At 41.0% G+C, this 1,005,000-nt stretch overlaps 41 protein-coding genes, 3 long non-coding RNA genes and 4 other non-coding genes across 122 annotated transcripts in view; 26 read left to right on the forward strand and 22 right to left on the reverse strand.

Moving 5' to 3' along the window:
- LOC133483344 (vitamin D3 receptor B-like) overlaps positions 1-10,990 on the forward strand; it is a 47,445-nt gene extending 36,455 nt beyond the window's left edge. For all 3 annotated transcript variants that reach the window (XM_061784438.1, XM_061784440.1, XM_061784439.1), the window contains exons 9-10: positions 1-10; positions 3,675-10,990. The exon at positions 1-10 is cut by the window's left edge and continues 107 nt beyond it. In XM_061784438.1, coding sequence (XP_061640422.1) covers positions 1-10; positions 3,675-3,928 — 264 coding nt within the window. In that variant the 3' untranslated portion in view covers positions 3,929-10,990. The remainder of the gene's footprint in view (positions 11-3,674) is intronic.
- A 27,608-nt stretch (positions 10,991-38,598) lies between these two features.
- Positions 38,599-81,523, forward strand: LOC133483360 (histone deacetylase 7-like). 2 transcript variants are annotated; one of them, XM_061784488.1, is made up of 25 exons: positions 38,599-38,903; positions 55,297-55,478; positions 55,647-55,734; positions 56,421-56,520; positions 56,596-56,672; positions 57,471-57,584; positions 57,747-57,838; positions 59,117-59,215; positions 59,616-59,769; positions 60,408-60,652; positions 60,807-61,001; positions 61,525-61,720; positions 62,508-62,641; positions 62,854-62,974; positions 63,073-63,122; positions 64,000-64,107; positions 65,060-65,115; positions 65,888-65,975; positions 66,282-66,401; positions 68,725-68,822; positions 75,186-75,304; positions 75,387-75,520; positions 75,612-75,696; positions 79,244-79,391; positions 80,287-81,523. In XM_061784488.1, the coding sequence occupies exons 2-25, from the start codon at positions 55,347-55,349 to the stop codon at positions 80,327-80,329; spliced, it is 2,796 nt and encodes a 931-aa protein (XP_061640472.1). In that variant the 5' UTR covers positions 38,599-38,903; positions 55,297-55,346; the 3' UTR covers positions 80,330-81,523. The 2 variants fall into 2 exon arrangements, with proteins under 2 accessions (XP_061640472.1, XP_061640473.1); XM_061784489.1 differs by lacking the exon at positions 38,599-38,903 and adding an exon at positions 45,129-45,266.
- Positions 81,524-82,637: 1,114 nt separating this feature from the next.
- LOC133483361 (twist-related protein 2-like) lies at positions 82,638-88,819 on the reverse strand. Of its 2 annotated transcripts, none has more exons than XM_061784490.1 (2): positions 87,818-88,819; positions 82,638-83,406 (listed from the first exon to the last, which is right to left on the reverse strand). In XM_061784490.1, the coding sequence occupies exon 1, from the start codon at positions 88,612-88,614 to the stop codon at positions 88,042-88,044; it is 573 nt and encodes a 190-aa protein (XP_061640474.1). In that variant the 5' UTR covers positions 88,615-88,819; the 3' UTR covers positions 82,638-83,406; positions 87,818-88,041. The 2 variants fall into 2 exon arrangements, with proteins under 2 accessions (XP_061640474.1, XP_061640475.1); XM_061784491.1 differs by having other exon boundaries at positions 83,316-86,134.
- Positions 88,820-110,111: 21,292 nt separating this feature from the next.
- Positions 110,112-141,475, reverse strand: LOC133483184 (heme transporter hrg1-A-like). 14 transcript variants are annotated; one of them, XR_009790049.1, is made up of 7 exons: positions 141,177-141,474; positions 137,247-137,851; positions 130,701-130,754; positions 127,370-127,490; positions 126,693-126,780; positions 122,443-122,486; positions 122,232-122,370 (listed from the first exon to the last, which is right to left on the reverse strand). XR_009790049.1 is itself a non-coding variant. In XM_061783986.1 (6 exons), exons 1-6 carry the CDS (start codon positions 141,424-141,426, stop codon positions 121,470-121,472), a joined length of 1,938 nt encoding a protein of 645 aa, XP_061639970.1. In that variant the 5' UTR covers positions 141,427-141,475; the 3' UTR covers positions 121,253-121,469. The 14 variants fall into 14 exon arrangements, 13 of the variants coding, with proteins under 13 accessions (XP_061639982.1, XP_061639981.1, XP_061639970.1 ...); XM_061783986.1 differs by lacking the exon at positions 127,370-127,490 and having other exon boundaries at positions 121,253-122,366; positions 141,177-141,475; XM_061783985.1 differs by lacking the exon at positions 126,693-126,780 and having other exon boundaries at positions 121,253-122,366; positions 141,177-141,475.
- A 1,599-nt stretch (positions 141,476-143,074) lies between these two features.
- On the reverse strand, positions 143,075-147,798 carry LOC133483185 (uncharacterized). The gene is made up of 3 exons (XM_061783999.1): positions 147,519-147,798; positions 146,182-146,690; positions 143,075-144,401 (listed from the first exon to the last, which is right to left on the reverse strand). The coding sequence occupies exons 1-3, from the start codon at positions 147,697-147,699 to the stop codon at positions 143,868-143,870; spliced, it is 1,224 nt and encodes a 407-aa protein (XP_061639983.1). The 5' UTR covers positions 147,700-147,798; the 3' UTR covers positions 143,075-143,867.
- A 4,389-nt stretch (positions 147,799-152,187) lies between these two features.
- Positions 152,188-165,957, forward strand: phf13 (PHD finger protein 13). Its single transcript, XM_061785680.1, has 5 exons — positions 152,188-152,550; positions 154,333-154,437; positions 156,417-156,596; positions 159,849-160,263; positions 163,852-165,957. The coding sequence occupies exons 1-5, from the start codon at positions 152,506-152,508 to the stop codon at positions 164,094-164,096; spliced, it is 990 nt and encodes a 329-aa protein (XP_061641664.1). The 5' UTR covers positions 152,188-152,505; the 3' UTR covers positions 164,097-165,957.
- Positions 165,958-168,161: 2,204 nt separating this feature from the next.
- On the reverse strand, positions 168,162-184,067 carry dnajc11b (DnaJ (Hsp40) homolog, subfamily C, member 11b). Of its 5 annotated transcripts, XR_009790253.1 has the most exons (17): positions 183,963-184,057; positions 183,006-183,135; positions 182,789-182,862; positions 182,600-182,701; positions 181,672-181,800; positions 181,444-181,566; positions 179,833-179,906; positions 179,560-179,749; positions 176,691-176,776; positions 175,364-175,480; positions 175,128-175,283; positions 172,884-172,953; positions 172,713-172,770; positions 172,163-172,305; positions 171,936-172,065; positions 169,722-170,208; positions 168,162-168,345 (listed from the first exon to the last, which is right to left on the reverse strand). XR_009790253.1 is itself a non-coding variant. In XM_061785864.1 (16 exons), exons 1-16 carry the CDS (start codon positions 184,035-184,037, stop codon positions 168,242-168,244), a joined length of 1,761 nt encoding a protein of 586 aa, XP_061641848.1. In that variant the 5' UTR covers positions 184,038-184,067; the 3' UTR covers positions 168,162-168,241. The 5 variants fall into 5 exon arrangements, 4 of the variants coding, with proteins under 4 accessions (XP_061641848.1, XP_061641851.1, XP_061641849.1 ...); XM_061785864.1 differs by lacking the exon at positions 169,722-170,208 and having other exon boundaries at positions 183,963-184,067; XM_061785867.1 differs by having other exon boundaries at positions 168,162-170,208; positions 183,963-184,067.
- Positions 184,068-187,988: 3,921 nt separating this feature from the next.
- On the forward strand, positions 187,989-259,713 carry LOC133483837 (calmodulin-binding transcription activator 1-like). Of its 5 annotated transcripts, XM_061785637.1 has the most exons (23): positions 187,989-188,048; positions 189,853-189,948; positions 201,608-201,711; positions 224,706-224,773; positions 231,014-231,149; positions 232,623-232,694; positions 236,289-236,442; positions 237,399-239,254; positions 239,998-240,124; positions 241,192-241,326; positions 244,517-244,662; positions 247,651-247,835; positions 247,913-247,991; positions 248,076-248,343; positions 249,985-250,493; positions 251,285-251,433; positions 251,515-251,576; positions 251,646-251,761; positions 251,899-251,967; positions 254,803-254,948; positions 255,028-255,099; positions 255,240-255,270; positions 255,765-259,713. In XM_061785637.1, the coding sequence occupies exons 1-23, from the start codon at positions 188,024-188,026 to the stop codon at positions 255,795-255,797; spliced, it is 4,638 nt and encodes a 1,545-aa protein (XP_061641621.1). In that variant the 5' UTR covers positions 187,989-188,023; the 3' UTR covers positions 255,798-259,713. The 5 variants fall into 5 exon arrangements, with proteins under 5 accessions (XP_061641621.1, XP_061641620.1, XP_061641619.1 ...); XM_061785636.1 differs by lacking the exon at positions 255,240-255,270; XM_061785635.1 differs by lacking the exon at positions 255,240-255,270 and having other exon boundaries at positions 251,515-251,761.
- Positions 259,714-261,818: 2,105 nt separating this feature from the next.
- On the forward strand, positions 261,819-290,312 carry LOC133483458 (homeodomain-interacting protein kinase 1-like). 4 transcript variants are annotated; one of them, XM_061784743.1, is made up of 18 exons: positions 261,819-262,162; positions 267,573-268,300; positions 272,465-272,656; positions 272,734-272,915; positions 272,990-273,113; positions 273,247-273,366; positions 273,626-273,712; positions 274,357-274,541; positions 275,881-276,031; positions 276,100-276,286; positions 277,980-278,098; positions 281,467-281,601; positions 282,517-282,677; positions 283,210-283,281; positions 283,526-283,696; positions 283,779-283,993; positions 284,090-284,202; positions 288,636-290,312. In XM_061784743.1, exons 2-18 carry the CDS (start codon positions 267,575-267,577, stop codon positions 289,161-289,163), a joined length of 3,468 nt encoding a protein of 1,155 aa, XP_061640727.1. In that variant the 5' UTR covers positions 261,819-262,162; positions 267,573-267,574; the 3' UTR covers positions 289,164-290,312. The 4 variants fall into 4 exon arrangements, with proteins under 4 accessions (XP_061640727.1, XP_061640728.1, XP_061640729.1 ...); XM_061784744.1 differs by having other exon boundaries at positions 282,520-282,677; XM_061784745.1 differs by lacking the exon at positions 281,467-281,601.
- A 690-nt stretch (positions 290,313-291,002) lies between these two features.
- Positions 291,003-294,003, reverse strand: LOC133483464 (RING finger protein 208-like). Of its 2 annotated transcripts, none has more exons than XM_061784771.1 (3): positions 293,417-294,003; positions 292,450-292,767; positions 291,003-292,362 (listed from the first exon to the last, which is right to left on the reverse strand). In XM_061784771.1, exons 2-3 carry the CDS (start codon positions 292,764-292,766, stop codon positions 292,257-292,259), a joined length of 423 nt encoding a protein of 140 aa, XP_061640755.1. In that variant the 5' UTR covers position 292,767; positions 293,417-294,003; the 3' UTR covers positions 291,003-292,256. The 2 variants fall into 2 exon arrangements, with proteins under 2 accessions (XP_061640755.1, XP_061640753.1); XM_061784769.1 differs by having other exon boundaries at positions 292,450-292,785.
- A 1,732-nt stretch (positions 294,004-295,735) lies between these two features.
- LOC133483463 (RING finger protein 224-like) lies at positions 295,736-297,452 on the reverse strand. Its single transcript, XM_061784768.1, has 3 exons — positions 297,321-297,452; positions 296,896-297,225; positions 295,736-296,132 (listed from the first exon to the last, which is right to left on the reverse strand). The coding sequence occupies exons 1-3, from the start codon at positions 297,332-297,334 to the stop codon at positions 296,042-296,044; spliced, it is 435 nt and encodes a 144-aa protein (XP_061640752.1). The 5' UTR covers positions 297,335-297,452; the 3' UTR covers positions 295,736-296,041.
- Positions 297,453-300,551: 3,099 nt separating this feature from the next.
- Positions 300,552-307,545, reverse strand: ube2j2 (ubiquitin-conjugating enzyme E2, J2 (UBC6 homolog, yeast)). 2 transcript variants are annotated; one of them, XM_061784767.1, is made up of 7 exons: positions 307,525-307,545; positions 306,175-306,305; positions 304,739-304,779; positions 302,151-302,253; positions 301,923-302,061; positions 301,760-301,840; positions 300,552-301,681 (listed from the first exon to the last, which is right to left on the reverse strand). In XM_061784767.1, the coding sequence occupies exons 2-7, from the start codon at positions 306,303-306,305 to the stop codon at positions 301,391-301,393; spliced, it is 786 nt and encodes a 261-aa protein (XP_061640751.1). In that variant the 5' UTR covers positions 307,525-307,545; the 3' UTR covers positions 300,552-301,390. The 2 variants fall into 2 exon arrangements, with proteins under 2 accessions (XP_061640751.1, XP_061640750.1); XM_061784766.1 differs by lacking the exon at positions 307,525-307,545 and adding an exon at positions 307,364-307,518.
- Positions 307,546-308,375: 830 nt separating this feature from the next.
- LOC133483459 (arf-GAP with coiled-coil, ANK repeat and PH domain-containing protein 3-like) lies at positions 308,376-381,263 on the reverse strand. Of its 10 annotated transcripts, none has more exons than XM_061784754.1 (28): positions 380,750-381,263; positions 379,419-379,850; positions 363,390-363,503; positions 347,464-347,521; positions 339,592-339,711; positions 339,156-339,209; positions 334,313-334,371; positions 333,498-333,681; positions 333,255-333,299; positions 333,050-333,145; positions 332,784-332,858; positions 330,883-330,894; positions 323,723-323,835; positions 323,120-323,171; positions 322,881-322,981; positions 322,383-322,494; positions 322,040-322,272; positions 321,382-321,451; positions 320,594-320,688; positions 320,283-320,503; positions 320,099-320,191; positions 318,984-319,076; positions 317,465-317,685; positions 317,263-317,372; positions 317,031-317,141; positions 315,011-315,072; positions 310,844-310,890; positions 308,376-309,640 (listed from the first exon to the last, which is right to left on the reverse strand). In XM_061784754.1, the coding sequence occupies exons 2-28, from the start codon at positions 379,463-379,465 to the stop codon at positions 309,572-309,574; spliced, it is 2,667 nt and encodes an 888-aa protein (XP_061640738.1). In that variant the 5' UTR covers positions 379,466-379,850; positions 380,750-381,263; the 3' UTR covers positions 308,376-309,571. The 10 variants fall into 10 exon arrangements, with proteins under 10 accessions (XP_061640738.1, XP_061640733.1, XP_061640737.1 ...); XM_061784749.1 differs by having other exon boundaries at positions 318,984-319,084; positions 320,098-320,191; XM_061784753.1 differs by having other exon boundaries at positions 317,465-317,688; positions 320,099-320,188; positions 380,750-381,262.
- On the forward strand, positions 329,368-360,103 carry LOC133483465 (uncharacterized). Of its 2 annotated transcripts, XR_009790119.1 has the most exons (4): positions 329,368-329,775; positions 357,483-357,707; positions 358,132-358,551; positions 359,144-360,103. It is a non-coding gene; the product is annotated as an uncharacterized LOC133483465 (long non-coding RNA). The 2 variants fall into 2 exon arrangements; XR_009790118.1 differs by lacking the exon at positions 329,368-329,775 and having other exon boundaries at positions 357,411-357,707.
- Positions 381,264-381,481: 218 nt separating the features above from the next.
- Positions 381,482-405,514, forward strand: pusl1 (pseudouridine synthase like 1). Of its 6 annotated transcripts, none has more exons than XM_061784763.1 (8): positions 381,482-381,725; positions 381,790-381,850; positions 384,098-384,285; positions 393,328-393,477; positions 398,510-398,680; positions 402,221-402,275; positions 403,496-403,654; positions 405,418-405,514. In XM_061784763.1, exons 1-7 carry the CDS (start codon positions 381,670-381,672, stop codon positions 403,631-403,633), a joined length of 819 nt encoding a protein of 272 aa, XP_061640747.1. In that variant the 5' UTR covers positions 381,482-381,669; the 3' UTR covers positions 403,634-403,654; positions 405,418-405,514. The 6 variants fall into 6 exon arrangements, with proteins under 6 accessions (XP_061640747.1, XP_061640744.1, XP_061640748.1 ...); XM_061784760.1 differs by lacking the exon at positions 403,496-403,654 and adding an exon at positions 404,490-404,652; XM_061784764.1 differs by lacking the exon at positions 405,418-405,514 and adding an exon at positions 404,490-404,618.
- LOC133483466 (uncharacterized) lies at positions 384,463-404,081 on the reverse strand. The gene is made up of 3 exons (XR_009790120.1): positions 403,853-404,081; positions 393,097-393,239; positions 384,463-384,973 (listed from the first exon to the last, which is right to left on the reverse strand). It is a non-coding gene; the product is annotated as an uncharacterized LOC133483466 (long non-coding RNA).
- On the reverse strand, positions 405,487-419,987 carry ddx19b (DEAD-box helicase 19b). Its single transcript, XM_061784758.1, has 12 exons — positions 419,777-419,987; positions 419,281-419,320; positions 419,109-419,201; positions 417,379-417,514; positions 416,115-416,207; positions 415,061-415,163; positions 414,841-414,955; positions 414,554-414,731; positions 410,629-410,866; positions 410,239-410,401; positions 409,107-409,298; positions 405,487-408,838 (listed from the first exon to the last, which is right to left on the reverse strand). The coding sequence occupies exons 1-12, from the start codon at positions 419,831-419,833 to the stop codon at positions 408,777-408,779; spliced, it is 1,470 nt and encodes a 489-aa protein (XP_061640742.1). The 5' UTR covers positions 419,834-419,987; the 3' UTR covers positions 405,487-408,776.
- Positions 419,988-436,219: 16,232 nt separating this feature from the next.
- On the reverse strand, positions 436,220-437,850 carry camk2n1 (calcium/calmodulin dependent protein kinase II inhibitor 1). Its single transcript, XM_061784860.1, has 2 exons — positions 437,249-437,850; positions 436,220-436,674 (listed from the first exon to the last, which is right to left on the reverse strand). Exons 1-2 carry the CDS (start codon positions 437,415-437,417, stop codon positions 436,601-436,603), a joined length of 243 nt encoding a protein of 80 aa, XP_061640844.1. The 5' UTR covers positions 437,418-437,850; the 3' UTR covers positions 436,220-436,600.
- A 4,050-nt stretch (positions 437,851-441,900) lies between these two features.
- Positions 441,901-447,021, forward strand: cdab (cytidine deaminase b). Its single transcript, XM_061784188.1, has 4 exons — positions 441,901-442,140; positions 444,307-444,418; positions 444,653-444,710; positions 446,637-447,021. The coding sequence occupies exons 1-4, from the start codon at positions 441,954-441,956 to the stop codon at positions 446,775-446,777; spliced, it is 498 nt and encodes a 165-aa protein (XP_061640172.1). The 5' UTR covers positions 441,901-441,953; the 3' UTR covers positions 446,778-447,021.
- Positions 447,022-447,074: 53 nt separating this feature from the next.
- Positions 447,075-456,174, reverse strand: LOC133483246 (dnaJ homolog subfamily C member 16-like). Its single transcript, XM_061784181.1, has 15 exons — positions 455,987-456,174; positions 455,795-455,861; positions 455,191-455,336; positions 454,586-454,761; positions 454,059-454,243; positions 453,420-453,524; positions 453,116-453,274; positions 452,503-452,633; positions 452,197-452,374; positions 451,741-451,923; positions 451,590-451,666; positions 450,647-450,727; positions 450,465-450,542; positions 449,880-450,050; positions 447,075-449,051 (listed from the first exon to the last, which is right to left on the reverse strand). The coding sequence occupies exons 1-15, from the start codon at positions 456,172-456,174 to the stop codon at positions 448,562-448,564; spliced, it is 2,415 nt and encodes an 804-aa protein (XP_061640165.1). The 3' UTR covers positions 447,075-448,561.
- b3galt6 (UDP-Gal:betaGal beta 1,3-galactosyltransferase polypeptide 6) lies at positions 456,126-463,887 on the forward strand. 4 transcript variants are annotated; one of them, XM_061784183.1, is made up of 3 exons: positions 456,126-456,246; positions 456,572-456,685; positions 460,838-463,887. In XM_061784183.1, exon 3 carries the CDS (start codon positions 460,848-460,850, stop codon positions 461,859-461,861), a length of 1,014 nt encoding a protein of 337 aa, XP_061640167.1. In that variant the 5' UTR covers positions 456,126-456,246; positions 456,572-456,685; positions 460,838-460,847; the 3' UTR covers positions 461,862-463,887. The 4 variants fall into 4 exon arrangements, with proteins under 4 accessions (XP_061640167.1, XP_061640168.1, XP_061640169.1 ...); XM_061784184.1 differs by having other exon boundaries at positions 456,128-456,246; positions 456,544-456,685; XM_061784185.1 differs by lacking the exon at positions 456,126-456,246 and adding an exon at positions 456,269-456,291.
- Positions 463,888-463,999: 112 nt separating this feature from the next.
- On the reverse strand, positions 464,000-470,149 carry LOC133483249 (axonemal dynein light intermediate polypeptide 1-like). Its single transcript, XM_061784186.1, has 6 exons — positions 469,872-470,149; positions 468,923-469,062; positions 468,687-468,856; positions 468,441-468,619; positions 466,404-466,568; positions 464,000-466,325 (listed from the first exon to the last, which is right to left on the reverse strand). Exons 1-6 carry the CDS (start codon positions 469,950-469,952, stop codon positions 466,290-466,292), a joined length of 771 nt encoding a protein of 256 aa, XP_061640170.1. The 5' UTR covers positions 469,953-470,149; the 3' UTR covers positions 464,000-466,289.
- A 239-nt stretch (positions 470,150-470,388) lies between these two features.
- On the forward strand, positions 470,389-474,618 carry tmem167b (transmembrane protein 167B). Of its 2 annotated transcripts, XM_061784189.1 has the most exons (4): positions 470,389-470,555; positions 471,502-471,633; positions 471,939-472,043; positions 473,163-474,618. In XM_061784189.1, exons 1-4 carry the CDS (start codon positions 470,546-470,548, stop codon positions 473,243-473,245), a joined length of 330 nt encoding a protein of 109 aa, XP_061640173.1. In that variant the 5' UTR covers positions 470,389-470,545; the 3' UTR covers positions 473,246-474,618. The 2 variants fall into 2 exon arrangements, with proteins under 2 accessions (XP_061640173.1, XP_061640174.1); XM_061784190.1 differs by lacking the exon at positions 471,939-472,043 and having other exon boundaries at positions 470,396-470,555.
- Positions 474,619-475,975: 1,357 nt separating this feature from the next.
- mapk14b (mitogen-activated protein kinase 14b) lies at positions 475,976-499,015 on the forward strand. Its single transcript, XM_061783698.1, has 12 exons — positions 475,976-476,477; positions 485,082-485,211; positions 490,110-490,168; positions 490,820-490,931; positions 491,958-491,987; positions 492,170-492,217; positions 492,571-492,685; positions 493,296-493,367; positions 495,080-495,159; positions 495,913-495,991; positions 497,361-497,534; positions 497,629-499,015. The coding sequence occupies exons 1-12, from the start codon at positions 476,362-476,364 to the stop codon at positions 497,694-497,696; spliced, it is 1,083 nt and encodes a 360-aa protein (XP_061639682.1). The 5' UTR covers positions 475,976-476,361; the 3' UTR covers positions 497,697-499,015.
- Positions 498,737-501,135, reverse strand: LOC133483088 (uncharacterized). Its single transcript, XR_009790011.1, has 3 exons — positions 500,768-501,135; positions 499,476-499,671; positions 498,737-499,410 (listed from the first exon to the last, which is right to left on the reverse strand). It is a non-coding gene; the product is annotated as an uncharacterized LOC133483088 (long non-coding RNA).
- Positions 501,136-501,725: 590 nt separating this feature from the next.
- On the forward strand, positions 501,726-522,798 carry srpk1b (SRSF protein kinase 1b). Of its 2 annotated transcripts, XM_061783695.1 has the most exons (16): positions 501,726-501,896; positions 502,471-502,525; positions 510,817-510,944; positions 511,077-511,185; positions 511,422-511,509; positions 511,603-511,690; positions 513,041-513,147; positions 513,231-513,396; positions 513,789-513,814; positions 513,925-514,129; positions 514,361-514,798; positions 515,303-515,397; positions 515,490-515,597; positions 516,037-516,106; positions 516,243-516,335; positions 521,650-522,798. In XM_061783695.1, exons 1-16 carry the CDS (start codon positions 501,884-501,886, stop codon positions 521,829-521,831), a joined length of 1,971 nt encoding a protein of 656 aa, XP_061639679.1. In that variant the 5' UTR covers positions 501,726-501,883; the 3' UTR covers positions 521,832-522,798. The 2 variants fall into 2 exon arrangements, with proteins under 2 accessions (XP_061639679.1, XP_061639680.1); XM_061783696.1 differs by lacking the exons at positions 501,726-501,896; positions 502,471-502,525 and adding an exon at positions 506,512-506,786.
- Positions 522,799-524,546: 1,748 nt separating this feature from the next.
- Positions 524,547-530,167, reverse strand: lhfpl5a (LHFPL tetraspan subfamily member 5a). Its single transcript, XM_061785031.1, has 3 exons — positions 529,432-530,167; positions 524,734-524,970; positions 524,547-524,609 (listed from the first exon to the last, which is right to left on the reverse strand). The coding sequence occupies exons 1-3, from the start codon at positions 529,832-529,834 to the stop codon at positions 524,599-524,601; spliced, it is 651 nt and encodes a 216-aa protein (XP_061641015.1). The 5' UTR covers positions 529,835-530,167; the 3' UTR covers positions 524,547-524,598.
- Positions 530,168-541,457: 11,290 nt separating this feature from the next.
- On the forward strand, positions 541,458-638,205 carry kif21b (kinesin family member 21B). 6 transcript variants are annotated; one of them, XM_061784707.1, is made up of 35 exons: positions 541,458-542,548; positions 571,914-572,136; positions 574,043-574,225; positions 578,342-578,491; positions 579,972-580,109; positions 580,639-580,821; positions 580,965-581,080; positions 581,821-582,016; positions 585,881-586,070; positions 586,417-586,480; positions 594,454-594,684; positions 596,329-596,443; positions 596,517-596,643; positions 597,653-597,841; positions 597,924-598,123; positions 598,196-598,303; positions 598,878-599,194; positions 599,279-599,462; positions 600,648-600,851; positions 600,964-601,065; positions 602,127-602,292; positions 602,404-602,464; positions 602,556-602,604; positions 603,121-603,371; positions 606,657-606,725; positions 606,805-606,915; positions 613,094-613,132; positions 617,052-617,188; positions 617,291-617,471; positions 618,057-618,221; positions 619,067-619,184; positions 619,290-619,460; positions 629,867-630,066; positions 631,135-631,258; positions 632,328-638,205. In XM_061784707.1, the coding sequence occupies exons 1-34, from the start codon at positions 542,508-542,510 to the stop codon at positions 631,232-631,234; spliced, it is 5,079 nt and encodes a 1,692-aa protein (XP_061640691.1). In that variant the 5' UTR covers positions 541,458-542,507; the 3' UTR covers positions 631,235-631,258; positions 632,328-638,205. The 6 variants fall into 6 exon arrangements, with proteins under 6 accessions (XP_061640691.1, XP_061640693.1, XP_061640695.1 ...); XM_061784709.1 differs by having other exon boundaries at positions 599,282-599,462; XM_061784711.1 differs by lacking the exon at positions 631,135-631,258.
- A 13,363-nt stretch (positions 638,206-651,568) lies between these two features.
- LOC133483882 (uncharacterized) lies at positions 651,569-656,784 on the reverse strand. 2 transcript variants are annotated; one of them, XM_061785719.1, is made up of 3 exons: positions 656,242-656,764; positions 653,924-654,048; positions 651,574-653,843 (listed from the first exon to the last, which is right to left on the reverse strand). In XM_061785719.1, the coding sequence occupies exons 1-3, from the start codon at positions 656,529-656,531 to the stop codon at positions 653,710-653,712; spliced, it is 549 nt and encodes a 182-aa protein (XP_061641703.1). In that variant the 5' UTR covers positions 656,532-656,764; the 3' UTR covers positions 651,574-653,709. The 2 variants fall into 2 exon arrangements, with proteins under 2 accessions (XP_061641702.1, XP_061641703.1); XM_061785718.1 differs by lacking the exon at positions 653,924-654,048 and having other exon boundaries at positions 651,569-653,871; positions 656,242-656,784.
- Positions 653,823-688,003, forward strand: LOC133483883 (copine-5-like). The gene is made up of 6 exons (XM_061785721.1): positions 653,823-653,957; positions 676,341-676,381; positions 676,729-676,775; positions 683,441-683,544; positions 684,982-685,021; positions 687,923-688,003. Exons 1-6 carry the CDS (start codon positions 653,839-653,841, stop codon positions 688,001-688,003), a joined length of 432 nt encoding a protein of 143 aa, XP_061641705.1. The 5' UTR covers positions 653,823-653,838.
- Positions 688,004-753,164: 65,161 nt separating this feature from the next.
- On the forward strand, positions 753,165-765,205 carry LOC133483881 (copine-8-like). The gene is made up of 6 exons (XM_061785717.1): positions 753,165-754,399; positions 754,496-754,623; positions 755,681-755,783; positions 758,973-759,030; positions 760,483-760,556; positions 764,177-765,205. The coding sequence occupies exons 1-6, from the start codon at positions 754,250-754,252 to the stop codon at positions 764,366-764,368; spliced, it is 705 nt and encodes a 234-aa protein (XP_061641701.1). The 5' UTR covers positions 753,165-754,249; the 3' UTR covers positions 764,369-765,205.
- A 25,212-nt stretch (positions 765,206-790,417) lies between these two features.
- LOC133483680 (adenosine receptor A1-like) lies at positions 790,418-801,719 on the reverse strand. The gene is made up of 3 exons (XM_061785200.1): positions 801,045-801,719; positions 796,189-796,483; positions 790,418-792,675 (listed from the first exon to the last, which is right to left on the reverse strand). The coding sequence occupies exons 1-3, from the start codon at positions 801,365-801,367 to the stop codon at positions 792,286-792,288; spliced, it is 1,008 nt and encodes a 335-aa protein (XP_061641184.1). The 5' UTR covers positions 801,368-801,719; the 3' UTR covers positions 790,418-792,285.
- Positions 801,720-825,334: 23,615 nt separating this feature from the next.
- Positions 825,335-833,091, reverse strand: LOC133483916 (zinc finger and SCAN domain-containing protein 22-like). 3 transcript variants are annotated; one of them, XM_061785773.1, is made up of 3 exons: positions 832,704-832,844; positions 831,778-831,922; positions 825,335-831,229 (listed from the first exon to the last, which is right to left on the reverse strand). In XM_061785773.1, the coding sequence occupies exons 2-3, from the start codon at positions 831,782-831,784 to the stop codon at positions 830,316-830,318; spliced, it is 921 nt and encodes a 306-aa protein (XP_061641757.1). In that variant the 5' UTR covers positions 831,785-831,922; positions 832,704-832,844; the 3' UTR covers positions 825,335-830,315. The 3 variants fall into 3 exon arrangements, with proteins under 3 accessions (XP_061641757.1, XP_061641758.1, XP_061641756.1); XM_061785774.1 differs by having other exon boundaries at positions 831,778-831,917; positions 832,704-832,818; XM_061785772.1 differs by lacking the exon at positions 831,778-831,922 and having other exon boundaries at positions 832,704-833,091.
- An 857-nt stretch (positions 833,092-833,948) lies between these two features.
- On the forward strand, positions 833,949-841,819 carry gnl3 (G protein nucleolar 3). Its single transcript, XM_061784737.1, has 15 exons — positions 833,949-834,089; positions 834,216-834,274; positions 834,420-834,560; positions 835,127-835,246; positions 835,334-835,414; positions 835,487-835,619; positions 835,704-835,807; positions 838,200-838,353; positions 840,231-840,318; positions 840,406-840,586; positions 840,661-840,803; positions 841,005-841,141; positions 841,217-841,359; positions 841,567-841,624; positions 841,705-841,819. The coding sequence occupies exons 1-15, from the start codon at positions 834,077-834,079 to the stop codon at positions 841,800-841,802; spliced, it is 1,653 nt and encodes a 550-aa protein (XP_061640721.1). The 5' UTR covers positions 833,949-834,076; the 3' UTR covers positions 841,803-841,819.
- Positions 837,987-838,120, forward strand: LOC133484253 (small nucleolar RNA SNORA47). Its single transcript, XR_009790338.1, has one exon. It is a non-coding gene; the product is annotated as a small nucleolar RNA SNORA47 (small nucleolar RNA).
- LOC133484251 (small nucleolar RNA SNORD19) lies at positions 840,858-840,933 on the forward strand. Its single transcript, XR_009790335.1, has one exon. It is a non-coding gene; the product is annotated as a small nucleolar RNA SNORD19 (small nucleolar RNA).
- A 164-nt stretch (positions 841,820-841,983) lies between the features above and the next one.
- Positions 841,984-849,856, reverse strand: glt8d1 (glycosyltransferase 8 domain containing 1). The gene is made up of 9 exons (XM_061784738.1): positions 849,491-849,856; positions 849,286-849,384; positions 848,163-848,373; positions 847,246-847,363; positions 847,061-847,145; positions 846,863-846,975; positions 845,694-845,860; positions 845,502-845,614; positions 841,984-845,385 (listed from the first exon to the last, which is right to left on the reverse strand). Exons 1-9 carry the CDS (start codon positions 849,498-849,500, stop codon positions 845,201-845,203), a joined length of 1,101 nt encoding a protein of 366 aa, XP_061640722.1. The 5' UTR covers positions 849,501-849,856; the 3' UTR covers positions 841,984-845,200.
- Positions 849,857-850,677: 821 nt separating this feature from the next.
- On the forward strand, positions 850,678-850,749 carry trnag-ucc (transfer RNA glycine (anticodon UCC)). Its single transcript has one exon. It is a non-coding gene; the product is annotated as a tRNA-Gly (tRNA).
- A 646-nt stretch (positions 850,750-851,395) lies between these two features.
- spcs1 (signal peptidase complex subunit 1) lies at positions 851,396-852,435 on the forward strand. Its single transcript, XM_061785648.1, has 4 exons — positions 851,396-851,550; positions 851,869-851,928; positions 851,996-852,082; positions 852,168-852,435. Exons 1-4 carry the CDS (start codon positions 851,515-851,517, stop codon positions 852,291-852,293), a joined length of 309 nt encoding a protein of 102 aa, XP_061641632.1. The 5' UTR covers positions 851,396-851,514; the 3' UTR covers positions 852,294-852,435.
- A 1,252-nt stretch (positions 852,436-853,687) lies between these two features.
- On the reverse strand, positions 853,688-867,346 carry nek4 (NIMA-related kinase 4). 7 transcript variants are annotated; one of them, XM_061785643.1, is made up of 18 exons: positions 867,065-867,346; positions 866,212-866,478; positions 865,935-866,132; positions 865,758-865,865; positions 865,463-865,617; positions 865,156-865,300; positions 863,548-864,129; positions 863,421-863,471; positions 863,201-863,341; positions 862,983-863,126; positions 857,746-857,839; positions 857,510-857,610; positions 857,344-857,417; positions 857,009-857,226; positions 856,803-856,936; positions 856,583-856,636; positions 854,311-854,529; positions 853,688-854,228 (listed from the first exon to the last, which is right to left on the reverse strand). In XM_061785643.1, exons 1-18 carry the CDS (start codon positions 867,149-867,151, stop codon positions 854,046-854,048), a joined length of 2,955 nt encoding a protein of 984 aa, XP_061641627.1. In that variant the 5' UTR covers positions 867,152-867,346; the 3' UTR covers positions 853,688-854,045. The 7 variants fall into 7 exon arrangements, 6 of the variants coding, with proteins under 6 accessions (XP_061641627.1, XP_061641628.1, XP_061641626.1 ...); XM_061785644.1 differs by having other exon boundaries at positions 857,746-857,812; positions 865,734-865,865; XM_061785642.1 differs by having other exon boundaries at positions 865,734-865,865.
- A 3,985-nt stretch (positions 867,347-871,331) lies between these two features.
- On the forward strand, positions 871,332-905,562 carry camk1b (calcium/calmodulin-dependent protein kinase Ib). Of its 6 annotated transcripts, XM_061784512.1 has the most exons (13): positions 871,400-871,477; positions 874,908-874,920; positions 878,984-879,097; positions 893,241-893,372; positions 897,030-897,104; positions 897,906-898,044; positions 898,603-898,729; positions 900,213-900,288; positions 900,381-900,493; positions 900,797-900,875; positions 901,786-901,873; positions 902,056-902,197; positions 903,091-905,562. In XM_061784512.1, the coding sequence occupies exons 2-13, from the start codon at positions 874,910-874,912 to the stop codon at positions 903,189-903,191; spliced, it is 1,197 nt and encodes a 398-aa protein (XP_061640496.1). In that variant the 5' UTR covers positions 871,400-871,477; positions 874,908-874,909; the 3' UTR covers positions 903,192-905,562. The 6 variants fall into 6 exon arrangements, with proteins under 6 accessions (XP_061640497.1, XP_061640500.1, XP_061640499.1 ...); XM_061784513.1 differs by lacking the exon at positions 874,908-874,920 and having other exon boundaries at positions 871,332-871,477; XM_061784515.1 differs by lacking the exon at positions 893,241-893,372 and having other exon boundaries at positions 871,398-871,477.
- An 8,553-nt stretch (positions 905,563-914,115) lies between these two features.
- Positions 914,116-927,885, reverse strand: ccdc3b (coiled-coil domain containing 3b). The gene is made up of 3 exons (XM_061785760.1): positions 927,284-927,885; positions 922,783-922,957; positions 914,116-915,303 (listed from the first exon to the last, which is right to left on the reverse strand). Exons 1-3 carry the CDS (start codon positions 927,697-927,699, stop codon positions 915,010-915,012), a joined length of 885 nt encoding a protein of 294 aa, XP_061641744.1. The 5' UTR covers positions 927,700-927,885; the 3' UTR covers positions 914,116-915,009.
- Positions 927,886-928,519: 634 nt separating this feature from the next.
- trnar-acg (transfer RNA arginine (anticodon ACG)) lies at positions 928,520-928,592 on the forward strand. Its single transcript has one exon. It is a non-coding gene; the product is annotated as a tRNA-Arg (tRNA).
- Positions 928,593-932,214: 3,622 nt separating this feature from the next.
- On the forward strand, positions 932,215-944,171 carry vamp3 (vesicle-associated membrane protein 3 (cellubrevin)). The gene is made up of 5 exons (XM_061785602.1): positions 932,215-932,534; positions 934,669-934,747; positions 939,228-939,386; positions 939,618-939,669; positions 942,696-944,171. Coding segments are annotated over exons 1-5 (309 nt in total). The 5' UTR covers positions 932,215-932,532; the 3' UTR covers positions 942,713-944,171.
- Positions 944,172-944,841: 670 nt separating this feature from the next.
- On the forward strand, positions 944,842-973,828 carry per3 (period circadian clock 3). Of its 4 annotated transcripts, XM_061786204.1 has the most exons (22): positions 944,845-945,004; positions 949,070-949,477; positions 949,695-949,855; positions 949,949-950,067; positions 952,002-952,200; positions 954,509-954,560; positions 954,688-954,836; positions 955,015-955,093; positions 955,185-955,291; positions 956,892-957,048; positions 957,152-957,260; positions 957,354-957,482; positions 957,569-957,677; positions 957,776-957,887; positions 957,977-958,116; positions 958,198-958,362; positions 959,965-960,216; positions 960,302-961,167; positions 961,321-961,507; positions 967,541-967,727; positions 972,330-972,480; positions 972,566-973,828. In XM_061786204.1, the coding sequence occupies exons 2-22, from the start codon at positions 949,188-949,190 to the stop codon at positions 972,671-972,673; spliced, it is 3,828 nt and encodes a 1,275-aa protein (XP_061642188.1). In that variant the 5' UTR covers positions 944,845-945,004; positions 949,070-949,187; the 3' UTR covers positions 972,674-973,828. The 4 variants fall into 4 exon arrangements, with proteins under 4 accessions (XP_061642189.1, XP_061642188.1, XP_061642192.1 ...); XM_061786205.1 differs by lacking the exons at positions 967,541-967,727; positions 972,330-972,480; positions 972,566-973,828 and adding an exon at positions 966,183-967,524 and having other exon boundaries at positions 944,842-945,004; XM_061786208.1 differs by lacking the exons at positions 944,845-945,004; positions 949,070-949,477; positions 949,695-949,855 and having other exon boundaries at positions 950,288-952,322.
- A 43-nt stretch (positions 973,829-973,871) lies between these two features.
- On the reverse strand, positions 973,872-989,381 carry LOC133484097 (matrix remodeling-associated protein 8-like). Its single transcript, XM_061786209.1, has 13 exons — positions 989,298-989,381; positions 989,110-989,222; positions 988,282-988,308; positions 987,543-987,845; positions 985,411-985,512; positions 985,195-985,328; positions 983,865-984,044; positions 981,989-982,130; positions 976,212-976,370; positions 975,730-975,754; positions 974,636-974,724; positions 974,483-974,551; positions 973,872-974,416 (listed from the first exon to the last, which is right to left on the reverse strand). The coding sequence occupies exons 2-13, from the start codon at positions 989,159-989,161 to the stop codon at positions 974,394-974,396; spliced, it is 1,305 nt and encodes a 434-aa protein (XP_061642193.1). The 5' UTR covers positions 989,162-989,222; positions 989,298-989,381; the 3' UTR covers positions 973,872-974,393.
- Positions 989,382-990,744: 1,363 nt separating this feature from the next.
- psma5 (proteasome 20S subunit alpha 5) lies at positions 990,745-995,953 on the forward strand. 2 transcript variants are annotated; one of them, XM_061786211.1, is made up of 10 exons: positions 990,745-990,833; positions 991,100-991,150; positions 991,529-991,595; positions 991,698-991,824; positions 993,035-993,102; positions 993,170-993,277; positions 993,357-993,415; positions 993,496-993,598; positions 993,707-993,793; positions 995,622-995,953. In XM_061786211.1, the coding sequence occupies exons 2-10, from the start codon at positions 991,122-991,124 to the stop codon at positions 995,697-995,699; spliced, it is 726 nt and encodes a 241-aa protein (XP_061642195.1). In that variant the 5' UTR covers positions 990,745-990,833; positions 991,100-991,121; the 3' UTR covers positions 995,700-995,953. The 2 variants fall into 2 exon arrangements, with proteins under 2 accessions (XP_061642195.1, XP_061642194.1); XM_061786210.1 differs by having other exon boundaries at positions 990,777-990,884.
- A 1,439-nt stretch (positions 995,954-997,392) lies between these two features.
- LOC133483871 (sortilin-like) overlaps positions 997,393-1,005,000 on the forward strand; it is a 20,782-nt gene continuing 13,174 nt past the window's right edge. The window contains exon 1 of one of the 2 annotated variants that reach the window (XR_009790222.1): positions 997,393-997,742. Coding sequence is in view for 1 of the 2 variants with exons in the window: in XM_061785695.1 (XP_061641679.1) it covers positions 997,452-997,742 (291 nt within the window). In the remaining variant the exon portion in view is untranslated. The remainder of the gene's footprint in view (positions 997,743-1,005,000) is intronic. The other variant, XM_061785695.1, reaches the window with a different exon arrangement.

Raw genomic sequence — 1,005,000 nt, forward strand, 5'->3', positions numbered from 1 at the left:
CTTTCTCCAGGTACTGCCTGCTGCTCACTGTTTTGCGGGCGGTGGTGGGTGGGTGGGATGGACTGGGGGGGGGGGACACTGAAGCCTGGTCTTGGTTGCCCTGCTTCACTTTGTGACCTTCTGAGGCAAAAGAGCAGCAATAACATTTAAATACAGTGGGGGAAATATTAATTTGATTCCCTGCTGAATTTGTAAGTTTGTTCTCTTCACAGTAATGGACAGAATATCAGTCAAAATACATAAAAACACACAATTGTTGTGCATTGTTTTGAGTCATATAATTATTTGATCCCCTACAACTCAGCCAAAATCGCCTTTTTTTTATTCAACGGAGCCAGCTTCACCCTATAAAACATTTGTAGATGCAAATAACAGTCAAATGAATACGTTGCTATAGACTAGGCTTTACACGATCAGGATTTTTGGGACCGATCAGCGAGTTTAAAAAACGATAACCAATCACCGATCTGATCACAAGATGGAGCAATGTGTCTATTTAAATGAACTGTTAATTTACTGTATATACTTGTGTACTTAATTGCTCAAAAAAATATTTTTACAATAAATAATGTATCTTTGTTCATCTATTTATGCCAGTGAGGCATAGTGACAGACAGAACAAATGAATGGTCTTCTATTAGATGGCAGGAAGTACATAAAGTAATTAATATATCCACTTTTTGTGACATTTTTGTTTGTTGGTGTTCTGTGAAATTTTTCAGTTGTAAAATATGTTCCTTGGCTCCATAAAGGTTAGAAATTACTGTCTAATTGTGTCAGTCAGGTCAAACCAGCATAACAGTAATAATGGGTGCTAACTTACTGTAATTTAATTAATTTATTGTAATTAAATTACTTCACCCACGCCGAAACTTTAGAGCATGATTCAACAGAACGGTGGCATGTTTACGTACAACCGTTAGTTCTAGCACTAGCTTGCTAGGCTACATAACGTTTTTGCTGCCTGCTTGCGAGCCGTATCGTATTAAAAGTATGTGAACATACCTCAAGCAAGCCTTAATGAACGTCCTCTCCTGTCCTGAGCACCGGTGACAACCAACACACGTTTTCCCCCATTTTGTCCTTATAATCCAGTCGGCGCGATCCACTCTTCTTGTCGTCGCCACGGTAACGAGTGTATCCGGTCGCATTTGAGTTGACAAGATAAAGCCCAATGATCATAAAAAACGGGATGCGGTGGTATCGGAATACAAGATTGTATTGCAGTAGTCTGACATAGTGCAATCGTGAAAGAGCAAATTTGTCTTGTAGTATGATCAACGCATTACGTGTTGACTGTCTCAGACGTGCTGTCTGTCCCACTGTTTGTTTTTTTTAAATAACTTTATTGGCCGTCAGATATTTACAGTACTATGTCAAATGACACGCAACAAGGCTAAAAATAAACTAGCTTTTGGATTCAAATATACTGTGCATGATGGCGACGCGGATTAAATGTCTTTTGCGGAGGGATCGGCGAATTATGACTTTAAAGTCGATCATCATAAAATGCTAATTATCGGCCGATACCGATCAGGCCGATAAAATCGGTGTAAAGTCTACTATAGACTTACTTTATTATGTCGCTCCTCGCGCCCACGCTCTGCAAAGTTTGAGGTCTGTGCGGGGAAGAGAAAGAGACGAGAAGCACAAAAGTCCACGTCTACGCGAATACTGGGGTTCCACAGATACTCGTCGTTTATTTACACTTCAAATGAACAAGCCCGGTGGTACATGGGCATGAGCCAAAGTAAAAACCACACTTTACATTGCGTCACGGATGAGTTGAATGCAAAAGATAAAGGAGCAAAGGCAAAAAGTGTCTGTCGTCTGTCACGTGTGTGCATACCAATTAGCGGACGGGAACATGGGGCGGCGACCTGTATAGAGGCGCTGTCCGATGATGTCACTTGTAGGCGACGCACATGAAAAGAAATACTGTACATTTCCCATACATTTGTTACAGTACACTCGCAATACAGCAAGCATGAGGGACACTGCCGGAAGCAGCTACTGAAATCAAAGGCGAAGTCACAATACATTACACAGCGGCCCTTTTGTCAGGAAAGCTTGTGTTCAGGGAGAGAAAGCTGTAGCCTCAAGCTTTCGCTTACACTGTCGACAGTCACAGCAAGCGGGAAATATACTACAAATTAAGTCTGCAAAGCCACACAGACCACAGAAGGGAACAGTTTGGCAGAACATTGGGCTGGCTGAGCAGTATCGTGCGAGAGTTCAAAGAGCACAGATTAGCAAATGGTGTGCATTTAAACAACTGGCCTTCAAATACTTTACGTGTAAAAAAAAAAAAAAAAAGTGTATCAAGTGTGAATTATTATTATTATAAACAAACTTGTGCCAAACTGGTTGCATTTGATGAGATGAGGAGTTACACTCACTCACAAACTACGCAGCTGCATTGACTCATCATTTTACATTTAATTAAGATACACACTGCTAATTTACAATGTACTGTACTGTAAATGTAATTTATTATGCAAAAAATCAAATGCGCATGGCCTAGGGATCAGTTTGGACTCTGAATGGGACAATACTCAAAATAAAGTGACTGGATTTGGACTTGTATCTCAAGGCACCACTTTTCTGTACTTTAAAATTTTGGATGAAAACCCACGCAGGCACGGGGAGAACATGCAAACTCCACACAGGCGGGCCCGGGGATTGAACCCCAGTCCTCAGAACTGTGAGGCATGCGCTCCAACCAGTCGTACAACGTGCGTCGGCCAAAGTCCTGTAAACAGTTCATTCGGAATAGTGGTGCTGCGTTCTGACTGCGCATGCTCTGTCTTGATGTAAATGTGCACTGACGTCGTAATTGAAAATATGGCGGCTTGCTACCAGAGCTGGTCTGCGAAGGAGATCATTTTTAACTACTTGTAACTTGTTTTTATCAAGCTGTTATTTCAATAAAAGTGTCAAAACAATTGCAGCAACTGTGCTAAGTAGACTGACCTCCATCTTGATAAATCACGTGATGTTTACATAGGTCTGCGCATGTCACACGTCTGTAAAACGCCTCTTCTGACTGATTGTAGTGGCCCATGTAAACACCAGATTCCAATACAGCTCGTCACATGTAAACAGTTGACCAGAGATCTTCAATCGGAATGACAAAAAAAGTGTGCATGTAAACCGGGCTAATGACCCAAAACATACTGCCAGGGCAACAAAGGAGCGGCTCAAGAAGAAGCATATTAAGGTCATGGAGTGACTTAGTATCTAGACTTCCAAACCTGTGGAAGGCGCTAAATGTTTGAGTTTACCAGTGGCAACCAGAAAACTCGAAGGATTTAGTGAGCAAATAAATTCAGCATGGTTATCAAATTGTGATTATTTAAAACTTAAATGCAAAGGGTCTCATGTCTTCTCACAGTATTCCGAGCAGTATTATGGATACATTATATATGTCTAGTTATGCAAGCGAGTATATACAGTATAACTAACTGGAAGAACCTCATTAAAATTGCAAACGTGCTGCCTCCTGCTGATCTAAAATTAGTCAACCAACATACATTCAACATGCAACTTAATGCCAGTTGACAGTTGTTTCCATAATAAAACCAAACTGTAACAAAACATGATTTGTAACAGTCTATACACAAATAGGCATCCACAAATATTTCAAAACACCAACCCCACCCTTCCCCCCACAGACCGCCCAGGTGTGCAGGACCACGCACGGATCGAAGGCCTTCAAGACCGCCTGTCAGAAACCCTGCAGGCCTACATCCAACTCAACCACCACGGAGGAAGCCTGCTGTATGCCAAGATGATCCAGAAGCTAGCCGACCTGCGCAGCCTCAACGAGGAGCACTCCAAACAGTACCGCTCGCTCTCCTTCCAGCCCAAGCACAGCATGCAGCTCACCCCGCTGGTGCTGGAGGTGTTTGGCAGCGAGGTCTCCTAAGGGCAGACGACGCCCACGTGGGTATAAAGGAGGAAGGGAGTTGTTGAGGATCAGGTCCTGGACGTCAAGTGTGTGTGTGTCTCTTTAAAGAGTCTACATGGAGAGCAAGCAGGCGTTTAAGTGACAGTAAACAAGGGAACTACATTCAGTATAACTTAAGCTAAGCATACTTCTGCCTCTTTACAATGTTTTTGTTTATTTAAATCAACGCTGCTTCATATGCCTGGACATAATGTGTACGCAAACTGTACACACCAACAAACACACTCAGTTATTCATTTAGCCATTCCGTTGAGCTACCTCTTTTTTTACTGGGGTTGTTTTATATTTCTATCACCTCTGTGGATGCTTTAGATACAGTACGGTCAACGTTTTATTTGATAAAATCAGTGCCTCTGCATTACTTCATAAGTTATTTTAATGGTCATCTGCTTCTCTCCAAGGCAGTATATGGTTATTTATACCAACATTTCATCTCTCACCAAAGGTGTTGGTCCTCTGCCGTCTCAGAAAACCGTCTTGCTGCTCTTTGGCATGCAGTCGCGTGACATGCTAAAGTTTTTGTTTTTTTTTCTGACTAGCCTCACAGCCCATGAAGGAAAACGGTCAGTATTTAGGCTTAGATTGCAGGGTGTAGTTTGTAATTTAGCAGATTGGATTTTGGTTTGCCTGGTTTTTGGAGGTGAGAATCAGCCACTAAATGTGTTAGCTACTATTTCTTCTTACTGCAAACTGTCAATCAAACCGAGCCAAGATTATGGCTTGTTGCTTTTTAGTTTGTTTTCCTCAAGCTTCTAATGATTTAGTTTATTCCATGTAAATAGCTAATTGCTACCATGTGTATCCTAAGCACTGTTGTATCACCATTTACTCAAGTCTATATACTATATATTACAGATTTTAAAGGGCTAAATGCCAAATCTAACTGGAATAGTGAATTAAGGCTCAAGTAAGAGACCTGACTTGTTAATATATAGCTGCATACCATACTTGGAATTGGCATAGGAATGGATATAATTGTTCCAGATGTTTTTTTTATTTTTGATGTAACTTTATCTTTCTAAAACAATTCCAGTTGTTCCTCAAGATCAGTGGGCCTGGAGCTTTGCAACCCACTTCACACCTCCGCACATATCTCACCCTTTCGTTTCAGACTGGGAAGGGATTTTTCTAGAATGTTTGGGAGCTCCCTCTGGGGGGGGGGGGTTGTCGGTTGTCTTTGATGGGCACTTCCTCCCTCAGGCCCTCCAGATGGCTCCTGCATGCTGTGCAGCCCCCTAGTGGCTGTATTGTCTAAAGACTAGATCTATATGACAGTAATATGTCAACTTTTAAAGGTGACCAGAGATGCTATTTCCAGAGTTTAGCCTGTACTTATTGGACATAAGTGGAAGTAGATGTCCCGCTATTAATTATTCATAACATAATTTTGATCAAAGTTTTGAAGTTGGACCTATAAAAAATTTATTCATATTAATAACATTAAGAAAGCTGGTTAAATATAGCAAGGCCCCAGTGACACAAGGAAACATGACTAATTTTAAGGGTTAAACGAGAATAGAGTTGTAATATTGAGATGTTAATGTAATGCTAGTAGGAAAAAATAAGAATTTGTTTTATATTACAAATGAATTAAAAGAAAAACTTCATTGTAATATTGAAGTTGCACGTTTGAGAGAGAAAAAGGAAAGGTGGAATATTACAAGAATTAAGCCCTAATGTTTTAAGGAAATGCCTCATTAACCAGAATTAAATCATAATATTAGGATTCCCACTGCCCCCAGATTAAAGTTATAATTTTACGAGAAAAAAAATCTTTATTTAACTTGTTTTTTGTTCCATGTAAAAAAAAAATTACTTTGTACCAGTGTAAGGCAAATGTGGTGAAGAGTAAAGCTATAAATATAAATGCAGGAGAATTCTAAAGGATATTTAAACTGATGTTTAAAAAAATATGCAATATAGAATATTGCCTCTGTGATTTGTTTTGATCAACTGATTAACTGTCACTTGTCATTAGTTTTGGAATGACCGAGTTTGATTAGTTTGATTAAACTAGGATCATTTGGCATTCAACACTGCCAAGGAGTTATTCATAGTAGTATTTGGTCAGTTGATGTACAGCCCCCTTCAAAAGTATTGGAACGGCAAGGTCAATTTCTTTGTTTTTGTTGTATACTGAAGACATTACGGTTTCCGATCAAAAGATGTATATGAGACAAAACTTCAGAATTCCAGCTTGTACAACCCTAATTCCAATGGACTTCATCAGGGGGTAAAAGTGGAAGGTCTTAGACTGACCAAGTCAGTCACGCACCTTAACCCAATAGAGCATGCATTTTACCTCCTGATGAGGAGACTGAAGGGAGAAACCCCCAGAAACCAACAAGAACTGAAAGAGGCTGCAGTAATGGCCTGGAAAAGCATTTCAAATGAAGAATGCGACAGTCTAGTGAAATCAATGGTTCGCAGGCTTTATGTGGTTATTGCAAGCAAGGGTTATGCCACCAAATATTAAATGTTATTCATAATGTCTGTTCCAATACTTTTGCTCACTTGAAAAGTGGGTGGCTTCAAACAAAAGGTGCTCTGTCATGTGTTCTAGATGTAAGTACCATGAAATAAAAGCAGGAATTCTGAACTTTTGTCTCATATCCATCTTTTGATCTGACACCCAAATGTCTTCAGTATACAACAAAAACAAAGGACTTGACCTTGCCGTTCCAATACTTTTGGATAGGGCTGTATCTGACCAATTTCCAGTTGTTAAACCGTAAGCCTGCTGTCGTCAACGGAATGTTCTCTTGAGAAGTCCAGCACGAAAGCTGTGATCATGTCATGAACCCCTTAAAGATTGAGTACTTAAGAGGCCGGTCTTTTATTTGATTGCTCTGAATGATATCTTCTGATTTGTTGGTCAATATGCTTTTGTCTACCCGTTTGGTAACAGTTGCTGATGTTTCTTTCCTAATGTGAACGTGCACTTCCTGTCAAGAACCTATAAAAATTAGTTATGTATAATTGTAAGAAGGTGTACATTAGATGATTGGATGTATTTAAAGATTTAAGCATGTCGCATGTATGTCTCAAATATTGGTCGACTGACGTTCTTTGGTCGATCGGTCTGTCAAATGAGCGCATTAAGTCCCTTTCCTGTCAAGTGTTGATTATTTTCATGGGAGCCCACTCGGCCGCAGCGTCGCGTTCAAGCTATCTTACCAGAGCCGATTTGTTCTCAAACAGTTTTGACATCTGCAAAAGTAGTTTCTGTGATTGGCTATGCAGGCTTTCTGTGCCAGATCTTATTATGCTTCCAGTGACATCATCTCAAGGCGACTCTTGGCTCCATCGTGCTGCTCCTTGTTCTTCTTGTGAGAGCATCGTCGCTTTAAGCTGTGCAGCCTAAATTTACTCACCAGCAGGACCATTCTCTGTCACTGTGGCTTTAGTCTAGCATCTACTATTGGTAACTTGTGCCAATCCAGCCAGATGGGGAACATAATACAAAATCTTTCCCTGTTGATGTAATGATGGTTTGGTTTTTCCTTCTAGAATTTCATTGAGAATTATCCAGTACAGTATGCAAACATACAAGGTATGTTCTTGTCCACAAACGTGAGGACTGAGCGTCTTTAGGCAGTACCACTCGTGTGTATCGTGTGTCAGGACAGGTAACGGGTGTATTGCTGTGCTTTTTTTACTGAGCACCTTTTGAAGGTTTTCTACATATGTACTTCTCTATGTAGCTCTTGTTCTGGTGTTGTTCTGTTTTAATTTGAGATAGAAATGCAGTGTTGATTTTTACCAAGGGATATTAGGGTGAGACTGAAAAGAAAAGAAAATAAAGTACTATGAGAATAAAGTCACATTTTTATGAGAGGAAAGGTTTTGTTTTGAGGGGAAAAAAAATATTTTATGAGAACAAAGTCTTACATGAAGAACTTATTACAAGCAAAATGTGATTGCGAAAATAGTTTTAATTTTAGTTCTTGTGTGTTTTCAACAATTGTTCATGCTATTACCGATTGCAGGTGTCCAGAGAAAGGCAATGGCTCCTGGTTTCAGACTGTGGCTTGTAGGTTTTTGTGGGAGTTTTAATATTCACTTTATTCTCACAAGATTACGATTCCTCTTGAAAAATACTATTTTTTTTCTCATTATATTACAAGCTATTTTTCTTTTCATGTTATGACTTTAATCACGTTAGTTTGGGACTTTTTTCTTGCAATGTTACTGTTGATTTTCTTTTCAGTGTGGCCGTAATATTTCTTTGTAGATTTGTGTATGTTTAATCCAAGTAGGGAATTTTGGGGAATGCGTAAGTGCCACAGGGAGACTTCCTGCCGCACAAGAACAGGGTCAGAGTTCTTCGGTAAGGATTTCTGAACTGAACGGGAAAATTCTAGAGGATGAAAGTTATGTAGAAGTTGGCGTTCATTACTACGACACATTGTACATATCATAGATCTGCTCATATCAACACAAGGTTTTCCTGTTTGTTTGTTTTTACCATAGAAAGCTGCTCCAAACCTTTTTAACATTGTGGTTGTTGTTGGAATACTGGACCTTGTAAATCCTACTGCAATGGAGATCCACCACAGATGACATGCGTCCGTTTTAGTTGAGATTAGCGCTCTACTCAACAGTGGCGACGTCACACAATACCTGAAATATACACGTCATGGTACACTATCACCAGCAAGCTTTACAGTTCAATTTTTGCTCTTTTGAAAGTTTGTTTGTATGACTCTGTTGCCATTACAAATCCTGTCCATAAAGCCGTATTATTGCCGTCTCCCCGCCCAAATGTTCTCTTTTGAGTTTTCCTCCCCACCTTTACGACAGGGATTGTAATGGATTCAACTTAATGTAGTTCTTAAGACGAAGTGTCCACAATGGATGTACACCATAGTCAACCTAATTAAAAAAAAAAAAAAAAAAAAAAAACTACCTCTTTTAGCTCAATTTTTTTGCTTTAGCATTTGCTTTGGTTTTTACTTTTGTAATGTTTGTATTCATGTTGGTATTTATTTTTCTCTAATGAGTCATACTTCAATGATTACCTCAGTGATATCTCAGATTTTGGGAGAGTCCAGCTAATGAAGTTGTAGTTTTGTTTGTTTCTCATTGTACAGTTGTCTTCTCATACTAAGCATTGCCTTTGTTTTTCTCAACGCACAAAATACCAGGAGTGTTTTTATTAAATCTTGTGCCTGCACCAGTGGGGCTCACACTAGCTAGAAAGAGGCTCCTCTCTTCTCTGCAACATTGTCCTTGGCATGTATAGTATATGTAGAGTGGATAAAAAAAAAAGTCTACACACTCCTTTTAAAATAGCAGCTTTTATGAAATAAATAAAAAAAAGATGTTTTTTTAAAAAGAAATGTTGCCACATTTAACCTGAACACTTAAGTTGAAATTTCGGCCTGTATTTTTGTTTTGTTTTGTTTTTTCTTGTTGCCCTGCGATTGAATTGCTACCAGTCCCGTGTGTACCTCGTCTCTTGCCCAAAGTCAGTTGGGATAGGCTCCAGCTCATGATCCTAATAAGGACGAGTGCTATAGAGAATGAACGGATTCATTGTTCTCATCAAAGGAAAACCGTGTGAAGAATATGGGAATTGTTGTCTCATCTAGGACATAGCCATGATTTGCCAGAAATCCCTGCAACACTTTCAATGTTTTCTTCTCCCTCTGGTCTTTTCATCAATTTAGTACAGATGTCCAGTTCTCCTAAAAATCACTGTTGTGCCATATTTTCTCGACTTGACAAATGACTGTCTTCACTGTGTTCCAATGAATATCTATTGCCATGGAAATTCTTGTCAGAACAGCTTTTAAAATGCTGGCAGCGGCGGGTGTGCACTGAGTCCTATTCAACACAAGTTTGAATGAGAATTGTCAGTTGTGTCACAAGACTGAAAACGAATGCAACTGTGTGATGTTGAAAGGATTTGCAAGCATTTCTGGCAAGTACTGGTTGTGTCCTTCATGTAACAATCAATGTACTGATTGTTTTTTTCCCAATTACATGGTACAGGGTTCATGTTGAAAGCTGGGGGGGGGATAAAAATCACATCACAAAAAAATGGTATTTTGGCAGGGTGTGTAGACTTTTTAAAGCCAATGTAGTTTGTAAGGGGAAACTCAGGAGTGGCCCTTTTGTGGAGGTGATGTAGCTTGTCAGAGAAGTATCCGGAGGGATTCTAATGGCTGATGGAGCAGTCAGAAGGTGTCTTAGCTCCTCTTGGTACTATATGCATTGTTTAAGCTCGATAGTTTCCCTCCCTCCTCTTTCTTATCAAATTTTCTGTTAAGTCGACTCTTTCACCTGCTTCATTCCCGGCCCCTGTTAGGTCCGACAAGGGGAATTAGGAGAAGCGACATCTTCAGTACACAGTACATGTAATGCTGTTTTTTTATTTTTTTTATTTTTTTTAAAACCTTTAAGCATTACCAAGTTAGCAACACTACATAATACGGGCCTGGTCCAAAGTGTCGTCCCCCTCATCCCCCACTGTCCCCCCCAAATAGAAACTAAGTGGTACTCATTGGAGAGAGATCACTTTTTGTACTCATGTCAAACTGCTTCAAGTTAACACTGAATGAAATGATAAGAGTTTCTATAAACAGAGGAACATTGTTGCCATGGCGACTACCCTGACCTGTGTGGCATATGACCTTTTTACTGCAGGGACCCCATGTTCCCCAGCTTCATGTGTGACTGGGAGAGATTCTGACTTATGACATTGTACTTAAGAATTTGTCACAGAATTCTAATCTTGCATTGTGAAGCCAAATTATGCCACATTCAATTAAAATGCCTAAACCAACAAAAGCACTTAATGTAATCTTATATAATGCACGTGTACTGATTGAATCTATTTGCCACAAGCGGCCTAAGGTATAGGTCACGTTTAAATCACCTGCATTTTGTTGTAATTGCAATTTTATCATGTCTCTTTTTTTCCTCAAAGATCTCTTTTCTATTATAAATTGGTGTTTATGTAATATTATTTTGTCTGATGTTTTGCAAATCAAAAATAAACACTTGTACAGTGCAGTCTGCTTCTGTGTGAAATCTTTGAAGGACTCTCCACTACACTAGTGTTTCCCAACCTTTATTGAGCCAAAGCACATATTTTACATGAGAAAAATCTCACAGCACACCACCAAAAAAGTATATACAGTATGCAGTATTGAAATCCATCCATCCATTTTCTGAGCCGCTTCTCCTCACTTGGGTCGCGGGCCTGCTGGAGCCCATCCCAGCTGTCATCGGGCAGGAGGCGGGGTACACCCTGAACTGGTTGCCAGCCAATCGCAGGGCACATACAAACAAACAACCATTCGCACTCGCAGTCACACCTACGGGCAATTTAGAGTCTTCAATTAACCTACCATGCATGTTTTTGGGATGTGGGAGGAAACCGGAGTGCCCGGAGAAAACCCACACAGGCACGGGGAGAACATGCAAACTCCACACAGGCGGGGCCGGGGATTGAACCCGAGTCCTCAGAACTGAGAGGCATACGCTCTAACCAGTCGTTCACCGTGCCGCCCAGTATTGAAATAATAATCATAATTCTTTCACAAAGTATTTTGTCTAAAACCAAACCAAAGTGTGTGTTTGTTGGGAATCACTGCACTACACAGTTTACCAAAAACGAAAATCAAATGGACTTCTTGGATGCAGGCAGTGTATCGTCCATCTCCACTAGTTTGTGGTCTAAAGAATGTTAGAATTCTGCCATGGGAACTTGAGCGACAGCCATGCAGACCTCTGCTTAGAAATTCAATGAACCCAGCATGTTTTTGGTGTGTGGGAGGAAGCCAGAATACTCCGACAACTCCCACCCAGGAATGCCAGAGCTGAGATTCAATTTAAATATTGAAATGCCTTTTATTTGAGTCACTGATGTTATGATGGTTCTTTGGCCAGACTTCCATCCAGGTCCAAACCCGTTCAGTGACAGTGTGAGCAGACCAGGCTCCCGTGACCCAGGGTTGGACAATGATTGCAATGGGAATTGATGAGAATTTTGCAATTCCGATTGCCTCATCAATCCAATTCCTTATTGGTTCTCCTCATGTGTCTCATTGGATGAGGGAACGAAATAATGCAAATGATATATGATAGCACTGATTTCATATGAAATGAGTATACGAAAGCTCTTTCCGCAATATTTGAAGTATTCCCCCAGAGACAAAATTAAAGGTATGGAAGTGTGGCAAGTAACCCTGGTGGCATCTTTTTGTGTGAAATATATGCAAACTTTAGAGATGCCATGTTGGAAAAGGGCGGCACGGTGGCCGACTGGTTAGAGCGTCAGCCTCACAGTTCTGAGGTGCGGGGTTCAATCCCCGTCCCCGACTGTGTGGAGTTTGCATGTTCTCCCCGTGCCTGCGTGGGTTTTCTCCGGGCACTCCGGTTTCCTCCCACATCCCAAAAACATGCATTAATTGGAGACTCTAAATTGCCCGTAGGCATGACTGTGAGTGCGAATGGTTGTTTGTTTCGATGTGCCCTGCGATTGGCTGGCAACCAGTTCAGGGTGTACCCCGCCTCCTGCCCGATGACAGCTGGGATAGGCTCCAGCACGCCCGCGACCCTAGTGAGGAGAAGCGGCTCAGAAAATGGATGGATGTTGGAAAAGTTCGGAACCAATATACACTTCTTGCGTGTGACATCTTCACTCATTTGCGACGTAAGATTAATCAGTGAATGAAACGGTCAGGCAAGCAAACAAATTATTTTTTAGGAATTGATTTACTGGGAAACTGGTTCTCAAAAAGAACTGGATTTCGATTCCCCTCCACAGTTTATTTCTAAAATGGACAGATACAGTACATAGAGTAGAATAGAATAGACACAATTTGTCACTCGGTCATTCGTAGATAAAAATGTCAAATATGTATGTAAAATGTTTTTAAATCATAAATTCCTAATTCATTCTCATTTTTGTACTATTCATAGCTATGCAATTTAGTTACAATTTCAAAATATATATTTTTTGGGTTGTACAAATATGCTTTATTTTATTTACAATGAATTCAGTCACACGTTTAATGAGATCAATGAATAAAAAAATAAATAAAAATAAACATATTTTGATGAACCAGTTTCAGAGAAACATCGGCTAAATTAATAATATTAATAATAATACAGGACTCTTGATAATGTAAATGCTCGGTGGGGCGTGTGTAGCTTTGCCCACTCCCAGGATAAGCAGTAAAGAAAATGGATTGATGGACGGATGGGTTTAAATTTGTCTGACTGGCTTGAAATATGTGCATTTTACCAGTTAGCCACTGGAGGGCAGTGTCTCTCTTCCAATGAGTCAAACAACCCATCACTGACCTGATGACCTCTGACAGGCCGGACAGGAGCAGTTAGCATCAGTTAGGCGGTCGCGGACAGCGTGACCACAAAGTTGTGGTGACACATACAAACACACACAATGATGGCTAGTATCAAGACACATCTGACATGTGTACAATATGCCGGATGAGATTTGAGCTCATCTCGATTGCACATCTCTCTGGCAGCCCGTGTAAAGAGTGAGATTGCACGTGGAGTCGTGTACAGGGGGAACAAATAAAAGGTTATCAGAGAAATCCAGTCCTAGCTCGACAGTTAATTGTCACGCCTGGTGCGGAGCTGAGGCACTTGTTTTGCCTGCTGATAAGCTTGCGCTCCTGCGGTCTGCTCAAACCGTTGCATCTGCGCATGAGGTTAGGTGAAGGAAAACAGAGGCTCTGGTTGCAGCGACATCCCCTAGGTGAGCACGTTTTGGCAGCCGTGTGTCTCAGCAAAGCGAGAAACAGTACACCCAACGCTTTGACGCGGGATGGATTCCTACGAGCACGCTCGCGTCCATATGTAATAAGAATCATCCACTAACGGCTATCTCAGGTATTGTCCAGGTATGCTAAGGTCAGCCAGTGTCCAAGGATGGTGGACATCAGATTTTCACGTAAACCAAGTCTGACATCTTGTGGAACCTCTCAAGTCGAATGTCTGCGTTTCGCCGAAAAATTGGCCTCTAAACTCGCACGAAGCTTAAATGTGTACAAAAAGTCCACAACAATAATAAAAGAAAAAGAACAATGACACTTCACTTCACCACGAGTCTTCAGTTCAGTGAACATCTAAAAGATTAAGTGTGATTTCGCTTTGACCTTTCTCTGAGGTCACCATTGTACGAGTGATAGCAAAGAGGAAAAATGTGACAACCAACGTGAGTGACCCTTGTGTTTTGTTGTTGATCGAATTGACCCATTTGAAAATTAGAAACAGAAATTATAATAAGGATTAAACTCATTTTCCCTTTTCTTAAAGCAAATATACTTTGCATTATGTTCGTATATTTGTATTTGTATATCTACAATTGGCTGGCAAGCAGTCCAGGTTGTACCCTGCACTTCCCCAAAGTCAGCTGGAATAGACTCCAGCTCACCCGCGACCCTAGTGAGTATAAGCAGTCTAGAAGATGGACTGATGAATTTTCTGATGGTCAAATGTAGAGCGAGTCAAATAGACCCATGAATGTTGTTGGTAAGAAACAAACACAACAGAAGTGTTCAAGCAGACCTATTCCCCCTCCCCCCACCACAATTTAAACAGTACTCATGTGTCACTGACATGCTTTTGTCAAAATACCCAAGGCTGTAGAATTATTTAGCCTCTTTTGAAGGGGCGATCCAGTCTCATAAAAATGAGCCACTGCAACTGCAACAGTATACAGTTTGACACGCTTCCGTGGCAACATAAGCTGAATTTCTACAACACTATCCTATGCTAACATACTAGTAGTTATAATTACAGTCATTATTTGTATGAAAAAAAAAACCATTTAGGCCATAAATATAAAACAATCCAATGGAAAACATGCGGTGGTAAATAAGTGTGCCTTTTTGTGCGCATGAGGATGTATTTCTACGCAACTAGTGCATTGAGTGCCATTCATAGCCTCTAAATTTTGCATGTCACCCAGACTCACCCCTCATTATTCTTGGGGACTTTAACAAAGCTAAACTCAACCACGAACTCCCTAAACACAAGCAGCACATCGAGTGTCCTCCCAGGGAAAATAACATTTTAGACCACAGCTATACTACGCCAAATAACGCATACCGTGCCATACCTCGCGCAGCGCTGGGCTCCTCTGATCACTGCATAATTCACTTAATACCAACACGCAGGCAAAAACTTTAATGCATGAAGCCTTCGGTAAAAACAGTGAAGAAGTGGACTAACAAAGCAAAGATAGAACTTCAAAGCTGTCTGGACTGCACGGACTGGAGTGTCTTTAAAAATTCAGCGTGCAGCCTGGATGAATATACGGACACTGTGACATCCTTGTCTGTTTTTGACATACTTGGCAAATAAAGATGACTCTGATTCTGATTATGATAAAACAGCGCCCAGTGACGCACTTGGGCGAGTGGCATGAGTCGCCTCTCCTCCACTATATAAGAACTTGAGCACCTTCGAGAAGAGTCCTGGAAGCCTGTTAGCGCAAGAGCTAACTGGTGGCTAGCGCCTTCCATTAAAGCGTGGACGGCTCTAAGCGGATTTATTTTTGCGGCTCAAGTATGTAAGGACGTATAGGCATAAGAAAGCTGCTGAATGAAGGAGCATCCATTTCTCAGCGGGACGTTGTTTCATGCATTTGGCGCACATGCCCACAGCATTTCAGAAGAGGAGTGTACGGCTTGATTTTTCACCATTTCACCAAGCTTGATTGTTTATTTTTTGGTTTGTTTGTTTTTAAATCATTCAAATTTGGCAGGATTGTTAACAGCATTCTTCTGTGTGGTGTGTCAAATTTAGAAGACATTTATTTTAAATTTAAGGCTTACGATATAGCAATTAATATGTGAAAAAACTTTACTGAAGTTTTATAGTGTATAGTTTATATTATTGGTGGGCAAACCTTTGTGCTAAAGGGCCACATTTGATTTTTAAAAGAGTTTGGTGGGCAGGGTCATTTGTTGATGTGGTAAAAAAGCAAAGATAAATAAAAAGCGTAAAATTAAGTAAAGCAATATTGTCTTTTTGAATGAATTTGTAGTTACTGTAATTATAATGAATAAACTAATTGTTTTAATTAAAAAGTAAAATGTCCTGTGTGTAAAAATGTTTATTTTAATCAGTTTATATTCAATGCTACATCCTGTAAGAGGGGGATACAATGTGTAGTAAATAGGACAGGACGGGACAGGACAGCGGGCCGCATTAGAAAATGGAACAGGCTGGATGGGGCCATACTTTACCCACCCGTGGTTTATGTGGTTTACAATACAATGCTGAGAAGACGCATGCTACTGACAAATTTTAACCGCACAAGATGTGGAATGAACTGAGGATGCACTTCAGTGGGACCGAAGTGTTCTCTCAGCCTCTGGGGTCACTCAAGGACACTTTCTTGGATGACTTGGTTGGATTTTTGGGCAAGGCTGACTTTTCTTGGGTACACGCACGCACGCACACACGTGCGCACACACACACACAAACACACACACACAGACACACTGTTAGTCTTGGTGAAAATAAGAATAAGGTTTCTCTTATTTCTGTTAGCGGAGGTTTCAATAGCATTGTGTGTCTCAGCCCAACACACTAGTCTCTGTGAGAACTATAAATGTGAGTGTGTTTCATTTTATAAGCCCAGTTTGAGATATGACTGTTGGATATGGCACATACCCACTTGCAGTTGTTGCTTTCCAGTAATAACAAGCTTATGTGTGTGAGAGGGAGATAGTCAAGAGTCTCATTTCAAACTAAACAGCCAAACATGAAAAGATAATGTGCAACAACAAAAAAAAAAAGGGAAACAAAACAGTTTGTGTCACATTAGAAATGTGGAGCACACATTGACCTTTTTCCTTGCGGCATGTCCATTGATTGTGCGTCCGTTCAAATTGGAAGTTGGATGCCCATTTTATGCAAGTCATCCAAATGTCATTAGGACTAAAGCATCCATGTGATTTTGGTACAGAATGTGAGGAACGTATGATCGTCCTCTCCGGCCCTCTACGAGGACACCACTTTCTCACGAGGCTCATAATGCATCCATAGAATGCCGGGACGGGGAAAATAATGCATGCATCATCATAATCGCAATGGCAATCTTCTGTGGAGTTTTTCATGTTCTCCCCATGCTTATGTGGGGTTTCTATAGGTATCTGGGCATCCTCCTGCATTTCAAAACCAGTACAGTGTTCCCTCACTGTATTGCGGTTCACCTATCGTGTATTCAATGAATTGTGTGTTTTTTTTTTTTCCATATTCATATTATGAATAATTCGCCACATCGCGGAATTTTGAGTGTTAGTGTTTGGGTATTTTTTTGGTGTACAATTAACATTTCCTAGCCGAAAACATTAAAACTGTGTTAAAAAAACACATTTTAAAGAATAAAATGTACACAGTGTACAGTACTACTTTGCATTACTGTATGTTTAAGAGTGTCAAAGTTGTTTTAGAGTATAGAAAGATTTTATAAGAGTATGGTAGAGTTTAATAGGAGTGTAGGGAAGCTCGAGGAACTGAAGAACTGAAGAGTGATTCGTTCGTTAAACTTATCGTTCATGATCCGTTAAAAATGCGTAATTCGTTCGTTGGACTTCTTTGTTTGTGATCCGCTAAGGACTACTAGGACTAGTACAATGAGTGATTCGTTTGCGCAAGGAATGACGTACTACGCAGAAAATGCTGCATTTGCCATAGTGCAAGATAAGGAAAGGAAGCCAAGCTTTTTGTCTCTGTTTGTATGTTCATTAATAAATATTCGCAATGTACAGTCTGTTTTTGTTTTGCAAACACATTTACAGATACCAAATACTTCACACTGCTGTATTTAAAAACTGACGAAGCGCTGTCCATGAAATCATGTATTTTTTATTTATTTATTCAGCTAAGGTATTTGCAATGCCAACCTAGCTGCAGACAGCAGAGTAAAACAAAGCCAAATAGAAGCAAATACATATACAAACTGTGCAATGTGATATAGTAACAAGTTCAATATTACATCATAGCACATGGTGAATAAAAGGTCCATAAAGGGCATGTGAGCATGTTTTTGGGATGTGGGAGGGAACCGGAGTACCCGGAGAAAACCCACGCAGGCACGGGGAGAACATGCAAACTCCACACAGGCGGGGCCGGGGATTGAACCCCGGTCCTCAGAACTGTGAGGCTGACGCTCTAACCAGTCGCCCACCATGCCGCCTGTTTGAACTTTATATTAAGATATAAGATAAGACACTAACTTGAAAGCTTGAAATACCAGCATTTTTTAAGATCCAGTAGGTGTCATGATTGAGCAACATCAGCCTTATTTGCTTAAGCTACCCTCAAGTAATAAGTGGATGGAAACACAAACCACATGGGCCACATGAACCTTTTGCTACCAGGAACTCAGGAAGATCCTGGGATGGTTTGTGGAAAAGCCCCTTATATGTACCCTGCAATTGAGTCGCTACCATTCCTCTCGCGAGAAGTCAGCTGGGATAGGCTCCCGCTTACACATGACCCAAATGAGGACAATCGCTAAAGAACATGGACGCATCACTGCAATGCATCGGTAATATTTAATTGATACTCAACTTTCTGGCTTTATTACTTCAAACTTAAAAGTTATTGCGACAACAATTTGCGTCCTCACATTTTAGTGAAAGAAAATGCTAATTTTTAAACATATGATGTGTAACATTCATTTATGGATGTTGGAACACAGTGCTGTTGTTGTATGTGTCAGTTAAGATAACTTTGATAACGCAGTGTATAGTACTGTGTGTACTGTGCTCTACTGAATTCAAATTCACAATCCTAATATACGAGGCTGAACTAAATAGAGTAAAATTTTGAATCAGAGCAGGTGGGCAAGCATCTGTAACATCTTACCTCGACTATTGTAACGTGCTGCTTTCTGGTCTTCCCATGTCTAGTATTAAAGCCTGCAGTTGGTACAAAACACTGCAGCAAGACTGAGGAGGAGAAAGTTCGATCATATTACCCCCATTCTGGCAAACTTGCATTGGCTCCCGGTCCACTTGAGATGCGATTTGAAGGTCCTGTTGCTTACTCATAAATATTACACGGGTTAGCGCCCTCCTATCTCGCTGACTTACAGTAGTTGTACCGTATGTTCCGTCATGAAACCTACGCTCGCAAAACGTTGCTCTTTTGGTGACACAGAGCGCCAGAAAGAAGTCTGCAGGCTCTCGGGTGTTTTCTATTTGGGCTCCAGTACTCTGGAATGTCCTACCTGCAGCTATTAGAGCTGCTACCTCAGTAGAAATGTTTAAATACCGAAGTAAGACTTACAGTATTTCTACTCATTGGCATTTAGTTAAAGTACATGTCGTCCTGTTTTATTGCCGCTTGTCCTATCTCCTCCCCCCTTGTTTCCTGCTCGGAGAGAGGGCTAAGTGATGTTGACCGAATCTGAGGCTGTTGCTGTTTGGGTTCTGCACAGACCAACTGGGACAATATCTAAGGTGAACCACTTCCCCCGGAGTCATTGCCATAGAGCAGACATGCCCAAAGTCCGGCCCCCGGGCCAAATCCGGCCCGTGTTCATATTTCCACTGGCCCGAAGCCTCTGTCATAAAACCAATAATATGTGGCCCGGCAGTACAAAATACACGCACAATTTTATATTTCACCACAGGATGGCAGTAAACTTGTGGATGAACTCTCGCGGGGCCGTTTTGCGCATGATCTGTTTTTTGCCCATTTCTAAAATGGCAACTGGAAGTAAGAAAAGGAAAGTTGATAGCGAGGGCCGACGTTTCCAGGACAAATGGAAGTCTGAATATTTTTTCACTGAGTTTAGAAACAACTGCGTCTGTCTAATTTGCCAAGAGACTGTGGCTGTGTTCAAGGAGTTCAATATAGAGGCAGTACCAGACGGAACATGCTAATTACGACAATATCAGTGCGCAAATGAGGAGGTATGCCGCAAACATCTCATCTCTGACTGAGAAGTTTCAACAGCGTTTCAGGGATTTTGCAACTATTGAAAAGGAGATCACGCTTTTTTTCTTCTCCCGTTTCCGTGGATCTCAGTGACATTCCAGCCCACCTGCAGTTGGAGCTCATTGAGCTGCAGTGTGACACAGAGTGTCGCAGCCGGTACCAACAACTCCCTCTTGTCAACTTTTACCAGCAGCTGGATAAAGACAGGTTCCAAGAGATTCGTACATTTGCTAAGAAAATGTTGAGGTTGTTTGGTTCGACATACTTGTGTGAGAAGACATTCTCAGTCATGAACATGAATAAGAACTGCGTGAGGACAAGACTAAGTGACTCTCACCTGAGTGACATCTTGCGCATTAAAACCACCGCTTTTGAGCCAGACCTGCCCCATTTACTGCAGTCGAGATCTCAGTATCACCCTTCACATTAATGCAAACATGTTGTTTGTTGATTCTGATGAATAAAGTTTGAGTTTGAGTCAAATTTCATAAAAATACTTTATTTTGCATTTCATTAATTTTTATTTTAACCTTCATTTATCCAGGTCAGGCAGTTATAAGATCTACCTAGCAGCAGACAGCAGACAGCATAGTAAAACAAAGCATTCCCCTCGTCGGTAGCATGTAAAATTAATGCTGGCCCGCATGACAATTTTTTTACGGCAATGTGGGCCCAAAAGGTTTGGGCACCCCTGCCATATAGGATTCTGCTCCAACGGACTGGGGCACGTCCTGAGGCACAACCACTTGCTGTTTGTTGGTAGCCGAATTATTGAGTGTCTTTGAAATGGACGAAAGGACGGCATTGTAAGTAGGAGATAGGTGATGTTGTAAGCCCCCTCCTCTGTTAAGTGATGGTTTTCCACCGTTGTGTATATGGCCTCTCTGACCCCTTTCAAACCATCTGTCTTCCCTGTCCAGAATATACACATTTTTGTCCAAAAAACAGTGCTGTTTGTCTTGGAGGTGCAGGTAGACAGCTGAGTCTTGACCTGAGGAGTTTGCCCGTCTGTGTTGCGCCATGCGTGTGCTCCGTGGTTGCTTGGTTTTCCCAAAGTATGTATCTGTACATTCCTCACTGCACTTGACCGAATACATCAGATTGCTTTTCTGTCCGTGTGATGTCCGGTCTTTGGGGTGTACCAGCCTTTGTCTCAGGGTCTTACCAGGTTTGAAGTGTACCAGAACCTTGTGTTGGTTGAAAATCCTTCTGAGCTTCTCAGACAGACTTGATACATACGGAATGACAACATTGTTGCGTCTGTCACTCTTTTCTTTCTCATCCACCTTCCTCCTGTCCCTTCAGGAATTGGATGCACTTTTCACAAATGACCAGCTGGGGTAATCACAGGTTTGGAGGGCATCCCTCTTGTGTCTGCGCTCTTTCTCTTTGGCATGTGACTGGTTGGAACGTTATCAGCTCTGTGTTGTAGGATACGGATAACGCGCAGTTTGTTTTTCAGAGGATAGTATAAGTCAAAAGGTTAAGTATTGGTCAGTGTGTGTGGGTTTTCTGTAAACCCCAAAGCCCCTGTCGTCTCCAATGTGGACTTCAGTCCAAAAAAGGCAACTCATTGTCTTTGACATCCTCAAGTGTGAACTTGATGTTATTGTCCACTGAGTTAATGTGCTTGGTGAAGGCTTGCACTTCTTGGCTTTTGATTTTAGCCCATGTGTCATCCACATATCTGTACCAATGACTTGGAGTTGTTCCCTTAAAGGAGTTCAAAGCTCACATGTCCACGTCCTCCATGTACAGGTTTGCTACGATGAGGGATACTGGGGAGCCTATAGCACGGCCATGTTTTTGTCTGTAAAATGTTCCCATGAATTGAAAATTTGTGGCATGAAGACAGAGTTCCAGCAAGTGGCATATCTGTTTGGGGTTAGGTGTGGACCTGTCTTGGAGGCTTTGATCAAGCAGTAGCCGTTGCCTCACAGTTTCCAATACATCATGGGTCGGAATGCACGTGAACAAAGAGGTGACATCGAATGAAACCATACTTTCATTTTCATCCAGCTTTAAGTCTTTGATCTTATCAACAAAGTCCATTGAGTTTTGGACGTGGTGTGTAGTATTGCCAACCAAGTGTGTACATTCTGGACAGGGAAGACAGAAGGTTTGATAGAGGGGTGAGAGAGGCCAGAGGTGGGGAAAAAACATCACTTAACAGAGGAGGGGGCTTACGACATCACCTATCTCCTGTGCAGGTGTGAGTGGCCAATTATACTTTTTTCCCAGTGGTCCACTTTTGTCCTGTTTGGCCTCGTACCTCTGTGTGGCGGGCCTAGGACTTTTTATGGATCCGTGGGCACCTTGTATGAAGTACACCGTCAGCAACACTGGGGACAGTGAGTTGCCTTTTTACGCTTGCCAAAGCACAAGTACTCTTGGTGGAAAAATGCAAATGGAATAATAATAACCTGGAATGAAATAATTATAACAATACAACTTTTCTCACATGTGGCTTTTTTATGTCCTCTTCTTTCCTAAATTGGACATTGTTCTCGTACTGTCCCTTCTCATTTTCTGGGTAAAACGAAAATGGCAAGCGCTGGAAGATGTAGCTTTCTTTGTGTGCGTGTGTGCTTGCATACATGCATGCGTGCGAGTGTTTGAGGAAGTGTTCTCCTCTGTAAATAATGGCTGCATTAACAGCTAAGAAACATTTCCCTTGCCCTAAATTTATACCACACACGTACACCCACACAAAACATCACAGTGTATTTACTCACTTTCGAGACGCTTCAGTCATGTGGGTTCTATAATTGCTGACATTAGATGACATTATAGTTACTATAGGGTTTGGGGTAGAACTTTTCCAAGGTGTTCCCATGCGACACAGTTTGAACTCAGAATGTTGTTTTCATTCTATTCATGGAATATATTGAAGTATTTTAGCAGCTGTCTGGCTTCAATGTGGATGAAAGCGCATAATAAACTCAAGTTTTACTGCACATTGTTCCAGTTTGAAGTGTGTGCGTGTGTGTGTGTGAGGAAAATAGTAACACACTGGAACAAAAATGTTGAGTTTTTCTTTAAATGGCCAATGAATGGATCCACCCTGATCAGAAACGCTTGGAATGTCTTGCTAAATCTGCCACATAACGACTAAGACAATCCAAAGGATCTTGCTGAGAGGTCTCATTGGGTTTCTCTCACATTATGAGTAGAGTAAATAGATGAATGGAAACAACAACCTCATACCTGACCATCTTCTCAGTATTGTCTGTTTTTACAGTGAATTCATGTATGATGAGAGCCAGCACTCCACATATGAGTTTTACTTCAGTGAGAGAAGTGAACCGTGCAGTAAAATTGTCTCATGACAATTGTTTCTGTAGAGTGTGAATCATCCTATGCTGCTCTTTTATCTAAAAATCACAATTCTCAATAACAGCGACATCCACCTTTGAATAACATAAGCATCACGTCACAATTATCGTAACCATCAATACTATGCAAAAACACAATATAACAGCAGCAACTTTGCCATGTACATTATATGGAGATGTTCGGAACCAATATGTATATAATAACATAACAAACAAAATAAAACATTTAACGATGATACATCATACTCAGTTTTATTCTGACCAAACAATCAGAGGACGAAACAATGCTGACAACATTAAGGACCAGCTCACTGACCTTGAGTGGGAGCAAGCAAGCAAATTCATTTATACAGCGCATTTCATACACAAGGTAACTCAATGTGCTTTACATGATTAAAGGAATTTAAAAACAAAGAAAAAACAGCTTGTAAACATGTAAGACAAAGAGAAACATAAAAATACAATTAAAACAGCGTACAGTGCAAGACATATCATTTAAAATGCTCTAAAAAGCATGAGAAAAAAGAAGAGTTTTGAACCTGGACTTAAAAACATGCACACTTGGGGCTGACGTCACTTCTGTTGGCAACTTATTCCATTTGTGTGCAGCATAATAGCTAAATGCTGCTTCACCATGTTTGCTTTGGACTCTGTGCTCCACTATCTGACAATGAGTCTGAAGATCTCAGTTTGCATTTATTTTATGTTTTCAGGACCTAAACCATTTAGTGCTTATAAGACCAGTAGGAGAACTTTAAAATCTATTCTAAAGATGACTGGGAGCCAGTGTAGAGACTTTAGTATCGGAGTAATATGTTCTGACCTCTTGGTTTTGGTCAGAAGCCGAGCTGCAGCATTCTGAATGAGCTGCAGCTGTTTAATGCTTTTATGCAGGAGTCCAGTCAGAAGACCATTACATTAGTCAAGTCTACTTGAGATAAAAGCATAGATGCTCGACACATGCAAGCATTCACTCTGGATATGTTCTTCAGATGGTAGAAGGCAGTTTTAATAATTGATTTGATATTTACTGTTGAACGTCAGGTCGGAATCTATCTTTATACCAAGGTTTCGGACTTAGTCTTTGGTTTTTGAAATGACCATGACAAATTACATTGGTGAAATTAACGTGTATGTAATTAATCATTTATTAATTCTGTTGCTCATGTTGTACCGAGGAGCCAGGCATGTCACAGTAAATAACATTTCTGGTTCTGTTGTTATCGTTCCACTCTTCCTCTTCAATCACTGTTTCTCGCAAAAAAGCTAAAGATTTGAACCTTTTGGCATTTTTCGTCCCTAGGAAGTTGGTTTCGAATACAGGAATAATGTATGATTTGATGTCCCCACATAGCCCAGTGACTTTTGCAATTTACTGGGTATGGAACTAAAAAGTTGGAAGCCCCGGTGGTACTGATGCCTTTGAGGAAGGTCCTGTTCTGCCGCAGTTATTGTCTTGTCACTGCTACCAAGTTTGAAACCACAAAAGGCGAGCGCTGTTGTTTTCATATCCATATGATTGATAGGTTTGTGAGAATTTAATTTCACTTTTTGTGTTTAGTTTTAATGACAAACATACACAAATAAAACTTCTCTTTTCTGCGTTTGAATGATGGAACAGTTCCTTCACCCACAAGTTAACCCCTTACTTCACCCTCTCTGTAACACCATTTCTGATTTGTGTTATTATGGAGTTAGGTTTGTTGTTTGTCTACTGGTTTTAATTGAATCATTGCTATCTATTGGCTTGTTATTGTACGTGCGCCAAGTGCTGCACAAAATGCTGCTCACCATGATGTGATTGCCTAAAAACACAACTATGGCACTCCACCTGTTTAGTACTTTTGTTAACAGTTCAACATTTGCAGGTGTATATAGAGTACATACAGTGAATATACTATAAGTTTCAAATGTGCGTGTGTGTGTGTATGTGTTTGTCAGACCACCCGTACCATCTGTCTTGTAACCATAATAGCTGAGCATGTTCTTGTACACTTAACACCAAAGCCTGCCCATTGGTTTCCATTTTTCAGTTCACAGTCAGTTTTAAATATCATGTGAAAGTAGTTTAGCATGTCAACGTCCTAGACTGAGTGTCATTAACTCACAGTTATTGAGATCCAAAAGTAAAGACAAACGCTTTGTGTGTGCTGGAATGAAACATGGAGTTTACTGGTGCCGCCACTTTACAATCCTGATCCTTAATAGCTGAAAGATTAAGTGTTGAGTTGAGTGATGCTGGAGTGTCTTCTTTTCCACGTCAATATAAAACAATGGTGCAGCTAATATTATGAATAAAATAAATGGAACCTCCGAGATCAAACACAATCCATTCCGCGAGGGTTTTGAACCTTCGCTTTGTTCGTATTTACAATTATTCCCCATTCCCTGATGTTAAATACATCTAAAAACACCCCCCCCCAAAAAAGAGGAACAAGAGGATTGACATACAAAGTACTCATGGACAAAGCAATGTACTGAAATTATGGCACAATGTGACATCTTGTGTCTTATCTGCATTCTGTCTTCGGTGCATAAAGGCCACAAGGGGGACCGCATACCTCAAAAGGAGGTCGACAGGTGTCCCAATGCCTCCAGGTGCAGACATGAACACCAAAACACAACTACCTTGACAATATGTGACACCATGTAGACACACATACAGGGAGCCATACATACACATACTGTATATATAGAGAACACTATCTGCCAGACAGTGAATGTGACACACAGCCTGGGAGCATATACTCCATGCACCACAACACACATCCACCCACCAACATTACATTTTTACCTAAAATGATCTACTTTGCACTACTCACTCAAGAAAAAAAATAATCACACGGCAATCCTCCATATGGAATTTGTACTTTGGTTTGGCCACAATTGGGCTAATTTGTCATTTTGCTAATTTATAGCAATTTTGCCCGAGTTTGATTACAGCACATGTGCATGTGTGTGTGTCTGTGTGATCTCAGTCCAACACAACATGTTCAACGTGCAGGAAACCACAGAGCTCCACACACACACACACAAACACACGCACACCTACACGCACACAGGCACACCCACACACACACACACACACACACCTACACAACCACACACGCACACACACTCGTCAAATGTTGCGAGACAGAATGTGTGATATTCAACCACAAAGAGAGTGGGTTTTCAGCTGTAAAGTAGGAGGGGATTTCACAAGAAGTGGGCCTCAGTGCATTGTATAAAATTCAGGTGTGTGTTGATCATGGATTGCCAGCATTTCTCGATTTAACTCAATTATTGATGACAATTAAATAATTTTCATCCCATTTAACTTGATCAATGTAACGCTTGTACCCACAGTGGTTTGCAAAAGGGGGGGAGGGGGTTTGAGGGTGCAGTGGCCCCAGACATCAACCTGTTTGTGTGTGTGTGTGTGTGGAGGGTGGGGGGGTAGTTTCATCCGACCAGGTTTTGGCGGGCATCAACAGCTCCCTCTACATTTTCCCAGGCAAGGGCTGTGGACCATCCACCCTCCACACACACGTACAGTGGAACCTCGATAAAACAGATCCCGGTAAAAGGGATATCTGATCAAACAGACCGTCGGGACTAAACAATGTGTCCAAAATAGTTTCCATTTGTCACTTAAACTTCCGCTGACAAAGTCTCTTATTTCCAGAATTGGTCATTGTTGTTTACTGGCACTGTGGCACAATGTAGGCAGAGAATGGAACCGATTTATTTCCGGGTCACAGATGTACAATATGACTAGATCCAACCATAAGACTTGCCTCCCGTGCCTTAATGGTGGCCATGTTGAATGTGGCACATTTCCAGTGCATGCATTTGACGTGGCGGCCATGGTGATGACGATTCCATCTATTGTCTATTGTGCATAGAAGTCTCTGGAGTGGTTTAGATCCTATCTGGCAAACAGAACTATTTGTTTTAGCCTTGGTAGTTTTGAGTCCCGCTCGGCTCCGCTGTCCTACAGAGTTCCACAGGGTCCAATTTTGGGGCCACTCCTCTTTTCCTTATATTTGCGGCTTTTAGTTTCTATCCTGAGAAAGCATGGGTTTTCAATTCACTGTTACGCTGACGACAGTCAGATTTATGTCCCTCTGAAAAAGAAAGATGCTTTCTCAGTAAAACCCCTCCTATTATGTCTCAAAGACATTAAATCCTGGATGGCCTTGAACTTTTTAAAAATTTTAACGAAAAGAAAACTGGAGTGACAGTGTTTGATCCAAGTGGCTGTTGTAAATCTTCACTTGGGCCCTTTTACACAATATGCAAAGGCAACAGTCTCCAAACTGGGTTTGGATTGGCAAATAGACGCAATAGTCAAATCCAGCTTCTTATACATTAGGCAGCTGGCAACGGTAAAACCTTTCCTTGCGCAAGAGCTCTTAGAAACATTAATCCATGCCTTTATTACATCTCAGATGGATTACTGTAATGCACTTTATTTTGGTGTTAGCCAGTCCTCCCTTAAACGTCTTCAGTTGGCTCAAAATGCTGCTCCTTGCCTCCTAACTGCAGTATGTAACAGGGAGCATCCATCCATCCATCCATTTTCTGAGCCGCTTCTCCTCACTAGGGTCGCGGGGGTGCTGGAGCCTATCCCAGCTGTCATCGGGCAGGAGGCGGGGTACACCCTGAACTGGTTGCCAGCCAATCGCAGGGCACATAGAAACAAACAACCATTCGCACTCACTTTCATGCCTACGGGCAATTTAGAGTATCCAATTAATGCATGTTTTTGGGATGTGGGAGGAAACCGGAGTGCCCGGAGAAAACCCACGCAGGCACGGGGAGAACATGCAAACTCCACACAGGCGGGGCCAGGGATTGAACCCGGGTCCTCAGAACTGTGAGGCTGATTTTTCAAATCCTGTATTTTACTTACCGTATTTTCACGAACATAAGGCACACTTAAAAGTCTTAAATTTTCTCCAAAATGGACGGGGCGCCTTATAATGTGGCGCGCCTTATGTGTGCACCGAGTTCCAACATCTATAAATGTTGTTGTGTGATGAGCGCTCCGCTTGACTTTTTTTTTTTACTTTTTTTCGACCACTTGACTGACTGGGAGCATTTTCTGCCGACACGCTGCTTATACAAAGGAAAAGCGGACATGGCTGAGAACAGTATGCGGACGTAAAGGGGGAAGGGTACGTGAAGGAGGATGCTAAAGCCACGTCCCCAGTAGGTATATAGCGCCAGGGTGTGCATTGTGCAAAACAACATCGGTTTGGCTAAGGACCCCCGAAAATGGCACCTACGCAGAGACACGCTTACGAAGCACAGTTTAAACTGCAAGCTATCAGTTACGCGGAGGAACATAGGAATCGAGGAGCCCCGAGAGAATTCAAGATCAACAAATCCATGGTTCGCAAGTGGAGGAAGCAGGAAAACGAGCTTCGCCAAGTCAAGAAGACGAAGCTGAGTTTCCGTGGAAAAAAAAGAAAAGCAAAATGCGGAAACAAGGCGAGGTGGCCCGAGTTGGAAGACCAACTCGAGCAATGGATTAATGAGCAAAGAACAGCCGGGAGAAGCGTCTCAAGTCACCATTCGACTGAATGCAATAACTCTGCCATGTGCAGCAAGTGAGGAAGCTTGCCATCATTCCGGAAGGCTTGACTAAGGAACTCCAACCGCTGGACATCTGTGTAAACAGGGCGTTCAAAGTGAAGTTGCGAGTGGCGTGGGAGCCATGGATGACAGATGGCGAACACAGTTTTACTAACTAGACTAGGAGGCAGCGCTGGGCGAGTTACGCCACACTTTGTGAATGGATTGTGGATGCTTGGGCTAACGTGTCTGCTTGCACTGTTGTTCGAGCTTTGGTAAAAGAGAACTTGCCCAGTTGTTCATTTCGGATACAGAACATGAGGACTTTGATGGATTTGTGGATGAGGATTGATCAAAACATAACGTGAGTGCATTGTTAAATACGTCAATAAAGTACAACCGAACTCAGTTTTGCTCCCGCTGCCTTTTTTAAAAACATTGTTTCAGCGTGCAAGCATGCTACCTTAGGTTTTAAGCTAGCATATGTTTTACCATGCCTGCGCCCAATAATACGGCGCGGCTTATGTATGTGTTAAATACAGAAATAGACCCCGTAACTGAGACTGCGCCTTTTAATACGGTGCGCCCTATGGTTGTAAAAATACGTATCAACTGGTCATTGATATCATTACCTTCCCTCACTTATTGGCTGTGAGAATTACAACACATGGCGCTACTGCCATGTTGTTTTATAATGAGGCATGTAGTGCCTACTTGAGTTCCTCAAATAATGGCGGAAAAGGCTATTATTTGAAAGAGGCATATATGCGTACAAATGTTTGTGACGCGCTGATCTATGATGATTTGGTCCACAGAGAAATTTTACTTTCTAACTACTTCACATTAGCAATTTCTACTACTATGTCATTTGAATTTTAGTTTCCTCATGTTCACATTTGGATTGACATACTGTACATCATAGCTGCCCAAACGGCTGAAGCAGACAAGAGTGGTTGCACTTTGTTCTACTGTATAACCTTGGTGATGTGTAAATTGATCATTTTATCAAGTTCTTTGTTTTTATCTAAAGAATAAACACATTCCCAAAACATGTATTTTGTGTTCATTGAAGTCTAAATTGCCTTTAGGTGTGAATGTAAGTGTGAATGTTTGTTTGTGTATACGTTCCGTACCATTAGTTGGCAACCTGTCCGGGGTGTACTCCACCTTCTGCCCAGGGTCAGCTGGGATAGGCTCCACCACACCCCTGTCCCTAATGAGGATCAGTTACTCGCTGTCCTCCTGATATGTCATCACACTATTTACGGAAATTATGCAGCTGAAATACTGAATTGCCATCAGCTACACATCCATGGTGCGAACACTAACCAAATCAGGGTGTCTCATACGTCACCACCTGAACCAAATCAAACTGAAAAGGGGAAGTGTCTATTTTGTCTATTTTTTTAGGCGGACGACACAGCCAGCACACTGTGGGTGTGTCTGGTGAAAACACGCCCAGGTCAACTGTCAATCAAACACAACTACTATGACCTGAAAAATGTTTGCTACATCGTCTAGCAGCTTTCTTATGCCTGCACATCCCCACCCACCAGAGCCAGAATCCAATTCTGAGTCAGAAGACACTGACCTACCTGAGAATCAACCTCATTCCTCTTAGTCTGCAGCAGAATGGACTTTTTTTTTTTTTTACCACCTTAAATTATAGTTAGCATTATGTATTAGTCTAGCATAATCTAAAAATTTAAAGCAGGACTATCAACAAACATGGCAAACATATTTTATCAACTTATCAGATAATTTTCTCAAGTCCTTATATAGTGGGGGAGGTCGCTCAACTACATCAATGGGCAGCTGTGTGCAGGGCATATACAAACACAATTTAACAGTGTATGTATATCTCCAGAATTCAGTACTGCAAAGTTCTCATTTTTTTTCATGTTTCCAGCAATTATCTTTTAAACATGTATTATGTATTTAGAAACAACTATGAATTTACAGCGTTCAGAAAACCAATATGGTTCTCTATCAACTATAATACTATATACTTACACAGCCCATTAAATACTAAGTAGCAAAGCATGCAACAAATAAAAATATCTATTTTATTTTGTCTTCGCCAAAACCAAAGAATCAGGAATCTCGTCACCTAGGCGACCTTATCGTATTTCCATTGCATCACTAGTTTAAGCCTCTGTCTGAGTTCCCAAGACTGTTTGACCATAGAGAGCCTACTTAATAAGAGACTCAACCACCACAAGCAGATCGGTTCTCCAACAACAGCTGAGCCAAACATCTGTCGGGCCTCCACCGACCTAGCCAGAACGTTCTGGGCTTGATTTAATACATGTAAAACATTTCTAGAAAAGTTCTCTGAACTAGCCCCCCCCCCATCTCTCTTCAGCTGTACTTCTTCTGTGAATGAACTGACCCCCGCCCCTCCACTTGCTGTTTTCCCACTATACAGCTGTTCTCTTGCCTCATATTGCCCATCGTTTGCTTCTTCAGGGTTGTCAGGGGCCCATTACTCTCCTTCCTGCTTAGTGTATATGTGTGTGAGAGAAAGAAAGGGCCGATGTAATAATGTAAGAAGCCAGAGCCTGAAGGACAGCGTACAGCTGCATGGCAGGTCGCCATCTCCCCAAAAAACACATTCTCCCCCAGCTGTCTCTCGCCAATTACCCGTTCATTCAGGCCCTCCCATCACCACCTTCCTACTTTTGCTATTTTTAGCTTGAGAGAGGAAAAGGAGAGACGGAGGCCCGCCGCCCCCGCATCACATCATGCCTTTATATTTTCTCCCTTCCTCCCTCTGTGTCGCACTCGTTAGACTTCCCTACTTGATCCGCCCCACCTTTTTGGCCACTGGTGCAGGTAATATACTTGGGAATGCTAAACAAAGGAAAAGTGCGACACAAAAACAGGCATGGCCTGACAAACAACAAAGCAATTAGGCAGTGTTTGGTCTGGCTGGAATAAGCATGACCTTTCAGGAAACTCTCCCTTCCTGTAGAGAGAGGTAGGCTAGCCATTCAGCCTGATTGGAGTCTCACATTCTTAAAAGTGTGTGACCGCGTCTCTTCGAGAGGTCACCAAGACATACATGCAAAAGAACAATGCTTTGTTTTAAGGACGGGGTATTTAAAAGGGGGCACAAATAAATATTTTCATTTGACACCACAAGGCTGGGCTCACATTCAGTTGGCGAAAGTGTGTCACCTTCACCTTGACTCTGACACTTGTCATACAGCCATTTTCTATACTGCTTAGCCTGATCAGGCCTGCAGGGAAGCTGGAGCTTCTCACACTTGACTTCGGGAGAAAGGTGGGCGACACGATTGGACTGGTTGAAGTAGATTCTGAATGGGGCATTGATTCGGAATCGTGACAGCTGCATGAAAGTTAACTTTGTAAACCAAACAAAAACACTTGCTTGTGGTACAATTTGCTTATGAACACATCCATTTTTACCCTAAACAGCTACAGTGGTGTGAAAAAAGTATTTGCCCCCTTCTCAAATTCTTATTTAGTTTCCCCACTTTGACGTTTAAGATAATCAAACAAATGTAAATATCAGACCAAGATAATCCAAGTAAACATAAAATGCAGTTTTTAAATGGTGATTTTATTTGTTAAGGAAATAAAACTATTCGAAGTTACCTTGTCCTGTGAAAAAAGGTAATGGTGCCCTAAACCTAAGAACTGGTTGGGCCATCCTCTGTAGCAACAACTGAAATCAAGCGTTTTCTATAACTTGGCAATTAATCTTTCACATCTCTATGGAGATATTTTGGCCCACTCTTCCTTGCAGAATTGTTTTAATTCAGCAACACTGGAGGGTTTTTGAGCATGAACAGCCTTTTTAAGGTCATGGCACAGCATTTCTATTAGATTAAAGTCCAGACTTTGACTAGGCCACTACAAATCCATTTAGAAGTTGACTTGCAGGTGTGTTTTGGATCGTTGTCCTGCTGCAGAGCCCAAGTGCGCTTCAGCTTGAGGTCACGAACTGATGGCTGAACAATCTCCTTCAGGATTTTCTGGTAAAGAGCAGAATCCATGGTTCCTTCTATCACAGCGAGTCATCCAAGTCCTGAAGGAACGAAGCAGCCCCAGGCAATGATAATACCCACACCATGTTTGACTGTTGGTATGATGTTCTTTTTCTGAAATGCTGTTACATTTCTGCCAGATATAACAAGACACGCACTTTCCAAAAAGTTAAACTTTCGTCTCGTCAGTCCATAGAATATTCTTCCAAAAGTCTTGGGAATCATCCAGATGTTTTTTTGTTGTTGTTGTTCTTTTTGCTAAAGTAAGGCGAGCTCTTATGTTGTCTTAGGTCAGCTGTGGTTTTCACCTTGGAACCTGGAATTTTTTGCCCAGTCTCTTCCTTATTGTTGAGTCATTAACACTGACCTTAACTGAGGCAAGGGAGGCCTGCAGTTCTTCAAATGTTGTCCTGGGTTTTTTGTGACCTCTTGGATGAGTCCTCACTGTGCTCTTGGGCTTGTACTTGTAGGCTGGCCACTCCTGGGAAAGTTTACCACTGTTTAGTGTTTTCTCCATTTGTGGAAAATGGCTCCCACCGTGGTTCGCTGGAATCCTAAAGCTTTAGAAATGGGTTTGTGACCCTGTCCAGACTGAGAGATATCAATTACTTTATTTCTCATTTGTTCTTAAATTTCTTTGAATCGTGGCATTTTGCTGCATCTTTTTGAGATCTTTTGGCCGACTTAATTTTGTCAGACAGGTTCTATTTCAGTTATTTCTTGATTGAACAGGACTGGAGGTTATCAGGCTTGGGTGTGGTCAGTGAAAATGAACTCAGCTTTTAAATGTGTTTTTATCAGCCACAGTTGATAATTTAACAAGGGGCTCAATGACTTTTTCACACAGGGCCATGTAGCTTTGGTTCCACCCCCCTTAATCACCATTTTAAAACAACAGTTTATGTTTACTTGGGTTATTATTGTCTGATATTTTACTTTTTTTGATGACCTTAAAAATTAAACCTACAGCAAAGTTCTTACACAGAGGTCCTCTGCTGCCTCCAAGACTCATTACTGAAAACAAAAACAATATCTGACAGGACATTTTGGTATCTCCTTCTTTAAAGCCATTTAGCAGTTAACAGCCTGTACTTTGTCTCCTCTTGAACTTTAAGGTCTTGATTCAGCTCCATGTTTCCACATTGCATGTTTCCAGATGATGCGGACCGCATTGTATTCTTCAAGGACTTCTAAGCTGCTTGTTGTCAACGTTGATGTCTTTCTCTGTTTTGTTTTCTTGTCCGTCCTGTGCTCCAAATGTTATTTGTGTCAAAGCAACCCTCCTTTAGATTTTGACGAATTGACAGGATTGTTTCTTGACACACAAGCTCACATTGTGGCAAAGTGGAGATTCTGAGAAATCCCTATACTTTAACATCCCAAAATAAGTGTCACAATGTCGTAGTCGATTTATCCGCTAAATATACTTTGCTGAATAAACAGATGAATCTTGTATTTTTTGTGCCCAACACAGTCCTCTTCAAAAAGAGTGTTTGAGGAGAAAGTGAGACCAAGAAAATCCCTCTCAGTCTTCATGAATGCAAAGGTCCTTGACCCCCAAACATGAGTTTCCTTTGGTTAGTGTGTGTTCCCAAAGGATGAAGTTACATTTGAACCACAAGGCTGATCCATGGCAGCTAGTGTAGTGGCAGACCACACAGCAGCTGAGGTCAGGGGGGTTGCTGACCTTCTCAGCCACATTTCTCTTCAACAGACAGGAGACGCACACCCTCCCTTAAAAAAAAAGATCAACAGATTAATTCAACAAATATGGCTGATGTGCCAGTGACTTGTGTGGGTGCTGAAAATCTTGTGGTAGGTCATATGGAAACTTGTGCTTCATTGGGAAACATACCAATTATGCTTTGTGCGTCAAACATCAAAAGAAAATTGAGAGTCTAATTCAAAGAATCAATTTTCCTCTTTATTTCCATGCAGAACAATTTAAAGCTCAAACTAGGGGTGGAAGATTAATCAGTTCTTTCAAGTTTGTTTGTCAGGAATTGTTTTTTTTTTCTTTTTTATCAATTTCTTGGGCGAATTCCGTAGTTCAAAGTGCCTCTCCGCAGACGTATACTGCTTACACTAACAACATGGATGTGAACAGAGATGAGCTAGTTTATGAAAGCACGGCCAGTTGCCAACTTGGTGATTTGGTCGCTATATTTAGTGACTCTTCCAACCCCTCAAGCAACTATTTCACATACAGCGAATAACGAGTTTAGTTCTCGCTAAGACATCCTTAGCAGAATCGTTTACACAAGGTGCTCATTCATAGTTTACCATTATACGTTATTTATTGAAATGTTCGCAGTTTTTAAACCGAGGTCTGTGCTTCCAAGCCACAAATCATTTTGCTGAGGTCGCCTTGCCACACCTGTACAGCTTTACGTGAGAGAGACATCACTTTTTGACAACAGATATAAAGACCAATCGAGCCATTAAACTGTTGACAGTTGAACATTAAAAATGTCTTTCTTTTTTCTTTTTTTTTTCCCTGGAGGAAACTTATTTTTCACATTATCTGTAAAGAAAATGTTAAATGTTTATTTAAAAAAATATTTATTTCTTGTATGTCCTGGAAGTAGGGTTGGGCATCGTTTGAATTTGAGGGATTCCGGTCCAGATTCCAGTTCCTCATTTTGATTACGGTTCCAAACGATTCTTGATTCCGATTCTTTTAGTGGGCTGGGTCAAAAAAGTTTGCATGGTTTAAATAATGTATGTCCAAATTATGAACATCCATTTTCTTAGCAGCCCACAGCATGAAGTCAAATGAACATTTGACTTGGGCTTCTTTATAACCAGTATGAATATCAAACTTGTGAACTAGATTTGAAGACTAAAATAAATGTTAAAAACCATCAGTACAACCCACCATTTAACTTGTTAGTTGCCTAAATGTTGGCACAGAGTATTTTATTGTTTCAGTTGACTTCAGTGAAGTTCTGCGCGGTGTACGGTTCGGCTCGGAGCAGGAAGGAGCACGGCAGACTTCGAAACATCTTGAAAGCCTCCTTTGCACAATATAATCTCGCACTGAGGCGACTGGTCATTTATTTTAGCATAGTTATGACACACTTTTGTTCGCTCCTGCCATTGGGCACAAAGACGTCTTTGTGTGCGTTCTCGTTGGTTTTCGCCACTTTCGGCGGACTGTAGGCATCAAAACTGGGAACGGAAATGTTTTAATTTGAACGATTCTGGGAGAACCGGAACGTTAGTCCCTGTTCCAATCGGTTCTCGATTCTCGACGACCAACCCTACTTGGAAGTTGGGTTAATGATCATGAAAAAGCTACTTTCAAACCTTATTTGCTATCAGGAAAAATAGCGCAAATCCCTCATTTTGAATAATGTCTTCTTTTTTTTTTTTTTTCATAAAAGCAAACACAACCTTTTCTATTAGCAAAGGGGAAAAAAGATGTTAAAATCAGAATCAGACTTTTATGGGGGAAGAAAATACAAATCTGAGATTTAATTTGAAGGTCATATCATCCAGCCCTGAGTCAAACTGATTCTGAACACCTTCAAGAAAAAAAGTCTAATAATCAACTTCAGTCATCTTACCGAAGCATGAAGCAGTCAGTGCCACTGATGATAGTTCTGTTTTTCATTTTATTTGGTAATTTAAGTTTCACTTACAACATTAATGTTGGCTAACTGATTTGTTAACAGTGTGACTTTGAAAGCATGAAAGGCATCTCTAAAACATAATATGCAAATGTGCGTCTTTGTGTGTGTGTGTGTGTGTGTGCGTGTGTTTCCATGCGTTTGTGTGTTCGTGTGTGTGTGCATGCGAAGGGTATGTGTGTGTGCACCATGAAAACACAACTTTGCAAATAATCTAATGAATAATAAACCTTCTTTCTTAACACATACAGTATGTCAGACTGTGAGAAAACATTTCCAACTGTAGCCTAATCATTATTTCACATTTTGGGGTTCAATTCGTTTCAAAGATATATGCAACCAATTAAATATTTCAAATAATTGTTCGAGCCAAATGGAAACAGATCCATTGGAGGTTTTCATACATGAAAATACAATCAAATTATGATTAATAATAATAATATGCGGGGGCTGGCTGAATTCCCAGCCATTATGTTTTCTCCCTTGTTCATTTCCCTGAGGCTGAAATGCAGTTGGCAGGAATAAATATGTGGCTTTGTGCAAGTAATCATGTTGACTACACAGTACGAAGTAACAGCTGACTTATAACGTTGGCCTTGTAAAGTCTCTATTCAGTAAATGTATCTGTTTCTAGTATCCACCATGAATAATATTGCATAATATAATTTAGCATGTGGAAAAAAATACTAAAGCAATGCCAGCCAGGTGTACTGTATAGGCAGTGTGTGACCTTTTTAAACACTATGGACATTACAACCAACCACCACTGCTTTCAATAGCCTGGACACAGCTGTTTACGATGTTCCAAGACTGGTGTCACAAGGTATATTTCAAACCTAAACTACAAACTTCAATGTGGGCAAGCCTATCAACCAGCATGTCTGCAAAGAGATCCCGCTTTGTTGGCTTTGTTCAGTGCGTGAGAGGCTGTGAGAGCTGTAGCAGGACAACCCGTGGCTGCTTCACCATGTCAAGGCTCCTTGCTCACAATACCTTGAGTATCCGACAGTTCCGAGCCATGAAGAATATCTCCGCGCTGGAGCAACCTCCCGACTCACCAGACTTGGCTCCGTGTGATTTTGTTTCCTCTTTGCCAAGCTCAAGGGGGTCATCAAGGGCAAGAAGACGTGAACAACATCACGATGGCTGTGAAGATGGAGCTGCGGAGGACCCTGGAAGCATCCTTCCAGGAAAGTGCCTCAATCCCGTTAACATAATCGGCTGTTTTTCTCCCGATTCTGCCCTTATCCGAGCAAACACATCAAACGCCAGATTATCCTATGTCTGAATGGATGAATGTTAAAATTGCTACTTTCATTCAAGTGCATACATGGGCACCACTGTAGGGGGCAGATAAGTGATGATGATTATAAGGGCCCATGACTGACAGGGGCCATAGAAATTAGTATTTTCATTTTTCAGCATTGATATGCTAAAGTAATACTCTAAAGTGATACTTTTTTCATGGGTCCTCAAATCCATGACAACATCCTGAGTGCATATACAGTACAGTAAGTTTGGTAGTGTCGATCCATGTGCAGTATAGTCATCATAAACAATGCTGCTGCCTATTCTGGCTGGTTTTGTTCACATTCACCTATGCATATACTGGATATCCATAGTGTAGTATTTTTTATTATTCAATTATATATAGTCAATCCACCGCTGATAGTATTGTTGGTGTTTATTTCATTCTCAACTGCTTACGTACAGAGCATTCATCAATGCATGGAATTTTTTTTGCTACATTGAAAGCAGCTGACTATTCGCTGAGTTTCTTGGTCATACATAGTTTCTACTGTATTTATTCATGTAGAGTTTGACATACAATTCAGTCTCATTGTCTGCTGTTGTAAATAAGTACAGTGATAATGGATTTTTGGTTCTTTGTAGTCTTTTTATTTATTATATTATTTGTTGTTTACAATATATTCCTATACTGAAGAAGATTTCATTTGGCTAATTTGGATATATATAACTGTAAACACTGAACTCAGGTAATGCTCAGCCCTGTTATAGTTCCATCCTCTGTGCTTTGTGAGTACTAAATGAACACTTCCTGCTATTGTCTGTCAGACACAAGCACAATCTGTTACTCTCTGGAACACACACACACACACACACACACGCAACAGAAACACACGACCTCTGTAGCTTCTGGCACAGGGGCGGCACTAACAAGTTACGGGAGGTTGATACGTCAGAACAACTGTGTCTGTGAAAAAGTGAGCTGAAGGGAGTGATTAGGCGAGAGAGCGTGAAAGAAGAGAGACGAGCTCGTTGCGCTCACATGAAGGGAAGCGCGAGACATTTCAGAGCCAGTTGTGGCAAGCGGTTGAGTCAGTGCGCTTCAGCACCACTCCCGTCAAAGCGGGATCTGCCTTCTCACACAACCTCTCAGACGGCTGCCACTCTGATTGACTTGACTTGGGGAACAACAAAGCTGGTAGGAAATATCACACAATTGATAAATGTTTGTCTTTTTTTTTAACAAGCAAATATGATTGTAATTGAGAGTAGGAATCAGTGGCCAGTGTATCGCTAGTGTCAATCATTTATGCTCTGTGATCTGATGAGTGCAGGTTCTGGTTGTTTTGTTGATGTGAAAAAGTTTGTGAATGAGTTTTTATCAGAGAAAAATGCTCAATAATCATGTTTGTATGTATTAAAAGCAGGACTAACATTGCAGTCCGAAAAGAAAATATTTGTTATATTGGTTGTATTTGTTTGGTTTTGGAAGTGTTGTCCCTTAGGACGGGGAAGGGGAGAAAATTGGAAACAGACCCACCCACCCCGGAGAGTGTCCACTCAGATCTTTGCTAAAAATGAGAACCAGAACGTTAATGTGAAGCAGTGCTGCAGGAGACAGACATATAGAGATCAAAACATGGAGGCTGTATAGTTAAAGGCCGGAAAGAGGCTGGGAGTACGGAAGTAGTTGTCTCAACACCAGATACCGCTTCTTTCAAGCATGGAGTATTAAAAACAGGATTGAGTTGTCCTGCGTATTGTTTTTCCAGATGAATATACATCTTTTATGGAAGCCCTCCCCCTGCCTTATAAATCACATCTCCCCCATGTAACATACTAAGAATAACTGATCATAGTTCTGCGGTGAGGCATCACCACCATGGAGCAGTGGAACTCGACCAAACGACTAAAACAGTATTATAATAATAACAGCTATAAAAACATGAACAGTTTTAGCTACATCATGTTTAACGCTTTCTGTGCAGTGTATGCAAATCCAGGTGCATTTAAATGCCTCAGCATGAGTTGTAGACATTTCTCTAAATGAGATTCGGGATAGGTATTGGATTACATATCCTTAATCCACTAATTCCACTGTGACTTAATTGATGATTTTTTTTGTAAAAATAATATGAGTCATTGGATGGGATAGCCCAGCAGTGAGAGTGTGCTGAACTCCTGTTTCCGTGCCGGTGTTGTATTTTCAGAGGAGGCCTGCATGGATGTAGCCCATCTTCCCATCGCTGATATCATGTTGTTCTTCTTTAGACTGTAACCGGGGTGTGACTGAATCAACAGCACCACTGCTGGTTACAGTCAAGTAATGCATATTTTTGCCTCAATTCTTCACAAGGGACATAATTCCAGACAGAAGAAAGAGTGAAAAAGGTCTCCAATATTGCTCTCCTGTCATATTGTTTATATATGTTCATTTTTGTACTGCACTAGATTTGTAAAGAAATGATGGGAGAAAAAAGTGTCTGAATGGTCTGTATTTGTGTAATTCAAATAAACCATCAAACTTTTATCTTGTTCGCAAAGGTCAAGGGGCAGCATGTTGAGCGACCAGACAACTGGAAGTGGCCCTTGGGGCATCACCTCTGACTCATACCAGTATTTTGTGAAGGGCACATTAACGCCAGAGGAAGGGCAAAGAGGGACACAGAAGTGTGTTTTAGTTCTAAAGTTGTACACTTTTTGACCTATGTTGACCAAATGGTAATACATTATTTTTTACTGGGTTGTGTTTGGTTGCAAAGACTAGAATTCAATTGGTACAATCTACTCTAAAGATGGTGGACCAAGTGCTTTACCTCTAAGTATGTATTGGTCTGGAGAGCATCCCTCATAATAGCACTCTCAGTCCTGCCGTCACATGACCCCTGTAAAAAAATGTTCAAAAAAAAAAAGCAAAGATTGAAGGATTTTGGGTGAGTGTTCTGTCTGACACCAACAATCCCCAATACTGTGTCTGTAGCAAAAAAAAAAAGATGATGCGACTTATTCGAGTGCCACCCCCTGGTGGAAAAAAAGTTTCTTTGCAGGAATCTGATCTCATTTGAATGTGGCTGCCAACGGAGGTCTAATTGCACAGGGAAAGACTGTCAGTCGGATTTTGTCATGTGGAAGCCGTCGAACGAAATATTTGTGGATCTTTTTTTCTATCTGGTGAAGGAAACTTGGACATATCATAAATATAATGTCAAAAATATAATTGTACCTTTTCCACACTCATCTCTGTTTACACAATCATCCAAGCCTCAATGTGGATAATAAGATGGTACAGTTCTGTATATATTTCCGGTATATGATTTCCCCCATCATATTTGCACTGTGGCGCTTTGACTGCAAATGCTGTTTCAGATTTAATCAAGATTCATGAGATTTTACAAAAGAATCAGCTAGCTTGCCATCAAATGTTTGTTCAGTTCGACATTTGAGTAATTTAGAGGCTCCAGTGCAGACTGTTTCAAAGAGGGACATACAATTGTGAACTAAGACTTTCAAACTGAATGCATTATAAGGGACTCTTTCCATCCATCGTCAAAGTCAGTTTCCAGAGAAACAAGACGAGCACCGAGTGCTATCTCCCCCCTCTGTGGCTTGACTTTGTTTTGCCGTTGGGAGTGGAAAGGCTTTCGAGGCTACCCACCACTGTGAGCAGCCTTTGCCTTCATTACCATCCAGTCGTTCACTGTGCTTAGTTTCCTAAACCCGTGGTTGTCCTTTATTATTGTGAAGTTTTTTCACCTCCACTGTACGAGTGAAAACCTTTATTAATAAATATTTACATGTGTGACTGACTATATCACCCATTTTCCACACAAACATATATGTTACACAACACAAAGCATCCATCTACTGTTTATTTTAAGCGTGTGACTGTGATTTATGGAGGCATGCTTAATTGTTCCATGTCTTAGTAGCCACTTTTTAGCCACTCACTCTTCTTCTATCACGCTTCCTGGCAATCTGCCCGTCAAGCGCTGCTCTCTCCATCAACGTATTGCCTGACTGCATTCCTCCCATTCCTACTGGCTTCCTGTGACTCGAAGAGGAGTAAGCCCTACTGGCCACAAAACTCCACCTTGAACTCCTACCCATCTACTCCATACCGTACGCCTATTTTCTCCTCGTCACTTTTAAACTCATCTTGGAGATTTATTGGAAGCTCAGCCTATTTGAATGCTTTCAAATGATTGTGAAACAAATATTGGGGCACGCCTATGTATTTTGGAAGGTTTGGAGACAGTCCATTAATGCAATTGTGACAAGAACATTATCTAAATTCTCACCGTATTTGTCTTAACCTTAAATCTTTTACGATGTCAAAATGACTGCTGTAAAACAAGCAATTAAAACACAGTAAAGTTAATGGTGGCTCAAGACTTTAGCAAAGTATAGTACTCAAGGCATGTAATGATTTTAATTTCAGGCTAAGACACAGAATCTCTTAACACTGATACATACTTTCTGCAGCAAATCCATTTTCTAGTTCATACGTCTATAGTAGCCTGACATGCATGTGCCTTATTACGGTAGCAACATTGTTCATTTAAAGTGCCATAACAAGGGTAAAAAACAACAACAACTATATGTTGAGAGGAGCATATTGTAATCAAAACACTCTACTCTTTTAAAGCTTCTTCAAAAACTGGCCCAAAGTATCACCAAAATAATTGCCTAGAGGTCATAATATGATTCACTTTTACCTTTCGCATGAAGCAACTGTTTCATACCCGCTGGATGGCAAAAGATAATGCTTAGTGTCAAACGGTTATCGTTCAGTTCGGAAGAACTACCATGAAATTCAATTTATTTGAACATATCCCCAATTATTCGGGCCACAGGCGACCTCATGACTGGAAGGATGAGCTGTTAGCGGTGATGTTTTCTAACTCAAGCCATCATTTTCCCCTTAAACAATTGAACTGCACAATGGTAAACCTTATGATGTTAAGGGTCAGTCTGGGTCAAATGAAATAAAACACTGGCCCAGTTCACTGTCGTCCACTGTCTGCTGGTTACAGTGATGTGAATGGAAGGTGGAGATGGATATGCTGCATTCAACAATATGGGAGATGCCAACTGAGTTGGAATTCAGAACAAATGTGTGCACCTTACAGGTACACAACATACTGCAGCAATGCATATGAGTAGTCATCATTACTTCAATATTTAGTCTGTCTCAATAAGCGTCTGATCTGCTACTGTCCAATTGCTGTGTACATTACATTTTAATTAACAGTATTGTAGCTGTACATTAAGGTATCTGGAGTTGAATACACTTGAGGTTAAGTACTATAATATTATATATTTCGTCAAAGGAACAACTCCGCTTTAAAAGATGACTTACCTCTATTAATCAGTTGGTGCAACGTTCACTTAAAGTGTGAATCACATCAACTGATTTTTAATATCTTCACCCATTTTTCAAATGTGAGAAGCCCCACACACCAAAGATAAAATGTGTGTCCTTACTGCTCTTTTTGTGGGTGGTGTAATTGAAATGGCATACATACCACACCGCACACGAAACCATTACTTTGGGAATCTAGTTGGTTACAATTACAATTTACCCTGTTGAAAATGTAATAGTAGTATAACTGTTTCAATTACTTTTTCAAAGTAATATAACTAATTACATTTGGTGACATTTTGATTACTTTTTGGGAAATTTTGGATGAGGCAGCACGGTGGACGACTGATTAGCACATCGGCCTCATGGTTCCGAGAACCCGGGTTCAAATCCGGCCTCGCCAGTGTGGAGTTTGCATGTTCTCCCCGCTCCCGTGTGGGTTTTCTCCGGGCACTCCGGTTTCCTCCCACATCTCAAAAACATCCACGGAAGGTTAAGTGAAGACTCTAAATTGTCCATTGGTGAATGTGAGTGCCAATGGTTGTTTGTTTCTATGTGCCCTGCGATTGGCTGGCAACCAGTTCAGTGTGTACCCAGCCTCTCGCCCAGAGTCAGCTGGGAGAGGCCTCAGCGCGCCCGTGACCCTAGTGGGGAGAAGCGGTTTGGAAGATTAATTACTTAATTTTGAATTAATGTATCATCAGGGCCCTCAGATGTTTCCTCTAAAAAAAGTGGATTAAAATCGTAAATCATTATTTTGGAATTAACAACAATTTGTTCTTTAGACAAATAATAAACTGATAACAAAATGATGAAATTAAAATACATAATCATAAAAAAATTTTTTGTTGCATTATATGTGTACCGCATTTGGAAAACCACCATACCATACCATGTTGACCTATTGACAAATGTGCACAATTTAGACAATATTGCTTCATATGACAACCCAGAAGGGAACATTCCATAAAAATGTCCAAAACTATAAAGATGAAACGTCAACGTTTTTTTTTTTGGTTCAAAAGTGTAACTATGAGTCTAACCTTCTCAAAAATCTCAGACAAACTAACAGATTGCACCACAAGGTGGCGCTTTGAGGTAATATTTGGAAAAGTATGTCATGTTTGAGACTGACAGAATGGCACATGACCAAAGCGAGCCAATCACAAGCGTCAGCTTTAGAAGGAGGAAGTGATTTGAAAAAAAGTCTGAGCGTTTGCAATTATTTTTCAAATGTAACTACGGCTGTAATCGTAGAAATTTCCAAAAGCAGCTGTAATTGAAACGCAATTACACATTCTCTCCCAGTAATGTCATGGATCACAAATGCATACGTTTTGTAATTAAATTATGTAATCTAGTTACATGTAATTAGTTAATCACTGACATAGGACATAACAATATCTGCACTGACAATTGTGAGTCTCTTCCACCAATCCAGATTTCTGTAATAGTACCAAGAAGAACTCAGTGTGTACCACACAAATATACATTTGCAATCGTAATGATCAAACTGCAGTTTTGCAGTTGAGTAACTAAATGTCACTAATTGAGAAATCCTTTTATTATGTACTGGCTGAAAATGTCATGAGGTACACCCAATGTAATGACATCCTTATTGGAGCACAAACATTTGCCAAGTAGGTGTGCATTGTGCAGTTAATTATACTCAAAGGCGTTTCTAATACATTGGCAACCTCATTTGGCTACTTGGCAGGGATAATATATTCTTAAAAAAATAAAAAATAAAAAACCTACAACTTGGTTCAGTTCATTCAACGTGTTCAGACTTTGCGTGATACTTAACCAGGAGGAAAAACATACACCCATGCAATTCGAGCATCCCTTAGACTGACACTGCAACAGATGGAACCCTCCCACCACTAGTATCACACTCAAGATGAGACTGGTTGCGAGTGTTTATGAACACTTTTCAGTGACGGAGGACTTTTTTTTTTTTTTTTTTAATTAACAATTAAAGACATTTAGTTAGGTTGCCGAAACAACACCAGCAAACCTGCAACAAACCTGTTTAGTCAGTCAGTGAGCAACGACCAGCTTATTCAGCGACAAGGATGGATAACAAAGTTATTTCCTTTTTTTTCTTTTGTGTGACATGATATGCTTACATTAAATATGCCTGTCCGCCGAGTGCAAAAGTGGCTATGCGTCGATTCTTTTGAACTTAGCTTCACAAAGGTAGGTGATGTTTTTTTTTTTCTTCTCTTTTTTATAACATCGAAGCTTTCTGGGAAAAGATTGTAGGGGTTTTGAATGTCACATGAACTCTGTCCTCCCTCAATGAACTCACTAATATAACAATGTTGTATACAACAACGTAACTAGAGTATGAACTCTGTATGTAATTTGTCCTGCTTAATGAGAATTTTGATATTACATAAATCCTTGATGTAATTCCATTCTTCTTTTATAGATAGATAGATAGATAGATAGATAGATAGATAGATAGATAGATAGATAGATAGATAGATAGATAGATAGATAGATAGATAGATAGATAGATAGATAGATATTATACAATATTCCTTACTATAATGTGAATGCGAGGTGACAAAAATCACAAATACTGTGAATGTGACTTTTTTTCCCCCCTTGCTGGTCATATTTCTACCCATAATAAAATTGGAATGTTTTCTGCTAGGCAACAGATGTTTGGTTGTGTGATGTCAGAAGTTAAAGGCAGCTGTGTCGAATGTGTTTACATTATTATGACAAATGCTTTCACGTGTCACAACCTATAAGCCTCTTAAAATGAAAATAGGCAGATATGTATAGCATTCATACACGTTAACGTGCATGAAGAAATACACACCCACTTAGCAACAGTTTATGGAATATTGCTATGTTGTGTCCCTCTTTGGATTGATGAGCTCATAGTTTGGGTGCTATTACAGGGCTTCGGGTTACATTAGTTTTGTGTTGTCCTCTTCCGAGGATTTGACACCATTGTCTGCTTTCTGTTGCCTCTCAAGTTTCTCAGCTCATGTGTTCCTCTGTTTCAGTCTCATTAAAAGAAGATATAATTAGTCCTTTGAATGGCTTGATACAGTATCTGCCTGTGTGTGTGTGAAAGGCTGGAAAGGAATAATAATGAGTCTTTTCTTATTCAGCACGAAGGGTGCCACCTTATCCGAGGTGTTGTCCATTTAACTTTACAAGTTGTGATAGCCTCAAGGGTCGGTTCGTGGAAAAGGCCTCATGTGGCTCATGCAGAATGTATGTGTTTTTACGCCGTAACAGTTTTTCTGTGCAACAGGGGAATTTGATATACTTCCTCTGTGGTAGTTTGTATTGCGATGAATATTTATTTAAAGTGCAGTCGGACAGAACGAGATTTGAGATGGGCCTGACAGAGAGAAAAGTGAGAACGGAGCAAAAACAAAAACAGAGAACAATAGCAGAATAAAACCATAGATGACAATTTAACATTACATGGGATTCTATCTATATTATGTGGACTGAGAAGCAAGGAAGGACCGCACAGGACGATCAATGTACTCTGTTTTGCTTCCACTGCACAGTACCAAGAGGATTGACTCAATTGTACTCGCTATCTGCCCGGTAACACACGGCTAGTACCTGGTTAGTATGCGTTCTAAGCTTGCTGAGCCGATACGCCGGTATATGAGCAGGCTGCTCATTGGTCAAGCAGATTTGTCATTGTCTTTGACGGCATTATAACATTTTTGAAAACACAGGATTAACAATGACAAAAAGAAACACGTGCTGAAGTTAGTTTACAATGTTTCTGCGCTAAATATCTTTGGATGCTGCAATATTTTACTTCTTTTCTTTCTCCTCCACAGTTGTTGGTTGTTAGTGTGTCTTGTTCATTGTTGGTTGTCTTGATGTGTTCAAAGCAACGTGGTTTTTGCAGTTTCTGTTTTGAAGTGGCAAACTAACCAACTGCCTCCAAAGTTGGAAGCACAGTTGTCCCACGTCTTAATAAGGAATAATGATTCCAGGGAAATAAGGCGGCAGCACGGTGGATGAGTGATCAGCACACCTACCTCCAAATTCCGAGGTTGCGAGCTTGAATCTGGGGCTTCCTGTGTGGAGTTTGTATGTTCTCCACGTGTACAAGTGGGTTTTCGCTGGCTACTCTGGCTTCCTCCCACATTCCAAAAAACAAGCTTTCTAAGTTGATCGGAGACTCTAAATTATTCTTAGCTGTAAATGTGAATGTGAATGGCTGTTTGTCTGTATGTACCCTGTGATTGGTCGGCAACCAGTCCAGGATGTACCCCACCTCTCGACCAAAGTCAGCCTAGGGATGATAAAAGGTAGAGAAAATGGATGAGTGGAGGGGAAACATCATTATCTTCCTATACTGTCTTTCAGTTAAAGTTGATTTCAAAAGAAATCATTTGTTCTTTACAATTTAGATTATTCAGGTACAGTATATGTATTTTCATTCCTGCCCGAGCTTTTTCACACTTGCATTTCGTTATATTTATGTATATACTGTATTCTGTAAAATTCTGCAATTGGCTGGCGACCAGTTCAGGGTTCAGTTCGCCCGAAGATAGCCGGGGCAGGCTTCGGGTCGCCCGCGACCCCGGTGAGGATTAGCGGTACGAAAATGAATGGATGGATGGATGGATGGATGGATTGGTACTGTAAAATTCGATAATTCCTGTCATCCTACAAGCCACTCAAGCGGCACTAATAAGTGGCAGATGCTGCAACTCCTCAGCAATGCCCTCACGGCTCTATTGCTGTAACAAATTGTTTCCCCCGCCCCCCCCCCCACTTTACATGCTGCCTTCAAAAATTGTTTTATTTTCACCACCACAGGATGTGATAAATCTCTTAATTTAGTCATTACAAGAAGGGATTGGACTGTTGAGGTTACTTATTAGTTCTTATCGGGAATTATTTGAAAATTCAAATTAAAAAAATGTACTCGATTTCCTGACTGATTTTGAATGCTATTTGACATAAGATGCGTAAGGAACTTGTGATCAAAGGGTAGCGACAGGCGTGTTTCTTGTCACTGTTCTACCAGGGACAACTTTCAGACAATCTTATTCAGTTGAATAAGATTTCTGCAGATCTCTACCGAAACGAAATGCACAACTTCTCTGACTTCTCACCTAACAGAGTGCTGATTGGCCTTGCCATCATTAGAATATTACATTACATTGTCAACTGTTCTAAATGTATTTGTCCACTGATTTGGTATATGCTTGGTTAAGTCAATTGTAAGTGAATAGTCATTGCGAGGTATCAATTCGGGTTGTACCTTTTATGTCGACGTTTTCCTGGGAAAGAACCTTTACAAGTCTCCAGTGTTTGCCAACGTAAGCCGCAACAGCGTGCTGACAATAAGCGCAGTGTTCTGAACAGGCCACAGCCCTAGATCACATTTCCTGTTCCTGATTTAAGATCAACTCATATGACTGCGATACACTCATCAAAACACAGAAATAGGACTACTTGTATATTGTGTGTGGGAAACAAGATGGGAAGAATGCGCAGTAACACAATTCAAACAAGGTAGGCAGCTTTTTTAAAACTGCGAAAATGCTAGAATAGTGCCAGCAGCCAGGTAACCTTGTGTGAAAACCTATACACTTGAAACACATTTTCGTCTCGGCGTCAAACTTCTGAAAGTCAATGGGTTCATTGACACTACAATGTAGTAACTTTTCAAATTTTCATTTGCACTTTTGAAAAATGTCACCTCCAGTTGACAGCATAGTCAAACTCAAAACACTTTGTGACTCCGACAGATGCAGTAGGGCTGTAAATGTACACTTTGCTGGAGAACGGTCATCAACGCAAACACTACTACAGCGTTATTATCCGCCATGATTGTTTTGGTTTTGACATACATGAGCTTGCACAGTCTAACCTCTCAATTTATAAAACGTCTGTGTAAGACTGGTCGTCCAGTGTTTGCGTTTTCAGGTTCTAAAAATGCTCTTGTCATGTAAACCAATGGCCCACATGACCGTTTTCATCCATTTTCGGTTAAAAACAGTCTTGTTTAAACAGGCCCTTAGTTTTCCCATCCGCCGAGGATGACCTTTGTAGAAATAAGGATACACTTTTAACAATCGGCAGTCTGTCTGTGTCGTGAAAAATCTATTTGAACCATACTGAAGAGCATGCTGGCTTGTGTCCATGCTACTTCCTAGTGAGCTGACACAACCTTACCAACCTCATGGACACCATATCAAGAGACTTGTGACTCAAGTTAGTTGAAGAAGGATAGAAATCTGTTCCAACAAGGGTCACCGTCCTAAAACTTTTATTAGATAACTAAAATGGCAATTGGTTTAAAGCAGCATTTCATTAACCTATAAACATGCACTGAAGAAAAATATAAATGTAACACTTTTGTTTTTGCTCCCATTTTTCATGAGCTGAACTCAAAGATCCAAGACTTATTCTAAGTACTGTACACAAAAGGCCTATTTATCTCAAATATTGCTCACAAATCGGTCTAATCGGTTTCTGTTAGTGAGCACTTTTCCCTTGCTGAGCTAATCCAAACACCTCACAAGTCTGGCATATCAAGTTACTAATTAGACCGCATGAGTATTGCACAGGTGTTCCTTGGGCTGTCCACAATGAAAGGCCACTCGAAAATGTGCAGTTTTACTGTATTGGGAGGTAAGGGGGTCAGGAAACCAGTCCGCGTTTGCCTCATGCAGTGCCACACATCTCCTTTGCATAGAGTTGATCCGGTTATTGATTGTGGCCTGTGGAATGTTGATCCACAGCTCTTCAATATGGGGAGAAATTTGTCTCTAAATTATTTACACAGTTATACCCACGATTTACACGTGTTTTTCAAATCCACATATATCCGTGATTTACACGTTTTTTAATGTTGTGTGTGCATTTATCATGACTTATCGTTTGTAAATATTCAATTCTGCTTGCGAATTGTTGAAGGTGTGTTTGTGGCTCAGCGGGCACGCGCATTTATTTTTGAGACAAACGTAACGCAGTTTTAAAGATATTCACACACACACATAAGTTGAGAATATTCAAACGTGTGGGATGGCCCGTCCCTCCATCCTCTAAGCGGCAGTGTTGCTATCGCTCACTGCTGCTGTTGCTTGCTGTACACACACAACATAAAAAAAAAAATAGCGGATATATTTGTGGATCTGAAAAGCGTGTAAATCGCGGATATATATCTCCCCGTACTTCAACGGTGCTAGATGGATGACACAACAATGGGCAGGATCTCGTCACGGCGTCTCTGTGCATTCAAAATGTCATCAGTAAAATGCACCTGTGTTCTTTGTACATAACATATGCCTGCCCATAATGTAACCCCACCGCCACAATGGACCACTTGATCCACAATGGTGACATCAGCACACCGCTCAGCTACACTACGTCATACATGCTGTCTAATATCGACCCTGTACAGTGAAAGAGTGCCAGACGCCATTGAATGTGAGCTTCAGCCAACTCAAGTCAGTCACGATGACGAACTGTAGTCAGGTTGTGACGACGAGCATGCAGATGAGCTTGATTGAGACAGTTTCTGACAGTATGCAAACCATTTGTTGCAGCAGCCGTCCAGGTGAAAAGTCTCAGACGATCCTGACGGTGACGATGCTTTATCTGGAGGTTCTGGGCTGGTGTGGTGATCTGTGGCCGTAAGGGTGATTGGATGCGCTGCCAAATTCTCTGAAATGCGTTTGGAGACGGTTTATGGAGAAATGAACATTCAATTCATGGGCAACAGCTCCAGTGGGCATTGCTGCAGTCAGCACGCCAATTGTACACTCACTCAAAACATCTGTGGTATCATGCTGTGTAATTAAACTGCACATTTTAAAGTGACCTTTTATTATGCCACACCTGGAGTAAATGTCTCGGCAAACGAGAAGTGCTCACTAAAACCGATTTAGACAGATTTGTAGACAATATTTGAGGGAAATAGGCTGTTCGTGCACAAACGGTAGAAAGTCTTAGACAATTCATTGTTCGTTTATCTATCCTCCGTGTCAACACTAATAATCTCAAAACGTTTTTATTCATAACTCTGGGTAAAACGCACACAAATACAAACATTTGTGTGGGCAGTTGCTTTTAATGCACTTGATGCCAAATGCTCATAACAACAAATGCACTGTGCGCTGCTATTAATACGTCACCACACACACTTGCATGATTGCACTCTGTAACATGTGCACAACAACAGGTGATGCTAAATATAAAATGCATGTCCTGAAACTTGCGCTGAGCAATATAGGGCTCCCTGCAATGGAAACAAACGGCTTCTATTAGGGGCACTATTAATACACAGACACACACCATTGCTGATGCCCATGGACAAGCACCTTCAACTGTTGCACGCTCCAATCCTACATATGCAAACACAAAGACCTGCTGTGTACACGCAAAAGAAGCAACTGCAAGCTATTAATATCTTGGCCGGCATACGGTGGACACACACACACACACACACAAGAACACACACATATGGATGCACGCATTTGGAGATTGATATTCCAGCTGCTCGGAAGCAGAGGGACAGAATGTCCCTAACAGCTGTGCATTCCTCTCAACGTAAGAATAGGGGGGAGGACGGGAAACTGAGGGATAGGTGGCAAGTAGGAGGAACTGCTCAAAGTGGGCATTATAGTGACATACGTTCACTTGCACAAGCCAATAAGATCCAATTTAAGAGCTGTATTCATTCGGAAATATGATTATTATTATTGTGGCTGTAGCTTTGTAGAAGTGTTCTGCAGAATACAAACAGCTGTTTCAAATATGATTACCTCATTTTGATACATAGACTTCATAGTTTGATGACTTTGATTAAGATCTTTTAGTGGAGCTCGTGAGAATATGCATGACGTCACTGACGGTGCAGTGGTACATTGCCCTGACTTCCGTGCACGCCTCGGGGGTTGACTTTCCACTCGGTGTTGACGTGAATGCTTGTCAGTCTCTATATGTGCCCTGTGATTGGCTGACAACCAATTTAGGGTGTCGTCTGCCTTCCACCCGATGTCAGCTGGGATAGGCTCCAGTTGCCTGCGACCCTGAACAGTATAAGTGGTTTGGAAAATGGATGGCTGGATAGAATGTGCAGGTGTACCCAATGATGTGGATGTAAGTGGGTGTGAGTGTGTTGGGTGATTGGATGCATTGATCTGTCACCATACTAGTATATCCCTCCTTTATTTTCACTGCAATGTTGCTCATCAAACCAGGTCGAAACCTCAAGTCTGATGCAGTGCAGACTGTACGCACACAAATAGTAACTCTCACTTAGCCGAAAGCGTGACTTACCTACTGAACTCCATCCAATAACAAAGCGGCATTCGCTTCAACCCAACAATAAACAAAGCCAAATTTACAGGCCACAGTGTGGATATAACTACAACTGAGAGACATCTGCGCTCTCAAGCTGCCGCAATGTGCCGATAAATCTATTCAACCAAAATAGCAGCTTCTGTTCGCTTAAATGAACCAAGAGGATGTTATGGTGCAGACTAACTTTAGATACAGGAAGTGCACAACTGTCTGTGTGTGTGCATGTGCATGGCGTGCAGAAAGCCCAAAGAAAGAGGATGGATGGTTGTGAAACAAATATGCCATTACAGAAACCAGAAGTTTGTCTCCTGTTTATTTTTAGCACAACAATGCTCAAAATGAGAAGGGAGAGAAAAACGTCTACAGTTCTGGCTATTTATAAAACACTTAAAGGTTTTATCATGGCAAAAAAACCTATTCTGTTTCATGCTTATTATTTGAACTCGAGTTTGCAGCGGTTTAAAACGGCAGCACACTAAACTGATAGATCTTTGAGTAAATGGGAGTGTTTCAAGAATACTGAGAACCTCTCCAATGCAAAGTCCAGCAACAGTGCATACACATACTGCCTTGTTCAATTAATCCCTTGTTGACTCTCAGTCAAAAGCAGATTGTGCAGGTGCACCTGTGCACTCCAGCAGTGTGAGACCAGGCTGATGACCGGCAGGAGGAGATGGCATCTGGCTATAGTGGTTGTGTGTGCTTTTTCCACAAGCTACTCAAGCAACTGACTGCGTGTTGAGGCCTTTTCACACTGACACCCTCTACTTTCCCATTAAAATACTTCATTGTAACGCTGCCAATATTTTCTGTTTCTTCCTTCTCACTGGTAAGACCTCAATCATCGAATACACCACAGAACATCAAACAAGAGTCAATAAAAAGAAGCTTGGCATAGGCAGTGAAGATTTTGACACATACTTGGCTGTGCCGATCACCCCACGAATCCATGTTCCTTAGGAAAGCAGCGTCATTAAAATAGAAAAATAGGGCTTTCCAGTGGTAATCAATGTATTGCCAAAAAGCGGTGTTACAACAAAAAAGCTATCATTAAATGCTCATTTGAAAGGGAAACTATTTACCTATACATGACCCCCTGTAGCATGATTTTCAATTGAAGATTAAAGAGAAATCCACGGGACGTAACATTTCTTAACAGCATACATGCGTGCATGTTCTTGTTTTTTTTTTACACATACCGGCAATCTGCTACCCCACCCTCGCTAATGACGTTTTTGTTCTATTAATACATTAGGCAGCACATGCAGGTTGACGGATGAGTATTGGCTTCTTTTTGTTGTTAAGATTACAGTGCATGATTTTAGTTTAGTTGTTCTTTTTATCCATCAATTTTCTACCACTTATCCTTCTCAGCGAGCGAGAGGTGTGATACAACTTAAACTGGTTGCCATTCCGTTGTAAAGACAAACAACCATTTGCATTCACACCTATGGGCAATTACACCATGGCAATTACACCAATGGCAATTGCAACCATCAGGGAGGCAGTGATTCTTTAACCTAACGCACATATTTTTGGAATGGGGGAGGAAGCCGAAGTACCAGGAGAACATCCACAGATGCACGGGAAAAACATGCAAACTCCACACAGAAAGGCCAGAGGAGAGATACAAACCGGAGTTGTTTTCAATTTGAGGTGAGATGTGCTAACCACGTTCTTTTTATTATTGATTGTACTCCTCACAGATTCAAATAAGACAATTGAATCCCCCACAACTTTGCTCACTTCACACTAATGTTGCTAATGCGAATGCTGTACATGCAGGGCTTTTAATCACAAAAGCAGACGTGAAACCATTATGCTTAAATGCATCACTCTAGCTTGTACTGTAAATCCTAATAGTCTTATGAACTCCTTATATTATTCTGCTGTGTGTTAGTCTCAACTTGACCTGCTGGGGTGTAACGGCGTGGGAGGGACATTTGCAAGGCCAAAACACCCTCACCGAGATGATTATTTGACTGTGAGTCAGTGTGACTGTTGGGAACTGGGCCCAAATCGAGTTGCATGTGACCATGAAACTAATCATGCTTATGAGGAGGGACTGTTACTGGAACTTTTGCAGGTTTGCTTTGTACTGTTGTGCGTTGGTAGTCTAGTGGTTCACAGAGCTGACTTGCATGTCACAGTAGTGGCATTAATTCCCATTCATCGGTGCCCTGCGATTGGCTGGAGGTCTGTCCAGGGCGTAGTCAACCTTGGGATATAGATTCTTTGTTTTTCTTTTTTTGTGTTGTTTGGCATTGATGATTTACTTTGGGGGAACATCTTTTTGTGAATCTTTGCAGTTGAGCAATCTTGTCGGTTGCCGTCATATGCAGGCGTAAAGGCTCAGTAAATGTCCTGAAGTTTCTTCCATGTAACTCAACTTCCTATAGCTGATGTCATGTTGTTACTTCTCCCTTTAAACACAAATGGTTGCAGCCAAGCGGTACACTTGATTTTGCCACAATTGCTTTAAACCTCATTGAATCAATTCTGCACGATCAACTTATTTTCTTAATGATTACGTTATCAATTATTATGCTCATTTTTGATGGAATCAGTGAAAAAGATGTGTACATTCCATTTCTCAATCATGTTCACCTTTGCATCTATCTGTCCTTTTAGACACTGAAGTTTGGTTCATTTGTCACATGCGCTAAATTTTGACTTTTTTTTTTTTTTTTTTTTTTTTAAGTTCACCGTGGGAGAAAGAAAACAGAATAATGAAATGGATTTGAGTTTTGTTTTCACCATGTGTCATCTTATGTCAAGTGCAATCAACAAATTATCCTAAAAATAAACCAAATTGTATTCAACCTTCTTAATCTTTTGATGCTATAATTCTACATGTCCTGTTTGGCCATTAGTCAAAATGAATGTCTTCCTCTTTCTGTTCTACTTGTAGTGGATGCCATCACCAAAGGTCTTTCACTACCCAAAAGTGGGGAGCAGTCCATGGACCTAAGTGTCTCCCAGAGGCTGGTTCATCCAGGCAGAGATTCGGCTATGCTGGCTCCCCACCGTCCCTTATTCCTGGGACCCTTTACCTCTCAGCACTGCTCCCAGTTTTCATACCAACAGTTGCAGGTATGTATGAAAAACGTGCCATTGAGTATTTGCAAATGCATTTGCTTATTTGCAAATTCAATTGATTTGACACCACTGCCACTTTAGTTTTTGATGTACTGTTCGTTGGTGCTGTATTCTTTGTGCATTTGCATATTTGGTTTCATCATCATTTTCTTTTTTTTCCAGTATAACACTGAACAAAGGCAAAGAGAGATGGAGGCTGAGAAACAAGAAGAGCTACAACAGTTAATACGAAAGAGTAAAAATGAACAAAGTGAGTGTGTCATGTACAATATTTATTCAGTGTTGTATACTATTCTTGTAAGATTGCTGACATTTTCTTTATATGAGTCATAGATCACTATGTTTCAATAAAAAGGGGATTTCCAGCTGTCCTGTAACCATTTTGCTCTCAGATTCCAAGGAAATTGCGTTTATACAGAAACCTACATCAAACCGGCCAGATTGTTTCAGGAAACACCTCAAGCTGCACCCCATACAGGAAATGGGGAGTAGCCTTGAGGACAGCTTTGGATGTTGCCATTCATAAATGATACTGCTTGCGTCATTTTTCAGAAGAAAATTTTCCTTGTTTTCTCAATTTCAGTTGATTAGTGGAGTGGTGGGGTGTAATTGTATTACACATGATAGCTGGGATAGGCTCCAGCACGCCCGCGACCCGAGTGAGCAGAAGCGGTTCAGAAAATGGATGGATGGATTTTCTCCCAGTAATGAAATGGATTCCAATTACCTGTACATACATTTTGTAATTAAATTTTATAATCTGGTGACATACTGTACACTTGATTACTACCCAACACTGTCCGCAGTTCAAGCGCCACACATACATACAGACCCCAGGCGCTGGCAACCCAGGCTTTGATACTACTAGTGAAATGTACAGTAGATGCTGCTCATCCTGATGCTGCTTGCTGATGTGGTGGTGATGTTGACCTGCAGGTGCTGTAGCCAGTCCACTGGTGAGGCAGAAACTCAGAGAGCACATCATTATGAAGAGCCAGCCCACCCCAAAACACAGCAGTCCTACACCAGGATACGGGTAAGTCAAAACAAACTCAAAACAGAGTCCCATTACTGTATATTTGTTGAAACTGCATTTGTCTTGGTTACCAAGGCACCCACTTCCAGACATGTCCCCAAAGTCTCAGCCGTCACCCAGTGACATCCAGTGTAAAGAACTGCGGCGAACAGGTGAGCTATTGTTCCTGTCTTGTTTCCACCATTAGGTGAAAAAAATGCTAATTTTCCATTTTAACTGTCTTTGTATTTCATCAACCACAACAAGAGAATGAAAACGTGAACAGGAGTGTACTGTACGTTAGGATAAAGACGAGGCATGATATATCAGGCCTGCAGGGACAGAAAGAGAAAGAAGGCGAGCAAAAACTTCCAAGTCATAAAAACAACAGTGACAGTGAGACACAAAAACCAAAACAGTTACATAACATTGACTTAGGTATGTGTAAAATGAACTGTGTGAGAGTACAGAGCAGGTTTCTCTCACAGTCAGAGGAGTGGTTTGATCGTCTTCACACCTCTGAAAGCGCACTAAGCACTACTACTTTAATGGGATTATTGATTTGCTTGATTCCGAAATCTTGATTCCGTGCTGGTTTTGGTTCATGGCCTAGGGACATAGGATACAAGTTCTGCCTTGTATCTTTTCTGAAGCAGATCCTGGGTGATTGGTTTTTTTGGTGGGTGGTGGGGTTTGGATTCCGAGCAAAATAAACATTTTACTCTATTAACACTGGTTTAGATATTTGCTTCGCCCCTCTCTGATAGATTTTCAAAATATAACATTGTAGTTAAAGCATTTACTTTATAGTGTGTACAGTCTTGCTGAGGTACTTTGTACGTCTTTCATTGCTGTTTCTGTAGTCTGCAATTCATGGGCTAAATATATTCACGTGTGTGTCGTGCTGTGCGCGTGCTTCCTTGCCTGTTTATTTCAGTTTTTATTTTTTTATTTTTTTTGTTTGCATGCAGTGTCTGAGCCAACATTGAAGTGGAAGTTAAAGAAGCTCATCAGCACAAGACCAAACCCGTTGCAGAGGAAGAGGAGTGCCCCTCCTGCCGTCAAGCACAGGACAGAAACGCTTGGTAGAGTCTCCGCATTGAGCTGCACTATTTTTTTTCCAAATATACAGCACAATAGATTTGTATTCATCCGTCCATTTTCTATACCGCTTATCCTGTTCAGTGTCACGTGAAGCAGGAGCCTATCCCAGTTGTTTGAGTTCATGCATGCATTCTGTCTCGCAGACTCTTCTCCCAGCAGCACCCCAGCATCAGATTGCAGCTCTCCTAACGACAGCCTCCATTCAGACAATGGAGCCCTCCCACTTTCTCATGAGGTATCTAGATTGTTGTAAATTATCTAACTCTGGGACCTGTATGAGTTATAATGTTTGGATTGTGCGGTGTGTTTATGTGTTAAAAAATAACATCAGCTTCCGTCCGGGGTGACTTTCTTTTCTTCAATGCATGCTTACCATTATTTTATGAAAAAAAATGCTTGCCATTGTTTTATGAATAAACAGCGACAGAAAATGCCTTTACAAGAATGTGTGTACATGATACAAAGCAGTCCCTGCTGGTATTTCCTGTTGCTTGACAGCCAGTGTTACAGAGTGTCTATTGCAGGGCTGTCAAACTCATTTCAGTTCGCGGGCCACATGCACCCCATCTCAAGTGAGCGGGACCAGAATGTTTTGGGTTTAATAAGTTATATATAACAACTTTCCCAAAATGCTCCCATTGTTTCGCTCCAAATACTTTCAGAAAATATTCACATTTATCAATTATTATCTTGCTGCAAATGTTGTTGCAAATCATATGAGCAATCTGAAACTCTTAACCAAGCGATGGCAATTTCAACAGTATTAAGGCTCAGTTTTTTCATTTACGCATGTGCAACTTATAGATCAAAATGGATTCATATATAATATGCAACATCTATAAAACAACAAACAATTCAAAAGGGTTCCACCAAACCAATTTCTTTTGAACTGATCCTGTTGACAGATATTTTGCAATATTCACTGTCATAAAATATTCCTACAAGAGGTATTCATTTTAGCAGAACCGTAATGCAAAGGTGGCACAGCCTTTTATATGCAGTAGGCTTACTTTGCTTCTGAAAGTTGGCATCTTTTAGCCTTTCCAAGTGCATCAATCAATATCAGGTGTCAAATCCTGAGTAGCAGCCAATTCCAGAATGTCATGTCAAGGGGTTAGTGGTCATTTAAGTGGCAAAATTAGCAGCAATTAGTTACTTGTATTCAAAAATTCCTGTGAATGTGTTCTCTATCCCCACGGGCCAGATTGGACCACCTGACAGACGTTTGACGGACGTCTGACACACATGGTCTATTGGATGCCACATTATTTACAGTTAGTTTCAGGGTCACACCGTCCCAGTTTAATGATCACTCATCGTCTAATTTAGATGCCATACATCTACTTTCCATTTGTTCTTTGCTCGTTGCAGGAATTATGTATGTGTACGTATACTTGGAGCGACACTAAAATTACTTGTGGCATGAATGTACTTTGTGACTGTTGAAAACGAATACGATTCTTTTGTGATCTTTGGTAAGGTACTTTGTAATCAATACGTCCATCTGCTTCAGGCACAAAGGCTTCTGCTGAAGGATGGTCGATTGGCCAATTTCACGCTGCCCACCAGCCCAACTGCCAGGCCCAACATCACTGCAGGACTTCCTGCACAGGTGAGTCACTCGTTCAGTGTGACCATAGATTGTATTAAAGGAGTGGAAAATGCTCAAATATGGTCATATCTCAATGGGCCAAACCCAAATCCTTGGAGTAGGTGATACAGTATATTAGGGTTAGTACTCCTCTTGATGTTCCTTTTACAGACCATGCATTCAAGGCACTCACGGCTCGGGTGCCCTGTTCCCGCAATTGATCCAGTGTGTGCTTTCTGTGTTAAATACTGTGACGAATTCCATCCATTGAGAGGCATACTATATGTTAAATATGTGTTCATAAAAATAACACTGAGCATCTAAATGTGATGAGTCTACTCATGCTCATTTGGTCTCGTATTAATGATGACCTAGACATACTGTATATATCCTCCCACTTCTGATCCTCTTGTCTATCCAGGTTGACATGCGAGTAGCCAGGACTCTGGTAGTATCCGCTCTGCCTCAAGTCTACTTACCTCCCGACGGAGGTTTTCCAGCCCAGGCTCACGGCCTGCAGCCTGTACTTATACTGGAACCACACACTGGGCTTGTACACTCGCAACTCATCTCCTGTGAGTAATAAATGACTTCAATAGTTTTTCCTAAATAGCTGTCAATGTTTGTCGATCTGCAGCTATCGCATACATTATGTCTGGCTTGCACACATAAGGGACTGAGAACACACGCAAATCCTCGGAACAATCTTGATTTGTTATTTGAAAAAAAATGAGAATGTAAAACAATGTTCCTTGTTAGCTATTCTTCGTGAACACGATGAGCAATGTTTATAGATTTGAAAAATACATATATTTCATGTCAGCTATTTGTCTGCTACTTATATCTGCAACGAGAATATTAAATACTGTCATTTGTTTTTTGTCGCCTGCGTTTTTAAAACGATGTTATAAAAAAAACACACACAAAGGCTCCTCCTACTGGCCATTTTGTGTTAATGCAGCTTAAATACAGAAGAGACACTGTAATACTTCCTCAGTACAGTTAAGTGTTTTTTTTTTTTTTTTTTAAATGTTTTTATTTCAAGCCAATTCTATGCACGTAAACTATTCATGGTTTCATTTTAATTGAAACTGATTTCTGTCTTACATTCTGTGCATTTTCCCTGTTTGCTGATTTTTCACCTATCTTATTTTCTTTCTTTCTTTCTTTTTTTTCTGCCCCTCCTCCTATTGTATTCTCTTTTTGTTCGCAGATCAAGGTTTGAGCCCTCCACTTCTGCAACAGCGACCTCACCTGGCCTCCCCAACAAGAAGAGAAGGCCTCACCACCTTTTCGTCCCACAAACCCTTGGAGCGAACACGCTCTGAACCTCCGCCCTACAGCCACTCGGCCCTTCCTCTGCATGCCAGCCTGCACTGTCACACTCAGCACCAGCTGCCTCAGCAGTGCCACAAGAGTGGGACGGATAGGTTTAAGTTGAATTCCCTCCTGAGCAAGGTGAGCGGTGTTGGTTGCAGACGCGTGCATGTTTCACACAAAGTAGTTCTATATTAGTTATGTACAGTAGAGTTGCAATATTATGATCTGTCACAATGTAAACTTGCTAAGTGTATAGCTCGCCATATCCAGTCAAAATCCTCATCTGACACAGATCCCGTCAGAGGACATGGACCTGGAGGATATTGGATCCGAGTCTGGATCCATGTGCGGCTCTGAACCGGGCTCGGTTTGTGAGGACAGCTATCGCAGGAGACAAAGTTCTGCCAGCACAGACTCCGTTTATGACACTGAGTCCACTACCTCCTCACGGGAAAGCCTGATTGAGACCTCGCATTCCGTCAGTCAGGTAAAATTGACACTTGGTCGTAAGATGCAGAGCATTGTTGTGCGCATACTGTACCTCATTGGGATGTGAACTTCCGGGATAAGGTTGCCATAGGTAAGAAGAGAATGATTAGATTAGTATATGGAACGGATGCTTGAAATGCTTTAATTAGAGCAACAAGCAATATGTTCAATGCCCCAAAAAGAGTCAGAAGCTTTGAAGTCCAAAGTTGTATTTTATAATTAAAAACATTACTATACTATTTATCATTTAAAAAAATACTATCAATCAATCAAAATCAATTGATGACTGAAATGCGACGATAATGATCGACATCTTTCATGATTGTTAAACCAAATGAACCTCCTTGAACATGTTCTTTTAACATAAGGGGGCGCTATATCTTTAAAAACGGCTGCCAACCCGCCGACAATTGTCGAGCGTAGTTATGGGATACATGAGAGGGAATTTTGATTTGGTAGTTTCTTTCACATGTCCTCCAGTTCTGTTCTCAAATTCTTAATGCTTTACGTGGGAAACACAGAGGCACTTGGTCCATCGAGCAGGATTCCACATGGACTCGCCTAATGCGCCTATCCTTATGTGGCCTCACCAACCTTTGGTCCGAACGCAGTCCTCCCCTGCCTCGACCTCCCTGCCTCCCCTTCAGAATGCATCCTCAACTATCCCCGTTCCTCTGTCCAGTCCTACTACAGATGTCAAGCTCCGCTTCACCACTGGTGAGTCGCACAGAAGGAAAGCAGAAAAAAAGTATATATTTTATTTCTTCCTAGGCATGTCATAATTTCCTCTCGATTCAAAAATATTGTTGCTTACATTGATCACAAAATACAATCTCTTCAAAAATGTACTTGAACCCAGAACAGTTCTTCGGCGCCATCATTTAATGTTTTAAAATTGACCATTGACAGATTCAACACCCTCTAAAACAGTTATTTGTTCCCAACTCAAAACGATTCAACTCTTGAATGGTGGTTTTGTTTCAAGGTTGTTATGTTAAGGCTAACATTTTGCTGCCAAAGCTCTGACAATCAAGCCACCCCACACCAAGTTCATCTCGTCTGTGCCATGTTTATTGTCCTCTGACTTGCACATGTACATTGAAGTGGCTTTGGCTCAGAACTGGTGTGGGTTTGTGGTAAATCGGAAGGTAGAACCACTCACCATGCTGACATTCTGGAAATCCAACCCTGGGAGTCTAGGAGCTAAAACTGGCATTTATTTGGGTTTTATGACACCACTGTAACTGCGCCAAATAAAACACGATCAGACAGGAGAGACTTGGGATGAAATCAGGACAAAATTAAATTGTCTGCTCCCTTTTACTCACAAGTGACAGCTTGTGTATTTTGACATAAAGTGTAATTCGATTGAGAGTCAAAAGTGGTGCTGACACAGGATTTGGGCACCAACTGCTTCTCAAAATGGGTTCAATGCAGAGAATAATTTACGCTGTACATTGTAAATGTAACAAAGGAAGTATTCAACCAATCCATTTTTGTGTAGGTGTCGTTTACGATACGCAGATGCAAAAGCACCGGTGCACCTGTGGCGACAACAGCTGCCACCCCGAGCATCCTGGGAGAATCCAGAGCATTTGGTCCCGACTTCAAGAAAGAGGCCTGTGGAGCCATTGTGAGGTGTGAAACTAAATGGACGCACACCAACGCTTGATTGGCGTTGCAGAATTCTAACATGTTATTCTCGTGTTCTTTTGAGATCTGATGAATGCGAATGCCATAGCATGATTCACATCACTTTCATTGTCTTCAAAGCCGTGTCCAGCGTCATGTTTCATTGCCATTTTCATTTGCCATCTGCATGTACTATATATGTGTGTGTGTGTTTTTAGCATATCCGAAGTAGGAAGGCCACTTTAGAAGAGCTGCAGTCAGTCCATTCAGAAAAACACGTGCTTCGGTACGGCACCAACCCTCTGCACCGCCTCAAGCTAGACAACCCCAAGTTGGCTCGTAAGTGTTACTGACATTAACTGACATCATTAACATAAACAATAATTCAAATAAGAATAATAACATCATTAATGAATCCGAGTCATTTCTTCCTGCAGGAATCTTGACTCAACGTATATTTGTTATGTTACCATGTGGAGGAGTAGGGGTGAGTGCAACTGCCTGCGTATATGTCTCACATCTTTCAAACCCCATTTAGGAATCTTATCACATCTTTAACTGCATCACAGCAAACTAGATATTACATGCATCATTACACAGTTAAGCCAATGGACCTTCAAATAGTGCAGTTTAAGAAAATGCACAAGGTGAAAAAATAAGGTGGTGTAGTGGGTGGGAGGGGAAAATAATGTGTATGGAAGCAACAGAGATGGAAAAAATGATCTTGTGTCAACTATATTTCTTTAAAGTAAAGATGCTCCTGAATAAAATGTCTGTGGAACAGTCAATGTAAGTGAAAGTGAGGAGAGGAGAGGAGAGGAGAGGAGAGGAGAGGAGAGGAGAGGAGAGGAGAGGAGAGGAGAGGAGAGGAGAGGAGAGGAGAGGAGAGGAGAGGAGAGGAGAGGAGAGGAGAGGAGAGGAGAGGAGAGGAGAGGAGAGGGGGCTGGGTGTCAGTTGATAAGATGACTGATCTGCCTGGATTTCCGGTCCATGACTTTGCTTGCGGAGTTATTGGAACAAGATGGCAAAGTCTGTGGTAAAAGAAATTCCTCTGATTTCATTGTTCCACTGTGGGACGCTGCCAGACGTGACTTAGAAATAAGTCATATAGAAATAGAAACACAAGTGTGGCTGAATACTGACTTGAATCCATTTTGGTTCTAGATTTTTTAACAACTATTTAAATTTGATTTGGTCAATGGCAGAAGAGAAGAAACACATTCAAGACATTCTTTTTGACAACTTTGAAAAAAAACCCCTCATCTTTCAAAATAAAACAATACATTTCAATACGTACTGTATATTTAGTTCTGTATGTGTAATGTTCTTTTCACCGTTGTCTTAATTTGTTATTTTGCTGACAGGTTGATAATGACACAGTCTGGAACGAGCTTCACACGGCAGCGGCTTCTCGTATTGCGGCCGGCTGTGTCATCGACCTGGCACTGAAGGTGGCACAAGGAGAGCTAAAGGTGTGTTTTTGTTGCAGAAGGAATTGTCAACGTTGACATTTGTGTAGGGATTACAAAGCAGGGTGTCATCTTAAAATAATACATCTTTAAACAAGGACACTCAGAAGAGAGCAGACAAGTCCGCCAAGTCTGAACACCTACAGTAAGTTGTAAAGGTGGCAATAATGTAATTGCAGTGTCAACAATAAATAAAACATTGAAAAAGAAATCTTAGATCTGACATCTAAATCCACACCCTACTTGACCAATTTTCCCTCTTGGCTCATTATCAAGTAATTGGTCATAATATTCCCTTGGATCTCATCCTTTGGCTACAGTTTAGTCAATTCTCCTTCAGCCACATGTAGAACAGCTTACTGAAAAGTATTTGTAAACATATGTCATTATTTGACAAGTTCAGTAATGTTGGTTCACTTGGTTGTTTTCATTTCATTTCAGTTACAAATTATTGCATTTATAAACCTTTCTGTCAACTACACAGGCAATGTTTTAAGTGTTAATTAAGACTTTAACGTTCCTACTATTCATACAAGTCCAAGAATTGGACCACTGTACCTGCATAATTAAATTAAAGAATAAAAAAACAACTTAACCTAATGGCTCTTTATAGGTATTGCTGGAATTAATAAGTGCGAAACTACACACACGAAACACATTTGATGTTACTTAACTTTTTACTATGAAGCTGAGCGAGTAGTCTCATGAGATTTGCCAACATTTCTACTTCGTAATCCAAATTTGTTTTCCCACTAAGTACAGTATGACGTTGGATGCATTTGTTCCAAGGTAAACACATATTGTTTGTTTTCATGGATTCATTGGTCAGTCTTTGTCTTAAATGATCTCCACGAGCACCACCAGTTGTAAATAGACAGATGTGAACCTTTTCAGAGTGATGTTTGACACATAACAGTCAGCAAGGTGTTGAGTTTTTTTTCTTCTCCTCTTTCAGAATGGATTTGCAGTGGTGAGGCCGCCCGGGCACCATGCCACACACTCCTCCCCTCTGTAAGTGCATTAAGACGAGTTTCTGCTCTGCAACAATTTTCAATGCATTTATTACATATTAGCCGCACTCCTGACTCGACGTTTAAGACCGGCCTGTGTGCGGTTGGGTGTGCGCTCTATGGGTGGGCGTGGATCTGTGACAGTCTTTGATTGGAAGCATTTAGCCATGCGACCACATTCAGCTGGGACTGTTTGCGTGTGTCCTGAGCAGTGCATGTCACCAGTTATTTATGGGAGGATATACTTTTCTTTATGAGGAGACTGTATATACGATATATCCTTCCTATACACAAACACACTCATACAGTTTACGACCACTGCTGACTCTAACATTCCTCCATTGTTTTCCACATATGACCATTTTCTTCCCACTATAGTGAGGAGGGAAGTGCTGCGCCACATTCTGTGCTCATTCCTCATCACATCCTGTCAAAAATACTCTGTAAATCTTTTGGCTTGAGCGGTGAATTTTATGATAAGCTTGTGTTTCACTTTGTCACATAGTCTGTGACCTCTGCATTTTTTACTGTTTCAAGATTTTTGACTCGGCGTATAAAAACACATTTCCCTCATCACACAAAACGCATTCATTCTGAAAATATTTACATGTTAGCGTGTCAAGGGCGGTCCGTGCTGTGACTGTCCCAACCTGTGCTCAATAAGCACCACATGACTTGTTTTAGAGGTCCCCACACTCCATATGGTGGTTGTTTGATATTAATATGCTGTTGGTATCCTGACAAACACATATGGCCTTCCTGTTTGTCCACAGGGGTTTTTGTTTCTTCAATTCAGTGGCCATCACTGCCAAGCAACTACAACAGAAACTCAATGTTGGCAAAATCCTAATTGTGGACTGGGTGAGGAGCCACAGCATGACCAGGGTCACTCACTGATTCCCTCATGGGCAGGGAGAAACACATGTACACATTTGTTGTCATTGATACAAGAGCACTGCAGTCTTTTACAGTTGTGAATACACTCAAGCAAATACTAGATGTCCTGTGTGTGTTGCTGTAGTACACACATTTTTTTCATTCGATTGCAATATAGGACATCCATTCAAATTTGATATAAAAGTCCATTTAAAATACATCTGAAACCTGAAATACACGCTAGTCTTCAGTTTGTTGATTTTAACTTCTTCTGTCACCATCAATGTCCAGGATGTTCACCATGGCAATGGCACCCAGGAAGCCTTCTACAATGACCCAAGTGTCCTGTATATCTCGCTACATCGCTACGATAACGGCAACTTCTTCCCTGGTGGTGGGCATCCCAACGAGGTAGATAGAGACACAGTAGTCCTTCACAAATAGCTGGCTTTTTCTCTGCTTTTTGCTCATTTGTTGCTGTTCGCTTAGTACACTGGCATTGCTGCCCATATAATTATGTTTTCTGGTAGCCACATCAGCTAAAAAGCTGTGTGAAAGTGCACAAGTTCTGTCTGAAACACACAGGTAAATTAATGCTGGTTGTATTGTTTACTCCTCTGATGTGCCAATTTTTAGGAAACCCAGTGTGAAAGGGGCTACTGTTCTATCCATCCATCCATTTTCTGAGCCGCTTCTCCTCACTGGGGTCACGGGCGTGCTGGAGCCTATCTCAGCTGTCATCGGGCAGGAGGCGGGCTACACCCTGAACTGGTTGCCAGCCAATCGCAGGCTACTGTTTCAATTAGAAGCAAAAACTGGCACTTAAAGATAGAAATATATTGTTTCCCATTGCCTCACACTTCTGAGGTTCAGGTTCTAAACCTCGTGTCCTTGACTGGCCTTCCGGCATGGAGTTTGCATGTTGTCCCTGTTCATTTCGTGGTTTTTTTTTCTGGATATTCCTGGCGACCAGTCCAAGGTGTACCCCGCCACTCACCCAAAGTCAGCTCAGATATGTTGTCTCCAGATCACCCACAATACTACTAATGAGGATAAGTGCTACAGAAAATGGATGGATGGATAGATGGACAGGTGGATGTGTCCCATTATGATACTGAGGCTCAATTGGTATTCATTGAACACATATTAGATATGTTACGTGCTTAACATAGGTCACTGTCATTTTGTTCTCCAATCCTTCAGTTCTCAACACGGGCCAAAAAGGTTCCCATTTGTTGATAAGGGCTGATGAAACTAAAAGATGTCCAGTGGAATTAAATTGTGGTCATCTACAACCTTGCATTCCTCGTTGAGTCCTTGGTTAAAATAAGCATGTGTTCAAGGTGAGGGCTATGATTAGGTAAGCAGTAGTTGTCATTATGGGCCACAGCAAGTCCTTCATAAATCACTGTAATCTTGTGTAATGCGCCGCCTGAGTGACACAAGTAAAAGCATTCATAGCAACCACCCGTGAGAAGCCCCTGTACTTAAAACTCAGATTCACTGAGAAATAATTGTTGATGGTACACGAATGCAGCTGCTTACAGAGCTCATGATTTCGCCTGATGTGAGATTAGAAAGAAGGAGCTATCCAGATATATTCCACTATTCAGGTTAAAGTAATTGGAAGTGTACTTCTGCTTGCTGTGACCCGTATTGCCATTGTCTGTGTCATTACTCTTGGTGTGTATGACACAGACTTTTTTTCTTCTCCGGTGTTCATGTTTGAGCAGATTAGAGTAGAACGTCCTAAAAAGATGTGTATACAGGCCTATTTTCATACAAGAGATGAAGCTGCCTATGAAATCTGCCTGGGTGCCATTCTACACTGTCTCAATGTACCCATGATAGAATTCCCAACAACCATTCAATCCCACACATTCCTTCCTCTTTTTCTCCCATCTTCTCTCCCCCAATAATGAGGGTAAATGGTCAATGTTTTCCCATAAATTCCCCTGATGAGGATGGTACATAAAACACTCGGTCGACTTGGATGTGGTTTCGCCTTAAGTGGCCCTTCAACCTCTGTTTAGCTGTGCGGTAAACCACTGGAGTCTCACTGTCCCCCCGTGTAGGTATATAACTCTCCATGGGGTAAGGTTGTGATGTCATAGTCATAACGCAGACTGCTGTGTACCACACAGTAACCAGCGAAGTCCTAATCTATTCCAGCAACGCTTTCAACATGAAAGGAAGACACAACATAAGAGAGCACAAGATACTTGGAGCAATAGTAGGAATTGTGTGACTGTGTGGGTGCGCGCACACGCGCATGCGAGTACATTACCAGTTGGCACAGGGTGGAAGGCCTCATGTGTTTTGTGTTTGCCCTGTGAACATCCCGTCCTCTGAGAGAAGAATGGAGTCAGGCGCTCTGCAATGCTCATCAGCATTCTTTTCTTGCTCTCACAGCCATACACATGCACACACATTACCACACCTTGTTGCCAAGACCGTGTCAATCAGCCTCCACACGCTCCCTTCATACTGACACATTGACTGATGGCAAAGGGCTGTGAGGAGGGCTAAATGGCTGTTAGCAGGACTACAAAGAGAACGAGGAATCCTTAGACCTTCTTTCCAAGACTGGGCCTCAGTTTCCCTAAATATGTGAGGTCAAGGGACCTCCCTTAGCTCTACCTGACTGTAATGTTGGAGAATATAGCAAAATAAAAACTATCGTGCACATTTAAAATGAGCATTTTGAACATTTACTCTCACTGTGCTCTTCCAGGTTGGTGCAGGGGCGGGCGAGGGTTTCAACGTGAACATTGGATGGACAGGCGGTTTGAAACCTCCCATGGGTGATGCCGAGTATCTGGCTGCATTCAGGTAAAAATAACTATTGTCGCCGTCAATTCTTTACCCAAGTCTCAGGAATACATCTTATCAGAGTTTTCTTTTTCTTTTTCACCCACACACACATAATAGTTCTATCATCTTAAAAGTTAAATCGCCTTTTAAACAACATGCATGCTTTTGAAAAATATAATCTAGTGTCTGTGTGTGAAAATGGATAGATGGATGGATGAATTGAATTTGAAGTTGCACACCCACAGATTAGAATAGAATTTCAGTCATACACTAACAGTGCCCAGCCCACTTGATCTTATGTAACATATTTGTTGCATATATATATGTTATACAAATAAAATTATGAAATTCCAAAAAAAAAATTAATGGCCATGAAAACACACTTTTCAAGTCTTGATCTAATCATTTAACCAAAAGAAGTTAGTACAAACATATTTTGTTTTATAAAAAGCACATATCTTAGATGATTTTATTTTCAGTTTCCCCTAGATTGGAGAAACATAATTGTTCTGTAAGAAAAACTCTTCCTGTTTCATAACATATAATGCAACTCTGAATCATGGCTATTTTTTATTATACTCTACTCAACTTTATATAAAAAAAAGAAATCTCGACCGCAAGCCTTTTTGCTGAAGGTACGGTTTAGTCTGCGTGCCCTGACTCTATTTCTGAAAAATATAACAAGAGTTATTGATACCAATAAAGATTGTACACAAAATTTTAAATATCATACACTTTCTAAATAACTATACTTTACAATAGTTGCACTTTATTCCTGAAGTGACAACTCACGGGAGAGCTCTCCACCTGGTGATAGTGTTGATCAGGGCCAAGGTCAGCTGCCTTGTAGAGGAATCATTTAAGATTTTATGTAATTTCATTATTTTAGTCACTAACCAAAGCTTGTTGCAAATGAGTGGACCTCCGCATAATCAATATTTCTGCAAATTGAGACCCATACTTTCAACTCATGCAACAGAACTAAAATATGCCCTATGCCACAGCAAAACTTTTTAATAATATGACTCTACCAAATGATGTGGAGAGCAAACCTAATTTACAATGGTTACAATTTACCTTTTAACAAGTTGCTATACTACAGTATAATTGGATGAAGCTTTAGGCATTGACGGTCATATTACCTCTCCTTCCTTGATTAAACCAATTTACAAAAAAGGTTTTTACTTTGGGATGTCACTCATCTTACATTTTCTTTGATTTATTGCATTTTTCCTGTAATAAATTTGTTTGTTCAGCTCAATACTGTGATATGTTTCCACTAGTGGCTCACACCCAGATGATGAAACCCTATTTCAGATCAACGTCCCGCACACTCAGTGGGTGGGCCCCTCGTCAAAGGAAAAATGCTAATGAGGTTACCCGTAATGGTGAAAAAATAAAATAAAAGCCATAGGCCCGGTATGCCGGCTTTGAAACACTAAGTCCAGTGTTTACTAGAGTTTAGAATGGTAATTAAGGAACAACTGGTTCTTTCCGGAGCAGCCGTTTGGTTTTGGTTTTTTACCCAGTATCGGGAAAAGAGAAGCGTTTTCATGTGTAAAACTTCCTTTGCTAACCACAATCTTTACAGTATTCGCAGTGTCGTGTGATTCTGTGGGGGCTGTTCTGTCGGTGGCTGTACCTGAACCTCAGGGGAAGTTTACACGACAGCATTAGCAGCTGTCTGGGCCATTCTTTACATGAAAATGTTTTGGAGACTAAAACGCTGAAAATCAAGAATGTGTATACAATAAATCACCGTTCATCACAGGAATACATTCCAGACCCAACCGGAACAAAAAGAGAAACCATATAAACCTTTCTTTTTTCTTAATAGTTGTACCCCTCCTACATGCTTTAAACACATTTAAATGCATATCAATACCCAAAAATTGCAAGTAGAAAATGTACAGAAAATACTGTACGTATTAAGTGTTAAGTGTGTGCCTTTAAGAGGCGGAGCCTGGTAGGGTGGCGTATGACATGACGAGCTGGAGGGAGGTTGGCCGGTTGGTCTCAAGCTGTTTCTGCATGTGAGTGTCTGGCCGACAGCAGCTCCTGCGTGAGTTATGGCTCGGGACCGGCACTGAGAGCACCAGTGGCTGGACATCGGGGTCTGTCTGTCTGTCTGTCTGTCTGTCTGTCTGTCTGTCTGTCTGCCTGTCTGTCTATCTATTGTACATCAAATTGTGCTTGAACAGCATCATAATTACAGCCACTATATAACATTTCTAAGGCTACGTTCACTCTGCAGGGCATGATGCCCAATTCGGATGTTTTGTTCAATTCGATCTTTTTATGTAGCCGTTCACATTACAACCAAAAAAATGCAACTTGTACTGTTGACGGAATGCGTCTGTGACGTCACATGCATGTGAACAACTGGGAGGCGGCATCTTTACGTAAATGTGGCTCCTTGTGGAGGTCTCGTCATTGACGCATTTGTGGCAATTTCAATTTTGTGCCACCGGAGCCAACATTATTTTATATTTATCAGTTGTAAAGCATCTTCTTTTCGCCCGTACCTGTTTTCTGCTCCTTTGTCTGTCGTTTGCTTTTGTCGCGTGTCTGTTTTGTCGAACAATTGTGACGTTGGTTGCCTTTGATAGGTCGGATGAGTGCGCCGTGCGCAAACATATCCGATTTATATCCACATATGAAAGAGGCCTGGGTTGGATATGAAAACAAAAAAAACGCAATTTTACTCTTCACATTGATATGTAAAAATCAGATACAAAAAAAAAAAAGGCAATTGACCTGCAGTGTGAACATAGCCTAATTAAGACAAGAAGTGAGCAAGATTAAACATCCTTCGCTAACTTCAAAGAGCAACGCACACTGAATTGCATTACAGTATAATGTCTCACTGCATTTGTTCTCATTAGGTGATTGGTACACTGAAAGGCATAACACGCTAAATGGATACAATTTAATGCATCATAAGTTCCTGTTTATTCTGTCGGTGCGCTGCCAGTTTGCATAGTTTAATTTGAATCCATTGTTTGGATGACAGGGTGTTCCGGACTCTCCTTGGGATGGAGGGAAAAGCCAGCCAGACTCGGTCGCGGGTGATGTGTGTCTGTTTTTGGCTGCCTGTAAGTGACAGGCTTGTGGTTTCCAGTGGTTTTGAGACTCAAGTACAATCAAATTAAAGCTGAGGTGCGTTGAGTTGAGGTGTCATGATGTTTTGTGTATGTTTGGAGGATCACGACGGTGGTCCATATTTAAGGTCATTCTACTGGCCAGTAGCGCTGTGTGTTCATCTCTCGCTGGCTACTGACACATCCCAAAGTGTGGAGGAGAGGAGAATACAGAGGAGGAGAGAGGGAGTGGGGGGTGCAATTGTTAGAGAATCCAAAGGCGGCGTAATTAGGCCCAATGGATCCCAGATGGGTGGCTGTCAGTGACGTGAGAAGAGGGACGAGCTCCTAATAGGAACCAGACGCACACAAACGCCTTTGAACTACCGCCGAAAGAGAGAGAATCAGACACAGCATGGGCCGTGTGAGCGCTTTGGCAGCCAAGTGAGGGAAGGAAGTAGGAACCAAGGAAAGTGTTCTCCCTGGAGAGCACAGGGTGTCTCATTTCTACCTGTTTGTGTCACAGGCCTTCCCTCGCACGTTGTTTTCCCTTGCACTATTTTTGCACATGTTCACACCTGGAAACTGCTGCTCTTACCACCAGTCCTTTCACACAAACATTACACACGTCAAATTTCTATCATTTATCTCTTTTTCAATTGACACATTTTGCAGTGAAGTGTCAGTTTCTTTACTTCGTCATGTACAGTGAAATCTCAAAGGTCAGACACTATTAGATCTGGGGCGCTGGTCAACAGCAGAATTTCTTTCCGGTATTGAATACATATACTCCCTTGGGAAATGATGGAAATAGAAATAATATGTTCCAGTGCTAAACATTTAAAACTTTTTATACAAATGTAAAAGGTAACCACAAGTAGTTTTAGTTAAAACACTCTTTAAGTTTGACGTAGCAGAGCAAAATAAATATCCCGCAGCATGTCTTATTTTCGAACAAGTGGTTAGCATGTGTGCCTTGCGGTGTTGAGGTTATGGATTTGAATCTCGGCTCCGGTATTCCTGTGTGGAGTTTGCATGTTATCCCTGCGCTTGCGTAGGTTTTCTCTGGGTTCTCCTGCTTCCTCCCACATTCCAAAAACATGCATGATAGGTTCACTGAATACTCTAAAGCAGTCATTCTCGAAGTGCGGTACTCGTGGTGTGCGGGCACCCCTCTCGTGGCAAGTGAAGAATCACAGAATTAAATGTTCAAACTGTGCATTATGTTAGAATGCCTTGAACCTTTTTAAAAATCCAATACAGTTCATTTGTTAAGTACAGTTCAGTTGTATTTACCTTCATTTAAATCATTAAGTACAGTTTTTTTTAATATTGTTTTCCCATATTTAAGTGCAGTGTTAATGTTCAAACTGCATAATGCTATGGAGACTTACAATAATAAACTCATATATTCATAATATATTCTAACTATTTAAGAATAAAATCACTGTCTCGTATTTGATGAAGACCTAGGCCTACTCCACTATGGTATTTTAATTTTGATCATGATGGTGGTACTTGGAGAGCCAAATAATTGTAGGTGGTACTCGGTGTAAGACGATAGACAACCACTGCTCTGAAGTGTCCATAATTGTAAATGCTTGTTTGTCTACATCACTGGTATCAAACTCAAGGCCCGGGGGCCAGATCTGGCCCGCCACATCATTTTATGTGGCCCGCAAAAGAAAATCATGTGCGTCGACTTCCATGATTCTTGCTAAAATCTCTACCAAAATTTTAAATTGTCATATTTAATAAATAATCATGTTGAGATATTGCAAACGTTTTTTTTGGTTTACCAAACACCTTTTATGGTAACTTTAACAGCAGTTGAACAAATATTATCCTTGACCTCTGATTTCAAAACTAGTTATCCATCATTTTGTTGTGTGTAATAATATGATGAGGTGATCAAACATGTTTTTGGTTTCACATTCATAACGGCCCTCTGAGGGAAACCGTAACGACAATGTGGCCCACGACAAAAATGAGTTTGACACTCCTGGTCTACATGCTCTGCGATGGACAGGCGACCAGTCCAGGGTGTACTCTCCCCCAAAGCCAGCTGGGATCACCCGCGACCCTAATCAGGACAAGCGTTGTAGAAAATGGATGGATGGAACTGTTACACAAATGTAAAAAGAAGTTAACCACTACTGGTAAAATCAAAATTTTAATGAGACATAGCTATAGCTAGCTAACTATTGGGTTACCCCCAAGGGTGGGCAAAGCATGGCCCCGTTCTTTAATACGGCACACCAAGCATTTACATTATCAATAGTCCTGCAGTATTTGTTGCTTCAATTTAGCAAAATATTTTTCCAGAAAACTGGTTAATTAAATTATATTTATTATTCATTCATCTATTACATCAAAATCATTTTAAAAAATTGTCAATGTTTTTAATTGTAAACAATAAAGATATTTGTTAAAATAAGAAGTTTTACATATACAATTTTTATTTATCTTATTCAAAATCAAATATGGCCCTTGAGCACAAAAGTATGCCCACCCCTAGGCTATCCAGTTGACTCCACTGCTTCCGTAGCAAACTGTCTGGCTAGCTATTTAGCACCTAGTGTTAAGCTACATTGACACCATTTTACTACCGCTGACTAGGTTTCTCTCTCCTGTGGTCAATGTTTCGACATTTTTAAGATCTCGCCGGGCATCCACTGAAATCATAGCCTGTCACGTTTGTCCATCCCACTCCGGGTTGTCTCATTACCTGTTTTGTCCACGGAAAGTGTAAACGTAGCTTTAGAATACAATGCTTGCTCTTGCTTTCAAGCTTTCTTTTTATCTCGTGGTTGCAAATATCCATGTTTTATCCTTAGAAAGCCTTGACAGAATGTGAAAAACGTGTTGGACCTTGATGAAAAGAACCCCGTCAGAATGTGCCGGATCGGTAGGGAACTTACTGGCGTCCGTGGTAGAGCACGGGACCCACCGTAGTGTGTCTTGGAGCCTCTGGGGCTATCATGGATATTGTGAGAAGACTTCTCAAAACCTAACAAAACTACTGTATAATATAGAGTCAAAAATGTCCAAAATTCCACGGCGCACTACGTCTCGGTTCAACAGGGCTGCCATACTGTAGCTGCCAGAAACATAGTGTAAATGTAGCTTTAGCACCTAATGTTAGCCTCCATGTCTTCACGATGTGAGTTCATAGTCCAAATTCTATGACCTTAAAGGAGCTCAGAATTTGGGGTTCCATTGTAACTCCAAACGGACCCCTGAGCTTCGTGAAGGTACATATGAAGTCATCACGTTTACATTTGCCTGTGGTGCTCCTCAGAGCCGTGGTGATGCCCATCGCCCACCAGTTCTCCCCAGACATGGTGCTGGTTTCGGCGGGATTTGATGCAGTCGAAGGCCATTCGCCGCCAATGGGTGGCTACAAGGTCACAGCCAAGTGTAAGACTCAGTTGGCCGTGCATTCACAGAGAGAAGCACAGACTTGATCTGGATGAAACTTTGTGTATGCGTGTCCTACCAGGTTTTGGGTTCCTTACTCGACAGCTGATGTCACTAGCCGGGGGTCGTGTGGTTCTGGCTCTGGAGGGGGGACAAGACCTCAAGGCCATCTGTGATGCCTCTGAAGCCTGCGTCAGCGCCTTGCTGGGAATGGAGGTGAGCCGTGTGTGTGTGTGTACGTGTATGTGTGTATGTGTTTCTCTTTGTGCATGCATCATGTTACCAATGCCTCTTTGTTGGACCCCAGGTGGAGCCTTTGTCACAGTCCGTGTTGGACCAAAAGCCTTGCGATAATGCCATGCAGTCACTACTGAGTGTCATCCAGGTTCAAGGTGAGCAAAAATGACATAAACACAGCACAGGTGGTAGCATCAATAGGGGAACATACGCACTCCCCTTCCCTTTTTGGGATATAAATGGACCTAGACTATTTGCCTTATGTGCTTCAAAAAAACTTCCCAAAGTCACATCAAACATGTTAATGCACTTTCAAAATCAGCAAGTCTACTCTGACAAATCATATTAATAAATTATAATATAATTATAATAATAATAATAATAACAATAATAATAATAACAATATTAATACTAATAATAATAATAGATGAGACTCATCCAATACAACACTTCATGATACTCAAAGTTGCTTTACAGAAAATAAATCAATAAATAAATGCATGACTAGGAATAGATAAGAACAGATGAGGGGTGGGGGAGGTAAACGGTGAAAGTGGTATTGAAGTATAATAGTGTTATAAATCATTTAATACAATAAATTTTATTATAACTACATGCATATGTGCATATAAATATATATAATGCTGGGCCAGTGGTGAGTATGGAGTTCATTACCATGACGACTGGGGTTGAAGCTAAGGGAGTGTGGAAAAAAGTAAGTGCCTGTAAAAAAAATAATAATAATAAATAAAATCCTGGGCGGCACAGTGGGGGACTGGTTAGCGCATCTGCCTCACAGTTCTGAGGACTGGGGTTCAAGTCCCGGCCCCGCCTGTGTGGAGTTTGCCTGTTCTCCCCGTCCCTTTCTCCCACATCCCAAAAACATGCTTGGTAGGTTGGTTGAAGACTCTAAATTGCCCATAGGTGTGAATGTGAGTGCAAATGGTTGTTTGTTTCTATGTGCCCTGCGATTGGCTGGCGGCAGTTCAGGGTGTACCCTGCCTTTCGCCCCAAGATAGCTGGGATAGGCTCCAGCACGCCCGTAACCCGAGTGAGGATAAGCGGTACAGAAATTAGATGGATGAAATAAAACCCCTTTCACTCGTGGAGGCAGCACTTCATACATTACACTATGCGAATGGACGGCACATGGACATATAACCAAACCCAAAGACCCCCTGCCACCATGTCCACAACTTCACTGAGCCTCACTTTTCCAGACTGGTCCTTGGTTGTTCAATAATTAACGTTGAGATTTTCACAATAGGGAAGCACAGTGTGGTGATGGTTAGTCCTTAGTACTGCCACAGACTCCAGTTGAATTTTCACTTAACGTAAACCTCAGATGAAATATGATGGCATTTCTGGAAAAAAAAAAAAAAAACTACATTGGAACCTCAAAAGTCGCAAGTCTTCAGGAAGAAATCATCTTTAAAGATTTGAATCTTTCCTCACTTCACTAATACTTCCCCCCTCGAGTCTTCGACCAAAGCCGCACCCCTCACTAACAGACTTCTCTCTGTTAGTTTGGTTGTTTTTTCTCAGGCGCGGGGATTTCTGAAAGATCAAATCAGAGGTATAAAATGGGGCCAGAGAGGGCTGGTTTTTTTTTATTTTTATTTTTTTTCACAGATGATTTTACTGATGTACTTCTGTCAGGTCATACTGACAGATTTCACAATTGTGGCAAAAAGAGATTTGGGGGGGGAAATGGCAAACTACCCTTTAATGTCGCACAACACTCCAATTTGACTTCACAGGAGATGATCCTGCGAGATGTCAGCAGACTTTGCGGAAGTTCAATTCAGCGAGCATTAAAGAATGATCCTTGTGGGTTTCTTTCTTTTGCTTTGGCTTTTTGTGGATTTTTGCATCACCATATGTGTTTCTTGTTCTCAAAGTTAAGGTAAAGATGCTCTATTTTCATAGATGCGCATCTTGATTTTCGTGTAAGCGCAAGACCTGCTGCATGTGTTTTCCAATTTGGCAGGCCTGCTTGGCGATGTCGGCACAGCGAGGACGTGCCCTTGGAGATGCGCTTGGAGGAGTGAGACCGTGTTTTACTTTTGCCGCAGGTGGTCTAACGTGATTTTGGTGAATTTGATTGGGGCACATGCAGGCAGACAGACACACAAGCTCCTCGGATGTGTGGTGGATGACAGTGGGCATCCAACACTCTTAATCATTGTAGAAAGCAATTCATGGAACGCATTATTATTATTATTATATTTTTTATATTTTCTAACATAGTAGCCGACACACAGCTATCAATGGGGGAGAGTACATTACCGATCATAAGAGGGGATATAGCTACATGTCCGCGGACATATTTAGGTTGCCAGCTATTTTCACCATCTGTATTATGTATTTAATAAGGGTACCCGCTACGGGGGCTATTCACGCACTGATTGCTGCGTCCTTTTCCACATATAATGTAGCGACGTCTCCATGGGAGACTATTACACCGCTTTTAAAGGCAATGAGAGGAACCGCTTCGATTGGACAGGATTGAAGTCGGCTGTGAACACAGCCAGACCAGCGCAGACGTCCCACTTTTAAATGGGCTGCTGATGTAAGTCAGTCCACCAAATTACCAATTGGGTTAAACGCGCCTCCTCACAGAGTTGACCCACACGCAGCACTGGATTTACAACAGTCACAACAATAGAGCGCACAGTGTTTTGCCGTTTTTATGTTTTAAAAAGGTTAACTTCTTATTTCCAATATGTGACTACTAAGAAAGTTCTTAGTCTTCTCCTACTGAGATTTGTTGCATAACAGTACACCATCATTACACCATCAGACTATTGATTTGACATATTTGCAACTATTAACACATCCATCCATCCATTTTCTGTGCCACTTATCCTGTTCAGGGTTGTGGGTAGCTGGAGCCCGTGCCGGCTGACTCCCGGTGAAAGGCAGACTGCACCCTGGACGAGTCGCCAGTCGATCACAGGGCACAATGAAACAGACAGCATTATTACACTTTACTGTGGTTCATTCTTTTTACACTTGTTTGACAGTGGAAAACATGAAAATGGGTACTTAAAACATTGCCTGTATAGTTAATAAACCATTTGAACACGGTAACAGTCTAAGCCTGGAATGGTTTCATTTCTATTATTTCCTTTGGGAAAGGTTTCCAGCGTCCCGGAGTAGTTCTATTTCTATTGTGTGTGATTGAATCTTCTGAGGTGCTTCCCTTCTTTTTCCTCCACCTCATCACTGCTGATCCCTGGTCACCTCTCCTCGTTTACACCCCCGGCGCTCATCCCTCCCTCCAGCCATCCCACACACACGCACACACACAAAGCCGCCCTGGCTCCAATTATCTTCAAACACTTCTCTGGCACACGACCTTCGCAACAGCCCCTCCTGATTGCACACAAATGTTATCCCAACCAAATTAGATTAATTAAAAATATTTGCAAAGCCACAAGAATGTTAAGCCTATGATTTAGGCCTGGGGTGAAATATATGGGAGTTGTATTCTCGCAACACATTGGCCTGATTGAAACTTCCTCTCAATGTGTGTCACACGCCCTTTCAGTTTACATTTCTGATGTTATCAACAAGGATATTTAGGCCGCGAGCTGTTTGGATGGCGTGATATTAAACAGCTCTGAGCAGATGACAGCCTTCACCACGAACACGCTATTCATCTTGCTACCCCTCCCTCTCTTTTTTCGCACGTGTCAGGTGACTACTGGCAGAGCGTGAAGGACTCGGCCGCCACCGTGGAGTTGTCCTACCTGCAGGCCCAGAGGCGGTGGTTGAGGCGAGACTCAGACAGCGAGGCCGTTGACGCCATTGCCTCTCTGTCTATGGGAGCCGGCGCCTCTGACAGGTTGGCCAAATCTTGATGTGAACTTTGAAAATGTGCGAGTGAACCCTCGCCTATTCGCAGTTAACTATTCCCAAACCACCCGTTTGCATTTTTTTTCTGTGGAACCTATCTATCCTCAGCTATTTGCTAAAACAATTATGCACAGTAGAGTGCTCTTTCTACAATGCTACAAGATGCCAAATTACAAGGAGCGACAGTGCCCAATGCACTTTCAGCCATTTATTGAACAGAACAGTCAGTTAGTCACACAAATACAAAATGAAATCACTTTCAAGGAGCATGGAGAAGTCACTAACACTGAACTAACCACGACAGGGCTTGTTCCCATCCTTTTGCACCCCCCCCCCCCCCCCCCCCCCACACAAAAAATGTTTATAATTTTCTACACTGATAGTTTAAACCCTAAATATGCCACAAACTATGATCCCAAAACACCTTTCAACTGGTAAAAATAGTAATTACTATTTTCCTATTCGTGTCGCAGATACTATAGTGGTTCACAAGCCTGACTCTAGTGCAGGCAATGTGAGTTCAGTTCCCACTCGTGATGGTGTGAATGTGAGTGTGAATGGTGGTCTATCACAACATGTGCCTTGCGATTGACTGGCGATCAGCCCAGGCTGCAGTCTGCCTTTTCTCCAAAGTCAGCTGGGCTGCGGCTCCCTGCAACCCTGAACAGGATCTGGGGTATAGAAAATGGATGGACTTTCCTATTTGCCATTTTATTGTTTTCAAAGATGTGTGTGTGTGTGTGTGTGTATACGTTAGTTTTTCTTTGAATAGTTGTTCATAAGTTTCCACCGCAAAATAGGTGGGGGTTCACTGTACTGGTTCGTTGTGTGACGTACATCACATCACATTACATGACTCATAACTGTCCTTCTTGTTGAATCAGGAAAAATGTAGAAAAAAGGCCAGAGAAAAATCATTCCACATGAAGAGGGAATCTCCGGAAGCAGACGACCTTCTCACGTTCCTTAATGGAAGCATACCCACATAACCACACACACACAGACACACACACACACACGCAAATGTGCCTGTGAAGGAGAGCAGACATCCCCTTCTGATGACTAACCAAAAGAAATGATCATTTTGCACTATATACTGAACTATGTTGAATTTTGGGCCTGTTTGTGCTCAGATATTCAGGCGTATGTGAAATTTTTTTGGGGGGGTAAAGTCCGGCCACAGTGATTTTTTTTATTTTTATTTTATTTAATTTTTTTCTTCTCGCTTGGCCTGGATGTAGTGCTTTTGACCAAGCCCACCGTCATCGCATCATAACCCACACGAGACAAGCCTCATTGCAGCGTGACCAATAGAAGATGATTGATGTCATGTTGTCAGGAGTCCAGAGTGCACGCACCCTCAGAGACGGGGGGGACGCTTCAACTTGATGGTGTCAAGTAGAACTGTGTTATTTTTTTTGGGGGGGGCATTTTTTTGTACCTGTGGATGAGCATTCCTGCTGTATTTTTAAATAAGTACTTAATACCTGTTGTATGTCTTCACTAACAATGGCACTGCCACAGAAGGCCTTTGTGTATCAGCTGACTCATGATTGAGCACATTTATTACAACAATGTGCCGTCGATGGACTGGCATGGCTACAAGAAGTTTGTGAATGTTGTTTTCTGAGCATCACCAAAGCGTCAAAAGCAATTCCCATCTCAAAGAAAATACTTTTTATTTTTTTATTTATGTTTTCGCATTCTTTGAGACGCACTTGTGTGTGACAGGGCGGTGAATTTTTGTTGGATTTTTAAATACATTGTGTGTGCTCTTTTTCATGTTGTTCATGCGTCCAGAAAGCTGTCAAGCCGTCAGTCATGTGCTGACAATGTGAAAACCAACAACAACGAGCTGGTCGAACAATCCATTCTGTTGGAGTTGTAGCCAAGTTTTCATTGAACATATCTCATTACTCACTTGTCTTAATGAAAGCTTATTTTTTTTATTATGATGAAGAGAAACTGCCCCATGTGCTTACTTAAAGAGACCAAATGGTGAAATGAAGTTTCTGACCAAGTTACGTGAAGGTCAATTTGTTATCATGCTTTTTCGATTGTCTGTTTTTAACATTTATACTGTATAAAAAAAAAGAATCAATTATATTCATCTGAAAAATCTGTCTCCTCATGTCCTTGATCTCTGCTAAATTATTTTCATGTAATTAAATAAATGTTTTTTTATTGTATTTTATTTTAAAAATACAAATATGTATCAATATAAACATTCACAACGTAAAGATTAAGATACATTAATATTTAGTTCAGCACTACATCCCCCTCATTTACCTGAACGATTACACAGTATACTCAAATAATTATGCAACAATCACAAAAATGCAAATATATATATTTAAAATCAGTTATTTAAATAATAAATTAACATTAATTTTATGTATTTCAGCACCTTACCTTCATATATATGTATATATACACTCAAATACATATTTTATGCAGTAATCACGAAAACGTTTCCATTTTAAATTCAATTTAAAAACTATGAAATTTAATTAATTTAATTTAATAACTATATCTCAAATATACTTGCAGCACTCACTACAAAACGTAATAAACATGTTTCTTCATTTGTAAATGTTTTAATCTTTAAAAATAAAAAATACCCATGTATTTCAAGGCAAAAAGTAAATAATAATAAATGAAATACAACAATTGTTTTATTTTTTTAGTTTAGTTTTTTTTTTTTGGCCCTAGTTTTCCCTGAAGAACTGTATGATTTAAAAATAATCTATTATCCATTAATTTTCTATAGCGCTTGTCCGAGGGTCGTGGGTGAGCTGGTGAGCTCTATCCCAGCTGACAGGCGACAGGCGTTGTACACACTGGACTGGTCATCAGCCAATCACAGGGCACATATCGACAACCAACCATTGAAATCTACATACAAATACATCGACAATTTAGTCTTCAACGTGCAAGTTTTGTATGTGAGCCCCTAGAGAAAACGCACCCAAGCACAGGGAGGAAATGCAAACACACCTGAGCCGAGATTCAAACCCTCAACCTCTCTGTGAGGCTGACGTGTGAACCACTACCCACTGCTGTCCATTTGAAAATAATATTACATGAACATTTATTCAATTTCAGGAATAATACATTTTTGCACCACATCCCCCTTGATTCCCTGAAGACTCATCTGATTACATTTGCAAAATAATAACGCATGCATTACAACTCATTTTATTTTGAAATCAATAATGAGTTTCAAGAACAAATGTAAAAACGATTACATTTTATTTTACATTATTTTTTTCCAGGAAGACTTTATACACCAATAGATGCAGAAATCACTACAAAGGAAAGGTTTTATTAGCCACAGGAGCTGACACAACAAATATGATCACAAGCAAATGCAAAACTATACAAAGTGAAGTGAACAACTTCTGCACCTCTTAATGTGGCAGTGATTCCTGATCAACACTCATTTTACAACATATTTGCCTCAAGAAATGCCAGAAATACATCAATCATATGTTCTCACATTACAATATAACACAGCACCAAATCTACAGAAGAAGAAGAAGTGCTTCTGCATGCGTGAAAGTTGGAAGTAGATCATTTTATTTACAAAGGAGAATCAGATGCGCGGAAAGTGGTCCAATTACTGCACAACCACATCAGATTTGACTCCTCGTGCTCTTCCACTTCCCACGAGCAGAGGCTTTGAGAGCCAGAGTGATTAGCTTATTAGCATTTTAGCTGTAAACATTCATCAGCTGCGCCCACGGGCATCCATCTTGTCTCATTGTCACTGCAGGCCAGCTGTTTGTCGATGAAAACATCGTTTGTAAGCGTCCAGTGCTCCTCAGTTTGCTGTTAGAGAGTCAAGTTGGGGGAGTACGTCTCAGTGTCACAAGTCAAGCACGTGTCCAAAGGAGGGGGAAAAGTTACTCAAAAAATATATATATAAAAATTTTAAAAAAGGATGACGTTGAAGTGGGAACATTTCATTGTTGTCAATTGGGAATTTTCCACTTGTTGGCTTTCTGCAGAGAAATAGAGACGAGTGAACATTCCCGGTGGTGATACATGTTAAGCACATACTGAATTTGCACTTTGTGTACTGCATTTTAACACACTTCTCCTTTGTTTTTTTTCTACTTTTATATAAAAACATTTATGGCAGCCTTTTGTAACGTAAACATTTTTTGTTGTTATTTTTATTTTATATTGTTCATCAGAAAAGGTCTATAGTAATATACTGTACCAGTATTTTGAATAAAAACAAACTTGAGGAAATGTTAAAAAATAAATAAAATACTAAAGTTAAAGGTTTATTAACGCCATTCAGTAATTCTTAAATTTGGATACTACTGTGCGTTTTGCACATATTTATAATTTTTTAAATATTTTACAAATATGCAATTTTGACACTTATATGGCATTATAACTATTTTAAATAATATACATTTTAAACAGAAAAATATTGTATGCAGTCCACTTGAACATTTGTTATTTTTTGCATTTTTGTTAAATATAGGGTGTACATACAGATTATATATATACAATATGTTTTCATATCATTAAGTAATTACAAATAATTACAGTAAATAATCATATTATTCTTTTTTTTTGCAATTTTAGCTGGGTAAATCCTCCTGTTCTACTGTCTTATAGACTCAGACTTAAGGTACCAGTCAAGGTTCCTTGCCCATAAAGTGCTACATTAAAAAGAGCCAAGCACGGAAAAATTTTGTGTGACAGAAAGTGATACATCTTCAGTGATGCAACGTTTGCATGCCTACGTGTCAAACAAGTGGCCATACGTCGCCATCCCGGCAGCTACATGCACACAACACAAGCACACAAACGCATTGTTGGAAAACAGCGTGTGTGTACAACAGTCAACACACAAATTTCCCATGTTTAAAAACTAAAGACCAGTGTCAGAAACCACTCGTTGTGCATGAAGCTTTTAAAAATGAGCCATAGATGATCTCAGATCAGTCCAGAGTAGCAGCCAGAGATTTATGATGAATTGAAGAGCATCCAACAACTGCTCAGGTCAAACTGCACATTACACACACGCACACACACACACACACACACACACACACACACACTATCGGAAGCCAGAAGAGAAACAAGTGATGGGCATTTTGATTATAGTCTATAGAGAAAGAGGACAATTGTTTTTCCTGCACAAAACAAACATCTCATTTTCAAAGTGCCACACTGAGTATGAGCATGTGTGTGTGCGTGTGCGTGTGTGTGTGTGCGTGTGGCATGAAGCAATGAGTTAATTACAGCGAAGCACACTCAAAATGAAAATGCAGGGTATCATTTTGCTCGTCGTGATGAATCCTTATTGTTTTTTCTTTTGACGAGTAACTAAGATGTCCAGAAATGTGGCGCATACAGTTCCACAAATCAGTAAAACAAAATAGTCAAGCAAATATGGATTTTGACGATAACGGTAACATTAAATGCACTTTTATATGCAAAAGTCCATTTAAAATAACTAATTAGTTAATTATATATTTTTAAAACAAATACTAAACCTGTAAAATAAGTATTCATCAAAAAAAACAATGAAATTCATAGCCTTACTTTCTCCCTCTCATGGAGAATCTTTTTTTTTTTTTCAGTTTTGTTGTATTCAAACATTCTAAAAACATGCCATTTGATAAATAAATGTGTATGCATTGACAGCAAATGATAATAATAATAATAAAATTTATAATAATAATAATAAACACATTTTATTGCCAGTGTTAAATAAACTGTGTAGTCTGGATGAGGATAGAAACTTTAATCTCAGAAAATCACTGTAATGAATTACAATACACGTTTTTAAAAAATCATCAGCATTATAGTCATAGTAATGATGCATTAGTGCAGGGGTCACTCATCACGCCCAAGGACCACATAAGCAGCCAGCTTGACTGTTCTAAAAATAGCTCTCCAGTGATGGAACATTGTGATTTCCTAGGAATGTTGTAGAAAGGATCATTTGAAAATGTAACCACTTCCAGACATTTATTTAAAAAAAATAGTGTTACATATAGATATGTTTGCTTCCTACCTTGTTAAATCATTGTTGATCATTATTTTGAGAAATAAGACGATCTGTCTTCACATACATGAATATCATTAATTATTAATAATAAACTAGAATTTGAGGTCATTTGAGTAAATTTATTATTTCAAAAATGTGTATCAAACTGGAAGCCCGTCGCTTAATCAGTACCGAAGAAGTAGCTCTCAATTTCAAAAAGGTCAGTGACCCCTGCATTAGCAGCAAAGCTAGAGTTAGCTTCCACTTGAGAAAATCATGAATCTTTGTTGAAAGGTTTTGTAAGTAACTGATACATATAGATAACTTCTGAAGACTTCATAAAGCTATCATTGACCTATTTTTAAGCAGTTTATAAACCCTTTATAAAGGTGGCAGATCTATATATTGCTATATAAGCAACTAATTGAAGAAAATGTAGTAAATAGGCATTAATATGGCTGCAAAAATCCTCTAGACTCACTTTGTAGTACAGTAGTTGTGATTTTGATTCTTGAAATATATAACAAATGTAGAGTTCCAAAATCCATCATATTTTCTCTTCAACTTATCAAATACTGTATGATCAACAAGAGGTGTGGACCACATCTGCTCCTAGCACATGTGTTCACATCACGTTGGCTCCGAGGTCAAGACAAGATGCTTTGGCCCGTTGCGGCCCCAATGTTGCGCCGTTGTCTCTGAAGGCCCCTGCCGAGCTGATGATTACAAGGAAAGTGGATCATAATGACTACCGCGTTGCGTTCAAGGACCCTCGGCCTCGGCTCTCTACTCGTGCCGCTGGGGCCATTGGAGATTTTGTAATAACTGAAGGAACACCTGTAGTGAGCACATGGTTGCTAGTGTGTGTCTGGAGACTGTCATGTGCTCGAGCCATCCTTTAGTATGTGCTGGGGCACTTGTCTCATATTAATATATTAATACTTCAAAGCATGTTGTTGTTTTTTTTGTTTTTGTTTTTTGCTTCAGTCACCGATACCTGTGTGTGTGTGTGTGTGTGTGTGTGTGTGTGTTTTCATGAACATTGCTGATCAAGTTAAAATATGAGCGGTAAATATCAGTGATCTGTTTACAGATACACACACATACACACACACACACACACACACACACACACACATTGGTGCACGCTTTTGCACTGCTAATGAAAGCTGACAACAAATGCCCACATGCACACATGCACGCATGACCCTAACCCGAGTCCACACACCTTCCAAATAGCTCACAAGTGTTTCCAATCTAAAGGTTCCTGCTTGTCTGGGCCCCGAGCGCCGCTGCCTGATTGCACGACACTGGATACAACATACAACACACAACATGCAACATACTAAATCCCCCGCGAGTGCAGCAAGGGGGAAATCTGTTGGGGCGGCACAAAGACGTGCATGCACGCTTTTTACATTCACGTTCTTTACCTGCACAACGATCAAGTGTCTGTAAAACTGATTGGAAGGTGATCTTATGCGACAATGCAGCTAATGGAATAATAATAATAAAGTGATTTCTGACATGGAGTATCAACTTTTAATCATCTTTAATTGAGGCGACGGACTATTAAACTAATTTTATTTGGATTGTTCTGGTTAAAAATCTATATTTTGTATGAATTCTTGTTGCCTGCTAATTTGACAGATTTTTATAGATTTGATTTCATTTTGTTCAATTGTTTTTACGCTCTGTGCGTACTTACTTCTATTTCTTAAGAATGAATGCACAAGTTACTCTTTTGAATTTGACTCCATTAATCAGTTATATGCCCTGAAAATACATTTAGACAGGTAGAAAAAAATGGAGTTCACACATCCAGTCCCAGAGGTTTTGTTGCTTACTAGCTTACTTATAAATATTATGAAATATTTATATAATCTCTAACAAATAAAAAAGTGTCCAAAATAATTATTTCAATATGTTTTAGATACATATTTTAATTACATTCAATTACATTTTGGTAAAATGTAACTGTAATTTTCATGATTAAATTGGATAATTAATAAATAATAAGGAAACCGAAACTGTTATGTTGGTCAATTTCTGATTGTATTCATAAACATGTGACCTAATCGTAAAGCAAGTGTTCTATTTGAATGCAAAATCTGTCTTTTGAAGGCTTTAGCTAATCACAAAAGCATATGTAAATACATGTGTGCTATTTGTTTATGCCTGATTTTTCGCCCGGACAGAATACACGTAAATAACACTGTTTCCTTCCTGCCTCGTTATTTATTTGTAGAGCTCAAAGGCAAATGTTCAAATGTTGGCGTACCAAAGCGGTTGTGTGCTGTTTACAATGTGGATGTAAACATGCGGGGCTGCACTGATGTCATAGTTGGATTCGGGTTTGTGTGTGTGTTGCGCGCGTGTGCGTGTAGGTGTGTTCATACCTGAGGGTTAGCAGTGCAGCGTCTTCCTGCACCGGGCGAAACTGTGGCACAGATGTGAGGAAAGCAGTGGAAGCAACGGTGACTGAAAAGGTGAAAGGGGTGCAGATTGATGGAGGGTGAAAGGTCAGACAGGAAGATTTAAATAAGAAATTTACAAAAGGAAGAGAGAGAGCTAGAGAGAGCGAGAGAGGGAGGCAACAGGTAAAGACGGGCGCGAGGGGGTCCTAGTGGCTGGCAGACATGGCCCAGGCCCCCTCCATCCTCCAGACGGAGAAGGCATAGCTCAGCCTCTCGTGGGCCAGGTAATTGCAGCTGGCCAGCTTAGCGTCCATCTCGTCACTCTGCAGCACCTGGTACAGGAAGTCGATGTAGCGTGACGCCAGTTTGAGGATCTGGATCTTGCTCAGCTTGTCCGAAGGGAGCGTCGGTATGATCTTGCGCAGCGAGGCGAAGGCGTCATTGAGGGACTGGGTGCGCTGGCGCTCCCGCACGTTGGCGATCACCCGCTGGGAGTGGAGGTCCTCGAAGGGCTGGTCGGGCCGCGGGCCCAGCGAGGCGGGGGCCAGGCTCACCACGGCTGAGGGACTCTTCTTCACCCTCTTGGGCCCGGACGGAAGGAGGCCGGTGGGACTGCCGGCGGCGCTATCCTCTGTCTGAGCCAGACTGTCTTTCTTGGGATGAGGGGATCGTTTTCGGTGACCTGTCTGGTGATTCTTCTTGGAGCCCCTTTCCAGTTCCTCTTCACTGGCCCCCAGCCCTCCTTCAGGGGAGTTAGTGCAGGACACCTCTTCTCTCATCTTCCACCTTCCAAAACACTCCAACAGCCTGTTTCTTCTCTCTTTAGCCTTTCAGACGGCCGTAAAAGTATTCAACTTCTTCTTGTCCTACGACTGATTCTCCATTGGTGGTCGTTCTCAAATTCCCACTTGTTCAACTCTCGCATTCCGTTCACAACCTGGCAGACGGAACAACAACAAACCATCTGACAGGCCGCCCCACCGTTGCCCTTTTTATAACCAAACCCTGACTCGAGCGCTGTGGGCACATCTCATTGGGCCAGCACACATCCAGGGGGACGTGGTTAGGGCAGGGAAGCAGGAAGTGTGTGTCGGCCGGGCGGGGGATGAGAGGATGGGGGTAAGTGGTCCTCTCAGCCAATCAGAAGTCCCGACTTAATGTTGTAGAGATGACGGAGGCTTTATGGTTTCCAGATTGGGTCCACACGCATGCTCTTGTCTCATTCACAATCGCACAAAATGTCAACTGGAGGGAAGACTTTAAAGCCAACATTTGGTATCACTCGGAAGTCACATTCTTGAAAACTCCACTCAAGTCTCATGTTGTCTTGAAACAAACTTTCGATAGCCATAGTCCAAAACCTCCTACCTACAAGATTTTCCGATCACCTTGTCTCTCACTTGATGATGAGGGAACAAGGAAGATTTCCCGTATTTAGTACTGTTTACACTGTTACAGTTGTTTTTCAGAATTGTGAATTTTGCAATTGGGAGTTTTTGCATTTTGGCCATTGATTTGTCTGGAGCATGTTGAGTCGACAAAAACAAATCAGTTGTAAAAACATTTCTGACTCTGACAATGAAGGAAGGATTTATGAAACAACGCACATTATGTTCTATTTTTTTTGTGGTATTTCACAATGACAGACCATGAAGTCCTACAAAGAAACCATTTTTCCGTAAGTCTATTTTGGCTTCAGGATTACCTCTCTGGAGACGTTGAACCATAAAACCTCCAACACCTGACCAGTGGTTGATGACCCAATGCCTCAGCTGTGCTGCTTTGTGACAGAATAACCTTTGACCCCGGTGTGGCCCAGTGACCTGAGACTGCAGAGGTGAGAGAGCACCTAATTGTGCTATCCATGTCCTCAGGCTCGAGTCAACACATGTTTGTCTTCCTCAATTTTGGGACCAAAAAAATTTGGATATGCAGACACATTTTTAACAAGCTGGCAGTGGTGACGCAGTGGGCCCCTCCATTCCACGACAACATGTTGCGTAATGATGGCACGGTGGAACATTTGGCTACCACATCTGCGTCACAGTCAGATAGATCTGGGTTTGAATCTCAGCTTGAGTTTGAATTTTCTGTCCGGTATTGCATGCTACACTTCCTTCCTTCCTTCCTTCCTCCCATATTCAAACAACATGCACGATATGTTAATAAAATAATATGTGCCCCGTGATTGGCAACCAGAACCCGGGTGTAGACTGCCTCTCACCCAAAATCAGCTCGGATAGGCGCCAGCTTGGATGGATAGATGGATGGATTGAAGGACAGATGGAGTGTAACCTTTGAATCCTGAACCGTTTCCCATCATGTTCATAGGGTTGGAAAGGGGAGGGTGAAAATGCTTGTCTGAGAACATTCCGGGAAGTATAAAGAGAAGGTAAACCACTGCATAATTTAATTTAAAATGTTATTACACTACTATTTGAGGATGCATGACATACACGTAATGGAGAGGAAACCGGAATTGTTCAGGAATGAATACACTGTGTGTGTGCACCTCAAGCTTTGTAATTGCTTTTGGCAGGACTTGTTAAGAAATTGATGTTGTTGACTGTGAAAAAGGAAAGAAGAACTTTTTAGTGCAAAATGATGGTCAGCTTTTCTTGTCCTTAATGAGTTTCACTAGAGTAGCCGACATATTCTGTTCAAATTCATTTGTGTATGCAATTAATTGTATTGCCCATACTGGCATCACCCAAAATAGAAAAAAGCCAAAGAAAAAGCACAAAATACTAACTGCTCATTGAGATTTGCCACCTTTACATACAGTATGATGATGTTTTCAATGTCAAGTTTTTGTTTGATTGTTGAATTTTTTTCCCAAAAATGTTGGTTAAACACCAAATTGTACGTCCACTTGGATGTTAGACTTTGGGGGTTCCACTGAAATTACAATCATTCCCAAAGTTCCCGTCAACACATTATTGAAAATTCCCTGAAATGTTGCAACCCAACATGACAATTAAACCTTCCTGTGTCATGACCGGAGTGACTAACTTGGAATGACTGCACAGACTATCTGAATGATGCGCTGATTTCAACACCTTCACCATCCACGATTGGTCCCAACTGGGATGTTTCCTGAACTGGACTGAAGCAAGCCGATGTGACCTCAGTGACGTCGGAGCAGAAAGGCTTCAAAGTGGATTAGACAGTGTGGATGTGATTGTGTGTGAGGATCTTTGATGAGCCCCATGATTGCACCAGTTTACATTTCATTCAACGGAAAGCAGCTCGCTCCCATTTGGGTTCAATCAACTTGAAACTAATGTGGCCTTCAAACGTACAGAGACAGTGAACTATATGATGCTGCATGTTACAAAACAGGCCCGGTCCACTCTTGGATTAACTGGTTATAGATTTGGCTTTGTTGGGAGACCTGCTGGAGACAGCGGAGGGACCAGAAAGCCATTGTTGCCTCCGCTTACCTTTTTTGCGAAAGCGTGGCGTCGTGCCACCGTGATGGAAAACATGAGTGAACAAAGCGAGTAGGCCAAGCAGGAATGTCACAGATTCGCGGGAGAACAGAGGGGAGCGAAGCGGGAGGAGAAGGAGAAAAGGGGGAAAGAAAGGCGAGGGAAGGGGGGTTGAGGCTGTCCAAACAGAACCAGATGCAGGAGTGTGGAGGCCCGTTTGATCTCGGTCTTCATCGGCTGATTGATGTTGCACATTTCATTTTCTTGTCAGAGCCTTGACATAATGTTTCACTAAACACTTGGGCCCTGCTTTTGTCTTTGTTTTATTTCCACAGTGGTCATAATTAACCCTTTCTGTGGCTGAGAATAGATCACAGGTATCTTGATATATATCAGTGTATATATATAGGCTTCCACACGCACACAAGGGGGCTTAGGTATCAAAGAAGGCCAAGATATGTATTGTCTGTTGGGCTCTCTCCACCATATGGTTTGCTCTGAAATGAAATACACCATGGTGAAGCGTTTGAAGAGCTCCGGGGAAATAAAAGGGAAAACCAGTTTTCTTTAAGTTCATAATGCAGTCAATTCAATTACCATCATATGCCGAAAGGTAGGAGCGCTGCAGCGAGAAGGTGCAACACTGTGACCAATCCGAAGTGATGTGTTTGGGAATCCATACAGCCTCAACCAAAAGGAACAGAGCCTAAAATTCCCCCCCTCGACATCACGCTGGGAGTCTTCACCTTCTCGGCTGATGTTATTGATGTTTGCGCACACGCGCCCTCCTCCCCCGCACCCGCTCACAACCACACACCCATCCTTCCATGGCTCCATCCCTCCTGAGGAGCCTATAGTGGCACAAAGGCACACATCTGGGACCCATTTCCCCCCTGGAGAAGCCCTTCCTGTGGGGTATCCACTTAGAGTGGCTGGGGAAAAGGATGGCGGGTGGGGGAGGCTGAGGGTGCATTGGAGGTGGGGGATGGCGGGGGGGAGGTTTACAAACTAATAATGAGGACGGGAGGTGTGGATGATAAGGAGGTCGAGTCAGCATCGAATGTGGCTGAAGACAAAGAGGTCCAATAGTCATCGAATCGAAGGCTTCTTGTTAAATCTAATTAACGGAAACAAAAAGGGGACCGATGAAAACAAGTTGCAATCGAAGCTGCTTAGTGTACTGTGTGGTCATGGTTATCCAATGAGATCCAGTACAAGAGCAACAAGTCTGAATGCCAACTACAATGCTAGTTAACTAGTTAACTAGAATGTCTAGGTGAACAAATGTGACAGAAACTGTGGAGGTTTGTGTCTGTGCTTGTTTGTTTGTCCATATATTAGCTCGCCCACTTCCCTGTTTCACATAGGGGGATGTACGAAGATAGAACCTTACCATTTTTTTCTATGGCAGGGTATTTATGTCATTAAATATCGAAAAATAAACAATAGTGGAGTGTTGTATTTGTATAACAAGCCATCTCTTGTTTTAGGAAAACTGATTTAAGTCCGTATTATTTTTTGATTCTGTGACTTGGTAAAACAATTCTATTTGTAGGCGATGGGCAATAAGACAAATTAACATTCACCTCATAAAAGTTTGGGGGGGGGGGACACTTTTGCAAGCTACTTCCTGGTTTACGAGGGATAATGTTCAGTAACAATTCAATAATGACTATACAAGACAAATTTATTAAATTTGAGCAAATTGTACCTTGCTGTATTTGTGTTTGTTTTCTTCTCTGTCCTTAGATTAGCAACCCACTTCCTGTTTTACAGAGGATGATGCAAGACTTGACTGGAGGGTACCGTTTGTAATTATGGGATGCGTGGGAGGGATTTCATCCTGAGTCAAATGGCAAAAAAGAAAATAACTGGTTGCCAGTCATCACAGGGGTGAATGGCATGGTGAGTGTGAATTGATCCCATGGAAATTGTCAGCTATGTGAATCACTATACACTATCAATGGGGGGGGGGGGGGAGACGATGCCAAGTTATTGTGTTCTCACTGGTAGAGTGGACGGAAGCAAAAACGACAGACACAATTTCCATGAAACTTCGTGAAGGGTGGCACATGTGCCAAGCAACAATCTATGTTTACTCTTTATTAGGGGTTGAGCAGCTAAAGATTTTTTGTAGTCGACTACAATGTAATGAAAGTCGAGTCAAAGTCGATTAATCAATTACATCGTTGATATTTTTTCAGCACAGTAGAGGGATCTGCAGACCAGTTTCACAAATTATTAAAAATACAACTCACCTTTATGCTGAATGTAATTGTTGTAATTAGCAGCAGCCCAGCGCATGTTTTTCTCTTCAACGAGCCTGCCGCTCTCAACTTGTGTTCCATAGCATAGTGTGTTATAAGACAGGACATCATAGCATCATGTCGATTTCACTTGTGCTTTTATTGTCTTAGAGGATAAACTTGCATATTTTAATGTTGCTACCGATCTATTCTCTTCACGCCGCCGCCCTCTTTCCTCGCCACCAGTCCCGTCGTGGTCGCCCTGGCATTGGTATGAATATTGTATAATAGTATAACAATATTATAACAATAGTAATATTTTATAATATTTTTATAACCAAAGCTATGAAGGCTAACCGCTATCCACCAACAGTTTATTTTCTTGGACCGGCGCAGACTTATGAAGACGTATGAAATATCGTAGACGCTACTCCACTGAGCATTATAGTCCAGCGAGTCGAAAGCCCTCTGTAAATTGTCCAATTGGAAGAGAGGAAGCCAAAAACACCTTAGTGATTAGATGCCGATGCAGAGTTATAAAGTTGAATCATCTACTCAACCCCTACACTCTTTAAAGGTTACAGTCCACTTGCACTGGGAACAAATGCACTCTACTAAGTGCTAATCCACTTGACAACTTCAATAAATATTAAAAGTTTTAAAAAAGTAAATTTGAAAAGTGATGTCAGAAAATAACATACAAAAACGCAATATAACTGTACATAGCATTACAGAAAGAAAGAGCTGTTAAGCGTATCTAAGGATGTGTGCCATTATTACTAAACCAAGAAACATATAGTTAAAACGTTATCTTCCAATACATCACTTTTAAAAAAAAAAGCACAAAATTCCACATTACAATATAGCAGCTCTAATAACAGGACAAAAGAATAAAACTTTAAATAGAATACACCAGAGATTGCATATTATTGATAGATAAACTCCATAATGCTTTGCTCCTCAGAGCTATAGTTGCGTTGGGTAGTCAGAGCTAGTGAGCAGTCACAAAGAGCAAGCTGTTGCTGCTTTGAAGTGGAAGTGAAGCAAATAAACCCCTTTCCAGGTGGAAATAAGCCAGCCGCCCTGCCCTGTCCATTTTTTCTTGAAAAGTCTGCTTTGAAAGTGAATTTTTATTCATGTCCGATATCCGTCTGTCTTTAAGGCACCTTCGTGAATTCGTTGAGTTTGAGGTAGGACTCGCCGTAAGACGAGTTAGTTCTGGTCAACCAATGAGTGAAAGTGGAGAGTGATATGAAAATGGTGACTCTAACATCTGATTGGTTAAAAAAGACAGTCATTGTTTATAGTGTATATGTGTCCAATGCCAGGGTTTGGGATTGTGAAAGCCCTGGGGCAGATTACACTGACATGGAAATACATTCAAGCTAAAATCTGATTGGACAAAAATCAACTACAACTGGAAGCTGAGCAGTCAAGACATGATGAAATGAAGACAAAAGACTATCCATCCATCCATTTCCTGCACCACTTATCCTCACTAGGGTCGCGGGCGTGCTGGAGCCTATCCCCAGCTATCGTCGGGCGAGAGGCGGGGTACACCCTGAACTGGTCGCCAGCCAATCGCAGGGCACATACAGTGGGTACGGAAAGTATTCAGACCCCCTTAAAATTTTCGCTCTTTTTTATATTGTAGCCATTTGCTAAACTATTTTCTTTACCACTTCTCCTCACTAGGGTCGCGGGCTGCTGGCGCCTATCCCAGCTATCTTTGGGTGGGAGGCGGGGTACACCCTGAATCGGTCGCCAAACAATCGCAGGGCACATAGAAACAAACAATAATTCGCACTCACATTCACACCTACGGGCAATATAGAAAATTAAAGTTATTTTTTTTCATTAATGTACACACAGCACCCCATATAGACAGAAAGAAAACGGAATTGTTGACATTTTTGCAGATTTATTAAAAAAGAAAAACTGAAATATCACAGCCATAAGTATACAGACCATTTGCTCAGTATTTAGTAGAAGCATCCTTTTGAGCTAATACAGCCATGAGTCTTTTTGGCAATGATGCAACATGTTTTTCACACCTGGATTTGGGGATCCTCTGCCATTCCTCCTTGCAAATCCTCTCCAGTTCTGTCAGGTTGGATGGGGAACGCTGGTGGGCAGCCATTTTCAGATCTTTGCAGAGATTTAAGTCAGGGCTCTGGCTCTGCCATTCAAAAACAGTCACAGAGTTGTTCTGAAGCCACTCCTTCGGTATTTTATCTGTGTGCTTAGGGTCATTGAGGTTCTGAGCACTCTGTAGAAGGTTTTCGTCCAGGATATCCCTGTACTTGGCCGCATTCATCTGTCCTTCGATTGCAACCAGTCGTCCTGTCCCTGCAGCTGAAAAACACACCCACAGCATGATGCTGCCACCACCATGCTTCACTGTTGGGACTGTATTGGACAGGTGATGAGCAGTGCCTGGTTTTCTACACACATACCACTTAGAATTAAGGCCAACAATTTATATCTTGGTCTCACCAGACCAGATAATCTTATTTATCACCATCTTGGAGTCCTTCAGGTGTTTTTTAGCTAACTCCATGCGGGCTTTCATGTGTCTTGCACTGAGGAGAGGCTTCCGCCGAACCACTCTGCCATAAAGCCCCGACTGGTGGAGGGCTGCAGTGATTGTTGACTTTCTAGAACTTTCTCCCATCTCCCGACTGCATCTCTGGAGCTCAGCCACAGTGATCTTTGGGTTCTTCTTTACCTCTCTCACCAAGGCTCTTCTCCCCCAATCTCAGTTTGGCCAGATGGCCAGCTCTAGGCAGGGTTCTGATTGTCCCAAACGTCTTCCATTTCAGGATTAAGGAGGCCACTGTGCTCTTGGGAACCTTAAGTGCAGCAGAATGTATTTGTAACCTTGGGCCAGATCTGTGCCTTGCCACAATTCTGTCTCTGAGCTCTTCAGGCCGTTCCTTTGACCTCATGATTCTCATTTGCTCTGACATGCACTGTGAGCTGTAAGGTCTTATATAGACAGGTGTGTGGCTTTCTTAATCAAGTCAATCAGTACAATCAAACACAGCTGGATTCCAATGAAGGTGTAGAACCTTGTTAAAGATGATCAGAAGAAATGGACAGCACCCGAGTTAAATATATGAGTGTCACAGCGAAGGGTCTGAAAACTTATGGCTGTGTGATATTTCAGTTTTTATTTTTGAATAAATCAGCAAATTTCAAAAATTAAGTTTTTTTTCTGTCATGGGGTGCTGTGTGTACATTAATGAGGGAAAAAAATTAATGAGGAACATGCAAACTACACACAGGCGGGATCAGGATTTGAACCAAAGTCCGCAGAACTGTGAGGTAGATGTGCTAATCAGTCAACCACCGTGCCACCGACAAAAGACTACTGGAAATAAATTAATATATGTTATTATGTATATTATGTACCTGATGGTGAAGCAGCAGAGAAGGCTTTGAAGGCCTTCAGTGGACACCACTGATACCAGGTATTAGTACCTGGTCAGACAGTACTCAAAGTGTGCCGAGCCGAGAGTGCTGTGCCTGAGCTCTGGATGCTTATCCTCCATATTCTCCACTTTGCTGCAGCGGTTGTTTCCGTTACACCCTCAGTTTCCTCTCAAATAACATTTGAATCCTAATGTATTGGAAAATCCGGATTATTCATGTTCATTTTGATGGATGAAAACACACTCTCCCTTTGGTTCTGTATTTCAGGTCATTTCAAATGTATATTCAAACAGTGTCAGTTTAGTGGAAAAATCAGCAAACCTCCATCTGTTGAGAATCATGTGATAAGATCACAAGCTCCAAAGCAGCCACCAAGTGGACCCGGAGGTGAGATTGTTTTCGCAAATGTTTGTAGACGTTATTCTCATGTATGGAGTCGCATTATCTCTTCTAAAACAGCATGCGCCCTTGCCTATATTATTCTTGTGTAGCTGTGCCTTATCTTTTTGCATTAGGCTATAATTTATCATAATATTTAGTGCACAGGCTTCCTTCAAACATCGCAGCTTTCATGTGTAATTTAGCTAATATCCTGCCCCAGCTCTGATTACAGTGTTTAAGTTCAGGGGTCCGTCCCGGTGGAGCTCACAGCTGAGACGGGACTGCAGCATTGCTGTGTTGGGCCAGGCTGGGGCCTAATGATAATCCATGACTCACTTTTGGACATTTTTAGAGTGCAGTATTGTGACAAGTGGAACTCCATTGTGGCCAAATTTTAGCGACATGTTCCTCTTGAAAGTAAGGATATAAAAGTCACCACTGATGGCTGTGTATAGTTAAACATCTATTCAGGCACTGAAGGTAAATGCTGAGAGGTGCTGTCACCAGGATAAAATGCCAAGAAGGCAATTCATCAAATAAACTGATTCATCAAAACCCCAGATAACATGCCATCAAGAGGTGAGAAGCATAGGGATAACATACATATAACTGTTTTTGGCTTTGTGTTGCGGGCCATATTTTGAGATACCCAGCGGCAGTAAACGCCACAACATCTGCCCAGCATCCCGACTCTCACTTGGAACCAGCGTTTATAGCGGAGGATACGTTCCAGACCCATCTGTGACAGGTAAATATTTCTGATGATAGAAAGACCACGTATATTTTTTTATATAGTTTTACCACTCCCACACACATTTAACACACGTAAACTTATTAAAACACTCTTCAACTTGATAAAACATCCTTTCTTGTTTCCACTCTCTCACTGTCAAAAAATGCAAGACTATCGATATGTAACATCGTTTTGAGGAAACAAAAAGAGGAAGACTCTTGTTCGCACAGTTCTCCAAATAAGAGGCACAGTGTTCTTGCTTCAAGATGTATATTTGGTTATTGTAAAACTGCCCCATAAAACAAAAAAGAATCAAACACTGTATATTTAAACACCAAAATGCTCAACCAAACCATATAATTTCATCAAAGTCCGCTAGCTTAATGCTAATAGACAGTATAATGTGAGATGCCATCGAGGGGGCTAACGCAAATTAGCATAGATGTTAATGATAATTATAAGGCTTCAAACAACTGCTTCTTTAACACACACGCAGCAGCAAAACATACAAACAGAGCATATAACAATACTCACCGGCATATATTCTCTCTGCTCTATGAGAACAACTATTACAGCAGTTTAGTGGGAGACATTCTGCCTCTTCTTGTTGGCTCATTATACTGCATCTATATCCAGTAAAGCTCACGCCTGGCATGTTGCGGCACAATGTGTACACTGAAGGCGTGCAACTCTAAATTCAACCTTGCCTGTATACTGTACTGTAAAAACTTACAAATCTGTGAACAAACTGCAATATACTTACAGAAGAACACATCATTCAAAAACAAAAACAAATTATTTGACCTTTTAAAAATGCATCGGGAAATAAACATCCATCCATCCATTTTCTGAGCCACTTCTCCTCACTAGGGTCGCAGGCGTGCTGGAGCCTATCCCAGCTATCATCGGGCAGGAGGCGGGGTACACCCTGAACTGGTTGCCAGCCAATCGCAGGGCACATACAAACAAACAACCATTCGCACTCACATTCATAGGCCCATAGGTGTGAATGTGAGTGCGAATAGGCTCCAGCACGCCCGCGGCCCTAGTGAGGAAAAGCGGCTCAGAAAATGGATCGATGGATGGATACTTTTACTCCATTACAATGATCGACATGACGCTTGCTACTTTTATTTATCCATTATTGCATGCGCAATCTATTTTTAGACTTCATCTCCGACTTCCGCATAGGGCGCCGTTGGACCAATACGTGATCATTAGTGTCATTTGACTCCAATTTACCAATAAGATGGCACAAGGGAGTCACATGACCGCACACAAAGCCTTCGCGGGCCAATCAAAATGACCCATTTTCAAAAAAAAAAAAAAAACAGCCACGAGTGTTTACTTTACAGACTCTGAAAAACAAAAGTTGAATGAAGCAGTGTTGTCTTGCATCTGCCCAATTTCAGCCTACTTCTAACTTGAGAAAACACCTTGCGGTAAGTTGCAGATGTTTCTGTTGTTGTTTTGGCAGTGCATCTGGCAACATTAGCCCTATTTGATGGCTATAAATCACTGTAAAACATGCTTCATTGGAGATAACGTGCCATGTTGTAATCGTACTCTCTCTCTCGCACTCTCTCTCTCGCTCTCTCTCACACGAACATGCACACACACACACACACACACACACACACACACACAATCAATCAATAAATCTGTTCAGCAAACAACTTCTTCATTCAGTCATTTAAGTGAATAGAGCAAATAATGTTTCTGTAACGGCCCAATAAATGTGTTGTTGGTTTCTGGGCACTTAAAAATTTAAATGATGGCAGGTGTGTGTCGACTCCCATATATTATTAATTTTTGACTGGTCGCCAGTCAATTGCCAGGCAAATATAGATAAAACTCACATTTACACCTAAGGACAATTTAGAGTCTTCAGTTAACCTAACATGCATGTTTTTGGAATGTGGAAGGAAACGTGAGTACCTGCAAACATAGGGAGAACAGGCAAACTCCACACAGGAAGGTTGGAGTCCATATTTGAACCCCCGACTTCAGAACTGTGAGGGCAGACGTGCTAACCATTCCTCTACTGTGCCACAACAAAAAAATACTAAGTATTTTTTTTACATTAATTTTAATCTAAAACCCCTGAACTTCCTGTTCCAGTCTGCCACTATGGCCATAATGTCTATTGGTCAATAATATAGATTCATCTTAACGAGAATAGAATATGATTCTGTTTGCGTGGCAGCTGAAGAGAGCGTGACCAGGAGGAAGGTTGCGTGGACATGTTGCATCATGTCCATATGTGTAAACACAAGGTCATATGGTCTGTGTGTGCATGTGCTAATGCAGAACACATATGAGGTCCAAGTGTTGATAGGAACCTCTAAGTGACCCGAATTCTTGAAAATAGGACATTGTGGGTTGAAACGTAAAGAGATAAATGAACGTTGAAATTTGTACTGACATATCTTAGTTGCTCATGTTGACATACAAAGTGACAAGGATGCAAAACAAAAATCTTTTTGGATATTCATCTGGGGTGAAACAACACTATTCATAGCAAGTCAGCACGTGAAAGTCATTTTCACCGCTGAGTCAGCGGCTTAAATTCATTGAAGTTGCTTCAATTTCTGTGCAAAAACTTGCTATGAGTCAGCAGACACAGTGACCATGTGGCCTTTGCGTGCTTTATCAGGTCTCTCTATTACTGCTTAAGGAAAATCTTTGAAACAAAATGTTATGTTACATAACATGTAATGTAAGGTCATGACGCCTGATGAAAAACAGTGACTGTCCATGCCTATGTTTTTACTTTAATTCCTAAAAAAAATCACTCAGTTGAAATTCTGAATAAAAATTCATCATGACTATTTCTTGTCAAAATCATTAAGCATTATGCTAGCTACTGGCTTTGCTGACAATGTCAATGTGACAGTTGAAACATCCATCCATCCATTTTCTGAGCCGCTTCTCCTCACTAGGGTCGCGGGCGTGCTGGAGCCTATCCCAGCTGTCATCGGGCAGGAGGCGGGGTACACCCTGAACTGGTTGCCAGCCAATCGCAGGGCACATAGAAACTAACAACCATTCGCACTCACAGTCACGCCTACGGGCAATTTAGAGTCTCCAATTCATGCATGTTTTTGGGATGTGGGAGGAAACCGGAGTGCCCGGAGAAAACCCACGCAGGCACGGGGAGAACATGCAAACTCCACACAGGCGGGGACGAGGATTGAACACCGCACCTCAGAACTGTGAGGCTGACGCTCTAACCAGTCGGCCACCGTGCCGCCAGTTGAAACATATGAGATGATAATAATTAACTGGCTTCAAGTTCATCTTCAACACAAAAACTTTGTTTTAGACGCTTTACAGCCACCCTCACTTGCCATTAAATCAGCATGTGTAGCAGCAGATTAGAAAATTGCAGATGAGAAATTTACAGATTAATGGAAACATCTTGTACATCAGTGATTCCCAATCAGGTTGTTGTGACACACCAGTGTGTTATGAAAGATCTTCAGGGGTGCTGTGGGAAATGATAAAATTTCACTGAATTTGTCTGAAAATTGTTTTTCATTCATTACAAATATCTTTGTTCATCTATGCCAGCGTCGTATAATGACAGGCAGAACAATTAAATGCTCTCCCAATAGATGACAGAAGGTACAATAAACCGGTGTATCCACGTAAATTGAGACGAGATCATCATCATTTCATATCGACATTTTTGTTTGGTTGTGTGGTGTGAGATTTTTAAAATGTAAAATGGGTCCCTTTGCTCAATTGAGGTTGAGAAACACTGGTGTACATGATATAGGCTGAAATAAACTCTATTCTGTGGACCAATAGGACCACCACATCACGTTAGTTTGTCTAAAACCAAATACAGTCCGGAGGAAGAATTTTTCCCCATAGCAAATAATTGAGAATAAATTATTCCATTCCATAATCTGATTGTCACCATCATAAAACCGTTAATAATAGTCTTAACTGTCATACAAGGAGGAAGAATTTTTCCCCATAGCAAATAATTGAGAATAAATTATTCCATTCCATAATCTGATTGTCACCATCATAAAACCGTTAATAATAGTCTTAACTGTCATACAAGCGTAAAAGCAAGTTAGCCACTTCATATGAAAACTAAGGAACTACGGAGGAAGTCAACATCATGCATTTCAATATCTTAACGGTCATACAAGTGAAAAGTAACTATGCATTGCAACATCTATTAGCTTTGCTTAGGAAAGACAGACTTTTATGATGAACGTGCAGAGGGAAATTTGTGATTGTGCCTTAGCGGTGAGTCTCTTCACTTTAAGACTAAACTTTACTGTGTGCATTCTGTTCTTCTTCTTTTGTTTTTACTGTCAACTTGTACTGAGCAGCCAGCACAGAGACACACACGTGTACCACTTTCCGTATGATGCTCAATTTTCCTCTTCTTCTTCTCTTATGAGGTGGTACGTATCACCAAAAAAAGAAAAAGAAACAACTAAACTGGAGGAACTTTAGACTTTCTACTTTAGAGGTGTATATTTGTCGAAAACCTTGGTCATTTCTCAAAACATACAATGTCAAGGGTGTTCAAAAGTAATTAAAAAAAAAACAAAAAAAGGAGTTGCTCAATGTGCTGCGTTCTTGCACGGTAGGCTGCCGGATAACTGAAGACGAGCTCAGTTTCTTTCCACTTTGGAGTGATTTATTTACCGAAATTTTTTTATCATTTTTCTAAATGTACGACCTCAGAGGTGTTCCAATTTTGAGATTCCGCTTTACTAAGGTCCAGACCTTGGTGACCTCATCACTGACTACAGCCACAAAAACATGCTTCAAATGTTCCCATGTTTTGATTGATGCCATGATTCACATAAACCCGATTCTGTAGCCTCAAAGCAAATAGCAAAGATCTTACAGATGATTCACTTTTTTACCTTCTTTTTATTTTTTTTTAATATGTGATCATCTATCAGGTTATCTTACTGTCAGGGGCAATCAAAGGCCTTTGTTGAGAACACCAGACCCCAACTACACGTGAGCAATATCTGTAATCTCACACTTCAAATACGAGTTAAGGGAAATAGTGTCCGCTGGGGATTTGCAGGATCTGACGCTGTCACGCATCCACGTATGCTCAGACATACAGTCAAACGGCGTCTTGTGTGCAAGCTGCAGAGGAATGCTGCGTTTCTACAACAGAGCCATTGCATAAGAAACGTCAACAGAGCTCGGTGGCCCCGCTTCAAAGGAGTTCGCCTTCACATTGAATCAATCCCTACTTCCATTAGATTAGGTGATTTTACCAAAGTTACATAGCGCTAACATTTCTTCATGGCTTTTCGAATCCCTCGCTCTGGTTCTGGTTCTCCCTAGGAAGCCACATCAAACGCACCCTGCCATGGCAGATCCCTTTGTGCTTGCTGCAAACGGCAAAAATGTGTCTCCCTAAAATGTTTCAGATGCAAGCTCGCCGTGGTCCCAAAGGCAGAGCATGTAGACACAGCAGAGACAACGACAGAGAGGGCTGAGGCCCATCTATGAAGGCTGCACTGAGACGCCGTGATTTAGCGACAGTAAGGCAAACTGCGACGGCCGTCCTATAGGATTAAATCAGAGAGGTAAATAAACAGAGGTAACAAAAATACAAACACTCTGTAAATGCAGATACTATAGAAAAGACCGGTAAGAGAAGAAATACTGATTCGACTCTTTTAGTTGACCTTTTACTCTAACTCTTGTACTTAAGTAGAAGTACAATTTAATTTTAATGCCAATTATATACAATATCCTTTTTGATAACTTGGCACAATGAAAAAAAAAAAAAAACTTCACACACAAAATAATTTTCATCTTTTCAAACTTTCATAGCGCTCATACTAAGAAACTATAACAAGCAAGCACTAGTGCAGGCTTTCAAATCAGGCCTCGCCTGTATGGCGTTTGCATGTCCTCCCCGTGCCGTGGGATTTCTCTGGGTACTCGGGTTTCCTCCCACATTTCAAAAGCATGCGTGATAGATTAATTGAAGACTCGAAAATTGATGGGCTCCAGCACGCCCGTGACCCTAGTGAGGATAAGCAGTACAGAAAATGAATGGATGGATACACCTTACCTGAATCTCTTCTTTTTTTTCTGATTAGATAATGGCGTGAGTGGAATGGAAATGAATGAATTCGTAGAGAGCTAAATAAATGAACAAAACTGCTCTTTGTAGCACAAATGTGAGCCTGAAACAGCATCCAGTAGAGGATGTTGTCGCTGGGTCTCCTCTTGATCGGCCAAGTTTCCTCTCGAGGGTACTTTGCTATCGTTGTTAGCGGCTAGCAAGCTAAGCTAAACCAACCAGCTTGAAAGGCTTCAAAGTGCACGCCGATTTGCCGTAAGTCACACACACGCATCCTTAATAACGCTAGCTTCCTTCTCATCTGCCATCCACCAACAGACGGACTTCTTACACTTCAATAAGCGCTTAAAAACACACACACACATACGGTGGTGTATCGTCCACTAGGGGTACTACGGAAAGGAGTGACTAGACGTGCGGCGTAGAAAAGGAAATGAAGAAGAGATGAAGAAGAAAGTAGCCTTGACAATGCTAACTGCTGTGTGCTGATTGAAAACAAAAAAGTCCAGCGAAAAGGAATTACTAGTGTTTTCCTTGGAAATACAACGCTGCCGTGCTTACATACAGTGCATCCTTTCCTTGTATCGATTGATTACATTTTCAAATTATTTAAATGTATATATTTACATCCGGAAGGCTAACTTGCTAAGCACGGAATATGAATATAAGAATATAAATCGGTACATCGACATAATGAATGAATCGTTACACCACTAATTACCACCGGTTCGCCACTAGTATTAAGTGATGCAAAGGGCTGCAAACGTAGCTTTCAATTTGTAAGTAAAACAGTTCAATTGCTATGGATAGTGCTTAAATATCTGTAGGCTCTCTTGCCTCAATCTGCGGAAGTTCCTCGGAAATCATTCTGGGACCACTGTCTTAAAATGCCAAAGCAACTTCTTAATGTCAGAGACCATCTGGTTCTCTAACAGTTCAAGATGTGAGCTTTTCATTTCTCTCTGTCTCGCTTCCTTTTTTATTTTTTTACCATTATTATTATTTTACTTCTCTTTTGTTTCAATGTCCACATTTTGTTAGTGAAACCGTTCACACTTTTCATCAACTTGTTTTTAATTTTTTTTAATTAATTTTGGGGAAGGAGTTCTGGACTTTGGAGCAATTGGGAGGCAGTTGTTTTACTAATATGCTTCGTTCATCTTGTGCAGCGCTATGTAAAACGTTTTCCTCCCTTTTCAAGTCCTCCGAGGGCCATACTAGGGATGATGATTATACTGTATACGTATTACGAGGATTTGAAGGTTAAATGTTTTGGTGCGCCCGCGACCCTAGTAAGGAGAAGCGGCTCAGAAAATGGAGGGATGGATGTTTTGGTGCTTTTTTTAACAGTTCTTTTGTTTATATTTTTGCGTGGCAGGCTGGTTCAAATGCTCGTGCCGTATATGACCCACGGGCCGTAGGATGCCCCACCCCTCACTGAACACACAATACTGTACATCAGAGCAAAGCACAATACCATAGCGAGTCATTTGTCAAAGAACATGTTCCTTTATAAAACAAGCAAGTAGCCTTCATTTTGTCTCACTCCTCCAGGTTTCAATAATTCCAGAAAATATCACAAAGTAATCCCAAAGCTGTGTCTGTTTCCTAATTACAGTATGTACAATATAATGACAAAGATACACAAATCAATGTGTACTTATTCCAGTTCAACATTATAAATGCCATTTTGACATAGTTCTGCTTAATAGCACACATGAAGATATCCACATCACTGTTCTGACAGATGTTTCTGATATTTTGTCCTCTTGTGTAATCTATGTATATGTAGTGTGTGGTATAAGGTAAGCAAAATATTAGCAACACCTCTCACCAAGATTCAGTGCAGTTCTCCAGACTACAACCACAATAATAAACATATTGTTACGATAACATTTTTCTGACTATCATTTTTGTTATTCGCCCCATTAGATAATACAGATGTACTGTACTTTTTTACATGTGGCACAAGTAACTTCATGTTCAGTACATGTGGCTGCACTTATGTTTACTAGTATTTAAATAACAATCAAAAGAAGAACTGTGGGCCTGTTTAGTTTTCATGTTGGCGAAAAACATATAAACTACTACTTGGGTGACATTCCGATACTGTACAGAAAGGATAGGCAAACTACAGCCAGTGGGGTATACCTGTATATCCAATTCTAAAAACAAATAAAACCTTACAGCGACTTTTGTAGATACAACCCAAATTCCAATGAAGTTGGGACGTTGTGTTAAACATAAATAAAAACAGAATACAATGATTTGCAAATTATGTTCGACCTATATTTAATTGAATACACTACAAAGACAAGATATTTAATGTTCAAACTGATAAACTTTATTGTGTTCAGCAAATAATCATTAACTTTGAATTTTATGGCTGCAACACATTCCAAAAAAGCTGGGACAGGGTCATGTTTACCATTGTGTTACATCACCTCTTCTTTTAACAACATTCAATAAACATTTGGCAACTGAGCACACTAATTGTTGAAGCTTTGTAGGTAGAATTCTTTCCCATTCTTGCTTGATGTATAGCTTCAGCTGTTCAACAGTCCGGGGTCTCCGTTGTCGTATTTTACGCTTCATAAAACGCCACACATTTTCAATGGGAGACAGGTTTGGACTGAGGCAGGCCAGTCTAGTATCCGCACTCTTTTACTACGAAGCCACGCTGTTTTAATACGTGCAGAATGTGGTTTGGCATTGTCTTGCTGAAATAAGCAGGGGCGTCCATGAAAAAAGATATTGCTTGGATGGCAGCATATATTTCTCCAAAACCTGTATGTACCTTTCAGCATTAATGGTGCCTTCACAGATGTGTAAGTTACCCATGCCATTGGCACTAACACAGCCCCATACCATCACAGATGCTGGCTTTTGAACTTTGCATCCATAACAGTCCAGATGGTTATTTTCCTCTTTGGCCCGGAGGACACGACGTCCACAATTTCCAAAAACAATTTGAAATGTGGACTCGTTGGAACACAGAACACTTTTCCACTTTGCAACAGTCCATTTTAGATGAGCTCGGGCCCAGAGAAGCCGGCGGTGTTTCTGGGTGTTGTTGATAAATGACTTTTGCTTTGTGTAGTAGAGTTTCAAATTGCGCTTACGGATGTAGTATTATGGACCATAGATGATGAAATCCCTAAATTCCTTGCAATTGTACATTGAGGATCATTGTCCTTAAACTGTTCGACTATTTTCTCACGCACTTCTCGCCTCATCTTTGCTTGTGAATGACTGAGCAATTCAGGGAAGCTCCTTTTATACCCAATCATGGCACCCACCTGTTCCCAATTATCCTGTTCACCTGTGGGATGTTCCAAACAGGTGTTTGATGAGCATTCAACTTTCTCCGTCTTTTTTGCCACCTGTCCCAGCTTGTTCGGAACGTGTTGCAGCCATAAAATTCTAAGTTAATGATTATTTGCTAAAAACAATGAAGTTGATCAGTTTGAACATTATATCTTGTCTTTGAAGTGTATTCAATTAAATATAAGTTGAACATTATTTGCAAATCATATTATTTATGTTTAACATAATATTTAATATTTAATGTTTAATATATATATATATATATATATATATATACACACACACACACAGTATATATAGGTATCTGTGCCTTTTTACAAAAGTTATACTGTATTGGCACCTTATATATATTTGCATCATATCAATATTCTATTGTTGTCAGAAGACACCTGCTGTGTAGTACAGTATATTGACCATTCTCCTCCTGTCTCTGCATACTTGAACATGGAAACGGGTGGACAGTACTGTAAAGTAAGTACATAGGTGTCATCTTGGTCTAAGCAGTCACGTGTGTGTGACCAAAACAATATTTTCATTAGCTGTTAAATACTGGAGCTGTGGCTTTTTAGTGTTTTATTGTACCTGATATTTAAGATATTTGAAAGTCTAAACTATAAACACCCTGTCTCACGGCACTCTGCCAGACTTCATTTAATACTTGAGACTACTTTATTCCCTGATTTGTGTAGAAAGGGGGACCCATAATTGAATAAAATGAGACCCCACCCCTCTTTACATACCACATATACACACACGCACATGCGCACACACACACACACACACACACACACACATTTTACAGGCTAGTATATAAAGTTTATAGGGCAGATTTGGTTCCAAAACCCCATTTCGCTTAATGGAACCTGAGAAGGGTAGTTTTTTAGTTTCCTAATGTCAAAGTTTATAACACTCAGCTAAAAATGTTACTATGGTGATCTGACCACAACATTGCAATTACCAAGATGCAAGGAGACTGCAGGAGCTAACAAACAAGCTGACTGAATGCTATTAGGACAAAAGCACCAGCAAAAAAATGTGCTTAATACATAGTGAAATGAAGAATGAATACAGTTAAGTGTATTTCTTGTTATTAACCAACAGTGAACATACATATTGTCTTGTACATAGATAAATAGGACCACACAGTGAAGGCATCTTTTTCACATCAACTTCAAGAAAAGCTGCAACCAAATCAAACTGCAGCAAGCGCCCGGCACCTCCCCTTTGAGGGACAACATCAAAATATGGATGGTATAATTGACTGACTTCAAAGGTTATTGGCCTGCATTTATTGTCGCTGCAGCGATGCTGTGGGGTGTTTTTCTTGAGAAATATTTCTCAGGCGGCTGGGCGAGCCGTTTCATTGGTGCAAATCCTGCTGCTAATGCCTGACAGTGACCTCTACTTATAGCTGAGACCTCCAACCTTTCCTGAGAAGTTTTATTCCTTTGCAAAAGTACAGAGCAATGAAATATTATGCAGGAACAGAAACCCACTGACTAAAATGGGAAGTGTTTTACTGCTGGTTTGTGTTTTTTTCCAGATTTCACAGGGGTCTTGATAAAAAGTTAATTTAATAATGCGACACTTCTTCATATTCACACTGATACACAGTGCCTTCTCACATGGTCGAAAGACAGCAAAAATAATCTCAGTGAGCAACAAAAATATAAAACTGTTGTAATAGATTTATATTATCAGGAGCGTATATAATCAATCATTTTTAAAAAGCATGTGCAGTTCTTGCGTGAAACAACAATCATCATTCATCTTCAATATATTTCATATTCCAAGGTTAAGCCACATAATGAAAAAGTCTGAAAGAAAAGTCAAAAGGAAAAGAAAATGCTCTGTCATATCTCACTTAACATTAAAACAATACAAAAAGTGCTTGTACTAGTACAAAATATCACAAAGATGGGATATTGTTGGAGTGGTAAGGCCCCCTACTGACAATCACACAAAACTGCAATTACCACTGAGGCAAATTGAGGAGTTTAAACAGAGATAAAGGACACACGATTTATCTACTGTATGCGCATACATCAGTTGTGAGCCATCAGGGCCAGCAAGGCCTTCTCTGCTGACCTAAACACTATAAGAAGCACTGACCTACATTTACAAACTAAATAATATTTGTTCCACGAAATTGTATTAATTTATTCCCAACATTCTCTTCATTTCGTAGCTCTTGGCTGCACTGCTTCATGTACGTGTATGTTGGATTTTTTTTTTTATCATCCAATCATTTCAGCCTCTCTGTGCTACCATGTCATTCTAATCTGCCCAGGGCCTTCAGATTCAATAATGATGGCCATTGTAATTTAATCTATATTAGCAATGGGACTGTCTCTTTAACCAATCAGATGTTAAATTCACTTCACAGGCTGTTATATTGTGTTTTTGTATGGTATTGATGGTTTCTATAATTGCAATGTGACAGTGGTGGTATCAAGAGGTGGATTAAGTCAGGTAAATCCTCACTAAAGATCAAGGTAATGAACCGCCCGTCACTGGTCTGTGTGTGTGTGTGTCTTTGTGCATGCGCGCGGAAGTTCATTCATTCATTCATTCATTCATACGCTGAGTGTTTCCTTAAGTCATCCATTGTATCTACCCCACTGGCACAAGGAGATGAAAGCAGTTCTGTTTATTTACAGTGTGACGATAGTAACGGCCTTCAGAAGTCATTGAGGATGCTGATGTCGGTGAACTCTTTGTGGTAGCGGTAGCAGGACAGAGCAAGCAGGAAAGACCACTTGAGGCTCATGAAGCTCCAAACACAGGACAGGTAGAGACTACGAGGGTCAGTCAGGGCTGCAGGTGAGAAAAATATTACATTGTCAGTGATATTATAATGCATTGATGAAACAGAATCATCCACCGTGCCGCCGTGTTAATAACACAAAGCTAAATAAATTTTGAAAAACCTACTCTTTGGAGCACAAACGTGAGCCTGAAACAGCGTCCAGTAGTTGTAATTGTCACTGTCCCACTTTTAAGATACTTATAATTTATTCATATGTTGTAATATGTTTCTCAATTTCTTCCATGATTAAAGGAGGGCAGCACGGTGTTCGACTGGTTAGAGCGTCTGCCTCACAGTTCTGAGGACCACGGTTCAATCCCCGGCCCAGCCTGTGTGGAGTTTGCATGTTCTCCCCGTGCCAGCGTGGGTTTTCTCCGGGCACTCCGGTTTCCTCCCACATCCCAAAAACATGCGTGGTAGGTTGATTGAAGACTTGAATTACCCGTAGGTTTGAATGTGAGTGCAAATGGTTGTTTGTTTAAATGTGCCCTGCGATTGGCTGACAACCAGTTCCGGGTGTACCTCGCCTCCTGCCCGTTGATAGCTGGGATAGGCTCCGGCACTCCCGCAACCCTAGTGAGGATAAGCGGTTCAGAAAATGGATAGATTAAAGGAACAAGTCTATTCTACCATTCTTAGTTTTTTTTTTGCATCGTTTCCCCACTTTAATGCTTTAGTATGGTTAAAATTGTGATTTTATTTATTTAGAGAAAATAAAATATTCAAAGCTACCTTCCCCAGTGTGAAAAATAATTGCCCCCTAAACCTAATTGGTTGGGCCACCCGCAGCAACAACTGAAATCAAGCGTTTTCTATAACTGGCAATGAGTCTTTCACATCTCTCTGGTGATACTTTTCTTTGCAGAATTGTTTAATTTCAGCAACACTGGAGGGTTTTCAAGCATGAACTGCCTTTTGAAGGTTTAAAAACAGCATTTCAATCGGATTCAAGTCGGGCTTTGACTAGAACGCTCCAAAACCATCCATCCATCCATCCATTTTCTGTACCGCTTATTCTCACTAGGGTCGCGGGCGTGCTGGATCCTATCCTAGCTATCTTCAGGCGAGAGGCGGGCCCTGAACTGGTCGCCAGCCAATTGCAGGGCACATATAAGAAAACAGGCGGCACGGTGGCCGACTGGTTAGAGCGTCAGCCTCACAGTTCTGAGGTGCGGGGTTCAATCCCCGTCCCCGCCTGTGTGGAGTTTGCATGTTCTCCCCGTGCCTGCGTGGGTTTTCTCCGGGCACTCCGGTTTCCTCCCACATCCCAAAAACATGCATTAATTGGAGACTCTAAATTGCCCGTAGGCATGACTGTGAGTGCGAATGGTTGTTTGTTTCGATGTGCCCTGCGATTGGCTGGCAACCAGTTCAGGGTGTACCCCGCCTCCTGCCCGATGACAGCTGGGATAGGCTCCAGCACGCCCGCGACCCTAGTGAGGAGAAGCGCGACAGAAAATGGATGGATATAAGAAAACAACCATTCGCTCCTATGGGCAATTTGTGGGAAACCGGAGTGCCCGGGGCAAACCCACGCAGGTACAGGGAGAACATGCAAACTCCACACAGGCAGGCCCGGGATTTGAACCCCAGTCCGCAGATGTGCTAACCAGTCATCCACCGTGCCGCCCACTCCAAAACCTTTTTTTTATTTTTTATTTTTGCGCTTCAACAAGCTCACAAACTTTCTCCTTCAGGATTTTCTGGTCAAGAGCAGAACTGATGGTTTCAATCACAGCAAGTGAAGCAGCCCCAGAACATCACACTACCACAACCATTTTTGACTGTTGATGTTCTTTTTCTGATATGCTGTGTTACATTTATGCCAGAAGTAATGAGACACACACCTTCCAAAAAAAGTTCAACTTTTGTCTTGTGAGTCCATAGAATATTCTCCCGTGCGTCTTGGGAATCATTCTGATTTCTTTGGCAAAAATAAGACAAGCCATTACGTTCTTTTTGGTCAGCAGCGGCTTTTGTTTTGGAACTCTGCCATGGATGCCATTTTTGCCCGGTCTCTTCCTTATTGTTGAGTCACGAACCTTAACTGAAGCAAAGAAGGCCTGCAGTTCTTGAGATATTGTCCTGGCTTCCTTTGTGACCTCCTGGATGACTTGTCGCTGCGCTCTTGGGGTAAATTCCGTAAGCCAGCCACTCGTGAGAAGGTTCACCACTGTTCCACATGTTCTCCATTCCTGGATAATGGCTCTCACTTTAGTCCGCTGGAGTCTTAAAGCTTATGAAATCGCTTTGTAACACTTTCCAGATTGGTAGCCATCAATTAATTTATTTATCTTCTGTTCTTGAATTTCTTTGCATCGTTTTGTTGCAGCTTTTTGATATGTTTTGGCCAACTTTATTTTGTCAGGTTTTAATTAAGTGATTTCTTGATTGAACATTTCTGGAGGTAATCAGCCTTGGGTGTGGTCAGTGAAAATTAACTCAGCTTTCCCAAAAATGTGATTAGTCACAGTTAATTCATGATTTAACAGAGGGCCCCTTTTTAAACTCATGAATTAGGGTTGAGGTCAGGCTTGTGCAGACCAGTCAAGTTCATCCACATGAAACCGTCTCATCCATCCATGTCTTTGTGAACCTTGATTTGTGCACTGAGACGCAGTCATGTTGGAACAGGAAGGGGCCATCTCCAAACTGTTCCCACAAATTTGGAAATTGGGTATTTCTGAGCTTGACGGCCCGCACAGAGCCCTGCCCTCAACCCGATGGAACACCTTTGGGTTGATTTCGAGTACACAATGAGCCAGGCCTTCTCGTCCAACATCAATGTGTGACCTCTCAAATATGCTCCTGGAAGAATGGGGGGAAAAATCCCATAAACTCACTCCTAAACCTATTGATAGTCTTGAAGCTGTTATAGCTGCGTAGGGTAGACCAGCATCATATTAAACCATACGGATTTCGAATGGGATGTCACTTAAAATCATATGTGAGTCAAGGCAGGTGAGCAAATACTGTTGGCAATATAGTGTATATAGCAATATTTAAATTTAGAGATTCCATACAAGAAGCCTGAGTATTTGTCAGCGGTTGAGGTTTGTCACTCAAAAACTAAGAGATGAATACATCTCACACATACTCCAACATCCTTTCTATACTATGAGAACAATGATTGGGGACTCACACTCCTTGTCGTGGATGGCAATTGACAGGAAGGTGATGAAAGCAACGACCGTGAGTAAAGAGAAGAATACACCAACAAAGAAGAAATATTTTAGCCCCTTCAGCCAGGTCCGCCAGTGGTCTTGCATGTACATAATGTGGGTGATTAGGGTCCATAGTGCCAGCACACCTGTAGGGCAGAACAAACATACTTCAATCCCCTTAATGGACACTCATTGAAACACAATACAGTGGTACATTGACTTATGAGTTCCCCAACTTGGGAGTTTTTTTTAGTTACGAGCGGTCGCTTGGTCGATTTTTTGCCTTGTGTTGCGAGCCAAAAAGTGAAATACGAGCGAAGTTCAGATACGCCGCCACTCAAGCAAAATGACACAAAGAAAAAAGGAGAGTGAGAGTCACTGATGCACTTTCGTTTACTGAAGGGTATGAACAGTCAAACACAAGTACAAAATGAAAACAATTGCAAGGAGCATGGAGCAGACGCTAATGCTGAACTAACCCCATGGTAAATGGCTAATGTAATGTAATTGGTGTTCCTTGAATGCACCTCGTGCACTGTCAAAAGTGAAACAAAGTATGTTTCTGGTTCCCTCCCGATGCAGCTACTTATAGCCCGTGTAGTCCACTTTGCTATTATAATTTGCATGTATTCCCTTAAAATTTATTATTATGTGAAATTACCAAAAAGTGAGTTTAATGGCTTAAAGGTCCCCATGGAGTGACTCTCCAACATGGACGTAGTATAAAAGTGTACATTTCATTTTTTCTAAAACAGAGGTGTGGAATCATTGCAGATTGCAGCGAAGTAGTACACTCAATTTTGCCTCAATTGCTTCACCTCATGATTAGTCAGCAATCAGTAACCTGCAATGTAGCAAATTCTTCACTAGCCATTAATCCATTCCTATACCGATCAGGTCTCTAACTGAAAAGCACATTTTCAAGTTTTGTGATTATCCAAATATTCATGAAGCCATAGCGTCTTCCTAATTTCAATAACAATTCACTTGCAGAAAAGAAAGATAGACAATAATGTTTCTATGATAAGATAGTCAGTCAACAGTGCTGCACAATACTAGAAAAAAGATGTACACACAGCTGTTTAACTCCTCAAGTATGACAACTGTCAGATTTGGACACTTGTGATCACATAATGACTCAGCATGTTAATGCACACTGAGTCACTTAAGAACACTTCTTTTTTCCCCTTCAGTCACTGTAAGGCAGAGGCTTTTCCACATTTAGAGCTCCCTGCTTATACTGGAGGCAAAATGTTACAAGATATAGAAATGATACACAAGTGAAGTGGATTACAGCACAGTAAAGAGGTAAAGACAGCAGAATTTTCAGCAAGGCATTTACAAACCTCATCTAAAAGCTCAAAGGTCACATCCATGGATACACTTGCATAATCGAAATCACTTCAAAATGGTTGTTTGCTATGACCTGCTATAGTTTTTAACCTGAATTAATTGATTTAAATAAACGGAGTTTTGACAACACAAACATGACATTGCACTCCTGAAAATGAAAATAAAATGAACTTTTTTTTAAATACAAAAAGCAACAAATAGAGTTGGGTGTACAGTTAAGACCCAAAGAGTCACACACAAAATGCAAACTACTCTAATAAGTTGTGTTACAGATATTGATTACAATAAGATTCCATCAAGACTTTGCCACGGTTCAGGTCTACCTTTCCCTTTTTTTTTTTTTTTTTTTACATTTTGAAAATGATTTATATTCCTGACAATACCTGTAAAGTGTATGCTACGCTGTCTATATATATATGTTGGCTTTATAAACTTTTATGCTGTGTCTATATATATATAAATATATACATATATATATATATATATATACATATATATATATATATATATATATATATATATACACACACACACACAGAGAGAGAGAGAGAGAGGCTTCATTTTTGGGATCTCTCACATTCACAACGATCGGTGTGTGTAATCTGCTCTAATAGTTGTGTGGTGTACTTTACATGGGTCTATATAGTTAAAGTTTAGGGAGCCAAAGCCAAACGGATTCCTGTTTAACTCTCATGGCTCATGTTTTAGGCGTTATCTTTGTATTCAACCAAAGGAGACATTTTGTTGACTAAGCATGAGCACGCTTCATGGCTCCACTTTACCTGACAGTCCTCCCATGGCTGCTGTCCACGGCTGTCTGTAAACGACGTTCCACACAAGAAAAGCGGACGTCCCCACGAGAAAACCGAACGAGGCATAGCCGATACTCACGTACGTTTTCTTTAAAACCATTATGGAAAAACGAGATTTTGGAGTTGGGGGGGGGGGGAAGTGGCGAACGAGTTGAAGAGCGCGTGCTCGGTGTGCTCACAGGCGCAGAAAGACAAAAGTGGCACTGTTGCTGTCATACACGTAAAGCCACCTCCATGACAAGACGTTTAAAATTGGGTGTTTATCTTGTAGCCAGTCTCAAATAGAACGCGTCTGCTTTACGTCATCTGATTCTGGGCAAATCAACTCTGCGTCTATTTGATGTTGTGCGAGCGCAGCGACCTCTTGGGGAGCAGAAGGAAACACGCCATTATGATTGTGAGAACTATTTCTACTCATATCTATTGCTGCATTCCAGAAAAGTGGGAAGTCGGAATTTTTCCACTCGGATTGTACAACCCCAATTGGGACATTATGTTATATAAAAACGTTGTGTTAAATAAAAACAGAAAACAATGATTTGCAAATCATCCATCCATCCATTTTCTGAGCCGCTTCTCCTCACTAGGGTCACGGGCGTGCTGGAGCCTATCCCAGCTGACTTCGGGCAAAAGGCGGACTACACCCTGAACTGGTCGCCAGCCAATCACAGGGAACATATAGACACGGACAACCATTCGCACTCACATTCACACCATCACTGAGTGGGAACTGAACCCACGCTGCCCGCACCAAAGTCAGGCGAGTGTACCACCACACCATCAGTGAAGATTTGCAAATCATTTTCAAACTGATAAACTTTATTGTTTTTAGCAAATAATCATTAACTTAGAATTTTATGGCTGCAACACGTTCCAAAAAAGCTGGCACAGGGTCATGTTTACCTCTGTGTTACATCACCTTTTCTTTTAACAACATTCAATAAACATTTGGGAAGTGAGGACACTAATTGTTGAAGCTTTGTAGGTGGAATTCTTTCCCATTCTTGCTTGTACAGCTTCAGCTGTTCAGCAGTCCGGGGTCTCCGTTGTCATATTTTACGCTTCATAATGTCATCAAGCACCACACATTTTCAATGGGAGACAGGTCTGGACTGCAGGCAGGCCAGTCTAGTTCCCGCACTCTTTTACTAGGAAGTCACGCTGTTGTAACACGTGTAGAATGTGGTTTGGAATTGTCTCGCTGAAATAAGCAGGGGCGTCCGTGAAAAAGATTAAATGTGTATTTACAACCCCAATTCCAATTAAGTTGGGACGTTGTGTTAAACATAAATAAAAACAGAATACAATGATTTGCAAATCATGTTCAACCTATATTTAATTGAATACACTACAAAGACATTTAATGTTCAAATTGATAAACTTTAATGTTTTTAGCAAATAAACATTAATTTAGAATTTTATGGCTGTAACATGTTCCAAAAAAGCTGGGACAGGGTCATGTTTACCACTGTGTTACGTCAGCTTTTCTTTTAACAATATTTGATAAACGTTTGGGAACTGAGGACACTAATTGTTGAAGCTTTGTAGGTGGAATTCTTTCCCATTCTTGCTTGATGTACAGCTTCAGCTGTTCAACAGTCTGGGGTCTCCGTTGTCGTATTTTATGCTTCATAATGCGCCACACATTTTCAATGGGAGACAGCTCTGGACTGCAGGCAGGCCAGTGTAGGACCCGCAATCTTTCACTACGAAGCCACGCTGTTGCAACAGAATGTGGTTTGGCATTGTCTTGCTGAAATAAGCAGGGGCGTCCATGAAAAAGACGTTGCTTGGATGGCAGCATATGTTTCTCCAAAACCTGTATGTACCTTTCTGCATTAATGGTGCCTTCACAGATGTAAGTTACCCATGCCATTGGCACTAACAAAACCCCATACCATCACAGATGCTGGATTTTGAACTTTGTGTCCATAACAGTCCGGACGGTTCTTCTCCTCTTTGGCCCAGAGAACACGACGTTCACAATTTCGGCCCAATCATTGAAGAATCACCTCGACCAGAATAAAAGCAGGCTAAATGAAGTGTGTCATAGTTATAGCAAGTGTAGGACTGCATTTTTGGAATAACTTTTTTTTAACCTCAATAATGTATGTAATAACTATGTATGAATTTCTAGCACACGTATTTTGTATCCACTTACCTGGTGAAAGGTCAATTACGGTTTCTCCCTTTGAAGCAATTTACCTAGTGTAAAGTTTTTTCACTGACACTTCAGACTTTGGGAGTAGAGAAGAACCTAAATCACAATTGTAACTCATAATTAAAGCTATTTACTCTGTTTTCTCAATCGCTCTGCCTTGGCCAAATGACATGTAACGGGTTGTTTAGTCGTGATGCCATCAGGGAACGCTCTAGCTTTTATTTTTTTTTTGTAGTTTATTGAAATTGTTTACAATACAAATTAAACTCAGTCAATCCAATTATTCCAGACAAGCCAGTAACATGCAGTATTAACAGTACCAAAATGCAAAGGAAAGAGAAGAAGAAAAAGAGATGGAAAAAAGGAAGAACAAAGAAGTAAAAGAAAAACAGTGGGCAGACTTCATCAATTTCCATGACAGTTACAACCTCTGAATTGAATATTCATCAAAACTTCTATTTTTTTTTTGTTTTTGACCAATTTATTGGTTGGTTATTATTACATTGACGGCAAGGTGGACGACTGGTTAGGGCGTCAGCCTCACAGTTCTGAGGACAGGGGTTCAATCCCGGCCCCGCCTGTGTGGAGTTTGCATGTTCTCCCCGTGCCTGTGTGGGTTTTCTCCGGGCACTCCGTTTTCCTCCCACATCCCAAAAACATGCATTAATTGGAGACTCTAAATTGCCCGTAGGTGTGACTGTGTGTGGGACTGGTTGTTTGTTTATGTGCCCTGCGATTGGCTGGCAATCAGTTCAGGGTGTACCCCGCCTCCTGCCCGATGACAGCTGGGATAGGTTCCAGCACGCCCGCGACCCTAGTGAGGAGAAGTGGCTAAGAAAATGGATGGATGGATGGATATTATGACATTTTTTTACCATCTACTTTGATACCTGTGATTATTTTTTAAATTTAAACTTATGGATGTGAAATCTTAGAAATGATTGGTGGCAAAGTGACCGACTGGTTAGCACATCTGCCTCATAGTTCTGAGGACCCGGGTTCAAATCCGGCCTAGTGTGTGTGGAGTTTGCATGTTCTTCCTGAACCTGCATGTTTTTTTTTCCCGGGTACTCCAGCTTCCTCCCACATTCCAAAAACATGCACGGTAGGTTAATTGAAGAGTCTAAATTGCCCATAGGTGTGAATGTGAGAGCAAATGGTTGTTTATATGTGCCCTGTGATTGGCTGGCAACCAGTTCAGGGTGTACCCCGCCTCCTGCCCGATGATAGCTGGGATAGGCTGCAGCACGCCCGCGACCCTAGTGAGGAGAAGCGGCTCAGAAAATGGATGGATGGATAGAATTTAGTATAGTTATTGCTTTATATGGCACTCAATTTAGAGTGACATATAAAGCCTCTCACCCAAAGTCAGCTGGGATGAGAGAACGTGTTAGATACAGAAAACTGGAAACAACTTCAGCCTTAGTTAACTAAAATTGATGAATCTCTTTGAAGCCACAGATTCAAAATAGTATTGCTTTTTTCCAATTTGGAGGAGAAGTGAGGTTGTTTTCACTCTGTGACATTCTACAGACATGAACACTGGGGTAACACATTTTTTAACGGGAATATTATTTAAGGTTTTAACGTTTGTTTGAAATAAACATTTAGATTAAAATTTTGATCTATTTATTATGTTTTGTTTAATGATAATGCTTGACAGTTTAACTTGAATCGCAATCAAATAAAATTAAATGTGTTTCACCTGGCCCTTCATGTTTTCTTTAAAGAATTGTACCCATCTTACAAATTCTGCCTGGGTAATCAAACATGAGCACAACTGTGTGTAGTTTCATTTACTAGACAAAATAGGGCTGTGAATTTCAAAATAAGAGCAAGTAAATAGAAAGTATTGCATGTTCAAATAAAATGCTTACCTTCAGAATAAAAAAAAACTAACAAAATACAGATAGTACTTCATGTTTTGATCATATGGGTAGAAGCAAAATCATGCATTGTAAAAACGCATTATACGCGGGTGCGCATTATACACAAGAAATTACAGTACTTAATAATTTCACCCAGTAAGGAAAACACCTAACAGGGTGATTTTTATTAATTAAAATTAGACATTGCTTTGTGAATGCGCAAATTTTATCTCGCTATCTGTAGACAAAAAAACATAAGCTTGTGAATTTTTGTTTTTTTTTAATGCTGCTGATTTTCATCATAATTTAGCCTATTGGTGGAAATGTAACAGTAGGACATAGAGGTTAAGATCCCAAAACTTACAAGCAAAAGAAAAGGCAGATAAAGTTTACACTTACCTTATTTGCTCCTTTAATTTCCCTCCACAAGAGTGATTTCGAATCCAAAATGTGGATTCATGGGAACTACCTTTTTTTTATTTTTCTATTTTATCCAAGATGGCGCCTAACCGTGCCTAACCGTGTGGTTATTGTCTATGGCTTTGTGTTTTTAGTTCGTCTTTGGAGACATTACGTGACTCACTTTCACAAGGGAAGACTTGTTAAACATTAGGGAGTCTACCCTGGACTTTCTTTCACCAACTTTTGCAAATCTGCTCAGTTTTTTCCCTGAGTTACTCACCGGTGGGGCGGCCGCGGCGTACGCAGCATGGAGGCGAAGGCGATGAAGGGGGAAGCGCGCCGGCATCCAAGTGAAGTTCCGTAAGAGAGGATTTCGAATGCCGCTACCGTCGATCCTCCTCACGAATCTACGCTCCCTACCCAACAAAATGGACAAGCTTCATCTTCTGACAAAGACCAGTAAAGACTTCGGACGTTCCGCCGCCCTGTGCTTTACGGAGACATGTCCCTGATGGGGCCGTAATGCTTCCGGGCTTCCAACTTCACCGGGCAGACTGCGTCATGGAGTTGTCAAGGAAAACAAAAGGCTGCGGGATATGCTTCTATATCAAAGAAAAATGGTGTACTGACATCACGGAGCTCACCACGTACTGCAGCCCGGACTTGGAGTCGCTGTTTTTGAACTGTAAGTCATTCTACTCGGCGCATGAGTTCACATCTTTCGTCCTCGCAACACCAGTGTTGACATTCCTCCTCAAGCTAATACATACGTCGCACTGCTAACGCTCGCTGAACAAGTAAATGGAATTGAAAAAAAAAGCACCCAGACTCACCCCTCATTATGCTTGTGGACTTTAACAAAGCCAAACTCAACCACAAACTCCCTAAATAGAAGCAGCACATCGACTGCCCTACCAGGGAAAATAAAATTTTAGACCACTGCTATACTACAGTAAATAAAGCATCCCCTGCTATACCTCATGCAGCTCTGGGCTTGTCTGATCACTTCTTAATTCACTTCATAGCAACACACAGGCAAAAACATAAATGCATGAAGCCTACGGTGAAAACAGTGAAGAAGTGGACCAATGAAGCAAAGATAGAACTTCAAAGCTGTTTAGACTGCACAGACTGGAGTGTCTCTGAAAATTCAATTAGTTAAATGTAAATGTTAGAAAGCAGACTAGTTAATTGTAAATGTGAGAAATGTTTTTATAATTAACATTTTATTAATTTCAAGTAAAACATTAAGTGTTTTCATGGGGGAGGAAAAGGCACCAATAGCCAGGAATGATCCAACTACATCAACATTTTTAGTGCGAGGCAGAAAAAACTGTATTGAATGAAACATTACAAAAACTCACTTCCAGTAGCACCAACAAGTTACCGTGCATGTGTATGCCAGCATTTTGAAATAGTGGAAATCACTTTGAAATACTTGGCAGATACTGATAAAAATAATACTCATCCAACTTTCCCTTCATTCTCTCAATGGTGCATCTGTCTCTGTATATTCTCTGAACCAGTATGTCTTCCTTGGCAAACACCAGCAGGTCACACCACGATGTGCCCGTCACCATCATCTCTCCCTGGATGTGTATATAGTGCTCGTCTGTGTTTTTTAGGAACACTAATTCATTCTTGAATCTCAAGAAGGGGCAGTCTATAAAACTCTGGAGGCTGGAAGAGCTGACATACACCAGTCCAAAACTGGGATCTTCTTTTGGGTCGTACACCAAGCCATGAGGCTGGGCCCCCAGCCATGGTGAATTTGGGTCAAGGACCAAATTACAGGGCGTCCAATTGACACAAACATTGCGACAGTACAGACGAAGTGCTTGACTCTTCATTTCCTCCTCTTCCTGAGCTGATCTGCATGAGATTTTGTTCACCATCTTGAGTATCAGGTTCTGCGGGTAACTTGGTACTGGTTTAAATGTGCAGGTCTCGTCAGGGTGGTTGCTCAGGTGGTTGCTCTTCTGCATCCGCTCTCTGGACTCCTTGTTCTTGCGTATGATCTGCCTCAGATTGTCAGATATCTCCCAGTTAACACTCTCTGGGCTGTGATGAGTCAGGGGAAGCTGTGGCCATTTAGGAGCATTATTGTGATATGTAAAATCCTCTTTTGATGGAACAAGGTGCTGGGAGGATATGGGGTAACCTTGAGGAACATGACTAAAAGGGATGTCCACGGATTCCATATCATCTGCTATTATGGCAATCAGGGGTTTTTGTTCAGGACAGTCCTTGTAGCATTGGGAAAGTTTGGCCAAAAAATAATCAGGTGGTGAAATAGGAACATTGCAAGACTTGTAGGGGCTCTTCCTGAAATAAATAATGCAACATGAAACTTGTGACAAAAACCTGGTAATACATCTACTTTTTCACCATTCTTACCTTGGAAAGTCGAGGATGGTCTTCTGTAGAAGGTATTCCGGTATCTTGTTTTTGGGGTAAAGAGAGAAGAGAGATAATTGATGCCTACACTGCAAAATGCTTCAATAAATACCATTTAAATATGGCTCTTTTATTTGCAATGGTTTATATGTATATAAAGAGTGGACCCTTGAAAGTTCAACACAATCTGTTCTGGGAGTCTGGGCAATCTTTGATTTGGGATTTCAAATTCACTTTTCACCATAAGAAATAACAGAAATACACAAAGGATGAACTTTAGCCATCACATAATTTTAAATTACTGTACAGGCAATACTTTTAAGTTAGAATTTATTAAGTTAGAATTTAGTATAGGCGGCACGGTGGTCGACTGGTTAGAGCGTATGCCTCACAGTTATGAGGACCGGGGTTCAATACCCGGCCCCGCCTGTGTGGAGTTTGCATGTTCTCCCCGTGCCTGCGTGGGTTTTCTCCGGGCACTCCGGTTTCCTCCCACATCCCAAAAACATGCGTGGTAGGTTAATTGACAACTCTAAATTGCCCGTAGGTGTGAATGTGAGTGCGAATGGTTGTTTGTTTGTATGTGCCCTGCGATTGGCTGGCAACCAGTTCAAGGTGTACCCCGCCTCCTGCCCGATGATAGCTGGGATCGGCTCCAGCACGCCCGCGACCCTAGTGAGGAGAAGCGGCTCAGAAAATGGATGGATGGATAGAATTTAGTATAGTTATTGCTTTATATCGCACTCAATTTAGATGTTTCAAATTTCAAATTTTAACCAGAAAATGTGTTGTACATTACAAGCATTGTATAAAAAAAATACACCTATATAATTTAATATTAGTATAATTTATAAATGATTATCATCTTTCTACATTTTCTTGATTGGCTAGGAGAAATCACATGGTTCTAGTGCCTTTATAGTGAGACATATATTGGACTTGAGTGAGGATTAACAGTTAACAGTCAAATGTAAAAACAGGAAAACGTACTCAACCTTTTCTTTGAGGAGCGATGATGTGGTACAGGGAGGTGCATAAAAAGACCCAATATCCCAACAGTCCCTTGATTTCTGCAGTAGGAATGTTGCAATTCCAGCCTCCATACTGCTCCTCACAAAGTTCCTCTGGAACTTCTCTGCTGCTCCCTCTGAAGACCCTGCAGTTTGTCGGTGATCAGAACCACAGTGTGTCGTCCATCAACCCTTCGACCTTGTCCACTTCTAGGTCCATGGACTGCCCGAGTGATAGAATATCCTCCACCACAGCACTTGGGGCGGTGTGGCGCATCGGTTAGGTGTACACTCTGCAACCGGATGGTTGCTTAACTTAACCCACATTGCCTACAAATGAATGTGGTTGGATGTCTGGTGGTGGTCGCAAGCGCAGAATGGCAGCCACACTGCTCGAGGGCAGCTATGGCTAAACAAGTAGTTGACTAACACGTGGGTGTGACTGAGTGAATAAATGAATAATTGGTGTAATTGTAAAGCATCTTTGAGTTCCTTTAGAAGCGCTATACACAGTGGGTACGGAAAGTTTTCAGACCCCCTTACATATTTCACTCTTTGTTATATTGCAGCCATTTGTTAAAATCATTTAAGTTAATTTTTTCATCATTAATCCACACACAGCACCCCATAATGACAGGGGGAAAAAACAGAATTGTTGAAATTTTTGCTGATTTATTAAAAAAGAAAACTTAAATATCACACAGCCATAAGTATTCAGACCCTTTGCTCAGTATTTAGTAGAAGCACCCTTTTGCGCTAATACAGCCACGAGTCTTTTTGGGAATGATGCAACAAGTTTTTCACACCTGGATTTGGGGATCATCTGCCATTCCTCCTTGCAGATCCTCTCCAGTTCCGTCAGGTTGGATGGTGAACATTGGTGGGCAGCCATTTTCAGGTCTTTCCACAGATGCTCAATTGAGTTTAAGTCAGGGCTCTGTCTTGGCCATTCAAAAACAGTCACGCAGTTGTTCTGAAGCCACTCTTTGGTATTTTATCTGTGTGCTTAGGGTCATTGTCATTTTTAAGGTGAACATCTGGCCCAGTCTGAGGTTCTGAGCACTCTGAAGAAGGTTTTCGTCCAGGATATCCCTGTACTTGGCCACATTCGTCTTTTCTTCAATTGCAACCAGTCACCCTGTCCCTGCAGCTGAAAAAAAAACCCACAGCATGATGCTGCCACCACCATGCTTCACTGTTGGGACTGTATTTGACAGGTGATGAGCAGTGCCTGGTTTTCTACACACATGCCACTTCGAATTAAGGCCAACAATTTTACCCCGCCTCCTGCCCGATGATAGCTGGGATCGGATCCAGCACGCCCACGACCCTAGTGAGGAGAAGTGGCTCAGAAAATGGATGGATCGATGGATGGAATTTCTATCTTGGTCTCATCAGACCAGAGAATCTTATTTCTCACCATCTTGCAGTCCTTCAGGTGTTTTTTTTTTAGCAAACTCCATGCAGGCTTTCATGTGTCTTGCACGGAGAGGCTTCCGTCGGGCCACTCTGCAATAAAGCCCCGACTGGTGCAGGGCTGCAGTGATGATTGACTTTTTAGAATTTTCTCCCATCTCCCGACTGCATCTCTGGAGCTCAGCCACAGTGATCTTTTGGTTCTTCTTCACCTCTCTCACCAAGGCTCTTCTCCCCCAATTGCTCAGTTTGGCTGGACGGCCAGCTCTAGGACGGGTTCTGATCATCCCAAATGTCTTCCATTTCAGGATTGTGGAGGCCACTGTGCTCTTAGGAACCTTAAGTGCAGCAGATTTTGTATTTTTTTGTAACCTTGGTCAGATCTCTGCTATGCCACAATTCTGTCCCTGAGCTCTTCAGGCAGTTCCTTTGACCTCATGATTCTCATTTTCGCTGACATGCACTGTGAACTGTAAGGTCTTACATAGATAGGGGTGCTTCTTTCCTAATAAAGTCCAATCAGTATAATCAAACAGAGCTGGACTCCAATGAAGGTGTAGAACCATCTTTAGGATGATCAGAAGAAATTGACAGCACCCAAGTTAAATATATGAGTGTCACAGCAAAGGGTCTGAATACTTATGGCTGTGTTATATTTCAGTTTTTCTTTTTTAATAAATCAGCAAACATTTCAACAATTCTTTTTTTTCTGTCAATATGTGGTGCTGTGTGTACATTAATGAGGGGGGAAAGTGAACTTAAATGATTTTAACAAATGGCTGCAATATAACAAAGAGTGAAAAGTTTAAGTTGGGTCTGAAAACTTTCCGTACCCACTGTAAATCGAATGGATTATTATTATTGCTCATTGCCTTTAAAAGCTCTGAGTGCCATTAAGGCTGACCAGATTTTTTTCCAGGCAGATGACATTGTCCTCTTCATAACTTGCCCAGGCATTCTCTACAACGCTCGACCAGTAGAGGATATTAAAGTGCTCATTCACAGGGTACCAAAAGGGTTAGGTTTGTCCTATTAGGTCACCTCCAAGTGTGTTCTTGAGAAGAAGAATGAGTTGGAACTTGATTCTCTGTCAGGCATTCCTTAACACTGGGAGCAAACTCATTCTTAAACCATTCCTTCAAGAGCTGCCTGGCCACCCTCAATTTGAGATATACAGTAAATCAAGTTTATATTATTTCACAAATTGTTTAAATCAGGTTTCAGAATGGTACACAAGCAGTAAATTGATTTTGCAGTCCCTACTGGCATTATCCCAGAGCAGCAGTTTGCCTAACTTTTAAAGGCCTGTGTCCAAGGAAGGTGTTCTCTGCCCTGTGATGCCCGTCCTCTTTGGCATTCAGGTCTTGTCGCAAACGCGTTAGGAGAGAAAACCCTGACTGTTAGCAAAGTTCTGAAATTCATCGTCAAATTTCTTGGTGTCTTCTTTTCCAGCCCTGGCAGCCTCCCTAGGTCTTAGGACACCGTGGATTCCACTTCTCTCCTTAAAATTAACAAACCACCCCTTACTAGCCTTGAATTCCTCAGAACTGCCCCCAGGGTTGTCTCGGGTAAGGGCATTATGCAGCTCCCTTGCCTTGTCACAAATTAGGGTCTCTGACACAGTGTCGCCCCTCAACTGTTTATGGGTAATCCACTCAAGCAGAACCTTTTCCACTTCTTCCACTTTATCAGTTCTTCTGCTACTAAGTGTTTTTACCCCTTTCGCCACATCAGCAGCTTTGATGGCTTCTTTTCTCTTCAATATGGTTGATACTGTCGACTTAGCCATATTGTACTGAATAGCCAGATCAGACACACGTGTACCTCTCTCCCACTTGGCGATAAGTTCCTTTTTCAGTGCTATGGTTGTCATCACAGTTTTCCTCTTTGGCTTGCCATCCCGGGTACCCTTCTGTGATGATGTGGGATAGGTATCACACACAAAAAAGGTCATGAAAATGAAAAAAAAAAAAAAACACTTTAGTATTTATCCTTGAGCTGCTCAATGAAATGAGGTCATACCTCAGTATGTTTAGGCATGCATGTCAGCAGTTTAGAGTCTGCATTTTTGCCTAACTTTCAAACTGTATGTTTAGCTTATTCGTCCCGCAAACTGGACTTTCAAGGGTCCACTGTGTTTTTTGGATCCCTCCTGAGAATTTACTTAATGCTTATATAGTCATCACTTTTGGGGTTTCTTCTCTCCACTGTGGTAGCCCTCTTTTCAAATTTACATATGACATATTTTGGGTTAAAAACAATTCTGAAATAAAATTTTACTTTAAAAATACATCTTGTCATTATATAACAATTGAAGTGTGTTTTTTGTTGTAAGATTATCATTGATGTTATAAATCCACTATACTCAAGACTTGGGGGGGGGGGTCGGTGGGGAATGAAGTGAGACAATGTTAACTTAAGATTTATTGTATCATTATTCAACTTGAAATTCAACAATCAACCACTTTATGTTATGAGATGCAGAAAAACACATTCCTCACAAAATTTGGCAGTATGTGCACCACAGATGTACTTTTGGCAGTTTCTGCACGTGGTTTGTGTCTTTGTGTCCTTTAGTGGTCCACACATCTCGCAGCGCTTCCTCTTTCCACCAGATGCAACCTAGAATAAAAAAATAAAAGATCAGGATAGTTCAGGATTTTCTTTTTTTTTTTTATTTCTGAATTCTCCCACACTCACACGTACATCAAACATCTGCAACCAGACACTTACTTCAGAAATTTCAGGCTGTGGTTGTGTGAGGCCTGCAGGTGTGACAGCTGGGGTCGCTCTCATTCTCCTCACTGTGGCTACAGACGCTGAATTACTTGGACATGTTTTCTCCTGTGGAGTTGTAGTTTTCCTACCTCCTCAAAAAACAAGTCTTCTTTGGTTCCATTCTGGGTTGATTCCCATCCAGATTGTAAATGCTTTACAGCCCGAAACATCCAGTAAGACAAAAAATATCACAAGTGACCACTGAAACCTTCTTTGACAGTAGTAGCAGGCCAGCAGTTTGTCTAAACTGTCGACACCTCCTGTAGCAGTGATGTAGTCAAGTATGACCTCTGGTTTACAGTCCTCCCAGCTACTTCTTGTTCTAACCCTGTGTAGCATCCTTTTTTTGTTTTGTAATAAACCAGGACAGCATTCACTGTAAACAAAGTTGGAAAAATGTACTGGCCTTTTCTTCAGTTATAACTTCAGAAGGGGGCGACGTCTTACGTTTTTTCCAGATTGTCCAACCATTTCCAAAGTTCTTTTGAGAAGCTTCTGTCCCAGGTTATACAAATTGCTATTACCAGAGGTAATTAATGCTGGGGGATATGGCCGAAATTTGATATCACAATATTCATCTAGCTTCCTAGAATTTGAGGCCTTTTTAAAGTCCTTGCACAATTGTCTCGCCAGTATGATCTTTGGGTGCGTAGCTTGTATGAAAAAAGGTACTTTTCAGCTCCCAGTCTTCAACGTAGAGAAGTATGTTACACTGTGCTTTCTACCTGACATAATTGTAAAGTTCGAGCAATGCTTCCTCTGAGAATGATTTCCCACTGGGCAACTCGTATCTGGGATCCAATGTTTTCATCAGCTTTTTGAATCCTTGTTTTTCCACTGGTTAAATAGGAATCATGTCCTTGGTTACAGTATAGAATGAGATTGTTGATGTTACCTCCCTCCATTTGGTGCTCGACCTCTCATAACAAGTGGAGCTGAATATGGATCCTGTTAAATTTGCTTTGTTGAGATTAAGGAGCAGGACAGGAAGTCGCAGCTCCCATTAGCGTGATACATGCAGCGCACTTGACAACGTGCTTCATCTTTAGGTGATTTTACACGGATATGCCTGTCTTCGTCGCAACACCTTTCATACACATTTTGCAGAGAATGGTTGTTTCCAAATGATAGATGTTACGTGCCCTTTTTTGGGACCATTTCTGACTCGCTAACTGCTAGCGTCTTCTCCTCCATGTTGTATCATGTTGTCTCCACACAACAAGAGCTGCTGTGGAAGTCTTGCAGAGCAACGAAATCTCACGGAGTAGAAAAAGGTATAGAAAATAAAATCAATGATCCCCTTTTCCCATATCAAGCATTAATAAAATACAGAACGAATCGAGCTTCACAATATATCGCCCAGCAATACAGGTAATGTGACCACTGAATCCTTGACAAATCTATCACTACTCATGTTCCCTGTTTTTCAAAACACCTCGTTCTTCTAGCTTTCCTGTATAATTGGCATATTCCATGCCTAAAATGAAAAGGCATCACAGGCAACCCAAATTTTCATGCCATACTTTCCGTTTTGAGGGCATATATATATACACACTGGACCCACACAGTGCATATTATTGCCAACTTGTCCACTTGCCTTAGAACTAGTCTTGATTCCTGGTCATCAAGTCAAATGATCCATGACAAGAAATGGAAGCTCTTCAGAGAGATTGTGGCTCTAAAAATCACCCTCCCTTCTTCAGCATCCCACAGACTTGCAGTTAATCCCCCCTCTTGACCTTTAGAGAACAACAAGGATGACGATGCCAATGTAGGCATGCAAGATCCATGATGTTTTTCTCTTTTTCCAGTGCTGAACTGAAAACTCAAATGGGTGATATCCACAATCATTTTCTGAGTGACTATGGAATCATCAAAGGATGACTTGATCTGAAAATCACTGCAAATTGTGTGGGTTCTAGGACATTTGTATTATGTTACCAAGTGAGTGGAGTGGAGATGAGCTCATTCCAGTGACTGGTTCTTTGCTTGCGCCAGCGATCATCTATGGTGCTCCTCCTTGCGTTGTGTATTCCAAGTGAAAGACAAGGGAATCTTCAAATGAACTTTCACAATCAGAATACTGTACTAAGAATTGATTTCTAAATTACCCTCATATTCCAAAACACCTTCCTCTTCCACATGTTGTCTCTTCGGTTATAACCTGTCACAACCTGACAGATCATATTGAGGGTAGAAGATTATATAATCTGTACGACTGTGTAGATCGTCCTACCACTTTAATTTGCAGGTGCGAGGAACATCACCCAAATGTTATGCATTGAGTGGGCCATACAGTGTAGGGCTGCACGATATTGGAAAAAAAATGACTGCGATTTTTTATGACCCTGCGATATTTTGCAATGTTAAAAAAATACAGGATAACATACACCTAAAATGTGAAAACTCCTTGTCCATCCATCCATTTTCTGAGCCGCTTCTCCTCACTAGGGTCGCGGGCGTGCCGGAGCCTATCCCAGCTATCATCGGCCAGGAGGCGGGGTACACCCTGAACTGGTTGCCAGCCAATCGCAGGGCACATACAAACAAACAACCACTCGCACTCACATTCACACATACGGGCAATTTAGAGTTGTCAATTAACCTACCATGCATGTTTTTGGGATGTGGGAGGAAACCGGAGTGCCCTGAGAAAACCCACGCAGGCACGGGGAGAACATGCAAACTCCACACAGGCGGGGCCGAGGATTGAACCCCGGTCCTCACAACTGTGAGGCAGATGCTCTAACCAGTCGGTCATCGTGGCGCCCTTCTCTTTTTTCCTCTCTAGAAAAACTATGCTCAGTTGATCGCAAAAGTATATGGAGTCATTTGTATGTCTACCTGTATTTAAATGCACTGTAGTCCAACCAGACATGAAGTTAAAATAACTTATTTTGCCCAGTTATCCTGGAGATTCATTAGCACATTCCGAACAGTATTTGCTTTTAATCAAGCTGTTATTTTACACCCATGTTTTAACAGATGCATTAGTTATTCTGTATTTGAGCATTAGTTTAAGCAAAACAGGTTGTGTACACCTGAAGTTTGTACCTTCAATAATGCCACAGCTCCCTGAAGAGAGTGGAAGCCAATTTCCATCAGCGCCTTTAGAAATGAATCAATGAAAACAGACACCACATGATGGATGTTGTTTTCCACATTTGATTGTGCCAAATATTATTTCAATGCAAACACATTGATGTCAATAAAAAATGTTGCAGCTACCATTTATTATTTTCTGAGTTTTTCAAAAACATCTGTCCTTTCTGCCTCATCCTGTATCACCCTGGGCTGCTCCATGTATGTTGTTTGATGGGTTATAATTTGCTGTAACATCGGTGCTAATCTTATAAGCATGTCCAACCAGGTCCTTCTGCTGGTCACTTATTAATTTTACAGTTGATTGACGGTACATCAATACACCAACATTGTGGAGGACCCTGTGATGTGACTATTGCGCACATGTGCATTGCGATGACGATGCTTAAACATAATGGACAGCCTTTATACAGTAGATATAAAAAGTTTACACATCCCGGTTCAAATGCCAGGTTTTGGTGATATAAAATAATGAGACCAAAAAAACTGTACAACTCAATTCTCCTCTCTTTTATTCGGGGGGGGGGGGGGGGGGGGGGGGATAAACCACTATGCTTCATTGTAGGTATGATGTTCTTTTGGTGATGAAAATTGTTGTTTTTGAGCTAGGCATGGGGCGATAGCCGTGTTGAAGGTATACCGCGGTTTTGAAAGGTCTAGGTTTCAAGTACCGCTACACTGCCTATTGCTATCGCTGTATTTCATCTTCTGCCAATAGGGACAAAAGTGCCCGCACCTCCTCAGTCGACCACAGAACAAAAGATCTGTTAAGCCTGTGGCACACTGCGCGATGTGGTCGAACCCGACTGGGCCATCATGTAGAGTTGCCGGCGCACCCCCGCAAATGAGCGATTCAGAAGTGGATGCCCGGCAAGCCTGTAAAGGCTTTTGATGCTGTGTATTCAGTATCTTGTACTTTATCACATTGCTTAAACCATAAAAAGATAGATAAACAGTTAAGGTAGAAGCATGTTGCTAAAGAGAGGTGTTGGTGAGAATAAAAGCAAGAGTGTGGGTATTTGAAAGGAGGCTCGCTGGCTCCATTGATTTGAACGTACCCACCGTGTACGTACATTCGCATACATTCTGGTCACAAGCTTTGCTTTTTAATCTACAGGTACTGTACATTATATGTTATGAACATAATATAGTTAAGTACCGATGTAAAACACAATATTTGATGCTTTATATACTGTTTTTATATGGGTTGATGGAGCATGGCGGCACCGCTCGCTAAACCCGGAAATGTGTTTAATGTTTTTGTTTAAGATGGCGGTTAAAATTTTGAATTGAGGCAAAATCAGTGGCCAACTGAAGACTTTCTTTGCAAAATACTTCTTGCTGTCTGGGGAACCCACTTTAATAGCAAAAAAATTAATGAAAAAAAGACATTGGGTAAGACATGCTTATTTTTATTTATAGTAGTTTCCTTTTCTTGAGTCAGAGTGCTTCTTGATTGGCTATAATCCGTTCCACGTCACAATTCAGGCCGTCATGACTCGGGAGAAGTCGGCTCTCCCCCACACATTAAGACTTTTCATCGTAAGTATTGAACATTTTCATTATTTAAGATTGTCAGCCAAGATCTGTTTCAGACCCTAAAATTGGGACAAATCCACTCTTAACACACATCAGACCTATGGACCATCTTATCAGACTTTGACGTGCTTTGTTGGGAAGAGGTCAAATGGGCACAAAAAAAAAGGCAGATTGTCTTTGTGTGTGCAGGGGCCTTATGTGAGACAAACGCGCTGATAAGGAAACAGTGACACCAGCAGAAAATGGAGACAATTAAATTTTATTGACAACACAATGGAAAAATTATTTTTAACAAAGGTGCCAGTGTCTCTAATGGAACTGTTTCCAACAGTCACTTCTGAGAGAATCTTCTCCAAAACAGGGAAGATCATTACAAGACAGACAAAAGAAACCGGATCCGCTCCTCAAAGCTTGAGGCACTTGATGTTTCTCAATGCCAATCTTAACTGTAGACAAGTTATCTGGATGGAGATTTTTTTCTTATACATAATTGAACTTTTATTCACTTTAAATTTGTTTTGTAGAAAAATGTTAAAGCCTAAAATAGTTAAAAGCTCAGTTGTAAATACTCAAGTTTGTTTTTGTATTTTAGTTTTTGTAGCACTAAGTACGGAGGCACCAGGTAGCCCCCAGGTAGCTGGTCTGTTCTAAAAATAGCTTACCACTGATGGAACATTGTGATTTACTAAGTGTTAACCCTTTATAGGGGACTTTGAAATTCAAAAATTCATACTAAGAGTGATGTAGCGGGATATAACTTTTATTTCTGATGAAATTTTTTTTTTACTTTTTCACTACAAGTCATAAAATCAACCTTAACAAAGTCACCATATTTGGTTCCCTGCGCTTTAGTTGTTAAAATTATTTATTTTTTTAATCTATACAAAATACAAGAATAACACCTATTAGGTGAAAGAACATTACAACCGAAGTGCTTGTGCAGTACAACATATGCAGTATCACTTTTAACACCATTAGGGCTTTTTTTTCTTCATGGTATCTAATGAAGCAGTTATGCTCACTGTTCATGCAAAGGTGGACCTTGCAAACGCTGCAGGGAACATTTGATCTTAGAATGTGTTCTTTGCTGCAGATCTGGCGCTTAGCATTTACAGGAGGATTGAATCAGAATCAGAATCATCTTTATTTGCCAAGTATGTCCAAAACACACAAGGAATTTTTTTCCACCTGATGACCAGTATGCCATCATCACTTGTAACATAGTCAGAAGTACCACGAGGGACAGTCTTTTTCTCCATCTCCTTGATGGACTTGAGTGGAGGATTTTTGATTCTGCTGTCCCTGGCTGTCCCCGTGTACCCGTAGTTCTGGCCTCTTAGGTAACGCACTAGCTTAAGGCTGATGAAAAAGCAGCAAAGATGACTGAGGGGCTGGACATGGTAATGGCCAGGACAGTGACAATCTGGCTGGCGGCACCCAATTATTTTTGTTCAGGCCTCTGGGGGACATCATGGGCCTCCAGGGTTGTCTTGCCCTGGTATAGCACCATGTCATGAATGAACCCATCCTCAGGCGCTAATGCGGCTCGGCTCTCCACGCATTTTTGTTTTGTCCAAAAATGCGTGGAGAGCCGAGCCGCATTAGCGCCTGTCTTTTTATAAAAAAAAAAAAAAAAAAAAAAAGAGGAAGTTGAATTTGCACCAGGTCTCTTCTGATTGGTCAAATGCCACAAAGACTGGATCTGTGACATCGTGTGATGTCTTCTGATTGGCAGAGTGAAGACCACATGCTTCTCAACCTTACTTTGGTACAGCAGGGTGGCCATTTATAGTGTGTGCGGAAATTACCAAAATGTGTCACTTGCCCAATATTTTTTTAAACTTAACATGGAACATGTTTATTAACAGACGTGGGTAGAGTAGCCAAATATTTTACTCAAGTAAGAGTATTGTTACTTGAGAATATTACTCAAGTAAAAAGCAGTCTTCCAAATATTTGCTTGAGTAAGAATAAGAAAGTAAAGAGTTACTAGTGAGTAACTTCTGATTTTAAAAATATATATCAGCGCATGAACGTAAAATAAAATTAAATATATAGGAATCCACACACACCTGCCAATATTTCAATTTTAAACTGCCCAAAAACACATGCATTGGGCCATACAGAAACATTGTTTGCTTTATTCAGTACAATGACTTCATGGAGAGAGAGAGAGAGAGAGAGAGAGAGAGAGAGAGAGAGAGAGAGAGAGAGAGAGAAGAAAGAAACATCTGCAACTTACCACAAGGTGTTTTCTCAAGTTAGAAGTGGGCTGAAATATCCAAGTTTAGGCAATCGCAATTTAAGAGCCTGTGTGGAGTTTGCATGTTCTCCCCGTGCCTGTGTGGGTTTTCTCCGGGTATTCCGGTTTCCCCCCACATCCCAAAAACATGCATGGTAGGTTAACTGAAGACTCTAAATTGCCAGTAGGTGTGAATGTGAGTGTGAATGCTTGTTTGTTTATATGTGCCCTGCGATTGGCTGGCAACCAGTTCAGGGTGTACCCTGCCTCTCACCTGAAGATAGCTGAGATAGGCTCCAGCACGCCCGTGACCCAAGTGAGGATAAGCGGTACAGAAAATGGATGGATGGATGGACAATTTAAGAGCTGCATGACAAAGCTGTTCTTTTTCAGTCTGTAAAGTAAACACTCACGTGGCTGTTTTTTACTCTAAAATGAGTCAGTTTGATTGGCCCACGAAGGGTTTGTGTGCGGTCATGTGACTGCCCTGTCCCGTCTGATTGGTGAATTGGAGTCAAATGACACTAGTGATCACGGATTGGCTGCAACGGCGCCCTATGCGGAAGTCGATGATTAAGTCTAAAAATAGGTCCGCACGCACTAATGTATAAATAAACGCAGCGAGCAGCAAGTTGATCAATGTAAAAGTAAAAAGTACGGTTGATTCAAACTACTCTCACAAGTACAAATTATCCAAAATGTTACTTGAGTAAATGTAGCGCGTTACTACCCACCACTGTTTATTAATAAACAAAATATTCTATATTGTGTTTATAAATAAAATAGATTGTGTTCAATGGAAAAAAAAAATTTATTCACCCAAATTTTTCAAAATAATAGATTTTAGAGCTGTAATTTAAATACCATGATACTGCGGTATTTTTGCTTAAGGTTATTTTACTCTCAGAATCTGATACCGTCCCATGCCTAGTTAGCGCCAAAAATACATTTTGGAAATATGGCCAAAAAGTTCAACTTTGGTTTCATTTCATTGGACTGTAGCAAATTTTCCCACACGTTTGAGAGAAGAACACCATACCAACAGTGAAGCATGGTGGTAGTAACATCATGCTTTGAGGCTCTTTTTCTTCAGTTGGAACTGGGGCCTTAGTAAAGGTGGAAGGAATTATGAACAGTTCGAAAAGCTGTCAGTCAGCGTTAGTACAAAACCCTCAGGCTTCTGACAGAAGGCAAAAAAAAAAAGTTAGGAAAAGCCAACTAGAACAGTTGATGTTTTTTTGTGGTTCATTGGAGGCACTTTAAATGGTTGTAGGCGTGTGTTGACTCTCATTTAATGAGTTTGTATGTGATTGGTTAATTCTGAATGTAGCCCACCCCAGTTACAAGAGGGTGTGCACACTTGTGCACTCAATTATTTCAGTTTTTATTTTCAATTGAGTTGTACAGGTTATAGGTCACCGGAAATGTGGACAAAGTTTTGAAATTATTTATCTTGGTCTCCTTTTTAATATCACAAAAACCTGGCATTTGAACAGAAGTGTGTAGACTTTTTATAGCCACTATATATCCATAGGGTAAATAATAGGGGTATCCCGATCCAATCTTTGAGATCGGAAATCGGTCCGATGTCAGCAAAAAAGTGAGTATCGGATCGAACTGGATCTAAAATCTCCGATTTTACCACTCTTATACAAGTAGTCCGTTCTATGCTCAACGCCAGCTCTTTTATCCAGCAGCGCCCGGACGGCATGCAGATCACAACAACAGGTTGCTGAGGTGCTACCATAGTGGCAAAGAGTAAGGGTGAATATTGTTTACTTAAAGTCATTAATTGACAAACCAGTTGAAGTTCACTGTAAAACTAAACACACACAAAAGAATTACAGCTATTAAATGTTCAAATACATCACAGACTTCATTTCTTTGTTTTTGTTCACTAAAATCGCTACCTAAAAGCTAACACACAATGAATGAAAAACACCATTGATGCACTAACGAAGATTAGCAACTGAACGTGTGCATGGACGCCATAGGAGGAAGTGTGAAAGTGAGAAAGGAGGAAGTGCATGAAAGTCCTTATTTGGAGGAGTATGTAAAACTTTTGTCAATGTTGATTCTACAGGCATGACTACTGCCAAAGAAAAGATAAATCTGCACTACACACTCAGAAAACCCTCGCCAAGTCTCTTAGGAAACGTACCATATGACAAAGCAAGTAAACGGTAAGACACAAAGAACGCCATCAATTACTGTACATTTCTTTCTGCAGTGTTCGAGCCAAATATGTATGCCTGTGTGTGCTGTAGTGACAAACAAAAATCTATGTGGTTTAAAATATTTTATTAGGTTTATATGTAAACGTCATCTTAATTGTTTTTGTTGTTACAAAAGCTTAACTAAAATACGACTGCGCAAACATGATTTGGCATATTCTACTGTATACAGCTTGGACATAACTTAAAGTTATTAATTGTTAAATATTGCCATACAATATTCTTGTACAATGCTTTGCAGTAGATGTAGGAAGTACTTTAAAAAATAAAAAAGAGCTGTTGTTCTGAAACGCTCCCTCTATCAATAAATGTCCTGGGAAGTAAGGAGAGATTTACACTGGTTTTTTTTTCTTAGAATGTTGTAAAATTATCGTTATCATAAAATAACAAAACAATATTGTTGTTTTTTTTCCTGCCCATATCGCCCACCCCTAGTTACATTACCATTCTAAATAATCTTAAAAACAAACAATGAAAGTTTACCTTTTTTGGGGATACTTTTGGACGCTCCTGAAGAAGCAGTTCTTGGTTTGCGATTTCCCCACTAGTGCTCGGCTGACCGAATTCCATGGCTGCAAAGACATCACCAAAAGCCATTGCCTGACGTGCGGTTGTGTCTTGTTCTTTGGGATAACTTTTAGGACAATCCATTGTGACGCCACTGTCTGCTCCGCTTTCTTGTTCTAGTGCCAAGCTCCTAATATATTCTATTTTCTGCTCATTGGATTCATTGGCCAATGGCTCTGACACTTCTCTTTGATGCTGTCTAGGTGTATCAGGAAATGGAAAAGATCCTTCAATTCCAGATGGCTCTGACAGTCCTGTTTGCTCCAACATAGATGCACCAACCAATGGCTCCGATACTTCCACTGCAGAGGACACTGGTACTTCTGTTTGTTCTTCTTTAGTTGTACTCGCAAATGGCTGCAAAACATCCGTTTCCTTCTCTTCAGTCACATTCGTCAGTGGGTTAGTATGCTCCATTTTAGGCCTTTTGGCACATGGCTCTGCTCCCGTCACCAAGGGAATCGTCAGCTCAGGTGGTTGCTCTCTAACAGCTGTAGCCGGTCCAGCCAATCTCTTGTGATCTTTTGGAGAAAAAGAAAACACACACGCCACATTACATTGTGTATAAGATAATGTCTGTCACAAATATTCAAATTTAAAGGAGACTTACTATGGAAAATTGACTTTTTGAATTGCTTGTATACAATTGTTGGGTCTCTGGAGTGCCTGCCCAGCCATCAAGTGTAATAATAAATAAAATACAACTTTTGTGAGCTGCCCAGTTTCCAAAAATGAGTCTGTGAGCAAGTTGTTCTGAATTGTGATTTTATTTATTTCCACCTGGTTTATTTATTTAACAGTTTGGTGATGAAGTGCTGACTCCTCAGGTGAAATTACATCCATCCATTTTCCATACCGCTTATCTTCACTAGGGTCGCTGGCGTGCTGACGCCTGCATCTCAGCTGACTCTGGGTGAGAGGCGGGGTACACCGTTAACTGTTCGCCAGCCAATCGCAAGGCACACAGAGACAAACAACCATTCACACTCACATTCATACCAACGGACAATTTAGAGTCTTCAATTAACCTACCATGCATGTTTGTAATAATGCAGGTAATAATAATAATAATACACTTATACACTTACACTTATATTGCTGTTTTTCAAAGAGCTCAAACAGCTTTACAATTGCACATTCCATAGTCACACTCTAGTGTTGGTAAGCCACTTCTGTAGCCAAAGCTGCCCTGGGTGCGTTATTAGGATTCCCACAAAGTTTCTAGGCAGGACATGCCCCACTGCAACACTGATTGGCTCTTGCGTCGCGGGAAGGGCAGGCTACACTGATGTAACGAGACGACCATCCCAAACATGTATCCCATTTGTACGAAATTAAAATAAGTTTGTTATGGTTAGGTTTAGGACTCGGGTTGGGTCTTAAGGCAGTCTAGGATGGGTTAAGGTTAGGGTGGGTTAGAGTTAGTGAGAAACATTAACGGCGCCACACCTAAGTCACATATTTCTTTTCCCGTCTGGAAGCAGCAGGGTGTGTTCTACAGGGATACAACAGCCAATCATAGTGCAGCGGCGCGTGTCCTGGAGCCAGTGTCCTGCCTAGAAACTTTGGGGGAATCCTAATAACGCTCCCTGCGTCAGTCTGACGGAACCTTGGCTGCCATTCTGCGCCTATGGCCACTCCAACCACCACCAAACATCCAACCACATTCATTCATGGGAGTAGGTATGGGAGGTATCAGATTCTGACGGTATGATAACCTTAAGCAAAAATACCGCTGTATCATGGTATTTAAATTACAGGTCTAAAATCTATTATTTTGAAAAATGTGGGTAAATAGTTTAGGTTTTTTTCCTCCATTGAGCACAATCTATTTTATTTTTAAACCAAATATAAAATATTTGGTACATTAATAAACATGTTACATGTTACATTTAAATAAATACATAGTAACACAGCGGCACGGTGACCGACTGGTTAGAGCGTCTGCCTCAAAGTTCTGAGGAGCGGGATTCAATCCCCGGTCCCACCTGTGTGGAGTTTGCATGTTCTCCCCGTGCCTGCGTGGGTTTTCTCCGGGCACTCCGGTTTCCTCCCACATCCCAAAAACATGCATTAATTGGAGACTATAAATTGCCCGTAGGTGTGAATGTGAGTGTGAATGGGTGTTTGTTTGTATGTGCCCTGCGATTGGCTGGCAACCAGTTCAGGGTGTACCCTGATAGTTGGTTATGATAGCTGGGATAGGCTCCAGCATGCCCGCGACCCTAGTGAGGAGAAGAGGTAAAAGAATGGATGGATGGAAGTTAGCGCCCATTATTTCTGTCATGTTGTAATGTTGATTTGAACTAAACTTATGTCAGTGGCCAATCCTTGAATGCCCCCTAGAGGTCATTGATGTTTTAACTTTTATCTAAAATGCTAGAGAATAATTTTGAGCTGGGATGGGCTCCAGCACACCTGCGACTCTAGTGAGGATAAGCGGTACAGAAAATGGATGGATGGAAACAGTACTCAGTATACAGTACACAAGTGTATACAATAAATTAACAAGTCATGTAAATGGACACATTGCTCCATCTTGTGATCGTTTTTTTAAACTTGCTGTTCGGCCCCAAAAATCCTGATCGTGTAAAGCCTAGTGGTGAGTCATTTTTAGAACCTGTGGCTTACTCATGTGTTCCATGAGGGCTACCTGGTGCCTCTGGACACTATGTTGGTGATCTCTGCTCTTATATAGTGCTGCAAAAACTCGGTAAAATACAATTTTAAAAAAAAAAGTGTTTACAATTAAAACTTAGAACTGATCGGGTTTCTTTTGTCTGGAAATGATTTGCCCTGTTTTGGAGAGTCTCTTAGAAAGGACTGTAATGCTATTACTGTGCGATGCAGCAATTTCAACCAGAGTCAAAAGAGGAAATGCATGTCTCCTTTTAATAACAGATTAAACATTTATGTTTGCCTCTTTATTTTAAATCTATATGTATGCATGACTATGGTTTTCATTTAAGCCATAACACAAAAAATTTGAAGTAAAACAAAATGTGATTTAAGTGTATGCCTTCATCTTTATTCTGAAATGTGGATTTGGGATTACTTAAACTATTATTAAATCTGAATAATGGAATTAATTTATTGGATGGATTGCATTGTCGTATTTAGTTGGACACTGGCTATCCATCCATCCATCCATTTTCTGAGCCGCTTCTCCTCACTAGGGTCGCGGGCGTGCTGGAGCCTATCCCAGCTGTCATCGGGCAGGAGGCGGGGTATACCCTGAACTGGTTGCCAGCCAATCGCAGGGCACATAGAAACAAACAACCATTCGCACTCACAGTCATGCCTACGGGCAATTTAGAGTCTCCAATTAATGCATGTTTTTGGGATGTGGGAGGAAACAGGAGTGCCCGGAGAAAACCCACGCAGGCACGGGGAGAACATGCAAACACTACACAGGCGGGGCCGGGGATTGAACCCGGGTCCTCAGAACTGTGAGGCTGACGCGACACTGGCTATGAAAGTAAATTTTTACAATACAGTAATTGTATACATAATTACATATTTGAAAAATCAGTCAGTCTATGCAGAATCAAAAGTATCCCACTGATGTTCTATTTGCTTAAGACAGTGAGTCGTTTGAAACTCATGACCAAATATATAAACTGATTTAGTGATCAATTCCCCCAAGGCGCCTTGAGAAACGGCAACTGAATAAAACGTGAAAACCCCAGCGCAAACCACTTTTAACGTTCGGATGGGGGGGGGGGGCAAAGCAGCCTGATGGTATTGACTTGAAGCGACTTTTCTATACAAACCATAAGCATACGGTTAATATTCGTTCCCATTGTTCCAATGCTGAGTGTGAATGTTAAAAGTGAAGTTACAAACCCATTATGGCTATATTCCCCTGGGTAGTTATCACATTGTTCAGTAAGGACCGCAGACAGTCGTTCTCCTCTTGGTATGCTTTCAACATATGCGCCACTTCTTGAAATATCTCCATGGCGAAGCAGGTGAGACGTTCGGTTAAACGGGACTGAAACGCTTGCATCTGGTTTACGGTCGACATGTCGGAACAAGGAAGTGCAATGCGAAAAAGGTTGATTATCGTTTTGCACTCACGGAGCTCGAAATACATCGACGAGGACGCTAAAGAAAGAGAACCCGGAAGAGAAACGGCAAACGAAACGACCTGGTTTCCGGTCAACTTTTGGTTCACCGGAAAACACAACGCGGTCTCCTGGCTATAATATAGATCACATATAAATACACCGCAAGTATTTTACTGCGGTTAGGCCAGCCTCCACTCGAAAAGAGTTATGAGTGAAAATAGATAAATCAAGCCAGTCTCCACAAAAATTGTCAGTTCTCCTGACATAACTGAAGTGTAGCTGTCATACAGACTGTTCAGCGAATTATACACCACATCAACTCAGCTGTATGTACTTCTACACCAATAGAATCCAAACATCCAATAACAACGTATAAATTAATACATCTCTGTCAATCAAAACTAATGATTATTTTTGTAAAGGCATACTTTTTGATAGCACTCTCATACTGGACCTGATTATCGTGCATGTGGCTTATGTTGTGGCTGGTCAGTGCATCAGATAAGCTCGTGACATTATTTATTTTTCTCATACACAATTCACAACGCCCATTCCCAAGGAGCAGTGGGTAACAACTGTTTATGCTTAGGGAGCAAATTCAGATCTTGTGTCAGCCCCATCCTCATCGGCCACTCCAGCTTTGAATGCACTACACAACTGGGATAGGGCCATGGTGGCGCTTCTTTTGGCCGGGCCCCTCTGGTTGGATGGCTGCTTGGGGTGGGGCCTCCCCTCTCACGTCCCGTGGCTGCTCTCCGGGGTGACCCACTTATCATTCCCCTGGCTACATTGGTGAGCCCTGCGAGTTGGTGGGGGGCCCCTGGCCCTCCTGGGGGTGGGGGCATTTGGAATGTTGCACTTCCAGGCTCTATACTCATCAACACAAAGCTTCTCTGACATTTCACTTAGCTGCTCCCTGCGAAGACCCTGCAGTTTGTTGGTGGTCAAAACCAAATTGTGTTCATCCATCCACTTCTCAACGTTGTCTTTGTCCACCTCCAGGTCTATGGGCTGCCCCAGGCCGGCTGAGGCTGTCCACAATTATATTGAGGCAGACTATATAGTCCTCTTCATCACTTGTTTTCAGACTTTCCCGACACTCCTCAAGCAGTGTTACAGCAATATTTTGCCAAGTACAAGTAAAAGTAGAAACCCCAATCCCAATTAGGTTGGGATATTGTGTAAAACATAAATAAAAACAGAATACAATGATTTAGAAATCCTTTTCAACCTGTACAACGGCCCAATTTAATTGGAATTGGGGTTTGAACTTACATTTCAGTACCAAGTACCGAAACTTGATAATGCCGTTACATCCAGCAATTGTGATTAGAATGTGTTATTTTAATCAAATATTGTTCTAAAACACAAACTTTCCTTGAACATGGTACAAGTTTCAATCTAATAACACTTTTTAGAGTAACACATTTTCATTACTGACATTTTAATTTTTTCTAAGAGTCTTGCAACACATTTGACTTAAATATAGCCTGTAACACAATGCATTGTAGTTCTAAAATAAAACTTGGAAGGACAACTGAAGTCACACTTTCACACCATCACTTACTTCTCTTTCCTCTGGATTCTGGTTTTAAAAAATGAGGGGCAGGTTATTTTTTTATGACGAATATTAACTATCAAATTACCACAATTATCCAAGTAATGGTGGAGCAATCAAAGGAACCATTGTTTTAATGAGTCACTTGTAGTTTCACTGTACAGATTTGGGTGGATTTAGACATACACGGCTTAATGTTTGTGATTATATAGACATTCTACTGGCAGGAGCAACCAGGTAGCCTCCAGGGCATAGTGGAGCAGACAACGGCGCTCAAGAATCTTGCTTGCCGGCCACTACCCGAGCACAGTTCAGCATCCATTTTGCAGAACATAATTTGCAGATGGCTAAAAGTGTTATCATCCCTGTCTACATAGAGGTACTGTATCTCCACACGGCTGACGTGGCTCCTATCTGGAAGGTATTCTATATGTCAGGCTGGTAAAGTGGTATTGGCATCGCATAATTGGAGTATTCTTACACAAGTCACCAATACCAATACTAGTATAAGTATCAGTGCATCCCGAGCAACATTATATTTGGTCTGAAAGGGCGAGGCTTCTCCCTCACCTCAAAGTGTCTCCTTGAGGTTCCCACTCAAGATTATTTTGAGTGTAAGATGTTTCTCTGTCAGGTGTTCCTTAACAATTTTTTAACCATTCCTTAAAGAGCTGCCGAGCCACCCAGGCTTTTGGATATGGCCTCAAATGACACCAAGCATAATTTTTCACTGTTTTTTTTAATTTAGGTTTTTGGAACGTGACACAAGCATTAGTTTCAGTTTGCAGTTGCTACTCGCATTAGCCTAGAGCAGCAGTTAGCCTAACTTTCAAAGACTTGTGTCCTGGGCAGGTGTTCTCTGATGTAGGTCTTCTTTGAAATTATCTTCCTGTCCATCATCAAGACTTGTTAGTGGAGAAAACCCTGGCTGCCGACGAAGGTTTGAAATTTGTCCTCATATCTCTCTGTGTCTTCTTTTCCAGCCCTGGCGGCCTCCCTTGGTCTAAGCACACCGTGGATTCCACTTCTCTTTTTAAATTTGCAAAACCACCCCTTACTAGCCTTGAATTCTTCAGCACTGCCCCCAGGGTTGTCTCGGGTAAGGGCATTATGCAGCTCCCTTGCCTTGTCACAAATTAGGGTCTCTGACACGGTGTCGCCCCGCAACTGTTTATGAGTAATCCACTCAAGCAGAACTTTTTCCACTTCTTCCACTTTATCAGTTCTTCTGTTACTCAGAGTTTTTACCCCTTTTGCAACATCAGCAGCTTTGATGGCTTCTTTTCTCTTCAATATAGTTGATATTGTCGACTTAGCCATATTGTACTGAACAGCCAAGTCAGAGACACGTGTACCACTCTCCCACTTGGCGATAAGTTCCTTTTTCAGCGCTATAGTTGTCATCACGTTTTTCCTCTTTGGCTTGTCTTCCCTGATAATCTTCTGTGATTGACATTTCGGATAGGTATAAACACAAGAAGACAAAGTAAACATTAAAAACAGTAAGAATTTCTCCTTAATATCATAACAGAGTATACTGTACATAGACATGCATGACAGTAATTTGTGTTCTGGATTTTTGTCTGACTTTAGCAACATACATTTCTCAAAAGTATGTCATACAGTATGTTGTTGATCAACTGGTGAGCCCATCACCATTTTCCTTTGCACTCATACATAATGTTTATGTTGTATTATGTTCATTTTTATGGACTATTCATAAATTATCGATCCAATTTCTATACCGCTTATCTTCAATAGGGTCACGGGTGAGCTGGAGCCTATCCCAGCTAACTTTGGGAGAGAGGCGGGGTCCACCCTGGACTGGTTGTCAGCTAGTCGCAGGGTACTAATAGTCAGACAAACAACTTACATTCACACCAACGGACAATTTAGAGTCTTGAGTTCATCTAAGAAGTATGTTTTGGCATGTGGGAGGAAGCTGGAGTACCCAGAGAAAACCCACTCAAGCACGAAGAGAACATGGAAACTCCCCAAATGTAGGGTGTAGCCCGGATTTAAACCCCCAACCTCAGAACTACAGTGAGGCAGATGTAACCACTCATACATTGTGCCGCCTGTTCCTGAAGTAATGTAGCTAAAAATACAGTAAGCATTGATTATTCTCTTTTTTTTTCTTCTTGGACAACTAACAAGTGAGTAAAAATATATCATACAAAGCAACAGAGTTTTTTGTCTTGGCCATCTCAAAGTTGCTCTGACTTGGTTTGATCCAGAAAATGCGAATCTGAAGACTTTATTTGCCCTTTTAACACGTAATGGCACTAACTGCTTGGCTACCTGTAACATATGCATCTTCAACTTTTTTCAATCTTTTAATTTTCTATATTGTAAGCTTCCTTGTTTATGCAAAGGTAGACATTAAATAGTATTTATTGTTATCAACAATAAATAACATTTCAGATGAGAATGAAATATTGTTGTATTATTTAAATAAACTATTTCATACACATTTTAACCATCTTCGAATGACCTGTCCCATCAGTATTTTATTTTTATGTCGAAGGTAGCCCTTAAGCTGAAATGTTTGCCCACTCGTGGTCTAAAGTATGTGCTAGTGTTAGGTGCAGTGTCTGCTTTCATGAGTGACTTAGAAGTCAGGCAAGGTCACATGTCCTGTTTTGAGACATAGAGGTAAGTAGTGATTCTGTCTACTTTCAACACAGTTGAAAATTTATGAAAAAAATGTTTTGTCCGCAATTGTTCTTTGTCATACATCTGTGTTCTTGGTGTTTCCCAACCTTCATTGAGACAAGGCACATATTTTACACTGAAAAAAATCTCACAGCACACTGCCCAACAAAAATGTCAAAAAAATTCGATGAACCAGGTCATTATATGTTTCTGATATAGATAGATGGACAAATATACATTATTTGTAGTAAATAAATAATTTGCGGACCAATTAAGTTAAACTGGATATTTTCTTACAGCATACATGATGATCTCTCACATGCCACACCACACTGGTTGGGAATCACTTTTCTAACTGATGTGTTCGATACGGCTTTGCATTAGTGACATCAAAGCACTTTCCCTCGCCAACTGAGGAGCTACTATTTTGTCGTGGAAAAACGACCACCCTGAAGTGAAGAGTGTAGAGCTAAGCCCAGTCAGAACTGTCCAGTGGAAAAGGGGCAATACAGAGAATTTATTAAATTAAAACTGGTTCTAACAGAAAAAGACGGAAAAACAAATTTACCTTTTTGTATGATTGTTTCGGAGATTCAGGATATCCCAGGTCTTTGTTTAGGATTTCTTCACTCCTGCTCACCTGAGTGAATTCCATGGATGTGTTGAAGTCTCCAAATGCAACAGCCTGAAGTGAGGTCGCAATGTCAGGCCTTCCAGTGCCTTCCTGTTTGGAATCACTTTTACGACAAGCCATTGTCATGCTATTGTCTGTTCCTCTTTCTGGTTCTGATGCCAACCTTCTAGAAAAATCTATTTCTTGTTCATTGGCCAGCTGCTCTGACAGTTCCATTACATAAGACACTGATATTTCAGTTTGCTCCTCTTTAGGTATATTAGCCAGCAGCTCTGACATATCTTTTTTCTCCTCTTCAGGTATATTGGCCACTGGCTCCAACAGCTCAGTATGCTCAATTTTCGGTACTTTAGTACATTGCTGTACTTCTGTCTCCACAGGACTGTTCAGCCTTGGTGCTTGCTCTCTGACAGCCGTACTTGGTCTTGTGAAACGACCGTGATCTATTGAGGGAAAGAAAACATTGTATTTTTATTGAGTGGTGCACATCAGGGCCAGTAAGGCCTTCTCTGCTGGCCTACACGCTATCAGAAGCAGTGAACTACATTTACAACCTAAATTCTAATATTTGTTCGATTAAATTGTGTCAATTTATTCCTAACTCTCTGCTGTCTTCATTTGGTAGCGTTTCTCTTTGATTCCCCCCAATCAGATTTCAGCCTCCATGTGTTGCTATTTCAATATAACATGCCCAAGGCTTTCAGAATTAGTAAAGTTGGCCATTCTAACTTAAAATATATTAACAATGGGACTATTTCTTTGAACAATCAGTTTTAAAATTTGTCCTCCCAAGGACAAATTAGATGGAAATGATTAGATGCATTTTGATTCGGAAATGCTCCAGATGATGTACATGGCTCACTTGTGTACTGATATGTAATCTAATCGCGATGATAGTTCCGGTAGTAAGAGAAACATTAAATCGGGTAAATCCTTACTGAAGGCCCAGGTACCAAATACTCACCAACACAAACCACACACTGTCTTTACAAACATACTGTTTGACTACATATTGGGAACAACAGATAAAATATTGAAAATATAGCTCTCATTTATTGAACGTGTATAAGGTCACCATACTTACTGTCCACTGTTTAAAAAAAGCCCTGCACTACTTTCTTCATTATTTTTCCTTACAGCTTACACAAATAACACACGCTCATACAATATTAATATTTTTGTGAAAATTCGCACTACTGTTATAAACAAAGTTAAAGTTTAAACGGCATTGTACGTAGGTAAGGTATTACTATTATTACTGTATTACAAACCAATCTTGGGTGAATTCATCTGTGCGTTTATCACATTGTTCAGTAAGGATCGCAGACGGTCGTTTTCCTCTTGGTATCCTTTTACAATATGCGCCACTTCTTGAAATATCTCCATGGCGACGCTGGTAAAGCGTTCGGTTATTCGGCTCTGAAACACGTGCAGCAGACCGGCGGTCGACATGTCGGAACAAAACAATGAAATGGTGACATTTGTCTATTTTTTTTTTTTTTTACATTGACAGCAAGCAACGTCGACGAAAACACGAAAAAGAAAAAAGAAAAAGATAAACAGGAAATGACGTTTTTACGTTTCCGGTTGGTTGGTCCGCTTGAAACTACAGAGAAATAAAGTTGTCTTATTCTTCCAGTATGTTGTGTTTCTTTTTTTTTTTTTTTATGGATTATACGTTTAATAAACGAAGTCACTGTTGTATACGCCAGTGTGTTGTTTTCATACAGCTTCTGCTTAAAATTGTAAACGTAAGCCCATAGACGTACAAACAAACACCGCTTGGTCGCAGGTCGTACGTTGACGTTGCCGCCATATTGAATGGAGCTATCGATGAAGACACCTCGTGAATCATGAGAGTTCTATGCCTCATGAATTTACATCCAGACGCAGCCAGCTTCTGGCCTCTCTCTTCTGTATTTCACTTTACTATACTGTACTGTACTGTACTGTACTGTTCACTCGTGTTTTTAGTCCACACGATCATGAAGAGATCCCTCTGACACGAACAACAAGAGAAAGGATCTCATGATATTTTACATCTTAACGGTGATGAGATTGTAGCTGTAAATATCACACATATACTAAATTGATTTGAGTAACGGCCGTAATCTGTATTTTACGGGTCCATTATGTTCAACAAATAATGGTTAGTTATCTGTCATGAGCTAGATCTAACCCTTATTTATTTCTTTACTTTTTTTTCTTTCCAAAGGTGAGGTGGGAAAATCCCTAAAAATTTGAATAATGGGTGTTAGTATGTCTAATAAATACAACGACTCACCAAACTTTCAAAGTGGGGGAGAAATTGGTGTACTAGGACCTCCAGCATGGGGGACTCCTTGGGTTTTTTACAGTGTTTGAAGATTTTTTTTTTACCTTTTATTTAAATATGGTAGTTATTTAAAAAAAAACGATGTCATAAATTCTACCATCCATCCATCCATCCATTCTCTTTCTCTAAGCCAAGTTGTACTCCCCATTTGACTCCACTAAATTCTTCTAGCTAGCATCCTACTATCAAGACCATGATGTTTTTTTTTGGTTATTTTCAGAAGTAATATTTTTTTTTTATTTTCACCAGTAGTCGGGTTTACACGCAGACTTTTTTTTATTCTGATTGAAATCATTCCGATTGAAGATCTCAGGTCAAGAGTTTACATATGATGTGATCTATTTCTTTCTAGTGTTTACATCTGCCACTACATTTAATAAGAACAGCCATTTTAGAGAGATATGACATCAGATCAGTGGAGATTTTTTTTGGGGGGGGTGGCGTGGGGGTAGTGCCCCTGTAACATTGTGCCTGGAACCCCCTGTAGCTCCACCCCATACAGTTATAAAGCAGTACTGTAGTAAGATTATGTCAATGTAATGGCTGGATCATGTGCCTACTTGAAATAAGCCTTAGTTACTGGTTAGGCTTTATAATACAATAAAAGATGAATTCTGTAAAAAAAAAGATAATAATTTATTAATACAATTAATAAATACCACCTGCGATTGGCAGACGACCAGTTCAGTGTGCACCCCGCCTCTCGCCCGAAGATAGCTGGGATAGGCTCCAGCACGCCCGCGACCCTAGTGAGGATAAGCGCAACGGAAGATGAATGAATGAATAAATACATGAATAAATACAGTGAAGCAATTTAGATAACAGTGTATGTGCGTGCATGCATGTGTTTAAAAATGTGGCCCTCTGACAAGACCCCTGGCCCCAGCCCAACCCAGCAGTGGAAATTGATCTAGAGCCGCCACTAACACAGATATGTGTAAACCACTCGATTTATCAAGGCGGAGGTTATTTGTTGTTGTTGTTTTTACACCTTTATTAAAGCAACAGCTTCATACTTATGTGCTCCTACTGGAAGAACTGAAGACGAAAAATTGTGTGCTATGTTTGGATGGGTGCCACGGTGCACGACTGGTTAGAGCGTCAGCCTCACAGTTCTGAGGACCCGGGTTCAATCCCCGGCTCCGCCTGTGTGGAGTTTGCATGTTCTCCCCGTGCCTGCGTGGGTTTTCTCCGGGCACTCCGGTTTCCTCCCACATCCCAAAAACATGTGTTAATTGGAGGCTCTAAAATTGCCCGTAGGTGTGACTGTGAGTGCGAATGGTTGTTTGTTTGTATGTGCCCTGCGATTGGCTGGCAACCAGTTCAGGGTGTATCCCGCCTCCTGCCCGATGACAGCTGGGATAGGCTCCAGCACACCCGCGACCCTAGTGAGGAGAAGCGGCTCAGAAAATGGATGGATGGATGTTTGGATGCTGCCACATTTTCAAGTGCATAGACGATGACATCACAGTGTTAGGCCAAGACTGTGAGCATGCGCAGACAGTACACAGAACTGACAGTGACAACATTCCGATTTGACGATTACATGACAAAAAATTACATGTAATCGGTTTGAGGGAAGGAATAATATCTATAATAGTTTCCGATTTAAACGTCCCAACAATGCCTTGTCCCTCTCTCATTTTTTCTAGACCATGTAAGCGAGGGTTAGGGTAAGCTGAAATTATTTTGTTGTTGTTCTGAAAATGATATATCCAACCGTTCCAAGATTCTTTTGTTTGATTGGGTCAGTATACACCCAATAGATACTTTCGAGAATGATCCTCTTGAATGTAAACTGAAAAAAAATTATACTCCTAACACGCAGGAATGTAAGCACGAAAGAAAAAAAAAACAAGATACACCCTAAAGATAACTTAGAGAACATCCTTTGGAATGTAAACTGTAAACAATAATGCTCCTAACAAGCAGAAACATAAGCTTCTGATTTTATTGAAATATAGAAACAACCACTTACGGCCAAAAAAAAAAAAAAAAAAAAAAAAAAAAAGGAACAACCAGTTACTGCCAGGTACGGCGAGAGCGCACGTACGTATTTGAACAATTAAAAAAAATTAGAGGCCCCAATATTCATGGAGAAACAGGCATTCGCAAGAAGGTGGAGGAAATAAAGAAAAATAACTCATTTTATTGTATAATTCTTTTCTAAATGCTCATTGATATGGAACATGAATTAACACAGCATGTATTTAATGTGTGACCCTGACCCTCAGATACGTACTGCATTTATGGACACCTGACGTCCAGAGGTGGGTAGTAACGCGCTACATTGACTCCGTTACATTTATTCAAGTAACATTTTCGATAAACTGTTCTTGTCAGAGTACTTTAAATGCACTGTACCTTTTACTTTTACTTGAGTATTTATGTGAAGAAGGATCGATACTTTTACTCCATTACAATAATTGACATGCCGTTCGCTACTTTTATTGATCCATTCTTGCGTGTGTTTTTAGATTCTTATCTTCGACTTCTGCATAGGGCGCCCGTTGCGCCAATCAAACGGGATCACTTAGGTCATTTGACTCTAATTCCCCAATCAGACGACACAAGGGAGTCACATGACCGCGCACGTAGCCTTCGCGAGCCAATCAAAATGACTCATTTTTGGGGGAAAAAAACAACACAGCCATGTGAGTGTGTTTACAGACCAAAAAACAACAGCTTTGTCATGCAGCTCTTAAATCGTGACTGCCCAAACTTGGATATTTCAGCCCACTTCTAACTTGAGAAAACACCTTGTGGTAAGTTGCAGATGTTTTTGCTGTTGTTTTGGCAGTGGATGTGGCAAAATTAGGACACACACAAACACACGCACACACAATCACTAAGTCAGCTTCTTCATGAAGTCATTTAAGTGAATAAAGCAAATAATGTTTCTGTCGGGCCCAATGCATGTGTTGTTGTTTTTTTGCCAGTTAAAAATTTAAATGGTGGCAGGTATGTGACGACTCCCATGTTTTTTTATGTTCATGCTCTGATTTAAAAAAATAAAATAAATCAGAAGTTTCTCACAAATTACTCTTTAATTGAGAAGTTTCTTCATTGAGTACTTTCTTACTCTTACTCAAGTAAATATTTGGATGACTGCTTTTTACTTTTACTTGAGTCATATTATTCTAAAGTAACGGTACTCTCACTGGAGTACAATATTTGGCTACTCTACCCACCTCTGCTGACATCACAGGGATAGGATAGTAGTCGATCCATCATCAGGTGCGGGGGCGTGACCATGATATGACCACCATGATGTCATAGGTCAACCTATTGATCAAATGTTTGACATAGAGGTCATGAGCTGTTCGTGTACTCCTTAAGGTCAGAGGTCAAGCCATTCATCAAATTTCGACATAAGCGGGATGCTATTTACAACGTTCTCCTGATTTGGATGTAAATACCCTCAAATTAAAGCTGAACGTCTGCAGTTAAATTTCAAATCCAATGGTATGGTGTTTAGAGCCAAAAGGAGAAAAATGGTGTCGACGTCCCAATACAGTATTTATGGACATGACTGTAAATGCTCTAACTGTAAGCGTGCCTTAAACTAAATAGGGCGCCCGCGAGTCACGCCGTTTAGCAGCCACCGCGGATTCTGAAGTAGAAGAAGAGTGTGCAGCGAGCAGACTACTACTGGTGACAGCCGCCAGGCGAACTCAACGGCTCTCCCCTTCCTCTACATCGTAGTGATAAGGAGAAGACATTACGGGACACGTCCTTGCAGCCTTGTGTTTACTGTGGGCACGGTTTCAAACGTTAACTGGCCCCAGTGGGAGTCGAGCATTCACTTACGCTTCCAGTTTTTCCAGGTAACGTTACGTTAGCTTTGGTGTTCATACGGTGGCACCGAGCCCGTACGACATATACGTCTCCTGTCAAGATCGTTTTAACAACGCTCCGAGAGGATGGGCGACATAAAGCCTTCAACGTCTCCTGCTTTTCAGTCGGAAGTAAGTGACAAGTTTATCGCAATAAGTCAGCATTGGGCGGCTGAATTGTTTTGCTTCATTGCTAACGACGCGAGCGAATGTCAACTTGCTGGCCGCTTGTCACTGCACTGTTAGCCTGTTATGCTCAGACTTAATGTTGAAACACGAATGAGATAAAACTTCCTCACGGTGATTTCGCATTCGCACTCAGCGTCCGTCCACTTGAACACTTTTAAGTGTGTCTTTGTGTACGTGCGGCAGACAACCCCTCGGAAAACTCCAGAAAACACTCTGGAGAGATTGTTAACGTTCAATCGATTGGAAAACATTCCATCACCACCATCATCGCTAACATGCTAACGTGTGCTAGCTCACGTTAAAAAAAGGCAGTAGGAAAACAAATGATCGCTACTGGTTTCGAGAGCCTATATGATACTTATGTTAAAAAAAATCCCCTGACGTTGCTTTGTTTTGGTTGACTTTTCACCGTTACTTGCTAGCTGTGGCTACTCTCGCAGCCGTCTTTACTGCTTATTGTGTCCTTCGCTAGCCCGCATTTGTCGTCTCTGACAGTTAGGTTTGTTAGTGTGGGGTTGGTAGGACTGCTCTCAAGAGACTTCAATCAAATAAGTACACCAAATTGGCCTGAACAGTACATTTATTTACAGCCAAAGCGTCATGTTGAATGACTGTTGCTCATTCTTGCAACTGTCACACACAAACGCACACCAAGACCAAGAAGCAGTTTGAGACGATGTCAGTCCATCGTGGTATAGTTTAACCGCAGTAGTCGTGGTTCGGAGCTAACCAGTGGTGGCAAAAATACTCGCAATGTTACTTACAAGTATATTTACTAGCGAAGACTGGTAGAAGTACCGGTTCAACTCTTGTAGTGAAGTACAAGTAAAAAAAAAAAGGTACAAAACACAATTTTTGCTCTTAACCATTGTGCCATACCCGTTTGGATCACTTGGCACAGTAGGGGGGAAAAAGATGATCTGCACACAAAATTATTTCCCTAATTTAACGTGTATGTAGTGCTCATACAAGCTGGTGTTTGATCAACTTTTATGCTAGCAAAACATGTTCCCATAGCTTTGCTAATGTAGTTAAAAAAATAAAAGCTAAATTATCCCATGATAACTGAAAAACTACACCTTAGTTGTATGTTTGTATGATTTCTCTGATTACACTGAGAAATTTTTAAGCTTGTTTTTTAGGCTGGCAAAAGTCACTGCACATTAGTCACAAATCATTGTAGTCGACAGCATCAAACAGTTCTCTTAAATCAGGCCTTTGCTGGTAAATCTATTGCCTCTCTGTATCTGTTGCCGTCATTGTTACTGTTCCCTGGTTCACATTCCTCCATGTGGCTACTGTCTCTGTTTTTACTGCCATATCAAGATCTCAACCTGTTTCTATTTCTTTTATTTTATCGTATTGTCGTCCACTGAGGTTAAAAAGTAACACACCTATTATGCGAAAGCCAGGATTTTAAAAATACAGATGGATGTTTTCAAATGGGAGGTAAAAATCAAAAGTCATCAGACAAATAAATACTCATGTAAAGTTACAGATACCTGAAAAATATACATGAGTGCAGTCACAAAGTGATTTGTACTTCATTAATTCCCACCACGCCTAACCTGCATGTTTTTTAAATGTTGGAGGAGGCCGGAGTACCCACAGAAAACCAACACAAGCACAGGGGAGCATGCAAACTTGCTAACAACTAGACCACCGCACTGCCTCTAACTGAATTACTTCCCACCATTGGAACTAACTCCTGTTTCTGTGTTCCAGGGCTTCAGTCCGCCCTACAGGAAGAGAAAAAGGACAGTGGAAGATTTTAACCAGTTTTGTACGTTTGTTTTGGCTTATGCTGGTTATATCCCATACCCCCAAGAGGTAAGTAAGGCTTAAACTATTGTCTTTACACATTAATACATTAAAACAGTACACAGTTTAGGGCTGGGCAATTAACTTTATAGATTAATTTGAGTTTATTTGTCAGGGATGATTTTTTTTAAATGGATTTTTAATTTTATTTTTGTTTTTGTGGCTTTGGTAGTTCAAAGCATGTCCCCGCTGAAGTGCACAACAACTTTGTTACAAAGAGAGAGGAGGTAGTTTTTTTAAGAGCACGTTATGTGTTGCCAAGTTAGTAATTTGGTTGCTGTTCTGACTGCCTGAGCGACTATATATATAAAAAAAAAAAATGACTGGAATGTTTAATTCCCGCTAAGAAATAGATATGGGGAGAATAATTTTCACATTGTTTTCCATATAACAAGAAGGGTGCCCAGTGGAAGGCAATCACATAGTCAGTCATATGAAAACATTGATTTGTATGAGGTATGTGCTTCAACCCGGAAATATTTTTAGAGGTCGCTTTGTCTGAATTTCCGAATTTAATGCTGGGAAAAAACTTGTTTCAATGCTTGTTTGATGTTAGGAGAAATATAGGAAATCCCTGAATGGGGGGAAATAACAAAAATCAAAACTTGTTTTGACTGTTATTTGTGTTTTTCATTAGTTAAGGGGAGAAAATCAATGAGAGGAGGAGGGACTGCTTCGCAATTATGTATTATGTGTATAATATGTATTTCAGCAAACCTGCAGTTGTGTTACATTGCAAGAGTTTTATAAGATCTGACTGTCTGTCTGATAGTCTGTGATTTGTGATTGGATGAGTGAGTCAGGGGGTGGAGCTAGTGAAAGGAGAAAAAAGATTGCTAGCATGTGTCTGCTGGAGGAAGGCTGACTGTTGAGAGAAACACGAGTTGGATGTTTTCTTTGGTGACATCAACTGTTCATGTTTACAAGAAAAAAAGTTATTGGTTGACCACCGCTTATCTTCATGTAATTTTCTAAGAAGACGCTGCAGTATATCGTCTTTTCACTGTTACAGGAGGGCTTATGGTGTATTCGCTGAAGACTGACGTGAAGAGTTAAGGTTGCTCGTCACCTAGGGTTAGCGGGTGTCTTTTTAGATGGGCGTGCATAGGACTTGTGCTTTTCTCATATTTGAAGATTGACTCATATTTTGCAAGTGACTGTGTTACGGGTCTCTTTAAATATTTCCACACGCTTGAGGCACCACTGCTAGTTTGCTGCACATACCCACCACCTGTTGATTTCAGCGAGGTGTCGGTGTTATTGCCAAAACACGTGACTGGCGATTGAATCGACCACAAGCTATAACCGTTATTGCGCTGTGGTAAAGTCAACGTGTTGACGAGTCGACGGTTCAACCCCTAGTAGGCACTAGGCCTCAACTTGGCCACAGCACAAACACACAAATGCACATTGTGGACAGTAATTACAGTTTATAAACCAGTTTATTTCTTTACACTCTATATTATGTTTTATGTTTTTAAGACTGTTGTAGACAGAGGAGCTCCTTTATCTATTTGACTTGATGTAGTCCTCCTCGCTATCAGCATTTTTTTTTTCTGCCACCTGGTCAGGGTCCAAAACGTGCCGTGCTAATACCACAAGGGGGACATAAACCACAACTAATTTCTCATAAGGTGATTCCTCATTGTAACTTTTGAAGAGACATGGCTAGGTAAAACAAAAATAAACACATCCTATTGTTGGCTTACCCTGTGACTGACTGGCAGCTGCAGTACTGTACTCCACAGTCTCCACTTTGCAGAAGGGGTCCAGTATGTTCTTGCCCTTAGTATCTTCTCGAATAAAATGTCTTATTATTATTACCAACAATCGCATGATGAGAAATTAAGTTCACGACCCTCATGTTGTTTACTGGCAAGTTTCCGTCTGAGTGGAAAACCGACAGCCCAAAACCCAGTTGAGTAGAATTGAGTGCCACAGATTGCTGTTAGACTGACAGAGTCATCTGAATGTTTTATCCTTTCCAGAACTCTTCACTGCGCAGTACTTCCAGCCCTCCCAACAGCACTGGAAGCACAGTTGACAGTGATGGCTGGACCCCGGGGCCGTCACCGTCTTGTCCTCAATACCCTTTCATCGTCCCCCTGGAAAGGAGCAGTAAACATCCACAGCTGGGGGCCACACTGCCGAGCCACATTAAAAAAGATGTGAGTTGAGTTCATAGTCTAAGCTAGGGGTGTGGAACTGGAACCTTTTTGCTGTCAGGGTCTGTTTCAGCCATCCATCCATTTCTATAGTGCTTGTCCTCATTAGGGTCATCCTCACCAGCCAGTCACACGGCACATATTTGGTGCATCTGGAAACTATTCACAGCGCTCCACCTTTTTCTACATTTAGTTTCGTTCCAGCCTTGGTCCAAAATGGATTCAAGTGTTCCCGCGCATATTCGTGATTCGCTACCCGCAGATTCACCTATTGGCTGAAAAACCCTTATTTGCGTTGTGCTTAAGCCAAAGCCTTGTCTAATATAAACGTACTGCGCTGCCGCCATATTGTGGCATCAAGGAACTATGTTGAAGGGAGTCGAAGAGCTTCATGTAGTGCTTTTTCGCCATCTTGTTGTATCTATAGGCAATTCTAAAGGTCGCGTCAATTACTTGTTCATATTCACTGTTCGCAGCAGGGCTTAGTCCTTATGCCCCAATAGTGGTGAAACACTACTTTTCTCCCCCCCCCCCCCAACAGTCTTGAAACAACACCCCATCATGACAACTTGAAAACGTTTTTGGGAGATTTTTGCAACTTTCCTGAAAATAAAAACGTATGTAAGTGAGAGAGCTCAGACTTGTATCCGAAAATGGCTGTGGACGGACACTAGCCATCCAACCTGATTGGAAGTTTGAGAGGTGCTGCAAAGAGGAGTTTGCAAAACTGCCCAAAGATAGGTCTGCCAAACTTGTGGCATCATATTAAAAAACGCTTGACGCGGTAATTACTGCCAAAGGTGGATTGACAAAGTATTGAGCAAAGGCTGTGAATTCTTACACTATATTGCCAAAAGAATTCGCTCACTAGCCTTGAGTCACATGATCTAAAGTGACATCCCTTAATCAATAGGGTTTGATATGACGTCGGTCCACCTTTTACAGATATAACAGCTTTAACTCTTCTGAAAAGGCTTTCCACAAGGTGTGTAGGGAATTTTTAAGGTCACACAGTTCTAATTCATCCCAAAGGTGTTCTGTCAGGTTGGTGTCAGGACTCTGTGCAGGCCAGTCAAGTTCATCCGCACCAAATTCTCTCATCCATTTCTTTATGGGCCTTGCTTTGTGCATTGGTGCACAGTCACCTTTGGGATGAATTAGAGCGGAGACGGGGAGCCAGTTGTTCTCGTCCAATATGAGTGTGTGACCTTACAAATGCGCTTCTGGAAAAATGGTAAAAAGTTCCCACAAACGCACTACTAAATCTTGTGGATAGCCTTCCCAGAAGAGTTGAAGCTGTTATAGCTGCAAAGGGTGGACAGATGTCATATTGAACCCTATGAATTAGGAATGGGATGTCATTTAAGTTCATATGTGAGTCAAGCGCTGTATGGTGGCAGTGAACTCAACTCGACATACTTTATAATAAGCAGCAGTTTGGCAAACACTGAACAGTTTATATAAAAAAAAAAGAAGCTTGAAGCTGATTAATGCCACTCCCAGTTGAAATTTGCTGCCAAACTAATCATAAAACAAAGATAATTACACCTTATCTATTTTAAAACGTGAAAGAACTGCCTAAAAAGAGCTTAAGAGCACCACTATCTTAATGCAAATGTTATTTAGCATCTATGTTGCAATGCTTTAACCCTTTAAGCGACAGATTGAATACAAATGAATAAGCAACACGTAGGCAGACAATATAACAGTACTCACAGTCATATACTCTTCATCCTCTGTGTAGAATGACTAATATTAGTGCAATACTGGTGAGCTCAGAGACGAGTTATTATGAATCACACTGGAGCTCAAGGCAGGACACGTCCAGCTGCAATATGATTGGCTGATGAAAAGTCACAGGGGCTGCCTAGAACTTAGTGGGATTCATAATAACGCAGCATTGTAAATTGGTCCACATAACAATTTTGGTCTGGTTCTCAAAGGAGTACGAGAAGTTGTTGCTTGCTTGCTTGCTTGGCGCAATTTTTTTCCCCCCAACCCACTGACCTCACTGAATGAACTTAAAGACTTAAAGCATCGCACCACACGATCAGCTAATTTGGTGTGGTTCTCTAGAGCAGCGGTTCCCAGTCTTTTTTTTGCACCAGAGTCCGGTTTCACGTAAAGACATATTTTGACAGACAGTCATAGCCATTGCGCAGCGAGACCGAGATGCATCCGAAGCCCAGCGACTGGCGCCGTTTGTGCAGGAGTTTTATTGTGCTGCTCGTGGCTGATTTCAACTGAACTGAGAAAGAAACAAAGCAATTCATTATTTCATTCAGTACGTTCTCTCAAAAGATTTATTTGAACACGTCATTCGCGACTGACACCACACTATTCTGTCTACCTCCCCTCCCTCCAAAAAGAAAATGCTAACTGCTCAGTACGCTGCGGACAACATAAGTTATTACAATTATTACAAAAATAGTATTGCTTAGCACTGAAACTAATGACAATAAACAATAAAAATATTGAACACCTGAGCCTGGTTCTCACCCAATGGCGGTCATCCCCCAGAGGTAATCTTCACAGTCAACAATATGACTGTTGAACAAACATCTTAGTGACTTACACTTACACAGCTGTAGCAAACAATGAGGACTGGAGAGGTATAAAGTAACTAACCCAAGGAAACATCTATAAGTGCTCCTCAGTCTCTGCGTAAAGGTTGCGGAGATAGCAGACAAACTTCTGTTCTTTTACATTTTCAAAATAAAGGCAGATGTTTTGTACATTTTCAAAATAAAGGCAGATATAAATGCGCAGTGACACACTTGAATCTGGTGCACTTTTAAGTGTGCATGCGTACCTGCACATCACTTATGTGCACCCCTGCCTATCTAAGTATGAGTTCTTTATTTTTAATACATCTGCACAAATAATAATAAAAAAAAATCATGTTGTCACTATGGGGTATTGTCTGTGGAGGTTTTAGGTGAACATTTTATTTATTCTACTTTGTAATAAGGCTGCAAAATAAAATGTGGAAAAAGGGGGATGTGCTGTTCACCCATCCTCACTGGCTTGGTTTCAATTAAAAAAAAAATAAAATCTCTGAAGGCCGTACTAAATATATGCAACAATATGATGTACTGTTCAAATCTGTTTCTCATTATATACTATGAGTATTTATATTTTTGGGCATTTTTTCTTCTTTTAAGAATTTAATAGTAGACCATAAATGCTCACAGGCTGTTGGTTCCCCTACCCCTCGTCTAAACCAAATTATACATGTCCTCTGGATTTGCACAGCACACATTCACCAGCCTGCATCCAGAGGATTGCAGGAAGGCTGAGAAGCTGAAAAAGAAAAAGAAGAGAAAGGAGAGGGAGCTTCAGGCCGGTGAGAAAGATGGGCAATCTTGCTCATCCAACCCAGCGCTGCAGCCTTCATTCTCCTTTGACGACTTGCCTATAAAAGAAGAACTGGAAGACGACATCAGCATTCCGCTCCATCCTCAGCGTGTCACCAGCCCGTCCCAGTGCAAAGAGGAGCTCCAGGAAGAGCGATGGCAGTGGGATGGACGAGACCTGCAAGAAGGAGTGGTCAAGGTACAGAAAGTGGAGGGCCTTTCTGGAAGCAGAACGGTGTTCCGGCAGGGCAAGCAGGTAGTGTTCCGAGACGAAGATGGATCGGGAGAGGATGAGGATATCATGGTGGACTCAGGTAAGCATGTACAGTGCAACCTCCAAAGTTGAATACATGTTTGTAAATAAATTTGTTCAGCAGACTTTTCAGCGGTGAAACTGAAATTAATCCACACCAGGTGTTTTGAATTAAATGCTTAAAATTTTTGTCTCTCAACTCCTTCGCTCGTGGACATGTTTTACATTTGAGCTGCACCTTGAAGCCAGATACAGTGAAAACTATGAGTGGGTGATTTCGGACCTGGGCCTTCAAGAATTATATAATTAAACCTTTATCTTCCAACATCACCTCCGCAAAAATGACAAACCTCGAAACTACAATATATCAGTTCTAAGTTCTAATAACATTCGCATAAAGCATAAAAACTCAAAATAAAATACATCATACTCACCAGAGATGCATATTATTTATGGGAGCGTTTGCAACAATGTCATTGTGATGTACTTCTGGCACATGCGCATTAACATTGGTTGGTAGAAGTCCCATTAACCTCCATATTATAATGGCTAAGAAAACCTCGTTTTTGGGCCAGCTGATGCCAAGCAAAGCTTTGCAGCAAGCATAGCTATGCATCAAAGTTTCTGTACAATAGTGGTAACCAGAATTTTCCTTAAATATGAAGTTACGGACACGTGTCCCAAATGTGTCCGCTGGCACAGAGGGGATGTTTTTGATCGACAACTTTTAATTAATTAATTTGTTTTTGATCGACAACTTTTAATTTCGGCCTACACAAAAGATTTAATGGAAGTCTACAAAGTCTCTTGATGCATAGAAGTGTTAATCATTCAATTGTTAATAGGAAAATGTTCAAATGGCGAAAGATCAACATACATGACGTGTATTTGCATATTATAAGGCTCATATCCATTTGTAATTTGTATACGATAGTAGGCCTAAAATATCACCAAAATTAACGGAGGTGTCATATTTAAGAGTGAGATGTTATTAGCTGATGTGAGATTTATCTTTTGTTTGTGCCAAATATAATTAAATCTGAACAATGTGATATCTAATATTGTAATATTATATTGCAAATTATTATAAAGTTAAGAATTTTACTATATAAAGTGCCAAAAGCAAACATGGTCGGTCAGTATGGTTCCACTTGTCTCGTATTGGCTTCACATAAGCTTTCAATAAGCTTCATGTGTCTTTGGGATGCTGTAAAATCTCTAAGAATCCTTCGTTGACAATCTGTATGTACAGCCTATATTGCAACACGACCGTACCATTTATTAACAGAAAAAAAGCGTGAATAGCCCGTTAGTTAACGGGCTATTGACATCCATAGGCTTTCTGCCAACTGAGACACCACCAGAGGTAGGTAGAGTAGCCAAAAATTTTACTCAAGTAAGAGTACTGTCACTTTAGAATAATATGACTCAAGTAAAAAGTAGTCATCCAAATATTCAAACATGTATTGGGCCCTACAGAAACAGAAACTGCTTTATTCACTTAAATGACTTAATGAAGAAGCTGTTTGATGACCAGACTTAGTGATTGTGTGTGCGACACCATCGGATAGGGCTAACGTTGCCATATCCACTGCAAAAACAATAGAAACATCTGCAACTAAGCGCAAGATGTTTTCTCAAGTTAGAAGTGGGCTGAAATATCCAAGATTGGGCAGTCACAATTTAAGTGCTGCATGACAAAGCTGTTGTTTTTTGTAGTCTGGAAAGTAAACACACTCCTGCGGCTGTTCCCCCCCAAATGAGTCATTTAGATTGGCTCGCAAAGGCTACGTGCGTGGTCATGTGGATGCCTTGTGTGGTTTGATTGGTGGACTGCAGAAGAGGATTGAGAGAATGTCATATGGTCAGATGAAACCAAAATAGAACTTTTTGGTAAAAACTCAACTTGTCGTGTTTGGAGGAGAAAGAATGCTGAGTTGCATCCAAAGAACACCATACCTACTGTGAAGCATGGGGGTGGAAACTTCATGCTGTGGGGCTGTTTTTCTGTAAAGGGACCAGGACGACTGATCCGTGTAAAGGAAAGAATTAATGGGGCCATGTATTGTGAGATTTTGAGTGAAAACCTCCTTCCATCAGCAAGGGCATTGAAGATGAAACGTGGCTGGGTCTTTCAGCATGACAATGATCCCAAACACACCGCCCGGGCAACGAAGGAGTGGCTTCGTAAGAAGCATTTCAAGGTCCAGGAGTGGCTTAGCCAGTCTCCAGATCTCAACCCCATAGAAAATCTTTGGAGGGAGTTGAAAGTCTGTGTTGCCCAGCGACAGCCCCAAAACATCATTGCTCTAGAGATCATCTGCATGGAGGAATGGGCCACAATACCAGCAACAGCGTGTGAAAACCTTGTGAAGACTTACAGAAAACGTTTGACCTCTGTCATTGCCAACAAAGAGTATATAACAAAGTACTGAGATGAACTTTTGTTATTGACCAAATATTTATTTTCCACCATAATTTGCTAATAAGTTCTTTAAAAATCAGATGTGATTTTCTAGATTTTTTTTTCTTCTCATTTTGTTTATCATAGGTATACCTATGATGAAAATTACAGGTGTCTCTCATCTTTTTAAGTGGGAGAAATTGCACAATTGGTGGCTGACTAAATACTTTTTTGCCCCACTGTATATATGTTCACGGGGTTCCCCAGGTGTCATTAAATTGCTCCAGTTTGGTTTAATTGTCTCAGCTGGGCTGCAGTGATGGTTGACTTTCTAGAACTTTCTCCCATCTCCCAACAGCATCTCTGGAGCTCAACCACAGTGATCTTTGGGTTGCTCAGTTTGGCCAGACAGCCAGCTCTAGGAAGGGTTCTGGTCATCCCAAACGTCTTCCATTTAAGGATTATGGAGGCCACTGTGCTCTTAGGAACCTTAAGTGCAGAATTTTTTTTTGTAACCTTGGCCAGATCTGTGCCTTGCCACAATTCTGTCTCTGAGCTCTTCAGGCAGTTCCTTTGACCTCATGATTCTCATTTGCTCTGACATGCACTGTGAGCTGTAAGGTCTTATATAGACAGGTGTGTGGCTTTCATAATCAAGTCCAATCAGCATAATCAAACACAGCTGGACTCCAATGAAGGTGTAGAACCATCTCAAGGATGGTGAGAAGAAATGGACAGCACCAGAGTTAAATATGAGTGTCACAGCAAAGGGTCTGAATACTTATGGCTGTGTGATATTTCAGTTTTTCTTCGTACAAGAGCGGCTCCAATTACCGGAGACAAATTCCTTGTGTTTTTTTGGACATACTTGGCAAACAAAGATGATTCTGATTCTGCCATACAGCATCAATGCAAAGTAAATAGCACAACCTAAAAACCTTGGTCCATAAATGAAAAGTTTACCAAGTATCGTCGTATCCTTAGTTGATGAAAGAAGAAAGTCCTACTGGACTTTTGAGTCCTCACTGTCAAAAGTTAGAGAAAGTGAAATGTATGACTAAAATGTACTTTTACGTGACAAGACTGAAGCATGAATAAACTTTGCTGGTTCTAAATGAGATAACAAGGAACTAAGTTTAGAAATATTTTTCAGTTTTAAATAGCAGGAAATGTAATCTGAATGTGAATCCAAAAGTATAGCCTACCATGCTATGTAACCACATGTTCTCTCCCCTGTCCTCTCAGACGACGACTCATGGGACTTGGTGACGTGTTTCTGCATGAAGCCGTTCGCCGGCCGCGCCATGATCGAGTGCAACAAGTGCCACACCTGGGTCCACCTGTCGTGCGCTAAGATCCGCAAGAGCCACGTGCCCGAAACATATGTGTGCCAGAGCTGCCGAGAAAACTCCGTACCCGTCGCCACTGGCGCGGACGCCCGCCGCTCCCACCGCCCTCGCATAGGTCCACGTAAACACCTACTAGAATGACCTCCAAATGCCACTTCTGAACCCTCTTGAAGATTTTTTTCCAACAACCCTTGTGGACCTATAGCAAGCCCCTATAGAGCTCTTGGGAATATCTTAGTTCTACAGATGTTTACTTGTGCTTCCCTACAGACTCTCTGCGTAAGGCAATCACTGAATGATACACTACTGACAAAAAGTTTGAGATATTTGGCTTTTGAGTGAAATTTCATGATGCACCTAAAATGCACCATCGCCTTTACAGGTGAACTTAATTTGACCTTCTCTTTACTTTGGAATGCAGTGCATCATCTGAATTTTGCCGTTCAGCTCCTGGTTAGAGAACGGCAAGTGATGCAAAAAGTATTGCCACTTGTAAACAGTTGGATAAGTGCATTCAAAAGTTTAGAGGTCAAATTAAGTTCACCTGTATAGTTATAGTGCATTTTGTGTTCATTTTGTAATTTCACCCAAAAGCTGAATATCACTACCTTTTCGAGTAGTGTCTGTAGATGACTATAGCATAGCAGCCAACGGCTACTGTTGGGACTGTAGTGTCTTGTGAACACTGGAAGCTGCCATGTCAAGTCCCTCCACAAACTGCCACCCTCTCTGGTGCGTGCCGGGATGTGTCAGAAAGACTCGTTTGCACTTTTTCTCACTTTAAAACAAACCTTTTGATCCTTTTGGCAAGCAGGTATGTTCAGATAAAACTGGACCCCCCAAGTGGTCTCTTGTTGGTAGAAATATAAGTGACAGTTTTGAAGGAGAAAACTTGTAAAGCCTTGCGATAACTGCTTCAGATGGTGCTATAGTATTAAGCTGGTAATCCAATAGAACAAAAATATAGACTGCATCTGCTTCATCTGTCTTTTTTGTTATTTAAGTTCATTGTGGACAAATAGAAGCCCAGAGAAGGCGTTCTTCTCTCTCGTTCTCAAGCTGTCTTCCAATCTCTGATGCTTGTATGTATCGACGGCCAGGGAGATAGTTCACTTCTTTCCCTCCCACACTTTACTTCATATATCATTTCCGGTGGTTGTATTTTACCTTAACTGGCAGTTCAGCCATCTTTTGAGACATGTGTGTTTATGGAAAGGACTGAATACTGTTCTGTTCAAAGCTTCAGAAGGAAATCTGATGGTTAGTTAACTGAAATAGTGTTAAGATTTTCTCCAGGATTTATACACGTCATATGTGAATGTGTTTGAGTGAGGAGGGAGGGGGATGTATTTTTTTGGGCTGCGGGTGAGGGGGTGTCATGTGCTGCTATGAAAAAAACTGGTTTCTGGTCTTTTTGTAAGATGGTCAACAGCAAATGAAATCAGCTTTTGTGTATCATCACTTCATAAAACAACAGTATTCACTTCAACCTTCAGCAGGTTTACCGGGAAATGCTTTTTTTCAGGCACTTTTCCCCTTTAAACTTGCTGCCATTCAAATGATCTCTGTTAGAATATGTGCCATGGACCTGTTTGTGTCAGTTAAATAAAAGCCATACTCCAGTGTAGAGTGATGAACTAATTTAAAGACTCCGAGACTCAGTTGTGATTCTGGGATGGGTTTTTAAACACAGTCATTAACAGACTTTGACCAGAGAACAGATGTGGGGTTGGTGAACTGGTGTCTTCTGGTGATGCGCTGCCAATAATCAGTCCAGTTCGGATGTTTAATAAATGACATGCACTGTTATGTCTTTGAGAGCCCTCATTTTAAAGATCAGTTAGATTTTAGTACTATTAACTATGGTCTGTGTGACAGCAACTGTTTTATTCTGATGGGTTGGGTTGTCCTTTCCTCTTAAGGAGAATGTCATGTGTACTGTGGTGCAAACTGTTTCTATGAAACTAATGTAAAGTATTGTAAATAAAGAGTTACCATTTTATCCACTGTAGTTTTTGTTGCTCATAACCCCGTAATTAACATATACAAGACCACTGAATCTCCCTCGATCTGGGGCTCCACGCAAGATCTCACACCGTGGGGTCAAAATGATCACAAGAACGGTGAGCAAAAATCCCCCTGCTTGAGCCAGTACATGTCCAGGCCTGTCTGAAGTTTGCTAAACAGCATTTGGATGATCCAGAAGAGGATTGGGAGAATGTCATATGGTCAGATGAAACCAAAATAGAACTTTTTGGTAAAAACTCAACTTGTGTTTGGAAAAGAAAGAATGCTGAGTTGCATCCAAAGAACATCATACCTACTGTGAAGCATGGGGGTGGAAACATACTTTGGGGCTGCTTTTTTCTGCAAAGGGACCAGGATGACTGATCCGTGTAAAGGAAAGAATGAATGGGGCCATGTATTGTGACATTTTGAGTGAAAACCTCCTTCCATCAGCAAGGGCATTGAAGATGAAACGTGGTTGGGTCTTTCAGCATGACAATGATCCCAAACACACCGCCCGGGCAACGAAGGAGTGGCTTCGTAAGAAGCATTTCAAGGTCCAGGAGTGGCTTAGCCAGTCTCCAGATCTCAACCCCATAGAAAATCTTTGGAGGGAGTTGAAAGTCTGTGTTGTCCTGCGACAGCCCTAAAACATCACTGCTCTAGAGGAGATCTGCATGGAGGAATGGGCCAAAATACCAGCAACATTGTGTGAAAACCTTGTGAAGTCTTACAGAAAACGTTTGACCTCTGTCATTGCCAACAAAGGGTATATAATAAAGTATTAAGATGAACTTTTGTTATTGATCAAATACTTATTTTCCACCATGTTTTGCTAATTATTTCTTTAAAAATCAGATGTGATTTTCTGGATATTTTTTTTTCCTTCTCATTTTGTCTATCATAGATGAGGTATACATATGATGAAAATTACAGGCGTCTCTCATCTTTTTAAGTGTGAGAACTTGCACAATCAGTTGCTGACTAAATACTTTTTTGCCCCACTGTATATGGTTTCACAGTCATAACGGCCCTTTGATGGTAACCGGAACTACAATGTGGCCCGTGAAAAAAATGAGTTTGACACCCTTGAGGTATTGGTTTGCTGAACTTTGACTTCAACAAAGCTAATTACCTGTATTTGTAGGTTTTATGGTGATGGATGAAATGTCATCGTTGCTCTCTTTGAGTTGCAAAGCTTGCATGTTGCCATTTCTTTTTTCCCAGATTTTTTTCAAAAAGCAAGAGTCCTTGAATGCAAATGGAATATTTTGGGATACTTGCTCCCTGAGGGGCGCATGGTGACTGACTGGTTAGTACATCTGCCTCACAGTTCTGTGGACCGGGTTTCAAATCCAGCCTCGCCTGTGTGGAGTTAGCATGTTCTCACCATGCATGCGTGGCTTTTCTCCAGGTACTCCAGTTTCCTCCCACATCCCAAAAATATGCGAGGTAGGTTGATTGTTATGTGTGCCCTGCGATTGGCTGGCAACCAGTTCAGGGTGTACCCCGCCTCCTGCCCGATGATAGCTGGGATAGGCTCCAGCACTCCCGCAACCCTTGTAAGGATAAGCGGCTCAGAAAATGGATGGATGGATGGAGGTTCATTGAAGATTCTAAATTGCCCGTAGGTATGAATGTGAGTGCGAATGGTTGTTTGTTTATATGTGGCCTGCAATTGGCTGGTGACCAGTTCAGGGTGTACCCCACCTGTCGCCTGCAGTTAGTTGGGATAGGCTCCAGTATACCTAGTGAGGATAAGCAGTGTAGAAAATGGATGGACGGATGCTTCTGGAGGTGACCTGATCTGCACGCCGCAGAATACTGTTGGGTTGACATATTTGTATGCACCACACACAAACAAACTTATTTTAAAAAATAAATAATAATAAATACACATTTTCCAATTTTAACAGGCAAGTTTTCTCTAGTTATGTAGTTCAAGTCAAAGTTGACTCCTTATAAGTTTTAGCCAAGCAAGTCCCAAGTCCTAAAATTAGTGACTTAAGTCTGACCCAAGTCAAGTTAGGCTACCTGAGTGCCCTACATTTAACATACACTATACATACAGAAATAATACTAGTTTTGTAGAGAAAATGTGTGCCTGCCTGACCATCACCAAAATAAGATGACTGGATTTTACTACATATATCCATCCAGTTTGGGGATTGAAGCCTCTTCAGTAATAAGATCAAACTCTTCACTTTTGTATTATTTATTGTAGTATTTTCAGATAAGAGAGCAATGCTCCTCCATTCAGCACACGCTACACATACTGTTTATGTAATCACAAACAATTTGGATGTAGGTTGGAATGTAACATTTAGGGTGCTGCTTTTCTGCTGGCCTGAGAGCGACGCTGCAGCAGATGTGAGCAGAACACCTGTCAAAATAACCCACACGGGCACATTAGGTACACTTACACGTCCAATTCAAAAACAGCAACCAAAAGAACTTTTAATTGACATTGTCTGTGATTTCATATTGTATTAAAATGTTCATTTCTAGCGGCACGGTGAACGACTCGTTAGCACGTCTGCCTCACAGTTCTTAGGACCCGGGTTCAAATCTGGCCTCGCCTGTGTGGAGTTTGCATATTCTCCCGTGACTGTGTGGGTTTTCTGCAGCTACACCGGTTTCCTCCCACATCCTAAAAACATGCATGGCAGGGTCACTGAATACTCTAAATTGCCTGTAGGTGCGAATGGTTGTTTGTCTATGTGTGCCCTGCAAATGGCTGGCGACCAGTTCAGGGTGTACCCCACCTCTTGCCCAGAGTCACCTGGGTTAGGCTCCAGCACGCCCGCAACCGAGGTGAGGTTAAGTGCTACGAAAAATGGATGGATGGATGTTCATTACTGCGTTGTAGCACCGCTCAGAGGTATTTATTTCCCTTGGTTAAATAAGGTCCTCTAAATATTAGAAACATGATGCAGTGAATTCTACAGCTCTCTGTCAATGTCACTCAGTCAAAACAACATTGTTATATATGTAAAAGCAGAATATTTGATGCAGCTATTCTATTGGATCTCATTAAATTGTGCATGTGGACTTTATAAAGTGCAACACATTTTAAAACGAGCGAAATGGGAAAAATACTGTACTACGTACACAATTTGAGAGTAACAAGATGGCAACTCAGTATTACAGTACTTCCATCTAAAACCAGAATTAGTCACTGTATTCAAACATTTCAGTGCAAAATATGTAGTTTTCCTTCATTACAGTCCTTATAATAATTGCTATTTCAATCCCTATTATCATGACCAATTCGAGTTTTAAAAAAAATAAATAAGTGCAACTGAAACTAGGAACTCAACTGAAAGACATGGAGACAAATTAACATGTACAAGATATGACACAGACATTATGGGCTGACTTAGCCAACATTTCAAATCAGAATAAAACAAATACGAAGTAAAATCCATTTCAGAGGGACAAACTGGAAGTTGCAGTTCATGAGAAAAAAATGTTAAATCAAAGTAAACGTCACACAATTGCATCCAAGTTTATATACTGTAGGTTAGTAGCAGCCAAAATGTAATTATTGCTACAGCAAAACCAATAACCTTTTATGACATTAAATAGAATCTAAATGAAATCATATGACCATTTCCTGAAATGCACAGATCAGTACCATCCTGCACACCACGTCACTTCCCTTTCCCTAATAATAATAATATTTTCACACATTTCCACACAGTGCCACCCACTGCGCAGCCGTCATGAACTAAAGATGTGACCTTAACAAAAACTAACCTGCACTTCAGGCCATCCTATGACTTGATCCTGTTTGCATGAGGAGTATATTATACTCTGTAATATATCATGAAGATTCTGAAGGACAAAATGTGATGAATAAAGTCCACAATGAGGTAAAACGCACTTTTCCTTACGTGGCTGGGTATTTGACACTGTGATGAAGGTTGACATCTGCCTGCGAAACTTAGGCCAATCACTGATGGCACCACGACGGGCCCCTCTGTCCTTCTTCAGTGGACAGACGATATTTGAGCTGTTCTGTCAAGTGTCAGGCAAACTCCCAGTGGGTGTGTTAACCTCGCAGCTAGGAGTCACTTCGTAGGAAAAGGAGGAGTGGCGGGACTTCATAAAAGATTCACTAATACCATCACAGAGGAGGACCAAAGGCTGGATTTTTGTAAAAAAAAAAAAAAAAAATGTATTTTGTTCCTTCATTGCCCTCTAGTGTTCCATGGCTCCTAAGATTCACTTTCAATCCTGTGAGCTGATGAGACAAAAAAGAAGGGTTTCAGTGGGAGTCCATGCATCCAAATGACAGCAAAGCCACCACGTGGTACATTTCATCTCACTCTGGTATGACTTGGACGCTAAAGCCTGATGCAACGTTATAGGAGTGTGACGCACAAGTGTTCTTATCAATTCATTCGACTAGACCTGTGTTTACCAACCTTTATTGAGCCAAGTCACGTATTTGACATTTGAAAAATCTCACGGCACACCACCAAACAAAAAATGGCACGTATGTATCTTGAAGTAATGATGATCTCATCTCTATTTATTCACAAAAAGTACTTTTTGTTAAATGTGGGCCTGTTAAGTTGAACACAAAACTGTTATTCTGTTGTATGAATAGCAACAGGTGAATACACAGTTTAATTGTGCCTTCTGGCATCTAGTGGAAGATAATTTAATTATTCTGCCTGTCACTGTACTGTGCTGGTATAGATAGATGAACACAGCTACATCCTTCGTTGTAAATATTAATAAGTAATCATTTTCTGACCAATTAAGTGAAATTGGATGATTTCATGTGGCGCACCCGACTTCCAGGACAAAACCGTCTGAACGCAATATATACGAGCCTTCATATGTCAGTGGATAAATGCTTGATTTGGCAACCGATGCAGTGCGGCCACAGGCACGTCGCCGCTGCGTGAAATGCGAGCTGCATTCAGGGACACGGCGTAAATGGGAGAGAATGTGTTCTTTGGTCTTTTGTAATACAGTACATAATGGTAAAAATTGATGACTAGGAAAATTATTTGTATCAGAATGCTTTAGTTAAAACTCTGGTTGCCAGCCAATCGCAGGGCACATACAAACAAACAACCATTCGCACTCACAGTCGCACCTACAGGCAATTTAGAGTCTCCAATTAATGCATGTTTTTGGGATGTGGGAGGAAACCGGAGTACCTGGAGAAAACCCACGCAGGCACGGGGAGAACATGCAAACTCCACACAGGGGATTGAACCCGGGTCCTCAGAACTGTCGGCCACCGTGCCGCCCAGTACAAATGTATTGTAAATTAAAAAAATTTTTTTTAAATGAATTGAAAATGTTTGAAAGTTTCACATTTTATCCAAACTTACCACGCCACTGTGCTTGGTCATGATGACATTGTTGATGTACAGTACTCATCTTAGGCAAACCGGTTGCATGAGCCGCAAGGAATTTGTGTCTTTCCTAGTTCCAAATCTGTTGCCAAATGCAAACGGTTTGACATAAAAAAACTGTTGCTGTACCAAAAATAGCACGTTCCAGACACCAAAGACCTATGTTTTGTACTCCTCAGCGTTAACGCCGCAGTCATGCCGCTCTCTCTGCTCTATGCACAATAGACAAAAGATATAGCCATCGTCCCATGGCCGCCTTGTCAATGCCCCAAATTAAGCATGGCCGCGACGTAGGCACGTCTTTTGGAGTTGGATCTCGTCATATTGTATAACTGTGACCGGAAAATACGTCAGCCCCATTCTTCGCCTGCATGGGCCACAGCGCCAGTAAACAACAGCGGCCAATTCTGGAACTAACAGACATTTTAGGTGACTCCAAACTTGTCCACAGGTGTGACTGTGAACTGTTGTTTGTCTGTATTTGCCCTGCTATTGACTGGCGACCAGTTCAGGGTGTACATCTAGGCTCCAGCTCATGAAAACAAGCAGTATAAAAAAGGGTGGATGAACTGCTTGGAAGGTGCATCCTACTCACATTGTTTGGGTATCCGGAGTGGCTCGGTGTCTGCGCAGATGACTTGGTGCATTACTCCTCTGAACTGGTAGAGCAATTTCAGGCCCTTCTGTTCTCCCACACAGGGGTCGTAGAAGCCCGGCAAGCCCGCCTGCGGTAAGAGAAGCGATTCATTTGCATTGCATGCATTATCGAAAAGGCTGATGTGCAAATACAACACACACGCACGGCCACACATACACACGCACCTTGGAACTCTCAGTGAGGATGAGCTTGGAGTCCTTGACTAGGCACTGCAGCGGCACGGTGACGTCAATGACTTTGGCTTTCTCCCGCTTCTGGCTGGTGTCGGACACAAACTTTCCATACCAGGCATTCAGGATGATCAGCCCTACAGTCACAAACAGTTTAAAGTGTCATTTTCTTTTGGGTCTCTAGCTTTGTTTCATCTGTAAGTGTATTTGAAGGCTAAACACATTCAGCGAGTGTCTCCTCAAATAACCATGTTCAACCTCTACATAAATGTGACAGGAAATTAATTAGCGCACTGAGGTTGCACTTTTGATTGATGGCAAAGCGCTCGAACGTAGATTTACACATTTAACCTCTGTAGACGCTGCAGCATGCAGATTGGCTTCACAGCACGGGATGATGGAAGTTTGAGTCCTGGAGCTACAGTATATGTCCTGTGGCTGACAGCGATCATGACAAATGAGTGTGATTTACACCTTGGGAGTCCGATTAAGATTTGAACTGTCTACACATTGAAAATTGTCATTTTCACACGCTGTGTTTTACCCATCTTGGATTCTTCGGCTTCTATGATTCTCCTCACAGACTCCTGCATCAGTAAAACCTGAAGAATAGGAGGGGCAAAAGTTTTGGGGCAAGATGGGAATAACCGGTCCCAGTAGCGATGATCAATGAATCTGTGTGAAAGTGGAACAAGTGTGTGTTTACAAGACTCACGGCCGATTCAGCCTCCTGCTTCTTCTTGGCAATGTCCGTGGCTGAGCTCTTCCTCTGCAGCTCCAGCTCTCTGGGAAGCACAGGTACATGCATTACTTACTAGGACTGACCGTGAAGGTTCGCTATGGTGCCCCCCATTTCACATAACCCCGCCACAGTATGTCAGCAAAGGAGGCAATAACAATGCCAAATTGAGGATGCGAAAAATGGAGCGTGCGGTCACAGCTCCGTCGCAGAAATCTGAAATACTCTCTGAATCCCCAAGTTCGGGTGGCATCACACCAGTTAGGAAGCTGAGTAAACAAGTAAATTGGCATGACGGTGGCGTCACACTCCTGCAATGATGTGCAATCTCAGTGTAATGCTGTCCATCTTGTAAGAACTATCAGACTCCAGCTTTTGCGTCACTATTTAATATTGAAGGAGAATTGGAAATAAAATGTGTTCATTCACTATCTTGGAGCTGCTTCTCGGATGCTAAAAAACTCAATAACCACAGAGGTTCAGCTCACAATGGTGAACTCTAATTTGCCCTGCTTTTCCATGTGGGGAGTGTTGAAGCGATGCTTGCGTTATCTGTCAGCTATGTGACTAGTGGGACACAATGCAAGCAGCCAATGAATTCCCAACACAACATGGTGAACAGATGACAACAATGGAGTGGAGGACACCTGGCTTTTTGTCTTAATTTCTTGTTGTTTTTGTATTCTTATTTTTGTTGTGTTCAGTTGTAGAATACGCTAGTGTGAATGTTCAAATATAAATCAGTTCAAAAAGAGATGTAAAGATATGATTTTCACAAGGTACAACAAGGAAGATTTTTGTTTGACTGTCACCATGTGTCAATGTTTTTGGTTTATTTAGTTACTTTTGTATATGAAAATTATGTCAGCCATCAAAAATGGTTTGAATTCAATATGGATGCAAGAAACTATTTCACAATAAAATAAATGACTGATTTGTACATATTGTAAGACATCCCTCTATCTATCTTCTATAGAACCTGTCCTCAATAAGTTCGCTGATGATCTGGAGCCTATCCCAGTTGACTGAGTGATAGTAAGGCCACACCCTGGACTGGTTGCCAGCCAATTACAGGGCACATATGGAAAAACAACCATTCGCACTCACATTCACATCTATGGGCAATTTGGAGTCTTCACTAAATCTAACATGCATGTTTTTAGGGACGAGGAAGAGGACTACCCGGGGAAAACCCACACAGGCATGGGGAGAACATGCAAACTACACGCAGGGAGATCAGAGCCAAGAGTCGAACCCAGAACCTCTCGACGGTAAGGTGTATGTGCTAACCACTATGTATTGTCAGACACTTTTTGAATCATACTAATTATGTTATAAAGTCAGTGCCAGTTCTTGGCAAAGGGGTGGGATTCAACTTAATTTTGGATGTGTAACATGAATCGTTTTATATTGTATAGACATATGAAAAAAATAAAGATCAAATAAAAAATACATCCACAAGTGAGTCAAAAAGGTTCCAGGACTGGTGTCACAAAAGCTATTATTTCAAACCCACACTACAAACAATGTTTTCCCCTTCAGTGTGAGCCAGACAATCAACCAGCACATGAAACAAAGGTGTTTGCTTCGCTCAGTACATGATAAGAAGCGAGAGTTGTGTGAGGACAACTCATGACGCCTTCGCCATGACAACACGCCTGCTTACAATGTCCTGAGCATCTGACAGTTCCTGGCCGAGAACATAGCCGTACTGGAGAACCCTCCCTACTCACCAGAACCGGCTGTATTTGATTTTTTTCCACCAAACTCAAGGGGGTCATCAAGGGAACTGGTTTTAAAGATGTGGACACCATCGGAGGACCTCGGATGAATCCTTCAACGAGTGCATCAAGGTGTGGCAGAGAAGGCTGGGAAAGTGTGTTAAGACTCGATGGAGATTACGTTGTAGTTTGGATTTGAAATATATCTTAGGTGACATCAGTCATGGAACTTTTCGGACACACCTCATATACTGTACATACGGATTTTCAGGATTTCCTGCAGATGGCACAATATGCATGAACTTGGCATGCAACTTTTGATAATGGGAAAGCAAACTAAGTGCTTACTGTGCTAAACTGAAGCAAACTGCCCTGTTTGGTGTAAATGGGACCACTGCGATCACTTGAAGTAACACAAACAATCCTTTGTTATATCAGCATGGTGCTCGTCAGATTCACATGGAAAGGTTAACTGAAACTGAGTGAAATATGGACTGACTCTTCTTTCTGTGCTCGCGTGTAGGGGATGATGACCAGTTTGTGGACGGCCACGTAGACCAGCAACGGCCCCACTGTGGCATAGAAGAGAGCACTGGGCAACAGCTGGTCTGTCAGGTGGACTGGAAACAGGTACGTCTGACTGGCACGTGCCAACCTGTGAGAAAACACACGCATTAGGTCACCCCGCAACGCCCACAGAAGAAGGATCTGTCAAATGTTTGGGCCGGTCAGTACTTGATCTTCAGTGTGACTCCCTGAGGGACGCCGACGCTGACAGTGGCTGACAGGACACTGTGGCGGCTGATCTTCCTCTCTGCTCCGTATTCCAGCACCGTTCCGAACCAGCCTGTCCTGGAGAAGGAAGGGCACAGACGTCAATAGAGACCAGGAGCCCGCCATTGACGACAGCAACATGGGCAGAACGTGCAATGACTCAAAGATGCAGGCTGGTTCCTTTCCCCAAAAACTATACAGTGGTACCTTGACTTAAGGGTTTCCTTATACTGTAATTCATTCCATGACCAAGCTTGGAACTCAATTAACTTGCATGGCAAATCCATTTTCCCCATTTAAATAAAAGGTGTTTTTAAGATAGAAAAATATCACTGTATTGTATATTAAGATAATAAAACACAATCAAATAATGTAAAGAAATAACCAGATTTTTAAAGTGTCATTATTAGTAATCAGCCGATATTAGCCCTTTTCTAATCGGCACAAATCATTGGTGATTCTGGCAATTTGTGCCAATTTCTTTCCCTTTATATATTCTAATCTATTTCAATATCAGATTAAAGTAATTAGATTCAAATAAAATACAGTACTGGTATTTTAACATATCTACATTTTTAATGGTACTTTTACGCAAAGACAAAATAACAATCGACCAAGCATTGGCTCAGAATTTGAAAAACTCAAAAGTCAAGATACCACTGTTATTTCCACCCCTATTCAAATATGATCAAACATAATTATACACAATTAACATTTACCGGAGAGCTAATATTTGATCATCAATTATTTGCGCTGACTGTGAGGGAAAAGCAGTGAAAATGCCAGAATTCTTTGTTTGAATAAAATGATGTTTGATCATTAAATAAGTGTAATAATTTAATCCATTTTTGATACCAACATTGAGTGTCAGCGATAAGTTAATAAAATATTCAACAATCCTGAGGTTTGATCACAGAGTCGAGTTGAGCTGTTAAATTAAAGAGCTCGACAGTCATGATTAAGACATGAAATGACGTGAAAATAATTAGATCACTTTTGTTGTTTTGTTAACACACACAAAACTGCATGAAAGATGTAAAGTCAATCTATGAATGTTCTGAACTCCAGTTTCCATGAAACTGTCAGACTGAGCAGAATCATGATTGCCTGGAGGAGTTGTCCCATAGCGGAGGCCTGCATGGATGTTGTGCTCCCTTAGATTCAATTAATTTAACAATACATTTCAACAGAGATCTTTCTCGTCAACTCATAGACCGCTATTCTCATTCCTAATAGTACATTTGAGCAAAGACTTGGACACTGGTTGTGTAATGACAAACAAACTTACTTGAGGGAACCTTTGACTTTGGTCTGGTCCTCATCTTGGAACTTGTACTGGTAGCTCATCATTAGGTAGGAGTGAGGAACACCCAGCTAGAAAGGCCATTTCAATTTTGCATCATAATTATAGTACAAACAACATGCCTAGGCCACATCATTAGGTGCACCACAGCTGTTTGTTTTTTGTTGTTGTTTTTTTTAAGGAGCTAATAATCTTTAGCCTAGTTTCAAATTTGTTTAAAGAGCGTTTTCATTTTTTGTTATGTTATAATAGAAATACTTCTCAGTAGGAATTGTGTTTCACTAACTTGACATTGCTTCAATAGTGTTGTGATAAGCAGCAGTTTACTACTTGTATGAGCAAACTGCAGAAGCTCTGAAGAAGGGTGAACACTATATAATAGAATATGTAAAAAAAAAAATGTATAGTTAATGACACAAAATTTCAGTTATCGTCAAAACACAGATGTAGTATTGGTCGGTAAAACTATGACTGCGTCATTTTTTTCTCTGATTCAACGAAACCCCAGTCCTCTAGCTCTCTCTCTAACAAGTTGAGGCAGATGGCCACCTCACAATGGGCTTCATTGACTAATAAATGTGTAGAAATGTTCTTACTTTGTGCACAAGTTCAGTGTGTATGCAAAATGACTGTTGGGATTTGTGACACATGCAAAAATGACACTTTTCTGAAGCGTTTCCACTGGACTGTCAATGGCTAAAAAAAAAGATACCTGGGACTCTATCACAACAGCTGTCAATGCAGTGTCAGTTCAGGTCCGCACCGTGGCTCAGGTCAGGTGAAGAAAAAGTGGTTCAATATTAAGGTGGATGCAAACAAAAAGGATATCAGACCATAGGAAAAAAAAGACTGAAACCGGACAAGGACAAGGGCCATCTGATCTCACTCCACAGGAGGAGCGACTGGCTCCTATAATAGGAAACTCAGCCATCATTGGCATATGTGAACAGAACGAGGGTGAAAGTGATAACATTCATCCCGTCACTTACAGGTAATTATTTATTTGTTCCTATTTGGATTTCTAAATATCGCAATTAAACGAGTGAAGATGAGCGTTTAATTTCACGTACATACTTAAGTGTAAGTGTTAAATTGAAGATTTAAGATTATATATTAAGTAAGTAAGTATATGAACGGCGGAGAAGTGTCCATTTTACGGTTATTTAGGACATTTAGTCCACTCATGAGCAAATTCCGGGTCCATCCATCCATCCATTTTCTATCGCTTTAGCAGGGATGCCCAGACTTCCCTCTCCCCAGCCACTTCACCATAGGTGAGGATAGGAACATAGATCGACCGGTAAATCGAGAGCTTCGCCTTTGGGCTTAGCTCCTTCTTTACCACAACGGACCGATACAAAGTCCGCATCCCTACAGATGCTGCACCGATCCGCCTGTCAATCTCCCGTTCCATTCTTCCCTCACTCGTGAACAAGACCCCAAGATACTTGAAATCCTCCACTTGGGGCAGGATCTCATCGCCAACCTGGAGACCTCCACCCTTTTCCGACAGAGGACCATGGTCTCAGATTTGGAGGTGCTGATTCTCATCACAGCTGCTACACACTCGGCTGCAAACCGCTCCAGTGAGAGTTGGAGATCACGGCTTGATGAAGCCAACAGAACCACATCATCTGCAAAAAGCAGAGATGCAATACTGAGGCCACCAAACCGGACCCCCTCTACGCCTCGGCTGCGCCTTGAAATTCTGTCCATAAAAGTTCTGAACAGAATCGGTGACAAAGGGCAGCCTTGGCGGAGTCCAACCCTCACCGGAAACGAGTCCGACTTACTGCCGGATATGCGAACCAAACTCTGACTCAGGTCGTACAGGGACCGAACAGCCCGTATCAGGGGGTTCGGTAGCCTATACTCCCGAAGCACCCCCCACAGGACTCCCCAAGGGACACGGTCGAACGCCTCACCGTTGGTATCCACCAACAGGTTCGGGGATTGCCTCCACGACAGGCAAATTCCGTGTTTCAATTAATATTGTTATAGTTTCTATAAATTAATGTAGTTTCAATATATTCCGCATCTTGGGTGAAAGATACGTTTAACGTTTTTTTGGAAAGCTCATCATTATTTATGGTCTGAGGAGGTTCTATTTTTTTTCACAGAGTAAGAACATATTCAAGTAAGAACATATTGTTGAATCAGATTTCTATGTCAAATGTTTGTATGCACGGTTTAAGCATAAATGTGTGTATGTGTGTATGCACTGTTTGTACTAAATGAGGCTCACTGAGTCTCGGTTCTGTCAAACGTTTGTTCCTTTTAGAGGCATATTTATACTCTCTGTCACCAGCAGTCTTGCACGTCACTCGATAATGCATATTGAAATTATTCATGAATTGTATATGAAATGTATTGTGGTCAAAAGCTCATCTATAAGGACTTGGGGCTTTGGAACCAGAGGGTCATAGTTGAAGTCCTACTGTAGACAAAAAGTCAGTTCGTCTGCTAGTCTGCTTCTTGACTTTTGTGGCTGTGCCCTTGAGCAAACACTGACCCCTCCTCCAAATCTAGCCCATTTCACCCTAACATCCTTGCATGCCTGCATGTGCTGGTTCTCTGTGTGGTGTGCAACACAAATATACAGCAATGTCAGTTGAATTTTCCCTTGAGGGATTTTAAGATAGTATGATCAATACAACTATATAAAGTATCACAGCCAACCACAACCAAAATAATAAACGTACAGTTAACTTATTTGACAATGTCAAATAAATGTAGTATTGTCTTTCTATATGCTGGAATTGTAATTCAACTCTCAGGTGTACCTAATGTTTTGGCCAGTGAGTGTATTTACCAAATGTGTTACGTTATAGTGACACACTAATGTTCTGATTACCTGTACAGCAAGAGTGAAATGACTGCTCTTCGTGTCCCGCACCACGCTTGTGGTCATCGCACTGGTGGGACCCCAGCGCCACTGCAGATACCCCATCGTGTTCTGGTCCAGGTGGCGTGCTGTCATCAAAGAACAGCTGGGGCGTAAGCCACGGGGGGAAAACTGCAAGCCGCACTGCGCTGTCAAGAAACTGAGCAGAGGAACGGCATAGGGCAGATATATCAGAAAGTCGATGTGCTACATATCATACTTGGTTAAACATTTTGGCCATACCATCGCTGTGTTACATTACGAAACACCTTCAAGCCAATAAGAGGTCCCAGTATGTCTCCTGCACCAAACTCCAACTGCATGGATAAATGCACAAACGTGTGATTACAGAGGTAAACAAATATAATTAGGACTGCAAGCAGCGATGAACGGATCCTTGCACCCTTTTTCATGGCGAAACCTCAAAAAGATCATCAAACATTGACACCATGCTACGCCCACATAAGATGGTGTAGGCAAAAGAGCTTTCCAAATTGGCATCACCCATCTGTTTAGGACAGTGAAACCCAACCACTGACAGTGCTGCGGGGAATTATCCAATTTGCCTTTTTTTTTTCCATTTCATTGTCACCAAAAATATTATTCATTGACTACAAATAATGTGTATTTGTTTATCTATTTATTGACGCAATGTATAGTGACAGGCAGATTTAATAAATGCTCTATCACTAGATGGCAGAAAGTACAATTAACCTGTGTAACCATCTTTCACAATCCATCCATCCATTTTAAATCACCAAACAAAAATGTCACAAAAGGTTTTAATGCTAAAATAATGATGACCTTGTCTCAACTCACAAACTGAATTTCTCAGTGTGAAATCTGGGCCTGTTTAGTTAACACAAAGTTATTATTCAGTTGTATGAACTGCAAAAGGAGGATACATGTTAATTGTGCTTTCTGCCATCTAGTGGAAAAGCATTTACCGTAATTTCTCGTGTATAATGCGCATTTCCCCCCCAAAACTTGTCAAAAGTCAACAGTGCACATTATACATAGGTATAGGAGCCAATGGAAAAAACTTTCACATTTTATAAATGTATGCCGTGATCAAGTGGTTATGAAAAAGCTGTACACTTTCATTCCAATATGCCACTGCCACCTAGTGGTTATAAAAAAGGAGTAGCCTACACTTTCATTGCAATATGACAGGGTCAATATGACAGCATATGACTTATGCTCATAAGTTTACATACCCTGGCAGAATTTGTGAATTTTCTGAAATGCTTGACCGTTTAATTTGAATCCAAATAAAATAAAATGTGTTTCCCCTGGTCCTTCATGTTTTCTTTAAAGAATTGTACCCACCTTACAAATTCAATCAAACATATGAGCACAATTGTGTGTTTTCTCATTTACTAAATAAAAGTAGGGCTGTGTATTGAAAAATAAGAGCAAGTAAATAAGAAAAAATATTACGTGTTGAAATAAAGTGCTTAAATTCAGAATAATTATTTGAAAAAAAACTAACAAAATACAGATAATACTCCCTGTTTTGATCATATGGGTAGAAGCAAAATCATGCATTGTAAAAACGCATTATACATAGGTAGAAGGGTTTTCCAGAATTTTGTGGTCAACTTTGGGGGTGCGTATTATACATGGATGCGCATTATACACGAGAAATTACGGTAATTGCTCTCTCTTCCCATTTGTCGCTAGCATAGTAGCTAGATGAACAAAAATACATTATTTGAAGTAAATAAATAATCATTTTCTGACCAAGTAAGTGACAATGGATCAACACCCGCGGCACACCTGATGATCTCTCATGGCAAACTTCCTCGTCATCGTGGTTGGGAGTCATCGGCCTATGGCACGTTTGAGCCTCACCTCTCCCCAGCCTTTCGCAGATGTAACCCGCCGAACAGTCATGTTAATGCTGCCCCCTCCATTGCCATTGTGTGTTGAGAGTGAGCCAGAAAGCACTGCTGTGTCAGAGTTCGTCAAAGGAGCCTAAAGAATAACAACAAAGCTGATAAAACAGAAGTGTCTACCTCACAAAGTTCAAAGTGTGACAAGCTGCTGAGTGACCATCACATACTTTTGTGAATTTTTTACCTCGATGGACTGGGAGATGTGCATCTTGTTGATCTCAAGGTGAGGAAAACCTCCCCCTGGCATCTCCTCAAAGTCCTCATCGTAACGGTCAAAGAGGTCAGTCGCATCCACACCCACACTTATGGTGCCCTATTGATGGAATGAATAAAACGGAATGCAGGACAGAATATAAGTGAAGGTGCACATCAGAAATACAACTACAGTGGAACTTCCAAAGTCAAACAAAATCTATTCTGCGAAACTGGTTGAAAATAACGTAAAGTGAATTAATTTGCTCCAAGTTCAAACTGCTCCAGTCATACAAATACAACCCTATGCGGTGCGCTTCCAATCATTAACAATGATGGGACAGTCAGGCAATCTCCTTTTCATGAGCCAGGAAAGATAAGCATCCTTGCTCCTTTATTAACTTCCACACGTTGACAACAATGAATTGGAGAGAAACTATAACGGGAAAGTAGCTAAAAGAGAAGAAAAGAAAGATGCCATTACGATGCATCACATGTGATTACAATCTTTCCATTCTGTTGCCTACTTGATGTTTCTGCTTTACATGCTTGCCTCTTCAAAGTGGCAACGGAATAAAGCAAAAAAAATTTAAATAAATCCAGAGGTACAAAGATATTGCCAAATGAAACCTCAGTGTCTTAGTTTTATGTTATACAATGGACCATTTCACAGTTCGTGTGGTGGCGCAAACAAATATTGAGGTAATTTTAGTCAAATAAAAAAATGAGGACAATTGAGTTAAATTGGAAGCGCTTTTTTTTGTCTTAATGCATTGTTGAGATATCGGATTGGGACTCGGTATCAGCAGATATTTAAAATCAAGTGACTCGACTCGTGTGCAAAAAAAAAATGTGATCGTGACATCTCTACTTTTGAGGCTTTTGACTTTAAAGGCGCCAATGCATGCGACTAACAAAACCTTGGGGTTCGTTCTTTGCTGCAACTTCCTCTCTTCTCTTTCTCGTTGTAGACGTTCATACTCCTCTCGAATTTCTGCCGGTGTTCTTTTTCGTTCCACCACCTAGACAAGCATATCACAATATAAAAGACGATGACATCAATCCCCCCCCCTCCTCCCCCCCAAAAAACACTTAAATAGACAGCTTACCTCCCAACCTTCTACTTCTAAACCTTTCTTCCCAAAGAGGTCGTAGATGGATCGAGCGTGAGGATCACTTAACACTGAGGGAACAGAGGGAAACATATTGATATGATGTACATAAAATTGGTTTTAAAAGGTCTATTTTATATTTGTTCTTGTATGAACTATTTTTATACAGTAGATAAATTTAACGATAGCCAGATACTTCATCGTGTGTCCTTACCCTCAAAGGCTTGGTGCACCTGGTTGAAAAGCTGCTCAGCCTGTATTTTCAGCTCAGGGTCGCGATGTTTGTCAGGATGGTAGAGCATGCAAAGTCTGCGATACGATGCTTTCAGCTCCTCCAGAGTTGCCTGTGATCACACACAAACAAGCCCAACATCTAACTGCTGTACATTAAATCAAAAAACAAATTCTAGGATATAAAACTAACACAAAATCTACTTTTGAATCATTCCAACTTTTGGGATTTAGGAATCCAGGATAATAAAATTGAGAAACAGAACATCTAATTGCCAATATGGTGTATAGTATAAGGTAGAGTACAACATTCTGTTGTCCACTATATTTTGCATTACTACAAATATGGTGATTAAGGGGCAACATAAATACATACAACTCCTTTTTGGGCACACATGGTAGTGAATGATGTACCCTTTTTCTTCATTGATTGCATTGTTTAAGGATTTTTTTTTGTACAGTTTTTTTTTTTTTTTTTTAGTTGCAGCAGAACCTACGACAAGGCAAACTATACAAAAGCGTCCATGCAATTTTGTGCACAATTTTGCCTCACTAGTAACATGCCGTTATCCTACTAGTATGCAAGAGTTGTCCAACTAGTGTACAGCAATGGGTTACTAAAGACAGAGTCCTTCTACTAGTGCGTTAAATTGTCTTACTCGTGAGGACAATGAACGTACCAGAGCATGGAGCTTACGCTGGACATTAAGGATATCGAATAAATGCTCAAACGGCTTGCCATACACACATTTACTTCGATGTGCAAGCGCAAATATTGTTCATTGGAGTCTCTGCAGCATCATCCGGTCTCAACCTCCTTCCTTCTCGCCAGCTGGACGACGCACCGAGCGCTAACTCGTGAAGCGACCTAAGCGCAACCGTCACAGTGAAGGACCTTCTAAAGCTCACCGTCGGCGTATGACACGTGAAACATCCGTACCTCCTTCCTCACGTTGAGCAGCGAGTAGTAATCCTGATTATTGAAGTCAACATCATCGTCTAAGGACGCGGCCATGTTCGAGCTCGCTGTAAGTCCCGCCCACACCTCGAGTGTAGCGGAAGCTCATTGGCCAACAATATCAGGAGCGGAAACTGTTTATGGCTCCCTCTGCAGGTAGTGTGAGGAAACAATCATGTCTACGACCTCATTACAACCATCCATCCATCCATTTTCTGAGCCGCTTCTCCTCACTAGGGTCGCGGGCGTGCTGGAGCCTATCCCAGCTGTCATCGGGCAGGAGGCGGGGTACACCCTGAACTGGTTGCCAGCCAATCGCAGGGCACATAGGAACAAACAACCATTTGCACTCACAGTCATGCCTACGGGCAATTTAGAGTCTCCAATTCAGGCATGTTTTTGGGATGTGGGAGGAAACCGGAGTGCCCGGAGAAAACCCACGCAGGCACGGGGAGAACATGCAAACTCCACACAGGCGGGGCCAGGGATTGAACCCGGGTCCTCAGAACTGTGAGGCTGACGCTCTAACCAGTCGGCCACCGTGCCGCCTCATTACAACCACATTACCGTTAATGAGTGTACCACACAGTTACTTCCCATTTCAAAGTTGAGGAATAAACAAGCATATGAACATTATAGCAGAGGTGCCAAAAGTACTTACAGTCGGTACTGAAGTAGCAGTACAGATAGGTGTGTAGAAACATTTGTGGTAAAAGTAGAGCCCTGAGTCAAGCCACCACTATTCTTTACCATAACTTGTGTGGCTCATCAACTTTATTCCTCTATAGTTCCCACAGCTCTCCACATCACCCTTGTTCTTAAAATGGGCACCAGCACACTTTTCCTCCATTCCTTAGACATCTTCATACCCGCTAGAATTCTGTTGAACAAGCTGGTCAAAAACTCCACAGCCACATCTCCTAGATGCTTCCATACCTCCACAGGTACCAACACTTTCCATTTTTCATCCTCTTTAATGCCTTTCTAACTTCCCCCTTACTAATCATTGCCACTTCCTGGTCCACCACACTTGCCTCTTCGACTCTTCTTTCTCTCTCCTTTTCCTCATTCATCAACTCCTCAAAGTATTCTTTCCATCCATCCAGTACATTACTGGCACCAGTCAACATATTTCCATCTCTATCCTTAATCACCCTAAGCTGCTGCACATACCTTCCCATCTCTAGCCCTCTGTCTGGCCAACCTGTATTGATCTTTTTCTCATTCTTTAGTGTCCAACCTGGCATTCATGTCATCATATGCTTCTTGTTTGGCCTTTGCCACCGCTACCTTTGCCCTGCGTCGCATCTCCATGTAGTCCTTTCTCCTCTCCTCGGTCCTCTCAGTGTCCCACTTCTTCTTAGCTAATCTCTTTCCTTGTATGATTTCCTGTACTTTGAGGGTCCGCCACCAAGTCTCCTTCTCCATTTTCCTACCAGAAAATACATCAAGTACACTTCTCCCTGTCTCTCTGATCGCCTTGGCTGCAGTGGTCCAATCTTCTGGAACCTCCTCCTGTCTCACCTCTTTTCGAAAAGCCGTGCAACACTCGTCCTGTCTCAGCTTCCACCACATGGTTCTCTTCTCTGTCTTTGTCTTCCTAATCTTCCTCCCCACCACCAGAGTGATCTTATACACCACCATCCTATGCTGTCTAGCCATACTCTCCCCTACCACTACCTTACAGTCGGTAACCTCCTTCAGATGACATCGTCTGCACAAGATGTAATCCACCTGTGTGCTTCTACCTCCGTTCTTGTAGGTCACCCTATGTTCCTGCCTCTTCTAGAAAAAAGTGTTCACTACAGCCATTTGCATCCTTTTTGCAAGGTCTACCACCATCTGTCCCTACAAGTTCCTTTCCTGGATGCCGTACTTACCCATCACTTCTTCATCACCCCTATTTCCTTCACCAACATGTCCATTACAATCTGCACCAATCCTGACTCTCTCTCTGTCTGGGATGCTCAGAACTACTTCGTCTAGCTCCTTCCAGAATTTCTCTTTCACCTCTAGGTCACAACCTACCTGTGGGGAATAGCCACTAATCACATTAAAAGTAACACCCTCAATTGAAAGTTTCAGCCTCATCACTCAATCTGATACTCTTATCATTTCCAAAACATTCTTAGCTAACTCTTCCTTTGAAATAACCCCTGTTCCATTTCTCTTCCCATCTACACCATGGTAAAATAATTTGAACCCTGCCCCCTAAATATATCAACCTTTCTCCTAATCATCATGTCAACCAGCTCCCAAGATTTTTCCTGTCATAGTCCAAACATTCAAACATTCAGTTCTAAGCTCTGTGCTTTCCTCTTCTCTCTCTGCCTAAGAACCTGATTTCCACCTCCTTCGTCTTCGGCGGACGTTGTTTACACAGGCCACGACCGATCCGATATTGAATTGTTTGGATGAACGCTCATATTTATTCTGCAAAGTTTTAAGCCAGATGCCATTCCTGACGCAGCCCTCTGCAATTATCCGGGCTTGGGACCGGCCTACAGTTTGCACTGACTTGTGCCCCCCATATGGCTGCATTTTTTTATGTGCCTGGCCACACACACACACACACACACATATATCTTTGCGTAGTCCATTTTTAAGAGGGACCTTCATGCTTAACTTGTCATATTGCCTAAAGTATTGATAGGATGTATTTATTCATTTAAGGCTTTAGGGTCTTCATCACTTTTATTAGAGCACTGAATCCCTAAAACTGCACAACTTCAGCTGTACAAGATTAAAGTGAAGGTAATGTCATTGGAACCCTTTTGAATCCCGGGCATGACTAGCTCATTAAATGTGACACACAATTATTTTACTTCCATAAAGCCAAAGGAAAATGTAATATGAGGTTTGATTTAGCCATTCATTAATGTTTCACCAGCACAAATGTGTTTTTTGACATTAATATGTTATAGTAGTATTAATGTAAGTGTCATATTCCTGCTTGAAATACAACTGTATTATTATTGAACCTCGTGTCCCTTTGCTTCCCGAGGTAAAGGTGCATGAAAACCTCTGAGTATGTCATGGCGAGACGATTATCTTTGCCAAACTCAAGACAAAAGCACAGACTGGTTGCAGGTGTATACTTTAAAAAAAAATAATTGTACTTATGTACAGGTGTTGAATCAGTACTTCTACTCTTATCAGTCTTTTTTTGTACAAGTATCTGTACTCAACTCTGCGTAGATTCTCAGTCATCTGGGTGATAGCAATCCACAAAGATTGAATTGAGGCAACTAGACTTTTCCTCTTTGTAGAAAAAAAAAGAGAACCAACAAAGGTCCACTTGCCTTGATCCAACCTTTGCGGATTACTGCTAATTAAGTAGAGTTTGAGTATTTTTGCCACCTCTGTGTGAGACTATTAAATAAATAGCCAATTAAAGTCGTGTGGTCTTTCGAAACTTTGGATCAATCTCATGCTGCTTTGCATCACGTTTCCAGCTGACAGAGGCCGCTAATGCGCATGCGTGCGGAGCTGTCCTTTCAGCACCAATGACAGCGGCCTCCTGCCCACGCGCTGCATCTGCAAAGCATTTTCTATCTCGTGCTCCCCCCCCCCCCCCCCCCCCACACACACACACCCCCGCCCGCCCCCCGCGGTTCAATTGACTTTGAAGATGGCGAGAACGCGACCGCAGCTTGTGTGCGAGAGACAAAACGATGAAGCGCTCGAGGAGGATGAGGAGGCTGTCAAGGTTGTCCTAGAATACAGAGGTGGTTAAGTGACGTGGTAGGGGCGGTAGGGAAGAAGAGGCGTGCGCGCGTTCACGTCAGTGGGCGGGGCCTGCGGGAAGCGCCTCTATCGCGGATCCCTGCTGTCAATCACCGGCGCCTGAGCCAATCGTCCGGCGAGTCAACTTGTCGGGCCCGCCCCCTCCTTGAGCTGTCCTCTCCTAGTGTGAGCCCCCCCGCCCCTCCCCACCCCGCTCCTACCACCACCACTAGGTCGAGTCGAGGAGGAGGAGGAGGAGGAGGAGGAGGAAGAGGAGGAGGAGGAGGAGGAGGGATGAGGCGCGCGGCGGAGGGGAAATGGCTGCCGAAAACAAGCCGGAAGGTAAGACAGAAATATCGCTTTTAATTTTGAGGTGGCACCGTGTCGCTATATTTGGCCTTCAGACGAGGTGACGACGGCTGGACGCAGGCAGACCGACGAGAGGAGAGATAAGAGCCGGGCTTTCCCCTTTCTTGCTGTCCGTCCCAAAAACACGGTGGCAGGCTGGCTCGGTGCTGAAGCAGCGACAGCATAAATAACCAAGGGAGAGTTGACTGCGTGCTGTCGGTGGTGCTGGGATGGAGTCGAGCTGAGTGCCTTCGAAGCGTTTAACGCGGAAAAGGGATGGAGAGAGGATGAGAGTGGTTCACGCTGAAGGAATTTAGATGGTGCGCGTGCGTGTGCGCCTGCGTGTGTTTATGTGTCTCTCCTTAAAGTAGAATAGACCGCTGGATTTCCAATTCCTGACACACACAACACTCAAGAGCTCTCAGTGATCCGCGTGTGTGTGTGTTCATGTCCATGTGTGCTTCTGGTTGCTTCCCATGACAATCTGATTGGATTTAGGAGGAGGCGAGAGAGTGGGTGCACGCGTGGTGTAGTATGTGTCACAGTTTTAAGCAGTACTATTTGTTTCAAATTGTACTCCCTCCATTGAACTCTTGAGGTCATTATCACTCACGGTCACCATTTAATCCAGACTGTTATGCATTTGTTCATGCATTATTTAAAAGGTGGCAACGTTATCTCTATCTCGTCTCGTGGATGCATTAATTTATGTTTTATTCAGTGTGTTTCATTTGATTTGTTTATATAGTCCCCCAACCGCCATCGCCGCCACCCTTGTCAATGTGTTCCATGATTGCTTTCGTTCAAAACAAACAAACATTTTACGCATGAGAAACTGTTTCATTGCTGATTACATGGTGAAATGACATTCATAGTAAGCGTTGACTGGATTATTACTCCACTATTAATAGGATAGGGTTGATAAATGACTGAGGCTCTTCACTAGGGAGCGATACTGACAGGCATTTCTCCAAGGGGGGCAATTTTTAGCAACACCTGTGCTGTGTTATATATTTGTAAAGCCCATTTTGTGTCACAGAGCACTTAAAGCCTCTCCCACGTACACAAATGCACACGTGCAAGCGAGCCTGCAGCGTATAGCCAGAGGCAGGGGGAAGGTCGTGAGTTGAACGTCCCATTGCGTGAAAATACCTGAACTGAAAGATGAGGCAGAAGGCCCATGGGCAGTTCAGCAGGCAGTGTACCACATAAATATAAAACCATCCCCCTGCCCATATTATAGCGACACACACACACGGCACAAGGAAGCCTTTTGTCCACTGCCTCTCAGTGTTACATATAGGGAGGATGTTACAATTTACGAGCCCCAGCCAAGCTGAATGAGAGCCAAATGAATCACGGCAGCCCGGGCAGGAGACAGCCGTCCACTCTACCCATCCCGTAGCAGATGTGTGTGGCGCCGATCTGCAGAGCTCACCAGTGGGCATGTGAACAGCATCCACCATATAGCTCGGAAGACCCTCTCCCTGTGCACTGGTTGGACTAGTTTGTATCATAGCAACAGTGGTCAGGGAAACAGAAATGATGAGGGTAAGGAGAAACTAAAGCAGGGTACAAGTTAGTCACACACACACACACACACACACACACACACACAGATAGTGTTTCTACTGTGGCCAATCGATCAGAGGATACAATTGATGCTCAGAAAATGGATCAGCCCACATTCATATCAGTTGGAGTTGGATTTGTGGGCTCAAGAGGAAGAATGGGTAGAGGAGGAACAAATGCCAAGAGCTTCTCCTAAATATGTCTTTGTCTTTTTCTCTCTTCACAGGATTGAAGAAGATAAGAAATCCAGAGCGAATGGTCAGGATTGCTGTTGGTTACACGGGACACACTCCTCCCAAGAGTGATGAAACTGACGCCAACAGTAAGACGCACACAAACAAACGCAAAATGTGTGTGTGTGTGTGTGTGTGTGCGCGCGCGTGCGTTTAAGTGCTGCGTTCACGTTTGTCTATAGCACAGGGTAACTCTGAGAACGAGTATAAAAGCTGTCTGGCAAAATGATGTGATCCAGGAACTGAGGTCTTGCTCTGTACCACACACATGCACACACTGATAAACGCATGCACGCACGCATGCACGCACACACACACCAAGCATACACAATCGCTATGTCTCACTGAGACGTCATGATAATTCAGCACTGTAACGCATCATTTTTATTCATGCATACCAGTACAGTATTAGCAGGCACACACACACACACACACACACACACACACACACTAAACTGCACATTACGATAGAAAGTGACAGTAAAGCCAAGGCTCATTTCAGCTATTAGTAGTTTATTGTCAAACCTAATCTGTACACATGGCATTATGTATCGGTAATCCTCAACGGGCCTGTTTACAGTCAGCACTGAGGCACACCGTGTAGTCTCAGGTCGCTGCATGCTTGGGTATGTGTGTGACAGTGGGGTGTATGGAGGGACTGCCTGTACACGCTACGATCGCTTTGAAAGGTTATTGGTTAATAATGACATCGGACAGATGCATGTGTGTGTATGTGTATTATCAGTGGCGGACAGACTGGAGCAAAGTGAACATATGTAAGGACAAGCAGTCAGACATGGCGAGCTTATTGATGGCTATCAAACACACACACACACACACACCTACACATGCTGACACATGCACATAGGAATAGACTAGAACAGGGGTGGTGAACACTAAGTGAATGAAAAAAAATCAAACAACAGTTAACATTACATATTATGAGCAAGAATGGGTTAGGGTTCTATTTCCTGTGAGGTATATAGCCCACTAGCCGTAGGTTCCCTACCACTAAAATAAAGTAAGAGTTGGCTATTAAATATGAAGGCAGCATGGTGCTTTAGTGATTAGCACATCTGCCTCACAGTTCTGAGGTTGGGGGTTAGAATCCCGGCTCTGACCTTCCAGTGTGGTGTTTGCATCTACTCCCGTTTCCTCCCACATTCCCAAAACATGCACGTTAGGTTAACTGAAGAGTCTAAATTGCCCTTCATTTTGAATGTGAGTGTGAATGGTGTCTATTATGTGCTCTGCGATTGGCTGGCGACCGGTCCAGGGTGTACCCTGCCTCTCGCTGAAAATCAGCTGGGATAGGCTCCAGGTCACCTGCTGTATAGAAAATGGATGGATGGTTGGACGTTCAATAGGAGTTGAGGCTTGCAATCCCTGTCTCCTATCTGTGCTGTAGTCCCAGTTGGAGGATTACCGGAGGAAAAGTTTATCAGCAGAATGATAAAATTAGCATGCATGCCCATCTCTTCAACCCTCCCCCCTCATCCCCTTATATCCCTCTTTCTCTCCTCCCCGCATCCATCCTTCCCCCTACACCCTAACTCCTCCCGTGCAGCGTCCTCCCCGCCTTTCTTCTCTCTGCCCTCCTGCCCTCCCTCCCATCCCTCTAGCTGCTGCGCAATGAGTCTTTCTTTCTCTATGTCACATGAATTTTATCCCAAAGAGAGAGGAAGAGAGAGCGAGAGAGAGAGAGAGAGAGAGAGAAAGAGAGAGAGAGAGAGAGAGAGAGAGAGTGTGTGTGTGTGTGTTGGGTGGTGGGTGAGGAGGTGGGGGCTATGAACATTTCCCCTGACGCATCCTAATATCAGTGGGGGTAAGCGTTAAGAGTTGTATTTGGAGCATCTCTCTTTACTGAGAAGAGTTTTATAATTAACTGACAGCTTTCTCACAAGGGCATTGGCTTGTTTCTGTGTTAAATATGGAGATGGCAGTTTTATGAGGTAAAATATTCATCAGTCGCAGGCCCCAGTTCTGTGTGATTTTGGTTTAAATCACAGCATTTGATCAGCTGCTATAGCAATGTTTCACTTTGGTCAACAGTTTCTGGCAAGCATTTGACTTAATGCGCCATTAGGTCCTCTTTTAGCATTCTTGTGTTGTTCCTTTTTTGATTTTTTTTTCATTTGCGTGTTAGACTAAAATAAAGGACCAATTTTATGTTATTAATGAACTTTATAATATACAGTTTATTAATTTGAACATAATAAGTTATGTGATGCTTGTCGACTTCCAGGCTGTTCTTCAAAACTAATTTCCCGTAGGAAATAATGTTAAGTGAATTAATATATTCCAGGCTTAAACTCTCACCATCATAAAATCTTTATAACCATACCGGTCATTTTTTTGGTAACATTTTAACATTCATACGTGTCTTGCAAGTTTAGAGAGCACTGTATGATAAAACAAAATGAAACTAAAATCAACTAAAACTACTCCCCCTTTGAAGATGCCTTAAAGATACATCGGAAATAACAAGTCTACACACCCTTGTTGAAATGGAAGGTTTTTCTAATGCATCTAATGTAAAAAAAAATAGACCAAGATAAATCGTTTAAAGATATAAAAACACCATTAATGTGACCGATAACCTGTGCAACAGAAATTGAGTTTTTAAAATCTTTTCGAGAGGGGAAATACAAATAAATAACTGAGTTTATGTAGTTTCAGAAGTGTGTACACCCTCTTATAACTAGTGTGGCTGTGTTTAGAATTAACCAGTCACAGTCAAACCTGTGTTAAATGGGAGTCAGCACACACCTGCCACCTTTTAAAGTGTCTCTGATTAACCCCAAACAAAGTTTGACTGTTCTAATAGGACATCCAGAATAATTTTTTTTGTTGCTTTTGAGCACAAGCCTGAAGATTTTGTGCTAACACGTACTGCTGTTTTGAGGCGATTCGAATTTTGTCCACCTCGCTGAAGAAAAACATCCCAAAAGCATGATGCTGCCACCACCTTGCTTCAGTGTAGTTATGGTGTGCCTTTCGTGATAAGCAATGTTGTGTTTGTCCATCCATCCATCCATTCTCTACCGCTTATCCGGGTCGGGTCGCGGGGGCAGTAAATTCAGCAGGGACACCCGAACTTCCCACTCCCCAGCCACTTCATCCAGCTCTTCCGGGGGGATCCCGAGGCGTTCCCAGGCCAGCCGAAGGATGTAGTCTCTCCAGCGTGTCCTGGGTCGTCCCCGGGGTCTCCTCCCGGTGGGACATGCCCGGAACACTTCACCAGGGAGGCGTCCGGCAGGCATCCGAATTAGATGCCCCAGCCACCTCATCTGGCTCCTCTCAATGCGGAGGAGCAGCGGCTCTACTCTGAGATCCTCCCGGATGACCGAGCTTCTCACCCTATCTCTAAGGGAGAGCCCGGACACCCTGCGGAGGAGACTCATTTCGGCCGCTTGTACCCGGGATCTTGTTCTTTCGGTCACGACCCACAGCTCATGACCATAGGTGAGGGTAGGAACGAAGATCGACCGGTAAATTGAGAGCTTCGCCTTTCGGCTTAGCTCTTTCTTTACCACAACGGACCGATACAAAGTCCGCATCACTGCAGACGCTGCACCGATCCGCCTGTCGATCTCGTGAACAAGACCCCAAAATACTTGAATTCCTCCACTTGGGGCAGAATCTCATCCCCGACCTGGAGAAGGCATCCCACCCTTTTCCGACTGAGGACCATGGTCTCAGATTTGGAGGTGCTGATTCTCATCCCAGCCGCTTCACACTCGGCTGCGAACTGCTCCAATGAGAGTTGGAGGTCACGGCTTGATGAAGCCAACAGAACCACATCATCTGCAAAAAGCAAAGATGCAATACTGAGGCCACCAAACCGGACCCCTTCTACGCCTCGGCTGCGCCTAGAAATTCTGTCCATAAAAGTTATGAACAGAATCGGCGACAAAGGGCAGCCTTGGCGGAGTCCAACCCTCACCGGGAACGAGTCCGACTGACTGCCGGATATGCGGACCAAACTCTGACTCCGGTCGTACAGGGACCGAACAGCCCATATCAGGGGGTTCGGTACCCCATACTCCCGAAGCACTCTCCACAGGACTCCCCGAGGGACACGGTCGAACGCCTTCTCCAAGTCCACAAAACACATGTAGACTGGTTGGGCGAACTCCCATGCATCCTCGAGGACCCTGCCGAGGGTGTAGAGCTGGTCCACTGTTCCACGGCCAGGAGGAAAACCAGACTGCTCCTCCTGAATCTGAGATTCGACTTCCCGACGGACCCTCCTCTCCAGCACCCCTGAATAGACCTTACCAGGGAGGCTGAGCAGTGTGATCCCCCTGTAGTTGGAACACACCCTCCGGTCCCCCTTCTTAAAAAGGGGGACCACCACCCCAGTCTGCCAATCCAGAGGCACTGTCCCCGATGTCCACGCGATGTTGCAGAGGCGTGTCAACCAGGACAGCCCCACAACATCCAGAGCCTTTAGGAACTCCGGGCGAATCTCATCCACCCCCGGGGCCCTGCCACCGAGGACCTTTTTAACTACCTCGGTGACCTCAAACCCAGAGATAGGAGAGCCCGCCTCAGAGAACCCACACTCTGCTTCCCCATGGGAAGGCGTGTCGGTGGAATTGAGGAGGTCTTCGAAGTATTCTCCCCACCGACTCACAACGTCCCGAGTCGAGGTCAGCAGCGCCCCATCCCCACTATACACAATGTTGGTGGTGCACTGCTTTCCTCTCCTGAGACGTCGGATGGTGGACCAGAATTTCCTCGAAGCCGTCCGGAAGTCTTTCTCCATGGCCTCACCGAACTCCTGTTGTGTTTGTGTAAAACATAACTTTGCCAATTTTGGCCAAAATATTCTACCTTGGTTTCATCATCAGACCGTAACAAAATACATATCTGGGAAGATGTGTTATGGTCCGATGAAACCAAGGTTGACCAAGGTTGAATATTTTGGCCACTATTTCAAAAGGTATGTTTGGCGCAAACACAACACTGCTTGTCACCAAACACTGCTTGTACCTACAGTGAATGTCATGGTGGTGGCAGCATCATGCTTTGGGGCTGTTTTTCTGCAGCTGGTACTGTGCCATAGACAAAATGGAGGGAATTATGAACAGATCAAAATCGCAGTTAGTGTTAGCAAAAAACCTTAAGGCTTCTGCTAGAAAAAAATGCCACAAAATGCCTACCAGAACAGTGGTACTTAGTTTAGGGTTAATCAGAGGCACTTTAAATGGTGGCAGGTGTACGCTGACTCCCATTTAACATGAGTTTGAATCTGACTGATTAATTCTGAACACAGCCACATCCCAGTTGTAAGCGGGTGTGCACACTTGTGCAACATAATTTCAGTTTTTTATTTTTACTCCCCTCTTGAAAATATATTTTTTACTATGAATTTGTACATGTTGTAAGAGAAATTAATCGTGTAAATTTTTTATCTTGGTCTAATTTGTTTCTATCACAAAAACCTGCCATTTGAACAGGGGTGTGTGGACTTTTTATATCCACTCTATGAATGGGGAGGGACTAGGAAGATGTATGCAGAGCAATACTGTCACCTAGTGGCACTTTATGAGTAGAATTAACAATTGATAGTAAATCTATGTATCCATCCATTTTCAACACCGCTTATCCTGGTTAGGCTCGCGGGGCGCTGGAGCCTAGCCCAGCTGACTTCGGGCGAAAGGCGGACTACACCCTGAACTGGTCGCCAGTCAGTCGCAGGGCACATATAGACGCAGACAACCATTCGCGCTCACATTCACACCGTCACTGAATGGGAACTGAACCCACGCTGCCCCCACCAAAGTCAGGCGAGTGTACCACTACACCATCAGTGACCCATTAAATCTATTGTATTGCTAATAATTTACTGAGCAGCCAGAACCTTTCCTATGTTGAAGTGCAGTTTCTGGTTATATTGCCCATCACTGGTACCGTTCTGTGGTGCCATCACAAAAAAAATGCAAAAAGCGAAAGCAAAACTCACACGTTTTGCTGACGTCTTGTGTGATGTAACATGATGATGGTTTGAACTTCAAGATATTTTTTCCATAATATTTTGATTGCGCTCTAAACAACATGATATTTCTATATTTAGAAGCCTGTTCATAGCGTCCCGGGACAGTTAATTTCCCTGGGTAGCCAAAAACTTCAGAGAACTAAAGTTTTTTTGCCACATGTCCCACCGTAGTACAGCTCCACAGAGGATCATTTAGAACAGATGGAAGGCGATTACCCACAGTACCCAGGCTGAATATTTTGAAACAGGGATGCATTGTGAGAAACAACCCAACTCTTCAGGGTGTAAAAGCTCATCTGTAACGTTGGCCCTGTGTTGAGCAGGGAGACGCATCGGCAGGATTGGTTAATATGGCAATCGTGTCCATGAAGGTGTGCCTTGAAAGGAATTTCAGCACCAAGGTCACCGGTGTGGGGTGGGGGGGGGGGGGAGGTCGGGGGGGGGGAATGGCTCTGGGACAAATGCTGTGATTTGTGTGCCTTGATTGGCAACCACCGTGTGTGTTTGCATGTGTGCGTGCGTGGGTGTGTTTGTGTGCCGAATGGCTTTGTTTGATGTGGTGGTTCTGGAACATTTCAAAGGCGAGGCTCTGATGAAAATTCTTCAGAACAGCAGGGAGAGAGGAGGGGTGGTGGTGGTTATAGCCAGAAGAGGTGGGGTTTAAACGCTGATTGGCATTCATCGCAGAGAGGCTGGAGCGCCGCTAAAAAAGAAATTAGGTTTTAACTAAGCTGCACCATTCAGCTGTTTAACTAAGCTGTGGCACCGTTCAGCTGTTTGAAATTCTGTCTTCTCAGGCCTTCTATTAATAAATGCATAATTGATTAGGGGCAGCATACGTGCTTGAGCACTTCCTCCCAACACCAACACACATACAAGACAAGACCTCCCTCCTGTCCTGGAGCTGCACTTATCTTCCTGTGTGTCTTTGTGTTGCTCCACCTCTTGTCCTTGCAAAACTGTAGCTGTGTAAACATTTCTCTCCCCTGCTAAGTTTCTTTTCTGCCTATCATTGGCTCCCACTCTTCTGTGTCTCCAGCTCTGACCCTCCCACTCTCCTTCTCTTGTTCTGTCATCTGCCCTCAGGTAGAGTGTATAATTCCTATCTTCCCAGGGGAGTCATGAATGGACGCCCTCCACTCAAATGCTTATCAATAACCTTTGAGTGCACGCTCTCTTTGATTCTGAGCAGCATATCTGTTGGGTACACGCTCACAAATGGACACAGATACACTTGCACATACACCGGGGCTCTATCTTTGAAAGGACATTTTGAACTGGCCAAGTGATATTTTTCTGATGCACAGAGGGTGTTTTTTTACCACCATCTTCTCAGTATTTCATTGCACCTCTATTTTGACAACCTGACCTTTGCAGTGGAGGTTTTGGTGTCAACATCGCCTATGATTAGTGGTTGTGCGCTTATGGATCTCCGAAAAAGGGCAGCAAATAACTTGATATTTTTGTCTGTTACCTCACAGCAAGAAGGTTCTGGGTTTGATGTTGCTCCGGCTTCCTCTCACAGTCCTTCACGATGCTTGCCCCAGAAAACAATAGCCTACAAAATAGATGGTTATAAACTTTTCCACGATTTTCACACTTTAAAATAAATATTCACAATTAGCAATATTGGCGGTACAATGGATGACTGGTTAGCACATCTGCCTCATAGTTCTGAGGACACAGGTTCAAATCCGGCCGCGCCTGTGTGGCGTTTGCATGTTCTCCCCGTGCCTGCGTGGGTTTTCTCTGGGTACTCCAGTTTCCTCCCACATCCCATAAACATGCCTGGTAGGTTAATTGAGGACTCTAAATTGCCTGTAGGTGTAAATGTGAGTGCGACTGGTTGTTTGTTGATATGTGCCCTGCGATTGGCTAGCAACCAGTTCAGGGTGTATCCCGCCTCTCACCCGAAGATAGCTGGGATAGCCTCCAGCACGCCCATGACCCTAGTGAGGATAAGCGGTACAGTATGGAAGATGACTGAATGAATAAGCTATCAATATTTTATACATTAGTAACAGTCACCAGATGTCATAAACAACACCAATAACTGGTAGCTGTCCGTGGACAAGACGTTTTGGTTCAAATAACTTACAAGGTGTGTAACCATTACTCGTGCCCAGTTCTCTAAATTTGTGTCCTGTCAAGTTTACAGCAGCAGGGTGTTTTACAGTGGATATAAAACTTGGTTCAATCTTGTAAAGAACGTTTTTGCAATGTAAAATAAAAATAGACTAAGAAAAAACACCATTGGGTTTTATTATAGCATTCAGTCTTCTGTTTCATTCTATCCGCATGAAACAGCTTGTCTAGGCAATACTTGCCGAAATGTTCTTAGATTGCGAGGGTCTTCCCTGTACACCCCGTGCCCCCCCTGCCATCTCTTGAGTTACGAGTCCAAAAGGTTTAGACTTTGGCCAGATGCTTGAATTATTATTGCATACTGTTGGTATAGACATATTTTACTGAGCGGCCGGGACCATGGCTCAACTTCCAAGATTTTTTACAACTTTTTAGGCATGTTTTTACCTAAGTGGCGGCAAGGTGGACGACACAGTGTGCTGCAATATGGCGATTAGGCCAATGCAAGAGTCAGTCACCAACCAAGCTTTGAGTGTTTAGTCAATACTTGACAGAAGTGTTACTATTGAATCTTTGGGGGGGTTCATTTATAGGGTTTGCACATCATCGTCATCATTGTCATCGTCGTCGTCATATGCTGCAGATATTTCTTTGAGTACTCGAGTACGCTAACTCTCACCAAAAAAATTATAATTTTTTTTTCAACGACTAACTTGCATTTTATTCTCATTTCTGAGGGCTGGACTTCTATACTTAAACTGCCTATGTTGGTACTGAGTGTATGGTACAAACGCTGAACAGAATTTGGTTAGCATTCGTGATTAGCAATAGCGCGCTGGTGATTACCATTTTAGGTAAAAAAAAAAAAAAAAAAAAAAAACGCTAACTACCATTCAGCTCACTCATACATCATGTTTGATGCACTGTATACATCTACTACTAGTGTCTTAAAAATCACTTACAGACGCTCCTCTGTTGTTTTTGGCTGGGTGGTTTATCGGTGGCCCAATACTGTTTTTGTCTGCAATAAATGTCCGCGGAACATTTTTGTTTTTTGGGGGAATGGGGTGTCTCGACGGCGCTTCGAAGCAGATATTCTGCGTTGACCTATTTTTGAAGTAGAATTAGCCAAGTTGTTAGATTTTTTTCCCCCCCCAGCCCTACTTAGAAGACCATCACAAAGTCCCCCCTCATATGACGAAAATACACTGTAGAGTAGCACTGCTATTAAAGAGAATCAGAGACACACATGTAATTGTGCACAACTGTTTCCAACCAGGCGGCACGCTGGATGACTGGTTAGAGCGTCTGCCTCACAGCTCTGAGGACCGGGGTTCAATCCCCGGCCCCGCCTGTGTGGAGTTTGCATGTTCTCCCCGTGCCTGCGTGGGTTTTCTCCGGGCACTCCGGTTTCCTCCCACATCACCAAAACATGCATGGTAGGTTAATTGAAGACTCTAAATTGCCTGTAGGTGTGAATGTGAGTGTGACTGGTTGTTTGTTTACATGTGCCCTGCGATTGGCTGACAACCAGTTCAGAGTGTACCCCGCCTCCTGCCCGATGATGGCTGGGATAGGCTGGAGCACTCCCGCGACCCTTGTGGGTATAAGCGGCTCAGAAAATGGATGGATGGATGGTTGGATGGATAATACTGTAGGAGAACACACACATACTACAGTGCACAATAGAATGTACATGATTTGGTTTTTCATTTAGGGGGTGATCTAGTCTATTGAACCCCGATCCCCAGAACTGTGAGGCAGATGTGCTAACCAGTCGTCCACCATGCCGGCTCCTACAGTATTAATAAGGTTTAATATGATTATGAAGGCGGCATATGATTAAGAAGGCGGCATGGTGGGTGACGGGTTAGCACATCTGCCTCAGAGTTCTGAGGCCCCGAGTTCAAATCCGGCCTTACCTGTGTGGAGTTTGCATGTTCTCCCCTTACCTGCGTGGGTTTTCTCCAGGTACTCCGGTTTCCTCCCACATTCCAAAAACATGCACGGTAGGCTGATTGAATACTCTACAGTAAATTGCCCGTAGGTGTGAATGTGAGTGTGACTGGTTATTTGTGTATACAGTATGTGCCCTGCGATTGGCTGGCAACCAGTTCAAGCTGTACCCTGCCTCTTGCCCGCAGTTAGCTGGGATAGGCTCCAGCATGCCCGCAACCCTGTTGAGGATAGCAGTACAGAAAATGGATGGATGGAAGATTATGAACTACAGACTATCCCTCTAAAACATATTTGTTTTCTCATTGATTAACTCAACTTTTGCAACCTGTTTTTCTTTATTTAAAAAAACATATCTCTCTAAATTATAATGGATTAACTCCTTTTAGCAAAATGAGCTTCTTATGTCCTTTAGATGGATGAACAAATGATGGTGCTAAATCACATGCTTAAAATAGCTTAACACTATTAATATGAGTATCCAGTCAGTTGTCAGCTGTTGTTTTCTACAACCTAATATTTTTTAGCAGTGATTTGTAATGTCTTTCTCGAATAAATCCAAAGATAATTTTTTTCTAAATTACTTGCCAGGATGCCTGCATATCAGAATCAGAATCAGAATCATCTTTATTTGCCAAGTATGTCCAAAACACACAAGGAATTTGTCTCCGGTAGTTGGAGCCGCTCTAGTACAACAGAATTTACAGAAGACTTTGGAGACAGAGACATTGACAAAAAACAATTGTGCAAAAAGATGCAGAGTCCTCTAGCACTTAGAGCAGTTCGAATGACTAATATTGCAATAATATTGCTTTTTAAATAAAAGTCCTGACAGTTCATATGCGTCATTGCATTTATACATTTCACGATTTCACTCTTTTTATATATACAGTAGAAACCCTGCATATTCACGGTGCGGCACCCGCGGCTTCTCCTATTTGCTGATTTTTTTTATTTTTATTTTTTTTATCTTATTTTATTGAGAGGGGGAACCACCACCGTTTTTTATGGATAACACTGAATAGCGGCATATCCCCACTTCTTCAGTTTTTTTCGTTTTTTTTCCCGATGCAGTTATAATGGGGGTCAATTATCCGCAGATTTTCACTATTTGCGGTCAGGCCTTGTCCCTTGCTGACATTGGGTAGCATGGTGAACTCGTGATTAGCACATTCTGCCTCCCAGTTCTGAGGTTTATGTTTCGAAGCCCTGGCCTTCCCGTGTGTAGTTCGCATGTTCTGTCTGTGCTTGCGTGGGTTTTCTCCACGGTTCCATTCACACTCCAAAAAAATACATGTTAGCTTCATTAAAAACTCATAATTGTCCTCAGGTGTGAATGTGAGTTTGAATGATGGTTTGTCTACATGTGCCGTACGATTGGTTGGCGACCAGTGCACGGTGTAGCCCCGCCTCTCGCTCAAAGTCAGCTGGGATAGGTTTCTGCTCACCTGCTACCCTAATGGGGGCAGGCGGAAGAGAAAATTAATGGATGAATGTTGACGTTTTGCAGTGAGCAGCTGTCAGAGAAAAATGCCGGCATCGATAAACCGAAAGGATATGCTTTGGCGCACACGCAACCAGTGGCTCGAACACTTTGAAAACCCTTCTAGATTCTCCCCCCTTTAGAAAGCTGAATAAATGTGTATTTGTCTTCTCTTAATCATCCATTGCTTGACCTTCACCTTGCTCTCCCCTCACTACAGGTGAGCCAGGCCAGTTGAAAATCTACCTTCCTAAGAAGCTACTAGAGTGTCTGCCCAAATGTTCCTCTCTGCCCAAGGAGCGCCATCGTTGGAACACTAACGAGGTGAGAATGTGACACGCTCGTGAGGGAAATATGCGCGACAGTGAGATGAACTCAGTGTTTTGGCTGGTGACTCATTTCTAGCTGAAGTCATCATGAAACCTGGATGAAGAGGAGGTAAACAAAGATGATGGTAGTTTTTTTCTATTATATAAACCTGAAACTGTGACACAAGGGAAGAAAATAAACATGCAAACCCAAACTCAGCACTAAAATGGCACTGATTTTGGCCTACGGTGTAGCTTTGTAACCCCAACAGGCAGAAGCGGCGGAACAAGGGGGGCATTGGGGACACCAGCCCCCTCACTTTTTGGCCTGCCTTTGACACCCCTTTGTTCCTTTTACCATATATGTTTTGACACCCCTTTTTTATTGCACTGGGTGGTGCCTATCTGAGCATATGTTGCTTATCAGTAGCATAAGTACATGCAGCAAAGTGATGTGGATTTAATTTTTAAGCATGGTTTTCCTAGTGAAAATGGAAAAGCCCCTTGAGCAATGTGCCCCACATTCCACAAGTTGTTCTGGCACCTCTACTAACAAGGTTAAGAAATAATGTACAAAGAACACAGAGGCTTTTCTGTAATTCCACTGCACAGTACCTGCTTGGCTTGCCGTGGCTCATCTCACTGTTTATGCTTTCCCATTGACAAAACCCCGAACTATTTTTAGCAATAGTAATTGGTAATCTGCTTGAATTATTTTTGTCTCCTCAGCCAGATGCAATAAAGTCAACACAGAATACCCTCGTTCTCCTTCCATTATGGAAGTTCGTTTTGTTCTGACTCCGACCGCCCGAAACGGAGACGAGTAGAGCTGAGCCAAGCTGTGCAGTGCCACTTTTCATCCATGGCTTTTTTATCCTGTAGATGGAATGAACCACGGGTCAGTAAAAGAAAGAAAATAGTTATCTTGACATCGTTCCTAGGCAACCATAGACGCTGTTAAGGCCTGCTATTTTGGGCTCTTTTTTTGCCTTGTGTGTAAACGGCGGCGTAGATACTGTGTGTAATTTTGCCGACAAAACAAAAGGAAGAATGAACAATGAAAATCTCTGTGTGATGAGTAAACAACAAAAGCAATGACCATGCACCTTGACGATTTGATCATCATGAGTTATTTTTTTCACACTTCATTAGTCAGCTACAAATGTGTGAGTCCTTAGTAGAGTAGATAGGACATAGCTCCTGATCCTATATCATTGAAGGATGCAAATACTGATGCAAGTCAATTAACTGTTGGATTCAATTTTCAGCCCCATTACCAAACTAGATTTGAGTGTTTTCCCAATAAGACAGAAAATCCATATCCAGATTATGTACCAAAACCTTTCTTAATAATACATTTATTACAACCAAAATGTTGGACTGCTAAACTGCATTATTTATATAGACTATGCATTGATTGGTCATAAAAATAAATTTCCCCAAAAAGTGACCCTAAATCACCTAATGTTCTATCAGGTACATCAATGTCCATCCACAAACTAGAAATAGGTATTTGACTGCATTTGTTTCATTAACTATGGAATTAATTAATGATCCATGAATGCATTATTTGTTCATGCATTTTACAAGAATTCTTAATTAGTGAATCATTAAATGTTATGTGACAAATAGCACAGCTGATGACATGATGTTCCCCCTATTTGAGACTGAATCAACAATGTCTCTGCTGGTAGCAGCCAAGTCGATCACTCCCTTTTCCCCAATTGCATGATTAATCAACATTCTTAACGATCGATAAATCGCCTATCAATTACTATGACCATCCCTAGTCCAAACACTGAAAGGAAGAAGTATGGTAAAAGTCTTGCTAAAAGGAAAACTTGTATGCAGGCTTAATGGGATGTCCAATTATAAAACATGGAGGATTTTATACCAAGAAGCCAAACTTTTTTTGCTTCCTGTGCCATATCCTCTCTGCATCTTTCACGAGAATGACTGGGGCGCCTTCTCTGATGCTAATTCCAGTTCTCATTATGCATCCATGGATTCTATCAGCAATTGAAATTTACACCAGGGGGCAATAATATACTCGACTTAATATACACAAATATCAAGAACGCCTACAGAGCCATTTCCCTACCCCGCATGGGCAACCCTGACCACCTATACAGTTCTCCTAATAATAAAGTTTTGTTCAAAGTTTTGCTCTTTTAATAAGTGCCGTGTGCTTTTCCCAGTCTCATGTAACCTTACACGTGACAGCACCAATAACTAGAATCTTCACAGACTGTTTTTGTGAGAGAATTAAGATGTTAGCCCAGGAAAGTGTCTCATGGGTGAAAAGGGACATCATGTATCTTTTGTATGCATTGCATTGCTCGACACTGGTGGTTCGCGACATCCATGGCAATGCGGTTGGCCTCTGTCGGGACATTTTCTTCATGTGCAGGCGGCGCAGTCCATTATGAATGAGTGTTTGTGTGTTTGTGTTATTGATTACCAGGTCCAGCATTATTATGCAATGCAAAGCTGATTTAGCTTGTGGTTTTTCTCTGAGGAAAGTCATTACATTTCTCATGCAATCCATCTCAATGAAGGTCATACTGTGAGTTAAGCAACAACGGCAAATGAACAGTGGGCTCACGTGAATAGACTGTGCGTGCGGGTTTGTGTGTGTGTGTGTGTGTGCGTGCGTGCGTGCATGCGTGTGTGTGTGTGTGTGTGTGCCTGTGCGCATGTATTTGAACATGTCCTTGTGTGTTTAAAAACCACACAAGCGATACTGGTTAGGTTAAAACGGTGCCAACCGGAGCACCCCCTCCCATATATACCCAACTCACCATTGAATCCTCTCTATTAGAGCCTGACATTTTTGGGAGTACTCGTGGGACAGAAGTCAATTACAAATTTCATCATGTGACTGGGCCACGTCAGGAAAAATGTCAGTGGGAGGAGGCGGGTTTGGAATCATAACAATGAGGGCAGTTTTTATTTAAATACAATTATATTAATAGAGGCTATTTGTAATGTCGAGCAATATGTTTTTATTGGCATTCAGTTTTTTACTGTTCTGGTAACTGGTTGCAAGAAGCCACCAGGGCAGTGTATGACGTATTTGGATTGATGACACATGGTGCTGTGCCAACATGACGGCCATATGGTGGGAATAAAAAGCTTTGCAGCACAACACAAAGTAATCGAAGACAAGACCGGTGATAACATCACATCAAAACAATTGCATTGCCTGACGGGCGTGGAATTATTCTATCATGGGGTTGGAATAAGACGGGTGTATTTTTGAGGAAGCCGCTTTTATGCAGCATTGAATTTACACTCCTGCGTCACCCTCTTCTCTATCAATATCTCTCATTGCCTCTCCCCTCTCTCTCTCTCTCTCTCTCTCTCTCTCTCTCTCTCTCTGCTGAGGAAGCACAGGCTCAGTTCAGGGGGAGGTTCGGTGTCCCTCGGTGAATTCCTTCAAAGCTCCTCTTCCACCCAGGCAAAGTTTGCTACATATTTAAAGACATCATTGTGTCTTCTGCTTCTCATGCTTGGTGCTTTCATTGGCCCAGCTGTGTGAGCTATAGGATTGCTCCTAATGTGTGTACTGTAGTGCGTATTTCAGCGTGTGCTTGCCTCACCTGTGCACAGCTCTGGATGATTGAGCTGGATTATCTTTTTTGCTACTGCAACAAAAACAGATTTTCTTTTCTGTGTCTGTTGGCAAGACATTAATCGTTTTGCACAACATATGGAAATCAGGAACTAAAAAACATCTGGTTATTCCATGTTGGCCGCAATATTAGGCACTCCTGTACAGTTTAATCATTAGATTGCACAGGAGTGCCACTTAGACCAATCAAATCCAATAAAAGAACTTAATCTGAATATTGTACCTCTACAAAGATAATAGTGTTCAGTTTTGATTGGCACAGTCAGTCAGAGGGGTATTAATTAATTAATCATTGTTTTTAGTCTTGCAGTGAGTGTCAATCAAGACGTATTGTTATTCTTTTTGTAAAAGCATACATTTTGTGTCAGATTTTACAGTACATAACTGATGTATTGGTACATTCCTCTGACTTGGGGGTTCAGTTACCCCCCCAGTGACGATGTTCATGTGAATGTGAATGGTTGTCTGTCTCTGTATGCGCTGACTGGCTACCACACCAAGGTGTAGTCCGTCTTTTGTGCTGGAGTCAGCTGTGATATGCTCCAGCTCCCTGTGACCCTGTACAGGATAACCGATATAGGTACTAGATGAATGGTGAACCACATGGTGGTCTAGTGATTTGCAGGTCTGCCTCACAGTTGTCAGGTCCCGAGCTCAAACCTCAGATCAGGCTGTGTGGAGTTTGCATGCTCTACCCGGGGTTGCATGGGTTTTCTCCAGGTACTCAGGCTTCCTTCCATGTACATTTTAGGTTCAGACTAAATCACCACTACTCAAATACAAATCTTAAAGGGCCACAAATATTTTTTTTTTTCAACGACTCAAAGGTCCATTTATTGACGTCGGTCAGGCCACTTGATAATACGGTAGTAATATACTATGACAGTGCCTTTTCATTCAAAACAGCAAAACAATACAAACTAAAATAAAATGTTTCTATTTTGACATCAATTACAATAATGAATTGAATTTGGATAAAACAAAAAATGACCCCTCTCATGAATTCAAAACAAATACATCAGGAGGGGGTCAAGAACGCTTTTCTTTTAGAATATAAACACCAAAGAACTACAAGAGATAAGGGAAACAGCATATATTTTTTATAATTCAGGGGCATCACACTTTGAGTGTGTGCCAGAGCCTATTTTCAACTGTACACTTTTCTTTTAGCAGCGAACTTGGAACATGCCATTTTTGTGCAATCTAGGCTCCCGCAGCTGGCAAAGTGTCAATATGTGAACTTCTCCTAAAACGAAAGTGAAATTTAAAAATTGCACATCGGCAGTGTGCTTTGATTAACCCAGTAACAGGTTGTGTCGTGGAGGTATTCTCCGCTTTTGCTAGTTCAGGTAAGTGGGGCTGTCATCACATCAGTGTGGTGGCCAAGTCTTGAGGGCAAACTTAGAGGAATGATGAGAATATATTCACTGAGACCGACATGTAGGTTTTCTGCTTTATTCCGGTTCTTAGAACAAAATTACTCTCTCTTGGTGCGCGCATGTGTGTGTGCGTGTATTTGTGTGTGGGTGTGTGTGTGGTGTGTTTGCGTGTGTGTGTGGTTTTCTAAGAGAGACCATATACAGATTGCTAAGTGAAACCAAAAATAGGATAAATATTGAAGTATATCTGTGCTATTGGATTAGAAAGTGAATTATTAACACGGAATGTTTTTTTTTTTACCATTAAAATATACTTAAATATGTACTTTTCAGCTTCAAAAATGGAACATTTTCAGCTCTAAATTCAACATTCAAGTCAACATTCAGCTGCAAATTCAACATTCAGTCTCAAATATTCAATGTATTCAGTTGCAAAATCAACATTAAGTGTATATTTCAACATTCGACATATGTTGTCTGGTTCAACTTACGTTTCCCAATTCAACATTCTGTTGCAAATTCAGTTGCAAATTCAACATTCAGCGTATTTTTTCTAGAAACGTCACTTACGACATACATGTTTGAATTCAGATTCAAAATCTGATGGCACGGATATACTTCCATAGATGAATAATAATAATAATCAAACGGGTGCATTTACAAATGACGTCTATCAAGAACGATGTTAAGTGAGCAACATTTGCACTTCTTGTATTATGTTCTTATTCTGAAAGACAAAGCGCACAACATCCTGTGGCGGGTTGCTGCTGACTTATTGATCAATACACGGTAACGTTCGCTAATTAAGATAAAGTAAAAGACTCGAATAATGCATTCTGTTGCAATGAGTAATGGCTAATGCTAAGAAGGCACCTACAAGATACTTGTGTGTGACTACTCACTTTGTCACTGACGCACACAGCCAAACAAAACGTATAATTCGGTACTCACGCTACTGGGCGAGTCGCGCCCTCTGCTTCCAGCCACCGTGGCGTCACTGCCCAGGCACAAGCAATCTGAACTCAACCGCTCGGATAACAAATATACAAATGAACACAAAATGAATAAACGCTGCACCTCAATCCTAGAGATGAACATATTTTCTCTAAAAATATGATGAGTCAGTATGACACGCACAATGGACGTCGATGTGATCGTCAAAACTGTGATAGGGAGGGCTTTACCTGTACAGAATCGCTGCAGGTATTTCTATCCAGGCTGTCTGTGTATCGTTGGCATGGAGGTAGGTCACGCAACTAAAACACGTAGTGAAGGAATAATAGCTCGGGTGCCGCAAATAGGTGGCCTAGGCTCTAATGATCGTGAGTTTGAATTATATGTTTGCCCCTGTGATTGACTGGCAACCAGTGCAGAGTTTACCCTTCTCTCCCAAAGTCAGCAGGAGAGGCTTCAGCTCACCTGCAGCGTGACCCTAAGGAGGGCAAGCCTTATTAAATATTAAAGGATTGATTTTGCAGGTGTATCCAATGAAGTGGTCATAGTGTGTTCAACAAATCATTCCCAACAAATGCTGCTCATGAGGTTTACTGATAGGTTGTGTAAAAATTGTGCCCATAATGCAGTGTATGTATGCCTATGCAGCATAGAACCCAATTTGTACAGGATGTCATCACCCACTGTTTTGGTGGAGATTGACATGCGCTTTATTAATGACTGCGCAGTGAAGTGGAATATGATTTCGCTGGTTCCTGTGTGTGTAGAAAAAGAGATTACAATTCGGATGTCATGCCTCTGATAGAGTTGCGCCCGAGTCATGCAATCACCATGTATGTCCTTATTTTCACCCTTCCCTTGGCATGCGTACAGTATAGGCTTGACAAAGTGTGTGAGGTTATCCGTGTGTGTGCGTGCGCATTTGTTTCTTTGCGCGCGTACGTGATGCCATATGATCCTCTGATCTCTGTTTTGTCACGCATGGCTCCCCCTAACACCTTGGCCTCCCTCAAGCACTGAGCTGAAACCCCCGTTCGTTTTTACTCCGTCCACTCTTCCTTCTGCTCTCTGTCCTTTCGCTCTCCTCCTTCTCTTGCCTCCCTCCCTCCCTCACTCTCTTTTGTGTATCTACTGATGTGTGAAATTATTCTGGGATGGAGGGATGGATTCCTCCCCAAAGGGCTGAGTGGAGGCGTGAGTCTTTTGTTCAATAGTAGATTGGGGGTGTATGTGTATCTGTCTGTGGTAATAGACTATAGACTAGTTTCAGATAACAAACCATACTAAGGTGGACAGATGAAGTAAAACCTTTTTTCATCCATAACTTGAATAACTTGTTCAATTGCAGTAAATTGGTTGTTCAGTTGAGTTGAAAAAAAAGAAGCCTGCCCAACTTTTTTAATACTGATACACACACACACACACACACACACACACACACACAATACTTTCTTGGGATACTAGTCACTTCATGAATCATATATTCAAATGAATATGCCGTATAGCATCTTTATCATTGCCGCAAATCCTTTTATATTCATGTTCTGTTAATGCGAACATTTGTTATTGTTCAGAGTTACTGCGTGTGCAGTGCTTACAGTTACTTTGCTGCACAGCAAAAAGTTTACATTTAATTACTCTATTTTGATGTAATACCAACATGATTTGTTAGTGTTGGGCATATATCTTTTTGGTTCGTAAATGGATGTGCCCTGCTACTGATTTATCATGGTAGCTCAAATTCCAGTCCAATATGTTGTTGACTCCAGAGTCAAAATGTTGCCATTTTAAAACTTATAACTTTAACTTTATAGGCAATATTTTAACTAAAATGTTTACCTTATTAACAAGTCTAAAAAGAAATTAACTGCTGCAAAAAAGATACTGTAAAATAAAACTAAACTACTCGCCCTTTGATTTTGTATGTGAATGACGTGTAGCGTTGAAGAAAGTTGACTATCATACCAGTGACAAAAAAAAGACAAAAACAATAAATTGTGTCGTCATCATTATCTCTGACATCACGAGATAGCAGATTAGGTTTATGCTTGGGAAGTGAGTCTCTTTAAATTAAGACTAAACACATCCAATCCATCGTTCTTCTATTATTATTGATGTCACGGTATGATCGCATTACTCATATTGTAGAACAGCGAGTGGAGACGCGGCGTGTGTACCAGTTTCTTTCGTCACAAAAAGCTAAATTTCTGGCTCTGTGGTGATCATCAACAACACCCTTCTTGGGTGGTACCACAAAGTGTTGAGTGATTTACCAAAGGTGTATGAAATGATGTTTTGTCTGTCTTTAGAGACAAAGTTTTGTATAGTGTTGAATTGCATGGCTTTACTGATGTTTGACAAAACACTGTGACATACTGATACTCTAAGAATCAAGAGGTAGAGTACTACTTAACTTTAGTATTTACCTTGATCCTTTTAAAACCTTAAATACAAATCTTCACCCAAAAGTATCCATTCTGTAACTCCGTAAATATACGTAATTGTTAGAGGCATCGAATAAAAGGGTACCACACACATAGAGAATGATCAGAAACAACCGACTGTCAAAATGACACTGAGTACAATGCACAGTTTACATTCATCTCTGCCACAATGTTTCTACTCCACACGTCACTACACAGCTGAAATTGGAGAAACAAGGCCTTACTGGAGTGTAAATGATTTGAAATGAAAGATTCAGCGTTTTGCTGGGGAACATTTGTGATGTTATCAGGATGCACGGGTCGCTGTGTGATGAAGTGGAGAAAGCTAGTCCCGTGTCTCGCCACCAACATGACTGTGTGAATGAGAAGATCAAAAAGCATGTATATTTAAGACTACTGCCCCATTTACCGTGTGTGTTGCCATGGTAACCACATGTGTGTGTGTGTGTGTGTATTTGGGCTAATGGCGTGATCGATGGTGCAAGTGTGACATAAATGGAGTCCATGATTGTGCAGTACATCGGAAGTGATAAGAGAGACATCTGGTAGAGAAGTGATTGTAATGCTGAACGTGTACAACACATAAAAAAGAAAAACAGCTGATGAAGGACAAAAGTCGGGTTTGTAAGCCACATGCTTCTTTGTGCACTCTCTGAGGCTCTGAGTTTACAGTACAAACCGTCTCCAGCCTAAAGCTGTGTGTATACTGTATGTGTGGCTATGAGGGTAAAAGTTTCATATTTCATTCTTGTCATCACTGTTGTTTGTAAGCCATTAAACCGATAGATGGAATTAAACATGCATTCATTGTAGTCCCCCGTGTCTTTGCAGAGATATGTTCTATTCTCCCCACATAGGTAATACATGGCAGGAGATATGTCTCGGAAATAATTTACACCAGAGGGATGATATTAAATGTCACCGAGCAGACTGTGGAAAACTGCTACAGATCCATTATGGAAACTCAGAATGATACCGGGAGCAGACAGCCCGTTTCGGGGCCTCGGCTGTTTTGAAGGGTGTCCTTGATTTATGACTTTGATGCGAGACTTGCTAATGTCCAACTCACTCTGGCACGAGGCCGCGAGAAGCTGACACACTCCATTTTGTCAGCCGTGTCAGAGCGAAGATAAAAGAAGTGTGCTTTTTGGAAACTTACAGAAATGTTCATTTTTAGAATAAAATGGATGTGCCGTTCATGCACTGGTAGGATTTATAGTATTAACGTCAGTGCACGCTTGTATGTGTGTGTGTATGTGTGTGTGTGTTTGTTTCCCGGAGCGTGCCCATGGCTCCAACCTCTCCAGTTGACATTGAGAACTCTGCTGTTACCGTTTACCAGTGTAAAGCGCAATTTAATGAGAGGGCATAGAAGCCAAAACACTGACATGCAAGCACACACATGCTCAAGTGAATTCACACACACATACACAATCTATGTACAAATCCATGGTGTGTTTCTCAGCTCCTTATGTTGATTCTTTTATTTTTAATCATTCCTCTGTTTTTTTACGTTGAGAAATATTTTATGTTTGGAGAGCGCCAAGTTATAATCATTAATTAGTCCTCCAGGCTCTCTGTCTCCCTCTTCTTAGTCTGTATCTCTCTCTCTCTCTCTCTCTCTCTCTCTCTCTCTCTCTCTCTCTCTGAGTCACACATAGCCCAATTAACACCCAGCGTCAGCTTGTGCCTGTTTTTACTTTCTGTCTCTCCTCGAACTTCAAACATTGTCCTCGCCCTGCTTACCCAACTGGCAACAAAAACCAAATGCACTGCAATGCAAAAAAAAAAAAAAAAAAAAAAAAAAAAAGATAATTAGATTAGTTAAATTCATAGGTGCAATTTCCTTGTTGGCATGTGCAATTAACCCACAAGCCTTAAATGTGACTGTACACTGAATGCGTTAATGGGGTTTCACAGTTTGTTTGGCTCAGTGTTTCAGTGGTTCTCACTACAGTCGACAAGAGGCTGGGATTCACCATTTTACACGTCCCCCCCCCCCTCCCCTCTCTCACATTTGGATCCTGGTCTATTTTCTCCATGTGGCGCAGACCCTTTATTTATCTTGCCTGCTTTAATTTGACACAAAATATTGTTAACTGGAGACACAGAGATATATTAAACTGTGGGAATGTGTGATAGCGAGTGTGTGGGTGTTGTGCGTGAGCCTTGGCTTGTGTGCGCTTCTGTGTGTGTGCGACTTTGTGATTCAGATCCCTCTAAGACTCTCACACACACACACACACATAAACACACAAAAAAATGTCCAGAAAATGTCCAGCACTGGGCTGTAATGAGAAGTCAGACTGTTCAGTGGATACAATACATTTTGTATCTGTAATGTCCCCACATACAACCTCTGTATTATGTAAGTCCTGTGTAAATTAGATTTAATTCATCGGAGACAGATAAAGCATTCAAATGTGTGCGTGAGATCATTGTGCTCCCATTCCGAGTACCTGCTCAGTGTGAGTATGTGTGGGTGGAACTTTGTCCGGAACACTTTACAACTTTCTGCTCATCAGACTCTGCAAGTCCAATGTTTATCTCACCATTACGAATGAATGCGTACACCCTTGAAGTACCAATGTACTATGTAGGTATCCGTTTAAATCAATCACTTCAGCAGCTGGAGCCCCAAAAGAATAAGAAGTATACTGTCGATTCACTGATAGTATGTGGGGTCTTTTGAACTGGAACATCGTGGTTTGAGTGATAGATAAAAGAAATTGTAAGTAGTTGTCAGAGAGACGCTAGCCTGCATCCGGACCACAATTTTGTGTACTATTTGAGTAACTACTAAGATTTAAGTATTAAAACTAGACCACCAAACAATATTGAGGACTGCCCCACAAGAAGGATCCTGTGTTTTCATGTTCTCCCTGTGCTTGTTTTTTTTCCCCTCATAGTCTCAAAACATATATGGTAGATCAGCTCTTCCCAATCACTGAGCCATGGCACATTAATGTACCATAAGAGATCATCAGGTATATGTTTGTTCATGAAATTGTGAAGCATCTTTGAGTGCCTAGAAAAGCTAGAAAAGCGCTATATAAGTGTAGCGCATTCTTCTCGTTCTTCTTCTTCTTATTATTATTATTATCTATGCCAGCGACGTATAGTGACCGGTAGCACAAGTAAATGCTCTTGCACTAGATGGCAGAAGGTATAATTAATCTGTGTCCACCTGTTGCCATGCATACAACAGAATAATAGCTTTGTGTTAAGCTAAATAGGCCCAAATTTCTCACCGAGTAAGTATATTTGTGAATAAGTTGAGACAAAAATCATCATTATTTCTGGATAATGTACTTTTTGTGACATTTTTGTGTGGTGGAGTGTCATGAGATTTTATTTTTTAAATTTATTGTAAAATATGTGCCCTGGCTCAATAAAGGTTGAAAAACGCTGTTTTGGATCAGTTAAATATAGGTGTGTTTGTGCATGTCACTGGTTGTCCGACTTCATTTATAGTAGTAAGATAGTTTTTAATGGAAATTGAATTAAAACATGGCAGCACGGTGGACGACTGGTTAGCACATCCGCCTAACAGTTCTGAGGACCCGGGTTCAAATCCGGCCCGTCTGTGTGGAGTTTGCATGTTCTCCCCGTGCCTGCGTGGGTTTTCTCCGAGTACTCCAGTTTCCTCCCACATTCCAAAAACATGCATGGTAGGTTAATTGGCAACTCTAAATTGCCCGGAGGTGTGAATGTGAGTGTGAATGGTTGTTTGTTGATATGTGCCCTGCGATTGGCTGGCAACCAGTTCAGGGTGTACCCCGCCTCCTGCCTGATGATAGCTGGGATGGGCTCCAGCACGCCCGCGACCCGAGTGAGGAGAAGCGGTTCAGAAAATGGATGGATGGATGGATGAATAAATTAAAACAGTCGTTTGTTGCAGAGCAAAACTGAAAATGCAGAACTGTAGTCTGTAAAAATGTCATGCAAAGCCAGTTGAATGTGTGTAGCCTGGGCACAACCAAAAACTGTAATGTAGGGCGTTTGCATTATAACTCCTCTCCAGCAAAATGTACATTTGTGATGCCAGAAATAGGAATGGTATTAAAATGCGACTTTTACAACATTTTCAGTCATTTTTGCAAGTGGGAATGTGGATTGCATGTACAATTGCATGTGGAGCTAAGATAAAAACATTCCTGTTATTGGGTTACTAGGACTGGTGCTCAGTCCAGTGTGTACCCTTCCTCTCACCCTAAGCCAGCTGGGATAGGCTCCAGCTTCCCCGTGACCTTGAACATTGTAAGTGGTTTAGAAAATGGATGGCTGGGACTATTATTCATAGTTTAACAGCACGTAATATCATTGCCATCTCTTTCAGAATTGAACTAAATGAAAGAACACATGGTGCAGCTCATTGGGGATGCGTGAGGTACTATTTTTCTTGGTCCAAAATACTCAATAAAGGATAGATCATAGCCAGAAAAGCAATGAAAGCTTACGGCTTTACTCAGCACCCAATCAATGTTCTGATGTCATCATTATACTGCTCACATTTTTGCTTGTTAACAGCTTATCTACTGTTTTTTACAATGTAGTCATTTTAAAATGTTCTCTTTTTATTTCACATCCATTCAATATGAGATGCATTAAAGGATTTCTCAGCATTTATACGTAATTTTCAGTTTACTGTAATGAATAGCAATGTGATTGACTGGCAAGTTCCACTGCAAACTCTCGCCCAAAGTCAACTGCGATGGATGTCAATTGGTCAGCATGTATTTTTCCACATCAGTTATCCTTTCTTTCTTTCCTTTTTTATTATTATTATTATTATTTTTTTACAGTAAACTGGCACTGTTTTACTGTAGTGTGAGGCACACAAATGGACCTGTCACCTTCAATAACGTGCTGAGTTATGTATTTGCTGAGGACAGTGAAGGACAGATGAATATGAAAGTGAAAACCTTTCTGTGTTGAAAAACACACATTAAAGATGAGAGTATCTTATGCTGCTTTGACTTACTTGTACTCCCAACACTATTCCAGGAATGGACCCCATATTTAAATGGATGGTAAATATATTGTTTCCCATGTTTACTTGCTTGGTGAAATATTGTCTTTGTGTAGTGCGTCCGTTTTCAATTTTGGAGGCGATACCTGAACAGTTCCACTCAGGAGACACGCAGTATTTGTCCACAGTGTTCTCTCATCAAACGGCCATTCTACCTCGTACCACATATTTCTCAGTCTGCCCATCTCTGTCCTCCTTCTTCCTCCCTCCTCCTCCTCCTCCTCCCTCCTGCTGATGTATGAAATGTCTACTCCCATACGGAGGGTGTTTATAACAGTCAGTCTAATCAAATTTCACTGATTCCTTGGGGATTAAACAATGTGTGTGTGTGTGCATGTGTTTGTGTGTGCTTGTCTGATATTAGCTGTGTACCAGGTCTGAATTGTATTCCTGCAGTGTCGTTAGTCTAAGACTAGCTCAGCTGTAATAAAATATCCATCATCTTATTCTCTAAGGAAGAAGAACTTCACGAGTGACACCGATGCTGCATTTGCATACCAGCAGTGCATATATTTAAATTTCGACTGGATCGTATAAAGCAGTAGGTGGGTGGGAGATTGATAAACACATGCATTTCCAAATGAGAGCATCTAATTTGTATCTTGGCCAAATGACAGAAACATTATTCATTCCTGTCTTTGGGTATTTGACAGGTAAATGTTTTGTCCACCAAATCTTCGTTTTGCTCAAAGGAAGGAAGCAGTACAATTATAAAGTGGCACTGCTGCATATCACTGCGGCTAGTTGGCAGCATATGCACTGTATGTTCTGGCAGTGTCGTTTTTGTAGCTTGTTCTCTTCAAAGTCTTTGTCCAATACACAACAGCAGCGTCAATATTAGTGTTAAATGGCTGCTCTTAACGTGCAAGCGGAATTCAAAAGACACACTCCATTGCAGTTCCTACGAGGTGGAAAGTTAGCCTGGCAGGATATAACGGATGTCAGACTCCTTTTTAGTCTCTAAAAGTGCATTAAATTGGAGCAATTATTATCCAACTGTGCAGCAACTATGAATTTAATTTAATGGATGAAAAGCGTCAGATTTAAGCAAACAAAGGTCATGATGGCTTCCATACTGGCAACTATAATAGAGTAAAAAGCAGCACCACTCCTGTCTGACAGTAAAAATGTTGGTGTCTTTACGCAACTCCCCAATTCTTTATTTGTATACATGTATCTTACATCATTTTTAAAGATAGCGAGCACACTTTGACACCCACTGCATGAATCATAGTACTTAAAGAGAGGGTGATGACACCAGGCTCTACTTTGTGCAGTACATCATCACTGTGCACATACTGCACTTGAAGTGCAGAGGAGTCCTTTCAGATGTATACCTTACATTTATAAAGTATTTATGGCATTGTATATGTTCATAGGATATCATCATTTCAGACTGCGAATGCATTTGTCTGCAGTGGATCATTACAACTTGTCAATCTGTGGGCTGCTTTCATCCAAACAAACATCAAACAATGCCCAGACTCTGCTGACTCCTGATTTGTGGGTAAAGTCAACAAGTCGAGCAAATTAGTATTCTGGGATTTAAAAAATGATGTATTTAGACAGTGATAAACATTACTATCATAAAGTGTTATAGCTGATATAAATGTGACAGCGATTCCGCAAGCTGGAAATCATCAGAATTGGAAGTGTGAAAGGTTTATTGCAGTTTTCAGTGCAGTGAAAGAATGAGCGCGGGGGCCCATAGTAACGCTCTATTCAGCTCCAGCATAAGGATTCGTCCTTGGCAAAGACACATCACACAGAGTACAAGTCAGTCAACAGGGCTAGCTCCATAACCTGCAATGTTAGCTTTTCCTTATGATTGGTTTTACTCCACCCGCCTTTCTCCCTGCGTGGAGCCGCCTGTTTTGTTGGCAGAAGAGGAGATAAACTCGAGGTTCTCGTACTGTATATCTGTATAATGGTGCTTGGCTCTCCTAGTTTGTTTTTAAGGCCCAAGGATAATTAAATATGCATGGCTTCAGCATGGGGGCGAGGCGAGTTTTTTTCCTACAACAACACACAAACTCATGACATGAAATCTTTATTTGTCAGAGACAAACAGACTTGATTTTTGATCGAGAGACACAACGCTACGTGAGCTCTGGCAGTCAGCAGCAACATTTGTATGTTTTGCAAGTGTGATTTAGCCCAGGTACACACACATCTATAGCCACCCATATGAAGCTAGGTGAGCAGACAAACCTAAGGATCACAGCAGAGACCCATCTTTCAAATGTATTCATGAAACTCCCAAATGCTCCCCTAAATGAATGTAATTAGAATATGGTAATGAGAGAGGGTTGAACCGGGGAGTGTTGTATTAAGCTCAGCAGCACACAGCGAGGATGGGAGAGACAAACAGAAAGGGAAGCGCAGTAAAAGGGTTAGAGGAGAGAGAGGAACCGAGAGATTGACTGACAGGGTGCCAATTTGTGTCTTGTTGTAAACAAATATTTATGCCAATGAGAGGTGGCGCACTGTTTTTTCATTCATTCTCCCTAACCATTGCACAGCGAACCTGCTCAATAACAATGGCATCCACAAGAGCAATGCACGGGCCTTCGAGGGCCGCATGACTCACCCTGAGATGAGGAATCAGGGGTTAACATAACCACTGGAGACCTTTTCATCCAAACCCTTTTGCCTCCATCTCCCACTGCCAAACACCCATCCATCATTTTTGACTTTCAAACCTACATGTCAATGTGTGCACACTCTCCTGCTTGACTTAGTGAGAAATTCTGAGGACTGACAGTTTTTATTCAAGACGCCCCCAGGCACGGCAGGGGTCCTGGCATTGTGTTTGACACAACACACCTGTTGCCGTCTTTGATGTGTTCGTCCCCCCCCCTCCACCCCCACCCCCGACCCCCCACGGAGATAGATGGGGGGGTTGTTCTCCTCAAATGCAAATACAAGATAGAAGGAAAAGGAGATGGAAGGTGCGTAAGAGAATCTTGATTGATGTTCCCTTGGTAGATTAGGGCGGCCTGTCCTGTGCGCTCCACAAAAAAAGTTTGAGCTACTTTCTGTACAGTGAATGAGTTCAGCAAACTTCACCGTGGGTTGATGACGGGCAAACAAGACAGCAGGACGGGCGGAAGGTAAAGACGTCTGACCAGAAGGAGAGGGAGTGACGGGAGAGTGACTATGTCACCATAAAACTGTCACTTATGTGGACAGAAGCCACTGCATGAATTCTTTAGAGACCCCTTGTGTGAAGACCTGTGTATCCCAACATGCATTAGTTATGACATGTTCATGGTGTTGTGTACATATTCATGTCTCTTGCGGGATGATGAATGTGATGTGCGTGACTCCCGTCCAACTTGGGGACAGGGTTGCGGCTCAGCTGAAGGTCACATTTCATCCTACAATGACTGACCACCACTAAATCCTTTATGTGTCCACATGCAGATGTGTTCATGCAAAGTAATGATGAGCTGTATTTCTACAGTGGCCTGGAAGTGCAAAACAATATAACAAATTATGAAACATTTTTACATTTCAGAAAAAAAAATTAACATAAGCAGAAACACTTTTACAAAAGACGAAACAAATTACCAAAGACGAAACACCCGGAAAGGGAACGTTCCATTTCACAGACATTCCTGGAAATCCGAAGCCCTTTCTCGGCAAGACGCGCCCCGCTTCAACATGATTGGCTCCTGCAAAAATGTAGCTTCCATCCATCCATTTTCTGAGCCGTTTATCCTCACAAGGGTCGCGGGGGTGCTGGAGCCTATCCCAGCTATCATTGGGCAGGAGCAATCGCAGGGCACACATAAACAAACAACCATTCGCACTCACATTCACACCTACGGGCAATTTAGAGTCTTCAATTAACCTACCATGCATGTTTTTGGGATGTGGGAGGAAACCGGAGTGCCCGGAGAAAACCCACGCAGGCACAGGGAGAACATGCAAACTCCACACAGGCGGGGCCGGGGATTGAACCCCGGTCCTCAGAACTGTGAGGCCACCAAAAATATATCTTTTAAATACAATTGTACCTTTTTTGGCAGTGTTGTGGCCACAGCTAAAATCTTTTTGTGTTTATTTACTGGACTGAATCATTCAATTTAGGTAAATGTTCAACACTTGCAAATGTTAGGTTTTTTGTTGTTAGGTTGGTTTTCTACCAGATTATATCAGTGATCATTTTTTGAGAAGGGACCAATTTTATGTAGTATTCCTAGTTTACAAAAGAGGCTTTTAATGGCTTACTGCACAACAATGGAGCAAATTAATGATGCAATTTTGATTTTAAGATGTGGAAGCTCTTTCTGCTGGTTGTAGAAAGACTGTACTATTAGCAATAGAAGAAAAAAAGATGGTACATAGAATGTATAAAATGTTTTATATTTTTCAGGTTGTTTGACAACCTGCCTTGTGCGAACAAACTGAAATTTAAAGGGTTAAGAAATAAGGACAAGAGCTGATAGTTAAAACTGTACGCAGTAAAAGAAGCCAAAAATATTTTGAAATAATCTTTAAAATGACAGACTATGTCAGCATGTGGTCAAAAAAGGCCAGGAACAAGCTGAAAGTGTAGTAAAATCGAAAGAGACCTGTGGGTAAAATACAGACAATTTGTATGCACGTGTATACAATGTGTGCATGACTATGCACATGTGTACACGTGTGTATGTGTGTGTTGCCCAGTATGTAATTAGGTGTTTATATGTTAAACACAAGGCAAGCTTGAGAGGAATTCTGATCAGGGCCTTTGCAACAGTTGTTATGGAAACAGCGTTAAGCAGCTGTATTAGCCAGTAGAGGTAATATAGAGGCTGTTGAAACTAACAAACAGTGGCGAGGAGGGCAGTTTGGGGATATAATACAAACTACATATTATTGCTCGGGAGTACAATAGGCTTGATGAAATTTTAATTGTGCGTCTAGAACAGAACAAAATTGTCCATGTCGTAATTCAATGTCTGACTATCTTTCTGTTTAAGAGCTTCACATATTAATTAACCAGGCCAGAGGAATAGAGAGCAAACAAGACATTATTGGTCTGGTTTACAGCCGACATCGAATCATTAATGTCAGCGGAAAGTGAGACATAACTTAGACTATTTAGCTCTAGCCTGAGTTCTGAGATTTTGGGAAAAAAAATTGCCCTCGGTTCCGATGACATTGTTGATTTTCAAAGTTACATAGGAATTATTACAGAAGTACAGTGGATATAAAAAGTCTACACACCTCTGTTCAAATTGCATGTTTTTGTGATGTAACAAAAATGAGACAAGGATAAATCATTAACAAACTTTTTTCACCATTAATGTGACCTATAACCTGTACAACTGCAATGGAAAAAAATGAAATCTTTACAAGAGGGGAAGTTAAAAAAGAAACAACTGAGACAATGTGGTTGCCAAGTGTAACTCCTGATCTTATAATTGGGGATGTGGTTGTGTTTAGAATTTACCAATCAAATTCAAACTCATAAAAAAATGGGTTAAATGGGAGTCAGCAGAAACCTGGCTCCATTTGAAGTGCCTCTGATTAACCCCTGATGAAGTTTCGCTGTTCAGCATCAGAGGAATCTTATTTTTCAAAGTTATCAGTCAAGGTAAGGGTACAAAGAATTTCCAAGGCATTGAATATACCATGCAACACAGTGAAGACACTCATCCTAAAGTAGAGAAAATAAGGCACAACGGTGATTACCAAGAACTAGACATCCCTTTGAAAAATTCTTTTTAAAAAACGAAGCTGCCAAGAGGCCAACAGCAGCATTGAAGGAGCTGGAGGAATTTCTGGCTAGTACTGTCTGTTCAGTACACGTGACACCAATCTCCCATATTCTTCAATTGTCTGGGCTATGGGGAAAGTGGCAAGATAGGGGCCTTAACTCACAAAGAAAAACATCCAAACCTGGGTAGATTTTGCAAAAACAGACTTGAAATGTGGGAAAAAATTTTTACGGTCTGATTAAACTAAGGTCAAACCATTTGGCCATAATTTCAGAAGGTATGTTTAGCGCAACACAACACTGCTCATCACCAAAAGCACACCATACCTACAGTGAAGCATGGTTGTGGCAGCATCATGCTTTGTTTTTTTTATTTTATTCTATTTTTTTTTAGCTTGCACTGGGGCCCTGAGGGAATTATGAAAGGTTCCAAATATCAGTCGCTGTTGGCACAAAAACCTTCATGCTTCTGATAGAAAGCAAAAAAAAAAAAAAAAAAACTAGGAAGTCTACGATAACATCTGAACTTTATTAGGAGTTAATTAGAGGCACTCGAAATTTGTTGTGTGTTGACTCCCATTTAACATGAGTTTGAATGTGATTGGTTCATTCTGAACACAGACATCCCCATTAATAAGAGGGTGTGCACACTTGTACAACAACATTATCTCACTTGTTTGTTTTTATGTTCCCTCTTGAAAAGATTTCTTTTTTTCCAATTGCATTGTACAGATTAGAGGCGGGGAAAGTTTGAAAACAATTTATCTTGGTCACTTTTTTTAAAATCAAAAACCTGGCATTTGAACAGAAGTGTGTTTAGATCCACTGTAAAGTGACAGGCATGGAAAATGACACACCCACTTAGCACTTTCAATGGATTATTGATCATATAAAGTCGATCTCTCTGTCAATGTGGGTTTTGCATATCAAAGAAGAGTGTGAAATCTGTGGTGAGCAGATTGCTGAAGTAGAATCCTGCAGAAGTCTGAATCGGAGGTTATTACGGATACTATGCCAATCCCTGTCAGATATTTTCAAGGTTCATCCGGAAGTGCACAGTGTTGGTGTTGTGAACAAATACCAACATCAACAAACCTCCCCGGGTAATGCTAATGCCGTTCTTTGCTCCATATATGTAAACAAAAGAAAGGCAAAAATTGATTCTGAGTATACTTAAAAGGAAACCTCAGTGTGCTGTCTCCCATCTCCATAAAATAAACAGTTCAATGCCAAATAATGTGTGTGGCGAGAAGCAGCGTCAGCCTTCGTTTGAGTTACTGCTATGGAATGGATGTGACAGTTCCAGTTTACAGACAACTCTGTTTTCCCCTGATATCTGCCAGGGTGATGCTCGTCATTAGACTTCAAAACACACACACGCGCGCGCACGCAGACACAGACAGACACACACACGCTCACACAAGACATTCTCGCCTGTGGCCAGACCCTTAAACGGACTCCCCCCAGGGAACGCTTCTGCATAAGTCTGTTGCAGTGTAGGCGACCAACAAAGGCGCCCCCACTTTCCTGCTGGGGAAATATACCCCAGGCTAGGGAGTGTGTGTGTGTGTGTGTGTGTGTGTGTGTGTGCATGTGTGCAAATACGAGTCCTTTTCTCATACAAGCACTTTTTCTGTACATGCCATCCATTTCTTGGAGGGAGATGGCCTCTTCGAGACCTGAGTGGGTGGCTGATTTCCCCACTTGCATCGCTCGCAGTCTAACTTCCCACTCATGATCCCAACTTTGTTAGATACAGTCTTGCTTAAGTAAGTGGCTGTCCCAGTCTCTCCCAGTCAGTCTGCTGTTGACAGATCAGAGTGTGGTGTGGAACCATGTGCTTGTACTCGGTCAGGCCTGCTGGAATGCACTATTTTGTAGGTTCACGGAGACATGCAAAATAACTAGGTTTATGGAGTAGATCCCGGGAGAAAGATCCTCTCTGTCGCTGAGTCTGGCACTGTGAACACACAGAGAAACACACACACACTTACAGTATTCCTGAAGGGTCAGTGTGTCGCTAGGCTTGCAGACAACGTTCCATCACTGGCCGTCCGTCGGGATAATAACACCGACTTCGACGGATCGACCTTCAAGTCTCACTTCTGTCACTCTTCACATGGGTGTGGAGCTTGTGTGTGTGTGTGTGTGTGTGTGTGTGTGTGTGTGAGGGAGGGCGCAGCAGCATTTGTGTATGTGTGTGGGTGTGTTTTAGAGTGTGTGTCAGGCTGCCGTTTCAGCTGACTCCTCTGTTTCGGGCTTTTTAATGGCTCTTATGGGGCAGGCCTTTAATTGCAAGTCTCTCTCCCTCCTTCTTAATCCTCCCATCATTCTGTCTCTCCCAGCCCCTTGTCTCCACTCTTCCCACCTCTCTCCTTCCACCTCCCACTGGCTGACAATCACTAGGGGAGCCCCCAGTGCCTGGCCGGAGCTGTGGAGGCCATATAGCATATTGACTTGCTGCAGAGTGGTTTGGGAGGAGGAGAGGTGGCTGCTTGTCACCACTAATGAATAGATGCATAAATGAATAAGGTCCTCTTTGTATGCAAGTGTGTGTGTATATGCTTTGCGAAGCATGAAAATGTCAATGTGAGTGTTCGTATGTGTGTTTTCAACCCAGACTATGCGATTTTCTGTAACTCAGACAGATAGACATTAACAGTTGGCAGATTGATGGTGATAATAATTAATGGTGTGATGGCAGCATGTTCCTCACACACACGTGCACACACATGCATGCACTTGCACAATTCACATATGAGTGCAGGATGAGGCAGTGGGGGTTGGGACATGGCAATAGAATGGAGGATACTAAAAACAATCCTGTTAAGTGCCAGCACCCTCCACCTGCTCTCTCTCTCTCCCTCTCACTCTCTCTCTCTCTCTCTCTCTCTCTCTCTCTCGCTCAGTCCCCCCTCCCTCTCATCTGGTCAGCATTGAACTGGAGTGCTCTCGTGCCAAACTGGGACAAATAACTGACAAACACACACATGCATAACACAAGTATGAGGGAGAGTGGAAGAGGAGGTCCACAGTAGAGATGGGTGATCTGAGGGGGCAGATGAAGGAGGGCTGTATTGTTGATGTCTTCTTCACTATTGCTTTGCGCCACATTTCAAACGATGATTGCCTTAAGAGGACAATTTACATTTCACAGGCCTACACAACAAGTGGGTGAGAAGGGAGCCATGGATCGAGAAACAGACAATTGCGTTTCAAGGAGGAGAGTTATACCCAGTGAAGGAAAAAGGCAGTGTTGTGTCTTTGTGTGAGGCTGTTTTTCCTTTCTCTCTGTCAAACACACACCTGTATGACTGATTTGTTTTTCCTTCCTGGGCTTTACCTGTGCAAAAAGAAAGTGTAAATAGGGCGGCCTGAGGAGATGAAAGGAGAGCCAGAGGAATTAGGTGGCGAATGAGCGGACCTTATCTGGCGTGAGGCTGTGAAACTACAAAAGACAAGAAAACTTTTTTCCTATTAACGCACTTACTCAGCTAGTGTGTGTATAGTACGTGTGTGTATGTGTGTGCTAGTGTTGTTGGCCTTTCCTCAACAGTGGAGGCAAGCATCAGTGCGTCGGTTGCTGTGATTGGTTGCTAGCCCTGAGGTTCTGTGCTCAATGTCTGTCTCCTGACTGGCTGCTCTGTGACTGATCAAGCACCGAGATTTCACCGTGGCAATCCGATATATTGCCACACACACACACACACACACACACACACACACACACACTGTGGGCATCAGCAGGTCATCTGGAAATACCTGTTGTTTTATCTCCCTGTGACACACAACACACACACAAGCACACTCACACAAATATATACAGTAACCTTTCCGTCTTGCATTTGTTTCACCAGGAGATTGCTGCGTATCTCATCACTTTTGAGAAACATGATGAGTGGCTGACGACATCGCCAAAGACCAGGTGAGGCAAGAGCAGACAATATCGCTTTCACACACACACATGGGCACACACACACACACGCACGCACACACACGCACGCACATACAGGGTGACTCTGTCATCAGGTGACTCATGTTGTTTTAATCCCTATGACCGAGTGACTGTTTGATTAAAACACTGGGGGTGTGTGTCTCCAAAGCGTCCTTCTGACGAGCTGCTTTACATGTACAGAATGCTCTAGAACACGGTCGGACTGCAAACCACCTAGTCAGCTGGAATTGGAGTATTAATGAATGCAAATGTATTAGGCTAACTGATGTATAATTCAGACATAAAGGGGGGTGAGGGCTCCAAGGGAGGTGTGTGCGTGTGTTTTTGCATGTGTGTGTGTGCGCGTGCATGTGTGCGTGTGAATAGGGATTCACATGCTAAAACTGAATATTCATCGTTTCCACTGAACCCTGCGTAGCTCCTTTCCTAGGGTATGGCGAAACGGAAAAGACCATCCAGCTCTTCACCTTCAGCAGGGTCCTCAAGGGTGCATGGGAATTTGCCCACCCAGTCTACATGTGTTTTGTGGACATGGAGAAGTTGTTTGGCCATGTCCCTCGGGGAGTCCTGTGGGGGTGCTCCGGGAGTAAGGAGTAACGAACTCCCTGAAAGCGGCTGTTCGGTCCCTCTACAACTGGTGTCAGAGTTTGGGCCGCATTGCCGGCAGTAGGTCGGATTTGTTTCCAGTGAGAATAAAGCTCTCAATTTACCAGTCAATCTACATTCCTACACTCACCTATGGTCACGAGCTGTAAGTCGTGACAAAGAACAAGCTAGCGGCCGAAATGAGGGTGTACGGGCTCTCTCTTAGAGATAGGGTGAGAAGCTCGGTCATCCGGGAGGGGCTCAGAGTCGAGCCGCTGCTCCTCTGAGTACGAGAGGAGTCGGATGAGGTGGCTCGGGCATCAGATTAGGATGCCTCCTGAACGCCTCCCCGGTGAGGTGTTCCGGGAACGTCCCACCGGGAGAAGGCCCTGGGGACGATCCAGGACACACTGAAGAGACTACGTCTCTCGGCTGGCCTGGGAACACCTTGCAATCCCCCCGGAAAAGCTGGATGAAGTGGCCGGGGAGAGGGAAGTCAGGGCTTCCCTGCTTAAACTGCTGCCGCTGCGACCCGACCTCGGATAAGCGGAGGAAAATGGATGGATGGAGATTCCTTAAAATAGCAGCATTGTGGGTGAGTGTGTAACACGTTGGCCACACAGTTTTGAGCTTCTAGGCTTTGCCTTCCTTTGCTTGCGTGGGTTTTCTCTGGGTTTACACATTCCAAAACCATGCATGTTAGGTTCATTAAACTGTAAAGATTGTGAATCCTTGTTTGTCTATATGTGCCCTGCGAGTGGCTGATGACCAGTACAGGGTGTATCCCAAAGCCAGCTGGTATAGGCTCCAGGTCACCTGCAAACCTAATGAAGATAATTAGTGCAGAAAATTAATGGATTATTCGATTCACTATACTGTAAATGCTTTTTATTTATACTTTATAAGTTATACAATAGTGATATAGTTTTGTTATATGGTGCCTATATAGCTACAAAATTTACATGAATAAAATTCTCAAACTTTAATGTGTGCACATTGGCAGATGTTGCACACAGACAGAGGCTTGCATTTTTCCCATTTGTACTCTGCAAGAATTCAACATTGACTCAAGACATTTACCATATAGATGGATAGATTGATTTTATATCGGACTTTTCTTTTCAAGTGTTGACCCATTTTCTTTAAAAAACAATGTCTTGGAAAGTCTGAGGTGACAACGCACCAATCACATTTTATGCTCAGTTTAATGGGAATATACATTATGAATGTCTGAATGGTTCTTTGTCTATATGTGTACTCTGATTGTCAACTGGAATAGGCTGAACTCACCCCCGATCCTAATGAGAGTCAACAAATATTGAAAACGGATGGATGGAATCCTTAATCCTAATTCTCAATTCACAAGTTTAACAAAATATCTTGGACAGTTCTATGCTTCCAACTTTGTGATAACAGTTAATGAAATGTACCGGCTAGATTAATTTAATGTGGAAGAACCTATGAGTCCTGACCTCAAACCCACCCAAAACCTTTGGGTGGAATTCAAACATAAGTGTGTTTTTCACAAGATCCTGCAAAAATAGACTCTTCAAAGATGTAACCAAAATGTGAATAAGTGGAGGTGGGATACACAGTATGTGTGCTTTTATATAGCGCCGCAGTATCCCACAATCCAATTACATGCATGAGAAAGTTGGTTTGTAGTTCCACTGTATAGTGTGACATGAAATACCTGTCGGACAACAACATTGCTTTCGACGTTCGTAGCTGCTTCACAGTTGTGAATTTTTGCTGGGGGACAATGAAGTTGATCCTCATTCTAATCATGAGAAGTGAGTTCTGAGTATAAAACTTCACACACACACACACACACACGCAGCTATTCCACTACTAATGTTTTTATAATTAATGCTTGTTGTAATAAATTTTGTTCTGTTATTTTTCATTAGTTTGCATCTAGTTTTGACAATCCAGGATCACTGTATATTTGGTCAGTCGCCTGACTTCTGCGAAGTTCTGTCTCAGTGACAGTGTGAATGAAAATGTTTGTCCCGTTCAGGGTTTGTCTGCATTCTGCCCGAAGTCATCTTGGATTGGCTCCAGCACCCCGCAGGTCAGGGTTAGGGTGAGAGGTTGAGCAGGAGCCTATCCCAGCAGACCTTGGGCAACAGGCGCAGTACATCCTGCATTCAAATATTGCGAGCAATTTGAAAACTGCATATTATCCCATTAAGTTAAAGTACAGATACTTGTGTAAACAAATATTCCGGTAAAAGTACTGATTCCACTACTTAAGTAAAAGTAAAAAGGTACATACTCTAAAATGTACTGAGTTACAAAAGTAGAATTTCTGTTTTTTTTGTATTTTTTATTTTTACTGTCAATTACAGTATATAAAATATTCATTTTGATAACTGGGCACGGATAAACCAAAAAGCAAAAAAAATTCTGTGCACACAAAATAGTTTCCCTCTTTTATTAATTTGGATAGTATTTGGACTAAAGAGGAAAAAATATCTCTGCACCCAGCAAGGTCAATTCTGACAGGATAATCAGATTGAACCCACAACAGGTCTCCATGAGCAAAACAACATAACAAAAAATGTCAAATTAGAAAAAGATAACACTTGAGAACACAGAGAATTCTAGAAGTTTGTGGTTTCCTGGCCAGCACAAGAGATCGCATTTGCTATGAAACATAAATAATTGTCAAAATAATTGTCTTAGATAAGCCAATGGATGGGAAATATCTTGCTTCTCTGAATCTGTTGCATTGTCGTTAATTCTCCCTGATTCATATTTCTCCATATGTGTTTTTTTTTCTCAATCAATCAAGATCTCAAATGTGCATGATTTTCCCTCACTCCATTTACGTGTTTTTTACGTCGTCTGTGAAGGTTGAAATAAGTAATGGTCCTATTTTGATAAAGTAACAAGTAGAAAGTACAGATGAGTTTTCAAGTGTAGGAAAAAAGTAAACAGTGGTCAGAAAAATAAACATTCAAGCAAAGTACAGATACCTACAAAATCCATAATCAAATGCTTCCAACCACTAGTTATACTGTATATTTATTATATTAAAACATAAAGAGGTTTATAACAGTAGGGAAGAAGAAGTAGAGAAAAAGTAAAGTAAGTGCAGCCGTCACCTCATGGCCCCTTTTGTGATTATTGATGCCGCTGAGAGCCTGAGGTGATACCTCTGTGCTCCCATTCTGCAAGCTAAAGGACTCTTTTCAGGAGCAGCCCGAGGCCAACAGCAGTTTATGTTGTGGATGGATTTCTCATTGATTGGTTGTGCTGCCGTATCGCCTCAGCTTCCCAGCAGCCACAGCAGCAGCAGCCGTATTGGTGTTATTGAGCAGCAGTTAGATATAATCCCATTTATACATGACATGAGGCGCGATTAGAACAGATTACACGTAATCCCATCAGATGGGAAGGAGCTCAGCTAACGGAGACGGTGACATTTATGTGCCGCCGCCGCTCTGTGTGTGTTTGTATCCACATGCAGTTGCACCATTGTCGGGCTAATATTAAGACAACAAGCAATGACCTTCATTTCTCCTCTCACTGGAATCCAAGTTCAGAGTAATGATTGTTGCCTCCTCTTGCTCGTCTCACGTCTTCCCTTTACCAGACAGACCCAGTAGCCCACTCTGTCTCTTTATCTTTGCCTTTTCTTTTTCCACTCTCCTCTCCTTGCCTTCTCTGTTTTCACTCTGCTACACCGTGGAACAGCGGAAAAGCTTTTTATATCCCACACATCACAGACCAGTTACAATCAATAGCATTTACTGTATGTCTGCTTGAATCGAAGGTTTTGCAAGGAGCACGGGCACCATCCTCACGCACACCAAGAGCATGTACAGCCCCCCCCCCCCCCCCCCCCCCCGACACACACACACACATCTGATCTCATCTATCGTCTCCATAACATAATTAGAATCAGCAGCCCTGAGATGACTCATACGGCGAGAGACAGAGACTAAACTGATCTTTGATCGCAAGGTGGGGGTCTCCACTCTGCTTCCAAGCTGGCAAGCTCACCCCCAAAACAGAACAGATTTGCGGTGTCAAAGAAAATCAGTTCAAAGCAAATTCAATTTTACTACACACTGTGCGCGGCGTAAATTGCAATCATCGCAGTCCATATGTGCCCTCGTCAAACTCGAGGTGAGCGCAGCCTAGTGAAGGGAATGGATGAGACAAGAAGATGAGAATGAAAGGAACGAGATGAGAATGGAGGGTCACAGTAAAGACAAAATGAAGAGATGGTCTGATAAGAGGGATAAAGACTATGTGTGTATGTCCGCACGCACGTGTGAGTATCTGTTAGTTTATTGATTGTTTCTGCTGTCATGAGATAAGGCAAAGATGCATTTTCTGCATCAACACACACACACACACACACACACACACATGGTGAACATTGTACATACACTTGTCCTGAATGTTAAAGAAGAATGATTGATTGCTTAGCAGCAGGTTTGACATTGAGCGCAGAAAACACATGGTGGTAGATCCTGCCATCTGTGACATTGCTGTAGTGTCTCTGTCTTCTCATACGTATGCTCACCTGGCATCCGTCTCTGTTTGTGTGTATGTTAAAGAACATTCTTCCCACTATCAACACTGTATGGACAAAAGTACTGTACTCGGAAACAAGGCCAGGAAATTTTAAGTAAATCGAATTGCAAATTGCGGCACGTTGGACGACTGGTTAGCACATGTACGTCACAGTTCTGAGGACCCGGGTTCAAATATGGCCTCGCCTGTGTGGAATTTGCATGTTCTCCCCGAGCCTGCGTGGGTTTTCTCCGGACACTCCGGTTTCCTCCGACATCCCAAAAACATGCATGGTAGGTTGATTGGAAACTCTAAATTGCCCTTAGGTGTGAATGTGTGTGTGAATGCTTGTTTGTTTCTATGTGCCCTGCGATTGGCTGGCGACCAGTTCAGGGTGTACCCCACCTCCCGCCCGAAGATAGCTGGGATAGGCTCCAGCACGCCCGACCCTTGTGAGGATAAAGCGGGACAGAAAATGGATGGATGATGACTACGTTTTGGAGTGTGTTGGATTTGAAAGACGTTATTATAACATTTTAGGATAGGTGAAAACACCAAACGCTGAATCACATGCTTTACCCTATACCGAGAAGAAAATACAGTTTGTTACAGTTGTTCTCCTGCGTTGTTGTTTTTTAATTAGTGTCTGGTTCAGGTTGATGTCATTTCGGCTTGTTTTTCATGTTTTCTTGTGGTTTTGAAGTGGCAAAATGAGGCTAAATGAAATGAGTTTAGCTGGTAGTGTGTAGTGAAAAAGTGGCATTCGGTGTCTAGTCCAATCCGTCATTAATTTATTGACTAAAAGATGTGTCTTAATACTTTTTGAGGTAATATTGTACGTATAGCGCATGTGCTTACAAGCTTAAATATTAACACATCAGGCAGTCCCCAGTTTGTGCGTGTGTGTGTGTTGAATTTGGGAGTGTAACCTTGACATTCTTTGCCCATAACACTGTATAGTTTCCACATCATTGAGCATTGAAATGCTGACAATATCAAAGACATCACCACTTTGCACAATATTTATTCTGTTCTGTCAAACTAATCCTCCCATTGTGTGCTTCGGTGGAACACTTTGTTCTTTCCTCCGAACAGGCCTCAAAATGGCTCCATGATCCTCTACAACCGCAAGAAGGTGAAGTACAGGAAAGATGGATACTGCTGGAAGAAAAGGAAAGACGGGAAGACCACCCGAGAGGATCACATGAAGCTCAAAGTCCAGGGTGTGGAGGTGAGAGGCTGCCATAAAGAAGAAACAAGTCTGTGATCTCTTTTTGTGCTGAGTTTGGCTTCGCTGCCAATCCAATCCATAATGTTAGTCACTCCTTCAACTCCTTGTAGACACACGCGTGCAACTCAAGGGTACACACAAACAAACACACACATGCTGGAGCTACTGGGCTAAAAGCAATATACCTGTGTGCAGTGTGTTGTGTGTGTGCGTGCGTGCGTGCGTGTGTGTGTGTGTGTGAGAGCTGTCCCTCCTCCCCTCTCTCCCTGCTCCTGTCCCTGTCTCCCTTCCCCTCACTCTCTTTCTGAAGGATAAGAGTGTGTTTGGCCTGCAGCCAGGAATGATGTCAATGCCTTCTTCAGCAGAACAGAGAGGGGTATCGATCCAGTCTCAAGGCAGGGTCTGTGCGTGCCAGTGTGTGTGTTTGTGCGTGTGTGCTTGAGTCACATCAGCCAGCTCAAAAATTGATTATTCAGCAGGACTATACCAGGAGGTGAGAGCAGTGAGCATGCATGTGTCAGAAAGAGAAAGACGGAGGGGGATTGGAAAGCAAAGGAGAGACAGCGAGGCAGCACGTGGATGTGTGTGGAAGGCTCACTAGTTGTGCATAAATGAACAGAAGACATGGGCAAAGGGAATAATTGAGATCAACTATTCCCATCTGTACCTCTATTATTTACAACCCCACATTCACACTGACAATCATCTGACATGCATTTTTCTGCTGCCGTGCACAAACACACGCAGACACACACATCGAAGGGCGAGTGTTTCTCTCGCTGGTCGTTGCTCAGTAATTGTTTGTGTCACCTCTTCCCGGGACCCCTCAAGCAAGAAAGCATTGTGTCGCGCAGGGGGCAGGGATGGCAGAGCAGTGGGAGAGGAGGAGGATAGTGAGAGGCAGGAAGCAGGGGAGGAAAAACACAACCCTGGTTTGAGAGCCTCCTCATATCAGATGGAAATATATGGAAATGCACTCTGCCTTTGGCCAAACACACTTTAGATAGCTGGCGGGCTTCTTCTCACAAGAGGCAAAATGGCAAGAAAATGAGAGTGCGAATGAGACAGCAAACAGAACAGACTTTTGATGTTGCTATTACATATCCAGCATGTCGAGTCTTCACCACTGTATGTACACTAACTATGCGATGACCTTGATAGAAGACCATTTCATCCTTCCACAGGGAAATCCCACAGGAGCCAGGACAGGCTCCACATATTGATCCTCTTGTGATATTTATACACTGTTGCCAAATATTGATATTTTTATAAGTGGACAACATCTGACGGAGGACCTTTTCAAAAATACAACGGCATGTTTAGCTCCTACATGAATACGACCTAAATGGCTATAACCTGAGTTCTCCTTTGCTGTTCTCTCCTTTGCTGTCGTCACCTCATCCTCTCCTTGTGTCCCGCTCCTTCCATTTTCTTTTCTCCTTTCCCCCCTGAAATCTCCTCTCCTCTCTCTAGTGTCTGTATGGCTGCTACGTCCACTCCTCCATCATCCCCACCTTCCACCGTAGATGCTATTGGCTGCTGCAGGTAAGCTACCCACCCCCTATCCCAGCTTCTCTACATTAAAACAAGAAGACTGTTTAACACGGCGAGATAAATTATATACAGTGATGATTGTTTTTTGTTAGCTGTTTATTGGATTTCTTCATCAAGCACGTTATATTAAGATTTAATTCACAACGCTACACCAAACTAAACTACCAGAAACTGTATAGTATATTGTTAATTTTACGCACCACATGTTTAATCTCTTAAATTGTCCACTCCATTTTCAAAACAGCACAGTAACCTCCAACATAAACCATTGATAAACATTCTCCTCTTCAAAATTTTAATGAGGCAGACTATACTAAAAGGTTGGGTCATAATAAAACTGGACGCCATTGCCGGGTTTATCGTCCCATTCAGGATATATCCCGTATTATGTGAACATGGTTTGCTGAGAAAACTTTTCGTAGATAAAACTTTTCCAACTATTCCTTGCACAACGTATCAAGGTCTTAAGACACTATACTCTCCATGTTGTCCTCTCTAAGAAAACCCCCTGGAGCGGCGTACAATGTACACACACATTCCACACATTTCCACAGTTTAGACTTAGGCCCCCAACAAGCAGAAGAAGCACACACACAAACACACACACACACATAAACACGCACAAACATCTCTCCCTTGATCAAAAGTGGGAGTAACCAAATATTGTACTCAAGTAAGAGTACTGTTACTTTAGAATACTATGACTCAAGTAAAATTAAAAAGTAGTCCTCCAAATAATTACTTGAGTGGGAGTAAGAAAGTACTCAGTCAAAAAAACTACTCAAGTACTGAGTAACTTGTGAGTGACCTATGATTTTTTTTTTTTTAAATCAAAGTATGAATATCAAATAAAATAGGAATGTGCAAATTCAGATATTGCTGAACAATATCACTTCATCTAAAACATAACAAATAAAATCTTTATAAAAATCTAATCTTTGTAAAATAACAAATTAAGGCAAATTCAGCTCCAAGAAATGGTCTTATACTATATTGTTTCTACTTGTTAAACAGCACAATACTGTAGGAACAAGGCTGGAGTGGATATAAAAAGTAAACACACCTCTGTTCAAATGCCAAGTTTTTGTGTTGTAAAAGAACTGTTACCAAGATACATCATTTTAAATGTGACCTAGAATTTGTACAACTCAACTGATTTGTTTTTGTAACTTTTTGAAAGGAGAGGGGAAAATAAACAACTGAAATAAACTTGAATGTGATTGAACTTGCTTCTTTCTTGGCCAGGTCACCATTGGAAAAGAGATGTTCTGTTTTCACTGGGGCGGCACGGTGGCCGACTGGTTAGAGCGTCAGCCTCACAGTTCTGAGGTGCGGGGTTCAATCCCCGTCCCCGCCTGTGTGGAGTTTGCATGTTCTCCCCGTGCCTGCGTGGGTTTTCTCCGGGCACTCCGGTTTCCTCCCACATCCCAAAAACATGCATGAATTGGAGACTCTAAATTGCCCGTAGGCATGACTGTGAGTGCGAATGGTTGTTTGTTCCTATGTGCCCTGCGATTGGCTGGCAACCAGTTCAGGGTGTACCCCGCCTCCTGCCCGATGACAGCTGGGATAGGCTCCAGCACCCCCGCGACCCTAGTGAGGAGAAGCGGCTCAGAAAATGGATGGATGGATGGATGTTTTCACTGGTGTTTTACCTGCTTAAAGAAAATGTAAATGAAATAAATAAGAATACATCTGGTTGCACAAGGATGCACTCCCTCTTATAACTGACATGTGGCTGTGCTCAGAAGTAACAGATCACATTCAAACACATACACCTGCCACCATTTAAAATTTTAAATGGAAAAAAACAACAACGCATGCATAGGGCCTTATAGAAACATTATTTGTTTTATCTGCTAAAATGACTAAATGAAGAAGCTTTTTGCTGATTAGACTTATTGATAAAGTGTGTGTGTGTGTGTGTGTGTGTGTGTGCGTGTGTGTGTGTGTATGAGAGAGTGAGAGAGAGAGAGAGCAAGAGAGAGAGAGAAAAAAAAGAGAGAGAGAGAGCACAAAAATAATGTACCCCAGAAGATGCATGTTTTAGTTACTTGTGACCATAAAATAGTGCAAATGTTGCCGTATGCACAACCAAAACAACAGCAAAAACATCTGTAACTTTGGAGATGGGCTAAAATATCCAAGTTTGGGCAGTGAGAAAACTACGCTGCAAGTTAAAGCTGTTGTTTTTCGTTGTTTGTAATGCAAACACACGTTTGATCGGTGAACTTTGTCAAACGTCACTGTGATAATCACGGTAGATTGGTGCAGCGGCGCCCGAAAAGGAAAGTCTAAAAATAGATTAAAACTACTCTAACAAGTACAATTGATCCTAAATGTAACGCGAGTAAATGTAACAGAATACAGTGGGTACGGAAAGTATTCAGACCCCCTTTAATTTTTCACTTTTTGTTATATTGCAGCCATTTGATATTTCAGTTTTTCTTTTTTAATAAATCTGCACAAATTTCAACAATTCCGTTTTTTTCTGTCAATATGGGGTGCTGTGTGTACATTAATGAGGAAAAAGATGAACAAATGATTTTCGCAAATGGCTGCAATATAACAAAGAGTGAAAAATGTAAGGGGGTCTGAATACTTTCCGTACCCACTGTAAATGTAGCGCATTCCGACCCACCTCTGCCCTTGATTGGCCATGCAAGAGTGGGTCACCAGAACCTCATCATCTACAGACCTACATGTTGAATCTTAAACATTCCCTTCATTTCCAAGAAAATATTGAATGCCCAACGATGTTCATTTAAAATATGTAAATCCAATACATATGCATGCATTCCTTGCCAATCGGTCCTGCATAATTTGTCACATGAATTTTACAAGGACATTCTCGCCACATGCTGTAAATTGAATTTGCCCCCTATCAAATATATTTTATTTTTCAGCGCACTTTACTCTCTTGTGACTCTCTGAGTCTAAAATTGGCAGGGGAACTTCTGATTCGTCTATCTGTAATGTGCCATTTTCTGCTCTTTGCACATATATCACATCACATCAGTGAACACGATCATAAATGAGCCTGTCTGTTCTGTTGCATTGCACAGTGTGGTGCTGTAGCGGCCCACTGTGCCATTTTCTTGTTCCACCTCAGCAGGCCTTCCCCCTCACCTGAGTCTGTCTACTAAATCTTTTATCAAGAGGAGCCTCTCTCACACACACCAGCCATATACACACTTGTTGAATCATTCATGGCATATAAATTCCATAAGTCTGCTGGTGGGCTACAGTATGGTGAGCTTTATGCTGACCTGCCCATTCCCTGTTTCGCTCATTCACTCTCTAAATCGCATGCACACCAACACACGTGTGGACGTTTCCGCTGGCCCTGCAATGTTAGGGTGAGTGAGTTTGAGCTGTTAAATGTTTTATAGGCAGGTGAGAGAATCGTGTCTGACACGCTATATCCGACCTCCCTCCTGACCTCCACATACTCCTCTGCTTTCCTTGTCCTTTTCCCCTCCTTCTGCAAATGCACTGTATCAATGTACTCTCTTGCTGATAGAGACAGATGAGCAAAAATAAAGGCGGTCTTTTACCAACGAGACGTGTGCTGCTCTGTTATAGAACCCAGACATCGTGCTGGTGCACTATCTGAATGTTCCAGCAGTGGACGATAGCGGGAAGCCGTGTGGTCCTGTTCTCTGTTCTATCAACACAGACAGGAAGGAGTGGGCCAAGTGGAGCAAGGAGGAGCTCATCGGACAACTCAAACCTATGTGTGAGTTATCTTTTCCACCCCTTCACCACTCACTGCCCTCCTACTTCCTCATTCTCGTGTTTCAGCCTCCACACTTGTCCTAAACCTGAGAATAGGAGTCGTATTGGCTCAACAACCAAAGCTGTCGTTCTGATTATAATTACAAAGATGAAAACCAAATCATAGCCGAACTTCAGATGTAAGACGTCAAAAACACTGCTGGCTTGCCTTTGCAAAATTCGGTTGAGATAAGAGGCGACTGCAGAACTTATGATGTAGAGAGTGTGACTACTATAAAGAACCCGCTGTGCAATTTTTGTAGTTTTGGGTGGGGGGGGGGGGGGGGTTGGGATAGTTCCATAAGCCAGTGCCATGCTGCCATCTGCAGGCAAGCACACATTGCGCCAAAGAGCCAAAGAAAAAAGGGGTGGCTAGATAGAGGGGCCCAAGCTGGAGGTGCCCGAAATATCCAGCATGTATTATTCATAAATCAGCAACTGTGAGAGAAGATAACTTCAGTACATACACACACATACACCCACAAAAACACCTAATTTCTCAACTTTTGATCCGGTTTTGAAGGGCAAATAAGGACAGCTTCCCAGAACTAAGTGGTTTTTTGACTTAAATAGTTGTCATCTCTCTCTTCAGTGAATCACATATCTCTCTGCATTTGCCCTACGAACACACCGAATTTAGGATTACAAATTCGTTTTGTATCGTGTTTGAATTGAAATGTCTTACGAATGAGCTTGTGCATTTTGAATGAGTGAAAAGGAGAGATTTGGATCACTGACAGTGAACTGTAGCACATATGAATACCGTCAGTTTACATTTCAGTCACTGGAGGGCGCCAACGCACACGTGAAATTGAAATAATGCTACAGTCACAACATCATGTTGAAATTAAACAGAAGCTTTCTTTATTTTTTTTTAAGTTTATATTTAATGTCAATCTTTTACTCCTTGTGTGTCAGGTGCTGGAAGCAGCCTACATCAGAAATGTTCAGGTGTCAAGCAGCGCATCATTTCATCCAAGCAGGAGTCAGGGGCAGCGGCAGGGGGTGGCGCTACAGCGGGTGGCGGCGCTACAGCAGGCCAGAGATCTGAGGAAGCAGATGGCACAGAGGTCCAGAACAGTGATGTGTCAGAGGGCCAGACAGAGCCCAGTCCTGGGGGGCGACGGAGCAGGGCAGGCGGAGGAGACAGGCGGAATGGCCGAATGACAAAGCCCTCCCTCCTCCCGCAGAGCAGCATGGAAGTGTCCTCGTCTACCTCCACCAACCAGGTGGAAGTCCCTGATACCACCCAGAGTTCCCCACTCTCAATCACCAGTGATATGGCTGACAGCCCTGCGCTCGCCATTAGTGCTGGCCTGTCACAGAGCACTGCTGTGTTCATGTCTGAAGTCACCACGCTGACTGGAGATTCGGTTTACTCAGCTGGCCACACCCACCTGCTGCCGTCCACTCATGAGAGCGCCGCCACTGGGATCCTGTTGGCTGTTGCCCCCGAGAACCAGAGGTTTGCATCATTTCCTGGTGGGGTCGGCTTAGGAGAGGGAGGAGAGTTGGTTCTTTCCAGCTCGCTAGACTCCGGCGGTGGGGTCAACCTTCCAGAGACTGCCATGACGTTTGACCCTGACTGCTTCCTTAATAACCCCAAGCAGGGTCAGACCTACGGAGGAGGTGGAGGGAAGACTGAGGGGCGTAACGGTAATGATGGGGGGATCCACTGTTCATCTAACGGCTTTGTCTACAGCCCATCCCTTGTCAATAACATCAAGAAGGAAGCTACACCTATGGAGCAGCCACTGGCCCCTCAGAGCAGTTATGTAGGAGAGGGGGCAGGCCTCAGCCCCAGTACCACTCTGGAGCAGATGGACTTCAGTGCTGTCATGTCATCACCGTGCGTCCCGAGTCTAACTCAGTCCGCGCACCACCCTTCGCCAAACCTCTTCCTCCAGACCTCCACACACACAAACCAGCCCTCCCAGCAGCAGACCAACGGCACCACTGAGGCACCACAGGAATCAGATGAAGCTAGGGCTTACATTAGCCTGCCGGCAGACACCCCGCTCACCAACGGAGACCACCATACACACCTGCACCCAACCAGCCAAGACCAGACCCTGTGTGGCAGGAATGGAAAAGGAGCATCAGTGGTCTCTTTCCCCCTGACGAGCCAGGACGCTAATGTTGGCCAGCCCGGCAGTGGGGTTCGTCAGGAGGTCAGTGGCAAAGTTGTTGAGAATGGAGGCGAGTTAATGCTCAAGTCTGGAGCTGCTCACGAGGCTTACGCCAGTGTGGACACTGAACACTACCTTCAACCTACAGATGGCCACGGAGTGGGGGATGAAGGGGGAGCGGGCTGTGGAACCGCAGGAGGAGGGGAAAACGAAATTCTTTGTAATGGCGTAAGCTTGCCAGGGGCCGGCGGCTCAGTGGTGGCCAGTCCTCAGTCAATAGGCGCTGGTGCAAGCATTGAAAGGGCACTCTACAATTCCTCTCTACCTCCACAAGGTGGAAGTGTATCCGCCACAGCGGCTGGAGCAGGAGCAGCCATCAGCCTGGAAGGCTTTGAGGCTTCATTTGGAAGTCAGTTCTCTGATCTCATCAATGATTTCATCTCAGTTGAAGGGTCTGCAGGTGGGGTAGGGGCTGCTGTCAACGGGGTCCTGATGCCTCAGGAGGGGGCAGTGGGAGAGGAGCAGGGCACGGGGGAAGGCCACCTGCAGGGTTCTGAAGTGGAGCAGGGAGCTCTGGGAATGCTCCAAGAGACCGGGAGGCTGTTTGGTGTGACAGACTACTCCCCAGAGTGGTCTTATCCTGAGGTTAGTAACAACATTTGTATCATTATTTATTCATCGTTGTTGCCCGGAGTAAAATCAGACTGACACATGATGGAAGACGGCTTTTACTGCTTTTAAAAAATGGAATCATGCTCTCAACTGATTGCTGAGTTAATGAAATGTCAATATTACATGGATTCCTCTGGGTAGCTTCATTAATTCATACATGTATTGCATAGAATTACACAGTCAGTGAATCACGTTGGCTATGTGTTTGGTCATTTTGAGGACAATATTTTCTGTACTCTAGTAATGCGTTGAAAGGTAGAAACTATCAAATGTTCACACCAAACAGTAACTTTTGTATGTTACCACAAAACACGCATCTCCATTGTGCACTCTATATAACAATTAAAGCATTCTATTGTTGTTGGTTTTTTTTCAAATCCATTCTATTGTTGTTGCTTTAAACAGTTTAATAAACCAAAACATTCTAGGCATTTGTTTGTTTTTATTTGCACTGCTGTATGCCGTTACCTGTTGGGACTGTGCTGCCCACTGGTAGAATGCTTAATAATATCACATTTATACCTAAAGAATTCCACACACATGAAACATTCAGTCATCTTTTGCTGCATAATTCAGAAATGTTATCATATTATCTTCCGTTCCACCTTATTCTATCAATTGTTCACTTTGTTTTCAGACTTGCTGTTTACTCAACTATAGCTCCCTGTGAGTCCCCATGTTGTGTCACATTCCTCTAACTAGTGTTTGTGCTGCAGGGTGGTGTGAAGGTGCTTATCACAGGCCCGTGGTTGGAGTCAAGCGCTGAGTACAGCTGCCTGTTTGACCACATCAGCGTCCCTGCTGCCCTCATACAGCCTGGTGTGCTACGCTGCTACTGTCCAGGTATCGCGTGTCTACGCACTTTCTCATCATACATATTTACTATCAATTGACATGCACATAAACTCCAGCCAGTTTTAGACATTATTAATGACATCTACTGTCTACCGATGGATGTCCTCCTTTTGGGATAAAGCACAAAATAATAACATGTGAACACACCGGCCACTTTACTAGGTACACCTGCTTCAACCATTTGGCCTTTTCAGTGTTTATTGACACTGTCAGAGTAGTAGTCTACAGTAGTGTAGATCTGCATTGAGATATTTGTACGTTATTCTTATATGAGGTGTGTCAGACCAATTCAAGGACTGATGTCACAAAATATGTATTTCAAACCCACACTACAAACTACGAGTGTTCCCTTTCAACGTGGGCCAGACAATCAACCAGCACATCTACGAAGAGATCCTGTGGCATTTGCTTAGATGAGTGCGCCAGAAGCGGTGACCGTTGTGGCAGGACAACTCGTGGTGGCTTCACCAGGACAGCGTGGCTGCTAACAAAGCCCTGAGCATCCAACAGTTGCAAAAGAAGAACATCGCCATGCTGGAGGAACCTCCCCACTCACCCGACCTGGCTCTGGCTGCTGTGGAGGATCCCACAAGAATAGTTTCAGGACTGCTTGAAGGCAGGATTACTTCGAAGGAGAGAAAAAACTTGACGTTTGTAGTTTTTGTGATATAAGTTGGAACTTTTCTGACAAAACTCGTATGTAAAGCATTGGAATTCTACGCGGGTACCTTACACTATAGTAAACTTTTATTTTTTTTAAATACTTCCCTGACAGTGCCATTCAAAACACTGTATTACTGTTTTTGTAAGACAGATATCATTCGTGGCCAGCGAATACATATATGGTCAGGCATGCAGTGTAAGATGCTTCTTGAAATGGTGCATTCAACTGCACGAGTCAGATCCTGTGTCACTAAATAGGATCACTGAAGGCTACGCACAATTTTCTGCAGATACACAAAAAGCTGTAATTCCTAAACACTCTTATAAACATACGGTCTTATATTGAGGTTAGTCACCACTGTATTAATTCTTTACATCATGGTTCTTTCCAGCCCACGACACGGGACTCGTCATGCTGCAGGTAGCTATGGGTGGCGAGGTCATCTCTTCTTCAGTGGTCTTTGAATACAAGGCGCGCGACCTTCCTGCCCTCCCATCCTCTCAGCATGACTGGCTGTCTTTGGACGGTAAGAGCCTTCAGCTGTGTATTGCAACATTGAGGCGTACAATTACACTTTTAAGGTTCCCACAAGGCACTTGGAATTCTTGAAAATGCTTGAGTTTTGATAAGTTCCAATGTTTTGCATTTTGGATTGTGAAGTAAGTGTATAACTTTACTATTTGAATGAAAGAAACTTAAGAGGAGCAATAAAACACAGGCAAAATGTTTTCTTTTATTCTCTCTTTGCTATTACAAGACAAAACTTTTTGTTTGTAGCACAATACCGGACAGCACAGTGGAAGGGTGGTTAGCATGTCTGCTGTGGTTCCAATATCATCCTCTGTAAAGTTCTCTCTCTGCTTTGGGTTTTCTGTGGTGAATTCTAAAACTGCATGTCTTTATATAGATCAAGGAACCATATTTGCAAACTTACTTGTCGAAATAGACATTACACACTAATGCAATAGAAACGTGAGCCAATCTGCAAAGGTAATTATAACATTGAGGGGTGGGGAAACCTACGGCCGGTGGGCCATATATTCTAAAAACAGATTAAAACCTTAGAGAAACCTTTAACCAAGAAATAGTCATAATCCATTCATCCATCAATTTTCTACACTGCTGAGTTCGGGGTGAGCTGGAGTCTATCCTAGCTGACTCTGGGCGAGAGGCAGGGTACACCCTGGACTGGTCACCAGCCAATCACAGAGCACATCAAGACAAACAACCATTTACACTCATATTCACAATTTGTAGTCTTCAATTAACCTTACATGCATGTTTTTGGAATGTGTGAGGAACCCGGAGTACCCAGCGAAAACCATTGCCAGCAGGAGTAGAACTCCACACAGGAAGGCCGGAGCCCGTATTCAAACCCCCCCATCCTCAGAATTGTGACGTGCGTGTGCTAACCACTTACTACTGTGCCACCAGGCTGCCAATTGTCATAATATATGATACTAAAGAATAGTTGGAGGTACATCATATTTGATCAGATTTTGTATGACCTTCTGAGGAGTGAAATGGTCATTGTGTGAGTGTCCATTGATGCGGCCCACTTCAAATGTGCTCTTCTGTTTTGAAATCCAGCTCATGCAAATCAGGGGCTGTATCCCAACATGCAGACATTCATTTAGAGTTTCCCCATTTCAGTTTAATAACATCGAATTCAATTTAAAAGTACTGCATTGGTGTTAAAGGAGGTGTTCCTGGCTTTAATGCAAAGTCTGTCTTGGTAACACACGAGTCTCTTCAGCAACGCATGCTCTGCTTTTACATTGTGTGTGTGTGCGTGCGTGCGTTTGTGTGCCCCCAGTCTGCGCGTTGCGCACTGCGGCAATGCGGCTGCACGGTCACAGCTCATACTGCATGCACGACTGAAGGGCAAAGACAATGTGGCTCAGTCGCCGTCCCCTTGACACCCCGAAACAGCCCGCCAAAGGTTGTATCCACAAACACGTTTCTGGACTAGCGAGACACACTCAGGCATGCACGCATTTTCACGGTAATGTACCGCAAAATGTGTAGATCAAACATAAAATGGATTAAAAGTACGTCTGCACTCGGCGTCTGCTCCAGTTTAGTTTGGAGTACAGTCTTCTTATGCGACGATGACGGCCTAAACCTCCTGCTGCTCCAAAGTCTGGCGGGCTGATTTGAAGAGAAGAGCGCCGCTGCTCACTTCACACACAATCTACTCTCTCTCTCTCTCTCTCTCTCTCTCTCTCTGTCTCTCTCTCTCTCTCTCTCTCTCTCTCATCCCCTCTCTCTCACCACCTCTCTCACTCTCTGTTGTTGGGAGTATCGACGTGTGTGTCGCACACTTCTAACTCAGGCGGTTGAGCAGAAACTGGAATAAAGAAACACTCGCTGTTTGGGTTCGTAGATTATCTGATATCATTTCATTTCAAAATTGATGTCTGGAAATTGCTGTTTTGCATCCATGGGGTGCATGATTTAAGTGTTGTTTATTCAGATGTTATTGTCCAACTGCTTTGTCTTGTGTCATTGTATTAAAGACATTTATTGTTAGACTACAATGAAGATTAATTTCATCCAATGGTAGTCATTTTGCATGCTTGCTAAATGTTTGAGCTATATAAAAAAAAAAAAAAAAACAGAAAGAAAGAAATCTCAGAGGTTGCTTCTCTTCGAAGCAGACTTGAAGAACAATAACACGACAACAAGTGCAGGGAGGCCATTTGCCTCCTCCTTCTGTACACACAATAGCAACCAATATTAAACATGCTGTTCATGATTTATCTGTATGCCATGCACATTTTCTCCAATTGACCTGTGTAACAGTGTGTGTGCATTGACATTATGTTATTGTTATTATCTATGGCATGTTTATAGATGCCAATTGCTTACTTGAAAATGGATGCAACAGAGTCAAGGGGCTATAACAATCTCATTAAAAGTGTAATGATGAGCAGTTGTATTATCTGAACTGATGTTGCTCATGAAGAGTTTTCATTGGGATGAATACTATTGCAAAAGCAACAGCAAACTTCTGAAATAAAAAAAAAATACAATAAAATTACTTTTAACATGCAATGATTTTGAAAAATAGTAGACTCTCGGAGCTGCTCAAGAATTATGGTCTTCATTGCAATGCATTTGGCGGTTGCCAATATCAATAAAAGAAGAACAATTATAAATAATTGTTTCAATTTTTGAAGCAAATTATTGTGTTTCTTGCTATGTGGTTCAAGCTTTTTGTTTACATCAAGTTGAATAGGCTGGTACTTGTCATATGATTGGCTTTTTTTTCGGACTGTTTGACAATCTCCCCCTCTGATTGGCGGACTGCAATGTTTGGAGCCTGATCTTTGTGTCACTCACAAAGCTCCGCCCTCTTTTTTTCCTCAGTCTATGTGCTACTGACAGCAGAGAGGAGAGGAGGGAAAATAAAGAGCCTGAGTGACATGATGAGCACTGCAGCAAACTGCAGCTGCACAGAAATAAATTGTCACACTTACAACCGTGTAAAAATATTAATAACATAGTTTGTTGCTGGATCCGTGCACTTATATTACATTCACATTCAAGTGCTGTTTCAGATCCTGGATGGTTCTTGGGTGTCTATTCATCCTTCTATATCAAGCCCCTCATAAGCAACCTTCTCCTTCTGTGGCCTTTTATTTTGGACATCCTAAAATATACAGTAAATATTGTTTTGAATAAAACATCTATTCATGTTATGTTTTCTGTAGATACCCAGTTCAGGATGTCCATCTTGGAGCGCCTGGAGCAGATGGAACAGAGGATGGCCGATATAACCAATCAAAACCCCTGCTCAGAAACTATGGCAACCAAGAGTGAAGGTGCAGAGGGAGGGGGAACCGAACAGCAGTCTCAAGTAAGGCAGAAAGATGCAATTTGTTTGAGTGAAGAATTTATTTTATGTAAATTAAATGTAAAATAAATCTGAACTCATTTAAAATTAGAATGCTAATCAGTAGAGCCTAGACATCCACCAAGGATGAACAATCCTAATTTGGATTGCTTTTACATGCCTGGATTTGATCATTAAGATTAGCTAAAATCTGAATTTTTTTTAGGGGCAAATTGTTGTTTTTGTTTTTACAATATACAGTATTAGATAAAAACAGACCACAGTTACAAGAGACTGTTAGCAACCAAAACAGATCTATGTTGTCACAGCCATTGTTGGATGTATACAATTAATGTTTTGACATTTTGACTCACAAATTCCACATCTGTAGTATTTCCATAAGATGTGTAAATGTAATATTGCCACTCTATTACAACTGACGTTTGAGTCGTTTATGTTCCTCTCCGTATGCATGTATTACATTGAAATCAGAAGAATTTGTAATTAACTTATATGCATCCAATTTTGACCTGCACACATCTGAACTAAAATACACCTTAATTGTCAAGCATTGGCTGAAAACATTGTGTTGTTTTGACAAACCCTTCAGGCAGCGAATGGAGATACATAAAACACATTTCCATTGGTTGTTTGGCTGGACAGAGCATGCATTATAACATCCATCCATCTTCTTCCACTTATTTGAGGTCAGGTCGTGGGTTCAGCAGCTTAGGCAGGGAAGCCCAGACTTCCCTCTCAGCAGACACTTCGACCACTTCTTCTGGGGGGATCCCGAGGCATTCTCAGGCTAACCGGGAGACATCTTGGGCTATCCCGGGTCATTCCCGGGCCCTCCTCCCAGTGAGACGTGCCTGGAATACCTCATCAGGGGGGCATCCACCTCATCTAGCTCCTCTCGATGTGGAGGAGCAGCAGTTTGACTCTGAGCCCCTCCAGGATGAATGGGCTTATCACCCTATCTCTAAGACGGGGAGCCCGAACATCCTGCGGCGGAAACTAATTTCGGCTGCTTGTATCTGCTTGTTCTTTTGGTCACGACCCACAGGTTGTGACCATAGGTGAGGGTGGGAACTTAGATTGACTGGTAAATCTAGAGCTTTGCCTTTCGGCTGAGTTCCTTCTTTACCAAGATAGACCGATGCAGAGTCCGCATCACTGCAGACGTTGCACCGATCCGCCTGTTGATCTCCCACTCCATTTTTCCCTCACTCATGAAGAAGACCCCAAGATATTTGAACTGCCTCACTTGGGGCAGCATCTCATTTGCGCCCTGGAGAGGGCACTCCACTCTTTTCCGACTGAGTACAATGGTGTCAGATTTGAAGGTGCTGATTCTCATCCCAACTGCTTCACACTCTGCTGCTAACCGCTCCAGCGAGAGTTGAAAATCACACCTTGATGAAGCCAACAGAACCACATCATTTGCAAAAAGCAGAGACGTAACACTGAGGTCACCAAATTGTAATTCTGAGGTCACCAAATCAGTCCCCTAGAGATCCCCTAGAAATTCTGTCCATAAAGATTATGTACAGAATTGGTGACTAAGGTCAGCCTTGGTGGAGTCCAACCCGCACTGGCAATGAATCCAACTAACTGCTAGCAATGCAGGCCAAACTCTGAGACCGGTTGTACAGGGACCATTATTAGGGGGTCCGGTACCCCATACTCCTGGAGCACCCTCCACAAGACTCCCTGAGAGACACGTTCCAACGCCTCCACAAAACACATGTAGACTGGTTGGCCAAACTCCCATGTACCCTTGAGGACCCTGCTCAGGGTGTAGAGCTTGTCCCCTGTTCCACGGTCCAGACGAAAACCACACTGCTCCTTCTGAATCTGAGGTTCGGCGTCCCGATGGACCCTCCTCAATAGACCTTACCTTACCATGTGTGTTATCCACCTATAGTTGGAACACACTCACCAGTCCCCCTTCTTAAAGTATGCATTATAACATGGAGATTCAAATTATGTTAAAATGTCAAAATCTTATTTCCATTGCATATTTTTGGTTGATTGCTGGTTCCACATTTTTAGGTCAGTTCAGTTCGTTATACTATATTGTCCCCGTAAGGGAAACTTGTCTTGCAAACAGGGTGAAAGACAGAACATTTTAGAAACACTAAATACATTTTAAAACAGTCAAGTCAGCTTAATAAAAAATACACCATACATGTCTTTTTTATTTATTTATTTATTTTTGCTCTGGGGACAAAGGAGTCTCTGGTCCTTTTGGTCCTGTATAAGGGGACTCTAAATGCTCTAAAACAGCTGGCAATATTGTGAACTCTGCTTTGAAAACGGCTGGTAGTGAATGGGTTAAGAAATGCATATTTGAAAAATGGGACAGCAACACATATAGACAGACAATATAAAACTACTCACAAGAATATATTCTTTAACCTCTGTGAAAAAATGCCGAATATTACTCCAGTTTACAGAGCACTTGTGACCGTCCACTTAGTTTATATTCGTATGCCTGTGTTATACAACCCCCTGGTGGCCAAGGGATGCGCACCAGGAGGAGCACCACAGTGAATTACTGTAAAGCATGATGCACATTTTAATTCTTTATATTTTACTTGATTATGTTATTACTGTATTTTTTTTTGGTAAAGTAAGCCACAATACTATAAAGTGCTATTTTGCTCATTAATAAACATAAACACTATGGACATTTTATGGGGTGGCAGATTAATGGCATTTTCATTCAATTCAGTGGGGAAAGATGATTTGCGTTATGAGTGTTTTGAGTGAAGAATGTGGTCACAGAACAAAGTAAAAGCTCCACTGTATTTTTTTCCCTGGGTTTTTACCAAATATTAACCAGTTCTTCCTTGGGGCAAAGGTTTGTAGAAATATTTTTTGCCGTCTTGTGTAACATTGAAACATGACCTCCTTGGTGGAGGTAGGCAAGCCACCAAACTAATAACACTGAATGATCTCTTTGAAGCTCAGATGACATTTAAATCACTGTGCCAATTTCTTCCCCAGACCTCTCCCGACCACAGTTCATTTGAGGGTCGGGTTGTGGTTGTGTGTGAGAAGATGATGTCACAGCCGTGTTGGGCTTCCTCCAATCAGCTCGTCCACAGCAAGAACTCAAGAGGAATGACCTTATTGCATCTGGCTGCAGCTCAGGGCTACGCTGGGCTCATTCAGACTCTCATCCGCTGGCGGTGATTAACAAACACTCATAGCAGACCATCAATAGGGATGTGACGTATAAATCTCACATGACCATTTTGCTCTGCAGCACCAAGCATGCAGACAGTATTGACCTCGAGCTGGAGGTGGATCCTCTAAATGTCGACCACTTCTCCTGCACACCACTGGTGAGTGATCAATGTTTCCTTAAGGGTTATGCGGTCTTCTCTCCATGTCCGCATGTGTGACAACATCCCCATTGGTCTCTCCAGATGTGGGCATGTGCTCTGGGTCATACTGATGCAGCACTGGTGCTTTACCAGTGGGACCCAAGAGCTTTGGCCATTCCCGATTCTCTGGGACGCTTGCCACTCAACATCGCCAGATCCCGGGGCCACACACGACTGGCCGAACTCTTGGAGCAGCTACAACAAAGTCCTCAAGCTCCAAGTCAGCCTGCTGACATATGGATGGACCGGTGGAGAGGAGGCTCTGAGCTCAGCAGAATAAACAACAGTCACTCCTCAAACCCAAATTCAGGTGGGAGAAAATATCAATAAACAGTTCAGTGTGAATGGAATATGTTAGTCGGCCTGGAGTGAGTTACTTTTTTCAGCCCCAACAGTTTTTGGTAGTGTTGTGCTCAAGACCATGCTATCCAAAACTAAGACTTACCTGAGAGCAGAACTCACCGAGACCAAGACAAGACAAGACTTTTGGGAGTAACACCAAGACCGAGACAAGCTGAGACCCTGACAAGACCAAGACCATAAAAATCAATTTTAAAAAAACATGACAAGGTTGAACAGTTAAAGAGCATTCTCGTTTTAATTTTCTTTTAAATACATTTGACAGCCAAAAACACAGTGTCTGCAACTCTTTCAAAGCACATGTAAAAATCTCAACATTTTCAACTACATTCTTCTGAAAAAGTCCGCTGCAACTCCAGCAAGCAACAGGAGAATATAGATTAAAGTTATTTTATTTGCTGTATACTAGTGGTGTCACGATACCAAAATTCTGACTTTGATACTATGCCTGCATAAAACATCGATACCAGTACTGAAAAAAATACAACAGGATTTTTTTTTTGAAACTAAAAGCAGTGGAATGAAAACTGACAAAACAACTTCTAATACTTTTATATATATTTTTTTTTAATTCAAAACATGCTAACATTGCTATAAACTTGAAAAATAATGTAATAATGGAATTAGCCCATTCTAGCATTAGTCATTTAAAAAAATAATAATTACAGCAATGCTGGCGGCACGGTGGACGACTGGTTAGCACATCTGCCTCACAGTTCTGAGGACCGGGGTTCAAAGCCCGGCCCCGTCTGTGTGGAGTTTGCATGTTCTCCCCGTGCCTGCTTGGGTTTTCTCCGAGTACTCCGGTTTCCTCCCACATCCCAGAAACATGCCTTGGAGGTTGATTGAAGACTCTAAATTGCCCGTAGGTGTGAATGTGAGTGCGAATGGTTGTTTGTTTGTATGTGCCCTGCGATTGGCTGGGGACCAGTTCAGGGTGTACCCCGCCTCTTCCCTGAAGATAGCTGGGATAGGCTCCAGCACGCCTGCAACCCTAGTGAGGATAAGCGTTGAAGAAAATGGATGGATGGATGGATGGATGGAAGGCCCCAGGCACACTTACACACACTCACGTACACATCTATAAAAAAATAAAATAAAACAAAACATTTTTGCAAAGAGGCACCTTGGGCATCAAGGGCAAAAGGGGAGAGGCACCTAAAGTCCCCTCCTCTGCACGCCCCTCCAGTTCTGTTATTCATTGCCTACGGAGCCATGATACTCAAAAAGTGGACCTTTTTGCGCCGCTTGAAAAATCAGTGGTTTTCCTTTTGCCTTCTGGTGGTTTTTCATTCTTCTCGAACTCCACGATTTCCAGAGTGGTCTCCGACGACGAGTGTAGCATGTATCTGGGTTGGAGCGCTCCAAGCTGGGATGGATGTAAATGTGAATGTCATTGGAAATATACATTTTATATAGGGATTTTTTTTCATGATGTTGGCCCATTTTCTTTGAAAAATGGTCTTGGACAGACTGAAGTAAAATCCATGTTTTAGATGAACTGACCAATCATATTTTATGCTCAGTGTCGTGGGAATATACATTACGCAGTGCTAATAAAGTCTTAATCTACATCTCCTTGTTTTTCTAGAACTGAGGAGAGCCAGGACTGAGAGCCAGCCCAACAACCAGACCTGGAACCAAACAGGACACAGAACTTCACAGACAACCCAGGGAGAGCAAGGGGGTCCACCCCCAGCTAAGAGACTCAAACCCACTCAGCAACAGCTCGCTAACTCAATCTCCAGCAACCTCAACTCCCTCCCGAACCACCACAGACCTACCACTCACGCTTCCCCTATATCAAGTCCTCAACAAACCCAACATCCCAACCTCAGCAATCGGAGTGCACCCCCTGCCAGCTACAGTCCGGACTGTCCTCAGCTCTCCAGCTCCTCCTTCCCCCACCTGCAGGCCAGGATAGGGGCATCTGGAGGGGGCACCAGGTGGAGCCTGAGACAGACTCTGGGGCAGCGTAGCCTCGCAAGGAGGATTCTAGGGAAGGAGCGACTGGCTGTTCACCTGCGCCACAGAGTCCTGTCTGACAGGGGGGAGGAGACAGAACTGCTGACCTATCAGGATAACACAGAGGACTTGCAGGTAGGGAGAGTCCTCTGTCTCTAGGCATTAAAAAGTACAGTGGTACCTTGACTTACAAGTACCCAAACTTAAGAGTTGTGTTACGAGCCAAAATTTGATTCACAAGCGAGCTTCAGGTATGCAGCTGCTCGAGTGAAGTGGGAAAAAAGGAGACATTCACCCGTGCTCTTGCAGCCATTTATTCAACGGGACAAACAGGGAAACCCGCTTGTCCCAACGTACAGTAATTTCACGTTTATTTTTTTACTTTGGCATTTCAATGGGGAAATATCGATTTGATAGACAAGTGGATGCCCGGGGCCACCTCCTCCCCACGATTAGGTGAAAAGTGGTGATATAGGAAGACCATATAGATGTAAATGTTCAAAGTATTAAAACACACAAATGCATTAAAATACACCTTTTAACAATCCATCCATCCATTTTCTGTATCGCTTATCCTCTGGAGCCTATCCCAGTTTTTGGCGAGAGGCGTGGTACACCCTGAACTGGTCGCCAGCCAATCGGAGGGCACATATAGACAAACAATCATTCACACTCACATTCACACCTACGGGCAATTTAGAGTCTTCAGTTAACCGACCACGCATGTTTTTGGGATGTGGGAGGAAACCAAAGTACCCGGAGAAAACCCAAGCAGGCACGGGGAGAACATGCAAACTCCACGGTTGAATGGTGAATGGTTATTTGTCTATATGTGCCCTGTGATTGTGTTGACCCACAGAGTAGAGTTTGATTTTGTGTGTGCATGCATGCGTGCGTGTGTGTGTGTATGGTTGTTTGTGTTGCAGATGGACATTTCAATGCTTGCTGATCACATCATGGAGACATCCACTGCTCGACTTAAACAGGAGGACATGGAGACTGAAATAGACTCCGGAAGGGTGGGCCTCAGCGCTGATGTCAAACTATTGTCTGGTTATCTTGCTGAGGTTGAAAGGTAAGTCAAACCATTCTAAAATGTTTTTATGAAATCTCATTCGATGTTTTCTATACTTGCTTTGCTTGCCGTGCTCTGCAGGTTCCTTAATGCCAAGCCCCAGACTCCCGGCCCAAAACCGAACTCTCACTCAGGGCCTGAGGGTGAGCAAAGTTCTCAAACTAAGCAAGCCCTGTCCACCCCCTCTGACTGGAACTCCTTCCTCTCTGCAGCTATGAAAGTGGAACGGTTGAAAATGGACTCCTCCTTTCTTGCCATGACAGAAGCAGAGCAGAGAGAGCTGTGTGAGACCATCAGGAATGCTCTGCACTCCCTTAGAAAACACAAGGTATCCATTATCTTGTATGACTTCCACTTCAATTTTGCAGTATATACTCTTCCTGTCATGTATCTGTCTTGCTTGATACATGTTTGCTTGCTTGCATGAGCATCTTATATACAAACTCTTACCATCACCCCCTTCAGGGTCCTATTCAGGAACAACGCAAAGAGATTGCAGCAGTGATTCAACGCTGCTATAAGAGATACAAGCAGGTACGATTCAATGTTCAGACAGCATTAAACTGACCTACATTGCTAATTAAGGTACTCCGTTTAATCATTCATTTTTTCACCTCTACTTATGATAAGGCGTATCATAGACAAAACAGATGGACAGCAATGTTTTTATGAGCATTTGCATTAAATGCTTTGACAAAGTCGTTTGTATGCTAAGGCTATGCTCTGTAGATGAAAAAATATGAATAAGTTTTTTTAACTGTACTTTAATTAATTGTTTCTCAAACTGGCGTCCAGGGAGTCATAGCTTGGGGGTTTGCAAAATAAGTTGCAATAAATTATTTGACTTTAATATCATAATATTACAACTTTATCTTGGAAAAGTATTACTTTATTCTTAAAAGATTAGGAAATTTTATCCCGACAGAATAGGTTTTTGTCCTTTTTTTTTCTTGAAAAAATACGACTTTTCTCATAACATTAGTTTTCAAAAACAAAAATATTTGTTCGTTATTGTAACATTACGACTTTTCTCTGAAGTTTGAGAACATCTGCTTTAGTCAGTTGAAGAGGTTTATAGTTTGAAGTAAGCTTTAACACCACATAATAATTGGGCAGAACTGTTGCCGTGCTAAAACCTTTATTAACTGAACACGCAAAGCTTGGAGTAACATTTAATTTTAGTTATCGTGCAAGTTTAAAAAGTAAACGTTCATTTGAATAATAGCTGGCACAGTACCTGCAGAGGGAATAGGAACCAAGTGACTGTGCATACAGCCAGCTCTTTTTGCAGTCTACATTCCATTCTTGTTTTATTATTACTGTCGTCTTATTACTTTGCTATAGTGTACTTATCAGCCTTGACAGAGATGCATGTACCAAAAGACCCACCGCATGGCTAATTTGCATAAAACACCAAGCTGCTGTCGATTGCGCACTGGTCCGTGGCCATTACCTTCAACTTTAAAATCAGCAATTGAAAACACACTTTCTGTTGTATGTTCTGATATTTTTTATTATTATTATCGTCAACTGAGCAGCCAGGACACAGACTGTTTTTTTGTGTTTTCTTTAAACACTTTGCACGTCCATAGGCGGCACGGTGGGGGACTGGTTAGCAGATCCGCCTCACAGTTCTAAGGACTGGGGTTCAAATCCCAGCCCCGCCTGTGTGGAGTTTGCATGTTCTCCCCGGGCCTGCGTGGGTTTTCTCTGGGTACTCCGGTTTCTTCCCACATCCCAAAAACATGCACGGTAGGTTGATTGATGATTCTAAATTGCCCTTAGGTGTGAATGTGAGTGCGAATGGTCGTTTGTTTATATGTGCTCTGCGATTGGCTGGCGTCCAGTTCGGGTATACCCCGCCTCTCGCCCGACGATAGCTGGGATAGGCTCCAGCACACCCGCGACCCTTGTCAGGATAACCAGAACAGAAGATGAATGAATGAATGAATGCACGTCCATATTTTTCCTCTTTGTCATTGCTGGTACCTGTCTGTTGTGTCATCACAAAGAAAGAAATGCCCACTTTGTATTTACATTAGCAAGAGTACTGTCATATTTGTTGCATTAAATTGGCCATTTGTTAAAATTGATTTATTCAGTTGATTTATTGTAAATATTAAAATGAAAAAATATGACTAAAATACATTTCACTGATACATTTGACAATTTGTGTTTCATTTATACAATTGGTTAAATAAGTATAATTAAAGGGATTATAATCAACATTTTTAAAATTACAATTAATTTTAGTTTATTATTAATGTTACGTATTTCACATATATTATATACACATTTTAACTTTACTTTTACATCTATGGACTACTTGGCCCATTTGTCAATTTTAAAAATCAAACGTGGCCCTTCAGCACAAACGTTTGACCGAAGCTTGTTTAAATTCTCACTGACCTGAAGTCTCACGTGATATGTTGATGTTTTTGTGCGTCTTTTGATAACAAAATGTTTTTGCGGTTTTCAAATTTTCTGATATTTGGGGATGATCAAACTTGGGGGTTCCACTGGATATAATGAGATGGCATTTTAGGTGATAAGAGTGGACTACAGTAGAGCCTGTGGTAACTTTTACCCCCTGTTTTAATTCTGAATGTAACCATTTTGTATCTTACATATTATGGAAAACTGAGCATTTATTCAGTATATTTGATATCAAACCTAAGGTATTGTACATGTACTAGTATGCTCCTGGTCCTTACTAGTAAAACAAGGGACCTTATGCACAGGTAAGCATTTCCGGTGAAAAGCTCAGATGCCATCTTCTGCTGTCAGTATGATCCAAGCAACTGGGATCCCATCTGACTGAAAAATAATCTCTGTTGTTGAATATGTGATAACCTGGGGTTGTGTAATTGGTATATTCAGTAGTTTTATGCCTGTACTTTTTGAGGTCGAAATGGCAACAAGTTTTTCCTTTTTGAAGTTGAGGGGATAGCTCCAATGAAGTGTGCCACTATGTTATCACATTTCCAATGTTGTCACTGTGCTTTTACATGCTGACCGGAATAACCCACTATCCACCAATCGCGGAAATACTGCATGCATAGAGTCCATTGACTAGTAGAGCAACTCGATCGCATTAGTAGAATGGCTGTATCTCATTAGTACGTTTTTTTTCCACTACTGTATGACATTCTTGCACACTTAAATGTCACTGTATTATTACTAGTGAGGACGAACATGAACCTGAAGCTTGATATCAAGGCTATCGAATAAATGCTCAAATAGCTTTCCGTAACAATGCACCTTTAAGGGCCCGCCATCTTTTTGAAGCTTTTTAAAGACCCTGTGTTCAGGAGTAAAAAGGTTCACATTTAGTGTTGAATTCAGACTTTACAACATTACTGTTTTCAGTATGCACTTTATAAGAGGATGACCCTGGCAGCCATCCTGATCCAGAGTCGTTTCCGGAGTTTTCATGAGAAGAGGAAGTTCCAACAGAGTCGCAGAGCAGCGGTCCTCATACAGCAATACTATCGCTCCTATAGACACTCCCTCAGGTTCTTCAAACACACAAATACACTTCATTCATTGTCCAAAAAAAAACAAAAAAACTCACACCTCTCTCTTTGCCTGCAGCAACCTTCTAACTAAAAAACAGAACCAGGCTGCACGCAAGATCCTGAGGTTCCTGCTTCGATGCCGCCACAGGTGAGCCGTAAAAATCAACTCACACGTGCACGCACACCCAAGACCACACACCATGCACATTGCCCACACACGCATTCACAGCCCACTGCCACACGGGCATTGGTGCTAACAGCTGCTGTTGTTTTACTGTTCCTGCGAAGCCCTTTGATGGACCATAGGCCCCTGAAGCGGGTGAGTCTCCCCTCTCTCTCTCTCTCTCTCTCTCTCTCTCGCTCTCTCACTGTCTTTCTCTCTATCTCTCTCTCCTGGTGGCAGATGCCTGTTTGCATGTGGGGGGAGGAGAGGGTATCCAGGCTTATTATCCTTCTCTCTCTCTCTCGCTCTCTCTCTCTCTTTCTCTCTCTCTCTACTCTCTCTCTCCCTCCCTCATTCTTCTGTCTGTCCCGTCGAGGACTGCGGAATGATGCTGCTACTTCTGCATGACTGACAGATAGATAGAGGAGCACTCTTGCACATGGTCTTCCTGGGGGCATGACATCAGTTTGGGACTCAAATGTCTTGCTTGTCTCCTTTTTGTGCCTTGAGGGGGTTGGGTAGGATTTCCGGGGTGGAGATTTTCCCAGGAAGTAAACTGTGGACTATTAGATGGAAACAGATATACAGACATGTACACACACAAAAGAAAAATCACTCTAATGTGTTTCCAATATGTGTCTTTACACCAGGGTCAGAGAGCAGAAAAAGGACAGGGGTCCTGAGAGCCCTCCACCAGGCCCCACCCACAGCCCACTAAGCCTGTGATAATCCCCTCTCTCCTTCTTTTTCATTTTTTTCTCCAAACTATATTCCTCCCTGCCCCCTCTCCTGCCCCTTTCATTTCCTTCTCCCCCTTTTTTGCTCGCCCTCTATCCTGTCTTCTCTGGAGAGGAAGAATCCTCTCAGACAGACAGAGGACAGGATAGGTGTCCATCATGGCAGCTCAGACAGACAGACAGACAGACAGACAGACAGACAGACTACTAGGGCAAGCCCAGGGATCTGGCTCCGTCCACAGAACTGATCCTCCTCCACAGTTCCACTGGGAGACCATCACATTAACCTCATGGCATTGTTTGCACTCTTCATGGGTATGTTTCCAAACGGGAGGAAGCGGATGGCGGCTGGCAGATGGCGGCTGGTGACGGCGTGGCGCCGACTGGATGTGGTGGAAGGCTTCAGCTCGCTCACTCGCCAAAGGCAACTTTGACTTGCCGAACTCATGTAAAACCCACCGCGTTTTGTGCCCAAACACTGATCCATGAAAGGATAAGAAAACATAAACCAAAAAACTCACTTCTATGTTGCATTTGCATGCAGGTTATTTCTTCGTTCCTTTCGCTCATTCCTCCTCGCCATGCTGAAGAGCTCTAGAGGCAAACCATCCTGTTAATGCGGTATAATCACAATATCACTAAACACTGACTCACATTACTTACAAACCTATCAATCAGTCACCTGATCAAAAGGGGAGGAACCACTTGAATGTAAGAGGAGCATTGTTTCCATGAGGGTCGGGGTCTGAATTAACGATGTCTTAATTTGTTACATGGACTTTGTATGGAGTTCGTTCTCAGAGGCGGCACTTTGCTCGCCCGCGTGTTGTCAGTGTTTGTTCAATTCAATGCATGTGTTTGAGCCGCGAGCTCCTGCATGCTTGCCAAACTGCTTTCGTGTTGTTTATTTTGTATTTCTATGTGTAGTTGTGTCTCACTGGTCTCATCGACTTATCCTTGCCCTGCGTAATGTGAATTGTGTAAGGACAAATGACATATTTTGGGTGCTTTTTCTTAAAAAAAAAACAAAAAAACAACAACAACAAAGTTTATTTATTTAGGGGTCTAATTATTTATTTAAGAGTGGTTAAGCTTGAGACTGGTTTCCCCCCTTGTGTGCTAAAATATGACATGTTGCGGTGGTTAAATGTCTCTGTTAGTTTGTTCTTTTCATGAACCTCTAAATCCTAGCTGTGATTTGAGGAAAGAGTCACATACAGTAACATTGCCTTGACTTCTTCCTGACTCTGAGAGGTCTCTATGCTTGCTCTGTACATGACACGGGTCCAGTACCTACCCAGATACAGGGCATTGATCCCCATATTAGCCCATACGGGCAATCAAATCCATATTTTGGACTACTGCATATTCCTGTATATAAACTGACGAGGTAAGGGGATATGAGGACCCTGAAACTTTTTCATAAGAGGACTGTATTTAAGATTATAAATTATTTTACTCCCATAATAAGAACTTAACATAGAGACCTGGCTACACAGGACGGCTGTATTGCTTGTAAATAATGTAGATATTAAAAACTGAGTAATGTGCATGATATTTAAGACGCAGAAACAACAAAAAGAACATGTTACTGGCTATGGACTGTGAGAGGATTTTAACGGCTTCACTTTAAGAGTATCCAGTATAAGTGTTACTGAAAAGAACATTTTGTTCAAGCATGCAAATGAAAAATCTGATGTTAGAATTAAATAAGTGGGAAAACAAAGTTAGCTGAAACAATGATCTTTCAGACAAAACATTTACACATTGTGCTTTTGTTCCTTGGCTCGCAAAAATCAAACACTTTTTGCCAGTAGTGCCAATTATAATGATTGCTCTTTTGCCTCATTTTATGTTGGGGGGGAAAAAAAACAACACCCAAAAGATATAAGTGAGATGCACAGAGGCAACACACACAGACTATAAACAGTAGACAAGATAGTAATAGCTCAACAGTAGTTCAACTAGAGGATGACATTGAAGATGCAATTGTTAAAATAATGGTGATGAAGATGCTGAGAAAGATCGTTTAAATGTGAATGCATTGACCCCCAAAAAAAAAAAAAAAGCAAGAGGGTGCTACATTCTTTACAATGTGGTTGTGCTTCAGCAACATGCTACCTTTAGTTTCAACAATTCTTGCCATTCAGTCAAACAGAATGTCTCTTTCCCACTCTTCATTCCTTTTTCCTCTTCATTGTCACTGCTGGTATATAACATGTGCTTAAGCACTCTGGAAAGCTCTGTTTAGGAAGTGCCTGATCAATAACAGAAAAGTGCAAGTTCATATCAGGAAATAGCTATTGTATGTTCTCCGAATGGCTGCCAGTTACCTTTTTCTTTCTCCTCAATGGTGTGTTAAACAAATGTCAGTGTTGGACTTGTTTCAAGTTACATGCAAGTTACAAGTTACGTGCACTAATTTGTCAGACCTTGGACTGAATGCTCATTGTCATTTTTCGGCCGCTTGTGTGTGTGCATTATGCAGTGTTGGAACCACACATTCTCTGAATGCTCTGTATAAAAGATACTGTCACAAGTCAATCAAACGTCTTGGTGTCAGAGCCTGTGTTTTCCTGCAAAGGTTCACATAAAAATGTTCTCGTAGCATTAAGCATAAAATAAGAACACAGCGGTTTTCCAGACAACAACATGACTGTCTTGTACACCCTTTCCCATTCTCGCTCTCTTTCTCTTCCCCTCTCTCACCCCATGTCTCGCACTCACACACGCACAAGTGCACACAGTCAGAAACACAAGAAAGCCACAGTCTTTCTCTCTGCGCTTATGTCTTGGGGAACAGTTCAATCTCTCCCTTAGATTTTACTCAGGGTTGAAAAACAGGGAGATGATATGTGGAGTGTCACTAACTCATTGCTAACACACAGCTTTGTGTATGTGTATTCCATACGTTAGGGATAATGTTTATCTATGAATTAGAATCGTCTCATTTTCTAATGTGGTTCTTGACTGGCCCTCTCCCATGCATATAGTCTCATTTTGTGAGGCAGCGATTGTGATCTGTTTGCGTTATCTAAACTGCAGCGTGTGTCTTTTTATCTACAAGAAAAATAAGTACTGAGTGATTTCTAATGGTCATAAACGCACAAGAATAATACTAAGATTTAAAAATACTGTAAGTTGCAACCATGTGTTACCTTAATTAAAACACTAGTAAGTCTAGTCTTATTTGCACTCTATTTGGAAGATCTCAAAAATGTGTTCTCAGTATCCCTCTCAAACAAACGCTCCTCCCACATCGTCACAACTCCTTTTTAGATACTCAAAACACAGACATACTGCAGTATCCTTGCGCACAGAATGGCTAACATAGAGATCACTACGTTTGTGCTTATGGAGAGGATGTTGACTGTAAGAAAAACAAAAAAGATAATGTCATAAAACGTTAAAATACGAGTGAGACAGTTGCCGGCAAACGTGCGGAGATGGCCTCTGTTTGCCAGCGGTGCGCCTGGAAAATGGTACCTGTAAACCTTTTATCCCTTGTCTCTGAGGCGGCGTGCCCAAACACCACATTGCATGCTAGAATGATAGACCCTCTCCACTCCTCTGTCTTCCCTCTGTCTCATCTCCTGCTCTATTCCAACCTTGCCTGCTGTTGTGTTCTCCATGCCTATCATTCCTCTTCTTTTGTAGCCTACTTTGACTTCTTATGTTCTACTTTTTTTGTTTGCATGCACAAGCATCACAAAACTGTTGATGTTTTTAAGAGAATATTTTGTTGCTGAGGCCATGCAGTGTTTTGAATATTGCCCTTATATGTGGAAAATGTCCTCTGAATGCTTTACATAATTTCTGCTGTAAAATGAAATCAGAATAAAAAATAAAATTTGCACTTTAACGTTTCTTTGCCTGGTATTTATTTACATTTATGTTGCATTAGCGGTATGGAACCTTTTTCTTATCAGGGGCCATTTGAGTTTTTATTAAGTCCTCTGAGGGCCATGCTAAATGTATGAAAAACTAAGATGCAAGAGTTGAACAAATGTTATACTGGGTATATTATAAGCATTAAATCACTGATGTATGGGTTCACTCGACTAACTTACGAACAGGCAAAGGTGGTTCAGTTGCCACTCAGTGACGGTGTAAATGTGAGTGTTAATGGTTGTTTACGTATATATGTGATTGACTGGCAACCAGTCCAGGACGTAGTCTGCCTTTTGCCCAAAGTCAGGTGCAACCCTGAACACGATAAGTGGAACAGAAAATGGATGTATTATATGCAGTTTTTGCATTTCTTTTTAGAATTGCATTGATTTTGATTTTTCAAGATTTTGCGGTGGGCAGCGGCCCTGTATCCCACCAGATTAGATTCACCCCTGCACGAAACAGCAGCTGAATCCCATCGCCACATTCAGAACCACCACAAGCGCAATCTGTAGTAAGATGACCATTTTAAAGGATCTCAAGGATCACTAATGTGATATGTTCACAAATCGGACTTTCACATAGAGCAGAGAGTAAAGGAAAACCCTTTTTGCATCGGAAACAGAATTATCTTTTTAATTGTACTTGTTTGTTCTAGTGTCGGCGGCGCGGTTGGCGACTGGTTAGAGCGTCTGCCTCACAGACCCTGAAATGGTCGCCAGCCAATCGCAGGGCACATATAGACAAATAACCATTCGCGCTCACATTCACACCTATGGGCAATTTAGAGTCTTCAACCTACCACGCATGTTTTTGGGATGTGGGAGGAAACCGGAGTGCCCGGAGAAAACCCACCCAGGCACGTGGAGAACATGCAAACTCCACACAGGTGGGGCCGGGATTTGAACCCTGGTCCCCAGAACTGTGATGCAGATGTGCTAACCAGTCGTCCGGCGTGTGTACATTAATGAGGGGGAAAATTATCTTAAATGATTTTAGCAAATGGCTGTAAATTATCCATCCATCCATTTTCTGAGCCGCTTCTCCTCAGTAGGGTCGCAGGCGTGCTGAAGCCTATCCCAGCTCTCATCGGCCAGGAGGCGGGGTACACCCTGAACTGGTTGCCAGCCAATCGAAGGGAACATAGAAACAAAAAAACATTCGCACTCACAGTCACAGTCATGCCTACAGGCAATTTAGAGTCTCCAATTAATGCATGTTTTTGGGATGTGGGAGGAAACCGGAGTGCCCAGAGAAAACCCACGCAGGCACGGGGAGAACATGCAAACTCCACACAGGCGGGGCCGGGGATTGAACCCGGGTCCTCAGAACTGTGAGGCTGACGCACTAACCAGTCGGCCACCGTGCCGCTGGCTGTAAATTAAAGAGTGAAAAATTTTAGGTGTCTGAATACTTTCCGTACCCACTATTTTCTCTTGTTATAGTTTATGTTTCTCAAACACCTAAATATAATTAAAATGCAGATGCCAATGCACTTAAAGCACCTCATTAGTATTATATTTCATGTAAATATATTTTTTGCACACACAGTACAGTCTCGGAAATTAGAGGCAAATAAAAACTGCCAAATCAACGGACACACAACATTTATGTATTTTGCAAATTAGCTTACCAACACGAATATTGTGAACCATTTCATCAACATATTAGTGATGAATAATTGCTTAATTTTTCCTTTTAAATGTATGATTTGTTTTCCTATTGCATGGGGGTTTTGAGCAGTTGTCACCCTGTTGTGGAAGGTCTCCACTCCACAGGAAAATTACTGGGAAGCTTATGACGTCAATTTCCATTACCGTAAAGTAAAATGTACGCGTTTGTCCTTGCCACTCAAAAGGACCACCTCAATGAGATTCGGCAATTTCTGGAGCAATATGACAATTTGCGACAGTTATTATTGTAATTGCATGCGCCAAGGTCCACTGTCAGACTTTTGTTTCTTCACAATAGCACGTTTAGTCGGTACCTATCTGCCTTGTTAAAGATAACTATCAACATTACGGTAATAACCGGAAATGACATAGGAATCGAAGTTGATATAACGACCTGTTTTTTTTTTCCCCCGGTATAAACGGGATATTTCTGTCTCCGGATGGAACGCGTCAAGTATATTGTAGTCAATATTTTAAGCGAGGGATGTGTTTATTTTAGTACCGCAGATTTTTATTGAAGTGTATAAAGTGATGTTCGGCTGTTGCTCGTTTAAACTCGGAGCTGTAGCGTCCTCTGTGGCTGTCAAGCGCTCCCTCGACTGAGAAAACAATGCAGGCCTAGCGAGCTAATGTTAGCATGTGTGGCTAGCTGGCGGAAGCTATTCGGATATCTACTCCAGTGGAGCGCAGTGGGAACTTAAGCCTTGGGCGAAGCTGTTTTCTGACTGCGCGAGAACATACGACTCGGTAAGTAGCACACACATTCATAACAACATTCTACATTGGTGCAGCAATCTGTTTTAGTGCAGTTTATTATTTTATTTTTACGAGGCGCATTTGAAAGCTTTTATCTATGGTCTCCTCTCCCTGAAGTTACGTGAAGCTAGTTGGTTAGCTTAGACGAATTCAATAACCTAGCGCTGCTGATTTGCTCTCAAACATCCCCAAACGTCTCTCTTGCTACGCAATTGGCGTCAACAAACTGACTGTCGACCGCATTTTTTAATCAGTCGGTTAACTGATTGTAGTTGGAACATTTCTGATCGCGGCAGGACTTTAACTCGGGCCCAACATGACTGCAAAGTCAGTTCATCCGCAGGATGGAGCAACTGAAATGTGTCAATCCAATACCAATGTTAACATGTTTTGTCGTTACATTTCGTCAGTTTACTTCTGTATTTGTACGGACTGTATCCAGCACAGTTCGTCTGTCTGTATATCCTGCATATCTGACATCGATGCTACCAATGTGTCTTTACGTGGAAAAAATGCACAAAATGTTGATTCTCAGAATGTGCCACTATCTCCTATGCCACCCTTACATAGACTATTTCTGTAGAGGCAGTTTAAGGCGGCATTCCTTGCTCAATCCGCCAACTGTCGTTATTCCTTTGTCTTTGTTTGTCAAGAAAGCTTTAGTCTGACTCCATACATAAAACAGCACCTTTTTCTTATGGTTGTAGTCTCGAGTTTGCGCATCTTACAGAGCACACAAGACGTTAGGGGTCACGCCCTTGTCTCATATTTCCCTTCAGAACGTCAAGCATGTCATCTTGTCTTGACTAGTATTAGGACTTGTCTTGCTAATCTTTTTTGTAATTATTATTTATTATAAACCGTGTGAGGATAGCTCCTCTTTTGGTTGCTGAAATGTTAAAATCTTTTAAAAAAGTAACATCAAAAGTCATAATATGGTGTGGGATTTTTTTTTATATAAGACTTAATGCAATTTGATTCTTTATATCCTGTGCAGTGGAGACAATTCATTGTACAGTAGCGCAGCATGGTGTAATAGTGGTTAGCCCGTTTGCTTCACAGTTCTGTGTTTCATACTTTGAATCTGGACTCTGGCCAGCCTGTGTGGAGTTTGCATGTCCTACCTTTGCGCGACTCCCACATTTTCAAAAGATACTTGTTAGCTTCTTTAAAGTGCCCATATTTTACCAAATCAACTTTTTCTAGTATTACTATTTCTAGTAATATTGACTCTATGGTGCCTCAGTATACATGTGAAATACAAATTAAAATTGTCCACACATCCTGAATTCCCAATGTTAATCTGCAGAGAGGCCTGAAATCGGGTCATTTAAATTTCTAGATTTTCTCTACATCACTAGCGAAGATCTCCGCCTACCCAAAGTGGACAGTGGTTTGAGAGTGGACAGTAAGCCAGGCCTTCTCGTCCAACATTACTTTGTGACCTCATTAATATGGTCCTGGAAGAATGGGCAAAAATTCCCATAAACGCACTCCTAAGCCTTGTTGAAAGCCTTCCCATGAGAGTTGAAGCTGTTATAGCTGCAAAGGGTAGACCAACATTGTATTAAGCCATATGGATTTAAAATGCTATCTCACTGAAAATCATATGTGAGTCAAGGCATGTGAGCAAATACTTTTGGCAATATAATGTATCTCCTGGGCCCTTGGGTTTTGTCTGCTATTTGAGGAACCCCTTCACAGATGGACTTTTAGGTTTCAGTTAAAACAAGGTAAAGAATTTTTTAAAAATCCACCAATAACAGGGTCCGAAATACTAAAAAAAAATTTGTATACCAATATTTGCTCTACAAAATCATTTTTGTATAACAATTGCTGAGATTTGTGTCTCAATTTTTCTACACGCTGTTTTTGGGCAGTAATTTGAAAAAACTTTAACTGAACGATACTCATCCCCAGGATGGGTCTCATTAATATTTTAACAATACTACTACACTTAACGATACTACTTATTGGTCCAGTACATTAATTGTATTCTTATCAGTACTTTCTTCTTTTTTTTTTTTTTTTTACACCAAAACAAATATCACAATTAACAGTGCTTTATTTTTGTTTTTTAAATAAAATAACTTGTCTTGCAACAAGAATGTAAAATAAATGAATACAAATGATGTACAGAAAAAGAAATGTCTTGAACAAATCAGTATTATATATGTTAAACATTATATCAACAATGATTTAATGCAAAAGAAACCAGTAGTGTAGAACTGCTGGAACTGCTCATCTTCCAGTCGAAAATGCTGCATTTCTCTACTTGAATGTGCTGCACTTTTGCTAAATATTGCCTAAGATTACTTGTGTACAAACATTATAACGTACATTTTAATGATTGATTGCACTTGTGGCAAGGTGCATTGTCACCATGTTTGTGATTTTTCACCATCAACCTTTGTGAAATTAAACCACGCTTTTGACCGTTTCATTCCCTACGCCGTGATTGTCAATCACTTGGAGCAGACTGTGCAGTCAATGGTGGTCTGCTAAGAGCAAGAGTCGCGTCTGATGTACTTGTTTCTATCATGCACTGAAAACTCTTGAGGTCGTGTTAACGTATGACACGTGTCAAATTCAAGGCCAGGGGGCCAAATCCGGCCCACCACATCTTTTTATGTGGCCCGCGAAATCAAATCATTTGCGTCAACTTCCATGATTCTGGCTAAAATCTCTACCGTTATAGGGCGATGGAATCCAATGCCCTATCTCGCAACATCTTTTGTATTTCACGAGAACCAATTGGACGTCAAACATTTAACGAGTAAACATTAATGCACCCTAAATCGGAAGTTGGGTAATAAAATGAAACGAGATAAACAAAGCAACTTTATACATCACTAAATGTATACTACTCATTCTAGTCATGTGAAAATAGATATAATGTTTTCATAATATTTTCATTATTACACATCCTTTTCAAAGTGACTTAGCAGCAGTGGGGCTGCATCTTGTATTGCCAACCTGCCACTGAATGCTATGATGAGGCGAAACGAAACATTTACCGTTTCACAGTCATAACGGCCTTCTGAGGGAAACCGTACCAACAATGTGGCCCACGGAAAAATGAGTTTGACACCCCAGACTTATGGCAAAAAGTGGCACCCTGGCTGGGAAAAACATCATGACATCTCCCCGCTGCCCATCGCCAGGCATGACCAATCAAACCAAGTTTGTTTGGATTTTGTAAATTGATTATTCATGCTTGGAGAGTAAGACGCATTGAATGCAGGGATGCTATATTAGCGTAGCAAGTTAAACAGAGCCAACCCAATACCTGCACATGAAAATAACAACAGAAACACCATGGTGTTATACAGTCCCCTACAAAAGTATTGGAACAGCAAGGTCAATTCCTTTATTTTTGTTGTATACTAAATACATTTGGGTTTCAGATCAAAAAATTAATATGAGGCAAAAGTTCAGAATTCCAGCTTTTCATGGTATTTCATGGTATTTACATCTAGGTGTGTTAAACAACTCAGGACAGAACGTTTCAAACCTTTTGTTTGAACCCACCCACTTTTCAAGTGAGGAAAAGTATTGGAACATGTGACTGATGGGTGTTTCTAGTTGCTCAGGTGTTGCCTTTTAGATTGATTGTTTAAACCAGGGGTGTCAAACTCATTTTTGTCCCAGGCCACATCGTAGTTATGACTGCCCTCGGAGGGCCGCTACAACTGTGAACCAATATAGATGAAAGATTACCTGTAATTACATACAGTATACACAACACATTGATGAATAGCCAGTTTTTAAATCAGAAGCCTATAAAACATGTTTTCCACTATTACATTTCTTTTCAAAGGTCGATTGGTAACAAAAAAATGCTTGCAAATATCTCAATGGTATTACAGCTGAACACAATGAGCGATTTTGATTTGCTTTGGCGGGCCACATAAAATGATGTGGCGGGCCGGATCTGGCCCCCGGGACACAAGTTTGACACCTGTGGCTTAAACATTAGATAGTGCTTGTTTTTGGCTTTGGGTTTCACCTGTGAAAACTGCATTTGCTGTTAAGCAAACATGAAGACCAGAGAGCTGTCTATGGGAGAAAAGCAAACCATTTTGAAGCTGAAAGAAGACGGAAACTCGATAAGAGCTGTTGCACAAACATTGGGCATAGCCCATACAACAATTTGGAATGTCCTGAAAAAGAAATATGGTGTACTGAGCAACAGACATTGATCGAACAGGTTGGCCAAGGGTATAAACAGCAGTTGATGACAGAAACATTGTGAGAGCTGTGAAGAAACACCCAAAGACAACAGTCTGTGACATCACTGCCAACCTCCACAGGGAAGGGGTGAAGGTATCACAATCCACTGTTCGAAGAAGACTTCGAGAGAAGAAATATACAGACTGTACCACAAGATCCAAACCACTTATCAGCAAAAATAATCTGAAGGCCAGATTGGATTTTGCAAAGAAGTACAGAGATGAGCCACAAAAGTTTTGGAACAAAGTTTTATGGATTGATGAGACCAAGATTAACCTCCACCAAAATTATGGAAAGGCCAAAGTATGGAGAAAGAAAGGATCTGCTTATGATCCAAAACACACAAGCTCATCTGTGAAGCATGGTTGAGGTAAATTCTGGAACGGGTTTACTGGTATTTGTTGATGATGTAACTCATGATGGTAGCAGTAGAATGAATTCTGAATTCTAAAAAAACATTTTCTCCAGAAAAATGCATCAAAACAAGGAACATATTTTACAATTGAAATATCTCACAGAACACCAACAAACAAAAATTTCACAACAAGTGGATACATTAATTACTGTATGTACTTCCTGCCATCTAATAGAAGACCATTTATCCTTTGTTCTATCCTCAATGGCATAAATAGATGAACAAAGATACATTATTTATTGTAAATATAATTTTTTGCGCAATTAAGCACACAACTATATACAGTAAATTAACAGGTCATTTAAATAGACACATTGCTCCATCTTGTGATCGAATCGGTTATCGTATTTTTTCAACTCACTGATCGGCCCCAAAAATCCTGATCGTGTAAAGCCTACTTATTAGTGGAGCACACTGGAGCAGGGGGCAGCTGAAGCGCCCGGGGAGCAGTTCCATGGTATCAGTGTCTTCCTCAAGGACACCACAGCCGTGAGTCCGGGGGATGTTGGCGGATGGTCCGGTCGGGGTCTTGAATGTAGGTCCCCCACGGTGGCAGTCGATGATCTTAACCATTGGGCCACGGCTGCCCCAAAAAGTTGGAATTCTGAACTTTTGTCTCATATTCATCTTTTGAACTGAAACCCAAATGTCTTTCGTGTACATCAAAAACAAAGGCTGTATGGTATGATAGATGTTGTAATATAATACCATGAATCACATTTCAATATTTTAAATGTTATCTTTCTTTTTCAGTTATGACGTCTCAGCTGCAAGTCTTCTCTCCTCCCTCCATTTCCTCCAGTGCCTTTTGCCGTGTCAAGAAGCTGAAGGTGGAGAACAATGTTTGGGATGTGTCCACTACTGAAGCGTACAGCTCCATAGCGGGCCAGTCAGCGTATACCTTTACCCCAGCCATGGCTGTCCCGCCCTTTGCGTCGTCCCTAGTCTTCCCCCCAACAGCGCCCGGATCTCGGGGTCAAGTGGTGGTTCGGGCAGCTGATAGCACCGGTAGTCTTCCTCGGGGTTCCAATCGGCGTGTCACCGAGCACGCAACATCCTCCTCATATGCTCACGTCGAGACGGCCTCAGAAACGAGAGGACACCGGCATGGGCAGAAGAGAAAGATGGAGGAGACCAATGAGGGCAGCGGCTGTGGCAGTGTGCAAATTCTAGAGGAGCTCTCCGCACCGGCAGCGACATTCTCCACTCGCACGGGCGGTGGCGGAGGAGGCGGCACAGACCAGTCCATACCTCACTCGGCTCCAACCACCAAAAGCAGTAGCTCCAATGGTGAAGGCGACTATCAGCTCGTGCAGCACGAGATCCTCTGTTCTGTGTCCTGCAGCTACGAAGTTTTGGAGTTCTTAGGGAGAGGCACCTTTGGACAAGTAGCCAAGTGCTGGAAGAGGGGTACCAATGAGATTGTGGCCATTAAGATTCTAAAGAACCATCCTTCATATGCTCGCCAGGGACAAATTGAGGTAATGTTTTCATCTTGTCATAAAACATTTGTAATTTCCACTTAAATCTGATCTGCATACATTAGTTTTCATATCTCCACCTACTTATGCCATATACAGAGCTGTGAAAAGTAAAGCAACGTCCATATTAGACTTTACACCTATTTTGTCGGGCTGATCGGTATCGACCGATATTTAGCATTTTATGCTGATCGGCTTTAATGTCGTCATTCGCCGATCCGATCAATGACATCATTGAAATACATTTACTCCGCGTCGCCATCGTGCACAGTATATTTGAATCCAAAAACTAGTTTATTTTTAGCCTTGTTGCGCGTCATTTGACGTAGTATTGGAAATATCTGACGGCCAATAGTACAAGACAAATTTGCTCTTTCACGATGGCGCTATGTCAGACTACTGCAATAAAATCTTGTATTCCGATTCTACCACATCCCGTTTTTTTAACGATCGTTGGGCTTTATCGTCAACTCAAATGTGACCGGATACACTCAACAAGAGTTGAGGGCGCCGACTTAAAAATAATGAAATTAATTTAATTACAGGTGGCACGGTGTGGACTGGTTAGAGTGTCTGCCTCACAGTTCTGAGGACCGGGGTTCAATCCCCGGCCCCGCCTGTGTGGAGTTTGCATGTTCTCCCTGTGCCTGCGTGGGCTTTCTCCGGGCACTCCGGTTTCCTCCCACATCCCAAAAACATGCGTGGTAGGTTAATTGACAACTCTAAATTGCCCGTAGGTGTGAATGTGAGTGCGAATGGTTCGTTGTTTGTATGTGCCCTGCGATTGGCTGGCAACCAGTTCAGGGTGTACCCCACCTCCTGCCCGATGATAGCTGGGATAGGCTCCGGCACGCCCGCGACCCTAGTGAGAAGAGGCGGGTCGGAAAATGGATGGATGAATTTAATTACAGTAAGTTAGCACCCATTATTTCTGTCACGTTGTAAATGTTGGTTTGACCTGACTGATTAGAATACATGATCTGACTAGAGCAGTGATTTCCAACCTTTATGGTGCCAAGGAACATATTTTACAATTGAAAAATCTCACGAAACACCAACAAACAAAAATGTCACAAAAAGTGGATACATTAATTACTGTATGTACTTCCTGCTACCTAATAGAAGACCATTTATCTGTCTGTCACTTTGCCTCACTGGCATAAATAGATGAACAAAGACTAATGATTTTTTGAGCAATTAAGTACACAAGTATATACAGTAAATGAACAGGTCATTTAAGTAGACAAATTGCTCCATCTTGTGATCGGGATCGATGATCGGTTTTCGTTTTTTTCAACTCGCTCATCGTCTGACATTTCCGGCCAGTATCGGGCTGTGTCCGGCCACCATGACTCTTCAGACACTTGTCAGTACAAATTTCATGAATGAATTCGATGAAATAAACACGACAGTGGGTACGGAAAGTATTCAGACCCCCTTAAATTTTTCACTCTTTGTTATATTGCAGCCATTTGCTAAAATAGTTATTTTTCTTACTCATTAATGTACACACAGCACCAAATATTGACCAGAAAAAAACGTAATTGTTGAAATTTTTGCAGGTGTTTTTAGCAAACTCCATGCGGGCTTTTATGTGTCTTGCACTGAGGAGAGGCTTCCGTCGGGCCATAAAGCCCTGACTGGTGGAGGGCTGCAGTGATGCTTGACTTTCTAGAACTTGCTCCATTCTCCCAACTGCATCTTTGGGTTCTTCTTTACCTCTCTCACCAAGGCGCTTCTCCCCCGATTGCTCAGTTTGGCCGGACGGCCAGCTCTAGGAAGGGTTCTGGTCGTCCCAAACGTCTTCCATTTAAGGATTATGGATGGCACTGTGCTCTTGGGAACCTTAAGTGCACCATATCTGTGCCTTGCCACAATTCTGTCTCTGAGCTCTTCAGGCAGTTCCTTTGACCTCATGATTCTCATTTGCTCTGATATGCACTGCGAGCAGTAAGGTCTTATATTGACACGTGTGTGGCTTTCTTAATCAAGTCCAATCAGTATAATCAAGCACAGCTGGACTCCAATGAAGGTGTAGAACCATCTCAAGGATGATCAAAAGAAATGGAGAGCGCCCAAGTTAAATATGTCACAGCAAAGGGTCTGAATACTTATGGCTGTGTGATATTTCAGTTGTTTTTTTTTTTTAATACATTTGTAAAAATTTCAACAATTGCGTTTTTTTCCCCCTGTCAATATGGGGTGCTGTGTGTACATTAATTAGGAAAAAATGAACTTAAATGATTTTAGCAAATGGCTGCAGTATAACAAAGAGTAAAAAGTTTAAGGGGGTCTGAATACTTTCCGTACCCACTGGAGTGTTTATTTCATCGAATTAGTTAATGAAATTTGTACTGGCCAGCGTCTGAAGAGTCATGGTGACAGGATATATTGAAAGCAAGAGAGATGGAGAGAAAGACGGCGCATCCATATTGAACAGGTGTTTGGTGCACTGTATTTTATTAAGCCAAGCCGCGGAGGCGGAAGTTCTCTTTGCCTCCAGTGACAATGCATTGTAAATCACTAATCATTGCCTCCACGGTAGCGAATAAGCTACACTTCTTACCATGGTTCTTACCAGTGTCGCTATCACCAAGGGAAGGTGAGGAGTGGGTTGGCAAAGACTTAAAAGCATGATGTAGATAATGTAATGACTTACTTTTCTCATCCTGTTTACAATTAGTGCTTTGTCTTTTGTCTTCGTTTCTCTCTCCCCTCTAGAAACTTTGTTCTGTTCGACTCTGATTCTCAGTAAACTTCAGTTATAATACTAAGAAACCACAGCAGAAGCTTAAAAACTCCACTCTGACACAGTAAAACTGTTCCGTCATAAAAGGTATACGGATCTAACGTTATGCTTGATCCAACAGCCGAACAGGACAAAAAAAAAATGATGCTAACCCCTAAGCTATCATGACGTGAAGTCGCAAAAACACCGAAATAAGTGATTGGATGATAAAGTACACTTGCCACATACAGTGGGGCAAAAAAGTATTTAGTCACTCACCAATTGTGCAGGTTCTCCCACTTAAAAAGATGAGAGAGGCCTGAAATTTTCATCATGGGTATACCTCACCTATGAGAAACAAAATGAGAAGGAAAAAAAATCCAGAAAATCACATTGTCTGATTTTTAAAGAATTTATGCGCAAATTATGGTGGAAAATAAGTATTTGGTCAATTACTAAAGTTCATCTCAATATTTTATAAAACGTATTGTCACGACCATAAGGCGCACCGCATTAAAAGGCGCAGTCTCAGTAACGGGGTCTATTTCTGTATTTAACACATACATAAGGCACACCGTATTATTGGGCGCAGGCATGGTAAAACATACGCTAGCTTAAGACATACGGTAGCATGCATGCTAGCGTATGTTTTTAAAAAGGCAGCGGGAGCAAAACTGAGTTCGGTTGTACTTTATTGAAGTATTTAACAATGTACTCACATTATTTTTTTATCAATCCTCATCCACAAACCCATCAAAGTCCTCATGTTCTGTATCCGAAATGAACAGCTGGGCAAGTTCTCCATCAAACATGCCGGGTTCCCTCTCGTCATTGTCGGAGTCAGTCTCTTTGCCGGGGGGCTGTTTAGCAATGATGCCGGCGTTTTCCTGCTTCCTCCACTTGCGAACCATGGATTCGTTGATCTTGAATTCTCTCCCAGCTGCTCGATTCCCATGTTCCTCCGCGTAACTGATAGCTTGCAGTTTAAACTTTGCTTCATAAGCGTGCCTCTTTGTAGGTGCCATTTTCGGGTGTCCTTAGCCAAACTGATATTGTTTTGCACAATGCACATACCGGCGCTATATACCTACTGGGGGCGTGCCTTTAGCGTCCTCCTTCAGGCGCACCCTTCCCCCTTTACGTCCGCATGCTGTCCTCACCCACGTCCGCTTTTCCTCTGTATAAGCAGTGTGTCGGCAGGAAATCCTCCCAGTCAGTCAAGCGGAGCGCTCATCACACAATAACATTTATAGATTTTGGAACTCGGTGCACACATAAGGCACGCCGCATTATAAGGAATTACACACAATTACACAGAAATTTTACGACTTTTAAGTGCGCCTTATGGTCGTGAAAATATGGTACTTTTTTGCCCCACTGTACAAATGTATGCTCTGTTTAATTGAACTTATTTATTTTTCTTGTATATTTTCCAGGTGGGCATCCTGAACAGGCTGAGTGCGGAGAATGCGGATGAGTACAACTTTGTGCGCTCCTATGAGTGCTTTCAGCACAAGGGTCATACGTGCTTGGTGTTTGAGATGCTCGAGCAGAACCTGTATGACTTCCTAAAGCATAGCAAGTTCAGCCCGCTGCATCTGCGGCACATTAGACCAATCCTGCAACAGGTATGTACACCTTCTCAGAGTCAAAACCTCTTCAAAAAAACAAAACATAGATTTCAAAGCAGACTGTTTGTGTTTAGGTGGCCACGGCACTGATGAAACTCAAGAGCTTGGGACTGATTCATGCTGACCTCAAGCCTGAAAATATTATGCTGGTGGACCCTCTCAGGCAGCCCTACAGAGTAAAGGTCATTGACTTTGGATCTGCAAGCCACGTTTCCAAGGCTGTGTGCTCAACATACTTGCAGTCTCGCTACTACAGGTATCACATGTTCACAAACCCTCGGCTTATAACTCTACTTTGCTCGTCCCTCTAGCCTATGCTTTGCTGTGCAGGGCTCCTGAGATCATTTTAGGTCTGCCCTTCTGTGAGGCTATTGATATGTGGTCTCTGGGCTGTGTGATTGCTGAGCTCTTTCTGGGGTGGCCGCTTTACCCTGGCGCATCCGAGTATGATCAGGTCAGTACCACAGTTCAAGCTAACCTAGAAACGAGAGACTCACCGGCAATCTGTACATTTTCAGTGTTTTTCCTCACGCAAATGTATACATTTTAGTACGATTTTTTTCTTTTTTTTTCTTTTCTTTTCACAGATCCGCTACATTTCTCAGACTCAAGGCCTGCCAGCTGAGTACCTACTGAGTGCAGGCACAAAAACCAGCCGCTTTTTCAACCGAGGACCTGACTCTAGCTACCCGCTTTGGAGGCTTAAGGTCAATAAACTCACTAATAATTCAGACGATTTTGCGCTGCATCCAAATCCTTGCTACTTTTGCAGACATTCACAACTGCAAATAAGTATTTTTTTATTTTTTATTTTTTTTTATCTCGCCTTTGTGTCTCTTATTTTCTTATTTATATTTCACATGTCTTGACACTAATTGGGCTAATCTGGGACCTTGGGTATCAAATTCCGTGCCATATCGTGTGTTGGTATAACAAAAACCTTAAATGATCATATCTATTTTTCAGACACCATCAGAACATGAAATGGAGATGGGAATCAAATCCAAGGAAGCTAGAAAATACATCTTCAACTGTTTGGATGACATGATGCAGGTACTTTTTCAGAATCAGAATCATCTTTATTTGCCAAGTATGTCCAAAAAACACACAACGAATTTGTCTCCGGTAATTGGAGCCGCTCTAGTACGACAACAGACAGTCAATTGACAGAGAACACTTTTGAGACATAAAGACATTGAGAAAAACAGTCACTGAGCAATAAAGGGTTGCTAGTTATCTGGTAATGCCGGTACATTTATTTATTTATTTATTGACAATTGTGCAAAAAGATGCAGAGTCCTCTAGCACTTAGAGCAGTTCGAATGACTAATATTACAATAGTCCGGTGCAATGACCATTGTGCAAAGGGCGCAGAGACTTCAAGCGAGTCGTAGGATAGTCTGGGACAATGTTGATTGTGCAAATGTTGCAGATACTCCTCAGTCAGTGTGCAAATGGAGCAGATTCTACTCTGGCATGAGTGGCCAGTATTGGTCAACAACAGATATGCAAATAGTGCAGCGTGGTGAGACTACTACAGTGAGTGCACGAGTAATATATAATTGGCCCGACAGAAATGTGACAACAAACTCAAGACAAAAGGACAAAAAATTGCTAGCATGTTGCAATGGAATATATGTGCCTACATTTACATCGAGAACTAAATTTAAAAAAATCTATAAACATCATTTTCCCAGGTCAACCTCTCATCTCATTTGGAGGGGACAGACATGCTGGCTGAGAAAGCTGATAGACGAGAGTTTATAGATCTCCTGAAGAGGATGCTCCGCCTGGATGCTGACAAGAGGATTACGCCTACAAAGACTCTGGGTCACCCTTTTGTCACAATGAGCCACCTCATGGATTATCCACACAGCTCTCAGTAAGTGTGCCGACTAGTACAGTAAACCCCCATATTTGTGGGGAACAGACTAAAACTCTGCATGAATACTGAAAACCGCAATTGAGGCCCCCCCAAAATTTGGGGGGGAATTGCCTATATGAATAGTTTCAACTTTAAATATACCACAAACTATGATCCCAAAACGCTTAATAATTGAAATATCATTTCAATCTTATCTTTCAACATACTATTAAAAATATCCAGTTTTATAGGATTGTAAAATTATGCGATTTTTGACAGTTGGAGATGAACAGTTCCCTTGTGGTCATTACAGCCATGTATGACCACCTGGGTGTTAATAAAGGCAAAGTTTTAGGCTGGTTGGCAAAGTACAGAACCAAGCAAAGCTTTTGGAAAGTGGGGGCAATCTGGCAGTCATGCCTGTACATATTTGCAGCCACACGGTGTAAGGGACTTTGTGGATTATCAGGCACCTTTGAGTGCAACTGGTCACTGATTAGGAACATGAACTTTAGCAACAGGCTCACAAATATGAGAGCGGAAAAATGGGTTGGCATTTAGGCTAACACAGACATGCGTCAACAGGGCTGGACAGTGACACTGAAGAGGAAGAGTCTGAGTTGGATGTTGAGGAAGGGGAAATGGAGGATGTTGATTGAGCCCAGGAAGAGCCCATTGCCTGACAGAGTTCAAGAAAAAATGCAGAGGCGAGGCTTAAGCCAGAGGGAAGATTGTGTTGATGTTGAATTGGACTTTTGTAGAGGGAGAGGGGCTCTTTTCATTTAACATTGGGACAATGGGACTTTGTTGGTGTTTTTGGATAGGTCGGGTGCATTTTTGTAAATTTTTCAATGGGTAGGGTCAGGTGATAAGTAATATTTAACGTGACATTCATGTTTGTTCTTCAATGGAAAAAGTGGTTGTTCAAAATAATAATTTTATAATTTTCTGCTGACAAAAGTAATCTGTTAAAATGTCATGCTTTTGAATTTTCATGGACATCTGCTTATGACAAAACAAAATATTTGTTTAAATATGATTTTTTTTATTATATTAAAGCATAAATATTTTTGCTTGAATAGTTTAATTAAATTACCCCCAATTCCTAGTTTATTCATTCATTCATTCATCTTCCGTACCGCTTATACAGTTAATGCCAATAATTTCCATGGAAAGTTTCCATTTTGGAATATTTCTAAAATACCCCAGCTTTAACTGCCCATGCATGGAAATTTGCTGGAATCGATCTGAAGATTTTGGAACCTTTGGAACGCTAGTGCCTACTTGTACACATCTGCTTGCTTACAGTGAGGCTTTTCTTGAAGGGCTCTCAAAGTGAAATGTTGTTACTCCCCAGTGTGAAGTCGTGCTTCCAGAACATGGAGATCTGCAAGCGCCGTAGCACCTACGACAACAATAAATCTATCTACTCCACCAATGCAGTCCCTAGTGCTGCAGCAGGAAACCTGACTGTTACCTTCAGTAGCCAACTCAACCAGCATAACCAGGCAAGCTCAACACCTTCTCTACAAGGTGAAGTCATCTTTCAATGTTTTAACCAGTGGATGTCCAACAGGTGCCTTCTGCGGGGGGAGCGGTGCCTTTGCTAAATTATCAACCAGCGTTGTACCAGCAGGCCACGATCAACATTCCCGGTCTGACGCAACAGAGTGTACCTATTCCAGCGCGTCCTGCTGGGCTGTGTAGCCAGGCAGAACCCTTCCAGCAGACTCTGATTGTTTGCCCACCTTCCACCATTCAAGGTGAGAGACACCGAGTCGTGGATAAGGAACAGTGGTACCTTGACTTTCAAATTTGATTTGTTCTGTGTTGTATACCTCTAAACTCATATCTCAAAATCATCTTTCCCCATTCAAATGGTCAAGCCCCACCAAAAAAGACCAACAAAAACAGTTTGTGTTTAACAAGCCTGTGAATATTCTCATTCATTAAGGTCGTTTCATTCTCAGGTCATTGAATCGATCGCAACTGGACTGTTATCGTCGTCATCGATGACATTTCGATCTTAGCCGGCTTCATCAGTTTATACAACAAGGCTTAGTTAGGACAGACTAGCCTAAATTGGTGTGGAATAACTCAACTAATTGTACTTCAAGTTGGAAGTACACCCCAAACCACGTATGGTATCATTCTTTTGAAATGCAAAACGACAGTCATTGGGTTGCCTAACAGTTGATTCTGTTTTTAACGAGAAAAATAGCACACTACAGTATTGTACTCAATAAAAACATACAGTAATAACATCTTTAAGTAGAATGTAAATAATTAAAAAGTTTTTTTTGCATCATGCTTGACGGTAATTCACTATGCTGCTCCTTCTGGTGTGCACGCCTTGACTACACTGGGGAACACAATTTTTGTTGTTAGGTCTGACAGCTGTTTTTAAAAAATTTCCAGGTGCGGAATCCAAAACTGATCAGTTTTTCTCCATCACGTCAAGTTTTTGAACTATAGGATCCCCGTTTTCTTAAAAATATGAAAAATGTATGTATCTATGTATTTTTATTTAGTTTATTTATTAATTTATTTATTGTCCTGTTTGGCTGTTAGGTCAAACAGAATGGAGAATCTGTATCCCTTTTATGTCGGAACAGTTTTACTGTATCACAGTGGAGTTTTTAAGCTGCTGCTGTGGTTTCTTAGTATTATAATTGTTGTTTATTGAGAATCAGAGTCGATCAGTCGAACAGAACAAAGTTTCTAGAGGGGAGAAAGAATCCCTAACAAAAGACAAAGCACTAATTGTAAACCGGATGAGTAAAGTAAATCATTACATATCTACAACAATGAAACAGGTGCTTGTTTGTTGGAAAGGAGGGAGGATAGAGGCACCCGATAAGGGGGGGGGAGCCCCAACGTAATTGTTGAAACTTTTGATTTATTAAAAAGAAAAACTAAAAATACACAGCCATAAGTATTCAGACCGTTTGCTGTGACACTCATATATTTAACTCAGGTGCTGGATTTCTTCTGATCATCCTTAAAATGGTTCTACACCTTCATTGGAGTCCAGCTGTGTTTGATTATACTGATTGGACTTGATTAGGAAAGCCACACCCCTGGCCTATATAAGACCTTACGGCTCTCAGTGCAAAAAAAAATTCTGCTGCACTTAAGGTTCCTAAGAGCACAGTGGCCTCCATAATCCTTAAATGGAACACGTTTGGGAACCGTGCCGTCATCCTGCACTTGTAACTCAAATTTGTGGTCACAACTCCAGACAAAAAAAATGTTCGGAGCGACAACTCGTAGCTCGAAAAACTTGTGGTCACAACTCCAGACAAAAAAATGTTCGGAGCGACAACTCGTAGCTCGAAAGACTTGTAGATCGAGGTATCACTGTATTGCAATTGTAGCGTCCATATTATGTTATACATCAAACATGCAAGATGTTCATCAGTATGATTATGTGAAAATGATCCATGGTCCATCCAGGGCTGCAGTCATCAAGCAAGAACTCAAGTTTCCCTGTGAGGATGGATAACTCTGTTCCTATAGTACCTCAGAATCAGCCTGCGCAGTCCTTGCAGATCCAGCCCAGCATGCTCACACAGGTAAGACTTCGGAGGGCGTTTGCATGTCTTGACGTCTGCCAACTGTCCTATTAAATAAGTCCCACAATATTTGACGGTATCAGCTTTCTTCATTTGTCTTCAGTTGTGTTGGGCCGTTTTCTGGCATTTAAATGCTGATGTGGCAGGTTTTGTGGTTTGATGTATGAAAATTCACTTTGCTTTTTTGCATCCAGATTTGGTAATTTGCTGCATCATGTGTCACCCACATCTCCACTAAAGGTTACATGTCATATATGAACCTCAAATAGAGCATTTTGGCTTCCTTGAATGTAACTATTATGGTCTGAAGTAGGGCTACACGATATTGGAAAAAGATGACATTGGAATTTTTTTTTTTTTGGAACCCTGCTATATATATATATATATATATATATATATATATATATATGTTGCGATGTGGGGGAAAATACAGGATAACATACTTGTAATATAAAAATCAGCACACATTTTTCTTTTTCCCTTTTGGACAATTTATAATAGCTTAAGTGGAAAAACTATGCTCCACAGAGCTCAGATGTTTACGGAGATATTTGTGTAAAGTCTGTCTACCTCTATTTAAACACACCGTCGTATTGACCAGCTAAGTGTCCAGCCAGACCTGAAGTTAAAATAATTTCTTTTCATGCCCAGTTATACTGTTAACACAAGCCTAACAGTATTCATTTGTTTTAATCAATTCAATCAGCACGCATTTAGGCCTAGGTTTTATGACGATATATTGTCACAAAAACTATCACGATAAATGTCTTTTTAATGCCTCTGAAATCATGAAAAATAAGCCCTGCCATTATTGATTTATTTTGCTTTTAAAATCAGTATTATTCTTGTTATGTTCCCCCTTGGTCTGAAATAAAGTATAGAGCTTCAAGACCAGCCTGTTTTACATGGAGCCTTCTATTCCAATTATTATCGCTTTAGAGGCCCAAACCGAATGAAAATGCTAAATATAAACGCCTCAATTGGAATAAGCAGGTCAAGTCCGAATTTAATTTCATTCAGCTTCAGAGGAGTGGAATATTCCTTTTGCCAAACGGATCAGAAGTACATTTTCGCCATGTATCCCGTCATTTTGAATAGTGCCGGGAAGCGCTCTGTCTGCGCATGGTTCGTCTCGGCGTAAATGCGCTTTGACGTCATCGTTTTACGCACAGCGTAAATATGGTGGCGCCCGACAGAGCTCGTATGTGAGCGGACATCTTGTTTTTAGCTACTTATGTTGTTTTTATCAAGCTGTTTTTAAAAAAAATAAACATAAAAACAACTGCTCTGCTGAATAGATGACGGACCTCCATCTTGATAAATTACGTGACATTCACGACGAAGTGCACATCTTACAGCTGTTCTGATTAAATGTAGTGCACATCATGTATACACCCCATCCGAATAGATCGCCTCACATGTAAACAGTTGACCCGAGATTTTCAATCGGAATGACAAAAAAAGTTTCCACGTAAACCCGGCTACTGTGTGGTTGGTCCGCTGAAGACGAGCCCTTCACCTGTCAATCAAATACACGTTGACGTTCGCTGTCGTCAACTACTGGCTGAATAACATGTGCTACTGAGGCTATGCTTAATACACAGTTAACGTCCCCGTGTATGTTATTGGGGACTAACACACACACAACAACTCTGAGCAAAGCTCTGTTTTAAACAACATTGGAGTGAGCCGTTTAGCTCCTTAACTCATAGGCAGAGCTAACAACAACCCGCACGACAAACGGTTAACTTTCCCTGAATTGTCTCTGTTGTGTGAATCTATGCGCTGCACATGGAGCAAGGCTGTGCAATATTGGACGGAGCCAACACCGGCAAGTCCGCCGGGGTTCCATGAGCCCACCAGCAGCTAATAACACATCTGTCCAATGCACTCACTGTGTGATCTGTGCGCCGGCTCACCACAACGACAGTTTATTGAGTCCGGAAAAAATATCGTGTCCATTTTATTTATTGAACGATGAGTAATTATTGTGACAGGCCTACACGCATTAGTGTTTCGATATTTGAGTGCATTAGTTTAAACAAGGCACGGTGGACGACTGGTTAGAGCGTCAGCCTCACAGTTCTGAGGACCGGGGTTCAATCCCCGGCCCCGCCTGTGTGGAGTTTGCATGTTCTCCCCGTGCCTGCGTGGGTTTTTTCCGGGCACTCCGGTTTCCTCCTACATCCCAAAAACATGCATAAATTGGAGACTCTAAATTGCCCGTAGGTGTGAATGTGAGTGCGAATGGTTGTTTGTTTGTATGTGCCCTGCGATTGGCTGGGAACCAGTTCAGGGTGTACCCCGCCTCCTGCCCGATGATAGCTGGGATAGGCTCCAGCACGCCCGCGACCCTAGTGAGGAGAAGCGGCTCAGAAAATGGATGGATGAATAGTTTAAACAACACACACTGCTGTGTGCACCTTGTGTCTGGATCAGATTTTAATCCCTTTATTGGCCCTGATTTGCTATCGTGGCATATTTCCCAGATCAGCCCCGACATATTTGACGAAACTTTAGAGCAGACAACTGACAGAAAGCCAGCATGTTTACATATAAAACTAGCGAGTTATGTTACCTGCTTCAGCCATATTAAAAGTATGTGAAGATTACCTCAAACTCTCCTTGAAGAATGGACGATCCAAAACGTCCTCGAAGCACCCGGGGTCGACATCACACCTCCGGGCTGCTCCGTGTGTTGTTTGAAGGGTTATAATTTATTGTAACATCAGTGCTAATCGTATCAGCATGTCTCGCTTTTATCACCGTATGCTAGCACTTAGGTTAGCAGGCATTCGTTGTTTAATTATTTGTTTTACCTGACAGTTTTACAGAAAACTGCAGCTGGGAATGACAAACAACTTGAAGCAAGAACATTTTGACTCTTATTTGGAGACTTGTTTTGCGAGCTTGAACTATGAACAGTATGATTGTGATTGGCGGAATGATGCATGCAGTGAATGTTTGAGATCTTTTGCCCCTTACATCGCTAGGACCTTTGTTGTGAGACTATTGTGCATGCACACATCGCGATGATGATAATCAAACAGTATATCGTGCAGCCCTAGTTTGAAGCAACAAACCATAAAATCATAGCACTGGAGCTATGATTTATTTTGTTTTGTTTCAACAAATTACGTTTTGTATTTCCATAACTCATGTGACTGCTACTCAGGACCTTATGCATGTCCTGTCCTGAGCGTCATTTGGCCACAAATCTGGTTTTCAGCTAATAACAGACCTAATCTCTGCACATTGCAGTTTGCGTGTCCAGATGGCATATGCAGCTGGATTTTTATGCTCTCAAAGTCACACGGCAGCCCTGAAGGACATCTGCGTTTCTCACACTGCCTTCCCACATCCTCTAGGGTTCCTGTACACCCCTGATGGTGGCCACCCTTCACCCACCCTCATCAGGCATAGCCTCGCAGTATTCCCTACCAGTCGGGCTAGGTACCGGGGTGGGTCGGCCCACCCTCTTGGAGCACACAGCCACAGTGCTGGTAAAGAACCACAAAGAACGACGTGCACTTTTCCTGCTACCAATAACGCGTCATATCTCTCCTGTCCCACTTTCTTATTTGTTTGCTTATCTCTATCAGCATTACACATTGAATCTGTCTTCTCATATATGGTCTTCTCAAAGGCCCATGATATTTATATTGCAGTTTAACCTATTTGTAAGTAAATTGCTGATGGAGTCAAGTGCTCTGATCTTTTACTTCCAGTACCTTTGCTGACATTTTATTTGTAATTATAGATGCACATTGACTAAACACATCATTTCAAATGATTCCTTTTCCTCTTCCTGCTCCTTTTTTCTCCTCACATCATTTACACATTCTGACATTCTCTTTCCCCATAGGTGTGGTTAGGGCATGGAGCGCATGTGTTGCTGAGTTGGTCTGCGCTTTGCTTGCAGCTTCTCATATCCTGTCCTCCTTTTTGGTTTCAGTACAGGATGGTGCACATTCAAAGCACACCAAAATCCCCACAATTTTACTCTGACACACTTTCTATTTCAGCCCTACAACATATGGCATGCTGCAGACAGTGTTATCAGTTAACAAAAGCAACTAACTCCTGTTTCTTCTTTAACAGGCACCATGATTTGTTTTGTATTTTGTTTTACACATCCTGGTCTGTTTCCAGTGCTTCAGTGTTTGTGCTTTGCATGATTTCATTTTGTTGATTTGTTGCAGGGCAGTGCTAAAAATAAGGGAATGGCTTGGGAAAGGTTGCTCGCTGATCTTGTGCTTTGCCTGCAGCAGCGATTCACTCTAGGATTGCCTTAAGAAGTCTTTGGGTTTATTTCTCAGCATGGCCTGGTTTGCCTGATTGTTCAAGGCATGGAGTTCCTTCACTGAACACCGGTATTACCTGGGTTGAAATGTGACTCTCTGGGCCGTTTCTCCCAGCAGGCCTGGCCCACTGGAACTCAACAAATCCTCATTCCGTCGTCATGGCAACAGGTCCCGAGCGTAGCCATCCACAGCTCTGCTCACCAGGCAAATATTGCAGAGTCACCACAGGACTCCCATCACACCGATACCACCATTCAGCAGGGACACAACTGGAGGTATGTTAACCAAGTGGTCTTCCATGTACACGAGGGATGACAACGATAATTTTAATCATTGTGTTGATTACATTTTTATCAGGAATGTTGTGTAAATAACTTCTATGACTTGTGTGTGTGTGTGTGTGTGTGTGGGGAGGGGGGGGGGCATTTTAAAAGTTGTTAGGTATCAGGAGAGATAAAGCAACACCAGAAGGGGAAACATTGAGAAAACCTTTTCGAATGGTATTATCAGTTGCTTTTTCTATAAGCAAAGGGAAAAAAATATTTAAATTGGAAATTGTAGTTTTGTAAAACAAATTTGAAATTTTATTTTAAGGCCATAGCCCCAGGCTAGTTTTACAAGAAATTTCTGCAATTGGAAAATATACAGTGTAAAAATAATTACTAATCAATGCAATTTTTATTTTATTAATTTTCTCTATGGTTCTTCAAGGAATATTTTCTTTAAAATGGTCATCTTTTACATGGAATTGAAATAATTTGATTAGTGATTCCGTTAACCTGTTTCATGTTTTTTTTACCTTGACAGGAGCACAGCGCAAACCAAAACTCAGCAGGAGCGGAAGAAGGTCAAAGCCAGGCGAGGAGAGAACAGAAACAGGTTAGTGACCAGGAGAGAATTACGGCTGACACCAAATGACTCATCACTCCATAAGGATTAATAATAACTTGCTGTCCTCAATAACTTAAGTCACTCTACTCATTGTTTTGATAGAAAGCCCAATGGCCATGTTGTTTGTTTTCCTACAATCCTGTGGTCAGTTCCCAACTATAGGAAATATTTGCTGTTTGGTAGATTCCAGTATTAAAGGAGCTCAGTCTTTTTTTTCAATGCTTTGGCTCAGGGGTATCTCGACTGCGTCGTTGCTCAGCACCAATGGTGTGACGTCATCCAGTCTCATGGCCACTTTGTCGCAGCCCATCGTTATCTCAGACACTCCCAGCCCGGCGGTCAGCATCATAACAATACACAGCGACACTGACACGGAGGATGAGCGCAAGTTTCATCCTGCCAGGTGAGCCTCTGATGACCCGTTACAAAATGGTTACCCAGCAAAGCGTGGATTTTGAACTAAAGCTGTTTCTCTTTTGAGGCAGTGTTACACTAAGCCAGCGCACCAATGTTATCAGCTGTGTGACTGTGCACGACTCCGACTCCTCTACCGCCAGCCCCCTGACGCCGCGTCCCCGCGCACTTAACGCAGCCAGCACCGTTTCCTCTCGCCAGGCCAAGTCTCTGGCCGTGGTGGCGCCCTCAGTCAAAGTTCAGGCGCCCGAAAGAGTTGCGGCTACACGTAGCCGCCCAGAAACTGGTGAGAAGTGTGCTCGTTCCTGTGCCATGCATCATTACTGTTATTTTGGTGTTGAAAGGGACAGACGTTAACATGTATTACTCTTTTTAACCCTAGTGAACTACATAAAAACCAAGAGAATGTCTCATCAGCAGCCAAGTAGTTCGGGGGAGAGCCTGGAACAACACGGACTGATGCTGAGCCAGTCACGCCCCTTAAACCTCAGCCAGGTGAGGCCGCTTTTATGTTGAGCCAGCAAATACAATCACACACGAAGCTCTTTTAACACTGAAATAAACACCCGCATATTCGTGGTTCATCACTCACAAATTCACCTACAGTAATCTACAGATTGGGACCGACCCGTGCCGTGAAGAGCGAAAAGCTGTGAGAAATTGATGCTACAGTAGGGCATAAAAAAGTATTTAGTCAGCCACCAATTGTGCAGTTTCTCCCACTTAAAAATATGAGAGAGGCCTGCAATTGTCATCATAGGTATACCTCACCTATGAGAGGCAAAATGAGAAGAAGAAAAAAATCCAGAAAATCACATTGTTTGATGTTTAAAGAATTTATGAGCAAATTATGGTGGAAAATAAGTATTTGGTCAACAAAGGTTCATTGCAATACTTTGGGATATACCCTTGGTTGGCAATGACAGAGGAAGTCTTCACAAGGTTTTCACACACTGTTGCTGGTATTTTGGCCCATTCCTCCATGCAGATGGTGGGCGGTGGCCGTTGCTGTCGGCATAGACTGTTTCATACTACTTCAGCACTGGCTGTTTCGTACTCTTTGAACGCTGGCAGCTAGATCCATTCCACACACAGATGTAATTGTGAATATTACTCCGCGGCGGACTAATATGCTGGCGCATCAGCCTTAAGTTCCACCTGTGTGCTTGGGGACTGGCTTTGGATAAATCACAGGAGTTGACGAGACCAGAAAACACTCTTCTGTTAAGAAGTAACGGTACTTTTACTCCATTACAATGATCTAAATGTCAGTCGCTACTTTTATTTATCAATGATTGCTTATTTATCAACTATTTTGTGAGCGAAACTACGACTTGGACTTCCGCATTGGTGCTGTTTTAAGTCTAGTTCACCAATCAAGCGACACAAAACATGTCTAATCTTCTATTGGGCTTCTATTGGGCTTCCCGGGCTTAGGTATTAATACTAGATAAGCCAGCCCGGCTGATCGTCGTGCCTATGTGGCGGGCATGTTGAGAAGGTCGTCGTTACCATGAAGGCAACGGCGCGCGACTCTTGTTTACATTTAGAAGAACAAAAACGACAGCTTTCATGTATTGTAGTAGTTGTCTGGCGCTGTCTGCCCAAACGTGGATATTTCAGCTCACTTGTAACTCTGGTTGGGCATCGTTTGAATTTGAGCGATTCCGGTTACCATTCCAGTTCCTTAGTTCGATTCAGATTCTTTGAGGGGGCTGGGTCAAAAAAAGTTTGCATGGTTTAAGTAAAGGGTGTCCAAATTATGAACATTATTAGTACAAATTATCCAAGTATGTTAACATGTTGTTAAAATAGTTATTTTAACTGTTTTAACTGTTTTATTTTTTTATTTTTTATTCACTGAAGCTCTGCGCAGTGTAGGCTGAGGCTTGGAGCACGTCAGACACTGCACATCGTGAAAGTTATAGTTTTGACTGTGCATACACACACAGCAACATCAGAATTTGCATTTTATTTTGTACTTTTTTTTTTTTTGATTGATGTTCATGCTGTGGTTAAAAAATCTGAAGTTACCCACTATTACTCAGTACTTAAGTAATTATTTCATTGTGTACTTATTACTCTTAAGTAATTTTTGGGAGGACTACGTTTTACTTTTACTTGAGTCACATTATTGTCAAGTAACAGTACTCTTGAGTACAATGTTTGGCCACTCTACCTACCTCTGGAGCGGCTATCCTCTATTGCTACGTTTTTGCTCATCAGATCAGCCATTGTCGTATTTGTTGCACTGGTCTTTTGTATTTTCATGTTGAGGTGCTGCGGGTCGTAGCCCAGCGGAACCGCAAAACACACATAACATCGGCGACAAGAGTTGTTCTTCTAGTACATCTTGTATTAATTAGGAAACGCGCCTACATTTATCTAATTAGTTTACGGATATTAAATGTATCAAGCGACGGAGCGATGTTGGGGATTATGTCACAGCACAGAATTAACTAACGTCAAGTTTAGAAATGGGCAATAAAAACTGAAAAATATTGTCCATCCATCCATCCATTCTCTACCGCTTATCCGGGTCGGGTCGCGGGGGCAGTAGCTTCAGCAGGGACGCCCAGACTTCCCTCTCCCCAGCCACTTCATCCAGCTCTTCCGGGGGGATCCCGAGGCGTTCCCAGGCCAGCCGAAGGATGTAGTCTCTCCAGCGTGTCCTGGGTCGTCCCCGGGGTCTCCTCCCGGTGGGACTTGCCCGGAACACCTCACCAGGGAGGCGTCCGGGAGGCATCCAAATCAGATGCCCCAGCCACCTCATCTGGCTCCTCTCAATGCGGAGGAGCAGCGGCTCTACTCTGAGATCCTCCCGGATGACCGAGCTTCTCACCCTATCTCTAAGGGAGAGCCCGGACACCCTGCGGAGGAAACTCATTTCGGCCGCTTGTATCCGAAAAATATTGTACTTAATATTTTCCCGAAGGATGTATTTGGGATTAGCCTTTGAAGTAGGTAATAGTGAAAAATGAAGTGAAACAGACAATGATTTTAGTCAATTCTTTTCCAGAATAAGAGTGCTTAAAGAGGAGGATGCTGTTCATGTGGCACAGCTTGAAGCAGGCATCAGGTGCAGGTGGAGATGGGCCTGGCTCTTAAATCTGTACATCAATATGTACTTGAGCGGTGTAAATAAATGTTTTTCCGCGTGAAGAAAATTTGTTTGTCTTCCAGATTGCTTAATTTATGTTAAAATAAAAAACATTCTCTGCAGGATCCCCCCCCCCCCCCCCCCCCCCCCCCCCCAGAACCCAAACAATGTTTTCCTTTTAAAAAATTTTTTTTAAATTATTTATTTTTTTGGTCACCTTTTTCATGCCTTTGGTGTTTGCATGTCTTTCTTAAAGAAGAAGTTACAGGTCTGGGAGAGCCAGAAATCTTCCTTGTTTGTAGGTGACCAAATACTTATTTTTTTTCATTTTGTCTCTCATAGGTGAGACCTATGATGAAAATTAGAGGCCTCTCTCATCTTTTTAAGTGGAAGAACTTGCACAATTGGTGGCTGACTAAACACTTTTTTGCTCCAGTTTATATTAATAGTTTAAAGACGAAATATACCACAAATGATGATCCCGGAACAGTTAAATCATATCAAACTCGTCTTCCAATATTACCTTTAAAGATAAATGGCTTACAGATCATTTAATTCCAAAGAAATGCACCAGAAGATCACATGTACATGCGGCGAGGACTCTTCTGCTAACAACCCAGACTAAACCTGGCTCCTTTTTGGGTTACAAAGACTGTCTCTCAGTCAGGATGCATCACCGACTTGTTACTATGAGACCGGGCTTTGGCACCATTTTATGGTATCTTAGGGTGTTTCAGAAAGAGCCCAAAACTGCAAATAAGTGCATTATTCAGGAAATAGCTGAGGATAGGTTCCACAAAAAAAATCAAACAGTTGAATTTGTGCATAGTGAACCGTGAGTATGTACAGTGACCCCCCACCATACTTGCAGTTCGGCATTCACCAATTGCCTAATTGTTGATTATAGTTTTTGGAACCTATCTGCTGTTATTCACACTTTTCGTTCTCAGGTCAAAGCCTTGTCTGATATGAAACTCTTGCTTCCGCTGGCCTCTTGGTGCCAAGCAACTATGTTGAATTGAAGGAAGGAGCTTCATTTAGTTGGGCCGTAATCTTGTCTAATGGAGAAAAGTCCTTTGCTGCCATCTTGTGGCATTGACAGGCAAATTCAAACCTTTTGGGGTGGGTGTTTTAGCGCAAGGCAGCCCGGTCCCTCTCCTATTCACCGGAGTTTGCTGAATACATTTGGAACACTGGATATACTGTACCTGTATAGAGAAATGGTAGGAACAATTGTGGAAATTAAACATTTTGTTAAATGTAAAAATTAAAAAACAATTATTTTTCAAGGCTTAGCTTCTTTTTGTCACTTTCCTGTGTCATTTCTAGGTAAAACATACTAGACATTAGATAATTTAGCCAGTGTTTTAATAGTTTTGGGAACCATTCTCTATTTCACTTGTACTTTTGTTGTATTTTAGGATAGACTTGCATATTTTGCAAATGACAGGTCTCAATTTTGGTCACATATTTCCACAGGCTTGTTGCATAGTACAGCTAGCTGTATGCTGTACTATGCAACCAGGGTTGTAAAACAAGTGTAGTGCGTGTTGTGATATGAACAAAGTTTTGGTTATGAAACAGTTGCCGCCTACACATTATTGAATGTAACATTTTGGCGACGAAGATAGAGCTCGACATCGCACTGCTGCCATCATTCATTGGAAGATGAGATGCCAAAAACACCTGTTTAACGATTATAGACGTCAACCTTTAAACGTCGATGCGGAGGAGTAAATTTGAATTGTCGACCAATCAGTTGCGTTGCTATATTAGACTAAAGCAGCATGTCAGTTGACATAACTATCTGTGTGTGTGTGTTGTGAAGGTCCAGCCTGTTGTGTCTTCATCTCAGGAGCGCGCAGGGCCGCCCCACGCTGACTCATCCTTGCGTCGCCAGCAGACCTTCCCTCCGGCCGCCTCAGCTCCGCACTACAACTTCCCCGAAGTGTCGGCCCTCGCCTCGGTGTCAGCCGCCGGGCCCGGCCTGTACACCTACCCGGCCTCCACCGCCCTCTCATCCGCCTCTCAGGTCATGGAGCAGCTGCTGGGCCGTAGCCACGCCGGTCACCCCGGCCACGGCGGCCACGCCAGCCACGCCGGCCATACCGGCCACGGACACTCCGGACACTCCCCCTCTGCTTATGCAGCCACATACACCGCCTCCTCGTCCTCCTCCAGGAGAGACTCGGCCAGCCGCAAGGAGTCGGTCAGCAGTCTGCTGCACGGTCTGCCGGCGGTCTACCAGCAGCAGTTCACTGCAGCCTCTCCTTACGTGAGCGTGACGCCGCGGGCCGAGGCGTACGGTGCCTACCAGCTGAGCCCCAGACGCCTCACGCAGTACCCCTACCTATAAGATTCTTCACATAGCACCTCCAAGGGATGACTGTCACTTATCCGATTGCTGCTTTTCATCACAAGGCTTGTCCTCTCCATTTATTTTCCTTTAGAAAATGTTATCTGACGCCCATATTTTAGCCACTTCATATTAGGCGTTGTGGTCATTGTTTCTTTGTGTGAAGAGAGACTCTGCTCCTGTCACAAGCTGCGACAAACCTTTAAGCCCCGTTTCCTGTGCTAGTGAAGGACTAGCAGACATTAATCAAGTGAGTCCCTGTGTTTTAGCTAACCTAATAATAACTGTACTTGACCCTCGTCTGTTTACGAACCAATCTTGTCTTTTTGCTATGTTTAATTTATGTTTTGACTGTGTACGGTGGGAAGATGAGGGTGTGGAGTTTAAGCCGTGAAAGGTGGCCCAAATGTGATGGCTCAATGTTAATTTAAGTGCACATGTGATCGTGTGTTTATGTAGTGACAGTGTTTTAGGCCAGATGAACCATGCAATAGTTTTTTTGATTTTGTTCTTTTCTTTTTAACTGAATGTATTTATGAAATCCAGATGAGTGAGTTTGTCATGCTGATAAATGACATGAAAAGCTTTTTGGGTTTGTTTCAAAAAGGGGGGGAAAAGGAAATTATTCTGTTTCTCAAAATATATATCTTGTTTGTCATAGCCACACCTATTAAATGCAAAATCCGCTAGCCACTGTTATTTAGGACCTCTTAATAATTGGTGTAAGTAAGGCCAGTTTTTATGTAACAAAGATAACGTTTGGATACTTGCTTGCTGCAGTACCCAGTGACTGCTGAATATTAACATATAATCTTTTGGTTGATTACTTCGTCGTGTAAGATGCTCCTATCTGTCTTACAAGAATTAGTTTGAAAAAATTAATGCCAGCCAAAATGTTGCAGAAGAGAGAGATTTTCCTTCAGGTGACTGCAGTGAAAGTTCTATGGCGACTGTGGGTTCTAAAAGCTTTTTAGTCGATCCTTCCCCGTTGTGTTTGCATCGTTTTGTGTTGTAATGTCTTGAGTATTTTACTGTAATTTGACCTTATTCTAGTAGTTAAAGATGCTACTCGGTAGAACTAATTCAGGGAAATTATTCTGCTCAATAATCCACCATCACTGTTTGCAATAAAATAACCACAAACACAAACGGGTCTCCTCTTATTCTCTTTAAAGTAATTGATTCTACTGTAAGATGAATGAATGTGTGGGCTGATAATACAACTGCTGCTTGAGTCTTTGTAGTGGACGACAGGTGGGAGACGAAGCTCACTTGAGACTCAACCAATGCAGCGTTTCGTGTGGCTGTAAAAAAAAAAAAAAGAAAGTGGGCGGGCGGACATAATGTTTCTTTTATTGCTTCTCTGGAAGTCACCTTTTAGTACTGTTATCACAATGCATTGAATCTTAATCAGTTACATGTGACTAGTAAGACAACTTTCCGGGTTTATTATGGCAATGTCTTTCACTTTGTATGTTAGTGGTGTAATTAAACTGCTTCCTCTTGTGTGAGAAATGTAAATCACCATGTTAAAGATAACTAATGGATGAGTTAATGTTCCAATAAACATGACTGTTGGATCTATCTCACCCAACACCTATAAAAAATAGACACAAAGGAATGAAGACGCTGGTTTCTTTTGCTCATGAGGAGGACGTGTGGGACATTGTTCAATTTCATTCTCCTATCACGCTCTAAACAATCTCCCCCGTTGCTCCTGTATTTATTTGAAATAGGGAAGCATCGAAGCCACAAGACATAACACACTAAGGGGAGGGTTTCAAGGTGAAGACATGAGACCAACACCCGGCCACGTGTCCTTGGTCAAGGCGCCCCTCTCGATTCCCGCTGAGTCATCTTCCCGAAGGCGAGACATCTTCCTCTCCCCCACGGTCAGTAAGCAACCATCAATATTCATTCATCTTCAATCCCGCTTATCCTCCCTAGAGTCACGGGCGTGCTGGAGCCGATAACAGACAGCTACCTTTGGGCGAGAGGTGGGGTACACCCCGAATTGGTCGCCACCCAATCGCAGGGCACATTTAAACAAACAGCCATTCGCACTCACATTCACACCTACGGGCAATTTAGAGTCTTCAATTAACCGACCACGCATGTTTCCGGAATGTGGGAGGAAACCGGAGTGCCCGGAGAAAACCCACGCAGGCACGGGGAGAAAATGCAAAGTCCACACAGGCGGGGCCGGGATTTGAACCCGGGTCCTCAGAACCGTGAGGCAGATGTGCAAAACAGCTAAAGCACCAACGTGCCGCCATTTTAAATATTCAATATCCTAAAATATAAAAGACTGGATGAACTTTAGAAAGGAATTTCATAGGTTTGCGTTAGCAAACTGTAGACATATTTGCAGTACTTGAACTGTGTTTGTGATAAATTATGAGTTTACTAAGACTGAAAGTTAAAATGTAAATTCCACGTATATCAGCAGTTTATATACACATGGCCCAGCTCGTATGGTTCAGTACACACAGTTTCAAAGTGCATTTCATTCTGGACTTAGATGAGTAGCGGCACGGTGGCCGACTGGTTAGAGCGTCAGCCTCACAGTTCTGAGGTGTGGGGTTCAATCCCCGTCCCCGCCTGTGTGGAGTTTGCATGTTCTCCCCGTGCCTGCGTGGGGTTTCTCCGGGCACTCCGGTTTCCTCCCACATCCCAAAAACATGCATTAATTGGAGACTCTAAATTGCCCGTAGGCATGACTGTGAGTGCGAATGGTTGTTTGTTTCTATGTGCCCTGCGATTGGCTGGCAACCAGTTCAGGGTGTACCCCGCCTCCTGCCCGATGACAGCTGGGATAGGCTCCAGCACGCCCGCGACCCTAGTGAGGACAAGCGGCTCAGAAAATGGATGGATGGATGGACTTAGATGAGTGCAGTGTAATTTGATGTATAAATACAACCCCCCCCCCCCCTCCCCCCCGCAAAAAAAAAATCACAGTTGAAATCAGGTGAATGTACAATTCAGCGAGTTCATGTTAAAAAAACAAACAAACTTTGATGCAAAGAATAAGATGCCACAAACATGTCTTTCCAAAGTGTGCAACATGGAGTGTTGCATTGGTCCAGATGAATGTCAAATGACAACGATAGAATCAGACCAAAATTGTCCCTCCTCCAGCAGAAAACAGTTGAACACTTTATGCAGTCTGGACTTGAAAGCAGTGTGATTTGAATTCGACCTGAGCGGAAACAGAGAAAATTGGGTTTTGACTTATTTTGACACTCCAACATGAAAAGTGACAATTAAAAAGAGCTGTTCTACTTACAACATGGGCCTGAAGAGCTTCTTGTTCAAATCCTCCACGGATTCCTCCGTCCTCTTCTTCTGCTCTTTCTTTGGTATGTGATCCCAAATCTCAGTGTTTACCCACAATGCCTCAGGCAGGGCGAGTCTGGCTTGAAAGGTGGTGATCCTGCGACACAGGGGGCAGCAGATGGTTTGGATGTCGGTGTCCACGTTGGCCAGTTTCTCCAGACAAGGGACGCAGAATGTGTGACTGCAGTGCAGCAGTCGCGGGACCCGCTGACTGTGTGAGTACTCGTGGCAGCACACCACACACTCCAGCTCTTCATTTGTCGACATGCTGAGGACAATTGGCAAGCTGTGTACATATGACAATTATGTTACACTTCTTACATTCCATATGATAGAGCAACAACAGTAGGTGGACAAGGGAAAAAGTGTTTAGGATTTTTCCATTTTATGTGGAGTACCCCAATTTTCAGGGGCTGAAATGCTCACACGAGCTACCAAAGTCAAGAATATTCTGGAGAAGGTTAGATTAGCATTGTCAAAATCTACACTCAAGAGATGTTTTGGAAAGATGCGCCCAAGGCTCGCCATCCAAAGCATGTGTCAAACATGATGTGGTATGTGGTTATGGTACACGCATGTCCATCCATTCATTTTCTGAGCCGCTTCTCCTCGCAAGGGTCGCGGGCGTGCTGGAGCGGGGCCGGAGATTGAACCGCGGTCCACAGAACTTTGAGGTAGACGCTCTAAGATGTCGCCCACCGTACAGGCATGTGTGACTGCTAACTTACAATTGTGTCACCCCCTTGCCTGTAAATGATGAATGATCGTAGGCCTATTTTTGTGAAACCGCTTAAATTAAAAGTGAAAGTCAAAACATCATCATGTTTTGATTTTGTGCCCATTCCGAATCCATCGTGGTGGTGTATAATTTCAAAACCATAGAAACGTCCAAAATACCTGCAGTAAGACATACTTACTCATAAGATGAAAGTTGCGTTGCTGTGTGAAGTTAGTGCAGAGTTGTCTGAGTTTTGCTCTGAGTGCTTCTGCTTTTTTAAGCTGCTCTTAAAGACACAACTGTTTACTTTGCACCACGTGACACACACGAGCACTCTTCCAAGGAAGTCTCGATGGTAAACAGAATTGTATTTACACGTCACTGTGGGGAATAAAAGACCTCCCACAACCAGGCTAATACCTTATCTCAACAACACATGACAGCCTTTGTGGGTGATTTATGAAGTGACTTTTATTTGCAAACTTTGCTCCTTCACACAATATACAGTCACATGCATGTGTATCCAACTCATGCAGTACACTTAAGGAGCCTTTTACACAATTTTTTTCATTTTTCTTTGGTAGTGCACACAGTTCCTTAGCATACGACAAAATGTCTATGACGCAGTTGAAACAAATAAGGAGTTATTACAACAACAATAATCAGGCACGTGCACAGACATGTTTGGGGGCAGGTGCTTAATGCCACAAAAGGGGGCCCATCGCTACAATTGTTCATACAATTTAGACAAAAACATAAGGGGAAGGATTATGTGTTGTGTATTTATTTCTTTTAACACTATCAACACAGTCAATAATACACGTTTTAACAAAGGAGCTGAAGGGAATTTACAGTGGATAATAAAACGTCTACACACCCCTGTGCAAATGGCAGGTTTTTGTTATATACAAAATGAGATCAAGATAAATCATTTTAAACCTTCCCCCCACTATAAGTTAAGCTATAACCTGTACAACTCAATTAAATATATATATATATATATATATATATATATTAGAGAGGGAGAGTAAAAATAAACAACAACAAATAAAACGCAATCAGATATCCAAACACTTTGGGTGGAATTGATGGCACAGAGGCTAAGTTTTTATTTTCTTAAATATTGATGAATGAAGAATAAAATGGGCTGCAGCAGAAAGGGCACTTTTTTCATCCAGGGCAAAAGGGCAGGTGCTTGACCAACACTTGGGGTCTATGTGTGCACATGCCGAACAATAATCAATAGCGATGCTGCCTAATAACATGACATCCAAAAGACAGCAAACCATTCATGTGATGGTAGTTCGTCAGGAGCAAATACATACAAACTTCCACAGACCTTGGGAAATCATGACTAAACAAAATGGAAGTTCATCTGGAAGACTCACAGAAAGGTATTGAAGTGGACGTCCAAAGAAATGTTCATGAGCCAAGCATTTGTTGTGAATTTTGCAGAACACAAAGTTGTGCAAAAAAAAAAAGTACTGGAACAGTGAACAAACAGTTGGACGTGCATTCGGCAGTTTAAAGATGCTCAAATTAAGTTCACGTGTCGTGCATTTTATCTTCATCCGGAAATGACTATTTCTAACTTTTGGGGACTTGTGTACTATAATTATTCTAACCATGTTGATAAATCTTGACTGGACAAGGCAAAAAGGAATCCCGCAAATGCTATGAATCGAAACAAAAAGTTCGCAGCAGATGACATTTAATGACAGTTAACATGAGATGAGTGTGATGAAATAAGAAGCTATAAATTCTTTCAACGCTTAGACTTTTACAGTACAATCGACGTTCGTCATTTTATTTCCTGGGACTCCCCCTCACGTCTTTTAAGAGGATCTGGTCTCACAGGAGTGGACCTAGTGGCCGCAAGGCCCGGTGCACTTTCATTTGGTAGCGTGAACTTGCAGCATTTCTGTCTTGCAGTAGTTTTGGGGTTTAAGGCGTTCGCAGCGTTTTACTTTTGCATTTCTTTTGTGGTTTGTAAGTTTTTGCTTCTGCTTTGTTTCTGTGACTGCTGTATATTTCGCTTGCAGAGTTTATGTGTTGCATTTGTTTGATGTTTTTGTGTTTGCAGCGCTTTTGCTCGGCCCTGTCAGCCTCGTACGATGCAATATTTTTTCTTTTACAGTTGTCTTCTGTGATTGTTGCCATTTTGTTGGGTGATTACAGCATTTTTGTGTTGACGTTGTTGTAAGTGCTTCTGTGGTGGTTTGGATTTTTATGTCATTCCTGTGTATTTGCAGCATGTGGCCGTTTGCAGCGTTTCTTATGCCCCTGTCGGCCACCGTACAATGGCACATTCGGTTCAAAACAAACACTCTGGGCGTCACACCCAATGGCAAACGTCTTTAAGCGGCTCAGAAAATGGATGCATGGAAGAATTTAGGGAAAATACCCCATTGTCATCAGTTCCAATTCCTAGAGCAAGATATGAATATACACACAATATACATTCATAATTTTCATCATTTGTAAATAAAGAAATAAGGTGGAGATAGAGATGTTCCCACACGGTAATATTTTTATTCACGTAGCATGAAAAAAAATACAGTCTCCTAAACTAGTTGCAAAATATTAGCTTGAGCCAAGGTCAACATTCACTGTGTTTTGTCCTCTTGATGGACTAAAGTTGTTGGTAGACAAAGGCATGAAGATAACATATTAAACATGTATAAATAATGAGTAAACAAATTTCATTTCAAATTCTCTTTTTCACAGTTATTCAGTTTCTTCAAAATCTATATACAAGTTGAATATTAATGTTAAAAATAAAAAATAAATAAAACACGATGAATGTCAGAGGACAACGGAAGCGTCAGAAGGCCTGCATGCGTTTGTCATGCACAGTGAGGCAGTTGAACATTTTCTGGAGTGAAGACTTGAGAACTGCATGACCGGAATCCCAGCTGAGGAGGAACACAGAAAGAGGTTTGCATGCGTTTCACAGCTCCAACACCAAGAGTGACAATATGCAAAGCTCTTTGAGCATTTATTCCATACCCTTGATAGCCATGTACGAGTATGCTCTTTGACCTTCACTACTAAGACCATTCAGCGCACGAGTGGAACGAATAGGGCACACTAGTACAATGGCCAATGTCTCAGTAACATTTTTTTTACATTACCGCCTTCCACAACTATATGACAAATTTGCATACTAGTAGGACAACACTGGCATACTAGTAAGGCTAAACTGTGAACTGTGCACTACTCGACAACTGCGTGTTAATAGTACCAATAGCGACATTGTAAAATTCTTTCAGTTAACATCTGGCGCAGTGGTTTTCTAGTGGTACACAAGAGAATCACTGCGTACATTTTCTGTTCTATTTACCTTTTTAGTAGATAGATAGATAGAGAGATGGATCTTTTTTTATGTAACTTTTATGGGCAAAACATTTGAATTGAATCATCATTTAAGTACCGTTTTTAATTTTTGATCTTGTTTTTGTTTTATGAACACTCATGGCTACTACGCTACTGTATTTTAATGTCGGTCATTGGTTCTTGGAGAGATAAGTAATTTTTTTTAGGAGCTACTTGATTAAAAAGAAAAAGTTAGAGAACCACTTGATCTCGCTTTTCACTAGTAGTAATGGACCTTAAGCTCGATATCAAGTGAATAAATGCTTCGTAGTGACAAAGTTTTCAAAGAGAGGTTCCACTTACAACATTGGTCTGATAAGGCGCTTGTTCAAATCCTCCTCCGAGTCTTCCTTCCTTCTCGTTTTCTGCGCTTTCTCTGCTATCTGATCCCAGATCTCGGTGTTGACCCACAAGGCCCCGGGCAAGGTCAGGCTGGCCTGAGTGCAGGTGATCCAGCGACACAGGGGGCAGCAGACGGTCCGGATCACGCCGTCCACGTTGACCAGTTTCTCCAGACAAGGTGTGCAGAAGGTGTGACCGCAGTGCAGCAGGCGCGGGACCCGCTGACGGCGTGAGTACTCGTGGCAGCACACCACACACTCCAGATCTTCACTTGGCAACATGTTGGGGTGCCTTAATTGGCAAACATGACAATTAAACTTCAATACACTTATCACTTAAAAAAAAAACAAGAAAAAAAACTCAGATTTACACTCTTTGGAACTTACTTGTTGTTGTCCATGTGAAGTTAGTGCTGTTCTGTCTGAGTTGTGTTCTGAGTGCTGCGGAGTAACAAGCGACTCTTAAAGCTGTGACTCCTCCTTTCACGTGACACGTGAGCACTCTTCCGGGGAATTCTGCTTAGGTAAACAGCCCCCAGGAAGAAGTGTATTTACACAGGACGAAGACGGAAAATACCCTCCTACTTTATCTAATCAACAAATATTGCTTTCATGTACTTTTTTGCACACTTTTTGAGAACTTAGATACTGTTCATTTTCCGTGGCAAGAATAACCTCAGAATAATTCTTTGTTTGTATCTAAAATCTTTTCAAAAGATCTTAATGCCTGGCTCACTTTAATAAACAGATGATCAGTCCTGCAAATCAATGTTTCAGAAAAAAAGGAAGGTGCATGTTTTATGACACTAATTTTTGGATTAAAAAAAAAAAAAAAAACTATCATCAAACATTCTCATGTACGATTTTACTAAAGATGTGAAAAAATAACAGCCATGCATGACTTTTATACATATATGATGGTATATCAATTCAATTCGATTAAACCACAACAAAACTGAGATAATTGTTTTTGGCAATAAAGAGGATTGCTGTTAGTAAATACCTGGAGTCCCTCTCTTTAAAAACCAAAGAGCAAGTCCGAAACCTTGGTGTTTCCCCCAAAATTGTGATATGTCCGAGTGAAATTCTGAAGGGACATGTTGTAAAAGTTACACTTTTGCAAAGACAATTGTCTTAGAAATGCTCATTATGGTTGAAATAAAAACGTCAAGAAAATCTTAAAATGTGCACATGCAAATAAACAGCAACACAAAATTTAGATAAAAAATGTCAATGTATATTATGTTTTATCGATTATATACGGTGTATTTTTCATATGCTTTATTTTAACACTATTTAATAATTAACCCTAAAGGGTACAGGGTGCCACTGTGCACTTATATTTTTTATTAACAGATACAGTATGTTTCGATATAGAAAATAAAAGGGACACATTGAATTGTATTGAAACATTTGTTAATAAAAATGTGGACAGTGACTTTGCAAACACCCTAAATAATAAATATTGTATATTTATATCTTCTTTCTTTTGTTACTACTGTGTTTATGATCTTTTCTATTATCACAGAATGTATTTAATACAGAATTTCCCCTTTAGAGACAGTAAGGTATAATACTATATATTCCATTTTATTTATTCTTTCATAAATTTATAATTAAATACAGTTTAGCAGCTGTAATTTAACATCATCTATTTAATAGAGAATTTCAAATCAAGGGTTAACAAGATCTACAATGGGAGGAAAAAGTATGTGAACTCTTTGGAATAACTTAAATGTCTGCATAAATTGGTCATAAAATGTGGTCTGATAATCTAAATCCCAAGAATAAAGTCTGCTCAAACAAATACCACACAATTATGTTTTGATATTTGTATTGAAAATAAACACTCACAGGAGAAGGGGGGGGAAAAAGTGAACCTGTGGGCTACGAATTCTCCAAGAGCTAATCAGAGTCAGGTGTGAGCCAACCTGGAGTCCAATCAATTAGACAAGCTTGGAGGAGTGGCTTAAAGCTGTTCTGGCCATTAAAAACACACTAGGTTAGAATTGTCTCTTTTAGAGAACCATTGTCCGATGTACACCATGCCTCGCTGGAGACCTCCAACTAAGAATTGTTGGCTTGTATAAAGATGAAAAAGGTGACAAAAGTATCTCTAAAAGTCCACGCTTAGACAAATTGTCTATAGATGGAGAAAGTTCAGCACTATTGCTACTCTTCCAAGGAGTGGCTCCCCTGTAAAGATGACTGCAACAGCACAACACAGAATGCTCAATGAGGTTTAAAAAAAAAAAAAAAAAGAACCCTAGAATGTCAGCTGAAGACTTACAGGAATTACTGGCACATGCCAACATTCCTGTTAACAAATCTACCATACGTAAAACAAACAAGAATGGGGTATATCGGAGAACACTGAGGAAGCTATTGCTATCTAAAAAAAAACATTGCTGCACATTTGAAGTTTGCTGTTGTTTCCACAGCAGCACTGGCAAAATATTCTGTGAAGTGTGATTGTTTGGGAGGAATAGGAAAAATGGTAAAGCACACCAGCATCAAAACCTTATCCCAAATGTGAAGCGTGGTGGAGGGAGCATCATGGTCTGGGTGTTAGTACCTCAGGGCCTGGACAGCTTTCTATCATCAATGGAAAAAAGTAATTCACAAGTTCATCACGATATTTTGTAGAATAACTTGAGGCCATCTGTCCAACAGAGAACACAGAAGCAAATGAACAACAGAGTGGCTTCAGAAGGAGAAAATAGGTGTTCATCTAGACTCGTCCTGACCTCAACACGATTGAGATGCTGTGGCACGACCTGAAAAAGAGCCATTTACATCAGACATCCCATGAATCTTGCTGAATCGCAACTGTTTTATAAAGGGGAGTGGTTCAAAATTCATCCTGACGGTTGTGCACGTCTGATCTGCACCTACAGGAAACATTTGATTGAGGTTATTGCTGCCAGAGGCAGAGGGGCAACCAGTTATTAAATACACAAGTTCACTTTCTTTTCCCTCCCCGTTCTGTGAATGGGTACGTTAGACTCTATAAAAATATGAAAACATAATTGTCGTAATAGTTTAAGCAGACTTTTTACTCACTCTTGAGATTTAGATGATCAAACTACATCTTATGAACAATTTATGCAGAAATTCCAAAGGGTTCACATACATTTTCCTCTCACTGTATATATATATATACGAATATGTTTTAGTGTCCACATTAACACAAGTGCTTCACAGTTCATTTTATTCTATTGGTTATCTACAACTTCCTGAAGGCCAGACTTATATTGCATTTTTTAATATTGCCTACCATAAAACAGTACAGTGATAACACACCTCTAGCTGAAAATGCCCACCAGCACAAATCAGATCTTCCCTTCAGCAGAAATGAAAATGTAAAGAAGCGTTATTGAAGGTTGCCTCATTGTGTCATCTACAGTAGGTGTGCTTGATAAGAGTTTCACGTGAGCAAGCTGCTTTGAAAGCACACGTGTTCACAACAATAAAAGATCATTCCATTCCAGTCGTCAACAGTCAGTTTTTGAAAAAGCCACCCTGGTCGGCAGGCTCCTTTATTTGCCTCGACTTTACAGAGACAATTAGTGAAGCATGACAACTTGGCCATTTTGCTTTACAATTAGACAAGAGCAGTCCATTTATGATTTGTTTATTTCTGAAGTGTTGGTGCTGAGAAAAATAAGTCCACTAGCGTCACGAATAAACGCAATACACAACAGTACAATGAACAGCAGTCATGTGGACACCTTGTGTCGTCAGACTACACACTCCAAGCCTTTGTCTATAAATTAAAATGACAAAATTGATCAGAAAGAAAATAAACAGAACAAAACGTTGATTCTCTTCACATGCCTCCTAATTGGGTGTGTATAGAGCGATGCGCGAGTTGTTAGCTAGACCAATTCCAAACTGCGCTGGTCCCGACTCACATCTGATTGGGCTCATGGGTTGACGGGAGGGAGTTGAAGTGTCTGCTACTGTCGCTTCATTACATTGCTGTTTTGGGGCATAGATCCGGTTCATACATTTGCCTACAAAGACTTTCCTTTTGTGCTTAAGAAAACACAAACTTTAAACAGAAATGTATTGTCAGTCAGATTAGAAAAAGAAGAAAATTTTTCTGAAAAAAAAAAAAAAACACCCACATTTATGTGCCTCAGTAGGTCACAGCGATCTCCAATGGTGGCGTCTCACTCTCTCTTTGTGTTATGCTGACAAAAACAAACAAAAATGATATGCAGAAGGAAGTGTGTTTGCAAATAGAGCAGGAGAAAAAGAAGTCTCTCCACAAGAGCAACTGACCAGCGGTGTAAAAGACACGACTCCTCCACAACCCATGAGCCACGTTGGTTTCCACTACTGATTCCCCCTCCCTTCCCTCACAGTCCTTTCTGGGTGGGGTGCTTTCTGTCCTCCAGAGTCCGTGGCGGTCCGGGGAACGAACGCCCCTGTCCGCTTGACGTGTCCGGCTCTCAATCCTGCGCTATGCTCCTCAGCACGTACTTGACCGTGTAGGCAAACGCAGCAAAGCCGACAATCACAAACAGGTTGGCTAGCGCTCCGCCTAGGAGTCCGTGGTTGCGATTGGGTTGCTGCAGGCCCTGGGCGGGGTTGGCGCCCCCGAGCGGGACAGGACCTCCGTTGAGGGCGGGGAGGCCGTAATGAGCCTGTTGGGGATCGCCGTCGGGCACCACGTCGGGTAAGGGGAGGGGCTGAGTGCGAGCGTTCAACTCTTCCTGTACTTTCTGTTTTTGCTTCATCTCCTGGTGACGGCACACAAACAATAATTGAGAGCGACGGCAAAGCTAAGCTAAGAAAGCTGCGAGCTTACGATGGCTCACCTCCACAACATCGGGGAACAATTCACAGAAGACTTTGTCCTTGAGGTTGAAGGTGAGACTTTGGGCTGAGAGCTGTCGTTTCTGGAAAAACAAGCACTGCGTTTAGCACAGCGTTTACAGTGGAATCTTACCACCGGACTTCATCAGGCTCCTTTGAGATCACCGTGTGCTCTGAAGTCTCAATGCTGCCCAGGGTGGGTCCCTTCTCCACCATGAAGCTGAGCAGACCTGTGAGGATGGTTGAGACAGACCATGCCGGGTTCCACGTGTCTGGGTGGAAGTCTGTGATAGACAAACACAGCCTGTGGAACGACACGCAGCGTTACATCACGGCAACGTGACCCCACTGGGAGCGAATGATTCCAGAAAAAAAGCAAAAGGCTCTTCTTACCTCGTATTACATTTAAATCTGCCGTTGGGTGTTATCATGTAGATACTTGGTGGTTTAAAAGGGAATTCCCGAGGAAATATGAGCTTTCCGTGATAGTAACCTCCTACAATAAACATGTAGGAAATTTTTGATTAGAATAAAAGATTTGATAATAGTACACAGTGTGAAATTTGTATAGAATACACCTTTAAAGTCAGTTGTGCATCATCTTATCATGTGACCCCTTACAAGATGTAAAACATTAAGGATCGACTCTGTGCATGCGTTTGTTTTTTCTTTGGCTTTTCAAGAGAAGACTATGAGAAGAGAAAACAGACTGCAAGTTACATGACGCATGGCGGGGCGGGGCCACGACATTCAAAGGATTATGTCTACAGCGACAACATACACGTCATTGTGTTTGGTTGTTTTCAAGTTTTACAATGGTTAACCTTTTTTATACAGCAGTTAACTTCTTTTTATACAACCCCAATTCAAATGAAGTTGGGACATTGTGTTAAACAAATAAAAACAGAATACAATGATTTGCAAATCATGTTCAACCTATATTGAATTGAATACACTACAAAGACAAGATATTTAATGTTCAAACGGATCAACTTTATTGTTTTTAGCAAATAATCATTAACTTAGAATTTTATGGCTGCAACACATTCCCAAAAAGCTGGGACAGGTGGCAAAAAAGACTGAGAAAGTTGAGGAATGCTCATCAAACACCTGTTTGGAACAGGCTAATTGAGAACAGGTGAGTTAACACAACGTCATTCGAATTGGGGTTGTACTTGTACCATTAAAAAAGAGGCGTATTAGTAAAAGCAACTTTGCATTGTGCTTTCATCATTTATCTTATGAGTGTTTTGTTGTTTGCAAGTCTTAATATTTTCAGCGCAACACTTATATTTATCGGCAAAATCAATAAGAAAAAAGCAACTGTGATTTCATGTATGGCTGGGCAATGATATGGGCGAGAATAAAAAAAATATCACAATTATTTTGATTGAAATTGAAATCACAATAAATAAACACCATTATTAACTGATTTCAAAATGTAGTATTGATTCAACTCCCAAAAATTGACTTTATATAAACAAAAAAATGTGTTCCTGCTGTGCAAGCCTTAGCCTCTTAGGGGCAGTGTGGCGCATGCATGGAGACACACATGTGATAAACAGAGTAGAAGAAGAACTTTATTAACTACAGTTTTGTTATAGTACCTGTTTGTAAGTGTTACGAAAGCGTTTGTGTGTGATTATTTGTTACTTGAAGGTAAATCCCCCGTCATGTCTAATGCTAATTTTGCTAAGCGGTCAATAGGGATTTTCATTGGTGTTTCCATCAAACTAGCGATGTTTTGTAAAACAAAGTTTCTTCGACTTAAATATACAAATATGTGATGAGTGTTGTTGTGCGTTTAGTTTTACAGTATACTCCAACGTAGGTGTCAATAAACAGCTTAAAGCACACTCAGGGAGGACAGAAGCACATATGTCACATGCTACTGCAAGCAACACAGGTGCATTCGGGGTGCTTCCACAACGCAGGAATTTCCATATACACACAACACCATTCAGCACATTAATCATTTTTCTTTGATTATGTTTTTATGATCGTGAGATTCAATTTCGATTATCACCAATCCCTAATTTTAAGCGCCTTGAAGTTAAAGCATTAAAAAAATACTTCCTTAACATATGCATTTCCAGGAATTTTAATCATTTGTACAAATGCAGTAGGACAGTAGTTCCCAAACTTTTTCCACCAAATACCACCTTGAAAAAATACTCTCTCCAAGAACCAGCATAATGACCAACATTAAAATACATTAACATTGTGGGCTAAGTGTTAATAAAAATGAGAAAGAGGTTTTATAATTCTGAAATTCTTTTCACATACTACAAGTCGGAGCCCGGAAATCCCAAGCAGGGTTCTACACTAACCTTTACACTGGTAGCACTGTTGCCACCAACCTTTTCAGTTTTTCGCATGCTGTAAAAAATTGGGTTTTGGCTCAAAGTTTATATATAAAAAAAAAAAATAAATAAAAAAAATAAAAAAATAAATAAAAAAAAAGCAACTATTCCCACACATATTTTCAGGGTGTACCCCGCCTCTCGCCCAGAATTAGCTGGGATGGGCTTCAGCAGGTCAGCGACCCACGTGAGGATAAGCGGTATGGAAAATAGATGGATGAACATGGTGTGTACTATGACCCTCAAACAGTGTAGATCGGGTGAAAAGGTTATGATGCAGTGAAGAAGCAGCTCAGTTCAACTGCTAATGTGAGGAAAACCCTTTTGTGACATATGGAAACCCATTAGGAAATCGCACATACGAACCGTGTCAGCTTGTGATTTGTGCGTATGGTAGACAAGACACTGAATCATCAGTTGACATCTTTTTTTTTTTTTTTTAAAAACAAAGCGCAACATCCTGTAGGTTAAGGTCATGTGGCACCAGCAAACCAAAACCATTGTGATAAGAATGACACATGGGCGCCATTTTTCCCCCTGCCAAACACCGACAATATGACATCAATCATGAGACCGGGAATTAACTTGTGTTCCGAAGGTTCAGGAGCATGTTTTTACCTTCATAAGGAGTTTTCTCAGGACCTCTCACCACATAGTGCCTGTAGGAGACAAGACAAATATTTCATAAGTTACCACTTTTGAAGAAAGACAAGACGACCTTCTGGTGTGTTTCTCGTGAGTCTCTTCGTAACATCTGTGTGACCTCACTAAAACGTCATCAACTTGTTGCAAGTCTTGACACGCAGCAAATGGCGGTTGCTTGGCCACTTCACCCTGTCCCTCCCGACCTCAATAAAAGTTCAAAAACAATCGATGACAATACAGGCTGGGTGTTCAACCACACATGCTTTCATATTTCTCACCTTTGCCCTGAGCTGTGCACATGTACAAAAGAGCAAACAGATGACTGTGACACAGAACAGATTCAAGTCTATTTAAAGACAATAAAACGGTCACGTTTTGACCCTCAACAAAGAAATGTAAATAGAATCCGGCACACATTTGATAAGTGTATGAAAAGGCGTTCAGGTGCTTCGATCGAACCCTGTATACACAAATACCTGGTGTATATTATTATTGTACTTTCATTAAGGTGCAGGATCTCATTTCTTTGACTCAAAATGTTTTACATACCACACACTATTTACTTTTTGCCCCTTCTTTAAAACCCCAATCCCTTTCAGTGACAAAAGGAAAAATTAATTTTCCCACTACAATACTATATTATGAAGAATTGCTGTACAATATAAAATCGTCTACTGTACGATATAAGCCTCACTCGTTGATATCTTTATTTTGATGTGTGACGTATTGTGTTAGCTCTGTTGCTACAATAACGTAGCATCTGACGTGTAGGGCATCTAAAGTCACTCTGTCAGACAAAAACTCAGACTCATACGCTCTTGGAGCACACACAACTACTCCAACAGAATGAAGTTACAACAAAAAAACTAACGATACATTAACACCACAAAGTAATAAAAATTAAAAAGCAGTACATGGCACAGTACTTCAAAATGGCATACATTGGGACATTACATTTAAGAGATCATCTTTCTAGCCTCAACGAATCAATAACCTTTGGCTTCCTATCTCACAAGCTGGGAAACAAAACGTTATTTTAAAAGGTTTCATTTCATGTGAACAAGCTGACAAAACTTGTGTTCCTCAAACTCAACCTCTGAAACAATTTATTAGCACATTTACCCGTTAACTGGTAGTCATACTTGAATGTTACTTAAAACTCTCAATTGTATTTATTTTAATTCTTTCCACGTTATTGCAGTCCTTGAAAACTGGTTGTACTACCGGATATTTTGAATGATATTTGTCCACAAGATATTTGTTTTATTTTATTTCTATGCGTTTTCTCAACAAAATGTGTCATAAATAAATGGAGAAAAGAAAAAAATGCCATTTATTTAATGTTATCACAAGGGAATATACTACATTAGCATACATCGTTTTCGGGATATCAAATTTGGTGAGCGTACCATTCTAGGATGTTGGAGGGAAGAGGCTCAGCACAGATGTAAGGCACGGGGTCTTTCTTTATCCTGAGGTAATCCTGCTTAAGTCGCTGAGTCGCTGTGGTTGGAGCTCTCTTGTTCCCGTTGTTGTTCATCTGTTAATATAAAAGTACACAGAAACTGAGACTGAAGTAAATAATCAGAAGTTCAGTAAATGCAATTTTAACATGTTTAAGGGTACCAGACTGCAAGGCATAGGAAAACAATGTGAAAATGATTCTGCTCATGTTGTCCATTAAACTTGCTAGTCGCTCTTTTGAAAAATAGTTGCAAGAGCGATCAGAATAGTAAGCAAATCACGAACTTGGTAGCTCTGACTGCTTTTGTAAACTAGCTCATCTCTGTTCACAGCCATGTTGTTAGTGTCTGCAGTGCATGATAGCGGGCAGGCACTTTGAACTAAAGATACTGCAAAAAAAGAAAAGGGCTAAATGGTTGTTTGAAACGTAACTCAAACCATTATGACAAATCAAAAATTGTTTTACAAAAGTGCATTACCAAAAGCAGATGGACACAATGACAAAACGTACTTACAAAACCAACAACAACTTATGCTTTATATTATCTGCAAATTGAGTGATGAAGCGCATGAACTATGATTAAATACACAACATGCTTTTATGAGTTATTATTAGAAGACAACAATACCGGTACTGTCACTATATCATTACAAACCTCCATGTGATGACCAGCTAACAACGTAACGGAGATGATCTGGGCGAAAACAACATTCAAAAGTTGATACACTAAACAGCAAGAATCATTATTTTATAACGGTCACTAATTGTGTCTATAGATCTTGCTTTCATGCGAGGCTCGTTGCCCGACGTCTGATGTCTTTTATGAAAGTGGCTCCATACTGAGCACAAACTGCTAGCAAACAGCGAGTCTGCTTATATCAGCTAAACCAGTATCGTAAAGTTCGGGTCAGTCGAGGGGACCCAGCTAGTATGACAACGAAGCGATTTATACGCCTCTAGCGGGTGCGGCTACTGCCAAATGCGGTGTTTAAACACTTATTAGCCACCAAAGGCTAACGTAGGCCAGTGCTACGTTCAGGTGGCTAATGCTAGCCGCCGTGGCGCTACAAACAAGAGTCGGTCACCTACGTATGTGAAATTTCCCAACTTATTGTGTGTTGTATTGAACATACCTCTCCAGAAACCCGGGCAAAATTGTGAATTCGGGTCTGGATATGAATTAGGGCTGTTGTTTCAGCGGTCAGACCCCAAACCGATAGACGAAGACACCGACGTAACGTTAGCACAAGGGAGCAGCAGGAAGAGAGAGAGAGAGAGAGAGAGAAGAACTCACTTCCGGGTTCACTCCTCACGTTTCGTCTTGGCGGTTTTACAAATGCCCAGGAAGCTCTTTAGCACCGCCCTGTGACCTGGCAGTGTTACAGTATCACGTGTGTGCACAACAGTGCTTATGAGCACGTTTGGCTTAAAGAACTCACAATAGTTTGGGTGTTAAAGCTGATCTCTTAGCATTGCATGATTGCGAACACATGTGACTCTCTCTGGCCTGATGATAAAAATAATATATTATTGATATGGGGGGCAGCAAAGTGGAAATTGTGGTTAGAGCATCTGCTTCACAGTTCAGAGATTGAGGGTTTGAATCTTTGGCCTTCTTGTGTGTTGTGAGCACATTCTCCTTGTGATTCTTAACAGCCATGTTCTATTCGTTGAAGATTCTAAATTGCCCATTAGTGGGAACGGCTGTTTGTCTCTATGTGCAATGTGACTAACTGGCAACCAAATACACAGACTCAGTGAAACTAAAGGATTATGAATGGAAGGGATCCACTGTCATGGCCATCAATTCGTGCATGACACACTAAATTAATTGAGACAGAGTGTTGGATAAGACGGTGCACATATAAAAGTGTATTAAATGAGGCGCACCCTCCCCTCCCCTTCAACATCTACTTCTGTTTTTGCAATAATTTCCTCTGATTTATTTTACTTCTATAATAACTTTAAGTCGTAAAGAGACTTTATAAACCCCCAGTATATTGCACTCACCCTTGCATTCATAATACTAGAGAGATATTTTGTGACATTTTCAAGATGTTCAGAAGTGCTTGTTTGATGTCACCATCAATGTTAATAGAAATAAGAACACAGTGACAGGCAGAGATGTTAATAATGAGCCATGCGTTTTTATAATAAATGAATATTATTTAATATTAAATGTGCAATTTACAAAATTATACAAAACATAAAATGGCATTATCAACCAAATACATTTGCGTTAACTGGGGTTGGGTGGCTGTGTCCAAGTGTGGCAAATCCAGAGAAATGGGGCAATGTAAAAACGAGTCAAGAGGTGAAAATGCCAGGATGACTTCCAATGTTTGACAGCAACAACAAGCCATGCTCTGTACAGTTGGCAATGATGTTGGTAATATTTGTCAACAGTCACATGGCAGCAGTTCAAACAGAGTGCAGGAGTCACGTGCCACTTTGTGTATTAATAATGGCAGTGGAAGCCAGTCATAGGGCAAACATTATCAGAAAACCTGGATTTAGGTCTGAGGGTGTGGTGTATAATAAATAACCATTCAATAAGACAGATGGCAACAAATATTTGACTTCCTCGAAAAGGTTTGACTGACATTTGGATATAAAAGCTGGAGTACTCCTGTCATTTCCTCAAACAATGGCCCTTAATAATACAAACACCCATCTATCCATTTTCTATAGCACTTGTCCTCAAGTCACAGGTGTGCTGGAGTGTATCCCAGCTGACTTTGGGTGAGAGGCGGGGTACACCTCAGACTGGTCGCCTGATAATCGCAGGGCACATATAGACAAACCAGTATTCACACTCACATTCAGACCTATGGAGGAGGTAAGATTTGAAATCCAAATCGCAGAACTGTAAGGCTGACATGCTATCCACTGTAATTGACCATACCGCTAATAATAACTTTATTATTACAAGGAATTTGTTTCACACTTAAATCAGGGAAAAGGAGATGTGATTTTATTTATTTTTTAAAGTTGATTAACTGAGGTATGACTTTCATTAGAGTCTAGGGTATTATTTGAGAAAATGCAGTATGTTTAAACAATTAAAAACAGAGTCAAAAATTTTGCAACCTCCGAAAACACATTAGCATTCTTTGATAATCATTCTGATATACATGCATTTGAAGTGAATAATATCAGACATTCGGCTACTTAAAATCAATGTACAAATGATGTTTTTTTTTTTCAAGCCAAGTTTTGATCACCTACATTAAGCTGAAATATATTCTAATCATTGGCTTCGAAACTTTAAGATGATGATGAGGCGGTGAAAAGGTTCCCCTAAGGTATCTCACAGCGGCTGAACTGGAGACTCCTCCTCCTCAGCTTCTCGGGCTGGAGAGATGCGAGGAGAGAAAACTCGCGAAAGACTTCAACACGGGAGATGTCACCTGAAAGTCAAGGCGTTTTGATCATTATGGCTGTAATGTGGCTGTCAAAACTGGATGAAAATGTTAAGAATTTTCCATGAGACATCAAAAGCCCAGCAGCATGTGTTTTAAAGATAAAATACAAGGCAGCTCTACCACATGTAGCTATATAGTTGCATTGAGTTCGAGGAAAAGAAAATTCATAGGAAGAGAGTGGGGAGCATCCTGTTCGTTATCTACGACAATGTTTCCCAACTTTTATTGGGCCAAGGCGCATATTTTACATAAGAAAAATATCATGGCACGCCACCAAACAAAATGTCACAACAATTATATGCAGTATACTGAAATAATAATGATCTCGTCTCAATTTTTTCACAAATGTACTTAGGGAAAAATCCAGGCCTCTTTAGTTGAACATAGTTCTACACTACTACATACTACAATAATAAACATCTTGGTATGTCTCTATTGTAGGTGTGTGGAACCTTTGTCCTATTATATGATGCAATGTTCATTACTATACAGTATATTACGACGACCTCTGTGAAATTAATACTTAAATGCTCTCACAGGGTGTACATGGCACCACGGGCCATAGGTTCCTCACTCCTGATCTGCTGTGCATGAATGATTTGGTAACTTCAGACAGCAGCTAAACCATGTAATTTTAACTACAAGTGTAAATACAATAGTAGGGTACAGTAGTAGTAGTCCTTCCATTAATTTTGTTTACTGCTTATCCTCATTAGGGTCATGGGTGAGCTTGAACCTAGCCCAGCAGACATTTACACCACGGATTGATTGGTCAGCAGCCAATCACAAGATAGTAAAATCTGTATTTACTGTATGTAATATGTCAAAATATTGTATTGTATTATACTACATACTGTATCTCATAATCACTTGCCTGGCCACTTCCAATTAAAAAAAAAAAGAAAATAGATTTTTTTATTTATTATTGTCATAACCTTTTCTTTTATCCAGAATTTTTTTCTCAAGGTACTTTTTAACTCTTGTATTGAATCTCATTAGATTGTATAAAGTGTACCTTGTGTTGTGTGGCTATTAATACGTGATGCAGATATCTTGCAACGAGACAAGCCAGCTCCACGTTTTCACTCAGGCCAAGCAAAAGACCCCTCAAACAAACACCGTGATCAGAGCAAGAAATCACCAAAGTGTCCACGTATTAAATAAGGCGGCCCAGGATGCTTCACTCACTCTATCCCGTGGTAAGGATTTTAACCTTCTGCTGCCTTTGGCAACCCCTGCAGTGAGAGAGGCAATAACATGTCAGTTAGTTGTTATCATCCCACGCTGTCTTTCCTTGAATATAAAATGACCGTTTAAAACATTCCTTACAAGTAAAAATTTCATAGTTGGTGGGGAAAAAAACTGCTTGGGAGGTCACATGAATGTTTTACAAGTGGAGACACTGAATTATTCAAGGCACACGGTACTGCTGCAGGCTTAAAACTCCTGCACCACTTGATACTGAGTACTGACGTGTATTTTAATTTTAAAAAGCAGCATTTAAAAAAGGTACGGCACAGCTTTATCAGCCTGTTTGACTGCTTTGAAGGCACCCAGTGTTTCGAGGAAAATTTGGACATAATAGAGCAGATTTTAAAAATGTTAGTCTCCCAACACAGAGCAATCACTGGAGTCAAATATTGATAGTCATCAATTTAGAGCAATTGTAAATATTGCTACAATGCTGAGAGAATGCAAGAGGACAAAAGCAATAAAAGCAAGTAGAGGCTGGGTTAGTTCATGAAGAGTTTCTCGGTTTTATTGGATTTGTTTTCTTTTTTTCTCAGTGTGTCTAAAAACATGGAATAACACTTTCCAAGATGTCCAACTGTTGGATTGTTGGGTGGTTTTTGAAAGAGAATGAAAAGACAAACATGAAACAGATCAGAGCATCACTATCTGCAATGGAATGCTGAGAGAGGCATGGAGTTCAAATACACGTGTACTATTTACAGCACCTTTTTACCAGTCCTATGTCAACACACACAATGGACACGACATGGAATACTTCCTCTAAGGTGACGGTCACACTCCCCCCTAGACTGATACTACTTGCAGTCTGTAACTATTGCCATGTGAGAATCTCAGTTCTGTTTTTGATCATGTGAGCACACCAACAGTGTTTCTACCACTCTGTCACTTCACAAAGCATAGTAAGACGAGGCTGCATCTACTCAGAAACAGTTTCACTTTGAAGAAAACAAAAAACAAAAAAATACCACACAAGGTCAGACACTTTCCCTTCAAAAGTCTTTGGCAGAGGGAACTAAAACCACAGAAATATGAAATTACTGCTTGTGGAAAGGATTTGGACTGTGACATCAGAGAGGTCATGTTGGTACATGCTTACTCCACAGGACTGCACTGCACAATGTGAACAAAACCGTAGAAAAATATCAGAGCATGCTAGGAGCGGCAGTCATGTTGACTCGCCCACAAAGCATGCAGAGAACACTGTCAGCTGTTAGGCATTGGAGTCTACAAAGTGTGTAAACATGTAGGAAAAATGTGCTCCATAATCTCATTGATATAGATATTGTAACTTGGAGGAGTATTTACAAGTAAATGCAGGTGTGGTTATCTAGCCATGAAATAATTGTTCAGTAAAGGGCAGTGAGCAGCACAGTTGTTTTCAAGGGAAGTGTAATCATTTTATGGTACACTTCCTTATTGCCACATCCAACCACTAATCTTATATTTGACCAGTTTATCACCTCCTCCTCACCACTGAATGCAACAATGAATGAAACTAAACTAAATATATTTCCATAAACTCAGAAAATCTCTTTTAGTACTGAATGCTGGTTATTGTATTCAAACGTAATGTAAGGCCTTTCCACATTCCAAAAACGTGACGAAAAGGGATTATATAACTGCTATTGTGGAGATACTGTCATAACACTTCCATTTCCAAGCAATGTTTTAAGACTAAAATGACAATCATTAACAGAATATTATAAACTGCATCAGCAAATGCATTGCACGGATCCTCTGGGAAGAAAAACAAAAGAGACAGACAGACAGAAACAGACAAGAGTACCTGAAAACAAACTAAAATATAATAAAATTATAATACTGAAGGTGGGAAAAGTGCACAGTATTAGCACTCGAAAAAAATGAAGCATTAACTTTTCTTTAGAATGTCAACCGGCGCTCGTTAACATCTCTTCCTGGAGTTCATCGCTTTTGCGGCTACATACGTTAATGTAACAAACAAATTGGGGTTAAAGTGAGATTGTTAATCCTATAGTTTTATTTTTTATGATTATAGTAATTCTAAATAAAGATCTTCACAGTGAACACCCACATAGTTGCCATTTGGATATTTTTTGGGAACCTATCCTCTGATTTTTGCTGAAAACCCCACCTATTCACTGTTTTTGTGCTCAGGCACAAGCCATGTCGAACAAAAAATATTGCTTTGGTGCCATGTTGCTGCATCTTGCCGTCAAGGAACTATGTTGAAGTAAAGGAGGAGCTTTTCTTAGGTAATAGTCTTGTCAAATGATGTGATGATATGTTTTGACTTACAAATTCAGTTACATTGCCGCTGTAGGAATGTAACATTTTCTGTTGTTCCTACAGACTTTACCATCCTCTGATTGGTTGGTCAGCGGAAGCCACGCTTGACTAGCAGAACATGTCTGTAGCAATCTGTATACTTTAAATCAAACTTTCAAATAATTTTTCCATAATCTTTGATGTCCCCTTATTGGGTTTGCAAGATAATTTGGGTTGGAAATCCCCAGAATGTCCTTTTTCAAGCTATTCAGGTAGGTGTTTTTGCTCTGGCAGTTGTGACGTTTGTATTTCTCATTAATATGCAACATGTAAATAGCTTTTCTCCGATTGGATTGCTCATCTTTCCCAATCTAAATGTGGAAAAAAGCTTGGCTCTGATTGGTCCATTGTCTACTAGCGTCTGGAAGCTTGTGGCGGGCAAGCATTCATAGGGACGTCACATCCTTCGATGTAGTACTATCATTTTGAAGCACAGTCACCAAAGATTGTTATTTGGCCCACTATGAGGGAACGTGAACTGAAAGGGGACGTGGATGAAAATTCAAAGAGAGGAGGATAGTTTGAGGTTATGCTTGTCATCCGCTTTCATTTTGATCATTGCTGGTGACAATGAATGCAAGCTTCGTTACTACATCCAACACAAAAACATAAAAAAAGATAACTACAGTTAAGTATTGTTGTAAAACACAACATGGACTGTATTTGTATGGCTGACTCTCTTACTTAAAACCTGGAAATGCCGTGTTGCTGTTCAGCTGAGTTGAGTGGGCCTGTAGCAACCACGAAGTGGGCTCAGACTCAAATATTAATTGACTAAACTACGTCACAATGACGGTGATGTACGTGGCACAGTTGCGTGCTGTTAAATTAAGTTTTTGTATAGTGTTGATGGTTTCTATAATTGCAACGTGATAATGTTGGTATTAAGAGGTGCATTAATTTGGGTAAGTCCCCACTGGAGGCCTAGGTACCAAATGCATGGCCCACCATTGGGAAATAAAGGGATTAAAGTTAACGACAGGAAGAGATGGAGCATCACCCTCTAAAGAGTCTTTGTATTTTGTCAGCCAATCACCAAAGAATTAAGTTTGACCAACATTATATTCTGGGATTTAAATCAAATAAAATTGCTAGGAACTGGTTGACATGAAAATATCAAGTCCATACTTCATTTTTGCCAGTGTTTGTTTTTGTTTTACAGAAATGTATTATACTAGCAAACTGTTCAACTCTCACTCTACAAAGCAGACAAGGCTTTCTCCCCCTGAAAGCTCCTCAAGTCTTTTTTTGTCACAGTTGTATATGCCTCCCTGACACCGCTTTATACGCACGGTAATTTTGTTCTTTAATGAATGTAACAACTGCTCTTTGTTTGCCTCATGCCACATCATAATGGTGAACCATATCTAAATGAGACTATTTACACCTCAGGCTGAGGAGAGATGGCATGGTCCGGGTTAATGGAGTGACAGGCAACAGAGCACCCGCAGCCTCCCATGACAGGTTAAACCACAGTGTGAGAGGATGTTAGCAGAAAACCAACAAGCAGATGTCGTTTAACTTGATGTGATGTGGCTAGTGTGGCATGGTGAGCAGAATCCTAGCAGAAAATCAGAGGTGCATGGGGGCAGTTTAGTCAGCAAGAGTTAGAAAAGGTCCATCAGGGGGATTGCGTTGCCCATAAGCCGTGATCTAGCTGACATCAGTGTCTAGAGGCAGCTACAGGAGGACTATACGGCTAGAGACGCTAGAACTCCTCTATGGTGAGGCAGATGAACTCTTGGATGCACTTCCTATACTGCTGCTCAGTGGGGCTCGTGCTGGGGTATTGACCTGGTTGTCCCAGGGGGGCTTCTGCCTCTCTCATCTCCTCATTCATCCGTGCCAAACGCAGGCTGAAAGGACAGAGAGGACAAAGACATTAGGAAGTGGCTTTTGCTTCATTTTGTTGTCATATCCATCTACCCATTTTTTTTTTTAGTTAGGGTTGCTGGTGAGCTGGAGCCTATTCTAGCTGATTTTGGGTGAGATGCGGGGTACACTCTGGACGGGTCGCCAGCCAAATTGACATTAAGTGGCACTTAGATTCATTGCATTTTTATTTTGGTGGCAACTAATTCCTTCATTCATTTTGCAATCCAAATAACAATTTCCAACACATACACAAACAATGACATCAAATTTTACAGTTAGTGCTGTGTTTATAATACTTATGAATAATATACTAGCTGTGTATCACTGTTGCTAATGGTGATCTAGATCACTGCATCATACCAAGAGGTGATCCTAATATTTTGCAAACCTTGTTTAGTTTGTCAACCAGAATAATAGACATACTGAATTAATACCTCTCTGACTGCATCAATAAAAAAGAGCATTATGATCTTTTTAAAGTCAGAATTTTTGATACAGCTTTTGTCATATTTTTCATTATCTTATGCAGATGTACCTAATGAATTACCGTAATTTCTCATGTATAATGCGCCCCCCCAAAGTTGTACAATTCTATAAAGAAAACATGAAGGACCAGGCAAAACACATTTAATATTATTTTAACGGGATTCAAATTAAACTGTCAAGCATTTCAGAAAAGCATTATCATTAAACAAAACAAAGAAATTAATGATGGTTGTTGTTCAGTCATCAGTCTTATTTAAAAAAACAAAACAATATTTCACAAATTCTGCCTGGGTATATAAACTTATGAGCACAATTGTACATATATGCAGTCATATGTACCCCTGTCATATTGGAATGAAAGTATAGGCTACACCTTTTTCATAACCTCTAGGTGGCATACTAGAATGAAAGTGTAAAACATTTTCATAACCTCTAGGGGGCGGTGGCATATTGGAATGAAATTGTACAGCTTTTTCATAACCTCTAGATGACGGCATACATTTATAAAATGTGAAAGTCTTTTTAATTTTCTCCTATACTTATGTATAATGCACACTATTGACCTCTGACAATTTGGTGGGGGGGGGGGGGGTGAATTATACACGAGAAATTAAGGTCGTAGTACAGTACATATTTTCATTATCCTAACCTAAAATAAAATGTAAAATTGTCTATTTTACTCAGTTTTGTATGCAAATAGTTTTTAATAATAAAATAAGTTATGCTTATTTGTAATTAATTTTTTAAATTTAATTATAAGTATTTAACCAATGATTTAATTAAATGCATTTAAAAAGTATTTTACTAATATTTCTCCCATTTATTTATGTTAACATCTCAACATCACAGTGGAGAACCAGTTTTTATGTTTGTAGAATAAATGTTAAGATACTACATTAAAGTACTTAAAATATCAGCTGTGCAGTTAATAAATGGCCCAACATGTTGAGGCTTGTTTCCATGGCCTGTACACACTTTACAAAATATGTAAAGATGTTCGGGTGCACAAGATGTGATACTTTTTGTCCTCAATCGGGTCAATGAGCTGAAACCTATTTTAGCCAACTTTTGCAGTCTGGTACAAAAACGGGCCAAATTAAGAAATATACTGATTTTACTATTTTCAAGCTTCATAGATATACTCCATGGTTAGATTGTAAGTGCATGCTCGTGCAGTTTTCAAACCTGGTCACAATTCTCAACCAATCCCCATCCAGATTTCAGAAATGAATCAATTAAAAACAAATGTAATGACAAAAAAGAATACAGAAGAAATACAAATAAACCCATTTTAATTAACCAATTTTAGGGGAAAAAAAGCTAAATTAATGCAACAAATATTACAGGAGTTGATCATGTAAATGATTAAAGATGATTAAAGAACGGATGAGGTCGTACGTAAACCCTAAGCTATACTTTGCCCACCCCTGCGCAAAAGTGTAGGCCCACTTACAGGGTGACGATGTCCGCGTTGGCAGCCTGCACAGCGATGCTGAGCGGGTCGTACCCCTGCTCGTCCACCTCTGTCTGTGACGCCCCCCTCTTCAGGAACAGACACACCTGGCTGTAGAAAAAAACCATGCATTTAGTCCCATATGATGTTCTTCAAGGACATGTAAAAGTACATCCGCAGTAGCAAGGAAGGAAATAATTCAGTCGCATATCTTGTAAGCATAACTTCATACCCAGTGTGTCCCAGGTAGGTAGCGTGATGCAGCGGGCCTCTCCCTCTCATGTCCCTCTGGTTGACATCAGCTCCATTCTGAAGGAGGAACTCACAAGCTATCAGGGAGCCCTGATGGATAACAAGATCAGAAAAGTTTAAATACTGTATTAAACTGTATTAAATCCTAGATTGCTCCCATATTCAAATAAAGCTCCTCTCACCCCCATAACAGCCTGTATGAGTGGCGTTTTTCCATCCTCTTCCTCACTTGGAGCGTGAACGTCCGCGCCGTGAGCCAGCGCCTCCGCCATGAGGGGCAAGTTGTGCAGACGGGAGGCGCGGTGAAGCAGCGCACCGGGGTGGAGCTCCCTGGGATCCTCGGGGTCTGAAGGTACTTCCTGTTCAATTTCTACCTCACCACTGGAGGACTCCTCTGATTCCTCTTCTGGTGGACAAGGGCAGTGACAGAAGCTACTTCAATAACTTTGAAGCAACGCAGATGCCAGCCAGATAGCTCGCTAGTTGGCTAGAATGGAGGCAGCTGTTCCCAGCCAGTGAGATCGGTGAAAAAACAACCTTTGGCTACGGTATGGTGAGGGATCCTGGTTAAAATAAACCATTTAAACTTTGTATTTATTTATTTTTATTTTTTAAACTTCAGGAGGCAAAATCAGCAGGCAAAATCTGCCAGTGCGCTCTCTTTCTTTATTACTCTTCTCAATATATCGTTTTCAAATAATTAAATTGGATTTTTCATTTGTTTGGCTATGGTGTCTTTTTTTTTATGGAATAGTACAAGGAGTAGCGATTCAATTCTGATTCGGAAGTCAAACGTTACCGTCAACACGAACAACAAATCGGGATATAGAGGCTGAGACCGAGCCCTAGTAAACCTGTTCTCTAGGACAGTGATTACCAACCAGGGTGCTGTGAGAGATCATCACGGGTACCGCAGGATATTATCCAATTGCACTTAATTTGTCCGAAAATTATTATTCATAAAGTTATCTTTGTTCAACCATCTATGCCAGGGACGTATGGTGACAATTAAATACTCTTCTCTTAGATGGCAGAAGGTACAAAAAAATCTGTGTATCAACTTGTTATGATTCATACAACAGAATACGTTATGGCTTCCTGTGAGTAAACTGTATCAGCTTTGTATTCAACAAACACATTCAGTGCCACTGACTGCTTTAGAAGTCAAATATCCATGTTAACTGGGAGGGCTGGCACTGAATGAGTTAAAGAGGCCCAGATTTCACACTACAAAGCACAGTAAGTCAATTTGTGAGGAAATTTAGAGGAGCATTTTATTCTGTATTAATAATTTTTGTGACATTTTTTTGTGGTGGTGTGCCGTGAGATTTTTCTAATGTAAAATGGGTGCTTTGGCTCAATAAAGGTTGGGAAATGCTGCCCTTAGGTGTGTGAGCGGTGTGAGGGATGACATCAGATCAATCTGATTGGCCAAGTGAAAGTCTTTCCGCAATACCATCATTGTTGTGTTACTTCAATAAAAGTAAAGCAACCAGTTCTAAATGAGCGGCATGTTTTGCTCTTTGATTAAATTTGACTTTCATGTTGATAGATGCCCCTAATTGGGTTCCCAAAATTCCCCAAAAGAATACAACTCGAATGAGAGTGCCAGAAAATAACCTATTCCTATTGACGTGGGCTTTTCCCTTTTAATATCACTCCTGTGTTTGTGTGTGAAAAGAACACACACCCTCAACGTACCTTCTTCAGTGACACTGTCCACCACGGAGCCAAACACCAGGATGTCAGTGCTGCCGTCAGTGCTTCCTCCCAACCCGCTGTCGCTGCTCAGACCTGCAGGGCCAAATCACGCCAAGCCACGGACATGTTAATTATTACATAGGGTGTGTCTCGTGCACATAGCGCCATCTCTTGGCTTTTCTCTCCAATACTTTTATTTAGGGGTGGGGACAGTATGGCCTGCGGGCCACATACATCCTACCGTTTCTTAAATCTGGCCCACCAAGCATTTACATAACAGGTGTCAAACTTAAGGCTCAGATCCAGCCCGCCACAATTTTTTCTTTGTAGCTCACTGAAGAGTTTATTTTCTACATTTAGGATTTGTTCTTTTGATTTTGGCAGAAAATCTTTAACAAAATTGTATTTCCCCCACACTTTTTACAGCTATTACAATCATTCCCCCCCCACCAAGTCCATTCTTAACAGAAACTGAAAAATACATGCAGTTGTATTGTATACTTAAACACCATTTGGTTTTCACAATTTTACATGACGCTTGATTATAAAATCAAATTGTTGTTAAAAATATATAGAATAAAATTAATCCTTAATGTAATGCAGGTACAATTGTTTATCAGTAACAATATAATGAGATGATTATACATTTATGGTATATGATTTTCACAGTCATAAGGGCCCACTGAGGGAATCCATACCTATGGTGTGAGCCACAATGAAAATTAGTTTGACACCCCTGATTTACATTTGTTGCATTAATTTAGTACTTTTCCGAGAAGCTGTTTATTAAAATGTACTTATTGAATTCATTAATTTCATTAATTAATTGGTTGATTTCTTCATTGTAAATTAAAAAATATATACTGTATGTTTAACCTTTTAAAATTAATGATGGTTCATTAATTATGATGGAATTAATTATGAACAAAATTAAACAAATCTTTTCATTCAACTATTTTACATACTACATTCTACATTTTGCAAACATAATTTTTGTAACTTTATGCATGATCTGGCCCATCTGTGCATTTAAAAAAATAAATTTGGCCCTTGATCACAAAAGTTTGCCCACCCCTTCTTTTATTTCAAGGTCGAGTGATGCAAAGTAGACTTACTGCGAGGGCCAGAGCCCGTGTCAAAGTAGGAAAAGAGGGAGTCCAGCTCATCTGGACAGAATAGTGAATCCCTGCGAAACCTGGCTGCAGCTGCTGCCAAAGGTTCACAAGAATAAAAGAATAAGGTTGGTTCGAAAGTCAGTAATCATCACACAACAACCACAACGCTTGTTGTCTCACTGACCTGCTGAGAGATTCGCAGGTGAGGCACTACCAGGCTCATAGCGATGGTATTTCCTGCGGGCTTTGTTTGGCACCCGAACTGAGTTGTTGTGTCGCTGGCACCTCTTGACGGTCCACGGTCGTGACTTCCTTTCACCTTCCACCAACGTCTCGCTCCCACTTATCTTCTTTAGGAAACGTTTCTCCACATATTTGGACTTAATCCAGGCTTCCTTCTCCTGTCTGGAGTAACAAAGCCACAACAGTGGACATTTTTTAAACTTTCTAATGACATAAGTGAGAGCGTGGCGCCTGCAGCTCTCAAACACCCACCTTGTACTGGATGGTCCGGGTTTTTTCACCCTGAGCTCCTCACAGGCTCCCTCATAAATTTGATTGATCACAGTGTTCCCTAACTCACACATCAGCTGAATACGAGAGACGGAGAGATGGGTGTTAAAGAATGTCACTGAAAGGTGGAAAAACCTAGTGGGATGAGTTTGCAATGGGACGGAAAATGCTCATTAAAAATTTACAGAAAGTGTGCGGTAAATTTCAATGGGAAGTTAAGATTGGGAATTTTAGAAATATTCCAAATTGGAAACTTTCTAAGGGAAAATGGAAAGTAACTGGGAATTGAGGATAATTTAATGAAAAGGTATTATTCAAGCATTAAAAAAAAGTTTTATTTTGTCATAGGCAGACATCCATACAACATGCATAACTCTCCTTGCACACATGTGAGGGCATTACAGTAAAAAAATGTCACTTCACTTGAATGGCAGCTTATCTGACGTTCAGTCCTAAATCAAATATTGGTACACAACACAGAGAGAGGAAAAAAAAGAAAAACGACCAAAGGACAGCTCATAACTTGAAAAATGTGTCATTCAAAGTATTACTGTACATGCATGAAATTTAGTTGTTTTAATCAGGATTATGCTAAATATAAACTACTGTACATTTCAATTTACTATTAAGAGCCAATCTACAATTTTCTCAATTCCTGGTTTGTTCCTGTTTATTCCCTCAAATTCTCATGGAACGTTTGCAACTTTGAAAATTGGAAGAATCCTGTAACCCTATGTGGGATAAATATCACAAACAGAAGCACGGCATACCTTGAGTAGTTCTGGCTCCCATGAGTCAAGAGTCAGTGAACGCACTTTAGAGCAATGGACTCCGAGACTCCTGAAAGAGAATAATTTCACATTTAATGAGACACTTTTTTTTGGTCATGGTATTTGTAGAAACTGCCATGATACATGCAGAACATCGAGCAATTACGCATTCAGGTTTTGAAAATGGAAGAAAATAAAGAGTTGGTTCACACCTTTGGAGCTAAGCTATAATAGCTTCTATTCTTCTGGAACATATTCTATAATATTTTGAAGTGTCTGGAGAATGTCTTCCACCCCAAACCTATCAACATGTCTTTATGTCTTCATTATTTTATCATTATCATTTATGTATTACAAATATTCATCCAACCATACCTACAAACGGTTGTACATTTACACATATTTAGTGTCTCCAATTATCCTAACACGCATGTTTTTGGAATCTGGGAGGAAGTTTGAAAAAGCTATAAATATCTAATCGTATGAAATTAAATACAACATATTTAATGTAATAACTTATTATTATTGTCATTTTGATTTAAATGATGATGATTATTACAGTTTATTACACCTTTCTATAATATCTCACAATTTGGAAGCGCATATATCATAGTCTTCCAGGTTTTATGCAAATGGAATGAAGAGTAAGGAAGGGAACCTGTGGATCCCTGAGCACTCGATGCACAGCAGCACTCCGAGGTTGATGGAGGCCCAGCAGGGAGCGCTCTGGCCGCAGTCACAACACAATTCATTGCCTGGGAGATTCTGCACCCTCTGAAGGAGGCCTTCACCCCCTGCCCGAACTCCTTTATCCACCTTCTCCCCCCTGTCTCTGGGCTCGTTGGCTGAGTCGATACTACTGGTGGAGGGCGAGGCTGTGCGATCCAGGCGCTGTAGAAACAGGGAATACAAACACATACAGCGATTACAGTTCAAACATGACACATCAATATAATGAGCATCATTCGCTGCTAATTCCACAGCGTTGCCTCTATTCATACCTCGATGTAGTAGTTGTCAGCGATGTCTTTATAAGCTGAGGCAATGCTTGCTTGGACCGCTTGGATCCACGCTTGCCTCAACTTCTCTGACTCAGCCTGAAGCATGCAGCTCCTACAAAGTGATGGAAAACAACTTTTCACATGCCACAACTGAACTTGAATAGTGTTGTTTCTTTGTCACACTGACTGTAAGTTTCGGTCATTAGGGGCATCTCTCAAAGTAACGACTTAGTAGTTAGCTGAATCACATGCTACGCAAGTTAGAGACATCGACATGACATTAAGTTCGTAAGGCAACATGAGATGAGTCAGCAACTGTAGATAATGCTATGTGATTAGTTCAGCAGCTAAATGATGCATGGCACACAAAAAATCTTTGAAAAAAATCAGTTATTGATGAAGAGGATAAGTAAATAAGCAAACTACAGTATAAGTTATGACTCATTTTAGATTAAACTCTTTTGTTTGTTGGGCTACACTGTACATATTTATACTTACTTGGTGGGTGAAACCACTTCAAAACAGAACCTCCTCTCGTTATCTTCACACGGTTTGACGGAGCACAGCCTCAGGTCCTCCACCACCACTGTCAAAGAGTCCTGTCATTGGGGGAAAGGAGCTTCATAATCACCATTTGGGTGACAAATTAGACCTAAACTCATCTTCATGTTAGTACACTTCCATCATCACAAAACTCGCATTCATAAATGAGATAGAGATACAAAATTCAATTATACCTTAAGTTTCTTTTGGTAGACCAGCTGGCTGTTCTGTATGGAAAACCATCGCCTTGGAGTGAGAGAGGGCATGAAGTTAAGCAAACTTTATCACTAATAGTGAAAAAAAAAAACACAGATTATCTCAATAATGATTATAATGCCCATAATTATAAAATTGGAAACACAGTACAAATCCTTTTTCCAGATAAGGATTATTATATTATATAAAATGTATGGCCTATACTGGATGCTTGACAGTTCAAAGCCTTACACTTTAAACACAGTAAGTGTACTAATGTAAGGATTAAAGTTACTGGACAGCCAATATCAAGATTTTTAAGTGAGAATGTTTGATGCAGATGGAAATGCCTGCTTTGGAACTTTTTTAATTTTTGTAAAAACAGATAAATACAGTTTAGTTAACCCTATGTAGTGCACTGAGAAAAACATTGAGCCTTACTGTATGGCCTATATGGGAAATACATGACACAAATCTCACTTTGGTGCTCATATAAATTTTCTACATGCATTTAACCTTACCATGTTTTCTCGAGTTGGTGCTTTCACCATTTATGAATACCAATTCAGTTTCATTTGTCCAATAAGGTTCTTCCACTTTACCTGTTCCAGGTCTTAAAAGCATTGCTGGCCCTCTTGAAGAGGTAGCCCTCCATGACCACACCATTGGGGGCATCCACATTGAACTCCAACTTGGGGTCATCGTAGGAAAAGTCCTGTGGAGACATGTTCATTAAATTATTGCTCAAGTTTGGAATCATGTCCTGACTCATTTGTAATGAGTGGCTCAGATAATGAGGAAGAAAAACATTTACACGCACTTAGCACAGTTTAGTGATGATTTAGAGAACAGATAAGATCACACTTGGAGTCTATGTTAAGACAACAATTACATGCTAATCATATATTGAGACATGTTGTTGCAACTGTTGTGCATATTTTCCACAGTGGCTTCATTGTGAGAGCTGCCTGACTCAAATGAGGAGTCATTAACTGTCAGTTCAGGTGGAGTTTACATTGTGCAGAGGTCAATGCGAGGCCATCTGTTCTTCAGGTTACCTTTCCACATTGCCACACCAGCTCTGTCCCTTTGCATATATCAAGTTAGCCTCTCAGTTTCTGTCAACACAAAGCTGCAATTCCACGGAAAGGAAATAAATCCGGTGGCCGCTTGCTCAAACAGGTGCATGACAAAAAGAGAGAATGTGAGACTGATAAAAAAAGATAAGGCAGTTCCAAGGTCAGGTTTCCCTTTTGTTGAGGGGGCCTTGAGTTAATACCAAGTTAATGCTGTAATGATGACCACATGAACAGTGGTGAAGCAACTAATGTGATGGACACATCTGCCCTGGCTACTCAGTACAATATGGCTATATTAAAAATAAATCAATCTAAAAAAAAAAAAAAATTACATAATAAAAAAAGCCAAAAAATAAGACGTATGCTGCAGAATCGGCAGCATTTAGTCTTAATGTGAAAAGACACACCTCCCTCACACGCAGGAATTTCCCTCTGCATGTTTGACACCACGTTACATGGCCTTCATGCATCAGTTTTGATGAGAAGAAATTACCGCTTTAAGTGTTACTATCTAGTGATTAACCTATTTTTAGACTTGTATGACAGCTAAGAATGTTGAAAAGTGCACAGCATGAAGTCGACTACCTTCACTAAGGTTCTCTTTGCACTACTTTAAACGTGACGCCTCCATTTGTTTACACTTGATGAAGGACCGTATGAAATTAGAAGTTCTTTAAAGTATATTTGATGGCAACAGTGTGATTCAATTCAGGTTCAATGGTTTCTTAAGAGAACTATAAACAAATCAAACCGTAACAGATTATTTGTTTACTATGCATCCGTTTTATATACTGCTTTTTCCTCATTAGGGTCACGAGTGATCTGAAGATTATCCCAGCTGACTTTGGGTGAGAGACAGCGTACACCCTGAACTGGTCGCCAGCCAATCACAGACTTTTACTAAGAAAAGAAAATGTTTTGTTCAAACAAATAAAAAAGTCACAAGATTTGGATAATACAATAACCATCCTTTAGTTGGACAGCTATGATAGAGACAGAACAAAACAAGTCAGCACGGGTGTACGGGTTTCACATATTGTGTGTCAACCAAAAGCATTTCGTAATGTTCCTACTACTACAGCTAAAGGAAATAACTTTCCTCACCAGTGTATAGTTCAGCCGTCCAAGTATCTTCATCTTTACCACATGGACATCCAAAAGCATTTTAAAAAGAAGTTAAATTAAAACATAAATAAAATTAAATGAACAAATAAATAAATAAATGTTTAATAATGTGAATAAATGTGGATGAGGTAAGAGCCTGTATCCCTCAGGTAGTTAACTAGCGCGTCCCTCATCCATTGAGGCTAACAGCAGCCCACTCGTGCCGTTCCTCCACTTCCACGCACTGGTCTGCACACTTGCCTCGGCGCGTGGAAGTGGCGTGGGTGCTCATTTCCATACAGCTGTGAGGTACTCGTGCCCCCATGACCCTACCACGGCTGCCGGATCAAGGGATCAAGCATTTCATTGCTCGGCCACCCCTCCCTTCGTCAAGCCCAGGGCTACATCCCCACTTTTATGGAGGAGTCGGCTTTCCATCTGTCTGTGGATGTGACAACTGTTCCTGCCTAATCAAGCTGACATTCTGGCTCCCCCAGCTTCGGCATGGAGCACCCGCTTCCCACCTTAAATCAGCCACGACCTGAAGAATGCAGCACACAAGTGGCACAAGGTTACCATACCACAAGGCTCGTATGGACGAATGTGGCAGACTGTGATATAAAACAATTGTTTAATAAACAGAGGAAGTGGGAAAATGCATCTTTTGTTCACTTAAGATTATCATTATTAAAGCTCTTAAATAGTCTATTAAATTTAGTTGTTGTGTGTCAGCCAGTGTTTGTACATTCAACAAGACAGAATATTACAAAAAAACTTATTCAATTACCTTGCTTTCCCAAAAAAAACAGTGATGGGTTAATAAAAAGCCAACCACAAAAGATGCAACCAAATTAACAAGTTGTTACAGTTAAACATGTTCTTCTGCATTACGTAAAAAGCAGTTACATTGCACACTTGCTTTCACTTCATCAGGGAAATGTGCACAATTAGACAAAATTAAATATAAATATTTGCCTTTGCAAAAAAAAAAAAAAAATTGAATAATTATTGTGATTATTATCCAACATACTCTATTTCATTAGCCTAATAACAAAATTGCCCAAGTCATTTTTAACTTGATGTCCTATTAATAAAAATACCAATGTGCTTGCTAAAAATGTTTCTTCTTTATCCTTGTGTAGATTCTCAGCCATCCAAGAAGTTATGGTAATCCACAAAGGTTGAATTGAGGCAAATACATTCTTCTTGTTCGTTGAATTTGTTGTGTTTTTTTTCTTGTTTTAGGAAAACATTGAAAAATTACTTCAGCAATTATGTTATTAGGCTAACAATTTATTATTATTGTTGCTGTTTACAGTGGTGAAGAACTGCTGTGTGGTTATTTTATTTAGCTACAGGTAATCTCTCATATTTTTGTTTTGGATCATTAGGAGTACCTAATGTTTTTACCTCTGAGTGTATCCCCCCCCCCCAATCTAATCCAAACATTTTTTTCGAAACGCATTTGCCCGCCTCGCACACACACAACAAAGTTGTAAATGCTGGAAAAATGGAGACGGAGCAAAGAGAGGTAACAATCCCCTGGGAGCCACAATGAAGTAGCATCTACACAAAAGAAGGCAGTGAAAGGACAGCAGGGAGGAGTTTATAACAAACGGGAGGAACAATCACCAATTTAACAACAAAAGAAACCTGCCAATATGTATGGGGAATAACCCCTCACCTGCACCCCTGTTTTGAACTAACTTATAATGTCTAATGTAGTGACTTCAGCTCATTTCTGACATGTAACACCTCATCCACTTCAACTTGAGCCTGACACACATTTGTAATCCTCTCATCTACTGCACTGATTTAATGGCCCATCAAATAATAATAGTTTCATCTATTATTCACAAAGTCGGCAGTCTCGTGGCTTCCTGCAGGTTTAAAATAAGAACTTCCTCTTTATTGGGAAATCGTCTCAAATGACTCGTGGCAAACATTCTCTGCTCCTTTTCTTCAAGTTATTTTGTAAATTCTTCTTTAATTAAATCTTTGTCAAGGGCCACATTGTAGTTATGGTATACCTCAGAGGCGCGGTATCTATGTGAAAACAAATGCATAATGGTTTCATCGTATTATCGTATTATATGCACCCAACAATATGACTAGTTTTGAAATCAGAAATCAAGGAAAGTGTTTGTTCAACTACTGTTCGATTCATTTTAAAAAGAGGTTTGGTGACAAAAATGCTTGCAATAATATCTCAACATTATTAAAAGCTAAGGAAACTTAAAATTTGGGTACAACCTTTAGAAAGAAACAGGAAGTAGACACACATGATCTAATTTCGGAGGCCACATAAAATGATGTGGTGGGCTGGATCTGGCCCCTGCACCTTCAGTTTGACGCCTGTGTGACGTTAGACTGACGTCACTACTGAGAAAAAAAAAAACAAAAAAAAAAACATAAGACCGTTAGAGAGAGCACTTTAGTGTTCCTGATATGTGGCCTACTTAAGTGGTTGGTGCGGCTCTATATTTCCTCGCATAAAAACCGTTTACTATAATTCACTTGTGGCGGCACGGTGGACGACTGGTAAGAACTTCTGCCTCACAGTTCTGAGGACCGGGGTTAAATCCCGGCCCCGCCTGTGTGGAGTTTGCATGTTCTCCCCGTGCCTGCGTGGGCTTTCTCCGGGCACTCCGGTTTCCTCCCACATCCCAAAAACATGCATGCTAGGTCAATTGAAAACTCTAAATTGCCCGTAGGTGTGAATGTGAGTGCAAATGGTTGTTTGTTTATATGTGCCCTGCGATTGGCTGGCAACCACTTCAGGGTGTACCCCGCCTCGTGCCCGATGATAGCTGGGAAAGGCTCCAGCACGCCCGCGACCCGAGTGAGGAGAAGCGGCTCAGAAAATTGATGGATGGATAATTCACTTGCCCTCATCCTCACCCTCACACTCATGTGTGCTAATACCATCTGTTGCGTTTGGCTACGATGAAGAGGAAGTGGGTTAAAACCAGCCTGGTGCACAGTCACATCTCTTCAATCTCGTGACCTCGTGTCCTCTAGTCAGTGGCCTTGTATTGACTAGGCCTAAAACTACAGGCCCATATCAGAGAGTCAGGCCAACTGCAGTACTACTCATAATAACAGTCCCATTCTGGCATAATCCAAATCTGTGAGGTTTAGCAGGATTAGGTTTTACATTATCGTGCACTATGACAGCTCAGTGCGAAGCGGGTCTTTCAGCAGACAATCCGATTTATCAATTGCAAAAAAAAGAAATTATAAAGGAAATAAACAACAATGGGCGCCACGGTGTTTGACTGGTTAGCACATCTGCCTCACAGTTCTGAGGACCTGGGTTCAAATCCGGCCTCGCCTTTGTGGAGTTTGGATGTTCTCCCCGTGCCTGTGTGGGTTTTCTCTGGGTACTCCGGTTTCCTCCCTCATCCCAAAAACATGCATGGTAGGTTAATTGAAGACTATAAATTGCCCATAGGTGTGAATGTGAGTGCAAATGGCTGTTTGTTTATATGCGCCCTGTGATTGGCTGGCGACCAGTTCAGGGTGTTCCCTGCCTCTCGCCCAGGGTGATCTGGGATAGGCTCCAGCTAACGCGCGACCCTAGTGAGGATAAGCGGTATGGAAAATGAATAAATGAATAAACAACAATGCATAACAACTAAGCCTGTGAGGTCATAACCAACAATAAAGTGATTTAAATACTTTCAAATGAGCAGCAAAAAATAGCGGACCACAACATGAATATTTTTTAGAATGATAGTCTTAAAAGGAAATGCTCCCCTGACACAGTACAACATCTATGTGAATATCAAAGCTTTGATGATTACAATACAGTATATCGTAACTTGTGATTCACAACCAGGATGCCGTGGCGCACTAGTGAGCCGTGAGAGATCAGGGGTGCTGTGGGAAATCATGCAATTTCACTTAATTTGTCTGAAAATTCTTATTTACCCAATTGAAAGATATTTTTGTTCAGCTATCTATGTCAGGAACATATGGTGACAGGCAGAACAATTAAGTGCTCTTCCATTAGATGGCAGAATGTACAAGAAACCCGTGTAGCCACCTGGTGGCATTTATACAACAGAATAAGTCATGACTTCCTGAGTTAGGCCTGGTACACACATTTTTCCACTCAAATGTATTTATTTTTTTAATCTCCTACAGACCCCACACAAAGATAAAAAAATCAGCCATTCAACAGTTTTGGTCATAGCGTGTGGCGTGCTCCGAGAATCTCAAAACAGCAGACCACACACAAAGATTGTGTTGCACTGCCAATCTCTAAGTCTTGCGTGATGACACATGATCTCACAAAACTGATGAAAAAGAAAGATTTCTGGTTTGGCGCCGATGTTTTCTGAACGTTGCTGAAGGTTGCTGGAGTAGAGAGCCATTGTAAAATGGGAATGTTCTCAAAAAACGACTTGCTTTGGAAAAGACCTCTTGCCGTCGAGGGAACCCACTTTTATACAAAAAAACGACATCGGGTAAGACATGTTTATTTTTATTTACAGGTGTTTCAGTTTCTTGAGTCAGGGTACCTTCTGATTGGCTATATTTAGTTCAACGTCACAATTCTTGGCGTCTTGACTAGGGAGAAGTCTGCGTTTCCCACACACATGAGTTTCTGTCGTAAATATTGAACATGTTCATTATTTAAGCCCCGACCTGACTCGGACCCTAAAATTGGGATGAATCCACTCTTAACACACACCAGACCTAAGGACAATATTATAGGACAAACTTATAAGACTTAAGATTGTCTGGCGTTTGAGGTGCTTGGTCGGGAAGGGGCAAAATCGACACAAAAACAGGCCGATTGTCTTTATGCGTGTACTGGGCCTTACTATTTTAGTATTCATAATTTTTATGACATTTTTATTTTGTGGTGTGCTGAAAGATTTTTATCATGTGAAATGGGTGCCTTGGCTCCATAAAGGTTGGGAAACACTGCCTTATTATAATAACATGGTACCTATTAGTCACTCGGCTGTCATTGTTAGAGTTTTAGGAGTTTAGGAGTTTTAGGAAATGCAGTGTGTAAAAAATTTTCATCACAAAGACAAATGTGTATGCATGTGTGTGAGGGAGATTGTATTGAACAATGCAGAACAGATTGAGTGACTGATCTATTCAGAGCAAGTTTATGAAAGGGAACCACCATGTGATGACCATAAACCTGAATGAATGAGATTGTTGCAGATGGTGTGTTTATATCTATGTGCGTATCTGTGTATATGTGTGTGTGTGTGTGTATGAGAGAGAGAGAGAGAGCGAGAGAGAGAGAGAGAGAGAACCACCAAAGCAGGCAGACATGTCAAGCGAACAGATGCACACGTTCAGTGAAATCATGCGGCTAAACAAAAACCCTAAAGACCGTTTCACTGAGACTGATACAAAAGTACACATTTATCACATTGGCATACTAAATTCCTACAGAGACAAATTAAACGGCAACACAAATGTCCTATCTGTCTGTCTGAAATGTCTAAAGAGATTCATGTCCCCACATACAAACACGAGGGTCCCTCATTCTTCAACTCATATGGGTTTAATATGTATGTGTGAGTATAAAGGACAAAAAATGAACTCACCTGCATCAGAGTCTGAAGAAGAATGCGACCATATGAAGGCAGAGAGAGAGAGAAACACAAACATTAGATTACATTTGGATTTATCAAACACCTGAATCATAAATTTAAGGCACTTTTACAACTGCCTATAGTCGAACACTATCAGAATAGAAAAAAGAATAAAGTGGCAGGAGAGAATCTCTCTATGAATGTTCTGATTTTATGGTGTTGTGTTTTGGTGAGCAGAATAATGTTGCTTGTAGGAGATGTGGTAGTATCGATGTAGCTCAACTTGACAGTTCATCTATGTTGTTCTTTAGAGTGTAAACTAGCACACAACAACTTTCTTTACGATAACTTCATTTATAAAGCCCACCCCTAGTTCTGAAACATGTTTTTCATTAATCCTGCGTGCTTATTTGTTTTTTTCTTATCTTCTCAGAATAACACATTTTGAAAGGAAAAAAGTACAAATCCAAGAGGAACTACTGCTTTAAGGATCTTTATAATATGAGTATGAATATTAGATCAGACAAATCCCAAATGGCTAGGAGAAATGAACAACGTACCCTTTGTTTGAGCTTATGTACATGGCTGTTCACCAAGTCTGGCAAGAAGGCCTCGCTTGGCAGCCAATTTTATCAGAGGGACAGGCTAAGTCAGGCAGAAAAACAGAAAAGTTGTTGTCTGCTGGTCCAACAGATGGATTATCTCTGTGAGGCATCGCCAAGCAAAGAATGGCTTTTATTCTGCGGTGTAACCCATAAAATAAATCAAACTGTTTCGGTGTGAGTCGATTTTCTATTTCAAGTTGACCAGTTAGTTGAAAAAGAAGAAAAGGGATGGCAGCTCAGCAAGCAGGGCGATGAGAAATTTGAGCTTCCGTGGAAAAAGATCCAGATATGATCATAACCACGAGCACCACAATGCTGCCTGTATGTGATCTAATGAATGATGTTCTAGGTATTTACTTTTGCCAATTGTGAATGCACATGGGCAAAAGATATGGTTTTGATTGTCATTTGTAGTTAGCAAGATTTTACAAAAAACATTCATGCCCTTGGCAGATGTACAGTTTGTCCTCTATATATGTTGTCTCCACTGCACAATTCACAATACAGTGATTCCCAGTCAATCGTGGGAGTTATGTTCCACACCCACCCTCAACAGACAAAATCTGTGATATAGAAACCAACAAAAAAATATTTTTATCTTAAGCCTTAAAATACCCCTCTCACATGCTGTAATCACATTGAAACTTATTTAAAATTACTTTTAAACACATTTTCATGAGCGTACAATGAGGGTGGCTACAGTGAAACCCCAATTTACAAACGCCTCAATGTCTGAACTATTACATTTATGAATCACACCGAACAAAAGTAACGTTTCAGTCATCTTTTTTGTGCCGAGCGAGGAGGTGGATCTCTCTTGGCCGCTTTTCCTCGTGCGTCATTGTGAAACTTTTTAGTGTTTTTCGCATTTTGCTATCTCAATGTGGGTCCAAACAAAAGCAACGGACAAGCGTGGTAAGAGGGAGGTACTCATTGTGGACTTAAAAAAGACATTTGTGAGGAGCACATCAATGGTGCATGCATTGCAGTGGTTGTTTAGAAGAAATAAGTCCACAATTGCCACTATTGTGGAAAAAAGGACGATTTTGCTGATGCTGTCGTGATGGCCAAGGGAGTGACAGTGAAGTATCTTCGAAAGGACCAAGAAAAGTTCTGGACCAAGTCAAACTAAATTCATGAATCACGGTTCCACTGTATTGGTATTCCAGGGGTAACTGTAGCATTCTCCAGCACCCACTGATGCCCTGATGAATTGTGTTGATGTGGTGGTAAGTAATGTCAGCATGTAGAGGATATAAGAGGACAGAGGTAAAACACCAGGAGGTTAAGAATGTGTTGTTCTCTCACTCTTTGCTGGATGAGGGCATGTTTGTGTTCCAACTCCCTCTTCTCCACTGCAGAGTCGATGACAAGCTGATCCAGCTGCAAAAAGCAGAGCAGAGCAAATGAAACAGGCACATACAAAAGGAAGCCAAATTAAGGTGAAACTTGAAATAACCAGCAGATGCGCCAACGTCTGGAGGTAGCAGATTAAAACAACACCAGTGAAAGGAGATTTGTTTATTTGACATGTGGCTGGTGTGTGTGTGTGTGCTACTTTTGGTTTTCCTCACCTGGGCAGCCAGCATTTTCATATAGGGGTCAATCTCATCCAGAATGTTGAAGCCTTGTTGAAAAAGAGTGTATTGGGCACGCATGAAGGACAGCATCTGCACAGATTGAAATGCATTCAATTGTTGTTACAGAATCATTTACAATTAATGTATAGAAAATAATATGTTAATGTGAAATTAATGCAACTAAATGTGGGTTTCTCACCGCATCAAGAATTTCAAACTTCTTCCTGGCCTGAAGCACATTAATCTGCCAAGGAAAGAACACAGTAAACTATCATTTATGCAGCAGATTTAAGTTAACAGTTTTACATATTTAACTATTAAAAAGTTCCTCCTGTCTTGTATTTTGTGTGTCAAGTCGATTCATAGCTTTTGGTTGTGTAGCAGTGGAGCATTAGCGCTACATAGTGGACACTTTTGGCATGCGCGTGTGCATGTGGCCCACCTGCAGCACGTAGTCCAGGGCTAGGTGCCTGAATGCTTTCCGGCTGAGGACGAGAGCCTGTGTGGCCTCCTCTGCCTCGTGGACCTTGTTCCTGGGAGCCTGGGCATTTTTCACCTGAGCCAGCTCCATGTCCTCTCGTACACGATCAAACTGCTTCTTGGTATCCTTGAACTTGCGCACGTCACTAGTGGATAAACATGACATATTTCAGTCTTCGGAAAATTGACGCATTCAATCTATTCATGCCAACTTTATGAAAGTTTGAGTGTAAAGTTCCAAAGAGCCATCTTAGGCCTCATAATTGCATCAGAAACAGCAATATCCTGTAGTTCCAGTATGTTTTGTAGCAGTTACATACATCCATGTTAAAAAAAAAACACCGTTTATCCTCATTAGGGTTGAGAGTGAGCTGGGGCCTATCCTAGCTGACTATGGGTGAGACGTGGGGTACACCATGGACTGGTTGCCAGTCAATCACGGGGCACCTATAGACGAACAACCAATCACACTCACACATATAGACTATTTAGAGTCTTCAGTGAACTTAACTTGCATTTGGAATGCCAGAGGAAGCCAGAGTACCCAGAGAAAACCCACACCTTAGAACTGTGAGACAAACGTGCTTATCACTCTTCCACCGTGCTGCCCATTTTGAACGAGTTGCATGAGGTGATTTTTCAACAGACTAGAATATACAGTTGTATATCCATTGCCATAATAACCTTACAAAATACGGAAATGTATGATACAGTATGTAGAATTTAGGCCAGAGGGGAAGCGCCTAAATAGAAAAATCCAATCTATAGAATACTTACTCTTTAATGAAAGCATGAAGCTGCTGCTTGATTGACCTCTGAGCCTGGTCAAACAAAATCTGTGGAAAGAGAAGGCAGAAATGGAAATAATCATCGACATGAGCCAAGGGGGTTATCATATACAGTATACCAGTGATTCCCAACCACTAGTGAAAGATCATCAAGAGTGTCTCTGAAAATGTCCTAATTTTACTGAACCGGCCTGAAAACTTGTATTTATGTACTACAAATAATGCATCTTTATTCATCTGTGCATGACGGTGACTTATAGTGACAGGCTTAACATTATATGCTTTTCCACTCGATGGCTAAGGTACAATTAACCTGTGCATCTACCTGTTGCTATTAACACAAAATAATTATAAATTTGTGTTCAACTAAACAAGCCCAAATTTCACACTGAGCAAGTCCATTTGTTAGCACATTGAGACAAGATCTTCATTATTTCAGTGTTCATACATTTTGTCACATTTTTGTTTGGTGGTGTGCAATGAGATTGTTCCATTGTAAAATATGTCCCATGGCTTAATAAAGGTTGGCAAACACTGCAGTATACTGTACTGTCGTGTATCTGCAGCCCTCAACAATGTCATGATTGGACACTAAAAGCTGTGGTTTCTCCTTTTTACCACAAGATGGCAATATAAACTTGTAGCCTTTTGGAAGTAACGGTGTGTATGTTTATAGGGTGGAGCATGAGGAAGATGACACATTGATACACACACGAAAGATTTTAAACTTGTCTAATGAGTGTGTATGCAAGTAGTTCAGACAAGTAACATGGATGATTGTATCACACTAAGGTGTTTCTTTTTTGTTTAAGCGAATTAGAAGGAATAAAATACCAGAAGCACCTTTCAGTATGATGCAGTGCAATTCTTCACCCATACAATAAAAAGCATATTATTGAAGTAATTCTTCTAATGACACTGTCAATCACACCGTTGCATTGTCATCTTGAAAAAGGCTGCACTTGCGTTGGATCGCATTAGTTCTCCAAATGTACCTAATATTGTGGCTGGTGAATGTGTCTTTAAAACAGTACCCCCGCCTCTTAGATTTAACGGAATTACACATCCAATTCAAATTCAAATACCACAGGCTAGTATACTATGAAAAAGATCAGCATTAGAAATGCAATGAAACTAAACTACAATTAATACAGCTAAGTCCTGGTGAAAAATATAAACAGTAACAATGATAACTGCAGAAACACAGCATTACAGGATAACTGTTGCAATGAGTAAACCAGTCAACAAGCTTAGTTTTATGTGATGGGGAAGTTCTAAGTGCTTGACAATACAACCTTTGTTTACACCAAATAACACACAATTTTGCATGTTGTCTTGGACTACTCGCACTAACTTGAAATGTGTCTTTTCCCATGAAGGTCAGCAAATAGGTTATTGTTCTATTGTCTGGCAATTTAACAAGCTAAATTCGAGTTGTAGGACAATTAGTGCTGTGCTGGGAACGCTTGGTACTTTCCACAGTGGTGAGGTTGCCAGCCCACACAGAGAAATATAAAGCAGCTCCATCACTCGTTCAGAAGGAACACTAGTCATCCTAAAGTTCCACCCAAACCTGCTTTGGATTATGGTGCCCTGTTGGGCGTGACCCCCACATATCATCATGTCTACTCGGGTTGCCTCAAAGTCCCTCCTTGCTTGTTACTGCGGACGTCAGGCAGCAGTCCAAGCATACACAACAGCTGCTGACAAGCAAATACCTTATGTTCAAATACACTACAATATGATTCGAAGTCATAAAGTTTGGGGAAATAACTTCACTAAGTTCAGTCTGTTTCTGAACGACTACAAAAAAGGGCAAAAAGGATCAGCCACAAAGTCAGCCATCTGGATCACACTAAATCACTCTTCTTGGAGTCAAAATTATTCCATTTTGCATAAACAGTAGAGTTAAATTCCAAACAGCACAAATCATGTATAGGGTTAAGAATATGGTACCAAAAATATTTTAAAATTGCTTAACGATAGAGAGCGGGGGTTATAACCTAAGTGGGAACTGTAACTTCAAAATGATCAGAATCTGTACAAACAGAGGAAGGTTTTTTATTTCATCCTGGTAGGATGAGACTGTGGAACAGTTCAGATGATTTAAAAGTAAATATAAAAATCATACTTTCTCAGGATACGTGGATGAAATGGGGTGTGACTGTCATTTGTGTTCACAGGGGAGTGTTACTGATTACATCCATCCGTTTTCTAAACCGCTAATCCACACTAGGGTCGCAGGGGTGCCGGAGCCTATCTCAGTTAACTGCGGGCGAGAGGTGGGGTACACCATGAACTAGTTGCCAGCCAATCGCATGGCACATAGAAACAAACAACCATTCGCACTCACATTCACACCTACGGCCAACGTTAGAGTTTTCAATTAACCTACCATGGATGTTTTCAGATTGTGGGAGGAAACCGGAGTACCCAGAGAAAACCCACACAGGCACGGGGACAACATGCAAACTCCACACAGGCAAAGCCGGATTTCAACCTGGGTCCTTGGAATTGTGAGGCAGATGTGCTAACAAGTCATGCACCATGCCGCCTGTTACTGATTATTGTTTATTTATTATTATTTGGTACTTGTCTGACTCTGTTGTGTTTTTTGTTCATTTGTCACTTTATAATTATGATGTAGATATAATCAATCCGGCGGACGACTGGTTAGAGCGTCAGCCTCACAGTTCTGAGGACCCGGGTTCAATCCCCGGTCCCGCCTGTGTGGAGCTTGGATGTTCTCCCCGTGCCTGCGTGAGTTTTCTCCGGACACTCCGATTTCCTCCCTCATCCCAAAAACATGCATGGTAGGTTGATTGACAACTCTAAATTGCCCATAGGTGTGAATGTGAGTGCGAATGGTTGTTTGTTTGTATGTGCCCTGCGATTGGCTGGCAACCAGTTCGGGGTGTACCCCGCCTCCTGCCCGATGACAGCTGGGATAGGCTCCAGCACGCCCGCGACCCTAGTGAGGAGAAGCGGCTCAGAAAATGGATGGATGGATATAATCGATCCAGTTTCTATAGCACTTGTCCTCATTAGGGTCATGCCTGAGATGGACCCTATCCCAAACTGATTTTGGGTGAAAAGTGGACTGGACTGGTTGCCAGCCAATCCCAGCGCACATTAAGACATTTGGAATGTGGGAGGATGCTGGAGTACCTGTAGAAAACCCACACAAACACAGGGAAAACATGCAAACTCTACACATGAATGAATGCTAAACACTCCGCCACTATCCTGCCATGATGTATATATCTCTTCGTCTGTCTTCGTCTTCTTCTTCTTATTATTATTATTATTATTGGTGGCACAGTTGCCGACTGGTTATCTTCCCCTGTGTGGAGTTCGCATGTTCTCCCTGTGCCTGTATTTTAAGTGTTCTTTTAGGCAAAATTAATCTGAATTACAGATTACAGCAACATATACGCATCTAGTGTAGCTGTTAAATGTTACGAAGGCTTGCCATAGTTCTGTCTCTTTCTATTCATGCTTCTAGTGTGATTCCAGGGTTCAGAAAAGAAGGTGGGAGGCCTGAAGATGGTACACATAGAACACACTAAGACGCAGAGGACGGACAGAGTATTTATGACACCACCAACCCCATTAAATACAATGTTACACCAAACAGACAGAGCGATTAAATCAAACTGAGCTGATGGATCCCCTTGTATTCAGCACACACCGAGTTGATTTAAAAAGCTTAGATGGGTCAAACAGGATTACCCCATTGGGAGTGAAAGAGATTGAGTCAAAGGGAAGGGAGATCCAGTGGGACAATGACAGTAGGACATACAATTTTTTTATTGTTGCTCCCAATTTCTGAAGTCTGGGTTTTTGAGTTTAGGTAGCAATGCCCTTCCATAGTATACTAAAAACAGGAGCTCCCGAGGATGGAACAATGTCACGATAGAAGAGGTAACAATGAATACATGAGGTGGGGAAGTGTATTAATAAATGGGGACAAAAAGAAGATAAAAGCCTGCTGCAGGATTAAAACACAATTTTTAAAAAAGTGAAAAGGTGAAGCCAGTGAACACAGGCAGTAGTATGCGGGGCCACATACAAAGCAATGTCATTGTTTGCAACAATTAAGACTAATAATCAGCATATCTGGTTCCTACCCTAATATTAATTATGTTGCTTTGGAATTTCAGTACCCCTGTTGTTTTATCCAAACAACATTTTTTAATTCCATATTTAAATGACATTACCAGCAGAGAATGATGACAATCTGTCATCCAAGTCATTCTTATGACTGTGCACTTGATACATGCAATTGATATACTGTATAACACCACTATAATTATTTAAAGACAATATCAAATCTGTTGCAGGGTTTCATCAGATTCCCACAGACATATTTCTTGATAATGCTTAGTCTGGCAGATAATTCCCTCTTGAGTCATACCAATAATTCCAAAGTATGATCGTGTGTGTGTTTTAAAGCATGTGTGCTCAATATGTACATTTTAGTTATGTTAGACATCGAGGGCAGCATGTGGTTTGAATCAGACACGTATGTCCACACATATCTACTGTCACTAAATAATGTCACATGTACAACTGTGTGTGTGTGTGTGCGGGTGTGCGTGCGTATAGAGTGTTTGATGCAATGGTGAGCCCAGACGGAAGTGAATGTATTTGGCATGTTTACATGGCAAGAGGACATACATGTGTCCCTTTAAATTCGCTGCCATTTTGGGGACAGGAAACAAAATGCTCCTTCATGTTTGTCATTCGAGTTTGGGTGCAACGTTGTATTCATGTTGAGGTAAAGCTTACTATATGGTTGAAAACTGTTGCAAATGAAATACATTCCTCACCATATGGTAGTTGACGATCTCCTGTAGGCGTTCTCCACACTTTTCAAGGCAGTCCTGCACACACAAGCACGTGCACGTTTTACATGAAGCAAATATTTGCTAATAGTTACAGCGGAAATAATGCAGAAGACACTGAGGCAATGCCCTGACACGCCAAATGTTTTCCTAAAACAGAGGCGCCATTTTCTGACGTCTCCCCCTTGTAAGCACAAATGTCTTCTGTCCATACGCGGTCGCGTGTCAGGCTTACAACAGCTGGACATGTCTAGACAATACTGTTTATAAAGCTCAACTTGTGTGATTTATGTGGGCAACCGCCGGAATGTCCCGCTGGAGTCAGTCTGATGATTCCAGGAGAAGGTGACTCTGACCTACATTTGAAGTTTGTATGTTTGTGTGTCCAACATGGCAAGAGAAGTGAAGTGTGCTCACGCACCGATATCATTTCCTCTTTCTTGCACTGCTGGGACAGGTCCTTGATGCCGTTAACAAAGAGCTTGTTGGCGCTGACGTAAGCCCTGCCGGCCTCGATCATACCGCTGCACAGCTTCACCAGCTAAGGGGAACAAATACAAAAGTGGACACTTTAAAAAAAATAAAATAATAATAATAATAAATAAAATAAACAATGAGGACACGTTCTATTTAAAAAGACAGAGGGATAATAATAGTTGCAGTGATTACATAAATCAAACAAAGCTTAGGTAGATTGGCAGTTACCCAGAAAAAACACATCTGTATTGAGACCACTGCAGACAAAGACACTGGTGCAACTCAAATGACATGTCACCACTGTAGAGCAGAAAACTCCAATGTTTATATTTGGTCCATTTCATATTTTTTTATAAACAGATACTACTGGTTAGTCCGCACGTGGGTCTGCCAATCGCAGTAGTATTTTCATATGAATGCTTTATATTTATGGTCTAGAAGTGGACATACATACAAATATTTTATGATGACTTTACTATGAATCACAATGTACAAATTTGGGTATCATTGCTGTTGCATGAACAGAACTCCGTTGCAAACCCAGGATCCGGAGTAATTTTAATAGAAGGGTTTGGTACATTGTACGGACTTTAATGTTGATTAAATTTGTGTCAAAACAACTGAGGTAAAATCAAGTGCACCACTCGGATGCAATCATCAGAGGCAGTGTTAATTGAGTCTCAGGTAGTTTACAGTCTAAGGAAGTACAGTGGTACAATACATTGACTTATGAATGACTCAACATACGAGATTTTTTTAATTACGTTAGGTCGATTTTTTGTTTTCTTTTACGAGCGAAAATTGGAGTAATGAGTCAGCTTCAGATATGAATGTTTATTGAATGTTATAAACGGTCAAATACAAAACGAAAAACTCTTAAGCAGCTACCGTAAGCCAAAACCTACATCTCGACGCTCACACTGAGACTAGCCAGCCATGTTCGTGACATCACTCACTAGGCCATGGCCTTTAAAAAGGCACACAGCTCAGGCGCACAGTTGCTGTGGCAACATACAGTAATTATCCTAAAACCAGTTTATTTCTTTACATTAGCTTTTATTTATTTTTTTATGGTTCTATACAATACAGTACTATTTTCATATTTAAAAACATGGCAAAAAACTTAGTTTTGGGGGACTGGAACGGATTAATAGAATTTCAATTCATTTTAATGGGGAATATTGATTTGAAATACGACTTATGACCTTGGTCACGGAAAGAATTAAACTCATAAGGTACCACTACAACATTATAAATCTAAAAGAACTATGGCACAATTCCTTCAAGCAACATTATAATACAACACAGACATCAAAATAGGTTTTCATAACATTCAAAGAGATTGTCATCTAATAAAAATAAATAAAATTCTTCATTTTTCCTATAGTTGATATACAGTCACCCTAATTCATACCATCAGATAAACATCAGCCCATGTACCTGAAATTAATCTTCTCTTTTACAAGTGCTACATTTCCATTTCACACAAATAAAATACTTTTCAGCCCATTGCACAACACTGAAGGATTGTGTAAGTGTAAATAGTACATGCTCAACATCCTGTACATTCTGTCTGACATTCTTTAAAGCCACTCACTTGTGCTTGTCATTTGAAAGATGAAACGTGTGAAGAGAAACACTTGTAAACATTTATAAGCATACTGGGTCACTGAGGTTTTTTTGCAGTTCACATTTTTTCACTCTCAAGTGCTTTTTCCAGATTGTGGAATTCATTTCCAGGAACTTTATATTGGTTGTTTGGTTTCAAACCAATCATTTTCTACTAATTATGCCAATGCTATGGCTGAACAAGCAGTTTTAGACAGTTGTGAGTTGTTTAACAAGTGAACCTCAACCAATAATAATTTTATAATATATATATTTTTTATAATTTTTTTTATAATTTTACAATTTATGACATAACTCTGGAATATATTGCACTGTATACTGTATGTCAAATTATCTTGATTTATTTCTTTTAGCAATTACATAATGTTATCATATTATTAATAGTTTTGACAAATACCAGTAGTCAAATTTTGCACGTTTTTTTTGGAGAGGGAGATGCAAAAAAACAAAACAAAAAAGGGACAGAAGCCTCCCAAACAGTAGATTAGGTAATTGCACACTGGGAATTCAGGCAGTTAAATAACTGCAGAAATTTAACATCAAATGCTAAATCACAAACAAGGGAGCAGTCTTTGAGGGTGGAAACATGTAAACTACAGTATGGGGTATTATGAGGATTGGCACAGTCTTTAGCACATGGAAAGAGTGTGCTTGGGAGTACTTGAGAGCTATGCAGTAGGTGTAGTAGGAAGTGAATAAAACCTTTAATCATCTCATTTAGTGCAAATGGTCGTCAGCATAAGGCAATGTGGATAATGCTTGGTGGCTGCTTACGGACAATATTTTTACTCTGCATTGGCCAGACATGGAAAAACTGGGAAGACACCATGTAAGTCAGAATGCCTAATTAGCTCCTACATGTGTATGTAAAAGTAAAATGAGCATCAGACATAAAACATTCATATTAAATGTACATTGGTCAGTGTTCATGTGTCTATGTCTGAATCCACACAACAGTGATTCCTGGCCTGCTCTCCCACAACATATCTGTCAGTGAGGTGGCTGATGGGGGAGAATGTGATCTCATCGTGTGCTGCACTAAGCCCCCAGGGTCTGAGAATGCCCATTACAGGCACACTATATGTGTCAGCTTGTCAACAAATGGGCTGAAAAAACCACAGGGGTCAACTTGGGAGTCAGATTGCTACGTCTGCTGAAAGAAGACTGTATAGCTTGTGTTAATTGACCAACACTCCAACAATTTAATAGATAACCTTCACTCCCAATGGTAATCCACAATAGCGATTTAAAAAATATGTCTAACTATCAAACAGAAACAGCCTTTGTTATTAATGATTAGAGCGTCAGCCTCACAGTTCTGAGGACCCGGGTTCAATGCCCGGCCCAGGAGTTTGCATGTTTTCCCCGTGCTTGCGTGGGTTTTCTCCGGGCACTCCGGTTTCCTCCCACATCCCAAAAACGTGGTAGGTTGATTGAAGACTCTAAATTACCTAATCTCAAAATTGACATTATCTCGCGTTAATCCCATATTAATCTCATTTAGATTTTGCTGCTGTCACAATTCCCCCCAAGGCAGTGTAAGGGCATCCCATCAAAGCAGTGTGAAGACCCCCTGCTGCACAGAATAAATGACCCCAATGGAACCCCCCCTGATAACTCAGGTCATCATTCAAGGTTCAATGGATGGTCCCAACATGCTTGGAGCATAATTTTGTAGTAGGGTGGGTGTGAACGTGTCGCCCACCACCCTTCTAATTTCACTGCAGAGCCACTGACAAACCCGAGGTTAAACTGCACACTTTATCTCTTCTACTCACCTATCAAGGTGAGTAAAAGAGATAGTGTTTTGAATAACAGGCTGCAGAAGTTAATTTGAGCTGTGAGAGAGACAAATCTAAAGATTTTAAATGTTAGGAAAGACAAAATTCAAAGTAGGAAATCACAAAAACAACAAGGCTCGATATTACATTCCAACTTGAGCATTAATTGTGCTTCTAACTAAAGGTTGACCGACTAAAAATGCTTTGTTGTCAACTATAATGTGATGACAGTAGAGTCAAACTCAAATAATCGATGACGATGAAGTTTTAGCACAGTACAGCGGTCCCCAGCCTTTTCTGTGCCATTGACAGGCTTCCCGTAAAGACATATTTGACGACAGTCGAGACAAATTAAAACATCCATCCATCCATTTTCTAAGCCGCTTATCCTCCTCACTAGGCGGGGTACAACCTGAACTGGTTACAAGCCAATCGCAGGGCACATATAAACAAACAACCATTCGCACTCACTTTCACACCTATGGGCAATTTAGAGTCTTCAATTAACCTACCATGCATGTTTTTGGGATGTTGGAGGAAACCGGAGTGCCCGGAGAAAACCCACGCAGGAGAACATGCAAACTCCACACAGGCGGGGCCGGGGATTGAACCCCGGTCCTCAGAACTGTGAGGCAGACGCTCTAACCAGTCATCCAAATTAAAAGAAGTGATTAAAAATACAATTTCAAGACCTCAAGCATTAAACACCACTCATTGACTAGTCGGTTAATCCCCTACTTTTACAACATTCAAATGTGTAAAATGCAATTATTAAATTTAATTTATACAAAAAAATTGCTTTCAAAAGTACCTTTATCAACAAATTGTAGTGCGTAATGACTCATGATATAATGTAGTAAATGCAATCTTCTTCTTTTCCTTTCGGCTTGTCCCTTTAGGGGTGGCCACAGCGCGTCATCCTTTTCCATCTCCTGCATCCTCCTCTCGAACACCAACTGCCCTCATGTCTTCCCTCACGACATCCATCAACCTTCTCTTTGGTCTTCCTCTAGCTCTCTTGCCTGGCAGCTCCATCCTCATCATCCTTCTACCAATATACTCACTATTGCTCCTCTGGACGTCTCCAAACCTTCAAAGTCTGCTCTCTCTACCTTTGTCTCCAAAACATCGAACCTTGGCTCTCCCCCTGATGAGCTTATTTCTAATTTTATCCAACCTGGTCACTCCGAGAGCGAACCTCAACATCTTCATTTCCACCACCTCCAGCTCTGCTTCCTGTTGTCTCTTCAGTGCCACTGTCTCTAATCCGTACATCATGGCTGGCCTCACTACTGTTTTATAAAGTTTGCCCTTCATCCTAGATGAGACTCTTTTGTCACATAACACACCTGACACCTTCCTCCACCCGTTCCAACCTTGGACCCGTTTCTTCACTTCCTGACCTCACTCACCATTGCTCTGGACGGTTGACCCCAAGTATTTAAAGTCCTCCACCCTTGCTATCTCTTCTCCCTGTAGCCTCACTCTTCCCCTACCACCTCTCTCATTCATGCACATATATTCTGTTTTACTTCGGCTATCGTCATTCCTCTGCTTTCCAGTGCATGCCTCCATCTTTCTAACTGTTCCTCCACCTGCTCCCTGCTTACACTGCAGATCACAATGTCATCTGCAAACATCATGGTCTACGGGGATTTCAGTCTAACCTCATCTGTCAGCCTATCCATCACCACTGCAAACAGGCAGGGGCTCAGGGCTGATCCCTTATGCAGTCCCACCTCCACCTTAAATTAGTCTGTCACACCTACAGCACACCTCACCACTGTTCTGCTGCCCTCGTACATGTCCTGTATTATTCTAACATACTTCTCTGCCACTCCATACTTCCACATGCAGTACCACAGTTCCTCTCTGGGTACTCTGTCATAGGCTTTCTCTAAAACTACAAAGACACAATGTAGCTCTTTCTGACCTTCTCTGTATTTTTCCATCAACATCCTCAAGGCAAATAATGCATCTGTGGTACCTTTTCTAGGCATGAAACCATACTGTTGCTCGCAAATACTCACTTCTGTCTTCCACTATTCTTTCCCATACCTTCATTGTGTGGCTCATCAACTTTATTCCTCTATAGTTGCCACAGCTCTGCCCATCACCCTTGTTCTTAAAAATGGGCACTAGAACACCTTTCCTCCATTCGTCAGTCATTTTCTCACGTGCTAGAATTCTGCTGAACAAGCTGGTCAAAAACTCCACAGCCACCTCTCCTAGATGCTTCCATACCGCTACAGGAATGTCATCAGGACCAACTGCCTTTCCATTTTTCATCCTCTTTAATGCCTTTCTAACTTCCCCCTTACTAATCATTACCACTTCCTGGTCCACCACGCCTCTTCTACTCTTCCTTCTCTCTCATTTTCCTCATTCAACAACTCCTCGAAGTATTCTTTCCATCTAGCTCGCACACTACTGGCACCAGTCAACATATTCCCATCTCTATCCTTAATCACCCTAACCTGCTGCACAGCCTTCCCATCTCTATCCCTCTGTCTGGCCAACCTGTATAGATCCTTTTCCCCTTCTTTAGTGTCCAACCTGGCATTCATGTCATCATATGCCTCGTTTGGACTTTGCCACCTCTATCTTTGCCCTATGTCGCATCTCAATTTATTCCTTTTGCCTCTCCTCGGTCCTCTCAGTGTCCCACTAATTCTTAGCTAACCTGGCTGCAGCGGCCCAGTCTTCTGGAACCTCCTCCTGTCCACCGAGAGCCTGTCTCACCTCTTCCCGAAAAGCTGCACAACACTCATCCTGTCTCAGGTTCCACCACATGGTTCTCTGCTCTCCCTTTGTCTTCCTAATCTTCCTCCCCACCACCAGAGTCATCTTACACACCACCATCCTATGCTGTCTAGCCACACTCTCCCCTACCACTACCTTACAGTCGGTAACCTCCTTCAGATTACATTGTCTGGACAAGATGTGCGCACCTGCTTGCTTCTACCTCCGCTCTTGTAGGTCACCCTATGTTCCTGACTCTTCTGGAAAAAAGTGTTCACTACACCCATTTGCATCCTTTTTGCAAAGTCTACCACCATCTATCCCTCCAAGTTTCTTTCCTGGTTGCCGTACTTACCCATCACTTCTTCATAACCCCTATTTCCTTCACCAACATGTCCATTACAATCTGCACCAATCTGTCTGGGATGCTCAGAACTACTTCGTCTAGCACCTTCCAGAATTTATCTTTCACCTCTACGTCACATCCTACCTGTGGGGCATAGCCACTAATCACATTATACATAAACACCCTCAATTTCAAGTTTCAGCCTCATCACTCGATCTGATACTCTTTTCACCTCCAAGACATTCTTAGCCAACTCTTCTTTTAAAATAACCCCGACTCCATTTCTCTTCCCATCTACAGCATGGTAAAATAATTTAAACCCTGCCCCTTAACTTCTAGCCTTACTGCCTTTCCACCTGGTCTCCTGGACACACAATATATCAACCTTTCTCCTAATCATCATGTCAACCAACTCCCGAGATTTAGTAGAGCGATTTAGAGATTTAGATTCATAGTCCCAACATTCAAAGTCCCCACATTCAGTTCTAGGCTCTGTGGTTTCCTCTTCTCTTTCTGGCGAAGAACCAGCTTTCCACCTCTTCGACTTCGACCCACAGTAGCTGAATTTCCACTGACACCCTGGAGGTTGACGGCGGCAGTGGCGGACGTTGTTAACCTGGGCCACGACCGATCCGGTATGCAATTCTTTGGATGAAGGCTCATATTTGTTTGGCAAAGTTTTAAGCCGGTGCCCTTCCTGACGCAACCCTCTGCATTTATCCGGGCCTGGGACCGGCCTACAGTTTGCACTGGCTTGTGTCCCCCATAGGGCTGCATTTAGTAAACTTGACATGGAGAAAATGCAATAGTAAATGCAATCTGACTAAAAAAAAAATCTATTAGTTTATCTGAAGAGGAATTACCTCAGCTCTGAGACTCCCAGGGGATAATTAGCCATGTAAAAGTTGTAGTTTAACTTAACATAGAGCCCTATATTACATTAATAGAGCATGACAATAATGCACTGGGAAATTTATTCTGCAGGGTCAAGTTTGCTTTTAACAAATCCAACAATTATTTATGACAATAGTTACACATCTATACATTGTGAAAAATTTTACTATTATGACACAGACAATGGCTGTGGAGCAACAACAGGCAACAGTAATGCTTCTATACTGCACTCTCAAGTCTGCTCTGTGTTGTTTACAGAAGCCAATTGGACATAGCAGTGCACATCTGGTTTTAATCAACAGATGCAAATAAAACCAATTAGGGTTCACACATCATCTTAGCTCTGATAGCATTTTTCAGTGAAACACTATGATTCAGGCAAACAAAAATATATTTGTTTTACAGCAAAAAGAAAATTCCGTACCTTGTCCAGCTTTGCCTCGATCTCCACCACGTCTGTCTCCACATCATCAATGCCGGCCCTAAGACAAGAATAAACAAAGTTAAGCAAATAATGATAGACTTGCGCACATGCACACACATGAAAACATGTATGAGTGTCAGATGTCTTAGAAATTTGTTACATGAACAAATGTATTGGGACAACAGGCCTAAAAGGCCGTGAAAGTGGCTGGAAATGTGGAATTGGTCTCATTTTTCAGCTATTACAGCTTCCACTACTCTGGGATGACGTCCTACAAGATTTTGGAGTGTCTCTGGTGGGTTTTTTGGTCAAATGATCCAGTAGAATATTTGGGAGGTCAGACTTCAAAATATGTCCCAATTCATTCCAAATGTATTTAACTGATCAATTACGTGATTAAGAGCTATGTCTCTGTATTTTATTTTATATAGCATCGATTCCAGGATGAAAATATCCTATTTCAGCATCCTTTTAAGTATTATCTGTGACAAATTAAGCTGCAGAACAAACACTATGAAGCTGCCTGGTGACTGCGCTGTTTGCTGTTTTAGCCAACATCCAAATGTTGACAGTATTTTGCCCCTGCTGCATATTAAGCACCAACCAGACACCACACATCACGATCATGGTTGCAGAGACTTGCGCATAAATCCCAATGATTAAGATTAGTGGTCATGGCACAGCTGTAAAATCAATGAATGATATCATGCAGAGGTCCTTTCAGTACTCATAAAGCAAATACAAAGCAGCAGGAACACATAGGTTTTCATTTGGACTCAGCATCTAGTATTTCATGGATAACAATACCCACAATGCAATAAGTCATAAGGGCACATCAATCACATTTTTGTCTAATAACGTGGACAAACATCACAGAGGTCTTAAAGACACAACAGAACAAAACATCCTAAAAGTAAAATTATCAACATTATTCAATATGTGAAATAGATTATGGCTTATTTGAATTCCATAGTGACAACATCAGCTGGAGCATATTGGATTGGATCCAGCCAAAGTTTAGCGTCACACCCTGCATGAGCTGCTGGAACAAACCCCTCATAACACCGACCCCTTGAGGATGGTGATGATCTCACCATTAAATCACAATCCCACCCTCATCTGTAACTCTTTTACACCGGGCAACACCCTCATTGCAGAGGCGATATGTATTGCTGGAAAAAGAATACGTTAAGCCACACTAGCCACGCCAGTTTAAAGTAAGTTTAAATGTCTTGCTCTCCTTCGGAGAGATGGAACTCAAGAACAAGAAAGCGTGAATGTTCACACACCTGCTCCAAAGAAGAACATTCACAGAATTCCACTCTGTTCTTGGACTTTTTATTGCAATGCATGGGGATGCACAGGCACACTCACAGAGAAAACAAAAGTGTTTATTCAATTTACCTAAGAACAACATGCTCCTGACACAGCAGGGTGATAATGTGTGTGGTCTGCACAGGTGGCATGTTGTGTGTGCATGCGGATGTCTGTGTACGTTGTTACACTTGACTACTGTTGCTGACATGCACAGTCTACCATTAAAGCAACCCTCATTTGCTGCTCTTCACTCAAAGCGAGGTATCAAACATCCATATGGTGTTCCCCTATAGCAGGCAGCAGGGACATCCAATGTCAAACTGCTATTCAGTGTGGTGGATAAGCTCATTAAATCAAGTATCACGCACGCTGCGCTGTCAATGAGACGTGCGCTCGAGGTTGCGGCCAATATCTTGACGATGAGGCCAACGCACGCATCCATCTCCAATGAATGCATGTTTTTGGGATGTGGGCGGAAACCGGAGTGCCCGGAGAAAACCCACGCAGGCACGGGGAGAACATGCAAACTCCGGGGCCGGGGATTGAACCCGGGTCCTCAGAACTGTGAGGCTGACGCTCTAACCAGTCGTTCACCGTGACGCCCTATATATTATATTAAGTAATATTTTTTTTTTTTATCTTACACTAAATGAGTAGCTCCATGCATGCATTGCATCACACTGCCCCTAAGAGGCCAAGGTGGACAGAGCAGGAACAGCAGATACGGTCATTGACTGTATAAAAAGACACATTTGACTGTGACGTGAAATCAGACTAAACTTTTCCTGTTTTATGTCAATTGGGATTACCAAAATTATTTGTATTTGCTAGATGCCAGAATAAAGAGAATTTTTTTTTTTAGAAAACCATAACAGACAAAGACAATACAGTCATGGCTAAAAGCATTGGCACGTTTTTAGCCATGAATGTATTTATTATGCTTTGTTTTTTTTGGGTTAAATTTCTTTTAATATATTATTTTACTTGTTACTAATATATTTTCTGGTTGTACTTCTAAGTTATATTTAAAGTTGAGTTTTGGTAGTTGAATAAATAATTGAAATGAATAATTGTGTTTATTATCCAGCATTTCAATATCAATCAAAATATTTGTGATTATTATTTTTTCCATAATCACCCAACCAGAGTGTGACATCCCTTCCCCCCTAACACTGCGCAGGTGCGCAAGAGCTGTGAACCCCAAACAAACATGTCAGATCACATCGCCAAAAGCACACACCATAAAGAAATTGAAAGATTTACAACTAATCCACATGATGGTATCGGTAGTGATCGTCAGATCTGACACAAGGATTATCAGTACCGGAATCATTTTAAAATTGTGCGGACATATGAGGAATAACCTAAAGCTTCCAACAATGATGATGATGATGATGATGATGCAGCCGACCAGCCCAGTCGGAAGGAGGGAGGGGGAGCGCACATGCTTGTTGCCAGTGGTAACATACAGTAGAGGGTCTAACATCATCAGCAATGGGGGAGGGGACCTTCATGTGCCCTTGCGCCACGCGCACACTCATCAGGTCCAACAACCATTCACAGTCTATTCTGGTCCTGCCACTCCGTGTGTATTTCTGCACGACGCTTGTGTGGATATCTCCTTGCATCTCTTCACATTAGTGTACACAAACATGCACACACACACACACACACACACACACACACACACACACACACACACAGCATGTCACGCAGTCTGCGCACATCCCCGAGTCCGCTGTGTCTTGTAGACTCGATGTGTCACATGACATCCCATCCACATCAACATCCGTTCAAGGACTAGAGGGACAGGGGCAGCAAGAACAACAGGGCCTCTGATACCAGTCAAGTTTGGGCTCGGCGGCAAAAATACTCACATGCAACACGACATCAGCAACAAACCCATGAGATGAAATGGTTTGTGTCTGTTACACAATGACTGACTGGATGCATGTGACTGTGTTGAATAGGGCGGGCCAGTGTAAAAGAAGCACAACACAAAAAAATGCAGCATTTCTATCTGGCCTAAAATACAAGTACAGTCCTGTATATGCACATATTTGTTTTATTGATAGATATGTCACAATCACATCTCAATGTATTTCCAACAGTTGGATATACTGTACAATCCCTGCATTTTTTTTATCTGTCATTATTTGTGTTCTGACTCAGCAGATCAAGCTATGATGGGCAATGGCTTATTTTTTATTTATTTATTTATTTTTTACAGACAGGTGGATGGAGAGCAATTGCCCTCTCTCTCTTACACACAGACAGACACAAATATGGATCATGAGCACAATATAACAGGTGAGGCACACAAATATAATTTATTTCAGCCCAAACAAGGTTTAGGACAAATCTGGCAAAATTTATTTAAAAGAAAAACACTTTTTGTAGCAGGACTGTGGTCTAGTGGTTAGCGTAACCGCTTCAGAGTTCTGAGGTCTGGGGTTTGAATATCGACTCCGGCCTTCCTTTGTGTTATCTGCAAGTACTTCTGCTTCCTCCCAAAAACATGCATGTTAGTTAATTGGTGGCTCTAAATTGTCATAGGTGTGAATGTTTTGTTTGTCCATATATTACGATTGCCCCATATCTAGTAACTCCTTTCCATAGTGCCCCTAGTGGTCGGATGATACACCAGTGTATGTGTTGTTTTTTAAGCACTTTTTTAAAACGTTTAAGACACCATGTGTCTGGTGGATGGGAAATGAGAAGGAGGCTAGCGAGAAATTATTAATAAGGATGCGTATGTGTGACTTGCAGCAAATCGCCGTGCACTTTGAAGCCTTTCAAGCTGCTTAGCTTCTCTTGCTAGCCGATAACAACGATAGCAGAGTACCCATGAGGGGAAATTCAGACGAACAAGAGAACCGGCGACAATGTCAACTGCTGGACGCTGTTTCAGGCTCACATTTGTGCTCCAAAGAGCAGGTTTGTTCATTTATTTACCTATGTATTATTCACTTTATTCCTGAAATAGTTTCCTCATGAAAATCTCTGTGCTTAGTTTGCCTTTAGTATTTAACTGTTTAGAACAGGGATTCGCAAACTTTGGGTCCAGCGAGGGACACCTGACAGTGGAGACATTTTTCCAAGGACGCCCTCACAATTCACCAATTAAACATCGGTTTTCTAAGGGGAAAAAATGGCTCAACAATAAAATCGTGGCTGAAAAAAAATATAAACAATAAGTTGTTAACTTAACTCTTAACTGTTTAAGCTGTTTTCCCCTTTGTTTTATTCCAAAACAATACAATCAATCAACTTTTATTTAGCAGACTCATATTCCATTAGAAAACACATACAATACAATGCACAATAAGACACAAAAGGAAAATGGATCAGGAAAATCTTCATATTTAATAACCACAATTAGTTTTTATCCTATTCCCTTACAAGCAACAACAATAATCTAAGAAATTTCACTTGCACTGTCCAGTATGGAGGTAATTATTTCAGTCACATTGGATGAATTTTTGGCTAAAAATTTATTGAATCAATTTCCAGTCACTGAATCGTTTCAGATTGTATCGTTCTAAATGATCCAATATTGTTCATGAATCGAATCGTGAACCACGAATCGCTATACGAATCGAATCATTGCAAAAACGAATCATTACACCACTAATAGATATATAGATTGATAGACAGACAGACAGAAAAATAGATCGATAGATTGCTGAGACACAGTATTTATGGCTTAAGTGTTTTTATGCCCTATGAGGATGAATGTGCTGTGAGACATGGAAATATCACCACCAAGCTGGTTTAACTTGGATTAAAAAAAAAATCTAAACTTGTGTTGCTCATCTGCAAGCTGTTAGGGTCTGATATATTATTTCCATGAATAGGGTCATTTTTTAGGATTAAATCATAAATTGTGAATCAAGCCTGTGTTGGACCACAGTCAAAAACACACACACGCTCGCACCTCACGTACATCCTCATTTATAATTACACACTTTCATCATCCTCCACCCACAAATTCAGACTGCACAAAACGTCAAAATATCGCCTTCTTAGAATTCCAAGTAGGGAGGCAACCATGGCAACCGTTCATTGACCCAAATCACCATGGCAACAGGCATCAGCGTTACTCTTTTTTAAACTGACCAATTTCCTCTTTGTCTGACGTGATTATACTTGAGCATCTCCCTGCCACTGTTTTAATACAGTAATAGGAGACTTATTATGGACGGGTTAGTGTTACACTGCTTCCTTTTTTTCTTTTTTAAACCTGAATCAATATAATGCAGCAGCAGATCTGCATATATTTAAATAAATGCGTAAAATACTTGTCATATTAATCTTTGAAAGGCTGCAGTAATATCCTAAATTCTTTGGATACACCACTTGCTTTAAAATCACTCACCCACAGCCTAATTGCTTTGTTTGCTGATATATAGCAGTGTCTGAGCAGGTGGTTTTTAGGGTGGGGAAAGTAACAGGAGCCCAACCCTCGTTTCTTTGTTCTGACATGATGAAGCGCATTGTGAAGCTTCTTAAACACACTCAAAAAAATAAGTCACATAAAAGGCAACTTTAATATTAAACACCTTATTTTTAAAACATAATTCTTTGAATGTGCATCCTATAGTTTGAAACTGTTTTGGCTGCTAGCGCACAGTGTTTTAGTGCACGTGTTTGAGTCTACAAGATGACAATCAAGCAGAACAAGTAACTCATTTGTGCATTAATTGGACAGTTTAGGAGGTCAATGCACAATCGCCACACCATAAAAGAACACACAAACGAGCTCAGTGTCCATCAAAAGAGCCTTCAATAAAGGATTCTCACATTTGAAACAGATCCGCTCTAACACACCAAACCACTGGCTAGTTAAGGCAAACACTGGTATCTTATCCCAGGCTTACAAAGATGCCTTCACTGCTCCCTCTGACCCCCAACCCCTCCTCCATACACACAATAAGCATCAGACTCTGTCCATGAAAAAACAAACTGTTCCAAAAATAGAAGAAGATACTAGCATGTCATGTGATAAGCCATGGGCTAAAATTCATGACCATATTTTACCAATGTGATGCAGGAAATAAATCCAATTTCACTTAATTGGTCAGAATTTTATTTTTTATTTTTTAAATGACAATGTATCTTTTGTTCATCTATGCCAGCAACATATTGTGATAGGCAGGACAATTTAATGTGCTTCCATAAGATGGCACAAGGTACATAATTGACCTGTATATACAATTTTTGTGACATTTTTATATGGTGGTGTGGTGTAAGTTTTCAAATGTAAAATATGTGCCTCTGCTCAATAAAGGGTGGAATACAAGTCTCTCAAATGGTCAAACATCAAAACAGTGAATAGTTTTACTTTTCGTTATATTGTACAGTGGTTAACTCATTTTTACACTTTACACAAAAGCATGTCTGAACAGTTAATAATGATTTTAACACGGCTACATTTCTAGCCTGGAATGAATTCATTCTATTTCATTACATGATTTGGAATTTTTTTTTTTTAAATTAGAACAAGGGAATATGTTTGTTTTTGAAGGAGCCACTTTGTAGGTTGATAGCCACAAGAATGAGTTTAAGTAGCATTTGGGGGAAATCAACTAGTGGCTAAAAGTAGGTTTGATGAAAGTGTTGGAAGAAAAGGCATTCAAGTTTCACAAGCTGAACAAAATCCGATGACATCACTCCAAAACAATCAAAACAGTTATTGTATGTTTCCAATTTCTTTAGCCATATATTTTTCACACTTTCAGTACAGTTTTCTGCCGGGTGCAAACATACTGTAAAGCAATAAAATCCTAACAGACACTTCCACAAACAACCTCTTTGTCTGCTATATTTTATTACGACACACTATGTGTTCAGTCATTAAATGCCAGTGTCTAAACTAAATTTGTATTTAAATAACCTGATCTGTCAGATAAAAAAGATCTAAATTATAGCTCCAGTATTGTTTATGACATTTGAAACTAACTAACTAACTAACTAACGAATGTAAACTGTCAATGGGTAATTTATGAACGCTATTGATGATGCTTTGAAATGACTGAACAAAGAATTACCGCAAACACAGTGTAAGTAAGAAGATGGTTCCTTTGCTGTTCCTTGCTGCACTTTCTATGAACTCAATGCATGTACAAATATTTCTGGCAGAGAATATCGGGATGTGGAAACGCCATTATATCATTCCAGAGAACAGGCCAGGAGGAAGCGTGTTGGAAGGCTTCAGAGCGTGAAGCAGGCAGAAATTATCCCTCTTAAACATATTCTGACTGCATCATGAGCCAGGTGGCACTTCTGTTTTTTGGAAAATGCAACATTTGCTCTCTCTTTTATGCCAAGACAGAAGGGCAGAGATTCGGCCGGGGAAAAGTCTGAAGTGACTTCCATTATCTGAGCTGTCATGAAACATATTGTGAGGTTCAGCTGGGAAGGTCTGGGAGAGTTCCCTTTCAGAAGGAGTCTCAACTCCCACCTCCAGCAGAACATCACCCACGTCCCAGGGGTGGCGGGGGACATTGTTTCCGAGGGTACCATGTTCCACACCTCCATTGTTGAGGCTGCCTACAGGAGCTGTGGCTGTAAGGTGGTTGGTGCCTGTCGTGGCGGCAATCACTGAACCTGTTGGGGGACACCAGCAGTAAAGGATGCCGTCAAGCTGAAGAAGGAGTCCTATCAGGCCTTTTTGGCCTATGGGACTCCGGAGGCATCTGATTGGTACTGGCTGGCCAAGGGGAACGCAGCTTTAGTGGTCGCTGATTTAAAAACCCAGGCGTGGCGAGTTCGGTGAGGCCATGAAAAGTGACTTCCCGACGGCTTTGAGGAAATTCTGATCCACCATCCGGCGTCTAAGGAGGTGGAAGCAGTGCACCATCAACACTGTGTATTGTGGGGATGGGGCACTGCTGACCTCAACTCGGGACATTGTGAATCGGTGGGCCAAATACTTTGAAGACCTCCTCAATTCTACCGACACGCTTTCCCAGGAGGAAGCAGAGTCTGGGGACTCTGAGGTTGGTTCCCTTATCTCTTGGGTTGAAGTCACAGTGGTGGTTAAAAAGCTCCTCTGTGGCAAGGCCCCAGGGGTGGATGAGATCTGCCCGGAGTTCCTGAAGGCTCTGGATGTTATAGGGTTGTCCTGGTTGAGACGCCTCTGCGACATTGCGTGGACATCTGGGACAGTGCCTCTGGGTTGGCAGACTGGGGTGGTGGGCTCCCTTTTTAAGAAGGGGTCATGAAAGTCATGAAATTATCTGTACGGGGTGGGGTGGGGGGACCTCTCTAAAGTGCATTCAAGCACGTACCCTTCACCCCCAGATGCTTCCCAAATGTGTGGTAAAGGAACAATATAGTCTGTTTATGTTTAAATAACATCAATACCATTTGGTCACACACTGGGAAATGAACATGTCATTGCAATGGTAATCCAAGATTCCCTGCTATAGTGAGTTAGAATGTTAGTGGACCAGCCAGGACACCTCTCAGTATTAGTTAGTGCCAGTTCTCTGTGCTAACCACACTTGACACACACCAAAAACAATCATGTGTATAGTATGTCTAATATCTATTTTGTTAGTCTGACGATTAGCACAGGAAAATAGGTCATAAGTAGCGATTGGCACACAAATCAATGAATCAATTGTTTCTTTTTAATTTTATCAATTGTGTGGAATTTTGTTGATTTCTCATTATTATGAGTTAAGCCTTTCTTGATACGATGGAGGCAAAATGAAGTGCATTCCTTGGCAGCCACCAGCAGTCCAGTTCTCTGGCAAAAGAAGCAGTTATGGTGACAGTGGCATCAAAACAGAAGTTACAGGCTTTTATATCATTTTACTGTATGTGACTCTTTTTTATGGCTTACACCGTCAATGTAGTTGACTTGCCAATAACAAAGCTGCATTCCCTGCAGTCTTTCAGTTTGTTGCTCTATTGTACTGCTCCCCTTTTTATTTCGCACAGCATAGTAGCTCATGTTTAATGCAAATCCATCCATTTTCCATACCGCTTGTTTATACTGACTTTGGGCGAGAGGCACGGTACACCCTGTACTGGCAAATGCAGGGCACGTACTGTATAGAAAAACAACCATTCACACTCACATTTCCATGACATGGACAAATTAGTCTTCAATCAAACTAACAATGTTTTTTTGAATGTGGGAGGACGACAGAGTAGCTGGAGAAAACCCACACAAACACAGGAGGAGCATGCAAACTCCAAAAAACTGAATTTCCTGACTTAGGCAGACGCGCAAACCATTACCCACTGTGCTGCTGTTAAATGCATTTCCCGTGTACAGCAAAAAATGTCAAAAGTCAGTGGTGCGCATTATACATTGGTATAGGGAATTTTTTTTTTTTTTTAAACTTCCTATTTTACAAATGTATGCCGCCAAACGGGAAACTTTTTTTCATTTTCCCCTATACCTATATATAATGCGCACTACTGACTTCTGACCATTTTTTGGGGGGAAAATGTGCATTATACACGAGAAATTATGGTAATACCAAGACTGTAATTGACTGGTGACTAGTCCAAGGTGTAAGGATGTCCCGATCCAACTTTTTCATTTCCAAGACCAATATTGCAGCTTTGAGTTTGGTGGATACCAATGTTGGCAATAATACATACAGTTAGGGTTAGGCATCGAGAGCCGATTGGAACCAAGACTAACGTTCCGGTTCTCCCGGAAACGGTCACATTAAAAAAAGTTTGGTTCCCAGTTTCGATGCCTAGTCCTCCAGCAGCGAAGAAGAAGTGGCGAAAAGCAACGAAGAAGCGGCGTAAACCAACGAAGAAGAATGGGATGATGACGTGCTTGTGCCCAACGGCAGCGGCAGCGAACAAAGGGTGTCTTAACTTTGTTAAAATGAATGATCAGTCGCCTCAGCCTACACCGCGTGGAGCTTCAGTGAAATCAACTTTCAGTCAATTGGGTGAGTGAAACAATAAAATACGTCTATGCCAACATTGAGACACCTAACAAGGTAAACGGTTGCTTGCACTTTTCCGCTGATGGTTTTTAGCGATTATTTTAGTCTTCAAACCAACCGATGACAAAAAAAAAAAAAAAAAAAAAAAAAAAAAAGCTTAACATTGGGCTAAAACGCCACCGTAGCAACTTTACATCACAATGAATTGGGACAAAATTCACAAATAAAACAAAAAATAAAAATCATCGGTGCCATGTGAAGTTACTTTTCGTGCCAAAATGCTGAGTTCCAGTGCGTACCCTTCAAAATAAAAGGCTACAAGCTTAAAACAAGAAGTTAAAACTTGCACATATAAACCATTAGACGTGATGAAATAGAATAAAGTGGCAGCTATATAGCATTGTTAAAATAGTTATTTTATTTTCAGTGAAGTCGTGACCTTCGATCCCTTGGCGGCACTGCATCAAAAACCGACATCAATCTGGAAAGGATATCACCACATGGGCTCAGGAACACTTCAGAAAACCAATGTCAGTAAATACAGTTCGGCGCTACATCCGTAAGTGCAACTTGAAACTCTACTATGCATAGCAAAAGCCATTTATCAACAACACCCAGAAACTCTGCCGGCTTCTCTGGGCCCGACCTCATCTAAGAGGGATTGATGCAACGTGGAAAAGTTTTCTGTGGTACGACGAGTCCACATTTCAAATTCTTTTTGGAAATTGTGGACGTCGTGTCCTCCGGGCCAAAGAGGAAAAGAACCATCCGGACTGTTATGGACGCAAAGTTCCAAAGCCAGCACGGGTATCTTGCACATCTGTGAAGGCACCATTAATGCTGAAAGGTACATACAGGGTTTGGAGAAACATATGCTGCCATCCAAGCAACGTCTTTTTCATGGACGCCGCTGCTAATTTCAGCAAGACAATGCCAACCCACATTCTGCATGTGTTACAACAGCGTGTCTTTGTAGTAAAAGAGTGCGGGTACTAGGCTGGCCTGCCTGCAGTCCAGACCTGTCTCCCACTGAAAATGTGTGGCGCATTATGAAGCGCAAAATATGACAACGTAGACCCCAGACTGTTGAACAGCTGAAGCTGTACATCAAGCAAGAATGGGAAAGAATTTCACCGACAAAGCTTCATCAATTAGTGTCCTCAGTTCCCAAACGTTTATTGAATGTTGTTAAAAGAAAAGGTGATTTAACACAGTGGTAAACATGACACTGTACCAGCTTTTTGGGAACGTGTTGCAGCCATAAAATTTTAAGTTAATGATTATTTGCTAAAAACAAAGTTTATCAGTTTGAACATTAAATATCTTCAGTGTATCTCAGTGTATCTTAGTGTATCTTAGTGTATTCAATATCTTAGTGTATTCAATTACATGTAGGTCAAACGTGATTTGCAAATCATTGTATTCTGTTTTTATTTAAGTTTAACTCGACGTTCCAACTTCATTGGACTTGGGGTTGCAGTTGGAACACAGCCTCAGGAACCCCTTCTTAAAAAGGGAGCCCACCACCCCAGTCTGCCAACCCAGAGGCACTGTCCCAGATGTCCACGCAATGTCGCAGAGGCGTCTCAACCAGGACAACCCTATAACATCCAGAGCCTTCAGGAACTCCGGGCAGATCTCATCCACCCCTGGGGCCTTGCCACAGAGGAGCTTTTTAACCACCACTGTGACTTCAACCCAAGAGATAAGGGAACCAACCTCAGAGTCCCCAGACTCTGCTTCCTCCTGGGAAAGCGTGTCGGTAGAATTGAGGAGGTCTTCAAAGTATTTGGCCCACCGATTCACAATGTCCCGAGTTGAGGTCAGCAGTGCCCCATCCCCACAATACACAGTGTTGATGGTGCACTGCTTCCACCTCCTTAGACGCCGGATGGTGGATCAGAATTTCCTCAAAGCCGTCGGGAAGTCACTTTTCATGGCCTCACCGAACTCGCCACCCCTGGGTTTTTAAATCAGCGACCACTAAAGCTGCGTTCCCCTTGGCCAGCCAGTACCAATCAGCTGCCTCCGGAGTCCCATAGGCCAAAAAGGCCTGATAGGACTCCTTCTTCAGCTTGACGGCATCCTTTACTGCTGGTGTCCCCCAACAGGTTCAGTGATTGCCGCCACGACAGGCACCAACCACCTTCCAGCCACAGCTCCTGTAGGCAGCCTCAACAATGGAGGTGTGGAACATGGTACCCTCGGAAACAATGTCCCCCGCCTCCCCTGGGACGTGGGTGATGTTCTGCTGGAGGTGGGAGTTGAGACTCCTTCTGACAGGGAACTCTCCCAGACCTTCCCAGCTGAACCTCACAATATGTTTGGGTCTGCCAGGTCGGACTGGCATCTTCCCCCACCATTGGCGCCAACTTACCACGAGGTGGTGATCGGTTTCGGTTGACAGTGTCACCCCCCCCCCCCCCCCCCCCCCCTCTTCACTCGAGTGTCCAAGACACATGCGGCCGCAAGTCCGATGACACGACCACAAAGTCGATCATCGAAATGCAGCCTAGGGTGTCCTGGTGCCAAGTGCACATATAGACACCCTTATTTCTGAACATGGTGTTTGTTATGGACAGTCCGTGACGTGCACAGAAGTCCAGTAACAGAACAGCGCTCAGGTTCTTCTCAATAACGCCCCTCCAGGTGTCATTGTCATTGCTCAGTGAGCATTGAAGTCCCCCAGTAGAACAAGGGAGTCCCCAGTGAGAGCACTCTCCAGCACCCACTCCAAGGACTCCAAGAAGGGTGGGTACTCTGAGCTGGGAGCTCAGTCAGAGCGGGATGAGATGTTTACAGGCAGAACTGACACATTCAATGTCGGACGCACTGACGTATCCCTGCCAATGGCCAACACGCTCGTTTGTAAATGCATAGAAAAATGAGCGCGCTCTCCCTCTCAGAACACTGCACTCTCAGAGCGCAGTGAGAATATCAGATTGCATTTCCGAACGTACCTATGTTAGCAGCTTCGCAACCTGTTATTGTGATCATGTTGGCTCTGCATGCCGTCCAGGCACTGCTGAATAGAAGTACACCACAGTCGTTGGCCTCATCAAAGACGGTGACAAGTCTACATATTGACTGGAAGTGGAGCGGCTGGAGCGTTGTTGCGGCCAACACAACCTGGAGCTGAACACACTCAAGACCGTAGAGATGATCGTGGACTTCAGGAAACATCCTTCGCCACAGCTGCCCCTCATGCTGTCCAACTGCCCTGTGTCAACCCTCGAGACCTGCAAGTTCCTAGGAATCACAGTCTCTCAGGACCTAAAGTGGGAGACCAACATCAACTCCATCCTCACCAAGGCCCAGCAGAGGGTGTACTTCCTGCGGCTTCCGAGGAAGCATGGCCTGCCACAGGAATGGTTGAGGCAGTTCTACACAGCGGTCATTGAATAGGTTCTGTGTTCATCCATCACAGTCTGGTTTGGTGTAGCCACAAACAAGGACAAAATCAGACTGCAACGGACAGTCAAGGCTGCCGAAAAAATTATTGGTACCCACTCTTGAAGACCTGCATGCTGCCAGGACTTAAATAAGGGCACGCAAAATCCTCTTGGACCCTCCACATCCTGTTCCCCACCTACTCCAGCTCCTTGCCTCAGGTAGCCGCTATCGAACAGTGCAAACTAAAACCACCAAACATTCCAACAGCTTCTTCCCTCTTGCCAATAACTTCTTAAACAGTTTACTTACAATTCATTGTAACAACTGTCATTTTGCACATCTCATCACTTCTACATTTGTACACTCACTGTTTTACTACGCTGCACTATTTGCATACTGTTGTTGATTACTACTGCCCACGTATGTCTTTTAGAACTCTCTGCACCATTTGCACAATAGTCACTGTACCAGATCATTGCATTATTAGTCACTTTAAATTGCTGTAAATTACTCACACTACTTTCATTGCTCAATAACTCTCCATATATGTGTATTTTTTTTTTTGTCCTAAATTTTGTCATAGTGGCTGTTTGTGGTCATACTAGAGTGGCTCCAACACTAGGAGACAAATTCCTTGTGTGTCTTGTAACACACTTGGCCAATAAAGCTGATTCTGATATACTAATGACATTTTGTCAAAGGCCCATTGCTATTTTTTTTAATGACAGCTATGGCTCGGGTGGAGCGGAGACTTTTGATGTTGAACCACATAGAGCTCAAGGGCTTCATCATGTTGGATCACGCTGCACTCACACACCCAGAGGAATGTGGACTTACATCTTCGCTCACCACATACTGTAAACGACTTCCCACGTCTTTGTTAGGGGAAAGGGATAATAGCTGAAAAACAAATGATGCTATGACTACGACTCTGTTAGACCAGCGTCAAAACACAGAGATCATTAAAATGACAGCAAGATCCTGAGAGCATTCAGGAAAGTTCTCTGCCTCAGTGGTTAAGCTGTGTGACAACCTGCAAAGTTTTAGTTTTGATTTGAGGAAAGAGATGCAGTGTCCCTGGAGGCACATGGGACTCAATCCAGCAGGATGCCAAAAAAAATAAAATAATAATAATTTAAAAAAAATTTAAAAAAAGAGTGAAAGATGCCTTTGTATACTTAGATGACTGTATCTGTAATATCTATATAATTAAAAATCTTAATGTGACAAAAACTTAGTAGAAGTACTTACTGTACATGGACAAGTACATCAGCTACAGGAAGTTGAGTGACAAACAGAACTTTGACATTCAGAGACCCCTAATGCTGAATAACAAACATAAAATAATAATCAATCAATTAATTAAAGTAATTTTTCCCCATTTGTCAAGGAAATGTTATCACAATAATTAATTAATCAATTACGTGATCGGAAGGAATTTTGTAAGCCATCTAAGGCTAAAATAAGCATCCACCGGTGGTTGTGTCTGAGATCAAAAACATGTCTATGAGAAAATGCAATACCAATTGTACAATATCTCCCTCTGAAATGTCTAAATACAACAAATCTGCAAAATGGCTGTCTCACAGAGTACAGTACTTGAGAAAATGTACTTGTGCAGCAGCTGAATGTCAAAGCCCAACCTCTTTAACCTTCACTGAGCTCCCTGCGGCCACTGAGCATCAGTCCAAATGCACACTGACGAAGGCGGCATGAGAATCGAAGAGGAAGAAGAAGACCCCCTGTGGCGTATACTGTGAGCTCCCGTTCCCAGCAATAATTCACTTCTGTGCTCTTAGCTTCATTCCCACCCACAGCCAGCTGACGGCATCTTATCGCAAGAGCTGTGGGCTGCGTTTGGCTGGGATGGAACCTCACAGGAAGACAAACAAGTCCAGACACAGAAAGTAAAATCAAACTAGTGGCCTCTAACGACACAAATTGTATTAAGATCTCGGAACCAATAATTGCTTCTTGCAATAAACAGGAAATAAGACTAAAGTGGGGATGTATACTAACTGGCCACAGCATTAGGTACACCTTCACAGCCTAATGAGCTAATACATGAGCTGAATCAAAAAAATCTGACTTTGCTATGATAATAATGCTCAGTTGTAATTAATGTGAGAGAGGTATAAATTTAATAATTGAATTTAAATGTTAATTATTGTGGTTGTAGTTTACAGTTGTGTAAAACTGCAAGTATTGTATGTTTTTCCCCAATGAAGACAGACAGTTCTGTGTAGTTTTTCTTTTAAATTTATTTCTCTGTGGCACACAAAATGTTCACACCTCACAGTATGGATGGAAAATTGATGACGAAGCCATCTCTGTACTACACCCCCACATGCCTTCAGCAGAAAGCCAGCAAGAGAAAATAGAATCCCAACAGCAGCACAGAGTTGCCTGTACACAAAAAGAACATGAAAACATCACAGTTGTCAATTCAATAACCGAGTGGTGAAGATCAAGTACAGGAGTTTGGATTCAAGCCACAACTGCAAAGCATGTATTCAAACTCATATTGCTAACATACAGGAAGTGGTTCATTCCCATTTATGTCTATTGGGGACAATACAAGGAATCACCAAATCCCAATCCCATTTCATTGCCAAAACGTCAGAACATGATGTATATTATACATTAATAGACGAGGGAAGCTTATGGCTTTCATGGATGTTGATCACAAGGAAACACTGTCAGTATGACAAACAATGTCTACTTACAAAAAGACAGTTTTTTTTTATATATATATTAGTGACATCCTTTGGGGATGGTCATAGTAATCAAATTATTGGTCGTAAAGAATTTAGTCATATTCTTTTGGGTCAAAATGATTTTGATAGCTACATCCAAGCAGACCTCCGCAATGACTCAACTCCGGGTAGCAATAGTTTGCTCAATACGACACAGTCCAAAAAACTGTGAAAAAACTATCGATTATTTGATTTAAATTAATAGTACATTTTTGTTAAATACCCACCCCTAGTATCCATATTAAAATGCGCTGTTATACAGTTTGGCTTGTGAATTAACTCATACTGAATACATTTTATTCACAGCATTTTTTTTTTTGTAACTGTCAATCTCATAGGGTACACCTACACATTCTAATTGGCTCCTTTACTGTAGCTCTATTACTGGTACTTGCTGGTGCCATGTGTATAATATGAATGCAAATGGGAGCAGCAGCTTCGGTGGATGGTTTATTCATGACAAAACTGATGTTAAAGCGGAAATGACGCTTATCCTCTTTCCATTAAAACAGTTTTATTTGATGAATGAGTATATATTTCAGGAATCACCTGCTCAAATGTTTCACTAATAGTTCAATAAAACATACGCTCACGCACTCTCACACCCACGTACACAACTCCTTATCTTGTGAGTGTGTCGTGAGGAAGGAAATGGAATCTGCTGAAGGGGCCACACAGAATGGCTGCACATATAGTAGATCTTACAAAGCACACAAATCTCATCTGACATAAACATTTACACTAAAACAGCAGTTCGTATTGCTTCTTTGAATGGAGGAGGTTCCATTTGGGTTGGCCTGATTTGCCAATTCATCCTGAGCAAAGTACCTCCCGTGACACTGAGGATAAGGTTACAAGTTGTTTATAAGATAATTTTACAGCTCAAGACAAAGAACAGGTTTCCACTTCAAAGACAGAACTTTAGGCACATTTGTGCTTCAGAAAGCAATCACTATTCATTAACACTACAGTCAGTGCTGTGAAAAGGTAACTATTCAGTTACATGGCCCGGTGTGAAAGATTAACTGGTCGCTAAACCTCATAACAGGTTGGGCCATCCTCAGCAGCAACAACTGAAATCAAGTGTTTTCTATAACTGTCTTTCACATCTCTGTGGAGATATTTTGGCCCTCTCTTCCTTGCAGAATTGTTTGAATACAGCAAAAATTGAGAATTTTCGAGCATGATTCAATTGGATTCAAGTCTGGACTTTGACTAGGCCACTCCAAAACTCCAAATTTTGTTTTCTTAAGCCATTCAGAAGTTGGCTTGCTGGTGTGTTTTGGTTATCCTGCTGCAGAACACAAGAGCGCTTCAGCTTGAGGTCACAAACTGATAGCTGAACAGTCTCCTTCAGGATTTTGTGTTAAAGAGTAGAATTCATGGTTCCAATCACAGCAAGTTGTCCAGGTCCTGAAGGAGATAAGCACCCAAAGACCATCACACTACCACCGCCATGTTTGACTGTTGGTTTGATTTTCTTTTTCTTAAACGCTGTGCTACATTTATACCACATGTAACGAGACACACACCTTCCAAAAAGCTCAACTTTCATCTCGTCAGTTCATATAATATTCATCCATCCATCCATTTTCTACCGCTTATCAGAGGTTGGGTCGCGGGGGCAGTATCTTTAGCAGGGACGCGCAGAATTCCCGCTCCCCAGCCTCTTCATCCATCCATAAACGTGAACGATTCCGGAAAAACCGGAATGTTAGTCGCTGTTCCAATCGGTTCTCGATTCCCAACCCTACAGACAACAAGTTAAAAATAAAACTCTGACAGGACAACTGAAGTGATATTTTATCACACCATCGCTTCTCTTCATTTCATGTGCCATGCCACAGCACAATGCCTGGCGTGGCTTCATGGGGGGAGCGGGGCTTCACAGATCGGCATCTGATAGCAACTGATCGGAAAGGAGAAAGCAATGGGGCTCAAAGTTTTGTGCGTTCTAGATGCCCTGTCAGGCTATTTGCAGAGCATAATTTGCAATTGGTTAAAGTGTTTACCTTGTATATTCTCTGCTAACATGGCTTCTACGCCACCTGCTCGGTGTGAAAGGCTTATAAAGTGGTATCGGTGTCCTAGTATCGAAGCATGTTTTTCAAGTATGAGTGCAAGCAGGCACGTACAGTGTCACCATCCCAATTAAAATGTATCAGATCTATACTTTTGTCCTTAGAGTGAACGGAGTGTGTGCATGTAAGTAAAACTATGCATGGTGCAGCGTTGAAAGACAAATTGATGGGAAGGTTAGGAGGGTGACAGACTGAAGCAACAGGTTTACAAGACAATCGGGGTGGTCTGACAAAGAAAGCATGCAGGACTGTGAGCTATAGCCTGGAACGTTGGTATGGAATGTATAGTTGCAGTCAAAGGGCACACATACAGTAGATTCATGCTATACAGTCCAGCTTTTAGGACTGTGCATTTTATTCATCAACAGTGGGGAATCTGGAAAGTTAGATTTTATGGCTTCGTGTCAAGTTCAATCCTCTACTTTTTGAAACTGGAATAACAATTGTCAGAGTTGTTTCTTTACTCAACTGCAGCGTGTAACAGGCTTCTATTAGAGGTAAGACATTTATTAGATGAGGCCTTTTTTTGGACATAGGCTTGTTTTTTTAATAATATCAAATAATACTATCCAGCCATTCTGTTAACTGCTTATCATCACTAGGGTCGCGGGTGTGCTGGCCCCCTATCTCAGCTGACCCCAAGCAAGAGGCGGGGTATACACTGAACTGGTCACCAACCAATCACAGCGCATGAAATAATACTAAACAGTATAATTCTCCCACAGTAAATGATACATGATTAAATAGGAGAAATTACAAAAACATATTATAATAAATATATTATGTATATTTAATTAGATATATTAATCAATTAGTCCAAGTGGAAGCTACTCAGTTGTTCCTTCGATATATATATATTTTTTAAATCATCATTAAACACTGTTATACATATTTCTGATGGAATAAGGGAAGTCGTGCAGTTCCACCACCTCATAATGTGCAGGGTCCAACACTTAGTAAACAGACCAAAACCAATCAAAGTAACCAAACATGGCTCTATGAAAGGTTTAAACAGTTACAGATTACCGAACATGCCATTTCTTATAGTTGGAATCGATCTCAACAACATTTTCAAATCATGTTTGCCCTCAAAGCCTTGAAAATCCTCTGTCTTGGCACACTCTTTGCTATCTGTTCTTGTTTAGATGGAGGGGATCAGCTGTTCTTTCAGATGACACGCTGTCACCATAAATGGACCGACAACATTCCAACTATTCCTTTTAATTGCAGCAAATAACATGGGATGGAATCTTGAAATTCCATTGTTGACTAGAGCAAGCTGCAATACCAAAATGAATAGAGGGTAGGTAGCATTCATTCAGAGGGACAAAAGATTCTACAACTACAAATTTTGCGATGAAAATCTATAACTGCAAAATAAACTAGAGAGCTTGGAATGTGACTCTATTCTTCTTGTGCAAGTTGATATAATTAATTTCCCAACTGTGAGATATAATGATTGTAGTTACACAACACTCACTATTTTATAGTCTCAATTCTTGCTCTTTGCTCCAAAGTCAACTTCCAGTGGCCGTTACTGTGAAACTTGTGCTTGTTTCACACAGACATGAATCTTAATCTCCTTCCTCTGTGGCCCAGAATCTGTCTTACACAACCTTCTCGTTCATCCAGCAACATTTGGCTAGTCCAATGGGATATACACATTCACTCATTGGTTTTCCCACTATGACTCTGCACTGCATTCACATACCAATGCAACAGTATAATACTTCCTTCCTGCACTCAAGACATACTGTCCATTACTGACTAGTGACTGGGCCTCAGCTGTTCCGATTTTTCCACTTGATTGGCAATCCATCCAACAAATGGAAAGAAGAGCCCTCCCAGCCCTTATGAAGAACTACATGTGTGACATTGCAGGGGGGGAAAGAGAGAAGGTTATGGATCCAAGAAAGTGTGGGACTGCTGACACAGCATATGGGAATGTTTTCATTTGGTTACAAGGAATTCCACAGAGATCTGTAGCAAAGATGCAAGCTGGAGAATGTAGCAAAATGGAACATGACAACGGAATCCATCAGTTTCTGGGGGCAAAATCAGCAATCGTATTGTTTAAAAGATTGTATTGTCAATCACACGTGTTTACGGCACCACAGTGTTTTTGGATCGGTGAGGGTCAGGGCTGCTGGGAAGCGTGATCAATGATGACACACCAAGGAGTGACCGGAAATCAAAACCACTTAAACAACCAGAGGAGGAATACGTTTACTAAAGATGTTAGTCAGTTTCTGAGAAACTGCTTTGCCCCCACCGCACAGTCAACATTGGTGGAGGGAGGGAATCCAAACAGATTACAAAAATGAGCAATAAATATGAAAATAGAGATGTGACGAAAGCCGTAGAGTTCCGAACTAAACAGCAGAGTTGAAATAAATCTAGTGGAAAAAATTTACTTTGAGGAGATACACTGGATTCCAGATGTGAGACGCCTGCAAGCGAGTAAATCTCACAGCCTCAACCTGACCCTCAATAAGACGGCTGTCTTCTTCATCTACACCAGCTGCATCCTCTTCCTGTCATTGGTGAATGTGTAGCAACCAGTAGTAACCAGCAATAAACAGTCTCAACATTAAACACACGTGTACAGTTAAATAAAATCCAAAACGAGAGCTGTAGCCAAAAATCTGGCCACTCAGTTTTGATTGACCAGGGTGTCCCAGGTGTACCCCATCTCTCGCATTAGTACTGTATGTCAACTAGGAGAGCCTCCAACACTTGTCGGCCAGCACTAGACAATTGGTATAAACATTTGAATGGATGGATGTATAGATGGATGGATGGCGGGATGATGGATGGATGGATGGAATCTTAGGCAGAATGATGGCCCAACTGGTTATCATGACTTCCTCAAAGCAAGATAGTTCTGGGTTTGAATCTCGGCTCTGACTTTTCAGTGTTTGCATGTTCTTCCTTTGGGTACTCCGGTTTTCTCTCACATTCCAAAAACAATTTTTTCTTTTTTGGAAAATCTAAATTTCCCAGGTGTGAATGTGAAATGTTGTCTTTGTGTGCCATGTGATTCTCAAATGTCCCCACCCAAATATATGTTCCTATTTAATCCATATCAAACCTTTCCACAAAGTCGTGTGGAAATGTCATATTTGTTGGACTGTCCTGGGAACAAACGAGAGTCACACTCAGTAGAATACTGATCTCAGACAAAGCCTGATTTTCTAATTTGGATCAGTACCACAACTGATCATGATCAAAATGCAATCAATTCATCCTTTGCCATTTCAAAGCTACACTTTCTGTAATAGGTGTGGTCTCGTTAATTGCCTCTCCTTTTCTTCTCCATTTGCATACCGGCATTTGCTTATAAAAAAAAAAAAAAAAGGACTGAAGGACTCCAAGATGGTGAGAAATAAGATTATTTGGTTTGATGAGACCAAGATAGAACTTTTTGGCCTTAATTCTATGCGGTATGTGTGGAGAAAACCAGGCACTGCTCATCACCTGTCCAATACAGCCCCAACAGTGAAGCATGGTGGTGGCAGCATCATCCTGTGGGGGTGTTTTTCAGCTGCAGGAACAGGACGACTGGTTACGATCGAAGGAAAGATTATTGCGGCCAAGTACAGGGATATCCTGGACGAAAACCTTCTCCAGACTGCTCAGGACCTCAGACTGGGCCGAAGGTTCACAAGACAATGACCCTAAGCACACAGCTAAAATAGAGAGGGTTTATTCATGGATGGCTTAACGTGTGACAGTCAGCGCTGAGGCCTGGCCAACACAGATACATTCCTCATATTGTACGCCGACTGGTGCCTGCCATTTAATGACTAAACTAGGCAAGTGAGATCGCTACTGTGAATTTGGAAGTTCACAGGTCAGATAGTGCCTGCAGCTTGAGCAGAAAAACAAGAAGAAAAATCAGGTCATTCATGAGTGATATTTTTACAAAAGATAAAACTGCTGCAATTTAACACAAACAGGAAATGTTTGTAAAGTTACTCTGTTGCTTAGAAACACAAGCAGTGTTGTTTAACTGACAAACATGTTTCTCACTTGAACCAGAATAAGCAAGCCACCTACAATGAAGGCAATTTCATTAATTACCTTCACAAAGCCCAAATTGTGAAGTGAATCTACATTTTTCTGAAACTTTACAGAGTGGTGACAGATGTTCCAAGGAGTAATCTGTTCAGTTTTAGTGAATACAATATTGGGATACTATCGAGGAAGTATTTATGAATTTTGCCGGCCAGGGGTTTGACAGGGTTACTGCATGGCATATAGAACATGGGTCGCGATGCATCTTTTCTTATTCAGTATGTGTGAAAGATAGAGATGGGGATGGGATGAGTAAGTCAATGTATATGCAAAATAAAAATAACTGATGTCCCGATGAAACTCCACTGGTGGGCGTGAGGGTGACAGTGTGTGTGAGCTCGCACGTTGTATGTCGACCATCCAGTTGATTTAATCAGAGTGTGTGCGGTTGCCGATAATCCTTTTCATATATGGCTTCCACACTAAGTCCTTGCAGCACCACGTGCTTCCGTGTGGCAGGAAAGCTGCTTCATCGTGGATTCAGTGGAAGTGTCCATGTTCTGGAATGATGTCAAGCTACTGTGTGTCTCACAGGCATGCAAAGACTATGTAGAAAAAAAATTTCAGTCCATGCATGGCACATTGATTCATGCAATTGCGCATTCAGACAGGGCAATGTTTTTCTTTGTGTTCAAATCATAGATGGTTCACATTTCTGATATTATCTGATGATTTATTTTTCCATTTTCAGTACTGGTTGTCTTGCTCAGAGTCACATCAGGGGTTGGAGTGGGTACGGAAAGTATTCACACCCCCTTAAATTTTTCACTTTTTTTATATTGCAGCCATTTGCCATTTAAGTTAATTTTTTTCCCACATTGTGGAAACACAGCGCCCCATATTGACAGGAAAAAAGAACGGAATTGTTGAAATTTTTGCAGATTTATTAAAAAGGAAAAACTGAAATATCACACAGCCATAAGTATTCAGACGCTTTGCTCAGTATTTAGTAGAAGCACCCTTTTGAGCTAATACAGCCATGAGTCTTTTTGGGAAGGAGGCAACAAGTTTTTCACACCTGGATTTGAGGATTATCTGCCATTCCTCCTTGCAGATCCTCTCCAGTTCTGTCAGGTTAGATGGTGAACATTGGTGGGCAGCCATTTTCAGGTCTCTCCAGAGATGCTCAATTGGGTTTAAGTCAGGGCTCTGGCTGGGCCATTCAAAAACAGTCACAGAGTTGTTCTGAAGCCACTCCTTCGGTATTTAAACTGTGTGCTTAGGGTCATTGTCTGTTTTGAAGGTGAAACTTCGGCCCAGTCTGAGGTTCTGAGCACTCTGGAGAAGGTTTTCATCCAGGATATCCTTGTACTTGGCCGCATTCATCTTTTCTTCGATTGCAACTAATCTCCCTGTCCCTGCAGCTTAAAAACACACCCACAGCATGATGCTGCCACCACCATGCTTCACAGTTGGGACTGTATTGGACTGGTGATGAGCAGTGCCTGGTTTTCTCCACACATACCGCTTAGAATTAAGGCCAAAAAGTTCTATCTTGGTCTCATCAGACCAGAGAATCTTATTTCTCACCATCTTAGAGTCCTTCAGACGTTTATTAGCAAACAATGCGGGCTTTCATGGTTCTTGCACTGAGGAGAGGCTTCTGTCAGGCCACTCTGCCATAAAGCCCCAATGGTGGAGGGCTGACGTTGTGGTTGACTTTCTAGAACTTTCTCCCATCTCCCGACTGCATCTCTGCTCAGACTGGTTTTAGGTTTCTTCTTTACCTCTCTCACCAAGGCTCTTCTCCCCCAATTGCTCAGTTTGGCCAGACAGCCAGCTTTAGGCAGGGCTCTGATTGTCCCAAACGTCTTCCATTTCAGGATTATGGAGGCCACTGTGCTCTTAGGAACCTTAAGTGCAGCAGATGTTTTTTGTAACCTTGGACCAGATCTGTGCCTTGCCACAATTCTCTCTCTGAGCTCTTCAGGTAGTTCCTTTGACCTCATGATTCTCATTTGCTCTGACATGCACTATGAGCTGTAAGATCTAATATAGACAGGTGTGTGGCTTTCCTAATCAAGTCCAATCAGTATAATCAAACACAGCTGGACTCCAATGAAAGAGGTAGAACCATTTTAAGGATGATCAGAAGAAATGGACAGCACCAGAGTTAAATATACGAGTGTCACAGCAAAGGGTCTGAATACTTATGGCTGTGTGATATTTCAGTTTTTCTTTTAAAAAAAAAAAAATGAAAACATTTCAACCATTACAGGCGGCACGGTGGCCGACTGGTTAGAGCGTCAGCCTCACAGTTCTGAGGACCCGGGTTCTATCCCCGGCCCCTCCTGTGTGGAGTTTGCATGTTCTCCCCGTGCCTGCGTGGGTTTTCTCCGGGTACTCCGGTTTCCTCCCACATCCCAAAAACATGCATGAATTGGAGACTCTAAATTGCCCGTAGGCATGACTGTGAGTGCGAATGGTTGTTTGTTCCTATGTGCCCTGCGATTGGCTGGCAACCAGTTCAGGGTGTACCCCGCCTCCTGCCCGATGACAGCTGGGATAGGCTCCAGCACGCCCGCGACCCTAGTGAGGAGAAGCGGCTCAGAAAATGGATGGATGGATGGATCAACCATTACATTTTTTTTTTCTGTCAATATGGGGTGCTGTATGTACATTAACGGGGGGAAAAAAATAACAAATGATTTTAAATGGCTGCAATATAACAAGAGTGAAAAATTTAAGGGGATCTGAATGCATTTCCGTACCCACTGTGTATCAGCTGATTTGCGGCAAAAGGCGGACGACAACCCTGGACTATCTGTTAGTCAGTAATTGGGTGATTGTGAATCATATCATAGAGTCCAGTATTTATACAGGCTAATCAGCAATAGTTTACAAAGAAAAAGCCCATCAAACTAATGAAGTTCATCGGTTTATTATTTTTGTTTATTTTGGTGTCCTACAAAAATATTCAAAGAGCACAGATCGCCACCAAGATATAAACCTATAAAGTCAATGAGTGAAGTGCTTCAATCAAGAGCTAAAGGGAGGACAAGTTACAACAAAATTGAGTATTTCATCTGGATTCAAGTGACAAGATGTAGTAAGATACTTTTAAAGCACAATAAATTAAATGTGCCTGAACATTAGTGAATTTTCAATATAACTTTTTTTGCTGCTTAATGCTCAATTTGCATCAAATATAGATTAAAACTAGTTTCTTATAGCTCTTTCACATATTGTACATGTACAAAAAAATTTGTTGAAATCAATTTATACAGTACAACTATATACATTTATTGTGCAGATCATAAAAGAAGGGATTTTTTTGACATTTTGAAATATTAACCTTTTTGACACCTTCAATGTGCTATGTCACCAAAACTAAAAGGCAATGTCTTTGGGAAACTGCTTCTGAAGGTGCACAAATTAACTTGGAGCTCAAACCGCTATCATGCATGATTTCACTCGTGCATATTCCAAATCTCAGCAATGTTTAAAACTTCATGCCACCACAGAAGGGCACCAGTGGTGGTAAAGTAGATAAATATGATGACAGTCATACCTCGTTGGCAGAAATACCCTCTCAAGAAAAATAGCATTAAAGTGAATTTATATCCAGTCTGCACATAAAAGACTCAGAGGCTTCTAATGAGAATTAGCCTTCTAGCTGCAAATTAATCAATCATCAGTGACACACCTCCTTTACAAGAAGGGCAGCGCTGCAACACTCTATGTATACTTAACAAGTCAGCATAAATGTAATTTTAATTATTCTTGCTAATGATAAAACCACAATAAATCAGCAACCCATGTTTCTGATAAATACCTACCACTGAAATGCAAGCAGGAAATGCAGGTTTTGTAGACTGCCATCATCAGTCCACATAATACAGCAAAGAGACTAAATATGACATTCTGTTCTCATCATTTACATATTTGAAAATGACAATATCCGCATCTTAACTTTCAGTTTAGTTACATTGCACACCAGGTGTTGCAGCAGTGAGTTTGTTGAGAAGGATAATAATCTCACAAATGTGTAAATCAGACTTATATAACTATGAGTGTGCATATGCTTGAGAGCCTGTCAGAACAAACACTGAGACTCATGCTGCCCTCCACCGTGACACAACATCTCCACAAGTCTTTGAACTAGCAGGAATGTTTCATGCTCCTGACATGACAGACAGTGCTCCTGCAGTTGTGTGAATGCTGGGCACTTTTACCTTTACATACACAGCCAGAGACACAGTATTGATGTGCTCTGATGAGAGGGGTTCTTGATATTTTACAACCACTTATGCCACTAAAAGGTTATGAGAGTTCAAGGGCTTTGATTGCTAGTTCAAAACTCATTTTCCTTTAAGAGGATGAACTTTCTTAGTAGACAAAGCAAAGCTCTTTGGGACTTAGAGTTGGTTTTTATTTGGAGATCTGGAACGATAACGTGATTCCAGAGGGGAATAAGACAATGTGCACTACACTCTATGGTCAAAAGGGACAAGAGGCATCTAATCTTACTCTTTTGATTCGTGGGGAGCAATTCATAGAAAATGCAGAATTGTTAAGCAGAGCTGTGCATTGTCAAATCATCTTTAACATAAGCATATATATCATCAGTGTTGAGGTCTTCCTGTAAAAGCACGTGCTTGCGTAAGAACACATCCACTGGTTGGGAACGAGTAAATTTAATGTGAGTGGTCTGGAATCCTTCTTAATGTTTGCTGATTTTGAGCAGGTTCTAAGGGTCAATGGGGGATTTGAAAGTGTGTTTTTTTTTCTGAAAGACTTTCAAGCAGACGAGGACATTGTGTGAAAATACCACTTCATTCTTCTATCACTTCATCAAGTTACACTTTCCAGACTACAGCACATTGGTGGGAGACAACTTTGCAGCCTCTCACTTGGGATTTTCATATTTCAGGCAGCTGACCCACCATACAGCATTATCTCAGACAGGTGAAGAGATGATATGCAGGATTAAAAACCATGACGCAGGAAGTAATCCAGACACTTGTGCAAAAGCATGACGCCAGACAGATATCCAGAGCATCATCGGGAGGACACTTTAATCTGCCAATAAATAGACAAGCTTTTGAAGTCATGTCGGGAAGTTAAATCTGAGGTGGCAGCACAGCACTTCATAAATCTTTTAAGTAAATCATGAATCCCATTTCTTGGTTTAGTCACATTAGATTTTCTCAAGATGTTCTATAAAACTGAGAAAAAGACCTCCACGTTCTCCATAACTTCTGAAATACTGAGTAGCTGGCAGAGTAGACTGACTCAAATGTGTAAGATGTGCTCCAGTCGTAGTTTAAAAAAATAAATAAATAAATAAAAATACAAATTAAAAAAAAAAGATCAAAAAGTATCAAGAATATAAGCCACTACAGTCGTGCAAAAACCCACAGTTTGACCTTCAGCCATGCATGATGTTGCAACTAAGAGTACATTTGGCAAAATCACATGAACTTCAATTTAGATCATAAGAAACAAAATGTTACATTTCAGTAACCTACAGGTAAAAAAAAAAAGTTTTCCTTCTTTTGTTATCAAACCTTTCTGCCAGCCAGTGCTGGCTTTTTAAATATACCCAGACAGATTGTGACCGCTCATCCTTTTTTTCCCCTGCATGTAACCATAGCAACCACTCTAGACGAGGCAAAAGAAACCCTTGGGGGAACAACACGACATCATCTTCCACGCCTGCTCTGCTTTGAGAAACACAAGAAGACTCTTCTCCACAAGAATATCCTTCTGTCCATTTATTTTTTTAAATGAGCCTGGTGAAATAAAATTCAACTTTGCTTGAATGTGTGGCTTAAATACCTGTAACCCAAAGAGATGATGTGATTATCAGCCATCAAGCAGGTTGGACAACATTCAACTGCAGATATGAGGGAGAAGAGTGAAATGCTTTGTGTTCCTCTTCAATAAAAAGTCTGCACAGCTATTGTTTCGGAACTTAGCTTGATTGGAATTATTTTCTAATAGTGCAAGAATTTTTCCTGAATCTGATTTATGCTTTGAATGAGGACACCATCTTATGTGGCGTCACATTGTTCCCCAATAAGACATTTGTTCATGTGTCATATTCTGAATGAGGGTGAGCCGCTCAACTTGTTTGGAGGCCGTGCTGCACTGTGAATGAAGAGGAAGCAAACTGGTGTCTTTGGTTTTGTTACCACACTGCTGTGTACACGGTGACCTGGGATACATATTTCCGGAGGTCATTTTTCATATTTTGAACACAGTTCATATAATAAGACAAAGACTTGAAGCATGGTTACATGGGTTTTGTTATGGCAGATTTGTCATCAACAACTAGTTACTAGTCCTACATAAAGCTACAGTTCTGTGAAAAACATATGCAAATTAATATGAAAACATAGCCAGACATATAGTATGCATGTTTCATAACAGAAGCACATTGCTTGTTTTATGGCATCTCACAGCGCAACTGATGTTACTTTATTTGTTGGCAGAATCCAACAGATTCTATCGTTGGAGCAAATGTCCATCTTCCATTTTTCATCAGCTTTTCATACTCCAATTCAAGTTCAAAAATGAAATTTTGATGTGAAGTATTCAGTTGAATGAATACCAAAAAGCAACACTTGGAAAGTTCTTCACTTCAACAGGTTACACAGCTATTTGTCTGTTAGCGAAATTACGCTAAATATACTGAAAAAATTGAGGCGTGGTGATAGACTAGAGATATGTAGATGTATTTTTTTCTCCCAAAAAACATTTGGGCACGCTTTGGTTCAGATACAGCAGGTGGTTATCACATCTGTTAATAATGACAGATTTCATGGCGATGATTTCAATAAAATTGACTGAAGGACACCGTTCATCAATCATTGTCCTTAAAAGGAAACTATTACCAACAGAAATGCTCAATAAAGAATAAACCAAATGCTGCCCAAGGGTATAAAAACAGAAACAATGAGCCTGCCTCAAAGGAATCAGGGCAACCTCCTTGTACAACCACAATGAGCATGTGCGCCAGCTTTATCTCTACACTGTTGTGGTGAACAAACACAGCAGGTGAGTACTGCACAGACGAGGAAGGACAATGGCGCAAAGAGAATGGTAAAACTGAGGAAGAGAATTAACAAAGAGATGTGTGTTACAGATGCTCAGCATACTTTAAATACTCATTCATGCACACTCAGTCGTGCAAAAACACAGAAGTTGCACAAGTTAAGACCTGCTGGGAGTGGGTGTGAAGGAGCTGCTTTTGCAACAGGCGTGGGAGCCCGTCACAGCAATGACTATCAAGCTGATTTTCTAAAATGACACAACAACCAGAGCCAAGAAGCGGGTCCCACCGATAAAAAGCAAAACGCTGCACGATTTGAAACATTCCAACTTCCCTCAGTCACCTGTAATGATGAAGACCATCCTTTTGAGTTGTATGAGCCCGACCTGGTGCATGAAAGCATCATTTTATTGTTCGAACATGTTGAAAGATGATTTGAGAAATCGAATCCACATATTGGTTAGGTAATGGGAGAATGAATTTAATTCAAGCCATCTGATCTGTAAATTCAGCAGAGGTCATACAAAGTAGGCCCAAAAAACATCTATCTCCTGTGATAACGTGTACTACTAACTAACCAATAGGAACAGTACGGTGAATGCCGCTTTTCCACTGTACTATAGTAACGGTTCTCGTCGCCTCACCTTGAAGTGATCAGTTTGCCACTTCAAGATGGAACCATGAGAAACTGCAAAAACCATGCCGCAATGAACGCATCAGTCGGAATGAAACACACATGATGGTCTCCTGTATTTACTTCTCATCATGTGGCTGTTGGCCATGGTTAGGAGACAAATTTAATACCAGAGTGGTCTGTAGGGAGCAAGAAACCAGGCCAGTATAGCAAAGTGGAGACAGTGGAGTGTTATAATGCAGCATCCAAAGCTAAGCCACAGCAACAAAATCAGCTAACGTTACAGTCTACCAGTGAGCGACCAGCAGTGGTTTACATAAACCATATGGCATTGGTGTGGTGCTCTTGGAACCCAAGATGTACCAAAGTAGTACCTGGTCGTACCTGATTTTGCTAATGGAAAAAGCATTGATAGTGAGTGGAGACTTGTCCAGCCAAGTAGGTACCTTGCAGTGGAAAAGCTACCAAGATAAATTTGCAAAGACACCCGCAAAATATGGTTGAACAGTTGGGACAATCTTAAAATCTGGAAAGTTTTTTTGGGTGAAAGCTTATGTGCATTGTTTGATTAACTGTTACATCTGCAACGACATTCAACAGAGATTAAAAATTTGAATCGCAGCAAAACCACAGGGCAACGGTCTGCAAATCAAGAAAACTAGTTGCTGAACCCCTCACACTGCGTGAGTGTTTGGCAGGGCATAGGTACCAGCTCCCCACAACCCTGAACAGGATAAGTAGCATAGAAAGATGGATGGATGGATGGATGGATGGATGGATGTTTAAGGCAGCCAGGCATTAAAAGTAATAGCACAGAGTTGCAACTACACATTGTTGTCTGCCACAGTTATTTACAAGTACCCATTACATGTTGGGTGTTAATGACAGAGCAGCCATCATTTTGACCCAGGTTACATTATGACCTCATTGTTAACCAGACACATTGTCTCCTCTGTGTGTGGCAAAATTTTCCAAATAGCAGTCTGCATTGGGAGCAGAGGAGAGTGTTGGAAGGTGTTGCTCAAATGCTCTGCCTCTTCCTGTGAAGCTGTGACCTTTTGTCCTCACCATCCATCAAAGAGTCTGCTACTAGCTCCCTCACTCCATCCTCTGATTGGGGTCATCTGTTAACAGGAACACTCACATGTAAGCAAACTAGAGGGAAGCAACTCATCAACGACAGACGCTGACACAATGAAACTACTTGTGTCGATTTGCATGAGGCAGGCTGGGGGCACGTGGATGGAGTGCAGCCACCACCAACCTCCCGCTCCCCTAGTGGGCAGAAAAGGTGGCCAAACATCTGGATGTATGCCCGGGAAACATGCTCTGTCTCCCCGCAGAGAGCATTCTCACCTTCCTGTTGATTGCTTGGCCAGCCAGGACACAAATGCAGCTGCGAGAACATCCATGTCCATGTTCATACTGAGGCACGAAAGGCCCTTCTCTTTCACACGAAGGTCACATAAATCAATGATCTGAACCAGCCCTATCAATTAATTAAGTCACTCCAAGCACCCTCACGAGCAAATAGATCCTGACTGGGCTGAACATGGCACATACATTTCCCTTTTTTCATTCTGTGCCATTGTTGCAATACACATACGGATACGTTTTCATTCTCAAGTACAGAAATCCCCTTTGAATGACATTTACGAATGTATGATTTATCCACCCTGTTGAAGCAAGCGGAGTCCGTCGGTTCGCGTCTGGAGGGGAAAAAAAGATAATAATCATGCGTAATAGAAGGCGTGCCGTTTAGCGCAGCAGTCTTACCTGAACCGGGGCGAATCCTTGATACATTCTTCAAAGTCCACCGTCATTTTTGCGTCTTCGTCGTGTATTCCTTCCTCAAGGTGCCAGTGTCATCGCCCGCGGCGGCTTGTCGCTAATAACGTGGTCGTGTCCCTGACGCGCGGCAGTTCCGTCGGAGCCTCCTCTTCCCAGTGGCACCGTGACAGCAAAAAGACGGAGCGGAGTGCGCGGTGACTGAATTACTACAACCAAGGGGGAGCGAGGAAGGCAAAGCTGGCGGGAGGGAGGAGTGAGCGTCGGAGAACCAAGCTGGAAGAGGACAGCGGCGACTAGCGACCAACTGCAGGAACTGCTCTCGATAAAGATCACTCCAGCCAATGGGACGTTGTCATCAACCTCAATAGTACCAAACCGGTCATTCTCAACCTGTGCTAAAATGTACGCGGGCTTTCACTGAATTCAAAACACAAATAAAATTCACAAATGGCAAAACATGATATACAGTACATTCAATAATATTAGAATGAAGAAGTGTGTTAGCTTTTTTCTAATCCAGTACAGTGCTTTTTTTTTTTTTTTTTACTTTTCAAGCTCTTCACACTTTTTAAGTACAGTTCAGTTGTATTTAACTTTTAAGTACAGTAAAATACATTTGTGCATTAAAAGCTGTTTTAAAACATTTATATAAGTGCAATTTTTAATTAGCTTTTATGTGCAATACATTGAACCATTATTTAAATACAGTTTTTGCTTTTCCTATATTTAACACCAGTGTTAATGTTCAAACTGGATAATGTTACAGTGCCTTACAAACACAAATTATAAATAAAAACTTTTAGGAATAAAACATTTGCCTTGTTTTTTTATTTACTCATACGGCTACTTCATTCCTGTAGTTTACTTGGAACTGGTACTTCGAGAGCTAAGCGTTTTCGAGGTGTTACTGGTGTAGCCTATAAAGTTCGAGAACCACTGTATTCAAAGTAGCTAACATACTTAAATGCCATAGTTAAGTAGAAGTATACATACTGTGTTGTGTAAAAATAAAGATTTTATTAAAAGTTTGAAGTACTAATTCATTTCTTTTACCTAAAGTGCATTTAAGTAAACAAGTACAGATTATGAAATGCAGTTTAGTTTAGTTTATTTTTGACAACAATATTAGTTAGTTTGTCATGGAAAAGTGTGGGAAGTATAGAACTGTTGTTCAATTTATGTATCAAGGGATTTCGTCAAAATAAATGTTTGTACTGTATATGTCTGTTAAAAATTAAGATAATTTGCAATATGTTGTTTTCCATAAATAAAAGAACAAATCAAGTTACCAACAAATACGAGGGAAACATACTTACATACATACTTTACCCCCGGGCCTCGAATTCGACACCTGCTGTATTGTAATTGGGTTGCAATAGTATTCTGCCCCTGAACAATTTCGTGTTTCAATGCCTTGCAACAAAAGGCAGCTATGTTGTTGTTGTTCAATTCTGTCTCATGTTCAAAATGGAATTTTTTTTATGAGCCGTTGCACTTTCCTAAAACAAAATGCAGTCTCCTGGAAATGTTACATTTAACACACTGCTGCATTAACGAGAATGTTTGATTCAATCATCATTTAAACGATGACCCAAACATAATCCACTTAATGTGTACTGTTACTTTAATACAACAAATTGAATAATCTCCTACTCGTAGAAACATTTAAAAAGGAAAGTTATTCCGTGACGGTCATTTAAAAAAATGTTCACACAACTTTACACGACCGTTTACCATGCTCCTCATGTCTGTTGCTCGTAAATGTAATTTTTACTCAACCATGTAAACTTTTCATCGGGACAGAACGCACGATTTGGTGACGCACGGTGACGCCATCAAAGAGCGACAGAACAGATAATGCCCTCCAGAAGCTCTTTACAGCAAATAATGGGAATAAACGTTAAAACGGCAAAATTATGCTCCGGTGTTAAACCAGTATTTTGCCTTGTAGCACAATAAATAACTGTAACAAATAATCACAAATGTTAACTGAGCAGGGGTTGCACGCGGGGTAATTAAAGATGTACTTCCGGACTACAAATCAACGATGTGCCTACATCCGGATGCAACTCGCAGCATGTTGCACATACAGTATCTTCTTCTCACACCAGCACGACGTTTATCGGCAAACCGGTGTTGAATACGTTATTGAACTCTTTTCCGGCAAAGGTGTCCCTCATATCATTGAAACATGCGACACTTGTAATATGCACAACAAAAACAATCGAACTAAGTAATGTGCAACCAGACACGTTACCTCATCTTTTTCCAATACATTGGAACTAAATACAGGTAGGCCATTCTTCACATTAACTGTATGTATTCAGCATAACGACCGGTACTGTATTTTGTACAGTGGTGCAGTCAAAGTACCTCCACATCAACTGGAGAGACAGGGGGTCCAAGATCACTTGGAGGTAACGAACTCAAATCTATTTATCAAATTATTATCAAACACACGCTAAGCCTACTCAGTAATATTAAAACATACTTTTGGAGAAAGTTAAGTATTTACACACACCAGTTACACTTCTGTTGAAGCAGACTCAGATTTGGTTTACTGGAGACTAAACTGGCCATAGGTGTGAATCGGAGTGTGAATGATTTTTGTCTAGATGTTGTATGTACAGTGCTGTGACAAAGGTATTTGCCCCCTTTTAAAATTTGTATTTTCTGCATAATTTCCCCGCTATTGATTTCCCCACGTTTAAGATCATCAAACAAATTTAAATATCAGACAAAGAAAAAGTAATTGCAACCCTTGTTAAATCATGAATAAACTGTGACAAATCACATTTTTTAGGGGAAAGCTGAGTTCATTTTCACTGACCACAACCAAGCCTGATTACCTCCAGACCTGTTCAATCAAGAAATCACTTAAATAGAACCTGTCGGACAAAATGAAGTTGGACAACAGCTCTCTAAAGGCTGCAGCAAGATGCGACGATCCAAAGAAATACAAGAACAAATGAGAACTAAAGTGATTGAGCTCAATCTTGTCTAAAGCTTTAAGACTTCAGTGAACCACGGTGAGAGATATTATCCAAAAATGGAGAAAACATGGAATAGTGGTGAATCTTCCCAGGTGTGGCTGGCCTACAAAAATTACCCCATGAGCACAGTGACACCTCATCCAGGAGGTCACAAAGGAACCCAGGACAACATCTAAAGAACTGCAGGCCTCCCTTGCCTCAGTTAAGGTCAGTGTTCATGACTAAACAAGAAGGGAGAGACTGGGCGAAAATGGCATCTATGGCAGAGTTCCAATGCGAGAACCACTGCTGACCAAAAAGAACATAAAGGCTCGTCTTGCTTTTGCAAAAGAAACAAAAAAACCATCTGAATGATTCCCAAAGACTTGTGGGAGAATATTCAAAGGCCTGATGAGACGAAAGTTGAACTTTTTAGGTGTGTGTCTCGTTACATTTGGCATAAATGTAACAGAATTTCAGAAAAAGATTATAGCAACAGTTGAACATGGTGGTGGTAGTGTGATGGTCTGGGGCTGCTTTTCTTCTTCAGGACCTGGACAACTTGCTGCGATTGATGTAACCATGAATCGTGAAGAAGAATGCTCAGCCATTAGTTTGTGACCTCAAGCTGAACCGCACTTGGGTTCTGCAGCAGGACAATGATCCAAAACAGACCTGCAAGTCAATAAAAACAAATACAATAATATTAAAAATAAAAAAGGTTTTACCTTCCCGCTTATCCTCACTAGGGTTGTGGGTGTGCTGGTGCCTACCCCAGCTGACTCTGGGCGAGAGGCGGGGTACACCCTGAACTGGTCGTCAGCCAATTACAGGGCACATATAGACAAACACCCATTCAGATTCACACCTACGGGCAATTTAGAGTTGTCAATCAACCTACCATGCATGTCTTTGGGATGTGGGATGTGTGCCTGGAGAAAACCCACGCAGGCACGGAGAGAACATGCAAACTCCACACAGGCGAGGCCGGATTTGAACCCGGGTCCTCAGAACTGTGAGGCAGATGTGCTAACCAGATGTTCACCGTGCCTCCCCCCTACAGTGTTGTTGAATTAAAACAATTCTAAAAGGAAGAGTGGACCAAAATATCTCCACAGAGATTTGAAAGACTCTTTGCCAGTTATAAAAAAACACGAGATGTTAGTTGCTGCTGCTGAGGGTGGCCTAACCAGTTATTAGGTTTAGGGAGTACTTTTTACACAAAGAGCCAGGTAGTTTTGGATTTTTTTTTCTTTTTCCCCTTATTAAATAAAATCACCATTTAAAAACTGCATTTTATGTTTACTTGAGTCATCTTCCGATATTTACATTTGTTTGATGATCTTAAACATGGAAGTGGCAAACTATGCCGAAACAATAAGATTTTGAGAAAGGGAGCAAATACCTTTTCCACAGCACTGTACAGTATAGAACATAGAGTTAAGGTAGAAAGGCACTATATAAGTGAAAGGTCATTTATCATTTACCCTGTGACAAGCTGTCGACAAGTCTAGGGTGTCCACCACCTCTCACCCAAACTGAGCTAGGATAGGCTGCAGCCCATACCCATACAATACCCCATACCCTGTATACAGGTAGACAAAGGGTGGTTGAATCTTAAAGCATGCTGAAGTTAACTTTCAACTAAAATCTTATTTTACTCCAAATTTCTTGTCTCCCCCATGGCTATAGGATGCAATAAGAAGACTGAGGCCACTCAACACAGTGTCTCTGTCCATTTCCAGCAGGACAGATAGGGGCGTCCATGCTCTCTCTAACTCGGCCCACTTTGATTTCCAGCGGAAGAATGACAAGCCGCCGTTTACCGAGGATATCCTGGTTCAGGCGCTCAATTTCCACCTCAAGGCTGAGCAAATTAGGTAAGTTAAATTCAACTTTTGGAGTAACTGATAGTGGTGGTTTACTCGCCTGACTTCCATGCGGGCAGCGTGGGTTCAATTCCCACTCAGTGACAGTGTGAATATGAGCGTGAATGGTTGTCCATTCATATAGTCAAGTGTCAAAATGGAAGAAATTCTCATAATTGACAAACCTTTGGGAAACAAACTGTTAGGAAGTAATAATATGTAGCAGTGTTTTCCAACTTTTATTGAAGCAAGGCAGCCATTTTACATGAGAAAAAATTCACGCCACACCACCCCACCAAAAGAAATCACTAAAAGTATGAATACTCAAATAAGCATCATCTTCTTTCACTTTACTCAGAAATATATCTACTCAGTGTGAAATCTGGGCCTTGTATGTGATAGATGAACAAAGATATATTTGTGATGATAGAAAATACACAAATGAAGTGAAATTGGATAATTTCCCGCTGCACCCCTGATGAGCTCTCATGGCACGCTAGTGTGCACACCCGGTTGTGAATCACTAATACGGAGTGTCAGACTGTGGGAGTGGGATGAAGTCAAGCTTCAAATGGATTGCGAAGCAGACAGACAGGTGAGAGTGTGAAGCAGAACGAGCCAATTTCCCAATGGAGGAGAGAAGCAGGAAGTAAGGAGGGAAGCGCCCAGCATCCCACTTGCATCTCACTAATCCTCCAACCTGCAGAGAGAAGGTTAGAAAGGATTATCTCTGCTATGCTTTTTGCTCTCTAGTATCCAATAACACACACATATGCACCCGCAATGCAGAATGGAAATAATCTTCTAGACCGGTGCAATAAGGGTAAACAACTCTTTTGTGTTGTCTGCCTAGACCAGGGTTTCCCAAACTTGGGCTTATGACCCAAAACAGGTCCTGAGTGAGTTTTTATTGGGTCCCCTACTGACACGGTCTGTAAAAATGCTGCAATGTTATGGTAATTCATGATGCACTTTAGTAATTTCGGGTCCCGAGGACGACCCGAATTTCTAATGGGTCTTGAGCTGAAAGAAAAAGTGAAACCCTAGTTTAGATATAACATTTACTAAAATATACCGTACCACAAATACACTCCCAGAATCGTAAATGGGCTCTCTCCTTTTCAATGTGGGCAGTAAATATAGAAAACAATCTTCATATTTTAAATAAAGTAAGGGCATGTGTGTGTTGTGGTGTTTGTTTGTGTGTGTGTGTGTGTGTGTGTGTGTCAGGCAAACGCTGTCACTTCACATTTCAGCAGGTGCCATTCGAAGATGTAAAGCTTTCCTGTGCCACGTGTGGCACCCAGTCCCCTCCCTCGTAACCTAGTTTCTCTGATCATGCACAGGACACATGCGCGCGCGCACACACACACACGCACACACACACACACACTGGCACGGAGTGCTACAGTATAATATAACTCTGTGAACAGAAATAGGCCTGCACATGCATGCATGATGCATAGAGTTGAGCAGCATGGTTCGCTACCATGTCACCCACTTACTTGAATTTACCAACCAACACCAGCCTGTCTGAGTGTTGTGGCATCACATTTTGTTGAATGCAAAAGTGTTAAACAGGTCTCTGAGCTGTAATGACAACAAAATAAATGACTTTAATTATATCTTAATTAGAGGTGCAACAACTAAGACCTTGTTTAACTTTCAATTGTCCAAATCCTCTGAATTTCAGCCTCTCAACAGTAAATATTCTCAGGTTTTTGTGGTCCTCCATGAAAACAGACGGATTATCTTTGTGTTAAATCAAAATAAGACATTTGCAAACATCTGCTTTTACGTTGAAAAACAAAAAACAATATTTTTTTGCTTATTTTCTGACATAATACAGACCAAACCAGAAACTGAATCTAAATCTATTTATATTTGTGCACTGTCAATTTAAAATAATGTCCTGTTTTTTAATAAAGTGATAGAAATTAAAGTTTTTGGGGGGGAAAAAATAATCGAAAGATTAATCGATTAGTAAAACAATCTTTCGTTGCAGCCCTAAACTTAATAGTAGGGCTGGCGAATATCAGTACAAGGTATCAGTATTGGGCCAATACCAGCCTTATTTCAAGGCATTAGGTACTCGTGGAGGCTGCTGATACCAGCCACTGATACTTAAGGCAAAAAACAGCTGACATCAAATCAGTATTCCTTGCCATCAGCTGGCGCTACACTGCGGTATTTTGACACATCAGCAAATCATGATGTGGGACAGAAAGAAGGAAAATTACCAGGATCTGTCATTGTGTTCATTAAAATTGTATGTATCAAAACTACTAGTGGTATCGGTACTCCGTATCGGTGAGTACTTGAGTGAATACTCGTATTGGTATCGAACATCTGTACTTAATACAAAGCATATCATATGACAGCAATATCTCGCTAATCTGAACCCTTCGTGCTTAGGGTCAATGTCATTATTGCTGCATCGTTGCGTTTCTGTTCCTCTTGCCTGGAAAAAAAAGTCTATTTTAGAACCAACATTCTTGTCTCGTAGCAGTCATAAAATTAAGCGCAACATTTATTAATAATAAATGAGAATACAAACTAAGATTCAGTATTTCTTCATATAGTAGTGGCTGGGGACTGTAGAGAGTAGTAAGTGTCCATTAGTGATGAGAAATTTATGAGAGCAAAGCCTTTATTTGCAGAAGTGCATTTAAAAAAAATTATATAATTTGCTTTGCAATGAACAGAAGATATAATATACAGGCTTTACACGATCAGCATTTTTGGGGCCGATCAGGGAGTTTAAAAAAACGATAACCGATCAGATCACAAGATGGAGCAATGTGTCTATTTAAATGACTTATTCATTTACTTAATTTCTCCAAAATTTATATTTACAATAAATATATCTTTGTTCAACGATTTATGCCAGTGAGGCATAGTGACAGACAGAACAAATAAATGCTCTTCTATTAGATGGCAGGAAGTAAATACAGTAATTAATGTATCCACTTTTTTTTTACATTTCTGTCTGTTGGTGTGCCGTGAGATTTATCAATTGTAAAATATGTGCCTTGGCTCCATAAAGGTTGGAAATCACTGCTCTAGTGTATTCGTGTATTCTAATCAGTCAGGTCAAACCAACATTACAACATGACAGAAATAATGGGTGCTAACGTACTGTAATTCAATTACTTTATTGTAATTACATTACTTCACACACACCGAAACTTTAGAACGTGATTTGACAGAACGCCGGTACAACCGTTAGTGCTAGCACTAGCTTGCTAGGCTACATAACGTTTTGTTGCCTGCTTGCGAGCGGCATGGTATTTAATGTACGTGAACATACCTCAAGCAATCCTTGAATTAAAGTCGTATCCCGAGCACCAGTGACCACCAACACAAGATTTTATTGCAGTAGTCTGACAGAGTGCAATCGTGAAAGACCAAATTTGTCTTGTAGTCTGATCCACGCATTACATGTTGTCTGTCTCAGAAGTGTTGTCTATCCCACACCGCCGACATTTAAAAAAATAAATAAATAAATAAATAAATTTAAAAAAAACTTTATTGGCAGTCGGATATTTACAGTACTACGTCAAAAGACACGCGACAAGGCTAAAAATAAACTATCTTTTGAATTCAAATATACCGTACACGATGGCGGCGCGGAGTAAATGTCTTTTGCAGAGCCGATCAATGACGTCATTGATTGGATCGGCGAATTATGACAGTAAACCCGATCTGCATAAAATGCTAATTATCGGCCGATACCGATCAGGCCGATAAGATCGGTGTAAAGTCTAATAATATACTGTATTCTGTATGTATTGTTTTAATTTATAGCCTTTGTTACTTAGTGAATGTTGAAATTGCTATTTTTTTCTGCATACAGCAGTACTTTTCTATGTTTTTTATAATAAATATCAGCTTTACAGATGCCATGTGTGCTGTGCAGGCATTGTGGTGTCAGTCATAGTAATTGCGCCTACCTAGGTGTTATTATTCTTCTTTTTGCTGAGGGAGGGAAAAGCAGAGCTCCATTCAAGATGTGGTGCTTATTTATTAATGTGAATTAATTTGAGTATGGCTTCTATAAGAGCAGAGGCCACTATTTCTGGAAAAATTGTATAGTATTTTACCATTGTTTGCACATCAAATGTCAAATCTTAAGTTTGTCCTTTTTGAGTTTAGGCTTTACTGAGTGAATACACGTCCTGCAAGATCAGCACTGAATGTTAGTTCTTTTGTTGTTGTTGTTTTATGATGACTTTGAATTTAACATGAATTACTAACTAATGTGGAACTAAAGAGACTATTGTTACAATGAATGATGCCTGGAATTACAGGGGGTAGGACTAGAAAAGTTTTTTTGTACTTTTTCTTTGCACTTTTGAACATGATTTATATTGAGTTAATTGTTTTGTTGTCCTTGAGGATTTATTTTTCTTTTATTGATTATGGAATCAATGATCGTTTGTTTTTCTTTCTTTTTTTCCACATGTTCAATAACCCACCCCCCAAATAATATGTGAACCTACATTACATTTCCATTTTTTGACAGTTTATAAAATAAAGATTTCAGAAGAAAAATAAATGCACATCCCTCATCCAACCAGCATTTCTTAATGTGGTTTCTAAATCTGGTGCTTCACCATTTTTCATAGTTTGAATGTGAAGCAGATGTCATGATTGGAAATGGCACTGACCTTAATTACATTCAAATACATCACACAGGCAGATTCCTTGTTACCCACGACTTGATCTGATCTCAACAGAGAGAGTGGTGTAAATGTCGCACACATGATGTATACAGCGTCCCTCTGCTGGATGCACATCAAAGCACATCTCATCCTGAACTGATGCTAAATATTTGAGCGTAAGCGCTTAGCTCCTCTGAGCTTTGTGCTCTCCAACAATGGCTCTGCCTTTGTATAAAAGCTGCATCATTGGCATTTTAGACAAAGACCCATGCACAGTTTTTGTGGCTTGCATTAGAAAACCATCTGTTCCAATGTGGGGGGGAAATGAAGGATGCTTTTGATCAGTTTCCGCATTAGCTTTGGTAGCAGTGGGACTTCAAGGAAGAAAAAGTCTCTCACCCCCACAGTGGTGGACTCTGGCCCAGACTGGAATATTTGAAGTACTGGATGGATGACCATGTAATTGAGGAAAATTGCCACCAGAAGATGCATCCTAATCATGTTGGCAATGACTTGTCACTACTATTACATGGCATTGGAAAAAGGATAGGACTAGTCTGACTAAAACATGTAACACCTTAGTCCGAGTAATGATGTTATAGTAGCATCTATGCAATGTAAACTTTTAATTAAAAAAAGTAATGAATAATGGATCAGATTAAGATAATCTGTGCATGCCAACTTTTGATTTGTAAACAGACAATAGAAAGCCAGTAGATCAGTTGCACTAAATGTACAATACAGTATGGTAATGCTGTACAAACCCTGCAGCCAGCTATAATTGAGGGGGGTGGGGGGTGATGCCCTAAAATACTATGTCATCTTTGACATAATAGGTCAGTTGGAAAAATGACAATACTAAAGTTCTGCAGACAATTTTGGTTGCTCATTTACATGAAAAGACTTGAGCATCATAATGCAAATATTTGATATGAGTCTCCAAATGGAAGTGTTTAAAACTGTTACTGTCTCCGTAGAAACAATTAAAATTGTCATCTTGGAAAATGGAGAACAAGTGTGAGCCCAGAACCCCCAAGTCCCTGTAAAGTGAAAATAAATGTCTTGTAAATTAGACACACCACAGAAGATTGTTAACAATCCTTCCAAATTTGAATGGTTAAAAAAAATCAAGTATATAAAATGAGGCTGAACTGGTTCCCAGCCAATCGCAGGGTACATATAAACAAACAACCATTCGCACTCACATTCAGACCTACGGGCAATTTAAAGACTTCAATTAACCTTCCATCCATCCATCCATTTTCTGAGCCGCTTCTCCTCACTAGGGTCGCGGGCATGCTGGAGCCTATCCCAGCTGTCATCGGGCAGGAGGTGGGGTACACCCTGAACTGGTTGCCAGCCAATCGCAGGGTACATATAAACAAACAACCATTCGCACTCACATTCACACCTACGGGCAATTTAAAGACTTCAATTAACCTTCCATCCATCCATTTTCTGAGCCGCTTCTCCTCACTAGGGTCGCGGGCATGCTGGAGCCTATCCCAGCTGTCATCGGGCAGGAGGCGGGGTACACCCTGAACTGGTTGCCAGCCAATCGCAGGGCACATACAAACCAACAACCATTCGCACCCACAGTCACACCTACGGGCAATTTAGAGTCTCCAGAAAACCCACGCAGGCACGGGGAAAAGATGCAAACTCCACACAGGCGGGGCCGGGGAATGAACCCCGGTCCTCAGAACTGTGAGGCAGACGCTATAACCAGTCGCCCACCGTGCCGCCCGTTTTAACCAATTAACCAAAATTCAGGAAATCTTAAATGGTGACAAACGGTTTAACGCTACATCTCCACAATTCAATACTACAGTGGTGCCTTGAGATACGAGTAACTCGACTTCAGAGTTTTTCAAGATTCCGGCCGATTATTTAGCTTTGTCTCGCGAGCGCAGACTTGAGATATGAGCGCTGTATGGTGGCAATGAACTCAACACACTTTAATAATAAGCAGCAGTTTTGCAATCGTGAACAAGTAATGAAAAGGCGAAACAAAAGCTGAACAGTTCATCTCTACTCTGATAGTCATCATTTGATGTCAAACTGAAATCTTTTCAGTCTATAGCAAAAGCAACGGCCTTGGCCTCACTGGCCGTTGCAATACATTTGGAGTGTAGTGTATATAGATGCACATATAAGAGGTAATCAAAATTAGTGATGCCCTAAGATTTTGTCGCAGAGTATTTTTTTTCTTTTGTATGTCATTTGCTTGGCACTGTTACCTTTGCTGTTTTAACCAGATTGCATGTACAGTATGCAAGTATAGGCCTGACAATTAAATGACAATTAAACATCCTAGTGACACTACAGCCAGACTAAATAGTGCATGTTAACTTTCTCAGGGCATTTAATCAATTGCAACTGGACTGTTCTGTTTGTCTGAGAAGACGTTTCGCCTCTCATCCGAGCAGGCTTCATCAGTTCATGCAAAAGGCTTAGTTAGGACGCACTAGCCAATGTTTGTGTGTAAGACTCAATTATTTATGCTCCACCTTGGAGGCATACCCCATAGCACTTTTGGAATGCAAAAAAGGGGGAGAGCCGTCAAGCTACGTGGCCGAGAAGCTATTGGCCGTCCACCAGAGTCGTTGGGCGGATACGCCCTCATTGATATTCCATTCAGTTCTCAAGTGGTCGTAGAGTTACCTAATGGTCAAGGAGGCCATGCTGTTTGTTGGAGGCCGAATTATTGAGTGTCTTTGAAATGGACGAAAGGACGGCATTGTAAGTACGAGATAGGTGATGTTGTAAGCCCCCTCCTCTGTTAAGTGATGGTTTTCCACCGTTGTGTATATGGCCTCTCTGACCCCTTTCAAACCATCTGTCTTCCCTGTCCAGAATATACACATTTTTGTCCAAAAAACAGTGCTGTTTCTCTTGGAGGTGCAGGTAGACAGCTGAGTCTTGACCTGAGGAGTTTGCCCGTCTGTGTTGCGCCATGCGTGTGCTCCGTGGTTGCTTGGTTTTCCCAAAGTATGTATCTGTACATTCCTCACTGCACTTGACCGAATACATCAGATTGCTTTTCTGTCCGTGTGATATCCGGTCTTTGGGGTGTACCAGCCTTTGTCTCAGGGTCTTACCAGGTTTGAAGTGTACCAGAACGTTGTGTTGGTTGAAAATCCTTCTGAGCTTCTCAGACAGACTTGATACATACGGAATGACAACATTGTTGCGTCTGTCACTCTTTTCTTTCTCATCCACCTTGCTCCTGTCCCTTCAGGAATTGGATGCACTTTTCACAAATGACCAGCTGGGGTAATCACAGGTTTGGAGGGCATCCCTCTTGTGTCTGCGCTCTTTCTCTTTGGCATGTGACTGGTTGGAACGTTATCAGCTCTGTGTTGTAGGATACGGATAACGCGCAGTTTGTTTTTCAGAGGATAGTATAAGTCAAAAGGTTAAGTATTGGTCAGTGTGTGTGGGTTTTCTGTAAACCCCAAAGCCCCTGTCGTCTCCAATGTGGACTTCAGTCCAAAAAAGGCAACTCATTGTCTTTGACATCCTCACGTGTGAACCTGATGTTATTTTCAACACTGAGTTAATGTGCTCGGTGAAGGTTTGCTTTTGATTTTAACCCAAGTGTCATCTACAACAATACCAATGACTCGGAGTTGTTTCCATAATGGAGTTCAGAGCGCTCCTTTCCACATCCCCCATGTACAGGATAGCTACGATGGGGGGACCGGGGACCCCATAGCACAACCATGTTTCCAATACATCCTGGGTTGGAATGCATGTGAACAAAGAGGTGACATCGAATGAAACCATAGTTTCATTTCCATCCAGCTTTAGGTCTCTGACCTTATCAACGAAGTCCATTGAGTTTTTGACATGGTGTGTAATACTAATACTCTTAATGCTTAGCAATGTTATAAGTAACAGGCATTGCCATTGCTGCTGACAATGGTTCTGAGAAGTGCTCCTTCATTGTGTATTTTTGGTCTCCTGTGGATATAGCCGGTAATAAAGTGCAGGGTTGATGGTTTTCTGACTTCTTTAACGTTTGTAGGTGCTCAGTGATTTATTTCTTTCACCCGCTGGTTGGGTCTCTTTTGAGTCTTCCATATGTGTTGGTATCATTGAGAAGTGTGAGTACCTTGTAATGGTAGTTTTGTGTTAGAATTACTGTACACCTCACCTTATCTGCTGGCAAGATTGTGATGTTTTCATCCTTGCTCAGCGAAGTCAACACTTTTCTTTCCTCGAGAAAGCCTGCTCGGATGAGTGGCGAAACGTCTTCTAAGTCAAACAGATCAGTCTAGTTGTGATCGATTCAATGCCCTGAGAATGAAATTACCTGGATGAATGAGTATATTCAGAGGCACAGTGCATGTTAACATGATTTGAAAATGTTTCTCCTCTTTTCCAGCATTACCCGTGCCTATCGCGTCCCTGATGATTTCCACGCCCGTTTTCGAGCGCTCTCTCGGACGTATGTCTACCGCATTGGCCTGGGTGTCTCCCATCCTTCTGAGCTTCCCCTCATAGAGCGCGACATGTGCTGGAATCTCCGCCACATGTGAGTCAACAGCGTGTGTGTGTGTGTGTGTGTGTGTGTGCATATACTTGTGTGATTTCCTTTCATATAGAAACTGTGGTGAAAGTCTGAACTCAACCTAACACACACACACACAAACCCCCCAATATGCTCCCAACAAGTCTTCCAGAAACAATGACATGTTAGACACATGAATAATCCACGTGCCGAGTCGGAACTGCAAATTAGGGCCAGTCTACTCAAGTCGAACGTTTTATCTGACGTCCCAAAAGCAAACAAAGATGTGGGAAACAATAGATGTCGAGGCAAGAAAGGAAGAGAAAACAATGCTTTTGGGAGAGATTTGCTGCTTACATGATGTTCTCTTGACTGGAATTGGAAGGAGGAGCGTGAAGAAACAAATTTCAGGGAGCACATACTGTAGGAGCATTTGTCTCATTTTTTTTTAGGGAGGGGGGGAAGTAGGCCAATATAAGCTGCGGGCTCATACGCATGCTGAGCAACACCCACACGCACCTCTCTCCCTCTCTCTCCCACTTAGTCTTCTCCTGCTTTCCTCCCTCCGTCCTTTTGCTAGCGTCTTTGCTTCGTTATCCCGTCTCACATTTTGAGCATCCGCCTCGTCCTTCCGCCCCTGAGCATCCCTGACTCCCTCTGTTTGATCTGCTTCTTCATCATCACTTCCCACCACCCGCTGCTAGGAATATCGTCTCCTCTCCTTTGCGTTTCCCAAAGCAAATGTAACATGATGACCTACGCCAAATGAGAAGTCACAAAGTCGAGAGGTATTGTTTAGTTCAGTGATTCACAACCACGGTGCCGTGAGGTGTCCCGTAGAAAATTATCCAATTTCATTCTGTCCGAAAATTATTTGACAAATATTTACTAAATATATATAATATAAATAATAATATATAAAATATTTATTATTTACAAATAATGTCTTTGTTCATCTATCTATGCTATCAACGTATTGTGAATGCAGAACAATCAAATGCTTTTTCTCAAGATGGTGGAAGTGACATTTAACCTGTGTATCCACGTTGCTACTCATACAATAGAATAGCTTTGTGTTCAACTGCAGGCCCATATTTCACAATTTGTGAGTAAATGAGATCATCATTTGTTAAGTAGGCTACAGAGACCTTTTGTGAGATTTTTGTTTAGTGGCATACCATGAGATTTAAAATATGTGCCTTCGCTCGATAAAGGATGCGAAACACTGGTTTAGTTGGTTAGGTAGTTATTGCACAAAAACTACATAACCGTTCTCCATGAAATTTTGTCCACAAGAAGAGCTTGTTCAAATTTGGTGCAAGTCTCGATAAGAGAAATTATTTTCTCAATTTCGTTGAGTAACGATGGATACGTTCCCCATCCCCCAGAATGCAAATGGTAGACGTTTTTTCCCCCCCACCCGTAAACCTGAAAGTAGCTTGTAGCTAACATATGGGCATATTGGGTTTTTTTCATTTTTGTTAGAGAAATATCTATTTGCCATTTGAGTTGCCAATCATCATCAAAAAACGGTATGGTCCCTTTGTCATCGTGGACCAGGGAGTAGCCTGCTAACATATGGACAGACAAAATTGACAAATACAGTTCTCCACATTTTTTATTTTTTTTTTTGCAGATGTTTGGGTGCTGATATAACTTTTTCTTCAAACCCTATAATAAAAAAATCTACTATGCCTTTTTCTTATCTCTTTCTTCCCTAAAGAGGGACGTAGCCTGCTAACAGACAGCAAATACAAATATAGCGCGCCTCAATTTCTGTTTTCACTTCAGTTAAGTTTCATCTTGGCAGAGGTCTGCACTGTCCTATATGGTATTATAATTGGTATTTGTTTACAAACCAGACAATAATTACCATTGCCACCAACAATGACTTATTTTTCATGTTCATTTAAGTTTTTTTTTTACTTTTGAGTTTGTATTTGACAAACATTTTTTGCTGTGCAGTTCATTAAAATGCATTTACTGATTAGATGTTCATCAAAGGTGGTGTCTAAATTGTGTATGAACATTCTTAACAAAGAAAAAATTGCTTAAACATATAAACTGCTACACTTATGGATGTTCATCACACTCAAAATATTTACCTACTTATGGGCAACTTTTAGTACGGTGATGAGAAACACAATTGAAGTTGGCTAATACTGGTTTGCATTGTAACAAAATACAGATCTATTTATTTTCATTTAAATGTGAATACAAAAATGCAGTTTTGATGTTGAAATACACCTGTTCAATAGACCTACATTGATTTGCTCAGTCATCATGTCATCGTTAAAAAAATGTGACAGTTCCTTTTATCCATATACAGTGGGGGGGGGGGGGGGGGGGGGGGAGAGTATTTAGTCAGCCACCAATTGTGCAAGTTCTCCCACTTAAAAAGATAAGAAAGGCCTGTAATTTCCATCATAGGTATACCTCACCTATGAGACAAAATGAGGGAAAAAAATCACATTGAATCAAGAAAATCACATTGTCTGATTTTTAAATAATTTACTAGCAAATTATGGTGGAAAATAAGTATTTGGTCACCTCAAAACAAGCAAGATTTCTGTTTCTCACAGACCTGTAACTTCTTCTCCTCTGTCCTCCACTCGTTACCTGTATTAATGGCACCTGCTTGAACTCGTTATCAGTATAAAAGACTCCTGTCCAAAACCTCAAACAGTCACACTCCAAACTCCACTATGGCCAAAGAGCTGTCAAAGGACTGGAAAGACTGAATCTGCAATAGGTAAGCAGCTTGGTGTGAAGAACTCAACTGTGGGAGCAATTATTAGAAAATGGAAGACCCCTGATAATCTCCCTCGATCTGGGGCTCCACGCAAGATCTCACCGCATAGGGTCAAAATTATCACAAGAATGGTGAGCAAAAATCCCAAAACCACACGGGGGGACCTAGTGAATGACCTGCAGAGAGCTGGGACCAAAGTAACAAAGGCTACCATCAGTAACACACTACGCCGCCAGGGACTCAAATCCTGCAGTGGCCGACGTGTGCCCCTGCTTATTCCAGTACATGTCCAGGCCCGTCTGAAGTTTGCTAGAGTGCATTTGGATGATCCAGACGAGGATTGGGAGAATGTCATATGGTCAGATGAAAGCAAAATAGAACTTTTTGGCAAAAACTCAACTTGTCGTGTTTGGAGGAGAATGAATGCTGAGTTGCATACAAATAACACCATACTTACTGCGATGCATGGGGGTGGAAACATCATGCTTTGGGGCTGTTTTTCTGCAAAGGGACCAGGACGACTGATCCGTGTAAAGGAAAGAATGAATGGGGCCATGTATCGTGAGATTTTGAGTGAAAACCTCCTTCCATCAGCAAGGGCATTGAAGATGAAAGGTGGCTTGTCTTTCAGCATGACAATGATCCCAAACACACCACCCGGGCAACGAAGGAGTGGCTTCGTAAGAAGCATTTCAAGGTCCTGGAGTGGCGTAGCCAGTCTCCAGATCTCAACCCCATAGAAAATCTTTGGAGGGACTTGAAAGTCTGTGTTGTTCTGCGACAGCCCTAAAACATCACTGCTCTCTGCATGGAGGAATGGGCCAAAATACCAGCAACAGTGTATGAAAACCTTGTGAAGACTTAGAGAAAATGTTTGACCTCTGTCATTGCCAACAAAGGGTATATAACAAAGTATTGAGATGGACTTTTGTTATTGACCAAATACTTATTTTCCACCATAATTTACTAATAAATTCTTTAAAAACCAATGTGATTTTCTGGATTATTTTTTTTTTTCCTCATTTTGTCTCTCATAGGTGAGGTATACCTATGATGAAGATTACAGGCCTCTCTCATCTTTTTAAGTGGGAGAACTTGCACAATTGGTGGCTCACTAAATATTTTTTTGCCCCACTGTATTTAAAATATAGACTTTAAAGTGATGTAGAGAGAGTTCATTTCCATGTTGGTTTAAACAAGGCTTTTTTAATGTTTACACTTTTTGTTGGAATGAGCCTGAGAACATGTGAATCCATAATGATGCCACTTGAAGCACTTTCACGCTTAACCAGAGTGTAAATGAAAATAATTCTTTCCAGCTTCTTCATTTAGGAGCAACTCTCCTGTGCCAGATTTTAAATGAAGGCGTTACGCTTTTAATTAGTGAGACAATCTCTAAATTGTTCCCTGCTTGTGTTCCTCTCTCGCTTTCATGCCGATCATATTTGAGAGCTGATATTAACTTGTTCGGGAAACCAGACGCCAGCTTTCCCTCTCCTCCTCCAATCAAGGCGTGCTTTGGCATGCTTTATGCTCTCACGTTGCCTTGTGACTCACAAATATGTGCAAATTAACCAATAAATTATTCCACTGCTACGAATGGAACATGGGAGTCTACAATGTGTCGTTTAAAGTGTCCTTTCGCACATCTACAGGGGAACCTAAAGTCAAATGCCGCAAGTAATGTAATTAATGTAACAAAAGAGGAAAGTATTTGAATTAAAGGTGCAATGATTAATCAACAACTAATCACTTATGAAATTAAAATATTTTGATAATCGACCTTATAGACCTTGTTTAACTTAAAATTTCACAAATGCTCAGAATTTCAGCCTCTCAACAGTAAATGTTCTCAGATTCCTGTCATCCTCCAGATTGATTATCTTTGTTACATCAAAATAAGACATTTTCAAACATCTGCTTTTGCTTTGGAAAATAATTATCAACATTTTTGCCTATTTTCTGACATGGACCAAACCAGTTACTGAATCATAAGTAATTTGTTGATGCATTTTCTGCACTCTGTTTTTGAATAAAGGGAATCCAATTCATCGATTAATCGATCATGAAAACAATTGTTAGTTGCAGCCCAAATTTGAATACAATTTTGCAGAACAATGTGCCTCTAACCTCAGACCTCAGTTCAGTTAGCATCAAAGTATTAGCTCTGGGTGTGTTTTGCTTTTCTTTTTTTTGTTTGCTTATTTCAAAAGAATTGAAGTGTACAACTTGGTTGACAACATGGTGTCCTTGCAAACATGCCGCTCACTGTGCTGGTTGGTCACACCGTGTTTTTGTTGTCAGGGAGCTCGATGTGGAAGCAATGAGCGAGGCGGCTGCCATGTTGCTCGGGACTCACGACTTCAGCAGTTTCAGGGCAGTCAACTCTGACATGCCTTTTAAAAACCCCGTGAAGACCCTGGATGTCGCCAGGATACAGCCTGGCAGAGCATTTGTATGTGAGCACTTCCACAGGTAAACAAGATTTAAGGATTCTTTATTGACGGTACCTATTAAAGGGGGCAACTGAAATTATACAACCAAATAAATATGTTCTATAAGTTGCCTATTTCTGAAAATGTGTCTGAAAGTGAGCAGTTCCGAATTAAGATGAATAATATAACAACATATCAGCTATGAGAAACTGAGCTACATCTCCATTATGGCAACTCCTCCAGGCAGAATCATACAGTGTGTACAGAAAGTATTCCGCCCCCCTTAAATTTTTCACTTTGTTATATTGCAGCCATTTGCTAAAATCATTTTTAATTTTTTCCTTATTAATGTACACACTGCACGCCACATTGACAGAACAAAATGGAATTCTTGAAATTTTGGCCGATTTATTAAGAGAGAAAAACTGAAATATCACACAGCCAAAAGTATTCAGACCCTTTGCTCAGTATTTAGTAGAAGCACCCTTTTGAGCTAATACAGCCGTGAGTCTTTTTGGAATGAAGTTTTTCACACCCGGAATTGGAGATCCCCTGTTGTTCCTCCTTGCAGATCCTCTCAAGTTCTGTCAGGTTGGATGGTGAATGTTGGTGGACAGCCATTTTCAGGTCTCTCCAGAGATGCTCAATTGGGTTTAAGTCAGGGCTCTGGCTGGGCCATTCAAGAACTCCTTTGTTATTTTAGCTGTGTGCTTAGGGTCATTGTCTTTTTTGAAGGTGAAACTTCGGCCCAGTCTGAGGTTCTGAGCACTCTGGAGAAGGTTTTCATCCAGGATATCCCTGTACTTGGCCGCATTCATCTTTTCTTCGATTGCAACCAGTCTCCCTGTCCTTGCAGCTGAAAAACACCCCCACAGCATGATGCTGCCACCACCATGCTTCACAGTTGGGACTGTATTGGACAGGTGATGAGCAGTGCCTGGTTTTATCCACATACACCGCTTAGAATTAAGGCCAAAAAGTTCTATCTTGGTCTCATCAGACCAGAGAATCTTATTTCTCACCATCTTGGAGTCCTTCAGGCGTTTATCAGCAAACAATGCGGGTTTTCATGTGTCTTGCACTGAGGAGAGGCTTCCGTCGGGCCACTCTGCCATAAAGCCCCGACTGGTGGAGGGCTGACGTTGTGGTTGACTTCCTAGGACTTTCTCCCATCTCCCGACTGCATCTCTGGAGCTCAGCCACAGTGATTTTAGGTTTCTTCTTTACCTCTCTCACCAAGGCTCTCCTCCCCCAATTGCTCAGTTTGGCCAGACGGCCAGCTCTAGGAAGGGTTCTGGTCATCCCAAACGTCTTCCATTTAAGGATTATGGAGGCCACTGTGCGCTTAGGAACCTTAAGTGCAGCAGAATTATTTTTTGTAACCTTCGACCACATCTGTGCCTTGCCACAATTCTGTTGCTGAGCTCTTCAGGCAGTTCCTTTGACCTCATGATTCTCATTTGCTCTGACATGCACTGTGAGCTGTAAGGTCTTATATAGACAGGTGTGTGACTTTCCTAATCAAGTCCAGTCAGTATAATCAAACACAGCTGGACTCCAATGAAGGTGTAGAACCATCTCAAGGATGATCAGAAGAAATGGACAGGACCTGAGTTACATATGAGTTTCACAGAAAAGGGTCTGAATACTTATGGCTGTGTGATATTTCAGTTTTTCTTTAATAAATCTGCAGAAATTTCAACAATTCCGTTTTATTCTGTCAATATAGGGTGCTGTGTGTACATTAATGAGGGGGAAAAGTGAACTTAATGATTTTAGCAAATGGCTACAATATAACGAAGAGTGAAAAATTTAAGGGGGTCTGAATACTTTCCGTACCCACTGTAGGTCCTCGGTTTAACACAGAGTTCCGTTACTGCCGACACGTAACACAATTTTATAAGTTGCAACAGGTGTACTCTCTACTAAAGCCATACTTACAGTAAATATTTGTATGAAAAACATACACGCATAACACAGGCCAAAATCTAAAATAATCAAATGGGAAAAAAAATTCCTTAACGTTAAACACGTGGTTGGCTTGCACACTGGAACTGAAACTAGTTCATTGCATGCCATAACGACAAGCTATCATATATCGGGACTATCATAAACCGAGAATCCACTGTATTCTGTAGGTCTTTGTGCTGGAACAGTTTTTCTGTGCAACAACAATCCCTTGTATTCTATAAAACAACACTGGCATGGAAACAGGACTTCAACATTCCAAGATATCCTGTCTTAGCGTTAAAATCTTATAAAGTCTGTCTTGAGCGATTTTTTTTTTTAAACAAATTATTTTTCTTTGTCTCTCCTCATGGTTGACCAAGTAAATTTAATCAAAATGGCAGTTCCTAATGAAGTGGCCACCATGCATGAGTTTATGGTGTCGTTTATATGTAAAAGCAACAAGAGATGTTTTGGAATAATACATTTTAAAAAGTCTTGCTTTGACACGTTTGTGTTAATGAATGTGTCGTTGTGTCATACAGGTCAGCACTTTAAATGAGCGTTCCAAATACTCCAGTTTGGCAACGGAGTAGGCGGGAGAGGGACTACACATCTGTGGGTGCCAAATAGCACTTTCTTCGATATTAATTATTTGGCCGGATGACATAGCTGACAATGTGAACAAATGGTAGCTGTTAGCAGGCTCAGCATTTAGTACTAATACTTTAACTAAACTGAAAGCCACATCCTCTTTTATTGAAATAAATGGTTGAACCTCTTGTATCTTTAAAAGGTTGCCTTGCAGTTAAGCTGCCATTGTTTTTTCATGAGGGTCACCATTAGTAACAGTGGTAAAAGAAGAAACGGAGGAGTGAATTATTGAAAAGCCAAAGCTTGATTTAAATTTTTGATCCTGAAACAGGGAGTTGTGGTATGTGAGGCTTGGAACTTAATGTTTGACTGGGTCTGCTGATTTGATCCAAATTCACACTCCTGCTGACTTTAAAAAAAATAAATAAATACATTTAAAAAGCCATTAGGATTATTTCGACAGTTTTCTTAGTAATCGTTATTAGTTTTTGTTTGAGTTCTGCTTTATATTATTTTATTTGACCTTAATATCCTCTCAAAATGGTACGAACTGATACTGATTTAGAATAGGAACTTTTGTTATTTTATCATGGTCCATCAGGTACATATGCACAGTCTAATAAGAAGAAATGCAAAAACTGTATCATTAATACTTACTTCATGAAGACAATGTTCAGGTTTATTGTTGATTTGGTTTATCATAGTTGTAGATTTCAGTAGTGTAGAACTGCAATTGCAACATACTAAGAGGTGTGCGTAATATTTTGACCTATAACCACACTAATACCGCTAAGACCGTGTCAAAAAACAATATCTATCCTTGTAATGACTTTGAATAAAACTGTTGCGGGGGAAAAAAGTGACTGAGGCGAGAAGTTGCAAGTTTTAATGAACAAAGTCGGAAAAGTAAGTGAAAGTAAACTATTTCGGAGGGTGAGCACTTTCTAGAAGAGCCAGGAACCGTCAATCAATGTTTGACTTTTTAAAAATGGTTAATTGTACTTTTTTATATACACGTTGTTTGCATGGTGTCTTGCAGAGAGATTCCATTCTGGGAGTTGACTTTTCAAAGCAGATCTTTTCTCTATAAGCAGGTATGTTCCAATATGTTTTGGTGCTGGTTAGAGTTCTAAAGTGGTGGAAAGTATACGGTCAATTTCCCATCGTAACCTGGGATGGCTCACATGCTATTACAAGCGTTGTAAACTTGCAATTGTGTGGATGCAGCTTATCCTTCCATATTTGATGCCATGTTGTTGTTCTTTAGACAGTAAAGTTGAGACGAACAGTGCCTCGGTTGGTTGCAGCCAAGTAGTGCACTTAATTTAGCCTTAATTGCTTCAAGACATGATTAATCGACAATTCCATTCATTAAGAATCGATTGTTATGCCTGTCCCTAATTGGAAGTTAAGTGGAATTTTGGAAATATTCAGCTAAACAAGTTGGATACTTTCAATGGAAATATGAGAAATTGTGGGCTATAAGGCACCGTATTTTCCGCACTATAAGGCGCACCTAAAAGCCTTTAATTTTCTCAAGAAATCGACGGGGCGCCTTTTAACCCGGTGTGCCTTATGTGTGCACTGAGTTCCAAAATCTGTAAAAATGTTGTTCAATTTTGGTAAGCGCTCTGCTTCATTGACTGTCGGACCATTTCCCGCCGACATAGGGACGTAATACGTACACTACATACGCTGGCAGTGATAAACCAATTAGAGAACATTACGTAAAGCTACGTACAGTACATACGCTTACCTCCGCCACGCCTCCGGTAGGTATACTGTACTACCGGTATGCTGCTAAACAACATTTGTTTGGCTAAGGACCCCTGAAAATGGCGTCAGCGAAGAGACATGGTTATGAGGCACAATTCAAACTACAGGCTATCAGTTACGCGGTTGTAAATGGGAATAGAGCAGCCGCGAGAGAATTCGAAATCAAGCACAAGAACAGCCGGGAGAAGCGTCTCTACAGTCACCATTCGACTGAAGGCAATAACGATAGCACAAGACATGAAGATCGAACACTTTCAAAGAGGTCCGTCTTGGTGCTTTCGTTTTATGAAAAGGCGGCATCTCGCCATCCGCGCAAGGAGTACCGTGGCGCAGCGAACTCCAACCGCTGGACATTGGTGTAAACAGAGCATTCATAGTAAAGTTGCGAGCGGCGTGGAGCGATGGATGAGAGACGGCGAACACACCTTTACTAAGACTGGGAGGCAGCGCCGGGCGAGTTACGCCATCATATGTGAATGGATTGTGGATGCCTGGGCTAAGGTATCTGATTTGACTGTTGTCCGATCTTTCGCGAAAGCCGGCATCATTGCTGAACAGCCACCCGGCAATGAGACTGACTCAGACAATGACGAGAGGGAACCCGGCATGTTTGATGGCGAAATTGCCCAGCTGTTCAATTCAGATACAGAAGATGAGGACTTCGATGGATTTGTGACAAAAGATTGAAAAAAAAAATGTGAGTGTCCTTTTAAATACGTAGTAGAATAAAGTTAAACCAAACTCACTCTTTTGCTTCCGTTACCTTGTTTTAACATGCGCCGAATAATACGGCCCGCCTTATGTATGGCTTAAGTACAGAAATTGACCCCGTAATTGAGGCTGCGCCTTACAATCCGGTACGACTTACGGTGCGGAAAATATGGTAGTTACTTACCAACTGCTGTGATTGGCTGCCAGCCAGTCCAGGGTGTGCACTCTCTCGCTAATAGTCAACCAGGATTGGCTCCCGCTCCCCCACAACCATACACCATAAAGAAAAACCATACAGAAAACGGATGGATGTATATGCACAAACTGTTTCACATACAAAGCTAATCAACATTTAGTTTTGACATATGAAATTAATATCTGTAGAATTCTATGTGACCTCATCAATATCGTCCATCTCTGTGTCCTGTTTTATTTTCAACTTCACTATTTTAATTGGCTATTTTTTTTATTACTACAATTAGATGTACTTTGATATCAAATGTATTCACCCCAGTAATATAGTTAAGACACAAAGCATTGGGTGTGTCCTTGATAACCTTGCTTTTGCTTTATGTGCTACGTGTAGAAAATCATTTGTTTTTTTGTATTACATTTTATAACAGAAAATAGCCTTCCTTTAAGTTTCTTGTTATAGAACCCAATCAAACTGAACCTGCAATATTGTTCATTTCCAGTGTATTCCCATATGGTTACATTAATTCCGATTGAAACAACTCCTGGACTGGGACTGCAACTCTAGTTCCGGTTATTGGTGCATGTTTCTTTTCTCTATTTAAGCCACGTTGTTGTTGCTGCTTTAGGTGCGCAGAATGACGGGGGCCCTCGTAGCCGTGGGCCAGGGAAGTATCTCACTTACTCAGCTGAAAGAGATCATGGAGGCTCGGGACTCTCTGGCTTATCCACAGAACCTAGTTGCTCCTGCCCGTGGCCTCTTCCTCACCAGAGTGGACTACAGAGAGTCAGGTGTGGATGGAAGGGGAAAAAACAACAACAAAACTGCTCAATCGAACAGTGTGTCATACATTGTGGTTGACTTCTCATTTTTTCCATTAGAATCAATTATCATTGAATTAATACATTACGGGGTCACACTATCAGAATTGTAAAACATTTAAGATCGTACTGGCAATGTTTTAAGTAACACAATCAAACTATTGACTGATATACAAATAAGTTAACCACTGTATAATAAAACTAAATTACTACATGCGTTACATGTCAGAAGAGTAAACAGTTCACTACACAGTAAAACTCAGCAAATACTCACTGACATGCCAGGAGAATTACATGTTATTCCTACCCCCCAAACATGGCTGATTCTGATTCTGTGGCATATAGTCCCTTGTTCTTTGAGACGCCATATTGTACTGGGCAGCCAGGACCAAGAGGTGTGAAGCAATTTCCTGTGTCACTATAAGTTCCAGTTGTAATGCTATGGTTGCTTTCACTGATAAGTTTTTTGTGGCGGCTTCATGGAGAGAAAAAAAAAAAAAAAAGTTAAACCCACATGCGGTGTCAATCCTTTAGGCCCATGGACCACATCAAGCCCTGCGGATATTTACATTAGAAACAATTATACACAACTGTAAGCTATCTTCAAGTTGTCTTTATCATGGCTGAACTACTGTGGTAGTTATTGTATTAGATTGCGAAGATACACTTTATCTGTTTGAGCGATCTTTTGTCATGTTATGCTGTGTTGACATTTCTTAATTACTCTTCCATCAGACCTGCTGCTGTCACCCCGAACCTCAACTGGGGACTCCGATGAGTGATACAAAAACTCAAATGTGAATGTTCATATAATAAAGTTTTTAATATTTAAGACTTTTTGGTTAATACTGGGTTTTTATGACACAAAGGACCCTGCAGATGACCACCTACACATTATTTTAATTCATATGAAGAATAAACAACTGACTGTGAACCCAGCGCGGCTAGTTGACCACACACAAACCCACATTGAGCCTAACTTGTTTTATTACTCTTAAGCCTACATACTGTGTATACATGAACACAGGGCAGTTTCTAATAAAAAGTTTACATGTGGAGCGTAACTGGTGTGTGTGCATCCTAACAGTGGTATACCATATCGAACATGCCCACACATGCCCACTATGTACAGTGGTGCAAAAAGTATTCAGTCAGCCACCAATTGTGTAAGTTGTCCCACTTAAAAGGATGAGAGAGGCCTGTAATTTTCATCATAGGTATACCTCACCTATGACAGACAAAATGAGAAAAAAAAATATACACAATCCCTGATTTTTAAAGAATTTATTTGCAAATTATGGTGGAAAATAAGTATTTGGTCGATAAAAGTTCATCTCAATACTTTGGTATTGGTCTATTATATATTGGTATCAATACTTTACATATACCCTTTGTTGCCAATGACAGAGGTCAAATGTTTTCTGTAAGTCTTCACAAGGTTTTCACAGACTGTTGCTGGTATTTTGGCCCATTCCTCCATGCAGATCTCCTCGAGAGCAGTGATGATTTGGGGCTGTGGCTGGGCAACAGACTTTCAACTCCCTCCAAAGATTTTCTATGGGGTTGAGATCTGGAGACTGGCTAGGCCACTCCAGGACCTTGGAATCCTCCTTACGAAGCCACTCCTTCGTTGCCCGGGCGGTGTGTTTGGGATCATTGTCGTGCTGAAAGAGACAGCTACGTTTCATCGTCAATGCCCTTGACAATCTCACAATACATGGCCCCATTCATTCTTTTCTTTACACTGATAAGTCGTCCTGGTCCCTTTGCAGAAAAACAGCCCCAAAGCATGTTTCCACCCCCATGCTTCACAGTAGGTATGGTGTTCTTTTTGATGCAACTCAGCATTCTTTCTCCTCCAAACACAAGTTGAGTTTTTACCAAAAAGTTCTATTTTGGTTTCATCTCACTATATCACATTCTCTCAATCCTCTTCGGGACCATCCAAATGCTCTCTAGCAAACTTCAGACGGGCCTGGAAATGTACTGGCTTAAGCAGGGGGACACGTCGGGCACTGCAGGATTTGAATCCCTGGCGGCGTAGTGTTTTTCTGATGCTAGCCTTTGTTACTTTGGTCCCAGCTCTCTACAGGTCATTCAATAGGACCCCGGCTTCTGGGATTTTTGCTCACCATTCTTGTGATCATTCTGACCTCACGGAGTGAGATCTTGCGTGGAGCCCCAGATTGAGGGAGATTATCAGTGGTCTCGTATGTCTTCCATTTTCTAATAATTGCTCCCACAGTTGATTTCTTCACACCAAGCTGCTTACCTATTGCAGATTGTCTTCCCAGCCTGGTGCAGGTCTACAATTTTGTTTCTATCGTCCTTTGAAAGCTGTTTTGTCTTAGTCATAGTGGAGTTTGGAGAGTGACCGTTTGAGGTTGTGGACAGGTGTCTTTTATACTGATGAGTTCAAACAGGTGCGATTAAGACAGGTAACGAGTGGAGGACAGGGGAGGCTCTTTAAGAAGCTACAGGTCTGTGAGAGCCAGAAATCTTGGTTGATTGTAGGTGACTAAATACTTATTTTCTACCATAATTTGCTAATAAATTATTTAAAAATCAATGTGATTTTTGCTCTCATTTTGTCTCTCATAGGTGAGGTATACCTATGATGAAAATTACAGCCCTCTCATCTTTTTAAGTGGGAGAACTTGCACAATTGGTGGCTGACTAATACTCCCTCCCCCCCCCCCCCCCCCTGTATATTGTACATCCAAATGAAACTGCATACACCATTTAATTTTCACTGATGATCCATGTGGATATTTAGCACACACTGTCGCTCGCCTCCGATTTGGCTGCATCCATTTCCTGCAAACCATGAATAAAAGCAGACCACCGCCACCATCTTGTCAGCGCCAGTGGGTGCCAAATGAGGTTTGGTGAAGGTTCAAATAGACCAATCATTGTCATGCAACGTCCCAGAGGATTGCTGTCACAAGTTAAACAGTCACCGACAGATGCACAGCCAATCTTTTTTTTTTTTTTTTTTCAAAGCTGCGACAGTCAAAGTTGAACCTCATGAGGAATGTGTTTTTGCACTTCTCAGAAGTGACACTATCAATACATCAGTCACACAATTTCTTTGTTCCTATGAGTTTTAAATGTGTACACAAGTACACGTCTATCACGCGTGTTGTAACAGTAAATCTGATTGGCATAGGTCCTCAAATCAATTCAGCATTTGGTTTAAGAGTTCAACAGATAAAAATTTCAAGTGTCCTTCAGCATTTTAAGTCCAATATTTTGGATTATCAATAACAAAACCATATGTATACATAATGCACTTGAGGGAGGCTTTGTGTATTTATCTAACTCACAATCTTTTTTGGGTGAAGAAGAATGTCATGGATCTTAAGTCCAACCGTGACTGAGGCAATTGCGAGACAAAATCATTTGGATAGAAACTAAACATGACAAATGTTTCAAAACAATGGCTACATTACAGCTGAGCAGTTTTAATACTATATAAATAAAATGTGAGAGACACACGACTGGGCTAAACCCAGAATGATCTTGAGTCTTCGTATGTTGAGTCAGTAGTGTCTCATTTCCATAGGCAGCCTTTTTGGCATTTGGCTACGCACCCTGAAGCTATTGTTGAGGTTAATTTAGGATTCAATCTGTCATGTGAGTATAGGTATACACCATAAGTTTGCATAGACCCTTAAATCCAACCATCAAAGTCATCATCCAAAACGGCGCACGAGCACTCAAAGCAGCAGCATACCCAACTTCACACTTTCTACGGACTGGCAATGCTGTGATGCCTGCAGAGGATGATACATTCATTTAACCTGTTTATATATGAACAGCCGAATCAAATAGAGTTTTCGACAGTATGATGTGAACAAGGCGAGCTGCTTTTTCAGCATAACTTTATTTCAAGAAGTAAAAAGAGTGAAATGGGGTATGTTCCACAGACTGAAGTCCATTCCGTGTGTGTAAACGTGCAGTATTTGTGGTTCTGCCCCGCCCCCCCACGTTTAAAATAAAATACAAACTTAAAAGACAGCGTAAAGAAGCATACAGTCCTTGCAGAGCACAGACAAGTCGAGTTGGCATCCACTTCATCGGCACACTTGTCTTTAGCTGGCGATTTTCTCTATTTCATCCAGATCGTGTGTGTCTAGTTTTTCAATTTTCTTATCTGGAAAAAAGAAAAACAGTTAGGGGATGGTTTCTGCCAGTGGACAAATAAAAAAACATGGACAAATGTATATGATGTGTGGATTGTTACTATTTTTTTGTGAGTTTAAAAGTAGTTCAAACTGTAATTAGTACTGTGCACTATGCTGAACAAAGAATGTCACTGATACAACTCTCCATACATAGCAACTGCCCTCTACCATTAAGATTGTGTCTTTAGAACTTGACCAATTTGCTATGCACAACAGAAACAGTTATAAAATACTTACTAAAATGATCCTGGATCCTGTTGAGGATGTTCATACTCATCCTGCTGTCCACCATGTTGATGGCCAGCCCCCTTTTGCCGAATCGACCCGTGCGGCCAATCCTGTGCAGGTACGTCTCGTTGTCTGGGTTACCATCCTGGTCTACTGGCAGGTCGAAATTGATCACCACCGATACCTGCTCCACATCAATTCCTGGCATGCGACACGCACAGACAGAAAAATATTAAGAAAAAAGATCATGGGAGCAATGAATGTTAATAAATTCAATTTACCAAAAAATAGTCCCCTCCAAAAGTATTGGAACAGCAACTCAAAAAGTGCGTGGGTTCAAACAAAAGGTAAATGGCCTGCACTTATGTAGCACTTTATCTACACTATCACAGTTCGCTGTCCTGATTTGTTTAACACATCTATATGTAAATGCCATGAAATAAAAGATGGAATTCTGAAGCTTTGTCTCATTCATCTTTTGCTCTGAAACCTAAATGTCTTCAAAATCAAAGGACTTGACCTTGCCGTTCCAATACTTTTGGAGTAGACTGTACATCAACCACAACAGTATAGAGTGTTAACAAAGCCGCATTACAAGTTAAAACAATATTTTAAAAAGCTATTGATGTGATGTGTTTATCAGATTATTTATGTACTCAGTGGTTATCAATGTTTTTAATCACATTGCATTTGTGCACTGTACAAACTGCACGGTACACTGTTGATGAAATGGGTTTGTTAAATAAACCCCTAAAAAATGACAACTCCTTAAGAAAAACGGTTTATTGAAAAAAAAAATCAGAGCGAGACAACAGGATTAAGGATGCAAAACATCCACCATCATAGACATTAGTCGTGCATAGCACAAGAAATCTATGGATGGATGCAGGGAGTGGATGACCTAATAATAATTAAAAAAAAAAAAAAAATCTCATTTTGTAATAATTTTGTAATTCATCTGCTTTTGTGATAAATTTGACTCGTTGGACACCCTATAGTTCCATATGCTGGTCATCACATTCCTCCTTAATTCTGTGACATTATATGCTCATTTAAATGTGGAAATAATGTATTTTTACTGTACATACAAAGTGATAGGAGGGTTTCAATATGTTCTACTTGGTCTGCATGTGTTCCTCACCTCTGGCACAGACATTTGTGGTTACAAGGACCTTCTCCTTTCCATCTCTGAAGCGTTCAATGACTGCGGCTCTCTGCTCCACTTGCATCTCTCCGCTGAGCAGCGCCACCTGGTGGTTCTCTCTGGAAAGCTCCCCCGCCAGCCAGCCTGCGGTCTTCCTTGTCTGGATCCCAGAGAGGAAAGCAGAGTCATCAGCTTATATACCAGCGAGAGACTCAAGTAGCAAAACGCACTGTGCTTTATGTGGAAAAAAGACATTTTCCTTAAAACAACCCCACTTATAGTAATGTTCTTTAAAATCTACCCAAACTCTGTACTGTTTCCAAGGAACATGTAATAGCACTGATAAGCGATCAAATGAAAACTTCTGGGTGACAGGGGGCTTCTCACATGACAGAAAATCATGGCCTGGGCGATGGTGATGGCTCCATAGATGTTGCACAGGGCTTCAAACTTCTCCTCTTTGCTGTTACACAACACGTAGTATTGTTTGATCGTATCCAGAGTTTCCTCCTCTCGTTTTAATTTGATGATATTTGGGTCAGGCACGATGCGCTTGGCGAAGTCCCAAACAGTCTCCTCAAAGGTGGCTGAGAACAGCAACATCTGGCAGTTTTTGGGCAGCATCCTACATGGAAGGGAACAAATTAAGCTTTGAGCATCCTTTGAAAAGTACCAGGGAACCTCAAAATCTGAATAGACAATATAGTCAACCCCCGCATATTCAGGGTTTCTGTGCAAATTCACCTATTCACAGATTTCTTGGATGGAACCTATCACCCATTATTAGCTGAAAAACTCACCTATTCACTGTTCTTGTGCTCAGGCCAAAGTCATGTCCAATATGAAAATATCGTGGTGCTGACCAAGTAAGAAGAGCTTAAATTTAGTCAGGCAATAGCCTTATCTTATAGAAGTGCTTTAACACAGTGGTTCCAAACCCCCAGTCTGTGAGGCATTTGTTACCGGGCCGCATTGAATGAATGACCAATTTATATAATTTCCGTTGTATTATTGCGTTTCACGTGTCAAATGGGTTTTATTTTGAAAATTGACAGGATCTTCTCTGCCGCAACAGCTGCGCATCTCATTGACACGTCAAGACTTACACAGAACGCTTTGGTTTCCGCACCCAGACGACTTGATCAAGGCTGTGGCTAAGCTCAAAGAACGAATCAGTTCCTAAACTACTTCAGTTGAGTACATCCATCCATCCATTTTCTGAGCCGCTTCTCCTCACTAGGGTCGCGGGCGTGCTGGAGCCTATCCCAGCTGTCATCGGGCAGGAGGCGGGGTACACCCTGAACTGGTTGCCAGCCAATCGCAGGGCACATAGGAACAAACAACCATTCGCACTCACAGTCATGCCTACGGGCAATTTAGAGTCTCCAATTCATGCATGTTTTTGGGATGTGGGAGGAAACCGGAGTACCCGGAGAAAACCCACGCAGACACGGGGAGAACATGCAAACTCCACACAGGCGGGGCCGGGGATTGAACTCGGGTCCTCAGAACTGTGAGGCTGACGCTCTAACCAGTCGGCCACCGTGCCGCCTCAGTTGAGTACATTCACTGAAAATATTTGTTCTTTGAACGAAACACTAGACCGCGTAAAACGTTACTAAAAATAAATGCGCAGACTAGCAAAAAATTTGTAAAAAAAACTTCTTTGGAAAACTTCTTTTCAAAAAGAAAAAGGCCACCCGAGGAGCCAGAAGAAGCGCCTACGACCTCTAAGAGGTGTACAACTTAAAATACGGGTTTATCGCAACAGGTAACTCTCACGCACCAAGTCTGCTCTGCATAATACTGTATGTGGCGACAAACTAGCCAACGGAGACCAAGCACCCTGGACTAAATGATAAGCCATTGGAGATTTTGAAAGAAAATGAGATCAACTGAATAACTGCGGCTACCATTTCCAACATCCTATCTTTGTGAAGTGGGCTTTTCTGCAGTGATAGTAACTAAGATAAAACTACAGAGCAGACTGGACATAAGGAACAAGCCCAGGGCTCGCACTGATACAACAACAAATAATGTGAGTTGTTGTATTTAACATTCATTGTTAAGCTGGTTGTGTTAATTTATTTTTGCTGTATATACAGTATATATATGCCACACCTTGACAGCCGGTCCGTGATGAAAAAATGCCGACTAAATACACACACACACACACACACACACACACACACACAGTGGGTATGGAAAGTATTCAGGGCCCCTTAAATATTTCACTCTGTCATATTGCAGGCATTTGCTAAAATAATTTAGTTCTTTTTTTCCTCAATGTACACAGCACCCCATATTGACAGAAAAAAAACGGAATTGTTGAAATGTTTGCAAATTAACTAAAAAAAAGAAAAACTGAAATATCACACAGCCATAAGTATTCAGACCCTTTACTGGGACACTCATATTTAACTCGCGTGCTGTCCATTTCTTCTCATCATCCTTAAAATGGTTCTACACCTTCATTGGAGTCCAGCTGTGTTTGATTATACTGATTGGACTTGATTAGGAAAGCCACACACCTGTCTATATAGGACCTTACAGCTCACAGTGCATGTCAGAGCAAATGAGAATCATGAGGTCAAAGGAACTGCCCAAAGAGCTCAGAGACAGAATTGTGGCAAGGCACAGATCTGGCCAAGGTTACAAAAAAAATTCTGCTGCACTTAAGGTTCCTAAGAGCACAGTGGCCTCCATAATCCTTAAATGGAAGATGTTTGGGACGACCAGAACCCTTCCTAGAGCTGGGCGTCTAGCCAAACTGAGCAATTGGGGGAGAAGATGGGTAAAAAAGAACCCAAAGATCACTGTGGCTGAGCTCCAGAGATGCAGTCAGGAGATGGGGAAAAAGTCTAAAAAGTCAACCATCACTGCAGCCCTCCACCAGTCAGGGCTTTATGGCAGAGTGGCCCAACGGAATGGAGTTTGCCAAAAAAAAAAATAATAATATATATTTTTTTAAAAAACACCTGAAGGACTCCAAGATGGTGAGAAATAAGATTCTCTGGTCTGATGAGACTAAGATAGAACTTTTTGGCCTTAATTCCAGGGCAGTATGTGTGGAGAAAACCAGGCACTGCTCATCACCTGTCCAATACAGTCCCAACAGTGCAGCATGGTGGTGGCAGCATCATGCTGTGGGGGTGGTTTTCAGCTGCAGGGACAGGACGACTGTTTGCAATCATAGGAAAGATGAATGCGGCCAAGTACTGGGATAACCTGGACGAAAACCTTCTCCAGAGTGCTCTGGACCTCAGACTAGACTGAAGGTTCACCTTCCAACAACACAATGACCCTAAGCACACAGCTAAAATAACAAAGGAGTGGCTTCAGAACAACTACGTGACTATTCTTGAATGTTCCAGCCAGAGCCCTGACTTAAACCCAACTGAGCATTTCCGGAGCGACCTGAAAATGGCTGTCCACCAATATTCACCATCCAACCTGACAGAACTTGAGAGGATTTGCAAGGAGGAATGACAGAGGATCTCCAATTCCGGGTGTGAAAAACTTCATTCCAAAAAGACTCATGGCTGTATTAGCTCAAAAGGGTGCTTCCACTAAATACTGAGCAATGGGTCTGAATACTTATGGCTGTGTGATATTTCAGTTTGGTCTTTTTTAATAAATCTGCAAAAATGTCAACAATTAAATTTTTTTCTTTCAATATGGGGTGCGGTGTGTATTTTAATGAGGAAAAAAATAAATAATTTTAGCAAATGACTGCAATATAACAGTAAAAAATTTAAGGGGGTCTGAATACTTTCTGTACCCATAGTGTGTACACACACACACGCCACACCTTGACAGACAGTCCGTGATGAAAAAATGCCTACTCTAAACCGGTGCAAGAGTTTGAGGAACACTGCTTTAACAGATTCCGAACCTTTTTGGGTGGACATCAAAAAATTGTGTAAATGTAAATTTATTTTGTTTTTTATGTTTGTATAATGGTTAATACAAAAGCATATGGAAGCTCTAACTGAAATGAAATGTCCATGCTAAAATATACAGTGAATTATCCATGACAAAAAACAATAGTAAAGCACATTCATAATTGTTAAGACACAAATTATAGTTAAATATAGTAATTCCTTGGGCAAAAAAGACTAAACTTTGGGTATAAAAAGGTGAATTCCATTTTTCCCAGTTCAAATTGCAAAATGTCACTGAAACTGAAAGAGTTCACATTCAACCACTTAATGATACTGAATGGTCTCTGTGCCAAATGGGTGGAAGTGGTCTAATAAATTTGCTAAGCACCCTATTCCAGAACAATGTTCTTTTAAACATTCATTTTCACCTCTGGATGCGGATACTCTGGTCTTTGTGACCCTGCGTTGCAATCATGACATCAGCCTCATCCAGCACGAACACCCGAATCTTCTCAGGATCGACGAACTTCAACTTGCTGCACCAGTCTAGCATGGTGCCGGGTGTGCCAATGACTATCTGTTCCTGAAGCTTCGCGCCTCGCTGCACTGGAACATTTCGAGAGAAAACATGCAGAAAAGCAGATGAATAACATGCAGAAAAGCAGATGAATAAATATGACACTGCATATGAAAAGTAGAGTGTGCAAAGACGTACGCCTTTTTCCTCGGATGGCGTAAACTAACTTGACTTCAGGATAGTTTTTACCCATCTGCTCAATCACTTTGCCAGTCTGAAGTGCCAGTTCATAGGTGGGTGACAAACACAGACACTGATGGGAGAGGAAACAGGAGAAACAAGGGATTCACAAATTACACTTACACAATTGTTGAAATTAAACCTATTAGAAATTGCCGAAAATGTTAAAAAAAAAAACCTGAGGATACTTGTTGTCAGGATTGACATGGCTGAGCATGGCGAGGACAAAGGCAGCTGTTTTTCCTGTTCCTGATTGAGACTGGGCGATCAGATTCTGTGGGCTAAAAGAAAAAAAATAATCCAAAACAGATTGTGCAATACGAATGCAAGATGCTTTACAGTGGTTTAAGTTTGTGCTATCAGTGTGTACTTAGTAGTGGTGTCACGATACAAAAATTCTGCATAAAGTACCTCGATACCGGTAAAAATCTAAAACATCAGTAAAAGCAGTGTTATGAAAACTGGAAAAACAACTTCAAATACTGTATTTTCACGACCATAAGGCGCACTTAAAAGTCTTAAATTTTCTCCAAAATGGACGGGGCGCCTTATAATGTGGCGCGCCTTATGTGTGCACCAAGTTCCAACATCTATAAATGTTGTGTGATGAGCGCACCGCTCGCGCGACTTTTTTTTATTTATTTTTTTAGCATTTCCTGCCAACACGCTGCTTACACAGAGGAAAAGCGGACGTGGCTGAAGACAAGGGAAGGGTGCGTGAAGTAGGCCGCTAAAGCCACGCCCCCAGTAGGTATATAGCGCCGGGGTGTATTTTTTTTTTTTAGTTTTTTTTTTTTTAACATCTTGACTGACTGGGAGCCTTTCCGGAGTGTGCATTGTGCAAAACAACATCGGTTTTGCTAAGGACCCCCGAAAATGTCACCTACGAAGAGACACGCTTACGAAGCACAGTTTAAACTGCAAGCTATCAGTTACGCGGAGGAACATGGGAATCGAGCAGCCACGAGATAATTCAAGATCAACGAATCCATGGTTCGCAAGTGGAGGAAGCAGGAAAACGAGCTTCGCCAAATCAAGAAGACGAAGCTGAGTTTCCGCGGGAAAAAAAGAAAAACAAAACGCGGAAACAAGGCGAGGCGGCCCGATGAGGAAGACCAACTCGAGCAAAATACCTCGGCACGCTACTGGTTTCGGTACTTGGTGCAACACTAATACTGCAGAAAAGGTAGCAAAGCACAGTATAACACTTAGCCCATGTGCAGCATACTCACGGTTCAGCAAGCATCATAGGTAAGGCGGTTTCCTGGATTTTGGACGGCCGGTTAAAACCCATGCCATAAACACCCTGAAGGAGCTGTGGTTTGCTGCACATAAAAGAAACAACATGTTTTGGTGCAGGAATACAACAACAAATTGTATATTCAATAAAAAAAATCGAGTTGTTCAGCACTTCAAATTTACAATTAGAGCATGGTAGAAAAGTATATTTATTTCAGTACTCATCAATTATATGTATTCGTTAAACAAGTGGGAAAATACTTTTAAGAGGGAAAATTCCTGCGTAATTTTTACATTAAAAATAATTTTTATTGTTTGATTATTACAATATTCTATTTCTAGAAGATGGTGTATTTGGGGGTTCCGTTTGCTGTAAAGTATAATCATCAAAATTATACATATATATTTTTTAAATATCATGAAGTATTTCACTCTGTGTGTAGTGTCTCTCTTTAATATGAGTTTCACTATGAATTCAACTACCAAACTAGATTTTGATACAATTTGTTGAGATCTACCTGCATACTTATGTACTGTAGTGAATAGCGACTCTGCAATTGTCTTACATTACAATTGGTGTTAGAGTTTTACAAGTTCTGACTGTCTGTGAGGCCATAAAGGTATCTGAATATGGAGGAGGTGTCTGAAAGTGATTGGATGAACTTGTCGGGTGAGTGATGCCTGTGCATCCAAGGGGTGACTGAGCGAGTTTGTGTTTGGAGATGCACACAACAAGTTGACGACTGAAAAAACATCAACGACATCATCAATCAGTCAATGTCAACTTGACTATCATCACTTTAGCGTTGAGTAGAAAACAAATTGTGGGTTTTTCCCTCCCCACACTCTGGGCCCTCCTACCGCAAGTAAAGAACACACTAGTCACCAAGCTTAAGCCCTGACTGTCATGGTACCAAAAGGTCTAACCCAGCAGCCCACCATTATATACAGTAGAGCTGGGTATAGTCTCTCACTTACATAAGACAGGGCCAACGCCAAATAACGGGTTCATTTCAGCGAGACAAAAATAGCATGTGTAAAGTATTCCGGATTCATGGTGGTATTTTGTATTTCACAGATCATGTTATTGAGACACCTGGGAACCGTTTTAAACTGAGGGGAATGCATAATGTGTCTTTTAATGGATAACCTGCATACACATTTGCTAATTATTACTTAATTACAGTTGCTCTAAATCATTGTCAGGACATATGAGGGATTATGAATAAATTAAACGACGATATATATTCCACTTACAGTCGCAACTCCTCAAAGGATTTAACGGAGTACAGTGGAGAGTTGGGATCCTTTTGAAGTACTTCAACTTGATTCGTGGTGTTGACAAGATTACTTCTGATGAGCTTATTCAACAAAGACTGGGCCGCTTTGTCGTCTGTGTAGAAAAAGACAATCAAATTAAAAATGGTGCTTTAAAGCTGGGAGAAATTGATACTGTGCTGGAGGACCAACTAAATAAATGAGGCATAGCATATGACGATAATATAAACATGACAAACTTGCACTCTTGCAAATAGCCTTCTACATGTGTAAACATTGTTATAAGACCATTTTAAAATTGTCCATGGTGTGATGAGTATAGAATTTCCGAAGCTCTAGCCTTCAACAAGTATGTGAAATAAGGGCCGCCGCGCGACATGGCCAAACCCAACTGGAATGGACCATAACAAAAACAAACAAAAAAAGTTGGCGACTCACACCCACACATTGAGCCCTGCACATCTACCGACACGCTGTGACGGAAAACAGCAGCTCTTTATCGGGGTTTGAACCTCCACATACAGTATATTGTATTACATCACTTCTATTAAACTATAGAAAAATAGCGTTTGTCAAGAAAGAAGCAGGTTAAAATGGACAAGAATAAGAGTGTGTGGGGATAATTTGAGAGGCTGCCTCAGCCCCAATCACTGACTATACCCAGAGCGCTACATACTTCGCTCGCATGACTGCACGCTTCACTATTTCATCCAAAGGTACATATGAAATTATAAAAATAGTCAATTATTATTGCAAAACACATGCGGTTGCTGATTTACTTTGAACCTTGCTTGTAGTGTATGGGAGTGACTATGTACGCTGTGCTCGCAACATCTTTGATCCACTGGTGAGGTGCCATGACATAACGCTCATCTATAACCGCTTTAATGTCTTATTAGGGCCAAGCAGCGACCGCTGTGAGGTCTCTATTAATAGTTTATGTAGAAATTATTATATTATTATTATTTTAGTCATCATAAACAAGGCAATTTTTGAGGCCCTTAAACATGCATGAAAACACTCACATCGGGTTTGGTTGAAAATTTGATAATTTCACGTTTGTGGTCACGATTACCAAAAAATGGCTCGACAGCGCTCCCTAGAACCATAACCTAAACTACATCAAAGAACAACTCAGTGATATGTTAAAGACCTACGGCTCTGAAAATTGGTACGCATATAAAGCAGACCCAGACGCACAAAAAGTCAGTGCGAGCATTATCGTAAACCCAACAGGAAGTGACCTATGATCTTTTGACGTTCGTTTAAGGCTTGCTTGAGGTATGTTCACATACTTTTAATATGTTACGGCTCACAAGCAGGCAATAAAATGTTATGTAGCCTAGCAAGCTAGCGGTAGCACGAACGGTTGGACGTAAACATGCCGCCTTTGTGTCGAATTATGCTCTAAAGTTTCGTGTGGGTGAAGGATTTTAATTAAAAATAAAGTCATTTACTCCGGTTTCCTCCCACATCCCAAATACATGTATGGTAGGTTAACTGAAGACTCTAAATTAATTGCCCGTAGGTGTGAATGTGAATGGTTGTTTGTCTACATGTGCCCTGCGATTCGCTGGCCACCAGTTCAGGGTGTACCCCGTCTCTCGCCCAGAGTCAGATGAGATAGGCACCAGTATGCCCGCGACTGTTGTGCGGATAAGCAGTGCAGAAAATGTATGGATATATAAATAAATACAAAATCAGTTCACCTCTTTCATCATCATTTGTCGTCTTATCCCCAGTAGTCTTAACTCCCACGTCTGGCTTTGCAGCATTACTGTCTGCTGGCAGTAGAGATGTTCCTAAATTAACAAAATTAAATCAGATCATATTCTAAAAAGTGCTTAAAGTTAGTCTAGAAACTTTGCAAACAAAACATACCGTTTTCTCCAAGCGTCTCTTTTATTTGAAGGTTTCCAATCTGTAGGAAAACAATTTAAAAATCACTTAGACTGAGAAAAACATGTTACTGTCATTGTTTGTACATTGTTACATATTTAATCGTGTCCTTGATTCATAAAACTTGGGAAGCTCAAGCCAAGGAGAAGCCAGAGCTTATTCAGCTTAGCTATTTCGGAGCCTCTTGCATCATTCGCTTGCCAGCCAGCTAAAGCTGCCTCAATGAATTATCGTTAACGGTAGCATCTGCTAAAGCTAGCCACACGCAGGGCACCCAGCACCTCTTTACGAGCTCATTTGGCGTATGTTGCGTTTAGGCTAAGTAAATGTTTGGAGGCTCGGCATTACAACCAGCTTTGTGTTGAAACAATGTCAGGCATTAAAAAAAATAAAATAAATTGTAAGCATTCATATTTACCGGCGATAGGCCCGAGACAAACATGTTAACGGCTGATACAACATGAACAAGCATATTTACTGATTCCGCCGCGGCCTCTTGCTCGTCCACTGCCTGGGCCCAGGAGTCTGAAGACATCGTTTTCCCTGTCGTTATTTAAAAACCCAAACTTTGAAAACGTCTCACGCTATGGGCGAAAGAAAAGTAAACTACAGTACTTCTCATTCACAATAGCGTGCAGCAACTGAGAGCCTTGTACAACGGCTCAGTCAACCCAGTAGAACTGAAGTGCATGGAAATAGTTCCTACCGTTTAACGTTCCTAGTTTGATTTCGCTGTAACCCCTTAAAAATAAACATTGTAAACATTGTTATTATGGTGGTGAAAAGCATTGTGATAGTTAGTAGATTACAAACTTTTGACTATTCTTTAAAAATGCTGATAGTATAAAACGTTCAGAAACCATTCCATTGCTTTATGTTTAGTTTTGCTGGAAGACGACTCTTCCAGGTTTTACCCTGTATTTAGCTACATCCATCTTCCCATCAACTCTGACCTGCTTCCCTGTCCATGCTGAAGAAAAATATCCCCACAAGTCTAATGTTACCATGTTTCACAGTGGGGATGGTGTGTTCGGGGTGATGAGCAGTGTTAACATTCCGCCCTATGTCGTGTTTTGCATTTTGACAAGAAAAATTCAACTTGTTTTCATCTGACCGAAGCACCTTCTTCCAAATGTTTGCGGTGTCCCCTTTGGCTTGTGGCAAATTGCAAAAGGGACTTCTTAAGCCTTTCTTTCAGCAATGGTGTTCTTGCCATTCTTTTATGAAAACCAGATTTGTGGAGTGCACGACCTATGGTTGTCCTATGGACAGATTCTCCCACCTGAGCTGTGGATTTCTGCATCTCCAGTGACCATGCACAATGGGCCTCTTGGATGCTTCTCTGATCTCCACGCTCGCTCTGTCAGTTTGGGTGGACGGCCATGCAATTGTGCCATACTTTTTCCATTTTTTGATGATATATTGCACGGTGCTCCTTGAGATCTTCAAAGCTTGGGATAGGTTTTATAACCTAACCCTGCTTTAAAGTTCTCCACAACTTTATCCCTGACCTGTCTGATGTTCCTTGACCTTCATGGTGCCGTTGTTCACTGGTGTTGGCTAACAAAACACTGAGACCCTCACAGAACAGTTCCAGGTCTTGACATTGACACCCGCCAACCCACCAAATGAGGGTGTATTTCAGCAGTGACAGGTTACACCGCCACTCCCACTAGCCTCTTTGGGGGGGTTGGCTTTTATATAGATATTTAATTGTAGTGTTCTCAAACTGCATCTTTTATAATAAACTGATTGCAATGTGAGACTACGACACTACAACTCCTATTAGTAGGTGCGTCACGACATCATGTGAGAGCGAGGATGTTTGCAGTCGCTTAAGTCATCAGTTTTGGAGACAAATTTGTTGAAGGCTTGAAAGAGAGTTTATATGGTGGCATCCAATCAGATGCCTTGCCAGAGGCATCCATGGCAACTGAAACAGTAAAAGTAAGATATGAGCTCTCTAGAGAATTTGGAAAAGACAGAAAAGGACTTCCACTTACCAAATAAGCACTCATTTTACGAAGGAGCCGTTGAACTTAGGTCATTTTTGCCCACATATACCTCTCTTGTTGGTTCTTAGTTTCATATTTTTACTTGTCATTCTCTACATTCTTAAACATATGAGTGATAACTGATTTTTTACACAACCATGTACTTTAATTAAATAAACATTACAAAATAAAATATTTTTAATAAAAACAATACAATTACTTTATCAGAAGTTTGAACTGCAGACATTCTTAAACTAGCTTATTATGTGCACTAAGGAGGTTGGTAAAAAAAAAAAATCATGATTGCTCAATGAAAAATGTATTTGAGGATCTGTTAAAAATTTATCTTGTGTATGTGCATTTTATAATACAGTATTTTACTATTATTATAATATAATACTACTATGTATTTAAAATTTCCGAATTTCAATCTGTTAAATAGTCATGATCCTACATGTAATTTCAAAGCGTCGTAAATGCATGGTGTTATTTACTGTATTGTTAACGAACGTCATACCAAATACTGTAGCTCTTTAGTGCTCTCTTGTGGTAGACGTCTATGAGCGATAAAGAGCATTAAAAGACAAGATGCATGTGGAAACTGGGAAAACTGAGCAAAACATTCAAAAAGCAATGCATCCTTAGCAAGTGCAACGAGATATGAAAGTTTATATGAGCAGTGATTATCTTATATGTTAAGTTCATGGTGTGTTCGATAGTGTGATTTAACACTATATAGTTAGTTCTGTACATGGAAATGTAATTTTGTGTGCTTGTTTTGTTCAAATTTATAAAGAAAACAGTTCTTTTTTTTACACCACTCTGTCTCTGTATTCATTAGCAATATATAAACACATTAATAAAAACGGTAAAGTCAGATTATTTGTGTATTGTGTTAGGTTACTGTGTGTATTATTTATCCATCCATCCATTTTCTGAGCCGCTTCTCTTCACTAGGGTCGCGGGCGTGCTCGTACCTATCCCAGCTATCATCGGGCAGGAGGCAGGATACACCCTGAACTGGTTGCCAGCTAATCGCAGGGCACATACAAACAAACAACCATTCGTACTCACATTCACACCTACGGGCAATTTAGAGTTGTCAATTAACCTACCACGCATGTTTTTGGGATGTGGGAGGAAACCGGAGTGCCCGGGGAAAACCCACCCAGGCACAGGGAGAACATGGAAACTCCACACAGGCGGGGCCGGGGATTGAACTCAGAACTGGGAGGCAGACGCTCTAACCAGTCGTCCACCGTTCCGCTGTGTATTATTTATTTCATATATATATATATATATATACATATATATATATATTTTTTTTCTTTATAGCACTTGTCTCCATTGGGGTAGCAGGGAACTGGAGTCCAACCTGCACTGCTCATCAGCCAATCACAGGGCACATATATACAAACAACCATTCGCACTCACATTCTCATATATGGATGTTTTTGAGTCTTCAGTTAATCTAAGAATCATGTTTTTACCATCTGGAAAGAAATCGGAGTACAGAGAAAAAAATACAGTCATCATCAGTTCTGCAGCAGGAAAATATTGAATTTCACCTAATTGGCCCGAAATTATTATTTATTTACTTAAAATAATATATCTTTGTTCATCTATCTATGCCAGCACCGTATATTGACAGGCATACAACATACAACAGAATAATAGTTTTGTGTTCAACTCATCAGGCACAGATTTAGCAGTGAGTGAGTAAACATGAGTAAATTGAGATGAGATCAACATTATTTCAGTATATACAGTACTTGACAGGTTTTTTTTTTTGGGTGGTGTGCACTGAGCTTTTTCAAATGTAAAAAAAATGTGCCTTGATTCAATAAAGGTAGTGTAGTATATTTCAGTAGTACCACAATCAGAGTTCCTTTGCAAGGGCCAAATGTTTGGAGATCTGTATTCAAGCCAACCATCTTTTCTTTGAAGTTCTACATCAAAGGACTTCCTTCAACCATTTGTATGTTTATTAGGGTTTTCATTCTCCGCCCAGATAGTAACATGTCTTGGGTTCACAACAGGCATCCCGGTCTGCAAAGAGGATTGTTTTGCATCTTACAAGATGAGGGAACCGGGTGTGAGCATAGCTAGAAGGTGAGGCGCCAGCAGGCGGGTGTAATTCCAAATATGGTCATGAGGAACGGCCATCTGCCGGGTACACCCAGGGAGGGGCTAATTCCACGCCCAGAGAATTAAACCTTGATAAACTGAGATCCAGGGGTTTTTCGGGGGCTTTTTCGTTGTTCTGGCAATGTAAGCAGCTGTTATGACACTAAGGCTTGTTCAATAAATCGAATTAGCCCAAACGCCAAGTGTCTCAAAGTCTTCATTCATCCCATGCCCGACGGACATCGGAGTTCTCCCGGGTGACCTTCGACTCGGAACCACAGGCGAAAAAATCCACCACAGTAGGTAAAAGTGATGACGGTTCTCTACTCCATGAATCACAGGAGCCCTATAAAATAGTATTTCAAATTTGCAGCAAAGTGGTGGGGCCAAAAGTGTTTTTTCTTGTTTTTTTGTTTTTGTTTTTTTAAACACAGCCCCAAATGCCTGGTGGCACGTCTACCTTGAGTCCACCTTGTTTATAGGGAACTTGTGTTGTTGGGGAACTTTTGAGTGTTTGTGTTCTCAATATAGGGAAATTGTTATCCCTTTCATACTAACAAAACGGGCACGATTTAGGGCGTGGCATGACGCATCAATGGCTCTGGCCACAGGTGCATGCATACAGCGATAGTAGATAAGAGTAGAGTGAATAGTAGTGAGAATGCATAAGACAGTGCAAGGATGGGCATGACTGCTGGTTGGTATTCCTGAGGCTTATAGCCACAGAGGCTGATGGTGCAGCGTGGACATCACATTGGAATTTCAATTGGGAAGAGGCGGGTTTGCTGTTGTTGGAGTCTGAGCTCTAGCTTTTGTGTACACGTTTTTCCAGTTCTACCATCTCTCAATCAAAATACCGATGAAATGGAGGTTATTAAATATATCAGGGATAGTAATCCCCAGATACCATGCAAATATGGCCACCTTGAGGAGCTGAGTAGCAAAGGGATGACATCAGAACAAGTTCACTGGAACCCTAGGGAGGGCTATGTTCTTGGGTCCATGTTTAAAAAACATGCTCTATGTCAGCCAGCATGTTTGTTTCAGCCCACACAGAACGCCCCGTCTAAAAATATGTCTCATATTTTGACTTTATTCTGGTGACTGGCATACAAACTGCAACAGAACCTTGCTGACTGATGCTGTTGGGGAGACAAAAATGAAGTATGGTGCTAGGGTTTTTCCAATTTAAGCTTTCCACTGAGGCTCTCCATATATGCTTTTTATCTTTGTTTTATCTAAATTGTCTGAAGTTGAGTCAGTTTATTACACTGTTTGATTCTTTGTTTCCGAGGAAGACATGGTAAGTGGAAATAATTGCAAAGAGAAGCTAGGGAATCCGTATAGACCAGTGTTTCACAACCTTCACAACAACAGCCAAATTTTACATCAGAAAAATCTCATGGCACACCACCAAACAAAAATGTCACAAAAAGTTGTGTATCTTGTGTATATTCTGAAATTCTACGCGTTGTCTCAACACAACTCTATTATTCTGTCATACAAATGGCAACAGGTGGATACACAGGTTTATTGTACCCTTTGCCATCCAATGGAATAAATATCCATCCATCCATTTTCTGTACCGCTTTATCCTCACAAGGGTCGCAGGCGTGCTGAGCCTATCCCAGCTATCTTCGGGCGAGAGGCGAGAGTACACCCTGAACTGGTTGCCAGACCATCACAGGGCACATATAAACAAACAACCATTCGCGCACACATTCACACCTACGGGCAATTTAGAGTCTTCAATCAACCTACCATGGATATTTGTGGAATGTGGGGGGAAACCGGAGTGCCGGGAGAAAACCCACACAGGCACGGGGAGAACATGCAAACTCCACACAGGCGGAGCCGGGATTTGAACCCTGGTCCTCAGAACTGTGAGGTGGGTGTGGAATAAATAAATAAATAACATTTTTTGGACCAACTAAGTGAAATTGGGTAATTTTTTGTGGCACGCCTGATGCTCTCTCACGATACACTGATTTGGAAATCCCTGTCGTAGACTAAGGGTGTATTTGCATGATTCGAAGCTGTGTGTTATGTTGATTTTCCAATGCACAGTATCTACTCACTGCAGATTGTATTCCACTATAAAAACTACAATAACCACAACCCATTGGATGCAAATATATATATACTTTCATTTTTTCAGTATGTACAAAAGCTGGTGGCCATGTTAAAGAGACAAATGTTACTCAAGAGAGAAGAAAAACAGACCTCTGCAACCAAGTGGAGCCTGTGGAGTAAAATACAGTAGAGTCCAGAGCTAAGGCATAGCCACAGGGTAGGCTAAAGTGAGCATGTATATTTATTATTGTCATTTCTAGCCATGTATCAACAAATCACATGTCACAGCAATAACATATCCGCTCATGAGTGACCAGCAGTGGTTTATAACTAATTCAAAGTACCTGGTCAACTGGTTTGACTTAATTCATAGCTGATAGTACGAGCTTTTGCCAAGTAGAACTATTTACTATGCAGTGGAAAAGTGGCGTTAGTCCCAATGTGGTCCAGAAGAGGAGGGTCTGGATCTGGTGTTTCCGCTTTCTCCAAAGGAGACCTCACTCTCACCGACCAACTCACTGAAGAAACAGCTGGATTGTTACATAATGTACAGTCGGAACAAAACATAAAATCAAATCCCTGAGCCCTTTTGAAGAATGTGAAATGAGATTAGGTAGACTCTCCATTCTCTCAGTGGAGTTTGGAGCTCACTTGCTGATCATCAATCGGCTGTGCTCATTCATCTTATCAGGGCCAAAGAGCTCCAATGCTGTCGAGTGCCGGCTGAACAATTTTCAATTCCTTAATAATTTATTGATGCTGGGCAGTAAATTGCGTATCAATAATGTAGAGGGGCTCGGTACAATGTTGATACAAAACACCCTCAGCTCATTCATGCTCAAAGACCTGCAGAGATATGTACTATGTTTGGTCCCACAGGATCCAGTGGTGGCATTAGGCAGGAATCCAATGTGCATTATGTAACTGTGCATTGTCTCTGATACTTGTTGTATTTTATTTCTGTGCCAATGTTTGCATTATAAAGCTCAACAGGTGATTTTGGCTTGGTAGGTCATGCAGTACTCTCTTGGATGAGAACATTTAAAAACACCAATATATGAGAAAATACAAACTAATAAGACAAACAATAAAGTACAGAGATGCTATAGATTAAAGTTTTCGAATTGCCTGCTTGACTGAAAATGTCGTAAGTTGTTTTTGAAAATGTTTGCCGACTTGGCAAGCCTTAGAGAGAGTTATGGTCGCAAGTGACTGGTAAAAGAACAACAGTCGCAGGTGAGGTTGAGGGACAAAAAATAAATACCAAGTAGTGTGTATTGTAACACTGTTGTGTGAATTGCAGGAAAGAAGGATGATAGAATACTTACTATGCAATACTATTGAAATAGGAAAGCCAGTCAAACAGTAACCATAAAAGTGTGATCCTTCAACCACACTGTAGGAAACAGATATAGCACAGACCTTAGCCACAGCCTAAACGTTTGTCACATTTAAAATCAATGAATGCATGAAGCAGAAGAGCTCAAAAGGGGTAACATTACACTTGAACCAAATATTCCTCTGCATCCAACTGTAAAATGTGATGGGATCCTTCACAAGGACAAGCACAACAAATTAAATCCTGATCTGATTTGATTTGGCAGATTCTATATAAGCATCTGAACATGTTAAATTGGATTTCCACTGTTTGAAAAAAACAATATATATATATATATATATATATATATATATATATATATATCTAGATCTAGATCAGATCAGGATGAAACTTGGTTTGACATTACAGAAGTGGTTCTTAACCTTGTTGCCGGTACTGGACTACTAACTACTAACTAACTAATGAATTTCATCTGCACATTCACAGAACCCTTCTTAAAATTAATTGGAAAAATAAAATATGATTTAGTTCCTATTCAAAACAGCCTTGTTGCAAGAACTAATGAAACCTGCCAAGATGAGAGGCGAGAGGTCTTCTAAGACAACGACAACAGTCCAGTTAGAATCGATTCAATGCCCTGAGAAGACCAACTACACAGTTATCCTGGTCCTCTTTCTCAGCTTCATTCGATAGAGCATAACCTTATATGATGGTTAAGTTGCAATGTCTGGAGTGCAAGCGAGTTCTGATCACTCTGTCACTTACAGGTTCCCTTTCCACCAAGGTTTTTCTTCATGCCTAGTGTGTAGAATAACTGATCCTTCTCGTTTATTGTCCAGAACCAGTCCATTGAAATGCACTAATTCCTAAACTATTCAGCCTGTACATGCTCATTTCACTGCTGAGCTTGGCAAGTTTATTTATTTCATACGTGGTGCAGACATTCCTTGCTCGCTGGTGGATCTTTGTTTTGGGACCAACGAGGCTCTCTATCGCACTCCTGACTTCCTGCAGGTTTACGTCTGGAGTGATCATACTGCCTGTGAATTGGCTAGAGTCTGGGACCCATGGTTGTAACAGTTAAAGCATTTATTTGTACCAAGATTTGTTCTTGGGGTGGGGTTGTTAGCCCCAAGCACCACACCCAATGCCAAACCTAGAGGGCCAGGTGTTGCTTTTTCATCTGACCTCTACTCTGGGAATCTGGCCAGCTTGGTTGAACATTGTCCCACCCAACATTGTCTCACCAAAATCTAATGGGAACAAAGCAGTTCAGAACAACCTTGGAAAAATCATCACAAAATATTAAGGTTAACATAATAACCGTCAAAAGGAAGTAAAGAAGTGCCCACAAACCAACAAAAACAAACTTTTTGCAAAGAGAAAAACAAAAGACAGAAACTGATTTTAGGTTTATATATCACTCATATTTCCTGTTTTGTTACAGATGTAATTTTTGGAGAGAGTTTTGCATTACACAATACGATACCATAGTGATGACCACTCCACTCTCAGGGTTCTTGAACAGTCACAATCAGATTTTTGGGTCCTGGCCAATCACACATGTAGGACAAATTAAATGACCAATGGCCAATTTCCATCTGGGTCAGCATCTTTTATTCACAAGGCACGCGTGTACAGTTACATGCCATCCTGCCCCCGCGGGCCCTGTGGAGACCCACTCCGCCACAGCGAGATGGTCCACCATTTTGTTCTGTTTTGAAAATGATCTCCAAGCATGAGATTAGCCAGGGGGCCCACAAGCTCTTCCCTTTGTTGTCTATCCCACTTTGGATATTCCCGACTAGTATGTGGAGTGTGTGTGTGTGTCTGTTCAGTTGATGCCAGCTCACTGTTGCCAGATTAATAATGCTTTTTCAATGTGCATAGATAAGCTAAATGAAGACACGTGATACATAAAGCACATACTATATGTCTGCAACAATGCACATGCTGTATTGTACATTACTTTTTTTTTCTATTTACGTAAGTGATGCAGAGTCCAAGGGGAGGGAAAAAAAACATTTTATTAAACGGCTGCAAGTCTCTTTAATTGATGAACTTCCTATGACCCCATTTCTGATGCACACTGCACTGTGATGCATCATGCCCAATATGATTTGGGAAATCAATTAAACCACCACAAAGAAACAGTTTGTTCCAAAAGATGGAAATGAGCTGTCAGAACAGAACCCTACAATACACAGTCACAAGTAACAGCATTAGGTACACATGCACAGACCTGCATTCAAAGTTCTGTCTTTGCAAAGAAAATAATGTTGAGTTTTGGTGTGATAGTATGAAAGACATATGTTTATTCTTCTTGGTGTACTTTACAAAGGGGGGAGAACGGCATGGCATCACATGGAGGGATGTTTCTAATACTGTGGTCATCTTATTCAGCTATGGAGAATACAGTATTAAACAATTCAGTATGATGCAGGGCTTGGGTGACTTGTAAACTGTAAAATATAAGCACAATAATAAAGGTAAATGCACACTAGACGAGTGGAAGTGCAATTATATCAATTTTTTTCGACACTGCACCAAAATGAAGCTCTACCTCAGCCTTTGGTTTGCTGGCATGGACGTTAAGCAGCACCAGAGCAACTCGGCAGAGAGAGAAACGGGGAGAGTGAGAGACTGGGGATGTGGTTGCTATAGAAACCATCTGGTGGGTCTGAACTGTTTCTCACTGGCATTCATTTAATCATTGAGACTGAATCTCTCTCTCTCTCTCGCTCTCTCTCTCTCTTCCTTCCTCACTTTGTTTATCCCTCCATTTTTTCTGCTTCCCTCCATGCCTCTTATCTGCTCATCTCCCTGCAAATCTGCCTCGCTATACTTCCTGCTCTCTTCATTTCTCTTCTTCAGGAAAAACAAAGAGCATGTAACGTTAATGCGTCACGTTCCCTTCTTTTTTCCTTTTGGCTGTTATTCCATAGTTTCATCGCTGAGTCCTGGCAGTCCCATCTGCTGGACTTGGACTCTTATACCCTCTTGTTTAAACAACGCCCAAGGACAATGTCCACAGGCCAATAATTTACTAAAAATGCTTTAGAAATAAATAAAACTGGATTGATGTCTGAGGGCCAAACTGATTGAAAGCTTGACTTCATCTGCCATCATTAATTTAGCTGCAATCATAGAAGGTTTTAATAGACTTAACATAAATTAATCTCAATATTCCCCTGAATAAATAAAAACAGGCTGCTGTGATACTTTCAGGGACATTTATTCTAGTTTCCCCCTTTGCTTTCTGTGAGTGGTTGTCCTGGCGAATTCCCAGAAGAAGCCCCATCAGCGGGAGAATACCTGAACCCAACGACAATTCAGTGCACAGAAACAAGACAAAACCCATTAAACTGTAAATGTAACCACATTTGCATGTGCACCCGTCTGCACACAAGATAGAAACATCCTCTCGTTCATGTGCATGCCAAGCACATTCTGTCTATTAAAGCCTCCTCCTAATTCACAGGAAGAAGGCTGCCTCAGGCCGTGAGGTCAGGTCAGTGCGGGAGGTTGCCTCAGCTTCAAGCTTATGAAACAAAGGTCAGATCAAGTGGTGGATAAGTTAGCTTGTGGTCTCATTATTTAAAACCATATGAGGTCAGAGTGGGTGGGTAGGTAACTAAGTATGTTATATACTGTATGTCTCAATAATGTCTTCATAATGCTCCTATACCTTGACTATCTATGTTCTAATGTCCTCTTCACACAGCTTGTTCAAGCCAGGACATATCTGCCTTTTCTTATGAGTTGCTGTTCTTTATAAAGGGCACTGACATGAATATGGTGGACCAAGTTGTCCTGCCAATAGTCTGCTTTGAAGGGGTGACAGAGCTGGAGTGACACCTGATGTTGATATTTCAAACTTGACACCCACCTCTCCTGCAATGTCCGACAACTATTTCACAAATCGTGGCAGTCGCTGGCGCTGCTGTGGTCGCACATCTATTTGATTGTGGAATGCTGTGTTACTGGGTTAAAGCTCGTACAGTTGCACTGGGTTCTGTCTCAAACACTTATAGCCCGATCTTCTGTTACAGCTCTAATGCAGCTTTTTTTGCGGGATCTCTGTGTAAAAGAGGCTTGTCATTACTGTAAAGGAGACAATATTATCCAGCATGTCAGACTTATAGATAATAAAACTTCGCTTCGAACCCCAGTGGAAGTAATTAATTCAGTGCAGAGTGTAACTGAAAAGTTCCTCCAGCTGAGCTGGCTTCCCAGACTAATTTCATGTTGAAGTCTGGCCAGTTGGAAGTGAGAAGGATATTTAGTGTGTGTGGGCTTTTTAGTCAGAGAACCGACATTAGAGCCATAAATGAAGCTCCATCAATAAGATGAATTCGCTTTTTTACAAAGAACCCGGTGAAGATGCCACATTGTGCGTGTGATTATACACAGTGAGCAGATATCCCAGAATCAGATGACTCAGATGCATAGCAGGTGTGACTTATAAAATCTGCATTGAGAAAAAAATAGAAAAGAATCAGAAGCTGCTTTAATACTGTCTTCATGGTAAATTATTCAACAGTCCCTTTCAGACAGAACTTACAGCAGCAATGCATAGCCATGTCCAAAATGTGACTTTTGATGTGGCTCTGCGCAATGAGCTAATTTAGATGTGAGGTGACGACAGTGCGACACCTGCAATTGCGTTTAACACAAAGGGGCGTGCGCAGTGAGTCTCGGATTGCTGAACTACACTAATGATGGGCCGTGCATTTGGTACTTGAGCCTTCAGTGGCCATTTACCTAATTTAATCCACCTCTTAGTCCCACTATTATCACATTGCGATTACAGAAACCATCATTACTCTACAAAAACGCAATATAACGTCACACAACTGCACCACATACGGTCATGTGAAGCAATTCAGAATCAATATTTATCTAACATCCATCCATCCATTATCTGAGCCGCTTCTCCTCACTAGGGTCGCGGGCGTGCTGGAGCCTATCCCAGCTATCATCGGGCAGGAGGCGGGGTATTTATCTAACAACATGACAAAAACATAACAAATTTAAATAAAATACATTTTAATCACCAGGGATGCTGATTATCAAATGTCTTAATTAGGGCTGTCAATCGATTCATTTTTTTAGTTAGATTAATCACACTTTTGAATTTTGATCAATTGTGATGAATCGCATGCTCCCAATATTCATCCATCCATCCATTTTCTGAGCCGCTTCTCCTCACTAGGGTCGCGGGCGTGTTGGAGCCTATCCCAGCTGTCATCGGGCAGGAGGCGGGGTACACCCTGAACTGGTTGCCAGCCAATCACAGGGCACATAGAAACAAACAACCATTCGCACTCACAGTCACACCTACGGGCAATTTAGAGTCTCCAATTAATGCATGTTTTTGGGATGTGGGAGGAAACCGGAGTGCCCGGAGAAAACCCACGCAGGCACGGGGAGAACATGCAAACTCCACACAGGCAGGGACGGGGATTGAACCCTGCACCTCAGAACTGTGAGGCTGACACTCTAACCAGTCGGCCACCGTGCCACTGCTCCCAATATATCACACATAATACCACATATTGCTTTGAGTTGACGCCGAGCAAACTGGTCGGAGTTTCCTCAGCTATCTTTGCAGTGGCGTAAACAGTGACCTGATTACTGACATTATAGCAACCTGTGCCGCATTTCAGATATCCATCTGTGGTTAAGGTAAAGGAGTGTGTGTGGTCAAATTAAATTGTGTGATTAATGCGATACTTTTATTGTGATTAATCATGAGCTAACGCTTTCACTTTGACAGCCCTAGTCTTAATGTACACAGATAGCTAGAGAGGGAACTTTTGCTAGTTGAACTTGGCTTCTCTGACCTAACAAGGATGGAAAAATGCTGACATGATTGTGGGCCAGCTAGTTGGCCCTCTGAGTAAAATCTGAGTAAAATCTAAAATCTAATAAGTTTTAAAAAAAACAGTCACATTGCTAGAATAGTTCAAGTTGCATCGGCCAGCATGATTGACTGGGGGCAGATTAGAATGACATGGCAGTACATACAGTGGGTACGGAAAGCATTCAGACCCCCTTAAAATTTTCACTCTTTGTTATATTCATTGGAGTTCAGCTGTGTGTTCAGCTGTGTGTTACCCACTGTAGAGGCTGACATCTGATTGGACAAAAAAAAATCACATCCTAGAAGCAGTGCAGCCAAGTGAAACACTTTACGAAATGAAGAGAATATACTGTTGGGAATAAATTCATAAAAATTCATGGACATATAATTTATAATTTATATTGTAAATGTAGGTCAGCACTGATAGTGTACCCTGTTGGCTCATCACTGATTTACGCACTTCCCTACACACTGGCGGTGTTCTGCCTCTGTTGTGCCTCCGCTGTGCCTCTGAAGATTCGTGGGTCAACTTCAATCTCACAAGCTGGGAAAAAGGGTGAAAAGGACATCTTGCTGTAGATGCCCAGTGTGTGTCAGGGGCCATTTATATGCGGAAATGTACCTTTATTGTTAATCATTTGCTCCAAATGTCAGCTATCATCCTGAATAGTTTAAATGTTGTCGCTCGTCTCCAATACAGAGTGAATGAATGCAGGAGATGTGGTCAAAATCCTTGTTTGAAGAACACAGGCAACAAATGGAATGCCTCCTTGTAAAACATTAGCAGAATCAATATACTATATATGGGTGAATGGTTAGAGCGTCAGCCTCACAGTTCTGAGGACCCAGGTTCAATCCCTGGCCCCGACTGTGTGCAGTTTGCATGTTCTCCCCGTGCCTGCGTGGGTTTTCTCCGGGCACTCCGGTTTCCTCCCACATCCCAAAAACATGCATAAATTGGAGACTCTAAATTGCCCGTAGGTGTGACTGTGAGTATGAATGGTTGTTTGTTTGTATGTGCCCTGCGATTGGCTGGCAACCAGGTCAGGGTGTACCCCGCCTCCTCTCCGATGACAGCTGGGATAGGCTCCAGCACGCCCGCGACCCTAGTGAGGAGAAGCGGCTCAGAAAATGGATGGATGTATATATATATTTATATATATATATATATATATATATATATATATATATATATATATATATATATATATATATATTACAATTGGCTGGCAACCAGTTCAGGGTGTACCCCGCCTCCTACCCGTTAATAACTGGGATAGGCTCCAGCACTCCCGCGACCCTTGTGAGGATAAGCGGCTCAGAAAGTGGACGGATGGATAAATATATATATATATATATATATATATATATTGCTTGTTTGGCTACATTTGTAACGGTCTATGCAGGAGAACACTTGCATTTACTGAGATCTAATACAGACAGCACAGTGGATTAGTTGTAAACATGTCTGCCTCAGTTTTGAAATACTGGATTTGAATCTTAACACTCTCAGGCATTCCTGTGTGGAGTTTACACGTTCTCGTTGTGCTTGCTTGAGTTTTCTCCGGGTACTTCCTCTCATATTCCAAATACATACAAGATTCTAATACAGTCAGGTCCATAAATATTGAGACATTGACACAATTCTCATTATTTTTGGCTCTACTCACCACCACAATGGATTTGAAATGAAATGTTTAAATGTCGAAGATGTTCTTTAACTGTAGACTTTCGGCTTTAACTTGAGGGTATTTGAGGGATAAACATCATATTGAAATGTAACTGCAACCCTCCAGGTGAGGGAATACACCCCAACAAAGCCTTATCCCTGTAGTGTGCAGCCTCTCATCCCATGTGAGGGGACAGGCTGCTGCTGCTGCTGCAGTGAGCGGCGTGCATCGTCATGGTTGACTGCTGCCTTGGAAGAAGGGACCACTTTGGCAGGATAATATGATCACGCCACACAGTGAATAGGAGGTTTGAAGAGATAAAAGAACGGGGAACATTCCATTACAGATGGCGATGTTATCAAGCTGAGGCTCGGGGAAAACTGTTCCACAAGCGAACCCATCCAGCCCAAGGTACATCTGTTACCATGGTAGCTAAAGGCCCAGGTAGCCCCTTTCATGTCTGTCAAGAGGAGGAGAAGGAGAGACGAGCAATATGTTAGTCTGGCCTGCAATTGGAGCTGAAAGACATGCGTGCTTCAACGTGTTTGCATCCCCCGCATGTATGCTCAAGATGCTGCACGCTGACACTGGCTCGTCGCACAACATGAATCATTTAGAGTTGGAAATGTCACGTCTCATCAGTGTTGCTCATGCCTCAGTGGCCCCCTTGCACCATTTGCCTCTCTGTGACCATGAACCTAAAGCAGTACTTGATTAAAAGACCAGCTGAGATTGGTGGATGCAAACACACTTTTTATTGTGATTTATCATAGCCGTTTGCTACACAATAACGACGTTTGAGATGGAAGTCAAAACAACAGCACAGAGCATGGTTTTATTCTTTCTTTTTATTGTTTGTTCATTTTTATCCCATTCTCGACACCTTCCAATCGTTCAGATGACTGGGATGCTACTTTCTCACAGTGGAAAACGCTGACTTAACCTTCCTTGACAGCCAGATATACAATCTATTATCAACTATACAAGCAACACATCTGAAAAGTCTGCCAAGTTACACTCTTGTGTTTAACCTCATCATATAAAACTAGACTTTTGTGTTTTTGCTACACTTGTAAACATTAAAAAACATAAATCCACCTCATCATTTATTAAACAGTTAATAGTTCATTGTCACCTTTGTTACAAGATATTAGGCCACTGTACAAATAAGAGTGAATGATACAGTACAGTATTAAGACTGCTGCTTGAGGTTTGTCATTCAAAGCTGTTTCACGAGGTGCTTCAAGAATACACACAAGTTTCAGAAGTTCTGCTGCTGGGCATGCATGATTTTAAGTTTGCCATGCATGAGTTGGTATTTTAAGTTGTAGCCCTAAAAAAACAACAACAAACAACTTTTAAGAGTCAATGTAAAAGCACAAAAAAGAACAATTTGTCCGGTGCAGCACAGTATATACCTCATGACGTTTGGCACACACACGATGATGCACAATGCAATATAAATAGTTTATCAATAGGTTGTGTTCAGTCATGTCAACCAATCCAGGTGAAGGCCCGGAAGCTTACACGCATCGGTGGGAGGTACATCATCAATAAAGAAATAACGTCAGCTGCAAAATATAACAAAAAAACAGGCAATATCGAGATTTTAATTGGGAAAAAGTCCTCTCAACATACAAAAACAACAAACATCAGGGGTAAATTCACTGCAAAATACGTCATTTTCCCTAAAATGAAGAGAAATAGATACCAAACTTGTGCAAGAAAATGTATTCCCTATTTACAGACTTATACACACACACACATATATATATATATATATATATATATATATATATATATATATATATATATATATATATATATATATATATATATATATATATATATATATATATATATATAATTTAGACAGTTACAGCAGAAATGTGTGCTTTAGTTTCGATTTAATATTAATTTCTGGATCCTCTCCCTGATTTGACTCCTTCACCCATCTGAACCCCCACCCCTCCATCCTTCTCCAGCTATTCGATTTATGGCAAAACCCCTTCCTGTAGGGTGTGTGTGCTGGTGGGGGGTCCACCTGGGAGTCTCTTTCGCTGCCGGTGTGTGTGCGTCACCCAGATGGCCATGACTGCCTTGGAGAGGAGGGTGTGTGGAAGTGCTGCTTGCTGCCACATGAAACAAAGTGCTTATATACAATGTCTTTGGATTGAAACTGGTAAATATCATCATTTAAAAAAAATAAAATAAATCAAGAGTGTCTGTTTTTCTAAGCGTCCGCCGGGGTCTTCTCTGTTTCGTTTTTCAGTGCAACGTCATTTCCAGCCTCATCCTCAATCACAACTGTGGATGACAGGGGGAGAGTATTAATGAAGTGTCTGACTGAAATTAAAGCTCAATACTATTATCATTTTATGTGCCAGTGGCTTGTGAATGCAAAAAAATATATACATATCAATAATCATGTGAATGCATGCATGAGGCACCTGTGCCTGCATTAGAATGGCTGAACATGCAAACAAATTCCTACATGATGCACCATCTCCCACTAGAGGCTGTTGTTACATTCATGTGCATGTTTTGGTTGTGCACTACATCGAGCGCGCATGTGTGTACGTGGCTGCACAACGCACAAACTCACGCATTGGGATTCACCATCGAGAATGCAGCACATACACAAAGCCTCGTGTTTTTCATCATGCAAATGGGAATTAAGATTTATCATGTGTTCGTCCATGGAATGGGGCAGTGTCCATTTCAAAAGCATTGACTTTTGTTGCATTGCATAAAATCACAAGTGGAATGATCTTCGAGGGGAATATGGTGTCATGCAAATAGAAGCTACAGTGGTGCAGTCAACAAAACACTCATGCCAAGCCATTTCATTAAATATGAAAAAAAAATAATAATAAATTACCCCGTTTGCTCCGGCCTATTTGTCCCAGTTTGGGCGGACGTTTATTCTGCGAGCCATTGAAGAAGTTGTTGGTGTCTTGAAGGCGACAGGTGAAGGAAAGGTGTCCCTCGTCGCCCTCATTTCCATAACGACTCATTTTCTCTTCGTTGAAAGGCAACACTTCCGACATTTCCAGATGCGTCTTTGAGCAAAAACCAAGGCGCACGAAACGTGAAGCTCCTCGCCGGAAGCGTGGGGGGGAAACGTCGTCTTCAGTAAACAAAAGGAGGGAACAAGAAGAAGGGAAAAAAATAAAAAATAAAACAACACACACGACGCTTTCTTATTTACCCACAACACACACGTGTGTGAGGATTAAAACATTGATGCGGAAATGTCCTCAAATCATCCAATCGTGCAGTTTGGGCAACATTGTTGACAATTCCTTCTTCTTTCCGCCCCCTCCCCGTCGGTTGTAGTCTCCGAAAAAGAAGATGTTGGTTTGGTGATGGAGAGTCGTGGAGGTTGCGCCCACTGCACGGAGTCGCTGGCACGGGAAATGTGAGGCAAAGATGCAAAACGCGGATGCCGGGGAGACCTGGCGAGGGAGCTATTTGATTGGGGGGTGGGGGGGGGGGGGGGGGGTGTCTGGTGCAAAACAAAAACAAACAGCAACGCAGAAGGCACACAAGCGTCCAGCTGCACTGACGAGGATGTACACTTGACACGATGGCGCATGGATTTGCTGTGTGGGAAATCAGTTGACACGCCACAACTGGACGAGGCAGCGATGTCAAAGCATTCGAGGAGGGGTGTCCAAACTTTTTGCAAAGGGGGCCCCATTTGGTCAGATGGAAATGTAGGGGGGCGACCATATGGCCTGACATTCCTCGAACCATTACCATTGTAAATTAACATGTAAATATGTAACTATATCACTCTGCTGTCTGCAGCTAGGTCGAGATTGCAAATGAGAATCTGTTGTCAATTGCATTACCAGGCTAGTTAAAGGTGCATTCACTACAAATGAGCTATTTTATGAAAGTTGACTGACATTTTTCAGAAACATGCATTTATTGATTTTGCTTTAACAAATCACATCCCAGTGCATTTTGACAAATAATAGTATAGTGACTATACTATTCTGTCATCTGATTTGACTATGTTATATTCAAATCAGATGATAGAAATTTGACAGAACTGTGGTTTGATCATCACAAAAAAAAAATCAATTCACTGAGACTCGTAGCTCGCCTTTGTAGAATTTTCATTTGAGTCACGGGCTCTTGTGAAAAACGCTGCTGTGCTATCAAAACAGCTTCCAGTTGCTTCAGTTTTTCGGCCTGTTCGTTTGCCGTTAGCTTGCTGTAGTTAGCATGTTTCTTCTGGTAGTGCCTCTTAATATTGAATTATTTGAACAACCGCAGTCTCTTGGCAATTTAGGCAGACACGGTTGTTTCGTATGTCAGTGAAAAAATACTCCGATTTCCACTTGCCCTGCAAACAGCGGCCCTCGTTTTCAACTTTCCTCTTTTTAGTTTCAGTTGCCATTTTAGAAATGGGCTAAACATATACCACAGGGGTAAAAGTTCACACAGGGGTCACGCGACGAGAGTGCGGCCACAGGTCTACTACTACCCTCTGGTGAAATATAAAATTGTTCTGTTTTTCTTGTATGTGTGTATTGTTTACTGTGTGAAACTGTGCCGGCGGGCTACATATTATACATATTATTGATTTTATGACAGGATGCTTCGGGCTGGAGGAAATTTGGACACGGGCCGGATTTGGCCTGGGGGCCGGACTTTGGGCATGGCTGCATAGGGGCACCATTGTGCAGCTTATTTGGACAGAAGGAGGCTAAGGCTCGGGCCAGTAGGTGGCAGCCTCGTTATTATTTGACATTTGGCCTCTTAGTGCACTTGTTTTTCACCATTGTGGACACCATTAACATGTGAGTGGATGCTCTAGTTACCTTTATTCAGCCAGGGCACATATTTTACATTACAAAAATCGCACAGCCCACCACCTAATAAAAATGGCACAAATAACATATATGCTGAAATAATGATGAGCGGTCAGGCCCAGCAAGGCTGTCTCTGTGGCCCTAAACACAATCAGAAGCACTGACCTACATTTACAGCCTAAATTCTAATATTTGTTCCATGAAATTGTATTAATATATTACAAGTCTATTCTCTTCATTTCATAGAGTTTCTCATGTTAGACTTTTTTTTTTTTTTTTTTTTTTTTTTTTTAGTCCAATCATTTCAGCCTCTGTGTGCTGGCAATATTATCAGCCCAGACACTTCAGAATCAGTAGTGCTGGCCAATATAACTTAAAATGTATTAGGTATGGGGCTGTTACTTTAACCAAATCAGATTTCAGATTCATCACAGCGCCAGTCTGTCTTGATGACTTGGGCATTTTTCTGTCATCTGATTGGTTGGTCAAAGAAAAATTCAACACTGCCAAGTTCGACTAACAAAACACGTCTGCAGCAGTCAACACACAGATAAATGCAATAATCGGCATCTCTGTTGAGTATGATTTATTTTATCTACTTTGTTTTGCCTTTTTGTCATGTTATTCGATAATCATTGATTATTCACAATTGTGTGCTGTTATATCATGTTTTTGTATAATATATTTGTACTTTCCATCAGTCTGGATGCCCTGTGGCCCATGGAGCCTGTCACAGATCATTCTTGGTACTACCACAGATACTTGGCTTCCGGGAGGAGACAAATAGTTAAAAAGAAGCTCACCGTTGCAGACTCTGTTTGGAAGCCGCAATATATTTTTTTAATTCAATAGCTGCATAAGAGCTTTGTTTCTTTAATTGTATTTTTTTTTTGTTTAACTGCTGTGGCTCGTTAATAAGCAAAATGTAAGCATCGTTGCCCTTCTGTGTGAAGACACAGAAGCCTTCAAGGCTTTCATGTAAACGCAATGTCCAGAGGGTTGATGCATTTCAATTTATCAACAACTGTGGCATTACACACAACTACAGCATTACACACATAGGCCAACTTAAGTTGTGGTCTTGGGTATATATTAGACGAGAGAAGTGAGATGGATTGTAATTATGAATAGGATTCTTTGTTAACCATCATGCGGAGAGGTGTTCATGAACATTGTGTTTTAGCCACGCTGAGACTGTGTAAATCATGCATGCATGCATACACGCATACACATACACAAACACACACACTCAAGGTTTACCTGACGAGACTGCATCTAATTTCATTTGCATAATGATCAAGCAGCATCATGTTGGTGTTATCCTAGACAGGATGTTTGCTTTGAGACATCTGTGGGAACCATCTGTGTTTCATCATATAAATTCATGCTACCAAGTCATTTTCCACACAGCGTCGCCTCCGGAAGTGAGATACAAACTATGGACAAAAGTATTGACACACAAATCTTAATCAATGCATTTTATATTGACAGCACATGGAGCAGTGATTAAGAATACAGTTTAACGAATAATAGTCTTGGGTGTTTCTGTCAGAATAGTTTGCCATTCAAACAGGTTAATTGAAGGGACTGGCAAACTCAACTGATTAATTGGCCCATGGGGCAATTCTGAATGAACTTTGCCAAGCAACAAGTGGCTATGCTCTTGTGATGTGACATGGAAATACAATCTGTGCAATTCTGTTGATCTATGTTGCTGCAGATAGTTAACATTTATTTCGGTGGCAAAGTTTTTTGATAGTATGATTGTATGACAAAATGCACAGCCCACACAAGGAAAAAGGGAGCAGGTATAAATTAACCTACTTCTTTACTGGCACAATGGCTCCTTGTCTGTGTGTAAAATTAATTACATTTCTTTGTTTTCTCCAAGGGTACAGCTTTACGGCTCTATATAACACCATTGCAACTGTATTTTTACTAATTTACTAAGCTTAATGTGCTACATGTATCGAATGAGAAACACATCTAAGATTTTACATCATCTGAGCTTTCATGCAGGAAGATGTGCCTGTACTAAGAGTGTAAAGCGCTTGTTTAATTAAAGAAAAGAGATACAAAAAGTGGCAGAGAATAGGGTGTAAGTCAGCTGGGATAGACTTCAGCTCATCCAAGACCCAAATGAGGACAAGCACAATAGAGCACAAAGTCTTACTGTCACACATGATGGTATCAAAGTTACAGCCACCTAGTAGCACCACCTGTTGGTTTGTTTGTTTGTTTGTTTTTTTCTGAGGGGAAATAGGAGGTATCTATTTGAGTTTCTGCATTTTATTCATGCAAGTGGATGATACACCAGCACTTTAAGTATGTTATAATTGCTTGATTAAAATGACATATTATTGCCATTTACTAATCTTTGCAGTGGAATGTTGATTTCCTCAGAATGTTGTAGAAGTTGGTGGAACGGTGGACGACTGGATAGCACATCTATCCAGTCGTCACAGTTCTGAGGACCGGGGTTTCAAAAGGTTAGTGACCACTGCTTTACATCCTCCACACATTTGTTTGACCCTGACTGGAAATTAGCCTGTTTTAAGGGGGCAGTACAGTTTCAAGCCAGTAAAAAACAAATACTGTTCCTAACACATGCTGCCCATGCATTGCAGGCATCCCAGTAGGTGATTGGCTGTGACTGACCCACTCCCTATTCCCACGTGTCAGTTTTTCAGTCACAAATAAAGCCTGACAACCAAACACACATCAGACAAACTCATTCACACTGACACAAGGAGATTGAGAATGGACCAAGTCAAATACACGGGAGAGCTAATGCACATTGAGGACATGGGCTCGAGACGTTTGACCAAGGAGACGGTGAAAAAGCTGATCTACCACTCACAGGAGGCAAAGAAGCAAGCGTACTGCCCTTACAGCAAATTCAGAGTGGGAGCAGCTCTCCTGACTGTTGACAACTGCTTGTTTACAGGTAGTGTACAGGATTAAAGCCAATTTTGTGCAATGATTGAAATTGCTGTTGTTTAGAGGTATTTTCTTTGTTATTTAAAAGGTATCATTTGAGGAAATTCTCATTATTAAATAACCATACAGGTTGCAAAGCCATGTGATTTCTCCCAGACAATCAGCAATGTGAAGGGATAAATAGCTCCATCCATCCATCCATTTTCTTTACCGCTTATCGTCATTAGGGTCGCGAGCTGCTGGAGCCTATTCGCGTGTTGGAAAAATTACTCATGTGTGAACAAAAAGGCAGTAAAAGTTGAACATATACCACGGTAATAAATAACCAGCATTTCATGGGTGGGTATTGCAGAGACAGGGTGGGGGTGGGGGGGGGGGGGGGGGGGGGGGGGGGGTTAAGGTGGGGTGAGGTCATAGAACAGAGCAGAACAGAACATTGAGCAATGTGGGTTTTTTTCTGTTTTGCAATATGTTATTTGTGATAATGTGACTGTTATAGCAATGAGATACTTTAAAGTCCAGATTTACAATTATAAACAATAATAAGACTAATTACCATTATTGTGTAAATTAACGTTAGTATTTTTAGTATTGTGTTTTTTTTTTATTTAACTGTCTATTATTAATATTATTATGATCATCATTATGACACAAGAGCAATTAAGCTAAATTAACTTCAACAAAATGCATTTATCTCATTAAACCCCTCCATAGAAATACACATATTTTTATATACGTGGCTAAACATTGCAATGAATCGCCATGACCTTTTAGGTTATCCTACGCCAACAGCAAAGGCCACCCTGCCAGGGATTTTCAATCATTACCAACAGTACTGTTTGTGTTGCTGGACTGTGCAAAGCTTTTAGCTATTCATGTGTCACGTGCTTTGGATGTCAAAGAGCTGAGAGGGCAAAGGCTGTTTGATTCCCAAACACAGCTACCTTGTGGTACCCGTTTCTATTTGAGGGAAGATGTTTGTTTGTTTAAATGAATGATGCACCGGATGATTAAGACGTGCCGTTGATAAGACCGGAGGTGACTATACTACCAGCATATTACAGACTTTCTCATGTATTGGTACACTGCAAATAAAAACAAGAACAAAACCAATGAAATTAGGAATATATTGCTTAATTTAAGAAACAAAACCCCACAGGTGTCTTAAATCTAGTGTATTTATACTACATAAACCTATAGAATTAAAATCTATTAACTGTCTTGGACACAAACTGTCGGAGAAGTGTTGTATAACCATCTCTTCTTGACTCTGCGGGAAACTTGCGGCATTATGTCACCTCAAGACAGCAGCATGCAAAGGGGAATGAACAGGGCGGGCATCCAGATGGGTTATGGTGGGCATTGAGGCACCCCCACCCTACCCCTCTGTTGAAAATCATTTTGGGTGGTTGAAAAAGTTAGATCCGCATTCCCTCCCGCATACACACACCATCGACGATTGGATTTCAAGAGACAAAATATGACCCGGGCAGCACCGGAGCTTTGCACGCCACTGCTTCAAGATTGAAAGTCTATGTTTTTGGGACAAAAAAATAGTGAAAATAGATTGGTTAGATACATTTGAGTAGGCCTGTTTTTGTTAAAAAGTGATAGCTGTAATGCGTCGTTACAACAGGAAGCCAGTAGGCCACGAAGGTAAATTTGCATGCAGATTAATTTCCACCTATCAAACTGTCTAGTCAGCTCATTGTTTCTTTTTATTGCATCATTCATGGCTCTTAAACCTTTGAAATTGAGTTTGAAAAGATTATGTTACCAGCGTTATTAGCTTTTGTTAACTATTAAAGCCTTTTGTCAGGCTTTGATGGCCACTGATGGCGGCGGCGACGGCATGTCCGTAATCAAGGACAGCGTAATAAATCAGTGATTTTTAAGCTAATTAAATGAACAATTCAACATTAGGGAGGTGTTGAGTCAATGTTGGTGTGCAACAGTGTATAATTGCAATATAAAGTACACTGTAATGCCAACTATAACGATGTGTTCAGTAAATCTAGAAATAATTACGTTTTTTTATTTCCTTAAAACCTCCTGAATAGATGCGAGGATTCCGGCAGACAGTGACAATATTTGATCTTGGTTACAATTTAGTTATTGCAGTGTAAGACTGGAAGACTAAAATCACTGCTCAATATCCACGTTTCCCATGCAGGATGCAACGTGGAGAATGCATGTTACAACCTGGGCGAATGTGCTGAGAGGAACGCCATTTCAAAAGCAGTGTCTGAAGGCTACACGACATTCAAGGCCATTGCAATCGCCAGGTTTGATTAACACAAACTTTAACCTGGAAAATAAATCTTTCCATGACCACACAAGCTTGCATCACCGCTGCTTTGTTAAAAAACATGACTCAGTTCATGTTCCCCTCAAGCTAAACACAGGCAGTTGACAAACAAGTGAGGCTATAAAAGACTCACTAAAGCCAGGGGAGATATGTTCAACAGTAACCGGATGGTTGTGAGTACAACTGTTGCTTGTTTTATCTGTTTCTGTAGTGATTTGAGAGACCAATTCATCTCTCCATGCGGTGGCTGCAGGCAGTTCATGAGAGAGGTAAAATCTGTTTAAGATGCTGCATACTGATCACTCACTGGACATTCCATTAGGTACATCTGCACCAATTTATGACATCCAATAGAAAAAGAAAAAAAAACATATGGCCTTTACAAAGATAATAATGCTGTTTTGATTGACAATCAGATATACATTTGACTGAATGTTTGAAGGGAGTATTGAAATTACTTAATTATTGTTGGGTGTGTTGATTTGGTTGTTGATTAATCATATCTTGAAGCAGTTAGGGCAAAATGCAGAAGAGATGCTGCTGATTCCCTCTCAACTAGTTTGTGGTCTAAAGCACTGATACTGATCGACTGTATCCAATCTTACCTAATTGGTCGGAAAATTATTTATTTACTTCAATTATCTTTGTTCATCCATCTATGCCAGCGATGTAGAATGATAGGCAAAATAATTAACTGCTCTTCCACTAGATGGCAGAAGGTTCACTGAACCGGTGTATCCACCTATTGCCTTTCATACGACAGAATAATAGCTTTGCTTTCAACTAAACAGGCACAGATTTCACACTGAGTCAATTTGTGAGTAAATTGCGACGAGGGGGTCTGTATACTTTCCATACCCACTGTACATGATTGACCTATGAAAGCATATCCACTTAAGGGTTCCGGCTTTTGGAATATATCCCACCTGGTTGTCGCTGGGCTTTGAGACTCGCTTGTAATGATTTGCTATTTAGCGGCCATAGTCCACAGGTTGCCTGTCAAGTCTGACTTAAAAATGAAAAGTCCACACCCCCAGCCTAAAGCACCGGTCCACACACTGGCTGTAACATCAGCCTTTTTTATCCGAAGGAAAATGCGTTTTCATGGTGTAGGCAAAGGTAGCTAACTGCATGTCGCAACTGCACTAGATGCGAATAAAGGCGCTCAAGTTCTACTAAACTAAAATAATGAAAAACTGTTTAATACTATCTTCACAATAGAGTACGACATAGTTGTGTCTTTGCATGTTTTCAGCAAGCAATACAACTACATAACAGAACAGATCCCAGTTAATAGCAGCTCATTCCAGATTAAATGTTGTGCTCTATTTGAGAGAAATTGAGAGAGACTAAATTGTAAACCTGATTAATACATCACATCGTATCATCACAAGCAGTAATTCCCAGGTACGATTATACACAGGAGGGGGCACCCTAGGAATGTCATCTAATTGGATGGTGGTTTAATTTTATTGTAGATTAAGAGTGTTAATGCTTAGATAATCTCGACCAATCTAATCTCTAATAAAATGCTACCAAAACCTCACTGATTGTGTTTATCAAAATGGAGCACTTTGTGAAGCCATATTTGATAACGGTCTTGTAGTGGATGTTTTTAGTTTGTGCATGTGTGCCTACGGTTGAGGAGAGTGCATTATTGCATAAATATCACATATTACACCACCGAGGAGTATTACCGTAATTTCTCGTTTATAATACACACCTGCAAAATTGACCTCAAAATTCTGGAAAACCTTCTACGCATGTATTTTGCTTCTACCCATATGATCAAAACGAAGTATTATCTGTATTTTGTTAGTTTTTTTAAAGAATTATTCTGAAGTTAAGCACTTTATTTGAACACATAATAGTTGATTTACTTGCTCTTATTTTTTGAAATTCACAGCCCTACTTTTATTTAGTAAATTAGCCCGTCATATTGGAATGAAAGTGTAGGCTACACCTTTTTCATAATCTCTAGGTGGCGGTGGCATTTTGGAATGAGAGTGACAGCTTTTTTGTAACCTCTAGATGGCGGCATACATTTATAAAATGTGAACTTTTTTTTCCATTTTCCCCTATACCTATGTATAATGTGCACTATTGACTTTTGACAATTTTTTGGGAGGAAAAAAAAATGCGCATTATACAAAAATGGCAAGCTTACATAAAACTCACAAGTATTATTCTCTCAGTTTGGGCCCAGCTGGGATGTTTACCTGTCAAAGCCTGATGGGTCCTACACAAAGATGAGCATCAAACAGCTGCTGCCAGCCTCATTCGGTCCTGAAGATCTGGACATGAAAAAAGTACTGGACATCTCCAACGAGTACTGAAACTACAATCTACTGTAACACACTGACCTTAGCATAACTGTTGGTATGTTGAAATTCTGTACTTCAGGCTTGTCACTACGATTGTAAAAAGGTCCTTGTATTGTATTGTATTTTATGTAATTATGGAAAAGGTATGCATGTGTTAATTGCTTATGATAATTTTTTTCACAGCTATTGATGCTGGATAATTCAATGTACATTAATTAGTGTTGTATTTACCAGAATAAATACACTGAATAATTTATATGACAAAAAACATTTATTAGTTGAACGGAAGAAAACTACATCAAAATAATATGCGCATATTGTACTTTAATAAACTTTTAAAACACAATCTCTTAAAGTTGAATATCATCAAATTCCATAAAAGACTACTATTTCTTCAGCACTAAATGGTTTCATTTCATTATATAATTAAAAAAGATGAAGGTAAAACTACAAGTTGCCAGTGCAAGCTCACTAAATGCTTATTTGTGGTAGTCGACCTCCATATTTCATGCATTTGGAATACAAAAAAAAAAATATCGACTGGATTTAAGGTTCAGGCTTCAAAATGTCAACTAGTTTAATTCCTTCTATCAGCTGTGCCTGCCTCTCTTTCACTCATGAAGAGGTGTCATGCAGATCAGATTTTGAATTTACCTTCAAGCATGTTTAACCACATCTAGTTCATTAACATACACGATTAACAATGTGATAGCTGTCATAATCAATAAATCCAATGCACTTGTGTCAAAGGCCGTTCAGATGTGGCATTAGTACCTGTATATGACTTGAAAGAAGTAAAACACATCACATCTGGTGGTACATAGAAAGCCGCTTGAGCATTTATTCTATATTGTACTAGTGCACTGAATAGTCCATGTACTAATACTCTTTGTCCTCACTGGTAAGAGAATTGCACACAATGACTAGAATGCACTAGTAGAATGACTAGGTCTTAGTAGTGACTTTTTTTTCTAAAACTGTCTTCTACTAGGACGACTGGTTAGAGCGTCTCCCTCACAGTTCTGAGGACCGGGGTTCAATCCCCGGCCCCGCCAGGGTGGAGTTTGCATGTTCTCCCCGTGCCTGCGTGGGTTTTCTCCGGGCACTCCGGTTTCCTCCCACATCCCAAAAACATGCGTGGTAGGTTGATTGAAGACTCTAAATTGCCCGTAGGAGTGAATGTGAGTGTGAATGGTTGCTTGTCTATGTGTGTCCTGTGATTAGCAGGCGACCAGTTAAGGGTGTACCACGCCTCTTGCAGAGTCAGCTGGGATAGGTTCCAGCATGCCCGCGACCCTAATGAGGATAATGGTGTGGAAAATGGATGGATGGATGGATGGATAGTAGTACTGGTAGCATGCAGTTGTCAACAAGTGCCCAGTTTTGTCTCACTAGTGGCATGAGTTGTTCTATTAGTGTGCTCCATTGTCTTACTAATGAGGACAGAGAGTGCTGTAATCGGATATGGAATAAATGCTCATACCACTTGCCATAGTAGCAGGAGGTTTTTCACTTCTTCCACTAATTGGGCAATTGACTTCCTGTGCCTGGTGCGCCACAAAAAAAACAACAACAAAGAAAGAAACAAAAAAAAACAAAAAACATACAGGTCAGTATTGCGCTATTAATATGAAAGCATCCCAAATGTTGGGAACCAACAAATGACCACCACGCCAGCTCTGGAGAGGAGCAAATAAATCTTAAATAGTAATTTCACAAATGGTAGACTGTTCTGCAGTAAACTTGAAACGAAAGCAAGAGCACAAAGGGTGAGCACTACCTTGGTTACGCCGAGCTCAGCTCTCTGTGGGGATATTCTCAGCAGCATGGAGGGAAGGCCACGAAGGGACCTGCCATCTAGGCAGCGTACCCTCCATTAGCCTTTCCATCCACAGTCCCAGGCGGTCAAGCTTGTGGTGTACCTCTATGCTTGTGGCCCTACTGGGGCCTCTCTTGGACCTAGCCCCATCCTCTCTGGAATGGGATCGGGATGGAGAGTTTGAGCTAGACCGAGACCTGGATCGGGACTTTCTCCCACTCTCAGAAGAGAACATCGAGACGGACGATGCATCGCTCAGATCGTCCCCGGTGAAGACGGGTCTAAAGTGGCAAAAGTATTTCTTGTAGCCATTCAGGGCCAAGACATGGCCATGGTAGTCTGAAGAATCCTCATCATCGTCGGAATGACTCACGCTGCGTGATGTGCCTGAGCACGAGCGGAGGAGTGAGGGCATCCAGTGGCGATGCTTATCAGCATTGAGGAAGGAGAAGTGGATAGTCTGAGTCCTGTGGTGGAAGAAAGTTTCAAATGACTTAACTTATCCTAATATCCCTAGGATGAACATAGGCAGTGCTCAACATGAATCAGTACAGCCCAACTGAGTTTCCTTTCAGAATCAGTATTTCGGAAGACATACTATATTTATTATAGTATTTTGTCCATGCGCACACACAAACTTGTGTTTCTCTGACAAATCCATTTAATGTATGAAAATTTAAATGTATCAAAAACATAACATTTCAGAAAAGAGACAAAAAATGTGGATAATTTTTTCCAAAGTAAAAGCAGTTGTTTGCAAATGTCATTTTGATTAATCAGTCGGCTTTCACGGAGGAATACAGAAATCTGAGAATGTTAAATGTTGACAGGGAGGAAAAGACTGTCCAAGGATTTGGTTGATTAACTAATTTGGTTAGTTAAACAATGGATGTAAACGATTAATCAATTAATCGTTATACCTCTAATTTTCACCACATCTGTTCTTAACATAATTGTAATACTTACAAACTGTATTTGCTTGCCACTATTTTCCACGACTTCTGATTTCAAATTTAATTTGTTCTTAAACATATAGTAAATAATAACAATCCAACTCACTGTGTATATGTAATACTTAAATATGATGAGGTGATCATAGCATTTATATGGTTTTCACAGTCATAACTTGCCTCTGAGGGCCACGACAGAAATGAGGTTGATACCCCTGGCGTGATCCATTTGAAAATAGTAGAAGTTAATAGCAAATGTAATGAATTGATGCCCACACATAACAAATGTGTTTACAACAATGCTTATAATTCCTGAGATGCATAGAAAAAAGGACTGAAACTTACCCAGAAAAAGAAAAGACCTCCTTGGCAAATTTGCGCAGCAAGGCGTTATTAGAGGCGTTGGTGAGCACCAGAACAACGTTGATGTGCCCTGGGCGCAGTTTGACCAAGTTACTGGTGTACGTGACGTCTGTCAGCTCCGTCACCTCCACAAAATCCTTCTTGGGCGGGCGGCTGCATGGACCAGGGAGAAGGCGATATTACATGTGTGTGTTACAGTACAGTACAGAGGCATTACTTGGATAGTGAGGCATACTTTACAGTGAAGCCCCCTTAAGGTACACACACTTATTATACAATGCTTAACTTTTTTGCTGAACTTTTTCCCATCATCTACTCTATGACATGAATATTGAAAAGTGTGATTATGCATGTAGTTGTCGAATTCAGCAACCCTCCCTCTCCACTTATGAACCACTAACAGAATTTTAGACTATGTGCCATGATAAGTAGTTGTTTTGTTTTAGTTTTACAATGCAATATACAGCAATTAACTTCTTTTAATACTTAAGCATTAAGAGCGTTATGTAACTTAAAAATTGCCTGTACAGGTAAAGATTTAACGTTTAATGTTTTTATTACATTAACCTTGTAATGGTAACATCATCTTCAGTTTGAGGTTGCTCTTTTGGTGTTGGTTTCCGGGGTTTCGTCTCACCTGGTTCGCTAAAATAAATAAATAAATTTAAAAAAGGGAATCCTCCATGTCAACATAAACAGTTCTCTTTACTCAGCGGGTAAACTGTATTGGAGAAACCTTCCTCTCTCACCTGAAGGCCTGTATGATGACTGTCCCAAAAAGAATAAAAAGAGCTGAGAAGATCAACGACAGGATAGGCATCATCTCTCGCCTTGAAAGAAGACACATCATATCTTACTGGAAGGACCTTTGTTGTAACTACAAAACAAAATACTAGTTTGTCCTTGATATTGAAAAGTTATCAGTATTAAGCTTCTTAAGAACCAGTTCTTTCACCATGTAGTATGCAAATATACTGTATGTATAAAACGGCCAAAGTTGAACATGTGAGAAGGGCGCGCCCACCTGGTTAATGTAGAAATAGCTTGAAGTCAGCTTTGAAATTTCAGATACACCAACCTATGCCTGCTAGCTTTTTTAGCTCTTTCTATACCATTCTGATAAGATGCCACACAAGATCAAGTTCTTGTGTGGAACCTCGATAAAACGGACCCTGATATAACGGATATAGGATATCGCCTATGACGAGTATGTCAATAGTGTCTACATAAAGCATACCAGCGGTAAATTTGGATACAATTTGAAACTTTTCAAAAATGTTCAAGCTTTTTCATATTTAACACAAGGCCACATTAAGGCCACAAAAAAAGGGTCTTTTAGGTACCGGACAATCGGCTATAACGGACGACCGCCGCCCCTATCAGTCAGTTTTATCGAGGTTCCTCTGAAGTTACAAATCTCCACTGAGAGACTAACATCTTTGTATGTTGGGCAGGAACTAAGTTCAGCCTTGGTTGGTAGGAAAAAAAAGTGAAGGAGAGTCCTCACTGCATGTGTATGTACACATGCACTGATGGTGCATTGTTCTACATTAAATTATCTGTAAATAATTCATTTTTAAAGGGTAATTATGGCTTTTTGAGGCAGGGCTCGGTCCCCATCTCCAACGAATAGCGGAGGTTTAAAGTATCATCATCACATGTAATAAAGACTATTTGAAAATTCTGTCTTACCAGTTTGAGTAGAGAAGGTCATCGTAAATTTGATGGATGTAATCACAAGCAGTGTTAATCCACTGAATTAGGAAAATCTAAACAGAGAGTGAAGATTTAAAACTATTATATTAGTTTAGGAAAAACAGTGCGTGTGCGTGCTGTGTCTTACAGGGGCCATCTCATTGTTGAGTTCTGGCAACATGGCATCCGAGGTCAGATAGGTGGGGTCCTTCTGAAGGAGCTCCAGATGCTCAAGGAGGCGGTACTTGTCTTCTTCGCTGCCATTCCACCCACCAATCACAGAGCGGTACAGCACCTTGCCAGCTGGGCTTCGCCTCTCAAGAATAAACACCTGTCAGTGGTGTAAAAAAAACAAAAAAAACACATTTCTAATGAAAATTGCACTGCACTTATGACACGTTTCACCTCGTAGTATGTCCGTTTTGAAGGTTTATGTTTTCATTTAATTTAATTTAAATAACATACAATTTCCACAAAAAATAGTAAGTCATAGGAGTTATATAAAAATTTAATGAATGTTCTTCTTGATGATCTCATTATAAAACATTTTACTGCACACCAAAAAAATGGTGCAGGTGCCTGTATGTGTGTACATGCCACCGACCTGAGGGGAGATTACAGCCTGGTTGGGAAGCAGAGCCTGGCAGAGAGGCTGCTGCTGATGCTGGTAGACGTACGCAAACCGTAGCACCTCTTTGTTGTTAAACGTGGCAAAGTCCAGGAAGGCCTTATTTCGAGGAAGAAAAGCTTTGTCTTCGCTGGTGATCAGCAGCACGCAATACCTGCAAAAAAGTGGTCTCATTTCATTCGCTTTCTTTATGTGAGAATTCAAATAGAGGTTGGAGTGTAAAGGTCTTTGTTTAGCTGCGGTAGGGACAGGAAAAATTCCCTGAGATCTTTGGCGTCTTACTTCCTCCGTCTGTGAAACTGCTTGACAGGACACAGCTCATCAAACAGCTGCTGGTTGACCAGTCGGGGGACTTGCAGGAACTTGTTGTTGGAGACAAACTCATGCATGATCTGCCACTTCATTCCTGTAGCCTGGATAAGAGAACAAGTGTAAGGTAAAAAAACAAAAAAGGCTTTGGACAGACTACGAGACACGGTTTGCATTATTCACTACTCAAAGTTATAGCTATTCAGTTTCCACATAAACATTCAGGATGAATTTAAAATGTACTTTTACAGGTAAACTAAATGCACATGTCCAACTATTCAATGTTTCAGTAAAACTTGCTGTTCTTTAACAAGGAGCTGAATGGCAAAATTCCCAACAGATATTTGAGCCGACAAATACATTTTCCAAGGACTTCCACCTCTGAGCCTTTCTGTAACTCTTCCAGTCTCTGTGTATGTCTGTTACAACGTGCTGATGACAATCTATGGCCTAACTTCAGCAGCCACTTGATGCCTAAGAACTCCATTATGTCCAAAATACCAAACATAAAAGACTGCAAAAGACTTTTGAATCTAATTTGGCTACCTTAATATGACACAGACCTCTGTGTGTGTGTAGAAAGTACCTGGATGATGTCCACTGGCTTTTCGGTGTCCTCTTTAAACAGCAGCATGATGGGGGCGTATGAATTTATGTTGAACTGCCGCAGAAGCTGAATGTTGTGTGTGTCGCCCTGGTCTATGTAACCGAAATGAACATAGTCTCTGAAGGCAAATGCTGTTAACTAGAGAGCACAAGGAGGATATCACTTTAATTTGGATACATTTGAGAGGAGGAGGAGAACAACATTTCAAATATTAACAGGCACTGAAGTACATAACTAAAGAAAAAAAATTAAAATGAGGGGAAAACCTGAAATCACGGCTCACCTTGTAGACAATGGGAACATTAGAGTCCTGGTCAAACAAAAGAACGCTGGGCTTATTTTCAACATGCCAGCTGTCCAGAAAATGCTTGTAGTTGTCGTCAGTGATCTGGAGAACAAAACAAAAACCACAAAATTGTGTAACATATTTGCACAGCTCCCACATGAATGCATTCTAGTGCTTATCTATCAGACAAACGGGTGAAGAACGGGTGAAGATTGGGCGCAAGACTGCAGTATTATATGGGTATTGATGGACGTGTGATTTTATGAGAATTAAGGGGAACAGACTGTAAAATTTAAACATTTTAAATAACTTGAAAAAACTATTACATTTATGTCACATTCCCTATTTATTATTGTTCTTATTTTATTTTAGGTTTAATCATTTTTATTACAGCATAAACAAAGGATTGACAGGATGTGCTTTCATTTTAAGTGGGTAGAATTATTCAATTCATATACATATATATATATATATATATATATATATATTATTAATTTTTTTTTGGATGGATAGTTGTCATTGTCCATCTTGGGAATATTTCCAACACACCTCAGCTGAATTTCTAAGATTCATCAATACATTTTCCGCCCCTTTGCCACCCTTACATGAAGTTCACTGTATCTGTGGGGTTTTCACCTTTTTCACCAGTTTCTGGGGAAGAAGATCTTCGACGAACTGTCGCAGGTGTTCTCGAATGATGGCCTGATGGAAGAACGTCACTTTACCGTTCACCAGTCCGATGATGGAGGGAGCGCGGTGAGCTCCCAACTGGTTTGCCAGACGACGTTCATAACCCAGGTCCACAATGCCAATCCCCACACCTGGTGGAAAAGTACAAATGAACTTCAGCTTTATCTCACACACGAGAGCAAAATATTATTCAAGGGTCACGTCTTGCTAAAGTTATCTGGGATAGGCTCCAGCTCACACACGACCCTTGTGAGGAGAAGCGTTACAGAAAACGAATGGATAAATGGGACTGCTACGCTAACAAATTTCCAACCACCCATTTTGGACATTCTCTCTCTTTTACGGACTCTTTCCCCCCAGATAGCCTTAATTGTTGCAGCTGTATTTATAATTCAATTCATTGTAATGAGCAGCACATGAGCTCATGTTGATGAGGGGAAAAAACTTTGTCGTGGCATCAGCATTAGCCTCACCCAGTGGCTCGAGTTCCTGCACAGTCTCTTTCCACACAGGTTCCATGTGGATGCAGGCAAAGCACCACTCTGAGGTCACTTTGATGAGGTACGGCCTCTTGTGGGTGTCTGGAAGAATGTCGCTGTTAAACTGAGCGTGGTGAAGCAAGTACTTGCTGTCTGCAAAGTCCCTGGACCTGGAGGAGCGAGAGAGAGAGGATAATGACTGCTTTTTTTTTTTAAGGACAAGACGGGAAATTGTCTAAAAGTCCAGTCTGAGCTCACAATACAAAACTTTTAATTCATTAACCCAACCCCCGAGATTTAAAGTGGCACAAAAAACTGACAGTTAAGAATGTTAAAAGCTTACATAAAACAGTGCCTATACCGTTAATAAAGGTTATATGAAGGCAACAGTTTGTCAAATTAGACTGGATTGGAAAAAAATATTTTGATACGAATTGGTGGCTGACTAGCGTTCCGACATGGACTTTCAACCTCTGAGGTTCCCTTGTGCCATTCTTGAATTATCACTGTAATATGATCCAACATAACTTTCTGACTTTAAATACCACCAAGCAGACAATATAATTGATAGATATTAAAGAAATGTGGACATGTATTACCTGGAGAAATGAAAGAAAGACTCATCAAAGTAGAAGCTGTTTTGGAAGTTGCGGAAACGTTGATGCTGTGACTGGCCAAAGGGCTCGTTTTCTTCTATCTGCCCATAGCGATCAAAGTTGGCCCTTCGCTCTTCATTAGACAAAATCTGTGTGCAAAACATGAAAGAATACAAGTTATTTAGTACATACTGCGATTGTGTACCATACACAAAAATGTATGCGTTGTGACACAGGATTTTATGTACCATGTAATTTTGCTAAAGTCTGATGCATGTCTTATTAGATGTATTATTTTGACAATGCTGTAACTGCCACATCTAACTCCAAGAGCAATTCAGTAGAGTGCAAAATAATGTGTTTTGTTTGTCTATTTGTTAGTTCGTTAGGTTGCCGGCAATGCTCGTATAATTTTGGGGTGTGGACGCTTCCATTTATGCCAGTCACTCAAAGGGTGAAATACATTCCAGACCCTCAACAAATCCAATTGAAATTCCCTGACAAACCTCGTATAAAAACGTTACCGTGATTGATGCTGAGGGAGGATGGATCAAAAATCAAGAAAGAACGCAACAGAATTTTCCACTTCCTATAACATACCGCATACCTCATATGACTTTGAAACCTTGATGAACATATCTTCAGCACTTGGGTCTTTATTCTTATCTGGATGCCTGGGGGGGCAAACACACTGTAAATTAGAAATCGTTCAATAAGACCGGGTTGAAATGGCTTGTGTGACAACAAGCAGAGATGTTCAGTTGTCATTTTGTCAACTTGGGGGTTGCATATTACTCACCATTCTTTGGCAAGGTTCTTATATGCCTTTTTGACGTCTGCTTGGCTCGCACTCCTGCTGACACCCAGGACTTTATAGGGGTCATATCCAGAGGTTGTTTCCACTAAACGCTCAGTAAAAACTAGCAGAAAGATGGCGAGCGCCAGTAGGCATGGCCCAGGATGTCGGCTCTTCCCCCCAGCAGTCATCGCTTATTACTATTCGTCTACGCTAACGAGTAATGATATTAAAGCCAACGTCTCGGGCATCGATACGCGAAGGTAAGCGCTCACATTAAAATCACCGGTGACTCGTTCACGAGTAAGGTAAATGGAGACTTTCCGCTGTTTTAATAGGCGGAGGTCATTATTTTGGTGGCTAATGGTGTATGTTAGCAAATTGTTATTATCATAGCAATGAGCTGAATGATCTTCCTGTAATCATTTCAAAATAAAGCCCAATGCATCGTTTATTTTATATTGTACATTTATGGAAATATAAATTAATTCTGATATTTACATCTATATTAATTAAGGAATCATGAAAAATAACTTAAATATCGAATATCTTTTGCTCAGACGTCAGATGTTGTGACCACTCCTTTAGCAGGTTAGCCTGCTGCTGAGAGACGTCAGTGCGTCGGCCATATTTGATGTGGCAGATCTCCCGACGCCTATCTCAGCTGATTTCGGGCGAGAGGCGAGATCCAAACTAATGCAGGTAAATGGACTGAACTTCATAAAGCGAGAACCTACAAAGTACACAACTGCACAAAAGTAACGCCTGTAACCTACCTATTCACTCACACACACACACACGCACGCACGCTATTTGTGAAACAGATAGGCATATAAAACAAAGTTTAAATGTGATGATTAGTCTTTACTACTTATGTTTATGATACAGGTAAGCACCAAACTGACACACTTTTTAAGAGTGCTTATACAGTGGGTGTGGAACGTTTTGAGACCCCCTTAAAATGTTCACTCTTTATTATATTGCAGCCATTTGTTAAAATCATTTAAGTTCATTTTTTCCTCATTAATGTACACACAGCACCCCATATTGAAAAAAAAAACGTAATTGTTTAAATTTTTGCTGATTTATTAAAAAAGAAAAACTGAAATATCACATATTTCTGAATATAAGTATTCAGATCCTTTGCTTTGACACTCATATTTAACTCGTGTGGTGTCCATTTCTTCTGATCATCCTTAAAATGGTTCTACACCTTCATTGGAGTCCAGCTGTGTTTGATTATACTGATTGGACTTGATTAGGAAAGCCACACACCTGTCTATATTACATCTTACAGCTCACAGTGCATGTCAGAGCAAATGAGAATCATGAGGTCAAAAGAACTGCCTGAAGAGCTCAGAAACAGAATTGTGGCAAGGCACAGATCTGGCCGAGGTTACAAAAACATATCAACTGCACTTAAGGTTCCTAAGAGCACAGTGGTCTCCATAATCCTGAAATGGAAGACGTTTGGGACGATCAGAACCCTTCCTAGAGCTGGCTGTCCGGCCAAACTGAGCAATTGAGGGAGAAGAGCCTTGGTGAGAGAGGTAGAGAAGAAACCAAAGATCACTGTGGCTGAGCTCCAGAGATGCAGTCGGGAGATGGGAGAAAGTTCTAGAAAGTCAACCTTCACTGCAGCCCTCCACCAATCGGGGCTTTACGGCAGAGTGGCCCAACGGAAGCCTCTCCTCAAGACACATGAAAGTCTGCATGAAGTTTGCTAAAAAACACCTGAAGGACTCCAAGATGGTGAGAAATAAGATTCTCTGGTCCGATGAGACCAAGATAGAACTTTTTGGCCTTAATTCTAAGCGGTGTATGTGGATAAAACCAGGCACTGCTCATCACCTGTCCAATACAGTCCCAACAGTGAAGCATGGTGGTGGCAGCATCATGCTGTGGGGGTGGTTTTCAGCTGCAGGGGCAGGACGACTGGTTGCAGTCGAAGAAAATATTAATGCGGCCAAGTACAGGGATATCCTGGATGAAAACCTTCTCCAGAATGCTCAGAACCTCAGACTGGGCCGATGTTTCACCTTCAAAAAAGACAATGACCCTAAGCACACAGCTAAAATAATGGAGTGGCTTCAGAACAACTCCGTGACTGTTTTTGAATGGCCCAGCCAGAGCCCTGACTTAAACCCAATTGAGCAGCTCTGGAAAGATCTGAAAACTGCTGCCCACCAACCATCCAAGCTGACAGAACTGGAGAGGATCTGCAAGGAGGAATGGCAGAGGATCCCCAAATCCAGGTGTGAAAACTTGTTGCATCATTCCCTAAAAGAGTCATGGCTGTATTACCTCAAAAGGGTGCTTCTACTAAATACTGAGCAAAGGGTCTGAATACTGATATTTCAGTTTTTCTTTTTTAATAAAGAATTTCAACAATTCCGTTTTTTCTGTCAATATGGGGTGCTGTGTGTACATTAACGAGGGAAAAAAAACAACTTAAATGATTTTAGCAAATGGCTGCAATATAAAAAAGAGTGACCAATTTAAGGGGGTCTGAATACTTTCCGTACACACTGTAGCTAACAATGTATGTTAACACTGGTAATGGGATGTTAAATATTGAAATCCATCCATTTTCTGTACCGCTTATCCTCACTAAGGTCACCGGCCTGCTGGCGCTTATCCCAGCTGACTCTGGGCGAGATACTGGCTATAATACTGGCAATCACTGGAGATGGACAAGCATACAACCCTTCTCTTCTGACATTGTTTCCTCTTGATTCCCACCCCTTTCTCAGCCCTTTATCATTTATCTTTGGGAAACTTACATAGATGGAGACAAATCAGCTAAGCAACTAAGAACAATCCACGAATTGGAAAGACATTGCAGCAAATTGTGTTTGCGACATGATGTTATCATGATCAAATGCATTGCTCAGTCTAAATCACAGGAGGTTTAGTTTTGAGTGTACGGGGTATGGCGGCACGGTGACGACTGGTTAGCACATCTGCCACACAGTTCTGAGGACCGGGGTTCAAATACGAGACCCCGCCTGTGTGGAGTTCCTCCCCCATCCCAAAAAACACGCGTGGTGGTTGATTGACGACTCTAAATTGCCCTTAAGTGTGAAAGTGAGTCCCAATGGTTGTTTGTTTCTATGTGCCCTGTAATTGGCTGGCGACCAGTTCAGGTTGTACCCCGCCTCTCGCCCGAAGATAGCTGGGATAGGCTCCAGCACGCCTGCGACCCTAATGAGGAGAAGTAGTACAGAAAATGGATGGTGGATGGGTTAATGATAATGAAATAATGAGCTTAATCTTTCCAAGAGTAAAATGAGTTTGTTTTATTGTATTTAGGTGACAGTAATAGTTATATGTTTGATTAAATGTACCTTCACGGACATGTACGGGTTATACCCCAGCAACAAATGAATGAGGCAGCTTCACAAAGAGCTCCACTTCTCCACATCCAATATGGCGGTGACGTTGAGTATGTCTATGGTGAATAAGCAGAAATGGCCTTTCTCCATATAGCATATTGAGTCCAGTTGAAGCTTATGCGCAATTTGCTACTTTTGCACTTTATTCTGCATCCTTTCGATTTCTGTTTTGTCTAAAGACAGAAATATGTGTCTTTGTCATAATACACAAACCTAAATGTTAAAGCACATACTCATAAGACCTATTTTGTATTTGTGTTGTCATGTTTCTCTTTTCGGAGGCTACGTTTCCGGCTTCCACTCCATCCCCGCCTGCCTCATTATTACGAGGGGGGGGAATAAAAACATCTACATTCTGGCTCTCTACTGGCTGTACTAGTTTAAAGCATTATTTTTCCGCCTTTGGCGCTGTCTTCAGCCAATTTACGCACGATGTGTGATTTTGCTTTTTGTGGAGAGAGTCGCCAACGTTAGCTTTGCAAAGCTGCACGGCCTGCTGCGGCTCGACTATTCACGAAAGGGCCACTTTACTGCTCAGGTAAATAAAAACGACCAACCAACTTAGCTTAATGTAGCTGGTGCATACGTAGCACAATAGCTAGAAATACCAAGCGCGGAAATGAAGTCAAAAATACTGCACGTAGACGTAGCTTCCTCTGTAACGAGCTGAGCGGCTATTTACTAAAGTCAAAAGAAATGCTTTGCTGCTGTTACTTAAAACATTAACGCAGAAACAGTTAGCGATTCTGCACATAGCTATCTTACAATGCCGATTGAATAAATGTGTTACATCCCAAAATGTGTACATTTAATGCATTTGTACAATGCGTTAAAAAGAATCATAATCAGCGTTGGTTATAATTGAGTAGTATACTTTGAATGCCACCATGAATTTCAGCTTTACAGAAGCTATGTCTGTGTTTGTAGCGATTATGTAGTCTGCGCAACACATGCTATTGTGTATTCAGCATAAGTGAAAAGTAATTACTGCTGCTTTGTGATACTTATAATTAGAAAATCTAAATTTTAAACCAAATACTAAGCAGTCATTACATTATTTACAGTTAATATTTCATAAATATTCACAAAACTATGCATACAATGTGCGTATTTTACAAATATTTTTAAAATGTGCTGACATTTTGAACAGCAACCAATCTCATTATTATTTGTAGTCAGGACTTTCAAATCCTAACAGAGATAGATAGACAGACAAGCTGACAGATAGATTTGATTGATCAGATTAGATTTTTTTGATTTGTGTATTATCAGGTTAAAACCCTCTGGCTCTCTTCCCTCCCCTGTGCAGGGAATAAGAATGTTGCTAACGTGAGGATATATGTGCCGGAACACTTTAGATATATTTTGTTTGCATGTGGCTGCTTTGATCCACTCACAATTTTAATTAATTATTTTGTAAGTTTTGATTGAACACATTTTTCCCCCCTCTGTATGACAGGCTCAACACCATGAATTTGGTACGTCTAGTGTGCCGCCACAAGACTGCATTGTTCCTCTGCACTGTGTGCACCTTTGCTGTGGTTCTTGTCTTCTTGGCTAAATGTACCTCCGAAACCCTGAAGCAGGGTCATGCAGATCCACCGGGCTTAGCCCCCCGCGCCAGCGCTTCACATCCGGAGCAGCATGACCGATCCGCCCCGTCCAAAGACGTGTCAGCATTCCTCGTAGTCCTCATAACAACAGGGCCCAAGTATACTGAGCGCAGGAGTATCATCCGGAGCACATGGCTGTCCAAGAGGGTCTCTGATGTTTTGGCCATGTTTGTAGTAGGAACTCTAGGGCTTTCCAACGAAGACCTTCAGAACCTCAATGTAGAACAAGGACGGCACAAAGATCTGCTCTTACTGCCTGACTTGAAAGATTCTTATGAGAACTTGACAATGAAGTTACTGCACATGTACTCCTGGTTGGACCACAATGTTGACTTCAAATTTGTGTTCAAAGCAGATGATGACACATTCGCTCGGTTGGACCTCCTTAAAGAGGAGCTGCGAGGGAAAGAGCCCACTCGCTTATACTGGGGCTTCTTCTCGGGCCGAGGGCGAGTCAAGACAGCCGGGAAGTGGCGGGAAAGCTCTTGGGAGCTCTGTGACTATTACCTCCCGTACGCACTGGGCGGCGGCTACATCTTGTCATCTGACCTGGTACGATATGTGCATCTCAATGCAGACTACTTAAAGATATGGCAGAGTGAAGATGTGTCTTTGGGTGCCTGGCTGGCTCCGGTGGATGTTCGGCGAACGCACGACCCGCGCTTTGACACAGAGTATAAATCCCGCGGTTGCAACAATAAATACTTGGTGACACATAAGCAAAGTCTGGAGGACATGCTGGAAAAGCACCAGATGCTGCAGCGTGATGGTAGGCTGTGTAAGGAGGAAGTCAAGCTGCGACTCTCATATGTGTATGACTGGGGTGTGCCCCCCTCACAGTGCTGCCAAAGGAAGGAGGGCATCCCTTAATTTATCTCTTTGTCACTTAGCTGAAGTCGATGTCCAATTCCTACTACTGTAAAGTCTTTCCTCAGTTTTACACTACAAGCCCTATTGGAATTTGTGTTCTCCTCATATATCACCAAATGCTTGGATTTGATCTGAGTGGATGAAAATGGAGAATATTTGTGGAAATGGAAACAAGCGTTTCCAATTTTGTGAGATTTGTTTGATCAAAGCACATAGTATTTTTTATCTTTAAATGCTATTCTTTTTTAAGGCATTTCCCTGTTTCTACAAATTATATTTTCCTTTATCTGGAAGTAGATCCTGGTTAAATCTGACCACCGTATTTCCTCACAAAGTGGCCTCGCTGTGCTGCTTTTGATCCTTGGGCATGTAAATAAACAAACACCACACTCCAGATTGATAGCTCCTTCCCTTCCTACAAATAACAGATGATAGTTAAATTTTAGAGTGGATTTATACTATGCTGGACAAACACAACCAAGAATTTTCCAGAAAATAGCAGGGCTACCCTTTAGTGAGTGATGTAGACTTTTAAATTAAATATAATAATGAAATTTTAATTTGATGTTATTTGTGGACTTTAAAAAAATGTTTTATATTGTAGAAATGCATTTCTACAAATAAAGGCACCCCAAACAAATCCCTCACAACTAATATACACTTGGTACTCTTGTTGTTTAGTAAAAATACTAATTTTAAAAACACCCTTGCTCACTATAATATGAGGAAATACGGTAGTGCTGAAAGACAGGGATTCACAGTAATGATTCAAATACTGTGGTAAGCAATTATTTGATATCCTTGATATGCAGTTTAAGGTCCATGTACTAGTACATTCTTTTTCGTCACTTAGTTGGACAACTTTGGCATACATGTTCATAATGAGGCAAAACTGACAACTGCATGCTACTAGTCAGTAGTCATGTTATAAAATTCTACTACCTACCAAGTTTTGCCTCCCCGTTTAAGCTGTGTATCAAGGATATCGAATTAATACATAAATGGCTTTCAATAAAATTGCTCTGTTGTTGTCATCCCAATACTGCTCACGGCCAATAGGGGGCAGAATGTCATGTTACTGTGTCTGGATTCCTCTGATTTGCTGTCAAGTGTCAACAAATGTCCTTATTTCTTTGGTATTTTAACAAAAGCATCCCTCAGCATTCATGCACAAATGCTAGGGGAGTTGCTTTTCAGTTAAAAAAAATAATCAAAGATTAGTTTTGCACAACTAGTGTTTCATATGGTGATATTTAGAATTGAAAATCAATTTTGGCCTTGAATAGAAGCCTTCAGCCTCGTGTATGTCGGTACTGTCAGCTGTGTTATATATTATCTTTATTTTCTCCTGTTGAACCTCTTCCAAACATTTGTACACACTTTGAATTTAGGAGGTTATATTATTAAATTATGTTTTATGTCGTAAAATAATGTTTTAAATTTATATTTATTGTTAATTTATTATTGCTGTAAGCACACTAGTTGTTATACCGGCATATTGGCGGGCACAGTGAATTTGTATTTCCATAAGTCCGATATAACGGTAACGGTATATAAGGTTTCCTGCACGTGGAATTGCACAGTGTGTGAAAGTGAAAACGGTTGAATGTGTTTTGTTCAGCAAGCCTTCGTGTTTCTTCATGAGATAACTCGCGTGTGTGTGTGAGTGTGTGTGTGTGAGATGACAATGGACAGATCAAGTCAACATGTCTCTACAGTGCAGCAGTGTTCGAATGTTCTCAACAAGACCACAGCTTTGCCAGCAGGTCACCTTTCCTTGGTGATTTTTTTTCATCTATTCTGATGTTTTCCAAGTTGACCTCACCCTCACAAAACATCTTACTGTTACAGTAGAGTGGGTGATGGTGTGACAGATTTATTACTGTTTTGTATTACTGTATTACAAGTTTTGTTTTTTTAATTGTACAATGTCATCCACCCTGGATAAGTTATTAAAACTGTGATACTGTTCATTGTACAATGTCATCCACCCTGGTTTAAGTTATTAAAACTATGTGATACGGTCTCATGTATTCGCTTTCAAGGTGGTTTATACATTTGCAGCATCAATTACATGGTACAAGATGTTTTGCAAAAATGAATCAACCAGTTTTAGTAATATCAAAAAATGCATTTTATTTGTATAGGTACAATTGTGCACAGTGAAGGTCACCTTTGACACAATAAAAATGATGGAAGTCAGTTCATTAACAAAGGGAAATGTAGGTGTAAAAACATGTTTTAAAATATGTACAAGGTAGAGCTCACACAGAATAGGTGACGCAAAAAGATTCCAGGACATGTTTGAGCTAAATGTTTAGTAAAACGTTTTAAAATGAACATAAATTGTAGCAAAGGAAATCTGGAAACTTCCATTTGAATATAGAGTATGTATAAAATCAATGTTTGTGAATAACACAAGAAGATTGATTTATGGTAATATTTACTCGTTACTCATTGTTACTGTTACTCATTGTTACTGGAAAAGACAGCATCAAAGTGACAGCTACAACTGCTGAATAAGGCTCTGTATCCAATTACGTAGTTTTAGTCACAAAAAAATGTGTGTCGCAAAGTCATCATCAAAAGAGAACATGAGTCTGAGGGAAAGATGCAAATAAGAATCATTCAGACGAGGTAAACGTTGCTTGGATTGTTAAAAGGTTAAAATCAGATGTTTACATACATTATAAAAATACACTTCTCACTGATATATATGCTTCTGACTGAAAAAAAGTAATGAAAATGTATCTTAAAAAAATAAATCCCCATTATTCTGCATTTAGCAAATAGAAGTATTAACAGTAGTAACAGTAATTTTGGTAATCCTAATTGACCTAAAACAGGAAAAGTTTAGTCTGATTTGATGTCAGACAAACAAATCAATACTATGTACTTTTATATATGTATGTAAACTTCTGGTTTCAACTGTATGTGTAAATGAGGAGCAACATATGTTGGTCAGATTCATCGATTACTATTATCACAGTATTCGTTTCTTGTAAAAGTGGTTTTGAATCTACGCTCATACAGTCCCCTCCAAAAGTATTGGAACGGCAAAGTCAATTCCTTTGTTTTTGCTGTATATTGTAGAGATTTGGGTTTCAGATTAAAAGATGAATATGAGACAAAGGTTCATAATTTCATCTTTTATTTCATGGTATTTACATCCAGATGTGTTAAACAACTCAGGACAGAGCACCTTTTGTTTGAAGCCACCCACTTTTCAAGTGAGCAAAAGTATTGGAACTGGGTGTTTGTAGTTGCTCAGGTGTTGCCTTTTAGATTGATGCTTGTTTTTGGCTTTCGGTTTCACCTGTGAAAACTGCATTTGCTGTTAAGCAAACATGAAAACCAGACAGCTGTCTACGGGAGAAACGCAGACTATTTTGAAGCCGAGAGAAGAGGGAAAATCGATCAGAGCTGTTGCACAAACATTGGTCATAGCCAATACAACAATATGGAATGTCCTGAAAAAGAAAGAAACTACTGGTGTACTGAGCAACAGACATCGAACAGGTTAGCCAAGGGTATCAACAGCAGTTGATGACAGCTGTGAGAGCTGTGAAGAAGCACCCACAGACAACAGTAAGTGACATCACTGCCAACCTCCACAGGGCAGGGGTGAAGGTATCACAATCCAGTGTTCGAAGAAGACTTCGAGAGAAAAGTGGAAGGCTTTAGACTGGCCAAGTCAATCACCAGACCTTAACCCAATAGAGCATGCTTTTTACCTCCTGAAGAGGAGACTGAAGGGAGAACCGCCCCAGAAACAAACAAGAACAGAAAGAGGCTGCAGTTAAGGCATGGAAAAGCATTTTAAATAAAGAATGCAACAGTCTGGTGAAGTCAAGGGGTCGCAGGCTTGATTCAATTATTGCAAGTAAGGGTTATACCACCAAATATTAATTTATTCACTTTAAGTTAATTTCAATACATTTGCTCACTTGCAAAGTGGGTGGCTTCAAACAAAAGGTCCTCTGTCCAGAGTTGTTGAACACATCGAGATGTAAATATTAAATAAAAGCTGGAATTCTGAAATTTTGTCTCATATTCATGTTTTGATCTGAAACGCATATGTCTTCAGTTTACAACAAAAACAAAGGAATTGACCTTGCCGTTCAAATACTTTTGGAGGGGACTGTAAATTCTGTCATTGCTCATTTTTAAAAGGTGGCCACATTGTCTCTATACAGGTGCACGAATAATGCTAATGCAAAACTCATGTACTGCAACACCTTAAAAAGTATTGTAAAGGTGGAAAGCTGTGATAAACTCATCAGGTCAGTCGTCGTCATCTTACGTTGATAATTAACTTTCACCTTTTTAACTTTAGAGCTACGTAACTTCACAAGTGCAACACCCTCAAAACAGAAATTTAGTGATGTTCAGCATTGCGCTGGTACAATTCAATCCATGTCGGTGAAGTTACTTCTTTGTTGTGAAGAAACCCTCCAGTTGGATCTAAAGGACACACAAGAATCTGAAAATAAGCCACACAGTTACAAGACAACATTACTGTTGCTGTGTTATCGTGATGACCTTGAGCTGCTGGTTGTTTTTCCTCAGGGTCTGAATCTCCTCCGTGTGCTTCTTTTCCTGCGCCTGCTGTTTTTCAGCTGCCATTTTTTCCACTTCCACACATTTCTTTCTTTGGTGATCCAATTGCTCTTTCAGCTCCTCTTTTAAATTTTCCAAATCAGAAATCTACACAAGAGACAAAACGGATAAATACAGGTAAATCTACTGATAAAACTACTCACTAAAAGTTTGTAATATTCTGCTTCTGGGTGAAATTTCATGATAAACCTAAAATGCACTATACGTTATATACTATACGTTACGGGTTAACTGAATGTGACCTGTAAAATTTGAATGCACATGTGCTACTATTCAATGTTTCAGTATTTTTGCACAACTTGTTCTCTCACAAGGAGCTGAATGGCAAAATCCACAACAGGGGACGTCTATGCCTTTCTGTGACTCTTTCAGTGTCTGTATCGCTCTTGCAACCTGACGATGACACTGCTGGTGACACTGAGCTCAGTGGCCACTTTCCTGTGAAAACATCCTGTTTGAAGCCTCGCCAGAGGTGTTATCTTGGTCTCATGATGTTGAAATGTGAATTGCATGATGAAGGGGACTATATTAGTCGACTAATGGATCAAACATTGTTAATTTTGTTTTTCAGGTCATTTTTAGAGAACAGCAAGTGTGCAAAAAGTACAATGAACAGTTGGACACGTATCCAAAAGTCTCTTCTTCTTTTCCTTTTGGCTTGTCCCGTTAGGGGTCGCTACAGAATGTCATCCTTTTCCATCTCAGCCTATCTCCTGCATCCACCAACTGCCCTCATGTCCCTCACGACAGCCATCAACCTTCTCTTTGGTCTTCCTCTAGCTCTCTTGCCTGGCAGCTCCATCCTCATCACCCTTCTACCAATATACTCACTATCTCTCTTCTGGACATGTCCAAACCATCGAAGTCTGCTCTGTCTAACTTTGTCTCCAAAACATGTAACTTGGTCACTCCTAGACCGAACCTCAATATCTTCATTTCCGCCACCTCCAGCTTTGCTTCCTGTTGTCTCTTCGGTGACAATGTCTCCAATCCGTACATCACGGCCTAGCCTCGCCACTGTCTTATAAACTTATCCCTTCATCCTAGCAGAGACTCTTCTGTCACACAGCACACCTGACACCTTCCTCCACCCGTTCCAACCTGCTTGGACCCGTTTCTTCACTTCCTTACCACACTCACCATTGCTCTGGACTGTTGACCCCAACTATTTAAAGTCTCTAGTCACATCCTACCTGTGGGGCATAGCCGTTAATCACATTATACATAACACCGTCGATTTCAAGTTTCAGCCTCATCACTCGATCTGATACTCTTTTCACCTCCAAGACATTCTTAGCTAACTCTTCTTTTAAAATAACCCCTATTTCATTTCTCTTCCCATCTACACCGTGGTAAAATAATTTAAACCCTGCCCCTAAACTTCTAGCCTTATTGCCTTTCCACCTTGTCTCCTGGACACACAATATATCAACCTTTCTCCTAATCATCATGTGAACCAACTCCTGAGATTTTCATGTCATAGTCCCAATATTAATAGTCCCCACAATGAATTCTAGGCTCTGTGCTTTCCTCTTCTCTTTCTGCCTAAGAACCCGCTTTCCAACTCTCTATCGTCTTCGACCCACACTAGCTGAATTTCCACCGGCGCCCTGCAGGTTAACCGTCCTGGGGGCGGACGTCGTTAACCCGGGACACCGATCCGGTATGGAATTCTTTAGATGAACGCTCATATTTGTTTGGCAAAGTGTTAATCCGGAAGCCGCTTCCTGATGCAACCCTATGCATTTATCCGGGCTTGGGACCAGACTACAGTTTGCACTGGCTTGTGCCCCCCCCCCCCCCCCCCCCCCCATAGGGCTGCTTTATGTATCCAAAATTCTGAGATGGTCAAATTAAATTCACCTTTAAAGGTTATAGTCCATTTTAGACTCATCCTGAAATTTCATCCAAAAGCTGAATGTTCTCAACTTCCGGTGTAGTGTAGTTATCCAGTCTTACTCTGTTCTTCAGGGCCACCTTATCCTGTTCATCATGCAGAGCTTTTCTCATGCCAAAAACCATACTACTCTCGTAGAACGTCTGATAGGCAGCAATGGTCATCTGGATCTCGTCTCTTATCCGCAGCAACAAGAGACCCCTCGAAGCACAAATGAGGACCACTTGTCTGATCAGCTCATCTAATGACGAAAGTAGATATAAAACTGGCACACAACTAACAGAAGTTTAGGCATCAAGAGTCCTTACCAAAGCACTCGGTGTATAACTGCCTTCTCAGGGGGCAGATTCCAGTCTCCATGGCACGCATTTGCAGCAGCTTTTTGTCTAGTTCTTCCTCTAGGTTCACCACATCCACTCGAGTGGATGGTTCATTACACACTCTCTGCACCCACTCTCTGTTCGCTTCCTCCCATCTCCTGGCACGGGGAAACAACAATGAATAACGCTGTGTAGTGACACTGACTGAAGATCAATTTGGATACCTGGGTGGAAACATGAAGTTGAGAATGTCCTCATTTTTCTGCCTGATGTCATCAAATGTGGCTGTTATGGATTTACGAGGACCTGGCAAAGAGTCTGCATGCTGCTGAGGTTTTGACTTGAGCACTTTTGCAGGTTGTCCCTGAGGTGATAAATGTTTTCTATTCACTTTAGCGACTCTGAGCCAGGTTCACACCGAAGCCGTTACAGTGCTAATGCCCAAACTTGCAGCAGATTTTTGTGTTTAGATCATGAACTAGTTCAGAGGCAGGAAAACTGGTGCTGTTGTGAGGAACCAAAATCCTGCTGACCCAGGTTTAAAAACCAGTTACAATAGGAGCTAGGGCTGGAATGATAGAGACTCACAAGAGAATAGCTACTGCATACAGTATGCTTTGTATATTGCGAATGTATTGTGAAAAATGTAATCATTAGAAATCAAGTTATGAATTGATTATTTTTCTTTTAAATACAGTATATCAGTCAGTATGGCTATCAATCGTCCATCATGACAGAACCTTCTGGATGACTGTGCTCACATAACAGTGATCTTGATGGGTAAATCTTTGGGATGGTTACATAGTTGTCTTGCCACCCCCGACCCTATACTGTATAGGGGACATTGGCTTTGCTATTGGCTAATGACTGGCTAACTTTTCCGTTTGCATGTTCTTCCCGTGCCTGCGTGGATTTCCCCCGGGTACTCCGGTTCCCTCCCACATCCAAAAACATGCATAGTAGGTTAATTGGAGACTCTAAAGTGTGAATATGAGTGCGAATGGTGCCCTGCGATTGGCTGGCGACCGGTTGAGGGTGTAAACCGCCTCTCGCCCATAGTCCAGCACCGCGACCCGAGTGAGGATAAGCGGTACGGAAAATGAATGGATGGAGGCCTGCCTTTACAAAGATAACAACGTTCAGTTTTGACACCATCATTGAGGCACTACTCACCTTTGCCGATTTTTTATCAGCACTTTTTGGAACTAAAATTGGTCGATCGTATTTGAGGAGAGATTCGGCGGGTGCATTCATTGTGCTCTCCAAAAAACATTTGAATTTTTATATTTACAGAAGAAATTCCCGAAGAGCCATCCCATCTCTCGTTTTTTTAGCGTCCCCGCTGGGCCACTTTTAAAGAATTACATTACACCAAACTGAGTTACAAGTGTTGTTTACTATTTGTAATCTTGCCACTGGTGAATACGTCAGGGAATGTGACGTCATCACGTGTCATTGACGGCGTGTTAAAAAACAGACGTGACGAGGGAACGTCTTCGACGGTACACCAAAATAACGTTTATGGTAGGTCATGTGAAATATATCAAAATTGTTGTCGGTAATCAATACGAGCATCTAATACACATTCTCCTGTACCTGGTGAAAATAAGATTTTTTTTTCTGCCTGTGTGAAACATGGTGTTATGAATCACTAATTCCACCAGATGGCACCCGTACGCTATGGACGCCAGGAAACGCAAAGGAGTAAAAGGAGGTTTGAAACCGGAAATGTGAACCTAGTGACTGCTAAATGGATTTCGTTAGCTCCCCTCTTCCAAAACACACGATGGCTTTTTGATTGACATAAGTTAACAGTTACGTAACGTCGATAAAAGGATACTGCGAACATGACAAATGGTAAGTGTCGTTTATTAAAACGCGAGTTGAAGAAATGTCAGAGGAAGAGTCGTTACCTCAGCTCATGAAAGCTAACGTTAATTAGCTGAAGACGTGGCCCGGGAGCTGTCGCGTCATAGTTATTCTAACTAAGACTGCGCTACTAATTTATCAACCTAGACTGATCTCAAGTCCTACATTTGACTCACATGCGACCGCCTGTAGTGAAGTCATCCAATGGTTAGCGCTGACATTTTTTGTTGTTTTGCTGAAGACTACTGTGAAATCTGGTAACTATCTTCGACCGACTGACAGCATCCAATATCTTTTCAACCTACGTCGACGACTGTCATTTTCTCGCCAGCAACATTTGTGTCAAGTCTGTTCAAGTTAAAATGTCTGAGATGCTTTGCTCAGTCGCACTTATGCTATCACAGATCAAAATGACGGTACAACAACAGCATAAAAGTAATCACTATTGATAAAAGAAAAAAAGCGACACTAGTGGCATAATATGTTTATTTAGGAAGTAACACGGTGTATGGCGTTTTCATGTTCTCTACAATGCTTTTGTGGATTGTTTTTGGGTACTCTGACTTTTTGCCTCATTCCAAAAACAAACAGCCATATTAACTGAAGACTAAATTGTCCATAGGTGTAAACGTGCCCTGTGAATGGCTGGCAACCAGTCCTCTGGCCCAAAGAAAGCTGGGATGGCATCCATGACCCTAATGAGGACAAGTAGTATAGAAAATAGATGGATGATTTACAAACATTTATTCAACCAATCTTAACCTGAGCGATTAAAATGTCAGACTACATGAAAATTCACAACCTAAAGATCTTTTTCAAATCCACAAATCAAATCTGTAATGTACCATTGTTGTGAAAACATTAACATGGAGTATTTGAAGTTTTATTAAAAGAAAAAAAAGTTATTTGCTCCTGTTGTACCCTTGGTCCATAGTTTACTCCTTCGATGGCATTCTGGTGTTTGGGCTGCTCTTCATCTGCACGTGTGCATACTTCAAAAAGGTTCCTCGCCTCAACAGCTGGCTGCTGTCAGAGAAGAAAGGAGTGTGGGGAGTCTTCTACAAAGGTAGGTGTTTCTCACTGACAATAATCATAGATGGTTCAAATTAATCCTACAGGCTGCGTTATTTTAATTCTACATTTTAAAAATGTTCATCATTAGCTTCTTGCAGTCCTGTTAGCCACGGTTCATGAACGACCCTGTTCACCAGCAAAATTGTTTTTGAACAAGATTTTGGAACAAATACAGATTAATCGAGTGCGATTATAGGGTATCACTGATAAATTGACATTGCTCAATATTTAACTGATCCATTAACTTTTTGCTGCGCGGCGATGCTGCTGCTGTGTGTGTGCTGCCTGATTGTCTAGCCGCTCCCCCCACACACAAACCAGCGAAGTGTGACACTTCTTCCCCACTCATCCTCACTCAGCTGAGGGAAATGGCTCGAGAAACTTTTTTTGTTTTACTCCATGGTAAGCTTTGAATTTGTAAAACAATATAACATTGGACTTGAATTCCCCATGGCATAACATCCTGCACAATCATGTTGGTAGGGCACGTCAAGGAGAGCATTCTACTTTTTTTCATGCACGTTTTAGAGAACATATGGTGCTGTAACATTGTGAAAATGCAACTGACATATGCAACTGTTAATTCCCAGGGCCACAATTATCTATACAACTATAGTGTGTTAAGTATATACTTACTTAAGTTTGGATAAATGTAATAAATGTGAAACTTTCAAACATTTCCAAGCTTTTTTATATTTATTAAGAATAACTTTGTACTGTACCCGGTGTTTTAGGCTACGAAAAAAACACAAAAAGCAATACAATAATTACAGGTATATGGGTGTATTAAAAAAAGTGCTTCAATGTAACAATCGGCTATATCGGACAATTCCCCCCCCGTTACAGTCCTTTGTTTGTTACTAATTAAAGTTCCTGATTTTAATCTAGTGGTGTTCCGTTTGTTTGACTTGAATCATATTTTGGGTATTCTAAGAATTTGTGTTCATGTACAATATATAGCCTGTGTATATAAATGTTTTTTTTAATTTATTTTTTTAGGCCCCAATATCGGTATCTGCATTTGCCCCAAAAATCCGATATTAGTCATGCTTTACAGTAGGTACCTGGTATTCATGGCAGTTGAGTAAATCAATGTCTTTGTCAGCTATTATGCACTATGGGCTTTATTTGCCTGTTTGTGCCCAAGTGTCTTTTTTAAGCGCCTGTTGCACACTCTGAAAGCGTGCAGATTCTTCCACAATCACTTCTGGCTCATTTGCGCGTAACTGCATGAGAGACATACTTAAAGTTCACGGGAGAATCTGCAGGCTTTTTCTGACTTAAGCACACGGGAGAATATGCCACTATATGAATTATTGAGTATTTGTAAAAAAAAAAAAAAAAAAAAAGCAATCAAAATGCACCCTGTATTACATTTCATTCATATTTGTGATTCTGGAGACCGGGGTTGCTGAGGCAAAATGTCAGAGAAGAGTTCCAAACACTCAATCATTTGAATAGGTTTACATCATATTATACTGTGGTTGTAATTTGTAAATGTCAAATTTTGTTTCTTTATAGCTGCAGTCATTGGGACACGGCTCCATATTTCTGTGGCGATCTCCTGTGTGGTCATGGCTTTCTATTTGATCTTCCTGAAATGATGGAACCGGACTGGTTGGGGAGATTTAAAATGGCATAAGCTAGTGCTGGACTCACTGTGGTCATGGATAGTCCTTATGGGACAACTAGTGGACTAAGTGACCCATGACGTCGCTTCGCCTCATGGACTTGCTATGAAAGAGTCAGTGCCACCCCCTTGTGGTGACTGGGTACATAACGTATCCCAAAACAGATGAAGTCATCCTGAATACACCCTATAGTTTTATTACAGAGAAGTGGGTGAGGCCTGTGGTGTCACTCCGTTTTGAACTCAAGCTGTTTGTCTTCTTCATTCACATAATTATTTATACTGAAGCTATGACAATGAGTCATTGCATTGTAAGCCTGTACAACATGAAGTTAGTTGACTAATATTTGTTATCCTTTTGATCAAACTGAAAATGATCAATTCTACATGTAATGTTTTTCCCCAGTTACATCTGTGTTGCTTCTTTCATGGGTGGATAAAGAAATAATATATGATGTATTTTGACACAATATTGTACCTTTCACTTTTGTTTTCCCACAGATCTTGGGGATTTTAAACAAGTTTTCATACTACTCAACTCAGCCCATACAATTGCATACTGGATAATGATCATTTTGTTTGAGTCTTTAATGACATACAAATAAAAATTTAAACAAATTGGACCAACACGTATAATAAATCTGCCTCAAAATATGCCTACAATGCTAAATAAGGACAGTGGTTATCTGGTCATTTCATGCGATCATTGAAAGAAATGATTGGGGAGTGGGTGCAATGAAATATTGATTAAAATATTAGCAACACAACTTGTATGTTGTTTTTATTAAAAGAAAAGTCAAGACATCTCTGCTCGTTTCCCGCTGTTGCTTTTTTTTTGTTTTATAACCTTTATTCTGAGTCTGTGGCACTAATTCAGAGTAAAGCTAGTAGAACTCAGCTTCAAATCACCAATTGTTTTCAGTGCAATCACTTAGTTTACACATCTGGCTTTTCTGCTGCAAGCGTCACACGTTCTAACTTCGATGTAACATAGGCTATATATTTTAATCTGATCAAGCAGATTGACTTTACTTTGACGATATTGCAGACCTTTTCAGTATACCATTTTGAAGAGCAACCAACTGTTCTGTAATTAAAGATGTTGATTTTATGATGTAACTACCGCTAAGTACAAATTGCACTCCTTTAGTTTGACAGCTGCACTCAAAATTATTCAAGCCATTGTGGAAACACTTTTGTTGTTTGTTGTGTTGAGCTGTGTCCATTGTTTTATTGGTTCTGCAAGTTTGTCAACTTTGCAATGTGTTGAATAAAATTAAGTGCATTTTTTTGTACATGATTTAATTTTAACTAAACTTTTTGAATATTAAATATTTAACATTTAAATATTTCTTGGCTGTATTGACAATTCCATATGATTAGCCGAATATAGAGATCATTGGTATTGGCATGGTATTTATCCATCCGTCCATTTTCTATGGTGCTTGTCCTCATCAGGGTCATGGATGAGCTGGGGCTTATTCCAGTTGACTGAGCGAGGCGGGCTACACCATGCATTGATCATCAGCTAATCACAGGCCACATTTACACCCCCCACCCCCCAAAAAACATTCAAATTCACACCTATGGACTATTCAATTCAGTCTTAATTGAACATGCATGTTTTGGGGATTTGGGAAGAAGTCAGTACCCAGAGAAAACCAACATGAGCACAGGTAGAACATGCATGAGATGAGAATTGAATCCTGAACCTGAGACGTGTAAGACAGACATTCCACTGCGCTGCCCGCATGGTATTTGTATTTGAAATACCGTGTTTTAATCCATGTACATGGCACATCACCAAACAAGAAATGTCACAACAATTATATACAGGGTATACTGAAATGATCTTGTCTCAATCTACTGACAAATGTACTCACTGTGTAAAATGTAGGCCCGTTTAGTTAAAAACAAAGCTAATAAAGATGATTCTGATTCTGATATTCTGTTGAACGTTAACACGCGAATACACAGATCAATTGTACCTTCTGCCATCTAGTGGAAGAGCATGTAATTGTTATAACGATCACTATACTGTCATAGATAGATGAACGAAGATCGACTATTTTTAGTAATAATTTTCGGAATTGGATTATTTTCCGCAGTACACCCGATGATCTGTTACAGTACTTGGGAATCACCACCCAAAGGCTCTGTGACAGGTAATGACTTATTTAGTAAGCGCTATGATCTTTAGTGCTGCCACAATTATTACTGTCATCATTGATGATGTTGCACAAAATGTGATATAGCTTTGAGTGTGTGTTCAAATAAAATGAGTTGCATATTTTGAACTTAAATGTATTAAAATGGTGCCACACACTCTTAATACGTCCAACATTAATGTGGGCGGGAAATAATTCGCAGTACAGTATTTGTACAACAAAGGGAGGATTTGATAAATTTACCATCATACATGTAATCGGTGTACATGAGAGTTTCCTTGGAGAGGTTCACGAAGGACTAATTAAAAAATAAAATAAATACCTCAGCGGAATAAAAGGTTTTAAAAAAGCACGGATTTCTCGGCAGGCTCGCTAACTACTTAAATGGGTAAGATAAGACGAAGTGAAATCATTTTCTTCATAGGTTCACGAAGGATTACTAGGTGACTGACAGTGAGTTTCCGCACCGCCACCGAGGGGAGCTCCCATAAACTCTCCTTTTTTTGCTTTTGGCAATGACGACAGAGTTCTCGCGAGATCCGTGCCGGGAGCGCGCTGAGACCAAGACAAATACGCGCTCACGTTTCCGCATGCCGAGCAGAACGCGAAAGAGGGCGAATAATCCAGCCGAAGCTCATCCAACCTGACCCAACGCCTTTAGAAGAGGAAGTTACCTCCACCGAGGAGGTGCACGGATCATTAGAGAGCTTTTTTGGGAACGCATTTTGCACCACGGGATGCCCCTAGTTCTCGTCCTTTTCCCTCCAGGAACCGCGTCTGTTTTTGTCGAGTTATCAGCAAAGCCTAACCCAGCCTTATCGTGAGTGCCACACGGGGAGGAGAGGAGAGGAGAGGAGAGGGCACACGTTTGCGCTGCCTTGTTTGCCCCCACCTGGCTTCGGAGCTACTTAAATCCGCAGGAATGTCGCAGGAGAGACCCACTTTCTACCGGCAAGAGCTCAACAAAACAATGTGGGAGGTCCCGAAACGGTACCAGAACCTGTCTCCCGTCGGATCTGGTGCCTATGGTTCTGTTTGGTAAGCAGATGCTTCACGCATGTCCATTCGTTGCCATTCCATAGTTGTCATTGTTACCCTTCCTTTTAACACCTGTTTGTTTCCTGAATCTTCCAAGTTCAGAATGTGCAGCTTTGTACCCGCCTTGGTAATTCTGCGTGCCTGTGCATGCTGCTTCATCGGGCCTGAGAGCGGCCTCTTTATGAGATCTGATTCCAGTTTAGGACACTGCGATTGTTTCTCAGGGCTCCAGTATGCACAAGCTAACACTTTGCATCGGCGCTCTGAATGCATTATGCATTTTCCAGTTGGGTGCAGCCCGGCCTGCAGAGCACCAGAAGGTCACGTGGTATGCAGTAAGTAAAGTAGGCCCCCTTGTGCACAGTGAGGGCTTTGAATATGAGGCAGGAAAAAGAGAGCATGGTGATGACTCTAGAATGATGTCACTCTTTGTAGTACACTCATGACTCACTGTCCCGAGGTGAGGCACACAACTCTTAGTCATCACTAAATCCTGTTATGGCACCTCAGCCTTTCTATACTTGTGTGTGCATTTGTGCACTTTTTGATACTAAACGTGTAAGCAATGACATCCCTTTGCAGCAAAATTTAACTCTGGTATGCAAATGAAATTGAGCTCCCTTTTATCCAATTCTGTGATCTTTAAATTTGCCCCCAACGCCAAGTTACCTCCTACCACTGGACCACGTAATTATCTTTTGTCTTAACTGGAGTACAAGGCAAAAACCCAACATGGGTGGTCCAGTGGCGTTATTATTGCTGCTTCACTGTAAATTTTGAGCACACGTGGCTGGGGAAAAAAAAAAAAAAAAAAAAGAACATGCCTCCTCTTCCAACTGATGTGTTGAGTTTTGCATGCTTTTCAACAGTTTCTCGTGGTACTCTTTTGAAGTGGAAAAACTGATCGTTCCAAATTGAAAGTAGAGCTGAGCTAGTGTGGGAAAAGCTGCAAAATTTGCACTTTTTTAGCATCCAATAAAATGCATCTCAGAAAAATGTCTAACGCTGCACGACAAAAATCAACTTCTGTAAAAGGATAGCACAAATACGGGAAAAAATATAATCAAGGCCGCTGAATAACAAATAACATACACTGCTATGTGAAGTTTCAGGAACCTACATAGAATCTAACCCTACATATTGTAATTGCTACCTCCTGTGTGTTTGTACTAGTTTCTGTTTTTCTATGTCAAAATGACTGTGCCCATTAAAACAACAGTGGAGGTCAGATATTTGCACAGTGGTGGATGTAAATATGGTAACAACAAGTATGAGGGAAAAACCTCAATAGCATAAACTATCATTGCATTTGTTCTTATGCTCTTGTAGTGAATCGTGACTGCATGCAGCTTTAAGTTACGAACTTTGTGAATTTGTCAGCATAGCACTTAAAGAGCGATTGCTGTGAATGCTATTACAATATGGGCTGAGTGCTTCCATTTTCTCACTCTACATTTTTCAGTTGTGTGGTGTCTACTTACAGACCCACAAGGCACGTGTGAATATGAAATCATCAGTCATCAATGACATATGCCACTATTTTATGACTTTGTAACCTGTTTTAGCACAGGTTTGTTTATTTCATAAAACTTAATCAGGTTGACGATGTGGAATGCTACATGATGGTGAACATATTCTGAATGTCATTGAGTGTTAAAAGACTTTGAGCGAAGAGAAAACTAGACAAAGGCTGATGAATGTGGAACTTGACAGAATGTGTACTGTACATCTTTGATGATGCACGGAAGAACTTGTTCTGCTTCTTGTTTAATTGCCTTTCGTGTGCCGTTCAACCTTCATTTTTTTAATTATTATTGTCACACCAGTTCTGTTAGTTCCTGTCATAAACAGATATTACTGGTACCAATAATGCTAAGACAAATTTACTGAGAATGTTCTTTCCATGGTCACGCAGATAAGCTAAGACAGAAACATATGAAATTTTCTTTAACTTGTTGCAGTTTATTAGTGTAGTCTGGCGCAAAAGTGGGTGTTACAGAGAAATTACCGTGTATGGGAAGTAAACTTGTCAGTTTATGATATAAAATTTCGACTAACTTAACAGGAATGTCCAAAATTGAACATAATCTGTTTTGGGATGCAAATTGACTTCCGACTTGTTCCCATTTCATGCCTTTTAATTCCTTGTAAATCAGTTATAATTGAAATATGTTCCAGATTCGAACTGTCACCATTATAAAACAGAATTATATGGAAAAAAAAATTATGTAGTGCATGTGAGTTTTCTAAAAAGAGCTGACTGGTGTAGATTTTGTTCTTTTGTTAATGATATTGATTTAGTCGCTTTTGCCATATAGTAGGGCGCAGTCAGGACGGGATGTGTGTACCATGTTAATGCGTCACAAATACATTGCAGTTCTATCGTCGTCGTTATACTATTCATCTTTGCCTTCACTGATACGTAGTTGTACAGTGGTGGCATCGCAAAAATAACACAAACTCAGGAAAAATCAAAACACTTGCCCAGTAAAAGGTTTAGTTTGAAACTTATTTTTCATGAAAATGTTGGTTTTTGAAATCTTCAGTTCCACTGTATCTTGGCAGGTAAATGTAAAATTTCCTTTTGAGAAGGGTGTAATAATACATTTGTTTGGTAAAACTCTTGTAACAAGCATTCATTTCCACTGAAGGCTTGAGGCAGGTTGTCATCTCTTTGTTAGACTGATTGCAATTTTGGATGATTATTATCTAATCTACAGTAAATCAAGTTCAAGGGCACTAAATCAATACGGTAAATCAATTTCACTACAGTAAATCAAGTTCAAGGGCACTCGATGACATTTGATGATTCCAAGATGGCGCCTACCCGTGTGGACGCCGCGGTTACGTGCGCTCTATTATTGTCTATGTTTTTTAGTTTTTCGTTCGTCATTGGAGACATGCGACTCACACAAGGGAAGACTTTCTAAACATCAGGGAGTCTTCCCCGGACTTTTTTCACCAACCTTTGTAAATCCGCTCAGTTTTTTCCCCTGAGTTACTCACTGGGGGGGCGACTGCGGTCTATGTCGCATGGAGACAGGGGACGAAGGGGGAAGCACGGTGGGATCCAAGTGAATCCAGATACGGATTGGCGTTTCCGTCGATCCACCTCGCGAATCTACGCTCCCTACCCAACAAAATGGACGAGCTTCATCTCCTGACAAAGACCAAAAAGGACTTCGGACGTTCCGCGGCCATGTGCTTTACGGAGACATGGCTTTCTGAACACGTCCCTGATGGCGTCGAATGGTTCCCGGCTTCCATCTTCACCAGGCAGACTGCGTGGAGTTATAGGGGAAAAGAAAAGGCGGCGGGATATGCTTTTATATCAACGGAAAATGGTGTACGGACGTCACGGACCTCAGCCCGCATTTAGAGTCACTGTTTTTGAACTGTAAGCCATTCTACTTGTGGGTTCGCATCTTTCATTCTCGCCGGTGTTTACATTCTGTCCCAAGCTAACACGAATGCCGCACTGCTAACGCTCGCTGAACAAGTAAACGAAATTGAAATAAAAAACACCCAGAGTCACCCCTCATTAATCTCGGGGACTTTAACAAAGCTAAACTCAACCACGAACTCCCTAAATACAAGCAGCACATTGACTGTCCTACCAGGAAAAATTATATTCTATTCCACTGCTATGCTACGTTAAATAAATACCGTGCTATACCTCGTGCAGCTCTGGGCTCGTCTGATCACTGCTTAATTCACTTAATATCTTAATACCAACATACAAGCAAGAACTTAAATGCGCGAAGCCTAGGGTGAAAACTGAAAAAGTGGACCAAAGAAGCAAAGATAGAACTTTAAAGCTGTCTAGACTGCACAGAGTGCATGCATTACAATCGCTAACCAATTACAAGCGACCAACCCCCCCAAGCTGAGAACAATAAAATACTAGCCGACGACTTGAACACCACCTACTGCAGATTAGAAAAAGACACTTACACACCCACCCAGCCGCACCACCACCACCATCACACCTGTGACTTCTGCGTTGACCATTCACGAACAGGATGTGAGACGCATCTTCAAACAACAAAAGATCAACAAAGCGGCAGGCCCAGACCTTGCGTCCCCATCCTGCCTCAAAGTCTGCGCGGACCAGCTCGCTCCAGTCTTCACACAGACTGCGAAGTAGCATCCTGTTTCAAATGCTCCACCATCATCTCAGTCCCCAAGAAACATGCAATGTCAGGTCTGAATGACTACAGGCCTGTCACCTTGACATCTGTGGTCATGAAGTGCTTTGAACGCCTTGTGCTGGACCGCTGTGGTGCGGCCGACACAACCTGGAGCTAAACAAGCTCAAGACTGTAGAGATGATCGTGGACTTTAGGAGGCATCCTTCGCAACAGCTGCCCCTCACGCTGTCCAACTGCCCTGTGTCAATCGTCGAGACCTTCAAGTACCTGGGAATTACAGTCTCTCAGAACCTGAATTGGGAGATCAACATCACCTTCATCATCAAAAAGGCCCAGCAAAGGATGTACTTCCTGCGGCTTATGAGGAAGCACGGCCTGCCACAGGAGCTGTTGAGGCAGTTCTACACAGCAGTGATTGAATCAGTCCTGTGTTCTTCCATCACAGTCTAGTTTGGTGCTGCTACAAAAAAGGACCGACTCTGACTGCAACGGTCAATCAAAACTGCTGAAAAGATTGTCGGTACCCCCCTACCCACCATTGAGGACTTGCACGCTGCCGGGACTAAGACAAGAGCATGCAAAATCCTCTTGGACCCTCTGCATCCTGGTCACCACCTCTTCCAGCTCCTTCCTGAGATGGGCTGGTGCAAAGCGTAAAACTACTGTCGTGGAAAGAGTCCCGGTTTCAAATTATTTTTGGAAATCATGGATGTCGTGTCCTCTGGGCTACAGGAAAAAAAGGACCACAAAGTTCATAAGCCACCATCTGTGATTGTATGGGGGTGTGTCAGTGCCCTTTCATGCTTTTCCAGGGATGTCCAAGCATGTCTATGCCAAGCCGCAATCTGCACGTTGCCTGGCTTGTCTACACTACAGAGCTGTCTTCTATTGAAGAACAACGGAGACCTCGGAGTGCTCGAACACTTGCGCAACCAAAGTCATTCATTGTGTGGGAATGGGAAAGAATTCCTCTTACAAAGCTTCAACAGTTTTTCTTACAAGTTAATTGAAGATGTTAATAGGGAAAGTGACATCACACAATTGTAAACAACGCCCTGTCGTAGATTTATTGGAATGTGTTGCAATTGTCAAATTCAAATGCGTGTTGAATATTTATTTCGATCAGTTGAAACAACTTTTTGAATATAGGATAAAAAGGATTGGCAAATTGTCTTCATTTTTTGGTTTGTTTTACACAATACACCAACTTAATGGGAATTGGGATGTGTTGTTCCTCAAACATAAAAGACATTTCACCCCAAGTTGTCACTATATGATTTTGTTTGGTTTTGACACAAGGGGAGCATATGGATATTCACGTCATTTTGAAATGTCCAAGTCGTCATTACGTGTTCATACTTGGACTTAGTACGCTAGGCATGATATAGATGTATAGCACTATTGAAACTACTATGATCCATTGTGCTCATGTATTCAGCTCGCAACTATCCATTCTTGCCTCTTTTCAATGGTCTCCAATGTCACAGTGCCACTCCTTTTGCATTTTTATGGCCGCTGTGTGCTATTATACTGGATTCTTTTTTTATTACAGACTAATTGGATGCTGTTTGCTCAGACCAGTCTTGTTTATTTTGCAGATCAGCAGCACTTTAAAAAGACATTGTGCATGCAGGTTTGTAAAGTCAGTGTTTACCGAGAATGGGTTTTCCACCCAGAGGCGACACACAAGTTGTTTCGCAAGGCTTTGCGACAGAGAGTCCACTGGTTGTGTATGATCATCACGCTCGTGCTGAAGAACAAAAACACTGCTTATCTCAATGTTGTTTTTATGTGTGTTTAGGAACATCATTCACATCAGTGACACATCATAGTAAGATGCTGACTAAAGTTCATAAGTGTTAACATCTCTCTATCGGAAGTGTCACCAGAGGAAATAACTCACCTCTTCCCTTGAAACATGTACTGGAATATATAATTAAACTTCCAGGTCACCTTAAACTTACACACTGGGTCACTAGTGCAGGTAGGTTTGCAGTTAAGAGGACAAGGCTGAATGTGGATAAACCACTCCCTGGAACAACTCCCTGCTTTGGTGTGTCTCGTCACAGTCTGCACAAGATTTTGCAATCAACCATTTGTAATGCAGCGTAACTAGTCAACCTAAAAGGAATGTGAGTTATTGTAAGGGGGCCATATTCTCTCAGTTAACACAGGCAATGCAGGCCAGGCCCATCTGGCTTGCAGCCTCTCTTTCGCCTCATTGTCTTCATCTGACACTTTTGTCAAATGTCTTGGTTTTCTAGTTTGGCAGGCAAACCATCAATTTGACTGAAAGTTGTTGACTGCTGTCAGTCTGACTATACAACTAGAATTTGCCTCACTTTCAATTTTTGTGTTGCACTTTTCTTTGTGTCACACCCATTTCTGTTTTTGCTCCACTGTGACGAAGAGGTATAGAGTTACACTAGATAAAGGACCCATGTACTCACAGCCATGCATGTTGCACACTTCCGCGAACATGTTCACCACAATTAAAAAATGCAATAGATAAGTTTCCGATTATGCTATTAGGGAGTTTGAGTTGATCCAGTCATCTTTTATCTCCATTGATCTTGATGCTTCTTATTGTTATGATGAAAACTGCTAAGGCTTTTTTTATGCACTGACCTCACAGATGTGCTTGCCATGAAGGGTGTTTTGGTAAACTTGGCAGTGAGCAGAATGCAGGCCTATCAAGGCTAAGAACCTATTATTTTGATATACAGGTACATCAAAGTTTATTATAGCCACCCATGTGCTGCAAAATCCTAAATTCCTCAAACAGCCAGAGGTTGGTATTTGCTCAGTTGGAGACCAGGTGTTTATTTTGAAAGTGTTTTTTTTATTTTTTAGATGACCCTTGCTTGTTTGATGATGGAGCAAGATGCTGATGTTTATTGCTTGGTTGACATTTGGCGACTATTACAGCAGAGGCCTTAATTTCTGTGTCTCCAGTACGTTATTTACAGAGAAATGCAGAATAGGTTAGGTTAGGTCAGGTAACTGCATTTGTACACGAGGGTATATTTGATTGCAGTGAGTAGGATGCTGACCGGCATGGTGGTCGACTGTTTATCACATCCATTCATCCATCCATCCATTTTCTACCGCTTATCCGAGGTCGGGTCGCGGGGGCAGTAGCGTTAGAACAAGATCCCAGATGCAAGCGGCCGAAATGAGTTTCCTCCCCAGGGTGTCCGGGCTCTCCCTTAGAGATAGGGTGAGAAGCTCTGTCATCTGGGAGGATCTCAGAGTAGAGCCGCTGCTCCTCCGCATCGAGAGGAGCCATCTGATTCGGATGCCTCCCTGGTGAGGTGTTCCGGCCACGTCCCACCGGGAGGAGACCCCGGGAACGATCCAGGACACGCTGGAGAGACTACATCTTTCGGCTGGCCTTGGAACGTCTCTTGATACCCCGGAAGACCTGGATGAAGTGGCTGGGGAGAGGGAAGTCTGGGCAACCCTGCTAAAGCTACTGCCCCGTTTATCACATCTGCCTCACAATTCTGGGAAACTTGGTTCAAATCTCGCCTCACCATGTGTGGAGTTTGCATGTTCTCTCCGTTCATGCGTGGGTTTTCTCTGGGTACTCCAATTTCCTGCCACATTCCAAAAGCATGCATCATAGGTTAATTGAGGACTCTAAATTTCCCGTAGGTGTGAATGTGAGTGTGAATGGTTGTTCGTCTATATGTGCCCTGTGATTGGCTGGCGACCAGTCCAGGGTGTAGCCCGCCTCTCGGCCATAGTCAGCTGGGATAGGCTCCAGCACACCCGTGACCATAGTGAGGATAAGCGGTATGGAAAATAGATGGAGTTGGATGCTCACACATACCCAGACATCAATTTGCGATGTTAATGAAACAATAATAAATGCTAGAATAAATTCAACATCCCACATCTTAATCTGCATCAAAATGTAATAGTTTTGCCCCACACCTCCACATGTTCCAGAGAACTGATTAAGTAGTTCTTGCAAACAAAGTAACAAAATCCTTGGTGTGGGAAATCAAGAGTAATAGAATGCCAAATAGAGCTGCCACAATGCATTGCGTAATCAAAGTTTGGCTGCATTTATTCTCCAGAGCAACACCCTGAGACATTTTGCAACGGCGATCTAGCTGAGTGTTGTTTTTTTATTATTGTTCAGAATTGATTGATTTGATTAATTTACTTTGTTGTTGCAATAAATCATGTTTATATGTTTTTTTACTTGTGTGCTTTTACACAATGCAGCTAATGAGTAACGGCTGATTCAGTCATGTATCTGTTACAGCTTCTGACAGCAGGGTTTAATAACAAGGGAAACCAATGTCTTATGTTGTGTACACGCTTTGTTTACAAGGCAGCCCACATACTTTAGTTTAATCCAGGGAAATGTTGTAGACGTTGATATAATGCACCTTTTACAGTGAACATCTTAGCATCTTCTACTACTTTGTGTGTCTTACAGTTCAGCGTTTGACGTGAAGACGAGCCTGAAGGTAGCAGTGAAGAAGTTATCCAGACCTTTCCAATCCATCATCCATGCAAAGAGAACCTACAGAGAGCTGCGGCTGCTTAAACACATGAAGCACGAGAATGTAAGTTGCTGACCTCCCACATTTAAAGGAGTCACATGCATTTTCTTCCACAATTTAAAACAGTTATTAGGTGTATAAATAACATGCCTCTGACATGTTTTCATAGAAATACGTCAAGGATCTAGAGACAATCACATTTTATACACCCTATTTCTTTTCTTGCAAAAATCAAGCCGTTTTTAGGGGCTTTTGCAAGTGACACAGCCCTCATCCCACCCCATAAACTGCTGGGCCAATGGCGAGCCTAGGTTTCGTTGGATTGACATCCAGTGGGCTGGATATCACCGGCATGATCCTGCTGGCGTTCAGTCTTGGCCTTGCCCGGCAAGCGTTTGCGGTGACCGGCTGCTTGCTTCTACTTGCAGAAGCAGCGCCCAGAGTGTGAAAAAACATGTGAGTGCCCTTCAAGCTGAAAGACCATGAAAGGATTTTAATTCAAGCAGGCAACAGTTATTACTATGTATGTGACGCATAAACACATTACCAAACTTAACCCCCCCGCCCACTTCTTCACTGAGTAACCAACTAATATCTGGATCAGACTACAGAATTTTAGCCGATAATGGCCCTATTAGTTATTGCGGCCGATTTCCCAGCTCGGGGTCGACATAGTTTATTGACAATGACAAAACGTCTTGTAGTGTGACATAAACTATGACCAATGATTTGGCCCTATGATAGCCCTACGACGCCAAAATGAAAAGTCTAGCATTTTAGCCTTCAGCATCTTCTGTGTCGTGTGACATATCAACGACAAAGCTCCAACAGCGCACCTTGACGTCAACCAATAGGATTGCATATTGTGACTGGCGCTACGCCTCCCGTGCATGCCGTTATCAATGTATTTACCAGTGTCAACATTTATTCACTCGCACGAACCAATGTTTACCAAAGATTTAGAACATGATTCGACAGAATCGGCATGTTTACATACAAACATTAGTGCTAGCACTAGCTTGCTAGGCTACATAACATTTTGTTGCCTGCTTGCGAGCCGTTTGGTTTTAAAAGTACGTGAACATACCTCAAGCTCTTTTTGAATGGACAGCCCACTCCCGAGCACCAGTGATGACACCACGTTTTTCATCTTTTTGTTCTCCCCCCTTAGCTCGTAAGTAAGTTGCACATGTGTTTGCTTTGCTTTTCTGTTTTAAAAGTTATGTTAATATATATACTGTATGTATTATTATTCTTACATATTAATTAGTAACCCACATTGAATGAATTATTCTTGTATACAGTAATTATATAGTTGGTAAAAGAAATCAGACAGGCGGCACGGTGGTAACTGGTTAGATCGTCTGCCTCACAGTCCTGAGGACCTGGGTTCAATCCCTGGCCCCGCCCGTGTTGAGTTTGCATGTTCTCCCCGTGCTTGCGTGGGTTTGCTCCGGGGATTCCGGTTTCCACCCACATCCCAAAAAAAGCATGCATGGTAGGTTAATTGACAACTCTAAATTGCCCGTAGGTGTGAATGTGAGTGCGAATGGTTGTTTGTTTGTATGTGCCCTGCGATTGGCTAGCAACCAGTTCAGGGTGTACCCTGCCTCCTGCCCGATGATAGCTGGGATAGGCTCCAGCACGCCTGCGACCCGGCTCAGAAAATGGATGGATGGAAGAAATCAGACTCAGAAATTGCACAATTTTAATATGAAAGGGAATGTTGTGTTATTACTGTAATTTGAAGTGGTGACTGGGCTATCTCTACTCGGAAATAAATAAATAAATTCCTTGATGCTTGCTGGGCTGTTGTGCATCATGTGTGATGGCAGTTTGAACTCTCAAGTTTGGTGACTTTATAGACATACATTTTCCCAAAAATATTTGTTTTTTTTACTACGATATTCCACTGTACCGTAGACATAAAAGACAAATACAAATGTATGGCATTTTGATGATCTGTAGTTTTATCTGCATGCACAATGAGGGGAAAAAAACTACAATGGCACTTAGTTTACCCCTCTTAATAGAGCTCATTGGTTATAGATTCTTCCAAGAATGTGATCGTGTGCTGCATATGGAGATGCATGTCATCGTGACCTTATGAGGGTGTTAAAAGAAAATTTGAAAACCATTGCGTTGTATAGATAAATTACCTGCAGACATTTGCCCACATGCTTTTAGGTGATGTGTGCTGTTGCTACATCCACTTTGACCACTTAATGTTACATAATCATAGTAGCTTGTCAAACGACTCCAGGTAAAGGATATGTGTTTCTCAGAAAACAATCAATAGATTTGTGTAGCTGGTATAGATGTCATTGAAGGGGAAATTTTAAGATCATCAAGTATGGGAGGTTTTTAAAGGGAAATCCCCTTCTAAATATAGGTTCTTTGCTGGATATAATTAATAATATAATTTCATCATGCTAGAAAGTTTTCATTGCAACACCCATGGTTGCCTATATCCATGGGGAGAACTACCGTTAAAACCTACTGTAGCTGTTGTTGTTCTTTGCAACTGACACCACGAATTCCTGCTGTGTATCATAGTTCTCTCCACCTTCATTTAATCCCCAGTTCCCGCGGAAGGAAAACAAGGGTAAAGTATGAGGCTACCAAGAGCATATTTTACTTTGTGTATGGTGTTCTTCTCGTGGTGTGAAGTCTTTTTCTGCATCAGCCTTTTCTTATAAAGAAAAACATCTTGGCCTGACTAAATTTTGCAACAAAAAGCATTTGTGAAAATGTCTTGTGGTCTGATTAAACCAAGGTTTAACTTTTTGACCACTGTTCCAAAAGGTAGTTTTGTGCAAGAAAAGAAACGACTTAATGGTCAAAATTGAAACTAGAGGCGGTTCAACAAAGTTATGGTTAAAATTAAAACTAGAGGTGGTTCAACAAAGTTTAAGGTCTGCACATTGTTGCAATCATCTTATTGTAACCCCCCACCCAAGAACAGGGAATTTTTATTTTATTAAAAAAAAAAATTGTTATATCGGATAAAACATTTTAACAGTGTTGTGTTCACTTGTACAGTATATCCGCTGCATTTGTATCATTACACTCATGTAGCCTGAGGAGTAAGTGGAAGTGCAGGTGGGTCACTTTTGCTAGCATGCTCTTGTTTAAGAGGAAGGACAAAGTAGTGACGCTCATTCCAAACCTTATTGAAAACTACCCACACTTCCTTATGCAGTGAGAAGGTTCCATAGAGCAGCGGTTTCATGGCCAAACATGATTTAAACTAGTCTGTGCAGGCTCCTTGTCAGCAGCCACACATCATATGCTTTTCAACAGGAGTCCCAGTGTCTACACAAGCACTTTCCTTTGTGTCATTGCGCAGTATGAATGTTCTTGTTCAGCTGCTGTGCAAGCAACCCATCGCCATTTCAGCTAAGATCAGCTAAGTCTGCTTTGCTCAACAACTAGGGAGCTCTGTTACAATAAGGGACTAAAGTAGTGACACACACCTAGTTACTGATTAAGGTCAATGATCAATCACGTGTAAGTCTGGGCCTCTAGTTCCCTTGGGATTAAATATTTGGTTATTCAAGATATTTTGGGTAATTCTATGCTTCTGACAGTGCACAGAGGTATACCTGTAGTTGGATGAGTTTAGTGTGAAAGAACTTTAGAGTCCTGACCTCAACCCCATCAACTACTTTGACAGGATGAACTAGAACAAGCATTTTGAGCCAACATCAGTCACCTCTAACCTCACAAATGTTCTGGGGGGAAAAAAACAATATCTCACAATAAATCTTTAAATTAATAATAATAATACAACGTTTTTACAGAAGAAATGAAGCTGTACAGGTGGTTCTATCCATATAGTGTATCCTCAAATAGCAGTGTCCACTGTAATAGATGCTGTGTCTCAGTTAATCCACTACTAGACACGTGGGACTATCTGCAGTTGAGTAAACATTTGCCCTCTCGCCACGATATCAGGGAATACAGTAGGTCATGTGTAATTTGTGATATCGCATATTGCCATATTGTTTCATCATAATATAGAAAATTACATGCAATGTTTTTTTTGGGGGGCGGGTCTGTGTGTTCTAAATTCATTAGTGTGTTATATTACCTTTTGTTGTACAGAGTATAAGAGAGACATTCTGTTTTCCTCCCCTTGTTGCTAGGAGACTCCCTGGGTTTGAGTTTGGAAAGCTCGCCTGGACCAATCAGACACTGTTTGTTGTGACCGTAGCCTACCAATCAGCTATGTGGGTGTCATGTGTGGGTGGATTCACGGTGTGCAGCTATTGCACTACTGGGTTTTTACAATACTGTACTGTATTTATTTATCCATGGCACTCTGTTTTGAAGGGGGAGGGGTTCATGATTCTGCATGCCTTCCTGGCATGCTTTGGAACACCATTTATTAATGTGTGTATTATAAATATTAAAAACTGATATTTTGTAATAAATGTAATGCCACAACCGGTGTCATTGCCACAGCAATCCCTTGACTTTACTGTAACCTCCAGTGTGTGTGCTTTTGTCACTTCTGATTTGTGTGCAGTGCTTGTACAAACTTTGCTGTACACCACAATGATCATATTATTTTTAATGTGATGATACGATTTGACAAGTTTACATAGTTAGTTCTTTACATGTATGTTATTTGGCATGGTCTGCATACCTTTTGCATACCTCACAAGCTTAAAAATAAATACACTTATTAATTCTTCCAGGAAGAACAATTGTTCCTACCTGACATAGCAGTTATGTTTGCCAGACCCATTTTTGAAATGATAAATTAGAACACACAAACAAAACAGTGAACCAGTATAATCTAATCTAACTACACAAGCTTCTGTGAGTCCCTGAAACTAAGGCAGTGGCGTGGCTGCCTCCTTGAGCAAATTAAAGTCAGGATATTGAAGAACACTAATATGTTCTATATCAATGTGTGTAAACATGATCTTTACCCTCTCTTTCTTTCCTCTCAGGTGATCGGTCTTTTAGATGTTTTCACACCTGCAACAAGCTTAGAAGAGTTCAGCGATGTGTAAGTCATTTTTTTTTTCTTTCTTTCATCACTTTAAGTTACCACTTTTATGTAAAATGCATTATACTTTACACGTGGTGTTTTAGGTGAATGTAGGTTAAGCAGATGCACTCTGCACATTGGAGTTGTTTCCATGGTAACAGCCATCTGGCAGTCTGTGCATCTGTGTGCGCAGACTACTCCAGTGAGTGTGTACAGGGTCTCTGTGTGGGGGGGACGTCATGGATATGTGAGATGAAGCTTGTTGCGCTTCTAGGTCACTAAAGCTAAACGTGAGGCTGATTCCAGTACACAGTGCATAAAAGGCTTCTTGTCCAGCTCCCTAACTACTCTTTGCCATGCGTCAACTACAGATACGGTTAGCACACTTAAATAATCAGCCTTCTCCGGATAGTCTTGCAGTTGTCACATACACGATCTCACTGTTTTCCTGCAGTGTGTATAGTTTTTCCTGACTTTATTCCCCATTGTCGATCTATTAAAGTGCATGAATTAAGATTGAAATATAAGCTTCTCTCGTCAATTGATGGAGCAATGGAAATAACAGATGGCTTAAAAGGATCTTTAATAATTAATTAATGCACTGTAACGCAGGGCAGAAACAAGCTTGGCAGTCTCTTTCAGGTCTGTGTGGTTGGTTCTGTTTTGCAGCTACTTGGTGACCCATTTAATGGGGGCAGACCTCAACAACATTGTCAAGTGTCAGAAGCTGACGGATGACCACGTCCAGTTCCTCATATACCAAATTCTCAGAGGCCTAAAGGTTGGTCAATGTAACGCTGAGTAGTCAGACACTAATGATCAATTGGGCAAATGAGAAGCATCACTTACTGCTTTATATTTGATTTTTTTTATTATTATTTTTTACTTTACAGTGGAGCCTCTTAAAGTCAAACACAAAATCTGGTCGACTTCCAATTTGTTTGAATTTAAAAAATGATTTCCCAAAGTGAAATGATTCCAGGGTCCAACTGTTGCAATTATAGGACTTTTAATTGTACAGGTGCTCTTTTAAGTAACATTTTAACATTCTTCCATACATGTTTAGCAATACATTGTATAATAAAACTAAAATAAAATATATTGAAAAGGGCAGACACGCAATGATGAACATGCAAAGGGAGGATTTCTGCATGTGTCTGGGGAGGTGGACCTCTTTCTACCAAGACAAAACAGTTAATATTCGGATGTACATTCCAACTAAACAAATCTCTTAAGTGAATTCTTGAGCCATATGACATGTAATCTGGCGGTTTTACTTTTTGTGCGACTTTAGGGGTGTATTTATGAGAATTTTTCTTTTTTTTCTTTTTGCATGTTTATGGTCGTCTCTATCGCGCAACCATTATAACCCAAGCAGACCTTTACTAGTTATAAACTGATGGCATGTTGAATGGGAACTCTAGGTTGTATGGAACAACGATAACATACAATTGATAAATCTTCGTTTATGCTGCTGGAGGACATTTGTGGATCTTCAGTTTGTTTCACTATTGGGTTGAGATAATCTGCTTGGGTAGGTATAGAAAGCGTTAGTTCTCTCTCCCATGAGAGTAGACCTTACCTTTTGGCATGTTTATGCCTCCAGTAAACTCCAGTTAAACCTTTACTCGCTGTTTTCGCTGAGTTCAACCGAACCCTTTCTAAAAGTTCCACACTTTTACAGCGGAAATACTTCTACTCCTGTAACTGCACATGGTCAAACACACAGCTGTTAATAATGACACATTGAAAATGTTATCCACTTCAGGAGCGTGCGAGTTTAATTTTCTCATTATTTTCCCTGTAGTACATTCACTCTGCAGACATCATCCACCGAGTAAGTACTGGTCCTGTTGTATAATAGCTTATAATGCATTGAGATCACATTTCACTTAATGCATACATGTCCAATACTGCTTGGCCAGAATAAAGACTTAAAACAATAAACACAGCATCAAATTTCGTTTCGATTGTTGCACATCATTGCCATCTTTTGAATTTATCCTCTCTCCTTCCCAGGATTTGAAGCCCAGTAATCTGGCTGTAAATGAAGATTGTGAGTTGAAGGTTTGTGGCCACTGAAGACAAAGTACTGTTAATAAGATACTGTCGTGTATGCCTACTGGCCACAGAATTAGGCACCCGTTCCAGGCAGCTACATAAGTAAATCAAAAATACTGTACCAGAAACACATTTTAGTGTAATGCAACCACAATACTAAGCATATTGTTAGATTACTACTCCTTTGGCAGTGACAATCAAAACTGACCAATATCTTTACAAAAGTGTAATTTTTGATACAATTCTTGCAGTAAATCTCATTTTATTCTACAGAAATGTTTTTATTATGTAGCACATCACAAAGTTTATGTTCACGTTTGTGTACACCTTATCTCACATTCCTTCTTCTGGTCCGTCAGATCCTGGATTTTGGTTTGGCACGGCATACGGATGATGAAATGACTGGCTATGTAGCTACTCGGTGGTACCGAGCCCCAGAGATCATGCTTAACTGGATGCACTACAACATGACAGGTACACAAACTCAGATGTGACGCTTTGTGCCTTTATTTTCTCATTACATCATTCATTTTCATGTAATTGGACTATGTCTTGTTTGGGCTGTAGTCATTCACAAACTTAATCATATTATATTAACAGAAAAACACACATTTCAATATATGCATTTGAATTTCAACTTGATGTCGAAACAAAAGCTTCACGGTGTAGATGCATTGCATTCCAGACAAGTGTGGCTTATCTATACAAATAATATGTAGCTTATTAATTTGGTATGATGGCATTTTTATGACATTTTTTGGGGGCGGGGCTAATTGTTGCCGAAGCTTTTTTGATAAAACCGTAAGGTCAAATTTGGTTTTAGCATACAATGTAGTTTTCAACACTTTTCAATGCGAGTAAGTATTAGTTTTCTATAGGATTACACTGGCAAAATTAAAGTGCTTCTACAAGAAAACAATTGTCTCTGTATAAAAAAAGAAATACATTTGTAGAGGTTCACTATGTGTCTGTATCGGATGTTGCCAAGATTGCGTAACTCTTGGAGCAGTTGTTCTGAATATGAAGCTGACATGTTGCCATTGTCAAAACCATTGATTGTTGTTTTACTGCTACCATGTTTTAGTGGACATCTGGTCGGTGGGCTGCATCATGGCTGAACTCCTCACCGGACGAACGCTGTTCCCTGGCACCGACCGTATCCTTCCACTCTACTCGATCAGCTTCTTGAGTAGGAGAAGGTTGTCGATTAGTGCACACTGAGTATGAACTTAATATGTATGCAATCATCATAAGTAGAGACATGCCAAACTGCGAGTGTGTAAATGATCTTCTCATGAGTGTCCCCCCAGCAGACCTGTGTGCATGCGTCTGTTGGTGAGATAGATGGAGTCCCCTGTGGTCTATGACTCAGCGCTGCCTACTGTTGTCTCTGTTATACAGTGCACCTTCCTGTTTCCCCTCCCACCAAGCATTCCATGCACAGCAGCCAAGTGTAACGGTGCTGTGATACAGACACGCAGAAGACAGTAAAAAGCATACTACTTGTAAGTATAAACCATAGTATTAATCAGTGGTGCTTCCTCTTTAATGGATGCTCTGTAGTCGAGTGTGTCCCCTCACTAAATAGGCTATAGAGTGTCAAACAATTTTTTTGTGATGGGCAACATTGTAGTTACGGTTCCCCTCAGAGGGCAGTTATGACTGTCAAACCATGTAAATTAATAGCCTTATCATATTATTACGTATACACAACAAATTGATGGATAATTAGTTTTGAAATCAGAAGTCAACAATAATAGTTTGTTCCACTATTGGTCAAGTGACTGCAAAAAGAGGTTTGGTACCAAAAAAATGCACGCAATATGTCATTATTTATTACATATGACAATTTGAAATGTTGGTACAGATTTGAGCAAGAATCATACAAATTGACACAATTTACTTTCACCGGCCACATAAAATGATGTGGTGGGCTGGATCTGGGCCCCGGGCCTTGAGTTTGTGTCCTGAGTTTTTGAAGTCGTTTTAGACTTTAGAAACAGTTGGTGAAGGCCCTTGACTGTGCTCCAGTCCACAGAGCAAGGAACGTTATTGGATGAGCTTGGTGTGGAAGGATCCATCAAACTCCTTTGGCATCAACTAGAATGGAGATTGTGAGCCAAGATCGGTGGTGTCTGATCTTACAAATGTTCTTCTGGATGAAAGTACAAAAATTCCAAGAGAAAATCTCATGAAGACTGGAAGCCATTGTAGCTGCAAAGGGTTGTCTAATTTAAGGGAGTGTGTATGTACGTAAGTGTGTGATATACCGTATATATAAACATATTTACAAGTGATTGAGTTCCAAGGTATTGTGTACATTTAGTTACAACTGTGTAATAGTTGAGACAAGGCAGGTGGGTCATTGATTGGGCCTCATTTTAACATTTCTTGCATGTACTGTATGTTTGTATGCTGCAGGAAAATGTGTGGGTCAAGGTTTCTTTGTTAGCAGGAATTTGCAAAAACAACTTTTTGTTGTGCATAGAGGATCCCCCAAGCCCTGAATTTCAGATGCGCATTTGTGTTTTCTAACATTTTTCAAAATGTACAATGATGCACAAATCTTGCCTGAAGAATTCAGGCTTATGCAGGTGTGGGCATTTTTAGAAATGTAGAATTTAGTGCTGACGCAAGTTAAGATAGTTGTAATTTGTGTGCAGAAGCTTGTTATTGCGTGATAATTTTTTTTTATACATGTACTCAAGCACACTTGAGTTTCTTTTTTTCTATTTGGAATTGTTGAAACACAGTTGTGTATGCTTTTATGTAAAAATGATAAAGAATTATCCAAAAGGGTCGACCACTGCACCGCTAGACCGCCCCCAACCCCCCAGTTTTCAATTTTCCTTCACGTCAGTATGATAGACATTGATCAGTTGAAGCTTATAATGCTGCTCGTCGGAACCCCAGGGCCTGAGCTCTCAATGAAAATCTCCTCAGAGTCTGTGAGTGTCAAGCATCCAAGATTTGTCTGCTCTTCATTCCTCGCGTTGCTTCTGCTTTTCTCTTCTAATAGTTTTTTTTTTTGTTTTGCTTCTGCTTGTTACACACTTCTATGTTAGCATGTACTAAAAGTATGGGGGCAGTGATGAGCTACAAGATCTCTTAACAATACCTTCTTTCATGTTCATTTTCACCCTGTTTGTTCCCTCCTCATGCACAAACTATGTGCCTGTGCTCTTTGACCTCTCTGATATGATGCCCCTTGACTCAGAAACCGTAGATATAAACCAGCTGCAGCAGATAATGCGTCTGACGGGGACCCCCCCAGCCTCCCTAATAAGCAGGATGCCCAGCCATGAGGTGAGACCTCTGACTTCCCAAACTGCCCCAGCTGGATACGCTATGAAACACCAACTTTACATCTAAGCCAAATAAATAGACACCGATGCATAATGCAAAACTGTTCCCTACCATTCACTGTGCATTATCTACAAACAAGCCCTCTTCTCTCACTTCACTGATTCCCTGTTTCCTCTCTGTCTCACCGCAATTGTCAAAGCCATTGAGTACTTTGCCAATCTTGAGCTTGTTAACATGTGACAACTGGGTGTTTAAAACTACAACCAAAACAAATGCACGTACTTGGAAGCATGTCCTAAAGGAAAGAAACACAATGATGCACTGAATTTTCAACAATAGCAATGCAGATTTTTACCTCATAGAGTGACTGGACTGTTTTTAATTTTCACTTACAGGCAAGGAACTATATAAACTCACTTACCCACATGCCCAAGAGAAACTTTGCAGATGTATTCATCGGCGCCAACCCTCTTGGTAAGTGGGCCTTTTTAAAAATCATCACTCACACTTCTCCTCGCTCACTGAGTCCCTCTAGTGGTCTTTAGTCCTACAAACAATGAATTGCGTAAGTAAGTGCTTGGTAAAAGACCTACTCAAGTAGTGAATAACTTGTCAATAACGTCTGATATATTCTTTATTCAGAGCATAAACCTCAAATAGAAAATAATGTACAACTTCAGTTATTGCCCAACAGTGTCACTTTAACTAAAACAATGATGAATTAAATCTTTCCAACATATAACATAAAGGAAGACAAATTCAGCCACAAGAAAATGTGTTAAATTAACACTCTCTGTTAACACTGGTGAAATGGCACTATAGGCTCACGTACATAGAAAACTGCAACTTGTTTTCTCGAGTTCCAAGTGGAGTTTTTGTTGGCTAAAATGTAGAAAGTTTTAGGCACATAGATGAGCGCTCATGATTATTGTAGCTGTTCTTTTTCGTAGTTCATCCAACCGTATTCTATACTACTTATCCTCACTTGGGTTCTGGGTAAATTGAGATTTCTGCCATGTTTCAGGTAAATGGTAAATAAATCACTTTAAAAACTTTGCTTCTGTGTCGGGTCGCAGCGCGGAGGCTGCGGTCATGTGACTGCCTGGCTCCATTTTATTGTTTAAATTGAGTCAAAGTTTACTAGTAGTTATGTTGGATTGTTGACATAGGTCTCTATGACTAAATAAAAAATATCGCACAAGTAACAATAAATACCTGCAGATAAGAATGAGTAGGAAGCACAATGTGAGTCAATGTAATGGAGTAAAAGTAGCATTTCTTCTTACCAAAAATACTCAAAAGTAGAAGTAAAAAGTATGTTGTATTAAAACTATTCTGACAACTATAATTTATCCAAAAAGTTGCTTAAGTAACAAAGTAAATGTCACTCGTTACTACCAACGTCTGGTTATGACAGACGACACGTACAGGACAAAAAAAAAAAAAAAGTGCCTTAAACGCCATCTTTTACCAGCAGCTTCCATTGTGGATTAGTCAAATCTGCTGCTCTGGCCTTTCGTGCACACAAACCAGTTTATAGTTTCGCTCAGGTATGGGACAAGATTCTAGTTGTGTATATGTTGTTATAATTAGGAAATAAAAATGTTAAACCAAATTATTAGCCATTATTGAAGTTACGCTAACATATCTATTTTATCAACATTCACACACAAAAAAAAAGTTTTTAATGTACTTTCCCCAGGTGAACTCTCGGGGACCTGTATGAGTCTACTCAATCAGCCATGTTTTAATCAACAGCTGGGGCATAGATGGGTTGCAAAAAGGGTGGTGGTGTGATGCAAATCTATAGTTTTCACGTAGAACATTGACAACTGTGCTCTAGCTGTGGACCTGCTGGAGAAAATGTTGGTGCTGGACACGGACAAACGGATAACGGCGTCAGAGGCGTTGGCTCACCCTTACTTTGCTCAGTACCACGATCCAGCTGACGAACCCGAAGCGGAACCTTACGACCAGAGCTTTGAAAGCCGTGAGCTGGAAATTGAGGAGTGGAAGAGTAAGTAGGCACATTTTGGATGGGGGCAGGGCAGGCTCATAACAGAACTTGGATTTCATTTGAGCTTCTTCTCCCTCCCTGTCCTTTCCAATAGGGTTAACTTTCGAGGAGGTGATCAGCTTTGAGCCGCCATCGTTCGACAGGGATGAGATGGAATCGTGAAGAGAAGGAGTAGACCTCCATCCTTAAGCAGAAACACACTAAAAAAAAAAAAACTTCATACACCCTCAACACCACAATGTTCAAGTGCCTGCCATATTTCAATCTCTGGGGGGTAATTTTCAGGGACTAAACTTGACTTTGTGTTTCTCTCTTGTTTTGTTAGTTTCTATACAAACTAATAATTGAGTGAGATTGGCAACTAGCATTGCAGTCTTTATATTCTGAGCAAATTGGAGTAATTTATCTTTGATAATCAAAATAATACTTAATACACAAGCGGGATTGAAACATTTTAAGGAGATATAAAATGTATCTTGTTCCACTTTCAAATTGTATATTTTTGGACATAGAAGTGTTTTAGAATGACAACAAAAGCAGTGTTTGTATAAGAAAATACTTCAGCCAGGCCAGTAACCATATTGGACTCACAGTATGAATTCTGTCATGTGGCATAAAAAGAGATGTTATTTAATAAATACAGCATATTCTCTACAGTATATGTAACATACCCACCTATTTCTGGAGTGCAATTAAGGCTTTGTTTTTATACTTTGATACAAAGTCTTTCAATGCTGCTCCTCTTTACATTTCTGAGATGTTCGTTTCCTATACATGTTTTTCGCTTCTTCCCAATGTATGTCCTGTTAGCACTTTAGTTACTGTACAATGTTTAAGCATCCTCTCACGTCCTGCAGGACCACAATCGTGTGGTATGTCTTGAGATTTTTAAAGTCATCCATCACAACATGAGCGGACTTTGTCCTTTAATCATATTGCGTTTATAAATCACAAGTGTTTGTTGAATGTTTTATGGATGTTAGGGTGTCTATTTATGATCTTTTCTCATGTTTTGATGTTTTGTATATTGATGTTAAAGAATGTCATTTGTAAAAAAAAAAAAAAAAAAAAAAAAGTTACGGTTCAGTTCATTATTTATGGAGAGCGATCTTTTACCAGAAACCAAATGTATCATCTGCTAATCTCAGTCTGTGATGACTGCTGTTACACTTTGTCCCAATGGGGAAATTAAGACAATTCCATTGTTTCATTAGCACGTTTATTATTGTGTTGCCAGAATGTACTGCATTCAAACATATTCTATTTTCAGACAACGTCAATAGAAATCATTGAGAATTATCAGATTGAGGTCACTTACCTCCCCCCCCAAAAAAAATCTTTTTTTGCAGTTTTCTTAGGAGGCCACATTTAGACACATGCTGACTTCATTGTTTCATTGGCAAATACTTGTTTTCATATAGGCTTTTTCCAAATGTGATATTTGTCTGTTCAAATCAAGATCTCATATTTTGTGATATTTATTTGGTCATTTTCTTTCAATGACTGAACCACATCTTGTCATTTATTTGAATAATATAAGGGGCAAGTGTTGATAGTATCCAAATATGTATTTACTCACTGGATGCTGAAGCTTCACATTTTGAAGACATTGATCTAATAGGATACTGCTAACCTGTTCAGTAAGGTCAACAGAGAGCATTAATATCCCGCTTCTGTCAAAATGATGGATGGCCTATGACGTCACCACCTAGCAGCGTGCCAGTGCAAGTGTCCGCTGATGTCACCACTTGGTACGCTGCCAGCTCACGTGGGCAATTACGTCACATCCGGCAAAACAAAATGATCTCCCATCCAGCGAAAACAATGTGAGATTATGTTCTCTGTTTTTCCCGCATGCCATCATGTTCGGGGACACCTGTAGGAATAAAGGAAATCATTTGGTGTCATATGGACACCCAAAAAGGTCATTTGTGATCATACCTGTGAATATAGTCCTTTCTGGCCCCGTCCCGCGTCAGTGGTGCGTCCCATGGCTTTTGGCAAGGCAGCTGCAAGGAATGAGGTCATCACGTGACATGGGGTGTCTTGAGATGTTAGTGGTCATGCCCAGAGGTCACAGCATTGGCTAAGAATGGGGATACTCACGTGACATGGCGTGTCTGAGATATTAGAAGATCTGAAAAAAAATAGTATTTAGCCAAGAACCTGTTTTCTCTGACCAATGGGTTGTGTGTGGGAGTTTCCGGGGAGAAAACATGTCTCGACATGTTTTCGTTTTTCAAGGACATCTCATTTTCGAGGCTCTTATCAAAAACAAGTGCAGGTGTAAAGCATTATGTGATGAACATTAATACATCTAAACCATAAACATGTCAGTTTTATATTTAGTGTGGGAGTTTCTGAGGTTCTTATCAAAAAATATGCCTAGACAGGTTTTCGTTTTTCGAAAACAAGCCCAAACATATTGTATCTTTTGGGATTCATCCAACTATCTTCACTCTATTAAGAACATGGGTGTCTCGTTTCTATTCTATTTTCTATTATAAAATATTGACACGTATTAGAAACAAATTGTTTTATGTAACAATTGAAGATACATGCGAGAGTTTAAAGTATATTTTCATGTTTTACACATAATCACCACCCGGTAAAACAAAACCCATGTGTCTGTCTCGTTTTCTATTCTAAAACGTATTAGAAACAAGTTGTTTTATGTATCTAGTGAAGATACATTCCAGAGTTTAAATTATGGTTTCTTTTCATGAAGCAAGTGTCTTTTAATTGCACAAACAGGAGTACTCAAGATCTCAGAACTTTATGTCTAAAAACATGACATAGATGATAGTATAGTTTGACCTTGATCATATCTTCCTCCCTTGGCGGAAATTTACATTACAGAAGTGTATGTAACCTTGAGGGACCTGACCAGACATGTTCTTGACAATTAAAATATAGATAGGTCAGATGATTCTGAAGATGTTTGAGTTTTATAAGTATGACATAATAAGATTCAAAAGACTATTCCATAGTCTAAACATGCATCAACAATTTAGAATATGGGCAGAAATGTCGCAACTTGTTTTCATGAAGACCATATTTCAGCCTGCCATGTCTAAGCAAGCCATATGAACCTACTTGATACTGATTTTCCACACACCTTACATTCCCATAAGCCCATTCACAAGTTCAAGCTTTTCAAAAAGGAGTAAACAGATGGAAATATAAAGAAATAGTTCATCAGAAAACTATTAGCAATGTTACCATGTACTCACCTAATGTGAGAGTCTATCTCCTGCATCCTCCTTTCTGACACCAACTGCCCTCATGTCTTCCCTCACTGCATCGATCAACCTTCTCTTTGGTCTCCCTCCAGTTCTCTTGCTCGGCAGCTCCCTCCGCCTCCTCCTTCTACCAATATACTCACTCACCCTCCTCTGGACGTGTCCAAACCACCCAAGTCTGTTCTCTCTAACTTTGTCTCCAAAAACACCTCATGTGAGAGCCTGACCATGCAAAATATTTGTTGATCTGGTGATTTGCTGAAGTGCCCCATGTGATAAGAAAATTAAGTTTGTTAGTCACCAAGTCATATTTTGACATCAGTCACATTTCATGATGAGGTTCTTCACTTGGACTCAACAGCTGTACTATATTTACTTATCATCACTTAATTTTTTTTCAGAACATAATTTTTTAAAATTAACTACATAAGAGTAGATCTCAGTGTGTATAAATATCAATGGTTTGTGTTTAAAGCATCAGCATGTTTCAATCAGAAAGAGAAAAGGTCTACATGTAAACCTGATTACTCATTAAGATTAAAAATATGACTTCTGAAAATAACCAGCAAAAGATCATATTTTACAGAATTCCATCATCCGTCTTTGGCGGACTTTTTTACATTTTATACTATGTGAATGGCTTACATGGAATATAACGGTACAAACAATAGTCCTAATTGAAGAAATTACTTATGTGGCTCAGAAAATGGATGGATCCATTGTTTTAGTTTTATCTTTAGCTGCATTGGAAAGACACAAACCCTAAAATAGGCAACGACGTGGGACGTTTATAAATACTATACTTTCAAACCGGTTGTGTCGACACATTAATTACTAACAAACCCAAACAGGGAAATACTTATTGCTTACGCACATGACATCCGCATTAATGAAAGTAACATTTGTCAACGTCAATATAATAATTTTTTTTCTGATTAAAAAGCGCCACTCACTCGTGTTTTCACTTTGAGCAGAATAGAGTTTGAATATTCCCTATGTTTCCTGAACCCAGCTGTCCCTCTCACTGGTAACCGCGATAGAAAGACCAGAGTTTGGTATTTCCAAGTTCTCCTAAACGCAGCTCTCCCTCTTGACTGGTTTGCCGCGATGGAAAGAAAAGGTATGTTTGCTGTTAACTCTAGCATGCATCCTTTCCTCGCCGAATTCTCGCTGTTACTTGAAACCATTTCGCAGGCAAACTATATTTTGTCGCGGGTAGTGGATAACCCCGCCAAGTAAAAGTTGAAAGGTGGACCATGCGTTTGCTTTACCCTGTGTGTGTGTACTGTAGCATTTAAGCTAGTTGAATCCACGAGACTAGCACTGTACGGATACGCTTAAACTTTCTAAAACAATATGCAATCATTCACTCCTCAAGTTCCACCAACCCAGTAAAAAAAAATACAAACTATAGCTCATGTTAATTATAATGATACAATTAGTTGCTAACTTAGGCGCACCACTAGGCCGCCGGTTAGCTAATTGGGTGTGTGACTGGTTCCAATGAACCTGTCAGCTAGCCGACATCAATCTAAGGGACTTTAAAAATATGTATATAAAAAATTAAATAAATATATATAAAGTTACACCTACATGTCAGGCTTGGCCGTCTATCACTGAGTCAGAGAAACAAATGCTCACCATAGACATGGACTGTTTTCATTTTAACTAGTCTTTTTTTTCCTGCTTGCCAGTACTCGCTTTACAGGCGAGGAAGAAGAGGACAAAGCCTCGGAAAACTGGAAGAAAGTAAGTTCTCATAACAGGTACACTTGCAAAAGAACACAAAACAAAAACTAAACAGACTGTTTGCCTTACAGCTTAGTTTTTAAAGTCATTCATCTAAAGGTGCAACTAATCGATTTGTCAAATTAATTTGCAACTATTGTCCAAATCGGCATGGTGGATGACTGGTTAGCACATCTGCCTCACAGTTCTGAGGTTGCGGGTTCAAATCTGGCCTCGCCTGTGCGGAGTTTGCATGTTCTCCCCGTGCCTGTGTGGGATTTCTCCGGGTACTGCGGTTTCCTCCCACATCCCAAAAACATGCATGGTAGGTTAATTGAAAACTCTAAACTGCCAGTAGGTGTGAATGTGAGTGCAAGTGGTTGTTTCTTTATTTGTGCCCTTAGATTGGCTGGCGCCCAGTTCAGGGTGTACCCCACCTCTCGCTAGTCAGCTGGGATAGGCTCCAGCGTGCCCCCGACCCTAGTGAGGAGAAGCGGTATGGACAATTAATTAAAGAATAAAAATTATATATAAAATATGGGCAATTTTGGTCATGCTGTGCCTCCCCAATAAATGGTGCCACCAAATCATGTGCTGGTGTGACCAACTAAAAAGGTTCGTTGCACCAGTGCTACCAGACCAATTCCACTGACACGTAATTCTATGAAGATGCAGAGTCTTGGCACTCCAAGGGTGGCTCGCCTATCTCTGGGATATTGAAGGGGATATTTTGTGGGGATTAGAGGATATTGTGTTCCGTCCACAAGGGCCTCACACTCCTCAGCCTCCCTGGTAAAGTCTATTCGGGGATGCTGGAGGGGAGGATCTGTTGTGAAGTCCAATCTCAGATTCAGGAGGAGCAGTGTGGATTTTGTCCTGACCTTGGAACAGTAAACCACCTCTGCACCCTTGTCAGGATTCTGGAAGGTGCATGGGAGTTCACCCCAACCAGTCTACATATGCTTTGTGGACTTGGAGAAGGCCTACAACCGTGTCCCTCTGGGGATCCTGTAGAAGAGGGGTGTCAAATTTTTTTTGTCGCGGGCCACATTGTAGATACGGTTTTCCTCAGAGGGTCATTATGATTGAGAAACCACATTGTTTAATCGCCTCATCATATTATTACACATAGACAACAAATTGATGGATAACTAGTTTTTAAATCAGAAGTCAAGGATAATGTTTTTTTCAACTATTCAAGTAACTGTAACAGGGGTTTGGAGGCAAAACATGCTTACAATAGTTAATTACTATTTATTACATATGAATATTATACAAAAATTTGGAACAGATTTTAGCAAGAATCATGGAAATTGACACATGATTTGCGTTCGCAGGCCACATAAAATGATGTGGCGGGCCGGATCTGGCCCCCAGGCCTTGAGTTTGACACCTGCTCAGTATAGGGTGATCCGGGAGTATTCGATAGTGGACCCCTTAATATAGGCTGGTTCGTCCCTGTAAGACCGAGTTTGGTCCACAATTCCAGCAGTAAATTGGATTTGCTTCCAGTGAGGGTAAGGACTCCGTACCTTATGAAGTGGCTGCCGAGTAAGTCACATCTGTGCCCTCTTTCACTCTCTCACGCCGTTGCTCTCATCATGTTACTTCATTCCCTCTTGTCTCTGTCATTTGCTGTATTGTGGCGACAGTGCTTTGAGGATGCAGCAGACACTAATAAGTGACTATCAGTCATGACTCAGTAAGTGTTTTTTAGCCTGAGCATCCATTTACCAGCATCATGTGGTTCCTTGACTGTATTTCCTCTGTCAATTCAGCTGTGGTGAAGGTAGCCAGTGGTTTCACATGCAAGTGAGTAACACAACAAATCCTCTGTGCTGTTGAGGGAGTAAGATTGTAGCGTTTTGTCCATGTGCACCAGAAGCCAGTTTGCTAAGAGCATGACTAGGAGCAGATACCAAATATTGTTGTGCTCCTCTTTTCCCTGCGACTGCTCGTGACTGCTAATGGTTTAGTGGCATGTACCGGCAGAAAGTGTAAAAAAAATTGCTGATATTGCAGTATTTTTCCAGTAGTTTTCATCTTATGCATCGACTTCTACCATAGTTACGTTTTGCTTTTTGTGAACAATTAATTTTAAGAACGGCATTGTTCAGGAGATGAAATGACAGACTTTACCAAACTCATTGTCCACTGCTTTTATTTTTCGCCGCCTCTGTTTTCTCAAATGGAGTTTATTACATAACCTGTGCTCCAGTCAGCTCTCTGTCCATTCTGTCCTCATCCTGCGTGTTAAGTCTTCCTACATTCTTTTCCATCAAGAGGATAAACTGAAAACAATATATACAGTGGGAGTGAGGCAAAGGGATTAAATTCTAGAAATGTTTTTGTATTGTAGAGTATCTGTGTTGGCAACCCAAATGGTTTTGTGTGTGTATTCAAGATGTTTGAGATTGTAAATATCAAGTTCAAATTTATACAGTGGAACATTACTGTTGAACACCTTAAAGCTGTCAAACTTGGAGTTCAACCAAATATTGCAGGACAGTTATGCCCTAAGTTTTGTGCAATTTTTTGACATGGAACTGTCATCATGGTCAGTGTGCCATGTAAGCAATTGGATTAATATATGTTTTTTGATTCTTCCTTTGGTGTTTTTTTGTGGCTGTTGTAAGGGAAGAAGAAAGAGTGTGAGAATAGAAATAAGATGAACTAGCATCTCACATCATCAACACACCGGCAACGTTGCAGAAGTTTGTTTTGTACATATATATTTTTTTATTTAGGCGGAACGGTGGACGACTGGTTAGAGCGCCTGTCTCACAGTTCTGAGGACCGGGGTTCAATCCCCGGCCCCGCTCGTGTTGAGTTTGCATGTTCTCCCCGTGCCTGCGTGGGTTTTCTCCGGGCACTCCCGTTTCCTCCCACATTCCAAAAACATGCATGGTAGGTTAATTGACAACTCTAAATTGCCCGTAGGTGTGAACGTGAGCGCGACTGGTTTGTTTGTTTGTATGTGCCCTGTGATTGGCTGCTAACCAGTTCAGGGTGTACCCCGCCTCCTGCCCGATGACAGCTGGGATAGGCTCCAGCACGCCCACGACCCTAGTGAGGAGAAGCAGCTCAGAAAATGGATGGATACTAAAAGCAGAAAGACTTAGGCCATGTCAAAGTTAGGGAATGTTTCAGGGATTTCAGTGATCATCCTTAAGAGGTGATTGAGTATAAATATTGGTTCTTTTAGCGTTTTTACTGGATATATTTTGGCAAGTTTTAAAATTCCTCTTTGTTTTCGTGACCAAAGAAATGTGACTTGGATTCTGGGACTAGTGTTCTTCATTTTAATTCCCATCTGTTTGTTTAACTGCACAGTACTTGTAAATTGTAGAAATTGTAACTTCTTGCTTGCAGTTGTAGAATATTTCTTGCAGTTTTAGCCTTAATCCTAAAACACACTTTTTTTTGGCTTCCAGGTCTATGGCTGTTGTTGCGTTTTTCAACACCACTGGTATCTTTTGGTTTCCATCACAATGAGGAACTGCTGAGTCATTTCTTTCAAATTCTGAATAGTAGAATCTTGGATTGGTTTTGTAAGCAAAAGTCCAGTTGGCTCCTAACACCAACTTCACAAACAACCACTGCTTAATGTACAAGATTAGTGCAGTCACATACTGTATAAAGCATCCCAATTGTCTTTATCAGTGTTTCATCCTGCAGTGAGTGTACAGCCTCTGTAACACTTTGCTTTTCTAGTGCGAAGGAGTGTAATTTTGATTCTCTATCTGGTCTTTGATTGAGGGTAATATTGCAGATGAGGGTCAGTGAAGATGATTCTGAGACAATTGGGGATGAAAAAAATGATGGCAAGAGGAGGTCAATGTGGTCGCTCACCTGCATTGCAGTGCTGAGCTGCGTTGCCCAATCATATCCCAGCTGCCAGTGCAGGGGGTGGGGCCAGAGGCTGACAGCAGCCAAGGAGAGTTCTCGGTCAGAGAAAGAGAGAGATGGGGCTAATGTGAGAGTGGAAAAGCGAGTGTGCGACTGAACGCAGTTGCCCTGAGCGCCAGCACTCATCTTCCTCGTCTTGCGGCTTCTTTTCCATCATCACGGATCACTCTACTTAATCTCAACTCTATCCATTCTCCACCATTGAATTTTTTTTCCCTCCACCCTTGATTTATTTTTTTTTTTTTTCAATTTTTTTCTTCCTCTCCACTCTCGATTAATGGAGAGAGAGCATCTTTGAACACCTGCCCTTTATCCTCCACTGTCCTGTCCTCTTGCCTGCATCACGTCTCATGGGTATCCGTGCATCCTGCAGGTAAGCAGGCAGACGTGACAACCATTTTGGTTTGTTTTCTTGAATCAGGTCCACATGTTGAATATTACATGTTGTTCAACGTTAGGTACCATATCCTCATTTTACCCTTGACTTCTGCCATTCAGAGGATGTTTGAATGATGTCAGTCCATGTGTGTGCGCGCGGCAGTAAAAAAAAAAAAAAAAAAAAGCACGAACAAAATTTTAAGTCTTGCTTGTTGAATTTCTGCTTCTCTTCAACATCTCCTTCTACTAAAGACTTGGTCTTAATTATTTGAATCTTTCTGGATGTAGTCCCTAGAATGGATCTAAAAAACTATTTTAACCCTGACTACACATTTTCTCAATTATAACTGCATGTTTAGCCGTTTGTGCTGGCCATTAAAAAAAAAACTAAATATATACAGTCCTTTTTTTAAATTAACATTTTCTGGCCATTTAAGATCAGTCATCACTGCTGAGTTCTGAAAATAAGAAGCTGTGTCTGTGCTAAGGATACTGCAGAGACAAGTTGAAGAACTTGACAGTAGTTGGTCAGCAGGAAAACATTGCAGCCTACATTATTTGACTGCAATGAGCAAGATAAATGCATCTTGTTTCATTGTCTGCCTATTTTCCTTCAGTCACATTGATCTTAAAGGTTGCACGATAGAGAAGAAGAGCTCACCATCCAACAGAAATGCTGAATGTAATTACTTAAAATTATCTGCGACATAAACATTGGACAACATTGCCGAGGGACCACGTCAGTCTAATGGAATGCTAATTGTGAGAAAAGACTCAATCTTTTCTGCACATGATTTAAGCTCATCATAAGCCGAATATGGTGGAAGGAACTTGATTTCAAGGGTGTTTTTCATTCAGTTGATCATTAGGTCATTGTATCTCTGGTATTGAAATTTGTTTTGCTGGTTGGCCTTGAATTGGAAAATTAGGGCTAATTTGACTTCTGATATGTTGTGGTCATGTTTTACCTAATAAGTGCCTCATGTAGCTACAGTCATTTTAAACCTTGCAAAGCAGAAATTGGTGTGAAGTCTCAGTGTTGGTTAACAGATTGATCAAAGTGGTGCTGTTTTGTTTCTGGTAGTCATGTTATTTTCTCCTTCCTAAAGCTGATGGCTTTTCCTCTGCAGTTTGACCCTTCAGCACTGCAGGGGCTCCTTGTCTTAGTAGTTTGCTTTACAGTTTGAGTCATGTCCAAGTTTTGTTCTTTTTTTTTTTAAGACAAACACCGTTACTTTGCATAGTCCTGTATAAGCAATGGGAGAATGTTGTTTTTAATAATTTAATGAACTATGTTGATATTTGCACATCACAACCTGCCTGCTTCAGCACCACGTACCCCTATCACCTGTTCAGCCCAGCAGTTAATGTTTAATGATATTACGTCTTGGTTGAAGGATTCTCATGTTATTTTTGTGGTCACTCATATTAGCAGACATTTTTTCCTTTGTGTCCTGTCTAGTTTGAGTGAGTTTGTTCATATTGTACCACTGTCCCCATGCAACTGCAATGGATTTGAGGGGGGGGGGGGGGGGGAGACACAGTGGTACAATATGAACAAACTCACTCAAACTAGACACACTATCACAAATGATATAGTTTGGCAGCAGCAGCCAGTGCTGTTGAACAAGTGCCATGGTAAATGTAGTGGATCAGTAGAACTCATTATGATTAATACTAGGCAATATATTTATTCAGCAGCAAAGTATTGGAAAGATTTCTGTGCTTGTTAATTAGGAAGTGGCTAAAGGGGGAAACTGTGCTGACCCCAATTCCAGCCTTGCCCTCTTGAGTATTCGCTGCTATTTTAGTAACCGCTGTGGCAAAAGACTTTGCATTTGCAAGTGATGAGAGGACAAACTGAGAAAATTGTCAATTTTCAGCTACCTACTGTATTTTCACAACCATAAGGCGCACCGTATTGAAAGGCGCAGTCTCAGTTACGGGGTCTATTTCTGCATTTAACAGATGCATAAGGCGCACCGTATTATTGGGCGCAGGCATGGTAAAACATTCGCTAGCATGCATGCTAATAGGCAGCGGGAGCAAAACTGAGTTTGGTTGTACTTAATTGAAGTATTTAACAATGTACTCACATTTTTTTCATCAATCCTCGTCCACAAATCCATCAAAGTCCTCATCTCCTGTATCCGAAATGAACAACTGGGCAGTTTCGCCATCAAAGATGCCGGGTCCCCTCTCGTCTCGGAGTCAGTCTCGTTGCTGGGGGGCTGTTCAGCAATGATGCCGGCTTTCACGAAAGCTCGGACAACAGTCAAAGAAGATAGCTTAGCTCAGCCATCCATAATCCATTCACATATGGTGGCGTAACTCACCCGGCGCTGCCTCCTAGTCTTAGTAAAGCTGTGTTCGCCATCTGTCATCTGTCGCTCCCACGGCGCTCGCAACTTTACTTTGAATGCCCTGTTTACACCAATGTCCAGCGGTTGGAGTTCCTTCGTCAAGCCTCCCGGAAGGATGGCAAGCTCCGAGTTCATTTGCTGCACTTGGTTTTTCACAGCGGCTGTGAGATTGGCGCGCATGGAGTCACAGATCAACTGGGACGGTGACGCGTGGAAAAAAACCATCCGGTCTCTTTACATACACCTCACTCAGCCACTCTCTCATTTTCTCCTCGTCCATCCAGCCCTTTTGATTGGCCTTAACGATGACTTCGGCTGGAAACTTTTCTTTAGGCAGCAGCTTCTTCTTAAAAATCACCATAGGTGGCAGTTTCTGTCCATTACCATGCCAACCAAACACAACGGTAAAGCCGACTTTTCGTGCCCCGTTCTGCGTATCGCTACTGTGCTGGTTCCCTTCTTCTCTACAGTGTAGTGATGTCGAAAGTGAGCGGCACCTCGTCCATGTTGGTGATGTGGTTGGGCTGGATGTATTTGTCGGCAATATCTTTACTGCAGTAGGAGCGGAAGATGGCCAGCTTTTCCTTGTAATCCGCCAGAAGTTGCTGCGCCACGGTAGTCCTTGCCCGGATGGATAGATGGCGCTGTTTCATAAAACGAAAGCACCAAGACGGACCTCCTTGAAAATGTTCGATTTTCATTTCTTCTGCAAGCGTTATTGGCCTTAGTCGAATGGTGACTGTAGAGACGTTTCACCCGGCTGTTCTTTGATCATTAATCCATTGCTCGAGTTGGTCTTCCAGCTCGGGCCACCTCGCCTTGTTTGCGCGGAAACTCAGCTTCATCTTCTTGACTTGGCGAAGCTTGTTTCCCTGCTTCCTCCACTTGGGAACCATGGATTGATCTTGAATTCTCTCGCGGCTGCTTGATTCCCATGTTCCTCCGCGTAACTGATAGCTTGCAGTTTAAACCGTGCTTCGTAAGTGTGTCTCTTCATAGGTGCCATTTTTGGGGGTCCTTAACCAAACAGATGTTGTTTTGCACAATGCACATACTGGCGCTATATACCTACTGGGGGCGTGCCTTTAGCATCCTCCTTCATGCGCAGCCTTCCCCCTTTAACGTCCGCATGTTGTCCTCAGTCACGTCCGCCTTTCCTCTATATAAGCAGCGTGTCGGCAGGAAATGCTCCCAGTCAGTCAAGCGCAGCGCTCATCAAAGTCAGACAACATTTACAGATTTTGGAACTCGGTGCACACATAAGGCGTGCCGCATTATAAGGTGCGCCGTCCATTTTGGAGAAAATCTAAGACTTTTAAGTGCGCCTTATAGTCGTGAAAATACAGTATTTGGCAGGATTTGAACCACCTTTGCAATGCAGCATGGCTTCGTGTATCATAGACGTGACATGTAAAGATGTGTCTCAGTTGCAGCACTACATTGTGAAGTGGGATGTTCCACACACATGCACGATCAGATAATTAACTTATCTAGTTTATTTCATTAGTTCTGTGAGCTACAATTCCTTTACCATGGTTCTGACTAAAAAACATAATGGGAAAATGTCTTGCTCTATGGTTTTTAACCCAAGAACACAAATACTTCTTCTATACTTCATCCCAAGCCTTCTGACCCAACCTCCTCCTGTGTCTTTACCATCAGACCAGAGCCTCAGGGCTGTGGAGGCAGCTCCAAGCTAAGTCAGCCAGACTCGCCCCTTCCTGATCAAGATGAGGAGATCCTGGGCTCTGATGATGATGAGCAGGAGGACCCCACTGACTACTGCAAGGGTACAAAAGTCTCTGTTATCATTCATCCATCCATTCTCTGAACTGCTTATCCTCACTGGGGTAACTAACAAATGATAAATAAAAAAAACCTCATGAATCTAGGACATACATCTATGATCTTTGTTTGGTCAGGTGGATATCACCATGTGAAGATTGGAGATCTTTTCAACGGAAGATACCATGTTATCCGTAAGCTTGGCTGGGGGCACTTTTCCACTGTGTGGCTGGCGTGGGACATCCAGTAAGTTGTCATTGCAGAGACAACTTGAGAAGTTTCACATTTATAAAAAAAAAAAAAACATTCCTGTGATTGCTGTGCTAAAGCTTCACGTAAACAATTATGATCCATGGACGAATTAAATGCTGGATACGTGGACTGAAAGTACATTGGTACATGCTGTACATTTGAATTATATTGATGCTTATGAGAGTCGTCACCCAAAAAAATCCTTTTGTTTTTGTTTGCGCTTCTTGCAGGGAGAAGCGCTTTGTAGCTATGAAGGTTGTGAAAAGTGCTGAACATTACACAGAGACTGCTCTGGATGAGATCAAGCTGCTCAAATCTGTAACGTGGACAGTCTCATTTTCATTTTTTGTTTTTGTTTCAACCAAATTTCCCTCATACATGTCTGTGTGTGTGTGTGTGTGTTTGTTGCAGGTGCGAAACACAGATCCTGGTGATTTGAGCAGAGAGAGAGTGGTGCAGCTTCTAGATGACTTCAAAATATCTGGCACGAATGGCACTCGTATCTTTTAATAACTTAAAATGTAGTTGATTGTGTCTCCAGACGACTAATCAACTATGTGCCCCTTTTTACAAACGCTCTTTAGACCTTTATTGATCACTAAACAGTTCTGCTACAATCAGGCATACTCAGAATCAGAATCATCTTTATTTGCCAGGTATGTCAAAAACACATGAGGAATTTGTCTCCGGTGGTTGGAGCCACTCTAGTACGACAACAGACAGTCAATTGACATAGAATACTTTTGTGACATAAAGACATAAAAAAACACAGTCACTGAGCAATAGAAGGTTACAAGTAATGTGGTAATGCTGGTACAATGTTTATTTATTTATTTATTTATTTTTGTGACAATTGTGCAAAAAGATGCAGTCCTCTAGCAATTGACGACCAATGACTAATAGAACAATAGTCCGGTGCAATGACCATTGTGCAAAGGGTGCATAGACTTCAATAAATTGATGCAGTTTAAAGTGACTAGTAGTGTTATAATCTGCGACAATGTCGATTGTGCAAATGTTGCAGATGCTACCAGGCACGAGTGGCCAGTATTGGTCAACAACAGATATGCAAATAGTGCAGTGTGGCGGGACTACTACAGTGAGTGCATGAGTAATGTATAAAATGCCTCCTGAAGTCCACAATCATCTCTGCAATCTTTAGCGTGTTCAGCTCCAGGTTATGTCGGCCGCACCACAGCTCCAGCCGCTCCACTTCCTGTCGATACACAGACTCATCACAGTCTTTGATGAGGTCGATGACTGTGGTGTTGTCTGCAAACTTCAGGAGTTTGACAGCCGGGTGCGTTGAGGTGCAGTCGTTCGTGTAGAGAGAGAAGAGCAGCGGAGAGAGGTCACAACCTTGGGGCGCCCCAGTGCTGGTGGTGCGTGTAATGAAGTAGTGTTCTCAGCTTGGGGGGTTAGTCGCTTGTAATTGGTTAGCGATTGTAATGCATGCCAGACTGATTTAAAGTCGTTAGCGGTAAACTGTCTTTACTGCATAATTTCTCTGTGCAATGTTAATTTCTTTAGTCTCATTTTAGCCAACTCCCCCAAACCCTCTGCTCCATTTCTCTTTACAGCTATTTGTGGGTCCTCTGCTGACAGCTAGCTGTGCACATTGGCACATCCTTTGGTGTCACAGGCTCTGATGCATTGACGTTGGCACCATCCCTTTTTTCTCTCCACAGCATCCAGTCTGCAGCTATGCTATCTGATAGCACACCCACACACCCTCTGTATATCATTATCATTCATTTGTAGTGGCAGAAGTCCATTGTGGGTTGACAAAATTTAACCCATTTAAAGAGTGATGTCTACTTCTGTTCTTCCTTGACTGGCGATTTACCAGATATATGCATGGTGTTTGAGGTGCTGGGGTACCACCTACTAAAGTGGATCATCAAGTCAAATTATCAAGGCCTCCCGCTGCCATGTGTTAAAAGCATCATTAGACAGGTACTGCAGCACACCCTCCAAAAAGCTTATTTGCAACTTGTTTTTGTTTTGATGATGATAGGTCCACCTTTGCTTTCGTGCAGGTCCTTCAGGGTTTAGACTACCTCCACACCAAATGTAAAATTATTCACACAGACATCAAACCGGAAAACATTCTTCTGACAGTCAATGAGTCCTATATCAAGAAAATGGCTCTCGAAGCGACACAGTGGCAGAAGACTGGTGTGCCACCACCCTCTGGTTCTGCAGGTCACACTTTTATTTTCTCCTCTATGAGCTCCCCTGAGCAGGTTCATGTGATTGAGCTACAATTTGCTTGTCATGTCATGATTTGCTGTTTGGAATTGCTGCTCCAACTGGCTTCGCTCTAGTTTGAATTGACATCACTAAACAATTAGCTATCTTATTTGTTAATGGGTGCAATTTAAACGCACATAAACTTGAGGATGAGAGCCCTTGGCTATGAGTCACCGCTGACTGTGAATGTGTAAATGACTACCTTTCTCTGAGGAGTGAGAGATTGCCTCCGCATGTGTCTGTTAATACATCTTGGTGTGAGTCAGCTCCCACGGAGGTGATAGATGTACCGCACGTCCTTCTCTAGTAATGTAATCCTCTTCCCATTTTCCTTCTTCCCACAGTGAGTACAGCACCAGCACCCAAGCCGGTATATATATTTTTTGTTCTTAAAAAAATAAAAACATGACAAGTGGATGACTGTGCAAAATACACGTCAAGTCAATAGAGAATACTTATTCATTTGTTCTCTCTTTCTAGATAGCCAAAATGTCAAAGAACAAAAAGAAGAAAATGAAGAAGAAGCAGAAGAAGCAGGCGGAACAGCTAGAAATGGGAGGAGGAGTGACAGCCGAAGGAGGAGAAGAGAAAGCGGAGGACACGGCAGAAACGACCTCTGACATCTCCTCTGTCCCCCACTCTGTGTCGGCCACTCTGCAACATGATACAATGCCTCCTATCGCAGGTGACTGACCAAACTATGCTGAACCAACATCTTTGCAAACTGTAACTACAGTATTAGATATCGATGAATTAATACCTCTCTGACAGAGTCACTAGGAACATTTGGATTATTCTGTTTGTAAAGGCAGACATTTTGCTTAGGCTAATCTTTTGGAGCGCAATTGATGTTCTAGGTGAAATTAATGAAGTGGCTCGTGAGTATAATAAAATGTTCTTATTAAATTGGTTACAGAGTCTCCTACTGTCAAGCTACCCCAACAGATGTCAGAGCCAAGTGTACCCACAGAGGAAGCCACCAAGGAGGAGAGCAACATGGAGGTCAACTGCAATGGCAACACCTCCGTACCGGTGAGCGAGGCTAGCCGAGAAAGCCAGGACCATGGGACCAAGCAGTCAGCAGAAGAGCTGGAGGACCAACAGAATGCAAACAAAGTAGAAGATAAAACAGAAACTCTCAACAAAGTATGTAACAAAGACGACCCTCAGAGCTTTAGCGGTCCCTCTGAGGATTCTGAGCCTCAGTCACAGCAGCAGCAACCAGATTCCCTCAGCACAGACTTTGTCACCTCAGAGCTGAATGATGTCGTCAAAGTAAAGAGAAAGGAGGAGGAGATGGACACTCAAGGGGAGAACAAAATGAGAGTTGAAGATGAAGAAAATAGCCAAAATGGTTAGTTGGTACAAATACAATTTCTAAAACTCCAAATATAACAGTTGGTTTGTATTTAAAAAAAATCTTCACTATCTTATTGGCAAGACAAATGTATTGATATAGCGCATTTCATACACAAGGTAAGTTAATGTGATTTACATGCATTTTAAAACAAAGAGGAAAAATACATTTAAAAACAGAGTATAGAAAAATAAAAGACAGCTTACTAAAATTACTATAAGAACGTACAGTGCAAGAAAGCTTTTTTTTTTTTTTTTTTTTAAGATAATGCTGTTGGCAATTTGGTGTAGATTATGCTCATTTAGACGCCATGCTTTCATACTTAATAATTCCACCTTTTTTTTTTTTTACCGCTATGAACATTAGCAACCATGGATTAAGGAAAGCAAAAAATTAAGGAAATTTATGGGATACTTGGTACCATAACAGTTTTTTTTTTTGTGAGAGAGGGTTCATATAATAATAAATGTACTTTTTTCTCTGTCCTCGGGCTTCCAACAGAATCATTGAGTAGCTTGTTAGTAAACCCCTTGGACCATCTCAATGCTGACAAGGTGCAGGTTAAGATTGCTGACCTTGGAAACGCCTGCTGGGTGGTGAGTATTAATATATGGTACAGTTGCGTCTCAAAGGTTTTGACACAAATATGGATGTAAACTATAAAAATATCTATTTCCGCCTCCTGCAGCACAAGCATTTTACAGATGACATCCAGACTCGGCAGTACCGTTCACTTGAGGTGCTGATAGGCTCTGGCTACAGCACACCAGCAGACATTTGGAGCACTGCCTGCATGGTAACACAGGCAAACGGAAACACACAGAACACTTTTAAACAGAAAGATTAATTCTGAAAGGAAATAATCAGTGAGATTCCATCACTTTGTCATTCCGTAAATGAAAACACTACATTGTTACACAGTTGTTAGTTATGGTAGGCATGGTGTCCTTGTGCATCTTTGTGCATTTGCCCAAAAGACATGGGTTGAAGGCAATGGACTTGCTCCGCAATGACATCCCTCTGTATACAAACAGAGGTACTATTTATCTGCTAAATAAGAGGCTGTGATGAGAATGGTTTGCTAACCCTCCAAATTGGTTAAAAAAAAATAAAAATAAAAAAAATCTCCTTGAGCCCTTGACAGAGGCACATTGCACAAAAACGGCTTATGACATAGGATACCATTTTGTATAAACTTTTTAAAATACTTTGTTGTAATAATTTTTCTCCTTAAGGCCTTCGAACTGGCAACTGGGGACTATTTGTTTGAACCCCATTCAGGAGAAGATTATTCCAGAGATGAAGGTTTGTGTTTGTTTCTCTTGAGGGAGAAATCCTGAGTATAAACAACATTTGACATGTAAGACTTTAACTGCAGGCGAAACTGAATACATTTGATGTTGCCTTTAAGCATGAATCACGTCTGTCTGTCTGTCTCCAGATCACATCGCGCTGATCATTGAGCTGCTCGGGAAAGTTCCTCGCAAGCTGATCATGGCAGGCAAATACTCTAAGGAGTTTTTCACCAAGAAAGGTAAACACCGCCCCTAGCTGTCTTCCCTTCTCCCATGCCTTGTGCATAGGTTTTAGCCTGAGGCCCTGATAGCTCCAAGGAACAGCCATCTGCTATGTTTTATTACAGAACCTGCATGTAGATTGTAGTGCAATTATATTAAAACTTTACACAAGTCAGGCTGACTCTAAGCATAACCCTTTGAACCTGGCATGCATCGTTTTAGGAGCAGTATCAACCAGGTGTTAATTTAATAGTAAAAATTACAAGGATACTTTGTTGTATTGTGTGTTTAGTGTTCTTTTGACCATCTGACAAACAGCTTTTTGCGACTGCTCGGTTTGGGCAGGTGGACTTCCATGTCAACTTCTCAGTAGTCATGTTGTTGTTTATTCTTTTTATTTTAGTTTATTTCTAGAAGTGTGTCCTAAATGTTTAAATGATAGAGCAATCACAAATTTGTTTAAAAAAATAGTAGCTTTTGATACATAGTAGTATCTTATTTTGCTAGTTGGAATTGGTCGACAGCAGTGATTCACAACCACTGTGCTGTGCCACAATGTGTGCTGTCAGGTGAGGTGCAAGAAATTATCCAATTTCACTTAACTGGTCCGAAAATGATTAGACCACAAATAATGTATCTTTGTTCATCCCTCTGTGTCGGGAAACACTGCTCTATTGCGAGTAGCTGTTATGCCTCTCCACCAGAAGGTTAATGATCGACTATAGAGGCCATAAGATAGTGGCAAAGCACTACTTTTTGACAGGCCTAACGAAATGAAGATCCTCTCCTCATTTCAACATAGTTCCCTTGCGCCAAGATGCCACACGATGGCGCCAAAGCAAAACTTTTATTAGCCTGTTTGGGCCTGAGCTCAAAAACAGCAAATACAGTTGAACCCCGATTTAACGGATATCTGATGTAACGGATTTTCTGAACAGTACATCAGAATCAGAATCATCTTTATTTGCCAAGTATGTCCAAAACACACAAGGAATTTGTCTCCGGTAGTTGGAGCCGCTCTAGTACAACAGACAGTCAATTTACAGAACACTTTGGAGACAAAGACATTGACAAAAAACAATTGTGCAAAAAGATGCAGAGTCCTCTAGCACTTAGAGCAGTTCGAATGACTAATATTGCAATAGACCGGTGCAATGACCATTGTGCAAGGGGCGCTGAGACTTCAAGGAGTGTATGCGGTTTAAAGTGACGAGTAGTGCGATAATCTGGGACAATGTTGGTTGTGCAAATGTTACAGATACTCCTCAGTGTGCAATGGAGCAGATGGTACTCTGGCAAGAGTGGCCAGTATATGCAAATAGTGCAGCATGGCGAGACAACTACAGTGAGTGCACGAGTAATACATAATTGGCCCCACAGAAATGTGACAACGAAGTCAAAAAATTGCCAGCATGTTGTAATGGAATTGTAGGTCAGGTGTTTAAGAAGTTGATCGCAAGAGGGAAGAAGCTGTTGGAATGTCTACTAGTTCTAGTTTGCATTGATCGGTAGCGCCTACCTGAGGGAAGGAGCTGGAAGAGCTGGTGACCTGGGTGCCGAGGGTCCGAGAGGATTTTGCACACCCTTGTCTTAGTTCTGGCAGCGTGCAAGTCCTCAATGGTGGGTAGGGGGGTACCGACAATCCTTTCAGCAGTTTTGATTGTCCGTTGCAGTCGGAGTTTGTCCTTTTTTGTAGCAGCACCGAACCAGACTGTGATGGAAGAACACAGGACTGATTCGATGACCGCTGTATAGAAACGGTCCCAGCAGCTCCGGTGGCAGGCCGTGCTTTCTCAGAAGCCGCAGGAAGTAGATCCTCTGCTGGGCCTTTTTGAGGACGGAGTTGATGTTAGTCGCCCACTTCAGGTCCTGAGAGATTGTAATTCCCAGGAACTTGAAGGTCTCGACGGTTGACACAAGGCGGCTGAACAACGTGAAGGGCAGCTGTGGCGAAGGATGCCTCCTAAAGTCCACGATCATCTCTACAGTCTTGAGCGTGTTCAGCTCCAGGTTGTGTCGGCCGCACCACAGCTCCAGCCGCTCCACTTCCTGTCGATATGCAGACTCGTCACCGTCCTTGATGAGGCCGATGACAGTGGTGTCATCTGCAAACTTCAGGAGTTTGACAGTCTGGTTCGCTGAGGTGCAGTCGTTCGTGGAGAGAGAGAAGAGCAGCGGAGAGAGGACACAACCTTGGGGCGCCCCAGTGCTGATGCTGCGTGTGGATGAGATGGTCTCCCCCAGCCTCACCTGCTGTGTCCTGCCCGTCAGAAAGCTGTAAATCCACTGGCAGATGGCAGGTGAGACGCTGAGCTGGAGAAGCTTGGATGAAAGGAGTTCAGGGATGATAGTGTTGAACGCTGAGCTGAAGTCCACGAACAGGATCCTCGCGTAGGTCCCTGCACTGTCGAGGTGTTCTAGGATGAAGTGCAGTCCCATGTTGACTGCATCATCCGCAGACCTGTTCGCTTGGTAGGCAAACTGCAGGGGGTCCAGCAGGGGACCTGTGACACTCTTGAGGTGGTCCAGCACGAGACGTTCAAAGGACTTCATGACCACAGATGTCAAAGCGACAGGCCTGTAGTCATTCAGACCAGAGATTGCAGGTTTCTTGGGGACTGGAATGATGGTGGAGCGTTTGAAACAGGATGGAACTTCGCACAGTTCCAGAGATCTATTGAAGATCTGAGTGAAGATTGGAGCGAGCTGGTCCGCGCAGACTTTGAGGCAGGATGGGGACACATGGTCCGGGCCTGCCGCTTTGTTAATCTTTTGTTGTTTGAAGATGCGTCTCACATCCTGTTCATGAATGGTTAACGCAGAAGTCAGAGGTGTGATTGTGGTCGCGGGTGCGGCCGGGTGGGTGTGTGGTGTGAAACTGTCCTTTTCAAATCTGCAGTAGAAGGTATTCAAGTCGTTGGCTAGTGTGCTATTGTTCTCAGCTTGGGGGGATCGTCGCTTGTAATTAGTCAGCGATTGGAATGCATGCCAGACTGATTTAGAGTCGTTTGCGCTAAACTGTTTTTCCAACTTTGCTGCATAGTTTCTTTTTGCAATGTTAATTTCTTTAGTAAGCTGGTTTCTAGATCGATTATACAGGGCCCTGTCCCCGCTCTGATATGCGTCCTCCTTAGCTTGGCGAAGCTGCTTAAGTTTAGCAGTGAACCACGGCTTATTGTTGTTGAATGTGCAAAAAGATTTTGTTGGTACACAAACCTCTTCACAGAAACTGATATAGGATGTGACAGTGTCCGTATATTCATCCAGGCTGCCTGCTGAATTTTCAAAGACACTCCAGTCTGTGCAGTCTAAACAGCTTTGAAGTTCCATCTTGGCTTCATTTGTCCACTTTTTCACTGTTTTCACTGTAGGCTTCGCGCATTTAAGTTCTTGCCTGTACGTCGGTATTAAGTGAATTAAGCAGTGATCAGACGAGCCCAGGGCTGCACGAGGAATAGCGCGGTATGCGTTTTTTACCGTAGTGCAGCAGTGGTCTAAAGTATTATTTTCCCTGGTAGGACAGTCGATGTGCTGCTTGTATTTAGGGAGTTCCTGGTCGAGTTTAGCTTTGTTAAAGTCCCCGAGAATAATGAGGGGTGAGTCCGGGTGTTTTTTTTCAATTTCGTTGACTTGTTCAGCGTGCGTTAGCAGTGCGGTGTTCGTGTTAGCTTGAGGCGGGATGTACGGGCCAGCCAGTATGAATGATGCGAACTCACGTGGCGAGTAGAATGGTTTACAGTTTAAAAATAGCGACTCCAAATGCGGGCTGCAGTGTGTGCTGAGCACCGTGACGTCCGTACACCATTTTTCGTTGATATAGAGGCATATCCCGCCGCCCTTTGTTTTCCCCGATGATTCCATGTCGCGGTCCGCTCGATGAATGTGGAAACCGGGAAGCATAACAGCGCCATCGGGTACAGCGTCGCAAAGCCAGGTCTCCGTGAAGCACATGGCCGCGGAACGTCCGAAGTCTTTACTGGTCTTTAACAGAAGATGAAGCTCGTCCATTTTTTTGGGTAGGGAGCGTACATTCGCGAGGTGGATCGACGGGAACGCTAATCTGTGTCCTCTCTTGCGGAGTTTCACCTGAATGCCGGCCCGTTTCCCTCTGTGGCGCCGCTTCCGTCTCTATGCGGCGAAAACCGCGGGCGCCGCTCCGGTAAGTAACTCGGGGGGAAAAAACTGAGCGGATTTGCGAACGTTGGTGACAGAAAGTCCGGAGTAGCCTCCTTGATGGTTAGCAGGTCTCCCCTTGTGTAAGTGAGTCATGTAAGGTCTCCAAAGACGGACGAAAAACACAAAAACAAAAACAATACTAGAGAGCACGTTACCGAGGCGACCACACTGGTAGGCGCCATCTTGCATGTGTCCAAAAATAGTTTCCAGTAGTCACTTAAACCACCATTGTCAAAGTCTGTTAGTTCCAGAATTGGCCGCAGTGACCCAATATAGGCAGAGATGGGACACGTATTTCCGGGTCACCGATATATAATATAAAGACTAACTAACAGATGTGTCTACATGGTGGCCATGTTAAATGTGGTGACATTTCCATCAAAGGCATACGTTGACGTGTGGAGGCCATGTTGAATGTGGTGACATTTCCAGGTAATGCATTGAAAGTGGCAGCCATGATGGCAGGAGTTCTATTGTTGCATAGAGCATCACCTCGCATTTACGGCAAGACATCATATGCGTAGAGCGAGCACAGCGGAGGTACAATGGCTCTAAACTTTAAGAGGAGTACAGTACTCGACGAGTCACTACATCTCTGGAACTCTCGAACATGGTGTTTTTAGTACAGTAGCAGGTTTTTTGACCAGCCGTTCGTCTATGGTGTCTAAACTTCACGGAGTTGGAAATAGGGAGCACACTAATTCTTCGCGGCTCATGAAAGCAACCCACCTTAACTCACCACTACAACAACAACATTGTTGCCACAAAGCACACCAGTGTCGTAAGATTGGATAAAATTTAAAACTTGTCAAACATTTTCAAACTTTTTTTAATTTTTTACAACTTTGTACTGTACTGGGAATTTTAGGCCACAAAAAGTATAAAACAAAAACGTTTTACTATACTATATACTGGGTGCATATGGCCACAAAAAAACCCACCCCCCCATATTAGTCCATTAAATCAAGGACCCACTGTATGTGATTTTCCCTCCCCCAGCAAATAATGGAGGATGGGATTAAAAAAAATAAAAATAAAAAATCGGATAGTTGCCAACTGGCAGGTTAACACTACAGCGTCAGTCAGTGGTTCTGCAGAATATCTTGGAGTTATTATGTCGCTTTCTAACTCTTGAAATGTGTCATTTCACCCCAGGTGACCTGCGACACATCACTAAGCTGAAGCCATGGGGCATGTTTGATGTGTTGGTGGAGAAGTACGAGTGGTCCAAAGAAGAGGCCCACAGCTTCAGCAGCTTCCTGCAGCCCATGCTGGACCTTGTCCCTGAAAGGAGGGCCACGGCTGCTCAGTGCCTCTCCCATGCGTGGCTGGCTTGAGAGGCAGCGCATTGTGTGCACACTTCTACATGTGATTGTGAAAGGATGCACACACACCCACGCACACAAGATAGGTGTAAAGATTATGGGCTTGAAACCGAAACACACCTTTCTGCGAAAACTTGACTGTACACGTTTCATGGCCTTCAGATGCAACCCACACACCAGCTGAGACTGCACCTCAGTCGCCATCCACAATATGTAGAATACTGAAGGAAGAGGAAGCCCAAATCGTCTGCACTTAATTTTGCAGGACTTGTTTTGGTGTCAGTTTCTGTTTCAAGCTCTTTTTCTACAGCACATAACTCTGTCTCTCAGATATTTAGGTACTGTTACAAATTAAGATATACAGTAGCTCTTGCACTTGATACTACAGCAACCGCAACAGAGGTTGCCATCAAAATCACCAATTTGTTGGGATCACCAAGATGCCAAATATGTGCAGTCTTGCTAATTGCTAATTAGCAGTGCCATCATTTATATATTTAGTTGTCAAAAGCCTTCGAAGTACTGCAATTGAATAAATGCAAAACAATGCTATAAAAGGGCTAGGAAGTCTTGGCCTAGCTAAGTATGCTTAAACATTTCTACATTTGTACACAGAAGAGGAAAGAGGACTAGATTTTATACATTTTGTTATGGATATTCTTGTTTTCAGCCTGGCACAATGCAATGTCTTCTATCCCTATGAAACTCGTTTAGTAACAGATGTGATTTTGGAAACCATTAAACATCAAACTGGACCTGTATGGATTCAAGTGGTTGGATAGCATCATGCCCTCTGCAGCATAGTCAGTCACGTTTTGGAAACGGATGTTCAGGTGCTTTTTAACTGCACGGAAATGGGCTCTACTCAAATGCTGTACAGCAACCCACACACTGCAAAAGGAATTGGCTTATAGGCTCTCTGTCATGTCTCCTCTTCAATCGTTTTTCTGTAGGTAAGAATAAAACATTTACAAAAGTGTTTTAAGTGTTTGTCTCGTAACTCGTCACTGCCTGAAAAGCCGCTCATTGGACAGTTGTAGGTACACCTACTGTGCATCTAACGTTGGAGCCATTGATAAATATTTGCTAGTTTTTTTTTTTTTTTAAACAGGTGTTTTATTTATTTCTTTTATTTTTTTGTTGTAGTCATACAGTACTTCACAGAATAATCGACCTTTGTTGCAGCACTACTACGGTCTAATTAGCACTTTGTTTTTAAGTTGAAAAAAGTCATCACGTGCTAATTGCTTCAACTTACCATGACTTTTGGGTTTGCAAATGTTTCTCTATTGCAGGGTTTCCCCCAATCACATTTTGTCTTGTAAAAACAACCTAACGTGAATTTAAAAAATGTATTTGCAAATAAATTGTGTCCTTACTTAAAGATCAAAGAAAATTACAGAAATGTATGCTTGATAATTGGAAACTCAATGCGCTATAGCACAGGTTACCAACATAGTGCCCGTGGGCACCGGGTAACCCTCAGTAGCCACATCAGTAGCTCGCAAGCCTGTTCTAAAAATAGCTCGACATTGTGATGTCCGAAGAAGGTTGTAGAAGTGATCATTTGAAAATATGAACACTTGCGGGGGAGTATTAGCAATATAGTGATGCATATTGTTTGTTTACTACCTTGTTAAATCAGTGTTAATTATTCTGAGGAATAATTTACATGATTGTCTTCATATAGATTAAAATTAATTAAAACACTATAATTAAAGAAAATGTGTCCTAATTTGTGTGTAGGAACTGCAGCTCTTTGCATTAATCAGTAGCCAAGAAGTAGCTCTCAATTTCAAAATGGTTGGTGACCCCTATTCTAAAGGCTGTGAGGCATGCAACAAAAGATACATTTCAAATCCGAACTACAAGTTTTCCACCTTATAGTAATCCTCCTGGAGTCCAATGCATTTTCCCTACCTTCTCTGCCACGCCTTCATGCACTCAGTGATTTTCCGCAGCGGTGTCGTCTCTGCCATTTTGATGTCCATATCTTCAAAACGGGTCCCATTGAATCAATGGCTTTTCAATAGCATTGATGACCCCCATGAGATTGGGAAAGTGGGAAAAAAATACACAGAGAGGGGTCAGGTGTGTGTTGAGGTGGCTCTACCACAATGATTTTCTTCTTGAACAGGAAGTGTTGGATGCTCAGGGTGTTGTGAGTAGGCACATTGTCCAGCCACAACTGTCGCCTCTTCTCGCGCATTGAACAAAGCAAACACTGCGGGATCTCTTTGTAGGTGTGCTGGTTGATCGTCTGGCCGCAGTGGATGATGGCCCCCAAATTGAGGGATGCCATCCACATGACTTTGACTTTGGACTTCGACTGTCTTGCTTTCGTTGGCCTTGGCGACATCGGACTCTTCTACCTAAGGCTCTGGCATTTGGTGTTCAGGTCGTACACGAAGATACATGATTCATCAGTGGTGGTGACTCCCCAGCAGTTCTGGTGTCCTTGATCTCATCACTAACTGTTCATGCATATTTACAGTATATATGTAAAAGTATGTGTGTGTGTGTGTGTTGGGGACGGGGTTCAATGGCTACTGAAACAAAGGACACAGGCCTATATACTCCAGGGCGATTACGTTGAAGGAGAAAACTTGTAGTTTGGGTTTGAATTTTATCTTCTCTAACATTAGTCCTGAAACCTTTCTGAGACGCCTCGTAAAGAACAAAGTTTAATGAAGTGCAAACAGTTCAACAAAGACAGGATGAACTTCTTTGGGTTCAAATAGTTGTGAAAGTCTTGCTTTGGTGGTCTGTAGTAGGCTCTTCATGCGTTGTCTGTATTGAAGAGAGAAAGCAGAAATGGAATTGTCACAATTAAGTTGAACTTTTCATCTTTGCTTTTCCTTTCGGTGCAGTTTCTGTCCTCCCCCCCATTTTATCCTCCCCTCAATGCTGGTACCTTTCTCCTCTGCCTGGAAGTCCTCGGGCAGGAGGTTGTCCTGTCTGCTGCCCAGGCTAAAGGCCAGAAAGGCGAGGATGAGCGAGTCCATGATGCTGATGATGGCCAGGATGTAGGCCCAGCGCACCGTGCAGTTGCCCAGGGTGTATTTGTCGGTCCGCTGGCCGCACATCCGCTTCACCTCCTCCGAGTCCCAGCCGTCGGGGTAAATCATGCAGCCGATCACCATGCAAGCGCCTGACATAGAGAAGGCGGCACAGGAGGGTGAGTCGAGCACTACTGAACTGAATGGACGAATGAAAACTGCAAAACCCATATCAGGGACATCTTCCACATTTGTCATCCATCCACTGTAAACTGTAGTTTACCTGTAACAAGGTCAACATACCACTCTAACAAATACTAAAATACTAATCTTTTCATAAAATTTATTTTTTTTACTCAAATTAGATAATGACTTTTGCTGATTTTACATGAAATGTAAAATCAGCAAACTGTATATACCAAACATCATACTGTATATACCAAACATCCATCCATTTTCTATAGCATTTGTTCCTCATTTGTGTCGTGGGTGAGCTTGAGCCTATCCCAGTTGACTTTGGGCAAGAGGACGAATACACCTGGGACTGGTTGCCAGTCATTTGCTGGGTACATATAACAAACAACCATTTACACTGGAAAATTTAGAATCTTTAATGAACCTAACATGCCTGTTTTTTTGGAACGTGGGATGAAATCAGAGTAACTGAAAACCCACGGAAGTACGGTGAGATGAACGACTTAATATAAATACGTCTGTAACAAGAAATACAGTCTTGCAGTTTTGTATTATGAGAAACGTACAGTATAATGTAATTAGACAGTGGATTTAAAACACTGTTATATTGTGAATATGTGCATCGATGTAATTTAGGAACTCTACATGTCGCATCTAAACTGACTCTGTATAATATTGTGGAATATTTTAAATTCAAAAGCACTCATTTTCCACATTCGACACACAACTTCACCTGCACACAAAGAAAACAATTTCTACTCACTCACACCTATGGACAATTTAGTCTGAAATGAACCTAACACACTTTCTTTTTTGTTTTTGGCGGGGGGATATGGGAGAAACACATGCAAGAACAGGGACAACATGCAAACTACACACAGGACTGCCAGAACCGAGATCCAAAACCGGAATCTCTTGACTGTGATGCAGAGGTGTTAACCACTATTCTACTTTACTTTTTTTTTCCAGGGAGCAACAAATACTAAACTTGTATGTGTTTGACATGTTAAGACTGATTCTCTTTATTTAATGTTATACAACCCCAATTCCAATGAAGTTGGGACGTTGTGTTAAACATGAATAAAAACAGAATACAATGATTTGCGAATCATGTTCAACCTATATTTAATCGAATACACTACAAAGACAAGATATTTAATGTTCCAACTGATAAACTTGATTGTTTTTTAGCAAATAATCATTAACTTAGAATTTTATGGCTGCAACACGTTCCAAAAAAGCTGTGACAGAGTCATGTTTACCACTGTGTTACATCACCTTTTCTTTTAACAATAATCAATAAACCTTTGGGAACTGAGGACACTAATTGTTTAAGCTTTGTAGGCGTAATTCTTTCCCATTATTGCTTGATGTACAGCTTCAGCTGTTCAACAGTCCGGGGTCTCCGTTGTTGTATTTTACGCTTCATAATGCGCCATACATTTTCAATGGGACACAGGTCTGGACTGCAGGCAGGCCAGTCTAGTACCCGCACTCTTTTACAACGAAGCCATGCTGTTGTAACACGTGTAGAATGTGGTTTGGCATTGTCTTGCTGAAATAAGCAGGGGCGTCCATGAAAAAGACATTGCTTGGATGGCAGCATATGTTTCTCCAAAACCTATATGTACCTTTCAGCATTAATGGTGCCTTCACAGATGTGTAAGTTACCCATGCCATTGGCACTAACACAGCCCCATACCATCACAGATGCTGGCTTTTGAACTTTGCGTCGATAACAGTCCGGGTGATTCTTTTCCTCTTTGGCCCGGAGGACCAGACATCCACAATTTCCAAAAACAATTTGAAATGTGGACTCGTCGGACCACAGAACACTTTTCCACTTTGCATCAGTCCATCTTAGATGAACTTGGGCCCAGAGAAGCCGGTGGCGCTTCTGGGTGTTGTTGATATTCAGGGAAGCTCCTTTTATACCCAATCATGGCACCCACCTGTTCCCAATTATCCTGTTCACCTGTGGGATGTTCCAAACAGGTGTTTGATGAGCATTCAACTTTCTCTGTCTTTTTTGCCACCTGTCCCAGCTTTTTCGGAACGTGTTGCAGCCATAAAATTCAAAGTTAATGATTATTTTCTAAAAACAATAAAGTTCATCAGTTTGAACATTATATCTTGTCTTTGTAGTGTATTCAATGAAATATAAGTTGAACATGATTTGCAAATCATTGTATTCTGTTTTTATTTATGTTTAACACAACGTCCCAACTTCATTCCAATTGGGGTTGTAGTATATCTCTGAAATATGAGTTTGGTTTTGCAAAGGTTTGAGGGGTTAACACTATAGTCGGAATACCGTGCAGTTTACTTTGCAGTCTTTCCCAACCTTTGTTGAGCCAAGGGACATAATTTACAAAAATCTCTTGGAACTACGGTGACCTGGAAGTGCAAAACAATATAACAAATTGTGAAACATTTTCACATTTCAGGAAACAAATTAACAAAAGCTGAAATATTTTTACATTTCAGAAAACAAATGAACAAAAGCCGAAACATTTTTACATTTCAGGAAACAAATAAAAAGAAGCCGAAGCATTTTACAAAAGACGAAACAAATTACAAAAGACGAAACACCCAGAAAGGGAACTTCCCATTTCACAAACATTCTTAGAAATCCTACGCCCTTTTTCGGCAAGACCCTCCCCACTTGAACATGATTGGCTCCTGCATCGCGGGAATGGTATGCTACGCAGATGTAACGAGATGTCCATCCCAAATAGCGATTGTATATATGGACAGTGAGCCTGTATAGGCGTTTGATTCTGTATATACAATATATTGTAGTTTATCACATTTCTTCAACCATAAAAAGATAGATTAAGAGTTAAGGAAGAAGTAGGTTGTTAAAGAGAGAGGATGCAGGCGAGAATTAAAGGGAAAGTGTGGATATTTGAAAGGAAGCTGCCGGTTCCATTCATTTGAACGTACATTCTGGTCACAAACTTCACTTTTTCATGCACAGGCACTTTATAAATTATAAATATAGGATAGCATTGATGTTAAACAACACTTAATACTTTACATACGATTTATATGGCTTGAGCCGAGGCAACGCGGCGGCACGGCTCGCAAACCCGGAAATGTATTTTCACCGTGTGGGAAAGTTTCTGTGCATTTTGATTGAATGTAAAATGGGACGTGAGGACGCCTCGCAACGGACATTATAATTTTGAATCGTGTCAAAACCAGTGGTCGACCGATCGGCCGCTCATGGAAACAGTTGCCAAACCACGCACACTGCGGCATAGTTCAGTCGGGTTCGGCGGCATTGCTCATTGTGCGCCAGCCTTAACCACCATAATCCTAACCTTAACTCATCCTAAACTGCCTCAACTCCAACGCTAGTCCTAAACCTAATCATAATAAACGTTTTTGTTTTTTCAAAATTATATTTGGGATGGACATCTCATTACATCTGCATAGCCTACCCTTCCTGCGATGCAGGAGCCTATCATGTTGAAGCCGGGCAGGTCTTGCCGAGAAAGGGCGTGAGATTTCTAAGAATGTCTGTGAAATGGGACGTTCCCTTTCCGAGTGTTTTCGTCTTTTGTAATTTGTTTCGTCTTTTGTTAATGTGTTTTCTGAAATGTGAAAGTTTTTTGGTTTTTGGTCATTTGTTTTCTGAAATGTAAAAGTGTTTTGGCTTTTGTTAATGTTTCACAATTTGTTATGTTGTTTTGCACTTCCATGCCACCATATGGAACACCAACAAACAAAAATGTCCACAAAAAAGTTACAAAAAAATGTCGACTGAAACAATGATTATCTCGTCTCAATTTACTCACAAATGTACTTACTCAATGCGAAATCTGCACGGGCCTCTTTAGTTGAACACAGAGCTGCTCTGTTCTATCGTTGGCAACATGTGGATACGCAGGTCAATTGGACCTTCTGCCATCTTGTAGAAGAGCATTTAATTGTTCTGCTTGTCACGATATGTTATTGACATAAATAGATGAATAAAATAAATGAATAACCATTTTCAGACCATTTAAATTAAATTATCCCCGCAACACATTTAGTAATCTCTCATGCACAGTGGTTGGGAATCACACACACAGTATGCTGTACTGTATTACTACAGTGTGATTTTATTTTTCAAGTTAATGTCTGGTCATTTTTTGTTATTTGTGAAAATCTGCTTGATATTAAACAAAATTTGTAAACGTCATGCTGCATGTTTAATATTGTGGTTGTAATTAGAGACCTTTCTAATATTTAGTATATAGGTACAAATATTAGAAATGAGGAATGTCATGATGCAGTGCAAATCTACACTACTACAACTTCACTAGTAAATATATTTGCATCAGGTTCTTGAAATGGATGTCATGGTGTTGTGCAGGTGTACCTAATGTTGTGACCTGTGTTTGTTTTATCCCAAAGTGGTGCTCACTGACTGGAGGCCAGCTGCATCCAGGCGCAGATCTTGTACACGCTGCCCGCATTGCAAAAGAAGAAGAGGCTGAAGCACACGATGCTGCCCACCACCAGCAGTGTGGAGATGCCCACGAAGAACATGGCTGTCTTGAAGGCCCCGGACGGGATGGAGCCGAAGTCCAGCGCGCTGCCTTTGCAGGTGAGCTCCGAGGTGAGCGCGTTGCCGATGCAGTAGTGGAAGAGGCCAAAGTAGCCGGCCTGTGGAGTGTTGACGCTGTCCCCGATCCAGTAGGGCTGGATGAACACCACCACCGTGATGACGGCGAACGTGATGGTGAAGACGGTCCACAGCGCGCCCACGGCGCGGGCGTTGCGAACGTAGTTGGTGTGGTAGATCTTAGCTGCCTCCTGGGCCGGCAACATGGTCACCTACAGTTTTTCAACTTTATGATATCAAAATGAGCTTTTTAAAAAGAGAATTTAGCTTGATGGGATTCCAAACATTGCTTTCGTGCAGCCAGAATATGGCTGACTGGATGAGAGTTGCACCTTATAAATGTCCCACTGGGTATCACTCATGTATGATTCATGGTAAAATGATGCGCCTGCCAGGTGGCGGTCAGGATCCGCAGCTGACTTTCGCTCACGAGGTATTACATTCACTTTGGTTAAAGTGACATAAATATGATAACACAATGCTCCCCAACCTTTCTGGAACCAAGGCGCATATTTTACATAAAAAATCGCACAGCACTCAACCAGACAAAAATGTCATATATACCGAAATGATCTCGTCTCAATTTACTCACAAATGTATTCACTCAGTGTGACAGCTAAGCCTGTTTAGTTGAACATAAAGCTATTCTGTTACAGCAGTGGTTACCAAGGTTTTTACACCCAGTACCACCTTAAAAAAAATAAAAAAATGGTCCTTCAGGTACCATTAACAATATCCTACTAGGCCCAAATGTTAATCAAAAACGAGGGAGAAGTTGTATTCCTAAAAGGTATTTTTAATATGTTAAACCACTGTAACAATATGCTGAATCTGGTGCGCAGCAATAAAGTATAGGAAAATAAAAAAAACAATACTTGAAAAAATATTCAATTAAAATGTATTGAACACAAAAGTAATTTTTTTTAACCTAAAAACAAAGTTCTAAAAGATGAAATGCAAATGTAGTGGTAAATAGTAAATGGGCTTTCACTTGTATCGTGCTTTTCTACCTTCAAGGTACTCAAAGCACTTTAAGACTGTCTCCTCATTTACATACTGATGATGCAGGAGTTTGAACATTTAATTCAATGATTCTTTGGCGTACCACTTACAAGGAGCCCGCATACCACCAGTAGTACTGGTACCACGCTTTAAGGACCATTCTGTTGCAATATATGAATGGCAACAAGTGGATGAGAAGGTTAATTGAAACTTTCTGACATCTAGTGCAAGAGCATTTCATTGTTCTGCTCACCACAATATGTCCCTGGCATAAATAGAAGAAAGCTACATTATTATTATTATTTTTTCTTTTTAGTAAATAATAATTTTCAAACCAATTGAGTGAAATTGGATAATTTCCTTCATCAACACCTGCTGCTCTCTGGCACCGGTCACAGTGGTTGGGAGTTAGTCAATAAGTCAATGGGTGTATTCTCTCTGTCTGCATTTTTGTGTTTATGTCCTAAATGTATTTTGTATTTGTATTTGTGTGACTTGTTTGCTTTAGTACTAGAGCCACCACAACTACCAGTGACAAATTTGTTTGCGTGTTTTTACATACTTGTCCAATAATGACGATTCTGATTCTGAAAAGGTATCAAAGTTCTTTTTAGATTACCACATTTACGTTTCACTATATTTTCTTTCATTTACTGTATTGTGTACCACTCATGTCACCAAATTCGTCAACCAGAATATTGGGAACATGTCTCTGTTTGATCTTGTTCAGGTAAATTATATTTTTGTTGATTTTAAGCTTTATTCCATTTTAGTCTGCCCCTCTTGCTAAATAATATTAGAAACAATCAATAGTTCTCATGCCATTCGACTAAATTTAAATTAGCTGACATTGATGCACTACAGTTGTACACCATTGCAAAACACAACTACAGCAACAAACATTAATTAATACCTATTTAGACAATGTTATTATCGTACAGATAATACAATGATGTCCGATCATTGTATTTGTAAAGACAGAATTGTTACAGCCTTTGTGTTGTAGAGTAATAGAATGTGCCGTTAAACCTAATTAAATGGACTTTGAATGTTCTTTACCTTGAAATAATTGAGTTGTTGATTCACTTTAGGTGTTGTTTTAAAATATTTTAAAGACTTGGATGAAGAACAACGCAAATACACACTGATGGTGTAGATTTGACTAACAACGATTCCTAGTTGATAGCTGGGAGAGGCTCCAGCACGCCCGCGACCCTAGTGAGGAGAAGCGGCTCAGAAAATGGATGGATGGATGGATTCCTAGCAAGCGATCTAATAAATGAATATATTTGGACTTGATGAACACTAGGTGGGAGTACAGTCCAGTAGAGTGCTGCAGCAGTTTCAGAATCAGAATCCTCTCTACTTGACAATTGCAAGTATGAATTAGATTTAACACCAAACGCACCAAAGTGTATAAACCATTTTTAGTCATTTGACAAGTTTTTAACAACATTTAGTAGGATCTATTTTATCGTTTACAGTGAAAGTCACTTCTTTATAGTGCATCGGCAGACGAACTCGGGCCCAGAGAAGCCGGTGGCGCTTCTGGGTGTTGTTGATAAATGACTTTTGCTTTGCATAGTAGTGTTTCAAGTTGCACTTAGGGATGTATTTACTGTATTTACTGACATTGGTTTTCTGAAGTGTTCTCGAGCCCATGTTGTGATATTCTTTACACATTGATGTCGGTTTTTGATGCAGTGCCGCCTGACGGATGGAAGGTCACGGGCATTCAATGTTGGTTTTCGGCCTTGCCGCTTACATGCGGTGATTTCTCCAGATTCTCTGAACCTTTTGATGATATTATGGACCTTAGATGATGAAATCCCTAAATTCCTTGCAATTGTGCGTTGAAGAACATTGTCCTTAAACTGTTCGACTATTTTCTCACGCACTTGTTCACAAAGAGGTGAACCTCACCCCATCTTTGCTTGTGAATGACTGAGCAATTCAGGGAAGCTCCTTTTATACCCAATCATGGCACCCACCTGTTCCCAATTATCCTGTTCACCTGTGGGATGTTCCAAACAGGTGTTTGATGAGCATTCAACTTTCTCCGTCTTTTTTGCCACCTGTCCCAGCTTTTTCGGAACGTGTTGCAGCCATAAAATTCAAAGTTAATGATTATTTTCTAAAAACAATAAAGTTCATCAGTTTGAACATTATATCTTGTCTTTGTAGTGTATTCAATGAAATAAAAGTTGAACATGATTTGCAAATCATTGTATTCTGTTTTTATTTATGTTTAACACAACGTCCCAACTTCATTCCAATTGGGGTTGTAGTATATCTCTGAAATATGAGTTTGGTTTTGCAAAGGTTTGAGGGGTTAACACTATAGTCGGAATACCTTTGTACATCGGCAGACAGTTTACAGTAGCTATAAAATGGAACTGCTTTTCTAGTTTCCTGTATTGTATTTCCCCCGTTGTTCAGCATAATGCAGATGTTATCACATTGCTTCGTAGAAGCCCCGCTAATGCATAATAATGATATATTTGACCTCCAAGCAACCCCCAAAACCTAATCAGCCAATGCTACTATACAATAAACCTCCCGGATGGATGAGTAATATGTTATGTGAGCGTGATGTTTCCCCTGGGAATTGACTCCCAATATTTACTGTACTAGTTTACTCCATATTGTTTTTACACTTAATCTTTCTATCAAAATTGATGTATAGCCCTGCACAGGGCAATTGTGGGCACCGACGTGTCAATGCACTTAGCATTATTAAGTGATGCTCCCCAGCAGTGTGAGGGTGAGGCTGTTTATAATCAAGTTATTTTTTTTTTTTTCTGGAGCAGCAATCCAATTTACTTGTACAGAATGGAGTAAGGGCTTTGTGCTTGTGTGCATATGCGTGTGTGTGTGTGCATGTGCGTGCGTGTGTGTGTCTGAGTTGTTTACAAATGGAAACAAGCTTGGGATTTGATGGATTCTTTGCTTACTTGTGCGTTTATGTTGCAATGTTCATGCTGAGCTTTCTCGACACAAAAGTCAAATATATTGGTCCTTAAAAGCAATACCAAAAAAAAGGGAAATGGATTTTAAAAAGACCAACAGTCTAACATGTAATCATAAACATTCCTGGTTGTGTTAACTGAAGAAGGATACGTGAACTTCTACTCAGAAACATTCTCATGTTCATGTGTCAGGACTTGAATATGCAAGATTCCTCAAGACCACAAAGGAAGTGCAAATATAGAAAATGCTTCAAGACCACAAAGAACGAGTTGATGATGCTTACCAAGTTGGAATAAGCCACAGAACCATTTCTAAAGTAAAGTGGATTTCGAAATGAACACCATTGTGGTAATTGGTGAATGTCAGCATTCACCCAAGAGAACATCAGTCCACAGTTTGCATGATTGCGCTACAAGGAGCCATCATAACTTTGAACTTTTTCGTTTTATAAAGACGTTTTGGACAATTCTATAAGAACAGTTTGGGGACAACTTTCTGTACTATCCTAAAAGGAATGTGTCACAATTTACAAAGCAACAACCACAAAGGTATCAGGGATGAGTTTGCTGGAGCCTATCCCAGATGACTATGGGCAAGAGGCAGGGTACACCTTGGACTGGTCACCGGCCAATCGCAGGGCACAACCATTCACACTCACTTTAGTGTGAGGCAGTCATGGTAACTCTTACCGCACTGCGCTGCCTGGTTTTCTTTCCTTTATTTGGACATAGCAAATAGACAGGCATGTGCAGCGATCATAATAAACTGTCTAAACCTTGTGAAGAAACATACAAATACCTTTAATTTCTTCTTTGTTACCTATCATCTAGATTTAGAATTGGAGGCATGGCAGGATACTGTACATACATGCACACACAGTTGTGACTATTCCATCTTAATACTGAAAATAACAAAGGCCACCCTTTTTCCTTTGACTTTCATACATCCAATTCATCAATTAAAAAAAAAAAAAAAAAGCTAATATGACCATCTCACGTAATAAGGCAGAAAAATGACACCTTATGCACATGAATTCTAGTTTAATCCACTAGTAGCGACATCACTCAACATATTCACAATCACATAAAGGCAATGATTTCATGCCATTGCTTCACTTACTAGATAAGATACGTTTGATGTCATGATGTCATGCCTGTGCTGGCAGATTGATAACAGATTTGGGCAATTTAAAAAAAAATAAAAAAATGCAACTAAATGCCATCCCTTGAAACAGACCCAATCTTTCGATCCACATCTCATGTAATAGGGATGACACCTATGACCCTGAATTCTATTTTAAACCACTAGCAGCGACATCACACAATATATTCACAATCACTTAAAGGCAATGATGTCACGGCATCGCTTCAAACGCTTACTAAACATATGATGTTATGATGTCGTCCCACATCTCGCTGCGCTTGGTACAAACAACAACAATTGTAAAAGCCTGCCAGCTCCCCAGCTCCTTCCAGTGGACTATACTAAAATCTCATCTGATACAATAATCCTCTTCTCCCGGTAATTGCATGTTTGTTTGATATAAGTGACTCAAGAGGTTTTTGTTATGTTAAAAAAAAAAACTATAAAAAAACTCACTTGCACCAATGTATGATCCTAAAGCCTGATATAATTTGTGGGCTTAAACTCGAAAGCAAAGTTTAGTGATGTTTGACTAAGGAACAGTTGAAATATAGCAGAACCTCAGTATTTAATCACCCTTTAAGGTGGTATTGAAAACCAACCAGAAATATTTTGAGTTGTATTTCAATTCAGTCTCGCAAAACAAGTATCTTTTGCTCTTTCTTGGCTTGTTTGTGTTTTTGTAAAGCTACCAAAGTCTACTATTGATTACTTTTGAACCACAAATGGAACTTATTGTGACATAGCATGATGACAGAAGTGGTACTTACATCCCTGTCCTGGCTGCTCAGTACAATAGGTATCAATGATTAAAGAAGAACAGAATATATCTTGCTAAGTCAGCTGTGTTCAATCTTAATGTGAAGAAACTCGCTTCCCAGGCATATACACTAGTGAGTTAATAGTGAGTAGGCAACTGGTTGTTTTTAAATTTGGATATCCGTGGTTAATTTCCTTTCACACTTGAAGAATGTAGGGGAAAAAGTTAAAAAAAAAAAAAAAAAAACGAAAAGCCCTTTAGAAAGCCTGCCTCGACACTTTTCATGCATCATGAAAGGGTAAGTATTTTATTTTAGTTTAGTATTACTCAATCTGTGATGTCACAAAGGTTTTCATGTACCGTTAAATGTTTTTTGATGATTTTTTTTTTTTGTATTATTTTTTTGTGGCACGATAGTTCTGAAAATCAAATGCGAGGTCGACCAGCGTCCAGCAATGGCTTGTGTTTTGAAGGTTCAACTATATTTTTTAACCCAATCCACAGGGCAAATCTGTAATTGATCAGTTATTTGTATTGCGACAAAACAGTTAATTGTAGTTAAGAAAAATATTTTTCAGATAAATGAACTAACAATTATAAAACCTACTAATCTGCTTAATTTAATCGGACCTAACGTATGTATTGGTTTATTTTCCTTAACGAACTATTGAATACCTTAATAGTTTAAACACTTTAATTGAAGTTCTCTTGATTTAGCTCTTGAAAGGCGAAATGTCTTCTCAGACAACCGGATTCATCCAGTTGCGATCTATTCAATGCCCCGAGAATGAAACGACCTGGATGAATGAGAATATTCACAGGCAAGTTACATAAAATGGGAACTGTATGCAGAAACGTCACACAGAGTTTACAAACTTTAAAGCTTCCCAGTTCTCTTTTTCTATCCCCTTTGGTCCAATCTGGTATGTCAACACAAAAAGGCTTTTCCACCGGCTCAGCGACTCCTCTTGCATGGCTGCTTTAAAGACTGTTTCCATAGAAATGAGGCGCAAAATTCCGTTAAGAGACCGACCGGCAGGACGATGGATGGGGTATCAGAATTTTAGCACAAAATTCCATCAGGTAAACACACCTATCAGTCAGTAAATGCAGCTTGACAGCTATTTTTCAAATCTTCAATATATATTCTGGAGATAACAAAATAATCCAGTGATGCAATGTTGACAAATAAATCATGCAATCGTCAACAACAAGCCACCAAGTCATTAGATTGTATTACAATCACTGATGAGTCAATTGGCACAAACGAGATGCAATACAGGAGCTGATGTGTCAAAAAAATGAGCCTTTACAAAAAACAAATGCTCAGTTCTTATTGCTAAAGTATTAACTTATGGAAAGTATGTTATTTAATTGTAATTTTAGTTTTTAGAGATTTAAAACTGAACTGCATCATGCTGAAACGTGTTTCTAATATTTTGCTCCTCTTGTCTAACTAAAAGTTATCAAAATTTTGGAAACACCTTTGCAGTATGATGCGCTGCAATTTTGTTTTATTTTAGTTTTTGACTTGATCAAAAAACACATTGATTGTACTGATTTTAATCGCCATATGGAAATAAAATTTTCAATCTGCTGTTTTTACCATGCAGCCAACAAATAGATTAATACCTGTCACACTATACACATAAAGCTTGTACTACTAGGTCTTATATATATATAGATATATATATTGTTCGTTGTGTGAATGGTTGTTTATCTATACGTACCCCGTGATTGACTGGCGACCAGTCCAGGGTTTACTCGCCTCTCGCACAAAGTCAGCTTGGATAGACTGCAGTTCACCCGTAACCCTAGTGAGGATTAAAGGTATAGAAAATGAAAGGTCACTGCAGTACAAGCTTGTAGCTACAGCTGTGGGGTCTTTTGGCCTCCTCGTCTGCGTCACGTGACACAGATGGACTCTATTAGTCTTTTGTGAAGGAGAGTGACAGAGGGACTTGCCAAGAGTTTGTAGCAAACCGTCAAGGAACAAATAGTCTTTTGTTGACTTTGTACTCTGAACACCCGCATATACAGTCACGCAGGCACACCAGCAATTCTTGTAATGGGGTATAGTAAGTCAGACAATGAATGATACTCCCGAGGCCACTGCAGCCATTATAATCTGCCCTCCAGCCTTTGAACCAGCCGCCACACATTTGCGACCCAGCAGGAAGCATCCGAGGCTGGGCAGAAATGGAGCAAAGTGTGGGTCGGCTTGTGCCCTACGGGGAGTGGATTGTGTTCATTCAGTACTGATAGCTCATAGTCCATCTTAGGGTGGGTGAGCAAACAAGATTTTTGGTTTGGTTTTGTGCAAGTGGCATGACGTGGCAGTAAAACATGGGACAGGCGGTGGCCGCGGGCACCCACCTTGGGGAGGCATCCTAATGGGTTATGGTGGGCATCAACGAAGGATGAAAACTAATCTCTCCCATTTACGATTGGTTTTTGGAGGTGAAAAACCTTTCTGTGTTCTCCGACTTTGTCTCGCCATTCCCAAGCATGCATATTAGGTTCATTGAGGACTCTAAATTGTCCCTAGGTGTGAATATGAGTGTGAATGATTTGGTTTTTCTGTGCCTTGCGACCAGTCCAGGGCATAACGCCACCTTTCGCCAAAAGGCTCCAGCGCACCGTGGCCCTAATGAGGCTAAGCGGCACAAAAAAAGGATGGATGGATATTACATCTTTTTAATACTATTCTTGTATTGGACCTAATTGGCTTGTGCATTTGCAGTTCAAGAAGTGTCCTGTGAAATTTGGTAGTGTTGGTATTTCATTTGCATGAAAGGATTGCACAAAGGCGGCATGGTGGCAGACTGGTAAGAGCATCTGCCTCACAGTTCTGAGGACCGGGGTTCAATCCCCGGCCCCACCTGTGTGGAGTTTGCATGTTGTTCCCGTGCCTGCGTGGGTTTTCTCCGGGTACTCTGGTTTCCTCCCACATCCCAAAACATGCATGGTAGGTTAATTGATGACTCTAAATTGCCCGTAGGTGTGAATGTGAATACGGATAGTTGTTTGTTTGTATGTGTCCTGCGATTGGCTGGCAACCAGTTCAGGGTGTACCCCGCCTCCTGCCCAATGATAGCTGGGATAGGCTCCAGCACTCCCGTGACCCCTGTGAGGATAAGCGGCTCAGAAAATGGATGGATGGATTGCACAAAGCCCTTACAAGAGGTGTCACGCTGCCAAGATGTGGCAATGAGGACCTGCCGTACTTTCGGCCAGCTGACACACACACACTCATAAATCTAAAACACATAAGCGGCTCCTCTGTAACACACCATCAAACTTGCACACACACTCTCATTAAATCCGGGCCGCGTTTGCCCCTAAGGGAATCACAGGAAAGTGAAACAACTGCTCACGATTCATCAGCCTTGGCTCTCACTTGGCCACTTATTTGAGTCAGATGAGCGCCAATTCACGCAGTTTTGTTCCAGTGGAGAGTCTGAGAGATTAGCTTTAGCAGCTTCAAAGCCAAATATAGAAAACGCATCTGAGGGATTATAGAGACATCAAAGAATAAAGATGGGGGAATACATTAGGGTGCAGTCTCATCTTCCATCTCTCACTTGTGGCCTCTTTTCGAGTCGACCTATAACGGGGAGGAGAGAAAAACGTTCCATGCTTGTATTCGACACTAAATCAACTATGATTGACACTGTAAAATACAATAGGTAGCCTATTCATTGATCTAGTCCAAAACTTCATTGAACCCAAGGTACATATTTTACATTAGAAAAACTTCATGGCACTCCACCAAACAAAAATGGCAAAAATAAAGTCTCAGTTTGACTTACTGTGAACTCTGGGCCTGTTTAGTTGAAGACAAAGCTGTTCATTTGTTGTAAGAATGCCAACAAGTGGATACAAAGGATAATTGTACCATCTACCATCCAGTGCAGTGGTTGTCAAACCTTTCACACTAAGTACCACCTAAAAGGCACTATACTAGGCACTCCTTGACCTTGACCTCCTGGACTCAAGGAAATCATTTTCTTCTTCCGCCAATGTCAAAGGCTGTCACTGCGCGACTAACGCACCACTTTTAGAGAGAATGGGAGGAGCAGCTTTGATTGGACAGGATTGAAGTTGGCTGTGATCACCCACAGCAGCACAGATGTCCCTCTTTTAGAATCACCCGGGTACGAAATTACCAACACCCGCCTCGGCACAGTTATGCCAAGCGCCACGCCAGATGTAAGCCAGTCACAAAAATAGAGCCCTATATGTCCACTATATAGTTTTCAGTAATTATATTCCGAAATGTATAATGTATTTCGAAACACATCTATGATTTCACTTTCCAGGGACATTATTCTTCAGTTGTATAGGTACCTTGTATAATCATTGTACCCCTGGAGCATATCGATCCACACAACTTAGTCAAAAGCCTTTTCCAAGTCCACAAACCATATGGACTGCTTATGAAAAATTTAGAAAACGCAGAGAACACATTGCACTTCCTGGATCTGTGGTACCACTAACTGTGGGACTCTTCATCTCAGTGCATGAATAGACTTTAGAGAGACTTAGGACTATGATCTCCCTATGGTTGTAACATAAACTTTAGTCCCCCTTCTTGAAATGCGGGACCACCATCTCAGTCTGCCAATCTGCAGGTAATGCCATCCTTTTCTACACAACTACAAACTACAAACCATAATAATAAACATATCATTAAACAAATATCCCTCTGACAGTGTCAATCAACTGAACATTATTATCTGTAAAGGCAGAATGTTTGTTAGAGCGCTTGTATTGGAGCTCAGGCTTCATGTTGTCAGCGAGGCAAGAACATTTGTTCTCATGTCCACTGGATCTATTAACCATTTTCAAAACAACTGTTCAAAATATGTCATGTCAAAGGAAAGAGTCATCTTTATGGTTTTGAGCTCAAAAAGCCTTTGAGGCTATTGTCGTCTCATGTCTATAGCCGGAGGAAGTACCTGTAAATGCAAAACCCAAAGGAGTTATGTTACCGACAAAGCCTGGAGGCAACAGGGGTGTTTGCGTTTCCGCAGTATTTATATTGACTTTATCTAGCAGTCCCTGGAAGTAAGGATTAGGCAGCACATTGTGACAATTACAAAACTCAAATGTCCTGAGGATTTTACAACCCACACTGTTATGAAATGTGCTTTTGTGCTGGGGAGCTGGCATTCAGAGTAGGGCTTTGGTACATTTGCAAACATGCCCCAAGAGCAAGAAATGGGACCTGGTGATCAAAAAGAGCTACATCCTTATGCAACTGGGTTACATGTTTGTAAGGTTCACAGGACAAAAACATACTGTACACAAACTGTACGTTGGTGTGTGCACTACCCTCACTTGTGTATGTTTGCTGTGGCTGTTGTGCAGCACGATCAGTTCCAGCAGCAGATCTAGGAGGATTGAAGTTTTATCCTCATAACTGGATGTTAATCTTGTGCGGAATCCAACGTCGCCTTTGTTGCGCTTACATCGCCACCAATTTATCCAAAATGTTACTTAAGTAAATGTAACGCGTTACTACCCACCTTTGTTCATTTGGAACTGCTTATCACGCCAAAGTGCATGTCTGATCGAATGTTTCATGTCTTTATCTTTTATGTGTCTTCTTTCATGTTTCATTTTTGTATTGTTTTTAACAGCGGACTCCTGGAAAAGTAAGTTCGGCACTCTGTATGTTACACATACTGTATATTGAGGACTGACTTACCATACTGTAGATGTGCCCTCGAGCAAGGCACAGAATCACCCATGCTCCCTGTTCAGTTGAGAAGCTTAATAAATGCACACGCACACGGTATTTAATTAGCCCAATGAGTTATTAAGTCAAAAAGAACCCTTAAAAAGTGCTGTATATTATTATTTTTATTATTATTATTTATATCAACTTCAGGAGCAGTAAAAAAACAACAATTTTACACTTCAATATTAACTCTTAAAAATTGCCAGCAATGAAATAGAAGAGATACCAGTAACTAAACAGAAAGGACTTCCTCTTCTGAAGTGTTGACTCAGGAGTGGGAAGTCAGTTGAGTGTAACTTCCCTTCTACTCTTAAAATCAAATTAACACCATACTTTGCACGATCATAACAACGTCTGCCTTGAGTTTGAACCTTTCATCTGCGGCCCTGTAAAGCGTCATAGAAGCGCTGTTACAGTGTGACGTGTTTACTGCAGTTAAACAAACTCCCTCTGATGTCACCGAAGGCAGCCAGAGTCATTTTATAGTGTGGGCGTGGCCTCAATTTTGAGGCGTTCACAGGCGCTTTGTAATCTACAGATTTTGGAGAAGGAGCTGCAGTTTGCATGTTTTTAATTCTATTTTATGACTGATAATGGAATGTCTATAAATCACGTTTGTTGTTAGTATAATCCTCACTAGTCACACACAGAGTAGTCTGAATATTTAGGAGATCCCCCGCTCCTTATTATTTGTATTATATTTATTATAGTTGTATTTTGTATGTATAAAATGTTTTGTGCATAAATCGTAATTTCTGAAAATTATCCGTCATAGCTAAACTAGTGTTGTAAGATGATATAAAACGATGGCAAGATCCGTTGCGAGTGAAGGCATTAATTCCTACAGTATTTGAAGGCGGCATTCTTCAGTTGCGTTTATGTGGTGGCCTCTCAATCAGCGTACCGCGTCGGTCTCTTAAGGAGCGTTGCTGCGTTCAGGGGCGCTCACGTGTGCTTCAGACAACATGTAGCCACCGGCACTCACACATTGCTATCACATAAACAGGTTAGGCTGCAGTGTGACGGACACAGGCGGCTCGCAGAAGATGAGCGTCACCGCCGGGGAGAAACAGAGAGGAGTTCGGAAGAGGCAGCTGGTAACGGCCAACTCTTGACGGCAACTCCCGCTGACCTGAGCCGCCGCCGCCGCCGCCGCTGCCGCTCCTTCATGCCGCTGAAGAGCACCGAGGCCGCGCACTGAATCCAAACACAGAGCTGGTATCCCCCGCACGAGCCGCGTGGGACCTGGGACGAGACAATGGCGAGTCTGGGTGACTGCTGCGTGAAGGTTGCACTGAGGTAAGCCTCCCAACGTCTCTGTGTAGGTGTTGTGTTTGTGGAGATCTGCAAGACCACATTGTAGTCTGAAGCATGTAATGCACACTTACAGTCTTCACACTGATTTTGTATTTTTATTGAATGATGCTGCAAGATTAGCTGCCTTTACGATAATGTACAATATTGATAAGGTGTTAATGCGTGTGCCACACACACTACCTATGTGCATTTCCATGCTGTCCTCCAAAGCATGTGTGCATCTTCCATTCAATATGGGGCTGATGTGACAAGGACAGCTACCAGACAGGTGTGGGAAGAAGAGATGGGCTCGCCTGTCCAAAACCAATATTTGCTTTATTCTCCTCAAAAGCATTGATATTTTTGCATTATAATGGTTTACTGGAGCTTGCTTTATAACCCCCACCTAAGGATGAAGGCGCAGCTCGGAAGACAGCGCCTTTGTTGAAAAAGGACCTCAAGGCTTGGACAGCGCAGCAGCTTTTGTGTTCAGATATTGGCAGCCCCCCTCAATAGAGTGTGTGCATATGGAGGTGCATATGCTGGACTTTTGAGATAACTTCCATCTCCTTACATGAATAGAACGACAGTTTGTACAGATCTCATTACTCATGTGATAGGGCTGCTATACAATCTACCTAAATTTTGTCCTAGGACCCCCTTGAGACTTCCACTTTGGGAGGCCCTCATTCATTGAACTTAGAGGGTGGGTTGCAGACCCTTTTAAGATGGACCACGCTCCCAACGGCTCCCGTCTCCTCAGGGCAAGCTTTAGAGTCACTTTTCCATTTACAGCTAAGTGTATCTCTTTTGTGCTTGCTCACAGTGAGAGTAACAGGAAGTGAGGAAGGCGGTGGTGTTGACAAAAAAAACAAAAAGGTGAAGCGTCTGAGCCAGCTGGTGGCCGCTGGTCAACTGAAGTTATTGATTGAAGCAAGGAAAAGCGTGTGAAAGCCTTGTGTGAAGGTGACAGCTGTCATTAAATGGCATTCAGTTAAATTTTTTATAAATAGCCATTGTGTGACAAACATTATTCTCCAGTACTACATATACAAGGGTGAACAAAATATGTTTTGGGATGATGGTTGACCACTGATTTGAATTTAGAATTGAGTGGTACCTTGATTTATTACTTATATATACTTAGAATTTTTTTTTTTCGTGAGCAAGCTTGTAATTCAATTTACACATCAAATACATTTTTCTAATTGAAAAGCCGTGAATCTGTTCCAGCACCCCAAAAAACATCATAATTATTTTTGTTACATGCGTTTAATAAAGACAAATAGCCCTGTATTTTCTAAAAAAAATATGGTTCGGACTCACCCTCGAAAACCCCATTGTCTCTTCACGTTGACAGTAACGAATGACTTCCGAATCAGAATCAAACTAACTCCCTGTACTATTCTGAAATAAAGTCATGTCATTGTACAACAAATGAAAACTCTAATTTGATTATTGAAAACTATCTATCGCCCTCTTGTTAAAACCTGGTTGCAGTTTTTGTCGGTTTGCAGTTTTTGACAAAAACACTGGCAAGAGTACACTGCCGCTTCTCCCTCCGGAAAAGATTGACTTTATAGTTTAAAATGGCTTACTTTAATCAAGATCCCTTGCTGTACCGTAGCCAAAAGTAGTTTGTTTTGCAATGGTCTCACTGCGGTAAAATGCGTAAATCCACGCTGGCTGGGAACATCTGTCTTCTTTCTAGCCAGCTACTAGCTATCTGCTAGCTGGTAGCATGGTCGCGCTTGTCAATCATCTGCCACGATGTGTTGAATGAATGTCGCACAACTTTCTCCCATTTATTTTCCCGCGCTCGCCATCTGGCATGAATGTCCGCGCAGCTCCTTGGGCACGGCCGTCAGACGCCTCCTTCTGCGGAGATCAACATCTCAGTGGGGACGGCTATGGTTATTTGCATCTGTTATCTATGATCAGCTGTAGACTTGGTAGCTACTGGACAACTGCACATATGTGCGTGCGTCCTAAGTCAAAATGGCATTGTTCACAAACAAAGGCTAAACATGGTGAAATATTTTGTATTTTTTGAAGCAATGCAGCGTGGCAGCATTGCAGCTCTTGTCAGAATAAAGTAAGTAGTATGGTATTCTTCGATTCGTTGATTCAAATCCGAAAACTCTTGATTCAGCGTACTCAAATGCTAATTCGAGTCACCACCCATTTATGCATTGCCTTAATAAAAACATTATAAAAGAGAATCTAAAGAAATAATTATAAGTACATTTATAAAGTTCTAATTGTACGCAGTGTAGTATTCATATGTTGAATATGTGCCTTTGAGGGGCGTGGCCAAGAGAGTGGTGTCAGAAGCTGGCGTTGAAGTTGCTTCTTGTGCACTCTTTGTCCCGTTCAATAAACGTCTGAAGGTGCATCAGCTACTATGGGGCTCCTTGCCCACATGCAAGCGCATACAATAGTCCAATTGCTCCATTTTTATTTATTTATTTATTTTACTGCCTATTACTACTACTGTTTATAATAATGACAGAACATAGAGTAATTTAAGCCACAGACACACTCTATCAGCAAGATTCTTACATTGTAATTAAACAGCATTTGGGCGAGCTGGCACTGCTTCGCTCAGTCATGTGTTTGTATTTATGTGCTCTCCAAGTGGCACCAAAAGTAGTAGATTTGACAGGAAATGAGCAGCACACAAATAAGCATGTGAAGAAAGATAACTTCCTGCTGTACAGTGCCGGCTTTCCCACTGACCTCACAGGCTTTAACTTAAGAAAACTGGCCAGCGATAAGGGGGTGGGGGGTTTAATTGGTCCCATGTTGTGGTGCCCTCAGGCCTGGCTGCATGAAGTGTGCGTGAGTGAGCATACACGGTGGAGGACAGGGAGGTTGGAGCGAGGGCCGACCCAGTCTGACTCGCCAGCATCCATTTCCTGAATGTCTGCGCTGGCTTCCCTAAACAATGACTGCTGACATGACCTACAATCCTGCATTCAAATGTGGCTGCTTGAAGAATGGATGGAGCCACACTTATACAGTGCATGCATACAAATGTGCACGTGCACACACACACACACACACACACACACACACATACACACACACACACACAATTGATTGAATACAACTTACTACTAAGGCCAAGTAAAAATGGAATGTACAATCCCTGATCACATTGACAAGCAAAAATGACTGAACCCTATGCAAAAAACAGTTAAAAATGTTCTTGTTCATAAAGCCTGATACACTCACTTTCTGCAGATTTCAGGAGATAACAATAATTTGACATTTGCCCACCCATCGTGATAGCACAGTAAGTTCACCTCCAGGGTGCCCTCCACACGTCATCCCCAAATTGAAGCCTTAATGAGAGTGCCTCTAAGCATGACTGTGCTCTTGTAAATGTCAGCAATTTAGTGTCTGTAACGCGACAAGAGCCGCACGTACATTTCCTTATACATGTCGATGTCTTCCTGCATAATCCTATTCTCTTTCACGGCAACCCTGCCATGTAGTTGTCTCACAGTGGCAAGTCATTCTCGCCAAACTGCTAAGTCAGCATGTTCAGCCAACCATAAATAGACACAAAGACCAATCTGTTTAGTGCCGTTGTGGTCTTTGACCTTGTGATGCCTGGTAGATGTTCTCACCTTAACAGTCTTTTCCTCGAGGATCCTCTCTTGATCTAATTTAAACTGTATGACCTGAGGAATCGTCAAGTTTCTCTCATGTGTTCCTGACGACGATGAATAAATAATGAATAAATGCATCCCTTGTTGAATCGTGTACCCGAAACAGCTGACTCTATTTTTTCAAAATAAAAAAAGCATATTGGATGAAGGTAGAGAGAGTGATTCGGTTTTTGATTGCAATACGATGAAAAGTGACTCAAGAATTTAAATTTGAATCTGTTTCTAAAGAAAATGTAATCACACATCATCAAAGTAATGAGCTGTAGGACAACAGTGAGGCCTCTCCCAGCTGACGCACAAAGGCTTTAAATGGGAGCTTAAAAATGTTTTGTTGCTGGACGTGTGTTCTGTGTAGGCTACCAGTCTCGGCTGTTTCCTGTGAGTGTTAATACTTTGCCACACGGGCTCTGTCTCCCCAGGGGGCTGCCGTTTAAAAGGGCTTTGGTATTGGTGGGAAGAACTTGTTGCTTGCGAGGTGTGTGTACTGTATTTGCTTGATGTTCATGCAGGTCACAGGGCAGCACTGCAATGTATACTTCCCCATGCGAGATTTCTTTCACTCGGTCTCGACATTCATGCCCCTCATAAGGCCAGTTTACTGCAGAGTTACCGTGGGGGGAGAAGAGTGAGACGCTTTGTTCAACTGCAAGCATTCCACTGAACAATGTGAAATTTAGTAGAAAATTGTTCAAAAAAGTAAGCACTGCAATCATCAAATTAACATGGATTAGCTTTTACATCACACAAACTCAGTGCAAATGGACAATCCTCCAGTACAACTATGCAATCCACAACAATCGTTAGTTCTGCTTCAACATACTCCACAAATATGGACCTGCTGCTTAACAAAATTCGACACTTTTTCCACCAAAATACAGTGTTTTGCCGTAATGTCAAACCAGTTAGGATAAAGTGTCATTTTCTGTAACTTCAATAAATAAAAAGTATCCCAAACTATATACATTGCATTGCAAGTTCTGCACAAAGTCCTACTAAATTCTTGTGAAAACTGCACTGAAACATTTCTAATGGGGGAGGGGGACGAGCAGGAAACGTGACATGGAGCACACTCCCGTGTCGGCTGTCCACAGCTGTGCATCACTTCCTCTTCACCCTCATGATCACATGCTCTCTTTTGTTGTTGTTGCCCTTCAAACCTGTGAGACCTAACCATCCGGGGTGACGGTTTATCATGGCAAAGAGTGACACACATAAGATGCGGTTATCAGGGCGCACTTTAATAATATTTTAACCTTGTTGCTTATTTTCGTGATTATTCACTTTGTCAAAAAATGCCTTAAAATGCTAAGGAATCGCAACAACAGTTTCATAAGGCCCATCCTTTGCTCACATAATTGATCCTAGATCTTTTGGCCATGACACCACATAACACGTACTTGTAGGTGGCTGAAAACCCCCCAAAATCTGTGATGGGACCACAAGTAAGCAAATACTTACATGTCATTTGACCAAGGCCGAGCAATTGAGAAAACACTGTAAATGGCTTAAATGATTTTAGCCTTCTACTCTACTACCATAGTTTGAATGTGTGAAGTGTCAGTGTTTTTGTGAGAATATCTTTCACAGACTTGATGATGGAGGTTTGATGGTTTTTTCCCAGTCTGTCTCTGTCCAACTATTTACATCATCCATCCATCCATCCATCCATCCATTCATTTCCTTTACGGCTTATCCTCACTAGGGTTGCGGGGGTGCTGGAGCCTATCCCAGCTATCTTCGGGCGGGAGGCGCGGTACACCCTGAACCGGTCGCCAGCCAATCGCAGGGCACACGAAACAAACAGCCATTCGCGCAGTCAATCACACCTACGGGCAATTTAGAGTCTTCAATCAACCTATCACGCATGTTTTGGGGATGTGGGAGGAAACCGGAGTGCCCGGCGAAAACCCACCCAGGGAGAACATGCAAACTCCACACAGGCGGGGCCGGGATTTGAACCCCGGTCCCCAAAACTGTGAGGCGGATGCGCTAACCAGTCGTCCGCCGTGCCGGCTATTTACAACATGCACTTAGTTATTCTCCTTCCTTACAGGTATCACTAGATTTTATTTTGTTGAAGGAAATTGGAAAAAAATAACTAAACTTTTCAGGGTATATCTGGTGCAGCAACCCTAAGCAACAAGTTTTTGTCATCCTTTCAGTTCAGGTGAGCGGTAGTCAATTGCTTTTCTGCCACCCGGAAATATCCTGGTGGCGACTGTTTACAAATATGAAATAATCTACTCAAGAGAAAATAAACTATATTTATATTCTATTTCTAAAATATATGTCCTTATATATTGACTGGAGGCATTTATTAAACTTTGGACAGTACCAGCTACCAGGCATCCATCTATAAATAAGGTGTCTATTGCGTGTCTTTATTTATACAAATATATTTTCCTGCAAATAAATAATGCTTATCAAAATAGTATGCACCTTCTCTTTAAACATTAGCTTTAACTTGCTTATTTTTTTCTGATGAAGAAAAAGGAGCAGTCTATTTTAGGTGTTGGATAACGTATCCAGTGATTATTTGGGAATCTGTTGATTTAATCAAATATGATATTGATTAAATGATTAAGCACCAATTTTATTCATTTTATTGTTGCAACGCCTGGGTTTGGAATAATCCTAACTGAAAGGAGTGACTAGGTTAAAAGAGTTGAAGGTGTTGCATACTTCACCTGCTTGAAAACAGCTGACTGTTGTGTAATGGAGCTTTGCAAGCAGATTGTGTCTGACTAAGGGCACAAACAAGGGACAAAGGAGGACTAAAGGAGTTGCTAAGCTACAACAATCTTACAATCCAATTTAATAACGAATTTTTTTTCATGGCCTTGAGACAACAGAAAGCCTTTTACTTGCATTTATATGATTTGTATGCTGCATTAAAATGAGATGTTGCATTTTGGTACATGGATGAACTTGTGCATGTGCACCAGCCCTCAAATGGTTTGCTGCTGTTGCAGAATGACTTCCTGTCAGACCACTGGTGAACTACAGTATCTGTACTTCCTTTTTCAACGGCTGCGTTGTGAGCTTCTGATGAGTCTGTTGACATGATTCATTTCAGTGAAAGTATGAACTGCAGTCTTATTGGAAAAAACTGTGTTTCTTTCACACTTTCAGAAGTTTAAAAGTTCTCACCACTCTCTTACAAAAAACAAAACAAAACATGCGCATTAGGTTAATTGAACTGGGACTTTGACTGTCTCCATGTGTCAGCCCCATGATTAAGTGGTGACCTGACCAGAATGTACTTCCCCTCTCAGGCTATATCAGCTGGGATAGGCTGGCTAACTCCCGATGAGCCTATAGTACAGAATGATGAAAGGATAACTAACACTTTTTAATGCACTTCCTGTCTCTATTATGGGTTACTGTTTATGTTACTGAAGCAATGAAAAATCATGAATCGTGGATGTAAGTAAAGTTGAACCTCAAGCCCAATGCCTCAAAGGTTATACAATTTGGAATTTGAACAAAATATCCAGGAACAATAGGCCTCTGAAGTTGCATAGAACTGCGGAAATTGATCCGAATTTCAACATCATGCGGTACCCCAGCAAATCTCATAGGGAATTATTCTGAGTTTGTGTTTTTATTCAACCTCTAGGCCTTTTTGGAGCACCTAAAAAATATGTACAACTTTCATGGACGACGTCATACGTCATGCAAGACACCGATATCACAAGATATCAGTTTTTTTAGGGGGGCGGTAGGCTTTTTGTAACTTCTTCGATAAAATGGTCGAAAAGGATTAAACTCCAGAAGGTACCTAAAGTAAGCAGTCTGACATTCAAAGCGATAAGACCAATGTGGTCCCAATATTTGACCTCATAGTTATCAGAATCCTCTTTATTTGCCAAGTATGTCTCAGGTAGTTGGAGTCGCCCTGGCAGGACAGCAGACAGCCATTTTGACAAAACATACTTTTGAGACACAAAAATAAACTCCGGAGAGTCATTTAGCAGTAAAAGGTTACCGGTAATGTGGTAATGCTGATACAACTGCCGTTGTGCAAAGCAGTTTTATTGTTTTTTTTGTGATTTATAGTGGTGAACTTCTTTTACACTTGACATGCAAGTGACAGTATGCCAAAATGTTCATACTGAAAACATGACCTGTATTACTAATAAAGGTCTAACGATGGTGACAGTGTACTGTACATAGCACGACATAGATATTTTCCCCATTAATTGATATGTCACCTCAGCCAGGGACCTAAGAATAATGGGCAAGCAGTGGGTCATTATTATTATTTATTTTTTTAGCAACGCATGTTTATGGAGTGTGAGAGTTTCCAATGAACTTCGGTCAGACCATTAATGATAAACTGAATTTTGGCCTTAGTGGAGTTGTTTGCCCTCCACAGTGTCCTTCTATTTGCCCTGGAACTGTGACCAATGTGTCCTGTTCCCCTTCATCTACTCGCACTCTTTGCATATTTTCTTTGGAACGGTTTGTGTTGTGTTGTTGTAGTTGCACACACACTGACAGGTCGTGTGTGTGTTTTGAGAGAGAGAGATACAGGGCATAGCACATGCAAGCACTTTTAACAGTGCACTTCCCCGTTAAGTATATACGGAGGATGCTGTGTGAATGAGTCTGATGTTAGTGTGGGTTTTTGTGCTTTGTGCTGAGTTTGCACACACTTACCAATAAAGTCAGAGGAAGACAGGGTGTGTGGTGAAGCAGAGGGTGTAGGGTTGTTGAAAAAAAAAAAAAAAAAAAATCTGCTCTGAAAAGGTCTGCTGTAAACATGCAAATAGCATGCAATGAGTGTGTGTGTGTGTGTGTGGTGTAAAGGTGTGCACGTGGGCATTAGGAGGAGCATCATGTCTATGAATAATTTGGGACAGCTGCACGTGTTTGCCATGTTCCCATATATCTCAAATTCTTGGCCAGATTGTTTACTGTGCAATAATGTGCATGCTCTAGTGGAGCTGCTGTCAGAATCTGCTGTGCAGATATGAAGAGGTGGGTGTGCCGTGTGTGTCCACGCGTGGGTGTGCGTGGTGGGGTCTGTGATGGCCCTAAGTGCTGCTGCACTTTACAGGTTTAAACAAGAGGGATAACATTTACCATTTGGTTAGGATTAACGTCAGCCCAGGTTAGGTGTTGCATTGTGATTAAACTTATGGTAAAGTGGTCTGCAAAAGTGTCGTTCTACAGAAATGTGCGTGTGCGCATGCAGGCCAGCTGGCCCATAATCACCTCGAATGTTAAGTAGCTTAATCACTGCTGGAGTTTGTCTATAAGAGCTTGTTTTGTTGTGAACGCCGATAATAGAGCTACACTTGTAAGTGCTGCATTCATCAGCAAATAATGAAATGAAATGAAATATGGTTTACCTGTTGTCATAATAGCATACGGTTAGCCTTAAGCAGTAATATGGGACATTGGCTTCAATTACATTGGCTCACTGAGCACTTTAATAGAATTTGGTACCTGGGAACTAAGAAATGATAGAGAATAACAAAAAAGTCAATGAATTATGAGAATAAAGTTGTAATGATGATGAATTCAAAATGTAATAAATAAAAGGGTTGTTGAGGAAGCTGCTTTACGTATGACGTGATACGCAGCTGTACCTTGGCCTTTCAATGCTACCAGTAGTTTGTTCCTTGTAGACCCCTCATACAGTGGTGGCTTGATGTACAATTCAAGAGTTAAATTGGTTCTGTGACAATGCTTGTACCTCAAAACACTCCTATCTCAAATCATGTTTCCCGCAATGAAATGAATGAAAATGCCATTAATCCGTTCCAACCTCCCAAAATAATAACAAAAAGTGTCCTACAATCGTGTACTGTATGGAAACATATAGTAATGACATAATTAAATAGAATGTAAAGAATTAACAATTTTGTTCCACATTTTTTGCTTCAATTAAATGGACATTGTGCCGCTCCTTCTGGTATGCATGCCTTGGCCACCTGCGGACAATGTAATACAGACATACAGGCATACACGAAGAAGAGTTTCACAACTGACTCAGTAAACTGCAGTAATACTAAAAATTATATGCCTGTGAGTATTGTTATATTGTCTGTCATCCATCCATCCATTTTCTTCCGCTTATCTGAAGTCGGGTTGTGGGGGCAACAGCTTAAGCAGGGAAGCCCAGACTTTCCTCTCCCCAGCCACTTCGTCCAGCTCTTCCCGGGGGATCCTGAGGCGTTCCCAGGCCAGCAGGGAGGCATAGTCTCTCCAGCGTTTCCTGGGTTGTCCCCAGGGCCTCCTCCTGGTTTCCGGAACACCTCACCAGGGAGGCGTCCATTGGCATCCTAACCAGATGCCTAAACCACCTCATCTGGCTCCTCTCGTACTCGGAGGAGCGGAGGCCCGATTCTGAGCCCCCCCCAGACGATCAAGCTTCTCACCCTATCTCTAAGGGAGAGCCCAGACAGCCTGCGGAGGAAACTAATTTCGGCCACTTGTATCATCATTCTTTCGGTCACGACCCACAGCTCGTGACCATCGGTGATGGTAGGAACGTAGATCGACCGGTAAATCGAGAGCTTTGCTTTTCAGCTCGGCTCCTTCTTCACCGCGACAGACTGATACAGAGTCCGCGTCACTGCAGACGCTGCACCGATCCTCCTGTCGATCTCCCGCTCCATTGTTCCCGCACTCATGAACAAGACCCTGAGATACTTGAACTCCTCCACTTGGGGCAAGATCTCTTACTCGACCCGGAGAGCGCACTCCACCCTTTTCCGGCTGTGGTCCATGGTCTCAGATCTTGAGGTGCTCATTTTCATCCCATTGATCATTGATCGACATCAAAGCATTTAAATCAATATCAAATTGAAATAAAGAATAAAAAATGAATCGAATTATGAGGTTCTTAACAATACCCACCACTCTTTGCATTAATGAAGTCCTCTCTTGATTTAGATATTTACAATGATGATATATGTATCTTGACTTGTATTGATTGATGTTGTAAGGGAATTTTCCTAACCAAGGAATGCAATTTTACAAGCACTTCGCTTTTGTGGTATTTGTGGTCTTCCATGTCCTTTGATGTTGTAAGGCAACTCAGGACTTTCCAAAGGCAGAAATTTAATATTGTGTAAGGTGCCTGTATTGAAACATTTATTCTAAATAATTGGTGTGAAGTATTGTTTATATTAAGAAGATTACTGTGTGGCAACCACTACAGCGAAAACAGTGTGTCAGTCACACATAAATAATCTGTGGCTTTGGATGACCGTATGAGTTATTGGACTGATCTCGCTTTGCCTTTACAATACGAACATTTTGTCCTAACTGTAGTCAACAAAAGATCCTTAACTGGTGTCACAAGTGCTGCTTAGAACAAAATGTTGTGCCTCCTGGGCTCCTGAAGACAACTTTTACACGACAGATTGCTGTGTTTGTCCAGCCTCTGAGCCTCTTTAAAGGGTGCCTTTGTGTCAGTTGATGATGGTATCTGCACAACTTCTGTTGCCTCAGTCATGAGGCCTAGAATGTTTCCAGCCTTTTGTTTGTTGCTCTTCATGAGCTGCAGTGTCTCTTGTCTCAAGAGTTTATTTGCTTTCATCTTCTTTTTTGTCCAGAGACTCCTCCTTTGAGAACATTTTTTTTGGCCTTTGGGAGGTTTTCCTACAGGGAGTCCCCCCCCCCCCCTCCTCCATCTCGAGTGTCTTTTACATCTCATCTTCCTACTGTGAACCTGAAATTCCACAAGCAGAGAATCATATTTTAGCTTCAAGCCATCTGCTGTACCTTTGTTGAGCTCACTGGTGTTTCTTCTTCTTTTCCTTTCGGCTTGTCCCGTTAGGGGTCGCCACAGCGCGTCATCCTTTTCCATGTAAACTGGTGTTTCTTCTGGTTCCTCATTAATGTTTATTTTATTACATCGAACTTCTTTATAGTTAGCTAATGGCTTCATTCTCTGCTTTACGCTTCATTTTGAACTCCACATTCAAATGTTGTTTGCTTATCCAATCATTCTGCCTACTAATCTTTTCATCATCTTTCAAAATTGGCTGCCACGATTAAATGAGCCTGATCGTTGGCGATTTAAAAAAAAACAAAAAAAAAAAACAAAAAACATTTATTATTATTATTTTTTTAAATTTAAAATGCAGGCACTGCTGTATATGAAAAGTGTTTCATTTGCAGCAGTGCCCGCAACCTAGTCAGCCAGCCACCAGGGGTCGATAGCATGGTTAAGGCTTCATTAAGGGCCGCACCAAGTTGCGTGGCCAACTTCAAAATAAAAGATTAAAATGGCATTGATTTCCAATGTAGTTATATATTAAAATGGCATTGATTTCCCATGTAGTAATATATTAAGCTTTTATTTTGAAGTTGGCCTGCAGAGAGGCGGCATGTCATGGTAAGACAGTATTAGCGATTGTCGCGGCTGCCTTGACTTCAGCCTTTCACCTGGCCTGAATGCAGTAAAAAAAAAACAAAAAAAAACACCAGAAGTAAATAGAAACGGAAATCACAACTGTAAAGTTCTTTGCAGTTTCTGATCGTACACGACTGACGAATCAAGCAGAACAACGGAGACATACCCTTCCTTGACGACAGGGATTTTCAAATGAAAAGTCAGTGCTTACAGCTTACTGTTATTGTGTTTTATGCATTAACTTTATCTGCTTCCCTTAAGTTGCAATTTGTGATTTAATTTCATAATTTATTATGTGACAATATAAGCGGTAAAAGAAAATGGATGGATGGAGGTTTAATTTCTGTTTCTATGGTTCTCATCATACATTTATTTCTCTTTGTCCTAAAAAAAACCCCAAAGACAAAAGCAGACATGTATTTAATCCTTGACATGCTAACGGAGATCGTCTATGAATGTGTTGAATGTTGAAGTTAATTGGAAGCAGGAATCTGCTCACACCTCTCTGACCTTGACAAGGCCATCTGTCATGAAAATGTAGGAAAGCATGCTAATTTGAATTTTTCTTGTCCCTCCTCCTTCCGTGGGGGAGCAGACGGCACAGACTATGGGGGTGGGGTGGAGGTTGGGGGGGGTGCAGCGGAAATGAGGGGATTGACCCAGAATCAGATGATGCGCACTGATGTGCCCATGTAACAATGAGCGACGACCATCCAATTGATTGATGGTTACTACAATTTGAGAGTACGGGCCAGTTTGTGACACAGTTTCTTTCATCACTTCATGAATAGTTCATCGGTTATTATGAAACTGAGTATGATAATTATATTATTGAATGACCTGTAAGGAATAATTGTTGTTTCTACCCAATTAGCCACTCCAGTACTTTAAATACAAATGAGCAGCAATAAACGTATTTCTTGACCAGCTGACAACTGATGTTCATATTTTATTATTACACGTTCACAGCGCATAAAAGATGCCTTATGATCATCTACCCGTTCAGTTTCTGGCGTACTTGCCCTCGTTAGGGTTGTCGCTGAGCTGGAGCCTATCCTAGCTGACTTTTTTACAGTCTTCAATTAACCTACCAAGCATGTTTTTGGGACGTGGGAGGAAACCGGAGTACCCGGAGTGGTATAGTAGAGACAACAATTGTCAAAAAAAAATAATAATGTACCGGCATTACCAGATAACTAGCAACCCTTTACTGCTCAGTGACTGTTTTTTTTTTGTCAATGTCTTTATGTCTCCAAAGTGTTCTGTAAATTAACTGTCTGTTGTCGTACTAGAGCGGCTCCAACTACCGGAGACAAATTCCTTATGTGTTTTGGACATACTTGGCAAATAAAGATGATTCTGATTCTGACCAGACATTCACACTTATGGACAATATAGAGGCTTCAGTTCAGTTGGAGTACCTGGAAAAAAACCCACACAGGAAAAACACAGGATGGCGTGAACCAAGATTCAAACCCAGAACCTGTGGACTGTGAGGCAGATGTGCTAACCACTAACTTTATGATCTGTTTAAATAGTTTTCTGACTCATGTAAAGAGATTTTTTTTTTTTTTTATTAAATTGTTGTACATCAAACAATTCTATGAGATAATGCCATGGATGTGGAATATCTTGCTTCTCTGAAACTGTTTTTAATCAATCACTGACGATCTTAACCGTGGTTGACTTCCCCCCTCTAAATGTTTTTTTACATTGTCCGCAGAGGTTACAAAATTTAACAAACCTATTTTGACAAAGTAAGGAAGAGAAAGTACAGATATCTGTTTTCAAATGTAGGAAGGACAAGTTGTCACTAAAATAAACACTCTAGTAAAATACAGGTCGATAAAAGTCTACTTAAGAACAACAACTAATTATTTGTACTTAGTTACTTCCTGCCACTGATGGTGATGATTATGATGATGGTGATGATAATAACGATGATGATGATGATGAATGTGTATAGAGATTATTGTATCCCATGTGGGGGGATACATTGGATTTGTTGTCTTCAGTTTGCTGCAGGTCAGATTTTATTGTGTCTAAACCTAACCAACTCGGGTTGCAGTTACTATTGTCATGTGCATTATTTCCAAAAATGGGTTATTTGAAACCTTTCCCTCAGATCATCATCTTTGTCTTTTGGTCTTTCACGTCCCCAGAGTTGTCACGCGACATGGATGGCCCTCCTCTCTTTTAAATACAAGGACAGTGGAAAGAAATGATCCACGTGGTACATTGTCATTAAGCCTTTAAACTTAACGTGGCAGACTGTGTCTTTTAGAACTGACTGAAAGGGGTGGTGTGCAAATTTAGTCGGGTTGAACATTCGACCTAGACTTATGTGCACAATGTAGGACAACCCTGGCCCCGAAGTCTGGCTTGGTTAAGAAAACCCTCGCGTTGATCTCGATGAACCAGTTCGCTCGTTTGTGCTCCAGCAAGCGACACTTCACGCCAACACAAGCAGTCAAATCAATGAGCACAGAGAATGTGAGTGCTGCTATCTCTTATTGCTTGTTGCCAATGGCCAACAGTGCCTGAGGCTGCATGGCTGCCCGTCTGGGAGGTTAGCACCATTGATAGCTTGCAAAAAGTGTCTCGTTTGTGCTTTAGAAGAAAAGAAAAATGCACATCAATGCTCCTTAGTGGCAGTTTGTGTATTATTTCCTTTTGATGGCTTTGAAAACCCAATTGTGCAAGTAACAAATATTTCATTGTAAATAAACTCAATCGTTTGCGTGTTCTCCCCGTGCCTGAGTGGGTTTTCTCCGGGCACTCCGGGTTCCTCCCACATCCCAAAAACATGCCTTAATTGGAGACTCTAAATTGCCCGTAGGTGTTAATGTGAGTGCTTATGGTTGTTTTGTTTCTATGTGCCCTGCAATTGGGCCTCCTGGCCGATGACAGCTGGGATAGGCTCCAGCACGCCCGCGACCCTAGTGGGGAGAAGCGGCTCAGAAAATGGATGGATGGATGGAAATAAACTCAATCATTTCTTCACTTCATTTATCAGTCTGTATTACCACACTGTACTACAGATGTGTCGAAACTACGGCCCAGGGGCCATTTGCGGCCTACTGTCCCTTTTTGTTTTGGCAGCAAATGGCATATACTAAAAACAACATTTGACACAATCCATAACGCTATTTAAAAAAAAAATAAAAAATTAAATACAGGTGGAGGGGTGGCAGCATACAAAGTGTGGGTGTCAAAAGTGGGGGTGTTGTGACACACCCACATCCCCCATCCCCACTACTACTACTACTAATACATTGGTTTTATATAGTACTTTTCTAGCTACGCAAAGATGCAAATAAACTACTTACAAATGAAATTGAAATACCTTTGTCTTCATAACGGCCTGATGAATAACTTGTGCTCCATGCCAAGTTCCAATTTGTGAACATATCACATTGATCCTCAAGTGTCTGCTTTCAACAGTTTCTACAATTTCCTCTTCTTTTGGTTTTGAATGTGTAGCTGTGATTCGGCTGCTGCTCAGTGCTGCCCAAAATCTGACAAAATAATCCTAAACTATTGTATTTGCCTGTCACTATTAACAGTTATTTAGAAAAACTGCTCCGTCACATAAGTCTATATGTGCTATATGGTGCTAACTTACTTTAATTAAATTACTTTATTGTAATTAAATTACTTCACACACACCAAAACTTTAGAGCATGATTTGACAGAACGCCTGCATGTTCGCTTACAACCGTTAGTGCTAGCACTAACTTGCTAGGCTACGTACCATTTTGTTGCCTGCTTGCGAGCCGTATTGTATTAAAAGTACGTGAACATACCTCAAGCAAGCCTTAAACGAACGTCCTCTCCCGAGGACCGGTGACCACCAACACACGTTTTTCCCCATTTTGTTCTTATAAACACACGGCACGATCCATTATTGTTGTTGTCAGTATGGTAACGAGTGTATCTGGTCGCGTTTGAGTTGACAAGATGAAGCCCAGTGATCGTAAAAACGGGATACGGTGGTATTGGAATACAAGATTTGATTGCAGCGGTCTGACATAGTGCAATCGTGAAAGCCCAAATTTGTGTTGTAGTCTGATGCGGGCATTACGTGTTGTCTGTACCACACCGCTGACATGTTTTTAAAAAATAACTTTATTGGTGGTCAGATATTTACAGTACTATGTCAAAAGACACGCGGCAAGGCTAAAAATAAACTAGCTTTTGGATTCGAATATACTGCACACGACGGCGAGGTGACCCTAGGGACGTCATTGATCAGATCGGCGAATTATGACATTTCAGCCGATCAGCATAAAATGCTAATTATCGGCCGATAACGATCAGGCCGATCAGATCGGTGTAAAGTCTACCTAAAACATTGTATGTACATTTCATTAAAAACAAATCTAAGTCAAATATCATTTGACAGCAGAACAAATTATTTCTACATTAATTGAAACCTATATGGGAAAATTGTCAACCCGCATCCTCGCACAGATTATGTTCAACCTTAGTGGTTCAACTGTATTTGGATTTGACACTTTGACATGAATCTGTGTCACAAGAGGAGACTAAATGAGATCCTGCTGCACTGGGAGAATGGTACGATACAAGGTTAACCTCTGCTACAAAACTTGTACACTGCCACCACTTGTTTGTCCATCCTGGATGTGTTGGTCACAGAGCCCTTGAGGAAGCCTTGAATGGCCTGAAAAAATGGCATATGTGTGTCAGTGTCGGTATGACAAATGCCAGCGTGTCATGGCCACTGCATCTGCCTCATGTGCCCACTGCCTTGCATCTGTGCTTCACATTTGTGATCTTTCAATAACAACATCTAATCTGATGGAGAGAGACAGATCGGAAGTCAGTCAGAGGTTGGAAGGAGTTAATAGGTTTATGTTCACACTCACAGCAGGCCGATTATCCAGGGAATCAATGCAGGACTGAAGAAATGGGCAGAAGGACAGAAAAAGGTTACTTACAAATCAAAAAGATGCCTTTAGTGAGATATCTTTAATTAATGAAAGCAGTAACCAGATCCATTAGGGCTAAATTCAATATTGTTGCACTAGAGACTTAATTTCTAAAAGTAATTAGGATTAAAATACTAATTATGACAAAGTATGTGATTAAAATCTCTTCTGAGGTCCATTTTGCCCAAAAAAACCAAACAAAAACTATTTAATGTTATATGCACTCTCACTGAGAATTTTATGTGCATGGAGCACAGGTCACAGTTTTATTTGAATCATGTTCAAATGTGAAATGTATTATCAATAATAATTGATAATTGATTAATCATGTTTACGGTAAAATGAAATGAAGTACTTGTATTCAACGAGCAACTCATTTGCAGTCTAAAGAACAACATGACATCTGACAGACTTTTACTATCCGAGCTCTTTCGGGCAGCATGACACTGGCTTTGAAAAAAATAAAAAAAAATTTTCAAAGACAGATTCTCTAGTCTGATTAAAAATATTTATTTTTAAATACAAATAATTACACACATTTGTTTGTTTCCAATTCGGACAAGGAAATGTTTGCCACTCAGTTCTTGACAGTGCTGTACTTGAGCTCTCAACATGGGCCAAAATATTCTTTCTTTCTTTGATTTTTAAATAAGTCAAGTTTTTTTTTGCTCATAGATTGTGTAATTAAAAACAGTTAAGTGTGTGTTGAACAGTGTTATTGTTTATGTTATTGTAATGTTATTGATGCTACTGACTATGGATAACAGTGATTACCCATGAGGATACACTGTCATCAACGATGATGCATTTCAAATATATGAGGTGTTTTGTACATATTCTTTTACCTCCCCATGCTTCAACTTAATGCTTCAATTTCAGTTACAGCAAGAAAATTCCCCTCATTTTTATGATTGATCATCATTTTTGAGAAAATAACATATTCAGACATATTTCCTAATTCCATCCATCCATCCGTTTTCTACCGATACGGACAGCGATGATCCTATTCGGGGTCACGGGGCCTATCCCGGCAGATTGTGGGAAAAAGGCAGACTACACGCTGCGCTGGTCAATCACAGGGCACCCATAGAGGCAGACAACCATTCACACTCACTGAGTGGAAACTGAACCCACGCTGCCTAAATCAGAAGAGTGAACCGCTACACCATCAGTGACTGTTCCATAATTAATTTTGGCAAATGCTTTTTTCCTACAGTTTTGACCTCAGCAGTCAGCCGCTTGCCACTGCACTGCACCTCAGGGACTCTCCAGTTTCATCCCTCAGTGATCAATATGCCCTGAGCATAAACACCCAAAATAGGCCAAAGACAATTTCCAGTATTCATATGCCTTATCATGTAAAACAATCTCCGTCAATTGCCACATTACATCTTTTGTTCTATTTTCTCTCTCTCCCACTGTATATCTAGTTTTGTGAGAGGCAGATACAGTTAGCACACTACAGAGAAAAATAGTACAAAGACCATTAGTCATGGCTGCACAATCACTTTGCATGTTTTGTGTCATTAGCACTGTGTCGGTGCACAGTGTGGCAAAGGCTAACGTTTTAGGACAAACTCATCCAAAATTTTGTATTTATCACTAAATAACTGTGACTGTACTTTACCATAACATTCTTGGTGAATAGTGCATTATTAAACTGCATTTACTCTGTGATTGTATTTGGTTATGATGAATGATGCATAATAGAGTAGTCTTTTATTATTTCCTTAGGCACAATTAGCCCTAAAATAATCAAAAAGGTTCCTCATTTACCATGATACTTTCAAAATTTTTATTTAATCAAACTTCTACTTGAGTCTCCTGATTGATGATCTCATCAGGGTTGGTTGGAAACATGACTGGTACATGTTGTTGACAGTGAGGTTGTTTTTTTCCCCATTGCAACTAAATGCAAATATCTTGAATTATTTGATGCTTACCATTTCATTGTGGACATATTTTTTAAGATTGTTGAAATATGTCTTTTTGTTGTTCAAGTGTTACCGTTTTTTACCACGTTTTTTAAATGTTACCGTTTTTTACCACAACTACAAATCTACCATATTTCCTCTACGCGCGCGGATTATTAGCAGCTATAATATAAACAAAATAGGTAGAGATAAAATCAAGGAAGGAGGGCATTTAGGGAAATTATTACTATACCCGTAATGCACGTAACCAAATATATGCTTATGCTTGATATAAACATTATTTGAGTTTCTTGATAAAACAAACAAACAATTTTTTTTTTCTCACTGTATGTGTATTCCATTCTGTGAACATGTACAGATCCAAATGTGGATTGCTCATCCTGGGTGGAGGTCTTCACCCTATTGAGAGCTATTCTACCGTTGATTGTTCTCACCTGTGATTTGATGTCTTTTGTCAGAAATCTCTGTACTGTTAATGAGTTTTAATATCCACCAGCTTGTTTCTAATGCTTTCTGTCTGCATGTCTTCTGGGCAGAAATTTACTTTTAGATTCACTACCTTCACTATTTGGAAATATCGCTAATGGGAGCTTGCTGAGCGACTCGAAGCTAAGTTGAGGGCCGTACAAGCCCTGTCATCATAGGCTGTTTCGTAGTCCTTGAACGCTGACAGCTAGCAGTACCGTTATTTATTGATCAATTATTGCTTATTCATCAACGATTTCATGCGCAAGACTATGACTTCGACTTCCGCATTGGGCACTGTTTGCGACAGTCTAATTTAAGCGCTGGTGACGTTTAAGTCTAGTTCTCTAATCAAACGACAAAAGAAAGTCATATGACCTCACACTCGTCTATTGGGCTTCCCGGGCATCGGTATTAACACTAGATCTGCCAACCGCTGATCATCGTGCCTACGTGGCGGCCATTTTGGGAAGATCGTCGTTACCATGAAGGCAACGGCGTGCTCCTCTTGTTTACATTTAGACGAACAAAAACAACAGCTTTCATGTATTGTAGTATTTGTCTGGCACTGTCTGACCAAACGTGGATATTTCAGCACAGTTATAACCTGAGAAAACAGTAAATTGCAAATGTTTTTAAAAAAAATATATTATTATTGTTTGTGCTATTTACTCAGTACTTGAGTAATTACTTCATTGTGTACTTTTTACTCTTAAGTAATTTTTTGGAGGACTACTTTTTACTTTTACTTGAGTCACATTATTGTCAAGTAACAGTACTCTTGAGTACAATGTTTGGCTACACTACCCACCTCTAGAGCAGACGTCCTTTATTGCTGCTCTTACGTTTAAGCAACATTTTTTGCTCATCAGATCAGCCAGAGTCATATTTGTTGCACTGGTCTTTTGTATCTTCACGTTGAAGTGCTGCGGGTCATGGCCCTGGTTGCGGTCCCAGCGGAACCTCGAAGCACACGTAACATCGGCGACGAGTAGATCCGCTAGTACATCTTGTATTAATTAGGAAACGCACCTACAATTACCTAATTAGTTAACAGATGTTAATGTTAAATGTATTAAGCGACGGAGCGATGTTAGGGATTATGTCACAACACAGGATGAACTCACTTCAAATTCAGCTATGGCCAATAAAAAGAGAAAAATATTGTACTTAATATTTTCCTCGAGGATGCATTTGGAATTGGCCTTTGAAGTTGGTAATCTTGAAAAATGAAGTGAAACAGACAATGATTTTAGTAAATTATTTTCCAGAACGAGAGTGCTTAAAGAGGGGGATGCTATTCATCCTGGGCCAGTGAACCACATGCCACATATAGAGGCAAATTAAATTTTCATCTTAAATTTGTACATCAACATAAATAAATGTTATTCTGCGTGAATAAAATTGGTTGATTTTGCCTTAGTGTACTCTTTAGAGTCTTCCAGGTTGTCAAAATCCAAATTCTCTGCGGGGGTGCGTTTGTTATCATATGATGAGGTTTAACATTATATATCTGGAGAGAAGGGAAAACATGCACAATTTCAGTCAATTTTCAATACATAGCGATTGGCCTGCGACTCTCCCCATTTCTAATTTTGGCCTACTGTGAATTTGAGTTTGACAGCCGTGGTGTAGGGAGTCTACTGTATTTAATAATGAGTTTCACTTGACTTGAACTGATGAAATAGTTTTCCACAATATTCAAATTTATTCCCCTCATTTGGATATTCCGTCACGCATCTAAAATTTGGATGGATGGATGGATGGATAGATGACTGTGTCCTTATAAACTGTGATCTACGCTGTACTGTATGTGTCTAATGTAGACTCTTTTTTTTAACATTATAGCCGTGTCTAATCACAGGCTCCATTTCAAGGCAAATGATAATGTAACATCGCAATTCCAAGTCTCCTTCAATTTTAGCCTCTTATTGCATTTTTTGGAGGATACACTGCTGCTTCTCTTGGCAGCCACACATATGCCATGTTTCTGTGCTCTTTGCTGCTTGTTCCTGAAATGTTCTAAAAATAGCAGCACAAAACTGAGAGAAAGACCAGATTAGATTTAATACTAATTTGAAAATCTTATATCAGAAAAATAAATGTTAAAACAGATTGGCATGCAGCCACCTTGCAATGCAACATAAGTAAGTGTAAGACACATATTGATATTAATGTTATGGCATTGTAGTAGAATTGCAAAATCATTGTAGAAAAACGACATTTATTGGAACAAATGCTTGGGTTTTAATCCAGCAGGCTATTTTATGGCCATACTTAATACATTGTCTGTCTTGTCCTGTATTGTTAGAATCCTGAACGATTTCCGAATTGGCAGTCCAAAAAAGTATTTGAAGTAGTCACTACGAAGAGCACAATGATTTCATGTCTGGGCTTTCTGAGATGCTCCTGATCAGCAAGAGAATCTTTGGAGGACGTTATCGGAGACAAATCAGTGTTTTCATTCTTTACCTGCAAAGCAGACCGAGCCTATCTCCGACTCCCCCCATATTTCTCCCCGTTTCCTTAGAGCGTTTTGTTGCTCACCAAATGTCGTCTTTTTACCAAGAAAATATTTGATGGTTTGTAAGAAAGCAAGCCAGGGTGATAGAAAGTGAGGCAGCAAGGAAAAGACTACTTTGGTGTCCGCTGTTATCAGAAGGAACGGAAATGGAACTGGTCTCGTCCTGTTGTGTTTTTTTCTGGCAAACGCAGTGAAGGAACATGCAGGGGGTGTGAAGACAAGAGTCAATAAATAAAGTCAGGGCACCAGTATGAGACTTTATTAAGGATAATGTTTACAAAAGAAGGGAAAAGAAGAAAGGAAATGAAGAATGGTTGTTCCAATAGCGCTGAATGGAGTTATTTACGTGTGCGTGTTTGTGGGTCTTCTTTTCGGATAAATGGGCTGAGTGTTATATGAAGCAGTAGCATGCTTCCTGTGCCAGCTGACAAACAACAGAGCCCTGAAACACTCCCAGCTCAAGTGAATACGATTAACTTAGCTTCTGTGAGCGTGTGTGCATGTGCATAGGTGTTGGACTTTACTGAACAATTTACACAAGGGAAAAGAGCTCTTTGGTTATAACCACTCTGCTGCTTTGAAGGTTGAATTGACGTGAACACACGTAGTCAGCAGCAGGCTGATATCGGCGTACAGGGATGATAGATGACCACCGACTTAGAATTTCATCTTGGTTATTTTGTGGGTCCTGATTGGACAAGTGTATGAGGATTACTGCACAATTGGATATGTGGTAATTTGTGCACCCCTAGAGAACAATTGTGTTTGGGGAGGGGTGTAATGCAAACACAATGTGCACACTGATATGGTCAATACACATTAGCAGTCCCTGAGTGGCTTGTCCCGTTCCCAAGGCAACTGGACCCTCCTGAATCAGTCCAGCGAAGGGGAAATGTGGAATCAAGGCTGATTTCACATTCATAGCATTGTCATTTCTTGGTGTGGTCAAAGTAATGATTATAAAGTCTATGTATGCTCAGGGGACTTTGAATATTTGTTATTAAAAAATTTGCCAATAAAAGATAATAATGCACGCAAGAATTAAGATTACTTTCATTGCAATGATTTACAACTACGATGTATCCTACTGAGAGGTGTTTCTAGTTCCAATATTTTTGGTTACCCAATTTTGCTACATAAAAAAGCTACAGTAGAAACAGCTGTCAGCTTAATGGAGTGCTGCCCTACAGCACTACAAACAATCTTCAATAATGAACATATTGTTGAATAAATTAATAGCTCTGTGAAAGTCCCAATACAGTAAACCGCCGCCACTAATAGCTGTTTGCTATTCACAAATTTACCTATTTGTTGTTGTTTTTTTCTATCTATCATCTGCTATTTGCAGAAAAACTCTCCTATTTGCAGAATCTGTCGATTTTTGGAGCTCTTTCTCTATGACCCTAATATGCTACAAGATGGCTAAAGCCCTCTCTAAATTATTTCCTATGGGAAATGTTTTTTTAAAGAAATCCAATTACCATACTAAAATGGATTGTTTTAATAGACATTTTTGAGGAATATTTGAAAATGCTCCCTTGGGTGGACTGGTATCAGCATAGACCACAGGAGCTAAACATGAATAGTGTAATTGGCAGTCGTACCATACTAAAAGTTTAAAGCCTGAGGACTTAAGATGAAAACGCACAAATTGAAAAATTTGCAAGATTCAAATTCATTTTAACTTGAAAACTCGCAGCGGCACGGCGAAGGACTGGTGAGCACATCTACCTCACAGTTCTGAGGACCTGTGTTCAAATCCGGCCTCGCCTGTGTGGAGTTTGCATGTTCTCCCTCATGCCTGCTTTCCCCCCCCCCCCCCTCCGGGTACTCTGGTTTCCTCCCACATCCCCCCACAAAAAAACAACAACTTGCATGGTAGGTTAATTGAAGATGCTAAATTGCCCGTAGGTGTGAATGTGATTGTGAATGATTGTTTGTCTATATGTGCTTTTTAATTGGCTGGCAACCAATTCAGGGTTTACCCTGCCTCTCGCCCAGAGTTAGCTGAGATAGGCGCCAACACGCCCGCGACCCAAGTGAGGATAAGTGGTACAGAAAATGGATGGATGGATGGAAAACTCCATCATACAATACATGTCTGAGGCTGGTTCATCGCATGCTTTAACCTTACAACTCCATGAATGCAGTTCTGGATGAAAAAGACACTGTAGAATATATTCACCTCATATTCTTCACCCCCATCTGCCATCTTTGACTTTGACTGCTGTCAGAGGCACAATTAGTGCATGTGACTGTTTGTTTGCCTTTTTCAGACTGTTCCTACTTACCACTATTGGGTTTGATAATTAGTCTAATAAGAGAATTCCCTCGGAGCTTGTGTGTAATGAGTTTTTGACTGTGTGTGTGTGTGTGTGTGTGTGTGTGTGTGTGTGTGAGAGAGTGGAGAGAGAGAGGTTTGCTGTCCCAATCAATGTTATGGGTCCTGTCCTTTGTTGGTGCAGCTGAGTCTTTTGTGGGTGTGTGAAATGAGTATAAATAGATGCTCCATTCTTCTCCTTGTGGACACACTGACTTTCATCATTGTGTTTTTGTTTGCCATTTTGTGTGCGTGCGTCTGTTTCTGTCAGACATGTTTATCTCCATTAATGCAGATGCTTGTTGAAATGTTCTTGAATTCAGTTTGAGCTCAATCCCAACAACTGACAACCACAGGGCATTTTTTTGTATAGGGCATTAATGTAATTTGTTTTATTAACCGAAATTGGTAAAACAAAAAAAAATCCACAACCCTGCAGAAAAAATACCTTTTCTACAAATTCAACACATCCTCTCATTTTATGTTTTATTTATTTGTTTCATCTACCCCCCTTAGAATGACAATGCCGCTAACGCTGTAGTGGTTCACTTGCCTGAATTTGGTTCCCACTCAGTGACTGTATTTGAGTGTGAATGGTTACCTGTCTATATGTGGCATGTGGTTCACTGGCCCAGGGTTATAATAGTTTTGGATTTTCCATAATAGTTGGTTTTTATTTTGTTTTGACTTTTTCAAATTCAGTTAGTTTAGTTTTTAGAGGCCTCACTGGTGAGATGTTTCGGGCATTTCCCACCGGGAGGAGACCCCAAGGTGTGAGTCAAGACACATCTCATGATGGGTAAGAGCAGAGAGCTGTCTCAAGACCCTCGCAAACTAATTGTTGCAAAACATAACGATGGCATTGGATTCAGGCGCAGATCTAAGCTTCTGAACATTCCCGTGAGCACGGTTGGGGCCATCGTATGTAAGTGGAAAGCCAATCATACCACCATAAAGTTGCCTCGATCAGTTACTATAATAACTTTGGACTGGCCGCTAGTCCAGGGTGTAGTTTGCTGTTCGCCTGATGTCTGCTGGGATTGGCTGTGGCTCCCAGTCACCCTAAACAGTATAAGCGGTATTGAAAATGGATGAATATAACAATTCACAACTAACATTTTGCATTCCTGGGACACATTCATCCTAAGTAACAGACTTGTACAAAAAGTCTAATTGTGTCTAACTGATCGACTCATGAGCAGAGAGCAATTGTGAAGTTGCAGACTGATGCAGAGATGTTGTCTTTTAAATGACAATGAAAAGTAATTATCCTAATGAGCAAAGCACTGATGAGTCCAAAATGTGACCATGCGGCATAAAGCCCAAGTGCCATTGTTATAAAATTACCCTGGCTCACTCATGCTGATATTTGGTAAATAATGAACAAGAAAAGCGCACAGTATATTTAGTCAGTTGTCATTAATAAACACGAGTGAGTCCATTAGCATGCATACATGTCCATGCCATAACGCTGCCTCAACGATGTTTGACACATGATGTGGTATGCTTCGGATCTTGACATGTTCCTTTCCTTCTTCATATTTTCCTCTTTCCGTCATTCTGATACACACGTTCACCTTGGTTTCATTCAACACACGTTTTTCTGTCAAAGCCTCCTCTGACTCCTTCCTGTACTTCAATGTTGCCAGTGTACAATTCATCAAGGAATCTCCGTATTGTAAATTTTGACAATTACCTACAGAGTTGTTGACTTATGTTGATGTTGGGAAATGTTTTTTCTTCACAATAGAAAATATTCTTCAATCATCTGTTTTACCTGTCTTTCTTTTGAGCTCCTGAAAATTGAAGTACTCTGCATGAAATGGCTTTAATTTCTTTTACAATACTTTTAAAATAATGGAAATATGTTCTCTCATCATGAAGGAAAAATGGTATTTTGATCATGGATTTTAACTAGGCTTTACACGATCAGGATTTTTGGGGCCGATCAGCGAGTTTAAATAACCGATCCGATCACAAGAAGGAGGAATGTGTCTATTTAAATGACCTGTTCATTTACTGTATGTACTTGTGTACTCAATTGCTCAAAAAATTCCATTTACAATAAATAATGTATCTGTGTTCCTCTATTTATGCCAGTGAGGCATTGTGACAGACAGAACAAATGATAAATGGTCTTTTATTAGATGGCAGAAAGTAAATACAGTAATTAATGTATCCACTTTTTGTGACATTTTTGTTTGTTGGTGTGCTGTGAAATTTTTCAATTTTAAAATATGTTCCTTGGCTCCATAAAGGTTGGGAATCACTGCTCTAGTCAAATCGTGTATTCTAATCAGTCAGGTCAAACCAACATTACATGACAGAAATAATGGGTGTTAACTTACTGTAATTAAATTACTTTATCTTCAATTAAATGACTTCACCCACACCAAAACTTTAGAGCATAATTCGACAGAACGGCGGAATGTTTACGTCCGACCGTTCGTGCTAGCAGTACCTTGCTAGGCTACATAACATTTTATTGCCTGCTTGTGAGCCGTACCATATTAAAAGTACGTGAACATACCTCAAGCAAGCCTTAAACGAACGTCCTTCTCCTGTCCTGAGCACCGGTGCCCACCAACACACGTTTTCCCCCATTTTGTCCTCATAATATAGTCGGCGCGATCCACTCTTGTTGTCGTCGCCACGGTAACGAGTGTATCCGGTCGCATTTGCGTTGACAAGATAAAACCCAACGATCGTAAAAAACGGGATGCGGTGGTATCGGAATACAAGATTTTATTGCAGTAGCCTGACAGTGCAATCGTGAAAGAGCAAATTTGTCTAGTAGTCTGATGCGGGCATTACACGTTGCCTGTCTCAGACGAGTTGTCTGTCCCACACCGCCGACATGTTTTTAAAATTAAGTAAAATAAAAATAACTTCATTGGCCGTCAGATATTTATTTATACAGTACTACGTCAAAAGACACGCAACAAGGCTAAAAATAAATTAGCTTTTGGATTCAAATATACTGTGCACGCGGCGACACGGAGTCTTTTGTGGAATTGATCGGATCGGTGAATTATGACATTAAAGCTGATCAGCATAAAATGCTTAATATCGGCGGATACCAATCAGCCCGATAAAATCGGTATAAATCGGTGTAGTTATGACATTAAAGCCGATCAGCCGATCAGCATAAAATGCTTAATATCGGCCAATACCGATCAGCCCGATAAAATCGGTGTAAAGTCTAATTTTAACTGATCATTATGGCGAAATAGAGTGACAGAAAATGGCTTTAATTCCTAGATTAAAGTTAAAGGTCTACTCTTCAATGCAATTTGATTGTTCTATTATTATTTTTGTATTTCAAACCCATTATTGTGGTTTATAAATGCAAAATCACAAGAACTAGACCTGACATTACAGGTCACACTATAGTTTTCTACTTATCTATTGAACATCAAACAGTTCTTTATGTATTTCTATATACATACATGCATACAATTTACAGGCTAACGACATGTGACACTGGCTAAAAACCAGCATATGCCAGTTTACCTTATCCCCTTTGTCAACAATAGGCTTAAAAGGCCCTCATATGGGGCGTGTGTGGTTCCATTTATATTAACTGTGGTGTCAAGGTTATCTGAAGGTGGTCTTGTGGGGTGTATATTTATACAGATTAGTTGATCCTTGGTTACCCAAAGCCATGTCTGAAGAATTGAGAGATTGAGAGGGAGTGTTATTGGTGGGAGTGGCTCATACCTGAGACGAGCCGTGTGCTGTTAGTACATCATGTTTTTATGCTGTCTCGGTGCACTAGTTGGTCCTACGTGTGTCTTTGCGATGCGGAGACTCTCCACAGCATCAGATGATGCACTCTCACTTTTCTCTACCGTATCACTGATGTGTGAGTGTGTCTCTGTTGCCACATCCAATCGGGGGTCTCAGTGAGAGAGCAAGTTGATTTGAATCCCCTTAGGATTGATTCAGGGTTTAGCATGTGGAGCGGTAGACACAATGCTCCAATAGTGTTTGCTCATCATGTTCTCTGGATTCTAAAGTGATTACCTCTCCACACAAAAAGGCCAATATGACCACATGACTGTGGGACAGATCGTATGCTTAATGTAGACTGCAATGACTGAGCTTTTTTCTTGGCAGGAAGTTAACATATACGCACATAAATTGTGCTCACGCTGCTCTATTCCAATATAAATTAGTTCACGTGGTCCCTTTTAGGCAAATAGCACTTTTATATCATCACATTGCAGCCGTCTTGCTTGTTCTGGTGGAAAAGATGTAAAATTATCTCAATTTTAATTACCTTGGTCTCCTTCTGTCAGTGAGTTTGCATCTTTCAGACTCATCAAATCTAAGATTTATTCACACCTGGGATGTCAGACTGAAGCACTTAATTGCAATGAACAACCTGTCAGAACTGGAAACTTTAAGATAGTGGGATTTACATACAGTATGGTGCATTAAGAATTTATGAGGATATCTGATCTTCTCTCAAAGACTCGCCATGTCTTTTTTATGCTTTCTCATGCACTCGCAGCAGCTACAATGTTAGGTACAATCTGATCTTCTCCCAGGTACAATCTGATCTTCTCCCTGTGGCAGTCAATAGGCGGTTTCATTCAGCATGTCGTGACCATGGGTATGTGTATGTGTACATATGCAAGCTGTCAAGAATTTGCCCCTTAAGCCTTTTCAACCAATCATAAGCCTGAAAGGTATTTCTGAAAAAGGCAAAATAACATCGCACATAGATCTAAAGTGAACAAAATAATCAACACAGACAATGAACAAAATCAAAATGGATGAAAAAGCCTGCGAGGCAAATAGTTTTTTTGGACATGGCCTGTGTTTGTGTGTGTGTTCTATCATGATCTTGGGATTTGTTGCATGCTTTCTCAATCTCTCGATGGTAAACAGTGAAAGGAGTTATAGTCCTGTCAGCCATATGAGATCATGTTTAAATGGATTACTTTTGCGCACACCAGGAGGTCACGTCCAGCCCGTGAATAATATTTGATTAAGATACTTCATGAAAACGGCACAGCCAGCGGTTTTTACATCACATCCATTCCAAGTTTTAGTTTACAGCAAATAATGGTAATATTTCATTCACTCATTGCATATGTTTTCTGTCATCTCTCAGGATACGTCCTCAGATGGCCAAAGAGAAGATTGAGGGCTGCCACGTGTGCACATTGGTCACCCACGGAGAGCCGCAAGTCCTCCTGGGAAAAGACAAGGCCTTCACCTACGACTTTGTTTTCGACATCGACTCAGAACAGCAGAGCATCTACCAAGCATGTGTGCACAAGCTCATAGAGGGCTGCTTTGAGGGCTATAACGCCACCGTGTTTGCTTATGGCCAGGTATGTTGCCAAGGTCTTTGTGTGAGCCTGTCATTACTGCCAGGTGTGAACTGTTTCCAGATGCATGTCATTGAGTGCTCTCCATTCGCATTAGTAAGAAACAAAGCATGTGTAGTGCAATGCTGGTTTGCTTTATTGCAGGCTTTTAACATTTGCATCTATGCAGCTAAACAAATTGTGTGTGAGAACACTGTTCTCTCTCAATACCTTCGCTGTAGTCCCACCTCTACTGTCAGTTTGTGATCGGATCACGCAGGATGTGTGTTAATTCAAAAAGGGTTTATTTTTGGGATTAGTTTTCTGCATCTACTGGTGCTGTTTGCTTTTAGATCCATGGTTGTTAAACATACGGAAGGTATTTTGCTGTCTTTCCATTTTACTATGTTTACGAGAGCTTTGGGGAAATATTACATTTTATAACCCGTAAGAAGTTTGAATATAATGGCCACGACATAAGGTTTACCTTCATAATTCAATAAAATCCAAAAGTAAGAAACACATCTCACTGTGTTGCAGTGCACTTATATATACTGCAAACAACAATTATTTGTAATAGTGATGTTCTTGTCCCTCTGGATCTGCACTAAAATGTAATCATGTTTTCCTTGACCCAAGTAAGGTAATAAGACTGTATTTCCATAGAGATTTTTTCCATTTATAATGGTTCTTAATTAAAACGGTATCTGCTATAATTTAATATCTAATATTATGTAACATCGTAGTATTGTATCACTCTAAAAGCTCTGCCCAATTCCTTGTTTATACTCTTTTTAAAAAAAAAAAATTGTCAGATTACATCCCTGATTCTTTTACGGTTAATGTTTAAATGTTTAGCAGCCTTTGTTGCAAAATTTTCAGTACGTCATATGGTAGCATTTTCTCTTTAAACATCACCATAATCCTCAGATTTACAGATGCCACGTCTGCTGTGCAGTGTCGTAGTAAAACTATTACCTAAAAAGATTGTGTTTTTTTAGAGTGGATTAAAAGAAAGTTTGGTATTTAATTTACATATCACTGGTGTGGGGCCAAAACCTCCTATGTCCATATTTGGTCAATTTCATATTTTTTCCACAAATCACTATTATTCGTCAGTCCCCTTGTGGGTCTGTTATTTTTACCAGTGTTGAAACTGGCTTGCTCTTTTTTAAGATTCAATGTTAATGGCTCAACAAACAACAAACAAACAAATTTTATTTTTATTTTTTTTTGCTTTCCTGAATAAGTGATGGTTTTGGAGGTACGAGGATTATGCCTGATGGCAGCGATACACAGTTTAGACCAAAATTATTCATATCCTAGCCAAAAGTGACACAAGAAGTAGCCCTATTAGGATTCATTTTAATATATTTTTTTACATTTTTACAAAATGCTTTATTGTAAATGTACCATATACTTTTTCTCAGTACATGCATATCCAATTTATAAATGGTTTTAATGCTCCATATCAGTTGTTTTCAAACTTTTACACCAAGTACATTAACATTAAAATACAGCAGCATAGTAGGCCTAAATGTTCACCAAATGAAGACAGATTTTTATTTCCTAAAAAGTACAGTATATTTAATATTATTGAAAGCCTCTGTACTTGAACAATGATTCAATCAAAATACTGTGTATTGCACATAAACGTTACATTAAAAAAACAAAACCTAAATAAATGTTTGAGTTTGAGGGTGTCCGTTTACCACTAGTGGTACCCATACAACACTTTGAGAATCGCTGCTCTAGATCACACTTGAAGGTAGATTGGTGCAAAAGAAACAGTATTTACTTTAGTTCACATTAAGTGTGATTACCAGTCACTGTATAATGCATATTAAAATTCAGGTCATTTTGTAATGTAAGACTATAGGATTTGCTATATTTGGACTATAAATATGGAGTTTGAATGTGCTTCATTCAGACTGGTTCTGGGAAGACCTACACCATGGGGACCGGTTTCGATGTGAATCTAACCGTGCCGGAGCAGGGCATCATCCCACGAGCTGTTCACCAGCTCTTTGAAGGGATCCAGAGCAGGAAGGAGCAAGCCAAAGAAGCTGGCACCCAGCCTCCTGAATTTAAAGTCAGCGCCCAGTTTCTTGAGGTACGTGATGCAGAGGGAATTGGATGTACAGTACATACCGTAATTTATCGTGTATAATGCGCACCCCCAAAGTTGACCTCAAAATTCTGGAAAACCCTTTTTCCTATCTTTAATGCATTTTTACAATGCATGATTTTGCTTCTCCCCATGTGATCAAAACATGAAATATCTGTATTTTGTTAGGTTTTTAAAAAAAGAATTATTATATATTATTATAGCTAAACACTTTATTTGAGCACTTCCTTTTTATTTACTTGCTCTTATTTTGAAATTCACAGCCCTACTTTTATTTAGTAAATGAGAAAACACACCGGTGTGCTCATATGTTTGATTACCCAGGCAGAATTTGTAACATGGGTACAATGGGTCAGAGGACAAAGATTATAATTTTTTTTTTAAAACTCTAGCCACATCTGCCATTTCAAAGTGATTATATGGCAGATATACAGCAGTTAAATCAATATGATGCAGAATGCGCCTTCTGCTTTTTGCGTCCCGCGCCTTCCGGTCTTCGTCTCTTTCTGGTGACGTCACACGAGTCAAACATCCTGTTCATTTGGCGTTGTGTGCTATTGTTCCATGCTGTTGTTGCCGTTCTTGTATATTTGTTGTCGTATGATTTAACGAAGTCACGATGGTTTATTGTGTGGCATTTGGTTGTACAAATGGTTCAGGCAGCGGCAAGAGGTTTTTTTTATTTGGCTTTCCAAGTAAAATAGGAATACGTGACCAGTGGATAGGCAAAGTCAATCGATGGGAAGAAACGTGGTCAGCTATGGGTGCCTACCAAGCAACTGTACCGATCACTTCGAACCACCGTGTTTTGAGTAAGACTTAGCAGAAAGCATTGGATACAGAGGCAGAGGCTGAAACCAGCTGCGGTGCCAACTATTTTTCCTACGGCCATCGGGAGAAGAGAGAACTAAATCTCGTAGCCGCCACTATGGAGCGGCGAAGCGGCGCAGACAAGAGGTGAGCGTTTCCTTATATATACCTACAACTCTATTATGGTTACTATGCACTGGGGAGTAGGAAAAAAAGACCCACACAATACTTTTCAGTACTGTCGTCTGTACTTTTGCATATATGACAAGCCAAAAGACACACGGGAAAGACATACCACACTGTGTGCGGCGTGTTATAACGCAACTCGAGCAAGGGGCACACAAGATATAGGAATACTGCATCCTATGTAAACGCTTGTGCCTCGTCACTGAAACATATATGAATATATAATACATATAGTCGTGCTAAAAAATATTGGCACCCCTGGGGTGGAATTATTTCAAGCCATGAGTGTATAAAAAGACATCCTTTTGACATACCGTCACATCGAGCCAGTGGCCACTCTCTTTTTCTGTTGTACAGCTGCTACTTGGCCGCTCGTCGTTGTCACTGTCAGGTTCCGACCTCCTGATCCGCTCAAACATGTACACTTTGACGATGCCAAGTTCAGTTGGGTGCTCCTGTATGTTGAAATCCTCCTCCTCCACATATTCCAACACGTTGCTCGCCATTACGTATAGTGTATAGCGCGCTGTGTTTGGCAATTGCAACGCCACTTCTGGTAGCCCTTGCGGTGGATAGAGTAACCACACCCCGGTGTCTTGAGCTTCGGGTATGTTCGGGGAGGACTGAATATGCGTCATAAAAACCTAATTTCTAGCTAAACTATGGTTGAAAACTTGCTGTAAGTTATGTGCATGTATTACATAACATATAAACAATGCAAATGGGAATTTGAACCTGACCCCATAATATCTTTGTCATCTGACCTTTAAAGCACATTTAATTTTATTTTAATGGGATTCAAATTAAACTGTCAAGCATTTCACAAAAGCATTATCATTAAAGAAAACAACCATAAAGAAATTAATGATGGTTGTTGTTTAGTCATCAGTTGTATTTATATAAAAAAAAACAAAAAAAAAAACATCCATCCATTTTCTGTCCCGCATTTCACTAATTCTGCCTGGGTATGTAAAGGGTTAAGCTCATCGCCTGCCACCGTGGGGGACCTAGGTTCAAGACCCCGACTGGACCATTCGCCAACATCCCCCGGACTCACGGCTGTGGTGTCCTTGAGCAAGACACTGATACCCCGAAATGCTCCCCGGGCGCTTCAGCTGCCCCCTGCTCCAGTGTGTTCCACTAACTTGTGTATGTGTTGACTGTGAATGGGACAAAAAGGGGAAACAAGAGAATCAGACCCCCTTCCACAAAAAGGAAGTGACAACCTGATGACAGACAGGCAGGATTTTCTGCTGTGCTTTGTCCCAATGAATCTTAGCCATTACGACTGACATTAGTCTTCATCACTGTGGGCTGGAAGATCGATAAGAGAAAGGGATGAGAGGGGAAAGAGGGAAGCATGTCTGTGAGAAATGAGATAAAAAGCCAGTTAAGGTTTCTGCTGGATGTTTTTGCTTCCTCTGAATGTCTGTGGAAGTACGGGTGGATAATTTGATTATGTTTAAAATAATTGTATTAGTCTACTCAATAATATAGGTTGGTTGTTGGTAATATGTCTGTCTGGCGTCTTCCTATAGCTTCACTGGTCAAAAGGTTATCTCAGCTGATGATGATTTTGTGTGTGTGTGTGTGTGTGTGTGTGTGGTAGTGAGTGGGAACAGCTGAGCTTCACAGCTTCTGTGACCCTTGGCCTCATTGATCTCAGTGGTCACTCATATGATCTATTAGGCAAATCAGCTGTTTAAATGTGTTTAGGTTTCTTTTGATAAGGATTATAAGGAGACTTAATGAAATCTTAGGTAACTTTTTGTTTTAATCATTTCTCGATCACAGTGATGATGGTGTATTTTTTCTAAACAGGGTATAAATTTACTCCAGGAAGATATCTTTCTTTGCATATAGACAAAGTATGGGAAATAATTGTACCGGTAAATAATGATTATTTTATTATTTTGGGTTTGCCAACAATCTTGGTATGGACGAATGGAAAAATCTATGTTGTGCTTCTACTTGCGCTGTGTGACGATCATTGCCACTGTGCATATCTTGGATGTCAGGTGAAAACTAGTTGTCTGCTCCACGGCGTAAGGCGGAAAGCTGTTGTATGCGGTAGCTCTGCCTCCACATCCTTGATCATCCAATCACAAATCTAATAGTGTTAGTGATTGATGTCCGAAAAACAAAGTCTGGAAATCATTTTATTTTTGTCAAAGAGCACTATTTACAGTATGTATATGTATGTTATTTGTTGAACTGTATTGTGTCTTTAATTAAAACAACGAACGGTTAATGTCAAAATAGCTCTTGACGGAGCCATTCGCCCGGTGGAAGTTCCGCCTATACGCGCATTAAGCCAATCCAATGCAAACAACAGCCGCCACATTATGAATGAAGTCTGAAGGAGGTGCGCTATTGTCGCACGAAACTTTTTCTAAAAAAAGTACACAAAGGGCTAAACAGTCAGAATAACACCAAAACTGCTAAAGATTGTGTTAGGAAGCACTTTTCATAGATGAGCAGAAAGATCTGTGCATGCGCAACCGTTATTGACTGTGTATCACGAAATGCAACTAAGGTAGGCACTGCATATTTTTTTTTTTTTTTTTTGTGCTCATTATTAGACTGACAAAACTGAGAAAGCGCTCGTTGATGATAGCCTGAGCGAGGCAATACAAAAAATGATCCAAAGAAATGTGCAGCAAATTGGCAAGAGAGGGATTCATCCTTTAAATGACAATGTGATGTCCCGCTTTTAGATTTTTTATTTTTTTTTTCTGAAGAGAAAAAGAAAAGTTTTGTTGTGCCAAAATTAAACAATCAGTTAGAAAAGAAACGGACGAAACAAACAAAAAAAACCACAACACATTGTAAAGAAATATGTCAACGTATAAAAGTAGTCCAATACATGAAAACAATAATTTATGTAGTAACTTCACCAGCCTGGGGAACCTCACTCCGTTGACTTTATAAGACTTTATATTTACACTCAAGTGTGTTAATTATTATAGTTACTCAAAACAATCCTGCATAAAACCTTTTCTCCTCCATTTTATACTTCTGTTTTTGATTTGTGAAGCTAGAATGTGATTACAGATTTGATAATTTAAGGATTGCTATTTAAATTAAATACTCTATTCATTTTAGCTTTACAATGAAGAGATCCTGGACTTGTTTGACAGTGGAAGAGATCCAGAGAGTCGGAGCAGGAAGTCCAACATAAAAATCCATGAGGATGCTAGTGGCAGCATCTACACCACCGGGGTCACTTCCAGACTTGTCCAGTCAGAGGAGGAGGTCAGTGCATGTGTTTCATGACACTGGCACATACTGTGTGTGCACCGGCCAGATCAAATACAAGAACTGTGTCAAATAATTCTGCCTTTGGAATGATGTTTTTTATTGACGCTGCCGGAGAGGCGTTAGTTGGATTGTTGTTGTAGTTTTTAGTGTTGTAGTACATCCCATCATACTGACATCTGTGCTACTAAATTCTTGTTACCTTAATTAGCTATGCGAGAGGGGAAAAATATTCAAATCAGCAAAGTATTATGCATTATTATGCATGTTGTTAAATCACCACCTCACACAGTGTCAATCAAAACAGTAATTTGCCTTTGCAGAGGTTTTAACGTGCTTAGGAGGTCATTTCATTGTGTATATGTTCTTAATTTTAGTAACGAGTCTTAAGTTGAGGTCAGTTCAAATTGACAGTTTTTACCACCTACTGAGTTCCTATTGCAGGGCACTGCCAGAAGCTACCAAAAAGTCAACAACTGTCTGCTGGTCAGCTGTCAAAAACTACAATGAGGTCGGGGTTAACAAAGGAGACTCTGCTCCTGCAAGCTAACTTTCAGCTTCACTGATTTTGACTGATTTGGCGGTGAATGTTTTTTTTTCTTCTTCTTTTCCCTTTAGCAGAGGGTCTTCACATTGACGGGCATCTGTAGCGTGAATAGACTGGAGAAAAAAGGGGGTGGGGGTATTTTGTGGCCTTTTTTTGGTGACACTTATTCCAAAATATATTGATCTTATTTCCAAAGTTAATGGTGGTTAACCTATTTTTACACTTGCATGACAAGTAAGAATATGTTAATGTATACGTTATACGTTACGTTACTTCAAAAGATGAGAGAGGCCTGTATATGTTGTTTGACCCTGGAACAAATTGGGTCAATTTTTGGGACAATCTGTTTAAAACTATGAACAAATTGGAGGTTAACCAGCATCGTAAAATGGATTATGGAGGACCTCACAGGTTCTACTACTACCTACATATGCCTGTCATGAAATTAAATGCATGTTGAAAAATGTCTTAAATGCCTATTCAGGTTCATGGCAATCGGTTAAAGAGTTTAAGAACACCAGCAATAAACTGAGAAAATGATGAGGTAGGGTGTTTATTCCAGATGATGAGAGAGGCTGATTTTAATTAGCGTTTGTAAGACCAGACAATGAAATGCTGCAATCTTGAGCGGCCTCTCTTCTTGGTACAGCTTTGTGCATTGCATTCCCAACTGTGAAGACAACTGAGAGACAAGTGAGGCATATGGATGCTTTTATGGGGGAACATGTCAAGAACTACGTATTCGTGTGCATTTAGGCTATATGCATGTACAATTCTAAACAGCTGAAATTTCTCTTCATGTGGACAGGAATTGTTCTTGTGTGGAGGCAATGCAGAACGACAGAAGAGATGTCGTGATGACAAATTGTACTAGGTTGTCTTCATTTCAAATGAAAAGTTGTAGCTGTGCCATATTTTGTGTGTGCACAGCTGCTGCAGTGTCTGAAGCTGGGCGCGCTGTCCCGCACCACTGCCAGCACGCAGATGAACGCTCAAAGCTCACGCTCACACGCCATCTTCACTATCCACCTCTGTCAGATGAGAGTCTGCCAACAACAGCTGCAATTGGTGAGTCCTGCTGCAGGATGAATGGATCAGGGGTAAAAATGAATAGAGACAAAAGATACAGGATGAGGGAGTTTTATCAGAATTTCATCATAATCTGCTTTTACGTACAAATCTCTCAGTAGGCAGAGGAAGGGAGATTAGGATTAATGAGAGGATAGAAAGGCAGGTAAGGGTACGAAAGAATACATATGGTCAAAATCAAATTCCTGTATTTTACTTTAAACTGAATGAAATGAAATGTACTTCCATAACCGTATATAAAAGGTTTGTACAGTATTTGTCAAGTTTTGCCTCCCTCTGCTATTACAAAACTCACCTGTTTATAGCGTAGTGCGGTGTTGATGTTATGAAGTACAATAATAAGAGCATAGATGTATAAATATCTGATGTATACAGCTGTAAGTTGCTGCAAAAGACCTTGAAAAATAGAAAAGATGTTGAGCCATAATATCTTATTACCATGAACTGTTTTCCAACATTCTAACACATTTTGCTCAATTAATTTTTTCTTGTCCAACCTCCTTGCTAGACGAATGGAGAGGGGAAGACTGAGGAATTAAATGGTATAGACTCCAGTGCCATCAAGCAGCCCGAATATGAAGCACTGATGGCCAAGTTCCACTTTGTGGACCTGGCTGGTTCTGAGAGGCTCAAACGCACTGGAGCCACTGGAGAGCGAGCCCGTGAGGGAATCTCCATTAACTGTGGACTGGTGAGGCAGAAACAAACCGTGCGAGTGTGTACGCGTGCATGCTGTGCGAGTGTGTACGCGTGCATGTGCGTTGCCTCTGCTTTCACTGACTCATTTAATGTTGGCTTTTTATGGTATGTGATTAATGTGTGTGTATGTTGTAGTTGGCCCTGGGAAATGTCATCAGTGCTTTAGGAGATCAGTCCAAGAAAGGGGGGCATGTTCCCTACAGAGACTCCAAACTCACTCGGCTGCTACAGGACTCACTAGGAGGCAACAGGTACATGACATTCACAACAATATTGCTATTTTAAAGCTAACTCTAAAACTTGACCTGAAAGGCAAGTCTAAACATGCGAATAAGTCATGATGCTCACTTTTAAAGTGGCACTAAACAGGCCCAAAAAATGTCATGTAAATTCAACACACTACATAGAAGAGTAATGTTAACAAACCTGCCAAATTTGAATGAAACGCTTACTTGCGTTGTTTTTTTCTTGATACCCACTTATTTGCATTTTGGGGGTGGGAGGAATCATGGTAATTATAATGAGCGTCAATTATTTGTGGATTTCTGCCATTCGCGGTCGGGCCTGGTCCCTATCCCCCGCGAATAGCAGGGTCAATTGTATATACATATTTTAGAGTTTGATGATTTCAAGATTAGTTACTTTTACTTAACTGTTTTAACAATTTACTCCAGCAGCCCGCGACCCTAGTGAGGACAAGCGGTAAAGAAGATGGATAGATGGATATTAAATGCTTTTTAACAACCATATTCTTCCTCGGACCGCAAACTAGTTGACACTAAATCATCTCCGCTGTTTGCACCCATGTAGTGCACTCGATTTTGCCTCTATTGCTTCAAAACAAGACACAATTTCAATCCCGCTTGATCAAATGACTCCCTCTTATGTGATAATGAACATGAATGTATTGTCCTGTCATGTCATACTCTGATAAATATTGCAACTGTGCATTAGAAATCTCCTGATTAAAATATTAAATGACTCTTTCCAGTCGCACAGTGATGATCGCCTGTGTCAGTCCATCTGATCGTGACTTCATGGAGACCTTGAACACCCTCAAGTATGCGAACCGGGCCCGTAACATCAAGAACAAGGTGGTGGTGAACCAAGACAAAACCAGCCAGCAGATCAGCGCCCTGCGTGCTGAGATAGCCCGCCTCCAGATGGAGCTGTTGGAGTACAAAGCGGTGCGTGGTGGAGGGACTGATAGTAAAGGGGGGGGGCAACTTGAAACTGTGGCACATACACAATTTTATGACGTTGATGAGGAAAGTGTTAGGTATAAGAAAGGAGCTGTTGCACATACTCCTCCATCTAACTGACGCAATTGTGTGTTAAGGGCCCAATGAAAGTGCAGGCTGGCCACACACACACACACACACACACACACACACAATAAGCATTATAAAACAAGTTTTCGACAGCAGGCATTGGGTAAATTAAACGCATGGCTTAGCTCTAGAAGAGTTGAGTCGGCATACTGGGAATTTTTCTATATGTGATGGGCTGGCGACGGTGTCCGAGTGTCCTTCCTCTTGCTTTTGAGTCACGTCACATCCCTGAAACGCCAGCTGAACCAATGTGGGCCTTTTATTTTCTGAAGTATTGTGCGCCTGTGGTCTGAAAACGTGTTTCTCAAAGTGGAATGAATGAATTCTCGCTTAGGCGTCTGCTGTGGAGGGTGCCACATGCTGGGCTAAGTTTGAAAGCAGTCAGCTCACTGACGATTACACGCATGATACATACTTGGACAGGAAGTGACGATCTATATCAGAATCATCTTTATTTTGCCAAGTATGTCCAAAAAAACACACAAGGAATTTCTCTCCGGTTGTTGGAGCTGCTCTAGTATGACAACAGACAGTCAATTGACAGAGAATACTTTTGAGACATAAAGACATTGAGAAAAACAGTCGCTGAGCAATGCCGGTACAAGGTTTTTTTTTTTTTGACAATTCTGCAAAAAGATGCAGAGTCCTCTAGCAATTAGAGCAGTTTGAATGACTAATATAGAATAGTCCGGTGCAATGTCAGTAAATACAGTTCGGCGGTACATCCGTAAGTGCAACTTGAAACTACTATGCAAAGCAAAAGCCATTTATCAACAACACCCAGAAACGCCGCCGGCTTCTCTGGCCCGAGCTCATCGAAGAGGGACTGAGGCGATGTGGAAAAGTGTTCTGTGGTCCGACGAGTCCACATTTCAAATTGTTTTTGAAAAATCCGGGTCAAAGAGGAAAAGAACCATCCGGACTGTTATGGACGCAAAGTTCAAAAGCTAGCATCTGTGATGGTATGGGGCTGTGTTAGTGCCAATGGCATGGGTAACTTTCACATCTGTGAAGGCACCATTAATGCAGAAAGTTACATATAGGTTTTGGAGAAACATGCTGCCATCCAAGCAACGTCTTTTTCATGGACACCCCTGCTTATTTCAGCAAGACAATGCCAAACCACATTCTGCACAGGTTACAACAGCGTGGCTTCGTAGTAAAAGAGTGCGGGTACTAGACTGGCCTGGCTGAAGTCCAGACCGGTCTCCCATTGAAAATGCGTGTCCTCAGTTCCCAAATGTTCATTCAATGTTGTTAAAAGAAAAGGTTATGTAACACAGTGGTAAACATGACCCTGTCCAAGCTTTTTTGGAACGTGTTGCAGCCATAAAATTCTAAGTTAATGATTATTTGCTAAAAAAAAATAAAGGTTATCAGTTTGAACATTAAATATCTTGTCTTTGTAGTGTATTCAATTAAATATAGGTTGAACATGATTTGCAAATCGTTGTATTCTGTTTTTATTTATGTTTAACACAACCTCCCAACTTCATTGGAATTGGGGTTGTATAAGTAAAATACTGTAGAGAAATGTAGGCAACCGACACGGGCCGTGTCAAATGTTAATTTTAGTCTATGCCGCGGGCAGCAAAAAAATTGATGGCCATAGTTTGGACAGCTCTGATTTAAACAATGCAAACTTTTTTGACCCTGTCCTCTAAAATAATGGTAAATCGTTTGGAACTGGAATCGAAACAATGAATCGGAACTGGAATAGGAACCGGAATCGTTCAAATTCAAACAAAGCCCAACCCTACTCTCTGGTCAACATGGATTCTGAAATTTTAGATTTGCAAACAAAATGGCATTAAATGTGTTTATTTCTCGGGCTTGGAAATCAAGTTAAAGGTTTTGGAAAAGTCATTGAAAGCAGATCATGGAGAACTATTGGTAAAAGTCGATCAACCGTTATTATAACTAGATAACTATATGATTTATCCCAGCCATACAAGTAAAGATGATAAAGTAATAATTCATAAAAGTTATAATGTAATGAAACCAAAGTATATTAAAATGGTATATAATTATTTTAATGGTGAAAATCCACTGATAATTGACGGCCATTATTAAAAAAAATAAAAATAAAATAAAAAAAAATTAACCCCAAACATTCTTGAATAAGCAGGGATAAACCTAATTACTAATGTTAATTTTCAACAAGTAGATAAAACAATTAAAACAAACCCACAGCAGTGAAAAATGAACCGCTGTAGCAGGAGTATTTATGACATGAAGCAGCAGTCTGCACTTTTGGACCTCTTGCTTGCCCACCTGCAATGTTCGGGAGTTAGTTCAAGTGGGCTGTCGCGGTGACTCGAGGGTAGTGAATGCGACTTGACCTGGATGTGGTAATAAGGGATGAGATGTGACGAAGTAACACAGGCTTCTTCCACTGGACATAATGATGTTTGCGTGCTGTGACCAGATTAGACAAGGACTCTCTGTTCATAGATTATGTAATAGAGTGTTCCAGTGTTTATCATTCCGAGTCTGACAATGGCAACTTGAAGAGCCCTAGACAGACAAACCGGCCTTGTCCATCTTAAATAAATCTCACGCTATCACATTGTTTCAAAACATGTTTAAGCCTACAATGGCACTGAATAGAGCGCTGACCTCCGCCAACTCCGGACAATCCTAATTTGGATCAGCACCAAATGCATGATGCAGATGCATGATTTATTATCATAAATACAGGTATTCGTGCATTATTCACTGAATATCCGGGAATCTCATCCACCCCCGGGGCATTGCCACCGAGGAGCTTTTTAACTGCCTCGGTGACCTCAACCCCAGAGATGGGAGAGCCCGCCTCAGAGACCCCAGAATCTGCTTCCTCATGGGAAGGCGTGTCGGTGGAATTGAGGAAGTATTCTCCCCACCGACTCACAACGTCTCGAGTCGAGGTAGCACCCCATTCCCACTATACACAGTGTTGATGGTGCCCTGGTTCCCCCTCCTGAGATGCCAGATGGTGGACCAGAATTTCCCCTTTTTAAGAAGAGGGACCGGGGGTGTGTTCCAATTACAGGGGGATCACACTCCTCAGCCTCCCTGGTAAGGTCTATTCAGGGGTGCTGGAGAGGAGGGTCCGTCAAGAAGTCGAATCTCAGATTCAGGAGGAGCAATGTGGTTTTCGTCCTGGCCGTGGAACAGTGGACCAGCTCTTCACCCTCTGCAGGGTCCTCGAGGGGGCGTGGGAGTTTGCCCAACCAGTCTACATATGTTTTGTGGACTTGGAGAAGGCGTTCGACCGTCTCCCTCGTGGAGTCCTGTGGGGGGTGCTTCGGGAGTATGGGGTACCGAACCCCCTGATACGGGCTGTTCGGTCCCCGTACGTCTGGAGTCAGAGTTTGCTCAGCATTGCCGGCAGTAAGTCGGACAGTGTTATTGAGCTGAGGCACAAATTTCACATGAAACAAAATCTCACGGCTTACCACCAAACAAAACTATCACAAAAAGTGGATACACAAGTTAATGATGCACCTTCTTCCATCTCGTGGAAGAACAGTTAATTGTTCTGCCTGTCACTATACGTTGCTGGCAAACAAAGATACATTATTTGTAGAAAATAAATTTAGATTTTAAGTGAAATTGGATAAGTTCGAGTGGCATGTGTGATGATCTCTTATGGCCATGGAACACTGGTTAGGAATCACTGCCATCAAATACTGTATACGTCGACTGTCACTCATGTGGTTTATCTTTGGCTTGCAGGGGAAGCGCGTGGCATGTGAGGATGGTTCGGAGGGTTACAGCGACCTGTACCAGGAGAACACCATGCTCCAAAGAGAGAATGACACACTGCGCCTCAGAGTGGAGGCCATGCAGGAGACCATCGACCACCTCAACACCCGAGTCACACATCTTCTGGCCAATGAGGTCAACATGCTGATCTCTAAGTCAAGTACGTGCCTCCTAATTTTGAGTTGTTTTGGTCTGGAAATTGGCTCCTATGGGTTGGTTTGTTTGTTTGTTGTTATCGTGGGAAGATAAGGGTACAGGTAACTTGTAACCAGTGACAGACCATCTCAGATTATTTGAGTTTAAATTATGGGCAGAGAAATGAGAATTATATTCAAATTATTCCTCTTTCCCAATCATGACAAGTGTCAAGATTCGTGTAAAATCATTTTGTATTGTACTGTCCAACTTCCTGTAAGGAACAAAATAAAATTGTAAATTTTAACTTTTAATTTCACGCATTTGAGTATTTTATTCCATCTGACTCAAGCCTCTTACTTGATGTCTAGGTGAGGGAAACCAGGAGATTGGGGCTCTTATTCAGAACTACATCCGGGAAGTTGAAGAACTCAGGTAAGAGCTTTTCATGTTGTATTGCATCTTGCATATCAACAGTAAAACATTGGGCAAAGCACGGCGAATGATAAAATGTTAATAATTATATAAGGTCAACGGCAGCTAACTTGATATCAGATAATAAATTACATAATAGTGTTCCCTCTTACAATTGAGGATCTCTTGAGCAAGGCACCTAACTTTCCAAATAACTCCAACTTTTCACCAATAATGTGTGTTTTTGTAATATCATTTAGAATGTTTAAGTCATGGTGCCAAACTCAAGGCTCGGGGGCCAAATCTGGCCCGCCAACTCATTTTATGTGGCCCGCGAATGCAAATAATCTGTGTCCACTTCCATATGGAAATCTCATATATAATAAATAGTATTGTTGAGCTATTGCAAGTTACTGTTACTGTTTACAGTAACTAAGTTGAACAAACTATTACCCTTGACTTCTGATTTTAAAACTAAGTATCCATCAATTTGTTGTGTGTATGTAATAGTATTATGAGGTGACTAAACAGTTATGGTTTCACAGTCAACGGCCCTCTGAGGGAAACCGTGACTACAAAGTGGCCCGTGACAAAAATTAGTTTGACACACCTGGTTCAAGTCATCATTTCTAACTGTTATAACTAGTGCAACAAATTATAGTCTTTATCTATGGAAAATTCGGTCACACTGAAAAGAAGTAAAGAATTATACCACCACGATAAAGTAAAAATGTTACACTAGAACAATGTCTTAATATGGTGAGGAAAAATAATCATAACTCTCTGAGAATTAAGTTATAATATTGCAATTGTAAATTTATACCTGCGTGAAAGGAGGAGTTTTGAGGATATTGAACATAAAGGTCCAATATGCAGTTTTCAAAATGATAGAAAGATTTGCATGTAGCCTCATTCATTCCCCACTCCTGACCCTTTGAATCTCTGCCCAAAGAAATGTTCCCAGCTCACTAACCGCATGCGTAACACGAAATGTTACTGGTTTGATGTTGTATTTTTTGGAATGTTCAATTAATTAAAAAAAATAAAAAATAATATATATATATATATATATATATATATATATATATAAAATGTTCACTCTGGAGTTGGCCCAGGTAAGAGGTGCCGAGCATGTGAGGGCATGCTTATTGCCCTACATCTCGCCTCTATGTTGAGGTTCACCCCAGTGGATGAGAGGGTAGCCTTCTTCCACCTTAGGGTGGGGGGACGGCTTTTGACTGTTGTTTGTGCCTATTCACCAAACAGTCGTTGGTGTCTGTCGCGGCAGCAATCCTCAAACCTGTTGGTAGACACCAGCGGTGAGGAATGCTGTCAGACTGAAGGAGTCCTATTCTTCAGGCCTTTTTGGCCTGTTGGACTCTGGAGGCAGCTGATGAGTACCGGCAGACCAAGTGGAATGCAGGTTTGGTTGTTGTTGAGGCGAAAACTCGGGCTTGGGAGGAGTTTGGTGAGGCCATAGAGAATGCTTTCCGAACAGCGAGGAAATTCTGGTCCACCATCGGGCGTCACAGGAGGGGTGAACAATACACCATCCATACAGTGTATAGTGGGGATGGGACGCTGCTGACCTCAATTTGGGACGTTGTGAGTTGGTGGGCCGAATACTTTCTCCATTACAATGACACGTCTTCCGTTGAGGAAGCAGAGTCTGGGGACTCTGAGGTGGGTTCTCCTATCTCTGGGGTTGAAGTCGCTGCGGTAGTTAAAAAGCTCCTCAGTGGCAGGGTCCTGGGGGTTGATGAGATCCACCCGGACTTCCTAGGGGCTCTGGATGTTTTGGGGATGTAATGGTTGATACGTTTTTGCAACATTGCATGGACATCGGGGACAGTGCAACTGGATTGGTACACCAGGGTGGTGGTCCCCCTTTTTAGGAAGGGGGACAGAAAGGTGTGTTCCAACTACAGGCGCATAACACTCGTCAGGCTCTATTCGGTGGCGCTGTACAAGACGATCCGTGGGGGAAGTCAAATCTCAGATTCAGGAGGAGCCAGTGCGGTTTTCATCTTGACCGTGGAACAGTGGACCAGCTCTTCACCCTCGGCAGGATTCTGGAGGGTGCATGGAAGTTCGCACAACCAGTCTACATATGGTTGTGTGGACTTAGAGAAGGCGTCCGAACTTGTCCCTCTGGGAGTCCTGTGGGGGGTGCTCCGAGAGTACGAGGTACTGGACTCCCAGTTACGGGCTGTTTGGTCCCTGTGCGACCAGTGTCAGAGTTAGGTCCGCATTGCCGGCAGTAAGTCTAATGCATTTCCAGTTAGGGTTGGACTCCGTCAAGGCAGACATGGGGAGAACATGCAAACTCCACACAGGCGGGGCCGGGATTTGAACCCCGGTCCTCAGAACTGTGAGGCAGATGTGCTAACCAGTCGTTCACCGTGCCGCCACCAAATTACCAATGTGTCGAAATATTTTTGCTTGGCATAATGTTTACATGAGCGGAAAAGTTCGCCATGGCGACTGTGGGACCCAAAGTACTTACTTGGGCTGGCCCTATATTTGCCGGCAGTGCCGCCCCGTCCCGTCTGTGGCATCAACCCAATTCTTCGTGCTCCAAATTACGTTTACATCTGAAGCCAAAGAGACGACGAACAAGCTTTAGAGAAACTTGAGGTTATTACTGGACTTTTCACCAGTTTTCATGGCAAGGAGCCAATTAGGTATTTATTTGTTATGATTGTATTTATTTTATGTCGAACCTATGCGTCTCATTTATACTGTTTGTTGCTTTATAAATGCAGTTGTCACGGCGTGAGCAGGATGTGCAAAGATGAAGATGTCGAAACAATAAAAGCCCATTCCAAAGAACCGCCTGTGTCTGTGTTGCTGTGAAGAGAGCTACAGTGAGAACTGGCCTGCTCAGCACGGGTGATGAGGTGGCGGAGACCTCCTCGTAAAAAAACGTGACAGCGATACAGCATATCAAGCAAGCCCCAGACACACTGTCAGCATAACAAATGCAATCGCTGGTAATAAGACTGTGTCAAATGCACAAGTTGTCAAGATAAAGCCTCAGGACTCCGCTCTAATGAGCTTGAATATTGTGCTTACCTACATGTTTGGGGATATACCTTATGTGTGATGTGTTGTTGTTTGTTACATACTACAAGGTTTAAAAGGCAAATACAGGTGCTTCTCAATACATTAGAATACTGGACGAGAGGTCATTGTATTTCAGCATTGTAATTCCAAAAATGAAACTCAAATTATACTGATTCATACAACACAACAAAATACTTTTGAGAAGGCCAATTCCAACTGCATGTCCATATTAAAATCTTTTTGACTGTTTCTCATCTAACATTCTAGTTTCTCTGAGATGTTAAAATGTGGGTTTTCATTAGTTGTAAGATAAAATAATCAGTTTAAATCATAAAACAGTTTACTCGGTGTGGTGAATGTATGAGTTTTTGAATTGCACTACAGAAATAAATGTTTTCTAATTATAATTTTATTGAGCTGCAGCTCCTGAGTACAACTTAACCCATAAATAAGAGTACAATTTTGCGTAAAGTGTTAAGGAAAAGAAATTGTTGTGGTTGGAATTAAGTTTGTAAAAGTAATATTTTTTGAAGGTATCCGCAAGTTTAAAAGGAACATTAAGTCAAAGTTAGAGTTACCTCGTTGACACATGAAAGCCTTGTGTAAAACATAAGTGATTTAACATATATAAACTGCTTTTCTTTTGAAATTAAGCTTTAAAGTGTCAAAGGTACACGCACAATTAAAAGAGCCAAATACACACAATATAAGGGGCCACTCAGATTATTCCAAATGTCCCACACAAACACTGAGACATGCAGTAAAAATGCTCAATCACCAGCTCAACCCAAAGCTACAATCTCTGAACCTGAAGAAGCAGACGGGGTACGTAGAGGTGGAAGAACCCGAAACTTAACTGAAAAGGGAAAACAACTGGAAGAAAAAAATAATGTACGTTGGTACAGAATTACAGTGATATCTCAGGCAAAAATAAGCAAGGAAATGTTTATTGATGAGGCTTCCAAAGGTGAGTTGCATGATCTAATTAAGATCATGGAAAGCAACTGTTGTAATTTAAAGGCCACTTATGAAGATTTGCATGAAATACAAGCTCCTGAACCAGACATGCGACGAAAAGTCGACATGTACATATCACTTTCAGGCTCCATTATTCAGAAGGCAGACATAAGATTTAAAGGCGACATGGTAAATGAAGAGGAACATCCTTGTCCTGATGTTGGATCCCTCTTGGTCTCAACAGTCTCTTTAGCAAGGTCACCATCTCAGCAAACCAAACATGGTTCTACCTGCTCCAGCATAAACTCAGTCAGAGGAAATGCAGCCGCGGCGGAAGCTGCAGCATCCCAAGACATTTTGGCAGTATTGGATGAACAAGAGAGGGAAATTGTAGAACATCAGAGACGAGAAGCTGAGAACCTAGCTAGACAGCAAATTGCAAGACAAACGTATTGGAGAAAGCTTGGACAACTTGAAGTGAAAAGGCTGAACGCTGCAAGAGCTCAAGTGAAGGTCTACAATCAAGTTGTCGAAAAAAGAGGCAATCAACTTAATAAATGATGTGGAATCAACCTCAAGTTCACAAGGCTTTAAGTCCCGCATTCATTAATGCAGTCTATACTAGTCACAATCCAAGTCCTCCATGCTTGAAGTCCGTCATTCATTCCTCAACCCTTGCCAGTTACAAGTAAAGATTCCAATCTCCAAGGTCTAACATCGATGCATTAAGCTCAGGTGCATAACAGCTGTGACTTGATCAATGTTTTGTTAGAAGCTTTATGTGCCAACTGTCTTCCAACACCCAAGCCCGCATTATTCATTTGAGATCCTTTGAAATTCAAAGACTGGCGACTGTCCTTTAAGTCATTAATAGACAGGAAAAACGAAAAACTATACTATTTGAGAAAATACCTTGGCAGAACAGCAAAGAAAGCTGTCGAATGATTTATTTTATTTTTTTCCTACTCTGAACAAAAGCATCATACGACTCAGCTTGGCAGTTGTTGTAAAAACGACTCATCCATAATTGGGAAGGCCTTCAGAAACAAGCTTCACTCATGCCCAAAAATACACTGTAGAGAGGGCTGGAGCATTGTGGGTATGGTGATGCAATAGGAATCAGTCACAGAACATAGCACAAGTCACAACTGCAATGCAACTATCTGATGAACTAAAAGGAGAATTATACATTATGTGCAGAACTCAAGTCAAAGAGATTAGTCCAACTGACATAATCAAGGCTTTCAAATCAGATTTTACAGATCATACAGCAGATGCAAATCCCGTCTCTCAGGAAGACCTTTTCTTCCTGTCGAAGGCAAAGGAAGGCATAAGGAAGACAGAAGATGGCCATTACGAACTCCTGCTTCCTTTCAAAATGGACACATTAAAGCGACGCCTAAGGAGAAATTAAAATTATTAAAAGGATTATGTCGACTTCATGGATGACATAATAAGCAGGGGAGATGCTGAAGAAGTCCCACAGTCTGAAGTCTGAACTTTACAATCAACCAGCATGGTGAATTCCACACCGCAGAGTCTACCACCCCCACAAACCTGGTAAGATCCACGTGGTTTTCGATAGTTCAGCACGTTACCGAGAAACCACCCTGAACAATCATTTCTTGACTGACCCGGACTTAACTAACATTAGTTGGAGTACTATGTCAATTTAGAAAAGGTCTAATAGCCAAAGTCAAGCACAAATCCTGAACAGTGGCAACGTTGGCTCTGAATATAATACCGTTGACTGTGTCTCAAGAGGACTAATGGCAGACCATCTGAAACTATCTAACTGGTTGAAAGGACCTAACATCAGCAAAACCTTCCATGTGAAGAGGAAATGGTGGGAGATGTCGAGACGACTGACGCTGAGCTTCGCAAGGCTTATATACTGTACATGCAGCTAAGTCAAAGGAAGTGAACTTAATGGTAAAAAACACTTCAGTTCTCCGACTTGTCCAGAGCTGTTGCCATGCTGAAAAAAAATCATCAGAGAATATAAGGGACCAACCAACCTAGAAGAAATAAGAGAAGCAGAAGTCTTCATTATTAAGATGGTGCAAGAACAAGCCTTTACTTGCGAGATCCAAAAACATCAAGCTCCAGAAAGAATACACTCTTAACAAGCGCAACAAGCTACGTTGAATGCCTTCTTGGTAAGAGCTACAGCAACTTGATAACAGACGCATTCATGAATGCTCTTCGAACCCTCATAGCTATCAGAGGCCCAGTGCAGCAATTAAGATGTAACCAGGGAACAAATTTCATAAGCTGCTAAAGCTACTAAAGGGAATGGATCCAGAGCGTCAACCTGCAATTGTTTGTGAGTTTGTCATGAATGTTCCACCAGCTAGCCATATGGGAGGAGTCTGGTTGAGCCAAATTCAGATAATCAGAAGCATCTTGACTGTCATGCTTGACAAGTCTGAAAACACTCGTTACCACAACACTAAGGACGTGTCTTTATGAAACAATGGCTATAATTAATAGCAGGTGACGGAAGTGTTGAACATTTTCATGATCCAACAGCCCTAGAACCTCGCACTCCGAATCACATGCTCACTAGGAAATCTTCCATTATTCTGCCACCTCTTGGACAGATCTGCATAGATCTACAGTATATATGCGAAAAAGGTGGAGGAGAGTGCAATTCCTGGCCAATGAATTTTGAAAGATGGAAGCCGCAATGACAGAAATGGCAAAATCCACACGTAACATCAAGGTAGATGACATTGTAATTCTACAAGATGATAGCGATAGACCACCAAGAACTGAGTGTTGGCCAGAGTTGTAGGAGCTCATCCCAGTGCAGACAGCATGGTGCGGAAGTTGAAACCTTTTGTCAGTAACACTACATTTGACACCGGAAAGTTACTTACCAAATCAATTCATCTTGAAAAACTCATTTACTAAGTAGTTACCCTAGTACAGGCTCACTAAGTTGCACACATAAGGGTACATCCATTTACACTTGACACAGATTTTGGTTTTGAAATACTGTATAATCTCACATTTTAAAATGAGATTTTGGTAGAAGTGTAAGTCTTACTTTGCAATTATTTTCTTATGATAAATAATTAATAACTTATTTCTCTTACTGTAAATAAATATTTTCATGTGTTAATTAAATGTGAACAGAAAAGGTATGTCACATGTTCATTATGGATGACAATGTTGTAATGTGTTCATGTCCAGAACACATTTTTGTTTTGTTGCTACTGCGGTAAAGATTGAGAGAAGGACATCAACAGCCACATGTTTTGTAACTGCGTACTGTATGTCTCTTCCTCGTGCTCCAAGTTATGGTTAGGTCTAAAGTCAAAGGTACGACGAACAAGAAACTTTATAGAGGATTTTACCAGACTTTTCACCTCTTTTAATGGCAAGCACCAAACGAGGTATTTATTTATGTTATTTATTTTATGTTGATGCTGTGCGTTATATTGTTTGTTTCTTTATAAATGCAGTTCTCACATGTGAGCAGGATGTGCAATGATTATGTCTAAACAATAAACGCCCGTTTCAAAGAACTGTCTGTGTCTGTGTTGCTGTGAAGAGTTGCATTTCCAGTTCCTACATTTTAACTTGTTACTAACCAAAGGTAATAATTCAGCCAATAAATGTTTTAATTTTTTTTGGTTTGTTCAATTATCTGACCAGAAGAATTTGTTTAGACAAATATTTACTGATTGTTCAGAGAAATATTTACTGATACTACACAATGCATGACAGGTGTCTAGAAAGTGACAACAGCTGCTGGTATCAAAACATTGCAATTTTAGGATTTACTCTTTAAATTTATGACTTTATTCTTGCAGTGTTATAATTTTTCTCTTGTAATATTCCAACTTAATTTTCTGAACATTATTAAAATGTTCTCATATTTTTTTGCCTTTTCTTTGTGGTTCTAATACCCTTAATTTCTGTAAACCAAACATAACAAAGCATCAACTATCTTTTTTACTTAGATCCAAGCTGCTGGAGAGTGAGGCCATGAATGAATCATTGCGACGTCAAGCTGCTCGGCTCCCCTCTCGTACACCCTTCACTTCTTCCTGTCTTAGCCCCGCCCCTGGGCACCCCCCTGGCTCCTCCCCTGTGGTCATGTCCATGGAGGCCGAAATGACGGACGTGTTGCGCAGAGCCAAGCTGGACATTGAGAAGCTGAAGAAGAAGGAGAGGAGACAGAGGAGGATGAGGTGAGGAGATAATCGCCTCATATTCATCTCTTTTTACATAACTTCGCATGAAATGCTTCCCTTTCCATTATCTACTTGAGCTCAAGAGGTACATTATAGGTCATTTAAGCAGCCAGCCCCTGAATGGAATTGGGATGCAGCCAGGAGTAAATCTGGCTTTGGCTCAGAATGGGCTCATTCAGCCAGCCACTGGGTCGTGAGAGAGTATAGTGCACAGTTCAAAAGGCTAATTGGGATTTAATGGGATATAGATGGAAGTAAATGGGACTTGTAAGATGGGGCATTTGATAAGATGCATGGTTGTAAAACTCAGAGCAAAGGGGAGGATAAAACTCGTAATAAAATCTTATGAGATAAAATCAAAAGTGATGGATCATGGGACAAAAAAAAAAGATATAAACTTTGCCCGTATGTCTGGTTGGTATGTTAAGCAGATCACTTGGGAATGTTTTCAAAACACTAATGGAGAGGGTTACATTGCTCTCAAACAGATCAATACTTTTATATTTGTACCATTTGCCTTTTTATAAAGAAGTAGCAGCATTTGACTGCTACATTTTCCGATCAGAAAATTAATAATCAATTATTCCACCCATCTATTTTAATCCAGCTGACTTTGGGCGAGAGGCGGTGTACACCACATGGATAATTGATAGTTTTATTAGCCTAAAATACTTTATTTTTTTTTATTTTTTGGGAATTTGGGAAGAAACCGGAGGACCCCGAAAAAACCCCACGCAACCACGGGGAGAACATGCAAACTCCACACTGGAAGGCTGGAGCCCAGATTCAAACTACCATTCTCAGAACTGTGAGGCAGATGTGCAAACCACTTGGATCAGTGTGCTGCCCTGATCAATTATTTCATTAAGCGTATTTATTTTATTTTTTGCACATTTTTCTTATATTCATTTTAACTGCACAACTGACAGTCGGTCTTTCCATACATCTAAATTGCATTCATAATCGTTTTACAACTATTACTTTGTAACAAAAGATGAACCAGAATCACTGTCGACCACCCTATAGCTGACGTCCTTTGTGCTTCTTCAGACTCCAAACTCGCTGAGGATTGATCAACAGCTCCGCTGCTGGTTCCAGCCAAGTAATTGCGCACTCCATTTCGCCTCATTTGCTTTAAGCTTAATCAACAATCAATTTCCACATAAGCCATATAATTTTCTGACTAATCAGTTGTTATGCCTATCCATAATACAAGTTAGAGTAAAACATGAATAACATTCTCAAAACAAAAACATAAATAACAGGAGCACAGTGACGAATTTGTCAGCACGTCTGCCTCACAGTCGGAGAGGTTCTGGTTCAAATCTCGGCTCACGCCTTCATGTGTGGAGTTGGTATGTTCTCCAGGATCAATGTTTTTCTTCTGCATGTTAGGTTAACTGAAGACTCCAGATTGTCATAGGTGTGAATGTGAGTGTAAATGGATGCTTTTGTCTGTATCCACCCTGCAGTTGACTGGCGAATCATCCAGGGTGAACGCTCCGGCTTAAAGTTAGCTGGCATGGGCTCCGGCTCATCCATGTTCCTAATGATGACAAATACTATAGAAATTGATAACTTGCTGACACTTTTATATTACTTGGCTTGACCAAAATATATATATTTTTTGCTCTTCTCCAGTCCAGAGTTGGAGAAAGGTTTGAAAAAACGTGTTAAATTACACAACCACGAGCTTGGCGACAATGGACAAAACGGACTGAATGGAGAGATTGATTCAGACGACAATAACACCGAGGTAACTTAAGTTATCTGTTGCTTCAGAACTGAGGCGAAAAGAAGGATGTTTAATACCTTGATATTTCTGGCAGGACATCATGTCTCCATTGCAGGAGGAAAGTGGTTGCGATGAGGACGAGGAGGAAGGAAGGGAGGATGATGACGAGTTTGACAGCGATGAGAGCCTGGTGGACTCAGACTCAGATTCTGAGGAGAAGGGTGTGCTTCTTTGACTTTTTACAGGAATATGTAAAATCATGTCCCCACAAACACATTTTGACGTCCATGTATTTTGACCTTTTAATACACACCTTTCCATTGTATGCAACAGTGCTGTCTTATATCCTTTTTGTGAACAGTGTTTTTTATTTTGGTTAAGGTTATAGTGTCGCTGTTTCCAATATTTTTAAATCATGTAAACAATTGAGGTAACCAAAATATTAGAATTTTCTGTCAGTTAGATGCTCTTCAATTTTAAAATCATCATAAAGGCTAATCTGTAATTTAGCCATCCACTTTTCACCTGAATCAATCAGAATCAGTTCAATGTAATAGGAATCAATCATCAATTCAAAATATTAAGTTTATTATCAAAGGGTGGCACTTGGTTTATTAAAATAGTTTTGGTTAAAACAGCAAGCAGTGATTGGGGACGAGGCCCTCTGTAGTGGAACAAAAGTAGACTATTTTAGTGTGGTGGTGTTTGATGGACAACTTTTCTTTATAAAGCCCATTTCATGCACAAGGAAAGGTATGTGCCCCACAATGGTTAAAACAACTAATAAAATGCAGTTTTAGTGGAAAGAACAAAGATGTGCAGAGCTTTTAACATTTAAAACAGGACAGAACAACTTCGAGCAGTCAATAGAAAATAGGAAAAATATGATGTAATAATGTTATGTTTTTTCGTTAGCCACACAGTATTGACAGAACCTCAGAGTGACAAGGAATAGTAAATTAAATGGACAAACTGGTCCACAAGTGGGCTTGGGATTGCCATTGAACAGCAAATATCAAATTTTTAATTCATTTGATTTAATTTATTACACTGATTATAGTCCCTCAAAGGAAATTCAACATATACTCTGCTGTATATTTTGTGTTGCACACTGCACACATACACTAGAAGCAAATCACACTCATGCAAGGATTTAGAATGTTTTCCAAGGTATGCTTATTTTGAGTCGCTGTCCACTTTGCCCGCTGACATGTGGTCTCCAACTTTCAGCCAACTTCCAGGCCGACCTTGCTGATCTGACCTGCGAGATAGAGATCAAGCAGAAATTGATAGATGAGCTGGAGAACAGCCAACGGAGGTTGCTGATGCTGAAGCTCCAGTATGAGGAGAAGCTCATTTTGCTGCAGAACAAGATCCGAGACACCCAGCTGGAGAGGGACCGTGTGCTTCAGAACCTCAGTGAGTCCAGTATTAGCAACCTTATTTTCTCACACTTAAAGAGGTGATGTAAGGTCATAAACATTACTACATGTCTCCACAGTGTCCATGGAGAACTATACAGAGGAGAAGGCAAACCGCATTAAGCAGGAGTATGAGAAACGTCTTAAGGAGATGAACCAGGACCTTTTGAAGCTCCGAGCTGCACAGAAGGAACATGCGCGCCTCCTTAAAAACCAGAGCAAGTACGAACGGGAGCTGAAGAAACTCCAAACGGAGGTCAATGAGATGAAGAAAGCCAAGGTGAGGGAACAAGCAGGATCACAGTTAAAAGAGACGAAGTTGGGTGCCATCTCACCTGTTGGTCTGCTCAAGGTGGCGGTGATGAAGCAGATGAAGGAGGAGCAGCACAGGAGGAGGCTGGTGGAGGCCAAGAGGAACCGTGAGATTGCCCAGCTCAAGAAGGAGCAGCGAAGACAAGAGGTCAGACAAGAATTATTGAGTGACCGTACAGTTTACGCACCATTGTTGTTGAATAATGTTTTTAAATGTTGGACATTGGAGGGCAGAGCTGAGGTAAGTCAGTTATTTTTCAATGCCAATTCATACCATGTTGTTCTGCATAGCAGAACTGGGCAACACCTGAAAATTCCAATTGGAATTGTGGTGTCACTTGTACAATGTAGCGTTAACCAAGCCCAATGTAGCCAAGTAGCGTTCCACTGAAGTTGGTACGCAGTAAGAAGAATAGAAAAACAAAGGCACATTTTTTGTACCATTAACAAAATATCACATAAACAACATGAAAAATTGCTTACTGTACCTAACTGAACCAAATTGTATGCCTCATGGAATAATGTTGCGGGGCTATTCCAAAATTGAACCACCAGGTGGATCATTTGTAGTCTCTGGTAATGTTCAACTACACTTTCATTTCAGGTATTAAAATCCTTTCCCTGCTCATTTTTAAACCAGTTTTGCAAGATGTACATCAATGTAGTCATATTTTAGATTTTAACTGTAAATGTATGATCTCCTCCCTGTTTAATCCCATCAGTTTCAAATTAGAGCATTGGAGTCACAGAAGCGGCAGCAGGAGCTGGTTCTGCGCAGGAAAACTCAGGAGGTGACGGCCCTCCGCAGGTTGGCAAAGCCCATGTCAGACCGTGTAGCTGGACGCGTGGCACGCTGGAACCAAACCCCCCCAGTGACTGACTCTGGGGCAGAGTTGTCCGCTAGCACCACGGCGAGCAGCTCTGAACCTGAGAGCGGGAAGACTGTGAGCGGATTAGTGCGGCAGTGGAACAACAAAAACAATGGGTATGGGTACCTGGGAGAGAGTGAGGGCAGCATGGATGGGACGCGGGTCGTTGGGTAAGATGGCCTCAATTATGTGCTTGACATGCACTATGTGTGTGTGGTGTCCCAATCATTCACACCTCTGTTGCCTCCTCACAGCAGCAGAAAGAAGCTGCAGCGTAAGCCACCAGATGCCGGCACCACTGCAGTAGCGGGCAGAGCCGTAACCTTCTCCAAGTCGGCCCGTCAGAAGTGGCAAACTTTGGAGCGTCGTGTTATGGACATCGTCATGCAGAGAATGACCATCGCCAATGTAGAAGCTGACATGGATCGACTCATAAAGGTTGGGGAGGCATTGACATTTTTACAATTTATTTTATTTATTTATTTATTGTAATTACATTTATAATTCCAGTAAAGATCTATGCCCTTATTTGTCTTCAGTACAGGAGGCCCTCGTTTTACAACATGCGAAATTTTGAGCATACAAACAGCATGTGGCGGTAGGATACGTAGTAGTGCTGCACACTAAGGCGCGCACGGGTCCTGACTGTTATTTGCGCCGATGCACCAAACAACAGTTCAAAGTACCCTCCCTTTTTGGAGTCCCTGGAGGCGGTGCTGGAGAGCGCTCCCGTTTGAGACTCATCATTCTGCTGGGGGACTTCAATGCTCCCGTGGGCAATGACAGTGAGACCTGGAAGGGCGTGATTGGGGGGAACGGCCCCCCCGATCAGAACCCGCGTGGTGTTCTGTTATTGGACTTCTGTGCTCATCACAGATTGTCCATAACGAACACCATGTCCAGAAATAAGGGTGTCCACTCTATGCGAGAGTTCCGTAAACACGCATGCCCAAATGTAACGTCTTGTTTTGTGCGCATGCGTGTGATGTCACGGACTCGTTTCGTCCACAGTAGAAGTCGCATTTGCTTTTGTAATGTGAGCGACTACATAAGAAGATGGGATTTAACAAAAAATAGGAATTGGGGATCATGCCCTGCAGTGTGAACCTAGCCTTATATGGCAGAGTTTCACCTACTGCGGGTAGGTCTAAAACTTATCCCACCACTAAATAATAATAAGTAAGCTACAGCGAATAGCGAGAATCTGCAGGTTTTTTTTATGCCCACCTCAAAATGTCATAATGAAACTCTTCAACTCAGTTCAACATAGTGGCTTGACGCCTAGATTCCACAAGATGACACTAAAGTGAAACTTCTAATGCTTCGCCTTAGCAAAAAATAATGAATAGGTGAGTTTTTCACTGTGTAACAGGATAGGTTCCATAAAGAGTATGCAGGTATGTGAATTAGCGGGTGCAGCACACCGAATATATACAGTAACTAACTACACTATGTTAGCATAGGTTAGTGAGTGGGGTACACTCTTACTTGTGTACAAGTTTGGGTTGAATTAGCGCTGAGTTACCGCTGTTGGAACAGAACTCAGTCGAAAACCGAGGAAGCCCTGTATTCAGACCCTACAGGACAAAGATCAAATGTTTCCTCATTATTTTTCTGAGTCAGAAACGAGAGGAGCTGACGGCCCAGCAGGAGGCGCTTTCACACAAGAGAGCGGTACTAATGGCGGAAGGGGAGGGTCCAGAAGCAGAGGACCGACTCCTTTTGGAGGTTGGTGAGGATATGGAGGTTCTGAACGCTAACATCGACTACATCAATGACAGTCTGTCGGACTGCCAGGCCACTATTGTGCAGATAGAGGAAACGAAGGTATGAACACATCGACAAAAAAAAAAAAAAAAAAGACACACACTAGTCTTCTGTATGTTAAAAAAAAAAAAAAAAAAACTAACTTAACTACTGATTCCCAATTATTATACAGGATGAGCTGGACTCAGTGGACACCTCAGTGGTGATCAGCTCATGTTCTCTGGCTGAAGCACGCCACCTGCTGGACCATTTTCTCAAGGCCTCTATTGACAAGGTCTGTTCATAGAAACAAGAACCATTAAATGAGTCTAGAATTTGTGGAACTCAAATAACTCTACCAAAGAGATGGTTTTGGGTGGTGTGTTTTTTTTACGTCAATTTCATTGAACTTAAAAAACATGTGCATTGTGGTCCAGTAACAAACTTTGTTTTTGATGCGCTCTACGTGACAATACTGTATTTTTATTTGAAAAAAAATAAATAATTCAGAATCATCTTTATTTTCCCAAGTATGTCAAAAACGCACAAGGAATTTGTCTCTGGTAGTTGGAGCCGCTCTCGTACGACAATACTTTTGAGACATAAAGACATTGAGAAAAAAGAGTCACTGAGCAATAGAAGCTTGCTAGTAATCTGGTAATGCCGGTACAATTGTTTTTTTTTTTTGACAATTGTGCAAAAATATGCAGAGTCCTCTTGCACTGAGATCAGTTTGAATGACTAATAGACCAATAGTCCGGTACAATGACCATTGTGCAAAGGGCTCTGAGACTTCAAGAAATGTATGCAGTTTAAAGTGACCAGTGCGATAATCTGGGACAATGCCGATTGTGCAAATGTTGCAGATACCACTCGGTGACCATAAACTATTATTATTTTTTCATAGTCAATTACATACATCTAAATATTTTAAAAGACAATTTGAATGGCTGATGTTTGTAGGCCTAGGTGAAGTTTTAGTCACTTTTCCCCCTCAACTTTAAATAAAAACTGCAACCTAGAATAGATGTGATCCTCAAACTGCTTCCCTTCCCTTTGCATCCATATATGGAACAGCTTGTCCATGTTGCTTGGAGAAATATTTTTTTTTTCAATCATTATAACTCTGGACCAAAGGTATATAAGTGCATTGTGCATTATTTATATCAGTTTGCATGTTGCTGAATACAATATTCATGTCTTGACAACAAAACAGACTTTCCCTAATACCATCATTTGTATTTTGGCACTTAAATTTGTGCTAGTAACAACATTGATTAATTATACTGTCCTTTCTGTTATGAAAGCATGAAGATGCCACTCACCCACAGCCCCATATGTATGTGCCTCTTGTAGAGCTTACAGGTGGCACAGAAGGAGGCTCAGATCAGACTGCTGGAGGGTCAGCTGAGACAGACCGATGTGATTGGTTCATCCCAAAATCACATGATCCTTGATGCTCTGCGGGAGAAGGCAGAATACATCCCTGAACTGCAGGCTCTCATCCACAATGTACAACAGGGTGAGGGACACACTGTGTGTTTATGTATAAGAAGCACAGATGAATAGATGACCTGATTGTTTTTTAATTGTTTCTTATTGACTGAGAAGATTTTTTTCTCCACACTTTCAGAGAATGGTTATGCTAGCACAGATGAGGAGCCATCTGAGTTCAGTCAAGCCTCAGACAACAGGTGAAACCACAGTCTGCCCCCACTTCTGATCTTCTCTGATTATAATCACTTAAATTATCTATTTATCTGAGCTCTCCTTTCCCTCCTCCAGTGTCTCTCTAATGAAAGAGTCCAATAGTCAAGATGACTTCAAAATGAAGGTAAAACATCTCATTTACTTGTGGCATTCGTTTACATTTTGTATAAATCCCTCGTCTGGTTTTACTCAGACAGATTAATCACTAGATCAAATTAGAACGTTTGAGGAGTAGTTACTATTAGTGACATTTATACCAGCTTTCATTTTATCTTAGTGTATGTGCCCTTTATATACCACAAGGTGGCGGTATAACCATACAGACAAGATGACTTGCCTCTTTGATGTTTGGAGTGAAATAATTTATCATTTGACACATTTCTGATTTACTCTCCTGGTAACACAGTCTCCTCCATCCTTTATTGTGTTTTTTTTTCCAGCTTTGTTTGACCATGCTGTTATTGCTGTAATATGATCCTGCTCAGCTGCATGCTGCTAGACTTCAGTTGAATTGCTTTTTCTAGTTTGGTTTGATTCTGTTTTTATGTTGATTTTATTTTACCCCGATTGCCTTCTCTGTCTCATTTCGCTCTCTCCTTCTGCTTCCTTGTAACACAATGGGCTCACACCTCCCACACAGGTGGAATCTCGTCTGTCAGCTCAGATGAAGGCGGTGTCAGCCGAGTATCTGGGTCCCACCCTGGAGCATTCGTCAGGCTGCAAGCAGCAGCAAATCACTAAGTCACTGGCCTCGCTCACCGACATCCAGGAGGACAGTCTGAGCAGGGTCAAGGCAAGCCTGGGTCTTAGCCTCGGCCTCTCTCTGCTTGACCCCTACCACAGGGAACGAGCGTCACGTACCATCAGCTTGCCTGTCAGAGGACACACCTTGTAAGTGGAAAACATACACAACCAAAGTGGTCATTGGGGAAGCAATAAAAAATGTGTATGATGTATATACAGTGGGTACAGAAAGTATTCAGACCCCCTTAAATTTTTCACTCTTTGTTATATTGCAGCCATTTGCTAAAACCGTTTGGGTTAATTTTTTCCCTCATTAATGTAAACACAGCACCCCTTATTGACAAAACAAAACAAAACAGAATTGCTAAAATCTTTGCAGATTTATTAAAGAAAAACTGATATATCACACAGCCGTAAGTATTCAGACCCTTTGCTGTGACACTCATATTTAACTCAGGTGCTGCCCATTTCTTCTGATCATCCTTGAGATGGTTCTACACCTTCATTGGAGTCCAGCTGTGTTTGATTATACTGATTGGACTTGATTAGGAAAGCCACACACTTGTCTGTATAAGACCTTACAGCTCACAGTGCATGTCAGAGCAAATGAGAATCATGTGGTCAAAGGAACTGCCTGAAGAGACCAGAGACAGAATTTTGGCAAGGCACAGATCTGGGCAAGGTTACAAAAAAAAATCTACTGCACTTAAGGTTCCTAAGAGCACAGTGGCCTCCAGAATTCTTAAATGGAAGGCATTTGGGACGACCAGAACCTTTCCTAGAGCTGAACGTCCGGCCAAACTGAGCAATCGGGGGAGAAGAGCCTTGGTGAGAGAGGTAAAGAAGAACCCAAAGATCACTGTGGGTGAGCTCCAGAGATGCAGGCGGGAGATGGAAGAAAGTTCTAGAAAGTCAACAATCACTGCAGCCCTCCACCAGTAGGGGCTTTATGGCAGAGTGGCCCAACGGAAGCCTCTCCTCAGTGCAAGACACATGAAAGCCCGCATGGAGTTTGCCTAAAGAAACACCTGAGGGACTCCAAGATGGTGAGAAATAAGATTCTTGGGTCTGATGAGACCAAGATAGAACTGTTTGGCCTTAATTCTAAGCGGTATGTGTGGAGAAAACCAAACACTGCTCATCACCTGTCCAATACAGTCCCAACAGTGAAGCGTGGTGGTGGTGGCAGCATCATGCTTTGGGGGTGTTTTTCAGCTGCAGGGACAGGACGACTGTTTGCAATCGAAGGAAAGATGAATGCGGCCAAGTACAGGGATATCCTGGACGAAAACCTTCTCCAGAGTGCTCAAGACCTCAGACTGGGCCGAAGGTTCACCTTCCAACAAGACAATGACCCTAAGCACACAGCTAAAATAATGAAGGAGTGGCTTCAGAACAACTCCGTGACTGTTCTTGAATGGCCCAGCCAGAGCCCTGACTTAAACCATTCACCATCCAACCTGACAGAACTGGAAAGGATCTGCAAAGAGGAATGGCAGAGGATCCCCAACTGTTGCATCATTCCCATAAAGCTTCTAAATACCGAGGGTCTGAATACTTATGGCTGTGTGATGTTTCAGTTTTTCTTTTTTTAATAAACCTGCAAAAATGTCAACAATTCAATTTGTTCAGTCAATATGTGTGTACATTAATGAGGGGAAAAAAATACTTAAATGATTTGAGCAAATGGCTGCAATATAACAAAAGAGTGAAAAATTAAAGGGGGTCTGAATACTTTCCGTACCCACTGTATGTATCTGCAAGGTAGAGAGGTGACAACTGTGAATATTCTTCTTGCTCGTGTTTGTTACATGATCACCAGCTCCAACATTAGATGAGACACAATCTAATGAAGCAATACTAAAGCTGTCTCAAATTGGCTGACAAAGATAACGTTGCGCTTATATAGCAATTTCATGCAATGGTGTTCTACACCACAGTAAACCATAGTCACAATACCCCAATCCCCTGCTATATGCGAAGGATAAGGACAGAGCCCTGCCACCAATAACAAAAAAAAAAAAAAAACGCGAGTAATTGACGCCCCACCCAAAATATTTAGAATTTACTATAGTTATAGTTTAAATCAATGATCCCCAACCTTTATTTAGCCAAGGTGCATATTTTACATTCAAAAAATCTCACTACACACCACCAAACAAAATTGTCACAAAAGTGGATAGACATCAATTATGTACTTTTTGCCATATAATAGAAGTGCATTTATGTGTTCGGTCTGTCACTGTATGTCGCTGGCATAGATAGATGCATAAAGATACATTATTTGTTGTAAATAAATAATTTTCTAACCAATTTTGTGAAATTTGATCATTTCCCACGGCACACCTGAAGAGCTCTCACGGCACACCTATGTGCCATGGCATACTGGTTGGGAATCACTGGTTTAAACTGTAAATATACCAAGCTGTGATCACAAAACACGTTAATATCATTTCAAACTCATCTTACACCATTACCCTTAAAAATAAATGGCTTGGAGATTTTATTTCACACCTGAAGTGCACCTGTACATGCAGATGCAGCAAAGACTCCCTGTCACAACCCAGGCTATACTTACCGCCTCTCCAACATACAGAAGATCTTAGTCTCTCAGGCAATATACATCACTACTTTTCTATTAGCCTTTGACACCATCCTGTGGCATCTTTGGGTGTTAGATAGAACGGACTAATGGGGGGGGTCATCCGATACAGCCGATTTTTTTTTTTTGAGGCCATATGCACCCATATTACTGTACAGTACATTATTATTTGAAGGTTTTTTTCGTGGCCTAAAACACCCAGTACTTACAATACAGTAACTTATTGTAAATAAATATTCAAATATGCTTGAAAATGTTTGAAAGTTTCACATTTTATACAAACTTATCACGCCGGTGTGCTTGGTCATGGTGACATTGTTGACGTACAGTACTCACCATAGGTGGGTCGCTTTCATGAGCCGCTAGGTATTAGTTCCCTAGTTCCAAATCTGTTGCCAAAGGCGAATGGCTTGAAAAAATAACAGACTCCATAGTTTGTAGTCCTCAGAGTTAACGCTGCAGCCATGCCGCCATCTCTCCTCTGCTCTATGTACAATAGATGTAACCATCGTCACATGCCTGCCGTGTCAATGCCCCACATTCAACATGGCCACCACGTAGGCACAAAACAAAACATGTCACATCACAAAACATCGTGAGATTTTTAGAACATAGCCCTAAAAAGGAAGGTAATTTAGTGGAATCTGAATAAATCCCGTAGGATGGAAGTGTGTGTTTGCATTTTTAAAATGAGTAAGCCAGTTGTTTTTGTTTTTTTATGTTAGTAACACTGCTAATTGCTTTACAACCATAATGGATATAGTTATTGTGTGATTAGCATTTGTATACTTCCTTCAGGATTGGCTTAGTTTGCTTTTTTTGTGTGTCAGTCCCAGGCAGTCGCGGGGCTACGACACCTCTCCCATCACCAGAAGAAAATCTTATGACCGTTCGTACAGGTACATGCACACCTGTTTCAAAGTCACATATGTCTATTCACTTACGCTTATTCATATGTAATTTGTCCTCATTTCTCAGGCCCACTGATGGCTATACTCCCCCTTCTTCCCCTCCTCTGAGGACCAGGAATGACCGCAATGTGTTCTCGAGGCTCACCAGCAACCAAAGTCAAGGTTCTGCTCTGGACAAGTGAGTACAATAAGACAGTCAAAGTTTTTTTGATGTCTTATCTTTGCTTTAGTGGCCCTGTAGGGTGGCTGGAGGTCAGGTCTTTGGAGAAGAAAGGTCCTAAGTCTGTGGGTTTTGTGGAGCTTAATTGTGTGCAATTCCCAGTTAGTTTATCCGCACATCACTCCCATTACATTACAATGAAGATGAGCTTCATAAATATATGATTCATGAAAATATATCATTTGAATGCATGTAGTGAGTTATGGGGTAATGTTAGTATGTAGTACATTCAGCAGAATTGCAACCTTCATGAAATTGTTGTATTTTGCCTCAATGTCAGCGAACGTGTGAAAACATTTTCTGCCAATGTGTACATAAGAATATTTTTCTGCTCAAGAGCTGGTGGTTAGTCATAGTGTGAAGGAGGCGGAGGTGAATTACTTTTGTAATCTTTTATTGCAGCTGTTGTCGTTTGTAGCCATTTGAATGGACTGATTATGTGGGAGGTTGATTCTCTGCATAGCCTTTTACAGAGCTCCTCACCAAATACTCCATATAAAGTCTCTTAGCTTTTGCGTTGTTTTTTTTACATTCCAGCTGCAGCTGCATTGATGAATTCGATGAAGACATTTTTTGTTACATGAAGCATTTTTTGTGACACAAACATTCACTGCCCAGCCTTTACATTGCCTCCATTCTTAAATTGATCTTCACATGCTACTGTCTCTCTGTAGAATGGATATCTGTATTTACAATCTTTGTAATTGTGACATTTTCTAAATTGGCATAATATAATCATTACCCTGTTTATTTATAATACCCCTCTGATTTAGTGTATATTTCTGTGTGTGTCAAGGCCCTGACATGGAGAATTCATTTACATGTAATACTAGAATGGAAGATGAATTTTAATCAGTTTTTCTGGCTGGTTGTATTCAGCGGCTTTGAAAGGGACAGTAGATCCTTATTTTCTCTGTACATCTTACATTTCCTTTCTATAAAACCAATGAATTTTAAATACATTTTGTTTTGTCAGAAACGGAACATCACTATACTAACAGCAACCAGCATTCAATAAAAAAGCAAATAAATAAATAATTTGAGCTGGTTTTAATCCCCGTCTTTCCATCTCAAAATATCTAGGGCCATGTCATTGTGTCTGTAACGCTGGCTTTTATGGTGACAAACCAAGGCCATAAAGGTTCATAATATAAATATTGTTTACTGCTCTATTAACCACACATACTGTATGGCCTTTCTCTCTGAGATGATGTGGAGTTGAGGGTGTGGTCAGGATGAATACCTTCACCAGCAGTTTCCCCAGTAGACTGTGTGATTGATGATTATTATCCCTTCTGCCTAATTATGACCAGAAAGAGAGAATGACACTGACATTGTTGAACTTGTATACCAAGAATAATGGATGAAAAAATGTTTTTGCACCTCATTGAATCTTTACAGTGGAAAAAAAACTACCTATAACATAAAATGGATGGATGGATAATAAAGTCAAGCAGCCTTACATTTGCGCTGTGAGGCATATGTTAAACATTTCTCTTAATTTCCTGCCTGGCGCTTTGGAGGTCAACTTACAAATATGTACGTCTGTGATGGTTAGTTTGGGCAAGTCCTATAAACACCTTGTGTACAATAATGCAGTTCAAATCCGAAAAGATTGAGCCCTATTTCGGCAGCACAGGAGATTATGTGCAAAGAGCCCATAACCCAATCACAGAGACCCATCAAATAGTATTACAATGGTGCCTTAAGATACAATAGACCCGACCTACAAGTTTTTCGGGATATGAGCGGTCGTACGGGTTTTTTTGCAGTGACTCTATGCTGTATGATCTCAGTTTGACAGATAGAATTAGTAACTGATTCTTTAAAGATGAGGCTTTAAGGTGTTTTTTGCCACTCAGTTGAAGCTTTTTGTCAGACTCAACATAAAACAAAGACAATTTGACATTGTGTATTTAAAACAACGACATAACTTTGCCTTAAATGCTGCTAGATTAGTGCTAACACATAATGGGAAACTTCATAGGCATGGACTAACGAATAGCATTTATATTGTGGTGTTATAACCCTCTAAGCAACGGATATTTGAACACAAACGGTGCTGCAATACATGTAGACAGACAATAAAAGAATACTCACAGGCATAGTTTTTATCCTCTGTGAAGAACGACTAATATTACTGCCGTACTGAGGTTAAATGTCCCGTATTTTACCAAACCAACTTTTTGTATTATTTGGCATGTAATATTGTCTTTATGGGACTTGAGTACACGTGTGAAATATGAACTAAAATCGTCCACGCATGCCTGAGTTCCAGATGTTTTTCTGCCAAGAGGTCTGAAATCAGGTCATTCCAATTTCTCAAGCTTACCTACGTCACTAGATCACTAGATCTCCGCCTACATCTCTGCTCCAGAGGCAGCGCTGTCTATATAATGAACATGTGTGGTCTCACAAGTAGGTCTTTTACACGGAGGCAACCAATCAGAGGAAAGGGCCAAATATGAACAAAGTGGATACAAAACTGGGTCAAACAGAAGTAGTTGTCAGAGGGGCCTTTTCTGGACACTCGTATGACAAAACCAATGTGTTTTTTAAAATGAAATTGACACTTATACACTCCATGATAGAGAGTCACTCTATGGAGCTCTAAATAGCCAAAATATGGGGACCTTTAAGAATGTTTCGGTGTACAGTATATCCGTATACACAACCCCAATTGCAAAGAAGTTGAACATAAATAAAAACAGATTACAATGATTTGCAAATCATGTTCAACCTATATTTAATTGAATACACTACAAAGACAAGATAGCGTATTTTCACGACCATAAGGCGCTCCGTATTAAAGGCGCAGTCTCAGTTACGGGGTCTATGTCTGTATTTAACACATACATAAGGCGCACCGTATTATTGGGCGGAGGCACGGTAAAACATACGCTAGCTTAAACCATACGGTAGCATGCATGCACGTTAAAAGAATGTTTTTAAAAAGGCAGCGGGAGCAAAACTGAGTTCGGTTGTACTTTATTGAAGTATTTAACAATGTACTCGTTATTTTTTTATCAATCCTCATTCACAAATCCATCAAAGTCCTCATCTTCTGTATCCAAAATGAACAGCTGGGCAAGTTCTCCATCAGACACGCCAGGTTCCCTCTCGTCATTGTCAGAGTCAAGTCTCGTTGCCGTGCGGCTCCTCAGAAATGATGCCGGCTTTTACGAAAGCTCGAATACAACAGCGCAAGCAGACACGTTAGCCCAAGCATCCACAATCCATTCACAAATTGTGGCGTAACTTAGTAAAGCTGTGTTCGCCATCTGTCATCCATCGCTCCCACGCCACTTGCATCTTGACTTTGAACACCCTGTTTACACCGATGTCCAGCGGTTGGAGTTCCTTCATCAAGCCTCCCGGAATGATGGCAAGCTCAGAGTTATTGTACTCAGTCAAATGGTGACTGTAGAGACGCTTCTTCCGGCTGTTATTTGCTCATTAATCCATTACTCGAGTTGGTCTTCCAACTCGGGCCATCTCGCCTTGTTTTCGCGGAAACTCAGCTTAGTCTTCTTGACTTGGCGACGCTCGTTTTCCTGCTTCCTCCACTTGCAAACTATGGATTCGTTGATCTTGAATTCTCTTGCGGCTGCTCGATTCCCATGTTCCTCCACGTAACTAATAGCTTACAGCTTAAACTGTGCTTCGTAAGCGTGTCTCTTCGTAGCTGCCATTTTTGAGGGTCCTTAGCCAAACCGATGCACATACCGGAACTATATACCTACTGGGGGCATGTCTTTAGCATCCTCTGTCACACGCACCCTTCCCCCTTTACGTCCGCATGCTGTCCTCAGTCACGTCCGCCTTCCTCTATATAACCAGCGTGTCGGAAGGAAATGCTCCCAGTCAGTCAAGCAGAGCGCTCATTAAAGTCACACAACAACATTTACAGATTTTGGAACTCGGTGCACACATAAGGCGTGCCGGATTGTAAGGCGCCTCGCCCATTTTGGAGAAAAAGACTATGTGCAGGACTATGTGGGCACCCGCAGAACTTTCAGCTGTCAGCCGTTGTAAGGCCATTGCTACAGAGGTGGGTAGTAATGTGCTACATTTACTCCGTTACATTTACTCAAGTAAAATTTCGATAAACTGTACTTGTCAGAGTACTTTAAATGCACTGTGCTTTTTACTGGAGTATTTATGTGAAGAAGGATTGATACTTTTACTCTGTTACAATGATCGACATGCCGTTCGCTACTTTTATTTATTTTTATTTTTAGACTCCACCTTTGACTTCCGCCTGTTGCGCCAATCTAACATGATCACTGTCATTTGACTACAATTCACCAATCAGACGACACAAGGCAGTCACATGACCACGCACGTAGCCTTTGCGAGCCAATCAAAATGACTTTTTTTTTTTTGGGGGGGGGGAGGAGGAAGAGAGCCGTGCGAGTGTTTACTTTACAGACTCCAAAAAAACAACAGCTTTGTCATAAGTTCATTTTTTTCCCTCAATGTACACACAGCACCCCGTATTGACAGAAAAAAATGGAATTGTTGAAATTTTTGCAGATTTATCAAAACAGAAAAATGGAAATATTACACAGCCATAAGTATTCAGACCCTTTGCTGGGACACGCATATATTTAGCTCGGGTGCTGCCCATTTCTTCTGATCATCCTTGAGATGGTTCTGCACCTTCATTGGAGTCCAGCTGTCTTTGATTATACTGATCGGACTCGATTAGGAAAGCCTCTATATAAGACCTTGCAGCTCACAGTGCATGTCAGAACAAATGAGAATCAGGAGGTCAAAGGAACTGCCTGAAGAGCTCAGAGACAGAATTGTGGCAAGGCACAGATCTGGCCAAGGTTACAAAGAATTTTCTGCTACACTTAAGGTTCCTAAGAGCACAGTGGCCTCCATAATTCTTAAATGGAAGACATTTGGGACGACCAGAACCTTTCCTAGAGCTGGCCGTCCGGCCAAACTGAGCAATCGGGGGAGAAGAGCCTTGGTGAGAGAGGTAAAGAAGAACCCAAAGATCACTGTGGCTGAGCTCCAGAGATGCAGTCGGGAGATGGGAGAAAGTTCTAGAAAGTCAACCATCACTGCAGCCCTCCACCAGTCAGGGCTTTATGGCAGAGTGTCCCGACAGAAGTCTCTCCTCAGTGCAAGACACATGAAAGCCTGCATGGAGTTTGCTAAAATAAACACCTGAAGGACTCCAAGATGGTGAGAAATAAGATTCTTGGGTCTGATGAGACCAAGATAGAACTTTTTGGCCTTAATTCTAAGCGGTGTATGTGGAGAAAACCAGGCACTGCTCATCACCTGTCCAATACAGTCACAACTGTGAAGCGTGGTGGTGGCAGCATCATGCTGTGGGGGTGGTTTTCAGCTGCAGGGGCAGGACGACAATCGGTTGCAATCGAAGGAAAGATGAATGCAGCCAAGTACAGGGATATCCTGGACAAAAAACTTCTCCAGAGTGCTCAGGACCTCAGACTAGGCCGAAGGTTCACCTTCCAACAAGACAATGACCCTAAGCACACAGCTAAAATAATGGATTGGCTTCAGAACAACTCTGTGACTGTTCTTGAATGGTCCAGCCAGAGCCCTGACTTAAACCCAATTGAGCATCTCTGGAGAGACCTAAAAATGGCTGTCCACCAACGTTCACCATCAACCTGACAGACCCGGAGAGGATCTGCAAGGAGGAATGGCAGAGGATCCCCAAATGCAGGTGTGAAAAACTAGTTGCATCATTCCCAAAAACACTCATGGCTGTATTAGTTCAAAAGGGTGCTTCTACTAAATACTGAGCAAAGGGTCTGAATACTTATGGCTGTGTGATATTTCAGTTTTTCTTTTTTAATAAATCTGCAAAAATATAAACAATAGTTTTTTTTCTGTCAATATGGGGTGGTGCGTGTACATTAATGAGGAAAAAATGAACTTAAATGACTTTAGCAAATGGCTGCAATATAACAAAGAGTGAAAAATTTAAGCGGGTCTTTATACTTTCGTGTACCCACTGTAAAGCCTTTTCCTAAGTCCCTCCTCCTTTGTAACCCATTGCCAGTAACCCTTCTGTCTTTCCTTAGTGTGATTAACCCTTTCCTCTCCCTGACACCCCTCCCTACCCCGTTCCTTCCTCTTCTCCCTCCAGGTCGGATGACAGCGACTCCTCGCTCTCCGAGGTGCTCAGGTAGACCAACTGTGTCTTTTCCTTCTTTGTCATGTCTTCTGCCATTTGCTTGTAAACTCACCATGATGTCATCACGGTTCCTGTGGTCATCATTGGCCGCCTCTTCACCACCTGTCTTTCCTCCCCCCACCAGCCTTTCTACCCATGTGTGATTGTGGTGTATTTGTGGTGTTGCTACTAAGCAAAACCTGAGATGCTCAGCCAATTAATGCACTCTTCACATACAAATTGGTTGTGCAAATACAATTTTAAAATGCAATATCATAAAACTCAGGCTAGTCTTTATCACGTTGTCAGTCCTGGAAAATTGATTCTTGGCTTCTTCCCACATTCCAAAAACATGTTTTTGTAATTAATTAAAAACTTTAAATCATCATTAGGTGTGACTGTGAATGGTTGTCTACATGTGCTCTGCGAGTGGGTGGTGACCAGTCCAAGGTGTACCCCGCTTCTCGTCCAAAGTCAGGTGGGACAGGCTCCATTTTACCCATGACCATAATGAGGATAAGCAATTTAGAAAATGGATGGATGGATGGTTCCAGAGTAAAACTATCACGAATATAAAATATTTGTAAGTAACATTCTAAAAGATAAAATAAATGAACTGATATTAATAAGATGAATAAAATCAGTATTCTCCCATTGATGACATGCAACAAACATGTTGATGAATGAGCAGAGTTGCCTTACATAAATTTCGCTCACTTTGCGGTGTACATACCGTTCTCCTTCTTTTATTATTATTATTGGCTGACCCAGTACATAAATGTGTGTACTGAATAACTGAACTTGTCTAATTTGCATAAGTCAAAAGGCCCAAATCCATAAAAAATGTGCAAGTAATACAACTTTAAATGTTTGCAGATGCATTAAAATGGCAGAAAAAACAACACTCCTAAAACAGAAGTTTGCATCTCAACACCGTTTAAACTCACTAATTCACCCCTTGCACTCTGTTTACCCTACCTACTCTGTATCAAAAAAAAGAACGCTCCCTTCTTTGTTAACAGGCAGCCAGACTCGTTCTTTCAGGCCTAGCGTGTTTATACTAGTGAAAGAAAATAACACATGCTAATTGGTGAGCTTTAGAGGTTCTGTTTCAGAGAATTGGGTTTTTATCTTTTGCATAGAGTAGTGTTAGACAAATTGTTTCATTTTATAATGACATACACATTTTTCCTCTACTCTCTATCTCTGTATATTGCTCACTAACTTACAACTTAACGCAGCTTTCACAGAGGCGCTTCTCTATTTCTCTGTGTGATGCAGAGAACACACACTGATCTGCCTCCACATTTCTCATTAGTCTTTTGATCCCCCATGCTCGGAACTGCAACATCCATTAGCAGCTCTTACATACTTCATAACTCTGCTCACTATGAGACCTTTCATGCTGATAGAGAAGGAGCAGTTGCTGCTATAGTATTTGGACCAATACAGTGCTGAGGGAAGCTGTATTCCAGTTTGCATATTTTTAATGGGAGAAAAAAAGGATTAAATAGTCAATATAGCTTTATCTAAACAACAGGTAGATAAAAATAAGCGTTCAAAGTCATTTTATGCTGTAGCGATGAGCTCCTTGTAGCCTTGACAACAGGCAAAATGAGGTTCCCTCATAAAACTGCACTCAAATTTCCCTTCTAGCTTATAAAATTGTAATTATCTTCTTCCTCTCCCTTATTAGTGTTTTTGTTAGTTTTGTTGGTTAGCTTTTTTCAATTTATTTCTTTTCCCAGATAACAATTGGTAGGGCATATTTTTTCCAAGAGGCAAAAGTGGCTTTTCTTACAACGTTTCTCATTTATTCTACCTACATGCATTGGTGCCACTCACAGGAATCATAAAGGCATAAAGGGGGGAGTGATGGCGATCTTGAGCCCGATGACCGACAGGGGCCCTAGAAAATATTATTTTTAATATGTGACATTGATGTGAAGGGTGCCAAAGTGAATATTCTTTCTTGGGGACCCCAACCCACGGAGGTGGTGAACCACAGGTGGTGGTTGATGCATGTTTTGATGCCATCTAAGGTAATGCTTTTTTTCTGCAGGCTGCTGTTGAGTTATTTCTTTATATATATATATATATATATATATATATATATATACATTATTTTGTGTGCAATTTTTGTTTTCCGTTGGCTCATTTACTAACTTTTTGATTGGTTTGTTAATGCAAACGAAAGCAATGTGTGTGCGTTTGTGTCATCACAGTTGTGTTTCTTTTTTCTCCTCAAATTCCTCCAGCTGTGTGTTTTTATATTGAAAAATGTGGCACCAGCCACATCAGTAGAATACATAAGTACAATAATCACTCATAATGTCTTAATTGTTTTTTTAAAAATTTATTTTCTAATTTAATTGAATTTTTAAAATATTTTCTCTCATTCAAAACCAATATTTTAAATCACACTTCACAGGGACATACAATTCATGTTGACGGAGCAACACAGACCGACAGAATTGCTGTGATTTTTATTCCTGGTCACGTCAAACATTTACCGGCCAGTTTGTTGCTTAGCAGCGTTCATTGGGGTCCAGTCATGTAGACCAATGTTAAAATTGGCAGATGTCCGCTACGCCCATTTGTTATTTGAATAAAAATTAGGGGCTGATGACCTCTGACCATGGGCAGAGAGCCAGCAGCAAGAGGAAGTCATACAGGCGCTTTTGAGTTTTTTAAGAAAATAGCACAAATGTAACAAATTTAAAATACCTATTAAAATTCAAAATGATGACTTGGAGTCCACTGTTACCCTCTCTGTTGCGTTTTACCACCTTTCTTCCATTTCATCCATTTCACACAGACACACAGGCCCCACTAGTGTTATTAGGAAACCCACCAGAGACCAATTTTCTCACAATCCTCCCCCTTCCCCATCACCATCTCCCTGCACTTGTCTCACTCTGCTGACTGTTCTCCTGGTTCTCTTTGACTCCGACTGTCAGCATTACATGGGGAAAGGTTGAGTGCATATAACATACAGTGAAAGCTGTGTGTGTGTGTCTTATGTAGCGTTTATGATGGCATGATTTTGGATGAGAGAAAGAAGTGGGTTGACTAGCCATGAACTCTCAATTGATACTTGAATTTGACTTTTCCACAACAGTCAGTAAGGAGGGAGCAGGAGATTGATTTTGAGTATGTACACTCGATGGCCGACATCATTAGGTGCACCTGCACAAAACAATGACTGCCAGTGCAAGAGCTGTAGCAACAATTTGCAAATATAATAATAAAAGTAAATATGTACTCACCATACACTTAATTGGCTACCAATGCAATCAAAAGAGACTTCCAACTCAAGAACTGCATGAAAAATAATGTTCAGTTATGATTAACACTATCAGGGAGATATTAATTTAACTGTGTAGCGGTGGTAAAGATCATTGCACTATACTGAGAGATGTTCAATTTCGAATGTAAACTCTTGCATGCCTATAGCCAAATTCGGTATTTGGAATATGAAAATCACCTCTCAGTATGATGTTTTATGGCTCCGGTTAAAAAGTTTATTACAAAAATGGAGACAGACCGTGGCGACCACTTGGGCGCCACAAGAGTCCAAATCACCTAATCGACAGTAGAAACATGCAGGTCAAGACATGTCAACACCTAGAGCAGTGGTTTTCAAACATTTTACTGTTGACTGTAATAGACAGTCTTAAATGACTACCTTTTTAACAAGGAGAATTATTTTGTACAGCTCTCACATTGGATGTCAATTGTGTCCACTGAGTGTAAGCGTATTTAAAAAATAAATAAATAAATAAATAAATAAAAAAGAAAAAAAAAACATTTTTTTTTTGGGTGAATAAGCATGTATGCCTGTAGTTTTTTTTCATCTGTAGAAATGTCAGCGCAATAATTCGCTTTCATATTGCCTTAATGAAGTAACACTGCGAATAATTTTTTTCAGGGGTGTGATCAATCCAATCGGTGGTGTGAAGGGGGGTCGGACAGCCCCCCTGCAGTGTGTGTCTGTAGCCGAGGGCCACTCAAAGCCCGTTCTGTGTGTGGACGCCACGGATGAGCTGCTGTTCACTGGATCCAAAGGTACACACTTCATCACAGCACTGACAGAAAGTCAGTGTATTAGATCCATTGGAAGCACTGTCATATGCATACTAAGTAGTCTTAATTAACACTTTCCTCCAGATCGCACCTGTAAGATGTGGAACCTGGTGACAGGTCAGGAGATTCTCACGCTCAAAGGCCACCCCAACAATGTAGTCTCGGTCAAATACTGTCCCTCCTCGGGTCTGGTCTTCTCCGTCTCTACGTCCTACATCAAGGTGTGGGACATACGTGATTCGGCAAAGTGCGTCCGCACACTCAGGTAAGTTAACACCCCTCCACTAGCTACATGAAGTGGAGATCCTGTAAATATTTGTAGGGGATACAGACGGAAATGTTGCAATGAACGTTTCCATCATGAATCGGTAATGGCAAAAATAGAAAATAAAAATGTTAACCGGCCCCTTGTCTGGTTTACGGACAATGATGGGCAAAGGGACCGTAACGGAACATTTTTGGTACCTGGTTGGGAGCAATTGTTGTCGAAATCTAATTCGTCAAACAGTGGCGTCCTTCCAAAGTTTCATGGAAATCGGTTCTGTTGTTTTTGTGTAATCCTGGTAACGTGACGATCAAAACAATACCGCTCACCATCCGCTGAGGTAATAATTTTCAGTTCAGATCAAACATCAAAGATAAAGTTGAACAATATTTATTAATATGGTTATAGTCAACAGTCAGTGTTGATCCAAATTGAGCATTATTATCTTATGAAGGCAGAATTATTTAATGTAGATGTCATTACATTGTGCAGATGTACAGTACCTAATGAACTTTCTTCTGTATGTTTAATTGTTCCCTTTGTGTCTGCCTTCCATTGAGTTCTTCTCTTTTTACCTTCCACCAGTTCATCAGGACAGGTAGTGTCAGGTGATGCGTGTGCCGGCGCCACCACCCGCACGATAACATTTGCACATGGTGAATGTCAGATCAACCAGATTGCACTCAACCCATCAGGATCTGTGTTGTACGCCGCTACTGGAAACACTGTCCGCATCTGGGATCTCAACAGGTACAGTACATTCTTTTGTTTATTCATCCATGCCTGTGTGATCTCTTTCCAAAAATCTATTTTGTGAGCAGTGCGCACACTATTATCGACTTAGTTTCCTTTTATTTTTTATTATTATTCCTTTTCTATTTATGTGTGATATTCAGAAGAAATTTCACTCAACAAACTCATGTTTACTTAATACACCATCAATCTCCACAGGGAAAACTGACTCATCACTTCACCTCAGATGCTGTAAATTCTCATATTGCATGCTTTACACCACAGATAAACCAGACCACACCTTATGGTGGCACCTGTTGCTTTACTAATGCATTTTGATAATGGAAGACACAAAAAAAAAATACAAATGCATGTGTGGACACCTAAATCCTAACTTGTATTTCTTAATTTCTGCTCTTTGCACTGTCATGATTACATGATGTTAAACATAGACCAGACATCAATTGCAAGCAATAAGTTACATCTTATAGAAGATACTAAAAAGCTGCAGAATATTGGTGAAGTGGTACACATGAGCATTTTTGGGGAAGGTCTCAATATTCTCCTTTTCTATTTTATTGTTCTAGAGGGACAAAGGGAAACTAGACAGAAAATCTCATACCCATTTATTGATGCGTAGGTATTCTGCCAAGATGGAAATGCATTTAATAAACACCCTGTTAGTATCATCTCGCTCTCTGTGACAGGGCTTTGGCTCAAGCAGGTTTTTGGTGAAATGGAAAATGTCTTCATTCAGGGAACGTTATGATTTGAAAATCTGCTTCAACTTCTTTTCTACTTCTGTGTGTGTTTGTGTGTGATTGCATGCCTGTGTGCGTGCCTGCGTGTGTGTGTGTGTGTAGGATGCAAGCTATGGGCAAGCTGACAGGCCACATTGGCTCAGTCATGTGTCTCACGGTGGGACAGTCTCTACTGGGCAAAGACCAGGTCATCACTGGCTCTAAAGACCATTACGTGAAGGTAATTAACGTGAACAAATATTTTGAGACCATATTTATTTTTTTACGAACAGTGTCGGGATAAAAGTTAAAGATATTTAACAGTGCTTTGTGCTTCCATTTGCAGGTGTTTGATGTGGCAGAGGGGACGATGGGTAACGTTGGCCCAGCACATAACTTTGAGCCACCACATTACGATGGCATCGAGTGTTTGGCCGTGCAGGGAGATGTATTGTTCAGTGGATCGAGAGACAACGGCATCAAAAAATGGGATTTGGGGCAGCAGGAGCTCACTCAGGTGTGTATTGTGTGTGTTCCGGCCTATTGTTTGAAAAGAATACGAGCTGAATAATGAATGCCTGTTGCACCATGCAGCACATGTGCCATCACTCCTGATTTATAACAAGTGATAAAATCTAGGTTACATGTGACTGATGTACATGATGTTGATGAAAACACTCCCTGATTTTTTTAACAGATACAGTGGTGGAAAAAAAGTATTTGGACACACACTGATTGTGCAAGTTGTCCCACTTAAAAAGATGAGAGAGGTCGGTAGGATTCATCGTATGTACAGTTCAACTGTGAAAGACAGAATGTGAAAAAGAAATCCAGGAAATCACATTGTATGATTATTTTTTTCAAACAATTTATTTGTATATTCTTGTGGAAAATAAATATTCTGACAAAGTTTAACTCAATACTTTGTAATGAAACCTTGGTTTGCAATTACCAAGTTCAAACATTTCCTGTAGTTCTTGACCAGGTTTGCACACACTATAGCAGACATTTTGGTCCACTTTTCATGTTGTGGGGCTGTCGCTGGCAAATACGGACTTTCAACTCCCACCTCAGATTTTCTATTGGTTTGAGGTCTGGAGACCACTCCAGGACCTTGAAATGCTTCTTACAGGGCCACTCCTTAGTTACCCGAGGCTGTGTGTTTGGGGTCACTGGCATGCTGGAAGACCCAGCCACTTTCCATTTTCAATGCTCTTATGGAGGGAAGGAGGTTTTCTCGCGCAAAATCTTGCATTATATGGCCCCACCCATCGTCTCCTTAATACGGATCAGTCGTCCTCTCCCCTTTGCAGAAAAGCAACCCCAAAGCATGATATTTCCATCACCATGCTTCACAGTGGGTATGGTGTTGGCTTAAGCAGGGGAACCTTTCGGGCGCTGCAGGATTTGAATCCATGATTCCTTGTGACTGTGGTCCCAGCTCTCTTCAGGCCATTGACCAGGTCCCCCCGTGTAGTTTTGGGCTGATCCCTCTCATTCTCAAGATCATTGATACCCCACGAGGTGAGATCTTGCATGGAGCCCGAGGTCGAGGGAGATTGTCAGTTATCTTGTATTTCCTGCATCTTTTAATAATTGCGTCAAGATTTGATCTCTTCTCACCAATCTGGTTGGCTATTGTAGTGGAGCTCATCCCAGCCTTGTGCGAGTCTACAGTTTTGTCCCTGGTGTCCTTAGACAGCTCTCTGTTCTTGGCCAAGGTGAAGAGGTTGGAGTCTTGAATGTTTGAGGGTGGGGACAGGTGTCTTTTATACAGATATGGAATTAATACAGGTACCGTGGAGGATTAGAAGAGCTTCTTAAAGATGTAACAGTAACAGGTCTGTGAGAGACAGAATTATTGCTGGTTGGTAGGTGTCCAGATATTAATTTTCCTCAAGAATATACAAATAAATATAAAAAATCATACAATGTGATTTCCTGTATTTTTTTTTTCCGCATTCGGTCTCTCAAGAGTTGAAGTGTGTCAAAGACAAAAAGTACAGACCTCTCATCTTTTTATGTGGGACAACTTGCACAATTGGTGGCTGTCCAAACACTTTTTTTTCCCCACTGCATAAGACATAACTTTATTTCAATATTCTTTCACACTTAATAGCAACAAATGCATGATTTCATAAAGTTTCATGTGGTATAGGGTAGCATGATAGCCACTCAATGTGCACCCCTCTGTTTACTCTGCAAACATTGATGCAATAGTCTAGCTCTGTCCACGCTCTACAGCCTATCCGGAGTGATCATGTGTATTGCTTCAGCATTACAATTTTTCAGCTCATGGAAGTAGGGGTAGAAACCTTGCTCTATAAAGAAAGATGTCACAAGCAGTTAGGCCCGGTGACATTTGATATCTTATCCAGCATTTTTCTGTGTAATTTCTCAGTCATCTAGGTTGGGTGCAAATGAGCCGCAGACTCTGGAGCCAAAGAAGTTGCTTGCCGATGTTGCGCCATGTGTCTGTGCAACCGCGGCTTTGTAACAGAGAGGCTAAGCAGCCGTTGTGCAGGCGCATGGGCAACATTGGGGAGAGGCTACTTCTGATGTAGAGTCAGGGTTAGGGAGGACTGCTGGTTTATTATTGGTGTAAAAGCCATCTGTTGTCGTACTAGAGTGGCTCCAACTACCGAAGACAAATTCCTTGTGTGTTTTTTGGACATACTTGGCAAAATACAGATGATTCTGATTCTGATGTCAAACTAGAAAAGTTGTCTTTAAACAGAGGAGGTGGTTTAAGGCATTATCTATTGTCTGCTGGTAACAATGTCCTGACATCTCTACCCCCAAAGATTGTCTCATTCCATGGAACTTTGACCAGTAACAGTTCATCGCGCAAAGAGAAAGAGGCCATAAAGTGTATTAAGGACAGTAAGACTGAAAATACTGTTAATTGGGAAAATTTTTTAAAAACTCAAATCAGACATGTTTAGGATTGCTCTGCTTTGGTTGAGGTCTGCGCTCTTGAGTTTTATGGCGAAATATACAACTAATTGTTTTTCATAAAACTTGGTGGTGTGGTAGGACATGAGCAAATGCCAGAACATTATTACTTCATGATGCAAACAAAATTGTGAAGGATTGCATTTCGCAAACTTTTTCTTTATTTTCTCACCTAATAATGCATGGATCCTAAGGACACATTCCAAAATATATGTTGGGGTTAGATCTTTTGAAGATTTTCAGTTTGATTGTTCTTTCTTGGTGGAGGTCTGTGCTGTACTGGATGTATAGCCTTGTGAACCTGGAGCCTCTTTAAGTGTCTAATGGTCCTCATGACATTATGTCTCTTTTCTCTGCAGCGGTTGATAAATGACCTCTCAATACTAATTTTACTGTGTATAAACAGTAGCCAGTCTTTCTACCGGGTGCATGTACAGTGTTAGCATATGATGGATTATTGTGGACAAATATAAATCTGCTTCACTACCTCTATAAAGAAATGTGTTGCTTAATGGGTTGGGAGAGAATTATTCTAAAGCAAATAAACCACGGTGTTGCATGTAATCAGAGGTGCAGTAGCATCTCCAGCCTTACAAGATGTAATATTTATTTGTCCAAATGTATAAACCCCAGTTCCTTTTGTTTTTTTTTAAATGACCTTTATCATTTATCTCCTCTACTGTTCTGAAAAAAATAGAAAAAAAAAAGAGCATCAAGACTGTCTTTAATTTCTGTATTTAATTGAGGAATGTTTAGATCTTTAATAAAAGTTTCATTTTGTTTTTGGTCTGGGTTGCTCTAAGATGCGTATAAACTGCTATAATAATTTTAAGATATTTAATTTATTTCTAGCGGCGACTGTGTACAGCTGCCGTTTGAATCTTCAATGGCTGTAATTAATGATTTTTCTTTATTGCGCTGAAGTTGGTCCGCAAGAAATTTGCCTATTATTGTACTCAAAGTTCGTGTATCTTAACTGTTGTAGAAATTTAGTTGTTTTTGATAAGATGACGTCTAATTGATGTTTTGCCTTTTGAAGTTGGTTTCTAAGCGTATCTGTCGGATTAATTGGATATTTTTCTGTGAGATGTTTAATTTTTTCCTCAATTTCATTTTCTAAATTTATTATTTTTTTTCTTGTACAAAGAGTATGATATGATTCGACCTCTCACTACAGGTTTCCCGGTTTTCCACAGCAGAGATGGGGATGTGGTTGGGGAGTTGGGCATGGGTAACTTGTATATCTGTGAAGGTACCATTAATACTGGAAGGTACAGACAGGTTTTGGAGCAACATATACTGCCATCCAAGCAACGTCGTTTTCAGGGACGTCCCTGCTTATTTTCAGCAAGACAATCTCAAGACAACAACAGTGTGGCTTTATAGTAAAAGAGTGTGAGTACTAGACTGGCCTGCAGGAGTCCAGACCTTTTCTCCCATTGAAAGTATGTAGCGGAAAATACGACAATGGAGACTCCAGACTATTAAGCAACTGAAGTTGTACATCAAGCAATAATGGGAAAGAATTCGACCTGCAAACTTCAACAATGAGTGTTATTAAAAGGAACGGTGATGTAACACAGTCGTAAACATGCCCTTGTCCCAGCAAAAAACCTTGAGTTTGTCAGTTTGAACAATAAATGTCTTTTCTTTCTAGCTGAATATAAGTTGAAAAGGATTTGCAACCTCCCAACTTCATTGGAATTGGGTTTTGTAGTAGACTGATTGGTTTCGCATGATTAGGTGAGAGTTATCGTTGTAGTAGTGGGTACTGTGTGTCAAACATTGATGAATGGCACTGTGTCGCTGAAAAATTGAATAGAGACTAGGCTAGTTCCTTGGGGGACTCCACAGAACCACAAGAATTGTTGTTCAAATAATCACTGAGGTCCTGGAGTATTATGTTATCACACGTACCTGAATTGATGCTGCTCACTGAATTACATTAAACATTCTTTTAATTCCAGATTCAGCAACATTTATTCAAAAATACTGTAACCAATTGACACCTCTAGTGGAAGTTATACATTGCACACAGGTCAATTTATGGGCCTTAAAGATCACTGTGTGTGATGGAGCCAAACGCCTCAAGAAAAGAGGACAGACTCTTCTCAGATTGTCTCGAATTCTATTAAATGCAGTGCTTTTAGCAAGCTGCTCCCACGTCTTCCATGTCAAAGGGTTAGTGGCTCAGCCTGAATGACTGAAGTCTCCCAAAATTGCACTTCTGTCTGGCTATGGGGTTAATGAGGTGCAGCCCTACCATGGATGTTGAGTTGATCTCGAAGGGCACCTCATTCAGGAGCTCACGTCATTAAATACTTTGACTGCACAATGTGGACATGCCTAGCACCCGTGTTCGTATCGTATTTGGGCCTCACATGTTCCACAGACTAACACCTGCTGTGCCTATTACAGAAAGGCAATGTAAAAAGTGTCATTGGGTGTTTTTGGACAACTGCGATTTATTTCTCAATTTATATACTGGGTTCACTCTGTGGCGCTGATGCGCTTTTGTGGCAAGTGGCAGGAAAGTATGTCAACATCGGGGCATAAGAGTCCAAGAGAAAGGAAGTGTGTGTTTTGTGTGCGTGTGCGTTTACTTCGGTGGTGTGTCTCTTGTGTATCGACTGGTGCCTGTCTATGTTAAAAATGCATAATGTTGCACCTTGTGGTTAGATTTCATTTGTATGCGCAATCATTTGCATATTAAGCAGCATGTTGTCAAGTTTTTAATAAGTTATTTTTTCCTTTTACTTCCATCTTCAATCATTTTTTTTATTTCTCCCAACAGACTAAATAAGAAAATAAGGCGCTGTTCAAAGACTCATTTAAATCTGAGTCTGTGCTGTGGTCCGTAGAGTCTCACCTCTACTTCATTTGCCAAAGAGCCAATACAATCTATTTTACAGCCTCTTGTCTAATTATGAAGTTGCATCAGAATGCAAGCGTAGGGTATAAAATGATATTATATATTACAGCTCTGGAACGCTGCCTCCTTTAGGAGCTGTTTTGTTCTTAACCTTTGTGTGGAAAAGCATACCGCACAACCTCATGGGACCAAATGGAGCACTTTGTTTAAAATTAATGTACACTGTATGTTAGCTCTTCCCAAATGCTTTATCAAAGTGTAACTATACCTTACAAAACCATTGTGTGCATGCACGATGTTGTTCTAGTTGGTTAGTGGGTTTGCACAACCTTGGCTTGTCATCTTTTAGTTATTTTACTACACCATCTGATGTTTTCTGTACAGTCATTTTGTCAGACCAAACATTTCACTCACTAGACCAAACCGTTCATGTTTCCATACACAAGTGAAGCATCCAGATATATATATATATATATCCATATATATTTTTTCATTTTTCCTCCTCCTATATATATATAATTTTTTTTCCATTTTTCCTCCTTTTCATTTCCTCCTTTTGGCCTTGAAAATGGAAAAAGTGTAAGCTTTCCAGTTCAAAGCAAATACAGTGCTCAAGAAATTTAATGGAACATCTGCCATAAAAACGAGGAGACCATCCAGCATTGTGAAGTGACTTCATGTGGGCTCTTTTAACTTCACCGAACTCTTGGCGTTTTACCCTGTTGAACAGGAAGGAGAAATTTCAAACTGAAGTCACCTTTTTACACCCACTTTACACCAGCTCAATGAATGTCTATGAGAAGTCAGAAATTAATCAAGCATAACATTTCAACCACTAAAATTTTTTTTTACTGTTCAGGGATGCAAGTCAATCACTGTAATTTGGCATCCTCATCAAGAAATAATGTCCTTTATTATTTTTTTATACAACAGTAAATTTGAACATTCTTACATAAAAATTATTATTGTTATATATTAGCATTAAAAAAAGTACACTACAATTGTACAGGCAATGTTTTTAAAGTAACATTTTAACATTCTTTATTGGCGTAATGTCTCTAAAGTGTGATGTGGTCTAATGTGAAAGATGTGTTCTCTAAAGAAAGACGGACACAAGTAGAGGGGGATGGGTATTTGCCCCCTTCTCAAATTCATATTTGTTTTCCTGATTTTCTCCACTTTAATGTTTACGATCATCAAACAAATGTAAATATCAGACAAAGATAACCCAAGTAAACAAAATGCACTTTTTAAATGGTAATTTTATTTATTAAGGGAAAAAAAACTATTCAAAGCTAACTGGCCCTCTTTGGAAAACTGAGTTTGTTTTCACTGACCACACCCAAGCCTGATTACCTTCAGACCTGTGACGCAAGAAATCAGTTAAATAGAACCCGTCTGACAAAATGAAGTCACCCAAAAAAATCTCAAAAGCTGCAACAAAATGCCATGATCCAAAGAAATTCAAGAACATGTAAGAAATTAAATTAACGTCTATGCATCTGGAAAGTGGAGCAAGACCATTTCCAAAACTTAAAAAAATAATAATTTGAAAAGGGGGCAGATACTTTTGCACGGCACTGTAGATGCTCATTGAGATGAAGTCTCACAAGACTGGCATAGGTCTTGTATGATGTCATGCACAACAGCATTTGGAAAAATGCGATAAGAGCAGTATTTTCCCAACTATTTTGGTTGAGTTCCAACTTGTATGACCTTTTGGAGCATTTGACTGAGAGGTTCCACAATATTTTACATCTCTGACACATCTAAGATGCTTAATTCATCATACAAAACAGTATGCAGCATTGCTTCCAGAATTTCAAAAGGTATTGTGTCAAAATAATCAAATGGGAAAACACCCCGCGATCTGTCACAACCTGCATATTGTCGTGCCATCAACGCTCATCAGTCCATGTTATTATTTCCCTCCACAAGCTATCAACAGCATTGGATAAAGAATATTAAAGCTTAACACGTTTTCCACTTCATAGCAAAATATCTTGTTTAATATTAGGCGTCAACAACAACAGCAATACATTTAAATAAAATATGAGGTCTTGCATAAATTGTAAGTGAACAATAATAAGTTGATTTCAACCTTCATATCAGGAAATTAAAGACCTTATATATTGCATATGATCTCTTATTTTTTATGCGTTGTGCTCAATCACAGAGAACTGCAAACAATGAGCTATTTAAAAGATATAATGGAGATAGCAGATCTCAGATAGTCAGTTTTTGACTGATGGGAATTAATTTAAACATCCATCCATCCATTTTCTGAGCCGCTTCTCCTCACTAGGGTCGCGGGCGTGCTGGAGCCTATCCCAGCTGTCATCGGGCAGGAGGCGGGGTACACCCATAACTGGTTGCCAGCCAATCGCAGGGCACATAGAAACAAACAACCATTCACACTCACAGTCACGCCTACGGGCAATTTAGAGTCTCCAATTCATGCATGTTTTTGGGATGTGGGAGGAAACCGGAGTGCCCGGAGAAAACCCACGCAGGCACGGGGATTAAACCCGGGTCCTCAGAACTGTGAGGCTGACGCTCTAACCAGTCTTCCACCGTGCCGCCCTTAATTTAAACATTCAAGAAAAATTTTGGATGCCAGATTTGATGATGACTGAAGAAAAACAGAATGAAAGTCTAAATGATAAGAGTTTAAAGGAGGCACATTGGGAATTTTTTGTCACAATTTAAATTTGTTCCCAAGTGTCTCCATAAAATATATCTGACAATATTTGCTCAAAATACACAAAAGGTAGGAATTATACTTGCTTATTACAGTGCTGCTTTCTTACGCGGGGTATGCCAATGCGAGTGAGGCTTGTCATTAAAATGACGACCACAGGCAGAGCTCGGGGGTTGAGATGAGGTGGGGGCTCCTACTAGCCCACAGTGGATAGAAAAAGCAAGTGAGCTTTCACTTCATCATCAAGCTGCCGTATTGCATTTGTAGTTAGTGTAGCGACTCTCTCCATATACAGTATGGCGCATGCAGTGGACATATCGCCAAACACATGGGCCTTGTTCAGACTGGCGGATCCAAATATAGTTTTTGTCATATATGTCTTGACCTTATGAAGTCTGGACAGCAAAAATCACATCAAATCCAATTTGAGGAAGACGGATCCGGAACAAGGGAAGGAGGTAGTTTGTTAGCGTGAAGCTTTGTCAAGGAGTTGCTGTTAAATCACAAGGGGCAACAATCCTGAACAGCTTGTTCACAGACATGTTTTCACAAATGGGCAGCTAACAAAAGATTTCACTTAATGGGTGAGCAGGTCCTGCAGAGATGTAATTATTTGTATAAAAGCAATTGAAAAGTCAATTTTCCATAATCTGTCGTTCCCAACAAGCCTTTGAGCCTACAGTACATTTTATGTTTGTATGTAGTTTCATTTTGGGCTCAGACATGGTTCAACCTGTTTTCTCTCTTCCACTTTTACTTCAAAGCCCCCCCAGAGGAAGTATTATACATACATTCATGTCATTTGCCAGTTGTTTTTTTGTTTTTTTGTAAGCATGTGGTAGTTTGTTCCTGACAGTGGGTGAGAGACCATGAAGAGAGAATGCATTTAAAAAATTTGAGGAAAGAAAACACACAGATTTCAAACTGTTTTAGTAGAATCAAATATAAGATTTATTATTTTTTATTTTTCATGGAGAATGAAACTTGTTTTTGTTGTGAAATGCTTATTTGAAAAGCAGAAGATATGGCTGTGGGCTAGTTGAGTTTTTGAAAGTGCAACGAGACAGGAAAGTTTGCCACTTGAGCACTAATGTAGTTGAAAAGAACACAAATATCTGTAAGTGCACACATTTTTAGCTGCTGCCATTTTTTTGCACCTGCTACTTTGAGGCTTGTGTCATTGGGATTATCTTTTCACACACAAGGCAGCACACACAGTTTTTTTTTTTTTTTTTGACTGAATTGAGCTAAGAATAACGTTGCCTGTGGATCTCAAACTGTGTTTATACGTTGCCCAGTAACCATATTGGTTGTTTTTGTTCTCCTTACAGAGGAGTTTATTTTCATCGTTGTGTGTGTGTGTGCGTGTGTTCCACTGAGTCCAGCCTGTGTGTAATTGTTGATATTTCTATGGATATCCATTTTGCATTGTAAAATAAAAAACACACTGATGACTCATTCCTCTTTGCCACCAGTGGTAATTGCCTCGCAAATATAACAATTAGGGAGTTTATCCTTTTGATGCTCACTGTGCATGTACTTGAGTACAGCAAATTTGATGAAAATTCTCAGTTTTAAGGCTTGAATGGACTTGAGAGATTCCACTCAATACACTTCTCACGAAAAGTTATGCGTGTTTGGCTTTCTCGGGAAACTCAGGATGAACCTTAAATCCACTATAACTTCTACAGGTGAACTGAATTTGACCTTTTCTAAGCATATGATTGCACGTGTCCAATACATTTCCTGTTTCGATTAGAATTAGTATTGAAGCTGTCCTCTTCAACACGTTCACATTTCAACATGAGAACAAGACGCCGCCTAACAATTGATCAACAGTACCGCACCACTGCGAGGCTTCAAACAAGATGTTCTCAGAGGGAAGTAGCCAGTGAGATTAGATTAGAAACAAAGACACTGGAAGAGTCACAGAAAGCATAGAAGTGGATGTTTGTGGAAATAAAATAAAAACAGCTGTTTTGAATTTTGCCTTTTAGCTTTTTGTTAAAGAGCAAGTTGTGCAAAACGTACGGAAACATTCAATAGTTTGACATTTGCTTTCAAAGATTTAGAGAAGGTCAAATTAAGTCCAGCTTTAAAGGTTATAGTGCATTTTACGTTTATCCTGAAATTTCACACGAAAAGCTAACTTTTTTTGCTAACTTTTTGTGAGTAGAGTATGTTATGAGATTTGCACTGTGCTACCTGTCTTTTTCAGTGTTTAAAATGTCAGTCTTTTAAATTATACACTGCTTTAATATACATGTGGGATTGACATACTAATCGATTCATTGCACCATGGCAAAATTTGTCTTGCCTTGTCATATTTGTGCATGAATTGTCCACTATGAAAAGTCTTTTGCTGACTGAGCACTTCTCTACCTTCACCCGACAGCAAATCCCCATCGCCCACAAGGACTGGGTGTGCGCCCTGGCGTACGTCCCGGCAAGGCTGTTGGTGCTCAGCGGCTGCCGGGGTGGCATGCTGAAGGTGTGGAACGTCGACAACTTCACTCCCATCGGAGAAGTCAAAGGGCACGACAGCCCCATTAATGCCATATGTACCAACTCCAGGCAGATTTTCACTGCATCCAGGTAACTTCAATTTCTACCATGAATTGTCCTCAGGAGTTGCTTTGCTCTATTGGGAAAGGAACTATTTTAGGTTATTGAAGCCTGGGTTCAAAGCAGGCCCCTTAATACCTCACTGTGGGGCAGAAGGTCATTCAAGAGAAAGTTTTTTTTTTTTTTTTTTTTTTTTCCTGCATTGGCCATTTTAATCACGTCCTCTTAGTGTCACACTCAATGTATGAACACATATGATGCAATGACACTAGATTTTAGATTTCCTATAGTTATTGTTATTACAATGGATGTTTTCATAATGATTTATTACTACCAACATTTTAGGGCTTTTTTGTTAAACAGTTGATGCATTTCAAATCACAAATTATGGAACTACAAACTGCCAAAAGTGACTCCAGGCTTTTTCACAGATCATTTTATTGTATTACTGTCAGCTCATACTGACAGTTTTAACAAAAATTACAAAGAGTGATTTTTGTTTTTTCCATTCTCCCCCGTTGAGTAGTGTCAATAGCAAAACGTCAAGTGTCAATGCTTTGAATGTTGTCTTAGTTAAAGTGAAAGTTATCTGTTGTACAACCAGGTAATTAATGATACACAGGTTTCAGTTCCTAGGGAGACTCCCGATACTTAGCCATGGGGAATGCAGTTATTAATACCTATTACAAGGATAGTGTGGGGTGTTCATACAGGTGGTCATAAAAGTGAGGAAATAATTTGTTGCTGGTGACAACTTGAGGATTTTTGAAATCGCATCATGAGACAGAATCATAAATTGGTGTTCTCTGTGTAACAATAAAGAAAATCAAGAATAATATCAGCCCCTACAGAAAAGGGGCACTTGTGGAACTGGAAGGTTCGGAAACTTTGTTTCAAGTTTCTCACATTGCTACAGAAGAGACCCCATACCAGGTGGTGATTCCTCCACGTTTGTTCACAACCAACTTCACTTACGTTTTACTCCTTCTGCTTTCTGTCTTCTCCTGTTCCTCATTCTCCTCCGCCAATCATCTGCCTCTTCAATCCTACTGGAAAACAACCTGTTTGTCTCACACCTTTCCTCCTGGATGACCCCAGTGATTGCAGGGTGAAATTATGGAACTATGTGCCTGGCTTGACCCCGTGTCTTCCTCGCCGGGTCCTCGCCATCAAGGGCCGAGCCACCAGCCTCCCATGATTACCACCTTTCCTCCTCCCTCCGGTACTTTCTTTTCCTTTCCTTTTCCTGTCCTAACACTTTTCCTTCCTTTTTTCTGCTCTCTTGCCATCATGCAAGAGTTTTATGCCGCTTCATAAGTAACAATTTATGAATTTGCACATTTGAATTATTTTCAGCATTATACTAATTGCTATTATCAGCCCATATTTCCTCACGAAATTATTTAGAATGATTATCAGACATTGCAGTCACTTTGACTTGAAAGTAAATTCCAATTTACAACCATGGAGAGATCCCTGGATTAAAAAACAAACAAAAACAAATGGAGATTTGATGAGGACTCGTACAGCTGTCTCATCTGACAACTGTAACAGAAATAAGAACATACAACTGTTGTGCACCTATGAGCCTCTGGTCCTCAGCCACTCCCCTGCCCCGCCCGCCTCAAGGCCTGTCGCGGATACCGTGAGAAAACTCATCAAGACTTGAATACGAAGGGAAAATTTGGCCTAAATTCCACCACGCACTAACTTCATTGTGAGCAGACGGGGCCACCAGGAACATAGTGTCAACCTAACTCAAGGGAGACAAAGACAAACCTGTGACGCTGAATAACAAAAGAAGAACCAGCTACATTATTTTTGCCAATTCCCTTTGTGTTTTGTGCTGTCATTTTAAAACATGTTCGGAGCAGCGCTCACACTTGAACTTAAGTGACCCAAGCCACAAGCAGGCAAACTACATCTTCACGCTGTCTCAAACTGCTTGTTTGGTGCACACCTGAGTTCAGATGATAGTGTTTGTTTTAACCCAACCAAACTTGGCAATTGTGAACATAGCCAGCCAAATCAGCGCACATGTATTTGATCAAGTGGCTGATAATTCACAAAGAGAATACGAAAAGTTGACATTGGTGCACAAGCAACTTTATCAGTCATCAGTTTGAGAGTACGGTACCTTTGGAAAAGTGGGAACAAAAAGCGGAGGCGCATGTGTGTGCGCGTCTACAGAGACCTCACTGATGTGTTATTTCTCTCTTGTGTTTTCCTGACTTCCCTTTTCTGAAAATACCTCCAAATCCCTCTCCCTCTCCAACTGTGCCTGTTTGCAGTGACAAGACGGTGAAGCTGTGGATGTCAAAAGTGTGGAGGAAGAGGTGACAATCCAAATGATGGCGGTTGAGCATTTTTTCGTGTGGATTCAGTTGTGGTCTCTGACCTCACTTCCATGCCCAAGGCAATTCCACTTTTATTTGTTACTGTGAAAAACGGAACATTGCCTTGAAAGGCATAATAAACAATTGTTCCTTTGATTTTATTTTTTTATTTTTTTATTTAATAATTTTTTTTTTTTTTTGAAAGTGCCATTTGCTGTGATGCTACTTGGACAAGGCAAATGCATCTTGCAGACACATCTGGCAGGACCATTTCTCTCATCACAACAAAATGAAGAAGAAGAGTGTCCTGCTGTTTCCCCTTTTTTTTTTTGAGGGCGGTGAAAAGCAGAGTACTTACGGAACATTTGTGTAAACACCTTCAATATCTCCTTGAAGGAATTCTGTATTTTTTTACATCAATCATTGAACAATCATCTTTCATGACCATCGTTGTCATTTTTATTCAGCTGTTACACAACGAGACATCTCATGTTGTACCCCAGGTTTTCCCTTAAGTTGTCACTGAATTTCTGTGGTGATCAACAAGTAGTCTTTAATGTTCATTTTCCCTACCTCATTTGTTTTGGACTGAGCATTCCACATGGGCGAGAACATGTTTATGGGTCTCTCTGCACAAAAACCTGGTGCTGCATTTGTCTGGCGCTTTATGTCTGTAAATGTGTCCTCTGTTGGTTCAGGCTGTCTCGCTGCTTACCTTGCAAACAGGAAAACACACATCCAGTACCACAAGCGAGGTGATACTGGCCCTGGAGGAGCTCGCTAGACTTCATTATCTTCTGCAAAAAGTCCTGACGACAGCAGAAATACGAAACACCCCCTGCAGACTACAGTGCTTTCATTAAGGGCAAGATCGGTCCCATCCCATACAGTATGTGGCCCCCTACATGCCTTTTTAACCCTCTATGTAAAGGGTAACTGAGGCCCCCAACAATCCTTCTTCATTACAGAGAATATCCTGTAATTGGCGCGGGTCCAGTCATGCCAAATAAGCCAACATACATGGAACAGTCAAACTACTGTAGCATTTAAACAGCAAATTTGACTGGACTGAGATGATGTGGGCATGCTCCTGAGTAGGCTAAGAAGTAGACTACAGTGGAACCTCAAACTCAAGCTGCGGTAAAATGTAAAACCAAACATTTAGCAGAACGTGAAGCAATTGAACTTTAATGATGAAGGTGCCTCATGTTTTGTAATTCTTAGTTACTGCTACATAAGTGAAAAACAAAGAGTACCACTACTAAACAGAAATAAAAACATTCCTCATGTATTGTTTGGCCGGCAACTGGTTAGCACATCTGCCTCACAGTTCTGAGGAGCGGGGTTCAAATCCCGGCCCCGCGTGTGTGGAGTTTGCACGTTCTCCCCGTGCCTAGGTGGGTTTTCTCCGGGCACTCCGGTTTCCTGCCACATCCCAAAAACATGCATGGTAGTTTGATTGAAGACTCTAAATTGCCCGTAGGTGTGAATGTGAGTGCGAATGGTTGTTGGTTTCTATGTGTGCCCTGCGATTGGCTGGCGACCGGTTCAGGGTGTACCCCGCCCCGAAGATAGCTGGGATAGGCTCTAGCAGCACACGTGACCCAACTGAGGATAAGCGGTAAACGAGATGGATTTATTGTTTGGAATTCACTATATTAAATATAATCCCTGACTGGAAATTCAATTTACGCTCAACGGTCTACTGACCCTCCGTTTCCAAAGCCCTTACAGATTGAGACCTAATAACCCCCCTCCCCCTCCCCATACAATGTATTGGAATAAGTAGCAAGGAAGCCATCAAAGCCAAAGAAAAAGCAAAATATATCAAACATTTTTTGTTTCTTGCTGAACTGAACTGTTGTGCAATGTTTTTATGTTTTGCATGGTGTCATTTCCCGTTGTTGGTCCCATCTTTAGAATAAGTGCCAGTTAAAAAAAAAAAAAAAGGCAACAAAAAGCAAAAACGCACCGAGTCTTAATCCTTTGACGGCGTCTGAGCCAAGGTCTAGCTAATTTCTCATGTGACGTCATACAAGAAACTGTACTGAACTTGTGTGACTTTAGCAGTGGCGGCTGGTCAATAAGTGCGCTAGGGGCACCGCCCTACCGATTAGCTGAGTCACTACCTTGAAAAAGGGAAAAAAGTTAATCAAAATTCAATGTTACAATAAAATTACAAATTATATGTAGTTTTAGTTGAGCCGCATAAATTCTCTACAGTTAATGAAGAGTAGACCCGATTTGTTTATTGTTGCTGTCTCATTCTATGACAATTTCTGGAGAGGACGAGGGAGGATGTCGCATTCCAGCGCCCGTTTAACGTTTAACAGGTTTAAAAAGAAATTCCACTCTCCATTTGTCGTTCGTATTAGTCAACGTCACGTCTGGTCTCCGGGCCCTCCTACCGCCTCTTTTGGCGTTTTCATTTGGCTATTGTGGAGCCGAGTAGAGCTACGTGCAGTGTTTGAAAAATGGCGGCAGAGACCTTGAGTAAACTCAGTGAAGTCGCTTGTGTCTTGAGGTTAATTAAGGGACTATTTGGGGGTATATTTGACAATGTGTGTGCATATATATACTGTACAAACATTGTTGTCTGATGTATTCCAAATAAGGGCATTCTATTTCAGAGGTTCCACTGTACTTGATGCTGGTAAGCCAGGGAGAGCATGACCAATTTAGCAGATTTCACTTCCTGCATGTGCAAAATACACAGAGATGTAACGCTGTCCTAATCGCTGTTTGTCAGATAGCTTTACATGTTTCATGATGTAATGTTTTAACTTGAAAAACCAAGAGGCTAACGGAGGGCATATGATATCAGAGGTTGAATTGAGTTTGTCCAAGTAGTTGAGCTTCCCTCCTGTGCTCATGTATCCTGGTAGTCCTCACACTGAAGGCTTCACCCATTTTCCCGGCTACTGAAAGTCTGTGTGAAGCCAATTTAATTAGCGCTCTCACATTTCTCCTGGCTCCTCTGCAGAAGAGACTTTCTGGGGGAAAGCAGGTCACCACTGAGAGGGATTTTGAAATCTCCTTCCGCCCACTTTTTACTGCCCAATTCAACGACGGGAAGACATTTCCTGTTTCGAAGCAAACGGGCATAATGTCCACTGGCTTTTCTCATTTTTTGGCTCGCCCGATAGGTCTGATAGTCTTTCTTGCATGTATCTTCAAACGTTATTTTTTTCCCCCCCCTTGTCATCCAAATTCAGAAAATGTTGACATGAAGCTTTTTCATCTGGCACTCATAAGCCAAACCCCCCCCAGAACTCCCAACTCCTGTCCCCTGCACATGACGAGTCCTTTAAAATGATGAAAGGATGTCGAAAAGGTGGTGCTTGTGTTACACTGAATTTCTGCAGTACACACTGCTTCCAGGAGTCAGATGCTGCCGACACACTCCAAAAGCAATGAGGTTTTTTTTGTTTTTTTTAATGCAAAAATGTGGACCAACAAGACTTATTGGGGTGGTCTCGGTTTCTATATTTTTGCCATGATGAGAAACTCAGGTACGGGTTGAAGGATCATTTTAGATGGTATTGAACTCATCACTTGACGTTGTGATTTTTGGGTCACATTTTTCAAATGCCTTGTTTGTGAAAAAGGGTACTATTAGTGTATCACCCTATTCATATTCTACATGTATTTTGTATGTATTTTCTGTAAATAGGTTTACTTTGCTGGAAAAATCTTAATTGAGGTTTTTAAAATCTGGCCAAAGTATGTAAATCGGAGGGTTTACGTTTGGGGAAAAAAATGTATTAAGGTTAAAAAAAAAAAAAGAAAAAAAGGATTTTACTATTGGTACACTCCTTCAAATTGCTCTTATTTTATTTCAACTCAAGGGCACGCCACTGGACCCTTTACTGTATTTTAGTCTGTGCCAATTAGCCAGAAAAAAAATGCAGTTGGCCACCTTTTATGTTTCTCGGTCATAACTGGTGAGGATAGGATCTCACTGTGAGTGGCCCCCCTGCTTATACATACAGTGTTCATGGTGCTAACTGAATGATAGCACATCTGTGAAGATTGCATGATAGCACATCTGAGGAGATTGCAGTTCATCCCATTAAGAGTTATCAGCCTCAGTGCTTAAGACCTGCATCAATTTCATATCCAATTTGCCAAAGGATCACACTGTTTATTGAAATTTCACTTCCCACCTAGATGATCATTTAATCTGGCCATCATTATCTTCAAAGTTGTCCCTAGTTCTAAAGAAGAGTCCGTCCAATTACAAGGCTTGATGCTGTGTAAATAGTCATGTCATAACTTTCAGGATAACAACCTGACTTCACTTTCTTCAGACAGCCTCTTCATATTCACTGCTACGAAAGCTATGGGAATTTAAGGGAAAAGGTCTTAATTAAAGTGGGTACGGAAAGTATTCAGACCCCCTTAAATTTTTCACTCTTTGTTAGATTGCAGCCATTTGCTAAAATCATTTAAGTTAATTGTTTCCCTCAATGTACACACAGCACCCCATATTGACAGAAAAAAAACGAAATTGTTGAAATTTTTGCAGATGTATTAAAAAAGAAAAACTGAAATGAACTTCAATGATTTAAGCAAATGGCTGCAATATAACAGAGTGAAAAATTTAAGGGGGTCTGAATACTTTCCGTACCCACTGTATATTTTTATAATTTTAATAGAATAATAAGCATAAGCGTATGTTATGTTTTTTCCAGTCATCTGACAGTGTTTTTAAATAATACTGAGTGACATTACCCGATTGATTAATTCATTTCACCTGATGCGCCAAAAAAATTACAATTTAAAAGTAATTACGACTTACGAAAAAAATCCGTTACAGTAATATTATGACACAATGCTCGCAAATTACAACTATTCAGGTAACCCATAAAATATAATAATACTGTAGTAAAAACTATAATCTCGTCAGATCACAAATTTTGCTTAAAAATGCACCTTTTTAGTCATCATAGTCCAACATGACAATCTTATTTACGTAAGATAACTTTTATAATAGAAGAGTACTGTCATCAGTCTTCTACTCTATTATTGTCATATCAAGACTTGTTGCTGTCGTATTACTACTTTATTTTCAGAATTTTACCATTTGTTTTTCTTTGCAGGAGTGGCCCTAATACTCATTCATTCGCTGAAAGTTAGTACTTCCATGCTCTTTGGATAGTAGACACTACTGTGAATAGGCCAGATATGTACTGTATGAAATGTAGTCTTGACTGTGCGTTCTAAATACGACACTGGAATCTTACTGCAAACACGCCTTTTTAGATCTTCAGTAGGTTTAGCAGACAATTCTATTAAAATTATCTGTGAAATGTGCAGGCATGTTAAGATACTTATGTCTGCCCAGTCCTGTTTTGTAAATGTTGAGAGAGCAGCATGCTGACCTTTATTGACGCAAGTCTTCCACTGGAACCTTTATTTCATTTCATTTTGAATTAAAAAAAAAACAAAACAAAAAAAGAAGTTATTAGCAGACTAATAGTAAAAATGCTCTTATGACGTGTTACTGTCCTTAATGTACAATTGAGCCCCCAACCAGCTGGAGGCGCTATGCAGTCAAACAATTAAAAATAAATAAATAAATAAGAACTTTGTACCAAACCTCAAAACAGTATGAACAGCTAATATAAAAAAAGTACCATAAACGAAGAAAAACTGAGTTGTCACTAAATTTGAATTGATTACACGGTGGCTTTTCAGAGTTGTTTCTGTGATTTTGTCCTAAACCCTGTCAGAATCAAGCAACCCATTACAAGTGATTGGCTAGTGAGCAATTAGCACTTCACACCCAGCCCGACCATCGTGTGACTGTCAAGAAATAGAAGCTTGGTACCTCGACTTCAGCCTTGTGCCTCAGCCAGCGGGCCTTACACAATCACAATGTCTGTGTAGCAGAAACATGGTCCTACAAATTCAGTTTTAAGTCTGCCGATGTCTCCGCTCACTCGATCATTAACGGCTGAGAAGTCTTTTCATCATCCGGGCCGACGGGACGGGATCGACTAGAGGGCTGCTTACTACTTTGCTGCTAGCTGCCAGCTCTCAGTCACACATCTCTTCTAAGAATACATGTTGCAATGTCTGTGAAAACAATACTTGATGCGACATGAAAGCAGGGTGAAAGGTCATTTGTGCCTTTTATTGCACAAACTACTCATTCTTAAATGAGTAAAAATGTGTGTGGAGTTTTTGTTGTTATGAGAATATGCATGTGACCAAGCCATGTACAAACGGGTTTTAGTGTATATAATGTAAATACATATTTAATGACAAATACAATGTTCGCTGAACAGAATAAATGTGTTAAAAAAACATGCTTGGCGGAAGTGTTTTCAGATTTTGGATGTTATTTTGGTGTATCCAATAATCTAACCTAAGAATGACAGGTGTAAAGTCATTGTGGTGAGGAGAACGGCATTTCTGTCATTGCTGTGCCAAACCCTCGATCACCTCCAGTTCATCTTTGTAGTTTTTATGTTACAGCCTTATTCCCAAATAGATTAACACCCCGTAATGGCAGCATGAAAAGGTTTAAAATAAATGTACATATATATATATATATATATATATATATATATATATATAAAACATGTACATAAGTATTCACAGCTTTTGCACAGCTGAGGTGAGAAGAGTACTTTAGAATAATAGTACTCTTAGTACTATTACTTACTTATTACTTACTACTAGTACTTAGTAATAGTAATAATAATAGTAATAATAGTGTCTCCAAAGTGTTCTCTGTCAATTGACTGTCTGTTGTCGTACTAGAGCGGCTCCAACTACCGGAGACAAATTCCTTGTGTGTTTTTGGACATACTTGGCAAACAAAGATGATTCTGATTCTGATAATGTAACTCCAGTAAAAGTAAAAAGATGTCCTCCAAAAGCTTGGATGATTGGTGTGGTGAATGTGCGCCCCGCCCCGGCTTTGCGTGTTCATTTTCACAACTAAGTGAATTTTAATTCGGAAATCAATTACCATGGGTTGCAAGGCATCATTTTCTTTTTGAGGTTAGTAGTGAATGTCCATATTCAGTATCCGTAGCACTCCTTCCCTTTGTCCGTATTGTCAGCCTGCATTTGTCAGGGAATGGCTTTAAATAGAACTAGAAATGCACCCAGTGGAGCACAGACCTTCACGAAGGTGGAGAGATTGTGGTCTTCTGTATACTTCTCCTCTCATGTTCTCTCAACACTCCTTGTGGAGGCCGGTCCTGTTGATTCTAAACTGTGACGACATGCATTATGGAGAATTTCAAAGGCACACTTGTCCTCTGGGTAGTTGACTTCAGATTTTCTTTACTGATGATTTGATTAGACCCAATGCATGTAATTAAAAACAATAAATGAGCTGACATAGTTGAACATAAAAGAAAAATAACAGATGGACACATGGTTAGATTTTTATTTCACCTGAAGGCTTTTCTGTCTGCATCAAGATTCTCTCAGAAGAAACACATGCATCTTCATTCCCTTTGCGAACGCATGATCATTAACTTGTGCGGGGCAACACTTGCCACATTCGCGGCGGGACACACAAACGTTGTGATGTATGATGGCCATTAACGCCTCAGAGGAGGCGAAAACCATTTGAAGATGCCAGTCACAAACAAATATCCACACACAGCACAATCGTCACATCCTTCCTAGAAGGGCGTGTTCCATCTGCTCGCCCCACATAAAACAAATAATAATAATAAACTCCAGGAATTTGATGCCAGTATCTTGTTCAGTTTGATTACATTGCAACATTTCAGCCAAGTCTCCTCTTACTTGCTGATCCATTGATTTCTGTCCTTGTGAGCCATCAATCACGCTGCAACTTAAGGAGTAAATTCAGGCAAATACCTGGAGTGAATACTAAAGCCCTTACAGTAACTGCTTGTGTGTGTGCGTAAACAATAAGAAGTGGTTATCACTGGAAATGAAAGTTCTCACTTGCTCATCCATCACTCTGTAGCAGACATGCGCCCCTCAAACGGAGGTGACACAGTGGCGCCCCACAGTTTGACAATCTGCAGCCTTCGAAGCCGCCCTGCTGTGAGACTCCCACAACAAGACGCTTTGGACCCTAAAGTCATTAGCAGGTCCCCTCGAAATCTTGGTTTACACTCATCAAAGAGTCCTTTCTTCGTTTGAACTCACAACAGGCCAAAAGAGACCGATCGACGGTGGGATGCAAATACAGCAACAAACTATTTGCTTAATATCCTAACGTGCGTGCAAGGCGCCACCCGCAGGCGTCGAGAGGAACTGTAAAGCCGACCGGGCGGACTCTCATTTGATGTTTAACCAAGGAAAAATTTCACAAACTGCAGAATTATTCCAAATGTATGCCTTGATGTCTGTGTCATTGTGTCAACTTACAAATGCAGCTGTGAGATTTTGAGAATTGTTTGTCTTGATTTGAATCATAAGCAGTTGATTTGCCAAAACTAAAGTATCAACATTCCATGTGCTTGACCTGTGAGTAAGGAGAGTACCAAGTTGAGGTTATTTTATATTAATATGTGATTTTAAACCCATTTTATCAAATTTGTAAACAAGATTCAAGCTGATGGGTGTGGTCTTCTCCGTCCCTCTTCGACACACCCCTGGGGTACTTGACCCTGGCGCTCGTGTGTTTTCGCTCGTGTTTTTCCTCTCCTCTTGTCTTGCTGGCAGCTCGCCCGGTGGGCCATCCCTCCCCCTTTTGCCCTTTCTTTGTTCGGGCGCACGGCTCGGTAACCGCGAAAGCCGGGATAGAACAGACTTGGCTTCCCAGCCTAATCGTGGGCCACCGCTAGGTGATCAGAGCAGCTACTACGAAGGTACCAGGTACGCTTCCAGCCAAGCGGGATCGCTCTGAAATTGCCAGCAAGCCACACAAAAAAAATAGACAGGAAGAGAGACGGTCCGGTTCTCCCAAGAAGGCATGACCCACAACAATTTTTTCTTCTTCCGCCTCTTTCCTTTTAGTTAAATTTTTTTACATATTTTTCTTCTGCAACCAAATCTGTCGCCTTGCTTCCTGAGCAACTTGCAGAGAGAGAGAGACTGCCACCCACCAGCTTGAGCCTACGGTCGTGAGTAGACCACAACATGAGTGCCTAATAATTTCGGGGAAATTATTATTATTATTATTACCCTCAACTTTTCTCCTCTCTCTCTCCCGTCCGCACTGGACGCAGTAAACGCTCACGTTTCCAACTTTAGTCCCAACACACAATGTTCTTTTTCCCTTTTCGTACGCCTATTTTCCTTCTGTTTACCATTATTAGTGTTATTTTCTTTCTTTAGTTAGACCCGTTATGTGTTTCCCTCTGGATCCCTTGTAGATGTCATTAAATATACTATAAAATTCCACTCTGTTGTATTTTGTGTGTGTTCTGAGTTTAAGTAAGCCTCTGTCATCTAGAACTCAAAATTTCATAAAGTGTAGCAACCTTCAGATTACAAGACTGATAAAAAGGTTTATCGTCACTTTCCCTAAATGTTATCCATATAAACAGTCACATGGTGCCTCTTTACGAGACATAGTAGTTTGAGTTTAACAATTAAACTTAAAATTAAGTAACTAACTTATTATTTTCTACTAAATTAATTACATTTGTATTTGACTAATATACGCTACAACTGTGTCCCACTGAGATACACTGACAATAAAAGGACCATTACAGTAACTTGTGTTCCACAGACCAACAAAATAAACCAAATTACCAACACTGCTCTAACCCGCCTCTGGTGCACAGTTGCGCCGCTTGCCATGCCGGATTTACGCCGTTCACAAAAATAGGGCCCTATATGTTTCAGCGTGCTGCTGCAATGTTTTCTGGTAATATTTCAACTTTATTATCAGAGTAGTAGTATCATTATTTTCTGCTCTTGTCACTGTGGCCCTCATAGTCCTTCACAGAGATATGTTTCATGTGCAGCCGTGGGATTTTCAGTACAGTTCAAGAAAACATATAATCCCAGTAAAAACAACAATTCCGCGATCATTAACAGAGTTCAATTCCCTTTCATGTCTATGAGAGGGAGGATGAGAGCACCTAAAAAAAAAAGTGAAGTCTAACTGAAAAAAAAAAGCCAAAAGTGTGCTAATTGGCAGCGAACAAAGCAGTTTGAGGAGATGCATTGGGCTTGATGGATGATGAGCAACCAAGGCGAGTAATTCAGCGAAAAGCACCTTGTGGGGAAAAATGAGCATGCTTGTAGGAAGAGCAATAAATGAGCAGTATACCTGAGGACTGCAGATATTCTGTTTTAAATAATGGATGATGCAGAAGGCAGCATTGCTGATGTGCCAATTAGGGGGGTAAATGAGAACATACTTCACATTTACTGCCATAAGTGTGAGGGTAAACAAAGCCAAATGATTAACAATTTTTTCATGGTACTGCATAACCTTGACTGAAAATATATCCCAAAAACAACCTTAATGTTCCATGGCTTGACACTCTAAATCATTTTATTCAACTTGTAAATGCCGTGAGATGCTGTGAGTAAAGCAAACCATTCAGGGACTCTAAATGACCGCCGAGGAGGATTTTAATGATGAGGAGTGTCTTTAACGTCTGCAAAAATATTCCCATTGTCATATTGTGAGCATCTGCATGTCTATGGGAGAGAGCTAAGGACTATTAACGGGGCTGGTCTTGTCCCACTTTATTTCCAGGTTTCCACACCACGCACATACTGTACACACACACACACACACGCACGCTCATGATTAGATTCATTTCTTTGTTGTAACAATGATTCTTGGAAAGTCAGTTTATTTTCCTTTTAAATGTTGCCACACACAAAGAGTACAAGCATTTGTGGGATGAGCGGCACAACAAAGTACGTGTGTTGTATCAATGTAAAATATGCCAAATCCTCACAACCACAAACTGCTTATTACAATTACGCACTCCTGTTCAAATGTCAGCCCATTTGTGATATGAAAAAATGAGACCAAATTGATTAGTGCAGTGTACCCTTTTTTTTTTTTTTTTGTCCTGTTCGGCTGTTAGGTCAAGCAGAATGGAGGATGTGTATCCCTTTTATGCCAGAACAATTTTACTGTGTCACAGTGGAGTTTTTAAGCTCTGGTTTCGTGGTATTATAATTGATATTTATTGAGAATCAGAGTCGATCAGTCGAACAGAACAAAGTTTCGAGAGGGGAGGGAGAAACGAAGACAAAAGACAAAGCACTAATTGTAAACAAGATGAGAAAAGTAAATCATTACATATCTTGAACAATGAAACATTAGATATGAGTCTTGTATGGGGCAGTAGTGCTAAACCCTGTGACGGAAGGACAGGAGAAGAAGCATGCAGGAAGCAAGGGTCGTGAAAGAGTCCCATGGGTGTGTGCCTGCGGACACATGTAAGTGAATTGACACCGTTTCGCATGCACAATGACTGACAGAAGTGTCCTGTAATTTCTGTGCCTGCACCACGGTGGGTAACCCACCCATTCAATTGAGAGGCGGGATCAGGGCCAGCGAGGGCGGGAGGTTGTCCCTTGTTTGTTGGAAAGGAGGGCGGATAGGGAACGATAAGGCGGAGGGGGAGGGGGGGTGAACCCAGGGAGCAGCCGCAGGGCATGACAGGGGAGCCCCAACAGCGAGCAGTCATTCAATATTTCTGATCACTTTGTCTTCGTTGGTTCTTTTCCCGTCTGTGTCGTCGTCTTCCATGGCAGAAAGTTGTAGGAGACCAGTGCGGTGAGCAGGTATGTGCCCATGCCGGTGTATCCTCCCAGTACCAAACACAGTGGCTGCACCAACACAAACAGACAGAAGACGTTCATGGACGCCCGGTCATCCAGCTCTAGCCGATCCGACTTGGTGGCGTTCATAACTGCAAAAAAGTACATAAGGGCCACCCCCGGGTAGAAAGCCAGCTCCACCATGGCTCTAAGGACAGGACACCTGGTAAGGAAATCTCTCGGGACTTAACATACCAACATAGAAACGTAGAAGTTAAATGAAACACTCACCAGTAAAATATTCCTATTCACTCAGAGAAAAACCTGTGAAGTGTGAAGACGGATAAGAAAGCAGACTTGGACCTTTGAGCCGTTATCCGATCACAACAGCACTCCATCAAACATTACCCACCTTCTGTCTTATTTTCTCTCTGAGCCCACTTCATATGTGTTACCTTCAAAATACTCCGGGATATTAAAAGCGGTACTTATCTCAAATTTAGTCGTGTGAATTTTGGAAATGATTCAGAAGGGTTCGCATTGAGAGAGATTATTATCAGCTCGAAACCATATCAGTTGTATTAAAAACAGCGAGATGCATATTCAATGTAATTACAATTGTTAGGACGTAGTGATAAGCAGTAAAGAGCTTGGATGTCAGTAATACTTGATGCCATTTTTGATAGGATAAAGGTTAAATACAATCCATTTCAGATACGGGACGACTAACTGTTTAGATTTCAATTCGTGGAAAACAGAAACTGATTTAATCGTCTCCAGGGTTAAATTGTCACAATTGTTTCCATTGAAATAATGGAGAAAATGTCAAGTAACATTATAACATTCTTTAAAACAGTAGTAGTTGTAGTATTTTATTCACTCACCATAAAATAACATATTTCACAGAACAGTACTTTAAACAAGTCATATACTGAGTGGTGACAGAAAAAAAATGTTTATGTAGTTTGTCTGCAGCTTCCAAAATGTGAGAAAAACAAAACAAAATAAAAAAAACAAGCACCACAGACAAATCATTATTTACAATATTCAAGCAAAAAACAACTTTGCAAACAGTTTAGTGACAAATAAAAGTAAATAATGTCTTTTCAAATTTATACATGCATCATTTAAAAATTGTACAGTTAAATTACAAATAATCAAATTAAGACTCCCAAACTGAAAAGAACCTTTTCATGGAGTGTGGAAGATGATTTTTTTATTTTATTATTTTGCTCTGAACATTTTTTGCATTATTTTGTAATGTTATCTCTTTTATTCACGTTGGCCGACTGGTTAGCACATCTGCATCACAGTTCTGAAGACCCGGGTTCACATCCGGCCTCGCCAGTGTGGAGTTTGCATGTTCTCCCCGTGCCTGCGTGGGTTTTCTGCGGGCACTCCGGTTTCCTCCTACATCCCAAAAACATGCAGGGTAGGTTAATCGAAGACTCCAAATTGCCCGTAGGTGTGAATATGAGTGCGAATATTGATCTGTTTTAGACTGTAACACAACACCTCAATTGAACTGTAGTCATCTGGAGACACGGCTAGATATAACTGTGTGTCATCTGCATAGTTATGATAGTCAAAATTAAAGTTCTGAAGATTTTGACCCAAAGAAACTCGCCGGACTGAAATGAGCAATTGCTTATTTGCTGCAAATCAGCTAGCACAGACTACAGTTTTTTGGTCAACTGTATCAAATTCTGACATGGCAATAGTTTTTACTGGGTGGCTTCAGATGTAGTATCATTTTATCATTTTGCTGTAAACACAAAACCCAATTTTCCAGCAACATTCGCAAAACCTTTGACTCAGTGCTCAAAACCGAATATTGCTGTCAAATTACACCCAGAGGCAATCAAAATGAAAAACACCCCTGAACAGTCATTAAACACAACATAGGAAAATGAAAACACAATGCTCAGATGATAAAGCTTGGAGCGGACATGCTCCCCGCAAACTGAGGTGTCACAGTGACCCCCCCCCCCCCCCCACTTTGATAAACTGCATTCTTCCAAGCGGCCCTTCTGTGAGACTGCCCCCAAGGAGACTCCTCGTGGGCCCTAAACTAATTAACATCTACCCTCGAAGTCTGAACTCACAAGCATCAAAGGCCAGATGTTTCCACTGGACCACCTGGCTGTGAATAGGAACAATTGCTGGGACAAGGCGACACCCGCAAGCGTTGAGAGGAACTGCAGTCGATCCGGGCAGACTCTCATTTGATGTTGAACCAAGGATACATGTCTGTTTTGATATTACACGAACTCTGCAGAATTATTCCAAATGTATGCTTTCATGTTTGTGTCAGTGTGTCAACTTTACAAACGCAGCTGTGAGATTTTGAGAATTTATTTGACTCCAAGCACCATGAAATGTGATTTGAATCATAAGCAGTTGATTTGCCAAAACTAAAGTAAAAACATATGTGCTTGACCTTTGAGTAAAGAGAGTACCAAGTTGAGGTTATTTTATATTAATATATGATTTTAAACCCATTTGATCAGATTTGTAGTCTATATTCAAGCCGATGGGTGTGGTCTTCTCCAGGTCGTCAATCCCACTTGCCCACGCCCCGCCTCTGGGGTATTTAACTCTTAACTCCTGCCTTCTGGCTCTCTTGTGGGTTTTTTTCCCCCTCTCCTCTTGCCGGCATGTAGTGTAAAAAGCAATGACCTGTTCTCTCTGAATCTTCAAACTATGGAGGACACTGAATCTTACTTCAGTTAGGCTGCATTCACTGACACAAGAACATGGTCTACGAAAGTTGCCCGTATTTCATCTGAAATACGTTATTGTTCCTTGTCTTATACTGTACCTCCTCCTCCACCATCTCTTACTCTTACTCTGCATCTCTGATTTTCTCTTGTCCTAGCGAAACTTCAACAACCAGTGCTCACTGAACTGGCTTATATTGGTTTCTTTACATCATAAGCCACACGTGTGATTTAGAGTTGCTATGTTTATGTTTAAACAGCTGTGCTTTAATTGAGTTTCACTTTTGCTACCTGTGGTTACCATATAACACAAGAGCATCAAAGTGCAAAATGTGTTTTAGTGGGTGGAAATATGTTTGCAAGTTTTGTCTAACCAGGGGAAAAGTGCTTAACTGTGTGAGTGACCAATTCAACAAGTGGGTTCAGAGCAATGAGGATTTGGGTCTGACAACAGGGTTTTGTGTACTGTAATACAGTATATTTCAGTAAATATGCAAGCAATCACAGTCTTGCTAGCTGTTTTAGGGGTTTTACCAGCATATAACCAATTTGAATGCCAGTAGTGACTTAGAGGAGCCACTGACACAAATATCTCTGTGGGTTTCTAACCATTCCAAATTTGGTCAATTTGCCCAAAAAGCAGTTAATTTATAGGTGGGAATTGCTTTCACTTGCAGTTCAGCATCCTAACTCAACATCAGCGCAAGAGATAAAGCTACTCTTCATGCTGTATCAGAAAAGTTAGAGAGGCGAGATTAATTTGTGATGAAGTTCAAGTCTTCAGTCCTGAATCAAGACTTCCCTTAATAGTTTTTTGCGCATCAGTTGCTGTTATTCTTCACTCATGCAACATCACAGTGCTTAAATGTGCACTGCTGCAGCCTGAGGGAGCACTGGGCCCCCAGCCAGTCAATCAGCCACCTCTTCTTCCATAAATATTGCATGCATACTGTGCATGAGCGTGTTTCCCTTCTGTTTGCTTGCCAGTCACTGGGTAATCATTCAGAAAATGTTCCTCTTTCATGTTGGCCACCTCAGGAGACGTTTGATTCCGGATTAAACAACAGCACCACAGAGTGGGATTACACCCCGGGGGTGACGGGGAGGAATCGTGCGGCCCCATTGAAGGGAGCTTTATCGAACCCCATGTTTCCCTGCACACCACCACCGAGGTTCTTTGTCAAGCAACAGGGTACACAAAAATACACAGCAATTTGTTTCAGGCAACTTCCAATGACAAGCCAGTGGCACTCACCGTGGAGATGTACTTCATGAAGAGAAATTTACAGTAAGTATACAGCGAATATGAAAATTTGATATCTACCTGTATTTTGCCACGATTCAAGAAGTTTAATTGTCATACCAACACACATTTACAGTTCACATGACAAACCATTCAATTCCCATTCAGACACATTTTTTTGGGAATGTGGGCGCAAGCTGCAGTACCCAGGCAAAAACCCACGCAAGCAGAGAGAGAATATACAAACTCTACACCGTACTACCGAACTGAGAGTTGAACCCAGAACATCGGAAACGTTTAGGCAGGTATGTTAACCAGCATTACACCGTGCTGCTTGACGATAAAATAAAACTAAATAAAAATGAGAAAAAAATAAAATAATGTAATGCCATACGTGAGGCCCTCCTGTGTTGGGTTGGAGTCTATCCGCATGGTTCATCTTGACATACTCGCAAAAGCTCTTACTCTCAAAAGCATTCCAAATCTGTCAGATTGCTAGGACATCTCTTGTGCTCTGCCCCCATTCATGTCTCAATACACATTTTCAATTGGACTTAGGTCAGAGGCTGTTCCAAAATGTTGAATTCTCTTCATCTTCACCTCTCTACCAGACACCTGCAGGGGGATATTTGGAACTGCTTGTACTTCCCTTCAATGGAAGAATTTTCCATAGGTGTCAATGTGAATGATTGTGTCTTTGTCTCAGCCTCACATCAACTTCGTGCCTGGCGTACGCACGTTTCTGCAGCTTTTGCTGCTTTGGCGACACTTGGAGGTGATGCTGGGAAACTGTTATAATAAAGCTGCACATCAGAGACACATGAACAATTAATACCGGGCAACATTTGATTTCAACAATGTAAAAGAGGCAAGGACTCAGAATTTAGCTGTGTTCCGCTTCACATCCACCTTAATGTCTGACCACTTGCTTTTTAGTTCAGCGTGTGCGCGCTGTTCGGACTCCACAGCATTGACAAAAGAGGATTTTCTTGCGCCCCACCACTTCATTGAGCAACTTCACATTCAGAAAAAATATTTTTCTTCATTACCTTGCTCATTTCCCTTTTTTTTCTCGATCATGCAGAGATCGGGATCTCAGGTGCACGGTTCATTTAAATATGGTTTGCATATTTAAATATGGGCGTGGACAGGGAGGGGTCGGCGACTCCAACATGTGCGCTCATGTCCACGGAAATGTGCTTGGATTCATGCATACGCACAGATTCATACATCTGGATGTTTTGGCGGGTACGACGTTTTCTGGATTTGAGCGAACGCCATGTTTCAGTAGGAAAAAAAACATTATCCAAATTTATTTTTAAAACAAGCAATGCTGCTTAAAAACATGCATAAATATGAGAAATTTGAAGACAAAGTCACATTCAATATCCTGTATATGAGCAATATAAATATCAGTCATAAAAATGTTTGTTGACATCAGTGAATTTCAGCCACTGTGCCAGATCAGATGTGTCATGGAAAATTATCCGATCTTCATTATTCATTGATTCATTCCTTATTTCAATATATATGATATACTTTTGTGAGATTTTTGTTTGGTGGTGTTCCCTGAGCTTTTCTTAACGTAAAATATGTGCCTTATAAAGGTTGGGAAACACTGTTCTACATCTGGAATTGAGTGAAATAAAACACTACTTTTGTTTTTGGAATGTTTTAGGGCAGTTTTTCTTGGAGAAGTAGAAGACATCGGAAATCCTTCCTGAGAGAGCTCATAGTTCACTGCAAGGCAACTACACATTCCCTGACGGATGAGCCTCTTCGTTAACTCTATCTGCACCCACAAAATTAGGTTTGACGAACAATTACGTGCCTGACGTCAAATTTTCCGCCTTGCGCTGGTCAAAATACCTGCTTTCTTGATTGGTTTCTTGTATCTGTGCAACATTGCTCGAAGTCTAAAAATCTTAAGCACCCCAAATGTTACATTTGTTTTAGCATGTGGTTTAGGTAGTATAAATAATTGGATTTACATGTTACAGCTGCTGACACACATCTTTTAACATACTGTATTTTGCTTGACGGGACCTTCATCTGTTTTCATTCTTGGAAAAAGACAATCTTTTTGGACAGCATGACGCAAGAAAGCCTAAACACAGTAATTAGCGCTTACAAAGCTGCAGGAAAGAGGAAATAGGACAGAGATGGACACAAGGGGGCATTTGAATCCCCTACGGTGTTATTAATGTCAGCAACAGCACAAAGCATTGACCACCTCCTGCGACATCCCAATTGGATAGAGCAAAAGCATTTAAAGAAGCATCATTTTGTTGATCTGTATGATCGACTATACAACCGAGCTGCATCTTCATGAGTCCCTTTGGGAATTGGCATCTGCATTTTGCTCTTCAGTTTCTTAGTACAAAGCTGCTGGTTGCTTTATCTACATTAAGTGTTTAATTCTGTATAGCTACTTGCAGTGTTTGTGGAATTGTTACTATGAAATATAGCTGCCATTCTGAAGGTCTTTCTATGGTCATTACTCCATTTTTTTCCTATCCTGCCCACCCACCACTTGAAACATCTGCAATAACGTGCACATCCGCATTAAACCCACCAAATATATGAATCAGAGGAAAAGGTGTGCATGAGTACTGTGTGTGCACCTCTTTGTGGCTTGTTCAGTGACAGGCGAGAAGATAAATTGTCATTGTGTGTGTGTGTGCGTGCGTGTGTGTGTGTGTGTGTTGCTGATGTTAAGCTGGAGGGCTGTGTGGGCAGAGACATCCTTTACTGGCATAAATTGATTTCCAGAATCCAGACAACTATGTCTCCTTTTTGCAGGAAAGAGCCATGTGCTTCTCTATCTATTTATGAGTGAAAACTGTGCAAAGCTGTGTGTGTGTGTGTGTGTGTGTGTGTACATGTCAGGAAGAAAAGAAGCTAGAGAAGCGAGACAAACTAGGGATATCTGGTCTCCGCTGCCATATTAAACCAAAAATGCCAGCTGTGCTCTCTGCAGTCCTTCAAATTTTCTCCCGTGAGATTGAAAGCGAAACAAAGGCTACGTGCAGAGTGCCTGCATTTGGGAAGTGTACTTAGCCGAATATGACAAACCCATCTCATTGTTGGCAGGCGCATGCAGCGGTTTTGCATATTTATTACAATAGTTTACTGGGCCCAAGGTCTTGGCAGCAAACAACTGGCTAATGATGGATGGATGCCATTAAATATGTAATCCCCCTCCTTGTAATTAATATTGATTTTACCTCAGCCCGCTTGAACATATTTTAATTCGTAACTGCACTTCTTAAAACTGCATGGTCGTGTCTCCTCTGGCACAGAAATATATAGAACACCGTGAGTTCTGCCTTTTCCAAGAAAATAATACATATTTTTGATTGACATTTCCTGAGAATTTAGAGAGTTTATTATTGTGGTTGTAGTATACGGTCCATCATATGGGCAGCTGTTTCTCTATTGTTAGCTGTTTTTGGAAAACAAGAAAAGATACAACAAGTTCAACAAACAAGAAGAGGACACCTGCCTTGATTCAACAATTGTGGATTTCTTTCTCACATAGTCACAAGTGTAAAATGATCTATGGTCCTTACTCTGTTCCTTCTTTTTGTTAATATTTCTTATTTTAGGTTAATGAGGTTATTACATAGTCCATGAATTCTGGTCCAAAAGAGCATCAAATGTATTTTTTATTATTATTATTTTAAAATCATCGGGTTACATGAAATTTGTGTTGCCAGCTGGCTGGCTCCCCATGGAGCGCGTGAACTGGGCCAGTCTCTCCATGACTCCCGGGCCATGTTTTCCCCCCAGTCCGCCCCGAATGACAACCACTATAATAAATCCTTCCATCCATTTTCTGAGCCGCTTCTCCTCACTAGGGTCGTGGGCCTGCTGGAGCCTATCCCAGCTGTCATCGGGCAGGAGGCGGGGTACACCCTGAACTGGTTGCCAGCCAATCGTAGGGCACACATAAACAAACAGCGCTTCAAACTCACATTCATACCGAGGGGCAGTTTAGAGACTTCAATTAACCTACCATGCATGTTTTCAAGATGTGGGAGGAAACCGGAGTGCCCGGAGAAAACCCATGCAGGCACAGGGAGAACATGCAAACTCCACACAGGCCTGGCCGGGGATTGAACCCCGGTCCTCAGAACATTGAGCCAGACGCTCTAACCAGTCTTCCACCGTGCTGCAAATTAAATTAAATACCTCTGACACTGGCAGTCAAAACTAAGCATTATTATTTTTACACAATTTTATACAGAAGCAGACAATGTGAAGAAGCATTTGGCTTTTATGGAACAAACTTTTGAAATACCCAAGATCTGCTAAAACTGTTGCTTATACATTTAATCCTGTCTGGAAAACGTTTGTTAAAACAATTGTTCTGTGCTTCTTCAAAAAGATATCGTTTTCACCGTCGTCGTTTCATTTTCTGATTTCAATCTGATAATCTGTGTTTTGTCATTTTACTGTTATATTTATCATTTATACTTCTTTGTTGGGAATTTATCTTGATTTTCATCTTTTCATTTCATGTTGTTTTTAATCATGATTTCGTTTCCTCTGTGAATCACCACAAAATTGTTTTTGGTGCTGTACAAATAAACTTGCCTTTCCTTACCGTTTTAGATGGTGGACAAGTGGTTAACACACCCACCTCAAAGTTCTGAGGTTGGGGGTTCAAATCCGGGCTCAGGCCTCGTGCGGAGTTTGTACGGTATCCCTGTGCTTGGGTGAGTTTTCTGGGCACTCCGGTTTCCTCCCACATTCCAAAAATTTGCAGGTAATGATAATTGAAGACACTAAAGTCAAGGGTGTGGTTGTGAGCGTGAATGGTTGTTTGTCTATATGTGCCCTGTGATTGGCCGGTGTCCAGTCCAAAGTGTCCAGCTCACCTGTGTCCCTAGGATAAGCGGTATAGAAAATGGCTGGATGGAAGTCTTATTAGATTGCAGGGGTACCTGATGAAGCAAATAGTGTATGTGAGTTCTATTTTATCCTCGCGTATTTTTGCCCAGCATTTTTTAGTGAAGCTATGCATTATGGTGGCCTTGAAATGATTTTAGATCAATAATAATAATAATAATGATAATAATATGACCCGAATACTGGTAAAATGAATAACATAGCTAAATTTAGACTTCAATAAAAAGCAAATACAATAACCATGCACAGAAAAATACACAGAAAGTCGTTTCGCTCTTCATTGTAAGTCATTTTCATCATTTTACCAGCAGCAAGTCACTGGGGAATCCCTAATTTTGGTATTCTAGAACACTGATTTAATAATTGACCCATCCCACAGCCATCGCATTGTCAAGCCTATTATTGAATTACATATCTGTGCCATTGTTCCTTTATTTATTTTTGTAATAACGTCAACTCCCCACAGATATCGGTGCGTGACCGAAGCACGAGTGCGCACACAGCACACGGCACGCAGCAAGAGTGCGCTTTGGGCACGGTCGCCAACATTTGGGTGTGATTCACTCAGGGGAGGCGTACGATACGTTTGCGCGCCTCTGCTGCGTTTCCTCTCCACACGCTCCACCGTGCACAGCGAGTGAAGACAGAGCAGGAGAAGCTCAGCACACGAGCACACGAGCACTCGGCCAAACTCGGACACATCATCAACTGCACCTTAGCCATCCCCAGCACACTCCTCGCCTTCATCTCCAGCCTCGACGTCTCTGAAGTGGCTGCCTCACCGGGTCGGACCGGAGGCCGCCCGGTCTCTGATCTGGTCTCCGGAGTCGGTGCGGACTCGACGCGCTCCCTCGGGGCCAGGCTGTGCGCTTCCCGGATCCGACCGGAGCCACCGCGCGCTCTCGAGATGGACTTGATGGAGAGGGAGGTCACGGACAAGCTGGAAGACATGGCATCCGTGTACGACTTCGACCCCATCACCGGCAACATACCCGCCACCAAGGTGGAAGTCACCGTCTCCTGCAGGTGAGTCTCCCCGCTGCTGGAGGGCGCAAAGTGGGGGAGAAAGTTGCGCGAGGGGTGCCGCACCCTGCTCCGACTTTGGGCTTGAACAAGTCTGCGGAGTCGCAAAATGTATGCGGTTGAACAAGTTAGGTGTTTTTAAGGGGATACATTTTACAGGTTTCTCCTGATGATTTCAAATCAATTAAATTGTGACTGATAAACGTTTCACGAAGTTTTCCCCTGACCATCCATCTCCATTTTCGCTTTATAGCAAAGTCAGAAAATAAATCTGACAAACACAACACTTGTTCAGTTAAAATAGTCACACATTATGCTTTCAATATGGAAAAGGTTTAGAAAGTCAAGCCTCTCAATGCCCTGCTCTCAGACTTTCATGCACACACCCACACACATCCTTTCATGCTGGGGTTTTAGGTTGTTGAGCCATCCAAGCGGGCCAGCTTGAGATGTGTGTGCATTATTGATGTGCTGTCTGACATACAGAGAGATCTGTGCCAGATCCCTCAGCAAAGAGTGATTTAAAAAAAGCTAAGAATTTCATTTTAATTAGTGGACACACGTGGATTTAGTGTTGCACTGAAGAAAGGAGTGGGATCAATGTGAAAGGAGCACCTTCAAAGGTTGAATTCTGCAAGATTTTAGATTTTGAATGTATCATTCTGACTGCTGAATTAAGCAGCATTCAGATACATTATAAATCCAGTTCATTCAAGATTACCCTTTTTGTGTGGGTACACTGTATCTGTATTGAGAGATGGAAAAACAAGGTGATGTATTATCTCCGGAAAGCACGTTTGCTGCTGGAGTCCCACTTTTAGTGATAAGTCATATGCTTTTATAGCATTTGAAACACTGTTACGTTTTGTGTGTAGTGTAGCACGGGGGGGGGGACCTATGTGCTTGGAAGCACCTTTTTTAAAAGTAGTTATAGAAAAGCAAACCCAAGGTATGGGGTAGCAGCATTAAGAATACTGAATGAACAAAGTTCAAAAATCAAGATACAAAGTAACAAAAGGGAAACACTCACTTCCAGAGACAATGGGACAACATGACAACAGATGACATAGAACAATGAATCAAGACTGACTAAAAGCAGCACTAGACTAATTGGATGGGCTGAAGTTGGCTGAGTTTGATACGAGGATACGCAGACCGGTCTTGTCCAGGTCGTTCTGGAGCCCGATCGGAATGACCGAAAAAGGCCCATCGGGCCCAGTCTGGTGGGCTTGTGGGCTGCCAAACATAAGGTTCTCAGCCAGACCGGTCAGGATGACAGCCGGGATGCCAAGCGCATGGGTGTCCTTGTGGCCATACAGGCAGACGGCTGGGATGCCGGATCCCGCCGAGTTGCAGAAGCCAGACATGCCAGGTCTTAGGTGAACAGCTGAGACAAATAACGGCCGCGGCACTTGCGCCGCCGAAGGAGAGTTGGATGGTGGCCACGGGATGTGCTAAGCTGGTCAGGTGGCTGTAGCGGCAGTTCAGGCCCCCCGAGTCTGAACGTGGACAGATAACTAGTGAGGCGGTCACGGTTGGCCAGTAGAAACGTGGACAGGTACGTTTTCCATGATCAGCCGTTGAGCTGCCTGGTACAGGGTCCTCGAGCACCCGCAGGGCCAGAAGCAGAGACCTGAGCTCCCGCGAGGCCGGAACTGGTTCTGCATCAGCCTGATCAGACTGCTGCCATAGACATTGAGGGACACCAGAAACAAGGGAAGCAGACTCTGCAAGCACTAGGAAAATATATCGTGCCGGGCTCGGGACAAGGTGATGAAACAGCCACGGAGTGAGGTTACGTGGGCATGGGGTCAAGAGAACGACGTGAACTGGATACAGGTGTGGAACGACGTGATGGAGAAACTGGAGAAGAACGACGTGATATGAAAGGCGCAGTATGCGGTAACGACGAGACAGGCTCAACAGAACGACACTGACCTTTACCTGGGCATCTTCGTTGGCCACCATGGAGTGGTCCAGAATAAATGGCCAAACGGGTATCCAAGTAAAAGGTCAGAGAGAAAAACTTCTTGGGTTGGCATTGGGAATACGTAACAAAAACTGACAAGAACTAGATAAACAAGAGGAAGGGCCGGAAAAACCTAAATCCAAGTCTAAGTTAGAATGTGGGAGGAGGTTGAAGAATGGCAGTAACCTTGAATGGAAAAAAAAAAAAAAAAAAGAAAAATCGGAAGGTATGAATATGTGTGGAGCAAGGGGTACTGTGAAACACTTGGGAAACACCAGTGAGAGGGACAGAGAGGAGAGAACAGGAAGGCTTACTCACTGAGCGTTGGCTTGGTCAGCAGGCTGAGGGTGATAGCGAGCAGCCCGATGGCATGCAGGTTGATGTGGTGTGCCTCCTGGTGAGTCCCTGTATGCTCGCTTCAATCTGTCATGTTTGGAGTGGTGGATTTGTTGTGGTGGAGTGCAGTCAAAAACACAGGTGGACCCAAGTGCAGGGGAGCAGGACAGGCAAGACGACGAGATGTAGGACAATGAACTGAGACTTGGCTGAAAGAAAACAGGGAACTTAATACAAACAGACTGACGAGACAATGAAGCACACCTGAACATAACACCAGTGGCTGGAGGGAGCTGATGGGCCGACAAGAACAGGTGGTGACGAAGGCATAACGAGCAAGCTGGACATACATGCGCAAGGGACACAAGAAAACAAGACACAGCATGAAACAAAACTATATCCAATCAAAAATAACGCAAAAGTCAACAAAAGCACGCATCCTCACACATTCAGTGTTTTCTAGTCACGGGTGGCCTTGCCCTACTTGCCCATTCTTGACATAGCACCTTGAATCGCAGCGGAATAAAGGTGGTGCTGCAGTGTGTCATTCAAAGTCATCTAAAAGCTTTTTGTGCGAGTGTTGTATGATTCACATTTGTGACTTCCTGCACAGCTCGCCACGCATGATGATAGCTGTTCCCTCTTTTGGATAATACCCCCATTACAAATTACCCCCCTTGCTCAGACAACTTATTATTATCAGGGCCAGTGACGGAGAAAGTGGGTGGACAGGGTATAAGTAAAATCAAACGAAATAATTGTAGGAAATGATTGGTCTTTAAACCAGGGAGAATGTACGGCATGTGGTGTTCATTCAGTGGATTATATTGTTATTCAATTAAAGGCAGTATTTCTGATAGTAGTCCTTTCACCTCAAGGCTCAGCTGGCTCACAAATATAGGTTTGTCATTGAAGCATCAGAAGGAAAGGGAAGAAAATATACAGAATTAGTATTGTAAGGTAAGATCACAACATTTAAAGTCATTTTTCAATTTGTAATTCTTTGTTTTTTTATATTCTCCTCTAGATTTGAATACCCCTGATGTCACACAATTCATAATTCCGGAGTACTAAGCCTTCAAACCTCAAATAATGCTTGAAGTCATCAGAATCAGAATCAGAATGCAAGTGTTCAGCTCAGTAGGAATCCTAGCCGCAAATTATGAATCTGTTATAGGATTTGTATACTGTAATATTGACCATATCTCCTGTACGCACCTCAAATTTGCTGTCAGCTACAATTGCACGCGTGTAGTTTACTGTTGATGCCTGCCTCTCCCTTTCACTGTGCTCCTATTATAGTCTCATCCGTGTCTCGGTGCCGGTTGCTCAGTACAATACTAGTTAAGTTAATAGGATGTATTTACTTATATAGCACTTTAAAAAAATAAAGAGTTATAAGGCACGACACCATTTACAATTTATTTTGCCTTCAGTCATCATCACTGTAATTCCCTATCCGCTACACCTGCCCCCCACCTTCAACGTTAAATGTACACACATTTTTGTTTGAAGTTTTATGATACAGTAGTTAACTTCTTTTTTTTCTTTTACTCACACAGTATGAATGTTAAAATGTTATTTCAAGAAAGTCGCTTTACAGTTAATGAAGTTTTTTTTTCCAATGGCACAGTTTAGCTCACCTAGCTCAGTGATTTCCAACCTTTATGGAGCCAAGGCACATATTTTACTATTGAAAAATTTCACGGCACACCAACAGACAGAAATGTAAAAAAAAAGTGGATACATTAATTACTGTATGTACTTCCTGCCATCTAATAGAAAAGCATTTCTTTGTTCTGTCTGTCACTATGCCTCACTGACATGAATAGATGAACAAAGATACATTATTTCCTGCAAGTGAAATAATTTTTGGAGCAATCACGTCAAATTTTATAAGAGCGCTCACGGCACACTAATGTGCCCCGGCACATTATCAGAATCACTGACATAGCCTCTCGGGGTAGGGGCAAGCCATCCAACTCAGTGCCAGTCAATCAATAATGACATTTCTGTCATTTCTTATGGGAGCAATATCAGCGTCCTGGAATGGATTATTTTTAAACTTCGAAGTTCCACGGTAATTTGTGATATGTATGTTTTTGCAAATAAACATGCCATTCTGCATAATGTACTATTTCTTTGGGACTAATTGTGTTTTGTTATCTGGGGGTGTGTTTATCAACAAGCTTCGGATCAAAGTTCATACTGAGAGAATGAAGAGCAGAGCCAATTAAGCCATTACTGTAATGGATTGTCCTTTTCTTGCACGTGACACCTATAATCTTGGGACCGTGAAGATTGATCTCATATCTGATAAATCTCACTCTAATTGGGGGATTGTGCACGTCACGCATGTTTTAATGACATAGGAAACTGTTCCTGTTCTTCAGCACCGTGTTTCCCCAAGGGGAGTGGGACGTGGAATTTCTCCGGTTGTTTCCTTTATACAAGCATCACACGGTTTTGATTAAATTCATGTGCTAAATGTCTGGATGGTCCGCATTTGCATACAGATTTGAGTTTATGAGAAGCCTGGTTTCCGCCTGCGATAGGAGCCTTTATCAATCTGGGACAGATATGAAAGCATCGCACTTGGTGTAGAAAAGCCCTGGGGAGATCCACAGCCATGGCTTATCATCACTCTCATCCCCCTCACTCGCTTTCACGTCACATCTCTTTAGGTTAGAGCACTTCAGATGGAAATATTTCATGCACCATAAAGAGATCCCCAGTAAAGTATCTGCTGGTGATCTGCGGTGTCACTCACTGGACACAACATTAGGTACACCTACACCAGCTAATGAAATCTAACAGCAAAATACCTAAAAAGTGTCCTGATGGGAAATTTCATTTGTGTCTCATAGGTGTATTAATTTAACAATGCTTTTTAAATTTTTATTGTGGCTGTAGTTTGCAGTGGTGGAGAAGTGCACTTTATCATACTGAGAGGTTTATTGTCGTTGTTATTGTTGTTGTCATTGTTATTGTCAATGTCATTTACTGTAAGTCATTAAATCTATGAGAGTGAGTTGACCTTCTTATTCTTCACCCTTTTCGTGACGTCGATATACGTCGCAGTGTTACAAAGATGGAGTGTGTGAAGTGACCACACACTCTTCGCACCTGCTACACTGAAGCCATCCTCCACTTTCATCACTGGGGGCTTTGCAAAAACTCCAATGATTGCACCTCCAACTTTTTACGTCCTCCTGCGTTCTCTTGTCTTTCTGATCAGACTATTCATCTGTTGTACTGTATTCTTCCTATATTATAGCTGCTGCAGCAACAAAGTGTATGTAAAGTATTACTGCTTCTGTATAAAGGCGACACAAAGCTTCCCTATTAAATATGAATGCATATTTTCTTCTTATGCTGCTCCCCCTCGTCTCACTCACAGTGTAGTCCTTCATAAGGCAAGGAATGATATTTGGTAAATTAAGTTGAAATGCCATACATTTGCTATAAGGCAGGAAACCACCAGCCAAAAAGCAAAGAAAGGTAATAATCTTAATGAAGGAAAGTGTAATAAATTTAGATTATTATATGATAAAACATAATGTAATTGTAATAGTTAAATAATGAAAAAAGGGTTAGCATTGTAATTGAATGTACAACAATATTTACCTGGGCTTGAAAATGTTTGGTTTTGTTGTTTTTTTGGTGTTGACATTTTAATGTGTTGCCTATAAAGCAGTTGTTCCCAAACTTTATTGAGCCAAGGCACACATAAAATAAAACCATATGGCACACATCCCCCCAAAAAAGATAAATTAAAATGTCACAAAGTACCGTATATATACTGAAATAATAGTATCTCATCTAAAAAATTTTCACAAATTTATTTTGCGTAAAATGTAGGCCTCTTTAGTTGAACATAAACTATTATTCTGTTGTATGCAACTGTGGATACGCAGATTAATTTGATCTTTTGCTATGTAGTGGAAGAGCATTTAATTGTCCAGCCTGTAACCATTGGTCACTGGAATAGATACGTAGATATTATCTACTAGATAAACAAAACAAAAAAATACTGAATGCGTCAATTAAATTGATGTTGGATCATTTCCTTCTTTAAAGGTTTAGCGTTTGGAGACTCTTATGTGAAACCTTTTACTTTTCAAGTCTTTAAATGTACATTAGCCCACTTTGTACGTTCAGGAAAGGTTTGTGATCAAACACACAAACGCTGTTGAGCAGCCTTAGAGAGAAGAGAACATAAACTAACTCGCCCTATAAAACAGCTGTATTTGCTCTCTACAACACAGACTTTCCTTTATCTTTCTTGTTCACCCCGAAATAGCCTCGTTTCAACATTATGCATTATGATAACAGAAAGATGCTGATTCTTATGTTGAGTTTTGCACCCTATAATCCCCCTCCCGGGGTCTGTCAGTAGCACAGTTCAGCTGTCACCATCTTTATTCTTCAACAACATTAATCTGCTCTGTGAAGGATTACTCTAATTCCTGTATCCATCATGTCTTTGTATAAAATCTACAGTATGTCTAACTGCACATGGACACAAGGATGTTTGGCCGACAATTGAACAGAAATGATGTGCTGTTTAGCAAGGAAAGGAGCTGGTGAGTATTGATGGTGGTGAGTTAAATAGAGGTCGAAGAGGTTTTGATCAATGCTCTATCTCTGACAAACACCAGCCAAGAAAACATCCAAACTTAAAATTCAAGTCTAATGGTGATGGACTATGTACATAGACCATCTGTACAGTGCAGTAAATGTCTAACTTTCACTCTCATACACATTAAAAATGCAGTGTGCATGTCAACTTCACTTGATTGCGCTTTTTATTTATTTCTTTTTTTAAAGAAAAGATTCTAAAAAAAAAAAGTCACACTAAAACCTTCAGCCTTTCAACCTTCTCAAAATACAATGTATCTGTCTACATCTATTGACTTGAGCTGGAAGCATCAGTGCTCCACCTCAGTCACCCTTTAATGGTCAGAAGTGAGCTACAGTTGTCAACACAACCAATGTTGTGCAGTTGCAAGATGAGACTTTTCCACCTCATCAGGATCACAGCCACACAAAAGTGACACATCTTAACCCTCATTGTAATACATGCGACTACTTGGGTATAAAGAAATTTAGGATTGGGAGTGCAAGACCACTGGAGGTGCAATTAGAAGTAATTTAGTAGTAATAATCGTGCCACAGTTTGTATTCAAACGGTATTGGACTGGACCTGAAAGTAGACGGAAACGGAGGAAGCAGTTGGTAATGGTTTATTTGGGAAACCCCGAGGTCTGGATTTCCAAGGCGTGATGGTGGTCCGTAGGAACAGGGAGCGTGCTGGATGTGGGAGCATGAGCAGGTGAGGGAGTTTGGCGGCGTGGTTGAGGCAGGCGGCGATACGGGAGACACGGGAGGGCACTGGAGGAGAAGGAGAGCACAAGAGGATAAGTACGTACGCGAGTCATCAAGTAATCTTTTCATTCACAAGCAAGAGTAGGAATACGAGAATCGGCCGGTGTACCATGGAAGTGCGTGAATACTCTGGCGCTGGAACATTGGATCTGGGAGGCTTAAGTGCAGGCTGTGATGAGTGCTGATTGGAACCAGGTGTGGACCCGAGGAGGTGATAATTGCTGGAGAGAGAGGGAAAAACGAGGCACAAAGCGCCATCCCAGTTCCGCAGAGGAACTGCAGGGCAAAGTTGGTTAACCCAAAGGGCATGATAAGATATTCGAAATGTCCTAGGGGAGCATTAAAGGCAGTTTTCCATTTGTCCCCCTCTTTAATGTGAATGAGATGATATGCATTGCGCAGGTCCAACTTGGTGAGGATCTGGGTGTGTCGCAGAGGGGTTCAAACGAAGGGTCACTGAGGGGCAGCGGGGGTTTGTTTTTTACTGTGATATCGTTGAGTCCACGGAAGTCAATGCAGCGGCGGAGAGTGGTATCCTTCTTGACAAAGAAGAACCCAGCCCCCAGGGGGGAGGAGGAGCGTCAGATGTAGTTCGGCTGTAGTTTTCCATGGCAATCCTTTTCGGGAGGGAAAGGTTCAAGAGGTGACTAGAGGGGAGAGGGGCTCCAGGAAGCTGGTCGATGGCGCAGTCATAAGGGTGCTGGGGGGCTAGAGAGATGGCAAGATACTTATGGAAAACCGGAGAGAGGTCGTGGTATTCTTCTGGGACCGGGGAGCGATCGAGTGGTGTTACTGGTGGCTGAGGTTTGCTGGCGGTGGGGATGGCCGAGAGAAGGCAGGGACAGTGGCAAAAATGTCTCCAATCAGTGATTGACAGGTTGGTCCAATCGATGGTGGGGTTGTATTTCTTGAGCCAGGGTATTACAAGGACTAACAGAGTCTCTGGGGAGGGAATGACTCATAGTTGGAGGGTTTCCTGGTGATTGCCGAGATGAGCAGGGTGAACGGTGCTGTCTGGTGAGTAAGAGAAACTGCAGGGCTCCGCAGAGGAACTGCAGGGCACAGATCATGACAAATTGTGCACTAGCCCTCTGTAATAAATTAATAACCAATAGTAATAATGCTGCGGTTACAACACTACAGTGGCACTATCATGACATATATTAGATTACACTCCACTGCAGTTCAACAAGCAAAAAAATTTAAAAAATGCTCCATACGTCTACTCTAATTAATTCACTTTAATTCATTTGACTGTTGTCCGCCCAAATGCATTTTACATGCTTTCATTATGTGAAGTCATGTTCAACTTCTACCCTATTATGTCAAACTCACACTGACATATTGGATCCATGTGGAGGGTGTCACACATACTGGGCACTCAGTTTATCGCCCTATACGCTAATCACTTGAGACAAGTTAAATCACAATTAATATGATATGACAAGCTCAACTCCTTTAATTTTGACACTGCTTGTAATACAGTGAAAGCTATGCAAATGTTTTAATGCCAGTGTCTTCCAGCATGTTGTAGTAAGCAATGCATGACTAGGTTGGATCACGTGCGTTTCTGCGCCTATTCTGAGCCTATGCTGCTATTTCAGCTTTGGCTGTGTTCCCTTCTTTGCAGGATAAGATGATTGGGCAAGATGCTCCCTTGTGGTACAGCAAAGCTGGAAATGTGTGAAAAAATGTGTGGGTGAGATGAGTGTATTTGATTATGGAGCTGCTGACACCCTGAGGGGAAACGGATAATGGATGAGTAAAAAAAAAAATGTGTGTGTATGTTGGTGTATTGCTTCCTCTACTTATTACATTCATAAGGATGTAATTTTATTTATGATGGCTTATAAGATTTATTGTTGAATTCAATACAACTGCTTTAAATAAATCTGTTAGTAGAAACAGAAATTCTAAGCACATTTTCAGCTCTTTTTTCATTCAAGTTGTGATTTTTTTTTTAAAGATTAATTTATAGGTCTTGGAGTGATTTTAGCATCTTTGCGCGCTGTGGGGTGACATTTGTCTTTTGGACACATTTATGGTTCTCTGAGGAAGAATTTCACAAACAGCAAGATTGGAAGCCATAATGTGACTTCTTACTATTGTAATGATCTGCAAACCTCAAAACGTGTGCCTCATAAAATTTTAATTAAAGTACATTTCAATTCCAGGTTTACATGTGTTTGTGGTACATGCAACAGCATAATAAAGAAACAGGTCACTTTTGGTATAATAACAGTGCAGAATAGATAGTGAAAGTGAATATACAGTACCGATGTCTGTTTTTTTAGTCCGTCTGTCTGTCTGTCTGTCTGTTCATCTATCTATCAGCTGCCTATGTCCATGCCCAGAATAAGTGGTTCAGATAATGAAAGAGTACAGCAGTTGCCATGGAAATATGAAAACTATATTCAATAATTACGTTGGTTGGTTCATCCATTTAAGAATAGCTACTGCCCCTGTTATAATTAATCAAGAGGTCTTTCCCAGAACATGAACTTCTCTTGGGCTTTTGCAGTAGTCATATAAAACATTTAAGCACATTTGCAATTTGCTATTCCTTCAGACAGAAACACCTTCTCAAAAGTGATTATTTTAGAGTCAATGCATCTTGCTCCAGGCCAGGTTAAAACAAATCAGACTATAATGTCTGATAGTGAAGGAATTTTCTGGTTTTGGCCTCAGATTAGACAATTTCACATTTTCTTGATGCATTTTACTCATCATTTCTAGTTGCACTTTTAGAATTGACCCACTTAAGAAAGGTTGTTTTCGCCCAGTAAGAAAAATCGTTCATATTCATTATCCTTTTAATCTTTCACTCAAATAAAGCAGCCCGTTCTCACAAGCAGTTTTATAAGCTCTCCAGGGCAAAGTCAATACACTGTGAATTACTTTCCTAATAAAATTTTAAGTTTTCTTCCTTATATTTAATTTATGTATACATTATATTCATGCGCGGCAACAGACTGGTTAGCACATCTGCCTCACATTTCTGAGGACCGGGGTTCAAATCCCGGGGTTTGCATGTTCTCCCTGTGCTTGCGTGGGTTTTCTCGAAGATAGCTGGGATAGACTCCAAGCACGCCCGTGACCCTACTGAGTAAAAATGGTACAGAATATGGATGGATGGATTACATTCATGCCCTAACCCATAATTGCTTCAGCATTACTGGTAGCCTTATATTGCTCAATGAATCTCTATACCTATGTTTTTATGTCCTAAATGTACAGTACATTTTGTCATAAAGGCTTTTTTTTGCTGTAGTAATAGAGTGGCAGCACCTACTTGAAACAAAGCCCTTGTCTGTTTTTAACATACTTGGCCAGTAAAAATTATTCTTATTCTGAAAAGCACTTTAAACAATTGCCAATTATAGCATTATTGTCACAAAATATAGCATGCTTCTGAGAAGTGGCTTCAAGAGTTCCTGCTTGTGCACAGAACGTTCCCAAAATGTCCAACAATTACTATGGATAAAGACAACTGGAAAAGAACATTAAAAAAATCAAAAGAACAAGGTCCCTACTGTGAAACATGGACGAGGCTAAGTTGTATTCTGGGGCTGCTTTTCTACATCCGGCACAGCGTGTCTTGAATCTGTGCAGAGTACAATGAAATCTCAATACTATTAAAGCATTCTGCAGCGAATGTATCAGAAAGCTTGGCTGAGTGTCATAGGTCCTCAAACTGGATAATGATACCAAATCATACCTAAAAACACCCAAGAGATTGCTAAGAACAAAACATTGGGTGATTCTTAAGTGGTTCTATTTCTACGAGCCCTGATCTGAATCCTATTGAACATCTGTGGAAGGAGCTGAAACATGCCGTCTGGAAAACGACAAAACTAGAGATGGCTGGAGTAGTTTGCGCACAAGGAGCACTTCAGGAATTGAGAGTTACAGGAATTGGTCCACCTGCTCCTGAGGCCGGGCCCCCCTTGGCCCTGTTGGAGCTGACCCCCCCCTTAGCGTTCCCTTGTCGGGTGCCCCTATCCACCCTCCTTTCCAACAAACAAGGGACACTCTCCCGCCCTCAGGCTGGGCGGGGACTGGCTGCATCGCGGGCCCTGCGGGTTGTGGGAGGCGTCTGGCTTTCCTGGGGGAGGTGATGGGGTGGGGTGGCGGGTCGTGTGTGGCGGTGGATCGGGTGGGTGGGTTAGCTGGGGGGGTGGCATTGGGTCCTTGCGGCCCCCACTGGGTGGCCAGTTATCGGGGTACCTCGGTGGGGCTTTTATCATCTTGTTTACAATTAGTGCTTTGTGTTTTGTCCTTGTTTCTCTCTCCCTTCTAGAAACTTTGTTCTGTTCGAGTAATCAATTCTCAATAAACCTCAATTATAATATTAAGAAACCACAGCGGAAGCTTAAAATCTCCACCGTGACACAGTAAAACTGTTCCGGCATAAAAGGGATACAGATTTTCCATTCTGCTTGACCTAACAGCCGTACAGGACAAATAAAAAAAGAGAGAATTATAATGTAATGTAATGTAATTACTGTATGTTGGGACAAGTGTAAAGTCACAACAACTGTAGTGTTGTATGTGTGCCTTTAAGGGGCGTGCAGGGGGTGGTGGTTCGGTATCTGTGCCCCTCCCTTTGAGACTGGTCGGGGCGCTTCGTTTGGGCTGGTCCCCCACGTGATGGGCTCGCTGGCTTGCCCCCCCCCCCCCCCCCCCCCTCACCCTTGCGGATGGAGGGGGCTGGGCCCATCCTTCCTCAATGTGTCAACTCAGCAACTCACTAATATGCATGTGATATGGTGTTCATTCACTCATAAGTTCCATAGACGCACTATAGGTTTTAATTGCTTGTGCTGGGACCAGTAATAATAACACAAGTGACATTAATCAAATCACAGGTTCTTACAGGTGTTTAGACACTACAAAAGCATCCCACCGCACCACTCATCAGTTGCACTGCCTTGCTCATTTCCCACATCCTGTTCTGCCTTGCTCTTTTCTGTCCTCTCTCATCTTGTCCTATTGGTTGTTGCATGTCCTCACCGGGTGTCCCCTCCAACCACAAATAACACAATTTGACTTTGGCAACGTTACTTGTGGTCAAATATCTAAACTATTGCTGCTGCTGTGGTTCGCACCCCTTTCCCCCTTGTCCATTCTGTCCCTCTGTCTGTCCCCTAAAAAAACTTTTCTGTCCGACTGCATTTTCAATAAACATCAGAATAATTAAAAAAAACAAGCAGGGGGAATATTTCAAACTCCCCTGCTGCACAGCAAAATTGTTCCAGCACAAAAGGCATGCAGATCCACCATTCTGCATGGCCATGCAGCTGAACAGGACATGTTTAAAAACAAAACAAAAAACAGTTCCACTGTACTTACATTTCTATTAGTTAATTTTCAGTATTTAATTAGAGTCATAGCGTAATAAGTCATTTTTAATTTACTCCTGCAATTTCAATTCAGAAGAATGTGCTTGCTATTTTGTTTTTGTTTTTCAAAAATATTTAAAATATAACTGTTGCTATTACTTTTAACAGTTTCCAATTATTTCAGTGACCATTGTTATTTTTTTCTGCCTTAAATGGACAGTTAGCAACAATTTAGCCTACATGTGTATTACCACTGGTTACTGATGTCACTTATCAGCAATGTACAATTAGCCAGTCTCCTAATTACACAATATGCACATCTGCCTGATGGCTGACCTCTGTTGTGTCGGCCAACAGCACGGTTCTCCTTGTTGAGACTTCTGGAATGATCTCAAGCCTTCACGCCAGGCAGCAAGCTCACTGTGACTGTCTGGCACACTAACTTGGAGTCTCCCCAGAGGAAGTTCTGGCTTGAATAATTCAACAGCTGGTGGGAGGAATGATCCTGCTTGGTTTTGCCATCGATTTGACGCTCAAGTAATGCCAGCATTACACTTGGACTCTGGTGTTTGAGGTTGAATTGTTGATTTCAATTAAATTCCTGCATAGATGGTTGAAACATGATTTCTTGTAGATGAGTGATTGATTATTTTAATTCCATGTACACTGAATATCAAAGAATCTGTTAATCAAATAGGCTAGATATTGAAGGAGATGATACGTCAGTGATAAGTTGAGAGGCAGCAATGACGGCTGAGGGCTTTTTTGAAACATTCCTTATATTGCGGCATATATTTCCCCATGCACTCCCCTCAATGCTCATCCACCACAGTAAACAGATTCTCACTTCTACTTTCTCTCCCCCTTTTTTAGTTTTATGGAGTTATTTTTTTTAATTTCTTACTCTGAATTAATGTTCCCACTGCAGCTAGCTCTGTCATCACTGTTACCACGCACACAGTCCCTTTCGTTTTGTCAAACTGGCATAGCTTTCTCAGGGAGGACGAGTGTGGATCGCCTTCTTATTACTATCCATCCATCCATCCATTTTCTGAGCCGCTTCTCCTCACTAGGGTCGCGGGCGTGCTGGAGCCTATCCCAGCTGTCATCGGGCAGGAGGCGGGGTACACCCTGAACTGGTTGCCAGCCAATCGCAGGGCACATAGGAACAAACAAACATTCGCACTCACAGTCATGCCTACGGGCAATTTAGAGTCTCCAATTCATGCATGTTTTTGGGATGTGGGAGGAAACCGGAGTGCCCGGAGAAAACCCACGCAGGCACGGGGAGAACATGCAAACTCCACACAGGTGGGGCCGGGGATTGAACCCGGGTCCTCAGAACTGTGAGGCTGACGCTCTTACCAGTCGGCCACCGTGCCGCCTTATTACTATCCATCCTTGCTTAAATGTCCTTGAGGGGAACACATTTTCTTTAGAGGCAGGCTGTTATTGCTGAATGAAAACATCATTGCTCAATGGATGAATGTGTTACCTTCACACTTTCTCCACCAAAATTGATTTGAAAATCCTTACAACTGGACAACTAGGTCAAAGTCTTCAAGTATGCTTATTTCTCGCACTGACACTAGATTAGCACAATATGATGGACGTAATAATAATGGCAATACTAGGTGTTTTGCAAGTATTGGTAATAAATCAAAGTAATTAGGTAGCTTGAACCTGATGACTGGTCAAAATTAAACACAGATGCTTTCTCTGTGTATTCAATGGTGAGTATGACTGTCAATCATTAACGTTTTCCGCATTGGACTTATTTATAATGCTGCATCATTCCATTATAAATACATTAATTAAAATTTTCATGATTTTTCTGCACAAAATGGCTGGGAAAAAAATAACAGGATTCTACTGCCTCATAGTGAAGTATGCAGTCCATTGTGAACACCCACTGAAATGAAGAAATATGATGATATGATTTTGTATAAAGCTTGTGGTTTTTATAAATGCAGATGTGTGTGTAGCTGTGATTTTTTTTGTTTACATTTCTTTTACCAATGTTTAATAAAACTGGTAAGCATGATCATTTGAATTACTGTAATCATCATATGTAATATTCATACAAATTAATCTACCGAGCATGCTCCCCGCCCCCACATTTACACAACTAATGTACAGTTGCGTGTGTGTGAGCGCAAGAGGTAAAGCTCATGCTTGAACCTTAATAGCAAAGAGTCACACTACACCCACTACAGCCTCACAAAAACGCCTTCAGTGTGTGAAGCTCACAGACTGTACTTGTGCTGCCTTGATGTGCATTGTGAGGGAATAAGGTGTTTGGAGATATTAATAAATAGTCTACGTGCATGATGTCAAAATGAGAGGGAACACTGTAAGCACTTTTAAGTGTCATTGAGGTAGGGCAGTGTGATATGATTTCAGTCCATTTATTTTGTCCTACGATAAACCCCCACTATATCGCATTTCACTTTTTACAGCCCCCGGTATTTTGCATTTTTTTTTAAACAGTGTGTATTACAGTTGTTGTGCCTATTTTCTTATAATGTTTGTACAATATTTTTGTGTTATCCATTGCTATTGCTCTCTCTCTCTCTCTCTCTCTCTCTTTCTCTCTCTCAATGTAATGTGTTGAAATGTGTTTGTATTATTTTAGAAGTTTTAAAATAAGTACCGCAAATGTTATAAAACATGTCAGGGTGTATTTAAATAGGGTATTTCTATTTTGCGGATTTTCACTCATCGTACGGGGGTCTGTAACGTAACCCCAGCGATGGAGGTGGGTTTACTGTACGTATCTTTATTAGACTGCACAGGTGGAATGTGGAATTAATGCTCACTTCTTATCTAGTCCAAGTCGAAAAATCATGTCAATTTCCATGCCTCTTCAAACAGGAGCACATCATGATCCCTTGATATTTATTATCTCCTTCTCAGTTTGCACTGGCTGAGTGCAGCAGTTAGAGTGAGCGAGGCCACAGGAGCCTCTCGTTGGCTTAAAAGAAGCATCTGCCTAATTACCAGAGTTGGTGGTAGAGTTACACTATATACTGTACGTAAATAAAGCCTGTTAAAATTAGTGTCTGCCTAACTGGGGCGTGGTTCTCCTGCATGAGCAAAAGAAGTTTTGTTATTCTGGTCTCTTTCTGATCTCATCCACAACAATTTCTGTTTTGACTCTCATTCCTACCCCCCACGCCCCACACTCGCTCTCTCTCACTCTTTCTCTCTCACACACACTCATGCACACACACGCTTCATGTGACATATTTGTCTGTTCTTCTCCTCTTGTGATTGATTTTTTGTCACATTGCTGCTCTCTTCATGCCACAATATTCTCTTGTACACAGGCAAACGCTGGAGCATGTGGGGCATAACACACATGCACGCATGCACACACACACAGACACAGACACACACAGACACACACACACACACACAAATACTGCCTCGGCTGAAGCTCAGATCTTTTTCTGAACCTCATTTACATCAGGGAAGTTTGTTTGAAACCCCTGTAGCATTGCCAGTAGATTGCACAACACTCAAATGCAAATCTGATGACACATTTGAAATTTTCAACGCCTTAGAATTAGTTATTTTGGTGTCCTTGTTTGTTGTTTGGACTTTTGAAGCAACAATTGTGTGGAAAAACAATGTGTTTGCAATTCTGGCTTCGACTTTGCTGTTGGAAAAATGATTCAAAGCAGAGCATAACTTTTATTAACAAAGACGAATGATATGCAGGGTTTTGAGTCTTTACTGCTACAATGGCAGCTTATTTATTTGTAGACAAATTGAGAATAGTAAGACCCCAGCAGGCCCCAACGCACAGACTGGAATGGCCAAAAATGAGAATAAATTCTTTGGTCTGGACTGATGTGCGTTTAGGTGAAATGGTTTGTTGTACAATTCTACAGTCATTTTTTTTTTTTTTTTTCCTAATTAAATAACAGCTCTTGTCTACCTATTAGACAGACAGGGGTAAGTTACCAACCCACATAAACAGCATGTGAACACAGTAGAGTAATGGTTCACGTAGGTGACTTTCAAGCACGTGTTGGATCGAATTCCCCAAGTACCTTTATCTTCATTGTCCCATTCACAATCACGCCATGATTGACTGGCAAACAAGCCTGGATTTATTGTGCCTTTGGCCAACCATCAGCTGGGATTAGACTCCATCTTCCTCACAGTCCTGACCAGGATATGGTTCCACAGTACTGGAGCCTGATAGCTCAAGATTTGACTTGTATTCTTCTTTTTAAGATACTGGGAACCACCAGTAGAGCCATACTCTGATAAGAAGCTATAGGATGGTGCTTGACCAGAGCAACAAAGCCAGTGTGTCTTCTTCTTTTGCGAGTTCTGTTCAGCACTCTGCGATTGGCTGGCAACCAGTTCAGGGTGTACCCCGCCTCCTGCCCGATGACAGCTGGGATAGGCTCCAGCGCGCCCGCGACCCTAGTGAGGAGAAGCGGCTCAGAAAATGGATGGATGGATGGATGTTCAGCACTCAAGACACAGTATTGTAAATCCTCTGAAGAGTCTTTAGAGACCTGTTCAAAGAGCTTGAAAATCCATTTCCCTCTCCAGCAGGCTCCATATTAAATGGTTCCCTAAAATAGTAAATTCCTTGTCATATGGATGTTGGCCTTGTGCTACACTTACAATCAAGAATTACAGCATACACGCCACGCTGTTTACAGCCATGTTAAGGCAGGAAAAGCATCAATTCCATCATCCTCCCTGCCCCTCAAACATATAGCCCCACAATCGATGATCGGACTGGTAATCACAAGCTAAAGCTGATAACATTGTTAGCCATCACTGACTAGGTAAGACTGCATAGTGACGTCACAATCTGAGCGACTTGTTGGTAGAGACATTTCCTGAAAGGAAACCACACAAAAAAATTGACTTGGTTTTGTTATTTCACATTTGATAGGTGGACAAGCACTCCCCTTTAAAGTCAGTGACTTCACCGATTACATCCAAACCGTACTTTGTTGAGCACTTTATTTGACAACATTGGGACAGTGAAGTGTTGCATCTGAATTTAGGGCAGGACAATTTTTGATGTGGGGCTGGCGTGTTGTAAAGCATACGCTACGGGGGCCACTCTCGGCACAGGGTAATAAAAGAATCGCTTTGATGAAAATTCTTTGGGCGGATCTGCTTCTGAATAGATGAGCTCCTCCTGCTTGCTGGGTGTTTCTGTTTGAAGTTGGGGTTGATATCTTGTTTTGCTTTCTACGCCCCTAGAGACCTTTTAACCAAAGTGTATTCATGTGTGTATATGGTGACTGTCTGAAGATGAATGTAAATACAATATATATTGTATTATTAGGGGCTTCTAGCCTCTTTAACAGGACCTACTACCCCCACTGCCATAAACACATTATGCACGTTGTCTTCTCCTGTGCATGCATGCATGCATGTTCTCTCAAAGCTGTGGATGTTAATCAAGGCACAGTTAGAACCTTTTTCTTCGTCATAAGTTATTCATAAAATCAAAGGGAGGGCATTGACTCAGAATCCTGTTCAAAAATGATTGAAGTTGATGAATCTCTTTAGTTATATCAATCCATCCATCCATCCATTTTCTGAGCCGCTTCTCCTCACTAGGGTCGCAGGCGTGCTGGTGTCTATCCCAGCTATCATCGGGCAGGGCACATATAAACAAACAACCATTTGCACTCACATTCACACCTAGGGGCAATTTAGAGTTGTCAATTAACCTACCATGCATGTTTTTGGGATGTGGGAGGAAACCGGAGTGCCCGGAGAAAACCCACTCAGGCACGGGGAGAACATGCAAACTCCACACAGGCGGGGGCGGTGATTGAACCCCGGTCCTCAGAACTGTGAGGCAGACGTTCTAACCAGTCTTCCACCGTGCTGCCCTCTTTAGTTATATACTTAATATAATTTACAGAAATGTGCCTATGATAATGCCATATTACATTTACTGAGTTTTTTAATACACAGGACTTAAATTGAAATGTTAGAATCAGAGCAATTTATTATTATAACACATTCAAGGTTAAAGGCCAAACCACAGTCATGAAGCACCTTTGCCTCAAGCAGACAAGAGGGAACATATTGTATCCCCCCCCAGACACAATGTTTTGTTTGAGTCGTGAACTGTCACTACCTATTTCCTTCAAGTTTCATTAGATTAGACATACACTGATTCGTGCAGCTTTTTTGTTAATCTTTTGCATTACCATGAGTATAAATGCAAGCTTGAAATAAAAACATTGAATGACATGCATTTGATGTCCAAGAAACTCATTGTGGTGTTGAGTTACAGATAAGTAGAATAAATGAAGCACAAGATTATATCAACACAGCTTAAAGAGTAATCATGCACGCATCCAAAGATCCATCCATCCATCCATTTTTTCCACTTATCTGGGGTCGGGTTGCAAGGGCAGCAGCCTAAGATGGGTAGCCCAGACTTTCCTCTCCCCGCCCACTTCATCCAGATCTTCATCCAGATCTTCTTGGGAGACTACAACGTGTCCTGGGTTGTCATTGGGAACTCCTCCCGGTGGGGCGTGCACGGAATGCCTTCCCGGGGGAGGCGTCCAGGGGGCATAAACATAAGGCCTAGCTACCTCATCAGGCTCCTCTCAATGCAGAGGAGCAACAGCTGTACTCTGAGCCCCTCCCGGATGACATAGCTTCTTACCCTATCTCGAAGCTAGAGCCCGGACAACATGTGGAGGAAACTCATTTCGGCAGCTTGTGATCTTGTTATTTCGCTCACGACCAACAACTCGTCACCGTAGCTGAGGGTGGGAATGTAAATTGACCAGTGAATCGAAAGCTTTTCCTTTCAGCTCAGCTCCTTCTTCACCACAACAGACTTATACTGAGTCCGCATCACTGCAGATGGTGTGAAACTGAACACTGAAATGCTGTCCAAAAAGGTTATGGGCAAAATCAATCACAAAGGGTAGCCTTGGTGGAGTTAAACCCTACCTCCCGTACAGGGACCAAACAGCTCGTATCAGTGCCGCATAATTTCGGAGCACCCCCGCCACAGGACTTCCCGAGAGCGAAGGGTGAATGCTTTCTCCAATTCCACAAAACAAATGTAAACTTGTTGGGTGAACTGCCTTGCACCCTCCAGGACCCTGCTGAGGGTGTAGAGCTTATTCACTGTTCCACGGCCATGACGAAAACCACACTGCTCCTACACTTTGTGAAGGACCCGCCGACCCTTGAATACACATAACCAGGGAGGCTGAGGTGTGTGAGCACAGCTGTATGTAGAACACATCCTCAGGTCCCCTTTCTTAAAAAGGGGGACCACTACATTGAGCTGCCAAACCAGAGGCACTGTCCCTGATGTCAACGCAATTTTTCAAAGGTGATTCAAATCACAATAGCCCCAGAACATCCAGAGGCTTTAGAAACTCTAGCCGGATCTCACCCACCCCTGCTAATGAGGAGCTTCTTAAGCACCTTGATAACCTCAACCCCAGAGATAGGAGAGCCCAACTCAGGCTTCAGAACCTGCTTCCATGTAGGAAAGGGTGTCAGTGGAAATGAGGTCTTCAAAGTATTCTCCCTACTGACTCACAACATCCCGAGTCAAGGTCAGCAGCGCCCCTTCCCCACTGTACACAGTGTTGATGGCGCACTGTTCACCCGTCCCGAGACGCCGGATGATAGACCAGAATTTTCTTGAAGCCGTCCGGAAGTCATTCTGTATGGTATCGCCGAACTCCTCCTACGCCCAAGTTCTTGCCTCACTGAAAACAAAAGCTGCATTCTGTCTGGTCTGTGGTACCACTAGCTGCCTCTGGACTCCCACAGATCAAAAAGGCCCAATATGACTCCTTCTTCAGCTTGATGGCATCGCATACCGCTGGTATCCACCATTTGGTTTTGGAATCACTGCCAACAGTGGGAGCAATTGTCGGCTTCCTCGACAATGGAGGCACTGAACAACATGGGCCGTTGCTGACTGTTGGAAATAAATGAAAACGATTTCATGCAAATTATGATTGCAGGTCAGGGCTTTTGATAATGTTTAGGCCAGCAGATAAGGCTCTGAAGCCCCCCAGTGTACGCTCCTGGTAGAATCTCTCACTGCACAAGTCCACTGTTGTTATTGAGTGTTTGGAGGGCAGAGATAGTGATGCTGACAATCAAGCTGCGATTGTCCTTCATAGCAAACCCTACAATTTTCAGGGAGCATGCTAACATTTGAATTTGCACAATGTGAATGAGTGTGTTTGTAATACAAAATTATGCAAATACAAGAAATTGGTAGCTGGATAATAACTACAGTTATTGTAGACAGGGGTAAGTCTTGTTCTTCAGTCTCTCATCAAAATGTCAAGCTTATGGGACATTGAAAAAGGTAAATTCAGAAAACAACAATCATTTGATCATTGCGGCTCAGAAAACCCCAATTCAATTACGTATCGTTATGTAATGAAAAGTGTCTTAGAAATTATTCAGAAATAATTACTTTTATTTTTAAAATATACCTGTTTAAGGCTGGGCTTTTAGTTAATGAAAAGTTTTGTTATATTGTACACAAACTTATGTCACTCAAAATGATATACACATAATTTTGGTGAGAAATCCCAAACTCAAAGAAATAGAAAAAACTTGTAGCGCTGATTTATCAAATTTTCGGTGTCAGGCGGAGTCCTCATATCTCCTAAATCACTACTTTTCAGGAAATTAAAAAAACGTCATCTTATCAAACACCACATCGCTCTGCTTGGTATTATACCGTATATTTGTATCATATACTGTTGCGCAACAATCTTGCTCATTTAAATTGCAAAAAAAAAAAGATAATTTATTTCTCTGTCATTGATTAAAATGGTACATACACGTCGCCACCGCCAGCCATGCACTTCAAAGTTTGGGCTCACGCTGACCCCACTACCTGAGAAAAAGCCTTTAAAAGTTAAAACTCATCGAGACAATATTATATCCCAAATTCTAGAAAAAGTTGGTTTGGCAAAATACGGGACCTTTGAATTGAGTATTTTTGGACATCCAGGATTTCTGCCCAAGAGCGACTAAATGTTTTTTTTTCTCGAAGACCACTGTATTTAGGCGTCTCAGACCATCTTATATAGCAAATCTGCCTTCTTTTGTGACAATTCGGATTATAAATGAACATGACAACGTCGCGTGTATCGAATCCAAATACAGTACTATGTCACAAAGTTGTATTGTGGCATGTTTTTGTGTCTCAGACTGAAATAAAAAAAAAATGTTAAATGAAAACTGTTACTTCAATCTATAGTTGTGTGGAAGAAAAATGACCATGATGTCATTCTGATATCAATGTTGCTTTGTAATTAAGTAACATTGATTTGTCTTTTTAATTTACAGAAATCTTCTGGATAAAGACACATTCTCCAAGTCAGATCCATGTGAGTGTTTGAATTTAACTGTCAGTGAATTAATTCTTTCATTTCCTTCTTTACTAACTCTATTTTCTTCTTTACTGGTCAGTATTTTTTTTTAACCCAGTTTTCATACTGGAATTTGGGAAATCTTTGTTTCTCCCTGACTCCCATAGCTCTTAGTTCACTGACTGTATTGGAGATAACATCCCAAAACAAAAGCACGCACACACCCACGCGCACACACACACACACTGATTTATCATTTTGAGTCAAGCTACTTCTGTTTGATGACTGACTTTTTCCTTTCTCTGTGTCTTTCATCCTTCACAATCTTTTATCTCCCTCTCTGCTGATTTTGTCCTGCTTCAAAGTGTGTGTCCTCTATACACAAGGTGTGGAAACCAAACAGTGGAGAGAGGTAAGTGGATTTATCTACTTTAACTTTTTAAACTGCAAAAAAATAATTTTCCTCTTAAGCCACAAATAATGCATGAAGACACCTGAGCCGATAACGTAGACCTAGACTTTCCATTTCTCTCTCTCTCTCTCCCTCTCTCTCTATGTGCATATATAAATAAAATAGTTCCATATACTCAACTCCAATTTTAACTTTAACAGGAGCATCAAACAAACTACAAGAAAAAAAATAATGTTAATATTACAATAGTCATATTAATGCATTACACTTATGTAGTGCTTTTTCAAGAAGCTCAAAAGTACTTTACAATTGCACACACTATTCATTCATTCCACACTCACACCCTAGTGGTGGTAACTGTAAACTACTCGTGTAGCCACAGCTGCCCTGGGGCAGTCTGACGGAAGAGTGGCTGCCATTCTGCGCCTACATCCACCACCAAACATCCAACCACATTAATTCACGTGCAAAGTGGGTTAAGTGTCTCGGTTGCCCAGGGACACAATGACGGCATGCGCTCAGGCAGGGGCACGAACTGGCGAAGAAGAGATTTGTTGAAATCAGTCAATTAATGAAACAATCTGTTTGGCACATTTCATACTAAAATGTAACACTTTTGTGAGTGCTTCGATATTGAGAGATGATCACTACAAAGGAGCAGCAATCACATGTAAAACAAATTGGTGTCATAGCAAGTGTTCATTAAATAACACAAGAAGAAGAGACTACACACAAAAGTCAGATGACGTGAGCGGCTGACAACAAGCTGTCTCTGTGTTGATACTGTGGTCCTGAAAAAAAATACTTGTTTTTGAATCACGTTTTGTTATATTTAACAGTTGACATGTCCTGTACTTCAATTTTTTTTTTTTTTGTAAAAACTGCGAAGCTATATCTAAAAAAATGCATATCATATGTATTTATACCATCAGATGACCCTTATCCGCCGGCTTGTGTATTTACTTGCTGAGAACAGATTGCTGTGTGGGCTGACATTCAGATGCTGCTGAAGGACTGTTTGCCTTGTCTTTGTTAAATGCATATACAGAACTGTATACGTTCTATCAGTACATATCATTAAAATTAGAACGTGCTCTAATCATAAACGCCAATGCTCTTGGGAGACCGACTGTGAGTTTTATAGCTTTTATTCCCATCATCTACTCACTGCATAATTATTGCGCCAAATGTTACTTTACTCACTTGTGACAGCATCTGTCATTGCAATAGCAACATTTAAATGCACAATAACACTGCTATTACAGTTGCTCTCGTTTGCTTTGGCTCAATAAATGAAACTCGGACACATGTGATCTTCATTGTCGTATTCAGAGCACAGCAGAAGTCTTCCCCAAATATGTGAACGTTTCCATTGTTTTCACACACTTCCTAGACCTTTCTTTCAAAATAGTTAACACAGCTTTAATACAAAGATGCATTTTTCAAAAGCTTTTAAGACAACTGCCAATCATAGACACATTTTTTTCATACAAAATGAATACCATTCCCATCCCAAGAACTGCAAGTGCTGCCATCTCCAAACATGCGGTCCTCTGCCACATCCCTAACATTGGTCCCTACAATACAGAACGCCACATCACCTTCCTCAATTCACTGCTGCACAGGCTGATTTCACCTGGAGAGAGGATACTGTTGCTGTCTGGCATGACTTCTGATGTCATCATTTGGGTTCCACCACTCCCATCTTGTGAAGAAAAGATTTGCAGCAAAGCCCTGTGTGACAATGCAGTTCCTGCCTGCAAAATCCCCTTCCCTCAATCAAATTAAGGAATTCTTTACAGCATGAAGATGAAAGGGCTTTGCCTGTCGGGGGTTTGGATAAAACATGCAAGAATCTTTCCAAGGTGCATCGCAAGAGAGGAAATTCAATGTGATATGGATGAAAACCCTGTGGGCATATATATATATATATATCCATCCATCCATCCATCCATTTTCTGAGCCGCTTCTCCTCACTAGGGTCACGGGCGTGCTGAAGCCTATCCCAGCTATCTTCGGGCAGGAGGCGGGGTACACCCTGAACTGGTTGCCACCAGGGCACATACAAACAAACAACCAGTCACACTCACATTCACACTTACGGGCAATTTAGAGTCTCCAATTCATGCATGTTTTTGGGATGTAGGAGGAAACCGGGGTGCCCGGAGAAAACCCACGCAGGCACGGGGAGAACATGCAAACTCCACACACAGGCGGGGCCGGGGATTGAACCCCGCTCCTCAGAACTGTGAGGCAGACGCTCTAACCAGTCTTCCACCGTGTCGCTATATATATATATATATATATATATATATATATATATATATATATATATACATATATATCCATCCATCCATCCATTCTCTACCGCTTATCCGGGTCGGGTCGCGGGGGCAGTAGCTTCAGCAGGGACGCCCAGACTACCCTCTCCCCAGCCACTTCATCCAGCTCTTCCGGGGGGATCCCGAGGCGTTCCCAGGCCAGCCGAAGGATGTAGTCTCTCCAGCGCGTCCTGGGTCGTCCCCGGGGTCTCCTCCCGGTGGGACATGCCCGGAACACCTCACCAGGGAGGCGTCCGGGAGGCATCCGAATCAGATGCCCCAGCCACCTCATCTGGCTCCTCTCAATGCGGAGGAGTAGCGGCTCTACTCTGAGATCCTCCCGGATGACCGAGCTTCTCACACTATCTCTAAGGGAGAGCCCGGACACCCTGCGGAGGAAACTCATTTCGGCCGCTTGTATCCGGGATTTTGTTCTTTCGGTCACGACCCACAGCTCATGACCATAGGTGAGGGTAGGAACGAAGATCGACCGGTAAATTGAGAGCTTCGCCTTTCGGCTTAACTCTTTCTTTACCACAACGGACCGATACAAAGTCCGCATCACTGCAGACGCTGCACCGATCCGCCTGTCGATCTCCCGTTCCATTCTTCCCTCACTCGTGAACAAGACCCCAAGATACTTGAATTCCTCCACTTGGGGCAGGATCTCATCCCCGACCTGGAGATGGCATGCCACCCTTTCCCGACTGAGGACAATGGTCTCAGATTTGGAGGTGCTGATTCTCATCCCAGCCGCTTCACACTCGGCTGCGAACTGCTCCAATGAGAGTTATATATATATAATGAGTTGTGTATATATATATATATATATATATATAATACGGTGTGAATATATATATATATATATATATATATATATATATATATATATATATACACACACACACGCAGTATATATTGTAACGAACTATTCAATAAAGTGGTATACGTATTGAACAATACGCATTTTTAGATTTACTTTATAAACTTCTGCCGGTGAGGATCTGTGCTCAACTGCTCATTATGGAATGCATATCCCCTAAACTGCCCCTCCCAGATTCATTTAGATGAAGCTGCTGAGACAGAAGCTACAGTACATGCAAAGCTAGCCGTTGCATCATGACTAACGCCTTAAACGCACCTGAAATCGAAGCTCCTCCACCATCCTTCAGATCTGGCCTTTGGAAGTACTGTAGTTTTTGTATTAAGTATGATTCTGACGGCAGTGCTGTATGTCAACCTGTGACACAATGCGGTGGACGCATGGAGCCTATCCCAGCTGACTTCGGGCGAAAGGCGGACTACACCCTGAACTGGTCGCCAGTCAGTCGCAGGGCACATATAGACGCGGACAACCATTCGCACTCACATTCACACCGTCACTGAGTGGGAACTGAACCCACGCTGCCCGCACCAAAGTCAGGCGAGTGTACCACTACACCATCAGTGACCATCCTTGAAGAATTGTACACCATAATACAATGGTTCTAAAACGGTTTTCATGTCAGGGATTGTGTGTGTTTGTTTTATATTCTGGCAAGAACAGAAACTACACCATCAATGACCCCCAAATATAGTACTGTATTTGTTTGATACTGTGTTGTTAGAATAACTAATTTCTCCAAGACAGCACTTGCATTTAACATTTTTAACAAATCCAGAGTCAAGGTATTTCTTCTTTTTTTTATTGCATTAAATTTAAATCAATGCATTTAATGGCACAGACCTTGAATAAGGATTGGAGAAATGCAGTATTTGTCACAGTTAGGGCGTGTTCTCCAGGAGAATGTAAACCATAAGGCAGGGGTGTCAAACTCATTTTTGTCATATACGGTTTTCCTCAGAGGGCCATTATGATTTTAAAACCATATCAATGTTTAATGGCCTCATGATATTATTACACATAGACAACAAATTGATGGATAACTAGTTTTGAAATGGGGGCACGGTGGGCGACTGGTTAGAGCGTCTGCCTCACAGTTCTGAGGACCGGGGTTCAATCCCCGGCCTCGCCTGTGTGGAGTTTGTATGTTCTCCCCGTGCCTGCGTGGGTTTTCTCCGGGCACTCCGGTTTCCTCTCACATCCCAAAAACATGCGTGGTAGGTTGATTGACAAGTCTAAATTGCCCGTAGGTGTGAATGTGAGTGCGAATGGTTGTTTGTTTGTATGCGCCCTGCGATTGGCTGGCAACCAGTTCAGGGTGTACTCCGCCTCCTGCCCGATGATGGCTGGGATAGGCTCCAGCGCGCCCGCGACCCTCCCTAGTGAGGAAAAGCGGCTCAGAAAATGAATGGATGGATAGTTTTGAAGTCAAGGATAATGGTTTGTTCAACTATTGTTCAAGTAACTGTAAAATGGGTTTGGAGGTAAAACATGCTTACAATAGTTCATTATTATTTATTACATATGAATATTATACAAAAATTAGGAACAGATTTTAGCAAGAATCATGAAAGTTGACACACATATTTGCTTTCGCGGGCCACATAAAGTGACTTGGCGGGCCGGATCTGGCCCCCGGGCCTTGAGTTTGACACCTGTGCCATAAAGTTAGGAAAACAGATATGTGTGTGTGTGGACATGGCCAGGGTGTCAGTCAGAGACTTCCCGCCAGATTCTCATTAGCCAGGCCCAGCAGCCCAGCAGTATCTAATGAACTCTGGAGTTTGGCATTGTCTCTGCCACTCAGCAGGGAAATCATATTATGGAGCTCATCTTCGCCATCACCTGCCTCATCACAAGCATGTGCTCTGTGTCTCATCAACACCTCTGGGACTTTTGCAGTGTCTGGATAGCTCGGTGATGGTGCGTCGTCTACTCGCCGAAGTAGATTAGTTCCTCCTTGGTTTGTCATAAAAACAAATTTTGCTTTCAAATGGATGTTAAAAAAATATTTGGGTGAATCTATTGTTGATCATAGTTACGTAAGAAGCTATAATTTAATTTGCAGGAGTTGATGATTTTGTTTTTGTACAACTTCTTGTCGTCTCTTCTGTGACATTTCACCTCAGATTTTAATTGGACGGTCCAATTTAAGTTAGATGAGAATTCACACAGTCATTAAAAACAGACAAATGAATCACTTACTTTAATAGTACTTTTTTAAAATATTAATGAATGGTAATAATGACGGTTGGAGCAAAAAGTTTACTTTTTCCATCCAGGGCAGAAGGGCAGGTGCTTGAGCACCACTTGTGCTCTATGTGTGCCTGTGGGTATGTGGCTTGGACAGATGCATGCATATACTGTACATCAGAGTATTGCACAGGCGTCAGGCTCACATTGACAGGGTAAATGTCTTCCTGTTGCTGCAGTCTCACTGGGAGATAATTGATTACAATCTGATTTGTATCCACATCAAATATTCTTGTTTCAAATCATCAGAGGATGTCTGATATCATCAATTTCCCCCCTCTTGACTGTGATTGATATCTGAACTGAGCAAAATGGATCAAAGAAATTGGAATATTGTCACTTAAGCCTTAATATGCAAGAAGAGTGGACACAAGAACTAATTTGGATAATGAGTTCTATAGCACTTTTGTTTTTGATAACCGAGACCTTCAAAATGTGCAAATCAAACAAATCATTCCAACCATGGCGAGAAAACCCTGCCACACCTTGAACAGTTTAAAAATACAGTAACAATTCTAATGCAGGATAATTTAAAACATGCCTGTATTTATGTCCTTGATAACGTCTGGTAATATAAATGAATTTGGTTGACTGTGTGTTATAATGCTTCATATGCTGTGTGTTTTTTCTCTAGCCTTTTCATCATATTTGACACATTGACAGGAGATTCTCACTAATTAGGAAGGCTCAATAACAATTTTTCTCCTACTCTCCCCTGCCACTTTCTTCACTACTTTTTTTTTGTATTTTACACCTCCTCTTCCCCACCCCTGGACGTATTTCTTCAGCCACTTTTCCCCCTTAATTCTCTTTGCAAGTGGCGTGTATGCCCCCTTATCTTTCCGCTTTCCCTCTCGGGGGTTCAAGAGAGACTTATCCCGCTGTAATTAATGTGGGAGAGGTTTAGGATCAAGAAACCCAGAAACATACCCCTGGTTTCCTTTTCAACATGTGACAGCAACACTCTTAATCAGGTCTCTGGCAACCAAGGTGTATGCTTTTGACGAGGGGGAAGATCCCAGTTGAAACCATGTGAGGGTTTCGAGTGCTCCGGCGGAAATAGCTCAGTCTCTGGACTTTAGACTCTAAGGACACGGGTTGAGCCCACACCAAAGTCAGGCGAATGTACTACTACACCATCAATGACTATGACTATCATAAATAAAATAAAATAATAATTATTTGCTCCTGTCTTTCTCTATTTGCAGTTTGGCAGGACTGAAGTGATAGACAATACCCTGAACCCCGATTTTGTTCGGAAGTACATCTTGGACTACTTTTTTGAAGAAAAGCAGAGCCTTCGGTTTGACTTGTGAGTCTGTTTTCATTGGAAGTCTACATTGACAGATTGTTTTCTCAATTTTTTTATACGCGATCCTGAAGTCAGAGGGAGAGACTGGCTTCATTCAGCATCCAGTCTTCCTCTTTCTATGCCTCACTGATAATTTTTCCTGTCAATCCCTTTCTGAAACAAGTTGTATTTTTGGCCTCATAGCTCTTGGGAGGCTGTAGTGTGAATCATCCAATAAAATGGTTACATTCATCCATGGTGGCCAGAGGCTGTAAACGTGATGAAAACATGCATGCTGCCCAATTGTGCTTGATTAATGTGTAGGTGAACATAATAATTAGTAAATCACATATGCACCATTTCACTCGCTTCCATTGCTTTTTACTCACCGGTATATGCAAATTAGATCAGCACATCACTCATGATTATGGATGAAGAAAAAGGGTCTGACTGAACCCAAATCACGTTGCCCACTGATGATAACACCTGGAAAGTGGCTGAGGCCGTGTTTTGCATTAATATTTTCCAATAGTGTATTTCTGTTTTTATTCTGAATGCTATCTAATTTGATCTGCATTTCCATCCATCGATCCATTTTCTGTACCGCTTATCCTCACTAGGGTCGCGGGCGTGCTGGAGCATATCCCAGCGATCTTCGGGCGAGAGGCGGGGTACACCGCCATTGTTGTCGCCAGCCAATCGCAGGGCACATAAAAACAAATAACCATTCACACCCACATTCATACCTACAGGCAATTAAGAGTCTTCAATCACTGAGGCAGATGTGCTAACCAGTCGGCGACCGTGCCGCCCAATTTGCATTTCTAGTATCTAATTTTTACCCATGACAGTAAATCGACACAACAATGATTCAATGTGTGATCAAGGTACAGTACATTCAATATAAATTTGATAGATTAGTTGGTCATTGGTTAGAGATTGGTCAGCCACTGATTTGTTACCATTTAAAAGCAATTCTCCCTAGAGGAATTAGAAATAAACCATGGTCAAACAGTCTCTCGGCATCATAAAATCATTATTTACTGTTCAAACATTTTTTTTAAAGTGAAATCTTAATATTCCTACTTTTCCTCCAAAAATAAACAAATATGTGACAAATATGCAGAGGGATGTCACATTTCTGCTAAGAAAAAACAGAAGGAAGAATCATCTTTATTGGCATTAATTCACAACTTTACTTGCATGTTAATGGAATTTGTCTTCTGCCTTTAACCCATCACAGTAATGAACATGCAAAGCACACAATGAAGCAGAGAGCGACTGATGCATTGTCATCGTAATTTTCCCATCTCTCTACCATCACTGGTCCCCTTCTGTGGTGGCGTAACCAAAGAATGTCACAATAAAGCCAAAGGAAAAGCAAAACATTCTTGTGGAGTTAATTATTACAATTGTGTAATGTAGAAATGGCCATTTTGCCTTTGGGTTTCATTTCAGGTATGATGTTGACTCCAAAAGTCCAGACTTGTCCAAACATGTGAGTGCACATTGTACTATATTATATTTACGTTCTACTTGACACCACAGATAAGTGCCGACCAGTTTTGGCTAAATTCTAAACTGTTAATTGTTAACCTGATGCATGAATAAACTAGTGCATGTTGGTTAAAATGTGAATTTGAGCTAAGAAGCCTCTTTATCTGTGGTGTTTCCAATTAGAAGCTGTCTATTGCCTGCTGCTACTTGATGGAATAAAGCAAACCCTTTCTAGTGCTTGGTCCGTTAAAATATCCGAATGCAAAATGTTCGTTTTCTTGTCTTCATCTTGTAAACAGTTGTATAAGCATATAGCATTTTGAATGGAATTCATTTTTCTGTTCATAGTGAGTCAGAAGGACATTTCAACAACTTCTCATTCAACCATGTACAGTAGAAGGGCTTCAATAGACCCCGTTCACAGTGACTTCAGACCACTTCATTTTGATTACTTCCGATAGGTGTACTTGCTAATGTCATACATGGAGTAGGAAAACACACCGTCTGAGTGGTGAGCAATCCGAACGGTTTTCCAACCAGGCCTAGGGCTTTTTTGCCCCATTAATGGTTTGCTTAAAGAATCAGATGCTAATCTGAATATTCAGATCCAAGTACCATGAAAAACTGGTTTACTTTTGTGTCTGAAATATTTAACCAAATGAGCCAAGGCTAGCCAATCTCTTATCATGGAACTCAGTGAATACTTCACACAATACTTCATCGCAAACACTCAAAAGTTTTCTTTATGGTTGCAGAATATTAAAATCTCATAAAAGGACTCGCAGTTTTCACTTACTACAATAGTGAATATGTCAATTTCAGGTGGCAAACGTGAAATCAGTCCAGGAAGAAACCATATGGGAGTGATGTGACGTCACAGTGAAAGTGTCTATTAGGCAATGCTTTTCACCATTTGTTTCTCCTTTACCCAAAACTCTCAAGCTCGTGATTAATGATTAATTACTGTGTTTGCTATTTCTTTTGTAAATTTTTTTTACACAACTGGAAACTATGGTGACTCAAAGCATTGAGAATATTTGTTTCTTTTGAAATCATCATCTGATGATTATTGGATGGATTTGGATTAACAGGGTTTGCATTTTTTCCCCATCATTAGCATTGACTTTTTGGAATATTATGGCTCAGCATGTTGTCTTTCCATTCTTACATCATCACCTTGAGCATCTTTCAGAGCACTTCATTCTGGTAAAGTGTCATGTTATATGGTATATGATGGGCCTATTTTGTTGTTATTGTTGTTGTCACTGTTGTTATTGTTGTTGCTGCTGCTGGCCAACCTTTCTGGAAGCCTGCAGAACTCAACGTAGGTGCTAGCATCGCTTTCACATCTGTCACTGCATGGCTGCTGTCTCTCATTGGCTCAAGAGGAAGGGCAGTGTCTGAACGGCACTCCAGCCTATCTGTGCAACCTTTCAACACGCTCGTGGTCTTGAAGGGTTCCACGATGGCTGCATGATAAAAGAACTAGATTCAGTCATGACACAGTTTGTGTTTGCTCACACTTGGGTTGACAAGCCTTTTCACTGCATCACAACACACCAAAGAAGCCTGATGCTGTTGCTCTTTCCCAAAGCACCATAAGGAACTCCTTGGTCTGGATTGTTCAATACCTTTTCTCCTTTTTCCGATAAACAAAACAAAACAAAGTGTTGAGATGGACAGTACTGCGCAAAATTCGCAAGCCACCACTAGTTTAATTTTTAATGGCCTTTTTATAGCGTTCCTCTTGGCAGAATTTTGTGGAGTGAGGAACTGAATAAAAAGACGGATGCAATGGTTTTTTCCCCAGTGTTTGAGTCAATATATCATTAACAAACCTGTCCACAATCCCCAGAGTCACATATGGTACTGCTAGTATGTTGATGATCCTCCATGAAGCAGGAAGTAGCATGCTAACTCATGAACAGATGGTCAAAACCCCCACAAATTGAAGACTGACAGTTTTTGTTCTTGGTGGAGCTCTGCCTTCTGCCAAGTGCTGTAAACTTCAATTTAAAATTGGTATCGAATAAGAGCCGTAACAGTAGATCCGGCATTTGTCTGCACAGCATCGTCCAATCAGATAATTATGTGATGTGTATGTGATGACATCAGTGCCATCTTATTGGTGGGGCATATTAAATACTAAATATTAATTTCCTACGCAGGAAAAGTGAGTGTCAGATGTTAAACTTCACACCTGATCGCAACATTGAGAAACACCCTTCTACACACGCATTGTTGCGCCTTTGTGATGGCTATGACTGGTACTACCTTGTAATGCAGAAAATCCAGAGTTTGCCTCGACATTCGGCGTCTGTATTGTTTTTACAGACCAGCAACATTGGAAAAAAATATATCTTTTAAACGCAACGTGAAAGGGATGCCCTTTTATATGGTCATTACAGCATTGTGAAAAAGACAACTGTAATGTGTGCACAGTACTGTAGAGTATGTACCGCTAGCTACGTGGTCATGAATCATCTTCCTTGTCATTAGCACTATGTGTTCAATCTCATCTGTTGTGTTATCTGTTATAGTTCACAGCTTACTGTGCGACACACCTCCAGTTTGTACCTAAAAAAAGATGCCAAGACAGCAAATCTGCTGTTGAAATAATCAAAACACTCAAAAACAAGCTTCATCCATATGGCCAAGAATACAAATACACTGCCCAAGTATTGAACTGGCTTGAATTTAATGCGCTAAAAAAGATTGATTTGATTTGATCTGAAATTTAACTTTTGCAGGCGTGTCCACAGTAGAAAGAAGACAGCAGGAATATTCCTGCTGGTCTGACCTCACTTTTAAACAGTTCTTTCGTTGTTGTTGTTGTTGTTGCTGAACTCCACAATGCCAACCTGCTTCATTTCCTCCCTCCTTTCCTTTCCTGCATTCTCAGGACTTTTTGGGTCAGATGTTCTGTACTCTCGGGGAGATTGTTGGATCACCAGCCAGTCGACTGGAAAAACCTCTTGGGTGAGTGATCCTATTCAGATAATTTAACCCATTTATCAGAAAACATAATGTAACTCTATACAGAGATACAACAAAAGAGAATTTATTCAGTATGGGTCGAACATGCTGGATACACTGAATGCAGTGTGTAATTATAAGAGTAATACTAATTATAATTATAATCACATTCTGCTGTATATTTGTGTTGCACACCACACAGATAACCAGCACACACACATGCAGGCATGCAAGGAGAGACGTCAGAGAGAATTAATAGCCCAAACAGTTCTGCACCTCTTGAGCTAGTGGGGTGAGATCAATAACTTGCTTAAGGGCACCTCAAGAGTAGTCAGGAATAAGACAAGCATCTCTTCAACAACGAGTTGCTGGTTCCAAAGCCCAAGTGCTGGTTGGGCTACTGTACTTTTCACCCAAAAGGAAAGTTTATGGCAGTGCCACCTGATAACGGTTGGGAGTCCACCGCAATGTCACTTAAATTCAGAGCCTACACTCTTGCCATAGAGCGCTTACAAGCAACCATACTTCAAATAGTCTGGGCAAAAGAAGTTAGTGGGTAAAAAAAAAACAAAAAACAAGATTCTACAGAGAATGAAAGTAAAAAGACAAGACATGACCACATCATCAAAAGATGTTGTCTATATATATATATATATATATATATATATTTAAGGGCTACACTTGGGGAAAATAAATCACCTAAATAAGGGTTTAAAGTCTTTAGCTTGCGCTTTTATACTGGTTGAATGATTGTGTTAAATGAATATCCTGCTCTCTGTTGTTACATTCATGATAAGTTCAACCTAAAAGCTAATTGGAATTGAATACGGTATCTAATTTGACAAAAACGTATGTTGCAAAGAAAACAACATTGTGTGTGTATCTACAAAGCTGCGCTGCACGGAGACACAAACGGTGACAACCGAAGAGGGCTTACTTGGCAGCGAGGACGGGAATCATTTTTGCAATTTTTATATCAAGAATCACTGATTTGTCAACGTTTATGGCTTGGCTTGTTTTGAAAGGGATTTAGTTTTCATTTGTGCCAAATAGTATATTTTAGGACAAGCTGCAGCTAAGTGATAACTTGAGTACTTGCTACATGTTTTTTTTAATGGCTGTCTTGAATAATTGTTAGAAAGAATAAAAAATATTGCTTCATTGGGTTGAAAACCTGTGCTATTTCAACTCTGTATGGCAATTTGTGCTGCCCAAAAGGCACATTTGATTGAAATGACTAGTCAGGTATTATAAGTTATCATAGAGTGGATGATTGGATCCGCTACTGCATAAAACCTGACACCCCCAAAATGAACTGATTTAATGCATACTGGAAGCTCTAAGGTCAAACAATCCATTTCAGGATGCTGGTAAACCTCCTTGTTCTGATTTAGAACCCATTTTTCCCATAGGAAACACAATGTTTGAGCCATGAAAATATATCCCCTTACAGCCTCCGGTGGCTGAAATACATACAGTACATCCCACCGGGTCGTCGCAGGGCTTTCCCAGGGTGAGACGATGAGGCGCTCTAACGCGGCCACACCAGCGCGAAGCCCCTGTCCACACACTAGCTGTCAAGTCCATCCACCAATCCAATATCTGAGCCGCTTAAGGGTCACTGGAGCCTATCCCAGCTATCATCGGGCAGGAGGCGGGGTACACCCTGAACTGGTTTCCAGCCAATCGCAGGGCACATATAAACAAACAACCATTTGCACTCACATTCACGCCTACGGGCAATTTAAAGTCTTCAATTAACTTACCATGCATGTTTTGGGGATGTGGGAGGAAACCGGAGTGCCCGGAGAAAACCCACGCAGGCACAGGGAGAACATGCAAACTCCACACAGACGGGGCCGGGGATTGAAACCCGGTCCTCAGAACTGTGAGGCAGACGCTCTAACCAGTTGTCTACCGTGCTGCCGCTGTCAAGTCTGAGTTTTTAGTTTTTCCACTCGCTCTTCCGTCTTCTCTCTGTGACGTGCGTGCATTCGCAACCAAAAACGAGGTGCTCTAAAGCAGCCACGCCAGTCCAAAGCCCCGATCCACATGCAGGCCATCCAGCCAACTTCATTGGAATTGGGGTTGTACTTTGCAGTAGGAGCAAGTCCCATTTCTGGTTCTACAATCACATCATATTTTCTCTTTTTTGACAACAAAAGTCAAAGAAAAATCAAAACACGCTACTGTTATCCTGTTTTATAGCAACCTGGTTAAGAGCAAGGGAACAGTGTAAATATATCTGCATAATCTGTATTTTATGTGTATCTCTTTATTTAGTAGTTATATTAGCTGTATAGATATTAGCTTGCTACTGTATGTATATGAAAAATAGTGTGAGGATGTACCGCTACATATATGTACTATACATGACATAATTTGATCAAATATAAAAGTTTAAACAAGAGTGCCAAAAAAGATTAGGTTTATTTTCATCATATCTACTATTTTTCATCATAATCAACTATAGCATAATGTGTTTTTAATGATAAACGACATAGTTATCAAGGTCGTCAGCCCCTTTTGACTGGAAAGTTTTTAGGTCAGACCTCAGAAGTTCCAAATTCCTGTTTTCCAGCAATCTAGAATCTAGCATTAATCATTTCGATGCTGAGGTTTCACACGATGCTCACGGGAGTCACTCTTTTTGAGTGATGTCATGCAGGACAGTGGTTTGAAGTGCACCTGTTTTTATGTGACTTTAGAGGCATATTTATTCATGTTTTTTTTGTTTATTAATTACAAATATATCTTTATTCATATATCAATGCCAGCGATGCATAGTGACAAGCTGAACAATTAAATATTCTTCCATTCGATAGCAGAACGTACAATAAAGTGGTGTGTCCACATATTCCCATTTACTGTGTATGGCTTCTTGCAAGTATATCATCTTTGTGTTCAGACTTCACACCGAGTGAGTAAATGTGTGACTAAACTGAGACGAGATGATCATTGTTCCACTATTTAAACAATTTGATTAAATTGCAAACTTCTCAAATGGACTTTCAGATTTGTGACTGTTAGATAGACTGAGATAGAAAGTAATCTTGCTTTTACCTGCTGTATCTCCAGTGAAAGCGCATCTAATCTGTTTGTTGTTGTTGAGTCCATGATTATTGTGACTCAAATAATAAGTCACAAATAAGTTATTTGAGCTATTGTGAAAGCTCTTCAAGTTTTGCTGCTGTTTCTGAAGGGTGTTGTAGTGGAAGTTCAATCACCGGCTGTGTCAGCGAGACAAACTCATTGTCTACTTTCACATCTGCCTTTCGTGGCAGGAAACAGCGCCATTTTGACACTCGTGACAGATGTCCGTTTCTCTGAATTTTCCCCAAAAGACAAATAACCGCCGTCCAGGTTCCGTGAAGGCACTAGCTAGTCAGTAGCAGTCTTAGCCGTTTCTGTTAGCAACATGTAGCAACAGAAAACAGCTTGGATGTAAAAGTTAGCTTAGCGGGAAAATTTGCGCTTAGTCTGGGAGGCCGTCAATACGACGGGACTGCCCGATGGCGTCACTTCTGGGCGACACACAGTAAGAGAACTACAACTCCCAAAGGACTGTTCCTTCCTTCCGTATCCATTCTGTATTTACCGTATTTATTCGAAATAAATACATTTAATTTCAACGCCGAAAGCTCATGTTTGAAACGAATTGACCAAGACGAAAATGAAGGATATTTTCAGTATTATAGTTACTTTTAGTTAGTTTTGCAAACGTAAAATGTCGTATTAGTTGTTTTTTTAAAAATCATTTTCATTTTTATTTTATTTCGTTCATGAAAAGGTTTTTTTTAATTTTAATTTTAGTTATTTTGCTAGTTTTCATTTACTATAATAACTTTGGTGTAGATTAATGAGTTTTTGATTTTGCTGCAAATAAGCCCTTTGTATTTTGATCATTGAATTGATGCGAAATTGAAGTGTGACACTCCAACCCAGCAGTTTGTTTTCATGCTCCTGTGGTAACAAAGAAAGATGATTTCTTATTTCTCTGAAATGTCACGACATTTTCCCAAGCCTTGGTAGGTTGATGAGGAGTTTTTTTTTTTTTAACAAACACACAAGAACAACACACACCCAAAAATCTTTTCAGTTGGTACGAGGACATGCGCACACACAAAAAGCAGAACACTGATTGTATTTTTGAATCTTCGTCGTGATTTCAGTCTGCTGCTACTGTAGCCTTTTCATGGCGAATCGTAGTGCTGTTAATCTCTGTGTTTATTTTGGCAGCAGCCATTGTCTTTTTTTCATAAGCAGAATAGTCCTGCAGGTTAGATGGAATGAGAGTGAGTGAAAGAGAGAGAGAGGATATAAGCACAATATGGAAAAGATGAAAAAAGCTGATGACAATTAACAGTTAGTCTGAATAATAGTGTAAAGTACTAATAAGGAAGACAGTATATGAGTTGTGTGTCTTTGGCTTGTTAACTTTATCATTTACAGATTTCATCTGGGACTACTGAAGCACAAAGTAAACACAAAGTCATTTTAGATAAATTGCTTCTGCAGTATTCTATTTATTTATTAATTCTGTTTATGTGTGTCGTATCTCAATCGCAATCATGCACACTATATCTCTCCCGCCTGCCTGAGTACTAAATGAAACCAGAAGACAAAGCTACATTTCAATATAATTCAACACTGTTGATGATGAGGATTTCTGGCCTTTTTTTCAACTAAATTCTGTACTCCATATGAAGCAGCTTGCTGCATTCCACCCCCCAACAGCATCATATACTGTAAACGAACATATTGAGACAAATGAAAATTTGAATGTGTAAATTAGAAACTAAATGTGTTGTTCCACACTGGTAAGCAAAAACCCTGAAAAAGCACATCATAAAGAAATTAGGATTTACTGCCTTCTTTAATTTTTAGACATTTAGTTTAATAATTGAGTTCATTTCACCCTACCTGCTTCTACAGATATTGATCCATTACTAGTAAAGTTATTCATGCTCGTCGACCACCACAATAAATTACACAAGACAGATTTTCCACACTACACACACACACACACACACACACACACACACACATGATAATTGGCCAGCCTGGTGAATAGAAGAGGGATTGGTGTTAAACTTGCTTTTCATTGTTTCCACGCATCCTTCTGCCCATGCTGAACCTATTGATTGATTACTCAGGCAGCCCAAGGTTTCACTTAGCCTATAGACTATTTGTGCATTGACATGATGGGTTGGAGTTAATGTCCTCCAACTGCTGGCCAAGGATGGGTTGCTGTATTTAAAATGTCCCAGGGATAAATTGTATTCATTGGTTTTCTCCATGGCTCAGACTATTAACACAGCCAGATCACTTCCACTGCAGTACATGAAGCTGAGATGGTTCCCTCTGGGAAAACACGCGGCCAGAGCAGGATTCCATTGATTCGCTTGACTTTTTCTTCTTTGTATCCTCGAACACTGCATGTGATTGTTATGTCGGATTATAATGTGTAGGAAAGAAAACATTCAGCAAATGGAAAAGTTAGTGAATGTTCGGTGCCTGCTTGCCCTTTTACTGTCAGGCTACAGAGACATGCGAGTGGATCAACACTGCCACATATGCACATTGGTCATTTGAGGTGTCTTTTGAGTTGCTGTGCAGGCAAAGCACATGCGGGCCAAATGGGTCCATCCTATGGGAACCCAGCCGAGAGGACCGATGCCCACTGAGGCAACCCAGCTGACACCCAGGAGGAGGATATGGGGACCCCCACCCACCTGCTGGACAATGGAGCAGCAGGACTAGGGAACAGCACAATTATGATGAAACCTGGTCCTTGCCTTGCCTAGTGCGCAATATTTACACTGTAGGTTTGTTGATAGACTCCTGTAGGACAAGCCCGCCCAACCAGAAGACCACGGAAGGAGGCGACAGCTCTAACCAGCCCCACACCTATGCCCCGACCCCAATAAAAAAAAATAATAATAACAAGACCCAGCCCCAGCCCCCAACCCTGATGCTGACAAAGACGATCAGCCCCAAAGACTAATGATGAATCTTATCTAGCAACTTTAGATTCACCGACCTTAATTTAATTAATTTACTTCACATTATTCCTTTTGGAAATTTTGTTTTAAAATTTGTTGTAAGTCAACTAGTGTCATGGAAATGACTGTGTTTGATTTTGGAGGTTTCAGTGTTCCTAAAAATGTTTATAGTGTTGTCCCATTTATATTTTTTGAGCATTGTGCTTGCATGTACTGAAATCTGTATGTGTGACTTGATGCATTATGCAGGCGTTGCTGTTGAGTTTGTGTGAGGAGGGATGGGGAATTCATAGAAATACGTGCTTGACATCCATTGGATTTTTTCATTGCTGACTGACACTTAGAGGTGAGGAAACGTTATCATTGAAGACATTTATATTGTCTCTGTTTTACCAGACATACAATTAATAGAGAATTAGAGGCTTCAGCCAGAGGAAAGATGAATAATTGAAAATAACAGCGGGCATGCAGCAATATAACCACCAAGGAATTGCCTTTATTTTAACAGAGAGCACTTATTTTGCATGCAGGCTGTTTGTTTTGAGGCGCTCGCCAGGTGTAAAATTGAACCTCCAATCTCAATTAAATATGTGTGCAGTGAATGCCTGAGGAAGGAGCACACATGCTGCATTAATAAAGTGCTTATGTTCATGTCCCAAACAGTCACAGTCAACATGTTTCATTTGAAGGCAATCATTAGTGTAATGAATTGGAAATTTGAACCAGCACTGCATCATTGCTAGCATTTAGAGTCTATGCAAAAAGAAGCTATTTTTAACCATCCATCCATCCATTTTCTACACCGCTTATCCTCACTAGGGTCACGGGTATGCTGGAGCCTGTCCCAGCTAACTGCAGGCAGGAGGCGGGGTACACCGTGAACTGGTTGCCAGCCCATTGCAAGGCACATATAAACAAACAACCATTCACACTCACAATCATACGTACGGACAAGTTAGTCTTCAATCAACCTACCATGCATGTTTTTGGGATGTGGGAGGAAACCGGAGTACCCAGAGAAAGCCCATGCAAGCTTTTTATAACAATATATTTGAATAATATTCTGATTTATGTTTATTTCTGTAGTTGCATGGGTGTTGAATTGCAAGATTCTGAAATACTGGTGAAATGTTTGACATCCTGAGTAACTGAGAAGTCACCCTGGGAGAGAAGGTTGCCATTATAGTTTTTTCTATTGCATTGTAATGTATCAGTTTAGTTAAGATCTTCCATCTCAGATGAAATCTTGCAGACAGTGCCCTCTCAACTTCTCTCAAATGTCCTTTTAATTATTCACTCGACATGAAGATGTCCTGAAACTGGTCAGATTAATAAATCATACCGTGTTCCTCATATTTTTCCTGTAGTACACATTGTAGGCCATTGCATTTGTTAAGTGTGATGAACAATAGAACTTATTGGTCAAAGCGATTCAAGTGGTAACCTACTCATGGTTGACAGTTGAATAGACCCGAAAAATTGGTTGAGGTCATTTCAGTCCATGTAGGTTTTTTTCATAGGGAAAAGACATACTTGAAATGGGAACATTCACGTTAAAATGTTCATGCTGATGATGGTGTTAATGTAAATAACATTGGCTATTTCATTGTTTCATTGTCCTCATCTGAACACAGGTACCCAGTTCTTTTATACAAAATGTAATATTACAACTTTATTCACATAATTCTGTGACCCAATTCTCGTCATAGTGTTTTTCTTTTGAGCTTGGCACTAATATGTATGAAATGATAACATTTTATAACAACTTGAAACAGTGGATGGTTTACAATTCCTCACTAACTTTACTTGCCCTTTCATTTTGTAGACTTGCTCAAGCTATCACAGTGCAATACAAGACATATTGTATTTGAAATAACTCTTGAGTCTGAAAACATCTTTATACACAGTTTTATTAGCCATTGTTGGAGATTTATATTTTACACTCTATACAAAATATGTTAAAACGTGTTTCAGCATATTATGGTAGCCTGAATATCACAAAATATATATGATTTGGGAGTTTGAATCGTGACCGCGAGCTGTTCTGTAAACTGTGATATCCAGGAAAGATGCACTTTTCGGGTTGTTGACATAGCTAGTTAGATAACTGCAGGCGGCAGTGGTAGAAATTTGCCAAGTTATTATAATTAAGTTACTCGCAATTGTGCCTGACAGCCACTGATGAAATGAAGGCGCTCAGTACATTTTTAGCGGGGGAGGGCCAACTCATGCGTGAAAGCCCAAGTGTGCACCAATGCTATATTAAAACAATTCTATTAAAACAGTTCTACATTGTACATATTCTCAGTCTTTACACGTTTCCAGCAATAATAATCTCTGAATCTCGTTACAGGGTCTTTGAATGAAAACTTCTCTGAGAGTGTCAAGTGAGAGTCTCTTTTATTTTGTATCATTGGAATGGATAACATGTGTAAGTGTATCTATTGAAGTGGCTTGCAAAAAAATAGATGTCACAATTATATAATAAAAATAAAAATGTAAATTATACCACATGATACCATACGTCAATTTTGAAAATATAATGGGAATTATTGCCTACACACGCACACACACACACACACGCACACACACCCACGCACGCATGCACACAGCTCACACACTCCCCTCATCCCACGAGTTATATATTTTAATGGCCTAGCTAAAGCACTTTTCCTCATTTCTGAGGCTATGGGAGCGCTGCAATGTCAGCAACATGCTCAGACAGATGATTCAGTATACTAGCTCCTTGAAGTCAGACATCTGAAACAGGAACTGAAGCTCCAATATACTGAGCTGCTCTTCGTAGTTAAGTAGCAACAGAGGTGAACATTTTGCCGAATAGCGACTCATTCGCCTTCTCTGTCCAAATCTGCAGCTTTGTGATATTGGACGAGTGGAGTCTCTTATGCTGTCATTAAACTATTTCTAAGCATGCCGTGAACTGATCTACAGTATATTTCTTTGACTCATCATTATCTATCTAAGATGTGCAAATGCACCACAGCGCAGATGACTAGAAGAGAGAATGCCTGCTGAATGTGATCTAGTTGGCATGTTTTCCTCACAATACTGCTCTTGTGTACTAAAGTTGTTGGCGGCTTTGGTGTATAACAGTCGAAGGTATAGTTTTACAAACAGGTGTTTGGCCTTGTGGCTATTGTGCTGTGTGTTATCCCGGCTAATTTACCACAAATAATCACAGATAATCATTCTGAAATGTATTTCCCTGGGAGTGTGTGTCTGTGTCCAATTAGCAATGTTTGCCACAAGTACAAGTGCAAGCCTTCACCAAGCACATTAACTCAGTGGACAATAACATCAAGTTCACGTATGAGGATGTCAAAGACAATAGGTTTTTTGGACTGTGATGTCCAAATTGGAGATGACAGGGGCCTCCATGTTGGGGTTTACAGAAACCCCCCCCCCCCAACACTAACCAATACTTACCTTTTTGACTCACACCACCCTCTGGAGCACAAACTGGGCGTTATCCGTACCCTACAACACAGAGCTAATAACGTTCCAACCCGTACCCAGGCCAAAGAGAACGAGCACAGACACATGAAGGAGGCCGCCCAAACCTGTGATTACCCCAGCTGGTCATTCGTGAAAAGTGCTTCCAATTCCAGAAGGGACAGGAGCAAGGTGGATGAGAAAAAAAAGAGGGAACAATATTGTCAATCCATATGTACTGTATCAGGTCTGTCTGAGAAGCTCAGAAGGATTTTCAACCAACACAACATTCTGGTACACTTCAAACCTAGTAACACACTGAGACAAAGGCTGGTACACCTCAAAGACCGGACAGCACACACAGAGAAAAGCAATCTGATGTATGCGGTCAAGTGCAGGGAGGAATTGCCAGACGCATAACATTGGCGTCCGGGCAAGGGAAACCTAGACCCATTAATATTTTTCATCATTCATTACATCATATTTGTCAAGAATAATGCTTGAATTTATTTTGAGATGGTCCATTGTCATGCTTTAAGATGGTTTTGAAAGCAGGGTACTTCTTTTGGTACCGCAGAAGAAAGTGGTCAGTCAGAAAGTCCAAGGCACAACCCATGACATGCAGAAGTCCAATACCAGAACATCACTCCCGTTCTAGCCGTGGGGACTTTCCTCCCAATCACACTTTTCCAAATCTCACAGTCATTGCCTACGTGAGCATTGAGGACAACGCTCTCCAGCACCCCCTCCAAGGACTCCAAAAATGGTGGATACTCTGAATTGGTGTTTGCTGCATAGGCACAAACAGTCAAGACCTGTCCCCCCACCCGAAGGCTACCCTCCCAACCTGGTTGAACCCCGACATACAGCCACAGAGCCAGGGGACAATAAGTATGCCTACACTTGCTTGTCACCAGGGGCAACTCCAGAGTGGGAGAGAGTCCTCTCAAGAGGACTAGTACCAGAGCCCAAGCTATGTGTTGAGGGGAGCCTGACTGTATCTTGTCAGAACTTCTCCACCTCGCACACCAGCTCGGACTGACATTCCAAATCCCCTCAAGCCAGCTTCTGTAGCCAGGTATGAGACAACCAAAGTCCCCGCCTTCGTCGGCCACCCAGCTCACTTTGCACCCAACCCCCTTGGCCTCTCCCACAGCTGTGAGCCCATGAAAACGGGGGACCCATGTAACCTCTTCGGGCTGCACCTGTCCGGGCCCCATGTTTGCAGGCTTGGCCGCCATCAAGCCCCACTTCCAGGCCTGGATCGAGACGGGGACCCTGCTGACCCACATCCTAGCGAGGGAAACTGAGGTCCATATATTGTCATCATCATAGTAGGTCATATAGCTATGCTTTAGCTGGTCCCTCAGCTAGGAACTATTTACCATGGGTGAACCCCTCCACCACAATAACTTGACAGTTTAGGGAGGGTCACTGACGATGATGATCAGCAAACACATCAATGGTTGCTTACAACGAATTAAAGAAAAAATTGAAATCTACTATGACTATATACTTTAATTCAATGTATTTCTAGTACACTACAAAGAAAATTTGTAGCATTGAGACATTAAAGCTAATGGTGGAAAAAGACTTCAATATGGAGTCTGGAGCAATGGAAATGGGTCATGTGGTCTAATGAGAGTGACCTTGGTCCAGAGTGATTGGCACATCAGGGTAAAAACTGAGGTTGGATAACAAGCATCCATCTGGCCTTGTGGCAAATATATGTTTACTTGGTCAGGTCAGCATTGTTCAAAGGACGATGCATTGCTGTTGTCACGTATTGAAAACTAGGAAAGGCGGGGAGATTAAAAAAACAAAAACAAAAAAAAATTACGCTCAATTATCACTTACCTATCTCTCTCTCAGCAAGCTCTCGAACACCCGGCTTCGGTTGTGACTAGTGAACATCTGTGCGGCGAGCTCAGCTTTCGCACATATCCTTCCGTATCCCCTTACATCCACACAGGCTCCTGCCGGCCGGCGAGTCTGCATTCAACCGCGGTGGACAGCGTCATTGTCACCAGCACCCGGGCTTCCTGCTCACCCACCTTACTGTTATTGTCATCTGATTAGTATAAAGCATCTTTGAGTGTATTGAGAAGTTCTATTTTACGTATTATTATTATTGAACAAAAATATTGTATAATCACATTAAAGACACAGAGGGGATGATATGTATGTGTACATATATACATTTATTATTAATGTACATTTATTTTAAATATGTGTGCTTGTTTTCATGTGCTTGGCTGACAGATGCCAGTGAAAGCTATCCCCGCGAGGACGTCAGTTTGAATGGCTAACATCACTCATGAGTATGTTCACTGCGTAGTATGTCCTTCCTTGCACGAACGAATCACTAACTAGTTCGCAGTGAACTCCCGCATGAGTCACTCATGGCAGAACAGTTCACTGCTTACGTTCTAGTACGTCACTCCCTAGCGTATCGCGAACCAAGAAGTTCAATGAACGAATCACTCGTGGGTGACAGAACATTGTTCACTTTAGTACATTCAGTTCAGTAGTACAGTCAGTTCGTCCCTTTACTGCCTGCGCGATGCTGCCTAATGCTGGATGCTCATTGGTCATTTGCCGAAGATTAAGAAGTGAATGACAGAACGCTGCAGCACTCCCGTTTTCGCTCCCAGCCGACTCGCTCACGGCGGCAGCTAAATTCAAAGAATGAATCATTTCATGAATTGATCCAGTTCAATACGTTCACTAAAAAGATTTGTTCTTTTGAACCAAACGTTTGCGAACAAAACAACACTACCCTGATGGCACATTCTGAGATAACAGAGCTAGAATCTGTTAAGTAAAAATCATGTACAATAACCAAAAAAGAAAAATGTAAACATCGCAAATGGATTGGCCATCAAAACAGTATAGTGATGCATGTGGCTTGCCACTCAAAGATTCTAGGTTTGAATCTGTGTAGAGTTTACATTTTTTCCCCGTGCATACGAGGAATTTCTCCAGGAAATTGGACTCAATTTCCTTTCGCATTTCAAAAACAGCTACATGTATGATGAATTCACTGAAGACTCAAAATTGTCTCTAGGTGTGAATGTCAGCGTTGATATTTTTTTTTTTGTCTATACGTGTCCTGCAATTGGCTGGCGACCAGTCTCGGGCACACCCTGCCTCTTGTTCAAAGTCAGATGGCATATGCTCAAAATCACCTGTCACCCTGAACTTAATAAGTGCCGGATGGGTGTCTGTTCAGTGGCCAAGCTGCCCCCACATTCTTCATTTTTTCTTCATACAGCACTCAGTGGAAAAGGTTTGCTGCTATAATCAAAGTTGAAGGTATGTGTACTGTGACTTATGAAAAATGTGAATTAATTTATCCGTTATTGCCTATGCCAAAGAGGGGATGTTTTCACTTAGTGTATTTGTTTGTTCACATTATGTGAAAACAATCATTTTGTGGCCACCAATTAAAATACGGAAATTGCATTTATTTTATATCCACCCCACCAAGTGGCCAAGTTGAGTCTATGTGACACAATTTTTATGTTAATAAGTAAAGCTTATTCGCTGTTGAAGTCAACACCTTCATTAGTGTGTGAAATCACTTTTTAAGTGGCTGTTAATGTATTATTTTGTATACTGCTCATGTCCACAGAACACCCTCACATATATCTGTTGTCCTCCTCTAGTAAGGTGTGCTAATGGAAGTCTTATAGTGGACTGATAAAGCTGTCATGACACCTCACTGCTTCTTCCTCTCTTGCATAGTGTGATAAATGAAGTGGCTCTAATGGTGTCCCTTTTATAAAGTAACATTTCACACAACAACAGATAAACACACACCTCAGAAAGATGCATTAGCTGCTTGTGCGTGCGCAAATGTTTTAAGAGGCTAATTATAGCTACTAAACACAATTGTCTCCCTGTTTTATTCCACCATGTATCATTCATTCTCTCTATTATACACTTGTCACCCGGTCTGATTGGACTACATTTCACTGTGCCCACAATGCAGCACATTCCGAGCTCTCCATTTGTGGTTTTGGGTCTGTGACACAAGGCTAATATGGATTCTTGGAGCAACTGCACTTAAGTACCAGGTTTCCCTCAACCATACAGTAAATACAAGGTACCAGACTTATTTCCTTGGGGAGAGGTTGGCTGGTCAGACAAGAATAATGGTCACAAGTGTAATTACTACTTGAGGGCTTCTTTTCCTCCTTCTCCAACGTAAACCTCTCCTGAAGCTTGATTTATCTGTCTTCAGGGCCTTGGCAGATGGGAAGCTGATGTTTTTTTTAGGCTCCAGCTGTCTCTCCGTCTTCTGGGAGCAGGTCATGGAATATTTAACTAGAGCAGACATCTGAGACTGCATCTAGATCTCTGTAAACAGGTCACACAGTCAAAACCAAGCCACATTTTACCAGATCTCCTCAACTTCAGGTTATTCTAGCTTACACCAAATAGAATGTGTAGGAGTTGTGATTGAAGCTTTACTGGCTGGTTGCTCAACTATGTCAGCTTTTTGGTGGAACTTCACAGGTTCTGTTCAGGTTAAACAAACTACAGGTACCGTAGAGCAGTTTGTTTCAGCGCTACCATCTGAAACTTGGTGGACACCAAACAAGCAGACAAAGAGATGGTTCTCAATCCGCTTGACAATTAACTCTAGTTTGGTTCGGTCTGTGCAGCTGAAATGTGAATGCTACAGGTCCAGTGTTTGAAAAAAAAAAAGCCTAGAGGAATTTACAATACAGATGTATACAATAACAACTGAATCAGGTACAGTTGTCATATTTAACTTGGAAAAGAAAGCATTAATGTTTTGGAGTTCTGAATTACATTTCACACTCTGACACAAACATTGTCCATCTGGGTTGCAACTTTCTGCACACTTTTGCGGTGCAACATTGTTTCAATATCGAATATGCCAGTGTAGAAAAACCATGTGTGCCATGTAAAATGAACCATGCACCATCCCTGCATTGCTCTGGACAAGACAACCACATTTCAAGTTTGAACATAGCTTTAGCTTTCTATTGTGAGCCTTTTTTCTGCTTTCCAAAAAAAGGCTTGTTGGAAGGAGACTAATATAATAAATCAGTTTCAGTTCCAATCATAGGATACTGTAGCATTATAGAATTTCGCATGGCATTTTGTACACAAAAGACTCAGTTACAATTTATTCCTATTACTAGAGTGTCGTAACCTAGAAATTAAAATTTCTTCAGAAATTGCAGTTGAAAGTTGATAATTGCTGTCAACAAACCAAATGCCACGTAGGGGTCTTAACTGAATATAGTGTTGGTTAATACATTCCCTTGCAAATCCCCCCTAAAGGTTTTGAACAGTACAGGCATGGATGGCATCAGTCCAATTTCACAAACCGATATGATATTTGGGGCATGGCACACATATCTGTCTATGATCTTTTCTTTGTCGTCCACCACAACAAATATTTTGAAAATGTAAGATGCTCCCTATTGTAAATGTCCCATACATTTATTTTTTCAATTGAGTAGGAATCTGCTAGCAATATTTGTACAACAATTAGTGAACAATTGCAGATATTTTCCTTCAGTTAGGTCAGAATTGAGAGAAGTTGACGGAAAGAGGGAGGAAACAGTTATTCCTTCCCACGCCAACTCCATCTTTAAAACATATTGTGAAGTCCTTGATGCCATGATAAAAAGTGACACCTGTAATGCCCTCAGGCTGCTCATGATTGAAGGTCTAGGTGATGGAAAACGGATGGTTCGGGGCTGCTGAGCTCTGTAAAAATGTGTCTGACAGCGAACGGGCTGCCCCACAGGAGCGTCAACTCCTTGATCAGAATCAAAAAGAAACTGTTTGAACAAGGCTTTCTGGAGCTGACATCCCCATGGTGTCCGTGTGGCTGCTCACTAAGGAAAAGTTACGACGGCAATCCTTATCCTGGTTGAGAGTGGTTAGCAGAGCCAAATCAACTCATGTACAGAAAATAGTGAATTATCCTGCTTTATTATTTTGGTCAAGAACACTAAAATGCAATGATCATCACTTTTTCTGTTCACAGAAAAAAAACCTACGCTCATAACGTACGCTCATAACTATCAGCTGTTTGCCTGGCAGTGACCCTGTACGTTATTAGATATATTAGATTTATTACTTCATTTACATTATATTTGTATATTTAAATAGTGAAGATTCTATTAATATGTTTTTCCTCATGCCACTTATTTAGCAGAGCTCTTCATATTATACACCTTTGACTTCGCGCAGACGTTGGGAAGATGTCACGGGGCTAATTGCTTTCCGCGCAACGTTACCTTTGTGAGAGCGCAAGCAAAATTTAGTAATCCGGCTGTGCCAAGTTGCCGCGCTGATCAGTCTCAGCAGTCGCAGTAACATCTCAGCCAGTGTGATTGGACATTTAGTAGCTCACACACAATTAAGGCCTGAATTATTCATCCCCTGGGAAGATTTAGAGTTTAGTGTTAAGCTCTAGCCACATTTTCAGGTAAAGACTCCTAAAAAGAGATCCAAAGCAAAGAGAGAACCCCTCCACAATAATAAAGTTTATTCTGTGTTTGTTTATGTTGTCTAGAGACATCTTAGGTCCTCAGTGATTCTGAATATCAAAAATGTTGTGAATGTTACTATTGTATGTCCAAGTAAATAGGAGCAAACCAAAAAAGAAACATATTTCTATCCTCTTTGATCATCAGCAACTCCCTGACTAGTGCATACAAATGAGGAGTTATTTTCCAAAATGCTATAAATCTATTTTGATTTGAGAAAATGGCTCTGCCCACTCAAAGACTTATTCTAAACATGATCAACAAAAGATAATAGTATGTGCACAACAGAATGGAAGGGTGAAATCTTTTTTAAATGTATTAGTTGTTGTTTTTTATTTTAGGTTTCTCTTGTTTTTGGAGAAGTACTCTTCAAATCTCCCAAATTCAAAAGAACAAAAGCAATGGGCAAAGCTTCCACAAAGGTTTTAGTAAGGATATCATCAGGTGGGCACTTAATTTGGCACCAAACTGTGCCAAATGGGTTATTTCCACTTCCAGTATGATAGCCGGTAAAATATATTCAGCTGGAGCCCATCCCAGCAGATTTTGGGCGAGAGGAGGGATATAACCCAGACGAGTCGCCAGGCAATCCCAGGGCACATATAGATAAGCAACCATTCACACGTGCATTCATCGCTATGGACAATTTAGAGTCTTCCAACTACTGTGTATGTTTTCAGGACAGTGAGAGAAACCTAGACCTCTCGACTGTGAGGTAGAAATGTCGAGGTGGTCCAAAAATGAAATTCTAATCGAAATGTTGGTGAGAAATAAGATTCTCTGGTCTGATGAGACCAAGACAGAAATTGTTGGCCTTAATTCTTAGTGGCATGTGTGGAGAAAACCAGGCACTGCTCATCTCCTGTCCAATAAAGTCCCAACAGTGAAGCATGGTGGTGGCAGCATCTTGCTGTGGGGGTGTTTTTCAGCTGCAGGGACAGGGAGACTGGTTGCAATCGAAGAAAAGATGAATGCGGCCAAGTACAGGGATATCCTGGACGAAAACCTTCTCCAGAGTGCTCAGAACCTCAGACTGGGACGAAGGTTCACCTTCAAACAAGACAATGACCCTAAGCACACAGCTAAAATAACTAAGGAGTGGCTTCAGAACAACTCCATGACTGTTCTTGAATGGCCCAGCCAGAGCCCTGACTTAAACCCAATTGAGCATCTCTGGAATGACCTGAAAATGGCTGCCCACCAACGTTCACCACGCAACCTGACAGAACGGGAGAGGATCTGCAATGAGGAATGGCAGAAGATCCCCAAATCCAGGTGTAAAAAAACTTGTTGCATCATTCCCAAAAAGACTCATGGCTGTATTAGCTCAAAGAGGTGCTTCTACTAAATACTGAGCAAAGGGTCTGAATACTTATGGCTCTTGTTCAGTCATCAGTCGTATTTGTAAAAAAAAAAAAAATTAATAAATAAAAATAGTTCACAAATTCTGCCTGGTTATGTAAACTTCTGAGCACAATTGTGCATATATGCAGTCATAGGTACCCATGTCATATTGGAATGAAAGTGTAGGCTCCACCTTTTTTTCAAAACCTCCAGGTGGCATACAAGAACGAAAGTGTACAACTTTTTGATAACCTCTAGGGGGCGGTGGCATATTGGAATGAAAGTGTCCAGCTTTTTCATAACCTCTCGATGGCGGCATACATTTATAAAATGTGAAAGTCTATTTCATTTTCTCCTATACCTATGTATTATACGCACTACTGACCTTTGATAATTTGGGGAAAAAATGCGCATTCTACATGTGAAATTACAATATATATATAGCGGCACGGTGGGCGACTGGTTAGAGCGTCTGCCTCGTAGTTCTGAGGACTGGGGTTCAATCCCTGGCCCCGCCTGTGTGGAGTTTGCATGTTCTCCCCGTGCCTGCATGGGTTTTCTCCGGGCACTCCGGTTTCCTCCCACATTCCAAAAACATGCATGGTAGGTTAATTGAAGACTCTAAATTGCCCGTAGGTCTGAATGTGAGTGCGACTGGTTGTTTGTTTGAATGTGCCCTGCGATTGGCTGGCAACCAGTTCAGGGTGCCCAATGACAGCTGGGATAGGCTCCAACACGCCGTGACCCTAGTGAGGAGATGCGGCTCAGAAAATGGATGGATGGATTTGCAGGGTTATTTTAAAAGATGCCTGTATTGAGAAAGGGTCTGAACATATTTGACATGGAATTTGTAACAGAAAATAATCATTTATATTTCTGAACTTAATGTCATACAGTATTACACTACTTTCTAGTGTCATCTCCAGATAGAAGATACCCAAGCACCACTAATAAAAAATTCCTTTCACCTCAAACTTTTGGCGAAAATGTGAATAAGTTTGGGCTTATCTGCATCTGGATTTCATGTTGCTGATGTAGGATCCATGACCACTTTTCCAGTCGCAATTGCCCTGTGATTCCTTGGTGACTAGTTCAGTTTATAATCCATTTTGTGCAGTAAAGCCAGCTGGGATCAGCTGAAACCCCTACCGTGTCCCTGAACAAAGTACTGTAAGCAGGAAAGTAAAATTAATGGGTAAGAAATGTATTGAAGAATGTAAAAGTTCTAAATTCCTTCGCACTTCAAAAGAACTTGTATTGCCTGAATGTTCACCGACATGGAAGAAAGTTGTGTGATCCTCCAGTATTGATTGTGTCCTAAAACTGAGTTAAAGTAAATTTTCTCTTCCTACAGCTAACAATCGATCATTTGTCTCTCACTGAGTCGAACCATCTGTTAAGAAAACAAATTTCTGCCATTGTGGATTCAATTTGACTTCTCAATTTATGAGGCAACTCAAACACACGGCACTAAGTATACAAATACAAGGATGTCATTAAGGATGAGCTCTTTTTTTATTTGGTTAGTCTGCACCTTGCGGTCATCTGATTGGGAATCAGCATTATACTCCTTCACACATCACACAAGGCTTAAAACATTATGAGGTAGCGGTTTTGGCAAATGGAACTGTTTTCCCCTCCAAAACAAATGAGAGGGCCCGGCATCATTGGCTTCCATTGTTACGATTGCTGATTGCCTAAGGTATCATTTGTTAGATGGCACCACGATCCCAATCTCGGACTGGGACTGCATCCCTGCCTCCGCTCCCCCGCCGAGACAGATGGTCACGGGGATGCCTGGTTTGTCTCACATGGACGCTAAATGAATTACCATCCAGTCTGAAATAGCTCATCAAAAACGGAGACCAGAGAATCCTGACTCCTCACTTGGACTTTAAATCAATTAACAGCGACTCCAGAAACCTGGACTCCCAGTCATCAAAAGACCTCCTGTGTACTGGGCTCAAGATACCGACCCAAAAAGCTTGAAAATCCACTGGTCCCGCATGCCAAATAAAGGTTCAAAAGGGCCGTTTGTCCTTTGAAATTTGTCTCCTTTTTCCGTCAAATCCACCTGTTGCCCGTACGGACCGGACCGGCCAAACATTCGGGAGATCGCCCAGCCTGCCTAAATTGTGTTCCACGCAACATAAGTCCAACTTGCGGTCTATTAATGTACAGATTGGTGCATATTTGGGTTTAAATTAATGAGAAAAGGAACCCCCAGCTCTATGCATGGTCACCGCGCAGGCTCTTTCCGCCCTCACATCACAAGTCAGTCTCCTTTGCCAATGTTCGTCTGTCCTTTGTTTTGCTTTTTTCCCTGCATTGTTCCCCTGTAGTTTCCCCTGTTAGAGCTCGTTAAATTTTCTATTAAAATCCACTACCTGTATCATTTGTGTGTGTTTTGATTCGACAAAAGACCTCTGGTTATCAAGAACTCTTATCTAATTCCTGTAGCAACTTTCAGATTACGAGACATAGAGGTTTTTGGTCACTTTGTCCTGAAGTTTTACACATCTAAAAAGAGACGTGGTGCCCCTTTTCGAGATAAAATAATTTTATTTTAACGGTTAAATTTAAGATCACGCTAAACCGGAAGTAATGCAGGCGTCGCTTCCGGCTTATTCTTTTCTCCTAAATTAATTACGTTTTTATCAAAACCAACATACGCTACAGTGGTATCGGAAGTGATAACAGAGTCAGTGTTAAAATGCGTGTATGTGTTTCACTTTCACATTTTACTCTCAACACTCCGGTCCTCCACTGGCTGGTTTCAGCTTTCACATTCACGAGTTTCCTGTGACAAGACATGCAGTGGCCAATGGAAGGCCGCCAAATGAAATATTTACCACAATTTGAATAATAAAATAGACATTATAGACAGTGTTCCTAATAGCTGATTGCTGGCCTCAGAGTGCCTCAGTCATCGATGAGACTAAAGGTCTGAGGAAGATGGCAGTGTTGTCTTTTGATGCAGCAGTGCTTCATATGAGAGCATGATGGATACTGGGTCAATTTCTTCTACTAGCCAGAGGCAGAACACAAGAAGAGGCACTCATTTGAGTCCATTTCTTTACTTTCATGGTGGCTCCTAACACTTTCCCAGTACAATTTGATTAAGGGTGCACTTTCACTGGAAGTTGTAATAAAGTTAAATGAGGTCATGAATGGCTCAGGCATTGTAGAATCAGCAGTGGGTAATTGAGGAGGTAGCAGTCTCCAAGTGTGTTATGTGTGTGTGTTCTTAGCCATGATGGAAATTTATAGTTTCTCCTTTCCCCCAGTTATTGAGGTCAGTCATTTTGTTGGACCCTATTTAATAATGGTTTTATCATTGGTAGAGAATCACTGAAAAGAATGTCAGTTCAGAGCTGGTACAAGATGGATTTTACACTGGACTTTTACATCTGAAGTACAGACCCTTTCCAAAAAAAAATTATATCATGAAAAAGTGTATTAATTTCCATAATTCCATTCAAAAAGTTTAACTTTCAAAGATTATAAATTCAAGGCCCACAATTTAAACAATTTCAAGTATTTCTTTGTTTATTTTTACATAATTTGGGCTTCCAGCACATAAAACCCAAGGAATCGGGAATTCAAAAAATTAGAATACTGTGAAGAAATCCGCTCAAATTTTGTAGGCCATAAATGTTTTAAACTGAGTGTCACACACTAATCATCTACTAAACTCAAAGCACTTGCACAGGATTCCCCAGCTGTCATTAAATTGCTTCAGTTTGGTTCAATTAAAATGTCTCAGTTGGGTTCAATATGGGGAAGACTGCAGACTTGACAACTGGCCAGAAGACCATCATTGATACCCTCCATAGGATGGGGAAGCCACAAAAGTTTGTACCTAAAGAGGCTGGCTGCTCACAGAGTGCTGTGTCCAAGCATATCAATGGAAAGTCTAGTGGAAGGACAACATGTGGCAGGAGAAGATGCAGCAGCAAAAGAGATGATCGTGGTCTTCAGCAGATTATCAAAAAGAGAAGATTCAAGAATCTAGCAGAGATCCAGAGAGAGTGGAATGAGGCGGGAGTCACAGCTTCAAAAAACACCACATTCAGACACATCCGGGACAGGAGATGGGCTACAACTGTCGGGTTCCTCGGCTCAAGCCGCTTCTGAGCATGAGCCAATGTAGGAAGTGTCTCAACTGCAGGAGGAGGACTGGACTGTTGGCCAGTGGTCCAAGGTCCTCTTTTCCAATGAAAGTAAAGTGTGCCTTTTCGACAATCAAGGTCCAAGGGTTTGGAGGAAGACGGGTGAAGAACAGAACCCAAGCTGCTTGACATCCAGTGTGAAATATCCACAGTCAGTCATGATTTGGGGTGCAATGTTCAGTGCAGGTGTTGGTAAACTCTGCTTTCTTTAAATCCACGGTCACCGCAACAGTCTACCAGAATGTTTTAGAGGACTTCATGATTCCTTATGCTGAGGATCTGTATGGAGATGCAGATTTCATCTTCCAGCAGGACCTGGCCCCTGCCCATACCGCCAGAAGCACCAAAATCTGGTTTGATGCCAATGCCATCACAGTGCTTGACTGGCCGGCCAACTTGCCGGATCGAAACCCCATTGAGAATCTATGGGGTATTATCAAGAGGAAAATGAGGGGCACCAGACCAGACCCAAAAACATACTGACCGCAAGCAACAAGGAAATCTGGGCTTCCATAACTCCCAGGCAATGCCACAGGCTGATTGCCTCAATGCCACGGCGCATCCAAGCAGTGATTAAAGCAAAGGGATTCCGAACCAAGTATTGAAGATTAACATATCATTTTGAAAGAACCATATTTTGATTTATTTAATGTGACCCTAATTTCTTTCTTTTTTCTAGAAAAACTAAGACGTAAATGGTGATTTCTTCACAGTATTCTAAATTTTTGAATTCATGATTTCGTGGGTTTTATGTACTGGAAGCCCAAATTATGTAAAAATAAACTGTGGGCCCTGAATCTATAATCTATGAAAGTTTAACTTTTTGAATGGAATTATGGAAATAAATAAACTTATCCATTATATAAATTTTTTTTTGGAAAGGGTCTGTAGATCATTGGTATAGCTTGCAAAGACCCACAAATCTTATACATGTACACTAATTTGACCGAGATTCATGTACTATTTTGACCACAACATCAATACAATTTATTTATTTATTGGTGTCACAGTGGGCGACTGGTTAGCACATCCACCTCACAGTTCTGAGGGCCCGCGTTCAAATTTGGCCTCGCCTGTGTTGAGTTTGCATTTTCTCCCCGTGCCGGCGTAGGTTTTTTTTACGGGTACTCCGATTTCCTACCACATCCCAAAAACATGCACGGTAGGTTAATTGAAGACTCTAAATTGTCTGTAGGTGTGAATGTGAGTGCGAATGGTTGTTTGTTTAAATGTGCCCTGCGATTGGCTTGCAACTAGTTCAGGGTGTACCCTGCCTCGTGCCCGGGATAGCACGCCCGCGACCCTCGTGAGGATAAGGGGTACGGAAAATGGATGGTTGGATATTTATTTATGTATCCAGGTAAGGCCATTGAGAACCGCTTCTCATTTACATTAATAAATAATTATGACTTAAAAAATTAGAGATTGACTATGCAGTATGTCACATAAGTATAAACGTAGGCAAAAATATCAGTACCTTTCCGTTGAAGCAAGAAACCCCCTCAATGTCAACGGAAATAATGTGATTAGACTGGAATTTGCCAAAATGCACATTGACAAACCACAAAGTTTCTGGGTGAATGTCCTTTAGACAGATGAAAAAAAGCTTTTTGACAAGTTCCATCAGCTCTAGTGTGTAAAAATGAAGGATAGAATGAAAAAAAAAACTGTACCTACTGTGAAGCAAGGAGGAGGCATAATGAGGCTGGTTTGCTGCTTTTGGCACAAGATGTCTTGAATCTGAGCATTGTACAATGAAGTCTCAAGATAATAAAGGCATTCTGGAGCAAAATGTGCCCTCCAGTCAACTATACAGACAGCTTGGTCTCAGCGGCAGGTCATAGGTCCATAGGATTAATGAAAAACACACAGCTAAAAACGCCTCCCAAAATACAGAGTAACAAAATAATGGACTATTTGACATTCTATATGCCCTTATCTAAACCTTATTGAATATCTGGGGAAACACCGAAAGCATATATTGTTTAGAAGGCACCTCCCTTTGACACAAAACTCAACAAAAGTGAGATATTTCTATGTCAGTGCTGTGAATACAATAAAGATCTGGGGGAAAAAGGCGTATACATCCCAGCTCAGGGTTGTAAAAGTGGTTGTGTTGTGTTGCGATGTGTGACTCACTGGTGTCCCTTATGAATGTACTTCACCCCAAGTGTGCTGTGGGTTAAGGTGTGTTTGGTACTTCTTTTTTTCTTTGTATGTAAAATTCTGATTGAGGGCTCAAAACATCACCGTAACGCAAAGACATGCTCGCAATGGCACACACCACAGTAGAGAGGGGCAGGATGAGCAGTGATAAATAAGATGTAAAATTATCACTCACAAATATTAGGCAATGAAAATATAACATAAGGCAACAAAACAAATGTTGCACTTTAAAAGAATGTTCCGTTCTGCTCAATTTGATCGAGTGTACCTGTGGCAGTTTGATGACCTTTTTCAACAAAATCAATCTATTACACTTTCACTATACAAAGAATGACTTTTCATAGCAAAAGCTTGAGGCTTCAATATTATATTTGCAGCCTGTTACTGAGAGGTTCTACAGAAATTATATTTTCTAATACCATTTAAGGACTTCATTGTTTGCCCTCTACTTCTTTTTTTAGTCATCTCAGACCTCTCGTTCCTCTGGGATGATCATCAGGGAAGGTTTGATGTTCTCAGTCGCACTGTTGAATCAATGAGATAGTTTGGGTTCTTTTTTAACCATGGATCTCTTTGCTTAAGTGCTCTTCTGGACAACATCCAGCACAATCTCACTTTCAACAAGTCGGATTATCTCCAGTGCTCGTTGTGTGAACGGAACATGACTTTGAACATCTGACTGTGAATAGCTGTCATTACAACACTGTAGCACTAGCGCGCGGATACAATTGAATAAAAGTCGTAAAATTTCAGAGGACTGTTGAAGACCTTTGCTTCTGTTTTGTTTTGATATCAAGTAGAGTAGCACTCAAAAGTGCGCAGACACTATTATAGTGTAAGATATCATAATTCAAAGATTATTTTATAATTTATCTCCTGAAAGAAATAGTTATACATAGTTTTCTTTCCACATGAAAACAATTGGTGCGGGACCAACCATTCAGAATAATTAACTTGTTTGTCAAGGCACATGTTTGCAAGTCGTGTTACTAGGCAGGGTTCATAGGGATCAACCATTTATGTCCTAAGCAGACATGTGAGAAAGAATTAAACCATGCCATGTTGATTCACTGGCTTAGCTTCTTTAACCATCACCACTGTAGGCGAAGCTACGGAACAAAACGACCCAATTATTCCTTGCTGCTGCTTTAATATCTAAGGATTAAAATCTAATGTATGTATGCTGGGTCTTTGAAGCATTGTGCTGATGGATGGGAAGGTTATATTATACATGCACCATTTCTTTGACTCCACAGTGCCCCTCAAACGTGACCTCTTTTCTTTCAGTCATCTTCAGTTATTGCAAGATGGGCTCTTTAATGTTGCGGTTGTATCACCACCTTCCAGATACATTTATTAGGTGAATACTCTGTTTCATGTTTTTGGTCATTTGAGAAAGCACTATCATCTTGTGTGCCATCCTCAGGAGGTCTTGTCTCCATAACTGGAGTATTACCTTTTGCTGTTGCAAATCAATAGTGAGTTTCAAATTAGATTGCATTCAGTACTATAATTTTCATCTCCTCTTTCTAATAGTTCATGGTTGAGATGGAATTTCGGCATCTAGAGTGAAATGAGAGTCTCCTTCCCGCTGGGGACAGATCATTAGTCACTCATTTAAGACAGACTGTTTTGTGACTGCCACGATCATGATATGCAAAAGACGTGGCCATAAACATCAGTCGATAGCCCAAAATGGAACTGCTAAATATTTTGATTCAATATTGTAGCTTAAATGCTTAATAGAACCAGTAAGGATTTCGTCTGTAAAATTGCAAACATGAACATTTCATTTTCAAGCAGTACATCAATACAATGGCTGAGCATATTGAAGTTACTTGCTAATAGTGTACATCATTACGGAGCGGAACACAACCTTTTTTGTACTTGCGGATTTTTGGGGTTCACAATGTTCAAATACATTTGTTGAAATCTGCACATGGATTGATTTTGGAAAGGAAGTAAGGAGAAAGATGTTAGGGTATGTTTCTTGCTTCAAGGCTGTACCTTCCAGCCAGTGGCTGATGGGGTGCTCTTGAAGTGTTTCAGAGTGTGTTTGCGCATCGAATTGCGGGTGCCAAAAAGCACTCACAGCTTCTCACATCACTTGTACACATAGGGATGTTTTCCCGCCTGAACACTGATGGAGGTCTTTCAATGTGTGGCTCAAAGGTCTCCTCCTAGTTGACTTTTTACAGACTCACCTCTGCACACAGCTGGAGAGCACTTTTTTCACTGCCTGTATACCAGAAGGGAGCGGAGGTGTGTACATGTTTTTTTTTTTCTTTTGGTACATCACATTCTAAGTCATAGAAGCACATTGATAGAATGTTTTAAATTTCAACATCCTTTTTACTCAAGGAGGAACTGCAAGGAGTTTAGTGGCCAAATCTCATAGCACATTCAACGTTTTAACTCATATAACTGTAATTATTTAGGCAGCATGTCACTCATACACAGGCAAATAATTTTAATCAACTTCTTTCGACAGGACGGTTTGCGCCGCCACCTCACCGCTGTGTTACAGCATGTTGGGCATTACAGACGTACTGTGTTGATGTGTGATTGAAAATAGATGTAGTAAAGGATAAAACAGAGTTATTTCAAAGTTTTTCTTCTACTTTTTTCTTAAAGAATAGAAAAAGCATAATGCAAACCCCAGCAAGAGATAACAGTAAATAACAGTACTTGCGGGTTGGACCCGGTGTTGGTAATTCCGTGGACCAGCACATGCCAACCCATTTAAAAGAGACGTCGCGCTGGTGTAGGCATGAGCACAGTCGACTTTAGTCCTGTCCAGTGAAAGTGGCTCCTCTCATTCCCTTTAAATGTGTCGCACGAGAAGCGCACCGACAGCCTTTGACATGGAGGAAGAAGATTAGCTCGAGTCCGGGAGGCCAAAGCACGCAAAATACATTTATTCAGAACTGCAAGCAGACCTCAATGGGTGGATGTTGTAAAGGAGATCACAAGTATCTGCACCGTGAAATGGGGACTTAGAGACCCTCTCCAACCTCCGATAGTTTGTGTGCCCCCCATTTTGGCCAGTGGGATGATTCAAACTATAATTATGATGATAAAAATAATAATGCTTCCAATGAATTGATTTCTACAATGATTCAGAGGGTTTGATGCCCACCGTTCACATATTTATGAATGGATTACATCTCACATCCACCACAAATGTCTGCTCAGAATCTGTCTGCCTGTGCCCCAATCAAATTCACCAAAATCACATTAGACCAACGGTCTACCCACTGACCGGACTTAGACGTGGTCCCAGCAGGCACATGTTTAGACCCACTTTCTGCCACCAAAATGTCACATCTGCCTTGCACGTGTCAAAGGACACACCCTCGTTGCGCTGGTACACCCAGCTTGTCGCAGACCCGTCTGCCAAATTGGCAAATCCACATAGCGAGCCTTGCACTTACACAAAGATCAAGATACACCTGGTTTTGTTCTCTGCCACAGATCCGTCGTCTACGAAAATAGAGCCCCATATATTCAAATGCCCATATAATGTCATCTAATGAAAGTCTGCCAACTTAACGGTAACATATAATGCACCTTGCCATAGATGTAAATAAACGTAAATTAGCCTAGATGTTATGGTAAATATAAACCTACAAACAACTGCTACTTTAACACACATGGAGCAGGAACACATACAAACAACATACAGTACTCACAGGCATACAGCAATTCTCACTACTCTGTGGGAACAACAAATTAAACAAACAAATTAAAACAGCAAGACGTGGTACTTGTCACTGATGGTGTCGTGGTACATTCACCTTACATTGGTGCATGCAGCGTGGGTTCAGTTCTCACTCAGTGATGGTGGAAATGTGAATGTGATTGGTTATCAGTCTGCATGTCCCAGTTATGGGTGTAGCTGAGCTTTTTCCCAAAGTCAACTGGGATAGGCTCCAGCAGCCCGCAATCCTGAACAGAATAAGCGGTATTGAAAATGAATGAATGGATGGAACGTTGTTTTCCAGTAGTGCTCAGTGCTTCTCGGCATGTTTTGGCACACCGTGATACTCCACTGAAGGTGTGCAATGCTACATTTAGACTTGTGTGTGTACTGTAAAAACCCATATTAAAAAAACCATCAGTTAAATGTCTGTGATATAGTGGGGGTGCAAATGATTATAGCAGGGGTTCACTGGATATGATACCTTATTTATGTCTATAGAAAGTCAGCTTTTTACATATTTTGCCCCTCTCGAGAAGATAAATATTAAATTTTAGAAAGCGTTCTGTGTATAATTGTAAACTATAACCACGATAATTTACTGTACATTGAGCATTATTATAGTGGAAAACTTGATCTTTTTCAATAGCTGTTTAAGGACTAATTACATTTTACAAATGTTGTGGGTGACTTTTGTAAAACATTGACACTCCAGCACAGTTCTGTTAACAAACCTCCCACAGATTGAGTCATTATTATGTCCTTATCCTCCATGTCCTTGAGATGCCCCCCCATACCCCACCCGCTGTTACAATCTTGCCTTCTGTAGTATTTCCAAGCTAATGCGACATTTACTTCTTACTGTGACACACAAGTGATTAACAAGGTCATTAATCAACTTGTAAAATATCAACAGCAACCCTAATAATCCTCAGCTGTAACACACAAATAACGTTTGTGGCCTGCTGATTAAAACAAAGTGCTACATTTTCCAAGGAAACCACAAGATAATTGTGTTGTTATGATTTAAAGAGAGGGAAGCAAGAGAGAAAGTGGTCATGTATAACTGAGCCGGGGTAATCTACACAACACAGATGCCAACACTTTTTAGTAGAGAACAAACAGGTGTGGCGCAACAATAGAAACCATTTTCAAGAATATCTACACCGGCACAGGCAACGAATGTTTGTCGCCAGAAAATACAAGATCAACTTTTAAGACGAGGACCCAGGCACTTTGTAGAACAAAATGGACTAGCAGCCCAATTCTTTTGCTGAAGACAACCACTGTGAAGTTTTAATTAGGCTGTTAAAAGTTTTTGGAGTGCATTTTCAGCAAGTTTCACAATAAAGCGGCTGGCACACATTCTAATAGTTTTCTTTGGGAATATTTGTTATTGTACACTCACCAATAAATTATTAAGGAGATGAGCATAATAAGTCCACCACTACCAGGGAGGTGTCATAGCCAAACCAAAAGCCGCTCTGTTATGTTGTGGGCTAACATCTCTGATCACAGAGGCCCACAGTAAGTTAAAGAGGCAACTAAAATGTTGAAAAGTATTTAAAAACAGATGGAATTATGTGGCCTGGATGCTACTATTATGGTCTGTTACATTACTGAAATAATTTGGCTTTTACCATCCAATCATTATATTGTACAGTGTATTGTCTGTGTGTTTTCACATTTCTCCTCACAATCTGTAACTTATTGCAGATTTTGTGTCATGGGCAATATAATTAAATTTCAGAAATAAATAAGTACGAATACAGTATATATAGTGTGGTATGGTTTTTATTTTTGTAAAGAAGAAGGACATAGTCATAATAAACTCAGTTTGAAGTCGATTGCGCACCCCTGGCCGATTAGATTATTTTATATTGCTTATTACAGATGATAGAATGTACTTTGTGGTTCTTACAGCTTTATTTTTCTTTGAGAATCATTTGATCTGGACAATTTAAAAACATGCAAATCAACACATGCAACACATGACCTTAATTTGCATGAGATAACAGTGAAAGGCTTGTTTGATGTTAAATGTTCAATCTGGCATTCACTGTCTTTTGGCTCTTGAGTCATCAAACAGGCTCATGTTTGCTCATGCTGTACTCAGGAATAAGCCAAACCATATATAAGAGCGAAATGAAAATGAATCTTTTTCTTTTCAATTGGACCACTTTTCCCACATATGTCTACTTACTGGACCATTCATTAGGTACCACTGCAAATGACTGTATTGTAATGCGATGCAGGAGCTTTTAGCAAAGATTCTGACTTTGAAAAGATAACAATGCTTAATTTTTATTGACTCTGTCAGAGCGGTATTCATTATATCAACTACTGTGACTGGTGAGTGTTCGGGTCATTTTCATATCATTTGATCAATAATGGTAATGACATACCTCACTGAGTTTCCTCTTGTAAATCAATACATTTAAATGCTGTGAGTATTTGAATTATTGGCAGTTGTTATCATTCAAGTGGTAATAATTGTTTCTAAGAAAATAAAGGTTCTAAAGTAATACTTTTAAACTTTTAGTGCCAAAATGTCTTTACCATTATGTGTTCCAAACTAAATTTCATGATTTGCAATGTTTTCTGAAGTTGCTAATTATATTTTTTGATATAAAGGATTTTTCTCCAAATGTTTAATAGGCCATTTCCATGAAAACTAATGCAAATGGATTGTCTCCAGTGCTCCTTTTTTTTGGTTATTTTACAAACAATCAGTTTAGTTACTCATGATGTTTTTACCGTTAATGTCGCTGGAAAGAGCCTTATTATGTTGTTGCAATACATCAGAGGAATCTAAGCAGAAGTGCCAGGATTAGGCAGCCATTTTGCATTCATTCAATAGCAGAAAGCAAAATAATATTATTGTTATTGTTTTGTATTGCTGTTATGTTATTTCTGAGATATGAATGAATATGTATGAATTGGTGAAAGTGTCGGAACTATTGCATGTCTTTACTGTTATTACGACTGTAAAAAGACAAGAGTGTAATGGGTTTAATGAGTAGTTAAGATCATTGATGTACTTGTATGTACAAATATTGCAGGCCAGCACATGTAAATTGTGAAACTCACACAGGTTTTATGAAACTGTTTATATCTTTACCTTTCTGCACATTTGTCTGTACCATTATGCAAGAACTGTGTTTCAGTGGGCCACCACCATTTGCACTGTCAATAAGGGTTTCCTTTAATATGAATGCCTAAAATTTTAAATCATCAATAACTTTGAAAATACGACTTTCAGCGTGATTGCTTCAGCATGGGATTCATTTACCCATATGAAATCAAGGCGGCATAAAAGAAAATAAAACGAATTCTCTATTAGAATGTCTTGAATGAAAGTGTCTTTTCTGTTATTGATCAAATTGTATGAAAATTACCATATAGTCCTATGCATAACAACAAGGTATATGTGTAGACAGAATGAAACATATTTCACCGTAGATACTGTAGATGCAGCGGTTAACTTGGCACAGCACACCTATCAAAGCCACATAATATATACTTAATGTTGCTGAGCATGAGATATTGACTAATTAATTGCAGTAACTGATCATAAAATAATTTTTCTATTCACCACAGAGGGATCCCAGGGAAGAAATGTGGCACTATCATCCTGTCTGCAGAGGAACTGAGCAACTGCAGAGTAAGTAAACCATCATTTTTATCACAAGTGACACTTTGGAAAAGCTGCTAAAATTAATACTTGTAAGAATAATGTATATTTCTAAAAGTTGCCTTAGATATTGTAAGATAAGATAGGCCGGTCCCAAGCCCGGATAAATGCAGAGGGTTGCGTCAGGAAGGGCATCCGGCTTAAAACTTTGCCAAACAAGTATAAGCCTTCATCCAAAGAATTCCATACCGGATTGGTCGTGGCCCGGGTTAACAACGTCCGCCACCGGCGCCATCAACCTGCAGGGCGCCATTGGAAATTCAGCTACTGTGGGTCGAAGTCGAAGAAGAAGAAGAGATGGAAAGCGGGTTCTTCGGCAGAAAGAGAAGAGGAAAGCACAGAGCCTAGAACTGAAATGTGGGGACTTTGAATGTTGGGATTATGACAGGAAAATCTCGGGAGTTGGTTGACATAGGAGAAAGGTTGATATATTGTGTGTCCAGGTGACCAGCTGGAAAGGCAGTAAGGCTAAAAGTTAAGGGGCAGGGTTTAAAAGAAAAGTTGGCTAAGAATGTCTTGGAGGTGAAAAGAGTATCAGATCGAGTGATGAAGCTGAAACTTGAAATTGAAGGTGTTATGTATAATGTGATTAGTGGCTATGCCCCACAGGTAGAATGTGACCTAGAGGTGAAAGAGAAATTCTGGAAGGAGCTAGACGAAGTAGGCATATGATGACATGCATGGCAGGTTGGACACTAAAGAAGGAGAAAAGGATCTAAACAGGCTGGCCAGACAGAGGGATAGAGATGGGAAGGATGTGCAGCAGGTTAGGGTGATTAAGGATAGAGATGGAAATATGTTGCCTGGTGCCAGCAGTGTGCTAGCTTGATGAAAAGAATACTTTGAGGAGTTGATGAATGAGGAAAATGAGAGAGAAGGGAGAGTAGAAGAGGCAAGTGTGGTGGACAACGAAGTGGCAATGATTAGAAAGGCATTAAAGAGGATAAAAAATGGAAAGGCAGTTGGTCCTGATGACATTCCTGTGGAGGTATGGAAGCATCCAGGAGGGGTGGCTGTGGAGTTTTTGACCTGCTTGTTCAATAGAATTCTTTCGCGTGAGAAGATGCCTGAGGAATGGAGGAAAAGTCTGCTGGTGCCCATTTTTAAGAACAAGGCTGATGTGCAGAGCTGTGGGAACTATAGAGAAATAAAGTTGATGAGCCACACAATGAAGTTATGCGAAAGACTAGTGGAAGCTAGACTCAGGACAGAAGTGAGTATTTGCGAGCAACAGTATGGTTTCAAGTAAGACAGAATATATGTGCATGAGTATATTGGTAGAAGGATGATGAGGATGGAGCTGCCAGGCAAGAGAGCTAGAGGAAGACCAGAGAGAAGGTTGGTGGATGTCGTGAGGGAAGACATGAGGGCAGTTGGTGTTCGAGAGGAGGATGCAGGAGATAGGCTTACATGGAAAAGGATGACGCGCTGTGGCGACCCCTAAAGGGACAAGCCGAAAGGAAAAGAAGAAGAAGAAGTCGCTGATTTGGTCACAACACCAGAGAAGACAGCTGACATTATTTGGGCTGGTGTGTTTTAGCAACCACTCTTCCGTCCGGAAAAAAAGCTGTTGTCAAAACGCTTCTTTTTAGTTTAAAATGGCTTACTTTAACCAGGATCCATTGCTGCATTGTGGCTGTGGTATGTTTTGCGCAGTCTCTGTGCAGTCAAATCCATGCTGGCTGGCAACATCTGCTTCTACTAAGCCAGCTATTTAGCTTAGGCTACAACTGAGCATATGCGCATGCACAGTACGTCGAAATGCAGCGGACGTAAACAAAGCATTGCATCTCTTGTCAAACTAAAATACGTACTTTGATTCGTTTTTATTCAAATGCAAGAATTATGGTTCAGGATTTGTTTTTTCAAGCCGATTTCTAAGTGAATCCGAATTAACACTCATTTGTTCGTAGCTCTAGTATTTTCATTGGTGGATTCACCATTACGCTCGTCAGTTAGTGTGAAGATATGTTCATGCTGACAGATCGCCAGACCCAAATACCCGCTCATTGATATCTAGTTATTTAGTTTATCTCCCAACCTGTATGTGACTGTGTTTAGCTGGCGGCTAGCTCTGACCCATTTGCCCCTCTCAGAACACAGCAGACAGGACATCTGTTGTCAGTGGAGGGGCACAATGTTGAATGAAATGGCCCCACAACATGATGAGGTGAATGCTGATCATTCTCTTGACTAAGCCTGCGGTCTGAAGCTGTGGATGCTCCACTGAGCTCACCGCACACACATTTGGAGCAGGATATTGGAAAGCAAGAGAGTGAAACTGAACAAATTGTGCAAAGACATAGGCAGAGAGGGAATGAAGGAGGGAGCAGATGTGAAATATTGAAAACAAGCAAATGTGCAATTAAAAGATGAAAAATTGCAGAGGGTGTGTGTGTGTGTGTGTGTGCGCGTGCATGCGTGCGTGCGTCCATGCACGTGTCTATGTGTATATGTACGTGCATGTCAGAAAGAATGAAACAAAAACAGTGACGTGAATCGATAGATGATTATTTCACACCCTGCAGGTACCAGGTCGTTGCTCTAAAATCAGCCTGGCTAATGACAGTGTGAGACCGAGCTTTGCCTAATTAAAACACAGCCCAGCCTGACCTAGCCCTCATATAGAGCACACACACACAAGCACAGACCCTCACTGTTTAAAGACATTATCATTTAATTGAAACCATATTTGGAATATGAAGCTATTTTCATCCTTTTGTGTATTTGGATCATCCAGGCGGCACGACTGGTTAGAGCGTCTGCCTCACAGTTCTGAGGTCTGGGGTTCAATCCCCGGCCCCGCCTGTGTGGAGTTTGCATGTTCTCCCCGTGCCTGCGTGGGTTTTCTCCGGGCACTCCGGTTTCTTCCCACATCCCAAAAACATGCATGGTAGGTTAATTGAAGACTCTAAATTGCCCGTAGGTGTGAATGTAAGTGCGAATGGTTGTTTGTTTATATGTGCCCTGCGATTGGCTGGCAACCAGTTCAGGGTGTACCCCGCCTCCTGCCCGATGATAGCTGGGATTGGCTCCAGCACTCCCGCGACCCTTGCGAGGATAAGCGGCTCAGGAAATGGATGGATGGATGGATCATCCAGTTCATTTTCTCCCATAGTGCAGTGTGCTTGGTCATCTCAGGTGATGTGGACGCTATCAACCAGTACGAAAACATTGAGTACTAAACAAACTCTGTCGTGGTTCAGCTGGTGAGAAAGCAATCTGACCTTTACACAACTGGCAAATGGTGAAATCATTTGTAAGGACAACTCAAGTCACAGTCAAAGCTGTTCTCAGGTGTTTGTTTTAAATTCACTACATAAGGCTGAAAAAGAATTCATATAGTGGAAGAAGGAGCTTAAGCAAAACATTGTATATATATTTTTCCCTTTTCTCCTTATCCAATTTTCTTGCCTACCTACTATTCTACAGAAGAATTGCAGTCTGAAAGCATTAAGCACATTTCTTTTCAGAAAGTTATGGAAAACACCAAATATGAAGAAAAATGCGGAGAGAGAGAAAATAAATTATTAGGTAGTTTGAGAGTGAGGTGGGCTTAGTAATTGCTATTTCTTCAGTTCCACTCAAAGATGTTAATGAACAGGACACAAACACACATGCACAGACACACACACGCACACGCACGCATGGTATAAATATTGATACGTTGATTCTCTCCATATTAAGAAACGCTGTTGAGCTCCGATCTTACCAAGAGTGTAAGTTCGTGTTGCAGAACATTAATGAGGCAGGAGCAGATGCATATTTAATGTCCCCAACACTGTTCATTGCCATAAATATTTTTATGTGCATATTATTGCAGCAGCACTTTGCATGTATGTCCTTTTACTCTGGCTGAATCAGGGCAACAGCAACACCAATACACAAAACCGTTCAAACGCTTGGGAAGACTAATGGGAAGCCAAGAACACAATGTTCAATGTGCTCCAAAGAAGAAGCAGGTCTTTTGTTTGTTTGACCCTTTGCTTTCATAATTATGTATCTGAATATGGCATGGGTTAGCAAGTTGTCCTAAGACAAAAGAAAGTATTATGAGAATACATCTACTCTAAAATTCATGAACTGATAAGAGGTTTTCCTTTATTCACTGTAACAGTTATTCTCAATCGATTGAAAAGGATATAGCTATCTGTTATATAAAGGCAAACATTTTTTTAAATGGCTGATACAATCATACTCATACATCAGAATATATGCATTTAAAAACATATCTCTGAATTCACGTTAACTCATTCACTGCCATTGATGGCTGTTGAAGTCAAATATCCATGTTACCTGGGAGGGCTGGCAGTGAATTAAAGGGTCTTTAAGTTATCAAGAATAATGTGTCTGTTTGTGCTTGTGTGTTATGGTATGTATCATTGTGTCCAAGTTTGGCAGATCTGCCTGATGAAATTAGCATGGATGCTATCCAAACATCAGTTTTATCAGAACTACACCTTTTTCTTATTTTGAAAAAAAGCAAAAATGATTTCCACAATATCAACTCAGCTCTATCTATGCAGGGTTTTTGGTGTAGGCACATGCACCTACTATCATGTCACATTGCTTTCTGGCCTCAATGAATGTCCCTTTTAACCACCAATTATGATTCGACGGTTCCTGTCCTTCAGCTCTTTATCAGATTAATTTTAGAACAAAAAATATGATCGTTTTTTAAGACTCCCACGGTTTGCTTTCAAAGTTTACAGTACTTGTAGGGTCTCAGTAAAACTCCAAATACGCGTGATGCAATGCCATTTATAATCTTATTGTAAATTCCAGGAAAGTATATACTATTCATCAAGATGCTTTGAGTCAGCAGGAACTATTACCTTCTATCAGCCTTTGAGGGTTTCAGCTTGTGGAGTTCCATGCCCATGAGAAATGCATTTGGCAACTGCTGCTGTAATTATGCAGACATATACATGCAGTTGCTATCCACAAAGAAAGACAAAAAGACGCAAGAGTGTATGAGTATGAATAATTTTCATACACAGAAAAATCTCTCAGTAAATTGCACTTCACTTTTAGATCTTGCATGTATGAGATACAGCTGTTAACGTGTCATACAGTGAGCACCATGTGAGATGAATATGTAAGCAGATGAAATGTAATGAGCTCTGCAAAAAGATTGTGTCAAATGTGGCAGATGTGCACTAGGTACTGTACATACCCCCAGGGGGAGGAAAGGGATGATGATAAAGTTCTTCTCGCTGCTGGAGTGGTCATGTTTGCTGCAAAGTGCCTGACTGGGAGTGATAAAAGACACAAGCAGGAGGACATTGTTAAAAAAAAAAATTCAAAAAATAAAAAGAACCAGAAATCTGAGTGGACATTCGGCATGCACGCGCAGAAACACTCACACAATCTGTCACACTTGGAACCTCACATCCATCCCTTAACTGATTTGCCACCCGGTGCACCGCCTGACACAAGGTGCAAGCTGCGACATTAAAAAGCTATCAAGCTATCATTAGTGGAGTGCTGGCCGCCTGGTGTAAGACCTCAGGCAATGATGACAACAACTGGAGTTTATTGTTCAAGTGTCTGAAAGTATTGTAATGAACACTGTTGCAGAGATTAGCCGCAGCTAGCATTCATGCGTTAGTCAGGCCTCTTTTCCTCCAAACAATAAGAGGCAGCCACAGGGAGGGGATCATTAAGAAAGTACTCCAAGCCTTAAAGGCATGCTAGTGATTTATATTTGAACATGCTGTAAGCCCTACATGATAAACAATGTGGGGGGGGGGGATTGCACAATAAGGCTTATTTGTTAGAGAGGGAAAGAAAACAAATTTACAGCATGAATCAATCTCTCAGCAGTATCTGCTCACTTTTGATTTATGTGAGGTCAGTGTTATTTACGGTCTCTTTTAATATATTTAAATAAAATAACAATATATTTCTTGGATGATAGTACAGTCTCAATAAGTGTACTTTTTTAACAATGTCGATTAAGACTTTAGATGAACAGTTAAGTTGTTCATGCTTTTTTTTTTTTAACCATGCAGGTTGATAAATTAAATGGAAAATTAATATTTAATCATACCTATTTTCATTGTAGTGTTTATGAGACTGAAAATAGCCTTATAATAATTATTTTTTTGATATATACACAACCAATCTGCACTCCTTGTCCTGTTATAACTACGTAATTCTGCTTATAGGCAGATAGGCTAATAGTTTGAACATGTTGACATAGAATAAGTACTCATCTTGATACACCTGAGAGTATTGAGAATGATAGAGTTTCTATCATTGTCAGATTGCCAGATAACCTACATTAGTGGTCGAGCAGATCAGTGGACCACAATCATGTTTGTTAGCGCTAACGTTGGTGCTAACAATACTGCTCAGATTTGTGCAAAATGCTATGTACAAATTTTGCTGCACATTAACAAGATCAGACGATGTTTATTTCAAGACATGATGTTATAACAGCCGGGTTATCGATGATGATTTATCAAATATCAGTCATGTAATACAAGATGTTAATGACTTGGGGGATTTGAATCCACAGCGCCTACATGGAAGGCAACTGTTACCACTAATTTAATATAATATTTGTCTTTTGTTTTTCCTATTGGTACTGTACATAAGAAATAAAGTGGTGAAAAAACAAAATCACACCATTAAATTTTTGTATAAGGATAGATTTAGGGTTACAGAATATGGCAAAACAAGTAAAACAGAGGTAATGTGTGGACCAAAAATACCTTCCGTGTGACTGAAAGAGCAATTTACACATACAATTACCTGTAACATTGCAAAAATATTATTATGTTGACATTTTCATTTCTCGAATCATTGATTTTTACTGTGTAATGGCTTTGCAGTTGTTGTTGTTGTTGTTGTTGGTCTAATACAATACAGTATGAATGCACAAGCCACACATAACATAACCCACATAAACTGTAACAGTTTTTAATGGTACTTACCGCTTTTCCTCTCCCTATTCTTTCCCCCATCTGCTCACATTGTAGGACAGCGCCACTATGCAGTTCTGTGCCAATAAACTGGACAAGAAGGACTTCTTCGGGAAATCAGACCCGTTCATGGTTTTCTACAGAAGCAATGAAGATGGAACGTAAGTACGGTAATACTGTATCTATCAATCTAGCTATCTGTCCATCCATCTATCCATCCATCTATCCCGGGCTGACTTTGGCCGAGAGGTAGGGTAGAAAAATGGACTGGTCTCCAGTCAACCAGACCACATATAGACCAACAACCATTCACACTGTCTAAACTGAACCGAACACGCAGGTTTTGGGGAGGTGGGAGAAAACTGGAGTACCAGGACAAAAAATAAATAAATAAAAACGTGCAAACGCGGGAGGGGGGCGTGTAAACTCCACAAAGGAGTTTGAAGCTAAAATCTCTTGACTGTGAAGAAGACGTTATAGCCACATGGCCGCTGTGCTGGGTCGTCATACATTTTGTCATAAAAGACAAAGGTCACTGTAGATTTTTTTAAAACATTATATTACTTTTAATGGTATTTACTGTATGGTGAAAAAAAAACTGTAAGCTTCATACAAGAATAACCTCAGTACTATTTTGGCTAGCACCACGAAATATTTCAACAGAATCCGGGATTTTATTTCCTTTTCACGTTGCATCCACTTCTTGCAACAGTGAATTTGTCTCAGCCCAATTATAAACAGTCATAGTGACTGAATGTTTTTTTATATGATAACTTGGGGCAGATGTCCTTGCTAGCCCACACTGTAAAAAAAGGACAGGATGAACTGGTTGGTTGGAAATGTTTAAGTTAATGTCAGTCAGAAGCAAACTAAAAGCTCAGGGGCAACCCTGCAGCACTCTGCAAGACGATTACCATGTCTCAAGCAACTAGTCCATATTTTGTTCCACAGCAGGATTCCAAACTTAGACCATCCAATCCCAAAGCTAAGTCCTTACAAAAGCAGCTACTGTACTGCTCCACCATATGTAGTCATACAGTATGTATGTAAACAATCTTGAAGGGAGAGGAATATGCAGCAGAATTATAAAAGAGCGCACAAGAGCAAGTAATGTACCGGTACTTGCTGTATGTACACTATAAGAGGAGCTGCAGTGTTTAATGAGTCATGCACTGTTCACATGCAGAGGTAATCAATGCAAAAAGAACACATAGTAGTACAATATATCATGTACAGTACAGTATGTATGTTTAAGCATCTCCTTGTTCACGCAGGGGTTTAAAATGCTTGGGGCACTTAGTGGAGCACAAGTAATCCGAATAAAAGTGACATGCCTTGTTGCTGTGTGAGAGGATGGTTTGGGGTATTTAATAAGGATTTATTCTCCGTGAAGCATTGCAGATATCACAGAAATCCGTTGGCACAGAACGGCTTGGTTTAGAGAGTCAGACTCGGATATGAAATAATTCTCCGGGGTCTATAAAACAATATAACTGGGAGACGAGCCAGGAAGTAAACAAAGCTGGACACAGACCCTATTTGAAGCATCTTACTTGGCTTCCACATCGGAGCCACTCTCTCCTTTCCATGGCCCACTCCTCCTCCTTGCATCTACATATTTATCTCTCATGTCTGCATAAAGGGAATTAATGAGCAAATTATTTTCACTGCCACTTTAACACATACTCTTGTCTCCTCCTCTACACTCTTCTTGTCTAGGTTTACGATCTGCCATAAAACAGAGGTGGTGAAGAACACATTAAACCCAGTGTGGCAGCCATTTACCATTCCTGTCCGAGCGCTCTGCAATGGCGACTATGACAGGTACTCCCTGGTTCTTGTCCACACAGCTGCTTCTTGTTTCTCTCACTACGAGTCTCGATTTAAACTTAGTCAGGCTTGTCTGATTATTTGCACAAACACACACACCGGATGTCCTCTTCCTCATTGATTCCTGCTGGAGCAATCTATCGATGACCTTCACGGCCCTCGATCAGTATCCCACCAACAATGTCCAGTGTGCTGATGGCACCTCTTACAGAACCACAAGCATCCTTGAGTTTAACCAGCAAGAATCAATCCATCCATCCATCGATTTTCCGTACGGCTTATCCTCACTAGGGTCGCGGGCATGCTGGAACCTGTCCCGACTATCTCAGGTACACCCTGAACTGGTCGCCAGCCAATCGCAGGGCACATATGAACAAACAACCATTCACAGTCACATTCACACCTATGGGCAATGAGTTTTCACCTATGAGTTTTCTATTAACCTACCATATGTTTTGGGAATGTGGGAGGAAACCGGAGTACCCAGAGAAAACCCACACAGGCACGAAGAGAACATGCACACTCCATACAGGTGAGGCCAGATTTAAATTTAAATTGATCCAAGATGGCGCCTACCAGTGTGGTCGCCTCGGTAACGCGCTCTCTAGTATTGTTTTTGTGTTTGTGTTTTTCGTCCGTCTTTGGAGACCTTACACGACTCACTTACACAAGGGGAGACCTGCTAACCATCAAGGAGGCTACTCCGGACTTTCTGTCACTAACTTTCGCAAATCCGCTCATTTTTTTCCCCGAGTTACTCACCGGAGCGGCGTCCGCGGTTTTCGGCGGATGGAGACAAGCGGCGCCACAGAGGGAAACGGGCCGGCATTCAGGTGAAACTCCGCAAGAGAGGACACAGATTGACGTTCCCGTCGATCCACCTCGCGAATGTATGCTCCCTACCCAACAAAATGGACGAGCTTCATCTTCTGTTAAAGACCAGTAAAGACTTCAGACGTTCCGCGGCCATGTGCTTCACGGAGACCTGGCTTTGCGACGCTGTACCCGATGGCGCCGTCATGCTTCCCGACTTCCACATTCATCGAGCGGACCGCGACATGGAATCATCGGTGAAAACAAAGGGCGGCGGGATATGCCTCTATATCAACAAAAAATGGTGTACGGACGTCACGGTGCTCAGCAAACACTGCAGCCCGCATTTGGAGTCGCTATTTTTAAACTGTAAACCATTCTACTCGCCATGTGAGTTTGCATCATTCATACTGGCTGGAGTCTACATACCGCCTCAAGCTAACACGAACGCCGCACTGCTAACGCTCGCCGAACAAGTCAACGAAATTGAAAAAAAACACCCGGACTCACCCCTCATTATTCTCGGGGACTTTAACAAAGCTAAACTCAACCACGAACTCCCCTAAATACAAGCAGCACATACCAGGGAAAATAATACTTTAGACCACTGCTACACTACGGTTAAAAACGCATACCGTGCTATACCTCGTGCAGCCCTGGGCTCGTCTGATCACTGCTTAATTCACTTAATACCGACGTGCAGGCAAGAACTTAAATGCGCGAAGCCTACAGTGAAAACAGTGAAAAAGTGGACCAATGAAGCCAAGATGGAACTTCAAAGCTGTTTAGACTGCACAGACTGGAGTGTCTTTGAAAATTCAGCTGGCAGCCTGGATGAATATACGGACACTGTTACATCCTATATCAGTTTCTGTGAAGACACACATTCACACATTCAACAACAACAAGCCGTGGTTCACTGCTAAACTTAAGCAGCTTCGCCAAGCTAAGGAGGACGCATATCAGAGCGGGGACAGGGCCCTGTATAATCGAGCTAGAAACCAGCTCACTAAAGAAATTAACATTGCAAAGAGGAACTATGCAGCAAAGTTGGAAAAACAGTTTAGCGCAAACAACTCTAAATCAGTCTGGCATGCATTCCAATCGCTGACTAATTACAAGCGACGATCCCCCCAAGCTGAGAACAATAGCACACTACTCAACGACTTGAATACCTTCTACTGCAGATTTGAAAAGGACACCCACCCGGCCGCACCCCCAACCACAATCACACCTCTGACTTCTGCGTTAACCATCCATGAACAGGATGTGAGACGCATTTTCAAACAACAAAAGATTAACAAAGCGGCAGGCCCGGACCATGTGTCCCCATCCTGCCTCAAAGTCTGCACGGACCAGCTTGCTCCAGTCTTCACTCAGATCTTCAATAGATCTCTGGAAATGTGCGAAGTTCCATCCTGTTTCAAACGCTCCACCATCATTCCAGTCCCCAAGAAACCTGCAATCTCGGGTCTGAATGACTACAGGCCTGTCGCTTTGACATCTGTGGTCATGAAGTCCTTTGAACGTCTCGTGCTGGACCACCTCAAGAGTGTCACAGGTCCCCTGCTGGACCCCCTGCAGTTTGCCTACCAAGTGAACAGGTCTGCGGATGATGCAGTCAACATGGGACTGCACTTCATCCTAGAACACCTCAACAGTGCAGGGACCTATGCGAGGATCCTGTTCGTGGACTTCAGCTCAGCGTTCAACACCATCATCCCTGAACTCCTTTCATCCAAGCTTCTCCAGCTCAGCGTCTCACCTGCCATCTGCCAGTGGTTTTACAGCTTTCTGACGGGCAGGACACAGCAGGTCAGGCTGGGGGAGGCCACCTCATCCACACGCAGCATCAGCACTGGGGCACCCCAAGGTTGTGTCCTCTCTTCGCTGCTCTTCTCTCTCTACACGAACGACTGCACCTCAGCGAACCCGACTGGCAAATGACACCACTGTCATCAGCCTCATCAAGGACGGTGACGAGTCTGCATATCGACAGGAAGCGGAGCGGCTGGAGCTGTGATGCGGCCGACACAACCTGGAGCTGAACACGTTCAAGACTGTAGAGATGATCGTGGACTTCAGGAGGCATCCTTCGCCACAGCTGCCCCTCACATTGTCCAGCTGCCTTGTGTCAACCGTCGAGACCTTCAAGTTCCTGGGAATTACAATCTCTCAGGACCTGAAGTGGGCGACCAACATCAACTCCGTCCTCAATAAGGCCCAGCAGAGGATGTACTTCCTGCGGCTTCTGAGAAAGCACGGCCTGCCACCGGAGCTGCTGAGACAGTTCTACACAGCGGTCATCGAATCAGTCCTGTGTTCTTCCATCACAGTCTGGTTTGGTGCTGCTACAAAAAAGGACAAACTCCGACTGCAACGGACAATCAAAACTGCTGAAAGGATTGTCGGTACCCCCCTACCCACCATTGAGGACTTGCACGCTGCCAGAACTAAGACAAGGGCGTGCAAAATCCTCTCGGACCCTCCGCACCCCGGTCACCAGCTCTTCCAGCTCCTTCCCTCAGGTAGGCGCTACCGATCAATGCAAACTAGAACTAGTAGACATTCCAACAGCTTCTTCCCTCTTGCAATCAACCTCTTAAACACCTAACCTATAATTCCATTACAACAAGCTGGCAATTTTTTGACTTGAGTTCGTTGTCACATTTCTGTGGGGCCAATTATGTATTACTCGTGCACTCACTGTAGTTGTCTCGCCATGCTGCACTATTTGCATATACTGGCCACTCATGCCAGAGTAGCATCTGCTCCATTTGCACACTGATTGAGGAGTATCTGTAACATTTGCACAACCAACATTGTCCCAGATTATCGCACTACTCGTCACTTTAAACCGCATACACTCCTTGAAGTCTCAGCGCCCTTTGCACAATGGTCATTGCACTGGACTATTGCAATATTAGTCATTCGAACTGCTCTAAGTGCTAGAGGACTCTGCATATTTTTGCACAATTGTTTTTTGTCAATGTCTTTATGTCTCCAAAGTGTTCTGTAAATTGACTGTCTGTTGTACTAGAGCGGCTCCAACTACCGGAGACAAATTCCTTGTGTGTTTTGGACATACTTGGCAAATAAAGATGATTCTGATTCTGATTCTGATTCTGATTCTGAAATGCAGGTCCTGAGAACAGTGAGGCAGACATGCTAACCAGTCGTCTACCGCGCCGGCGCAAGAATCAATGTCTTTTTTTTTTTCACGGTCACACAATTTTACTTTAGCCACATTCGTAGATCACTTCTCAGTATTGATTCTTACTTGAAAGCACACAATGAGTGATTTTATATCCGCACTAAATGCCTCGTTGTGCTCAGCTCCATTATCCTTTTTACAAAATAAACGCACGGTAACACTCAAATGGAGAAACGACAATGTGTGTAAATGGGTGATATTCAAATACAATTGAGGGAACTGACATCATGATTGTAGTACAGGAAGTAACTTGCTATGATGTGATCTCAAGTTCATACAGTTTTCTTCATAAAGTTGAACTTTTAAGGTTAAACGCACTTGACTCTGTTGGTTGATGTCCAGTTGTTGTTTACCATTGGGGAAAAAAAACTATACAAATAATTAATTCCAAAGTCAAACAGCCTACATCATAACACCTTTATAAACTGTACAGGTAGGGTAAAACAGTAAAACAATATTTAACACTCTCCTTTAATGATGATTGAAGAGTGTGTAATAAAATGCATGTCGCATCATCGCCGGTTGGAATGGCTCAAATATTTAGTAGCTCCATTGGGACACAGTGCAGTCTTACTCCTTTGAATGGAATTGCACTTAAATCAAAGTGTTTATTCCACATTCTTCATTTTCTTTAAACACATGCTTATATAAAACTTATTGAGAAAAAAAAAATTATATCCACTTTGCTTCCACTTACGCTTTACAAATAAAGGTCATTGGAGCCAATCCTCACTGACTTTTGGACGAGAGACGGGGTACACCCTTGTTTGGTCACCAGCCAATCGCAGGGTACAGATAGATGTAATACATTGCATTACAAGCCCAACCAACAAACATGTATTTCTATATTTGTTTCTCAAACAAGGAAACATATGTTTTTCCAACTAAGCCTATTAGTTGAATCAACATAAAATTTTAAGGCAGCCAGGTTACTTTTTCAGTAAAAGTTGACCTCACTGATAAGCTTAAGTGTAATCAATACCTCCAAATCGCATTATTTGTCAGGTCAACTAAATCACTTATTTTCTAAAATGACTGAGTGGAATACATAAAGACATTACTTTTCTTATTTTTTTTTTACACAAATAACATTTGATCACAAATCTATAAATTCATAAAACAATGAAAATATAATTTAAAAAATAACAGTTGCAAATTTAGAGGTGCTTTTAACAGTCTTTTAGAAGTTTCTGAATCTTACAATGCAAGTAATGTCTATGTATGGAGAACTGACACAGGTACAGTTTGAAATGCATTGACACTCATTTTTATTTTTTAAATCTGTCTCCCTCAATTTTTAATCTCATAAACTGTATTTCAGTCCCTTTGGATAGTCAATGTTGAGACTATACAAGTGGCCAATTAGGACAGCAAAGGCATCTGGAACACTTTTTAGCTGACGGATGATGATTTTGTCCTCCAGTATCACTGTAACATCCAGAATGTCTGTGAGCATATTGCCATCCTCAGCTTCTCCGGTCATGAAGAGTAGGTCTACATCGACCCCTCTTGCTATTTCCTTCTCCGGATCAGAAGCCTGATGAAAGAAGGTGAAACACAAGAATCAGGTATCCAAATTGAAAGATTCTAGTCCGCTAATTATCTGCAAATTAAGGCAAGGCCCTTGTTTGTATCGTCTGTTTTTACAAACGGTTTGTCTCAAAGGGGTTTACACAGCATCAAAGCATCCTCTGACCTTAGACCCTCATATTGACAGAGGAAAAAACAAAACACGCTCACCTCTGTCTCTTTCTCTGCTGCTGCCTGCACTGCTGTTGTTAACACACACCTTTCTCACCAGAGCAATCAGCTCATCTGCTTTAGCTGGACAGCAACCTTTACCCTGACTGACCTGTTGACGATGGGTTTTGTAGTCTTCTATGGCTGTGTTCGGAATGTCATGCCAACATACTATTAATACTAAGTATGATGTCAAATTGAGTATGTGATGTTCACTTTGTACTGTATACGCGAAATTCCCGGATGTAAACTAGATTATCAAGAATTTATGAGTATGTGGCGGGAGGTTTTTGCACATAACCAGCTGCCAGAAAATGCATTGTCTCTCCAGGCTACATGAAATGCTGCATTATAGGACACCAAAAGCTGTTTGGTGATAAATTTGGTTATAAACAACCTCCGAACTGTACATTATCCCTTACATATTTAACATCCATCCATTCATTTTCTGAGCCGCTTCTCCTCACTAGGGTCGCGGGCGTGCTGGAGCCTATCCCAGCTATGATTGGGCAGGAGGTGGGGCACATGCTGAACTGTTTACCAGCCAATCGCAGGGCACATACAAACAAACAACCATTCGCACTCACATCCATATCCACACCTCCGGGCAATTTAGAGTCTCCTATTCATGCATGTTTTTGGGAAGTGAGAGGAAACCGGAGTGCCCGGAGAAAACCCACGCAGGCACGGGGAGAACATGCAAACGCCACACAGGCGGGGCCGGGGATTGAACCCCGGTGCTCAGAACTGTGAGGTTGACGCTCTAACCAGTCGCCCACCATGCCGCCCATATTTAACATGTAAGGGAAAAATTCTGTCTATATGCCTTTCTTAGTGTGCTGTTAAAAAATGTTATGTATATGTATGACACACCTTACAGACTTGAAAGAAGTTCGAGGGATCCGCTCTCGTTCATTGTCACACATTTAACTCCATAACTTCAAAATATTCAGATATGTTGCCAAACAAATACTTCCTAGAGCGGTAATATACATTGTTCCAACACACTTGTGAACATGAAAAGTATAATTGTTTTACATATCCAGGATTTACCTGTTTTTTTTAGTTTTTTGTTTTGAGACCAAAATTGCCTTCGATAGGTGGGAAAATCCTGATATCAAAATGCTCTTGCTGAATTCAGATAGTTAGCTAACAGGCTATATAACTTACAGGGAGCTAACAAGGGGTAATATTTAGGATAATAGCTTAAGGAACCTGGTTTGGCAACCATTTTAACATTGCATAGAGTGGCGAACTACACCTTTATAAGTTACAAAAATCTTTATTTCCTCCTTATGTCGACTCCCGATACTCTGTCTGGGCCTCCTTGTAAAAGAAAATGGCCTCCTTTCCAGGGGGCAGTCTTGACCGGTCTTGACATGTTGGCTTGTGTGGGTTGTCACGGGGAGTTTTGCAGGGGCTACTCATATTTAATTGAGTCAACTCAGCAATCTGAGTTACCTGGACTGCTCTGATTTAACTGATGAGTTGACAATATTCGAATTTAATATTTCAAGTTGACCCAATGACCGAGGTACTTTTACTTGGACTGATTCAGAAAAATTTGTTGAGATAACAAAAAACCCAAATTCATTTTTACAGTGTACCTATTTATTGTCTTCAATTAACCAAAGATGCATGTTCTTGGAATTCGGAAGTAACCAAAGAAAACTCGCACAAGCATGGGCGAACATGCAAACTCCACACACGAAGAGGACCAAAGATGAAAATCTCAACTATGAGGCAGACATGCGAACCACTAACCACCGTGCTGCCCCACCTTCCATTAATTCTCTAATTACACTGTTTGTTGTATGCCTAGAATCCTTTCACATTAGTTTTAATAATATCATAAACGAATACATCATTCTTAGAATGAGGCTATTCACTTTCATGATTTTAGTTGAATTTCAAGAGTGATGGGGTTTAACAAGGTCAGTTATTTTAGGCAAAACAAAGTCAATAGAGGGACTTAGTATTAGAGACTACAAATGAGACAATACTGAATAAAATCTAATTAATAGTTTCTTCATTATGTTGACCTTGAGAATCCACTGCACTGCAGGAGAATCTAACACTATGATGAATTTCTCATCTTACTTACTTACATCGCACATTATGAATAAAGACACGTGTTATAAGGGATCAGAACTCATATCTCCCCTAGCTTATCTGTCTGCCTTTCATTTAGAAGTCAGTGATAGAAGGAAAACAAGCTATATCAGGAAGAAGCTATAAACAATGATGAAATAGAAGTGACAGGCACAGTATCTCTTCTGGAGGGTAAGAAAGTTTTGTGTGATACAATTTTTTGTCATAATGTGTGTGCCTACACTTGAAATCTAATTAAGGGGGATGCTGGGAAAATAAAGGATGTGTGTGAGATCAAACCCAAGAATGGATGAGAGCTGCTTGTTCATACCGAGGAGCTGTAGCGTGTAACAAAACATTGGGGGAAATTGTGCCAGCCAGAGTGTCACACATGAGCTCCAAAAGGGGTCACTAACCTGTCAGAGTCTATCATAGACTCTTGAGTGAGGTGAGCTTCAAAGGCGTACACACACACCAACACGTTGTGAGTAATGGAATATGACAAGTCACAAGCTGAAACGGTTCAAAATGCTGCAGGTCTTGGAATATGACCAAAACAGCATAGAAAACAGGTTATGCACTTGCTTGTTTTTCCTCTCCGTATTTCCATCCAACCTGTACAATCTAACATTGCCGTACATATGGTATTCTAAATGTGACACCCATACACAAGAAGCCAAGCACCGATAGCCACCAAATGCATTTAGATGCTCTGTTATAATGTGGGGGAAAAAACTCCACAGGAATCTGTACTTTAAGATCATCTACCTGATTGGCCTTATATGAGCATGCAACGTGGCTTGTAGCCTTTCTGAAATTAACAGTATGCCGGAGCATCAGTGCACCGCTGAGATGATTACCTCTACTGCAGGAACTAGTTATTAAAATCAAAAGCAAATGCAAGGCTTTTTCAATGCTACCTTGAACTCAGCAGACTTACACAGTACGTCCTTTTTGTACTTGTAGTAAGAGGTACCGGTACGTATCATTTCATTTCATTAGTTTCTGTATGATACCATATCAGTCCTTTAAAATATTTCCAAAATGTTAGGACACAATATCTTTTTAGTAGAAGATCAATCAAGACTTTACTTACTGTTATGATTTAAGGTCTCTGAACATGTAATTTATTTGCATTCAAGGTCCATAACTATTTTGTACCATTATTTTGAATGGCTCAAAAGTGCGTGGACAAAGTACAAGCCACCCTCATTTAGTGCTTGTGTGAACTGTAGGTCTCGCCACCCACACTTTTTTCTTGAGTAAGTTAAAATCCCTATCAGCTGAAATCATATATTTGTTTCTAAACAAAATGTACATGTTTGAAATATGGGTGGGTTAATCGTTATTAATTAATTACGAGCAAATTAATTAGTTAAAAAGATGAGCTAATTTTAATCGCATTTTGTGTTTCAAACAATGGGGAACCTTTGTCAGTGCACGATTTCCTGGTACACAGCTTACACTGACGCACACGTCGGACCTCAGGTACCAAAATAAAGAAATTGGATGAAACAGCGTTGCTTGGAATGATAGGAGGTGAATTTCAATTTTTTTAAATCTGTCTGATGTAAGCCTTGATAAGCTTGGGTTTGTGCAATTTTTTTTATACCACCGAAGCACTTAAACCTTCCGACATGTGATCAAACCTTTCAACTGTCATGCAGAAACCATTTAAAGGCAATACTGTTATCAAAAAAAAAAAAAAAAAAAAAAAAACTGTCCTAAAATGGTGCTTTAAATTTAGGTCTGGTTAATTTTGGTCAGGGATCTTTTCTATTAGTTTTTCTACTGTTTTGTATTGCAATTCAATTAAATGCATTTTTCCAGAGTTAACAATATTCCCGTCTTTGTCAATCAGCTGACCACCAAAATCTATTTAAATTAAACCATGTTGCCAAATATTGTTATAAGATTAAAATGCGATTAATCATTTACAAAGCCTCTATTTAATTGGATTTTTTTTTTTAATCAAGTCCCACCCCTAGTTTGAAAATTGCTGAAAAAGTGCAAAGACTGTGAACCGTGCATGTAGTAGGCCGACTGAATTGTAGAGATATAGCATTAAACTGTTCTTCACAAGCACATCCGTCTCACAGTTCTGAGGACCCGGGTTCAAATACGGCCTTCACTCTGTGGAGTTTGCATGCTCTCCCTGTGCCTGCGTGGGTTTTCTCCAGTTACTCCGGTTTCCTCCCACATCCCAAAAACATGCCTGGTAGGTTAAAGGTCAGAGGGCAAAGATGTTAAAAATGTTCTTGATAAGTCTAGAACCCCTTTACAAACCAAAACTGCCTTTTCAAAGTGATTATATAGGAGACATACAGCAGTTAATTCGATAAATATGATTCAGAATGCACCTGCTTTTTACATCCAGCGCCTTCCGGTCTTCGGCTCTATCCGGCACTTTGACGTAACACGAGCCAAATAGCCTGTTCATTTGGCCTTGTGTGCTATTGTTCCATGCTGTTGTTCCCATCGTTGTATATTTGTTGTCGTATGATTTAGCGATGTCAGGATTGTTTATTGTGTGGCATTTGGTTGTACAAATGGTTCAGGCAGTGGCAAGAGTTTTTTTGGGCTTTCCAAGTGAAAAAGGAATTTGTGAACAGTGGATAGGGAAAGTCAATCGACAGGGGAAGAAACGTGGTCAGCTATGGGTGCCTAGCAAGCATTCCGAACTCTCTGTTGATCACTTCGAACCGGCATGTTTTGAGAAAGACTTAGGAGAAAGCATTGGATACGGAGATAGAGGCTGAATCCAGCTGTGGTGCGAACTATTTTTCCTACGGCCATCGGGACCTCAACCGCCACCAACAGAACTAAATGTTGCAGCCACCACGGTGCAGCAGCGAAGCGGCGCAGACAAGAGGTGAGGATTTCCTTGTATATACCTACCACTCTATTATGGTTATTATGCACTGGGCAGTAGGGGAAAAAAGACCCACGAAGTACTTTTCCGTACTGTCGTCTGTACTTTTGCCTATATGACAAGCCAACAGACACGGCAAAGTCTTTGTGTGTGGCGTGTTATAAAGAGACTCGAGCGGGGGTACAAAATATATAGGAATACTGCATACTATGTAAAAGCTTGTGCCATGTCACTGAAACATATATGAATATATGATACGTAAAGTCGCGCTAAAAAATATTGGCACCACCGGGGGTGCCATTATTTCTCGCCGTGGCTTTTTCTGTTGTACAGCTACTACTTGGGCGCTCGTCGTTATCACTGTCAGGTTCCGACCTCCTGATCGGCTCAAACATGTACGGTTTGACGATGCCAAGTTCAGTTGGATGCTCCTGTATGTCGAAATCCTCCTCCTCCTCCTCATATTCCAACACGTTGCTCGCCATTGCGTATAGAGTGTAGCGTGCTGCGTTTGTCAATTGCAACGTCATCCTTTACACAATGATGCCAATTTTTACTGCAGTGCCGCCTGAGGGATCGAAGGTCATGGGCATTCAATGTTGGTTTTCAGCCTTGCCGTCTACATACAGAGATTTTGCCAGATTCTCAGATTTTCTTTGGTCATATTATGGACTGTATAATATAGTATGAAATTGCAGGACTGTTTTCTCATGCAGTTGTCACAAAGTAGGTAACCTTGCCCCATCCTTGTGAACAACTGAGCCTTTCTGGGATGCTCCTTTTTGACCTAATCATGACACTCATCTGTTTCCAATTAACCTTTTCACTTGTGGAATTAACCTTTTCACTTGTGGAATGTTCCAAACAAAAGGTGTTTTGTGAGCATTCCTTAATTTCCCAGTCTTTTGTTGCCCCTGTCCCAGCTTTTTTGGAACATGTAGCAGGCTTCAAATTCAAAACGAGAGAATATTTTCAAAAAATAATGTTAATCAGTTTGAACATGAAATATTTCTTTAGAGTTTATTCTATTGAATTTAGGTTCAACAGGACATGGACATCATCTTGCACAACGTCCCAACTTCATTGGAATTGGGGTTTGTGTTAAAATAGATTGTAACGCAAAACAACATCATCTTTCTACAAAAAGAATGCACAGTTGGTTAGCCCTTTTTCCTCAAGTGGGTATGTGATCCAACACTGACAGTAGACTTCAGTTTGTTAGAGGGAGAAAAGGGCATAAGAAAAAGAGAAGAAGCATAAGAGGCTAACAATAGAGGAGGAATGGCAGTTGGTCGAAAAGGGAACCACAATGAGTCACGCAGTGTTACAAAAAAGAAAAGAGAAGTCCAAAGATTATGTTACAGTAAGAGTTTAGTTTTACTATGAGAGATCAGGATGAGCTAAAAGGAGATGTGGACATGACATATTCTGTTTCTCGGCTATGCCTTGAATGATCTAGCTTTTATTTCTCAAAACAACTCGAAGCGACAATGGAATTTTTTGTTATTTTGTTCATTCTGAGAACATCAAATCCTCAAATGCTAAGAGTCACAGTCCAAACCCGTCCTTGAACTTCCACTGCACTTTTAATCCATGATTGTATGATGATTCTCGTATGATTCATCAGCCTTTTTACACCACTAATACAGACCAATTAAAATGATCAATTAGATGACAGAAAAAAACTCACTTTTATGAATTACAAAAATATCAATGTGATATACTATATTTCATATTACAGCTCCTGACAGCACCGGTAATCGGTAGGTCACATAGTCAGGCCATTTATGTTGTAATAAGGGCACACAATGTGAGCTGTGCAGTATTATTACCATTCAGTAGAATTGGGTTGGGAATGGGGGAAGTTACGGATTTCCAGTGGAAAAATGGCAAAGAATTGAATTATTCAGATCTGCACCAAAAAAAAGTTATTGCTACTACCACACCTCCACAAAGTTTGATGGAAATCTGGTGTGTCTTTTTTGGTATCAAAAGAGTTAATAAAGCTCAATCTGTCAGATATTGATTAATTTAACAGCATTCATATTATTGTGGTTGTAGGTTGCAGTGCTGTAGACCTGTATTGCTTATTAGAGTGAGGGGCAGTAATTGATTGATTAATCAACAGCAAATCGATTATCAAATTAATCAACAACTATTTTTGATTAATCATTTAGAGAAATTTTTTAATTTGAAATTGTCGAAGTCCTCTGATTTCAGCCTCTCAAGAGTAAATATTCTGCAATTTCTGTAGTCTTCAATGACTGATTATCTTTGTGTTAAAAAAAGAAGACATTTGCAAACATCTGCTTTTGTTGTGGAAAACAATGATTAACATTTTTGCCTATTTTCTGACGTTACGGACCAAACCACTAACTCAATCATAATCATATGTTTGTCTCAATTTGAAATAATGTCCTGTTTTTGAATAAAGGGATTGAAATTAAAATGTTATTTTTATGTGATTCTTCGATGAATTGAAAATGCAATCGACAGATTAATCCATTATTAAAATAATTGTTAGTTGCAGCCCTATATTAGAGTTGTTTCCAGAGGCACAGGTGGCTGGTAGCGTGCTCTTATATGCACCCTTCAGTGAGGCAACGTACTCTCTGCCTCATCTTGCGCATTTTTGTGGGATCAGCAAAACTAAGTACATTATATTATATTAGAAACATTAGCCTGACTATGGAAAATTAGAGTGTATACTGTATTAAAAGTCTGGAAAAATTGGAGAGACGGAAACGCGCACTTACCAAATACAATCATCGTCAACCCAGTTTGTATATGCTTGTGCAATCTGAGGTGATAATTGGCTGCTTACTGCCTCACTAAACATCTCACCCATGTATTTGAAAAGGAAATATGCAAATTAAGCACTTTTGATCATTAAAACATGAATGTTATTGGATCAAAAAGAAAATATAATGTACAGACCAGTGAACTTAAATTGAAAGGAATTTTATTTACAGTAATCATAACTTGGATATTGGCTGTGCTTCACCTGTATCCCCTGACCGCAAGCCTTTGGTTTCGAATATTTTGGTTGCCTCATTTAGCTCTTTCTCTTTCATGTGGTCATATTATTAAGGACTCTTAATGATGATAATGAGTAATGATAGTAATAACAATAATAAAAATATGTATTATTAGAATAATATGCTGTATGTGTAATCAATTTAATATCTTTGAGCTTTGACAAGTTTTCCCCAAAGCTTTGAGCAATGTTTAATAAATGAATGTACAGTAGTGATTTAATTAAAAACTCCCAAAGCTCATTTCTTCCATATTAACAAGCACACTGACTCTAAGGTTTTCTATTTTCACCCGTGGCAAATATTGCTAGGCGATCTTTGTAATTACAGGCGAAGAATGATTCAGTATTAAATGTATTCCACTTTTTTTCACTCGCTCAATCACATGTACCTCCATTACTGGAGATGAGTAATTTCATTAAAAGAAGCCTGACAATGGCAGGAGATAACGGTGGCAGATTAGTTCTGGTGTATGTTGTGTATGTTGTTCAGAGATTTAAAGGGGGGCACTAAATGATCTGAAAGTCTTATGATCCATGTTAGGGAGTTTTATTTTAAATCACAGCCCATACGTGTCAGAACAATTTAATTTCCCTAATACGTGTAACACAGTGCGCACAGGCTTTAATTTAATTATCGTCCACAAACTGGTCTAAAGAGAAGTTATTGCCACTTTTTCTTCATTTTCTCAATTTTCTCAATGCCACCTGATTTAATGCACTCTGTCTTTTTACATTTGAGAGAGAAGCATGGCGTTTCCCGTACTGGTGTGACAAGCACACATTCTCTTGCTCAAATGCTTGAAGATAACCTCAAAAGAACAACCTGTCACCACACAGCAACAGAGGCCAGATGTCAGGGAACTAGTTTGGCTTATTCTAGGCATCTGTCCTCTGTGACAGCTTTCTTTGAATCTGGGCAGGTGGAACGTCTTATGTAAGGCAAAGTTAGCAAGGAGGAGAGACATTGGGATGAGATCAGTGGAACTCAGCAATGAAGGTGCCTAAAAAGTTTTTTTAGGTACTTTCCTTTCAGGAAGGAAAAAAAAGTCTGCTGTACTACACTACACTGCAGTGTAACAAATCTTTTCTGATGTTTTTCTGCATATGGACTTTAACGTGTAGCCATTTGCAAGTTGCATATTTTAGGTAGAATGTGTTGAATTCGTTACTTGCAAGGTAAAGCCAAGTGTGCTACACTTTTTGAATAAAAACAATAATTGCAAAACACTTTTCTACTATTCTTAAAGCACACACATAGTGGTAGCGCTATGGTCAAATTAAATTTGTTCTGTCGTACTGGTTGAATGCTTAGTTATTCGTATTTTGAAAATGAAAAAAATCCTATAGAAAGAGCTAAAAAAAAATCCTCTCTCGTCGAACTGTTAACTGCTAACCACTAGCTATCAATTAACACTTTTTTGTTTTTTTTCTTCTAGTAAAATCCCCTAAACATGATATGTTATTAGTCATCATAACACAGACTATAAAATGCTACATATCGGGCTTGTATTTGGGGGAAGGGATGGCAAGTGTTTGTAATACTGCTGATAGTTGTGATGACAATTATCAGGGGATGAAAAGAATGTGTTTCGTATTGTGTATTGTACTACAGTACGAGTAAAACATATTCCCACAGACAACCATAAAAAGTTTATGTCGGGTGCTAAAACACTCCCACTGTCACGCAAAGGGCACTGAGCTGATGATTCCCTACGCCGATGGGTTTTTGCATAATTTGCTGAATACCAAATAAAAAAAACCCAAAAAAAAACAGTTCTCTCTCCTACTCCTCTCCACTTGCGTTATTATACATCTACTCTACCTGTAGAGGCTTTTCACATCAGAATTTAGCAGGAGAATTAGTACTAGCTTCAAGCATTTTATTGTAATTACTATCGTTGCATGAAATTGCTACACCCTAGCCCTCTAACTGATTTGAAAAATCTTCTTTTTTTTTTTAAATGTAGTGTTTTCCGTATTTGGTGAGTGTTTTGCTGATGGCTTTGCACATACAAATAGCACAAGTGGAGTGAAATTGTTTACAGGGCTGGAGGGGCTGTAGAATAAGTGAAGAGCTTCAGATGGTGCAAGCTTGTTGCATTCATTGAATGTGGCCCTCAATACAAGAAACAAGCAGGCAACCTGATCCTCATTTTGCTGGAACAGAGTCCTGCTCAAACATAAAGAATGGGGTTCAACAAGTTTGTATGATATCCCAATTCTTGTGAGAACATATGGACCTGCAGGAATCCACTAAATGTCGGACAAATGCACATAGCAGTGTGGCTCTTGAAATGAATTTCTGCACTGAGTGGATTGAATATATAAGCAGCTTGAACCACAACGTGAAAGTGAGTTGGTTCCAACACATTTTCGTTATTTTCCAAACAACTTTCTCATGTATCATGTCTCTGTCGGATTCTTTCTCCAGAACAATCAAAGTGGAGGTGTATGATTGGGATAGAGACGGCGGGTGAGTGGAATTGTCTCTTTCTCAATGTTTACCTGATTGTTTGTAACTCACCAGTTGTCCAACTGAGTAGCACGTTTTTCCTCTTTCCAGCCATGACTTCATTGGGGACTTCACCACCAGCTACCGAGAGTTAGCTCGAGGGCAGAGCCAGTTCAATGTGTACGAGGTAATTCATTAGTGCTTTTATTTTTACTATACAGGTATTTCATTTGCGGGGGATAGTCAAAATCTAAATTAGCATCTGAAGTATTGAATTTCTAACTTCCATTGGCATCTCTAACATTTTTGTTGTATCGCCTCATCCATACTCTTGTCTGTGAATAAGTTGTAACTAAAAGAAAATCTTCCAAAGAGAAAAACAGTGCGGCTATATTCACTGACACTGCTGCATGAAATAGGATAACTAAATCCAACATCAGAGGTATTTTTCAGTGCATCTCAGTTTAAGAACTCTCAATATAGCTTTTGACTTTCAGAAAGAACTCACTTACTGTGCAGGTATATGTTTCAGTTTTGATTCTAACAGCATGGGACATACTATAATCTGTCTTTTGTCAATTGTATTTTCAAGTATGTTGGCATTTTTTTACTTTATTTTAAATGTAGCAATAACAAATATCTGAATCAACGAAAAACAACAAAGAAGACATGTCAGGATCTTTATGCTGCCATGGTTCGCTAGCCTCACCCCGAGGATAAATACCTGTCTTTTGAATGTCATCTCCATTATGTGTTACTCTTGATTCTTCTCTACCTCCCAGGGAGTCTGAAAGGCCCTTTTACTTTTTGCATCAGCAGATTGTTCAATGTGTCAGACAAATTGCTATCGCTCCATGTTAAATTAGGGGTTGTCACTTTCATGCCTTAAATCCATAAAGAATCAATGAGCTGAGACCTCCTTGGTCTCAAAATTGACATTTCTCTCTTGCTCTCCAACCCGTCAAACGTGAATCGTGCACCTTGAGCCTGCTGTCCACTACATCCATCAATACACATTGTATTTGGACATGTCAGTGTTTGCGTGTCTGATTGGCATGCACAGGATACCAAGGGGAAAGTGTTAAATGTGGTGTTTATAAGTGCTCTATTGTGCGTCATGCATGTGTTCACACACACATGAGAACATTTTGTACCTTTTTCTCTTAATGAAGGGAACATGACCAGTAGTTTCATACAAAGATGTGCATGTTGCTAGTATGAACGCTAACATTAAAGACAAAATCTACATCCATCCATCCATCCATTTTCTGTGCCGCTTCTCCTCACTAGGGTCGCGGGCGCGCTGGAGCCTATCCCAGCTATCATCGGGCAGGAGGCGGTGTACATCCTGAACTGGTTGCCAGCCACTCGCAGAACACATACAAACAAACAACCATTCGCACTCGCATTCACACCTACGGGGAATTTAGAGTTGTCGGCATTTATACAATTTTTTTTTTTTTTTTTTATCAGTCCAAGACAAATAAGTTTCTCTAATTGGTTTCTTTTTTTATTTGTAGGTTATAAATACCAAGAAGAAAATGAAGAAAAAGAAATATGTCAACTCTGGAACTGTGAGTGCCTGCACCGAATCAAAGCTGGAAGTTTTCCTCTTTTGTGCTTCACTGTTACTTCTCTTGTTCACTGATTCACTCCAATTATCACATTTGGTAGAGGGTGTTGTGAAAATGGAGTATATTTGGTGTATAAAATATCGATGGCGCCACAGTATGAGCAGTACATCACAGTTTTGTGCACATTAATCTGGTACATTGCACTCTGTAGGTGACTTGTTCATTGGTTCATTTAAGTATTTTCACAAAAACAAAAATCATGGCGTTTCAGAACTTGAATGGCATTCAAACACTTAGATCACAATGTTAGATGTCAACAAGCAATTTGCTCCCATCATCTACACACTTGTCTCGGGCAAAGTAAATTACTAATCATCTAAACGTGGCTTTCTCTTCTCGTCTGCCAGTGTGGCAAACACAAAGTCATTGATGGGAAGCAAGGCTCTAGGTGTTTGGCCATCAAACCAAATCTTTATAGTGTTCAATCGAACTTGTATTTTTTTCATTCTTTCTTTTAGGTGACCTTGCTCTCATTCTCTGTTGAGTCGGAGTTCACATTCTTAGATTACATCAAAGGAGGGTAAGTGCACATTTTGTTCTTTGACTAACTTTGAATTCAATGAATGCTGCTATTAAGGTTTAAAATTAGTGTAAGAATTGTCATTCCGTCAGTAATGCTGAGTTATGTAGTCGCCAAAGAATGAAATGAACTGATGATTTTAACACTGGTTACAAACATCACATCATACCATAATAATCTCAAGATACCATGCAAATATGTGCACTAGTAGCTATGAGCAGTAAGTGAGGAGGACATCAGCACAATCTGATTATATATTGTTTATATCAAGGTATGACATCATTGCCACATCTTTGCTGGTCTGGCTATGATGGAGAAAAAGTCTAATATTTCCGAATGGAAAATAAATAGCTTGACTGTCCTCAGCAAGCCACAAACCATTTTGTTTTGTTTATTGTTATTATTTTAATCCCTTGAGCAATGGCTCTGCTACAAATGGTTTGAAAAAGCAAGAGAATAGAAATAACTAGAAAATTTGTTTTTGATGCATGACAGCAGTACTGTAGATGCTTGCCTCTCGGCAGTTTGCTGCTACCTGAATATGTTCACCTACTTAGTGTTAGTTAGTGTTTGGCGGGGAATTACATACCAGATATTCATCACAACAACAGCTCAACCACTTGTTAGTGCTCTAATTGTGATGAAGTGGGTCAATTTAGTGTCAGATTTGGCAAACGCTGTAACCATGAATATAAAAACTACTCTGATTGTTGATATAAATAACAAGTACCAGGCCAAGTAATAATCGAATCTAGCCAGTCTGTTGATTTTTTTTCCAGCAGGGAATACAAAAAGGATGAAAAATGATAAACTCCGAAAATATAAAAAAGCCGACAATTGTTCTGTGTCGAATAAGTTTCAAAACATTAAATTGAATTAGTATGAAGCTGTTTGTGGTAAAAGTGCAATCTTAAGACTGCTCAGCAGAGGTGAGACCAAGTCATTGCTTTGCAAGTCGCAAGTCTCAAGTCTTTGGAGTACCCCGCCTCCTGCCCGAAGATAGCTGGGATAGGCTCCAGCACTCCCTTATCCCATCCCTTATCTCTTGTGAGGATAAGCGGCTTAGAGAATGGATGGATGGATGGATGGATGGATGGAACACAAGTTTGTCTTCTTGTTGTAAAGGTAGAATTTCATCCATGTATGGTATCTCAATCGGAACAAGTCCCAAGTCATCAAATTCATGACTCGAGTCTGACTTGAGTCCAAGTCATGTAACTCGAGTCTGCTACTCAGACATACAGTAAATTAAACACTTTTGGTTTTTCTTCACCAGTTGGTTAAAGTCTGTCTTAGTGAGCTTTGTGGCGATACAAAAGTAATCCACCCATTTGGCAGTGGAGACATGTTAGAAAGAAAAAGCTAAATAAATGTAGTTTAGTACTGATCTGTGTACAACCTCAGGGGTTTTCAACAGTAGAGGTTCCACTGTTTATCAATATTGTGCTATAAATGTTAACCCTAGAAAGAGCCTTTGGGGTCTTCCCATTGTAGAACTAATAATGCCTTATTCGATTCTATTTTGGTTGTACATTATTTGCACAGAGGACAGCATACATATTATCCGTAAATTCATAGAAAATGAGGACAAAAACACTACATTTTGGTGGATGTAGATGTAGTAAATATATATTGCCTGGAGAGAGGAGTGTAGCAGATACTACTGTGTTTGTGTTGGCAGTCGTTCCTGAGACTGCAGCGTGAAGTGTCAAAGAATCTCCAAAGATGTCACAGCTTCTTTTCCAACATTGACCTTTAAATCAACAGTCCACACACACACACACACATTGCACATACAGGGACGTATACACACTGAATGGTCCTTTCTAAGTACAGAACGACATCACTGTCACAGCATTTCCCGCAGCACGATGATGTATTGAAGAGGACTCATGAATAATACAAATAAGTGTAATTAATGCTAAGGTTGGCAGGGTCGGTGTTGGCATATTCTCAGTGCCCGCCTAAAACTGAAAGGTTAATGTGAATCTTTAAGCCATTCATTTGGTTATCATTCTCCCGCCTTCCTCTGGGTTGGCTCTCACATGTAATGAGGGGCAGTCATTTGGGCCCCCCGAGATCTCGTCACTGTGCCGTAAATTAACAAGAAGAAGGCAGAACTTCATCACCGAGGAAGAATTAGATTATGATTTGTTCTTAAGTGCGCCATCACTTTAATTACTCGTTGGAAAGTCGCTTCATCCTTCTAGTGCTCTTAGTGGAGGTGAAAGTCGGATAAGTACACTGGTATAATCAATTCAATCTTTCTTTGCAAACCGAGGGACCACTTTATGCTTGACTGCATATGACAAATGGCAATAACAAATTGAAGTACTGATGGCTTTTCGACCTCATATGGCATCATAGGAAATGATCTATGGAACTTGATGAGGAACGTTTAGTATTCCTGCCTGTTCTCGCTCAAAATGTTTCTCCTCATTTTTTCTTTCTACCCCCCTTCTAGGACGCAGATCAATTTCACTGTGGCTATTGATTTCACAGCATCTAACGGTGAGTGATACAAAGTGTATGTGTGAGGCTGTGGAAAGCAAGGACAGATCTTTGACTGTGGCATGTCCAATTTTGGAATCAATCACACAAACAGACATGCAAGCGGGTGCCTTGGTTGGATACTGCACAAACATTGTCACCTGCAAGTGTTGACATTTGCTCCGTTGATGTATGGTAAATAAAGCTAATAGCTGGCAAAGCGGAAGACAAAAACACTCAAGGTTGTGTGAAAAGATGTTTCTACTCTCAACAATGTCTCCATGCTGTAACATTTTATTATTTTTCTTCTTTGGGCTGACACTGAGCCTTTAGTTTAGCTTACCTTGATGCAACCATGTAAAGTGATATTGTTTAATTGGATGATACAGTATAATGACAGTGGCACATCTGTCATTATGATACTTGTGGATAACTATTGTTATATATAGTCAATATTCTGATTTCCCAATAAAGCTTAATTGTGAATGACCAAATAATATGCCATTGCAGTGGGGATATTTGGAAAGGTCTCAGGCGTCGACAAGCACTCCAACAAGCCAAAGCACAGTAATAAATGTGTTAAGTTTGAACTTTAGAAGTCATACAGTAGTACTGTATGCCTCATTAGAGTTCTTTTAGCAATGATAGCTACAATAACTATACTGTATAATTTCTTCATTTATATTGTATGTATAAGTTTTTGTCACATCTAGTGTCACTTTCACAATTGAGCATGATCCTTTCCAAGATGCTGGTCGACCCTCTTTCAAGAAATATTGGTTGAATTCCAGTGTATCTTTGGGGTATTTGACTGCATATTATACTTGTATGAAATACAGTCAAACTGTACCCCAGATGTCAGAATTGATTGTCCATGACAAAGTGAACAATTATCTAAAATAAATACACATAGTCAAGGGAAAACTATAATGTGATTGATTGAACGATCAGTTGATTGATTGATTAATTGATTGAATTCTTTATTTTAAACATGTGAAAGTGACCTAAAAAGAACAACAAAACATACACACGAAATTAAATAAAATAAAAAGTTAATTTATACATATTCAAAAAGGAGTAGGAAGAAGTAAAATGTATTTATTCCTACCCCTATCTCTACTTCCTTATAATCCTATATAACTATTACTTTATCAATTATGGTACTACAGTAATACTGTATAATAATAAGTAAGAAATATTAATATATACACATCCTTATTCCTATATACACTAATACAATAATACAAATGATTATATAAGTAACAGCAGTATCTTAGGTTTTACTGAAAAGAAAAGAAAAAAAACAACCACAACACAGCAAAAACAGGCATTAAAACAAACACTTATACCTATATAATATACATATAAATTTATTTATTGTCCTATATAATAATAATAATAATATATTATTATTATTATTATTTATTATTATTATTATTGTATTAAAATTGATACCAATTCCTTCTCATATTTAGTAAAGATCATTTGTTTGTATCTGTTTTTGAATTGGTTGACATTTGGACATTGTTTCAGATCCACAATCAGTCTCTTCCATAGTGTCACTCCATTATTTGATATGCAGAATTTCTTTAATGTGGTTCTATATTTTTGGATTCTAAAGTTTGCCATATCTCTTAATTTATACTCCCCCTCTCTTTCTTGAGACATTTTATTTTGTAAATTGCTTGGTAATAAATTGTTCCTGACTTTGTAAAGACTTACTTTGTTTAAGTTCCACAATATCATTATTTTTTTATTATTTTAGACTTTACAAATAACTGATTAGTGTGTTCAAGATACCTACCTTATGTACTACTCTAATTGCTCTTTTTTGCAGTATGAAGAGTGGATTTTGTAAACTCTCATACAGTATGTATTGGCCCAAATTTCTGTGCAGTAATTTCGTTAAGGTAAAACCATCCATCAATTTTCTTCCGCTTATCCAAGGTCGGGTCACGGGTGCAGTAGCTTTAGTAGGGAAGCCCAGACTTCCCTCTCCCCAGCCACTTCCTCCAGCTCTTCCAAGGGGATCCCGAGGCGTTCCCAGGCCAGCCAAGAGATGTAGTCTCTCCAGCGTGTCCTGGGTCATCCCCAGGGTCTCCTCCCGGTGGGACGTGCCTGGAACACCTCACCAGGGAGGCGTACAGGAGGCATCCTAAACAGATGCCCGAGCCACCTCATCTGGCTTCTCCCAATGCGGAGGAGCAGCGGCTCTACTCCCCTCACAGATGTCCAAGCTTCTCACTCTATCTCTAAGGGAGAGACCGGACACCCTGCGGAGGAAACTCTTTTTGGCCGCTTGTATCCGGGATCCTGTTCTTTCTGTCACGGCCCACAGCTCGTAACCATAGGTGAGGGTAGGAATGTAGATGGACCGGTAAATAGAGCGCTCCGCCTTTCAGCTTAGATCGTTCTTTACCACAACGGACCGATACAAAGTCCGCATCACTGCAGATGCTGCCCCGATCCACCTGTCAATCTCCCGTTCCATTCTTCCCTCACTCGTAAACAAGACCCCGAGATACTTGAACTCCTCCACTTAGGGCAGGATCTCATCCCCTACCTGGAGAGGGCACTCCACCCTTTTCCAACTGAGGTCCATGGTCTCAGATTTGCAGGTGCTGATTCTCATCCCAGCCGCTTCACACTCGGCTGTGAACCGCTCCAGTGTGAGTCTGAGATCACGGCTTGATGAAGCCAACAGAACCACATCATCTGCAAAAAGCAAAGATGCAATACTGAGGCCACCAAACCGGACCCCCTCTACGCCTTGGATGCGCCTAGAAATTCTGTCCATAAAAGTAATGAACAGAATCGGTGACAAAGGGCAGCCTTGGCGGAGTCCAACCTTCACCGGAAACGAGTCTGACTTACTGCCGGCAATGCGGCCCAAACTCTGACACTGGTCGTACAGGGACCGAACAGCTCGTATTAGGGGGTTCGACACCCCATACTCCCGAAGTACCCCCCACAGGACTCCCTGAGGGACACGGTCGAACGCCTTCTCCAAGTCCACAAAACACATGGGGACTGGTTGGTCGAACTCCCATGCACCCTCGAGGACCCTGCCGAGGGTGAAGAGCTGGTCCACTGTTCCACGCCCAGGACGAAAACCACACTGCTCCTTCTGAATCTGAGATTGACTTCCCGACGGACACTCCTCTCCAGCACCCCTGAATAGACCTTACCATGGAGGCTGAGGAGTGTGATCCCCCTGTAGTTGGAACACACCCTCCGGTCCCCCTTTTTAAAAAGGGGGACGACCACCCCTGTCGCCCACTCCAAAGGCACTGTCCCCGATGTCCATGCGATGTTGCAGAGGCATGTCAACCAGGACAGCCCCACAACATCCAGAGCCTTTAGAAACTCCGGGCGAATCTCATCCACCCCCGGGGCCTTGCCACCGAGGAGCCCGCCTCACCGACTCTGCTTCCTTATGGGAAGGCGTGTCAGTGGAATTGAGGAGGTCTTCGAAGTATTCTCCCCACCGACTCACAACGTCCCGAGTCGAGGTCAGCAGCGTCCCATCCCCACTATACACAGTGTTGATGGTGCACTGCTTCCCCCTCTTGAGACAGAATTTCCTCAACGACGTCCGGAAGTCGTTCTCCATGACCTCACCGAACTCCTCCCATGTCCAACACCACTCGGGTTCTGATCAGGAGGACCGTTCCTCCCAATCACGCGCTTCCAGGTCTCACTGTCATTGCCCACGTGAGCATTGAAGTCCCCCAGCAGAATGATGGCATCCCCAGCGGGAGCACTCTCCAGCATCCCCTCCAAGGACTCCAAAAAGGGAGTACCCACCCTGAACTGTTGTTTGGTGCATAGGCACAAACAACAGTCAGGACCCATCCCCCCACCCGAAAGCGGAGGGAGGCTAACCTCTCGTCCACCGGGGTGAACCCCAATGTACAGGCGCCGAGCCGGGGGGCAATAAGTATACCCACACCTGCTCGGCACCTCTCACCGTGGGCAACTCCAGAGTGCAAGAGAGTCCAAGCCCTCTCAAGAGGACTGGTACCAGAGCCCAAGCCGTTTGTGGAGGGGAGCCCGACTATATCTAGAACTTTTCGACCTCACACACCAGCTCAGGCTCCTTCCCTGCCAGAGAGGTGACGTTCCACATCCCTAGAATCAGCTTCTGTAGCCGGGGATCGCCTTCGGCCACCGCCCAGCTCACACCGCACCCGATCCCTATGGATCCACGTTATCCATCCGGGCTGTGCCCGGCCGGGCCCCATGGGTGCAGGCCCAGCCACCAGGCGCTCACCTTTGAGCCCCACGTCGAGGCCTGCCTCCAGAGGGGGGCCCCGGTGACCCTCGTCCGGGCAAGTGAAACTGATAACCATTTGTCTTATTCATCATAGAGGTTTTTGGAGCCATGCTTTGTCTGGTCCCTCACCTAGGACCTGTTTGCCATGGGTGACCCTACCAGGGGTGTGAAGCCCCAGACAACTTAGCTCCTAGGATCATTGGGACACACAAACCCCTCCACCACAATAAGGTGATGGCTCAAGGAGGGGTAAGGTAAAACCAGGGAACAGAAAAGAGTGTGGAGTGACTTATCTATAAAGTGTCTTACTTTGGCCATTACAGAGATGCTTCTAAATATTTTTGTGCATACATATATATTTTATGTGAGACTTAAGTAGTTTTCATCATGTATTAGCACCCCAAGGACTTCGATTTCATGCACCCTTTTCCAAAACAACCCCCTCTATCTCTAGTTTGATTAATTCTGAATTATTAATATCCAACAGTTGCTGTAAAATTTCATCTGCGCTAAATATCTTTTCGGTGTCTGCAAATAATTTGTATTGGCGTAATTGTGATGTTGTGCATATAACATTGATGTACATGATAAATCGGACCCAGCACCAACCCTTGTGAAACTCCACACACAATGTCTATGCATTTTGAACTATATTCACCCATTTTTACAAATTGTTTGGTGTTTCTTAGGTAACTATTCACCCCTAGTGCAAGTCCTCTAATTCCATATTGTTCTAATTTTGTGATTAATATTTTGTGGTTAATTGTATCAAATGCTTTATTTAGATAGATGAATACTCCATTAGCATATTTCTTTTTATCCATGGCATTTGTGGTTTCTTCTATTAATTCAATTAGAGCTTGTGCTGTTGATCGGTTGCTTCTAAACCCCTATTGGTTATTGGTGACGAAGTTATGCTTTTTTATGAAATCATGAAACTTTTCCAGAATTTTGGAGAAACAGGTCTGTCATTTGGAAAAAGGTGTTTGTCTCCAGTTTGAAATAGAGTAATTACTTTAGCTGTTTTTATAACGTGATAAATTAGTTGAACAAATGGAATGGAAAAACTCAATATTTTTATACACAGTACAATAACAATTGTATCTCTCCTCCTATTAACTCCTTTGCTATGTCAAACTGACTGCTGTCAAAAAGGTCATTCAACAAGAAGGCTACTGCACTGTGCTGTATCTGGGCAAACTGTGCACAGCAGATAGCTGAAAGCTGGGTGTTGTTTGTATGGTCAACAGGTAACCCCTCTCAGTCCACCTCACTACACTACATGAACCCCTACCAGCTGAACGCCTATGCCATGGCACTTAAAGCTGTTGGAGAGATCATTCAGGATTATGACAGTGATAAAATGTTTCCGGCTCTTGGCTTTGGGGCCAAACTCCCCCCCGACGGACGAGTGTCACACGAGTTTCCACTGGTAAAGTCACTTTCCATTCAGACTCGTAGCTCAGAGACTATTTTCTTTAATATGTGCTATATAATACTGAAGTGTCATATCGTACTACCGCCTTAGAATGAAAACATGGAGAATCCTTACTGCAATGGTATAGAGGGCATCTTAGAAGCGTACCACCAGAGTCTGAAGACAGTACAACTGTATGGGCCAACCAACTTTGCACCAGTGGTGAACCATGTTGCAAGGTGAGCAAACAATATAAGACTCTCAAGCCAATAATTAAAAGAGTTAAACAAATACATTTCCTTCCTTAATATTGTCACAATAAATAAAAAACCAGTGCTACCCTCAAAGGAAAAGTCTTTTAAACTTGCCAGTGGAGTCCTGATGTCAATCCATTAGAAAATCCTTGGGTAAAGGTTACATTTGCCCTGAGTGTGAGAAATCAGGCAAGCATTCAAGAACTTGTGCTTAAGGCCAAACAAATGGCAAAGAACAAATAGGAAAAAATATCTCCTGACAGTTCCAAGGGATTACACGAAGGGAAGCAAGGATGCCTTCATAACTGTCCAGGCCCATATTTTCTTGCATGAAACTGCTGCATTCAGTTGGCTATTTTCCTCTTTTTTTTTGTTTTTAAAATTAATTTTGAATAATTTAGAAACCCTATGTACAATGTTTTGATGGCACATTTAAATTTTCTTCAGATTATATGTTAAGTTAACACAATTGCAAGGGTGCCAATAACAGTGGCCAGAACTGTATGTGTTCTGCCATCTCTGGTTTTATGATCCAGACCAATAACAGCACAGACACAATAAATCAGACTTGACATGCTTGAACATGAATTTAGATCACAAGACAGCTGTCAACAGGCTTGATGTAGCGGACCGAACAAATGAGAAAGATGTGTCACCATAAACATACACTGACGTAATCATGAACATGGCGATACAATGATGTTACAATTTGTGACTTGATCCAAATACACTTCTAAGATAATATTGATCTCCATCGCCTGATGTGAAGGTAAACATTTCCTTTTGGGATTACCTATTGAAAATGTCATTCTTTTACATTCTTTATACAGGAGCGCTAACAATCGACCGGTCTAAATCATGTGAAATGTGCACTCGGGTATAAATCAGCGTGACAAGATAACAATCTGATAATCGAAGTTTGTTCTTTTCTCCAAAATAAATGAAGACGAGTGTTATTTGATTTTGCATGAAAAGGCACATATTGATCGTCGTTTGCTATTTGAAATCCCTTTGATGTCTAATCAAATGTGTGCACACACAGGTATGCAGCATCAGTGCAAGACGGCTCCCAGTACTTTGTGCTCCTCATAATTACAGATGGAGTCATATCTGACATGGCTCAGACCAAAGAGGCCATTGTTAATGTAAGTGTGGGGAAGGGAAGGACTAATTTGGTTAAGACGCAGTTTAATCTAAATGTTGTTAATGAAGAAGATGGGGTTAATTCATTAACATTTTTACACAATGTTCCCCAGATATCCAATTAAATGAACAAGCAGTGGAATATTGTTATTACTAAATGTGTTCAAATATGGGCTTGTAATGGACATGATCCCCTGACACCCAAAAAGGCACATTTGAAGTGTAAGTGAAAGAATATTTGGCCATTCACACTATAATAAATTTGCCACAGAGAGGATATATTCAACAAGCTTATTAAAAACAAGATAAGATAAGATAACAAGATATTCGGTCTCTACATAGACAACATTCTGCTTTCTCCCTCCCAAACATATTGTGTCTTTCTATCTTTGAATAGAACCTTTTAATTTCTCCTCCCTTGTTTTCTACTTCTAAGCACCTACCACCTCCTCCGCAGCCTGCCACAGGCTCAGAACACCCAGCAGACTGGATTTAAAGGGAATTTGCGACTGTTAGTCAACACATTAGAACAGCCACACCTTCCTTTTAAGATCTTGCCTGCTGCTCTATCTCACAGTTTCTTCTCTGACTGCCGACTGATGCTTGCCGCTTCCACTGCTTCCACTTTCACCCTCTGTGGATCTTTGTGAGTCATTTTTATACATTATACATGCTGGAAATGTGTTTACCCCCAAAAAATAATAAGGAGGGCATGCGAAAAAGGTGCACAACTCTGTTTGAACTTGTCACTAACCTCTGTGTGCGAGAGTAAGAGAAAAGACAGAGTTTATAAAATATAGCCGGATCTCCTGGTCTACACAAAACCATGTGTCAATGACTCGTCACCTTCCCTCCGGCCCCTTTGCCGCCTCCCTTTGGAAAAGTGAGACTCTCTTGCCCACACATGCAAAGACTTCTGATGTCTCTTTCATTCTCATCCCCTTTCGACGCTCAAATCCCGCTCTCACCAGACATGTCACCCCTTTCCCAATAGAACCAAATCCTTCACAGTCTTTCATTTCTTTCGTTCTCTCATTTTATTAACTGTCTTTCTTTATCCTTCATCTCACTAAAGCACTCCACTTCACTTTAGATTGGAAGCAGGATTGTCTTGAATGAAACTTAAAGGGGTGACTGATGATGTGCAAGTGGTGCTGCTGAGAAAAAAAGGAAAGCAGGGAGAGAAAAAAATCAACAAAGTGAGACCTAAATAAAAATGCAAGTCTTATCATAAAATAAGAATCCATCCATCCATTTTGTACTGGATATTTCTTATCCTGTTCAGGGTCATGGGGAGCTAGAGCCCATCCGAACTGACTTCAGACAAAAGCCCTAATATAAGAATGCGTCATATAAAAAAATCCTTGCTGCTCATATGATCCTGGCAGGGTGTGTTTTCTAATTTCTAAATAGATGACCTTGGTTCACCTAAATAGACGTCTAATGTTGTGTGTCGGGATGCACCCACATCTCGAAAGACACCCAATAAAGGATATGCATGCATGACATTTGCATTTAAGGAGCACATCCGCAGTGAGATGCTGAGAAAATGAGTGGTTTCTTTGTTGTTTCATTATACTGACTCTGGGCTGTCAGCAGCATGGAAAAATTAGGGCATGGTATACTGCCAGGTTATTTTTGGTTCTAATGTCATGGGCTACATACACACACACATTTGTCTCAGTGTGTGTGTGGGAGGACAGGCGCTGACAGAAGTGTTGAACACTGATTATTACGTTCATGCGCGGTTGGGGTAGCATTGAAGAGGCTCCCTAATTAGCTAGACAAATACCATTTAAGTAAATAGCTGCAGTTGTTACACCAACAGTCAAGCTGGCCAGTCTTTGAACAATAACGGTCTCCAATAATGCATTTTTCCAACCATTTACCATTCGCCTATTTGTCATCAGTTTCAAGATTGGGTGATCAGATGGGGTCTGACATTTTGATCCACGGAAATGTCAAAAACTAATGGTTTGTAAAATCCATGTATTATCATTTCAGCTAGCAAGCCAAAATTAGCTACAGAACTTTAGCACAGCGGTACCCATCGGTGGGATATTTGGTAGCGGACCACACAGAGACTGAACACAAAATGTTGTATTGATCATCGGTGCATCTGTTCCAGCCTCCCAAAAGAAAATACCCAAAAGAGAAAATCTAACTCTAAAATATTGTACTTTATAAAAACACACAGTAATGGTGTAATTGAATCCAATTAAAAAGAATGAAACAGTTTTAGTCACACTTTGCATCAATTGAATGGCCATTGAGCTGCTGCCGACCTTGGCCTCCTGGGAGCAGTACAAGACAGATAGACGGATATCCTGTACATGGACGCATGTACAGTCTAGGTATCTAAACTTCTCTCAGAAGATAAAGAATATATAACTGAGTACTGTTATATTGAATGTCTAAATGTATTACTGCACTCTTTGTATGTCAAGGGGAGGCACTGCTGTATTTGAATTTTTAATTATTTGTTTTGTTGTGTTACTAAATTAACTTGAATAGGTTACAGTTAAATGTCATACATTTCTATGTTTCGTATTTAATGTGATTTGCTTGTTGAGCTTTTGCTGTGGATGTGTGGCTTGGGAGTGGCTGGGCGAGTGACCGAGGATGGATGCTGTATTGACTGAAGTTGGCATCTCCTCCCTTTCCCCTACTCTCCCAGCTCACAAAAGCTTCCATCCATTCTGAACCTCATGCAACAAACTTTATCACTCATCACAGGGCTTGCCAAGTCTTCCTGTGGACTATTGAAGCAGCTGTTTATCAGTGTAGCAGTTAATATTGTCACTTGATTTCACCTCCTCCAGCATGCAGATAAACATTTTGTGAGCAAAAACAGATACCAGTGAGCATTTAACAACAAGAAATGTGGATTGAAGGAACTAAAGCATGTGGAATAAGAATGTTCCACTGCAGTACCTTACTTTCTGACCTTGCTTACCTGACTTCATTTTTTATTTTTTTTTTGCCATTCTTTCCAAGCCTTAAAGGTCATTCAGCTAGTTAAAGAGTGATACAGAAAATTAGCGTGGCTGTTACGTACATAGCTGAGCATGTATCTACTCTGATGTCACAAAGTCTGTAACATTGTACAAGCGTCCTCCTCCCTTAAATGGAAATAAAGGGATTATGAGTAGTGGAAAGTTTTTAATTGCTCTACTTTGATTATTCTGTAGGGTGCGAAGCTTCCAATGTCCATTATCATCGTCGGAGTGGGTCAGGCTGAATTTGACGGTATGGTTAAACATAGTGCAATGATAAATTTTAATCACCCTTTTAATTGCATGCAGCAGAAATACAGCCAGAGTAATAATGCAGATATTGCAAGGCTTATAGCTTTTCTCGTTGCACAACAAACCTGTTCAAGTGATGTGAAAAAATAGTAGGTAATACAGTGTTCCCTCATTTTTCGCGGTTATTGGGGACCAGAACCCCCCGCGAAAGGTGAAAAACCGCAAAGTAGGATTTGCCCCTCCCCCCCACCGAGGAATTTTCTTGGATGTGTATGTGGGTACCAGAATGTTTAATATATGTAAACAGTATTTATACTTTACATATTTGAGACAAAGATTACAACAGTACACATATTTACTTACATCATTATAAAACATTATACAGTAATTAAAATTTATTATACAGTAATTTTGTCCTGATAATATTTGTGTCCAAACTCACTGTCTTTTCCCTGCAATCAGCAATCCACAATGCCAATGCAGCTTCGATTTTCACAATTCTCTTATTACGCGGAGTTACCACACATTTCGCTTCTTATTGAAGTTTATTGAAGCAGTTTTGCAGATTTTTGCGTCCTCTTTCTTGATGTACCACACTGTACATTCATTCACGCCATAATGGCGTGCCACAGTTGCATAACTTCTGCCCTCTTTGATCAAATCTAAAAGTTTCACTTTTTCGCTGATGGTCATCATCATCTTCTTCCATTTTGGGCGCCCCGGAGGAAGCTTTCGCAGGGGCACAGCGCTTCTGCGGCATTGTAAGGGCTTGCTTAACTAATCCAAACAATTATCGCTTAACTAAATTTTTTTATTGCGAACATAACAGCGTGGACCAGACTGGCGAGACACAACAAGGGAAGATGCTGGGTGAGGCTGCGATGATGCGCAGCCAATCAGCTCAATAAATCCACTCGTGCTCTCATTGGTCGATGTCGCGCTGGGAACCAATCACGAGCCTTGTATGAGTGCCCGTACAGAAAAGGCATGTACAGGGATGTACAAAGCCTCTGAGTCAACTCATCTCTTTGTTTGGCATGCAGGGAAACCTTCTCTCGCGCGCATCAACATGAAACAACGCGTCTTTCCGAAATATGGCTGCCGATATGGCTGTATTTTTTTATTTTTTTTTTTAATGAATATTTTGGAGAAACCCGCAAAGCACTGAAGCCGCAAAATGTGAAGCGCAAAGTGGCGAGGGAACACTGTAATTGACATTTCAAATTCCTGTTCATTATTGTAAGGTTTAGGAAATTGCTGTCCACAATCATTTGTATCCCAGGTGGATGAGTGCATAATTATAAAATATAATGGTAGGCCTTTATATAGAACTTTTCAGTTGATTAGATATATGCAGCTACAGAGCACTTAAAGCTATCCCCGCCTTTGGTGAGGAACGGTATCAATAATTTATTTCTTTGCTTTCCACTCATGCCTTTATGTGTTCTTGCAGCTATGGTGGAGTTGGATGGTGATGACATTCGGGTCTCTTCCCGAGGGAAACTTGCAGAGAGAGACATTGTCCAGGTAACGGCTCTTATCGTGGAATGAATTTTTTAGCTATTCACTGACATTGTAGATACACTATCTAGGTCAGAAAAGGGAAAGCAGGAGAATTCCAGAGTTCCATGCCACACCATTCATCTAATAAAAATAATGACTGCTGTATAGATGTTTTTTTTTTTTATTATCAAAATAAATTCACATTCTACTCCAATATGGTTTGCCTTTTAATAGCAAAGGTGACTCACAGTATAGCTGTATTATATTTCCAGGTACTGTGTTTACCTACTTACTGTGTTTCTTCTCCTAAAGGTAGAGTATGCAGTTTTCAAGCTGCAAGCAAGATTTGAATGTCGCCTCACATCAATAATCCCCCCCTCGCGTCTCTGGCCAAAGCCACGCCCCTCACAAACATGAACATGCACTAGATGTGCATTGTACAAACGTGCACAGTAAATAAGACTATCTTAGCCACTGCTAGCGGTTTGATGTATTTTTTTAGACTGTACAATCAATTAAAAATATAAGAGGAGGTGATAAACCTACCTGGTGACACAGTGAGATCAGTGACGGTGGTGGTGGGTGGCTAGAAGCGACTGCGTCTGTAAAATATGCACCACCGTTAAATATGTTTACCCTTGTTTTGTCTCAAAAGCTGTCCAATTCTTTCTTTTTAACCTTTGTTGCTAACTGGAGTTTCATAATCAAGCCAAGAAACTATAATAGTGTGTGCAACAGTGCATGGTAAATGGGAATGCGTGGCTAATAATTGAACACAGTCTTCGGTCACAACTTCTGTCGCTACAGTCACTGACTGGCTATTCTTGTCGCACCGTGTTTTAAAATAATAATGAAAATTAAATTAGTGGCAGATGGGGCAAGAGAGGGATGTTTTTTTTAAAGATTATTTTAATAATATTCTAATATTTGGTTATTGAGACAGTTTTAACATATATGACAAATACTGTTGTTGTTTAACTACAAACTTCCCCTTCAACACCCGTTGATGTGACTGGTCTTTCTTTTGGAGTAAGTGTCCAGAGCCACATAGAGCCAAAAAAAAAGCAAAATACAATCCCGGAGTTAATCCTTTGATGCTTGCTAAACTGAACTCATGTAATTGTCAAGTATTAAAGCAATTCAAGCTTGTTTGCTTTACAATCACATTTTTCAGGAAATATTAAGATGAATTATAAACTGTACTACCTTGGAGAAATTAACAATTATTTCTATAATTTAAAAAATATGTAATTGTTTGCTTCATACAGTAAGAAAGGACAATGATTCAGCTTCAGCTTGGACTATATTTATATTTAATCCACACAGTAGTGCTGCTTGTATGCTTGACAAGTTATGAAAACTATTCATAACTTGTCATAGTACAAACCCCAATTCCAGTGAAGTTGGTACTTTGTGTAAAATGTAAATCAAAACATAATATGTTATTGTTGTTTTTGCAAATATTCTCTCATTTTGAATTTGATGCCTGCAACACATTCCAAAAAGCTGGGACAGCGACAACAAAAGACTGGGAAAGTTGAGGAATGCTCAGAAAACACTTGTTTGTAACATTGCACAAGTGAACAGGTTAACTGGAAATAGGTGAGTGTCATGATTGGGTATAAAAGGAGTATTCCCAAAAGGCTCAGTTATTCACAAGCAAGGATTAGGCGAGGTTCACCACTTAGTGAACAACTGCGTCAGCAAATAGTCCAACAGTTCAAGAACAACATTTCGCAATGTACAATTGTGAGGAATTTATAGATTTCATCATCTACGGTCCACAATTTCATCAAAAAATTCAGAGATTCTGGAAAGATATCTGCAAGTAAGCAGCAAGGCCTAAAACCAACAATGAATGGCCGTGACTTTCGATCCCTCAGGTGGCATTGTACTAAAAACCGGCATCACTGTGTAAAGGATGTTGCCACCTGGTTTTAGGGACACTTTAGAAAACCATTATCAGTTAACATAGTTTGTCGCTACATCTACTAATGCAAGGAAAAACTGTACCGTGCAAAGCGAAAGCCATATACTGAATCAACAACACCCAGAAACGTCGCCAGCTTCTCTGGGACTGAGCTCATCTGAGATAAACTGACGCAAAGTGGAAAAGTGTGCTGTGGTCTGATGAGTCCAAATTTTCAATTGTTTTTGGAAATCATGGACGTCGTGTCCTCCGGGCCAAAGAGGAAAAGGACCATCTGGCTTGTTATCAATGCAGCGTTCAAAAGCCATCATCTGTGATGGTATGGGGGTGTGTTAGTGCCCATGGCATGGGTAACTTGCACATCTGTGAAGGCACCATTAATGCTGAAAGCTACATACAGGTTTGGAGCAACATATGCTGCCATCTAAGCAATGTCTTTTTTAAGGGACGTCCCTGCTTATTTCAGCAAGACATTACCAAGCCACATTCTGCACAAATTACAACACTGCGGCTTTGTAGTAAAAGACTGCGACACTGCCAGAAGTCCAGACCTACCTCGCACTGAAAATGTGTGGTGCATTATGAAGCGCAAAATACAACAACGGAGACCTCAGACTGTTGTAGACATCAAGCAAGAATGGGAAATAAATCCCCCTACAAAGCTTCAACAATTAGTGTCCTAGTTACCAAACTCTTACTGAATGATGTTAGAAAGAAAAATGATAGAACACAGTGGTAAACATGCCCCTAGCCCAACTTTTTGGGAATTTGTTGCCGGCATCAAGGGGAAAATGAGTGAATGTTTGCAAAAAAAATAATAAATAAATAATTTTTTTTAAAAACAATTTGAATGTTAAATATCTTGAAAAGGATTTGCAAATCATTGTATTCTGTTTTTAATTTACATTTTACACAACATCCAACTTCATTGGAATTGGGGTTTCTACAAAATCTTGCTATAAATAATAAAGTAATGTCTAGCCCAGGGCTCATATACCTTTTTTAAACTGAGAGGTACTTCTTGGGTACTGGTTTATGTGAAGGGCTACCAGTATGTCTGAAATAACGAATTTGCTCAAATTACCTTTAATTATTATTATTTTCTTCGCATTTTTCCACTAATTTGTAGTGTCGGCTACTTTAATTATTATTATTAGTAGTAGTATTGATTAATGATATTTATCTGAAATGTGTGAAAACACTGATTGTTATTTGTCACAATAATTAACACAGTTAAAAAACGATTTAACAAGGTGGGAAACAGCAAAATATTATGCAACACTTCATTTCTATATACTGGCATCTCTCCAAGTGTATACAGTTTCAAATGATCACTTCTACAACATTCCTAGGAAATCACAATGTCCCATCACTGGTCAGCTATTTCAAGAACAGGGCCCTGGACTATTCATTTGGTCCTTGGGGACGACCTCGTACGGGTAGCGTGTTGGTGATCCCTGCCCTAGAAGAATTTTCATGTGTTGTCTTTGTATATCTAAACAAAACCAATCAACAACCATTCATTTGGCAGCAGCCACCAATGAGCAGTAATGAGATATACATATGGTACATATACGTACAGTATGACACAAATACATAGTGGTGTATACAACATATACTACAAAGGTTGCTGAACTATAAAATTTTGTAATTTGTGTGTCATTCTATTGCTCTAATTAAGTTTGATATCACATTTTGTGTTGCTCCTCCTCAGTTTGTTCCCTTCAGAGATTATATGGACCGGACAGGTAACCATGTGCTGAGCATGGCCCGGCTGGCTAAAGACGTGCTAGCAGAGATTCCCGACCAGTTGATTTCCTACATGAAGAGTCGGGGGATTAAACCTAAGCCGGCCCCGCCACCTTACACACTACCCGGACTCACACATCACCACACACACATCTGACCAGATGGCGTTTTATTGATGACTGACAGCGTGAAGCAGTCATCTCCATCAGGTTGCATTTTCTTGAGGAGCGGATGCAAACTTTCCAGGACCCGTTGGCAAAAAGTATTTTTTAACCAGAACTGCGGCGAAGACTGTTTCACGTCAAAACGGACAGCAGGTCAGTTGAACAAGAAGATCATGTCGTGGTTAAAACTTTTGCCAGTCTGTGCTTGTTTCTCACAGTGTTTCAGGTGGTGAACTTTGACCTGAAGCACTGCTTGTCAGTTTTTGGTGTGGCCTAGTACGTTCATATTTTCAGGCAACTTTTTTTGTCTGGAATTAGTTTTTATATTTGGAGATTATCTCCCTATTTACTTAATGATGTATCAAGACTGATTAAGGAAAAATACCTGTGTGTCGTTTACAATTTGATTTCTTCAAACATCAATCAGGTATTTCGTACCATTAGACATTGCCTTTCTCTTACTTAACTTCATAAGAGCATGTTGTTCAAGAGTCCCCTTATTTAGAATTTACTGTCAAATATTATTCAGAGTGGCATGGAATTTGATGAAACTTGAGAAAAGCATAACCTATTTTTATTTGATTTTCATGTAAACAGCAGAAGATGATTTTCTATAAGAATGGTTGCACGTGTATCCTTATACATGAATATATTTTATTAAAAATAACATAATAAAATAATGCATATTTATTGATATATAGTTTTTAAGCATGGTCAATATTCTCTTTCAGCACCCTTTTTGTTTTCTTACAGTTCTGCACTGTTAACATCATATTTGCTTGTTACCATTTGTTGGCATGCCACGAGCATTAAAAGTATTTTTTTACTTAGATTCAAACCATTCTGTGTTGATAGTATATGTTGGTAAAGACTGATTCTTCGGGGTTACTTGGCCAGTATTGTGGTACCTTTTTTTTATTTTTTATTTTATTTTGGGCACCTCTCTTTAGTTTTGATGTCTATATCTATCTGGATGTAGAGTTGCAAGGGGCAGAAATTTTCTGGTAAGTGTTGGAACCTCTAAAGTCCACCACAGTCCATGCAAAACAGATCTCTGGTTTGTTCACATCTTGAAACAATTTTCCCATGGGAAATGATGAAAATTAAATGATTCAGTCACAGGGTCAAAATGACACCACTGGCTGTTAAGCAGCTCACTGTTCGATGTACATTATGTTTGTCTTCTTTTTATTATTATTGTCAGCCTAATGTAACTTTAGCCATATTGAACTCAGAGCAAGGATAGAGACGTGCGTAGGTTCATCATTGCTATGCTACTTTTACATTGCAATACGTTCCATTACCAGTTCTATCACACAGTTCCTCTTTGACATCACTGGTACCCATCCATCACAAAAAGGCCAAAGAAAAAGCAAAACACTTTTTTGTAGATCCTTTAGATGCTCACTGAGCTGAAGTCAACAATATAACATCAAGTCACGTGAGATTTGCTGAAGTCCCGTGTGATGCTTAATGAAGATTCTTCTGCGTTTTTTGTGCAACTTTAGAGCCATTGTTTTCCTGAATTGACCTTGGTATTGTGTGACTTCAGGGACATTGGAATTTAGAGGTTCTACTACAGAACTTAGAAGTTCTGGAAACTTTCCATGAGAGATTTGGCTGGAGGAATATTTAAAATTGGAATATTTCAAGGCTATGTTTTTTTTCAATTAAATTAAATTATGTTTTTATAATAAATGTTAATTGAATTCAAAATTTTAGTATTTAAGTGAGTATCAATTTGATCAAGTTCTTTTATTGAATGAAAGAGTTTGTGTTTGTCCAATTGTCTGTGGGATGCACAGTGCAGGGTAGTCTATCAACTGATTTTAAAATGTGCTGATTTTAACAAGGTTTATTACTGAATGTTTTTTTCTGAAGGGAGGGGTGTTAAGTTCCCATATAGACTAGCATGCGTTTTGCAAAAAAAATTCCAGTCTGATCATATACGAGGGGCAGTCAAAAAGTATTGAGCGCAATTTAATTTAACCTACTAATAATTGATTTTTTTCCCCCAGAAATATTCCTGTTTTGTAGTTTAAATGCTTGTCTAAAGATTTCTTTTTTAAAAGTTTTGGCCTCTTCTTGTTAGCCATTTTGGAAATGAGTCAAAAAGTGGGTGTCCAGGATCCAAAGCGAAGAAGAAGAGCCTGCTTTGAGTGTCCTTTGTGACACGTAAAGGAGCTCATGAAGTCATCAGTTCCTTTGATGAACAACCATAACCCATCCACCATACTTACCTGATCTAGCATCATCAGATTATCACATTTTTTAACCTTTAAAATGAGCTCAGGGCTAACACTTATCTGATAATGAACAAGATTTGGCGCGCAGCCTACTGAATTGTACGAGGCTGGCATACATGCCCTTGTTCGACGATGGACAGTCGGTGTTGAGATAAAGGAAGATTAAAAATCTTGAAATCCCCACTTTTTAGGCATTATTTCTATCCATATATTGCCTTTGTATTGCAATAAATAAAGCGAGAGGAAAATTAGACCTATTTCTTTTTTTTTTGATTGCCCTTTGTATATTCAGTCAGACATTATATATTTCAGTTTGTTCCCAATTTTCTATCTTTTGCAACCCTAATTCGATTATATGATGGCCAACCCATTCCCAGTATTGTTTTTGAGGTAAGAACTAACACTGCAATGTGGATAAATTCAGTTTGGGCTTATTTAGATGCCGACAAGATTGAGTCAAAATTGTCATGCATCAACTGTCAGGTAACCTCCATTCGTACAGACATTGCGTCACAACTCAGAATTCTTGCCGACAGTGTTCTTTCTCAGTGAATTTTAATTTCACATAGTTGTCCTTCACTTTGTTGCAAATGTGGTGAGAGACGGTTCACAAATTATCTACAGACATTCACTTTTTCACATATGAAGGGAGTTGTTAAACTCCAATGTAGATGTATAATGTGTCGATATCAATCACTTAACTGTAGACGCCTACATGCTGTGCTATTGATTTAGTGAGTATAAAATAGTACAATAAAGGATAAAACAGCTGGTTCCAACATTCCAAATCCTCTTTACGGCATCAAGCTTGGAAATTGTGATGCATTCACCGACAATAACCCAACACCAAAGTGTGACAGTCTTCTGTGTTGTCTTTCTAATGCAAAGATCAGATGAGTAAAATACACAAATACAAGTCTAGAGGAGAGTTCTAGCACATGGCACCACTGCCATTAACAGTTTTCTGTTTTCTGTTGCAGTCCTATTGTTTTTTTGTTTTTGGGAGGGAAGGAGGGGGGTTTGCTTCTTGTACATGAGCTCGATTACAGAGATGTTCTATTTCAAGCATTGTATTTAGATGAATGGGACACCTTAAAAAGGAACACTATGTCATCATGCCACATGCCTTACAATACATTATAACCATGGCTCAGTTGAAGAAACATAATAGAAATGGAAACGTGATCATTACAGTCAATAAAATGAGAGACTAAAGTACTGATATGTTGTTATAAGTATAACAATTATATACTTTTAAAACTCAATGCAACTTTTGCCAGTTTTGTCAGCGTCATTATCAAAGTCAATCATTTGTTTTTCATGTGGGGTTGTGGTTTCCACCCTAATATTTTGTGATGACTGCTTTTGAGGTGTCCTTTGTTTTTAAAGAAAATGCTGATTTATTAATTTAGTCTCCCAATGCAACACACAAAGAGACTTACGTACTTTACATTTCATTGAAACTGTTTCACTATTGGACAGAAGTACAGGTGGGGGCAGACTATTTTGTGTAGAAGGAAACCATTTACAGTGAAAACTTTTATGTAAATGGGAATCAATATGCATGAGAATGTAAAGCATACATAAATGCTGATTTGCATATTGATCCTAACTGCACTTTAATATTAAAGAGTGCTTATGGAATATGTTTGATATTTTTTTAGGAATACTACTGTTTTGATTTGTTTGTTTTTGTTTGTTTGTTTGTTTTTGGTATTATATGAAAGGTCATTGCTCCTGCCATCAATTACACACAATTTCCTTTTAGGTTTGTGATTTTCAATATGGATCACCTGCATGTGTCCTTACGAGTTTTTATACACGTTACTGCCATTTGTTAAATTGAAACCTGTCCAACAAAACAGCATGCATGTCAGTTTGCTGTTTCTTCTCTGTTGTACTTGCTTCCCCTAACATTTTTTCTCTCACCAGTGGTAAAAAAAAAAAAAACTGAATTGTAGCATGTAATTAGCATGTTACAGTTTATTTATTTTTTTAATCCCACAATCTATCTTTGTTGTTTATACAGCATTTCTTTGTTTTTTAGTTGCATGACACTTTGCTTTCCCTTATTGTACATGACTATTGTCAAATGGTTGGTTGTGAAATGCTTTGTAATGGATTGCCTTAAATTAAAGTTCAATTTAAAGAAGAAAATGAATAGTTATTTTAGTATTTAGCAATGTCATTTATGACATCTATGACGTAAGGGTAGCCATTTTTTATGCTGAGTAAATTTTGTTACTTATCTAATTTGTTGGCGGCGGCACGGTGGGCGACTGGTTAGCACATCCGCCTCACAGTTCTGAGGACCGGGGTTCAAATCCCCCGCCTGTGTGGAGTTTGCATGTTCTCCCCGTGCCTGCGTGGGTTTTCTCCGGGTACTTTGGTTTCCTCCCACATCCAAAAAACTGAGTAGGTTAATTGAAGACTCTAAATTGCCCGTAAGTCTGAACGTGAGTGCGAATGGTTGTTTGTTTCTACGTGCCCTGCGATTGGCTGGCGACCAGTTCAGGCTGTACCACACCTCTCACCCAAAGATACCTGGGATAGGCTCCAGCACGCCCGCGACCCCAGTGAGGATAAGCAGTACGAAAGATGAATGAATGAATGAATGAATCATTTGTTGGCTTACCATCTATAGGAGCAGTCTGACTGATGTGGTTACAGACCTTGACTTTGACAAGGATGTTGTAATACTTGCAGTTGCCGCGTCAGTGAATGTCCATGTTTTTGCACAGGATTTGTGGGTGTTATGCGTGTGGAAAGTGAAGACATGTTAACTTACCTGGGCAATGACATCCACTCTTCTGTTGTGCTCTGAAGTCAGTAGATGTCTGGTTAGAACATAGGGAACAAGTCCCTGAACAAGAGTGTTTGGCATTCCAGATATTTTGACATATTAGAGTACCAGTGTTCGTGGTCTTTCTTTGTGGTTGCAAGAACCATTTTGTGACCTTACAATCACAAGCTTGAATGCCATCCATCCATTTTCCATACCGCTTGATCCTCACAAGGGTCGCGGGCGTGCTGGAGCCTATCCCAGCCATTTTCAGGCGCCAGCCAATCGCAGACAAACTTGAATGTATTTTGTCAAAAGTTTTATGTGACAGACCAACAAAAAGCAGCAAATAATTGTGAAGTGGAACACAAATGATGTACAGTTTTAAACATTTTAAGGGATATACAACCCAATTCCAATGAAGTTGGGACGTTGTGTTAAACAAATCAAAACAGAATGCAATGATTTGCAAATCATCTTCAACCTATATTTAATTGAATACACGACAAAGACAATATATTTAATGTTCAAACAGATAAACTTTATTGTTTTTAGCAAATAATCATTAACTTGGAATTTTATGGCTCCAATATGTTCCAAAAAAGCTGGGACAGGTGGCAAAAAAGACTGAGAAAGTTGAGGAATGCTCATCAAACACCTGTTTGGAACATGCCACAGGTGAACAGGCTAATTGGGAACAGGTGGGTGCCATGATTGGGTATAAAATGAGCTTCCCTGAATTGCTCAGTCATTCACAAGCAAAGATGGGGCGAGGTTCACCTCTTTGTGAACAAGTGTGTAAGAAAATAGTTTAAGGACAATGATCCTCAATGTACAATTGGAAGTAATTTAGGGATTTCATCATCTACGGTCCATAATATCATCAAAAGGTTCAGAGAATCTGGAGACATCACTACATGTAAGCGGCAAGGCCGAAAACCAACATTGAATGCCCGTGACCTTCGATCCGTCAGGCGGCACTGCATAGAAAACCGACATCAATGTGTCAAGGATATCACCACATGGGCTCAGGAACACTTCAAAAAATCAATGTCAGTAAATACAGTTCGCCGCTACATCCGTAAGTGCAACTTGAAACTCTACTATGCAAAGCAAAAGCCATTTATCAACAACACCCAGAAACGCCGCCGGCTTCTCTGGGCCCGAGCTCATCTGAGATGTACTGATGCAAAGTGGAAAAGTGTTCTGTGGTCCAATGAGTCCACATTTCAAATTGTTTTTGGAAATTGTGGACGTCGTGTCCTCCGGGCCAAAGAGGAAAAGAACCATCTGGAGTTCAAAAGCCAGCATCTGTGATGGTATGGGGGCTGTGTTAGTGCCAATGGCATGGGTAACAAACACATCTGTGAAGGCACCATTAATGCTAAAAGGTACATACAGGTTTTGGAGAAACATATGCTGCCATCCAAGCAATGTCTTTTTCATGGACACCCCTGCTTATTTCAGCAAGAAAATGCCAAACCACATTCTGCACGTGTTACAACAGCATGGCTTCGTAGTAAAAGAGTGCGGGTACTAGACTGGCCTGCCTGCAGTCCAGACCTGTCTCCCATTGAAAATGTGTGGCGCATTATGAAGCATAAAATACGACAACGGAGACCTCGGACTGTTGAATAGCTGAAGCTGTACATCAAGCAAGAATGGGAAAGAATTCCACCAACAAAGCTTCAACAATTAGTCTCCTCAGTTCCCAAACATTTATTGAATGTTGTTAAAAGAAAAGGTGATGTAACACAGTGGTAAACATGACCCTGTCCCAGCTTTTTTGGAACGTGTTGCAGCCATAAAATTCTAAGTTAATGATTATTTGCTAAAAACAATGATGTTTATCAGTTTGAACATTAAATATCTTGTCTTTGTAGTGTATTCAATTAAATATAGGTTGAACATGGTTTGCAAATCATTGTATTCTGTTTTTATTTATGTTTAACACAATGTCCCAACTTCATTTGAATTGGGGTTGTAAATCTGAAAAGTGTTGTGTGCATTTGTATTCATGCCCCTGTACTCTGATACCCCAAAATATATACAATCCAGGGCAATCAATTGCCTTCAAAAGTCACATAATTAGTAAATAGAGTCCACCTGTGTAAAAATAAATCAATAAATAAATGTCCTCTCAGTATAAATAGATTTGTTCTGTGAAGGCCTCAGTGGTTTGTAAAAGTACACTCGTGAACAACAGCATCATGAAAACCAAGGAACTCATCGGACAGGTCAGGGATGCAGTTGTGGGGAAGTTTAAAGCAGGATTGTGTTATTAAAAAAATATATACCAAGCTTTGAATATCTCAAGGAGCACCGTTCAATACATCCTCCAAGAATGGAAAAAGTATGCCACAACTGCAAACCTACCAAGAGATTGCCTTCCACCTAAACTGAATACCGCATTGAATCACATTCCTTCACCATTTGCATTTCTGCTCTCTTCACTGTAATAGTAAAATAAATGCCGTTCATCAGTCTGTGCTTTACCACTATTCTTTGAACTTGCTTTCTCTTGCTTGTAGCATAAGAAGCTTACGCATATTTCCCCCCTGCTTGTTCCTTCTACATTCTACATGAGATTGTCTCTGCCACATATTTTTGCAGCGGTTCGCCTGTTGAATGACAAACAATCTGGTAAAAAAAATTATTAAAATAGGCTACTGTTACAGGCTTGCTTTGTCTGGTTGTTGTGGTCAGGTTAACTAACATTACCTGACAGTGGGTTGATTAATAATAATAATAGTAATAATAATAATAATAAATTGCACACATTATTAATTCATTCCACAGTCACACCTTAATGATGGTAAGCTACTTGTGTAGCCACAGCTCCCCTGGGGCAGTCTGACAAAAGCGTGGCTGCCATTCAGTGTCTACAGCCCAACCATATTCATTCATAGGCAATGTAGGTTAAGTGTCTTGCTCAGGGACAATAACAACATGCACTCAGGTGGCGATACCCCTCCGGTTGCAGGGGTACATTTACCCTCTGAGCCATGCCACCCCAAATGTGTCCCTTTGACACAACCCTTGGCCCCAGCCAGGCCCCTCGGTAAAACTGGAACTGCCACTGAAAGTAGAATTAAAGGTCAAATGAATTCCATCATGCTTTGCATCCAATTATCATAACACTGTGTAGTCACTCAGCAGAAAGTGATTGGTAATTATGAAGACCAACAACAAAGTTATGGGTGTAAAGTCACGTACTTAATTATTCATGAATGGACTTGGAATTCCGGATGTGTTTCTCACAATAGATCAACAAAGTTTCCAATTATAATTATGATCCATAAACTTTGAAATCCGAAGTAGGTTGTTGAGTGATATAATCTTGCTGTCAATTAGTCCATCTTTAATGATTTATGAAATCCATCCTCATCAGTGGATTTGCATCCAAATGAATGACTCAGATTTAATTATTGATGCGATACAACCTACACTATATTGCCAAATGTATTCGCTCACCTGCCTTGGCCCCGATATGAATTTAAGTGACACCCCATTCTTAATCCATCCATCTATCCATTTTCCATACCGCTTTATCTACACAAGGGTCGCGGGCGTGCTGGAGCCTATCCCAGCTATCTTCGGGCAAGAGGCGGGTTACACCCTGAACTGGTCGCCAGCCAATCGCGTGTACATTCACACCTACGGGCAATTTAGAGTCTTCAGTCAACCTACCACCCACGCATGTTTTTGGGATATGGGAGGAAACCGGAGTGCCCTCAGAAAACCCACGCAGGCACGGGGAGAACATGCAAACTCCACACAGGCAGGGCTGGGATTTGAACCCCAGGCCTCAGAACTATGAGGCAGATGTGCTAACCAGTCGCCCACCATTCCACCCATTCTTAATCCATAGGTTTTAATATGACATCGGTCCACCCTCTGCAATTATAACATGTTAAACTCTTCTGGAAAGGTTTTCCACAAAGTTTAGGAGGGTGTTCATGGGAATGTATGACCATTTTTTCCAGAAGCGCATTTGTGAGGTTACACACTGATGTTGGACAAGAAGTCTCCACTCTAAGTCATCCCAAAGTGTTCCATAGGGTTGCGGTCAAGATTGTGCAGGCCAGTCAAGTTCATCCTCATCAAACTCTCTCATCAGTGTCTTTATGAACCTTGATTTCTGCACTGATGCGCAGTCATGTTGGAACAGGAAGGGGCCCTCTCCAAACTATTCCCACAAAGTTGGAAATGTCCATAATATGAGTCCCCAAGGTCCAGTGAAAGGAACTCTGAATGTTACAGCATTCCAAGAGATCTTGGACAGTCAAACAGTTTGGGGATTACCTCTTCCTGTTCCAAGATGTCTGTGCACCGGTACACAAAGCAAGGTCCATAAAGATATGGATGAGAGAATTTGGTGTGGATGAACTTAATTGCCCTGCACAGAGTCCTGCCCTCAACCTGATAGAATACCTTTGTGTGGATTTCGAGTGGACAGTGAGCCAGGCCTTCAATGTGTGGCCTCACAAATATGCTCCTGGATCAATGGACAAAAATTTCCATAAACTCACTCCTAAACCTTGTTGCAAGCCTTCCCACAAGAGTTGAAGCTGTTATAGCTGCAAAGGGGTAGACCACCATCATATTAAACCATATGGACTTACAATGGTGCGGCACGGTGGACGACTGGTTAGCGCGTCTGCCTCACAGTTCTGAGGACTGGGGTTCAATCCCCGGTCCCGCCTGTGTGGAGTTTGCATGTTCTCCCCGTGCCTTCGTGGGTTTTCTCCGGGCACTCTGGTTTCGTCCCACATCCCATAAATAAACATGCGTGGTAGGTTAATTGACAAATCTAAATTGCCCGTAGGTGTGAATGTGAGTGCGAATGGTTGTTTGTTTGTATGTGCCTTGCGATTGGCTGGCAACCAGTTCAGGGTGTACCCCGCCTCCTGCCCGATGATAGCTGGGATAGGCTACAGAACTCCCGCGACCCTAGTGAGGAGAAGCGGCTCAGAAAATGGATGGATGGATGGATGGATTTACAATTGGATATACTGTATGTGAGTCAAGGCAGGGGGAGGAAATACTTTTGGTAATACAGTGTATCTTAATCCAGAAATAATAATGCATACAACAATCCATATACAGTTTGAGATGCAGTTCCATGAATGCAATCTAATGTATTTAATATCAGAAAAGTAAATGACAATTTAAAAAAACAGCATTGCACTCTGTAGCAGCATGGAAGGCTTGAAAATGTCATGACTTCTGAAACTGCTTTCATTGCAGCGAGCAAAACTAAAATTAAAAGCCTCTCTCCCGTCTGCTTTCCTCTCACTACTAATTAAAAGTTAACATATCTCTGGTCCGGGGGAAAAAAGAAGCTAAATGTCGTTGCCAATTCTACATTCTATCACCATTTTATTACTGCTGCAGGCAGACTGCCAAGAGTTTTACTCATGAGGGATGGTTCTTATGCCATTTGTTGACATTATAGTGTCACCATCTACAGTAAACCACTAATTTTAGTTTCAGTGAGCCGCTTTGAAAATTGCTTGATTTTTTTTGTTTTTGTTTATTATTATTGTTCTCATTGCAACTTGTGTAAAACCAAATGTATATTTTGCCAAAGGTTGGCATGATTTCAATAAAATATCTCAAAAATAAGAACAAAAATGATGCCGATTAGGTAAACCACCATATTCCTCCTGACTCATTCAATCCTCGCCCTATGTCAATAGCTCTCCCTCTCTCTCTCTCTATCACACAGACAAAATCCATTTTGTACACAATTCTGATATCACATGTATTTTGTCCAACTACAAGGCACTTGCATATGTGCACATTTTCACAATGAGTTCTTCATTACGCAAGTAAAAAGAAGAATATGATCAAATAGAACTGCAGTGCCTGTTAGCAACCAAGACTTCATACCTGTGATGCGAGTTTTTCTGCATCATGTGCTTCCATGCGTGCATGCAAGGGGTGTGGTCAACACAGTGGGACGATGCACAAAATAACATAAAATCCAGGTAGATGGCTCCATCTTCTGTCAAAAAGAGGTATGTGGCCTGGCCTGTGTGCGTGCGTATGCGTGCCCGTGCTTGTGCGTCTGTGTCAGACCTCCCTTCAGCTTTAGGGGTTGGTTTTATTAAACTCAGTGTTTTTTTTTGTTTTGTTTTTTTTATTTTCATTTAATCACATGCTTAGCTCTTACAGCTAAAAGCTTCAAATAACGATGACAAGATTGCAAACTACAAACATACATGGCAGAAGCTGCTTTCACAACAGCATTTCAATATTCCAAATTGCTGAATTCACAAATTGTTCCAATGTGAATTTACACAGTAAGAGTAAATATAACCAGAGAGTGAAACAAAATCGATTTGGGAAGATGGTTATCCTCCAAGTTGTTTACATTTATCAGCATTATATCCCCATAACAAATAATGGAAATCAAAATAGTTCCAGTTTGAAACTATGGCCATCACAAAAATCTTGGACTGTACATGGATCTTTCAAGTAACATTTTAACATTTGGTGACACCCATAAAGTGTAAAATAAAATAAAGAAATACATTAACCATGATTCATTCATTCATCTTCCCTTCCGCTTATCCTCACAAGGGTCGTTAACAAAAATAAAATCACTTCACCCTTCAGTGATGTACAGTAGGTGTCAAGAAAACAGTAATTGAGGAGAGGTAGATTTGCTGAAAGGCTTCATGTTAAACCACTCTGTTAAAACAACTTAGCTAGAACAACACTGATGTGGTATGCTTAGGATCAGCAGCTGTTTTTATAAACTTACAAAACAACAAATGTTGTACTCATCATTAACTTTGATGACACTTGGCAGTGGAGTGGACCACCGAGTCACACAGACATCACCTTGCCGGTCAACTTTCCCACTCACTCCACATTATCCCTCCTAACGTTAACATGACCTATTCATTTGTCATACAGTGTCTACATGTAAAAGAGTTACTCAACTTACATGGCTTTTTCATCCAACATTTGATCGGTTTGATTGTTGGTGAGTGAGCCAGCATATGGTGCATTCAAGTGTACCGTAAAATTGTGCTTGTGTCTATGAGTGAAACGTAACGGCAAATATTCAGTGGTACCTTGTTTTTTTGCTCTGTTACGTCGCCTTTGATTCTGGTAAAACTTTTGTGTAACTGAACCCACGCTGCCAAGAGGGGTCTGTAACCAAAGGAGAGGCATAACTAGAGGTGGTCGGCACGCCACAGACAGATACTATTGATGCTTCCTGCAGCAAATAACTACACGGTTACATTACAAACCCAATTCCAATGAAGTTGGGATGTGTTAAACGTAAATAAAAACAGAATACAATGATTTGCAAATCATGTTCAGGGTCATGTTTACCACTGTGTTACATCACATTTTCTTTCAACAACTGAGGACACTAATTGTTGAAGCTTTGTAGGTGGAATTCTTTCTCATTCTTGCTTGATGTACAGCTTCAGCTGTTCAACAGTCTGGGGTCTCCGTTGTGAATGTGGTTTGGCATTGTAAGTTACCCATACCATTGGCACTAACACAGCCCCATACCATCACAGATGCTGGCTTTTGAACTTTTTGCGTCCATAACAGTCCGGATGGTTCTTTTCCTCTTTGGCCCGGAGGACACGACGTCCACAATAAGGGCCAAAAAAAAAATGGCATAAGGGCACCTTGGGCACAGGTGCACGGGCCCCTAAAGCTATGCAGGTACAGGGAAAACATGCAAACTCCACACAGGTAAGCCTGGATTTGAATCAAGGTCACCTGTGAGGAAGATGTGCTAAACAGCCATCCACCGTGCCACATATTATATTATTATTATTATTATTATTATTATTATTATTAAGGTCAATATAACCATATTTCACTGAGCAGGCAGGACAGAGAACACCTTCCTACGTTTTCATACGTTCCATTTCTGCATCCATGGATATAATCACACTTTCCCGCTTTGTCATCAATGTTACAAGTTAGAGTTTAAAACAAATATATATAAAATTTAAAATTATTCCTAAAATTAGAGGCTCGCTGTACAGAAAATAGATGGATGGGTGAAGTACTGATGGCAAACAGTAGAGGCCAGCAGAAGCAGGTGCACAGAAGCAACGAAGAAGAACACTTGGTCAGCTCAGATGCCGCCGCGCCGGTGTCGTTCTGAAACAAAGCTCAACAATGGCCGGACTAACACAGTCGTCTCCAATCAAGCGACAAACCACTCAAATCATCCAATGTCTGTTTGCGGACGACGACGAAGTAGACTGCCGTCAGTTTAATGCAGATATGGCAGTGGAGACCGACTGCCCAGTGGCCGGAGGTACATTTCCCAGGAAGAGAATTGTATTGGGACGTTTTGGAAACGATTTGTCAATTCAATATCATACATTTCAGTTCGCTTTTTATTGACATGTATCGATGCTCGAGCCACTTTTCTTTTCCGCGGAGTCCAACTGTACTGTTAGAGGTTAGGAAAAGCGAACAAAGAAAAGTCGCGGCCGGGGTATAACCTGGCGGCCGTACAAACCTCTATTGCCCGGTTCTTTTATTCTGGTCGAGGTAAAACTTCAATGATTTGGCCGAATGAAAAGTTTAACCATGTATTCGAAAATACGAAGTCAAACAAAAAGGTAGGAAAAGGTTCAGCGCTTTAAAAATGTTTAACCACCTACCCCAATTTGAAACCAAAGGTTAGGTGAGCGATAGTAATAAAAAAAAACAAAGGGCGTGTTACCGACCTTCCTGGAGCGAGAGAAAGTTGGCCGGATGTTTGCTATTAACCTGACATTCAGGTCTCACACGCTCGTACTCGGCCTCATAACTACATTTTCGACTATCTCACGTGTAATATTTGGAGGACAATTTACGAAACCGTAAAAAAAATCGCGACTGGATTTTTTTCTCACTATAAATGATCAGGACATGCAACGGCGCTTGGTTCGACATGTCGCTTACCGTCTGTGTGGCCTGGAAGTGCAAAACAATATCACAAATTGTGAAACACTCTTACATTTCAGAAAACACATTAACAAAAGCCAAAACACTTTCACATTTCAGAAAACACATTAACCAAAGCCAAAACACTTTCACATTTCAGAAAACATCCATCCATTTTCTGTACCGCTTATCCTCACTAGGGTCATGGGCGTGCTGGAACCTGTACCAGCTATATTTGGGTGAACATTCCATTTCACAGATTGGCACGCAAGATTCCCCACATGCATTCTTAGGAATCCCACACCCTTTCTTGGCAAAACGCGCCCCGCTTCAACATGATTGGCTCCTGCATCGCTGGAAGGGTAGGCTACGCAGATGTAAAAAGATGTCCATCCCAAATATGTATCACATTTGTACAAAATGAAAATAATTAAAAAAAAGATGTTCGTTATGGTTAAGATTCGGACTAGGTTTGGGGTTAAGGCACTTTAGGATGGGTTAAGGTTAGGATTATGGTGGTTAAGGCTGGCGCACACCGAGCGACGCCGCTGAACCTGACTGAACTATGGCGCAGTGTGCGTGGTTTGGCAGCTGTTTCCACGAGCGGGCGATCTGTCGGCCACTGGTTTTGACTCGAATACAATTTTTAATCGCTGTTGCACGACGCCTTAACGTCGCAGTTTACATTCAATCAATGCACAGAAGGATTGGGTCCCTGCAGCCCCCACTGGGTGGCCAGTTGTCGGGGCGCCTCGGTGGGGCCGGCGGACCGCCCTGGGTCCCTCGGTGTGGGACATGTCCCATCTATCGGGCTGCTCTCGGGTGGACCATTGGGTCCGATCCAGCCCCTCGATTGATTGGGTGGGGTCTTCAGCCTCCGCAGTGCTGGCACAGCAATTACAGTACACTTATGTCAGTCTTTGTGCCTGTAAAACGGTGTCAATTCACTTGCATGTAGCCGCAGGCACACACCCCTGGGACGCTTTAACTGGGTGTGGAACCACGCACTTATTGCAACAAGTAACTCATGAATATGCAAATCCCTTGTGTATCCCCTCATTTATACTCTCGTCCTGTAGGCTTTTATAATTTACATAATTAATCCCACTACACTTCAATTGTACAGCCGGGTTCACGACCCACTGTCCTGCATGCTTCTTCTCCTGTGCTTGTCCTGTTCTATCTTGTCCTGTCCTTCCCTCACAGGGTGTAGCACTACAGCCCCATGCAACACTCATTTAATGTTTCATTGTTGTAGATAATGTAATGACTTACTTCTCTCATCCTGTTTACAATTAGTGCTTTGTCTTTTGTCTTTGTTTCTCTCTCCCCTCTAGAAACTTTGTTCTCTTCGACTGATCGACTGATTCTCAATAAACCTCAATTATAAAACTAAGAAATCACAGCGGAAGCCTAAAAAACCCTACTGTGACACAGTAAAACTGTTCCGGCATACAAGGGATAAAGATGTAACAGCCGAACAGGACCAAAAAAGAAAAGTTTATTTTTTTCATTCTGTTTGCTGTAGTAGTTGTATTACTACAGGTTAAACTTTGCTGATATCTTGCATTATGGAGAAACTGGATGCAATTAATTGGCAAAAAAATATTAACCAAAATTCAATAATAGTGAAAAATATTCACTAAAAATCAATAAACACTTTTTCTCATTATGATTTTTGTAGTTGTTGGTAATGAGAGTCCACTACTTACTAGAGGTCAAATTTTGCGGATATCTTGCATTTTGGTTAAACTGTGTGCAATTATTATTCACATATTCACCAAAAATCAATAAAAACACCTTTTCTCATTCTGATTGCTGTAGTAGTTTCCAATGGGAGGCCACTATGTAGTACAGGTAAAACATTGCTGCTATATTGCATTATAGAGAAAGTGCAATTAGCTGGCAAAAATATTCACCAAAATTCAATAATAGTCAAAAATATTCACCAAAAATCAATATAAACACATTTTCTCATTTTGATTTCTGCAGTAGTTGGCAATGGGAGTCCACTACTCACTACATCACATATATGTGGATGGATGGATTTTTGATGAATGTTTATGATAAATAATTGGATAAAATTTAACCAGAATGCAAGCTATAAGCAAAGTTTGACCTGTAGTAAGTAGTGGACTCCCCTTGCCACCTACTACAGCAATCAGAATGAGAAAATGTTTTTATTGATTTATCTTTAGTGAATATTTATGCCAATTAATTCCACACAGTTTATCTATCATGCAAGATTTCAGCCAGGTTTGACCTGTAGTACGTAGTGGACTTCCATTGCCAACAACTACAAACATCAGAATGAGAAAAAAAGTGATTTATTGATTTTTAGTGATTTCACCAAAGCCTTGGTTGTGTAACTTGTATACGGTCCCTGACGAACGTCAGGCAAATATCGAATGTCCGGCTAACTTTCTCTCGCTCCTTCCTGGAAACAATGGGCTGGTGACAAACAACAAGCATAAAAAGAAGGTAACTTAAACACACGATAAAATAAATTTAAACATCTACCAATACACTGATCCAAAAAAAAGATAACAGCTTTTACAGTACACACTCGACACTCACCAAATACTCTGTTTGACTTTACAGTGTTAGCATAGGTTTATGACGGACCACTGCACATTACGAATTGTATAAAATTTTGGGTTACGTCGCAGCCGTAGGAACAGAACTCCTTTAAAAGCCAAGGACCCCCTGAATTGGATTGGAATATGATCTCATAACAGAGACAGATGTCCATCCATCCATCCATTTTCTGTACTGCTTATCCTCACTAGGGTCGGGGGCGTGCTGGAGCCTATCCAGCCTCGAGAGGTGGGGTACACCCTGAACTGGTCGCCAACCACTCGCAGGGCACATATAAACAAACAAACATTCACACTCAAATTCACACCTACGGGCAATTTAAAGTCGTTAATCAACCTACCACGCATGTTTTTTGGGATGTGGGAGGACACCGGAGTACCCGGAGAAAACCCACGCAGGCATGGGGAGAATGTGCAAATTCCACACAGGCGGGGCCGGGGATTTAAACCCCGGTCCTCAGAACTGTGAGCCAAATGTGCGAACCAGTCGGCTGCCACAGAGATCTCGTTTTTACATGTACATATTTACTAATATTGCAATCATGATTCACCATTAAATACTATCAGATCAGTTGACAATTTAGTCTTTGATAAGACTTTGACATGTCGTATAGATGCTAAGATCTAATGTTGGTCTATATGGCAAAGAAGCTTTGTAAGAGACTGAAGACATTTCATTCGTCACTTGATGTTTTCTAATTAACAACACATTTTTTTCCAGAAGAAAACTTTGATCCAGTTCCAATAGCTGCTAAACTGAAAGAAGTGGCTGATTCTCTAAATGAAGATGCAAATTTTAAGGCTGCTCTGGTTGACTTGAAGTCAACATTAGTACAAGAGGTAGACACACTCACATGCCATCATTGCCACTCACTAAATCCCAATAATTATTGCAGGGAGTTAAGGGGATTACGTTCACTCTTTACAGAGACAATGGGAATAGCAGGTGTCTTTTTAAAGCAAACTTGCAAAGGTCAACACCAAGGGAGGGCATGATAAACCACTTCTTCCCAATGCCAATCGCTCCACTTCCTGTAATTTGCTAGACCAGAGATACACACAGATGATAACCAAACAATAAAATTCCAATCACTCAAAAACCAGCTCACAAAATACATTTTCTAACCTTGACAAACAGGAAAGAATGCCAACAACTTCTATTCGGTTCGCAATGCACAGCAATCAGTTTGAACCTTTAAAATATGTACAAGCTATCCTTAAAGTTCCAGGACTGGTGTCACCAAAGATATACTGTATTTCAAATCCCAATTGCAAGTTTTTCCCTTTGAAGTAATCCTCCTGTAGTCTAACACACTTTCCCAGCCTTCTCTGCCACGCATTCAAGCACTCCTGGAAGGATTCTTCCATGGTCCTCCGCAACTTTGCTTTTATGGCCGTCTTGATGTCGTCCACATCTTCAAATCAGGTCCGCTTGATGGACCCCCTTGAGCTCAGGAAAGCAGGGGAAATAAATCACATGGACGAGGTCAGTTGAATTAGGGAGGTTGCACCAGGAAGGCGATTTTCTTCTTGGTCAGAAACTGTCTGATGCTCAGGACATTGTTAGCAGGTACATTGTCCTGGTGAAGCAGCCACAAGTTGTCGTGCAACAACCCTCACCTCTCACGCTCCAGAATCTTTCCATTGATCTGTTTGATCGTCTGGACCAAAACTTTAAAGTTTAAGATATGTCTTTATTGAGACCAGTCCTAGAACACTTCTGACACACCTCATATTTCCTTCTTGTAAATTATCTCTTTCATTTAACCATTGTTTGCTAATGCATCTATAGGGTTTGTACTCGTACCATTTGAATGCAACCCAATTTCATGAATTTTGAGCATTCAGAATTACTAAACAGTTCTCACCCTGCAGAAGTCTTGTGAGATATTATATTGTATAATTATACTATTGTGAATGATATTGTCCACTTACCTGAGAGTCACATAAAGACTGTAGGAATTTTCTGAGTGACTGGAAATTTACTAAGCGATTCACTACTGTGTTTCTGCCAGTGAATGATAGGATTAAAACCTTTCCCTGCTCATCGCACACGTTACTGAGTGCAGTGCACTGACAACACAATCCTGATACACAATAGTTTAAGTCTGCGATAGCCCGATATACTGCAAGCCAGTCTTTATATTTAGCATACAAATAATTGTTGTTATTATATGGAGAGGTTTTAGACACTGCTACTGCTACCTAAGCAAATATTTGTTGTGAGACGATATAAATGCCAAAATTATCTTCACTAACAGCACTCAATCAGGTTACTTTGTGTGGACGTCATGGCTTTAAAAAAAACAAACTCTTCTTTCTGATGAATGTTTTAATCCTCCCCAGGCCATGGAGGGAGCCTTTCGTTGTGGCATGGACACCTTGTTGCAGACTCAAATCTCTCAGAAGGCTACTGATGTGGCTCCAGAAATGCAGCTCATCAAAGTTTGTGTTGCCTTCGGGCTTTTTGTAAAAAAATCATGTCCCGAGCTGAAAACCAAAGTCCAGAGTGCTGTGACCACATTCCTCAACAGCCGAGTTGCCAGTTGGGTTACTCAGCAAGGTGGCTGGGTGAGTAGATGTATTTTTGTCTTTTCTATGATGAGGAAAGTAATTTAACTGGAAACTCACTCCTAGGGTTGTAATTTTGAATTTTGTAATTTATCAACTAAACCCATTTTCTGCATCTATTAAATACTTTCTTTTTATTCAAAAAAAAAGTGACTAATAATTTGTAATATAAATCCGCTTGTTCCACTTTTCAACTACAGTACCAGTTTGGTTTCATTCTGCAATTTTCCTCACCATTTTTGGGCAGTCTTTGTTTCACTTCGTAGTCCCCAGAAAAATGCATAAAGCATGCCGCATTTAACGCATCAGTCGAGACAGGATACACTAACAAACAAAATGGAGGAATGTCGCCTCTATTTACTTCTTGGAGACTCATTTTATTTGAGAGGAGACTGATAGCAGCAAAACAACAGATCACTTCAAAAAAACTGGAAACTGGAGGAAAACACAGTCCAGAGCTCAGGACAGCAGGAGGGTAAGCTAGTCATTTGTAGCCATGTGACAATGATGAATCTGCTCAACCAATGACCAACAAGCAGTGGTTTACGTCACACATAGGGCTTCAGCATACAGTGAACCCATCCATCCATCCATCCATCCATCCATTTTCTGAGCCGCTTCTCCTTACTAGGGTCGCGGGCGTGCTGGAGCCTAGCCCAGCTATCATTGGGCAGGAGGCGGGGTACACCCTGCACTGGTTGCCAGCCAATCTACGTGAACCCCTGATACAGTATTCACTGGGGCTAGGGACTGAGTTGATCCGCGGATAGTGAAAATCTGCAGATAATTGACCCCCCAAAAGGGTTTGTAATTGGGGAGAAGATGCCTCAAGACGGGGACAAAGCACTTCAAACAGAAAGGATCGTAAAGCTTCAATGCCATGCTTCTAGCACGTTGTTAGCCTAATAGCATAATTGTTATTTTTAAATTATTCTCAATATCAGTTAAAGAAAAATACCAATGTGTGTGCTTTAAAAAAAAGAATAATAATAATTCTCGGTGTCTGTAAAAAGAAACAATACCGCCAAGCCATCTCATTTTCCAGGTCACACTGAGAACAAGCGGATCGTCAGATTTCACAGAAAACAAAACTAATAATAGTGAACTGTAGGGCTGCACAATTATGGCCAAAATAATTATCACGTATCTTGGCTTCAGCAGGTATTAGAAAAAAATAATCAATAATAATCAGCCCTGCAATAAGAGGAAATAGTGGATGAGGAGAAAATTAAGTCTTGGGGTTGCTAATCTGATTTTGCAGCGTAGCTGCCAAATTCCATCTGGCAAATATTGCGGTCCCTCGCCATCTCAAAATTATTAAAGCCTGGATAAAAATGGTTGGGTTACATCAGACAAACCATTCATGCAACTGGCTCGCTGTGGCAAAGACCCCTGACAGGGAGAAGCTGAAAGTCACTTCTTTAGTGAGAGGCGACAAGCTAATTTTATGCATGCTAGTAGTTGAAGATGGCTTGCTAATTGTTTTGTGCAAACTAATGCTAACCTCATATAGAGTCATTGTTTGCGTTTTCAGCTTTTTATGGCAAGCTACTGGTTGACTATTAAATTAGAAGCTAATTTAAGTTTCTGTTGTGTACTTACTGTGGGTATGTATGTCCTTAATAGACATAGCTAATATAATTGTCTTCATTTTTTACTTTCACTCTGTCAGTCTGCCTGTATACATTTACAAGGCAGGGGGTTAACTGCACTTTCATTCTGAAACGTTCCCATTTTAGTTTGGATGGTCAGTTGAGGCTTTGAAGATTTCCAGATGGGTGTGGAAATGTACAGAAATTTAAAATGATTTCTAAAGAAGTTGTTTTATAAAAGGTACATACAGTTTATGGATCTACTGTGATCTGTAAATTGCAACTGTAAATGAAACCACTGATTCATAATGTTGTAATTGCACAAATTTTTGTTATGACATTTGAGATTGCTCTTCTGATTTGAAACAAGATCTGCAACAAGATAATAATAAATGTGAATATTTTCCCAAATGTATTAGTAACTATCTGCACCCCAAAAAAAATGAAATTATTTATAGCTTATTGGGCCACGGATATACTGGTCCGGGTCACTTGAGATCAAATTGGAGTGAACGTGGCCTGCAAGCTAAAATGAGTTTGACACCCTTGGTTTCAATTATGCACATTTGTCATTAGGTCAACATGTTATGGTTTTCCACTAGCTGTACGCATATAATGCAACAAACAAGTTTTTTTTCTTTTGTACTTACATTTTGTCATGTTTTGTGATTAGTTATTTGTGTGAACGAGTACGTGGTTAATTCCAAAAAATGGTCTATAGTTTTAATCCAAGGGTCTGTGGTTTTAAATTAATCCAAGGGTCCAGGAAATATCCAAGGGTCCTCTTGATGCATTGAATCAAAATTATTTGTAATTGAAATAGTTCCACTACGATTACATTTTCAACAGGGTAACTTGTAATTGTAACCAAAAACTACCTTTCTAAAGTAATCTTCCCAAAACTGCACAGGATATAAGTAGTAACGGGAGAGAAGCAGAAACATATTTGCATTTTCACTTTGGATTGACAATGAGGTGCTTTCAAGGACCGCCAACAAAACAGGACACCTCAAACGCAGTTGGAAAAAAAAAAAACTATCAACAAATTAAACCTAACAAAAACGCCAAGATTTCACCAGATGGCGCTAAAGAAATATTTTAATCGCTTTGGCCTGAGCACAAAAAATGGCGACGAGCTGAGAGTGTCAGCAAATAAGACAGGATAGGTTCCAATAAATAATCGGCAACTATGTGAATTTGTGAATACTTAACCGCGATTATGTGGGGGTTCACAGTATTTGGAACCCCAAGTGACTAGTAGTACTTGGTAGTCCAGACCTTTGCCAATGGAAAGTTGTCAATATTGCATTGATCTGTGAATGACGTAAGGCTGCACGACATTTTGTTTGAGAATCATCATCACGATGTACGTGTGCGCAATAGTCACATCGTAGGGTCTGCTGCGATGTAATGTACTGTACTATACAGTGAATCAACTGTAAAATTAAAAGTGACCAGCACCTGCTTGGTGGAACCTGTTTGGACATGCTCAAAGATTAAAAAATTGTGTTCCTATTTTGCTCTTCAGAATTAAATTAGGACAGCACGCTGCAGCTGTGCAAGTCCACGTGGTGCGTCCAGGGACGTAAATGGGAGGGAATGTGTTCTTTTGTAGTACAGTACATAATTGTAAAAATTAATTACTAGGAAAATTATTTGTATCAGAATGCTTTAGTTAGAACACTACGATCACATTCTGATAATATGGAATTTATTTTATTTTGTAATAGAATAGATAAATTATTTTAATATAGTCAGGCAGAGCTGCGAGGAATGTCAATTATCAATGTCATTTTACCATTGTTCCTTTCATACTGTGTTGCGTGCTTTTGTTTGCACATTAAGGACAAAAGTCCTCTTTTTGTTTTAATTCCTCATTTTAAGAAACGCCATTCAAGCAACAAGATGTTCCTCATGTTTTTGAGATTCGAGAGTGAAACCTGCAGCTGACTTCAAGTGTGGACTTGAATGTGTGGCAACAATGGGGAAATGAAATGGCAGTATTTTCAGGGTAATAGCAACATTGAGAGAGAAAAAAAGAACTACGAACTAGTTCATTTTTGGACTGGTGAACTAAACTTTGGAATAGTTTGCGTGTAAAATGAACTTTCCCAACACTGATCCTGTATTATTTCACATCACAATATATAATGGGTTTAAAAAAAAAATTGTAATGATATTTTTCCCAATATCGTGGAGCCCTAAAATGAAGACGTTGCGTGACAAAACTCCTCTTATGTGGGAAAGTCTTGCATCTTATATGAAGGTGTATGCACTTTCTTCCTGTAGGAGTCGTGTCTGAGTGTGTTTCCTGTTTGATTTCTTGCAGGAAAAAGTGCGAGAGAATATATGAACCATTTGAATCATGGTTCATAGAGGAGGAAACCAAGCTGAACAACAATGCTGCACCAACAGAACTTCTGGAGTTCTCAATCTCAAATAACACTTAAATATAAGATGTTTAAAAAAAAATGTAAAAAGAATGTTTAAATGTGATTTGACATCCTGCCCCTTTACGTGCCCTCTATTAGTTAAAGTTCTTCCATATTCAATTCCAATATTATTTCATGAGACATTATTTTTAGATTAATAAAGCACTGTTTGCTTAGTTCTTTATCCAAATTTTGTTGGTAATGCACTTTGTCACAAAGACTCATACCCTCTTTCCAGCTGTTAAATCAGATTGAGTGACTCACATAATGTAAGATATTAATGGAAAAACTTGAAATTTTGTATATGTTTACCATATGCCATGTAATATGTACCGTACATGAAATGTAATTTTTATGAAGCTGTTATTATTCAGAAGGTAGAAAAATTTATTTTAGTAAACAAAAGCCATCATAGATAACATTCCACTAAACATCTGGAGTCATTCAGATGCATGGTTGAAATAACATCAGACACTTAAGTGTTTTTCTTGTTCTTTTTAACTGGTTTGTTCTGATTTATATGAGTGCACTTTTAAAATAAGCTGAAATACAATAATTCTAAGTTAATGATTATTTGCTAAAAACAAAGTTTATCAGTTTGAACATTAAATATCTTGTCTTTGTAGTGTATTCAATTAAATATAGGTTGAACATGATTTGCAAATCATTGATTTCTGTTTTTATTTAACACAGCATCCCAACTTCATTGGAATTCGGGTTGTGTGTGTATATATATATATATATGTATATATATATAATGTACATACACAGTGTGTATTTATATATTTTTAATTTTTATGTAAAAAGCCTTTATTTTCTGCAGTTAGCTTTGAAAGGTTTTATTTTCGCCCTCACAGCTCTGCCCTACCCTAAAGTGCTATGTCATGCGCATGACGCTGAAAAACGCTGGTGTCATCATTTAATGAAGGTGCTGTATGTACTGTATGTATGCACACGGTTACACCCACGTTTATAGTCAAATAAATACACATTTACCGTTCAGTGTGTTGTCCTGTATTATTGTTACTATACTGTAGATGGTATAGCAAATATTTAACATTTAAAGTTTGTCACCCAAGGTAAGAATACATTTTTCCTTTTTTAGTCTTGAAGCAAAAATATTTGTTTGAACCAGAAAGTGCTTTTTGGGTATTTACATATTTTATGGTCGTCTGTTTGTGGACTCAATTCCCATCATGCCAAAGGAAATGCTTGAGTATTTTCCCAAACTAATGACTGCCATTCACATGCATCTCCGACATGCTTTAGTGTTGCCTCTCACTGTCATTTTACACATCTTGAAATTCGATACATGTGAAACCACAAAGAAGCACTTCCGAGCACATACAGTTCTTGAGACACAATTATATTTTGACTCAAGGGAGCAAATAAACTGGGGGAAAATAAACAACCAAAGAAATGGAATGCAAACAAATGTGTAGTTTGCTGCGGTCAAAGGGCAAACTATTAAAATTGATGATATCCATGTGGTGTACAGTATACTGTATGTAAAAAGCTAAGATGTGTTAGCATGTCATGTTTACAACTCCAGGAACATTCCATTTGTCTGACACAGAATGGACTCTCTCTAGTTGTATGGGAAAGAATCACTGAATTAAATAAAAGAGCACAATTTACATTTAAACTGAAGCTTGTAGCTTTGCAGAGGAATTAGGGTGGTTAAACCTTTTTTTTAAATCTATTACAGTACATTACATAAATCTTTAAATGCTTATTTTTAAACTTTTAAGCCCGTTTTATTTAACTTATGTACATTTTAATTGAATCATTTAGTACAGTATACACTTTTTTTTTGTCCTGTATTTAAGCGCAGTGTTAATATTCGAACTGCATAGTGCTACAGTTGCTTACAATAATAAATATACATTTTAGGAATAAAAACCTTGAATGTTGTGATTATTGTGGTACTAGGAGAGCTTGGTGGTACTTGGGTGTAAAAACTGATAGCCATTGCTTTAGAATTACATGACATGCAGCCAGCAGGGGGCAGCACAACGTAGTTGACGTGTTATTTACACGCCTGACACCACTGGCAAACTGTGATATCATCAAGTTACGATAAAAACGTTGACTACGAAAGCAGAAGTAACTTTGATGGCGTTGCCCTGTCATTGAAAAGAATTAACAAATTATATGTGGCAACTTTGTTTTCCCCGTTAGACAGAAAGTGAATGACTTATATTCTGCTTTTGAAGACTTTCAACTCCCTGACTGAAGTCGCAAACAATGAGAAATGTAAAATCTCCTTATCCATACCAAATCTGACAAATGTGTTTGTTTGGATGTTAACATGAAACAATTGGGAGTGTAATATAAGCCGTTTGCACACTGAACTACTACTGTCTGTCCATTTGCACAAACACTTTGAAACATATCAGGGACGTCTGGAGCCGTTGTGCCTGAAGTCGATTTAAAAAGACACCAAAAAAAGAGTGCAATGTACACGGCAAAAAAAAAGCTTTGCCACTTAGAAAAAGCTATTTCACACGCTCTTATCTGTAAGTAAAAATATGTAGCCTATATCTTTTTTGTTTGTTGTTGTTTTTTTGTTTTTTTTGTGATACTAAAGCCAGAAGATTGTAATTAATATAGTCATTCCACTTTGTTATTATGACTTAAGACTGTTTATGAAAAACCTAAAGAATCCTCTCAAAAAAACAAAATTCCCTTTACTATATATTCACATGTACACATTGTTGTCTGCTCCAAACCTGTGTTGAATAATTGATCATTGTGTTACCGGTATCCATGAATGTAACTTTTAACATTTTACACTTTAACAGTAAGCACTGTTTTCACTGAATTATAAAGCACTGCAGAGAGAAGACAGTGGCTTTGTCTTGTGAGGTATAATCAGGAGAAAAATGTCTTTCCTCATATAGTGTCCAAGTGTGTTTATTTACTCAACTGCAGAGTACCAGGCAAGTGTTATTGGAGGGTATATTTTTACAAAGGCTTTATTATTAGATGATATAGTGCATAGGTGTCAAACTCAAGGCCCGGAGGCCAGATGCGGCCCGCCACATCATTTTATGTGGCCCGCGAAAGCAAATCATGCTCGTTAACGTTTTGCTCAAATCTGTAGCCAAATTCAAAATTGTCATAATAATAAACAATAACGTTGAGATATTGCATTTTTCTGTTACCAAACCCTTCTTCTACCGTAACTTAAGCAATACTCAAACAAACTATTATCCTTCTGATTTCAAAACTATTTATCCCTCAATTTGTTGTGTAATGGTAATAATATGATTTGGTGATTAAACATTTCACTGTTCTTACGGCCCTCTGAGGTAAATCATAATTATAATTCGGCCCGAGACAAAATTTTGTTTGACACCCCTGATATAATGAGTGATATCATTATGTACCACTGTTTCCACAAATATATAATTTTCAAATACAATAATACACAGTTACACTAAAAATTATTCATACTGTGGCCCAATATTGATTTAAAGTGAATTTATATTCAGTGAATGGGTATCCTTTAGCTGGAAATGACACAAGTGGCAAACAACTGTAAGACGCTGTAATTAATCTTTTTTTAATTGTACATTACAAAATTATTCGTATTTACTCTCAATAAAGGTATCTGACGTTCTCAATGTATAGATGATTATTCGGCTCTAGATTATCCAGTAACCAGGATCCTTTAGAATGGTCCAAAATATTGTATTTCCTCAGAAGTGTCAAGGATATGAATTATTTTCAAACTATTGTCAAACACAAGTTCTTACAGTTTTTGTTCAATTTCTTGTTGTTTTTTTCAACTGGATGATACCCATTCAAAAAAACAGAAGTTTACTTTAACTCCTAATTAGGCCAGGATATGAATCACATTGGGCTCAGCTGTGTATACTTCCATCACCCTTACTTTCACAAATTCACACTTATTGAGATGAGTCCAGCCACAAAGTGGTCTCCTAAAATCTTAAGTTATTTTTTTAGGAGACAGCGACATGGTATTTCTCACAGCAATAGAGATACCGTTGTAGTATACTTAAATTGAAGTTTCAGGCTTGGGCGACAAGGATAGTGTTTTGTGTCTCAACAACATAAAAGATAATCAAATCAACTTCATGTGCTCATGCATAACACACCTGTAAAAGCATTGACGTACTGTATGTAAATGATAGGTAATTGGGTCATTCTCCCCTGAGCACATCTTTTGCATCATTTACCATTCATTTTTTGCATTTTTCATTCATCCTTGTCTCTCTCAATTTCGCAAAGCACCTACTCGACTGTCATAAATTTGCTCAATTACTTATCTGAAGCCCCCACGACCCTAGTGAGGATAAGCAGTACAGGAAATGGATGGATGCTTATATGAAGCCAGTGCCACATTCCTGCAGTTCAAGTTCATAAATACAGCTCACCAGTATACTAACTAAAAAGAGTGTACAATACTGTATTATCATACTTCATGTTCATCAAAATATCTTTACACAGTCATTCACATTGATGGTAAGCCCCGTATCCCATATGACATCACCAAATTGTGGTGCTTGTCGAGACATAAACAAAAACATTCCCATCTGAGTCAGTCTGATTTGTCAATTTATCCTCATATGGAGCGTTTTGGATGGAATAGATCCACAGTAGTTTTCATCCATCTGCCGTCCTTTAAATAAGGTCATTTTGTTATCCCTAGACATTTGAAAAAATAAGACCAAATCCTGGATATTACTGTGCAAAACACTGGATTGAGAAATGAGACATGGTAATTGTCTGTTGCCAAGGGTCACACATCATCATCGTCGTCATCGTCGTCGTTGTGCCTCAGCCTCCTCGCAGTATTCTGTATTCTCTGACTCCCTCTCTGAGGAAGCTGACCAACTGGATCCCGACAAAGGACGTACTGATTCCAAATTTTCCAGAAGGCTGTGCGGAATTTCTTAATGCGGAAAGCATATACGATGGGATTGACAGCAGAGTTGCCGTGGGTTAGGAGGATGGCGATGAAAATGAGGCTTGGTGGTTTGTCACACTTGGGGCAAAAGAGTGTGATGCAATTAAGGATGTGAAGGGGAAGCCAGCTAACAGCGAAAAGTAAAAGAACAAGAGCCAAGGACTTGGCAAGCTTGAGCTCCTTGCCGAAATAATGACTGGGGTCTGCATGGCTCACTGTCACCTGCACAGAGACAAAGAACCACAATGTCAGCATATATAGACTATATACGCAGATTAACATATTTATTAGGCCACCACATTGGAATTGATTCCATAGTTCTGGATTTACAAATGATGTCTTCAGAGGAAATTCCCCCCAAAATAGACTCAGTTGTAATTTTAGGTTTGTTGTGGGATGAAATATTGATTTTCAGCCTTGATTTTGGTCTGTCCACATTTTGGACACGTCAGATGTTTTTGTTGTTGTTGTTTTTTGTTTTTTTGTTTTAAATAAATAATGAAACAATTGTTTCATTATTGCTTGTTTTAAAAAAAATAAAAAATAAATAAAAACATTTGACCATTGAAATGCCTTCTTGAGGAAAGAAGAAATCCCACGAGGTAAGTGCTTGCAGATTCATTTCCGCATCTTTACAGGTTTAGTCAGCTCAGTTTTGCATCACAAATGCCTCCAAGATGTTTGAAAACAGTTCCGATGGATGACACATGTTTCTGTTTGATGCATTGTGTGACACAGGCAGACTGATGTACACTGCTGGTTGTCACGGCAGACACCTGCCATCACGGCGCCGTGTTCGTACTATTTTATCAGGCTTGGAAGTATGAAAACCTTGTTTTGGATGATGACCTTACAGGCTTTTGCTTTTATGACATATTAAAGGCTTTATGTACAGTCATGGGGCTCGGGTTACCACAGACTTTAATGGGCCCACTTACCCCTTTGAAAATATCAGAAAAATAGGGCCACATTTTTTATTTTATGGAATTTTAAGTGTTTTCTTCTCCATAAACACTACCTATAGAAAAAGGAACACGCTTTACATCCATAAAAGTAATAGTATTTGGGCCCGATATTGGCCCGACTATCTCTCGAAAGCGATTTCCCAGATCGGGCCCGATATATTTTGTTGGGAACGACAAAACTTGTGTGACATAATCCACGACCACCAATTTGGACCTACGATAGCCCTACAACGCCAAAATGAAAAGTGTTTGATTTTTGGGGGATATCTTCCGTGTAGGTGCTCCGACGGCGCACCTTAACGTCGAGCAATAGGATTGCATACTGTGACTAGCGCATCCCCTCCCATGCTTGCCATTGTCAACATTTATTCACGCGCACAAACCAATGTTTACTGAGGCTTTATCGCATGATTCGACAGAGTGCTACCATGTTTACGTACGACTGTTAGTGCTAGTGCTAGCTTGCTAGGCTACATAACGTTTGGTTGCCTGCTTGCGAGCCGTATCGTATTAAAAGTATGTGAACATACCTCAAGCAATCCCTGAATGGACGTCCTCTCCCAAGCACCGGTGACGACCACCACACCTTTTTCATTTGTTTTCTTTTTTTCCGCAGACAATACATTGGCACAATCAATTAGTGTTGTCGTCACCATGGTAACGCGTGTATCCGGTCGCGTTGACCGGCGACACGTTTTCTAGTCCCGCCTCTCTGACAGTGTTTCGTTTGACAAGATAAAGCCCAGTGATTGTAAAAGACGGGATATGCTGGTATCGGAATACGTCATGTAGTTTTGCCACCATCTGACCGAGATTCGGCAAAGTTTTATGGCAGTAGTCTGACATAGTGCAATTCTGAAAGACCAAAATTGTCTTGTCGTCTTATCCAGGCATAAGACATCTTGGTCTCTATCCATGGGAACACTTTGGGGGCGGCTCTTTTATGTTCCAGAGGACTGGGCCAGAGTGCACAAAGCAAGGTGTGACTAAAGCCATGTTTGGATGAATTACTTGGAAGCCCACACCCTTTACCCAATCAAATACTTTTGGGACGTACAACACAGATTCCCACAGCTTTGGGCGAGAGGTGGGTTACTAGACTGGTCGCCAGTCAATTGGAGGGCACATGATGGACTTAAATTTACATCATTGGAAGAGTTACAGTATAAACTGGATTGCATGTTGGAATGAGAGAGGAAGCCAGAATACTTGCAGAGAATATGCAAACTCCACACAGAGATGTTCCAATAGAGATTCAAGCTGACGTGCTACCACGTGCTGCCATAGTATACTGTAGTTCATCATCAATGAGGGATTTATTATAGAAATACATGATCAATCTATGTTTTATATTGCTGAGGTTCAGGGTTGCAGGGGACCTGGAGCCTATTCCAGCTGGCTTGAGGCTTCTCCAGCCTGAATTGGTTGCCAATCACAGGGGCACACGTAGAGACACGCAATCATTTATACTCGCATTCACAAGTTCACTGAGTGGGAACTGAACTCACGCTGAATGCGCAGAAGTCAGACGAGTGAACCACTTGGAAGCCCACACCCTTTACCCAATCAAATACTTTTGGGACGTACAACACAGATTCCCACAGACACATTCTCAGGGCTCTATTTTCGTCACCAGCGTGGGTGACATAAACGGAGACGGGTTTTACAGGTTTTTCGTAATTTCGCAGATGGGCACAAGTTGGCGTATTTAAAGTATAGCGGTCTGCACTCCGTGGTGGTTCACATAGCCGTCTTCAATTGCTGCCAATCCAAGTGTCTGCTCTCATTCCATTTTAATGTGGCACAATGACAGTCTCGCATGGAGATATCTCTATGCAGAAGACAACCCAGTGATCCATGCGTGATGGAGCATTGTCACTGTCCATTGTCCTTATTAAATACTGAGAGCTGGTGATAACCGCTGGCAACTTAAATATGTCCACAGACCTCTATCCCTACCCCTGATGGGATGATTACAAAAAATATTATAATAATAATGCATTAAGTGAATTGATTCCTATGAAGATTCAAAGGTTTGATCCCCGCTGTTCACATATTCATGAATGGAATACGTCTGACATCCACCACACACGTCCGCAGACCTCAGAATCTGTCGGACATAGATGTGATCTCAGCAGGTGTAAGTTTAGACCGACTGTCTGACAACAAATTGTCACTTGGCTGGGTGCATGTAAAAGGACACACCCTCGCTGAGCTGGACCGCCCAGCTTGTCGCAGACCCGTCTGCCAAATTGGCAAACAAGTGCAGTGAGCCTTGCGATTGCATGAAATTTAGGATGTGCCAGAAATTGTGGCATCTACGGAAATAGAGCCCTCAAGGCTTGTGGAGCGATTGTGTAAACCCTGAAATCAGCCTTGTGTTTCCACTGCCGGGAGTGTGTGCATACGAGGCAGGATGGTGACAGCATGTGTCAGCTGAAGAAACAATTCTGCATCAAAGAACAAAGAAAATGGGTAAGATCATTTCGTTGTCACGTGTACCTACATGGCTTTTGTGCTTCGCGCCACCCTCCACAAGCGTTAAATATTTTGGGAACCTTTACAAATGCAATAAAATCTATACCAAATTGAACTGAACCACACCATTGATAAATTGAAACTCAGCTATATTGCAAATGGGGGCACTTTCTATTTTTCTCCTTAATTTAGCTGTAAGTAGGTATGGTGGCCAGTTACTGGTACTCTTGTATTCTAGAAGATTGCAGTGCAATAATACTCTGCCTACAAAAATAGGAGAAGATGGTCTCACCTTCTTATTGAGCTGTTTATGAATCACGTAGAAAATCTCCACATAGATGATGAGCATGATGACTAGAGGGGGCAACACCCAGCCAAAGAAGTTGAAGTAGACCATGTAATCCATGCTGATGACTGTCTCAAAGCGGCACTCCACCACGAGGTCGTCGCTGACAAGGGAGCCATTGTCATGCAGACGTTGTAAGTTATTCCATCCAAACATAGGTGTGAGGCCCACTAAGATGGACACCAGCCAACACAGCAACACGGCCGAGCCGGCTCGCTGAGGGGTCACCACTCGCTTGTAGCTATGGTGACAAGGGAGAAGGACAAAGTGTTTAAAACTGTTACTGTACTGTTACTAAGTTATGTTAATTCTAGTCCTTGTGATTGCTTTTGCTAACAATCTCTCTTCTCTAAGGCACTATATAGTCCTGTATGAGGTAGTGTATGTTAATGTTCCTCGTCAGCCATCACAATTTAGTAGGATTTCATACAAAACATAATGGAAGTGTAATTACTCGAAGACTGAGAAGATGTATTGTAGGTTCAAACTTGGAGTCTACCTCTTGCAATTTTCTACTGACTTGCTTCCGTGATCGCCACATACATTTTGTGGAGTAACTTTGTTGCAATATTCTCGAGCGGTGATTACCAACCTTGGATGCCATAAGAGATCATCTGGGGTGACATGATTCCGTTTTACTTAATTGTAAGACAATTACTATTTGGCACAGGCATAACAATTAAATACTCTTCAATTAGATGGCAAAAGGTACAATAAACCTGTGTATGCACCTGTTGCCATTCACACAACAAAATAAGTTATGGCTACCTTGGACTATATCAGCTGTGTGTTCAGTTAAACAGGCAAAGATTTCACTAAAGGTTGGGGAAGCCTATTCTTGAGGCTGTAGTTTGTAGCACCAGGTACATGGATAGAAATAAACAACAGTAGTCACACAGAGAAATGTATTACTAACATTTTTGATCATGTAAACATTTAAACAAGAGTGACCACTGAGTCTTCACTCTTTCTGATTATTGCGAGCACAACCACATCAAGTCATGACAGTATGCAAGCAGCCAATGTTAGCACACTTAATTACCTTCAAAGTCGCAGAGGTATGATGAAATGTAAAACTCAAAACAAATAAATACTAATACTATGAAGAACGAGCTGTAGAAAAATATATCATCTGTGTGTGCTGGAATGTTCCACCCCACTTTAGCCCTACAGGTTGCACTGAAGAGGAGCTACTGCGGCTGTAAAGATATTTGCACCCCAGAGCAAATGTTATGTCACTAAAATATATAACAGAGATGAATGAAACAGCTTTTCTTATCATTACCAATATGCTATTTATCCTGCTCATCTAAAAATAGATATACATATATTTCAAAATATTTTTATTGTGCTATCAATAATTTTATGAATTTTTTGTCTTCAAGGAAAGTAATATGGCGATGATCATGCGTTGTGGGCGCATGTTGGTGTGGCGCCCTAGCGCCCGCTACTCACCAGCCGCAATCAACTCAGTGCAGAATCGTTCCCAGAGGGATACATGTTGATCATTTGCAGTGAACGGATCACTCAGGGCAGAATAAGAGTGTTGTCTTTCACTGTCTGATCGATATCGTTCATTCACAGTGAACGTATCACGAGTCACCCTCAGTCCCTCCCCCACCCGCACGCTGCCTGCATTTTCCAGCAAAGATTCACGGGCGAGTCACCGAATGAGACAGGTCCACTCACACACACACGGCTGAGAGCTCAACTAAACTAAGAAAGGTACGAAGTACTTCAGGAAGTGATTAGATTTCATACAGTCATTCAAAAGATTTGTTCGTTTGAAAGAATTGTATGCAAACGATACAAGGCTACTTCACTGGAGGTTTGGTGTTCTGGTTTGGTGATAAGCATTATTGTGTTTGCACCAAATATACCTTTTTGAATGGACCATATGCACGGCAACATATTAAGCATTTCCGGTGAAAAGGTTAAGTTGGGTATGCGTTTCTGGTGTCCATTGAATTAAAGCTACTGGGATGCCATCTTGCAGCAAAAATTTAATTTGAGAAGTTTGATGCTTGTCAATGTTATCGCTATGCATTTGACTGGCGACCGGAAGTTAGCATGCCACCTAACCCCAAACGTGGAAGTGGTGCGTGCGTAGAGTCTATTATGGTCAAAAGGTTCAACATTGGTTTCATCGGACCATAACACATTTTCCGACATGCCTTGCAGAGATTTCAAGTGTCTTTTTTTTTCTCTTTAAAAGATAAGGTTTTCATCTTGCCTACCTACTCCATAGCCAAGACATATGAAGCAGAGGACAGATTGTTGTTAACATGTACTTTTTGAGCGTAATCCTGTTGTTAGTAATGTTGGGGTTAATCAGAAGCACTTTAAATTGTGGCAGGTGTGTGCTGACACCCATCAAACATGAGTTTGAATATGATTAGTTAAGTCTGAACACATCCCCAGTTGTAAGAGTAGAGCACGCTTGTGCAACCACATTATCTCAGTGGTTTAGTTATATTTCCCATTTCTAAAATATTTTCAATTGAGTTGTAACGGTTATATGTCACATTAACACATTCTTTTTTATACCACAAAAACCTGGAATTTGAAAAGGGGTGTGTAGACTTTTTTTTTTTAACCACTGTAAGTGCTGCATGAAAAAGGCAAACAAACCTTGCAGCAAAAAACCCAACAATAAGAACTATTCAGATAACACTGCGTTGACAACCTGAGAATGCGTTCCACTGGTATTTTTGTCTGTGTCTTTAGCCAGTTTGAGAAATTATGCAATCCACCATGCAGCCAGCATGAGCCTATTGACCAATCATGCATCCTTTGTCAGAATATTCCAAGTTTATTGTCACACAGGCGAACTTGAAGTGGATTTGTTTCTTTGAAAAGATGGCATCATTTTATAAGAGGAAAGTCAATACGAAAAATCTCTGCTACATAAATCTATTCACTATAATCATTTTAGTGTTGCCAAAAATAACAGTGGATATTGTATTACACACTCTTTAGCTTTATCATTTTTTTCAAACTCCTCTGTATACTTCAGTTGTTCAGATGCCATATAGCCCTCTATAATCTATCACCTAGTTGTTACATTACAGAGAAGGGTCTTGCTAATAATATCTACCCATCCATTTTTTCATACAGCTTGTTGAATTGAACATTACTTGTCCTCATTAGGCATTAGCCTATCCCAGCTGGCTTTGGGCGAGAGGTGGGTTACTAGACTGGTCGCCAGTCAATTGGAGGGCACATGGTGGACTTAAATTTACATCATTGGAAGAGTTACAGTATAAACTGGATTGCATGTTGGAATGAGAGAGGAAGCCAGAATACTTGCAGAGAATATGCAAACTCCACACAGAGATGTTCCAATAGAGATTCAAGCTGACGTGCTACCACGTGCTGCCATAGTATACTGTAGTTCATCATCAATGAGGGATTTATTATAGAAATACATGATCAATCTATGTTTTATATTGCTGAGGTTCAGGGTTGTAGGGGACCTGGAGCCTATTCCAGCTGGCTTGAGGCTTCTCCAGCCTGAATTGGTTGCCAATCACAGGGGCACACGTAGAGACACGCAATCATTTATACTCGCATTCACAAGTTCACTGAGTGGGAACTGAACTCACGCTGCATGCGCAAAAGTCAGACGAGTGAACCACTTCACTGCAAATATTAACCTCTAACCGTGATTCAATATCGCAAATCAGGGCAAAATATGCTTATTCATGTCTGCCAAGATATTTCCTCTTATCCGGCAGTTTCTGGATAAGAACATTTCTCTTGCTTTATGCATGTTTTTTTCCCCTTAAAAATCTCAATGTATTGTCCCTTCTTATTACGCCTTTATTACTTGTTATGAGTAAATTGTATAAATAATCTAGTTTTAAGACATCGGTGGGGGTGGTATTGAGCCTGTCTATGTTTACTTTAAAAAATCTTGCCAGAAATGTTCCTGTTCTTTTGGCGGACAGTTTTGCTGATCCATCCTTCCATTTTCTGAACTGATTATCGTCACTAGGCCACGGGCGTGCTGGAGCCCATCTCAGCTGACTCTGGGCAAGAGGTGAGGTACACCCTCAACTGGTCACCAGCCAATCGCAGGGCACATAGAAACAACCATTCACACTCACATTCACACCTAGCGGGAATTTCGAGTTGTCAATTAACCTACCATGCATGTTTTAGGGATGTGGGAGAAAATCCACGCAGGCACGGGGAGAACATGCAAACTCCACACAGGCGAGGCCGGATTTGAACACGGGTGCTCAGAACTCTGAGGCAGATGTGCTAACCAGTCGTCCACCGTGCTGCCAATTTTGCTTATATTAAGTAATTTATTCCTCATTTCATTAGCTTCTTTGTTTTTAAACCCATCTTTTCTCAGTGTACACTATAAATATTAAGTGTTATGAAAATGTGTGTACAAAGGCCTCCACCTAAGAAAGGCATCCCCGAACAACAGCTGTCTATTACGCTCTGCCGTTGCAATACAACCTTTATTTTTCACTCCTCCCTTATTAGTCCACGTGTTGTTGTTGTTTTTTCAGTTAATTGAACATTTCTAAAAGTTGCCTGTGGAGTTGCAATGTTGAATTTTGCACTCGGGCTCAATGACAGAGTGACTTTCAGATGGCGCTGAGATGGCAAAGCACATTCATGTTGCCTTGCCAACTAATTGCGACTAACCTCCATTGTTCTTTGTACAATACTCGCGCAGGTACACGGTAAAAGGGACATGAAATAACACGACGATCGGTGCTACAGACACGAACAAAAAGGCGTCTCGTGCTCAGTGCAAAAGATGTGTGGGGTCGTATGCCTACCTCATGGGTATTTTGACCCTCAGGTAGCGGTCGATGGCGATGGCCAGCAGGGCCAGGATGGAACTTTGCGTGAGGACGAGCACGGTGCAGGCGACCAGCAGACAGCTGTAGAAGTGAGTCTCGAGTCCGATGCTGATGGTGATGGCGAGGGGGATGACGAGAGCCCCGACCGCAATGTCAGCCAAGGCCAGTGAGACGATGAAACAAAACGTGGTGTCCCGTAGCGAGCGCTTGATGCGCACGGCCCAAACCACCATCACGTTGCCGACGACCGACGAGACGGCGATCAGCACCTCCATGCCGGTGTAGAGAACCCAAGACATGTTCGGGGAGGAGGAGTGCGCGCTCGGAGGGGAGACACCCGAACAAAGCTGCGGGTGGAACACACCTGCGACTCACGCGCTCCGAGACCCAAAGGAAAGAAAAAGAAAATCCTTTGTCCCGCTGAGGTGGAGCTGCGCGCCGCACGCAAAACTTGCTCCGCACATGCTCGGAGGAGAATGAGGGAGTGCTCCCGCGCGACCCCGGTGGGGACCGAATGAGTCACAAAAGCTTCTTTCACAACGGAGGAGTTGAAATCTTGCACTCTGCCCTGCAAAGAAAACACAAGAAACGATACGCGTTTTTGCAGTCGCTCAAACGTGAGTCGTTGGAATGGTTGCGCAATCACGTTTGGAGTTTCTGGAGCAGACGTTTGGAAATGTCTGTTGTGACGTGATCACGTCTCATGCAGCGCTCACAAGAATTTAAGAAATGAACTTATTCTTTTGAACAAAGCCACATTAGCCTACATTGGAAAACCTTGAGGCATGGATTTCATGCCTTTGTTCACCGGTGTCAAACTTAAAGTCAGGGGGCCCCAGCCGGCCCGCCAGGTCATTTGTTTTGTGTACGTCTACGGCCACAATTGCAAATTGTCTTCACTTTTAATAATCTTGAGATATTGCGAGCATTTTTTTCTGTTACCAACACATTTTTAAAATAAATTGAACAATATTTGTACAAACCATTTGCCTTGACTTCTGATTTCAAAACTCGATGGCCATAAATTTGTTTCATATGTAAGAATATAATGAGCCAATTGTACATTTATAAGGTGTCACAGTCATAATGGCCCTTTGAGGGAAACCATAACTACAATGTGGTCCACAGCAAAAATTGAAATGATGTTTCTCGCCTAATATTCGTCTTTGTATCAATCGACATGAAAGCATCTTGAGTTTTGTGGCTGCTTCACCAGTCTGTGCCTGTCTGTTCAACACAATTATAATCGTCAGGTGTTGCATTACCATTGTTTGTGTGCGCCAAATGAGACTTTGGGTTTGGAGTAGATTCCCAAACAGCCTGAAACAAAACATCTCAGTGAGAAGTATACAGTCAGTATAGAAGATGATGGATGAAGAGTCTCCTCTCCCTCACCTTGAGTGTCGTTAAGTTCCTGGTGTTGGGAATGATTCATGTACAGTCCCCTCTAAAAGTATTTTATTTCAGGTCAAAAGATGAATATGAGACAGAAGTTCAGATTTCCAGCTTTTATTTCATGGTATTTACATCTAGATGTGTTAAACAACTCAGGACAGAGCACCTTTTGTTTGAAGGCACCCACCCTTGTCTTCATTATACAACAAAAACAAAGGAATTGAACTTGCCGTTCCAATACTTTTTTTGGGGGGTGGTGCTGTATGTCTGCTTGCTCAATCATTTTTCAGGAACTCGTCTCTTACTTTTTTTCATGCCAACAAGATTACATAACTCCACCACATTGATGAAACAAGGCAGACAAGAGACAATGCAAGAGGAGTTTGTCTCTTTTTTGCTATGAAATCCAAATCATACACTATATAGAATTGCAATGCTCTTTTTCCTTGAAGTTCTACCAATATTTTCATGAAAAATATGCACCAAAAGAATTTTAAAAAATACAAAATTCAATGAAGTTGAACATCAGATTTCTCCTCCTCCTCTTCTTTTCTTTAGAAATTGTGCATGTGATGACCTTTTCTTCTTCATGTATACAATAAGGTAACTTACATTTCCCATCAATTGTCAAGACTCTTCTGCCTAAAAACAAAAGGCGAAAGAAATGCAATTGTGTGTTTATCCGGCAAGGTGTGTTCATCCGGCACATCCCGTATTCAAATAAATTCTCTGTGAGGCAATCTTTACTTTATTGGTTAGTTTTAAGAAGAAGAAACATTAGAAGACCTAGATGAGTGAATAAACCTCACAAATGTATTTATCCATCAATTTTCTGTACCGCTTGTCTACAGTATATAAACTGGAGCCTATAGCAGCTGACTGGGTGAGAGATGGGGTACACCTATGGACTGGATGCCAGCCAGTTGTGGGGCAAATATAAACAAACAACTATTCACACAGACATTTACACCGCTGAACAATTTAGAGTCTGCATTCAAATCTTGCTAGCACTTTTAACACCGCAAGCTCCTCCTAGGGCAAAGAAAGAATACGTTTCATCCGCTGCCTGCTGCCCTCAAAACGTTACCAGGGGCTTTTCTAAAGTCTCAAACATAACTTCGTATAATTAAGATATATTTTTTTTTCCTACAGTGACCCATTTTAGTTGAAGGCTGCCTGCGCTCATGTGTCCCCACCAGCAGCACCATGTATGATGTTGGATCGTGCTGGAAATTCATCACAACTCATCTGTCACACATTGTATTCCAGCAGGAAGTTGTTTGAAGCTGCATCTTCAGCTGAGACATAATTTCTTCCGCTGGGACCGTCACAGGTAAATATTGCATTGCCTGTAAATGAATCCTTACAGTTGAAACAAGATGATGACATGATGACATACAGGAATTTCCAATAAAGTCAGAGGTTACGGTGTATGGATGTACACCTTGTGACATTTTGATCTCATTCAAACCATTCCATTTTGAGACACAGCCGTCCGCATGTAACATTTTTTTACACAGAATTTGGCAGCTCATGGTCCTCCAAATTCATCTCCTCTAATAAGCAGAGTTATACAATTATTCTCCAAATGTTTCTTCCTGTGGAAAACTCCTCATGACTGGACCTCAGGTCATTCAAAGCAACACAATCCTGTCAAAGACATAAACGTGGCTGTCTTGTGCGTGTTACTGTTTTAAGAAAATGACCTCTCGCTGTCAGAACATCTGATGCATGTTTAGAAGAGACAAATTCACATTAGTGATGTGAAAATTGGCTGCCACCTTTGTGGAGTTTTCTAAATCACATAGAATGAGTACTTGAAACGGCTCTAAAAATCTCCATAATAAATTCAGGAAAAAAGAATTGATGACTAAAGTACATGACCTATTCTACTGCCCTCACGGCCCTTCTCACAAATAATATTTGCACAATTTCAGTCGAGATTTTGGGGCAAGTGACGGAGTTTGAAACGTCGGTAGCTTTGACGCATCGACTTGGAGAACACCTCGGAATTACCGCCCGTACCAGTTTATTGGTGTTCATTTTTAACTGAAACTGGTCAGCCAATCGGAGAAGGGGTTCCCCAAGTAGCAGATGAAACAAAAGGGTCGAGGAGATGTGTTGAGAAATAATAAAGTTAGACAGTTTTACTCTAATTTGAAGGCAGCTTTTCACCAGATTTTCTATTGGCCATATCACATTCCCCAAAACGGTCATTCGTTCAGACAAAAAAAAAAAAATATTTTTTTTAATGTGGGAGGAAGCCAGAGTACCTGCAGAAAGCCCATGCAAGCACATGAGACCATGCATAACTCCAGACAGGAAGGCCGGAGCCCAGATTCGAACCCCTGATCTCAGAACTGTGAGGCAGCCATGCTAACCACTCATTCACTCTGCTGCCCTATAATGAACCAATCACTTTTAAACTTATGTTAAATACTTCAATATATGATTAAGTAAACAAATGTTCAGAATTTGATTTAGACTCACCTGTGGTTGAATTTTTGCAAAGTAATAACAACAACAATAATAATAATACAATCTAAAAAGTGCTTTTGTGGGCACTCAAAGACGCTTAACAGTCCAAGGTTAAGAATAGATACAAAAGTAGATATTAAAAAAAGATATATAAAAAAACATGTGCAAAATAGAAAGTAGAATTTAAACATTAAAAGCCATTTTAAAAAGAAGAGTTTCGCTGAGGGCTTTGAACAGGGACAGATTGGTGCAGTCACAGATGTGATTTGGGAGTTTGTTCCAGAGGGAGGGGGCAGCTACGTAGAAGGTTCTGTCGCCCCGGGTGCTTGGTCCTGAGTGGTGGGGAAAGTAGGTTTGCATCAGAGGAACAAGGGAGGCGGGAAGGAGAGTGGTGGTGGAGCAGGTCAGTGAGGTAGGAGGGTGCCAGGTTATGGAGGCTTTGGAGGACAAGGACTGAATTCGATGCATTGGAGGACAGGGAGCTTGTGGAGTTTTTAAAGGACAGGAGAACAGTAACATGGTCTGAGGAGTGGGTGTGAGTCAGAAGGCATGCAGCAGAATTTGTAATGTACTGTAATTAAGGGGGAAAAAACAAGAAGTAGAATGCTTTAAATCTCAAATCTAGTTTTGCAAAAATGTATTCAAATTTTTGAAATACTGAATGATTTTGTTATAAAAATTTAACTTTTATGTGAGCACATTGACAAATCTCTATTTCATTCAATGGCCCACATTTGTGTGAGTATTTTGTTGTACTGTATATACTGTACTGCCATAGAAATTTGATTCTGACATTCAAGGTTTTCTAACAAATACTTTATGTTGGGGTGTACTCATTTAAGTTGGTCACAGCATAACCATCATTTTTAATAGTTGCCATCCATGAGCGCTTGCAGTCTAGAGGACATGAGCATCACCAAATTCTTAGTTTCCTCCTTGGAGAATCTTTACCATTTCTTCACTACAGCCACCTTCATTTGGTGCTTCTTGGTGGATTTTCTCACCTTCCCGTTTGTCTTCAGTAAGTGAATAGCATGTGCTTTTGCCATAACTATGGTCTAAGCATGTTTGACTCACCCTGTGGCAGGCTGTGGATCATGAACTGTTCCTTAGAAAAAAAGAAAATCAATCAATCAATCAATACAGTCATCCACGCATTCCTGAGCTCCAGACATTTTTCTGCCGTGAGGTCTGAAATCAGGTCATTGGAATTTCTCAAGCTTGTCTACATCACTAGCGAAGATCTCCACCTACCTCTCTGCTCCCGAGCCAGCGCTTTCAACATAACTCTCACGAGTGGGTCTTCTACACGGAGGCAACCAATCAGGGAAAAGGGGGCGGTCTTAGCCAAATATATACAAAAGCAGATACAAAACTTGGTCCAACAGACGCAGCTGTCAGAGGCCATTTGTGGACACTCGTATGACAAAACAAGGTGTTTTATTAAATGAAATTGAAACTTTTATACTAAATTCCATGTTAGAGACGCAATGTATGGAGGTCTAAATAGCCAAAATATGGGACCTTTAAGCACAAAGTACAACTGTTGATTTGTCCACTCACCTAGTATTTTTCTATCTCGCTTGTGGTTTAATTATGCTAAGTTGTTGTTGTTGTTTGGGGGGGGTCTTGCATTGGGATATTCTTCACTTTATACTGATAGCTCAATAATAAATACCTAATATCAACTCCAGGGTTTTATCTGCTTCCTTTATCTTGGAATAACAAGGGTATGGCTAACGCTACGCGGTCATCCACATTGGCAGTTGGATTGTTCAAAATTCAGCAGGCAAAACGTCTTGTCTTGTCTCCTCTTTAAGTAAGAAATGTACACCTATCATCTGTAAAATAATAATAATAAGGAATGTGATTGTTAGCTTGTCAACTAAAATTCAAAAGGTAACGCTAGTAGCGCCAGCAAGCTTGGCCAGCAAAGCTAACAAGGCTAGCTCCATGCATCTGCTTACATTCATAGGATTGTATCCATCCATCCATTTTCTGTAAGGTTGATTAGGTTCATTAGGGTTGCGGGTGAGTTGGAGCATATCCCAGTTTACTTTGGGGAGAGAGGCGGTTTACACCCTGGACTGGTTGCCAGCCAATTGTCGGGTACATACTGTATAGACAAAAAAAAACAAAAAAAACATTCACACTCTGTGAATTAGCTGTCTTCAATTAATGTAAATAGCATGGTTTTGGAATGTATTAGGAAGCTGGAGAAAACCTGCATAAGCAATGGGAGAACAACAAACTCCACACAGGAAGGCCAGAGCCAAGATATGAACCCAAAACCTATTGACTTTGAGGCAGACATGCTAACCACTATCCCACCCTTTGTATGCACTGAAAATACATGGGCTTTAGTTGAGACTACCACTGAGATGATAAATGAGGTCAAATTTAAAAGGACATCTTGTGTTTCTTCTTTATTAGATAGTGTGACAAAAGCTTGATTGGTACATTAGCATGATATTTTATGTAAATAAGGGTTAATGATCGGCACGGTGGACGACTGCCTCACAGTTCTGAGGACAGGGGATCAAATCCCGGCCCCGCCTGTGTGGAGTTTGCATGTCCTCCCCGTACCTGCGTGGGTTTTCTCCAGGTGCTCCTCCCACATCCCAAAAACATGCATAGTAGGTTGATTGAAGGCTCTAAATTGCCTGTAGGTGGGAATGTGAGTGTGAATGGTTGTTTGTTTATATGTGCCCTGTGATTGTCTGATGACCAGTTCAGGGTGTACCCCGCCTCCCGTCTGAAGATAGTTGGGATAGGTTCCAGCACGCCCGCGACCCTAGTGAGGATAAGCGGTACAGAAAATGGATAGATGGATGGGTTGATGATCCCAGCTTCATCTTTCCAAGAGTAAAATTAGTTTGTTTTATTGTATTTAGGTGACGGTAATAGTTATATGTTTGATGAAATGTACCTTCACAGACACACAATGCTTGCATTAGGGCCCATTGTGACTGTTTTGAATGTGTGTGGTGGCTGCAGAGGTGTGATAATTCCAAGGGAGAGAAAGGGAGAAAATGTGCAGCTCCTCATCAACCCTCTGCAGCCCTGCACAAATGAAGGGAACTGTTCTGACAATTTCCCTGCTGGGATGAGGCGAGCATTACGAGGACTTCATTTGTTGACCTGGAGGCTGCACAAGAACGTGAGTGAAGATGAAATGTGCAATGTTCTGAAGTGTGCACCACAGATCTCCTCAGGGAAAAACTAAATAAACAACTCAGTCCGCTCAGTCAAATGTTTACTTTTAAAGGACTACAATCGCAAGCCACAAAATTACATACACCTGCACCATCTAAATGTTTTTATTTTTTTGTAATTATTATTATGGTTGTAGTTTACAGTGGTGTAGAACTGTCGGTTACCTTATTAAGGGGAAACTACTCAGTATACCACCACAGACTACATAGTAAAGGTCAACCTGGTTTTTTTCTCGTCTCCATTCCCCGATAGAGCTGTCACGTTAAAAAATACTCCTTATCCTGAATGCATTTTACATTTTGTTAAAAATAGTGCCATGGTCGAGGTTGAAATATATAATTTAAGCTGTGCACTTTACCCCTACAGCAGTGCTGATATACATCAACCAGCCACAACATTATCACTTACCACTTTTGACCACAATATAATTATGTAAGGATGCTCATTTATTGGCACTGTCAGAGAGACCTTCAACATTGTTTATTTTAGTCACACTTTGGAAGTGGGCTAATATTTTGGGTACCTGAGAGTAAAAAAAAAGTACAGTACAGTTCAATATTCAATTTCATTATATTGTGCAAGTTGTGGTAATGTTGTGGCTGGTGGGTGCATGTCTCTATTCCCTTTTTTTCTAGAAGTCGCAATGAGAAAACAGACTAAACAATCAGCTCACACAGTGAGATTGTATCGAGTGACAGCATGACTATGCTGACTGGTCATCCCTCTACTTCCTGTGGGAGTGAATTATAGAGAAATATTATTCATCTTCATGCAGCAGCTGTCAAACGTGTTGCTGAGGTGTTTAAAAAAAAATAAAAAATAAAAATCACCTAAATGTGATGTCACCACTAGAAAGGAATTTACCAGCAAAGGAGGAAATCTTGAGTTGCATTATGAGAAAGATGCATTGTTATAGTATCATTTAGCGCATCAAATTGTAATCTTCAGCATTCATATCTGGACATGTGTTAGTTGCATTTAAATTGGTTTCCCACACACATCTCTCCTTTTTCGAGGGAAAGTGTGCTTGTGCGGAACTGTGAGTGTGTCGTGATGTTCGAAGTGAAATGACCTCTTTACAAGCGAAGAAAAATGAATTTCAGATGCAACATCATTGACTAGATGTTCTATATTTTTTTGCTGCATTATGCATATATTGTCTGGAATGTGGCAGCACGGTGGACGACTGGTTAGAGCGTCTGCCTCACAGTTCTGAGGACCGGGTTTCAATCCCCGGCCCCGCCTGTGTGGAGTTTGCATGTTCTCCCCGTGCTTGCGTGGGTTTTCTCCGGGCCCTCCAGTTTCCTCCCACATCCCAAAAACATGCACGGTAGGTTAATTGACAACTCTAAATTGCCCGTAGGTGTGACTGTGAGTGCGAATGGTTGTTTGTTTGTATGTGCCCTGCGATTGGCTGGCAACCAGTTCCGGGTGTACCCCGCCTCCTGCCCGATGATAGCTGGGATAGGCTCCAGCACGTCCGCGACCCTAGTGAGGAGAAGCGGCTCAGAAAATGGATGGATGTCTGGAATGTGGCGGTACTGTGACCGACTGGTTAGCACATCTGCCTCACAGTTCTGAGGACCCGTGTTCAAATCCCGGCCCCGCCTGTGTGGAGTTTGCATGTTCTCCTCGTGCCTGCGTGTGTTTTCTCCGGGTAATCCGGTTTCCTCCCACATCCCAAAAACATGCACGGTAGGTTAATTGAAGACTCCCGTAGGTGTGAATGTGAGTGTGAATGGTTGTTTGTTTATATGTGCCCTGCGATTGGCTAGCAACCAGTTCAGGGTGTACCCCGCCTCTCGCCCAAAGATAGCTGGGATAGGCTCCAGCACACCCGCGACCCTACTGAGCATAAGCAGTACGGAAAATGAATGAATGAATGTCCGGAATGTAGACTTTTTATTCCCGTGCTGATTGATCTTCCCTGCAGCACATTGCTTTTGGAACCAAGACTGTTTCATCCCAAAACTATTTTGCCTTACTGATCCTTCTCAGTTCTCCAGTTAAGATAACATACTGCTGAAGGTTGATGGGGTTGTTTCTTGTTTCGCATGGACAGAAATGTAAACTTGGATGTGTTTTGGGGAAATTTAAACCCACTAGACACCGCATCGATCCAAGACGCAGAATTAAGCATGTTGCTCAACCACTCAGAAAAGAAAATATTGTTCAACTCTCACAGTATGAAGTCCAAAATATAGAAATGAGAGTGCACAACAGCCAAAGTATAACCAGTGCATCAGCCTTTGTTTTTATCTGTAAACTGACTAGGTCTTGTCTGTAATGGTATACTTTCTCATAAAGTGTCTTGACTCTTTTAAAATGTATTTACTGTTTCTGAAGTGTCCTAATTGTTCTTTACCCTGTCTGCACGACAAGTTTCCCAAAGGTTTATCGAACTGAACTGTACTGAAATATGGTTTGTTGACTAAGAAAGGGCTACAAACACCTCTCCATATGATGCAGTGCAGTGCTACACCAATGAAAACTATTATTTTTAAATTAATAGTAATAACTAGGCTTTACACAATCAGGATTTTTTTAGGCCGATCACCGAGATTTAAAAAAAACGATAACCGATCACCGATCTGATCACACGAACGACTGCACCTCAGCGAACCCGACTGTCAAACTCCTGAAGTTTGCAGATGACACCACTGTCATCGGCCTCATCAAGGACGGGGACGAGTCTGCATATCGACAGGAAGTGGAGCGACTGGAGCTGTGGTGCGGCCGACACAACCTGGAGCTGAACACGCTCAAGACTGTAGAGATGATTGTGGACTTCAGGAGGCATCCTTCACCACAGCTGCCCCTCACGTTGTCCAGCCGCCTTGTGTCAACCGTCGAGACCTTCAAGTTCCTGGGAATTACAATCTCTCAGGACCTGAAGTGGGCGACTAACATCAACTCCGTCCTCAAAAAGGCCCAGCAGAGGATGTACTTCCTGCGGCTTCTGAGAAAGCACGGCCTGCCACCGGAGCTGCTGAGACAGTTCTACACAGCGGTCATCGAATCAGTCCTGTGTTCTTCCATCACAGTCTGGTTTGGTGCTGCTACAAAAAAGGACAAACTCCGACTGCAACGGACAATCAAAACTGCTGAAAGGATTGTCGGTACCCCCCCTACCCACCATTGAGGACTTGCACGCTGCCAGAACTAAGACAAGGGCGTGCAAAATCCTCTCGGAAGCTCCGCACCCCGGTCACCAGCTCTTCCAGCTCCTTCCCTCAGGTAGGCGCTACCGATCAATGCAAACTAGAACTAGTAGACATTCCAACAGCTTCTTCCCTCTTGCGATCAACTTCTTAAATACCTAACCTATAATTCCATTACAACAAGCTGGCAAGTTTTTTGACTTGAGTTCGTTGTCACATTTCTGTGGGGCCAATTATGTATTACTCGTGCACTCACTGTAGTTGTCTCGCCATGCTGCACTATTTGCATATACTGGCCACTCATGCCAGAGTAGCATCTGCTCCATTGCACACTGTTTGAGGAGTATCTGTAACATTTGCACAACCAACATTGTCCCAGATTATCGCACTACTCGTCACTTTAAACCGCATACACTCCTTGAAGTCTCAGCGCCCCTTGCTCTAAGTGATAGAGGACTCTGCATCTTTTTGCACAATTGTTTTTTGTCAATGTCTTTATGTCTCCAAAGTGTTCTGTAAATTGACTGTCTGTTGTACTAGAGCGGCTCCAACTACCGGAGACAAATTCCTTGTGTGTTTTGGACATACTTGGCAAATATAGATGATTCTGATTCTGATGATGTGTCTATTTAAATTACCTGTTCATTTACTGTATATACGTGTACTTAATTGCTCAAAAATTATATTTATAAGACATAATGTATCTTTGTTCCGCTATTTATGCCAGTGAGGCATAGTGACAGACAGAACAAATGAATGGTCTTCTATTAGATGGCAGGAAGTAAATACAGCAATTAATGTAACCCCTTTTTGTGACATTTTTGTTTGTTGGTGTGCCGTGAGATTTTTCAATTGTAAAATATGTTCCTTGGCTCCATAAAGGTTGGAAATCACTGCTCTAGTCAGATCGTGTATTCTAATCAGTCAGGTCAAACCAACATTACAAGTATTAAAAGTACATGAACATACCTCAAGCAAGCCTTAAACGAACGTCCTCTCCTGTCCTGAGCACCGGTGACCACCAACACACGTTTTTTCCCCATTTTGTCCTTATAATACAAAGTCGGCGCGCTCCACTCGAGTTGTTGTCGTCTTGGTAACGAGTGTATCCAGTCGCATTTGAGTTGACAAGATAAAGCCCAATGATCGTAAAAAACGGGATGCAGTGGTATCGGAATACAAGATTTTATTCCAGTCGTCTGACAAAGACCAAATTTGTCTTCTAGTCTGTTCCGGACATTACGTGTTGTCTGTCTCAGATGTGTTGTCTGTTCCACACCGCCGATATGTTTTATTATTTATTGGCCGTCAGATATTTACAGGACTACGCCAAAAGACACCCGACAAGGCTAAAAAAAAACCTAGCTTTTGGATTCAAATATACTATTCACGATGGCGACGCGGAGTAAATGTCTTTTGCAGAGCCGATCAATGACGTCAATGATCGGATTGGCGAATGACGACATAAAAGCCGATCAGCCAATCAGCATAAAATGCTAATTATCGACTGATACCAATAAGACCGATAAAATCGGTGTAAAGTCTAGTAATAACTGCTTGAAAATGTAAATAAATGGTTTATCAAATGGCTATTACATTAGTTAGGTGACCTAATGACCTAATCGATTTAGTGTTCCCAAGATTTTTAATACAGCACTTGTATATGATCTCATTTGATCATGCAGGTATACCAAATGTCTTGACCGGTGAGTGTACTTTTTTTTTTTTTTAAACTGTCCTATTCAGCTGCATGGCCATGCAGAATGGTGGCTCTGTATGCCTTTTGTGCTGGAACGTTTTTGCTGTGCCACAGGGGAGTTTGAAATACTCCCTCTGTGTTTTATTATTATTATTTTATTATTCTAATGTTTCTTGAAAATGCAGTCGGATTGTACTTTTAAATGTAGTGGAGGAAAAGCTCCACCTTGGCCTAGCATGCATGATTCAAATGGTGATTAAGGGGGGAAAAAACAATCACAAATTAGCAATGCTGCTGCTGAGATAATTATCAATCTCCATTTTAATTAGTCTGATTAAATATATTTTTTTTGTCTGATTGGAGATTTCAGACAATGTGACTGATTAGAGGATATTTCACAACATGTGTGATTAGTAAGCAGCACTCGCTCTATCAGAGGTTCATCCCATTTGATGGTGTGTTGTTTATTCGTGTCCGTGACACTGGAGAATGATTGACAGGTCACGGAGGTGTTTCGTGCTCTGGGACATAAACAGAAGAGACACGCATCTTCGCTCTCGCCCACAGAGGAGGAGGTGAATTTAGAACTCTGGTGGTGCCACAAACATTAAAATCTGTCTGGCTTTAAAATACATATATACTAAATATACTGTGAAATGCAGTATATACAGGTGCATGATTGCCCCACAATGCTTTTGTCTTTTCTGGTGGACAAGACAGATGGAAAAACCAATTTAATTATTTTATTTCTTTTTTTATGTGGACAACCTACTCCAGAAATATCCAAAACATTAGGCATACCTACTACTCCCGCTCCCAACAGTATGCAATTGACAGTCAGAACTCCGAACTTGAATGGTTCTACAGATAAAAAATGTTAAAACTGATCTAAAACACCATGGAAAATAATGCCCTAAATCAGAAATTCAACCACTACCGGTAAATTACTCTCTAAGCACTTAAGGTCTCAGTGCAATGGTCCATAGACCACACACTGAGAAACACTGATATAAATCACAAATCTCCTCTGCAAGTAGTTTGTAGATTGTTTTAGAAGGATGCAAACTTTCAGCCTATGGGGGAAAAAAAGTCAAATTAGATATTCGTCGAAGAGCTCCATGATTTATTGCCTCTTGAGATGCATGAGCTCACTCTTGTAATGAGAATAAGAAATACATCAGCTAGCTACATTATAGTGACAAATAATTGGATTAATCTATTTTAATAGTTAAGCAACATTTGGCAGATGGCCAATCGCGTCTAATGTATTTTCATGGCCACTGCCACTACAAAAAGCTGCAAAAGACCGTCCACTATTCTGATGGCCCTTCAGTTTTGATTGTCACTGTCAGGGAGGAATTAAATTAGCATGTTTATTATTGTGGTTATATTTTGTAGTGATGTAGAACATTAATGTACATCACCATACTGAGAGGAAGGAGAAAGTAACTCACCGGATGATGCAACGCTCGCATTTATCCGAGCCTGGGACTGGCATTGACTGGGAATTTGGGGCACTGGCCGAGAATCAAATCTGCATTAAAGGGAACAGCATGTACCATTACACTACCAGTGCAGTTTGACAAGCTCATGTAGTTGATCAAATTAATAAAACACCTTTCAGTAAGACGCAAGAAAAATGCATGTTACAGATAATGAAATGGGTTGGATGTCTTTAGATTGTGCAGATTTAAGTGTTGTGGCCACTTTGTGTCCAGTAAGTGTACAGCGCTATTCATTGTGCTCTACAGTTCATGTTAGTAATGTTAATGACAACTTAATCTGACTTGTGGTGAAAAGCCTGATTTATGGTTGCAAAAATCCAGCCATTTTCAAAGTTAGAAACCTTCCATGGAAATTAACTGGAATTTATAGGAATTAACAAGGAATACACAAAATTCAAGGTAGACTCTTAATAGGGAACTTACACTGGTGCCTTGAGATACAAGCAGTCATCCAGACAATTTTTTGCCTGGACTTGAGAGCATAAAAATTGAGATATGAGCACTGTATAATGGCAGTGAATTCAAGTCAACTCACTTCACAACAAGCAGCGGATTTGCAAATAGTGAACAATTCTTTAAAAAAAAAAAAAGAAGAGGCTTCACGCTGTTTAATGCCACTCCCAATTGCAATTTACAGTTAAACTAAACATAAAACGTAGAGAATTACATGGACACAAACAACCACACAACTTTGCCTTCCGCCAACTGATTGCTAACACACAATGTAAAACGCCATAGATGGGGAAAACAAATAGAATTGATCGTCGCAGTGCCACAGACAGACAGACAGACAGACACGTATACATATATACAAGAAAATATACGTATACATATATACAAGCAAAATACTGTATATAGGCATACAGTGGAGCCTTGATAGAACGGACTAATAGGGACGGGGGGGATCGAAATTATTGTTTTGTAGATTTCTCTGTGGCCTAAAACGTGCACTACAGTACAAAGTTATTGTAAATAAATATAAAAAAACTTGAAAATGTCTGAAGGTTTCACATTTTATCCAAAACTGACCACACTGGTCTTGTGTTGCCGTATCGGTACATTACTCATCATAGGCGAGTTGCTTTAATGAGCCGCGAGGAATTTGTGTGCTTCCTTGTTCCAAATCCGTTGCCAAAGGCGAATGGCTGACAAAAAAATATGTCACACTGTACAAAAAATAGCATGTTCCAGACTCCAGAGACTTGTGTTTGTATTCCTCAGAGTTAACACTGCATGCCATGCCGCTTTCTGTCTCTGCGCTGCGAGTCTATGCACAATAGATACTGTATATCCATCATGACATGGCCACCACGTCAATACCTCACATCTGGTGGACAGACTGTCCCGATGGGAAGCTGCAAACCCCGCCTCTCCCACTTTTAATTATTTATCTTTTGTTGGGGGTGGTCTCGGCCTGGTACCAAATGCCCCACGGCACCATATTATGGTGCCCCTGAGTGGCCAAGGCATGCACACCAGGAGGAGTCGCAATGAATTAATCATGATGCACAAGCTATTTAAATCTTTCCATTATATCTAATTATGTAATCACTGTATGTTTTTATAAAGTACAATATTATTGAGTGCTATTTTTCTTATTAAAAAACATGACAAAAATGTTAGTTTTGGGGGGGGGGGGGGCTCGAACAGATTAATGGCATTTCCATTCATTTCAGTGGGGAAAGATGATTTGAGATATGAATGTTTTGAGCGTGGTTACGGAATAAATTTAAATTTGATCTCAAGGCACTACTGTAGTATATTTCTTAGCATAATCCTGACTTTAAAAAAACTAAATTTCATGCAAGTACAGCGGTACCTGAACCTCAGAGTTTTTCGAGTTACAAGTCATCGCTTGGGTGATTTATATTTATTTATTTATTTATTTGTATTGCGAGTCACAAATTGAGGTAAAAGCAATCTTTGAATATGACGCTGCTCACTCGAGTGAAGGGGGGCGAAAGACACTCTGTAGGCAAGAAAAGTCATCTATTTGGGATGAATGTCTGCTTATGACAAAACAAAATGTGTTTGAAGATGATACATTTCCATTAAATTACCCACAACTCCCAGTTAATTCTGTCTCACAGTTTTGAGGACCAGGGTTCAATCCCCGGCCCCGCCTGTGTGGAGTTTGCATGTTCACCCCGTGCCTGCGTGGGTTCTCCACGGGTACTCCGGTTTCCTCCCACATCCGCAAAAAAAGCGTGGTAGGTTAATTGAAGACTCTAAATTGCCCGTAGGTGTGAATGTGAGTGCAAGTGGTTGTTTGTTTCTATGTGCCCTGCGATTGGCTGGCAACCAGTTCAGGGTCTACCCCGCCTCCTGCCCAATGATAGGTGGGATAGGGTCCAGCACTCCCGCGACCCTAGTGAGGAGAAGCGGCTCAGAAAATGGATGGATGGATTTTTCTTAAATTATGTATTTATTGTAAATAAAATACAAAATATTATTAAAACAATGGATAGATGGAACTTTCCATGGCAATTTGTCAGAAACCTAGAAATTTATCTAGCAGAAATGTTCCACCCCTTTACAGCACTGGCCAGGCTACAACCTTGACTGATCCACAATTAATCACTGAGCAATTATAACTCAAGTCCAAACCAGTCAGCTATGACAGTCAGCTATGTGAAGCACTACACTACCAATGCCAGGGTGGCATTGTGCCACTTTGATAGAGGAGAGATATTGCTTTGGGCTCGTTCTTCCGTATGGTCTTGACCAACGACAGAGCCCTCACTGCAGGTTCTGGTTTTTGCAGGCTCAGGTGCTGGCAGAACAAAGCACATACTTTTCAGGTGGACACACTTATCATTTTAGTAGCTTTGTTTTTGTTGTGATTAGATAAATATTGATTCTTAACTGCTCCAAGTGAGGCACAGTTTTGTTGCATTTTTGTATAGTATTGAAAGTTTCTGTAATTGTGACATGATCCAGATTTTTTTTCACTTGTTCTTTGACTTTTTGTGGCTTTTTTGCCACTTGTTCCATAAGATGGACATCCGTCACAGATGATGTCACATATCAACTGAGAAATCACCCTACCTCACAAGAACGCAGTTCAATGAGCAGCAAAGAATTCAATGTGCATGTACAGCTTTTTTTGTAACACATATTCCAGTTTTATACGTTACCCTTTCGGGCTGTGCCCGGCCGGGCCCCATGGGTGCAGGCCCGGCCACCAGGCGCTCGCCTTCGAGCCCCACCTCCAGGCCTGGCTCCAGAGGGGGACCCCGGTGACCCGCGTCCGGGCAAGTGTCCCATGAGTCCATTGTTTGTCGTCATCATAAGGGGTATTTGAGCCGTGCTTCGTCTGGTCCCTCACCTAGGACATGTTTGTCATGGGTGACCCTGCCAGGGGCATAAAGCCCCAGACAACTTAGCTCCTAGGATCATTGGGACACACAAGCCCCTCCACCACGATAAGGTGACGGCTCAAGGAGGGGGCTATTATATATACATTATTATATTCCTATTATATATATTGACACATAATTAAGAATGTTGAACTGTTATATAAAAAATGCCTGCGAAGATAATAAAGGTTTATGATTCTTTATTTCTTTGTTTTCCTTCCTTGCTTATAGCTTGGAGTTTATATGGTAATTATCCTTTTTCACCTTCATTTTTCACTCTGATTACTCTGCCTGGAAATGTTTGCCAATAGGGAAATGATGTAAATTTGCATTCTGAGGGATGTTGTCTGACTGCATTCTGAAGTGTGTTTCAGGTGATTAAATTAAATTTCATTTACACACAATTGGGCAAATTTCTGCATGCAGTGTTTGCTAGTTCAAGCTGTAGTTTCACAACGAAATAATCGAGTAGTAGTCGTAGTAGTTGGCATTTTATTGTTGCATTGCTATTCATAACAGCTATAATGAATCAACAAAAGTTATTTTCACATGCACTGGTTGTCTGTAGCTGCATCATCATCTTGCCTAACGACAGAAAAATAATCACTCTTTTTGTCCTCACTGAAAGTCAGAACAATTTTGCTAAAATTGAGACGTCTGCTTGCGAGAGAAACAAAACAATATAAAATGCAATCACAGAAACAAAACTTGGAATAGGTCAAATCTGGTGTCATTTTTATTTCACAGCCACCTTGATTCTCCAAAGGATAATAATATCAATCTCTGCCAGCACATTGCTCTTGATATTTTTAGAAAAGGTTTTGATATTATATTGCCCTTTTTTACTTTTTTTATTTGATATTATACTGCCTTATTAACATACCTTTTTGGATAATTGCAAAGACTTCGGTCTATTAACCAGTGGGCTTTAAATCACTTCCCTCCTCTCTCATCTTCATTTCAAACCAATCATAAATTGTCCTTTCACTTTCATAACATGACTGTGGGGATATGTAACATGGAAATACTTGTCATACTTCACTGTGGCTGAGCAAGTCAACGTGGCATGAAAGCGGATTGTAGAGTTTTAGGATGCCGGCAGAGGCTCAGGAAATGACTTGGAAGCTCAAAGTGAATCCTTTTTAATGGTTGCATATTTTAGAGCACCAGAGGAATTCATGAAACATGAAGCAAAGAACGTTGGAGGCTACAAATGGCACATTTAAAACCAAAAAAAATAAATAGTTGAATCTGAAGGAAAAGATTCACAATCTGGGTCTGAAATTACAACCAAGAATCATAAAATTTGGTTACAGTCAGCACTTATGAGACTGAATATATAACCACAATTTTAAATAAGATGATCATGACACTTTGCAGTAATGACAAATACTACTAATACATCAAGTTAAAAATGTTGTTGTTACAATATTTTGACACAAGACCTCCACATATATTACCTCTGTTCAATGAACTTCCATAGGATTAACTCCATTAAGTCCACAGTGTGTGCTTATTTTATGATTGTAGTTCACAGTAACGATTCAGTTTTGATGGTGAGCCTCCTAACGTGATTTTACATCATGTAAGCTACCATCGTTTTCATAGTGCATGTATAGACTGTTATCTACAGTAGTGATATTTGATTGACAGTTGACAATTGAGCAGGGAGGTATTTCAGCGCATTCAGCAGACACACCCACAGCATTAGAGAACGGAGAACTTCCTCTCCCTTTCACAATTTTGAAGCTTCCTTTTATATACTTGGTAATTTTTATTTCCTCATTCAAATTTGGCAGGGAGGATAAGCGGTAGAGAAAATGAATGAATTTGTCAGGCTTTTAACAACACTTTTCACTGCAATGTGTCAAATGTACAAGACATATCTAGTTTTGCTTTACAGGGTCTTTTAAAAAAGAAGAAAGAGAGGACATCCATGGCAAAGTCAACTGCCTTTAACCTTTATGCGACGCGACATCCAACATTAATTACAATTATCCATCCATCCATTTTCTAAGCCGCTTCTCCTCACTAGGGTCGCGGGCTGCTGGAGCCTATCCCAGCTATCTGCGGGGGGGAGGCGGGGTACACCCGAACCGGTCGCCAGCCAATCGCAGGGCACATATAAACAAACAACCATTCACACTCACATTCACACCTATGGGCAATTTAGAGTCTTCAATCAACCTACCATGCATGTTTTGGGGATGTGGGAGAAAACCGGAGGGCCCGGAGAAAACCCACGCAGGCACAGGGAGAACATGCAAACTCTACACAGGTGGGGCCGGGATTTCGTCGTCCACCGTGCCGACATAATTAAAATTATTCAAATTTAATTTTGTACCAGCTGACGACAGTTAACAATGTTGCATGCCTCCCTTTCCACTTCCTTAAACACTTCACACCCATCAGCTCTTAAAAAGAATGAGTAGTTTAATTTTGGTTTTATAATAATATATATTCAGTATATATAACATTTGTTTACACTTCAGACTGTTCAAATGTAACTTAAAACATTGACTGTAGAGTTAATAAAAGGCAAACATTTGACACAGGAGCAGATTCATGCCAAGTTTATTCCCGAATCGAACTGAAATCTCCTGTAGTTTAACCCGTGGGGCAACATACAATCTTAAAACACAACATAAACAACATGCACAAGTCAGTAATGGAAATTATAACGTGCAGTACATGGAGGACCGTGTTTTGGATTGTGTCCGTGAGACAATGCTTCCATCATGACTCAAAGGGCAAAAAGAGAAAATTGCTGTCGATGAAAACTATGAAGGGTTCAACAAAAATGCTCCTGTGTTTGATGAAGCCATCAGGAAGATTTGATTCAATACATGAATTAAATTCAGACTGAGGTTGAACAAATTGATATTGACCTGTTTTACTTGGTTTCTTATTCTCTCTCACCTGCCCTTCTTGTTTTCCATTTCCTCTTGCTCTCCCTTTCTCACGTATCCACTGTGACAGGCTGAGCTCGGACGCTTATTGTGATGCAGTCTGCAGCACCAATGGAGCGCAACAGAGTTTCTCCTGACTGCTGGACTGACCTCCATGTACCATATGTCCTTTGCTGGGTGTACAGTATATTTCTTACTACTTCCTGGGCCGCATAATCATTACCTTATATGTGTTTATTCCCATTAAATTAAAATGTAAAATAATTATGCAGTATCAAAAGGCAAGCAAAGAATATATGCTAACAGTTTTCCATCCATTCTCTTACAGTATGATGGGTCTTCCTAGTATTTTCTACCACAGAGGACACACCTAAATGTCATCAACAAAATGTCAATTTTGAGGACAGGCCCACAACTGATAACCTAAGTGCATTTTTGACATTCACCATGTTGCTGTCACACAACCCTATAAACTTCACTAAAATGATCCTTATTAGGTTATTTCACATTTAGCAGGGGAGTGAGAGAGAGAGAGAGAGAGAGAAAGAGAGAGAGCGAGAATTCTTAAACATCCCATTGTTTTTCATTGGACAGCCTTGTTCAGAAGAATGAATTATAACTTCAGAATGTTCAAATGTAACTTAAAACATTGACTGTAGAGTTAATAAAAGTGTTTATTATGGCAAACATTTGACACAGGAAAAGATTCATCCCAAGTTTATTCCCGAATCAAACTGAAATCTCCTGTGGTTTAACCCGTGGGGCAACATAAAATCTTAAAACACAACATGGGCAAAAAGAGAAAATCACGTCTGACTTTGTAAAACACTGTATTTCTGTTTGTTTTTGTCCATATGTTAGTTAACATAATAATCAGCTACAGCTGGGAGGTTCCATTGTGACTTAGAAAAAAAGAGAAAATAAATTGCAGCATTTGCACCAAAATTGAGCATGTTCTTACTTTGCAAATGAGCCACCCCTCCACAAAGTTTCATGGAAATCTGTTGTTTTTGTGTAAAACTATCAAACTGTGATCCAAATCCTACAATAAACCTTGCAATAATAATTTCCCTGTCAAACTTTCTCGATGTTCCTATCTTTTAATGTGGAGTAGCTGAACCCTCTGATGAGGAAAGAGCATAGTGAGTGAAATGTCACTTTTGTACAGGACTTGGGGATATAAAATTATGAGGTCCGACTAAATGATGTCGAGCAACAAGAGGCTTTTTTTTTTTTTAATTCATCCTCAACTCCTGGTTGTAACAAAAAAAAAAATAATAATTTGCTCCATATCGGTTCAATTTTATTCATACAGAGCCAACCCATAATCCACCTTCATGTTTTCACATACAGTATTCACACACCCGAGCAGACACACAGCACTGTTATCGAGGGCTATGTCAAATGTCATTTACTGGATGCTGCTCTAAAAATGTGACAAACTATTTCCTCAAGTTGTGTCTTTCAATGTGACATCCATCCTAACATTTGTTTGAAATGTTGTCTTCCTTGTGATGCCGAAACTCTGAGTGACTGCTCCAAGATGGCCTCTGCCTGTATGTCCCAGCTTCAGCTGAGTTCACTTCTTCTACTGTGACAAATTGTATCGACCCATCTCAGTGGTTGACCGGGCTAAATATTTAATTGACACTGAGGATATGCCGTGGGATGATGTGATTGAATTTTATCATGAAGCAGAAGATCAGTATGTACGCGCTTGGCTTGGAAACAGAGGGTAGAAGTCAAGGTAACAATTAATTCTGTGTGTATTGCTGTGAATATGGCAGATTGTTTCAGCTTTAAACAAAATCACATCTTGGAACTTTCCAATACATCGTCATCAGGGGCATAGCACCAGATTATGGGCCCCCATACAGAAACTTCTGGAGGGGCCCCTCCAAAAATTGGGTGGGTGGAAGGTGTGTAGGGTGCGGACTCCAATTTATTTCCACAAATTATTTGTTTGGGTGTTCTAATTTACTTCCAGAATGTACCTATTGATGAGGGGGCCTGTCAGACTGAAAGGGGTCCCCAAAATGGTCAGCCACCCCAAGACAGTTTTCAAGTTTTCCCCCCATTTGACGCCCACGGTTATGTGCCTCGGGCAGTAACACACTTTTGCACGCCACTGCTTTACTGGGACTTGAAACTGTTGTTAACCATCTCAACCGAAGAAGTGCACATTGACTTCATCGGTGACTACTGTATAATCCCTGATGATTTTTAGGAAGGGAACAAGAGAGGATGCCTCTGGCCCAGTGACCAAAGAGCATCCAAACCATCGACGTATTCATCCAAGTCCTTCTGCTGCAATGAACCTCATCGCCTCACTTGGGTCCAAGTTGCAGGCTTGTTAGTGAGTATGTATGCTCTTTTATGAAGCTTCTGCCCTAATGAGGTCCACTAAACTCTGTGTCCAATGAACCACGACTCCAACTGAGACCTCTCATTTGCCTTCCCTCTCTTTCACCCTCATTTTCCTCCCCTGATCCTTCGACTCACGTCACATCAAAGTATCAGACAGAATGCAAGTCATACCACAGTATTAGCGTAAAGTAACGCTACATAAGCAGTCATATTTACAAATGTGGGAAAGACAAGAATTATTTAGATTTTTTTATGATTTATGCATGGCAACATGGTGGTCTTGTAGTTAGAAAATCAGCCTCACGGTTTTAAGGTTCTGGGTTCAAATCATGGCTGCTTGCATCCAGTTTTCCATAGGTACTCCACCTTCCTCCCACATTCCTAAAACATGCATGTTAGGTTAATTAAAGACTAATTTGTCCCCAGTGAATGTATACAGTTGTTTGTACTGTATGTGCTGTGCGATTGACTGGCAACCAGTCCAGGGTATACCCTGCCTCTCACCCAAAGTCAGCTGGGATATGCTGAAGTTGATACACGACCCTATTGAGAACAAATGGTATAGAAAATGGATGGATGGATGATTTATACATTAAAATAAATCTGAGTTGCCCTGCAATTGACTGGCGATCTCTCACCCAACAGCAGCTGAGAAAAGGTCCAGCTCACCTGCACCCATGAAAAAAGCAGTATAGAAAATGGATGGAGAGAATATTTATCTGAGAATAAAAGCTTCAAATGATGGTTTGTTTGCCAATATTGTAACTTTGTCCAAATACTATTGAGTACCGTCGTTGAAAATGGAGATACTCGGCGTAAAATGGCAGTAATGTCATATTTTGGGGGAAATTCTTAAATTCTCCTTTTCAATTACATTTTGATTGTTCCCTTACAAATCCATTGTGTAGGCGGATAAAGTCAAAATCATACAAACACTGTCAACATACAAATACTTCTGGACCTGCTCAAGGAGACCTCAGCTGCATGCCTATGGCAATTGCGGGAATTGAACCTGATACCCTTTGATCACAGATCATGTTCTCAACCACTTTGCACAGCACATCCAGCCCATTTCTTCGACACAGTTTACAAATAAAAGCTTTTAAACAGAACTCCAATAAAATTCAATGCTATCAACCATGATCACTGCCTGCTCTGTATTTGAGCAAATGTTTGCATTTCAACCCCTTTGCTGTGTCTTTCACAATTAGGCTGTGTGATTTAGTGAGACAATTATACGGGAAAGAACAGTTTGCCTTAACAGAAAATCAAACATGACCTGAAGTGGAGATTTATATAGGCCGATGTCAATGTCAGTAAGATATACTGTATAATTGCAAGAGCAGGAGAGCATCAAGGTGGAGGTTGGAGTGAATGCAGAGGAGGATGTGACAGATGCATGAGAGATGCAGGAAAGCGAGTGGGAGTTCTTTCTTTAAATTGGTAGAAAAGGTTTCTTGGGAGTTAAAAAAAAAGAAAAAAAAACACTTTAATACAATCTTCTTTCCAAGAGCCAAGGGGCACGAGGGGAAGCAAAGGAGGGATGTGGTTGGTATTTATGCCAGAGTTGTGTAATCCCATTAAAGACTTAAATTCATTTTCTGTAACACTCACAATACTTTACAGGAGATTAATGTTGCAATTAGTCCACACGGCAAATTTAATCAGTGCAAATCCACATCTCTTTCCAGCACCACAGGCTTTGGCCTTTTCTGAATTATGAGGCTAATATCAAATATGAAGGTTATTTACACCCACACAGACCTTTACAGGGCAAGAAACATATCTTGTAACTTGACTGGGTGTGCGAAATGGACCCAGTAACCAAACGATGTCCATCCATCCATCCATCCATTTTCTGAGCCGCTTATCCTATCCCAGCTATCATCGGGCAGGAGGCGGGGTACACCCTGAACTGGTTGCCAGCCAATCGCAGGGCACATATAAACAAACAACCATTCGCACTCACATTGACACCTACGGGCAATTTAGAGTCTTCAATTAACCTACCATGCATGTTTTTTCAGATGTGGGAGGAAACCGGAGTGCCAGGAGAAAACCCATGCAGGCACGGGGAGAAAACAATAAACACAACTTAACCAAAAAAAAAAAAAAAAAATTTCATGACATATACAGCAATTATTATGACATGATAATAATGAAATTGAAGCAAAAACTGTGGGAACATTTTCACTTTATTGTCAGTTAGTGAACTTAAGTATGGCTCCATGCAAGTTATTCTTTGGTCCTGTCAAATTTGAGCTTTACAGATTAAGAGAGCATGTTTTACCAAATACCCGTCCATCCATTCCCCGAACTGCCTACCAGGAAGGCCAAAATAACAATTGCATAAAGCAAGCAGCTCAAAGATTGATAAAGGTGACATTTCTCTTTATTGGCAGCAAATAAATGCTATTAATGAATCTCGGGATTTATTACAAATCACCCATAAAACTGAGGCCCTATGTGAGCAAATAGAATCGTGAGAGTCTCTTGGCATCTTATTACTGAACATCCTGGCTTCATTTCCTGTTTGCAACGTGACAGGTGAGCAGATGAGACATCTCACTGCAGACTCACGATTCAACATGTGTTGGATAGGAAAGCGCATCAGCACAATGGCATCAAATGTGGCAAAAGTGAGGAAAATGCATTTATTGTCAAATGTAATGAACTGTAGCTCATTACAGTGATCCCTTTGTGGAAAAAGTAGAAACTAATTTGGTTGCAGAGAAAGCAGTTTTCACTTATACAACTTCTTTGGTATCATTTGAATTCAACTGGCAAAAAAAAAGGAGTAACAGTTGCTCCTGTCACTGATCCCTTATTGAAATGATAAGTACCCCCCCAAGTGGCGAGTATATTTTACTGCAGAAAAGTGGATAGTGAACTACAATGCATCATTTATTCCAAAAAGAACATTTGTATTTCAAATTTGATGCATTGAGCAATGCATAAATGAACTATACTATATACTGAATCTTCTGGCGAGTTTAAGATCTGTTTTCCTAAAGAAAGTGATGAGTGTAAGGTGTACTTTCTGCATCTCTTTGAGGAGCCTAAATGTAATTTGCATTCAAAAGAGGCAGTATTAAAGTACACATTATAATACCCCATGGCATTCACACATGCCATATTAAACTGTGGGTTACTCCTTCACTGCATGTGCTAATCAACATTTCACTATACTTTATATGTACATCAGAAAAATTTACTTAACAGTATGCATGAGACAACACCTATGTTAGGTTTTTATTTTTATATTTTAAATTGTAACAAGAGTCACTGATGGTGTAGTGGTACACTCGCCTGACTTTGGTGCGGGCAGCGTGGGTTCAGTTCCCACTCAGTGACGGTGTGAATGTGAGTGTGAATAGTTGTCTGTGTCTATATGTGCCCTGCGACTGACTGGCGACCAGTTCAGGGTGTAGCCCGGCTTTCACCCGAAGTCAGCTGGGATAGGCTCCCACGACCCTAACCAGGATAAGCGGTGTTGAAAATGGAAGTTGTAACAGTTAAATTATTTATAATTGTATTTGATATTTTAAATTGGGTGTAATGTTATCTTTTAAATTGCAGAAAATTGTAAGTTCAATTTCATTTCTTTTGTAAGCGAATGTCAATCGCCTTGGAGGGAGACGCTAAAGTCGACACATTATGGGTAGGGCTGGCTCTGCAAACAAATCAATCTAGACACAAAGGTCAAGTAAATATCCAGTAAGTCAGTGACACATAACATGATAGTAGATATTTTAGTGACTACTGTATGAAAAAACAAAAACAAACAAACAAACAAACAAAAACATTTAATATGGCCTGATGTGACATTGTACATCAGAGTTTTGTGCACAAGAAACCAAGTCCAGTAGAGGTGAATGTGTGGTTGACATGCTGAAGCCATCCAAAGCTGCGTTTATTGAAGTCTGTTCTCACGAGAATTTAGTAGGATTTGATACAAAAAGTTTTGCAATGTAATTGGCAGCAGGGCGGGCCCTGGGCAGAGGCGACATAGGCGGTCGCCGAGGGCGCTATCTGCTGGAGGGGCGCACTGCCAGCGGCCTCCTCCTCGGGGAAAAAATATTTAAATAAAATAATACAATTATTTGTGACGGCCACTGGCGTTTCTGTCTGGAAAATAATAAATACAATTACAAAATAAACTAAAGTAACTATGTTTGTCACTTGGCAAGTCATGTCACATGACGTGGGAACCGCATCTCAAGTCAGCGAACGGGCGATCAATCAGAACAGGACAGGTGATTTTATTTACATTTTTTTTTCCCATCATGAAAAGGACAGCTAAGCCCTCGGGCGCACAGTTCCGCAAAAGAAGAAAAGTGGAGGAGGAAAAGAAGTCTAAATATAAAGGTAACGTTAACTATGTTAATGTTGTCTTTCTTTTAAATTGGGGGTTGTTTGTTTTTTTTATAAATTAAAGCCAATTTTAAAAACAATGCTATTCAAATTATTTTTTAAATGTATGTAAATTGCAAATGAAGGGGGCACCAAAAAAATCTCACCTAGGGCGTCAAATTGGCTAAGGTCGGCCCTGACTGGCAGAATTGTGTTGTGGCAGGATATACAATTTTTTGCAGAAACGCTGTAGAGGTTAGTGTGTAAAGTACAGACAGAGCTTTCGCCAACAATATTGCCCATGTTGCTGAACAAGCCCATTTACGCAAGCGCTTACCTGTTTGTATAATTTCCTAATAATTGTTGCAAGAACAGCATTATCACATATGACATGAGCTGTAAAATATTTGAAAGGCATGAAATGTTATTTTCATTTAGAACGTTCTCCTGTAAATTGACATTTCTACATATTGACATATTGGCCAAATCCAGAGTATCTAACAAAGTATTAAAACTGCAGGGCCAAGTCAGACATGAATATGAATGCAACATTCATCCTGAGAGGAGAAAGCCTCCACTGCATTTCTCTCAGGCGTGCATAATTTAAGACAAACCATCACTTCCGGGGTGTGTGAAAATAAATGTGACTGTATGGTACTATCCTAGTAAGTTGTTCCTGGTGTAGGACAGACACAATAGCGCATGTCATTGTAACAAGACAAAAGAAATCCTAAAGGAGTGATCAGACCAGAACTACAAGTGGCAGACTATCACATTATTTTACACAATAATGTAGTGGTCCGTCACAATAGTGCTATGAATTATTCAGCAGACTTCAGGGAGCACTGACATGTCAGATGGCAGTATTTAGCTCGCTAACAATGCAATAACAGAGGAAAAAAGGTAACAAAACTGAGGCAGACTACTCCCAAAAAAATCCAGATGTAAACAACCAGAAATCATAGATCATTGGCCACAAAAACAGGTATTATCAATCATAAAGAAAACATATCGTACTTTAATTTGTTGCAAGACTCTTCCAATTGGTAATGGCACAAATGGACATCAGTTAATTGAGTGTTAAGAATCTTGTTGATTGATTGGAAATGATTACGGATTTATCCAGTTTTAAAGTAATTGAGGCAACTTGGAGTGCACTACCAACCATCAGAGGCACTTTGGAATCAGTCTCAACTACGTTTATGGGAGACTTCTCCAGTAGTGCTGCGGCGATTATACAAATATCTCCAATAATTAAATTACAAAAAAACTAAGCAAAATCTCTGTGTCGAAGCATCCATTGTCCAAAGTTAAGGATAATTTCACACTTTAAATATAAGATAAAGTGCAATAAGTCTACTGCAAAGCAGAACTGGCTGACACGGCACGACTGTGATCGCCGACAACGTTCAAGGATATAGACACAGCCACTGGTGCACTTAGAATCGGTTTATTGAACAAACTGAAAGAAAATAAACACATAATAAGTACATTCATACACTAGCTGCAACAACCACAACTCACACCCAGACTGGCTAACCTGAGCTTACCAATACTGCAGTCTCATTCGCTGACGCACACGTCACTCATCAGGCCAGGCCCTGCCTTTAAGAGACACACGTTCAAAGTCACAGATACTACAGTGTAGAACGTGAGGATGGCAACATCAAGTGGACAAAAAAAGAATAAATAGCTGCACCGCACATGCATATTAGTTTTTAAATTGGTATTGTTGTTTACTAATGCAACATCAAATTTGACCAGATTATTCAAGTAATCGATGGGATAATCAGGGGAATAATCTATTCTAAAAATATTCAATAGCTGCAGCCCTATTCTCGGGCCAGAATTAATCTGCTCAAATTGACGGTGACATTGAAATAGGTGTTCAGAACATATACAGGTAAATACATACTGTCCAATCTAGGGACAATATTTGACTGAATTTCCTTGATCAAAAAATGAATGAAAAATCTAGTAATTAGTACTTTCTAAATCTTTTCCTTGGAACAAAGAGTCACTCTCTCTTAATGTTCTGACCTGTTCTTTCCATACCCGTATTGAGCCAAATTTATTAATTTTCTAAATTAAATTTGAATAATTGTAATTATGTCAGCACGGTGGACGACGAAATCCCGGCCCCGCCTGTGTAGAGTTTGCATGTTCTCCCTGTGCCTGCGTGGGTTTTCTCCGGTCACTCCGGTTTCCTCCCAGATCCCCAAAACATGCCTGGTAGGTTAATTGACAACTCTAAATTGCCCGTCGGTGTGAATGTGAGTGCAAATGGTTGTTTGTTTATATGTGCCCTGCGATTGGCTGGCGACCAGTTCAGTAAGTACCCCGCCTCCTGGCCGAAGATAGTTGGGATAGGCTTCAGCACGCCCGCGACCCTAGTGAGGAGAAGCGGCTCAGAAAATGGATGGATGGATAGATGGATGGATGGATGGCTTATTGAGAATTAGTTTTCCCACAATTGATCAAGAAAATGTAATAAACGTTCCATTTCCAGTTTCAAGGCATGTGTGTAAGACTAAATCATTCTCTTAACTTGGTTACTAAAGGAAAAGATGGAACATTTTGCAATGCTAGGTCAAGAAAAAAAGTTGGGTCATACATTTTCCGCAACGTAAATATCAAACGTAGAACCAGATAAAAAGATCAATGATGGGACCGTGGACTGGAAAAGTATTATTTCATGTAAAAACAGTTACAGATCTCCAAGTTCTAAATCAGTACAAAGGTCGTATTAAACGGCAGCAATTGTTTTACAAAATAAAATCCACATGAATGTGAGACACCAGTACATCATTGCCCTGTAAAATAGGTCCCCTCACGGGTATGTGTTTGGAGATGCCTTTTGATTTTGTCAGAGCGACTGAAGCACTTGCCGCACACAGGGCAGCTGTATGGCTTCTCCCCTGTGTGGATCCTCATGTGCACTTTGAGGTGTGCCATCTGGGTGAACCCCTTGCCACAAATCTGGCAGCGGAACGGTTTTTCTCCGGTGTGGCTCCGCTGGTGCTCCTGTAGTCGGCCCGAGGAACTGCAGCATTTCCCGCAAACACCACAGCGGTAAGGTTTCTCCCGCGTGTGCACCTGTACATGCACGTGCAAGTGCCCGACATGACTGAACGCCTCGCCACAAACCTTACAGCAGAAGGACGACATGTGGCCTTGTAGGGGAGATTTCTGATGGGGGTATTCTACGGGGTTGGCTACTTGGTTGCGCATATGAGAGGCCTGTCCCCTGTTTACCACAGGTCCGTTTCCCTTAGTGCCAACCATCTGTCCTCCATTCTCCACCCCTATGATGTCTATGTTGTTCTCATTTGCACAGTTTGGGTTGACTGGCGCGAGGGGCTGCCCGCCGTTGTTGGAGGAAACGGGGCCCCTGTGGCCGCCTCCGCTCTCCGCCTTCACGTGCCTTGAGGAGCCTCGAGAGCCAGCATCCCGCTCCCTGTTCTCCAGGCCTTGACTCTGGGGCAGGGCTGACGTGTGAGGGCCGTCCTGCACATACTCATTTGCAACACGCGGAGGGGAGAACATGTTTTCTGATGTGCTGCAAGAGCCATGGCCTTGGAGCTCTCCTTGGTTGGCTCGGAGATCTCGCTTATCCTTGATTTGGATTGGAATACGCTCTTCATGCCCCATGCTGGGACTCCACTCGCGTCGTGGATGCTCGCCATCCTCCTCTTCTAGCAACGCCATCGATGGACGGTCTGAGAAACAAAATCAGCAGAGCCCCGAGTTGACCAAATTATACTAAACTGACTCAATTATACTAAACATGCACACAACCGTCCCCACACAAATTGTCTACAGTAAATAACCTACACGTACAGTTGAACTTGAGCTTGTACAATAAAATGTTCAATTAAAATTTGAGGGAGACATGAAAAAAACATTGAAACTGCCCTCACTTCAGACATCAGCATATTTCATGAGACCTCAGATCTGCAAGCATCAAAATATTCACTGACTGCATGTGTTTTAATTTGGGGGGGGGGGGGCTTTTTGGTGACACTCATTTCAAAAGATGGGCCACCTTCATGGATGCTGTCGTGAAGAAAAAAAACAAAACATAGATTGTGCCTAAAATGACTGTTTTTCTTCTTTTTTCAGCACAGTTCAGTGGTCCTTGTTTGCCAACTGACGGAAAAAAATCGGTTCATGTCGCTGCCCTAGGAATGGAACTCTGACGTAAACCGAGGACCCCCTGTATAGAAATGAGGAAGGTTTAAGGTGAGCACCAACAAATTTTGCTCACCTAACATTATGTTTGACCTTGGCCTGAGTTTGAGAGTCTTTCTGTTCCATGCCCATGAATATTCTCAGTCATCCAGGTACTTGCATTCTCAGGGCACTGAATTGATTGCAACTGGACTGCTGTGGTTGTCTTTCGGTGACCTGCACTACACAAACACCAAAGTTGGTACAACCTCCTTCTAAGAAGGACGGGTTTCAACCTTATGCAAGATTGTCTACACACATTTCATTATACAGTCACGTTCATGATACTATTACACCCTTGTTAGTGTTTTTCATTTTTGTATGCAACCTGTAAAATGAACATAATCTGTCTTAAATTACATGGCAATTAACACTTAAACTCTGCATGCATCCAAAAATGTGTTTTAGATCATTACATTAAGAGGCAGTGCCTCTCAATATTTTTACAGTTATGCACGACATCAATTCAAGTGCACATAAATTATGTTAGTGACTATTGTTGTGGATAAGATGAACTGCTAAAAATGAAGGCTTTACAAGTTATACTGACACTTGCTGTGCACAGACTTGTGAAATGTGTTTATTTATCTACCAAGAGTTAAATAGCTCCTCCACCCAAAAAAATAAAGCATTGGTGTGATGCCAACGTCAACATAGAAATGTTAATAATCGGGCATGTAATGTTACATGTAAAGTAGGTTTTAGGCTGGCGAGCCAGTTCGCTAACAAACAAAGGTTGCTAACGTGCTAGCTAGCAGCTACACAACAACAGTAGCTGCTAACGTCAACGAGCGGCTAACGTTGAATAAGTGAAGAGTGGTTGTTTTTATTTGGGGGATTCTATTGGCTTTTATTATTTTTATTTTTTTACTATGTTTTGACACTTTTCACCCAACTCCAACCCCATCATGTATTTGTACTCCGAGGGGAAGAGTCCCAATGTTAGTGTATCGTGGGGCTAACCTGGCCATATTTCAATGCCAGCATCTCGCAGCCTGCGTCTCAGATGGTCGTTCTCCCGCTCTCGGATGGCTATTTCCTCTTGGTACTCCAAAATTGTGTCCTCCACAGACTTGTAGATCTCCTGCGCAGCGAGCATGAGCCGCTCGGTCAAGAAGACGTTTAAAAACTGCAGTTTGGTCATCGTCCTGGACTTAACGGACGATCGCTCGCCACCATCCAAAACCAACCAAAAGGATGAGACGCATGGTCACGTGACAATTCTTCGACTACTTCACAGTCTTGGGAGGATTACTTTGGAAATGTAGTTGGTTACAATTACAAGTTAGTCTGTTGAAATTGTAATAGAATTGTAACTATTCTCAAAGTAATATAACTATTTACATTTGATTACATTTTGTTTACTTTTTATTTTATTTTTGAATGACTGCATCAGCAGGGCTCCTCCAAAAATGTGGATTAAAACCAGATCATTATTTTGGAAACAACCACATATTTGTTCTTTACACTGATGACACATGTTGACATAATAACAAATGTGCACAATTCAGAGGAGACAATCGCTTCAACCCAGATAAGTGAATGTTCCATAAAAAAAATACAAAATTATCCAGATGAAACCGTTCGAAAAATAAATGTTCTTTTATGTGTTCAAAAGTATAACTATAAGTAAACTTTCCAAAATCTCAGACGAACTCATATTGCACTACAAGGTGGCGCTTCAAGGTCATATTTGGAAAAATATGTCATGGTTGAGGCTACTCAGAAAGGGACATGACAAGAGAGAGCCAATCACAGGCGTCGGCTTTAGGAAGAAGAGGAAGTGATATGACATTTTTTTTTAAACAAGTTTTTGAGGCTATATTTCAAATAGAACTAAAATTGTCATCATGGAAATTTCCAAAAGCAACGGTACACATTTTCTCCCAGTAATGCAAAAGATTACAATAACACACATTTTGTAATTAAATTACATAATCTATAATCAGTTACTCCTCAACACTATACAACACAATGAACACGTAGGTTTTTTTTTTTTTAAATAAATACTGTTAATGATAACATTATGTCTGCTGGGTTATTTGCAAAACCACTCACTGTTTACAAAAATGCAACAGCTGCTAAATGACAACAGCGACTTGTCTGTAAATTGATGGATGGGTGGACCGTGGATGATTTTATTCGATTATAAAATCTGAAGTTCTTTGTGACTTGAGTTTAGTAATCGTAGTAAACCTCCTGATAGACAGGTGGCGGTATACAATTAAACTGTGCGCTGATTAAAGCGGAATTGACGACTTGTGAGTCTGGCCCTGAGACCACGTGCGATTGTAGCACCTCAGGCACACTGGAACGGCCGACCCGACACTTCCAGGATGAAACGACCAAGTAAGTAGACGCTTTTAGTTACGATAAATAAATACACGTCTTGCCTTACCTTTACCGCTACTGATCCAGACAGTGTGCGTTTCCGGGCTGCTTGCCAACGTTAACGTCTTTTCCCCGTTTTCTTAGAGCTAAGGAAAGCGAGTAAGCGATTGTCATGTGCAAAACGGTATAAAATCCAAAAGAAGGTAAGATGGCTAGATTTTGCAGTTTTAGAACGGTCCGCACAGTTTGCTTCTTCTCTTTCATAAATGATTTTATGCACATATTTGGCTTTAAAAAAAAAAAAAAAAAAATCTATATATATATATATATATATATATATATATATAGGTCCGAGAGCACAACCGAAAGCTAAAAAAAGAGGCCAAGAAGAAAGGAGTGAGCAGACGACCCAAGAAAGATCCAGGAGTGCCCAGCAGTGCTCCATTTAAAGAGGAAGTTCTGCGGGAGGCAGAGCAGAGGAGACTGCAGGTTGGTTTGGAAAGCCATCTGAGCGTTGAGCAGTGCGCTTTGTGTCCGTGTACTAGTACGCGCTTTCCTCGCTAGTTAGAAAACTTCAGCGCACTAGTAAAACTGCTAGAGCGTGTCAGAAAAATGACTTTCTTACTAGTGAAATGTTTTACCATTACTGCCTTCCACAACTGTATGACATTTCTGCACACTAGTTGACATCAGTGTGCTACTAACCTAGTTAGCTAGATGTTAACTAGTACCGTTTTGCTAGTAGCATGAAGTTGGATCCCCCCAGCCACCACTACAATGTTGTTTTTTTGGTCTGTCACCTTTTTCATGCCTTTGGTGTTTGTATGTCAGAGTAACAGTGGTTTTACTAATGCGCATCAGTCGTTATACTAGTGTGATGAATTGTCTTACTAATGAGGACAAAAGTAGGTTATTGAGTAAATGCTCAAATGGCTTGCAATTTCCTCCACTGCTCTTTTATGCTGCCATAATGTGGCACAGCAATATGATCAGGATAGAAGAGGCAGGAGAGCCTTGAGCAAAATCAGTAATTCTGCCAAACACACTGACCTCAGATTGAGGAGGAAAAAGAAAGACGAAAACAAGCTGCAAAAGAAGGGCGCGCTAAGAAGAGGAAACAGGAAAAGGAGACTGGACGTAAAGAAAAAGAACCCAAAGCCAAAAAAGCACGTCAGGTAAGAAAACAAAGCAATGGAATTTGGATTCAGATATAAAATAAATGTTTTTATGTAATATCACTGCTCTTTGTCACTATATTGCAGGATGAGACTGTGAAGGGTCCAAGGGAAAAAAATACCACAATAAGGAACTCAAAAAAGTTTCTTTGTGCTGAACTAAACAAGGTAATTAAACAGTTCTGGTTTGTGACTTTGTGTTTTTCGTTGAAACTCATCAGAACATTTTCCTTTGTTCAGGTCATCGATGCATCTGATATTGTCATAGAGGTGCTGGATGCTCGTGATCCAATGGGGTGCAGGTGTCCACAGCTGGAGGAGGCAGTCCTGCAGAGGGGGGGCAAGAAGATACTTTTTGTTTTGAGCAAAATAGGTACATGGACAAGACACCTCACCGCATTGCTTTGTGTGTTCACGTTGTTTCCAGTAAAATTGACTGGTTTGTATTATGTTGTAGATTTGGTACCAAGAGAAAATGTGGAACAGTGGATACAAATATTACAGCAGGAGTTTCCAGTTGTGGCCTTCAAAGTACCAAGACACTATCGATGTATAAAAACGGTATGGACATAATGCCAGGGCTCTGCACTAGGAGCACCTGGTGCAACCAGCTTTTTTAGTAGCATTACCATAACCATATGATTGACATACATTTAAAAACAATTGCATAAGTGTACCACCCCATATAATTATTTTCACTATTTTGCAGTGTATTTACTAGCAAAACAAGCCATTTTACCCATCACAGTGAACACACACTGGAGCAGGGGGCAGCTGAAGCTCCCGGGGAGCAGTTCGGGGTATCAGTGTCTTGCTCAAGGACACCACAGCCATGGGTAGGGGTCTTGAACCTAGGTCCCCCACAGTGGCAGGCAATGATCATAACCATAACTATTTAAAATCATAGTCCCAAACAACATGGATTAAATCATTACTACTGCAATTATTGCACTTCAATGATAGTTTGTTTTCCTATACAATCCTCTTTAAAGGAGCCTGGGCTTTTTAACTTTGCACCTACAGTATCTTATGTCTATGCTATAAACAGGGTGCGGAGGGTTACTTCAAAGTTAGTGGGGATGCATGATATCTGGGGGGAAAAAACGACGAAATTTCTTTTTAGCCTGCGATAGACAGCAGTTGAAATATTTAACACGTCACCATTTTTATCACTGGATATAATTCCACAGGTGCTATTGACCTGGATTTTTCACCAGATGTTGGGAACAACCCAAGTAAACCATACATAAAAGGAAAGTAGAAAAAAATAAGGTCAGAAATTAAGTTAAAAAATGTGAAATGACACAGGGAAAACGTATTGAACACAAACGGAGGTGCAAAAAGGCATGAAAAGCCAAGACAACACCTATCAGTCAAACACCAATCCAGCCCCTTGTCCGTGCAAATGAATATCAGCTGGTTCATGCTCTCGTCCGACTAGACTATATTCTCCCAGTATTTAACTGGCTTGTCCAAGTGTTGTTCAGCAAACTTTAAACAAGCTTTGACATGCTTTTTTTTCCAGCAATGGGGTCTTGAGTGATGAGCGTGCATAAAGGCCATGGCGACGTTGTACCTGCTAATTCCAGGTCTTTTTGAAGCTCTCCACAGGTGGTCCTTGGCTCGTGGACAACTCTTCTGATTATTCTTTGCACTCCTCTCTCAGAAATCTTGCGAGGAGCACCTGATCGAGGCAAATTTATGGTGGTATGATTGGCTTTCCACTAACGTATTATGGCCCCAACCGTGCTCACTGGAACGTTCAGAAGCTAAGATATGTGCCTGTTACCAATGCCATTGTTATGTTTTGCAACAATTGGTCTGCGATGGTCTTGAGACAGCTCTCTGCTCTTAGCCATTGTGTCTTGACTCACACCTTGGCAATGAGACCTTTTTGTAGGCGATCAATTAGCACTGAACCAGCTGATATTCATTTGCACTGACTGATTATTGATCGATTTTAGGTGTTGTCTTGGCTTTGGACAAACCAGTGTAGAAACAAATAAAACAAATAAAAAAAATGCAACTATCCATTATGAGGAATGTAAATGTTTTTAATCGTGGGAGCTCTATGGCTACGAAGGCTATTACCTCATCGGTGGCCCGGTTCTGCACTTAGTTACTGTAGCAATGCCACAAGTTGCACCATTTGTGGCGGAGTTTCTCATGTCGCACTGGCTTGTGGCAGAGGTCAACTGAACTGAGCAAGGAACGGTCAGTTCATGAAATGAGTCCATTTAGGTAGTTCATACAAAAGATTCGATTGTTCAAATGAGTCGAGTTTGTTTGTATTGCCTGTAATCACAAAAGCATGGCTGTAAGTACTCTGCATAGTGCCAGAAATCTGCCGTACGATTTATTTATTTATTTAATTTTTTTACAAATCTGGCTCTGACTCCCGAATAGAGGATGCTCTAGAACATGCTGACTTCTTTTTAGCTCTCTGTTGCCAAAAGACCAGCATGTTGCGTGCATAGTTCTTGGGATGGAGCTTACACTACCACTAAGTCAGCAAGATAGGAAGGTGCTAAGCCATGTAATATATTAAGTAATAAAACCTTAGTCACATCTCTGTTAAAGAAATACAATCTTGAAAAAAAACATTTTACTGCTTTGACCTGTTTTTATATACTATAATTGTTAATAACTAAGTTTTAGTTTGAACTAGTAAATAAATTCCACTTGCTTCCAATGATTTTAATTTTGATGTTGATACAGAATCATTTGCATTTTAGTTCCGTGGAGGTCTGAGAAGGTTGAACAGCTTGTGTGGTGCTGTTCCTAACTGGTTACAACCTCCGACATTAACAATCAAACCACTCAATGAAGTGGCTCTGCCTATGCTGAGCTTCATTTGTGTGTTGTGAACAAATGTTTGATGTGAAATTGTCCATTGTGGTTGATTTTATTTATTTATTTTGTGATTTTTCTCTTGTGGTAATGTCTTGATCAGCAAGCAAAGAGGCGGCGCAGGATCAAGCCCTCCAATAAAATTCTTGACCTACCCACAGGATCACCCTGCTTCAGAGCCACCCTTCTCACTGATCTGCTCACACATTATGCTGCAACCAAGGAGGGCAAATCTCGTCTCCGAGTGGGCATAGTTGGTAAGAAGTGGGTGTGTGTGGAGTTCCTCATGTCTCAATCTTGTGATTCACAGGGAATTTTAATAATTAATCTCATGAAACAGCACCTCATAAGATATAAAACCTTTTTATATAATCAGGAAATTTTAATTTATTATTAAAAGTAATTGTCTTGGTAAAGACCAGCAGTTAACAACAGAATTTACAATCCCAGATAGGGCTGCACGATATTTTATTTGAGCATCGTCATCGCGATGTCCGTGTGGACAATCGTCACGTTGCAGGGTCTGCTGCGATGTTGGTGTTCTGTAATATACAGTAAATCAACTGTAATATTAAGTAACCAGCAGTGGACCTGTTTGGATATGCTAATAGAAAGTGTTCACACTGCATTTCCTATTTCGCTCTTCGGAATTGAACTACTGTAGGCAGGCAGCTACATGAGTGCTTGAGGTGAGTTCGGGGACATGTAAATGGAGTTATTGTGTTCTTTTGTAATACACTACATAATTATAAAAATTGATTAGTAGGAAAATTATTTGTATCAATGCTTTAAAGGTATTTATATTATGTTTTTTTTTTTGGGGGGGGGGGCTATTTAGACCTCCATAGAGTGAGTCTCTAACATGAACTTTGTATAAAAGTGTCAATTTCATTTTAAAAGAACACCTTGGTTTTGTCATACTAGTGTCCAGAAAAGGCCCCTCTGAAAGCTTCTGTTTGAGCCAGTTTTGTATCCGCTTTGTCCATATTTGGCTAAGACCGCACCCTTTCCTCTGATTGGTTGCCTCGGTGTAGAAGACCCACTTGTGAGAGCATGTTATGTTGGCAGGCTCGGGAGCGGAGAGGTAGCCGGAGCTCTTCGCTAGGCATGTCGATAAGTGCGAAATTTGAATGACTTGATTTCAGGCCTGTCGGCAGAAAAGCATATGGATCTCAATAATGCGTGGACGATTGTAATTCATATTTGACATGTTTACTCAGGCACCATTGAGACAATATTACATCACAAAATACTAGAAAAATTTGGTTTGGCAAAATACGGGACCTTTGAAACTGTACGATCACACTGTGATAACATGGAATTTATTTTGTTTTGCAAAGTTATTAATGTCATTTTCACCATCATTCCTGCCATATTGTGTTGTTTTTGTTTCCACATTAAGGACAAAAGTCCTGTTGTTGTTTTAATTCCTCATTTTAAATAATTCAAGTTTTTCGTTTTTGAGATTGTAGGGTGAAAGCTGCAGCTGGCTACTAGTGTGGACTGAATGGGTGGCAACATTGGGGAAATGAAATGCCAGTATTTTGAAGATAAGAGCCCGTCAGCAACATATTGACAAAAAAAGAACTATGAACTAGTTCGTTTTTGGACCGGTGAATTTGGTTCAAAATTTTTAATCGTGATCTATGAATTGAACTAGTTCATTTTTGGAACGATGAACTGAACTTTGAACTAGTTCGTATAGAAATGTTTAAATTAGTGAAACGGTAAAAACTGCTACAGGCGGCGGAACTTCACCAGTGTATTGAAAATTGAAACCTAAAGAGTGAAAAGTGAATTTAAGAGATTTGTTGATAACTTTATGTAGTGGCCGCACATTTGCGCACACAACAGTATCAGTACAAAAAGTCCCTCAGTGAAGGTCCCACATGTGCTAATGAAATGCTAACATTACCCAAAAGTACTAAGGCATTGTTTTAAGTGAAATTTTTTAACATTAACAAAAACAAAGTGAACTGCTGTATAGTAAATAAATTAAAAAAAAAAAAAACACCCTCGATGACACATGACAGATGTGTAGCGTATAAATAAGGATGAAATGTTGAAAGCGATCCTATGCATTGCACATTATAACATTAACTGTAAGACTGCAAAAAAAATGATTTCTGTCCAGGCTTTCCCAATGTGGGTAAGAGCAGCCTAATCAACACTCTTAAGGGAAGTCATGCATGCATTGTTGGTGTGAAGAGAGGCGTCACAAAGTGAGTTGACACAATCTTATTGAGCAGTGTTGACAAATATTGCTGGTAACTGCTTTCTAATATGGATTTCAACGTATTTTCCTTCAGATCCATGCAGGAGGTGCAAATCTCCGCAGCTGTGAATTTGGTAGATAGTCCGGGAATACTGGCATGTCCGTCCAACCCGGCAGCCACCATGGCTCTGAGGAGCCTGCAAGTAGGGGACGGCCAAGAAAGTGTGGAGGAGGAGGCTGTCGGGACTCTGCTCAAGCAGTGTGACAAGACTCTGGTATTGTTCAGTAAAATGAGATGGGTGCCATGCTGCCATTATGGTCATTTCCTCACCATTTGTTCTCATTTCAGATCATGCTCGAGTACAATATTGCTAACTATAGAACCTCTGGGGACTTTCTAACCTTGTTGGCCAGAAAGCGTGGATTCTTGCAAAAGGGTGGCATCCTCAACACGATGCAGGCCGCTTCATCGTTTCTGGACGATTGGACAGGGTGAGCTTTTAACCTTGTTGATCCTGGTCAATGATCCACCACAGACTGCTAGTGTGGAAATGTGGACAAAAATAGATTGTACAGATTTCCCAGTGACGACTGTTAATCCAACTCTGATCCAAACACTATCAGCCTGACAAATGTGGTAGTATGAGCATGGGAGTGCATGCTAACATTTGTCCATGTTTTGATTCCTCCCAGAGCCACGCTGCGCTACCACTGCAAGGCCACTGATCAACACAGCCTCCCTGCCTATGTGACAGACACTGTGGTCACAGAGATGTGGAGCAGCTGGGATCGTAAACAACTGGAAACTGGCAACCAGAAAACTTTGAGCAGTACGGGTGTTGGAGAAGATATTAAACATATTTTGTACTGTTACGGTTGAGTAAATACAATTGTCCTTTCCACAGATATAAGATTCCCAACCCCGGCCAACTGTATCGGGTTTGCGTCGAACGGTCCTACTACAGGTCTGCTGGTGGTCAGCGACATCACTGAAGAAAAAGTTGGTGTTGGACCCAATGAGGAGGATGTTGAGGCAGAGAACAAAGAGGTACTCCACATGGTTAATAGTTTAATAATAATTTGACTTGAGGTTAGCAGTCTGAGGTCTTACCTTAGCATGGAAATGAGGACAGAAACGCAAGTCTGGATTTACTCATGAAGACTTATAATCCAACTCTGATCCTGCTGGTGAACAAACCTCTGAGAGAACTGTGCGTCTTTGGATCGCTTTAATGTTTTGTGTTTCCCCTCACAGCCTGAACAAAAAGCTGATGAGACAAATGCAGATGAACCGGAAAAAGTTTCACCCAAAGGTACCCATTTGTTTTCAGTTCCTTATATTTTAACATTGTCAACAAATACCCACTGAAGACCCTTTGTATTGTCTTTCCAGAAAAAAATCATGTTCAGTTCAAGTCAGCCCCCATCAACACCAGTTCCTCCACAGTGGAAACAGATGATGCCTATGACTTTAACACATATTTTAAATAAACTTGAGCCTGAGGTCAGGGGGGAGGTGCAGACCTTCATTTATAAACACTCATAACATCCACTCACTGCAAATCTGGAGTCTTCTCTCACCGGTATCTGGAATATTCAGAAAGAAAAAAAAAATAGACCATTCATAGACATTGGCTGTTCATAGACATAGAATGAAGTAAACAAGTCAAAATTCAATGTGAACCACTTTTATTTTAATAACTTTGAACAGAAATTATCACATAGAAGATAAACGTATCAAAAGATATTCAAAACAATGGTCACTGAGGCACCTGAAACCCAAATGTAGGTGTTGTGTGGTGTACGGGTGATTTCTGCCATCATTAACACAAATAACATGAAAAAAAACTTGAATAATTCATAATCAGTCCAAACTGGCAAACATAAATGATACTATCACTAACCTAAAAAGAAGTGAAAAATGTCTATGAACTGGTGTCAATGTCTATGAATCGTGTGGCACCATTGTCGTGTGTCAATCAGTTGAAGTATATAGAGACTAATGTAATGAGCCAGTTTCGATCTGCTGACCAATGGATTCAGTTGTTTCATACTGTAGAGACCTTTCACACCACAAATATGAAATTGCTGGGCTTTGTCACCAAAAAGGGGGGGGGGGGGGGGGGGCATTGTAACAGCTATCCTTAAGATTGAAATTGATATTTCAGTACAATTACTGTTGTAGTGTGTTCAATCCAAGTGTGAACTCACCAGTCAGAAAGAGAAATGTGTAAAACCTGTAGTGAAATTCTGAACCAGCACAGGTCACTGACGTTAACTGACATTGAAAATGGAGTGACTGTAGTAACAATAAAACATTACTTTTCCACAGGAAGGGTAAGGTAGCATGAGTGACTTGGAATGATACCCATGAAAGTTGGCAAGATGCTGCTGCACCAATTTAACAATGGAAACTAACCCTTTCAAATAGTCTGTGTGAGAGCTCTATGTAAACAGTGTAACTGAGAATAGTTCATTGTTTTGGCACGTACACTTATTAGCCATGCATTGGCTTTGTATTTGACAAAATAGGTCGATTAGCTTTGTCAGGGTCTGCTGATTCTTCGCTTTTCAATTGGTCAAAGATTTCTGCTTGAAAAAGCCATCAGAACGCAAGACAGTTTTAGTACATTTGGGAATATGCTCATCTCAACTAAAGCAGCTGTGATTTCAAATTTACTCTCACAATACTGTATTATGAATACAGTACCAATAAGCAATGGTGAGTGGAAGGTTATCCCTGGAGAATACAGTGCTGTGAAAATTATTGAATCCCTTCCCAAATGGTTGTTTTTGCAGTTTCCGCACTTTGTTTAAGCTCAAACAAATGTAAATAGACCAATATAACCCAAGTGAATGTAAAATGCTGTTTTAAAATGAACTATTCAAAGTTACCTGGCCCTGTGTGAAAAAGCATTATCCCCCTTGTGAAATCATAAATTCATTATGGCAATATATTTTGGTTAATTTTCACTGATTACCTCCAGACCTGTTTTATCAAAAAAATCAAACAGAATCTGTCCCCAAAAAAAATCAAGCCAGAAATAAGATCTAAAAAAGCTGCAACAAAATGACACGATCCACAGAAATTCCAGAACAGTCGAGAAATAAAGTAATTGACATCTGGCAGTCTGGAAAGGGTTACAAAAGCTAAAACCTTTAGGATTCTGGCGAACCATAGGGAGAGCCATTATCCTAACGTAGAAAACATAGAACAGCGGTGACTCTTCCCAGGAGAGCTGCCAGCCTACAAAGATTACCCCAAGAGAACAGCAATGACTCATCCAGGAGGCCACAAAGAACTCAGTACGATTTCTAAAGAACTGCAGGCCTCCTGGCCTCAGTTAAGGTCAGTGTTCATGACAACAATAAGGAAGAGACTGGGCAAAAATGCCATCCAAGGCAGAGTTCCAAGTTTTCGGCAGATTTTCTCCTTCAGGACCTGGACAACTTGCGATTGATGGAACCATGAATTCTGCTCTTAGAAAATTCTGAAGGAAAATGTTCAGCTGTCAGTTTGTGACCTCAAGCTGAAGGGGTTAGGTTCTGCAGCAGGATACCGATCCAAAACACACCAGCAAGTCAACTTCTTAATGGCTTTTTTATTTAAAAAAAAAAAAAAAAAAGGAAGCTTTGGGAGTGGCCATGTCAAAGTCCAGACTTGAATCCAATTGAAATGCAGGGTGGGCCAAAATATCTCCACAGAGATGTGAACGGTTGTGTAATCTTGTCACCGGGAGCAAAAAAGTTCTCTTCGCATCAAAATTACGATGGTGCGAGCAAGCGTGTGTGCATGCGTGCATGGACTCTCGCACAATTAGAAACCACAACCTCAATCAATATGCAGGGTTGCAACAGTCTCTTGTCTATTAGTTATGGGTCTTTAGAGAAGTGTACCAGATAATTGTGTGCTTCTTTACATTGTTGGGTACTTACTCTATTTGGCATGTCAAGTCTGCACTAAATAGCTCATTTAATTTGGCTTCAACTACACTAATATTTAAGTTATTGGTTCATGTTGATATTCTGTAACCTGTTTGGCGTATATTACCAAGTAATGGGTACAGTTAAGCTAATGCTCTTTCTGTACTGTGGATAAGTAACATATTCCTGCTACTTGGCAGCTGCTAAAACCAACTGAAAAAGTTACTTGTAATCTAATGTAGTTTTGAAATCAAATAATCAGTAAAGTAACCAAGTTACTTTTACGATCCAGTAATCAGTAAAGTAACTTACTTTTTCAAGGTAACTGTGCCAACACTGGTTATTAGGTTTAGGGGGAGCAATTGCTTTTTCACACAGGGCCAGGTAAGTTTTTTTCTACCCCTTAATAAATGAAATTACCATTTGAAAACAGCATTTTATGTTCACTTGGGTTATATTTGTCTGATATTTACATTTGTTTAATGATCTTAAAGTGAGGAAACTGCAAAAATGTAACAATTTGAGAAGGGGGGGCAATACCTTTTCATGGCACTGTATTTGTATTCGGTGTCATGGTGGTTGATTGGTTAGCACATCTGCCTCAACAGTTCTGTGGACCGGGGTTCAAATCCCGGCCCCACCTTTGTGGGGTTTGCAGGTTCTCCCCGTGTTTGCATGGGTTTTCTCCCACATCCCAAAAACATGCATGGTAGGTTGATTGAAGACTCTAAATTGCCTGTAGGTCTGAATGGTTGTTTATATGTGCCCTGCGATTGGCTGGCGACCAGTTCAAGGTATACCCCGCCTCTCGCCCAAAGATAGCTGAGATAGGTTCCAGCACGCCCGCGACCCTAGTGAGGATAAGTGGTACAGAAAATGGATGGATGTATTTGTATTCCTGAGAGAGGTGTGTTCCTGCCAGCCGGGTTGACTTGACTTACTCAGATACCCACACATTTTCAGTCTTATTTGTCCTCTACATGTCTCCGCACTGGATGAAACTTGTCCACGGGGTCCGGAATGAACCACCTGTCCCACACGTCGGTGAAGGAGGACGTCCTCGCCCAAGGCTTATAGTGTCCATTCCAGTGAAGGAGTTTAGCTGCTTTGACGAACTGTGGCGAGTAGCGGTTTCCAGCACCTGTTGTGCCTGGAAAAACAGTGTTTGATTTTATTATTATTAATGCTTCATTTACGGTAAGTTAGTCCTCTACTGTAAATAAGTTCGTCCAGGGTATGAATAATTATGGGCTTCACTGTACTTACCAAGGTGCCTAACGTGCCACATGGGGTCGAGTGTAGCGTGACGCTTGTAAAAAACTATGAGGAGTGGGGGAGTGGTGATACTCTCTGCCAACGTCTTGCTGTACAAATTGTCCCTGGGGAAATAAAAGCAATGCATACACGTTCAATGTAAAGAAACAAGCTGGCCACATTTGTGCAGTGTGAGTAACCGACTGTGTGTTGAGCTCCATCCAGTGCTCCAGCTGACCAGTGATGTTCATGTTCTTCCACTCGGTCAGGTTGGCAACGATGACTCCTGGGTTGAAGGAGCATGTGTTGGCCCTCATTCCCAGTTGTTTAATAGCCTCCTTTTTAAAGTCCAGGAAACCCATGTAGTTATTCTATTTAAGGGGGGGGGGGGGGGGAAACACTTGACGAATCAAATTCCTAATTCATTCTAATCACTGCATATAACGTTTAAACATGCTTAACTATGTAAAGTGCACAGTAAGATGTTATGTTATCTGATGTATGGTGTTAGTGTTAGGGCCTAGCCCACTACTTACGTCTAAATTAAGCTCAACTCACTTCAACATAGTTCCTTGGCACCAAGATTCCACAAGATGGCACCAAGCAAATATTTCTATTGCTTTGGCATGAATATAAAAACAGCAAATAGGAGCGTTGTCTGCAAATAATAGGATAGGTTCCGAAAGAATCTTCAAAAAGGTGACTCCAAATATGTGGAGGTTCACTGTACATTAAAACATTAAAAACAAATTGTGTTCATCAATAACTAATGACACATGCAGTGATTACTCCATGTACCAAAGAGGCAAGTCTCTTCACTTTAACAGTAAACACAGCTGACTTCCCTGACATTTCATTCTTTTATTATTGTCGCTATATTATATAGTAGTATATAGCAGCCATGACGTGTACCATTTCCTGCTCTACGGTCATTGACACACCTTTCTTCTTTGTCATCACCAGTACCCATCTGTGGTTTGCATAGTTTCCCCAAAATGTAGGATGGTTTCCAAATTGTGCAACCTTTAGTGTTTGACTTTGGGGATTCTACTAAAGAGTGACCTTATAGCAGGGTAACCCACCATTCCAATAGTCGCACAAATACTTATAGGTCAATCCTCTGTCAACAAATCCACAACCTGAAGTGTTGCTAGTTCCACACTTTACTGTGTACCCTTATGGTAGGCTGCCAAACAAGTTGTACAGTATGTTGTTCTGGATCCTTCTCCCAATAAAAATGCTTAAACAAATAAAATAAATAAAATTATGTACCGCACCGAATTGAACGTTGTGGAAAAGAGGAATTTCAAAAATCCTTTTTTGCTAGTCTACCTACACATCCTGATGTTGGTAATGACATAAGAGATTCCAACCTGAGTTCCAGCCCCTCGAACAATGCCCTTGGCAGATGCTGAATCACAGTCATCAGAGAAGGCTGCTGCATGTCCAGGTTTTAAACTTGTTTCATAAAGCTCTTTAATATCCCCTGAAACCAAAAAGGAAATCTGATTTTTCAGTTAGGAAAAAATCATGCTATGATATGGATTATCTTAAAATACAGAGTGTCTTACCTTGCACAATGATATCATCATCCAAATAGATGGCTTTCTCCACCTCAGGCAGGTATAAAGGCAGGTAATATCTGGCAAAGGTCAGCTGAAAAGTAGGCCCGATGAGCAAAGTTTGCATGAAATAAACTTAACGTCATGTGGTGAATAAATGTTCAGTACTCCAAATGTACAAACAGTTGCCTCACCGGTTTTGTGCCATCTATCATTTGAGGATTTTTTGGTATCTTGCCAACCAGCAGCTCAGGCTTGAAGAGAACCATTTTATATTTCATGCTTTTTAGCCTTGGTGCACTCAGCCACGCCCTGTTGATCAACACACTTTGGTAATTCAAACACAAGACTGTGTTCTTCTGTGTGCATTTGTAGAATACCTCAAGACATGATAAGCACTATAATACTTGACATCTCCCAGTCACAATATTTCACTCAATGAGGTATTTATATTAGTATTGTTGAACAGCACTACAGTACACCATGTTTCTAATATTATTTAGCTAAATAATGTAGTGGCTCTTGAGTGGGCCCCTCAGGACAGATGCACGCACCCAGAGGTTAATGACAATGAATTGATTCACTTTTATTTACTTATTCATTTTTCTTAAATTCTGCAATTGGCTGGCAACCAGTTCAGGGTGTACCCCGCCTTCTGCCCGATGATAGCTGCGATAGGCTCCAGCACGCCCGCGACCCTAGTGAGGAGAAGCGGCTCAGAAAATGGATGGATGGACTTTTCTTAAATTATGTATTTATTGTAAATAAAATACAAAATATTATTAAAACAATTGTACTTTTTTATTAAATGTTTGTAATTATAATCATTATACATGGAAAATTGAGCATGAATTATTTTATTAGCATAAATTATTTTTACATATTAAAATAAACAATTTGACTTGAAATAATTATTCAATAATTGGTTAGTTAAGTATACTTGAATCAATAAGTACAATTTAAAAATTAGCATGAATTATTATTTAATTATTAAACTATTTCACAAACGTTTTTTTTTTTTTAAACCTCATCCACCACGGCCCATGAAGACAAAAGTTTGCCCACCCCTGCATTCATACACATGACAGAATAGGCTGCTTTACGGTCTTACTTTAGGTGATCCACTGTTTCGTTCATGGTGACAATGGTGAAGACAACATTGGCTTTAGTGTTCTGGTATATGCTGTACATGGCGGCCACAGCAGCACCGAGCCTCTCCTCAGCAGCAGTCATGACCACAGGGATCTCGTCTCCTTGTCTCTCCAAATCCACCCTAAGGTCCGGAGACAGTTCCGCCTCAAAGGGAAGAATGGCCCCAGTATCTGGAGGAGAACAGATCGGGGATTTTCACTTCATGCATGCGTGGTGCATGGAAAGGGATTTGAGCATTCATTCGATATCCCCATCAAAACTGTGCACTAGTTGACATCTGTGTGCTACTAGTACTACTAGGGAAGTGCTAGAGGTTAACTAGTAGAATTGAATAATGTCACTGATACTACTACCACACAGTTGTCGACTAGTGCATTTTTGCTTGACTTTAGTCTTAACATGTAGTTGTCTTACTAAGACAAAAAGCATACAAGTACAAGGACCTTAAAATGGAAATTGAATAAATGCTCAAACGCGTTTCCATAAACAATTCAGCACGCTAGTAGAACGACTCGGGTGCACTAGTATAACGGCTGTGACGTTTTTTCCACTACCATATGAAATTTCCGCACATTAGTAGGACAACTACACAATATATCCCTTACAAGTCCCACAATTGGGAAATTCGCAATAATGAAACCCTAGGTGTTAGCTAGTAGAATTTCGTTTCATTACTGGTACTAGTAGCATGCAATTAGTTGTCATGTAGTGAACAATTTTGCCTCCCTAGTAACATGTACTTGTCCTACTCGTACTTATGCCAAAGTTGTGAGGACACATAGCAGTGGGACAACTTCATGTTACTACTGAGGCAAAACTATTAGTGGATATTTTGATGCTACTGGCGGGGTCCAGGATGCTACTTGTGCATGACAATTTCTTGCTAGTTGGGCCTAATATTGTTAATACTGCAACACAGTAATTTACTAGTAAGGTTTAATTGGGTAAAGGTAGGGTAAACAAAGTGGTACTAGTAGTGGGGGAAAACGTTACTCGTAAGACACAGTCGTTCTACTAGTGCGCCCTATGGCATGGATAAAAGCTAGTGGCGTAATAAAATCGGCCGACTTGAAAGCACCTACGTGTGATTTCTTTGTGTAAAAAGTCGCTGAGGCTGAGGAGATTCCGTTGAATTATGATCAGGAAAGCCACAGCAAGTAGCACAAGGATGACCACGTTTACTGGAAGACAGGCGCATACGCAAGGCATAAAATCAGAGCGGTTACTTTCATGAATCCAAAAAGGGCCTCGTTGCCAGAAACAAACATTTTACACAACTCCACGAACCTTTCCTCATCGCCTCTTCCGTTACGCCGCCGAATTTTGCGAACAATATCGTTGTGTACAGAGACGCCACGTTAGCAACGATAACTTGGTCACTTAGCGGTGGGATAATGCACTTCTAGGAGGCGGCAAAATAAAACCATTCTCAAATTTGATCCCACTTAACCGTCCGGGAGTAGAAAACACTCAAACGTTTATTATCGAAATAAAACAGTTGTATGGGAAACACAACGGCCAAACTGCCAACGCAACATCAACATCATCGCTGCTACAAATAGTCGCCTACAATGTGCCTGATTATAAATGAAAACGAGCTAGGGAAAAAAATCTAAGTAGATTATATACACTTTTAATAGTTGTGTATTATAGCTATTGTTTTATGTCAATTACTTGTAATAAGATTTATATTTGTTGACTAACGCACATTAGCGTTGGCTGGCGCTTCATCACTTTTTTTTTTCGTTACTTTTTTAATACCAATATATTTTTATGTAAATGTATTTTTACACAAAAGTAGATGTATATAGTCACAACGGCCCCAACACTATATACAGTACCCCAAATTTAGTCGCCACTGCCGGTCGCTGTGAACTAGTAAAGGTGTACCCAAAGCCTGAGAAACGGCTTTAGGTGTACCTAATAAAGTGTTAAAATGTTAGTACTGTATATATTTTCGTATTCGAGTAACACTGACAGCTAGAAACTATTTTGTTCTCCTTAACACACTTGACCAATGATTTGCGTACTACAGCCTACTGCCCTCTGATTCCCACATAGTTTCTAGGCAGGACCCGCCCCACTGCAACATAATTGGCTCCTGCGTCACGGAAAGGGCAGGCCACGCAGATGTGACGAAATGACCATCCCAAACATGGATCACATTTTACGAACTGAAAACAAAGTAGTTTGTTATGGTTAGGTTTAGGGATAGGGTTGGAGTTTAAGGTGGTTTGGGATGGGTTAAGGTTAAGATTATGGTGGGTTAGGGTTAGTGGGAAACATTAACGCCGCCATACTGAAGTCACATACTGCTTATCGCGTCTAGAAGAGGTGTTCTTCAGGAATACAACAGCTAATCATAGTGCAGCAGGGCGTGTCTTGAAGCAGTAATAGTTTAACAGGGCGTGCCCTACCGTGGGAATCCCGTGAACCCCTCTTTCATATATGAAAGAGGCCACAAAATGCATGTCGCGTTGGTGGTATAGTGGTTAGCATAGCTGCCTTCCAAGCAGTTGACCCGGGTTCGATTCCCGGCCAACGCAGATCCTTTTTTTTTTTTTTCTCCCCTGAGTGGTTTGCTACTAAATGGCTCATTATTCATTTACTCATTTTGTATTTTGTACATTCGCAAGTATAGTACATAGACAGAATTTATTTTGTGAGAACTAAGATATTCAGTAGCACCCATAAAGTATTCAAAGTAAGCCGTACTGTAGTAACTATTTACATTGGCAGGAAAAGTATCTTACAACTGCAATGCAACCACAGTTATGAATCGTAGGTACCGCAAACCCAATTGAGTTGCGTGCCTAGTGACGCTAAGGTAGGCAGGTCTGTCGTCAGTGCATTCCATGTGTGTGGATAAAAAGCAAACCAAATGACAAAGGATTGTCGGCACATTGTGCTGCTTACGGTTGCACGCAACGCTATATAATCACAAGGGAATGGGAATAACCTTTCACATTTTTTTTTACCATTGATAAAAATATTCTGTATTGATGTCACGCTTTGGTCTTGACAAACAAAGTAAATCTTGTCAAAATCCGTTAAGAATTGATCAAGTTACGACTTAATTTCAATGTCCATGTATTGACTTCGAGGGGAACGTCGACCTTCCCAACATGGCCGCCACATAGGCACGTTGATTAGCTAGGCTGCGACAGCGAGCTGGCATAGCTTCATAGTGCGACCGTAATGTATGACGTCATATAAAATGGCAGGGTCCTCAAATGGGTCCTTTGTAATGTGACGTATCCTTTCTTGCCGGAAGTTCTATTGAGCAGGCTGTAAGAATCCAAGAAAGGAATATGCTTTCAATATTTAAATCAATCCCCACGCATATGGTAAATTTGCTCTAGTTTATGTTATTTTATCACAGTAACATTCAGTTCAAGCTAGCCTGTTTGTATTTGCGAAACGATGCCCGTGATGCTACTTGTGGTGCTAGCGAACGTTATGATCGCTTTCAGAAAAACAGTATGACCAATCTCATCGGATGTGGTTTTAATGCAATATGTACAAGTCGGTGGCTCGTCTGACTCCTCTAAATGATTTAGTTACAGTAATAGGTAAAATTGCTTATATGTTTGAGCGGCTCGCCACCTGCTTCAGTGTTAAGGGATTGAATAAATAGTGACGCTGATTCCTCTCGTTTGTTACAGGATTATAAAGGCCAGAAACTGGCTGAACAGATTTTCCAAGGGATAATCCTCATCTCTGCGGTAACTATGCACCTATATCAACTCATCATCCCACGTTTCACTTTATGCAGTTGGTTTGTCTCTTTAGGTGATTGGATTCGTGTATGGACTAATCATTCAACAATTTGGATGGACTGTATACATAGTCCTGGCTGGATTTGTTGTCTCATGTATTGTGAGTTTTTTAGGCTACTTCCCATTTTATACTGGTGTTATTTAATGTTTGCATATTCTAACATCTAATGTTATTATGTTTTAAGATGACCCTGCCCCCATGGCCAATGTACAGAAGGAATCCCCTGCCTTGGCAACTTGTTATACCAGAGAGCAGTGCAGAGTCAAACCCAAAGCCTCAGGAGAGTCTAAAGAAAAAGAAGCATAAATAAGTCCTCGTCATCTGGCTACTGATACATCCTTTCACATATGAAATCCTTTTGATTTATATCACAGCCTACACGTAATTTTAAAAGAAACCCATAGTGTTTCAGTTTGAAATACATGTGTCCAATAAAATGTGTATGTTGTCAATATGTTGTCACTATTGAATAGAGCACTCCATGACATCCATGACACAGTGCTCTGGATACCAGCACCCCCCGCCCCACCCCAAAATAACAATACCTAAACATGAAATGTTGCAAAGAGCTTGAAAAGTGCATAATAAAGGCACACGCCCTGTGCAATGTGCTTTCAGTGGCACTTGTATGTCAGTGTAGAAAAGCTTGCGTACAATGAAATTTGGAAAGTTTGCATTTGGTTTATTTTACTAAGCTATCTGAAAGGAAGATGAAGCTTGGGAGGGACATGTAGCTTGTTAATGACAATGATTGGCATTGATGATGCAGGCCAGCAAATGCTATTTTCAAGACTACGCTTTAGGACATCTCAATCTGCACTGAAGGGAAGACTTCATGAATATAAACAGCAGAACAATTTTTGGGCCCCATTAAAAAAACAGCACCACTTTTGGGCCCCACCACTACGATAATGCTAATTGAAAATACCTTGTGCCTGCTATGACAAGCCAATAGTCACAACAATCTTTACTTTTCTTCCCCTCGCATTGCCCCTGAAAATAAACACAGGTTTACAGCAAGGTGCAAACTAACAGCAACTATGCCAGAAAACATCAAAAGCCTCCCATGTTCTGTTATTACCTTATTTGGACAAATTGAACCAATTTCAACATGTATTAGAATGATGGGAAATTACATAGAACAGCTCATGTACCAAAGCTTACCACATCATGTGTTAAACTAAGTGGAGGCAGCATTATGACATGGGGATGCTAATAGAACAGCTTCAGTGGTGTTTATTGATGCTGTGGGCACAAGAGAAACAACTCACTGGTTTATTGTGCAGATGGATAATGACCCTTTAATATGAAATTACTCTGTACAGGAAAAGATATCAAATATTTCTAAATAGGCAGTCTAGTGGCCTAATCTCTGCCCAGCAGAGTATACGACCCACAAAAAAGCAGTAAGGGAAGGTCTCCAGGGAAGAAAGTCAATTTGGGGATGTCCACGGACTCGACTTAAGGCAGCATTATGGTCACATTTACAGTTATTCTAGTTTTTGTCCATATACTGTTGAGTCCTGGAAGCTAAAGCTAAAAGTCTAGCTATTAATAATATTGGGAGTTTTTTCAAATCCACTGAAATATAATGTAGACAGTCCAAATATATGTGGATAGGGATGCACCAATACTTTTGAGACAGTACAAGTACTTGCATTTGAGTGTTCACCGATACCGAGTACCGAAACTTGATAATGCCATTACGTCTCCCAATTGTGATGAAAATGTGTTTTGTTTTAATCAAATATTGTTCACAAATACAAGTATAACTTCTCTTGAACATGGCATAAGTTTCACTAAAATATATAACTCTTTAGAGTAACAACTTGTCATTACTGACATAACATCCAACTGCATGTTTTTCTCAGTCTTGCAACACATTTTATTTAAATGTCGCATGTAGCACAAGGCATTTCAGGTATGATGGTGTCTTAGTCTGAACACTTAAGGAGCAATATGTAAAAGGAGTACATAAAGTCGATAGAGAAGAAATGAGAGATGAAGAGCGTAGTCTGGTGGATTCACAAGTAGGAATTGAGACGCCATGTTACCTCTTGTGTTATCTACAAATAAAATTAGTAAAAAGAAATAGAAGACTTCTGTTTACTCTACGTACCGCTCTGTTGCGGCTTTGTGATGGGCTGGCTAGGCCGGAGCCGCGCAGTGTGGAGCTGGCAACGGGGCTAGAGAATCTTGGTCCTCGCTGGATGGCCCATCGCTGCAACTCGCAGGGTGGCAAAGCCTTTGTCGCCACCAGAGTTCATCATCCATTTTGCAGAGCATAATTTGAAGTTGGCTAACAAAGTATTGTCAGCTATGTTTACCTTAAAGTACAGTATCTCTACATGGCTGACAAAGCTCCTATTCAACCGGTCAGGTTGGGTTGGGTTGGTAGAGTGGTATTGGTGTAGGAGTGAAGACGTACAGTATGGGCGCCAATACTGGTATTGCATCGTTATCACTGCATCACTCCTTCTGGGCTTAGCTGTATCAAAGTGTCCCTCATCCAGTGCTTTCGTCTTTACCTTTATTGTATTGCAACACTACAAGAACCATAAAAGAAAAAAGTCAAAATATTTTAGGGAAAGATTTATCAGAAATAATTTTATTGTTAATATCTATGATACATTTCTACGTTGTGTATAAGACAAATGAAAATAATCCCCCTCAAAAGATGCAATACAGGTAAAATATTCAACAATATTCTGGCTCTCATGATAAATTAAACTAAATACTCCATTACAGCAAGGTATGTTTAAGGAAGATGTTTGCATAGACATAGTGAAAAATACTAAACTATAACATAAGGATATAAACATTGTCATACAGTTACAGTGGGTACGGAAAATATTCAGACCCCCTTAAATTTTTTCACTCTGTTATATTGCAGCCAATTGCTAAAATCATTTAAATAAATTTTATTCCCTCATTAATGTACACACAGTACCCCATATTGACAGAAAAAAAACAGAATTGTTAAAATTTTTGGAGATTTATTAAAAAAGAAAACCTGAAATATCATACAGCCATAAGTATTCAGACACTTTGCTCTGTATTTAGTAGAAGCACCCTTTTGAGCTAATACAGCCATGAGTCTTTTTGGGAATGATGGATGATGTTGGATGATGGATGAATGATGATGTTTTTCACACCTGGATTTGGGGATCCTCTGTCATTCCTCCTTGCAGCTCCTCTCCAGTTCTGTCAGGTTGGATGGTGAACGTTGGTGGACAGCCATTTTCAGGTCTCTCCAGAGATGCTTTATTGGGTTTAAGTCAGGGCTTTGGCTGGGCCATTCAAGAACAGTCACAGAGGTGTTCTAAAGTCACTCCTTCGTTATTTTAGCTGTGTGCTTAGGGTCATGGTCTTTTTTTAAGGTGAACCTTCAGCCCAGTCTGAGGTTCTGAGCACTGGAGAAGGTTTTTGTCCTGTACTTGGCCGCATTCATCTTTCCTTCGATCGCAACCAGTCGTCCTGTCCCTGCAGCTGAAAAAACAGTATGATGCTGCCAGCACCATGCTTCACTGTTGGGGGACTATTGGACAGGCGATGAGCAGTGCCTGGTTTTCTCCACACATTCCGGTTAGAATTAAGGCCAAAAAGTTCATCTTGGTCTCATCAGACCAGAGAAGCTTATTTCTCACCATCTTGGAGTCCTTCAGGTGTTTTTTAGCTAACTCCATGCAGGCTTTCATGTGTCTTGCACTGAGGAGAGGATTCCGTCAGGCCACTCTTCCATAAAGCCCCGACTGGTGGAGGGCTGCAGTGATGGTTGACTTTCTAGAACTTTCTCCCATCTCCCGACTGCATCTCTGGATCTCAGCCACAGTGATCTTTGGGTTCTTATTTACCTCTCTCACCAAGGCTCTTCTCCCCTGATTGCTCAGTTTGGCCACTGTCCTCTTAGGAACCTTAAGTGGAGTAGAAATTAATTCGTAGCCTTGGCCACATCGGTGCCTTGCCACAATTGTCTCTGAGCTCATCAGGCAGTGACCTCATGATTCTCATTTGCTCTGACATGCACTGTGAGCTGTAAGGTCTTATATAGACAGTTGTGTGGCTTTCCTAATCAAGTCCAATCAGTATAATCAAACACAGCTGGACTCCAATGAAGGTGTAGAACCATCTCAAGGATAAGCAGAAGAAATGGACAGCATCTGAGTTAAATATATGAGTGTCACAGGAAAGGGTCTGAATACTTATGGCTATGTGATATTTCAGTTTTTCTTTTTGAATAACTATGCAAAAATGTAAACAATTCCTTTTTTTCTGTCAATATGGGGTCCTGTGTGTACATTGCGGAAAAAAAATAACTTAAATGATTTTAGCAAATGGCTGCAATATAACAAAGAGCGAAAATTTTAAGGGAGTGAAAACTTTCCGTACCCACTGTATTTACATTGAACTGTTTGTCATGGTGTTGATGCAACAATAGCAGCAACAAGCATAAATTCGAATGTTTATGTAGACAGGAAGTGGCAGTTGCCATGGCACTTGCCTCACTGGTGAAAGCTTCCATACATCAATTGTTTTTTTGTTACAATTATTTTTCTAAACCTTGAAGGCAATCTCCTCAAAGAATTTCAGTTGTCTCACCATCACACCATACGTGTGATACTTTTCATCACCCATCTGCTGACGAAGGCACAACTGCAGCAGTGAGAGAAAAAGGAATGAATGAAATGTATGTTATTGTTCTCTAACACTTTTCAGATTTATTCATTCTGATTGATTTTCAATTTGCAGACTGGAAAAAACAAAAATGCAGGCAAAATGGGCCTGATGTACATCATGTGGAGCATTTCTAAAAACATACTTCTAGTTTATCGTCATCCTCCTCCTCCATGATTTCCAGGACTTTGCCCAAGAGCTTGACCCCCAGGCCCTTTACTACATCAGTTCTCAGGAGCTCGATGGCCCTCCTGATCTTGGCTGGACCCGACGTGGAGCCTTTATGAATGGAAAATATTGTTAAACACACCACAACGATAACGATGGCACAGTTTGAGCGTAATATCTGACCTATTGGGATTTCTCCCAGTGACAAGTTCTCTGCTTCCTGTCGAGCCTTGCCGTGGAGCACCAGGGTGTCCCTGTACTTCTTGTTAAGTTTGAATTCTGGCAACAACGTACAACCCAATTCATGTTTGTCCACCTCGTTCACATCATTTCCATCAACCATCCTCAAAGTTTTGGTCATCATGTGGACTAAATCCTGCATGTCTTTGGTTTCAGCTCTCCTGTACAGAACACACACGCAGTGTCAATCTTATAATGTGAATACTGTACTTACAAAAAATAAAATAAAAAATCAACTAACTCTTATTTTGAGGTCTTTCTCTGCTGTACTGCCTCACCTTTCCCTGCAGTCTCCCTCTGCATGCTCTGTGGAGCTTGTGGATGAGCTGTACTCATCTTCATCCTTTCCCCGCTTCAATGAATTACACCAAGGTTTTGATATTTGTCATTTCTTGTTTTATGAATACCCTCACAGTACGAGAAACAGTAAGTGTGTGTCTGTACCTTATTGGTCCGAGTAATAAAGTCTGACACAGAGTTGGAAACTGGAGTGTTCTGGTGTTGGGTCTTGGAACCAGTGACATCATGAGATGCTCTTACAGCACCTGGAGGAGGAATTATCATAGTTCAATAATTATGAATGCAGTGTGTCATACTTTGTCAATTGAAAAAGCCCTGCAATGTAAGTACAGCTTCTCATTTTGTTGTTCTTTAAAAGGAAGACTAAAATAATATTGTACCTGATTGGCAGGCAGTGTCTTGGGAGTGCCTCAGTCTTCTTCTCTCTCTGGCAGATAGAGGGCGCTCCTGAACGGTAACATTTAAGTTTATTACCTGGATCGAACGACATAATTATTTATCCATCCATCTTCTATAAAACTTGTCCCCACGAGTGTTGGGGGTGAGCTATAGCCTATCCCAACTGACTTCAGGCGAGAGGCGGGAAACACCCTAGACTGGTGCAGGTTGCGTCTAGATCAGGGGTCTCAAACTCAATTTACCTTGGGGCCGCTGGAGGCAGTCTGGCTGAGGCTGGGCCGCAGCCCCGGCGCACATGCACGTGCGTGCAATTTAAATTAGAAATTAAAAATACATTTAAAAAATCTGGTCAAACGTCTTTTTTATTTTTTAACAACTCGTCTACTGTGCCGCCCACGTAAATAATCAGTATATCAAAACAATAATCTGGGCGGCAAAATATTAGAAGTTGTCTACTGGTAGCTCACAGTATGATGCAGTGTGGTTCTCCACGTCTGTCAACTGCAACCGCCGTAATAAACATACTCTTGAATTAATACATCCCTGACAGTGAAAAATACAACCGAGCATTATTTACTTTGTAAACTTGGAATTGTTGCTATAGCTCTAGTATGAGATCGATTGATAAAAATACTTTAATATTCCCAAGGGAAATTCCGCCATCCAGTAGCATTATAGAAAGAATGAAAAATAAAGACTAAGATAAAAATGCAGTTGAATAGGCAAAAATATTGGAGAATAAAAAAACATTCGGTGTCTTGCCGAGTCCTTCTAAGTTTCTGTGATATTGACCACTTCTGGCCAGCCACTATTAGATAAGTACACCATGTGGCCGTTTTTATAAAAGTTCTCAGTGTCTGGACTGTGTAACTGCAGTCCCCTGCAAAAGTATTGGAACAGCAAGGTCAATTCCTTTGTTTTTGTTGTATACTAAAGACATTTTGGTTTCAGATCAAAAGATGAACATGAGACAAAAGTTCAGAATTCCAGCTCTTATTTCATGGTATTTACATCTAGATGTGCTAAACAACTCAAGACAGAGCACCTTTTGTTTGAAGCCATCCACTTTTCAAGTGAGCAAAAGAATTGCAACAGACTATTTTCCCCAGACATTAACTTTAGACATGCAATCACCAAAGGCATGAAAAAAGTGACCAAGAAAAGACATTGTGGGGGGGGAGATAAGGGGATCCCACGGGCTCCCGCAGAGATTTTTATTTTATTTTAACATAAATTAAGCAATCTGGAAGACTCTGAAGATTACAATAAGGCAAAAAATAATAATAAATATCTTCACGCAGAAAAAACTATTTACACCGTTCAAGTACATGTTGATGTACAAATTTAAGATTAAAATTAAATTTGCCTAATTTCTTTGCCTTTTTGTTCTGGCCTCCAACTTGAGCCAGGCCCGTCTCCACCTGCAGCTGATGCCTGCTTCAAGCTGTGCCACATGAATAGCATCCTCCTTTTTAAGCACTCTCATTCTGGAGAAGAATTGACTAAAATCATTGTCTGTTCCACTTCATTTTTCACTATTACCAACTTCAAAGGCTAACCCCAAATGCCTTCTCCAGGAAAATATTCAGTACAATATTTTTCTGTTATTATTGGCCATTTCTGAATTTGAAGTTAGTTCATTCAGTGTTGACATAATTCCTAACATAGCTCCGTCGCTTAATACATTTAACATTAACATCCGTAAACCAATTAGATAATTGTAGGCGCGTTTCCTAATTAATACAAGATGTACAAGCAGATCAACTCTTGTCGCCGATGTTACGTGTGCTTCGCGGTTCCGCTGGGACCACAACCAGGGCCACGACCCGCAACACCTCAACGCGAAAATACAAAATACCAGTGCAACAAATACAACACTGGCTGATCTGATGAGAAAAAATGTTGCTTAGACGTAAGAGTAGCAATAGAGGATGTCCACTCCAGAGGTAGGTAGAGTAGCCATATTGAACTCAAGTAAGAGTACTGTTACTTGACAATAATGTGACTCAAGTAAAAAGTCCTCCAAAAAATTACTTGAGTAAAAAGTAAACAGTGAAATAATTACTCAAGTACTGAGTAAATAGTGAGTAACTTCAGATTTTTTTTAAAACCACAACATGAACATCAATTAAAAAAAAAAAAACATAATAAAATGTGAACGTGCATATTCTGATGTTGCTGTGTGTGTGTGTGTGTGTGTGTGTGTGTGTGTGTGTGTAAATCTGCAATTTACTGCATGCTTTTTTCTCAAGTTATAAGTCAGCTGAAATATCCACGTTTGGGCAGACAGTGCCAGACAAATACTACAATATAAGAAAGCTATTGTTTTTGTTGGTCTAAATCAGTGATTCCCAACCAGTGTGCCGGGGCACATTAGTGTGCCATGAGCTCTCTTCAGGTGTGCCGTGGGAAATTATCAAATTTTACTTAATTGCTCAAGAAATTATTTATTTCCAAGAAATAATGTATCTTTATTCATCTATTTATGCCAGTGAGGCATAGTGACAGACAACAAATAAATGCTCTTCTATTAGATGGCATGAAGTACAGTAATTAATGTATCCACTTTTTGTGACATTTTTGTTTGTAGGTGTGCCGTGAGATTTTTCAATTGTAAAATATGTGCCTTGGCTCCATAAAGGTTGGAAATCACTGGTCTAAATGTAGTCTAATGTGGCGACCTCCTGCCCTTCTAGGAAAAACTCATTAGATCTATACGAATCACATAAATGGCCTATTTGGAATTCAAAATGGCGAATTTTGCTGAAAGGCGAATGATTTGCATGTATGTAACTTAAAGTGATTAACATTTAATATTTGGTGGCATAAACCCTAACCCTGCGACCCATTGATCTCACCAGACTGTTGCATTCTTCATTTGAAATGCTTTTCCAGGCCTTTATTGCCGCCTCTTTCAGTTCATGTTTGTTTCTGGGGGTTTCTCCCTTCAGTCCCCTCTGCAGGAGGTAAAATGCATGCTCTATTGGGTTAAGGTATGATTGACTTATCCAATCTAAGACCTTCCACTTTATCCCTGATGAAGTCCTTTGTTGTGTTGGCAGTTTGTTTTAGGTGATTGTCTGGTTGCATGATGAACCTTCTCCCGATTAGTTTAGATGGATTTTTCTGTAAATTGCCAGACAAAATGGTTTTGTAGAATTCAGAATTCATTCTGCTGCGACCATCATGAATTACATCATCAATAAAGACTAGTGAGCCCATTCCAGAAGCAGCCATGCAAGCTCAAGCCATAACATTATCTCCGTCATGCTTCACAGATGAGCTTGTGTGTTTTGGATCATGAGAAGATCCTTTTTTTCTCCATACTTTGGCCTTACCATCAGTTCGGTAGAAGTTAATCTTGGTCTCATCAGACTGTTCTTTGGGTGTTTCTTCACAGCTCACATAATGTGTGTTAATTTATTTTTCAGGACATTCCAAATTGTTGTATTGCCCAAATGTTTGTGCAATAGTTCTGATCAATTTCCCCTCTTCTCTAAGCTTCAAAATTGTTTGCTTTTCTCCCATAGACAGCTCTCTGGTTTTCATGTTTGCTTAACAGCAAAGGCTGTTTTCACAGGTGAAAACCAAAGCCAAAAACAAGCACTATCTAATGTTTCACCAATCAATCTAAAAGGCAACACCTGAGCAATGACAAACACCCATCAGTCATTTGTTCCAATACTTTTGCTCACATGAAAAGTGGGCGGGTTCAAACAAAAGGTGCTCTGTCCTAAGTTGTTTAACACATCTAGATGTAAATACCATGAAATAAAAGTTGCATCTAGAGGTGTTAACTAAGGAGAGGGAACACATTTTGCTTGAACCCACCCACTTTTCAAGTGAGCAAAAGCAATGGAACGTGTGACTGATGGGTGTTTCTAGTTGCTCAGGTGCAGCCTTTTATATTTATTGCTTAAACATTAGATAGTGCTTGTTTTTGGCTTTGGGTTTCACCTGTGAAAACTGGATTTGCTGTTAAGCAAAAATAAAGATCAGAGAGCAGTCTATGGAAGAAAAGCAAACCATTTTGAAGCTGAGAGAAGAGGGGAAATGGATCAGAGCTATTGCACAAACACAGCATAGCCAATACAATAATTTGGAATGTCCTGAATGTACTGAGCAACAGACATCGAACAGGTCGGCCAAGCAGTATCTACAGCAGTTGATGACAGAAACATTGTGAGAGCTGTGAAGAAACACCCAAAGACAACAGTCAGTGGCATAACTACCAACCTCCACAGGGCAGGGGTGACAGTATCACAATCCACTGTTCGAAGAAGACTTCGAGAGAATATCGAGGCCATTCCACAAGATGCAAACCACTCACCAGAAAAAAGAATCGGAAGGCCAATTTGGATTTTGCAAAGAAGTACAGAGATGAGCCACAAAGGTTGTGGAACAACGTTTTATGGACTATGAGACCAAGATTAACCTGACCAAAGTGATGGAAAAGCCAAAGTATGGAGAAAGAAAGGCTCTTATGATCAAAAACCCACAAGCTCATCTGTGAAGCCTGGTGGAGGTAATGTCATGGCTTGGGATTGCATGGCTCCTTCTGGAACGGGATCACTAGTCATGATAGTAGCACCAGAATGAATTCTGAAGTCTATAAAACCATTTTTGCATCCAAACTAATCAGAGAAGCTTCATCATGCAACAAGACAGTGACCCAAAACACACTGTCAACACAACAAAGGACATCATCAGGGGGGAAAAGTGGAAGGTCTTAGACTGGCCAAGTCAATCACTGGACCTGCATTTTACCTCCTAAAGAGGAGACTGAAGGGAGAAACCCCCAGAAACAAATAAGAACTGAAGGAGGCTGCAGTAAAGGCCTGGGAAAGCATATCAAATGAAGAATGCAACAGTCTGGTGAGATCAATGGGTCGCAGGCTTGATGCAGTTTTATTGCAAGTAAGGGTTATGCCACCAAATACTTAAAGTTATTCAATTTAAGTTAATTTAATAATGTCTGCTCCAATACCTTTGCTCACTTGAAAAATGGGTGGCTTCAAACAAAAGGTGCTCTGTCCTGAGTTGTTTAACACATCACGATTTAAGTACCATGAAATAAAAGCTGGAATTTTGAACTTGTGTCTCACATTCATCTTTTGATCTGAAACCCACATTTCTTCAGTATACAACAAAAACAAAGGAATTGACCTTGCCGTTCCAATATTTTTGAAGAGGACTGTAAATGAGTTAAAACTTGTACCTTTGGTAGATTAAATAATCCGTCCCCACAAGATTTAGATGTGACATTCTCATTCATTTTCTTGCTCTCTGTGTTTTTCTTCCTCACTTCTAATGATGGTTCGACAGCACCTAGAGGCAAAGGTCTGCGAGATGCTGCTTTAGTCTAAATAAGAGATAAATATCCATGTAAAAGTATTTATAAAGTAACTCTAGATAGGAATTCATTGACTAGTTTACCTTTTGCTGATCACAATCTGTCTGTTTTATGTCCCTCCCACTGTACTCCAGTGAGACAGCAGGTTCTTGGGCAGTGAGAAATGGAGCACTGGTTACACTCTGGGAGTTGATTTGTAAGGGAACCTTCTCTTCAGGAGGTTCCTTAACAGAAACAATCACTTTCCAGTAGAGTACATCAAAAGCTTAGCAGTTATCAGAGCTCAGAGTACAATTTTCTTACAACTGTCGGAGAGAATGGTTGTAGCAGCTTTTCTGTAGACTCCAAATTATCCTAAAAAGGAAACAAAACGTGTGAGGATATACTCCTACAAACAACCAAATACATCTCTATTGATAACTGAACTTACTTGTATGTCTGCATGTCCTGTTTGAGCTCTGTTGACAGGATTCATGGAATCATTTTTACACTCTATGTTCTCCTCTACTTTGTCTAAGGTGATTCTGTGTGTAGATCTCTTCTCCAAATCTGTTCCTTGCTTCATTTCTACTTTACTGTTCGGCATGTAAGCGTCCTTAAGGAGCTCCATTGTGTCATCCTTGTCATCATTAGCTGACACCTTTTTCTCAGAGACTGAAAAGGTGTCCCGAAATGGACAAAATCCATTTAATACTTTTCTGTCATCTACTCCCCTCCTGCCAGCTGCTGATACAGGCTTGAGTGGGGGCTTAACATGTGTAGAAGGGGTCAAGGGCTCCTTTTTCTCAGCTTGGTGTTGTGCCACAGCTAACTGAGGTGCGTCTAATGCCCTCTTTATCGAATCTGGATCCTGCTGTGGACACATGTCAACTTGGATGTTGCTGATGCTTGCCATGGATGTGATGCTGCTTTTGAGAGCATCAGGTGAGGACGGCTTAGGCGGTGGATTTATTTGAAGCGGGTTACAGTCTGTGACACCGTTTTGATTTTTGAGGAGCTGTGATTTGTCTTTCTGTCGAATGAATATACATAAAACAATCACCCAAAAATATCAACATAAATATTTTTTCAGTGTTTCAAAATATTTATAAAAATGCTCCTAAAACTCAACATGTGCTTGTGGATTTGTTGAATCATATTGCTGAAGTGGTAGCTTGGTTCTCATAGAAACTATAGGAATGTGCATCATGGAGCAAAACTAAATGTTTTTATTTGACTTGTTACAGAAACAAACTAAATCCACTCATCCTGAGCCACAGCATTACTGTGCTGAGAGAGATTATCAGGTGTGCCGTGGAAAATTATCACATTTTACGGAGTTGGTCCGAAAATTAGGGGGCTTGTGTGCCGGCTCATCAACTCCGTACACCAGTTGACTAAAATGCATGTGATATGGTGTTCATTCACTAATAAATTTGACATAAACACTATAGACTTTAATTACTTGTGCTGGGATCACTAACAACAACACAGGTTATACTAACATCAACTCACAGGTTCTTACAGGTGTTTAGACACTAAAAAAAGAATCCCACCACACCACTCGACAGTAGCACTGAATTTGCTCATTTCCCCCACATCCTGTCCTGCCCTTTTCTGTCCTCTCTTATCTGGTTCTCTTGGTTAGTTATTGCATGTCCTCACCAGGTGTGTCCCCCCACCCCATCTACAAATGATTGTTCAAATATCTAGACTGTCTCGCTATTGTTCTGTTGTGGTTTTCACCCCTAGTCCCCTTGTCCCTCTGTCTGTCACCTGAAACCCTTTTCTGTCCGGCTGCATTTTCAATAAACGTCAGACTAATTAAAAAATGTAACAATAAGCACAGGGAGTATTTCAAACTCCCCTGTTGCACAGCAAAACTGTTCCAGCACAAAGGCATACAGATACACCATTCTGCAAGGCCATGGAGCTGAACAGGACAGGTTTAATTAAAAATAATAATCATTTTTAAAAATATATTTTTTTAAAAGATACATACTTCTTTCTAATGGGCTATTTTTCTCATGTTTAATAGTTTCGTGCTAGATTCGCTTACTTGTTTCAACCTGGGAAGGGGTTCCAGCTGAGGACTTGGAGGGAGTGGCTTTGGTTTTGGCTGAAGCTGCGCCACATTGGCTACATCGTTGCTTTGGATGTACCTGCTGCCACCAGAAACTTTCTTTCTTGACTTAGCAGTTATTCTAAGCAACAACACACAAATGGATGAAGAAGCAACACAGCAGGAAAAAGTTATTATCAACTTTTAACAAAAAAATAAGTGATGAGTACATTGAACATGTATATCTTAAAACAAAACAAAACTATGAACAAACAAATGTAGACGTTTAGTTTGTCTTTCTTACTCTTTGGTGGCCTCCAGGAACATGGCAATTTGTCGTTTGATGTAAGGTTGCCGCAGTATAAGTTTGACATCTGGCCTGTCGTCTGGCCTTTTACACAACATGCTTTTTATTAGCTCTCCTAGCTGGGGGTCGTACTTACTTGGCATCTGTGGGAGCTGAGGGACGAAACCAGTAATGAAAAGGTTATACATCACTGCAGATTTATACGTAATAAGAGATTGTGCTACAGTTAAAGCTTAAAATTCAGAGCTCAGGATGTGTTTATACACACATAAGACATAAAAATGGAACCAACCCTTCCTTCTACAATGCGATAGACCAGTGAGTTCATATCCTTAGCATTGAAGGCGTGTTTTAGTGTTGACATTTCATACACACAGCAACCCAGGGCCCATACATCAGACTGGAAAAGAAAAGATATCACTTGTCAAGCCTTCCAGGAGAAAACAGTAAGCTGCGATAAAGGTGATACCTTGTGATTGTAGGGTTTATTAGAGAAGAGCTCTGGACTCATGTAGTAAGGTGTCCCGATAAGTGTGCTGGCCATATCATTCTGGTTCTCCAATACACGTGCGATGCCGAGGTCCCCAACTTTGATGATGTTGGTCTTTGTCAGGAAGATATTCTGTGTTTTAAGGTCCCGATGAAGAATGTTCCTTTCATGAAGGTACTGAAAGCGAACACAGAGGAAGTGACTTGAGGCCTGCTTTGTGTTCATGATTTGACTTTCACATGAACATGCAACATACCTGGAGTGCCATGGCAATCTGAACAAACCACTCCACCACCTGCCTCTCTGGTAGCAGCTCTCCCTTTTGCTGTTTGAGTCTGTGATAGAGGTCACCGCCTTCACAGAAGCCCATCACTATGTAAAGTTGGAGGTCGGTTCCTTCCCAGGATTCCCTGTATGTTACGATGTTGGGATGTCGGAGCTGGGACAAAAGCTGCGCCTCCTGCTCTGCAGCTCGACGTTCCCGTTTCGAGGAGGTGGTTAAATTGAGCTTTTTTATGACATACTGTGGGGTAGGAATTGTTGGAATTGAATTGAATAGTTCATATTGATGCTTTATGATATTTGTTTCCTGATGAAATATACTAAATATATGGTTGTCTTCGTTATCCATCCATCTATTTTCTATGCCGTTTATCCTCATTAGGGTTACAGGTGAACTACAACCTATCCTAGCTGACTTTGAGCCAAACGTAAGGCACATATGGACAAACCATTCATCCTCACATTAACACCTATGGACAACTTACTGTATTTTTGTAATATGTGGTGCAATGTTGCTGCTGCTTGAAGCAGTCAGGCTGCCAAAATGACTTACATTGCACTATTTCTTTCTTATTTCTACTGCTACTGCATTAGTTTTAAATTACGCTTTTATCAGATGCTCACAATGCTTGCCTTGTAGTTAATATTGGTCATGTGAATAGGCTCACTTGACTCCATGACCTTCAATCACATTGCACGTAAACAAACTTAGCACTTCAAGGCTAACTGCCACACTACGCTAGTTGTACCTAAAAGGGTCTTTTTAGCAATTGTTCAAATCTTTCTTGCCATAACAGTTTAAGATTCCAAATAAGAACGCATCTCACCTGTTTTCGGTCTGTTCTGTGCTTCACCAAGTTCACCTCCCCGTAGCTCCCTTGCCCAACCACTCTGATAAAAATGTAATTGTCCATCGGTCTTCAAGGCTCTTCATAACCGGGCCGGACAACACGTAAGTTCCTCAACATTTGCTCCAACGTGGATACGTGTTAACCTGACCCATACGGCAGCTGTAAAGCCGACAAAAAATTGTCTTCGATAAAAGTTGGACACTAGCGTAATGGGGAGATGGGATTTTGAAAAGACAGGAAACCATCAGTGGAACTTTTCGTCACTAGGCAACTGGCGGCAGACGACCGCGGCAAGGTCCACAAAGCACTCCAATAGCAGCTCACTGCCACCTACCGACCAAGAAAGTTCACTGCAAGCTATCTATTTTTTAGGGGCAGTAGGTGGCAGCCTCAGCACAACTCTTGAATGTAACTCCGAGGTCGAGCTGTGTTCTGCTAAATGATTAAATGGTGACTATGCTATGGACACTTGTTCCATGGCAACAACGTAATATATATAACGTATGTACATATTAACCAGGTGGGAGATAAATGGCAAATAAATGCAAGCCAAAGGAGCGGTCACTTCATTAGGTCTACATGCACAAAATGAGAGCCAAAGCTTTGGTACAAAAGGAAATAACAAGGGCGAAAAGACAGATAATGCTCAGAGATTAGCTCATTTGACGCTTGTGTTCATTGTTACATTGTAACTGTAAGAGAAGCTGTGTTCTGCTGCGGTTGTTGTTTTTTTGTTTTTTTACAACTGCTTTTTAAAAGAAGTGAACGTGTTAGAATTTAAAATGGACTGAAAAGTACAATGAAATTGAGTTAAATAAATCAAATTAAAAAGATTTAGAATGGAGAATACTTTCTACCTCACGTTCTACCTCAGTGGTGGAAAAGGGGCACATAAGGGCCCGCTCCGTTCTTTAATCGGGTCCACTGAGTATTTACATGATCAAGCCATTTTTTTTCTAAAATGAGTTGATTAAAATGTTTTCATTCGACCCTAGTGAGGATAAGCAGTAAGGAAAATGAATGAATGAATGAATGTACACATACGATTGGTTAATGTATGTATTATAAATATTAAAATTTTAAAAGATACTTACATAAATACATAAAATACATTAAAAATGAAAACTACATTAAACATTTTAGTTTTTATTTGTATTATATCATTAGGTAAGTAATTATAAATAATACAATTAAAATGTGAATTCATTATTACTTCCATCCATCCATTTTCTGAGCCACTTATCCTCACAAGGGTCACGGGAGTGCTGGAGCCAATCCCAGCTATCATAGGACAGGAGGCGGGGTACACCCTGAACTGGTTGCCAGGCAATTGCAGGGCACATATAAACAAACAACCATACGCACTCACATTCACACCTACGGACAATTTAGAGTATTCAATTAACCTACCATGCATGTTTTTGGGATGTGGGAGGAAACCGGAGTGCCCAGAGAAAACCCACGCAGGCACGGGGAGAACATGCAAACTCCACACAGGCGGGGTCAGGGATTGAACCCCAGACCTCAGAACTGTGAGGCAGACGCTCTAACCAGTCGTCCACTGTGCCGCCTTTCATTATTACTTTTAAAATATAAAGAAACTGTTTTACGTTTTTTAACTCTTCTTTGAGTGACCTGGCTCGTCATTCCATTTTAAAAACGGAGTGCAAAGGTTTGCCCACCCCTGCATGATATAGACACTTGATACATCCAGGTGGCATGCAGGCCTCTATTTTTGTAGACAGCAGAGCGCAAAAATTGGCATATCTTGATTTTGATTCAAACACAAGGCTCCCTGTGAGTGTTTGCCAATTTGGCAGACCGGTCAGAGACAAGCTGGGCGTACTGGTGTGTCTTTTCAGATGTGGCTGGCGCAAGTGACAATTTGGTGGCAGAAAGTTGGTATAAACGTGCCTTATTAGACCACGTCTAAGTCCAGCACAGTAGGTAGACCGCTGGTCTGATGCGATTTGCACATTGTTTGCCGCCACACAGGCCAAGAGCAGTGACAATGCTCCAGTCACACACGGATCACTGCGTCCTCTTCCGCACAGAGATGTTTCCATACAAGACCGTCCGTCCTTGCGGCGCATTTAAAGGGAATGAGAGGAGCCACTTAGATTGGCGGCGAATGAAGTCGGTTGTGTTCACTTCTACAATCCCAATTCCAATGAAGTTGGGATATTGTGTTAAACATAAATAAAAACAGAATACAATGATTTGCAAATCATGTTCAACCTATACTTAATTGAATACACTACAAATACATGATATTTAATGTTCAAACTGATAAACTTTATTGTTTTTAGCAAATAACCATTAATTTAGAATTTTATGGCTGCAACACATTCCAAAAAAGCTGGGACAGGTGGCAAAAAAGGCTGACAAAGTTGAGGAATGCTCTTCAAACACCTGTTTGGAACATCCCACAGGTGAACAGGCTAATTGGGAACAGGTGGGTGCCATGATTGGGTATAAAAGGAGCTTCCCTGAATTGCTCAGTCATTCACAAGCAAAGATGGGGTGAGGTTCACCTCTTTGTGAACAAGTGCGTGAGAAAATAGTCGAACAGTTTAAGGACAATGCTCCTCAACGTACAATTGCAAGGAATTTAGGGATTTCATCATCTACGGTCCATAATATCATCAAAAGGTTCAGAGAATCTGGAGAAATCACTGCATATAAGCGGCAAGGCCGAAAACCAACAATGAATGCTCGAGACCTTCGATCCCTCAGGTGGCACTGCATCAAAAACCGACATCAATGTGTAAAGGATATTACCACATGGGCTCAGGAACACTTCAGAAAACCAATGTCAGTAAATACAGTTCGGCGCTACATCCGTAAGTGCAACTTGAAAGTCTACTATGCAAAGCAAAAGTCATTTATCAACAACACCCAGAAACGCCGCCGGCTTCTCTGGGCCCGAGCTCATCTGAGATGTACTGATGCAAAGTGGAAAAGTGTTCTGTGGTCCGATAAGTCCACATTTCAAATTTTTTGGGGAAATTGTGGACGTCGTGTCCTCCGGGCCAAAGAGGAAAAGAATCATCCGGACTGTTATGGACGCAAAGTTCAAAAGCCAGCATCTGTGATGGTATGGGGCTGTGTTAGTGCCAATGGCATGGGTAACTTACACATCTGTGAAGGCACCATTAATGCTGAAAGGTACATACAGGTTTTGGAGAAACACATGCTGCCATCCAAGCATCGTCTTTTTCGTGGACGCCCCTGCTTATTTCAGCAAGACAATGCCAAACCACATTCTGCATGTGTTACAACAGTGTGGCTTCGTAGTAAAAGAGTGTGGGTACTAGACTGGCCTGCCTGCAGTACAGACCTGTCTCCCATTGAAAATGTGTGGCGCATTATGAAGCGTAAAATACGACAATGGAGACCCCGGACTGTTGAACAGCTGAAGCTGTAAATCAAGCAAGAATGGGAAATAATTCCGCCTACAAAGCTTCAACAATTAATGTCCTCAGTTCCCAAACATTTATTGAATGTTGTTAAAAGAAAAGGTGATTTAACACAGTGGTAAACATGACCCTGTCCCAGCTTTTTTGGAACGTGTTGCAGCCATAAAATTATAATTGAATGATTATTTGCTAAAAACAATAAAGTTTAGCATTTTGAACTTTAAATATCTTGTCTTTGTAGCGTCTTCAATTAAATATAGGTTGAACATGATTTCCACTGTTATATCTGGCAGCATTACTGGAAAAAAAATCGAACATACACATACACGACTACTAGAAGCAGTGCGGCCAAGAGAAACTACTAAATAAATAGAATAGACTGTTGGGAGTTAATGAATGCAATTTCATGTTACAGACATTGCAATTTGCTTGAATGCATCTGATTTGTTGCACATCTAATAAGATCCAAAGATTTTGTGCAAAAATTTATAATTCTCCAAATGGTATTGATTGAATTTGTAATAGAAGTCTCTCTAAGGGATCCTGAGCTATAATTTGTAAATCACTGCAAAGTACCGTACGATGACATTAATGAACAAAAATAAAAATGTAGCGATATAATTGATACTACTTTCTATCTCACATTCTACTTGTGGAGATCATACAAAAATGAAAAGCGGATGGTTGAAGTGGCCAATGGCGTAGCAAGAGATTACCTGTATGACCCAACTCCACCTATGATTGGTGCACACTCGTAGTCATCCCGCCTCCCCGTGACGTCAACAGGAGTACCGCCCTTTTGGCAGAGAGAGAGGGAAGCGACGCAAACAAAACGAGAGCGAGAGAGAGAGAGAGAGAGAGAGAGAGAGAGAGAGAGAGAGAGAGAAGCGGCGGTCGCGGGGTCTGGCGACTTGGGGACAGAAGCGCGCGGAGCTCGGTCACCGGACATCTCCTCAGTGTAACGCCGCAGGTAGGACAGACTGCCGCCGGTACTTTTAGGCAGGACCCACTTGTAGGCTGGGCAAATGTCGTATGTGTTCCAATATTGCCGTGGAGAAGGCGCGCTCAGTTTGACTCTATTAAGACTTGTGGTGGTGTCACTTTCATGTCTATATTTTACGAGTGGACTGCAGCGCGAGGGCTCGCATACGTCTACTTTATTAATCCTCAAGTCATGGTTTCTCCGTAAACTGCATGACCCGGCGTGTTTAATTCTACTGCTGTCCCTCAAACACGACCTCAAGTATCCTTTCATTTCTTTGCCTTCCCTCACCGTTTCGTCCTCCTTTCCTTTTTGTTATCAATTGATAAAGCAGATTTGCAGCTTGTATAAGAATTTGACCTATAGGGGCCACTGCATGCTGCCTTGTTGACAGGAGTGTCACGTGAACAAACAGGAAATCCATGTCAGTTCTGTGTTTAAACCGCACCATTTCATGTTTGTCACTAGCTATATAAAGTAAACAATTTGCGTAGTTTTTGCATCAATATGATCTTGTCTTCCCGATTCGACAATGTATGTTATAGGTTTTATTTTCAGAACAGAAACCGAAAGGTCACTGCTTGTGTACATTCCGAATGTCATAAACCATCCATCCATCCATCCATTTTCTGAGCCGCTTCTCCTCACTAGGGTCGCGGGCGTGCTGGAGCCTATCCCAGCTGTCATCAGGCAGGAGACAGGGTATACCCTGAACTGGTTGCCAGCCAATCGCAGGGCACATAGGAACAAACAACCATTCGCAGTCACAGTCATGCCTACGGGCAATTTAGAGTCTCCAATTCATGTATGTTTTTGGGATGTGGGAGGAAACCGGAGTACCCGGAGAAAACCCACACAGGCACGGGGAGAACATGCAAACTCCACACAGGCGGGGCCGGGGATTGAACCCGGGTCCTCAGAACTGTGAGGCTGACGCTCTAACCAGTCGTCCACAGTGCCGCCATGTCATAAACCATTCTACTATTTATACCATAAACATGTCAGAAGCATCATGTTCTGCATTACGTGATTAGTCAAAGAAGTGATCATTATGGAACAGAGAATCGACGCCAATGCCTTCAGTACAGATGAATTCAGTGAAATCTTAAAATTTGAACACAATTCGCTGTAATATAAATTTAATTAATTCCATGCCATGCCAGAATCCCACTGTCACCCTGATACAACCTTTATTATTTACAGTAGCTTCCCAGCAGTGTTTTGGGTAACATGTTGCATAGGTGGCGAACTCAAGGCCCGGGGGCCAGATGGGGCCCGTTAGACCATTTTATGTGGCCCACGAAAGCAAATCATGTGCATATACTTCCACGATTCTATCTAAAATCCATCCATCCATCCATCCATTTTCTGAGCCGCTTCTCCTCACTAGGGTCGCGGGCGTGCTGGAGCCTATCCCAGCTGTCATCGGGCAGGAGACGGGGTACACCCTGAACTGGTTGCCAGCCAATCGCAGAGCACATAGGAACAAACAACCATTCGCAGTCACAGTCACGCCTACGGGCAATTTAGAGTTGTCAATTAACCTACCATGCATGTTTTTGGGATGTGGGAGGAAACCGGAGTGCCTGGAGAAAACCCACGCAGGCACAGGGAGAACATGCAAACTCCACACAGGTGGGGCCGGGGCTTGAACCCCGCTCCTCAGAATTGTGAGGCAGACGCTCTAACCAGTCCCCACCGTGCCGCCTATCTAAAATCTATACCAAAACTCCAAATTGTCATATTTAATAAACAATAATGTTGAGATATTGCATTTTTCTGTTACCAGACCCCCTTTTACAGTAACTTGAACAATGGTTGAACAATCTAATATCCTTGTCTTCTGATTTCAAAACTAGTTATCCCTCAATTTGTTGTATATATGTAATAATAAAATGAGGCGATTCAACATCTATATGGTTTCACTGTAGTAACGGCCCTCTGAGGGAAATCATAACTACAACAATGTGGCCTGCGGCAAAAATTTGTTTGACACCCTTGTGTCAGAGAATGTGAGTTTGCTTTTATCATGTAACATCCGGTGTACATTCTTCTACACTTCTCTCATTGCCCTTGATTGTACTGTCACTACTTTTGGAATTGTTCTTTTTTGGGCGTCGCCTTCATGCTCCTTGCTCCTTGTGTTTTCATATTGTATTTGTGTGTTTGACTGTTTGTCCCGTTCAATAAATCGGTGAAAGTGCATCGGTGACTGCCTTCACTCGAGCGGCGTCGTATCTGAAACTCGCTCCTCAGTCAAATTTTGGCTCACCCAAAAAATAGACAAAGCAAACAATTGATAAAGTGGTTTGCAACCCAAAAAAATAGAAGGTGAGGGTGTACTCGTCAAGGTACCACTGTATATGACAAAAATAGGTCTAGTCATTGGATGGACATCAGAAAGCTGCGATTGCACTGTGTTTGTACTGTGATTGTATGTACATCTAAATTATTCCACAGCCATGTAAAATATTTGATATGTAGACTAAATGCGAGGCTAACTTTCTAACACTGTGAACACAATGTAAATCTTCACCATGCTTGATGTCCATACCTCAACATGGCTCCTGATTCCATACATACCCATTATACATCCAGAATGGGACAGATGGAATGGAATGAGGGGTCTGACCTCACCGAGACACTGAATGAGGATGTTAATCACTTTTTATCACTATTTGCCTACCAGTGAAGTACATGTCATGGTCTGTGTTTTGGTTTGGGTTGTGTTTAGTTTTGTTCCATGTTTTCCTGTGTTCCATGTTTGTCGTGTGCTCATTAGGTTGTTGTGTCCACCTGTTCTCGTCTATTTTGTGTCGACCAATCAGCTCTCTCCAGCCACTCGTGTCTTGTCCAGGTGTTCCTCGTTGTCTCGTCAATTTGTTTGTATTTAGTTCCCTGGGTTCTTTCAGTCCTTGGCGGTTCATTGTCGTTGTCACGTCTTGCCATGTTATAGTCGCCAGTTGTTTTTGTCATAGTCGCCAGTTGTTTTATCATTGTGATTAAATATTATTATTTTGAGATTCCCGCACTCCTGCCTTGCCTCCCTGCTTCCCTGCAATTGGGTCCACCATGTTCCTCGCCGTCGCCCTAACCATGTTCATGACAGTACATGCACTTCCAGGAAAGGACTCATTAGAACTATTTATGCTCGAAACTTGGCAGCAGACTCCCTTGCAGTTTGGTGGTGTGCCACAATTATTTGTGGAGCTATGCATTATGCAATGTGACACAGGTGCGCCTGGATCAATATTTAGACATGGTAAAGACAAATATCCTCTGTGCAAGTCTGCTTTTTTACTGTTTGCTTGGTATGTTTGTGATGTAATGTGTGTACTAATGGTCACTGTCGAACAGCGCACACGTCATTGTGTTATTGTTATTGTGTATGTGTCTCTTCTGTCCATGCTCATCACAGGAATGGGAAACCAGTGAGTACAGTCACTCTCTTCGTGTCCACCTGCATCAAGGCTGTGTGTTGCATGTTGTGTGTTTGACTTGAAGACTGCTGTTGTTGTTGTTTTTTTGCTGTTATGCATCTTCTGACATCACATTTTCCCAATTGCAAGCAATGTGACTCCACCCACAGACCAAAGGTCATGTCACCAGAGGACATGATTAGTTCTCTTATGATACCTTACCTCTTATGATGTGTCTCTCCTCTTCTTTCCCACATTTTCACAAATATTCCTAGTATGTTACAATGTTTTTACCTTCAGTTTGCTCTAGTCTTTCACTGTAGTCTAATCTCCTTATTTAACAGATTTTGTTTGTTTGTTTGTTTGAATTTAATGCTAGAATAATGTTTAACAAAATCCAAAGTAAAGTTAAAAAGGTGGCAGTTCAGTTACAGAAAAAGTCCTGTGTTGGATGTTCCTCTTTTTCCTGTCTAGCAACTTTCAGAAGAATTTACGCATAAAAAAGTGAAGCAACTTACTTTTATTTTCTTCAGCGGCAGAATCATCAGAATCAGAATCAGAATCATCTTTATTTGCCAAGTATGTCCAAAACACACAAGGAATTTGTCTCCGGTAGTTGGAGCCGCTCTAGTACAACAGACAGTCAATTTACAGAACACTTTGGAGACAGAGACATTGACAAAAAACAATTGTGCAAAAAGATGCAGAGTCCTCTAGCACTTAGAGCAGTTCGAATGACTAATATTGCAATAGACCGGTGCAATGACCATTGTGCAAGGGGCGCTGAGACTTCAAGGAGTGTATGCGGTTTAAAGTGACGAGTAGTGCAATAATCTGGGACAATGTTGGTTGTGCAAATGTTACAGATAACTCTTCATTCAGTGTGCAAATGAAAAACAAGTGGAGTGACGAGGGAGTTAAAATGGCATTATCAGTTTATAAGGCTTCAAGTCTTCTAAGACACTATGTAGTAATGGGATTTTAACTTGGTAAGATAATAGGGTGTTTTAAATGGGCTTGGTAAATGGACTTTCACTTTTAAAGCGCTTCTCTACCTAAGGTACTCCAAGCGCTTTAACCTCATTTTCTTACTGATGAAGCAGCATCAGGAGAAACTGGGGGTTCAGTATCTTGTTCAAGGATACTTGGACATGGTCACAGGGGCCGAGGATCGAACCTACATTTGGGTTGAGAGACGACCACCTGAGCCATGCCGCCCCACATGGACCCTGCGCACCTTAATATGAGGCATTAACACTGAGTGACGTCTCCCTGCCAATCAGCAAATAAAATAATGCTGAGGAAATATAGCATATTGCATCAAACTACAGGCTCTTTTTTTTTTATTCCCACCATGTGACGTTGTAAATGTCTATATCACAACACACTTGTTATCTGGAAAGCTGAAGTTTATGACCAATGTCCGCTACCAGGAAGAGATGGTAGGAAAGTTAGCGATAATTTGTACAGAAAACCTTTTAATTGCATTTATTCCATGAGGGACAACACAACCAAATAGTGTCCAGAAATATAATGAGAAAGAGATTCCAAGGCTGTAATTTGGTATATAATTTTTTGTGGCTTTCAGTTCCTCCCATCAGGGGTTGCACAGTGAGTCACTCACATGATTTGTTTGGCAGTTTTGACCTCAGATGCCCTCCTAGATTCAACCCTCTCATTTATTCAGTCACTGGGGAGCTCCAGTTAGGTATTGGCTCATCAAAACTACACTTTGCGTGAAAAGCAGCACCATGCACCTCTGCACTACCAGTGCTGTAATACAAAATTGAATGATTACATTGTAATACAGTCCTTTTTTTTTGTGGAACAAAGTATACAAAAGAATTTATTATTTCAGATTAAAGAACCCAAAATCTTTTGTACACGTAAAGGTCTTCCATTCCGTGATTAACAGTATAACCCCAATACACGAATAGAATCCACAATGTAAGGAAAAAATGTAATATAATAAAAGATTAATAGACTGCTGTTGTAATAGAAGAAGAGATAGTATAGATGTCACAGCCGTGAGACTGGGGGATAATATAAGTGGATGGTCCATGTCTGGTGGCTTGAACCAGGCTCCCACACAGTAGCAGCCACCGATCGGCTGCCCCAATAGATCAAAACATAAGGGAAACAAATCATGAAAACATATTGTTGTTGATTAAGTTACAGTACTGTACTTTGACTGATTTCCCTTTAGTCATTATTGCATACATTTGACATTTTCATATTTAATTGAAAGAAACTTGTACTTGCTTTGAAAGGCATGGAAACTGAAGTTGAGGAAGTGGCATTTATCTTAGATGCTGATCGAACATTCTTGGTTGTCTTGAAGTGCATGCACACACATTGCATCTCCTGTCACAACATGACAAATGTATCTCCATACTACAAAATCTCCTTTGTGTGAATTAATATTGTTTCAATACTTACACAGTATTACTGTCACAAGTAACCATGACTGATGATTATACAAAATTTATATTCTGTACGTACAGTAGTTGTATAGAACATAGAATCACGCGTCCATCTACCAAAGTGACCATATGATTTGCATCTCAGCTGCCACTTGCTGTGAGACACTAAAGCAATTTGGACTCTCAAATACCATTGCAGCTCCATTTAGGTTTCTATGACGACACATATGAAGCTGCTGGCGAAGGCAGCGAGAGGGCCACACGATATGTGTGTATGTGTGACAGACACATGAATTATATCCTATAAAGCTCTGCTAGAATATGTTCTATTAATGTCAACTGCCAGATAATACCACTCATATGCTCACAATTCCACTTGTATCGATAAGTGACTCTGAGCTAATTGGAGATTATTTTTTATGGGGCTATTTTATTGTCTCTACGAAACGAAAAGTTACATCATCTTTTATGGCCTGACGGGGAAGTAGTTGCTGGCAGCAAGAACCGAGGAGGCGTGAGGCACGCCGATATGAACTGGGTTATTTTAGTCTGTCAGGTCTTGAGTTGGAAACACTTTGTGGTTTTATATGATGTCTGTGACAACCAGGTGCTTTGTGATAAGCCACTCAGAAATTATGATGAGGACAGATGTCTGAATCCTAAAATTCCAAACAAAGAATTAGCTGTACACACATTACTCTTCAAAAAAGGGATCTGAGGTTTACTAATTAACTCAATCTGTGACTTTTTTTGCCTTGTCTGCCATAAATTCCAATCTTGTGGTTATAAAATGTCTGAGTAACGATAAGAAGATCACCACCAATTTGTTTTTGTTTTTTTTAGACAATCGTGCAACATAAAGTGCTTTAATGCGGACTCTTTTATTCGAGGTCTATCGAGATTTGCCTTGTGTGTTGTGATGGAGGACAACCATACAAGCTCCACATTTCTGTGCAACTTTAAAGGGGTGTTCCACTTTAGATGTTCCGATATACAACATTCAGTCACGTATAGACTTCATTACTACACTGCAGGAAGTGTACCCTCCAATATACTCCAACTGGGCTGATGCAAACCCATGACAATAAGCCCAAAAATCAAACGATTGACAGAACAACAGCATAATGCCTCAAGTGCTACGGAACATGTTTCTCTACGAAAGTAAAGTGTGAAGACTGTTTCCGAATAGGACATCAGGCACTGAATTTATTGGTCCTAGAATGTAGTCTGATTTTGTTTCAGTATTATAGCTCCCACATTTGCAGATTTAGCTGTCACCATTATCATTGGTAGTCTCCTTGGTTACCTTGTTCACTAGCCACACTTGCACACTGTGAATGGTGGATGCATTCAGTGCTAAGTTGGCCAAGTCACATTTATTTGGCTAATGTTACATGACTGCATCTATTTCATGGGACTGAAAATTATGTCACATGAATGACACAAGATGACCTTATGCGAGAACATGAGTCACAATCACAACTGACTACCTCCATGATCCCATGCTACTTCACAATCTCCAAAAACTACTTGGATGTTTTTTGGAAGTACAATACTGTATTTTCATTGAGAGATTCCTTGTGACAGATGGGAACCGTTTGGGTAATAATGATTAACCCCCTTCCCCCCTCATCCTCTTTGTTCGTCTCTAGTATTGTTTCTGACCGCAACAATAAGAAGATGCCGCTGGGTGACGACTCCCATACCTGGATGAAGAAGACATCGGATGTGAAGGAGCATTATGACTTCAAAGATATCCTCGGAACGTAAGTAGAGTTTGTGGTTTTATTTATTTATTTTTGTGGCTGTAAATGTTTCCTTGTTATAGTTTATACTGTCCCATTGATATTATTATTAGTCAGACAGCACATGTGGTTTGTCTGCGATCCCAGCATTTTTGTACAGAACTATTATGGCTGCTCGAGACTGGTAGAATTCAGATTGTCAGCTGGTTTCAGTCTTTTGTTTTAATCAACTCATGGAACTACTGGATTGATTATAATGGCGTAGTGCACTGCTCGTTGCAATATTATGAAAATAAATGCCACTTGTGATATAACAGTTGAAACCTTTCACTTGGAAGAATGTGGGTGTTAAAACACCCACATCCCCAATGGGTGCGATGCCCCTGAATGTGGCTTAACTTTTAATAGATGATATCATTACAGTATCTTCTTCTTTGGCCTGTAAACTAATTGAGACTGAATCAAGAGTGACTTTGCTGGTAGCAGTCAAGTAATTCACACCATATTCCCACTAAACATGATATAATCCTTTAACATTCTCCAGTGTTTTGAGAGAACTGTGTATTGCTCATTAACTGTTGACTGGTCTTAGAGTGTGTCATTATTCCATAAAACAAATACAGCACTTTCTTAAGTTCTAAGAGAAATGACAAATATCATGTAACCATGCATAATAATTTATCCAAACTTCGCCGCTAGAAAAAATACATAGTCATATTAAAATTGAACTCATGACAATGGTATGTTGTCTTCCAAGTCTTTTTACATCAAATACTTTGGTTTTGATAGTTTTGCAGCAAGTTGAGTTCTCGTCCATCATAAAAAAAGCAGTGCACTAAATCAAGCTTAGGATGTCCATTTTATGACACTGCCGGATGACACAATGTCAACAAACCCTCCACAAAGAATTACAAGGAGAGGCTGTCGCTCTGCTGTCGGCCTGTAAATAATTGTAAATGGAACTTGAGAAAGCCTCTTTAAGAAATGCAGTTACTTTAAACTGTTATGAAAGAGCCATGACAGGTCTGCACCCTGGAGCTGAGTAGACACATCAGTGACAATAGAAAAGTAAACACGATACACTTAACTTAGATAACAGTTATGGCTGGGCTGCTGTATTGAATTACCATAGGTTGTTCACGTGTCCAAATGAGTGTAATCTAATGTTGACTGACACAAAACCATGAACAGTAAAGAATCATAAAGCACGACGAGCCAAAAATAATGGAAATATCTTCAGCAATTTGACAGCTCACTACAAAAAGTGACTTCAAACAGTCACCCGACCTCTCTGCTTTCCCGGCTCCTCGAGAATAGGCGCCACGCTAACTTGCGCCTCACCAGCTACAGGGTGCGGCAAGATCAGTAGCACGCCTAAACGCTGTCACTAATCCTTGCCTCAATGGCGGTGAATAAACTACACTTCTGACAAGCATTGTTATTATTAAAGCAAATCATGCGACACACTGAGCAAGAAGAGAAAACAGGAGAAGACAGAGAAGTCATGATAACTGCTAATCTCATATAAAATGTAGGGCAGCAAAACACCAGCTAAGTGCTTAGTTGGTACAATACACTTCAAACAGAAGTCTGGATGGAACAGCGTTACAGCGGAGAGTAATCAACTATTAACAGCAAATTAGCAGATAAATCTACACAGCAAGCATACATGTACAAAAACCTGAAATGAATCAGTACGTTACAGCATACGTCAGCCAGAAGAAGCCTATAAGGTCAACATTTATAATATCATCAATGATATTTGTGTTCATTTGCACTATTTTGCACCACAGGGTGTTGAGGTTTAATTTTTAGTTTCGTGATCCCTACATTATATCTTTTTTTTCTTTGTTGTTGTTGTGTACTTATTTTATAAACGAATTTAGCTTTGCGAAGTTTCCATACAACCCATTCAAAAATATTTCCATTATAATTGTCACATCCATCCAACCATCCGTTTTCTACACCGCTTATCCTCACTAGGGTCGCGGATATGCTGGAGCCTTTCTCAGCTAACTGCGGGCAAGAGGTGGGGTACACCCTGAACTGGTCACCAGCCAATCGCAGGGCACACATAAACAAACAACCATTTGCACTCACATTCACACCTACGGGCAATTTGGAGTCACCAATTAACCTACCATGCATGTATTCGGGATGAAAACCCACACAGGCACGGGGAAAACATGCAAACGCCACCCAGGTGAGGCCGGATTCGAACCCAGGTCCCCAGAACTGTGAGGCAGATGTGCTATCCAGTCACCCACTGTTCCATGTTATAATTGTCACATTTATGTTTATATTCCTTTGCTGTGATTCAAATTCTACGGTGATATGAATTTTAGGCCATATCGCCTAGCCTTAGTAAAACACTGAATACGGTTTCATCTCTCAACATTTGTCCACACGGCTGGTGAGTGAGAGACATGAGGTGAAGGTAAGGCCACTTCATGTACGTTGTGACATTTATCTTAATCATTTTCTAATCAGTCTTATTTTAGCACTTAGCAGTGCATGACATCATTTTCAACAGACATTGGAAGGTTAAACACTGCGGTATGAGAGGAACATTTGGCCATGGATTACTGTCAGGAGATGTGTGTATGTGTGTGGACCTTATTTGCCTACTTTGGTTTTCTTGGGACATTACAATCTCAATTAAACCTCTTAACTTCAGAGGACATTTTGTGCCTTTGCCATCGTCTGCATGTGCTTGTTGTTTGGAATGGACGCTGGAATCATCTATTGCATGTCATTTGGAGACTGAACTCATCATCCGTCTCAGAGGCCTGGCTAATAATACAGTGTAGTATCCATGTGAGGATAGGGCCTACTTAGCTATACGGGACCATTTTTCTAAAGCTGAAATGTCATTGGTTCTTCCAGCTATTGAAAAGAATCCTTCAAAACTGTGTGACTCTCTGTCTTTTGAGTTCCTCCTGAGGATAACTTGGTTCATGTTTCCAAATGCTACTGGTTTCCTTCTCACGTCGAGGTAGTGGCCCAGCGTCCGCTCAGTTGCGGAGGTTATTCTCAAAGTCTAGTTGGAATTGGTATTTGAGTTGGAACTTGTTTTTTAGCTCTTTATCATACTTGCTGATCGTCACATGGCAGGATATTTATTTAAGGTGTTTGCTTGAGGTAAATTCTTTTCCCCATTGTACACACCCACATCCCTGTTAGACCAGGATTCTTTTTTTGTGAGCAGTGTCTGATACAGAAGTGAAACCCAATCTTGTTTGAGTGACTCAGTTAAGATACAGGCACCATTTCTAAGGGAAAACCATTATTTGTTCATATTACATTTTGTAGCCTGAATACACACATCTGGAAGTTTTTATAAATGATTATTATTTGTATCTAAACAGTGAAAATTGTCATCCAACGTTTCAGAGGAGGCCATGCCCGAGTATGTCACATCCAAAACAAAAATGGTGGTCCACACCACTGTAGTAGATCCTGAAATTTAGGGATAGGGTTATTTTTTTACACAACATAAATGCACATACAACTTCATGCTCATACTCGAATATTGTAGGTAACAATAACAATAACAGTTATAGTACAGCACATTAATTTATGCTACGCATCAAACATTTCAAGTATGCAAAGAAACTTACTCACTCACTCCATTATGTGTAAATGTCCCATAAATGTGAACTAATTTAACATTACAAAAATGAATAAGTAAATTAAATATAAAATGCAAACATAGGAATATATGGTTTTTAAACATTACACGATGGCTGCTTGGAAAAGGATCCTTCCTTCTCGCCTCATTGTCGTCTTCTAGCTCTCTACCTGCACTGGCTCGGATCGAGGAGCTTGTTTATGGGGCGATCCCTGACTCACCGCAATACTCTGTGCCACCTTCATTTGCTACTGCTGGATTGTTGTCTTGGTAACAACTGGAAACACTTTCCAGAATGGACTCAAACAGTCACTATGGAAACAAAGTTTTTTGATTCGCTATTAATAATCCAGCACTGGGTGCACGTGTGTGTTAGGAGAGTGCAAGACTCACGCTCGCATGGACAGAATCAGCTAAAAAATGGCATGCTTGTGGTTTTATAAACATGTTCCATGGAGCCTGCCTTCCTTTTAGACCAACTATGAGTCTAATTTGATCGTGCTGCTGGCATAAAGCATATGAATACCTGAACACATGCACGTTACATAGCGGTATAAGAGAGTATGTTCTAGTGCATGTTTCCTTCATGTCCTTCATGGAGGCTGTGGCTCAGTTGGTTGAGTGGGTCATCCAGTAACCAAACAGTCGCTGGTTTGAATCCTCGGTCCGACTGTCTGTCGAAGTGTCCTTGGTCAAGACACAGAACCCCAAAAATTGCTCCGAGTCATGGCAGTGCCTTGCATGGCCCATTTGTGTGTGTGTGTGTGTGTGTTTAAAGTGCTTTGTCCATTGTAATGGTGTACATAAAGCACTGTTCAGAAAAGAGACTTTCAAGATTCACTGTGAAGAAAATTAACTTAAAATTAAACTTTATTTGCAACAGTAATTTAATCAAATGCTATTGTTTTTTTTTTTGTTTTTTTGTTTTAAATATATTGGAACCCATAAAGTGGAACAGAATCCTTTCTGTGACGCTGGTTGACTTCCAAGTTGTTCTAATTAAAAAAATAATTAAAAAAATACAATTGGAAATACTGTAAATTAATTTGTACAAGAGTTAACCATGTTGTGATTGGACAGAATACAACTAAAATAAAGTAAAACTTCTTACTGTTTGAAAATGCCCTATTGCCCTTTTCTATGTTCGCAGTAACTTCGCCTTTTTGGTGACATGGTTATTACTACACTTTTCTTCCTCGCCATCCCTGGTAACCTTGTGTTGTCATATCACCCCCCACAAAAAAAAAAAGAAATTACAGAGAAAAATATACTGGTGGAGGTAATCTTTTTGATACCTACCGAGCTGAAGCCTCGGGATATATGCTGACGTCACAAAATGATGCGTTGAACTCCAAATGTGGTTTAATTTTTTTAAGGCATCACTTTCCAGATTATTTTGGGCTATTTAACTTTTAAGCTTCGGCTGTATTATTTTTAATGTAATTGGCCAATCTGCACTGAAGTGTTCAAACCTTTCTATCAAATTTTCATGCCATTCTTGACTCCTGTAATTAATATATTATTATTATATTATATATACATTTGTATGAAGGATACAAGTTAGCTGTCTTCCAGAGCATGCATTGTGTTTCCGTGACTCCCAAGTTTCCGGCGCATGGTTTTGCAATCAAAACAGATGGGGATTAATAATGCACACAGGCAACAGCACTTTCACTGCAATCAACTCAAATCCTCTTTGGCCTTCTCGCTTTTCTCTCTGCTGTTATTTATGTTAATCCATCACAGTCTATTTCTCTTCTGTCTTCGTCTGTCTGACCTGGGACCGGTTCCTGGTTTCACACCTCGTGTGCTGTGGATTATGAGTCCTCGTGTGTGCTAGTGTGCTTCACTTGGGAGAAAAGATGCTGCTATACAGGAATTAGACCAAACCATTGATCCACGTTTGACTAATTGCTTATGTGTACTTTACAGCAGTAAAGTACACAGGCCCAAGCAACATTCGAAACGAAATCACAGATGAATCTGACAAAATGATCTGGGTGAAACCACATAGAGTAATGTACACATTACACACAAATGGAGCCATTTAGGTTATTTTGTGTAGAAACTTTGGCTTCCCCTGTTTGCCTTGTCAGAATTTCAAAAATGGATGTGTTTTGTGCATGTTGTTTATTATACCATGACCTCATTTGTCAAATCTGGAAGGTTATAGTCACAAGTAAGGGAAACAATGTGTTTCTAGACTTCTGCTCATTTATAACCTGCTTTTCTTGTTTGTGTGCAACATTTTAATGTGGTAGCAGCAGTTCCATAGTTACAATACTTCTGTGCTACAATGTTTCTGTTATTCCCACTGACTTCGAGACTTTCTCTACATGACTGCACAAGCAGGCCGTGTTGACATTTTCAACATGTGTCGAGAACATGCACTTGGGCTTAACCATACACTGGATGACAGGAACTTAATTCGGCCCAGAATACTTTGCAAAGCGCATAGGGGATGTAGCAATGGGGGCCTTGGGATGGGAGGAAGTGGAGGGGAAAATTTGGGGAGAGTGATGTAATCATCTAAAATCATTAGCCCTGATGGATTGCCCCCTGACAGTCTGTGGTACTCTGGTACAATGGTGACACAGTGGCCTCGGCCCTAACTCGTCCTTGCCGGATCATTAGTTATCGGCCTTGAGTGTGTCTGCATGCATGTGTGTGTGTGTGTGATTGCGTGTGTGTTTGCAAAGGTTGTACATTGAGAACTGATTGGGAAATTTTAGGGAAAATGTATGTCTCACAGACCTTCCGAGAGCTCATTTCAGCAAGCATTAAAGTATTAATTCTGGGGGCTCTATTTTCGTAGACTGCGTGTGAAGAAGATATTCAATGTGTGTGTGTGGAGAGCACACCCACAACTCCGTGTGCTGACGTTTTAACTTTAGCTCAGCATTTTAGCTCCAGCCCTTAGCTCTATAGCTCGTTAGCTTGGAGGCTAGTGAATGTAATAAACAGTTATATTGTTTGACACCACTGGTTTAAGATAAAAAAGTGAGACGCATTCAGTGGCGGTGTTTGACATGGGCGATATACGCAGCCATCCAGGGCGGCAGTCTGTGGGGGACCTCCACCGCCATCGCACAGGGTACCATCTGGTCCAGGACTGCCTCTGGATGCATTACACGGATTTGTGATGCAACGTTAAAAAATGTCCCCCTCATTTGTCATTAAAATTACCGTACTTTAAATGGTTATTTTATTGTTTTAATAGTGGTTAACAGTTTTATACTTGATTTTTAAAATCTAACCTAATAAGACCACAATTAGATTTTAAATGGGGAAAATTGTTCCCAAATAAGATTAATGGTGTTCAAGAACTGACCACCTTTGACCTTGGGGGTTCCACTGTATGTTTACGAGAATGTGATGTGGAAAGTGCTGTCGGGACTATCTGGTTGTGAAAAGAGGAAGCTTTTGCTCAATTTGTTCCCTCTCAGCTATTACACCGATTTCAACAACAATTCTACACTTTGTGTGAGAGCTCTCGGCTTCTGGGTGCAAGAGTTCAATAACTCACTCTGTTTTTGTTAGTGTTTGTGTGCCCCTCGGTGAAAGACATATTCAAGATTTTGCACAAGAAGAATGGATTTTGTGATCTTAACTTTGAAAAGAGAAGTTGGTATACATTTCCCCCTGAATATACAGTACATTATAGAATACAACTTACAAAGTTGTATTTCGGTTTTAATATCTCAACGTCTTCCTCATGAAGATATCTCATCAAGCATTTGTTGCCAAAATAAAGTATCAAATCAAAAATGATAGATCTTAGTGTAAAACAATGAAATCAATTTTATCTAATTCATTATGCAACAATTTATTCCCTCACTTTTCGTCTGGAATATCTCTATCTCAGGACTCTTACAAAAGAAAAATAGTTCTCCATGCAGAGATATCTGGATTTAGGCCAGAATACCTTCCATGTTGGTCATGAATAAACTTCTGTACAAACATTTAGATGATGAACTTCTATGCTGTTAAACTTCTTCAAGGACACTAGCGCAGAAATAGTTGCTGTTGTAATGTTAAAGGAACGCCAACCTAAAACTGCTACGAAAGATAAGTGCCTTTAGCTCATTTTGTTATGATTCAGTGCTCAGTTGAATTAAAGCTTTCTTTAAGTGCACTTTATGGTTGTGGTTATTACTTTGAACTGTATGTCAAAGTTTGTGCTTGTATAACTATGTTAATTAGAAGTGCAGAACAGCTAGCTCAAAGACATTTTTACAAATACGCAGATAATTTCACTCTTGATAGTTGGGCAGGCACAACTATTTGTACACAAATTAAAAAATATTTTTTCCATAATTCTGTATGTCAGCGAGATAACAATCCAAAACACACCAGCAAGTGAACTTCTGAATTGCTTAAAAAAATAAAGTGAAGGTTTTGGAGTGGCCTAGTCAAAGTCCAGACTTGAATCTGATTGAATTGCAGTGGCGTTACCTTAAAAAGGCCATCCATGCACGAAAACCCTCCATTTTTGCTGAATTCAAACAATTCTGCAAGGAAGACTGGGCCTAAATATCTCCACGGAGACATGAAAGACTCATTCCCAGTTATAGAAAACGCTCGATTTCAGTTGTTGCTGCTGAGCATGGCCCATCCAGTTATTAGGTTTAGGGGGCCATTATTTTTTCACACAGGACCAGGTAACTGAATAGCTTTTTTTCCTCCTTAATAAATGAAATCACCATTTAAAAAAGCAGCATTTTAAATTCACTTGGGTTATATTTGTCAGATATTTACATTTGATAAGCGGTGTAGATAATGGATGGATGACAACCTTAAACATTAAAGTGGGGAAACTATGCAAAAATATAAGAATTTGAGAAGGGGGCCAATACTTTTTCATGCCACGGTAGTTGTGACTAGAAAGGAACAGCAGACACCTTTATGGAGCAGATGAGTCTCTCAGCATGAGCGCTGTCCCTCTTCATCTGTTTTTCATCTCTCTCCCACTCTCTCTTTCTCTCCATCCAATGTTAAATACTATATTTTCTTCTTCATATGTCCTCAATCCATTATTGGCCCACTGATGTCCCAGATAGACAGATAGATGACCTAACTCCAAGACTAGACTATCTCTTTCACTGTGCCTTATTTTGAATTCGCTGTTATTTTTATAGCATCTAAATTGTAGGATGATGCAGTTAAGACCTTCCCCCATTAAAGAGTATGAAGCATAAACAGTGTCATGGATTTCAAAGCACAGGACCAAATGTTATCCCACGTCTCTGCTAAAGGGATGAATTAGGCTTATGGCAACTGTCCACTCATCTCGTCTCTCAGTGCTCACACTCAAGCATTGATTAGTCTATTGGTTATCATCCCAAAAATAAATGCAACTTGAAAGTGTTTCCCATCCGGCCCCAAATCAGAAAATCCATCCCTACTTACGTACGTGCCCACAGTCCTTCAGCCGTACCCTGACCTAATTCGGACAGAAGCCTGTATCTCAGCACAGTGCAGCTCAGCATGGCCGTACCGCCAGTTCCTGGAACACACACACACACAAACACATGGCCCCCTTATGCACCTCCATCTGCTTCCAGCAAAATTTACCTGAAACATTCTGAAGTATACACTTAAATGGTTGACATCTTCCCATAGTCACTCTCTCCTTCGCAGTATTATTTGTATCCGTTCTTTCCTACATTACAAGCTCTCTGCGGAGTGGCAAACAGACTTAATGACTCTCCATGTACTTTAATCTTAAGTAAGAGACATCCTAATGGAAGCCTGTTTGTTTTGCATCTTAATTACACTGTAATGTCTGTTCCATAGCCGCTATCTTCTGTAAATGGACCTTGGAAATTTATCAATTCTTGTGTTGCACAGAACATGACATACAGTACAACAGAATCCTAACTGTCATAGTGGAGGTCGAGAGGTTAGCATGTCTGTCACGCAGTCGAGAGGTACTGTGTCTAACTGTGTTCCCTCGAAGTTGGGGCTTGCAAGTTCTCCCTATGTGGGTTTTCTCCGGGTACCTTCCACATTCTAAAAACATACATGTTTGGTGAGGTTAATTGAAGTGTCTAAAATGTCCATAGATGTGAATGTGAGTGTTACATTGTTGTTTGTCTCTATGTGCCCTGTGATTGACTGCTGAGCGTTCCAGGGCGTGCCCCGCATCTCACCATGGTCACCCTGGATCACATATATTTATTTATTGTGATCACCGCAGTGGGACTAAAAGTAGATTATTATAATGCTTTACATCCATTGGGCCAGACTTTAAGAAAACAAAAAATAGCCAGAATAGCTACATTAAAACGTGTGTTTGGTCCCCTGGTCCCCAATGACTCTTTTGGAATGTAAAGAATGAGGTCACACAAGCCCGATGTGTGTCACACTGGCTATTATCACTGTCAAACCAGATTTACACTTTTCTAATGTAATACGCCATGATATTTACAAATGTGTTCACAGCAAGAATGACTCATGGAATCAGCTTTTCACTCGAGATGTCTGCATATAAATTGTTAGTTATTCTCACTTTCAAATTTACTGATGGCGTGATATGTTTGTGACAGAAGAGGTGGGAAGTGTGAGGAATGTCTGTCCCCACAGCCCCCCATCCTCCTGTTTGGAATCAGCTCAAAACTGCTCATGCAGTATTTGTCAACAATCAAATTCTTTTTTTCCCCTAATTTTTTGTAGTGTTCGTCCTCATTAGGGTCACGGATAAGCAGGATCCTATCCCAGCTGACTTTTAGCGAGAGGTAGGGCACACCCTGGACTGGTCGGCAATCAATCGGAGGACATACGTAGACGAACAACCATTTACATTCACACTTATAGGCACGTACCAGGAGACAACACATATAGGCACTGGGAGAACATGCTAACTTCACACCAACCACATGATTTGCGGTCCAAATACTCTTTAACTCCTAAATCCAGATCAAGTACTGTATTGTTCTACTGATACTGATATGAGATCTCAGCGTAGAAGAGTGATTTGGGTTTTATTGTTCACATTTTAATTTGAACAGCCTACAGAGCAAAGATGGTCTTTTTGTTTCACGGCCAGTATCCCAGTTGGAATTCTCTCTCAGTTTTGATTGGACCAGATGGTCCTGCGCTGTCTCTCTGACCTTTCAACAGTCAACACTATGTCGACTGGGTGCATAGCTTCTTGACCAACTCCTCATTTTCACAGATGGTACATTTGCTTGGTGTTTTAGTTTTGTCATGACACCACACCCAGCACACAAAGCTTTCTGTTTTTAATCTCCACGTTTAAAAAACAAAACAACTCAATTTGGCATTTTAGTCTATCTTGATACAGCATCTCTGTCTGCATAGAACAGATGGTTTAAAAAAGACAGATGTAGTTTCAAAAGAATAAAAGAGCTGAATTATTTTAGCAAAAAGAGCATCCAAATATATCTGCCAAGTAATGGCGCCAATGGTATCCATCCATCCATCCATTTTCTGAGCCGCTTCTCCTCACTAGGGTCGCGGGCGTGCTGGAGCCTATCCCAGCTGTCATCGGGCAGGAGGCGGGGTACACCCTGAACTGGTTGCCAGCCAATCGCAGGGCACATAGGAACAAACAACCATTCGCACTCACAGTCATGCCTACGGGCAATTTAGAGTCTCCAATTCATGCATGTTTTTGGGATGTGGGAGGAAACCGGAGTACCCGGAGAAAACCCACGCAGGCACGGGGAGAACATGCAAACTCCACACAGGCGGGGCCGGGGATAGAACCCGGGTCCTCAGAACTGTGAGGCTGACGCTCTAACCAGTCGGCCACCGTCCCGCCGCGCCAATGGTATACACTATATTACCAAAAGTATTCACTCACATGCCTTGATTCAGATATGAATTTAAGTGACATCCCATTCTTAATCCATACGGTTTGATATGACATTGGTCTGCCCTCTGCAATTATAACATATTAAACTCTTCTGGAAAGGCTTTCCATAAGGTTTAGGAGTGTGTTTATAGGAATTTATGACCATTTTTCCAGAAGCACATTTGTGAGGTTCCACACTGATGTTGGACGAGAACGCCTGGCTCTCAGTCTCCACTCTAAATTCATCCAAAAGTGTTCGATAGGATTGAGGTCAGGATTGGGCAGGCCAGTCAAGTTCATCCACATCAAACTCTCTCATCCGTGCCTTTATAAACCTTGATTTGTGCACTGATGCACAGTCATGTTGGAACAGGAAGAGGCCATCTCCAAACTGTTCCCACAAAGTTGGAAATGTCCCAAATATTAGCCCCTGAGCTGCAGTGAAAGGAACTCTGAATGCTTCAGCATACCAATAGATTTTGGACAGTCAAACAGTTTGGGGATTACCCCTTACTGTTCCAACATATCTGTGTGTCCATAAAGATATGGATGAGGGATTTTGCTATGGATCAACTTGACTGGCATGCGAAGAGTCCTGCCTTCAACCCCATACAACACCTTTGGGTTGATTTCGTGTGCACAATGAGCCAGGCCTTCTCGTCCAACATCAGCGCGCGACCTCACAAGTATGCGCAGGGAAGAATGGGCAAAAATTCCCATAAACTCACTCCTAAACCTTGTTGAAACCCTTCCCACAAGAATTGAAGCTGTTATAGCTGCAAAGGATTGACCAACATCATATTAAACCATATGGATTTAGAATGGGATATCACTTAAAATCATATGTGAGTCAAGGCAGAAGAGCAAATACTTTTGGCAATATAGTGTGTATTCCCATTTAAAATAGCTGTGGCTTGAATGACTCTACATAGTTAACTTTATCAGTTTTATTTTTGCTTTGGTTTGTGGTTTTGAGCATTTATCCATCCATTGTCTATATCGCTTGTCCTCATTTGGGTGCAAGTTTTTGGAATGTAGGTGGAAGCCAGAGTACCCGGAGCAAACCCATGCAAGCACTTTCGAGCAGTTCAACTAAAAAGTATTCTTGCCTTCGGGATAAATCACAAATATGTATAACACATGATCAAATACTGTATTTACATCAGTCTCTATTTATATGCTTGCGTAATGAAAGTACTCTTATTATGTACATTTGAGCACAGCCTAAGATTTTTAAATGTGTGTGTATCTTTTTCTTGATCACTGGTCACACGGATAGCTTTATTAAACAATCTTAATTGTCACGCAAGTGTAAAAATAAGCTAACCACTGTAAATCATTAAAACAATAAAACTGCCTTCACTTTATTACGTGACGACGTGTATGCCCAACAAAAAGTAAAGCATGTGCAGATATAATTCTTTGATGTGAGATCTTGTGAGGTTCACTTTAAGTTCTTGCAGTACGCCAACATCTTGATTGATGCCATGCATGACGAGTCATGTCCATTTTTTGGGGAAAGTGCAAAACAACCAAAGAAAAAGCAAACATACTTTTGAGTCTTTTGAGGTTGATGCACCTGACGTGACATCATGCATGACATCGGTCCAAGTGTCTGAATACGTGTTGCAAAAAAGCCAAAGAAAAAGCAATGGATGTGCACAGCACTTAGCTCTTACCAGCCAATAATTTTAGCCTACCATGTCACGGTTGTTAAATATTTGCAACAAATTGTAGAAGCAGGAAACCTAACCACAGTGTGCAAAGATGGCTCCATTGTTTGTGTGAACCACTGGTTGACACTTGGCCAGAGCTCTCTGCTCTGTCAGAAGGCGCATGGTGAACATCAACTCAGTCCTCCAGATGCTGCTGAGGAATGTGTAACTCTCCACACCGCTGGATTTGTGCCAAACGAACGGCTTTTCTTAGCCCTTTGACTCCTGCTGATGTGACTGTAGGGCCTGTGGTGATTGTTATTATGGTCAGGAAATGGCTACAGTCTTCTGTCAGCAAAATCTTATTTGTCATTGGTGAGAGGAAATTTGAAGTTAAACGTTGTGGTATTATCGAGGGAATTTCAAGAAATCCCGTCATTCCAAAATGACTATACTTCCAATTTCCATGGAATTGAATGTCCAGCTTTAAATCTGAAGATTGGCTCTGTGCCAAAATGCCATCAGGAATGTGTGTCCCTGTTCGTCAATGGGTCATGGGAAAATGCCATGAGTTGTGTTGCTTCGTTTGTTATCGTTGATTTCCTCAGGAAGAGAACACATACAGAAAGAATATATAGTGGCTGCTATGCAGCAGGGAGGGAAACAAATCCACTGGGTGCACTTCAACATGTCATAACACTGCAACATTTCTTCTGTTTTATCTATCCCACCTCAATTCAGTGCCTTATATTCGTAGTGCTACATTGATAGATATTCTGTGTCTATTCATTATAAATGTACTGACAGTGGCCCTAAAAAAATACATTTTCAATTTGTGGCATTTAAGTGGTGGGGCCAAAGTGATATTTTTTTTAGGGCCCAAAATCCCTGGCAGCACCCATGAATGTATCACTTCATCATTTTCACTCATATATAAAGAAGAGGACTTGTGCAATGACATTGACACTCATGTGACACTTACACAATCAATCAGCCATATATTCACTATATCGTTCATCCATTAATTTGCTCATCAAAAAATGTATGTGGGCGTTTCAGGGGAGCCTTCTCTGAGGTAGTCCTGGCAGAGGAGAAGAGAACCCAAAGGTTGGTGGCCATCAAGTGCATCCCCAAGAAAGCTTTAGAGGGCAAGGAAAACAGCATTGAGAATGAGATCGCAGTGCTGCACAAGTAAGTGGGCTTCACCAATTTAGGTATGATAACCTCTTTTCATATAAACCCCATGACAGGTCCTGAACACCATGTTCACTGTTGCAGTGTAGTATTGTAACACAATGGCCATGAACTAGAGCCATTTTAGTGGAGTTGTTGAAACATTCTTTTCTTCAAATGTAGAGCGAATTACAGACTGTTGTGAAAATGGCATTTCTGCATTGGTTCCCAAGTTATTTTTAGAGCTGTTGTTGCCTGGGTTACAGCAGACACACAACTCAAGTACTCGATGTACAAATGGTTGAGGGGATACAGGTGGAGGTTAGTAAGTGGTTCTGTTACAATTTGGACCAAATGGAGCTAACTAGTGTAAACAGGTTTTCCCTGTGGGAATTTGTTTGCACTCATTCGATGGTTTGATGACTCATTGCAACACGCAACCTCCAATTTCCCCTTGCAAACACACAATGCAAGTAGGGAATAAATCTTCCATCCATCCATCCATCCATCCATTTTCCGTGCCGCTTATCCACACCAGCATCGTGGGCGTGCTGGTGCCTATCACAGCTGACTCTGGGTGTACCCCGCCTCTCGCCCGAAGATAGCTGGGATAGTCTCCCGCAGACCCGTGACCCGAGTGAGGATAAGCGGTATGGAAAATGAATGAATGAATATAGTAATCCCCTATCTTTGGGGAGTCTGCCCTCTGTTATTTGCTGTAAAACGTACTTCTTTGCAGTTCTTGTGCTCTTTCGACAGTGCTCTGAGATGCCACAAGGTAGCACCAAAGCCCCGTCTAAATAGGAATTGTTCTCAAGGAAGTATGTTGAAGCGATACATTTGGACAAGCTTTGAGGAACTAAGTTTAGCCTGGGTTGTTAGTGGAAGTTAGGAAAGTCTTTGCTGCATGTGTATGTACACGCACACCTCATGTGCAGATTTTTTAAACTAAATCATATGTAAGCCATTTATTTTTAATGTTAATGTTTTAGAATGAGTTTCTGATGATATTATACTGTTTTGGGATAATAGTTTGTGGTATATTCATGGTTTAAACCTTTACTAAAAGTATTTCTAAACATTCATCAATCAGTCAAATTTTTGGGATATTCGCAATAGGCCGTGGCCCCTCTACTGTTTTTCATTATGCTCCCATTTCAGTGGCACAAGATGGGGCCAGAGAGGGATAAATTTTTGCTAATGTACTACTGTCTGGTCATACTGACAGTTTTAACAAATATGACAAAAAGTGATTTATTTTTTATTTTTATTTTTTTATGAACATTGCAAACTTGCCTTTAAACAAATTGGTCCAGCATGCACACAATTCAAAAAGTTTCTTGAAATAAACTAAAATAAAGAGGCGTTTATGAATTGATCACCCATTTGTGTGATGTGCTGGTTTCTGGGGGAAGACATGGCAACACCTTTCTCTAATTTGCTGACTTGTGCACTCTGATGCCCTGTGAGAGCCATAGGTGCTGACCGGTTCAGCAAATGACTCACCAACCTATCTTTCTCCCTCTCTCCTCCAGTCACCGTGGCCAATGTCAGCATAACTCGTCCACACAAGCACATAAAACAGCTGTACACAAACATACCGCGTTTAAATGCGAACGTGGGTGTGGATGTGCACAATGGAGCTCGTGCACGCACGCTCCGAGCGCTGGGCGCCTTTAATCAGGCATTCATCCTTCATGGGGTCCATCAATCCTTCTGCGCTCAGCTAAGCAGATGAATGAAGCCTCATTGTTCGAGTCAGCACTGTAATCCAGCGTGAGTTTAGACTGGTGCATACCTACAGTGTGCTTCACGACAACTAGACACACACAGTGTAATATTAGAACATTATGTTAGCACATTGATCATACACAGTATCACTGACCAATAAGTAGGATTTCCTGATTTTGTTTTTGCCACTGGGATCCTTCAAGAGTTGTATAATGCATTTCGCTTTTAAGCTATTATCATTAGCAAAAGTTGTAAATTTACTGACTCAATGAACAGGGTGAAATTGTTGAATATTAGAATATTGTTGAATATTACTGCAATTGGCTGGCAACCAGTTCAGGGTGTACCCCGCCTCATGCCCGATGATGGCTGGGATAGGCTCGAGCACGTCCGCGACCCTAGTGAGGAGAAGCGGATCAGAATGGATGGATGGATGTTGAATATTACACAGAACAAACAGCTTAAGGCAAAACTAGAATGCCACTCAGTAAAACACCGAACTCCAGCAAAATGTGCAGGATATTCTCCACACAGAGAAATTATCATTAGCAAATGTTGTAAATGTATTCCTCAAATGACCAGGGTGAAATTGTTGAATATTCCAATATTGTTGAATATTAGACACACCATTAGACAGATCAGTTGAGCACAGAACTTCACCAGTGTGAAACTCACACGATTCCTGTATATACAGTATGTACTGTTTATATACAGTATATGTTCATATACTGTACATTGTACATTTGATTGACTTCGCTGCAGACAGCGTGGGATCAGTTCCCACTGAATGACAGTGTGAATGGAAGAGTGAATGGTTGTCTAATGATAATATGACTAAAAAATTAACCTGATGAAGTACATGATCTGGGGTTGTTATTTTGATAACATGGGCATTATTCTCCTCATTACAAACCAGTGAATTTGTCTTCTAATGGAGAAATGAATGCACATAAAGGATTTTCTTTTCTTTTAAATGGAGCAAAGGTTATACTTAAAGTAATGTCCAGGGCACACAGGTCAGGCAGGGAAGCACAATCCTATAACAGTATATAGAGTATATTGGGTGAGTCATCACCTCTCTGCTGTCACTGCACCAGCAACTGTCAGAGCATCAAAGCTGAGAGTTCAGCCAATTAACGAGTAACATTCCACAACGTACACAATGCATTCTCTCCAAGAGTACATTTCCATTAGACTCAGCTGAGTATGGCTTGGGGGTCACATATAGTAACATATTTTTACCAATGCATTTAACAGTTTTTTCATCCATCCATCCATTTTCTGTACCGCTTCTCCTCACTAGGGTCGCGGGCGTGCTGGATCCTATCCCAGCTATCTTCGGGCGGGAGGCGGGGTACAAACCTGAAATGGTCGCCAGCCAATCGCAGGGCACATAGAAACAAACAATCATTCACACTCACATTCACACCTACGGGCAATTTGGAGTCTTCAATTAACCTCCAAGGCATGTTTCTGGGATGTGGGAGGAAACCGGAGCACCTGGAGAAAAACCACGCAGGCACGGGGAGAACATGCAGACTCCACACAGGCAAGGCGGGGATTTGAACCCCAGTCCTCAGAACTGGGAGGCAAATGTGCTAACCAGTTGCCATTTAACAGGTTTTTATTTATTTAATTTGAACTGGTAAAATAATTATACATAAAGTGAATTAATATATGTATTGAAATAATTAATTTGGATATTTAAAATAAATTACATATCTGAATATGTATTTAAATATTATAAATATTTATATAATATATTCATTTGTTATCTAAAGTAAACAATTTTACATACACATTGTAACTCCCCTCCCAACCCCCGCCTCATCTACGAATGCCCTGGCCCATCTGTCCGCTTCAAAAATCAAATGTGGCCCATTAGCACCAAGTTACTTTTTTACATTTTATTAATTTTAATTAACCTTGTGTTTTTCTTTGCAGGATTAAACATGCCAACATTGTGACTCTGGAAGAAATATTTGAGAGTAAATCGCACCTCTACCTTGTCATGCAACTGTGAGTATTCACATATGTGTGAGTTTGGAGCTCCCGGCTTGTGCCATCTCCTATGCACGGCTTGTCACATGGATTAATTGCTCTCTGTAATGCACTTCCCTGTGTACATGTATACACACACACACACACACATGCAGGCACGTATTGTACGACACTCACCGGTGGAGAATTTTGCCTTCACACCTGCAGCCTGTCAGCCTGCCGCCAACCTCAGTGACTCAAATGTCAAAAAGAAAGGGAGGAGAAGAAAACGGAGTTTGATTAAATTACCCTTTAGATACGATACAGGATTTATTTCGGATTTATTAAATAAAGATAGAGAGGGAGGGTGAAGAGTTGCATTTCTTTTCTACTTGAGGTCATTGCACTCTCTTGTAATATTTGTGAGGCCTCATAACAATTTAAGCATGACCTGGTTGCACAGCCATAAATCTAACTGCATGAACTGAATCAGGCCAAGTTTAAATATGAGGAAACCAATGTCAATTTATTACCATTATTAATGTGGCCACGAAAGTAAAACTAGAAGGTACACAACAACAGAAGAGCAAACTATTTTGCAATTTTGTGTTCCCATATTTTTAAAGTTTTAGTACATTTCAGGACATTTGAAGATGCTGGATTTAATAGCTGTAAGCAGATACTGCTCTGTAAGTAAAGTCATGTCACCATCTAGTGGCCATTATATACGATCACACAAACTTCTGTTTTTTATTGTAGTCCGTGTTTTCCATTCTCATCTAGATTTTACATTGTTTGTTGCTTCTAATTTATGTGGGTGTGTTTGAACTGTCCAATCAGGGTATCTGGTGGGGAATTGTTTGACCGCATCATCGAGAAGGGCTTCTACACAGAGAAAGATGCCAGTAAGCTCATTCATCAGATTCTGGATGCTGTCAGATATCTCCATGACATGGGAATCGTGCACCGAGACCTCAAGGTTTTTATTTTTTATTTTTTACATAAAGCTGAAGTCCTCGAATTGATTGCAACATCAACTGTATGTAAGAAAACAAATTATTTTATGCGGCACGGTGGCCGACTGGTTAGAGCGTCAGCCTCACAGTTCTGAGGACCCGGGTTCAATCCCTGCTCCCGCCTGTGTGGAGTTTGCATGTTCTCCCTGTGCCTGTGTGCGTTTTCTCCGGGCACTCCGGTTTCCTCCCACATCCCAAAAACATGCACATTAATTGAAAACTCTAAATTGCCCGTAGGTGTGAATGTGAGTGCAAATGGTTGTTTGTTTGTATGTGCCCTGCGATTGGCTGGCAACCAGTTCAGGGTGTACCCCGCCTCCTGCCCAATGACAGCTGGGATAGGCTCCAGCACGCCTGTGACCCTAGTGAGGAGAAGCAGCTCAGAAAATGGATGGATGGAAATTATTTTATTGTTATTCTGTATTTAATATATTTCATCCACTGGGACTTCAAACCACCGCATTGTGGCCATGGAGCTGAGTTTTGTATTTAATGTTCCACATGTCTGCTGTGCGTCACAGCCAGAAAATCTGCTCTACTACAGCATGGACGAAGACTCCAAAATCATGATCAGCGACTTTGGTCTGTCTAAAATCGAGGGCTCGGGCAGCGTGATGTCCACAGCGTGTGGGACTCCCGGGTATGTCGGTAAGTCACCCACATTCTGAAATAACATCTGGGGGAGGTAAGAATTTTTTTTCAATTGCAAATGAAATACATACTAAAATAATTAGGTTAAGGTATACAAATAGTCTTATCTTCCACTTGGCTTCTTGCAAAGTTCTTCTTCATCGTCGGAGATTGAAATCAAATATTGTATGGAACATTTTAACATTAATAATTGTCAAAAAAGTATAAAAAGGAGTTAAACGCTGTTCAATAAAACTAAACTTACATAACCTTGACCACTTTTGATTATGTGTGACCAATGTGTACCTGCAGGGATTGATGATGGTGTATGAACTTGCATTGTGCTTTTTAGTGTCATACAAGTGCAAATAATAGTGACCTGTGTATGATTAAAAATGAACAATTATGTCTCCATGTCTCTACAGTTACGCTAAACAGACCTGACTTTAAACTACATACCATTCTTCTTTATTTATTTCTTTTCTCTCTCTTTTCTATCTGCCAAGCCTTAGCTCCAACGATATAGTGCTTAAAATACACTATATTGCCAAAAGTATTCGCTCACCTGCCTTCAGTCACATACGAATTTAAGTGAGATCCCATTCCTAATCCATCGGGTTGAATTGGATGTCGGTCCACCCTTTGCAGCTACAACAGCTTCAACTCTTCTTGGGAAGGCTGTCCACAAGGTTTAGGAGTGTGTTTATGGGAATCTTTTACCATTCTTCCAGAAACGCATTTGTGAGGTCACACACTGAGAGAGGCCTGGCTCTCAGATTCTGCTCTTAAGTCATCCCAAAGGTGTTCTCTCAGGTTGAGGTCAGGACACTATGCAGGCTAGTCAAGTTCATCCACACCAGATTCTCTCATCCATGTCTTTATGGGCCTTACTTTGTGCGCTGGTGCACAGCCATGTTAGAAATGGAAGAACTCTTCCCACAAAGTTGGGAGCATGGCATTGTCCAAAATATTGGCTCCTTAGTTCCAGTGAAATGAACTCTGAAGGATTCAGCATACCAAGAGCTTTTGGACAATTCATTGCTCCAACTTTGTGGGAACAGTTTGGGGATTGCTACTTCCTGTTCCAAGATCCACAAAGACATAGATGAGAGAGTTTAATGTCGATGAACTTAACTGGCCTGCACAGAGTCCTGACACCAACCTGATAGAACACCTTTGGGATTAATTGGAGCGCAGACTGAGAGCCAGGCCTTCTCGCCCAACATCACTGCGTGACCTCAGAAATTCCCTCCACACACTCTTGAACCTTGTGGAAAGCCTTTTCAGAAGAGTTAAAGCTGTTGTAGCTGTAACTGCAGAGGCTGGACTGATTGAAACCCTATGGATTAAAAACGGGATGTCACTTCAGATCATATGTGAGTCAAGGCAGTTGAGCGAATACGCTTGGTAATATAGTATAAATACTATATTATATATTATATTATGTATTATATGAGTTTATTCGTTATTAGTTTAAAATAATTCTTTGTCTTCATTTCAGCCCCTGAGGTTCTCGCTCAGAAACCCTACAGTAAAGCAGTGGACTGCTGGTCCATTGGAGTCATAGCATACATTCTGTGAGTACATAGTACATTTATTACATGATTTTTTTTTTTTTACTTAACTATATGTGTCTATAAGCCACAGTTGTTAACTTATCAACTCTCAGGTTGTGCGGTTACCCTCCATTTTATGACGAGAACGACGCCAAACTGTTTGAGCAGATCCTGAAAGCAGAATACGAGTTTGATTCGCCATACTGGGATGATATCTCGGATTCAGGTAGTATACAGACTTCTTCAATTGCATCTTTTAAAAACATTTTATAGTGAATTCTTAAACTAAAACTTGCAATTCCATCAAAACGAAATGAATTGAGGACTAAAATATGCAACACCTCTTATTATAGCAATCCTCAGTTACCATACTAAATACTGTATGCCAGCATTGGTGTGATGGCATCAGAACAATCTGAATGGACATTTGCCATGACACACAAAAGCTTGACTCTCTTGGCCATTCATACAAGAAATCAACTGTATTTCGCATAAAGTGTAATGATGTCTTTTGTTTTTACCTTGACAGCGAAAGACTTCATTGTCCATCTGATGGAGAAAGACCCCAATGTACGTTACACCTGCGAGCAGGCCCTGCAGCACCCATGGTACTTGTTACAACCTCCCTTCCCAATGTACATTGAGCAATTGTGTTTGTATTTCAAATGCATTTATCTTAATGTGTCTTTGTTCATCTATACATGGCACTGACATAGAGTGACTGGCAGACGGTCCATTCAACCTGTTGCTGTTCATACAACAGAATGATAGTGACAGTGTTCAACTAAACTGGCCCAAATTTTACACTGAATAAGTACATTTGTGTGTCAATTGACACAAGATCATCATTTCAGTATAATTTTTTATTTTTGTGGCGTTTTTGTTTAGTGGTGTTCCGTGAGATTTATCTAATGTAAAATGTGCCTCGACACAATAAAAAAATAAATTACACGCTCTCCTAATAATGTTAATAATTGCCTATATTAATACTTTAAACTATAAATATAACATGCAATATTATTCCAAAACACTTCCACAATCAAATGCATTTTACAGAATTATCCGTTCAAATAACTGGCTTACAGATTATTTGATTTTCGAAAAAATGCACCACAAGGGCACGTGTACATGCAAATGTGAACCAAGACTCTCCGTAACTTCCACCACTGACAAGCCAGGCTAAATTTAGGTCCTCACCGACATAAAAATATCTTTGTCTCTCAGCAGAGATATCACTTCCAACAATACTTCCTTGACACCAATTATTACTTTCTTATTAGTCGGGGCTTTGTTGCCATCTTGTGGCACCGTTGTGACATCAGAAAAAGAGCACCAAAATGCATGAGATTTTCAAGGAAATAGCTGATAATAGGTTCAACAGAAAAAAATGCAAATAGGTAAATCCGTGAATAGTGATGTGGGGTTTAAGTTCTATGATTATACAAACACACACACACACACAAATGTACGCACAAACACATGCACAGACACACACACTTATATGTTTCCTCTCCTCAGGATTGCTGGAGATACTGCTCTGGACAAGAACATCCATGAGTCTGTCAGTGCGCAGATCAAGAAGAACTTTGCCAAAAGCAAATGGAAGGTAATTTTTAATTTTCTATACCTTAACATAACTACCTTTGTTTGTATTTGTTGTTATATGACATATCTGACCAACTCTATACTTTCTACGTGTTGGTCCCCTGACTCGGTTGTCAATTGAGTCTGGATAACAGCTTACCTGGCCAGTATGAAAGCATCTCTAATATTCATGTCCCTCCTCAGCAAGCCTTCAACGCTACAGCGGTGGTCCGCCACATGAGGCGTCTTCAGCTGGGCACCAACCACGAAGGACCCAACCAAGCGACCCTGACGAGCCCGTGCCGAGCTCACCTGCTGATCCCGGGAGAGGACCCTCAACACGCAGGTAGAGTTGAGTTGCTGTTTTACTTCACTCCCTCTTAGTCCTTAGTCCTAGATCTTTAAGCATGATTATTGCACAGGTGAGCCTGAGGTGGCCCACAATAAAAGGCCACTCTAAAAATGTGCAGTTTTAGTTACTGTATTTTGTTGTTGTATTTTGTACTTTTTTGTTGTTGTATTGTTGTATTTTGTACTTTTTTGTTGTTGTATTGTTGTACTTTTTGTTTAAAAAAGAAAATATTGCGCTTTCTTTCAACATTTTAACTTTTTCTTGTAACCTCTTGATATGGGCCGTGTAATTGTATTATAAAAATATTCCGTGGGCTACTACAAAACATGCCAAATAGCCCCGGCTTTGGAATCCCCCAAATTCATGTCATTCATAGCAATGACAATGGAATTAAAATCATAATTTAACAAGTCATTAGACTGCAAGAAAGAGCGTGTTTTTTTCTTCAGGTATCTCGCCTAAGTGCTGGTTTTAAATATTTTTCACTACACACGATTTGTACAAGGCATCAACATCAGAGGTCTTGATAAATGTGGAGGGGGGGTGTTAAGAGCTACATTTCATTTCTACTTGAGGTCATTGTGCTCCTTAGTAGTATTTGGGATCCTTCAGAACATTTGTTAATTTAAAAGCACCACTGTTTAATCCTTTGTAGGGCTACTTGTGTATGAAACATTTTAGCCCTCAAACAATGTTTTCATCATTGACTTTTGATCTACCAATATAATGTGTTTTTAGTTATAGTTTTCATTATTTTCAATACAGTACCTCTTAATCTGCTGATTGCCTGGTTTCACTGCCTTATGAAATGATGGTTCTTGTTCTTTTGTATAAAGAGCTACTTTAAAACAAATTTTCATGAGGTCTTATACTGTGTTTTCTTTCAGAGTCTTACGGGGAGGCGGGTTGCTCCCAGACACAGGACGGGGATGGCGTGGACCCTCTGTCCAACTGTACCTACCGCTGCCACCCAGCTAGCCGGGTGTGATCCCTGAGCTGATGCACTGCTTTGTCGACCCCAGTGATTTTTTTCCCCATTTTTAAACCCCCTGGTGAAAGCGGAGGTAGCGACTCCCTCACACCCCCTCATGTCTGGTTTGGAATGAGGCGTCATTCTATCCCCTCGCCTGCAGGGGGAGCAAGTCTGTGAAGTCTGGGAAAGAAGGAGATTGAAATTCAGATTCAGAAAAATAGGGAAGTGGTGATTGGTGATTATGATGACTAGTTGTCCGATTAGACGGGTAGTTTGTCCTCACAGAATAAAGAGTGAAGTTCGGAGGATTGTTTATTTCCAAAGCGGGAAAGAGCTGAGACTATGATTTTGACACAGCCTGTGTTTGCTGTTGTTGCTACTTGTTTTGTGTTATTTGTGCATGATCAGACGAGAGAGTTCCCGAGCATGTTTTATCTTTTTAAATATGCCCTCTTTCAATTGTTGCGGAGGAGGGAGTGTCATAAGCAAAGCCTTCCCGAGATCTTTTTGCAGTCTTTTGAATGTAACAGAGTCCAATCTATTAGTACTGCAAAGTCAACACAGATCTGTCTATAAAGGGATGCTTTTAGACTATCTGTGGCCTTTATGCAAAACTCCATCCATTCCAATGTAGCTTTTTATGAGATGGTATATCCTGTATATGGTGTTTCCATGCAGCTGCGGAAAAGGCTTCTCCTTCGCTTCGTTCAACCTCTTGAACCACATGAGCACAGGGATCTTATCTTTGTCTATGGTGCCTTTAGGGTTTACAGTATGATGGGTTTATTTTGGGTGGGAGCTTCTCAAGAGTGTCTATTTGGACAATCCGTTAATGTTTTATATTTATCGCATTTTGTAGCTTTTATATGTTTTGTTTCCCTCTAGATTAGTGAAGAATATGTTGGTTTTACCATCTTTTTTTAAAAATAAATCTAGCCAAATTGTAATTAGACAGGTTTAATGTTACACAAGCCTGAAGATAAAGTATATATGAATGGATGCAAAAAATATACATAAATATATGCATCTAACAATGTGTAGTGTAGTCATACATCATTTGTTTTCCCCTAGTACATTATTTTACAGGCATCCTTTAAAAAGAACTTCATCAAAGAATGTCAATATGCATCATTCTCTCACCACTCTCCTGTCATGTCTGTGGTTAAGTACTGAATGAGCTTCTTTTTGTGTTGATAGCAGAGAGGAGCTTTAATGCACATGATTCTGCATTGTGATTCCATACACGATTTTCAAACACACCTAAATTATACATCTGATGTGGTAGTGTGCAAATCCGTTGTGAGTAGTTGCCGTGAGGTAAGCGCTGGAGACATCAAGCCAAAAACCCTCCAGATAAAAAGAAAAAAAAGCAAAAAAAAAGACAAAAAAAAAAAAAGAAAAAACTTAATGGTGTCGCTTCAAATGAAAATGTTTAGGCTTTGTTCAGTCAGATCATGTGGTTGTGCTTTTGGACAGTAATGTAAGATGTCGACTGTATTTTACAGAGTTTCCAAGTCTGAATTGTTCGGATAACATGGCGTACGATTCTGTAGCTCCCAAAAGTACTCAAATTGTCGATGGATGTTTACTTGTTTGACTATGGGGAAATTTAACCAAGTAATCAATTAAATGTTTAGAAAATTTTACTCCGAATGTTGGTAGTGTTTTTTTTTTGTTTTTTTTTGTTTTGTTTGTTTTTTGCAGGATGATCCTCAGCACATGTTGTCACTCTTCAGACCACAAACTCGTTGAGACTGAATCAACAGCAATTATGGCCTCTGCTGTTACTCCATTTTGACTCAACTGTTTCAATTTCAGTTGAGTCAGTTTCAAACCAAATTCTTAACAATGAATTAATTCACTGATTATTTTGGACATTATCAGAAGCCTAAAATGTATATTTTATGACCATATGATGTCCCCTTGTTGTAAAGTGGACCAAAACTTCCTAAAAATGGAAAGAAAATCAAACATTCCTGGTCAATGAAGTAAATGATGATGACATGCATAACCATATAGCCATTACCTCACCACTGAACTCGTGGTAGGATATTTTCTTTTTTCTTTCTTTTTTTTTTGTGGGGGGATACATACAACAGGGTTGGAAATACACAATGTTATTTCAACTATTTCTGCTTTTAATTACAGAATTAGAAATGCTCTTCATTGGGATAAAGGGAACATGTTAGTGTGAAGGCTCTCTTCTTTCTTCTCGTTCACTCTTTTTGCTTGTCAAGATGGATTTGTCGTGCAAATGAGTGTTTTTAACCACGAAAATGTCTTTTTTAAACAGTATTTTAAACTGTACACAAAGATGCAATGCGTCATGGGCTGTGGAAAAGTGGCTGTAAGTGAAACATACATTAAACTCCTTGTCTATGCAGTATTCAGCTGTACTGTTCTGTTCATTTGTTCGAAATAAATACTTTGATGCAAGCAGAATGGACAAAGACGGGGGATGGAAAGACAGCCAAGGTCCTCACAGAGAGTAGAAATGATGATGCGGTTAGAGCAGGACCACAGGGCTGCTTCCAAATTGTTGCATGTATGGTTGGGAAGGGAGTGCTGACATTTGCAAGTCATGTCCCGACGTGGAAGAGGGAGGTGGGAATGAAGTTGATGAGGTAATCTGAATGTGGTACTAGATATGAGTTCCTGTGAAATACACTGCTCTAAACAAATAGGGACCACTCAAATCACACATATTGTGTATGAAATGTTCCCGCTTAGAATATTTATTGATAATAGTGTTATTCATTGGACAAAATCATGTAATAACGATTAATAGAAACCCAAATCATTAACCCATCGAGGACTGGTGGAAACTGGCTGATCAAACTCATATTGTAGCTCAGGAGTGTGTATATAACCTGTACATGCCTGTTCGAGGTGTGTCAGAAATGTTACAAGACTTGTGTCACTAACGATATTTACAAATCATGGGTTTTCTCCTAGTCACTGGTGGTGTAGTGGTACACTCGCCTGACTTTGGTGCGGGCGGCGTGGGTTCAGTGACGGTGTGAATGCGAATGGTTGTCCGTGTCTATATGTGCCCTGCGACTGACTGGCGAACAGTTCAGGGTGTAGTCTTCCTTTCGTCCGAAGTCAGCTGGGATAGGCTCCGGTGCCCCGCGACCCAACCAGGATAAGCGGTGTTGAAAATGGATGGAAAAATGAAAAATGGGATTTCTCCTAGTGTGAGCCAGATGATCAATCAGCACGTCAACAAAGAGATGCAGCGCTATTTGCTTCATTCAGTGCGTGAGAAGAGGTACGAGTTGTGGCAGGACAACTCGCCCGTTTCCTTATAAAAGGACATCCGTTGGACGTATGTTAGCCAATGCGCAGTGCTTCAAACTCACAAGCAACGTCTCCAAAATATAATAATAATAATAACTTTCTTAATTTTTATCCTATTTTCAAAATGTTGGTATCATCGAAAAGCTTGTTAAAGACAGAAACCCAACCCGCCATCCATTTTCTGTACCGCTTATCCTCACTAGGGTCGCAGGCATGCCGGAGCCTATCCCATCTCTGAATTGGTTGCCAGCCAATCGCAGAGCACATAGAAACAAACAACCATTCACACTCACATTCACACCTACGGGCAATTTAGAGTCTTCAATTAACCTAGCATGCATGTTTTTGGGATGTGGGAGGAAACCGGAGTGCCCACAGAAAACACACGCAGGCACGGGGAGAACATGTAAACTCCACACAGGGGAGGCCAGATATGAACCCCAGACCTCAGAACTGTGAGGCAGATGTGCTAACCAGTCGGCTACCGTGCCACCATAATTATGTCAATTATTTTAATTAATTCCAAAGTTAAATTAGAGAATGTGGCACAGAACATTATACAAAAAAAAAACAATATAAGAGCCGAGAATAAACAAACACTGTATTTGTTGTTCAAATACACACGCACAGCAAAGAGACATTTGTAGTTGTCAAAAAAAAATAGCATTAATAGAAAACATAAACACCATTTGAGCCACATGCTGGTCGGAGTGGGTCACAATTCATCTGTGCCAGCGGCGATGTGTGTGCAAATCGATAAATTTACATTACATTTGCACATGCAGAATCATTGAAATATATATAAATCCGATTATCGTAGGGATTAGAAAAGAATACTGGAAAAATGCAAGTGGTCTGATCGCATTTCCTGCTCGTTGAGTGACAATGTCAGGGGCAGTTTCGGATATGGGCGATATGGGCAGCCGCCCAGGGTGGCATCCTTCTCTCATTCCAATTCCAATAGAGGACAGTGGTGCTGTCTCTAACCACCTAAATCGTTTCCTTGCTCGGAAAAAAAACATCAGCTAACTCCTACCTAACAACATAAACAGTGAGCAATTGATTAAATGCAGCAAAATGAGGAATGGTAATGATAATAGTGCGTTGGCATTGAGTTGTACAAGTAAAACATTTTTGGCGTATCCTGGTTTAAACCATGACTGTATTCCACTGGAAGGCTGCATATATTGCTGTGTGCATATAGCGCACTTAAGATGGAACAAACAACTTTTGAGGCAAGGGGGGTGCTGTATTTTTGTTGTTAAAATATTATATTTTAACCAAGTACTGTATGATTATACACTTCTAGCTTGTTTAAAAAGTACAAAATAAAAATGTCTCAAATTTTAGGTGTGCTGCAATTCAATTTAGAGGTGCTTGCACCCCCCAAAATGAGCTAGAGATACTAATGTTACAGATAACACTCATGACACCACTAGTAACGAGGGCACTGGAAAAATGCAAAGCCAGGAATCTTCCAGAAAAAACTGGGGGAAATGGTCAACCCTTACAAAACAATTTGTTAATAGGGGTTGTCTGTCCCATTTGCACAACAGCAAGAGATATCGTCTTGGAAAAACTTTAGTCCATTTAAGATGGTTCATCCCCGGACACCGTGAAGCTGCACGTGATGAAATGCAGTCCGTCTCTTTAGGGATTAAACAGCGAGAGAAACTTTCCCAAACACCCGCAGTGTGAGTGGATTTGTGCCAAACAGAAAAAATGTGACACTCTGATCCAAGATAGTCGTATCTAAGATATTCATTCTCCAAAAACAACAAAAGAGTGTGAGAATGAGCAGATATTGTGTTTCTGTAAATGACAGACATCACTGCAGGGAAAGCTCTTCTTAAATAAAAAAACAACATCCCTCAGTGATACTTGCTTTGCTGAAATGACATGTTGTGTACAGAACACACATACAGGTTGAATTGACATCTGTCAGCAGGACTCTGTCAGCGCCCGCCGGAGGTTAACATATCTGCTGTGTTTGTTGTCACAGTAATGGAGAGTTTTCACAAGGTGTTTTTCTTTTTTGCCCCTGCACTCACTTCCTGCTGTGGCAGCCTTTTATTTTTTAGTTTTAAGCTCAATTGAAGTGAGAGACTAATAACGAATGCCTTTGATAATTGCCACATGTCCCTTCTTCACACATCTCATATGGAAAACAGGAACTACAAGGATAGCTCATGACAAAATTCAAATTATTATTACAGTGGTGCCTTGAGCTACGAGCGACCCGACTTATGTCGTTTGGCCGATTTCTTTTGCTTTCATTCAATTGCGAGAGCAAACTGGAGATACGAGCGCTGCATGGCGGCCGAGAACTCAAATCACTTCACAATAAGCGTCACTTTGGCAAATCGTGAACAATTCTTTACAAAAGATGCTTACAACTGTTGAATTTCATTCCCAGTTGAAGTTTACTCTCAAACTAAACATAAAACTATGAGAATTATACATTATGTATTTAAAACAAACAAATAGTTTAGCTGTTAGCCCGCAGGCTAAATGCTAATGCTGTCACATAATGGAAAACGCATATATAACACCTTTACCTAACTGATATTTGGACACAAAGAGTGCAGCAACGCATTTATGGAGTCAATATAACAGTACTCTCAGTCATATATTCTTTATCCTCTGCGAGCAGCTGAGAGGAGCTGAGACGTCTGTACTGTACAGACACCAACTGTATGTACAGTACAGTATATGTCTGTCCTATAATAATAATAATAATAACAATGTTTTGATGATTGAATGATTTTTATCGATTCAGCTTTTATAAACTTTCCCACACACGCACATCCTTGATAAGCAAACACGACACTCATATTTCCAACTTTTATCTGCAGTTCATTTGGGATTGAGGCGAAGACACAGATTGCTCAGAGAATCAATATTTTGTTTGGGCTGGAAGACAGAAAAAAAATACAGATAAAAGCCATGAATGGCGTCAGATTTTCCAGCTCCATTTGCAAAGTGTCCCTTGGCCTCGCTCAAATCAGGTTGTTAGAGCATAAACAAAACCAAGTCCCTGAGGTGTTGGAGCACAGTAGAGGGTGAGAGACCTTAAATTATACGGTGAGATCATCTTCCACTTCATGGAGATGAGTGACTTGCAGTTTTCGGAACAATTCACTCACTGTGCGTGTTCTCCTTTGAGCAGATCCACTGCAAGAAAGTGGATTATATAAGGACTACTCACTGGAGTTTAGAAAAAAAAATGGCAGGAACACATAAACATCATAATGAAAGTCTCAGATAGAAAAGTGATGTTGGCAGGAAGAGAGAAACCACAAATTCCTTCAGCAATTACAATCAATTCAATGTGAGATCCAAAGGGCTTTCTTTCCAAATGGAGGTGATGGCGTGTTATTTTAATGTTTAATGTCCTTTTTCACAGCATTCTTCAAGAGACAAACAGTTACACGGTAAAATAAAATGCAAAACCAATTTCCATTGAACTTTGTCGCGTAAGAACCCGTTCAATATTTGTGAGGATCTGGATAGAGGTGCCCATACGGGAAGTTGTCTTCACTGTTGTTTTTGCTCTGTTTGGCTGTTGTGTCGCAGTTGCCAGTTAAAAATATAATATATTGTGCATATGTTTTTAGAGGCCATGTGTGAAAAATGTTCTCAACTTCTATAAGAGTGGGTCGCGACTTTGCAACAATAGGAAAATGCGGGTCCCAGGATGACAACAGTTGATAACCACTTATATTTAGTGTGACTGTTAAGGGTGGAGGGCTGCATGATAGCCTAATGGTTATCTCATCTGCCTCACAGTTCTGAGGTTGGGGGTTTGAATCGTGGCTCCAGCAATCCTGTATGGAGTTTGCATGTTTTCCCAGTGCTTGCAGGGGGTTTTCTGCAGGTACTCCGACTTCCTCCCACATACCAAAAACATAAATGTTAGGTTCATTGAGGACTATAAATTGTCCAAAAGGTGAATGTGAATGGTGGGACTGTATATGTGCCCTGTGATTGGCTGGCGATCAGTCCCAGATGCACCCAAAATCAGCTCACGAGTGACTCTCATGAGGAGAAGTGGGAAAGAAAATGCATGGATGGTTATATTATGCATTTATGTGAATCTAAGAAGTGATGCATTTATTTATCAGAACTTTTTTTTATTGATCATTTTGGATGATAACTATGTTGATGAGAGTGGGATGAAATGGGATGCCTGAGGAAACACATCTTTAGGTGATTATTCCATCTCTGCGAATTATTTGTTATTTTTTATTTTTTCTAACTGGTGATGGGGGTGGTTATCTGTGTGGACTTACATGTTTTGAGTTTCCCCTGGGAGCACGGGTTTCCTCCCAGAGTCCCAACACATGCACTTTAAATTAAGTGGAAACTTCAACGTGCTCTCAAGTGTGCTTGCCAACATGTCTGTCCACATGAGTTTTAACGCAGTGACATGGATGCATAGCTAACAACTTGATTTGCATGAGCATTGGACTCTCTGGAAGTCTGCGTACATCTGTTATGAATTATCAAACAAGACCTTATTTGAGGCCACATCTGGAAATAAGTTGACTTGTCCGACCATGATTGTAAACCAGAGAAATATTAGTTAGTGAATGTGTCACTTGTATTTTTTTTTAGCATAAAGGGTCTTGGTTTTTTTTGTAATAAAAATAATAAATACATTTATTTTAAAAACATCATGAGCAGGCGTTCCTGTCTTCTGCATTGACACTATTGCAGCTTGTCACTCAAAAGAATTAAATAAACACAGAGTAGATACTACAAAGAGAACCAAGGTTAAGCTTCAGTCTAACTTTTACAGCTCTATCAACAAACACATGAAGTTCCCATTCCTCCAAAGGTGTGTATGTTGTGAATGATGGAAAGTAAAAAGACAAAGGAGGTCTTTTGCCAAAGAAAAAAAATGAACGAGGAAGAATGTGTCTTTTATTCCTTTTATAAGCACAGAGACGACATACAGACATATATAATGTTATGGCCGATATTGTAACCTATACTGAGCCTAGACTTTGACAATATTATTATGCATAGAGTCAGACTCTATGGAGCAGGGATAGACGGAGGTCCCGGAAGACAAACGCAAGTAAGTCATTTTCATGGAAGAAAAAACCTGGATGTCAACAATAAAGTAGCACCCAAAGGACAGCAGGTCAAATGTAATGGTAACAATGAGGAAAGATTTCCATCAGAACAGAAGCCACGTTGCTCTGGCAACCAATACCTTTTGTGAAATAAATACAGAATGAGAGCAGAGGTGCAGAAACTCGAGAGGGAAGATGACAATCAAAAATGATTTCAGACGTCGGAATGGAATATATTAAAGTCAGTATGGATTCAAATGCAGACGACATTGAACTGATGGAAGGAGCGCTTACAGGTTCGCAGGTTAGAGGACACCATGGTAACGTCACTTATGAGTTTAACTCGTAATACAATATACAAGAGTTTAAAATTAATTTCCTCCATTGAAAGGAAATATCATGAATCCATTCCAGCCAACCCCCCCCCCCACAAAAAAAAAACACCACAATTTTATTTTGTTAAAAGCTCCATGCTCCTTGTGAATGTTCTCATTTCATCATTTCCTCATCCCTCGCCAGGCACTGGCAAACCACATATACAGTAGTTGACTAAAATTCTTCAAAAATATGTGGAGAAACAAAATCACATAGGATCAATAGCCGGAGAGAAAGGTGAAAAGCTAACACAAGACACATAAAATAAACCCACGTTGCAAAAATAGCCCCATCCAGTGTATGAGACCACCAGCATAGAGTGGTATTGGCTGACGTGTTCTGCAGCTTGGCAGTGCACACTACTGGTTTATGTTGAGAATGCTGTGTGTTTATCATCTTTGGCTCACTTCCATGTGATTTTGACACTTGGCTGCAGGCAAGCTTGGCAAAGGTTGAACAGGGAGAACAAAGACCAAACCAGGAGAGAGAGATAGCTCTAATCTTTGCTTAAGGATTCCAATGAGAAGCTAGAAAAAGGCTTGTAAATATCCCTTCCTATCCTGCTTTAGTGGATCGCAATCCCTCTACAACCTGCTAAATGTTTCCTTTTGTCCCTCTTCCTATTTCAAGGCTGCTTCTCATTCTTCGATCCCTCAGTCGTATGCAACAGCAGCATATGGAAGCCATTTGGTTCCTGTCACGTCCTAAAAATCATACTGGAACTCTCAATAGGTTGTGTGGTTGCGCAAAAAGCCTGAAGTGGACAACATCTTCAACAGAGGAGGTCAAAATAAGACCTACTTACCTTGAGGTTGTTTTTAGCGATATCCACCAAGCACAAATGAAACCGGGCGTTCTGTTATCTCCTTACATTTACAGTATGTTTATTTGTTTGTTGGTAGAATATATCTGTAACTACACAAGATGGCAGGTAAACCTTCTTCGAGTGCTGGGTACCGGGTTGCCTCTTAATAGCACTGCTATCATGTCACAATTTGAGAAATCATCAATACCATACAAAACCGCAATTTAGCAGCACGCAACAGTGCCACATAGCTCACAGTACAGCATCTGGAGCCCTACAAAATTAATATTTATCTAGTACCATGACAACAACAACAACAAAATGTAAATAGACTACATCATACTTGCCAGCTATGCTGATTATTAAAGGTATTAAGTGTGCAGATCGCTACAGATGTTGAATTTGGCCTGCTCTGACCAACCAATCAGAAGACGGAAAAATGCTGACGTCCTCTCTGAGGAGAATTGTAAATTTGATTGGTTAAAGGAGAGGTTTCCAATTTAAAAAAAAACAAAAACTTCATATTTGTCAAAATTATCATTATGACCTGACAGTGTAGATAATGATTAGAGTAAAGAAAAAAATAGCTTTCTCTGGCTCCATTTTGTGCCTGTACTATTATTTTGTTTTGCAAGAAACCACCGTTCCCGAGGAAAAACAACCAGTCAGCCGCTACGGTGCTAACTGAGCATGCCTCTTGTCCCATGCGATGATGTATTTTCACACGGCTGTGATAACTAACTCATTAAATGGCATTCAAAACCTCAAAATGTTACTCAAGGACAACCTGTATATATCTCTTTCATACACTGTGCTATACAAGAAGAGAGTAATCTATAACTATCTGATATTGTTTTTCCTTGCCGGAGGTTTGTTTCCTTAACGAGGGGCTCTTTTTCTTTGTATTTATTTGTAAATCTTCCACTCTAGCAGAGGCTCTAACACACTGCTGGTTCCAGAGATGAAGTTATGATTGAGATTAAAACATTCACTGGTATTTATAACCCTTTTAACACTGTTTTCCTTTTGGCCATAACCCTTTTATGTGGTAAGACACACAAAATGACACTTACTGAGGTTACAGATGATAATGTATCATGAATAAGTCTAAAAAGTGAGCCTATATCAGGAAATCAGCAGCTGTGTAGAGAGCAGGCAGTGAAAAAAGACCTTAAAAGCCCAGACTTATTTGGAAACATTTTCTTTTGGTAGGATGACACTTTTATTATACGTGGGTCTGCTTTTACAGCTGTGCACAATGTGGATCCAAGGCTGTTAATTTATTCATGTTATATTTATGACATAAAGTTAATATTTCATAATAGTTAAACATACTCAATGTGTTTAATGCAGATGAATGGAAAAACAACATAGGAGGTGATGTTAACGCGGATTTATTCATTTAAACAATGAAAGCAGGGGTAATGTGCACAAATAATTATGTTGGCAGCAAAGCCAACCACAAAAAAAAGAAAAAAGAAAAGAAAGAACTGTATTTTTTTAAACGACAAATTGCATTTTGTGACTTAGAAAAAGCCCATCTTTGACCACTGGTTCAAATTAATAGGTGCTCAGCACCCTGTTTTCAAAAACAAAATGACACTATACTTATGTATGAGTAGAATTACAAAAATGACAAAAATAATTCCTTATATGTTTTTTACATAAATAGTTTCAAAAATAAGAGAAAAAGAAAAAGTATTATGTGTCCTCCTCACATACAGTATATGTACTTCCAAATGTCACACATTTAACTTTTTTCTTCAACAATACAAGTGATTTGCATGACCAGCATACAGCCATGACCAACAACATAACCAAATACACGTACTCAAGTAAAGACTTTTGGCAGTATTAGCCCACTCATTTGAAGTGATGCCCCTCAGATTAACAGTTTGGTCCCAGATGGATTAAATGTGGAAGTTGAACTTTAGGGCTTCAATGCAGTCAAAAAACAACAACACTCCTCACACCATCATACCCAACTGTGGAAACCCGGCAGTGTGTGTCAGTTATAAGTTGTGTCGTTGTTCATTTCGATTTTATTCTGTTTCTGATATCACTGAGTGAAATCTGATCATTAGGGTTTTTCTTAAGTGGACTCATGGGCTGAAGTTGTTTGTCCATGCAGTGCTAAAGTCAGCGACGCCTTATCAAGATGCTATATGATGATTCTTATGGAATAAGCATATTACGATGGTTAATGTAATGAAAGCCACATCAGCTTTTGACAGACTTTGGGCAGGATCGTTAGCACGCATTGACGTTAGCTCTACTTCTTTAACTTCTTTGACAGCGCCCTCTTGAGGGGCGGCTGCTTCTGATCCTGGGTGGTGTCCTGATGAGGATGCGTTCGGGATGTCTTCGACTCGTAGAGCTGCTTGAGGTTGAGCGTTTGTTGCTCCTTGGCCGTCTCTCGTTGGGCCTGGCGCAGCAGACGTTTCATGGTCTTCACCTTCTCTCGCAGGTGGCCGTTGGCCTTCTCCAACGAACGCACCTTCTGAGAGAGCGTGCTCACCTTCTCCTCCTCCTCGAACAGAGCCTTCTGCACCGTGGAGCACAACAACTGTGGAGAAAAACAAAATGGAGTTCAGAAAATACAAACAATATGAGAAGCACCGAAAGATGGCAGAGGAACGCAGTGTGTTTTTATTTTCAGGCTGCAAATCACACAACAGTGGGCGGGACGGTGGGCGACTGGTTAACGAATCTGCCTCACAGTTCTGAGGACCCGTGTTCAAATCTGGCCTCGCCTGTGTGGAGTTTGCATATTCTCCTCGTCCCTGTGTGGGTTTTCTCCAGGTACTCCGGTTTCATGCATGGTAGGTAAATTGTGTGGCTGTGAGTGCAAATGGTTGTTTATTTATACCGTCATTTCTCGTGTATAATGCGCATCCCCCCCGCCCCCCTCCCCAATTGTCAAAAGTCAATAGTTGCCATTATACATAGGCATAGGGGGAAATGAAAACAACTTTCACATTGTATAAATGTATGCCGCCATCTAGAGGTTATGAAAAAGCTTCACAGTTTTATTGCAATATGCCACCACCACCTAGAGGTTATGAGAAAAGTGTAGCCCAGTGTTCCCCAACCTTCTTTGCACTGCGGATCGGTTAGGAGTAGGCATTTTTCTCATACGCCACCGTATGTGTGTGTGTGTGTGTGTGTGTGTGTGTGTGTCTATATATATATATATATATATATATATATATATATATATATATATATATATATATATATATATATATATATATATATATATATATATATATATATATATATATATATATAGACACGCACACACACGCTTGCCTCGCTTCTGCTTCCTCCTTCGCCGTTCGTGGTGCGTTAACTGTGGGCGTGATGCAGGAGTGGAGGTCGCAGCTCCTCAATGAGAGTAGACTTTGAACTCCGTAAAAGTAGTTCTTAGCCAGTTAACCAGCCCGCTCGGACCGTAAACAGAAGCGTTCGTGCCAGCTGGGACCGGAAACGGAAGCGTTCTGTGCAGTCTCGACGTCAATTTTGAGAGAATAATTTTGAGGTCAAATTTGGGGGTATGTATTATATACGGGTTCGCATTATACACAAGAAATTACGGTATGTGCCCAGCGATTGGCTAGCGACCAGTTCAGGGTCTACCCAGCCTCTCGCCCAAAGATAGCTGGGATAAGCTCCAACATGCCTGCGTGAGGATAAGCGGTTCGGATGGATGGAAATGACACAATGGCAACATGTAAAAAAGGGGTAAACAATTGTGGAAATCTAACATGTATTGAAATGTTTAAGAGAAAACCGCAAGCTGCAGAAATAAAGAGAGCAGAGATATCCCACACCAAATGGACTCAACAGACCCAGACCCCCTACCCAGAGGCAGGCGTTTCAGTCTGGCAGACAACGTACAGGTGAAAACAGCATTATTTTATATTAATTTTCAAAGTGCCACTGGCCATTTGTTACTTTAGTCATCTCAACAAGTATAATTTATGCTTAGACCTTGCCGCAATAGATTTATCCCATAGAAAAGTGTTACTGAAATGGAAATGAAATATAGTTACTGCTGTAATATTAATACAGCTCAGATTTGATTAAATATAAATAAGTTTTTGTTAACTGTAAATGAGATTCTGTAGACCTATACTTCCTATATTTATGCAATAGCAATTATAATACTATATATTTACATGATAACAATTTATTTTTTATTTACTTATAAATGTTGCCTACATCTTTTTCTGTTTTTTTTTTTTTTTACTAAATAGTATTGCAAAAGAAAAAAGCACAAAAAACTTAAAGATCATGAAAATTCATTCAGGTTCACCAATTTCACGATGCATCAACCTCAATTGTTAAAACGCATGGGAATTAGTATCAATACTATATTTACTTGGAACTGGATCGATACCAAATCTTGCAGTATACCACTAAGGACTGAAATGTGTAGAAAGAAAAGTCAGTTTTGTGGGCAATTAGAAGCTGACCAGTCATCTTATTTGTAGTATAAAGACAGGAGCTTGCAAAAATTTGTAGTGATGCATCCTGGAAGGGAGTTGCATTTGAGAAAGCACATGAACTAGTGTATCAACAGTATACACATCTGGAATTTGAATGCTGACATTGTGGACCAGTCTTGAACTGCAGAAAGCATACTCAAGGGCTTTATATCTCAGGGGTCAGATCACTGGTCTTGTAAACCAGGGGTCATGAGTTCAAATCTCACCAAGGCCTGATGTTTTAGCTTGGTGCTGGTAACTCAGACTCTTGTGGAATTGGCATTGTGGGTGGAAAATTCTCTACTTATGCAGTCAGCGTACAGAAAGATCTAATGGTGATGCAATGTCTGGAAAATAACCTGTTCCCATTTCTGTGATTCTACCTTTGGAGCACTCTGCCAATGCAGTCGCAATTAAGTAATTGGCAAAAAACGGAAGAATTTCATGAGTTCGTCTACAATGGGAAATTACATACGGATGATTTGTGGGCAGTAGTTCATTGCATTGTAGGGGGGAAACAGGAGCATTCTCTTGATGGAAGAACAGAAGCCACTTTGCTTCCTGAATACTGTTGCGTGTTGCTTGTCATGCAGAGTTCAGCGGGAAATTAGTGATTGTCAGTTCCAAACCAAGGTACAACAGTGGAGACATTTCTGACATGTCGTTGTGCAAGCTGTGGGATTGACAACCCGCAAAGAATTGTAGCAGTGCATCTTGCAAGAAGCTGTGTTTGTGGGCTTCATTTAAAGACCGTTTAACATGATTTCAGAGGTGTGTTTCTAAATACATTATACACATTTGAAGATAATTGCTGAAAACGTGAAGAGACTGAGAACTATGTATCACTCAATTGAGAGACCTAGTGTAAAACAGTTTCTAACCATTTCAGTTTTCCTGATGGTGACCCTGGTCCAAAGCACCAACTGGCAGAAGAATGAGGGGGGGGAAATGCCAGCTTGTCAGGGCTTGAGAGCATGTGGTAATGTACCATCACTCTGGCAAGAGTCCATCCGCACCTAGTAAAAGAACTGAACACCTTTGTACGCATCAGCGTTTATCCGGTGCAATTGAGAGTTGGGCCCACAGTGTTTGAGAGCAGAGAGAATCGCTTAATATTTCATAATTTTGAAAAAAAAAAAAATTCAACTTTTTTTAATCACTCAAACTTGGCACGGTTGTTAACGACACTTTTCTTTGGTGTGTCAAATTAACAAGAGATTTATTTTCACTTTACAGGGACTTTAAGAGAGCCATGGAAGAAACTTATTTACTGTTGTTACAACATTGTTTTTAGTGTTAGCAGATTTACTGGCAAACACATAAACTGGCCTAAGTATTTGCCCCTTTTCAAATTATTTTTTAGGATTTACTGGTGAAAGCAGAACTCATGGTTCCATCAATCACAACAAGTTGTCCAGGTCCTGAAGGAGCTTAGCAGCCCAAGAGCATCACAGTACCACCACCACGTTTGACTGTTGGTATGATGTTCTTTTTCTGAAATGCTGTGTTACATTTATGTCAGATGTAACGAGACACACACCTTCCAAAAAGTTCAACTTCCATATCGTCAGTCCGTACACTATTCTCCCAAAAGTCTCGGGAATCATTTAGATGTTGTTTTTTTGGCTTTATGTTATTTCTGGTCAGCAGTGGTTTTCGCCTTGGAATCCTGCCATGGATGCCATGATTGCCCTGTCCTTTTTCCTTATTGTCAAGTTATGAACACTGACCTTAACTGAGGCAAGGGAGTCCTGTAATTCTTTAGATGTTGTCCTGGGTTGCTTTGAGGCCTCTTGGATGAGGCGTCGTGCTCTTGGGGATTTTTGTAGGCCGGCCAAGTCTAGAGGTAATCAGGCTTGGGAGTGGTCAGTAGAAATTAACTCAGCTTTCCCATAAAAGTGAATACCCACAGTTAATTCAGGATTTAGCGTAGCTTTGAATATTTTCTCTCAATAAATTAAAATCAGAATTTTAAAGTTGTATTTTATGTTTACTTGGGTTATCTTTGTCAGATATTTTCATTTGTTAATGTTAAACAAAGTGGGGAAACTGTGCAAAAAAAACCAAGAATTTCAGAAGGGGGCAAATACTTTTTAACTTCACTGTATATACTTTATTTGAGATGGCAACTTTGTAACTGCATCAAAGGTGCCACATCCTACAGTCTACATTTGTAAAGGCCAAGGTTAACAAACCCTCAGACCTCCAGGTAGGGATATTTGTTTTCTTTGTTTCTGTGAGATAAGATTCAAGGCAGATGGTGACACAATACAACCCACTACAGGCTACGTGCCAGCCCAGACCTTTTGTAAGGTACAAAATAAACAACAACAAAAGATCTCCAGCTGCTTCAGACTGTATGGATTTTCTGCTTGAGTATGGATTTCCTCTACAGATGCTAATGCTTCCATGTGGGCCAGCCATGCAAATTGCCTGTCCTTAAATAACAAGTGCTGAATGTTTGGAGGAAATGTTGAAAATGCACAGTTGGCTGCAGGGCCACATCACGAGTAGCTACATTTCCTTCTGCAGTATAATTGTGGCCATACACCATGTGGCATTACTTACACCCTATTGGGATATGGAAGGACTATGAAAGTTTATAATGCAAAGGTTGACGTGTAGAGACAGGATGATCATGTTATGTAAAGCAGTTGGTGTCCCTTCCGTGTGAGCCCAGGCACTCACATCTAGCCTGCACACATCCACGCAATTAAAATGATTCAATTGATTGGAAATGATCTTTTGCCAAACTCGTGAAAAATGAATTTTTAACTAATATCACAGCAGAATGAGGAAAATTTTAATAGTTTAGAGATGGAAATATGTTTTGTATGATTTGTGAGTGAAGTGTGGATACAGTGTATATACATACATATACTGTATGTACAGTGTGTGTATGTATATATATATATATACATATAAATCCTTGTAGCGTATAAACTGCATTCACATCATTTAAGCATGAATAAATGTTTACTTTAAGGAAAAAAAGGTTTGCTTTAATTGCATTGCCACAGGAGTAATTACTTCATTTAACATGTCTGTGTTTACATGTCAGTACACTGTGAACAGAACAATAATGTGCAAGCATTGAAGTCTTTCCTAAATGGAAAGATATATGTTCTGAGGAGAAACGTGTGTCCTGCTTTAGAGACAAATTTAGTTCGAGTACATGAACTGAAGCCATAGGCAGCCATTAGTTTTGCCTTTGTGTGTATGGTGGGGATGCCACTGCCAGTTTTAGTCCTAATGCAGTTTGGTGTTACATCTTGAGGCAAGCACATACATTGTAACGACTTGGATGTACGAACTGTGACCTGAACCAAGTCTGCTTTTATTTTCTCTGTGAGGAAATATAACCTGGAGCATAATTTAAGAAACCGCAGCAGATAGCTAAATATCACTTTGTAATTACAATCACAGGCCAGTGCAACCCCAAATCTTTGCTATTAACGGAAATGCAAACTGTGTGTAAAATGCTCTTTTCCCGTGGTAGAGTTCTCCTTTCATGGGAAGTCAGAAAATGATTGGAAACAGACAGAAGAAGACCAAAATGAGAGGGACCACGGCAAATGTTTTGGCTTATTTGAGGGGAAGAAGCAGTGGTGAGTCAGTGGAAACTATAAACACATAACAAATAACACAAAAAACTGCAAAATAACATGGACTCCATATTTAGAATCTTGAGCCAATTCCTTGGGACACACACTGTCAAATTGCACTTGAGCTTTGAATTCCATATATAGAAGAGCCTTTTCGACCTCTGTCTACAAAGAGCTCCGGATGCTGTCTTTTTCCAATGGTGGATGGATGAAGAAGAGACATGAATATAAATTCTCAAAACTATTGTACACCATCGTAGCAATCCCATAATAAATGAACACATGAACACCATCAAACAAAAACTGAGAGATGTAATTTACTTCAATTGGGGTCCATTTTCTTTGGTGCTTCTTGTTGGTCTTATATCACTCATACTCACAAATCAGCATAAAAACATGCTTGATTTCATTTGATGATGCCATTGTTGGAAATAAGATTTTTAACTGTGTTGTTTGTTATGTCAACCTGCAGGGAAGTGTCTCATGTCACTAGTTACCTATTAAAAAATGTTTTTGCAACAAACCACATACCACAACACACTCATAGCTCATATTATAGCTGTGGATAAACACTTTAATAATGATACAAATATAATTGCGAATTATTTTGCCAATATGTTGCCACAAAGATTACTTGACAATGGTAAAAAATGTCAACCTCATATTAATGGTCCTGATGGGTGCGATTTAAACCTCTTTGTTTTCATTCTATGATGCCAGATTGCCAATGTTGGAAATTTTACTATTTTAAAGTGTTCAAAAGTTACAGGGTTAAAAAAACAATTTGTATCAAATGATATACACCCATACCTTACACTATATGAATGCCCTTGATGAGTGCTTTCCAGATTGTTTTTGTCAATATGTGCTAATCTAGCCATCCATTCTTTTTCTATAGCGCTTGTCCTCATCAGGGTTGCAGGTGAGCTGGAGGCAATCCCAGGTGACTGGCGCGAGAGACAGTGTACACCCTGAACAAATTTATTATTTCGGAAGTGTGTAAACTGTTAACACTTCGCAGAAATCAGTACCCAAGAATTAGTTCTCAGTTTCAAAACGCTTGGTGGTCTCTGGTATAGACAAGCAACCCTTCATACACACATTCACACCTACTGACAATTTTTAATCCTTAATTAACGCTGAACATGCATGTTTTTGGAATGTGGGAGGAAGCCGCAGTACCTGCTGAAAACGCGTATGTACGTATGTGTGTATTATATATATATATATATATATATATATATATATATATATATATATGCGTACAGTAAAATCATTTTAAAATAATTATTTAGTATTATTTTAACCACTTCTTACACACACTGTAGTTAGCAGAGCAGTGTCTGGGAATGAAAAAAAATTGTTTAAAATGAAGGAAACACTTTTTAAGAGACTTGCCATTGTACTGGTATGTGTGCCAATGCTACGTTGGCCACTTACAATAGGACCTTCATTATATTGCTACATTTTCATGACGACTGAGTAATTCCGATGAGGACACCAAAGGCACTCTATAGTGATAGTGACCATAACATTCAGCATGTATCTACATGACGTAATCCTACACAAGGGTCCCATATGCTGCACTTAAAACAATACTAAGCTATAGAACAAACAAAAAAAACCACAGAGGTCGCAAGAACGAGATGTTTTATGTTTTTAAAGTGGATTCTTCCATAAAACATTGCGGCTTCTTTGTCTAGCCAAACCTCAGAAAATTACTGCCTGGTTTTCCAGATTTTGGACCATATTTGACTCGCAGCAACCTTCCTCTTTAAACAAAAGCATATAATCGTGAATCTTCCTGTGTGCCCCCAAAATAATCCAAGCAATTATGGTTTATTGCATTCTATTCCCTATGCCAATATGCTGAATCAGAGTGTCCTGTTCAACTAATGGCATGTGAAATCAAACAGGCAAGTGCTTTTTTTTTTTTTGCTGTCTACGTACCCTGCTGTCCTCCTGAGCCTCCCATTCAGGGGTATAGCTATGGACCTGAGTACCAGGCGTGCAGTTGGCAAACTGGAATAGGCTGGCAAACATGCGATGGTTGTCCGCTGTGTCTGGGAAGATGGCGTCCTGGAAGTTCACTCCGTGGGGGACCATGTTGTAGTTTTCATCCATCCTGCATGGCAAGAAAGAAAAATATATACTGTAAACATGTTCCCTTTTCACTCTCTCCAACCAAAGGCGATTTATGAGTGTGATTAATGTATAGCATCATGTGAAATGTATGAGCTAGAACGTATGGACATCTGGAGAACATCTCGTCTCCTCAGAAGACATCAAAAGTTAAGTTGTCTATTCAAGAGACAGAGTGGGTGTATGTATGCTGAAAAGGTTAAAGGTCAGTTGTAAGTATGGTGAACAGAGAAATGCGTAAGAATTGACTTCACTGTAATGGTTACGCAACACAAATACAGCACAAGCAACACGCAGAAATGTCTCATCAGCATTTTTGTTCTGGCATAATGTCATTGTTTCCCAACGGTTTGAGTTGTGTTTGTTATTCTTCTGATATAGAATCTTTAAGGGTTAACATATAGGCTAATGTTTTTACAGTGCACATGAGAACCAGACAGCACACTCAATCCGTCTCATTTAAAGATCCCGTGTGGGATCGCCGGCAACATTCTTCTCCATACTCGGCTCTGATTCGCCCTATCCCGGGAGCATTTGCCCATGATTGATCGGAACAACTATTTTTAAATCTCTGTGGTTTCGTTGGACAGGAAATGGCTGTCCACTGGAGACAGTGATGAGAATGAGAACTTCATCACTTTGTTGTCTCATTAAACAAGGAGTTAGTAACGTATTTGAATGTGGGTTTATAGGTAGGAGTTTTGCATTAGGCCATACATTGATTTTTATTTTTATTTTTTCAATATATTAAATAAAATCTTACATTTTAGATCACTTTTTGAATCTGAAACCTGTATCCACTTATCCTATGTTGCATGAATAAAGACCAAATGTAGAGGAAAGACACATTCACTAACTGTACTAATGTATTGAGACACACCTCTTTGTGATGTTATGGACCCCTTAGTTCCCAATGAATTCCATAGTTTACCTGACATTTTGGAAAATTCCAACTTAGCGGGAACATTCCGGCCCTTTTTCTACTCTAGCATGATCGTGCAACAGTATACTAGGATGAGTTTGGTACGGAGGAACTTGAGAGCCCTGAACATTCCTCTATGGGTATTTGTGTCAATATATAATATAGCACCGTACGTGTCTACTAGACACAAACATATGCTGCTATAACAGCTTTTATCGTGCAGAAATTAAGTGACATTTTTAAGGCCGTTTTGCATTAATTTGTACTTCAAGAGTAAAACAAACGAGGCTTTGTCTCAAGTTAAGCTGTTCCCAATTCAATGTTTAACTAAATCACTTGTCTTCTAACTGTTGCCCCATACAAGTGGTATCAATCTTCTAATGTAACCATTCGTTGAGCAGAGAGTACAGCCCTAGGCTCATCTGTTACTTTTCTCAGGAGTCACCATCATCAATAACTGGCAGTTCTACCGTTCCATTCACAGCCATACATGCGCATGTGGTACCCCTACTTTTGACACATGATGTGATTGGTATGCAATGTTATTTTCACTCTCCTCCCATCTGTCTGATACAAGTGGACCGTCTGATCTGTCCAAAGAATGTTATCCCACAACATGAGAGGCTTTTTAAAATGTTTTCTGGCAAAGTCTAATCTGATTTTACTGTTCTTGAATGTTACCTTGTTGTAAACACACAAAAAAAGAATTTACTAGAGTCTATTCTTTATTGTTGAGATGTTCTGCAGAGGAATTGGTATCGTTTTCTCCGTTAGGCCTGATAAATGGTGACAAATGACAACTACATTGTGCATTATTATGGCGGGTGTCACAGATAACATTAGCATTGATAGTTTTAATTTTTTACCAACACAACAGAGGGAAGCAAAAGTGTTGTCAAACTACATGTTCACACATCTGTCTGTGAGATGCATTATAAAAATGCAGTGCTGTTGTTGGCTTTGTGCAGACTGCAAAACATTACACACCAGGAATGCTTTCCAGCACCCCTTCTCAATATCTGACATCTCATCTGTGTGAGCAAAAAAACAAAATGTGAAGGAAAAATTGGTAACACCTGTTAGTTAGCACATGTTCCCTATCATCAAGCATAGGCTTTCATCAGTGCTGGGTCTGCAAGTTGTGGGCTTTATCAACTTTTGGTATTCTGATTGTCTATAATTATATGTGCATGCAAGGTTTTAACATACAGTACATGCTGCACTTTCTTTTTGTTTTGTTTTGTTTTTTAATATCCCTGGAAAGTATGGGAGTTAATATAAATTAAGATGGGCTCACATTAAGAGAGCATATAGGAGGTGGGCATCAGTGCTCTGTTTTTTGTGAGCTTCACTGATTGAGTCCTTTGAGAGTCCTTACTTATGTTTATGCCACAGGTCTGAATAGTTGTTGCAGAGCAGAAAAATAACAGAACAGTGAAACTTCAATTCAAGGACATTCCATCCCACATGTAGATTTTGAATGTTTGCCCTTTGTTGAAAGATTACCCACTAACTAACATCAACTGGACTGATGGGAGTACTTTTTAATGTTTGGACTGCATACCACAACATTCTTCAGATATTCTTAGCAAGTGTTCTCCCCAGTTCCAATATGGCTATGGCATAATGTCAGTGTGTATTTGAACAAGAGCTGGAGCCAAATTAAGCCAATAGTATTGCTTCACCTCTGTGCATTGCGCTGACCATGCTTCTCATAAATCAGGAGATCTGTTAAGCGAATGTACAGTGGGAGGATAGACATGCAATTAGGATTTTACATGAATTACTTAATTTTCTTGGATTTGAGAAATACATTGCTCATTTCAAAGTCTCCAAAGACATCCATTTTCTGAGCCGCTTCTCCTCACTAGGGTTGCGGGCATGCTGGAGCCTATCCCAGCTGTCATCGGCGGGGTACACCCCCCTTCCCATGGGCCCACCACCTGTGGGAGGGGCCATAGTGGTCAGGTGCAGTGTGACCTGGGCGGTGGCCGAAGGCAGAGACCTTGGCGGTCCGAACCCTGGCTACAGAAGCAGAAGAAGCCCACCCAAGCACGGGGAGAACATGCAAACTCCACACAGGCGGGCCCAGGATTTAAACCCCGGTCCCCAACTGTGAGGCAGATGTGCTAGCCAGTCGTCCATTAACCAATTATTTTGCAAAATTGAAAAAGGTGTATTGTACTATTTTTTATTGTATTAATAACAATAAATCAAGTAACAAATTATTCATGATTATTATTATGATATTATTATTACAACTATTTTTTCTGAGTTGTTTTTTGCTTTGTGTTGCAAGTCAAAATTGGAGTTACAACTGAGCATCAGCTTTCATAAAAGCCAACTTGAGAGCCACACATAATGCACTTTGAGCCGTTTATTGAAGGGTCAGACATGCAAATACAAAATGACAACACTCGCAAGGAGCTGCAGTAGGCCAAAACTCGTGCCCCGACATTCGCATGCAGCCTTACAGCCAAGTTGGGCCGACTTGACTTCAGTTCTTGACGTCACTCACTAGGCAATGGCCCTTAAAGGCACACATATAACCCTACAGTTGTTGTGACTTTCGGCTTGTCCCATTAATTACAATTTATAAAAACAGTTCTTTACATTCTCTTTTATTATGTTTCATTATATTGTTATACGTTACTGTGCTATGTAACAAGAAAAATTCAGTTCATGTGGATCACTTTTCGACACCGCTTATCCTGTTCAGGGTCACAGGAAACTAGTGATTGTCTTAGGTGACTTCAGGCAAAAGGCCAACAACACACTGCACTGGTCATTAGTCAATAACAGGGAAGATATACAACCTTGCACACTATCACTGAGTGGGAATCTAACGCACACTGCCTGAATGGAAGTCAGGCAAATTCCACCATCAGTGACTTAAAATCACATCAATGGGGAAAATGTATTTAATACAGACTACGAGTAAATTGCATGGGCAACCGTGGCAATAATTTTTTGTCAAATATTGATCAGCATCCCCCCCCTGCCCCTGTTGACGATCGGCTTTCGAGGGGCAAAAGGTTCGATCAGCGCTCATCACGCCCATCACCCCCCAAAAGACCCACTACCCCGTCGACATCCCCCGTGGTTGTCGTGACCACCTCATTGATTTTTGGGCCACCCCACTGAAACATTTCGGGCTGCGGCCGTGTTAGAAGTTTAGTCATGCAACAAATTGAAAAGTCGTTGTATTTTTTTTGTAAATGAATTTAAAAAAAACAATGAATACATTTTAAGTAACCAATTTCATGGGGGGGAATGTAGCCCGCCAGCCATACTTTGCTCACCCCTGATGCAGATGTATACATTTTACATGCGATGGACTCATTCAATCAGTCAGCACTTAGCAATCAATTGAGAAGGATAACTCACTTGAGGAAGAAGTAGTAATTGTTGTTTGGGGTCACACTGTAGGAGAAGCAGGAGAAGTAGCCCAGGCCTGTGACGTTAAACCTGGAGCCCGCGGGGACCTCCAGCATGCTTCCCCACGCCTGGTCGCACAGCAGCTCGATCTCGGCCAAGTAGAGCAAGTCGGTGGGGCTCTGCCACGGCAGGTAGTTGTACGGCTCTTTGTGCAGGGCCAGCACCTTAGCGAACACGATGATCTCGGCCAGCTCGGCACGGCACGCCTCCGTCTGGGGTCTCCAGTCGTGGGGCAGCTGGCACCCCTCGCTCCATTCGGGACCGGCCGCAGTCAGGAGAAAAGCCACGATAATCCACATCATATCGCGCGGGGAGTAGCGAGTTGCAGATGGATGGATGTTGCAAAGTAAAGGCAGAGCGCTCATGCGGTGCACATAATCTCTTTCAACGAATCATCCAGGCGCTTTGTATGTGAAACAAACAAACAAACTTGAACTCCTCGTTTGTGCTTTCGTAGTCTCCAACCAAGTGATACCTGTCTGTGATGGAGGAGGAGGCTCAGCCTTCTCTTCAGCTGCAGCGACAGAATTCCCCTCCACTTTCCAATTCAAATTTAGGCGGAGCAATCTAAGTCACTGCACACAACCTCGTGAGGGAACTTTAAACTTTGAACTTTGATTTCGCGACAAATACGATTGTATATACAAGAAGACTGGAAAACATTTTAAAGCCAGCACACAAACCAGAAGGACAGAAGTGAATTGGAGAGATAGCAATGGCGCCCTCTTGTGACAGAATTTTAGAATATTAACTACAGTAACTGTACTGGATATGTGAACGTTGAGTGCTTTTCGCTTGTTGCGGTTCAACTTTTTGGAATGACCAATCGCGTTCCTCAACCTTGCGAGCAATCACAACATATAGGTGCTCCCACGTTTAACCAATCACGATCGTTTAAAAAATAAACGAACGCGGAAGTACAGCAGAGAACAAGTCTGGCTCGGATTTTATGCATAATATGCACTGCATCGAACGATTTTTACTCGACCAATGGCAGAAAAACACCTTATCATAACCCATGTCGTTAATTAACCAGTTCGTAAAATAAACTTTATCGGGTGATGTCTTGCTAGTGTTAAAACACGAATTATACGTCGAGTTTGACAGAAGCGAATGGAACACGGCTCTCCCTGCTGACATTTTACGAAACTCAAGATGGACGGCATGTTTCACATGGTTCATAACGGGCCAGTGGCGCAATGGATAACGCGTCTGACTACGGATCAGAAGATTCTAGGTTCGACTCCTGGCTGGCTCGAACTTTTTGTTTTGTTTGTTTATGAAACATTTTCGCCCAACTAACCATTTTTTAAACCAAAATCATCGTACCGAAAAACAACAAACATAGAATATGTAAAACAAGCGACGAGTTAAACTAACCAAATGAGTCGACCATATGGTGTTGGGTAAATGAAATACATGGTAATGATGCATTATTTACGTTGAATAATTTTTATTTAAACCACTCACTTTCAAGGAACTACGTGAAGTAAATTTAATCAATACCACAAATACCTGGAGGCCACATATCACATCCAATGTAACCTAAAATGGAGCCCTAGCAGTTAAACCTGTGACCACTAGGCGGTAGCATTGTCTAGTATAAACATGGTTTGAGTCTCATGCTTCAACGTTCACGTGCAGATTTCATGCTGTATAATGTAAATACACTCACGTTCTCTTCATGTAGTTCGTCTTTAGTAATATATATTGTTCTGCAGAACATTATATTCATAATATTAAGATATTATGCAAACATGCCTTTTTAATTAAAAAAGCGGATATTTGCAGGGTTAAACACATCCAGCCATCCATTTTCTGAGCTGCTTCTCCTCAATAGGGTCGCGGGCGTGCTGGAGCCTATCCCAGCTATCATTGGGCAGGAGGTGGGGTACACCCTGAACTGTTTGCCAGCCAATCGCAGGGCACATACAAACAAACAACCATTCACATTCACACCTACGGGCAATTTAGAGTTTTCAATTAACCTAGCATGCATGTTTTTGGGATGTGGGAGGAAACCGGAGTGCCCGGAGAAAACCCACGCAGGCACAGGGAGAACAAATAACTACATACTACCCAAAATCAATCATAGTTGCCACGATGTAAGAAAACTTCCTTAAGTCTACTGTCTGCTAAAATACAAAATCAGAAGGGGAAGTGAAATATTATGGCCTTGGCAAGGCCACTGTGTGATGTTGGTTGTGATGTCCATCCATCCATCTGTCCATTTTCCATACCGCTTATCCTCACTCGGATCGCGGGCGTGCTGGTGCCTATCCCAGCTATCATTGGGCAGGAGGTGGGGTACACCCTGAACTGTTTGCCAGCCAATCGCAGGGCACATACAAACAAACAACCATTCACATTCACACCTACGGGCAATTTAGAGTTTTCAATTAACCTAGCATGCATGTTTTTGGGATGTGGGAGGAAACCGGAGTGCCCGGAGAAAACCCACGCAGGCACAGGGAGAACAAATAACTACATACTACCCAAAATCAATCATAGTTGCCACGATGTAAGAAAACTTCCTTAAGTCTACTGTCTGCTAAAATACAAAATCAGAAGGGGAAGTGAAATATTATGGCCTTGGCAAGGCCACTGTGTGATGTTGGTTGTGATGTCCATCCATCCATCTGTCCATATTCCATACCGCTTATCCTCACTCGGATCGCGGGCATGCTGGAACCTATCTCAGCTATCTGGGCAAGAGGCGGGGTACACCCTGAAATGGTCGCCAGACAATCGCAGGGCACACATAGACAAAAAAAACCACTCACGCTCACATTCACACATACAGGTAATTTTGAGTCTTTAATTAACCTACCATGCATGTTTTGGGGATGTCGGAGGAAACAGGAGTACCCAGAGAAAATCACGCAGGCACGGGGAGAACATGCAAACTCCACACAGGCGAAGCCGGATTTCAACCCGGGTCCTCTGAACTTTGAGGCAGATGTGCTAATCAGTCGGGCACCGGGCCGCTGGTTGTGATGTCTCAGGTGAAAAATACATATTTATAAGGGCTGAAGACAGACTCCACACTAAAGACATGGCTGCTGCAAAACTTCTGACTCATCCCCATGTCCACCTTCATCTGTGTGAGGGTGAGTCTAGCTTCTTTCTTATTTTAATAGCAAAAAGCAACCATTTACTGTTTGATATTTTTTTTTAAAATCTATCTAAGAGTGCTGCTAAGAAGATGGAAAGCATTTTACTTTTTTCAAAAAGGAAAAGAAAAAAACATTAATCCAAGTGTTTTCCAGGAGGATGCGACAGAGGAAAATAAGGCTCAAGAATTGTTATAAGAGGATAATAGATACAATGGGAGGAAAAAAGTATGTGAACCCATTGGAATTTCTTACATTTCTGCATAAATTGGTCTGATCTTCATCTAAATCACAAGAATAAACAAAGTCTGCGTAAACTAATACCACACTAACAGTTATGTTTTCATATTTTATTGAAAATAACAAACATTCACAGGGCAGGGAGGAAAAGTAATTCATCTAAAGGCTACAAATTCTGCAAGATTTAATCAGAGTCAGGTATGAGCCAACCTCAAATCCAATCAGTGAGACAGGATGGGAAGTGTGGCTTAAATCTGCTCTGGCCACTAGAAAACACACACCAGGTTAGAATTGTCTCCTTTCGAGAAGCATTTCTTTATGTGTACCATGCCGCGCTCAAAAGAGCTCTCAGAAGACCTACGATTAAGAATTGTTGGCTTGTATAAAGCTGGAAAAGGTGACAAAAGTATCTCTAAAAGTCTTGCTGTTCATCAGTCCACGGACAAATTGTCTATAAATGGAGAAAGTTCAGCACTGTTGCTACTCTTCCAACGAGTGGCTGTCCTGTAAAGATGACTGCAACAGCACAACACAGAATGCTCAATGAGGTTTAAAAAAAGAACCCTAGAGTGTCAGCTGAGGACTTACCGAACACACTGGCACATGCCAACATCTCTGTTGACAAATCTACAATACGTCAAATATTAAATAAGAATGGAGTTCATGGGAGAACACCAAGGAAGAAGTTGTTGCTGTCTAAAAAAAAACATTTAATTAAGGGCACTTGTGTGTCCATAGCACCACTGGCACAATATTCTGTGGACAGATGAAACCAAAGTTGAATTGTTTGAGAGGAACACTGGCAAAGTACACCAACATCAAAACCTTACCCCAAACGTGAAGAGGGAGCATCATGGTATGGGCGTGCTTAGTTACCTCAGGGCCTGGACAGCTTGCGATCGATCATCAATGGTAAAATGAGTTCAATAGTTTATCAAGCTATTTTGCAGAAGAAATTGAGGCCATCTGTCCAACAGTTTGCAATATGGGACACATTTGTAGGAGTATACCTATTTTTAAGTAGCCTATATTATATTCATTGTGAAAGGAAAGTCAAAGATTTTTAACAAATCATGTGGGGTGTACTCGTTTGTGTTGTAAACTGTATTTTGTGATTAATATTAAATTTCAAGGTAACACATTTTTCTTCCGACTGTCACATGCTGATCACGTGGCTTTTCTCCACGCCTTTGAATTGAATGTATACAACTCAAATACATGTTTAATATGCGAACATTGGAGTTTGGGTGAACGCCCATTGCAAAATTACACTTTAGTGCTTCATTCTTTAACGTTTAAAGTATTGAATGCTTTATTCTACTCGCCACTGTTAGTTGTTTAGTGTTGCATTCAAGTACTCCACGTAAAAATACATTCGGTGATAAAAGACTGATGTTCTCATCCGAAAAAAATATTTCATGTCAACACTATAGAGTCACATACATAATAATAATAATATCGGCTTGTTTTCGCGCAAATCTAGACCTTGAACACACGCACCACTGACGTCGGATGTACGAAATAGTTCTCAGCGGGTTTGTCGCAGACCGAAGTAGAACGAATCGAAGTTATACCACATTATCTCCGTCAATTCTACTTAAGAAATTAATAGTTTATTTACTAATCACTTTCAAAACGGTAGCGACAGGGGTTAGTTTACTTCAGCCTGGCACGAAGATTTTAAAAGTTAGTTTTGTCGCGTGGCGCTGAAGTTGATTTTTTACGCCTGGGAAAGCCGAAGCTCCGACTTCCCAGTACAACTGCAAAGCAGCGCAACTGTTAAGCGTTGGAACTCGCTATAGACAAGAAACAACCGGTGCAAGATAAAGCAACTTTCGCTTCACAATGTAAGTTTTAACCGTCTACAGTACGCGTACGCATTAGCTGTTGATTGCGTTGTCGCCTCCAACAAGTGTAGAACACTTGATCTGATTGTTTTGCGAATAATGGAACGGAGCATACGCCCAAAACGTAGCTGTTAGCATGCAACAAGTGCTAATTCGTTAACCAGACTCTTCCCCCACAAGTTTACTATACGTTCGCGATACACATTCCACGCTTTAAGCGAGTAACTCTTATCATTTACTCGAACTTATTTTGAGTACGGTTTACCCTTTTCAAACATTTCACTTGAGTTGCATTTGCATGATTTAGCATCCCCGAACAGCTAACCCAACTGTTAGCTTCTCAAAAGTCAAAACCGCATCCTAACTTTTATTTTATGTTTTAAAACACCACAAGATAATAATACTAAATTGTTAAATAGTAAGACGACACGTAAAACAGAGTACACCGCAGCTTGGCTGTGTTATTAAGTGTGACAGATATTCTTTTGATTTCATTATTTCAGTATTACAAGTCACCATTGAGTTAATAGATTAGCTGCGAAATGTGAACGTATCGTTCGCGGTCTTTAACGGGCTACTTAATCCATGTATGTTTTTGATGTTCTTTCTGGGTGCCAAATTATCTAACCAGGCAGAGTGTATGCGCAGCAGGAATGTGGTAACATGGTAATGGCTGCATTTAGGCCTTATCCAATGTCACACGTTTACTTTTTAATCTGTGCTACTAATGGATTTGACAGTCACGTTTTCATGTAATAGCCAGTGCTTTTCTAAACACTTTGTTTACCAAATCATTGAACAGTGATACTCAAAAGTGTGATACGTCGACTCTTTCTACGATTGGCACGTGAAAGCATAACTGAATTATTTACAAATAAAATTTACATTTAAAACTTGAAATACAATCAAACATTAAAATGAAGCTTGCCGCTATGCAGTCTGTTTAAACCTCTTTTTACATGCACGACAGTATTTATTTTTTATTTGTTTTACTTGTCAAGCACAGTTCAGTTTTATTTAACTTTTAAGTTTAGTGCAATGCATTAGCATTTAATCTTGAATAACTATATATTAATTTGATCAATATTTAAGTAGAGGTTTTTCTTTTCTATAAGTGCAGTTACATGGTCAAAATTTGCATACTGTTACAGTGTCTTACAATAATAAATACAGATATACTTTTGAGGAACAGAACCGCTTCCTCATTTTTTTATGAACCTTTAGGTCTACTACATAGTGTATTTTAATGTTGATCTTTACGGTGCTATTTATAGAGAGCTAATTTTATTATTATTATTTTTTTTAATGAGGTACTTTATTCTTCATTTCATACCCAGGGGAATCCATATCACAGAGTGAAGAAAACAATTCAAAGGAGAAACTAAAACAACAACAACAATAATAATGATAATAAATGAAGAAATTACATTAAAAATAAAGTTCAGGGTCCACTGTCTAGAATAAAATCTGACGGAGTTGCGTATAGGGTTAACAAGAGCGTTGATTAAGTCATTTTCTGACCTACACATAAATCTATACATCAAATTACGTATAGCAGCAGCACCCCTACGCTAACAAACATCTGGTTTGCACTGGAGCTTCTCGAAGCTCTTGGCAGCAGCCTCATGCTGTCATTAAAAGCCGCTGTGAGTTTTCATTTCCTTCCTTGCTTATAACGTAACCACCACAGGTGGGCAGTATACAGGGATGTACAATATGCCCTGTAGAGCATAGTGTACAAAGTTTGAGAACCCATGCATCCATCCATCCATTTTCAACACCGCTTATCCTGGTTAGGATCGTGGGGCGCTGGCGCCTATCCCAGCTGACTTGGGGTGAAAGGCGGACTACACCCTGAACTGGTCGCCAGTCAGTCGCAGGGCACATATAGTCACGAACAACCATTCGCACTCACCATTCGCACTCACAGTCACTGAGTGGGAACTGAACCCACTCTGTCCGCACCAAAGTCAGCCGAGTGTACCACTACACCATCAATGACAGTTTGAGAACCACTGATTTTGAAGAATCATGATGACAAGTTAATATTAGTCCATTCTATCGACTGATTGCCAGTGACAGCTGTGATATAGATCTATGTTAAATATACATGTTCAATCTCATGTTTCTTCAGGTCAGGCTTAGTTCCAGAAAGTTCTGGTGCAGGGTCAAGCAACAAGCGTTTGCAGCAGACCCAAGCCCAGGTCGATGAGGTATGATAACTCTGCACATCATTGTTTTCCTTCCTTTCAATATCATGACAAGGGTTGGGCATCGTTTGAATTTGAGCGATTCCGGTTCTGATTCCTTATTTCGATTCTGGTTCCAAACGATTCTGGATTCCGATTCTTTTTGGGGCTTGTGTCAAAAAAGTTTGCATTGTTTAAATAAAGGGTGCCCAAATTATGAACATCCATTTTCTTAGCAGGCCGCAGCATAGACTAAAATGAACATTTGACTCGGGGTTCTTTAGAACCAGTATCAATATCAAAACTATGCACTAAAAGGCAATGTATGTGGAAATAACCCAATTGACTTAATATTCATTAATTAATGTTTCAGCTAAAAGTTAAATATAGCATTGTTGAAATAGTTATTTGGGACTGTTTCATCACATCAAATGGTTTATATGTGCAAGTTTTAACGTGACATCCTGTTTTAAGCTTGTAGCCATTTATTTTGAAAGGTACGCGCTGGAACTCAGCATTTGGACACGAAAAGTAACTTCAAACGCCACCGGCGATTTTTATTTATTTAAAAAAAATTCATTTATTTATTTATTTTGATGGATGGAACCAAATGCTATAAAATGCTGAGTCCTTTACCGATTTTCACCGATGAGGCACAAGGTTAGTGTTTGTGATACTGTGAGACAACGTTTATGTGAATTTTGTCCCAATTCATTGTGATGTAAAATTGCTACGGTGAAGTTTTAGCTTTTTTTTCCTGTCATCAGTGCTTATGTTGGTTCAAAGACTAAAATAAATTCTAAACGCCATTAGTGCAATAGTGCAACCAACCGTTTACCTTGTTAGCTGTCTCAATGTTGGCATAGACTTATTTTATTGTTTCACTCACCCAATTGACTGAGAGTTGATTTCACTGAAGCTCCGCGTGGTGTAGGCTGAGGTTCGGAGCGCGTTAGATGCTAAACATCGTGAAAGCCTCCTTTGCACAATATAATCTTATTCCAAGTGTTGTACTGAGGCGACTGGTCTTTCATTTGAACAAAGTTAAGACACACTTTTGTTCGCCGCCGCTGCCGTTGGGCACAAGCACGTCTTAGTGCGTGTTCTTTTTCGTTGGTTTTCGCCATTTCTTCATTGGTTTTCACCACTTCTTCTTCGGGGTGGGCAGACTGCAGGCATCGAAACTGGGAACCGAAATGTTTAAATTTGAACAATTAGTCCCGGTTCCACTCGCTTCTCGATGCCCAACCCTAAGCATGACAGTCTAAACGTATGACCCAACATCATTGTTTGTAAAGTTGATGTTGTGCATTCTGTTCACTGCATCAGTTGTTGAAATGTTTGCAATGAGCTTTCCAAAATTTTAGTGTAGTCACAGCAATATAACTTTTTTTTGTTTTTGTTTTTTGGGGGCAATCAGCTGTTACTGAGATCAGTGGAAGCTCTAAATTTGAATGCCTCCAATTAATTGCTCAACTGGTTTTAATTGTTTAATGTATTGTGGTAGTACACCTGTAATTCTCTAATGTGACACTGATAACCACAGGTCAAACTGCCATTGTGCCCGCACCCTCTCTCAGTGCTGCTCTCGAGTCAGTGTATGCCTTGTAAATCACAGTGGACCCTCACGATTAGTTGGGGATAGGGACCGAGCCTGACCGAATAGCGAATTTCCATGACTAATAGACACTCCACTAAAAGTGATTATAATAGCCTGTATTAATAATTTAAACCATAAATATACTACAAAATAGGATCCCAAAACACTTTAATAGCATTTTAAACGCTTACTCCGTCTCACATACAAGACTGCACAGCTTCCTTGGGTAAAAGCAAACGTGGCGGATTGTGCATTTACAATAACAACAGATGGTGTCCAGAAGTTCTGGTGATGAAATACTGCTCTATGGCCATTGAAGTGCTTATGACAAAGTGCAGACCTTTTTATCTACCAAGGGAGTTCAGTATTGTTCATGCCGGCTGTGTACAGCCCACCTCAAGCTGACAAGACTCGTAGCTCTACGGCATGACATCATAGATACACACGAGACTGCACATCCTAACACACTGTGTTAGGGTGTACAGTCTGTGAAGAAGAGAAGAACTGTTCCCACAAAGTTGGGAGCATGGAATTGTCCAAAATATTGGCTCCTTAATTCCAGTGAAAGGAACTCTGAAGGATGCAGCATACCAAGAGCTTTTGGGCAATTAATTGTTCACAACTTTGTGGGAACAGTTTGGGGATGGCCCCTTCCTCTTTCAACATGACTATGCACTAATGCACAAAGCAAGTTCCATAAAGACATGGATGAGAGTTTGGTGTGGATAAACCTGAGTGACCTGCACAGACTCCTGACACCAACCTGATAGAACACCTTTGGGATGAATTAGAGCGCAGACTGAGAGCCAGGCCTTCTTGTCCAAAATCACCGTGTGACCTAACAAATGCGCTTCTGGAAGAATGGTCAAAAATTCTCTACACACACTCCTAAACCTTGTGGAAAAACCTTTCAGAGGAGTTACAGCTGTTATAGCTATAAAAGGTGGACGGATGCCATATTAAACCCTATTGATAAAAAAGGGGATGTCACTTCAGATCATAAGTGAGTCAAGGCAGGTGAGCAAATACTTTTGCGTTACGTGGCAGAAGATTATGAATAGGCACATTTTTCCACAAATAATGCTTGATTTCAGTTGTTGCTGCTGGGGATGGCACAACCAGTTATTAGGTTTAGGGGGCAAATGCCTTTTTATTTTTACACAGGGCCAGGTAACTTTGAATTTGATTTATTTATATATTTTTTTCCCCCTTAATAAATGAAATCACTATACAAAAACAGCGTTTTAAGTTCACGTGGGTTATATTTGTCTCATATTTACATTTGTTTGATGATCTTTAACATTAATGTCGGGAAACTATACAAAACTATAACAATTTGAGAAGGGGGCTAATACTTTTTCACGGTACTCTGTGTGTGTGTGTGTATGTATGCATGTGCATATATATATATATTTTCAATGTAATGGTCGTCAATCATCCTCGCTAATCACGGTCCGGCGCGGTCCCTATTCCTCGCGAATACCAGGTGTTACACTCTACTGCTAATAAAGGTGTTACGATGGCAACAGTTTGACTGTGGAACAGATTGTCTATTAAAAATCAATCAGAGGTTGACCCGTGTCTTGGAACGGTTTTTGTTCAATCTCACAGGTTCCACTGTAGTTACGTAAATCTACAAATTTTCTTTCATTATAAACATTGTGCTTCATTGTAGTCCAAGTTAAGTAAGTAGTATTCATAACATCCATCCAAATGTACATACACTGATCACCTGACATAATTGTAGGCCACATGCAAATGTTTGCACATCATCACTGCCAAGTGAAATTTGCATTTTCAAAATTTTCCCCCTGGTTTTGTTTGTGTTTGGGGAAAATGACGTCAGTGCAGAGCATCTATTGATTTTCCCTCCCTCTCACTGCCTTGGCTACCCTATGACTCACTGTTTCTTGATGTGTCTCTCGAACTGAGAATTGCATAACCCTTGGCATTGCTTTTATGAATTGCCGTTATAAGGAATGTGTTTCCTGCAAACACACACTTCACATGTCTGAAAATATTCAGGGATTATATTGCTCAGAAATTACATGATAATGTGCCCTTCCCTATTTTTTTTGTTTTAAATGCTGAAATTAGCTCCTCCTACGCAGAACGTCAACTTTAAGCATGTCCACAGAGCCTCCAATTGGTTGCTAGAGGTTTATATAATCACTGTCCATGGTTATGTAATGCTTGTACACTCCTCTACACTCTCCTGCTCTGTCTGAGGGGAGTGGCAATAGTTTGGTTTGTGGATCAGTGGAACATGTGGGCTGTGTGTGTCTTCTCTCTGATGTCAATTACTATAAGGTGATATTATGATGAGATTTGTGTTATTGTCTATTGATTCTTCTGTTGCATAACAACTCAGCCACCAAGAGCTGCCACACACTGAGCGACATGACCAAAACGACAGAACTGTTGTGCAGTGTGCGAGGTTCGGCAAATAGTTTTCATGAGTGGCCAGTCGTCGTCCACTATTTTTGAATTTAGAAATTTTAATCGCCGGTGAACGTGGTTGCAACGTTGCAGATGTAGCGGCAAATCAAAAATGCACATGAGTTCACCCTCCCAAAAATTGCCAACAGCCTCTCAAGATATCCAAACTCTCTCCTTTATGCTTACCCGTTTCCTCTTTTAATGGCAATCTGCTTCTTCCAATAACAATCATGCCATGTTTTTGTGGTCCAATAAAAACATATTACATAGCAAATACAGAATTTAAATCTTTATTAATGCTAAAACATTTTAATGTTTGGCTGCAAAATGATATTGTGGTAATACTTAATTCATTTACAGCCACTATAAATCCATTAAGCGGTTGTAGACATTTGATTTAACAAGGTCACTTTTTTGTAGCCCAAAACAACTAATCCATTCATCAATTGTGGTGTTTGTGAGCAGGTGGTGGATATTATGCGTGTGAATGTGGACAAAGTGCTGGAACGTGACCAAAAGTTATCTGAACTGGACGACCGAGCAGATGCACTCCAAGCCGGAGCGTCCCAGTTCGAGACCAGTGCTGCCAAGCTGAAGAGGAAGTACTGGTGGAAGAACTGCAAGGTATAATTTTAGATCTAAAGTCAGACAGGTTTATTTACAAAGCTCAAGGATTCAATCTAATCTTTTTCCCATTGCCAGCAACCCCCCCCCCCCCCCCCCCGTTAAAATGGATATTTATGTTTATAGCTGTCAATGGCAGTGAATGAGTTAACAAAAATACATCTGAAGACTGTTTTTGAATACAGTTGAGCTGAAAGTTGTTCTGACATGCTTTGCCTATCTATCTTGCAGATGTGGGCCATCCTAATAGCTGTCCTACTCATTATCGTGGTCATCATTATCAGTGAGTATCACATGGCTAACCGTCTTATTAAGAAACTGTTTAAAAAGTTTTATTGTTCTTGTATGACTTTTGTCAGTCGCCATATTATTCCTGAAGTGTTTATTTGTTTTTTGTTTTTTCAAATGTATATCTTATGCTCTACCGAGGTGTACAAACTGCCAGAAATACACACAGCGATAAGTGATGTCAGTTTTTGACTTTTTGTGTGATGATATTTCATGCAGCCGGCACGGTGTGCGACTGGTTAGCACATCTGCCTCACAGTTCTGGGGACCGGGGTTCAAATCTCGGCCCCGCCTGTGTGGAGTTTGCATGTTCTCCCCGTGCCTGGGTGGGTTTTCTCCGGGCACTCTGGTTTCCTCTCACATCCCAAAAACATGCGTGGTAGGTTGATTGAAGACTCTAAATTGCCCGTAGATGTGAATGTGATTGTGAATGGTTATTTGTTTCTATGCGCCCTGCGATTGGTTGGCGACCGGTTCAGGGTGTACCCCGTCTCCCGCCCGAAGATAGCTGGGATAGGCTCTGGCAGCCCACGACCCTAGTGAGGATAAGCGGTATAGGAAATGGATGGATGGATATGTCATGCATAAGACTGTTCATTAGTAATGCAAAAAAATAAAAAATAATTCGGATTTGAAATATGCAAGCCATTATATATTGTATGTACAGTGGATGAGTATTCAGACCCCCTTAACCTTTTCACTCTGTTATATTGCAGCTATTTGCTGAAATCATTTAAGTTCATTTTCTTTCCTCAATGCACACACAGCACCCCATATTGACAGAATTTTTTGCAGATTTATTTAAAAAGAAAAACTGCCATAACACACAACAACACAGCCATAAGTAATCAGACCCTTTGCTGTGACACTCATATATTTAACTTGGGTGCTGTCCATTTCTTCTGATCATCCTTGAGATGGTTCTACACCTTCATTGGAGTCCAGCTGTGTTTTATTATACTGATTAGACTTGATTAGGAAAGCCACACAACTGTCTATATGAGACCTTACAGCTCACAGTGCATGTCGGAGCAAATGATAATCATGAGGTCAAAGGAACTGCCTGAAGACCTCAGAAATAGTTCTAGAAAGTCAACCATCACTGCAGCCCTCCACCAGTCAAGGCTTTATGGCAGAGTGACCCGACGGAAGCCTCTCCTCCGTGCAAGACGCATGAACGCATGCATGGAGTTTGCTAAAAACATACCGGAAGGACTCCAAGATGGTGAGAAATAAGATTCTTGGGTCTGATGAGACCAAGATAGAACTTTTTGGCCTTATTTCTAAGCGGTATGTGTGGAGAAAACCAGGCACTGCTCATCACCTGTCCAATACAGTCCCAACAGTGAAGCATGGTGGCGGTAGCATCATGCTGTGGGGGTGTTTTTCAGCTGCAGGGACAGGACAACTGGTTGTAATCGAAGGAAAGATGAATGAGGCCAAGTACAGGGATATTCTGGACGAAAACCTTCTCCAGAGTGCTCCGGGCCTCAGACTGGGGCGAAGGTTCACCTTCCAACAAGACAATGACCCTAAGTACACAGCTAAAATAACGAAGGAGTGGCTTCAGAACAACTCTGTCACTGTTCTTGAATGGCCCAGCCAGAGACCTGACTTAAACCGAATTGAGCATCTTTGGAGAGACCTGAAAATTGCTGTCCACTAACATTCACCATCCAACCTGACAGAACTGGAGAGGATCTGCAAGGAGGAATGGCAGAGGATCCCTAAATCCAGGTGTGAAAAACTTGTTGCATCATTCCCAAAAAGACTCATGGCTGTATTAGCTCAAAAGGGTGCTTCTACTAAATACTGAGCAAAAGGTCTGAATACTTAAGGCTCTGTGATATTTCAGTTTTTCTTTTTTAATAAATGTGCAAAAATTTCAACAAATCTGTTTTTTCTGTCAATATGGGGGTGATGTGTGTACATTGAGGAAAAATATGAACTTAAATGATTTTAGCAAATGGCTGCAATATAACATCCATCCATCCATTTTCTGAGCTGCTTCTCCTCACTAGGGTCGCGGGCGTGTTGGAACCTATCCCGGCTATCATCAGGCAGGAGGCGTATTTTTAAAAAAATTTTTTGACAATTGTGCAAAAAGATGCAGAGTCCTCTAGCACTTAGAGCAGTTCGAATGACGAATCTCGCAATAGTCCAGTGACCATTGTGCAAAGAGCGCCAAGACTTCAAGAAGTGTACGCAGTTTAAAGTGACTAGTAACGCGTTGGCTGTCTGTTGTCGTACTAAAGCGGGTCCAACTACAGGAGACAAATTCCTTGTGTGTTTTTTTTGGACATACTTGGCAAATAAAGATGATTCTGATTCTGATAATGTTGTGAGTGCAAATATTGAATCCAGACTGAAGCGATCCAAAGAATCTCTTCCTAAATGTAACAAGCTATCTGGTATAACCTGTTTTCCTTTAGATTTGTTCATATTGTATTCTATTTTTCTGTCCATTGTTTTCCCAGCATTAACATCTTACTAGGGATGTTCGATAACATACCAATACCAGTAAGAGTATTCACTCTTGAGTACACACTGACACTGAGTACCAAAAACACTAGTACTTTTGATACATACATTTTCAATTAATACAATGACAGGTAATTGTATACAAAGAAAGACCTTCCTTTCTTTCTTTCTTTTTTAATAACATGATGATTTGCTGTTGTGTCAGTTCCCTGCATAGTGTCCCGCCAACTACTATCGAAGAGGACTTAATGTCACATTTTTTTAGCCTTAAGTGTCGGTGGCTGGTATCGGCATCCTTCATAAGTACCAAATAGTACCTTGAAATAAGGCCGGTATCAATGCTCGCCCATCCCTCCATCTTACAATTAATTTTGAGGCATACATTCTCCCATTACCCTCATGTTAAAACCAATAATAAATCCCCATTTCACCCTATACCCTACATTTCACATACTACATACATTTCACAGCTATAATTTTTCTGAATTAATTTTCACTTTTATGCTTCAAATACTTACCATTCTCTTGCTTCACTTTTAGTTTGGGCAAAAGCGTAAAAGGGCAAAAAGAAGAGGAGGAATGGAGTGAAGAGGAGATGAGCAACATGCATCTTTGAGAGCCATGGAGGCAGAGGTCAAATAATTAGTGGCTTATTAGTTCCACTTTTTTTCTCTTTGGAAGGGGAGTGGGTCTTTATTCCTTGACCAGAATGTGTCCCGGCATGTGCCTCAGTAAAGGATATGGGCTGACTACTAGCCCTACTTATGCAGTGCCACATACCAAAGACACAATAACAGATCAGTAGCTAATTGAATTAAAACTCAACCAGTGTCACATGGGGGAAACGAACATGATGCCTCTCCTCCAGTCCTTTTTGTAACTTATATCAAAATATACTCCAATTGTCCTTCAATACGATAAGAAATATGATGTATAGATTTGAACTCCTCTTGTATTTTGTTTTTCTGTTTAACTAGCCAATGAAGTGTGTGTGCCAAACTGAGATGAGACATTAGAAAACCTTAACATTTTCCTTGAACCTTTATTGTGCCAACCACTGAAGTGATTTCAGACTTTTTCAATGCGGTAAGGGTACTTACTAGACTGTATATTACTTCTGCCTGACTTCAAAAGACACAGAACTGTTCAATTGTGTGATAATGCGACCCAATGCCTTAACTTATTTATATGTGTCTGAGTGCTTATGTACTTATGATTTGCAAACATTGATTGTTAGGTAGATAGGAAATTATACATAATTCCTTTCGGAAAATTTAAATTGTGAAATTTAATTGTGAATATACAAAAAAAAATTTCAATTGATCATCTTATGTCAAAGACAATTTAGGAGGGACATATCATGCTTATGCATGTGTACAACTGTGACCACAATAGCCGACCATGCAATTCTAAAAACCTCAACCTGTTCTAGAAGGCAAGATAATTTGTTAGCTTTTAGCATTTAACATACAAACGCTCTTACTACATAATAAACACATTACTTCATTATTTAGTATGGCCCTTGAAGGACTTTGTAGAAACTGAAATGGCTACTGATGGGAAAAAATTTGGCCACCCTTGCACTTTAGTGTCAGGCCAACAGGGTGATAAACCATAATAAATGGCGGTCTAAATGTCTACACTTCTTCCACACGATGATGTATATGATAATTATCTACATGATGGAATCTGTTGTGTCTTCTGAATACACGTAAACATCCTGTGCAGCTCACTTGCCAAATTTACTTCCATTAGTGTATACACATATATCCTATCCGAATCAAGTGCACACGTTTTTTTTTTTTAAGTTTAAGATTTCAAAACTAATGTATGTGGAACTAATCTTGAATGTTTTTGCTTTGTTTGTGTCCACAGCTGCTAAGCATTGTAGCTGTTGGAATTTGTAGAAAAACTTAGTTAAGGGAATGACAGTGTGAGAATTACATGTACTGTGCCAACACTGGATGATTGCATACCCTGCTGTTACTTTTGCCTTATTAAAATGCGTAAATGGTGTCCGATTACTTTGTCACTTGAATTTTAGTGCCAGTCCTTTTAAAAAACATTAAAACTTTCAAAATGGTAACTTTTAACTTTAAAGTAGTGAGGATAATCTTAGTAGTTATACATACACCGTTTTACTTACTAACATTTTACTACTATTAGTTTCCACACCACCGCTGTCAATACTTTCACCGTTTTACATACTAACATTTTACTACTATAAGTTTCCACACCAGAGCTGTCATCATTTAAATGTATTTTGAGAGACTTAGGGCAACCAAATGATGCAGATGCAGTGAAATGGCCCATAAACACATTGCATTTAAAGCTATTTTGAGAGACTTAGGGCAACCAAATGATGCAGATGCAGTGAAATGGCCCATAAACACATTAACAGCAATGTGATGTGAGACGTATGAACAGTTTTAACAGCAACGTGATGAGGAGTGTCGCAAGTGGCCATTTCCCCGGTAATGAAGTAGGGAGGATGCTGCCGGTTGTGGTATGGTGCGCATGCGCAGTCCGCACCCTACTTGTTTTCTCTGTTGCGTAACATGGAGGTCCACGTGAAGCACCACAATCGTTTGACAAACCAATCTTGTAGACTCGCCCACTATCGAGTATCGGCCATTCACAGGACAAATGCAAATTACTGTGCCCAATCATCGTGTACTGGGCGGAGCCAAATTGAAGCGGACTCACGTTGCACGAATGTGTCTAGAGCTCGGGAATACCAGGCGAGTTAGCGTTGTGAATGAGACCTCATTAAAAATAGTTTCATTCCGACCAGGCGACCCGTTCACCGAAAAATACATTGAAGTGGAGACACGCGTGCGGGGTAAAAGGTAAATATTCCCATAAAAGTTGTTTTAGTATTTGTTTGGCGATTGCCACTACTATGTAAAGCTAGCCCCACACCTCGTCAACTGTATTAACCCCACAGAAATGTGGAAGGAACTCAATAAAATCGTATTTGTCTGGTGTTCACTATTTCATACAAGCTAACTTGGGGAATTATTGTATTCATCTGAACTCGAGCGCGTTCTTGTGGCGGCGGTCGATCATCTATGGTGTGAAGCAGATAAGTAGCTAACGTTGAGTAACATGTCTGCCATAACGCAGTCGACTGTCGCAAGCCAGTGGTGTTATGTTACTATTAAACCAACTCGAAATAATATTTTAGTGATTTGGCAACTAGCATTAAAATAATCCTGACGACTAGACGAGAAACTGCCAGCTGAAGTTAACCACTATGACGTTTTTCAGAATGTATGTGATTTAATAGGATCTCTTACGCTTCGCTTTTTATTTCTTTCTTTCTTTTTTGTGCTCTAACAACATCTCTTGAAAATGTAATTGTGCATGTACGATAAGTTGTGAACAAATGTAGTAGTTGAAATATAATTGTTAGTTATCTGGTGAAATGGAGGGGGCTTGGCGGTGACTGAGGGCGTCAGGTTCATTTGGGGAAGGGGTTTTAAACCCTCAAAAGGGGGTCACGTTTGTTTGACTCAGCCTCAGGTGTCGTCTGCTGTTTCTTAACATGCATTTTGTTCAGTTCATGTAACTTAAATAGTGTTTAACTATGCTTTTTGAGTCCATCCTTGCCTTTCATATCCAATGCAAGGTCTCAACAAGGGACCTGTTTGAATATGCACTTCTTTTATAGGGATATACTGTAAATTATGATCTCTTCAGGTACTATGTCACAATTCTGCCAGTTTAGCACCACTTCAAACTAATGAGCAACATAAAATAGTTATAGGGCACAGGTGGCCAATTTGATCATGAGCGTAAAGAAAAGATCCCACATCATGCCCAGATTCACACAAGTGGAAGCTCACACGACCACGGCAACAGTAACTTTGCAACATCCATCCACAATACTAGGTACACTAAATTGAGGGTGTTACTGGGACTGAGTATTATTTACAAACTCACGATTCGATTTCGATTCTTGTGATACAATTCTATCTGATATTGATTTTAAATGCTTTGATGTTGATTCACTAAGACGTAGAAACATATAGGAACAGGTGTTTAGTTTTGCTGAAGAAGTTAGATTGAAGTTACGTTTTATCAGATTTGTGTCATCTGGGTCAGGGCAGGTCATCATAATACCTGCACCACAATAAAAAAAAATTCTTTTTAAATAGGAGAGTTACAATATCTCAAGATGTCTACCACTCTTCCAAACTGAGCTCCCTGATTATGTAATCCTGCAGAGACTATGCAGGATATTTTCACTGACTTCTGTTTGAGCCTCTCCACGTTACTCGTCACACAGCAGTGTATGTATACAGTGGGTGTAAAAAGTCTACACACCCCTGTTCAAATGCCTGGTTGGAAAGAAATGTGACCAAGCTAAATCATTTCAATTTCCCCCTATCTTTTAATGTGTGTACTGTGACACATCACCTGGACAACTCAATTGAAAAACAAAGTAAAATCTTTTAAGGGGGGGGAAACTTAAGCATGTGCATAAATATGCACATCCATCCATCAATTTTCAGAGCCGCTTATCCTCACAAGGGTCGCGGGAGTGCTGGAGCCCATCCCAGCTATCATCGTGCAGGAGGCCGGGTACACCCTGAACTGGTTGCCAGCCAATCGCAGGGCACATATAAACAAACAACCATTCGCACTCACATTCACACCTCTGGGCAATTGAGAGTTTCAATTAACTTACCACGCATGTCTTTGGGATGTGGGAGGAAACCGGAGTGCCCGGAGAAAACCCACACAGGCACGGGGAGAACCTGCAAACTCCAACCAGACTGGGCCGGGGATTGAACCCCGGACCTCAGAACTGTGAGGCAGACGCTCTAACCAGTCGTCCACCGAAATATGCACCTGCATAAACTAATACTTTGTTGCAGCATCTTTGGCTTTTATTTAGACTACACCGATCTGATCAGCCGATCGGCCGATAATTAAAATTTTATGCTGCTGAGTAAAAGAGTGCGGGTACTAGACTGGCCCGCCTGCAGTCCAGACCTGTCTCCCATGGAAAATGTGCACATTATGAAGCGTAAAATATGAAAACGCAGACCCCGGACTGTTGAACAGCTGAAGCTGTACATCAAGCGAGAATGGGAAAGAATTCCACCTACAAAGCTTCAACAATTAGTGTCCTCAGTTCCCAAACGTTTATTGAATGTTGTTAAAAGAAAAGGTGATTTAACACAGTGGTAAAAATGACCCTGTCTCAGCTTTTTTGGAACGTGTTGCAGCCATACAATTCTAAGTTAATGATTATTTGCTAAAAATGATCAAGTTTATCAGTTTGAACATTAAATATCTTGTCTTTGTAGTGTATTCAATTAAATATTGGTGCACAGTATATTTGAATCCAAAAGCTAGTTTATTTTTAGCCTTGTCGCGTGTCTTTTGACATGGTACTGTAAATATCTGACGGCCAATTAAGTTATATATAAAAAAAAAAAAAAAAAAAAAAAAACACCAGCGGTGTGGCACAGACAACACGTAATGCCCGGATCAGACTACAAGACAAATTTGCTCCTTCACGATTGCAACTATGTCAGAGTACTGGAATAAAATATTGTATTCCGATACCACCGCATCCCGTTTTTTACGATCATTGGGCTTTATCTTGTCAACTCAAATGCGACCGGATAAACTCGTTACCGTGGCGACGTCAACAAGAGTGGATCGCACCGACTGTATTATAAGGACAAAATGGGGAAAAACGTGTGTTGGTGGTCACCGGTGCTCACGACAGGAGGTGACGTTCGTTTATGGCTTGCTTGAGGTATGTTCATGTACTTTTAATACGATATGGCTCGCAAGCAGGCAACAAAATCATAATGTAGCCTAGCAAGCTAGTCCTAGCACTAACGGTTGTACGTAAACATGCCGCCATTCTGTCAAATCATGCTCTAAAGTTTTGATGTGGGTGAAGTAATTTAATTACAATAAAGTAATTTAATTACAGTAAGTTAGCACCCATTATTTCTGTCATGTTGTAATGTTGATTTGACCTGACTGATTAGAATACATATGACTAGAGCAGTGATTTCCAACCTTTATGGAGCCAAGGAACATATTTTACAATTGAAAAATCTCACGCCACACCAACAAACAAAAATGTCACAAAAAGTGGATAGATTAATTACTGTATGTACTTCCTGCCATCTAATAGAAGACCATTCATTTATTCTGTCTGTCACTACGCCTCACTGGCATAAATAGATGAACAAATATACATTATTTATTGTAAATAATTTTTTGAGCAATTAAGTACACAAGTATATACAGTGAATGAACAGGTCATTTAAATAGACACATTGCTCCATCTTGTGATCAGTTATCGTTTTTTTAAACTCCCTGCTCGGACCCAAAAATCCTGATCGTCTAAAGCCTAATTATAAGCCACACTGAGGCTTGGTATGACAGCAGTTTGAATGTCAATGAAGCAAATAACAGAAACCCTATAATCATGTTTTTCCCATAAATATTGGTCAATTTGTGATGTTTTTATTTATATATTTAGTCATTTAATTTCCCCCCCCCCAGACTTGTATAATTATAATAATAATAATATATATAATATATATATAATATATAATAATTATGTTACTGCCACGATGATGAACACTTTTCTATAACACTCCTTTAACCTCAGCCTCCTTGTAATTGAAAGTCAATAATGTGTTGTCACAACATTGTCACAAGATTTGAAGCGTAGTTGTCTGACGTAATTGTGAAAGGGCTCTATTTAGCATTGAAACTAAAGGCTAAAGTAAGGAAATAAGTGCCGACTTGTGAAGATAACTTGGATCTTTAAGAATAAAGATTCGCTGAGGGGATCCAATAGCTTGTTAGTCACCACCAATAAAACCATATGATGTGTTGTTCCTAAAATTAATTTGTATCTTCCAAATCTGCAGTGCTCAAGACAAACCACCTCTCTGGCATTCCACAGAGAGGAAAGGACCCCATGGAACCCATTCCTGTTGTTGATCATATGAAGACCCCCGCTGACCAGTGTGATTGGCAGAATTACCAATGATGTGTGACCAAAGTCAAGAGATGCCCGCTGGTGACAGCGGCCCAGATGGAGAGGAGCCTGCGATACCATCAACCACAGGAGAAGGTGGCAGGGAAGACAGGATTTCATCAGCGCAACAGGTCATAGGAGCTCAATTCAGAAATGTCAGGGTTCACAAGTATGGCGCATCAGGTGGAGAAATGGGGCAGGAAGACGAGGAGATGACTTGTGGATCGCACGACCTCTCCTCCCCAGACAATCACAGCACTGGAAGTGCCACAGGATCCACCTCTGCCTCCACAAAGAGGTATTATGACAATGACAGAACCCAGAATATGATGAAAAAAAGACTAATTTCACTAGTAATGCAGTCTAAGTAGGGCACAAGTTTCATACTTAATTATCACATTGTTATCCTGCACACACCATTTGTTATTGTTATAAAACAAGCAAGATACACAGACATTATCTCTGGGCCTTCGTAACCCTGTCTTCCCCTCATGTGTCTGTCTCTCTATGTGTAGCAGTGTGAATGCAGATGGCAGTAAAGGTCACGTACATAAAGAGATGATGTGCACAGTAGGTGAGATGAAGAAGAGGCTTCCATCTGACAAACGCAGCCGTAGCAAAGCCAGCACTGTGGAGGCCTTGCATTATGCCCTCAAATGTGTCAAGCAAGTGCAAGGTACCCTGCTGCTTAATGAAACCCATGATTCTCAACCAGAGAGATTTAAGCAGAGGAAAAGGCTTCATAACTTGCGTATGTTGTTCTCTGCAGCCAATAGCGAGTATTACAAATTGCTCATGCGAAATGGTCAGGATGAGAAGAGCAATGCCACCGCTTGCACTCGTGAAGAGCTGGAGAGAGTCACCTCAGAGCACACCCTTAAAAACACGGTACACAAACCAACACCTGCCACTTATTTGTTGTCATTCTCACCCCAATCGGCACTGAGATGCTAGACTGATGACACTTTATACAATATACCATTTGTTGTGAACTGATCCTGATTTAGGAATTTCATTGTAGTTGTGCATGTAGTGCAAACACACACGCACACATGGAACTGTCCCTTATTTTTGCCTTATGCCTGGGTGGGTGTGTTCGTGTATACAGTGCCATGAAAAAGTATTGGCTCCCTTCTCAAATTCTTATATTTTTGGATAGTTTCTCCACTTTAAGATCATCAAATAAATGTAAATATCAGACAAATATAACTCAAGTGAAATTAAAATTCTACTTTTAAATGATTTAATTTATTAAGGACAAAAAACTATTCAGTTACCTGTCCCTGTGTGGAAAAAGAAATGGCCCCCTAAACCTAATAACTGGTTGGGTCATCCTCAGCAGCAACAACTGGAATAAAGAAATCACCTGGAAATTAGTCTTTCACATCTCTGTGGAGATATTTTGGTCCACTCTTCCCTGCAGAATTGTTTGAATTCGGCAAAAATTGAGCGTTTTCGCGCATTAACGCTGTTGCTCATACCACTGCATTTCAATCGCATTAAAGTCTGGACTTTGACTTGGCCACTCCAAAACTTTTTTTTTTTTTTAGCCATTCAGAACTTGATTTGCTGGTGTGTTTTGGATCGTTATCCTGTTGCAGAACCCAAGTGCGCTTCAGCTTGAGGTCACCAAGTGATGGCCGAACATTCTCCTTTAAGGATTTTCTGTTAAAGAGCGAATTCATGGGTCCATCAATCAAAGCAAAGCAAGTTGTCCAGGTACTGAAGGAGCATAGCAGCCCAAGACTATCACACTACCACAACTGTTAACTGTTAATATGATGTTGTTTTTCTGAAATGCTGTGCTACATTTACACCAGATGTAATGAGACACACACCTTCCAAAAAGCTCAACTTTCATTTAATCAGTCCATATAATATTCTCGCAAAAGTCTTGGGAATCATTCAGATGTTTTTTTTTTTAATGTTTTTTTATTTTTTGGCGAAAGACAAGCCTTTATGTTCTTTTTGGTCAGCAGTGGTTTTCGCTTTGGAACTCTGCCATGGATGCCATTTTTGCCCAGTCTCTTCCTTATTGTTATGTCATGAACACTGACCTCAACTGAGACAAGGGAGGCCTGCAGTTCTTTAGAAGTTGTCCTGAGGTCCTTGGGTCATTGGTGTTCTCTTGGGGTAATCTTTGTAGGCCGGCCACTCGTGGGAAGGTTTACCACTGTTCCAAGTTTTCTCCATGTAAGGATAATGGCTCTCCCTGGGGTTCGCTGCAATCCTAAAGGTTTAGAAATGGCTTTTGTAACTCTTACTAGACTGATAGATGTCTATTACTTTATTTTTTGACTGTTCTGGAATTTCTTTGGATAGTGTCATTTTGTTTAATCTTTTTTTGGATCTTTTCTCCGACTTGATTTTGTCACGACAGATTCTCTTTCAGTGGTTGCTTGATTGAACAGGTCCAGAGGTAATCAGGGTTAGGTGTGATACGGGAAAATTAACCAAAAATTGCGGTTAGCCACAATTATTCATGATTTAACAAGGGGGGGGGTCATAACTTTTTAACACAGGGCCAAGTAACTTTGAATATTTATTTCTTAATAAATTAGATCATTTAAAAACAGCATTTTAAGTTCACTTGGGTTAAATTTGTATTTACATTTTTTTGATGAGCTTAAAGTGGGGAAACTATGCAAAAATGTAAGAATTTGAGAAGGGGGCAATACTCAATACTTCCACAGCACTGTATGTGTTTACTGCTTTTGTGTGTCTGTGTGTGTGTGTGTGTGTGTGCGTGTGACTTGGCTTGGTTGTGTGCGTGTGAGCGTGACTTGGCTTGCTTGTGTGCCTGCACCTCTGCTTTTGTGTAGGACTCCTTCGTGGTGGTGGTCTCCCTGTCGAGTGGCCGTGTTCTGCATGCATCCGAGCAGGCTCCCAGCATCCTATGCTGCAAGAGGAAGTTCCTTGAGTCGGCCAAATTTGTTGAGTTGCTCTTCCACCAGGATGTAAACGTCTTCTACTCGCACACGGCACAGCCTCATCTCCCGCCCTGGACCAACTCGCACACAGGTGTGCTTGTGACACAAGTATTTTATTTTTTTTAAATTACCTCCACCAAGCGCAAATGCACCAAGATGAGAGGTATTGTGGAGAGGTGGAACGTGGACCATGGAATAACCCATTTACTTTTGGTGAGCAAGCCTGAGTATGACGTGAATGGAATTGTACAGTGTCCAAAATAAATTGATTGCCTGTGTATGTAACATCACGCGTCATCTTCCATGAACTAGAAATCGTCAACACAAGTAAGGCACACACCCAAGTTTTAGGTTGGCCTTGGCTGTCAAAGTGCGAGTTTTTGCACCAAACGGGTATGACCAGCTATTACCAGTCTGTAGAATTACAATGCTCTGGAACAGTTGGTGGGAATAGAAACACTGTGGTTAGACTAGGAAACATTTAATTGTATAACTACGATGTTCACCTTGCAGTATAATAGTTTTGGCTCTCTGTGTCATGTATAAAACAAAAAACCCTTAATCAACAACTACTATATAACTACTACTATATAACCAGGTTATATGAATGTGTTAAATTCCCTGAAAAGTAAATTCCAAAATGTCTTATGAATTGGACAAATCGCAGAGAAGAGTACTAACAGCCTGCCAAATTTGAATGAATAAAAACATTGCCAAGTATATGAAATCAGGCTTCAAAACGGTGAAAAATCACTACGTTCTCTCAGCTGTTCTACACTGCTGGCAGGTTTGCTGAATGCACTGAAAATGACCAGCTAAGCTTTCAGCTGTCTCTCAAATACGGTTGTACGTCTAGCATATGACTACACATCCCTATGCTTGAGCCGCTTAAAGCATCCGGTGGCTGGAATATATCCAGGTAACTTTCGGGCAGATTTCTTGACGGCATGGAGCGGCGGCAGGGAGGGGCACATCCAGTAATTCACCGCCACGCTTGGTATAGTATTGTGTTTGTGTCCACATAACAAAGACTTCAGGGAAAGTTAACAGTTCATTAAACAAAGCAGCACGAGTTATTCAGCCTGTGGCTGCCAGTACAGACAATTGAGCACATCATACTAGTTATAAACCCACAATGCTTTGCGTTTTAACATATTACGATAGCCCGAATAACTCGAAATACATAATACTTGGGAATTTAAATAACCAACTGTTTTGTCAATTGCGGAATACAGGGATGATGCATTTCTCTGGTTGTAGGCACAGCTTGCCAGCTAACTACATGCTGTAGTGGTAGAATTGGGCCTTGTAATAAAAAAATAAGTAACTCACAATTGCGCAGGAAAACCACTGATGCAAGAAGGTGCTCAAGTTTCATGTTAGAAGCCGAAGTGCCTACCTTGGGTTCGTTTTAGCCGCGCCCAAAAATTCCGGACAACTGAAATGATGACAAAAATTCCAACGCTTCTCCTGAACAATTAAGTACTACATTGTTCACAGCCTTTGCACATGTTGTCAGCACTTATCTTCAAACATACATAATCTATTTGGAAAGAAATCTCTGAACTCACTTTTCAGGGTCTTTAAATTTAGTCTGTGAGCAGTTGCTGTGCATTTCAGTGAATAGTGAGTTTCACAAGGTTCACAAGCTGTAACTCTCCTGGTTGTTTGCCATATAGAGAGGTTAAGTGTCGCATTCTTACATATACAGGGTGATTCAAAAAGAATGTGCCAAAGTCAGCACGCAATATTTCAAAAATGGAAAAAAAATAGAAAACTCCAGCTTGGACACGTTGTACATACCTTTAAAGTTTTTATTTCATGTTTTACAAGTGCTCAATGTGGCCATGGACAACATCAAGCCGATATGAGAATTATTCCCGAAGGCGCCACCGTGTTGATTGCAACTGTTATTCGATCGTTCATGTCATCGATATTGGCTGAAAGTGGCGGAACATTAACTTTGTCTTGACCATACCCCCACGAGAAAAAGTCTAAAAGCACGCTGCACTGTGACAATGGCATTTGTTTTTGCAAACTCAAGCACACAAAACACTTTCTGCTTAGGAGTCACCATTTTGAGTGTAAAAAAAAAAAAAAGTAATTATTTTGTATTTATTTATTTATTTATTTATTTTACAATTGAACGGCGTCAGGAGTACGTCACCACAGCGGTGACGTTTACACCCAATCAAACTTGGATAACTCCTCTTATCAAATGACCACTGATTCTGTCCATTACAATGCTTTTAAACTTAATAAATGCATAATGATTTTGACGTATTCTTTTTGAATCACCCTGTATTTTGTATTGTACTGCAAGGTGGTTGTACTGGACTGCACATATCCTACTGAATGATAAGAGGAACATTTACATTTCTTTGTGGCTACCTCCACAGCGGGGGTTCTATTTGACTCTGCCCAGGTCAAATCTTTCTTCTGCAGAATCAGGTCAGCATTTATGTCACTATCGTTATTTATTTTTTTACACAATAATAAAGCTCTTGTAAACAAAAAAATTGTAACTGTTTTCTATAGTGACTTTTACATGAAGTTCAACTTCATGTCTGTGTTTCAGAGGTGGCAAGGATCGTGAGGGTGAGATGCGCTACAACCCATTTCGTGTCACACCTTACCTGCTGAAAGTGCAGGGAACGGGGAGCAGTGGGGTGGAGGAAGAACAGTGCTGCTTGGCGCTGGCTGAACGCATTATTTCTGGATATGAGGGTATAATAATAATTAGCACCTCCTACACTACACACATGCAGCTTTACCCCAGGGATAATTACATATGTTCTACATTCACATGGTAAATGTTTAATTTTATGCTTGATGCCTTTGAAGAAATAATGGTATCCAATTTGCTTAGAGTCTCATCCAAGTGGTGTATTATTTACTCCCCCAGCACCTCGAATCCCCATGGACAAGCGCATCTTCACCACCACACATTCGCCCGGCTGTGTGTTCCTCGAGGTGGACGACAGGTCATTACCTACTCACATGTACAAGTTAGGAATTCACTTGACCATTAAAGCATGAACAAGTTCAATCAGCTAATTTGGCGACCTCCCACAGGGCAGTGCCATTGCTGGGGTACCTTCCTCAAGATCTGATTGGCACATCACTGCTAACGAGCATTCATCCAGACGACCGTGCCCTCTTGCTGTCTATGCACCGAAAGGGTAAGGTTTGACTTGGTTCACCTACTCTCTGACCAATCTTGGATGACTACAACTTTAAACTAGTAGTTTTTTTGTTTTATTTTATTATACATTTTATGTACAACCCAAATTCCAATGAAGTTGTTAAACATAAATAAAAATAGAATACAATGATTTGCAAATCATGTTCAACCTATATTTAATTTAATACACTGCAAAGAAAAGATATTTAATGTTCAAACTGATAAACTTTGTTTTTAGCAAATAATCATTAACTTGGAATTTTATGGCTGCAACATGTTCCAAAAAAGCTTGGACAGGTGGCAAAAAAGACTGCGAACGTTGAGGAATGCTCATCAAACACCTGTTTGGAACATCCCACAGGTGAACAGGCTAATTGGGAACAGGTGGGTGCAATGATTGGGTATAAAAAGAGCTTCCCTGAATTGCTCAGTCATTCACAAGCAAAGATGGGGCGAGGTTCACCTCTTTATGAACAAGTGCGTGAGAAAATAGTCAAACAGTTTAAGGACAATGTTCCTCAACGTACAATTGCAAGGAATTTAGGGATTTCAGCATCTATGGTCCATAATGTCATTAAAAGGTTCTGAGAATCTGGAGAAATCACTGCATGTAAGCGGCAAGGCCAAAAACCAACATTGAATGCCCGTGACCTTCGATCCCTCAGGCGGCACTGCATGAAAAACCGACATCAATGTGTAAAGGATATCACCACATAGGCTCAAGAACACTTCAGAAAACCAATGTCAGTAAATACAGTTCGCCGCTACATCCGTAAGTACACCTTGAAACTCTACTATGCAAAGCAAAAGCCATTTATCAACAACACCCAGAAACGCTGCCAGCTTTTCTGGGACCGAGCTCATCTAAGATGGACTGATGCAAAGCTGAAAAGTGTTCTGTGGTCCGACGAGTCCACATTTCAAATTGTTTTTGGAAATTGTGGACATTGTGTCCTCCGGGCCAAAGAGGGAAAGAACCATCCATGGGGCTGTGTTAGTGCCAATGGTTACATACAGGTTTTGGAGAAACATATGCTGCCATCAAAGCAACGTAATTTTCATGGACGCCCCTGCTTATTTCAGCAAGACAATGCCAAACCACATTCTGCACATGTTACAACAGCGTGGCTTCGTAGTAAAAGAGTGTGGGTACTAGACTGGCCTGCCTGCAGTACAGACCTGTCTCCCATTGAAAATGTGTGGCGCATTATGAAGCGTAAAATACGACAACGGAGACCCCGGACTGTTGAACAGCTGAAGCTGTACATCAAGCAAGAATGGGAAAGAATTCCACCTACAAACCTTCAACAATTAGTGTCCTCAGTTCCCAAACTTTTATTGAATGTTGTTAAAAGAAAAGGTGATGTAACACATTGGTAAACATGACCCTGTCCCAGCTTTTTTTGAATGTGTTACAGCCATAAAAGTCTAAGTTAATGATTATTTGCTAAAAACAATAATGTTAATCAGTTTGAACAATAATTATCTTGTCTTTGTAGTGTATTCAATTATATAACAATGATGATTTGCAAATCATTGTATTCTGTTTTTTATTTGTTTAACACAACGTCCCAACTTCATTGGAATTGGGGTTGTAGTGTTAAAGTATGCAGGTCAGCCACCGTTTGAACACTCGCCGGTTCGATTGCGCTGTCAGAATGGAGACTACATCACGTTGGACACCAGCTGGTCCAGCTTCATCAACCCTTGGAGCCGGAAAGTGGCCTTCATCATAGGACGCCACAAAGTCAGAACGTAAGGGGTAACAACACAAGTTCACAACCACACAGTGTGCTCAGGTGGAGAGTCAGATGTGTGAAATGACATTAATTGTTTTGCTTGTCTGCCTTGTGGGTAGAAGTCCACTGAATGAGGATGTGTTTGCTGCCCCGAGTAAAGTGGATTTAACTGTGACCCATGAAGAAATTAAAGATTTGCAAGCCAAGATCTATAAACTCTTCTTGCAGGTAATTCTTTGAATTCATAACACTGATCGCTGGGACAAATCTCGAGCTTTTTTTTTGCTCACCTTCATTAATATGAGCTCTTCTACCCCCCAGCCTGTTCATAACAACGGTTCCAGTGGGTATGGCAGTTTAGGAAGTAACGGGTCCCATGAGCATTATATCAGCGTAGCTTCTTCGAGCGACAGCAATGGTAACTTGTGGGAGGACTCGCACCGGGAACCCGTAAGTCACGTAATCACCACATGATTGCTGTGATGCTTCAACATTGCAGCCAAAGTTTATTACATTGTGTCTTTGTGTCCTTGCAGATGTCACTTCAGCAAATCTGTGCAGATGTGAATAGAGTCAGGAATTGGAGGCAACAGTCCCATTTTGATTCCAGCCACAAAATTGCTCTTCTTCGAAAACCCACCCCAGGTAGTGCAAACGAACAAATGCAAACCACATCTGTCCCAAGTTCTTAATAAGTGTATTTTTATTTGCATGTTAGTTAAAGTGATTTTCTCGTCCCATAGCACACTTGATTCCGATAGCCTCCAATCGTGAAGTGAGGGATCCTGAAGAAAGCAGGAAACAAACACACATTCCCTCCTACCAGCAGATCAACTGTGTGGACAACATCATTAGGTATGTGCGGTCCGTGTGTCCTCTTTATTGAATGCCCACATTCCCGGCCCTCTATTTATCAACTGTGTTTCTTTGGCGGTGACATCCAGATATTTGGAGAGCTGTACTGGCCCAGCTCTGAAAAGGAAGAGCGAAATTCATTCCCTAGCCACTTCTTCTTCCTCATCCTCTACCTCTGAAGATGACAAACCTGCCAGAGCCAATGACACAGCTCAAACTGTTTCAGATGGTACAAACACTTACTTGTTTGAAGTCTGTTAGATGAATGTTCTTGTATCTAGTTTTTCTGAAATCAGTTCTCTCTGTCCAGTGGCGATGTTGGAAAGTGAAGTGTCGGTCGGTCCAAGCACAGCAGCTGTTGTTGGAGCTCCTCTGACAGACATCACCATGTCCACTAAGGCAATGAGTGTGGTCTCTGTGACCAGTCAGTGTTCATACAGCAGCACCATCGTCCATGTGCCCCAACCTGAATCAGGTATGTACAGTACATGCTCTGTACGGATATTTATTTGGAGACCTAGCTGTTACAGCTACTGCAAATTAAAATATTGTAGTTAATCCTGATGGTGTCAAGGTCAAGGCTCTCGAGTTTTTCCACACCAAAATCCTAGCAATGCTTTTTTGTTTTATTGCTTAACACGCTAGGGTACAGTCATTTTTCTTTTTAATTATTTAAGAGGCGTCTCAAAACTTTTGTCCATTTATTTTATTTCTGACCATTTTTCCATAAGCGCATTTGTGAGGTTACACACTGATGCTGGACGAGAAGGCCTGGCTCTCGGTCTCCGCTCTAATTCATCCAAAAGTGTTCCATACGTTTGATGTCAGGATTGTGCAGGCCAATCAAGTTCATCCACATCATGCTCTCTCATCCATATCGTTATGAACCTTGATTTGTGCACTGATGCACAGTCATGTTGGAACAGGAAGGGGCCATCTCCAAATGGTTCAGAATACCAAGAGATTTTGGACAGTCAAACAGTTTGGGGATTACCCCCCCCCCCCTGTTGCAACATGTCTGTGTGTCCATAAAGACATTGTATGGATGAATTTAACTGGCCTACGCAAAGTCCTGGCCTCAACCCGACAGAACACCTTTGGGTTGATTTCAAGTGGACAGTGAGGCAGGCCTTCAGTGTGTGACGTCACAAATGTGCTCCTGGAAGAATGAGCATTAGTTCCCATAAACTCACTCCTAAACCTTGTTGAAAGCCTTGCCACAAGATTTGAAGCTATTATAGCTGTACAGGGTAGACCAACATCATATTAAAGCGTATGGATTTAGAATGGGATATCACTTAAAATCATATCTGAGTCAAGGCAGGTGAGCGAATGCTTTTGGCAGTATAGTGTATGTAACTTTTGTCTGAAAACACCAGGCATAAAGAACACAAAATTCTTGCAAGTTCGGCTTCAAACAATTATGTCTCCAATCCTACTTAGTTATGCTTGTTAAGCATAGCATACACAGGAAGTCAGCTATCCCGTTTCAGTGTTGGTCACGTGATGTTTCGCATAGAGCAGATTGATGTTTTTCCATTTGTGTTGTGAAGTCTGTCTTAAATTTAATTTCAAATGGTATTAAAGTCTTTGGGGGGGGGGGGAGGCTTAAATTTAACTTGCCTTACGCTGTAGGAACCCTGTATACGGACACTCTATGGCGAGCCTGCATAGGATTTTTGAGGCTCCACATTCAGTATATTGTAAATTATCGCATTTATCAAGCCATAAAAATATAGAATAATAGTTGAGGAAGAAGCGAGTCGTTTCAGAGAATTGACGCCGCCGAGAATAAAAACGAGTTTGTGGGTATTTTAAGAGGCTTGATCGCTCCCATTCATTTGCATATACCCGGAGCAGTATGTACTGCTTGTGTACGTTTTGGCCACAAGCTTTGATATTTCAGCCATAGCTACATTATAAATTATCAATATAGTAAAGCATTGTTATAAAACACCCACCCTGCACAATGCGTGAGAGCTCAGTCAGGTTTCAGCCTTAAAATAAATCTGATATAATAACAGCCTCAGAATTCTAACTATTAAATGTAACTTCCTTGTGTGGTTCCTTCCAACAGAGGCAACAGCCCTTGAGGACGTGCCAATGGGAAGCGAGCCCACTGATCCTGCTCCAGCCCCGCTCCGTCCTGCACCTTGTCCTGCAACTGAGGAGCGAAGATTTGTAGGTCTCACCAAGGAGGTGCTTTCAGCTCACACGCAGAAGGAGGAGCAAGAGTATGTGGACCGATTCCGCAATCGTATTCTTCAGAGCCCCTACAGTTTCTATCTCCAGCTGGACAACAGCTCCATGGCTCACTCCCAACACAGAGGTTTGTATTGACAAACATGAAAGGATGATACACAAACATTTTTGTACATATTAAAATGCTTGGTTTAAGATTGTATTTGCAACAGGTGAATATCCACATACAATGCACATTGGTGGGCTGAACCGCTCGCGAAGAGTAAAGCCCAGACTTAAGCGCCCCAAACCCCTCGGCTCATCAGACAGCTATGCCTCTCCACCTGGACCCCCTCGTCGTGTCCTGGACTCCTCCTGGCCCTCCTCAGAATCCTCCCAGCCACAGATGGCAGTGCCCTACAGTCAAGCGTCCCCACTTCAAGCGCCATTCTTTCCCATGTTGACGAGCCAACCAACCCCAGAGCAACCGCCAAGACTGCAACAGCTACCTGGAGCCACTCCTGTGGTGGTGCAGCCCCCCGATCAGACCCAGCTCAACTACAACTTCCACCTCATGCCGCAAAACCAGAACCTGCCAGGCATTCAACATATCCAGATGGAACCCTTCCAGAATCTGCAGAATATCCCCAATTTTAACAACATACAGCCGATGGCTCCAGCCCAGAGTATCAATCCCTTCATGACACCTGTCATGGCTGTCATCCTGCCCAACTACCCAAGTTTCACATCAGGTTATCCATCTATTTACTCCCCCTCCCCTAACTCCATGCTGCCCCAGGCACCCATCACTATGGAAGGATTCACCCCTGCTGCCCCCTTCCCGCAACCCCAGTTCCAAGCCCAGCCTGTGCCCCAAACACAGACCTCCCCTGGTCCCCCGCTAGGCTCACCCGGGGCCTGCTCCTCTGTCGAGGAGGTGGAGGAGACAGCAGACCCGCGTGCGTTATTCTCCAGCTCACGCTCAAGTTCTCCGCTTCAGCTCAACTTGCTGCAGGAGGAACTGCCAAAACCAAAGGAATTACAGAGCAGCACTGGACACAACATTGCAGAAAGCCTTCATGAGCAGGCTGACAATGAGGTGATGATGATAAAATTTCTCTCACAAGTAACACATTTGCCTATTGTACAGATCCAGTCAGTCTATCTGCCGATACTTTTCATCATCACACCTTTGTATACAGCTCTGTTGCAGTCACACCAAGGTTCTGACCGAACATATTCCCCTCCCCAGGGTGATGCCCCGAGTGATTCTGGGAACCATGATGCTCAGTCCACATCCAGTGAGCTGCTTGACCTCCTGCTGCAAGAAGATGCACGGTCAGGGACTGGCTCCAATGTCTCTGGGTCTGGATCAGGGGAGTCTGGAGGCTCACTGGGATCTGGATCTGGCTCCAATGGAACCTCTACCTCGCTCACTGGTAAGAATCCCGAATACAAGTTTTTACTTCTCTCATTCATTGAAGTGCAGTTGAGACTAGGGGTGTAATGGTTCGTTTTTAACAATTATTAATATATATTATTAATTGTTATTAATATTATTTCATTTCTTGTTTCTCTATTCAATTTTTTTTCTTTACTGTGATATGGATCCCCCTGTGGTCTGAAATAAAGAGTAAATAGCTGCAAAACCAGCCTGGTTTACATGGAGTCTTCTATGCCAATTCTAATTGCTTTAGAAGCCCAAACCGAATGAAAATGGTAAATATAAACAACTCAATTGGAATAATCAAGCCGAATTCAAATGGAATTTCATTCGTTTCACAGGGGTGGAATATCCCTTAGTAAATTTTCCCCATGTATGCCGTCATTTGGAATAGAGCCAGGAAGCGCTCTGTCTGCCCATGCTTCGTCTCGACGGAAATGTGCAGTGACATCATTTACGTGCGCCGTAAATATGGCAGCTCCTGGCGGCGCTCGTTTGGGTCGGAGATCTTGTTTTTATCAAGCATTTTTTAAAAATCATACATGCAAACATACATCTCAAAATAGGCCATTTATATGAATCGCGTATATCCGGGGGGCGGGGGGTGTGGGTCGTCATGGGCTGTTTCGTACTCCTTGAAAGCTGGCAGCTAGATCCATTTCACACATCCACCATCCACACACAGATGTAATTGTGAATATTACTCCACGGCAGACTAATATGCGAGCGCATCGCCCTGAGGTTCCGGCTGGGTGCTCGGGACCTGCTTTGGATAAGTCACAGGAGTTGACGAGACCAGAAAAAACACTTCTGTCGCTTCTGCTGTTAAGAAGCAAGGGTAATTTTAGTCAGTTACAATGATCTAAATGTCGCTCGCTACTTTTATTTATCAATGATTGCTTATTTATCAACTATTTCATGCGCGAGACTACGACTTCGACTTCCGCATTGCACGCTGTTTGCTCCAATCCAATTTAAGCGGTAGTGGCGTTTAAGACCAATCACAGTCACATGACCTCACACATCATCATCATCTATTGGGCTTCCCGGGCATAGGTATTAACACTAGATAAGCCAGCCCGGCTGATCATTGTGCCTACGTGGCGGCCATGTTGGGAAGGTCCCCGTAATCATGAAGGCAACGGCGCGCTACTCGTTTCCATTTAGACAAACAAAAACAACAGCTTTCATCTATTTTAGTATTTATCTGGCACTGTCTGCCCAAACGTGGACATTTCAGCCCACTTATAACTTGAGAAAACACCGTGCAGGAAATTGCAGATTATTTTTTTTTTGTAGTTCTGGCTGTGCATACACACACACACGCACAGCAACATCAGAATTTTCACATTCACATTCACGTCCTTTTTTTTAATTGATTTTCATGCGGCTGACTGGTTAGCACATCTGCCTCACAGTTCTGAGGACCCGGGTTCAAATCCGGCCTCACCTGTGTGGAGTTTGCATGTTCTTCCTGTGGGTTTTCTCTGGGTGCTGCAGTTTCCTCCCACATCCCAAAAACATGGTAGGTTAATTGAAAACTCTAAATTGCCGGCGCCCGCCTGGATCCCCCGCTCTGGCTACTGTTGGGGGCGGTGGGGCCCCCCTGACACTCCTCGGGCCTGCTTCCTCCTCTTCTCTCTGTTCCTTGCGTCCCGCTGCGGTCGCCTCTTCCTCTTCTCGTGGGGATGCCGGGTGGTGCCCTGCGGGCTGTGGTGTTTTCGTCACTGCCTGTTTTTCTTTTTCCCACCTCCCACACTCAGCGCTGGGTAGTGGGTGCTGGTTGGAGTGTGGGGGGGATCCCAGGGTGGGTGCTGCAGGGCTGGGTGGGGCGGCCTCTTCGTCTGTGGTTGTCCTGCCTGATGGACCCGACCTGCAGGAGCCATGTCTCTTAATCACTCACTTAGCACACGCACACCACACACTGTATATATTTTTCTCACTAGGCACATCTGGGCACACATACATATCCAGCGGTTCCTGGGGGACTGGCATGGGGCGGGGGGTGAGGGTGTCAGACCAGGTTAAGCACGTCAGTGCTATTTCCCGGTCCGGGCTCCCTGCCCTGCCTGCCCCCCTTTAATGCATCACGCACACTCATCCCCATGTGTCTTTTAATGCACCACATACACCCATCTCTGGGCGGGTACTGGCTGCATCGTGGGCCCGGCAGGTTGGTGGGTCGTCTTGCTCTCCTGGGGGCGCGTGGGTTGGTGGGTTTGTGGGGGGGTTGGCTGGGGGGGTGGCATTGGGTCCCTCTGTGTGGGACGTGTCCCGTCCGTCGGGCTGCTCACGGATGGACTCCTGGGCCTGATCCCGCCTCTCGATTGATTGGGTGGGGTCCTCAGCCTCCGTGGTGCAGGCACAGCAATTAGGGGACACTCTGTCAGTTCCAATACGCCCTAGTGAGGAGAAGTGGCAAAGAAAATGGGATGGATGTTCATGCTGTGGTTAAAAAAAAATCAGTTACTATTTACTCAGGACTTGAGTAATTATTTCACTGTGTATTTTTTACTCTTACTCAAGTAATTTTTTGGAGGACAACATTTTTACTTGAGTCACATTATTGTCAAGTAACAGTACTCTTACTTGAGTACAATATTTGGCTACTCTACCTACCTCTGGAGCGGACATCCTCTATTGCTACTTTTACATTTAAGCGACATTTTTGCTAGTCAGATCAGCCAGTGTTGCACTTGCATTTGTTGCACTGAACCGCGAAGCACATGTAAAATCCCCTAGTACATCTTGTATTAATTAGGAAAGACGCCTACAATTATCTAATTACCGTAATTTCGCGTGTATAATGCGCACCCATGTATAATACGCACCCCCAAAGTTGACCCCAAAATTCTGGAAAACCCTTCTACCTATATGTAATGCATTTTTGTCAATGCATGATTTTGCTTCTACCCATATGATCAAAACATGGAATATTATCTGTATTTTGTTAGTTTTTTTTCAAAGCATTATTCTGAAGTCAAGCACTTTATTTGAACGTAATCATTTTTTTTTGTTTAATTTAGTTGCTCTTATTTTGAAATTCACAGCCCTGCTTTTATTTAGTAAATAACACACAGTTGGGCTCATATGTTTGATTACCCAGGCAAAATTTATAAGATGGGTTCAATTCGTTAAAGAAAACCTGAAGGACAAGGCGAAATTTTTATTTCAATGGGATTCAAATTAAAAGGTCAAGCATTTCAGAAAAGCATTATCATTAAACAATACATAACCATAAAGAAATTAATGATGGTTGTCGTTCAGTCATCAGTCATATTTATTAAAAAAATAATAATAATGCACAAATTCTGCCAGGGTATGTAAATTTATGAGCACAACTGTACATATATGCAGTCGTATGTACCTCTGTCATATTGGTATGAAAGTGTAGGCTACACTTTTTTTCATAACCACTAGGTGGCAGTGGCATTTTGGAATGAACGTGTACAGCTTTTTCATAACCAATAGATGGCAGCATACATTTATAAAATGTGAAAGTTTTTTTCCATTTGCCTCTATACCCATTTATAATGCACACTATTGACTTGACAAATTTTTTGGGGGAAATGCGCATTATACACGAGAAATTACGGTAGTTTACGGATGTTAATGTTAACTATTAAGCGACAGAGCGATGTTAGGGATTATGTCACAACACAGAATGAACAAACTTCAAATTGAGAAATGGCCAATAAAAACGGAAAAATACTGTACTTAATATTTTCCTGGAGGATGCATTTGGGATTAGCCTTTGAAGTTGCTAATAGTGATAAATGAAGTGAAACACAATGATTTTAGTCAATTCTTTTCCAGAATGACAGTGCTTGTAGAGGAGGAGGATATTCTTGTGGCACAGCTTGAAGCAGGCAGCAGGTGCAGGTGGAGATGGGCCTGGCTAAAGTTGGAAGTCAAAAGAAAAAAGCAAAGAAATGAGGCAAATTTAATTTTAATCTTAAATTTGTACATGTACTTGAGCGTTGTAGATAAATGTTTTTCTGCGTGCAGAAAAGTAGTTTATTTTGCCTAATTGTACTCTTCAGTGTTCCAGATTGCTCAATTTATGTTAAAATAAAAAAATTATTCTTCGCGGGGGCCTGGGGATCCCTCAGACCCCCGTATGATGTTTTTTTGTCACCTTTTTCATGCCTTTGGTGTTTGCATGTCTGTAAAATAAACGTATAGAAACGCTCCCAACTACGGTGCTGAATAGACGACGGACCTCCATCTTGATAAATGACGTGACGTTCAGGACGACATGCACGTCACACGGCTGTTCCGAGTAATGCACATGTAAACAGTTGACCAGAGATCTTCAATCGAAATGACAAAAAAAGTCTCCATGTAAACCCGGCTACTCAGTGGTTGGTCCGCTGAAGACTAACCCTTCACCTGTCAATCAAATATATGTTGACGTTCGCTGTAGTCAACTACTGGCTGAATAACGTGTGCCACTGAGGTTATGCTTAATAAACAGTTAACGTCCCTGTGTGTGTTAATTGGGGACTAACACACACAACAACTTCGAGCGAAGCGTTATTTTAAATGACACCACCATGGTGGAGCGAGCTATTTAGCTCCTTAACTTCATAGCTCGCAGGCTAGTCGTTAGCTCGTGAACACAACAAACAGTTAACTTTCCCTTAAGTGTCTCTGTTGTCTGAATCTAGGCTTTGCATGGAGCAAGGCTGTGTGGAGTATTGGATGGAGCCAACAGCGACGAGTGTCCGCCGACGTTCCAAGAGCCCACTAGCGGCTAATGACACAGCCGTCCAACTCACTCACTATGTGATCTGCGTGCCGGCTCACCACAAAAATGACAATTTATCGAGTCCGGAAAAACTATCGTGTCCATTTTATTTATCAAACGATAAGTTGATATAGTAATTATCGTGACAGGCCTAGTGGTTGCTGATTTGATTCCAGGACGATATTTGTTCATCTAGAACAATATGATCCGAACCAATTCATTGGCTTGAAATCAATTCAGTAACTTTTTAGCCACAAATTCAACCAGTGTGACTGTGAAATGGAGAGCTGCATACTGCACAGTGCAGGTGAAATTTCCTAGATTCTTTTTGTTTCTTGTAATCAAATGCATTAAAACTAATCGGGAGAAGCTTCATTGTGCAAGACAATGACCCAAAACACACTGCCAACACAACGAAGGACTTTATCAGGGGGGGGAATGTGGAAGGTCGTAGACTGGCCAAATCAATTACCAGATCTTAACCCAATAGAGCATGCATTTTACCTCCTAAAGAGGCGACTGAAGGGAGACCCCCCCCCAGAAACAAACAAGAACTAAAAGAGACTGCAGTAAAGGCCTGGAAAAGCATTTCGAATGAACAATCCTACAGTCTGGTGAAGTGAATGGGTCGCAGGCTTGATGCAGTTATTGCAAGTTATGCCATCAAATATTAAATGTTACTCCCTTTAAGTTAATTTAATAATGTCTCGCCCACCCACCCATCAATCACATGTTCCAATGCATTTGGTCACTTGAAAAATGGGTGGGTTCAAACAAAAGGTGCTCTGTTTTGAGTTTAACACATCTGGATGTAAAACCCATGAAATAAAAGCTGGAGTTCTGAACTTTTGTCTCATATTCATCTTTTGATCTGAAACCCAAAGTACAAGTATCTTAAGTATACAACAAAAAGAAAGGAATTGACCTTTCCTTTCCAATACTTTTGGAGGGGACTGTATGTCCGTGATGGAATTTTATACCTTGGCTTAAACGTGTTCAGTAACATTTAAAATCTCTCATGTCCACCACCGAAAATGGCTGCAGGCCTTGGTAATGAGTTCTCCGATACGCCTTGAGATTAGTTGCGCTCTCGTGCTGTCATGAGAAAAACCTGGTGGTGGTTTCACAAAAACACAAAGTTATAGAAAATGCTACATCTGAGCCAAAGTCTTGCAAAATTAGCTTGATTGTATGACTTGGGGCATTGTGAATACTCCATGAACAACTTTGCTGCTAATAGTAGATGGTGACTGATTCCCAGTTTACCTGTGGTTACAGGCAGCAGCAACAGCAGCAAATACTTTGCCAGCAACGATTCCTCAGACACATCACGCAAAGCCCGCAAGAACCAGGAAGCGCCAGCAGAGCACCAACACAACTTCGACAATCATGTGGAGAGTTCACTGTGGAGCATGATCCAGCACACGTCAGAGCCTGTCATGATGACATACCAGATCCATACCAGGTAGACACACGCGCACACATTTGTCTTCACTTTTCATTCCAGTGTTGATGGACAAAAAAACATAACTGCAAATCAGTCGAAATTCGCCGTTTTGAACACAAAATAGGCCATTTACGTTAATCGTATCGATCCGATGAGTTTTTTCCTGGGGGGCAGGTTATTGTAGTTTTGACTACATACACACACACACACGCACGCACGCACGCGCACACAGCAACATCAGAATTGGCACGTTCACATTTAATTTTGTAATTCTTTTTAATTGATGTTCATGTTGTGGTTAAAAGTCTGAAATTACTCACAATTTACTCAGTACATGAGTAATTATTTCACTGTGTACTTTTTTACTCTTACTCAAGTAATTTTTTGGAGGACTCCGTTTTACTTTTTTCACATTATTGTCAAGTAACAGTACTCTTAAGTACAATATTTGGCCACTCTACCTACCTCTGAAGCGGGCATCCTCTATTGCTACTCTTACATTTAAGCAACATTTTTGCCCATCGGATCAGCCAATGTCGTATTTGTTGCACTGGTCTTTTGTATTTTTGCGTTGAGGTGCTGCGGGTCGTGGCCCTGGTTGTGGTCCCAGCGGAACCGCGAAGCACACGTAACATCGGCGACAAGAGTTGATCCTCTAGTACATCTTGTATTAATTAGGAAACGCGCCTACAAATATTTAATTAGTTTACGGATTTTAATGTTAAATGTATTAAAGGTCAGATGACAAAGATGTTATGGGGTCAATTAAAATTCACATTTGCATTGTTTATATGTTATCTAATACATGCGCGTAGCTTCCAGCAAGTTTTCAACCATAGTTTAGCTAAAAATGAGGTTTTTATGACTCATATTGAGTCCTCCCCGAACATACCCGAAGCTCTGTGGTTACTCTATCCACCGCAAGGGCTACCGGAAGTGACGTTGCAATTGACAAACGCAGCACGCTACACTCTATACACAATGGTGAGCAATGTGTTGGAATATGAGGAGGAGGAGGATTTCGACGTACAGGAGCACCCAACTTAATTTGGCATCGTCAAACCGTACATGTTTGAGCCGATCAGGAGGTCGGAACCTGACAGTGACGACGACGAGCGGCCAAGTAGCAGCTGTACAACAGAAAAAGAAAGTGACCACTGGGTCGATGTGACGGTATGTCAAAAGCATTTCTTTTTATACAGTCATGGCTAGAAATAATTGCACCCCAGGGGTGCCAATATTTTTTAGCACGACTATACGTATTATATATTCATATGTTTCAGTGACATGGCGCAAGCTTCTACATAGTATACAGTATTCTTATATATTGTGTGCCCCTCGCTCAAGTAGCGTTATAACACGCCGCACAGAAAGTCTTTGCCATGTCTGTTGGCTTGTCATATAAGCAAAAGTACAAACGACAGTACTGAAAAGTATTGCGTGGGTCTTTTTTTCCCCCTACTGCCCAGTACATAGTAACCATAATAGAGTGGTAGGTATATACAAGGAAATCCTCACCTCTTGTCTGCACCGCTTCGCCACGGCACCGTGGCAGCTGCGAGATTTAGTTCTCTTGCTGGCGGTTGAGGTCCCGATGGCCGTAGGAAAAATAGTTGGCACTGCAGCTGGTTTCAGCCTCTATCTCTGTATCCAATGCTTTCTGCTAAGACTTTCTTAAAACACGCCGGTTCGAATTGATCAGCACAGAGTTTGGAATGCTTGCTGTACACCCATAGCTGACCACGTTTCTTCCCTATCCACTGTTCACGTATTCCTTTTTCACTTGGAAAGCCAAAGAAAAATCTTGCCACTGCCTGAACCATTTGTACAACCAAATGCCACACAATAAACCATCGTGACATTGCTAAATCATACGACAACAAATATAGAAGGACGGGAACAACAGCATGGAACAGCAGCACACAACGCCGAATTAACTGTGTGGCGTCACAGTGCCGGATAGAGCCAAAGACCGGAAGGCCCTGGATGCAAAAAGCAGACGCCGCATTCTGAATCATATTTATCGATTGAACTGCTGTATATCTGCTATATAATCACTTCGAAATGGCAGATGTGGTTTGTAAATTGGTTCTAGAGTTATCAAGAACATTTTTAACATTTTTGTCCTCTGACCTTTAAGCGATGAAGCGATGTTAGGGATTATGTCACAACACAGAATGAACTAACTTCAAATTAAGAAATGGCCAATAAAAACAGAAAAAATATTGTCCTTAATATTTTCCTGGAGAATGCATATGGGTTTAGCCTTTGAAGTTGGTAATAGCGAAAAATGAAGTGAAACAGACAATGATTTTAGGCAGTTCTTTTCCAGAATGAGAGTGCTTAAAGAGGAGGATGCTATACATGTGGCATAGCTTGAAGCAGGCATCAGGTGCAGGTGGAGATGGGCCTGGCTCAAGTTGGAGGCCAGAACAAAAAGGCAAAGAGATGAGGCAGATTTAATTTTAATCTTATATTTGTACATCAACATGTACTTAAGCGGTGTAAATAGGTTTTTATGCGTGAAGAAATTTATTATTATTATTATTATTATTATGCGGCACGTGGAGACTGGTTAGAGTGTCAGCCTCACAGTTCTGAGGACCTGGGTTCAATCCCCGGCCCCACCTGTGTGGAGTTTGCATGTTCTCCCCGAAGCCTGCGTGGGTTTTCTCCGGGCACTCCGGTTTCCTCCCACATCCCAAAAACATGCATTCATTGGAGACTCTAAGTTGCCCGTAGGTGTGACTGTGAGTGCGAATGGTTGTTTGTTTGTATGTGCCCTGCAATTGGCTGGCAACCAGTTCAGGGTGTACCCCGCCTCCTGCCCGATGACAGCTGGGATAGGCTCCAGCACACCCGCGACCCTAGTGAGGAGAAGCGGCTCAGAAAATGGATGGATGGATGGATATTATTATTATTATTATTTTGCCTTATTGTACTCTTCAGTCTTCCAGATTGCTTAATTTATGTTAAAATAAAAAAATAAAAATCTCTGCGGGGCCCCGGGGGATCCCCCCCAGAACCCCACCTACAATGTTTTATTTTTTTTGTCACCTTTTTCATGCATTTGGTGTTTACATGTCTGAAAAATAATAATAATCTGACTGCCTTTATATAGCTATTAAATCATCTGCTATTACACTGTTACGTGTTATGTGCAGTTAACACTGCTATTCCCAGGGGACACGGAGCGAGCTGTGCCGTGAATAATGAAAAATCATCGTAAGTTGACGGCCTCCCTAAAAATGTTTAACTGTCTATAGTAATAATTTGAACTGCTCCCACAAACTATGATCCCCAAATACTTCTAATTAATTTTGAACTATTTTTTCTACATTACCCTTAAAAAATGGCTTACAGATGATTGGATATGAAAAATAAATGCACTGAAAATGCAAGGACTCTGGTGTGTGTTGTTGCTTTGCAACACGTAAAAAAATACAATTTGTCAATCAAGAACCAATCCGTCATTGTTTGTAGTTTGAATCTGAATCTGTGTCGGTGACCTGAGGTGAACAATCCGCCTCACGTGTAGCATATCAAGATGCTGATTTGAGAGCATGATTATTGTAAAGGTGTGCCTTAGGCAGCCCACAATAAAAGGTCACTCTAAAACATGCAATTTTAGTGTATTGGAAAGGTCAGGGGGGTATGAAAACCAGTCAGTATCTAATGTGACCACCATTTGCCTCACGCAGTGCAACACATCTTTTTCGATAGTTGATCCGGAATTTATTTTGTGGCCTGTGCAATTTTGGTCCACTGTTCGACAGCTGCGGATTGGCAGGAATTGGAACACGCTGTCGTATACGCCGATCCAGAGCATCCCAAACATGCTCAATGGGTGACATGTCTGGTGAGTATGCCAGCCATGCAAGAACCTGGAATGTTTTCAGCTTCCAGGAATTGTGTGTGAATTGTGTGTTGCAACATGGGGACGTCATATGAGGTGATGTTCGTGGATGAATGGCACAACAATGGGCCTCAGGATCTCATCACCGCATCTTTGTGCATTCAAAATCTCATCAATAAAATGCACCTGTGTTCATTCATTCATAACATACACTAAGGCACCTTGATATGCCTCACCTGTGGGGTGGATGGATTATCTTGAAGTGCTCACCAACACAGATTTAGACATTTGTGAACAGTATTTGAGAGAAATAGGCCTTTTACGTAAACAGAAAAAGTCTTAGATCTTTGAGTTCAGCTCATGAAAAATGGAAGCATTAAAACTAGTGTTGTGTTTAATCAGTTGAGATGTATTTCATCATCATACTTCTTTGACACCAATTACTACTTTCCTATTAGCGTTGGTGCTATCTTGTGGATGCCTCAAAAAGCAAAAAAGGAAATATGTGAGCTCAGAAAATAGCTGAGGTTCGGTTACACGGGGAAAAAAAACTAATCTGCGAATTTTTAAACTGAATATGCAGAGGATTAATGTATCGTTAATAAATCTTTTATGATGGCAACTGTTTGAGGCTAAAAGGAATATTAAATTGTGTTATGGGAAAATTGGTTTTGAAAGCCAATCAGTGTCACAGAACACGTTGCTGTTGTTTTTTTTAGAAGCTTCACTGTATATATATTCTTTTTGGGTGTTATTTCCTCCAGGGAGCAGACTGAGGTGTTGGCTGAGGACAGGGAGAAGCTGCGAGCGCTTCAGCCTCTCCAGCCTTGGTTCACCCACGATCAGCGAGAGGAACTGGCCCTTGTCCATCCCTGGATTCAGCAGCACACCATCCCACAAGAGATAGACACTCAGGTGGGAATGTGCACACTATCTCGCGGTCATTAATTTCTGCCGCTCACCCAGACATCCACGTGACTGTGCCCCCCATGTCCCTCAGGGTTGTGTGACCTGCAGCGCCAGTGCAGGAGTGGCCCATTCACCTCAGCCCCCAGACAGCTCTTCCCCTATGGAGGTCCTGGAGCCGGACTCCATTGTGGACACTTGAAAGCTGTGACCCCAAAGTACTATCCACCCTCGACAACTCCCACCCTGCATCTTTTCTGATCAGGCCAGAGAATTTGTTCTCTGTGCGTTAGTCTAGCTAGATTTGTAAAGGGGGCAAGAGATACTGACATTTAATTTTACAGGTATTTACGCTGGGTCAGCCTAAAGTAACTCCTGTCATGGGACCATGACTATTATACCTCTCCGTGTTGTTTTGTAAGTATATCCTCCAGCTACCAGATGCGTATTTCAAGAAGGCCGCTTGGTTGCTGCCCCCTGAACATGAACCCTGTGCACGCACACTGCGCCAGCAGGTCAGGTTTGACCATGTGACAGGACAAAGACCATACTGGTCCAAGTACCAGGACACACGTGACACACTTCAGTGACAATGGAATACAAGTTGAAAGACTATTTTAGGAAGTGGGTCTCATTGTAAATGTCCCCTGAACATGAGCACTGTGCGCACAAAGACATTGCTGCCCCAGTTTGTGAATCCCAACACAAACCAAGCACTTAATGTACATGGTGTACACATTAACTCCTTCAGTGACATAATGTCATATCATGGAGGACACATGGTAGATTGTTTTGAGATGTTTGTCTGGATACAAAGATGTGCTGCTTTCTGTCAAATAATGCTCTTATTGGTTCAATTGCTGCTGGAGTGTCATCTGTGTATCCCATATTGTTTGATTGTCTGTCGTTGAGACGTCCGTTGTGTTATGTGGACTCCCAAACAACAGCAGATACACTATGATGATCATTTCAACAAGAATCTACAGCGCCCGAATTATGTGCTTTCTCGCCTCAACAATCCTGCCCTATCCTAAACTCACTATACCAAGTACATGTGCTAGGATTACGGACATATTCCTTCTTGTGTGTGTGTGTGTTTCCACTCGACTCTGAATGTTGTAGCTAGTTTCCTGCCACTCTTAAGTGACTGCGTGACTGCTGCTTCCTTCCAAACAGTGGCCCATCTGTGCAAAACCAACCTGGTTTTCTTACCAATTTTAGACTGAGATTATATAGAACAGTATCATGTTTTCGTAGGAGAGAGATTCACAAAACTTCAGTGTATAAAAGCCATTTGTCTTGAATTCAGGGACTGTTTGTGACACAAAGGAATGAATAAATGAAATATGATGTCTAAGATTTTTAGTAAGCTTCTTTGCTTATCAATGAATAACCTACAGTAAAAAAAAAATCTTTTTTATTTTTTAATGTCCAAAACAAGAAATCAAGCATAATGAGGCATGTACTGCTTCTATTGTTACTGTAATATACTGTACAGCTACATTTTCAAAGAGCAGTATACGCTATAAGTAGCCCTTCAATGTTCCTTTAGTCCAGAACAAAACAGAATGCAAGTTTGACAGATATATCAAAGCTGTAATAGAACGTTCATTTGCTATTTTACAACTGAGTCAGGCGTCATTTAAAATACAGTACTGCACCTGCTTTTAATAGCATCAAGGTGGCACTGTGGTACCTTGTAGTATCGTGGATTTACGACGTGACATGATGAATAATACATTCATTGTGTTTGTGTCTTTAGAAAACGAGAGCGTGGGTCTGTGTGTTGTTTGGATGTAACAACAAATAATTTTGGCAAACACAAACACGTGTCTCTGTGGAGTCTCCCCTGCCAGAACTCCCAGGAGTATGGGCGTGATGAGCAGCCTCTGGACCAGCCAGTGACCCCGTTGTCACTTATCTCACTTGCGACACTTCTGCATCTCTACAAGGGTTAAAACACTCAGATTCATTTCAATTTATTTCATGCTTTTCTTTTTGCATATGTTACCTTTGTCCAGATCAATGACTTTGCTTGGTGTGTTCATGTTGACCTCTTTCAGCAGGTTGTTCTTGAAGTCTTCAAAATGGATGAGAGAAAGTGTAAATGTACATGCACTCAAATTCAAGTTGGTCTAAATTTATTGGGTTCCTTTCCGTTCACCAAGCCTGTCGTCCGGCTCCCTGACGGTCAGCGTTGCCTCTGCAACATCCATCTCAAACTCATCTGAGCTGCTGTGACTTCTGTTGGATCTAATATAGAGATTTTGTGTTTAAGAGAGATGGGAATAAGTCAGTTCAGTAAATTCTATCTTAAGTCTTAACTTGCAAGTCCCAAGTCACTGTGGCCAAAAACCAAGAAAGTCCAGTCATTAGTTGGGTTTAAAAAAAAAAAAAGTCATTAAGCAAGTCATACAATTTGGTCAGTCACTATGGAAAGCTCATTGAGCATTTTTTTGATACCCTTAATATCTATCTTAAGGACCATGTACTAGTATGCTTCTAGTCCTCACTAGTGAGACAATTAAGCACACTAGTAGAACAACTCGAATCCACTAGTAGAACGATTGTCTTAATAGTAAAACGTTTTCCACTACTAGTGCTGCTTTTGGTCTGCTAGTATGCAATAAAACATTAGTAAGCTACTGTGCTGCACTAGGAACACTTCTGGGTCCAGTGGAAGGCAGTAGCAGGAACATCTTGTAAAACAGTCGTTCTATAGTGTGCTGAATTGTGCTAGTACTTAAGCTTAGTTTCAGCTGGATCTCAAGGATATCCAAGAAGGTCTCCAGTTTGTTCAAAATGCTGCCATTTGCCTCTTAATTGGAACACCTAGAGAGAGCACAAAACTCATTTTCTTGCCTCCCTCCACTTGCTGCCTGTGCATTTTAGAGTTCATTTTTAAGATTCTCATGTTTTCAAATTTTGAAATGGTATTTTCACATCACGTGTTTGAGCTGCTCCAACCCCACACTCCTGCCCGATGCCATAGATCAGCTGATCTCCATCTAATGGGGTATTTAATTGTTTTGCCTGTCATTATACATTAATGGTAGAGAGAGATCAATAAATCTACATTATTTGTAGTAAATCATTTTCCTAAAAATGAAATGGGGGAAAAAAAGTGAAAATTGATCATTTTCTGAGGCACACCTAAAGGGCAATTAATTTTACAGGTATGCACAGTGGTTGGGAACACTGGTTTAAGGAGTGCACATTGATCATGTGTGTACAGTATGTGTCTTAACAAGTACATACCTCGTGGATTCCATTGAATATGATTCTGCAACAAGAACATCACAGTGAGAAACAGAATTTCGGTGTCATCTACTGATCTGTAATCACCAGCCACTTCATTAGTGCACAGTCTTATGAGAACAAATACAAAAGATGGATTAGAATTATTATTATTTTTTATTTATTTATTTTTATTTTTTCCCTTTGCAGTACAGCATTAATGTACAATAATGCTGAAAGGTGTCAGGGAAATCTTACATCAATACCTTTTGTTACTCAAAACTGAGCATTAATTTCTCTCTGGGTTTGTATTCATTCTGAATATATTATTGTATCATATTTTATTTTGCTAGCATGTGATGTAAAAGTGTAGAAATTATTACATTTGTTTTAGTTACTACAGTTAATACTTGTACCTCATTTTAATTGTATTAATTCCTATATTTCTATTCAGGCACATTTATTTTACTTTATTAAAATGATAATGACAGTTTAATTCAAACCTGTTGTTCTTCGTCTGCGTGTGATGAGGATGATGATGAGGACGACGAACGCCAAAAGGAGGAAGGCAGTGAGGACGAAGCCCAGAGGCAGGAGAAAGTGATGTCTGTGATCGGGGAAGACGACGTTGATGACCCGCGGTGACTCCACTTTGTTGGCGTCTGAAAAGTGAGGAAAATAACCTTGAGTTTCATCGCTCAATCTAGCAGTGCGTCATCACAAGTCCAGAACCGCCAGAATGGATACAAATGCGGGTAAATGAATTTATTTTCTCCCTTTTGAAGTCTTTTCTTGAGTCACAAATAACAGCCCCCAGCCCCTGCCTGACGATGCAAAAGGTGGAGTCTAAGTAAATGTCAATCATTAAATTGTTGACTGGAAAATGTTAAGATGGCGAAAGATCTCCATACGTAACGTGTATTTGCATATTATAAGGCTCATATCCATTTGGAATTTGTATACGATGGTGGGCCTACTTAAGAGGTCAAATATCACCAAAAGTAACGGAGGCATCAAGTATTTTAGAGTGAGATGCAAGTTTTTATCAAATATGAGATTTATCTTTTTGTTTGTTTGTGCCACATATTAAATATATCCAATATATATATATCCTAATATTATTTTGCTAAACAAGTTATTACAAGCGGCATGGTGGAGACTGGTTAGAGCGTCAGCCTCACAGTTCTGAGGACCCGGGTTCAATCCCCGGCCCCGCCTGTGTGGAGTTTGCATGTTCTCCCCGTGCCTGCGTGGGTTTTCTCCGGGCACTCCGGTTTCCTCCCACATCCCAAAAACATGCATTAATTGGAGACTCTAAATTGCCCATAGGTGTGACTGTGAGTGCGAATGGTTGTTTGTTTGTATGTGCCCTGCGATTGGCTGGCAACCATTTCAGGGTGTACCCCGCCTCCTGCCCGATGACAGCTGGGATAGGCTCCAGCACGCCCGCGACCCTCGTGAGGAGAAGCGGCTCAGAAAATGGATGGATGGAAGTTATTCCAAAGTTAAGTGTCTTACCATTACTATATAAAGTGCCGAAAGCAACCATGGTCGGTCAGTATAGTTCCACTTGTCACGTAATGTGGCTTCACATAAGCTTTCAGTGAGCTTCATGTGTCTTTGGATTGTCGTAAAAGCTCTAGTGACAGACTAACAAATACAGCGCACCACAATTAAATTTTTTTTAATTGTTGGAGGATTTTAGTTTTTAGCGCTTTTCCAGTCACAATTGAGCAGTGCAAGAGAGTTTAGGGTCATGTCCCAAAAATATTTTACCATTCTCTGTAAACCAGGAACTAGCTTCCTAACTAACATAAGGACAAAAACATTTTTTTCACACTGTTAGAGGAATACATTTTTTCTCTTAACTGGTTAAGTCACAAAAATGGCACAGTTATGATATCTCATGCCATCCTCTGTAAACTAAGAAGTGCACTGGTGACATAAAGGGATGGACTAACAAACAAAACCTTGTTTTTTGACTTTGTTTCACCAATTCAACCTTGGTGGAGGTTTGCGCTCTATCTAGTGCCATTATACTGTATTTATTATAGTTTGGGCCCAATCCACACTGTGTAGGTTCCCCACCCCTGCTTTAAAGTCACCGTTTTTGTTGTTGTTGTTTTTTTAAATCACGAGAGTATTTTAGTCCAAACATATGCAATAGCAAGTCTTCTTTGTTCTGCAAACGTGCACATCTATTGACTGTACTATAACAGTGAGCTCATTTCCAGTTGGACTAAATAGCTGGTTGGCATGAGGTTAAGAAGTTAACACTCAGCATATGTGAGCCAAAAGCAAACAGTCATGCCATATGACTTGTTGTTCTCTGCAGTAAAACTGTAAAAAATGGCAAGTGCCTGTGAAGGAAGGCTGTACACAGACATACTGTACTGACCTGCTTGTCTTTTTGGAGCTTTCCAAATATGATCCTTTTGATTATTTTCCCTAATTCCCCTAACTTGATCTGTGAGAGCAACAGACTGTATATGTTTGTGGATTCGCTGCTCCTCTGATGGGCGGATGAAGGAAAGGAGAGATGACCTACATCTTATTCTCTCCTTAATTCAACTCTCCCTCCCCTGTCGGTTTTTCACCAGCTGTTAGACATATAAAAAATTCGGCACTCCCCCCCCCCCCCCCCCCCCCCTCCCTTTTTCCAACCAAAAATACTTTCCTCACTAAAGAAGACAGGAAAATAAACCTTAGCATGTGGGATTTTTCAGAGGGGGAAAAAAAAAAAAAGTCCGGTAAGCCTTCCATGCTGTCCATGGCAGCCAAAGTCAACATGGCAGCAGACAGTCAGAGAAAGGGGGGGTGGATATAAGATGATCAGCTTTTACATATCTCTGTGCATTTGGGTCCAACGTACCATGGTATTATTATACATTTGAACCTCCTAAAGTAAATGCCCTAGGTTGTGAAATCTGGAATTTAACCAAAAGATGCAGGAAACATTTATTATGCCTCTAAAACTTGAAGGCTGAACAAATATCCCACCACAGACATGCGATGATAATCATGGAACCATCTGCTCAGAACATTATTGCTAATAATCAAAGAACAGCAGAGTTAAGACCAGAAAGTCAGCTGTGTTAAGTAAATGTTACCAAGTAAATAATTTGTGATTTGCCTATATCTAAAAATGTTTCTCTGAGTGAACCGTTATTAATTTTATGGAATTGGGACGTCCCAATTTGGATTATGGTTAAATTATACAGAGGGGGCTTCACGCAAGCGCCAATTATTTGTTGTCTGGAGGCGGCGGGGGGACCAACGCCTGCTCTGGAAGGAGTCTCACACTCTCAAGAAGTCTTCAATGATACCACAAAAGGTTGCTAGATTGGTTCTTCATCGCTTTATTAAAAAAAAAATGCAATAGGGGTTGAAAAAGTAGCTACATTTAGCCACAAAGTTGCTAAATGTAGTAGCTGCTCACTTTGTCGCATGCCCTAGCTCTGGTAGTCATGGTTACGAAAGCCGGACTTGGCATTTGCATGAGACAGAACTGCGACCCAAAACTGAGTGATTTCAACCAGCGTGACAAATGGATATTAAGTGGCTGTAATTGTTCATCATTTGTCTGTTTTGACAGAGGAGTTTCAGACATTTTATTAAAAACACCTGGGAACTGTTTGAAATGCTTTAAAAAAAGAAAAAAAAAGTTGCATAATGTCTCCTTTAACCACTTGTCATTGTTCCCTCCATTGTTGCTGTGTATCATGTCTTATTCTGACAGGTGCATTCAAAAGGCATGGTTTTCTCAATTCTCCCATAATACAATCTTGAAGCGGACAACTGACATATGCAGTAGATTTGGTACTGTAAAGTGCAGTGGAAATGCGACATGAGTGTACACCTATGATAATACAAGAATAAGAAGGGAAAGTTGGCTGCGCACAGTTGATACAAAAGGTCTACATGTGTGTTCAAAGGTTTTTGTGATATAAAAAAAAATAAGACCAAGATAGATTTATCCACTATTTGTGTGATCTATAACCTGTACAGCTCAACTGAAAAAAACAACATATTTTTGAAAGGAAATGTAAAGATAAACAACAATGTGGTTGCACAAGTGTTCACACGTTACAGCTGGGATGTGGCTGTGTTCAGAATTAAGCAATTACATTCAAAATCTTATTAAATGGGAGTCAGCGCACATTTGCCACTGTTAAAAGTGCCTCTTATTAACCCCAAATAAAGTTCAGATGTTCTAGTAGACTTTTCCTGACATTGAAGGTTTTCTGCTAACTGGTATTTTGAACTGTTCATAATTCCCTCCACCTTGTCTAAGGCGGAGGCCCCAATTCCAGTGGAAGAATAACATCCCCAAAGCAAGATGCTGCCACCACCAGGCTTCACTGTAGGTGTGGGGTTCTTTTGATAATGAGAAGTGTTGTGTTTGCACCTAACATAGCTTTTGGAATATGGCTGAAAAATTAAACGTTGGTTTCACTGGACCATAACAAAATCTCTCAAACACTTGTAGGAAAATGATGTTATAGTCTGATGAAGACAAGGTTGAACTTGAAAGGGTGTGCACACTTGTGCAACCACAATATCTCAGTTGTTTAGTTTTATTTACCCTGTCGAAATCCTAAAAAAATATTTTTTTTAAAAAATCATTTAGTTTCAGAGGTTATAGGTCACATTAATGGTGGAAAAGGTTTTTCAATTATTTTTCTTGGTTTCTTTTTTTTTTTATCACAAAAACCTGACATTTGAACTGGGTTGTGTAGACTTTTTATGTGCACTGTATATGCAATGCAACATCTTTTCACCCCGTAGGCAAGCACACATTTGATTGTTTATCTCTTTATTAAATGTGGTTAACTTATTGTTTCACTTTTATGACAGTTAAAAATGTTAACATTCTACTTGCCTGGAAAGGAATTATGTTTGACCTTGGAACGGATTTATTTATTTATTTATATTTCTTATCATCCCGTAAGGGGAAATTAAACTTTTCCATTATAATTAAATCATATGTGGAAAAACATTTTTTAAAGGGAGTTTGGCGGTTCCTCTGTAGCTCTGAGAGAGGATTAATTGTGAGGGCAGAGATGGATTTCAACTCCTGTGGATAACATTCCACTGGAATGAGATCATATTATTAGCACACACACACACACACAGATTTAACCATAGGAATTTCTCCAAAACCTTCTCAATGATTTTGCCACATTTATACAAATACCATTATCAGCTAGGACTCAAAACAGACCGTCTGCATTCACTCTTCCTCTCTTCTTCTTTCCTATGCTAAGAAATTAAGAATGTGGTTTATACACTAAAAACAACACCACTTCCTGTAACACACACAGACAAATACACAAACAGACTCACAATGAGAGGAGGCAATTAAAAGTCCGCAATGAAAAAGGCGGTTTTAGGGGCGGTTAAGCGAGGCCTTATACATGGTGACTGGGTGGTGCGTTTGCGGTTTTTGGGGAATTGGCATCAGACTACTGAGAAAGCAAGTAAAACAAATGAAACAAGCAGAAAAAGGGACTTTCTCATCTTGAGAAGATGGAAGCTGAAATCACAGCAGTTTGTCAGAGAGAGAGAAAAGGAGGCAAAGAACAGATGTGAAGTTTTTTTATTTTTGCTCATAATTATACTCATTATAGTTTTAGCTCAAGCCTGTTAAAGCACTAACACTGACGTGTGTGTGTGGGACAGAGAGAGTGAAAGGGAGTGAACACACACTTTTACTGTACTTCGATTTTCAGGGTCAGTATGAGGGTAAATACTTGTTTCTTTTTTTTTTAATAACTTAAATGGTAGTTCAAAATTGAATGCAGAGCCATGTGATATATCTCAGCCAATCAGGAAAGTCCCTACAAAAACCCTAGTAAACATACCATGAGACTTGCTTTTTTAATGACCATTTTTTTTTCACAACATTCATTTTGAATTTTGGTTTATTTTAATTCATACCTTTCTGTTAAATGGTTTGTTAACCCTCCCCCCAAAAATAATGTATACATTTTTGTGTTTAACTAATTGTTATCTGAAAAAAGAAACTACCTAATATTTCTATCAAACAGTTCCATGCAATTGTACAGTATTTTTTCTTAAATATATTTGCTGATTCAGCATCAATTAATTTTTTTGGGCTGTAATAAACATAGTAAAGGGTAATAGTAATGTATGGAACTAGTTTATATCAAAATATTAATTAAAGTCAAGGCTTCTTTTTTGAATGATGAAAGTACTTTTTTTTTTAGAACAGAGAAAAAAAAATTCTTATAATAAATGTACAGTAATAATAGTTTACCTTTGTCTGCACTGGGCAGTGCTTTGACTGGGACAGTGGCGTGAATCACCGGTGGTTCCACTGTGACCTGAAACTGTCTCCTCTCATGCAAACCACAGTAATGATGATGAAGGTGACATGAGTACACCCCCTGGTCAGTGGCCTAAACAGTCGACACACGTATAAACAATCAAGTTCAAGAGTCAACAAATCCATTATTACATACAGTTTGTGTATAAACCCAACAGTGTAAAGATGGATGAAGTCTCTATAGAAGGCCTGTAATTTTCATGGAACTCTAAACATCCATATGCGCATATTGCGAACTACAGTACAAATAATATAATTTAAAGTATGGCATGAAGCAGGATTTCCCAAACGGTGGTTCAGGACCCAAACTGGGGCAAAAATGCTTTAATCTATTTAGTTGGTCATTGCAGCATTGCACGGGCTTGCAAATGGCTCGTAGAGCCGTTTATTAAGCGCCTCCAGACACATGACGTACCGTTTGTTTTGGTATTCTTGTTCCACTTCATTAAAGTTAATGCAATACCTGCCTCAATGGTGCAATAAAATTGGACTTCACAAGAGCTGCATAAATAAGGAAAAGACTCTGGAAACATTGTATATGTGTCCAAAAATGTACTGTTACTATGGTATTTGAAACAAAAATCACATATGCTTGTAGTGTCGTCCACTTAAAAAGTGATCAGGAGGAGAGAGTCTGTCTTTGAATCAGTGCTATATCCTGTATTTGACATAATCTCTCTCTCCTTTTAAGTAACATTGTAACATACTGTAATTGTCATACAAGTATAAAAGAAGATTAACCACTGTAAATTGCGGTGGCCTGGAAGTGCAAAACAATATAACAAATTGTGAAACACTTACATTTGACCACGTTGCACAGTGTTCGACAGGGTTTATGGTTAATGGCATTTATATTAACGCCGCCATACTTCTTTTCCCATCTGGAAGCAGTGGAGTGTGTCCTACCGGGATACAGCAGACAATCATAATGCTGTGGCACGTGTACTGCAGCCAGTAATATTGGAGCAGGGTGTGTCCTTCCAGGAAAATGCGTGGCAATCCTAATAATGTTGGACGTTTCCTTTCCGGCTTGTCTCAATTGTAATTTGTTTCGTCTTTTGTAAAAGTGTTTCTGATTTAGTTTTTGTGTTTTCTGAAATGTAAAAGTATTTCGGTTTTTGTTAATGTGTTTTCTGAAATGTAAATGTGCTTTACAATTTGTTACTTTGTGTTGCACTTCCAGGCCACTGTACTAAATAGTAAAACGCAACTATAATAAACTCGATAAATGCCAAAAATGCTACATTTTTGTGAAAATGTATTAAATCTAGTAATATAGTATATTTGCGAGAATACCACGAGTATGTTGATATTTATTGTTCTATTCATTTTCAATATATCGCTTGTCCTCATTTGGGTTGCGGGTGAGCTGGAGCCATTTCACAGTTGTCTTTGGGCTAGAGGCGTGGTACGCCCAGGACTGGTCACCGGTCGTTCGCAGGGCACATGGTAACAAACTAGCGCTCATTCTCACTTTCACACCTATGGACAATTTAGGGTCTTGAATGAACCTAACGTGCAAGTTTTTGGAATGTGGAAGGAAGAGGAGTCGCCAGAGAAAATGTATACAAAAATGGGGAGAACATGCAAACTCCACACAGGTAGACCAGAATCAAGATTCGAACCCTCGAACCTCAAGCCTGTGAGGAAGACTGGCTCACCACTGTGGTGTCCTACATGGATAGTTATTCAAGTAAATTTAAGTTTAGACTTCCTCACCACTATATTAAATGACTACTCTCACACACACACACTTGTCTGCTTCTTTGTGAGATTACACACACATACCATACAAAATGTACTGTACCTGCAGATCAGATATGCTTAGTGAGAAGTCTCCCTCCGAGAAGGCCTGGTTGCTGATGTTCATCTTCCTCCGGAGGAACGAAGGTCCGTAGCTACGCTGCTCCCCTGAGGCGTAAAGGTCCACTAAGCGGTCTGCGCGATCGTGGTGGATTCCCGGGGACTGACGGTCCCAGTGGACCACCTGCGGATCGCAAATCTTTCAGTCACCCTCCTTCTATAGAACAGGGGTGGGCAAACCTTTGTGCTCAAGGGCCACATTTAGAGACAGATGGGTCAGGTAATTTGTAGATGAGGTAAAAATAAATACAAACTTTAAAATGTGTATGTAAACTCTGCAAAATATTGTATTTTATCAATTAAATAAGTATCTCATTTTCAACTGCATTATTTATATTCATTTAATTATGAACCAATTATTTAATCAAATGAATAAAAATTAAACGTGCTAACATCCATTTTCTATATCCTCACTAGGGTCGTAAGGGAGCTGGAGACTATCCCAGCTGACTTCAGGCAAGAGACTGGCTACACTCTGTTCTGGTCTCCAAACAATGGCAGGGAACACACTGTAGACAAACAACTCTTCACACACTCACAGTATGTACAATTGAGTTTTTTTAAAATCATTATTTACAATATATTTAACAATTGCTTAATGTGATAAATTCATAGAAAAATGATTAAATAGACTTTAATCAACCAAATAGGGAAAAACTGCTAAATGAATCCCAAAAACATAACAGGACTCTTGATAATGCATGAAGTGCATCAGAAAAGTTCCAGGCCTGGTCTCAGAAAAGATAGTTTTCTTCTTTAGTGTGGGTCTGATGATAGAGCAGCACGTATACGAAGAGATGCTGCGGCGTTTGTTTCGTTCAGTGCGCGAGAAGAGGCGAGAGTTGTGTCAGGACAACTTGTGGTCACCGTCACAATGTGCTTACTCACAATGCCCTGAGCATCCCACAGTTCCTGGCCAAGAAGAATATCACTCAACCTGGCTCTGTGGGATTTTTTCTCTTTCTTTTTCCTCAAGCTCAAGGGGGTCATTAAGGAAGACGTGGATAATATCAATATGGCTCCCACGACAGCGTTGCGGAGGATCCCGGAAGAATCCTTTGAGAAGTGCGTGAAGCCGTGGCAGAGAAGTCTGGGAAAGTGTTAGATTCCAGGAGGATTACAAAGGTGAAAACTTGTAGTTTGAATTTGGAATACTATATACTATTTCTTTTAAGACACCAATCCTGGAGCTTTTCTGACTCACCTCGTAAATGCTCAGTGGGCCGGATGAACACTTTGCCCACCCTTGATGTCGAAGATGATGTGAGACCCACCTGCTGATCCTCCTCCTCGTTGCTCCAGTCTGTCCACACGTTTCTCCTGTTGATGCACGGCAGCACCACCGTGCTCCCCAGCAGCACCACGTACACCGCTTTGTGGCCATCCCAGTAGCGCTGCTCTTTACGGCCTGGAGGAGCGCAAAGAAAAGGTCACGGGCCCGGTTTACCGCATCAATATATTACGCATCAGACTTGAAGACGGTGACGTACGTGATTTAGTGACATTCAGTTGCACTCGGACCGTCTCGTACAAGTGGCAGTAGAGATGGTGGAGGTTACAAGAGTACAGACCTCTGTCGTTCATTGTCACATCTAAAAACAACAGATGATTTTGTATTAGGAAAAACTCAGGGGAAAAAAGTGTTACATTCAATCTGTAAACATAGTGTACTTACAGGCCACAAAATTAAGTACACTTGCACAACCTAATGAATTATAATACAGAAGCACAGTTTGAAAAACAAACAATAAACAGTAATTAGAACTACAAAGTTGATGACCACAATGTATTTCCGAAATTTTACCCTGTGCCAATTCTAGTTATCTTTGTAAAGGCAAACATTTCATACAGCTCTTTTAATGGGGCAAGGATGTCATGGGCTATGCCCTGTAGTTCCTTTGTTGGCGCATTGCGCCTCTCTCTCTCCCTCGCTCTCGCTCGCTCTCTCTCTCTCTCTCTCTCTCTCTCTCTCTCTCTCTCTCTCTCTCTCTCTCTCTCTCTCTCCCTTCCCAGTAATCAGCACCACCTTGGCAGCGCACCTGTTGTCAATCAGCCTTCATCATCACCTGCATTTAAGCCTGCCAGATCCAGGATTCCTCTGCCAGAGTATTAACGTTCACCTCTAATACACTGGCTCTGTACTAGCACGTAAGCTCCGCCTTGTTCACAATTGTTCTGACCTCCATGTTCCTCCTCGTCATCAGTGCTCCTTCCGTGTTCCCCGCCTTGCTGACCTCTTCAACCACGCCGCCAAGCCCATCCACCTGTTCATGCCACCGCCTCGCGCACGTTTCCTGTCTCGACGATCCGCCATGACACCTCAAAGGTCTAATTCCAAATTCCTTCTCAATAAACCATTCTCCACAAACTTCTGTGCCTGCTTCTGGGTCCAGTTTAAATTGATACCATTGGATCGTGACAAAGGAAACTTATTTGGTTAACATAAGCTTAGTTCAAAGGACAAAATGGACACTAAGTGCCTGCTATAACGCAGTAGAATTCTCCCATCCAATAAACAAAGATAGCGATGGAAAATTTGTAGGCTACTTATATGTAATCAAATGTTTTGCATTAGGTTAGCAATAGAATTATTAAAAAGGTAATAGGCCTAATAATGGTTAAAATGTTGAATATCCATCCATCCATCCATCCATCCATTTTCTGAGCCGCTTATCCTCACAAGGGTCGTGGGAGTGCTGGAGCCTATCCCAGCTATCTTCGGGCAGGAGGCGGGGTACACCCTGAACTGGTTGCCAGCCAATCGCAGGGCACATACAAACAAACAACCATTCGGAGTCACATTCACACCTACGGGCAATTTAGAGTTGTCAATTAACCTACCACGCATGGTTTTGGGATGTGGGAGGAAACCGGAGTGCCTGGAGAAAACCCACACAGGCACGGGGAGAACATGCAAACTCCACACAGGCGGGGCCGGGGATTGAACCGGGAAGAGCTGTGAGGCAGACGCTCTAACCAGTCATCCGCCATATTGAATGTTTTACAGTTAATTAGTAAAGACAAAATTACATTCAAAAATATACGATGTACTGTATACGGGTAGCCTCTATATAAATATTTAATGTAAGACAGCACGGTGACCTAGTGATTAGCATATCTGTCCCACAGTTCTGAAGTTTACGGTTTGAATCTCAACCCCAGCCTTCCTTTGTGGAATTTGCATGTTATGCCCCATACTTGCGTGGGGTTTCTGCAGGTACTCCGGCTTCCTCCCACATTCCAAAAACATGCATGGTATAGGGTCTTTTAAGATTCTAAATTTCCCATAAATATGAATGTGTATTTGAATGGTTGTCTGTCTGTATGTCCCCTACGATTGGCTGGCAACCAGTCCGAGGTGTACTCCACTTTTCGCCCAAAGTCAGCTGGGATAGGATCCAGCTCACCTGTGACCCTAATGAGCAAAAGCACCATAGAAAATGGCTGAATCGACTATTCCATTCAAAAAGTTCTCTCATTCTCTCTCTCTCTCACACACACACAGACAAAAACTAGTAATGTAAGTAGTGACAATTTGAAGAACTACAAAATAGTACTTAAATGCACCACACTTCACAGATCCACAACAATGCAAACAAGCATCAAAGTGTGTGAGCGTGACCTTTGATGACGAGTGAGAAATTTCCATCCTTGAATGCTGTCTGGCTGAGGCCAACTCTTTTCAGGTTGTAGGAGTTGTATATCCTCTGCTCTCCTGCAGAGTACATGTCCAAAACTCTCTCCATGCCGTGGTCCACATGGGCCCGGTAAACGTCCCAGTGGACCACCCTCTGTCTGTCCCTCAGGTTGTCCCTGGTCCACACCATACGACCACTGAAGCACTGCAACGTTACGCTGGAGCCGGCCGGGGCGCTCACATTGTAGCCAGCCGCTACAACGCTGCTGCTATCTGATTGGCCCTGCACTGAGGGCCACACATGGACAAATGCAGTTAGGAAAGCATGTTGACACAAATCAAGGGTTTTCAAAGTGTGGGACGGTGAGCCTTCCTTAAGGCCTTTATGAAAATTAATGGCAGACAGTAATGAGTCCAGTTGAAATCATTACATAACACTGCTTTTTGTATTATTGTCTGAACATGGTACAGTTTTACACATGCTCATGGACCGATTTTCTCGAGACTACTTTCCAGAGTTTTCACGGAGACAGAGCAAAATGACTAATTTAAAGTTGAGTTTGGTCAGCAGATTTAAAGAACATTTTTTCCCCTTATTATTCTCTAGCTGCTTTGCTTCGCCTGAATTCCTATGACACCCACATCACGCACTTTGAAAAACCGCTAGTAAAAACCACACACACACGCACACACACACACACATACACACACGGCTGTAACACACCTGCAGTGAAGAAATAGACCACAGAGACTGAAAGACAAAAACAGTTAAATCACTTAGACAGCCATAATGAGCTATTTGCGAGCTGGGATAATTAAACCGCTTACCAATAATGAAATCTACAGTTTACTAAATCACTTTAGACTCATTCATTATAGTTACATGAAGAAACAAAGTTTTGGCAAGACTTTGGGCAAGAGGCAAAGTACACCCTGGAGTGCTCACCCATCGATCACAGGGCACGTATTGACAAACAACCATTCACACTCACATTATAGACAATTTAGAATCTTCAATGACCCTAACAGGCATATTTTTGGAATGTGGGAGAGCGCCAGAACAGCGTATTTTTGTATGTATACATTTTGTAACTGCATTTTAATTTGATTTATAAAAAAATATATACTTAATTGACAATACATGTTTGTATTTAATTGTCATGTGTGTATGTTGTTTTACTAGAACCATCAAGAGTTATAAAATGAGTTTGTTAAAACTCAAGTCATGATGTAAGTCATTAAAACAACAACAAAATCTCTCTGCTGGTTTTCTTATAATAAACCCACATTTATCTTTGTTGTTGTACCATTTGCTAGTTACAGTATAAGTGGTATCTCATTAAATGGTATCAAATGTCTTGCACATTACAGTACGGCTCCTTGACTGTTATAAAGAATCTAAAACATCGTTATTGACGTATTAATAAACCATTTCTATGCCCTTTAGAAGAGATTGTGAGAATAAATTAATAAGTAAATAAACAATGGGAATTGATACCATACACAGTAATAATGCAACAAAGGGAAATAAAGACATTACAGTCACACTTACTGTGGATGAAGAGCAGAGCCTGAAAAATGATGTCTTCCTGGTGACTCTTCATGTTGCTTCTATTGGATAGTAACAATTCTGTGTGGGTTTTTTTTCCAGGTTAAATAATGTGCCTGTGAGAAACAAAACAATCAGTCTTGTGTTTGTTCATCCACCAACTTGTCAATGTTTTAGTGTCGAGACCCAACTGAAGTAGTGCAGACTTTTGCACACAACCAAGGTGAACCGTTCCACCCGGAGAAATGAAACCTGACACAAGCAGTCCCCTCCTCTCAGAACTTTACCCGTGACATGCCAGAGAAAATCCTGCTTGTTTCATTGGGTACATTTGTATTTTGTTTGTTTGTTTTCATTTGTTGACTTTTGACTCCTAATCATTCCCTTACAGTAACACCAGTGAGACAAGCCATGAAGCACATTAAAATCCCTTTTTGGTAAATGGTGAAATGTGAGGCTGGTTCTTTGTGGTACTGTATTCCTGTTTTAGAGCGAATGCTGTTGTAAAGAGGACTACTGGACTATTGTTGCCAGGAGTATGAGGCAAATGTTGCTATTAACTCATTCCGGCCATTAACAGGCAGTTAATGTATATACCAATAGTATCAAACTGAGAGGCCTGGCAGTGAATGAGTTAAAGGGCTCCGACTCACTCTCAACATTTGCTGCATTTCAGTTAGATTCATCAGGTGGAAAACGTTTGAACTATGATTAGATCAAATCAGACACAGAGATGTTAATACTGTATATAGATATGATATAATTCCATCCAGCCATCCATTTTCTATAGCGTGAGCCATCATTTGGGCCACAGTGAGCTGAAGTCTTTCCCAGCTCACTTTCTTATTATTCCATCCAAGTTGGATGACCCAACCATCCATTTTCTATAGCTTGTGTCATCATTTGGGTCACGGCGAGCTGGAGTCTATCCCAGCTGACTTTGGGCGAGAGGCGGGGGTACATCCTGGTATGGTTAGCAGTTAATTGCAGGGCACATAACCATTCACATTCATACACCTATGGACAATTTAGTCTTCATTTGACCAAACATGTAAGAACATGCAAACTCCATACAGGAGTTTGTTCCTGATTCGAACCCAGAACCCCTCGACTGTGTGGCAGATGGGTTAATCAGTACCATGAAACCACCATATATATTCATATTGTATTCTTATTCTTGTGACTTTCGGCTTGTTCTATCAGGGGTCGTGACTGTGAGTCACTGGCATGCATTGTATCCATCCATCCATCCATCTTCTATACCGCTCTAAGTTTATTTGTATTCTTATTTACTGTAATAGTGCCACCGTGTGGAGTTCATGTTGCCCTGCATAAGAATAATAAAAAAATAAGTTAAATAGTAGCAGTTATTAACAATACGATTTTTATCTATTAATATAGCTTACACCGAAGCGTATTCATAACACAAGACTAGAGGATCCTTTAACAGGGTTTTCGTACACAGTAGTACTGTACAGTTTTCTTGTAACCCTGTGCCATCACTAAAAATCAAAATCTATCATGTTCATCTTATGTCATGAAACATTATCGAGCTATTAATTGACAATTATGATTAGTCGATTGGTGGCAAATCAACTTGAACAATACTCAAACTAGTTTCAATAAACGAAAGAAAGAGGGAGGTTCCATTCATTTTTGTAAACACACGGACCTTTTCTGGTGTTACACACTCAACGATTCCCAGAAACTAGCGAACTCATTCAAGGGTTTGTGCCACACAAGATAAACAAAAACTTACCAAATTCAAGGATTTAGAGGCATGTACTCCGTTGGTTATTTTGTACTCTTTGGACATCATTTGATGATGATTAAATCTATATAGTTTTTTATTTCATGTGCGAGGGATAACTAGCATGCTTAATTCCACCGCTAACTAGCTAGCCACGGTTGTCAAGGCGAACTTAGTCTACAACTATTTAATTTTATAAAGTGTTGGTATGTTCTCATTTCGGCCTAATCGTTTGTATTCTAGATCCTCTGTTCAAAGTTGAACGATGTTCCTGACGAGATCGGAATATGACAGGTTGGTGGAAACAACGCTGCAACACAAACTGCTTTGTCATTTATTGGCTGCTTTTTGTTGCTACTACTAGTGAACAAACTAGAGGGAACACAGTCATGTTTCTTGTGTTTGTACCGACAGTCTTAATGTTTAAGTGGTCGCGTTAAATCCAATCTTAACTAAAACTGTGTCTCTGTTTTGTAATGTTTAGCTAACGTAGGAAACTATTCAGCACCAATCTCCTTTCACTTTCGTTGTACACGGCTTTCTTTTCCACATGGCCTTGTAGACAACAAAATATTGCACTCGACGTTTTTGTGACATCTCAATCAGAATGTTATTTCCCAGTAACAGTTTGCAATTAATAATAATCACCACTCTTGGTCCATTGTTTTTCAGAGGCGTCAACACATTCTCTCCTGAAGGAAGGTTATTCCAAGTTGAATATGCTATTGAGGCTATAAAAGTAAGTGTTCTGTTGAATGACCTCCTAAATATTCCACAATGTTTAACTTTAAAGCGTTTCTGTTTTCTTTTAATCACTTAATCTTATATTCTGTTTTCCAAGCTTGGCTCCACAGCCATTGGTATCCAGACATCAGAGGGGGTGTGTCTGGCTGTGGAGAAGAGGATCACCTCTCCGCTCATGGAGCCCAACAGCATTGAGAAGATTGTGGAGATCGACAGTCACATTGGTAAGTTGAGATGCCTCAGTGAATGTCACTTACGTTTAGCTAGTTTTTGCAGGACAGTGGACAATTTATTGTTTGATTTGTTCAAATTTAGAATAATAGGATTTAATGGAAAGTCAAATAATAATTTCCATTGTGGAACTGTCGCTATCATAAAAGATTGAAAAATAAGTTTAATAAAACTAAATTAAAACTACTCACCCTTACATGGCATAATGTGCTGTGTATATAAAAGAGCAAATGATGGCTTGCAGAAGCTGAGTCACCATCATGAATCTTGCTTTTTAACTTTATAAAACGTGTGTGTAAAAAGAATCTTCGCAACTGTAAAATAAAAATTCAAAACAATAATGGTGAATTAAAACGTTATTTAGATGCAGTTGGAGATTACTACTGGTGTTAGAGTTGAGGCTCCACATCTTCTCAAATCATTGTCACTTTAGCTGTATTGTATTGCCCGGTCTAGGTGGAGATTAATATACCATGTTAATTTCTGGTTTTATAGTTATCATCACACCTGTTTGCCATCACTGGTACCCTTATGTAGTGACACAAAAAGAAAGAAGAAGAAGCCAAATAAGAATCAAAAACATACTTGGACTGGAGGTAATCCTTTAGATGCTTACTGAGCTTCTTAAGATTTGTGTAGGTCTCGTGTGCAAAACTGTCCATGAACGGTTTGACCCCAGTGAGGATAAGCGGTTCAGAAAATGGATTTTGGTTGGAGTCCAGATTGTAATTTCGAGACAACTGTATGGTTTATTTTCTCATCAAAGTAAACAGCCATCTTCCATGGGGGTTACATTCCAAAAACATAGTGAAAATCTGCAAATAACGCACACCATCCCTAAAAATGCCCCGCCTCCCTAAATTTGAAGTCCAAAATATAACTCCCAGACTCCTTAAACACATTCTAGAGTATACAATCATGCAGTACGATGAAGTTGATGACAATGATTTGTAGGGTACTGCATAAATATGCTTATTTGATGATGAAATTCAACAAAAACATTATGTGGTAGGCTTTGCAGATATAGCGATATATTTGAACATTTTGAAAAAAATTCTTCACATTTGAAATCTGCAAGTAGCTGGGACTACAAAGTCTGAACCACGTTTATCCATGAAAACACATCCCTTATACAGAAAGTAAGGTTGCATGAATAATGATTTTAATAATCACATCTTTTCTGCTTTGTTTCTTTCCTCAAAGGTTGTGCAATGAGTGGCTTGATAGCTGATGCCAAGACTCTAATTGACAAAGCCCGAGTGGAAACACAGGTATGGAGGGCTGCACCTTACCTTGCTTATCCACTGTGGCCTATCTACATTATATGCTTGTTCACAGAACCACTGGTTCACTTACGATGAGACCATGACAGTCGAGAGCGTGACCCAGGCGGTGTCCAACTTGGCGCTGCAGTTTGGGGAGGAGGATGCTGACCCTGGTGCAATGGTCAGTGTCTTCGCTCTTTATCTGTTCTAAATATGAGATGTTAGTGTGTCTTCTAACGTCTCTTCTGCTGCCACTACAGAGTCGACCATTTGGAGTCGCACTTCTTTTTGGAGGGGTGGATGAAAAAGGACCTCAATTGTACATCACTATTAGTATTTGTGCACATTAAAGATATAGTATTACAAAATGCCATGTTGACCCTTTTTCTTAAAATTCAGGTATCACATGGACCCTTCAGGAACCTTTGTGCAGTGTGACGCTCGGGCAATAGGCTCAGCATCTGAGGGTGCACAGAGCTCGCTGCAAGAAGTCTACCACAAGGTAGAGCTGTTAATCGGCTGGAATTATTCAATAGATTAACCCAGCTGTGGAGATTTTTTTCTGGGGCGGAAGTCACTAAAAGTTGCCTTTTGTGTTTAAATCTTGTAGTCCATGACGCTAAAAGATGCCATCAAGTCATCTCTCACCATTCTGAAGCAGGTGATGGAGGAAAAGCTCAACGCGACCAACATTGAGGTGTGTGCTCCTTAATTGAACATATGCCCCATTTCCTCAAATAAGTGGCCTCCGCTCTAACAGACACCATGCCTCGATTAAGAGCCGAGAGCAACATCCACTTAAGCCCGCCGCACAGACCGACGTGACTGAACACCACTGTACTACTTTTTAAAAGTTTGCAGACTTTCTTTAAACACTGCAACATGTTCAATAGCTACATCTCTTGCAATAGTAACGCTATTCTTTATATAATGTGAGCATACTTGCCCCATAGTCACATTTATATTTGCATTGTTGGGCAAAGGGTTCCATAATTGCAAGCTTATGGGAAACAGGAAATATCCCACTGTTTTTTTTTTTTTGTTCCCAGCTGAAGAAATTGGATGGGATGGTTGTTTCAAATGGCTTTTGTCATTTTAAGATTTTAAGTTGTGTTGTCTTTGTCTCTCCATACAAATTCGACATACTAGCTAGTTGGTGGTAGCGAGATGGCCACGTTGATCTGGCTTGAATCTAAAATGTTCCCACATCGTCGCGGTGGCATTAGGCTTTGGAACTAATTGCATTTATGTCGTTCAATTTTCTGTAACTGCAGCTACCGGCTCGCCGTCAGAAAAAAAGCTTTGTATCCTTGAGCGCCTGCATTTCAAACGCACACGCAGACACATGCACACAGACACCCACACGGCCAATCAGATGGAGGGTCCCCGCTCTTCACTATCTCTGATTGGTCTAGAAACCGCGATGAAACCCATCGTGTTTCTGCTTTCAAGTCGCAGAATTTTTTCTTCTTCCTCAAACGACGGTACGCACCCTCTGTTTTTATTTATTTATTTTTAAAAATTTTGCAGCACGATTCAGAAATTGGCGGCACGGTGGCCGACTGGTTAGAGCGTCAGCCTCACAGTTCTGAGGGCCCGGGTTCAATCCCCGGCCCCGGCTGTGTGGAGTTTGCATGTTCTCCCCGTGCCTGCGTGGGTTTTCTCCGGGCACTCTAGTTTCCTCCCACATCCCAAAAACATGCATTAATTGGAGACTCTAAATTGCCCGTAGGCATGACTGTGAGTGCGAATGGTTGTTTGTTTCTATGTGCCCTGCAACCAGTTCAGGGTGTGCCCCGCCTCCTGACCGATGACAGCTGGGATGGGCTCCAGCACGCCCGCGACCCTCGTGAGGAGAAGCGGCTCAGAAAATGGATGGATGGATGGATGGATTCAGAAATTAAGAAGCATATGCGACCAAATTAGTCGCACTCTAGAGTCCTGTCTCGTCCCAAAAAAAATCATACGCCGGATTTCCAGCACCACGCCAGAGTACTAAACCGTGCGTCCAAATATGCATATTGATCGTACTTTATGCATCCTTGATAATTTTTGTGCTTCCCAGACGCGGGACACACATCAAACGAGATCCCTGTATAGTGTATTTAAACATCTGGTCTAACCTGTATTAGGAATGATTATTCATTTGCATGCCCTACCATTGGCTGGCAACGAATCCAGGGTGTACCCTACCTTTTGTCCTGTCAGCTTGGATAGGCTTTAGCTCACCAGCGACCTTGATAAGGACCATAAGTGCCATAAAAAACAGATCAATTGATAATCATTTGCAGGAAAACTGATACAAAGTTATAATCCATTATTATAGAAATAATCTGTACATATTAAGACCTACCTGCAAATGAATACCACAGCCCCGTCGGTGCCAATACCTCTGTAGTTGAATAAATAGACACCCTAGGCCACTATATGAGGAAATACAGCAAGCAATATTAACTTCATTTTACAATGTGTATGGATCTTTGGATGTCAATGCAGAGTTTTACGAAGGTTTTTCATTTCTACAGCTGGCAACAGTGGAGCCAGGGAAGACCTTTCACATGTACTCCAAAGAAGAGCTGGAAGATGTGATCAAGGATATTTAGATGACTTTCAGTGCAGGCACAAGAGAACAGGAAGTACACCTGGCTTCAGCAACAAAACACAACTTTCCATCAGCGCATTCAGTTCGCTGCACTCAGATCTTTTTGGATTTTATCAGAGGTTGTCTGTGTGATGTGCTAATTGACTTCTTGCCCATCAACATCTGTACAGAATGGCAGGAAGAAAACAGGGTTGTGGGGTATTTTTTTTTTCTAAGAAATTAGTACTTCAATTAAACTTGTATTCCACAACTGAATGACTGTTTTTTTTCCCTCCACTGTTTCTCCCTGTACTTTCAGAGTTTGTCACTATGCAATGCCTTTATTTTCCTACCCTCCAGCCACAACTCAACTGTTGATATGAACTCCAAAACTGCCTCTTTCTCCCATGAGCAGCTTGATTTATGTGTGGCTTCCTTATCGGTTTTGTCCTTTATACTACGCCAAAGAACATTTTTCACTTTTCTTTTTCTTCTACAGTGGAAAGTTTTTGTCTGTAGTCAAAACAAAGTTCTAGTTATGCATTGGTGATCATCCATGACACACATCCAGTTTTGTGGTATAGACAATTCTAAAGTTCAGTAACATTCAGGTAACTTTTCTGGCAGGGAAATAACACACAATTTGGAAAGTAATATAATAATCTAATAATAGCTGTGAATGCCTGGCGACTAGTCCAGGTGTATCCTGCCTCTTGCCCAAAATCAACTGTGCAGGCTCCAACTCATCCGCGGCCCTAATTAGAACAAGCTCGATAGAAAGTAAATGGATGGAACTCAATGTGAAAGAGATTATGGAAAATAATATAGGTTTTAGGACAATAAACATTACCTCTATTGTGGAAAAACATTTTAAAAAATTAATGGTTTCTCACACTTCACTAATTCAAGATGGATCAATCCAGAAAAAAGTGATCAAATAAGGCCCTTATTGCAAAATGATGAGCTTGTCTTTTTGGTTGCAATATTGTGCATTTGGCATATTGTTACTGTCCAACAAAGAGCGTGTGTCTCAAAAATTTTCGTTTTTGTTTTTTACATTTCTGTGGTCATTCAAATGTGGAGATGCTTTATTTTTTATTTCAGTGAGGACATATGCTAATGCAGTATCGTTTTGGAGACTTCAAATGATCTCAACCATTGTGAAAATGAATAAAAAATATTAATGTCAGAAAAGTTACATTCTTCTTCGATCATTTCTAATTGCTCCAAATGACTTTATAACTTTAAATTAAAACAAGATTTTTTTTCAAACTAGCTCAATTTTAATACTCTTGACTTTTACACCATGTTCAATAAGAAATATTAAACTAGACTTCGAATTCTGTAAGTATTTTTTAAAGTATTTCACACACAAATCACAAATAAGGGTGGCATATTACTTTGGATGTGTACATTGTTTAATCTTAGTGATATGTCCTTTTTCTTTGGGTACCCCAGAAAATACCAGCGGTTAAGGTTTGTGGACTTTTGTTTCCCTTGCAGAGCACTTCATTTTTAGTGCTTCCTGGAATCGTCAATTTTATAGAAAGGTAAGGGGGGGCGGAAAGTATCATAGCGGGTTTCTGGGTTTAGGTAGACCACTACGAGGCGCTAAAAGCCTAGGATATATTCGACGTTAACTAGTCGAGGAAGAGTCCTTGCGGCCAATGAAAATGCAGGTTATTCTAGTCATAGCCAATCACGCGCCGTCGTGGAAGGGACGTTATTGAAACGATACATTAGGGGGGGGACGAGGAGTCAGTGTTTGAGATTAATGAGACACCCTGTCTTGAGTGAGCGCAAGCAAAGCAGACCGGCCGATTTCAACATGGTTTCTGTGACTTACATTTTCACATGGGGCTTGTTTGCGTGCTCGCTGGCGATACATTTCCACGCGGGACAAAAGTCGTTTGTGGGGAGGCCGCCGAGGGAGTTGAGGGCTGATGAGGAGCGACCCAGTTGGGAGAAGTTGGAGACGTCTGAACGCGATGCGGCAGGACTGAATGAACACTCATGCCCAAGTTTTCCTGGAGTCGAGTCAGCGCTGTTAAACAACACCCACACTGTAAGTCAATGTTTTTTTAAATATATTTATTTATTTTTTAAACATCCGTCATTATCCGCCCGAAAGTGCTTGCACTGGTGCTTGGCTAAGTCTGTGGAAGAAAGATAACAAATTTAACATGTACAATTTATTTATTTATTTATTTATTTTTAACTAAAGCTTTGCATTAAGTACACGCTCATAACAGTAGACAAACCTGCACAAGATTATGAGGTCCAATAAAAGCTATCTGGGCCCTATTTAGTCAAGTCGCGGGACTCGACATCCGTGTACTGCAAAGATTTTGAATATTAGTGTTTAACATCCGCAACAAAGTGTGAATTTGAGGCAATTCTTCTATATGCTGAGCTAGTTAAAGTCATTAAAATATTTTTTAAGGAGTATTAATTTACAAGTGTAGCTTCTCAAAGCTTTTATTGTAATTAACATTTAATATAGTTTACCATTTTGACCACTTAAATACTAATGTCATAAAAAGCATCACGTTCTACTTAATCTCTCCTGCATCCTCCTCAGCTGACACTGACAGCAGTGCTACTGTGAGTTGTAAGGGTGTCTGGCTCTTGCTGTTGTCAGCTATGCACATTAAGTGTCACCATGAAGAAGGAAATTTCCGGGCCCCAGGCAATTGCCTGTGTTTGCCTAATGAGAAAAAAACCCTTATAGCAACTAATCAACCAATATGATTTATGACTGTAGTTGTAGAACTATAGTTGTGTATTATAATTTGACCCTCTTGTGTAGTTGAACAAGTTGACCGCAATATTAGAGCACCTTATAGTGCAGGGATGTCCAAATGTTTTCTTTGGGCGCATACAGAAAAATCAAAGGATGCAATCATGCAAGGGCCTCTTTGACCATGTCCACTGTTAATTTATTCTTCACTCCGATAAATGTATATGTGTGTGTGTGTGTGTGTGTCGACCTGGTATGGATCTGGTATGTGTATACACACACACACACACACACACACACACACACACACACACACACACACACACACACACACACACAGTAGTTCGGTCTGGAGCCTCAAGCAGGAGCGGCTAAAAGCACTGACCAAAGGTCCTTTAAAAGCTTTATTATAGCCAATTTAGGATTTAGGAGTTAGTCCTGTGAATATAGTCAGATGAAATCAAATTAGCCTAAATCCCATTCTTATAATTTCACTTCGTTACAAAAAGGACAATAATCTGTTTGTGTATGTAGTAATCAGATGGAACATAAACATTTTTATTTAATTTAGAATTTGTATTTATGTTCACGTCTTTTTCATCAACCTATATACAGTATATCGGTATTTGAATTGGATGAATATTATTCATTGTGTCAAATGTTTCTATTTAATTAAATGAGATTAATACATTACTAGGCCTACATTAATGAACAAATTACTAATCAAGTAATCAAGTATTGTACTTGAGTCCCACTACTAGTAATGGTAATAGAGTCCAACTACTAGTGAATACATCAGTGTTGTAAATTTTGTGGTGTCTTGCACGCATGAAAATTCACTTTGCTGTTTACAATTTCAAAATTATATAGAGTTGTTCACTTTGTTTAGTAATACCATGATAATCAAGACATGAAAACACTCACACGGCTTTCTGTGAATGTGGATGCGCGCAGCTCTGATGGGACACCATTCCAACACTCACGCAAACAGTGAGTGGACGTGTGAGTTGCTGTGTGCAAGCTCGGTCAATATGTGACCCGGGCAGCCACAACGGTAATAGAACATCACACATGCACACAGACACACAAGCAAACAGGAAGACAAATCAGTCGAGTTGGACCTAAAATTCCTCTGGACATCAAGGCCATACATGCATCTTGTGCTTTCCTTTCCAACACAGATGATGTGTTTGGCTTACTGGAAGTAATAATTAAGGCATGTATCAATGACTGAAGACTGAGGCTGTTAAGTTGGTTTTGGAAGCATAATGAATACCACCATGTTGTCTTTTTGCCTCTGTCCTTCCAAGAGCCTCCACTTACCAGACCACTAGAACATTTCTGTTGTCAAAACTCCACACACCATCCCTATTTGGCTGCTAACTGATGTGATCTGGACCAATGACCTACATTACACTCACTGGCCACTTTATTAGGTACACCTGCACAATCTTATTCACGCCAAAAATATAGTTCTAATAAATTTCCAAAGTTAAGAATAATAAATTTGGATTGACACTGAAAGAACCTCCAACCTCCAAAGTCAATCATATTCTGTTACGTGACACTGGTTGACTTTCAAGTTCTAATTTGAAAACATTTCTCCCACAGGAAAAACTGTCATGACTGTAAAACATTCTATACTCCATCGGCAATTTGAAGGTAAAATCATTTTCAACAATTGAACATTATTAAACAAGTATAATGAGAATATAACCACTATTGTACAACTATAAGGATAATATAACCAATATACCCACTGTATAATAAAACTAAAATAAAGTAAGACTACTTACCCTTTGACGATACCAGCAAACGCGATAAATAGATTGCTCAGAATCAGTATGTTACAAGACACACAGCAGATTTGTCTCCGGTAGTTGGAGCCACGCCCCTATGACAAAATATACAGTGCTGTGAAAAAGTATTTGGCCCCCTCTCACATTCTTACATTTTTGCAGTTTTCCCACTTGAAGATCATCAAACAAATGTAAATATCAGACAAATATAACCCAAGTGAACTTAAAAATTCTGTTTTTAAATGGTAATTTAATTTGTTTTCTTTTCTTTTCTTTCTTTCTTTCTTTTTCTTTCTTTTTTTTTTTTTTTTTTAAACCTGTCCTGTTCAGCTACATGGCCTTGCAGAATGGTGGATCTGTATGCCCTTGTGCTGGAACAGTTTTGCTGTGCAACAGGGGAGTTTGAAATACTCCCTCTGCGTATGACCACCCCTAAAATGTCTATATTTTCCTTGTCCACGATAACTTGCGCATTGCGCTCTTTATATCGCATAGCTCTAGTTCTAGGAATATACTGTTCCTTTTAAATGATAATTTGTAAGAATAAAGTTGCCCTTTTAAATTTTGCCTCATTTTCTAATTTATTTTGTTTCTAAATTAATGTAGATTTAGATTTAAATGCAAATGAAACAACATTGCTCACTGCTTTGCAATGTATTTTGAATGGAATGATTTGCGAGTGAACTTGATGCAGGAAGTCTGTGATCTGACACAAGTGCACCCTGTCCTCACTTTGTGTGATGTGGTCCAACTTGAGAGCATTGGTGTGTTAGATCAGAGGCTGGTGTGTGACCTCCTCTTCTGATGTTTTATGTGCGTAAACATTGGCGGAGCGCAAAGGTCACCGCTCGGCGAGAGAGTGAACAAGTAGTTCTTTGTGTCAGCGTTCGACCTCTGACGGACGACTTCATAGGGCACCGTCCCGCTGCCAAATAGTCAATGTGTTGTGTGTGTGGGTACGGACATTTTTGTGCATGTACAGCACAGCCAACGTAATGGTGGGATTCATGATTTGGGAGCTCATTTGCAACCACATCATGGGTCTCTATTGTGTGGCTTTCAGTCAACTGTAGCTGGTCAAGTCAGCATTAGTCCATGGAGACTTCCAGCTGAGCAAATGTGCTTGCTGGTTCAACGTAATAGAGGTGTGAAAGCGTCTGGCAGTGACATTGGTAAAGAAGCAACGACAAGATAGTGACTCCGCAAGTGGCTTTTTAAAAATAAATATGGACTTTAGGAGGCTATTTTGCTACTGCTGAGAGATACCTGCGTTACCCAACTCATTATACAGTACCTAAATTTATTTATTTAACAAAATACTTTTCAAAAAATATTCTTAGTTTTGTTATTTTAAAGAAAGATTTAAGGGTTTATAAGCAATGAAACGCAAAACCCAAAATAAAATGCATTGATTGCTTAAGTACCTATTTTACTGCCTAGTGCCTGCACTGCTCATCTCACAAATAATGTTCCATTTGTTTTTAGGGCAAGTGACGCCGTTTTAAATGTCACAGTAATTTTTACGCATCTACTTGGAGAACCCGTCTGAATTTATGGTCCTTACTTATTGGTGGATGTTTTTAACTGAAGCTTGTCAGATAATCAGAGAAGGCTTTTCCCAAGTGGCAGACTAAAGGAAAGGGTACAGGAGCTATGTAGAGAAATAATACATTTATACAATTTAACTCTAATTTGAAGACTTGTTTTGACGAGATTTTCAACAGGCAATATCACACAAAAACGTTCCCCAAAAAGGCAATTTTTTTTCCAACACAAAAAAAATTTATTTCTCCGGAACCCATCAATCCAATTCTCAAAATTAATGTACCTAGGTTGAATGTGCCGTTCCAACCAGATGTAGCATTTTGACAGAATGTAATTTTTGGGAAATCTTCTCACATTGCTAATCAGAATCATCTTTATTTGCCAAGTCAAATACACCCAAGGAATTTGTCTCCAGTAGTTGGAACCGCTATAGTACGACAACAAGACAGTCAATTGACAGAGAATACTTTTGAGACATAAAGACAGTCACTGAACAATAAAAGGTTGCCATTAATCTGGTAATGCCAGTACAATTTTTGTTTTGACAATTGTGCAAAAAGATGCAGAGTCCGCTTGCAATTAGAGCAGTTTGAAATGACTAATAGAACAATAGTCCGGTGCAATGACCATTGTGCAAAGGGCACCGAGACTTCAAGAAATGTATGCAGTTTAAAGTGACTAGTAGTGTGATAATCTGAAACAATGTCGATTGTGCAAATGTTGCAGATGCTACTCGGGCACATGAGTGGCCAGTATTGGTCAACAACGGATATGCAAATAGTGCAGCGTAGCGAGACTACTACAGTGAGTACACGAGTAATTTGGCCCGACAGAAATGTGACAACAAACTCAAGACAAAAAATTGGCAGCATGTTGCAATGGAATTGTTAAGAAGTTAATGGCAAGGGAAGAAGCTGTTGGAATGTCTGCTTGTTTTAGTCTGCGTGCAAGTCCTCAAGGGTGGGTAGGGCGGTACCGACAATCTTTTCAGCTGTTTTGATTGTCCGTTGCAGTTGGAGTTTGTCCTTTTTTGTACCTTCACCAAACCAGACTGTGATGGAAGAACAAAGGACTGACTCGATGACTGCTGCGTAGAACTGCCTCAACAGCTCCTATGGCAGGCCATGCTTCCTCAGAAGCCGCAGGAAGTACATCCTCTGCTGGGCCTTTTTGAGGATGGAGTTGATGTTGATCTCCCACTTCGGGTCCTGAGAGACTGTAATTCCCAGGAACCTGAAGGTCTTGACGGTTGACACAGGGCAGTTGGACAGCGTGAGGGGCAGCTGTTCTGTCTGTCACTATGCCTCACTGGCATAAATAGATGAACAAAGATACACTTTATTGTAAATATTTTTTGAGTACACAAGTATATACAATTCATTTAAACAAACTTGTCATGAACAAGTCATTTAAATAAACACATTGATCCATCGTGTGATCGGAGCGGTGATTGTTTTTTTTTAAACTCTGTGATCGGCCCCAAAAATCCTGATCGTTTAAAGCCTACTTTTAATCCTTAAGAATATTGAAAATTGACATTGAAATTTAAAACAATAAATAAAAGTAAGACAGACTCAGGCTCTATTCACAAAAAAAATGCACTTAAACAAATATTAAACATTTGGCACAGAGGTATAGAGACTCATTAATGCTGTTACAGGCACAATATACTGCTAATGAAGTTTCCAGTTAAGAAAAAGTGTAAAGTAACAACATCAATAAAAGCACAAGTAGATCAGAGCAACCAGTTTTGCATCAAGATTCATACTGCCTATCAAAAGTCAGAGAAGGCTGGGAAAGTGCGTTAGACTCAAGGGGGATGACTTCAAAGGGGAAAACTCTAGTTTGTAGTTTGAATTTGAAATATATCTTTTGTGACACCAGTTATGGAACTTTTGCCACACATCATAAATTCACATCTCAACAGAAACTTATGCATAATAAAGTTGCCATTTTTCTGGCACACCTCGGCGAGTACACTCACAGTTGGGGCTGAAGCCATCGAACATTTTTAGAAGTGTCGCGTATTCTACGCAACGTTATGTTTTATTATTAAATACAATAACGTGAGGTAGAGGTATTATTTTTGTCCACTTGGGGTTGCCATCCACACATTCTTCGATAGTATCTGTGACTTTCAGTGTGCATTGCATCCAAAAAGACAGGGCCTGGCCAGGTGAGTGACATAGCATCAGCGAATGAGAGTTCAGAGTTGGGTGGCTGTTAACTGGCTAACCCTTTAGCCAGTTTGCGTGTTGATTATTAATTGTGGCCATCATTACGTAATTGTTCTCTTACCGTTTGTCTAATGAACCGATTGAAAGTGCACTGGCAGCTGTCTATCCTTGATCACTCGCGAGGGGATTACAGTACATTCTAACTAAGGATGGTAAGGATGGTAACCATGCTAACATTGATATATTGTGTTGGCAACTGTAAATGTGCAGCTGTGGTACAATAATACTTTATCTTCCATGGTAAGTGTGAAATGATCCCAAACTTTGGACATTTTCTGTCTTTTACGGACTCTTTCCTCCTGGCTCGCTGCCATCGCACCAACTTTGTTATTTTTACATGAAGTGGTGCATGCATACTGCAGTAGCATTAGTCTGTGTGGAAAAATTATCTCTGCGAAGCTTGGAGGGAGAGATTTTGGTTTTATCTTTTTTTTTTTTGGTAATTGAATTATTAATTGATTCATTGTTACACTACTCACACAACAGTGACATTGACCGCATTGACGCCTTGATTATGTAGGTTTTATGAAGTCAGTATAGCCCTGACATATTACGATTGAGAGGTGATCTCAGTTGAATGACGAATGCAACGTGTGTGATCCATGATGTGGAAGAGATGTAAAGTAACGTCCACACTTTTGCGCCAGCCTGTTTGAAGGCACTTTCCGGCAGACACAACTTTACAAGTTGCCTGATTACCTCATAAACATTGTTGCCTCCCCAGCAAAAAAAGTAAGGAGGGCAACTTCCCAGTTCTAAAAAAATTGATCATTGCCAAATCTGTTGCTTGAATCCGGGTGAGTAAACTGCAATTTTGTTTGCTGCCATGATGCTGATTAGCCTGTGTACTATGCAACAAAGTGCTTTGCATTCACAGACAACTATAAATCCTCCTCAACTAAATGTCTGAAATGTAAACATTTGTACTTGCTCTTTACAGCATAATAGTAATTGGTGCTGCCTGCTGCGGAGCGTGTAAGTGTGTCTGTGTTCCTGCTATGC

This window comes from Phyllopteryx taeniolatus, chromosome 9 (genome assembly GCF_024500385.1).
Source record: "Phyllopteryx taeniolatus isolate TA_2022b chromosome 9, UOR_Ptae_1.2, whole genome shotgun sequence".
Lineage (NCBI taxonomy): Eukaryota > Metazoa > Chordata > Actinopteri > Syngnathiformes > Syngnathidae > Phyllopteryx > Phyllopteryx taeniolatus.

What these genes read in the sequence shown, in the direction of transcription:
- LOC133483464 (XM_061784771.1), bottom strand. Translation starts at nt 292,766, where the DNA reads ATGTCGACAAATGAAGAGCTGGAGTGTGTGGTGTGCTGCCACGAGTAC. An exon ending in AAGCTCTTCAGGCCCATGTT is followed by an intron (nt 292,363 to 292,449) that starts GTAAGTAGAACA and finishes GTTTCCGCTCAG; the next exon opens with GTCGAATTCAAATCACACTG.
- spcs1 (XM_061785648.1), top strand. Translation starts at nt 851,515, where the DNA reads ATGCTTTCAATATTTAAATCAATCCCCACGCATATG. An exon ending in GGATAATCCTCATCTCTGCG is followed by an intron (nt 851,929 to 851,995) that starts GTAACTATGCAC and finishes TTGTCTCTTTAG; the next exon opens with GTGATTGGATTCGTGTATGG. An exon ending in GATTTGTTGTCTCATGTATT is followed by an intron (nt 852,083 to 852,167) that starts GTGAGTTTTTTA and finishes TTATGTTTTAAG; the next exon opens with ATGACCCTGCCCCCATGGCC.
- LOC133483246 (XM_061784181.1), bottom strand. Translation starts at nt 456,174, where the DNA reads ATGACTGCTGGGGGGAAGAGCCGACATCCTGGGCCATGCCTACTGGCG. An exon ending in AAGAACCTTGCCAAAGAATG is followed by an intron (nt 455,862 to 455,986) that starts GTGAGTAATATG and finishes TTGCCCCCCCAG; the next exon opens with GCATCCAGATAAGAATAAAG. An exon ending in GAGGTCTTTTCTTTTTCTGG is followed by an intron (nt 449,052 to 449,879) that starts GTAAGTTTCAGT and finishes CTTCCACCACAG; the next exon opens with GACTCAGACTATCCACTTCT.
- LOC133483360 (XM_061784488.1), top strand. Translation starts at nt 55,347, where the DNA reads ATGGACCTAAGTGTCTCCCAGAGGCTGGTTCATCCAGGCAGAGATTCG. An exon ending in CCCTCCCACTTTCTCATGAG is followed by an intron (nt 57,839 to 59,116) that starts GTATCTAGATTG and finishes CATCTGCTTCAG; the next exon opens with GCACAAAGGCTTCTGCTGAA. An exon ending in CAAGCTCCGCTTCACCACTG is followed by an intron (nt 61,721 to 62,507) that starts GTGAGTCGCACA and finishes ATTTTTGTGTAG; the next exon opens with GTGTCGTTTACGATACGCAG.
- LOC133483185 (XM_061783999.1), bottom strand. Translation starts at nt 147,699, where the DNA reads ATGTCGACCGCCGGTCTGCTGCACGTGTTTCAGAGCCGAATAACCGAA. An exon ending in GATGAATTCACCCAAGATTG is followed by an intron (nt 146,691 to 147,518) that starts GTTTGTAATACA and finishes TTCCCTCAATAG; the next exon opens with ATCACGGTCGTTTCACAAGA. An exon ending in CGAAACAATCATACAAAAAG is followed by an intron (nt 144,402 to 146,181) that starts GTAAATTTGTTT and finishes TGTCAATCACAG; the next exon opens with AAGATTATCAGGGAAGACAA.
- LOC133483881 (XM_061785717.1), top strand. Translation starts at nt 754,250, where the DNA reads ATGAACCCCTACCAGCTGAACGCCTATGCCATGGCACTTAAAGCTGTT. An exon ending in GTGGTGAACCATGTTGCAAG is followed by an intron (nt 754,624 to 755,680) that starts GTGAGCAAACAA and finishes GTGCACACACAG; the next exon opens with GTATGCAGCATCAGTGCAAG. An exon ending in CAGAGAGAGACATTGTCCAG is followed by an intron (nt 760,557 to 764,176) that starts GTAACGGCTCTT and finishes GCTCCTCCTCAG; the next exon opens with TTTGTTCCCTTCAGAGATTA.
- glt8d1 (XM_061784738.1), bottom strand. An exon ending in TTCGAGGGGCTGGAACTCAG is followed by an intron (nt 845,861 to 846,862) that starts GTTGGAATCTCT and finishes CCCCTTAAATAG; the next exon opens with AATAACTACATGGGTTTCCT. An exon ending in GTGGCACGTTAGGCACCTTG is followed by an intron (nt 845,386 to 845,501) that starts GTAAGTACAGTG and finishes CTGTTTTTCCAG; the next exon opens with GCACAACAGGTGCTGGAAAC.
- vamp3 (XM_061785602.1), top strand. An exon ending in CCCAAGCCCAGGTCGATGAG is followed by an intron (nt 934,748 to 939,227) that starts GTATGATAACTC and finishes GTTTGTGAGCAG; the next exon opens with GTGGTGGATATTATGCGTGT. An exon ending in ACTGGTGGAAGAACTGCAAG is followed by an intron (nt 939,387 to 939,617) that starts GTATAATTTTAG and finishes TCTATCTTGCAG; the next exon opens with ATGTGGGCCATCCTAATAGC.
- LOC133483361 (XM_061784490.1), bottom strand. Translation starts at nt 88,614, where the DNA reads ATGAGAGAAGAGGTGTCCTGCACTAACTCCCCTGAAGGAGGGCTGGGG.
- camk1b (XM_061784512.1), top strand. An exon ending in GAGATCGCAGTGCTGCACAA is followed by an intron (nt 893,373 to 897,029) that starts GTAAGTGGGCTT and finishes TTTTCTTTGCAG; the next exon opens with GATTAAACATGCCAACATTG. An exon ending in GGATGATATCTCGGATTCAG is followed by an intron (nt 900,494 to 900,796) that starts GTAGTATACAGA and finishes TTACCTTGACAG; the next exon opens with CGAAAGACTTCATTGTCCAT.
- ddx19b (XM_061784758.1), bottom strand. Translation starts at nt 419,833, where the DNA reads ATGTCTTCAGACTCCTGGGCCCAGGCAGTGGACGAGCAAGAGGCCGCG. An exon ending in GACAAATGATGATGAAAGAG is followed by an intron (nt 417,515 to 419,108) that starts GTGAACTGATTT and finishes TTTTCTACACAG; the next exon opens with ACGACAAAGCGGCCCAGTCT. An exon ending in CTGACAACAAGTATCCTCAG is followed by an intron (nt 414,956 to 415,060) that starts GTTTTTTTTTTT and finishes CTCTCCCATCAG; the next exon opens with TGTCTGTGTTTGTCACCCAC.
- b3galt6 (XM_061784183.1), top strand. Translation starts at nt 460,848, where the DNA reads ATGAATTTGGTACGTCTAGTGTGCCGCCACAAGACTGCATTGTTCCTC.
- srpk1b (XM_061783695.1), top strand. An exon ending in CCTCGGAAAACTGGAAGAAA is followed by an intron (nt 502,526 to 510,816) that starts GTAAGTTCTCAT and finishes CTTTACCATCAG; the next exon opens with ACCAGAGCCTCAGGGCTGTG. An exon ending in TGAAGAAAATAGCCAAAATG is followed by an intron (nt 514,799 to 515,302) that starts GTTAGTTGGTAC and finishes GGCTTCCAACAG; the next exon opens with AATCATTGAGTAGCTTGTTA.
- LOC133483184 (XM_061783985.1), bottom strand. Translation starts at nt 141,426, where the DNA reads ATGTATTTCGAGCTCCGTGAGTGCAAAACGATAATCAACCTTTTTCGC. An exon ending in GGGGAATATAGCCATAATGG is followed by an intron (nt 137,852 to 141,176) that starts GTTTGTAACTTC and finishes TTTCTCCAAAAG; the next exon opens with ATCACAAGAGATTGGCTGGA. An exon ending in ACCATCCTCGACTTTCCAAG is followed by an intron (nt 122,367 to 122,442) that starts GTAAGAATGGTG and finishes TATTTCAGGAAG; the next exon opens with AGCCCCTACAAGTCTTGCAA.
- tmem167b (XM_061784189.1), top strand. An exon ending in GTGGGGAGTCTTCTACAAAG is followed by an intron (nt 471,634 to 471,938) that starts GTAGGTGTTTCT and finishes CTGATTGTCTAG; the next exon opens with CCGCTCCCCCCACACACAAA. An exon ending in TTTTTTTGTTTTACTCCATG is followed by an intron (nt 472,044 to 473,162) that starts GTAAGCTTTGAA and finishes GTTTCTTTATAG; the next exon opens with CTGCAGTCATTGGGACACGG.
- LOC133483883 (XM_061785721.1), top strand. Translation starts at nt 653,839, where the DNA reads ATGGACTTGATGGAGAGGGAGGTCACGGACAAGCTGGAAGACATGGCA. An exon ending in GAAGTCACCGTCTCCTGCAG is followed by an intron (nt 653,958 to 676,340) that starts GTGAGTCTCCCC and finishes TTTAATTTACAG; the next exon opens with AAATCTTCTGGATAAAGACA. An exon ending in ATTCTCCAAGTCAGATCCAT is followed by an intron (nt 676,382 to 676,728) that starts GTGAGTGTTTGA and finishes CCTGCTTCAAAG; the next exon opens with TGTGTGTCCTCTATACACAA.
- pusl1 (XM_061784759.1), top strand. Translation starts at nt 381,670, where the DNA reads ATGTGCAACCAGACACGTTACCTCATCTTTTTCCAATACATTGGAACT. An exon ending in TACATTGGAACTAAATACAG is followed by an intron (nt 381,726 to 381,789) that starts GTAGGCCATTCT and finishes TATTTTGTACAG; the next exon opens with TGGTGCAGTCAAAGTACCTC. An exon ending in CTCAAGGCTGAGCAAATTAG is followed by an intron (nt 384,286 to 393,327) that starts GTAAGTTAAATT and finishes CCTCTTTTCCAG; the next exon opens with CATTACCCGTGCCTATCGCG.
- nek4 (XM_061785642.1), bottom strand. Translation starts at nt 867,151, where the DNA reads ATGGACAATTACATTTTTATCAGAGTGGTTGGGCAAGGGAGCTACGGG. An exon ending in CAGATTGTGATCAGCAAAAG is followed by an intron (nt 863,127 to 863,200) that starts GTAAACTAGTCA and finishes TCTCTTATTTAG; the next exon opens with ACTAAAGCAGCATCTCGCAG. An exon ending in TTATTACTCGGACCAATAAG is followed by an intron (nt 857,418 to 857,509) that starts GTACAGACACAC and finishes AATTCATTGAAG; the next exon opens with CGGGGAAAGGATGAAGATGA.
- LOC133483249 (XM_061784186.1), bottom strand. Translation starts at nt 469,952, where the DNA reads ATGAATGCACCCGCCGAATCTCTCCTCAAATACGATCGACCAATTTTA. An exon ending in GTTATACACCGAGTGCTTTG is followed by an intron (nt 468,620 to 468,686) that starts GTAAGGACTCTT and finishes TTTCGTCATTAG; the next exon opens with ATGAGCTGATCAGACAAGTG. An exon ending in AAAACAACCAGCAGCTCAAG is followed by an intron (nt 466,326 to 466,403) that starts GTCATCACGATA and finishes TGTGTCCTTTAG; the next exon opens with ATCCAACTGGAGGGTTTCTT.
- phf13 (XM_061785680.1), top strand. Translation starts at nt 152,506, where the DNA reads ATGGGCGACATAAAGCCTTCAACGTCTCCTGCTTTTCAGTCGGAA. An exon ending in ATATCCCATACCCCCAAGAG is followed by an intron (nt 154,438 to 156,416) that starts GTAAGTAAGGCT and finishes TATCCTTTCCAG; the next exon opens with AACTCTTCACTGCGCAGTAC. An exon ending in GGATATCATGGTGGACTCAG is followed by an intron (nt 160,264 to 163,851) that starts GTAAGCATGTAC and finishes CTGTCCTCTCAG; the next exon opens with ACGACGACTCATGGGACTTG.
- dnajc11b (XM_061785864.1), bottom strand. Translation starts at nt 184,037, where the DNA reads ATGGCCGCGTCCTTAGACGATGATGTTGACTTCAATAATCAGGATTAC. An exon ending in CTGCGAAAGGCTGGGGAGAG is followed by an intron (nt 179,907 to 181,443) that starts GTGAGGCTCAAA and finishes TTATCCATGCAG; the next exon opens with TTGGAGTTTGGTGCAGGAGA. An exon ending in GGAGTCACACTGAAGATCAA is followed by an intron (nt 175,284 to 175,363) that starts GTACTGACCGGC and finishes GTTTTCTCACAG; the next exon opens with GTTGGCACGTGCCAGTCAGA.
- per3 (XM_061786204.1), top strand. Translation starts at nt 949,188, where the DNA reads ATGATGTGTGACCAAAGTCAAGAGATGCCCGCTGGTGACAGCGGCCCA. An exon ending in CTGGACCAACTCGCACACAG is followed by an intron (nt 952,201 to 954,508) that starts GTGTGCTTGTGA and finishes CTACCTCCACAG; the next exon opens with CGGGGGTTCTATTTGACTCT. An exon ending in TCTTCGAAAACCCACCCCAG is followed by an intron (nt 957,678 to 957,775) that starts GTAGTGCAAACG and finishes CTCGTCCCATAG; the next exon opens with CACACTTGATTCCGATAGCC.
- LOC133483459 (XM_061784747.1), bottom strand. Translation starts at nt 379,465, where the DNA reads ATGACGGTGGACTTTGAAGAATGTATCAAGGATTCGCCCCGGTTCAG. An exon ending in GGGAGCCAGAACTACTCAAG is followed by an intron (nt 320,689 to 321,381) that starts GTATGCCGTGCT and finishes TCTCGTATTCAG; the next exon opens with CTGATGTGTGAGTTAGGGAA. An exon ending in CCCGGACCATCCAGTACAAG is followed by an intron (nt 320,504 to 320,593) that starts GTGGGTGTTTGA and finishes TTGTTACTCCAG; the next exon opens with ACAGGAGAAGGAAGCCTGGA.
- ccdc3b (XM_061785760.1), bottom strand. Translation starts at nt 927,699, where the DNA reads ATGAGCGCTCTGCCTTTACTTTGCAACATCCATCCATCTGCAACTCGC. An exon ending in AATTACTACTTCTTCCTCAA is followed by an intron (nt 922,958 to 927,283) that starts GTGAGTTATCCT and finishes CTTGCCATGCAG; the next exon opens with GATGGATGAAAACTACAACA. An exon ending in AGGCTCAGGAGGACAGCAGG is followed by an intron (nt 915,304 to 922,782) that starts GTACGTAGACAG and finishes TTTTCTCCACAG; the next exon opens with TTGTTGTGCTCCACGGTGCA.
- psma5 (XM_061786211.1), top strand. Translation starts at nt 991,122, where the DNA reads ATGTTCCTGACGAGATCGGAATATGACAG. An exon ending in ATGCTGACCCTGGTGCAATG is followed by an intron (nt 993,278 to 993,356) that starts GTCAGTGTCTTC and finishes CTGCCACTACAG; the next exon opens with AGTCGACCATTTGGAGTCGC. An exon ending in GATGAAAAAGGACCTCAATT is followed by an intron (nt 993,416 to 993,495) that starts GTACATCACTAT and finishes CTTAAAATTCAG; the next exon opens with GTATCACATGGACCCTTCAG.
- gnl3 (XM_061784737.1), top strand. An exon ending in GGTATAAAATCCAAAAGAAG is followed by an intron (nt 834,275 to 834,419) that starts GTAAGATGGCTA and finishes ATATATATATAG; the next exon opens with GTCCGAGAGCACAACCGAAA. An exon ending in AGCAGTGTGACAAGACTCTG is followed by an intron (nt 840,587 to 840,660) that starts GTATTGTTCAGT and finishes TTCTCATTTCAG; the next exon opens with ATCATGCTCGAGTACAATAT.
- kif21b (XM_061784707.1), top strand. Translation starts at nt 542,508, where the DNA reads ATGGCGAGTCTGGGTGACTGCTGCGTGAAGGTTGCACTGAG. An exon ending in AGGAGACAGAGGAGGATGAG is followed by an intron (nt 594,685 to 596,328) that starts GTGAGGAGATAA and finishes GCTCTTCTCCAG; the next exon opens with TCCAGAGTTGGAGAAAGGTT. An exon ending in AAGATGACTTCAAAATGAAG is followed by an intron (nt 602,605 to 603,120) that starts GTAAAACATCTC and finishes CCTCCCACACAG; the next exon opens with GTGGAATCTCGTCTGTCAGC.
- LOC133483458 (XM_061784743.1), top strand. Translation starts at nt 267,575, where the DNA reads ATGACGTCTCAGCTGCAAGTCTTCTCTCCTCCCTCCATTTCCTCCAGT. An exon ending in AGCCCAGCATGCTCACACAG is followed by an intron (nt 278,099 to 281,466) that starts GTAAGACTTCGG and finishes CACATCCTCTAG; the next exon opens with GGTTCCTGTACACCCCTGAT. An exon ending in CAGCAGGGACACAACTGGAG is followed by an intron (nt 282,678 to 283,209) that starts GTATGTTAACCA and finishes TTACCTTGACAG; the next exon opens with GAGCACAGCGCAAACCAAAA.
- lhfpl5a (XM_061785031.1), bottom strand. Translation starts at nt 529,834, where the DNA reads ATGTTGCCGGCCCAGGAGGCAGCTAAGATCTACCACACCAACTACGTT. An exon ending in CTGGATGCAGCTGGCCTCCA is followed by an intron (nt 524,971 to 529,431) that starts GTCAGTGAGCAC and finishes TCTCTATGTCAG; the next exon opens with GCGCTTGCATGGTGATCGGC.
- LOC133483680 (XM_061785200.1), bottom strand. Translation starts at nt 801,367, where the DNA reads ATGTCTTGGGTTCTCTACACCGGCATGGAGGTGCTGATCGCCGTCTCG. An exon ending in AGGGTCAAAATACCCATGAG is followed by an intron (nt 796,484 to 801,044) that starts GTAGGCATACGA and finishes TTGTCACCATAG; the next exon opens with CTACAAGCGAGTGGTGACCC. An exon ending in ATAAACAGCTCAATAAGAAG is followed by an intron (nt 792,676 to 796,188) that starts GTGAGACCATCT and finishes GTCTCTGTGCAG; the next exon opens with GTGACAGTGAGCCATGCAGA.
- ube2j2 (XM_061784767.1), bottom strand. Translation starts at nt 306,305, where the DNA reads ATGAACAACAACGGGAACAAGAGAGCTCCAACCACAGCGACTCAGCGA. An exon ending in CCCTCCAACATCCTAGAATG is followed by an intron (nt 304,780 to 306,174) that starts GTACGCTCACCA and finishes TGTCTCCTACAG; the next exon opens with GCACTATGTGGTGAGAGGTC. An exon ending in TGAGAAAACTCCTTATGAAG is followed by an intron (nt 302,254 to 304,738) that starts GTAAAAACATGC and finishes TGTTTATTGTAG; the next exon opens with GAGGTTACTATCACGGAAAG.
- cdab (XM_061784188.1), top strand. Translation starts at nt 441,954, where the DNA reads ATGGACCAAGTCAAATACACGGGAGAGCTAATGCACATTGAGGACATG. An exon ending in AAGGCCATTGCAATCGCCAG is followed by an intron (nt 444,419 to 444,652) that starts GTTTGATTAACA and finishes CTGTTTCTGTAG; the next exon opens with TGATTTGAGAGACCAATTCA. An exon ending in GCAGGCAGTTCATGAGAGAG is followed by an intron (nt 444,711 to 446,636) that starts GTAAAATCTGTT and finishes TTATTCTCTCAG; the next exon opens with TTTGGGCCCAGCTGGGATGT.
- camk2n1 (XM_061784860.1), bottom strand. Translation starts at nt 437,417, where the DNA reads ATGTCGGAAGTGTTGCCTTTCAACGAAGAGAAAATGAGTCGTTATGGA. An exon ending in AATAGGCCGGAGCAAACGGG is followed by an intron (nt 436,675 to 437,248) that starts GTAATTTATTAT and finishes TGTCATCCACAG; the next exon opens with TTGTGATTGAGGATGAGGCT.
- LOC133483916 (XM_061785772.1), bottom strand. Translation starts at nt 832,884, where the DNA reads ATGACCAAACTGCAGTTTTTAAACGTCTTCTTGACCGAGCGGCTCATG. An exon ending in TGGCATTGAAATATGGCCAG is followed by an intron (nt 831,230 to 832,703) that starts GTTAGCCCCACG and finishes TTTGTTTCTCAG; the next exon opens with ACCGTCCATCGATGGCGTTG.
- LOC133483463 (XM_061784768.1), bottom strand. An exon ending in CGCCTTATCAGACCAATGTT is followed by an intron (nt 296,133 to 296,895) that starts GTAAGTGGAACC and finishes GTTCCTCCTCAG; the next exon opens with CTGGGATTCCGGTCATGCAG.
- LOC133484097 (XM_061786209.1), bottom strand. Translation starts at nt 989,161, where the DNA reads ATGAAGAGTCACCAGGAAGACATCATTTTTCAGGCTCTGCTCTTCATC. An exon ending in GGCTCTGCTCTTCATCCACA is followed by an intron (nt 988,309 to 989,109) that starts GTAAGTGTGACT and finishes TTTGTCTTTCAG; the next exon opens with TCTCTGTGGTCTATTTCTTC. An exon ending in ACTGAATGTCACTAAATCAC is followed by an intron (nt 985,329 to 985,410) that starts GTACGTCACCGT and finishes GCGCTCCTCCAG; the next exon opens with GCCGTAAAGAGCAGCGCTAC.
- LOC133483837 (XM_061785635.1), top strand. Translation starts at nt 188,024, where the DNA reads ATGGCTGCCGAAAACAAGCCGGAAG. An exon ending in TGCCGAAAACAAGCCGGAAG is followed by an intron (nt 188,049 to 189,852) that starts GTAAGACAGAAA and finishes CTCTCTTCACAG; the next exon opens with GATTGAAGAAGATAAGAAAT. An exon ending in CTCCTCAAACCCAAATTCAG is followed by an intron (nt 248,344 to 249,984) that starts GTGGGAGAAAAT and finishes TTGTTTTTCTAG; the next exon opens with AACTGAGGAGAGCCAGGACT.
- LOC133483882 (XM_061785718.1), bottom strand. Translation starts at nt 656,531, where the DNA reads ATGTTCAGGTGTGCTTCATTGTCTCGTCAGTCTGTTTGTATTAAGTTC. An exon ending in GCTGACCAAGCCAACGCTCA is followed by an intron (nt 653,872 to 656,241) that starts GTGAGTAAGCCT and finishes CATGTCTTCCAG; the next exon opens with CTTGTCCGTGACCTCCCTCT.
- mapk14b (XM_061783698.1), top strand. Translation starts at nt 476,362, where the DNA reads ATGTCGCAGGAGAGACCCACTTTCTACCGGCAAGAGCTCAACAAAACA. An exon ending in GGTGCCTATGGTTCTGTTTG is followed by an intron (nt 476,478 to 485,081) that starts GTAAGCAGATGC and finishes TGTGTCTTACAG; the next exon opens with TTCAGCGTTTGACGTGAAGA. An exon ending in CATCGGCGCCAACCCTCTTG is followed by an intron (nt 495,992 to 497,360) that starts GTAAGTGGGCCT and finishes ACTGTGCTCTAG; the next exon opens with CTGTGGACCTGCTGGAGAAA.